This window comes from Pelecanus crispus, chromosome 10, assembly GCF_030463565.1.
Source record: "Pelecanus crispus isolate bPelCri1 chromosome 10, bPelCri1.pri, whole genome shotgun sequence".
Lineage (NCBI taxonomy): Eukaryota > Metazoa > Chordata > Aves > Pelecaniformes > Pelecanidae > Pelecanus > Pelecanus crispus.
In genome coordinates this window covers 31,961,537-33,114,969 of record NC_134652.1, presented here as the reverse complement: position 1 = coordinate 33,114,969, position 1,153,433 = coordinate 31,961,537, and the positions used below count along the sequence as shown (strand labels likewise).

Sequence of the window (1,153,433 nt, the reverse complement as noted above, 5' to 3'; positions counted from 1 at the left end):
GCTAAAATCAGTGGGAGCTAAGACTGGGACAACAAAAAAATGTGAAAGAAAATTTTGTTTCTAAAGAGACTCTCTCACTCATCATGTTATTCCTTTTATTTTTCTCCCTCTTTTGTTCTTTGGTTTTAGGACTTTGGTTTTTTGAGAAGTTCTTTTGCTCTTAGTTCTCCTCCTAAAAGTCAACAGTTTGAGAACTTAATTACTTCCATCCCATTGGATAGGGAGAAAAAAGTATTTGGTGACCCTATACATCAAGATAAAATATGTTAGTATCATTACCATTTTAAACCTAAAAACTTATAACAAGCTGTGTGCAGAAAATTCTAAAAAGAAAATATTAGTAAATTCTCCTGAGTAACAAGCACGTTCCTCAAAATGCAGTTTTTTCAAGAAAAAGGCTACATGAATCTAATAAATTAATTGACAACTTTAGTTACAGTGATAGATTAGGGATAAACAGCCAAGGAAAAAATAATTAAGAAACAAACAGCCCAATATTTACACAACTATCCCTAGTATTACGAACAAAGGGACAAAACCACAGAAAATGCCTGATGAATAATAGAGTTATTTCTAAATGGAATTAGTTGTCATTTTAAGTTCTCTGTGTCACATCAAGATAGCTTTTTAAGATGTGAAGTGACAGGGAAGACTGGGAGGCCAGTCTCTCGCAGTGAGTGCCTGTCTGCGTCTTACGCACTTTGTGGAGGTAGCAGTAGTTTCATCTGGGAAGCCCTTGCATAAACAGCCCTGGACTTTTTAGAGCTGGATTTGCTTGATTCTATGATTTTGAAATTTTGGACAAAATAGAGGTTCAGGGAGGGTAAGACATCCAACTGGAAGCTCAAAATGAAAAACAATGTGTCTGAAATTAGTGAAAAGAAGAATTTTCCACCTCGGCCAATATTCCAAGTATATATATTTGAAGGGCTTGGCAGTATTTTGGGTATACATTAGCGCACTTCCCTTTTGGAATTATCACTAAAAGGGTTCAGAACAAGTGACCTTTTAAAATCAAGGAATATATTCAACTTACAACTACAGAAGTTGACACCAGGACCACAGTGTGAGCTCTTCTATCAGTGGCAGCATAGAGGTTAGCCTGTCACTTGATGGTGGGATCTCTGAAAGCGGCCTTGGAAACGCCCTTCTATAGTCTTTAAAAAGTATATTGTAGCCAAGCTGTGGAAGACAGCAAAGGGTGTCTACACACACTTGTTTCTCCATATAGTGATGCAGGTAGCTTTTTCCCTGTCTCCTTGTCACCTTCTGCTCTCTTTCACTTAACAAATGAGGAAGGAGGTGAGAGAGAAACCCTGAATTATACATTGCTGGCCTGGAGACTGTCAGGTTTGCACGCTGAACCCAATGTATCTAATATGGTGGCCATACAACATCCTTTATCAGTATGGTTCTTAGCTTCAGGGCATAAGCATCATCATTTATACTATGCAGGGCACCGAGTCACAGCAGCCAGGCATATAATATTGCTGGGAATTAATGGTGACCTGTTGTAGTGTAGCCATTGATAGTAGCCCTAGAATAGATGCATAATCAGAGGAGACTCTATGGGACATTCTTTCTACTTCCAGACAGTGAGACATGCAGGTATGTGAAATTTTTTCCATCGTTGTTATTTGTCCCTATCAGTCTGTATTTTCTGAACTAACACTTCCTTTTCAAGATCTTTTCTGTTCCTTAGGACATATTTTTTAGCAACTCAGTCCTCTGATATTCAAGTAATTACTAAATACCTTATGATTCACTTGAGTGGTAGCCAAAGATATTTCTGTGCTCATTTCCAAAGTGCTTGGAAAAGTATCAGGTGATTTCTATTATATGACCTACTCTATATCACATCAGGCGAACAGGCACTGAGTAGCAGTTCATAGAAGCTAAGAGGTCTCAAACTGCAGAAATGAGTTTCAGATTTTGGAGTCTGGGTTTGCCTCCTTTCTTGGAACTTTCTGACATCCAGAGGTATTCCTTTGGAATTTGCAAAATTTCATGAGCTGGAACATCTTTCTCATTCATTTTATGTCTCTGCCTCTGAAATGAGGATAGGGGATCTGGGACTGCACACACGCACAGGATGTATGCCCCACTCAGTATGTACTCATGGTTTTAGTTGTAGTTGTAGTTTTTCATCGATAGGTGAAAGGCTAAGGTAATATTCATAAAGAACTTGCAACACATTTGCATGTCATGTCACTGCTGGTTTTTCTTCCGTGTATTCAGGGACTCTGAATTGACATAGCTTGTTTTAACATCAGCGACCCTTCAAACACTTTCCTCTGTGGCATAAGTTCTAATGCCTTGATCGCTCTTCTTTTAAAGCTATCTTAGGAAAAAAGAAGATGTTTTCATTTTATTTGCTCTTTTTTTGATATATGTCAAAAGTGTGCAATGGCCTGGGCTTGTGTTTATTTTTTTTCAAGGAAAGAAGCTTTTTTGCTTTCCTCCTTTTCTCTTATAGAAATATCAGCAATGTCAAGTAAGGTCTTCCTTTTTTATGCTGATGTAGGTCCCTCACGATAAAAGCAAGATATGACTCATACATATGTTACCTCAGAAACCTGTCCTCTACACAAATAGGCTGAGGTAAAAGCACTCACTGGAAGCTTCTTATATATTTGTATGATCCAGTGTATAGCCTGATTGAAAAACTGGCCAGGGGAAGGAGGCAGAGAAACGGAGATTTTTGACAGACTTCTCTCTATAGTGTTCATCAGACATTTTAGCAGACATATTTGAACAAAGCTAAAGTTGCCTTCTAGAGGTAAATGTTAAGAGACTAACAATAATATTCCTACTCTCCATCTCTTACTACAGCAGTTTCTTGGAACTGTTGCTGAATCATATATAAAGAGAAAGGCATAGGACTCGATGGGTGAACTGTCATTACTTCTTAAGCATGTTTGGATTAAAGGGCATTACAAAAGAGACTCAGACTTCCTCTGAGAAGTAACATCTAAATAAAAACATTTAGAGTATAGGGCTGGATTTGATTAATGGGGCTTAGCTCTCTTCCTCTTGTTGCAGCTGTGCACCATGAGTGCCACCAGCATCAAGCTAAGCAAGCGGGATGCTAAAGGCTACGAGAGAGCCTGAAGGGATTAGGGACTCAAGCCTGTCCTGGTGGCTCTGTGGTACCTACACTGAAATGGGGCGCAAAGGGAAACCCTGCTCACTCCTCTTTCACGTCCTGATTGAGTTTACCCAGTGTGAAGGGAGAGCAAAATGAGACGGTGAACAATTTTTGCCTGCAGTTCTTAATGTTGATGCAAGTCAGAACCTGGTATTACACACAGATAACTGCATCATCGAAATTGATAGAAACCTAGTGTAATTTTCACGTGGACAGGTTTATGCTGCTTATGTGTGTAGAAGAGTGTCATTTGGAACAGGCTGTTGTGTATGACAGAAGCATTGCATCAAGATAAACAGGTGAGATGAAGGCACTGAATGAAGCACTCTTCTGTCAGGCTCCTTGGCCACATATGTATTAGTAAATTATATGTGCACAGAAGCACCCTCTGGCTCTGAGCCTAGCTGCACAGAGTGGCCAGTCCTCCCTATTAAACACAGCCTCCAAATGGCGGTGGGTGCGTGCATACTGCTACTGGGAATGGTTTCCAGCTCATGTTAGTCCATAAATTGTGCCTGGGAATTGTTTTGGGAGATTGCCACAATTTGGCCCTGATCAGAAATCAATGCAATACTTTGACAGTAAGGACAATTGAGTTTCAGTGCCTGGGAATTAGTTTAAACTTAATTTTTGGTTTTGAGTGTTTTCACAATGAAGTGCAGTGGCAGGAATAACTCAAATGAAGAAGAAACCCTAAAGGAAAGTGTGGAATTTTCCTACCAAAGCCAAAAACTTCCAGAAATGCTGAATACATCTTTTAATACTCACTCAGTGGAATGAATCTACACATACCATGTGACGTAGCGTAAAAGGTAGCAGAGCTAGCTGTCCTCAGAGACAGGCTAGTTTTACTATTCGTTCAGATTTACCGCAGGAGGCTTTAAGCTGCAGTGTATCTGCACGCAACAGGTGCTAGGAAGGAGAGCGGCAGTCAGGAGATAAACTTCTTTCTGACGGAATAGCTAAAGCACATTTTCTCTTTCCAGCTGGAGGATGCTGTATTACAGTAATTTCTGGAGCATTGCTCATTATGTAAAAATGAAACATTTATGTAGTACGGCTTTAAAATAAAGTTTACAAAAGGAAGGAAAAAGAACAGGAGCACTAGTGACTTGTTGAGACTTGAAGAGAAAATCTAGGCTGAAGAGCAGTTTCATGAGGCTAGCCTGAGTCCTGGTAATTGACTGCATCAGAACTGAGGCCTGGAGTAAAATGGTCCTCTCAGGCGGCACTGAAAGGGCCAGACTTAATATTTGGTGACTCAATTTGAGGCCTTCCCGCACAGCAAATGCGGTGGATTATGGTGGCTGAGCGCCAGAATATGGCACAGCCGGACTAGTTGACTTAGCACCAGATGACGACAGTGGAAACAGTGTATCAGGAGGACAAAGATTAGAGGAAGGTTTGTCTTTCAAAGAGTGAGAGTCAGCTGGAGCCAGTTGTTACAGCATTAGGCAGAAGCTCTGGTCGCTCCATGCTGCTGTGTTAATTCTGACGGTGAATGAGGCAGCCCTCACTCAGACTCTTTGGCTTAGAGCTTTTTCTGGATAGCAAAGGCTGGGTCCACCATGGAGATCTAAAACCCAAGTTATGCTTGCTTTCAGCATTAACAGCACGGTTGTGTTTTTCACTGCTGCTCTATGCCAAGCACTAAAACACAGTGGTTATCCTCCAGTGTCCCATGTTAACGGAATAATTCCAGCCAGCGGTTCCCAATCTTTATTCCCTTTACGTGATCGGGACCATTTTTGCAGTCAAAGGGTAGGGGCGAATGTTTGCCGCAGCGAGGGCTGTGTGAGGACAGAGGAAGTTTGTGGAGTCATGAGAGACACTGGTTTGCGTGCCAAGGCGTGAGTGGGTCAGGTACAGGGCTTTAGCTGAGGACTATTTCTTCTAGTGAAGCTCTTGCACTGATTGCAGTACAGTGCCACTCTGGGATCCACACCACATACAAGATCCCACCCCAAACAGCTGCATCTGGCATAAAGGGTCTCACCTTGAGAGAGGTAGCAAAGATGTGACATAAATGTGCCCAAACGGAGGAGCTGGAGAGATTCAAGGTTCGGGAATGCCGCAGTAGCTAGGCAACTCTGTGCAGCCATTTCAGACTGCTGACAAGAGCTCAAAAAAAGTTGACTAACGCCAATTTGACAAGTAGCACATTCATTTTTAACAGACCATTTTGGTGGTTTTCCTCCTCCTGAGCCTCTTGCTCTTTTAGTAGCCTTAAAATACCTCAGTGCTGGTTTTACTTATCCCTGCAGCAAGCAAGGGACCAGGAAATCAGTGCTGACTTCCAGAACAGTAATTCAGCATCAGGAGCATCCCTGCCAAACCCTGTCCACATGTAGATGGTTAGTCCCAACTCTGGACTTGTCCATATCATTTTACCATGATACAGTGATTAGAAATGTATCATAAAATACAATCCTTCAGGCTACTCATGCTAAAAACGGCTAAGCAGTAATCATATCATTTTTTCTTTAAGTGTGTACCTAATACAAATAGAGTACAAGTAATTATTGTACAAGGGGAAAAACATCTGTTGTGAATATGATATAGGAAAGTAGTTGTACTGTCTGTTTGAAAGCGTTTCTAAGAACAATAAATGTACTATATGGATTCAAGCTTGAAATGTGTTGCTATGGTAAATACATTAATTACTAAAATAGCAGCACGAGTGAAAAAAAAGGCTTAAAAATTTTTCTGATTTTGTGGGGGGAAGAGGTGGGACAGAGAGGGTCCTGTCTTTTTAAAGTAAATATGTACCTGAATGATTTTTGCTGGAATAAACACATTTCCAGATTCTCTGGGCTATTTAAAGCTCCCTCCTCTTTATCTGCCTGATGCAACAGGGAGTAGGAAGCAGGGACAACATCTTCATACATGCCCATACCCTAGTCAGTCTATTCCCTTTTTTCATCCATCTCCTGGTCAACAGGGTGTCTCACACACAGCAGCAAGCAGAACATTGTGTTTCCAAGAAAGTGCCCATTCTCACCTTCAACAGTAAGCAGGGCTGTTCTCCGTCGCTGACCTCTGCTGTAGGTGGATGTTGAAGAGAGTTTTGAGAATATTTTAGAACCTCAGGGTAACCATCGTCTTTGAAAAAGAAATCTACCACCTGTCTGTATAAGCAGACGAGTTACCTGACTCCAGAGACTGTGCAAACTATTACTCATTGTTTAATATACTGCTTTTTAAAGAAGCTAGTGGAAAAAAAAGTAATCTGTCAGCATCTAGTTCCCTGGAAACCTCATGGTCAGGTCGGGTGTTTAGAGAAAACAGCTGTAACAGAGAACTGTTAGACACTTAAATGGTCATTAGAAATAACCTAGACCCCTCTGCAGAGCACATAAGCCTTTGCACAGCTGTTCTGAACTGAGGATTTGGTACCAGAGGTACAATTTTTCCCAAATTAAAATCAGTATTAGACCTCATCTTGAATGTCCATATTAGAAGAAAATGTCTGTAAGATCTAGCTTGTCTGTTCCTTCAGAGTCAAAAGGCAATCTGAGCTGGACAGTAGAAACCTCTTTGGGGAAGCAACAGAGCATTTCCTCAGTTGTTCACCTTTCCATCACATGCAGTTTAAATTTCTTGTTTTGAATGAAGCTAAGATATAAAGAGGCCCAAATGCCACACAGAATGCTGATTTTATGTAATTCTGAGATCAGAGGAAGGAAAAAAATGCTCGAGGAAAATCCATGAGGAAAGTGTATTTTTAGTCAAAGAATTCGAGCACTGATCTAGAACAATATTGCAGAAGCTGGAAGTTCATTAAAAATCTTTATATAGAAAGATGTTTCTTTTATGTAAAAACATATATATATGTACACACACAATGTGTCTGATGCTGAGTGTGGTAGTGGTGGCCAGCTTTTATGGATGCAGAGATGGTCTCCAAAATGCGAAATTAACATTCTATGAAATAAATTTTAGGAACACAGAAAGAATGGCTGCACTTCAGCTTTGGCTCTGAAACATAATGATGACTGTGTAATTGTCAATGAATAATTTGCATTTTTATATATTTTTTTTTATTGCTGGATTCTTATGCAGATACAAGATGGCCTACAACGTGGGTTACTTTTAACTGTTTCATTCCCTTTCTTCCACAAAAAGTTAACTTCATAACAAGACTTAACTACAGTGGGAAAGCCTCAGTGTGCTTCCTGGAATCCTGAGCACTCACTCTACCTCTTTATCAATCACTGTAAAATATCAAATCCAGTTGTGGTCAAAATTCTTCTAATAATCAGTGCAAATTTCCATAACATTTGAAAAATGGAAATTTATGTGTAAAATAAATTGAGGAACAACAAGCAAAGTTTTTATGGAATCAGGTACCAGAATTAATCAAAAACTGAAATAGAGGAGAAGAGAAAAGAGAAAAAAGAGAGAAAAAGAGAAGAGCAAATAATTTTTTTCTGTCACTTTCTCTTGAAGCTTAGGTTGTCATTTCAGCATATGATAGAATCCAGTCTTCCTTAGCTACATGTCTCAGGCGTTTTGGCATGAAGTAGAGGTCTAGTAAAGATTATATAATGCTCAGTATGTCTTCAATGATTATTCCTCTTCTAAATACTGTTGTGGTTTTTTGCAAACCTTCCTTCCATCCAAGTGGTTTATGAATACAGTACAATATTTTTATTAAAGGAAAGAGCTGCTAGCAAAACTCTGAAGAGACTTTATTCATGCACAGTGCAAGAGAAAGAACAGAAAGTCAATTAGCTAGCTGTAAAATTCTCAGGAAAAGCAATTTCAGGGGGATAAATCCAGAATTGAAAGACTGGAGAGGAAGTGCACTGGGACTGGGTGATTAAATTTTCTCATGTAGCCCAGAGACTTGCAGTTATGTTCCATGAACATACACCATCATCTCACTAATCCACTCAGCACTAATAACTACAGCTATAAAAGGAGTGTTAATTAGGGTCTGGTCAAACTAGATTGAAGGAGCTTGGCCATACCCCAAACAGACTTGGTGTTAACACCCTTTTGATCAAAGTTTCTGATAGCTTTCTAGGCAAGCAGATAGTACAGCTGAATATTCTAGTAATTGGTTTGGGTGACTCTGTTACCCTTAATGCTTCATTTGAAGCGCAGCTTCAACTGGTACAAAACCCACTGTGATGGATGTTTAGCTGGTGAAAGAGTGTTGATGTTTCAAACTCTAGAGAAAGAATAAAAAGGTGGTCCTTGTTTCTTTTTTTCTTTGTGAAAGATAATGCTATATCGTTCCTCCCAATAGAGGAGGTGAAGATATTGGACGCATGCAGATGAAAAATGGCCTCTCTTAATTTGTTGTAACAGATTACACTTTTTTTTTTTTCTTCTGGTTTTCTTTGGGGAAAGGCATCTGACGATTGCATTTTCACTTACTCTGCTCTTGACTCAGTCATATTTACGCATTGGTTGGTTATGTCGTTTGCTTTAAGATACATTTCTTTTTCCCTGTCTAGTGTCTTGATGTATTTTTCCAAACAAGTGGCTGTCTGAATGAGCTGATATTGAGAGTCACAGATGGACAGGCTGCACTTTAGACTTGGCAGACAGGGACCTGAGACAGGAAGATAAATCTCTTTCAGACTGCTGGGTTACTGGGGAGAGTTGATTAGGGGGTCTCTGAAGTAAACACACACTGCTACATACCCCAGGTACTAAGAGATCAAATGATAGTTTTAGCTAAATTGAGAGTTGTACTCAGCTGCCTGACTCGCTCCTGTGGCCCAGTGGGCTGTGTGTGATGGCACAGTGAGTAGGCTGGCCCAAGGGAGCAAAGCTGCTAAGGTCACATCACTGGGAAAGCAAGCCGTAGACAGCATCTGAAAGCAGCAGGGAAGAAAGTTAGCGACTTAAGGACTTAGGAGACTTAGGCATCCTCTTTTCGAACACACTCTGTCAATTCCCGCCTATCCATATTTATGTTTGCTTCCATCTTGTTTGTAAGGAAAAGATATTATAAGCAGACAGAATGGCATTTAAATGTCACCATTTGCTGTCCTTTTGACTTCAAAGGAATACAAGAATAAGGATTAATTATACTAGTGCTAGAGGTGGGAGTCCTTTGCATTTCCTTTACTCCCCAGTGACAACGGTTGCAGCCCAGTGAGAATTGTGGCGGGGGGGTGAGATCTGTCTCTGTTCCACGAATACACTGACGCATCTGCGGACGTGGTCCTTGGAGAAACTAACCTCACAGGAAAGCAGGCAGGTGGGAAGGAGGCCAACCTACTTTGTTAGAGCTCCAAAGACTGCTTCTGTTGAGCAGAGCAGTCGTGCAAGGAGCGAAGAAACCTTCAGAGTCTGGTTCTTTTAATTCTGTTTCCCACCAAAGCCCAGTGGCAGGCCTCAGGAAATGTTATTTTACCAAAGCTGAGGATTTTGTACATATTACTGAACAGGCAAGAATTGACATGGGAAAAACACAAGTTTTTTTAAAAAACTTTACCACCAGGCTTTCCAGAATTGAGCCAACACGCAAGGCATTGTATTTTCAGAGCATATGAGGATATGTCTCTGTTCTGTAACAGTGTTTCATATGTCTCTTACAAATGGCCGCTTTCAGGAGTGTCATGTATGTTCCTTGGTACCTGTTGTAATCAAGCAATTTTATAACCTTCTTTTAGACAGACAGAAAAGCAGGAATCAGTTGTACAGATACTTAGTTTGTTTTTTCTTTGCAATGAATAAGTCGTGGCAATATGGGTGGATGTGGTGGGAATGCTTTTAACAGAGCTGTGTCTCTCCTACAGCAATGTTACAGAACAAGGGAAGTAAGAAAATACCTATTTAGAATATGCATTATTGTGCTAATCCTAGCCTCGTTCCCATAAGACATCCATGATGGTCTCTTGTGACATTTTCATTTGAAAAAATGTGAACCAGGAAGAATTTTTCTGACCTTTTAAAGTATAATTTACATAGTCTCAAGTCTTCCACTGGGAACTTATTTCATGGACTGAACTGGGCAAGTCTGTGTTTCCCTTCCTTCCTGTTCAGCTTCAGTTTCCATTCCTTAATGCTCTCTGCTTCCCCCAATAGCAGCAGGATCCATGGTCACTCACAAGGACTGGGCCTTTCATTCTTTTTCCTGCCTGCATCAGTACTGATAGGCAGATGGCAGGAAAAAGAGGCATCTTGGATTTCCTAAGCAGTGTCACATGCTGAGGCACTGAGAAGGTCATAGAAAAACAAAAAGTGTAACTTGGTAAAGCAGCCAGTCCTATTTCCGAGTCTGCACAGTGGATATCATTGCTTTGTTCCACAATAAGAGGCCGGGCTGTTTGAGCTTTTTTGAGATTTTTCCCCTCCCACATAATGAAACCCTTAAATTAATAAAAAGGAAGCCTAAATAGAAGCGGAACTGAAAGAAAGAGATAGAGAGATACATAAGGTTAAAATATGTTCTTCATTTTGTTGCCACTTTGGAGCTTGGTCAGACCTTGTCTCAGACCTTGGCCTGAGCCGTGGCACTGCCCGGGGAGTCTGGACAGGGGAAGATGGCTGTGAAACAGGCACACCGGCGGCAGGGACCATGCAGTCGTCTTCCTCTTGTCTCTTGGTGGATGGGCCTCCTGGGCAGGCTGAGATCCAAAGAACATATTTACTAAGTAGCACTTCTTGTTTCTAAAACACAGAGCATAATGTGTCCTGCTAGGGATCTGTAGCCTGTGACTGAGGAGAAATTTCTTTATTATTATTAGTCAGGTGATACTTCAGTGTCATCTGGATGTGTACAGATAGTTCAAAAATTTTGATGTCCTAAAAGTTGTTTCATTTTTTCAGGATAAATGGTAGTAAAGACTCTCATGTCTGTCAAATGTAAAGAAGAGAGAATAGTACTTATTGATTTATTAACATCTATTCACTGAAAAAACCCAGCTTTTTTGAATAACAGTTGTCTCAGCCTCTTGCTGGTTGTTAGTATGTCACGAGTTCTTGTGAGTCCTGCCAAAAATATCAATGTTGTCATTGTGCCCAATGGGCAGGTGTGGAGCCCTGTGATGCTTGCAGGCCTCCGCCAGCTCTGCCGCAGGACCAAGCACTTCCTTCATGGCTCAGGCCTCCTCTCCCATGTTTGTGGAGGAGGACCAAAAAGAAAAAAAGTGGGGAGGAAGAGCAATACAAGGATCTGCTTTTCTCTCAAATACTCAGTTTATTTTTTTTTAATAGGAAAAAGCAACAAAACTGGGAAATTTTTTTATTCCAAACTTAATTTGGTTTTGGCCAAAAAAAAAAAAAAAATTATTTCTATAGAACTTCCAGTGAAATAATGATGATTTAAACTCTCTTTCCTCCCTATGTGTGGACTTAAATTTTTCATTTTAATATAGGTCAGTTTTCAAGTTGCTGCAATCTTCAAACCTAACATTTTTAGTTTCTGCTCTTTATAGGTTCACTGCAGTAGGCTCTGTTATTTATTCTAGGAAAATTGCATTGGCAAAAATAGAGGGTGAGCTGAGATTTGAAGAAAAATCCAGATGATCAGTGCAATCTTGAAAGAGAGATAAAATGTGGAAGAGGGTGTGTGTGTGTTTGTGTGTGTCTATTTACACATCTTACAGAAGCTCATAAATAAGAACTGCCTCCGTCACCCGCTTAACACAGGTATCTTCCAAAGATGGGGAAGACTCTGATAATCTCACAAGGTTTTTGTTAAAGCTGATGCTGACCTCCCACAAATGCACATTGGTGTATGAGCCTGGCTACAAAGCAAGGGCGGTTATCTAGAAATGTCAGGTTAGTGTAGAAAAAACCCCTTAAGTTTATTTTTGTTGTGTACTTATGCCATACTTCTTAAAAAAGCAATATCTTTGTATTTTACTAATAATAGGCTTTTCATTCTCGGTAATTCAAACATTTAATGTCCTATCAAACTTTAACTATAGCTCCCTTTTTAATAGCATAAACTACATAACATGCATAGTGTAAGGGGAAACCATTCTTTTTCCTATGAGGAATGACTCTCATATATTCAGAGGCACACTTGAAAATGTTTTCAAGTACACTTTTCAGGGAAAAATGAATTTCACAGAATATAAATTTCCTTGATTGCTACTCAGAACTCGTCTAAACAGTTAAAGGGAGGGGAAGGTGTACAGAGAAAACACTGTAGTTTGCACTGAACCTGAAATCAGATGTAAAGTGTTTGCACAATAGTATACTGGCTTTCATGAACTTGAGGTCCTATTTATAATTCCAGCTTTTTTAGGATGGTCCTAATGCTTGATTGCACCGTACTTAAAAGAAGGAAATAAATTTCTAACAGGCAGTCTCTGGATAGGCAGCGAGAGCAAAACAGTTTCCTATTCACTTAAATGAGGGCTGGGTCCCAGATCAGGGCTGGATGGAAGGCTACGTGGTGTTTGCTGACAATGGTAAAATAGCTTGAGCAGAGACATCTTTCTAATCACTCTTACTTCAGCCTAATGCAGCAGGGAGTTGTCATTTATTTTCATAAGCTTTGTGAACCAATGACATGCGCCGTGTTCATCATCAGAAGACAACCATAAGTCACACAAATGGTTTCTTGGTTTCCTTTTGTTGTTATTTTAGACATTATTTATGTGATTTGTTGCTTGCTATACAAACGTGCTATGTTGTTTGAGCTACCAGTATATCAGGGGGTAATATACTAAGAAATGTAGAAAACTTAAAGGTGCACATTTAGTTCCCAAGGCTTTTTCTTAAAGCCAGTGGCCATAAAATGTCGCAAAAGCACTTCCTCAGTGTTGACAAAATACAGTCAAAGAGTTGTACAAGGAACCTAACTTAAGATCTTTTCCTTTTTGTATCTGTTCAGGATTTCCATTGCTGCCAAGAAAGACCATACCTATCCCATATCTAAAATAAAGCAGACTGAGAAGTCTAACAAAGGAAGGAACTTTTTACAAAGGAAGACAAACTTCTGAAAACTCTGCTTTTCCCTCTTTTATTTCCTTGTATAGCTTTTTGAAAATGCACTTGATTCTTTGTGGAACAAATTTTCCTTTCTTCATTAGTGCTCATGCTTGACTAGAAAAGCCATCTCTGCCAGGTGTGCTGCGCCTGGGTGGTGTGATGATTAGTGTGATGGTAATGAATCAGCCTAGGCTATACGTCTGTGGGATAAGTGATGGGCTCCAGGCAAACATAAATAGATAGTGTGTCATTCTCCTATTTTATAGCATTCTACCAAAAGCCTGTGTTTAAGGCAGGAGAAGGTTACAAAACTAAAATCTCCCAAAAGCAAGGATGGGAAAACTTAATATTGTTTTGCTTTCAGCGAAATCCAAAAAGTATTTTCACCAGGTGCAGTTCTGTAAAACCCTTTCTTGGTTCATGATCTTTTTCACTTCTAAATATGAACGCTATGTAAAGCTTTCTTAATACGGTGAAAAAGCATTTACTTATTCTCCTAGGCTTCCTAAGGGAATAGTGTAAAAACAAACCCAAAACAAACCTTTATCATTTCATAAAAGATAGATTGAATTAAAGCTTCAAAAGTTTCAAGTTCTTCTCAGAAGTTCTGATTTTTATTTATATTGCCTCTTTATCACCTTGGTAACACTACTCTAATTATGCAAAATAATACAGTAGAAATGTGGATCCTGATTCCAGTTCTTAAACTCCTCCTTTGCAAAATGGCTCCTAGAATTTGCACGGGTAGAGGCAAACTTTAGATATGAACACTTCAGTCTTTCTCTCCAACTTCAGTGTTAACTACATTTATTGTTAACAAAAGGGAAAAAATGACCTTGAAATTTGCACGTATGCTTTACAGTAAACTTTTAAGTGACGTGGACCTCTGGCGCTGTAATGTAACAAAACCTTTCCCCATAGGGCAACAAACGGCACTATATGAGCAATATAGGTAGTTGCTACTGATCCTGGAGTAACTGGAGTATTAGGTCTTCCCTGAGACACTGATGTAAGAGAATATGGAGAGACACAAATTTCTGCAAAGCAACAGTTTAACTCAAAATTTTATATAGAAAACACCAAGGCAGTATCCTGTTATCTGAATTTTAATGACTGTGTCTTTTTTATCCTGAGAAGTTTCATGAAACATTAATGGCCCTAACTGCAGTCCTCTCCTTTTCCTTTTTTCTTTCTTTTTTGTTCTCTTGATGTGATGTAAAATATAAATTTGTGCAGTGGAACTGCTGTCTGCACAGTTGTCTATTGCTTGCTTGATCTTGCAGCAGCGGCTGTGGTTCCTACTTGGGTCAAGAGCTTCCATGCAGGCTGCCTAGGGAGAAGGAAGGGGGTGGAGGTGGTTGGAGAGGAAGCTCTTGCCGATGACAGATCATCAGCAATTTTAAATACGGTACGTATTTCAGGGAGTTTTAAGTAAAGGGCTAGCTGGATGTTCTCCGTTAGCCTCAGTCTCATCTGTAGATTCCATCTGGCCTATTCAAGGATGAATTGTTAAAAAGGTGGAAAGCCACAGGGGTGTCAGGTCCTCTCCCCTCCTCACCCCCCGAGAAACAGGGCTGAGAAAGGGGTAGAGAGGCACTAAACCTGAATCATTTAGAAGGCTCACCGGGTGCAAGGGCACACCAAAGGATGTGGAGATTACTGCACATGCCAGGCACTACAAGGGGACTGCTGGGCAAAGTCCTGAATGATAATGAATTCCTCCAACAGCCAGTCTTTCAAATCTAAAAAGCGCGCAAGCATTTGTTGGTGTTTGACTGAATGCTCTCGCTTTATAACTTTGCAGGGGAGCTTTGTGGGGAAATACATAGTTCCCAAGCCAAATGAAGAAACCTTAAGCAAGTTTAACACATAGTTTAACATAGTTAAGTTAAGTTAGCTAAGCACAGTTTAACACAGGCACAGAGGCCAAGCATATTGGAAATCCAGTATGTGAGGTGCTGTAAAAAAAAGCAAATTCAGGACTCTCCGATCCAAAAGATGCATAATAGTGGTTCTTTAGTAAAAGTTCCTATTTTTTCAGAGGAAGCCTGCTACAAACTTAAATATGTATTGTATGATGCCATAATATAGTGACTATAATGTAGCAACAACAGATTTAAACACTGACATGTTTATCTTCATCCAAAGACAGTATGCCACCTACATTTTCAATGAGAAGACAGTAACCCCACCATTGTGACACATATATGCCATGCTATCTGTGATTCATTGGAAACCCTTCTCACTGGGACTCAAATATTTCAGTAGCAAATGTTCTGCCTTCCAAGAATGTCACCCTGTGAAACAAACAGGCAAGGCTTTGGGGAGCAAACGTACAGACAGTGGCTGCCAGGCCCAGTGTGCTGCCCTCTTGTTACCTCTCCTTTAGGCAGCTGCATGAGGTGGGAATAGCCTGACTTCCAACAGTTCCCATTTTCTTGTCTCTGGAAAACAGATTTCTTACTCCACTATAATGGAAAAATATGGTTCACTCTTCCAAGAGCTGGAGAGCTGCTGTCTTCACCCAGTCTGTTGGAATTTGTGTCTTTCTGGAGGCTGTGGGTGATTTGGGGATAGGGGGATGCAGTCAGTTTTACACTATGTGAAGCTGGGGCCTGCTACCTTAAGTACATTTTACTTAAAGCAGAGGTTTATATGGAAAGGTGGACAGATTGCTGAAGCTTTAGCTGTTCTGTTTCACTTTTCAATGAGTATTCTTTCAGTTTTCTGTGATTTTTCTGCTCTGGGAGCTGTGATGAACTCTGGAAAGGTGCACTGGGTGTATGATGGCCTGTGAGAAGGAACTTGGGATTTTGGGTCTGGATTGGTACAGTAACAATTAGTAACAGCACTGGTTTTTCAGGACTGAGTTTGGTAAGCATGGGTGCACTGAACAGCTGGAGAAACAAATGGTCTGGCAATGCTTAGGTGCGCTCTTTAGCCAGGGATGAATGAAGTCTGCTTCTGTCCATACAGCCAAACTGATGAAAGTATGTGTTAACAGGTCTGATCCATATTTAGATTTCTCCATTAGAATGATCTATTTTGGAATAAGCTTGTAAATGAATAATCAAGTCATTATGTTCCCTGTGCAACATACTTGACTGCTAGTGCGCTACATAGCTTTGAATAAAAGGATCTACAGAATAAATAAGGCCCAAAGAAAGTCAATGTGAAATAAAAGTTATTTCAAGATAGCTATGCTAATTAAGTGAGCTTACACCATGACTAAGATGAGAGACAGTGGTAGAGCTCAACATATGTGGGAGTTCATTTGGATGTCTGTAGTTCTACCTTTTTATTTAACAAGTGCATCTTGATTTAAATGGAAATCTCTAATTGTAAAATGATCTCTGATGCAGTATGTCACAACAAATACACACATTCTGATACAAAAAGAAAACATTGTCTATACTATTTTCACTATTGTCTCAGGTTTTCTCAACACTTTCCCTCTCCTTCACTCAGCGTAAAGGTTACCATATTTCTGCCTGAAACCAAAGTAAGGCAAGGATGCCTATTAAGGATGAATCAGTGGTGTTTACAAATGGCATTTAAGCAAATCTGGTACTGTAAGGTGGACGGTTGGTTGGAAATCTGAGTTTTCTTACTAGTACAACCAGGACATTTTTTGATGGAAAACAAATGCAGAGAAGGGTGATGTTTTGTGCCAGGCTACACGAATGCATTTCTCTGGACTTTAGAGAGATTCTCCTTATTGCAGAACCAGGGGCAACATTAGCAGATTAAGGGTTTATATGACAGGTAGTTAATAGAAGGATGATTGTGGGAGGAAAGGCAGGTTGTTCTAGGGTAGAAAAGAGAGGGAGAATATAAAGTGAAAGGAAGGGTAAAACGGGAAAACCCAGAAAAAAGGAAGAGGAAAATCCTCAGAAGTGGTGTGGGCCAGTCTGAGGACTTCCGTGCACTCTACCATTTCCAGGAGAAGACTCGATTTGCACGCAGTACAATGAGCAGTAGAGGCATCCTGTGCCTGACTTGGTCTGTCCCTTCAGTGCAGCAGGAGAAATGTTTCCCTTTAATATTAATCTGGATGCATTGAAAGCAATACACGCAGGGGAAATGCCTCTGTTGCTGTAATATTCTTTGGGAAAACAGGAAACACTCGTAATGGAAAATGTGCAATACGAGTGATAAAAAGGGTCACCAAGGTTCAGTCCTGCAGCAAATACAACCTTCATTTGTTTTCCAAGTATGAAACTGTTATGGAAGGAGATAATGTTTTCACTGTGCTAAGGCTGATTATTCTAGAACTAATGAGAAAACCCCAAAGTTTGGGAAACAGATTAAAAGAAAAGATATAACGGCTAAAGAAAAGGATGCAGGCTAAGGCAAAACTTCCTGTACTGTTGATTTAATGCTATTTATTGTTTCAGCTAAGAATATACATGCAGTGCCTGATCATATATAGAAAATCACAGTACACTAACAAAATGGATTTCTGATTCTATTTAGAACTTTATTAATTACTGCAGCTTTATCACAATATACATTAATTACACATAGAGCTACATTTACATAACACCACAGCTGCCATTTAAAATAAATACACACTCAGATGTTCAGAAGAGCACAGCATTTTTGTTAGATTTCGGAAAATGTGGCTGCTAGAAAAGTTGTTAAGTAGAACATGAAATAAGACAATCTCTCTGCTGTTTTTTTGTCTGTGGTATCTCCTCATCACCTATGCTGAATGAATTAGAAACACTGAAGTAGGTATGTTCTTATTGCCTGATGGTCACTGGGGAGCCTTTTCTCTGTGTTTGGCAGTAAATTAATGGCAAAGGTGCCACTGAATGTGGTGCCTTCAGAAGGCACAACAGAATTAGGGAATTTGGTGGGGTTTTCTTTTTGCCAAATATCAAATCCTCAAACAGGAAAATAAGGATCTGGTAAAATTAATCTTTGCCAATGATGGTCTTTATCATTACTGTCAAAACCTGTGGATTATTGTCCTGCCAGATGTGTAATATTTAAATAACAATTGGCTATGAAGGCGAGGTTAAGGCAACTGGGAAAGCTATATTGAAAGCAGTGACATTGGCCTAGTAATGGAATGAAGCATTTTAGCATAAGAGGTGTAATTAACATGCTAGAAACTGGTCCAGTCTTGATGGGAGTCTTTTGTAGGCTTGTGTAGCTACATGAGATACTTTCCTGGCATACTGTTGTATGTTAGTGGCACGGACAAATTGTCAGTCCGGGGAGCGCAGGGGAAGCGTGCTGTAGCACCTCAGCAGGCGGAGGAGCCGGGCAGGGAGCGGGTGGAACTGCTCCACTGCACCCAGGGTACCACGGACATTCTCCCTGGGTGGCTGTGTTAGTATCAGGACAATGTCTGCTCCAGAGAGATGGTTTTCACAACTTCTGCTTTCCCTTCCACATCCGAAAGTTGTCAGTTGTGAACAAAGAATTGGGCATTTTCTTACTACAGGTGTAGCTAAGATCTAACTTTATTGCATGCACCTTTCTTTCAGCAGTTGATGTGGAAGGAATAACTTAACTAAATTATGCCATTTCAGTGCTGACTTGCTGGGTACTAAGCATCTCCACAAATACTTTTAAGAGGAAAAAAAAAAAAAAATCCAAGAAAATGTTCAGTGAATAAATTGGGTCTGGGACATATCAGTGTTATGATTTATGGCATAGCTGCCTGGTTACTGATGCCACAGTCTTCAACTATGTAGTGACACGATCTTGTCTCATTATATACATGAATAGTGCTTTTCACCACAGGGAGCATTTGGTTGCCTGAGGCTTTTGAACTGGTACGTGGTCGAGATAGTGGCTGGTCACACAGGACAAATACACACAAAATTTGTATTTATGTTCATGTGTCATTACTATGTCAAATATGTTTTGCCTTTGCTGAAATATTCAAATTCTTGCTGGAGAAAAAGTATCAACCACTGTGTTCTTATTTGTTTGAACTGCTGGCTTTGATTAACCATGAGATGAGTTTGTGCTCTGTAAATTAAGTCTTGGGGTGGTTTTGTTTTTTTTTTTTTTTTAAATTTATTTATTTTTTGTTTTAAAAAGTCCTGATTTCCCATCTCCATCAGTGCTTGAGTTTTCTGAAGAAGCCGAGGTTGCTGTAGGGAGATCACCGAGGACGTGAGGGTTGCTGGGACAGAGGCAGCGGGTGTCGTTTGCCTCAGGATGGACAGGCAAGCAGTGCAGAGCTCCAGGTCTGCCATGCTGGCCAGCTTCATTTACAGCTGGGGCAGTAGTAGTCAGTCCTGGCTGAAACTTTCTATACAGGGGTCCCCAGGGTATTTTAGGAATCCAGATGACAAGGCACAAGACACGTTGTGTCACTGCAGACTGGTTATATCTTGGATCAGGATTTAGCAGCGGCCTTTGCTGCTGGAGGTTCAGGCAAGAGTTCTTGTTAGTAGAGCACTAGCAACTGTTGTGATTACCACCATAAATGGTGGTTTGGGTGCGAATGGAAACCCTATGAACCCTTCCTAAGCTCATTTTAGATGCTGTATTGTGACACATCCTGCATCTGTTACAGTTCTTTGCAACACTGCCTATGAATCCGCACATGAGAAACATCTTTTTCCTGAATCATTGTCATTGCTTTATGTCTGTCTGGTGGAGCTTCTACTTCTGCCTGAATCAGAGGGCTGAAATGTTGCCTTTTCAGAAAATCCTGACATGTGAGTACCTGCAAGAGTAGCAAGAAAAACAGAAAAGTGTTGAATGCATTGGTTACTTCCAACTCCATTACTGACTATGCAGTGCTGTTCTTTCTGACATACTGCTGGCTTGCATAATACTCTTTTTTTTTTCCTTCTTTTCTCTGAAAATGAATTATCATGCTTACGGGTCTGTGTGTAATTGCAGTCTCATTCACCATTGCACAAAGCACACTTCCCAGAGACACTGAGCTCTTAGAGTATTAGGTTTCAGACAGGTTTTGAGTATTTTTGGGGGTCTATCATCTTCATGGAGCTACTGTTCTCTGTAACAAATACTCATTAAGTACTTGCCCTTAGGTGTTTTCATTGCTGGAGATCCAATTTCCAGAAAGTCAGCTGTCCATTAAATGCTAGTTGCACAGTTTTTGACCTGACTTTTGCACTCGTATCCCTACTTTAATTTCATTGTCAAATCATTGACACAACTGACTTCAGCTGAGTTGCTCCAGCTATAAATCAGTGTGATAGAATGCAGAATTTGTCCCTTGTCAACCAAAGCTGTGTGCTTTCAATGCCTGGAAAACTATAATCTTCCCTCTTTCCGACTTGTTCAATGCTTACCAGAATCCCCTGAAATCTATGACAGAGATGAAATCGTCCACCTTACTTGCTGCCTCAGTGATATAATCCCACATCCTTAAATACTTACACTGGTTTCCAGTCTGCTTTCTATTTCAACACTTTGCTCTTTGTATACTCCTTCTAGAAGTGAAATACCTGTATGACTGATGCTTAAAAAATACATGTAGGGATAGATGCTCTCCTCAAAGATTGCATACGGTTTTGCTTCTGTTTCTCTCTTGCCTTTCATTTTTGCTTTGCTAGCAATGCAGTTTTGTCTTCAACCTTTCTACATTACTCATCTATCTCTCTCACCTAATTTCCAAGGCCTTCTCCTGACCTTGGAGTTATCCCCTGGACCAGAATGGTTTGCTACGACTTTCCCCTCTAAGGCCCTCAGATTCATCACCTTTATTCATATTCCACTGCTGACCAATAGTTCAAAGCTTTTTGTCCAACATGCCTATCTCATGTTAACCTTAAAATCTAACTATCAAATGCTAACTTTCCTTTGAGTCACCTGGTAGAAATCTAGTAGGTGAGAACTGGGAAGGTACGATGCCTTGTGATCTGGGCATGTGCATTCCTTTGTACTAATCCATATGGAGAGCAATGAATAAAGAGCTTCTGAAAGTGCGATCTGATTCAGGTCCTAAGTAAAAGATGCTCAGGGCATATTCCATGTCAGAATGTGGAATATTCCACACTCCACACCCTGGAGCTGTGTGACACTTCAAACAGTCAGCAGCTGTACATCTGAATTTAAGCCAAAAGTGGGTTAACTGCAAGGAGAGACGAGATCAGCCTGCGTTAATCCTTGTTTCTGAAATGGTAGCTTTTACTTTCTTGAAGAATTAGCTGTGTGTAAGAAGACATAATCTCTGTGTTAAAGATAGTACTTATGTTGAATGTAAACCATAATGAGCCTCGTGAATGTATGGCAGAGTGTCAGGATGACACAAGCTTGTTCTTGGAATCACAAGGGTTGGAATAGCTCAGTGGGGGACAGATATTTATTCTTGTCGTGTGCACAAGAGCCATCTAATATTGTTCCAGGTACTCTCATTTACTAATGTCTGTCCCAGCAATGAACGGAAATGACTTTCCCTTTATCACCAAGTAAACAATTACACAAAGAGGTCTCCAGACAAAGCAAGCAAACAAAAATAAAAACCCTGAAGGAAACCGTGTAATGATGCAGCATGGTCTATTAATGAAACCACATGGATTTCTGTGTTTGTCTAACACTAACCCAACTTTCACAGATGTTTAGACCAGGAAAATTTCACTGGTCTGAGTTCAGATCAGGGTTCAGGTTCTCCCACTCCATGAATTTCCTCATTTCATAGATAACCTGTAATCTTTCCATGGGAGAAGATCAGATGATTTTAAATTCCTTTATTACTAAAGCTTTTGAGGTGCAGAAGAATAATCTGTGACCACTTCTGCCTACTGTATTATTTCTGTCACTTAAGCAGCTATTCTTTAGTTCAAGCAAACAAAGTTTTGCTGGTTTTCATAGTTGCATAATTAATCCGCAAGAACTTTGACATTTCAGAGAATGTGGTATCCCTTGCCTTTGCTAGTATCTGCATATTTCTCTTTAGATTTCTGGCTTGATATTTACACTTAATGAATGAACATGAACCCAGACTCTTGAGGTCTGATCAGTTTTCTTGTGATTGACTAAGCCACAGAGGCTAAACTTTAAAGTATTGTTTCCTATATTAAAATCTAGCCTGCTCCAAGCTGCAGAGGTGAAGAATTTGCTAGATCCCTTAGAAGTTGTAAGCAGTTCAGGATTCGGGTCTCTTAGCTGTAATAGTGAGCAGGAAAATTTGCGATTCTAGTATTATCTGCCATGCCTCAAAGTTGTGTAAATCATTCTGGGCTAATTTTTTACAGCATATGACAGTGTGGCTTTGTGAGCAGCATGGATGAAAGAACAATGAGCCAAAGTGGAGAATTTCTAGGCTCACACAATGAATGAAATCACAGTTAGGCCATTGGTTGTGTATGTCACAACATGTGGTTTAGTTGAGAGATGATTGAGAACTTCAGAGATTTGGTTTTGGTGTCCTTCTCTCTTGTTTTTTCATGGTAGTGTGAAGACATGTTCTTCTAGCCCAAGGCATGTGATACAAAAATAAGCGTATTCCCTCAATATGTTGAAAGTGCAAAGAAAAATCAGAGTACCATATTCTTTCTTTATTTTAAATATCCTGGTATGCTAAAGGGAATGGTCTTGAAGAGCAGTTATTCAAGAACAGTGTTCGGTACCTGGAGCCCACTGGAAAATTGCAAGGAGCTGCCCTTTGCACCATGAATTTCAATCCCCAGGTACCTAATGGGAAAGAAGATACTGCATAAGTTAGGGCAAGGATCCGATGAGATATTATCCAGACTACAAAAGCCTGGACAGTAATTGTATAATGTAAGATATTGCACTGAGGTCTTCACGGTTAAACTTAGGTTCGACATGTGTGGGTGAAGGTGAATTACCTCAGCATTTATTGATCTATTTTTTTCAGGCAAGACTATTTCCCCTATAGATCACCTCTTGTGGATCTCTGATATGGTACTGTTCCACTTGGACTAAAAATGATAGCCTCCTTGCAGCTGTTCCCGTAACTACAGGTCTGATGTGAGGTACAGAGACAATTATCATTTACTTCAGTGGTCTTTGTATCTAATGCAGGAAGAGCTGCAGGAAATCACCTGAATGCAAGGCTCTAAAATGCTGGGTAGTATTGGCTGGGGATCGGCTAATGATGAGGCAGAGACTGCTTGTTATTAGAAGCATTTTCTTCACGGCAGAAAAATTCTCTTTGAAGGACTTAGCAAATCAGCCCTTAAGAGAGGTCCTTGCAGCTACAAGTACTATTTACTCCCACCTCAACTACCTGTAGGCTCTGCTCTGAACTACTACATTTGAAACACTGTGGCACCGTTTCTGCGGCACTGACACCAATGCAGCAGTTGGCATAAGCGGAAGGGAGCCGCTCAGCAGCAGCTGGGAAGGGCATTTCGGCAGCCCAGATCTAACCTGTTATCAGACGCTGAGCCCATTGATCCAGAAAGTGTTGTCATTTCAAGGTTAAGTGCACAATCTGGAGTTGTTATGTGGGAGGGCCATCCCTGTGTTCATATAGTGTGTACCTAATATGTATTTAGATTTACAGTTATACTTAAATACCTGCAACTTTTCCTGAGTAAATAATGCTGTATAGATTGAGTGTTGAAGATGTTATTTATTGATAAGAAACAACCGATAAGTATTTGAGAACAAGCCTTTCTGAGTGTGTGTGCAGATCCTGGTGCTGAATTATCAGTGAAAACAGTCCTTTAATAAATATGTGGGATAGTTCATTGATATCACATAAAATTTCATACTCTGGTGGCTCCATAAAATGCAATGGAATGGTCTACAACATTAGGATAAAATCACAACGTTAAACTTAATCTACCCATAAGATTAGGAAAAAAAAGCTAATTTGTTCTCTTTGGTCTCTGTGTGAAAATCTTCTGTCTATCCTGTAAGATATACACATGTACTCTTCGGTGGCAGAACAACTAGAATCAAAAGTGGGAAGAAACTAATGTTGAATAAAAAAACTGCATACATTGCATTTCTGTGATTGTATCTTAGTCTTTGATTATGGGGGCAGCTACCAAGTGTGGTTCACTTCGGGGCTTGTCAGTCTTCTGGGAAGAAACTATCACCATCTGCAAAAGTAGCAGAAAGTCCGACAGAGTATTTATAAGAGTAAGTTTTAATTTTACTGTATAAATCTCACCAAATAATTTTCATAACAGCATATAGAAGAATTTATAGGCAGGAGGTTACACCACAAGATGTTTTAATGAGAATTAGGTGAAGTTATTTGGTAGAATCAGCAACACATTCCTCAGTATAGTAGAGAACAATTCACTTTTTACCATTCAACCAATGATCTGAATTTTTCGGGGGGGGGGAAATGGTTCTAATCTCACATCTGGATATTTTCAAAACTTCATTAGATCTGCTATCTTTTGATTTTTCCTTGTATTATCTTAGAATATGCTCTAGGACTGACAGCACAGGCTAATCATGAACATGATGGACACACAGGGATAAATTCTGTCAAAAAGTGTTATCAGCTGGTCGCTGTTAAATTCTGATAGCACTAGAATGGAAATTCTTCAAGTATGTCGTAATTTTTTTGTTCTTCATGAAGCAATGAAGTAGCACATTGTCCAGCGCAAAAGTTTAGTTTTACCCCTGTGTAACTGAGCTAAGACTTCTAAATGAAGGAAAACTCCTCTGCTGTGACAGTAACATCTTTTACACATACTGAGAAACAGCTCTAATACGGTTATTGTTAAATGTGTTACAATATTTGCAAGACAGAAGTTCATTTTTGTAGTCTTTTAGAGAGGTTATAAGAAGTAAACTTAGGACCCTCACGATGGATGATATTCTTCACTTTCTGCCTTAATCTATTGCATGTAATAATTTTTTCTCCCATCAATAGACTGTAATTTTGTTACGGATGAAGAAATTTCTGTATGAATGTGCTAACGGGCATAATTCTCTAATATAATAGATCCATAATAGATTTAGTTTATCTTCTGTTGTTACATTGTCTCTGAGCTGATGTTCATTAATTATAGTGAAGCAGCACAGGATTGTATGTCTAGCATTAAACTGCTGTTACTGGGGTCTGGCCTCATGTAGAAGCTGCCCCAGTGTCAGGTGAAGTCAACTCAAAGCTCACATTCACGTCACTGCACAAAATCTGTGCCAAAAGGATGCTGTTAACATCAGGGCTTTCAAAGGTTTGGAAGGTTTGTGTACTGCCTTATGCGATAGAGAATAACGATCAATCAGGTCCCTGCTCCAAAGAATACACGGTGTAAAGAGCAAGAGAAAATGGGTAGAAGCAGGAGTGGAGGATCAGTGTCGTGAGGGCAATTAGATTTTCTGCAAAAAATGCCAGGATTTCAGACTGTCTTTCAAAGTTTGAAAGAAGGATTACATTTGACTTAAAAGAAACTACTAAAAATTATTAAGAAATATGGAAATATTTAATTTCATAGCATTTCAAGTTTAAACAAATAATTAAAAAATCTCATTATCATAAATTGGGAGGGGTGGGGATATGGTTTGTAGAACTATTTCCAGTCCATTTTGTTCTAAATCTCCCTGAGCTTCTGCTCAGTCTCAAGTATCAACACTGCAGTGTTTTAATGCCCTGTTTGCCTTTCTGGATAAGATTCTTCAGACAAGTTGCATGTATAAATTCTACTTGGCATTCTCTACAGGACTTTTTAAAAATACTACCGAGCTCACTTTAAAATAACATTTTGAATGAAATTTTAGGCTGCCTACAATTATTTTCAAAAAGTATTTGTCATATACAATTAGCTTATTAAAGTATTGACCATATCATAGAATGAAAGAGAACAAAATCGATATTATATAAAAAAATAACACAGTTTTGTACTTATTAAAGAACAGGATTGTAAAAATGGGATCTTGATATGACACATCACTGTTTTAATTTCTACAAAAAGTATCTACTGCACATTTTGGTTATCAATGCTTTATATACTTGCTCAGTTTTGAAATTCTTCAGGCTGGCCTTGTCTTCAGAAATGCAGGAATTAGGATCACTGAAATGAAAATGGGGAGATGCGTGTAAAGAAGAGATACACTCTAACACCCCTCAGCATAAATAGATCATTGGAAAGAGGAAGTTAGTTTGCTCTCTTTTATTAGAGTTTCCTCTCCCTTATTTGTTTCCTCTGTCACCTTCCCGCCAACCTCCCAACTCCCCCAGTTGCAAGGCAGTTACATCCTACTCCTAAATAAAAGCTTTTACATTTCTCATATGACTTTCCCAAGTAGGGTCACAACAAACTTGTAGAAGTGGCTCTGATGCAAAGTTTATGGCGTATGCCAGGATAATATGCCAGAGTTTAATGCGACACTTTTACAAAGTGATGCTTCTGAGGTGATACTGCCTTGGACTAGATGAGGCTGGGGGTTTCTGAGCAGCTGATAGAAGTCTCCCAGAGGCAGAATACGGTGCTAATGGGATTCTGGGGTTAATTAACCCCAGGTAATGAGGTTAATTAACTGGGTAGCAGTTAGAAATAGAATATGACAGGATACTGATGGCTTACCACATTCTTGTATTGTGTCAGAGACAGCTCTTCATGTGAGGAGAAGGGATTCCAGACCAGTAACTTGTTTAAGCTTCACTCTCATCAGTAGGAAGTAACTGTCTGATTAGTTTCAATGGTGAGAAATCATGTGGGTGACAGTGATTACAAAATGACTTAGTGAGAAAGGAAGGAATGAGAGCAGCAGAATGTAAAGGTCCTCACAAACAAAATTAAAAAAAAAAAAAAAAAAAGGCTAGTAAGTTGTTTCTGAGGTCATATTGGGGATTCAAGTATACAAAAAGACAAACTAAACCAAACCAAAAAAATCCCAGCAGTTACTGTGAGGGATTAGGTTGGAAAAAACCCAGTAACTACTCTGATGCAAGGGAAGGAGAAACAGAATAGTAGTAAGAGTAGTATGGCTCTATCAGGAGTTTTGAAAGGACTGGAACAACCAAGCAAAAGCATAAACAAGGTAAAAATGAATCAAGTGTAAGACACAGGGTTAAGGATGATTGGCATGGACATGCTGAAATGAAACTGGAAAAGCTGAGGCCCAAAATTAGTTACTAGAACGTAAAAGCTGAGAAGAGGGCTGACATCCTTACAGAGTAGATCTCAGAGCAGAAGCAGCAGCCAGCCCAGAGCAGGGAAGGACTGAGATGGAGAATTGTAGGTTCGATGTGGCAGGGCATGAGCATTTTCATCAGACTGTGAGGAAAGACCTTGTCAAAGGAAATCCGGGTATTAAAGATCTGGGAGACCTCTCTGGAAATTCATAGAGGATGTGCGTCTTCTGCTCGCCTCCTTTCCACTACTATGATACCTCTGCCTCCTTCTTGCCTCTTTATGTACTCAAACATCCCCACTGAAAAGAGAGCAAGCATGTGCTTCGGCTAGCCTAGGGATTTAGTTTGGCTGACTGGTCACTACTGAGCAGGACACGTGTAGCAGCGGAGTTCCCCCTGCCTTGGTCCCTCTCCTCCAGCCAAACGCCACTTTTCACAAAAGCAGTGGCGTGTTTGAAAGTTCTGCTTTTCTTTCAAACTTTATTTAAATTATTTTCCAAGCTTGGGGGCTGGGTGTCTACCAGCTGATTTGCACAAGCTTTGTCTCTTTAGGAAGCCAGGATGACAAAGAACTGGGAAAATTATAGATCTTAGTTGAAAAAAATACAAGAACAAATAATTTAGTATATGTCTGCACACCAGAGGGATAACACATTGGGAAGCCTGCACTAGGTTTTTTTATCAAAACAATATCTAGATCAGCTAGGATCCATTTTCCAGATATCCTCAATAGAACTGTGGTAAAATCTTCAATAACCCCTATTTGTGATTTAAACTGACAGCCAAGAGACCTGCCCAGCAAAAAATGGGTTAAGAAAAAATGCAAATACGCAGACCAACTCTCAGGCTGAATAGGTTGCAGCCCTTCCAGTCAGATCAACGTGATTTCTAAAACATGCAGGCCAACTTCAATTCCTTGTTTGTGCTGAAAACAGGGCTTTTATGCAGTGTTAGGTAAGTTGTTAGGAAACTTTGAGTAATATTGTCCTGCATGCCTGAGAATGTGAAGCCAGCATGTGTCTTCACGGAGAGGTTTCCGCTTGGGGCTCACTTCTGTAAGGAGGCAATCGCCGCTTCCCAGCTGCTGCTGGTAGCCATGTCTGATCTCAAGTAGACCCAGAGCTGCTAATGATGACTGGGCCCAATAATATCAGGCTTTTTTTCCTTGCTGGTAAAACCAGTTATTTTCACAATAAGATGCAGTGCTTGCCAAAGGAGAAAAAAATGACAATTTTTACCTTAACAGGAGTAATTTGGGAAACTGGAGTCATTTTAGGAACATACTCCAACACAGCTGGAAATGTATTAAAGGTGTTGGTGTTTGACTTTATTGGAAATGAGAGGAGCTAGCAATAGCCAAGTTGAAAGCTAGCATTGCATTAAAGGAGCTCAAGCTCACCAGCACCAGGAAACGTTCAAAGGAGTCTGAACAGTTGCTGCAGAGGTGGAAAGCTCAGCAGCAGGATGTGCAGTTGGAGTAAGGAGACTTCAGGGTAGCATTGCGTTTGTCTTCCCTAGACATTAATTTTTAATAAATACGACTTCAAAGATTCATTCATATCAACTCATGTGTGTATCTTTGCCGTTTCCATCCAGCTCTGTCATTCCATGTTTAAGTAAATAATGATTGTAGTGGTGTTCCTGTGATGACTCTGGCAGTCCATGGCAGCAAAGTGCTGGGTGTGGATTGATGTTATGCTGTATCAGAGTCATCTCTGGCAGAAAATCACACTTTAATGGTTGCAGAGTTGTCCCCTTCTTTATCAAGGGCACAGAGACATCATAACCTCTCAGTTGTAATGTGTTGGGAGGAAAAGGGTGTGTGCCACTGCTCCCCATGGCTACCTGAAGATGCAGGTTACTTATGGCAGGAGTTACTCCTGGTGAAGAGCACCCTGCCTCCCTCTGCTGAAATCCTTCCAGCATGCTAGGTACCTGCAGCTCTAGGAGCTGTGAAGGTGAGCTGGCATCTTGGAAATATTGCTGAGTCTTTTGGGAGTGCATTGTCGAGTATTAATGTACTTTTACTACATAGAAGCTCTCTGGTCCTAAACCAGTCTAAGCAATAGCAAGAAGAGCCTGAGTGACAGCTCTGGAAACTGCTGTGATTTCTTTGTCTCCAGTGCAGGCACTTCCTAGGCAGCAGCTGCAAGTCCCTTTTCACTATCCTTGTCGTGAAATGGAAACCTCCTTTTTCTGACTTTTGCTCACTTGCTGCCATGGCTGGTGATGCTCCAGATGACCCTCCCTGTCCCATATTTCACCACGCTAAGATCACCAGCACACACATCGTTATAGGGGAATGATTTTAGCCTCATTATCTCTACAGATATGCCCAGCTATATTTTGCTGTTACATTGTGGTTATGAATAATTAAAACAACGCATCATCTTTAAAGTACATAAACAGTGTATTTTAGAATCCATTAGCCCTTTAAAAATAATTGGGTATCTTATCCTCTTCGTTAATTTGCAGCATTCAGTAATTCACACTGGGCGATCCAGTCATTAGTGCAAATTATGTTTAAGATCTAAAATTTATATATATTCCATTCTACAAAACACTTCCAAGGATGGTAGGAAAATGATTGAGCTGCCAGTTACTTGATTTGTGTGGTAACTTTAATTTGCTGCTCTGGGTTTATGATGTCTCCTAAGTTATGTTATGCTCAAAGAGGTAAAATTTTATAATAACTGAAACAGTAAACCAATTTTTTTAAAATATTGTCAAAAAAGAGATTTACTTATTTTCCCTTTCTCTTCCAATATCTTGTTAGGAAGGAGAAGCCATTTCTCACTGATTTTGTCAGAATGGAATAATAAACACGCAGACAGACTTACCATCTTATTTTTAAAGACCATAGAACTGTTGTCTTGAAGAACTCCGCAATTGCTACAGTAAAAAAAAAAATTTTTGCAGCCCTGGTGCCAGTATAATTTCTTTTGGCATACAAATAAACAGGTTTTCAGCAAAAGGGTACATGTCATGAAGGTGGTGTCAGATCACAAAAGCGAGGTTCGCATCAACCCCATCTGAAAATATATTATGTTTTTCAAATGGATACAATCAGAAGAAAAAAATGCTTCTGTTGCTTTAAAAGAAAAGAGTACTAATGGAGAGAAAGGAAACTGAAGTTACAAAATAAGTTGAAGGAAAATAAAATATCGGAGAGCGTTCTTGTAGACACAGGGCTGAGGTAAGGACAAAAATGCGTCCTCAGCTCTTTACTTTTGTGTGTGAAGCATTTAATACAGGATCTCAAACAAGATTAGTGGTAATACAGGGAAAATTCACAACGCACTTCTCCTTCAAAATAGTAGTCAGAAAGAGAGAAATAAAAAAAAGCAGCACTGCTATTTCCAAATTTGTTGTGTGTTAGTGGTTTGGTAGTTCCAGGTCAGAGTTGCAGCACAGGAAGGGAGGCTACAAATTAAACCTGCAGGGCTTAGGATGCAAACCTCTATTCTGTACTCTGAAGAGTAAAAGGATAATTTTCCTAAGTAATAGAACTGACACAGTGGTGCCAATTCCTTCTCTCTTCCCGTGTCCTTATTTTATTTATCAGAGAAATTAACAGCTGTATTTACAGCTTCTGAAGTACTCAGCCAAGGAGGAATCCTTGGAGACTGCAGAAAGACTCCTGAAGGATGCTACCTGATGCACCACTCAACTTTTAATTCAAAGGAAATAAGACAGGAAATGAGAGCAGATTACGGGCACAACATCAGCATGGCAGCTTCCGCAATGGGATCTGCTTCTCTCATTGGCACCTGAGACCCAGCATGTTCAAACAGCTCTAGCACAGTGGGAGAATGCACCAGTTCCCACTTCCTGCTGTGAGCATCCCAAATTGTCATATTTCACTCTTCTTTATGTTTTAAGAGTAAAGTTTTTTCACAGCCTTCTGCAAATGTAGGTATATGTAGCTACAAAATGCGGTACGGAGAATCTAAGATGGGCAGTTAAGTATTTATTATTTATATATCATGGGTAAATAATTATTAATATTGCTATGGTTGTCTTCAAGGACCAACCAAAACGGACAGTAAGTTGCTCCTATTGGAGCGGTGCTGCCGCCTGCACACAGGCTGGCCAGAGGGCTGCTGCATGGAGCAGTTCACAGCTGGAAAAGGGAAAAGACAGTTACAGCAGAGGAAACAGTAGATCACAGGGTTGGCAAGGGGAGGGAGAAAACTGGTGACAGCAAAAGTCAGGTTATTTCCACTTTATAGAGGTGAAGGGGTAGAAGAAATAAGCTGACTTACTAGGAGACCCACTACGAAAGAAGAAATCAGAGGAAAAGCAGAGGAGATCTGTGCAAGAAACATGGAATGAGGTGAAGCTGTAGTTCATGATGAACGGACACCTGGCCTGTTTCTGGGGAGTACCTGAGCAGACCTGCGCGTGTGATCGTATGCCTGCCAAACTTCCTAGAGCACATGGTACGTGTTCATTTACCAGCAAGTGAAAGTCAGCTGCAGTCTGCATGGGGTTTTATGAAGGTCCAGTAGTTCTCCTTTTGCTGCTCTTCCTCCTGTCTGGCATTCTCACCCGCCTCAAGTCCTCCACAGTCGTCTTCTGAAGCCAGGTGGGAATGAAACAGTGGATAAGCATAGTATGACCTCGCTCACTAGTCCCAAGTTCTGTCTTTCTGGGACAGCAGTCTTTTCTCTCTTTTCTCTCATTACTTCCGTTGCTGCGGTGTAGATCCCCAGGCTGCCCCTTGTCATTGTCCCAGCTAAGAATTCACACCAGCAGGTGCTTGCTTTTCCTTTCAAACTCGGGAAGAGAGGCAGGTATTTGGGCTTCCCAGCTTGAAGCTGTAAGATGAATTGGGTTCCAGGATTCTTCCAGGATATTTCAAGGATTTTTACAGGCTCACCTGGATATTTTTTGCCTTGATCAGAATCATCCATCAAAAGCCAGAGAAAGGATACTGTTGACATAGCAGATGCTTTTTGTCATTGCAGTCAATCCAAACCTCAGGATGAAGTGAGAATAGTGAAATTTGGTCTCTCCCATGAATCCTACAAATAGCTAGGCACCGTAGCTAGTATTCTCACCTGCACTCTTTTGACCATTTTGATTGCTGCATTACTGAGTTACCATAAAGGTTCATCCATAAAAGAGGAGGAAAGCAACCCTGTTTTTTAGTAGCAATGGTCAATTGGCAGGTGAAATCTATGGGAAGCTGGGCCTTAAAAGAAGCATTTATAGCCCCTTTTACCTATTCCAGAGGAACCTCTATGCTGGCGCAAGGGTGGTTGTTCTGAAGCTGTTACATGCAAGTGTCTCTATAAAGTGGGCAGGAAGGCCAGTTAACGACTGGGAATTTTCAGAGGGACCGTATAAATTTTGTACTGGCCTCCCCTGAAGAGTGACCTTCAGGAAGAGATTAAGGTTTGTCATATACTCCAGTAAAAAAAAAGATGAAATTCCCAAGTCAGAGACCTACTATTGCTGCATTTACAGGAGAATAAACCCTGGTCCACTGGACAAAATAATACAGGTTTATTCATACAGACATGGTGAGGAGCAAATCCCAGCAGCTTATTTATCACCAACTAATATTTGACTATGTGTCTTAGGATAGTTGTATTAGAAGATTGTAGAGTTCAGCAGCTGATTGTTTGTACTAAATATGCTTTTGCTAGCTGTGATAAGCCTGACATAATTATGTCTGACAACAAGCTGCCATTTCATGAGCATATGTTTAAGCTGTTGCAACGAATTATGGCATAGCATATCCCCATTATCCCCAGTCTAACTGGTTGATGGAAAACAAAATAATAAAGTATGTACTAAAAAGCTGATGGGGGTCAGACTCTGACCCATATTTAACATTGTTAAATTACAGAATGACATCAGTGGAGTATGGGTTGTCATCTGTTGACATCTTGTTCAACAGAAAACTGAAAACAGGGTCGTCTGGGCTGCTAGAAGTGAATGTCAGAGTCAGTGGGTACTTGTAGACATGCAGAGTGACAGATAAGATGAAACAGAAATACTCAGTATGATTTAAGGTCCCGGGATCTGCAACCACTTCATGGAAATGAAGCTGTGCACATCTGTGATGGAAAGGCATGGCTGCAAACAGCACAGGTGTCAAAAGATGTAGTCTTGTATAACTGTGTGTGTGTCACGTCACTCAGGTGTGTATTGTGGAGAACTAGATGACTCTCTTCCAATCGCAGCAGGCAGGAGATACAGGGCAATGACTTGGTGCCATAGAGAAAAAAACTCCAAGGGACTGCAATGAACAGGCTGGGGGACAGAACGGAGCCAGAACAGTTGAAATTAATAGAGGAAAAAAAGGATTCATGCTGGTCTCTCAGCACTGGGGGTCAACGCAGCGCCAGTCCGAAAGGGGTGACTGTGCAGTTGTGTGTCTACGCTCCTCTGGAAATGGCTGCCTGTCATGCCAAGAGATCCATGCCCACCTCCCATCAGGTGCATCCTCCCTCTGCCATTAGAAATTACCCTGTCATTGCTGGGTGATGCAGTTCCTTACCTTCAGGGGAGTTCTTAATTGTAATGGCTGTTTCAGCCCTTTGGAAATGGTATTTTCTTCTCTTCCTGTGTAGTCTTCCTTGTGTGATAGGGGTTCAAAAAATGTATTTAATCATAACATATTTTCTGTTGGATACAGTGGCTAGCCTGGTGTGTTTAACTGTAGCACTGCTTCCTTCTTTGCTCCTCCATCCTCCCCTTAAAAAGGAGAGGAGTTTCTCAGGCCTGTCATGGAGAATGAATTGTCAGCTTGTGAACTCTGTCAGGTTAGCTTATTCTTTGGGTTAAGTTTTTCTCCATAGCCTCGTGCTTTGGAATAATGTGCTACATAAAATTTAGGGACAGAATTGAATCTTTAGGAAACAGTGATCCTTAAGTAGATTTTTCACGCCATTCTCAAAGCCAAAGACCTCAGGGTCTTGCTTGGGGCTTTTTGTTCTTTGTTTCTTTTTTTCTGAGCCTATGTTTATTCTCAGTACCTGGAGACACAAAAGAGAAGGGGGGAAAGAAAGGAAATGGATGAGAAAGAGCTTGAGCTCTGCAAGCATGCAGACCATCAGGTTAATGGATGCACCAGCATTCTGCATATCTGTGCTAGCTCACTAACACTACCTCGATGGTGCCATTTGAGAGTTGTTCCGGGACATCAGCTTTCTTTAAGAAATACCTCACCTCACTACTGACCTTATTTTTTGAACATAATGTTAGACTTAGAGGATAGAAGGTAATGGATGGGAACTAATTTAATCTGAGCAGTTGTGAGTGTTGGATGAAGCTGTTCTGACTGCAGCTTGACTTTCCGGGTAGTGTCAAGGTACAAAGTTTTGTTCAGGTTTCAAAATTGCCATCAGTTCAAATAGCTGTGACAACACATCGAGTCAAGTGAGGATGTTCCAAGCCTCTTCCTTAGCCATCCTGACAAAGCTGCTATGTAGCATCCCAAAATGCTGGTGTTAATTTCTTGGTCAAATAAATCTGAGTTTCAAATGTGACAGAAATGTCATGCAGGAATTGAGATTACTAATATTTTTTGCTGCTGTTGTTTTTTCTGTTTCCCCTTCAAATTATGACTGCAGAGAAAACATCTTTAAAAATGTAACTGGGTTCTACTCTCATGCCGGACTAGTGTAATCTTATTACTTTGATGTGGTTCCTCCTTACATCTGTGTTAGTATCAAAAGAATAAGGCTTATTACTTTTGGAACATGGAAACCATTCTGAATAGACCATACTTTGCCTCTAGCATACGCTCACAACTCAGACTAAATATGTTTTGATATCTAAAAGAGTAATTAAGAAAAAGTTCCTTTTTAATATATCTCCATTTTATTGGCCTTTGAAAATGCTAATGCTGAAATATACCATAAGAGAGTAATTTCATTGTGCTTGTAGTCCAACAGAATATAGATAACAAAGGATCCCTCTGCAAAATTAAGTAGCTTGTTAAAATATCCACGTATTAACCAGAGATCACTGGGTGGTTTAGCAGCTATTTTGGGAGAGTGCTGAGGGCTTCTTGCTTAAATAATCAACTTACTACTAATGATGATTTCTGCTCTTAGGAGGGAGAAGTAGCATTAGAGAAAAATATCTTTTTTGGTCTTTTACGTATCACTTTCTGAAGTTTATAAATTGCTTTATAGCTAATAGTTATATGTAATAGTGATTAAAAATATTGGGCTATAAAGAAGTCAGATTCTTTAAAAAAATATAACACTTTCCAGGGTGGAGACATATGTAAGCATATTGCGCAATATCTGGAAAAAGGTGAAGATTTGTGAAAATACAGAACTTAATTACTTGAATAATGTATTTTCATGTGTCTGTGATCTGAAGTGCAAACTCCTGGAAAAACCTCATGTCATATATATGATCCCATATGTGATATAATCGGGTCCAACTATGGAATACACATACAGGGAATTAACGTGCTTCGTGCTCTTTCGGAAGAGGCACCACATTGCAGAGATGATGGTTCTGATCCAACAACACAATTCTGATCCAACAACGCAATTGTATGTGCTCATACCTTCCAGCCCACAAGTGATCCCCTTGACTCAGCACCACTAGTCACAAGTGTAATGCGTATCAAATAATTCTCTGAGTTCTTGCTTTAGGGCCTATTCCAAAAATATCTTCCAGCAACTGCTAATTTGGGTCTCTCTCTTCAACCCAGTCCCTAATTAGTAAGTTTCTGCAAGTAGTTTTGGTTGTTTATTTATCTTTGAGATGTCTGCCTTGCTTTCCAAGATATTGGCAGGGAAAAGAGAGATACACACTGGCAGGTTGTGTGGTCTTATGAGCATCACTTTCCCCAGGCAGTCCTAAGAGGTCCTTAGTGCTCAAATCCAGCGTGGCACACATTTAGGTCCACCAAAGTGTTTCTCAGTCTCCTGTACTCCTCAAAGAGGTCTGCCATTCCTCTCCACCCACCAGACTTTCAGTCTGCTTCTCACTTGTTTTCTGTGTTCCTCAGCCCTCTTTTAAGGAGCTAAGTTTGCCAGGGACCTTGCGTTTTTCAAGTTACCTTTCATTTGTTGCTGGATTGTGTCTTATAGCCCACCTTCACTAGGAAGTGACATTAGATGTGATACATGGTGACACCGACGTGGAAAATACCCTTAGAGAGCATATGGGGGAGTGAGAAAGACAGAGAGCTGCTTAGTCCTGAGGTGGGATCCTTTAGAGACAACAGAGAGGGAAAAAGGTTTTAACCAGAAGGAAGTTAAGTAGTGTGGCTTGGGGGATGGGAGAAGGGTCCAGGGTACAGAGGGGGAAAACCGTCAGGCTCGAAATAATGGGTGAGAAAAGATGAGTTTGACACTGCAGACAGAGAAGGCTTGGATATACATTTCAGCTTTGGGTGCTTGGGCAAGCAGAAATTTCTAATAGCTTTTGGTGACTTCCATTAGCAGGTTTTGAATGCAGCACTCTGAAAATAAGTGGTTAAACCAGCAGTGCAATAAATATTTTTCAATCTACATATGAGAATCCTTGTCTTTCCAGGACAGTCAGTCTCCCGCACTGAGTCAAGCAGGAGTGGAACTGTGGGATCTAAAAATAACAAGTGCTTTGTTCTCTGCAGTTTTTGGAGAGAGACAACAAGGAAAAGCTCTTTTACTTTGCCTAAAAACAGGTAGCAGGTCTCACAGTAGTCTAGGGAAAGGAGAAGGGAGAGAAAAGAAGATGTCATTTGCATTTTAACTACAGACAGGGGAAACAGATGTTGGCAGAGTTGAGTATTGAGAAGTAGGGGAAGAGGGGGGAAAGGAGGGCTTTTTGTTTTGTTTTTGTGTTTACTTGGAAGGGACTGCATTGTGGGGGTTGGAGAGAGGAGGCCTTGAGATAATGCAAGAAAAGGAACATGAGATGTGCTCGGGTTTGTTCTGCCTCCTCACCAGCAAAAATACATGCTTGGCTCAGGTTCTCCAGACTTTGTGTCCGAATGCTTTCAGCAGGCTTAAAGCAGCCTTAAGGGGCGTCAAGTGGGGAGGAGAGACTGTCACACAGAAACTAGCGTTTGATTAGTCTGGCTATGCATGCACCCTGAAACATGCTGACTGTGAGCAGAGACATTCAAGCAAATTAAGATCTCTTCGCTGTTTAGTCTCCTCCTGTCCATTTAACTCTTCAAACCCATAGCTCTTCCTTTCCATCCTTCCATTGGGAATAAACCAGCACATTGTTCTTAAAACATGACTCCAATCAGCCCGATTATTACCCTCTCTGTCCCCTGCCCCTGTTTCTGGCTAGAATAAAACCAGTGAAAGAAATATCATGGTACAGCAATACAGCTGCCAGCTACATAGCAAATTTCTTTCAGACGTACTTAGGATAAACAGAAACACATTTTTAAAGAAGTGGAAGAAGGAGAAGGTGGACACGATGTAATACATTGTGTAAAATCCAGAGATTAAAAAAGTTCTTTTTGTATAGTTAGGAAGCAGCAAAGAACTATCAGTGATACAATGAGAAGAATATTCATAGTACTACTACTAATGAATGTGTGAAATATTCTGAAAAAGCTTTTGAATTATGTATGATAGCTCATTGCTTAACTGGAGACAAAAAAACTTGGCTTCTAATTCTGGCAAAGTCCTTTACTATGCAGGCTTTCGGTAAATCACTCCCTTTCAGTTTACCCTTCAGTGTCAATGGGGAGCACCCAAGACAGAATTCAGATTGAGACAACATCCCAACACAGGTCTCTCTCCCAGGTAGAAAAGTCACCTCCAAGTCACACTTGGGTTTAGTGTTAAAAGCGCAGGCCTCTGCATGCTGTGCACACGGACACAGCATGGGTGCGTATATGAATGGGCAACACCTCTCGTGTGTGATATAAAGCAATCTCAGTGAGACACCGAGTCCTGAACCACCATGCTTCTGCTCTGAGTCATTGTTTTTGCTTGGAAGGGAAGCTCACAAATACTTAGCAGATCGGAGCAGCTGAAAGCATACTTAGGGGATAAGGCTGGGCGGCATTTCGGCCATTATGCAAATCTTGCGTTTCCTTCCCCAGCAGAACATGCCGACTGCAGATCAGGACATTGTGTGCACGACTTTGGAGCAGATTTATTAAGTCCTCCAGGCCTGCATCTGCTTATTATGGTGTTTGTGCCACACACCAGGCATGACTGGATCTGGAACTTCTTATAATAATACTCTATAAGAGAGGAATCGGCCGCTAGCTACGCTAAAGTGTGTTCGTGTGTGCCTGCGTGTGTGTATGTGTGGCAAGGGCAGCAATAAATCTGTTCTTTCCATCTAAACCCCCAAAATATACTTTGCTTTTTTTATCAGGCATTTTTAAACGGTGAAGGCTCGCAAGACTGTGAGATGTACGTAAACAGGCATTAATGAATCATGTATTCCATAGCATCGTATTTAAAAGCCAGACAAAGTTTTGGCTTTCTTTTCAATCCTGTTTCTATTTATGTTGTTTCCTAACTCCAGTGCTTCTGGGCTCCTGTTGGAACAGAAGGTGTGTTCGTCGTGCTGGTGTTGGTCACCATAGTTACTGGCTGCGGCTGCGGGGGGGATGCTGCTCTTATCGCTGCAACTTTAGGGAAGTGAAATTAGACATATTGTAACCTGAAAGAAATATATTAAAGGGAGACAATTGAGGCTATGTTGCGCTGGTTTTCAGTGCTATGTTTTGAATTTCAACCATCTTCTGGGTGATTTATGCAGCAGACCGTTACTTGAAAACAAGGCATTGGTGATTAACATTCATCGCGAGTAACAAAAGGCAGAAGCGAGTGTGTGTGCTCGCTGGAACAAGATGAGCTCAATGCGGAGTCAGACTCGCGAGCCCACACAGCACAGCAATGATGTGTACAGCGCAGCCCACGTAACTAGCCCATCTGAAATGGAATTTTCTCATCCGGATTAACCCCGTACGCTACTTCAGGGAGTGGTTTAGGTGCCACAGGAAGAGAGAGCAGGAGGTCAGGCAGGCAGAACGGTGGGGGCGAGAAAAGGGCGTGGAGCTGTGGGTTATCCAGAGATGCTGTCAAATGCAGATCATCTTCTGCTTTCCGTGCCGACACAGGTGCTGCTGGCTCTCTTGGCGAAAATGGAAATATTGCAACCCCTGACATTCGGGCTGCTCTTCTCGCAGTGTCTTCCGCCTCTTCCTCTGGCGATGCGCGCCCTTAGCGAGGCTGGTGTCCAGTCTCACGTGGCGAACAAGCACAAAGCTTTCATGCGCAAGTCAAGCACAGCGTCAGCAAGGCTCTTTCCACGACCTATCGCTTTAATAACCCCTCCTTGCCTCTCTGGGCTTTCTGGGCTAAACTCTGGCTGTTGCCTGCAGGGCTAATCATTGCCTGAGCTCTTCTGCAGAAAAGCAAGTAGCTGTCTGGTCAGAGGGCCCTGCGACCCATCAGTAGCCGGGTGTGCTGCGAGGGGAGAGGCTTCGCCTCCTCCAGACCCTCGATGGTTGCCTGGGCCTCATCCGGGCACACCGCTTCATGTTCGGGGTCTTTCAATAGATCTGTGGGCAAATGTCCTTTCTGATCTTAGTGCTGAAGCTGAATTACATCTGCAGCTTTTCTCTTCCCTAGTGATGTTTTGATCAGACAACGTTATCTTTGGTTATTTTTTTGTTTTGTTTTGGGAAAAATCCTTTAACTTCCACTCCTCATACTTTGTCACTACTGTTTTACCAGTCTTGTAACCGGGTAGAGAGAGACATCTGAACAGCCACAACCTGCTTCAGGCTGCAGAGTAGGCAAGAGAAAGCAAACATGGTTGAGCTGAATTTCTTTTTAATTTGAACTGCATGTTTGAGTAGGAGAAAAAATAAAAAAATTAAGCAAAATTAAAACTTAGTGAGGATTGCCCATCTTCTGTGGATTTTGGGATACAGTAACCATACTTTGGCCTGGTGGGGAAAGCGGTGACCATTTTGTTTAGTTAACTTGAGCTAAAAGATATTCTTATGTGGAATTTCCATGTCATTTGGAAACAACAGCATAATTAACACCCTCAAGTCTTATCTGGTAACATCTAGCAAAACTAGTTCATTCTTGCTGCCTACTTAGGGATAAAGGAATTTTTCATATCGTACAAATACTGAAACTTGTATGACACCACCATAACGAACTGCTCCACGCTACCAGGCTCCCCTCTTGGTATTCCCCAAAGTGTCTCACTGATTATAGGTCTGCTTCACTCCTATTGACAGACCGCCTCCACTGAGCAACCAATTTCTGTCAATCCCTTGAGCCGCAATTTAAGAGGTTTCGCTACACCGCGAATTATAAGTATGTATCACCAAAGCCTTTTGGAATTCTTTTCAGTTGAAATTACATACAAAGTGATGAGGTCTTTCCTTCCTAAATTCAAACAGTTTAAAAGCTAAGGTAAATATTTGTGGATAAAGAGAAGAACGATGAAACCTCCAGGGACACTGACACTAAGATTAATGGCTGAAAAAAAGAAACTGCTTTGCACCAGATGAGGCAGGACACTGACTTTTGCTTTGATTGTCTTCATTACTGTGCTGAGGGGAATGGAAGTAACTGAAATTTCTCTTCTCTCACTTGTTTTCTTTTTCCACAATAGAAAGGCTTTTGGGGAAAACAAAAAAGTATTTAGCGATATGATCAATATCTACAATTTGTTGAAGGGTGGTTTATTAGGAAATTCCCAAACTTGAAATCACATTTTGTCCCCCTTCCAGCTTCCAGCCTCTCCCTCAGAAGTTCTGCTTTAATCAAGGTCAAATACACATAAATGAGAGAGAAAGAATAAGCAAAACTTCAAACTTGAAAAATCGAAAGTGTATAAAAAAGCTAAGCACAAAAATGAATGCAACTTCATTTTCATTAAGATATTTTTGGAAAGCAGACTGCAGTTCTCAGCTCTCAGGATAGTGCTGCATTAAGATGAGGGTGACGGTAGCACGGGTCCTAGTGGTGCTTCCGAGAGCGTAGGCAGCTGTTCTACTCACAGAGGAGCCCAGAGCAGACGTGAGCAGCCAGAGATACCAGGCCTTGGCATTGGGCTAGTGCGAGCCAGGGAAGAAAGTATTTAAATGCACTCCTTGTTAAAACCACAGGGCTCTATCTTCAACAGAAACTGCTTATGTTTTGGTTTTGGGGATGGCAGTGGAGATTATTTTCTGTATATATATCTTTCTACTCTTTTTCTTTTTGGCATAAACAAGCAAACAGTGCTTGTTTGTTTGCTGCTAAGCTATCGTAATTTGTCTCTAAGAATTGGCAAGTTACCAGAAATTTGTGTGCAAAACTGATTCTCGTTTCCCCCAAGACCTAAGCGATTATAGGCTCACCATTTTATTGCCAGTTGTCCCAGAATTATTCCTATGCACAGTTCAAAGACAGCTCTGAAACCATTTAAACAGTCATAATATAATATCCCCACTACAGTTTGGAGCCTGAGAAAATCACAGCGCTATAGCAGCTCCGTCTTTAGCATGCAATGACTGGGAGGCCTTCTGCTGCCTCTACAGTTCTGTCAAACATGTTTGATCAGTCTTTGTAACTTAATGATATCAGCTTGACAGTGTTTAATGAGGATATTTAATGTGGTCTAATGGCTTTTCAGTAATATTTTCTCTGAAGTATCTAGATCAATGATAACAATAGACTCTTCGAAAGCATTTTGTTGGCAAGAGTGATTTTGTAGCTCACCTGTAAGCCCTGATGGTTTCCTTTTAGGAGACGTACCTGTCTGTGCTCTATGCAACAACATAGGATGAAACTGCAGGAAAACTGCTCAGCTTCAGGAACAAAATTGCTAAACTAGAGCTACTTTTTTTTTTTATTATTCACACCTTTGGGGTGTATTAGTGAACAGGAAAATTATGCACACGGCAAAAGAGAGGGCTATTCAGCCATGTGAATTGTCAGTATCTTCTGCTGCTTCTGCTCCTGCTTTCTCCTTCCTCTTCTCATTGTCTTGTCCCTTTGGTTTTCCACTTTGCTAGTCCTTTCCCCCCAGAAGTTCATGCCTTCACCCAACCCAAATCATACATGAAATTAGGAAAATAATAAAACTAATCCTATGACACTGAGAAAATGTTTACCAGGACTGCTGCGTTCTCAGTCCTTTTGTGTGCTTGCTTTCTGCAGTGGCTTTTGTCTTGTCTACTTGGCTGCAAGCTTTTCAGAGCGCACACCAGCTCTTTCTCTGTTTCACAGTGATTTTTGCATAACAGGGCCCTAGACTCATTGTGTCCCTGGGCATGACTGTAATAAATATAATAAACAAAATAACTTAGCTACTTTCTTCCACTTGACTGAGCTCTCCTTTTTGCTGTCACTTCTCCACTCATAACGTGCAAAGATAGGTCTGAGTGAAGAATGTGTTCTTTACTACATTTAAATTCTTCTCCGTAAAAAAAGCCAGATGGGATATTCCAAATGTACACAATAACTGATGTTCAGAGGAGGCTTTACTGGGACTGTTTCAAATCAGTAGTAGTACAGCCCTTAATTCAGGGCTGCAAATTAGCTCTCCTTACCTTCTCAGCACAAGTGATTGGAAGGATAATTCTGTTCACCAGGTCTCCTGTTTTTAAATTTCTTCAAATTTTTACCCTTAATATGACATCATTACAACTTTTATGGCTAAATATGAATTCTTTCGCTTCCTTAGTACAGGAAACACTGGCAATACAACTCTGTTGTAGTATAAATACAAAGGTTGTATCTTAGAAAAAGAGGCATCTATACTACAGTACTATATTGTTAGCCTAAGGTCTAAGTACATGCCATAAGATAGCAGCAGTCTTTGAAATTTATTATCAGTGGGCCTGAAAATATCCCAGAGGCACTTTTCATTTTTGGTTTGTATCTCTCCCCTCTCTGTCAGCTGTGTTGGCCGCAGTTATTTACACATCTTTAGGGAGAAACAGATGTCAGCAATAAAGGCAATAACAGAGCTGATTCAGCTTTTAGCTATTAGCCAAGATCTGCAAACAGGTATCTTGATGATACTCTGCTTTGTCATGATAAACATGAAAACATTTAACCTGGAAAGCCTTCAAGACAATGCAGTTACTTCCAGAGGGATTAACAGTACCTGGACTATAATCACGTTCAAAACCATCTTGTTTTTTCCTTTGGCAAAGGTCCATCTTCACCTTTTGAACAACAAATGCTATTGCCTAAGGACTGCACATGTCCAGAGATCCTCCCTTGGAAATGGCATCAGTGTGACTTCCAACATTTTTTCTCTCTTTTTTTATTTTTACGAGGGACGGAATTGTAGTGAGAAAAATTGGTCGTACATACTCTGAATAAGTAATTCTCATACTGGGTACATACCGGTGCTGTGTTGTATGGGCTAAACACCACAGAAGGTGGTGATCAGTACATGGAAATATTTTACTGGAAATAAATGCAACTTTACTAGTGTAAGTGTTTATTCTCCTCTTGGGGCTCAAGTGCTCTGTGAAATGAGGTCTCTGTGAGCCAGCCACAGCAGCCACCCGAGGTACGCGCTAATTTGGTTGAGTAGTGAGTTGGGACAAGCGCGAGGCAGCTCTCTGGCTGCTGCTGGCCCCAAGGTGGAGGCTGCAGAGCCAAGGTGAGCATCAGCTCTGCTGGCTGCCTGCGAAGGAGCTGAGGGCAGAGCCAGGGCAAGCAGGAAGGGTAAGTCAGACTTTTCACTACTTGCCATTGTTTTTGATATGAGATGTGCTGCCGCTGATCCCTGCAAGGCACTAGTCACATGCACTCCCAACATGAAGGAAGGTAATCAACTGACAAAGTGATATCATCTGAGAAACCATTAGCTTTCTAATGACTCTTGGAGGTCTCATTAAAATCGGTCACTTACTGATTGTTCGCATTACTGGAATTTTGAGTAAAATGTTGTGGGATTTTTCCATGGCTGAAAAGTTAGGACACTTTTTTCCTGTATTCTACAAACAAGATTAAAAATAAAGAATAATGGATTTTTCTCAGGAGGCTTTAACAGCTCCATTTGCAATCGCTCCCTTTGTTATTATCACAGTAATCCAGTACCAACATTAACTTTTCTCTCTCAGTACCTGCTTTCCAAAAAAGCCCCCACAAGCCCAACCTTTTTTAAGTGCAAGGTTTATTACCTGCACTTCTCTTGGCCAAGGAACCTGACGGTTCCCCAAGTTTTTAGATCATGCTTCCTCATCGGACTGTCTCCTGTTAATTAGTTTTGCTACCTCACCATCACTAGTCAGTTTTGCACTCTGATACAGACTCCCTTCATGGATGGCAAATAATATGGGAACTGAGTAAGAGAGGGCTCATTCTCTGAAACAGAGTACTATATGGACTCCAGCAAGAAGAGGGAAAATGGTTAATGCAATACAGAGTTTATAAGTTTTGTGTTTTCCTCAGAATTTAGGTAGACCCAACTCATCTCTGGATTAGACCTAGCTCCCTGATGACTAACTTATGATAAACTTCTTTGAAAACATTATTTCTGCCTCTCTAGTTCTCATGACTCTGCGCTTTTTAAGTGTTTAAAACCTCAGTTCCCAGAGTGGCACAGGAAGGGCCCTCGCATTGCAAACTAGGACAGCTCTCCCCAGCCCCACTCTGGAGCAGAATGGTCCCAGTGGGGCATGAGGTGGACTGTCAAAGGAGTCTACTTTAAGATCTGGTGGTTAGATAAGCAAACTGACATACGTGTTCCTGGGTACGTGGAAAGACCTCTCAGTTTAATGCTCCATTGCATTAACTATCAATGCATCAATAATCAACAGATGTATTTGTAATATTCATACAAATAATACGGACATTTTCCTCAATATTCACAATCATGTTTTTTTGTTTGTTTAATAATGGAGTGGAAAATCTTTGTGAGCCTGGAAAATACACTGTAATTAGCTAGAAACGCAGTCAATTGCTTCTGTCCTTTTACACTGTGCAGCACTGCGTGATGACGTCCAGTTGACTTCTCCAGCTGTTAGATGAAATTTCAGTTTTCACTGGCTTATCTGCATTATCTGGCCTCAAGCAGTTCTGTGGTTTGTTTTTGATAGTGTCCATCAAACTAAATCCATACTCTTAGACAGCAAATGAAGCTTGATTGGTGCCAAATACATTGTACATTTACAGGTAGTGAGTGGGCTGCCAATGCATGTTAATAATAGGGAATTGGTTGTTAGGGAGTAGGAATTTAATAATGCCTGGAAACTGTCTACTGGCAATAATGCTGGAAATAAACAACCACCTGAACTGCCTCTCCAGCTGAGAGTTGTCTGGCATGGATTACTAGAACTTTGTTATTGAGACTGTACAAATTGAAGTAGCGTGAGTTTTGTGATACATACAAGCTGTCCGTGTTATCTTATATCTGGTAGGGGCAGTGAACTATAATTCCTTCAATGAATGTAATACTGAAAACTGGTGCATAACTATCTGCCCTCATGAATAAATACCATAGAATAGGTGACACAAACGGCACCAACGTGCCTCATCTGTAGCCTGGCTCGTGGGCCAGGTTACTGCACCATTTCCATGCTACTCTAAGACTAAACTGTGCTGCTTCTATGCACTCCAAATAACACCTTAGTTTGCTGAACAGTTCTCTGACAGACTGTGCCACTACAACATATGCTGAGTGGTATCTCTTTGCCCAGATGCATTCATTCCAGCAAGCTTATCCAGGGAGTAGAGCACTATAGATCATATATTTTGTTAACGCAATCTGGACTTTTAGACATTCTGGAAGCTTTACATTAAAGCAGTCTTTTTTTACCATAATAACGAAATGTAGTCACTGACTATTTTTATCTCTACATGTAGTGTCAAATTTAATAAAAATGCAATGACTTCAGACAGGCAGCTTCCCCGGAAATCTGATTCAATTTTGAAATAATCATATCGTGTTGTGTTTCATTGTCAAGTCACAACTGAAATCCACGGTCCTCACTCCTACACCACAAAAAGATATACACTGGATTTGCGATTCCAGATAGCCGGGGAAGCACAGGTGTTGCCCTTGTTATGACAGACTTGCAGCTGTTATGCTCTCTTCAAAATAACTCCAAATAACTTTTGAGGATGTGTCTTGACAAAAGCGACTGGGGAAAACGTTATGCACCAGAGAGGGATTTTGAGGGATTCTGGCTGAGAGTTTTGTTGCGTAACTGGAATAAGGATTTCTTTCTATCGTTTTGTTTTATTTTCAAGGTACGCTGAGTATGACACGAAAAAGAAATAAAGACTTTGAGTGAACAGAATAATGTTTTCTTAATCAGTGTACTGCTTCAGCTACCTTTATCACTAAAAATATGCTATGTCTAACCATGGGTAGCAAGTGACTGGGTATTTATTGCTGTTTGATGGTGCAGCTTCAGTTACGAGGTTGAGAAAAAACATGCGGAAAGTGTTGTGATATAAAGGTGTCCCTCGCATCTGAGCTCCTTTACACCTTAAGCAAGTCCAGAGCCTTGATCAATGGAGGATTTTCATTGCTGATAAATTTAATGAAAGTACAGGCTAAGCTGCTTATGGCAAAAGCCAGCCATTTTAGTAAAAGGTTGAAATCCTACAGTAATTTCTGTTGCTGGAGTTTGAGTAAGAACTTTCCTTTTAAATGCATTAGTTTAGTAGCCCACTAACAGTTTCTAAAGTACTTTATCTGAATTCTACTACTTTTTCTTCAAACAAAAGTTCTTGTTTTATTTTTCCTTTTTGCTACATTTTGTGAAATTCTGTTTGTCCAGTTTTCATTGATTCAAAGCATAAAATTCCTCTTTTTATTTCTTTTAAGAAGTTTTTTCCATTCTTTTAAAAAATCTTCAGGGGCTACGTATGTACTCAGATAACTCAGAAATAGATTCTCTTAGAACGTCTGTCTTGCCATGAGCTTGCTCCTCAGTAGCAGAAAAGTGGCTTTGAGTCACTTGAAAAAAATTCGTCTCAGATGTTGCAAAGTTAGTGTTTGAGAACCTCACACTGTGCATGTGCAACAGATGACTTTCCACAAAATCAGCAACAGGCTCTTGCAGAGTTCCTGATGTGGAGGGACACCACATACCACTGGTGTGAGATAAACAGTTCTTGGGGGCTTTTCTCTGATGTACACATAATCATTTCTGAAACATAACTGAAACTTTTGGCCAAAATACTCTACGGTTTGTTTATTTTTCCTTTGGATGTGTATAACTCATTGTGAATCTTAGTTTCTTAGCTTCTTCCCCTAGTACTTCCCTTCTATTTGTTTTTACGTTGCATGACTATTCCTTCCTCATCCTAAACAGTTGAAGTAAGAGGACAGTAAGGAAGTCATTGTATTGTGGAGTCTGTAGTAGGTAGCACATTCAAAATACAGATAGTGAAAGTTGGAGAAAGAAGGAAAGTAGAAAAGCATCAATAGCTGAATTTTGAACCTCAAATCCAGTTTAATTTAGTTCAAGATTCTAGTTGAAGGCTTTGGCTTTATTTTGCACTATTGGAGTTGATATTTTGTCTCATTCTCAAATGCATCACGTCATTTTACCTTCTGAAACATTTTAAAGGTATTCAGATGTTTTTAGTAAGTAGAACACAGTACAACCAAGGAACAATACCAGTGTACATGACATTTTGTAGTTTCGTTTTCCCTGGGAATTTAAGCTAATGCAAGGTCTAATACTTGTTTGTTTATGTGCTGTGAATGCTATGGCCTTGACTTTCAAAAGCAGTTGCAAGGGCTTCTTTTCAGCAGCAGTTTTGAGGACTGAGAGCATCTGTCCGACAGGCATACAAAGACTGTGGCTTGTCCTGATTGTTTCTGAGTGCACCAGCCTTGGCTACATAAGTCTGCAACTTGCCCTTCAAATGTGACCTTTTTATATAACAATCAAAAAGGTACATTTATCTGGAAGCAAATCCCAAGTTTTATTTTAGTATGTATACAATGGGGAGCTGAGAAGAGGAATTGCAGCTTGTTGACGCTGTCAGATTTAGAACAGAAACTATGTGAAGCTCACTGGGAGAGTTTTACATGAGCCTGTGGCAGGCAGCAGGTTCTGTGACTGGTCTGATGCATCATTTTGCTTCCATTTGATATGAACTCATGGTATAATAAATGCAGCAAGCATGTCCACCGTGTAGTTTCCATGTGCTACAGCTCACCTACATTGCTTTGAAGAAAGCCAATAATGCAGCACTAGGAATAATGATGCACTGCATGTCCCACACCCACCCACAGATTACTCTGAAAGCAAGCAGCCTGGTTGGTGCAGACATGTCTACCAGTAAAGACCAAGGACTGGTTCAACACACTTCTGTTGCGTTCCCCATCCAGAACTCTTTCCTCTCCATCCCTGTAGAGGACACTTGGGGAGATAAAGCTATAAGACTAGCCATAAGCTATCTTATGATCATAATGCCAAAGTACCTGACCCATGCATATATGCTATCTTGTGGTTCTACCTGGAAATGCTTCTGTTCTGAGTGGTGGGTCCAGCCCTGACAGTTCATTTTACTTAACCTTCCCGCTCAAGTGCTGCCAGCCACTCAGCAACACTTCAAAGTGAAACTTGCCAATGGAACATATCATTAATTTATTGCTCAGTGCCAAGGCTCGTTGGCATCCCTCCAACATAAATGTGATAGACCTATGGATTGTGCTATTGTCTTTTTATATAGTTCCTGCAGAACTGTACAATCTGACATTTCCAATCAAGTCCTGATAGTACAGAGAAGAGGTGTTTCCAAAAGTGATGCCTGAGTTGTTTGGTGATAATACCTGCCTTTGGCTTGATGATGTTGAAAAGGATTTGAGAGCAATTGGGGATTAATAATGAATAATATCTGTCCGGTCTTGCCTTTTTAATGATGACACTTCCAGATGCAAGTGCATCCTATCCAGCAGGCTCAACACAGAGAACATCTCTGCTCTGGTCTCTAGATAGATTATGATTACATGTTATACAAAAATGTTTTCTTTGATGGTCTTTATGTGTGGTCAACCAATAAAAATAGACATAGAATTGTATTTTATTTCCAAGGAAGACAACAAGGATGAATGAGTTAATATGAAAAATATGAGACTGTTTTTAATACAAAATTCAATTTCTGCAACAAAAGAGGTGGTCCATATAGCCTGAAATTGTCTGAGTTTGCTGGGTAGAGGAACACATATAAGTTACTGGTCATCAGAGTTAGAAGCCCTGCTCTGCGACTGGCTAGGGAATATCATGATCAAAGGAATGTTAACAACTTGATCAATTCTCAACTTTTATATGAGACCACCAAAGAAATCAGTGATGAAAGACAACAAATAAAGGTAGTCAAAGCAAATTTTGAAAGTGACATCCAAACCAGTCATCTTTATAATAGTGATGAATTGGGGAATTTTGTAGGCTGATCCTTGAAAAGGTATTTGGAGCAAAAAGTATTAACATAGAGGTGATTGTATAACAACAAGTGAAGAACATGAAAATGTGGGACATGATGCATGTGAGTATCTGAAAAAAGGATTGCATCTCTGTCCACTGATATCTTCTCCATGTTTCTTAGGGAGCCTGTTAACAGAGGCCTGATCAAAAAGTTGCAATTAGAACCACAAAAAGAGGAAAGACAGATCTTGGCTGATAAGAAAGAAATTCCAAGTGATGAATTATATTGATTTCACTAATAGAAATGAGAAGACAAAAACTAATTTAAAAAGCTTTATACCTTTGAAGGAGCAGCAAATACAGATTGTTTCTTTTTTGACAGAATATCTGAAAAGTGGTGAAGTTTATGAAGGAAATGACAGAAACGTATTTCCCAGAGCTCAACTTGTTTTGTCTCACAGACATTCTTTAGTTGATCTGGATGGTGACTTGCTGATTAATATATTTAATGGCTAATAAAAGAGCAACTTCTGTAAAAAATAAAATAACTATATATGAATTACCTGTAGAGAAACTATATGGCATTGGAAACTAAACACCCACTAGTATGAAGTTGAACTTTATGACTTTTTTCTTGACAAGGTGTTATCAAAGCACCACGATGCTCAGGATATGTTTCTACAGTTGGCAAATAAGAAGACAAGAAAGGACGATCAGTACAAAGGCCTTTGATTCTATTTCCAACTTGTGTAGGTATAGGAGCCAAGGGCCTCGAAACTCTTCTTATTAATCTTAGGGGAAAGTTATATGAACTTGTGCCTTGAACTGAAAAAATAATCTGGATTTATTTCAAACAGGGAAAGCATATGCTTTTCTTCTTTCTTACCTTCATATTAATTTTCTTTATATCTAAACTAGAATGTATAAATCTCTCTCTCTCTCTAAACTAGAATAAAGATGGGAATGGAGTAATGCTGGTCCAATTAAGATCACTGTGTTGGCATTTGCTTCTGCTCTGGTTGCTTTGAACAACTTCAGGTTATGAAGAAAAAAATTGTTAAGTTGTTTTATAAATCAAGCAACATGGGGAATTAAGTGAAAAGTGCACCATAAAATTTGTATCAGTCAAAGTCAGGATGCAAGGAAGAATAGTGAAGTGTAGTTAGTTCGGTTTGAGAATCTAGCTATGATTTTTTTGGGTGAAAGAAAGAATACCTAGTTATTACAAGTCTACATATATGGGAATAGTCAAGACTGATCTTTTTGTGAACTTAGAATTCTGGAAGAACCTTCTCCTCTTTATTAAAATTAGATATACTAAACATATTTGCAATATCAAGGTGTAAATAAAATATCAGTAACACTGCTGCTGGGCCAGCCTGCTTTCTCTTCTTGATTCTAAAACAGGGAAAGCTGTCAAGAAGTGGCCACAATCTGCATAAATAGTTTATTTAATTCTAGTCTTAGAAATGGATTAATTAACTGTATTGTAGATTTCTACTGTTAGAGGTGAGGCCTGTATCGATTAACCTAGTAAAATGTTATTCATTGTACCATTTGAGATGAAGATATAGATCCAGAGTGTATAAAACTGTGGATCTGGGCTAGTGAAAAGGAAAGTCAAATATTTTCAAACCTTTTGACAGCTGCGTTAGCATCAGTCATTTGGGAAGTTTTACGTGAAGAGGTAAATGAAGAGGAACAATACCACTGAAAAATAATATATTCTAGGCAGATAAACTGGAGAAATAATTACTTGTACAAAAAAACCACAACCACTGAATACTTTTTGAATGATTGAATTAGTAATAAAAGGATAAGTAATTACAGAACTATTTTTAAAAAGTTCCTCTAAAACTTGAAGTGATGTACATTTTCCCAGGGAATTTTTATCATGGGGCCAGAAAAACAGGAAGAGAGGTTGTAGAGTTCCTATGGCAAAAGTTGTTTATATGCAAGGGGCTCTTGTGGCTATTCTGAGGCCAAAATTAGGAGGCATGGTAACTTCTGTTCTTTTGTCTTAAAAGAGTCAGAAAGAAGACAATAAATAGACTATTATGAGCATCATATTATAGATGTTAATAAATATGAGAGGCCAGATTTTACTTTTGTTAAAGGTGGCCTGGCTGTTGTTGTGAAACTCCGTGTGGAAAAAAAATTGAAGTACTCTCTCAAACACAGTCCTAGAGAAAGCTCCTTAAGTCTGTTCTTTCACAAGATCTCTTTTAATCTGGTCCTTGCTGTGTAGCAGGAGTTGTTGCACTTCTAGCCAGATTCGGGCACTTTGCTGCTGCTCCAGGGTGGGTTACCTTATGCTTCACGTGCAGAAGATGGCGCGTGGCTCCTGGCTCCCAAACGTGGCTTTGCTGCTCTGTGGTGCTGTGGATCTTTGAGCAGCAACTTAATGCAAGCTCCTCCTCTGCTGCTCTGGGCATGGGGCCCATGAGCCTCTGCCCAGCACGGAGACAAGAGGGCGATTGGCAGGTTTTTGCCCTGTTGAGAGACAGCAGCTCGCCCCTCCTGCTGCTGTTCTCTAGCCGTACTTAGCTTCTACTTTGGAAAAGAAAAATGCAGTCCAGATCACTTCCTGTGAAAGCTTAAGAAATCCCATGAAAATAAATAGGTAGGGTTACAGAGTTGAGCTATTCTGTCTGAGTAAATGTGGCAGACCTGTACTACCTGCTGAGCCTGGGACAGCAGTGCTCCGTCTAGACCTTATGAATTTCCTTGGCATACCAAAGTGCAGCCTGTAGGTATGGCATTGATCCTGGTGCTGTAGACTGCACCGTGATGGTTTGTGTGCGATCACATCCGTATATTACAAATGAGTCATCACGGTAAACTCCGCGCTGCGCAAAGCAGTCCTCGCTGCGCCAAAGCTGGGCATGTGTAGGTGGGGGCACCGAGGGCTGCTAAATGTGTTGCTCTCGAGTCCCTAATTTATCTGTGCAAGCAACACAATAATACAGTCAGCAGGGGAAAAGCAAATGTTGCAGCAATGATTTACACACTGTAAGAGGAGGTTTCCATAGGTTCCTTTTGCTTAGTCACCCGCAGGATGCTCATTTGTAAAGAACAAGTACAGAGTCTGATGCTTGCTGCAGGTAAAGCCTGTTCTGAAGCTATTAGCTACAAAAATCAAATATGCTTCCATACCAACCTCACACAGCGCAAGCATCCATCTTTTTATGTGGATATCCAAATCCTCTTTTTCTGCCTGCATATAGAAGAATATTATGTAAAAAAGCTCCTGAGTGAGGAACCATTTATTCCCCTGCAAACATCTGTGTCTGTATCTAGCGGTTTCCTTGGAGGAGGGAAGAGCTAGGGGTTTTTTTTTTTAACTACTGTTCAGTAAATAAAGCCAGTATGATCACCCTCTTGATTTGTACTATATCCATTTACACTCTTTACACTTACAACAGATTTGTCTTTATGAAGTTCTTCAGCATTAGCTCTCATATGTAAAGAGCTTGAGTGACCAGTCTGTGAGGCAAAACATATTAAAGCATTGCAATAAAAGCACCCCTTGTCTTTAGGGAAAACCTCTAAACAATGAAAACCCCCTAAACTGAGCAAAACCCCAAGAAACAGTCTGGCAGGGATGTGAGCAGGGTGGGATTTGCCTGTTGTAGACTGAACGCCCTGTCTGGAGGCAGAAGGGCAGCTGGTGACTGGTTGGTGTGGGCTCCAGTCAGCCAGCAGTGTCTGGAGAAAAATGGTTCATGATCAAGAGATGTCCCTGTGAGGAAGGGAGACACACGTATAACTAACAAGTAACAAAGCCTCCAGTTTTGAAGGAAGATTATTTTCTCTTCAGATTGACGTCTTAGAGATGGGAAACTTTTCTGTTGCTGAGGGCCAAAGGTGTGGTTTGCATTTATTTGGCAGGACATAGAGCAATACCTTCATATTACCCCACAGTAACATGAAGGATAATAAAGCCAGAGGCAAGAAATTTGTGAAATTAAGTCTCTGGCTGTAAATAGATTGGCCCATAGATAGTCCCTGCTGGAGTCTTCATGTGGCAGCAGGGACTTGTCTATTCTTTCAGTGGAGTGCAAGAGAAAGTGGACCAAGAGACAGTGGCAATGGCATGGGTATGTGATAGAGACCGCATTTCTCAGCTTGACTCCAGGGAAGTAGGTTTGGCTGGATTTTTCAGTCTCTGGAAAACAGGTAACTGACATCTGACCGCAATTAACTTGGAATAGCATGCTCAGCTCTCTCAGGCTTGTTTGAAAGTCCCAGCCTGAAATGAGCTCTCTGTCTCAGCTCAGTATGTGTAACATACGGTGACTAAGCCCCCCTCTCCTTCTGGCCAAAGAGATAGTCCTCTGGGAAGGGCCTAGCTCTGTGTTTGGAAATTACTTAGCGAAGTGGGATGCTCTCTTCAGTCATATTTCTGGAATGAATCGCCTTAAATCCTTAACAATATCAACTATACAAGTTCCTACCAACCAGTGTGATCGTAGGCATACTTGGCAGGAATATCTTGTCCCCTCGAAGGCTCAGTGAGGGAATAGGGACTGGCTGTCCTGAGTGCTGGCGGGGAGCAGAAGGCTGTTTCCACACCTGCATTAGAATAGCAAGGATGGAGCTGTTCACACTAGCACAACTGCTCTGCTTTCACAGAATAGATGCAATTAATGCTTTTTAATGGAAATTAAATTCTATAGCAGCTGGTGATCCAAAATGCTGACCAAAAAAATGGACTCTAATGAACTGTGCAATCCTCTTAATTTAGTTAGTTTACATAATTACATTTCTACCTCCTACTCAGCTCAATAATTGCACGGATGCCCTATCTTAAAAACGCATCTTTGCGCCTTAATGGAAAGGTTTAAATTATGGTGACCCAATATGCTAATAATAGTGATCAATAGCACTACTTCATCTCTGTTTATTTTTTAAAAACTATTCATGTTGTTTTATTGTCACTGTAATTGGGATCTACAGTTATAATCAGCTCTTCCAAGTGTTGCAGAGATGGGGAGGGTTGTTTCCATTCTGGCTGCTCGGGACAGTTAGAATTTTGTTTTCTTCCCTTTTTCTTTTGCTTCATCTGTGTTTGGGAAATCAATGAGCAGTCCCCTGTTGTTCTGTAAATGAGTCCTTGGTAGCAGCTTAAGTTTACAAAATAGTAGCTTGAGGCCAGCCAACTGGTGAGAGCAGCTCTTCTCATGCCACATGGTGACACGTGAAGTCAGTGGAAGGTCAGTGATCTATACCAGCTGAGTATGTGGCCTTATAAATCTACTGGTGCATCTGTCTACCTGGGATCTGTATTCTGGTGTCAGGCCTATGACCAACATCAGTGCACAAGTACAGATAATAGTTTTGTCTTTGAGAAGGTCAAGGTCACAAACGCATCCCTCCTGTTCAAGAAAAAAACCATTCTACTCTTGACCTTGGACATATGGGGTTTTTTTTCAGGCTGTTTCAAGACCAGTGGTTAAAATATTGAATCTAAAAGGCACTTACTAATGTGCTCTGCAGGAAATGTTTATAGCTGCATGTCGTCTTGAACCACTCTGCATATATTATTGGTCGTCTTGCCTTTAAAAACACCACCACCCACCCTGTTCAAGCAACAGACACTCAGCAATGGTAAGCTCACAGACTGGGATCACACAGACTGCAGTAACTTTGGCTATTTATTTAATTTCTAAATGAAAGAGATTTTATTATTTTTAGTGTTCCAGGGCTTTGAAAAACTAGACATATAATAATTGAGCTACAAAAAAGAAGCTGTTGAGTTTAAACCCCAGAAGGGTTTTTCCTTGGTGGTGTTTTTCTTTATTATCCCTGCTCATCCTGCAATGTTATTGGAGTTATCACTCTAAAGGAAGCCAGGAAAAAATCCTGCTAATGTTGAATCAGTATGCTACAACTGCTGTCAAATCCCCTTCATATTAATGATACCTGTTCCACTGCCACTGAAGTTTTGTTTTGCTGCTGTTGTCCCGCTGTGATTCAGGGGTCATTTCAAGTCCCTCCCTTTTGACTTCTTCACCTAGAGCTGAGCTGAGATTTTCACTATGCATGGTGATCCATACAAAAATATCTGCCAGAAATCCTGTCAACTTTCTTCTCAGATATATCTGTAGTCACATGGGCAGACCCGACAACAGTTTATGTTCACACTCACTGCCCATGAAAGTAGATGTATCAGTAACACCCAGAAATCTCTTCAACTTAAAACACGGCTTTGTGGGATACTATGAAGTACTCTGGGAAATTACTTGCTGCCGTGGCAAAGCTGTTGAGATAATAGGGTTGGAGTCTTTTGACAGCTTTCTTTACCAAAGTTTTCCTTTGTTGACACAAATCCATTGGTCCCTGCAGGGTGGTAATGATGCTACAGTTCCTTGGGTGACTATGAACTTCCATCAGCAGACAGCTCAAGTATTTTTTGAACCATGAAGCTGGGATATCAAACATAATTGCAAATGGAGGCCTTCCAGTTTCAAAAGAAAAAACATTTTAAGCAAGCTCTGGAACAGCCCAAGGTAGCTGCAGACAATGGCAAATCATTTTTCTGGGAGAGGAAAAGTTTTCTGGCATGAGGAATAGGCATGGCTCCTGATTTGAAAAACCTGGAGACATCACAGGAAAACTAACAGCTTTTTCTTAGTATTTCAGTGGATGGAGAAGAATGAATGAGTTTTTCCCTATTGTTATGCGGTGTGACCACGCATTGTGCATGAGGTGCTTACTTCTATACAAATGGTAGTTCCTCAGCTTTGAAGTACGAAGTAGTTGGCCAAAACACGGGAAAGGCAGAAGTTTCAGGGGCTCACCTCGCTGGTGGAAATGCCAGGAACCAGGCTCAACAAAGCTTCCGTGAACTCTGTGAAACAAAGCAGCTACAAAAGCAGCTCCAGCTATGTCAGATCATCAGAAATATGCAAAACATCTGGTTTCAAGGGAAAAGAAAAAAAAAAATATATATATAGTCCTCATTAGTAAGTGCAGTGCCGGTGATATGAAGAGGCTTGTGTTGACTTATTTTATAGATGGATTTGGCCATGCTGTATATGTGCTTGGATGCTAAAAAAAAATCAGGTTTCTCCACAGCCTGCATAATTTTTGCAAGTTTTATACTTATTCCAGGCTGATGATCTCCTGATTATACTGTGTCTTTTTGCTGCAGAAGTTGTTGATCTTCACAGAAAAAAAAGAAAAAAAAAAAAAGACTGAAATGTAGAAACTGTAGTGCTGTTATTTTGTGGTGACAGGAAAGATGCACCAGCATGCAGGTTTATTCTTATGTGACACATAATTGCTCAGAAACTATTTTTAATACCGGGCTGAAAGAAACCACAAGGACGACACAGAGAAGCTGTCATTTGACAAACCTGCTTAGGCTGCATGCAGGGGAAGTTGAGGGGTGTAGGGACCATGCTGCAGCTACCGAGGCAGGAGGAGAGAGGGGAGCAGACCATCGCCTGCCCAGTCCACTCAGCTTGCGTTAGTGACTAAAGCACCCTGCAGCATGTAATGGGCTCACACCCCCAGAGAAATTCAGGCTGAGGAAAAGCTTTCTGGATGCTCTGTAGACCGTCTCATTGCTTCTTGCTCCAGTTTGCTGACACTGTAGGCATTTATAAACCTCCATAATGCCAGACATTGCCTCTACTTAGAAACCTTCCATCGCTGGTACTTAGACCATCATGACTGCAGCAACATTATCCCCACTATATCATTTGTGTTTGCAGTGCTTTGTGCCAACAGTTGCTTGTGCTGCTGGCAGTCTAAACCAGGAGGTTTAGACTAATGGCCTTTTAAAAACCAGGCGCAGAAGCGTCCCTGTGTCTGTCTTTATTCTGGGCTTTCCAGGCACTCCGTAAGTGACATGTAAGACAGTGATCCTGTCCCACTGCTGCACTGAACTCCAGAAGTAAAGACTGCAAGTCTGGGAGACAAGCCCTCTCTCATATACTGACTCCTGATATATTGTCCTCCAGAGAGGAAAGTGCACAAGGCCACTTGCTTGTGCTGGTTCCTTCTGCTGGATGAGCTGGTCTCACCGCTTTAGCAGCTGTCTCTCTTTGTGGAGCACAAGGCCACGGGTTCTGCTGCTGATTCTGCATGTGTACAGCTGGGTGATGTACACATGACGTTGTCCCTCCACTGAAGTCCCCTGGAGGCAGATTTCTTTGTTTATCCTCTACTATGCCCAGCTCTCAGAGACGCAAAGCATTCACTTTCTTTTATGCTTAAGAAACATTTTTCAGCTTTTCATCTAAATCAAGCATCCATTATGTTGTGTCCCCCATTTCCTACACAAACAGTTGATGTGCAGCTCCAGGTATGCAGGATTCAAAGGCATCTACTTTATTTTCCACACTCTGGTTATTGCAGCTGGGGTGAAAGAGTGAGAGGTCTGGCAGCCCCTCCTTCAGTGAGAATTGATAATGCCCAAGTGAGATTATTTCTTTGTCCTGTATTCTGTGGGTATCTGACATGACAGCCAAATGTCCTTCCTGCAGCCCCTTTTGCACTCATCAGAGTGAAATACGTTCCCTCACCAAATGACCGTTGCAGCTGTACGTTCAGGCATATGTCTGGTCTAGGTGAGTGAAGAGCTTCAACTCCAAGAATCACCCACCATGTCAACAAGGAGCTCCCCGTGACAAACCTCATTTTACTGATACTCACATACTCCTAGAATGTGCTGGTGAGAAAGGAAGGATTTTGAATAACTGTTGATAAGATAAGAGAAGAGATTTTGGTTTGCATTATGGTTTGCGTTGGTTTTGCTTTAAGTCCAGCCTAACACTTGAAGTCCCTTTAAGCAATCTTAGATTGCTTCAGGGCATGTGCAAAGTAGGCAGAGGTGCTGCTGCTGCTGCTGCTATGCCATTCGCATAGTGATCCTTTCCTTTTCACCCAGAGAAGCAAAAATGCAGTTTAGACTGAGAGCTGCAGTTCTTGAACTGCAATGTGATACAAAGGACAGTACCTTTGCCAGAGATCTGACACTCACAGGAGAAGCTTATTTCATGGGCCGCATTGGTAATCATGCTGATTTCACAGATGTAGAACAAATAACGTGTCCTGTTTCATAATGCTAAGTTACATTAAAATACGATTAGCCTTTATAAGAAGTAAAGATGCCATCAGAAGGGTTACCTTTTAAGTGTATGTGCACATCTATGCTCAGTCAACCACGATAAACTGTCATCTTGGAGTTCATCTGGCAGCAAGCAAGCTGAACAAATATGTTTTTACATAAGGTACAAAAACTCTGTGACGTAACTAAAAAACTGAATTATTACTTTCATCCCTGAAGGTTGACTGTTGTTTAAAATTTCAAATTATTGAGTTTTATATGCTTCGCAATACAATTTATTCACTTACTTTGTAAATTTTCAAATACAAGTATCAGAACATGTTCAAGGATACTATGGAAACAGACTGATTCAATTTAAAGAGCAAGCAACTAATCCTTACAGAGCTGTGCTTCTGTAATTACGTACTCATAGTTTTGGAAAATCACAAGTAAACCTGGGGAAAAATGTTCAGTTAATGTGAATTACTTTAATTTATCATTGGTATTAGGACAGTCCCTAGAAACTCTGTATGATAGGTGATAACTTACTGTGCAATGCAGCATCCTATGGAAAATAACAAGAGAATGCCCATGCAAAATAGCTTGTTGTCTACATAGCCAAGACTGAAAGAAAGATGGATGGAAAACCGTTGTCTTATCCACTTTCAAATATGCTGCTGAGACAGAGAAATGAAGGAACTTGACCAGAGACATTAAGAAAATCTGAGGAAGAACTTGAGACTGAGCCAAAATTTTCTACTGGAACTGCCTTGTACCGGGAAATTGAGTATTCTCTGTATGCATTTTTTTACCCCATAATAAGGATCTCCTTTCCACATTTTTTTTCTATGAATTAAAAATGGGAAAAGCTGACATAGTTAATTTTCAGATAAATTATTGCAGTTTTCAGACACCCTTCTTGGAAAATGTAGGGAAAAATTATAACAGCTTATTTTATGTAGTCAACCTTCTTTACTAAAGATTCCTATTCTTCAATTAGCTCTGGTGTTGAAGCCCTAGCATTTCAGTAATCACCAGGCCACCTGTATGCTCCCTGAAAAGTTGCCACAATTGCTTCAACAACAGCGTCCATCCAAAAGAACGAACAGCTCAACCTCATTTCCTGCCCCATGTAGTCTATGAAATGGCAGTGGATATTAGTAGAGTTAATTCTGTGCAGTCTAGGAGAAGTAACGTGCCTGGAAGGTTATATTTCTATTTATTTTTTAATCTAGGTTGAACATATGATTGTGGAATATGTAATCCACTCAGGGAGAGGGAAAAAAACCCCACCTTTACCATATAATTAGCAACAAATGACTACAGTGGCCTAAGGAAAAAAAAAAAAAAACCCACTGTGCCAAGCTTTTGTGCCAGAAGAGTTTCTGGCACAGAGAGATTTCCCTGAGAGAAGACAATGTGAATTTAAAAAAAAAAAAAAAAAAAAAATTATATCTCCCAGACCAGGCATTTTCACCTCATAAAAGTTAGAATACCTTGAAGACTGCAGTAACCCAGTTTCTTGGCAGGCAGATGAGCTATTCTGGAGAGAGCAGACAAGTGAAGTTCCAGCAGAGCCATGCATCTCCTAAGGCTCTGGACCACTGAAGACGGGGCGATGAACAGCAACGTTGGCTTTGCGCTGTTCAGCATTTGACCCATTGCTGAAGGGATTTCTGCAGAAGATGGCTTTATAGCCTCTTTGCACGAGAGAAATGGCACAACAGGGGCTGTAATACAACTGAGAACTGGGCCAACAGTGTCCTGGAGCACTTTAAGACAGAAACTGTCTGGGTTTATGCTTATATACAGCTGTTTCTTGTAGCTCTGAGAGTTATAAAACATGGTCTGCTTTTACTGTCAAAGACCCTAATTTAAACCCGTATTCTTTTAGGAACTGTAGAGGCTGTAAAAAAACCAAAACAAAACACACAAAACCCACAAACAAAAACAAAACCAAAAAACCCCAGGAAAAACAGACTAGGATAAAGTAGTTTGTGTCCATTTGCTTCTCTCATCAAGTTAATAACTCATTCTTGTAGTTCAAAATGACACAGCATCTCAGAGATCATAGTAAATAAGGATTTAAATTACTAGCTACAAGATAGAGGGCTACACCTTGTAATGAAATTATTCATCTTTAATAGAGTATAGAAGAAAAGTTCTTTGGATTTGTAGGACTTCCTTGCATTCTTGAAAAGGCATGGGCAATGCCTCTGTTTAAAACTAAGGTGAAAAAAGAGGGGGGTTGTGCTTTTTTGAGGAAAGTATTTTGCAAGTACAAAATGATCAGGAAGCAATCTCGTTCTTTTAATCAACTTATGCTTTACGGAAAAATACAGCCTGCCTTTGGGCTAGTCATCTAGGAACTGGTGATGTAGTGAAATGCTAACACAAAAAGAGTCAGGAGGGCAAGAACTCCAGTTTATATAAACTTCCATACTGCTAACACACCTGAGGGTCAGTTCTTCACCAGAAAAAGATGAGGGTTTAAGCAGAATGGAAGCTGTTACCTCAAGACTGCCTAACACCCCAGTTGCATGTATATCCTGACAGGAATGAGCAGTTCCTTTTTCTTCCAGCTTCCTTGGTGCTGTCGCCTACAAGAGTGGCATCTCTCTATGAGCTAAAATAGCGGTAGAGGTCTCTCCAGAGGAAGCCAGTCTGTCACTGTGTCCTTACTCTGCATCTGTTCTTGGGCTTTCTGTACTGGCAGCTCCTCAAAGCTGTGGACGTGGTGTTTTTCAACCACCTCACTGGTCGAAATGTACTCACTGGTTGGAGATGTGCTGCTTAGCTTTTGTGCATTTCAAGGTAGCCTAGTAGAGGATTCTTTTTGTTTTGTCACTCTCAGCAGAAGTAGGTAGCTCTCCTCCAGGTTTTTGGCTCTTTTCTGAGATGCATGACATAGGAATCTAGGCGTCATCCTTGGTTTTTTTACAGCATTAGTTCCACTCTTGGGCCCAGATGCCTAAAAATTGGTCAGTACCTGATCTACTAGATGGAATTATGAGACAAATCTGGAAGATCTTTCAACAGCATGTTAAGTCCTGTAAACAAAATTGAATGCTGGAGAGGAAAAGTGGTCCTTAGTAGGCCTGCTGAGTTTCTTAACACTGGGAAAGACTGCAATATTTTTGTTAATGCTTATTTAACTTAACATGACTAATGGTAAAACCAGTTTGGACCAAAGAAGATGCTGGTAAAGATTCAAATACTTTATATATCACTTTGGGTCTTGTCGTAAACGCTGCTAAGGCCATTCTGAGCTTAGAAACAGAAACCGAAGCTACATTTGGTGTCTCTGTTATTCCTATGAGCCACAAGCTGTGACAAGCAAACGAAAACACCAATAACACTTTCATTGCTTTAAATATGAAAAGGCAGGAGACACAATTTCAGTAGTTTAACATAGCTTATCCAAGTCAGCTTTAAATATCTTAGAAGCTGCTGTAACTTAGGTGTTTATGTTTTCATTGCTTACCTCAATCCACACAGTGATTGGCTGTAGAAAGCTCTACAGCTGGCCCAGCTTTGAGGAACATATGTTAAGAAAACATCAGTTCTCCTGGAAGCTGATTTTAATGGGGTAGTTTTGTGGCTGATAGCAAAATGGGGAAAAGATTTGGAGCTTTCTTCTTTAGGCTATTTTTTGAATTGCAAACCAAATTTCCTTTTCTTGCTTTCTGAAAGGGAGGTAGAAACCTCTGATACTGCAGAGGAAAATGCAATTCAATAAGATTACTTAATGTTCTCTGTTAAAGTAAGGGAAAGGTTGTAGTGTTTCTATTCTTTGTCAGGGCTGTAAGGAAAGACTTAAGAAGAGAGGACGAGAGATGTGAGAGGAAAACCAAAAAGACCAGACTATATAAGTAATGCACCTACCTACAAATAAAGAGAAGAGATCACATATTCTCAGTAAAAGGGAAGAGGTGACAACTGAAGCCTTAGATTTGATAGTCTGAAGCCACTTCAGTAAAATATTTGGAGAAAATGTTATTTATACAGAGGTGAAAGAAATGGGAACGGCATTTATCATCAGTTTGTGGAATAGGCAGGTCATCTTTGTCTGCTGTAGCCTAACCCATGATCAGATGCTTCATCTTTCTGAGAAAGAGTAGGTTGAATCTGTAGTGTCAGAGAGGCAGAGGAGCTACCAGCCCTTACCAGGAGGTGTGTTTCTGACTCAGGAATGTGGAAGACAGTGACTTTTGGGGGTCTTTGTTTCTACTGCTTTTTTTCATCTTCCCCCTCTCTACCCCCCCCCCCCCCCCTTTCTTTTCAGTGAAGTATTTGTCCTTAAAAAGAGCTCCTGGTTGAAAACCACAAACCTCAGGTGTGGGCTTTGATCTTTCTGATGGCAGAGTGTAGACTATGAGCATGTACCCGTTCTGAGACAAAAATGTGCTTAGTCTTTCTAAAGTAGCTGTAACATCGCTGCCCCAGGATTACTGTCGGATAGGCTAGACAGGATAGGTGCCTCACTGTCTGTACTAGCCTGCTCGATTCTGTGGTTGCAAAAACTTGGCACTCTGGTTTAAAAGAACAGAAGATAATCAATTACTAGTTATCACCAAGTACTTGTGCTACAATGGGTGCCAGAACTGGGGACTCAACTGGTTGGTTATAAAGATTAATGTCCTCTAGTTTTAATTCCAGAGCCTTGAGTTTAGTTTTTAGCCATATACTAAGCCCTCTTTCAGCTTGGAGTATACCTGCCTGAACAAAAGTGATTCAAGGATATAAAACTTTTCCAAATATGTTAGGCATTTGGAGATTACTATTCAGTATGGAAAATGAGCAGAATGCGTGTGAGTAGCCCTACTTTGCAGTCACTTGTGCAGTGTAAGAGAGGGAATACTGTGCTCCTGTGCTTCATTTAGTTTCTGGAAGGATCCTGGGTTTGGGGAAATGTTTGCTGATCCTACTGGCATTGCAAACAGAAATAGATAGTGACTGATTCAATTAAATGATAAAAATCTATTACCACCATGCCAAAAAATCTACTCAAGGTAAATAGCACACTGAGAAAGAGTCAGATGGATAGCTGTCATTTCTGTCTTTGACGGGTGCCTCTGGATTCTTTCTGGGGATGATGTAAGGCAGCACCAAGGGGTGGCAACATGAAGGGGTAAAGTAATTTATTCTTTTTCAACACCTGAAGTGCCAAAATTTCAAAAGCCAAAAGTGTAATTTCTGCGCAATTTCTCAGCCTGCATCAAAAGATCTAATGTAATCTCCAGTCTGCATAACTTCCTTTGAAGAATTTTTTGTAGGTATGTGAAAACTGACCCTTATAGGGACAATGAATTGATGGGGCTGGAAAGACACTTTCCTGCTTCCTACATGGTGTGGAGTCCATAGGCTGGTGCTGTACTCTAGAATACTTCAGAGTTAATAGCAAATTTTTCTCGTCAGGAGAAAGAAGAATGATCCTGACAAATCTAGGATAAGCCTAAGTTTGTAGTTAGGCAAAATAAAACACTGAAAATATACAGGCCCAAACTTCAGACAAGCAAGTAAAAAGCAGGAGTGCCAAGGTTGATGAGTCTAAATGAAATAGCCTTTGTTAATCTATAAGATGTTTCTAATCCTGGTAGGATATGAGGTGGCGGGTAGAGGCTGAGCTTCTCCATTGCCGATGTGAGGATATTATTGCTCAGGCAATGGTGTCCATTTACCATGGTAATCACACAGACCAAAAAAAAAAAAAAAAAAAAAGAAGGTAGAAAAGCAGCAGAACTTCTCAACATCTTGTAAAGGTTGTCAATTAGATGAATATACTTACAGTTTTTAATAAAAATGACACTCGTCACTTTCTGGCTGCAAGCTAATATTACCTCTTTAAGATATTTTTGTGGCAGATCAGTGTTGCAGTTAACTTTAGTTGTTTATTTTATCTTCTCCTCCTGAATGAATTTGACAGTGCACATTTTTTTTTCTTTTAGAAATAGAATAACTTGTCCTCTGCAGTAAAATTATATTAATGGGAAAGGTGTATGCTGACAAAAGACTATGGAGATTTGGGCATGCGTTTACCAATAGGACTTGAGTAGCCTAATCCCCTTCCATCCCACTGCTTTTAGAACTTCCTTACTAATGTAACCTCGGATTGATTTGATATGCATATAGAGTGTATATATATGCATGCATATAGCTAGCCCACAAACCTGGAGTATCTGTTGGAATTACTTCGCCAAAGTTGGCACTCTGAGGGTGCTTGTGAGTTTTATTTTAGCTGCAAAGTGGTTAAGAAAGGTTGAACTACAAAGAAACTAAAAAGTAGAGTAAATCAATGGGAGACTTTTACACCAGCTGAAGTGAAATTTGACCCTTTGGGAGAGTTCAGGAGAGCCAGAGAGGTATCTTTTCATTCAGGCTGTTTGTGGAGAAACAGCAGTGATCAGCTCCAGCTGTCTCTCTCACCAAAGGCAATTACAGGTATACTTCCCCACACTTGACGTCTCATTTTCTAAGTCTGTAAAGTTAGAATATCATTTAGTTCATTATCTCCCAGTGGTGTTGTATGTATAATTTTTTAGGTTTTAATGAAAGTTAACCATAAAGGCATAACACATGCTGAACCTCTCCAGTGCAAGGAAACAGGAATTGGTTTTGACAGTTCTTGTAGCTATGTTTTAATATACTGGGATAAACAGGACTGTAACTTATATGAGTGCTAAGGGGAAAAAAGTTGGTTTCCATGTGAGGAAGTAGAGGATAACATGGCTTTATAAGTTTATTATAGTCATTCATGAAGGAACCTGTTGGGATTGGCGTCTTGTGCTAGACACGGTATGTGAATAACATCAAGAACGAGGGTTGTTGATGAGAAGTTGTCCTCCTGTCTAAGTCATATTGGCAAGAGAGAGGAGACAAAAGGAGAATTCCCTTGGTACCTGCTATTCAGTCTTCCCTTTTTTTCCCCTTTATTAAGTCTCTGCTTCCCTGTCACACAGTGTTTTTCCCCAAACAATAACACAAATCTGACATACGCACGCATGCACTCATTTTCTTCCTAAAAACGGTGTGATATTGTTATTCATCATTTCTGGAAAAAAACCTGAAGGGTGTTATTTTCTTCTTCTCTTTTATGTCCCTATCCTGGCTTTTTGTTTCTTCTGCAACTCAGAAAACCTGAATAAAGTCATAATTTTATAACACCTTTGTAGAAACCTCACCTAGTCCTAGAAGAAGACCTGGAAAAAGGGACATGTAGGAAGAGAAGTAGACATGTAGGCTAAAAATTAGAATAAAGAAAAGAAACTCAAATACAGTTAGGACCTTCTTAAAATTCCCTCAAACAGAAACTTTTCACTAGGTTACAAAAAAGTTCAGGTCAGTTTTGTAAAGATTTTAAAGCTTCTTTTCTGGTTCTTCAGATACAGAGCTACAGCAAAGGTATTTCTCTATTCTGACAGGTGGAGTTTCTACCCAAACTTAAGGGGAGAAGATCACAAAGTGTCTTGGAAAAAAATTCTGTGTACAAGACTCCCAATAGTCCTAGCTGGAGCCAAGAGGATTTCCAGTGGCTTCACTGTAGAGCATGACAGTGACATTTGAAACGCTAATATATATAAATGGTTTTATGTGGATAGGTATCTATAGCTGGGAACAAAGCATGGACGTATGAAGAGCTTGATGTGGTGTTATGAATGAAGCAGAGCTGAGAGTTTCAATGTCATTTCATTGATGTAGGAGTGAGTACTTAGGGTGGAACCTTTGATTAATAGGCTTATCCCAAGAACACTTAAGTTTCGTTATGTGCCCAGGGATGTGCTCAAACCCTAGCACACATGGAAATTTTTTTATTCCATTGAAAACAGTAAAAGCTGAGGTAAACTCTGGATACCAAATGTTCATCTTTACCCAAACTGTTCAAACCTCCAGATTTCTCTGACAACTTCTGCAATGCAAATGTGATTTACAAATACAGGAATACAATAAAAGGAGAGGAGGAAAGAAATTGAGCAGAATATCTGAACAACTCCTTTATGTGCTGAGGAGTTCCTGCCCTGGCTGCACTGTTGTTCATGCATACACAGATTTCAGTAAAATGCTTCATTTTTAACATTGAAATGAATCCATCAGCACATTTGTAGTCTCTCATGCCAGCCTGCTGTACACCTCAGGGACGCCACGGTAACTGAGTGTCGTGGTTTAGCCCCAGCCAGCAACTAAGCACCACACAGCTGCTCGCTTGCTCCCCTTGCCCCGATGGGATGGGGGAGAGAATCGGAGGAGTAAGAGTGAGAAACACTCCTGGGTTGAGATAAAAACAGTTTAATAATTGAAATAAAGGAAAATAGTAATGATAATAATAACAATATAATAATGATAATAATAACAATATACAAAGCAAGTGATGCACAATGCAATTGCTCACCACCCGCCCACCGATACCCAGACAGCTCCCGAGCAGCGATCGCCGCTCCCCGGCCACCCCCCCACCAGTTTCTATATGGACCATGACGTCATGTGGTATGGAATAGCCCTTTGGGCAGTTTGGATCAACTATTCTGGCTGTGCCCCCTCCCAGCTTCTTGTGCACCTGGCAGAGCGTGGGAAGCTGAAAAGTCCTTGACTGGTGTAAGCAGTACTTAGCAACAACTAAAACATCAGGGTGTTATCAGCATTCTTCTCCTACTAAATCCAAACCACAGCACTGTGCCTGCTACTAGGAAGAAAATTAACTCTATCCCAGCTGAAACCAGGACACTGAGACTCTGCCTTATATGGACCGCATTGATAGCATAGTAACCAGGAGATATTGCTGCTTCTCTATATTACTCTGAATTACAGAGGATATTTCCTCATGGATTGTTGCGTTTCCACCAGAATCTTCTCTGGGCCTTCTGCTACTGGCACAATGCTTCTTGGGAGCAACTCCTTGATTAGGGTTGCAGTCTTAAATAGAGTGTAAGCTCAGATACTTCTCTTTGAAAGAGTTTTATATCATGTTTGTTTTAGATCTGTGGCACCTTACTGCTTTTGAATAATGCACTGGTTTTACTGTTACTTGCATAACTTTTTCTGTGTTTCCGGAATGCGTGTGCCTTTTCTGTAAGAAATGGACATAATTCAGGAATGGCAATAAGACGTTAAGATTGGGGTTTTGACAGTCAAATATGGGTGGAGGCACCTCTGAAAGAGCACCATGAGGGTATGAGATCTTGTAACCTGTTCTGGAATACGAGGTGGCTGCTTCTGTGTCAAGTAAAGGAAGCATGATCAGGACAGACATCGAAGTTTGCTGTGTCAACTGATTTGTGGATGTCAAGGTTTCCGCTCCGTCTGAGCAATTGCAAACATGTTAATAGCTCTAATTTAATCTCACATGGTTCAAATTGCCTCCAAAATTAGTAGTTAATTCTCATATATGTTAAATAAATCCTCTGTATCATGATGAACTTTTTATCAACCAGAAATGTTAAACTGCAAAAACTGTGGGAAATGAGAATACAGTAACAGAGCTGAGACTGAGGAAACACATCCTTCAATTTGTTTATTCATGCATGTATTGCTTTTCTACTAATATGGTATTGATTGAAAAATATTCTTCCCTGGAGGTTATTCTACACCTCAGTGAAGTTGTTCATGAGTCACAGACTAAAACCTTGAAGAATGAAAGAGCAGCAAAGTTCATACCACTGCTGATGTATAGATCAGTCACTAGGAATAGAGTTTGATCTATGTCAATAACACCACTTTAAGTAATGTGAAAATTGCATGTTATCCCAGTAGGTATAGGTGAAACAAACAACATCAATAAACATGCAGCTTTTTTCCCCTAAAGATCTTGAAAGAGATTACACAGAAATGGATATAGTATCCTCCTGGAAACTCAGCAACACTGTCTCCTGGTCAACTGGCTCTAGTTTTATTGTATCTGAAAATGTTTTTAGTGCAGGCAGTAAAACAATACTGTTGAATACTAGATACTGGGCTTTTCTCAGTTTGTGTGTGCTCTCTGTTTGCATGGTTGTCAGGCATGAAAATCAGCAAATCACACCAGAAACCTCAGCATAGGAGGTCTATGACCTTGTTGGTCATGCCACAAAGGCCAGGTAAATCCTAAGTAGGGAATAATTTCTGCACAGAGCTGTTCAGCACTGAACAGCACATAAAGTCTTGAAATGGCAGCTACCTTTCCTTAGATCTTCATGCCTTTTCAGTGCTTAGCATTGAATGTCCCATCTTAGTTTTTTTCCCCAGATCATGCTTCTAGTGTTCGCATGGGCTGCAGCTCAGCTCTCAGCTACCTCTTCTGTTAGTATCTCTTTCTCAGTCACTCCTCTGCAGTAACCACTGCTCTCATCCCCTCCCTCCACCTTTGCCTTTGTACTGGGCAGAGACTTTGATCTTTGTGGTGGGTGGAACTTACTCTCTGTTTCCCAAAGAAATCTACTTTCCTCACAAGGAAAGGCATAACCCTTTAACAGGGCATTTTCTCCACATAACCAAGAAAGGCACACGTTACTCCTACATGCGTAGAAGTGAGTTCAGCCTCCCGTGAGCCTGATTTCATATTAGAACTTCTCCAGGTATGTGAGGAACAGCAGTTTTCCAGACATTTAGAGATTTTGTCTTCCTGTGTGTAGATCTCACTGTGCTACGTGCCATGGTATCTGACGAAGTTCACACAGCAACTGTTTGAACATCCTTAAAATTTTGTTTTACCTACATCTGAGAACTTGATTGTATCAGTTTTTGGTTTTCATCTCTAGAACTTGTCAGAATCTCTGGATATACCTGCTAAATTAAGATAGTTCAGACTCCAGTTTTTGCAGAGTTCTGCATGAAAGGCAGCAAGCAGTGTTCAGTGATATCAGCCAGTGTTCCTGGCTGGCTAGCAGGTGGTAAGCAGCAACTGCTATTCCTACGGGAGACATTGCTATCTTGAAGGGATATAATTTGAAGCATTGATATTCAATGGGGAGGAAGAGCATGGAAATCAGTATTACCAAAAAGAAGAGGTAGAAATAGTCAGCGGTAAATTAGATCTGATTTTGTAGGGGGAAAAAGCCCAGTAGGATTTTGTGCTTCAAAGGTAGGCTTCTCAACACACAGCTGTGACATATTCCTCTTTCTTTAGCTCTAGGGGTGACAGTACCTAGAATAATTCACTGTGTTCTGACAATGGAATATACATACACCCCCAAAGGAAAAAAACAACCACCCTAAAGAGATCAGACAAGAAGCAGCATATTGCTAAGACAGTCTCCAAATAAAACGCTAACAGAAGTCCACGTATTTGTAGTAGAATTACACATGGACAGAAAAAGGCTAAGGGATGAAAACCTGAATTTATGTCAGAAAGATGTGGACACACTAAAGAGGGAGGTATATAGATGTGTAGCAAAAATGAGTAAAGTGGTTCGTCGAACTGAACGTCAGGCAAGATCTTCTGAAAGTAAGAAGTCAGCAGTACCCCAGTGGAATTATTAGAAGTCTGCAACACATTTAAAGGTTGGAAAAACCTTTAATGTAAAGAAATACAGAGCTGGACAAGCTGCCAGAAACATAGGCAAAGAGGAGGTAAGAGTATGATGCCCAGTTCCTCTGTTTGCCTTTGCCTGAAAGAGCAATAAGCTGCAGTGATGTCTTGTTTTGCAAACGTGTTTTGAGAGTGTTATGTTATGAAGCAGTAGAGTAGCTAAGATGTCTCTGACCAAGTTCACAACCAGCTGTGCTTGACTCCTGAAATTTGCCAAGTAAGCTAATTTTGTCCGAAACCATTGAAGTCTTGGTAGCTGAGACTTACTACTCCAGGAACTACCACTAAAACAAGAACTCTTGAGAAGATCTACCTGGAGTGGAATCATTGAGCTAACCAGTGCAAAGGTGATATTGCCCTCTCTGTACACAGGCATAGTTCTCTACCGTGAAGGTTTAAATTCCTAAGTTAAAGAGGATGACTGTTAAATGTCAGCAAGTGGAACAATTCAATAGATGACAGAATCACAGAATAATTCAGCTTGAAAAGGATTTCAGAAGGTCGTCTTGTCTGATATCTTGAGCCAGGGTCAACACTGACTTGAGACCATACCAGTTTGTTTACAAATGCTTAAGTATAATGTCTCCAGACTATCAAGTATAAGTACTTTTGTAAACAACTGAGCAACAGGTCTTTCTAAAAGAGACTGAGAAATCTGATCTTAGTAAAAACTTCCTCCTAAACTCTTAATTACTTCACCTTAAATAGAAAAAGAAAGCATTTCTGAAAACTGTTAGCACTCATCTCCATCTTCTGCTGACAGTGCATCTTTTCCTAACCCAGCACTGTTAGATATCATGGCTAGGTAAGAAGTTACTTCAGCATCCCTTGTGTTCAGGCATGTCTTTTTTTCTGAGATGAGAGAATTTTGACCCCAGTTAAACATGGTGGGGACTGTCCCTGATCCCGTAAGAAGAGTATATAAAACCACAGTCCAGGCTGCCATGCAGGTGCTTGCTAATCTCAGAGTTTGTAGAAACCAGCCAGTCTTACAGAATCCAGTGAATCTGTGGTTTGCCTGGTGTCTTTGCACCAAAAACCCGCTCTTTAATATGTTCCCCCATAATGCTTTAAGATCTCCTTCTGTGTCCCCAGCTGCACTCTTTTTGGTTGTTGTATTGTCTTTTCTGAACCATTTTTCTTCTTTCACTTCTCTTCTTGTCTTCTTCCCCCTTTCTGTCCCTAAAGGCATAGTGTTGCAGCCGCTAGCAGTGCCTGATGTAAGACTACCATAGTACAGTGAACTGTTTAATTCTCCTAGACATTTCCCTATGGCAACTATCCATAAAAATTTGTTTTGCTGAGGGCAATTCATGTCATCTAATAAAGAACTGCAACAGGAAATCTTATTTAAGGTAAGGAGGCCGTGCACTTCCCATATCATAACTGCTATAACTCATTTTGACTATCATGGATTTTTAGTTCTCTGAGATTATTTCTCCTGCCTGGCCCTTATTTGAACAGAAATAAGTTCTCATATTCTCCCACCAATTAAGTGAGGTAGTCTGTTAAAGAAATTTGTATTCCTCTTGAGCTATGCTCAACAGCGATTTTCCTTTCCTCCTAGAACCAGCCTATCAAGAAAACAGTTTGGACAATACCCTCTAAGACAACTGTCTCAGTAAGAGAGAGCAGAGCAAGAGTTTGCATTAGTAGTGTGAATGGACCTCAGAAAACTGGCAGAATAAGGAAACCTAGTGTTAATGAATTTGCAAGGCCAGTGGAGTAAGCCTCCGTTTACAACTGATCAGGCTGCAGGAAAACGGTTCTCAATTTCTCTGCCTAAATAGGAATTTTTGCTTGTATTTTTGTTTGTATTTGCTTCTCCCTGGAATATTCAATAGTTCCCAGGGGTATTGGCTGCAGGAGGCTAGGGCCACCGTGTTGTTATTACCATAACTCCAGACACCTACTGCGTATCTCAGCTACCCATCTAGATTTTTATTTATAGCTATTGAAAATAAACATTTCCAAGGTATAATGTAGCCCATCCTAACCAGGTAGCTTTGACCTCTGCTTTTATGGGACAGCCTTTGCTCAGGAGTAGGCATCTTATCTCAGAAGCACGCATCCACCTTTATGGATGTGTACCTACTTTGAATCCTACCCTATGTAACCTCAGGCTGTTAATTTCATTCAGCCTTAGGGTAGGAAAAAGCAGGCTATGAATTGTTTTAAAAGTCTTGTTTCTGTTTCACTTCTTGGGTCACGTGATGAGTGCTAACATGATGTCATACTGAACTTCATGCATATTAATGTACATCAGGGGCTTTGTGAAGAACTGTTTTGTTCATACAGTTAAGGAATCAGGGCACTGGGTAGATTGTTATTTTCATTTTGGTTTTGGCAAAAATTAAGTTTGGGGAAGCTGAAATACCATAGGAATAAATGCTACAATGTATATTGCATTATGAATTCATCTTCTATATAAGCCAATATAGTTTTATATGGAAAGATCATAGGCATTTTTCTTCATTTGGTTAAGGGGAACAAAACCATAAAACAGTTTCTTTCCTTCTGGCCAAAGAATAATCTTGTTACAAATCTGATGTCATAGAAAACATAGTTGTCCTTCAAACGTGTTATAATAACCTCAGAGTCTCTTCTTAGATTTGTTACAGAGACTCAGATCAGGAAGTCGGGAATTAATGATTCTACTCCTTCAGTCTATAGATAAAATTTATCCCAGCTGGCACAGTTTCCCTTGCTTACAACCTAAGCTTTTGAAATGAGGTAATTATTAGGAACTCTCTGGGTCTGTTTGTTTGTTTTTATTTAAAAAACCCCACCTGTATATTCTTTTAGCTTTTGCAATTGTAAAGAAAGGCTTGAAAATGTAAACCAGGCACAATGAAAACCAGCTGCCTGAGCCTGAAGACGACTGAAATGCAGCTTTGAGATGTGCAGCAGGTTTCCGAGGCAAGACAACTAATACAGTAGGCTTTTCCAATGCTCTGTTGTTAGTACAATTTAAAAAAAGAAGCACCATCTGTGACATGAAATTGTAAGACAAACAAACAGGTGGAAAGAACGGAACAGGTCAGTAAAGCCATGAAAATGGAAATGAAACTTGATAATGAGGGCCCGAGACTCTCGTTTGGAGCTGAGCGCCCAACATTTTACTCTCTGCTTACAGATAGTTATTGCTACCCCTTGCAATGGAAAAGGCAAGAGTGGAAGACCATTTGGGGTTGGCAACTAAGCTCAGCTGTGCTTTAGCATACTGGATTGTCAGGGTACTGATTTCTCTCCATTGGTGGCTGGAGGTAACCAGATCAACATTGCTGGAGTTGGGAATTATGCTGTTCATCTTAGAAGGGTAGAAGTTAAACAGACATCCCTGTTTCAGAGGTAAACAGGCTAAATCCATCCATTAATGAAAACAAATGGACCTGCAGTGCTGATGGAGGAATCTCTCTTTCCTCCAGTTGAAATTTCTGGTACTGTTGAGCAAACTGAGCTTGAAAAAGTCTGTTGAGTGGTAGTACAAATGTAATGGGAAGACCCTCCCACCCCCCCACCTCATGCCTCAGCTGAGTTGGCTGGGAGTAGAGGGTACTTAGGATGTATTCAGGCTGATTTCTTGTTATGTATGGCCCTACTGTCTTAAAGACTTTCCCTAAAATCAGCCATTTTGTTAGCATACTCTGCTAGATTGTTACTGAGGCAGCAGCTGCATGGCTAGTGTGAAGATGCAAGAATTTTTTGAACTGAGTACAATTTTTCAATAGATAATGGATTTGATTAATGTAGCCTCTTCATCTTTGAATTGAATGTAGTGTCCATCTGCAGATCACTGTCTGATTGAGTTAGGTTCTTACATTAGTGCCTATCATACAGCACACATACACATCATTTTCTCATTTTTAAAATTTACTTGGTAATTTTTATTAATATATTTTTCTCATTTCCTTTGGCCTCATTATAAAGAAGTCATTGACTACACATAGCTTGCATAACCAGGATGTCTATTAGAAGCTACTGAAGCTTTTTCAGAGAAAGCTGATAAACAAACAAAATAATAGTCTCATAAAATGTTTTCTTTTTAATCCTATCCACATAGGACTTCCAAAACACTGACCTCTAGCAATATTGCAGCTATACATTAGGGACTTTATTTATGCATCCAGTTGTCCTAGATTTTGATTCCTTTAATGACCTCTTGGCCAAGAATTTAGCATGAAGTTTAGTAAAAGCATCCTTTTTAGATTAAACTGGCATCAAACAGTGTCAAATATACCATTGCTTTCATCGCTCTAAAATAGCTGTAATCATTAAACACTCTAACATTATAAGTCTACCAGTACTCCAATACATTTTCATCAGTGTAGCTATGTTTGTCCAAGCTGATGGATATTTAGTAAGGAATAAAGAAATAACCAAAGTGGTGATGTTAGGTATTACGTAACTGCTCACCCACACAACATCCTGCTCTCAAAAGCAAAGCTCTGTCTTTTTTTGTCATGCTTGATGTTTCATTTACAACTAACTTTCTGAAAATGCTTCCATCCACAATTTTGGAATTTGCTCTCTACTGATAATCATGCAGGTAACATTAATTTTCTTCCATGTTTCCTGGACTACCAGTGCAGATGGAATGCAAACACAGCAGAAGTAAAATTATGCTTACATGTGAAGAACTATTCCTCAAAAACCGGTTACCTAGCCCAGTGAGCCTGGCAGTGACTGTTCAGCTGTATCCACTAGAATAAGCCTTCATTTGTTGTGGGTTGGTTAACAAACATGCATTATAATCTTCTGTATCTTCACGGGTTCTTTTGAATTTGTAATGTTTTCTGGAGGTGCCATCTCCTGCTTATGACCTTGCATAAGTAATTTCTCTCTTTTAAGCACTGAGCAGTGTGATTTTACGAACTGTTGTATGAGGCAGATGCACATATTCTGTAAGATTTCCCATTAATCCATGTTTCCTATCACTAGGCATGAAGCTGCAAGCTTGTTATTTCTGTCTTAGTATGTAAGATATTTTTTGTCTCTCTGTGTCCACCACTATTGACTGCAAGGTGAAGGGTGTTACTTGTTTGCTTTTTCTTCAATCTAGAAGGTAACATTAGTAAGTACTTCTTGTACTGTGTTATGGGTAAGTACTTGTCATTCAAGAATGCTTGTTTCATCTGTACCTACATCCACCAAGGTACTACAGGACTCTTTAGAAAGAAAGAGTAAAGTGCAATAGTATTTTGCTGGTATGAAATATCAAAATACATTTTAAAACATTGCATTTTCCTTCTTTAGCTTTGATAATGTCTTTGTTTTGGAAAGCACAAATCTCACCTTCAGTTGGCTTTCTCAGCTGAACGTGCACTTGGGCAAAATTACTTTGGCAAAGCATGTACAAGCAGTATTTTGTAACATCAGTTAAACTTTTTCCCATCTTTTCCATACTAGGAGGTCATCCATTTCATGTGCCAGAAACTCAAACAGACTTCAGACATTAATTGCAGTGCAGTCCATGATAACTGTAAAACTAGGTCCCCTTTCTCCTCCAGTACAGAGCTTCTAGATTCTTCCTTGGCAAGAAATATGGCTACGATGCACTATTTTTCTTCAATGATTCTGGTCTAGCTGGTAACGTATCAGTCCTGTCTTGTCCCTCCTCAGTTTCCCACTGTACTTCATGAGCAGAAGTGGCTGGAAATCTGGCAGAGGAAAGAAGAGGTCTTTGAAAAACTCAAGAAGCCAAATTCTGAATAACCCAACAAAATAGCAAAGCACACAGACCTACTGTATTTCTTGTGACCTGAATTTCTTCATTTTTGGTTAACTATTTGACAACAGTCATTTCACCCCTAGGGTTTACCAGAACATTAAAGTACTCCTTCCAGATCTGTGAGGTGCTGCTTTTGCTTGCCTTTTCACTCCACCAGGATTTTGTATGAGCATAAAAATACCAACCCCTTCAGATTAATCTTGTTTTCTGCCAAGACAGACACAAACCCCATGTGTTTGGCCTTAAATGTACATAATCAAACTAAAGTATATGAATATAATGCTGAAGGAATCCAAGGTTTTCTATAATGAACACCACGGGTTTTTTTTTTTCTGGCCTGCTCCTTAAAATCAGCTGGCTTAGCTAGTCACATTGCTGTTTCCAAAACAGATACTGCCTTAGCACAATATAGAAAATCTTGAATCACTGGGTTTAAATGTGTCCAAAAAACGATGATGATTTAACGGACATCTCTGAAGTGTTGAAATATTAGTCAAGCTTTTCTGTCTACCAGCTCGAATGACCTTTTCACAATTCCCTGACCTGTGTGTCAGCAAACACAGTGCATCTGCCCCAAGCATATGTTTTCTAGGCAGAGACAAACAGACCCATCATTAGGATGATCTCCTCACTGCTCAGATATTCCATTTATTACAGATACAGTGCACTGAATTAGAACAAAAATCTGTTTTCAGCTTCCAAATCTCAAAATACTATTTTGTTTCTGTTTTAGATTACTGAAGAACATAGACTTGTTCATATAAGAGAGCCCACATCATTAAAGTTCTCCATCTGTGCAAGGTTGGGGGCATAAATGACTTGGGATATAATGCAACCAGTTTCCTTGATGGGTCATTGTTTTTAATGGTCTGTTTCAGCTTGACTCAGGAATCTCATTACAAGGCAAATGAGAACAGTCTGATGGTCAAAACCTCTCTTTAAATGCTAAAAGTTGTCAGATTATAATTGTTTTCACAATAATGCACAATATGAATGACTTATATTTAATGATATATAGGCAAATATACAAAAAATCTATAAATGTCATCAAAAATACTCGAGTATCAAAGAAAGTATGCACTTCTTGAGAAATACATTTTACATAACCAGTCCTCAAAAAGCTTTGTTAAAACTTTTCCAGGGGGACAAAAGTACATATTTAACGATACAATAAGAAATGGAGGCAATATTGCATTAAAAAAATTAAATTCCCCTTTTCTCCTGTACCTTTGCTCACCTGCAAGTCAGGTGTCTGTCTTCTCAGGAAGTATCTGAAAGCACTACTCAGTCAAACTGCTGAGCTACTGCACATACAACTCAATAAAAAGGTCTTGAGAGTCTCCACTCATGCTTTATAGAATATGTAACATGAATTCTTAGAAAATCTAGCATTAGTTGAACAGAGAAAAAATTTTATGCCATTCTAAAGGACAATTAAAATATTAATATATTGGTTTGTATCTATGACACAATAAATCTAGTGATGCCCCTTGTAATTATTGTCCCTCATTCTGCCTTGGTTTTTATCTAATTTAAACTTAAATGTGACAACATAACACTTACACATCTATACTTCAAACATAAGTGTGTATAAACATTGTCCTTGATCTTTTTTCATGAAGGATTGCTCAGTCTTTGGGGTATGATTGCACTCTGTAGTGTATGTCAGTTAAATTTTTTGAATCTTGAGAACAATGGCAACATCTCTATTCAATGTCTCATTGCAAATCCTGGGTGGAAATCAACAGTTTCTGCAGCTTAGCTCCCAGGAATGAGAGATCTACCCTGCCATCTATTAGTTGTTACAATGAAGTCGTATTTTATAGCTTCAGAAACAGTGACTGCGCACACTGAGGGCACTGTTGCTGTCTATTGTGGGGGGCTCTGCCCGACGGTAGGGATCAAACAGAGCAACTGGAAAGCGCCCCAACCCATGGTTTGGGCACTAACCACTGCAGGATCCTGATGATGAAACCAGAGAAAAGAAGCAGCCCCTCCAAAGAGCAATTCCGAGCCTGTGCTCTGGACTTAGGCTCCTCCAGGGCACATTTCCAAGCAGCTCTGTCTCTTCATTGGCACCAAAGCCTACAGTGATTAGCTTCCCAGCACTACTTCTGACCCACAGAGTGCCTCCCTACATAAACAAACCAGACCTCTCTCGCCTGCGATTTGCTTCTCTGCTCTCCTTTTGGCCAAGGTCAAATGCAGTAATTTGATGAGCATAGGATATGCTGCTGGCTTTCTTCTGACACAGCTGATGGCAGCCATTTAACTAGACGGCCTCTGACTTAGATCAGTACAGCAATTGTTATAATCCCATACTTTTTAAGTCCAGTGCTAACGAAGGGTTTACAAAGACCTCCATCTTTCTAACAAACTTTCTGCCCCCAGGCTGATAAAAATGCTGACAGTCTGCCAGCAAAGTCAGTTGTCTGCTGTTGCTTTTAAGCCATTCAAAGAGCTCAAATCTTTAGTGGAAGTGCCTCTTTTTTTTTTTAATTTTTTGTGTTTTGTTTTGGTTGAAAGGATTAATAACTTCAGGGCAGATGTCTTCAATATTTTGTGATTAAAAAAGTGACCTCTAGTAAATAGCCTGTGCTTTCCCCCACTTCACTCAGTTACTGCAAAGATCAGGTAAAGAAATGCACTAAAAGAAAGGTTATCTTCCCAAGACATGTCACCTATTAACCTGTGACTCATGACAGTCCTGAGACTTTACTATGAAACCGTTTCTGCTACAGATCCCAAATGAAACTTAGTTTGTCCAGGGTCTGAGAGTGTTTCTGGTTAATGGGTATACTATTTTTTGAAAACAGTTAATTATTTTCATGTCATGTGTGGTCTTTAACTCAAAGTGGAACTAGAAACAGAACTGCTGTGATGCACAGAATTACATTTAAATCTTGCCATTTCAGGGTATAACAGGTAGTCATATTTAGCACCTGGAGCATTCACCATGAGGTATGGTACTTTTGCATTGAGTCTCTTCTTGGCCTGCAAACTTCATGATCTGCCGGAAGAGGCCAGGTGGGGTGGGAAGCCTCCTCCTTACCTACTGTACCAAGGAAGTCTGCAAATGGAAGGCAATGCTAGTCTTAATCCTCATAACTGGGGATGATCTTTTAAAAGGAGCCAAATCTCTGTAGAAGACCATTTCTTCATTTTATGTGAAATAATTGCTGGAAAAGAAATAGAAGCAGAGGACAAACCACCTACCTGTTCAAACCACCACTGTCTTCTCTCTGAGATGCTGCTTTTTACAATTGTGTTTGGTCAAAGTATGTTCAGCCACATAGTAAGTGAAAACTAAATTTCTTCAGGTGTCTGGGACCTAGATGTGTAGCTCTTCAGGTCAGGGCTAAGCAGCTCAGAGGAAGCTCAAAACCCAACTCCTATGGCCTGGAGAGCTCTGAGGTCAGAAGGAAAGTGCTTGGTGAGTTTTGTACTTACAGATCTGAGTAGTCCTGGGGTAGATGTTTTGGGGGCTCTTAGGCTGTGCATTGAAAGTCCTCAGCTGTTTTTTATTTGTGTATCAATGTTCCTTTTTGAATCTGCCCCTGAATCACATTTGGGAACTTTGACAGAACCAGCACTGCCTGTATTAAATACTTGGCAGTAAGTTAGCGCTTTCTATGCAAGAATATTCTAGTGCTTTGCAAACATTAATTACACTTTACAGCCCTTCTGAGGAAAGACAGGAAGCTGACTCTGGTTTTGGAAGATATGCTGATTTTGTTGATTGCCTATATGCTGAAAGAAATGAAATATCAACCTTTACGTTGCCCGAATATGTAACCAATGTAAAGTTAAAAGAAAAAGCAGCAAGATTCCAAAGCCTGCTGCTTTAATGCCGGAGAGGAGGAAATGAAAATCAGTCTGTGACTAGAAAGGAGTGCTTTGATGCCTGGGAATCTCACTTTACATATGCTACCTGATGGGTCTCTTTTTGTCAGTGTATATGACACTGTTTTGTCTAATTAGCCCTGACATTTCTTTTGAGCTTTATTTTTGTTTTGTATATACATATTGGAGAAGAAAGCTCTGCCAATCCCTGGGAATCATGTTTAAATCAGAATAACTATTAGCCCTTTGATGAATAGAAAGCATATTTAAAACATAGGTACAGAGCATCAAATAAAATCAGGAGGCAAGAAAAATGAATACAATTATCAACATATCAGGTACAGATCTGTGTCCTCACATTCAATAGCAGTCTGAGAGAAGACATACTGCACTGGGATACTGGCCAGCATGAAGAAAAAGGGAAAGCTCATAGGAATCCCTGAGGGAAGTGTGAGAAATCATAAGATCTTGTCCAAAACCATCCTCATAGCCATCCTCCATTCAGTCTGCAGAAGTAGGTACTGCGGTCCTCCCACACTTCTGTGTAAGCCTGTGCCTGAAGCAGCTCATTCCTTGCTGCTTGTTGTGGTCCCCATTACCAACCTGTCCAAGTGAAAGATACTTTTGTCTTTAGTTTCTAAACACAGCAGAAGTACTGACAGATGTTATTAGGCAGAAACATCTTTTAAATTACGTGTCTGTTAATTCATTCTTTTACTATAGTCCCTTTTGCAACACATTGTTCTCTTATTATAGTTTATACATTTCTTCTAATGATAATTGAATCCTTTTGGGTTTTCAACATCTATGCAAGGGATGTGGTTACTAATTTGGATTAAGAGTCAAGCTGCTGGAAAAATTCTCACTTGGGGTTAGATCCATGTTGTGCTTTAACAGAAAAAAAAAAGCCTTTTGTACTTTTATGGTTTTTTTTACTTTTTAAAGAAAAGGGAAAGATAGATATTACAAAACTAATGTACTATGATTTTACTCAGCTCATTAGAGATGGAATAACACATTGGACCAACTAAAATCAGTTAGAGCTGAATCAGTAAATCAGCTGCTTCAGAAGGTCCAAGCACCAGTGTAACACAACAGGTGTTCAATCTGAATGATGAGTCTGACAAACAAAAAAGGTGTTTGTGTTAGCTGTGGAATGAGGAGGACATAAGGGAAATGGTATTTTTGCTCAGTTTGTGACCATATTTGTTTGGTGCAAAGAAGGGTGATAAAGCTCTGGTCAGGCCAAAAATGTATGTGTGGCATTGGGCAACAATTTGTGGAAACACTTGGTTTGTACTGTGAAACATTACAGTGGCTGTAGTTGAATGATGTACTCATGTTGGTCTGATTCCTGCTAATTTAGTGCATGGCACTCAGATAGACCTTGGCATTAATAGCCTTAGCAAGAACTAACACTAAAGAAATTGAAACAAGCCATTCAGTGTGAAACACAAGGTGCGTCTAATAATATAAGGTAAATTATAGTATTGTCTCCCTTGGGAATTTAGCAGTTTCTAAATTGTAAAATTACAATGAGTTCCTGTGTTGCTATGTTTGTAAACACAGCCTGAACTCACGAACTGCTCATCACTTACCAGCACAGGGCTGATCCAGGTTGAGCCTCCTGCAGAGTTTATGGTGCCTTTCTGCATGTCCCAGGACAGAGGAAACCTCTACCCAAATTCAGGTTAAACTAGTGAGATGTGTGGTACTGGAGATGGCATAAAGCGTACTGGTACACAGTAAATCCAGCCAAATCTTTTATTGTTTTAGAAGCAGCAGAATGAGTTCATGCAGTATCAGAATGTGATTCTGTGCAGCCTTGAGGTTTTTGCTGGAGGCTTAGATGTACTATCAACAGCTTTTGTGAATCCTCATACCGTGGCCTCCATTTATATTGCTGTTCACAGGACTTTGAGTTCTTGATACCTTCTAAAGCAAGAACTCTGCTTGAATTCAGTGAAGACTTTTGAGCATTTCTGAGTCACAGAATGGGGTGGTTATGAGGCTGAAAGTGTAAATCAGGGGTATTACCTGCTGCGGTGTCTATTATTGGAGCACAGAACTTAGCCATGGTGTTCTCAAAGTCAAAGCAGGGGGAGAATAGCTACATGATCTACAGAACAGCAGTCTCTCCCAACTTATTTGTAAGGATAGAGATGATAATTAATGAAGAGAGCAACACTGAATTTTAATTGGGCTGTAATTATAACACGGCAATTTGTATTGTGAGACTTTCAAGACTGTTCAGCCCCTACAGCGTTTCATTCCTCAGCTAAATCTAGCTCTAAAAGTTAGAGGGAGATAAATAATTGGTTCTGAAACATACTTATAATAAGCGGTTGGGGGAGGGGGGTGCACCATTTATCATAATTTACCTAGGGGAAGCACCTCTGTGTCAGATCTGATAGACTGGAGACCAGGCGAGTTAGGGCATTTGCTAATAAGCACACAGAGCTAATACCAGAGCAGTACTGGATTTGTCAGAAGGCAGGAGACATACCAGCTGGATTCAGTCCATGCTCTGAGACACATGGAGAATCTGAATATGACTCCCAAAATTGCTAAGAATATGAGTGGGATAGATGCAGGGATTTCCTTCCCTGGAATGTTACAAACTCCATCTAAAGGGAAGTTCAGTCCCCATAAACTTGGATTAGCCAAGAGAGAAAGCAAGGAAGCTGATGTGGTTCTGTAGAAAGTGGTCTTCTGGATCAGGCTTTAGATGTCAAGAAATGGTAGATTGAATCTCTTCACCTTATTTGGATCATTGTGTTAGCAGCATGCATGGTGGTGGATTTTTGCTTCTGCAAAAAGGGGCCTGAACTTATGAATGGGAAAATCTCAAGAATGTCCACTGCTGGACTGGCTTAATGCTCATTTCAAATATCTAACCATTTGAAGATCTTGATCTCAACTTCTCTTATGAGATCTCTGATTTTTCTTGCTTCCAACTGAGCTAGAAATGTCAGAAGGGCAGATTTTCATATGGTGTGGAAGAAAGATGTAAAAATTGTGCTACAGCTTGTTCCTATCATTATTTATAAAATTCCATCTGCAAATGCTGCTTTACGTCAAATAAAGGCAGTCTCTAGAAGAAAAAACAAAAGATGGCCAGCTGGTCACAGTAGGGGTCAGCATTAAGGGTTCCTGCAGGAGGAAAGTACAAACAATTACCTGTCATCAAGTAAAGTAAAATTCCTGAGAAAAATAATAATAGCAAAGTCCATAATCCAAGTTGAATTATAAATGGGTCAGTTCCAGAAGGCTGCTTTCAGCTAGCTCATTACCAGGCCTCCCGTCTCCCACAGGAAATTTCCCTTGTTTGCTGAGGTTTCAACCCTGAGATTACAAATAATGGAGAAAAGTAAATACTTAAATATGTTCAGAAGGGCTTTTAAACCTCAGCTTGTAAAAGCATGTTGAGGAAGTGGAGTTCCATCACTGCAGATCTTTTGGAGCAGGTTCGAAAAAAATCTATTAGGAGTGGATCTCCCTTTGGAAAAAGGGAGGCTAAACTAAGTAACTTATGAAGGATGTTGCCAGCCCTACTTTTCTATATTTTGTGGTTAATGAAAGCTTTGCCACTTCATAGGCTATATTTTAGATGTAACCATTATTTTCCACCAGCCATTGGTAATCAAGGAATTTCTGGCTGAGTTTTTCTGGAAAGTGTTGTGGTCTAATCTGGGGAAGTTCTCAAAAGGAGTGGGGAGAAAAAACGAACTATCTACAAATGCCTCAAGATTAATAAAAAAAAAAAAATTGTCGTTTAAAATTCTTGCCCTGCTAGAAATGGAATAAACCTTCATGAAAGGCCTCCTCTGTTCACTCTCACACACAAACTTCCACCACTAATTCTGCATTAGCCATTTCTGCTTCACACAGAGAAATATCCCATTAGGAATCTTTGCATATACCAGGGGCTGAAGCTTTGGGTACATGGAAAGCAATACAGGTGGCTATTGCAACTGTTATTTCAAACAGTTGCATTTTCTTGTTACTCTTATAGAAGCTAATCATCTCAGTATAACATGGAAGTCAGAGATATCTTTTCTATGCAAGAACTGAAAATACCTGAAGTGACTGACATTTGGTGGAAGGAAAAAAGAATGGAACATGAATCTCTCAGAGATGAAGCTTTTAACTCAAAAAAGTAAAGAGTTTTTAGGAAAGAAAAACATTTCTTTTGCAATGCTTGATTATGATTTCCTTTATTGTAAGGCGGCAGAGGGGGGTTGATGTATTTTGTTTTGTCTGGGAAGGGGTTCTGCCTTTTCTATATCTGCAACAACAAAATTGAAAATTATCTCAATTTACCATGGAGAACTTAATGAATTCAAACTGCATGAACATGCCATTTCCAACAAAGACTTCTATTTGTTTGTTTTGTTCATGGTGTCATGAAGCTATCTCTGTACTGGAAACTATCAAGGCTATGCAATTTGGCTGCTGATAGAGAATTTTCTTCTGTTATGTTTCTTTTCTCTTATGTAGAAGCATTTAAGTTACTGAAATTAGTAAGAAAGCTTTAGTTTATTTCTTCAGATGTACCAGTTAGCAACAACTCAATTTGCAACTGCCAGTCATGTTTAACCAAGCAAGTGAGCAAGCCAAGAAAATGAGATTGTGGTTGCATGTGCTGACGGGTTAAGATATACAGCTAGAAGAACGGCTCCTGATCAGAGAAGAGATTTGCTTTACCAGACCATTCTACATGACCAGTTCCTGTCTGTGTTCTTATTGCAATTGCTATTCTTAGCACTTCTATAGGAATTAATCAGGCATTGACACTCCGATATCTAGATGGTTTTTCCATCAAAAGAAAAAGCTTAATTAGACTGCAAGTAGCAACAGCATGTATTCCACAGTGCTCCACAGGAGGTGACACAGTGTCTTGAACAGCTCTGAGTCTCTGGATGAAAATTAGGAAAAATTTGAGCTCACACTATCTTTTATTATGACAATAAGCACATAACAGCTACACACTGTGTAGCCAGGTTTCCCACATTCTCTCTTACTAGGACTTTCAGTAATGATATCCAAGAATCGGACTAGGTTGGATACTCTGAACTCAGGTAGTCCTGGGAAAAGCACCAGCTCACTGAAACACAGATTAAAGAGCTGTAGGACAAGCCATATGGCTAACTGGAGCTAGATTCAGGGATGCACTGTGAGCCAATAGCCCCTCAAGTCTGTACCTGGGGAGATTAAAGCCTTGATTTGCATGATAAAACAAGGTAATAGGATTGCCAGAGGGTATTATTAATGAATCCAAAAATACTGCTTGCAGGTGGTATAAAATCGAGTCTTAAAAAATATTTGACTAGAGGGTTGAGTTAGACTGATGAGGGTAAAGACCCTTTATGCAGAGGGAAAGCTAGGACGGGGAAGGCAAGTATGATTTGGAGTTGAATAGTAGATGTCTGAAGTCATACCACTGCTAACATGGCCTCCAACTTTAATCTCTCCTTATCTCCCTGCCTTTAATCATCTCTATCATAAAAACACCATAATGTTATGCTATTAAAGTCTGCAATGATTATAAATATGGGAATCGTGCTACTTGTAAGCAATAATCATTTTGGTTATTACAGACTAATACTGAACACTTTTCAAAATGCATATGCACATAAATATAGTATGCATATGCATATATGATACAGTTACTAATCAGGTTTAATTGTTCAGGTTTGTGGGTTTAGGATGTTTCTTAATGTTGCTTCTTATTCTTTAAGATCCTACAACAATTTGTTGGAAAATTATTGGCATCTTTGGCTAGTTTAATGTACACAGCACATATGGAGAATCTAATATGCTGCACTTTCATGCAGGAAAAGAAAGCCAGCAGTAAAACCTAATACCATGGCAACTTTCTAGCAACAGAATATCAGCAAGCGTTTTCAGGGATTTTTCTAGAGCTCTGAATCGGTTAGTTAAGGAAAACTCTCCTCATGACAGTGAGTTTTTTTCTGCTTATTTCCTGCAGATGTAATTTCTTACTAAAATATTGGTCTTGTCTGAAAGGATGGTATTTGACAACATGGCTATGAGAAACTGCTAGTCTGCCTATTCTTACTAAAACAATGTCATGGAATACGGGATTTGTTTTAGTGTGCAAACTTAAATAAAGTGAGATTAACCTCTGGAATTTTAGTGACAATGTTTTAGACGTCTTTCTTTTTACTATTACATTCCCTAGAAAACATTGTAGTGTCAACTTTATTGAGGGCTTTGGCATCTTCAAGAAAATTTCTTGTAGAAATGCAAGTGAGGATGACTTAAGCATAGGAAGTTGTTTTATAAGAGATTATATGTTAATACACTGAAGCTACTTTATATACATTATGACTCTGTTTAGAAAGGAAAAAAGTTTCCTATTTTCTGAGTTGTTCAGATTGCTACCATGAGGTTTTAGGGTTTTTTAAATTTTTTAATATCTTTTGAGTTTGTAATGAAGTGCAAAATTAATTTGCAGTAATTACAGTAGTAGTAAGTGCTGATATTGGTTTGCTATAGATGTGAAGAGATGATGTGTGTTGCCAGAATTGGGAACCCTAATATGCAAATCACATAAAAGTTTGGGAGTGCTTGAAAACAGAAATAATAATGTAAAACTGAAGATATGAAAAAGAAGATACAAAGATATGCATGGAGTAAACAAATTTGAAAGCTTTCCTCAGGGCAATGTTTTTGTCAGAAGACTTTCTTGTTGTGCCAGGTCATGCTAAAAGTAAAGAAGAATTTATGTCAAAACCATGATGGAAAACTACTTTGGTTTTAATAATAAAAGAATATTGGCTTTGGCTCATTCTTTTGCTGAAGTAGGTCCATAATAACTCGTAATAATTTGAGGGGCAGATCAGAATCAAGGTTAGTAAAAGGATCAAATATCATCTGAATCAATTCTCATCTCTCAGTCCAAGCTCACAGTCTGTAAGGCTGTTACACATTTCCCAGAGCTGATGCCTCTTGGATTAAGGAAAAGGGAGTTTACTACATTATACTACTGTTTTATTGGACTGGCCTATACAGACTGCAAATTAATTAAGTAAGGGTATAACCAGTTTGGCAGTGAGTTCTATGTCCTCACAGGAACACAGTCAGCTTCCAAACAGATTGTTTCTGCACCCAGAAGCTGTGTTTCCAGGTACAGCACAGAAATCAGCATATTTGCTTAGGAAGTGATTTTATTTTTGAGTAGTAGTCACACTGAGCTTGCTATAAAATTCTGCTGTGAGTTAATATTCTTGGAATTTAGTTTAAGACGCTGGTCTTGGCAGAAAGGGTTGCTATGCAAATAATATCCTCCAGATGTGAAGTGTATTATGGAAATTAATAAAGAATGCATCTCTGTGAGCGTAGCTAGAACATACAAAATAATCTATGCCATGTCTTTTTATAATAAGAACCATAAAATAAAAATAAAAATTGTAACAAAACGTGTACATCATGGAGTTCTCACAAAGCTTTGATCCTGGCCTAATTTTGAACAGGGATGTTTCATGATACTGATCCTGTAATAATTTCCCTGTACAACAATGTAAATTATTCTGGGATGGATTCACCTATAGAATGCATCCACTTATAGTAAGCAGGCATGAGGAGAAGCGAGGAAAGAGAGACTTGTACACTCATCTGCTCTTAATGTATCGGTGGCTTGGTATCTGCCCACAGTGAGTCAGAGAGTTATGAAACCCCTAAGTCGAGGAAATATGAATGAGGTCATCTCTATTGCGAAACTGATTTTATATAATTTGGAATCTGATAATGAAACTCTACTTATTTGTTTATACTGAAAGAGCAATACATTCTTCAGTGACAGATTTTGTCTTGAAATGAAGCAAGGACCCTGAAAGTATAGAGTAGCAGTCAACTTTGAAATCTTCAGAGCTCCTATTGCAACATCTGAGAAATTTGATCTCTTCTTGCAGCAGTTACTGTACTTTAGGAAAACAAACAAAAACGCTATACTGTAACAGGGCTTGAGCCTCAATCATGGTTCAGGGACTTATGGTGCTGTGCACCTTGTGTTATGCAATGAAGCCCCACATCAAGTCAGGACGCAATTGTTAGGCAACAGGGATAAACATGGCAGAGGCTCTCAGGATACAGCAGAATTGAAATGAAGAGAGTTCAGTGAAAAACACACAATCACAGCTCACAACTTGCTTAACAAATACCAGCCACATCATTGCAACTTGCAGGACTGACCAGCAAAGAATGAGGATCCTTACCACCTTGCAGCCTCAGGTTTGTAGGTGGTGACCAAGAAATCTTTTTAAGCAGGCTGATTAGAGGAAGATGTCAAAAAAATCCACCCCCAAAACTGCCTAGCAGCAACATGTAGATATTACAGAAAGTTTTGCCAGGTCCTTCAATGGATCTTTAAATTGGACCTGCAATTAAACATAAGAGCTCATGATGCACTTTATACAAAATGCTGGATCCTGACCAAAGATGCTCATAAGCCATGACCCAGAACATACTCTTGTCTTCTACCTTAAGAGGGTTTTGCTCCTCTTCACATCATAATTGTAAACTTTTCCATTTGTTTCAGCCTGCTTTTTTCTTCTTCCTTTTTTTTTTTTTTCTTTAGAGCAAAATGGAAAGTTCAGTAGTTGTAACTCAGTAAACACATTTTTTATGTGAGGCTTTTATATCTACCCTAGAAAGCTCTCATTAGTTTCTTTCTTCCGTAGGCATGAAAGATTGTTTATTAAATATAATAATAATAATAACGTAGAGATAAGCTTTCTTAGCTGGCATTACTTCAGATTCCGTCGTGTTTTTCCCCAGCCTCACTTCATTATAGCTCTATTTGGTAGTGCATAACCAGCATGTGTCACACTGAATGAAGGCTGGCTTCAGAATAACATGTCAGTAAGATGATTGTTCTTGGAACACACAGTGCCCTTACTCTATAATTAAATGCAAAACCTGTGTGGAAAAAATTGATGTTAAAAGTCTTAGCTTATGCTCACCAGAGACTAGTAGTGCAGAGACAAATGCCGTCATACTAACCTTAATTGCTTCCTCTGTGTCCAGTTGCAGGAGTTTTGGCATCGTGCTACTCCTGCCAGGGATTATTAAGCCATGGACGGAAGCGGACGTGGGGGTGAAATGGTGCGGGCCAGGGCTCAGCCTGCCAGGGAAGCGGTGCCGGCAGCAGCAGCCCTGGCTGCCTACAGGACAGGGGTGGGGAGGAAGGGACAACGGTGCCGCTTGTGGAGGGGCAAATCTGACCCTTGAGGCACCCTGTTGCTTCTCCTTCATCTCCCTGGCTCGCTCAGCTCTGCCTTCCCCGAGCAGGAGTGCTGGGCCTCCATCCAGCCTTCTCTCCTTGGAGCACTGACGCTCACTTCTGCTTGCCCTGCTAGGGCAGGGGGAGCCATCCCAGCATAGGCACGGGCAAGGCACCAGGCCGGGGTGTGCTGACAGGTTTGAGTGCTTTGAAGGGCATGGGAATTTACTCTGACTTTTTTTTTTTATCTAATTTCTAGGGCTGGTCAAAATTTCAAAATTCAAAAATGAGAAAAAGGTAATAAAAATGCCATCCTCCATTTTCTATTTGGCAGTAATGAAACACCTTCCTGTTCAACTGAATTTTTAATAGACAAAGCTTTAATGAACAAAACTTTAATAATTTCACTATCTTTAAGGATACCAAAACCTCAGATTCCTAGAACAGCATTTTTAGACAAGCGCATTGGGAAAATGTTGTTCCGAGATAGGAAGGAAAAAGGAGGGGACCATGCCAGGATTGCTGTCTGACAGTGCTCTCCATCTTGTACTTTTTTATAATTCATTTCAAGTATGCTGAAAGATACCCTAATGGAATCAGTCCAATTTCAAGCTGAATGCAGAGTATATTGTAATATTCTCCAGAAGTAAAATGTTGTTTTAGAAAAGTTTAGAATTTTCTGAGTTTCTTTAGATTTACTTGAAGAAATCTGAAAAGAGGTAAATAATTTTAAATAGTGGTTTCTAACCCAATCAGTGCATCATGAACATTTAGATAAGTGAACTGGCTTTCTACAATGTGAACAGAATGAAACTATTTTTAAGAAACTAAAAATGTATCACTTTTTTTCTTTTCAAGTTTCTCTTGGCTGTCCCCTGACCTTCTTACTGGAAGTGAACAAATTTTGTGTTCTTCCAGGGCAGCTTGTAGACTTTCAGACCAGAAGTTTCTATCTTTCTTTCCCTGTAGTGATCCATTTTTCTCTTGTAAAGTTACCTTCATCCCTACCAGCCCTTCTATTTATTCAGTTCTTATAAGTCATAGCCATATCATACTTCAAATCAGTCCAGCATTTCAAGACAGTAAGGTGCAAGCTCCTTAGACAGCCAACAGTATCCGTTTGTCTGATATACTATGTGTCCTCTCTTGAACTGACTCCACCATTTCCAGATCCATATTTTTTTCTGTCTCCTGACACAAGACATTCACTTTTGATCTTGTCCCTGTCTTCTTTCTTCACACACAACTTTTGGTTTTCAGAAAGGTCATCTCAGTCATCTGTCATTTGGAGGAGGCCACTTGATTTCCATCTTGACTTAACTTTACTTTGACAGTAATAAATCAAACAGCAAAAATAGTCACCTCAGGCACCACCTCAGTCAAGATCAAGACCCTCTGAGATGTTCAATGAGAGCTTTTTTTCTCACACTACTTTTTAAAATATTTAATTTCTGCTTTTTGACTATTTTAAGTTGAGGAAGTCTAGTTTTGTAACAGGTTCAGCTCATAAAAGAATGATGTACACTGCTGAATCATGCAGTCAGTAGGAAATGAGTGGCTTTTATCAACTGCTTGTTTTGTCTGATGAAAATAACAATGAAAAAAGTATGAATTTTGGCTGCGCTTTACTGCTATCAGTGTTCATTTCAGTTTTGACATTAAAATACTCTAAATGCCCAAGAAAATGTTCTGGTAGACACCAAGCAAATGTTCTGAAAATTTCTGTGACATTGCCAGCTCCTTTTACTCTATTCTCTCACATCTCTGCAGAAATCTGAAGTTGTGTGAAATGCATGAGCTCTGGCAGTCTTCTGGGCCAGCTTACCTAAACCTTAAGGGTCAGATTTTGACTGGTCTTTAACTGGTTTTCACTGGTAGGAAACACTGCAATTGATGGTCTTTTAAAACTCTAGCAAATGGGGTTTTTTACTGCCACTCCAGGCTATCAGTGAAGGGCCTTCACTGTCCTCCCTATGGGAGGCTAGCTGCACAGAGGAGATCACCATGATGTGGGGTAACTGCCTGGGTTATATGTTGTTACCCTGCCTTGCTCTGTAATGGTTTTATCTCATTTCCATTAGATCCTGAGATACTGCAAAGCCCAACTGGTGTGGACCATATTCAAAAAGGCTAGGTTTATCAGCAAGAGCTCTTAAAAGCTCTTATGGAAACAAAGATGCCATAGAATAAAAGGGAGGGTACTTTATGGATTAAAGAAAAGTCTAAAAGTTGGGAAAAACCTGTATGAGTAAATGATTGGTGAGGGGAGTCTCAGAGATGTGTGCTAGGATCTGCACTGCTCAACACACTTATAAATGATTCATAAAACGAGTCACTTTTAAGGTGGTAAAATGTGCGGATGCTGGCAAGTTGCAGAGGGTGAAAAGATGAGGCCTGGCTGTGAAGAACTGCATGAGGCCCTTACAAGAGTGGATATTAAATTAGCAAGTAGAATTCAGTGTAAATAATTGTGAAGTGATGCATCTGGGGAAAAAACAGTTTTATCTTTGCATCTCAAATAAGGTCTGAGCTGACCACTATTGCTTGGGAACAGACCTTGGAGTAATGGTAGTTTTATGAAAAAGTCAATTCAGTGCTCCATAGCAGCCAAAAAAAAGTATCGGGAATTATAAGGATTTAATTACAAAGCAAAGTAGAGAAAATCATTATGCCCCTGAATACTACCCAGATAAACCTGTATCTTGAATATTGCCTGCATGTATGCAGTTCTGGTCTCTGTTTCAAAAAGGATAGTGTGAAGGTGGAAAAGATACGGATTTTCTCCCTACAATTTTCCTATGTATATCAGACTGTGAGGAAAGTTATTCAGATTACTTAACAAGTGTTCAAACTAAGAACCATCTTTAACTATTCTCCATGCCCCAGTATATGACTTTTTTTTCCCTCCCTTTTATAGTCAGGAATGGGTTTGTAAGCTTCTAGGCCTCTCTGAGGGCAATCACTATTACCAGTCTTCATCTGGATTTTTGAGAGTGCACGTTGCTATTCATTTAGCATTTCAGCTCAGAGGTCAGAATGTGGCTGCGGTTGTGGAAGACAGGCAGGGAAAGTACTCATGTTTTACACCTTGCACCTTTCATCACGTGCACATCTCTAACAAGTTTGTATGAAAGCCACACACATACATCAGAGGGGCAAGTCCTTCATCGATTTCCAGCAGCATAATATTTAGGTAACTCTGAGGTTAAGAAATCACTAGGAAACTCTGTGGAGACTGGAGGGAACAAACTCACAGACAGCAATATTTAACAGAATTAGGATCTACACCACCTCTTCTGTTTCCTTCATAAGTTTTTTCCACTCAGGAATAATTTTTGGAATCTTAAAATAATGATGTCAAAGGTGTTAGATGGCAGATTTAGTTCTCAGATAAATTGGATATTTGTACCTGGGGAGCAGAGATTAGAACTGTACTGTATTGATTACAGAATTACAAACCTTTTCCGTGTGGGCGAAAAGAAGTTTCCTTTCACAAATATCAATAATATAGTTCATTTCTATTTCATAGTGAGTATTATCCTTATTGCTGTAATGTCATACTATCTCCTGATAGACTGCTAGTCACTGGGAAGATTTGCAAAGACTGCATCACCTAAATTTTTCACCCCTGATCTCTATTTAGTCTTTGTAATAAAGGAGCTGGATATCCAGCAACTCTCTTGAGAGTCAGCTGGATGCTGCTGGGTGATCAGTCCTCTTAGGAATTTGTCAGCTTACAGATAGATTCAGGATTTGATAGGCCACATGAAGGCTTCTTTGATTAAACTTTGCCTCTTCCTATCCAGTCAGCAGCCAGTAGAGAGCAATATTGCACACACATAAGAAATTATTTCATTACACTGTATTATTCTAGAGGGAATTAGCCACTATAATTATTGCTTTCCCTTCTCCAGTGCTGCTGTAATAACTAGCCTATACATAAAGGAGTTTAGGCTTTGCTAATTTTTTTCATTCTTCTCAATACTTACTTTTTATCTTGTGTATAGTCAACGGTTTGTCAAACCTAAAGCTAATTTATTTGGTATTATATATTTAAAACGTTTTATTCTTTAAGAGCCCACTAATGGGATGTAACACATAAAAATTAGATTAAAGAGCTATGGAAAAAAAAAATCTTTTAATCAGCTAGTTGAATAAAGCTTCCTGCTTCTACGGTGAATTTATATAGGCTCCCTATTTTGTATAAACTAATACTATTTTCAGAATTCAATTTGGACAATAGATTACCACACTGGGGTTACAAAATGGAAATGTGTGTGCGTATGTGTATTAGTACTTCAGGATCTCCTTTGGCTAGTTTTTTGCCATCTCCTTCTTCAAATTTAGTCCCAATTTTTCCTGATATAATATTTATGTGATATATAAAAATGTACAAGATGACTCAATTTCTGAAGTAAAAGAGCTTATTACTTTAATACCTGCCCATAATCACAGTTTTTAATCTCGGCTCTTCCAGGTAAAGAATGGATGATCAAACTTTAATTATTTATCCAATATGTCCAGAAGCCTCTGAATATGGTGTTAGAAAAGAACATGAGATACACCCTAAATATAACTATACAGTTTTTGTAATAAACCCTCTGTTTGAGTGACCCGCAGTAACTGTTGCCCCATCTTATCCCACACACAGGCTTTAAAAAGTCTCTACCAAATTTTCCGATTCACCAAGGCAGAGGAAAGTCCTGCGTTTGCCCTCCAGGGCAAGGCAAGGCAGCAAGGAAAGGTGCTTCAAGCACAGAGCAAGACCCTTTTACTCCTCTGGAAGAATAAATAAAACCTCAGTCCTGCACTGAGTCCTGGACATGGGGTCCCTCTGTATACCACGTAAGGATCAGCAGTTAAAAAATGTGTTGTGGAATCTATGTGCTTATCAATAACATTGTGGAGTTATATGCCTACAAACAAGCTTTGGGAAACCTCAGTTCATTAGTTTAAGAAATAATACTTCTTGTTCCGTCATTTTCCCAGATGTTTTACAGCAGAGTCAGCAGAAGGGAGTATATGCTTCTGCCTCAGACTCTTCAGTGTCACGTCTGTCATTTTAGTGCAAATCCACATGTCTCTGCAGCGATTTAACTTCCCTCTTCCATGATGTTGTGGGATCAGCCCGGAGTTGCAGGAGCTGAAGTACAGATGCACACAGAAAGGCTTGTCCCCGGGCGCCCTCTCTGTGGGCAGCCGACTGCCAAATTGCTCCCATTCATACTGCCTGCTCGCCTCTGCCAGGTGAGCCCTGGTGGGCACCACTCCCCACGGACATGTGTGAGCAGAGCAGGAGGAGATGTCAGTCTGTACAGAACGGAAATGCACAGACCATAAGGCAGTCCTTGTCCTGTTACATACGTCTCTTCTGGAACAGAAATGATTCTGCACCAAAAATGCCAACATCACTCCTCGTTTGGGTCCAGACTGTGCAAATGGCCCCTGTCTTCATGATGAGTATTCCAGGTCTAGCTTTAGGACGTGAGCATCTGCTCCTAGGAGCTGCAAGCCTGTCCCTTGCCTGACAAGAATACACTTAATGAAATTAAAGAGCAATAAAATCAGCTACATTACTCAAGATTATTACTTTCTGCCACATTGTGTATTCATACTATAATTTACCACCACAGGAGATCATAGGAGCAAACTCTGGGTTTTACAAAGGCCTTTGTGATGTTTCAGCTATAATCAGTCAGCTACACCAACTGCCATAATGAGGGCAATCAAATCCCGTACTTCAGCATGCAGCCTGATGCCTGCGGAGTCTACACTGAAATGGTTCCCCTCCTCTTCCCAACCCACCCAGTAGACAGCACACAGCTGGTCATGTGAGTTACGTGGATTTAGGATTTTCCTAAAGGATCAAGAGCCAGGTGCTCCTGAAGGCAAGGGAGAAGATTAATGGGGTAAATGTCCATCAGATCCACAGTAAAATTTCCTTTGCTTTGGGAATTCCTGACAAATTATTGAAGAGCTATTGATTTAACTGATCATCTGCCAGAAAGAACGTAGTAGTGGCCTTTGAAGCAGAGAGAGAAAGGAAACAAAAGTAAAAAAATAAAAATGGGGGAAAGAGCAAGTATATGTCTGTTAACAGAAATAGACTTTACCACGTTATTGCTGTTCCCATGGAAATCTTTCACTGACTTGCATGGCATAAAGTTTTTTATCTCCAGATTTCAGGTGACCCCTTCCAGCTTCCATGTGTTGAGATTTACCTTGCAGGAGAGTCATTAGCATCTGGATACACAGCATAAAGCTCACATGCCCAAGAACGTCTGGCTTGCTGGGAGTGGAGGAAGATGTTTCTTCTTTATAGAAACAGTCTAGCTCTCCCAAAGACGTACAAGGGTCATAGATGTGCACGACCAGCTGAAAAGAGCAGGGTGTCCCTGTTTGAATCCTCAGAACCGGGCAACAAAGCTGAGCTCTAATGACTTCCCCTGCTGTCCCCATGCCTGTTTGCCACCCCCGCTGGGTAGCACGCCTGATTGCTGGCCTCTGCTCGTTCAGTGTTCCTTGTGGTCGACAACCTGTATCATATCCTTGGCTAAAGACAGGTCAGTCTTTTGCTCTATTTGCTCTATTATTCAGGCTTTTCTTTTTTAGACACTGGTCTTTATTAAATTTTAATCTTCCAAGACATGATTGATACAATGACTGGAGAAAATAAAAGAAGACTGCAGAGCTTCCTTCTTAGGTCAAAAAGCTGTGACAGGATAACTTGGTAACATGGAGCAGAAGAGCTAACAAATCTCCTTCTCTCATTTCTCTTTCTCTCTGATGACCTATGAAATCTTTTCAAAAGCTCATTAGCTGAGCCCAGATTCTTACTGCCTTCATCAGCCTACCTAAGTAAAGGCCAGAGATCTGGAAAGCACCCCAGGAGGGCATGTTGGACACCAGAATTTGGTCAGCTGGAAAGAGGCTCACTACCATCTGTCTAATGTTTGTGATAGCAGGCTTTCCCGGGAGGGTTTGGGAGCTGCGAGGTGTCTGTGTAGTGGCTAGAAGAAAAGGGAAGCCTGAGGTCTCTGCTGTGTTTTATTCTGAAAGTCTGTGCCTTTTTGTAACAACGGGTCCTGTCTTCTACCTCTTTCTCAACATTTTCTTCTATAAAAAAGAAAGATAACAGAGAGGTATTCTTAATTTTTAGCAAGACAAACATGCGAATAGGAAAAGAAATAAGGGGGTATCTAGCCAAGCCCTCTGCCACTCTGTCATGGTTTAGCCCCAGCCAGCAACTAAGCACCACGCAGCCGCTCGCTCGCTCCCCCTGCCCCGATGGGATGGGGGAGAGAATCGGAGGAGAAAGAGTGAAAAAATCACTCCTGGGTTGAGATAAGAACAGTTTAAGAATTGACATAAAGGAAAACAGTAATGATAATAATAACAATATAATAATGATAATAACAACAATATACAAAGCAAGCGATGCACAATGCAATTGCTCACCACCCGCCGACCGATACCCAGACAGTTCCTGCTCCCCGGCCAACCCCCCCCAGCTTCTATACTGAGCATGATGCCATATGGTATGGAATAGCCCTTTGGGCAGTTTGGATCAACTATTCTGGCTGTGCCCCCTCCCAGCTTCTTGTGCCCCTGGCAGAGCATGGGAAGCTGAAAAGTCCTTGACTAGCATGAGCAGTACTCAGCAACAACTAAAAACATCAGTGTGTTATCAACATTCTTCTCCTACTAAATCCAAACCACAGCACTATGCCTGCTACTAGGAAGAAAATTAACTCTATCCCAGCCCAAACCAGGACACACTCCCACTGCAGAATTCTGGCTTTTCTCTCCTTTTTGAAGTGGCTTCACTATACTGTTGGGGAGAGACATGATGAACCACTGGAAATAATGTGGGATGACTTTCTAATATTTCCAATTTATTAATAGACCCACGAGTAAATTAGAATGAATTTTTCAGGGAAAAGGAATCTTGAAATAACTATGAGAAAAATGTATCTTTCAAAACTTTTTTAGAATTTCTTCCAATGACATACCTTTTGTTTGTCCTGATTTCCATCCAGACCATTATGTAATTATAATAACTTTAAATGTTTTGTCTTCATTTGCATCCCTAAGTCATTTGAAAATAAGCCTCTTAAAGAAATCCTACAGCCAGCCCTGATCTGAGATATGTATGGAGACACTTTTATGTGAGGAAAGGTCAGGTCCTGTGTGGTTTGAATATTCCCAATTCACATTTCTTTCGGAGGGGGCGAAGGGTTCTCAGAAATAAACAAAAGCCAACAGCACTCTCAGGAGCCATTTGTGCATTTAAAATTATCACTTGACATTAGCACTGCCTCAGTTTGAAGCCTTGAGACTATACTCATAACTCCAATGTTTTGAAATGTGTCTGTTTTCAAACGAGTTTACATTCAGTCTGAATTTATTGTGGGTTCCAGGTAAAGATAACCCTGGGACTGAGAGTTTGATGCTCACAATGAATTCCTTGAAAAGGAGATGAATGTTTACATCACAGTATAGTCATTAGCAGTGTTTTTCTGACCTGCTTGGGATGCCTCCTGTGTGGCGGATATCTCCTCAGCAAGCCTCCCCACCCCCTCTGTGGTGCTCAAGCAGATTGGGATAGCTGTGTGCATTCATAAACGCACAGAATTGGCTTACTATGCCCAATTTAAAACAAATTGCTGTGCAAAAATCAAGTTACTCAGGCTCTGACCAGCATTCAGGACCTGCTTTGACGAGACTGCAAAGCAAGCAGCAGAAATACACTGTTGTTTCCTTCATGTTCTTGACTTCTTTTTCCCTTGTATGTTTTTTGAATTGTGTTTAACAGTAGTAGTTGTGCTTCATGCTACAGCTTCTCCTTGCCTCTGAGGAAAGCTCCAGGGGCTTCATCTAGACAAAAGTGAAAGATTTGTACTGTGAAGGTCTAGGAAGAGATTCAGAGGACTAAAGTTGTCACTAAGCACCTGCAGAGGTGACAGAAGCAAAGCTTGAGAGGCAGAGAACATCCCCAGCATAAAAAGAATGAGAGAAAAAGAGAGACGTCGTTCCCAGCAGGGATGATATGGGGATATGCTGGGGCAGGAAGGAAGGCAGTCCTGAACAAATTTCTCCTTTTAGCTCATGGTATTATAAATGGTTGTTTTGAATTCTTATTTCAGATTTAAAGTAGTTAACCTAATCAAACGTGACCAATTGGTTGAATAAATAGAACTGTGCTGCTGTCATCTACTGAAATAAAAAACCTTACCAATTTATTCTGATGATCACCTGCGTATCGGTGTGAATAATAGTCACTCACAATTAAAATCATAAGCCCAGTACTCAATCTGCATTAACTGCCATTTATTTTTCTCACTCCCCTTAGGCTTGCCAGTCCTCTGAGACAAATCTTCTGCGCGTCTGTGACTGCCTTATACAGCAAACAGACTGGCAGGGTTCTGTTGATGGCGCAGCCCAGCTCTATCCGTACGCTCTCACTTGCTCTCAGCATGGGGCAGTAGTTTCTCTATCTTGTGCATCATTATTCCCAGGTGGCCACAGTGATTCCACAACATCAGCTCAGAGCCTTAATACAAAGAGAAGAGAAAGAAAAATAGATGTTGCTGTTGTCTGAAAGTTCAGTACACCCACACGATTTTTAACTTATTAGCACTATGATGTCAGAAGTCACTTTGATTGCAAAAAATCTATGGGCTAGTATGTGTTTCTGACGTACTTCATGTACAGCCTGTATGTATCATATAGATACATTATAAAATGACAAAATAGTTCAACACAGTGAATAACCAAACTTTGTATAAAAATAGTATTTAAAAAACCCCCAGGATATTAAGAAGCATGGAAATGATCAGCTATGCAATTTTGCGTTGATTCAATTCCATTTACAGTTCATAAATTCACTTAACATTTCTGCACACTTTTGACTTTGCGCATTCCCCCAGCACTTACATTCTGATTCAGAGGAGACACTCGCAGGCTCCTACCACAGCCTGTATTTATGACAACAGTGATGTGAATATGTAAATGTTGCCACCTTCTTTTTAAGCCTGTGTGGTCACCGAAGTAGAGCGCTCTGCAGTTCCTGTGCGGTAGCTCAGATGGAGCGCGCCTCAGGGCATGGAATCAAGAGATCAGCGAGGACAGCACAGTCATCCTTGTGCAAATGTTAACAAGAGGGTAGCTCGCTGCAGCCGACGTGCTCCTTTCCTGGGAACGTGCAGTAGCTCCTGCTGACATTTGCATCCGCCATATGGCGGAGTGCAGCATGGCCGTCTCGGCCAGAGCGCCTCACCTGAAAAACAAAATGCCTGCCCTTGGATTGACTCACAGGCTGTAGCTCCAACACCCCGCACTGCCAGGTGCCTCCGTTCACGCTACGCAAGCCCATCTCTTCTTTGGGGAATGCCATTATCGCCATTAACACTCTGGAAACACGTAAGCTGCATACATACAATCAACACAACGCCAACTAAGACCAAGGGTACTTGGGTAAAACAGGTGGCTGTTTGTGGGCATTGTGGAACGCAGGCGTGAATGTGCGTTTTCCGTGGGTGTACGTGCATTCTCTCTTTAGCAGGTGCAAAGTCAGGTCCTACCACTTCAGACTAACAGCTCATCTCGTTTCTTGTAGGAACTCATAACCTTGTCTTCCATTTAACAGTGGGGTCCACCATTGAAATTGCTATAGTCATAGAAGAAATACAATGATTTTGATGTTTTCTTTAGGAGGGAAGTATAATTGTGTGAATGCGCTCATTTATACAGAATTCTGTGCGTAAGGAAAGTAGCAAAAATAAGATACATTTTCCGAAGTCTCTGGGGAGCAGCATATACAGATTTAACACCCACAGAATAATCTGTAGAATAATCTGTGAACAATCCTTGTATTTATTTCAAATATGTCTTACTTGTTGCCATAAAAGCAAAATACATTGTATACCACAACGTGAACGTTACGTATTAATATATTTTTTATTAGTTAGAAAGGTTACTTTAGAAAAAATAATTTTGGTAAAAAAAAAATAGTGACAATTTTACATTGCAAATAGATTTTCCTATTTTATTATACCTGTAAATTCATCTCAGCAGCAGCTAAAGCAAACAACAGATAAAAGTTACATATTTATAGTTGCCAGAGCAATTAGTTATGAATAAGGAATTTTTAAGCTCCTTATGTGCACGTAGTGAAGGCTGTGACATTTCAAGGTAATTTTGAGGGCAAGCTCTTTTGTAAAGATTTTGAAATGCATTGATAGCCTTATCCAGCTCACGGGTGGACTAGTTGTAGCACATCAAAACCAATCCCTTTCCTTGGAGTTGTCTTCCTCCCACAGTTAGCATCCTTGCTGCACCTTCTTGTTAGTTCACTTTTACAAAAAACAGATGTGGAGTTAAAACTAATCTTTCACCTTCAGAGCCATTTCTTACAGGTCAAAGCTAAAGGATTTGAATAAATTGTTATAATGAAAAACATACCACTAGCTATGTAAATTCTTAGGTGTGGATAAACAGAGGTTATCACTTGCTACTGCTGTGAATCTGGCATCTTTTGAAAGCATAATTCCCTTTTAAAAGAAAAAGCAAGAATACAGTTAATTCTGTCCTGCACAGTGCACCAGGAGTGATATATGAGTCTTATTAGTACATACAGATTTATGAGAGAGCATACAGTCCTTGAGAAGAAAAATCTCTTAAATTATTACATTTTACCTCTCTAACCTTTGTTCTTATGCAAGGTCAAACTGCATATTTAAAATGTGTACCTGTCACATACTTGCTTTAAAGATTAAGACTGCTGAAGGTTGGGCTACACTGAATTTGCCACCCTGAGCAACCTGAACACTGAAAGCAGCATGAGGGGTTTATCAGGTCATGATTCCAATTTCCCTAGAGACAAGAAATGATTGCTTTTTATGGTACTCAGATACCCATCCCCATTAAGGCAAACAGAAATTTTATCCATCAGCTGCTATTTAAAAGTGGACAAACCTTTCTTAACCATTCAGTATTCTTCTTCTGATGAAGCCAATTAGCTATGCATAGAAGTAGGAAAGAAATAGCCAAATAATTATGTGATTTGTACTAGTGGAAGAAGAAATTAAATGTGAAGCAACTAAAGAAAAGGAGACAGGGGAGACAAAAGAGAAAGGTAGAAGACAAGAGGAATGGAAGGGAACTTAATTTCTTATTTTCCTCTCAGTAATTTGTGTGGTGTTGTAGCCCATTTCAGTATGAAATTTTGCAGTAAATTGAAAGTGATCAGCTGTGGGTGTGGGAAGATTCACTAAATCTAATTTCTCATTGACAGATAGAGGAAACATTTTCTGAATCTGCAGGAAGGTAGTCAGGGAAGTGTGTCAAAAGGCAGGGTTTACCTGAAGCCTAACCATGAACAGATTTAGGCAACTTTAGGTTCAAAGAACAGGTTTGCTTTTAAAATTTACCCTTTCGTAAAATTTTTGATAAAAAATGCCCGAGCATCCCCTGCCACCCCAGCAGCAAAGTGAAGCTTTTCCATCCTGTCAGAGAAATGTCAGCAGTGCTGCTAGCCCTGCTAGCCCCGGGGGGCTACTCTAGTGCGGGCCTTGCTCCCAGCAGGAGACGACGTGGTGAGAAACTATTCCCTAAGCACAGAGGAGCACTATGGTTCAGTAGAGACGACTCCGTGGTAATTCCTGGGAAATGCAACTCATTTGAAAGAGGACTGTAGTAGAGTCTAGTACAAATGAAGGAACTTATTTCTTAGAAGACTGTCTACCGCTTCTCTTTAATGATCTGGATTTCAGATATCAATTCATAATAAGGTTAGAATGGGATGGAAGGAAATTCAAGTTTAATCTGATTTTGACACACAGTAATTAGGCACTCACCAAGAAGCGGACGGTTTTGTATTGTAATTATAGTGCCCCCAAATGATCACTAAAACAATACTCAGAATTCCTCTGTGATGTGTTTTGACAGATTCATAAATTACAGGAAAGAAAACTTTCTTGGGTCCCTTACTGCTGCTATATTCGTGTGTTTCATTTGGAAAATACACTTGTGCGTATACTGTAATGACTTTTCCTGCTTGAATTCAGCTACTGGAAGTACCCTGTGAGAGTAAAACCTTATATTTTTCCTCTCAGCAGGCACCTGGGACCTGGTTCTGCAAATGCAGTGTGGGTCGGATTGCTACGCACAGGGCATAGTGCGCTGGTTTCCAAGGAGACAGGACCATCGTGCTTGGGGTAACGGAGATCTTGGGGAGGTGAGATTGCGTAGAACAGTCCCCTGTTTATCAGTTTGCTCACTGATTAGGAATACGAAGTAAGAGCCTCGTAGCTTTCTAATGACTTTACAACTGGCAGGCATTTACTGGCAGCTGTGGCAGTGACCAGTGCACAGCACCAATGTTGAGCCGCCTTACTTCCAAATTATATCCTTGAAAAAGCTACACGTCTGGGGCCACCTTGCACATTAGAAATTATCGTGGTGTTTGTCATCAATATTAAGGAACGCTTGAGATGTATATTTTCCCTCTCCTTCCCGTTCACCCCAACACGGGCCAGCAGTAGGTTTGCGGTGATTGCACCGCACAGACACACAGAGCTGCCCCTTGTGCCCGTGCCGCTGACCCCCTTTCAGTCCCGAATGATCTCTAGCAGTGTAAACAGCGGTACATGGCAGGGCTCAGGTTAGTGAAGCAACACTGGTCTCTGTCACCAAGAATCAGAATAAAACCTTGATGTAGACATAGCCTTTAATGCAGCAAAAGCTCGTGGTGAAAATGCCCTGGACAAGCGCTGGAAGAGGACTTAGAATGATCTCAGTAGAAGTTAAATAGAAGTGCTGTCTAGACACCTTGTTCTGAAATAATCTTTTATTCTGTGAACAATTGAAATGGATTTTCTAATCATATTACACTAAGCCTGAGTTTAATTGTGTGCCTGTGAACATATATATTAAATAAGGTATGGAGCTGGAAAACTCAGTGTTTTGAGTTGTGTCTAGCAGAGATACAATGTAAAAATGCAACGTCTCTGTGGCTTTACTGAGAAGCCATACTACAACTAAATGGAAACTTTTTTATTCTGCCTCAAAAAATGAAATTATTTGTATTTTGGTTGGTGTGGCTGGAGGGAATGCACAAAACCCATGCACTGATATAGCTGACAGATAATAGGCAGACAGATACGGACTATAAAAGCAATCACATTCCCATCAAATGGGTTGCAAAATCTGGATTTTTCCTTACACTGTGAAGTCAAACAGTAGCACTGTCTGGAACAGATCAGAAAGTAGCTGCAAAATACACATTCACTACCAGGTGCTGCTGTTAATTCCTTTGATGTATTATGTCTGTCAGCTTATCCATTCTCCATTCATATTGCCCTCCAGACTCCAGCTGAAGTGTAGATAATGTAGATAGTCATGGGTTTTTTTTTGCCTCTTCATAGGTAATAATGTATTTATGAAATGACTTATAAGAAATCAGACCTTTCTAATACACTGGTTTAATAGAGAAGGTTGGCATAATAACTCAGTCTCTTATTTGTGCCCAGATGACAATGCTGTCAATTCTCTTCTCTCTCAACTTAATTCAAGGATCATTTCCACAACTTGATTTACTCTTGTACCTTTTCCAGATACGTTGTTTGAGGTAATAGATGGGCAAAGAAATGCTCACATCGTAGTACATGCTATATTTTGCTCAGGCTAAATTATATGTAGAATTCTAAGTACATCTTTCTTGCTTGAAGAAAAATAAATGGAAAAGACAACCCTTTTTGGGTTGAGTAGTTGCCTAGAGCATTTTCTGTAGAAGATTCTGTAGAAATTACTGTAAAGGAAAGTCTACACATAGCATGAAAGAGAGCATGAAAGCGTGAAAGAGCATGAAAGAGAGAATGAAAGCCTCTTCTAACACAAAAATCTAACTCATCATTGCTCATGGTTGAATAGGGGTGTGGGTATGTTCAGATGGCGCTCAGTACACAAAGTGTAATCTTTCTGTATTAGGAATGTCAGGAGGCAGTCATGCTTGCTGCATTGTACATGGATCGTGGGTTGATGTTGCCCGTAAAGAGCATTCAATCTAATAGTAAAATGCATGGAACATTTCTGATTTAGTAAACACCATAGAGTGTGTATAGATGTCTTCACAGGGAGGAGAGAGCAAATGTCATGGGGGGAGGAGGGTGAGCAATGTATGAGGTGAATGTCTGTGTGTGAATGAGAGGCTGGAGAAGAGTAAAGTGAACTTTCTGAATGAAACACATCAGAGCATATTAGCAGGAATTTATTTTGCAGTGCCTGTGTTCTTTTTGCAAACATGCCGAAGCAGCTAAGCACGTTTTGAAATCCCATACAGGTTATTATTATGTCTTTTGAAAACCTGCTGATTTGGAATGCATATGGTCATTTCAAAACCATAGCTTTGGCAGAGCACTGTGATCGCAGGAGGACGATCATTACTATGTTTACAGTTGTTACCACTCCAATGTGATACTATACGAAATGGAGGTGCCGAATTTAAGTCTTTTATAGTCATGTTGGAACAGTTAAATAAAGGGATGATTTGAACATACTGAGCATTACTGTTCTCAGGTATTTTGATGGAAAATGTCTTTCCAATTACATGAAATATTTCATGGCTGCAGGTTGAATTGCTCAGAATTTCACTGAGGAAAAAGGCAGCATTCCTGTGAGAGCAAACATTATAGTTTAGCGTTGCAAAACTCAGCACTTCAAGTATCATTTTAAATGGGGTAAAAATGAAATATTTATAACAGGGAAAGGAAGAGGCAATATCAGAAGGAAAATGGAAATGGAATGTTTGGATGAGATGCAAACATTCCCTCACCACTGCCCCTGCTCCCTTCTTTTGGAAGCGCCCTCATGTCTAATGTGATTTTAGAAGAAAAAGACATGTTACATCTTCTACTAACCAAAAAACCCTGTGTATTTTCAATTACGTTTTTATTTTATATATGTATTTTAATAACAAGAAGCTGATATTTATTTCAGTGTTTTTTGAAAGTGATGTCACTAGTCTAATCTATGAAGATAGTTTATACTGGTCTAAAATGGGATTAAGTGCTGTGTCTTCTTCCCAACTCATTCTCCTAGGGTGATGGTAAGTAATCTAGATCGGGTCATATTTGTGTTGCTGCAGCTGGATATTTGTCCCTTCAAGGTAGCTCCCAATCAAGAGTTGGATTTCCTGACAAGCAGGGCTTTAAAACAATAGTAGAGAGGTGTCTTGTGATTCAGCAGGTGAAAGGGTGTCAGGGTTTCTCTGGCTGCTGGAGCACAGGTCCAACGTCTCCCCTCCATCCCCTCAGCTCTTGTGTGATTTGAAGGCAGCCAGTTCCCTGCGGTGAGGCCAGGCCAGGTTAAGTGCTAGGAGGACAGCAGGGCAGTGGGCAGCCTTCCACCAGATGGTACAAATGAGCAATCGCTGCACTAGATTAGTGAATTCTGGAAGAGATCCCCAATGTGCAAAGTTAATCAAGTTCTGGCCTAATTAAACCACATTACTGCTGTTTTGTCTTTCTTCCTGTGGTGTCCAAGACAATAAGCTACAATAAAGGAGGCCTGGTGGTGTAGTTTTATGCATCTCTTAACAGGGCAAATAACTTTGGTATATGAGTGTTGATCATATGGAGAGACAAAAGGCTAAGATTTGTTAACTTTATCCCTCCTGCCAAGTTAATTTTAGTACCTTTTTGACAGTGCTAATTAAACCATATTACATTCTTTTCCATTGTGTAGCAGCTAACTACTAACAAACAGAACTATTGAACAGCTGAAACCTGTTTAAAATTACTTCTACTTTGTCATATACAAACTTTTGTGATGTATAGAACATTTTAAAGTCAAAGGAACAGTTTCTGTTTTAAAGAAACTCAAATGTATTTATGCTGTGAATCTCTTCAAGATCCCTAATGATCACCTAAACATGCTGAGCACCGCTAGACTGTACTTTCTATTTCTTCTGGCTTTGTAGAGGAGTACAGACAATTCAGTGGTGTTCAATGGCTGGTGTAAAATATATCAATGAAATTTCCTTTTATTCCTTTCACAGTACTGTAGCAATAACTGTACTGCATAATGTAACAACATAAAAATGTTTAAGAAAGTGATACAATTTTGCACAAACATAGAACTGACAGACAGAAATCATTAATAAATAATAGTTAATTACTAGTTTATTTCTATTGATATAAAACTCAAAGCTTAATTCCATTTTTCTTTATATCACCAGACAGTGTGAAAGTGTGATGTTGGCATGTCCTGCAGTTTTCTTGTGAGTTTTCCATACCTGGTATTTCTCTGTAAGTCCAGAATTCACCCAGAATCTCAGTTTTGCTTTCTTTTGTTTTCTTTTCAAGCAAGTCTTTGGCTTGCTACAGGGAAAAACTTGAAAACAACTATAACTTCTCAACAGCTACTGGACTAAACAATCAAAAGAACTCAGAATACAATTAGTTTTTAGTATTGTGATCTCATGCTTTGGAAATAATTTTGTTCATGAATTTTCTCTATTTACATTTACCAACGTAACACAGTCAATGCAAGTCTAGGACCATTTTTTTCTTTGATAAATGACAAAGTCCTCTGCCTGGAATTCTTGTTCAGTTTTGCACCCAAAAACATCTTGGAAAGAACCAAGATGTTCCTTAAAATAGGGACCAGATTATGGTCTTATATTAATCAGGTACAATCAGTCTGAAAGCAAGAGAATAAAAATTGTATTAACTGTTACAAGAGTATAATGTGGTCCTATGTTTTCATTCTCTCTGTGGTGTGCAAAGTATGTCATTTCTTATTTCTGTAGTGCATTTGTTTTAGTAACCACTGTTACCTCTTAATTAATACATTAAATACCAGAATAACTAGTTACTAAAATTGTTCTGATTTTTCCCCGTAAGCTAAAGTCTCCCCTTTCCTAGGAGAGCATCACAAAAAAAAACAGAAATGGATGACCTAATATTTTTATCCAAGGGCGATGAGAATTCATACTCGTTCTTCTTAATCAGTCAGGAAATAGTGAGCCACTTTCAATTATCTAACTGCTGGAACCACAAAGCAGAACGAACTGCCACTACAGAGCAGCAGGAGGTTTCTGGTTACTTCCACTTTGGGCTTCTGACACTAGAGACTCCTGAGGGTTTTGACTTTCACAGAGCAGCTGCTCAATATTTTGAGGACCTGAAAACTACCTAAAAGAAATCTGAAAGCCTGATACCTGAAAAAAAGGTACCTTCTGAGAAATGGGAACTCAAAACTGAAGGCCATCTAAATCATGAGTCACTTTTCAAACGCTTAGGATCCATACCACTGCTTTAAACATTTTGCCCTAGCAAGTCCATCTTCAATTTGTCCACAAATTTATCATATCTGAAAGATACACAGTGCATATGTGAGAGTCTCTTGCAGGGTCACCATAACTGAAAATTATGGTTTCACTGATGAGTTACAGGAGGCCCCAGATTGGCTTCCCCTGAGCAGTTTGGCCACTGGGGACTGTCTAGAACCTCTTTCTTGGTGCTGCAGTATCCCCCTGAATTTGTGCCTCAGAAACACTGCTCCCCAAATTAGACTGCTCTGGGATTCAGGACCTGAAGCACCCAGAGTGCTCAGATGGGGGAGGGAGGGTAGGAGAAACGATGGAACTTTGTCAATAATCAGACAAATTCCCATCAAAAAAAAACATTTTATGTTTGGTGAAACTTCTTGGAAGGGTAGGGTTTTCTAATGAAGTGCTTTTGGTTGATTAAACACAGATTAATTGGAATATTTTTGACCATCTAATTAGCCAGAAGGAGAGGCCATCAAATGTTGAGGAATCGATCTGATAATGAGAAGTAGTTGCATTAAAAGGCTCATCAGTCTCATAGAGGCAGAGAGAACTGTATATGAAAGTCATGACAATTTAGCAGGGTAGCTCTAAGTATTCAAGTGACAGATATAATTTAGAGAGAAATGTTCTTATAGCCTTTTTTAACTGGTTTTATTATGATTTACTAAAGAAATCTGCCATCTCTAGTTATGCTAGATGTCCATTCATTTGTCTGTCAACTTCTCTTTGAACCTGATTAGCCTGACAGTAGGACAGACCTTAGACAACTTTTACTATCAATGTGCACAAAATCATGTGCCTAGGTAAATTCATGCTCTCTTAGAGGGAAGGCTGCGATGTCAGTTCAACCCTACTGGGAGACTCAAGAGAATCAGCTCTTGAGAAACCTGCAGAAAAGTAGCCTATGTAAATGCTGCTAATCGTGCAAGTGCCTTTTTCTTGTCTGGTTTACTATCATTGATTAGCAGAAATACATTAATCTCAAACTTCTGAATTTTGCTCAGAAAGAAGAAAGGCTGCTATGTGAAAAGAAAACCCAAATCAACTGACCAAATGCTGCAGGTCCCCTCTGCTAGGTAAGTTATAATAACAACCCAAGAGGTGGTTTCCAAGGCTTGGCACTTTTGCCATGCCAGCTGTAGGCATATTTTAATCAGATTGGTGGCTATCTTGACAAGTCATGCAAATCTGGCGATGACACAAGGGACTGGATATTTGTTGTCAGATGGTATTTTCTTTTCTATTTCCTCCCCTCTTTCCCTGGTCCCTTCTCTTGCTCCCAGGATTTTACAACATCTGAAATGACAGTTAGAAACATCCCGCAGGATGTTACCACTGCAGGAAAAGATGACTGAGGCAAGCTCAGGCTGTCTGAACTTCTACAAGAGCACTGTCATGTCTCATTCATTCCCTGCTCACAGCTGCAAGACCAATGATTTTTCCCAGCACTGTGGTTTATTTTTTGAGGGAAGGCTTATTTGAATGATAATAATAATACAAGCAAATGAGTTTGGACCTGCTGAACTGGGATGGAACCATTTGGGTTTCCGATTTATTTTCTGTTCAGTAATTCAAGAGATATACGTATTCTGGCTCTGAGCATTCTTTCTTCTGATGGAGCTCACAGAAGTGTGTATTTAGACTTGGTAGCCCCCTGTAGCCCTGTATCTCAGCTTCTCCACACCAGTGTGCTGATGCATTGAGACCAGACACAATGAGGTTCCTCTGCTCCTTCTTTTCCTCTGTAGAGTCTCTGGTAGGTGGGTCAGAAAGCCAGGAATTGTCTTTATGACCATGCAGTCTGACCTATGGCATTACACAAAAGTATTGCCTTCCTGCAATAACACATCCTTTCTCTCACATAGATATAACCTGTTGCATTGTCACTTTATTCTGTAACACATTTTCTCTCTGTCCTTTATTAGCTGTGGTTGCTCCAGCCTTCCATGGGCTAAAGGAAAGAGAACACAATATGCACTACGGAGATGTCATGGCCCTTCCACACATTCATTCTCAGCAAACTTTTGTGCAAGAAGTGAGAAAAGGGCTGTGATCTGTATAGAAAATACATATGGTGGGGGAGTAGCGTTGTAGCTAGAAGATTCAATAGCATTTACTCAGGGAACACTTTTGAATCGAGAGGATCACAGAGTACAATCTGTAAGGATACACATCTCAAGGGGGAAAGAAAAAATGCTGCTAAGTTTATACTGTTGGTTTTCTTATCAAGAAAAAAGATATCATGTGTGCAGTGTTCAAGGGGACTGAGGAAGTCCAGTAAGTCTGTAATAATAGGTGTCTTGAAGTATTACACAGATCAAGTAAACCAGCTGGACAAGTTTTATAGATGTTATTTTTCATTCCTTCAGTCTACTGCTTCTGAGAATAGTTTTAGTTCTTCAGCACACGAGGCAAGAGCCTGCTGCCATCTTAAATAACCTGAGGAAAAGTGAGAATTACAAAAGTAAAATGAGATTAGAAAAGGAAAGAAGAAGTAAGACAAGCTTTCGTTCAGATCGTGGGCCCTTCCTTCCCTCTCGCTCTGACTGGGGAAGAGCTCTGGAGAAGTCAAGGTATTGATAAAGCTAAAGTAGGAAGGGGAGATTCAGTCATTTTGTTTCATTGTCTGATGAAACTTGTCCCTCTTTGAAGGTAAAATATGTTAGTGATTAAAGGAATAACAGGAAAACGAACCATGAGTTTATAGAAAAGGGTTGAAGACCACCTCATAGATGTAGCAAGCCTGGACAACGGGTGACAAGGCTAGCAGGCTGCCGTAGGAGCTGGAACACAGGAGCACTCCTCCTGCTCTTCACTGCTCCTAAAGATGCAGTGCGTGCCACCTTCAGACCCACTTTTTTTCTGCCAGTTCTTCTCTTTCTTCCTCCTTCCACCAAACTTCAGCTGGTGAAGTTTCTGTACTTTCATTACTGAAGACTGAAGACCGCAATATGGCTGGAACAAGATACAAGAAAGTGTATTTACAGTGCTACAGAAGTGTATTTAGTAGTCACTTTTGTAAACAGGAGCCCAGAAACAGGAAAAAAATATTGGTGTAACACTTGAAAATGGATTTAAAAGAATTGATAGGAAGACTCATACAAGAAACTTAAAAAAACCAGTCCTTAAAAAAAAAAAAGATATTCTATAATCTAGTGGAATATCATTTCCTATGAGCTCAATAGCTGGTGCTCTTCTAATCCTTATTTGCCCTCTCCCCTTGCTTTGTGTAGCTAACAGGCCCATCAGCTGCTGGGTGAGTACTGTGAGACTTCATGGCTGGTTCCTGACTTTTGCAGGATAAATCTGCACTGAGTTGTAACTGACTTTCCTCCAGAAAGTAAGTAATTCTACTTGACAGAGTTGCTAACTACTGTTTTTAGGGACTGGATATATTTGAAAGTCTTACCTCTGTCGAATTTGAATTTGAAATTGCCCAAATAGTGCCAAAAATTGTTAGTGAACAGACTGCAACAGACACACATAGATAGACATTGTAAGTCTTGGTTTTGCTGGAAACCAGAATAAAAATTACGTTAACAAGATGTCATTTTAAAGAAGGGTCATCTTGGGAAGTGCTGATTATCTTCTCTCATGTGTTGTAAGTCAGGGCATGCTTGTCCAAAAAGAAGAGACAGGTTGTTAAAGAGTTTGCTTTATCTTGCTCATTACACACATATTTTAGTTATGGATTAAAATAAAATATTTAAGGTACCAGAAAAACAGGAGGACCTGCAGTGACTGTTCCCCCAACAGACTTTTTCCAGACTGCTCACATATGTTGTGGAACAAAGTGGCGCATTTGCTGAAGTAAAAAGACTCGGCACCAGAGGGCTGTAGAACACATTGCTTCCTCCCATAAGGCTGCAGGTACCTGCTGCAAGACGCACTCATCACTTCACTGTCCCTTTTCTTAAATAATAAATGCAATTACCGTTGCTGTTTCCTGGCCTAGATGGCTAGGACTGCTGGGTTTTCGTCTGAGTTATGGTTTTGAGCAGGCTGATGGGTTCAGTTTCAGTGAGCACTTTCTGATCACCTGCTATGCTTATTCATGGGATCAGACATTACCCAAGACCTGGATTTTAAATAAAATCATGGTACACATTTTATCTTGAAGGAAAAAATTATTCCTGTCGGGAATAATTTTTTGAAATCCAGTTTATAATTTATCTTCTTTTTGTTGCCAGTCATCTAGAATAAGTTTTAAATTATCCTGAATGTAATGTAGTTGTTCTATCAGTTGAGTAATTTCTATGAATAATTCTTGGCTTAGGGTTTGTTTCATGTGTGAAATTCAAATAGGCCAGGTAACTGTCTGTTCTCTGTCCAGCTAAACTCTTCAGAATGATCTTTCTGCTAAATCCAGGTAAAAGTTCAAAAATCTCTCTGAGTGTTCCTTAATACTTGTTCACGATGCATTTTATTCACCTACTTGGAAAAGGTACACAAGAAGTGTGAACAGAGTGTAAGTAAACTAATGTGCTCTTGCAAATAGATATTCATGGTTAAAAAAGTCACCTGTGCTTTGTTGCATATTGTGTTTTGTGTTTATAAAAATGTGAGTAGAATAGGCAACTATAAGAATGTAAATTCCTGTTAAAATAGTCAGATTGGGAACTGGATGCTTTCTGGGAGATATTACTCAGCTAAATATGAAGTACTGAGCTCTCTAAAGGAATAACTTGATTAAACATGGTCAGAGCAGCTGTGATCCAGTGGTGTCTCCTTGTTTAAAATCTTTTGATTTGGCTATGGCATAGGAATGGTATACACCTATATATGTAAATATGAGTTATGTCTTGCACTTAACTTCCCAACGGTACTTAGCATTAACAGGAAAAGAACAACTACATTTTAAAGTGCTTTCTGCTGTAAGGTGGTGGTGGTATCTATGAACTTTTGCAGTCTGTCTATAAACACAGTACCTGTATGGAGTAGGTACAAAAATTCTGTACGTGTTGAAGCTAAGAAAGTATGTTTGTGGCATGCTATGATTAGAAAAAAGCTGCCATTTGAAGATACTTAGAGGTTTGGAGCATTAGTATTAGTCCTGGGAGAGAGGGATTGCGATAAGGCAATTATAGATGCGTGCTAAATTAATTAATCCCACAGCTTTATCACACAGCGGATGTTTTTGAGAAATAATTTGCAGGGAAGAAAAGTTTCCTCTTATTCATCCACATATGGGATTTTCTGTTCAGCGATATGTTTTACTTAACGCCACAGTTACAGAAGATTAAATTCTGGGGTAATAGCATATCTATTTCTATACTGTAACTTGTATTGTGTTTTACAACTGTAAATTATGAAAGCCAAATATTTGCATTGTTCAATGGACCTAAATACATTCTTCTGGTTGCAAATTACCACAGATAGTAGACTTCAAAATTGACAGTTCTCTCTCTATAAAACTGACTTATTTTAGATAGATTTGTGGCGCTCTGATATGAAGTTACACAATGATTCAACTCAAATGATGTTAGACATCCAAATACCAAGCATTTAATCCAACAGAGTTTAAGATGTTTAAGTGTCAGTTAACTGTCTAGGATGGACTGTAGCTAATGGAGAGAGATGGCAAGTGCTCAAGCCGCACGTCTCCCGGGGGGGAGATGAGCCCCTTCTGTGATACCTGTGTTCTTCACTGACTTTAAGGAGAGCCTAGCGAAACTACTTCAGGCAGAAATCTGCCCTAGCTGAAGGAAAAAGATAGTTCACATTAAGGCTTTTAACTTCTTTTTACCAGAAAGACTAAGAAAACCAGGATCATTTATGCATACTGTATATGCATACTTACGGAGAGGCATATGTATGCCTCTGATATGTTTGCCAGGCTCTGAACCAATTTACAATAATTGTACTTTACAAAGTAAAGGGGCTGGGCTGGCACATGGGGTTATGACATACTGGCACTTCTCCCAGGCTGCCAACATGTACAATTGAATCTCATTTTTCAATTCTACTCCTGCTGTGAAAAATAAGCCTTAAAAACATTTATTGAGGTGCAGACTGATGCAGCAGTGTCTACCCACATTTGCAACCTGAACCAGTGCCGCTGAGAGATATGAACTGGCCCTTTCATTTCCGTGACTAACTCAGGGGTTATATGATAGTAGTGCAGAAGTCAATATTAAGTGTTACTTTGCAAAAGAGTGGGGAGGAATCACATCAGGGAGATTTACACATCTGTCTCTGAGTGGCCCTTCATATCCATGCAGATGGAGCTAGATAATAGTACATCTCTGTCGTCTTAAAGTAACAAATAGTATCCCTACATGCTAGTGTGTATCTCATCCACTTAACTTTTATGCTACAAATAGATGTAAAGTCTAGGTTTTTGTTTTGTTACGCTGTTAATACTCTTTCTGCATCTGCTTAGTATGAACAGCATTTTTACCAGCTTTTGATTTAGATTTTGTTATAGCAAAAAGTTCTATTTACCGTATTCTAAATTCAACTTTCATGCCTTTTCAGTCTGCATACATTTTTTGTCAAGGATGATACTGAAAATATTAAGGAGTTCATTAAAAATTATGATTAATTAATTTTATTACAGTAGCACTTAGAAGTCCCTGCTGAGACAGGAGACCTATTGCACTGGGCACTGTAGGGACACATAAAAGAGTGAGTTTCTGCTTCAAAGAGCTGAAAATTGAACCAGAAAAGACATGTTTCTCTTGGCTTCAGGGGAAACTGAATAAGGGCTTTTGTGATATTCTCAAGCAAGCTGGAAGCCCCATGTTTCATTGAAACCTTTTCTTTTTCTTTCCACAGTTTCATAAAAAATATATAATGAATGAAGCTCGATTCAATTTTCAATTAAAAGAATCTCAGACTATCTGCTGCTCTGTCTCCCCACAGCCTGCTCCTTTTGCTTTCTTCATTCTTCCTGTGCAGGAACTATACAACAGCCCAATGTTCCCTCTTCAGCAAAACTTTTCAAACAGCTACATTTGTGTCTTGTCATCACATTTCTAATACTGAATTTTCACATTTCAAAAGGGATTTTACTTCTCATTTTTGTTAGCTCTGTAGTTATGTGACTATATTCAAAACTTTCAAAGTAGTGAAAAAGAAAAGGAACAAGCAGAGAATGGCCTCCCCTCTCTCATTCGCCTTTCCACCAGCTCTCTTAGCAAAGGAGTTAGCAAAATGCTGTATGAGAAGTGCAGTGGTTAAAGACTATGCTCTCTCTTACCGCTAGCCTTGAGTCTGTTTCTTCTTCATTGTACAGTATGAAGTGAAAAAAGAAAAGGAGCAGAGCTGATAGTTATTGCCTTTGTTGATGCAAAGGCAGAGAGAAATCTACCTTGAGAAACAAAGTAGATCAGCTACCAAGTTCACAAAATAAATCTTGCCTTGTGCTTGGATTTAGCCTTATATTTTCTAAGTTTCTGCTAGTGAGATGTCCCTCTAAGGTCTCTCCTAGCAGCTGAAGAAGTTGGGAAGAAGTTGAAATGAGAGGGGAGGAGGGGCTATGTGTGGGGGGCAGCCCCAGAAGGTGCCAGGCAAACTGTGAAGTGACTGATTAGTGCAGACAGTGACTGAGCAAGTTCCAGCCAAGCATGATCGCTTCTAAGAGGAAACAGCTTTGTTTCAACTTGACTATTGTTCCCTGATAATCTGCGAAGCTGGAGTGGAATTCAAAGCAGCATTGGTCTGAGCATTAATCTAATGCACAGTGGTTCCTTGCAACTTGCTCTGATCTCCAGTGCCTTTAATCTTGCAGTAAATTTTGATTTGATTTCTCTCTGTGATATACCTCCCCGAAGAGATGGTAGACAGGAAGCTGAGGGAAGCTGCCCAGGCCAGTTGAAGTACTGGGGGGCCTGCTTGAGGCTGTTGTGAAGAAAAAAAGACAGGTTCTCACGCTCTCTAATCTATTTTCTCTTATGAAGAACAAGCTGACAGTTTTAAACTGAGTAAAACAGGTGGCTAAATCACCTTCTGAAAATGAACTACTGAACAGGAACACAATCTCTCCCATGAATTTCTGTAGTTGACAACCAAGTTCCCTGTAGTCTCTCTCTGATACACAGAACTGTTCCTTAGTTTTCTGTGGAATCCGGTGAATTATATTAGCTGACTGAGAAACTCCACGAGGACTACTTCTGTGTGCTCCAAAGCACCTGGCTTTCAGGGGTGTAACCACCGTTTCCCACTCTAAGCATGAGGTGCAGCAGTCCCAAATCAGTTGCAAGGCTCACGATGCTCAGGCAGACTAGGACTAGATGGTCCAAACCCAGGCAGCAGGAATCACGGGGGGCCTGGGTGCAATGTGAGAGCCAGCTCCTAACCCAGATTTCTTGCTGTCAACAACTCCCTGCTGCTTCTGGGAAGGCTGCACCGCCAGACGAAGCAACCTTTCACATACAACTGTGCCAAGCTCCAGCAGAACTTTGTTCCATGAGGGGCAGCCCCAGCTTTCCCTCAGCTTGGTGATGCTGCCCAGTGGCAGAGGCGTGGGTGTATCCCACTTCCCTTCAACTCACCACATGCTGGTGGCAGCATTGAGTTTTACTCGGTCTAGTGAAAACTTGGGATCAGTTGAGGTCTGCCATGGGAGTCGCCACTTTAGTGTTTTTTCAGGAAATACAAACCAGGCAGCCTCTTGCCAGCTGCTCAGCTATGCAGCCAAATGGAGCCCCTGAAACTATTTTAGACTGTGTGTGTTTCTTCCCCGTCCCCAAATGCTAGGAAGGTAAAAAAAAAAGAAAACCAACCTTGTAAATTTAATTACGCTGCTGTGATCATTTCTGTTTTCATTAGGTACAATTTCAAAACAATAAGCAATTCTGTAATGGAAAATTACTTGGAATCTTTCAACAGTTTTTAAATACTTTCATTATTTTTCTCCCTTCTGTATCAAGAATTTTATTATAATTGATATTTCCCATTTCTGTTGGGTGAATATCCATCTTTTTTACAAAAAAAGGAATGAGAAAATTTCTGCCTAGCTTGCTGATAATCATGACTGGGGTGAACCTGTTACTATTGTGTTTGTGGTTTATTTAGGAAATAGCACAGTGAGATGGACTGCTCTTCGCTACTGTTCCTATAGCTTGGCAGCACGAGGCATGGAGGTGAGCCCTTTATGCCATGCTGCAGAGCGCTGTGCTGTGCGGAGGGTTAGCAAGCCATTTCCGTGCCCTGAACATCTGTCTTGCTTCACCTGGGCCGCAGCTCTGTTTTCCTGTTGTGTGGATATATCAAGGGACTGCAGTTAGCTGAACTGCCAGTAATGGTAAATTCACCAACAAGCTCTTAATGAATAGGATAGTCCAAGGGAGATGTCTGGATTAAATTTGAAGTGAAGGTGAAAGCAGGAGGTATATTTCAGGCACAGGTGTATGAGATTTGTAGAGGAAGAAAGGAAAGTAGGCGTAATAGGATGAGTGGATTATTTTATTCATTTTTTTGCTTTTCAGATGCCTTAGACACTTCCTGTTCTGCTGTTTCCAACTTCTTGGTGTGTGCCTCAGTTTAAATTTTCATAGTATTCATTTCACCGCTTAGCCATGTCATGTTGCGTTACCCTGTAGCACCACACATCAAAACTTAATAATGGAACAAACACAACAATCACTTTAAACTAATGCTGCCCCTCTTTCATTATTCAGCAAGTTACATCATGGGAGGCTGACAAAGAACATCCTGGAACTAAATTTAAAGGCATATTTATGTAAAGAGTGTGTGTGTGTGTAAGTCATTTTGGTGTTTTTCTTCTGTGCACTCTATTCTCCTCTTGGGAGAAAAGAGACATCATTCAGTACACGAGTAAAAGGAAGAGGGAACAGGCACAAACATGAATTCTCAAAGAAGTGCTTTATACACACAAATTCTATTTTTAAACTCTGCAGCTTTCATTTTAGGGAGATTTGCATCAACCTTGTGCTTAACGTTGCCTTATTTTACAACTCTAATTTGTAATATCATTGTACCTTCATAAACAAAGTTAAAAAAAGGAGGGAGATAGTCTTGGTGTAGTGGCTTGATGATGAGTTAGAACAAGATTGTGCTATTATTGGTACAGTGAAATATTTACAGTTAGCTGGTGTCCTGCTTTAGGAAAATAGCAAGACAATCTTAGTGGCTTTTCCTTTCTTCACACAAATGATGGGAGAACTAGTGTGAATGGCAGGATTTGGCAAAATACTGAGCAGGCAAATGAGCACTGTAATAAAATAAACAGGCAAGCTGATCATAATATGAAGTCATACTGATCATTCAGTTGGCATGTGTGGGTTTAGTGCTAATTATTTATGATACTTCATACTGTGATAATGAATATTCTTTCGTATGCTTTGGAAGGCTAATGAAGTTCTACTGCCAGATTCTGACACCTTTATTTTCAATTATCTATCAGTTATCATATACATGGCCCCACTGACTTAAGAAGGAGTATCGTATCTCTGAACATGGGATAGAGGAACAGCCTTTGTCTCTTAGGAAAAAAGCAAAAAATTGGACATATATGTGACATAGGACAGTCTGGATTAATTTTGCACTGATGTTCTATGGAAGCAAGAAATATATCTATTTTGATTTCAAGAGGTGTCTTGCTGGAAGAGGTTATCAAAAAGAACTCCAGCAGAGGACACAAAAGCATTTAGAAAAGGCACAATGAATTTTGACTGCCTTTGAATCTATTTATCAAAGCCATTGCTGTTCCCATTTCGACGCAGGTGGAACAATAATAAATATTGAACAAAGCAACTCAATCTGTATTCAGAGCATTTCAATACATGGAAAAGTAAATGAAAAAGAAAGAAAGCTTGCAGAGTCAGACCTATTGACTCCTGCTACTTCTATACCTCATTGAAAAGGAGTGGTGGATGGTGCACAAAGATCTGCAAGATATTTACATTACTGCAATTAACATATAATAAGAAGCACATTCAGTAATGTGACTTTATTATTTAACTGAATCAATAATCCTTTACATCATAAGAACACAATTCAGCTGTAAACCTCGACACTTTCTTTCATTTTAAGGGACTAACTTTACATGTCAGTTTTCAGACCCAGTGGAGCCATGTGATTTCCCTAGCTGCCATTTACCCCGCCCTATAGGAGGGACTTTGGGCCATGAATGGTCCCCTGTATGATAAAGAGCTACCTCTTCTGTGGAGGACAGGCAGTGGGAAGACTCCACACTCAAATTGTGTGTCCTGGCTTGCACAGGTGCCATCCCCCGCGAGCAGGCAAGTATGGCACAAGCAACGCTTTCTCTCTGCCAGTCCTGGTTCATAATATTTTAAAGATCATAGCACCTGCACAGCCTTCTTCCCTTGGATTTTTCTCCCACTGTCCCTATATTGGATCCTTAAAGAAAACCACTGGAGAGAATTTCACCTTGCTCTGCTAGAGCGTCAGCTGAGGCTGAAGCCTGCCAGGCACTCAGCAGAGGCTATTCTAATGAACCCTCCTTCAGAGGCAGACTAGATTTTGCATAATTCCTGCTTCAACCGGGAATCCAAAGCAGGTCCTTGATGATATAAAGGAAAAACAAATAAACAAAACCTGAACATATTGGGTCATTATAAAATGCAGTTAAACATTTAAAGGACATTACAAGATTACAGAAGAAATGACTAATGTTCAGTTCACTGCTGTTGTCTGGAAAAAAAAGAAAAGAAACAAAACCCAAAAAACCCAACCCCCCAAAAAAAAACTTAGTCCAAAATTGCAGTGGATATCTCTTCTGGCCAGATCTAAAGTGCTCTGAGACCAATGACAGAAACCTCTCATTGTCTTCATTGCCTCCTCTGGCTTTTGGGTCAAGTCATCCAGTATAAATGAGTCTTTTATCTTCATGATTAGTGCCTTGCAGCAGATGATAAAAATTCAGTGTGTCTCTTTTGTCTTGAAATTTCCAAGGCTTATGGGTTTTGCCTGATTTCACCTGAGTATTCAGCAAACAGCCTAGCACATCACTGTTTGCTTTTGGTCATTTGATCTGTCCTTTGGGCAGTCGTGCAGGCGTTTTTCATTTCAGATATCCTCATTCACAGTGTGCTGCAGCACTTTCCCAAAGCTGGTTCAGACCCTTAGAGCAAAGCAAAGAAGTGGATTTTAATTTTGAGTTGCAGCTGCTGTTGTCGAAGTTCAGTGCATTAAGCATGGATTCTGTTTTCATTGCTCTCTCATAACACCAGGAACTACATTAACTAGAAGACACGTGTGCTGAATGTAAGGAAAGTAATGGAGAAATATATTGTTCTTGTTATTTGAAGTGTCACACAAGATCTTGGGTACATTTCAGTAGCACAATGAAACCAAGCTGCAGTTTTCACAAAGACATAGTTTTAGATGCTTAAAGTGAATAGGTGAAATGTTCTTTTGTTTTCTTTTGCTGTTGCCTCACAGCAACACAACTGCCTCCATGTTGTAGCAATGAAGATCGCTTTCTTCTTCCATGTGAAGAAGGTTTCATGGGAGTTCAGGGAGGAGGATTTGATGAACCCCCCCTTGTTTACAGCCATGTCCTCTCTGTTCAATTTTACATGCTTTGTATCGTCTTTTACCCATCCATTTTCTCAGCTTAAAAGCGATTACACTGCAACTAACTACAGTATTAAACTATAACTTGAATAAAATCGTATGGGAAATGGAATGAGTTGGAGAAAAGCCCACAGTATACACAAAGGATGGCTTGGACATCGAACACACATTAAGGTATAACTTCCCCAGCTGGCTCACACAGAAAGAAAAAGGCAGTGTTGCTCACCCTTGTGAGGCTGTCGTGAGTAAAGGTGTGCAGGCTATAATGTCAGTCTTTCTCTTTGCTTATCCCCCCTATATTGCATCTGTTTTCATTGGTAAAATTTTCATCTTTTCTACTGTACTTTCTGAGGGTTTTTCTCACCCTCTTCATTCCCTGGCAGTGTTATTGAATAGGTGAGACTGTACCCAAGAGAATCTCACTGCCTGGCTGGAAGAAAGGAAGAGGGAAGATTGGTGTTGCTATGGAGCAATGTTAAGGTTACTTCAATCCCTTTAGTAACATTTTGGCTGCAAAAGGGTTGCAGGGGAAAAAGCTTTTCAGAAGCTGCAATAATCCTATTATTTCATTTTTTTTTTCCCACCCTTGACTTTAAAATGTAAGTTCTCTAGAAAAAAACATTAAAAAACAATAATGTAAACTGTTGTAAAGTTCATCCTGTATATCTGATTATTCTGTTCCACAGAGACATACTCAGTACAGCCCTTTCTGTGGGAATACACATTGACATATATGCACATATATCAGTGTGTTTGTACTTTTAAATATATTTATTATACTCATATATTTCATGCATGCCCATAAAAAGACCAGTGTATTTATGGAGAGCCAAGATTTCAGCAACCTGCTAGAGCTCTCACTCATATGCTGCTCATAGGCCTTTTGTAGCCCTGCTGCAAGTGGCTGCAGAGATTTAAGAGAACAGCAAGTTGAAGCTAACAGACTTGTCTGCATTTAGAAGGACCTCGGGTCACCTTTCTCCGTCCCATGTTTTATAAGGGCAGACAGCAGCCCACACTGATTTTGTCCAAACTTTTCCAAGCCGGTTGGCTTGGGCAGTTGTCTACAGGGTGTTGGTGAGGCCCTGGTGCAGGCTTGGGGAGACGTACCCCCCCCCCAGCTGACCCAGCACACTTCAGCATGTCTCCTTGGCTCACTCATGCATCTGCAGGAAGCAGAGGTTGGCCCTTCACTTTCTCATTGCTGACGCTGTAGCAGCTAGTGATGGCAACCTGAGCAGAACCACGCTGAGCAAGCAGACTGCTGACAGGCTTTCAACCAGACTACTCTAAGTTAAAAGCAAGACCATCTCTGTGACCAGAATTGTAATACAAATTAAAAGGCTGTCACCTCCACCCATGTCCAGTGGCTGTATGTAACAGATGAATATTATGGAAACCTTTTTCAAGTTTAAAGTGGCATCCTGAGTTTTCGGTCCTGGAATCTCCTGCAATTACATATCTAAATCTTGTTAGTGGTGGATTCCTTTGTTGCAAGAAAAGAATTAAATCACCGTTTGAACAACTGGCTACAAATGATGAAATTAATATTATCCTATTACCAAGCAGAGATTTCTAATCAAATGATAGTTCTTTTTATGGCTTGTTAAAAAGGATTTCATGGCATTAAACCAGTTCCTAATAAGCAGATGTTCATAATACGGAAGAGAAAACGTTTTTGCACTTGGCACCTTTATTGGGAGTCTCAGTCCAAAAGCCAAGGAATCAATATAGAAGGCAGAAGCATATGAATGGAGCTGTGACACTCACTAGTTCCTCTACTATTCCGGAACCAAATTTTCAACCTACGCTGGCTCTGCAACAAGTTTCTTCAGTTGCAGTTGAGGGAGCATTCACCACCATGCCCTGTGCAGCTCATGCTCAGGACTTAGGTTCATAGTGTTATCAAGCAAACAACATAAACCAGCTTGAAATATCACTTACAAATCAATTAATGCAACAATTAGTTAAATAAGTTATAAAGCTTGACCAAAGATGAAAAGGCGCCGTACCCCATGCTACCTCCAGTTATTGGCCGAATTGCATGAATTGTAGAAACTGTCCTTCAGATTTCAGTGAGCCACACAGTAGCAAGAGAAGAGCTTCTTCCTTAAAGAAGATTTGGAAGACCCTTGCCATAGCATTGAGTCCTTGACATTTCCATCTTTTCCAAATATGAAGGTACCTTCCCTCCTTAAGTGTTTGAAAACTTTTTTGAAAGCCTCCATTTTCATATCTTTGTTTAGCACTTTTTTTTTTTTTCTCCCCCCGAAACACTTCAGAAGTACTGAATAGCCAAAAAGCACTTGAGGGCCATAACTGAGTATAAACTCCCCTCAGCAATGTATGGACTTCTCATGAGCTGACTGCAAGAGAACTTTCAATGAATAATGTCATCACTCTTCACTTGCTTTTACATCCTTTTCCAGAGATGGGAGTCTGAATGCTCTTCTTTTAATCCGTTTCCGAGGTTTGCTTTAGTTCAGTTGGATACAATATGCGTACATCCTGTGGAAGTCTGTCAGCATACAGAAGTTTCTCACTCTCCTACCAGCTATTATAGACAATCCTGACTGTAAACTGATTTGGGTGACTTGAAACTGCAAAGATGTGAGCAGAAACTGAGTGTCCTGTAGACTTCCCATACTTGCTCTGAACTGGTCTGGCTGAAATGCAGATACAAGCAATTAGAAAAAGATTTACAGGCTTAGAATCCTGCTTCAATTCTTATTCAGCTTTGTGTAGCTACAGAGCATGGACAGACACATATGAAATATGAAGGATGTCTCTTTGCCACCTTCTGAAGAAATTATTAGTTACTCATCTGAGTGATTAGTTCAATGCAGTTTTGGATTAGTGTATCGTGGCATGTAAGGTCAACACTAAGAGTTTGATGCTGTGAACTACTGACGTTCAGGTTTTCAGTACAGCCCAAAGCAGAAGCTTATAGATGTTTCAAATGTGAATTTTGGTGCCTTGGGATCAGGATGTTCATTTCATACAGGCAGGTTTTGGATGCCTGAATTCACAAATAGTGAGATACCCAGATAATGCCAGGGAATTTAACTACTCCAGAGTAGGTTTTCCATGGAATAAATAGCAAAAAAATCAGATTTGTGGTATGATGCAATTATCTCAACTACAGTCCCTCAGTGTGAGGCAGATGATGCATGGAGAGAGTCAGGAACTGCATAATGCATGAGCTGAGAAAGAATAGTTTCCACTTAAATGTAAGGTTGAGAGAACCTGCACAAAATTTGAGAGAGGGGAACAGGCCAATGCTATTTTTTAAGGCTTTCCTTTTTAGATATTTCCTAACCAAATTACTAACATAGGCACAAGTTAAAATAGTGTAATGTGAAGCCACTGTGCATTGCTAAGCCTGGCAAAAATGATGGTAATTCATCACTTCATGCTTCATGGCATTTCAGACTGACATTTCACATCAATGATAGAAAATGTGCTTTCTGCCTGAAATCTCTAGAACACTATACTCATAGACGAGAAAGGACTTTTGCTTAAGCTGCGTATGTACAGTGAACATGTACAGTCAACTTGTGCCTACCAAGTAATCTTTGCACATTATGGAAAGATAATCCAGGCCATACAATGAAGTGTAAACACTGCTTTTATTCTCACATTTAGGCTCATCTTTGCATTCTCGAATCTTTCCTTTTCACTATATAAATAACATAACTAGTAACAAGTTGAATGTGCAGTTGTTGCCATAAATGGGTCACTATATTGCTACTAGGAAAATATGACAAACTTAAAAACTGAGGGTGGGGAAACACAAAATATCAGATGATTCCAAAGGCTTTTGCAATGTTGGCCACTCTTTCAAACACCATATGTTCAATATCATCTGCACCTGCAAAAAAATTTCTGGTATTTCAAAAGCTGTTGCCAAGCTAGGTTTGCAGCACTAATGCTGTACTTTCCCTTGGTATTACCATGGAAAAGTATAAGTTTGGAGGCAGAGGAACAGCTCAGGATCTCAGCAAACTTTAGATAGTCCTTTCCGTTTCCCTTCTTTCCCTTTCTCTTTCCTGGTCAAGACTGGGATTTGTTCTCCTACTGCAGAACCTGTGGCAAAGGAGACCTTAGATGGAGACCAAAAGGATACATCTACTTGACAAGGACAAAGATAGACCTGATCATATTGCCCATAAAACCTCAAAAATCTCATGAGTTAATCATATCACTATTATGAAATATTTAATTTGCAATCCACTGAGCTTATGCATTATCCCAGAAATAGGCAGACAAAAGGGTTACTATTCACGTGTTTGACTTTTGGGACAGTGCTGTGCTATTATCATTTATTTTGACCTGATAATCTAGTGCTGCACGATGATAACAAATAGGTAGTAACAACCTTGGTAATATAATTCATGAAAGCACATCTTCCAATAAAAATGGTGTGCATGCGTGTGTGAAGAAAGGAACACTGGGGTGAAGGGAAAATGTTGGGGAGTTAATGAAAACTTTTCTAACTCGAGTAAAAAGACAATAATTCTAGACATGGATGACAAATAGGTTTCCATAGCAATAAGTGAAGTTATTCCCCTCTTGCTCTTTCGCCACCTGAACCCCGCAAAACTGCATGCAGCACAGGAGGTTTATATGATAATGCATGTGAGAAAAATCCTGACTGAGCAGTCTGCCCTGAGCAGAGCCATAAATGCTCTGTTGCTGTGTGGTCTGCCATAATAATTAAACATTTTTCCTTCACAGTTATGAGTGTTCCTTTAACAATACAATATTTTTTTGTTCCAACATAAATGCAGTTTTGATAAGGCAGAATACTTAAAGTATATTCATATTTATTCTGTATCTTACAAACTCTATTGGAATTATGTCATTTTTAGATTTGTTTCTTGCTTATGTATCCCAGAGCCTGTTTTATGGCACCATACTTACAAGTGAATTTTTCCTTGGGTTTCTTCCTGCCCTATGCCACTCATCCTAATCATCAAAATTGAGTATTAACATTTCCATGAATTTTTTTCCCCGTAAGTTTCAAAATGCCTTAAAAATGAGAAGCATCTTTATGTGTGCTTAACAACTGGGAAAATGGAAAACAGAGAGGAAACATTTTGTCTGTAGTCGCAGAGTGAATCACACAGAGTTTGGAATAAAACCCTAATTTTTTAAACCACCAAGAAGACTTAATGAGTTCAGGGCTGTGTTGTGCAGACACAACCATCGTGCTTCTAGTTGTGAAGCTGGCGTGGGCACCTCTTGCAGGGTGCACCGTCATCAGTGTTAAGCCCTCCTCTCTAATGCACAGTCTGTGCTTCCAACACTGTGTTTGATAACAAACACTGTACGTTATCTCACGTGCCTTGCCTGCTTATATGAATTTAAAAAACTATGAGTATTATTTGCAGAGCTGGTTACAGAATAAAAAAGCATTAAAATATGCCAGGTAGAATAGAAGGATTTATGCAGGTGAAAAGGAAAGAAAATAAATAATGATTATAAGAACATTTGAAAAAAAAAAATTCAGATGGTTTATTTACATTTGTTATTGTTAATCTGTTATTTAGTGTGTCACAGTTGGTCTTGAGTCCTCAATATAGATACATACATGCTTAAGTGCCACAGGGCTGAAAGCTGCATTGGAGATTACTGTATTCTCTTGTTTCTAGCCCGTAGGAAAAAATAACAATCTCATTTCTATTATGTATTTAAAGGTTGTTCTTAAATATAATTATTTATTAATAATTTTGAACTGTAATCATAGTAATAAAATACTCATAAAATTATGAAACATAACACTGTAACTTTTGGGAGATGGGCAATCACACAGTGTTTAACATTCATGAGAAATATCTTTCTTCGGAATAAATGTCAGTACAGACAATATGATAGTAGTAGTCAAAATGCCTAGTACTCACAATGCCAGTGCTCCCCTCTGTGCAGGATGCTGATTTAAAATTTGCCATTGCTTGGCTTCATGTGTGAACTTTCTTACCAAAAATGGGCCATCTGGAAGAGGATGTTTAATCTCGCTTGAGATATTACCTCTGGGAAAGTAGAAAAGAAAAAGGATGGCTTAGCTGTGTCAGATCTGATAGTGAAGTAGAAGAAAAGGAATGGAAGGTGTCTTATTCAGGGCTTTCTCACCAATGCGTCTATTAAAAACTAACAGTAACAACAATAAAAAAAGAGAGGGAGACTGGTCCAAAGCAGAGGGAGCAATGGAAGAGGGAGCAATAGTATTGTGCTTTGCATTTGAATCCTGCTGTCGTCAGGACTCATAAGAAGTATATCCCTGGTCATTAACTTTTATGAAGTGCTGATTTCCCTTTTGGCTTCCACCAGTCTATCAGCCCTGCAGCGAGGGCTGTCTTTCTGCACACAGCTGAGCCAAGTAATTGCTCAGTGTGATCCTCCAGTACAACATTTTCTCACAACCAACCTCTCATCGTCTACCTAATAGCTTTGAGACAGCCTCGGTCTGTCTGTCTGAATGACCACTAATGACCCAACTGTTCCTAGGAAGATGTAGCATGTTTTTCTGCCAAGACTTAAAATGTTTCTGTTATGTTTAGTACTCATGGGGTGTATGATGCAGTGTAAAGCCAGCACAAAGCGGCCAGGTGTTCTCAAAGCCATCTTTCTTTCCCCCCCAACCTTGCGTATGTAGCCTCTTTATTCACTATAAATTACCTGAAGCTTGTGTCTACAGCACTCTGAAAAGTGCAAGCCAGGGCTCATGGTGCTCTCTATGGCCATTTTGAACAGTTAATATGTATATGTTAGTTTTCAGAAAATAAAACGGTTCTGAGATGAGAAAACTTTGACTGTCCCATGTTAGGTCTTTTCTGACTTCTTACAGGAGAGCACAGGTGGGTCTGAAGACTGAAGTGCAGTAGCGTAAATCACAACTTCTTTCACAACTTCGCAATTATTTCACAATTCACAACTTATTGAGTATACAGCCTAAAGTATCAAACCAAAAAAAGGTTCATGATATGTGCTATATAAATATACAGGAAGAGAAAAGGATATCCCTGTAAACTATATTCTGTACAGAAGGTTTTCAACACCTCTTCTAAGTGACTAAGGCAGGGAGAAACAAAATGACATGTCGACAGTGGCCGAGGGACTCAATGAAAAGAAAACACAAAAAAAACCCAGAAAATGGCAGTCATCTGATGACTGGTGGAGGGAATGTGGATCCATGTGTGGGACCTTCTGTATTATCGCAACCTGGTCGTGCAAAGGAGTATCCAAGGAAGGCAGACGTTCCTAGAAAGGAAGTCTGGGATTGTCCGAAGTACCTGTATATCCTTAAAAGAAAAGAAAGTCACCAGACTTTTTCTTTTCTTTCTTTTTGTCACACCAAGAGGTTTAAAATCCCACTTGGATGGCAACCAGTATGACAATGGGTAGAAACAGAAGAGGAGTTGAAAATAAGGAAGCCATCCTTGCGGCTAGAGTGCACGGGAGTGTTTCTAATATTCAGCACTTAAATGTGGAACTTTAACTGAACAATTTTCTCTCGGCAAAATGGTCAGTAGTTTTTCATCAAGCATTGTAAAGAAACATGGATTAAAAAGCAGGTTAAGCAAATATACAGATAGCTTTTTAAAAAGGTATTTTTACTTAAGTGTCTGCCCTAGAAAAAACTGGGAGAAACAAGAGAAGGATATCTTTTCATGGTAAGGAAATAAAATTAAACCCATGGAAGAGATTAGGTTTTTAAACATTTAAATAAATGTTGTCTCTCAGACATTTTTATCTCTTTTTTAAAACACTTTAATGAGGTATTCTTTTTCAGTTTCTCCTTGAAGAATAAATAAAAAATTATCCTTTTTTAAGACAGCATTATTTTTGTATCTTGAGTGCTAAATTCACTCTGTAGCCTGAATGCTAAATCTCTACACTGAAAATCAGAATTTGTTTTGGGCTTTATGAATTCAGGAACTAAGTAGAAAAAAACATAGTGCATTAAGACTTAAATGAACTAAAAATATTTCCCAGTAATATATTACATGGAGCCTTCTGCAATCCTTAGCACATAATATGAACCAATTTATACTCATTCTGCACCATTTGAGTGTGTAATTTCTGTGTTCCTTCTTTGCTAGATGTCACTGTACATAACCAGCACATCATCCTCACTTTCCTCCTTTAATACTGCCAGGCCACTGTATCTATGTTTGTGTGTAATAGAGCAATGTATGAAATGCACCAGTAAATGTAAAAATCCCTCTCTTTTTAAGAAGATATTTTACCAGTCTGTATCAGACTGATTCCTAGAAAGGAAGTAATTCATCTCATGCTTCTGCTGAAGACCTCAAACTCAATGGCCCTATCTGGAAAGTGGGATTTTTCTGTCACCCCCCTCACCAGGAAACTCAGTACCTTGATTTTTTCTCTTCACACAAAGGATAAACTGCCCAGACACTTGCTGTCAAGGAGCAGCAACCACAAAAGTGCTTTTCTGAGAAATCTGGCAATAGATTGTTTGAACAGAGAAGGAATTCAGTGGTACTAATAATCCTCCTGCAGCAGGGAGAAACTGATATTTTAGTAAACATTCCCTTTTGATATGAACTTTTTCCCCTCTCCTATGTTAGGGTGATTGTTTACATATAACGAGGAAAAAAAATTCCATTTCCATGGCTCAAAAAAAAAAGGTTTTTTTGCCTCTGTGGGCCATCAGAGCTGAAAATAAACCAAGCTGGCTGCCTGTGGGGATTTATTGAACTTCAAGTGCCCGTGACTCCTTCCATGATTACAAAAAAATAATACCTTCCAAATTTGCCACATGAGAGACTGAAGCAGGGTTCTCAATGCTGCTGCATGGCATGAGAGAGGAAGAATGGAAAGGCTATACCAACTCTAGTACAAAATGTGGCTCTGTTTTACTTCCCTAGCGTTCAGTGCCCACTGGAGTCAATGGAAAAAGGTTTTTAAAAAATTATATCTGCTTTAAAGAGTAAGAATTTGAAATTAGCTGTGCATGCACTTCACAAGACTCATCATCAGAAAGAAAATGAATGCTTTATGTGCTGAGCGTAGTGGATGCAGAAACAAAGATGCCATTAATAGGTGTTGTTTGGAATATATATGGAAAGAACAAAACGTATGGCGAGACTTTTTCATCCTGATTCTGGTGAGGATGGAAGAGAAGGAGCTTTGCTGCAAGAAGAGCAGAGATTGAATAATATGCTGAGAGCATTTCCAAATGAAATGGCGAGAAGATCTCAGAAACAAGGAGTACTCTGAGCACCGCACCCTGCCCTACCCTCCCTGAACCAGCCACTGAAGAGTTAATGCTGCTTCTCCACTCCCAAGGTGGGAAATTAGGATAAAAGGTGGCAGCTGTGCCAGGGTGTAGGCCCTCTTTAAATACAGTCTTCTCTAGGCAGAGTGCCCCTATATGAAATGAAGCCTGGGTAAGCTGTGACTATGCTTGGTATTGTGCTTTGCTTCTTGTGCTCCTTCACATCTTTTCTTTCTTAGTGGTTACACAAATATCTGTTTTATTTGCTGCAGTCAGTAAAATCTGAATCTCTTCTTCTGACTGAGGACTTGTTGTGACGGTGATCTTCACCTGCTTGTAAGCTGTAGGTGAAATCTGTAAGTACCTCAAAATTGTTCAAAACTTTGCAAATAGTAGATGAGACACAGCAGCAGTTCAATTAGACTGAAGATATTAGAAATATAGGGAGAATCTAGAAGAATGTGAGAGAGGGTTGGAGTTTGAAAAGAGAACAAACAAGAGAGCCATGTATTTGAATATGGGGCAGCCCATGTTCTGCAATGGCTGGAGATGCCTCATGAGCAAGCCCTGAGCCTCCTCTAGTGAATGTATCTGTAGCTGCTTACCTACACAGGAGATGGTTCCAGTACAAATTTCTAGCAGGCAGGCAGCTAAGTCTAAAAAGCAATGCACTAGTGAAAAAGATAATGCAGATTAAGGCTGCTTACTTACAGTCCTTGTTCAACCAGTCTTCCTTCATTCATTGCAGCAGGAGGCACCTTACTGAGAAACCAGAGGGAGCTAAGTGAAAAAAAAATTAGAGGGTATCAGACTTTAAGAGAAAGAATGACTTATGTTTTATGTGCTCCTTATGCATTTTCAGCTTTCTGGGAGAATTATGAGGACTGATTACTCAAAAGTCAGTTCTTAAGGGAATTAATAAGCAATTAGTAGCATGATGATCATCTGCTCTATGCTCCTTCTGCTAGAAAGAATATAGGGAAAGGAGACATGAACAGGGAGCCAGATTGTCTGTCTAGTGAAGCTGATAGTATCTATGATTGTGGATGTCATCTATAAAAGATTGGCCCAAGGGAGTTGGGAAGGACTGGAAGAATAAAGGAAAAGATGCTGTAACTGAAGTCTCTTCTTTCTTGCTCCAGCCCAGTTGTAGAATGAACTGAAAATCTGACTTTTAACTCTACCTTCTCTCCTGTCTTTTGATTTTGAAAACTTCACTTCTAATAGACCACAGGATACAGTTTACTAATAGTTGATCCAATAGGATCATTCCTTCATGAAATCGGATCTCTCACACATGTCCATCTGCATTGAGCCCAGCACCTGTGAGTAAAGCATATTCCCCAGAAGGCAGTCTGGCATTCATCTGAAGACATTAGAAGATGTCCATGAATTCTCCAAGTATTTTTTTTCCAACTTAAATAACATCTATAGAATCTGCTACATAAGATACTGTGCAACTGGTGTTAAAAAGAAATCACAATTTCTGTAGAACTTCAGAGTAAAATGCAAAGTAGTCAGTGTGAAGAGTAGACTGAAAAAATAATTAAATTAAATTAAAATTCAGGTCTAGCTTTTTCCACACTTGTTTCAAAGTCTGTTGTCATAGCTACTGCAGCATAAGCTGGCTCAGTATGTTCACTTTCCCTTTAAAGACACATTCACCGTTTTAAGAAAATTGAAGTAACTGAGCAAATATCTTGGGGGGGGGGGGGGGGGAGAATCACATTTGTCCTTTGTGCACCCATAATTTTATCACAAGCTATTACTTGGATCAGGGATGTTCAGCCTTTGTCAGCTAGGTTCTATTTATTCCTCAAGGCCAGAGACCCAGAAAATAATTATTAAAGTACACTATAGTGCAAAACAGTTGCAAACTTCAAAGGGGTCAAAATTCAGCATCAGTCTCAGTTGTTGACATGAGTTATCTAAACACATGATAGCCTCAAACTTTTGGCTTCCAAGAGCAACATAACATTTGTATTTCTGGACTCAAGAGGGACTCAAAGTTTAGACATGTCTGAAAATATTAACCTTTTAAATTTGGTTTATAGGTTTGACAAATTTCTGGGATTACTTCGCCCTTTATTTGTACTGCTTACCCTATAATCTCATTCATTTACCCTGAAATATCTCTAGAATTAATTCTTATATCACGTTATTGGAATTTCTTGTGTCAATTTAGATGAAACATTTTGCTTAGGTAAAAGTGTGGGTTTTTTAGGTTAGACTGGAAGTTGGAAGTTAATTATTATTTTGTTGCATATCAAGCATAATTTATCTGTCACATCTGTCTAAATCAATATGGGTGTCTGACCTGTGAGCTCTCTCCTCTCTCGTATTCCTCTTGTGGCTTTGTCCCTCTGCATGACTTGGGCTGTCTTGAGCGAATTCCTTTGCAGCTTAGCATAACGCTTGTTATGGACTTTGCCCCTTAGCTGAGCTGTATCCTGTTTTACTACATTTGGGGAATTCCCTCTGGTCAAGAATTGCTTTATATCCACAAAATGTCAAATAATAGATACTGGCAAATATGTTCTCTATCATTCCTGTAATGATCTGACAGATGTGTGTCTTATCTCAAGAAAATACTAAAAAAGGAATGTTTTGCTGTGCAGATAGGAAATATCTCTAAAACCCATGTGTCATCCACAAGTTGATAACATATGCTGTTTCTGCTTTGCCCGGTAGCAAGCAGGTTTTTTTGTTGCCCAGTGTTTTTGAACTGGAATGTGGACACTTTGAATCATATTTTTGTCAGTTTTTAAATGTTCCTAAAATCATAATTGCATACATGTTGTTTCCAGCAGTCTGCAGTCCTGATAGCTGTTTTCTTCCTTTACAGGGAAACTTTCTATAAAGTTTCTATAAAGCTGACTGAGAAATGAGCAGGAATGACATGGGGTGTTAATCAGCTTCAAGACAGTTTTCTAGAACTTTCTACCAGGCAATTCTCTGACAAGAGACAAAACAATGGTTGTGCAAAATGTTTGAGCATGCAGATAGTCCTGAGCACATGAGAAATCACATGTTGAAGCTGAAACCCATGCCATATTTGGTCTTATACTCTCTTTCAACATTGTTATTTTAAGTTGTTTGCTGTCCATAGGCTCACTCACTGGCTTAGAGATATGTATATACTTCACTGGATCGGGACCTAATTAAGCAAATTCAATCTGGTTTTGCCCCGGCTTTTCTGGCTGATAGTGATGTGGACTACATCTTCCTAATTTTTACTCATTTCTGAAAAATGAATAATTAACTGTTTTCTTGGGTAGTCTTTCAAGGTATGTAGACTGGTTCTTCACATGATCTACAAAGACATAAATTAATGTTTAATGCAGCATTTTACATATGGCAGTAATTACATGCTACCATATTACCAGTTATGAAATAATGAAATAACTGTCTACAAGTGAAAGTTCTTCTAATTTCTCAATTTTAATGTTCCCCTGTTCTGGGACTGTGCCTTCCTTAAGCACAATCCAAGAATACACTGTTGGTTAACTGCCTAGGTTACTCTGCTGCTAATTTTTTTGTACAGTATGGTCCCTTGTGTAAAGGCTAAATATGCCCTGTTCAATATTTTAAGTTTAAAAGAGGAAGATTCCTATGAAAATAGGAATAAGCATGTTTTGGTTTGTGTGTTTTGGTATAAGAGTTGGTTGCTAAAATGCTTAATGAACAAGCTTTAAGAGAAAAATTGTGTTGTAATGGGGCTGGGAGGTGTCAATATGCAAATGCATATATGTAAGTCTGCAAACACCTACTGATGTCAGAGTGAAATTCTGTAGCAAAATCAGTTTTTTCAAACAATCAGCTCTTTAAGGGCACTGATTATGAGCCATATTTTGATCTAAAAGCTAAAAATGCTTCATGTACACCTGCTCTATCTTCCTCCTAGACATTTTTTTGTGCCTAGCATGCCATGAATGGGATGGCTTCTCATACATCTGACTGCTTGAGGTGTGGGCAGGGGAATAGGTTTAGCAGCTCAAATCCCCTCCCCCCCCCTTCTCTGTTCCTCATTAGGCAACATATCTTTAGTATTTAAAGAGCTGTATTGGCTTTTTCTGAGCTCCCTTTGGCTGGATGGAAGGCTTTCATGGCAGACTCAGCTGTAAAGTGACTGAGAGGCCATGCTGTGCTCTCAGGAGGATGGGGCTAATGGAAATCCAGCCAACCCAGAGAGTAGCTTGATGTAAAACACTTGTACAGCACAAAATGCTTTCACATCACCTGCAAAGAGGGCTGTAAAAGTACATGCTTGACTGGTGCAGGAGGGCACTGGAAAAAAGACAACTGTGCACCAGGGGCCCTCAAGGCGCAATGCAACCAGACTCCTTTGTTTCTGCAAACAAGCAGGTCCAGGCGGCAGTCAGCAATACTGGTGCATTGTAAGTGTCTTAATTTAGCACATCAAACTAACACATGCTTAACAAACCCCGTAATTTTACTGAAAAAGCTTTGAAGTCAACTGTAATGAGGAATTTTGCTTGTCAGCTGTCTTTCTTTTGCTATGAAGTTAATATTGCCAGATTATAAAACCCTACTAGATAGCTGTTCGGATCTGGAAATACAGATTTTTGATCTATCTCCCTTTTCTTTTTCTAAGGAGTCATGCCCAGCACCCCCTGCTGCCACTCTGAAATGGTTCCCAGGCTCATCTATACTAGCCACCTCCCAGTGCTCCTGGGTTATGGGCTGGTCCCTGAGGTGAAGAAACCCCTCTAGAGAGAAAAGATCTTAATGGTGATACCAGGGTAGATTTCTGCTATCTTAGCTTTGCTTTTTCCTACAAAATGAGATGTCCAGAGAAAGCTTGGGCTGTAGCATTTTGGCCAATATGTTGCTCAAATGATCCTTCAAGCAAAGTATAGTTGCTTACAATAACTTCCATGTTCTGCCTGATTTAGCAGCGCTAAAACTTCTTGGCTTTATGAGAATAGATGAGTAATCTGGAGTAGATTTAGAAGGTGCAAGACAAAGCTGTCTCTGCTAGTAACTGAATCAGATAAAACACTATTCATTTGATGTGTTAGATGCTTCCTGGAGTCCTGGTAAACACACTTCTTCAGGCAGTTGTACTATATTTCTTTAGTCAGACCTGTGGATATTGAAGCTTTCAGGTTATAGCTGATCTTTCAGTTGCTTTAAAAAACAATCTACCTTCTTGAGAATGTGACTTTTTGGTAGCAAACAACAAGCTAGCTCCATTCTCTTCCCTTTGAAAGATCATTCATGGTGTACCATTCATGAGGGAAACTTCTCAGGGGGTTGACCCAGATAGGGGGCATGCTAGAAAAACTATACAATAGCAAGAAAGAGGAACAAAGAGATTTGAAACTGTTTTCTAAAGATCCCATTAAAGCTGGAAAAAATCATGGATTTAAGCAAGTTGCAAGCAGGGAGTTCCAGTGACAGCATGGCAGAGGCACGTTGTCCAAGAGTGAGTCAACTGTCTAGGAAATATCACTGACAGTACCAGGGAAAATTTATCCTAGTTATTACTTTTGTTTGAAGAATATAATGAGTTTTTTCCATCGTTTGTTTCATGCATTGTTTATAGTTTAGTTACTCAGCATGCTCTTTGTTTTTTTCCTAATTCTTTTCTAGACATACAATCCAGTATTTTGGTTTTTGAACAGGGCAACTTCTGCTGATGTTCCTGTTTCTTAGGCATGTTACCTCCATGAATTTCATTTCACTGTTCTTCCAACAATCAGTTTTGCTGTGTAGGTATTTGTCATTCTTTCTGTTGTCAAAAATTGCACAGTGTTTTTCTCCTTCCGCTTGCCTCACTCTTGGAATATTTGTAGTGTCTCTGGATAATGAGTATGAATGTTTAGAGTCCTAGTCATGATGCTATGGCCTATAACGTATGCCACATTTCAATTTTCAGTTCAGAACTGTTTTTTGACCCACTTCTAGTGCTTTCCATCACAAGTGCACTCTGCTTTTCCTTCTGCCTTCTTTGTCTCAAAAGTTTTACTGCAGAACATTTCCTACTTTGCTGCCTATCAGGTTGAGGGCTGTTAGCCACTCTGAAGGTTAACAGGATGGGTCTTCCCAATAGCTGCCTCTGGTCAGGAAACTCTAATGCTTCTTGCATCCTCCTTAAGAGTTGCAGTTTTCCTCTGTTAGCTACTAGTCACTCAGATTTGCAGTAAAAACCTAAAAAGTGTTGAAAAGATGGAAAAGTGTTACCTGATGTGATGGAAGATTGTGCTTCAGCCAGCTCCCTGCTTCCTGCACACATAAGCCACAACAGCTCAAACGTAACCAAAATCACTACCTCTGAAAAAGTAAAGCTTTCTCAAATCAACCTGGTTACTTTAACAGTTCAGAGCCTGAATGTGAGATCATATTTTTGGTTTGGAACTTTTGTGATTGGGGGGGTAGAAATTGAGTTTGTTAGACATCAGTGATGAATCCACTAGTAGTTTAATAGTATCAGTCATGAAGGTGGTTAAAGATATTTGCAGACTATAACTCAAAGACTTTCTGGTTAGTCAGTGAAAAAAACCTCTGCTTTTATCTGAGATGTTCTGAGCCACCACTTGGCAAACGTCCCTGATAACACAGGGAGTCTAGACTGGTAGTTTAGGTACCTGAGTTAAACAGCTACAGCTTAGCAAGTGCTCCTTGATATTTTCAGCAATAAAATATGTTTGGATGATTTTATATAGGGTATTTTTTAAAGTGATTAATTATGTCGTAGCAACATCCCAGGAGGTGCTCATCAATTTTAAGAGATACTGTTCACTTTATTAATATTTTGCATGGTTGCTTCCCATAAATTCAAATTCTTTTTCTAAATGACATATCCTAACCTTTTCTTTTTTAATCCTTTAATATTTTATCAAGACATTGTGCTCTTTGACCTTGTGCATCCATTAAACACTAAGAGTGATGAGTATATATGAGAATATTCATGTACTGTGATCCCTGCAGAAGTGTAAAACAGTTGTTCTGTACCAAAAACAGAATCACTGTTCATGTCTCTTTCATTTGCATGTGTAAGCACACTTTCTACTTTTTATTTTTGAAATAACAGCAGAAGTGCTTCACCTGTAATTTAGCAAAAACCATCTGTGAAACACAACAATCATCTCTCTGCATCCACAAGCTAGTTTCTCTTCAGAAGCTCACATTAGAAGATGCCCAAGGGTAGTGACTGCAGGCGATTTAATAAACCATCAAAATGACATAAAGTCAATAGCACATTACTCAGGTGTGTGTTAGTCCCTGTACAGGTATATTGCTTCTTTAAGAGATATAAAGGTTTAACAGCTTGGTCACTCTAGGTATACGGTGAGCAGCACAGATGGGACAGAAGTGTTTAGGAAGGTTGTAATAAAAACTGACTTACATCATGCTATCCTCTGTTAATCTCTATTGCTGGCAGGTATTTAAACCAAAATAGTGTGGTATGAGAAGGAAAAATAGACTGTGGCACTCATGTAAATAAGGCAAAGAATTGCAGCCTGTGGATTTTTAACCAAAAGCACTGCAATGAACAGAGCTCTGCAGAAGGGCACTAACTGGCCCCATTCTGAGGCAGGTGGGTAGGCTCTCAAACAAATCTGCTTAGTTCTAAAACTTATTGGAAGGGAGGAGAAGGGTGGGTACAGAACATGGGTGCTTTGTGGCACTCATGTGAACGCACAGGAGAAATCCAGATAGGTTGTTGATTACTCAAGCTTATTCTTTCTAACTAATAACAGCTTCATAGAAAACAAACTTTCCTGAGGAAGCAGTTGGAATATCCAAGACAATCAGTAAGTGTTATCACCATGAAAAATGTCTTTTGCAGGTAGAATTGGTACACTGAGGGATGGGATCTTAATGGGCAATTTAATATTAGGACAAAGTCATCAAAATAGCTGAAGAATGTCTGTGGGGGCGAGACAGAATAGATATAAATAAGTTCTCATTAGAACTAGTTTGGACATATCTGATAAACCTGATGTACAACCAAGAATCACATGTATGCATGAACTGCTGACCATGACCTGCACAAAGCTCCCAGAAGGACCTAGCCATAACTCTTTCACAGCAGGCATGACCTGCGGCACAGGCAGTGGGAGCGATCTGCACATGGGAAACCAGTCAAACTTCAGTGCAACCACTGCTTTTAGGGGAGCAGGAAAAGCAGGGCATATTGTTCAGGCAAGCTCAGGCAGCTGTGGAAGAAGAGTTGGTTTTGACGATAGAGCAAAAGTAGGAAAAAAGGAATGTTTTTCTAACTGATCTATAAAGTTCTCAGCTGATGTCAAGACAAAAGTAAAATGCATCCCAGAGATGAAAGATAGGGAAAGTTCAGCTTGTAGCACAAGTATCTGTTTGAGATGTGGTAGAGAAGCTGTTTCCTCGGCATAGCAGGGAACTGCACTGATAAGCACAAGAGAAAATGTTGCCAGCTAGGTGCAATGTGGCACATGCATCATAAAAAAGGCAGCGGGGAGAAAAAAAGATATGATTTTTCTAGGTATGTGTATGTTTAGAGGTAGCCTACTTGGCCATTGCAAAAGCTCCAAGCACAAAACTGACTCTTGTTAAAGAATAAGGCCCGAAGTGAAGGAGGGTAACAAAATGAAGGAATTTTTGTGAGGTGATGTGTGGCTGTTTTAAGAAAGAAAAGATAGATGTGACCCAGACCTGTGAAAATCCTCAAAAGTGAAGATACTGAAATAGCAGAATTTATCCAAACAAATGGAAGCTCTTTACAAAAGTATAAAAATATGTATATGTATTTCAGGCTTGGTTAGACAACTGGGAGTCTGCTATTTCATTTGGTTCAACTGGGCAGAAAGGGAAAAGAATTTACTGCTTTCAAAACTCTGTTTGGAGGATGGCATTTCAAAAGAACATCTTTTGGTGTCTCTTCAGCTCAAGAGATATTCCAGAAATCATACCACATCATTTTTGCATATGGCAGGATCTGAAAGAAGCACAAGACAAAACTAATTGCATGGCTGTAGATGAAGGGAACTTGAATGTTAAAATGAACTACAGAAAAATTAAATCAGTGCGGAGAAAACAAATTACTTGTGTCACATCCTGGAAAGAGGAGTAATTGGACTGGATCAGAACAAACAAAGTAAACCAATTCAAAGCAACAATTCTTTCTACCTGTTCTTTCTGACCTTTGGAAATCAGGTTAGGAATGATTAGACACCATTGATACTACTTTAGATAAGTAGAAGTCATAGCACTTCTATAACACATTGGGGAGAAAGAGGTGGGGGTATCTTTAAGGAATAACTGGGACATAGAGAAGACTTTCTGAAGAAAACTAAAGTTAGAAAACAAAATGCTAAAAATCAGAAGCAGTAGCTGGAGAAGTATTCTTGCAAGAAAACTCTCTGGTGGTGTTTGGCTCGAGTGCAGATGTCAGCTCTGCTCTCCTTAGGTCTTGTCACTGGATGTCAGAAATGTCAGGGTGTTGCAGGGGGAGTGTGTATTGTATGTCTATATAGTTAAAATATATCACAAAACTCACAAAAATGTTCTCAACATAGCACCAGCTTTTACACTGCTGAGATTCCTGTGTTAGGTTTCACCTTCGTGGCATCAAGATCAAAGTTGCAATATTGTCCTGAAAAGAATTTCCAGTAGCAGTTCCTGCACTGTTTCAGAGAGATTGAAATAAAACAAACAAGAACAAAAGATAAAACATCGGAGACTCAAAGGAATAAGTAAATGAGATACAATAACTGTTCTGTATAAAGATGTTATCAGAAATACGTAAATACTTACACATTTCTTTTGCTAGGAATGCAGGCAAGACTTTCTGAAACAGGTTCAGGCCAAGGTAATATTCACCAGATACACTTCTGTCTTCACTATGGCTAGTGGATCTGCATGTGTCCCTGAAAAATCTCAGTGGTTTTCAGTTCATCCTTCCATGGGCTAGCAGAAAAATAATTCCATGGCCCAGTAAAGCAGGTTCTGAACAAGGCTAGGGGAGATGTTCAAAACCTTTCCTTGGTTTTGCAGAGCATTCAGACCTCACCTGTGTGGTCAGAATTTCACCCATGCATCTTGACATCTTGAGCATGATGCTGAAATCAATAACATCTGCAAGCATCTCTCCTGATTTCCAACGTTGCCAATCATGGCAAAATAAAAGTTGATTGGATAGAGGAAGGCAGTAAAGATTCTGTCATAATAAAATGCTGTAACTCTGAAAACTTTGAAAAAAAACTTCATAAGAGGGCTGGGAAGCTGATGTAGCTGGAGTTCAGTAACCAAGCAGCTGAGTTCATGTGAAGTTAGGGAATAAGCATCTAAGTGACATGTCAGACACCTGAGGATTACTCCTATTAGTGCAGCCACACCTGTTGATGAACATACTGGTCTGAGGTGCTGCAATAGCCAGTGACGAGAGCACTTGCTGTGATCGCAAGAAACCATTAACAACCACCCAGTGTGTAGAGAGAAGACACTAGGTAATCACAACTGCCCCCACATGATCCTCAGATGCCACTAATGGCCACGTACCCAGGCACAAGCAGCAATGCTTCCTGCACAGTCTTGCCCAAAGAGTGAAAGCCTTGTGATACTTCTGTGTAAGACTAATATGCAGCTTCATCAGTAATGACATCTCCTCCTACCTGCCTGTGTGCCAAGAGTGGATATACCGTACTTATGCCCACTGTGATAAATTCAAATTAATGTAATCAGGCCCTTGTTTTTCTGTCTTGGCTTTAGATCAGCCTTGTTGTGTTCAGTAGCCTAGCATCAGCTCACTAACTGTGTGTCGTGGTTTAGCCCCAGCCAGCAACCAAGCACCACGCAGCTGCTCGCTCACTCCCCCTACCCCGACAGGATGGGGGAGAGAATCGGAGGAGTAAGAGTGAGAAACACTCCTGGGGTGAGATAAAAACAGTTTAAGAATTGAAATAAAGGAAAGTAGTAATGATGATAATAACAATATAATAATGATAATAATAACAACAATATACAAAGCAAGTGATGCCCAATGCAATTGCTCACCACACGCTGACCAATGCCCAGCCAGTCCCTGAGCAGCGATCGCTGCCCCCCGGCCAATCCCCCCCAGCTTCTATACTGAGCATGATGCCATATGGTATGGAATAGCCCTTTGGGCAGTTTGGGTCAACTATTCTGGCTGTGCCCCCTCCCAGCTTCTTGTGCACCTGGCAGAGCATGGGAAGCTGAAAAGTCCTTGACTGGCATAAGCAGTACTTAGCAACAACTAAAAACATCAGCGTGTTATCAACATTCTTCTCCTACTAAATCCAAACCACAGCACTGTGCCTGCTGCTAGGAAGAAAATTAACTCTATCCCAGCCGAAACCAGGACACTGTGCTTAAGGATCCTGTGAGTTCCCACCCAGCTATTTTTTGAAAAGCTAATCCTCGCCCACAGACAGCAAAGGCAGCTTCGATGGGAGGGAGACGATTCATGGCCCAGGGAAGGACTAAAACATCTGCACTTCATTGCTAGCAGGCTTTGTGCATTTAGTGTCCTTCCCAGTCACTTATAAACTCCTGGGAATCATTTCTGCAATGATTTCAAGCCAGTATAACTTTGAAAGGCAAATTAGGTAAAATGGGAAGTAAGTAAAAAAAAATAATAATGAAGAGACCATAGCAATCAGAATAGTGAAGATTCTACTATTGGAAAGAGCATGAAAATACACATTGTTTTAAAAAGGAGAAGAAACACTGTTCAAAAGGTGGTTGCATATGTCAATATTTGTCTGATATTTTAGGGAGCATGTAATATAGTTTTTAAGTAGTGATGTCTAGGAAAGCAAGTACTGTCATTAGGGATAATTTTAAGAGGTAGATGGTGAAGAGTACATAGGAATCTTGAATTATTAGAATTTAGATATTTCTAAGATATTCAAGCTTCAATTAATAGGCTTATGAATATTTATTGTAGCCTGATAGATAAAATGAAATTTTAGTAGCTGCACCATGGGCAAATTTAATTTGAAAGATTTAGCTCCTCCTTCTCTCCTCCAGGTTTTCATTTACACATATTGAAATCAACTCCCCCACCCCATAAATAAACAAGTAAATAAAAGGGCTTTCTACATAAGCACTACCAGTGATGGGGGGTGTTGGCAGAAGTAGCTGTGTGTGAAGGGGAACAGAAGCAGGAGGACTTCTGGGTGCTTCTTCCCTTGTGCTTGGCCAGGTCCTGCTGAGAGGTTCAAAAACAAGGTTTAAAGGAGAAAAGGGACCTGTTGAGAAGTTAGTGGGGAAGTGGCTAATGGTGGCTGGCTGTGCTGCAAGTGCCATAGTCAAACAAGGAGAGGGGCTGAGAGGTGGCAACTAGATCCAGTGGAGAGAGGTAAGACCCCAGCTGTTGAAGCATGTTTAAACTGTAGACTTGGCATCTCTGCACTGTGATCACTTGCTTCCATTTTTGTTCATAATGAGCTAACCTGCTGTGATATGTCAGACTCTTATGTCTGTTTTTCCTTGCCTGGCCTTTGAAGAGAGGAATGGTCACCTACTAAAACACCTCTGAACAGAGAGGTCCCTATTTTGAAGTTAGAGCCTACAAAATTTTCCAGACTGTGTGCTCTGTAAACAGCTAGGCGGTTTGGGCATGGAAATGAAGGAACCTGTAGCATGCACAGGAGTGGACTGTAATTCTGACTTTGAGTAAGAGTGTTACAGGTTGATTTTTGTCTTTTCCCTGCACCTAACGTATTTATTTCATACTCATATTTACCTGAACTTCTCATTCTCCTGGTAGAAAATCATTTCTTGTCTCAGCTGTAGCTCAAATTACTAAAAGCCACAGAAGTTTCCTTCCTTAAGTGTGCTTCTAAGAAGTCCATGTTGCGTTTCTGAGCCATTGTATGACACAGCAACTGAGTTAACTGCTTTCTGTCGGTTTTTTTAAAGCTCTAATAATTTCTCTCCAAGCTAAGCATAATATTAGTGGCCACCAACCTGAAGATAATACCTCTAGTTTCAAATATCAATAAGCACCCTACTAAGAACAGTTTTTAGTAATGTCCAGGTACATGTGTTCTGAGATCCAGGATAGGTGAGCTTTTAGGCAACAATGTTAGTGTCAGAAGGTGATTCTGTTGGTTTCATTTCTGTCATTCCTTAGGGCTCAGTTGTCCTAGTTTTGTGTGATTTTTTTTTTTTTTTTCCTTCCTAGCTAGGATGTTCTCCAACTTTCAGCTCATCACCTGCATGTGCCTCCCTTCTGAGATATGTTGTGTGAGGTAGCAATGGCAGAGCTCTCTCATCTGATGTTACAAGGACTTTCAACTGTTGTTTCCCCTTAGCATCCCCCATGGCATCATTTTCATTAAGTCTCTTGGCTGGCGTTGTTATTCACAACACAGGCTATTCCCACTTCTGCAGATCCTGACTTTGAGCTTTGTGGGTGACTTCCTGACAAACTGCAATCTCTTCATAAAGACTTAATTCCGAGTCCTGTGCTCGTGGCTGAAAATAATGTTCTGTCTCAGTCTAAAAGTGCAGACAAGTTTCTTATTAGGGAATTGTGTAGGCTCCTAAATTCATAAGATGGGTTTCTGAACTTCAAATATCCTTCCCTGGTTTTTTAACCTTTACTAAATTAACCATATGATAAAAAAAAAAGAAAAAACCTTCTCTCCTTTACCTTCACAGAGTCAGTAGTCCACAAAGTATGCCAGTACAATGTTATGTTAGGCTCCTAAACACTGTAAGGAGTCAAATCCCTTAATGTACATGTTCCTTTTCACTGTCTGCTCTTCAGACCCTGTTAGAGGTCTTTAACCTTCTCTAGTCACTGTTCTCATCGTTGAAGGGTTTGTCTCTTCCTCCCCCCCATCCCCTGCCTCCAACTTTGGCAGAGCTGTTAACTATTCTGAGGTTTTTTGTTTGTTTCCATTTGGAATGCTTTTCTCTGTTATACTCCCAGTAATAAAGCCAAAGTGCCTAACAGAGGTCTGCTTCATTCAGCGTCTGATCAGGAATGCATAACATGAACCTCTCTACAGTAAAATAACCATTTCCAGCCGCCTTTTGCCAGAGTCGTTTAAAGCACAGTTTTCTACAGCTGGCACGGTGAGTTTGGTAAAGAGACAAAGCCAAGCCTGAAGGGAACTGGGGGAGCTGGGAGCCTTACAGAGGGAAGCAGCAGTTTTGCTTGGACAACTAAGAGCTAACAGACTCCATGGGAAGCTTATGAGTCCTCCAGCAGTGAGTGACCATTCAGACTTGTCACTTTATTGGTGACCTAAAGTCATTTATCAGCTTAGAATTTCTTTGCAGCCTCTTCACACTGACATTAATTTACCTCGGTAACTAAAACAAGCTGGTGTCACTGTCACAAATACCTTCATACTTGCAGCTTAAAGTCAGCGTAGCAGAATTTAAAAAGACACTTTTCCTTCCCTGTGAGGAAGGTCTTATTCTCCAAAGTGAATCCTGAGCTTCTGAGAACAAGGGTCCCAAGCCTGACATGAAGCCAAAGCAGTCAATTATATCTCAGGTCACCAGAACTTCTTAGGTGCCCCCTCTAGATGCATTATTGACTTTTGATCTTAAGAGTAGGTCTTAGACCTTGTAGATCCAAAGTACTGACAAGAATTTGCTTTATGATGGGGGTGTGTGTGTGTGGAAATCAGCAGTTTAGCTGAACAGCCAAGGACTGAATTAACATCAATACTATTTGCCTTCCAGAGAAGGGCTGAGACATATTGGCAAGACAGCATGCAGAGACCTGGCTTGCAGTCTTACAGCTTGGCTTGTGCAACGCATGTAGTGCATGACTACTTTATATTTAGCACTCTCTCATGCTGCCAGATGCTGCTACTTAGAATTTTTTTCTTTACTTTTTTCTTTTTTTAAAGATGATGTTAATTTATATACTTGAATTTGTAGTCTGAACCTTAGTTGATCATTCTACAGATTACCTTTCATCTACACTATCTATTGCACCTTCCCTAATTCATAACTGGATTGGAACCAGTGACCTCAAGCCAACCCTTAGAATGCAACTGTTTTGAAATGGATTTTTAACTGGAATATTCTGACAAAAAAATGCTTCTATTGCCACAAGAACTCTTTAGTGCTCTAGGTTTTATTTTGTCACTTGTCATCGTTTTGTTTCACTCTGGAAAAAAGGAAATGCACATTTTCTTTGTAACAAGATGAAAAGTGACAAATATTAAAAATTACATTATTGTATAACAGCTTAAAATTCTTTGAAATGTAAGTGTTTACAAAGAATAATATTAACTAAATATTTTTGAACAGTATAATTAATTCTACAAAACTTAAATTTGATGAAAAATCAATAAACAGCAATATGTTACTGTTTAATAAAATACCTATTCAACCATAATTAGCTACACATACGATTAATAATAACTTAGAAAAATATTTCCTTTAGGAAAAGTATGGAAAGCCATGGCATTGTTCCCCTTTCCTATTTCCACTTCCTGAAATATTAATTTCTTACAGTTCTGCATTGCAAGAAGACATTAAGCTTGGAATCTGCATGCAGTCAAAGGGAAAACCCTGATGGGAGACAAGTACTTGCCATAAATTAGTAGCTTTATGAATATTTGAGTAGGTTGCACTCATGGAGCATCCTAGTGGGTCAGATCTGCTGTCACAGTCACCGTGGCTGTACGATTATGCTTCTCTGTGATGTGCAAGCACTATGAGAAATGGATCTGGGTTGGCTGGAGGCAGACTTTCCGTACACTGATTATCATTCTGTGCATGGAAGTACGGGAAGATTAACATGGGGATAAAGAATGTTTTCTGTTAAATTATGAAAGAGGAGCATGCTGTATGAATTGCCCTCCTGTAATTTTCACTGTGTATGTATGTAATGAAATAATGCACGTTAATCCTCATGAATCAATTGGGAATATGTTAAAAAAGTTTAACTCATTTCTTCCTGCTGTGGGTGGCATTTTTAAAGATTCCAAATACCCTGGACATAGTCTTTCAAAGGGGTAAGACTTGAAGGGATAATAGCTGTGAACCCAACACTCTGTCAAAGATACTGTTTTCCAGGTTAAGATCCTCCTTTCACCTAAGAAGCTTTTAAGTATTTTACAAACAGGACTATTTCTAAGGTGTGAAAGAATTACTACATCACCTAGAGCTATGTGAGGAGCCAGCAAGGCATGCTGGTCACCATCTACAAAATTACTTTTCTGTTTTCTATTGTGTAGACAAAAATTTTTGGTTTTAGAATGAGAGATAGATGACCTGAAAAAGTCAGTATAAGAAATCAGTGTCTAGTTCTCGGGGATACACATGGGTTGCTGTCTTGGAGCTCCTACACAATTTCATAACACCACCAAGACAGTGAGGGGCCCAAAGCTACTCTTGAGGAGCTGGAAACACTGGTTCATGGCTCAAGAGGATTCAAGAGGGGATCCAAGCTCATCTCATGCTCAATTCTGCATCACCTAGTGCTCCCCAGGCCCTGCCAGAGACATGAGAGCCCAACAGCATCTATTAACTAGTCCTTCTGTAACCATGTATGGAGAACTGTGGTATATGGTTTAAAGAGTAATAGAAAAATGTTACTATTCTTATACATGTAATTAATAGAAAGCTGATTAAGTAATGAGGGGCTAAAATTCTGTGGAAAGGGGTTTGGGTGACACCATAAACCTGAAGTGCAGAACAGCAGATGTTTTTTCATTGTCACTAGATGCAAGAGCCCCGAGAGATAACTTTCCTTTTTCTGAATATTGGATTTTTACTAGCAAAGTTTTAGAGTGTGTAGGCAGTCTATTCCTGCCTGCATTGCTGTGCCATACTGATTATACAGCAAGTCTAAGGACTGATGTTGTCAGTAAAAGGAACTTTTGCAAGAGAATTGCATATCTTTTGGGCTCAATTTTAGCAAACTATCTGCTACCTTTGTAAGTCTCTCCAAGTCTGGCAGATTTTTTTACCCTTCCCTAGAGCTACTTACATTGCATTTTCTATATTAGGTAGACATGCATAATTCAAAAGATGTCATTAGAAAATTGAATGTAAACACTTTGGGATAACTATTATGAGCACTGGAACTGTTATTGTAATGATATGAAGCTGTGTTTAGTTCTGCATATAATGGTACTGGTTTAAACAAGAGAAACAGACTACCTAACTCTGAGAACTAGTCAGATCTGGGACTTCCTATGGAACCAGTCAGCCTGATGGCAGGATTGTAGCCTGCTTCTGAAAAACCTTTCCAGGTAACTTTCTAGAGAGGGAGGAGAAACATCCAGCAATACACAGAATTTCTAGTGTGACTTGTCTTAAAAGGAAACACATGTGCATGCAAGTTTATGGAGCAGCCAAGTATTTACTTTTTGGAAGAAATTTTCTTTGTTAGACACTCCTTCCACCCTTAAAAGATTAATCCTGATGCAAAATGGGGAAAACCTGTTAATTGTCAAAAAATTTCACAGGATGGGAACCCCATTTTCCATAAATCTTTATTAGCCAAATCTTCTCATCATAGCAGAACTTTACTTTTTGTGCTTCTTGACAGGTCCCAGTTTGACAAAGGAAGCCTGGCTTTAAAAGGCCTCACTACAAAAAGCAAAACGATTATTTGGATTCTAATTAACACTTTGATGCTGTATTATAGAGCTGGAGGTGTATGAAATTATTCCCTGGGAGTTTATCACCACTGGGAAGGGCGATTGATTCTGCTACCTGTAGAAAATAATAGGTAATGTATTAAGGAACACAGGGATGGTTTGTTTTGTTCACACTAAGTAAAAGACAAATTTCATCTTCATTTTAATTTTTAGATGAGAGGCAGCACCACACAGAGGCACAGCTGCAAAGCTGAAACTTCTGCTGCTCCATATTGGGACCCCAATGAAGCAGAACATTAATCTGTATAGCAAACAAATGACTATCATTTACATAATTACATTTAGTCGCAACTTATAACATATTCATAAGCGCATGAGTGAGAATGATGCATTTGCTATGTAAGGAATAGAAATAGTGGATCGGCTTGGGCTTTACCAGGACAGGAGGAGTAACAGAAAGAAGTGATTTGCCAACATGTTAGAAAACTCAGGTTTGTGATTTGAGTCTAGCCATCAGTTACTTGTCCTTTCTGATCTTCTTGTTCAGATGGGTTTTCCTTCTGTGAGTGATTGCAGATTGAGGCTTCTTTTGTGTAAACGTGCAGTAATTCTTACAGTGATCATTGGGGGAAAAGGGCAAAAATTTTATCTTTCTCCCGAAATGCTTCCATTAGCAACTCATGATTTACTTGGAAATGAAAGTGGATAGAAATGAGAGGGACTTCCAATAAATCTGTCTTGTATCTCTGACTACTACTCTTATGACTATCATTGTGCTACTACCCCAGTGATTAAATAGCAGAGTAAAGCTTCCATAAAGTTTCAGTAAGTCCATGTCTCTTTCTTTCCCCAGAAGAGTATCAACTAATAATCTTAGGCAACGCTTTTATCCCTCCTTGATTATCAATGTGTGCTTCCTCCTCTCTGTTAGCTTTTTTCTTTTCTTATTTTCACCTATCCTTTTGTCTTTTACTATCCTTTTTTCTCTTGATTTTTACAAGGTGAACAGGGAAGCAATCATCCCACCAACTGTTATGACATTTCTACCAGTTTCATCTCACTCTCCCTATTTTACATCAGTTCCTTTATTTCTGCCTTTTTTTTTTTTTTTTTTTGAGCTACCGGACATCTATTTCTGAGATTTTTCATGATTAATTTCAACTATTTCTCTGAGGTTTAGACTTCTCACATAAACATGTCACAGCACCAGCTCTGTTATTCTGAAGAACATGCAACTACAGCTCAGGTTTTGGAGAAAAGAAAAAATAAAGCCATGATGTAAAAAGCACCTTATCTGATATAATCAATGAAGACAAAGGCGTGATGCAACTGAAAACAGTCTTTTGGTTTCTCCTGGAAATAACAACTCTGTCAGATAACTCTGTACAGAAAAGAATCAGCCTCCTGTTCAGGTTTTTTTATTCTTTTTTTCCACCTGGCAACTTGCTGAGGGATTGCCATCCACTTGGAGAGTAGCAGATCAATAGCACAGCTAGGAGCAGTAGGATGGAGATTTTGCTCCTCATTCCTGGCTTTGCCAGGGTGCTTAGCTGACAGGGTGATCTGAGGTTGCATGTTTGGCTCTGTTTGAGGTGTTCAGTAGCAAAGAAAGGGGAATGACTTGCAAATATGTAACCCTGTAGTGAATGAGAACTACTTAAAAGGCTCTGGGATGTATAATAGCATCTGGGTGTAGGCTGTACAGGATTTCATATATCCACTTTACAAATCAGCAAAGAGCCCTAGATGTTAGTGTATCCCCCCTGAATAGCATTGCATTTAAACAGGTTGTGAACAAGACGGATGAAAGTTTTTCTTCTGAATCAAACCCTCAGTCTAAATTCAGCTTTGCAAAGGTTGCCTGCCATGAGTCCTAATATTCCTGCAACTAGCTAGTTACTCGTATCTTTTTACTGACTGAGCTATGTGACTATGTTGTGTTCAAAAGCAATGCAGTCAAAGAAATCCCATAGAGAGCTTTTAATGCAATAACAATGTTCATGTTCAACTCCCACCCATTTTATAAAAAATTAAATGTGATATTTTTTACAGTAATTTTCATGAAACTCTATTGCATTCTTCATCGCAATTGCACTTCACATGACTTCTCTATTTTCAGAAATTTAAAAATCCCAGAACTCTTTTTTCATGCATTCTTAAGCACTGCTTTAAGAAAAAAAAAAAGGTATGTGGTGGGAAGAAGAACTATTCCTCAATCAAATTTTTATTTTTATCCTGGAAACTAAATTTACTAAATTAAAAAGACAGATTTTGGAAATGAATTTGCAAACGGCGTACATTTCAGGCCACTGGTACTGTCTTTTTTTGTTTGTTTAATCTAAGCATTTAATCTGTTAGGGAACACAGGGGAGCATAGAAAAAGTTCTGTGACCACTGGACTACTTCTGGCTTCAGCCTTTTTTGCTTAAATAAATCTTTTGCCTTTGTGCAACTCTTATTAACTCTCTGGCAGTTTCCATGATATAATGTAATTTTATGCAAAACAGGACATTCTTTTTGCTTTCAATGGGATGTCTTGTATTAGCTTATCTTGTTGTTAATCTCTGGCCATAGGCCACAAATGAAGCTAGTAGTTACACATTGAGTTACTGTAGTCTTCTGTAAGTGAGGTTCTGCTGAAGGATTCAGTACTCACCTGTGGGGTTTCTGTTGGGGGTTCCTACTTTATCCTCTGGTTTAATTTTGATCTTGGGAACTGCAGATGTTCAGTGCTACTGGCCACCTGGCTGTATGACTGACCCAGGCATTTGAAATTTGAAGCATCAAAGAATAGTTAAGATTGTGAAACTTTGGACCAAGCTTTGGAGGCATCTGATCTCTCATCGAGAACTAAATTGGCTTCTGGGTTTCCTTTTTGAATATTGTCCCAAAGAGACTAAGACCAATATTTCTAGAGGTCCAATCTTTGGTAAAACTTACAAAGAAATACACTGTAAAATGTCCGTCTGGACTCACCCAGTCCTTTCAGTCTTACTTGGCTGATATGATATTTGATGTAGAGAAAATAAACATTACAGAGAATTCAGGGACACCAATAGAAAAGGTCGGGATTTAGAAAACATTAGATACAAGAACAACTTAAAAGAATGAAAATAAAGTAGTGAAGGATAAGAGAAGACTGTGAAGATGACTTAAGGGATGAAGGAGGGGAGACAAAACATTACAAATATGTAAAAGACCTCTGTATATAGGGAAAAATGTGTGGAGAGAATAGGTATATTCTGGAAATGATTGTCTGGAGGAAATGGTAGAAATGTTATAACTGAAAGCTCTCTTAAGGAGTGTTAGATCAACACTTAACAAGATTTTGAAACTACATACCTTCAGTTCAGTCCATTATGGACCCCTTTATCTCATGATAGCAATTTCTTTTCTTTTGTGAGTGCAGGAGGCGCCGCATGCCTCAGGCTGAGCTGAGCTTGGTTCTCAGAAGTATGGTGTAAATATGAAACATCCTTGGGAAAGGGGGAGGGATTACTGTGGACTTCCGTAAGCAATGCAAAGGGATGTAATGGGAATTCATGAAATGTTTTTGCCTAAAAGACCATGAAAGCTCCTCTCAGGAGTGGCCTACTGTGAAATGTTTAATTTGGAGAACATTAGAACCATAGACAAAACAATTATAATTAATTTTTGGTATTACTAAGCTTAAGAAAATGAAAAAAAAAAAAGGTTAATACATTCTTGGTGTGGCTAGTAGGAGGAATTAGAATAGAGGCATATTCCAAGTGATCAGTAACATGATAGCTTAATACTGTGTACTGAGTTAGTTTATGACGTATAGAAATGTGTTACTGGAAAATATAGATGCCTTCCAGCATATGCTTTTGTCAATTATATAAAGAGGATCCCTAATGTCAATCAACCCGATCATTTAGTGCTAATAAAAAGCTACCTTCTCATTTATATTCACTATGCAATTACTGAACTGTGTTTCAGTAGGAAGCTGACAAGCCCCTTGGAAGCAATAAAAACTTCTTGAAGATCACATTCCAACCCAGCCTTCTATGTCTCTATAATCTCTACCAGGTTTCAAAACCTGTGGGATTTCTAACTGACCCTCATCAAAATGATCTACAATTTTGAAGACTAAATAACACTTGGGAAGAAACTGTTCTCAATCCAAAAATGACGAGATGTGGAATGGTAATGAAATCTGGCAAAGAAATCTGAGAAGAAACGTGTAATGAAAACTTGCTTTCTAGCCATTATGAAAGGCATCTCCATGCTGAAGAGACAGCATTTGTGCTGCACAGGAGAAATCCAGAAACATAACTTCCTTCTCTACACCAATATACTCCAGTCCTGCCAAGAGTTAGTTTGTGGTACTTTAGAAAGATAAGCTGGAGAGAATGAAGGAGACCATACTTAAAAGCGTCTGTTTTCTCAACAACTTAAGAGGATATAGCATTTATTTCCTGATGACATGATAAATATTGTCTTAGGCAATTCTTAAAACCTAAACTTGCTTGAAGCATCCTAGCACCCTGGTAACAAGCTCACAGCTGTAACAAATACGGTGGGGTGGGTTTTGTTTTTGTTTACAGGATTAGTTACTTGGCAAAAAATTTAAAAAAAACAAACAATAAAATCATTAGGAAAGATGTTCAGTTTTCTGTAAAGCTACTGTGGTAGATGTAGGAGAGCAGAGAAAAAGGAGGAATTTACCACATAGTAGAGTGAGTAATAATAGTGATGAGTCAGTCATAATTTATGCAAGTGCTGTGGAAACTTTTTGCCTCTGAGATTTGTGAACACAGTCCAAGTTCAGCAAATTAAGTGAGCTGTTCATCAGTCAGTGTAGAGTGATAGTGTTAGGTTTATCAAATCTCTGGGAGTTAAATGGCAATTTTATAATCCAATTCAATGTGCTGCACGATGGCATCAAAGAGGTATTTTAGGATGTTACCTAGGCTTCCCTTCCTTGTAACTTTGAGGAACAATAATCTCTTTTGCACATTTCTTTATCTCAGCTGCACTTTCTGACATGGTTATGGTGTCCATCTGAAAATCCAGGGTCCTTTTCCTCAAATTTGTACAAGTGGTTCAGATCATGGTTACTTACAGTTTCCTACTCTGCTTCCTTGCCCCTATTCCACAGTTATGTTTTAGGATATACACAGCTTTTGAAAATGCGTAGAACTTCAAAATTCACCCTGATGTTCAAGTCTGTCTTTCCTATAACGAGCCATGCAGAGAATAGGGCCTGATGGTTACTGCTTTTAAAGTAACACAGCTCAGAGCAGACTATCTGCTTCCCCTCAGGACACAGTCACAATGTGATTATCGTGATTAATCCCACAGGCTAAAATACATCCGTAAAGTCCTGACCTGATGTGCTGTGCAGCTTCATTTGAGCCCTGGCCTGGCAGAGCTCGGGCCCCCAACCTGTCTCTAGTTATCCATCCACTCTGTGTCTATCTCGGACATGTCACAAAATGACAATATGTTTAGCCCAGAATCATTTTCACTTTGTTGTCTATTGGCTTTAGACTTTGCCCATATCCTGCTCTCTTTATTGCAATATTTTCCTTTCAGATCTTAGTACTGGGAAGACACATGAATTATCCAAGGAACAGGTGTATGTATGCAGTTGCAGAAATCACAAAACTCTCTTCAGAAGTAGAACACCTTTTTTATTTTCTTGAGTTTCAGCAAACCCTAAAAAAGATCTTATCTAACAAGTCTGCACAGGCAACAACATATGCAACAGAAAGCAGCAACACTATGATAACACAAATTACAAGTTATCTTTTATTGTACATTACAGTAAATCAATTATGAACTTTAAAGGTCACATGACAGAGGCTGATGGAAGATGAAATAGTATATTGAGTAAACGTTTACCGGTCTGGGGGCCTGCATCTCTTCTTGTGTTTGAGGCTTTCTTCAGCGCCAACACACAGTAATTGCTATTTTCACAAAGTTCAGCTTATTAGAGTATCTGAAAGTCTCAGGGCAATGGAGGGCACATTGCAGCTGAAATATCAGTGATAAAACAGCTTCCCAGGAAAAGTACCCTGTAATTGTAAAGAATGACTAGTTACAAATGAGTAATTTGCCTTCCCTGTGAATTACTGGGTGCAATTGCACTTCAGGCCTGTGGTCATTCCACTTGCTGTTGGCCAACGTGTAACGTTTGCTCACTGTGATCCCATTAAACCAGCAAGAAAAGGAGACAGCAGTAATTATGACTCCTGTGGATTCTGTGTTATGCTTCTACTTGGTCTCCTTTTCAGAAAGGGGACAGCTGGGCCTATATGGAAATCAGTTTTGAATGTTGGTTTTGGGAAGAAAAGGGTTGATTTTTGCATGGTTCACCAGCTGAATTTTGTATCTGGGCAATAAAGTAAGTCAGTGACGAACAAGTCAGAGGCAGTGTGCCTGTCCAAGCATCAAGCTAAGCCAAGCAAATTGCAGTTTCACATAAGTTCCACAGAAGTAGTAAAGTGGGCAAGTTTCCTCAGGGTGTTGCTTAGAGATGATCAGGCTCCGTGAAAGGTTTGCCAAGTTCCCACAGCACTGGGCAGTTTGAAATGCTGCCTTTAATGCAGTCTTCAAATCTTTTATGGTCTGAGGCTCAATATCCCTCTATTCCCATTGCCAGAGATCTGGAGACAGACATCTTGCTATTCACTGAGAGTAACTTTTCAGCCTTGATACTGTTAACCTAAGCCCTCCTCATTCCCAATCTTTTAGTGCCTTTTGCAAGACACTACATTGGGATAGCTACAGTAAAAATACATTGCTGTTTAGCAGACTTTGGGAAAGCTCAGCAGTGAAGGTGTAGCGTATCCGGCCTTGAAGCAGATGCTACTGTTAGTATGGAAAGGGATGTGAAAGCTTCAGTTTGGTGTTTTGGAAGGAAGAATGCTATAGGAAATCTGCCATAGTCTCAGGTACTATGCAGTTACTTGGTTTTTTTGAGGAATTTCTTGTAACAGACATTATAGGGTGCTTCATTTTTAGGTAGTGATTTCTGCAGAGAAAATCACAAAAAACTCTTGGCACAGAAAAACAGTCTTAAGGAAAAAAAGTCTTAAATGGAGTAAGTCAAAAGGGAGAGAGGCTAGGTGGTTTGATTAAAAGGAGCACCATCACAAGAGGAAGAACTCTGCAGAAAGAACTGAAAGATGAAAATTGCAGATCTTCTTAGAAGAGTTTACGTCTAGATCAATATGTTTTGCATCTGAGCTACATTCTCTCTGATTACAAGATCTTATAATGAAAGTTAGATATTTGTTTCCTTGCATTTCCCATAGGGCACCAAGCATTCTGCTAACACAAAAGAGTGAGAAAGAAGGTGGATTGAAGGCTCATTTATACATATTGCAGAAACTTCTTTGGGACTTTCAGGAGTCTGCAACGATAGAAATCCCAGAAGATCAATGACAAATCAGTATGATCAGTGTTCTTTATTGACATTGTGAACCCTCAATAGGGGTCTGCCTTTGTAACCAAGAACAGTAATTGCATTTTAAATTGACTAATGCACATTAGGTGGTAAATCCAGTGTGTTAAACTTAAGGGGCTGTACGCTTAAATAAAATTCAAGTTTGAAGTAATTTCAAGTGAAGGGGGATTTGCCTTGGGAGTAAATGCACTAAGGAGGAGGTAGCATACATCTCACTTAAAGGTTTCTGAACAAGACAGGAAGATATGCTTTAGCTAATGAGTGGTGGTTGGTTTCAAGGACAGTGTGATCCAGTCTTGTCTCAAGTCTATAAGCCCTTTATCTGTAAAAGGCCACTTGCTGCTGAAGCTTCACTGGAGAGGGAAGAAAGGAATGCACAAAGTTTTGCCCAACCAGTGCTTAAGGGCGTAGGGCCAGGGAACACTCCTGTCAATCAGGAGAGAAGGCTGTGAGTCTCCACTGGCTGACTGGAGCCCAAAGACCCCCAGGAATTTTGTCAACAATGCTTGGAAACGCAGCTCCAAATACTGTAATGTTTTCTCAGGAGCTGCGTGCAGTGTCTTTGCCACCTTTACCACTCTGCTGTGGTGTGTTAGGAGTATGGCCAACAAGACAGGGAGACATTTAGTGTAGATATTTCTCTGCTAACTAGATTAATTAAAAATGCTTGCTTGTCAAAGCACCTTCCCCTGATTCCCTTGCTGCAGCTGAAACTGTCAGACTGCTGCATCAAGCTTGTGGCACAGCCAAACCCCTTATTCAAAGCTCTGTTGGCCTGGCACAGAGCATGGCTTCCTATCGCTACCTGCCCAGTGGTGCTGCCTTACATCCCACCTGCTTCCCGGTAGGAATTTCAGTGAACTCTTCACCACCTTCCTTCAGGCAGCAGCACAGGAACAGCCTCTGACTTTCCTTGGAGATCTATATTTTTGAATAAAAGTAATTCAAATGTAGCAAAAGAAATTCTCCCATTTCTATCTATCTTGCATTTCCTAGAGCTGCCTGTGCATCTAAAAAGCAGCATCAGTGTGAAGATCTGCAGTCTTCAGTTCTTCAATTTCATAGTGACCATACAAAAAGCATCTCCCCTTTCTTGGAGCCGTGGCTGATGCACCTCTGTGCATCTTGCGTTTCTGCTAACCCATGGTATAAGGGATGTTTTTTGTTTCAGCTTTGCTTATTTGTCTGGCACACTGTTGTACCTCCTGTGTATGTAGCTTGTGAAGTGAGGCAGTCACAAAATCACGTGCTGAATCAAGACACAGTAACTTTTTGTTTGCTGCCCCAAACATTAGACCACTTTCTCTCTTAAGACTTCCATAGTTGCTCTTGAACCTATTCCCTTCAATATACCATGCACACATGGTCTGTGCCAACAGCTGGTTATTGGCTGTCATCCTTGTTTCTTACATTTCATCTACACTGAAAGACAAAGATAATTATGAAAGATTTAGGAACAGAGGGATATAAGCAAACATTAGCAGCCTCAAAATGTATTGTTTGCGCACACTCCCGGGAGGGGATGGAGGGCACAGAAGACAGGTAGTTGCAAGTATGTGAAATATCCTGCCAAAGGTGCTGCCTGTGCTACAAGGACTCTTGCAAATCTTTTGTTTTATATGCATGGCCTACAAAAGGAGGGTGCTCTTCACAGCTGAACATTTAACTCCTTTTTCTCAGTTTATGCTATCTATGCTCTTTAGCAATACTGAAAATGCTGTCTAGCTTCTTTACTCAAAGCATTAAACCAGGGTCTGAAATGTTTCAGATTAATCCAAATTTGTTATGTAGCAAATAACCATGTTGTCCTTCATGACTCCAATATTTCTCTTTTACTGAGTCAGAGGGTTTACAACAGTTTCCCCTTTTGATCTGTCCCTATTGCTGGAAATAACAACTGTATTTTGCACAGAGTTTGCTAATTTGCAAAATTAGAGCGAGGCTTCTTGCACCAGCAGGGGCTATGTGGCAATGAGGGACACTACACAGCCCCCAGAGCCCTCCCAGCAACTGCATTGGGAAAATGCCAAACCTACCACCTTCCACCATCAGCTCTCTCAGAACTGTAGCTTGATCAAATGTTCAAATAATTCCTTTAATTATTATTCAGTGAAAAGCAATACATGCACCACAATCATAAGCTTTACTTTCTCTCCCCCTGACATCTATACCTTATTACATCTGTAACTGAAATATAATGTTATGTTTTGATAGAACTAAGAGGAAAGCAATTTAGACAGGGCATCCCTGTAACAAGTGATTTGAACTCTGAGGTTCGCCTTCATAAAGAAACATACAAAGGATTTTAAAATAAAATTAATTTGCATATGCTTGTTTGTTTTCCTCCTTTCAGAAAATGGCAGGATTTGATGGTTTAAAAAGGAACTGTGTTTGTATCCTGATGTGTTTCCCTCTTTTTCTGTGGCATTTATTTGTGCTCATTTACTGTCCTAGTCTTACTCCAAAGTAATGGGTTTACAGCTTTAAGCACCCTTTTCATTAGTATTGAAAAACAAAGCTAAATGAAACACATATAATAGTAAAAGAATTTTCTGTGTTTTAAAAAATGGATTAAAAAAACCTCAAGAAAGGTGTTTTAATCTTGCCTAAGTGTTCAGTGGTCCTTCTGAGCTGCAAGGTGGAAGTACCTACGTTTTTTCACTGATTCTAGAGGGCCATTGAACTAGAATCATAGAATCGTTTAGGTTGGAAAAGACCCTTAAGATCATCCAGTCCAACCATTAACCTAGCATTACCAAGTCCACCACTAAACTAGTACCCCTCTGGGCTATTGTCTTTACAAGCACAAACCAGAAATGCTGCCTTATTGCCGTTTTACAAACTTATCATAAGAGTATGCTAGCTTAAGCGCACCATTCACTTATCCATGCATTGCCTCAAAGGTAACAACACCCTGTGGTTGCCTGTCAGTGTGTGCTATCTGCTCTGAGAAGGTAGACTGTTGACATACCAATGTACATTCTTCTTTCCATGTTTGTCAAGCCATATTTGTAGCAGGAGCAAAGCTGACGGTCAGCTGGCAATCTGCTCAAAATGCTGATGAGGAAATAGGAGGTGAATATTGCAACGTGGCTTGCATACTTGAACAGCAAGCAGTGCTTCTCACTCCTGCATAGACAAAGGCTCTGAAGGAAGATGTATACCCATGTGAATGCTGCCTGTCTGCTCATTTTCTGTTGGAAAACCAGATAAAAATTGTTGGCTGTAACTCAGGGCACATCAGTAATTCAGAATGAGTTCTCCCTCGACAGCCTTAACCTTATGTGCACTCAGCTTTACTGTACATGAAATGTGTGGATATTTTAGCTGTGTAACCAACTTCTTTTCCATCCCCACCACAAAACTTTTAAGCAACTTGCTCTTTCTTTTGCTCACACTACAAGAAAATCTCAATGATATGCAAATAGGGAAAAACTATCTGAAGTAATAGCAGGAGGTTATACTGAAACTGGTCCTTTCCTTCATTATCTTCAGCAGATGTGATGAGTGAGATCCATTTTAACTCATACTCTATTGAAGTTCTGCATTTTCTTCTTCCTTTTTTTTCCCCAGGTTATCTATCACACATTGAACTAACACTTTGCTGAAAGCTTTTTTGGGGAAAAAAATTGTTTATTATTTCCATAGTTTCCACAAGATGTGAAGTGATTCACAAGGTTAACAAAATAGTTTCTTTATTACTTTAGATCAGTCCAGTTCCAAATGGTTTCCTTTTTGTCCTCAGCATCCCAAATTCTATTGTTTTTTAAAGTCTTTAAGTAGACATCATATTTTATTATATTTTATAGTACATTAATTTCTCATTTGTAACCAGTAACATGTACTAATTAAATACTTTTTTATAAGAAGCATAGAAATGAATCTGGTATAAAACTAATAAACAGGCATTGTGTTCCACAGGGCATGTTCCATTGAGCAGCACTGAATTCTTGTATAAAAAGTCCTTTAAGAATTTGGACCTGTATTCTGATGCAGACTTTTAGCTTCTAGTATGTTTTGTGTATTTTTAAGATAACTCTTTCCTCTTGAAAGCCTTTTCCTGCTATTCTGTTTTCTTTTTTATAGTGTATTTATTTAATTACCAAGCCATAATTAATGTTTCACTTTTATTTTCATTATTTACTACATTAGCAGCTGCTTGGTTAAAATCTTCCCACACACCAAAGTGCAAGTCAAAATATTCAAGTGAAGTGCAGTTCAGCTTTTTTCTATTTATGTTATTAAGAATTGAGCCTTGCAGGCAGGAGGTAGATCTATTTGAGTAGGTTACTGAATCATTGCCTCCTAAATATAATTAAGGCATGATAGTGAACTTACATGGTCAAATCAAGTTTTTAGTGCCAGAAAATCCAGTGTTAGCAAAATTGGAGCAGAGGGGTTGGAGCTTTCTCTTGCAGAATGTTTTCCCAGTTACTCTGTCAAGAGCAATTTTTAACTTGTCTCTAACTGGGAAGTAATGTTTCCTTAAATCCCGTGATCTTTGCAGGTCAGATGTACGTGGATGGTTTTGTGTCTCTCCAGGTATGCCTATTAGCAAGTAGTGTGGACCAGTATGAGTGAATTCATAACGTAAATCAATTGGTGCTGAAGACCTGATGTCCACACGATGGGCATCTCAGGGAGTTGCAGTTCAGATTAGGTCTAGTCTGATTCTGTGGACTGTCTGGGGGTAGAGGGCATCCAGAAGTGCTCCTGGACTGCATCTTCCAGTTATTCTTATGCTCAAGAAATCAAGCTCAAGCAACATCACCAGATAAACTTGTACAGACTTTGTTACTGGATGCCTCAGAAAGATATAGTGAGTGATTGCAAATACTGTTGAAATTTCTTCTGACCTCCTGTTGAGCAACCTTTGGAGTCATTCCTACATAGATCAAACCTGTATTTTCCATGTGCCATTTGAATGACGAAGCAGACTCCCCTTGCCTGGAGGATATACTGCAGATATTATTTCTGGAATTTTTTTCTAATCACATTTCAATTTTCTTTAGCGCTGGCTATTGGCTTGCATTGTGTTAAACTCAACTGGAGTCAGATATCAGTCAGTAAAAACAAACAAACAAAAGCCTTCTCCTTTTTTTTTTTAAATATATTCAAATGTGAGGATAAATGTCACACTGTTGCAAATTGTTTTTGTTTGGAGGTAAACAAATAATATAGTCATTTGTGGCAAATCATTTGGGGTCAATGACTGACCTTACCTAGGGGAACTATGACAGAACCTGCTTTGTGTCTGTACCTGCGTTTGATGGGGAAAGCATGCTATGGTAGGTAGCTGCATAAAGTGATGATCAAATACAGTGACCTTTGATGTGCCCTTACTTAAAAGCATGTAAGTTTTCCATTTCTCTTCTGTCAATGAAATTTTTTCTCTTTGGCTCCTGTAACAGTCTTGATATAATATTCCTAAATATCTTTAACCTCATTGTTTATCCACGCAACATTTCCTCAGAGCATTGGCATCCATCTTATGATAACAAAGGAAAGATAATAAGTTCTTTTCCTTTGACATTCTAACAGGAATTCTCAACAAGAGCACTGTCTAAGGCCAAGTTCTTGCTTTCCTTTGTAGTCTCTTTGGGTTTAGATAATAAAAGCTTAAACACTGCAAATTCATTGCCTGGATTACTTCAGTCTCTATCCTCTCCCAAGAAGAGATTTCAGTGGAAAAGAGTTTTGGAAAAGTTGTTATACCTTCCCGATGCTCAGGGACCAGCGATGTGTCTATTTTGAGGGCGGTTTGTGAGTCAGAGTACCAAATAAGCTGCCCTTCTCTGCATGTGCCCATTGCATGATCCCAAGGACTCTTTCGAAGTTGCCGCTGGCAGCACGAAGGGCACACATGGTTCTCTTTCCCTTCTTGTGGTGTGGTGGGGTACTGGCCTTGGGTAGGATGTTCATGGGCAGCGGCAAGGCTGCTCAGGTAGGAAACTTCGGAGATTTTTGGTTTCTGGAAGCCTGTGCAGACCTAAGGTAGGAAAGCAACTTGTTCTGTGTGGGTATGCTTTTTCATAGAGCATTATGGGTGTGTTGTTAACACTATTTAGAGGCACTCCGGTTTGCTTTTTTAAACAAGTACTTTGGATAAACACTTCTTACCCTTATAAGCCTTCCATTCCTTTGTGTCTCATATGTCAATGGATAGGAGGGGATTCTTTGCGATGAGTGAAGGAATAAATATATTCTTTTCACTTTTCAAAACCAACAGAAGACAATTTATACCAAAACAATTGAACAATTTAAAAATTTTTTTAGGAAAAAGGAAATAAAACCCCAAACTTCTGTGCTCTGCAGTTTTTCAGTATAAATAAATCATAAATCCTGTAGTAGAAAACTATGATTTTTTTTTCATAAACTTGCCCCTTCAGTTGTCACTGGGTTTGCCTTATGATTGCACAATGTGATAGTCCTCTTCCACCTATTTGCATTGCTCTACTTTCACATGTTCTGAGATAACAAGTGAAAGTTCTACTTTTTTACTTAGTGTGCTCATTTTATCTGGGATAGAGTTAATTTTCTTCATAGTAGCTAGTATGGGGCTATGTTTTGGATTTGTGCTGAAAGCAGTGTTGATAACACAGGGGTGTTTTAGTCACTGCTGATCAGTGCTCACACAGAGCCAAGGCCTTTTCTGGCTCTCACCCCGCCCCAGCAGTGAGCAGGCTGGGGGGCACAAGAAGCTGGGAGGGGACACAGCTGACCCCAGCTGACCAGAGGGATATTCTGTGCCACACAGTGTCACGCTCAGCACAGAAAGCTGGGGGAAGAAGAAGGAAGGTGGGGGGACATTTGGAGTGATGGCGTTTGTCTTCCCAAGTAACCGTTACATGTCATGGATCCCTGCTTTCCTGGGGATGGCTGAACAGCTACCTGCTGATGGGAAGCAGTGAACAAATTCCTTGGTTTGCTTTGCTTGCAACATGGCTTTTGCTTTACTTATTAAAGTATCTTTATCTCCACCCACACATTTTCTCACTTTTACTCTTCTGATTCTCTCTCCCATCCCATTGTGGGGGGAATGAGTGAGCAGCTGTGTGGTGCCTAGTTGCCAGCTGAGGTTAAACCATGATAGTGAGCAAATACAGTGCTCTAGATTTCAAGTAAGTAACACCTCTCCAGCTCCAACAGCTTTCCAGTTCAGTGCAAATACACACCACTGCAAAAATGAGAGCGGGGGGCGGGGTTGGTTGCTTTGTTTTTAAATACAGCAAAGCATTCTATGTATATATCCTACCAGTTAGAAAAAACAATAACGTGTTTTTCGATTGTCATTTGTTTGCTTGTTCTAGGAAGCAGATAATGCTAAAAGAGTAGCCTCCTTCTCCAGGTAAGAAGGGAGACCCCTTTCCACGCCCCATCAGAGGCAAGAGACCCAAGCCTCTGTTTGCCACTCAACGATTGAGCTGAGATCGCGTGGCCTTTGGGCAGCAAGTTTGCATGTGTCACTTGTTCCTTCCTGGACGAGGTATCAAAGGTGATCCAAGTAAGAGTACGGTGACATAGGAGTAAAATCCATAAGCAAACGGGACTCAGGTACCCCACTGTTTACGCAGCAATGTAATTCCCTCAACATGTTCAACGTTTCTGCATTGTGGCACACAAGCACTTTTTGTGTATTGCCTCTGAGTGACTTGTAAGCGAAACATTTTTATAAATATTCAGTGTGTAGGGTTAAAAAAAAAAAGGGACAGATAAATGGAATGCCATTGTTGAATGGAGCTTTGTATCTGCTTCCCCAGTTTCCCTCCAGATTGTGATGGGACAGGGTGGATGAAATCTGCACTGCCTTTGTTCAGCTGGCTCACAGAGTGTTGCAAAATAGAGAGAAGCATGGTTTTAGGAGATGTCAGGTGATAGGAATCCCTCGCCCCCTTACTAAGTTAATCTCTTTATTATCTGGATGTGCAACACTGTTGGGGAATGGAAGACAGCTGTAACTTTTTTCATTTTGTATATATAGGTATGGAGAGAGGCGGGGGGAGGGGGAATTTTTGTTTTCAAAGAAACAAAAACGCATAGGGCAGTGTTTATCAGCTTTATGATATTTTCACATATACACACAGACATATACACGCTGTAGATACTTCATACCTTGCACTTCTTCATGACAGAACCCCATGTTACCTGAGCACCTATAAAATGTTTTGTGTTACAGTAAAGTTGTTAAAGAGGTTTTCTCATTCTGTACTTGGGGAAATGAGGAGTGGAAAGACTGAGGGCCACAGCCAGATCTCCTCCTCTAGTATTAAGGCAATCCTGTTACTGTGTCCTCATGTACTTTGATTTTAACTGTAATTTCTTGGTTTGGGGCAGGAGGGGCATTTTGTTTTTTAAATCATACAGAGGAGTTCAATTTTCAGTGTTTAAAATAGAGGGATTAGACTCTGTGTACATATTCATTTTAAAGATCTATCTGTGGCTATAAAACTAATTTTTGCAGTAAAGGATGGGTTTCTGTGTATCTCTTCTGTTGCTCGTACCTAAAATTTCTTGGTTTATAGAACCTGAAGGGAGATGGGGATGTACAACATAGTGTGAGAGGGTAGCTAGTCAGGATGGGATTCATCCTGGTTTTATACCTGTTCTCCATCTATATAACTCCTTTGGTTGCTGCAGCCACAGCAGCATGTGACTAGAGTAACATGTTTGTTTAAATTGGATTATGTAAAGTAAAAATTCTGGGGCATGAATTTGTGTGGATTATTTTCAGAGTGAGATCAAGAGCTCCCACTTTTGTACCTCCCATTTCTACAGAAAATACCATTTTGGCAGTACTGGAGATATAACAGAAAATGTGCATTTTTTTATAAAAGCATTGTGCATTCTGGAGCGGTCAGCCTGTTGCATGTCCTCTGGCAAACAACCTTCAGATTTGTTGTGGAAAATCTGATACTAGAAGAGGGCTCAGCAATGTGGTTTTGGCCCATCTGTCACAGTTCCTCAGAACCAATGGCTGTCATAGCCTCATGTAGACACCTGCCTGCTGGTTCCTCACCAAGGTCACTTCATGCGTCCCTCCATGCATCACTGCGTATGAACCTTTTCTGTGATGCTGTCATGAGGGTCAGTGACGTCTACAACAGGCACTTGCATCATGGATAGGGCCTGAAATTTTTGATTGTAAGTGCATCGACGTGATATTGGATGTCTCTGAACTATGCTAAATTTCTGTTCTGTTTTGTTAACTATGCACATCCTACCTAGGCCCATGGAAAAATAATTTTTATTTAACAAAGTGGGAGGTTTGCTTTTTTCATTCCATACAGAAGTATGCATTATACGTGGGCAGACTTCAAGACTAACAGAGACACAAGAATTGAACAAGAGGAAAACAAGGACACAACCAGTTCATACTCAGCCAAGCAATTTTGACCAAGTCACAGTGGCCACAGTACTTGTGATTTCAGCAGAGAGCAGTGACCTACTTGCTTCACCACATTGCTAATCACACCTTACATTTACTGTGTCAGCTTCAGTAACCGACAGATATCAAACTTTCCACTTACAACCGTTTCAGATTACCCTGAATCATATTCCATCCCAGCCCTGGAGAATATTAATCACCATTTTATTACATTCGGCTGGAGAAGTTGGAATTCATTATTGTAATTTTTAACTACACATTATGGAGTAACAATGAGATTGAACTAAATACACTTATTAATTAGCATTAAAGATAATTAGGAGGGGAGAAAAACAATATGCCAGCAATAGATTTTCCCATATGATTCTGAACAGGGTAGCATAGAGCCATCTGAAGTACCTTACTTTGAATACTTTATACAAAATTATTGTTCAGCATTTCAAAAGTAGAAGTACTTTTACTGTGAAATGCAGGTCAGATTGCATTAGACTAGAATCTAATTTAATGTAGCTTCTACTACTCCCTTAATTTCCCAAAGCACTTTACAAAGCAATAACAGGAACTAGCAGTGTGATACACAAGCAGGTAAATCTATAACTTATTTGCAGTGGGCCAGTTCCAGGCTTGCTGTTAGCTCGCGTAGCCCCACTGCATGTACTGGGTGGTGTGAGGCTGATTTACACTAGCTAGGATTTGGTCCAAAGCCAGAGGTGTGTACATAAAATGGCAAAAAATTAAATTAATTAAATATTATTTAAAAAGAAAAATGAAAGGTTAACCAGGAGATCCCATTTATTCCTATTACTTTTTAGAACCTCTTGGTCCAACACCCACAAAATTTAATAAGAAGTTTTGGCTCAGATCCCACATGAGCAATAAGATCCTAAATTTTTCTCTGAAGGACACTAGCAAAGGGACAAATGAGATTTCATTAAATGTCCCATCCACTACAAGACACTTTTATAAGTGAAGGTGTATTGCAGGTACAGAAAAGCATGTGGAAGAACATGTATCATTATGTGCTCGGAGGAGAAAGAAGGAAATATAATATTGTTTCTAAAACTGTTCATTGTTTGCCCACTTAACAGATCACTGGCATTTTGTGCTCTAAGAAAGAAGCAAATTTGAGGACAAGAAGTTGATCTTCTGTCCAAGTGCTTGTCTGAAGTATTTGTAGAAGTACCTGTAGTCTCACTGACTTTGCAGACCCTCATTGACAGAGATCGAGTTGAATGAGGAATTATTCCTTGACACCACAATTATTTTTTTTTTTTCTCCTCTCTGGGTTCTAACCATCTTTTCCCACTGAGGGGAGCAGCTGCATGTCTGTATGTCAGGTGCCATTGGTATATACAATCCCAGTGGTCCAGCTTTAAAGAACCTCTTATCTTCTGTCACTGAATGAAAGGCTCGTGGATCACAACACTGCATTCTAATATTAATACAAATCCAGTGGCCACTGCAGGTAAATTGAAGTTTCCAAATTGCTTGTACATTCTTTTTCCCATTAAAAATATAAGTTCTGTTTACACAGCAGCTTCTGAAAATCCTGCCCTTGACCTCTGTTGCTGTTGATATCTGAATCAAATGCCTTCCATTTATTGTTTGCATGTTTTATTCCTTGACTGGAGAGCATGACCATAAATATACTACAGAAAGAAAAAGTGAGTCATATTTAGGGATTTTGCATAAAATGTGCTTTGGTATAGACTTCTTTGGTATTATGGGTACATAACAATTTTTCTTTAGCTGTACTTCAGTATGAACTTTGTGGTTTGAAAACTAGGAATAATATTATCTCATCATACACTATATATTTTGCTTATTTATGTTGAAATACCTTGGAAAAGGGAATTGCTTTTTCTCATGCTTTTTTCCTAATAGCGTCATGGTCATTCATTTTCTACACTAAAGCATCGATTTAAAAACATTTTTCTTTCTTTAGCAAAACTGACCTTTTTTCAGACTTTTCCCTTTCATACATGCAAAACCTGTGTTTGAAAATACTGACTTTTGAGTGGGCTTAGGTTTGTTTTTTTTTTTTAAGCGGCTTCCAGGTTGTTAGGTTTTTTAATATTAAAAATAAAAAAAGACACTGACTGCGTGTGAGCTATATTGCCCGTTGTTTTGATGCTGATGGCTGCTACTGTCATGTCATGCAAGGAACAATTCAAAACTGATAGGGAGAGGTGCAAAAAGTTCTTTTTGTTCTCCAGAATTCATAGAATGATGAAAAATAAAAGAAAGCAAAATTTAATGGCTTTAGCAGCTTTTATTGGGATTTGAACAGTGTGAGTTTGACAGATATCTTGTACAAACACGGTCGGTCCTTTGGACTGCATAAAATGAGATGTTTGAGATTGGCTCAAGTCAAGTCAATGTCAAGACGTTACTGACAATCCTCACCATGAGGGCTGGGTGCGGAGGTGGCATAGGAATAACCTGCTCACTGGCAGATGTTTTCTCCACTGCATGGGTTCACGCACATTTATGCAGTCAGATGAGAGTTTCCGTATTTTCTTGGTAGATGTGGGAGACATAACATATAGATGGCATGGATGTTCCTTCAGCACACTTCTGCAGCACTGACCACTCAGTTCTTGAGCAGTAAAAATGAAGCTGATTTGTGTTTGCATTCAGGAACAACCCCAAGTTGCAGTACAATTGCCAGAAGAGGGCTTAGTTTCACACAGGTGTAGTAGAGATATCACATCCGCTGTCGTCTTGCCTTTCATTGCAGTCAACTGGCTAATGATGCTGTCTCCAGCTTTCCAAACGAGTTCTATTAGCACCTATCTTTAGCAAATTGGAAAAGCTGACTAACTCCTCCAACATTTCAGCTGGAGGTTTTGGAAATACTGATTATTTCAACCTCTCCTTTATCAAAATAGGTACACATTCAGACAAAAATATGCAGCACTAGATTTACAGCACTGTTAGCTCTCCAGGGAAATGGGAAGGAAAGGAAAGGAATCTCCTGTGGGAATTCTTCATGAACAGGCAACAGCAGCCCATCAGCTATTTTAGCTACTTTTTTGCAGATGGTTTGACAATCTGTTACAAGTTATATCCCAACATGCAATCTTCCTTCTCTGCTTTTTTTCAAGTGATGATGTCTCCGGGTATCTAGCTCCAAAAAATATTCCCCTTCGATCCTAATGACACTCTTTTGAGATGAGCTTTCTACAGATACTCACTGATCAGCAGGATGACTCCAGGTCCTATTATAATCTGGCAGGTAGAAACAGATAAATCTATTAGCCCAGGCTGGGCTTGTTTCATCATTGTGACAGCTTCCCATGAGCCTGCATTCATCAGATTCCCTCAAAACAGCCAGCCCCCACATCATCTGACAGCTAAATTTCCATGACTGGGCGCTAGGTTAATACATCTTTAATCTTTATTTAATTACTCATTAATAATTAAGGTCCTGATCTGTTTCCCCCCCCCCCCCCCCTCTTTTTTTTTTTTTGGTTTTTTTTTTTGTTTTGTTTTAAACTGATTACCAGATGTTTACTGGGAGATGAGACTGATGGCTACAATTGCTGCCATGAATGTTTTGGCATGAACTTCCTGGGAATTTTGTTAATCAAAATAAAGTAAGCACCTAAATGTCTTTTGCTTCTTACTAAAAGACACTGGGCACATCCAGTTAAGTATAGCAACAGGTTTCTGTCTAACAGAGGCGGCAGAAAGATTCCTGTGCTGTTGTACATGCTGCCGCAGCCACTCTGGAAATCACATCAAGCACACATATAAGCACTCTCTCTGCAGACCCTGCCTTGTGAATTATCAGTCCTAAAATCACACTTCATTATCTTTTCAGGTGTACTGGTGTAAATCAGGAGTAAAAATAGACCAAGGGAAAATAAGTAGAAGGAAGACTCAGACAATTTTGATATACCATAACTGTCATATTTCTGAGTTATCCCCACTTTTTATGCAAAGAGAGTATTACTGGAAGGTGAGAATTTCTGTTTTATTAAATTTAAACTGATTCTGGTTCTGATTTTCTAATTTTCAAAGTTCTTTGTCAAATGTATGTCAAAGGGAGAAAACCTGAGAACATTAGAAGCTGAGGTAAAGCAGGATGAAAACGGCATAAACTTCCATCCCAGTGTAATTTGTTGAACAGTCAAATCACATTAAGCCTGTATTTGCCTTTCTAAATATTGGATCTGCTCAAATTGACTGCATTTTAGTATAACTATCTGTTGGGTTTCTGCATGGCATCCATGTGACCTTTCCTGTTGCCCAGCACTAGCAGACTCTCCTGTGAACTTGCACTGAGATATGTAGCAGCTTTAACCCTGGTAGGGTCAATTCTTCAGTAAATAGTTTAGTTGTTCAGCGCTCTCTCTGTCTCCCTCAAGTTAAAGTCGTGTGCCATTTTCTACCTCCTTTTCTACTATTCAAGTCACTGAAGTTCATTTTCCATATTCAGATCGCTTTGTTGAGGAATTATAAAAGCTAAAATGAAAACAGTTCTTTTAGTTTTTTTACAGATGGAAAAATGGGAGGTGTCCAAACTGATAACCAGAACATTGCTGTGGTTCTTCACTAGGAGCATGTATTCAGTAGAGATAGGTGTTCCTGCGCAAGCTTTAATCCCACAGGCAACAATAGTCACAGTGCCTTTGGTTACAGCCAAGTATCCATAGTCTTGTCTCAGCTTTGCAGCTTTCTGTGGCTGCAGGTCCATTAATAATGACATAAACTGATGGCACCAGGCCAGCTTGGAAGTACATCAAGGCAAGATATCTTACCTCCTACAGTAGAAAGCAGTGGACATCTAAGACAGGGTGATATTTCCAAGGTATGTTCTCCGAATCTCCTGTGAATTGCAGCTTAAATCTTGAGACACGTATAGCGCCGGCATGGAGAGAAATCTCAGTACATTTTTCTTCCAGTATGTTTTGCAGCTACTTTTTGAACTCTCATAAACTTTTAACATCTCCAGCATCCTGTGGTAATGAGCTCCACAGTTTTAATTGCATTTTGTTTGTGTGAAGTTTTTTTTTTCTTATGCTTTCTAAAATCTGTTATCTGTTCATTTCATTTAATTCCTCTTAATTCTTGCATTAGAAGAAAAATGAATAATTGTCCTCTGTGCACTTTTCCATTGCTCCATTGATTTTATAGACCTCTATCATGTCTTCGTCACTTATCTCTACTCCAAATTGAAAAGTCTTAAACTGTTTAGCCCTTCCTCATATAGGAGAACTGTTCCTTACCCTGCTAAGATTACTATCTTAGCTAGCTACATAAGTGGAGATTGCAGTATGTCTAAACCCTTGACAGATTTTTTTTTTTTTTTTTTTTTTTATGCTGGCTGTAACGTTAGAAAAGAGGTAACAGCTCTGTGGTAAATATTTGTCTTCAAAGATTTTTCAGTAGTCGATGTCCCTTAAATTTTCTGCACAGTGAGGGGAAGAAGTAGTGCTCCCAGCCCCCAACTGTTGCAAAAATATTTTCCAGCCCCAGGATCCTGAATTGATTGAAGGCACAGCTTAGTGCCTGTTCCTGTCTATATTAATCCATAGATCTTGTCAGATACCACAGTCCTTGGGCAGGAGACTTCCGTGGAAAACAGAGGATGTGGAAGAAGCATTGTGGCTAATTAGCTTAATGGCAATTTCTTCACTATTAAAGGCACTGTTTCTTCATAACAGTAGAGGGAACTGTCTCATGAGCAGCAAAACCTGATTCATGGTTTCTGGCATTTGTAGTCAACCTATGACCCTTGCCTGTTTCTGCTCAACGTACGGTTCTGCATGTGGCTCCCATCTCACAGCTTTCATCTCTGACAGCAAGGACCCATCCTTCCTGCCACCCTCCCAGGGTGGCACATTCTTTGGTTGTGCTCGGTCATCTCAGGGGAGCTTATCAGATCAAGTTCATCCTCTGCATAGGTCTCCAGAAATTAAGCTGGTCCATTTTAAGCTGCAGTGTCTTTAAAAGAGATACAGACATACCTTCTAAAATGTGAGCCTTGCTTTTTCAGAGTTTTTTTACTCTGTCCAAAGGAAGGTATGATACTAACACATGACAGCATTCCTCACAGTTATAGTCCGCCATAACCACAGGAAAATAATTGCAGCTTTTGAACCCAAACTCGTAGGCCTATGTGAGTATCCATCTACTAGGAGAAACAGGATTGGATGAGCTTTCTAGGCCAGCTGTGACACAGCAAAACTGTTATAAATCTTCATTCAAATTCCACCTTGGGAAGGCACTGTGACGAAGCAAACATAACACCAAAGCCACATCTCTACATGAAGATGCAGAATAATCCGCTTCTGCGTGGAGCTTCTGGGCTGGGCATCCCCTCAGCAGCATTGCTCCAATGGGCAGGAGTTTGTCCCCAGCTGTCACAGAATTTCCAAATGTTGGACACAGAAGGGCATTCAACTGTTAAAGCACAAGGGCATTCTCCAATTTGTGTTTCTCTAGGAAACTGCCAGAGATCTGCACTTCATGTGTTTGGCAGTTCCTGGAGCAAAAAGAGGCAGGGATGGGTTTACGAGCAATGTGGCAGGGAAAGGGCGTGCACAGTAAGTCACGCAGAGAGACTGTAACATATGACAGCTTGAAAGTAGATAGAGACTGATAGAAAAGCCAAAGTTATCTTTCTCTATTGATCTGAGTGGGAGAAGGAGAGTCTCCAATATCTTCACAGGGCACTTTTGTTTTTCCTCTTCAAAATGAAAGGCAGCTAAAAAGAAAAAAAGCAAACCCCCAAAACCCACAAAACCACAAACACAGAACTAGATGTAGATTTTAAAAAAAAAAAGAGAGAGAAAAGAGCGGTGGAGACAGTACTGTGGCTGTGCCTTTGAGATATGCTGTCCATATTTGATCTCCCTGGCTTGAACTTTTCATTCCTAGCTCCCCAGGTGTCCACCAGGATGCTTCAGCACTGATACAAAGCACCAAAGAAGACTGCAGTCCTGGGCCTCCCTTCCATGGATCACACTTCTAGTGAGGGGAACATGTAGTCATTAAAGCCCCTGCACTCATTTTCACTTGTGACTTGAGTTGGAGTATTCAATTTAAATCTCAAAAACTGGCAGTTAAAAGCTGCCAGTCTAATTGATTCCATACTCAGAATGGTTTCTCTTTCATTTCCAAGCAAGGGTTCAGATTGATTTTTATTTTTAAATCCAGATCACTGTGTCTACCCTTTTATGAGTTACAAAGAACTTTCTTGGCTGGTTCCAATCCATTCTAATCTGTCAGTCTTAGAGCAGAGACTGCAACTATAGGCACTTGAAATTAGATTAATTTCTTCTAAGGCAAAAAGAAATTGCTGCTTTATTGTTAGCATCTATTTCAGAACTTGGCTTTCTGCGCACCACTGGGATGTGGAATTATCACTTTAAACCCTCTGGACCAACCTTTTGCATCAGTGCCACAAATTTTCTCTGCCTCAAGTCACATCTGATTAACAACAGGATTAAATCGATCCATTTGGTGCTGTGGTTAATTCATGTCAATGTTTCACCAGCGTTATCATGTACTGACCGTGGCAAGGCAAGCGGCGCAGCCACATGGTTGTGTCTGTGGTTGTCAGGACGCTGTTGGCGTCGGTAGGGTTTTATTGTGGTACCCAGACCCTTTGCCTGAGAGCGTTCATTGCCAGTCATTGCTGCCTTCTCCCACACTCCTATAGCTTACATGGGATGTGGCCCTGAAAGTCTTTGCCTTTTGACTTCCATGGTTTGCAATGGGATGTATAGCTCTGCTCTGGACACCTACATCATATGGTTTGTGTTCCTTCTTATGCTGTCTGGTTAAATCTCTCAGTTTTAAATCTGTGACTGCTCAATCAAGGGAACAAAGGAGAAAATGCTGACTATATTGTAAAACTCTCTGAGCTGGGAGGCTCATAGATCAGCTTTATTCGAGCAGTAACACTTTTTGGAAAAGCTACTGGCGATATGTCCCTGAGTTAGATGCGTGTTGAATGTGTAATTTCCTTTCTACCTGTTTCAAAATGATGCAGATAAAATAACAAACCAACACTGTTAATACGCCCTTCCTCCTGTAAGGGTGGGTCATCCTCCTCTTCCTCATGCTGGAGAGTAGCTTGCGTATACTAGTGGTCCTTTCAGTTTCAAGAGGATTTCTGTGACTGGAAGGCACAAGTAGGTAGTGTAACACAAACTAGCATAGAGACAGCAAACGTTGTGTCTGGTCAGAGGCCAAATTAATTACCTTCATATTTTACGTTTCACTAGCTTTTCTGCTCACCTTCAGGTTAAGCTGGCATGGCTTGTGAGAAAATAAAAATAAAAGCAGAAAATAAAACTACAGCAAAATCAATCATTTGTCTCTGTAGGAGATTCCCACACCTGTCTGATGACAGAGCCATCAGAAGGAAAATCAATATATTTGAATCTATTTTTTTCATATGACTGGATCTGTGGCATACAGGGAGGAAAGCTGAGCAGAAAGGTGGTAAGCCAAACTAAATTATTTCTGGATGAAAACTAGTTTTCTGTGAACAAATGAAAATATTCCTTTTAGCACTCTCTCTCTGGAAATGCTGCTCATTCGAGTTGAGATCCTGTTGTAAATTGGGGCTTCACTGAAGTTTAAGATAGTGTTGCGGTTTAACCCCAGCAACTAAGCACCATGCAGCCACTCGCTCACTCCCCCCACAATGAGATGGGGGAGAGAATCAGAAGAGTAAAAGTGAGAAAACTGGTGGGTTGAGATAAAGGCAGTTTAATAGGTAAAGCAAAAGCCGTGTGCGCAAGCAAAGCAAACCAAGGAATTCGTTCACTCCTTCCCATCAGTAGGCGGGTGCTCAGCCATCTCCAGGAAAGCAGGGCTCCATCACATGTAATGGTTACTTGGAAAGACAAACGCCATCACTCCAAACGTCCTCCCCTTCCTTCTTCTTCCCCCAGCTTTCTATGCAGAGCGTGACATCATATGGTGTGGGCTGTCCCTTGGGTCAGCTGGGGTCAGCTGTCCTGGCTGTGTCCCCTCCCAGCTTCTTGTGCCCCCCAGCCTGCTCGCTGCTGGGGTGGGGTGAGAGGCAGGAAAGGCCTTGGCTCTGTGCAAGCACTGCTCAGCAATAACAAACATGCTTGTGTTATCACCACTGTTTTCAAGCACAAATGAGATTTTGCCTGCATTAAAATTAAATATCAAAGTAGGAAGTAGATTTCACATAGTGGAAGATAATTTTAGGAAACTTTGAGTTGGGTCTGTTTGTGTTTCAGTCCTTTTAGGCAATTCATAACCATAAACATTGACATGCAGAGTCGCATTCATGTTCTTTCCATGTTCTAGGATGTGGAAGAACATTTATGGCTTACAGAGAACAGAAGCAATCTCTGGTGTCTCTCACATGCTTCTTGCTCTGCATGGGATGTTTGTGAAATGAGAGCTAATTGGTTTACAGCAAAAAGTTTTTACAAATATGTTATTACTTGCTGAATTTCACTGCTGCATCTAAGTAGCCTAATAAATATTTACTGAACAGTGAACTATATTCAGAGTGAGCTCAAAATAATTTCACTGCATTGAAACCTGAATGAGATGAACATGCTAAGGTTTGGTCCAGTCTTGGATCTATTAAAGAGCTCTTTTGTTAAGCACAGCAGAAGACAATTTACATTAGTGAAATGCAAAATAGAGAAATTAATCAAGGAACATATTTTCTGAATAATAGTCTACCAGCTCAGCTTATGATGGATTTGTTGTTGACAATAATGCAAAATTAGCATGCACAACAATTCCATCTCCCTGTAACAGATCCATGAAGGGTTTGAGCAGGAGCAGCTGGCAAATCAGAAGGATACAATTACTGGGAAGCTGTTTGTGAAGGGATGGACTTCAAAGATGCACATCAATCAGGGAACACTGGAGATTAATACAATGTCTTGGGAGAAGCCTGAGTGAATCTTAGACAACATCATGCCATAAAGATGGATTTATAATTTCAGGGCTTTATATCTCCATGAGTGCTATTTCTATAATACTGATAAAATACAGTGAAAGTTGACATTAAAATGGTTCCTTTAGATACACTATTATCAAAAGGTCCCTGCTTCTCTTTTGCTTTTACCTTGACAACCCCACTTCCCTCTCCAGATATCAAGCCTTGTAAATCTCTCTTCTTGTTAGACAAAAGTGCCATGCTGAAAATAAATAAGTAAACACGTATCATTGTCACCTGGAGGTTCAAACACTCTCTAATTATCATTCCTTTTAAGCTACTGACACCAATCCATATTTTACCTACCTACACCTATGGATCAAATTCTGATCTAAGGTATTTTGGCTTGCTTTGATCAGTGACACGGCAGCTCATGTTCCATACTCTGCTTTCAGTGACTGCAACATTTAGGAGAGAGAAAAAAGGAAAATATATTTGATAATAGATTTCCAAAGAGAGCCCAGAAAAGAGCGCATCTCCAGTGAAAGGGCAGTAGAAGGATCAGAGTGTAATCCCAATCTCTGGTTGCAGCAGAGGGATTGAAACTCTCTAAGGACTTTGTGAAGTTTTGTGCTCTCATGCTGGCACTGTGCACTGGCCACCTCTACTTTAAGCAGGATCACTACCATGATTGACCATATTTGTTCATTTCAAATATTAGTTATTTATATTGCAGATAAGCACCAAAAGTACCACTGTTGGGTACCATTGCCAGGTTATAGATGTACTGGTGGTGGTCAGCAGTGGGGAAATGCAGGTCCACCTTTAGCTGTATGAAAGCCCAGCAGCTAAGTGACCTCACCCAAAACAAGTGCAAAGTCACTCTTTGCCACAGCTATTCCTGTGGTCAGTGGCACAAGGGGGGTGGCTAGAGTGACAGCTTAGTACCTAAAACAAGTGAGTTGCATGCCCTCAGGAAGTGTGACAGCAACTTTTCGACAGGTGAGATTAGCCCTGGTTTAGGTATGCAAGGGCACACAGTCCAAGAAAACCATTCCTGAGCGTTTTCACCCAAGTGAGGGGAGAAATACCATTCTCAAATCTTACAGCAAAAAGGATTGTTGTTGGAAAGCAATGCTAACACCTGCTGTAATCTTTTTCTAGTGAAATGAATCCCTACAAGGCACTCCAGTAAAGCTCTATTCACAACCTGTATTTTTCTTGCATCTCTCAGCAGGATTGAGCAGACATTGAGTGGTCCGCTAGCCAGCAGTTTGGCTGGCATCCTTGACATGTAAATAATTTCATCAGTAAACCGTGGGATCTTGTGATTTCTTTAAAATCCATAGCTCTATGAGCGTATGGAACACAGAAGGTTAAGGAGACAGTTAATAAGAAAGAATCTGTAATGAGACAAGGAAAAAGTACTTGGTGGTCTGCAAGATGGTAGGAAGGTCAAATGGTCAAAGCTGCTCATTGGCTTTTGGTGTATCTCCTTGGCTTAGTGTCTCATCGTCTTAATGTGGATTAGGTCCCTTAAAGCCACAGGCACCTAAGGGGAAAACAGCAGCAATTCCTGACAATACAGAGATAAACAACAAAATATAACACTCACAGCATAAGAAGGGTTGCCAGTTATACTTAGAAATATCTGGGTTTTACCTTACAGTGAAAACTCTAAGTGAAACTACAATGAAAGCAGATTTTTTTTCTTTCTTTCTTTCTTTTTGCTTTCCTGCTATATTTTTCAGTTACCACAATCTCTTAATCTCAGAGCTCATAACAGGAGAGATAGTGGACATGATAGGGATAAATGAAGCCAGTAATTCTGGGGAAAGGAAAAAACCTCACACAGATCAGTCATATATTCCAAACCAGCAAAGAACTGACTACAGTGAGATAAAGAGACAATAGAAGATTAATAACTCAAAAGTTATAAATAGGATGCAAGCATCAAGTTTAAATAAAGATAAAAAGATCTGGAGTCAAATTATATGTGTTGGTGGGAATGTGTACACTTTAAGGCTTTTTGGTCCAAACTAATGTAAAATAAATATATTTCAGAATTCTAGAAAATATAAAATAGCCTTCCTACTTTGTCTTACCAAACTTACTAGACTGACTCTGTCAGGACATCTGGTTCATAGACTCATAAACACTAATGTTAAAGCAAGACAAAGTAAGCTTATAGCGTATGATGTGCTGTTTAACTGGTGACACATAGATGTCCAGTTAAACAGCACTCATACTATTACTTCTGCTGATGAACCTGAATTTCCTTCAGCTTTTGGATGTAAGTAATGTGTATTTCAGATGCTGATGTATTTTTCACGTGATGTAATTTGAAGACTGCAGTAAGGTGACTTTCTTAGGCTGATCTAACCAAAATCATCTGACTGGAAGATCAAAGCATAGGCTGCAAAACATTACTTGCTCAACTTGTTACCTAATGGCCTAAAAAAAGGTCAGAGACAATTCAGCTACATGTAGAGAAGGTGTATTTTCCAGGCAGCAGCAGCAAGACTTTTCTTGCTCCTGCTAATTTACCTCAGATACACAGAGGCTGCCAGGTGTAGGGCGACTGTCCTCTCATCTCTCTTGGTAAAATGGCTCCCTTTTAAACCTCCAGTTTTATGGTATGAATGTTTCACATCCTTCTAATGCAGCAATAGTCCCTCTGCTCCCTGCTGCCCTCCTCCATGCTTTCCACCATGCAGCAGCTCCATGCATATGGATGATTTGATATAGCAGCACACAACATGCTTCAATGGAGGCTCATAAGTAGCTCCTCCTGGCTGGTCAGAGCTTTAAGGACCAGGTCAGCAGCACATTAAACCCATTTTAATACAGGAAAGTGTCTAACAAACAGGTATTTAACGCTAACTGCAGTGAGATTTTACCCAGTGCAACAGCTGAATCGCTATTCTTAAAAAAAGAGGCTTCATGCAGGGATCTGGCATAAAGTTAATTTTCTTTGTGAATTCTTGTTTTGAATTTCCTATTTTCATGCTAGGGATAAAATTAATTGCATGATAGATATACATTTTTTTAGCACATTGCTAGGTGGGTTTTTTTGCTTTTCTGCGTCTTTGGAAAGTCAATTAAATCATAAAATACATTCAAAAGTAAAAATGACCCTCTGTTAGCCAGGCATTCTTTTAATAAAAGCTAAATTATCTCCTACTGAGTATCACATCAATACACCTTGCTTTCTCTAGGAAAATTTACATTAATATAGATAATTCGCTCTTGTGTTGATGTAAAAAATGAAATAATATTTTTAACTACTGATAAATATCTTTTTCAAATTATATTTAGTAGGGAAGAAGAAGATGTAGTTATAAACTTTTTTATCCCAAATGAAAAATAGATGAGGCTGCACTGAAGTTTGAAATACTAAAATCTGCATTAAGAAAATTGTTATAGAATATTGAAACCATAATAAAACATGGATTTTAAGTGCACATACCTGCCATTTTAATGCAGATATATTCATATTTAATGTCCAATTGATGTTAATCTTGTCTAAGATGGAATATTCTGAGATTACGCAGGCATTCTGAGTTTTTTTCCTAAGGACATTGAAGATTCAGCTGTAACAAAGACTCATCTGACTTGCAACAAAATACTTGAGTGCCTTACTCTTTATTATACAGCCCCTTCTCTAAGCCAGTTATTCTTTCTGTTCTTTCTGTGATAAAGCCTCCCAAAATATAATTCCAAATTACTCGAACCACATTCAGAGAGGAGTTAGCGTTATATATCACCAGTGTTGCCACTTACGTTCAGATACAGTGCTAATATATCTAATCTTAAGAAGAATAAACACCGTGAAATTGAAATAAAATGTTGAGTGTCATTTTAAAACAGATGGGTTGTGGTTCTTGAGATTCAGGGTACAAACAGTACATGTGCACAGCTTTGCAGATGTAAAAGACCTGAATCTCATCTGTTGTGGGGTTCTTGGGACCTCACTGAGGTCCTTCCTCCTCTTTTGCCCCACAGAAAAAGCGTGCAGTAACAGTTAAACAAATGTAATACATACTTGACAAGGCAGAATAAAATATGTAGTGACGGTCTCTCTGCAACTTGGGGAAATCCTGGTTCTCTGTTACTGATATTAGCCTTTTGTCAGAAAATTGTGACTTCCACTTCAGAAATTCAGCTAAATACAGCATTGTAAAAAAGGTGAAAAATCCCAGTTTTGAAAACAAGTGCCCTTGGAGGTTTTCTAAAGACTGTTCAATGATATAGCTCTAAAACATATTTCATTATAATAAATGCTCAAAATTATTCTAATTGCTCCATTTATTATAATATAATATTTAAAGTGCTCTATTTTATTATAATATAATGCTCTAAAGCATTATTTTATGTAAAGAATTTACTAGCGATATGGCAACCGAAGTTCTAACAGGGACTGGGGGCAGGGCAAGGAGAGAAGAAATGTGAACCGAACAATGGGTAGCTGCATACTTTTAATGCTTCTTAACAGCTAGCTTCTGTGGCTGTGCAGCTCTCAAGTTACAAGTTCAAAGATTGATTAATCATCCACTCAGATGCACCATAAAGTTTTAGATTTTTTCCCTTGGTAGATGTCTGGAACATTTGGGGGAAAAAAAGTGGGCAATTTACAAACAAGGACAAGGAAACCTGAATAGCTGTTATGATTTAAAACCAAGCATTTACTGATAAAAGCTGCCTACTCACTTTCAGGTACTTTGATCGCAGAGGATTGAGGGGGTTGGCTGCAGTATGCCCTACCTTATTGAAGACTTCCCTAAACTGGGGCATGCCAGTCCTATGAGCCATTAAGTGTTTCTTGGCATGACATGTAATTTCAGAATGTGCTAGTTTAGTAAATGATGCACTTTCATATTCAGAAGTTCTTCTGAAAGGTTTTTTTTTAAAAAAAAAAAACCAAAAACAAACCAACACAAAACCCCATGAAAGAGGGACAGATCTTCAGCTGGAGTAAAAGGGTGTAGTTCCACTGACTCCACTAGAGCTATGCCAATTCAGGCCAAATAAAACAGCTGAAAAGAAGAAGGTATATCCTAGCCAGGTTTAACCCTGGTAAAGAAGCTGAGTTCTTTGTGGAAATAGCTAGGAAAAGACACTGAACTGAAATATTTTCCAGGTGTCAATGAAAAAGTGAAACAGATCTGTGCGCTTGAGTCTGAGACGTCACTCTGTCCTGAAGGCCAGCCTCTGGATATTGGTCATAATCTTTCTTCTGCATCCTCTTGTTCACTGGGACTCTTAGATGAGAAGTCTAATTTTAAGTGCATCCTTGACATTTTCTCCCTCAGCAATAATCTGACATCTTATTACTTATGAAGCTTGACATCATGTCAGTCTTCTAGCATGAACTTTCAGCCACTTCAGTTTTCTTCCTACTTAATTACAGCCATGATTGAAGGAAAATTCTTAGCTGCTCTTGTCCAGCTAGCCCACTTATGGGTAAATTATAACATATCCAGATCCAAATCATGTTTCTAAATTCATTAGCATATTAATATAAGGCTACAAATGGATGTGTATATATATTTATACATATTTAAATGTGCATGCATGTATGTAAACATTTTGCAGCATATGCATCTTTGACAGTAAAAAAATGTTAAGTGGCCATATTTTGCAAGGGACATTCAGTCTTAAATCAATATTAATGAAATTGCTTTATTTGTAGAGTGCATGTTCTGACTATTTTCTCTTCACTTTGGCCAAGGTAAAGACTTCCAAAGCTATATACATCAGCACTTCACAAAATGCAACTAGTTTTCAGCTCAGACAGCTTACCTGAGCCTTTGTTACCCCCTTACATGTGAGGATTTACCCAATAGAAAATTATGCCCTAAATAGAAGTGAAAGCCATGGGAAATCAAAATTAATTTCTGAGCAAGGAGTAATTTCTAACAGATCCTTTAACTATTGTGCTTTGATACAGCATTATCAGAAAGACAAAAAAACCCTGTTGCAGTTGAGTGATCTCTAGAATTTCAGTCTTTGCACCTGCAGCTAACGGTACCGCTTTTGGCTATTTGGGAAGAATTAAGTAATAATGAATTTAAAGACATGATTTGTATCTTGTTTTTACGTGAAGCAGAACTTTGTGTGAACTCTGTCTCGTATAGTAAGGCTGTGCTGAGAAAAATGTATGTAGTGAAAAGTCATACTGCTGCTCTGTAGAAAAGGCCAAGGAAATCTTCAGGAGCTTCCCGTGGATCAGCGTCTGTGACCAGAGATGCACGGGTAGAGGACATGCTAGTGGAGCAGAATCCTGCCCCACTCAAGGCAGGGACAGCAAACTCCTGCTCTCACCCTGCCACTCCGGAGCTTGCTGAGCCCTGGGTGAGACCCCAGAGGCTTTGAGACACCAGCAGATCGAGGGTACCATGTAACACTGCATGAAGCTTATTCTCCTGGTTTACTCTCGCAGAAAATCCAAACCCTGGTGGATTTACTTCTCGGAATAGATATTTTATTCTGCTGGGGGATTCTATTGGGGATTTTTAAAAGTTAATCCATGCTCCAAATTCAGGCAGTGACACATCCCCACTAGCCACAGAAGCAAAACAACAAATGCTGCTCAAACATTTTGGGATGGGGAGCTGGCGAGGGAATCTCAAACTTCAGGGACAGGCTGGTTTGCTGGCATGGCTGCGCTCTTACCCATCTGCTAAAGTGGCAGTGTGCCTGCTTAAAAATTACTCAGCACTACAAAAGTGGATTGTGTGCTGTAGGAGAAAATGGCAGCTTAACATTCACATTTGTCTTGTAAAAAAGCGAGCATTTCTCAGGAATTTTCAGTTGAGTTCCTTTACATGTATGTATGAGTGGGTGTGTATATGTATTTATATGTTATACATATGCATGTGTGTGCATGTGTACGCACAGATATATTTGCCTCTTGTTTCCTTCAAATACAGATATTTCCAACATTTGCTTTCTACTCGAATTGCAGTCCTTAAAATTGTAGATCCTTGTTTCTCTGCCCTTCATTTGTCACCATCAGTGCAGGGAGCAAGGACTGTTAGCCACACTTCGAGTTGTGTTCATTGCACTGGAGGCCAGCAGCTCTGTTCTGCAGTTAGCTGAGTCCCTGTCTTAGCCTGGAATTCACACTCTCCCCGTTCCGTCCTCCCATCTTGCTCCCGACTGACTGCTGAAGCTACACCAGGATGGGGAACGTAACATCAAAAATTAACTTTTGTGAGGTGCCAAGACAATGGGCACGGCATAAATGCATAAATTACTATTGCTACAGTGTGAAAGAACTACTTTGAAGCTGTTGAGCTCCAAAATCCAACTTCCACATGGAAATAATAATTGAGAATTTTGGGGTTTTAATGTTGACTCTTCTGTACAATAGCAAAATTTCTGATTCCCCTGGTGACTGAACAGAAGCAGCTTAGACTGATATTTTTCTCTTACTACCATCACTCAATTTTCATCTAAAAATGTCAACTGAGTTTCAGAGCGAAGTCTGAATTCATCTGGTCAAATTAACCTTCTCAATAGTCTTAAAGCGAGAGCTGACCTTTGCTGAGGTATAACTTACGTCAAATGCTTTAAGGAAATCTTCAGAACCTAAAGATTGTTCTGCAAGTGAGTTGCTGTCTTCAAATAAGGAACACTATTTAATATACACAGAACTTGAATCTTGTCAAAATACAACAGAAAAAAACCCAATATTTTTTCTTGAATCCTGAAGTAGAACGTTTAAATGGAGCCTCAGTTTCCACTGTAACTAAAACTTTCAAACTGTGAACCTGTTTGTTCATCTTATATGATTGATATATTATGCACTAGATTTCAATTTGAAGCATATAGTTTTCAGCTCCGTCTATGAAAAATTAATCTTGAGTATGATTTGATTTCTTGACTCGGCATCTTTGGAAGAAAGGGAATGCCGAGAGGAATCCCTGCATGACCCAGAACAGGGAAAGAAGAAAAACCATAAATTACATCCATGTTTTTTGATGAATGAACCCAGTCTATTGCAAGCTCACTGCTTGATTGTACTTTATATGGCAAATGAAAACGAGGAAAAATATTGGTGCAAATGGTAACAAAGCTAAATTTGACACAAACATTTCTGGTTTTAGGTTTGGGTTTTTTTTTTTTTTTAGTCATTGTAATGCACAGGGCAGGACTGCTATGTGTCCCAAGTTGCTACCTGTTCCAGGGCAATTTGATGCTTTGTCCTTTTTGGTTTGAAATCTGAGTAAATGTTGACTCTTGATTTACCTTGATCAGTATCTCATATTATGGGGGGGGGTGGTAAGAAAAAGGTACCTAAGGTCAGCTGCAAGAATTCAGAATGAATCTTACGCATGGCACACTTATTTTAAAAGCATAAATTGTAGGACTTGCAGATTATCTGCTACCCTTAAACATCTGTCCCACTTTTCTTCGCAGGACTACAAGGGACTGTTTGAAAAAATCCAGGAGCATAGAAATAAATCTGTAAGCCAGTGCCCTGCTCTGCTAAGAGCTCCAAAGTATTTGTCACATTTTCCTTATACTGCAGATCTTGAATAGATGGTTATTTCAGCAACTTAGAACAGAAGGGGTGATGCTGAAGTTTAATTGTCCCTGTGAAAATCTCAGTTGGAAGTATATGCCACAAAGCAGCAATTACTAATGATCTAAGAAAACTGGAAGAATGTATTTTCACATATTAATTAAAGAAACTTTACTCCGACTACAAAGCAGCCTTGGGAAGTGGATAGTACAATTGAAGAAAGGATTCTCCCTAGGGGAATAACATAGGTGTGGCTAGAACTCGTTACATCTTTCCATCTTGCTCCTTAGATGGATTACGTGATTAACAAACCTGCATGCCACACATGCAATGGAAGAATGCCTCTTTCTTCTCTGAGCTGGTGTCACTATAAGTCTTCACTTATAGTGAAGACTCAGGATACCAGAAAATCTGTGAGGGCTATCATAGGAGTGTGTGTGCATATGTATCTATATATGTACAAACAAAAGGAGGCTCCATCTTTTAAGAGCCCCTCTTGTCCTCTTTCAGTGTAAGAAAAACAGTGTTGTTTCAGTGTAAGAAAAACAGTTGCTGGCTGGGGCTAAACCACGACAAACAGATATGCTTTGGTTTGTTTATTTTTACTAGTAGTATATGGGGATCATGAAGGTCAAAGCAGATTTCATCCGTGGTGCAATTCAAAGGGGCAAGGAGGAGTTATCAGTACCAGTTTTTAGTATCAGTTTGGAATCTAGGTACCACAGAGATGGGCTGAGAATCATAAAGAAATGAGCATCTGTTCAGCTTCCAGTGATGCTAAGCTATCTAATTCCTCTGGCACAGATTTATTTATATGAAGTGAAGCACTGAAACAAAACGTTGGCTTAGCCTCAAGCTCTTTTTTTATTTTTTTTAATCCAGTGTCATGAAAACCATTTTTTTTTTTTTGTTTCAATTGTAAGTTATAGTTCCATTTTCGTTTTTGGCATTGTGGAAAATTGTTTTCTCCAGGTAAATACTGGCAGTTTATAAAGGCTCATGTAAAAACTGAATGGAAATTGTGTGAAAATTCAGGGGCTGCCCTGAATGTGGTAAACTTTTTCCACCACCATACTGTAGGAAAAAAATATGGAGCTATACTTGCATTTCTAAGTGCTTCTGTACGTGAACTCAAAAGCCCAAGGTGGATTTCAAATGCATAGTTTTCGATCAACTTAAAAAATGAAAAGCACCTGTGTTTCATATCAAATAAGCCCCCCAAGGTGAAATACCTTGGTTTAAAAGTAGGTTGTTTTGGATCTGCCTACAGCCTAAGGATTTCAACAGAAAGATTCAAAGGTCTTAATGAAAATTTGATCACCATCTCCTGAGAGGGCAAGGTTTTGTGTGAGAATTCAGCTATGCCTGTCTGCTTGGGTTGGAACAGCCCTTACAGCTGCATTTCAGCTCCTACCCAGAACGAAAATGAAAACATAACTTACTTTTTCTGCAGCCTCATTAAAATTGAACTAATTTTTGAGAACATTATACTATAGTTCCATACTTCATAATAAACTGTTTATTTTTTCCCATATAAATGAGTGTGAACCATTAAGCTTTCAACAACAGCACCTAAAATAATGAGGAGGAACACATTTCTGTAATGAAGATAATTGTAATTGCAGAACTTTCCAAGTGATGCAGTAAATTTTCTCTCAGCTGTAAGATTGGACTTTCTCTAAAATATATGCTTTAGTTTATCTTTAAAGTTATTAGGCTCATTACAGAAGTCACTGCGAGAAATTTGGTGGCCTAAATTTTCCAGAACAAACTGACTGAGGCTTATCCTACACTTAAAAACTTTGAGTCTTTGAAAGAATCATTTACCTCATCATTGAAATCTGTTGCATTTTTGCCATTTTTGTCACACAGTTTTTCCTCTGCTACCTCCCATGGTATTCATAATTAATATACTTTAAAAATTATTTATAATAGTAGAGCAGGAATCAAAATTTTCTGCACAGGAGAAAAGCCAGCGGTGTCCAGGACAGGGTAATCCACCCTCACTAGCTGCTATCCTACTTGGGAAATCCCTGCTGTGTTCTCTCTGGCCAGCCACATAAAATGTTAAAACTGGTGTTTCTCTGGGATGTAGTGTAAAAGTGGCATAACTGCAATCGGGTCATTGCTTGGAATAACATTTTCTTTCCTGCTTTTTTTATGTAGCAGCCACAGGGTTAGAGGTAGTCAATTAGGCAGGGGCTGTTCTGTTCTTTCATGAAGATAAGCAAAGGGGAAGACAATCAGAAAGAGCATCTTCCTGCTCGTTCCTGCTACCCAGGCCGTCACACTCACTCCCTTCTTTAGGGTTCAGGTCATGAAGGGGTGAGAAAGGCTTCAGGTCTCCGTCAGCCTCCTGCTGTCCTTCAAACTACCCGGCAGAGCTCCACAGAATATGTGGGAGGCACAATGAATTTGCATTCTTGTATTTATTTCTAACGATACGTTTGATTTCCCTTTTGAGGTCAGGGCGCGTAAGTGATCGTACAGCATTTGTTGCTTCCAATTAGTAGCCTTTCTGTTCTAAAATCCAACATCAAAACCTAATGAATGGCCCTTCAGGGTTTAACTGAGTTGCCAGAAAAAAGGAACAAATCTTCTCCATGCACTCCAGAAGGAATTTCTCCTCTCTTTATTTTTTCCTCAGCAGCAGGCAGATTGATTTGTTCGTATGTCAGTTTAACAAAGCAAACAGAACGGACTTCTAGAGAAGGAATATCAGAGTGAGGCGAGGAGGTGATGAAAAACTCTAAGTGATGATTCATAAAATGATGTGATTATTTATGTAAGGGCTTCCACCCCCCACACCCATCTGCCCACCGCAGTTCAAACAGGTTTTTTCTTTGAACCAGTTCATCATATCAAATATGCATCAGGATCCAGGGAAATGCTTATTTAATTAACTGTCATCAGCCTGAGACAAAATGAAAAAGCCTCTTCTATGAAAATATGCTAAAAATAAAGATGATACCACAACAAAGTGGTGTGTCAAGGATCTGAGCTTTTGTGCAGAGCTCTCCTGAATATTGGCTTGCTTTTTCTGTTTGACTGCTTTTACTGTAGTGTCGAACAGTCACACTACAGCACCAAGGCCTCAGGCAAATGATGTTCATTTTCACCAGACACCCAGCCCAGCACACTGTGATTAGCACCTCTGGATTCAGGGCTTAGCAATTTGGACTGCTAATGTGCTTTTGGGCTGCCAGTTCTGGTATGTGCATTAGTCTGAGTATCATCCCCTTTAATGTCACTTTTAAATGTTTAATAATCTGATTGTGATAAATGGTCTGGATATTTATCTCCTTCCTCACAGAGAAGGATCCCATTAGTGAGTTCAATAATTTCAGGAGGGCCAGACTTGCTTGCCAGAGGTTCAGCTCCAATTTAGCACAGGGTGCATTTCTTTCCATATCTTACGCCCCTACCAGAGGGTATCATAAGGGTCCATTTTTCCACCATCAAATAGAGGACGAGCTGCCAAATGTTGGTGTAAAAACCAGTTCGTGCTGAAAGGATCCCCAGCGACCCGGAGGACATTCAGTACAGCTAAACATTTGCTTCCCCTGACTCTCTGGTTGTACAGGCATTCACATTACTTATTCCTGGCTAAGAGACAAATGTATCTTTTCCTTCAGAAAGACACCATTTCTGCTTGTCTCATGGAAGAAAAATTCCATTTAAGTCAACAGGGAGATTTCAAGTAAATTAGAATGCAGCTAGTAGATGTCTCTTGTAAGATGCCACTGTAAAACCTCAGGAAAAGTTTTGTTAGTTATGTAAATTATACTAAATTACTGTTGTACTGTGTGACTCTCTCTTCTTGCCACTCCCCCATTTGTCCTAAAAATAAAATTTGTCACGTGTTTAGATTACAATGAAAAACACTCTCGTGCCACAGGAATCTTCTTTCCACTATTTATTGCCATGTTCAAGCTACTCCAAAATAGTAGCTCTAGGTTTGAAAACACTACCTGAGGTTGGCAAGGTTTGAAAGACCTAGTTGAGACTCCTAGCACACACTTCACTGAAAAACATTGATTTAGCTTAAAGAAATTCACATCTGAAGGCGGTTTTGGACACACTGGCCGTCTCCAAGTGATGTTAAAATGAGATACTTGGATTTGATTATGGTGACTCAGAGATCATTAAGAGGGTGAGGAACTGCCTGGGCATATCCTGGACTGAAACAGGAAAGTATCATGAGGACTCTGTGTCCCAGGCTTGCTGCAACATCTGTCTGCTGCTGCCAGTTTTCTCAGGCTACTAAGTTGGTCTTGTAACACTGATCTATCTTGCAGATTTTAGTGCCAGCTGACTTTTGCTTAATACCACTTACTTTTAACTAGGTGTTTTTTTCTTCTTTTACATGTGTGTTAATTCATACAGCAAAATCCTTCTGGAGCGCTGGCTTGTGTCCTAGATTTTCCCTTCTGCTGATGGTAAGAAAGTACTTGAATGGTCCTCATAATTTTGCTTTACATAGACAGGAATGGTATTAAAATGTAATGAAGAAAATTATAGACAAAATAGGAGTAATGAATGGAAGCTTTTGTCTGCTCTGAGATTTACTGTGCAGTTATAAACTCATCAATGAATTGCCGACTGGAATACTTTGCCCCGTGCGCGCACACACACACACATTTTTGCCTGGTGCCTGTCATGAGCTGCTGCTGTAAATTATGCCACTGTGAAGTGTGAAATCAAGTGTTTCATGCAGCACCCTGGACTTCTGTCCTTAATAGGAAAAGCCTTGCAGAGGACAGTGAGCACACTAGCTAGTAAAGACAAAAAAGCCAAAAACCACTCTCAGCGGAGGAAATGCCAATTTAAGAAGAGAGCCTTTTTTGTGCCGATGGTCCTCGTGTCTTCATGAGGCAGATGCCTCATTTGCATTCATGCCAACACAAGGAGAAGCCCAACCTTTCTAATCTGTGGGTATAAAACCCATGAACTTGGAGCAAAAAGAGCAGGAGGGATCTTTCCCAGCTGCATCTCCAAACTACCTCTTCCCTCTGGCAGCCTGCTGGGTGCCTGCTAACTGGGACTGTTAATGTCTCTCTCCCCAGCAACCACGTCGCTGCTGCTCTGATTGCCAGGGGTAGGAAACACTAAAGAAAGTGGAGTTTTGCTGGCTCCTTCCTTGGACAGAGCGGGTGCCGCCTTTGCCTCCCTGCTCTGATTTCCTCCTGTGTGCTGGGCACATGCCACAGGGCACAACTCTTTGCTGAAAACGGAGCAGAGCTGCTCGCTCGGCTCCCTGGGAGCCTGAGCCAGAGCCTGCCAGCGGGGCTAACATTTTAGAAATCACTGTTTGAGAGTCACAGACAGGCAGTCAGGGAATCAAGATAGACAGCACTAGACACAACTCGATTCCCCTGGGACATTCAGAGTACAAGCTGGATTCAGAGAGGCTTTATTTAGCTATGACCATCTTTCTGTGCTGAAAGTTGTCTTGTTCTTTATGTTTTTTTTGCTACCCTGCAGGTAGACAAACAGGTTCAAAGACATTTACAAAATAGATCTGAACTAATGTAATCCTTATTACTATGGGCAAGTACAATCTTACATCTGGGAAGTGTTTAGCCTGAAGACTTGCATTTTCCCTCTGTTTTTCCTAAAAATGAAACATATACAGCAATGCAAATGATATTTCACCAGTGTGAAAATTATGACCAGATTTCAGCTGAAAGTCTGAGGGCTGCTGAGAGCACTCAGTGAACGTCGTGACTTGAATTTATCATGCCTATCTTGAGGCATCTTGTTGAGTTGTCTCAGCACCTTGGACACCTTGGGTTCCTTCTCTGGGTGGTGGGTCTTTGCTACAGGAGTCACCCTGGTTTTCACTTCTATCTTTTCCTTGATTATTGACACAAAGCTGAATGCTTAAGTGACTCTCGTTAGGGGAATCTAGGCCTTTGTACGTGTTTACTTTTAAAAGATGGATAGAGAGTTTTGTTCCGTTTTGGAGTGCTTTGTTGTTTTATTGTTTTGTATACTCCCAACCTCCGTGCTTCTATCTGATTTGGATTTGTTATGTGGCTGTGACCACCCTTGTTTTCTGCTCTCCTATCAGAAAATGACTGAGCCTTTAAGGAGCCAATGCTGCACAGTAACCCCAAATGCTTTGACTGTAATGAGTTGTTGCCTGTTAGAAAGTGTTAGCAACCTGCAGGAGACTCCCTTTTCCTCTCTCTCTCTATTTTTTAAAACATTTGCTGTTTTACTCATAGACTTAATAAAGATGTTCAGCTCTCAGTCATCATCATCTAAGAACACTGCATGTCTCACACGTACCAAAAAAGTTATGCAGATGCCTTATATAAAGAAAAAAATTTCCTACATGAACACATGATTTCCTGACATCAGTGAAGCATCCTCCAAGGCTGGTAGGACTTGCTGTACAAGACCTACAGGTAGAGTCAGATAGCTCCCAGAGGGACGATGACAAACCCTTAAACAAGAAAGTCACATGCATGACTTTGTACAATTTTCAATTCTGTTTTGTTAAAATAGGTAAAATTTTACTTAAAAGAAAAGGAGCATCCTTATATAGCCTATTACTAATGAAAGCAGCTTCAGAATATCTTCATTAGTTAAATCAGTCTATATTTTTTTCATAAAACTAAAGCTTGGAAGGCAAAGTGGGGTGCAGGATGAAACCATGTGCCTTATTTGAAATATCATAGATGCTAGTATCCACTTGCGCTCAAATTGTCTGGGGCTCACACTACTAGGGAAACTCATGTGATTACAAAAAGAAGAGAGCATAAGAAAATCCAAGCTGGTTATGACAGTGTTACGTGTTGGGTATGATGAAAAGAGCCAGGGGATGAAGACATGACTGTCATGGCTCTTCGTGTGTCTGCTGCCCAAGAGCACGGGCAGGCTCAAGGGTGGGAACAGCAGGTGACAGGTCCCTCAGCAGCCCCTAAAGCTGTGCTGGGGAATGTCCCTTTAGGGAAGAAACAGTGGCCAGGGGTGGGTGTAAATATTTCGTGTGTTACAGCACTAACCAGTGATGGGTTTAAGCAAAAGTACATTTCCATTATTAACCCACATTTTTCTTTTTTGAACAAATACAAGTGACACTGCCATTCACGTTCAAAACAGAAATATAATTAGGTAAGTCCTCAGAAATTGAAACATTTGTGTTAGATATCAATATTCATGAACATATAGGGAGTTACTGTAAACCTAGGGAAGCTACTGCCATTTAATGTCAATTTTATGTACGTTTTATAAGTCTGTTTTACTCTGCTGTTTCCCCCAATGATTGTTACCTTAGCAACTGCAAAGTTGCACACATACACTTGCTCCCAGAAGCAGAGCTTAACAAAGTAAAGTACCAATGTTTAAGGAGTCACAAGGAACATAGTGTATATTGTAGATTTTTTAACTCTTATATATGCTCACCTACATAAATGGTACATTTTTTTTCTTTCAAGTTTTCTGAAACACCTTTCAGCAGTTAGTCAGCCATAGCATCAACTTTGTCTGTTCGTCTTCTTCCAGTTTCCCAACTTTTTTCAAAAACTAATATTTCATTCATAAGAAGGGTGATGAATCACTGTGACGTCAGTGATGGGTGTGCATTCGGTTGGGATTGTGTCGAATTGGGTAAAACAGTGGGTAAGGCTTCATGTGCCAGAGGATTCATATTCACTAGTTGTGTCCATCTGAGATACGTTTTGATCCATATACAGTCTATAACATTTGGCATGGAGGAATAGGTTGGGATAAATTCCAAATTAATTTTGAACTTCTACCAACCACTCAAATGTGATTTTCTTTTTGTAAGATTTGAAGAAGTTGGAAAACCATCTACTTTGCTACCAATCTTTTGCTGGCTTATCCTGTATACTGCTGTTAACCTTAAATGAGTAGGAACTCTAACCTTCTGTGCAGTAAATGAATATAGGTACATTTTGCATCTGTCATGTTTGGTTATTCTTCCCCCTCCCCCCCAACGTACCCATTAGGCAATCCTCTATCCAAAGAAATGCATGTCAATAAGGGATGTCACAGGAGCACATTTCAGTTTGTTCAAAGCAGCTTGCCAGAGAGGCTAGCCTTTATACTTGTTTTCCAGCTGATTTCCTGAGATACAATCAGACAAGTGATTTATCCAAGGTCGCACACCGAGTTATTGGCTAAGCTAAGACTGTAAGATCCTGGAATCCTCTTTCACAAGCTTTTGCTATGTTTACTTCTGCCACAAGACTCCATTCCTGTGCTGAAGTCCCAGTACAGCGATCTTAAAATCAACATCATTAATATCAATGAAGTCTTTTCTGCCCAGAGCCTTCATGGTTGTTTTTTTTGTTGGCTGGTTTGGTTGTTCTTTTTATACCAGCTGTCTTCCTAGATCTGCTTTTAGCATGACACTTGATGGGAAAAAAATCAATTCCTTCAGTTTAAATAACCTGGTGAATACACAATATCGGAGTTATTTCTTAAGTCATTTTGTTCTAAATCTGCTAGAGAACTTCTGCAGGATGTTATACCTGTAATACAAAGCATGGGCTGCTAAGAAGACATAGGCATCAGGAAATTACACCAAGTGGTATGAGTTTAATTTGAAACCGATTTCAAATTGGATTTCTTATACAGTGACCTAAGAGCATCAACTTAAGTCATTTTTCTGGAAAAGAGTCACATAGCCACACCATTGGTACTCTCAGATAACCTTTTCTTGGGACTGTTGAGAATTTTATGTATATACTTACATGGGAAAATAAGGAAGCAGGCAAGGGTAAGCTTTTTAATTTTGTACAAGCCTTTTAATTTTATATGTGCTTGAGTCATAGTAATCCAATCCTATGCTAGCCAAGGGAGGGGAGAAAAACATGAAGTGAAGGAAGAGGAGGAAGAGAGGTATTAGAATTCAATGCTTCACTGCCTTATTACTTTCTGTTACAGATTGCCCTGTCATAGGCAAAAAGTCAAAATCAGCATTTTAATAAAGTGCATTGCGAAGAATTTGTTTCCCTTTCCTGCAGGTGAAACAGAATCGAGCCCTCCGTTTATCACAGCACCTTGGCATTCCAACATGAAGTTCAACCATAGTTTTATTTTATTGAAAAATAGTTTCAAAGTTATGGCATTTCTGTTATATCCTGTTGTCTTTCAATCTTCTAGCTCTGGTCTTTTGCAAATATTTGTATCAAAATCTTTGGTGTGGTTGAACATGTTTCTTGGGCCTGTGAGCTTTTTTCTCAGCAGACTGTAAAGGAGTCTAGGACCTCAGAGCTCAACATTGAAATGGGCTAGGTGGGAATCCAGCCATTCTCGTGAAAAAGATTTAAAAACAAAAGAAAAAAGAAAAAAAAATAGATGTAGAGTCTGATAACACTGTTGGGCTTCATTGCAGAGGACTGCAATTCATTCAGCCTGTTATAGGTCTGCTTGGGGTGTCAAGGGGTGAAGTGCCTGTGCAAAGACGGCAGAGAACTAAAGCCAGGGGAGAATAAAACAGGAAAGAATTGTGTATTTCCATTAAATGTGAGGAAAGAAGCAGAAAAGGCCTAGTTTGACAACTTGCAACCAAAAATATAATCAGAAAGTGAACAGAGAATAACAAATTGCAGATGGAGTTAGTGAAAAGATGTCCAGCCACATTGTTTCAAGGAAAAAAAATGAAAGAAAAATGGTGGGGTTTTTTCAGCTACCAAAACCATGGCAGCATAAACCATTTTTTTTAAATTTTCTTTCAGTTTTGATCTCTCTTCCTGATTCCAGAAAAGACCATTAACAGTGCTAAATACATAAGTCATCATGGTATATTCTTTTCCCTTCTTCACCAATGGTCTTTAAAATATGACTTCTCAAGTATAAAGTAAAAAGCAAAAGCTGTATCCTAACATAAAAAAAATCCACCTCTAATTGTATTAGACAGTTTTCTTGGGTAGATAACAGCAGGAGGCTAGGGTACCATATTGATGCAATGATTAACCTTGCTAACGAACTAATTAGCCTGCCTACACACACTGTGTTGTTTCTCAGTGCTGTAGCTGATAAAGACATTTGAAAATAAAAGTATTGCCATGGGACAGAAAAGCACCAATCCTCTTGTACTTGCCAAGCTCTGGTTTGGTTGTAGTCCATCTCACTTAGATTTTCCTTTTATTCTGCCCCACACAAACAATCTTGGGTTTTATTTTCTACCTTCGGTTTTTAGGTGCTTCTTGAAAATCAATAAAATGTGATGGTTAAGAGAAAGGACAATAAGCTAGAAAGTATCAGATATGTCAATCGGAAACTTTGGAATAAATTACTTAATCTGTTTGGCGTTCATATTCTTCACAGGGAGGATGATAACACCTTCCAGACTTACAGAGATGTGTAAGGGTTAATATTTGCCAAACTTTTAAAAATATTTAAATATAGGCTATGCTGAAGCTGAAGAATAATATTTGTTATTGTTATTGATGTAAATAACAGATGAACTAACCACTGTGACAGGAGCTCTGTGTTAGTAAAATTTGAATACCTATGAGTGTAACACATATTTACTTAAAGTGTTTTTAGATAGTAGCTGCTAGCTTCTGAAATGAAAGGTGCTAGTCATAAGTCATTTTTCTCATCACTAAAGAACTTCTTTTAGCGTACTTTGCTTCTGGAGGGGGTACAAAGAGGCTAAATGTTCTAGTTTATAAAAAACAGTCTGCTTTAGATTGAATTCAGAAAAGCTCAGGTGCTGTCTCTTCATATGTGTTTCACTGCTAAATCTATTAAGCATTCTGGCACAAATACAGCAGCTGTCATTTGTGTGAGGGCTCTTCATGGAAATGGATTGATGCAAATATCTATGGATTTGGTGATCTCAAGCATCCATTTCAGTAGTTTTTCCAGAAGAAAGGAAGTAGGTCTTCCCAGTGCCATAGGTGATCTTCCTATCTCATGTCTTTGGGGTCATTACAGTTTATGCCAATAGCAATGTGGAAGAAAAGAGACTAAAGCAGAACAAGGTTTTAGCCTAAGCCCACAACAAAGATCAATACAGATTCAATTGTTGTAAATGAAGCCTTTCTTTCAGGTTGGGATAAACTCACACCTTCCTTTTGTTCCACTGCCAAGGCTTCATTGAGGATTTGAGGTGTAAAAGATCTAACTTCAGCCCAGCTTCACTCCCATTCCCATCCCAGTCTTCACCACTTGGTGAACTTTTGTGCTCTGGTACAACAGTGCCAAAGGATGTAGATTAACAACTATCTCTCATTTAACAGAGCTGGTACTACTTTTGAACTACAATCCTTTGTGCAGCCAAAATGCAACAAAACAATCATTTCAAATAGGGAAAAGGCAGAGGAGAAACTTGACTTTGTATTTCTGAAGGGTCAGAAGAGCTGGAGGATAATAAAGAGGCTCCTTGGAAAGCAAAGCATCTCCAAATTCATCGGCCCATTTTTAGTCGAAAGAGAACAGGCTCAGCAGCAGCCACGCTATCTCAGAAGGGAGAAGTCTGCCAATCAATCATTCAATAATAGTGAGTTCAGCACTAGCAGAACAGTTTGTCAGATCAGCCCTAAAGCAAGTGGGGGTTAAAAAAGTTAAAAGTAATATGTGGCTTGAGGGCTTCCTCCAGAGCCCACTGTTTCAAGACAAAGACAGACTTAAGCTGACTGTAGGATAGTGATGATGTCATATCTCATGCCAGACATGACTTTCCCATCTGATCTTTTTTATACTGAGTTTTCAAATATTTTTTTACTTTCTGTTAACATGCTGAAAGAGAAAAACCCAAACACTAAATAAATGAGGAAGAAAAAAGAAAAAGGAATAGGAGTGTGTTTCAAGGAAAAGAGGAGTATAATGTCACAATGGGATTTATTAACTGAGTCCGCTGATGCAAACAACAATTGGTGGTTTTATCTTCCTCCCTAAATCTTTGGCTAAAGAAATGAAGTTAAAGGCAGCTCAGATGATCTTCCCAGTCTTTACCTGAGCAAGGTGTAAAGTTTGAGGTATAAAGCTATAGGAGGGCATGAAGCCTGAGCCACTGGAAGCAGTGAGACTTGTCCACAAACTGGGGCCAAATGAGCTAACAAAGTTCCTCCTCTCCAGGGCTATCTCCTGTGGTTCCCACATCCCTCCCTCTGCTCCTGGCCATCTTCCCTGGGTAGCAGAGAGATGGAATAAGCAGCTAATGGAAACAGAGTCAGAGCAGTGCAACAGCAAAATGGAAGCGATGCCGGCACCCTGAGCATTTCCTCCATTGCCAGAAGTTGGAACAATGGGCTTAAAATGAAAGGGGGAGAGAGAAAGGAATACAGTAATTATCCACACCGACGACTGCAGCAGGGATGGAAACAAGCAAAAACTAACACCTTATTATATTCTAAGCAGCTACTGTGTGCCAATACTGTCAGGAATACAGCATATAAGGCTAAAACAAAGCTATGTAAAATTACTGAAATCTGTATGATGAGCTCTGTGGGGAGGTCAGCAAATCCAGAAGAAATTGCTGCTATGCAAGTGGCTGTAAAGCCTTGTGGCAGTCGGGGGGATGGGGATTATTGCTGCTGCTTTACATAGAAATCCCCTTGTCTGCACCACGTTTTAGCAAAGAAAAGTGAGAAACGTCACTTCTTAGCCAAGGATTTCTTTTGTATATACACATCCATGCATTGCAATCCTCTAAACATTTCAGTTTTTTGCTCCCCTTTCTAAATCTTCCAGGTTACAATATGGTTATGATATGACAGACAAGATGTGATTATTATATTTTTCCTCTATTGCCTCCTCTCAAAAAAACCTATGAAAGGAAACATTACATAGATAAGCTATCTGCATGCTTGATATTTTCATTCTATAAATGGAAAAAAGGAAAAGATGAAAACAGGAAACTGTGATTCATGGAATCTCTTTGTTCTGCTGATCTTCTTATACCTTGAGTAGTACTTCTCTCAGTTTAAGAAAAATCACTTCTCGTTCCGTGTTTCTTCAAATACGTAGCACTTTTACTGCAGGAGACATCACTTAGAAGCTGGATGTTTATCCAGCTCCCAAATCTAGTTTTGTGTACTGCTGTTATTGCCTGAGCAATTCCCAAGAATTATACCACCTCTTTCCACAATTCTTTGAGAATTTTTTCCACCTCTGCTTCTACTTAGTCATCAGGATTGTAACAGAGGAGAGGAGCAGATCCTGTGCTGGAGGGAGGGAGTTGGACTCGGTTGTCCAAAGTAGAATTATGGAACAGTAGTAGCCAAAGACCTGATGCCAAGTTTTTCTCTCTGAAAATGGCTTCCAGGGTCATTTTTCAGCCAGGTATATCCAAGAATTAATACTAAGCTAAGAAACACTGCAGTAAATACATTTTTACAAAAACTACATTGAAATCCATATTCTACCTTTTAATGAAAACTTAAAAAAAAATTCATACTCTTTCCCTGTAAAAAAATTCATACTCTTTCCCTGTAAATTTTTTCCTGGTAATTCTTCTTTTATGTAACCATATATATTTCTTTTTAAGCAATACTCTTTCCCTTGCCACTTCTATCTCTCCAAATTATGTCTCATTTCTGTGTTTGTGGTACTACAAGCTTTTTAAAATTAAGACATCTGAGGCTAGAAATCATCTAAACCAAGCTGCAGTGACAAATGAGAGCATGATGACAAGCCTTTACCCACTTGCCAGTTCATATTCATTGGTAAGGGCAAGATCTCACCCAGGGCAGTATGTAGTCAGGCACTGAAGGGTTCACAATTTCTTCACATAAAAGCTTCTGCTAAATACCATCCAAACACGAACCACATTTAGCAATAAAGCTAAGTTATGAGAGCCCTTGGGGAAATCTTATTATCCTGTGAGCCTGAAAACTATCATTTCTGCCCCATTCCTAAGTAGAATAGCAAACCTTATTTCCTAGTAGCTGCTGGAAGTGTAGAGTGATACTGTGGCTTTTGGTCTAGGGTTGTTATTACATCAATCACAGCTTTTCTGAGAAAGACAGTGTAAGGCCAGTCCTATCAAGTAGTTCTGGTTTGGAAAAGGCACTGTCCCTTCCTTATCTTTGCCCAGCCTTTTGTAGTTTTGAGCAACCAGCTTATTGCTTATAAAACTGAACAAAATTACTTTAGCATTTGCAATACAGTAAGGCTTGATCTCCTGATCAAAGATGATGGAAAGTCACCTGTATCTTGTCTTGCACTATAAGAGGGAATCTGCCTTACATTTATTTAATGTCTTTCCAACCTGTTCAAATCTGCATATCTCTAAACATTGCTTGTTCACATATTTCATAAAACTATGTTTATTAAATTTGGGGAAAAAAAATTAAATCTTACCTACAAGCTTTCCATAATCAGATAGGATGCTGATAGGTACCTGGAGTGCCTGACATTTTATGGGTGTTTAAGGGAACTCAATTATGTCATACACTGCAAAATTAGCAATACTCATAACCAAAATATTTATCATGAGAGCACTGAAATACTTTCCTGGTCAAGCAAATAATGGTAGGTGTTGTAATGACAAGGCATAAATGGTTCTGAACGTTTCAAAGTGGCAGACAGAGCAGCTGCAATATTTATTATTTTGTAGGATGATAAAGAGAGCTGCATTATGAAGAGTTCTCCTTCTGATGGAAAAGGATTTGTTTCTACTAAGGCTGCTGCCTCCATCACCTTAGTATGAAAAAAAATTAAAAAATGTTCTCAGTTAATCCTGAAAGCTTTCAAGATGAAAGTCAGCAAGATGAATGAGCACAGAAAAACCACCATAATATGTGATCTTATTTTTTCCATACTTCAAAATGGAAATGAAGCTTTGCCCTGAATATCTGGAGATGACCATGAAAAGGGTAAAAGGGAGATTAGAAACGTGGGAATTTTTTATTATTGTTATTTATTTTTTATTTGTAGCTGAATGATTCAGATGGCCTCTTTCCTAATGCGAGATTCATGGAAGAAGAACCAGTGGCCTCTTTCTATAACATATTTTCTTCAGAAAAATGTAGCTCCCTGAAGAACCACCAACAAATTCTGAAAAGCATGCAGGCCCTCCCCGGGGTGCCTCATATTTTCTTTTACTTTTGGGCTTTATAGTTCTCTTGTAAGCATTGCTCCTGGGAGTAAGTTAAGCAGTTAAAAAAATAATGAAAAAACATGACTGTGAGGAAAAGATTACTATGAATAAGAGGAGCAATGAGAGGACCAGAAAGCTGCTGTGATATACAGCCCAGAGCCCAGGGTGGAGGTCACTTTGCCATTGAACTATCTGTGAAGGACATAAGACAGAAGGAAAAAAAGAAAGCAGAGAACTGCATTGCAAAACCCCACAGGACATTTAGGAAATTGTACTAACGTATAAAAAAGAAGTGTATGCAGAAATAACTGCTGTATGATTAAGGTCTAGCATGTACCTTAGCAAGGTTTCAAGGGAAGGAAGGGGCTGGAAATTTGAGATGTGAAGACATCAGTGCTGTAGTACTGGCTGTTCTTCTGGAAGTGGAAAGCAAACAATGGGAATACCATGAGCTGGAAGAAAATCGTATCTATATTGGAAATATCTGAAGATAGTCTGGAAGTATTTTAGAAGCCTAACCTTCAGAAACTTGGTGCGGGACACTGAAATTGGTGTCCTTAGGACAAATCACTGGTACAGTTCTGCTAGGATATGTTACGGGGGTTAGCAGGAAAATGACAAGATATAAATCTCTTGAAGACAGCCATTAGAGATAATTGAGAAATGGATGATACAAGGAATGATGAACTCACTAGCTGATACTGAATTCACATTCATCTGTCTCATCAAGATCTATAATTATACAAAATTACAAATTAAGTGTACTTTCATTAGGCTCACACGTAAAAGGAAATGGCTTTTCTAATGATACAAGTAAATTTGCACTGGAGGCCCCTCAGTACCTGAGCCAAATCTTTTCTGGAAGCTCAAAAAGGGCCCCATTACCTTTTTAAGGTGAACTGGAAGAGTTGAACCCCACACTAAATTTGAAAGTACATTAAGCAGAACTAATTACACTGAAGCCTCCCCTCAGCGTATCTCATGTTTTCTCTCTGCCTCTGGGGCTCCTGTGTCTCATTTGTGAAGTAAATTAAGGCCATTGTTCTAGGATGAGCCACTTGTTTAGCCTCTTGAGCTCAGTCTTGTGTAAAGAAGTGGAACACTGTAAAATTTAAATAAATAAATACACTTATTTTGTCTCTGCTTTTGCATAATAATCTTATCATTCTCTGTGAAACAATTCTCCTTCTCCTATCCCCACAAGTCTCATATTGTTTAGCCAAACAGTATAAAATACATTCAGAGAAGAGTAAGAGACAAACAAAAATATTCCTCTTGAGTTGCCTGGCTTCTTTTCTTTGTGTGAAATGGGTGCAAGACCCCTACCTGGTTGTAAACTTTGGGGCCCAATCCACCAAAACTTAAGTGAACACTTAACTCTTAACACAGAAATAGTTGCAGTCAATTTGTGTTTCTGTTGGATGGCCCCAGCCCAGTGAGACATGCCTAACGCTAAGCACTTTGTGAAATACTTAACTGGACTGGTCCACTGTGCAAAACAGGCCCCAGGGCTGAGCTCTGTTTGATTGGCATGGATGTGTTATCTGTGTTTAGTAATAGTCGAATTAGGTAGCCCTCTTCAAATCCTCTTAAAACAGTTTTCCCTGTTTTTAAATCCAAGTCAATAGCAACTTTAGGAGAATCTTCCTGTTGCAAAAGTAAATATTTGAATCTAAAGAAATGCCAAAATTAATGAAGGCAACATCAACTTCGGGGCCTCGCCAACCTGCATTGTCAGAAGCATTGCCTTGTGTACCTCAACAAACTGCAGGGAGAATTACCCAGCGGGACAGAGAGCTTCATCTCGTAGCTGTATGCAAAGCATGAGCAAAACTGAGAAGAAAATACATAAGTAAGATCAGTGGTGAGATTATTAAAGTAGTACTTTGAAAGATAGGAAGTTGAGAGATCGTAGTTTTGCCACTGGCTTCACTAGAGTCAAGATCTCATCTGATAAATCTAAGTCAATTAAAATATACTGAGCCATTATGCCAATGAGATTACTGTAGATTTAAAAGAAACACATAAAATATGTCAACCTCATACATAAGAGAAAGCGCTGCACTTCCTTAGATATTGTAACTGTAGGCTGCAATGGTGAATAAAAAGAAAAAAAAAAAAAAAAAGAGGAGGATATTTATAAAGCCATAATGTCAGTATTTTCTGATTTCTTGACATCTTTTGCACAGCTTTAAATTACCCTACTGTCCTATGGAATTTACCCTGAAATAAAACAAATACCATAGCTGCAGTATGCTTTACAACACAGAGATATCATAGGCAAGCAACGGTCTCTAAAAGGTTGGTGAAATCAAATATGTATCAGACATCTGTCTAATTCCATTAAAATAGAGTTTTAGAAAAGATGACTTAAAAATAATCCCTTTGGATCAATTTGCCAGTTAAGTCCCCTTTTGCCACACCCTCCTCAGGTTGCATTATGTGGCTCATTTTCTTCCATAATCCTACCAGTCTCCTGCGTACTGCAGATTAAACAAAACAGAGAATTATGAAAGTAAGGAGATAAAACTGCATAGACAATTTGCAAATGTGAACCAAATCAGGGAAGGTATTGGATGTAAATATTGCTTCAACTGAGGAAATATTAATTTTCCCTGCTTTTTAAATGGCAAGAAACATCGTGAAGAACAGGAAAAGCCAAGGTAAGAAAAGATAAAGGCAGAGAAAGGAGTGTGTCCACTTACTCCTCATGCAGGACGTAAGAAATATTGTCAATATTTAAAATGCCTCTTTCTTACTGCTAGGAACAGAGTGATATCAGCAGCTGATCTGGAAAGAAAGCATTTAATTTTTCAGTACAAACCCTAGATTTTCCCCTTCCTAAGTGCCAAAAATGGTCTGTGCAAATATGCTTTGCTCTCAGCAGCATGCAGATGAGCAGTAGGCAGCCTCTTGTTTCTGTGTACCATATCTGAGAAACCCATGATTTATTAATAGCTCTGTTGACAGAGTCACCTGGAGCCCCTTCATTTCCCCTGATTGCTTTAAATCCAGATTTGTCCAATGGTCCCTACAATTAAAGATCCAAATTTGGATTCTGTCCTTTTCCTAAGAATTCATGTTTAAGGCTTATACTTCTGCAGCTTTCCCCCAGCAGAATTAGTTTTCTTTTTCCTCTCCAGAAAGGTCTCATATCTTTTTCCCCTCTGAGGAGAGGAAGGAACAGGCTGTTGTATCAGCGGAGAGCATCTTCCTCTTCTCAGGACTGGCTTAGCAAGGGGTGGAGAAAGGTGCAGTGGTTCTTTTCCTTCTTTCCTGCCTCTGCTCACAGAGATCAGAGATGCTGGGTGGCAGAAAGGAGAGAGAAGGACCCATGTAACTGCTTCTTTTGGAAAATAAGGAAGTGAGAAATTGTGGAAGGGATTCTTAAGAATTTTTAAGAATTTTTTTTTTCCAGCAGATAGTATGTGTTCAAAGCCAAAACATTCTTAAAAAATCTGTTTAAATAAACTTCTAATTTCATAACATAAAGGAAGCTGATGAATAATAGTTTTTACATATGAGAATAACTACAGGCTTCAATGGACACATACGTTTTAATTTCTCAAACGTTTACGGGAGAGGAATGTTTCATGGACTTTCCCCCTAGTCTGCCAGTCAGCTTGCCCCACATAGAAATCAAGGATAAAGCAGTCTAAAAAGGATTTGTCAAGTCTTTCTTTTGCTTTTTTTTTCTAGAAATGAACCATCAACAACTTAATCGACTTTTTTAGGCATTTTCTTTTAATCATTCAAGAAAAGATGGCAATACAGTTTTATGACTACACATGTTCATTTAAGTGTTGGCAAACTGTCCAGATTAAGTGCTGTTTTCATACCTGTATTACGTTTGGGGTCAACACTTGGGTGACTGATTCTTCATTACACAGTTTGCTTATTATTGTCTTGTTTGATGTCATAACTTTTATAAATAGAAGTATATTTCCAGATAGGAAAATGTTATAGACAAGGAGACATAAGAAATGAATATTACCTTTCCGTATTCTCTCAGAACATTGTATATATTGACACATCAAGCCTAGAGATCCAGCCTTTTTCCTGACAGAGGGAGAAAAATGTAAACCACAGCTAGCTGTTGGCAACCTTTATGTCTACTGTTCCTCATGTATTCCTACCAACTGCATTTCCTGTAGGTACAAAGTTGGTTATGGCAAAAGCTCTGTGTTCTAATTCCAGTTTATATGAATAAAGCTAACACAGTCATCTTGCTTTGTGGAGACGAGGCAAAATGGGTTTCTTCATAGCTCAGCAGCTGACTAGTTTTGTTTCCCTGAGCAAAGTATTTAATGTCTCTGGATTCTGTTTTTCCCAGTTTTAAAATAGACACAAGTATAACCTGGTGGTTTTATGTAAGTGGTTTTGTCTAAGGTCCCACTAGTTTAAGACTGAGGAGAATTGGCTTAAATGATTTGATGGATTGGGGAGTTTACATCATTATTCAATTATAGATGCCTTCAAATGGACATTCCTAGAAATTAAATACAATTTCTGTTGAGTTTGGAGCTGGGCTTAAGAACTGTAATAATGATGATGATGGAAATTTTCTCTCTTCAATGACTTGTTTCTCTACATTGTTGTAATTGCCATCATGACTTTAAGCAGTTGCAACACTGATCTGGTTGGTCTCCACAAGATATGTGGTGTTACATGGGAATGCAGATACAATTGCTCTCTTTCTCCTTTCCTCTTCCAGAAGGATTTTTCTACACAGACTCCTTTTCACCTACGCTGCAGCAGAGCAATGTAACAGGTTGGTGGAAAAAGGTGGGGTGGGCACCTGCAGATTCACGAGACACATGGAAACTGTGTGTAGCATTTCTGACCAGGGTCAGGACACTACTGATCTCACTCATCCTTCACTTCACCGGGCTTGCTAGATGATTCCCTGTCAAACTTATTGTAGTGTATTAAATCATTTAAGTAAAACAGGGAACAGCGCTACTCTGTACTTAGAACTTAAGCAAAATTTGAACTGAATCTCTTCTGAGGTTTGGCTATCTCTGATACTTCACCTGATTAAGAGATAATAATAACAATTAATAATTTGACCAATGTTATCTATAACATTTTTTCCCTTGGTTTTTGTTCATTCAATCTTACCTGACTTCAGGGGCATTCCAGAGTCAAGGATTGAAAAAAATTCAGGGCTGAAGAGGAAATGTATTCCTCAGGTGAAACAACTAAGCTAGCGCTGAAGAATTCCTAGCTTTTTCAGACATCCCCCATGCAGTGATTAACAACGTGCCTAACTCTCCACGTTTACCTGTCCTTATTACTCTGCCAGAAATCATACTCTTTTACTCTACTCCTTGTCTTACTTAAATCATAGTGTCTTCAGTGAGAACTTCTTCCCATGTGTACACACAACGAAAGTTTCAGCTCAGTTTGTGGGTGTTGGGTTTACACACATTTAGATTCAACTCATTGCTGAAAAGGGAATGTGCCGATGTTTGTTTTAAATGAGCATATTTGCTTTGAAATCAAGCTCAAAATTCCAAAAGGACTGAATTTTACTGACAATTAATTTTCAAATAGGCTATATTGAATAACATTAAAGGCAAAAAGAACTAAAGTGCTGGAGATCCTAGGTCAATAAGAACCGATATTTCAGGTCTTCTGCTGATTCATCCAACTGCTATTGAGATTTATAAGGTATTGGAGAGACACAAGAAAGCACATTGATCCATCTGTACACGCATCAGATACCCCTGCCAATTGCAGTTAACTCCTTCACTCTACCTTTTAAAGTCTTAACCTCATACATAAAGAGTTCTCACCTGGTTAAATGCACCCACCTCTACAGGTTTCAATCAAACTGGGCACCAGGCAAAGTACCAGTTGCATTCCTTCAGTCAACCAATGACACGTTTCATTATCTCTTCTGGAGCTGATGCTTTTCACTGAAGAGATTCTGCTTCCTTAGTCCATTCTCACTACTGACAGGAACTAACACTCCCTCTGTTATTCTTATCCAACAACTTCACTGAACTCTGGAGTTTTATAATCCAATGTATGAAGGATGACCCGCACCTGAGCATTGTACTTGGCGTTATACATCTGCAAAGCATGGCTGGGTTATCTTAGATAATTAATTTCTTCTCTTTGTTCCCATCTCCTCTGCTTGCCCTTTTTCAGTTGTGCATTAAAATAAATCAATATCCTGTTTTGTGTGAAATATCACAAAATGCAAATAAACTGCAGCCAAATGATTCAGAGAGAGGATTAAGATTTCATCATGAGATAGCCCTTCCTGTTTTAATAACATTTTATTTTTATGACATTTTCTTTTTTTTTTTAAGAAAAAAACCAAAACAAAACAAAAAACCCATGAACATTGCTTGCCACTGTGACGCCCATCTACAAGAAGGGCCGGAAGGAGGATCCGGGGAAATACAGGCCTGTCAGCCTGACCTTGGAGCGGTTCATATTGAGTGCGCTCAACAGGCATGTGCAGGTCAACCAGGCTGTGGATGTCATCTACTTGGACTTCAGCAAAGCCTTTGACACCGTCTCCCATAGCATTCTCCTTAGGAAGCTGGCAGCTCATGGCTTAGACAGATGTACTCTTCACTGGGTAAAAAACTGGCTGGGTGGCTGAGCCCGGAGAGTAGTGGTGAACAGAGTTAAGTCCAGTTGGCGGCCAGTCACGAGCGGTGTTCCCCAGGGCTCTGTTTTGGGGCCAGTCTTGTTTAATATCTTTATCAATGATCTGGATGAGGGTATTGAGTGCACCCTCAGTAAGTTTACAGATGACACCAAAGTGGGTGGGAGTGTCGATCCGCTGGAGGGTAGGATGGCCCTGCAGAGGGACCTGGACAGGCTGGACCAATGGGCCGAGGCCAACTGTATGAGGTTCAACAAGGCCAAGTGCAGGGTCCTGCACTTGGGTCACAACAACCCCATGCAACGCTACAGGCTTGGGGAAGAGTGGCTGGAAAACTGCCTGGCCCAAAAAGACCTGGGGGTGCTGGTTGACAGCGGGCTGAACATGAGCCAGCAGTGTGCCCAGGTGGCCAAGAAGGCCAACAGCATCGTGGCTTTCTAAGAGTAACATCCTTGATGCTGGAAAAACTGGATACACTGGCTGCTTTGCCCTGCCTGAAATAGAAGAATAAGGAATAATTCACATATGCTCCTCCTTTGTGTTTACCACTGTAACGCCATACTGACTGGGCACATAACTATACTGGGTAATTCTTTTTATTTCTGCTTTCCTCCGGTATTGGACTTCTACAGTAAATTGGCATACTCGTACAGACTATAATGCAAAGGGATGCTGTTAAATCTTGCAGGATTTTAATTTCTGAATAGAATTAGAGACAATGGGCCTTGCTGAGATACTGTTTTTCATGTCTCCCTCTATGTAAATGGCATATCTACCAGTCCCACCTGCTTATAGCCAAAGGTGTTTAAAAATTCTGTAAATGTGGATGCCTAGGTAACTGCCTTAAATCCTCAATATCATGTTATAATAGTATTGTGAGCACAAGAAGGTATTATATAGTTGTAACATACTCTCAGTGACACCATAAAGTTTGGTGATCAATACCTTCACGTTCCCTAGGTTTTCCTCAAGAAAAAAAGCTGATCATCTGAATGAAGACATAAGATACTTACCCATATCATTTCAGGTGAAGCCAAGCATGTGCTTCCTGTGTTTATGGTAATTGCATTTGTCTCTAGCAATATGAAAGGCAGAAGTATTTAAATTTATTTAATATTTATGGAGAATGCTGAATTAATTTTTTATTTACTGTCTCAGTGCTTTATTATTACATATAGATAAAGCATAGTATATAAAGATACATTGAGAAGAATTTTCAAAATGTGGATTCTTGAGAATCATTTAGCAAATTCCTAGAGAAAATGTCAAGATACGGAAACTGAAGGATGGTGGCAGCTGGAAAACTAAAAAAGTTTTAGACTGTGGTTAAAAGGAAAGCCAAGAAATCAATCACAGTTGTTAAAAGTTGCTGCAAGAAAGCACTGCATATGACAAAGGAAAGGGCACACTCAGAATACATCAAAGAAAAAAAATGAGCAGGACATCTTAGAGAGGATGTGATGTTCTGCAATTCTTATTCTGCTGCAGAGTAGAAATAAAGAAATGACAAATGGGAAGCATTTAGGTGACCTCAAGCATGTGCAAGAAAATTTAACAAGAATATTGAAAAAATAAGAAAGATGTGTATCACAATTAGAACTAAACAAATGACAAAATAAAGTTACGTATCATGATAATAAAATACCTTTTGAGATGGCATGACCCTTAGGGATAAAATTGGAAGGCTCTAGATATTTCACTGCTTTCAGACCAGCCAGTAATCATGAAGAAAATCACCCCCATGAGAAAAAGAAGGAAAAAAATAAATGGGAAAGAGAAGCGAGAAATTAAATTTCGTCTTTCTCATGAAAGGCTTTTCATATTTAGATGTATGTCTCAGCCTCTCCCAAGTGATCACAGTCAGAATTCCTCCTCTGTAGGTCTGACTACTTTTCTGCCAGATGGAGCATGGTACTCCCTCAGCTGGATTTCTGCAGAGAAGTGACATCCGGTGACTTCCCCCCCTGCCCCCCCTTTTCAGTGAATTTGATCTGTGTAGGCAGCCCACCTGTTGTGGCTTTTCAGGAGCAGTCCCTTTTTTCACAGACAACGTTCCTTATCCCAGACAAATGCTCATAAATATGTTGATATATTGGTCCCTTCCTTTGATACACCTGTCTCCTCTTCTTTGGACTGACTCCCTTGTGCAAAGCATTGCTCCTTTTAATTCCCTCTGTTCAAGTGCAAGCCATTGTCCACATGCCTTTTCAGGACTTTCTACTTTAAGTATTCAAGATTACACAGGCTGTTTAGAATGACAAACATAATTTCTGCCATGCGTTGCAAGGACGAGAGTAGTAGGGTCATTTCCCAGCCATACACATTGATTTGCTTTGTGAATTCTAAGAAGGATTTTAAGGAGTTCAAAAGGGGTCTAACAGAGCTCCAGTGATTAGAGGTGATGATGCAGAAGTCATTTGAGAGGAATAAAAAGGCAACACAAACTGTAAAGAAATGAGTTATAGCTAAACTGGCTTTTTTAATGAAGGAAGTCCCATCATGGTGAGTGACTCGGCAAAGATGTCAACTCCGTGCAGTAAGGGAAAGGTACAGCACCATCATGATATATGCTTATCTGTTTCAGTGAAGGATTCTCCTGTGAACAAATCAAATACTGACTACCAAATTCAACTCTAGTATTCTTCCCTGCAGATAACCATATGGCAGCAGAGCTAGGAAGCCTTGAGGAATGATTACTAGATTAGTATAGGAACTTGTACAGAGAAATTCATTTGACACTGTCTCTTAAGTGATGTGCAACAACATGTTCTGTTTGCTTTAATGAGAACTATGCATGTGAAGTGTCTTAGAAAATAGGTGTACAGGTTGGTAAATATGGATTTACTGTCATTGAAAATATAAAGCCTATTTAGACAGCTGGATGAGTGGCCTCACTTAAGCTTCCACATTCTAATCTTACATTCTTCATCTAGATCATTTATTGGGGAAAAACATTAATAGAAGCAGTCTTACAACATACAAAGACACTGGGACAGGTAGTTCAGGGATTTCATCTTTAAATTAAGATTACATGTCTGTCTGTCGATTTCAGGCACACATTACTGAACTACAAAATTTCAGCCAGAAGTTTCTGCATCTAAGTTGACTATAACAGCTGTAAAGTTTTGGCATTTACAAGACGTACAGAGTAAAAAAAAAATAGACAATTTAATATATATGATAGAGAACATAACTGTATGTGCATATATTTACCCTAGTGCATTACAGATATGGACATTCAAAGAAATCAACAAATTTAAATCAACCCATCTTAATACATTATATTCCTTGCCTCAAGACATTAATAAGGCAGGCAGATCAGTGAAGTTTTTGAAAAAGACTAGATATGTATCTGAATAAGAACGAAGAGCAGTCCAGCTCTGTGGTGCTCAAATGGCATTCTTTTAAGTTTCTTAACTTTTAAAGTATCTATACACGGCAACTTAACTCAATAACATCTCAAGGCAGTAATGAATGCCTTGATTCAAGTCGAGTTGAAATCAATTATAAAGTCAATGAAATCAAGTTAACCTCAATGGAATTTCAATCAGGTCCAAAATTCTGGCGTGTAATTACTGCTGGACAAACTGCTGGATTATGTCATCCTTATGCTGACTTAATTCATCAAAATCAAGCCCCACATACTGAAATGCTCCTAGAGGATTGTAGTTTTGATTCGACTTTGGACAAAAAAGGGGAAAAACCTCTCTAAGCTCAGGCCTCCATTGTCCTCCCATGATTTGCAGCACTTAGTCACCAGAATAGTCATCTAACTCAGAGTCATATTTACTCATTTATTTACAAACTATCCCTCCATCTTTCAATGTGATCTACTCATGTAAAAGCAGGCTAGCACAAAACAAAAAGCAATTTTCAGAAGACAATCAGTACTTCATGAATTTAAACCAAAGGTTTTGTGCTTCAGCCCATGTGAAAGATGACTCTGTCAGGTAAGTAAGACTATTTTCAGGTTGAAAGTGTTCTAGATTTACTTTTTAGATTGTGATCTGTTTATTTAAAGCAGTAAATGCCTAAAAAATTAAATGGCACAGCATATGGTGCATAGTTGGGAGCAATTCTTTCTGCAGCAGTGGGATACAGGACAAGATCTTCCTGTTTTGAATGAAGCTTCAGTAGGATCTCTTAAAGGAAAGTTAAGAAAACAAAGAAAGGGAAGCAAGACTAGAATCATAACACTATACTTTTGCAATTTTCTTGTTCCTTCAAAATTTGCAGAAGCCAGAGTAAAGGATAAATTATCGACGTATTAAAATTATATCTTTGAACTGGTACAAACCACTAAGATAATGAAAGAAGACAGCATCCTAGTTGGGTAGAAATTCCCACACTGAGTTTGTAGATGAAGAGTGATTTTTTGTTGTTTTATATGTTACCAGGGGCATTAGGAATTATGTCTGAGTTTCACTGCGTTTCATTAAGTTCTGGAGAAGTAACCTAAAAGTTCACAGGAGAGTGGTCACATCTATGTTAGCAGTAATTCAGTTTAAGAAGAGTGGGTCAGTTGACCGAAACAATTCATGCTGAATTGTTATATACCTACGTTACCTATGTCTTGGGGGATTTACTCCAGATGAGATATAGTCTAGTCCTTGGAGATAAATGCCTCTAGGATTTGTGGTTTGAAGCTTTTTGGAGGAAGAAGTATTAGGCATGTACTGAGAGAGCCATGGGGAGGCAGCGGGGCTCTTTGGACTGCATGGTTTGTGGCTGTCACTTGGGTTTCTTCCAAAAGGAATCTGCTCTGGGGGCACCAAATTGCTCTGAGAACTGAACCAAAAGGCAGTCAGTCAAGTGATCCACTTCGCAGTTGCTCCCTTGGTCTGCAGCAAACCACTCATTTGGACACAGCCCCGGCATCCCCCCCATTCCGTCTTTGGACAGTGTAGTGATCTGTCACTTCGCATAAATAATGGCATAGGACATTCTAATGCAGATGAGTTTTGAGCATCTCTGTGGAACAACAACAAAAGAAAAAAAGTTAAAGCAACTCAGTAGGAAATTACATGGAATCTGCCTAGAAACAGCACTAGGTGGTTACACTAGGAGGTAACTGAAGTTTACTAGAGTAAGATAAACCAGAAAGGGCCAACCCTAAAATTCCCTGCATGTCGCACCTGAAAGCAATGCAAATAGTAATGCTCACAGTAGCTGAAATCTTCTCTGCATTGTAGTCTTGACTTTTATCTCATTTATCCCAATGGAGCAGCATGGGGCCAAGTTGTAGGAATCCTTATTTCCACCAGCATTAGTAAGATCAAGATCTTGTTTTGCAAATGAGGGAGATCTGACATTTGGAGTTTTCCGAAGAGCAGGCAGCTAGTGCTTTGTGACAGCTTTTATATATGCAGCTAATGAATGGTGGAGAATGATTACAGTGGGGGCATAGAAGTAAGCATGGGTGCTATAGCAATAAATAAGAGCTGATATAAATCAGTGGCATTTTATTGACTTCAGTTCTGCTGGCCTGATTTAAATCAAGTACGAATTTGGCCCTAGGGCCTTGCAGAAAAATCCCTGGGTCTGAGTCAAGTCCTGCTGTCTTGACTCAGACAATTTTTTCCTACATTTCAGTGAGAGTCATGGTTGCACAAGGATTTCAGGATTCTGCTATCACATAATACAAAAAATAGCTCTCATCAGCAGTTCATTTTGATTTGAAATGTATCTAAATGTTTTATGGAAATTATCAGCTTTAAAATTGTTTGCATTGTGTTTTTAATGCTGAGGCATTTTCCACTCTTCATATGTTCAACAATGTAAGTCACATTCCCTACTTAAAAAAAATCAGAAGCATATACAAAAGGCCATACAAAATATATTACCAAATTTTTTTGTGTTACCTAAAATGTAGAAGTTGCATATTAAATAGAAACAAGCAAAATATCAATGGATTCATAGGCACACAGCACTGTAGGTGGGGAAGTCAGTTAATATGAGCCATCTTCATTTTTCTTTCTTGTTGCTCTTATTTTGGTGTTTTCAACACAGACTCATCGACTTTACAGGAGTGTCAGACTCCGTACAGAACCACATGTTAAAATAATTACTAATTGTGGGAAAAGAGAAAAAAGAAGTACACGAAAAAGACATGAATTTTTTAAGAGACCCAGTTGTCTCAGGGTTTTGTACTTTCCGAGGAACAGTAATTGCCTTGCTTTTGAAATCGCAAACCAAAGCGTGAGTATAATTTCATATTGCAGTAAGAGTGCTAAAGCAGATCTACAAGTGATCTGTTTTTATGAGCTTCTGTGTCATTTTCAGGAGACCCTCTCCTTCAGGAGACCTACGTGTAAGAGGAGGATGGCGGGTTACACTCAAAAGAAGCATCAAGCATAGCAGTGCTTGCCTTGCTCTGAAACAGCAATGTTCATAACCTGGTATCAAACATAGGAGCACATTAAATCTCATATTGCACCGTTCACCAGCATGACAACAGCTACAAGGGAACGGGAGACAGCACAGAAACTGCCCTCAGACCTGGGTGGTGCAGGTCTGCACCACCCCTTAATTAGGTTCAGCTGCAAAAGCACAATCAACCCTAATGAGGGCAAGCACCTGGCAGGGCAGGAGGTATATAACCACCTCAGCTCCAAGGCTCTCAAGTCTGCTGGATTAGGACTTGTACCTGTGCTCTGCTGCAAGGAGGCTTATTTTTCCTAGACTAAAGCAGAAAAGGTATTTTCCCTTTTGGCCTATGAAATATGTGAATGTAAATGGTGGGGGGCGGGGGAGCGGCAGGTTGTTTTTGTCAGTTTGTTTCATACGGGTTGGTGACTCAGAGAAGAAAATCAATTGAGGTCGAATGGAAATGAATGGGTTTGGGGTTTTTTTTGGTGGGGGGAGAGGAAAAAAGAAAAATGCTACAAATAACTAGCAAATTTATTTTAATCCCAAAGTAAGTATTTTACTTCTTGTGGGGAGCAGGAGATTGCGTTCAGAAGTAAATTTGTATGAACTTCAAAACAAAATTCTGATTTCCACATGAGAAAAGGAAAGACTGTTTCCAAGCTGTTGCCTTGATTTTTTTTCTGTTTTCTTGCTGCATTGATCTGTTGAAATAGCTCGACCAGTTGTTGTAGACTCACAGATTGATTCAGGCAAATGCATGTGAGGGTTTTTTCTGTGAACAAACTAGCCTTCTGAAAGATTTTCACACTTCTTCAAAGCACATATAAAAGGTACTAAATCTGATCTTCAACTTGATAAGTGGCTCTGAGGAGGTCTGAGTGTCCTCTGTTTCCATTGAAGCCATGAGATAATGTTCTGATGGTGTATAGCGTTTCCCAGGGTTAGGTTGCCAGCTCATGCAAAAACCCTTGTAAACATTTTGGGCTGCTCCCAGAACTGGGACAGCAGCACAGCTCTGAAATGTCTGTCCTACGCAAGAGTGCTCTGTATGCATGCATGTGAGCAAACTCATTGACTCTTGTGTACTGTGGTATTTGTAGCCAGTGCTTTTTTTGTAGGAGATACCCTTGTAGTTTGGCTTAGGGCTGAGCAGCTCAAGGAAAATGGTGAAAATATTTAAGCTTTACTTCTTTAAGACACTGTGAGATGGAAAAAGTCATAACTCCAAGCAAGGAGTTGTTAAACAAAACTTACCTAGAAATGTACATTTACATACAGGCAAATGCAATCCTGCCTGTATATCCACAAAAATCACTTTTCTGAAAAGAAAACTCCTGAGTTTCATCGGGCGTATTATTAGTACTTGTCGGGGGGGGGGGGGGGGGGGGGGGGGGGGGGGGAATTCAGCAAACATTAATAGCCTAGGCAGACAAAAGCAATGGTCACAGAATGGCTTCTTGGAGGAGCCAATTAGGAAGGTGCGTGCCTCAGTCAGAAACCTGGCCTTGTAGGAGTTGCTACTTGCCTTTCCCATCCAAGACATTCCTAGGAAAATTTGTGTATCATTTGAGACATGGCCATGCAGATCTTGCTGCAAAGAGAAAATCCTATTGAATTTATTTTGCTCTGTGTTAGACAACCACAAAAGAGTATCATGCAATTCCCCACAGGCCTGAGCACCAGCACAGTCATTGCCATGTCACTCAGCTGTCATGTTTTCAGATCAGCCCCTTTCCCTCAATGCAGGTTATTGCTGTCATTGATATTCCCTGCCCTGGCTCGGCACTAGGGCTGGAGCCAGCAGAGTCAGGTTTACATTGTTGCTTAAGTTTTTCAGAAAAGTGCCTATGAGCCAAAGACCAGCACTAAGCCTGAAGCAGCTCACTTTAAAGCAGTGGTTGGCATACCCTGATCATGAAGCCCTGCCTCTTCTGCTTGTTATTATGCCTTTACTTCACAAATATCATAGGTGTGCAAAATGCAAACTGCAGAGGAGGTCAGGGCACTGCAGATGAGTGTCAAAGTTGCCTGTGAGTATGAGAAGAAAAGTCAGCGGTGCCGATGACAGAGGCAGAAGTTGGCTGTCAAGCCTTGGTCTCTGGCACATTACGCAAACTGCACTCTGTGTCACGTTCCTTGCGTGCACCTGCCAAGTCTGTACAGCACAAACTTTGCCGAGGGAGAGATTCAGATGGTTTCTTGCTATTTTGTGAGGATTTAGGGTTTCTAGAAAAGCAAGTTTGATTATTTTTCTTTGCAAATCTGCAAAAATAAAAATAGATAATGGAAGATGAAAAGTAACTATTGAAGTCAGAATTAAAATATTTTGTTAACTGGTACATTTGCTTAAATTACATTGGAATACTTTGGTATAAGGTTGTTCTCAGGGTTCAAAAAGGAAGGTGCCCTTTATGTATAGGATAAAGCTATCCTTGGCTATTACCATTTACTTAGCCCTTAAGTGAAAAAATGTTGAAGAAGAAATGAGCAGAAGTTGATGACATTTAGCAGAGTGGAATGATTAATCCTGAATTATGTGGCTTAGGCATGGGATATACATGATCATGTTTCAACTGAGTAAGGGGAAAAAAGCTAACCTAGTCTAAAATGCAAATGAGAAGCAGTAGGATATACAGTGAAGGAATATTTCAGCCAACTTGGATAAAACAGCATTGGTGACAAAAGTGAAAGCAGAACAGGGTTCTGCAAAAATAACTGGTAAAACACTTACGGTTTATGCCTAAGAGCAATATTTGGTAAGAAATACCATGTGATGCTGATTTCCCCTGTTTCTTGCAACTTTGAATGAAATGCATTTAGTTCCTGCACTGCCCAGGTGAAGGTGATATGTTCTGCAAATTATCTCAGCCCAGTTTTTGCAGATGAGGCAGGTGCACATGTTTCCAGGTATATGGATGATTGCCTGAGCTGTAGCAAGCTTCAGACTCTTCTGAGGCTGACACATGTGCTAGGTCTGGGATGCCCTGAGATGTTCATCCCCTTGACACTTCACTTCAGGAGCAGAAATCTTTGGATTACACATTGCTCCTGATCGATAGTCACATATCTCCATTACTGGGATGTATAATATCCATCACTACTAAATATTCAGAAAACCTATCTAAAGATCAAACTTGTGAGCTGGGAAGAAGCTTCTAATGTTGGTGTGGATAGTCAGCTAAGGTGCTGTAAGGATTTGACTATTTTAAACCTTAGTACAGAACTGCGCTTTGGTGTTCTTTCAGCCACTCTTTCTAGAAGTTTCTAGGAAAAAAATGCAATTACTTGTGGACACCATATCGTACCCTTGAAGAACAATCAAATGCTTTTAGCCACAGGAATAATGCGTGGCAGCTCGGCTTCAGTGCAGAGCACCCATGGGTGGATGTCCCAGGATCCTACCACCTAACCCCTCCTTTGGAGTGCACCTTTGGAGTACAACTGTCTAGACTGGGAGGTCATTTCCAGTCAAGCAGGTTATTCCTCTGGGGAAATGAGAAGGGCCCTACACATGTTTCATTCAGTAGGATGAAAGTCCTGAAAATGAAGAGGTCTTTCCTAGCAAAAAATTTGTTTACAAGTTAATTATTCAAAATTAGTCGATTTTTGTTATTACTAGAGTATGACATGAGACTCTCAACAGTGATATGGTTCCCTCTAGGTGTCTGACAGCCAACATTTTGTCAGCTTAAGTATTGGTTCTTTCCTAAGACCAGTCAAAATGATGGGAGGGCCTGGACTCAGCTGAAAGAAGGCTCCTGAGAGGGGCAAGCCTGCCAGCTGCCTGGGAAAAAAACACCTTCTTTTGCAAGGCAAGAATGCTGCACAGAAATCTGAATCTCAGCAGCTGACAAGGGATTGTTTTGTCCCTGGCAGGGTGCTCTCTATCCACAGCAATCTCTGGACAGAAGAAGCAGGAGCTGTTGTCCCTACGCTCTCTGAAAAACGTGTCCCTGCTCTGAGGGCAGAGCCCTGCTGACACCCTGCAGCCCCCTGGGGGGGCTACCATAGGGCACGGTAGGCTGGGGAGAAATGTGTGACAGTCCCGCACAAGATAGAAGGATGCCCTGAAATGCAATGGAGCGGGAAGTATATAATTGCAGGTAAGCACAGATTTTGATAGAGATGCACTTTCTTCCAAAATGTGGAGGTCAGTGTGAGACACAAGATCACTGTCCCCTAGCTGGATTGATTAAATAGCTTAAAGACAGGGTCTAACATTAAAATGATATATGGGAAAAAAACCGAAGATGATGACATCCTTCCCTTGGCATACAGAAAATAGTCTTGTCACAGTCATGTTCAGAGCATGCTCCAAGTCCAAAAATCCTGTCAGGTCTGGTGACAGCAGAGAGGTGCTATAGAGAGGTGATACAGTGACACCAGCTTGCCACTGCTTTTGATATGTATATCGCCTCGATTCTTCTTGATAGATCAGGTCTGGTTTTCGTAAGGGACACAATCTTATGTTGAGGTGGAAATGTTTTTCTTCCCTGAAATGAGACTGTTGCCAGTTGTGCGTGGCACTTTACATTAAGAGGTGTAAAGGACTTCACAGCTCCTTTAGGACTCTGCCTTAGAAAGGCGTTTCACTGCCACAGTGTCATTAATTTACATGAGTGTGAGATCACCCCATCTGAGCTTAGGCAAATTTAATTCAGAAACTGGGTTGTGTTGTATTGGCGTTAGTGTTTTGAGGATTATTCAGATAAGTTTTGAATGATTTGCTATTTATCAATCTGGGCCATAATTTATTGTACAAACCTTCCTGTTCTTAAATCCACTCATTAGTCTCTGTTTCTGGGAGACTTGAGTTCTGAGAGATGAAGAGTTAAAAAAAGCTATGTTAATCACTTGACATTTTTGACAGTTCATAAAGTTCTGAAACATCTAAAAATTCTCCTCAGCTTCAGTTCCAAGCAGCCCTAGAAGACCTCAGACAGTAACTTTTAATGGAAACACTGAGAAACTTAGTACTCCCTCTGTTTTATGTTCAAAAATACAGACACAGAGAATATTTAAAATATTTTTACTTTAAGTTTATATGCCAATATAAGGAAGTAAATAAATTACTATGAGAAAGGTCTCTGAAAGAGAACAGTCTGAGTATCTCTCCTTTAGCAAGCATTTGACTGAATGTTTAACAGGCTGCCTCCAGCTAAAGTGTGCCATTACTCTACACAAAATGAAATAAAGAAAAAACCCATACCGCCTGTGACTTAGAACATTTACATACACAAGGACTTCCCTTTCTTTTCAGAATAGTTGGTTTGTTAATTTGCCAGTTTTTGATGGGAGAAGTTGTCTTATTTTTGTTTGTCTTGTTGGATTAATGCTCCTTGTTCTCTTTGGATTTCGGCTGAAGCAAGAAACTCATATCAAGCTAAGACTTGGAGAAAGTACCACATCTAAACTGTATTTAGTGATTAGTATTAAGAAAGATAATTGGGAAAGTAACAAGGAGATATTGATGCTAATGTTTGAGCCTTTGTCTGACATGCCTCAAGAGACTAAATTTTCTGCTTAAATTGATATGAGAAGAGATACAGTAATTATTTAATAGTATTTAGAAATTAAGCTGAAGATATTTAATGGATTTGGTTGGTTAAAAGTTAATGCTATTTCAAGAAGAATATTGTTTTCTCAATTAAATGTAATTTTGACTGCTGAGTAAGCTAGGACAACTAAATACGTCCTTTTACATCACAGCTCTTTATTTTTAAACCCCCTCCCTTATTCTTCAGAAGATAAAAACAGTAGGATTTGAATCTCCTATGTTTCTGCTTTTGCACCAGCTGAAGGGCACAGATCAGTGTTACAAAGCATCGTGGAAAATCCCATCAGTCATCTTTATAGACCTTGTATTCTCTGCAGAGCCTAGTGACTTGAGAAGAGGTAAGGAATAATCATGTATAACAGCTGGTTGGAGTTTTCTCTGAGTTGGGCCAGGACAGGTTCTGGAAAGGTGGTTGTTTTCACAGCAAGGTGCTGGGCTATTTCCAGATTTACTAGATTAAGTGCAGTCTGGGATGGGTGTTAGCCTCTGTATTATGTCCTGTGTCCAGCTGACCCTCCTGCACTGCTTCTCAGCACTCTTGGAGCCAAATAGGAGGCTGGGATGTCCTTATCTGCTCCTCAGCATGCACCTTGCTGCATCTACCCCTGCCAAGGCCATGAAGCTTCCTACAGCTTGGCATGAGGGGCCTTCAGGCCCTGCCTGTTGCTCACAACAGCCCACCATCCACCTCCCATCTGGCTCTGTGTAGCATACAAGTACTCTGACTTGTCATTCTCAGATTTTCTCCAAGATGTGAACATCACAAATGCAACACTTGATTCATAATATTATATATTCACTGGTTTTACCTTTTGCCTGTGTTGTTAAACTACTGGTCTATTCTGGGGGCTTGTGAGAAATATATAAAGGTGCTTTTGGCAATTTAATTTATTTTTTTACTGCCTGGAGAGCTGGTTGTAGTGAGAATGGAAGCAGAGAAGATCGTTAGTGCAGAGAGTGCCTTCAGCTGTCCCAGAGCTAAGTCAGAAGCTCTTCCATGTAGCCAGTGGGAGGGTTACATTTAAAACTCATGAAGACAACCCTGAAAAACTAGATTAGTTCTGATGTGTTATTCCAGCCTTTACCCATTACACAAGCAGCAGATGGTTCATCATGTTATATTTTATTGACCTACAGGAAGTGATAGAAGAGGTGTTTTTGTCACTCCTACTTGCTACAAAACCTATAAAAGTTGCTTTTAGCTGTTAACTAGTGACTTTAAATTGGGTATCTGTCTTGTTTAATGAGGAAAAGAGTGAAAAAAAAAAAATCAATTGAAGTAGGGTTTGTAAATGGTACCTGAATCCTCTGGGCTTATTAGCTAGGATAGTCTTGTAGACAGCAAGGGCCATATGGAAATCCTTGAGGTAATTTCATGCAGTGTTGTTCCATACTTGTAATTCTTTGGCTGCACAGATGAATTCCTATCTGACCAGACTAAGTAAGATGGGCAAGTCACCCATTAAGAGGATTAAATGTTTCTGGCTAGAAGAAAGTGGAGACCAAGCTTTCATGTGTGGCATGGAGTCGAGCTAGTATGATAAAAGACACACAAAAAACAATCTAATTTTCATTTCTGACATGCTTAGATAACAGAAGAATTTGGAGATGCTCTATTTTAAATGAGAAACCTGAATGGCTTACAAATGAACATGCAGGGGTAAATCAAGTTTAGAATATAAACTAGATACCTAAAAGCAACCTTTGTAACTTTCCTGTGAGTTGTTCTCCTAAAACAAATGTAGTCTGGAGTTGTTTAGAATACCTTAGAAAATTATCTCAAGAATGTGAACTTTGACAAAATTGTAACCTTAGAGCAAGGAACTCCACTTTTTTAAGCTTGTACGGAGAGGTGGTTCTGTCTGAGCCAAATTTGGATAAATGGAGACTGGGAATAGTGGCTGAAGTTCCTGTAAGTGTAGACAAAACCCATCAGATGTGCAAGTGGCTTAGTTCAGTAAAATGTAGAGATCAGTCACAAAGCTGGAAGTAAATTATGGACAGAAAGTACTAATTTCAGTCAGCAGGGCATAGGTGGCATTTACATGTGAAGGACTGAGGCAGCGGGGGGCAGGTGAACAGATAGAAAAGCAGAGTCTAACAATTGGTAATAATCCTCTTTCATGTCCAGCTTTGATCTGTTTGGCCACCCTGAACCTTCAGTGGAAAGTTGCATATACTTAATTTAGATAGTTCCTGAATGATGAAGGCATATAGGGGTGGCTCTGTTCTGCAAATTGCTTGACAGATTTTATCATTTTATCTCCAAGGAAGGTTTTTTAAAAGCAAAGAACTCTGAGGTATTTAATTTCCCTGGAGTGGGTTTTGAGAGCCTAACTTGTATCAAATGCCTATGGAACTTTACTGTTCTTCTGTGCATACCTTGAATGGGTCACCACTGTGTGCTTCATGCTTCAAATCTTAGAGTTTACAGGACAGTGGATTACTGATGATGACTTGTGATTTCTTGCTTTATTAAACAAGCAAGGTGCTAACATTCCGCACAAAAAAAATGAAAGCATGCTTCCATAACCCAGAAAAGACAGAGTTGGTACTTAGGGCAAGATGCTTTAAGAGCAGGCAAACAAAGTTCAAGGCCAAGGCAACTATGGGCCTCTCGGAGGCCTCATGGCTCAGTCTATCATTTATACTCTAAAGAGGCACAGTGGCTGCTTGATGAAATACCACTCAGCAAGTTTTGGTTGGCAGTCAGCATATTTTTCAACTGGGAAATTTCCTGTCAGCTGTGTAACAGCTTTCACTGACTGAGCACAGAAGGCCAGCACAGCCAAAGACAAGAGAAAGAAGCAAAAAATAATTTACTTGGGGTAATGCCCATGTCTTGTGGAAGCCTGCTGTAGAAAAGAGTGGAACAACCCTTCTTAAACACTATTTCTATTTAAATGTATTTTGAGTTGCTCAAGAAATGAAGATTAACAGCCATAAATCAGGGACTGAATAAAATATGCATTTGAGCCAATTTTCCTGTGCATCCCAGCAGCTTTACTGGAACAGTTTGGTGTTGGCATCTACCTCTACTTTCATCCAGCAAAGCTTATCTTCTAAATGCAAAATAATCTTTTTTGGGTTTTTTTTCAAACTGAATTGTTACCCAACTTGATTTTTCTCTAGCAAATCAAGTTGGTCTAGCACAAAAGCAGTTTATTATACATCCTCAAACTTGGTGCAGACTTGAATTGGGAACAGAATGAACCCTTACTCTACCATTGTAGTACCTTTGTGCTACCCTTCAACTTCTCTCTTGATGGGTTCAGCAATAGGATCAAGGGTTTGTATGCCTAAATGTTAGTAATAAAAAGGGGGAATACCATACTCTTAGCTGTTCTTGACCTTCCCCACCACTAGGGCTCTGACAACATGATGCTGCTATTCAGCAGGATAGATTTATCTCTGAAGCCTGTGGTGTCTCTTAAGAGAGCCACATCCAGGGAGATTTGTCTTTTCTCCTCTAAGCAGAGAAACATTCTTTCATTCTAACAGGATCAGAGTTTATGGTGCTCTCATCCATTCTGGCAAGTGCTAAATCTGTTGATGGAGGGTGATGCCAGGTCTGTTTTGCCTCCGTTTGCCATTCTCCATAACAAAAGCAACTGAAAAAATCTGAAAATCGGGGTTTACTTCCATAATTTTTTACTGTCCGTTCTTGTTCTTATTTCCTAAACCAAGACACAAATGGAGCCCCAGGTCATGTTTCAGAGGTGATATAAAGCAATGGTAAACTGTAGATTTGGTCCAAATGACTGAGCAAACTGATAGAGATTTGGTAGTTGGAGATTGGATCACACCTTCTTGGAGAAGGTGGCAGGGTTACCAGGAAATCTTGCCTGCTTGAGCCATACGTCTTCTCACTACACTGCAGGCACATCCCTGTGTCCTCAAAATAGATACCCTTGTACCTAACCCCTGTGTCCCATCTTCCTTGGCTGTAGGAATGGGGGTGATTGCCCAGTTCATTAGGGTATGAGCACTAACGTCTTATGGGCTACGAGTTACTTGGAGACTAACTGGAGTCAATATAAAAATGAAGAGGTTCCAGCTCAGGAAGTGTCTGTAAATGTGTTAGCTCTGTAATGTGCTTGGACTTGAAATGCAATAGTGAGGAGAGAAATAACTCCAATTTACTCACTGAGGGTCAGAAAGGGGGAGGAAAGCATGAAGAATAGCAGAGTGGTGGCTATAGGAGGTACTTTATCTTATATTCTTGGAGAAAAGCCCTGCAGAGTTGTGGGTATGTTGAGTTCAAGACAGAATTTTTTTTTTTTAAACTGTGAGTTTAACTGCAAAGCCACAAGAAGTCTCCCTGCATTCATGAGCAGTGGCTTGGGGCCTGAGAGCTCAGGGCCTGGCTGGCTGGTGCCAGATTCCCTCTAAGCTGTACTTCATTTGCCCTCCTCAGCAGGCAGGTCTCAGCCACCTTATTCACTGAATGACAGCTTGGGACAAATCATGGTAATTTACTATGTGAGCTTTTCCTTGAGCAACTTGTGCGTACCGTGAAAAATACCTGCATTGCCCAAGTATTTTTGCTAAATTGTAAGTGTGTAGTCATATTGAGAGCATATTTCATATTTGAGAACTGATTATGCACACAAATTGTTTGGCAAATGTTTTCTGAATAATGAACAAACAGTTGAGAAACTCAGTGTTCGCTGATAATACACATAAACAGAGCAAAGGTAGAATGTGTCAGCTACATTATTCATTACAAACTCTTCAACCAGCTCCAATATACTTTCTTTCCTTCTCTTGAGAAAAAATCAGGGATTATGTTCTTCAGTATATTTCTATTTGATTTCTTCTCTCACTGAATGGGTTTTACATTAGAAAATTATAATTTGCTGCAGATAAACTTTGTGAAAATGGTCTATTCTCTTATGTCAACCTACCATTACTTTTATCAATCCTTATGACATCCCACTTCCCCCTCCCCGCCCCCCCCCCCCCCCCAAGAGTAGACTAGTATTTCCAAATTCCCAAGCTACAACTCATTACCCTAGGAGCATCTCACAGCCAGAACTCTGCATAGAATCATAGAATCATTTAGGTTGGAAAAGACCTTTAAGATCACCCAGTCCAACCATTAACCTACACTACCAAGTCCACACTAAACCAATCAAGGGTAGACTAGACTAAACCATGTCCCCAAGTGCCACATCTACCTGTTTTCTGAACACTTCCAGGGATGGGGACTCCACCACCTCTCTGGGCAGCCTGTTCCAATGCTTGACTACCCTTTCCGTGAAGAAATTTTTCCTAATTTCCAACCTAAACCTCCCCTGGCACAGCTTGAGCCCATTTCCGCACGTCCTATCGCTAGCTACTTGGGAGAAGAGACCAACACCCACATCGCTACACCCTCCTTTCAGGGAGTTGTAGAGAGCGATAAGGTCTCCCCTCAGCCTCCTCTTCTCCAGGCTGAACAACCCCAGTTCCCTCAGCCGCTCCTCATAAGGCCTGTGCTCCAGACCCTTCACCAGCTTCGTTGCCCTTCTCTGAACACGCTCCAGCACCTCACTGAAGGGATTCGCACTGCTGTTGGAGTAGGACAGAAAAGCTGTTGTGCTGTTATTTTAAACAGCTGGACCTTCTCTTTGAGAAAGTTAATAGACCTGTACAGGATCAACTGCAGTGAAAAGATGGTTTCATCACCCTTCTGCTACTGCTAGAAAATGTTTTTCTTTTCTCTTTTGAATTTGTGGGTTTAAATTGTTCCTCCCAGACCAGCAAGGGCTGGGGAAATGAGGAATAGGGCACCCCAAAGGGTGTCAAAAATAGGATTTTTCTTACCTCTCAGTGCTGCAGGCTTGATGAAAATCAGCTGTGTCTCTAGCCAGCCATCAGCAGAGCCCTCAGAGCCAATGCATGGTGCAGGCAGGAGCTCAGATAATTCAGTATCATCTCCTCTTGTACCCACTTCGCTGGTAGCTCTGTGCACAACAGCAAAAGCTAAACCTCAAAATAAGCTGCTTTCATAAACTTGGCTGTATGGGTAGTTTGTTGTTTTGTGCTTTTTCCCTCTGTGCAACCTCAGGGATTCTCTTTTTCCTCCACTGCTTCTTAAACTGGTATCTGTGGGGTATTTAGCGTTGCTCATGGTGCAGTGGCTTCCCCACGCTTGCGGCAAGGCCAGCACAGGCAGGCTCTGCCTTGCATGAGCTGTAACTGCTGTACGTGACAAGGCCCTGTGGCTCGACTCCTTGCTTTGAACCTGTACTCCAAACCTGTGTTTTCACAGCCCCTGACTACAAGCCAAATGGCCTGTGGGAGTAATATTTAGGTTATTTGTCAGGTGGCACTTGAAGTGGTTGGTGTGCATGGTAGTGCTGCACGTGAATTCAGACTGGCAGAGCTGTGCTCATCACCCGCCCTTCCTTTGGAAGAGAAGACAAGCCAGCCACCTTCGCCTCAGCAGCTGGAAATAACACACCCACCCCGAGCTTGTCCAAGAAGCAATAATGCTTCTCTTCCCCACCTACCTTCCCCCTCAGATGCTTGAGGCTGTTACCATTTTGAGGTATTTGAATTAAACATTTCTTGTGTTTATTCTTTGGGTGTTTCCTCCCAACTTTTTTGTCGCTTTCTCAACATGATATTTGAAATAAATTATGTCTTGAGGTGCTTCAATATTTAATGTTTTTCTCCCAGCAAACCCTGGGAAGGCATAGGCACAAACACACATTTTCTGTTTTGACACTGTGTGCAGTAAGTGATATCTTATCTATTCTTCCTCATTGGTTATTTTTATCCACTTATGCTTTTTCCTCCTCTGTTGCTACTCTGCAGCTTTTCTAACCCTTTTCCATTTCTGTAGCAAAAATGAAACTCGGACAAAGAGAGTTTTTCAGCTTTTGGAAAGTTACCATGTTTCAGTTGTCCTTTTCAAAAGTGAGATTGCCAAAGGTTAAAAAAAAAAAAAAACAAAACAGGGGAGAGGAAAAAAAAAGCATCAATGATTCTATTACATTCAGTGAAAACTTTAAGGCATAGGTTTTTAAACTCTGCTGTGGAATTTTCCAGTTGGGGGTGGGGGGGGGAAGATGTATTTAAAAAAAAAAAAAAAAACACATTACTGGAAAAATGAGCATTTGCTGCTCTGAAAGACATAACACTGAGAATTCAGTCTGCCCCAGCACCAGCATTTGGATGACTAGCAAGGAAACAGTTTCAAGAATTCTGTGGGTAACACAAAGATGATCAGGCAGAATTTGGCTTATTGCTATAGCTGCTTCTGGAAATATTACACTCTATTCATATTCAATAGATGGCACGGATGTAGTTTGAGATCAAAGGTTACTAAGGGTCAGAAACAACCAGGAGATTTGGATTCTCATTTTCCAGAGCTGGCTTTTTAGCTAGTGCAGACAGTAATGTCTCTTGGCTTGCTGGATAAGAGATGTTTTATTGTTTGCAGAGTCATTCACCAGCTGAAGGTCTGAGCCAAATGTGTCTGCAGCTCTTCTTCATGGATGGGAGTGGTTTAGCTCTCCCAAGACCTCTGTGACTATGACAAGCAAGGGTTATGTTCATGGTCAAACCAGTGACATTTGGCTTTGTAGGAAATGGTAAGGTTGCTAAGGAATGGTTGGCATCTCCAAACGCAGGGCAGTACTGTGGGATGAAGTGAAGCTCATAACACACTAGGTTTTTTTCAACATACTACCCTAGTGTACAGGTTTGGACATCTGGCTCCATCTACTTCACGCTACAGACCTAGCTAGGTGACACAATGCAGTACTTTATTTTCTTGTAGGGCTTGGGAAATTAATGACCAATTATTGATCCTTATTTATATTTGAATGTAAATTTTATATCAGATGTGCTTTTACTGCCATTTGTTCCAATAAAAAGGTAAAAATGTATAATTAAATGTAAACTTGTCCATGAGTAATGACTAAAAAGAATAGCTAATAAGTTAGCAGTGTTACTGAACATGAAATACTATCGGAAAAAATATGGTAAATGCATACAGAAGGAGAAATGGAAGAAAATACATTTATTTTGAAACAAACTGCAAAGGAGGAGACAATTGTATTCTAGACTTCCATTCTGTCAGAACATAATATAATAAGCTCTCTTGGTTTTTAAGGAAAGTCTTTCAATGTAATTTTCTGCAGCTTTTAAAACAATAAAAAAACCTAAGAATGAAACATGGATTACTCCTCTAAGGAGTGTCTGCCACTTAATGCTTTCTCAAAACCCTTGTCAGTAGAACTTCTTGGCCATTGTGTTAGGAAAAAAAGTGTATTTTCCATTAAGAAGATATTCAGAAGAACAAAGCAAGGCAATAAGATACTTGATACAACAGCTAGCTTTTCAGCAATGTATAGCATTATAGCATGCTACTTCTGAAAGCCTGTGCGACTTTCATATGCAGCCCAGTAAGGCTGGCTTGTGCCCATATTTTCCAGAGAGCTAGTTGTGAACTTGTTAACTTTCATAATGCAGCACTATTTGTAGCAATCTCGGTATTATCAGTATCAATCTCTTCCACTTAGGGATTTTGCTACCGTATCTTTCAGATCGCATAAGGATGACACCATAGGATTATGCAAAAAGCTGGTGGGAGCTTTCTCTGAAAATGCATTTGACCAATTTTGAAGACATCATTTATGGATACGCTTCCAGACAGTCTTTATGGCTGCTGGAAAGGGGAATAGTGCATGGGATCAAGGGAGAAGAGATGTTCATTGCTCAAATTCAGCAAATGCAAAAGGAACACTTATCTAAATGCAACATGATGCGAAATTTTAAAAGCAAGCCTACAAAAGCTATATTAAAGCTGTGTCCTTCAATGTGTTTATACAGGCTTAATGGTGCTGCAGGCTAACATGCTCTCCATTCACCTTCATGCTAGTTGAGACCACGTGTAATTGCAGAGGAACAGGTTTCCTTTGGTCCCAAAGGGAACTGCCAAACAAGCACAATTAATGAAACTACTTTCTTCTGGACTTGTGTCACTTGGGTCAATTCATTTTTAAACTCGGTTATAGATGGAGTTTTTTGCTGACTCCATATATACGAAAAAGATTCTCTGCCTTTTTTCCCTAAAGCCTTTCCCCTTTTCCCCACACTGAATATTTGGCAGCATTCAGCTGCAGAAAAGAGATAGCTGCATTGAACATCGTCAGGGTTTTGTAAACAGCCACCTTTCTTTCTCTAACTCCCTATTTCTGTAGCACTTCCAAGAAATCCCTGCTCTTTGAAGGCCAGGAAATATGGGTATGTTCAGTCAGTCTAAGATAGAAGTACTGATGTATCATCATTATGTTGTTCCTATACCATCAAAATACCTTTCTTTTTTCCAACGCCTACATGTATAGCAAGGAAGTGGGTTTGGTAGTCACATGAGGATTTGGAATTGGGTGTGTCCTTGAGTCTCCTGTGTACCAGGTGAGCTGTGTCTCAGCAATAATGTCAGAGAACCTGTGCAAAGCCCCTGTCTGTACCAATATGGCCTACAGCCAGGTCAGCACTTTGCAAAAGGCACATGGCTTTGTCTCTTCCAGACCTTAAATGGACTATTTCTCAGCTTTGAAATAGTGCTTGAAATCAGTAATAACTTTAAATAATAGGTTGCTTCAAGAGCTGCTTTCTAGAAGCTTCTATGACATCTGGAAATATATCCCTATATATTTAACCCCCATGCGAGGGGACAAAGCATTCTTGATTTAGGCGTTTTTCCATGCAGCGGTATTAATTTCAGAGGGTGACAATTCTTCTTGCCAGATATTGCACGTAAACTGTGGATAAAGAAATATTTATCCCATCCAATTGTGTTTCAGGGTGGGTTTTGGCCCTTTTCTTAGCACACAGTCATAGTTTTGCTGCTTCAGTGTCAGCTAGGAGACAGTGCTGAGATTAAAGAGATCGGAGCTGTTTGACCATGCAGATTATAATAAATACCTCAAACATTTTTATTCTACATTAGAACAGTAGATTAGAAGAATTTAATTTTTTAATAGTAGTTTATTATAAAAGTCTTGGTTTTTACCACTGGTAAAATTACTCAGAGGATGCATTGAAGATTTTAAAGCAGAACAGATATCAAAGCAAAAGGGATTTCCAACTAACAGAGTTACTGAGTCATACATTTGAGGAAGATTCTTTTGTTTTACACCAGTTGTTCACCTTCCTAATTTTATGTTGCAAGTCTTGCATGTTTTTAGTTAGTGGTGCATTGAAAGATGAACATAGTAGCTTTTCACACCATAATCTCATTTGGATACACTAGAGCAAATAATCTAATTTTAGGTTGACTTTTTTTTTCCCCTGTTTTTCTTAAAGTATTTTTCAAATACTAAAGGCCACCACTGGCAACATCACCTCAGAAAAGCTTTTAGATTTTGCTGGATAACTACATTGCTCTAAAGAAGAATGGAAATGCATTTTAACCAAGGCATTTATTCCCAAGTTCTTAATTAAATCAGTTCTTGCTTAATTTTCTTTTTCTTATTTTTTCCTTACCTCAACTTTCCTTTTAACATTCTAATGAAGAGCTATGAATCTGGTGTCCATAAGAGGAGCTTTTATTACTATATTTTGACTACAAAATTCTCCTGGCACTTAACCATGAATTTTTCATTTCTTTCAATATTTTCACTTTTTTTCACAATTTTTCATTATTTGCTCTTAAACAAAACCATCTTCTTCCCATGATAGTATTTGTCCACCTAAATATTTCCATTATTTCCAGCAGCACTACTCATGATTAATTAATTTCTGCAAGACAGCAAGTTTTTCAGCCACAATAAGCTCAAGTACTGTACGTTGGCAAAACATTAGGTGCTTTTGCTCCCACAAAAGCTGATGAGCAGGACAAGCATGTTTGTCCCACGTGATGTTGATGTCAGTACCCTGGAGACAGTTTTTTCTCCTTTTAAGATAGAAGAGGACTTGGAAATTTTTATATCTCTGTGTAGAAAAGCATTAGCCACACTTCCTGTAGCTTCAACAAGTACAGGCAACACGGGGAATGTGCATCAAGGCCTTTCCTCTTTCCATAAAACCATATTTTTCCTCCTTCATCCAACTGGAGAGCAATGTGGCTGAAGTCATGCCATGCCAGAGGCGAAGGTTTCAGTCACTGTTGACTGCACCTGGCTGGACACAGCTATCATTTCCTTCCCCTTGTAAGTATCCACTCCCTCATCTACCCTGGGAGCATCCCATTTCCTGGCCCTGTGACATTTGTATCCCTATCTGCAGTACATGGGAAAGAGACATTTCCATGTATCATCACTTCATGGTCCGTCCATTATATATTCTTTGGATGGTATGCCTTGTGTTATGTCCATTGAGGAATATGCTTCTCTTTGTTAACAACAGAGAAACAAATCAGCCCAAAACATAATTTTCAAGAGGCATTTTTCCAGATCAGGTTGGAAGAGGCAAGAAGAGCTCGTTCACACTGTTTCTCATGGTGTATTAACGAAATAATATGAACAGACAACTGCTGCAATAAAAACTCAAGCGATGTCAAAGTTACATCCTTTAGAAATCATACTTTGCAGGGAAGTAATGCTTTTCAGATGCTTTGATGTTTAAGGCCTGGATATACACAGCACTACCCATATCTGGTGTTTGGTTTTGGCTTTGTCCCTACACAGTCTGATCGTTGGGAAAGATTTCTGATATATATTCTGATATATATTTTTTTTATATATATATATTTTTATAAAAGTTAACCAAATTAAAGTCTGCTGTTTTGTCCAGTCCCTGATCTCTCCCCAATACTTTCCATCCCTGTTGTACTCAGAGGCCCCTCAGCCTGGCTTCTGCGAGGCCAAGCATTTGCATGAATTACGAGGGCAGCAATGCAGCAGCAAGGCAGAGTCAGACCAAGAGTGCTGAAAGTTTTTGTCCCTATCATGTTGGCTGTTGTCCCTTCTTTTTCTGGGAAGCTACTTATCGTGTCTTGCCTTCAAGGACAGTATTTCATTTTGATTTGTGTGGAACAGCAAGGAGATGGAGATCGAAGTGATCAGCTGCTGAATTGTGTGTCCTTTACCTTTTATTAGAGGTGTTAGTTCACATCTTCATGAAGGATGTATTACGTGATCACAGAAATAGAATAGATTTAACTCTTTTTAAATGCCTTTTATCAATTTCCTCTTGCCATAAAGTATGAATTATTGACAAACCCCAGGCCTTCTGTCACACCTACCTCTCTGGTTTAATAGCCCTCTCTTACATGCCCTTGTTGCTATGGTGCTCTATTTCACAGCTACAATGCATTATATATTGTAATAAGTGACATATGCTCAAGGCAGCCCGAAAAGTCGGCACACTAGCAATTAATAACTTCGAATTCTTGACTTAAGCAAAGTTTTTTGAGGCCATAAGGCAACCAAAATGTTGACAGGAATGGCAAAGGTGCTCATCAGATAATTCCCATGATACTTACTATTTGCAAATCCGTCATGGGACAAGGGATTTGCCTAAAAGAAGCAAGTAAAATATTGAATGTGTGCAGCAGAGAGACAGATTTCTCAGATATAGGTTATCATATTTTATTGATGTTTTTAGTTAAAAATAAACAAACCTATGTCTTATGCCAGTTTCCTTCTGGCTCATAAGTATAAAATTGGCAGAAAATGTGATGATGTCTTAAATGTCTGAGATCTCAGACATTTTTGTGCAGCAACTTGAAATGAAAAGTCTGGAATTTTTCAGAGAGAAAAAAAACCAGGAAACTCTGCATTACCTCTTTCTGTACAATAACAACTTCTATTATGTGTCTTTATTGTGCACAGAACTGCCAGGATTATTAAAAAAACAAAAGAAAATCTAAATTTCTGTCTTGGGAATTGAATCTTCAGTGTCTTCCTGTGTAAGTTAATGAGGCAGTGCTACCACTTGTTTAAGAATCTAATGGACAACTGTCCATCTAAAAAGCATTTGCAGTCACAGGTATATTAACATGTACATTCATTGTAATACAAATTGAGAATTTAGTAAAGCTACATTTATTCACTGAACATTAATGTTGATACTAACAACACATACATTACTAATGTATAATAAAGTGAGATAATATAAATTTATAAAGTAGCATTTGACAGGTTTGGCTAGAAGGTGTCAAGAGAAATGGATCCAGATGTAGCTCAATTGTTGCTATGTTAAAATACAGTTGTCACGGCTCCTTTTAGAAAAGCCTGACTGCTAACACCATGCTGAAGCAAAATATGTTTAAGTTGGCCAAAACCGTTTTTTTTTTTTTTTTTTTTAACCTCAAAATGTGGAGTATGAAAGTGAGAAATTAAGCATGGTATTAGTGTAAAGGTACTGTTCTCACGAATGAATCTGCCGTGCAGGCCCCCAGCTCCCATGATGCTTGGTTGGGCATGCTCTGAAATGAACCGCTCGCCCTGTTTCCAGCACGCACAGAAATACTGGTAACAACATGGTCAGAACTGGCTGAGTCTGTTGAGCACATTTTAGAGAAAACGTTGGGTGTCCAGGGAAGTCTTTGTGGACCTTGAATTTTCTAGCAGCAGTAAGTCCCCTGCAAGGCATAACCTACTTAGCAAATCCTCCAAAAGGAGGGGTTTATCTCTGGGTTTTTTTTTTTACATTTGCTGAATCCTCTCACCGCTGGTTTTGGAGGTTTAAATGCCCAGCCCTTCTCTGCCTGCCTGGTGCCTGTGCGGAGCCAATTCCCAGCTCCCGCAGCGCCGGGCAGCTGTGGGCACCACCACCCGCCAGAGGTTCAGATGCTGCTGCTTCCCACCGCCCTGGCTGCGAAGTGCCTCCTGCCGCCAGCATACCAATGAAGCAGACATCCGTGTTTCCCTTACTTTTTCCCTCGTGCCAGCTCGTGATGTTTATCTAGCAAGCAGAATAATCTTAAAAATAACTCTTGGGAAGAAGTCTAACACTGACTTCATTCTATCTTTAATCTCAGGCAGACTGTTGTCAGCAAAAGACTTTTTAATGATTTCTTTCCCACCCCCCGTACCAGCTTTTTTCTACCAGATAGCACTGTACCAAGACCCAGAGTCATAGACTGTATTCCCAGCTCTGATGTTTTTGGTACCTCTCCTTATTCCTTTCCAACCCTTCCACCATGTACTTGGCATGTCATACACCACCTCTCTTGGGCAGCAATTGCTCTTTGCTGCACGCTGCTACACCGCCTACCAAGTCTCGAGTGAGGTCTCTGGTTACATGCAAAAGGTAAATAACAAAACTAAAGGGAAATTGCTAATGAGACCAATCTCAATATTTCTTTTTCAAAACATCCTGCTAAAAAGATGTAAGAGGGGATGATAGCCAAAAGCACAGGCTTTATTTTAGCAAGAGTTAAAGTGAAGTGTGCGCATGCACTGCAACTGTCAGGCAGAATTCAACTCCATTGGAAACTTCTGATGCTTTAAAATGTGTTTTCAATCCAAATTGGACAACAGCCTACGTTTTGAGAAACTTACACTAAAATGCTCCCCTAATGTATTTGGAACTGCTGCTGTTTTGGTCATGTTAGATCATTTTCTAGAGTCTAAAAGAGATTGCCTTGCAGGGAAAGAAAACAGATACTTTTTTGAAATAAGGTTAACACATTGTGACATATAAACATCAAATAACATCCATTATTAAGTAGGCTATATAAATAGCAATTACTGCTAAGTTCTTTGAGTCATGACATCATTGAATAATTTAGGTTAGAAGGGACCACTGGGAGGGCTAAATAGTCCAACCTACTGCTCAAAGCAGAGCCAGCTTCAAAGAGCAATCAGCTTGCTGAGGGGCTCATCCAGCTGAGCACCAAATACCTCCAATGATGGAGATTCCACAGCCTCTTTGGACAACTGTTGCAGCGCTTAACCTTTTCACAGTGTTTGGTTTGGGATTTTCTCCTCACCTTATACCCAGCTCTAATGTCTCGTGCTGTGATTTATGAATATTTCTTCATTCTTTCACTGCCCACCTCTGAGAAGTGGCCAGCTCCATCTTCTCCGGACCCTCCTCTAGGTGGTTGAAGACCGCAGCAGGTCGCCCTTTTTCCTTCTCGTCTCGAGGCTGAGCAAGCCCAGCTCACTCAGCCCCTCCTATAAGCTGGGTGCTCCAGCCTCCTCCATGGGGGTATCAATACCTCTACCCTAGTGATGGACAATATTTGGGACACTGTGTGTGCAATGTGGCCTTGCAGGTGCCCAGTGGAGGGGAATAATTAATTCCCGATCCTATTGCTAAAGCTGCCCAGGATGAGGGTGCAGGGCTTGCATTTGCTTTTGCTGAGTTACTTGAGGCTCCCCTGGGTCCATCCTTGCAGCCTGCCTTGTTCCCTGAACAGTAGCCTAGCCCTCCAATAGATCCTCTGTGCACTGCAATGTGGTGTCACTGCAAATTTCCTGCGGGTTTCTTCCAGTTATTTTGGTCCCTGGTGGAGATACAGCAGCCCCAGTATTGACTCCTAAGGATGCCACTCAACTGGGCACTGGTTTGAACCACTGCCCCCTCGAACCCAGCAGTCCAGTTCAGATTTTTACCCATGCCTAAAGAGAATTAATCATTATAGTGATTATAATATAATCATTATATTTTATATTTTAATGTAATTAAAAATGAAGGCAAGCAGAATCAAAATGGGAACACTGGCATGTTTTCCAGAATTGAAATGGTGTTTCATCATACTTTAAAACTGGTGTAAGTTATTTTGATGTATTCATCTTTCCCTTCTCTGCTTTTCACTTAAAAGTAAGAGATCACTAGAATAAACTTCTAAATTATTGCATTTTAAAATAAAATTAAGTAGACACTGTCTCAGCCTGTTCTGAAAGTAATATTAAGATATAAAAATGATGCTTTGAATCTTTAAAGGAGAATTTCAGAATTTTTTTTTTTTTGTGTTAAAGCAAAAAGCCAGATATGGTTGCCAGCCTGGATCTGAAATTATGAACACCAAGGAATAATAATACACTGTTGCTCAGTTTCCTGCTTTTATTGGCTTGCTTGAGTGTTATGGCTGCTATCGAGTATCAGTTCTGCTGAGAATATGTTTGACAGTAGCCAGACAGGTTCCCTCTGCGGAACCGGCACAAGGCCGGCATCTGAGCTCCTACTGCTTGAAATTCAACAAGGCATTTCCCAAAGCCAGTCCAAAGGTTGTAATGGCCAAGATTTATCTTGGTAATTTTGGTCTTAGCCCATTGGAAATGTTTTCTAGCCTTCAGACATGCTGCTGGTCAAAGCTTTCCAATGGGATGTGAGCCATAGACTTTCTCAGTCATCATAGCTGAGTTATTTTGCTACTCAGCTATGCACAAGCAGCAGGCCTTTAGGCTAATTAATAAATCATCAACGCATTTGTGGTGTGAAAAATGAAATATTTATGCTTGCCAGAGTAATATTTCTGTCTTGCAGCCCCATGCTCTGTTGATGCCTGATGGAGGATGAAGTAAATACCAGCTGGTGTAGAATGAGCAGAATATAATTACTTTCGACAAAGTTAACTGAATATTAAAAATAGAAGTCAGAGAAACTGGCAAAAAGGGAAAAATATATATGTACATGCCTGAAAGGCAGGGCATAGCCAATACATGAAGGGAACACTTGCCTAACTAGTGCTGTGGGGATAGAGAACCTGCAGGATCCATATTGTGTACAAATGTGTCACACAGAGGTCTTTTTCCAGAGCAGTTAGTGACCAGCTGGAGTAGTTAAAAGGCCTGAAGGGAAGCCAAGGATGCTCTAATGTTCCGGTCGGTCATCATTAGGGGACCAGTGAAGGACTTAAAGCATCAGATGTTGTTGCTTTTCAAAAATGTGTCCGCTATTAAAAGAAAGAAAATATTACTTCTAGGTTTTAAGGCAACCAGGAGCTAGTTTTGTTCTTTGTGTTCTGACACAATAGCAGATTTAATGGAGCTGTGCTGGGTGTGATTTTTGCAATCACTGCCCCAGTCCTTCTCCACAGAGTGAATGTGTGAGCACCAGCCCAATCAAACCACTTGGAAAAAAAACATTCTCATGTTACAGATAGAGGATTTAACCCCTTATTTGAAGTGGAGACTACAATAATCAGCTAAAAGCGATTTACACAAAGGGCTGATTTTACATGCTGGCAGTTACAATCAGAGGGATTGAAAGGGTGAGCCATTAAAAACGCTATCCAGACAGGTGGAGGGGTGGCGTTGTGCAGGTCACATCAGCCTACCCCCTATCTCCCAGTTCTAATTCTGGATATTTTTTTTTCCTGGACAATTTGGTCTGACTCTTTCCCTTTGTTTTGTGTGCACCATCTGAAGTTTTGATGAAAGCCAAATGTCCAAAATCCAGGAAGAATGTTCAATTCCTGTGAATTTTTTCATTTGCTTTCACAGGGATGAGAGATTGCATTGTTCAGGTGTTCAAGTTCAATTGAGCAAATGAGCTTCTGAGTCTGTCTCAGCCAAACCTCAATGCTAAACCCTTCAGACTGGTAATACCGCCTATTATATATGTTCAAGTTTGGTGATTTATACTACAGTCAATATGGAAGGACTTTCTAACATGGATTATTGGTCTGTTTTGCAGCGAAGCATTTATTTTAAAATAGCAAGGAACATACTGTTCCTTTCTGGTCTTGACATTTCTGAAGTCAGGCAAGGATCTGAGGTTTGCACACAAGACAGCGGCCAGCTCAACAAGCTGTTCTTGTGGAGAGCATTTGGCATCAAGAGGAAGAAAAAGGGTTTGCAATTTGTGGGGGTTTTTTATGTTAAAAGTTTGCTGTATAATATGCTTATAGCTTTACTGTCACTGTTTAATAATACAGTTGCCCCTGATTTATCATCAGGGCTATGTTATGATCGACTCTGTACCATGGCACAAAGCTGTCTCAAGGCATGTGCTCTCTGCCCTCGAACACCTTGCCAGAAGAGTGGAGGAAGCTGGAGTTTTTGCCCCTTTCCTCCCCATCACTGTGAATATGTGAGCATCGAGGCAGTCATGCAGAGAGGGGAAAGTGGCACACGGGAAACTGAAAGTCCCATTCCCGTGTGGCAGCAGCAAACATGATACAGCCAGGTCCCCTCAATCCCCTCACCATCACACTGCCTGCTAATTTTATTTTGAGTGAGCCAGTAGTATAGCTACAGAGAGGGATGAATATACCCTTTGGCACTTGTCTGCTGGAATAAAATCAACTGCATTCAAGGAATTTGAGAAAAAGACATAAATGTTTCAGGAAGAGGTAAATTTAAGATCTTCAAATGCTACTTTAAAAGGATGCTGGACCATTTAAGAATATCCCTTTTAAATAGAAGAATTACAGAAGCAGCAAATGATATCCTCTTCTCTATTTGCAACAAGGATTAGAACTAAATGTCATATTTTAGGTCCATTCTTCATGTTTGCTTCTACGAGAACAGACAATTTAAATGTCAGTTATTATAGCTTGTCAATAAATTTCAGAATCTAAGCAAATCTGGCAAACATGACTGACAGCTACAAATTAATTTAGCTTTGTTAAATAACCAGCCAGCACTGCACTGCCATTGCTGACACGCATCAGAGTATAACACTAGTAATTCAGAGTGTGAGCTGCTGTGTTGTCATGAAATACAAATTATGCAGATTCTACTCACCTCCTAGGAAGAGAGAAATCTTTGAGGCTGTGATGCCCTTTAGGAGAAGTAATCAGTAATCCAAAAAGCTCTGTGGTTTTATACTTAACAGAGCAGTGGTATGGTTTAAAACAAAGCGGGCTATCGTCAGTGCATAAAATCATAACCACTAGTGTGGATGGTAAAAATTAGTATTTGCTGCTTAGAAAGAAAAGAAATGTTGTGGAAATGAAGGCCTTCACAAAGTTAAAAGTCAGTCAAAAGCCAGCACGAGCTACCGCTAGGTAATCAGAACTTTTGAATATGAAGCCATTTATTTAAGCACTTAAAGTCACAATAGACTAAATACAGGTGTGTGTGAAACACTAGGCTATATCCACACTGGGGTGTTGTACCTGAAAGTAATAATAATATTAATGCTGATCTTCCAGGTTAGAATTACCAGATGCTTTTGTTGTAAAGTGTATGATAAACAGGTTTCTTGACAGGAGTATTATGAAAAAAAAAAAAAAAAAAAAAAAAAAGAAAAGAAAATTAAGAGAAACTGTGTAAGGAGGTGTTTTATTCAGAGCAGGTGGCCAAATAGGGATAAACTAAAAATTCCCAAATTTCTTTGACTGATGTTGTTAGCTGGCTGCATTGCATCATAACCCATACCAAGTACCCAAGGAAAAATGGGTGTTCCTCTCACTGACATAAATCAGTGGTCAAAGCTTTCACCCTCTTCCAAGGGCAGTAGGCTGTGGCCCTGATGTAGGTATCACCCACTATCTTCAGTGGGGTTTGCCATGAAGGCCAGCTAACAGGGAGTTCAGAACCTTGCCCACCGTGTGAAACACTGTGTAGGGATTGTTCTATACCTGCTGAAGATTTATTGGAGATGTGTGCTTAGGCATGTGTGTATGATTAACTTCCATGCTGTGCTTTACATCACTGCAATTTTAAGGAACCAAATTTTTTTCTTTTTTTTTTTTTAAAGTCTATTTGGTTTTAATAACCACATGTTCTTCCTGCACAGTTATTAGTGATTAACATGGGCAGCATCTTTTACTGCTCAGCTCTGTCTTCAGTCTTTCCTGTTATGTATTTGTAGCTTGAACATTGATACAGATAGGATGATCTTACTAATTTATCATGTCAAAGACACGATATAGCTATGAAATAGGATTGCTTTCGTTCACCACTGACATAAGTCGATCTGGAGTCTCCCTCTTGTCAGAACTGGCACAATGTCCATTTCAACCCTGATTTGTAGGGAAACAGGTGCCACTGCACATATTCTGCTCAAATTCTCTAGGAATATTTGACCTTTTTGTTTTTCTTGGGGGTTTTTTGTTTGGTTTGGTTTGTTGGGTGTTTGTTTTCTTAATTTTTCACTATTTAATAGAGTGTTATGAAGAAGGCAAAGAAATTCTAGCTTTACTTATCATGAGGCTAATCCTCCACCTGCAGAGGGATTCAGGCTGATATATCTTCTCCCACAAAAAGCAGAAAGTCATTAATCTACAAAAAATACAAAAGGCCTCAGTTATCTCAGCTGGCTGTTAGTCCCAAGGTTTAATGATGATGGTGCAAATTTTGGCACTATTAATTATTTCATGGAGACATCTAGCAATGTTTCTGTCATTTGAAGCATTCTAAGAGGCCAGTCAGCAAAAGCTAACTTTGGGGCTATAAAGGATCAAATAATACTCCAATTAAAGATTTTGTACTTCAGTAGAGAGCCGGAGAGAGGAAAGCAGGGGCAGGCATGATTTGTGGATCTCAGAGGGGAAATAAAGATATTCTAGGAGAAATAGAGGGACTGGATCATTTTAATAGTCAATTTTATTTAAAACCATTCAACCACAGTATGACTGATGTACTCAATAATTCATTTGGACTTTCAGAGGTGTTGTGAGAGCAGGTTTGAAAGCACTTGAGCAATATTCTGAGGGGAGAGCATGGCAAAGTGGTTACAGTTTCTCTGTATGCTCTAGCAGCCACCTCATCATGTACTTTAAAGTAACCCTTTCTTATTATTTGCCATTCATGTAGCTCAGCATCTTTCCATCAGATTGCCATACAATTGTAGTACCAATTGGATCTGCCTGGTGCTGAGCATTTTGAAACTCCAGCTGTTTCTTTAGGGTCCAAAATAAGAGATGGTCTTTGTTTTTGATGAAGACTGCCATGTGGCAGCCTAGGCAGTGATATCCACACAGACAGGAAGTTTCCTTGAAAGTCAGGAAGTGTTTTGAAAGTTTTTGGTGCTTGCTTAGGCCATTTCCCTAGCTGTAATCTTAATAAACTAAGGTTGTTCTATGGATTTCAGTCTTTTCAAAGCCTACAAACATCCCTGTGGTGTCTTTAGTTTCAATCACAGGAGCCGTATCTCATCATGCATTAAATGAATGTATTATGACAAATAATGCAATATTTACCACTGCTAACCTGTTGAGTTGCTAGGTTCAGTGCTTTGTGTCCCCTGTCCAAGGGCTCAGAGTCACTGTGTATTTGATAAGCACTGTAGTTAGCTGATCAAGTTTGCATGCCATAAATATGTCAGGTTGGTGTGAGTTTTGTTTTGGTTGGTGGTTGTTTAGTTTTTGGGTTTTTTTTTTTGTCTTCCTGAGAAAACAATCATCCAGGAAAAAAAGAAGTGTGCTATAAATAGAACATGTAATGAAATTGTCCTGAGTCTGAAACTCATCAATCTGGAACTCATAGATGCTGTAAACCCAAGAGGTAATAGATAAAAGGTCATCCTATTTCATGGACATTGCTTTAGATAAAATAGCTGTTAGAGTTAATAATTCTCACTATAAATCTTACTAATATAAAGAGCTTGGTTATACAACTGTAGTTATTTTTATATCAATGATCCTAATTATTAATATGAACCCTTCACTGTAACAGATTTTGCTCTGTCAACTGTGTGCCCAGAGTATGGAATTCCCCAAAATGACCACTAGGGAATGGAGTTGATATTGTTGCAGTGTTTAATTTGCATCAGGTACCTTAAATCTACAATGGACCAGATCTATCGTAATTCGGCTCACCATCAAATCACAACATTGGCAGGGAGCCATATAAAGCACAATCACTTTGGAGTCAGAGCTTGGTCAGAGACTGACTTTGGGGTCAGAGCTTGGTTTCAGCCTCGACTTACCTTGGAAAGAGCTTTCAGACCTGAAGAAGGACCTGTGTAACCTTTTCCTGTGCTTTCAAATGATACGAGCTGGCCTCATGGGAGCTACCCCATGAGGAATCTGGCTTCCCCACAGGAATCTGGCTTCCATATAAGATCATGTTCACGTAAGTTAAATCCATTAGTTAAACATAAGATTAGGCTTGAGCAGCTCTCTGGTCAATATTTCATATGGGCCATGACGACCTGAGTTTTCAGGTCTAACACGACCTCTCACTCTTCTGAAGCCATAGAGCCAGACTATGAGAAAGGGAGTAGCAAAGAACTGAGTTGGTCAGTGTTTAGTTTGAATTTAAGTGTAAGTGTCTGGTCTTGGGTTGTTTGTCAGCATTATGTGCAGATATAGAACATTATTCTGATTTATGGAAAGCTTGCTTTACTTCTGCCCTTCCTCGTGAAAGAACTGAAAGTTTTCTGTTTGCATGGAGGAAGCCTGAGAACTGCCTTGGGGAATCAGGGGCTAATTGTCAGTAATTTACCTTAGTAGGCCTCCAAAATGAGCTCACTAGAACTAATCACAAATGTAACATGTCTCCTGTAAAGATTATCCTCCTCTTCTTTTCCTGGAAAGAAAAAGCAGGGAGTTACAGGGAGGACTTCAGGTGATTTCTAGGCTACTGCCTTGCTGGCTGTGACTTCATTCTGGTATTATCTTGGGTTTTACTACTTGAAGATAAACCTTCCTTCGCTCTTAGATCATCAGCTTCCTTTCATAGCACCAGACTGGGCCTGCTCTGGGTATCACACCAGTCATTTGTTCCAGGACTTCTGCTTTGCTGCTGTGTTCATGAGAGAAAGGCAGATTTGGGGTTAGTTTTTGAGGCTCCGGGACTTAGACTAATGGGTCAAGAGGTCTGATTCAAATTGCTGTAATTGTGCAGCCAGCAAGTGTCCACTGCATGTGTTTATTTTTCCACTTCTAGCAGCAGGGGGCTGGGATGAGGTTTCTTACTTAGTTTCTGAAAATAGGAAGAAACTGTTGTTGCTTCACTTCCTACACAAATGAGACACACTGCATATGAAACAGGTCAATAGACTCAAAATGTACTTAAAGATGGAGGGGCAGAAGAAGTATAAGATCCCTTAGGTATCTGTTGATAGGTGTGTTGTCAGTAATAGCTTATAGGTGTGAAGAGGTGAATAAAGTTCTATTTTTTGGACCTTCAAAACTCAAGATTATAATTTCTATGCTGCTTTTTTTTTCCCCCCAAGACAACTCTTGAAATAACAAGAAAAAAAATGAAATTTGCATTACAGTAGGGTACTTATGTGCAAAGTACCGAAGAAGACTTTGTAATGAAAAGCAAATAGAAAATAACTTAGAAAACATTCTTCACTAGCATACTGGATTTCTTGGTGTTTAGTTAAAGGTGGAACTATGTGAACTGTTATGCTTTATTAAGTGACATTAGTAGAGAAGGAGCTATGGGAAGTGAAAGCAGAAGAGTTGTAAGAAACTAATAGAGTTAAACTTGCAAATTTAACATGGAACATTTCAAGCTTTCTCAAGTAGAGATAATCAAACCTTGCTAATCTATTTTACAAATTCTCATCACATAGGGATGATTATATTAAAATTAGTTCTTAGCATAAAGTAGGATTCACTACCCATACTAATATGATAGATCTCTTAAACTATTTGCTTCAATGAGTTTTCCTTTAGTATGGTTCAAGGCATTGCAAAAGCTTGCAGTGAACTGACAAAGGTGCCTTTGAATAATTATGCATGGCCATCTTTATCCTATTTAGACTGAGACTTATCAAGATTACATGATTGGTTAGCCTTTCAGAACAAGTTGACCCTTAAATTAAAATGTTGCCTCTTTGAAGACTACCAATCAAATTAAAACAACCAGTCACACTTTAACCTCTAAAATAAATTGGTTTTTTAAGTGTTCTCTTTTAATGATCAGTTCCTACAAAATAATTTATAATTGTCAGTGGTCCACACTAAAGAAATTCAAACTCAATTGAAGACTAGGACTGTGATTGGCCCTTTTCCCAGTGCTTTATGATCTTCAGAGCTATGGTTTTGGTAAGATCATAGAGCAAATTAGAATAATGCCACTCTCTAAACTGGGTTGATGGCTGCGATGAACTAAATAGAAGGCCTGAAAACCAGTCCTCGTCTGACCACCAAGTGAAGACTTCTAACTGCAGAGTCAAGACCTATTCTTCCACTGTTTATTAAACTCTGGCGCATTTGGGGGACTTTCCAGGATATGCCTAGTCCAAAGCCTGTGCTTCCACCATGTCTCTGCAGCTGGCTGTAAGTGTAACCCCCATGGTGGCAAGCTCCTCTCCTACTTTCAGGTGTTCTGCAAGTGGGACCACACACATTGCAGGAGACTCCCTGAGCCCTAGCAAGTTCTGTGGCTCTGGAGAGACCACTGTTTTCTCTCCTTCACTTTGCAAAGCTTAAGTTGATCTGGAGGCAGCAGATAAAACAGAGAGAACATACTGTCTTTTTTTTTTTTTAATTTCAGCTTTCTACACAATCTCTTTAAAAAAATGTATTCTGTCATGTGCTCTTACAGCACAGCTAGCTGGCAGCAAATACTTTGCATATTTTTTGTAGTATTTTATATACCACTTCTCTAAAACACTAACTGTAAGAGAATTTCATGTCTGTATTGACAAAACTGGTAATTAACAGCTGATGTAAGATTCTTGCATAAAACTTCCACATCACTCCTTTAGTGTATGATAATAATGCCTATTACTCATATTGATTTAAGCCTTAACATTGACAAAGTGAGTTTGTATCAAAAAACTGTAGAGTTTGATTTAAACCAGAGTGTTTTTTCGAATATAGCTGCAAAAGTTGTAGACTTGGGGGATATCCTGGCTGCTCATTACAAAATATCTAATTCTACATTTATTTTTACACAAATGTGATCAAAACTTTTAAAATATTACTTTATTGCAAAATAGCTTTAAGCTGAAAATGTTTTTAGCAATAAAAGTCTGTGTATGTCGTGATGCCATACATGACATAGGGGGGATCTGCTAGATCTTCATTCTGGTCTGGTTTTCTTGCTAGGAAATAGTTGGGAGTCTCTGGGACATGTTTCTCCTGTCAGTCAGATTTCTGTCACTTTTCAAACTATTTTATTACTCATGGTGCATTTGAAATTATGCCCATTATAGTCAGTATGTATCATCTACACTATTGCAAACTGGTATTGCATCAATGACTGAATCTAGCCATATCTATTTCAATATTTCCATCATACACAGGCTAAGACATGATTATGTTCCTGGGTACGCTTATTATTTTAACTGAGCAGTTAAATTATGTCTTGGGCTTGAGCATAATGCGCACAGACCTCATGAGCAAGTGCTCATGAAAAAGTTGAAAGCACAAGCAAGCCTTGGTTGGTGTGGTTATACTTGCAATTTTAAATTAACTCAGCTGAAGCTCTGTTTTAGATACTAGCAAAACCTAATCAGGATGTGTTTACCTGGACATATTTCTTCATTTGCTAGTGAAACCAGGAGAAAACTTAGTGCATGAGAAAGCAGAGTATCAACATCAGTAAATATGGAAAAAAAATCAGTAATTATAAATAATTAAAGGTACTGTAACAAGGAAATAAACTTTAATGCCAGTTCTCTATCCCCTTCCATAAACTTCTGAGATGATACTTCTACCTACCACTTCTTTCTTTCCCATCTTCCACACCATATGTAGGGTGATATATATTTTTGTATTAGTGGACGCAAAAATCCAGTAATAGAATCATAGAATCACAGAATCATTTAGGTTGGAAAAGACCTTTAAGATCATACAGTCCAACCATTAAATACGATGGCCTAAACACGGAAGTGCAGTCAGAAAGGCTTTGCTTCCCCACTTAATGAAAGACTTATTCTGAGGCTGTACTATCTCACCCAGCTATATTGATTGCTGTTTCTTACATGTTAAGTAGCAAAGTGGTTCTAGAGTTTATTTGTACTGGCTCTTTGTTGCCTTGACGTTTTGGTAAATAGCTGAATTTCACCAAGAAGTTTCTTCTTTGTAAAAATCTTTGGAATAAAGCAAATAAATTACAAACAGGTGAAAAGGTATCTACAATTTTAGAGTAGCATCTTTTCAAGGACCTTCCCCCTTTTTTGTTTGGTGTCACTTTACAATTGATTAAGAATTTCTGTACAGCTCTGGAGGTGTTTCAGAGCATCATTTGAAAGACTGATGAGTAGAAAGCTTATGCAAATAAATTTGACTATATTTGTACTTTCATCTGTTTCCTAGTACACCTTGGCAGCATACTCCTCCCCCTTGTTCCTCCCTGGACATCAAAAATGATAATGGTGACCTCCTCTAAAGCTTCCCTTGCTGTCTCTGATCTTGTGGACTCTTCAAGTTTTATCGGTGTAAGCTGAAATTGCTTTCAAAAGCTCTTAATTGGTTTGTCCTGGCTTAGCATATGACTTGTAGTATTTTTGGAGGTTTTGTTTGGTTGTTTGCTTAATCATCCCATAACTGTCTTGTTGATATTGGACACTTTAGATCAGGTGTTGCAAAAATGACATCATGACATTCTGTGCTTCTCTGAGCAAAAAACTGTCTGGAGTCTCCAGGGGATCACAACTCAGCCACTTCAAAGAAAGGGTCTTTTAGTGATTTAACCTCTTGATTCTACTTAGGGTCTATAGATAGATGTGTATCCTCTCTAGTTCATGGTAAATGAAGCACAGTACTTTGAGGAGAAAAATCTATGATTATACAAACACACGCACATACACAAAACCCCCAGCAATTTTAAACACACTTTGATTTTCTACTATTTTTAGTTGACTGTTAGAGTATGCAAGCAGAATAAAAATTAAAATGCTATTAGATGACATTAATGTTGACCACAAAGCAACTGCTTTCAGAACACCATTCTCATGGGGATTATTGTTGCATAATTATTTGCAAAATTGTTTGATTTTCTTACGACCTTTTTTTACTGTTTGGGGTTTACCCAGATTTATATAATTGATTTTTTTCCTTTGTGTAATAATGTGTTGAGGGAACTTCTTCAGTGACCTATAACCCCGCCTGCATGATGCTTTTTTTCACTTATGGCCACTGCAGTTTTGAGCCACTGGACAGAGGGTACATTTCAAAGTAAATCTCAAAGGATTTAACTTGTTCAGAAGTAAGTTTTGATTTACTGAACAACAAACTCCTCATTTAGCTTCCTATGCATAAGGACGATTATAGCTGTTGGTTTCTAAGCCTCGCGCATAAGTTGCTTGGAAACCCCACCTTCTTAAAAACCAGCAGTTTCAGTGACACGCTTGAAGTGTTCTTTATCCAGCTCATTATTGCAGAAAATTCATTAGTCCAGCCATACATTTGGGGAAAATGGGAATGCTATCTGAAAAGTTTAATCCTTGGCACACAAACCTGAAAGCAGCCATGTCTGGGAGAAACGGTTTTGACTGAAGTTTGTCTTGATTCAAGTTTCTCTGGACAGAACTGACCTCATTAATACAGTCCATGGAGAACACAGGGGAGCTCTACAACTCAATGGGTAATGCCCCTACTAAGAAGAGCTTATCAGTTTCTGTGGTGTTAATGCAGTTTTAATTCAATGTGCTTTAAAAAAAAAATGTTTTAACACACCCCCTCCCAACCCATCTCAGAACACAGTAAATGAGAAAACAGGTTTCATATGTATTTCCGTGTTCTTGCACTATAAAAAATAGGTCTTTTAGGAAAACGGTTTCAGAAATGCGTTGCAAAGAGTTGGTCATCTTTTCCCATTTTTCAGTCCTTCCCTAGCTGTTGCAGCATCCTCTGGGGAAGTCACAGGCTCTGCAGGAAATCTCAGAAATGATATTTTGGGGGATTCTTTTTCTTCATGCTGGAGAAGCCAAAGTTAGGATATGGTTAATTTTGTAGGTGCTTTGGAAAAAAAATCTTCTAACTATGTGCAAAAACCTTGTTGAGTAAGGTTAAGGACATTTGCCATTATCCTTTAGGGAGAAATTGTTAGAGCTGAGGTTATAGTCCTTTGCCTGTTTTCTCTCTATACCAGGGTTAATGTTAAGGTTGTATTCACAACAGAAGCTGAAAAACGGCAAAGTTTAATTTCTCCATCTACTGCAGAAAATTGCTCATAATTTTTTGATAGCCTTTTAGTCTTGCTAAGGTCACATCCTCCAGCTAAACTAGGCTTAAACATATTTAGTCATCTATATTTAAGGCTGATGGCAAACAATATTTTAACTTTAACGAGTATTTCTAGTTCAGGATCTGCATCAGGGTTTAAGCCAGGGCTGTGGCTGGTTTCTGGAAGATGTGAGCTGACCTACATTAAGTACTGTCCTGCAGAATGAGTGCCCTTGCCCAAAGGATCCCAGAAAATGGGTCCATTTGCTGAACTTAGTTTAAAGAGACAACTGTTCACTATTAGTTATTTAGATGTGGACTGCAGAGTTTGGTGAGCTGTGTTTAAAACCAGGGCCACCAGGCTGTATTTCGTGATCGCCCCTTCAATGGCACGTGGACTCTACTTACTCTTGTGGCTGATGGGGACTGCTTGAGTAGGATTTGTCACAGTGATGGTCCATCATTACTTAATTGGGGTTTTGAGTTCCCATGAAAAACAGGATTGAAAACACAAACGCCCACTGACAAATACAAGCTGCAGTCAGTAACAGGTATTGTTCTATTATATTTGCCATCCTTGGAGAAAAAAGTACAGTACGCTACAGCATTATTTTATTGAAAGGCTTAATAGACTTTACATTTCAAAAGCTTCCAAGTAGTTTACCAGGTTGCAATTCATCAACAAATACATTTGATGTTAGTCCAAAAGGCACTTTTGTATCTTGTACTTTCTCTGGGAACGTAATTGAACGTAAAGTAAAATACCCAATTGCTAATAGGTTGATAGGATAATGGGTTTTCTTCTGATGGGAAGAGAACAGAAATAATCCTAAAGGCGGCTTTGCCAAGTGTCTGGGGACAGGGCTGCTGCTCTGGCTGCGGTGTTTATGAGCTGTCAATAGTGGCAGGGAAGTAGGCAGTCTCCTTCACTTTCCCATTGACTTGCAGGCTGCATCTGTCCATGGGCAGAAAATCAGATTGTACTGGATGGAAAAGGGAGCACAAGGGTTTTGTGAGGTGTCATGATACCAGGAGGTGCACTGAGTCAGGAAGTTTCCCCAACAGCCTCCACTAGACATTAAAACTGCTATGCCTTGATAGACATCTGAGAGGAACATGGAGTCCCAGAGAGGCCACCTGTGAATTCAGGCAGTGTTACATGAAGATGAGAAATATAAAAACCAGCAGGGATGCTAGAGGTCTATTTCCCTAATCAAACAGATGCAAATGAGGTAAGCAGGAGTGGGACTGTCAACAACAGTGTTTTGACTATTGAAAATTAATATATTTAGCATATAGAATTAAATTTATGTTATTATGTTATAATTAACGTAGGATTTTATTAAAAGTAAAACTTTTATTAAAAGAGGTTGTTTTTTTTTTTTTTTAAAAGAGGTTAGGGCTTTGCCTCACTGTTGGACTTTGTTGTGACAGCTAACAAGGGTATAATCTGCCTCCTGGCCTTACTGAAATTTGCTGCCTCTGCAACATAAACAGCCAAATAGGTCTCATGTTTGGTCCTTACCCAATGTACCTCTGAGTGTGAAATTTCCTACTGACCCATCAGCTATTTATAGAAATTAAAGGGCCACCCTGCAGAATAACTGAGTGGGCACCCATTGCAGACGGGTGAAGGTGGCTGCTGAGGCAGCAGCCTCTTGAGGTACCTGCGCAAGGGTAGGATGGCCCTGCAGAGGGACCTGGACAGGCTGGACTGATGGGCCGAGGCCAACTGTATGAGGTTTAACAAGGCCAAGTGCCGGGTCCTGCACTTGGGTCACAACAACCCCATGCAACGCTACAGGCTTGGGGAAGAGTGGCTGGAAAGCTGCCTGGCTCAAAAAGGACCTGGGGGTGCTGGTTGACAGCGGGCTGAACATGAGCCAGCAGTGAGCCCAGGAGGCCAAGAAGGCCAACAGCATCCTGGTTTGTAGCAGGAATAGTGTGGCCAGCAGGAGCAGGGAGGTGACTGTCCCCTGTACTTGGCACTGGTGAGGCTGCACCTGGAATACTGTGTCCAGTTTTGGGCCCCTGAGTACAAGAAAGACATTGAGGTGCTGGAGCGTGTTCAGAGAAGGGCAACGAAGCTGGTGAAGGGTCTGGAGCACAGGCCTTACGAGGAGCGGCTGAGGGAACTGGGGTTGTTTAGCCTGGAGAAGAGGAGGCTGAGAGGAGACCTTATCGCTCTCTATAGCTACCTGAAAGGAGGGTGTAGTGAGGTGGGTGTTGGTCTCTTCTCCCAAGTAGCTAGCGATAGGGCAAGAGGAGAGGGGCTCAAGCTGCGCCAGGGGAGGTTTAGATTGGATATTAGGAAAAATTTCTTCACAGAAAGGGTAGTCAAGCATTGGAACAGGCTGCCCAGAGAGGTGGTGAAGTCACCGTCCCTGGCAGTGTTCAAAAAATGGGTAGATGTGGCACTTTGGGACATGGTTTAGTGGGCATGGTGGTGTTGGGTTGATGATTGGACTGATGATCTTAGAGATTCTTTCCAACATTAATGATTCCTATTTTTTACTTTCATTATAAATAACCCAGCCACCAAGTGAGGAAACATGAAATTGCTACTCTACCCTTAGTTGGTGTCGTGGTGGACTTGGTAATGTTAGGTTAATGGTTGGACTGGATGATCTTAAAGGTCTTTTCCAACCTAAACGATTCTTTGATTCTATGATTCTACAATCATAGATTTTCTCCTTCTTTACTGAAGCTGTAACACAGCAGGATCCCCGATTGTTGGCCATGTGTAGCAAGGGTGGCACCCAGTAGGTCAGTGACTCAGTAGACCAGGGATTGCCCAGAGTGAGGTCTTCCCAGTGGTGTCTGGGGAAGTCAGCAGGACATGACAGCAGTGGCTGAGCTGGTCCTTGTGCCTGAATGGGCTAGCAGTTGTAGGTGATGTGAACAGACTGACATCTTACCGTGCAGCAGGCTGCTTTGCTACTGGCATTGTAGGACTCCTCTTCAGTGTTTCATTAGCTTTTAGCTTAGCTTGTCATTAGTTGCTAGTGGGAGACTTGCAGTCCACAGCTGTTTCATGCTGCCATTTGATCTAAAAGTTAATATTTCAAATGAGTGCACAAAAGAATATTGCCCTCTGACCTCCAAGTAGCTAACATTTCAGCTCTATGTCCATGTCCAAGCCAGAGATACAAAATTCTGTACAGCCAATGTAGTCTGGTGTGTGTGTGTTTTACTTCATAGCTAAGGGAACATGTTCCTAAACATTATTTACCTATGACCAAGTAGTTATTTAAGAAATAGTAATTAGGCACATTGAAATAGTTAACATACATAATTAGTTTATGTTTATATAATACTTTTTAGCTGACATCAACAGCGTTCATATCAAATCCATTTGAGTGTAAAACTCAATAAAGATTTTTGGTTACTAATTATTTTAGTTTGGATTTTAAAAATAAAAAAACCTTTTTTTGAGAGTTGGCACACGCATACAAACTGGCACTCCCTCAGCTCCTTGTCGTATTTTCCTAGACGCTTTTACACCATTTGCCAAGAAGCTGCTGGTGGAGCAGCCATCCCCGCTTTTGCGCTGTGGCGTGAGGAGCCACAGGGGCAGCAGTGTCAAGGGCTGTTTTGCCCACTTCAGCAGGCAGTGCCCACGGCTGTACTCCCTTTGCCTTTACGTACGGACTGATGGCGACTTATAGCAGTAATTGTCACATACACTTCTCCAGCCAGCTGAGGCATCCCAGGGCCGAGACAAGGGATGCTCCTCCAAGAGCAGATGGCACAGCAACAGCTGTAGCCTGCTTTTTTTTTTTTCTTTTTTCTTTCTTTTCTCTTGAGCTCTGGCCAAAGCAAAGGATACAGTACGACACAGCTCTTTGGGCTGGGTGTATTTGTGCATGCATAGGTGTGGGGAGAAGTGACTTGAGCACCTGCTCAAGTTAGTTAACATAGTTAATGTACACACTGATGTCAAACAAAATGAAACCGTTATGGTGTTGTGAGTTGTCTGAGCGTTCCTTTGAATTTAATTATTGAAATGACCTGCTATTGTTCCTAAATTAAATATTTAAGCTTGCTAAATGGCTGCCATCCTGGCTTAGTTGTTAATGTATCATGATTGGTACTGACAGAACTGGAGCTGGATGCTAGTACTGGGGGGATCTCAACTCTTCACTGTCACTACCGCTGCGAGGGCCAGTTCAGCACCGCAGTAGTGCATGGGTGAGGCACTTCCCTGGAGACTTGTTTGCAGTGTTGTGGCTGGGCAGCCAAGTTTCTTGAGCCAGCTAAAGCCACTGAGAGCCCAGGTTGTCCTCCTGCACCCACACATGAGCATCCCATGCACACAAACACGCACAAAGTGGGGTATTACTCCCCTTTTAAAGGCTATAGCTCTTCCCACCCCATGGGTGAGTCTAGGACAAATGGCCTAGCTGCTGGTGCCCTGGAGCTGTTTTTATGGAGTTTCAATAAACCCACCAGGTGCAGGAGATGGGGCTCTTGAGCACCCGCTGCAGACTTTCCCCAGGCCCTTGAGATGAAGCATCAGTCCTACTCATGATGCCATCTCCCTTCTTGCTGAAAAAACTAGGGGAAGAGCATCAAATTTGTATCACCTTCTTTCTTTGATTTTTACGGAGCTAGGTGTGAATTTTGTGCATCTGTCTGTTATTCTAATTGTAGGTTTCTTTGTGTAGACCATTTCAAAGTCCTAAGACACTAAGGCTACCCTGTACTCAAGATCCTTAATTTGAAATGAAGAAGTAATACAATAAAAAAATCAGTTTATTCCCATCATGGTGCTGAACAGAAAGGCCTGGGAATGTCAGATTCATCTTTGTTGCAAGCCTTTTGTTTAGGTGTTAATTAGCACAACAAATATTTGGGGTTTTTTTTTTTTTTAAAGGCAGATGTTTACATTCCAGCTATATGTTTTTTTCTTCTGGTTTTTTTTCATGGACTTTGAAACTTTTGAGGGCGTGCAGAGAAAGTGTAAATATTTTTAAAATTAATTCTTAAATATGAAGACTAGGGGACAGTCCCATTTTCTTTAATGTAACGGGACAGATTCTAACAGTCATTTATATTATTCATAAAGCCTAAATAATTAGTCACTGTGGTTAGTTTGCAAGTGGACAGACAAGGAATACATACTACATAACTAAGGTTAGAATTCACTTTTAGGTGTTAAATAGCATCAATGCATTTATAAAATGTACCATTGAAGAGGTCCACCTTGTGCTTTTCACAGCACAGACATCACATTATTTCTTCTCAAATCTTATATCATCAAGCACTGATTCCATCCAAGCAGAAGTTAATAGCTTTGGCAACCTTAATATTTTTAAGTCCTTTCATTTGCTGGTTATGCCATGGAGAGGGTCTGAAGGAAAACATGAGACTGGCCAGGCTGCATTAGCTCAACATGCCCCTTATCATATCTCCAGTAGACACCTGGGTACGAGCTTAGGAACAAGGCAAGTGCAGGCTGATACCCCCAGAGTACTCTGCCACCCATCAAGAATTTATATGGCAGCTGGTTTCTGAGCCACATGTGCCATCTTTTAATTTCCTTGTCCTCACTGGATTTTTTCCTCCATGGCTGTGTTCGCTTTTGATTCTCTGCAGCCATTTAACATCCTAAATCAAAGTTTTTTCTCAGTGTAAATTCACACCAAGAGAAGAAGAAACACTTCCTTTTGTTTGTTTTGAAACTAGCAGCCACCTGCTTATTTCCTTTGATTGTTCCTAATCATTGTATTAGAGATAACTATGACTATTCCTGACACACAACCTCATCTGTTGCCCAGATTTTATCACCCTCTACAAAGCCTTACCTAGCCACATTACACTTTGGAGTGGTCTTCTTTAATTAGTCCTTCCCGGAGAAGCTGGTTGATATCCAGTCAGCCTTAGTACCACCTTGAGTTTCTCTACACCCTTTTATGAGCTGGAGAAGAGGGAGGAAGGCAACACCACAAGGAGTAATCATAATGTAGGCAAAACAGGGATTCATATAATGCCTAATGATGGCCTTTCTGTGTGCTCTGTACCTGGCCTAAGATTCTTAATATCAGATGTCCTTTCTTCTTGTTGTTGTTTTTTGACTGTTTTTTGTGCTGATACTGCCTTAATGCTAGCTCGTAAGTATGGCATTTCCTGGTGGTTAGAGACAGTATAGAAACAATCATTTCATATGAAAAGCTGCAGGGGGGTGGGAATTTCATGTTCATTTCAGTCACTGAATTTCCTCTGCTATTTTTTTCTCTCTTAAAAATAATTTTCTTTTAATCATTTAAGAGTCACTATGTCTCAGTGGTTCTTTTTGTGGTCCTGAACATGTGCCCCTCTCCTTTAAGAACCACATTTACTGTCATGAGCAGATGTCATCCCCTCCCTGTTAAGCCGCTTCTCCAGTCATTTATGACAGTGTATGCCTGCACTGGTCCCTGAAACCTCTCCGGTAGCCCTCATCTCTACTGTAAAAACTGACACTCACATGTCATACTGGGCCCTGTTTTTCAGGATCTTGCCTGGCAATGGCAAAAAATCAGATTGACATGAAGCCTGCCATTTTCCAGTTTCTGTTTCCAGGACAGTGTTAAGCTGTGTATTGCACATGGCAATGAAGTGTCCAGACACCCCATCCTTGGGTTCCTCCGATGGGTGACAACCACTGAACAACCTGGTCTGTCATCATTGCTGCCTGGCACAGAGCAGGGTTTGGAGCAGGGGGACCTCCTGGGGTGCCTTCCAACTGAGGTGTCCTACGGGTCTGTGACTGCCACCTGGTCCTGGCAATTAGTGTTCATCTGTTTGTCCCATATGGCTTCTACCACTAACGTGTCCGACAGTGTCTTTGTTATTTCCCTAATCCCCACCCCAAACCTGACATCCCAGATGAGTGGTTCCAGTGCAGGACTCTCATTAGCATCTTCTCACATCACGCGAGATACCAAGTAACAATATGTTTTGTTGTGGGAAGACAAATATGCACCAAAAAAATAAATAAGTACCCATTGCGAGTATTCTAAATCAAATACCTGTAAGAAATGGCATGGCAGTATCCTGTTGCCCACTTTTATTTGAATAAAATATGACTCCTGAGTTGCAGAAACCATTTGCATATCTCCCTGTGCAATATGCATGGTAATGCCAAAAGGGGTGGAGCTCAAACACATTTTCACATTTGAAGAGTGTAAGGGGCTTTTCTCTGGGGTGAAAAAAAAATTAGGCACTCGAGAACAGAGCAAACTGTCAACCATGCAGAGACATAGCTCAAAAGTGACCAGTTTTGAAGTGAGGAACTTCCTTGTTTTCACAAAGCTGAACTGTATTTATTACAGCTCTAAGAGATACAGACACATACGTGACAAACGTATGTCTGTAGTTTTGGACAGGGGAATTGGTAAGGTGTTCTGTTGTTTGTATCAAAGTCTTTAAATCCACAGGACTTAATCAAACCAGAAGTGTTCAAAGAACTTTGTAATTATGACAAAATAATGGGGTTTTTTTTCTTTTTTTTTTTTTTTTAATAGACCTGACATCGATCGGCATTGTGAGCACTGGGCCTTTGATTTATTTAAAATTATTTTAAATGTCACATACTAGCAGTATAGAGTAGGTTAAAAAGTAAAAAGACAGAATTCTCCCCATGAGACAGATTCTCCCCAGGCAGAATATGTATTTTAAAATGACTGCCATCAGTGTGATGTGGTAATAGACCTTCATCCCTAATGCAAGCGCTGGCAGCAACTGAGGCATCCAAGGCATCATTTGCTAGAATATATCTGAGGATGACTTTTTGTAGCTTTGAGTTCAATTCAAACCATAATCAGCTAATCACTGGCAATTTTCAGATATGAGTCAAGCTAATTTCAAGACAATCAGCCTTAGATAGTTTCATTGAACAGCCCTGGAGATGATGTTTATGTTGATGTCCATTAGTATTCCAGCTGACAGTAATGTGCACTCTGCAAAAGGAAAAACAACAAAAAACCCCCATCCCACCAAAAAAGCCCTCTCTAAAATGAACAACAACAAAAAGCCTGCAAGCCTGAAGTGCAGCAAATGGAAGTTTATTTGTACCCACCAGTGTTCCCTAGCAGGTGATCTAAACCTAGGGTTTTTCTCTGCAAGGAGGTGGTGGGTCCTTTAGGATACTTACCCTGATTTGAAAGTGTAGCTTAGCTTCTGCTCAGCACTGAATGTCAAAACATTTGCTCTGTGTAAAAATCAAGGAAACTAAAAGCAGTGTCAGAATCAAGGCCCTACAGTGTGTTTGTTACTTTTTGCAAGAGCTTTTAGATTCAAACCACATGTAACTTTCCTGCCATGTGTCACTATGGTATATAAATGAGTCTACAATGGCGCTTGCTTGATTGAATTTTTTTTTCCTTTTTTTTTTTTAGCCATTATTTGAATTTCTTTTCCCTTCACAGAGTATAGACTTAGCTATACATAACACCCCATTTGCAGAGAAATATCCATCATAACACAGAGGGATGCCTCTTTGAATCACGCAGCCAAAGTGAAATGTTGTGAGACTAAAGTGGACGACTTAACCATATGAGCAGCTTTCCTTTATGAAAACACTGTGTCAGTCCGTCAGTTTATGAGCAGAATTGGATGGGTAAAGCCTGTCCCTGGCATTGCAGAACAGAGGGAAGTGTTTTCTGGCATTCATTGGGGGAGGGTGGGGAACCCTGAGGTCCATTTCTTGAAGCAATGTGGTATGTGATGAAGTTATTGCGGTATTAACTTCACTAAGAAGTATTTGTTTCATTTTGCCATTCTGGTTAGCAAATACAGCTTTGGAGCTATTGCCATTGCTTCCTTGGCCTTGTGCGTGCCATTAACACGATATTCAAGTGCTGTGGTCTCTGTTGGCCTGTGCCTGGGAGCTGCTGAGAAAAAGCTCTCAGTGCTTTGTTGCTAGAGTCAGGCGGGGGCTGTCCCTGCATCAGAGGCCGTAGCAGTCTCTGCACCTCTTTGTAGTGGAAGAACAAGCTGGCATTGTAGCTTCGAAGAGCATTTCTTACACATAAACACTGATGTGGAACACAGAGAGAGAGAGAGAGAGAGACAGGAGTCTTTTATTAAAGCTACTGTTACTTGATCAAGTTAGAAAAGAGCAAATGCCACAAAAATCGTGAAATATGCAGATTTTAAAAAAAAACCAACTTTATTTCAAATCAGTCACCACTTAAGCAGACTGAAATGAGCACTAAAAAAAAAAAAATCAACCCCAGTGTATTGGGCAATCCGATACTCAGTGCCTCGTACTAAGCAACACCAGTGAGGAAACACTTAAGCAGCTGTCTCCCGTTTGGAGTCTGAATTAACTGTGATCACTCAGGAAGGGGACTCGTAGTCATAAACAATTTTGCTCAATGTACAAGAGCGGTCGGATGGCAACCAGAACATTAAGGCAGCTAAAAAAGGAATATGGATTAATAGAAAAAAGCAGCAGAATGCTATTTTATACATCACTACTCCTTCATCTTGAATAGTGTGTTCTGCTGGCTGCATCTTAAAAATATGAGTGGCAGAAACAGGTCTTCGGAGAATGGGGATAAAATGATTGGTGTCATAGAAAAACTTTCATAGGGAGAGAATGTAAAATGGCAGTACCTGTTTACCATGGATGAGATAAATCAGACAGAACAAGCTCCTATTAGACAAAGTAATTAATGGCATACTTGTGCTCGAGAGTTACTTTTTAATGAGATTTTAAAAAACAAAGCATGATTTAATTATGGTAGGTGACAGCAATTGTAAAGTGTACACTAACTATATATCATATATCATACATTATACGTTATATTCATGTTACATTACCTTTTATGTGTTACATGTCACGTTAAACATTTTATGTTCTATAAGTTGTGTTATATGTAAGTTATATATTTTATATGTTGTTATATGATATATTACATATTATAGTCTAATGTATAATATTATACCATACATTATGCTATATTACATTACAATACATTATATTATGTATATATACATTATGCATAATGTATACAATATATTATATACACATATAACATATAATTATGTATGGATACATATAAAAATAATTTAAAAGATAGTCAAACACAGACTTAATACATTAACCACTATTTTTTTTGGCCACACAGAGTCACAGGTAACAAAGACTTGCAAGGAAATAAAGGAAAGAAAGAGTTAGACTAGAATAGAATCATAGAATTGCTTAGGTTGAAAAAGACCTTTAAGATCATCCAGTCCAACCGTTAACCTAACATTACCAAGTCCACCACTAAACCAGTTAAGGGTAGAGTAGCAATTTCATGTTTCCTCACTTGGTGGCTGGGTTATTTATAATGAAAGTAAAAACTAGAAAGCATTAAGATTGGGAAAGATCTCTAAGATTATCAGTCAAATCATCAACCCAACACCACCATGCCCACTAAACCATGTTCCCCAGGTGCCACGTCTACCTGTTTTTTGAACACTTCCAGGGATAGTGACTCCACCACCTCTCTCTGGGCAGCCTGTTCCAATGCTTGACTACCCTTTCTGTGAAGAAATTTTTCCTAATTTCCAACCTAAACCTCCCCTGGCGCAGCTTGAGCCCATTTCCTCTTGTCCCATCGCTAACTACATGGGAGAAGAGACCAACCCCCACCTCACTACAACCTCCTTTCAGGCAGTTGTAGAGAGCGATAAGGTCTCCCCTCAGCCTCCTCTTCTCCAGGCTAAACAACCCCAGTTCCCTCAGCCGCTCCTCATAAGGCCTGTGCTCCAGACCCTTCACCAGCCTTGTTGCCCTTCTCTGGACACGCTCCAGCACCTCAATGTCTTTCTTGTACTCAGGGGCCCAAAACTGGACACAGTATTCCAGGTGCGGCCTCACCAGTGCCGAGTACAGGGGACATCACCTCCCTGCTCCTGCTGGCCACACTATTCCTGACACAAGCCACAATGTTGTTGGCCTTCTTGGCCTCCTGGGCTCACTGCTGGCTCATGTTCAGCCGGCTGTCAACCAGCACCCCCAGGTCCTTTTTGGCCAGGCAGCTCTCCAGCCACTCTTCCCCAAGCCTGTAGCGCTGCATGGGGTTGTTGTGATCCAAGTGCAGGACCCAGCACTTGGCCTTGTTGGTTTAGGTGGATAAGAAGAAAATCCCTAGATATATTAGATATAATTATGTAATCTCTCTATAATTTTAAATTGTGTAAGTAAATATAATTGATAGACTACAGATGTTGAAATGTACATCTAAAATACATATATTTAAAATAAGCATATAAGCACAAATAGAGCAAGTTATTAGTTATTCTTAGGTAATTATAAAATATACAAATATAATAGATATACATAAAAATAAGAAGATGTATACAGAAGAAGAGAGATGTCATCATGCTCTGTGGGTTTACTGATTGATAATTATCTTGGATAAAAAGTAATTTCTTCCACACACAGGTCATTCCATAATTGCCCACTAGGAAGTACATTGCCAGAATAACAAAGAATGACTAGCAGCAGGAAAAAAATTACTGTGAATTACTGGACACGGATTTTTCCCTGTGTCAGTCTGATATGTAATTTAAATGGTCTCACATTGCAAATATCTTACAGCAGGTACAAAAGAAAGCTTCAAATATGAGGCTTTTTCAGGTAACTAACACACCCAACGCCAAAACCCAAGATTTGTCCAGTTGTAGTTGTTCTGAATGCCATTGTATCAGCTGATGCACCAGCCAGAAATGTAGACTTAGATGCCATCTGCCTGGGGATGTGGAGGTATCAAGAACAGACTTAATCTGCATTTGAGAAGAGACCCCTGCTACCTGACCAGGCTCTCAGCTGATCCCAAAAGGCACCTCGTGCCATTTCTGCTCACTGATGGAGAGTGTGTGAAGGTAGTGCCAGTGCGAGTAGCCCAGAGAGCAATTTAAAATAGCTTTCCGTGCAGATTTTGCATGGCAAAAGCCATCTGCATAAATATTCATGGGAAGCAAATACAAAAGGTATTTGTGCAAAATGAATAAATTTTAAAAGGGTTGTAAAATATTCATGGGAAATATTTCTAGCATGAACTTAGAATAGGGGCCCAAGTCTGGAAGTTACTGACACATTTCTCCAGCTTTAAGTACCTGCTTGCAGTCAGATTGCAGATCCTCAAATTCCTGAGGCAGGCCTAGGTCTTCAGCAGCTCAGATACGTGAATAAGGCTGAGGACTTGGGTCATCGGGGCTGAGCTGAAACATGGAAGCGGGCTTGTTATTTTCATGTCTGTGTAGCTGATTTGTTGATGTGATGTCAACTCTGCTTTGCAGGATCACACACGACCAGCACTGGAGAAACGCTGGTCCCGTTGCCCTCTATAAGGCAGCTGCAACTGCGGCTATGCAGACCCTGATGCCTCCTCTCTCGGCACGCCAGCATGGAGGCTCGCTGGCCTGCCAGCTGGCTCTCACCGACTGAAACCTTGGACGTGCCGCTGTGTCTGACAGCAGTCGTCTTCCACCCCAGCTGAGACAGAAGATACCCTACAGGAGGTTAGGTAAGCACAAAGAGACAAAGCCTTCTGCGTTTCATCTGGTTTTTTTTTTTTTTTCTGAGTTTAATGAGATCCACCTGACTTAAAATTTCAAATATACTTTCCATTGGCCTTGCTTTTTTTGCTTTGGTTTGCATTTAATACCAAGTTATGTTCCTAAACAGTTTGCGTCTGCTCTCAGCAGTCTCAAGAAGTTTGCAGGGGTCAGATGCGACAGGACTAACAGAAGGGAGATCCTTTGAGGGTTTTTGCATGCACAAACTGACTCAGGCAGTCCCTTGACCTGAAAATTGTCAGATGAGGGGGGAAATATTAAGAACAAGTACCCATATGCTTGTCCTGTACTTTGCAATATGCAACCATACCAGACCGTATGGACCTCTGATCCAGCCTCATGGAGATATTCTGCTGGAAGCTCTTATACCTAATGGCAGCCTTGACAAGAACGACATAAATTAGGTGCTGCAGTAGGTCAAAGTCAGATGTTCATTGAAAAAAATGTGGAATTCCCCTGAATAAGTAGAACAAAAAACCAAAGCAAAAAAAGTAAGGCCAATGGAAAGAGTATGAAAACAGTTTTGCTATTAAAATGAGAATTTAGTCCCACATTTAAATAATTTTACATTAAAAATATAGCCCAAGCAGCAGACCTAACAGTAAGAGAAAAAGGCACTGTCATGTTTGGTTGCAGGGATGCTGAACTCCTCTCAGAATTATCTTTTAGCAGGATTAAGATTTATTGAGCCTCGTTTGTTGAGATGAACAATGGCTTCCCCTCCATAGCTGGTTATTGAGGAGGAGGTATTAATTTCAAAGGTGAGGAAAGGAATCGATATCTAGTCCATTGGATATTGACTTATCTCCATTTTAGACTCTTACTTCCTTGAAAATGATGAAAGGGGGCAGGCAGGGAATATACCCAGTAAAGCTTCCAACTGGATCAACATTATTAAGTGATGCTTTCAAGTCATGGCAACAGCAGAGGCAACACACATCATCTTAGACTGATGTGTGGAGTATCTCAGATACACACGTGTGCAATACCCGGGCAATGCACCTGAAAGGCTCTGAGGAATAAAAAAGAAAAAAAAAAAGGCTGTGCCTTTAGCGCAGTCCCCACCTAAGGCGTGGGGCACGGCCGATAAGCAAGAGGCATGCAACTGGGAAATGACACAAAAGCAAAGGCCAGTGCTGCCAGTGGCTGCCCAGCTGTTCCTGTACTGCAGGGAGGGATGGGGACGGAGCGCCCCAGCCTTTCCCCATGCTCAGCTGGCTTTCCAGGGGACAGCTCCAGACGGGAGCCCAGTCTCATGGCTACACACTGGCTGTGTGGCTTATATGTGGATGAGGCACTGAGTGCAGTTAGACCTGCACCGTCACCTGCAGTGACAATCTGAGCTCCAAAGCCTCCAATTCCTCTGTAGTAATTAATAGTATCACAAAGCATCCTGGTGCTACAGCCTCCTGAAAGACACAGGCTTGGAATAGTCTTAAGGTTCATTAATTTATTCATGTGCCAAATGGCCACTCAAACACCAGGGCTGATACTGGGAAAAGTCAACAGCAAACTTTAGTTTTCTCCAGGCTAAAGCCTCAACTTGGAGTGCTCCCGGGGTGACTGGGAAAGGGGTACCCAGAGACACAGTTGTCTCATATGTGCTTTTATTAGCACCCACTCATCTACTGCCATATGGCACCTTATGTTGAGATGTGCTGTAAACAAAATTGCAGGAGTCTGAATAATATTTAAGAAAAAAAGCAGCATAGGCCCAGCTGTTTCTCAGTACAACTTAGAGTTGTAATCATTCCTTTTTCTCATCACTATGACTGAATCTGCTCAGCTGCCCTTACAGTGAGTTTCAGCTCTGTCTAATTTTTTTCAAAGTTAGAAGCAAAAGTTCGTTTGACAATAATCGATGAATCACACAGTATTTGCATAGGGTTAGTTGAGTGCTGCTATGAACGGCAGCTCAGCTGGGCTTCTATTGTAGTAAAGAGATTGAATTTCAGTAAAACTGGCATCCTTGCAGAGCCCACGGTGAAGTATGGCATCTATGGGAAGTCAGCCTTTCCTGGCAAGGAAAAATTTAGTGAAAAGCAATTTCCAGTTAAGAATTTCCTCTCTCCGACCCCTTCTGATGAATTCTGGAATAAGGCTTCAAGTTTCTTTGACCTGACACCCACAAAATACATGGCTGCCGCAAGCGCAACACTTACTGGAATAATAGTTCAGTAGGTGGAGAGATAAGGCGGTGAAAGTAGTAGTGGTTACAAACTTTATTCAAATCACATTTCAAAGAGAGGGTTGGTTTTTTTTTTTAATTTTGGAGAAGACTTGCCTTGTGCATCAGGACACGTAGGTACCACTTCTAGACAAAAACTAATCAGCGTCAACATTGGTTTAGCACTGGCAAATCACCAACTCCTGCGTATTACCATCGGTCACTTCTACTGATATCTGTCATGCACACACTAAAAACACCATTTTCCATCCTCTTTTCAGTATTTAACCCAATAGAAGAGACAGTCCAGAAGAAAGTAAAAGAAAACCTTGCTCTAGGATGGGAAATACCTTTTAAAAAAAAAAAAAAAAAAAATGGATCTTAAACGCTGTGTGAAGTTAATTGGCAGCAATACTTTTTTTTCCCTTCTGTTTTTTTCTCCAACCTCCCATTCCTGGAAGCATGCTCTTTACTTTTTCCTGCAAGTCACCTAACTCTTGTCCTTTGCTTGTGATGGCTATGTAGTATATGTGTCAATCAGCTACATTTAGTTGCAAGTAATTATGTTTGGCCAGATGAAATTTCCAGTTAATCTTAATTATGACCAGATGTGTTTCAATATAACCTTTCAACCTTTGAATTGTCCAATATGCTCTCACTCACATTTTTACTTTATCTCATTAATTGACTCAGTAAGTAATCACAGACAACCATCTGTAATGTAACCATAATGAGGGAGATACTAACTAAGCTGACAGACTACAGGCTAGGCTGTGGCTTTGCCTAACAATTTCAGAAGCCTTAAAGCCCAGCTTTCAAAAGGGCTGGCTGATGATCCAGAGTTACTCCAGTGGTTTAGATGTTACCTGTTACCTCCCAGCTAGCACAACAGTCACAGCTTCATTGAAATGAGTAGATGGTTTTGTTTGTGTCTACATTTATGAGTCAGATGAAGCTGGGGACAAGAAATGAGAACTGAATACATCACTCATCCCCATTCAGTTGGGTGAAGACAAGGCAGAGGAAGAGCTTTGCCTCACAGGTTGACTTTTGGTTCTCAGTACAGTCCCGAGGACACTTGTCTATGGTGCAGTCCATGTATCACTGCTGGTCTTAGGGCCTTTGTTTTCCTTTTTCAGAAGAGCCCCAGGATGCTAGGAACAGGTTGATCCTTTGAAGACAAGAGGAGCCAGGCTACTGAGACCTTTTCTCTGTCAATACAAATAAGTTCTTGCCTTTTTCTTTCATATGTCTCACAGCCACCTCTTTTCTAAACTTGCATTTCCTCTAGTAATGATATAGCCTCCTGGAAGAAAAAAGGGTCAAACTTTTACTGTTTACCCTGAAATCTTTGCTGAGTGGATTGAAGGTATGACAAAATACCTTACCCAAGGGCTTATTGCCATGATATTTATTTAATATCGCTACATAAAAAAATTGATATTCCAACACCAAATTCTATGCAGAAAAGATAACTTACAAGGCATATGTTTTGTTTATTAAAAATAATAAAATTAAGGCAACAAATCTTCATAATTCAAAGTATACTGATGGCTAGTCTGCTCTCCACCACTGATACTGTGTCATCTCTTCATTTTTTGTGCCAAAGAGATTATCACTGGATAGGATTACTAATATAAAACCATATTGGACATATTTTTCCTCTCCATATCAACCAAGATGTAAAACCGAAAAGGAGTCATGAAGCTTCCCTTTCTTAGAGAAGACTTTAAATGATGACAGTAACACATTTTTGAAGTGTGTTGACCCAGAAGGCCAGGGAGAACAAGGTTTAAACTAGAGGTGGAAGAAGGGTGGGAGGAGGGTTGTGGAATGATGGTGTCAATTAAACCCTGGGTTAGGGAATGAAAAATTACATCACCTGCGTATTTCTGACACCCACACTGCCACACAGGGCTGAGAAATACAGCAAATTCAAACTTGGTGAAGTGAGAAAGTTAAGAGTAGATTTACAGGGACAGCTTTGTCAAATGTGTTATTTTAGAAGGGGGAAAAAGATAAAAATAAAACATTTTGGCTGTGTTGTATGTTTGATGCTCATCCAAAATGATTTTTCCTGGCTTCTGTAATAGTAAGCTGCTTTCCTTAGAGGTGATCATTCCTCCCACCCTTTTCTTATTACTTTCTTTCCCTCCCACAATATCAAGCTCTTAAAAAAAAAAAAAGGAAAAAAAAAAAAGGAAAAAAAAAGGAAAAAAGCTTTCAATGAGTGAGTACCTCATCTTTGAGAGACTTATAAATGGAAGGATGAGAGGTACACAGAGACATTAAAGACTTGGACAGGAAGACAGAGTGGCATTTATTTTATTTCATATGTGTCATGTCATGTAAACTGTCAAATGTTCTCAGACTTGTGTTGTGGTCGTATTTCTCACTAAAAGGCAATGATCTTTCTTGAGGGTGTGAGGATAAATCTTCCTTGGAAGCACCCAATTATCCTCCACACAACGCTGGCCAATGGATTTTAGAAAGCACTCACTCGGCCAACAAGCCAGGAGTTCATGACTTGCCTTTGGAGCCACTGGGCACTCAAGCCATTCACAAAAAAAGAATGGGCAACTAGGTTTGGGTTGCGGCTTTTTTTTTTTTCTTTCTTTTTTTCTTGGGTCCTAACCAACAGAAGCACTTAGGCTCCTGTGTGAGCAAATGTGTCCCTTTAAATATGGGGTTTATCAACATTTGGCTGTTACTCACTCTGCACAGACAGACTATCAGGGATGGGAGATGGGCACAGGGTAGCAGCTCTATGCTAAAACTTTACATATAAGGTAAACATAACCTTAGAAACTCATGAACTATGCTGGCAGTGATGAACAGCAAGATGCCTGGATGGATGCCTGTATGGCCAGACCTTTTCCCAGTTGTCCAGTTGCTACCAGTGAGGAACAGTAGAGAGCAGGGAGAGCCCAACACAGCCGCATGAGCGTTTGAAAATCCCAGTTCTCAATTTTAAAGAGAGAAAGAAAGAAGTTAATAATAATTACAGATAAAATGTAGTTTGTTCCAGTAGCATTGGTTTCCAAGATTAGAATAGGCTCCTTCCACTGCAGTAAAATCCCACTACAATAATAACAATAAAAAAATTCCCCAGGCTGCTGCTCTTTCTTTTTCCAAAGTGGATTTAATGATTTGGAAAGGGAGACTCAGAGCAGAGCCATAAGTCAAGCACAGTGCGGGCAGCTGCCCTGCAAACCTCCCACCCCGCCATCACTCAGGCATCCCGCGCCCTCCCTGGCTGTGGAGCAGCACCCCAGGTCTGCTGGGGTGGCTGCTCACCCCATGTGGCTCCCACAGCATCGCCTGATGCCCACCTGATGCCCACCACACCTGGCTGGGCTTTCCCCAGCCCGGGCAGGGCTCCCTGCTGCCTGCTGTCCCCAGCCCACTTGCTAATCGTGGTCAAGCCCAAAGCACATATACAGCACGGTAGCGATGATTACAGCCGAAGGAAAGCAATTTGCCCCTTGGGAGGTGAGTCCTCTGAGCTCCTCTGCACAGTAACCTCACCGAGCGGCTCCGGAAGCACAAGGTTACTGCGCTAGCTTAATATGCAGCCCGGCGCTGTGTATTTTCATCCTTAATATGCAGTTCTAATTGCTTGCCTGCATTTTGATTACTGTCTCTTCCTGGAATTTGCTTTTGTGCGGCTAATCCCAGTGAACTTCAAAGCATGAACTTGGTGGCTTTTATTTTTTTACTTCTGCAGTTTGTGTCTGAGACCAATGTCAAAACTCTTTGTAAGGCACAGGACTAATTTTATAGAGCTACTTCAGAAAAAAAATAAAATCCCTTAGCATTCAGTTGTCCTCTTTTTTAACCTCAGGCCCTTTCCTTTTGCTGTACTGGAAGGTTAAAGATTTGGTCTGGCCACAATTAACACTTCCACATTCAGCCTCCCACCAGCAGCATCCTCAGTCCTGCCTACCTAATACTAGCTTCAAGGATGGCTCATAGGTAATTACTTTTAAGAGAAAGGCTATTCTTCAGTTCTGGGTGTAAATCCAAAGAGATTTGACTACCTACTTCCCTGTCTCAAACTGCTAAACCCAACCCACACAAATGCATTTTCCTGTAAGTGCCCACAGTTTCCTCCCTCTCCCCCACTTTTCTCTTCTTTTCCAATTATCCACCTCCCCAGCAATAATATGCAATAAATTTGTTTGCTTTTTGCAGCATGGTGAATGTCTACTTTAAATGCCACCTTGTTTAAAGATAAAAAAAAAAGAAAATAAAAATAGCCACAGAACAAACTAATCTCCCTTTCCAAATATAAAATAAAAGCTGTCTTATTTTTAGGTTTTACAGCAGCTCATGTGTCATTTTCATCATTTCTTTCTCTCTCAATGACAGAGAGGCAGTGAGAGGAGGCGAGAAAAAAAAAAACTTTTTTTGTTCCCCCTAGAAAATACATATTCAGAGCTTTCCCTAACCTGATTTCTTTCTACATTGAATCATCCATAGACAAAGCTAAAATGGAGTCGCAATAACGTGATACTTTAGTCAGCTTTCAGTAAAATGTGTCTCGGTGATTAGACTAATATAACGGTGACATGATACATGGAGGCTCTAATTTTTAATGTTGTGAATCGTTAGATTTGCAGCACACAGCAGCAAACTAAGGGAAGCCAGGCTTCCAGAGATAGTTGAGAGCAGGCTGTGAAGTAGGGCAATTAGATTACAAATGAACCATCCCTTTACCCTGACAGCAAAGGGGAAGAAGTAGCGCAAGAATCAATTTTGGGCAGTAGTGGGCCCATCCAGTATTTTGCGTAAGTCATGTAGGGCCTGATTCCAGCTCACTTGGATCAACAGAAAATGTCCCAGTAACTCCAAGGACAGTAGACCCAGCCATTAACTCTTTCAATTTCTTGGACCCTTCATGAATAAAAGGATATTCATATCCCCCCCCGCCCCTTTTTTTTTTTTCCTTCAATATCCTCCAGCAGGCAGATACCAACACAATACGAGCTTTGAGCTTCTGCTCTCAAAACTTAATTTCCCCAAAATAACAAATAATAACTTTACAGCACTGCAGCATTTATGGCAGGTATTGCCTCAGTGAATGCAAGCAGTAATTCATTCTGGTTTCTGTATGTTTCTTTATATGAGGTTTTGTTAGCCAACGTATTATGATAGTGGAAACATCTAATTGGGTTGGACAATGAAAACCAAGACATCCTGTGTCTGAAACATTTGACTTCAGCTTAAACTGCCTTAAAAAAAAAAAAAAAAGAAGAAGAATGCTTAGTTCATACTACCATGACTGCTTTGTATCAAAAAGCCCTTTCAGTGTGTAAATATAATCCGCTGAATTTGTCTAAACGTATCACTAACCCAGGAGAAGAAAGTGTGAAGATGTCCAATAAATGCTCTTGAAATCCATTCTTCTATCCTCTCAGCTGCAGCAAAGAGAATTATTCAGGGAATCTGCTAGCTGATGTACATTATAGTAATGTTATTTGTCTTTTGGGACCTTTGGTTGTTGATTAGAAGTTCCAAGTGTAACGAGCGAGCGCAGTTGTAAACGGCACGGCTGCGCTGTGCCAGCGGGTTTGTTATTGCACTCCTGTGCGCCAGCTCGAGGTCTGACACCATGTGCTGCAGTAAAGTAGCGACGCTGCTTTAGCCTGAGTGCTGTGTCTAGTTCTTCCCTCTTAGCCCTAGCATCAAGCCTATTTGCTTACCCTGGTAGTTAAAGTTTAGCTATTTCCTGCCTAAACCTTAACCTCATCTCCTGCTTCTGCCTTAGTCTTAATCCCCGAGAACCCAGCCCTACCTTGTCCCTGAGCTTCTTGCTTGAACTGTTGTCCCAGTTTACCCTCAGCCCTATGCAGGACTGGTCCCCCTGCACTAGACGTACACCACCTTCCTTCATAATCCTGCCCTTAAAAATAAAAATTTTCCTGTTTCTGTCAAAGACTGCTAATATCTCTAGTTGAGCAACTGGAATAAATTCTTACTTTTTCAGCACGCAGTTATCAATTAGCACTGATGCTTAATCTGAATGTTCAAAAGTCTGATAGATCTATTAATAGTAAAAAAATCAGGCATCTAATTTCTGGATGCTCTAAAATTCAATTTCAATTCTATTTGACCATTCTGGATTGCTATTTAAAATTATCACGCATATGTTTCTACTAAACTGTGTTTCTTTATCCTGATGTTACCAAGTTTGGTGCAGATTTGTTCAACGGATAGCCTGCATAAAATAGGGAGAGCAATCCTACTTCCAGTTCTGCTGCAGACTGTGCTCACGATGAATGCAAGATCCAAAAAGACTGAGGAAAATGTCACTCCATTAAAAAAAAAAAAAAAAACAACAAAAAAACAACCCTTCTGAGATAAAAAGACAGAAGAGAGATTCAACAGCAAGAAGTCCTAACAGGTCTTTTACCTGGCTCCAGTACTGGACACTTAGAAGACACAATTTTCATTCAAGAACTGCAGATTAACCTCCCAGCTTGGCAGCACTTTTAAGAGCTTTACTCTACCCTGATCATCACCCGGTGCTGGCTGAGGCCCAGCCGTCAGTACAGGGCAGCACAGAAGCTACGTTTAGCTGCTTTTAAATCACGTAAATGGCATTAAAACAGGAGTGGTACAGAGATGCACAAAAGCAGACGTGTGCAAATGCCTTGCTTTCGCCCTCCTGGTCCTGATTTCCTACAGCAGCTTGGTAGTTTCCTACATGTTTTATGAGTAATAAATTTAAAGTCTCCCAATCATACTGAGTTGGTTAAGTAGCACTGTGACTTTGCCGTATTCCTCCAAATTCCCTTCCTTTTCTCTACCCCTATACGTTGAAAGTACGTCCGTGCCACCCTGCCCATGCTAACTGTAATGAACCCTAACCCAGGGAGTCTGCACAAAGATTTACGGGGATATAATTTATTTCTTGTGTCGTTGCATAGTGTGAATCTGAATTTAGGCCCTAATGAAAACACTCAGAGGGATCAGTGAAGACCATCCTCAAATGACTTCATCCAATCGTATTATTTCTTTTCTTCAAGAAAACGTACCTGTGAATAGTTATCCATGCTATGCAAAATGTTGAGTCTTTTCTCTCTTTTGCATTTACACATTCATGGACCCCAAGAAGTCTTTTCTTGGTATTTTGGAAGAAGTAGTTTTCTTTCATTTGAGAAAAAGAAAATAGGTGGTTGGATAGATAATGAGAACTAAATAATGTGCTCGATAATAATAGTAACCTGTCCCTTTAGGAGACTTTAGGTACAGTGTAACATTGTCTCTCAGTTGTGTTTTTTTTTTCCTTTAATATTCACTATTTACCTAGTGTTTTATGAAAGTCTCATCACAATTAGAAATTCCAGTTCTCATTCATTAGCACTTAAAGCACATCATAACATTAATGGCAACAGGGCAGAGCAAACAAGCATCTTGCTTGTAGAATTATAACACTTTCTATGTCCATTATTGTTCTTCTCATTCTGGTGAATATTTCAATATCCAATACAGTTTGCATTAAAAAAAACTCCAAAACAAACAAACAAACAAAACCCAAATGGACTGAAAAAAGCACTGCATTGACAAATATATATATAGTTTGAATCTTGTACACTGTATCATGTTAAAAAAAGGTTACATTCACCTTATTAGAGAAAACAGTATGTTTCTGAAGGCTAGAATAAAGATTTAAAAGAGTATCTTCAAAAATATTACATTAAAATTGAGAAATGCTGAGAGTGACCAAATTATTTTGTAAATTCCTATATGCATCCCTGCATGATCGTATTCACTCCCTCATCACAAACTGGATGTGTTCCTCTGTTGTGCACTGTTCTGGACATAATGCCATAGAAACTGATAAAGATAAATGGTGATAAAGAAGCAGAAGCAAAGATGGAAAAGCTATGAAGGATGAGGTTTTTAAATCCAAACTAGGGGCCTGACTTTTAAAGATAACTATACCCAATATAGATCAATAAAAGAGTAAATTAGATTTGATTCAGGTCCTGAATTGGATCTATGGATCTTTGGTCTTATTTAGCTAACTCCTGTGTCAGTCTGAGGAAGCTGGAACAGGCTGTTTGCGTGAATGAGACGCTCCGAGTCAAACCAAGGGCATCAACTGCACATATTGCCCTGTTTCTGTAGCCAATACACAGTACACACAGGAAAAAAAAAATGCACACTGGATCCGCTGGAAAAGCAGAAGCCCAGAAGAACCACAGGTTGTGCAAGACCAGGACGATCCACTAAAAATGTTGAAGTGTGGAACGTACTCCACAAGAACAAGACCTTTGCAAGCCAACAACCAGGGCTGTTCCAGGACTAAACCCAACTGCTTGTGAAAAGACTACAAAGAAGTCCTTTGCTATAATTGTGAAAATCCAAATAGCTCTTTTTTTACTATATAAACTAATTTTTTCTCTCCGGTGATATTCAGGAATTATACACCCATGAAATAGATGAGTATATTTCATTAATCCTGAAACTTATCTAGACTTAGCTCTCCCCTAGAAGTAATAGCTCATTCCTTTGATCAAACACATTAACACTTGGCGTACATCCAGAACTACAAGATCAAAATACACACTTCTTGGGCAATAACTCACGCCTTGGTAAACCCCCTACCCATGCCAAGAATCCATCCAGAATCATAACTGTCTAAACAAACACACTAAATAGAATTTATTCTTTTTGAACATAGTTTAACGTTCTGCTGTTTAGCCATTTTTCAAGTAAAACATCTCTCTCTACAGTAATTAAATAACAATAATTTCAGACTCAGATGTATATGAGGAACAGTGCGAAGGTCAGTCTCTGTAATAATTTTCCTTTAAGATATATGAAAAAACCCCATACATTTATTTTAGAGAGACTGAAAGAATAGCGTGTATATATATTTAGGTCTCACATATATTAAAAAAGTAAAACGAGAGAAGGCTGACATTACTTGTTTAAAGATTCAAAGATAGGTAGAATTCTAAACTCATTCCAAGCCAGAATTTTAGAATTTGATGATTTTAAGGCTATTCTCTTTTTTAAAGATAAAAGTCCATCATACAAATACTCACTAGCAAAGGAAGTCTCTTAAAAACTTTGTCTGTATCATAATTCTCACAAAACAGAGTAATACAAAAGGCAATATTCTCCAGAAAAGACATTTCTATAAGTTTATATATTTCTCCACATTGGACTTGCATTTCTGTCATGCAGTTGACATTCTCTTGATGTGGAAAGATGAAAAGTCAAAACAATGTCTCTTAAAAATAGATTTTTTTTTTTTTTTTTTACAGTTTCAAATAACATTTAGTTTGGAGTTACAGAAGAACTTTCAATAAGAAGGTTCAAAAGCAGATATTTGTCACAAAATACCCCAGAAGGCTGCTGTATTTTTAGTACCTACAGAGGCATCTTCAGGGCAGAAGCTCTTCATTCGTGCTCTCTCAGTTTCCTGATCTCTTGATTAGGAGGGTAATTTTTAGCCATCAGGATATTTTTAATAAGAAACATGAAAAACAGTATTACTGTGAGAAAAATGACTTTTTTGGAAAAACACATGGTGATACCGTATTTAAAACTAAAAGTCTACATAAAGACTGTTCTTCCAATTCATTAGACATCTGTATTTGCAAGTCCTAAAGAATGATATATACCCATGATGTACAATTTGAGGTGAAAATTGAAAAGATAAACGCTTAATCAGGAGCATGAAACAAGAAAGGTTTAGTAATAAAGAGAAAGAGAGAGAAAGTTATAGAAGAAAGAAAATATTTCAGAAAAATTTTCAATAGTAATATTCCCCAAAATTTTCTGTAAAGAAGTTGCACCTAATTTTATCTCAAAAAACTCCAATAGTGTTTACCACTGATTGACTCCTGATACTAATTATATCTAAATTTCACAGATTGTCAAAAAAATATCAGTTGTATAACTTGATGCCAGCTAATTTAATTCTATCAATAGAAACAGGGATTTCTATTCATTTCTATTGCCTTTTTCATCTCCATTTTTACCCTTCTTAACCAGCAGTAGTAGATGTTTGGGTCCAGAAAGAGTAAGGGCTCGCTCTAAAAACTGTACATGTAATTTCTCAGCGATAAAGAGAAAAGTACGCTCACAGTATACATAATTCTGCATTCCCCCCCCGCCCCCGTATGGAGAGATTGGACCCCACTTGCAGCACTTTGACTCCAGACATGCCCCCCCCCCCACACTCTCTCACTATACTTTTGTCTCCTGGTAGGCACTATCAAATAGACTTTGATCCACTTGGTCCACGGTGCCTGAAGCGTGCAATTCACTGACCTAACTGAAGTGAACGGTATAATTAATTGTCAACACAAGTATTACTTTTGTGGTCCCAAGATGGCTTTTTTTTTTTTTTTTTTTTCCCCATATGGTGAAACAGAAGCAAAGTTTTACTAGGGTTAAATTAAAGATAAACTAGCAATACAGGTAAGAATTATTAACAGGCAAGTTATCTGTCCTTTTTAATTATACTGTCTTTCTTCAGGTTAACAGAAGCCTGATGCTGGGAGATATTTAGACATTTGATAGAAGTTTTGAGGGCAAATTGCACACCTAGGTTCATGACTTTCCATGAGGGTGAGACAATTTATCTTTTTTACTAAATGTGGGATTTTTTTTTTTTTTTTTAGCTTGTCAAACTAGTTATTTCTATTTTTAGAATGGCCTTATAACATTTCCAGCATAATCTGTGTCACATATTGAAGAGCAATAGTAAAATTACACCACCACTGCACAGTGTGTCTGAGGACAGGTGAGTTAGATGACTGACATTTTCTGAGCGCATTAAATACACCCATATGCACATCTGTACACATACATTCTACCATATCTAAGAAAAAAGATGTTGTAAGAATTGATCTGACCTGTGGTCAAATTATCTGTTGGCTAGCATCACTGCATAGCAAATGGCTCATTTTACAAATGGACAGCTTGACAGAGGAGCAGTGATAAACAGTGGAAGAGAAGTAACCCAAAATTCTCTGGCTTGCAAGCAGTTAAAATTTTGCTATTGTACAAAAATAGGTTTTAAAAAAAAAAATATACAGCCTGGAAGAAATGACCAAACCACTATGATCCTGATAGCTGTCATTTAAAATTCACCTGAGTCTCCCTGCTTTCCCTCATAAATCAAAACTGAATACACAGATCCCAGGGATGAGGAGCATGTGGTAAAACAGCCTAAAAATCTCTTTTCTATACTTCAGCAGAGGACTAATTTCATGTTGAAAAGAATGGGTCATTTTTACTGCTAGTTTAGCCACATGGCTCCCAGGTACCAATTTTGTAAAGTATTATCTATTTTCGCTGTGGGTCATTTGTTTCCTCTGCAAATTTCCTTGAGACTTTACAGAACTGATATGCATGGATTTTTCCATCTATGCTTTTGAGCATATAATGATGATTGGACATTTCCTTTAATCTGTAGAAGATGTGACAGAGAATGCAGAAATTTTATCCTCTATAATATAAAACAACTTTCCAATCACAGCACCTAAAAGAGACATTGGGCATTGATACCCCGTAAATTGTCCGTTTCCCATGTTCCTCTAGGCCAGCTGTAACTGCTAAAACCAATACTACCAGGCACAGATATTGTCTTAGAAACAGATGTGCACAGTTGGAGATTTTCTGCAGAAAAGTCAATAGCTTGGATATGTTTGAGAAATAAGAGCTTTGTGCTTGATTAGAAAACACTAGTTCCCTTGTTAACCTCCATACTAGCTTCTATCCCAATTACATAAAATCTTTTTTTTTTTTTTTTTCCCCTAATTCTTGAATATCTGTTCTAAGTTTCTAGACACAGGTGTCCCAAACTTCTAGCCCTATGTACTTCATGTCGAAAACTTAATGATCCCAAGAGCAGCAAATCAAACACCCCTGACAGCCAACAGATGACACTTGGATGTCACCAAGTCACGGGTGCTACTGAGACCCCAGACTAAGAAGTGACAGGAGAACCCTCACGCTATCACCATAGAGGTCCCTTGGGAGCAGCCCAAACTAGAAATCTCAGATGGGTTAAAACTGTCAAATTTTCTACCTTTCTATCTATACATATATATATGCATGTAAGCGTGTATGTACAGAGAGAGATGGCGGCTGCACAGGATGAGACATTTGCAGCGCTATTGTCAAGGCAGGGCTGGGCAATCCTGGTACCAAGGACAGGGCCTGAGACTTCCTGGTCATGGGAAGGGAGAGAGCAGTGCTCAATCCTCAGATGTGGGAAGGGGAGGGGGAAAAAAAAAAAAAAAAAAACCCACAACACCAAGAGAGAGCAATGGAAAGCAGTGCAAGGCTGAGCAACTATTCTGTTTCCACGATCAGTGCATTCAATCACACAGCACTGGAGAATTAATTAATATTCAGTATGCTGAGTGCACTGAATAGAAATTCATATCAAGTTCATTCTATGGTATCGGACATGGTATGTCACCGTCTAAGGAAATGTATTTGAGCTACATGAGGGCTGATGCCGTATGTGGTTTTTTTTTTTTTAAAAAGTTGAGGACAGATTACAAACCTTTGCTTTCAGCCCAAGGTTGCAGTAGATGGAAGCTATTTCCTCTGACATACTGAATAATTTGCCTTTTTTGAAGTTACAATAAGATAATGTAAAAGAGCTTTGAATACCACATAATGTGAAGTGGTAAGGTATTAAAGTATAGCAGCTGAAAGAAAATGCCATTGAAGATACAAGAAATAGGTCACTAGAATTAAATGGAACAACACAATTACAGCCAAAATACCCATGTTGGTACCAATCTCAAGTGAAGAGTAGACTGGAATTTTTTGCTTCTTTAATTACATTTTTTTTTGGAGAGTTTTAACAATTTAACCCAGCACTCCTGGTTCCTATCTATGCTCTTGAAAAAAACGAAGTGGATTTCTAGCTCTATTTTTAATGCTGCAAAAATATTAGTATTGCATATATCACATCACTAACAGTCATAAGGACAGCAGCCGCTGGTGACCCTTTAGGGGTAAGTTTTTTTAATTGGCTGCAGGAAGCTCAGAATTTCACATTAGTATTGGGATAAAGGCAAGAAATATGTAGGTTACAGGAATAATATGACATAGTTACTCACTAAAGTCTACTGATTCCTTGATGCGCCAACTGTTTTGAGACTTTTGGTATGAGTTGTATCCAGTCTATCTGAAACACATGAAGCTTAGAGGCACAACTCCCTCTTTAGGCAACTTGTTTGGCTTTGGTTTTTGCTTTTTTAATATTGCCTATACTTTAATTTAATTTCTTAATTTCAGCCAGTGTTGACTGTATAACTTCTTAAGAGAGCTTTTGAATACTGCAAAGAAAGGCTTCCCAGAAGCAGCTTTCAGAAAGCGGTTTAAAAATCTTTATCTATCTCACTGGCCCTGGCAGCCTCCCACCACAAAACTTTCCAAACACAAATATGTGCATTTTTACGATGTCTCAGAAGAGGCATGTCAGCCTTGAGGGCTGGTTCCACACTGTGTTGAGGAGGCTGTACAGCAGATGTAGGGAACTAAATCAAGCCAGTTGATCCCTGTACAGTGTCATGACTGTAAAAATCCTCCACGAAGAGCAATGTGGAAAGTGGTTGTATTTGTGCATTCATCATGCATGCTATGACAAATGACAGTTTTACGGTTAAATGCACTTGAGTGGAAGGTTAAGGTTCATCTCCCTCCTCTGCCCTAGATGTCATATATCACCTCAGGTAAAACTAAGAGCCAAATAATACCTTAAACAACAGATTTGCTTTTCCTTGCCTTATATTTCTAACTTGGGTGCTAATAGCAATTCTTCCCAGCCTTGTCTCTTTAGCTTAGGCACGTATGCCTGGAGGTTCCCTCGGGACTTGGAGCAATAAGAAGCCTGAAGTCAGGGAGGGACCCTGAAAGCTATAGCAAAACCAAAAGCAACAGTACATAAAGCAGGCAATAAATGACCTCAGTCCTAGCTGCAGCAAGAGATGGTGTTATGTCACCCCTTTCTGATGCTGTGTACTTCCCCTGAGTCAGCTCTTGTTTGCTGAGAGCTCCTACAAGAAGTCAGGCCCTTACACTTTTCCACAGGTGCATCAGGAGCCCTAAGGTTTAATTAAGCCACTGACAATTCCGATGGCATTAGACAGATAACAGACAAATTTTTATTCTCTTCCTTAAATATGTGAGTTTCAAAATACTCATAAATCTGTGAGGAGTAAAGTAACACATATTCTAAGTATAAACCTAGGAACTTGCAAGAGCCAAAAAGTTTATTAATGTTAAATTAACTGAAGCAGAAAAATAAGTAAACCAAAATGCTTACATCATTCTTGAAATAAACCCAAAGGCAAGATTCTGAACTTCTATAAAAATCAGAAGGAAGTGAAATGATGGGGGGGGGGGGGGGGGGGGGGGGGGGGTGGTGTGCCAGTTGACAGCACCTTAAGAACATGTTTGTGTCCCCTCCCCATCACCTTTACAAGTTATGAACAAATCTATTTCTCAGTTTTGGAGGTCCATTGGTTCCTTATTTGGCCACATTATATACCTTGTAATTTTTGGGCAAGGGTTCAACAGAATATAAACCTCTAGAGTCCAGATAAGATAGTAACAGATTTAACGTATACCTCCGCTTTCGTTTGCCACATACCATAAATATATCAACAGAAATAGCAAAATGCAGGTAACACCAAGTAGAAATATATCCCCGTCCTGGTTTCGGCTGGGATAGAGTTAATTTTCTTCCTAGTAGCAGGCACAGTGCTGTGTTTTGGATTTAGTAGGAGAAGAATGTTGATAACACCCTGATGTTTTTAGTTGTTGCTAAGTACTGCTCATGCTAGTCAAGCACTTTTCAGCTTCCCATGCTCTGCCAGGTGCACAAGAAGCTGGGAGGGGGCACAGCCAGAATAGTTGATCCAAACTGCCCAAAGGGCTATTCCATACCATATAGCATCATGCTCAGTATAGAAACTGGGGGGGGTTGGCTGGGGAGCAGCGATCGCTGCTCGGGAGCTGTCTGGGTATCGGTCGGCGGGTGGTGAGCAATTGCATTGTGCATCACTTGCTTTGTATATTGTTATTGTTATCATTACTATTTTCCTTTATTTCAATTCTTAAACTGTTCTTATCTCAACCCAGGAGTGTTTCTCACTCACTCCTCCAATTCTCTTCCCCCATCCCATCGGGGCAGGGGGAGTGAGCGAGCGGCTGCGTGGTGCTTAGTTGCTGGCTGGGGCTAAACCACGACAATCCCCAAAAACAAATAGAGATTTTGGTAAGGTGGCATGGCCTCTGGAGGAAAAGCAGAAAGAAAACCGGAAACTCAGTTTAGGGCCACCATGCAAAATTAGAGAGTGAAAGCAGCTGTTTGGAAATTAGGGCAACAGGGAGCTACATGCAGTGACAGACAGACAATATCAGATTGTGTTGTCAGATGGGAACGTGGATTCCCATACGGCCAGCTGCCCGGAGTCATACAGGCTGAGGACAAACCTTTAGGAAAGTGCACCGAGAGGATGCTCTGGGCAGGTCCTGCCGCCGCTGGGCAGCCTGGGAGAGGTCTCTGTCTCGGCAGTCAGGCACAACAGCCCAGCAGGCGAAGGCGCGGGCTCAGCCATCGCGCTATGACATCTCCAAAATGAATGAGCAGAGGATGGAGACAAAAGGTGACCTCCGTGAGTATGTGTAGCCTACCCTGCGTGCCAGGGTTTTCCCAGCTGAACCGACAAAGTACATTTATTTTTGACTCATATCTGCTCTAAGGAAAACAAGTATTTTATACCCCCCGGAAAAGGAAGAACTTTGTAGGTTAAATGCAAGAAGAATGGCTGGGAACAGTGACATTTCTTGGAGCTACTCATTTCTGTATGGATAAAATAATTTCTGAATTTAAGTGTGTGGGTTTTTTCCAGAACAGTGAAAGATAAGACAGATGCTGGATAATGATTACGCTGAGGCTAGGCTCCAATAACATGATTGTGGGAATGATGGAAGCTATATAATGCAGAGATATTGCATGTGATTTATAGGTTGTGAAAAGAGAAGGGGTTTTGCAGAGTTTTGTACGTTTAGCTCTGTGTACTAAAAGGGGATTTATTTAACAGGCTGGTTGCTATACTTTAAATGGATAGTATTGTACCTTGAAAGTACTGTGCTATCCTTGTCTACTTAAATATATTGAAACTGTGCTTTATTCCTTGTAAATCCCATCCTAAAGGGATATTTTAGAGGCATTGTGCATTCATTCTGCATGCACAACTCTCAAGCAGATTTTGCTGCTTTACTGCTAACAGTTAACCAAGTGCCACATTTCTCCACTAGTAATAGTAGCTACACTTTGGCATATTTAACAGGAGTCGGAGGGAGACAAAAATCACATTCATAAGGAAAACATAGCAGTGTCTTCAACTAACAGTACTTACCACAAGAATAATAATAGAAGACATATAAGATAGAGGTATAATACAGACAAAAGAAAAATATATTCTTGCTAGAAAAGATTGTAAGAAACAATCTGGGCATTGATAATCCATGTCATAATCAGCTTTGGGGAGGAGAGAGTCCTGAGTCAGTATTTCCCACATCTTTTTCTCTGCTGAAGTCCCTTAGTACTGTAATAAAAAATTCCTGGGTGGCTCATACCCCTCCCCAGCATCTGCTTCTGTTTTGCCTTTTGTCTGGTTTTTTCCTCTCTCCTTTTTGTTTTTTTCTTTATTCTTTATGTCTGTTTTTATCTTCTCTCATGCTTTCATTCCTCTTCATCCATCTCCTCCCTTGTACATTTATTTTCTTGCTGGCTATTCTTTTGTTCCCTTCCCCAGTATATTTATTTTGCCAGGTATTTTCCCCCCTCCTGTGCTTCTTCAGAGATGCTGGAGATGTAGACAGTCCCGATAAAACTCAGGGCTGAACTGCTTATTGCTAGCAACAGAGTGAAAAAAAGCTGAAGACAGCAGGAACAGCTGCCTGAAATCTCAGCCTCTCACCCCCTCCACATCAGGTGCTTCTGCAGGAGTGTGCCCAGGGGTGAGGAGGAGAGGAGAGTTCACTGTGAGGGGGGGGAAGGATGCGAAAGCCCACAGTGAGGTCCAGGCCTAGATCTGAGAGCTTTTCACAGGCAGAAATTGTGAACTACCCAGAAGTGGGCTCCTGGTAAAAAGAGGCATTAGTTGCCCAGGTTGTGAATTTGGAACATCTGGAAGATTTTTCAGCCATACCTCTCTTTCTTCAGGCTAATTATTTCACATTTTTCATCCAGGGATGAAGTCACTTGATGCACTGAGCTATCGTCCAGGGATCTGGGGGCTTGGAGTGACAGTTTTGCCATTATGAATATCAGCTGTGATTTTTCCCAATTATGCTAAGAAATGTTAAGCCCTAAGAGACCCTTAAAGAAACAAAACACACCAAATTTGTAGGGGACTCTATCATTCAGAGGCTCTGACAGGCGCCAGTTGGATCCAGCCATCGCACAGTGCAGCTCCCATCATCCAGGATTAATCAGCCAGAACTCAGCCAGAGAATGAAGCAAGCCCCTAGAAAACCCCTACGACGCAGAAATTGCCAACCAACTTCTTTTTCAGCTCCTCAGCTCATCAATATTTCTGAGGCTTTAAGAGTTATCCTGCTGTAATAAAAATGCAAGGCTATTAATAGAAACCTCCATAAGGAAATTCTTTGTACTGAGTCAATTTCCTAATCCAATAGCGTTACGAGAGTCTTGAGAAAGGCAGGTGTAGCTTGAGCAATCTAAGTCTTATATTTTTCAGAATAGAAATGATGCAGTGTGTAGAAAAACATTTGTCCATTGAGGCAACTGAAACAGCAGAAGAAAATTCAATTCATATTTCATTGTCCTTTGAGGACTTTGGAGAAGCCATCGCTATGGCCGGAGCCAAGCAGTGCAAATGTGACCGTATTTATGCAGGCAGTTGCTGGTGTCAAAAACCACCAGTGTCCTCAAGGTTGAACTCAGACCAGAACATACTTGTATCACTATCCACTGGCTGTTCACAGTTCTGTGGTGACATGCTGGTTGGTATACCAATGGATGAAGAAAAACATTCAGTGTGAGATTTACTGAGCTGCAGCGAAATGGTTAATTTTTGTGAGTGTGCACATTCATCATGTGGCAATTTGACTGGAAATTAATAGGACTATTTCTGACCGGCTGAGGTTAATGGCATTACCTGTTTGGCTTTTATAAAATCTCCATAATTTAGTAATATTTATCTAAGTCACCATAAAAGTACAGAAATTGATAGTAAAATTACAGACAGCTGGGTACAGGATGAAATGAAACAAATTAAACCAAACCCATGCTCCTAGGAAAACACAAATGCCAAATTAAGTCTGTTAGGCTAACAGTTTAAATGATCCAATTTAACACTAATAAAGGTACTTTAGACCCAAGTCTTGCTTGATTTTATACTGCATGAGTGTGCAGAGGAAAACGTCTGCTGAGAGGTAGACAGCCTGGGCCCAACAGGGATGCCAAGGTGTTTTGGGTCTGGCTGAGATGGAGTTAATTTCCCCCTAAGTAAATTACTTAGGCACAACTGATTTTTGTCCTGGAGAATTACTAAGGGACAACATTCATAACAGCTAAGCATATAGAGAAATAAATATTTTTTTTTCAAGGCTTTGTTGAACAGCGCTGAGGCATTAGGCAACGCTGAAAGATTTTGGTTTCACATGAACCTGGCTATGGCAAGCATGGCCCCTACCACCAGACAAGATAAAATGAAATATTTCCACAAGCCAGTGCACGAGCGGCGGTGGACCAGACTTGGCGCTTTCTTTCCACAGACCCTTTGGTGTCCGAGATGCAGAGACTGGCAACATGAAGGCAGGGAAGGGGACACTGGAAAAGGTAACTCAGCCTGGATAGCCTTACAATGAGGTAAAGGTGGCAGTTGCTCTGCAAGAGGAGAGGTGGCATGAGGCACACCTTCCTCTCTCCCATTCTCCGGCGGTGGCTGTGGGCAGGGGAGCAGCTGCACTGCTGAGCTGTGCGTGCCCCCTGCTAGGTGCATCCAGTGCACCTGTCCCAGAGACTGCACCCGGGCAGGAATAACTCATTTACACAGCAAGCAATTCAACCTGATATTTTAGTTCTGTGTGTAAGCCACTGTAAGACCTAGCACCCACCGTTGGAGACTCCTTGACACAAGGATCACGTCTGTCTGTCTATTTCTCATTGCCTGTCTGGCCGTGGAGAAAATAATGTAAATACAAAAATATCAATACAGTTTTAAAGAAATCTTATTAATAAGAAGACGGTGTTTGATTTTTCTTGGCTATGACCATCTTGAAGGCCATTGTCTCATGGCTAATATAGGCCTGATAAGTTTTAATATTTCTAATTGGTTTCTGTTATACACAGAGAGCTAGAGGCTATTTTAACTTGTGGGTTTGTACCACTGCCTCATGTTTTCATCTCTGTATGAAAGCAATGATTCAGAAAATTCTTCTTCATGTCAAAGGTATTATTTAGAAGCCAATTCCACCTAAAAGTGTTTGCTTATTATTTGTCCCTTCATTTTCTTTGGATAGTGGCTAGTCCATTAAATATAATACCTACAGGTTTTAAATAGTGATGCCACTTCGTGAATTTTATTTAATGGCTGTTTCAGACTATGTTTCTTCAATGCATATAAATCTTCCATTCCCACAAGAAAAATCAAAAGAAAAGGAAGAAACTTCTTCTCAAGGTTTAAGAGCTTTGTTTCACAAATGTACGGTATGTGGCCAGGAAACTAAAATCAAAAAAAATATGAACAAAATTGTTATATGGCATGCATCAAAAGATTTCAGCAGTTGTTCTGAAAAGCAAAATAATCGAATATGGCTGTCACCCAGAAAGAATGATGATGCTGTAACTTTCACACAAGATGCAATTTCCAAAGATTCCTGACTCTTCTTGCCATGTGTAAACGTTTTATACCTTTTCCCCTATTTTCATGTAGCTATTACACTCTATTTGTTGCTGTTTACATCTAATACGCAAAAAATAAATAGATATTATGGGATAATTGAGATTTTATACATGTAAAAGATCTATTTGGATCCTGGCTAAAAGAATGCCCTCATGGGAAGGTTTACTTTAGTGGGCAAACACAAGTAGAGGCAACATTTCATCATGCATTTGTTTCAAAGTGAGAAAAGAAAAAAAATCCTAGATTCATAGCCTTGGAAAACTTTATGTATTCCTTTAGGGGGAAAAAAAAAACCAGAAAGAAAGAGAAATTAAAACAAGGAAAGGGAAGTTAATAGATAAAGGTACTTCATACAGACACCTACATCAATTACCAATGTATGAAACCATTCTAATATTCTCCTTTGTACAAGTAATTCCACAGACATCAGTAAAGTAAGTTACTCAATTTATTTTCATGAAGAAGCTTTTACTATAAGCACCTTAGACTTGGAGCCTTGTGAGCCTAGCTCTCCTGAGGACTTTCGACAGATTTACAGAAGAGAGAAGGTTGTGTGTGTTGACTTGCCAGAAAAAAAAAAAACCCAACATACTTATATTGCTGCATAAACATTAATAAAAATATGATCAACTGCAGCTCTAGACCTATGCTATGTGGAGAATTCCTAGGGTGCAGTATCACAAGAAAAAGAGCAGTGATATTTAAATTTAGGGATGTCTGCTATTTCCTATCATAGGATTGTACGTTCAGGGCTCATGCTGTGGCTGAACTAGAGTTCAAGATGAAATTTTCCTTATTTAGGCTAAATTAAAAAAAAAAATCAGGCTAAATTTAAGATTAAGGAAAGAATATTATTTCTCACAACTAATTTTTTTAACAACTACTTTATTGAGAGATTTGGTATCCTCCATGATTTTGAAGAAGGAATAGAAATACACTCCTGTGCCTAGGCTTCTTCATGGGAAGAGATTATCTATATGCTGTCAAGCTAACACACGAGAAAGGCTCAGTTCACATGTGCCAAGCAGTGCCAGGCACTGTTGTAAGCTAAATGTATTCTGTTGTGAGCTAAGTGTCCTCCAGTGTTTGGTCTATGGGACTCTCCTGGCAATTGCCAAGCTGGAAGAGTGGAAGAGCATCTCCTCTTCTTCCTGTGGGAACTCAGGCAGGGGGGAGGAGGAAAGTAAAACAAAAAAAAAAAAAAAGAAAAAAACTTTTCTGGGTAAGCCAGAAAAATTCATGTCAGGAAGGGAGACACTCGTTAAGCACAAATAAACAGGACCTGGGAGATAGAAAAAAAACACCCTTGACTAGATGAAGGGATAATGGAAAGGACAGAGATTGAAATGCAAAGCCAGGAAAGAGTGAGGGGGAACTTATGTTAGCGTTTTAGTTCAGACTGCTCTTCTACCTCTGCAAATCTCAGTGTTTCAGTTTCCATCAGCAAGTAGAATCAGGACATCCAAACCGGGCTCGTTTCAGATGAAGTTAAACTGAAAGGTGTGCTCCAGCTGGTCATCACAGGACCAGACTAGAATTTGCCCAAAGCAAAATATTCTAAAATGTGTACAGAGTGGATGTCAACCGCTGTCCTCTACAGATCTGCTCATTTGGGCTGTACTCATTTGTTAATATCAGCATAGTCCAAGAGACCAGGACTTCTTGGGGTACAGGACTGAGAGAAGATCCAAGGTCTGCAGGCTGGGACTTTGCTAAGAAACCTGAAAGGGTAATGCCTGGTGAAGCATCAAAATAACAACACAGGGGCTTAATCCCTCTTCAGCAGGTAGAAAAGAAAAAAATCTAGTAGAGGAACTAGAGTGAAAGGAAAGAGCTGGTAACCTGGCAGAAAGGTGAAGAGGGAACTGGAGGGGAAGGCTGAGACTGAAGAGAACTCACAGACATTATAGCTTGAAACTGTGCATATGCTTTATGTCATAACAAGCATTTTATCAAACATTTTCTTTGATGCCAAAGCAAAATAATGTCTCTCTTCAAAAACTCTTGCCCTAAAATGGAATCTGTTTAAAGTGTTTTGAAATAATGCTGAAAATGCTTGAAGTTTCTCTGCTACCAAATTAAAGCTTAGGGAGTTAGACTCATAGCCTATTAAAATTCTGTTTAGCATGCACATTTTAACACAGATGTTTCAATAAAAGGGGTTTCCATATAATTATCTAATGACTTGCTATGTCAATCATGATAGGTCCCAGGTTTGTGACTTGCTCCTGAGAGTTAAACAGAAAATAAATATACCAGTTCTTACCTGCTGCCCTTCCAATTTGAGCTGAAAGCAGTAAATAGTCTCATGGATGTATCTGATTTGATTTGCATTGCTGAGAAAGTAAATCCTGTAAGAGAGAAAACTAAGCAAAAAGATGTGCTATTTTCATTCAGTCAATGTTCTTCCATGTTGGATGAGAATATGATGTGCCATATTTTCAATTTAACCACATAATTCAGTTTCTCCACTCCCAAATATTTTCATCCAAAGTGGTAAAATGGTTACAAACCTGCAGATGTTGGCATTTCATGCCTGAACATTACTTGATTGAGCGATAGGATAAGGGGACACTTTCCCCATGAAAAAATGCTCCCGAGGAAACCAAGAAGCCTACAAGCATCAGCTGAGAAGCAATAAAGCAAGTCAGCACCCAACCAGAGATACACAAGAAGAGATGCAGCATCAAGCAAATCAGGAGCACAGCAGTCTTTGAAAGATTTAGCTCAACCAGTAGACAAGTTAAAGGTTTCACGAAGCTGCATGGAGATAAACAGAGACTAAAGAATAGATTCTTGTGTCTTCAGTATCTGCTAATGTGCACCAGATGCTGGAGAGCTGCTTTGGCCATCACTTTCACTCGTGACGCCAGGAGAACCCTAACTCAGGTCATGACCTCCTGCAAAAAGGTAGAATTCAGGCTGTCTGGCCCCAGTAGACCGTGACTGTATCCCAGACTGCAGAGTTACGCTGCTAGCCAGTTTATTGATGGGTGGAGCGCGGGGATTTGGCATACATCAGGACCACAAGGAGTAACGCCCCCATGGTTTACTGTTTTATGACAGCTCCATCCATCACATCCCATCAGTCTGTTATTGCCTAGAGGTGCCAATGCAACTAAGGCAGTAAAAAAGGATGCCATGTTACCTAAGTCTCTGCATTACTGCTGGTAGTAGCGCAGAGGCTCTTTCCTCACAGTGAGAAAAGATTTCTGTATGTAATCAAGGTATTTTCTGAAAAGTTGCTAAAAAAATCAAGAGTTCTGCTTACAAGAGCAACCAAATTCATGCACTGTTCCCATGGCCAGTCCTTACAGACTCCCAAATAGGCAGATTTATAGCAAGAACTGGAGAACAATTTATATACCTAGATTTCTTTTCAAAACTTTTTTCATGTACTTTCATGCCAGCAATCGGGGACCCATTTTTCACTCCCTCCCCTTTTCCCATATAAATGTGGCTGTGTACCTCGCAGTCCCCGCTAGTGTTGCTCGACAGACTTTGCACGCTGCTCAGCTGCATGCCTAGAGCAAGTTTAGGAATAAGAGCCACAGTTTTTCTGAACAGCAGTCGGTGAGGCTCTCCTCCTCCAAGGGGGCATTCATGATGGTAGACCCTCACTGCAGGATGCCTAGAGATGTCTCTAACTAAATCAAACAACAGGCTTAATTACTATTGTGTTACAACGTTGTAACATGTAAAAAGAAATAACAGATAAACTATTATAGCAAGTAAAAAGAAGAATAAGTGGAAACTTACTAAAAATATGAAGGTAATATTTATGTGACTCATCATCCAAAAATTGTATGAATACTGTGCCCACAGAACCTTAGCAAAATTAAGGAAAAAAAAAAAAATTGCATTTGTTTACCAAACAGTTTAGAGTTAGCCAGTTCTTGGGACTTTTTGCCTTTTCATAAAGAGCACTTTAAAAGGGGAGCTCATTGTCATTGTGCTGTTGCAACATTTGCACTAATAGCACTGTCCATCTTTTCAAAGAGCTGCTTCTTTGAAGGAAGCTACAGTAAACTGTTTAAGGAATTCACCATTCAGTGGTTCCCTCAAGTACTGCATCCAGCTTTCACTGATTAATAATGAAGCATTAATGAAAATGTTTCTGTGTCTCCATGTTCCCACCAATTAAATGTGGTGCAGAAAAAATACAGCCTTTGGAAATTGTTATTTGTCTCACTTGCCAGACAAGCAGTAGAGAGAGTAATTCTTTACTGGGAATATTGGTAAAACAAGACCTGCATTTAGGGGATTCAGACTGGTAAAGATGGATTCTTAAGATGACATTTAAGAATCACTGACTCTCAAATACCACATCAGTAATCAAGAAATCAGCAGTGTTTATAAGAAATATAATTACCTCAGCATGCTCTGCTTGAAACCAGTACTGTAGCTATCAGCTGCATCAAATTCCAGAAGCAGCGAAACGGAGAATTTGTTTTCCATTGAAATACATTCTATTTTACTTTATTAAAGGCATGAGAGCTTGAGACAATAATATTTCCAAGAAACTGTCGGAACTAGCTTAGATCAGGGTGGATTTTTCTCCATTAACTGAGCGAATTCTGGGAAAGCAATCCATCTTTCTTTTGCTTGATCTGTGCTAAACGTATTGCCGTGACATCGTGCGAGACAACCGGGCAGAATGTGTGGTAGGTTGTTAATATGCTTTCATTTCATTTATGTACAGAAGTTACTGAGATCATGTTTTATATGTAATTGCATTATGCATTATCTGAAATGACCTTCTTATGCTAGAATTAAGTGCGGAGGATGTCAAGCAAGCAGACCACGAAAGCCGGTACTTCTGGACACAGATGGTAAAGCTTACGTGTAGAGAGAGGAGTAATTGGATGCAAGGCAGTAAATATTTACTCAAATCCAGTCAACATTGGTAGTGCTTTAATTTGGCAGCTGCTTTGAAAATTATTTGAATATATGGTGGTCTCAGATCACTGCAGAGTTAAAAGCTGCCACCCTTCCTGGATTTCTTAACAAAGAGGATATGGATTAAATCCTAGATGTGTTTGGGAATTGAACTGTACTGCATACTCAAAGCTGATTGCTCCAGTATATAATGTAGGACAACAATTAGCTTCTGCTGTACCTCTTCTCCAAGGGAAAAGCCGCCTTAAGTTTTTTACTGTCTGTCACTTTAGCACTTTTCACAAGTATCTTTAGTGCATTTAAACTTGTAGAGAGAGCTGGAGCATGAAATCACAGTTCCTTAATTTGCTCAGTGCCAACACCACACTTTTCTTGGAACTGGTACCCTTCATGCCCTTGGACCTCCCCACCACGAAAGGCTCTGTCCCTGCAAACTCAAAGGGTGCAGTTACCCAGGGGAAGCAAGTCACCGACTGGTTGCCGATAAAGCCCCACTTGAGCCAAGAGATGCCTAACCCCACTGATAGCTTTAGAAGTGACAAAGAGATTTCTAGAGGAGGCAAGGAGAAATCTGAAGAGGAAAAGTACCAGGTTGGAGAAGAGTGACAGAAAAGGGAAACGTGCATTTTAGGAGGAGGGCAGGGACAGAAGTTACAGGGTCATGATGCTCTTAGACTGCGAGCCAGTGGCCAGATAAATAGCCATGCATTAGTTTTAAAACACTGCTCTGAAATGTCACCTTCATCTCCATTGATCTCTATTACCAAACAGGTCCTTCACTGTCACTTGTGACAAAAAGCATTAGTCAATGAAAAGCTCTAAATAAACTTGAGGAAGACAAGCAAGCTCTTCTCTGTTAGCCACACACAATAACATTATAAAAAAGCCCGAGAAAGTAGGGCACTGAAAAAAAGCATCTAGTACTGAAACTAAAAATTGTTATGTTCTATTCTAAACCTGCCAGGTTTATCAAAAATATTTGGTGGTATTTTTTATTACCTTCCCAAAAGGGTGTCTTTGTCTGGATGAGGAAATAGCCTAGTGAAATGTTTTTAATAGATTTACTTTAATCCCCACTTTAAACCAGGGTAACTGGTACCCACACATCTACTGCAAGGCTGAAGTTACAATTGAACTACTGAACTACCTTCAACGAAACACTAAGAAAGAATTGGTAGCTGGAAGACAGCAACCGTATAGGCTACTTCAGCAGCCTTTTTAGACCATGTAGCCTCTGTCACCTCTTATGGAAACACTCAAGCACTGCATGCCCTGGCATCTCTCCTGCTGCATGGCAAGATATTCACCTAGCATGTAACCAGAATGATGTGTTCCTCTGTAGACTTATGGGTGCACTCTGGATAACATATAGGATAGGCAGCTCTCTGGCATATGTCTCAAAATGTATAATGTGCTCTCCCCCTTCAAACCTAGGCATGCATCCATCTTTTGTATAATGGACAAAGACTTGTATTTGGGGTGAGACAAGGTCAAAGGCTTGCTCACAAATCACACCCTGGAGCTCTGAGCTTGGGAAATCTATCATTAGTGTTTAAGTACAGCAGCTGATAGCGGGGAGAGGGCATTGTTTAAATTTACCCCATGGATGCTTGCAAGGTTAATGCTCCATTTTCCTGTCCCAATAATCTATTGCGATATTTGTTCTCTGACCAACAGTCTTTGTCTTCGTGCTCGAGATACGCGGTGTTGCCATGTGTACTTGGTGTTCATTCCAAAAAACATGTTAGCAAAAGCAGGGCGAGTCAGTTGTGGTATACAAGCGCTTTTCACTGTCCACCTGCATTCAGCCTCTCCAGCCACGTTAGCTGTGGAGGATTACTTGCCTGCCATTGTGCAGACCATGCCACCATTTTGGGGGGGACATAAAGTGAAACCTTGGTATTAACAGAACAGCTGCCTACTGAAGAATAAACTGGGGGGTGGGGGTGTTAGGTAATGATTTGGAAAGCTGGTTGCAGGAATTCCTATGATCCTATGCCTTTGGACAGGCACAGCCACACAGGGAAAAAAAACCCCAAACAGTTTTGGAGACATTCTTGTCATTGTTCTATATCAGTGTGATGAGCTGAGAGCAGTGGTACTGCTGCAACCACTAACACATCCATGAACTGCCACAGCATCCGGCTGCCAGAGCTGGGGTATTTCAGAAGCTGTCACCAAAGATGAATCTCCAGGGAAATGATATTTCTCTGTTCTTCCCTTAAATCTTAAGCCAAAGGCAGACAGAGGTGGCTGTAAATCCCCCTGATGGTTGCCCAGTCAGAGGGGCATCTCCACAGCACTGCAGGCTGAGGCAGTCTGAAGCAATCCTTTCTGTACCAGCCCCAAGACTGCTTCCCTCTGCTGACACATCCTTCACAGCAGAAGACAGGAAACAGAGGCAAGAAGAAGTTACGAGGGAGGGTGTGCACATACTGGCTCCACATCACCCAGTACGACGCAAAGAGAAAGCTCCAGGCTCCCTGTGAGCCACGCCAAGCCCCTGCCTTACAGCTTTTCATAGTTATTTCCTGTGCTCTTATACTCTCCAATATAAATGTTGAACTACAGCTTCTGGTCCTTGTTTTCCATAAATATTGCAGTGGAGAATTAGCTGAATTTAATTACAGTTATCATGAAATAGCAAGCATTAATCAGATGCCAGTAGCAGCTGTATTTTGCTCTTTTGAAAGCAAGAAACTATTTAAAAACTATTTCATTAAAAGCAGAAAACTATTTTAAAAACAAAGCAAGAAGCATTCTATTTATAGAGTGGCATTATCCCAGTGCACACAAACACCCTCAAAATAATAATAAAAAGCCCCTTTTAGTAGGATGCTTTGTAAGAGCATCTCACAGGAACAAAATCTAGAGAAACTTTTAGCTGGACCGTGCGCTGGATCTAAAAGAGACAGAGAGCGCAACATAAAATGTATCAGTTTTCTATTTAGGCTGCTCACACATACTTTCTGTAGAGATGCCCATCTAATTACAGAATCATAAAGTTCTTTAAATGTGCATAAATTGCTCTAATTCACACATCAGTTCCGCCTTTGCACTGCAAGAAACACGTCAGTGCAATGAGGATCAAGCCCTTCATAGATAAAAAGCAGTTTGCCTTTGAGATCCTCTGCTCATTAGCTTTCCATTTTCCTCCCTCCTCATGCAACGTGGGATCCATCTGGGATCAGATGTAAAAGCACAGAAGTGCTATGGGAGGTTCCCACCCGCAGACCCCGGGGGAGGGTGGGCAGGACAATGTGTCTCAAGGGTGTTTTAGGGAAATGGCTGCAGACAATCGCTCTCGGCACAGTTTGTAGCCTTTCTCTGCCAGAGCTTCAGGGTTCTGCACCAGTAGGATTCTCCCGTAAGGTTTTTGTATGCATGAAACTATGAATGTATATAACCATTGAAGGAATTCTGATTTAGGTACTCAAAATCAAGATACCACAAACTGCATAGCATGTTCTTCATCGTTATTCATGTGAATTATGATTTGGATCCCATTTTTACTTTCTAGAAGCTGACGATCTCATCTTTTGGAAGCACCCCCTCTAAGCTGAAGATGCAGTTGTTATGGTACAACTACTGCTCCTTATGATTAGGCTATGCACCAGAGAGCGCAGCAATTTCATAAAGCTGTGTAACATCACTTACATGCAATCGCCTGGATAACTACGTGACAGGTAGCTGGGAACACGTCTACTGCACAGCTATACATCATCGTAACTGGGAATAGTAAGGGCACCTCACTCATAGTACAAACACCATCAAGCCCATACGCTGCTAAGTAAGACTTTTCATCCTACATACACACGAGACAGTCTCATAGGTCCACGTGTCCATAGGCTGATGGGGCGGACCATGGGACTTGCAGAAGCATTTTAAAATAACTAGTTTATTTTCCTCAAAGCTGAAGTATACTGCAAAATGTGTCAAGGCAGGGTTGCAGTGCTTTACAGACACGCAGTTTGGGGCATAAGGCCAAGGTAAGATATGGCTTTGCATAACTCTTAAGCTATAAAACAGTTTACACAGATTGCTTTTTTAACACTGGTACTTTCAACTCTCCTCCTGCCTTTGAAACCACTTCTGCTGCTTTCTAGGGCTTCTCAGGAGAAGCACCCAAGTTGTAACATATTTCGTAAGTGCAGAGATATTAAAATGTGAAGTATCAAGTCTCTTCCTATCCCAGATGAAGAAATTTCCTGTGATTCTTTGCTACAGTGACACAGAAATACTTATCATCAATGTCAGGCAAATAACTCAGAGCAGCGTAAGCGATATAAACACCCTTCTCCCGCCCTCCCTCCCCAAAATTAGAAGTTAAAGTTTGAATCATCCTTCAGGAGATCATCTAATATATTTATTCCTCCAGGCCACATACTTACATTAATAGTTTTCAGTTTCTAGCTCCTGACACACTGCAGTGAGCACTTTGCACTGGTTATTTCCTCCCTTTTTTGACAAATGAGACAACCTCTTGAAGATAAGTTTGAGACACAGTCCTGCCCTCCCAAAATCCAGTTATTAGTTTCCATACGTACTTCCTAAAGGATCCTAAACACCACAAACACTTGCCCAGGACACACATGGGTTTGGCAAGTAACAGAAAGCACATGCAACAAAACGTACACAAATTTACAGACAACGCACCCCTTAGCACCACAGGGCCAGGGAATCTGCCTGCATTGAGTCGCTTTTACATAGAGAAAGGAAAGGGGACGTTAAATATTTCTGAATTCGAAGAAGAAAAGGGCATATACATACACACACGCTGACTGCCTCCTCCATGCTGCGTCCCCTTTCTCTTTGCCCCAAACAGCCCCATGCCTGCCTTCATCCCCATCATGACAGAGCCTTGATCCAGAGCCCAGGTCCAAAGTCTTCAGAGCCTGAAAAGTTTAGGCAAGTGTAACGGTGAGGGGGAGATGCTAAACAAGAACTACCCAAAAATACACCTGCCTTCTGATACAAGTCCCACTGCCTCCTGTTTTTCTTGGATGACTCCCCATGCAAATTCTCACAAGTAAAGCCTTATTTAGCAATAAGATAAATCACAATTGTCACTGCAGAAAAACAAAATGGCTCATTATCTTTAAAGTAACCCCCCTGAATTCTAAAAATAGTGCCTAGGTCTTTGAGACTTTCATTTTAAAATATCCTGTTGTAGGTAAACAGAGAGATAGAATAGGTCCTTGAACGGATGAGTGCTGACAGCTTTAAAAAAAAAAAAAAAAAGTAAAAATCAAGCTTTGGTTTTGGAGTCTGCAGCGCATCAGAAACATTAACCTACTTTGAGTAAAGTTTTCTAACTGAGCAGCAGAGAAAGCAAGCAGGGCATGCTAAAGGGAGTTGCGTGTAACTCCTCTTTCTCGTGCCTTTAGAGCTGTAGGGACTAAACACAAGGAGAAAAACCCAACTGAAAATCTGGCTGCCATCCAGAAGCTTAAAGCCTTTGAAAGAGCCCTGTGGTGAAAAGGAAGCTACTTAACATTTTGATTTTTCCCATCTGTTTGGAAAAAAGGAAAAGACTAGCTTTAATTATAATTAGTGGTCAAAAACTGAGAAAGTTTTTTGGGGGGGAATTTTGGCATTGGTGACAGTAAAAAATCTGCCTCAGGTTATTTGCAGGGGTTCAGATACCAGCTTGTCTCTACGATGAGACACCAAAAAATTATTACTTATTGAAATGTGTAATCCCTGCTAAGAACAGCACTGGCGACATTTCCATCTCATTCTGAGGATTACTGACATTTCCTGAGTAGAAGAAGGGATAAATAAGTATGGACCCAGAAACATGCTGAACATTTTTATCATGACAAAAGACAAGCAATGCACTGTAAAGTGGAAAACAGCTTTTAAGACATCATTTTCCTGGCAAAATTGCTTTCCTTTATGGATTATTTTTTACAACTCTGCAATAAACGTTTCACAAAAGAACTTTCCAACTGAGTATAAAGAAAACTTATATCCCTCTTTAACACAACTCCATTGACTTTTCACTTGTAGTTTGCCTCTTTATGCTAATTATCATATGCCCTCTATTATAGGAATAGATCGTTGCAGGGGATGCAATTAAAGAGGTAAAAGATACTTCCACACAGGTTTCCTTTTTTCCCTCCCAAAGTTTCTAAGTTTCTGGCATTTGATTTTTAAGAAGGCTTTTAAGTCTGAATGCATGGCATCGTTTTTTACAGAGCAGGAACCTCTATGATATCCCAAATAGCAGCTGATGAATTACAAAGGCTTCTTTCTAGATAAACATCTAAAACTCTGGATAGTTATCAGGTTCACCCAGCTCCTTTTCTCTGGAAAGCAGAAGGCAGCGTGTATAGATACAGATTGTATCACAAGCTGTCCAGCAGTTGTATCTCAGGCTACTGATTTTAGACAGGTCAGAATTCATGTAAGGAAAGACATGCTCTTTTGATATCTTTATTTCAGAAAATTGAGATGTTCGCAGAACCAGAGAACACAGAATGCCTCTCAGCTTTCACCAAACAACTCTGAAGCCCCTGAAAGGCTTGCTTTGGAGCAGTATTCAGATATAAATGCTGGCTACTTTTTATTTAACCCACTCAACTGAAAGTAAGCCTAAGTATACTGCACTAAAGCTTTGTCTCTGCTTGGAGCCAACTAGATGACATTTCTATTTAGTGTATATACTATTTAAAGAAGTGCAGAGACGAAAAGAAACAAAACTCAGAACTGCAGTGTTCTTCATAAAACCTCTGTCCTCAGCTTTTTAGACTACGCCTAAAGAAAGAATACATTAAGGAGTGAGAAGGAATGGTAGACCAGAAATGATGGAAAGACTTTGAAAATTATTCTGAAGTCTGTGGGGGAAAAAAAATCAGTGTTACAAACTATGCCATTGCCTGGGCAGCGGCTAAAATAAATGAAAAAGGAGCTGCCTGAATCCATACACAAAGCACTATAGCAGAGCAGGCACCGAGATCTGCATCACATTCCCAACAGCCCTCGCTTACCTATGCATGAGCACGTCCACTTATTTAGCGCTAACACACAAAGCCCTTGGTAGGATTTCGCCATCACTGAGAGGTAAATGACCTAAGCACAACACACACAGAATATGCTTTTTGCTTTATTTTGTTTGTGTCATTCAAATTATCAACTTAAATCTGTCCCTCATTTAGTGCTACCTCCTCCAGAACCTGTGTCAAGGCCATTTTGTTTACACAGACTGCCATGAGCCTCAAGACAATTCCCAGGTTTCTTCTGAGCGAATAACTGACTCCTATTTTCCTGTTTATAAAGTGACTGAGATATCAGAAGTGTTTTCAGATCATCTGCTGGAAAGGTGCTCTTTTGGAGAGGGGCTTGCATACTGCTTTGCACAGTAAGAATTTTCCCCTACTCGCTCACTGCGATGACTAGACGTTTGGCAGCAATAGAGGAATGTTTCTTAGGGAGAAAAAAAAAATCCTAATGAATGTTGAATGAGCAATACTGTGGTGAATTTAGCAAAAAGCCATACAACCAGTGTAAAAAACAACCCACAATAATTGGGTTTGCAAAATGACTTGTCCAATAATATGAGGAATTAGTCAAAGAAGAGAGTCAGACTTTTCCTAGGAACTAAGTTTAATTCCACTTAAAGTTTTCATCTTTAATTGCTACCTCAGGGGTACATCTTGCCCTGACTCTTGGGAGAGCACTGCAGGCACCAAAAGCAGATCTGAACAGAAATTTCAAACACCTGAGGGTTTCTTTTTTGCTTTCTTCAAAATGGACCTCTCTTTCAAATCCTGAGGTCTTTCTGGGTAAAAAAAAAAAAAAAATCAATTTGTGGAGATTCTTTTTAAATAATGTTTAACAAAAAAGATTAAAAATTCAGGGAGGAGATAGGGAGGTTTTTTAAATGTTTAAGGGAAAACTCGGTTTCAAACACAACTGAATAGGAAGAGAACAAACAGGGAGGCAGGAAGAGATAAGGACAAAAGCTCTGGTTCTGCTCATTTTTTGTGCTAGGATGTAATTATTCTGCTGTACGTGGGAAGAACAATGGGACAAGGAGAAACTACACAGATAAATCCTGCAACTTACCTCTATGCATAGAGAGGACACTGCAGCAAGACTCACTTGGCAGCAAACAACGCCAGGTTCGGCTGCTGGGGGAGAGCATTCACAGGAGCACGGCGGAGGTGGGATGATGGGTGAAGGTGAAGGACGCAAGGCACACAGAGCAGGAACTGGCCTGCAGCACTGGGAGAGGAAATGTTGCTGAAGCAGTGGCAGGAGGGGATCAGATTCCCCAGTACGTAACCTTTGTGCAGTACATGAGGCTTTTTTCCCCCAAATATAATTTTTTGTTAAACTGTCCAGGTTTGCTTGAAGAGTTGGGAAGGCTCTGTTGTACGTAGAAACAGCTCCACTGCCAAACATCTGTTAATTAGCTATCATTAAAAAAAAAAAAAAAAAAGAAAGAAAAAATCAATCATCAGAAGTTAACTTCAGAAAATGCTTCTGCCAGCAAAATCAACACAACGCCTTCCCTGCATAGCTCAATATTTTAGAAAAATGGTTTCTTCTAGTCTGGTGTGAATTACATGGCTTTAGGATAAATTGAGATTTGAACCATAAAGGTGCAGAACCACCCAAATCCCTGAGTTTACAGAGACCAGAAGATGGGAAGAAAGGGGGTGATCAGGCCTCTGAGTTCCTCTCTGGTATTCCCTGAGGCAGTTTCAGATTTCATAGAAGTTTATCACCCTAGGGAGAAAACAGAAGCTGTCCCCAGCTGGAATTTCCTTAAAGAAGGGTGTTGAAGGCTTGCAGGCAAGATCAGGAGATATGCTGCAACACAAATGCACTCCTCAGCGTTCAGGGGCCAAGGATAGAGGTGGGCTCTAAGACCCATTGTGCCCCTGAGAGTTTCCATACGATCTCTGATATTTTAGAAGAATACTGCTTCTAGCCTCACCAAGAAAGAACTCAAATTCAAATCACACAAGGTTGGGTTCACCCATCAAGAGCATACAGATCTGTTATTTTTCCCTCCTTGGCCTTGAAAATTAGTCTGACTCTGTTCAGCGTCCTAAAATTATCTTGCTCGTACCAAGCTACGTGCAGAGGTTTCATGCAAGATCAGGATTAGAGCCAACGCTTTTTTTTCTAAGTAGCACTCTACCAGGATTTGCAAATCACTTCAAGATGATATTTTCCTGGCTGGCTTCCAGGACCCAGAGCAGCAGCAACAAGTAAGAAGTTGCTGCTGTGCTTGCCAAGGACGCACTGTGCAGGGGACAGTAACCATCACTCTTGGGCTGCTTCTAACCATGTGCCACGTGTTTTTTATGTGTGTCTCCATCCTTTCTGCAGAGCTATGAGGTGAAGGTCCAAAAAAGGGCTTGTATGGAGATGCAAGACATGGGTTTCCTTCCCCATACCCTTTCTCAGGGCTTGGGGAAAGAGCGAGCTGTAGCACTGTCACGCTCCCTCCTTTCACGCACCAAAAGCTATTTGGGGAAGCCAGAGGACACTATTAATGAGGGAATCAAGGGAGTTACTTTTATTCTTTATGATCTTTATTTAATGATTTAACTTCAGAGCAATGGAAGATGGGGTAGTTTGGGAAGGTAAATTGTGGCTCAGGAAGACATAGAAAATGAAGCAAATATGCTGTAGGTATCAAAAAAACCCTAGAATTAATTAGACCAATGAAGAGATGGTAAAAGCCTGTTTAGGCTCACTGAAATGAAATGGGAAATTAAAAAAAAACCCAAACTTTCCTCATCAAAGTTTTCTTGAATTCAATACATTCTCACTTATTGAATCTTGAAAAAAAAAAAAAAAGAAATCCAACTTCTTTTATTGTCAGAAAACAGTTCAATTAGAAACAGATTAAAAAATTACCATCACAAACAGTCTGAAACAGTTTGCAAGTGGTGCAAATTCTGGCTCATCCATTGCTTTAAAAATCTAAACTGAAAAAGGTGATCAGGTTTCTTTCCAGCCTAACCTTTCCCACTAGGGTTGATCTACAAATAGATTTTATAGTCTTTCCAGTTAAATGAAAACCTATATGGGAGAGATTTTGGAGGTGAGAAGGATGGCTTATTGCAAAAATTTCTGGGGTAAAAACTGTGACAGGCGTTGCAGCTCTCCCATTTCTTTTACCCGTTGTGTTCAGGATCAGAACCAACACTCAAAAAATGCCACCATGGTAGCTTTTAAATACATCGGAAGAAATATAAGTCTTCTCCTTTCCTAAACATCACACTGGGTTCCTTTGCACTATTTAAAGTTATCTAAGAAGACAGCAGAAAACAGAAGCATAATATTTTCAGCTGTCTATATGTACGTGTTAAGCTTTTCAGAAGTTGTTTTGATTTCTGATAGAGTTTATTTTCTAATATTATTGTTCCAATAAGATTGTTCTAATATTATAAAAATTCCCATTGTTCTAAAAGGCTCAACCATGCTTTAACAGCAGGAATGAACAGAAATGACATTTAGAAGTTGAAAGTTATGTGTCAAGTTTCAGTCTGAGCAAACCACCCGTGCTTAAGGAAGGGATCCAAACTGTAACCTAGTTCTTCCAGGAGAGTTAGATCAGACTGTAAGTTCAGTAATGTCCTGGTTTCAGCTGGGATAGAGTCAATTTTCTTCCTAGTAGCAGGCACAGTGCTGTGGTTTGGATTTAGTAGGAGAAGAATGTTGATAACACACTGATGTTTTTAGTTGTTGCTGAGTACTGCTTATGCTAGTCAAGGACTTTTTCAGCTTCCCATGCTCTGCCAGGTGCACAAGAAACTGGGAGGGGGCACAGCCAGAATAGTTGATCCAAACAGCCCAAAGGGCTATTCCATACCATATGACGTCATGCTCAGTATAGAAACTGGCGGGGGGTGGCTGGGGAGCAGCGATCGCTGCTCGGGAGCTGTCTGGGTATCGGTCGGTGGGTGGTGAGCAATTGCATTGTGCATCACTTGCTTTGTATATTGTTATTATTATTATCATTATTATATTGTTACTATTATCATTACTGTTTTCCTTTATTTCAATTCTTAAACTGTTCTTATCTCACCCCAGGAGTGTTTCTCACTCTTACTCCTCCGATTCTCTCCCCCATACCACGGGGGTAGGGGGAGGGAGCGAGCGGCTGCGTGGTGCTTAGTTGCTGGCTGGGGCTAAACCACGACAAGTAACATAGCGGCTAACTAGGTGTACAGAAACTGGAGGCTCACAGGCACACTCCTCTGCAGCCAGAGGAAGCGTGAGGTAGAACTTTAGTACCTGAGCTCTCACCGGAGTCCCACCATTCTCCTATTGCATAGACAACAGGCGATTTCCATCACCTGTCTGAGATAACAGCTATTTCCTCCTTTGTACACCAGACCAATCCAACCAGGCACACACAATTAAGCAAAAATATCTGCATGACCTTTATAATTATAGAGCCCTGCCCTCTAAACCAGAGAAGTGGGATTAGGTCCATACATAGAGATCATTACCAATACACCAATTAACACATACAGCCACATTCCCACCCAGATCCAGAGAAATCCTTTCCAAAGAAATGTGCCCACAACAGGAACTTCCTTGGGTTATTCCGCACAGTTAAACACACAGCATCTTTTCAGATGTGGCAGTCTGCTGTTGCAAATATGGTTATATCCAAAGCTACTCTGGTTGAACCTCAACTCTTTTTCTTATTCCTCCTCTCCCCCTGCTAAGAGGAAATCATCCCAAGTAGCACAGCTAAGTGTGTTTAACCTCATGCACAGAGCATGCAGAAGGGTAAATCAAAAATGGGATGCCAGTCTAAAACCTGGTTTCATTGCTTTTGGAGTTCATGTCAGGCTAACTACAGCCTGTGATTTCTAGGTTCCTTTTCCCAAAGGGAACAACAACTGTAACTCAAAATACACACCTGTACTCATGATAACAGCTGAAGAGATAGGTAGAATTAGTATTTATTTTACATACCCTAATGCTACTAGATAATGGTTGGCTGTTCAATTACACAGCCACATTACACAAATGCTTTAGCGCATAATATACATGAAAATCACCTATGTACTATAAAAGATTCATTGCTTTAAATAGACCAATGTGCAAGCAGACAGATGAGATGAGCCCCAACAAGAGGACATCTTCTCCAGGATGGAGGAGAGAGCATGAAAAAGTCTGTTGTCCTGTAATTAAGTCCATAAAAATCAGTAACAAAAATGCTGAGAAATGGAATGAACCTGGTAAATTCATAACTTGAAACTGTTTGAAAGCTGATATGGTTGAAATAGCAGAGGGTTTTTACTACAAAGCTAAGTCTACTTACAGTTTTAGAAAAGGGTTTTTTTTGGTTTTGTTTTTTCCAAAAAAAATTCTCTCAACAGTAGGAAGGCAGAAAATTACCAGCTAAGGTGTCAAGACCCATTGCAACACATTTATTGATCATCCTGCTGAACACACACTTTGTTTTGATTTTGCCCATGCTGGGTTGCACAGTGCTATTCACTTGTCTGTGCAAGGTTCTGAAATGGCCGCAGGGATGTGTGGGCCAGATCAACGGTTGCCAGGCATTTGAATGAGTATTTCTGCTGTTTTCAGTGGCGCCGGCCCAGCCCCTACAAGACGAAGAGGTCTCCACAGCTAACGCAGTTCACCTTGAACTCCGCTGGCAAAGCGCCTACTGCATTTCCCGGCCTCGTCCAGCTCATCTCCACAGCACCAACATCACAGCTGGACGTGCCTCTGTTGCGCACTGTTTTTTTTAAACAACAAATCATATGCTGCTCTAGGTATGATTATTAGTGTATTAATAGAATCGGAATATTTGATTTTTGTCATTAATCACCTTGTTTATATGTTGATGTAGGGAAATAAACAAGGTACTTATTTGTCCATAACAAGTATCACTGAATCATACATTACTGATATGTAACGTTTAATTCACTCTCTTCAAAGGATATTTGTTTCACATCTTTGTACACCAATGACTGTTTATGCTTGAGGATATGAGGGGGACAAATTACAGCAGAATGAGTGCTAGAAATCCACTGGGATAATAATGAATGATAGATTATGTGGTTGTGAGGAATTAGTTGAACTCTTCAACTACTTTGAGGCACGGGAGATTTTATTTCTGCACTGTGGAAGCAGAGCTCAATTACATCCACCTAAGTACAACGACTGTTAACTTTTCCTGTACAGAATTTCCCTCTCATTCCTTTTCAGGATGTTAATGAACACAGAGTCCCTTCTGAATATGTCTTCTTACCTAAAATATTTTTCGCAGTAGTGACCAAGCTGAACTACAAGCTAATGTACAACCTACTACTCTTGAGCAATGCAGATTTTTTTTTTTTTCTGAATTTAAACCCAGTTTTACTTCATAAATTACACAGAAGAAAACATTTCTACAATGTAATATGTCATGGAAGTAGATTTAATGTCAGGAGCACTGCTCATGAAAGTTACATCAGTGGCTCTTAGGATCTGAACCCAGGATAGCATGGGGAGTTTCACAAGGCAGCTCTGCCAAAGTCTGCTTGACTGTGGTTTTTGCAGCTTCCCAGGAGTCACACAAAATCATGGAATGCTTTGGGTTGCAAGGCACCTTTAAAGGTCATCTAGTCCAACCCCCCTGCAATGAGCAGGGACATCTTCAACGAGATCAGGTTGCTCAGAGGCCTGTCCAACCTGGCCATGAATGTTTCCAGGGATGGGACATCTACCACCTCTCTAGGCAACCTGTGCCAGTGTTTCACCACCCTTATCATAGAAAATGTCTTCTTTATATCTAGTCTGAATCTATCCTCTTTCAGTTTAAAACCATTAGCTTTTGTCCTATAGCAACAGGCCCTGCTAAAAAGTTTGTCCCCATCTTTCTTATAAGCCCCCTTTAAGTACTGAAAGGCCACAATAGACTCCCCACAGCCTTCTCTTCTCCAGGCTGAACAACCCCAACTCTCTCAGCCTTTCCTCATAGGAGAGGTGCTCCAGCCCTCAGATCAATTTTGTGGCCTTCCTCTGGACCCGCTCCAACAGGTCCATGTCTTTCCTGTGCTGAGGGCTCCAGAGCTGGATACGGTACTGCAGGTGAGGTCTCACCAGAGCAGAGCAGAGGGGCAGAATCACCTCCCTCGACCTGCTGATGCATCCCAGGAAATGGTTGGCTTTCTGGGCTGTGAGTGCACATTGCTGGCTCACGTCCAGCTTTTCATCCACCAGTACCCCCAAGTCCTTCTCCACAGGGCTGCTCTCAAAGCAGAGACTTTTCCCTCAAAGAAAAAATGACAGACTTGGCCCTCATCTTGAAAATCCTGAAATATCCAATCCCTCCAAAATCTGGAACAGGACTAAAAGTTTTAAAGCATTTTCAGTTCTATTTCTAGAGTGGGTTTCATAGAATCATAGAATCGTTTAGGTTGGAAAAGACCTTTAAGATCATCCAGTCCAACCATTAACCTACATTACCAAGTCCACACTAAACCAATCAAGGGTAGACTAGACTAAACCATGTCCCCAAGTGCCACATCTACCCGTTTTTTGAACACTTCCAGGGATGGGGACTCCACCACCTCTCTCTGGGCACCCTGTTCCAATAGTTTGACTCCCCTTTCCATGAAGAAATTTTTCCTAATTTCCAACCTAAACCTCCCCTGGCACAGCTTAAGCCCATTTCCTCTCGTCCTATCGCTAACTACTTGGGAGAAGAGACCAACACCCGCCTCACTACAACATCCTTTCAGGGAGTTGTAGAGAGCGATAAGGTCTCCTCTCAGCCTCCTCTTCTCCAGGCTAAACAACCCCAGTTCCCTCAGCCGCTCCTCATAAGGCCTGTGCTCCAGACCCTTCACCAGCCTTGTTGCCCTTCTCTGGACATGCTCCAGCACCTCAATGTCCTTCTTGTATTGAGGTGCCCAAAACTGGACACAGTATTCCAGGTGCGGCCTCACCAGTGCCGAGTACAGGGGGACAATCACCTCCCTGCTCCTGCTGGCCACATGATTCCTGATACAAGCCACGATGCTGTTGACCTTCTTGGCCACCTGGGCACACTGCTGGCTTATGTTCAGCTGGCTGTCCACTAACACCCTAGGCCCTTTTTGGCCAGGCATCTTTCCAGCCACTCTTCCCCAAGCCTGTAGCGTTGCATGGGGTTGTTTTGACCAAAGTGCAGGACCTGGCACTTGGCCTCGTTAAACTGCATACAGTTGGCCTCGGCCCATCGATCCAGCCTGTCCAGGTCCCTCTGCAGGGCCATCGTACCCTCCAGCAGATTGATGCTCCCACCCAACTTGGTGTCATCTGCAAACTTACTGAGAGTGCACTCAATACCCTCATCCAGATCATCAATAAAGATATTAAACAAGGCTGGCCCCAAAACAGAGCCTTGGGGAACACCGCTCATGACCAGCTGCCAACTGGACTTAACACCATTTACCACAACCCTCTGGGCTCGGCCACCCAACCAGTTTTTTACCCAGCGAAGACTATGCCCGTCCAAGCCATGAGCTGTCAGCTTCCCAAGGAGAATATTATGGGAGACGGTGTCAAAAGCTTTGCTAAAGTCCAGGTAAATGACATCCACAGCCTTCCCATCATCTACCAGGTGGGTCACCAGGTTGTAAAAGGAGATCAGGTTGGTCAAGCAGGACCTGCCTTTCATGAACCCGTGCTGACTGGGCCTGATCCCCTGGTTGACCTGCACTTGCCTGTTGAGTTCACTCAATATCAACCTCTCCATAAGCTTTCCTGGCACCGAGGTCAAGTCTTCTTACAGTCAGCTACAGTACAGGTCAGGATCTCCTGCATCAGGATGTCAGAGGGTACGGTGTCCTGACAGCAGGGAAATCCTGCAATTGAAACAGTCAAGGAAGCATAATCGGAAGACATGAAATATCCACATTGTGCTAAATAAATTCATTGTGACGGGGTGTATTACAGTGAATAGCAAATTAATTAATAATAGAGATGCCTGAAATGCAGCAAAGTGTTATTGGGTTAGGAAGCCTTACACTGGAGAGAGTATTTAATGGAAAAGCCATGTAATGGTAGAAATGATTTAGTTACAGGCTACAGTCACGGCTGGTCTCTGATAATAATAAGATTAAGTGTCAGAATCCTACAACTAAGATTTTTTTTTTTTCTCCTCCCAACAGAAAGAAGGTTGGAAAAATGCAGTTTCTCAGCGTTTTTTTCAGGTGAGGTCCATTGCACCAACAAGAAACTAAGCTTCTGTGTCAAGGGGAAGGGTCAGCCGTTTTCTCTACTCATGCATGGCAAGCATGAGTAGCAAGCAAGAGGCAGTGGTGGTGCTCTCGCGTGCCCGAGTCATGCAGTAATGAACGTGGTGTGTCAGTTTTGGGGACTGCACAGTCGACAACCTCGCCTGCAGCTCTGGCTGCTCCACAAAGCACAGCGAAGGTCACAGTCAGCGACTTCCTGATTTCAGGTCACTGTTGTGCAGAAAGCCTCCCTCCAGCAGTATATGCATTTCACACCTAGCTGCTCCTTTTGTCAAGCTGTCATATTTAATTAAAATGCTGACAGCCTTCAAGGATCTCTACAATGTGCAAAAAATATGTAAGATCAACACTTCACACTTCTACCAGCTATTATTCTTTTCATACAGTAATTTAATTTGCTTTCTCTAGTTCTTGAGGTTTTCAAATTATTTTTTTTTCTTTTGCTGTTCTCCAAGAAAGGCAGAATAAGGACCTTCTAATGGGTGCCTTGAACTCCTTCATGATGGTCTGTCCTCAGCCAGGACTTTCCCCACCCAGAGAAACTCTCCCCGAGCTCACCGTTTGGTTTCTGCAGAGCATGTGCTTGGGCTGCCAAGAGGAGAGCTCTCACTGCACGCTATCTCTCTGGCTCCCTGATCAGAGCAGGATTTTTTTTTAAACCTGCAAATACTTCACATGGGGTTAAATCCATAGGAGGTTAAGGCACTAACTGCCTATGAGATCTTCAAAAGCGTTGTCCCGCTTCTGTAGTATTAATTCAAGTGCTTGGCTTCCTGAAGTTGTTCTTCAGAATGTACCACGAGGTGACGATTTCACCGCTGTGTGTACTCACAGCCAAACACTTTCTCATTTTTTTCCCCCAGGCACCGGGAAACCTCAGCGTTATCTGGGAAATTCTCATCTTTTTTTTTTAAAGACAGCAATAAGATGCTATCATCATTGCAAATAATTTACAAGAGCTAGAATTTCTCCCTGCTTTCAAGAAGGTCTATGAGATATTCATCTTTATCAGTACAGGGCTATCAGCACTATAAATTTATATGTGTGTGTCTCTCTCTCTGCATTAACCTGCTCTGGTACTTTGTTTTTGCCATTTTGTGCATAACTACAGTGTCTAATGACACCTTGCGATATTGGGTCCTCGTTGCACCAGATGCTCTACCTAAATAATTCCTATTGCTGTGCACATCTGACAACCTAGACAGACAGAGAGACAGGGCAGGCTGAGAGAAGGAAGGCACTAATCCCCAATGTGCCCAGCGTAACACAAGAAATCAGAGACAGCATCTGAAATGGGCCTGATCCTCATGAGCTGCAGTAACTACAAGACCATCTACCTCTCCAATTCCTGCATCTTCTCATCCACAGGCAAACTCGTTCAAGACTAGCTTGTTCAGGCTGTGAGCTTGGCTATTCGCCAAGGTAAACTCACAGGGGAAAACACATCCCCAAAAACATATGACAAAAGGCCTCTAAATTGAAGACTGTTCAGGCAGAAAACACTGATGAAATAGAAATATTCACTCCCAGCATTCCCTTCCATAAGGAAATCAGTAGGAAAGCACTCATTAAACTGTGTCTCCACTTACGGATGCATAAACATTTGCTACAAAAACACGACAGCATGAGTGTTTTAGTTCAGACCAGGAGAGCACTTCTGAAGCACACCTGTGAGCTGCGTTAGCCATCCATTGCACCGAGGGGTGACCTGTTCGAGGTGCCATGTCTTAGGAGCCATGGGGGAGCGGTCACTTCCCTGGACCTGCTGCTCCATGGCACGTACAGGGTCAGCCTCCGCGGCCACGGGGCGCGTTGCAGACCCACGCTCAGCAACACCTCCAGCCTCCCCCACGCATTTTGGGGGCCTCTCTGGAGTGGGTCAGTCCCCAAGCTGGAGTGGAAGGGATGGGGCAGGCCAGGCTGGCCCCCTCCTCCAACCTAATTACCTTCAACTCCAATGACTCAGACGAGTAACACCCGCGGGAGTCCTAGTCAGAGTCCTAGCTTCTTCCCCACTTAAAATCAGGTGCAAATAGTTTCTAAAGCTGCTCAAAGGAGACACTAAAAAATGACCAACTGCTGTGGCTTAACCCCAGTCAGTAACTAAGCACCACACAGCCACTCGCTCACCCTTCCCTTCCCCAGTGGGATAGGGGAGCGAATCAGAAGGAAAGAAAGTAAAACCCGTGGGTTGAGATAAAGGCAGCTTAATAGGACAGCAGACGAAGATAAAGTAATAATAATGATAACAGAACATACAAAACAAGTGATGCACAATGCAATTGCTCACCACCCGCTGACCGATGCCCAGCCAGTCCCCGAGCAGCGATCACTGCCCCCCCAGCCAACCCCCCCCCGTTTCTATACTGAGCATGATGCCATATGGTATGGAATAGCCCTTTGGGCAGTTTGGGTCAACTATTCTGGCTGTGCCCCCTCCCAGCTTCTTGTGCACCTGGCAGGGCATGGGAAGCTGAAAAGTCCTTGACTGGTGTTAGCACTACTTAGCAACAACTAAAACATCAGGGTGTTATCAGCATTCTTCTCATCCTAAATCCAAACCACAGCACTGTGCCTGCTACTAGGAAGAAAATTAACACTATCCCAGCTGAAACCAGGACACCAAAATATTAAAAAAATATTGCCTTTCAGCAATTCATCTTTATAAAAAACGCTCATGGGAAGTGAATTGGTAGAAGATAGATTTTGCTTTGCAATGTAATGATTCATATCATGATTATCTGTGCATTCATCCGGTCACAGCAGAAGAACAATGTCATATTACACATCTGACCAAACACAACTAATCAGTACAGATTGATTAAAAATTGAGATATTCATAGAGGGGTGTTTTGTTGGGGTTCTTTTTTCTTTTCTTCCCCCCCCAATCAATCTGTATAGTTACATAAAAGTAATACAAGACACTGAATTGGTAAAGAAAATTGTGATTTTCTAATGAAGTCTAAAGTAGTAAATCTGTATAAATTACTCATTTTGATTTAAACAGTCAGCTGTAATAGCTACTTATTCTATAAATATATCTAATATATATACATTTACATAGTCTGAGACAGTAAAATAAAACTGGCTAGAAGGTCTGAAACTCAGGAGGATATACTTCAAAAATTATTTATATATATTAATTTAGAATATAAAATATTGAGAACTTTAAAAGTGAACTGAAATTCTTTAGTATACATGAAGATTGTTTAAAGCTTCCAAACCCTGGTTGCTGATCTTAAAGTCCATGTTTTTATGAAGCTGAATGTGTAAAACTTCACAAAGTTATTCATATTAACGAAAGAGAAGCTAACAGATCATTAATTAGGTCTTGCCTGGACCTGAATGAACATGTTTAAAAAGGTGGACAAAGATAAAGGAGATGAAGTGATGAGTTTTAGACCAGTCTGCTTGGAAATAACTCTCTATCTGAAGTTTTTCAGAGGGTTTGTTCTTGCAGACTGCTGACTCTTGAGTGGGCTGCTGGGTGTCCCCCAAGACCCACGTGCACTCAGAGTCATGAGGATGTGGGGTACCTCACCCCGCAGTAGGCCTACTTAAAGTTGGCTGAGGAAATACACCCAAAGGTAGGTTAGTCCCTTGTAACCCCCGTCCAGAAGCAGCAGAAAGTTTCATTCCTAAACCACAAAATATAGGCCATTCAGCTCTGTAAAGGCCCAGATCTAGCTCTCGCTAATGGCTTAAATTAATTGTGTCATAGCTGAAGTTCTACATATGTTAGGAATTATGAAAAATGAAGCTGCCAAGCCCTCTAGTGACTTGTCAAGCTCCAGGATGCTTGGTGCATGGGCACTGAAAGGGGCAGGTTTTCCAGACACCATCTGGGCACCTCTCTCTGCAGCTACTCAGTGTAGGTAGTTCATTCACAAAAGCTGCTCTAGGTTGGGGACTTGCAGACTCGGGTCCTACCACTTAGGCAGAAGGCTCAGTGAAGTGCTTCATGTTTCCTAGGAACAATGTTATTTTCTAGACCTCCTGTTTTAGGCAGCTACGAAGCTGGTGCCTGTTCCCCGCTGAGTGAAGCTGGAAAGTTTGGCTGCTCCTACGGCCAGCTTCAGAGCCCAGAGTGGAGGAGCCCAGTGTCATCTGCTGTGCTTGTCACATCTGTTTCCTTATTTACCCAGGACTCATCAGGTAATGAAAAGCAGGCTGCTCTCAGTCCTCCCAAATTTCTGGCTGCCATTACAGGACTCTGCTGCCTGTTGAGGTGCCAGCATTGCTATGAGAGTCAGCTGGCAAGTGGCACTGACCCGCAATGGCCAATTCTGCCCCTGCTCGCAGGGACTGCACATCATCCTCACCGCACCCACCAGCTGGGCTGCAATGCCCTGAAGCAGAGATCCCCAGTCCTTCCTTGTTGCAAACAGAAACCTTGAGCAACGACAGCTCTGCATGTAACATCATATTACCTCAACTTGGACCATTTACAGGAATATTGTTCCAGCAAATATCTAAGAGCCTCATGGGCATCATGTTGGCCAGTACCACTGGTTGGGGACTGCTAGCCAAGAAGAATTAAAAAAAAAAAAAAAAAAATCAAGATATTCTTTTTTTCCTTTTTTTTTTTGGGGGGGGAGGGGGCGGGGAGACTTCCAAATCATTTTATACTGTCAGAAATTGGATTTCTGAATGACTCAGTTGTTTCCTGGGTTTTTATTTTTATTATTAAAGGGTGTCTTAAAGTAGTCAAGGACTTCATAATACACAGAACTATACTTCTGCAAGACACAAGCATATGCTCTTAACTATGGTCACCTAAAAAGACACATCAAAAAGAGCTACTTTCATGCATGTGGGTTTTTCTTTCCTTCTTTCTTTTCCTCTTTTCCCCTTCAACATACTGATGTTGATTGTTCCCAGAATGATTCAAAGTCGTCGAGAATCACAGTGATGTGACAGAAGAAACTGAAAGCAATTCCTACCTAGCACGTATCAGCTTACTGTCAGATGCCTGCTTTTTAGATGCGCACATGTACGCACGTTGCTCCCATTTCTCTGTCTGGCTTTGCTTCTTTATCAGCACGTCTCAGCACAAGCCTCCCTTTCCCCTTCTCTCCCACATTGTAGTTCCTTCATAAATCTCTCACAGTACAGTGAAGTGTCGCTGTGTTTACCCAGATCCAGTAACACAGGAATACATCGCAGCATGCAGAATGGGCTCTTAACTCTTCTCTTGTTTATTAATCTGCTTGAAATGCATAGTGAGAACACATTGATACTGCTAAGGTTAATGACTGATTGATTCATAGTAAGAGAGCACAAGCATTTACAGTCAAATGATCCTTAGTAATTGTTGTAATAAAGGCTGCAGATGAGCTCTCAAGGTACATAGTTACGTACAGCGCCTCTCATTAGCACCCCTCCGTAGGAGGGCCATTGTTCGGGTTTCTTACAGAGGAGCGGCAGGTACTGGAGCGAGCAGAGGAGACATCTCAGCATGTCACCAGCCTGAATGATCATACCTCCTGTGACATGGGACAGGGGAAAGCCCGCTGCTCTCCCCAGCAGCCCTCATGATGAAGAGATTGGTGCTTGTGCGTAGTGCTTCCACACTACAAGAGATGATGCTGAGGACCAATGCACGGTCCATTTTCTTTGTGTTTTATAATAGAGATATATGGTGAGGTGAAGAAGAGCTGGCTCCACGGAAACAAAACCACTCTTCAGAGCAGATCTTTGTCAGAGGCATGTGGGAATTAATAGCTTTCACTGTCACCGTTCAGATAACAACACTGTCCCTCCTTTCAATAAATGAATATTCTAGCTATGTAGTTGGTGTCAAAAGGATGAGATTTGCTGGAGAGATGATTTTTAACCTGCAACTTCAAACATAATGGAAGATGAGATTATCACAATTCCCACCAGCGAATGATTGACATCAAATGAGTTGTGTGAGGACTTGCCAGGTACAGGTGAAAGAAGCAGAAGCAGCTTTGCATTTGATGGTTTAAAGTCAACAGGAGGCTACATTCACCATGGGGACTTTATCTCAAAATGACAGCATCTAAAACCAGCGCTTTTGGTGGTCCCAGCTTTCCTCTGCAGATGTACTCACTGAATCACATACTGCTTCTACCACAGACTAAGAAAACCACCTGAACTCTTCCTGACTCAAAGATTATTACTGTATTTCAGCTGAAATCACAGCTCCTAATCAGGGAGAGATGAGATTCAAAACACCTTTGCAAACTCTAAAGAGTCCTTTAAGCGCTGGGCTATTAAATGAAAGGAGAGCAGCTTAGGGCTGCTTTGTATGAAGAAAGCACATTGTGGCTGGCCTGCCCCAGAAAGTGCCACATTCACTGCCGGGAGGGCTCTGCCATTGCATACAAGTGCAATATATCTCAATATTCAGGTAATATTCAGGTAGTATCTCAATATTCAGGTAATTATGCATGTGATGAAACGCAGGAATCGAGGCACTTGCTTTTCTGCCAGCAACCTTCTGTAAGTGCTTTAGAGCTGATGCTTTTCCCAGGTTAGACACAGGAGAGCATCACCTTGCCAGTAAGCACACACTACCCTCATTAAAGATGGTTCACTTCAAGGTCAAGCGGCAATAGCTTTGTGACAGGGTAGGGAAAAAAATAAACCAAATAAACCACACTTTGTCTTCTCCTTGTCCCCTGAAAATACTGTGGTTTGCTGGTAGGTGTTTTCAGATTTCTCTGTCCACCTCCAGACTGAGCTGACAGAAGCAGGGAGAATACGTGGCTTCAGTGCACGCCCTGCATTGATCAAAGCTACATGTCTATTTTTTGGCAAGGGACTGCCCCATGGACTGGGCAAAATTTCATTTAGTTTGCCTTACCAGTTCCATCCATCTGTTATCCTGGAGTCACTTTATATAATTAATTCCCATCTTTTAAATTTTGCAAGTTTTACTTTTCAATAACAGCATAACTGTTCATATGCAGACTGCACAGAAAAGAGCATCATTTTGCATAGTATACGTGGAGTATTATTATGACCTTCATTTACATGAAGTCAGATGCAGTGTTCTCCTCATAAATAGAATCTCCCTCAATATATTTATTTGGAAGAGATATCAGTCTCTCCTTGTCCTACTTAAGCCCCAGAGGAATGGGTGAACCTGTGACAAAGTGCCATGGTTTAGCCCCAGCCAGCAACTAAGCACCACGCAGCCGCTTGCTCACTCCCCCTGCCCCGATGGGATGGGGGAGAGAATCGGAGGAGTGAGAGTGAGAAACACTCCTGGGTTGAGATAAGAACAGTTTAAGAATTGAAATAAAGGAAAACAGTAATGATAATAATAACAATATAATAATGATAATAATAATAATAACATACAAAGCAAGCGATGCACAATGCAATTGCTCACCACCCGCCAACCGATACCCAGACAGCTCCCAAGCAGCGATCGCTGCTCCCCGGCCAACCCCCACAGTTTGTATACTGAGCATGATGTCATATGGTATGGAATAGCCCTTTGGGCAGTTTGGATCAACTATTCTGGCTGTGCCCCCTCCCAGCTTCTTGTGCACCTGGCAGAGCATGGGGAGCTGAAAAGTCCCTGACTGGTGTTAGCAGTATTTAGCAACAACTAAAACCATCAGCATGTTATCAACATTCTTCTCCTACTAAATCCAAAAAACACAGCACTGTGCCTGCTACTAGGAAGAAAATTAACTCTATCCCAGCCAAAACCCAGACACAAAGAAAGGCCCTAATCCCATTTTGGGCTTTAAGTATAGACATCCTCTCTGCCTCCAAAAACATGATGAGCATCCCCTCCTTGCATTCTTGTGTGAGCCAAGCTGGATGCAAAGAGTGGGCAGGATCTGCTGTTTACTTCAAGGACAGAAAAGGGAATGAGATTTGGACTTCATTTAACCTGCATCTACACACTGTGCTAAAAGAAGATTTGAGCTGTGGCTGAAAGGGAATAATTAGCAATAATTAATTTCTGCTGCAGATCATTAGCAATTTACAACCCCTATGAGCAAATGAAAAGAAAACCATGGTTCATCAGACTCCTAAAATTAGCTCTAACCGAGTCTCTTACTCTGAGGATGGCAGTTCTTTCTAAAGGGCTGGAAAGCAGTGCAAGAGTCCTCCCATAAAGCAGCTGCTGATTGTCTGCAGTCCAGCAAATGTAGAGGGTTATAGTTGAATTTCAGCACTGCAGAGGACATTCATGTCACTAGTGCACCAACACCAGCAGGTTAGAGTTAGGAAGACTCTGAGGACTTCAGATACTCAGTTTTCAGTAAGTGTGACTTTTAACACCACCAATTGCCTTCCTGGTGGTTCTCATTAACAATTTTTTGAAGTTAGAAACCAACTCACTACTCAGATTATATTAAAGCCCTCCAGATTTAGAGCTTTTTTGGGAAAATTAGCCAAAACCAGTGTTTCTGTTTGGCAGGTCTGTAGGATATACAACCTCAGCTATTTTCTATTTGGTATTAGGGACTTGAGAGATTTCTCTCAGACCCCAGGAATGTGACAATTGATTAGTATAATTTATTTCCCTGCAAATCCTAACTTTTCAGTTAACAGAGACCTCAATAGTTATAATAATTTCCTTCATACGTTACTCAGAAAAACCCCAAAGTGAAAAGATAGCTACTGTATATGGGTGAAATAGGTTGCATAATTTGAAACTAAATGTTGCCAGTATGCCAGAAACTACAACAGAGGGCCTTACTGCATCTCTCATTTTGCATCATGCTAAGATTCTCTTAAATCAGGAATTCATTAACTGAAACCTGGAACAGGTCTTTATCAGCCTTGCCCTCCCGACAAAATAAACAGTCCACATTTGCAATTGCTTTAAGAAAAATTTTAAGCCAGAAGTTTGCTTGCCTCTTCCCACAGAAACACGCACATCTCCACCTGAGTCAGACCTGACATACATTACTCATGCTGATTTCAGTGAAACTATTACTGAGGATCTATTAAAATTGATGGGTAAAGTTTAATCAGATCAGCTTTATCAAGACACTGATTTGTAGTATAAAAACCAGACTGAGATCCCAGGTTTCCATAGTACAGGCTGTCCCCCATTCTTCTTTACAGATACCGTTCTGATTAGACTGAAACCTAGGGCTTTTAAGATTTCCTGTGGCTACTGGAAGTAGGTAGGAAAAATATTATTTATCTTTAACTGAAGATCCTCAGGTAACTGGAGCTTCCCATCCCCATCCTGCGCAGCTTCCTAGAACCAGTCATGACCTGAGTGGTCCGGGGAGGCGAACTGCCTCCCATCGTGCCCCAGGGATGCCACAGCCCAAACCCCACCGGAGACAGCAGATTCCTGCCGCGGGGACCTGCCTGGGAGCCCTCTCACCTGCCGCGTGGGGTGAAATGCTCAGGACAGGGACTTCCCTGCTCCCCGCTTCCCCTGCAGCAGGACCGCAGTCCCTCATCAAGACAGTGGGCTATCCAAAAGCCAGGGCAAAACAAAAATTATCTCCATTGCACTCAACAATAATCAGTAAAAATGACAGCAGCATCTGAAAACAAAGTTTCTAACATCACCAGCTGATACCATTGCAAATGCTTTCAAGTAAGTCTAGATACTGTGCATATACATCAAGGGTTTGAAAGACTCTGCTAAATTTAGAAATATAATCTGTTTCTGCAAGGCTCAGGTTTTAGTTTCAGGTAGCACATATTCATTAACATAGATCTCCACCCAGGAAATATAACTTGAACTTTAGTAATTGTAAACTGGCAGAAAGCACATTTTAGATTCTAGATTTCCAGATTAAAACACTGTAGTCTCTTTACTCTAGAATCAGTTACTGCACTGCTTTATTATTATTTATACATATTTACATGCACTCATATCAATACCTGTGTGGACTGCTGGCATAACTGATTGTTTATGGGCATGGTCTGAGACATTTTTTGCCAAGTTCCCAGTCTCCTGTATGAAATCCTCTGAGACCCATGGAAAAAAAATACTTTAACCTACTTCAGGTTTTCTATCTGAAACAAGGATAACAAAATAGTGGAGATGATAATGCTTCATTAGACATTCTTTGTCTTAAAGATTTACATATAGTAATAGTAACCTCTTTGAGAATGAAGAATTTTTTATGGTATAAATTTGTGCAGCACTAGCAGCCTTGGGGGCCCAAGGATAATATTGTAATATAAATGATAATTAATTTATATTTAGCTGGGAAATTTGTACCATAAACATACCCAACACAGCAGTCAATGGGAGATCATGCTATGAATCCCCAAAGCAGATGCGGATGAGCTAAAGTAAGTAGAAATATATATATTTCCCTAAAGAGAAAAAAGCAGCAAATCTGTATTGCCTATGGTTATGACCAGCCAACCCGCTGACCTGCATCACCAGAAAATAAAGCTTTGTGCGCAGACCTTTCTTCCGAGGCAGCGGTAACGGGTTTGTGCAGGACAGGGCTTCCCAGCTCTCTGAGGTTCCAGACTGACCCCCCCAGCCACCAGCACCCGTGCTCCCAGCTCTCCTCAGTTCTCTGCTGAAAATGCACCTGAAACCACCTGCACCCACACTTGGGCACAGGTTTGTAAAAGCTGTTTAAGCACTTAAGTTTCACTTAAATTCCCCTTTAAAGACCAGTCCTTTGGCAAGAGCAGTACTGGCCTGCCAGTTGTTTCAGCCCCAGCTGACAAAGCACGCTCTAGTTTGGGGACCTTTTTTTCCCCTTCTCCTTTTCTCCAGCTTTCCAGCCAGCAACCTCCCCGTTTCCTTGCCTGGAGCTAGCAAAAGCAGCCTCGGCAAGCCCACAGCAGCATCTGAGGATTTTGCACGGGCTGCGAGAGCACATTGCCACATCTGTCATCATGCCTAAAAAGCCTTTGGAGCGCGTCCCATGCTTTCAGTGGCAGACCTGCTTTATGGCTTTTGTTTCTCCAGGGGAAATAAAAGACTGAAGAATCTGTTAGAAAGACAGAGGCTCCTGGGTACCCCGATCAGCTGCAAGGCAGTAAGCACAGACTTACTGACACTATGCAAAATGCTTAGAAAACCAACATTAATGTAATTGCTTTAGGCAAAGTTAGCAGCCAAAACACTCCCTAACCGCTCCTGCTATCCTGTGCCATTCCCGCTCCTCTGCTGATCAGCAGAACCAGCGGTGACATCTGCAGCACTTAAGTACCACGATTAGGAGATGTAACCACTTACTGATGATTTTTACTCTTGATGAGATTTTTATGATGTGGTGTCAACATGCACTACACAGAATCAGGCATGGTACTCCTCTCCTATCAGCATTTTCCACGAAAACTTTATTTTTCCATTTGTATGATTAAGTATTACTATTATATTGGTTCCCAGAGTAACAAATATAATTTGGCAGAGTCTGTAGGCACCTACCAAATGTGACACAAACTGGACCACAGAGGAAAAAAAAAGTATTTTTTTATATCTGTGTCAAATTTATAGTTGCAAAAAAATAAAATATCATATGAAGTTTTTTCTATTCTATTATTATTTTACTTCACATATTTTAAAATTATATTAGAAAATACTTTTAATAAGTCATATATAACCTGTAAGTCAATACGTTCTTTTAAGTGCTGAAACTAGAGTTTTGAATCTTTCAGAAACTGAAAAAAAAAATTACTGAAGTCAACACATATTAGCAAAACATTTTACTGTTGTCAAATTTGCATATTTTGCTGAAAATTTGCATGTAAAAAGTTTCACTCAGCCCTCTGCCTCCAAGAATTTTCCATTTACAGTCTGTTAGATGTATATCCTACATGTTACCCTCCTACAGAAACTGTCTGTTAATGGGTCACAGCTATGTCTGAGAAAGACAAAATTAGATCGGTCTGAAATTGAATATTTCATTCTTTTTGTTTACCACAGTCTTAGACTTCTGTGCCCATTTCCATTCTGTGCCCATGAATCCTTCTGAATTCTTTTTCCTGATTTGTGTCTGTTTAACTCATAAAGCAGGGATACTTTCTTTCCTCAAATATTACCTCTGCTAACGCAGCCTAAAGAAATTATTTGAACAGTGTCTAGGTTCTTCAGAAATAAGAAAGGAGGGCTTCAAGCCCAAGGCAGAGACTCTCGGGCAAAACTTTGGCTCCAACCCAGGAGCCGTGCGGGTGCCTTCTGCAGAGGGGACCAGCCCAAATTCGGCAGGGGCAGGTGGAGCAGCAGCGATGGAGCTCACTTCGATTATGACCATCATTTTTGCTACATCATTTCATTAGCCTATAAAAACATCAATAGCTAAAACATCGTCTCTCGTGCTACCTTGCCTGGCAATTCAGTTGAAATCGTCAGAGACTTGTTGGCATTTTTAAGGCTAACGATCCAGCGGCTTATATGACAGCAGACATTTGAAGTCAGATTGTTCGTATTAATTGCTTTATGAAACAACATGGGCCAAAATTGATTTTATAGTTTTGAAGTCAGATTGTTTATATTAATTGTTTTATGAACAACATGAAGCAAAATTGATTTTATAGTGTTGCAGACTGATTTGTTCGGCAATGCATGTCATCATCCAGTGTCTATATCCTACAGTTAATTGGCACTTTGAAAGTCCTTTCTAAGCCCTTCTTGCATCCGCTTGAATATGATTACAAGTGCTACGTATAAATCAATTCACTTAATTATGATTAAAGATTTCCAAAAAAACCCTCCTGAAATGACTAAATTAATATAAGTGAGAGGAGAAAGTGCAGCATAAGAAAGAGCTAAACAAGTAGCAATATCAAATATACACCGCAAAAAAATAACACATCGTTGTAGCTACCGTTCCGTAATAAAGAGGGACGACGAAGGATTTCCTCTCAGTCTGGCAAAGCAGACATCCCCTCTATTTATCTCGGTCTTTGCACAACTTGCTATTCAGAGAAGGACTCTTGGCCTGGAGGGACAGGGCCCATTTTGGATCCCTAACACCCATCGCACTCATAGGTTTTCTTTCGATTAAGTGGAAAGACAGTCAGCACTGAACAACTTCTCTCTGTTCAACACGTCAGAGCCAACAATACAGATTGACAGCGCACCAAAGATCTTTCTTTCAGCCTGCTGTTACAACGTTTCTATCCAAGCCAATTAGATTTAAGAGATGATCTCTTCACTGTATCAAAAGTGTTAAAAAAAAGAAATTAAAATGTCTTGTTTCTCATCTTTTTCATACTGGTGTAAATTAAGTGACTTTTATTGAGTGGTATCAGATTTGCAGCACAGTAATTATTAGTAATAAGGGTATTATTATAACATTTTGGTATGTCCTAAATATCCCCTTTGTTTTCTGCATAAACGAATTTTCAAATTCTGTCTAATTCTAATATATAAATAACAGCAGAAAGCAATCAAGATTTCTTCACTATATGTCTCTCACAGGATAATTTCCTCATACATATGTATTATGACCAAAAGACGTGTTCTGCATACTGACAGTAGTTTTACAGCTCAGTGTTCTTGTTCGCTATGGTAGGTCAACATTTTTTATACTGAGTTTTTAACTGAGCACTTTTTTTTTTTTTTCTTAAATGATAAGATGTTGCTTGCTTTGGTAAAATTCACTTTCTTATCAAAATAACAAATAACAAAATATCTCAATCTGAAAAAAAAAATCAATACTTCACGGAAAATGAATGTGTCTTTTCCTCCTTTCTCTTCTTTATCTGCCATTAAATTACATTCATACATTGAGCACCACACTCCACAAAGCCCCATCACAAGAGAAAAATCATGATGCAGCACTGAAGATAGAACCTGAGAATGGCAGAGAAATACACAAGACACCTAAATCATCTCCCCAGAGGAAACACAGTGGTAATTCAGAGTTAAAATACTTTTTTTCATTTGCAACTGGAATATGTCAGGTTTTGATTTGCAGCTGAAGTTTTTACAGAAAGTTCCACATTTTTCAGTCATCACTTTTATCAATGATTTACACGCCAGCTGAGAAGCATTTGTAACAGCTGAAGAATATGCATAAACGTGCAGTATTTCAGGAAGAGAAGCTTCAATTCTGTAATGAATTGTTGATAATAAACTTTATTGCTACCACAAGCATGAGTCACGGTGTGCAGACTACAGCCAAACATAGCCACATGTATAAAGGAGGAGGATATTGTTCTCTTCACAGGTGTGATTGATAATAAATAAATATGGTTTTTATCAAACACCGAAAGAACTAGTCTCCTTATACCACTGAAGTACACTTAATAACTTTCTGAGAGAGTGACAATATTAACTACCTAGTTATTTTTTCCAGTATCTTAATATGTCTCGGTGCATCTTCTTCCTGAAGTTATGTTTTAAAATAGCAAGTACTCCTTTTCAGTAATGATTTAGGTAACGAGCTAGGCCTGGTTTTCAGAAAGGACTAGACGTTCATCAGCAAACAGGGCTATTTTTGGAAAAACAATTTAATAATACCAAATTTCACCCAGAGCATTTAGTGTTTGTGGATGCTGAGATGTCCCAGCCTATATATCCCACCAGCAGAAGAACTACTCATTGAATGCCCTGACAAACATACTAGTCTGTGTGGTGATGTTCACACATTTAAATGCCCAACCTACGTAATATTCACTACTATCACACAAAATAAAACAGCTTCAATGGACAGAACTGGAAAGGATTCAGTGAAGATTTTTACAGAGCTGAATGGTAGAAGAGTTTACATGTGGGCGGGTGTCCTGGTTTCAGCTGGGTTAGAGTTAATTTTCTTCCTAGTAGCTGGCACAGTGCTGTGGTTTGGATTTAGTAGGAGAATGATGCTGGTAACACGCTGATGTTTTCGTTGTTGCTGAGCAGTGCTTACACCAGTCAAGGACTTTTCAGCTTCCCATGCTCTGCCAGGGGCACAAGAAGCTGGGAGGGGGCACAGCCAGAATAGTTGACCCAAACTGCCCAAAGGGCTATTCCATACCATATGGCGTCATGCTCAGTATAGAAACTGGGGGGGGTTGGCCAGGGGACAGCGATCGCTGCTCGGGGACTGGCTGGGTATCGGTCGGCGGGCGGTGAGCAATTGCATTGTGCATCACTTGCTTTGTGTATTCTGTTATCATTATCATTACTTTCTCTTCCTCTGCTGTCCTATTAAACTGCCTTTATTTCAACCCACGAATTTTGCTTTTTTTTTTTTCTCCTTCCGATTCTCTCCCCCAGTGGCACTGAGGCAGGGGGAGTGAGAGTGAGCAGCTGTGTGGTGCTTGGTTGCTGACTGGGGTTAAACCATGACAGTGGGGAGGCAGCAGCCCAGATTGCCTCTGACAGAGGAGGGCTCTCCATGGAGGTCTGTCGTGGCTTGCGTGAGCCACCACACAGAAGTGCTTCATTTCATACAGGATCTGGTCCTGTAAATGTGGTCTTGGATTTCTCAGAGCAGGATCTGAAGTGGAAATAAGTAGTTTTGTGGGGTTTATAGATCCTGATAGTTCTTAGGCTCCAGCTGCCTAGGCTGTAGGCTTTTCTAGGCACACTTTGAAGCAAAACTGTAAATAACAAGGGAGTTTTGCTAAGAGGAACTTGGGCACCAAAACAATTTAAAGTATCCCAGAGTTAGGTGCAGAAGAACAAATTATGGTTCATTTATGTGTTAGGCTTTGTCACCTGGAGAAGCCATTAGACAAGGCATCTGCAGCTTCTTCTCCATGTGGATGTAATCTTTATATTATTTAGAGAAGTGTTTTGTTGCCAGTAAGGGGGGCAAAATGAAGGATGAGGTTTGCTCTGGGGTAAACCTGCGTATAATCTCTGCCCAGGACACCACCAGGAGATTCCAGGGAAACTCACTTCTCCCGTCCTTCATTCCCAGAGAGCCACAAATTACAAAACCATTGTTCAAATGATATTTCCCTCCACCATTTATAAAAATCTAAAGTATTCAGAAGCAGAAAAAAACCCACCCAAACCACCAAACCACAACCAAAACACATATGCAACAAAACAAACAGGACAGCCACTTTGCTGTTGTATCTAGTACCCTCATTACTGACCTTTGGAAGAGGTAGGGAGGAAAGGCAAGGAGGTGAAAATTAATAACCCTTCCTGCAGAAAGTAGAGAACTGTCATGAGTTATGTGATCTCCCCCCATCCTCCAGAAAGACAATTAATTTATAGTCATTTTAACCTGCAAATGATGCTTGTACAGTTGGAGGACTGACAATCAACTTCCCGTGCTAGCAGCAGGGTGTAAACATTCGAGTGCTGCAGCATTTGTGTGGATGCATTGAAAAATATAATTGATGGGACCTCCTACCTTGTTAAATGCAGTGGCACTACCTGTAGCTACATGTGGGCGTGAGGGATACGCGCTATTCCTTAGCAGAGAGAATCAAAAGTAAATAATATAAATTAAACAGTCCCCTAAAATCCTATCTTAAAGAATAGTTAACATTAATTCCTATGTCTCTCTGAGTTTTAACTCATAGGATGTTGTGGTGTGTATACGTATGCAAACTGTCTGGTATACAATTTTATCTCATGTTTCAGATTGCAGTAAAATCAGGACGTGATGTATACAGTCTCTGCTAGAACCACTGTAAATGACAAAGGTTAATGATAGATCTCTGGAAAAAAAAGGAATGGGAATAGTAGATGCGTGTGTATATTTGTATAGTAATGCAAGGAACCATAGATGACAAGGTCTCCTTTGCTGAAAGATCGTTTGAATAAAATGAGTCCAATTTAACAGGACTGTAAATACCAGACAGCATTTTCAATAGCCAGAACACCCAGAAAACAGACCTAACTTACAAACCTCGCCCACTATCAGACATGCATTTGGGGTTCAATGGGCAACACTGTGTTATGAGTTGGAACTGCCAGTCTGAATACCAGGAGAGCCTTACAAAGGCCTAGGCACCCACTTTACCGTGCCCGGCATTTTCTGTAACTCCTGGGTTACTAAATTAGCATTAAAGTAATTGAGCTGGCAAAAATCCTTAACATTTTTGTTAATTGAGGGAATATTCACCATAGGGCTTGTCTTCAATCAAGAACTGCAGTTTTGTTGGGCTAGGTGACCTTAAATCTACCCTCTTGTCATAATTATCAGAAAAATCTGTGAACCAGTCTCACTCACTGCATTAGGTCCTTACAACTACACATTTCCACCCCCTTGCCTCCCCTTTTTATTCCCTCTACAGCCTGGCCTTGCTTCCACTGTATCCAGGATGGTGAATCCCTGTCACTCCAAGAGAACAGCTTCAGGTCAGGTTTTGCTTCATAGCAAATAAAAGAGGCAGCACCATTCAGCTCGTTAAACAAAAAATGTCTCTCCTTTACTCTCTCCTTCATTTAACTAGGAAGGAAGACTTTCCCACCTTGCAAAAGTCCCTCTACAACCAGCCCTCTTTATGCCACTCATGCCAAAGCAAGCCCTTCCCCTTCACATCCTTTACCAGCCTTACTTATGGCAGTCTGCAAGTATCACATGCCCCAATACCACGTTTTTATGGGAAGGGCCAGCTCTCTGTGAAGCCACTAAAAGGTCAATATTCTTATTACAAACGCACCAGGCGCACGGTCGTGCCCTCCATGTCAGAAGGAACAGCCTCTGCCTAAGAAATGGTTATGGGCTGGCAGGCAGGGGAGACATCCACCCTGCCCTGGATAGGAGAATACACACAGTTATGTGGTTTTTTAAAAAAAAGTTAGAGAAGAGTTTATAAGCATAGATGCTCATATACTGCGACAAAGGGACATATATAGCATAAGTAGTCTAACAGGAAAACGAGCTCAAAGATGATAAATTTCATGCCACTGATTTAAAGTGGTAGAGAAATTAAATAAGTGGTAATCAGTAAGTTATCTCCAAGCTCAGGTACCTGAAAACTATCTTCGTTATAAAATGTCATGTTAGTCAGGAGTTCATTATATTTCTTGAGTAGCATAACAAATACAAGCCTCACTTCCGGAGGTGGGAGTCCTCCTCTTTTGTGGGAGCAGCAGATACCCTCAGGGCACTTAGTCATGTGATACTCTACCACAGAGCTAAAAATAGGGAATTGTGTCAAACTAGATTTATAACAGATTGCTTTCTCTGTGTGCAGACAGCCCAATTTTAGATTTACATCTGATCTATGTCTCCAACTCCATGAAAGTGTTCCCTCCTGAGCACCTTCAGAGGCCATAAAGAAGTGCAGTGTAATGCAGCTCTAGTTATAAAAGAACAACTGTCCCACTGCCACTCACTTGGTTTAAAAAAAGAGAGAGAGATCTGCAAGAATAAGCAGCAAACATCACAAACACAAGCTTCTGATCCATAAGTACATATAACCCAAGACACTTTAAAAAACTATATCCATTTTAGCAGGTCAAAACCAGAACACGTTTGCTTGGTGGGTTTTATCAGCTTCTCTTCATCTAGTCACTTTTCATCACAGCTGAACTTACGTTCTATTTTAAATAATCCTTTAAAGCATCTACAACGTGTTTCTGGTACGCCTCTGCTTATCTACACACACACCCACCCACCCCACCCCCCCCCCAAAGTGTAGAAGACATGATAGTATGGTATGAGATATAAGTTTTATCAGCCTGTATTTTGGATGACCAAATTACCTGTGAGCAGTGAACTTACGAATAAGTTATGAAAGTCATTACAACAAGTACCAATAAAGCCTTTTTATACAAGATTGCCGTATATTCTACATATGCGACTTTTTTTATAGGAAAGAAAAAACCTCTATATAAGACACTTCTTAGAAAGTCTTGAAAAATTTTATGGGGATCATTTCTTTTATCTTTCCAACTGCAAACCAGACTTTAATTAAAATAAGCCATGCTGTACTGTGCTCACAGGTATAGAAAATTTAAAACATCTCTCAAACTTACTGCTGTAGCTTTTACTTTCTCAGAACTCATGACCCACCAGAACTTGAAGAAAGCGCTGTCCCACTGGAAAATTATAGCTTCCGCTTTCCAAAAGGTGAAAAACTTCTAGATGCAATTCTGGATGGTCACATGGTTTGTTTAGGTTTATCAATAACCCACAACCAAATATTGTCTCTTCTGAATGTTAATCATTATAGTTTTCTATGAAACATTCCACTTTTAGTTAGCCAAATTGTGATAGTGAGGATATTTCCTGATACACAAATCTGTCCAGCATTCTTCTCCGAGTTAAATGCTTGCAGGTATTTTTTCTCCATTAAATGTCAAACAAAGGCTCAAATCCCCAGGAGCTAGTAATTGGCATTGTTTTCAGGGGAGCTGCGGGCACACAGGGTGCGATTCATTTGTCTAAATATAGGTTTCTCCATCTGAATGGGTTGTCTACATACTTTTATTCCTTCCTGAGAAAAAAAAAAAAAAAAAAAAAAAAGAGCTTAATCAGCACCCAAAATAGAATAATTTGAAGTAAACAATTTGAACTCTAGAAGTGCTTTCTCTCCTACCAGCAACAGAGGCGCTCTCAATAGCTTTCCACCTGCCCTTCAGGCATTCGCAGGCAGGCAGAGATGAATCCAACCCACAGAGTCTAATGCTGGCTGCCAACTTCTCCACTGGTTTGCTCCATACACAGCCACTTACACACATGAAAAATTAGTCGAACACCTTTTTAACTTGGTAACATTTTCAGTTCAGACTCTGCTCGGTCAGTGACTCTGCAGAGTGCACATCAGCAGTTAATTTGTCCATAATTTTCTTTCTAGTGAGAGCAGCGCTCCAGTCAACGATGTGACTTCTGATGATGCTGGGTCTGCAGTTTGGACCACATTTTGACATACTTGCTAGATACATAAAGATATTTCCTGGTGATTTCTTTTTCCCCCAATTATCAGTTGCTATACTGAAACACCCTTTGCTTGCCTATGTTGATTTCTGAAAAGATTTGCCACTGTTGTCAAAATACCTGTGAATCAAAGAGCACGGGTGTAGGCATTGGCACTCCTTGCAGATCGTTAATTCTGTGTCCCCAGCGCAATTCTTCCTCAAGAAGTTTACAGGTGCAATTTACTTAAGCTATCGGTCTTTCTGTTTTGCCTTACTACCTTTCAAATCACTGAGATGCTTAACTGGGCTCTTATGCTCTTGCCCAGTGATTTTCAAGATATAATATTCACAAACTGTAGGGGGAAAAAAAAGAAATGCCAAAGATGCACCATGCTCCTACTGTTCTCCTGACTGCTGTACGGAGCGAAACCTCCATCTTCCTGCCAGAGCCTGGGGTCCTGCTGTGGAACAGGCTCCTCGTAAAGTAAGAAGGGGCAAGATGTGACAGGTAATAAAAGAAAAGCACGATGTATCCAACAGCTAAATAAAAAAAAGACCCGGTAAAGCACTCCCCTCTGCCCAGGCTGACAGTCGAACAGCCTGGCCAAGCAGCCAAAGCAATTAAGCCCTAGAAAAACTGTGTTGCTGGCTAAAGAGCCAGCCAGCAACATCCTCCCTCGATCCGGCGCAGGAAATGCTCAGTTCACAGGACTGGACAGCAGGTACACACATGGATGGGAAGTTTTACAGTAGGACCTAGTCTGCTATGAAGAACTAATCTGGCTGTAATCTGTGGCATATTGGCATGGATTGAACCCTACTGGGTCAAACACTTATATGCTTTGATGAATTTTGGCTGACCATCATTTAAATCCAATGTGTGTCCTTTATGTTAGCAACAGGAGGCAGTTTGGGATTAACACGCCAGGGCAACACAGCATCCAAGCCATAAGCACATGGAGTAATTTCCATTATTTTCATAACAGCTATTCCCCCAGACTCTACTGAAAACATGATCTCTAATCCTGGGCTTTTTCTTCCAACCTGCCATCTCTTATCCCATGCTTTGCCTCTTGATCTTCATCACCTATCAGTTGACATGGCCACACTCCACCCCACAAGCAAGCTGGCTCACCACTTTAGCATTTTCCTTTTTTTTTTTTTTTATTTCCAACTGAAGTGAAACAATAGGGAACTACACAGCAGGAGAACAGAGCAGAGCCCTGACGGCACTGGACTGCAAAAGCTGGAAAGCACCTGTCACAGCAAGCTCTCATCATCTACGATTTAGATACTTGCAACTAAACTCTCTGTGAAACAGAGGGAAGGAAAAAGCAACATGAAATGTGTCTGAGTTGCAGGGTTTTAACAGAAGTTAAAACCGGAGGTACAAAAATTGTTAGTGGGAAGAGAACAGTAGGGAATTAGAGAGCTGGAGAAAAGAACATTTACACTAGCTGGGAAAGAAACAAAAAAGGTCAATTTTTTTAAATTACTTTTTTTAGGTGCAAACCACCAACGTAAGTAAAAAAACAAAACCCAAACAAACCAACACCCGACAACTAAACTTCAAAAAGCAGATTCTATAGGAACCATATGCTGTGGTTTAAGAATATCTGCACATCCTAAATATTAGGTATCGTCTCCAAAACCCTAATGATATTTGGAATGGCATCTTACCCTCTGGGTCCTGAGCCCACTCACTTCAATAACACAGAAAAAAGAAACACAAGCAACCGCTCTCTCAGGGTAGGGAGAAACTAGGCTGGACTAGCACGCGAGTGGAAGCCAGGTACCACCGTGCTCCAGTGGTCCCTGGCAGCGGCAGGGCAGAGCTGACTGCACCAGGCAGGGTTTGGGGCAGCCCTGAGGCTGCTCTAATGCCTCCAGAAGATCAGACTGGCCTCCAGCTACCCCTAGGTCTGGGAATTTGCAAAGGTAATTTAAAGAGATCATAGCCAGGCTGAACAGGGCTTTTTCTTTCTGCCTAGTTTTAATAGCCTCTTCAATAGTCACAATAAAACACAGCTCATCCAGTAACTCAGGATCTTACTGTAAGCCGAGTAATAAAGTCCCTGAGCATGCTTGGAGCACAGGCTCGAACATCACATCTTTCTATTATAACTCAGAAGGTGCGGTAGCTGGCCTGCCCATATAATGCATTCAAGTTCCCAAGGCTGAACCTGTGTTATTTAAATGGGGGTGCGCAGAGGTAAGAAACAAAAAGGACATGCAATTTTTTTTCTTGTGCGCTGACTTTTTACTGCAGCCCCATCCATTTCCTGCTGCTATTTGTGTTCCCATTCAGATACAGAAGGGTAGCAAAGTGAGATGTCCTATCTGCAGCGTAGTTTAGAAATGCCCAGCCTCATCTAACAGATGTGGTGCAAACCCACGCACTAATCGAGACACCAAAGCAGAAAGCTCAGCACCACCTAATTTACCCTGGACTCAAAGTTCAAAGCTAAACTACATTACAGTCTGCATCCCAGATACTTGCATTGCGTATCTCAGTCATAAAATACTGTTTTTCCCTTATGGCTTTACTTGCCCTCATCGGAAGTGTAACCATCAAGGTGGAAAATGAGTTGGAGAACACAGAAAGAATGTTAACATTTTAGTTATACCATTGCTATTTATACCACAGTGACCCAAAATGACTTCTGCATATAACGGTAGCTGTAAACACTGACTGTATTTATGCCAATTATTCTGCCTGACTCATTGATTTTAAAATAATTCTTCATAGCTTTAGCACTTCCCTGAACTTTTCTGAAATCCAAGAAAGTCCATCTGTAAGCAGTGGCAGCCACTGCTTTGCTCATCAGGGCAAGCTACTGAGGTACCAGAACTCAAGTAACAAAAATAAAAGATCTAACAAGAAAGGAGAACCACCTCCTTGCCATTAAGGCCATATACTGAGAAAGAGCTCAGCCAGATTGACCTGACACAGCTTGTGATCATAGTCTGTAGTCAGTCCTGAGCAACAGTAGTGTTTTAGGAAAGACAGTCCTTCTTCAGAGATCCCCACAACCCTTGCCAAAGCATAAGCAACTCAGGGAAGCGCAAATCATCCTTACAGGGCACTGAAAAGGAGGCAAGTACTGAAAACACACGTGATACGTTCCCTATCTAGGGCAGCAGTTTTAGACCACATGAAGGTACTTCCAGCCCCTGGGGCAGAGAGAGCCAGCTGAGACAGGCATGGTAGGCAGCAGCTCTGCCTGATGTTTCTTGAGACAAGCAACTCGCCTCTGCTTGCTACTGCTCTAAATCTGGGGCAGCTTATTCGTTCCTCCAAAACGAATGCAAATCTCAGCCTAGAAATCTAGACCTAGCAACGCTCCGGTCATGCTACCACAAGGCAGTTCTTTTGTGACAAAGCATATATACATAGATGTGGTAGAAGAAATCTGGGTTAAATCAAGTGTTTGCCTCAAGTCTAGGAAGCTCATTGAATTACTCCAGATAAGGCACATTATCTTCGATAGCTGCATCCATTGATGTTTCGCTCCCAGCTCTGCACCACCAGCCATGCACTTAAGGCTCAGCTGGAGGCTGTTCTCATTAGCTCAGCACCAGACTTGCACTCAAACCACCAGATCCCAACTACCATATCTTAATCCATATGTGCTCAAGCAGCACCCCAGACTGTGCAACAGATGGCCAAGAACAGCTGTCCATGAAACACTCTGAAAAACAAGGATGAGCACCAGAAGGAAAATAAAAATTTGCAAGGACTTCTTCCTCAGTGAAGAAGTAAGTTACTGCTTGGTCTTCCAAGAACCAAAGATAGCAGGCAAACTCTTCTGATCTCCAATAAAAACTGTTACAAACTTCTTGAAAAGTGGGCATACAGTTTTATGGAATGACCTGACTGGTGAACAGACTTTGCAGCAAAGCGTGTTCAAGAGAAGAGACAAGCAAAAAAAAAAAGTATACTTTTTGCTACTCAGAATTATGGTTTCAATTCAAAATCATTTTATAGCCTAGCATAAGGTGTGACATAATGCTTGAAAGATGTGCCTGAAACATCATCCTGAAGAATATTTTCACTGACTTCCTTAGCAGAAATACCTCAGTTATCAAATACTGTATCAACAAAACTAGGCACTTTTAAAAGCTTAAATTTAAAGCAGAACCATTGATTTTTAATGGCCTTCTCAGAAGACAAAAAGATAGATAAAAGAAGAAGAGAAAAAGGTGAAATATGGCTTTGATAGAAATACTGCGCTTTTTCACAGGGTTATGTTTCTACATGCCTGAGCAAAATATAAAGTTAAATCATTGTTTGACATAGGCAGACGTTAGCCTAGGACAACCTGGGGAAGTCAGTTACTGCCTTCAGTAACAGCAGAGAACAGTGCCTCCTAAAACCTCTGAAGGACAGAGTCCCCGTGCAGGATGGAATGCCTCTATTGCAGCAGTTTTGAGAAGCTGAGAATAAGTTACAAACTCTATCCAGGAGCACTTTACATTTGTAGTGGGGATTTAAGCCGATTCCTAAACCAGCTGAAGCATAGCAGCAGGCACGGCTGCAAGAGCTGCTTCCGTGAGCTGCGAATGAGGAATCAGCAGCAATGCACTGGCAAAAAGCACTGGCTACTGGGCTGGCTACAAGTGGGGTGGGCTGTTGGACGAGGTCTGCCGTAAGGAAGCAGTGGTGGGTGGCTGCAGCGAGGCTGCCGAAAGGGGAGAGCTAAGGCAAGAACTCACACACAAGCCTTCCTGCGGGTCAGATGATTTCAGCTGGGGTAAGGTGGCAGAAACACTTGAAACAGTGGATTGCTTAGAGCCGGAGAGCAGTCTGCACAGCAGTGAGATTCTCCTGGCCTCAGGAGTTAAGCATACTTAGCAAGGTCCTTACGCAGGCACAGCTGCAGGAAAAGTCCCAGGCCAACGTAGCTCAGGTGGGTGAAATCTGCTCACCTAATAAGGAGGCACATTTCCTCGATTGCACTGCATTTCCTTGCTTCGCCTCTCTGCAGTGCTTTTATTCTTCTAACTCTAGGTAAATTAATGAACCTCAGGTAGGGAAGTCCTTGGCTCTGGTGTCACTATATGTTGTTAGTTTATTCTAATGTTTCTGGGTGGTGCTAACTCTAGTTGTGTTGAAGATCTTCCCCTAGAAATGGAATCTCACTCGCCTTACAGCCAGCCAGTTCCCAGCAAGAAAATACTTCCTCATTTATAATAAAATATGCATTTAGCCAGCTAACATATATGATTTACTAAACACAGCAGTCAATATATTGAGTATTCAGTGAGTACTCTTGACATCTGTGAAGACATTTGCTTGATAAATAGCAATGCTATAAGTGTTCCTGCCATATGCTTTTTGCTACAATTTTAAGCAACAGACTGGGATGTTTTGTTCCTAATCAAGGTTTGGATACCTCTCCAGCAGCCGAGAGACCACAGAGAGCTGAGAAGGCAAAGAGCCAGGCTGTTTAGCTTCCAGCAAGCTCCTTGGAAGCTCTTGTAATTTTACTTATTGCCTTCAAGGAGAACGTTCACTAGGAAAAAGATTGACTTTTCTGACCAGCCCTAATTGCCAGCTCTGCCACCAACCCTGCTGTGAGACCTTTTGCAAGGCTTTGTCCCTCTGTGTCCTCTCTTACTCTTCATCAGTTTTTCTTATTTAGAATCAAGTTCTTCAAGAGGCTATTTCTTACCATGGATTTTTGCAAGTCTTGCCACAATTCATCTTTAATCTCTAGATGATGTCATAACACCACAGCTGTGACACTGCAGTGTCAAGAGCAGAAAGGTCAAGCCCAGGCAAGGGGACATCCGCCAAAAACTCCCACCAGCAGCACTTTCACCCCCCGGGTCAGGGCCGGGTCTCGGCACAGACACCTTCCCATGCATTAAGAGCCCACTCTTTTCAGGAACAGCCCAAACACCCTCTCAGGTGCTGTTAGCACTTAACTGAATGGCAGAGGAGGGGAAGTGGCAGCCAGCCAAAGCCCTCCAAGCCTGTGGAGAGCCTCAGAGACGTGTTCCCAGGGACAAGTCATTCCCTACAGCTCCTTTTTGTGACTGCCCTCCTTAATTATCCCATTTATTGCTTTGGGGGATACATTGGTACCTGTGCATCTTCTGCAGTTACATGAATGTGGTTGTTTTTATACTAATAGCACTTTTCCAGAAATGTAACACTGGTATGTGGTTTAAAAAAAAAAAAAAGAAAAAGAAAAAAAAGCTGTTACTGTGGGTTACATCCAGAATGCATGCAGAAAAGCACAGTGGACCTAATTTGGCTTCACTGTGTGCATGCAGATCAGATTGCCTTCATTTTGGCAGAAATTAGCCCAACACTGGGACTACTGAAGCCTATCACTGTGCATAAACAACCCTGGGCATGAGCATAAGATCAACATTGCATTTCTGTACTTGACAAAGCCAACGAGAGTCTGCATATTTTATTTCCATGCAAAAAGGTGCAAAAAGACATATCCCTATTTAAAGGAAAATTAGTGGCACCTTTATCCCTGCCACCAGTTCTGCGTTTACTTTAAGAGCAGACTGCAGCGATGTGTTCAGTAGCTCTGCTCATAGCCAGGGTCTTTGGAAGCATATAGCAAGAGGTGCCTGCAAGGGTAGGCAGAGAGCTGCCATTAAGTGCAATAAGCTTTCTTCTCTCCCTTTCCCTGCTCAGAGCATCCCTTTCCCCACACTCCTGTTTGACATAAAAGTAGTAAGGTCTTATGTAAAGTCATACACTTTTATTTTTTTATTAATAGGAGTCTTAGAAGAACCATCCACTCACACAGACTATCAGTGTTACTTCAGTAGCAGTTCAGGACATAAGAACTTAATTTCTTTAGCCACCCCTATCTCTGCCAAGAATGTCAGTGCAAGATTGCTGTGCTTTCAAACAGCCCTTCCAGGAGCAGAGGAAAAAAAAAAAAAAACGCACCACACACACCACTAATTTCCATTACAAGTGCTTTCAATTTATTTTTTTTAAACTGTAAGTACAGCCTGAATAGTTTGTGCAGTTCTTCTGAGAAAGTAGATACTTTAGTAATGCCTTTCATGTTGCAAAGGTAGCTAAGGCAGGATGTTGGATAACTTATTTCTGATCTAACAAGACACAGTTTATACTGCAAAAATAGTATATTATTTATCACAGTCTTTGCAGATGGTTCCTATATGTGAAAAAGCCACATGGCAGGGACAAAATGCTTTCTACCACTCTCATGTCCCTGTTTTCTTCATTCTCTGACCAAACTTTAAGAAATCTGCACCTGGGCATATTTTTTTCCTTACAATTTACATGACCCAGTGAGCATCTTCAGGAATTTCTGGATTTGGAGTAAAGAAAGGTGTGACTAGACAAGTTTCAAACCTTTTGAACTCGCATGTCTCTCAGACAGAAATGCAAAAGAGAATAAGCTATAGAAGTTTCATATTTTTTCTTGCTACATTTCTCTTGGACAATCCTTCCTCCACCCCCAGCTTGCATTCATGCATCTATCATCAAATATATTCACTGTGTGATCAACAAGCTATAAGTGAGGAGACATTCTGATTGCTTACCCTCCTGCTGTATTTTAACAAAAGCAGAGATTTGCAAAAGTGATCTGGAATGCTACAATGCTCATATTCCTTTCAGCTTTCCATAATGTAAAGGATCTAAGCCAGGCATCATGGAAAAGCATATTACTGTCTGTCTTATGTGCATGTTCTAAGATGTACTCACTTGCAAAGATCACTGGATTATTTGCCATCTTTCGATTGCAACTCATCTGCTAATGCCTGTGACCACCCATTGTACTGAAGCTCTACCAGTGATTTCTACAAGGTCGTTGTATTATCCCTTTGAAGAGAACACTTCTGTGCTGAGTACTTTCTTAAAAGTTCTTAAGTATGCAGATTCCATATTCTACTAATTTATGACTGAAATCCAGGAGGAAACGTACATAATTTAGCAAAGCCAAAAAACCCATGATTTTTAACTGCTGTACAGGCTCTGGTACTAACATCCTTGAAATTAACTGGGAATCCAGTGCACCTAATCTCTGCGGTGACAAATGTTCTCTTATCACTGCATTAAACTTGCTAAAGTGGTTCATGCTTAGATCATGTAATCATAAGAAAGAAATGAACTTGGACTAAGTTGGGGACTGAGTCAGGGACCTGCAAGATGAACAAGTAGCTTGGCAGCCTCTTTTCCAATGTATTCTAGCTACAGATCACCTACAGAGCTGAAATGAGCAACCTGAAGCCTGCTTTTTTCCATCATTGTGAATTTCCCCGTGACTTCTTTTAAATACTTTCCTTACTGCAGCAACTATTATTTTTGTGCTTTTCACAATAACTGAGCAAATCACTGACATTCCTTCCCTATGTGGGAGCTGCACAAGTAGGAAATATTGATTTCTTCACATATTGTTCTGTTTGGTACTACTGTTTGGCATGTTTCTTCTTTCATTTCTCATTCCCAGCTTAGCTACATTTCTAATAGTCAAGACTATTGAGCATTATCATAGCTACATATAATACTACAGTTAGTTCCAAGTAAACTTTTTGGGCATCAGGAAAGAGTAACTGCTTTTAGTAATGTATGTATTTACCATGGCCCTAAGTTGGCTGAAAGGGTGAAATGGATCATATTATAAACATCTTCTACTGAGCTTTGCAAAAGAGCTAAAACAACTTCTGAAATACATACAACTCAAAGCAAGGTAGATCAAGGGAGGGAGAAAAAGAGGAGGGGAAAGAAAAAAAAAAAAGATGACCTGACCAGCTGTCCTCCCACCTGCTTTATCTTTTCTGGCAAATTCATTACTTGGTTTTATTTGTTCAATAACTTTCTGAATCACTAGACACAGTACAGTGCACTTTGGACCCTAATAAAGTCTTGCTATCACTTCTGAAGCCAATGTCCTGGCTGCCCACTCTTCCTCATTACACGATCTGCAGTAAAAGTTAAACCACCCAGCTCTGCGCCATGTACCTCCCATCCCCATGGTCTTTCCTTTCTTTCCCCAACACTGGCCCTGAAGATGCCCAGGTGCCCTGGGTTAAAAGCAGTCCCCCATGCCCCAGCTCACCCCGCCACCTCTGCAATGGAGCGCAGCATAAGTGAAAGCAAAGCCGGCGATCAAAACATACTATCACAGTCTTGGTGAGCAATGTACATATCACAAGCAATCACGTAGCCTAGGGCTTCTCATCAAGAAGAAGGAAATGCAGCCCACAACAAATTTCAAAACCTTATAAAAATTAAATGCAATCAGGAAATAACAGCCTGTCCAAACAGGAAAGAAAGAAATCTTCCTTTACACCTCTGCACAGGCCACACTGTCTGTGCCTTGCCATATGGATATTAATGAGGAAAAATTTTGTTCTGTGCTGCAGGTGCCCCCCAGCATTATGATGTCTGAAGAATACTTATCTATTAGCCAAGACATGAGTAACATTCTCTACAAGTTGTAGCCTAAGAGGCTGAGAAGCTTCACTGTTGATATTACCTGCCAACGTGAAGACTTGCTTTCCTAAAATTAGTAGAGGAACATCAAAGCTCCTTCCAGCACAGAAAACATCTGGAGCCATTTGCCCCTATTAACTTTGGAGCAGAGTCAGGAAGGGAGAGCATGTTTTCCAGCTCTCAAGGCAAATCTCTATTTATTTGCCTAGACACTGAATGAGTGGGAACTCCGACCGATCCCACCTTGGTTGATATTGCAAGTACTGGGTCACACCCAACACAAGTGGTTTCCTAGGTCAATTGGTAGGCTCTCCATGTTGCTCGCAATCACCTGCAAAATTCTGTCTACCCTGGGATGAAACTCTCCAGCTGCCATTCTCACAGAAATATTCCTATTTATCTTTTAGGGCATTTTTAAGTTCTTGAACCACATCCGTGCTGGATGCAGCCCATGCAAAGGGACTCTGCTTCTACCTGGCACCGCTGCCCAGCCCCAAGCTACCATCCTGTGCTGGTTGGTGCTGGGGTACCAGCTCACCGGGAGCAGACCGGGAGCGCCGTCACGGCACCACATTGGACCACGCTAATTACTAACATGCTCTTTGTCAAGTTTGGCAAATGTAATCTTCCTTATTTTGCCTTGTACTTTGCTATAAATTGATTTATTTTTTCCCCTTTATTTCAGCAGTTCAAGCTGAGCTTTGGCTTCCCTAGCTTTTTGCTTCCTTTGAACCACGCTGCTTCAATTATTACTATACTCAGTGGTGCTTTAGTGTTTATTTTGTATAGTATGCCTAGGTTTGCTGTGCATCCTTTTATGAGCATGTCTTTTGAGTATACAGTGTTTTTCTTGACTTACAAAAGGCTCAACCTTTTATTTGAGGAATCCTAGTATTCTATCTTTAACCCTTGAATTTTCCTGGTTTCTCTTCATTTTTTCAGAATAGTCGAAGGAACGTATTACCATTTCTATATATTTATTTAGATTTGGGGCATTTCTTACGGACCAGGTAGCTGCTGCCATATTTTTTCTTCCCTTTTCCTTACCTCACCCCCTGATACCCCTACACCACCAGCCCACAAACATTTATCCTCATTTTTATTAGCTACAGTAGCTTCCACTTACAGTTCAAAGCACTGTTTAAACCTTTTCCTTATCTCCCTAGCCTTCTCCATAATCTTTAAGGCTAGTGAAAGATTTACAAGTCAAAACTCACACAGACTGCACAACAACATAATTAAAAAGAAAAAAAAAAACAGACACAGAGAGATGAAAGAGTTCTCCCTGTTGACCTGAGCAGGAGGTTCACCAAAGCAATGTCATCTACTGCCTCTCCCCAGACACTGCAGTTCTTTGCTTCTGCCCATCCACAATTAGTGACAGCTGAGATACACATAAGGTACCACATGACCTATCTTTAATAATAGGAAATAACTACAAATCCATTCTACCCCTTTATGACAGCAGTACCTGAACAGAAAAGAAAGCGACCAAAATTGGTCTGTCATATATCATAGCAATACTGCTATACTATATATAGCTCAGGGTCTCTTTGCTGTGTCAGAGGCAACATCCAACATGTCTAGTTTCAAAACTAGGTACCTAGATTTCCTGTGTAGCCAGTGGAGGTACATAAGCAACTTGGACACTATTCAGGGCACCACAGCTCAATGCCAAGAAAATAAACCCACATATTTTTTTAACCCATCTAAAACTGTCATGTCAGTGTCTTCCCTCTAAAAAGCCCTCAAGAAAATGCTCTTCACTTACATATGACATGTTACCGGAAAGCAGAAGTAGAATATAGCTCTTATTTCTAATGCAATTGGCCCTACCAGGAATAAATTCGGAAACACCAGGAAAATTAATCAGGGAAATAAAACACTGTCCTTTATTACTGCAAACAAGTTCCTAGACATTATATCTAGTGTTATAATTTATTATTTATTTTAGAGTTCTACCATATCATTCCATACTTGAGTGATTCCTCCTTTACAATACCATTACAAGATATAACACCATCAACCCCAGCTCAGAGATGGGAGGAAGGGGAAGAAACAGTTTGCCTGGCACAGACCATAGTGTGATAACTTGCAAGTTTCCTTGTGCTTTTTGCACTGCTCAGCACCATTCCCCTTCAGTTTATTTTACATTTGCGCCTATGCAAATTGTCTATTTGAATCCTGTACTGGTCATAAGTTCTGGTTTGACAACTCTCAAAGCTGAAATAATTTATTTATCTAGAGAGCAGGCCTTGCTGCCTTATTGAAGGCATTCAGTTCCTATGTGGCCTTATCCTGTAATAGGGAGGAAAGGACAATTTTTCTCCCAGACTCATTCGTTATTCATAGCTCTCTAATGAGACTCCAGCTGAAAAAGCCAGTCTGCATCAGGTGAGACAATGGCTATTGCTATGAGAAGACCCTTGCGAGACCAGGGGTTCATCTCACATGGCACTCATCTGGTGATTACAGCAGTAGTGGTAGGGGCTGAACTCACACTGAACATCTTGGAAGTTAATTCAGCTCTGGGGCCTTTTAAAGAAGAAAGAGAAAAAAGCTGAAACCAGAAGAGCCTGAAATTAATTTTCTAAGTATATCTGGGAGCTGTGCAGAGAATGATAATTCCCAGAGGGTTGGGGAGTTTCAACATTTTGCTTTATTCCATTTTGGAAATGTTGGGAACCTCCAATGGTCCAGGAGCCCAGAGCCTCAGACATGCTGTTTTTCAGAGTTTTTAGGTTTTTGTCTCCCCCTCAAGCCACCGATGGAGTGAGAGGACCCAGACAGACAGCTGACTGAGAAGTCTTGGAGCTGGCGCCTCTGAGTTCTCTCTTCATTATCTTGGGGTCTTACACAGCAAAACAAACTGGCAAGAGGCCAGAGAGGACTCTGTCAGCCTCTCAATCAAAATAGTCTCCCTGGAACAATTATATCCCAATGAATCTGCACGCACTGACATACCCCTGTTGCACCAGGGGATTTTGGACTAGATCTAATGACAGTCAGACATCAAAAGCACTCACCCACTGTCACTGACCTCTGCAGGAGCTTTTACCTCTGGAGTGCTTCTTCAACAGACAAACAAATGAAAGGGAAAACAAAAAACATTGAGGAAGTGTTTCCAGTCCCTGCATAGATATTCAGAAACCTTCCTTCAAGTCCCAATGCTTCTGCCTGTTTTAGGTTTCTGTTCACTAAAAGTATCCCTTTAGACAGAGAAACAAAGGAAAGATCCTGAATCCTTTATCACTAATTATCTTACAAAGTCAGAGCTGAAGGACCTCTGGAGCACCTCAGCTGAAGTCTCATCTCTGCCTGAGAAAGACCACTTTGAAGCACAGCCTCGCTTTGCTGCCTTTCCATTTTATTTGACAATTGCTGACCATCAGTGCCTCCAGCACCTTTGAAACTCTAAGTTGTTCTTGACAAAACCTCTGACAGCACCATCAAGTGCAAAGTACAAAAGCTTTTGCAGTAAACGCAGCCATTTGTCACTGCTCTCCTTATGATCAGCTCATCAGCCAAAACAGCAAACATTTTGCTTTTGTTCTTCCCTTTCAAAGAGGAGTTGCAAGTGCAAGGCTTAATCGGGTTAATTGGGTCAAGAAAGCATGTGTTTCAGCTGTCTATCTCTCAATTATTCCTGCTTTATTTGCTTTGGCCAAAGGGTAAGTGCAAGGCTTGGTGACCTCCTAAGGCAGGAGGGGGACAAGAAAGGGTAACAATGAGCTCAGACCCTGCTCTCAGGTACAGGTGAGGCACCTATGGTGAGCTTGGTCCGATTTGCCTCAACACCGAGGCTAAAAACATGACAGAATTGGTAACAGCCTGTGGTGGGTACTTGACTCTGGTGCACCAGAAGGGAGCAGTCTGGTTAATGCCCATTTGCATTTAATTCACCACCATCTACCATACTTCCAGGAACCCTTTTTAAGAAGGGTCAGGAAAAGGCTGGTCAAACAGAGCTCAGAACCCCTTCTCTGGATTTACAGCAAAATGTTTCACTCTCATGAAATCCACTGTAAATTCGCTCTTCAATATACATCACCTTTGTTCTTTTTCCTTCAGAAATTAGCATGCACCAAGTAACTAAGTCTATTAGAGAAAATTGACCCTGGAGTCACTGAGCTAAGGATTTGCCAAAGCCCAGAGGCATTTATTATTCTTATAAGCAATGAGGCATATGGTTGACTTTTCCAAAAGCCATTTCAGAAAGAAAAGTAAATGACCGTTTCTTGAAATGGAAACAAGAGATATTTAAGAACCTTTAATCCAAATCTGGGCAGCAAGGTTTCATCATAAGGCTATACAAAAAATGCACAAAATGTGGAGAATTGCTCTGTGTCTGCTTCAGGATTAACACTTGAGAGACCACGGCTGTGGCTCCTCACAGGGTCTTACTACTCTACCCATACTGAACAAGTGCAGAAATGGTCAGTGTCAACAGACAGGCAAGTGCTTATCAAGTGGCTTTCATACCTGTGTTCTGCAGATTAAATGGAGGTGCTCTAGCAAAACTAGAGGAGGGTTCTTTGTCTAAAAGGGGGCCAAGGTCTAACACAAAAGCCGGGAGAAATTTCAGTGTGAGTGAAGTTTGTAACTCAGATTTGAATGTGCAGAAAGTTGGATTAGGCAGTGGGTTCTGAATTTTCCCTTTTTTTGGTTTACCAGAGTTCAAATGCTGTCTGTAAAGTGCTAAAATAGTGCTTCAGCAACAGCACAAAGCTGTCAGCACAAACCAAAAAATTCTCTTTGATGGGAAGTTAACCGAAGCCAAACATCATTTGTAACCAAATAGCAAGAGTTAACAAAAGCAAGCGAAAGATAAAAAAAATGCCTTATCCTCAGCCTCAATCCAAACCAATGTCTCTATATTTGACAACCTTCTATTCTTCTATCAAGAATTTTAGTGCTTCTGTACACAAGATATACAAGCCAAGTTTTTAAAATAAAAGCCACCAAACAAAGGTGTTTTTCTCTATTTTTTGTTTTCCTTTTTTTTTTTTCAACACTATTTTGATTTGATTACTTATCTTTGCTTTGGAAGTCAAGGAAGGCCAAACTTACCTTTAAGAGCTAGTGTAATAAACCTAAAGAGTATAATGCAACATCTGTCTTTGAAAATAAGACTCAGTATATTTAACAGACAAACTCATTTAACAATTTGATGAGCATGGGCATCAGAACTTTACTGTCTGTATTTAAGAAAGAGAAGAGTAAAAGAAATGAAGGATTTTTTTTGGTAGTAGAATAAATTATTAGTCTCAAAAAATCTAATGCTAGGTTTTTATATGGACATACAATAAAAGATGTTCTTCATATATAAAATACTCAGTTGGCTGCCCATGTCAGGAGTTGGTGCTGCCAAATATAAGGGCTACTTTCCTGGAATTTAAACAGCCCTGGTTAAAAGAAAAAGATGAGCAGTAATATCCAGACAAGAGAGGTGCAGAAAAGAATGAAGCATGAAAGAATGCAAAGAATCCCACTGCTCTGAGGAAATCCAGAAATCCATTTCACTATGTGAAGATGTTCTGTGTGCTGAAATATGTACATCTCACAAAGACATCAAAAGCATATTTGTCATTTTTCTGCAAGATACAGACTTCTATAAAAAGGGGTTTGCAACCTGCTTGGCCAGTCAGTAGTTCTTAAGTTTAGAGCCCAGCTGGTGATGCCTTTTCTAGCAAATAAGCTAACTGTGCTGCTGTTGTGTTTCCAGAGCTATACCCAGTCACTCTCAGCTGCCAGATACGCTTTGCTTCTATGGACAGCAACAATGGCCTGCCTTGGAAGACAGACAGAAAACCCCCAACTTCTGAACTTAAAGTTACAAAGAATTATGTTTTGGCATGCACTCAACAAGAAAGAAATAGTGCCAAAGCATGCTGGAATATCTACAACAAGAAAAAACACAAAAGTTATGGTTATACACAACAGGAACACTCACATGACACGGAATATTCCAGGCATCACTGGTTCAACACACATTTTGCTTCACTGGAAGCATTAAAAATGCACTGGCATGCCAAACCACAATGCATTAGTTCCAATAGAGCACCATTCACTGTGAAAACTCTTGGGAATTTTACAAAGAGACATTTCTCCACCAGAAAATGACACTTTAATAAAGCTCAGATATTCATGGAAAAAGAGTCATTTACAACAAGTTCTCTTTTAAAAAATACCACAGTTGAAAGAGTGGTATATTATGACACTGCTAAACACAGTTCTTTTTGATGAAGAACATCTTTTTTTGTTTCAGGAGATAGGTTAATTTAAATTAAAGAAACTAGAAATTAAATGCTGTAAATGAACTTGATTTACACAACTGTTGGGCATTTTAGACTCATGAAAATTTCCAAGCCAGGCTGCTCATGCTAATCTGAGATCCAGAACAAAAGTATTCTCATTTCAAAAATTCTTTTGCATTATGGGATTAATTTTACTAAAGGGACAAGCTCTGTTCAAAACCTTTCAGACCCAGGCCAGCCTGTGAATCTGAGGAGCAATGCTGACACATGAGCTTCTGCATGGCAAACTAAACTCATTTCATCCCATTTCCAATGGAAGAATTGCTTTTACATTTGTTTTTTTAGGAGTCACTTCCCCTTCTCTATGTTCACAGTGTGCCAGTCATTTGTGAGTAATTCGGGATTAGCTTCCTTTGACTGAAGAAGCTTGTTAGGTGCCGGCATTACAGTTTTCTTTGAGTTGCTAATCTGGTGGTGCTAATTAAGACTTGCAAAGATTGTTCCAATACTCTAATTACAGTAAGTACATGTCCCTTAAATCCATTTACTGTAGAACAAAGTGGGGTTTGCTATCCACATTTCTTGGCACTACATTCACAGCAGTATGCTATCACTTCCCCACATTGAGATTATTTAAAGATTTCAACCATTAGAAAGACAAAGGAGGAAGAATTAGAGAGTGTAGTAGATACTGGATATCAGGGTTATCTTAACTACCCCTGCTCCTGGAAAGCCCTTTTGCAACTACACATCAAGCTACCGCACCTGTTACAGGTGCCCTCCAAACCACTGATATTCCCAGGATGCCAGAGCACTATTCTCCTACCCACATCCCCCTGGCTCCAGCCCCAACCCAAGGACACCTCCCAGTCCTTGGGCTTGCAGGCTCCGAAAGATGCCTGAAAGAGCTCAATCTGGGCCTTTCACTGCCCTTTAAAATGCCATCTTACACAGGCACGAGTGAGGGAGCAGGTGGTGTCAGGCCCTTGGTGTTCCTCAAACACCTTTGTAGGCCTCTACAATTACACACATTTATATTATTTCTTCATTATGAAAAAACAAACTTTCCTCCCACCTTCTAGCACTCACCGCTTTTTGTGGAAATACAGTAGTTCACACAGTACATGACTTTGGCCTGGTTATTATTCATGGCAAGAATACATTGGTCCTGCCTGGACCTTTGCAGGTTTGGCTCTCTAGCAGTTCAGACTCACATTACATATCTCTATCACACACATTTGCAATGCACGGTCAATGCTCTGCCCAGACGGCTGGGTTCACATACATTTCCTAGGGGACGTGGCTTCAAGGAGCAAAGTATTCTTTCTTTTCTCACTGACATTTTATTAAACATTTCATTTAGCAATTTCTAGTTAAACCTAATGCTCCCAGTCTAATATATTCCAAAGCCTCTGGTTTTCTTGCACATATTGCTGAAAGGGGCAAATTCTCAATTAATGGTATGCGATTTGGTTTCAGCTCATGAACTTTTAACCATCTCCTTCAAATCTTTTGCAGTCCTTTATAATCTGGTAGGATTCAGATGACTTCATATTAGTTTTACCTTTTTTTGCCAAATATTATGCTTTCTTCTCAGCATAGCGAGTAATGAAGAAGCAACAGAATGCAGATGGGACAGTCAACTTTATTCCCTTATTTCCATCACTGTAAGTCTGCATAACCCATTTCAGCTCACAGGTGTCAGAACATTTCTACAGTTCTCCCCACTCCAAACTGGGTTAAAAAAGAAACATCTCAAGGGAGCAAACTGAAAATCTGAAGAAAAAAATTCAGTGCGTTCAAAACACTTTGTTTTTATTTCAGCTTCCCAGTCACAAATTCACTTACATTTCAAAATGGAAAGCTCTCTTAAGGTCCAAATGCTCCTTTTCCATATGTGTTAGAACTAAAATAAAATTCACAACAGTGTGACAACCAAAATGAAATGCAGTGCAAAGTGTATGGTTGGTGACACACCAAAGGGCTGGAAACCAGAGTTTGAGAAGATCGTGAGCTGGTATAAGTTTTTGTGGCATCTCTGCAAAGAAGGGGAGGTAAGACAAGTTTCTGGAGTGTAAAAACTTTTCATTCACTACCAAATAAAATTACCTGGCATGCAGCTGTGAATAAAGGATCAGCCAGAGAGGTGAAGCTGTAGGAGCATGTCCCTTTAACAGAGCAATGAACTCATCTAGTTAACTAATGGCAGGACAAAAGGTAAATTGTTTTCTAATGCTCTGATGCAGAGCTGTCAGAGGGAAAAAAAAGTGTAAGACTCAATACCAGTAATGTAACCCTGCCACTCCTCAGCACAGAACAAGGGACTCATGGAGAGCACTCTTCCTAAATGTCAAAGCTATTAAAATATTACATAAAGCTAAGTATAAAGGAAGCCAGGTTAGTCAGGCGGCCACTCTACATATCCAATGACACTTGTCTTTTAATTTTGCTCTTACTTCTCTAATTTACAGTGTTTTCAACCACACTGTTTGGAGAAAGAAGAAAAAAAAAAACGAAGAGAAAACCATGAAAAACAAGAAAGTCCTCACAGCTATTTCTATCACACAAGGAATATTGATTCCTTTCTGATTTTCATAGAAATTTGTCAGAGTCCTGTCAGTGCAAGATTGATTTCTCTGCTTCTGGGAATGGTAGGTTATCAATATAATTGCTACCATCAGTGCAGTTTCACAATCCTTCCTGACATTTCTGCTCCAGTGGCAAATTAGTGCGACGTTGACTATTTCCTCACCTGAACCTGCTACCAATGCATGAGGATTTTTTTTCCCCCGCTCCCTCTATTAGAAAAGAGGCATACCTACCGCAGCCCCAAAGCACCATCTTTTTATTATTATTGAACACTAGAGAAGAGTTAACCAAAAGCCTAAATAGCTATATGTCTTTCTGATGCTTCTATTTTAGCAGGCATTTTTTCTTCCAGACAGCAATTCAGTGTACATGCAAGTTGTACCTTCACCATACCTCCTGTGAGAGCACAGGAAATTTAATGACCCTGAAGGCTTATGTTGCATTACTGCACTTCACAAGTAAATAACAAAGCAGCAGATTCAGACAGCTGCTGATCGGGCAAATAAACAAAGCACATGTTGCAACCAAACCCAGGAGGTGCTGAGCAGCTCCAGCCCCACGGGAGGTTTCAGATGCTCGGCACCTTTCTGCATCAACCTGCTGAAATGTGCCTAACTACTAACACCACTATACAATGGCTCGTTACACTGCATCCCTCCTGCTCCTCCAAGCTTGATGACCATCCCTGTTGCAGTCTTTTTAGCCAACTTGTTTCTGCAGCTTTAATTTCATTATAACTTGTAAATTAACTCTCCTCTCCCATGGGGCTGCAGATAACAAATAAAAGGATCTGCAGCTCACCAAACAGATTAGGCATGGGGCTTGACTTACCAGCCAGTCGACAGAGGCCTTCCCACATCACCTTTTCATAAATGTGACGCCCAGATTTTGGTCATCCTATATATGTTATGAGAGGAGAAAGTGTGCTGGAAGAGTGAAAACGCTTACATCCACACATGAGCCAAACTCAAAGCAGCTCCCTGAGGCTGAGCCAGGCTTATTTATGACCCTTCTTGCCAACCCCCCACCAAGAGAAAAGCACACCATAAGGGCTAATTGGGGACCCATTGAAGTCACTAGGCTTTGGAGCAGGCCTTTAATTCCAGCCATCACAGCTTACCTGTGGCTTCCCTATGTACAGTGAGGTGCCTTGGAAGCGTCACATCCCACAGCAGCAAAAGCCACAGACTCTCACTTGAACTGAGCTTTGAGTCGGCTCTCAAGTGCTAAAGGATTTAGGATCTCTGTTGAGAAGTAATAGCAGGAGCTTTACTTCTGTGATATCCAAGCCTTCACAGTAGCACATCCTCTGAAATACAACAGGTCAGAAACCTTCCATAAAAAAACCCAAAAAGTTGCTGTTCTTTCCCTTTTCAAACCCAGGATTTATTGAAGCAGAAGCCTTCTATGAGAAAATATCAGTTGGAGATCAAAGTATTTCTCAGGATGGTATTTATAAATGAAGACCAGTTCTTACCCCACAAATTTAAAAAAAAAAAAAAAAGTATCAGAGCATGCATCCGAGTGGAGACATGACTTAAACCCCAACCTGTTTGCCAGAAAGGCACCTGCTAGTAACACAGCATCCCTATCCCCAAGGTGCTCTAAATTCCTGTGCTGTTTCTGGAGACTTCCCTCAGGCCTCTGAACATCCACGTGCCTAGTTTTAATTCCAGTGAAGTCAAACAAAGAAGCTTTGAAAAGTCTGCACATTTCTTTCGGTTGAGTGGAAGTTTGTTTCCAAGCCATGCCCAGCTCTAAACTTCTGCCATTTATCTGCCTCCTGCAGAGGCTGTCAGATGCCACCAGCCAGCTCTGTCCCGTTTGCAGCTGCAGGCGCACACTGCAGCGTGGTGAACGACACATTAGTAATTTATCTGACAATAACGGGACTAGCAGCAATAATACCCTTATTGTGGCTAACAGGAACTCACAAAGTCTTCCATAAAACCCTGCTCAGTTCTGTGGAGCACAAGTTTGCTGTAAATCTCTGTAATAGGTGTAAAGGTGGCCTGAGCCAACTTGGATAATACAGAGTTTGCTGCCAGCCTGGGATACGGGCTGAGCTGAAGCTGAGCTCATAACACCAGGCCACCGTCCCAAGGTGCATGCTATCTTCTAAGCTTTACTGCCAACACGTAACCACAAATTATCTACCCTGCATTCAGTAAGGTACAGTTGTTTGCATGGAGGAGGCTTATTTAAATGTTAGCAGAGCGGCATAAGCAGCACTCCCAGCAGTGTTTAAGGTTGCAGAGACCTCTGCTCCCGAGAACTAATTTGACAGCAGCTATGGTATTACAAGGTTAGACACAAATTCACTTTTGTTGAACTCCTGGCTTATCAAACATACATTTACAACAGATAAATATGTACAGCATAAACAAGTCAGAGGGATTACTAGGATTAGCCACAGTCTTCTCTGCTGCTGCCAACATTACAGGCAATCCCTCTTGTAGAGCGAGAGCAGTACATCACAAATGCACGGTACCTATAAATCATGTACACCTGATGAACAAATGCACTTACTGTGAAATGTCAAAGATGTATATAAAAAAGGTTTTGATATCTGCTCCTTCCTCCTCCTTGCCTAAAGGAAGCTATTGGAAATGGCGTGCACCTGTGAATAACATCACAAGGTCAGCCACTGCCAGGTCCAGCTCAGTGCTGCAGCAGACAAACTGTTTTCAGCATGTGAATCTCTGTCAAGTGAAGCCTTGAACACGTTAAATTATTCCTGTTAGTCTTCAAAAACACTGGAGGCCTGCTCACTTAGTAAAGACTTATGGGAAGTCTTCTGCATCTAGTTTGTCTGGAAGATGCTGTGGGTTGGAGAGCCCTGTGCTACTGCTTGGCAATTGAACACTGCGTGCCCCAAACCACAGAAGCATCCCTCTCTAGGACCAGAGGCAGCTACCAGAACTGGAGGTTAGTTTCAAACCAAAGATTTTGGGGTTTGGTGGGGGTTTTTGTTTGTTTGTTTTACCTGGAGAACTTGGTAATTTTTATTCCAATCCATTACAATATTACACATACCCAAAGTTCCCCCAAATACTGTATGAGATGCTTAACTGGGTTCTCCCTGTAGCAAATGACTGTAGTCAATTAGAGAGACCCCTGTTCTGAAAGCTATAGGGGTTTAGCTTCTATAAAATAATATAAAATAAATGCTTTTCTATAATACATAGGTATGGACACACACATCCACACCCACCCACCCTTTATTTAACAAATAATGCCTCATTTATTAATATTCTGCAGTAGTGAGGTCTAATGAAGCATTAATATAACATTTCTCAAACAAAGTTCTTGTTCTGCTTGATCTATTTTGTAAATGTTTGGTAATCTATCTTGTTATGCTCCTGTCTGTCAGGGGTTGCTACCTACTTCATGCTTTTGCTATAAAAGGCAGAGTGCCACTGTGAGGTACCTTCCTGGGACACTATAGCATTTCTCCCCTAATTATATATGAGAACAGTTTCACCGATTTTGAACCTGATGCAAGACATGAATAATTAGAAGCAATATGCAGTATTTATGGTCAGCATTTAACAGTATGTAAAGAAATAGTGATGCTTTGCACAGAATAGAAATGTCTCTGATCTTCCTTTCCTGCACTGAGTACAAGCTTTTCACCAAGGATTTAGTACTGCAAAATTACAGGACAACTTGCATGAAAACAGATGGCTTCATTTTTGATATTTATTTCTGCTGTATGTACCTTTTTGGGGTAGTTTTTTTTGAGGATCCCCACCCCCAATAATTTTGGATTTTACAGCGTAGGTTAATTTCATTTCTTTAGCCACTTACTAAAAAGCAATGGTGTCAAATTTAATAGCCACATAACACGATTCACCATGGATATTTTCAGAGAAACCATAAAAAGTTTTTGGGTTTTCCTCCCCCACTCCCTCCAAAGATTTTTTTTAAAACTATGACAAGCCTCAAAAATTCTTCTAAGCCACCAAACCTCTACCATACTTCACTACTGCAAGACTATTGCTGAATAACAACCCACAAGGAATACCCATGTAGTCATACGCGAAGCTCCTGACACAGCACCACATTCAAAAACAGTAGATGACAACATTCTTGCTGTTTCTGGAAGCTCCTGGAGTAGATACTCCTTCTAGCAGGTGGCGTCCAGCACACCAGCTGTGCAACTGGTCCCATAAAATCTGATATCAAGGCCTTTGCTCCTGACTGGACAACCTACCTTCAACAAAAGGAGCAATGCCCAAGGAAAACAACAATAATGAGAGAAAGAGGGAGAAGGGGAGCAGGGGGGGAAGAGGAAGGGCAAAAAGAGATGGGCTAGCAATGAGGCTTTGAAGAGATAAGCCACTTCACACACCTCCTGTTTCCTTCTCTCCTTCCCCTCCTTCCCAGTTGCTGCAGATACCTGCTCTCTCTATCACTTCTGCATTCACTTTTAATTGACTTTAGTTGTTCCATACCCCTCTTTTTTGACTAGGAAAGGCCAAATAACACAAGAGCTACCGGTGCTATAGCAGTGAGTTGTAGCTGGCCTCACAGCATGGCTGAGGTGACACCTTCCACCTCTTTGCTGCCTGCTCATCCTGCAGGCAGCGGGGCCACCCCCGAGCCTAGGGCAGAAGGAACAACCTTCCTTCTGCTTAGGTGTTCCCCTTTCCCCTGCCCCACCTTCCCAGTGCTGCTCATGCTGGCATGGCACATTTGCTCAAGGGTCTAAACTCTTGTGGTCCCTCCTTGTACCTGCCACCCTCCTTCAGGGTGCTGGAAGACTGCAGGCATGGAGGTGGGTGAGCAAGCTATCCTGGCAGGGACACACAATTGTGGCTGAAGAGACTAATTCATACGCAAGCACCATAAGCTACACAAATAAAAGAGGCTTCCCAAACATCCACTGGCTTGAAAGCTGGTCACCTGCACAGTGACGAAAGGGGTAGGAAGGGCACGGGCACAGCCCCCTTGAGGAACACTGCCAGGACAGGGGCACACAGCCGTGGCTGGGCTGAGCAGCATTGGACTAACGCAAGAAATTTTGCAAATAAGGTTTCCCGCAACACTTATTTTATCTCATTTCCTGCTCCTCTGCTGTCCTTCAAACACATCAGATGGACAGCCATGAAATGCCTCTCAAGGGCCTTTGGGTTTGACCCACAAGAATTGAATTTGTTCATCTCGGGCTAACATCTGCATCCCAAAAACCACCGCAGCAGCACCTGTGACAGCAGGCTTGGCAGATGGACAGGACCCAGATAGACAGCCCACCATGTCACTTCCTACTGAATAATTTTTAACAATGGACTAAAGTCAAGTTCCTCAAAAGCACCTATGTCCCTCTGATCAAACATGAAATACAGATCCAGGCACTGCAGCGCACTGGGGGTTAGGGAGTGTTAGGAAATCAAGAGGCAAAAATAGAAATTATTTCACTTGCTTTTTTCTTGCTACAACTTCAACTAAGATAGACCAAATTTTAGAGAATAAGAACCACTGAGACAAGTTCTCTTGCACAAGCACAGATGCCGCTGCACAGGGAGGGGTGGGTGGACAGGGTATGGCCCTGAGCACCACAGCTGCCTGTGTAGGCACAGGGCTGCACAGCTCCAGCCAGGACCACATGGCGTTCCCCCATCAGCATTTGGGCACGGAGGGCGTACTTCTGAATGGCCATGAGGATCTGGGAGAGGTAAAATAAAGGCACCTGTGACAGGGTAAAAGAAGTGAAGGAATTGGAGGAGGAAGTCAGCCAAATTCGCTCCAACACTAATGTGAGTTGTTGTTGTCCCCCCTGCATGACTCCTCTCTCCAGAGGACAAGAAGCATGCGAGACAGTTGCTTAGCTACTACACCTGGGACTTTGTACAACTCATAATATTCCTCTGCCATCTGCTAATGGTATTTCACTGTAAAAGTTCCTAAATTGCCTATACGTGCTGCAAGTGGCATTTTCTTTCATGCAACCTATTAGCACAATCAACTGCATTTGCTATCTATGTTTGTATATGTTGGCAGCAAATTGAAGGTAAGAAACGAAGCCTGGGCTTGCAGTTTCAAGAAGCAGGATTTGTGGTTCATGAGTGCTAGGACCATGCATGATGCGTTACCGAGCACAGCCTCAGAGGAACACATTCTTTAGTTTTCTCACCCTGCTCCTATACAGATCTGACATTGGGAAGTTCCTTAGATACAGTCCTTGAGATTCTCCTTTTTGATGACACTAGCATAGTCTCCTCTGGATTCTCAAGTAGCTTGCCCTTCAGTGATACTAGTTTCTCCTGCACCAAAAATAGGGATGATTTTCAGTGGATCACTGCTTTAGAGCTGTAGAAAATTAGCCTCCCTTTCCAAGTAAAGACAAGTCTCCTGGCTGTGAGACAAGGTCATTGCTAATCAGAGAACGAGACACAGACGTGTGCAGAGATGCCTGCTTTCAGGGAGTCAACACCCCTTGGCATGTGAAAATAAATAAGTAGGGATTTAATTTACCATCTCCTCTACTTTTCAGTGAGGAGAAGAGAGGCCCCTTTTCCTGCGAGAGGCAATAGATGTCCAATTCCTCTTTCCTCTACACAAGACATGGTTTCAAATGAGGTGTATCAATTGACTCTTGCTGCACAGGGATGCAGGTGGGAACGCGTTCTGGAGTTCACTTTTATCCAACACCATTACTGGGTCAGGAAACGTAACTGCTAGTTAACACAACACTGCGCAGGAAGCATCCCCCACCCGACACTTACGCACTTTTTTTTTTTAAGAAGGAGCTCCTTTACAGTGGAAAAAAAAGCTTCCTTCATTTACATAAAGAGTAACCATTTTCACCATGTCTTAAATATACTCTCTGTGTGTGTGTGCACACAGACAGTCACATACACAGGTAAAAAGAAAGACCGTGCTGGTTACTTTTGGGGGAGAGGTTCACTGTGAACTCAGTATGAGACAGTCCCATGTTTTCCATCCAGAAGCATCCACCTAGTGTGTTTTCTGACACACAGATGAGAGTTACAAGTATATTAAAAGAATTCAAAATGAAAAAAAGAGGTTAAGTAAGTATTGGAGAGGTAGAGCAGAAGAGATGGACTGTCACTAAGATTTGGGGAAAGTCTGAAGAGTATGGCTCTTTCCATGAAGCAAGACCAGTGTTTGGAAATGCCTCCTGCGTGTCTCAGGCCTGGGCACCTTGAAACAAGAGCAGTCACTTCTCTAGTCTGTTTGACCTTGAGATGATAATTGCTAAAGGAGCATCAATGTGTTTCTGTTAGTAATTGGCAGTCACTGAGCTGAAGATTAAGCTAGCATGAAGACTGAATTACCACTCAAGTCTTGTAATAAATTGGAAAAAATAGCAAACTAGCCTATATTACTACATAAGAATTACAGGTTAAAAATGGCAACTTCTGCTCCTTGGGTTCATAAGTTACATGATGCACTGAAAATAGGATCAGCATTGACTTTAGAATGATACAGCCTATACTGACGACAGCAAAGACCTTTCTCAATTCTCTATACTAATACAGGAGCTCTGTCTTTTTTTTTTTGGGGGGGGGCAGGGTGGGGGTGTTATTTTAAATGATGTGTAAAATATGCAGTGCACAATGAAAGAATGCTTAAGTATTTTGCATCAAGTTCTTGCTAATTCTGTAGTTTTCCAAGGACCACTTCACAACAGCAGATAATGAAGTTTTTGTAGTTATATTGATATATAACTCAAGAAATAGAAGAATTAGGCCAAGACAACTGGATGTTTTTTGTGGAATTGAAGTGCACCTCAGACATCACTTTTACCTCTTCTCATGGAGGTAAGCCAGCTGTCACTGCACTAAAACCAAGGAAGATGCTTTGGTCAGGCTAAAAGGAGAACCAATGGACTTCATCTGCTGCCTACTCAAACACGTTTGTAGTTGCAAGCTATAATCTACCACAAATAGCCACATTTAAAGAATGCAATTACATGGAACAAAGCTGATGACTCTTTCAATGCACAGAGATCATTAGAAAATGGTAACCAGTTGCAACCTATTATTTCTTTGCACCAGAGAAATAGATTGATTGTGTGTCAGCTGATTCTGTCACACATAAGTGGAGGTGTGCTTATAAAATCTACTCAAGCCTGCCAGCATTAGCCCTGGTGAGGGCAGGCATACAGAAGGAAAATAAGCTGTTTGCAGGTTGCTGGGGAGGCCCCAAGAACTCCATTTGCTATTGCAGACACTAACATCCAGTATAGGCGAATACAAATCACAGCATCACTGGAGATGCACCGGCTTACCCCAGAAAACAGGCTACTGTCCAGAGATAGGGTTGTCAAGTGGCTTAACACACTATTTGCACATTAAGCCTAAATCCAACCCAAAAATCTAACAGGACAGTTTCTGAAAGAGGCTGAACTTGGTACACCTTCCGTTTTTGCCATCTTTTTGCACCAAAAATAAGACAGTAACACTGAAGAAGCTCCCTGCCATTTATTGGGCAGTTGGTCCCTCACTGCCAAATGAAGCTGAGTTTACAAAGGATGCTATCTATCCATCAGGTGGCTTCCTAGTCCTTTTCCTTTTTAATACTTAACCTGAGATTTTCATTATACATCCAGCTCCCCCAGCAGAAGAGAACTTAAGCATCTTGGACTCATTTCAGAATGTTTTTGGTGCAAAGGTGGGTGACATCACTGTGGTTTTCCAGGGAAAACAGAAAATAGTTTGGGCTCCAAATTTTGCAGCATCCCAAAATAGTGTGCTTGGGTGACTCCCAAATCTTAGCCTTTAGTAACTAAATTCCGTGGGTTTTGCTACCATTATTAAAGTAACTGTTATTTACTAGGAAGCAGCTTTTCAATCTATTGTAGCCAAAACCCACTCTAATGTCTGTTCCCATGTCATTCAGCTGCCCTCAGTGATGAAGAGGTTTTATCAGTTGGAGGCAAGTAAGTAATATTTACTGGAGAGAAAGTGTTTCACTGAAGTTTCTTTTTCTTTTTGTCCCATTGTTAACTCTCAGTACAAGAACAAACTAACGTCTTTTGTAATAATTTTCCTGATACTTTGCATTATAAGAAAATTAGATTCACCCCACATTTTAAATGGGGGAGAAGTCTTCCAGTAGTGATTAAACTCACTCAGCTTGTCCCCAGACAAACTTCACATAGGCACCATTCATTTTAAACATTCTTCACTAAACTTGTAAAACTTTAAAAAGAAAATCTTTTGATTGTGAATTGAAAGATCAAGTAGTTCATGTACAGTAAAAAAACCACCCTCAGAATCTCACATTAAAAATAATCACAGACAAAAAATAACTCACAAAAAAACCCCAGAGTCAAAATGGTCCTTTTAAATTCAGCTAAAGCATGGGTTACTCCAAGCAGATCAAGTTAACAAAGCCACAGGGTCACACTGCTCTCAGCAGCATTTGGGTGATCTGAACAACCCTGAGGAGCCTCCAGCATTGTCAAGGCAGGTCACAGCCTCCACAGCTGCTGGAGGAGCAGTCCTCGCAGGCTATCTTGGGCATCCCTCCACCTGCAAAGCAGGTACTGCTTATCTCTAGTGCAAGGCTCTGTCCAGAGCAATGACCTTGAAAAGCAATTTTGTTGATCAATGTCTGTTAGGACTGAGATTAAGCAAGAGCATGCGCTGGTGGGGAGGCTGCAGAAAAGCTATCAGACTGATAAAGACCACGGTTTTGCCATTTCTTTTGTCTTTTACTCTTTGATATCGACTGTTACAGCCACGCAACCAATTTCATCTTTTTACCTCTAGGTTTTAACCACTTTTACATATAACAGCAGCAACACATAGCGATGGTCTATGTATCAATCCTCTGACCTGGCTAAAAAGAAAGTCTAACAGGTTTATTGCACTAAGCTTGGCTTTGTATCCCAGCTGAGACACACTTAAGAAACTAGGAAAGCAGTAATACTCCCAACTTGCATGGAAAGGGCTAAGCTACCACCTTAGAGAAAAGGGGAAAGAACAGTTGCAATAGTCATAATGGGGCATATCAGAATTCCGCTTTCCCTCACCCTTCATCTCACACTGAATCCCTATTCAGGCAGAGGGGTCTGTATCTAAGGGACCCAGAGGTGATGCACCTCAAAGATCAGTTATCTTCCCTTTAACTGGCCTACTTCCTGGCAACAAAAGGTTAAAAACAGTCTCTCTTGGAGCAAACACTATATTCCCCTTCCAATTCACAGAAAGATTTATTTCAGCTAAACTGAAGTCATTTCAAGGCATTCAGACAAAGAGTTGGAACCAAAGGAAATTCTGCAGCAAGTATAACCTTAAAAAAAAAGGCATTAATTTTTAAACAAATTTTTTTAATAAATATTTTTTATAAAATACTTTGCTTGAAATCTTCAAAGAACAAAAGCAAATAAAACAATGCTGGAGAAATGTATTTTCCAGCAATGCAGCTGCATTGCAATAGATTGTTACCAGCTCTACCTCTCACTTCCCATGCAGACAGCAGTGTTAAACATAAAATAGAATGGTTTCTCTTCAGGAAGTGTAATTAAATAAAATGGGAATATAACTAAGGAAATGAGCCCTTTAAGATTCATTTAAGAAACAGCACACTGGTGCTGAGAATCTACCAGGGACTGTAAATCCTGGCTGAAGAACAGGCATAGGGACTTCCAGAGAGAGATGCAAGATTGTTGGGAGTTGTCTTTTCTTCCAGAGGAAGTGATTGATAAAGGCAGAGAGTTGATAATTTTTTCTCCAGGAAAGAAAACCACCCTGCCTTTTGGCCCTATGTTTCCAAAACATGCTGGTGGCCTAACTCACTACTGACTGTATCTGTTCTTCTGCACTATCCTGGTGTGATTTTTTTTTTTTTTTAAATCCTAAATTGCTCATGCAATGTTATAGTAAGAATACTAGTATCTGGGAATATAAGCAGAGTATTAGGTATTAATTGCTCTCTTCTCCAGGAAACAAGTTTCTTGCAAAAAGATAGCTCCCTCCAGAAATATCAAGCAGAATTAGAGATGTTGCTGCCAAGGCTTTCCTTACTCTTAAAAGATCTAGGATTTAAATTGACCATTGGCACTACTACAGATAAAAGAATTAAGTGAATCCACGCCATATGCGAACACAAACTGCGTAAGGTACATTTTCATTCTTTCACCTTCTGAGGTAAGAGCCAAAACCCCTCCTTGTCCCTCCAGGGCATTTCTGCTCCTTCTACAGAGGAGTTGGCTTTTTCATGTTTAAGAACCATAACTCATAATACTGTACTGGCTATCTGTATGCTAGGGATGGCTGTACTTTCTTACAGTTCCCACCCTGTGGCAGTACCTTGATTGTGAGTCTGAATCCTATAAAAGCCCAGATTTCACACCCAATGTGGAAACCTGTTCAGCAAGATCACCCCAAAAATACTTAAAAAAAAAAAAAAGGTAGGTATCTATCCATCTATCTCCATTAACAGTCAGCTTCCATGGTGAGTTAGTAATGACCAGAAGGGTGACCTTTGCCATATTCTAATTTTGACACCCATAATGATTATTGTGATTGCAAGAACCACGGTGACAGCAATTGGCCTGCCATCTCAAACACGGAAAGGGTTTCTTGCTTTGAGACGCTACCAAGTAGTTTGTACCTGTGGGTGCTCAGTGTACAGACAAGACGGCTTCAGGTTTTAGAGAGCTGCACTGGGATAGAGAAGGCAACAGCTATGAACTATTCCTTGATGAAGGAAACCTGAGTCAAACCAAATGGCAGATAGGACAATGACTATCCTGGCTAGGACAGGGAGGTTACAGGAGTTAGCAAGCCACAGAGGCTGCATTTTGGTGTTTCATTCCGAGTGAGAAATGGTCCCCAGCTCCAACTCCTCTGTCATTAATCTTTACAGCAGGGTAAGCGTTTTAGACATGCCTCAAACTAGAAAAATCTGGTAACTTTGGTAAGCAAGAGAGGCAATACTACAGAGGGTAATTTCTGATATTCTACAATGAATTTGTCATTATATTTGAATAAAAATGGTTTTTTCTTCCTTCCATCAGAAACACTGCTTTTCTAAGCAGGGGCAGTGAGTCTTCAGCAATAGGTATCATTAAAGAAAAGAGGCTTCATTCCTCTGATTAGCTACTTGTACAAATAAAAACATTTTGCCTATGAACTGGAAACAAAGGGTTTACCCTAAACCCACAAATCTTTCAAGATTTCAGATTAACAAAGAAAATGTTGAAAGGATCTAGACACATAGTTGGTGTCAATAGCTAAAAACTTTGCAAGATATGCAAGGTAGGAAGGGGAAGAAGCTTCAAATCTAAGCAGCCTAAAAGGACAATAAAAAGACTTTCTAGCCTTCTCAAATTTTCAACAGCATCTGACAAAAATTCTTTCCACCAGACAAGCAGCGAGGGACGGACAGGCTGCACGCCATTTTCTCTGCCTCAGTACCCTTGGTCACTCGTGACTCAGCAATGCAAAGCAAGGTGTGGTTCGGATCCCAGCTGAAAACTCACAGGGACACAGAAGGATCATTACCCCTGCATGCTCCTGAGGAGGGACCTCCACCTAGCAGTAAAACAGGATGTTCTTTTCCCTCCTCCCTTTCTTTTTCCCCCCCTTTTCTTTTTAAAAGCATGCAGATAAACATCAACATAATAGTTACTGAAGTCACACAAACCAAATCCATTTTCTCCCCAATTATGTAGGCTGATCTTTAGCTCAAAGTTGTGCAACCCAGACTTTCAGACTTTGGTTTGGGGTTTAAATGCACTAGGGAGAGCATGCAACACTGCTGTTCCTGCAGGCTCCAGTCCTTGCATGCATTCCTATCATCTCTTTGGGAGAAGAGCTACCAAGAAGGGCTTTAACTAGTCCGAGACATTTATACATCTGCTTGCAAAAAACACTGACACCACCACACATCCATCTGATTCTGGCTGGGCAAGTAACAGTTACTGGAAACCAATGCCTGCTTAAAACAGTTTTAGCTTTATCATGAACTTTACTGAAAAAAAAAAAAAATATTCAGCACATCACTCAAGAAAAGAAGTATGGTGAAATGTCATTACTCTCTCCAAAATACAGAGCAGCTCTGAGTGACAGGGCATGATTACATCCTTCCAGACAAGACAGAGAAAAGGGATTTGACAAAGAAGCCGCCTCTCACAGAGAGACGGGCTCAGGTCTGAGCTAGCAAGTCCTTTGGACCAGAAACCTCCAAAGGATCCACTAACACAGTTGGTTCAAAGGATGGCAGCTGAGCACAGGCAAAAGCTTTATGGGGTGGGAAGATGTCTACAGCCAGGAAAAGGCTGCGAGTCCTTCGCTTCACTCTCAATGATGTACGGCTGCATTGAGTAAGGAGGATCCCGTCCAATATTTTTGTTTGTTACTCATTTATCCTTCACTGGCAGCTTTCTGCCTAGACTTCAGGCTTGCAAGTTACGCATTACTGAGCCAACCAGACACAGACGTGTCCAGGAGCGTGTACCATCACAACACAAGCTGGTGCAGCTCCCGTGGGATTGGGCTCTGCCGGGGTAGGAGCAGAGCCAGCAGCTGAGACTCTCTGCACACTCTCAGCTGCCACACAGCTCTGCGGGCACCTGAGGGGTCTCAGAGGCAGCAGCCCTGAAGCAAGCTGCCAGGGAAGCCATAGCTGAGCAGGGCAACACTCAGGTCTTGCTCTTTTTCTAGTCCCCTCCTCCCAAATTAGAACGTACAGCCCATGCAGCAGGGTTTATACAGGAGCAAGCATGTGTAGGGGTGGTGGTGGGCGAGGGCAGACAAAAAGCCCCACACTAACCACTGTGCCTTTTCAGAAGGGAAAAACCATGCTACTTAAATCTATTCTCCTTTTGAAAGGGTCACAAAGGATGATCCTGTTGACATAATAAAGGTGCATTTTCAAAAAATCCTCAAAAGTGCTTCTTAGTGCATTCTATGTTGTTAAGAGAGAGCAGATCTTTTCTTGGATTAAGAATGGATTTATCTGTTAGTAACTTATCTCTTTACACCTAAAAGATAAAAAAACCCACAGAAGTGGAAGCAATTGGTCAGTTTTCAAAGGAAGTGCACTCCAAGAAAAAAATATTTCCCAGCTTTCTGACCAAAAAAAGTCCTTATTTCAGTTTCCTACTTCAAAAATGAGCCTATCCATTCGGAAGGTTTAGAGGAAAACAATAGCTTTCTTTATACACAAAAAAAGCTCAAAGATACATCTCAACTATGAGCAAAAGATTTTTTTTTTTTTTTGACAGAGGGAGGTATATACTAAATGTACCATCAAACCATTTGGTTTTTATTATTTAGCATTGAAAGAAGAAAGGCCTATACTGCTGTATAGGAGTAAATATTTCAATTAAACTTTACTGAGATGTGTCAGAACACTTTCAAACACATCTATATTTTAAAAATGGATCAGTGATATATCAATTATTATGTACCAACAATCCAATTAAAAATACACTCTGAATAAACAATCTGGCCCAACTCCAAATCCACAGACTATTTAAACAAGCTAATGGAAACATTAGGTGCCAGGCTGCATATTTTGTTTTCTAATTAAGGTAGCATTTGGCTGACATAGAACCAATTTACATGTAAAAGCCAAACAATTAAAAAGGTCACACAACTAAAACTTAGGCATTTCACACGTGCAAATTGAGCTACCCACCATAAAACAAATCCACACGTGCAAACAAGACTGAGTTACTGAGCTGCACATGTACTTGCTAACAGAGACCTGTACCTGACCTGTGACTTCATTCACATCTTATAATTGTCTACAATGAAACCTAAAAAGCAGAAGAAATTATATATCAAGGTTTGATGAGTTAGGTTACGGATGGTAGATGAAGATTCAAACTATCCTTCTCTCCTCAGAAGTTGACAGGAGCTGATTGCCCATCCTCTGTAAGAGGCTGAATGCTAAAACATTCACAGATGGGATCAATTTTGGATGCCCCAACGCAATTGTAATCTCTCCTGCGTCTGCAGGGAAAAAGACAGGTTCATAGTGCCTAAACAAGAAAGATGACGAGGGCCATGAAACATGGAGGCTTGGCAGAAATCAGACCACAAATGCTTCTTCTCCAGGGGTGGGGAGGCGAGGTGGCAAGCACCCAGACATGAGTTGGTCCTGCAGAGTTTTAGCTAGGGCCAAGCCTCTGCTCAGGCACCCCCAAGTTTCCAGCTCTGGACTCAGTTTGCCAGTGGTGATGTTCAAAATGAAGGATACTGCGTGACAGCTGAGAAGATAACTTACTAAGAGGAAAAAAAGAAAGAAAGAAAAAAAAAGAAAATAAAGCAGCAATTGCTATGTCTTGAAGCCTGACAACGTAGCCTACCACTTCATCCAGCACCAACCCCATGCAGCAAGTGGGGGCACGTCTGCGCTTTGCTGCTGGAGAGGCTCCTGTGAGAGGCACCAGGGAAATGCAGAGAAGCAGCCGGTACAGCAGGTAACAAAACCAACCTCAAGGATGGAGTGTGGGGGAGTCACCATCCCTGGAAGCCTTCAAAAAAAATGGGTAGACGTGGCACCTGGGGAACCATGGTTTAGTGGGCATGGTGGTGTTGGGTTGATGGTTGGACTGATGACCTTAGCGGTCCTTTCCAACCTTAATGATTCCTAGTTTTTACTTTCATTAAAAATAATCCAGCCGCCAAGCCAGGAAACATGAAATTGCTACTCCACCCTTAATCGGTTTAGTGGTGGACTTGGTAATGTTAGGATAATGGTTGGACTGGATGATCTTAAAGGTCTTTTCCAACCTAAACGATTCTATAAATATAGGCCAAGTTGAGAAATCTTCCTGCTCACAACGGTGATTATTTTAATGTAAAACTGTTAATATATTGTATTCAAGAGACGTTTCAAATCTTTACTAGCTAGAGAATTATCCCCAGACATAGGGATTCAGATTTTAAAAGGATTTTACTTTCCATCATCTGCTGAGTTTTTCCCCCCTCTTGTTTTTTCTCTCCCTCAGCTGCACAAGCATACATCAGCCAGCACAGAGATAGCTATTTCTAAGCTCCCAAGTTACTCCATGAAAAAATAGATGAGTCCAGTGGAGGAAATATCATTTATGTAAGCCATGTTAGATGCAGCGTGGACCACTCCTTCAGGAAGGAAAAGGGGTTTTCATGCAGGTAAGTCCCAAAAGGAGGAGCAAGGAGCAATTAGAAAGCATTGATAAGCTCTCCTGGATATCTGCAGTAGGGACTGTTGAAGCACATGGTAAGACAAAAGAAAAAGACTAGTTAGAAATCCCATCTTCCTGGGGCAATAAGACTGACCTCCAGCTCCAGCAAATCTTGCTTACAAATGAGTCATTATCCACCTGCAACCTCAGTACAGAGTCATGCCTGACACGTAGGAATACAGTACGCCATCACGTTGGGATGAGTTGAATGCTTCTCTTTCCCACTGCTTTTCTTTTCCTTCAATTATAACCAGATGGGTTTTTTTTTATTCTGGTTCGGAAGTCTGACAAAATTGCTAACTGTCGCAGTGAAAAGGGGTCAAGCCTCAAGGTGACATAATTGGGCACTATGTGATAGATGACATCTCATAGAAAATTAGCCTTATTTATGCCAGCCACAGCAATAGATCAAAATTTTTGGTTCTTTGGGAAGTTTGATTTAGAAGAACAGTTTATGATTTAGCCACAAAGATGACAGCTAGAAACACATGATTCTGACAGACAACAAATAATTCCCTGGTGTTAAGGCTGAGACCTTGGGACCATTTTCTTTCGGACATTCTCCTTCATCTCAACAACAAAAAAAACCCACACAACCGACAACCAACCAACAAAAAACCCCAACCCATACAAACACCCCCCCAACCCTCCTCCCCCCCCAAAACCTATGTACGCCACATGTATCACAGCAACCTTAAAGGTAAGCATGCAAAGGAAAACCAGAGAAACAGTGCACATTTTGTCTCTTCCCCTCTAAGAAGAAGAAAAAAAAACATTTCAAACACACTTTACAGCAAAAATAAAAATCTACCTAAAGAGAATAACAACACATTTTAATTTCAAGGTTTTCAGGCAGGCAGAAGGACCTTATTTTGTGCCCAATTCCTCAAAAATGCTTTTCAAATGCTCAGTTTTTCAGCCAGATTGTTTCACTTACACAAAGTAATGCTTTTAAAGTTACTGCACTTTGAATATGGGAGCTGTAATACAGCAAATAAGGACAAAAATAAATATTTCTTCCTACTCCCACCACAAGAGGTAATGCTGCCTTTGTGTTTCCATGCTAAGAAATATAATCTCTTTTAAAAAATATATATACAATAGCAGATGCTGCATGAATTATTGAACTAAATTAACCAAAGACTGAAAAATACAAACATTAACATTAATAGAATATAAGCAATATTTACTTGCAGTTTATTTAATGCTCTCTGCAATAGTCCTCGAAATGTACTTCCTCTCCCTATGCAACATGAGGAGTGAAGTAGCATCTGTTTACAGTGCCAAAAGACTTCCATATTGTTTTTACTTTTCAACAGTTGGATCCTTTCACAGGACTTAAAGTCTATATGATCCACAAAGGTGTGTTATACAGGATATCTAACAGAAGGCCAGCATAAGAAAACGTTAAGTATTCAAAGATTTGATGAATCTGAAACCTTTTACATTATCAGAATTCCACAAATACACATCTATTTCTACATTACCTGTAGGACCACAACAGAGAGGATCCCAGCAGATGACCAAAGACCCCATAGTATGAGGCTCTGCCCAGAGACAGAACAAAATGGCAGGTGTTTTGGGTATCTTGGTTAATAGCTGCAATTTAAAGTCCTCTTTCAGTATTCTCCTCTCCTGCCAGGAGAATGCAAAACTTCTTGTCTGAAGTTTTTCAATTATTAAGATGGAAACATATTCAAAATAATGAAAGTTTCAAAACTGATCCAAGTAAAAAACACAAAACCAAAACCACTTTCCACAAATATTGGGGTATGGGTTTGAATTAATTATCCAAACCAGTGAAACAGCTTTGAAATTTCAATCCATGCATCCGACACGACATGCACAAAATAATGGTGAGCTGACTTCTACTTTGATCAGGGACTATCAAAGGGGTTCTATGGAGTGAAGCTTAGAAGTCCCACTGAAATTTAATAGTTTGGAGACTTTAAATGTCTTAGACTCAATCATAGCATCAATTTTTACCTTTTTTGGTTTTGACTGTCAGAAGACTTGAACTATTTCTTTCTAGTGCTTGAAAAAACAAAGACAAGTGGCATCTAAACGTAATCAACATGTGCCACCATTCAATCTCTCAATAACAACTTAATAAACCCATCATAACTAAAGCCAGGTGAGTAATTTAATGCTAATTATTTCCAATTAATTACTTCTTTTAAAAACAAAAGCAAAATGAATTTTTTATGTTTCTTTAATAATGACGAATACTTTGAAATGACTACTCCGTGAGTTGCAAATTAGACTTTTGCTGCTATTTGTGCAATACTGACCAGCTAATTTAAACACAAAACACACTTCCCAGCTAGATGAATTACAGGCCCTCAGTTCCAACGTAAGCTTTGATCAAAATTCAACTCAAGAAAATTTTGAACAATATATTCCAATGCAAAAAAACCTCCAGAAGCATCAGAAACTTTAGAGCAGGACATTTTTTGGTTTTGTGGTGGAGCTTTTTTGGGTGGGGTTGAGTTCCTCCCCCTTCTCTTAGTTATCTGCTCATCAAATCCCACACATACAGAAGCTTTTGTCTTTGAGAAAATAAGCACTTTATTGGTGAGGAAAATGCTAGAATTTTCCCTTAGGCTTTACTGAAATATATATATATATATTTTTTAATCTATCTTCTCTTCTTAATGCTTGTTTGTAACAGTTTAAGATCAAGCCAGAAAGACAAAGTCACGAGCGCTGAAGCAAACCTGCTGCCAGCCCCAAAGCGGCTGGCGTCGAGCCTATTCCTGCTGACCTGCAGCAGCGCTGCTCGAAGCGCCAGCACGCCCCGAAGGGTGCTGCCAACACAGCCCAAGTGCTGCAGCAGAACTACTTTCCATTCCCTACCTTCAGGTAAAACTAAAACCGAAGATCCCAATTCAAGAGTGGTGTAATTTCTGGCTGCTGGTACTGCACCTTGCTCCACCCACACCGAACTGGAAAGCCAGAGTCAGTGCACTGCTGACCAAGTTTGTCATCTCCATCATGGCCATTTCTCACTCTCTGCTCATGCATTGGCCCTGCAAAGCTCAGCTTTGCCTCTTGCAAACAGAGGCTGCCTCCACTCCTGTGTGATGGCTCTCCCGGATTCCCCTCCCTCCCGGAGGACTGCTGCCATCTTCTGCAATTCCTCCCCAAACGGCAGAGAAGGATTTCCTTTTAAGAAGCCACACAGGTAAAGGGATTAAGTGATAAAGAATAATTAAATTGATGGTCTAATTTAACACTTTACATTTTGTGTGCTTTCACTGTCTGCTGTTTGAGTTGTTAATAAAAGGTTTAATACACTTTTCATGGCACTTAATACTGTGGAACTAAGCAGGCTTTATAACTAAAGGTCTAGGGACTTGCCCAACTGCTTAATAACCAAGCTGGCACTGCAGGATGCTTCTTTTGCAACCTCACGGTTTCTTATGGCAACGTACCTACACCACGTCAGGAGCTTTGCTCTGGGGCCAAGCAAGCTGGTATCCTGCCCCACACTCTGGTACCTTCTCTCCCTATTTCCGAGATCTCTTTCCTATCGCTGTGCTCCACCACCATTTTCTGGTGATATTTCAGCCCTCAGAGGTGTACCTCATCTTCCAAATCCCACCAGGCAGAGCACAAGGGAGCCTTTGCTTTCATTGCCCCCATGGACTGTGGGCAGACACTGCTCCTCCACCTCCCCAGCCCCTCTTGCTGTCCACAGGCAGGTGGTTTCTCCTCCTGACACCCTGGCAGTTTTTCAGGTGCTGTCTCCGAATAATTGAAGTTATTGCCTGCACTGGTCTTCGGAGCAGACCAGGGATGATCAGCAGCTGCATTGAGCTGTCAGGAGCTCAGAGTGACACATCTATGGATTAATACCCCAGCCTGTCAGGATGGCATGTATTTGCTGCATGCAAAAGATGAGACATCTACTTTCCAAAAAGCTGGACTTGCTTTACAATAGACTTCTGCTGTGCCCAGAGCACCAATTTTTTCCTGTCACTGAATGTAAACAAGCTACAGTCTGGAGTAAAATATGGCTTACTAAGCCACTGAATGGCTAGAGCTTCATATTCCTCCGTGGCAGATGTTACAAATATGCAGACAGACAGTCCTTATTGATCCAAATGGTTTGCAGAAACTCCATTTGAGAACATATGTTTTTCTGCTTGACATTTTGACATGAATGACAAGACAAAGCCAGGAATGCAAAGGCGCAAGAGGAAACTGTTCTTGCGTTGTAAAAGCACATTCTCCCTGTCAAAGAGTTGGGTAAACGTTGCACAACTAACCATAGCCCAGAAGAAATGAGCAAGCCCATCTACAGACACAGAACAGGAAGGGAAAACAAACAGCACGGACTTAAAACAGCAACTCACAGCCCTATCTGCACAGCCTGATACGATCGCTATTTGTTCTCTCCACATGCCAGGATCAGTCTGACCCAAGTTTCCCCATTTAGCATCACATGGATTTTAGGACACGTTTATGTAAATAATGACAGTGGCATTCAGCAGCCTCCACATCCACAGTTCATAGCCCAGTGGGTATTCATACTCTGATACAGCATTCTCCCCATTTTATTTCCAAGCCTCACCAACCCTTGCTCAGGGATAACTCCCACCCCAGCACCTTGCCTACACCATCAGCCCTCCTCTCCAGAGACCTTCAGCCCCCCCAGCTACTACCCCTGCTCTCTGGGGTGCCCCACATCCCCCTTACTCAGCAGCTCCCCCTCCCACTGCTGCTCTGGGGCTCTCCTGTGCTGCTGCTCCACCACCACCACAGCAGGCACACACTCTCTGGGAAGCTCACACTGCCAAATGCCTTGCTCCACACTCACTTTACCATCATCTCGGGGTCCCCACAGGGTGTGTGCTAAGCTATGGGCTCTACTGCCACATTAGTGGTTGCTATACTGGAAGCCGAAAGCTTTCATGACCAAAGCACCCTCCCAGAAATTGTTTCTCACCACAATTCAAGCTGGCTTTAGAATCAAGAAAAATATTGCAATATATTTTCCTGGCCAGCTCTTAAACAGCAGCTGAAATGAACAGGAACTACTCATTTTCAACAGCTTGTAAACGTTACACCTGCCTACACCCAACACTTCTCAGGAGTTTCTCCTGTCACATGTTATCCACTCAGCAGCAGCAACACTAGAAAGCAGCACCCTGACAGATGGGCAAAACCCATACGACAGTACACATGGGCACACCCTTCTCCTTCACCCAGAGTAGGACACGCCTGTCCCTTCTGCTGGGGGTGATGGAACACAACCCAAGGCTGAGCTCAGTCCTCTGGGATCCTCGCTAACATAGCAAGATGAAAAAGCATCTGCGACCGCAGGTGAAGTTTTTCACCTACTGTCATCCTAGATTTATTTATGGGTGAGAACTCTCTGTCTCAGGGTGAGGTCATTCCCAAACCTACTCTCATCCCCCATTTCCCTGTGCTGCTGGTGTGGCTCCTGATAGCTGTGGGACGCTACACTACGTCCTAAGCCCTGGGCACAAGGAGCCTGGGTGCAGGGCAGTGCTACCAAGTGCTTGAGTTATTTCCTTTAGATCTTTAACTGATAAGTATACCCACTTCAGCAAATTAAAATGATGCTTTCTATATAAGACAGGGAAACATTTCCAGTGTCTGCTTAGATTTATTTGCAAATATGCATTTCAGCACTTTGGTGGGCTGGAATATTTTGCTTCTGGTAAGTATTTAATTTGATGGGATTGATCAAATATAAATCATATAAAAAGTACAATAAACAGAAGTCAAGTTTTTTCTGCTGATATATAGAAAAAATACAGAAATCTGGGATCTCTCTTCTTCACAGTTCATTGTCATGGTTGTATGCTCTTTTGTTCTTTTAGCTGCAATTCTCACCTGAAGTGCTGGGCTCCTTTGTGCTATACTTAACCACTTCAAAAATAATTTGATCAGAAAACAAATACATACATCTTACAAGAGAAAAAGAAATTAAGAAAAAATATTGAAATATAGAAAATCTCAAAGATATTGGCTTAAATGAGCAAGTGACTTTTTAGAATCAGAGTCTAAAAGCAGTCTGATAATTAACTAAAGCTGTTTTAAAACTTCTGGTTCCACATCCCTTCACATACAGCTTCAGTTATGACATTATAACAAAACAATTAATAATTAAAAAAAAATAAAAGCATTCTTTATCTTGAAAACAACTTGGGGGCATGTTGAGCTGTGATTCGTGGTTTCCCACCTAGAAACATTTCAGATCATTTCTACAGTACAGTCAGTCACATGTAACACACCACTCAGAAATCATTTCTGTCCTAGCCAGTCATCCAAGCAGTTGAAGCTTTGTCAAGGTGTGCAAACGTTTTTTTTCTTTTTTGTTCAAGTTTTTTCCCCTACCCTGCTACTTTCCATGTCTATCTATGATTGCAAGGACTTACTTTCCTCCCCTTATATTATATAGAGACCAAAACAGATAGAAACCTTGACAGCCTCAAACCTATAGAGCTTTATAACTGCAACAAAAGAACTGAACAGTTACTGAGAGATGAGATGTCTTCCAACGAGACTTACAAGAAAAGGATTAAAAAACAAAACAAAACAACTTTCTTATGATGGTGCTCCATTACAACATGACATGAAGTTACTACCAGCATTAACTGATTTCTAAGCAAGATATTTGATATCAGTTTAAATGGGGGAGGAAAGTAATTTAAGTAGTACCCCATAAATGTGCAATTAAAAAAAAAAAAAAAAAACCAACCTTAAAGCTCCCTCTAATAAGCCTGACAGTAAACTTAGGAGAAAATAAAGCTCAGTAAGAGACTGAAGCCTAACATATCACTTGCTTCTGTTATTAGTTACCTTGCAAGCTTGGAGAAGCCAAGTTTCTGTGCTGCTTCCCTCCAACATGAAGAGAAGTTAGAGGTTTATAGGTAGCTGAGTGAGGCTGATTTTTCCCAGGTGCAGACCTAAACAGCCATTGGGAGTGTCATTAAGCAAGTAGCCCACACCTGGCTTAGGTGCAAACCACTTCAATCAAAGCTGATTTTCTCCAGCTGAGTGAGAATCAAGCCAAAAAACTGGCATCACCAAAGAAATAATTCCAACTGTTAAATAAAATAAAAACTGTTTCTGGTAGAACAAGTGCTGGTTTTATTTGTTTCCTAAAAATTAAGAAAAATAATAATTAACTGAGGTGACCACCTGCATGATGGAATCTAGGCTTCTCATACAAGTAACATAGCTTTGCTAGACGTATGAGTTGTAACCACCCTTCTCTCCCTCCCCCTTCACCATATGTTCTTTTTTACCTTTAATTTTGCTTCTTTTCAGAGTTTTCTTCTAATTTTCTCCTTGCCTTTCCCAGGGCTGCCAAAGGATGTGGATTCTTTGGGAAATTTCCAACAGGGTCCCCCAAATGTGTTGTGTTTAGATCTATGTCATTCTTTAGCTGCTCACAACGTAAGTTCAAGTCAGTAAAGCAAAATATAATAAAATAAAAAGGTCTCAGCACTGTGGTTGCTGTACTGCCCTGGTAACATGATTTCCTCTGAAAGGAATGCTCCACTTGCCACCAAGCTAACAGCTTTTAACCTTTCTTAGAGGAGAGGTATACCTAAATTTCAACAGATTTTAAGAAGAAATTTGTTCTCTAAGCTCTTTCATCATACAGTTTAAACTCAAATTCATGTTAAGTGCTCAAAATAGTAATAGATGTTCCTCTTTCAGGTTCATTTTTGAGACTCTCAAAACATTTTCCTTTTCAGAGCTATCGTTGAATACAAGTTTAGGGGAAGCTGTGCTCTCAAGCCCAATATTAAGAGCCAAATCTTCACCTCCTGAAACTCAGTATGCTTGACCCTTTCACTGGAGGGATGCTGATTTACACAGGTGAGAACCCAGGTTTAAGTGTTTTATTCTATCAGCAGACTAAGAGAAAGTGAGTTGTTTTGCTGAGACTTCATCTACAGTGCAGCAATGGTTATCAAAGCAAGGCAGATATTGGGAATGTCACTTTGCGAGACAAATATTGCACACGTAGTTGTAACTCAGCATAAAAATGTTCTATCAAGTTTCATCTCTGAAATTAAAAAGCACAATTACTCTTTTTTCCATTGCAGTAGGAAAACATGACATACTAAGAAATAAGAGCGATGCATTCTTCAGATTGCAAGCAGATTGCCCGTGGATTGCAAGCAAATAGAAGAAACGGAGTCACATTTTTGTATGAAAATAAAGTAATTTCTAAACTAATGGATCGATAGAACAAGACGCACTACAAGTGCTATGCCACAGATGTCACTTTTGCAAAAGTTCATCAGCAAAATAGCATGATAAAAGGAAGGTATAGGCACTCGATTTCCATTTCATGTACAACCACCTTTGCAATGTAAACATCCTGGAGGAGCTGGAATATTTGGGATCATACATTATTCCCTTTTTTAAGCACACTCGGGGGAAGTTCCATTTGAAAATCAAGGACACAGTTTCATCTTCAAAGTTTTCAGGAACTTCTGCAGTTTTTCTACTTCAACTTGCCAGATACTAGAAGTGAAGGGTCAAATCTGCAGGTGGTGTAAATAAGCACAGCTCTGTGAGAGCTTTGAGCTTATGCTCATTTACATCACATGGAAATTATATTTCTCACTTCTTCTGTGAGTAACTGCGCATGTATATATATATGCATGAGTGTGTGGCGAATACATATTATATAGAAAGTGAATGCTTTGACCTGTCAAAATGAAGTTATAAATTTAAAACAGGAGAGAGAATATGGAAATCATACATTCTGCATTTACTTTGAAAACTGAAAGTTATGGGGAAAGAAACGTTGTTTATGTTCAAGGAGAACCTGGTGATTTGCTTAAATAATCTAAAACCAAACCACCATCACATGAAAGATTTAACAGCTTCCTGTCATGGTTGACAGGCTCAAGCTATGACTTGCTAGCTTTTATATAAACAAATAATTACTAGACAGTGATAGATCCATTGTGGATTCCTACTTTTACAGTATAGACCCTGGTGCAGCAAAGCACTCTAGATAGGTAACTTTAAGCAACTGAATAGTGCCAGGGAGCTTGGTGAGCTCACTCACTTGCTTAAAATTAGCCATATATTTAGTTTGAGACATGCATTTTAACTCCATCATTAATCAGCAAAGCACTTCAACCTGTGTATAAAGCAGCTGCCTTCCCTAGCGCTTACACATATGCATAAAGGGCTGTGTGGTTTGATTCTTCAATATCGTGATCGTCTTAGATGTAATCCTGCAGAGCATTCAAAGAGGCAAGTCATATTCTATGCATAAGAATCAGTGAAATCCAACATTGTTTATAAGTTAAACCACACTTCCAAACTTCACAGCACGTGGCAAGACTAAGCCAGGAGAACACTGAATACGGAGAATGTTAAAGTTAATCCCCAAAATATTCACAATTTATTCCAGAAATGCAGTTCAATTTAAATTATTCACTACAGTGGTTTAGACTATAATACGAAAAAGATCAAATATGTTTTGTGAGAGCAACGATGCCTCAGTAAAGGAGGGTTTCATTCCCCTGCTCTGAGCTTTGCTGCAGCAAATAAACAGCATGCTTTGTGGGGAAACAGCAAGGGAGCAGCTCAGACAACCTCTGACAAGCTGGCTGGCTACAACATTGGTGCGGAGCCGGCAACAGTGGCTACGCTGCCATGCACCAGCAGCTCACCACGGCTCTCCACCATCCAGAAGGGAGGACGTGGCTGGGCGATTGCCTCGTGCTGCCGAGGTGGCTGAGCGAGCTGCTCACCCACCTGTGCTCCGGAGGATGCTCAGGACGAGGGGCGATGGCCTCCTCGCTCTGGTACCGCTGCGGAGGGAGTACCCACTCCAGCCAAGACCTAGCTTGCAGATTGCACCCTTGTAACTACACAAGCATCTCCTTGCACCTCTTTTGGAGCATGTTCCTCTGCAGCTGCTAAAATCTTAAACTGGTAATGAAAATGAGGGATTTTTACAATGCAAATAGTTGCACGCTTTCTCCTAAGTGTCTTTACAGATACCTAGGTGTGCATAGTCCTTCTGTGCAGCTATTTCTGTCATAACTAACTGGTGTATTCATGGAAGGAGGGGAAAAAAATCAGGGGAAGAAACGTCTATTTTTTCCTGTGGCCATAGGTTTGTTAAGATAATGATAAGACAAAGTACGATGAAAGAATAAAGAAAAAAATCCCAAGCCTGTGTGGGCCAAGTCTCTAAATAGGATAAATCTAGTCAGCTGACTAGAGCATTATTCATTTTTAATTAGTTTGAAGCAAATAGTGCAATTTGTGCCAAGCTGCAAAATTGCACTGTCTTCACGAGGAACCAGCTTGATAACAGACAAATTAATCCCTGCAAGAGTACTCCTTCTGTAAGCTCACCATCAATATTCGTAATTTAAAAAGTAGTATGCTGAGTGTGCTCTTCCATTAGGCTGTTTTTGTATCACAGTTTGACTTTTCTTCTCTACTGCTTAAATTAGAAATGTAAAAATTTGGGGACTTTTATCATCCCATAAATATACCTGTTGCGTAATTATGCAAATTGAATTAGGAGCTGTCAATGGAATGTTTATCCAAAAACCTGACCCACATTGCCTGCTGACTTTCTTGGGATGTGAATGCATTTTTACCTCTGTTCAAACATAATTTTTCACCTTAATGCAGGCAGTGATTTTGCTGCACCGAGATCTACCACCTTTTCCAAACAGCAGTGTTCTAATAAAGTGCAGAAATCCAGCTACAAAGGGAAATTAAAATGTAGCTATAGGGATACATTTGCAGAGACACTAAATTATCCCAATTCTGAAAGATAGTGATGGTCCATTAGCAACAGTGGGTGGGTAGGGGGGTGGAGAGGAGGGATCAGTTATCTTGGGCATTTGAACTACTATTTGGGAAGGAAACAATGTGGTTTGGCTTTGTTTTGATTTTTTTGTCATATGAAATTGCACTGGTAATATTTGCAGAATGAGACATTAAATTCACTATACATGTTGCTCTATCTTTGTCCTCTGATTGTGTTTCACAGACAAAACCAAGGCATTTTACAGCCATTTCTACCGAGATTATAGACATGGCCATTAAAATGTTTCCCTTTACAAAATCAATGGGAAAAAAAGCAGAGCTGTGCTTATAGTCATGCGCTTAGCCTTGGCATTCAGGGATATGACTTCAACAGAGCGCGTTGCATCCATAATGCAGCAAATTCCTTGAAATCTTAAAGAAAGAGATGGCACCAGAGGGCACAGGCACTGCAATGCCATTATCTCCTGCCTGTTAAAGCTCTTCATTTTCTCACTCCTTTGAGCCATCCGTTCCTCCCCATTTTCCGTCATGTACATGACACAAAATAGAGCTGATCAGTTTTTCTTAAAAGCTTTCCCCTTAACCTAAAACCTGTTGTTTATCAAAGCATTTATATATATAATATGTACGTCATATACATAATACATATATAATATATATTATATATATAACAAAAGGCAGAAAGTTAAATAAAAAGAGCCACACAGTGCAGCAGACATGTAAAAACACAATTCAATAATCCTGTGCTTAAACATAGAAACTGTGTGGAAGTTCAAATCTTTGTTAGAAGGAAAAATTTCTCTTTTTTTTTCTGTTTATTGTTTGTTGGATTTTAGTTATAGTTCACATTTAAAACACTTGTTACTGCTATGCTAACACCAGCTGCTAAATTCTCCAAGTGAATTGCCGACTTGTCTATAAAATAGGGTTCTGGGGAAAGGAGAGATCTGAGCATGGTGAACTTTTCTAGCAAGAAACGGATACTTTTTTTGCTCTTAGATAAAAAGGAACAGAAAGGGAATAAGTGTTGAAATCCACGGAAAAAAGAAGTACGGCCCTCAGTCCCAGTAACTGGTCTTCTTTGGCACTTGAGAACGATCACAAGTAGTTTGCCTTTTTATTCATATAGAACAAAATTTACAAAGTCATTCATACATTTTTGTTTTGTTTTTTTGTTTTGTTTTTTACTGACTTCGAAAATTGGGAATATTCAAAATACACTTTTACCCCACTTCATTCTTTCATTATTTACAGGTATATACAAGAAAAATGTAAGAGTTTGTTTTGTTTTTTTTTGTTTCTTTTAAATTTTGTATTAAAAAGCTCTGCTGGTTGTTTTACTGTTTGTTTTCATCATATGGATGTTCCATGCGAGGGCTCCATTGCTTCTGGAATGACTCCCCCCGGCACAGACTGAAATGACATTGGGATCGGGGTTTTCACGGGGCTCTGACGAAATAGTCCTCCATTTGGCGACCTGTGTTTACACTGTATGGAGGGCATGGTGGCTGAGCTGCTCAGGGGCAGCGGCAGGTTGCTGCCAGAGGCAGCTGTGAGTGTTCTGCTGGCACCGTGAGTTGTCTGTTCTGGTAAAAAGGTGGTGACAGAAAGTTGCGTGTTCTGGTATTCGCGTACTGGCTCCAGGGTCTGAGTTGGCTGCATGCCACCAATCTCCAAGGCCGAGATTTCAATGGACGCTGGAGAGATTTGCTTGTGGGCTATGTCTTCGTCAATTAAACTGTTCATGCGTCTATGGACCTGCTCCAGGTTCACTTCTTTGTCCTAGTGAGGAAGAAACCAGAACAATCAGTCCAAACACAACCTCCAATCCCATCCGGCCCCCCGCCACTTCCTCTGTGTGGTTAGAATTGCTGTTCACTCATTACATCGCTTCAATTTCACCTGTGCCTATGAAAAACCTTGAGGTCTGCCCAACATCTCCAGCTGAGAAACACGTGCTGAAGGGAATACCAGCTCAATCTCAGCCTGCAAAAGCCCCTGATGTCAATAGCATCCTCCTTGGAGGTAAACCGATGGCTCTGCTTCAGCTAGCATGAGCTGGCACCAGGGACCAGCACATCCCGCAAGCCCTTAGCTCAACTTGCACAAGCCCAGAAAAAAACACATGGCAGGCAAACAAGCAAGCTGGGACTCCAAATTCCAGCCAGCAGCTTGCCACCTTGTAATCACAAGACAGCTCACCACTGTCTCATCTAGCTGCAGTGAATTTTCTAAGGAACATGTCAGTAAAACACTCTGCAGAGTCTAGCTGACTTCAGGGTAGTTGCTTCATGTGGCAAAATCTACAGGCCAGGGGTTGTGGTGGTGAAGAAGTATTTCCTTCCCAGCAGGAAGCCCTGAGTCACCTATGTGGCACAGACTATTGACCTACTAGAACAGCACTAAGAGAGACCTGCTCTGTGAGCCCTGGGGAGGGGACCGCTCATTTGTGTTTTGAACAGTTGCATGACCAACTACAAACTGTCTTTCATCTTGACACGTCATCTAGTAAAAGTTTATGTCTGTGGTCAAAGCTTGGGGAAGCAACACTGGTCTTTCAAAAATGCATCACCATCTTCTGAGAATGGGTAGGTTAAGGGTCCCCGAGTGGTTGCCTCAAGGGACTTTCAGCACTACTTGTTCAATATGTTTTAGCTTCCATGAGGAAATACAGCCGAAGAAATTGTCTTTAAAACCTGAAGCAGCAAAGACCTACAATGGGCTGTTTATCACCTCAGCACGGCATTCAGGATGCTCAAATTGGAACGCAAGAAAACTGGCAGGGTAAAGTCAATCACCTGGGATGCTGTATGACTGAATTTTAATAGATAGCATTGTATTGTCAATAAAAAGGTATTATATTATATCATTTCTCGATATTTCATAAAGCACAGCTATGATCTGCAGTTGTTATTTGGTGCAAGTGTAACATACAGCAGGCTAGTAGCAAAGCGTCTATAAAAGCCCAACAATCCGGGAACTAAAGAAATTCCCTGGTTTGACAGAAACCTGTACTTACACTGGGCAGCCAGCATAATCCCAGCCTAGGAAATAGGACTACCTGAAACTGTTGTGTTCCAGTAATCCCCGATTGCCCACAGATCAATGTGTGCTTAGATGTTGGTTAAACCAAACAGCAGCAGCCTTAAAGATGCTCTGATCCATGCAAAAACATAGGCTCTGGGAACAGAGAAGTATAAGGTGCCACTGCCACCCGCTCTTCATGATCTTTTGCCCCTGGTGTTTAGGTGGAGCAGAGAGAATTACAGTATCATTCCAGTGGTATCCACTGCTATGCAACTTTGCTTTCACCTGTAAATTAACAATCAAGTCAACTCCAAAGCCCTTGATTCCAGTCGATGTCAACTACAGATTTGATTCTAACCTTGTGATTTAACACCACTTCTATATTACCCAAGAACCATTGGATTTGCTGAACTCTGCATGGATTTGGAAATGAATTAGTGTTACATGATGATGTACCCAAACCTGTGTCCTTAGCTTAGGCTAAATCCCTATTGATTTCAACTGGAGTACAATTGTTCAACCATTACAGGGCTGAGCTGCACACTGCACCTCCTTTCCTAATCAGCAGAAAATGAATTCCTATTTCATTTACATCACAAATCCACCAAACTCCCAATGATGCTCCCAGAAACCCTAGGGATATCATCTTCCTCACCAGAGAAACAAACTATTTTTTAAAAAAACCACTGGTTTTTCAGCCAAATCCTCTAATCAGATAATTTTGAGTTACAGAAAATCAATGTACAATAAATAAAAAATAAACTTGTGTGGCAGAAAGGGACCACACAATACTTCATTCATACCACTGCAACTGCTTTAAGACCTTCTTGCCAACAGCCGTACCTGACCTGTCAGGCTCTTCATTCAAGAAGTTAGACAATACACCAAGCTGACGATAACACAGAAGCTCTTTCATAAACTCTGTAGCAAGATAAATTAAGGATTTGTGGTATAATGGCCAGAGGATTATGTGGATTTAATTCATAGTTTTATTTATTTTTATTTCTTGAAGTAAAATTGTAGACTGGGGGCAAGTCTGAGAAGCATTCATAGATTATCCTCCATTGAGAATAAAGACTTGACCTCCATGGGCCCGTTCCTTTTGCACAGCCACCTGGCTGCGTACTGCTATGTCTTCCTCAGCTGTCTGCCAACAAAAGCTCACTGCAAAGTTATGCTTATCCACAAACTTCAGCTACCACCGTGTATGATGATATTCATGTCTAAGGAAGCTAACTCCCAGAAGCCCGTTATATAATGCTTCTTTAGGTATCCCGTACTATTTCTTTTCTCAAAAATGCTGTTAGCTTTGATTTAGACTCCTAGGTTGTCATTATAGTTATCTGGGACCCATATTCTTGCTATAAGCTCCTACTATAAAATAAGAAAAAATTAGAGAACTCGTGTTAGAACTGAGCAAATACTAGAAGAAATTTTCCTAAATAAGACTTTGGAGAAATGTTCATTACTCATTTGCATTTTTCTGAGCTTTCACCAAATACTACTGCTTTCTTCAAATCATTTCAAGTGAAAATATACATCAACATTTTATTTGTATTTTTTGATTGCAAGCACATCCTCAGTGCATTCCATGCTGCTTTGCTAGAGGAGCAAACATAATGTGACTGGGACAACTAGCCAAGCCAGAAGGAAAGGTAGAGTTTCAATATTTGCAAAATGCAGTCATTAACTGTTTGCAGAGAAAAAATACATTTGTAAATGAAGTGTGCTCTTCATTTGGAGTATTTGTGCACAAAAGTTCAAAGGATGAATTAATCCTCATTATATATTTAGCTCAGCTCTTTAAGATGTAAACATGAAAAGCCACAGATGGGATGCTCTTAAAAGACATCTCCTGGTCCAGACCAGAGGGGTTATTAAGGACCATGTCGTTTAGAGTGTTTCCCTCTGCTGGCCTAACAGGATTGCCCTCTTGTCTTCTACTGTGCATCGTCCAGCCCTGGGGCAGCATTCCTCAGAAAATGGTGGATTTGCAGTTGCTTATGTTTCACAATATAAACTTATGTTTCACTGTCCGAACATTTTCATTATTAAGAAAAAGAAAAACATAATTTCTGCACACAGACATCACATTTTATCTACTAAAGAATACTTTATGAAGTAAGTAGAGAAGTAAATGTTTGGGATTTTTTTTTAGAGGTAGGGGTGGGGATTTCATTTGCCTGCTTCTAACACTTTTTTCAGCATTAAGGACAACTTTCTGGCCTTACTAAGATCAGAGAAAACTTTTTAAAGGCTTCCAAGCACATTATTCCTTCTTTTTGTTGTTAAAATAAAATGTTTGTAAAGGTTAAGGAAAAAAACTCTGTCTCTGAGGAATAATAAAAACACATTTTTAAAGGTTCTTCCCTTTTTCTTTGTCTTATTAGATGAAGAGCAGCTAAATAACTAAATGTCAAGCTTTGTATGAAACCATCTTAATGCTGAATGTATGATTTTTCAAATGCTTTGAAAAAATGCTAATAAAAAAATTAGAAACCTTGAAAAGATTACTTTGTCATTATAGACTAGAAGACTGCCTTGAATCCCAAGATTTCCAGAACAGAAGGTTTTGGGATAGCTTTATGTGACATGCCAAGCTTTAAGAATTTGTAAATTCTGTAAACCTCATCCTTCTTTTCCTTTATTGCTCTCCTGGAAAATTCAGTAACAAAGCATATGTTACTGAAAAGTAGCACGGTAAATGGAAAAAGGGTTAAATGGTAATAAAGCCAGAAAAACAAATCTTAAAAGTTATGATGTTTTGTTCCCTTGTTAGCTCAGTGTTCTCCTTTATTTTTAGTTCTATATTTCTCATTAAATATGAGCCATTTGTTATATTTTAAGCACTTAGTTAGGTTGCTTTTTTTTTTCCATTTCCTGAGACTTTGTCACCTTAATTGTGAAATGGTAATGTAGCATTGCAAAAGATTTTCAAGCTTTCTGATGCTGTAACTGTTCTCTATTTTTGTACTTCTCTATGACAAAATTCACGAATTAAAATTAATGAATTACTATAAATTAATAAATTGAGTCTTGGAGCTAGGGAATGGCAGAGGCACCAGACCTGGCAGCTGGATGGAAAAAACAGGAGCCATAGTGGAGGTCAGTGTGCGGGTTTTCTAGCACAGAGACTTCCTTTACCCAGAGGAAAGCCCCTCATGGGGAAGCCTTAATGCTCCTCTTCATGAAAGTTTCTGGCTTCTGCTCCACTTAGCAAGGTGGAGCTAGGTCCAGTTAGGTCTCTTCAAGAGCTGAACGAATGAGTTCCAAACTTAGTACTTCAGTGTCTGTGACAGGCATGTTACCAAAAGTTTCTTCTCTTTCTTTTTTTTGTACTTAATATGCAAAACTTAGTTAATATGATACATATGTCACATCTCAGATGTTTCATGCCAATTCAACTTCACCTTTCTTACATAGCTACACTGGATCAATGTATATGCTTGTGTTGCCAGAAGATCAAATATTTTTCCTTTGCTACCTTCATAATTCTATTTTCAATATTAATGTTGTAGTCCAAAGAGATCAGCTGAAGAAATTAATCAGTGAAAGGAAGAAAAAATATCACGTGTAAGGACAATGAATTATAAACACAGGCTCATCGTCCTCAAGCTTAAGGAAAACAGCTAACCAAACATTGCTTCTGGTCAGGAAATTATCTGATTCATAAATACCAATTTAAATGTCATTCTTCCCCAATGATTTTGAGTTCTGGAAGGGTGAATGGAGGGCATGTTTCTGATATGTCCCAAGCACTTGATCATGAGTGACAGGTTCAATGGCCTATGACAGAGTGCAGGAGCACACCGTGGCAACCATTGGCATGGATTTGAAGGATGCTCACCAGAATTATCTGGGAAAAACTAACCCTGCACGACTGCACCTGCAAGAAACTACAACTCCCTTTCAGGACTAATCAAGTTTGGCCTTATCATGCAGAGAGAAATTATGGCAAGATATAAAGGCAGACAGGATGATTTACAGAGTAATCAATATATTTTTCTAGCTTATTTTCTGTGCCTTTTGACAGTGGACTCCAATAAAAGCGTGTGGGCAGTCAGATTGAAAGAATATGAAACTACTTGGGAGGTTTCGAGTCAGTTAACATTATCAAATTTGAGAAACATCTCACTGAGTGTTGGAAAGGAGCTACTGGCTGATGTGTATTTCAAGAAATTGCCTACATCACTCTAAACACAATTAATTCAAAGGTAATACTCTTCAGCTGCCAGGCTTGCAACAGTTGGGATTTTCCACAGGGAAGATTTTTGAGAAAAATATTTTTATTAAAGACACTAATGTGGCCTCTTGTTCTTACTCGTGATTTCTCTGATCTTGTCACAAAGCCACTTGAAGAGATAAAAATGTAGCAAGCTGATGAAGCCGTTTCAGTAAGGCAAAAAAGGGAGACAAATGCCCAAAAAGGAAGGCCAAGTATCTGCAGAATTTTGTTGCTAAAACTATGCCAAAACTGCTGTAAGTTGCATCTGCACCCCACACATGCAAATAAAACCACACTAGACTAGAGGAGAAGAAAAAGACTGTTGGTCCTGACCCTAAGCATCAAGCACTAAAAATTCAGAAATTTAGCCAATATGGGCAGACAGGCACATACACCAAGGGACTATCATAAATACATCAATACCTCCCAGTCAGATGCTCATAACTGTGCCAAGTATTAAAAGCCTGTTAATGCACTTCTTAATAAGCCTCAGGAGATATGCAGAAAATAATGCTTGAGATCTTTTGAAGTAACATAGCCTTAATCATCAATCATGGCGCATTTCTGTTTTGTTTGTTTGTTTGTTTCTGTCTTGGGTGACAATATGAAGGATTGTCTTTTGGTGAGAGAAAGAAGCCAAGACATAAATGTTAATATTACATTTTCATTCTGTGAAAGAACTATTTACAAAAATAAGGCAATTTTGTGATTAGGACTGGGGTGCAAAATTTGAGTCAAGTCCCAGCTTCAAACAGACATTTCGTGTTCTGACCTTGACCAGGTCACATGCCAGTCCCTCTACCATCCATATAAAACACCTCTTAACCCATACACATAACGTTAAAAAATACAAGTATCAGCAGTCATGAGACACAGATGATGGAAGGCACACATGTACCCAGCTAGGCAGAGAGGAAGTCTCTGAGGCACTTCCATGCACGGAGAGACATACTGCATAACTGCAAAACAAAACAGAGAAATAAAACCGAAATGGTGAGTTTCCATGCTCAGGTACCCACAGGCTATTCTCTTCTCAGCTCAGCGCCAAAGCCCACAGCTCCACCCAGCTACCAGCTTCTGTCCATGGGGTTTCAGACATCATGGACTCAAACATTTAGCTTGTTAAGGAGAAATGAAGAAGCAGCAGCTCTGCATATGTACGTTTGTTTAAGATTATTTTGAAATTCTGTATTCACCCAGGGTCATAATCATTACTTTCAGCTGCAGCTACTGCATATGTAAAGCTGTAATTTTAATTTATTCCAGGAGGCTCTGACAGAGTGGCAAAACCAGACATAATTGGCTTGCTTGAGAAGAAAAAGCAGTGATGATATATGTAATAGATGTGCTGCAAAACAATGACAACACAGTATGGTGTTATATTAATACAAATAACCCCTTTTTAATACAACTCAGTTTGCCACACTCATTATTCTGGAGATTCTGCAGTCGACAATGCAGTGAAATGCAGACAGACGTGTAAACAGATGCAGCGATGATGTATGTTTGCTGTCATTAATTTAACGCAGGCAACTGACCTAGTCAAATAGTACTTAATGTTACATAAAATTTGCTGAGTGGTTTCTGAGTGTACTCTGCTAGATGCCAGTTTGACCGTAACAGTATCTTATTAGAAATAAGTACAGATGCACCTCAAGAGTCTACTTGAAAAACTACTTTTATAAATAGGCCCAACTCTGCAATCAAGCTTCTGCTCTTATAAGTGGAAACTATACCATGTATTTTAAATTAGCAATTAACTAAGCTATCGTCCATAAAACAGCTGTTAGAAGAATGCATTGAGACTGACATCAGTTGAGGTCCAGTAGACTGTTATCCAATTGAAATGATAAAAGAAATGAAAGAGTTTTGCAATGTATTAATTTCATTCAATGTGTAATCATCTTCAAAGAAACAAAACTTCATAAAAAATTATGTACAAGAGGCCACCTTATTCACTAGGAGGTGCTCTCCTTCACCAGAGAGCAGAGATTCCTTTATGAAGAGACAGTAATATTCTTTTCCCTTCTAAGTAAACCTGAAAAAAAGTGAGAAATAACAGAATACTGCAAAGATGATGTTAATGTGATAGAAAATAGTTTCAAATACATTGCCAAAGTTTATTCCCACCTACCCACAGCCAAAAAATGTCTATAATTGGTGAAAGTAAGAAACTATTACCAAAAACCTAGAGACCAATCAAGTAATGCTGACTTGCTACAGAAGTACTACAAGTAGCAAGGAGCTTCATGAAGCAGTCCATATCTTCCCACACTCACGTTGTCCCCCTTACCCAGGTTGGATTTATCTAACCTGAAATCACATCTAGCCAGGGATCTAATTCTGAAGACGTCTGTGACTGGCCCATAGTCCGTGCCTGTGCCATAGTCCATGCCTGTAAGCCTTCTGCACTGGACAACAAGCTCCCCACCAGGCCACTGAAGTTGATGATGCACACCAGTTTAAACTAGCTATACATCCATCTTTGTTTTATTTTTTCCCTTCAACTGCATCCTCATGCTATGGCACTGTGTGAATAAATACGCAGGACACAGTACCAATGGGACAAGCACTGCACATTAGGTGACAGCAGGTAGCCCCACAGTCTCTTGCAGTGATCTCCTCCCACATTCATCACAATCCATGAACTAAGTGCAATCACAGAGAAACACTGGCTAGTCCTCACAACCAACAGCAGACTCAAACCCGCAAGGTAAGAGGCTGGGATAGCATCCTCATTTGTTACTCAATAAGAAAGGGGACACTCAGCCTCATGCTGATGTATTCAAGCTTTAAAATCCTTACCAACCTTGGTCCACAAGCATTAGAAGCTGGTAACTCAACTACAAAGAAAATGAATCACTGGTTCACATTATACAGATGTTTCCACAGTTTTCATGAGGTTAGAAATAAACAGGATAGTAAGAGAATGCAAAGAAACATTTTTCAACACAAGCAGCAAAATGCAGTACTGAATGAGTGCTGGTTGATGAGCATGCCAATGTCTCTGCAAAGGAATTTTTTTAGGAGAAAGGAGAACTTGCACATGGAGAAACCTTTACTGTGCACACACTGTATATATTGTAGTTACAGGCATTTCCAACAACACGAAGGTTAGGTTCAAGGGGAGTTCCAGGGAGAGGTAAAGATGAGGAGAAAACTAGCAAGGCTTCAACTGTGCAGGCATTTTCAACAACAAACCATTTATCTGTATGTTTATTATAAATTCTCACCATGCTTCTGAGGCCCAACCTCACATCATTGGCCATCTCCAGATAGAAAGTGAAAGGAAGACGTAGGGAGAAAAAAAAAGGATCAAGATAGTGAGGCTAAAAATGTAATTAATATTTCACTCTTTTTAGCAAACATATTAACTTCTTATACTTCTGGTTTGAAATAGCAAATTCTAGCCAGTGAAAACAGAGAGGATGGCCCTGAAGAGGGTGGTGTTTTCAGAATTCAGCTACATCTAAAATGATCCTATGAGGTGACAGATTATTCTCTTGTGAAGTAAAGATTAAATTCACAAAGGTTCTGTTCCAAAACTCACTAAAAATTAATGGATTCTTTACATTGCTTTACACAGCTTTTAAATCCTAAATTATTATCTAGTCCATAAGGGATGTAATTTTTCACTCTACTGAGCCCAAAGCAAAGCAATGCTACCCTTTAACAGTCTGATTTACTCTACTGGAGCATCAGGCATAACAGATTGCTCTATCATCACTCTTCTTCACTGTTCCAGCCTAGTCAAATCCAAATCTCAAAAGTTCCCATTTTTTCCAGTTATGCCAGGAGTAAAAGAGAGAGTTGGCACAGGAGACACAAGGAGTTGCTTCTACAACCTGTTTGATGCCCAGCGATAGTTCCCTTGCAAAGCCTCTCCTCTCCAGCTGTGTGAAAGCCTTAGAAAACTCTTACTTCTATTAGCCACAAATGTTTTAATTAAAAATTGAATTTTGAGAAGGTTTCTGCAGCCCCATTCAGGGCTGTATTTTGGAAACTGCCCAAGCTCCTGTTTCAACATGAGAAAAGACATGGCCAGCCAAATCATTAAAATACCTCAGCATAATAAAAATCTGGCCACCAGTTTCCCATAAGAGAACTCTTGGATACTGAATACTTCTGAAGAAATAGTGCTTGTTACATTGAGTAATTCCAAGTAGGTCTTTTCTACATACATGCTTATAAACTCAGTTCTGAACTTATGGAAAATCATAACCAAACCATCAAGCTTAAAAAAATAAAATAAATATAGATATATATTTTTTCCACAATATTAGTACCTTTGATTCTTTAATATTTTGCTAATATTGAGCACAGGTTATTTCAGGTATTATAAAATTATTTAAACTCAATGGATAAACAGATTTATAAATTGCTTGCTAATATTACTGTACGCGAAGTTCACTCTTCAGTAAATCACTTCAAGGCACACATAACTTCCAGTTTATGCTTTATACATATCGGTTTCAAAGCAACTCAAGCTTGATCCTACACCACTAAAATGAATGGAAGTGTTTTGTTGATCAAGGTGGGATCAGGATCAAACTCTCATTTAATTTTACATACATGTTTAAATGCTTAGTTGGATTAAGGCCTAAGGCACTTTATAAACCACAAAAATGTAAAAAAAAAAAAATATTGAGAAAACAGTCACATTTTATGTTTTTTTTTATTTTAAACTTTTACTGATTTTGTTATTACTGAACATTCAACACCTCCTCAAAAAGTCAACTTTAAAATACCACTGTAGGCTGAGATAAAATATACAAACATTAGCTCCGTAAACATTATGTGAGGAATCTAAAAGAATCTGACACATTAAGGCTCCAATTCAGTAAAATACATAAGCTCATGCCAAGCACATGAGTAGCCACAGAAGTTCTCTGGGATAGGTGATGTCATGCAACTTAAGCAAGTACTTAAATTCATCACCAAACTGGAACTTTAAACAGGTTGCTTCTTTCTGACTTCCTTGCATGGAAACATTCATTTTTTAAGCTTATTTCTGTTCATTTATTCCACCCTGATAAGGTTCATGCAGAGTAAGTTCAGATTATATCCCCAAGAATCCCATTAGCAGGGTTTTCTTATATAACTGGGAGAAAAATTAAACCAAACACAAAAATCCCTTCCTTGCAGCTAGGGAAATATGCTGAAACCAAACTTGAATGCTTCAATACTGCTTTGGGTAGCAGAAGCCTGGGCTCAGTGTCATTAATCATGGGGATGACATGTCACTTTTAAATCCATTACAGCCTTGACCTAAATCTAGGGTGATCAATAGCAAGAGTTGACTGATTTCATTGGATTCTCAATGAGCACACTGTCTGTCACCAGGTATTACAGAATATCTGCTTCACTGTTAGGGACCTCTAAGGAGAAAATCTTGTTTCTTCACTCATGTAAAAAGCCAACACTGAGTTAGTTAAGATGCCCTTCCAGCTATTATCAGTTTCTGTACAAGGCAATTTATATATTATGTCCTCCTCCTCTTTTTTTTTTTTTCCTTTAACTGATTCTTCCAGCTTATACTTCATCATCAAACAACATTAAACTTTGTATTCTGGGCTGACTGATTCCTAACACCGCTTTGCTGATTTAAAAATGCTAGTTAAATTAAGCTTCTCACCTTATTATATTCAAAACTAGTTTGAAACTGAATTTCTAGATGGCATTAAAATGCATTATTTTGCCAGTGTTTGCATTATTTATTTTCCCCAAAAAACTTTATTTATTCTTAGAAAAGTGGAATACAATACAGTGGTACAAACAGATGATCATTTATATGCAACTGAGCAAAAAATGTACAAAGATTTCAGACATGTCATAAAAATACAGAAAAAAATAATTTAAAATAAAAACAAGATAAAATATAGAGGACATGCAATGAAGGGAAAATAAAATACCGGTTTGATGATCTCATGTTTCCTTTCACTCTCAAAAGGAACCACCCCAGGGGAAATCAAATTGTCAGATAAAAAGATAACACCACAAAGGAGACAAGGTAAATGAAGTGACAAAGAAAAAGACGAGGAAAGTGAAAACAATGTTGAAAGCATAAGACTCTTTAATAATCAAAACCAACGCTGCTGACACCATGCTGAAGGTACGGAAGCCTCGATTGCCATGGAATAATATCTGGTTGGAGAACTGGAGTGAGATGAATACGGTGCAAACCACAGTTCTTAGCAGTGACAAATTTTGATCCATTGGACTCATATGTGCTAGCTCATATTTCCACTTCTAAGGTACACTGGGTTTCATAGTCTTCTAATGCCAGAGAAGAGTCCTAGTGGGTAACTTTCATGACTGCTAAAGCTGCAAATATGGATTTTTGAGGTAGGCTGGAATTTGCATATCGCTGAACATGGAAACAGGGGAACTTAAGGCAGATCACACAAGGCTGCCCTGGCCAGAGATACAGGTTTTCTGTCATCCTGCATACTGCCAAGATATTTGTGATAATTTTTAGACTAATTTTGCTTCCTCCCACTATCCTATAGAGCTAGAAAGTATTGCAGAGTCTAGACTTTTTGAGATTCAACAACATTTAAAACATTATTAAGCTGGAAGCAGCAGGAAACAGCAATGATAAGATGCTGTTACTAGTACACAAGTCTGTTCCCACTCTGGACAGTACCTGAATTGCTGCCCCCTTTTAATCATTTAAAAATAAAAAGTGAGAACAGAAAAGTGAAAAGGGTCTGTTGAATAAAATGATTTTGCAGAAGCATGAGAAAGTTAAGAAATCACAAACTAAGCTGTGAAGACCGTGATTGTTAATGAATTATAAATTTCACACAAGTTATGAGGCAATGACTAGTAGCAACTCAGGAGGTGGAAAATTATGCTATTCCTTAACCAGTAAAACCCCAAAATATTCGTGCACTACCAAATCACAAACACACTGGGTACAGTTTCTGAAACACTCACATTCTAGGAGTAGCACAGTTGGCTTGGAGAAAATACATTTCTGATTTATAATATATATTCTCTGAGCTAAGAAAGAATAAAACCAATAATTTCTTGAGATCATTCTAACATCGTCTTTCAAGAGTTACATTAACAATAAGTGAATCAATATCACCTTTTATGGAAGATGTAACAAGTATCAGTTCCCAGCAAAAAAATCATCCTGTATAAGTGACTAATTTTCTTTGATGTCCAGTTGCCTGTTAATTTGGTTTTAGTGAATACACCTTTTTTTAGTGAATACACCTTGTGCACAGTGAAAAATATGGGAATTCAACTTTCTTTCCATGAATAATACAATACTTTATCTTTGCTTCTATGTTTTCAATGTTTTGGAGTATAGTATGTGGATGAACTAGGAGTGCTTCCTTAATAGTTCTGAAGAGATCTCAAAGTGATAATCTTCAAGTGGAATAGTACATCACAATAAGACACAGCTGATAAAGCATAGAGGATACTGGGGAGTCCATTGCAGTAAGCAGCTACACTTGATTGTAATGACAATGAAGATTTGAAAACTGTCTTTCAGCGTGTCAAATGGTATAAAAGATACCAACAACCTGATGATGTGGCACAGCCCTTGGCAGTTAAATGATCCAAATTACATTATAGCTTACTGATATCGTGAAATAAATGCATAGGACTCATACCAAAAGACATAGAAATTCAGAAATAATTATTGAAAACTTGACATTTCTACGGCACCACGTTTCAATAACTTTATCTGATTGCTCAGTTATTTAAAAGGGACATAGAGTGACTGAAGAAAGATTCCAGAATAAATATTGTCATTTTTTATTTTACTACTCTCCAAATTTTTGAAGCTTATCAAAGTCAAAAAATTAGATATCAGTATCATAGGCTGAGTAGCAGCTGTGCAAATTCAAGATTTTAACACATACAGATAGATGTATGAGCTGGCTAAATTTCACTCTGCGTATAGGATGGCTGGGCATTAACAGTAATTAGGAGAGAATGGTTATAAATTCTAGAAAATCTGATTTGAAAAAGATGACTAAAGGTAAATTTGCCTGAATTAGAAAATAATAAGGGTATTTAAACATTACTAGGTATCTTTCCAACTTTAAGAGATTACTTGAGCCCTAACAGAAGAATGCAGCATGGTGTTGCAGCTATACATTCTTTCCTGATGTTGGAGTTAATCTTTCTTTTGTTAATCTGATTTGCTAAGGATTAAATGAAGACTTAAAAGGGATAACATTCAGATTTTTACAGCAGCACTCATTAGAAACATTTTTACAAACCTGCTTCAAGTAGAATAAAAATATTTTGTATCAACATCCTGAAAAAGAAAGTCAACCCACCCTTCACTCTTCTAGCAAGAAACGTCACTAGTCCTTGCATGATAGAATTGTGAACCAATGGCAACTGTGTTTTTGGGAAAGTAAAGGAAGTCCATCTTTCCTGGAAGTTTACTTTAATGAACTGACTTAATGGGTAGAAACAATACTGTTTTTTTAATTGGGTGAGGCAGATTTTCTTTGTATGCAAACAATGCAAAAAATATACCCATTGGAAGTAGTCTGTCTGACGTAACTCTTCTTATAAAGTCTCTACAAATGTAGATCAGATTCATGTCAAAGTTCAAGTTAGCTGTCAGGTTTCAAAAAATAGGCTTCCTGTTCCTGCCAGTTACATAGTTAACACTACAATTTTCACACTCATTGTAATTAAGAGTTGTGATTTATACCACACAGACATCTGAGTCCTTCAACACCTCAAGGTATTGGCTCAGGCTAACCTCCACAGAAGGCAAAGGAATACAAAGTTGAAGAGGAAAAGACAACGAACTGGCAAATATCAACACCTTCATGTCAGCTGAAAACACTTCTCCAATGCTAATGAAGGCTGTACACGGTCTTCCAGCCACAGACTTCACAGACCCTCGACATACAAAATGATAGTCTTGAAAAAACATCCTTCCCCCCTCTCTCCAGCAAGCTGCATGGCTGGCCAAGCCTGTCATAAACCTGCCAGAGCAGCCCTGCCTCCATCTTCCCAACCTCTGGTTTTGAGTTGGCAATCGTTGGCACGATACAGCCGACCGAGTGGGTCAAGCCAAAGAGAGAATGTTACACACGGGCTCCGCAAGTTATGGCAATTCCTCATTCGGTCCTGAATCCACTGTAATTTTCTACGGTGGATTTATAAAGCTCCTAAGGGGGTAAGGGTCACAGAAGCCAAACGCCACCTCCCTGTCCTTCGCCTCACGAGGCGACTTCTGCATGAGGCCAACGCCAAACTCTAATCCTAGGCTGCAAGAAAATCAGCCCCTTCCGTACCCTCTACAAGCTCTGCACTGCACACAAGAAAATGGTTGGGAGGCAATCCAGTTCCCACAATCTTTAGGTGATACCACAACACTCGTGTTTTGCCAAAGCCTTCCCAAAAGCAGCAGCATGACTGAAGTTTGCAGCTGTTGCTGAACTAATGACTTGGCTGGAGTATCAGATGCTGCTAAGAAGCAGATTTTAATGTTCTGTGTATGGTGTGCATGCCATAGCTCTGTCATTACGGCTATTGCTGTAGAAACGCTGGCTCATACACATTGACAGAAATGAGATATCTGGAATACACTCCTGGAAATCAAATCGTCTTTTTGTTTCTGATCCCCTAAGCGATGCTCAGCCACGGTTCCTCACTCAAGCAGAGGGGTCCCCAAGACTCAACGCTCCCCTCATCCCTGGATCCTGTCCTTTCCGAAGCTTTGAAACTTGGTTCTCCTAAACACGTTGAAAATCCTCAACCAGTCTACACCACCTCTTCCGAAACCTGGTTTCATATCTTAATTACAGTAGCCACCAGCAATCCCACTTCAACCCCTCCTCACTAGGAGTACATAAATAAAATATCGCCGCCCATTAATCCTCCAATTAATATCTGCCCCATTCGTTTGCCGGTTTATCTGAGCAGATGGTGCGGGCCCTGCCAGCCCGGCGCGCCCCCCCCCACCCGCGCGGGCGGCCATTAGCCGCGGGCGGGCTGTCACGTAGGCGCCGCGGCTCTGGCGGGTCCCGGCCGCCCGGGCCGGGCCGAGGGGCAGGCGCCGGCCGGGGACGCGGCCCTGGGCTGCTGCCGCCGGGGCCGGGCCGGCCGCGCTGTGCGCTCGGAGCTGGGGTTGCGGTCGGTGCGCTGCACGGCCCGGTCTGCGGGGGCCCGGGGGAAAGCGAAGTTCAGGCTCTGAGAGCAGCCCAGGGTCCCTGAAGCCCCTGCCCGCCGCCGGCGCTGGCGGCAGCCGCCCTTCCCTCCCGCTGCTCTGATCTGATCCAGAGATGCTTCTGGCCCCCCGCCTTTCATCGCACGCAGCTGTCCTTTTTGGGGACCACTCATTACGTGCCATCCCGCCCGCCCCACCTGCCCTCCTTATGCTGTGCTGGCCGGCTGGGCCTGCGAGCCCTCATGGCCGTGCCCTCGCCTCTGCAACGCGAACTTTCTCGTTCAGCCTTAACACCTACTTGCGCCCGGGCTCCCACTGACTCTGTTCCCTCTCTCTGGGCAGCACCCACATCACTGACCCTGCCTGAGCCTGTTTGCGTGCGCTCTGCTGAGTTTAATTTGCCTCCCTTAACCCAGACCGGCTGCGCTCTAAGGCTAGACCCAGCCCCGCGCACCCGTGATCTTCCCAAGTACAGCTTTACCGTATGGGCAACGTTAGTATACCTGAAAAAACGGAAGCTTAAAAGTATTGTATTGTTTGTGACAGAAACTGCAAAAGAGGACGTACAGAGAATCTGTAATTGAGAACGCACTGGAGGGAAAGAGGAGGAGGAGGAGAGGGATGGGAAGGGGAGAAAAGATGGGATGGGGTACCCAGGGATCTGCAATAATCCTTACAGATATAAAAAGAGAAATAAAGGGGATGGGCAAAACGAAAATATTTAAAGCCAGGAAGACAGATCCTTTTTCAGAGATGGAAACTGAGCATTTGAAACTCCTTGCAGTAAGAGTGAATTATTTCACCTCACCTACATAAAAATCTGCCTTGGGGGCATATTCTCATCTCACTCTACAAAGATGCACAAAGGCGAGTCCCTGAGCGTGGAGAGGGGAACACACTGAAGAGTATGGCAAGACAAATGCTTGTGCACACGCAGCACAAGGACTGCAGACAACATCCCTGCCATTTGCCCTGCAAGGCTTGCACAGTGGGCAGTGAATGGTCTTCTGCTAGGGCTTAGGCTTTAGCCACGCTAATGCCTTTGGGGTTACCAGCAGGAGTGACTTCTACAAGGCAGCAGGGCAAAATGCTACAGTATTTAACCAAAGAGCAGTTAAATATGCACTTCTGTTCATATGAAAGATTCATTATAAGCAAGAGTACCTACTCACGCTCTCCCTGTGCCTGCTTTTGGAGTGCCGTATTGTGCAAGGAGACATGCTTCTTTTTACCAAAATTCCCCTTTCGCTATTGTTTGTTGTGGAGCCACAGGCAAGTGACTTTGCAGCTATGTCCCACAAACATGGTACAGATGTTTATCACCAAGCACTTGATGGATGAATTCAAATGGGAGAAGCAGGAACTCAGAAGAATGGAATCTTACTGGTAAATATTTCACAACATTACAGACTGCAACATATATCTTCAGATCCCATTTGCCAGAATTGCTTCCAGGTGATAGGTACGTCAATTAGTGTAGTACTCCTGGCAACATGAGAAACATAGATTGGAATTGATGGGCTATGTACTATTTTCCAGCTGTAGTGCAGCTCGCTGCTGTTATTTGCTTGTAACAAACATCTGTTCCAAGATGAAAGCACCTACAAATGCCTCGGTGTCTCCAAAATTACAAGAGGTTAGTTTGTTAAAGGTTTAATCTATGTAAACAAATACAGGCTTCATGCAAGACAGAGCTGAGTATGGACTGATTATTCTATCGTAGCATTGCTAACTACTACTCGCTGCTGAGCATGAAAACGTCAAAACCAAGAAATTCCCAGATATATTTTCCTAGGTAGAATGTTATATGAACGTTGGTTTACTCAGAGGCTCGTCCTTTTAGAAATAAAACTGATTTCAAAAGAAAGGAAGCATTTAAACAGTGTCACGGCAATATGGCTTATTAAGTTAATAATTAGCTGGTTTATTTTTAATTGCTCATGTACCTCTTCAAAGTCAGCCTAGGTCAGCCATGAAGGAAAACAGCTACCAGCTGCTGGCAGCTGCACAGCCTGCGCAGGATGGACATGGTTCTCACAGCCGATAGATGGGGGTCTCAGATCAGCGAAAACATTACCACAGATGGCACAACTGGGTGCCCGTGACTGGCCTTCCCGTCACTCACAGCAGAGAGGCCAAGGGCATGTTTCTGAACTACTCTCTTACCCCTAAAGGTGGTCTCTCCAGGTCAGGGTTGAGGCACATTGGTGGGGCAATGTGGGGAAGTTTGCACTGCTGCTGCCCATGCTGTATCTGCTCTATAAATAAATAGAGGACTTTAGTCTCCAGGGCTGTCAGTTTGGCACCTTCCATGTGCACAAAAGACACGTTTTGGTTTTTTTTATTTGTTAAGAAACAACCACCCAAAAAGTTATATGCAAAGCTTAGTATGGCAAATCAAAAGAAATCAAATTTATTGTATGAGAGCACCTAAAATCCCACAACTTCCACTCGCTCTCTCTTTCTTTTGTGTTTTCTACTTTTAATTGTGATAAGAATAAAAGTTATGGACCTCTTTCGGTGTTTCTTGATGACAACGGTTGCTGTTCCACCACAACTCCAATGCTGCCACCAAGCATGCAAGAAGAAGACCTATTGCTAAAATGCAGAAAACGCCTGCAAAACTGTGAAGCTTGAGTGCCTTCCCATCTGTCTGTGCATTGGTATGGCTATTCGGGTCACAACGTCCCATCCGTGGCCACCATTTCTGTTTAAGAACATCCAAATCTCCGCTTTCTTGCAACTCTAAGATCCTGCAGAAATTTCGAAAGACAAGTATTATTTTCAATGATACTTTTTCACAGTTTTTTAGTCTTTTCCGTATGTCACAGAACTCTTAAATCTACCATCCCACAATTCAAAACTCCATCCCACCACCACCGCCGTGCAGTATTCGTCATCTGAAACTCCGTTATACCAGGATTTCTTTCTACTCACAGCAGCAGATAAACTCCACTGGGTAACTTTAGAAAAAGAAGAGACTGTCAAAAATTCCACTGCAATGCAAAAAGCATTTCCAAGGGAAATCACCGTATTCCAGTTAGTCATGGCTGGTCTGGCTACATTCAGCTGCAACAGCTGGTCCCACTAGCGAAATGCTTGACCCACTCCATTGCTGCTCTCCCACAATAATTTCAAAATCATGTGAGACTAAACATGCTACTATTTCTGCGCCACTTAATGCAAATCTGTTTAAACAGCGACCAACTCATTTGCTTCAGCAAATGTAGTTTATTCAAAAGGATTTTACTTCAATGCTGTTACTTCATGCCTAAATTACTGTGTTAACAGTTGCTAATTAATCATTGTTTTGCCTCTTGTGAAGTGTCCCTTCTCTCCATGAATGATTCGGTTTGGATTTGGTTTGATAACTGTTTTAGCTGTTTAGTAACAATCTTTTCTCGAAGCAGCTTTGTCTCTGGTTACGCAGCTGGAGTTCTACCCCCTTTTATAAAGAAGGAGCAAGACAAGGAAATCTTGCTTCAGCTCCCTGCCTGGAGCAGAGCACCCGCTCACCTTCTGCTAAGGCCACACGTGCCTGCACAAGTGCACGTCTTCATTTCAAGTGTACAGATTCACGTGAAAAAGGTATTCCTAGCTGATAGCTCAGAGATCACTAAATGGCATAGTCTCATAGTCTTGGCAATCCCATGCAATACTCGGCAATTCTTGTTTTCCTGTACCTCTGTGAGGCTTCGACCTGTCTATCCTAAAGGATAAACCAGGGAATTACTACTTGCTTACTGTAGGGAGGAACATGTTGCTTCACAGCCTGCAAAACGTAGCATGAATCAAAGATGTCTCTTCAATCTCTCCCCTAGCTCGTACAAAGCTCTGAGGACATCAGTCCTTTTTCTGCCAGAAGCAGTGCTGCCTGGAGGTGTGAGCCACACACCACCTCCAGTCCCCTGCTCCCTAAACAGATGCACGTGGAGCAAAAGTAGCAGCTTTGTTGAAGCCTGAACTCATAACCTCTCTGCTGTCATTTATTCACTGTCCTTTATGCAATAATTGCCAAAATTAACGTGAACCACAAATGGGATGCCTTGCTGCTTGTAGAGGGGAATCCTATGACATGAGCTTTGTTTCACTTTACCTCTGCGAGAAAAGGTCTCTGTAGGGGCTTCCATGCTGGAGTGCTATCCCGTATCCTTTGCTGCTGATGCTGTTTCCAATGACTGTCACAGAGCATTCATCATCTGTCAGCGCAGCATATTCTACCACCGTCACATCCCACAGGAAAGCATAGTTTCCTTTCTTTGCCTGTAAATACATCATGAACACAACAAAATCTAAGCTAAACTGCATTTCTAGGTAGGACAAAAACCAAGCAATCAAACAAACCCTGAGCTTGTCATTACTCTGTGGTGGTATTTCATTAGGCTACGGTTTATCTGTAGACCTCCAACCTCTTGATACATTTCGAATGCTCTTCCTTCCCAGCAGTACCTCATCTACATCAAACCTCGCTAAAATGTCTTCCATTTTTAATAGGGATATATAGGATAACATAGCAAACTGTAAGTGTGGGGAAGGCTTACATAACAGGTAATTAATTATAAATGAAAGCTATTGCCTTAGCTGATGAAATTTCATATATGTTTTGTAGGAGACATGGATTAGCAGGAGTGTTCCACACATTTATGTAACTAGATAGGTACAGTATGAGCACTAAGTGGTGCTTCCTAGCCATTACAGTCACCAAAATGGTAACTTTACAGCTTTCCCCATATAAACGTGTAAATACACAAAGCCCCTTCTGAGAGCCGTGCTAGTCCTGTAATAAAAGGCATGCTCTGAGCTTAAAGAGTTCCCTCTTTTTTTCACAGGTAAGAAGAATCACCAGCATCTCCTATTATCTTAGTTTTGGGACAAATATTGTTTTATTTTAGCACACACCCATGCAGATGTCCTTAAATGTCAGCCTTAATTGGGATTCAAACAAATGCCTGCACGCAGTGCATATGATGAATGTAAATCGCCTTACTTAACTTAAGATGCAAGAAACATCTCTGGATAGGGATTCAGTAAAGAAAAAAGTCATCATTTTGTTTCATTAAAGTAATCATTGGTTTTCTAATGTATTTAAGTAGTATGTTTTAAAGTCTCTAGTGAACATCCAGAGCACAACGGAACAGATGGGCTGGAACTTCTAATGCAAATAAATGAGTAGTCACAAATGTAGACTTCCAAGATTTTTTTTTTTTTTTTTTTAAACTTTGGGTGATTTCAGATCTTTCTTTAGGTCAGAACAAAGCAAGGAAGGGAGCTTAAGTCCTACATATATTTCTTTCTGGGAACTGAATCATCAAGCTCCCTTAGCAAATGGCTGCAGCTCTGAAATAGAATTAGCTCACCTTTCAATTTTTGTATAAACTCAGTTTTAAATTCACCTGTAAGCCTATAAGACTCCCTCAGTTATTTTATTGTATTAGATTCCTCAGTTGAGCAATTAAGCTAATTTTACTTCACCATGCCTTGATATAAACCATAGCTTTCTGAAGTCCCTGACAGTTGTTTAAACATGACAATAAATCAAATCAGTGAGTTATCCTCTAGTGGGTAGAATCCAGGGAAACAAAGATTAAAATATATTGTCTGGATTTTCTGTAAGCTTCTTGCCACAATCCACCTCTTTTCCTCCCTTCCCTTTTATCTGCATCAAGGCAATCAAAGATCTCCAAATTCCTTGGCTTTTGAGTTAAACCAGAGTAAAAATGTTATAACCTTCCTCTTTGGTAAGATTTAAATGAGCCTGTCCTGACCACTTTGAAAATAATTTTTTAAGGGTATGCCACCTTTGTGGGTTTGTCCCCACTTTCTCCTTTGTCAGCTCCCTGGTCAGTTCAGAGTGACAGTAATTAATGCATATAGCCTCAGACAACTATTGTTGTACTAGTACAAAACATCATTAAAATCTAAACTACAGTATGGGCCTTTCAGGAGTTATTCAAATAGGAGCCACAGGACTCTACTGTTAAAGTCACATATTGATTTAGCTGACACAACTTATTAAACTAGCATGTTCATAAGAGTATCTCTCACTTAAATGTCACTGTATGAAACCAGACCAGAGTAAGACTTCCACATCTGCATTGTAATACTATCCCTGGCTGTCTACTTAAACTGGAAATGGCGGCGCAAAGGAGGAAAGAGCAAATAAGTCACTCTCTCCTATATGCGACAGCCAGAAAAGGCTTCATAACCTATCAACACAAGGATGCATGAAAAATTAAGGATGGCAAGGGAGTGATTCCTCAAGGCATCTGGGCCATATTCAGCCAGCAACCTACATTGTTAAAAGCCTAAAATGTGCTTTTCAAAGGTATTTTCTGAATGATCATGTACCCATAACTAACTGGGTTGTTAGCAGCAAATCTCTGCATCTTGCCCTCTGCTCTTCCTGTGATGGGCTTTTACGATTCACATTTTATGCTTTCCCATCTGTGATGGTGCTGATAGGCCTCCTGCCTGGTTAGGGACAAGAGGCAATGGGCATCAGTCCCACTGGTGTTCCTAGCAGGGAAGGACCATCAAAAGCCCTGGTTTTGCACATCTCGGGCAGGTTGTGTTCTGTGGTAAATAGTACACAGGCTTTTGCTACCTCTGATGGAAAACTGTCCAAGTGCATTAAAAATATGTACTCATGGGGCCAAAGACAACAGCATTTGTTACTGTACACAGAATTTAATCAAAATCTATGTTATTAGAGAACAAAAACTTGCCTGATGGATGTACAGAAAGAGGAGACCCAGAAAAGATTTGGCCTAAATCACTGTGCTAAAACATGTCTTGCATTTTTCTGGTTGGTTTTTCGTATGTTTGTGTGTTTTAAATAGCTGTATCTTTTAGTTGTTTCAGAAATGCTCTGTAAATCATCTTCTCAAATTTACAGTTTACAAAAGAAGAACACTGACAACATGTCATACATTCCTCATCTTTTTCTTAGTAATACTTGAGGAACACAGTCTTCCTCAAATATTTGATTTCAGTTTTAAGACAATGTCTAGAGAAAAATCACGTTATTGATTCTACTTTTCAAGCCTCGGTTTTCCGTGTGTTGTTTTATGTAGAAGAGCTTTGTACACTGACTTTCAATGTTAGCAGATCTTTTGACAAGGTCTACTTCTCTTGCACTTGCAATGTTGCTATCCTAAGTTATGTCCTACAACTGTAAGTGGTCAATACAGAAAGTTTACCAGGTCTCTTCATATCAATTTTATATTTTTTATGACATAAATCATTCTATCCAGTGCCATCACATCTGTGGAGCTTTATTTCTCTAACAGCCTGATCATTTTAGCATGAGTAGGAATTTGAGTTTTAAACTCTTAGTTATGCATACTTCTCAACTCACAGAAATAACGGATGTAAGCCTGTTTCCCCTCTCTGACTGCCAAAACCAGAATCTCCAAAGATCCCTTTTTCCTGAGAGAAGATTTGTCTCTTCCAAAACTTCTTCCACTTGTGTAATTTTCTTCTCTGAAGAAATGTTCATTGCATGGAAAGTTTCCTTATGACCAAATGTTTAGCTGCAGTCTAAATTCAGCATCCTTCACATCTCTGTAATATCTGTTGTGACAGCTAAGCTGTACCATTTGTTCAATTTAAAGAAAAACTGACAAACTTTGGAAAAGTATATACAAGACACACAACCAAATACATATATATGTGTGTTTGAGATATCTTTACTTTTTATATACCCTCAGTAGGCAAGCAGTAAAAGCCAAATAAAATCAAATTGACACTTATTTTTGACCAAAAATCAAACAAAAACTTTTAAAAAAACTTTTCATTTTTGTCACATGAGAGAAGGCATGTGTGCACATGTGCATACCCCTTAGCTTCCAGGCCAGAGGGTAGGAGGTAGGAAGACTAAGAATTGCAGGAAACACTTGGCACTGACCCACGGGAGGTATGAGCAGGACACATATCAAGGCTGCCTAGTTGCATGTGACACAGATGCACCTAGCCATTCAACTGACTCCTGACCACAATACAGCAAAGATCCACATCCTCAGGCTCTTGCATTCACAGCTCAGCCATCTAAACTCTGGATTGCATCATTTTAGGGCCCAAAACGGAATAAAAATGTTCTAGTGATCAGACATCATTGCAAAGATAATATATTGAGAGAGAGATGGTAAGAGGGAATGTGGCAAATGCTAGCTGAGAATAGGTAAGATAGCTTGAATAAAGAATGACTGAAATGAAACACAGAATAATATGCTAAAATTTATACTTTAGACTTTTAATTGGCTTTCATATTTTGCTGCTTTACTATGGCCTTATTGCGACTCTCAGCATGCAGACATATTGCAGAACAAACCAAAAATAGCTCGGTTAAACTTTCAAAAGCCTCTTTAACAGAAATTCGGCCAAAGCAGCACTCATTTATTCCACATAGGTGGAACTACTGTGGTGGTTTACACCAAAGACACCAGATTTATCTTTGATTTAAGAGGTTTAAGAAAACTGATTTAAGAAAAAAAGAAACCCCCAGGCAAAACTTATATTAAAACATTTTTTCTTCACAATCATAAAAAATTAAAAGGCCAAGGAAGATTGCCTCCTAGATATAAGAAGGACCACAAAGAGAAAAGTAATACTTTAGAAAAGCAGTAGGCAACCTCATAATGTCACTCTTCAACATGGAGGGAGATGGAAGAATACTGTTCAAAGGATCCTGGATTACTGATGCTAAAACAATGGGTTTTCAAAGAAAGCATGGTAGGAAATCGTAATAGCTTGGAAAACGATGAATTTCAGATTAATCGCTGTCTGTGATTTATCTGAAACTTATGAAGAAGCTACCATACTAAAGACAAAAGTGCAAGAATAATGCAACATTCATCATTAATTTACTGCCAGAACGGAGTGTCGCTGTAGCTGATCCCATTATATGGCTGGTACCACAGAATATCAAAAAGTGATGGCTGATGGGTCAGGAAATGGAGAAATTTATAAGGACCCATGAAAACATATGGATGAGCAACCACAATTCACAATATAAAATTCACTGTGGACAATAAATTGTTGGAAAAAATAGTTTTAAAAAATCCTATTCATTGAACTTTTAAATTACTTTTACTCTCAAAATAAAAATGAATAGAGGCCACTGTTCAACAAGAAATGCTCTGATTTAATGTTTAGCATTCATTAAGGGAAAGAAACTTTTTGAAGGAAGCAAAAAAGGGAAGGAACAAACTCCTACTGTGCCATTGCCTAAATCAATGATACATTTACATTTTGTACTGTACTTGGTTTTGATCACTTCATCAAAAATGATACAGATGAAGAAAAGAAAGGATTCAGAGTAATTTTGGCACCTAATTGATCGGGCAGGGGAACAAACAGTCTGCACCAAAGCAAGATTTTTAAAAAAATACAATAACAGTTTAATTTTCTTAGGTATATATATGGGAATACATAGGGAACATATTACTTCATTCATTCAAAGCAAAAATGGCTGCCCACAATGAAAAAAGCCACAGGTTATTACATACGTTGTGGTAACTAATAATTACCCTGAAGAAATGAGTGCCACCAGGTATTATGCAAACAGTTTGCTGAGATTTACAAATGGCTTAGAAACGTGTGCGATTCCAATGCCAATGTCCACCTGGGATAAAGTGGCAGGAGCTATGCAGTGCATGCCTCTTGGGGGTTCTGGCTGTAGCTTGAACCAAAAAGAAACTTTCCATACGGCAGCGTTAGTCAGTCCTTGTCTGTTATAGTACCAGAAAACTCAAGTGGCAAAATAGCATTTTGTATGGACTGGTGATTTGAATGGTAACCTCCTCTTACGCTATGTAGAGACGTTTATGAATAGGAGGACGTTTTCCATCTGCAATGACCACTTTCCATTGCCTTGGGAGTACCACAAAAGCAACTCGCCTTTCTGGCTCTGAGACGTCCTTTTGTCGCTTATGTGACTTTGCAGTGCATTAATGCCCTTTTTGTGGCTCTACCAGTGTTGCAAAAGCTGTGCCTTGACAATGGGAGATGGCCACTGCAGCTACGGGGACTGTGCTCTATCTGAAGAGAGACCTCTGCCATGGCAACCAAATGCCACAAAAGCTGTCAGGACTGTCTTCCATTATTATCCTTTTGTTTTTATCCAGTCAAAGGGAGTAGGAAAATCTCTGGGAAATGGAATAGAGACAAACATCTGAAATACCTGCCTGTACCGTAAATAAGCAGCACTCTCCTGTTTTGCATTGAAGTGGCATTGCTCTGTTTGTAACTGCAGCTGAACTGTGATGCTGTCTGAAGAAAATGGAAAGGGGAAGGAGGGGCAAAAGCATAGCAGTGATTTTTTTGGCACTGTGTCAGGCAAGTCCTCATTCCGAAAAATGTGTTAGGGATCTTTTTATGCTAGAGAGATCTAGATTTCCCGTTTCCTATAAAACACACTTTTAAGGCACGTTTACATCTCCTTTGTGCAGCAGTGCATGGTTACGGATGGAAAGTCCCATTTCCTTTGCTGACATCAATTCTCCTTTAGAAAAACAGAATTTCTAGCCATAATACTTGACATGGAAAACTTGTCTGTTTATTCAAAGAGCTCAATGAGCTAGGAAGAGCAACATTTAAACTATAAACACAACAGTTTAGTTGACAATGTTATTAAATACTAAGCCCAATTTATGTAGGTGTCTAATCAAATAGCAGCCTTGGTCAGCTTTGGGGACTGAAGTAAATTTGGTTAGTGTTGACATTAATTGAATGAGCGGATCAAGCTATATAAAAATCACCCTACAATATTGAAATCAAACTTAATATGAAAAGTTATTATCACATAGATGGGATGGAGCTGCCAGCTCTGTACAGACAATATAATTGGTATTCTAAACAGCCTGCCAATCTACAGTTACATTTCTGGCTTAGGCAAATCTAGCTATCATAAATGGCAGTATGCAGCAAGCTTACAGCATAAGAGTATTTACAGTCTCACTGCTAAAGAGTATCCACTGACATAAGAATGGTAAAAAAGAAAAAAAAAAGTAAAATACTGTGCATTTTTCTAAGGTAAACTATTTTATTATTGGTTTTAATGCCAGGGTACATAGAAAAGTACTTACTTAATGTCTCTATTTCTACCTCCTTTAAAAGCTAACAAAGTCTCTCAGAATAGAGGCCTCATTTTCATAAAGTGCTGAGCAGATTAAAAAAAAAGATATCAACACACCGCAGACTTTGCTATTGCCAAAGCTCTACCTTGTACCAAAGGCTCCTGGAGCTGAGTGCAGGCTTTAGGAAAGCTCAGCTGGGAGATGGGAGAAAAGGCAGGGTGAACCAAACTGTTGACTAAATACTCCTGTGCCGGGAACAGACAAGAGTATTTGTACAAGGATTTTGTCCAGAAGTTACACAAACAGTTGGGAATCTTATGTTAAAGGACTTTGATTTGGGAAATGGGATGGCCTGTGTTACTGTATTCAGCCCAGTTATGGCACTGTAAAAACCAGAAAATTTTGGATGCTTTCCTTCTGACTGTTCAGAAAAGGTTGCAAAGATTCAAAGAAAAAAAAGAAACCCAAGCCCCAACCATTTTATTATTTCCCACTTACAAAAGCAAAAAGAACTAGTAATATATTTATTCAGAATCAGTGTTCCACTGACAACAGAATAACTTTGATCAAATAATCACTACGTTAATAACAGCTGTTCACTAGTTTTGTGAAAAGAATCAATTGACTAATGAAGGGGATGCTTTTCACTAAAGGAGCAGCACCTTACACTTTCACCATATCTGCATCCCTTCTGCCATAACGTGGCACATGTGGTTTGGTGTTATTTAGTATCTGTTTTTGCTGAGCTACAAGAATGGAAGCAGAGAAGAAGAGAGGCAGACTAAGAGTGACAAAGTGTGGACGTGTTTATTTGCATGATGTGAACCAGGGCTGTTGATCACAGGACTTGGCACAAGGTAGTAGGATGCCAAGCCTTTTTATATAAGTGCTTGAATCCCACATCAATGCTCAGTTTCACAAAAAAAATCATGTAGTCATATCTGAGAGAAATAAAACTAGGTGAAACCATGGTGACATGTGAAGGAGTATATCCATTTTCTTTACGTTTGGAATAACCAAAGAAAATATTGCATTAAATTTCTGTTCTAAGAGAAATAAGTACACATTCAGTGGATCCCTTGATTCTTACTCATGTTTTCAATAAGTTCAATCCATCAACTCAGGAAAAAAACCCACTCAAATGAGGAAAGGACAAGAGTCAGTACCTGGATAATATAATGAATGACATTCAAAATGGTAATGTTGGAGCTCCCAAGAAACTTAGAAATCTTATGGTCAGATCCAAAGAAGGACTTATATACTGAAGACTTAGGCAGAGCTAAGGTACTTAAATTCAAAACCATTACCCCAAAATATTCTTATCTGCCATCGAGTTATTAAAAAGAACTTTAGGTAGGGATTTTTTTTTTTTAAATGACTACGTAATTGCTTTCCTGTGACTTAACATTATTAACTCCATGCAAACAACATCGATACAGCACAAAAATTAAATGAAAACCCCTGTGATGCAGTCTTACCTTCCTGATGCCTTCAGAAGGGTTTGATACACAATTATCTGCCCCATTATTCTTACTGATAGTCCTCCACAGCTCAGCAAATGTGTTATCCTGCTCCAAAGGGTTTGTTCCTTTTGCTTTAAAGTATTCATACACTGCTGAATCCCTGACTGTACCGTAAGATATATCCATTTGTTTGGACAGATCCTGAAATGTTCTGAAATTCAAGAGATATTGAGATATTAGTATTATGTAGTACATTAGTAAGATTTCATTCATTAAATGGTTTCTTTCTGTGTCTATCATTAGTCAGAAAGCACTTACCCTCACCGAGTAACATTTGCATATCCTTTTCCTCATCATAAAAGAAAACCAAGGAGTAATTTAACTGTATTGAGATCATATGAATTTAACTATATCCGAGCTCTTTTTCACCCAGTAAAGATTTTTTGGGGAGACATAATGTTCATGTTAAATATTACGATGCCAAGTTTGCACAAGATTGTAGTGCAATAAAGACTTACTCGAGCACAGGAAAAACTCAGATTATAAATATAAACTTCCAGCCCCATCAGCATCACCAGAAATACCTTGCAGAATTCAGTGGAATTGGTTTGCAGTTACACCAATACTCCACCTGACTCCAAATCAATAGGACTGTTTTAAACAAACAAATAGAAGTCTCTCTTCCAATTTCCACTAAGTCTCTCTCTCTTTTCACAGCCTCTAGTAAAACAGGCATTTTTCATTCACACACAGGCCTAACTTTCATTTACTCATCATACCACTCTGGAAGTGTAAATGGGCCTAAACGTGAGTGGCTGTGAATGCACCATTTATTTTCAAATTGTACAGAATGTAATTCACTCCTGTTTTACAGCCCTTTCAGCAGAGAAAGGTGTAAATAACTGCCTGCATCAATAAAAGCCAGGCCAAGTTTCAAAACATGTAAGGTGGCATCACTGCCATTAGAAGAAACATCCTAGCTGTTTTCCATCTTTAGGCGTTCATTCCCATTCCTGTGCCTCTTTCCTTTGTCCTCAAGTGTTGCTTCTGTGCAGTGCCACCATTTTTTTCATCTGAGCATACACACACACCACACACATTCAGCCATTGACCACCACATGTGGCAGCAGGGACCAAACCGGATCTTATCTTATACTATAATAATAGTTTATTTTGTTTTATAAATTTATAACTTCACATAATAACAACAACGTGCTTCTGGTATGACCAACCAACTCATGTTGTTTGAGATCAAACTAAAGCAACCCTCTCTGCCTTCCCCACCCCATTTTTTTTTTCCCCAAAATAATCCTTCAGAAAAAAAAAATCCTCCTCAAAACATCTGAAAGGCCCACTCACGCCACCTCCCACCTGCCTCCAGCTCCTGGAGCCATAAAAGCAAAACATTTTGCCTTGCAGCTCTTCCAGATTTCTCCACAGTACTGCTGAGGAGCCTTTCCTTGGCCCATGAGCTGAAGCTGTTTTCCACAGCTGAAGACTTGTCATAGACAATATTTTTCTGCCACCCTCTTCCCTGTTTCACTGGGGGGATGCCACTGCTTACCCCTCACATACCTGTAAGATTCCCTGACACATTATTTAAAGGAAAGCAATCTGGGCACATACACAATGCTACATAAAAATATGCAGAAAACTCTTCCGTCTTCTCCATCACGTCACCTGCAGGCATTCCGCATCTGGCTCCAAAAGGGCCCCTTTGCCTGGACACACCGTGTGGGAGCCTGCCAGCTCTGTCCCCAGAGCTGCTGCTCCGCCGGGATGCCTCTCCCACCCCCGCCAAAACTCTTCAAACTCACAAGCTGCTTCGAACAGTTTAAGTGGTTTAAGTTCTTAAATTGTGTTAAAGACTTTTTATCATTTTAAGCTGTTAAGCAGCTTTAAGTAAGACTGTGTGAACAGTTTTTCTCTGTATAGATTGCACACTTGTGGACTTGGGCTAACTCTGGGAGTTACATCAAAACCCAAACCTCCTGTTATTTCTCTAGCTCTGTCTATGGCACTTTGGTAAAGTACAAAATGAACACCCTGGAGGTTGCTGGAAATTCAAAATTCTAATGAAAACCAATAAAATTACTGTCAGTTTTCTTTCTCTCTTTGTTTAACAATCCTGAAAGTTATATTCTGGTTTCCTAAATGTTTCCTGTACATTTCATTGAACAGGACCATTTTTCCTCCAGTCTTGCTCTAAATGATTACATGCCACATTTAGTTCCTTTGTTTTTTAAAATAAGTTTCATCATATCCCATGGAATTGCTTACATCCTGGGGATGGGTGATCTGGCTGTTAAAAGACACGTTTCTGTCTAGTCTATGTACAAATTGACTAAGAAAGCTACTCAATACACACACGAGGGTTTCTGAGGCAACCTTTTTCACACCGGGTTTGGCATATGGATTCCAGCGTGTGTAGGAGTGCATGTTTGGTAGAAGCGCAGTAGCAGAAACATGTTTAGCTAACGTTCTTTAACACCGCTTTCAGCTGATAACAACTTTGCAAATGCCTACTGCTCATGCTGCCATTCTGTTTGAAAGTTTGAACATAACAGTTTGGATATTAAAAAAAAATCAACCTGTAGTTTTGATAATGTCAGTGTTTTCTGGATCACTTCTACTGCCTCTACTGCTGTGGAAGCTTTTTGTCAGAAATAGGCCTTTTGTTTTAGCTAAATTGTACTTTATTGACAAGCAGTACTTTTGTTTTAGCTAAATTACGTTTTATTGACAATCAGTACTGTACAAAAGCACAGTACATCTTGCATCTCTGAACATTACAGTGCACAGTGAGCAAATTCAGGGTTTAAGTCAAGTGCTTTGCTGGCCCAGTAAGCAGATAATCAGTACTGGTGGCAGGGAGGGAAGCACAGCCTTTGGCTGGGTGTGATGAGTAAGGCAATGACTGCCCCTTTAGCTGGTGGAATTTCCTTAGAAGACATAATATGGAGTATTGCATGTCCTAAGGATTGCATGTTCCTTTCTTGCGGTGCCCTGTTTGATGTATTACAAGAACAGCCACTACCACAGGAAATTCCATACTGCACTATTGGAAATATCCTGTGAGAGAGACAGATGGTCGCCAAAGCACACAGTGAGGGTCACAGTAGGTAACCAAGCTTGCAAGTGGGTCCTGTAGAGTAAATTCAGAAGGATAGTGCCTGTTTGAGTGAGAAAATAACCTTATGCCTTTACCAAATGGACCATTTAGCCAAAAACCTATGTCAGAAATTATCCTGACAGGGAATGGTCTAGACCACAGAACTTAGTTGGTATAAAAAGTGTCTCTGTACTGTATTTCTGCACTGAAAGTGGAGGCGATGCTCAGCATCTCCATGGCCAGAGAGATGATCAAAAGATCTGGGCATGGCAGGTAAGGTCACATACTTAAAAGGCACTGAATGGAGATTAGTGTCTCCTGGCTTTTAGAGAATGAAATAAGATAATCACAAGTGCAGGTTTTAACTGTTATTTTAACTCCCTCAGATCTGCCACTGCTAGGGTTCAATCCCTGCTCACTGCAGGGGGGTTGGGCTAGATGATCTCTCAAGGTCCCTTCCAACCCAAAGCATTCTATGATTCTATGATCCCCTGCCACATTTCAGATACCGGTTGTGTCATACAAATGTGTCATTCTCTAAAGGCAGCTGCTGTCATCATTCGTAGACTTTACTTTTGCAACCAGCCATTAGCTGGACCCACCTTGTTTAGCCACTCAAATTCTTGGCTGCCTTTCCTATGGCAAAGATTTCATGCATTTAATATACAAAATTATTTGCAACAAAAATGTGTAGCATAACAAGATGCCCCATTAACCTTACCACCTCAATTATTGGATTTCACAACCCATTAAGGACTCTCTGTAAGTGTGATTAAAGATAAAGCTAGTAAAGCAGAAAAAGCCAATGTTCCTCACAGTTATAGGAGCCAAACTTCAATTTGTAGATAAATACATCCACTGTGTGATTGCTATAATAGGCAAGTACATGTAAACCAATTGATTTAAGTAAATGTATCTGTGGTCAATCTAAACAAAAATGGTGTCTTTTAAAACTCTATTACTGGCTAAAATATTTAATGTGTGTAGTTATGCCTGCTAGATAAATACAAGAATTGATACGTAATTTCCAGTAGAGTTGCAATTACTTCACGTAGAGTCAGCTGAAAACTGGACTTTCTGCTTGTTTTATTTTTTAGAAACATATTGACATAAACCATATGCTGCAGAGTAAACACTCAGGCAAAAGCTGTACTAGCATTTATAATTAGATGTCTAGAAGTAATTGCCAGAATAACAATACTGGTTAAGTTACACTTTCTGGAGATATTTTCTTACCAGTAAAAGATTCATGTAGCTGTAGATATCTAGAATGTGCTGCCAGTGTAGGTTTATTTTACTCTGGAACTGCTGTAAACCCAAGACTTTCTGGATGAGTAATAGAAACAAATCTTGTCTAAGTAACAGACTAAACCTGTCACTAGGTGCTTTGAAGTAACTGCTGATCAGTTAACTCAACTGGAGTCATCAAGATCATCAGATGTGATCAAAGTATTAAAAAAAACCCAACCCCCCCCCCCCCCCCCCCCAAAAAAAAAAAACCCCAAAACAGGCTCCTATCATTTCAAATTTTAAAAAAATGATATTTTCTTTCTTTTCACAGCAACTTTAATTTTTTTTTTTTAAATTTAAAGAAGGTCTTTAAACAAAGGAACAAGGAAAAAAAAGAAAAAAATACTTGCTTATTGAGTTTTTCCTCATCCTTACCGTTCATTTTTTTTAAAAGTTTGTAGCAAGCTGCACATCTGGACTCCTGTGTGTAAAGTCTATGACTGTAAACAAGCCAGTCAGCTGGCACCATGGTGTCATGCAGTACTGGTCTCTTACGTCACAGTAATAACTGTAGCATTTTATCTTGACTTCAGCCTTAGAGAAACCATAATGGGAGAATCCTGACAGCTCCTTGATTGAGAGGTAGCTTCTTGTTAGCATTCACAACTGCCCATGTTCTGACACTGTAAAACTGGGGATTTTTCCAGTCGGCTATTACTTATGGGAAAGTAATGCTTCAGCAGTTTCTGAATCCACAGTATTATTTAAAAATGGTGCAAGATTTTTCATGCTTAGTTCCTGTTTGTTTGTCTGCACATATACCATTAGGAATAATAAAGCTTAAGGTTAGACGCAGAAGAAGTGATCACCTCTCTACCCTCGTTCTTCTGTGTTGTGAGTACACTTCCGAGTAACCTCTCCCTTCACAGCGCTACATATGTTTTATCAAACAATAAAATATAAATAATTCCTCTCAACTAAAATTAATTAATTTTCTTAATTAATATTAATCCCTAAGTCATAGACAGACAATAACATAAATTTACTGCTTTCTCCATATTTGGCAGAGAAAGCTATGTTCTTCTTTTACCTAAGGAAGCCAGTACCCTGAGATTTTTCCTCAATGCAGCATAATCTTTTAGGTAGTCGCTGCCATCAAGATAAAACATCCCAGAGATGGTGAGACTTTTTAAGCTGCTCTACGTAAATGAAGCCTTAGAAATGCACACACAAAACTTATGGCACAAGTCCTAAATTTCTATTTTTTAAATACCTTGAAGCTACTTTATTTTCTTTTAAACTTTTTTCCCAAAAGCTAGGAATTCATGACATCTACAGAATTAAATATAAGTGCAGTTCCTAACTATAAGTGTTTTCTCAACAGGATGTATGGGAGGGAAATACGTGCTTTATGCATTGGGAAAAAAGTAATCCCACTAAACTTCTAAGTAAAAATAAAAGTAGCTGAATTGATCTGACAACCTTATACCACCAGTATAAGCCCAAGAAATACCTATGAGCTGAAACCTAGAATAAAAAGTCCTATCTGAAAAGTGATTTATTTGACAAAGTTATCACCAGTGGAAACCAATGAGTTGGAAGAGAATTCTGCCTACTGTGAACTGCAGAAAAGCGTTCACATTTTGAGACATAAAATTGCTCACAACTACACCCTCTGTGGGTGTATTTGCCAAGACAATGAGAACAAATGAGAAAATGGTGTTTATTGTTGGTGACCACATCAGTCCACCCACTGAGAGACAGACTTGGAAGCCAGGCAGGCTTTGCAGCATCAGCTTCTCATTTGTACGTGTCTCCAGGGAGGGAATAGTCTGCAAAGCTGAATCAAGGTTGTGGGTGGTAGTGTAGTGGTATGGATAATTTCTACATGAGCAGAAGATCCTTCCATTAAGAACCTGAGTCCTGTATATTTTTTATATCCATTTGTGAAGCAGCAAGGCAAAGGATTTGAACCTTAGTCTGTTCTTCACAGATGAACAATCTTTGGCCTTTGGATCTCCAGTTTTAAGTAAGGTTTATGAGTAAGCATATCATGTCTTAAGACATTTGAAAATTAGTTCAGACTTCCACATAAAGATATTCTCTAGAGCTAGTCTACCCAAGTTGAATAGTTTAAATGGTTGAAGATCAGAAAAAAACTAAAAGTCATCTGTTACGGATATAAATTGCCACTAGGTGATGATAGTCTCATTGACTCAGACTTACGTGAAGAGTTTCACTGTCTTACTGATTCCAAGTTACAGAAGCATAAGCCCACTTAAAAATGGAAGAAAGAATAGCAGTTAGTCCCCCTAAACATTAGGGCAGCCAATACTTAATAAGCCTCCAGCTATACTGGAAAGAGCAACATATTAGCTGAATAACAAGACAACATTAGAGTTGACCTATCTTTAGCACTTGTAAGCCTAAAAAGTAAATACCTGTAAAAAAAAAAAAAATTATTGTGACATATTTCTATATATTTCCAACATTTGTTCCAGGTCCATATAGGAATGTTACTAGTGTGTATTAAACTGGATGTAAGATACATAAACTAAAAGATGGGCCACTTTAAAGATTATTTTTAGTGAGGTCAATAAAATTGTTCAAAGTTAGAATTGTTAGAATGGCAGTAACCACAGAGAATATTAAAATGAAAGCAAGTTTATCTCCACATCTAATAACCTTAGACTTCAGAAGAATTAGGTCCATGGTTTTAATTTGTGCATCTCTCTGACTTCCTTTGAAATTGTGAATAATCAAGCTGAGCTCTTAAATCAATCATTAAATTGCCAACTTCTCTATAGTGACATGATCAAATTCTTCATCGTTCCATTTCACTGCAGATCAAGTCACTTTAAATGCTCTCTGTTCTGCCTCAGTGCAGTGATGCGCAGAGCAACAGGTTTCTTCAGCAAATGCACTAAGCAAAATCTTCACTTTACCAAGAGGTAGTCCAGTAGAAATCGGCAGCAGTACGTACATGCTTAGTATACACTTTGTACGATGAAGTCCTTCACCAGCAAATAGATCATTCTATAGTTCATAAAAAACTCATTTCATCAGTTGTCCATGAAAAATACCATCCACTTTACTCTAAACAAAAGCCTTAACAGAAAAAGCCTCATGGGAATTTCTACAAGGGAAGGCATAAGCACTGACAGATTAAACTACACTGAATCAATGGAGTTGCAGCTCTTCACACCAGGACTAAACATTTCCAAATTACAGAAGGAGACAAACAGCGCAGACAGTTACGGCTGTGTATGCGCTTGTCATCATCAGTGGAGCAGGAACAGCTGCTACACATGATTTCAAAGGAGCAGGGACTTTCCTCCAGTGGAAAAAACAATCAATTGGCATGGGTCACAGAACACGTTGCCATGTCAACTACATACTTTTACTACAGTTAAAACAAACAGTGATTGAACTCCTCAGCAGGTAATGGCACTGCAGCAGCTGCTTATCATAGCAGCTGTTTTCCTGACGATAACGGTCATTGCTGCCAGTGTGGTGGCATTTATGAGCCCTTGTCTGGACGGTGACTCACTGCTCTGTATTAGGTGCAACCAAAAGCAAAATATAACTTTCAGTTATGGATTTACTGGGGGGAAAGAAGCCAAAGCCAGCTTTATTTCTGCCACAGGAGGAGAGGGTTTGCTACATGCCCCTTGTGCCCCATGTGATAGCAACAGTTCTGTCACCCTTCCGGCGTAAAATCAGGACCCTCTCTCTCCTGCTGCCCCAAAGAAATTTATTTTTTAGGGTACCTAGCACAGCTAACAGGTAGACCAGTACTGCTGAGATCAGTGAAACTATTCATGCACACAAAAGCGCATGCTCAAGGTTTCCAGGGTAGAAGACAAAAGTATAAACAGTAACAGAAAGGCAAAACAAAATAGCCAAATAATATGTACACAAAGTACTAGAAGCACAGAACTTGTACAGCCTTTACAATGATTTTATTTCTTTAAAATGACTTCCACCAGCCTCAGTTCCTGCATGCAAAGAGAAAGACATGCAAAGAGAAAGATAAGAGAACTAAACTGTCTTCTAAATTTCCAATACAGCAAAGCATTCACTGCAGAGTGAGCGTTTTCCCTGGAACTCTGTTCCTGCAGAGCTACTGCATGATTAAGTGCTAAAAAAAGGGAACAAACTGTGTGTATACCCACTGAAATGCAAAGACAGTCCAGCTATTAATAAATGATACACTGTCATGTTTATGATTTTAATAGTAATTAATTACTAGCTATGCACATTGTATTGGCAAAACATTTATAGGCTTTGTGTACTTTTTCTAAGAGTCTGAGATGTGGCAGGAAAATGCTCTATTACCATCACTTGAAATCTCACTTTTGCTTTACTGGTCTCAGGACAATCTGCAGCATTTTTGCTAAAGTCAAAAAAGTGTGGGGAATGTAGGACAAAAATCCATACAACTAGGCTGTGCCTATTGCTCATAGAACTTCTTAATATCTTCCAGTGGTTTATTTAGGAAACACGCCCATTTTCAAAAAAAGGCTTGATAGTTTTTCTGGCTGTGAGACTCAACTTTGGATCCAAAAATCAAACTGGATTCTCATCATCGTCAGTAAAACAGGTTCTTCTGTAAATAAAATTAGACCTCTGGTTATTCCTATCCATTGCTATTTCTAAACGATGCCCTCAGGACCACCTCGGCAACTCCAGTCATCTGCAGTGATCTGCACGAGTGTGACTTGACTTGTCGCTGGATCGTAGAAGTTCATTTTGCCTAGAGCTGACACCAGCTCTGCTCCAGCACCACACATAAAGAAATCTGTTAAACAGCTAGAAATAAGCTAAACATCTCCCGATTGCCAGTCCAATGTTTGTAACTATACTTCCAACCCTTCTCCTCTTCAAACCTCCTCCCGGCAATAAGAGCAAAAGTCACTTAGATTGCTGATTTTTCCATTACCTAGTGATTTTTTTGGTTGCTTATTTTTAATAAATCTTTTCTTTCTGGATGTCCTATATTTCCTGCATTGTTATATGGGAAAGAAACCATGATGGTCCTTACAGTAGAAGTTATGATTACTTTGCTTGAAATGTTTTTAAAAACAAACAATAGCATAACAAATAACTCCATTGATAGTGGTAGTGGTGGAAGTTTCTGAGGGTTTGCATCTCAAAGCTGGATCCACTGGTGCCCAATAGTTTGTGATATCATGGCTGGGCATTTATGATCACATATGGGTTTATCTGATGTCTAATCGAGGGAGCGGTCAGAAGGCAGTCTTTCCTTTATATTTACAAGTGGCATTTACAAGACGCCTCTTTACCACCCTGTTTTTCCATACTTCTAACAAATTCATACACTTGAGATAGTACCCAATTTGGCCCCCATGTTTGCAATTTAACAATGGAAAGAAGTAGACTGACAGCGACATCCAGAGTAAACACATTAGAGTTTTTTTAAAGATGCAGTCCCAGGTTTTCAAAAGATGGAACTTTAATTTGTATGCTCAGATCCACATTTAAACTACTACATGACTGGGCAGATTTTCAGAACGGATCAAGGAGAGTTTTGGCACAACAGCACATCGCATCTGTAAGATGTTTGCAGATTCAGTTAAAAGCCTGGAAAGGGATTCAGAGCAGCTATGAGCAGTTGCTGCTCATCCTGCAAATCCAGAATAATCAGTCCTGCTAAAAAATCGGGGTTAGCCTGCATCCTTTACTCACGCTCCGTATTCCATTCAATAGTAAGGAGGAAATTAAAATGCAAAGAAGAAAAGGTGAAAATATCTCGAGAGCTTGCAGCATGTTTGGGGGAAAGAAATACATCTTTTGGACTACCTTTGAATGTTTTCTTGTTTTACTTTTAAACCACTTTGCCATTGTGACCTTTCTCTGAGTACCTTGAAGAGTTAACATGTTAATTAAAGCAAGGTATTCTACTCCTTAAATTATTAATTAAAATAAAAACTGCAGCTGGTGTTTAACAGCAACTCAGTCCCAACGGCAGGTTTTAGTCACTTCATCTAAATCAAACATATCATAAAGTTGGCATGAAAATCATATTGTCTGAATCAAACACATCTGGCAACTGACACATACTTTTACCTATAATGAAAATAACAAACTACCTCTATTATTTATGCAGATGCACTTTAAATTGTTTGCTACGCTGATGTCTTCTACTACTCACATTCGGAAGCTAAAAATCCTAATGAAGATTAATGATTAAGGTTGAGAGGGAAGAAGTTGCTTTCTTCCTTCTCAACTGGTGTTATAAGTACTGATACCACTGCCATTCTGTTTTGCACTCAGATGACAAAGAGTAGCTTTTTAATTAAATAGAGTGGGGAACGGATAAGCTTGGCATCTTGGTGCTGGCTTCTAAAGTCCTTACTCAGGGCGAGTGGTACTTTATACCATGACTGTTAGGATATCGTTATAGTGTGAATAGTTCCATTAAAGTCCATGAAATCCCAGTGTGGGATAAGGTCCTACTCAACTCTTTATTAATTTTTGATTTATCAGGAGCTGTCGCACGCTGTGAGAACAAGGATCTCGGTGCGGAAAGCTCTGGGCTGCTGCCTGCACCAGTGTCGGCATTCTCATAGCCACGGTGCAGGGGCTGGATGAATTCACATGGCTCAGATCTGTCAGAGGTACAAAGTGACACTGGAAAACAGCTTCACACCCTTCCCTTACCACAGAGAGTAAAGCAGAAGCTATTGATGTTGAGAGAAAGAAGAAAACAGAAGGGCTCTGAAGAGGCATCTTGATTGCTAGAAAATGTGCTGGGTACTCCTGGGAAATCAAAACATAGGGCTCTTCATTAATACTGAAAGCACATATAGCATTCATCAGTTATTATTGTTGTCTAAAGTGCTTGCATTACGTATGCATAGTTTAAAGTCTGGAGGCCCACTTGCCTGTCTCTCAGAGGGCCCAGATTGCAAGCACGTGGTGTGTACTTCCCACCTCATCCTGACGTACAATGAGGTAAACAGAAGAAGACACCTTACCCTTTTGCCTCTCTCACCTCACCCTGAACATGAATCTCGCCTGAATACCCAATCTCATACTAGAAACACTGACAGCGCCGCATCAAAACCAACTAGCTGTTCCTTATATTGAGATTAATTAGTTTATTGGGTAGCCTAATTACATACCTTGAAATATGAGCTTGGAAATTGCATTACTGCCATATGAAAGAAACATAGTAGTTAACATCCACCCCATTCTGACTGATGGTTTTCTATTCTTTTTTAGATAGATATGACTATTCATAAATCAATTAAATTAAATCAGTGGCTTATTCTCCTAGGCTGGTTTTAATGGTTTAGAAGGCAAACAACTTTAGTGCATGTGATTACATTTCTTTTATTGGAACTTTGGCAGCTGTATCAAAATAGCTTTTCTAAGGCAACACCATTCTCTCTCCCTCATCTCCAGATGAGTCTGGAAACACTCCTGTATTATATTATATTATATTATATGGGGGCATGCGTGCAGAAGAGAACATTGCCCAGTAAAGCAGATGAGCCCAGGAAGTGGAAAGAACATATGCAATCCTTCCCTTAGCAACACAGTATTATTTCCAGAAAAGTTTTCTTTCCCTCTAGAAAATCTTTTGCAACACAGGAACTGAAAACTAATACAAAAGCACTCATGGTAATAAACAGTAACATTTTAGTTTCCAGGGAAACTAAGAACCCCAGCTCCAGTGTGTTTTGCTGGGTTTTTTTTACTTTTTTTTTACATCATCAGAAATAGTTTTTAAATCTCCTTATAAGGAAATTCAATTTTTAAAGCCTTTTCTTTAAATGGCAAGATTAGAGTTTTCCACCTCATTGCAAGATGGTCTAGAAACATTTTATAATATATTGGAACAACTTTTATTTCAGAAGATGAAATACAATCCTATGTATCATTTAAGGTGTTAAGAGTTTAAGGTCTGAGAAAAAATGATCTTCTATCATGGAGACATTTATAAGGGGAATGGCTATTTTAGATTTGAATGAAAATGTCAAAGAGAAAAGCAACCAGATTAAAAGTGTTTGCAAGATGATGGAGCTCACTATCCTGAGGGGGAAAAAAAAAAAAAAAAAGCAAAAGTAGCAGCATAAAAGTAATGGATTTCAAATGACCAGACCTCAGCAGAATTCAGGAACTGGAGGATAAACTTTAAACCAACTTGGGACATTGATTTAAAGGATAAAGGACTACAGAAGGGCTGGCAATTCCTGAAAAAGACTGTATCAGACACAGATGCAAACTACCTTAATGTGAGGAAGTATAAGAAGAAATTATAAGAAGCTGTTATAATGTCAGCAAGAGCTCTTTCAGGACCTAGAAAACCTAAAGCATTTTTTTTCTAAATTATTATAAAACAGTAGTACAACCATTTGATTAAATATGCGTATGTACTACAAATGCATGGGAATTGTACAAATTCATGGGAGAAAAAAAAAAAAAAATCAGAGAATCAAAAATAAATCCCCCTCACAATACCAAAGACTCTAGCTTATATGACTCCAGATGTGACTGCACAAAGCTCTTTGCATCATCCGTCAACTGAAGTTCCTGCGTCCACAGCAGACATGGCAAAAAGACACGTGCCTGTACCCTAGCTATCCCGTACAACGTCTGATTTCTTAATTTATGGCCGATTTCATCAGCACAACATGAAACAGGTGACAGTGCACTGAGCTCACCAAAACTGAAACTCTTAACCTTGCAGCCTACAGCATAGGCATGCTCAATCTTTAGTCTCTGAAAGAATGGCTGCTGAACTTAGCTCCAAGAGATCAGCTTTTGAATTGATTGTATGAACTGAACTTTTAGGCTATAGGAGGTATGAACGTTACTTAGTTTTTATTGCAGGCTATTAATTCAAACCTTGCAATGTGAAAGACAGATCATCTAAGTGGAGCATGGGACTGGCCATAGCACAGTGACATCCACAGTAGTGGATGAAAAGCTGGACATGAGCCGGCAATGTGCGCTTGCAGCCCAGAAAGCCAACCGTATCCTGGGCTGCATCAAAAGAAGTGTGGCCCGCAGGTTGAGGGAGGGGATTCTGCCCCTCTGCTCTGCTCTGGTGAGACCCCACCTGCAGTACCGCATTCAGCTCTGGAGCCCTCAGCACAGGAAAGACATGGACCTGTTGGAGTGGGTCCAGAGGAGGGCCACAAAATTGATCTGAGGGCTGGAGCACCTCTCCTATGAGGAAAGGCTGAGAGAGTTGGGGTTGTTCAGCCTGGAGAAGAGAAGGCTGCGAGGAGACCTTATTGCAGCCTTTCAGTACTTAAAGGGGGCCTACAGGAAGGATGGGGAGAATCTTTTTAGCAAGGCCCGTTGTGACAGGACAGGGAATAATGGATTTAAACTAAAGAAGAATAGATTTAGACTGGATGTAAGGAAGAAATTTTTTACAATGAGGATGGTGAAGCACTGGCACAGGTTGCCCAGAGAGGCAGTGGAGGCCCCATCCCTGGGAACATCCCAGGTCAGGTTGGACGGGGCTCTGAGCACCCTGATCTGGTTAAAGCTGTCCCTGTTTACTGCAGGGGGCTTGGGCTGGATGAGCTCTAAAGGTCCCTTCCAACCCAAAGCATTCTATGATTCTAAATAAACAATTCAGTGCATATTCCTTATACTCACAGTCATCCTGCTGACATTGAATATATGGCAACAAACAGAAGGTGGGAAAATAACTTTTGCTGCCAGGAGGGTGGGAAATTCTGGTGCTGAACAACCATGGTGCAAGAATGACAGAACCACTGCTTGTGTGGAGATGTTGGTGAGGAATTGTGCAAGATGAAAAGACTTTTTTTTTTTTTTTTTTTTTTTAAATGAGCAAATTAAGCATTTTCCAAAACATGCAACAGATTAACAGAGTTGGAAGCTCATGTATGTCCTGTCTGAGCTGACAGCAAGTAAGAAAACAGGTAGAGCTTTCCCTTTTTACAAGTAGGTACCCCTACTTTCAACTTCATCTCATTGTTTCACAGGAAGTAACCTACTGTGATAAAGTGCTTACTAATTACTGGTAGTTTTGCAAATGCAATTGACTTGCTTCTTCTGGCTGCAGGGTTGCTTTCAGAGAGACCTTCTAACTCCGGATTATTTGGAAACCTATGCAGAAATATGCACTATATTACCCCGTAACAGAACAACCTGCATGGCTTTTGTAATAGGGCCCACTCTTACACTGATGAGCACAGATAAATACTGTAAAATACAAGTAATTTTACAGGTGTTTTATTTTGTTTTTTCCAGGCAGATGTTTCACTAGCAAGTGTCATGAAGATATTTATACTTTTCAGGTTCTACCTGGCTTCCCACTTTGAGGGTCTTTGTTTAAATGCTGTTCTGACAAAGATATATACCACAGGGGCATATAACAGTATTGGTCTGTCCAAAAGAATAGCAAACATGGGCAGCAGGCAAACACATAGAAGAGCACATAAACATGCAAAAAGCAGTTAGGCAATTTTGCATTGTATGTCAAATAAATATGTGTCTAATATAGGAGAAAAAAATATCAGTGCTTTTGCAGGAGTGAAACTCAAATACTCAAGCACACTGGCCAGCCTGCTTTAATGGTTGTTCCGCACCCTGAATCCATTTCCAAAACAGAATTCACCATGAAGTTTTTCTTCTTACTCCTGTTTTGTCCTTAAAAAAATAGTGGACTGAGGTAGTCTTTACATCTAGGAGGTGTCTGAAGCTTTAAGGCCGTCTCTGTTTGAATTGCTGTAGTAATCATTATTTTGCATTTTTAATATCCTGTTATATTAAATTTAATTATCAGTTAATATAAGACATTAAATCAGCTTCTTTAGAGAAAAATAATAGAAATATAAATATCATATTTGGCAAAAATCTTCTGTTACTGCATTTTGTATTGTTTATCCCTTAGGAGTCAAATAGAAAATAAAACCCCAAAAAATAAGCCATAGGTACTATTCTTGGAATAAAAAGAAACCACGTGCGACAACAAAGAAAGTTGAAGTCAGGGGCCAATGAGATTTAATGTATGCAGAAAGCATACAGCTACTCTACTGTATGGATAGCCAGTGAATAACATATTAACATGAGGAAATCTGACTTAAAAGGTGACTCAATCTGAGCCGAGAAGAAGAGACTACATATCAAATCTCAGATCTGAACCAATCCATGTACATTTTGATGGGCTGTCATGAGGGTTGCTGCTCTTGCTAGATTTTCACCCTTCCAAAACAAAAGGAAAAAATCATAAAAAATAATTTTATTACCTACACAGATGGTAGATTTTGCTAACGTCATATCCAAATCATTTTCTTCTCTAAACTGTACGTGCATCTGAATTTTAATGCCTCAACCCACTTAAGTCACAGAACTTCCCAGTAACAAGAACAAATGAAGAGATGCTATGATACAGGTGTTGTAAAAGTAGAGTTGAAGAGGGTGTGGAGTCACAAATCTCTTGGTTTTCTATTGATCTCCAATATATGCCACATTTTTATAATGGCACCTGGAGAGATAGAATGCAAATTTGATTTTCAGCTGTGCATTCTTATTTTTCCCCAGAAAACGTCCTTGGGAAATATTTGCACTTATAAGCTTGCCTGCTTGCTCAATTACAAGAGTAATTAGGATCCATTTAAAACCATGGCTGAATGGCATATGCCAACATTCAGAAAGCTTTTTGAAAGGCTCCAGACTTTGTGAAGCCCTGGGTTTCCCAGAAGCACCCACTGGGCAACACCATCAGTGAAAGCGAAATGAAAAGATAGACGATGGGAGCACCAGCAACAACACAGTGTCTTGTCCTGAACTGTGCCTGAAAGGCAAATGGCTGGCAAGCTCTGCCCTTGAGCACTGCTGCCCTGCTGCACAGCTTGCAGAGCATTTTCCGTGACATTTCTTCCCTGTGGTCTAAACAGGGAATGTTCTGGAAAGAAAAAAAAGTTTTGAGTTTTTGTTCTTGCTCATTGGCTTCATCTTTCTTACACTCTTTTTTAGTCTTCATTTTTATGGATTAACTTAATCTACTTATTTAATGATTGAAGCTTTTGCTCACAGGCCTTAAATAATAATCACAATAATTATTTTTTATCATGCTCATTCATACATGCCTCCTGCCAACATGCCTGAGGTGCTGCACAGACACTGCAAAACATAGTACAAATTAAACATAACAAAATTAAACATAACAAAAGAAAATCCAATGAAATATTTAGAAAGCCACGTATGATATTAACAACAGAAAGGCTGTTTTCAAACACAAGGAATTTCAAGGCAAAATCACTGCAAATACAGAGGGATTTCTGTGAGGTTCTTGCTACCAACCCAGTCAAATCCACCTAACTACAGCAGATGAAACCTTTGTTCATTTTCCTCTAGCTGGTGTCTTCAAAATACTTCCCTCATTTTCTTTTAAAATATTTTGAGATTGTTCCTGTTTTGTATGCAACCCAGAAAATCCATCTTTTTTGGTACCTGCAGAGCTATGGTATTTTGGTCATTTCTGGCCATCATCTTTAAAGCAGCTAAACTGACAACGTGCCATATTAGATATGAAAAAATTGTTACCCTGTTGTACAGAAGGGGAAGTGAGACAGAGAGGAGGCTAAGCTTGCCAAGATCAAACAAAGCTTGTGGTAGAAAAAGAATTTGCACCCAAGTCTTCCAAGTGCCAGACTATCACCCAAACTGAGCTGCAGTAAATCTTCAGCTGTCACCAAAACACATGAAATTTGGGGATCAAAATGCAAATAAGGAAATCCCAAATCATGAAACAACAGCTGTGAATTTAAAAGCAGGTATAACGTGTTTGTATGCAGTCCATGAATGCATATATACAGATGCCTTTCAGAACATCCACAGCATGTGGAAAAGTTAAGGATGACTCTGATAAAATCTTAAACTTAAACTCTTTTGAAGTTGCAAATAGCCTACTTTTTTATGTCCTATTTTCCTGTGTGATTCTTAACCGCTTGTCAGACAAGCTCTCCTAAACCTGAGCTTCAGAATATCTGCGCAGCTACTGAACTGCATGTAGTCTGCTTTTTAACAAGAAATGAAGCTGGAAGTTAAGTCACTGCTAATTAAACTCATAATTACAAATGGAAGGTCAGACAGCAGATCCAAGGGCTGTTTGAAAATGTAATAAGACAAAAGAAAGAACAAACTCTCATGTAATAATTCAGCCCTTACTTGGCAGACTGACCCATTAGAAGACTTCTCAGCTGCATACAGTTCTGAAGGCAAATATTAGAATAACGAATGCAAATCATTTGCGTTTCAATAAGTTTGTCAAGTATTAGCACGGGCTCTAAACATTACCTAGATTTCCATTTAAAAACAAAAATTGAGAATTGCTTATTTACAAAGTTAGAACATGGATCATGGCCTCCTAGCCTGAGCTCCAAAGTGGTTGCCACCAGCACGTTCACAGAAAATGCCTTCTCTTTTGGAGGACCCAGGTAACGTCTCACTTCTCTGCCCACGTGTGATCGGGAAATCTGCCCTGCCTGTGAATCTCCACAAATGCAGAAATCCTGAGGTAACCACTACATTGCCTTTGTTCCCTTGTTGTGAGGTTGGGGAGAGAGAAGATGAGAGGAGCACAAGAGGTAATTTGGACAGAGAGCTCAGAGAAGCAGTATTAAAAGAGCAAAGGGGTACAGAAGTACCAGCTGCTAGCAGCTGGAAAATGGAGGACAGCTGGGGAAGGTTCACACTATTTTCTGCTATCCTCGTTCTCCTGAAGGGCCAGAGGTTTTGATGTGGGTCTCAAACTCCATGTTCTGACCCTCCCCACCACCCTGTCACAGAGGGACGAGTGATGGGCACACGGGCCATGTGAGGAGCAAGGCAGCTTGCGCAGCTGTGCCAGACCAGAAAGCCAGTGCCTCACCCCATTATCATGCTTGTGATGAAGCTCTTGAGGGTTTAGGAAAATCCAAGAAGATTTTTGTTTTTTCTAAGATAGGCACATTCCTTCCATGGGATCTGGGCACCTGGACAGCACAGCACTTGGGAACCCATTTGGGATTTAGGAAGTCTCTGTCAGGAAATACAGGCAGCATATCAAAGGTGCTTTCTGCCGTGCCTCCTACTCTGGGTATTTCACCTTTCTGTGAGCCACAGGCAGTCCCTGAAACTCATGGCAGGGTGGAAAAGCCTTGTGAGATTTGCCAATACCAGAGTTAAAAAAAAAAAAAAAAAAATTATTCCCTCATCAGCAGGCTTTCATCTGACATGCTAATTCTAAAAATCAGCCTTCCAACAGTTCACCTTTGCTTCAGTGAATGTCTCACCAAGCCTCTTCTAACAAAAATCATTTATGATTTCTATGACACACTTGTTTTGCAGTGAAATTGCGGAGGTGAGGATAACTTGGTTGATTGACACCTAGTTATTCAATCAAACATACTCCTATTCTGCTAGTCACAGACCACACATGCCAAATTTGATGCTGAAGCAACTTTTATTAGGCATTTTGGAGGGGGCTTGGGAAGAAAATCAGTCTTGTAATGAAAATCTTAACTATGTTGCAGCTGCTGCAGCACCATAATACTATTTTCTCTCCTGCTGGCAATTTAGCAGCAGCAGTACTGAACACCAGAGGACAATCCTATGGAGGGAGAGATAACAGCACACATTTACTGAGGGGATGGAGGGTTGGTTTGTTAACAACAGAAGTATACACAGATGGATTTGGTGAGCAAATTTTCACCTATAACTCATTGTGCCTCTTTGGGTGGGAAAAATGGATTTCACGTAATATTCCTTTCTGGGGCCATAAAAGATGTAATGTGGGCAAGCTGTGTGGCAAATTCAGAAAGGTAAAACTAGTCACTCCACATCATACTGAAGCTAAATAGTACTGGGAGCTGAGCCACCAGGCCACAATGCATTCATGTAAGGTAGTGATTTATTTTCTCAGGAAAAATACTTGTTCTAAATCTGACACAACATTTTATACGATGTTTCTCCTAAAGAGGGGGGACATGAAAAAATCTTCGTCATAGCTTAGAAATGGATGAAGGCTCAACAGAGTTTCCAGAGAACCTATTTCTTTACCCCATCCCCTCTCTGCTAAGGCACTAGCAGTTTTCAATGCGAGGGTTTATCCAGATCTCTCTCTCAGAGTAGCAGGATCCCAGGGAGATCCTGCAAACTTTGTAAAATAGCCATAGTCAAGCCAAGACAAGCAAGTCCCATAACTGGCTCAGTTATGCCAACCAGTGATGAAACCAAACAGTTTTCTGACAGCTACCATTTCAGATTATTTGGGGAATGATTCAGGTGCCTAAGCTGAAGCATCCAGGACCACTTTAGACACCCCAGACAATTTGAATAATCCACATTGTGGCTGACAACACCTAATAAACACCTCTGCCCTTAGAGCCAAGTAGCTGGACCACAGGCAGTGAACCTTATGGCAACTTAAATTACTTTTGACATTTCTGGTTTGGCACCTGAATTACTCTGCTGGTGTTTGCAGATCACAGTAGAGTGCTTTCTTCCTTCTGTATCCTCACCTTGTACAAGGGGATGTGATTTCAGGAACCTGAAGAGTGGTACCTACCTTTAGGTATAGAAAAGCATTGAATTAGAATTCTACAGCGGCCATCTCTAACAGTAGAAGGGCACCTGGGCTCTAAAGTCCCAAAACAATGCCAAGCAACTCCTTTACCCAAAAATCTTCTCCCCCTCCCTCAAGATTCTTAGTGATGTCCTTTCATTTTAATAAGAAGGGTAATCAAAACCCCTTGTAAAGGCTGTAATAGCTCAGCCTCAAAGGCCTCTCTAATAATTCATAGTTCTGCTCTTGAACATGTGTATCTTTTTGCAGAATCCTCACTGCATTTCACCCCAACTTTTGTCCTTCTCTGAACTTTTTTGTTTTCTGAGTTTTGGGAGGTGCTCAGTAGACCGAACAGACAATGTCTTCTGCCATGAAGGAACTAGAACTTTCAGAAATTTTTAAGAACGTTACTCAAGCTTTCTGGATAACTATTTCTGTCTTGGATTTCAAAAGCAATTTATTCATTGAGCTTAACCTTATTTGCATTACAGCCAGGCCTCACAGATACCCTGTGGTAATTTTATTCTGTTTAGTTTCTCACGTTATTTCCAGAAATTACTTGCAGTTCTTATTTCTATTACTGTTAAAACCCACTTATTTTGGCCAAACTAACAGAAAATTAATTTAAAACCAAAACTTTTAATGTTTTTGGGATGGTTTTATTATTATTATTATAACACTATATCCATACAAAGCATTACATTACCTGCAAGTACACAATGGCAAGTTAAAAACTGAAAGTACTGTTAAACTCATGTTTATGAGAAACATGCTTATTTAGGTCCTTCTGTGCAGATGCCACAGAGAAGGCAAAAGCAGCTTTTTTAAATGCCAGCACCTCTGTTTCAGGAGCTGAGCACAAAGATTACAGTCCCAGTTTTGCCAGTGCAACCCCAAGTGAGACCAACAGAGTAACTGTGTCGCTCTCTAGCACCTCAAACCCTTGGCTCAGGATTTTCTAGGAGGAGAGCCTGTGTCACACTGCCTGTCCTCTGGCCACCTCTCCACTTCATCACCATCAGACCAAACATGAGATACCAGGCCTCTAATCCTGTCGGCACTGACCATGGAAGATCAATGACCCTCCCAGTACTCCATGACAGTGTGAAGCTGGAAATTTTGTCTGTGTTTTGAAAGAAAAAATGAAAATATTCTTTAGCCTTTAAATTTTCTGAGGAAAATTTAAAATTATTACAAATTACAACCCCCCCACTCCCCCCACACCCCCCATAAATTGCCACCAAAAAACAAGCAGCTCTGTGGAGCTGCTAAGAGGTCTGGTGTATTGAAAATATTCTCATTGGGTATGGTAAGGCAAATGGCAGGGGAAAGAAGTCAAAGGTGCAAGATAAATTGGGTTTGTTACAGAAGCTGTAATTTATCATCACAATATTGCCAACACAACTGTAGAGAATTGTATATAAACTTAATAAAACAACTGCTATATTACATCATTATCCTGGAGTGAAGTTCGGTTATCTTTCCTCCTTGAGAAGAAGCTTTTTCTGCATATAATGCCACTGAATCTAGCCATTTATATTTTAAAAGACCACCTATATTAACCTACATGCAAATAATAGTATAAAAAACAGTGTATATGAAAATATTGAGAACATAAAATTACACACTGAAGGTGAGAAGTGAAAAGTTATATAGTTCCCTAAAGGTGACGGTTTTCCTCTGATGTTCAGCAAAGAAATAAAACAGCTGAAGCAGTGAGAGCGCTAGTTAAGCAAAATACATATAAACACGAAAGGCATCTCTTCTGGAAAAATACACAATTAAAGTGCCATTGTCCCCTCCATGCACCTGTCAAAACTGCTTGGGGGTTGTAGGAATGAAGGAGAAGGGGGGTTGAGAAGAGAAGAGCAGCCGCTGCAAATAAGCAGAGTATTTTATTAGAGAGTTATCTCCTCCTTGCAAGAATGAGTGCTCAAATGGATAATACCTTTCTGTGAAAGCCAGGTTTCTGGCTTGATGTTAAGAAGAGGCTCTTACCTTATAGGATTATCCATTCTTGATACTGTGAGAAATGCCGCTAAGTTCGCTGTGTAGGAAGAGCACACGATAAGGGTGAAGAGCCACCAGCTTCCCATTACAATGCGCATAGCCACAGAATTGACAGTAGATTCGCCCCCTACAAATAAACAGAGAAAATGAGGGTCTCTCAGCAGCTTCCATTTATGATCACCCTCTGTGTGCCCTGTTATGTTAAACTTTGTTGGAGGTTCCCCTCTGCATTTCTGCTTCCCCTGCAGGCTGCCCTTTCACTGTGAGAAAAGCACTGCTTCCGTTAAGACTGAGAATTTACATTTTCTCCAGTCAGCATCTTGCCCTGGCTACTGTTCTAGAAAATCATCTTTCAAAATATTTCCCTTGGGAATTATTGAGGATCAATTCTACAGAACATGAAAAATATTCTAAATAAAGAAAGTTTAATGGTGAAGCACAACTAATATTCAGGAACTAAATCATTAGTGTTCAGAATATAGTAATATTCTGTTTTCAAAGACCATTTTAGATTTGGGAAAAAAACACAAAACTGTCCAATGGTTTGTGTGCTATCTGTGCTCTATTTAAATCTGCAAAGACTGAAGCATTAGTGTCATTACTTGTTACTCCTTACAACATTTCAAACAATGTAAAGATTTCTTTCTAGCAGGCTTTCTTTCAGGCACAGTTATGCTTGAACATTGCTGGAGACCAAACCTCACCATACAGCTGGTGCTAGTCACTTCAGCATATGCTTGTGCTGATTATATCTTACTGTACTTAAACACATCAGGGATGCCACCTTAATGAGATGAGGGACCAAGTTTCACAGTAATAGTAAGGATTTTCCAGCTGAAGCTTTATAAGCTTGCAATCACAATGTAAAAAAAAATGTAGAAAAAAGTTAACAACATACCCATATGCTGTTACATACCCAGCATTCAACAAAACCTGCCTTCCAAGAATGGTACTAACATTATAGATACAGGACAAAAACTGTGTGGGCAGATTTTGCAAACAATTATTTACAAAAGTAACTTTTTTAATGGCAGCAGTCCTGCTGAATTCCATAGAATTAGTCCTATGCCTCGAGATTCCTGAGTGTATAGTTACGTGACTACAAATCATTACAAATCAAAGAACGAAAAGATAAACTGTCTCACATTAGTTCAAAAACATATAAATTTCTAAAATTAAATTTAAGCAATTAGAAAAGGTGTCAGTTTCAGAGTTGGAGAAGTGTTGTAATTCCACACCAAGCAGCTCTGTAGTTTATTTATCATGCAATAATTTTCCCACAGTGGAAAAGCCTGCATGGAGTGGTTTTTCTGGACACGCTGAGAGACAGAAAAGCAGAACATAACCCCCCAGACTGACCTACCTCTTCCCACTTTTCATCACCTGGGCTAATAAAATGTATTACCTACCCGTACGAGCCTTCTGTTTCATCTTTAGACCATTCTGGCTAAGACTAACAAGCCCTGACCTGCTTTAACCAAGGTAGAACAGTTCTGAACATCTGTCAGTGGTGTTTATAAGAGAGTAAGTACCTTGCTGAACAAAGGCGCCGTACACGACCCAGATGGCACTGTGGAGGGTGGAGGAAGCAGAAGGGCTCGGCTGGGAAGCGTTCTGCGCCCTGACTGCCTGGATGCGGTTCAAGACAAATATCAAGACACCAACTATAGGGATGGCTGCAGCAATGCAAGCCCACACCGCAAAGTCGAAAGGAGCAAAGAGAGAGAAGATGTTGATTTTTTCTTCGGGCTTTTTGATTAAGATCCCCACGGAATAGTCCATGTACCGCTTGCTGAAGTCCACAACACTCTCTCGTTCTGGTGTTATAGTGATGGCTGAGATGGCTAGGTCTGCTCTCTGCGAGACAAACGCAACAGATCAGATCTCTTCCTTTCACCATGAATTCTGCCAGCGTGAGCCTTAAGGAGAAGCTTTTTAAGAACCAAGTGATTCCATGCATTTCTTTCTATAATTTAACACATTTAGACAAATTAAAATAAATTGTCTAAAAATAAACCCTGAATCAGTTTCATCATTTGAATGCTAATTAATTGCACTGGTCTAAAGCAAAATAGTGAAACATAACCTGTCAAAGTATTCTAGAACGAAAAGCATCACCCCGACTCCTCTCTGGAATGAGTGCAATTTATTTAACCTTTATCCCTCACTTGTTTTCTAAAGGGTGCCTGAAACTCCAAACCATATTAACCTGATGCACTGCAAGCAATAAGAAAGAAACATCATTTATTTAGCTTGTGTATTTGATAGCAAGGTGCAAAGACCTAATGTTTGTTGTTCTCCCTGCAGAGTTGCCAACTACCCATATTCATGAAGGGCTTTCATATGACAACTGGGGGGAAGATTTTGTTTGTTTTTTACAATGAATAAAGCGATTGCAAAAACTAGTAACTGAAAGAATGCACCAAAGACAACTCAGCTCCTGAAACTGCTTTACCCTCAACATTTAAAGAGAATAGGCTGTACACATAGAGGGTCCATAAAGGGTATGCAAACTCAATGGCAGATAAAACAGGAGGTAATAAATAAGATTCCCAAAGCTTATAAAGAGCTGCAATTAGATTTGAATAATTTTCCATCTTAATAAAAACAGTTCTCTTCAAAAAATAGAACATACTTTTTGTTTCCTATCTCTACATTTTGTTGGGAAAGTAAAGCAAATGTTAGGTGAGGGAAGTCTGCTTTGAAATCCTTTGGAGTCCGTGGAAAAGCTAGTAGCAGAAATACCATTAAAAAATACCATAATAGATACTTTGTTGCTTCAAAGAAAGTAATTTCCAATGAAATTTAACAGGATTTCTTACCACATTTTCAAGTCAATGAAACTCAAGCAGCTTATGTCAATGCAAAATAAGTAAAAAATTATTTGTATTTCCTAGCACCAACCAAGAATATCCCATTATCATACACACATTTGCTATTGCTTTAATTGCTTTTATTTCTTCCTAAACATCTACTTACCAGATACTGAGCCGCCTACTTACTAGATAATGAGAAAGCTTTCACTTTCAATAATAACTCCACTGCAGAAGAGTAACCTTTTCTACAAAGTGCAGCAACATGGAATATTAATTCCTTTGATTCTCCTTCTTGATTAACATTTGTCCCATGTCAGATAGCAAGAACATGAACAAAATACACTCTAATTTCATTCTCCAGGAGATTCTAAGCTACGGACTTTTCCCATTTACTTCAATGCAGTTCAATTAACTTACTCCTGATTTGCAAGACTGTAATTAAGAAAAGAAATTTGGTCCTCTCTGTTTTAAATGAATTAATAAACTTGAGATCAGTTTAAATTCTGATCCTTCAAAACACTTCTTTATGGTATATTACTAAGGACACTTTTCCTGTTTTGGAGTCAGCCAACTGACCATTATCAAACACATTGCCCCAGAGTGACCCAAATAAAGTCATACCTACAAACAAGTAGCAAAGACATAATGACAAAAATTAAAGTAACAGTAATTAATATTTTAAGAAGAATACATTATTTTTTCTCTATTTTCTATAGTCATTCATTCACACACACATACATGTCCTCTCATAACTATGTAAATACACAGATTTACACTGATATAATTTATGTTGCAAATAGTTGGGAGGAAATAGAACAACAGACTCTCTAGTTCCTATCCTGTGTACAGGGTCTTAAATTGCACAGTTTACACCATGCTCAAACCACCCATAGGTCAGAAGTGTTCTGCACTGCTGCTTTCATCCTAATTCATTCTCTTGTAATTTGGAATGCAGGAAGGGGAGAATTTAAACAACCCCCTTACAAAGCTGTAACACCCTACTCCAAAGAGTCTTTTTTTTTCTTTTTCCTTTTTTTTTTTTTTTTTAATGCAGCTTCTTCTCTGTGTACCTTGTTAATGAGTTCTCCAATCATGCCATTCCAGGAGCTGTTTTGAAGCTGCTGTCCATATTTGCCATCAGGAGCTTGATATATCTCATACTTGAAGCCCAGATTCTTGGCAAGTGCATCCAGGACATCAATGGAAAATCCCTTATATCGTTTTGGTTGCCCAAGTATGTTCTCCGCCACCATCACAAAAGGTTCTTCCTGAGAACAAAACAATATCTTAACTGATACTTGAAACAAGTTTTTTTAGTTTGCTTCTCTTGGCAAAAGGATGTTTCCTGAGTTAATTCTGGACAGCTTGGCAGAGATTTTGAGACACTCATAACCTTCTGAGCCAAAAACTGTAGGCCAGATGGGATACTATGAGGCATCCCAACCAGACAGCAGTGCTTCAGCACCTGAGTCCTGTCCATGGCCTTGAGTCTTCCACAGCTCATGAGAAGGGGCAGAGACTCCAGAAGACAATTCAACCCACTCTAGCAGCTTCCTGGTCTCTGCAGGATGAATTGCTCTCTGAAGTACCTGCCTCTTCTAACTGACAATAAAGATGGCACAGATACCTACTTCAAGATGTTAAGCATGTGAGTCCTAGATAGGAACATTACTACTGTCCATCTATCTCAGAGCATATCAGATTTAGAAAGCCCTCTTTTACAGACAGTAATTAATCTTTTATCCAGGAGACTCACTGAGACAAGAGCTAAAAATGCTGCATTTCATGAATATTTAAAATTTTGAAAATTCAAAGAATAACCTTCATGGTTGCTGGTTTCTGGAGTACTTTATATTAAAGTATGTTTCAGGACCAAGGAAATGCAGCATTTTGTGGTGTGCTTTCTGTCAGGCATGGGCTCTCCTGTGGGGGAACACTAGGGCTGCTGGCAGCACAGCCATCACAGTTGGCCACCTTTGCAACCTGGTACTGACATTCTTGTAGAAGGGATTTGCCCACCTCCCACGTAAGCTACGGCATCACCTCGCCTGTCACCAGACAGAGGAAAGAAAACTGGGGGCTGGGGGGAGCGCCTTAATGATCTTATGCAATACTTCCTATTTGTAGCATGATTCAGAAAAAGAGAAATAAAAATCACCAAAAGACACCATATTCTGCAAGGTGCAAACTACAATATTTTAGGGCAGGAATGCATTCAAGCCGTAATTTGCCCCTAATTTAGCACATAGCTGACAGGAGCTCTGCTACCACTCTGGACACTAACAGACAGTAGTCCCAAAAGCATAATGATTTTTTGGAAAGACTACGCTTTTCTAAAAGATATAGTTTATCTCAATGTGAATTTATGAGCTTGATGGAGGAAACACTTGATTAAATTTTACAGCCTGCAGTGTACAAGAGCCAAGATTAGATTATCATAATTGGCCCATCTGATCTTAAAATCCGTGAAATGCTGGAAACTGCATTTTCAAGTTAGAATACGCTATCTGGAACGCACCCCTGTGCACTCAGGACCTGTGCTGGTTGCATGCGCAGTAGGAATTACAATGCAGAAAAACAGCATAAGCAAACAAACAAATGCTTTGTATCTCTGATAGTGCACAGCTTCACATAAAATAATAAAAGGCCATCATCTCTCTCTCTTGCTTAAGTAACTGATCATCCAAAAATACAGAACTGAAAATGATAGGGAAAAATACTTGGGGAAGTGCCCAAAATACTCAGTCAGATTCTTTTTTATTTTGAGCATTTGTTTCCTGAACTCAAATAGGATCATACCAAGACAGTCACCACTTTGAGTGTCAGTCCTTGTAAGTCATTGCCCAGACGTCGTTCTTGTAGACTACCATTCAGTCCTTTCTCAGAGTCCCACGTTGCCAACTAGAACAGAAAGTACAGTGAGTCTGAAGGACTGTTAGGCAGAGATCTTTCAGTATTTACATCAACATTTAACAGTAGCTTCACTGAATCCAGACTGATATCCAGAGAGGATAAGAGAAGTGTGTGTTTTTTAACACAGAATCCAAATTAGTGAGGTTCAGAGGACAGACATACACAAGTACCTTGCCTGAATGCATTTTCATCAATGCCTGTAACGTAACTGCCCTATTATCTGTAGTATTTGTCATATTATTTCACTTAAATCACTCTGATATGTCATTTCTCTCCAGTAAATTTATATTGCCTGGCAGTCCTCAGGATTATCTGTGGTCTCACTATCCCACATTTCCCTCTCTGCTCAGATCCCCTCCTACTTTTCAATTCATTCCCTACTGCTTATCAAAGATGAACCTTTTTTTCTGCACATAACATTCTTGTTCACTGATGGTCATAAATTCTTGACACAGATTCTATGGAGTCAAACTGCCTCCTCTCTTGGACTTTCTTCAGATCCTATCTTAAGTCCTATTTTCTCTCTTCTTGCCCTACTTCTACCTCATCAGTAAAACAATGACAGCCTCGCAAGTTCCCAGGCTCCTGATGATCAAATATCTCATATCTACTAGTACTTCATGCATCTGCTAGATGTACCTGGATGCATATGTTCAGGATATCTCCCTAGAATATTACGTTTAAATATTTTATTTTTCAATTAAATGTATCATTTAAAAAAATAATTTTACTGCATTTCTGAAAAGAAATACAGTAAAATTCAATAGAATAGGTCCAATAGAAAAGTCAATCTTAAATGACCTTTGGATTATTCAAACTAAATATGCTTTTCAGCAGCAGCCAGACGCTCCTTTTGCCTTCAGACAGAATCCGTGGTGTCATTTTGATCAGTAGAGTCATAAATAGTATTAAGTAGAAACTGTTTCCTTTTTTTTCAGCTCTACTCTTAAACAGCAATACTATGTTCACATATGTGGAAACAGTGTTGTTAGCTGAAGGCATGTCCTGTAGAAATTAAACATAGTCCAAGATCTGTGAACTGCAGCTTCTTCCTGCCAGAAGCTAATTTTCATGTAACAAGTCAAAACCTTCTTGGAAAGAACTTACTTCACTGAAAATGCCTATGGCTAGATGTCCTACATGATTTATTTCTATGACTTCAGTTTTATCCTAAAGCCTCAAAAATCAAACCAACAAATAAAATGTGATGGGAGAGATCTGTATAGTTTTATTTTTGTTTTGTTGCATTAAACTAATAAACAGGGAACTAGAAAAGAACAGGACATTCAGAGAATATTCAGCCATCATAACTATCACAACTGATGAAAATTATTCTATAGTCACTAAATCTTCAAAGTTGAGACACAAGAGAGGAAAGAATTAAGCTACACCTTTTACCCAGGTGACCTGGATGATGGAGAAGGAGAATGACTGAATAATAGTCAGCTTTCTCATGACACTTCTGAAAGCTAAATATCTCAGATTGAGAACTCTCCCCCTGTAATGCCAGTTTGGAGTGACAGATGAGCTTCTGCACATAACAGTGTCTGCAGCAATACAGGTAGATACCTATAGCCATGGAATCGTTTAAATTCAAAAGATGCTTGCTCTGAAATATGTCCAGATGTTTCTTAGCTTTTGCTATTGCCAAACAAAACTGACCAATTTGTCAGCTGACATAAATCAATATGGTTCAACAGACTTCAAAGACCAATATAGGTGCGTGTATTATATATTGTGTTTCAAATCTGTAAAGAAAGTTTACTGTCTAAACCTTCTTCAGCTGTCCTATGCAGTAGGTATATGATAAACATACATGGAAGGTTTTGGACAAAATGGCTTGCACAATCTACAGATGATAATTAAATATTTATTAAGAAATGGGGAATGTAATACATTCATTTATTACTTCACTGGTGGACTGACATTTCAATATCTTCTTCCCTCCTTTTCCCTTCAAAAACTCTATCTGATTTCATATCAAGGCCTTAGACTTTTTGAATCCCCTACATTTTGCATTCTGCATTAACACTAAGAATTCCTAAAAGGAGCTGGAAACATGGCAATGCAAAACCATAAATTTATTCCTTTTATTCAAAAGGAGCTAGACAAAAATTCCTCTTTCACACAGTAGGGGTAGGTGCAAGGAGGAGGAGTATATTTCACTTTAGCACCGAACTCCATAGTGTTCTCTATGGAGCACAAACTATGCAGATAAAGTTAATAAATGGAACATGAGGAAAACCTTTTGCAGAAGGGCTTTTCCCTGCACATCCTTGTGCTTCAGAACATTTCGTTTGTTCAGAAGTGTGCCAATTTTAACTTCCACTTCTTGCAGACAGAATTTTGTTTATAGGACTGATGTATTTACCGATATGTCTACCAATTTGTGACAGCTGACCTGTCAAGATCAGTGCCCGAGAAACTAATTTCCAGCACTGTTAAACACAATGAGTACTGCTGTTATTTGATAAGGCCATTAGAGTTTCATTCTTTGTAGAAACGGGTACCGTGTTCCTACCAGAAGTCTGAAGCCAAAGGTTGTAGCACAGACATCAGCTGCTAGGAGATAAAGGGATTTTAGATCTGATTATAACAAACAGCCAATTGCAGAATCAGCACTTGTAGGCTGTATTTGAAAAATCAATGGTCTATAGAACATATATTTAATGGCAGTCTGGGTGGGGTTTTTTTTGATTCCTAAGTTACTAGGTTATGGGAGTTCAAGTTTTGGAAACAGCTACTTTATTAAAGCTTTTCAACTTAAACCTTCTTCCTAGCTTCTCTTTCTGAAATAGCCATATTGCTGGGAATCCTACAGTTCTAGCCACACATCAGAAGCTCAATCATCCAATAAAGACAATCCAGAGAAAACAACTGTGAAATTCAGACAAAAAACTTGGAGAGAGAAAGTCACAATTTTAACATTGTTTTCAACCTCCACAAGCAATGTATAGCGCCAAACACACATACTCAACACACAAGCGAAACAATTACATGACTAGACAACCTGGGAATGTCAAATGATAAAGGTTGTCATCCAAAGTATGCCTCATGAACCTGCTGCTCAGGATTTTGTCCTGAAAGGTACTGATATCTGTCAGGGCCTCCAAAGAAAACTTGATGTCAATGTAACTTCGGGGTTCCTGAGTTACCATCGATAAATTAGAAGCCAAATTCTACAAAGGAGTTTCATGACTTTGTTAATGATGCAGCTGCTGGCTGCCCAACACTTCCTTGAGTGATTAGTTCCCCAGGGGAAATCATATTGAGATGTCATGGTAAACTCACACCAGAGAATATCAGAAACAACTCCACAGAAGTGTGAAGACCCTCATCAGCACAATGAGGCAGACAATCCTCCTGCTTAAATAAACCAAGGCTGCATGCATTAAACACTGATTTGCAAGATTTACTACCTCCTGTGAACTTGATCAATTAGATTGAGAGCCTGCGTGCCACTTCCTTTAGGAGATGAAACTGATGATAAACTCAGTTATTTGTTACACATCTGTTTGTTGGCAAGGTCTGTATGTTCATGCTGCTCTACTACACAATAATAACGTATTCCTTGAATCAGGAACTTGAATCTAGTTTTCCTAACTCTGCTGTGAACACTCACACCACTGGACTGTGGCAAATGTCTGTCTTGGTCCCAAACAAATGGAGATGAAAATAATCCCAAACTACTAGTAAATACAGTTGAAAACTGACATTAGCATAAAAAGTGAATATTTAATGTTTATATCACAACAATGAATAAGATCATCTAGATTATTATAGTTTATGATGCAGTAGTGCCTGTCCAAATAATGCATGCCACTGCTCTCTAACACCATTTTAAGTATGATGCTGTCCTAAACATGACACTTTTCAGGGAAAATGTGATTCCTATAAGAAATAAAACAAGATAATTTTCAGCGGATGTATAGTAATGTTTGAAAGGGCTATAATCAATCCAGAGCATGCATCTTCTATCTTACCAAAGCCTGAAAACTTTTGTCTGGGAACTCCTTTGGAGCTAAGCTTACACTATGCAAACAAATTAAAATTGGGAACCCCTGCCTTGAAACTTGAAGAACTTCTGAAAGACAAGAAATGGAAGAGAGAGTGTGAGGCAGGCAGTTCTCATGCCATGAGACAGGGACACCTGTATCAACCCAGGGCATGCTTTCTCTGAATATGAAAGCTGTTCTGTGCGTGGAGTTAAATAAATTAATCTATGCCGCTCACAATCTGATAATGGTTTTAGATTAAAGTTAAACTGAAATGGATTTCACTTCATTTCACTTCAACGACAACTTGTTTCTTGAAGTCAACATAGTGTATATCAAATATGATGTCCTTGTACCATGTATGTATATTTTGCACATTGGGGCCTCTGACTCCCTTTGCCAGACTTGCAATATGGCTAAACACTTACTGAAACATTTAACATTACAAAAGCAAATTTTAAGTAAACATGATAATCAAAAACCCCTCAAACAAACAAAATGTAAACAAGAAAATGAATGTTTACAGGAGATAAATATGAAATAAGGCAGTGACCCATTAAATAAATGGAGCAAATTGGACACTGCTGGGTTGCAGTTCCAAGGAATAAAAGGAACTCCATTGAAATAGTAAGTAAAGCAAATTTCTTCATTTAAGCCCAGGATTCTTTTTTAAATGCAGTATATCAGTAATCTAGGGAATTTGCTCTCATTCGATATCATTCACAGCAATGTATTAGTAGTATTCACACATTGGATTATGTGTCATTCTTAAGGAACTGACAGGATTCCCTGAAACATCATTTCCCTTTTTATAACTGCAGTTACCTTGAAGGTACCAAGATCTTATCATTTGAAATATGGGATCATAATTAAGAAAAAATTAAAAACCAGTTTGGACTGTGTATTTGTATAATCCATAGTTACATAAAACAGGATTAGGAAAATATAAAGGTATCAATTCTCATACTTGCAAGCAAGTCCAAACACTGATACAATTTATTTCTATAACAGCTACATAATTATTAGGAATACTCTAATATTTCTACTCTGAAGCATAAGCTTACAGTCATTACTAGGGATAAGATACTGGACAAGATCACCAGCTGAACTGATTTAAGCTATATTCTGTGGTGCAGCATAACTCAACCTTGTTTGCAGTGAAATACCTGCAAGTCATCTGTGTCCAGATGTTTATTCTATTCTGATATTCTGCATTTGTTCCTATTAAAGATGTAGCTTGCTTCCAAACATCTGCAGTGGGTTTGGAATACTTATGTACCCATAGCCATAGAGCCACTGAGAACTCCAAAACATATTAAAACTATGAAGCAGAGGACTGTGAACCAAGTCTTAAGTCGTAGAGAAACTCTCAGTCTTTTGAGTCAAAGTTTTATCACATCCTGCTGTTCAATGCTCAAAATGCTCAGTCTGCCATTGCAGGGCCACACAGGGATTGCATCTGCATGGTAAAAGTTCAAAGGGCAGGGAGATCATGGAAAGCTGCTCTCTCCCATTCCTGGTACTTCGGCAAACAGCATCAGCCATCTTCTGAGACATTAAGCCCCTTAACGGCAATGACTAGCCAATATAAAGTAAGGAAAAAATGGAGACGTAGGGAAGGGTTGACTCTTCTGTGGCTATCATACCAATGTTGCTTGTCCAACAGGACCCTGGTTTTCTGTGCCGGACAGTGAAGCACATTTATGTGTCTGTTGCTGCTTTAATGCGCCTTTAAGAACACGAGATCTTCAGGGAGAAGAATGCAGCTTATTCTAATTTTAGCGTTTTGCAAATTTATAGTGCTATATAAATGATAATAGAATATGTCTAGAGAATCACAGGAGGATGAGCATTAGGCAACAAGACCTTATAATGAATGAGCCATTCTAGACAAACTTGACTGCTTTTTCAATAGTACTGCAGAATTAATAGGCAACTGAAATGAAGATGACAAGATACTTGTATCTGAATTTTAGTTTTGTTTTACACAGGGTTTTGTGAAACCTCACCGAGGACAACTGGAATTTGTTTCCTGAATGAGGACAATATCACATGATTTACAGACTAGCTCCTAAGCAACAATGAAGAATGAGGTATCAAGATGAGGAGAGAAGTTTTGAGGTAGCTTAAAGCAGGTCAATATTAAGATCTTATTTACTTAATAGCTTTTTTTAATGATTTGGAACAAGAAATAGCAAATTACTAAAATTAAAATGTCTAAGATGCAAAGATACCTCAAAACTGGGAAGTGCTGCAAATATGTCAGACTAGAACAGTGAGAAAAATAAATGGGAGTGGTAAGAACCCAGACATGAAATAATAATATGCATCTTGCATAACTAGAAGCAAACACTTATGAAAAGGAAAAAAAGAGAATAGAGATACTTCAATTGAAGAAACAAACACAGAAATTGATGTTAAAGAATTGTGCAGGGTGAAAGTCAGCTGCAAATGGGTGATGAGCTTGTAATACAGTATGGCTGCAAAAGCACCAGTGTGATTTTGGACTCCACAGGTCTCATGGCAGAGACTGCACAGAGAGCAGTCACAACACAGCTGAGAAGAATGTACGGTCTCAATACTGTGGTTAGCATCTGTCTGAACAAGATTTAGACATGCTGGAAGAAAATCAAGGGAGAACAGTACAACTACTACTGGGGTGGAGTCGCCAGTTTGTACAAGAAGAGTAAAAGACACAACTGAGTATCTAAGGTAATGATGACTAAGAAATGGGAAAATTAGAAACAAAACTAGATATAAGACAACAGAACTACTGCTGCTGACTTCTAATAATCTACAGACACCCTTTCACATGAAATACAAAATATTTCCTAGAAACGTTTATTCTTCTCAATGCAAACTGTGAAATGAGAAACAAATAAAAGGGCAGAGCTTGTCTAGATATTTCTAAACAACAACAAAAGATATTTCATGGGAAAGGTATGGCACATCCAGAATATGAGTAAGTGCATATACGAAGGAAATCAAAGAACAGCCTGACAGCCCGGTAGTTCCTGAATTCACAGAGATACCAGAACTGAACCAGGGTTTCACATAATGTTGGCTCCCAGCCAAAGGTGATTAGGATACTTTTCTCAAATGTGAAACAACTTGGTTCAAGTCCCAGAGTGCAAGGCTTAGCCTGGGATCTCATCAGTTTGCCATATCTTAGGCGAGTGGATTAATCACCATCTTTAAGGCTAGTAGGGGGCCATATTATCATTCACAACGGTCAAAGGTATTGGTTTAGTCTTTATGATGAATGGCATAATTCCTGAATACTTGAAAACCTCGAATAGTTTCACGTCCAGTAGAAAGATCCATTCCCCACTGCTGAAATGAAGCCATTCCTAGAACTCAGCCAGGGAGAAACTATGCAGAAAGTGCACAGGAGCAATTTAAGGTCCCAGCCTACAATCACTTACAAATGTACTTTAGTTTAGCAAACATACGTAATGCCATTGAATCCTGAGAGTCACACTTATATAAAGTTAATTGAGCATGGACCTGGAATAGAAAAAAAAGTAAGTTCAAGAATGCTGAAGGAGGGATTTCAGTAGGAAAGAGCAATTGACCTGAACTGACATATCTACGGAAAGAGATACACACTGCTGCTCTTCTGAGAAATGCAGCAAGATAAATGGCAAATTCTAGGATTAAGATGCCACATGAAGACTGCCCTTGAAGTAGCGTAATGCCCTTCAAACCATGTAAGGGAACTGGCTTACAATTAAGAGAGAAGAGTGGCATTAACTGAGTCACTATCACATGGATAGTCCCACGAAATTCTTATTTAAAATGTAAGAAAACACAGATCTCCAACTATGCAAACAAAATGGACTTCAGCAAGAAGCTGCATAATAACAAGGAGAAAATTTATATAAATTGGAAGAAATATTTCAAAATAATTCAAAGGGCTCAAACCCAACGAAAAGTGATAAAAATTACATTAAACCAAAATGCAAATTAGTATCAGAAACATGTTTTTGCCATGTAAGATCAATTACAGTATTAAACCTCTATCATCCAGAGAGTAATTAGAGTCTAGGATGCAGAGTATCTCTCTCTCCATGTCATTTACAATACTCCACATAATAGATAGGGAAAACCTAGAGGGGAAAAACTAAAACGCCTAACCCAGAAAGGTGGGGACAGTTTAGGAGGACAGAGGACTACAGACAGAGGCTTTGGTAGAGGTATTTCAGCATTAATATTCTTCATTCTGTCGAAGCCTGTGTAAAAGTATTTATTCAGCTCTTGCTCTACAAATCCTGCCGTTCACTGCAATCAACAATTTTGACCTAGCGTAACTCAGCAGTATCTTGCTCCACTATTTTTATGTCTCTTCATTGCAGGGAATATCAAATATTTTGATGTGAGAGGAAGTGGTTTCCTTTGTGTTTTTCATTAGCCAAAGCTCAGTTCAATTAAGTGTAACGGCCATATTATTAAAAGCCAACTATTTTATACATAGTAAAGCTCTACAACATAAGTTAAGATTAGACACATTATGTCTTATAGTACTAATATTAAGGAAGCTAAGGCATTCTTGTACATTCATTTGTGTATACAGTAGCTTTCTGCAGTACTGTGAATGAAGAATTTAATGCAGAATTGAAGTAGTAGTTTTCTGTAACCCTACAGCTTTTATTGACACAGTATAAGACTTCTCATACCCCTTGGGAATGGATCAGCACCATATACTTTATATTTTATGTTTCATATACATGACATTTAATATTACGTTGAAGGACATAAATTATGAATATTACCTTTTTGCTGAAATAAGATATTGCTCCATTATTTGGCAGAATGAGACATTATTTTGCCAGCAAGTAATGAAGGAGCAATGATACCAACTCAGGACTGCTTCTCTTTCCATACTGTGATAGCTCTATTTCCTAGGTAACACAGAGAAACACCTATGTTCTACTGTGCCGAGCCTGAGCAGAGTGTGTACAGGGCAGCAAATCCACATGAAGCAGAAAAAGGAGCTGACAGGACATGACAAGATAAATGTAACCTGTTAATATTCATTATATAAAAGTATAAATAGGCCATCTTCAGCTCTGGTAGAATAAATTGCTTCAATTAATACTAGTCTTTGAAGGAGCAGTGACTGCAACATGCTGATGTTATTAGTGGGGGACACTGCAGCAGCACAGGCACTGGAAAAGATGCAGTATTAAATGAAGCAATCATAAGAGTGTTGAAAACAATATGAACAAGAATATTATCCTCTGATGGCTTCTCTATAAAGTGCAGGCAAGTATTACTCTGCCCCCAAATTTTTGCATTTCATTTCCCTAACACAAAATCAAAATGCAGCGAAATGATGTTGAAAATAAATCGGAGCTATTTTCTTCTAGTTTCTCACAGGCTTTTCTCTTGTAAAGCAGGCAGGTAACCTCCACCCCATCCACCTGCAGTTTTGCCACTTTTCAAGGCTTTAAGATATGAAAAACACACTATAAGGTAGCAATGCTGCTGTTGAATCAGATGGCAGTGTTGCTATAGCAAAAGATGTACGTGCAGCATCACAATTCTAAGGGTTGAATAAACTAATTGTGAACACCTAAGATAGTGCTGAATCAGGCACTTCCCGGGGGTGTTGTAAATTACCGGTTGATATGAACAAGCAGGCCTCTAAGCTTAAAATTAAAACTGGTAAGTAATCATAAAAGTTAGACCAATTCAAATATAAAGCCCGCAACAGATGTCACAAGTGACTGGCATGAGCTCCTTGCCACTGGGTTACTTATTTGGAAGCCAAGCAAGCCCCTCACCTTTCTTCTGCAGTTTTAAAAACAAACAAAATTGCTGCCCAGCGAGACACAGCGGGTGCTGGACTCCAAGGATACTCTGAACACTGCTGTTAAATACTGAAAGTCAGGTAGTTCAAGTGTAGCCGCTTGTGGACAAAACTGAATGAATTCCGCCTGCCATTACTCATTATGTGTGGGTAAAATGGAAACAAATCCATTTCACACAGAGAACAGATTCTATTCAAAGCTTCCAAATGCTTTTTGGTGGGAAATTACTAGCTTTTGAGAGCAGAACTACCCTTGTTATCTATGCAATAGTGAACTCAGCAGACTGTTTTGTAAACAAAAAAATTATTGAGAAGTTGGATCTAATGATAAATACAAATTCATGCTGATTTTATATAGGTTCTTGTCCTGTTCTTTGCAGTGTAATAACCAAGTACCTCCCTGCAGTGACGTTCTGAGAATTTTACTGGGGAGGGAGAGCGAGAGAGGATTGTGCAGCTGGAAAACTACATCTTTTCCAGTTGTTCTGCATGAGAGCTCTGCACTTACGCAATTAACTGGCACACTACAATTGGCTGGCTATGCCATAATGTCTGCTTTTTTTTGCAGTTCAGTACTGGATTCCTCGGATATTATCTGCGCTGAACGCTTTTGACTTCTCACTACACATTCAAGAAACCCGTATGTATCTGCAGTTCTAGCAACTGAACTTGTCATACCCTGGCCCGTTCTGTGGTCATGTGAGAAAGGGACCATGGTGTGATTTCACCAGCTGCAGACCTTCTGAAGCGTGGCCATCATGAATTCGCTTTCTGATTCTGGTTGATGGCACTGAGTCATCTCAGAAAGGCAGCAAAGTTCAGCCCACGGCTTTGGTATCACCTGTTGAGCTAGCTCTCAATCCTGTATTGAAAAAATGCTCTTCTCTCAAACTCCAGATACTTCTGAAAAGCTCCACAACTTTTTTTGTAGACAATTATTTAAAAAACAAAATTCTTACTAACATTTTCAACTGCAAAGCTTTGAGATTCAGTGTCGTCTTATGTTTTCCATTAAATTTGTATACATTTGTTATTTTCTTTCCTTTTCCTACTGTTGCTATTATCTAATTACCTCATGATATTTTGGTGGCAGCCTTGATGTAACAATAAGGACAGTGTTCTAGAGGAATAAATATCCTATTCACGTTTTAATTCTAAAGGTGTGGATTTATAAATGTAACTTACAAAATAAATTTAAAACCTTAACACAAAGAGGTCAAAGTCTTAGATAAAATGCTGATACTGTAAAGTGAACATTTTAAAAAACAATTAACATTTTGTCAGAACTGCTGTCAAGAGAAGCTAGTATTCTCTGGTGACATAGATAACAACCGTAAATGCCAAAGTTTCTCTGCTGAAGAGTTTAAGTGAATTTTGACCAGCTCTGGTTACTGGCACTGGAATCTAGACCCGTATCTATGGAATACTGAAAATTCCTGTAATAAATCTAAAAGTTCAGTTTTTACTGAACTTACTTTTACTGAACTTTTCCTTATTTTCATCTTTCTGACATGACTTCATTTTTTTCCTTACTCCTTATAGAACATGACACAGAATGGCTTCACAATTTGTAGACCTTTTTCTCTTCTACAACAAAGAAAGCAACCGAGTAAAAAAACCCATAACTTGGTATTAGGTAATGGATAATTACCTCTCCAAGAAACAGAACAACTATAGATAGTATTAAGGAAAATATGAATTTTCTTCTGTGTAATGATATACATTTAATGGTTTTAATTAACAACAAGCTATATTGAGACAGCTTTAAAATATATTTATCCCTTTGGCTTTGTTATGTACATAGAGCAGGTTTTGTAAGGCAAATAAAATCAGTTTGCTCACAAAGCCAATTAGCAGAGAATATGCAAATATTATATCCATAGATATTATCATTTGCATAAACTATATACCAGTTGCTAAGTATTCACAAGGAGTATAACAATACACTTAGCTAATCTTTGATTATTCTTCATAAAGAAACTGTGGTAAGCATGGAAAATACTTTTCCATGTTACTGTTTGCAACCCTTTTGCCTACAAAGTTTTTGCCCTCCTTTGCTTTCCCCCGCTTTGAATCAACATTGGAAAACTTCTTAGCTTATAAAAAAACATACTGGAAGTCCAGAATTTCTGAGCAATTTTATGCAGTGACAGGCAGTGCACATAGGGTATATAAGAAAGATTACAGCAATAAATACTTTTCCCCAGCTCCACAAACTAACATGTACCAGCAAAACACCATCACTAGAAAGGATGTGGTAATTTCAGCAAAGCAGTCAAAGGTAAGAAATGAAAGCGGGTAACAAAGACAGCTTATACTATCTGTAATGCTTAAAGACTCGCCTTTCAGGTTCCTTACTATAGCTTTAAAAATAAACACTGATCTCCAAGCAGCTTTATAAGAGAGCCCTGCATCATGTTTGGAAGGCTTCAATAATTTAGTAAGTTTATGTAATTATGCCAAAGCTCATTTAATATTGCACCCTACGCTTTGATTTATGATGTTCCCAAAGCGTTGAGAAAAGCTTTTTGACAGGTCAAACCTGATCAAATTAGAAAACGAGAGATGTTTTCTGCCTGGTCCAGACTTCTCATTGGGAAGAGTCAAAGTCACAGATACACAGTGACAGTCCCAGCTTCGGCTGCCGGTCTGGGCGCTGCCCTGTCCTGCCATCAAAGCTGCACCTTGCGGGCAGAGCCTACGCTGGGGGAAAGGCAGCAGCTGTCCGGGAACGGCCCACCAGTCAGATCTCATTTGCAGCTCTCCCTAGCTTAAAACATCACAAGATTTATTCCTACAGTGTAAAAGGCTCTTGGTCACTGCGGGGCAAGTAGTCTTTCGTTTGTACGCAGCATGAGGGCTGAAATGGGCAATGCTCTCAGACAAATATAGATGCAGAAATATGGCGAAGAATTACCACAAACAGACCCAAGGAGGAAAAAAACACACACGTTACATTCATTAAATTCCTTCCTTACTGCTTTAACCTGATATTCTTTTCGTTGCTATGGTGATTGTTATCCAGCCATTTATACATTTAAAGAAAAAGTCGGTATTCCCTCCCATGAAATTCTAAGTGTGAGAAAGACCTCCTTAATGCAATATAAAGACTATTTCCTCAGTGGGCCCATCAGACATTAATTTTCCTAAGGTCCTCCGAGTCCATTTAAACTTCTCTCTTCCACACATTTTGTGGCAATGAATTCCAAAATATAAGCATACAGTCTCTGAAAATGTAGTTTCTTTTATTAGTTGTAAGCTGGCTATCTGTTCATTTTATTAAGTATCCTCTAAAAAAATGAATAATTGTTCCCATTTCATTTTTTCATCTATTTGTTTCATAAACACCTAGCAACACTCCCCTCTCTTGTCTGCTTCCTGAGCTAAAGAATTATGGTCTCTATAGTCTGTTCATATAGGAGCAATCTGATATCTCTGTCCTGGTTTTGGCTGGGATAGAGTTAATTTTCTTCCTAGTAGCAGGCATAGTGCTCTGTTTTGGATTTAGTAGGAGAAGAATGTTGATAACACCCTGATGGTTTTAGTTGTTGCTGAGCAGTGCTTACACCAGTCAAGGGCTTTTCAGCTTCCCATGCCCTGCCAGGCGCACAAGAAGCTGGGAGGGGGCACAGCCAGAATAGTTGACCCAAACTGCCCAAAGGGCTATTCCATACCATATGGCGTCATGCTCAGTATAGAAACTGGGGGGGGGTTGGCCAGGGAGCAGCAATCACTGCTCGGCAGTGCTCAACTGTCTGGGTATCGGTTGGCGGGTGGTGAGCAATTGCATTGTGCATCACTTGCTTTGTATATTATTATTACTATTATTATTATTATTATATTGTTATTATTACTACTACTACAACTATTTTCCTTTATTTCAATTCTTAAACTGTTCTTATCTCAACCCAGGAGTGTTTCTCACTCTTACTCCATCCCACCGGGGCAGGGGGAGTGAGTGAGCAGCTGCGTGGTGCTTAGTTGCTGGCTGGGGTTAAACCATGACAATCTCCAATCACCCTTTTTCCTCCTCTGTATCTTTTCTAGTTTTTCCATATATTTTTTTCAGAGGGAAAAAAACAAAACTCACACAAAAACCAACCCTGTCCAAATAATAGAGACTGGCCAAATATCAGCCCATGGAAAACTGGCTTTGGAAAGCCAACTTTCTGATACAGTATTAAATCTTTATTTCAAAATTATCTTAGAAGAGTTGCTTTAAAAATCTACTTTTTCTTCCACACTGCATTTCAGCATTAAAATGCAGACACAGCTGAACAAGGAAAGTAGAAAGCAAATGTCACTTGCCAATAGAAATTGAATATATTTAGATAAGATATACTTAGAAAATGGAAAATAAATGCTTACCTACTATATGCACAGTAAGATGTAGAATTATTTAATGTTTCTTGGAAAAAGAAACTTTCATTGAGTAGAAAAAATGATAACACCCTCTGTTGTATTAGTTGGGAACTCTTCCTAAAACCCTCCCCTTGCATAAGCAAAAGGTGTTATACACAAAGTAGAAAGCTATGAGCTAACAATAATCTCCCACCTCTCACTAGGCTCAGAGTAAAATAAATAATTTGTTGGTATTTGGCTGCCTGCAACTCTTCATAAAGCTAAGGGGAATTTGCAGCAATTGCTGAACTTTCAGCACTTCTGTAGACTGTTTTTCTGTCCACATAAAGCAGCACATCAGGCCTCCAAAAATGTTTCAAGCAGCATGGTTTTTTGTTGTTTTTTTTTTTGTAATTCACAGAATTGCCTTTCAGGTCCCAGAATGTCTGAAGGCTACAGAATTTGCTCACAAATCAAATTAATTAAAGGAAACAAAATTAACAGTATGTTAATAATTATGGGCTGTTGTCCACATCTCCATGGTACAATATTCCCAGCTGCTTTGGAGCAGGCTTAGGACAAGCACTGATGCTTGAAAGGCCCTACAATCTGCTGGCTGTCCATCAACTTAGTAGCTCATGATACTTGAGTAAAAACTTGCCCATTACTGAACTAGAAGGGCCTACATTAAACAGATTAATAACTAGCTCTATGACAGATTTCAAACTGTAGCAACTACAGGGAGGGATGAATGAATAGGTGACAAATATCATCAGCACATCAGCCCAGGCGATGCTACTAAAATGCTGCTAATTAGCACTCCCAAGGTCACAGTTAGTCAACAACCTGTGCTCGGATGGGCATTCAGATGGACGCAGTCAAGGATGGAGAAGGAACTTGGATAGCTGAGGTCCTTCCAGAACTGGCAGCTCAGGCCGTGAAAGCTATGTCTGTTCGTTGCTCGGGGGCAGAAGGAGGGCTCCTACACTGAGGGCTGTCAGTCTGGTACCAGCACAAGTAGTCACTCACTTTTAGAGTCCCGGAAGGGAAAACGATTTGACTGTTTCTCATGCAAAACATACTGAAAAGCCTGGCTAGCCAGGTGGGTGGGTACCCAGGTCACAGGCCCTGCACCGCAAGAGTGACAAGATGCAACTCTTCAAGGTGGTCCTTCAAAAGGCAGATCCTGATTAGAGACAGCTCCTCCAGTGAAGGACTTTGCCTTCACCCCGCCGAGTAACATAGACTTAATCATCTAAGATCATAACTGAATTAGATAAAATGTTCTACTTTAAAAATATATCCCTCCCTATGTTCACCTAGGACCGTCATAAAAATGGCATTTCTTCATCTCTAGGAAACACGCAGCTGGCATTAAATATATATATGGTATATGTGATATATGTAGACAGATATATATGTATATATGTATGCATAAAGAAGCCTGTGCAGTTATCCCTCGTAAAAATGTGGCTAAGTTTAAATTGCCTTTCAGTATTAAATGTCACAGTCACTGTGGAGAGCTACAACTTAAATACACTTACAGAAATGAAAAAAATGTCCTCAATATTCTTAACTAGCTTTCATAGTTTTTTAACCTAGTTAGTTGTTCCTCTTTTGGGACACTTCTGTCTACTTATACCAAATCTCCTGGTCTTGGAGTGGTACCATATCAGTTAGGGGAAAGAATATTGGACTTGTCAACAAGCAGGAGTTTGCTGTTAGTACAAATAAATCTGATGTGAATGACTTTCATCAGGACTTCAGTCTGCATTAGACTAACAATATTACAGAGGCTGCATGTATACATAGAAATTCAAAGAGAACTAAGGCTTATTTGTATAATGGACTGCATATGAATAGGTCACAAAATTTTGGTTAAGGAATCTCACAAGACTAAAAGACCAGCAATCACATCAAATAATGGCAGTCACCAACACGTCATTCCTATCCTCATAACAGCCCACCATATCAACAGAGATTTCTTCACAGACACATTAAATGTCACCTAGCGGATGCTGTGAAAACTGCTGACATTACATCTCATGCAAGATTTCACATTCAATATTCTTCAATAAAACAAACTGACATTCTTCCCATCTATGGCGCATATGGCTTAGGATCTGATAAACGTTTCAATGATGGTGTAAATTACTACAGAAGGCTGGCTACGAACATGTTCCAGGTGAATATTTATATCACATTGTTAAGCAAAATAACCAAAATGCACATAGGGATTTTGATTTTTTTCTAACACCTTTTTTCTACACTTTCCCTGAAAATATAATACGGCTGTAAAGGTGACCTGGAAAACAAAATGTTCTACACTGGAGGAAAACAGAGAAAACGGCTTTCTCTACTTTTTTATTTAAACAGTTTCACTAGTTCTGTGGAACAATTTTCAGTGGAGGCATTTTGGGACAGGATGGAATGGGGGAAGCAACGTGCAGAGTATGTGTTAGAAGTTATGCTATATGGAAGCACCTGCAACTCGGGGTGTAAGTAGCCTGTGTGCTAGATGTAGAAAGACTAATATCAGACTCATATGTTGACCAGATTTGATAACAAATCAGTTGCATATGAAAGAAATAAGGTAAAAGAAGGAAAAAAAGGAGGCATATTAGATTAGACTGGCTTTCCCACTCTTCACAGATTTTCTGTTTTTAACTTTTTCCATTGAGATGTAAAGCCAAATTAAAGCCTGCTGTGAGTACAAACCCAGGAAACTCAGCAGATCTGCACTCATTTTGCTAGTTCTGACCTGTGGTCCTAACCATTTTTGTTGCTTTATGGTAAACACTTTATGTTGCAATACAAACCAAAAGCACCTACCTCTCACTGTCACCATTCCTACTTCATTACTCCTGACACCCATACTTTAGATCTCATTAGCTTTCTCCCAAGATACTTGCCCTAACATAACATAGGCACAAAACTTCAGCTCAGGCTTACTGCACCATGTCATTCCAGCTGTGAAACTGCTTACCTAAGTGCTGGCAGTCATTTCATTTGTGTGTGACTCACACAACTTTTGTTTTTCCCAAGAAAAGGTTCTGGCCAAGCATCTTAATGCTACTCTAAATTTGGACTGGCTCTGTTAAGGCTGTGGTCCTGGAGGTTCCCTCAGTTTAGCAAGTGCCTTAGGCTCCAGCCTGCCATGGGGGTGGAACAGTGAACAGGATCAGTCCTTGATTTTATAGTTAAAAGGTCAATGGTATTTCCATAACTAGTCCAAATCCAACATGAAGATGGATAGAAAACTGAGGAGAGAAGACTGAAATGGTGAAGTAGGAGCCTTAGGTTTGCATGAGTGGATTATACTGGAAGATCAGCAACATATGATAGCGCAGTTCCCGTAGCTGAAGTATCAGAAGGAGGGACAGTTATTTTTCCATCCCTGTAGCAATTTGATTATTCTTGGTTTTACAACTACGGTGATACTGGAATTGATTTAAATGTATTAATGCTACTGGAAGTCATAAGGACTCTTGGCAGAATCTATAAAATGGGGAGGGAAGAGTTAGTTTGTTCCATTATGCTGATGATACTGAAAAGCAAATTGTGCCAGCCAGAATCCACCCCACACAACCCCAAACCTTTAATTAAGAAAGCCTGATATTAAGTTGTACTCAATTACAACATGCGTAATTTGCCACTGTGCTCCCAGAGCTAGTCCATATGCTTGTGAAGCACCTTTTCAAACTCTCTTTTGGGCACACTATGACTATCATACAATGTGCTTGTATTATAATTAAATTTGGCATAATTACTTTACAGAGTGATCAGTGACAGTCTATTGTTCAGGAAGAATTAATCCTCTGAGCCTTCCAACATCATTTTAGTTCCTGGTTCTAAATGAGATTTCAAAGAATGTAATTTATAATAACCAAAATCCCAAATGCACACTGTAATATAGCCTTCCTTTGTTATAGCAGTTCACTTGTAAAATGCTCCTGATTTAGAACACTCCCGGCGTAACAATTTACCTATGCTGCATGGGACCACGCGTATGGGAAAGAAACCCAGCAGGAATGCTTAACAGATCCACTTTGACACCTTCTGCTACTGCCTCCTTCCCAAACCACGAATGCTGTAGAACCCTTTTAGAACCCATTCAAGTATCATCCTTCTAGGAGAATGCTTGCCTTTCCAGAAGCAGCCCAAGAATTCCTCTCATCTGAAACATCACACTAATTTATGTATATATTTGAAGGAGGCATGATGAATAGACAAGAAAAAAACTGGAACTGCTATCATAGGAGAAACCAGGCAGTTTGATTTCTTCCTGAAAAGGGATGTAGAGCTGAGCTCTTCCACAGAGAGAAATCTAAGCTGGGCAGTGTCAAAACATTTTGTTTAGACATTTTCAATTCAAGTAAAATGTTTTGACAAAGTGGAATCCTTGGAAGAATCCTTTGCAGATCTCATCCATTCCAGTACTAAAACCCCGTTTTCTATTCACTGCAATCCTAGTTCTCAATTTCTTCATGTGGACCAGTTGCTAAAGCATATTATATATCCCACTGAATAAATTCCTACAATGCACTCCAGTCCCTCAGGATCACCACGTACAGAAAATATATGAGAACCTGACCCATGATATGAGACAGAAGATATTAAAACAGTTCAAGGCTGTGGGGTTTTTTTAATTATCTTGTCAAAATTGAACCCTTCGGGCCAGCTAAAAATTTCTAAATTTCAATTTAATAAGTTTTTACCAAAATAAATGCTTTTCTGTGCAAATTTATCCACCAGAAAATTATTCCAATAAAAAACTGCCAACCAGCTACCACTACAGCTGATTTTTTTGGTCTGATTTTTCTAAACACTGTGTTAAAAACCTCTCATTCAGTCTACATGATTAATTAGGTTCTCTGAACTATCAAAGATCAGTTCCTTTTTAATGCCAGCAAGGTTCATCTGTGCAACCCGGGATGCTGGCCACTGAGCTTCTGGAGGTGAGATTCTAGGGAAACCTCACTGTTAGGTTGATCAACACTCACTAATCTGTGATATTGAAACCAAATCAAAAGTCATGGCAGAACACATTTTGGGCAACGTCTGAGAAAATCTGCATATTCCACATGTCTGCCATCTAAGAGGTAGAACATGAATTTGTTCAGAAAGCATATCAATTCTTTTTTATTGGCCTAAGTAATTTAGCAAAATAAAACAGAAGACTATAGATTTGTTGCCAAGCACTGGCAGTCATTCTGCTCATGCATAGTGTATAAGGTTAGCTAGTTTATGAACTGGTTTGTGAACATTAACTGCAATGTTGCCAGCAAGTCTGATTAAAAGCTTTCAAGTCGCCAGATGCTGGAGTCATATGATTATAAGGCCATTATATCTCTAATTTTAAAGAAACCTCTAGCCTTTATGGCTCAGAAAAAGACTGACAATGTTAAAGTGAAATGTACTCACACCTGGACAAATTAACAAGCCCTTATAATTTTGCTTAAAGCAATCAAGTTGATCAAAAATTGTCTTCCTGTCTTTCTGCATAGAGCTATGAAGGGAAACATTTGTTGGAAAATATAAGAGGTATCAAATACATTTGCTGGGAGAAAAAGAAAGTTTTAAGTAATGGCATGCAAAACAAGATTTTTATTCAGAGTTCAGCTTACCCTCTTCTCTAAGGTAAAGTATATGACAATGAAAGGAGGGAAATGAGCAAAATTATAGGAGGAAGGAAAAGTACCTAACAGTAGATAACTTAATTGCAAAATCTGTGGGGTCCTATCTGACTTCTTGCTGAACTTAAACAATAATACTGTCAGGTTGTATTGGTTTTGCATGGCAAGGTTTTGGTAGCAGGAGGGCTACAGAGGTGGCTTGTGGGAGAAGCTGCTAGAAGCTTCCCCTATGTCCGATAGAGCCAATGCCAGCCAGCTGCAAGCCAGACCCACCGCTAGCCAAGGCCAAGCCCAACAGTGATGGTGGTAGCGCCCATATGATAACATATTTAAGAAGGGGAAGAAAACCCCCAACACTGGGACACAAACTGCAGCTGGAGGGAGGAGTGAGAATATTTGAGAGGAACAACTCTGCAGACACCAAGGTCAATGAAGAAGGAGGGGGAGGAGGTGCTCCAGGCATCCCTTTCTTCACCCTTACTTTCCCCTCAATAAAGATCTGGCCACAGCAATCCATACATTAGAAAAAGCTCTAATACATAGAACTAAACACAGAGAATGAAAAGATGTGAAAACTTCAGTTGGTACAAAAGCCATCTACTCTTCAGGTTAAATCTCAGTTGTACACTATGTGCCTTCCTCCTGCAGTTTCCCTGTCAACTTTCCATGATAACTTTAAAGCGACCTATTAAAATATGAATTTTTAATATTCTTCATATTCAAATCAATCACTGTTTAAAATTTCAGCTATATTTTGATCTATAAACCAACACCATAGAGGCATTCTTCTAAGGTAGTGCAGATCACTAGACTTGGGTCACTTCCGAGAATTGTATTAAAAATAAGAAAAAAAAATTATTTGAAAAGGACAGTGATAATCTTAATACCAATTTACTACAGAAACAACAATGGAAAATAACATAGCTTTTAAAACAAAAACAGCCAGAAAAGAAAGGTGACAGGAGGTCTGCGGGGACCCGATACACCTGATGGTACTACATACCTGATGGACATAAAAGAGACAATATGCATGTATGGACACAGTTTAAATCTCAAAGAGCGGTGGGACAGAGGGTTGAGAGGAGGAGGAGGGAATGCCCAGGAAAAACAGGGGCAAGAAGGCCAGGAGGTGGGAGGAAGATGGACAGAGGGAGAGAAAAGGAGAGGCAGTAAGGACTGAGTAGAAAGAATGCCACAGCGCAGAAGAGACAGCAGGCAAGCAGGGACAAGCAGCTTATTTTCCTTGACTGTGGTCACCAGAAGCATCATTTACTGCTGATGCACCTGACAGGCTGATAAGCATATCAGCCAAATAGCATCCTTTAGAAAGAGAGGGACATTTGTTTCTTCCTCCCAGAACACCCTCTGATATCGTGGCAAAATATTATTAGTTGTGTCTCTGATGAGCTATCTAATAAAACCCACTTCAACTCTTCTTCCTTCTACCATTCTGCAGATACCATAACACGACTAACCTCAAATTACTAGACAAAAATGCTGTATTTTAACATAAACATTTCTCTGTGGCAGAGTAAGCAGAACACCAAATGATAAAATATCAAGCATTAACATCTGCAAGTATGCTTATGATTTACATTATACAATCTCAGTTTATTATTACAGAATAAATATACAAAGGAGAACAGCAGATATGTCAGGGTTACGCTACTTCTGTTCATTTTCCATCTTTCCTTAATTTCTTAGAATTTGGAGATGTTAGACAGTTTTGAGTATGTCTAACTTATTAATTATAACATTAACATTGACTTCATAATTCAATCCATGGTACAATAAACAAGCGCAGTAAATTCTCTCAGGTTCATACACGAACAGTATTATCTTTCTATTTCAAGAGATGCCAATACGTGATAAAGGGAGCTTGCAAGATAATTACAACATTGTACATTGACATAGTCATTACATGCACTCCAGATTTCTTCTATGGGCTGGAATTTATGCATTGCCTGCCAACCTGCCCTTGGACACAGGCATGAGGCTCTCGCTGCAGTCAACAAGAACGGTGTACGTTAACAATGGGCAAAGTTTCAGCCTCAATTCAGCAAAGAATTTAAACATGCCAATAGTTACTCTGAATTTTGGATTAGACTCAGGTTAAAGGCCTTGCTGCCCCAGGACCCCTTCCTTAAAATTTAAAACATCATAACAAATAAATAGGATCATTAGCCTTTCTCATGAGCTGTCTAGATAATCTCTCTGGTGCTCAGAGAAATCTGACAAGAACAAACAATGCAAAAATAAACGTAGTTTTGGATAGTCAGAATCTTGTGAGCAATACAAAATTATTTGGAAAAAAAAAAAAACCAGATTTTGAATTTGGTATGCCATTGCTTTCTATGCTTTCTAATTGTGACCATGATTCAGGTAAAATGTGAACACAAGAGACCTAAAATAATGCTAGATCAGAATCTTCTAGTCTTCAAAGCCTGCACAGTCTTGAGCTACCATGAGAGGTGTAAGACAGATGAATCCCACCACTCCATGGAGTGGTAAAGGCTACACAGCTGTACAGGTGCACCAGCCCTGCAGCTGCCCTCACCTCCAGCAGCACTTCCCACCCTCTCAAGGTTCACGTTATTGTATGCAAATGGTGAGATAAAGTGCAAGGAAACAGAAACATTTCAAAAATGTCCCTTTCAAGATAGGCTGCAAGATCATCCATTATTCAACAAACCATTAATCATCTTTTACACCTGGACACGTCAGATAAAGATTCTGATCCTGAAATCCATATTCAAGAACCCCAGAGGAACTAATTCAACAGATCCAGCCACTCATTTAAGTATGAGTTAGAAGGCAGGTTTTCAGACTCAGTTGGTTCTCATTTGGTACAGAATTAAGTCCTTTTTGAGACAAGGAGCAGGACAGCCAGCCCCAGTCTATTTTACGCTAATGTAATTCCAGTTTATGCTTGATTTTAGACCAGAATCAGGCATATGTAACCTATCTAGTGGACCTATATGGCATTCAGATGCTCTGCTCAAGCTCATCAAAAGAGTTACAGGGTATCAGCAGTATTAGAGTTTTTTAGATCAATGAACATTTCAAGACAGGATAGATCCAAATATGAGAAATCACTTGTTAAGAAACAATGACAAGTTTTTCAGACGGAACATGTGGTTAAGACAATGAAATATTTTAGTAGAACACTGATACTCTTCTACTTAACCCCCATTTATTAGCATAATGCCAGAAGTAACATAAAATTGCATTAATATAAACAGTTAATATAGCAGTCCTGTGTACAATAATTTGCATTGCTTTTACTGCATCCACATGACTGTATTGGCATGGTTTTTAGCATAAACGTAAATGGGTTTTGCAGTCCATATATGAATTCCATGGTGCTGTGGAAATAAAACTAGCAATACCTAAATTAGGTAATTTAAAGCTAGGTTAGATATGGCTAGGTGAACTGTTATTACACAGACTGGACAGCAAATAGATGTTACAATCCTACTGGAAAAATATTCCAAACAAGATCCTTAACTGGCAAAATCTGATCAAGATCCCTTGACTTGACTGCACTTATACGACTATATGTCAAGTGAGGTTCCAGCTGACTCTTTACCAGTGATATCTTTGCTAAGTGCTTCTAGTGATTTTCTGTCTACATTAACAGGAATGTTTCAGGAACATACACTCCAGTACACTTTCTCTTAAATTATTACTTTATATACTACAATATTGTGGACATCCACATCATAGACTATATCACCAAACTATCATAGAGAAATCTCTGTGAAAGTAGTATTAGAGATTAATTATCTTGTTAACAGCTTTTTATTTTTGTCAACTTTTTATTGGCTTCATTTGGTCATTCTTAACTTACCACTAATACAAGTGAATAGCAAACCAGTCTCTTTACACTTCCTAAAGTACAGTAGAAGCCTTAAATTGTATTAATGTAATGAAGTGGTCAACATACCATTCCATTTATATGAAAACTACACTTTGGAACTATAGCACAAAACAAAACTATGTGTAACTTTACAGAACTAGAGGTTTTCCAAAGGCTTATAAATGAGAAGAAAAAGAATTTTTACAAATATGGTCTTAAATGCAATATTTACTCAGCTGTGTATATTGCTCAAGACACACTGTAGGCTCACAAGAAAATAAGAACAAGTTAGTGGTCGTCTTTCCCTTCCATTCTACATTGATCTTCTTTCTCTTCTCAAATAATTAAAACATGTCGAATACAGAAAGAGCTTCGAAAACATCTGACAGTGTTATCCTCTATACCAGCAGAAATATGACAAGGTTAATCAGCTGGTTTAAAGGAGCCTAACTTCCCTTTGCAGGCAATTGTTGCTATCAGTTTTCTTGTGGAAGGATAGTCAATAATGTCTCCTAATCTCTTGTAACAGACATGGGACAAACATTCTATTACAACCTAAATAAATGAGAGAAACTTTAATTTTAGACTTGTCTATCAAAGCGGTATTCCAGTCATTATTACAGCTATGGCTGGCATCTTTTTCTTTTCTTCTTCTCCAGGTTTACTTTTTTTTTTTTTTATCTGCTGCTTCAATTAACTGTCATAATGGTTACAAACAATGGCCACATTTTGATACAAAAATACAATTATTTGCCACTTATCCTTTGTTTTCTAACTTTTTCCCAACTCTGTTCTCCCCTTTTCAGTCACTTCTGTATCTTCCTCCACACTACTCTCTCATTATTCCCCAAGTTAATTTATCAGGCTATTTACTCCATATTTAACTATGACTTCCGTTGTGCTCCTGTGGTCAAGTAAGTTTACTTTTTGAACAGTTACATATAAATCGCATATCACCAGGCATATTACGACCTGACCTCTGTATATATTCTTAGAAAGCAAAATATTCAGGGCAGATATAGCACACAGAAAAATGACCATAGCTCAAAATACATAAAACAATGCAAAATTTTGTATATAAATGGTATAAAACACCACCAAGGTTATGCACCAGCTTTTCATTTCCGGCATTTCAATATTAGATATACATTCTAAAATGTGGAATTAGAAACATATATAAAGTCTGAGGGATAAGAAGTCTTGCCAAACTCACATTTTGTTTTCACTATTTATGTACAGGTATTAGGCACTGTCACTATTTGTTTCAGATTGTTCTGTCACAATGAAAAGGAAAAAAAAGTTAAATTAATACAATTCTAAAATTCTGAATTAAAAAAAAAAAAAATGTAAACACTTCCACTAAACCCAAGCTCCAAGTGTGTTTTCGAGCCAAGTACTCTTCTTCAGAAATTCATGCAATGTGGGTTTTCAGTCTCACACTAGTACAAAGAATACCTATTTTTGAAACAAGGCTTTCTTTTTTAGTAAGGTGAAAAATTTCAGATAAATAAATTCATTTGGGTATTAATGGATATTTCGCTGTATTGCTAGGTTTGAACCTGACTCTTACATGAAAAACAAGAATCCCAAGCAAGGTAAATCAGAAGCAACTGAGATCCAAAAATTTCTTTTTTCCCCATGATGGAGACCAAATGTGAAAGCCAGTTCCATTATTAGATTTTGGAATTATTAGACTTGATTTTAAGGCCAGAAGAGATCATTATGACTAGTCCACTTTGGATTTCTGTACTACAAGGACTGAAGATAAACACTTAGGTCTGTAGCCTCTGTTAAAATGATAGCATGTCTATTAGACATCTAACTCTGGCCTGAAAAATGAATTTATGGATATTCCATATGTCTATAAATAAGTTATTCAACTGTTAGTTATCCTGATGTTGAAAAACCAAAGAGAAGACTCATACAATTTGTTCCTTTCTAAAAGTGGAGAAAAACACCAAAAAAAAAACCCACCAAAAAAAAAAAAAAAACCCACACCAAACTCCAAACACACACACACAAAAAACCCCAAACAAAGCAAGAAAAAGCCAGAAGAGGTTTGGAGATTATAGATTTGGTTTGTGGGGTTTTCCTCATTTTAGTCATAAATACATGAAAACCCCAAAGGAGAAAATTCTGATATCACACAGGATACTAACCAAATGAATCACTAACAGAATTGTCCAAACCACTTTTAAAATTAGTCTACAGAGTAAATAAGATGAGAGTGTTCTGCCAGGTTTTTCAATACTTGCTGAAAAACATGACAAAAAACTTGATTTCCCTATGTTTTGACCCTGGTTTCTTGCCCAAAAGGGAACTTTAAAGTATAGAAACAGTAAAATAAAAGGAGGACACAAATACCATCCGTCAAAGCTAGCTTGATAGTATGGAACATACCTTCAGCTGCCTCGACTTTTTTAGGTCAGAGAGAAGACTACAAATGCACTGCCAATACTCAAACCCGCAGTGGTCGCATACAGCAGTAACTAACCACATAACTCATACTATCTTATCTTCCCAAATTTGGAAGTGCCACTGTTCCGGGCAATATAAATTCCAGAACAGAGAATAATTATTATGGCTGTGGTGTTGATATTATTCGTCAAACTATCCTGAACATTAAGAGAACCCGACGCATTTCCTGGTTATGAAACTGACCCCGTGATACCCTTTCACTGTCATTAGAGCGACAGGAGAACAGCCATGACAGAACACAGATCCTTTAATTTGTGCCACAAAACTTCCAATGGCACAAATGGCAGCTATTCTTGTGCAAGGAAAGAAAAAGTCTTATTAATAATTTTAGTCTTTTCATCTTCAACCTACTAATTTTCAACGCATTTCCTAAGAACATATTTCTGCTCTATTACAGTTCTTGATTCAACCCAAAGTTAGTATCTTGTTTCAAAGATGTTAGACCATTCTACCTCATACTGGCAAAAAGCTTTTAAACAATCATCAATTCAGTATAACTTCTACTGTGCTATTACCATGGAAAAGTGTTACTGTTCAAGAATATTTCCTCTGGATCATAATTACAATAAGAATAGGTTCCTGAGGGCATAATGTAACAAAGTCCTGAAGTTGAAAGGTTGTTTAAAACCTTATTGAGCTAGATGTATTTTATTTCAAAAAAACACATCTGAAGTCTATAACATGTCTGAATGTTTTAATGGTTTTTATTTTTTTCTTGTTTAGAAGAAAAAAGAACCACACGCAGTTTAGAATTTCATCAGTCGGAATAATCATCGCAGTGTAGCGATTTTCATCCTAAAGGGCCGTTAATCTTTTTGCACATGTATTCAGTCATTTCTGTGGTGAAATGTAACAACTGTTTCATAATGTCAACAGTTTAAGACATGCCAGGTAAATCATTTCAAAGTACTCAACAGTCAGAGAAGGGGAGAAAGTCAAGGGAATTTTCAGGGGGATGGATACTAACATCTTATATTTATCTCAATAGAAGTCAATTCATGTCATGCATTAACTAACATGGCTAAGAAACTGCTTCAAACACAGAGAAACAACACAGCTGAAAATAAACTTCAAGAAGAAACTAGCTAGGCACAAATGGACTAATTTGTGCTGTAATACAAGCAAGTTAAGCAAAAGATTCTGGCCAGTATTATAGAGGTGAAGGAAATGCAGGCTAGGATAGGAAAGGGACAGTGCAGAAAGGATAATGCCATGCCTTAGAGGGTATGCGCACGCAGCGCAGCAGCGTGAGCCCTCGCCTTGGGACAGGTCGAGTGTTTTAACAAGGTTTTAACAACCCTAACCCAAGGGTCAGTCGTGCTATGATCAGATCCAAATTCGTTTGGACTTCATTCATTTGACTTTGATCACCTCAAAGGCACCTGATTTTCACCAGAAGCCAGGCAGCTGCTCTTCTTGGATGTCCTTTCTCCCCCACCCCATATTCTCCAGATAGATCCCTTAAAACAGGCATGCAAAACCAGTATGCACTACTGACACTGGTTAGAAGCATTTTGATAAATAAGACAGTTTCTATGCACTTGTATCCGGGTCCCCTAGATTTAATTAATAATTTAAATTAAATTAAAATATACAAACACGCATATAAAGAGAGGTAGAAACTATCTAGCTGGGAGTTGTTCAGGCAGATCACATCTCCTGTAATTGCAAAGAATTGGATTTGTTTTTAAAGCACATTACTACAAAACAGTAAGAGAGAATATTTTTTTAAAGCTACAAATTGATACAGAATGCAGTGATGCCAAACACCTATTGCCATTTGGAGGCAGTTGGAGCGGTTTGGGTTTGGGTCCTGAAGCACACCCTGAGATCAGTGTGACTTGCACTTTGTTCCCCAGGAAGGAAATTCATATTCACTCTCTATATAAGGCTGGTTCAGAAAATGAACCTCTTTGTATTATTACTGAATTCTGCTTGAACAATTTGACACAACTGTTTATTGCTTTTCTGCAGCCATCATCAGTCAATCACTAGCAGTGTCCTCACTAGGTAAGATAGCTAATAGCTGTGCACAGCTGGGTCACAGCCAGCGTAATTGCATTTGAACCTTGAAGAACACCCTACCTCGCTAACTTTGATGCTGCTGGTTATGCAGCATCACAATACTGCACACAGGCAATAACTTCACTGGCCAAGTAAGGCTGTTCTCCTGCTGTTCATGATATCTGTGCTAACAACCTTCAACATGTATCCTTTCAGAAAAGTTGTGACTGGCTGTTAGTCATGTTGTGGAATCTTATCATATGTGTGGTGACCAAGAGAACATAATAGTTTTGAAAAACCTATGTATAACCCGCTTATCAATAGATATTATTATTTTCTTTGCAAATTAACTGATTTTCTTTGACCATCAGAGAATTTTAAAATCCATTCAAAAACCCATTTCCAAGACAGCCTCATTTCCTCTAAAGGAAAAATAAAGATCTGCAGATGTACAAAGGTCTTCATAAGAAGGTAATGTTAGGAAGCCAGTATTTCTACAGAGACAAAACAGTAGCAGTAGCAAGAAAGACAATCCAGCTAGCTAGGAATCACTATTTTATTCTTTACAAAGGAAAAATTAAAAAGAAATAAAAGAGAGTTTGAGCATTCTCTTTCAGATAATTAAAAGAAATGCCAAATGAGAGTAAATTTTAATAAAGTAGACTTTATAAATTAGAATCAGAGACACATTCATGAATAGAAAATACACACCTTTAATAATCTCTCACCTGAGGCATATACATGCCTGGTAATGACACACAGCCAAATCAAAGGTGTTTAGAATGGCTGCGAAGAGAGGCAACAGGCAGAGAAAAAACAGATAGAGGACTACTATATATTTAGCATGTTTAGCTAGATTACCTTACATGTGGTCCCTTTCTGCAAACAGAACCCCTACTTGCACTGGTTGTACTCACTGCCAGCCAGTTGCAGTGGAAGTAGTAATTGCTTATTATCTGTGAAACCACAGTAATGTTTAGTTAGGCTTTCAAGGCCAAGTTCCTCATCTTTTACATGAAAGATGAGGATATGTATATACATACATACATACAAAAACAAAAAAAAAAAATCCCTACATGGAATTAATGCATGAAACAAAATCAAAATGTTGAAAAGTTGACCTAGAATTTGAGCTATCTCTTAGTCTATGAAAAACTGCTATTATTTTGAAAAAAATTACATCTGATTTAAGTCAGAAATATTTCTTCACGTGCTAAGCTACCTTGTATTTTCTTTATATCCATATTTGCCCTCTCTATCGTTCTGAACTGTTACCAGAAAACCTGTTACCAATTTTTTGGCATTGCCCAAAAATACCTGTCAAATGTTCATCAGCTGATAAGTGATACAGTAGCTTCCAATTTCCCATACTAAAGGAAACTGAAGCATCCCAGATGTCACCACCTTTATAGTATTTCCCAGTATGTCTGTCCATCCTTTGAGCAGACATGAGTCTGCTCTCCCTGTGCAGTGACCAGACCAGGAGTCACCCAGGTGTGTTACCTTGATGAGTGCCAGAGCTCAGATCTTCTGCTGAGAGGAAGGGCAAGAGCTGAGCATCACCTGCGCTCGGACCAGGCAGCTGGGGCTAGCCCAGAGCACTAGAAGAGAGGTTGCTGAAGACAGTCATCTTCAAAATATTATGTAGAGAAAATAAGGAAAGACTCTTCCTCACAGCAATATTAATGTAAGTCCTAGTGTACAGTCTGGAAAGCATAATTGTATTTCTAGCTTGTAATCAGCTAAAGGAAGTACTGATATTGTCTGTCAGGTTTATTGATGATTATTATCCATAAATTCTTTCTGTTTTTCTCATATCCCTGTATTTCCACTGGGCATGTTTTGTTTCTCAAACCCTGTATTTTTGACAGCATTAGTCAGCACACCAAAGTAAAATAATGAATTTTACTGCTATGCTTTTTCCATCTGTAAATGTGTCCATATAAAGCCCTCACAATGCCCCCAGAAAAATGCATTTTGTTGACTTTGGTTTTTTTAAGTGACTGACAAGAAAAGCAGATTCTAATATGCCACAGAGGAAATTAAGATGCAGTGAAATCTATATAGGCATGTATGCATGTATATAAGTTTGCATATTTTGTAATCTTTCCCACAATTTAGAGACTTGGCATTTTTATGTAAATGGTTTACAGCAACAAACAAAAGGAGAATGTCTAGATTTGCAATTCAGCATATTGAGACATAAAAAGCCTGAGATACCCAAGACCAGGCATACTTCAGAATAAATATACATCAGGAAGGCAACAGAACTACTCCTGATGTGGATTCCTGTAGAGATGCTGTCAATCAAATCAGTATTTAATTCAACAGACTTTGTCAGCTTGCTTAAGTTACAGGCCAGCTGGAAGACCTTTCCTCATTAATCATTGCATCCCCAGGTTTCTGGGATTACTCAAATTATCTGCCTGTGCTCTTGGTGCACTCCCCCCAAGAGCATTGTTCTGCTGCCTGGGTCTACACCCCATTTCATTTGTCATCAGGCATTCTGAGAGGCCTACAGAAACTAAAGACATTCTGGAACTAAGATAGCTCAAACTAACAGACATCCCAATTTCTATCCTGGAAGCCATTGCTAATGCTTATTTTTGGTGATAGGAAGCATGGGGAACACCACAGGATTTGAAGCAGTGGCAGTGGGTAGGATTATGGCTGTACACAAACACACAAATGGCTTTGGGTTTAAGGGGTGTTAATTTCTAATGGAGAAGGAGGAGGAAAGAAAACAATCACTTCCTTTGCTCGTTGTTCTGGAGCAGCATTAATCCATATACTGTCTTTCTGGACTGGACCATGCAATACCTGCTGAAGCAAGCCAGAACTAGAGAAGTGAGATGTCCTAGAGCGGTGTTTCAAAATCAGAATTATAACACCTCACTTCAACAGGGAAGCCTGCCTCCACAGAGCCTTGCTGCTGGTCTGATCCCGAACTTCCAAGTCTTGGAAATACTCATTATGAATTCAGAACAGACAGGATTTCTGAAATAATTTAAACCAGAGAGGCAGTATGTACATCGATGTACCTATGTTATACCACCTACATCCAGAAAGCTAATTCAGCTACAGGAAAGCATATTTAATCTTTGCTGCAGCCTGGCTAACTACCATGGAGCACTGAGGATTATTAATGTGGGCAGGCTGCATTGGGCGGCACAGGAGGGAAGGTAGCTGAAGAGATCCTTGCTGCTCCAATTCCTCCTGTCCTTCCAGGAGAACCTGCTGACTCTTTTTTCTTTGCTTCATAAAGAGTGAGAGAAACAGGGTAACTTATCTTCAAAATCCAGTATCAATACTCAAAATGCCTACCACAAATCCTCCTGTACAGAGACACCAGCAAAACTAGCACAGGTTCTTAAAGTATATTTTGTTGAAAATCTGTGAGAACAGAGAAGGGTAATCTGGCAGGCAGCAAGAGTAGTGGACAGATGAAAATCCTCTCTGCAAATGGTCAGGAAACAGGCTGTACTTGTTCTCCTCAACTGAAGCCAGAGGATATGTATAGTAAGGGCAACCGATGTATTCTAAGCAAGGAAATTTGTTTCCTGGTTTTATTAGGAAAAAATATTATAAGGGCAGCTATAGCTCAACCTATAAATGCGGTAAACTCTCATGAAATTTTATAGCCAACCTGTGCTATAAAGAACATATAGCATAAACAAAATTTGCAGGTAATGTATTGTTTCTTGAATGAGACAAAAAGCAATTAGACAACATCACAAGCATGCAATTAATACAAATAAGAAACAGAAGATTACTGCTTTACGCTAGGCAGTGCCAGCAGACTTCAACTTAATGTGCTTCACATATGTCAGAGAGACAGAGAGAGGAATGTCCAACCTCATTCTCTCCACCAATATTGACCCTTTCCAACTAGAAAGCTTCCCTTAAGATGAAGGTTATTTATTTTCCAAAGCCGAGTCCCTCTGTGGCAGACGCAAAGGTTTTAGCGATGGTGGCTCTGACTTTTTACCGATGACTCAGCTGTCAGATAACAATTACTCTCACATCCTCATCAGACTGTCCAATATTAACTATGTTATACTCAACAAATTCACCTGAGCGATCACACCAAGTCAGCAGTGGGGAAACTGTGTGATTTGCTGGGGTGTTGGGTGTCCCTGCTCCCATGGCTGGTTCAGTAGCATACCGCCTCGAAGCACAAAGGGCATTGCTAAAGAGATGTTTTGCCTGCAGTGCACTTGTTAAAACAGAGCACTAGCACTGCGGGGTAAGCTCTCTCTTGTGAACCTGAAAAATCATAATAAATTATACTGAAAGACTAATATAATTGCAATAATTGTTCTAAAGCCAAAACTACTTAATGCCTTAAAATTTTGATTAATTCTGAAAAACACCTCTCTAGTTTAATTTGAGCTCCTTTCCTTATGAAAACTGACTCTCACCAAAAGCTGAATATATTAATGAAAAGCAATCCAATCCATATTTTCCATTTGTTTTTCTCTACCGGCTACATTAAATGACTATTTTGCACTGCATCTTGGGAATGGAAGAAATAAAGAAAGATCATGGTATATGGATAATTAAAAAGGTTCAACAGGAGTCATCTGGGATAAAGTGTTACGAAGGTGGTAAGTCATGGCTGACATAGTAGAACTGAAAATGCACAGGAGTCTTATAATACCACCCATAGGCAAAATATACAGAAACACATTACATAAATAATAAAAACATTTATGAAAACTTCTCCCTTTCTTCTTCTGAGGTTTAACACTAGGCATTTCTTTACCTTTTTTTGGTTACTTTTTTATTAAATCAAACCATAGTTAAAATAACATAATTATAGATCTTGGAACAATTCTTCTGTCTGCCCAAACCCTGCATTGAGATTCAAAATAGAAACAGAGAGGAAACCAACATTGATTTGAATTCTACTCCGTCATATTGATTTGTAGAGTGGATGGCATCTATTTCATCTCTCAGTTCATTGTATGACTATACGTTGTGCTCTATTAAAAAGTTGTGGTTAGGCAGCACAGAGGAAGGTACCGATCTTTCAGAGCCAGATTGCACACAGGGTCACAGTGAGTTGCTTGCAGATATAGGGGATATCGTGGCTTTTGTGGAGGCAAATGCCCATCCTCGACAGAGAGAAGCTTCCAGGGTGCAGGACACTACACAAGTGAGGACCAGTTAGCTGGGGATGAAACTGGGGAATGCAAGAGGAAGAGAAGCAAACTCAGAGAGCAAGCCCCTGACATAAGAGATTCATCTTGAGATCCAGAGAAGATTGGACATTTTGTTTTGATTAAGAAAGCCACTGAAATGTCCTGTAATGAGAGCCACACTAGAGTAACAGACTCTTGGGCTGTACACTAGATTCAGATTCACTCTTGCATTCTAAGCCAGCTCAGCCAGCAAATCCATGTTTTCTGCTTCACTGGTTACTGTGTTCCTATTTGTGTTCAAATAAAAAAAAAAAAAAAAAAGTCTCTAGATGCTGAATGTCCTTTCAGTGAGTCTATTGAGGAAAAGTCCTCTTCTGAACACACAGAAACCAGAGCTAATGAAAAATAATAACAAAATCTCAGTGTACTTCCCTTATGCTCATAAAGTAAATATTTTGTGCTCTCTTTTGCCCTCACTTGCCCTAATAAAAAGAGAGAGTAACAACACTTATTTCGCTTTAAAATTTCTAGTGAAATTACCTTGTAATATCACTGAGCAAATTCAGGAAACCTACCAAGAAATACTTCACTCCCAATTATTTATTTGAAAACTTAGGAGAGAGGAAAGAAAAAAAAAAAAGCAGACAAAACATCAGATTCAACTGCAGAAGTGAGCTGCTCCCTCCTTGAGTTTGAACCATGAGCAGCAGGGTTTGTTATACTTAGCCTGAAAAACATACCTCGCACCTGATCCACAAAACTATTCACCCCTATCTTAGCAAACACCCTGGAGAAGTCCCAATACTGAATGCTCTCAAAACTTAGATTTTGATAGCATTTTTCTGTCAGGATGGCAAAACTACAATAGCAGGTTTCTGAACACACAACTACATGGTTTATGTATTACACAATAATAATACAGTTAACTACCTGGGTAACTCTCAGCATAACAAAACCATAGCCTCCAGGTGCTACTGAAATGTAAATAGCTACAGTGGCCTTGTAGACTGGTATTGAATGGCATCTTGAATGAAAGTAGAGAGAATGAGAGAGAGCTCAGTTTAGATTCAACACAGCTCAGACAGCAATCTTGCAAAGCATCTACTAACTTACGTCTTACTGTATTATTAATCTTATGGCTGAATAAATTACACATAAAGCTTTAAGAAAATTATAGATGGTGCTAGAACTACTCAAAATGAAATGTTCTCATACAATTAAATATCACCCATGCTCCTAGCTACTGGATATTAGGGTTTTTTTTTTTTTCCTCCATGTGAGCAATTGCCAGTTCTTGTACTTGTCTTGGACTACTTTCTGGTAAGGTTCCAGGGACTAAATGCTTTGGTACCTTCAGTCACCTATCTGCCCAAGCACTGTATTTGGAAAGCTTCAGCCTGCTTTGTAAAAGAATACCTATTTTTGCACTCTGTCGACCTTGGGTATATTTAGGTAACAGTCCTTACTTAAAACCAAAACAAAACAAATGCCCAAGAACTGATATCAGACACATAGAATCCCTAGATGGTATCATCTCAACTATTTTAAAACATACCCACTTCTCTCATAGCATTGTAACCGACTTTTTTCAATGGATAAAATTTCAAGAATTTGAGACTTTACAATGAACAATGCACGGAGATATAGCGGCCAACCTGATCATAGAAAGCATCCTTCATCCAATGATCTCAAAGCACAGTACAAAAGTTAATAATGAATATGGAAAGAGACTTACATCACTGGCTTCTTCATGGCACCTTAAATTCATAGGCAGAATACCCTACTGGCATCCTGCATGCTTTATGCTCTGTACAATTCTATTTATAAAAAACCAATGGGCTTAAGGCATGCAATCAGATGCTTTTGCAACTTGCAATTTAATTGCAGGACAGGTACATAATTGTTCATAAGAGAATTTTGACTGCAAAGGTGATTTGGCCACTTAAGATACCGGGCTTCAGCTCTTCTACATGACACTCCTGTCTGGTTTACACTGCACTAACAGTAGGCTTTCTGAGCCTGCCCTGTCTTCATGAAGTAAAAGCTGTGTGTATGGTCACTGGCAGCAAGGTACACCTCTTTGTGATACTCTGCTCACCATTTCAGATCCAGGTGTCATTTCAGGTTATTAACATTTTTCTAAGCTCTGCATGACCTGGAATCCAGCCACCTAAGAAATCACCTCTATCGCATTTTCCATTCAGTCTAGTGGCAATTATATTTTTCATTTAACAAAGCTAGCGCATGGCTTCCTAGGGCAAAGAGGGCGATTTATCTGATAGATTCAACCTCTGGAAATCGTTCCCAATAATCTCTGTCAAAAGTGGATTTTGGCAAGCTTCAGTATTCAAGGGCTTTGTGGTGTTGGGGGGGTTTTTTGCCCCTTGGGTCTAAGTGGAATTCAAATGTGTTGCATTTAGTAGCTATTTCAGCCTACGGCAACATAGTGACAACTGACTTTTTAAATAGTGTCAATATTTTTAATTATTATTATGTTCTGCTCATGTACTACTTTTATGCTGGAAAATACCTAAAACATATGTATATATTACTAGATATTGCTTAAAGAAATCTATTTTGTTGCCAACATAGAACTTAAAAATGTGTCATGTTAGCAATCGCATTGTGGGGGAGCTCTGTTTTATATATATGTAAAATAGATATATTTGTACATCACACACATTAACATATTAAAAATACGGACATACTATAATCTGGTAGCCTGTTACATAGATGTCACGCTCAGAAAGGATATTCCATTTTGAGAGTTACTATCTATGTCTGATACTGTCTCCATTCCAGTAAAAGGATGTCTCAAAATGGAAAACAAGTTTTATTTTGTGACATTGGTGTATTTTATCAAAATATATAAATTCATTCACTCCTACAGCAAGAGATATTCTGGTACTGGGCCAGGCATATTTTAGAATTCTTTCCTTGACACAGGCTCACATTGATTATAGATTGTACCTATTTTAAGGTAAAACTGAGTGTTTTCTGGGTGGTCTGAAAACAGAAAGTCCTCAATTTAAAGGCAGTTCTGCCAGGAACTGGAACACCAGCAGGCAATCTCTGCCAAGGACTGTTATTTCAGCGAATTAGCCAATACAAAGAGGTTTAATCAGAACTCTGATGCCCTTTTGCATGTATCTTTCCAAAAGAGTAAGTTGAGGAATTAAAGTTATTCTCTTTTTTAAGTATAATAAACCAAGTCAAAGCAAGTCAGATAGTTTGTGGCACTTTGTGACACAGAAGTTCCTCATGTCCCACATTTGGGCTGACCAGTAAGATACCTTGCCATTAAACTTGTCTTTTGAAAACCTATATGTGAAAGTGTTTACTGGTAATATTTACAGTAATATAATATGGAATGAAATGGCAGAAAAAAAAAAAAAGCAAAAACAGAAGGGGAATTTTAAATAACTTCTATTTCTGTTGTTTATTTTAATAGGACTAAAGAGAAACCATAAAATTCTGTCATTTTTCTTAACAAAACTATGACATACCATGACCAAATATCTTAACTACTATCTTAACTATTTAAACATCCACTTTTTGACGTATTGAATATATCAAAGCATTATACAGATGAAGACAACATAGTTATCCTGGATGTTAAAATTACTGCTGAAATAAATTACTTCATAAACTATGCTTGGCACCTACACGTATTTGCAGTTTACCAAATGATGTACGACAACAACAATAATTAGAAGAATTAAATGCATTTCAAACACTACAGAAAGGAAACTGTGCATGGTCTTCCTCAACATGCAGTCCTTGCAACTGTCCTTGACACTGAAATCATGCAACACATGAAAAGATGTCAGAACTCCTTACTTTATGTACTTACAAAAGCCAAGATGACGTCTATTTGATTTGTTAGTTAAAATAATTGAGCTTGTATTTTGGCATTATCGTTAATATCTTCCAAAGTGATTTTACTAAACAGACATTATGCTAAAAAAGCTAGTCTGACACTCAACAGAAAGTTCTTCTGGTTTTGGTGTGATTTTTAAACAACAATCATGATTCAAAGATATTTCTTAGGGCAGGAAATAAAAAAAGGGGAAGACTGTCCCTCTTTTCTTGGGTAGTAGGCTTACTGCCTTTGTTCAAGATTGATGCTGTGCAAAAGAGAATAGCAAATAATCTCTGTCTTTGGATTTCCAAAAAGGTAAAAAGAATTTGTGAAGGTTTTTTTCAAATACTTTCTATTTTCTTTGGTGTTAAGCTCAGAAAATCTTGACCTGTTTCCCTATGGAAATATGTTTTTCTTTATAGTGTGCACACTTGAGCACAGAATTCTTCATGAGCTGAGCTGCAGAAAGGGGCTTTCTCTTCATCCCATTCTGAATACTCTCCTAGGATCCATCAATAAATTATAGGAGTTTTGATGAAAAGCCCATAATTAAAGATGTAACTGTTTTTAGAAGGCTGATTTTAACACTCCTAACATCCCAATTTTATGCAATATTGCATAAGGGTTAAAAAAGGAGAATGTTATACCCAAGATTCATTAAAGTCTGGTAAGTATGAAATAGTATGTGACTTACGAATTAAGCAGAATTTCTAAACATACAGGCAGTGGTGCATGTGGGCTGTGGAAACTTCAGCAGCATCCTAATAGCTGTAGGTATCCTGGCCCCACTCATAACTCAGATATGACTGCTTTTTAAAATCTAGCCTCAAGCTTCACGCTGTGAAAATGTCATATAAACAGCCGAATAGTCTGCCAAAGGAGAAGACCAGCATGATCTTATGCTTGGAGGAATTCCAACCAAAATTTGCAAGACATCCCTTTTGCTCGGGGTTGAAACTGGTATAATTTGCAAATACATACAGATTTTGTGTTTGCAAATACAAGTAACAGTTCACACAAAAACATGGGTCCCATTGGCAATGTTTTTCAAAAACATAAAAAAAGTTTAAAAGAACTATGTATCACATATTTGTAACAAAAAATGCATTTCTAAACTTGCTTACCTACTTTTCAGTTAGTGAGTGTAATAATTCAGCTATAATTTTACAGTGAAAGCATAAGGAACATAAAATATTTCAATTAGCAAAAAAAGCCCACTTTGCAGAACGTGGGCAAACAAGGACCACACTTCATTTCAGAAAAAACACTCAGGTTCATCATGTTTTTTCTCTAGTATTCTTCTGTAGTTTAAAAATTGATCATAGCCATTTCCTATATGTTCAGCCGTATTTTTCACTATGAATAATTCAACTTAACATTTTCAAGGAATGCCTTTATTTTTACTCCTCACATCCATCTTGTACAGAAAATTACAAGTAATAAATGAAGGAGGTTTATTATTTTGAGTAAAACACTCCAGATTTTTTCTTCAGTTTGACACAGTGTATTTATAGGGTGAATCGCAATACTCTTTTTCCAAATTATTCTACCATGACACTCAATCAACTCAAGCAGAAAGAGAAAGTTAAACTAAATGTAAATATGTGGAAATTGTATTTCACCCAGAACGAGAGGGCTATTAGCTCTTCCCTTTGCAAGGTAACAGGGGAACTTTAGTGATCACAAGTAGCCAAGACTTCAGTCTTACTTTTCAGCTGAAAGATACCTTGGCAACACAGATTACACTGAATTACTATACCCAAGTGCATGTTTATGAAGTGCTCAAACAGGAGGCAGGCATCTGTTTTATGGCTAAACTCAGGCAATTTAATTATGTATTTTTCCATATGAGTAAAACTGATTCAATTACAGTAGTAACCACCTAAGATAATTCTCTTCAGTATATATCTTTTAGCAGTGTATGATGTAATGGCAAGATTCTTGCAGATGAAAGCACTTGATACTGCAGACCCCTAAGAAATACAGTTCCTTTTTGCAATGAATAAGCAGCATGGGATTTCTCATCGTGAAAATGATGAGATTCTGCCTAAAAGCAACAATCCCAATTAAAGCACTGTATCAGACTTCAAAAATGGGGTTTCAACAACTGTGAAACACATCACAAAACTACTTACAGTGACTTCTGCAGTCTGCCTTAGAAGTGCTGGAGGAAACAAGTACGACTGTTTATGAAGCAGATGATATTTCAAGAAAAATAGAATTTAAAAAAAATGAAAACATACCAACTGACAGAAATGAATAACCAATGGTAAATGTTATAATTTTGAACAGAATGTTTCTTATGAAATACAGTATGTGTGTAAACCATTAATTCTGCCTTCATTACCGCCAGCTTGGGAAAGAATTGCAGATTGCTTTATAAAAAATATGATCCCTGTCACAGAATAAACTAAACAACAACATCATTTCACTCTTAAAGAAGATCTTCCTGCCAAGGATGAAGCTAATCATAAAGCTCTCCTTACAGGCATTATCTAACTAAGCCTAATCACATCCCTACAAGGGTAGTTAGTTTTTATGGTATTCTCTGCATACATGGTCAAATGAGAACAGATAGGTTTACACCTCAAAAGCTCACTGTGAGTTAGCGAGTTGCTAGGAATAGCACCCTGGAGTCCTGACTCCCTTATTTTTGCTCTCACGGCTGAATCATTAAACTATTATTTTGTGTGGAATCCACCCAAGTGCAGAAACATAAGAAATATGACCCAGCTCAGATGTTCTGAAAGTTACAGCAAGGGTTTCATTAATAAGAACTAAGAATATAGATGGTCAGTAAAGAGGGAATTAACGTGGTCCTAACCTCCTTTCCTACTTCACATCCCTTGTACTATGGAAGTGGGACATAGTTCTGCACTGACAGTTCCAAACAAGCTCTGAAGGGGTGGTGTCTCATACTATTAGGAATATACAGATTTTAATACTATGATGCATTCGATTTCTTAATGTTAACAGCTAAATTTTTTTCTAGAGTCCTTTTTTTCTATCAGACTTCAAAACTTTGTACAAAGCAGGCAAGTACCCTCAACTCCATGCTACAGATGGGGACAGTGAGCCAATGAAGCAAAATGACGTAACGATCACCCCCAGCTACTGGCAGTGCTGGGAATGAACCAAAGGCTCAGGAAGCTTAAGGCAGAAGACATAAAAATGTAAACATACAAGAGATGCTTAACGCATCCATGTAGGTAAAAAAAATAAATTCATAAAGGACTAATAAATAAGAATTTAAAAGAGGAAAAAAAGAAGCATGTCGGTAGCTTTAAATTCAGAGAAAGACCGTTCAATGGTGAGTAACCCAGCAATTACAGCAATTAAGGCTGATGCTGAAATTGATGCATACATGCTTAGCATGGGAGGTGGACATAAGAGGTGAAATAAGAAAGGGGTTTTTATCCGCTACAAATGCAAATCCCGAAAGTCTCAAAGGGTTTTGAACATAACAGGCTATTAGTCTCATTCCTTCTGCTCCGTACACTTCACCTGAACACTTTATACCACTTCTTGGTTTTCCAAGTTATACTTCCTCTGTGTTTCTTTCATTCTTTCTTTCACTCAAATTTCATTCAACTTAAAATATTAGTGTGGCATGAGCTATTAAAGTTTCTTACTTTTTTATTTTTGGTTGATTCTGTTATGTTTTATACTTTTTACAGTTCCCTTATCTCTTTATATCCAGCTCTTTTTTTTTTTTTTTTTTTTCCTAAATATACAGATACTCAGGTTGCTATTTTTAAAGATGTTTACAGACATTAGGAACATAAATCATACCAGCAATCGTCAAGCACTAGGCATTTCAGCCTCTTCAGGTATCTGACAATCTTATCCTTCATCTTTCAAATGCCCTGATAACCCACCACACTGATCTCTTTTTTTAAGCATGAACACACTATGCTTTCTCAACCTCCACATGCACACAGTAAATAGAAGGCAATCACCTGAGCCTTTTGTAAAGCAAGGTGGTCCCCTTAAGGGACATACCCTGTTCTTTTATGTTCAAACCAAAGTAATTAGAGCATTTTCTGTAGTTTCCCTTTCACTAAAGTACACCCAAACAAAGGAAAAAGAAAACATACACAAAATACACAAAAGCCACTATCGGCCTTTACCAAAAAACTATGGTGTTAGACTTGAAGAATAAAGGAGAAGGTATACTAAGCAAGCAAATACATATACTTACTTGCACTCATAACTCAATCACAGCTAGTGGAAGGAACAACTCTCAGGGCAACTGGGAAGAGTCAAGATGCCTCTACAGAAAGGCCCTGAAAATTCCTGCCAGATTTGGGTTACTATCTTGGACATCCTCCTAGGAGTCTTTCTGGTGAAACTGATGCCTGAGAAACTTTCTAAGGGATGTTGAGTATTAGAAGTCCACTAGCTTTTGACTGGATTCCCTCTAAGGCTCAACACTCAATGTCACACTCTTTTGCCCTACCCTGTCATAGATCCTAAATGCAAAGGTTTTTTATAGGGTCAGGGCAGGGATGAATAGATACAGGTGCTCTCCATACAGAGGAAGAGAAAACCATGCAAAAAGAACCTTCTGTTTTTCACCAAAAATGTGTTCCTCCACAGCTATATCTGGGGAAAGGCTGATATGGAAACAACTGACAATAAATCGGAATTGATCTCTCACTCAAGTAATATAAATGAGACAAGCATGACTTTCTGAGCATTTAAAAGTGCTTCTGAGCTGTAACATATTTTTGCTGCAATAATAAAAAGTCAGGCTGTCTAAATAATTGAATACCAGTAGTTCCATGGCAATTTTGCTCTAAGAAATATCATCTCTTCCAAGTTCTTCCATAGACTTCTCTAGCATATTGCTGAATTTTTACTCTCTCTGTATATTAGGCTAAAAGGATCATTTTCAGAACTTCATTTTAGCTCAGAGTAGTATTCCACAGCCAGTAGCTTTTTACCCATTTAGAATTAGACTCCCTTTCATTTTGGAAACTGTATAATGTTCTGCATTGAACATCTAAAGGGTTAAGCCTTCATATATTAACCACCTAATACCAAAGTAGCACATTAGGGATCAAAAGTGATCAGTGGTATATCAGTTTAGCCATTTTAGTAATTTTTCCATTTAGTAATTTTACCTATTTCTTTGCCTTGTGGTCCCTTTTGAGTGATATTTTAGCTATCTCCACATGTCTGGATTATATCTCAATTTGGTCAGTGTGCTACACATACTAAAGTGAGAGCTTTCGTATATGTGTTACCATATTTGAAATGTACATTAGAAAAAAAAGTAATAATGTACACTCACACATCATAATTTCCCTTTAAGGCCTCAAACCTGTTCTGAGTGGCAATGATGCCAATTTTACTGAAAGGTAAATTGAAGCATAAAGCGATTATGTGACTTATTCAAAGTCACTTGGGAATTCTGTAACAAAATAGAACCAAATGCAAATGCCCCATGGCATCCATCTGCTAGGGATAACACAGCAGTGACAGGACACACTTTTCTGTAGTAGCAGCTGGAAACACAGTAGGGCAGTCCACAGCATCTCATCTGGCACCAGACACTTCTGTTTTGCATACTTGTGCATAAAGTGAGGTGCATACTTCTGTTTATGAACCAGAATGGCTTCCTAGACCTCCTAAGCCAACCCTGTTTTATTAAATAGGCAACACTGTTTCCAAAATGAAGATAATTTTTCATCATTCAGGTACTGCTTGGAACTCAGACTTCCTCATTTGCAGTAGAAAACTTCAAGAAATGAAAGGGGACTGAGAAATAGCCTTTTCTGGTCATTACAATACAGGAGGGTGCCTAGTCAATCTGAAGTCTTCAGAGACATTTTTTGGCAACAGAAGTTTTTCAATTATATCTCCTGCAGCTTTATGCATTTCAAAAACTTCTCTTCCTTCTGTTGAATTTCTAATAGATATTGCAAGCCTTTGGCTCCAAGTCCAGAATCCTCATGCAAAATTAGACTCTGAAAGAATCTCAGGTTTAGCTGTTTAAGATGATAATGTAAACACAAGTTCTTTGCTTGTTTTTCCATTTAGACTCATGTAATTCAGGTGAATCAAAACAAAACACAGAAACCAATGGTCAAATGAAAATAGAAAAGGTCATAAATTCTAATTCTTTATGGAATCCTCTTTGTTCAGCTCTACTTAATGTAGGACTCACTGACCATACAGAGGTAATGTCTGTATTTCAACCAGTTGACCAGTTTAGGGGTATTTTGTAGCTTGGGTTCCAGTCAGAACCTGACTGTTCAACTGCGAGTTTCAGGTATTTTCAGAGCATCCCCTCTGCATGAACGTTTTCAAGGTAGCCTTCTCAGCCCATGACAATTTATGTTAGTAACCCCATGGAACAATTCTAACTGCCTTCTAATCCCCATCAGTCCTTGTTCTACCAGCTACCATTGGTAGGTCATCCTTTACTTTACAAAATATAGCATCATCCATTTTGGAAATCCTTCTCTAGAGGTTTTTTAATTTATTTATCTCAAATTCTTGCAGCAGCTATACTTTGAAACATCTTTGTGTGTTTAGGTAATTTATATTCTCAGCTTCCTTAGTAAGACAAGTGCCAGTAACATCAATTATATCTTAATAAAATACATGAGCAGAATTGTGCAGGCTTCACTGTTGTGTTCACAGTATTGTTATGACACTGCGTCATTACTGCACATGTGGAAACCACTTGTAGGACTCCTGCCTACCTATATAAAATTAGCTTCCAGGATTTAAGTGTGTAAGATATTAGAAAATATTTCTCTTATAGTCAATTTCTTCTGCAGTGTAGCACTAATTCATTCTTAAAGAATAGCATTTTCTCCTGTGAAGTAGGATGTATATTATTTAGAGGAAAACAAAAGAGAGAAAGAAGAAGCATATCTTTACCCTCCGCACATCTTTGCCAAATGTTTCGCTGTAGCTAGTGCCCAGTATTTCAAATTGAACGTAGGGGTTGGCGCCATCTTCTCTGAACTCCATAACACCAGTAAGCCCAGTTATATGGCCCTAAGGAAATAAGTTTCAGAAATTTTAGAATAGAACAAATTTGCCTTTATAAACACTCCTCTTCATTAAAGGTATGCCAAATCTGCTTTAAAACTGCTTACAGTGAACATAAATGTGGCAATTACATGTTCTTCAATAGCTCTAACATAGCGCCAGACAAAAGACTACTTTTTTTTTTTTTTTTTTTTTTTTTTTTTTTTTTGAAAATTACTTTATCACTAACACATCCACTGCATATTGTGGAAAAAAGCCATCAGGTCTTCATCATTCACAGAGACAGACCCCAAAGAAAAGGCGAAGGACCTTGGTGGACCATGAGACAGCAGCCCTTTCAGTGTAACTGAGGGCAGCAGGTTCAGTTCCGGGGTTGAATACAAAGGCATGAGCTCCAAGTCCAAAAGAAAGAGTATGCCTGCTGTGCTCCCAAGAGAGGCATGAAGAAAAGATAGAATTTTAAGTATTATTAAAACCTCTCTGTGAAAGTATCACAGAGTTTGATTTTGGGTTTGCAGCAAAGAAGCTTGAAATGACACTAAAGTCTGAATTAATTTAGCAATAAAGGATGGTTTCATTAGGACTGGTCAGAGCATAACGTAACACTTGATAAAATTGCATCATTTTACTGCAGAAGACCCATTTCATCAATATATATGGGGAAACAGGGTTTTTTTTCCAAATAATTGCTAAAGTTAGTATAGTAAACAATGAGTATTTTTTCCACTAGTATTTACAATCAAATAACTTTCGTACAAGAAGTTACCATGCATCTGCAAAGCCACTGTACTGTCCATATTTGAGTAATTCCACATGCTGCAAGACAGTGTAACTGTTAGTGACAACTTAGCTAAATCAGAACCCTTTTGCTCTGGGCTACAGTACACAAATAGATACCAGGGCTCAGCTAACTTACGAAGCTAGTTGAGCTTTAGTAAATGGAACATAAGTCTTAAACCTTATTGTTGGTTGGCCCCTTGAGCTCCTTAAGTTTTTCTCTTGGGGAAATTATGATGCATGCATACATCAATTTGTATGAGTATTCCTAATCACACTACCTCCAAGAAGGTAGCTATGAGAACAACAGAAGTAGAACACACACCACTGGAGCAACACTGCAGTGAGTGTAATTTGTTTGTAATAAATCATTCACTTGTTTAATAGTTGTAGAACACTCCTGGTAGTTGTAAATTGCTTGCAATAAATCAAAGAAAAGTTGAATAGAGGTCAAAAGCCTCTTCAAAAGATAATCTCAAGTGGAAATGAAGCAACTCTTCCAATTGCTCACACAATTCTGGTTTGTCTACTCTCACCTTCTTAATAGTCTCTAGCATGGATCGTCCTCCATTCCAAGGTTTAGTGGATTTCCTCATGCAGTTCAGACTTGCCATGCTGTGCCATTTCCTGTCCTCCAGTTTTCTGTGGAAAGCATTGGCCAGCATGAGCACACTGTCATACAGGTACAGGTTGGAAACCTGCAAACAATAATAAGAATGAGCCTCTCTTTATTTGAGCATCCTTTCAAAGAAACTGTAAAAAGCAGCAAAGAAAGAAAACAAAACAAAAGAAGGTATAAGTAAAAACTAAAAGCTGGGTAAGTTGGACATGTTCAACAGTCAAGGCAATTCAAATACCAGTGCTCGCCCCCACCGTCTTTCCTGCTTCGCACCTGGACCCTTCTGGCCAAGGTGCTCTGGCACACTTGCATGGCCTGTGCATAACCTACACCAGTGCAGTGCTGTAAAGATGTAAGAGATCACAGTTCAAATATAAACTCAAGCTATAGAAGGAGTAGAGCTATCTGTCAATGAACGACAAGGGTTGCTACTGTCAGTCCTTTCAGCAAGGAGGAAAAGATAGAATGGAGTTAAGTTCTTGTTCTTTTTGTTCATTTGAGCAATCTCCTTTATAATTTCTGGCACAGCAAAGCATAATACTAATGCAACAGTTTAGAACAGAAGGAGGAGAAATGACGGTATTATTTTCCTCTTACCTCTCCACCAAATATACAGGAGACTAGTTACTATTCTACTTTCTCTGGAGCTACTGATGTTAGCCTCCTTATTCTTCAATTTACATGAAGATAAAGGGAACAATAGTTGATGACAAAGGCTCTAGTAAGAACACCACACTAGTAATGCTCCATATATATTTCATTTTCCAAACCAAGACATGGCCAGCAATATAAGATCAGATCTTTGACACACAGTGGTATCCACCACAAGTGGTAAAACCTTATGTCCTGGTTTCAGCTGGGATAGAGTTAATTTTCTTCCTAGTAGCAGGCATAGTGCTGTGGTTTGGATTTAGTAGGAGAAGAATGTTGATAACACCCTGATGTTTTTAGTTGTTGCTAAGTACTGCTTATGCTAGTCAAGGACTTTTCAGCTTCCCATGCTCTGCCAGGTGCACAAGAAGCTGGGAGGGGGCACAGACAGAATAGTTGATCCAAACTGCCCAAAGGGCTATTCCATACCACATGGCGTCATGCTCAGTATAGAAACTGGGGGGGGGTTGGCCGGGGAGCAGCGATCGCTGCTCGGGAACTGTCTGGGTATCGGTCGGCGGGTGGTGAGCGATTGCATTGTGCATCACTTGCTTTGTATATTATTATTATTATTATCATCATTATTATATTGTTATTATTATCTTTACTATTTTCCTTTATTTCAATTCTTAAACTGTTCTTATCTCACCCCAGGAGTGTTTCTCACTCTTACTCCTCTGATTCTCTCCCCCATCCCATTGCGGTAGGGGGAGTGAGCGAGCGGCTGCATGGTGCTGAGCTGCTGGCTGGGGCTAAACCACAACAGTATCCTCAACCTCTTTTTTGTGTATTTTCTTCCTATTTTGGTTCTTTTTCACCCATTTAAGTGACTAAACATAAAAAAGACTCTTAATGTGAAAATAATGCAAAACCTGTGAGATACTATCACTGAGAATCTCTCCCATCTGTCATTGCCATCTTCTTTCCCTTCTTTTGTTTCCAGACTTCCTGAACAAACAGTCCACATTCCCTATATTTGCTATTTTATCCAGTTAATCCTTCTGCTTTTAAAAAAGTTTCTAAAGCAGCTACTTTCCAGATTTCCTCTCTTTTTTAAGAAAAGTAAGTAGTTAAAGAGTTAGTAAGACTCCCAGCAACTAAACCTCCTCTGCTCAGTTGCATTTGTCTCCCTACTCTGCAGATATTTTCCAAACAACTTCAAATAAAACAACCAAACAAATCCTTATTATTCAACAGGGCACTTTTACTCTTCTGTGTTAAGCTACTCTCCACAAAAAAAAAAAAAAAAAAAAAACCAAAAAAACCCCCCACAAAACCCACAAAATAAACCACCCCAAACCACACACCACAAAACCCACTTGCTTAGAAGTAGATTTTACATGCATAAGGAAAAACTCCATTTTTTATGTGCCATCATAATCCTCTTTGCTCCCCATTGAATTTGATTTTACACCCTCACTTTTAACTGACAACTCATTGTCTGTTGCATTGGAACCACCACAAATCAGAAATGCTTTGCATTGTCTCAGTTTGGCACTGTTGTTTTTCAGTTCTGGAAAACTACAGCCTCATTACCAAACCCAGTTTCCTTGGTTTGCTAGTAGAGGGCTCTCGGGCAAAATATAAGGTGTACTTGGGTACACTGCTTTCCTTCTCTTTCTGCTTTTTATGCTCGTAGAGAAGCCCCCGCTATTCTGCACGCATAATGGCCTGAAAGCTTGAGAGAACTGCTTTTGAGGATCTTAGACTACATGACCGTGCATCCAACTGAAATTACCTTATGTTGTAGAGCAAAACAAAGTAATCTCGTGTTTACCAACCTAATTCTCATAGTTCAGTTAGACCTATAACAGATTTTGTATCACTATTGTTTCATTATTATCTTTTGAAAGAATGATATAAAGTGAGTGGCAGCAAGAAAGGGTCTGCACCAGAGGAGTTTCCCACCACTTCCTTCTGTCATACATCTGCAGATATGTACCAAGGCAGAAGGAAATGTTGCAGAGAACAGTGCAAATTACTTTTTGCCATGGAAAGAATATTCTGCACGTCCTGTTGTACACACTTATCCACTGGTATTTTGCCACTCCAGTTCTCTTCTGCTGACAGCCTCATCCAAAAACCGAGTATATGGTTCTTTCTAATCAGCAAAATTCCTTTTTTCATATAGTCATACTCTGAGTATTTACTCCAGTAAAAATGACATACATACATCACTACATTTTACACCCTACTCACTGAAGAGTCGATATCCTATGGAAGAGTAAGTTGAATTTTATTCACACAATCGACACCTCTTTTTTTAGAATAGAAAATGTGCAAGCTAGGAAAAAAACAGCAGCAAAACCTCCACAACCAAGGCTGGATTGGTAATATTAAGAACACCAGTTCTCTTTTTTTTAATGTATATTTGTTCAGTCTGCTAGTTAAGCCATAAATTAACACAAAATATAGAAGTCCACCCTATTAAGGGCAGAACCCTTTAAAATTTATAAAGCATGACTCAAAGCACCTGGTTTCGCACAGTGATCAAAATCCAGTGTGTAGACAGTGTGTTTATTTAAAACAGGCAGGATGTTCACATGATAGTACTGTTTTGGTAGTCCTCTAGGTCAAGAGTCACTTCTTTGAAGTGCAAAAAATACTGAAGAACAACCAAAAATATCCTGGTAACTTAGAAAATAATGTACTTTTGATCCTTCACAGTGTGCAGAGCAAAACCCAGCTCCTGAACATCCACGGTAGCATAGATTCAATGTCTTTGCCTAATCCTAAATGGGAACTGGCTTTATGCTAGAAAACAGAATTATGGAAACAGGTCTAATCTGATGCCCGAGTAGTGTTGGGTGAGTGTAGCTGAACAGTTGATTCCTTCAATACCTACAGTAAGACGTTTTATTAAATTACTGTGAGGTATATTTTCATCTTATTTTTTCCTAATTCCTTTCTGATGTAGAAAAATAAGAATACTTAAATGCCTCAAATATGCTCCTCTTCTCAAAATAATATTCACTTTCTACCTGAATTCTTTACTATGTATGTATTTTCTTGTAGAAAAAAGTTACTTAAAACAAGACACAGTAATTCTGACCTGATCCCACAGTAAATCCAGGGCTATAATAATTTCCTTTATTTTCTATTATATTCATTTTAATACAGCAAAGTGTCTGCATATGTACTAGATTGTATTTGCAACACGAGTTTGCTGTAAGCTCCAGAAGAGCAGTGCTGTGAAAAGAAAAAAAAAGTTTAGTGGGGAAAGCCTGTATACACTTGTTACTGCAACTGCACACATATTTTAATTTTCAGCTAACTATCAGACTCCCTCTGAATACAAACATGACCAGTGGAAGGGAATCTGTGAGATACCCGAGGGATCAGCTGTTCTCTGTTTCCACCAGTGCTGTCAGAGGTATGAGAAAATAGTAAATTTAAAAATTGGTCTTCAGGTAGCATTCAGAATTGGTAGCAAAGAAAGAGAGAAGAAAAAACAAGGCAATGTACTTGGCTACTTCGGGTTTTCCAAGCTCTGGAGCATTCCCTCCCCCCCACCATTTATATATTCACAGGGGGAGCAGAGGAGGGAAGGACATATACGTGCCTGCAGGGATTCCCCTTCATATAACAAAAATTCCTAGATTAGAACAAAGTGTTTAATTTCTGTCCTGTTTGGAGGAAGAAACAGTAATTTTCAGTTCCTCTTCCACTTCCTTGCTGAGAACTGTAAGAGCTGGAGGTATTGTGACTGAAATGCTTTTTGATCTATCTGCTATAAGAATGATGGTGATTGTTTCGCCAATATATTAAAGAGTATGCCCTGTGCATGATTAATTTTAGGCATGTTCTGGTATATCTTCTGAAAATTATTCCAGACTTTATGAAACTTTATTTTGCAATGAGGAAAAAATCCACCATGGACTAGTAGAGTAGAGCAGAAGTTTTCAATGAGAATGGAAATATCTCCCTGTCACATTTTTAAATGTCATTTTATAGAGGTTTGTATGTGATTTTCATGAGATTTTCCAGAGTGATTTTACTTTTAAAGTTATATATGAAGATAGCTTTTAGCTCCTTCAGAGGCACTAATCATAGACAAGTGCTCTTCTGGGAAGGCCAGCAAGCCACAAAGACTGACCCCAACTTCTGAGTTGCCAGCAGAGCTGGAAGTCTAGCCAGACAAGACTGCTGAAGAGACCAGCTGGGAAGACAAGCTGACACCCAGATGCCACTGCTTCAAAAACTCATTCCCAAGCTGGGCATCTGTACCCTGCTGCTGCCAAAATCACCCTGTGAGTGGCCACAGCAGTCAGCTCCCAGGATGAAGCAGATGGAAGAGGAGCTCAGACCGAGCACAGCCTGCCAGCAGCAGAAATGCTTGCTGCCTGGGGAGCGATATCATTGTGCTTGTGTATGCACACACCCGTGTGCTCTAAAACTGTGTGTCAACTTTCAAAGTTCAAGTACTGCCAAACGCAGTTACGCACTTGTGTCTCTAATGACAGGATGCATCTTACTCGCGTAGCCGTGAAGATTGATGGTTTACTTATGGTATGACAGTGTGCTTACAAGGATATTGTTAGAGTGGAGAGAGTGAAAATTTGACCTATTTAATTTTCTTAAATTAGTTTGCAGAGCCCATTGTGAGACTTTGCGTGAATGCCTATGCTTTAAATACATGCTTCGCTGCTCATGGAGAACAAAATCACAGCCAGCAGTCTGGCATTCATGAGAAAACCAGAATCAAAAAACAAACGTTCATTACAGACTCAAATGTCAGCTTCAAACTTCCAAAGGGCTATTTATTTTCACTGAGGCAAATGAAAGCCTGAATAAAATTTTCCTAAAACCACAGAAAACCAGACCTCAATTGTATATTTATTCAAGCCATCTGACAGTAAGGAATCTAACTAGTGTATTATTTAGTGCTTTGCCCATTCTGGTTTTAACTATCTCAAACAAAGGAGCTTCCGAAGATTTCTTTGGAAGACTGAAATCTCAGAATCTGTTTTTTTATTGATAAGCAGCTTTTATTTCATTTTAAGTTTTTTCCCTTTTTACTGAGTTAAACATCTCACACCACTTTTCCCTGCCTACCTTTTCTGTTCTCTGAACGCTCACTGTCCTTCAGCTATTTATTATGAGTCTTTATCATAATTACGAGTGGTTTCTTGCTCAGTATGTTTTATAACAACATGTTAACAATAACACAAGGCCTGGATTACCCTGTAATGCTCAAGCTTGTTAGCTGCAGGCATTGGCTTTGCTCACTGAATGTCTCAAGAATTTGGCAGAGCTAACACTAACTGTCCAGGGAAAGTCTAGCAGGAGATATTTGATAAAGAAAACTGAACACAACTAAGAGTCAGACAGGGGGACAAGAGGTAATATTGGAATTGCAAAACAGAGTATAAGATTATCATTTTACCCTACCTCATTTATAAATAAATATGAGTGCAAATTAGGTTTCACAAGCAATAAAAAATAAAAAATGGTGGTACTGACCCTTTCTTCTAGCCATTGTTTTCCATTCCCTGATAGAGCACTGAACACAAATTCAATGAAATAATTATGCAAGTATAGAACTCCAGCAGTCAAAAGAGGTACTCTGAGCAGAGAGGAAAAGCTTGCTCCAGAACGTACTGAGGGTTCTAGCCTCCAGAGTGCTCACAAAATCCCACATGGCCAGAGGACACTCGTGGTTTGGGGTCTTTTAACCAATTCGTCTGCTAACAGACCTTGTATAAGACACATGCCATCGGGCTTCAGGGAGAAATTATGTGGTCCAATGGGCAGTAAAGTCAGTTCAAGGATACTTTTCATTCATGTGGTGCTCAGAAACAGTTTCACCGTGACTGAACATCTGGCCAAAAGTCCAAATTAAACTTTGCTAAAGAGACATGCAAATATGGGTTTGTAATGAAAGGAAAAGAAAAATGTGGCTCATCAACTGTTTATGGGAGAAAGTGACTGCTTTAATAGGGCTTAATCAATATTTACTGCCCCCAGTAGCACTTAACAGCTGCGTAATAACAGCAGTGTAAATGGGTCAAATGAGAGTAAGGCTATTTAGTTGGACAAAACGGCAGGATCAGGTCCTTAAGTTGAGGCAGCCAAATACATCTCCAAAAAATAAATCCACTTACAGTAGTTAAATTGCAGTCATTCCTAAAGAGAAGACAGTTCATAAATAAAAACACAGCTCTGTAGGAGCAACTGCTAAGAGATGCCTACAAAGATATCTGATGGTCAAGTCTTTGAAGAATGAAATTTCTACACAGGGAGAAGACTAGCTGTTTCAGTAAATACCCTTCCACACATCTCAACATCTTCTTTTCAAATATGTCAAGGAAATGCCTGGAATAGTCCTTCAGTAGAGAGGTTGGACTCTGAATCCTGTGAGGAATGACCTCATTAATTTTGTGACACAGTTTGCTGGAGTTTTCTTTTTGCCTTTTTTATCTTACTATAAGTTTTGGACCATGCTAAATGATTTCAGATACACTGTGTCCCTGTAAAATGTTTTAATATAAACAGAATCTCACATAGTTTGAACTTATTAACTGTATAAATGGTAAATATGGGAAGAAACAAACTGTAATGGGAATTACATTTCTAAAGAGAAATTTTTCTTTGAAAATATGAAGAGGAAAAAAATTGATTTTGAGTTTATGAACACATCACAAATAGCCTGATGAAAGAAAAAAAATCTTCATAAAAAATCAAGTTTGTAGACAGGCTTCAAAACTAATATTTAAAGGGGGAGATTTTGGAAAGAAGCAGGTTATGCATTAAAATTTCTTCAAATTGGCTCTGTAAGACTATGTCTGAAATAATCCAAACAGTTTAATAGCGGTAATCCCACTAAACACCATTCAAATGCCATGCAGGGATACATACTAGGTCTATCTAGCACTAACTAGATTTAACTATAAATCCTGAAGTACTGCAGTATTCTCTCTCCAGATGAGGCAATGCTGATGGCCCAAACCACAGGATACTCATCGCCAATGGAAGACAGCAAGTTCTAAACAGTCTCTTTTCCAGTTACAAAAAAGTAAGAGAGATGGACACAGAAAATCATATATGAAGAATAAGAGAGAGATAAATGTAGTCCTCTGAAGTCAAGTACAATGACCAAGACAGGAAACTTTATAAAGCTTTTTCTCCAGTTGGAGCAGAAACAGCTGGGTGTATTATACGTGAAAGAAATAAGGGCATGAGCAAAATTTTGACAAGTGGGTTGATGGAATAAGATTGGATTTCCACAAAGCATTCAGAACAGATGAGGTTTTGGATGAGCTTGCAGAACAGTCTGATCTTTAAAAGCCTTGTCAGAATGCCAAACTGGGATGATCACCCACTGAAAAACAACTTTCCAGGATATGGTACTAAAGACACTGAGAACAAAATAATTCCAAAAAGATTTTCATTAATTTAGCCAGAACAAAGTTAATAATCCATGATGTAAACATTTCTTCCTTCACTAGCTTGTTAAAAAAGGCAGATTCTCCCCTATAAAAATCCTAGAGCTAGAGGCTGACAGAGATTAGCTTACTCTTCTTCAAAGTCATTAAATAAATAATTAACCAACAATAGCTGGTAAGTTACCTTGACAACAAAGAATTATTAATATGAGATTGCCCAAGGGAGGATGAGCCAGGGATTTCCAAACTGTGGTGTTAATCAAACTACTTCAAAGAAACACAAGGACTCGGTGCTGGCAGGCGGTCACTGCCTCTGGTGGATTCATGTAGCCTGACATGGAGCTGGGAGCTACTGCAGCCTCGGGCAACAGGGGTAATTTAGTGATGTACTTCTGTACAACAAAAGGTCAAAACTATTTTTTAAGCAAGAAAAAGGAAATGGAAGATTGGAAGTACCTGAAATGCAGGACCATTAATAACATGTCAGTCATACTTGGAAATTAATATGAGCTGAATGCCCACAAGGTGTTACGTAAGATGTTTTGGCAAAGCCTATGAAAAAAAATGCGGCTACGGAACGCTTCAGATATCACTGCATATGCTAAAAGCATCCTATATTCAATCTGTAGAAACTTAAAGATAACACAAGATATACTGGGGGCAGCTAATTTGAGAGATCTCACATGTACCCTTCACCTTCCATGATATTTCATTCCAGTGGCACCAGACATTATAGTTATGGAATCAACTTCCAAAAGGTGAACTTTATACCTTCGCACTTCTTTGTATCTCTTTCCTGTTTCTAAGTTCGTAGAGAAGGAACTAATGGGCAAATCATAACATTACTGTTCCGTTCTCTTAAAGACAGTTTCTAAGGTGGTATAATATTTCTAGAAGATAGAAACTGAGAATGTTTTGCTTCTCAAAACCCACATTTGGGAATCAGCAGGAAGAGGGTCCTTGCTAAAGGGTCCTTGTCAGTGAAATTTAGTAATAGTGCATGAGGCTGTTCATGCTAGCAAACCAGTTACTGTTTTAAGCAAATAAGAACTTGCTCAGAGGGGTCTTCAGATGAGTCTCTGAATTAGATTATGCATAAACCAGCACAGACAACAATACTCAAAATCATGCCATAATGTAAGATTGTTCCCCAATGAGTGATTTGTTGGTTCCCGATAGACAATTTTTTCAACATACTTTGATCCTCTGAAACAAGTGGCCTTTGTTCTCATACCTCAGTTACTAACAAAGATCAAAAGTGTCTTTTCTTTCTAAGCCGAGATAGGCATAGACTTTCCACTGTGCAGAAAGAATAGACCAGTGCTTAGAACTACAGTGCATGTGATAGGCATTTCCCAAACTCTGCCAGCGCTATGACAGAACCTGAGTTGGCAGAGATTCTCTTCAAGGAGGAAACGTCCATATCCCTCCCTCAGAGGATTTCAGTCTCTGCAGCTACAACTTTTCAGTAGGGCACAAATAAGTAAAACAAACATCCCCATCCATGTTCCTTGGAAAATCTTGACCTACCTGCTTCTCTTCCTGAGTCTCTCCCTACCTCTCCTGGTTTCCCCGTAAGCCTCACACCTTGCTTTTCAGAAGCTCTTCCAAGCCAGCACATGAGTTCCCTCTGGAAGGACCCCTCACCCCACACTGCCTTCCTGACCAGGCTGCAGCAGCCCAGATGGCCAACAGCCCCCTCCCCACAGCCTAACCAAGCCCTTTGTAGACTCACTCTAACACACAATACCCATTCTTGCCGACTCACAGGCTCAACCACTGTGTCCTCACTCAATCCATCTCAGGTTAAGACTAAATTTTCAGTAAAAAGGTTCTAATCAAGCTTATATTCTCAGTCTCACCAAAGTTTTTGGTTTTATCCAAGAGCTTCAACAGTGATATAAATGAGATTCTTGACTGTGTCTAAAGTAAACCAGAAACACAGAGACCCACTTAAAGTCCAAGACCAGTGTTTCTAAATTATTGCACTATCCTTGGAAATAGCACCTAAAATTCTATTTAAATTACTGCAAGAAAAATTCTGATATCTGGGATAAACTGCCAAGAAATCTTGAGATGTTGCTTACACCAGAGTCAAATCTGTCACCAAAATCTGGAACTTGAACTAGTAGTGCATATTTCACACGCTCAGAAAATTATCAGCTGCTAGAGACTTCTGAGACTATTGAAACGGGACAGATTGAATACATCAGCTGGATTCAGTCCATTTAACTAACTGTGAAATGCTCCACAGCCCAATACCTATCAGATTCCTGTTATCCTCCCAGATTAACTCTTTCACAACAGATGTCTAATAGGCACAAATATAGTAAGCAAGCAGTAACACCAGGAGACTATGATAGCACAACTTTTTCTTTTTTCAAATTGAAAAAGATTCTTAAGAGAATGAAATACACAAAATCAGCTCTGAGACTGATTGAGTACCAACCACTTGCTGGTACTCCATGGGCATAACATCACATCTAAAGGACTCAGTCCTGAGAAATAAAATAAATAAGTCGGGAAAAGCTGACAAAATCTTACATGCTCAGATTTGTCTGTACTCATTTGATTCTTCCTCTGAGATAATACAACCACAGAAAACTCTCTCATGTCAAATACCTAAGATGGACTTTTCTGCTGGGCGCAGCTACTGACCTGCAGCATCTGAAGATAACCTTCTTGTGGATCGCACAGCAGCGATGATATTCGGTGATTGTTCCTCATGCATCTCTGAGTGTTGTCCCTTGAGAGAGGGAAAATTTGCCGGATAACTGTCATCCTCCCCAGAGCACTATGTACCAACTCTAATATTTCATTATCAGTGATTTCCTGCGAATGGAGACACAGTCTTTTAAAAACATATATTAGTCCAGACATTTTACACATTCCTTTCATTATTGGATAAACATTTTTAAAAAGACAATAGAAGAAAAAAGTTACAGGTGCACATGCTTAGTCTAGGCCAAATGTTCTTATTTTGTGATTAATAACAACAATGGCATTTTTTTTACTCATCAACTGAAACAAAAGAAAATAGCTTAACACAGTACCATCTATCTTGGCAATACTAATGTACTGCAGAGGTAGTTCCTCATAGAAAAGTACCAAGATGGTCTCAATAGGTTCCTAAGTAAAAACACAAGAGCCTTCAACCCAACTTCATATAGAAAGAGTTTTGCTTTAACAGAATAGAACCTCACTACATCCTCAAAACTAAACAACAATTGGAAAATATAACCGTATTTAGGAAGTATGGCCCTTACACCTGAGAACAACACTACAAGAAAGTATTTTCCCATAAGAACAGTAGACCATTTCTGCGGACTAATCCTGATAATGACTCAAGGAAGTCTATTGAGGTTATCTGTATGAGGAAATAAAAATAGGAGAAACTTCATGGAAGGGATTGACACACTTAGGAATGCAAGTTTCTGCACACAGAATAAATTGGGATAAGATCTCAAGGACAGGCTACTCTTCTTTCCAGGCTTTGCACTGTTTAAAACATCTTTGCAGACCTTCCCATGTCCCAGCCCCCTAATCCATCCTGTGACAGAGCCTGCATCTACTGCCCTTATATTGCAACTGAAGCCAACTCAACGACATGCTTTACATATTTTGTATTTAAAAAAAGCCACAAACCCAAGTCCTCTTTTTTTATGCCAGGATAAATAAGTTGAAAATCACAGGCTTAGCTGATCCTGAAATCATAACAGCAGTACAGCTTGTGATGGTCATTTCCTGCCAGGACATCACTGCGGGGAAGGACAGGCAGTGGCACCACTGACTCCATTCGTTCCCCCAGGCGCCTCCTCCACAGGGAGCAGCTTTACATCCCAGCCCCTTACCACTGCCACCAGCAGCATCTGCAAGTCGTATCAGCCCATCTCCAGCCCACATTGGCTGCACCGGCTGCACAGCTGGGCCAAGCCATTGCCCAGCCATCACAGGGCTGCTCTCAGCCCCTTGCAGGGTAGGGGGCTGCAAAGAATTCGTGTTGCTGTACCTACTTGGTCAACAGGGCCCACACCTTGCGATGTGTCATCAGCAGAAGTGAACCTAGCCTCGTACTTTTAACATTCAAGAAAAAAAATATTTTGTTTTCTTGCCATTTTCTCTGTCAAGCTGTGAGTGAAATGACCATGGGGTTATTATAATTACTTGTTACGGTTGACTAGTACTGTAGCTTTGGCTCAATTTAATTCTTCTTTGCTGATTTCCCATCATTTTTTAGGAACATGAATTTTTAACTTTGCAGAAGGTGAAATTCATTGCATTAACGACAGACCAACTGGTGTGTCATGAAAACAGAAAATCAGAAAATAAATATATTCTTATAGAAGCCAAAGATTTTGAGGCTTAATAGAAAATGCTGGGCGGCACCTGCAGCCTTTCAGGGAGACACCGAAGGAAGCCCACAAGCTCTACAGATCCCTCCACGCTGCTGCCTTGGACTTCTCTTCTGTGGGGCCGGGGGGTGTTAAAGCCACACAGTGTGTCTAAGCTGCGGTCTGAGGAAGAGACAATTTTATAGGATAGCTTTAACTCATAACCCCCCCACAAGGCTGCATCCCTTGGCAGGCACACTCAGGCCCAGTGGCTGGAAAGAGGAAAAGAAAGATCACGAATCGTCCAAACCTTCAGTTCACCTTACACCACACGCATTTTGTGTCCTCCCCAAGTGATGCACAGCCTTTCAAAGGTGTCTCATAACCTGTGTCAAAATGCTTGACCTGAGACATGTAAGCCTATATGTAGCAGACCAGTACTGCTTCCTCCATGGGATTTCCAGAAGTAAGGTAGTAGAAGGGATCAATTATGTTAGACACATTAACCCAGGTTCTTCCCACTTAGCTATAGGCACCAAGTGAGTCCTGAACATAAAAGCCTAGTTACTGTACAGCCAAAGAAGAAAAACGTGAGCCTCTGGAGGAAAATTCAGAACCTAAACTGGACTAAAGCTGACTCTGAAAGTGCCACCCTTTTCTGTGTGGACAGCTGACAGTAGCTCAATCCTCCGGTGCCTCAGTTCAGTACACAACATCAAGGGGAACAAAGCTCCTTTATTTTTTTCAGCTAATGGACATTCTTACCAGCAAATGATCCATTCCTTTTATAAAATGGGTTCCTTTTTAGAAATGTAAAAGCATAGGCAAAAACAACAAAAAAAAAAAAGGTTGTTGGAAAAGCTGGGAACAAAAGGTCTATGTCTGTGACTAGAGGCCTTTCCATGCCACTTCACAGGGCGGTACAGCCACAGGCAGCACCGCAGGGCGCCCAAGGCAGGTCCAGGAGCAGGAAAGCCTGGCCGAGTGCCTCAACTGCAGAGAAGAGCAGGTAACCACCGTCCCGCACCGGAGCGGCCTGGCAGTGGCTTCCCTGGCCAGGGGACTGCACCCCTTCCTCTTGCCTGGCACAGGCGGGCCCTGCAGACTTGTTTCCAGAAAGCTCACGGTCCTGGCTTAGCAGCTCATGAGACCTTAAATGTCACATGCAGAAAGGTCACCTGCGTTCCAACCGTACTAAACGCGGGGCTGGGGGGGGGGGGGCAAAAAACCCAAAGAAAAGCCAAAAAAAGGAAATCCAAATATATGTGACGTTGGCTTTTACTTTTACACCCATCAGAATAACAGCATATATCAAAAAAATAGTTTTAAGCCTTGGAGTCACAGGGGATAAAACATTTCACACTGATCTTACAATTAAAGTCTGTTCATCTAGTTATTTGTTTGAAAGTAACGCGTTTTCTTTCCTGTACATGATATGAAAATTTTCTTTACACTGTGAAACTGACAACTAAGCAAATAATTGAATTTGGTCCTAGAGGGTTCCCCACGCCCAGCCAAATGTATCCCAAATTTCCAATCTTGTTCTTGGATCATTACACAGCACAAGACAGCACACAGTAATCACCATTCATACCATGTGCATTACCATTCATACCATGTGTGAATGCTGCATTCTAAGTAGAGCTTATCAGCTCGTTTGGCCAGGCAAGCACTCCTTGCAAAATACCGCATCACGTGCCAACTTTTTGGCTTTCATGATCCCATCGTGTTGCTACTGCAACATGGGGTAAATCTTTACTTAATATAGATAGTGGCTTCTGCTTGTTTCAGGGATATGCTTTAGGGAAGGTTAAAGAGCCTGACTCTCTATTGCTTGGCACCTTTAATAGCGATTTGCACTCAGGCCTGTAAATATTGAATTTCTTGAATGAGGATGAAGGGAGAGCACTTTACCCAGGAATAAAAGATGTTCTTTTATATAAGTGCTTTTATCCTAGATTTTTCATTTACTAAGGGAAAGAATTTGGCTATTCCCAATATTTCAGCGAGCACTTAAATATTTTGGTAGGCAGACATAAGTGTAAGACTGACTATTCACCCAGGCTAGTAGTAGTTTCACCACCCAGCTCAACACTGAGAGCGTATTCCTTTAAAGACTGTATTTTCTGTTCATGTGGCATATTAATGGCAAAGTGTACTCTTCAAGAATTTGTGGCATTCATTTATTTATTTATTTGCACACCAATATTGGTCATTTGGGGAATTCGTCTATCTATCTATTTATCTTGCACACAAAGAACTTCAGTTAGTTTGTAATACCTAGCCATACTGCTCAGGGGAATATTTAAATCTGCTCTAGTTGTGCTCAACTATCATAACACAAATTGCAAAATGAGACAATTATGTTTCACATTACAATCTCTATTTTCCTAGAGGTAATGACAGAAAATTATAAATTTTAATGACATTAATAATTTAAAGAACGAAAAGAGATTTCCAGAAAGCGCATCCCTGAGAAAAATGGAGTTTTAAACTAAATGGCAATGAGGACAAGGATGCTCATGGAGACAACGTACAGATTTATGTGGAATTTTTGTATTAGGATCGATACTGTTTGTTGGGTTATTCTAATTCCCCTCAATGCACCATGTACATCTATAAGGGGACACCTGTTCACTTGTTGAAAATCCAGCAACCATCCTTCAATTAGCTGTTTTTTTAAAACATTCACAACAGCTTACCCTGTAGATCAATTTATTAAACTTTAACATTATGCTGGCTTCTCTGCATCCCACATGAACAGACACACACACATATATAAAGGTTAATCCTTTAAGGCAAGGGCACAATCCATTTTTCATAGCACAGAAAACATCCTAGTACAAGTCTGCACGACCACCTCTCCAAATCCCATCCTCATTGTCCTCCCACACATCCAACACTACCTCACTTCTCTTCCTTTTACTTGATGCCCCTAAAAATCTCTACAGGCACGTATTTATAATTTAATTGGATTAGCTCTATTTCTAGATACAAGGACTCTGCACTGGGTGTCCAGAAGTCTTTCTCAGATCATAGCGAGTGCCTATACAGTAAAAGATCCTCTGATTTACAAAATATTGTTCCATACTAAAAAGTAATTATCTCGGGGTGGGGAGGAAAAAAAAAAAAAAAAAAGAGATGTGCACAAAATTATAGTTAACAAAAGCTGGACAAAACAAAAAAAATCAACATTGATTTTTACCAGTGGATTTCATGGATAAAACAACTCATCAAAGCTCATCTAACCTTGCTCCTAGCTGACTAAGACAGTTTCTGTGGAATTCAACAGCATTAGAATTAGACCTATTCTGAACCCAACAAATTTCTTTGAGCAAAATACAGGTACACATGCAGTACAGTTTCATGTATATGTATACCTTTCAAGCATATATAAGAAAATTATACATTTTGGTGAATACAAATAAACAAATAAAAATTCTGCAATCTCAAAGATAGCAGCCAAAAGGAGAGAAGCAATATTTCTTTGGGCAAGTAGTAAATATAGAGTACCTGCAATGAAACTGGAATCAATTTTAACTGTAAATTGCTGAGTTTTGCATTGAAATGTGTCATTTGCTAAATGTTAAGAAATTTTCCACAGTGTGTTCCTTGTATTTCTATTCAATTTTTTGACATTTTTCAGTCTGTGCACTTTTTGTATAATTTGAAAAGATCTTAGAATGCTTGCATTTGTAAATTATCATTTAAAAGTCTGCTTTTTTTTCAAGAAAAAATAAGGCATTGGAAAGCATAAAATATTTATTAACTTCCTGTTATCAGAGTAAACACAAGCATCATTACACAGACTGGTGCTTTTAAAAAAAAAAAAAAAAAAAAATCTTTTTTGACACTTCTATGTGTAGAGAAAGACTGAGCAGAATTCCAGTCTATCAGACAGTCCTGGTTCTACCCAAGTAACAACAAAGGTACAACAATTTGCACAGGCTCGTGGGTCTAACTGTTGATCACCCAAAGTGCATATAACAAAGGAATGTTTAGTAAAAAAGAAAAAGATTTTCCAAACAAAAGTGAAGAACAAACACTGCATTCACAAGGGATTTTTCTTCCAAAGTCATAAGTTTCCCCAAGATCACACTACAAGCCCTGTGCTAGGAAAACATTGTTTAGCATGCATTGCCTAACACCTTCCTACATGCTACCCTTGGGGAAAAAGTAGTTTGCCGAGACAGACTTTATCTGATAATTACTATTCTATTTTCTACTCATTTTTCTCAACCTTTGAAAAATATTTTATAGAGGAACATAAGAAAGAACTGCCCAGGCAATAGCTGAGAAGACATTTGATGCTCAAATCAAGAGGATGTGTGACTGGATATACTGGATATGTCTGACATGGTGAAAAGGAAGAAAACTATTGGCAGAAGCAATGGAGCTGCAGGATAGAAGTGGAAATTAAGAAATACGTCACACCAGGAGATAGATGATGGGACACTTTCTCATATAACAAACTGCCTCCTACAGACAGTGAAACAGTGGTGAAGAGAGGCCTATGAAAACAGCAGAAATAAGAGAATTGAGCTAGAGTCCAGGAAAGGATTAGCAGAAATGTGTTTTGAGTGAATGCTCTGACAGGGGAAAGGAAAAGGCATCAATAATCTTTTTCTGCACTTTGTCCTGACTGATCACCTAGATTGAGTTTGGGAAAGTTTTACTAATCAGCTGAAGATCTAGAAATTCATCTGCTAGCAGCACCACCAGCATCATTTGGAAAATGTCATCTGTCCAAAAAGGAAGAATAAGATCAACTGCTGTCTAAAATTTTTGACTTGCATTCAAGAGCTGTGGATAACATCATCTCAACATGGCTCAGAGTTCCCCAAGTCCCTTAGCACTCTAACTTTCTGTCTAAGGCTTCTTGTCACTGATGAAATGTGTACTCTTGCTATATTTCCAAATATTTTTATTGCTTCTATTGCAGCAATTACAAGACGTGTTCTTCCTACTTCACTTCTCCCTTCTCCTCAACTATGAGGGCTTCTTCTGACAATTATCATCATAGTTGGGAAGAATTTAACCAAATGCTTTACAGCTGCAATTGCTATAATAGTTTCTCTGTGCTTACTGCCTCCAACTTTTCCAAAACAGGATCTTTTCTGTGGATTGAAAAAAGAAAATATCCAAAAGCATCCTTTTCTGGATATTAATTAGAGTTTAGTTTTTTTTTTTTTTTTCAATTAAAGCTTACAAGAATTTCAGCTGTCTTCTAATTACTGAATACTTTGCTTGCTTAGGCATTTGGAATCTGTATAACTCTATTTCTATAGCTTCATGCTATTTATTTTAGATTTCTTATTGAAAACAGATTTTCACCAATAACAAACGGTCCCTGACTTTTTAAATGTATTTATGGCTAGCACTGTACATAAGAAGCAAAATAAAGTTATTGATGATTTTTTAAAAGCCCTAGTTATTAAGATCAGGTTAGTACAAGAGGATCAGCTGGCTTACTACATTCTAACAACAAAAAAGCATCTTTGATTTTGCAAGAGCCATTATGAGTACAACTTACCTTTCTGCTATCCACCCTGCAGTATTGCAGCATAGGTTGTTTTGTTGATTTTTTTGTTCGTTTGTTTTTAAACAGGCAGAGCAAAATAATTACCTCCCTTACATTGCAAAGGATGTTTCCAGTAACATATCTGAGGACTAGGTTTGCTTGTTTTGCAAGACCACAACAGTATTGATTGATAATCTGTTTGCAATCCACAAGGATTCTAAGTTGCTCTGCAGATGCTCACCAGCTATACCTGATTTTGCAGCCACACCCGAGGTACCTGGCACTTCTGTATATTGAATCTCATCTGCTGGAGTGCCTCAGATTTATCTAAATAAACTGGAACTGCTACAATATGTTCTTAACAGTCTGGTTACAATTAATAGTTTCTGTAAAGCCAGAGTCAAGTAAGTCTGTAAATACATTAAAAACTCATTTTTCCATTAAGTAATCACCTTGCACTTTCCTTTATCTTTGGCTATATCCAAACATTTTTTGGTGCTTTTTATGATGCCTGGTATGAGTCATTTTGCACCTCAGCCCCATTTTATAATAATGTACTTCATTACACTTTTACATTCCTCCTTAGCCCTTTTTTTCCACCACTTTTTCTTTAGAATTCCTCTCTGATTTCAAGATCTGTAAAGATAACCCATTGGAACCACAATGATACCTTATAATGCCTTCATCTCCACAGAACTCCACTGTTCTTTTGCCATCCTTTACTGATCATATTATCTTTCCAAAAGCACTACGAGTCCCTAAACTTGTGAAGTTGGACAACCTTTTTGTTGACATCCATTATCCCTATTCTCCTTTTCTTCCACTTCTTCAAACAGTGCATGCTACCATCTCATGACCACTTTCACACCAATTATCTTCTGACTTCCTTAGCCATAATGAAATCTGAAGCGATAGCTGCCTTAACTTTTTAAACATGTAGGAATAACACTGTCAATCACAGGAAATTGTGAAGCCTTGTTTGTGTCCCAACATTACTTTTTCAACTGCCAGGGAAATTAAAATCCTCCATTATTTCATTTTCTTGTCTTTGGGGCATTTCTATCAAAAATGCACTTTCAAAAAAGTCTTCTTCAGTGTATGTCTTTTGTGTATTTCCATGCAGTTATTCAACAAGTTTGACCCTCACCTCTCCTTAGCTTCAGAGCAAGGACGTATGATTTGGACATGCAATGTTGCATTGTCCGCTCTTCATCCCGATCTGTCCTTCATGAAAAATTATCTCCTATCTCAACCAGTAGCCTTGTGCTTTGTTCTACCATGTCTTACAATTTTCAATTAAACATCTGAATAATGATGAAAGTTTGTTGAAAAAGAAATTAAAAGAAGGATGTGATAACGGTGAAACAACTCATTTGAGTTATCAGTCAAATTCAGTACCCATTCCATTTCCATGAAGAGTAGTTGATTGCTTTGGGTACTTTACTGATTTATATGTAAAAATAATGAATATTTAGAAACTTGGAATTAGAATTAAATATATTGATATGAGGGAATAAAATACTGTGTTTAATTTTTTTTTTTTTTTTTTCGTCCAAATTCCAGTTTTGCAGAACAATTTCTTCTATCTTTTCTCTCCCCCTTGGAATGAAGGAAAATGTCAAAACCATGAAATGTCCCATGAAAAAGGAAACATGGTTGCTAGTGATATTTATACCCCCAGACCTACTGCTGCTGCTAATAAAAAAGCAGACACAGACTCCTAGAGCATTGCTCCTAGTACAAGCACAAACAAATTCAGTTTCAAGTATTGCTCTTGTGCCTCTCCCACAGACATATGCCCTGGGCAATGAAGAGCATTTTCTCTGAACAGGCAGAAAAAGAGAAAGGGAGAATGAAAAATATCAGGAGGACCTGACAGAGATGCTTGATGCCAGGCACCAAAGAGAAAGAAATGTAAGAAAAAAATAAGAAAGAAAACCAGGCAAAAAGACAGGAAATAAACACGCAAAAAAGGGTGGCATCTACAACTGTGCCAGTCATGCCACAAGAAGAAAGAGCACACATCTATCAAAGCTGGTAGGTCACTTCATCAACACTTAAGGCAAAGGTAAAAGCAGAACACCAGATATGTTCTAACAGATCTGCTTTAGGATCAAAATTGCTGGTCATTGGCAGCTCCCAACACAGTCAATGGTAATAAAACATTTTGGACTATTCTGGAGACAAAGCTAAGCATGGGCTAGCCGTTGTTCTGAAGAGTTGTTTGCTTTTGCAAGGATTTATACAGAAATCACAAATATTCTTGCTTTTAAAAAGCTACTTGGCATGTTTAACCCAGAATTCAGGTAGAATCGCTACCTAAATGAATGCAAGGAATGATTTAGTATTTCTAGATGAATAAAAGTGAAGATGATGAAATATAAATCTGAAAGGGGGAGGGTGGTCAGAAATACATTTCTTTATTTCCCCTCAAATCTCCACTACTTTTGACAGCTCTGCAATTTGGAACATAAAATGTCTGAAATGAAAAAAGCAGACATACTTACAAATATATATTTTTAAAACCTTAAAGTTTTTATGACTTCGGCTTCAAAGAGGACATATGAGGGCAGGATATTGCCTGCAAAGACCCATCCCTGTATATTCTCTTATCCTGAAAGACTTGCCATGTAACGTTTCAGCCTTCCAACCCCATACAATGAATCCAGCTCCCAATTCATTAGCCTTTTTCTAAAGATGACTGAGTCCTTTTGCACCACCAATGGCATACAAACTGAACAGATGCCTCAGCACAGAGACTTGGGTTATTGGAAACTAGCAAATGCAGGATCTTGACAGTACAGCTCTGTAATTTGAGACCAACTCTTATATTCCACATTTTTTCATTTGCTGGGTAATAAGCTTACCAGCCATACAGTTTTAAGTTAGCTCATCACAAGCTTGGTGGTGGTGTTTACCTAATAAAATTAAAGTGATAAAATAGGTTTGAACTCCAAAACTTAACTCCTATCCTGCCATATGGGACAGAAGCACAAGGGAAAAAAAGAAACCAAACCCAAATATTTATTGGAGTAAACCAGATTTAATTCAAGACAATAATAAAATCTCTTACTGAAATAATACCGTGCTATATAGTCATTCTTACTATAGCCAGGTAAATCCAAGGTTCGGATCCTCACTGGCTTGACGAGAGGTGGGAGACAGGGCAGATTGTGAGAAGTTGCTCAAGATCAGTAGACCTCAGTAAGCTAACATGTACCAGGACCTTAAACGGTCCCCTGCAGAGAGAAAGGCCTAAAAAGCCTGTTTACAATCCAACTCTCTTCAGACAAAAAAAAAACCTCAATGGAAATAATTGTCACTGTGTTCTCTTCCTACTGCTGCCCCCTCAGGTCAGTTAGCCTTATACCTCTTTCCTTGCAATGGGATCATTAGGTCACAGAGACCACGGGGGGGAAGAGAAAAGTGTAGGATCCTCAATCTGCCTGGGAGAAAAAAAGGACTGGCTTAGTATTTGGTCCATTTACAGAATGGACTACACCTGGCTTGCTACTCAGGTGGAATTACATCAAAAAGAGCTGTTTTGGCAGCTGGGTATTAAAAATTAATTCCATTCTGCAAATCATAGCACCAATCAACATCCAGTCAAGGAATAACATGTTTTACATCAAGTACCTATGCAGTTCTCACTGATACCAACTGGGAACATGCTCATGGAAAGCATAATCAGTCTGTCCTCTTGCTCGCATGGGGCTATAAGCACTATTAAATAAGAAGCAAGCCCTGAGGAACCTCCATCTTTCTACAGATACATCCATGTGGATGCTTAACGTATCTTCTTTTCACAGTAGCTTTAAGCACACAAACATTTTACTGTTAACAAAAGGATAATCAAGACGTGTCCTCCTCTTTTTGCCTGCAAAGGGTCCTCCAAAGTCTCAGAAATGTGAAACGTTTCTGCAATTGTCTGTTTGAATTTAATTGCCTTTCGAGATATTTGTAAGTATGTGCACTAATATTTTTCACTAAAAAGTTATACTTTAGATTTACATTTTGCTATCATAGCTTCCATACCCAGTCTCTAGCCATAAGAGAGAAAAAAAATAAAAGTTCCAAAAATAAAAGCCGAATTGACACCCTGTGTGATGGGTTTGTGTATGTATATGTACGCACAGGTTTGTGCATGAGTGCTGGAGGTTTTTATTTGTGATGTTACAGATTTGGGCTTCATGAAGTGAGTTCTAACGTCTGAACAATAACAGCAGCAATAACAAATTCACAAACACTCCCTCTCTATAAATGTTTAGGGAAATATGCACTGTATTATCTTTATGTGAACATAAACACTGACTCTCTGGGCATCTTGCTAATATTTTGTAGTGGGTCATTACTGCAGCTGACAAATCAGGAGGTACTTAAATGTAACAAGGACTAGAAAGAATTTATAAAGCCTTTATAAGCAGAGATTTCGCTCGCTTTCCCTAACCCCTATTTAATTACAGAGCCTTTCTAATGCCACACAATACAATTTATAGTTAATATTAAAAGTAGCCTATCCAAAATTATTAGCTAGGTGCAAAGAAAGGAATGAGAAATTAACAAAGGAATTGGTTATTAAATTAGAGGTTATGCATTTATAATATAAAAAAATAAAATCGTGAACACGGTTCTTTCTAACTTAGATATTTTACTATCTTTCAATGAATCATTATTAAAACCAGAAATATATAAAATAGTGTCATTTATTCTGAACAATCAGTGATTTATAAATTATTATATATGGTACAACATTTCAAGCTTTCCATTGATTTTTAAATACGAGTCTGCACTAATTCCCATTAGGGCATCGTGGTACTAAGGTAAAATAAATAATCATAGTAGCAGGACAGGATACCATTTGCTGCAGAGAGGAAATATCACATTTTAAATCTATGTTATCCTGACTCTTGGCCAAAACACCAACACAATTCTGCATTAGAGAAAACCTGTGTATCATATAAATGCGTATTTGAACAAGCTCAGCCTGCAACAAGCCTCAGCGCTCTTTCCTCTCCTGGTATCTGAGTGCAGGCTTTCATAGCAGTGAAGGGTGAGATTCTGGCAGATATAGATGCATGTATTTGAGGTTTTTTTAACATATTCTTTGCTTCCTAAAGAGCTAACGAAGTAGGGTCAACATGAAGGTAAAAATAGTCTCCCAGCTGCTCTGAGGGATATTGGAAGCTTTCTTTTGACCTTTGGTATTCAACCTATGCCAATTCAACTGAGACAGACAAGCAACACCACCGCAGAGTTTGCATCTTGTACCATTCAAAAAGCAAAAATGCTAAGTGTGTGCTCAGTTTGGTGTGTCAAAACATATGAAACAAGAGACAGTGACGAGTGAATGTACCAAGCTATGTTGTCTCTTTTGACTTTCTTACCTCATTTACATAGACCCAGTGACTATCCTTTGATGCAAGGTTGGTTTCCACAGCCTACAAAAATAAAAAGAAACATAATAATAAAAATAAATAAAACATGTGAAACATATTCCAGAAAGAACTTACATTAAAAGGTGCTATAAAGCTCATTTTGATTGCTTTCATTGCTATTGGTGTTGTTTCAGTATAGTTCTTTTCATCTCTTCCACTGCTGCTTCATGGAACAGTATTTTATCGGCGGTAGCCACATTTCTCTGACTTCAGTATCGAAAGCAAAGTACCCCGTACCATGAAGACATTCCCTAGATGTACCATAAAAGCATATTGGAGCAGGGTGGTACGTCGACATGATAAGGGATCTTATGATGAACAACTGCATACAGAACATGTAGTTCATGAGATTTAACTTCTGTAAGATATATCTAATGCATCCTAATAGGCTGGGTTTCTTTTCAATATGCCTCCTAAAATATATTGCCTCTGCCTCACTACAACTCTGATAGTTTAACTGTTAGCTAAGCTATTTAATGAAAAACCCCACTCTGAGACACTCAAGTGAAATTCACATGAGTCATCCTCTCTTCATATTTACGTAAGACCCAAGAGAAGGTTATGATTTGAATGGACACTTTTTCTGGCTTCCTGGTGTGGACTTGAATAATCACTAATCATTATAAAGAAACAGCCCATCTCATCGGACAGCATATTTATTCATACACATATAACCCTCATGGTTCACTAAGATGTTAAAATTGGGAAAGACTGCGAGCACAAACAGCACTACTAGTACTGAGGACCTCAGTGGAAGGATTTGGCAATATACATAGAAGTTTCTACTGCCCTCTTTGTTTGACACAGAGAAGCTCACTTCAAGATACTTTATATAGTCTAATAAAGCAATATCAAGCATCAAGAGGTGTGGACTACAGTGATAATGATATTGCTAATGTCCTGCTTAACACACAGTTAAACAGCTATTGTGGATTCATCTCATCTAATAAAACAGGAAAGTCCCAGCATACACATGTGTTTCAGGAGGCAGTTCATTACACAAAGTTTTGAATGTCTCTGCCTTCAACCAATTCTTTCTTCTGTGCCAATATGACCCCATTTATTGAACAGATATTCTTAACGCTGTGTTATAAATGGCCCTATGAATCACTGAAATGAACCTGGTTAACAAAACAAATACCGATGAACAAAATACTTCCAGTTACTCTTTTTTAACCTGGATAATTCCCGCACCCTATTCATTGTGTGTGGCCTCAAAAACAATTGCACCGGTACAGAGATTCTCTGTAGGCTGTGGCACTGGGCTGGTCAGGAACATTATCAACCACCTTCCTCTCCAGAACACATTTGCATAATAAGCCTCTCAGATATTTATCGTCAGATGGGATGAATCACCTTCTCTCATGACACTGACTACAGATGACTGCCTTAGAATAAACACCCATGACTTATAAGGCTGCAGTGAAATGACAAGATATCCATCCTTAATATAGGCAAAGGGAGTACTGTTACCTGATCCTAGCAAAAAACGAACCAAAAACTGGCTAAGTAGCCAACACCAATATTTTTAACATTATGCTTAGTTTATAGTTAAAAAAAAAAAAAAAGGTACAAATTACTTGCCTAAGTAACTGTGTTTTAAAACGTTACTCATTTGTGCAGCCTACACAAACCTAAGAGAAAATTGTGGGCTACACACATACCTCAATCTATTTCTCATGCCCACAAGGTGAAGTACTCCTTTAAAGAGACAAAAATTCCAAAAGAGAAACCACAAAGAAATTGAAACAGAAAAATCAACACAGACAGGGCACAGTATTTCTCATCATCATCATAAACAGCATTATGGGAAATTAACTCTCCCTGGTGTCAAAGCAGATGAGAACCACTAGAGACAACACTTCTGACAAGATAATCCTCTCCTAAGCATGCAGTGAAAAATTGTCTCCCTTGCGTTTCTTTTGAGTTGGCAGGAAAATTAAACTGACCACCTAACTGAAGAATAGCAGCTATCAGGAAAGCTAGCAGTACTGAAAGCGAGGGCAAAAACTTGTAGATTTTCTCCCTGTTCACCCCTCTAACATACTCAGACACAGCCAAAATAGCCAGGTGCTGTAACATATAGAGGAAAAGCAAAGGGCTGCCAACACTAGCAAAGCAGAACTAAATAATGCTCAGGTGCAGAGTTATTGCATTGGCTACATTTTGTGATTTATCTGCAACACTGAGCAATTTGTATGAATAAATGCTAAGTCTGGGGAGCTGCAAGAGCCAGGGAATTTGAAATGAATTATTGTAACTCATTCTTCTGGGTTCACATAGCTGGGCCAAAGTTTTTAAAATGAGGTGCCTAAATTTGGGTTGCTAAGGGTTTATCTTTAGTCATCAGAGTGCTAGACCATTCAGCACCTCCTACAGAAGTCAACGGCTCTGCACTCTAAAAGTCTGAAATGTATTTAGAAACATAACCATAGGTAGGCAAGTTTAAATATCTGTAAATATCTTCTGTTTAGAGCTACAACACATAGCATGAAGCATTATTCTAAATCCAGACATGCTGAGAGGAAGCAGAAACTTCGTGCATTTTGTGCTTCAGATTTTGGACCATATTTACAGACTTGCAGAATCCTAAAATTAACTATTGAAATACACATCTCAGAGTTTTCATCCTTCTGATAGCACTGGTGTACTGGAGGTGTATTGCTGGAGGCTCATGGAAGTTAAGCAGTGTGAAGAGCAAGGTCCTGGACAACTGTGATATCATAAGCCAATTTATTCACAATTCTCAGAATAAGAAAGAAATTACATGTTTGTAAGTTATGGAGTTCCTTTAAAGAGGAAAAAGTATCAGCACTTGCGAGATTATGGTCACCCATTTTTAATTAGTTTTTAATTATTCAAGCTGTTCAAGATCTTACCATTTGTTCAAGCTTGTGCCTCCATCCATTCAAAAAGAAAAAAAAATTGTCTACGGAACATCCTGAAGGATCTATTACAGCCTATTTCATATATGCACCCTATATTAAAGAAAGTAGGCTAGGAATTTGTGTGATCACTGTGGCTGAGGAAAAGCTCTGCCATCTATTGGGACAGGACTCGTGCTAAAATATGTTAAGGGTTTTTTTGTGGAAAAATTATTAATATAGGTACAAAATATCCCCATTTTTTATATACTCTGTATGTACATAGGGTCTGGTTGACACTTGGGAGTAATGCCTCACAACATTTCTATCAAATAGAAAATCTGCTTTTGAGATAAACAGCGCACTGGAAATTAAAGAGCATCCATCTTCCCTTTATTTTCTCTTAGACTAGCAAATAGCATCTACAAACTTGGAAAAAAGAGGGGGTTTTGAGACTCTATGCCTTTCTTCCTCCCCAACTACATTTCAACAGCCAAATGTTAAAATGCAGAACCCAAACAACAGAATTATAATTCACTCAGTGGACCACTATTAAGGACAACATAAATTATATTATCAGGATCAGACCAGACTGGGAAGAGGGGAAGGGGAGCAGTGAATGTAGAAAACTGTTTGTAATTTCTCAGTAGAAAGCATTTGCAATAGAAATGAAATAGGGGGACGCTGAAAATCAAAATGCAAGCATTAAGATTTCAGATCTCATACCAATAATGATAAAAGAATAAGATGCTTCATGAAAAATGATCAAAGATATTTTCATGTATATGGCTTTGTTTACTTTTAAATGTATAACTTAAAATAATTTACTGCCAATAATCCATGACAACATTATTTTATTGGAATACAGCAGAGAACAAATATTTACATTGCCTTTATGAATAAGTAACTCGGTTCATTATTTTATCTAATGGCAGTTGCAGGACTAAAAGGAGAAGTTAGGAAAGTAAGCAATAAATACTGCTATGTTCAGAAATAAAGCAATTCTGCAGAGAAGGGAAGAAAAAAAAAAAAAAAAAGAACAGAAACAATCCTTTCCTGACCTTCTCAAAAAATCTGAAACTGAAAACATTTCCAAGGGTATAATGGCTGGCTAGTTATAGGGCTCTTTTCCACAATACCTGGCTGCTTTGCCAGGGCCAGCGCCTTGGTATTAACAGCAAAGAGCAAACCGTGTAGAAAGGAACGTAGGGATGAGTGGCTGGACACAACTTAGAGGTGCTGGTGGGTGTTCAGACAGACACAGGCAAACTGTTCTAGTGACAGCAGGGTGTGCTGAAGAGTTTAGGCTTACATGCATCTGTGCTGTAGTTACAAACCTGTTGTGTCCTTACTGTGTACCCAGGGGGACAGGCAGTAGGAATGTCTGGAAGCCCCATAACCAGCCCCAGGGTCCTAGAAGGAAATGCCTTGCAGGTGGCAAACACAGGTGGTCCTGTTGTGTCTACATTTATGGAAACAAGGGCTGCCACCCTGAAATCCATGGTATAAAAGAACCACCAGAGAGTTTTGCTAGGAGGGATATCAAAGTAGCAAAGGGTATTGCTTGCACATCCTTTACCTTAATGGTGAGGATAAAGAGCATCATAGCTTTCTGGAAAAAAAATGAATGACAGGGTAAACTGGGGAGTTCACAATTAGAAAAGAATTCAGAAAGAGTTCTCCTAAGAGACCCCAAAAGAACACAAACCCAAAGTTGTTGCCAACCAATGAGTAGTTACAGCTGGTAGCAGAGATCACCTGCAACACGGCGAGTGCTCCGTGGAGGCAGTGGCAGATACCCCCAACCACCTTGAGACCACGGCTCCGGGAATGAGGCCCCGTTATGAAGCTCCTCCTATGCGGCTGTATTCCAGCTTGTAACCCCACCGCAGACCCCTGCCAAGCGGACAGACTGCCAGCCGCCAGACCCACGCCGCTTACAGCAGAAAACCAGGTACAGAGCGAGCTAGCCAGTGAGCGTCTGAAGAAAGAGCCTGCAGGACACCCGAGTTCTTTCTAGAGACCAGGGTGGTGGGGGACAAGGTTAGAAAATGCTCAATATCAGCTTTACTACTATGAAATCAGCTTAAAAATCAGATATACCTTCATCACAGGCAAACATCATGAATCTCTGGTCCTTTTAAGGTCATTTGTCATCTCTCCCTTCAAATTTCTAAAGCAACCAGCATGACAAATACAGATAAACCTCTTTTTCTCTTTTTTCTTTTTTTTCTTTTTTATTATTCATAATGAAGGTATAATTAAAGAAGGGCTTGGGGAAGTAATCATGTTTAAATCTCAGCTCTTTACAAATCTTTCATAAAGGATCAGTCTCAGCCCTTACAATTAATTCATTACCTGCTCACTTTACATTTGCCACTGGACAGGTTTCAAAACAAAACTGTTTCCCAAACTGTTAGTGTCCCAAGCAAGGTTGTAGCCCATGAAAATCAGCTTTTTTTTCGCTTCACATCCTTGAAGAAATTATTTAACTAATGTCTTTTCTTCCCCCAAAAGAAATAAGAAAACTGCTTCAGAACCATTTTGAAATCTATTATCGTAAAACAGCAATAGGGGAAAAAAAAAAAAGTCACTACCTTCTTTATAGCATTTTGTAAGCTTGAGCCAAACCTAGCTCCAGCTGCTGACTTTCATTGCAGGAGATGGACTCATATTTTTAAAAATGGCTTTGTTCTTGATTTAAATGTCCAGAAAAACATCCTAGGGAACTGGTTTAGATCCCAAAGAGATACAGACCAAGTTTCCAATGCAATACATCTGACTGTAATTAATTGGATAATATCAAAGTGCACCTGTTTAACTGTGGAGCTTTGCGTATGTCTTGGATACAAATAAGTTAAGATAGGAGATATGAAAAAGTCAATTCTGGTAGAGCAGATGGGTTCAGTGTATATCCCCTAGATACCTGATTTATATTTAGAAACTTCTTCAATTAAAATAGTGCAGTTCGCATCCAGGAGTGACTTGCATAGGTAATAGAACTTCACAGAAAAACAATTTCTCTGTACTGGAATTCTCTCACTTCATTAGAACCTTCCTTTCCTTTGCGTTTTAAATAAATACCTCTTGGGTCAGTATCTCCAGAAGACCATAACTCCTATAATGTTTAACAGACTAAAAATAAATAAATAAAACAAGCAATACTAGCCACAGTGAAGTATTTATAAAGATAATTTTAAAAAAATCTCCTTAAAATACTTATAGTGTACTAAAGAATACTCCAAACTGATACTGTTTCTAAAGCTTAATTGGTAATGATACCATTAGTACATGGATTAAAATGAAATTTTCCAGACCACCGTACAATATGCCAACTCTAGATGAACAGTCATAAAACTAAGACATTTTGGACTAAGAATCTTGAAGAGAAAAAAATTCAGTTGCAGTAAACTGAATCAGGACTGTAAGTTTACTTTTCTCATTTATATATAAATGTATATATATATACACATGTGTATATATATACATATATGTGTATATATATATGTATATATATGTGTGTGTATATATATATAAAATATACATTTTATAAATATCATTTCAAAGTGAAATATGAAATTCTTCCTTCTCTAAATGGTAAAATGGGAATTTAAAGAGGTTCCATGACATACTTTTTTAGATCAGAAAATCCACTGAACCTGACCCTTTCTTGATGAACATCATTCTCCATGAAGAATTTGTACTTTTAATAAAAAGCTTTTACCAGAAATTCTATATTCTTCCTGTTTCTGAACATCTTCCTAGAAATAAAAAGAAAAAAAAGAGGAAAGAAAGAAAAAGAGGGGCAAAAAATAAAAAGATGGAGAAAAAAAGAGAGATGGGGGGAAAAAAGGAAAAAGATTTAAAAAAAAGAAAAGGGGGGGGAGGGAAGAAAAAGAGGAAAAACAGGAAAATACATCCCAAGCAAATTCCCAACCACCTTCCATAACTGAGTTCCATTTTCAGTTGCTAATAAGACATTTCACTCAAACAGGAGTAAATATGACACAAACCTTCACCAGTTTTTAGCACACCCCCCTACTGTTGATGAATGCTAATTAGAAGGTGTACATGACATTTTGCACAATGTGATTTGATAATAACCAAAACTGAAATATACCAATAATATATTTTAAAGTTTGTACTGCACTTAGCTGCCTCTTCCTTAGGCCATAGGTGAACAGAAAAAAACTACACTGGAGAAAACCTACGTAAAAGTTTGATGTTAATCAAGAGAAACATTGGAGATAAAGAAAATTATAAGAGAGGGAGGAACTATACACTGCAACTTCTCCTGGCTACATGGCAGTAACGTTCTTGAGTAACTACTGTAATATAAGTGGCATTGCCTACTGTTTTAGCCTTAATCATTTCAATGTAATGCCTTGGGATTTCTGCTTAATCTTATTCCCATTTATAGGTAATGCTTATTATATTCAATCTCTGTTGCCATTCCGTTTAATGCATATTCCACTGAATGACGCATAAAAGTACCGTATATGGAACTCTTCCAAAAGTATTCAGTAAGAATTTACTTTCCAAAGCTCAAATGTCACATGCTATTTATAAACATGGTAACTGTTGACCATTTAACTATGTGGCACAGTGGTGACACCAGATAATTGCACAGCTGTCAGAAAGCAACATTTCTGTAAAGACATAAATTTAGTGTTAACTAAAGAACATAACCTCTCAGAAATCTTCTACTTAAAATTTTACTAAAGCCACATGCTGAGTTGACTTTGAAGACCCAATGAAATCTTTGAAAAAAATAACTAATTCTTGCTCACTTAGACACTGAATTTCTTTTGGAAGATAACAGATTTGTACATGTGTATTCTATTTAAAAGCTCACCGTTTTATAGACGATTTTGTAATGCTTTGTTAAGAGCAGTACTCCTGAAAGACTTAAACTACAGAGAAGAAACTAAAATTCATTAGAGCTGGCCAGCATTTGGAGCTTGTATTTTTTTGGTTGGTTTGCTTTCGTTCTCCTCCTGCCTCCCATTAAGAGAAGAAATAACCTGAAACAATTTAGCAGTTTAAGTTTTCTGTTTGTTTGGAATGCCTACATGGGGTTGACTAGATATAGGTATGAAGGTTGAAAATGGCTTGTCAGGCACAGACCCTTAGTAAATAAACCTATTTTCAGCATGGATGCTTGCTCTCTCTTCTCGGAGTAGCCATTCCACAGTCAGGGTATAGCACATTTCAGTATATACCACCAGTCTCGTACACTGTACTCTCTCAGCTCTACTCAGAAACAATACCTTAAACTTTGCACAGAGTTTTCCAGAGTTTGATCTTTTTGTAGGTACAAACAGCAGATGGTAGCTATATCACTAAAAAAGATGCAAATTTCTTAGCTTTCTAACATGCACACAACACCAAACTCTGAAAACACAACTTACACATTCCTAATTCCCTCTTTTAAAAGAAGTATGCTTTGTCTTGACAGCATGATAGCTAAAGCTCCCAGAATCATCGCAGCAGAAATTCTGAACTGAGAGAACCAGCTACAGGGTCAAGAGACCACTTCAATTTTCATGAACTTATGGTTTTAATACTGATTCATCGCCTCTGGCACAAAGTTGCCAATCACACTGCGAGGCTGTTACTTTACACAGGTTATGGATTTTTAAACTCTGTGAACTTGGAAAGGTATATCCACATCAAAGGTTACCCCTGTCTGTTATCCATCTTTTTATCTGTTCACATACATGCAGTCTCTTCTCTTAAATTCCTTAAAAATCCTGTCTGGTTTTAAAGGAAAGAAGATGACACTAGTCTTGCCTCTGCCTCAAACATAATCACTTTCAAACCAGTCCTTTTCTGCCTACAGCACTCTTATTTTAAATTGCAAAATAAATACATAAATAAAGGAAAATTCTTACAGGTCTGAGGACCTTCTTGTCAGTCATAGTGCATTTTGCATGCACAAACAGTGCCACAGGCTGTGTGAGCACTAAAGAACACCTTAAGATCACCTTAACCATCTCAAACCACAAGATTCTTCCTGATCAGTTCTGCCAAGAGGAAAGAATATTTGCTTTTCTTTATACTGCATGAGGATATTGGCCTCTCTGTGCTTGTCAAGCGATAACTGTTTCAGGCTGCTCTAAGAGGAAAGAAACATTTGGGGAGCAGTCAGGTTGGTAACGGAAGGGCTAACTCTCCCTTTGCATGGCCACAGTCTTAACGACTTTATGCAAAGAGCCTTACAGGCTAAACAAAGGCAAGCAAAGCCAGCAGTCACCTAGAACTGAGTACATATACAGCACAAGACCAATGAGAAGCAGGCACAAATAAGTTCACTTTTTGTTCACAGATTTTTCTCCCATGTAGGTGTTCAAATATGCACCATTTGGGCCAAAACCTGTGATGTTTTGCATCCACACTTTCTCAAAGCTTGCGGAGATGTGCTGGAGCCCTCGTGGCTACCTCATTACTGCCAGTCTTTATCAGCTTTATCTTTGGCAGCGAGAATTATATTAAAAATATATATTACAGTAATGGGGCATGAGCAGATTTGACTAGAAAATATACTTACTTTTCCTAAATACTTGCATACACTTATTCAGAAGAGTATGGCAAAGTTATTAATTTAAAAATACGTATTTCATCCTTTGAAACAATTTCCACTTCATCTAACCAACACAAGCTCACATAGTGTTTGCAAAGTTATAGACAAATGGTTTTTTTGAGAATGAACCTTTCTACATTGTCTGGAGCAACAGCTTATCTTCTGACTCCAGGGAAACCAGCATTCATTACAGATTATATCTTGATTCTGTTCTTGAAACCAAATCATTTTTAGCATTTTAACTACTGCAATTTTCTTCCCATTGTTTCTGAGGTAGAATTTAGACAAAACACAGATTTGTGTTAGAATTTCCATGTACCTGAGCTTCCATACAAATCGAGAGAAAGAAAAAAGTCAAACTAATAGGTTTTTAATTTTAAAATCTTAGCATGTTTGACTTGTGATATACTATACTTACCACTGATTTCTATTATTCCATCCATGCAGGTATGAAAGGATTCGCAATGGAAACTTCCATTACATCTAATAAAGTAGCCTACATATCCCTGACAAAAAATAAAGTACACTATAAGGTGCATCATTTATGCAGAATGATTTATATAGAGGACCATGAGTCTATTTTTTTAAGCATCTTATGACCAGCTGAGGGGAAAAAAAACCAATAATCAACAAATATTATGGGATGAACACAGTTTTTAATTTAGCAATGGCGTTTGTGACAAACTATGACTAGAAAACAAAAATTGTTTCAACATATATCCCTTGAAAAGGGATTCAGATTTCAGGCTAATATATGAAAGCATCCAACAGATGTTAATTTCTTTTCCTGAAGATAAAGTGAAAGCAACATGTTGTGTAACAATACAACAAATAGTGCTGAACAGGGAATTTGGCATGAAATTCATCCTCCTTGAGGGAAAATCTATGGCAGATGGAAACAGGAACCAAGTCTATTAGCTGATGATAGCTTTGTTCATAAAGTCTGTGGTGTGGTCAAATTTCCCGGTCTGCAGAATCTACTGTGCCACACTGAACTTTTGAGTAAGACAAAGGCAATGTGTTTGAGAGCATATTGCAGGCATCTTCAGCTATGGCTGATGAGTGGTTTAACTGCAAAACTTTAAAAAGAAAAGGCTTTACCTAAGGAAAATTTTAAAAAGACAGTGTCTTGGAAAGTCAATAAGCAGAAGGTGTCAAAATGGGAAGTTTGTGTGAGTTAAATGTAATGATAAAGAGAGGATGGATGAAAGATGATATCAGAATGGACCATATTTTTATATCAAGGTTACATCTCTTTTCATAGGAGATTCAAAAGAAAGTGACAATAAACTTTGCTAGCTGAAAAAAACTGAATAAAGACACCGCCTCAAGTGGTTACTTGATGGGAACATAATGCTCTCACCTGATAGAAATCATGGAAGAGAACAACTAAGGACTAGACATACATCTGGAGACATGGGAGAAACTTAGAAATTTTTTGAAGACAACACAGAGGAAACGAGAAAATATTAATTTGGCATGAAGTGAGTGGTAAATACCTGCAGACAGAAAGACTTGGAGCATGTGAGCACAAAGACAAGACAGAGGAGTGATCAAATACGGCAAGAGAAAGAGTTGGTAACAGGGCAAGATAGCTGCACATAGAAAGATAAATGCTGCATAGAGCAAACAGACTAGCAAAAAAAGAGACCAGACAAACCCCACAAGCACAGAGGAAGATAAAATCCAAGGGCTGAGACCTATGGGTGATGAGGACAACATAGAGAAGATTAAAAAACATAAATGAAGGAGAGGGGAAAGGAGACAGGGGAGGTAGGAAGCAATCGCAAACCAGATGAAGCAAAAATAAAACTGAGAAGATTGGAGATGCACACAATCCCAGGAACCATTGAATTGCATGAGGGACAAATTGACTGGCCTGTCATCAGAGAGCACAGAAGGAAGAGGTCAGCAAGCTAGGACAAGAAACACAGCCTTGAGGCAGAAAAGAAATAAGTATTTAAAAAAAAAAAAGTATCTTTGTTCACTTAGGTTAGGTGTCATTGTAAGGTTACTGCTGGACAGAGTAATATTTATACACAGGCGAGACAGATGCACAGTGCAAATTAAAGTAGGATGTAGCTAATGAAGATGAACAGACAGAAAAAAGGCTTGTGGTAAAAAGAAACAGTAAGTGTAACTACTGAGAAGTGTTCTCATTAAAACAGATCTTTCTTAGGTGATTCTTTCAGATAAGACTTTCAGTGCTGGCCTTGAGGGGGCTAAGTCTGAAAGTACTAGAAAAAAATTAAATATTAAAGAGCACACAGGGCTCACAGTCTCTAAAACTACTTTTAATTTGTGAGACTAAAAATATGTTAATGAAGCTATACTAACATCTACACCCAAAGAGAGAGGGCAGTGCAAGATGTAAAAATAGCAATAAGAAGAATACAAATATGATGACATTATAGTCAGAAATGGAATTATATTTATAGCAAGATAACAGACAACAAAGAAATAAACAGGGCCATCATGGTAAGACAGACCGGACCTGTGTAATGTGGGGGCACTATAGTAGAGGAAAGAAAGACTTCCTGGGAGAGTGGCCCTACAGTCAAAGTCGAATACAGAAGAATAACACTTACCTATTAAAAAGTTCTGCAGGCGTGGTGTGCATCTAATAAATTTTAAAATCTTAAAGCCAAAGGAAAAAAAAAAAATGATCTTGTTGGATAGCACAGTCATGAGTTAAACAAGCTAAGTACAGACAAGGTTCCTAGCTTCATAAGAGAGGACCTTAAAGAAACCCCAAATTTCCTCTGCCATCTTTACATTTTGAGCTTTTCAGTTATCCTGTTTTCTCATCAGTTACTCCTTTTGAACCTGAGAGCTTTAGCTGGTTATTTAATATTATCAGTAATGATCCTGGCAAATATTGTTAAAGGAATTAACTATGATAGGAAACTAGGAAGTATGATAAATACAGAGGTATTTAGAGAGCATTTAAAAAGATTATGACTTCTGAAACCAGATAACATAATTATGGTGAAATTCACTACTATGAAAAATAAAGTCATGCAGTCAGAGAACAACAAAAAAAAAGTTTGCTATTATTTGAGACTTCATCAGTTTGAAAAACACCAGAGGCTTATTAGAGGTTGATCGTCTGTGATCTAGCAATTTGTGCACCCATGAACAATTAGGCCCTAAGACGTATCAGCTGAAATGTCAATAGAGTAAGAAGGTATTACTACCACAGAGAGAGACTCCTGTATTCACTAGCAAGTTGAGAGTAGAGTTTAAGTTTGGATAGTTTAGTAGCACAACCATAAGACAATATGCTTGCTGTGTTTCAAGTACTATAGTAAGTACCTCAGTGTCATGGTTTAGCCCCAGCCAGCAACCAAGCACCACGCAGCCGCTCGCTCACTCCCCCTACCCCGATGGGATGGGGGAGAGAATTGGAAGAGTAAGAGTGAGAAACACTCCTGGGGTGAGATAAGAACAGTTTAACAATTGAAATAAAGGAAAATAGTAATGCTAATAGTAACAGTATAATAATGATAATAATAATAATGATACACGAAGCAAGTGATGCACAATGCAATTGCTCACCACCCGCCGACCGATACCCAGACAGTTCCCGAGCAGCGATCGCTGCTCCCTGGCCACCCCCCCGCCAGTTCCTATACTGCCCATGGTGCCATATGGTATGGAATAGCCCTTTGGGCAGTTTGGGTCAACTATTCTGGCTGTGCCCCCTCCCAGCTTCTTGTGCGCCTGGCAGAGCATGGGAAGCTGAAAAGTCCTTGACTAGCATAAGCAGTACTCAGCAACAACTAAAAACATTAGCATGTTATCAACATTCTTCTCCTACTAAATCCAAAACACAGCACTATGCCTGCTGCTAGGAAGAAAATTAACTCTATCCCAGCTGAAACCAGGACACTCAGGAGGATAAAAATCAAAGTATCCGAATTGCTAAACTCATGTGCCTATGCTAGCACAGACATACGGATATAAGTAGAGTCACAGATATATTCTGGCTGAGAATACAAAGGTTTCTAAGTATTATGGTGAGATTCTGAATTCATCTCACAATGGCAGTGGCAGGCCAAAATAGACAAAGTTCAATTTCAAGAGAGTGCATGATCAGTTTATGAGTGATTATGGAATATATATTTATGTATTATGGCGGCGTCTGTTCTCAGGGCGCCCGACCAAGTAAGCCAGGAGTCATTTCTCATCTTGTGCCCCTGAGACAGTACAGAAACCCAGCAGCAGCCTCCTGTTTTTTATAAGACACAAAAAAATGCACTTTATACATTATAGACTACAGCAGAGCTGAAAGAGTTAATATTGAGTCCCTCTTTCTATTAGGAACTCAGGCATTCAAGGTTTAGTATCTCAGACGTTCCAAATTGCATCTCCTGAAACTTGGCAAGCATCTTGTCAGCTTCAATGCAATTCATTTTTCCAAACCCAAATTGTTTTTAAAAGATTAAGGTGTTCTATTTTTTTAACGCAATAAGTACAAAAGCAGTAATCCTTTACCATTGTGATAAGGATTGTCTATGATAATCTTTATTATTTACTAAATCTTGACTGTCAAAGAAAAGGAACTCATTCTTCAAAGTCTATTTAGGTAGCTGAATTGCTATTTTCTGAATTTAGGGCTGAGAAGACTGATTACTTCAGCTCTGAAGAACTCAGATTAAAAAAAAAGATGCTATTCCATGGAAACCATATGATTCAAGAATTAATACTGTAATATGGGATTAATATTAGCTCCGTTCAAGTCAAGGGGGACAAGATTTCATTCTCAGGAGTCTTTTGTCTCTCAAATACTGCTTCAAATCCTCCAAAACTGATGGATTTAGAAGATTATATTAAAAGCCAGTTAGTGCATATGATTTGGTAAAGTAACTCAGTTAACAGGTCCTGGCAAAAGACTATCTATTACAAACAAATACACAGCAAACATAAGCAAAGAAATCTTAGACTCTACTTTCTTGATGAAATTCGGTATGAGAGAGTGCTGGGGAAGGGAAAAACCCACACACCTTCTACTATGTGCGGTGTTCAAATCAGGCTGGTACTAGTCCCAAACTGGTGAGCCCCAAGATGGTATAAAAAGACTTTTCAATAGAATGGAGAAGAAAAAAGATAATAATAATTTAGTACTATTAGATCTTTTTTGCAGTTGGAAATTAAGGCAGAGAGATCTAGTGCACGATAAACGTCGCACACAACACATGGCAGAACAAGGAGCTCAAGTCACTTGTCCTTGTTCAAGGCCTTCAACAGCAATCACTGCTTTAAAAATCTGTATCCTTTCTTGCCTTCAGTAACATCAGAAGGATTCATCACAGCAAAGGATGTGCTGAACCTGCTGCTTTCTGCTCCAGAAGAGGGAAAAGACAACACACACTTAGAGGTACTCTGTCAGTGTCCCAGAAGCCTGCACCAGAAACGCATTCTTACCATTGTCCCATTTGGTATCTCTGCTTGAAGAGTGCTTTAAAGATGCGTACTCTCAGCTATGCACATAAATCTGTGCCTTTTATGGCTTTCTCCATTACAGCATTGAAACTGAAAACAAAACCTTAACTTACAAGAATATCAGTGCAAGTTTGCACTTGCAAATTATATCCTATTGTGTCACATCTGCAGCTACTCCTAAGCCTGTGGTTTTATTGTTTTCAACTGAATGGCTGAAGGTGCCAGAAGTATTTTTCTTTCATGAATCTGAAGCTCATAGCCAAAATTATCCAGCCACAATCCAGACCACCCTGCCCTTCCCTGGGTAGATATACACGTGTGTTTGTGTGCGTGCACAGTTGTGTGGATATACTCCCACATATACGTATACTCACACGGATGTCTGGGGACAGGCTCATAAAACAAACAGAAAAAGGAAAATGGAGGGAAGAAAACCAGACCAGCAGCAACATCCAAACCATCCAGCTCCAAGCATAAAAGGCAGTTTAAACAGGGTGGTGTTCTCACCACACTCAACAGGGACTCAGAAAAACTGACTCCTAGACCTATCATAAAAATCCTGGAAAAATATGAGCAAATTTCCTCAAGTTTGGTGTACAGGAATAATTAACTCCGTATTATATATGTGCGGTTAGATGGACACACCATATATACATGAATAAAATATTGTAAATCTAAGACTGACACAGGTAGGCAAACCACTGTTGGAACTGCTCCAGGGACCTGCAACATCTAGAACAGCAGAACTGTATTAGTAGCTATGCTAACAAGTAAAAATTGTTTGCATATGTTTTGGCCATTGATTTTTAAGTCTGACTATATCTAAGTAGGATTTATTGGTCAAATTATACACTTACCTGGAAATCAATATAAATCATTAGACCACACAGTTTGTTTCCCTTCTGCCTGTATGTCATGTATTCACTCCCTTCTGTGGCTTTAGGAATAAGAAAACAGAGGAGGGCGGTCCTTTTGAAATGGTTTGAATATGTACGCCTTTCCGTAACCATTTCCCTGCTTCTGGGAGAAAGATGCCCTTCCCACCCAGGGCCACACTTCTGCGACGAGTGGCAAGGAGCCATTTCCCCGCTAGATTTACTATCGCCTTGTCTTTGAGAGCACATTTCACCACTCCAGTTAGCTGTGTCAGATGAGATACCACACGGCTGAGCTCTGCGCAAATTGCCTTTCACAGCAGCCTACATACCATCCTCAAACATCACCTTCCCTAACCTCCCATTGTTCCCCATTTCTTTTCAATTAAGACTATTCAGCAATTCTCTCTAAAATGAGAGAATTGGCTGTCTCTCTGTCAGGTGACTTCTTCCTGTCCCTTTCACCAAGCACAAGACATTACTCACCTATCTGCGTTGCACAGCTGAAACAGAAAAACTACCAGTCAAGCGAGAAGACTGCAGCACAATCGTATGCTATTATTTTGCTTTCCCTTAGCTACTCCATACTCCCTATTGCAGAGAAAGATTTATTTCCCAGATTAATTACAAGTACTCAACCAGTCTTTATTCTGAAGCCCTCACCAGCTACTTCCTCCATTCCAAACCCAGAGACAGATGGAGCCATTTGCCCCCATCTGTAGATAAAACTCTACAAACATAAAACTCTTCCTCTCTCTCTATGCCACCGCTTTCCTCTTGCCTCCCCAGACAGACTGAAGAGTCTGCGGCAGCTGTGCAAAACCCCCACACCATTGATTTTCCTGCTCTTTTTAAAACAAAAGACAGAACCTGGTATTTTGAGCCACGCATCTGTCTTGTTTTCTGGGTGTTGGCTAAATAAGATATATTAGGCTTAATAAGGTTTATTCAAAAAGACTTTAATTTCCAACCCAAGCTTTTTTTACTCAGTTTTGGTTACTCCAACACCTTTTCTCCTCATACTTGAGCCTTCTTGCACAGAGAGCTCTGCCTCTATACTTGGGATGGAGCCAATGACAGGATTCACCAGCTCTCACCCTCTCTGTTCTTCAGGGGTGTGACCTTGCACCACCTGAAATTGCGCTGTGAAAAATGAACATGCAAAACGTCTTCACCAGCTTTCAAAAGCCAAGCAAAATTATTTTCTACCCCATCTGCCCATCTGGTTATAAAATAGGGAGGACATTTTTTCTTGGCCTCAGTAAACAGGAATAGCTACTCTTTCCAATCCTCAATTCTCATTTAGCGATACGACAGATACATAGTCTTATTTGTGTAAAAGCTGCACATATATATCCCTCCAAATACCCTCTACCACAGGGTACAGCTACCATCCAAGCTGAGTGCCATAAATTCATCAGAAAAATTATACTTGCTCAAAAACACCCCCAATAACGACAAAAAACTATCTGACATTCTTATACTGTTCTCATTTGAACTTCCACTACTACAACCCATGATGGATTAAGAGCAACCAAAAAGCATAACTCCAGGATGGATTTCAAAGACTTCTATTAATGTAATTTAAAAACAACTAGGGTATCATACAGATTTCCCAGGCTTCACAAGGACCTGAATCCTTCTCTGTGACTACCGAGCATAATTAATTTACTAAATATGAACTTTCTCTTTCATTTAATAGCTGATGATTAATTGTTCAATATACTGATTGCTTCTCAAATCCTGCTCTTGAGTTACATGCCTGTGCAGCTTGGAAACTGGCACATACAATCCTAAGCTTTGCTATTCCATCCTATTGCCGGGGAAGTCTCAAAACCTGTCTCAGATGAATAATTGTGGTAATAACTGAAATAAACTGAGATGTCTTCTTTTTATCACTGTTTGAACTACTACCACAGAAAATGAGGAGCCTTGGAAAAAAAAGGTGTTAGAAACATCTTCATGCAAAAATCAAAGTTCCTTCAATGTTTTAAGTAAAGTGACAGCAACTCAAAAATGGATGTAAATTTTCAGTACCATACTTTTTAAATAAATAGGATTTAAATTGTATGACTAATTGGGCTCATACAAATCCCCCTTTTGAATTTACATATGTAAATATTTGCAGAATTATCCTTTATCTAAGTAATTATGCCACCCTTAGATACATGATCTATATTATATATGGTACAGATAAGACAGAAACAATGATAAATTACTGATCAATCTTTACAATAAGCTTTTCTCATGGAGTAATCTAATGACAAGCATGGGTAGAAGGAGAAACTCAGAACAAAGCATCACCACTCCTTCCATCTGGATGAATCAAAGGCACACAGTTAATACTATGCAGTATTTTCTGAGCAAAGCAAGCCCTGCCAGCTTTTCCCCAGCCTGCACCCTCTGACAGAGCTGACAACGTGTTGCACCATCAAAGTGCTTCCAGAAGCCCCCGTCAGAGAAATACATAGAAATACACCTTCCCTGTCTCTCCCAGCCAGGCCCGTGACTCTGAAATTCTTTGTGCCACGTACACCTCCAAGCTGAGGAGACGGACTCAATACCAGGAGCTGCCTTCTGTGCAGAAAGTGCAATATTTGCAATTTACACCCTTCTTTAAACACAGAGGTGGCAGTGTGGATGGCTAAGAAGAGAGCAGCGGGAACACCCCTCCACAGCACTGTTATGCCCGTGTAAGGTTTCAGAGAAAATGCCGGAGGACTATCCACCACAATTCAAATAGCTCAGGGGGCCTGACTAATTTGTTTGCAGCTGCCTGCAGCTGCAACACCCCCCATGCAGCTTCTCTGCAGTTTTTCCACTTTGCTCCTCAAAGGGTAGTTTTACATCCCTCTCCAAAACACCCGCACCAAGGATACTCTTCAGGGCCTTTTATACTACTTCATTCTTTCTATTTGTTATACGGGGAGGTGGATCCTGGAAAAATGACTCCCCTCAGCTTTCTTTAGAGATTAGTGCTTTGATCAGAAATCTCCTGAAATTAGTAGGATTCTCTTCAGTTGTTTTCAATAAGCATTGGGCAAGGCTTAGGAGAAAGAATATGAAATAAACACCAGTTATCTGTTTTCATTAAAACATTTTCATTAGACCTTATCATTTTTTCCTCTGGGAGAAAACTACTGCAACAGCTTTAATAAATATCTTGGCAGAAGAAATAATAATTTACATGAGAGGGCAAATTAATATCTAAATAATAAACTCTCCATGCTCTGGAGTCATCTCTTCACAACTGAGCCCTATATGCATAATGTACCACTGCTGAGTGGATGACTTTGAATAATCACAAGTGACCTAAAATAACAGCAAAGTAACACAGAAAACCAAATCTTTACCGTCGTGTCACTGTCTCCCAGAGGGACTAGAATCCATTGTTCCACACTGTAAAATATTGTTCGTGTAGATAATGATTTTATCTTGTCTAACTTTAAAGTTCACATTCATAGGCTTTTTTGATTAATGAAATGGCTTTGACAGCCAGAAGCTTCTTCCCAATATTAGAGAGAAAGCGGGTGGGTGCCAATTTACGATTATTCACACCAGTAATCTCCTGTGTCTCTGACTGCTATTATTTCTTTGCCTGTGACCCAACCACTTAATGAAGTGAAATTAATTTACAGTAATAGGAAATTCTCAGAACTACATGAAAGCACAAGCTTTAATATGGGAAGAACAAATGGCCTTTTCATGCAAGGCTGACCACAAGCATTGTAAAGAAATTTGAAAGGACTTTATACCTTTTTGAGTAGGTATGGTATTAGCTGAAACAATATACTGCAGTAAATATGATAAATCATCAAACACCTCTTCGAAACAGAAAGCACCAACACAATTTTCTCCCTTTGTCACAGCAGAATTTTCCCATTTGCATATAAATGTATGACACCTATATTTTGTAGAGGTAAAACCAAGATCTCATCATCCTTCAAATCCCTTCTAACTCTTCTATCATGATACCCATGACAAACTGCCAACAGAAAACCAGTAACAGGGAGGTTGACATTTATTTTGCTTACTCATCCTTTGCAAATGTATGTATCAGTGCACATTAGAATTGAAATAAATATGGGTTTATCTTAAATGATAAAATAGAGCTCACATTTTTCTCTAAATATATTGTTTATCTACAAAATTCTATAAAAGGTTGAAATTGTAACTCAAATCCCCCACATTCTTGTATTTCCTTTCATGTAGGAGAAATATAATTTTCCTAAATTTTGCTTTAGCATCCCTCCCCCACCTCTGGCCTAAAAAAAACCAAGAGGGAGAGAAAGTAGAGAGGGAAAGGTGTGCAAGAGCCTGGGACTGCTTTTTTTCTGAAATAGAATTCTTTATTTGAAGCAGTAAATGTGTCTAATTATTTTCTAACTAGGTCTAATATTCATTTTATTCTCTCTCATACATTCTGTATTTTTTACACTAACTTTCATGCCTTCTTAGATCCCTTGGGGGAAAGAATGGTTTCCAATGCGGCAGTTAGCATAATGATCTTTCAATATGTCTGGGTGCTATAGAAGGAGAAAAGCCACTGCACAAGTATTCATGTATTCACATACTCTCATTACACTCATATAGTCGTGATATTCAAGCAACAAACTGAGAATATCCTCTGTCATTTCTCATCATCCTCTCCCCAAAATCAGATTAAGCCAGTCTGAGATTTCTGGTGCATTGTCACACACTGTAGCTCTTTCCTCTCTCTGTTTTGTTTTTCCATCCTCCCCAACAGTGGTTGGAACAACAGGATAAATCTTTTTCCTTCAAAAAACCTAAGGTGGCAACACTTGTGATTCAAATAGAGCCTTTCTGTTTTGCCCAGAGTTTCAGTTTATCTCCAGCTACCATCAACATATCACTACACAAGTCTTGCCTTTACAATTACTAAGGTTGGAAACTAATTCGGTTCCCTTATTAGTGAAAATCTGGACCAATTGCTAACACTGGATGGATCTTTTTTTCCCAAGAGACCATTAAGAGTTTCTTGAATTATCTCATGTAAACCAGGTTTACTTCTTACCACACTTGGAGATGCTTATGCAAGGTCTGGGCTACTACCGAAGGTATTATTAGCAGGTGTAACACGTCTGAGCATTAAATACAGTTTCTTCTCTATTTATCCTTATTTGCACACTTCTGCTGGGGAATGCATACAATCTAAGTCAATAAAAAAAAATCTGTTGCTTTTGTCACAGAAGATGTCTATTCACTACACCTGCAAATTACATAGGACAGCTGATCTGGCGGTAAGGCGATCATATACTCCTTTGCAAACACAATGCAAACTCAGACCTCTTTCATGCCCTTCAACAAACCAACTCTGACAGACAGACACAGTGAGATACGTGAAGAAAAGTCTCTACAAGATACCAAATGACTCATATCTAATTCAAAGAACTCTCTCTCTCTCTGCCCGCCGTAATAAACTGAAAATCTCCTCAGTCTGCTTGATATTACAAATTCATCCTTTCAAAAACTGCCTTTCAAAACTACTATTTCATTTCTCTTCTGACAGTGCATCTAAATCTTCTGTAACTCAAATACAGTATATACACATTACCCCACTAAAGCCAAACAGGATGCATTTGCTTGGCAATGTGTTCAAAGTAATCTTTCCCCAGGAATCCTAATAGATAAAAATGAAGAATCTTCATCTACTAGATGACAGCAGCTCAGAAAATATATATGATGAAAAATATTTCAGTATTCTGAATAAATAACAAAAGACAGAACAGAATCTTAAAGGAGTTAACTGGTGGGTAGTTCAAACCAGTAATTTTATTTTTTAACAAATCTCAAAATGCCCAGGAAAATGCAAAGTATTAATAGTTCTAAAATATAAAAAAATTAAGGGGTGATGTAGAGAGTTATATACCATGGATCCTGGTGTTCATCTCAGGAAATAAAATAAAATAATTTATCCATGACTGGTCAACCAATAATTAGACATTTAAGAATATCTATATTTGGAGGGGAAGGGTGTTGGTGTGGGTGTTTGGGTTTTTTCTTTAACAAGCTTACTGATAAGATTCAGAAAGAGAAATTACTGATACAAATTCTTCAAGTAGTTCAACTTAGTGACTAAGTCAACTTAGTACTATGCGATGTTTGATCTTTTAATAGAGATTTTATATGGATTTAGGAGAACAAACAGTGGATGGATTAGTGAATGGTTAACTCCCCTTGCCCTATCATTACGCTAATTCTAATAGAAGTGTGAAATAAGCTAGCCTGCAATAACTGAAAAGGGTAGATTCTCTTTTGGTACCTTTTCGTATTACGTGTTTTGAAATTATAAAGTATTGAGGCAAACTCAGAGACAGTTAGAAATAGTTCAACCCACACAACCCTTACCATTTGCCTGTCCAGCATAAGGGTGTTACTGGATACACACCAGTTGTAGCATACTCTTAGTACTTAGAAAAAACATGGGTTTTGCTCAGCAAAGCAATCCATGTCTCTGATGCCCTGGGTGGCAAATGAAGGCTGCAATTTACAGGGAGGAAATTCAGGTGGACTGTTACACTTTTTCTCAAAAGTAAATTTGCACATTCAAAAACATGCTCAAAAATACTAATTGCAAAATGAAGCTTGATTCTGAAACACAGTGCATTCATCAGAAAGATAATGAAATCTAACTAGTACTCTGATTCACCTTCTACATACAGTGTGTCAGAATTCATCTCTCTTCTACAAAAAAAAAAGAAAAGATAAAAATCAGGACAATAAAGGCAGTAACGTGAAGTATTTTTACTGTGAATGTTTGTCTCTTTAAGCAAAATATATCCTTATAAAAATAAGCAACTGCCCTGAGATTAATACATACTATTTTAAACTCCTTGACCTTCCCAGATTTCATTTTTAACCTTGAGCAGGTGATTCAATATCCAAATACTCGGTTGCTCAGAATAAAAGACGATATTAATGCTTCCTTAGATCATAAAGCTGCTGTGTGTAAAATTTATTAGTGTTTCTAAGGCTCAGAAACTATCAGGACAAAACCCAGAAAAGTACACAAGATACAGATGCATATTTTGGGGTACAATGTTCTCATCTTAAATGTAAATACAGAAACCTTAAATCAAACTTACCATTAAAAAAAAAAAAAAAATCTTTGGCTTTAGCAACTGAAGCACTCTGGAAATTTGTATGTGTAAAAGTCAAAAATATATATCTCCTGTTATGATTGGCCTTATATTCTCCTTATAACTGTACCTCAGCACAATGTGGGCATCATCCATCACTAACAGAAACTGATCATCTTGAAGCTTCTGAAGGTTGGTCAGAAGAGTCACAAGATACCGAAGACTGGAAAACCATAGAAAAACCAAGGTCCTTTCTGAACAGCATGCTCACTACAACAAAAAGCAAGACTGGACCAAATTAAAGAGGATCCTGACTGATGAAAATGTATGAAGCTCAACTGCTTGTGGACACATCATCTGCAGGAAGTTGTATATGATTTCTATTGGATAAAGTGTAATGCATTTAGAAATCCATTTACAGTTTTGGGGGGTTACCGGTTTAAATTTTCATGCAAAATTCAGGAGGCACTTCCTGAATACGAGTGGGTCAGGACCTTGGTAAAACTCTGAGACTATGAGTTAGTTATACAAGGAGGCTGATGCTAACTTCAGATCCTGCACAAAGAAAGTGAGTGTCAAGGTATAAACTTCTAAGTGGCAAGCATAGGTGAGGTCTACCTCTGAAGCCTACAACCTTGGATGTACAGAAGTTGTGTGTAAACACTGCCTAACGCAGTCAAGACCATCTAGACACAAACAAAGGATGAAAAGCATTGAAATACCAGTAGAATTGGTGTAAAACAACAACTCCTTACAAAAAAATATGCTTCAGAATTTGTTTCCATTTCACATGGAAAGAAAATGAAATTTCTCTAACTTGTTTTCATGAAGGATATATATCTCCAGCACCTCAGAATAACCAACAGGAACACAACTCCATCTTTCACAATAGCCCTGAGAACTACCAGCTTTGTCCTGGAAGTGACAGTTGCTCTACCTTTCTCAGATCAGAACTTGCATCCTGCACCTAAAACACCTTCCTAATAACAGCTTGGTCAAATCCAAGATGTTTCATAAAATATCTCACTTTTAACAAGCAACCAACTCAACCCATCACATTTGCAACAATTAGTAACAACAGGTGAAAAAAAAACTGTTAAGGGCTAGAAGTATTGTTTCTTTACCCTCTCCTTCCCCCCTTCCAAAATTCTCCTCAGCATTTACCCAACTGCTATACTTCATTTTGAAAGAAGGCTGAATTGCGGAGCAGACTTTCAGAACAAACTCTTCTTGTGATCTTCCTCAACTACAAAGTTTGTATTCGGAAGTGACTTTGCAGTCTTTTTTTCAGTGGGATTTCAGTGCTTTCTGCTCTGGATGTTCCAATAGCAGCTCCTCTAAGAGCATTCATTTAAAACTATATATGTGCAAGGAGATTTTGAGAAAGATGAAACCTGATACGTGTAATAAAGGATCTTTCAAAAGTCCAACACATTCAAAATGTATGTATTCCAGTCCAGTGCTAAAATACTATTCTCACGAAAACGTTGCCCAAGGATTACTGAAAAAAGATTTCATAGAAAAATCAAGAACTCCTGCAAAATCTTCTGGAGGTGGACTGATACATATTGAAATACAACCTGAACAAGTCGTTCTTTGCCAATAGGAATGCACAAATTCCTTTTTAATTTACTCATGGCAGGAAATGAAAACAAACCTTTTGTATTCCCCTGTAGACTTGGCAGCATATATCCTTAGCCAATTCACACTTAACTGACTCCAGCGCTGAGCCAAAGCTTACATTCCTTCCAGCACTTGCCAATGAGCTTTAAAGAAAAACTGAGCATCCTACAATTAAGCATGGACACAAAGGTAATGTCTGATATCTAAAAGTGACAGGATGGGCAGGAATTTTTGATACAGCGTATAATAGCAGAACTCATTAGGATCACTAACAGCTTAATACTGGAAACTATCTGCAAAAAAAGAAATGCTAGTGCTGATAAACTGTAAAACTTTTCTGTTTGGAAGCATCATCTGGAAGTGGACAAAATTTACACGACTCTTTCTCTGTTCAAGTAAGCACTCAGACGTGGTGGTCTCTGGATGAGCACATTTTGAATAGGTCTATGAACGTTTATACCTTACAAGAGTTTTAATATTTACCACCTGTATGCTTGCTATTCTGAAACTAATGCATTATTGCAATTGCAAGACCATGGAAAACTTGGTGCTTGATTGCTCAAAGTATAAGTTAATATAGATATTAGATGTTTGCATATGTATATTAATGTGCTTGTGCACATACGCATTTTCTTACTCTGAAGCTTTGGTTGGGAACAACACAGAATTTACAGTGAACATTGTGCCTTCAAGAGAGAAAAATATGTCCCAAATTACATTCTAGTATTATTAAGTCATTTGTTTATTTTTTCAGATTCTTTAAAGATTCTTCAGTTCCTCTTTGTTATTTGAATATCCCTGATTGTAATTAGTTTGCCTGGCAAGGTTTTGGTAGCAGGGGGGCTATAAGGGTGGATTCTGTGAGAAGCTGCTAGGAACTTCCCCTATGCCCGATAGAGCCAATGCCAGCCGGCTCCAAGACGGACCCACCACTGGCCAAGGCTGAGCCCATCAGCGATGGTGGTAGTGCCTCTGGGATAACATATTTAAGAAGGGGAAAAAGTTGCTGCACAACACTAATTGCAGCGAGAGAGAGGAGTGAGAATATTTGAGAGGAACAACTCCGCAGACACCAAGGTCAGTGAAGGAGGAGGGGGAGGAGGTGCTCCAGGCGCCGGAGCAGAGATACCCCTGCAGCCCATGGTGAAGACCATGGCGAGGCAGCTGTGCCCTGCAGCCCATGGAGGTCAACAGGGGAGCAGATAGCCACCTGCAGCCCGGGGAGGACCCCACGCCAGAGCAGGTGGATGCCCAAAGGAGGCTGTGATCCTGTGGGAAGCGCACACTGGAGCAAGTTTGCTGGCAGGACTTCTGACCCTGTGGGGGACCCACACTGGAGCAGTCTGCTCCTGAAGGACTGCAATCCATGGAAGGGACCCACACTGGAGCAGTTCATGAAGGACTGCAGCCCATGGGAAGGACCCACGCTGGAGAAGTTCATGCAGGACTGTCTCCCATGGGAGGGACCCCACTCTGGAGCAGAGGAAGAGCATGAGGAGTCCTCCCCTGAGGGGAAAGGAGCGGCAGAGACGTGTGATGAACCGACCGCAACCCCCATTCCCCATCCCCCTGGTACAGCTCAGGGGGAGGAGACAGAGAATTTGGGAGCAAAGTTAGGCCTGGGAAGAAGGGAGGGGTGGGGGAAAGTGTTTTAAGATTTAGGTTTTATTTCTGATTATTGTACTCTGATTTGATTGGTAATAACTTAAACTAATTTCCCCACGTTAAGTCTGTTTTGCCCATGATGGTAATTGGTGAGTGATCTCTCCTTGTCCTTATCTCGACCCACAAGCCGTTCGTTATATTTTCTCTCCCCTGTCCTTCCAAGGAAGGAAGTGATAGGGCAGCTTTGGTGGGCACCTGGCATCCAGCCAGGGTCTACCCACCACAGTGATTTTGGCTTTTACTCCATTACACTATTATAACACATTTGCAACTAAACACATAAACACTGTAGGGTAATATTTGGAAGCCTGAATTAGTGGCAGGAATGAAAAGCAACACTCTGATCTTTCTGTATGATAGTGTTGTATACAAAGTGCTCTGTTTAACATTTTAAGAGCTCTATTACTTTTTGTTAATTGGTGTGGCAAGACAAGACTTTCTTCTTCTTCCACTTTAAGACGGTGTAGGGAAAGATAAACAAAACCAAAATTCAAACTGAAAAGCTGTTTCTGCAGCATAGACTCTTACCTCATTTAGAGACTGTAGAGAGAGAAGAAAAAAGGTGCAAACTGCTGAGGGATATAATAGCACGTCCCTCGCATTATCAGAGGAAAGGGAGTTAGGGAGAAAAGAGTATCTTGAGTTTGACATGAGAAAATGCAAATTATCAGTATTATCCCATAAACAATAAAAGGTGAGCATTTATTATTTTACTGGAGCAGAAAATGGTTCTCTGTAGTATAACATTAATATTCTTATATAAAAATGTTCCTGTAAGTGTGAGTTCTTGCTCTTCTCCAAATCTATAACCTATTTGTATTTATCATTAACAAAGAAATCCTCTGGCAGGATTTTTAGCAGAAAATCCTTCTAAGAAATTAATGTGTCTCACAGAATACAATTTTCCTTTGGATAAAAAAGGAAGAACAAATAAATTACATTAATATCCTTTATGTCTTTAATATTTTTACAAAATGTGACTTCATTTCACTTGTGAAAATAGGCTCAGGGAAATAGTATGGTAAAATTCCTGTAATGTATCGACAATGTATCACATCTGACTCTGGATCAAATGCAGTCTAGGTCAATACTGAGCATTTATCACACATCTGGTAATGATGAGATTTTAGCTGCTGAAATTATGTAAAGTCAGTTCCTGAGGATAAATGGCTACATTTTAACATATTTGTAAGTCATATACAAGGAAAAGCTGAGCAGAGTCTGGGTATGAAGGCTTCTTGACAGGACTAGATGGAACCTGTGGATTATCTGTTTTACACATAAAAATTAAATCCAAACTATAATAATCTTTGTATAGCATTTTTACTTTCATTATAAATAATCCAGCCACCAAGCCAGGAAACATGAAATTGCTGTTATACCCTTAACTGGTTTAGTGGTGGACTTGGTAATGTTAGGTTAATGGTTGGACTGGATGATCTTAAAGGTCTTTTCCAACCTAAATGATTCTATGATTCTGTGAACCTCCTGCACTGCATCTCAGTGCTCTGGTACGTGGGATCATTTCAGTTGACAAATACAGCTGGACCAAGCTTATTGATTTCAAAAGGCACAAAGTACATTTAAATTACTTCAAACACTATATCTCCCAGTTATTCTACTCTCTCCAGTCAATGCTGAGGAAGTAAAAGGCAATGCCAAAACCGAATAACCTTCTAGTTCCATTGCCATAGTTTTGCTGGAGGTCCTCCCTCATTAATGTCATCTGACTAGGAGTACCAAACTCCACTGTTGTTGACAGAGTATTTTGGAAAACAAGTTGAAGTCTTTGAGACAGGACAGAAGTTTATGCTGTTGGGTGACACAGCTTCCAAACTCCTGTGCTGTCCCTTTATGAAGCAAGATCACCAGTTTCTTGATAGGCATACAGTGCTTTGTGGGCATCCTGAGATGGTTCTACATTTCTGCAGTGTGTTATGGAAATGTAGAGCAGTAACAGTGGAGCCAAGGAAACAGGCAAAGGCAGGGGAGATGGAGTATGTTTCCAAGGTCGGAGGCAGTCGGTGTGGGACATGTGAAGTATAGTAGTTGTACCTACTAATGGAGTACTTTAGGTTTTTCTAAGTTTCTTTTAGGGTTTTTTTTGTTTTGGTGGGTTTTTTTTTTTTTTAATTCCTTTTCTTAACTTTTTCACCACTCCTCCCAAAGGGCCCTAAAAGTAGTTATTTCAAAGTGCTAATTTCTGACCCATAAACATTTGCTTTAAAAAACAAATGACATTCAGATTGAACAATGAAGTAAATGCTTTCTGTTCTTAACTGCCCAGTTCTTTAGTTTGCAGCAAATAATGTCCTTTCACTTGAACAGCAAAGGGGAACTTTTCGAAAGACTAGTCAGGAAAATATTACTAATGACTCCAATATTAAACCTCTTCCAAAGCCAAGCATATTTTCTTGAAGTGTGATTAGCTTTTCGATGCACTTGCAGTCCTGTTTAGTGCCTAAGATACTATGATTCCAATACTTTGCTTTTTATAAGCAATTTTCATGAAATGATCATTACTGTTAAACTGAATATCCCATGTCATCAGGTGGCTAAGTCACAGTCCCTTATAGAGGTACTGCACTCGGCACCACTTAAAGACTTTTCATTGAGGTAGTAAAACTAAATGTAATGAGCAACATATTAGTTTCAACAACAATTTTTTCCAGCATTAGAAACATTAAAGTCTTTCCTTCTTGTGCACTTCTAAGAGACTTAACTCAGCTAACTTTAGGTATGTAGAATTAGGTGCCTAATCCAAGCAACTACTAGAAGTCCAAGTCAATAGAAATAGATATACAGCTCCAGAGTAATTTATTCTATTCAATGCAGGTCTAATGAATCACCCTTTGAAGGTGTCTTTCTTTTGATTACAGAAGAAACCTAGATTATAAGCTTAGAGAAGGCCATAGTACTATAGATTTTCCTTGTTTGTCCAGTCCTTGTTTATTACAACTCTGAGATGCTCCAACCAAGACTGGCAAGTCAGCAAACCGTGACCAGTCCAACAACTAACTGGTGGAGTGGTGCAGGGAGTTCAGCTCCTCAGCCACGTCCATGGCCACTGGTGAGGAAAACAACAGATTGCCCACCACAGCAAAGTGGCAGTGATGCCAAAGCCTGCTTTGCCTATGTTAAACCCACCTTTCATTGTCACTGTAGTCATGGGGGCAACAGAGGGACTCGGCAGGAATACGCTGCTTTCAGAAACAGCAGCTGACAATCTCCCTTCCAGATTTTCTGATGGCAGTAGAAGTAATAAGCATAATTCTCCCAAACTCCTTCCATTACAGCTCTTTCCCCTCTTCCACTTTTAATGGCAGGAACTCCAGGAACATCCCAGCCCCTAGGTTACAGACCCAGTAAAGACCAAGGGAGGAGTGTTATCAGAAAGGAAGCAGAAGCCAAACACCAGCGACTTTCTAGAGGGACTTGTAATGAAGGGGCCAAATGGTTTCTTAAAGTTATCAACAAAATGTGAAGACCATTTAGAACAGATATTTGTGTACTTCTGTAACACAAAGTAGAAAAATCTGTGAGTAATCTTCAAATACTGAGAATAGGTTGTTGAAGTGAAGATACAATAAGAATGAAATAAAATAAAAACAAACACAAAAAAGCTGTCCGCTTTGTGATTTCACAAAGCGGACAGCTTTTCATTACACGATGTTTTCATGGGTGTAAACCAGACCATCCAGAAACAACTGTAGTATGAGTCATACAATGGAAATCTCAGTGCAGCTCATTTCTTGCAACTGTCTGCACTATAAAGCACGCAGAAGAAATGCATTCCCACCTGCCTGAACCAGACCAGAACTGCCAGCCATGCCCTTGATCCAGCAAAGCTCTTAATTAATCATGATTAATTCTGAAGTAGTTATCTCTCAGTCCTGTTTCTGAAAATGTCTCTCTATTCATTTTCAGCTAAATACACACTTAGGTACTTTCCTGAACTAGAATCCATGTTTTGATTGAAATTCCTCATTTTACGTATTTATGTGTTAATACAGCAGAAAATGCAAAAATACATACAATCTGAAAACACGAATTATAAACACTGTAAAACATAAACTGCTTATTAAATACTGGCTTGAATTTAAAAGTACCATATTGTATAATTCAAAGGCTCTATACTTGCTAACTTATAATACATCTAGTTAAGAATATAAAATTAAACAGCTATAAAAAATGCAACAGTCTGGAGGAAAAGAAATAAATAATATTGTTGTAAATAAAGCAAGCTATGTATTAATGAAAAGTAAGGAACAAAGACTTTAGTGTTATTAAAAAAGGTCTCCAACATTAAAATTCCACTAAAAGGGACAACACAAGAAGTAGTATGAAGGGAACTATGAAACTTTATTTCTTTTTTGTCCCTCAAGATCAATATGTCCTTCCTTTCCACATTATAACCTTTCTGCAGTTTGCCTCCCTTCCTTGACCATCTCTGCAAAGGCAGAAGGATTTCAAAATAGATGCTTCAAAAGGTCTATTTGGATGAGTGTTGGGGTTTTTTTTTTATCCTATTACACAACAAATAAAAATGAATCATATACACAGATAATGGTGTTATTAACTTTTAAAGTCTACCTGGTAATACAACACCATGTAAGCCTCAAAAGAAAATATGATCTTGCAAAACTGGATTAAAGATGCTATATGAAAGTGCCATTTCACAGCGTTAACAGCTTGCTTACAGTATCTTTCTTCCAGCAAGAAAGTAGATATTTGAGAATTTCATAACCTATATGCTACAACTTTGAGAAAGAGAGCAACTTTGACCATGACTTATGACATATCTTTAATACAATCCTTTTTTCCATGTAATATTACCATAAAATAAAAACTATACAGGTTAATACACCATTTGAATATATTGATGCTTCCATTCCAGGACACTGTTATACAGGAAATTTTAACAAGTAATAAATCTCGCATATGAAAATGCAGGAGGGTTGGGGTTTTTTTTCCAAAACTCTCTTCTATTTCAAGAGTAACTGTAAAAGAAAAAAGCCACCCAATTTATTCCTAGTATAATTAAATAGCAGAATTCTTCCTTCATAGAAGCTGAAGAACGCCTTTCTTTTCAGAAAGGATTTTGCTGAGGAAGACGGAGGGGGGTTGCGTTATATATGATTAGGAACATAAAATGTTTTCCTTATGTGCCACATAAAAATGCTTTGTCCTTTCATAAAAACATGCTTTTTGTGACTGATGTGAAAATCTGTTCTTTATACATGAGCATATATGCCTTATACACCTACTTGCAAGGCAAGTAATATGCTGCTATGATTTCCTGTGTTTAATTACTTTTGGTTAGAACTCAATTAATAATGGCTTTTTGTTTGTTTTGTTTGGCAGAGAAGTTTAAAAAATGCATAAAACAGAGTTTCAGCTATAATTGAAACAGTCATAATTGAAACTTTTTAAAAATAATAAGAAATCAAATTTTAGGTCAACTGACAGAAGTCATTCAAACCAAAACTTCTGTGTCCTAAAATGTAACTTCTTTTCTCCTTTTAACAAAATGTTCTTTTGAAACGAGAGAGAAGTAAAAACACTGCATTTAGAAAACATCAAAATGTTTTCTTTTCTCTGAAGTCGTGTCTTATTCTGAAATGACCAATAATGTTTCTGTTATATGCAGAGGGGTAGACTAGAAAAGGGCTGGAGGTAGTGCTTCAGTACAGTTCTGTCTTTGACTTAGCTACAACCAACACATAAATTAAAATCACTATAAAATTCCACCAAGCAGCTTACAACAGGGCTTTGGAAAGTAAGGTAAGTCTCTTCTATTCCTTTCCCATCTCTGTCTCTGCTGAGCTTAGCTACAGCATAGTACTGGAGTACTACACTACTTTAGGAAAGAGGGGAGATATCATAATAAATATGTTTTATATTTCTTCATTGTAGCACACTGGAGCAGCTTCTAGTAGCTCCCAAGAGGTTTTTTGTTGAAATATATTTGTCAGTATACTTAAGGGATTTTTGGCACAACCTTCTAGCCCCAGAATAACTACAAGTTATGTGTCGTCTGCCACAGCTGAGAACCCCTGCTAGAAGTGTCATTTTTTTAAGGCACTGATCAAAATACTACTAAGAAGTAACCTTCCTGAGAGCAGAGTGTATTAGGCATGCAGTCTTGTCTCTGAAGGGGCTTTTAATTGATGCCAGTGTTACTGAGCTCAGCATCTTCATTCAATACGTTGTATACATTGTGAATTCTTTCACCTCTGGGTTTGGCCGTATCTTGTATCACTCCACCAAGGCACAGAAAGCCTCACTAGGGGCAGATCGGGAGGCTTAATGAGTCAGATGTGACGCCATAGCAGCATGGATATTTCAAGGGTTAATATATAGTTTCATTACATACTGTAAGAAAAGCATTTGAAAAATACCTTGTATTGAGTTTCATATACAGCATTCAGCCCTTGAAACTTTGGGGTGGGTGAGAATTGATAGAAATCTTCTATAGCAAAACTTTTGGACTTAACATAAACTGCATAACCAGATGGTGAGACCTAGCCAATAGGATAAAGAGGGACAGTAAATCCTCCATAAAAAAAAAACTTGAACTGGGTCAGGATTTCACACCTGCATCCTTGTTCTTTTTGCACTGGTATTCCAGTCATTCACTTTGGCACAAATTACTGTTAATTTTCTAAGATTTTGCTAAGGGTTTCAAAAGAGTTAAGCCAAAATTTAGCTATTTTAAATGTCGTTGTTTTCATCTTCTCATTGTTGTTTATTTGTTTATTTAGCATCTCTTCCTGGATTTTAGTTTCCAGTGCTGATACCTCATTAGGCTGTAAGAACCTCAAGGAAAAAAAACACATTGCAAGACAAAAAAATACAGGTTTTGACCCATATTTATAACTGACAACTGTAATAATATATCATCAACAATCCTGGAGAGAGGAAAGAATAGGTTTCACTACTGTTGGCTCTATAGTAAAAGTCAATGATTCTTTTGGAGAAAAGCTTACCAGAACTTTCTCCTTATTACTGCTATAGATCTTTACTCCTATACAACTCCTTAATGAAAGTATAATATAACGCACAATTTTTAAACTCCACATAAGATGTTCTCACCTGCTGCGTTTCATTTAAGAATCCTAGAATAACTGTTAATAAGTAACAGCAAGTAAATATTTGCTCTTTGACAGTTTTGCCTTATATTCCACTAGTGCTTATGCTTTAATAATTTCCAGGGATTGACTTTCACTATCCAATACCACCTTGTTTATAACCTGAGGACTTCAAGAACATCCACACTACAAAAATGACCAGATCTCTTCATTTGTTTCTTCAAATGAGGCTTTAAACCGCTGCGAAACATTTGCCTTCCGAACAGTTACTACACATTCTGCCTTGAGCACTTAAGAAACACAACCAAACCTTTTAAAATGTAGACCCTTCTAAAGAGAAAATATCACATTTTGTCTAGCAATATACAAAAACCCCTGTTCATCAGTGACAGAGAGAAGGATTTTGTAATATCTATTAACATATACGGATTTAAAATTAGTATTTAGCATTTTCATTGCACCCAAAATGTGAGACTCAAAAAAAAAATTGCAAAACTTCATGACTAAAGCTAAAAATATGACTTTGTAATGCATATTACAAAAAATATTTACTTTGAGATCATCTTTTCCTTCAGGTGATGGATTCGTAACATCACTCCAATAGAGAAAACTCAAACACTAGCAACACTGGAAGTTTTCCTTTCCCACCCAGGCTTTACTAATCTCAGAACAGGCAGAGCTACATTTCATGTCTGTGTGGACTAAAAGCATCCTCATCACATAAAAACAATGACTAGTAGTATTTAGGAGGTTCTGAATGTATTTCAGATTTGTTTGCTCAGAGATGTGATAGCCAAGACAATATCTGTCAAAAGTAAGAGAAAGCAAGTAGAAGAAAAAGCATAAGGATATAATAAAAGAGCAAGGCGAAGATACTTTCCACTCTGTTGGGTCTTAGGATGCTCCCTTATGCTTATAAACATGATGTATATTAAAAAAGGATAACTTGTCCTATATAGGTCATGCAGGGCACCAGCAGAAAGAGGAGATGTGTTCTTTAACTTGAAGCTAAGCTGTACTCTGCTGGAAGTTCAAAAATTACTACTTTTGTTGCTGGAGGCTCTCTATCGGTTGTCAAGATCCTTACCAAATTCTTGCAAGCAAAGAGTCCCACTGATATATAACTGTCAGCAAAATTTTACTACCCATGTTTTCCACGAAAAGTTCAAAAAGTTATATTTATCTAAAATTATCCTTCACATAGTTGAGCGATACATCTTAATGCTTTACTCTTCACTGCAGCAAATATAAAATTAATGAAAGGATTCAGCATTATTCATTAATTTCTTAAGAGAGTGTGTAATTTCTTAGGAGGGCTTTTTTACTGCGCGTCACATGCATCAAACTGCATAGACTTGAACTTGTAGTTTTCTTTTAGTTCTGCTTAACCACCAGATCAGAAAATGACAAAATAATTATTTTTACTATAAAACAATTGTGTAGTTACATACATTTTATGTATACACAATCAGTTTACAAAATATATGTTCCAGGCATTACTTTTAAATCACAAGGAACTAGCTATTTCCCAAATGTATACAAAGAAATGAATAATAATTTACTTATCAGAAAGCTACTGGAAGATAAAAAAATAGAGAGAAAGTTATAGACATGGGAGGCAAAGCTTTTGTTGAGACTACATTGTATTCCTACACCCTCATCACCTTAATTACCTCCCTTGATACTATGTATATCCTAGAGCCTTAAGTTATTTTCCTATCTGACATAAAAAGTTTAATTTTAACTGTGTCCCCCCATTTCTTAAGCTTTATAAAAGTATTATTTTTCTAAAAAGTTAACAACTAATTTTAAATAAGGGGCTTTGTTTAGTAAATGTTAAAACAATTTGATTATTTTTCCAACATGACATTCTTCAAAAAAAGAACCTGACAGAGTCTCAGCTTTAATTTAATGACACAGTTTGATGAAAAAGTTGACATCGGAATATTGTCCTTCATCTCTAGTGTTGCACATAGTGCTGCTAATTCCCAGTAGGTTGCTCTTGAAACTTTTTTAATGCTTGAAATCTTTGAGATTCAAAGCTTTGAGATGTTTTGTTGAATACCTCTGTGTAAGTGCCAAGTACATTATTCTGCACACAGTATGGGATGAACTACTTGTCTTAGCATGCATGAGCAAATAAAGACACGTGAATGCGGATCAGTGAACCCCCTCTCCCCCAAAACACACATGTACACATACCAAGACATTTTTGTCCCAAGCAGAAGATTCATACAGAGCTGTAAGGCCCTATTTGTGATAGGAACAAAATTGTCTAGTTTCCTCCAAACCCTATGAAAAGCACTTTATGCAAGTTCTGAGTAGCCAGAAGCCACTCCTCATGACGAGACACAGAGCAACAGCCTTTTGTAACGAAAAGACTTAGGTGCCAGAATTTGCTTCATAGGACTTTTCCAGGAGATGACTTTTAACTCCAGCTGAATATTTGTACAGGTCACAACCCAAATTAGATAACACTTTGAGTACAAAGGCAGTCACTCTTAGAAGGGCAAGAGTCATTTCATTGTGCTCCTGCTCTCATCCAAATAGCTTTAATTCAACTTAACTACAGAGTGAAGGTGTGACTTGGGCTGATCACAAATGTGATAACTATCAAGTCCCACAAGAATAGAACCAATAACAAAAATAAAGAATATATATTCTTTGTCAATCTGGAGACATTACAGCAATACATTATCAATAGTGTTAAAACTGCTGATGAAGAAGTATCTCCTCTTCTGTCAGAAGAGATTTCATTTCTTGCTCATCATTGTGAGAAACATCATGTCACCAAACAAAATGGGCAGAACATCTCCTGAGCACACCTTAACAACAGATCCAGCTCACAGGAAGGCAATTCTGATTTCTCTGATCAGGAAAAAAAATAAAAATAAGCTTTTTTTTTTTTTAATTACTTTATTTTATCTGCACATCTTCTATATGAGGACATGAAGTCTGGGATGTCTCTAGTTACACTTTTCCAGACAGCAAAGAGAGTGAGGCAAGAAAAACATGTGTCTGAGAAAGATGATACTTTTGCAGTTGACTCTAAAGAACAGCATTTGAAACAGAGATGCTGAGAAAGCCACAATATCAGGAGCAGCATCATGCAACAAACTCATGTGAACCATATCTCTGGATGTTGTGGTTTAACCCAGCAGGCAGCTAAACACCACACAGCTGTTGGTTCACTGCCCGCCAGCGGGATGGGGGAGAGAATCGGAAAAAAGGTAAAACTTGTGGGTTGAGATAAAGACGATTTAATAGGAAAGAAAAGGAAGGGAAAATAATAATAATAATAATGATAAAAGAATATACAAAACAAGTAATGCACAATGCAATTGCTCACCACCCACTGACCAGCCAGTTCCTGAGCAGCAGCCACCACCACCCCCGCTACCCCCCCCCCCCCGCCAGCCAACTCCCCGCAGTTTGTTTGTTTGGTTTTTTTTTCTCAGCATCACGTCATATGGTATGGAATATCCTTTTGGCCAGTTTGGGTCAGCTGTCCTGGCTGTGCCCCCTCCCAGCTTCTTGTGCACCTCCAGTCTACTCACTGGTGGGGCAGTATGAGAAGCTGAAAAGTCCTTGACTTAGTGTAAGCCCTGCTCAGCAACAACTAAAACATCAGTGTCTTATCAACATTATTCTCATCCTAAATCCAAAGCACAGCACTATACCAGCTACTAGGAAGAAAATTAATTCTATCCCAGCCAAAACCAGGACACTGGAGGATAAAAATCAACAGCACCACCTACTAATTCTTTCCCCACCTCACCCCCTCATACTAATTTGAGATTCTTTTATGATTAAACAACTCAGAGTAATTTCAGGATAGTGACACATGAGTCCAGATTGAGCACCATCATGCTGCAAACACAAACAACAAGCATAAGCCTAGCAAATTAAAAAACGTAGAGAAAAAAGGGCACTGCAGGGATCTAGCAGTGTTAACAGTAAATTGAAGAAGCAGCTATTTCCTGCTAGAATGGGAATCATTCTTCAACATTATCTGCTAATATTGTAGCTACAGATGAGAAGAGAGATAATTAAAAAGCTGCCTGGCTGAAGCCCCTGCTAGGACAGCATCTGAAACATGGACAAACATGTCAGCTGCACCTCCTACCATACATCATCACAGCTACCACTGAAAAACACCCTAATACAGCTGAAACATATTCAGGAAAGAAAACAGCTACAAATAGGCTGCAAATATGTCCTTGATAAATGGAAATATAATGGACCTATATTGTACAGAGAGCGTAGACTACTTTGATTTTTTTTTCATTGGGTTTATTAAAGTGAAATAGGATAGTCATTCACTCAAATTCTGCAAAGTGTCTAGTCTAGCAAAAAGCCCAATCTTATAAATGTTTCTAAGTTCTTATATTATATTATATATAATAATTATATATTATTATTATATTCTTTCAATATTAAATAACATTTACTTTACTTTGGAGACTTATGACTCATACTCCACCTCCAACAATCCTTGTTTTCTATTATAATTAGGAAATACTATTTGTTTTCATGGTAGTGCCTAGAGACCCTATTCCCTGGCACAAGACACCACAGGAATACATAGGCGACCTTTTTAGTGTAAGCTCACTGAAAGTACTCTAAAAGTAGAAATAGCAATTTTTCTCTCTACCACTTCTCAGATGGAACATAAGTAGCATGATAAGAGTCTCTGAATGTATTAATGATTTCATAAATGTACTCAGTTCTGAAGATGCTGAGCACTTCAGTGTAGGAAGAACTCCATAGCATATGGCAGTCCTGTGAAAATCCTGTTCATAGTGACCACACGTCTCTGTGCTGGGAAGAAATGCTGGCTTGGGGCTGAAAAGGCAGCCCAAATCCATAAACCACAGATGTGCTCTATGTGATTCATTTCACCTGAGTCATTTGCTGTCTCTGTCCCCTACTTCCTTGTTGAAGAGACAGGAATCTCTGTCAGGCAGTTAAATTAATGACATAAAAAGTTGTGAGAAACTTAGACCCTGTGGCAAGGGGAGGGAGGGCACAGAATTATTTTAATGGACAGATACTTTAAGAAGAGAATATAGAATTCTTTGTCACTAATACATCATATGCTGTTTCTTTCTAAGGCTCTTCCATTGTTCAAAATATCCTGTTTTAAAGGTATAAATAAGTAACTATGATTTTTGCAAAATATCACCCCAACACGACTTCTCAGTCACTCTGGAAATGTGAAGCCAGTTCTCAGCAAGGCAGCTGACAGCCTTCAACAAGCAATGCAGTGGATGCCAGCAGATTAGAGCAATGAGATAATCACAGCAAAAAGGGATCTTAATTGGAACACTGTAATTAATTGTAATAGTCAACCTTAATTATAAGATAGCCAAAACATCAAAGAGTAAAATCCCTGACCTCAGCATTTGTTTATGTCTACTGCATTATAGCTTTCTGGAAAAACTTCCAAACACTTTTGGACCCTTAAAAGTAACATTTACGAAGGTAAAAATGAGGAAGGGAAAACCAGAATACAATAATAAATGTAATAAACAGAAATAATACCAGGCAGCAATGCACTGTCTCAGTAAAATATGCTCATTGTTGAGCTGCAAGTTTTTATTTAAGTGAACAAGAACACCACATCCCCTATCAATATTTAAGTCACTTTAAATCTCTGTACTATACCCAAAGACTAAGCAGGTGCTAACGTTATATAAATGTCATTTTTCTCTCAAGTCCTGACAACTATGAGTTTTCTAAAAAAGTATGTAAAGGCATTCTGAGACTCTACATAAACGGTTCTTATCCACTGACTTCATAGCCATTACGTAGAAATGTGGTTTCAAGTTAACCAGGAGGATATCTATCAATCAGCCAAACTGTCAGTGTTATGTTGGCATAAGAACATCCTCACAGTGGTAGCCCAGTACAGAACAATGTGACAGACAGAATTTAGAGTTCTTTATGGACAATGCTAAAAGACAAAGATGCAAATCACAAAAGGACATAAAATATTCACACATTTTTACATGTTAATTAGCCAGTGAATTTCCTTTTTTTAATTTTTATCCTACAAGAATCACAATAGAATGATGACTTGCAACCTTAAAAGTAAGATGAGGTAGAAATATGTTCTCTTGGAGCTCATATCAATTTTAATAAAATAATTTTCTGTGGAAATTACATACTGAACAAATAAAGATAAGAATTAATGGGTTCCTTCTAATATTGCAATAACTGTTTTCTGAACATTTTGTTTCCTCATAAAGTATGTTAATAAAAGAGAACAAACACTCCTTGTTATGAAGACTCCTGAAGGAAACTGAAAACTTTCTAGATGTAAGGGTACAATATTTCACCTGTGCAGACAATTTACAAATCTGTTGGACATATATTTAGCTTCATTTTAAATGAATGCTTTTTTTCATAAGATTTCACCTCCTCCTGCTGCTTATCCCCTTGAAAATGCTCATTTATGCTCTCACTGTAATGGGATTTAGTAGCACAAGTGGGTAAATTCTTATAAAATAAAATCCCATTTCATGGAAATTTTCCTGGTAATTACAGCAAGAATAAAAAGAAATACAGAAAATACATTGTATGTGGCATACAAAGACAACTGTGTCTGCCTGGAATGTTTTACAATCTGAACAGCTCTAATGTAATTCAGAGACTGAGGAATTGAGGGGACCAAGAGAATAAACAAGCTGTAAATTCTCATAGCCTAATGAAAAAATAATAATGAAAAAGTAAATTTGATTCTTCGATTTCAACTGAATTTAAAAGAATAGTGACATTTAAAAGTCACACTGTGAAGAAATAAATGCCATTCTATGAACTACTGTTAGTTTACCTTGTATCTTTCTCTTGTATCTGACAAAGAAAATGAATCACATTAGGCATGTTTATGTTCTGTTTGGTTTTCTCTAATGTTGTGCTGGATTGCAAAGAATTCAGGGATATTGATTTGTTTTAAAACAAACTGTTTCAATTTAAAATTAAGCAAAAAAAAAAAGCACAGAACATTTCTATTCACCTTTGTTTTTTCAAAAAGTTTGAGCTATCCAAAGGGTATACCATCAGCCACATGTTGACACGTTATTAGTTGTTATGATTGTCTCCAGTTTTATTAGCAAAAAGCATATCCTCCATTTACAAAAACACAACTATCTGGAGAATGATGGCATATCGAATGAACTGAAGCCTACTTATACTTTAGCACTGCAATGGTAGCAGGCCATATCTTACCTCCATGTCATTAAAAATAATATGTTCAAGCACCTGGTATAGTGCTTAGCTGAATATTCTGTGTAAATGTTGCATAACCAAAGTCTATAAACTTTGTTTGTCTATTTTGTGTTATACAGACTTAAACACTAAACAACCAGCTATCACTGCAGTATCAGAAGTATGCCAGCATGATACATTCATGGCACAAATTAGGAGTGAAAAAGTCAATTGATAAAAGATAAGATGTAATCCATAAGAGGCAGAGTGAAATTACCTTTGGAAAAGCAATATACTCTTTTGGGGTAAACAGCTAAGTTTAGGTAGAAGGCTAAAAGTGGAACAACGCCAGAACACTGGACTTGAACACTCTGTTTTAGTCAAAGGAAAACACTGGTATTTGTCCAAGAAATACCAATCAAAGAGATCTAGGTAAACAGCCAAACTTTAAGATGCTTATTGGGTCCAACTTTTACATCACCTTAATTCCACTTTCATGAATTTACTGTTTATTCATTGTGTGCTGAGGGGGAAATCAATGTTCAGAGCAAAATAGCTGTAACATCTGTCTCATCAGTCTGGACATACCTTAAAGAGATTCACATATAAAAAAGCACTAAAATCTCTGATGCTTTTTCATTTGCATCTGTTGTTTTGCAGGTGACTTCTGTTCCATAAACTAACTTTAATTCTTTAAAAAATACTTATTTTTTAAGTTAATGAATTCAAGAAACTCCCTTGTCCAAATTTTCACTTAATCTAACTGACAGCAAAACCAGTTTGTCAAAACAGGAGAAAAAGAAAAAGTAGGTTGTATAAGCTCATAAGTATCATTTAGTGTAAGTGTTTCAAACACAGCTGGTCCTTTTGATGCCAGGGTTCTGGCATCTTTATAAGCCATTATTAACCATGTGCATTTAATATCAGTAGAATTTCAGCTTCCAAAGGAACATGAATAACAGCCATTCTGTATAGAAATCCTATTTTACAAGACGCTTAGAAGGTATGTGAGACCGGATCATAAAAATTAATCAGAAACCATGTTCAATGTACTGTTTTTCCAATGAGCAATTTAAACTATATTATAGCTGGTCATGTTCTACACTGTAACAGAACTGCATTTATTTTAACTGCAAAACAGTAGCAAAAGACAACTCAGTCCTCACAGAATGAATCCCCCATCTTTCATCAGCAGAATCTGTACTTTGGACCCTGTGTCTACCGTAGTAAATGTAGGTTTAAGGACTTTTTCCCCATGTGGGATGCTGTAAAAATCCAGCTTCTAAAAAAAACCAAAAAGTGCTAGTTAATAAACTAAATTCCTTCTACTCAGTTCTCAGCCCAGACAGGAAATGCTTTGACGTGGTATCTCACCTCTCTCATGTATGCACAAGAGAAACAAATTGTCAAGGAGGTCATAAAAGAGACGCGCCAAATAAAAAATGTGTGCTGGTGTACACAGCAGTTCTGTAGCTCTGGAAGCTTCAAAACAAATTCTTCTGTAGACACAAGGAACTGGCTTCTGCGGTGACAATTAGCTGTAGCAGAGCATGGCAGAGACTTTGAGCAAGACCTAGTAAAAGTCCACTGCAACAGAAAGGGAGGGTAAAACCTGTTGGCCCTTTAGCTCAGGAAAAAACGGTACAGCTGGGTTTCCTTTTCTTCACTTTAATACCAGAAGCCAATGCAGGAAACAGGAGCAATAGGGTTACTAGTTTTTAAAAGTTAAATAAAAATTCTCTAAGTATTAAAATAAGAAAAATATATTAAAGACTTAAAAGTTAAGAATTAAATCTAAAGTAGCCCTTTGGGCACTGATGTATATAAATGCACTTAAAAGAAAACACAGACGATAAAAACATTATTATTCAAGCAAGTAAAAAACCCCCCAACCTTCTTTTTTAAAAATCAAAATGGGAAAAAGTAGCAAATACAACCCAAAATAAAAGGCAGTCAACATACCAGTGCCATTAGAAAGCTTATCCAGCTTTCAAGTTCAGAGCTGACTTCCAAGTCAACCCTGCTCTGAGCCTGGGGTTGGACCAGATGACCTTGATACGTCCCTTGCAACCTGAACTCTTATGTGATGTTAAGATAATTGATGTTTTAGTGGTCCTGTTCTAGTAGATTATAGAAGACATTAACTTTGCTTCAGCCATAGACAATTTATCATGAAATTGGGGTGTTCTATTTTGCTTCAACCTGCAGCAACAACTTCTGCTAAATGTCAATACGTGTTATATGAATCTGTCTCGAAAGGAACAGACCTGATGGAACAGACTTCCTCACAGTGAATTGCTATATGTAAGACTTCCTTTTGAATTAGTATATATAGGTCTTTCTTTGGGTTTGGGGTTTTCTGGGGGGGACAAGGCAGGGGGAAAGCAGCATTCAGGATTTTATACCATTTTTTCAACCTTTTTGGTAGTACAATACAATATTTTAAGTAATTTCAGATAAAACATGACTCTTAGTTCCTTAATGACCTAAAATGGTTCCAGTACAATGGCTTTTCAGTGCAGAAACTTGAAACAAGTTGGTCACGTCAGTCAAATGACTCCTCCACATGAGAAGCGACTAAATAGACTACAGCTTTTCAGCTGGAAAAAGATGTGACCGAGGGGATGTAGAATAGCAGCTCTAAAATTTTAAATAGCCTGGAAAAGGTGAATAGGAAATGATTATTCACAATTCAAGAACTAGACAGAGCAAAATGATATTATCAGATTGTAGTTTAAAAAAAGCACTTCTCCACTCAAAGCACATTAAAGTATGTAACTCACTTCCAAAGAACGAGTAGAAATCAAAAGATTTGCCTTCAAGAAAGGAGGAGGCACATTCTCAAAGGTTACCTCCACCTCTAATGCAGCTCCTGGCTCCAGGAGTATTGAATCTGTGAAACACCAGATGCCGAGAGCGCGCCTCTTCACATGCCCACTGCCTTTGCTCTTAAGCATCTATTACTGGCCACTTTCACACAGAAGCCTAGATGGGCCCCCGCTCTGACTCACAAGAGCAGATGTTCATTTTTTAGTGAAGGTGTCTACCTCCCTTTGGAAGGATACCTGTGCACTGGGATGGAGAGGGGGAAACGGCCAAGTATGCTCCAGCAGGGCCCTGTCTGGACAGTCAAGGGGAGAACCTTAGACCGAGTTAGCTACAGGAGTGAAGAACAGACAGTCATTTCATATGTGCATTTTTCTTCAGACTATGGTAAAGTGGGTGTCTGTAAGGAAACTTTTCCTTCTGCTGCTTGAAATAAACTCATTGTGAGGGTGAAGAGAGGACATCTCATTCCAAGTCTCTGAATCAGATTCCCTCCGTGACTACTCACATGTGCCAGGGAAATAAAGCAAGCACACCTAGCACCAGCTTACCACTCAGAGCTGAGCCTGGGGAGTTTGCAGCAATGATCAACAGATGGCATCCCTGATTTGCATATCGTCAAGATTCACGGGCACAATTTTCAGTGATTAAAGTATCAGAAAGATGTAACAAGCTCTTTAATTGGGAAAGAGGAAAGGGAGAAGAAATGATCATGCTTGGCTTCCATGTTCTTGACAGCCCGGATGACATGTGTGCACGCTAGTTATTTAACAGGATCGTTACTTCTAGGATATGGCCGCTGTTGGCTGAAAGCTCGGGGCCGGATCCAAGAACACCCAATGAATACAGAGCACCACAGAGACAGAAGACAGACACCGCAGTCTGCAGGCACAGTCCTGCCGCTGCCTGACTCTGACTGCGCAGCAGCCCAGGATGCTCAGCAGCCGCACTCTGCAGTCTTCATGCTTCCCCATGCTTTGAAATTCTGCATCTGTTCAGGACAATTATGACATGCCACTCCTGCCCCAGCTAAATCCAGGTCCAAAAAGCGGTTGGTTGCCTGCAGAAGTCTGCCAGGCACTCACCACCAGACCCTGCTTAACGCAGCCCAGGATGAGCTCTCCAGCCAGCATCGTGGCTGTGCTTGGCTTTGTGCCAACGCGTGGTCACACCATTCCTGCCCCTTTTCCCTAGCACCTTTTATTTGCAAGAGGCGTTCACATGTTCAGATGCTATTACCATAGTCCTCCTGCTCCTCCAGACTTCTGTGTCAAGGCTGACAAATCCTACTGAATCAGTCTTTACTTTGAGGGTGGTGTGCTCCAGGTGAGCCTGCTCTTGCTGCTCCCCTCAAGGCCATACCCAGTGGGGTATTGCGGTGCCCCAGCCAAGGTGTCACTGGTTCTGAGCAGCACACAGGGAGTTGATCACCAAGTCTTGCAGCTGATACTGCTCTCTGTAATTCCCAGCCTAGCACCTGCTGCTCTTGCAATTGCACGTTTCAGCTTGTGACACACTACAAGCATCACGTCCCTTCCCACCGGACTGTTATCTATCTAGTCACTTGGTCTCAATATTTTTTTTTTCCTCTTTTTAAATACACGCACAAGCTGGTTGAGACATACCAGCCCCCCGTACCCCAGTCCTCAGCTCTCCAGTGCCTTGGTATGCTGCAAGGTCAAAAAAATAAACTGGTGGTTGGGGATTTCATCCAACCTAAAGTTAAGCGTCTGGGAGAAGTTAGAGACAGGTTTTGTAAATTTTCTCTGCTCTTCTTCTAGGCTGAAAGTTATGTTTTGTCAATGGTTTTAGTCGTGTTAGCCATCTGCTTACGCTTGTTCATTTTATCAAGGACAAAAGGATGGAAATTCTTTCTTGGCTAAGTTGGTTTTAGTTTGATTAACAAGTAGCTGAAACAAGCCTTAAAACAGAACAGTTTTAGCATAAAGGACTCACCACACTTAGGGATGAAAGTCTGTATCTGAAATGTATTTCTAATTCTATTCTTTATTTGAATTGCAGGCTTCATTTTCAGGTTTTTTCCTCCTGTTTTTAAACACAAGCTTAAAGCAAAAGCAGAAAGGTAATAAGAAAAGCTCAGAAAGAAATGGAAAGACTCTTAAATATATCAGAGTCATGGGGATATGTGAAGATAAGAAATATTAGATTTGACAAATGAAGAGAATTTTTAATTATGTGATTTAAAGAGCTCATTGATAAGGATCTCTGGTGTTAGCAGAGATACATAAAATAATGTATCACTATACAGTATGTATGTATAGGAAATTATGTACATGCAATGCATATACAATGCACATATATATTAATATATTATGTATTTTATATTTATTCTATAGACTACATAATAGTTGATTCTAAAAAATATTATAAATCTATTACTGTTACATTATTCCAACTGTCATAGAACTTACCTTTTTCAATATATGACATTTAATGCTGTAAACTTTTCCAAACCATTATGCATTTTAAACCAAATCAGCAATCCTAGAATACTGCATCTCACCAAACTTTGTCCAGCATATCAAGAAAAGCCTACAGGTGTACAAGACTTAACTTTAAATCTTAACCTAGTTTTGTTCAGATGTCTTTATATTTGTTCATGGTACCGCTTCATCACTTTAGTGAAGCTCCCTTGGAAAGTAAGCTTAGTTATTCCAAAGTCTACCAATGAATGTAGAAGGGAAGGACCATCTTGATAGATATGGTGATTAAGAGATTTTACTTCAGTACCTCCAACTAATAAACATTTTATTTTAGAAAAAAATCTTTAATTTCCATTTGTGCCTTAATTTCCTCACTGTAAAATGCACAGGATATATGTTAACTATGCATAAACCAAATAGTTGCATAGTAAGTTCTTTAACCTGTCTTAACTCACCTGACATGATAACAACACTTAGGTAACTTGCATGATGTTGTATTCTAAATCTTTTGCCTTTTGCTAACTAACACACACCCTGGATTATAATATAAGCAAGTTTAGCTCAATAAGTCTTGTGCCATTCATTAACCTGATGAGCAGGAGATGTAATTGTCTTTTATTGTAATGCAAACAAAGCATACAGAAAATACTATGTGCAAAAAGACTATGGTCATGAAAAGCTTAAACCTACACAATACTTACAGATGAGAGGAAAATTGCACTGACATTTTGCAAGACCAAGTCTCAGATAGTTCAACATCCTAAACAAGAGATGCTTACTTTTATTGGAAAAGCATTTGAATACCTGACAACATATCAACCACTTCTGGAGATTCAGCTTTGTGTGCACGGTCACCATTACCGCTCCGTATTTCAGCTGCTGAAGGAAGCAGAGGCCACTAGACCAACTTTTCCCTCCCAATATTCTGATGCTGTCTTTGTCAGGAGAACTAAATGTTTATTGCAAAAGAGGATATAAACTGCCTGCCCTCCCTGACATTTATTGAACCAATACTCAACATTAAATTTCCTCTCTGGCATTGTGGAGTGAGATAAATAGGGATTTAAATGGTAGTAGAGCAGCAGAGGAACAGTGGATTTTTATTTATGTATTCATTCTCCTAGAGCTAAGAACAAAGATGTACCAGAAAACAACATGCACAATGAAAAGTTAACATTGCCATCAAACTATAGGATTTCTAAAAGAAAAGGGGTAAATCAGTCTCTCTCTTAAAAGCTGAACCTCACTTGATAATCCCTAATAAATGTTGCCTAGTATAGAGCTGTTAAAAAACAAAATTTTATTCAACAAATGAACTTAAGCAATAAAGAAATGGTGTTGGTAGCAGCATCCTCAGAGAAACATAAAGAAACAATTCAAAAGAGAAGGGCATCTTATATTTATCTTAATATGTCACAGAAATAACCCAAACTCCGTTCATCAGGGCCTTTTTTCCCCCTGAATTATCAAGCCCATTTTTCTCAACTCCTGTCTCTGCATCAGCAATGCCAGAGTTTTCATCCACATAAACCTCTCTGTTGGCAAAAACATGTCTGACCAGGAGTGATGACCACCTCCTCTTGAAATCCACTCACAGAAACCAGGTGCCTTCAGGAGTTTCTGCTTCCCGTAGAGAAATACACCCTAGATCTTTATCTTCTTAAGCCCCTTGACCACATTCCCCTTTTTTCTACCATGCAATAATTAGATTTTTTTTTTCAATGGAGTAGTGTTGAACTTAGTTATTTCCAAAAAAATTCAAAATGTTATAAAATGCTCATTAAAATGGTTTCAAATTAAAGAGTAAGGAGAATCAATCAAGATTTTGAGGCAATAGTCAATTAACAGTAACACATACTGCACAATGTGAAAACATATACGTAACTAAAGTATTTGTTGAAAGATATCACAGGTTCTGAGTCTAGCATTTACAGGAAGAACTGAGCAACTAAAAAGACATTTCTTTCTGATGAGTACCTGAGGTGAAGATATGAATATTTTTAATATATCTGCCGCACATACCGAAATGAATTATTTACCCTCAGTTTTTGCATCCCTGGAAAATAATGATTTTGTTCTTGTTTTCCATTTATAATTTTGCCCAAAGATATTTCTCTTTCAGGTTCTGGCACAAATATAGGATGATAGGTATGTCTCTCCAATCAGCAGTTTGATTGTAAGAAAATATGCTGCTCTGGGAAAAATAATGTGTTTTAAGAGTTGCTGTTATCCTAAGAATCTCCAGACTATGATAAAAATTTGTCATTTTACAGAATGTTTCTAAGCCTTAAATCTTTAGAAAAAAAAAAAAAATAGGGGAAGTTATGATCTTCTCAGCCTCCCCAGTCACCTACAAACTGCCCCATTATACTGTGTCCACCGAGGCCAACCCCATTCTACTGCCGTCCACATTGCAGACCCCGCTACTTCCTCACTGCGTCCCCCTTGCAAAGGCTCTTCAAGGTAGGGCACACCTGGCCCGACCTCTTGGCATGCCATGGTGATCATGAAGTGCAGACACATTAACACCTTGAGGCCCGTGACCAGCTTGCTCGCTCTGCTTCAGCCAGCTCCTCAAAACTCCCTGCCATTGCCCAAATCTGAACGATGCATAGGGCATGACTGTGGGTGGATGGGGAAGAAACAGGATGTGTGTGTCTTCTGCTGTCCACACCTGAGGACTGATCCAGGATGGTCTAAGTCAGTCTGAATTACATCTCTGATATATTCTCAAAGACCAGACTGGGAAGTGTGTGGAACCAGAAATGAGACATCTCTCTGTCGATGCTGTGTGCCTTCTGGGTTTTAATCTTGCAGGAGTCAGGAGAACAGAAAGCTCCATATTCTAAACTTATTAGCCGGGGATGTCAAAGCTGCCCAAGTAACTCAAGCAGTTAGTTCTATCGAAATGAAAGGGATGTTAAAGTGCTGTAGTCAACTTAAGGAATCTCAGCCTTCAGCTCTACCATGCCTGGAGAAAGTGGGTCCACAGAGGGCACCACAGAAGCCCGCACTGCACAAGTATTTCCCTGAAGAGTGCCCAGATAAAGAGGATCCTTCCAACGACATCTGTGTGTAGGTAGGAGTTACCTCTACAAAAAGTGTTACAGATGTGAGAGGAAATGGTGACACACCTCAATGTGATTGTTTTCATTTTGTTTTTCTTGTTTGTTTAAATCGCTACCCCCTGAACACAAGCACTGCAATCACAACTTTATTGACCTGGGAGCAAATAAGGCCACAAAAGGAAAGATTCTCCTTCCCCCATACATTTTAAAATCCAGTCGATGCAAGCCGTCACCCTCCCCATCCAGACTTCTTTTCTCAGAGGTCCCATTATTGACAGCATTCCCCCTTTTCTTTGACTTCACCATGAATGTTTTTGAACTTGCATTTTTTTCATTTGCAGCCTAAGAGAGACCTGAATTCAAAACAGTGATTTCACTTAAACGTGACCATATTAATTCCACTGGATGATTACTTCAATCTTGATTGCTTTAAAGCATCATTGTCTAATTGAATTTGAATTCAAAGGTAATAAAAGTACATAATACCTTATTCCAATTCAAGTAACGTTACCCACCAGAATATGATTGGCTTCAAGTCAGATTTTCTAAAATGAGAAAATATTTCTGAGTTGCTGATACACATTAAACTAATAGGGGTCCCTGCTTACTTCAGCTGGTGGATGTATAGTATTTTTCCTTCAAATAATTTTTAAGAATTCCTGACACAATAATTCTCATGCTCTGTATTCTTTTGTTGATTATGCTTATTTAGAAAGTCTTTCATAACAACACAACCATTATACAGGTTATTTTCTATGGAACCTCACTTCCCCAGTGAATAGCAATGGTCAATAACCAATTCGGAACACTGCTACTGTAAATTCTTTTTGACTGTGAAACATTCATCCAATACAAAGAAGTTACCAAGTGCTCTTTTTAGTGACCAAAGCGTTTAACTCTCTGCTAGTGAATAATGGAAAACAATGGAGGACAAATGAAACACTGCAGAGATATTATTATTATGGTATTATTAGTCATTTAAGGATAAAATCTAATTTTAAAATTTTAATTCTAAGAGTAGCTCTAAGTGGCCTGTATATTAATAGCCATAAAGGGGCTACTTTGCCTGACACAGGCTGGTGTGCAGCCGTTGCCCTTCTCTAACCACAGCCTTGCATTCTTGGATAAGGAGAGGGTCACTGACTTGGAATTAGCATCTCTGCTGCACTGATACTTCACTCCAGGTAAAGCACCATTTTTATATTTTCAAAACACAATCAGGTCACAACCTAGTTCAGTGTCTTGGTATAATGAGATATTTTTTAGTATTTTCAGTATATTCTGTACCTAAATTAAGTCTTGCTAAAGCCAACAGAAAAGTCCATTCCATTGACATTAATGAGTTTGTATCACATGCTTTAAAAATATTTGCAGATATAGACTATCATAGCTAAAGCCAGATAATAACATTTCTCAGGTGAAACTGAATCTTGATGAAAATTAATGAAATAGCAGTGTTTGTACAGATAAAAGAGACTTGCTCAGATTTTGACACATTATATATTTTCAGTATGCTGTACTAATCAATACCAGCTAATTAGTATAGTGAGAAAAGCCAAGTTTACCTAAGGAGAAACAGTTCTTCTCTTGCTACCATTTATTTCAAAAAATCAGTCCAGAAAAAAAAAAAAAAACCAAACCTGCCTTGAGCTTTGTAAATATTGAGATAGAATTGAAAAAGCACAGATATTATTGTCATTCCACATACGATGATGAATGAAGCTATTAAAGATGTTTTTGTCTAAATACAAGAAGCTATCCAATAGGCATTTGAACTTATTACTCATAACATAAGCAAACATTTTCTATTTTCCACAACCAGTAATAAACAGAATCCACATAACTTTTATTTATAACAATGGTTGTTATTTGTCCAAATGTCTATTGCATAAATGTTTTGCCAAAACACTTCTGTGGGTCAAAAAAACCCCACAACACCACAAAGGAACCAAACCACCATCCTTTAGCTAAAGACTAGGTCTCCGAGTTAGTATAGAAAAGCGGAAATATTTTCTCCATAATGAAAAGGCAGAGACAAGTCTAACCCAGTTTACTTCTGTGTTTGTCAGTATTTTTCACCAACAAGTGTTCTGAGTTAGAACTAGCCTCATACTAAAAAAAAAAAACCAAAAAAAACAAACAAAAAAAAAAAACCCACACAAAATAACCTCCAAACAAACAAACCAAACAGCCTCAAACAACAAAAACTAAACACCACACACACACACACAAATATGGGATCACATTCAAAATTACAAGATGGAAGTAAAAAGCTTTACATGCTACTCTCAGTCAGCAAAGTTAATAGGACCGGGTAGTTCTATTTTGAGATCAATTTCATATATTTATAATCTTCATAATGGAGTAATAAGAGGAGGTATAAGGTGAAAAAGAGACAACCTACTGAAAAATGTGGTGCATGAGATAGGAGTATGACAGGTAGTGCCAAAGAGAAAATTCTGAGCAGATAGGGGAATCAGTCACATTTTCTGCAGTGTGTTAAAAATAACCAGGTGGAACGTGCTAGATTTTTAATATATACTCTCTCATCTGATGCATGTTCCCTCAGCAGTCACTGCAAACCATCCTCCAGTAGATATTTACAACAGTGTTGATTTTCTCCAGGACTTTTCTGTTATTAATATTCCCCACCCTGAAAAAATCCTAACCCAAAAGAAGGGTTACAAAATGAGGAGATAGGCAATCGCAGCACTGCATTATGCTGCTCAGACTCTCAGTGCAAACTCCAGGAAATTTACTGGGTTTCAAAACTGTTTTTCCAGGCTTCTCCCAATCATTTAAAAGCCTCATAGTTCCTTTAAAATTCCCTTTAAAATTTCCCTGACGTCTTTATAGCATAACTTTTCTCCTTTGTTTATGTCTTGGTGTATAAACCCAATTTTACTTCCATACATACACTGCATCTATTACTGACTGCCATGCTGCAGGCATTACTGTGCTGCACTTCAAAGTTCAATCAAGACAGCCTATTTAGATACATGAATGCGTTTCATGTAACTGGAATTAATTTAGAGAAAAAGGTACCTCCCATACCTACACTGTACAATCATGCATCAGCCAAATACCTGCAAACGTTACCTTCTAACAAAAACAAATTTATGCATTTATTTTTAAGCCCTAGTATTGCTGTGGTATAAATCTTCACGTGCAAGTCAAATTTTCCTGCATGTGAGTGTTTTTTGAAGATATATAATAGAAGCTATGTAAATACTGATCTCCTTGAAGACACTCCTAATAAATTCCTTCTATTTTAACCTGCCTGTCATGCCTTCTTCAGCTTTCCGCCTAAGTTTATTTCTTCCCTAACCTACTATGAATTCCTGTAGCAATTAAAGTTATGAAAAAAATATCCACATTGACCACAAGATTCACATATATTTTGCCACAGAGAGGCCATGTTGCATCACGTTCCAAAATATTTGCATATAAATGAAATTTTTGGAGATACAGTCTTATAAGTGGCAGTGGAATTTAAAAGGTGTCCTGCCTCTGTTAAGCCAAAATAATAATTTCTCACCACTGCTGTAAGTGCACCGATCTTTTAACAGTTTTTTAACTTTTAAAATCTCCATCACAGAACGTCCTTTCTCTAAAATGCAGGCAATTAAAATAATTTATTGGAGAAAGCTACCGTGTGAGAGATACCTGATACACTGAGAAATACCCCAGTGGGAAGGTGCTGATTTCTTACATTTGTTTATTCTGCAAAAATTAAATACTTGGTGCTAAAATCATGACAGTGCCTCCTTTAGCTGCTGAAATCTGACATCTAGCAATACTGATGTTCACAAACCTCTATCACCAGAAAAGTCAGGACACCTTCCCTGATTACAGAAGTTGGAAATTTAAGCCTCTAGAGAAACTTTCAGCTAAGGACCACTTTTTTTTTACCTTATTAGCCTTATTTGCTATTACGGAGAAACTGTTTTGGTGTGCTTCCCAACTGTACAGGTACCACAGCAATTTAACACCACCAGAAGCAGAGTATGTTCAAAGAGAGAGTTGCTACTCAGTGATCAGACAAGAGGTCAAACAGGCAGAGAATGCACAACTGCCTTGGGTAACGCCATCGGGAGAGTAAGCATCCCGGCACAAAATGCAGGGGAAGGTGACAAAAAATGGGAGAAGGAGCATTAATTACTCCAGCAGGGTGTCAGATCGTTCAAAACAAAGAAAAGATTGTATGTTACTGTATTTGTGCTGTAGGAGAGGACTCAACGTGTGGGACTGGTGATGCAGTTTGTACCCACAGCTCATTCCCAGTCAACAGGAGTCGAGTATTACAGGAAGAAATGTCACATAGCTTGGCTCGCAAGATCTTTAAAATGTCTTGATCCACGCTAACAGCAAACATTCATTCTCCTCTTTTTAAGCAGTTGGTGATTACAGATGGCACATTTTAAACTGCTGCTTTCAAAAGTTGTGAACAGATGCAAAATGCTGCCAGTGCAGTATTAGTTCCACTGTCCAAATTTACAAATATTCAAATTTTTGTCAACAGGGTGCTCGTTCTTAAAAGGTACTTGATATCTGGCAGAGATTTACATAACTGATTAAATAAATCTCAAAGTTTTCAGCTTCCTCCAGTTTAATATCAACGGTATTATTCATCAATGTGCTTTAAGGCAAATAATGAAGGCAATAAACTATATAGGAATCCAGAAGTTATCTCTCTCTTTTACTAATTTGGTAGGGCCAAGTAATTATCTTAAATTCAGTGGAACTGTGCGAGCATTTTAACAGGAGAAAAATCTTGCAGTTTCAAAATCTCCTGCAGCAGAATGATTTCTGGAATAATGTTCTGGACATGACTGAAACAAGGGTAATATTTGAAACATTTATATCTGACAGCCTAACTTTCAAAGCTGCCAATTCTGCATTATAACTGTGAGATTTAGAGTCTCTGATAGTGAAAAGATCAATATGAATGTACAAATTGTCGCTACTTGTATGTGCACACACGCACACCTACACATAAACCGCTGATCTGACAACAGAAATGTGGTCCTTTTACAAGTCATTTCCCATTAACCATCATGCTCACAAGGCACAATTAGTTTAGCAGAGCATTCAGGAAATGAAATAATATTTTTATACATATTCTTTTCTTCCTGAATGCATGTAACAAATTACATTTTACAATTAGTCACTAGCTGATGAAGTAATTCACAATATTACGCAGTGCCATCTGAGAAATGGTACCTACAATATTTTGTTTTGAGAGAATATTTTCCTATGACAAGCACTCCTAAACTGAACAATACAGACAGGATGTACAATGCAGTTCAGGACTTTGTTGTTGTTTCCCCAGAATCACATCAGACAAAATTTCTGAAGCAGACAAAGAAAGAAAATTACTGCAGAATATTAAGGAGAGATTTGAGAACACACAAGTTGATACAGAGGTAGCAACAGTTCATGCAGATTAATTCAAAGCACAGATATAATAGTGCCAGGAAACAGTAAATAACAGTTCAGTTACCAAAACACTGTTTTCGTTTTCCAGTGTCAAAAATTACCAATATTAAGGTTTTTTGGAAACTTTCAAGTGAACTGTTCTTGTGAATTTTTGTTCATGTGAATTATTTATCTTCTACAGCGAACTTCAAGTCTTCATTTAAATTCTACTAGCTAATAAAAAGTGAAAATTCTCCAAAGCATGGATGGGAGAGGGGAAACTACCTTGACTTAACAGATTATTTTTGGTTACATCCTCTTTGGGAAGTTTTAACACAGACATGTTAACATAGATATGTTAATATGCCAAAGTGAGTTTTCTTCAAAATCTCTCTTGGTTTGGAAAAGGATTCCCAAATATTAAATCCAATCCTGTTACGATGCACAACTGTGGTGGAAAAACATTGTTTCCCTGACCACATTCAGATGCAATTTCCATGATCTTAAGCAGAAAAAGTGTCCCAGCATCGCGGGAGATTCCTATCGCCAGGTAGGAATGCAAATCCAGACTTTAGCCCTGATTTAGTTTCTAATCCAACACATAAAACATGTCCAATTCTGAAAATAACCTGCTTTTCCAATATGAAGCTATGTTTCAGAGTAACATTGGGAATTTAGCCACAATCCATGTGGTTCTGATTTAACCAGCACCTCTACCAGTTGAATCCCATCGACTTTAAACTGAGAAGCACTTTCAGGTCCCAAGTTTAGTAAGTTATCCAAGTATCACCAGAATAACCTTAGCTTAGGCTTTACTATTATTTCTGGATTTATAGTATCAAAACTTGACCCCATATCTCAACTACATAAAACTAAATGTAGCAAATGGAAGTTCTGCACAAGAAAAGTCTGTAGGGATCAAAAGAAAACATAAGTAGAACAAATAGTCAAATGAGTCCTTTTTTGTAATTTTTAACTTAAGGCAAAATTCCATGGCTTTTGTACTAAAATAGTGTCAGCACACAGATGTTCTAAAATTAGGTTTTTGTTAAAGTGACCTTAAAAACTAAAGCACAACTAAACAGAGCTTCTTTCAGGACACTCATTTTAAAGGCCTTTAAAGACAAATGACATTTATATTGCATGTCAAGTTTGTTTTAAGTGACTTAATAGCATTTATATCTCAAGCCTTAGCTTAAGGAAACTTCACAACTTCTAGAACTGTTTTCTAAAAGTTTTGTGTAAATTTAGCTGCAAACCCATCAAATTCATGCAGATTGCAATGACTTTTGATCATCGCTGCAGTGGCTTTAAAGAGAGATGAAATTGTGAGTTTCTGAAAAATCCCAATTTCTTCTTTTTTTTGAAAACAAACAAACAAAAACCAAACCAAAAACCAAATCAAAGCACACCAAAAATAATCTGAATAATTTTTAAAAGTCACTGCATGAGTAAGCATTTCTTTTTTATCAATGGCCATGATCTGATGTTTTTCTACAGATGAAATAACTATAGGAAATTTCTGCTGATGGAAGATTGTTAGGGAACGTCAACAATCTAATGGAGTAACATGAAGTTGTAAGGGAAATACAACTACAAAGCTCTGTAGCTCATTAAGGTTGAGGCATTCCAGCTATCAAAAATGAACATGTTTTCATACTTGGACATAAAATCAGACTTCAAGAAAGAGAATTGCAACAGGCAGTTTAACAATACTGTAAAAAGTAAAAATACAAACAAAAAAAGGGCAATAAACCTCCAAAGTCTATCAATACTAGGATTGTTTCAAGGATACTTTTCACAAATCTTTCTTTAATGCACCATCATGAGTAGTGCATTACATGTGTTGTAAATGGAGCAGGCTGCCATTACCCAAACTATTTCTTTCAAGCTAGCTATCAAGGGAGAACAAGAAAAGCAAGTTAGATATTCAGTGTCTAAGTGGGTCTATTTTTAGGTATGTGTTGATAACACAAGGAAGGCTGAAGTATATACCACAGATGTGATTTGTCTCACAATCCCAAAATCATTGAATTTCAAGATTGAAGAGTTCCATTATCCTATTTCATCTAGCCCTCTGCACTGCCCAACTTTCACTCTACAGACCATTTGCTAGTGGTTTGTCAATTCTAGTTATAAAAGTCTCAAGTGAATGGGTTTCTAATATTTCCCTAAAATGACTGTTTCACAACCTAATATATATCTGTCATAAAGTTTTTTCCCCATACAGTTTAATTTCTTCTTTGCTTGTTTTCATCCTATGGGAATAGCTCTCTGACCTCAACACAGCTCTGCATGTGTTTACATTTAAACATTACATTAAGATCCTGGCACAAAATACCTTTGTATATGCAACAAAATAAGGTAATGGAACAAAGCTAGCTGTGGAAAAAAAAGGTTGCACTATTAAAGATCAATTCACCAGCACATACATAGTTCAAGTATAAAAAGAGAGGAAAATGCTTCTGTATTTAGTCTTGAAGAGTGAAATCCATTTTTTACATCTAAAGACAATAATGAATTTACTTAATTCCATCAGTACAACAGAATCCATATAAAACACTGGGCAAATCATTTCATTTCTGCTTCAGTTCCCTTTGTAAAAGAGAGATAACGCTTCCTTAACCAGCGATTACTATCTGCTTAAATTCACTAGCTATCCATGAGGATAAAAATTGTACAAAGAAATAATAAAATCTCTGCATTTCTTTGAGGAGTTGCATAGAATACTCTTATTCACACTTATTTATAAATACACATAAAATACTGGACTGCAATTTTACAAGTTCTGTTCCACACTTATGCACTGATAAATAGTGTTCACAAAACCCCATGCCATTATCTATTTGATTATTCATTTATTCATTTTTATAACAAAACTGGTTTAGCTTTTTATTTTAATTATTTTTTTATTCCTTTTAGCAGGACTTACTGAATAATTTGATTACAGCAAAGAGACTGTTGCCATTAATCAATATTGAAAATTGAGCAGCAGATGTGAAGGAGGAAAAGAAGACATTAGAGAAAGCCATAACGGTAAAAAATACAGTGCAACTGCATTTCAAACTTTTGTATTCACATTACAAGGAGGACGTCTGTACAACGCTCAAACTGCATTTACTCATGTGCTTAGATGGAAAATCCAACAGGCTGCCTAATTAATTTTTTTAATATAGTTTTAGATAAGAATAATCCTAAAAAAGTTATTGTAAAAAAACCTCTACTGTCTTTACAAGTCGTCTTTTAAGGTATTTGGAACTTCATCTTCTGTTTCTGGAAAAACAACACAAATATTTGTCTGAAAATAAATGAGCCACAAATGTTCCTAAACTTGGACTGAGTATTAGAGCTACGAGTAATGCTTTGCCGTGTGATTAGTCACTCTTCAGATAACCTAGTCACATTAACTTAGATTTGGAACCCAAATCTTTCAACTTCAGAACAAGTGATTGACTGCAGCTATTCATTCCCAACACCAACTAATCTTTGTGAAACACACAGGAACATTTTCTATTGGAGCAGAAACATGCAAAATTGATTTATCAAATACAGAATTTCCTGGGTGTGCAGATAAACACATTGAAATACAGAGAGCTCTAGAAAATGGGTAACTGCCATGGCTGTACCTAGGCACATTAAAGTTAGCAACTCTAAATCAACATGCAGATATGTTACTACACAAACGTACAGGAATAAGTGAAGCGGAAGGTTCATATTCAGTGAGCCGAGCACAGATCATAAACACACAAGCCTGAAATCACTTATGCTGCATTATGATGATTAAAGATTTTGGCCCTTTGCTACAGTATTGCAGCAGCCCTGAGAAACGGTGCAATTACTTCTTTTGAAGAATGAAGTTAAAAAGACTTGCTACTAAAGGGCAGTGCACACAGTCTGGTGGATAATTAGGACTCTTAGTGAACAGTTTCGTTACATTTCTAAACACCATTCTTAGTCTTACCAATTTTCCAACACTTCCATTGTTACAAAGTAAATTACAATTAATAAATTGACTAACCCACATTAATTAAAAATTGTTGTAATTTTAAGTTTTTTAACCACTTCAAACCACCCCTCTCAACCTTCAAACACTAAAAAAAATTATGCAAATTAGATAGAAAAGACTGTGTAGGTTTCTTAATTCTCCCTTTGCCAGTGACTACAGGTTTTTCCAGTCTAGCTGGCATGACTTCCATAATTTGTTTTTCAGCCTAATAGACTTCACTATTTATTTTATAGTCTGCTAGCTCTCACTCTTCAAAAGCTTTCACTATTACCTTTTCTTCTATCTACCAAATACAAATGCTGTGGTAAGTCTCAGGGCAAAAAACTCTAAACTGCTTTTCAAATTCAAGTCTGAAGTATATGTAAGTGAATACAAATAATTCTACAAGCCCAATGTAAACACCCAACGTCGCAAGGAAAAGGGATGTCTTCTATACTAATGTAGAATTATTTCACATACAACATACTTATTTTTTTAATAACCAGTGGTGCTCTATGCAGATAGTCCCAGTAACCATCAACTCGTTATATACTGACCTAGCCTTTGTCACCATGATTTCACATAAGTAATACGTTAAAAATTACTTAATGGCACCACTTAGAGTTACAAAAAAGAAAGTTGGATCAATCATTATTTGTGAAAGCACCACATCCAACCGCTGGCTCAACATCTTTAAAGACCATGCAGAAACGGGTGAAAGCACAACAGAGAAACATGTCTTTGAAAGCACTTAAACTCAGTATGGGAGAAGGGAGAGAAAAGCACTCAAAGCTGAGAATATCACAGAATCTTCCTATCCCTGTATTTTTTTTCTAAACTATCTTCACAGGATGCCAGCCTTTTTACATTTTCTGAATGGTGTTAAATGCATATGGTGAGCACCTGAATTTGTATTGTTAAAACAAGCTAAATGCTCTTGTCTTTTTTGTAAGACATAAATATACATACAAACATTTAAAAACAGTAATAAGCAAAATGTTATTTTAAAGATCAAAGTTTAAGCAACCATGTTAAAGAAAACCCAAAAAACCCAGCCAAAACCTTCTAATTTTACTGAACTCCTCAAAGCTAATCATAGCATTAGACTAAGTGTTGAAAAGTAATTTTCATCAGAAAAGCCTATATCTGAAAGCTTATTACAGTATTGTAGTCCCCAGATAGAATTTATGCTGTATATCTTTTTGCTTCGTTACTTAGGTTGCTTACAGGTAAAATCTGTTTTAAAAGTTTGCAGAAAATCCATTCAGTCACATTCATCAAAGCATGGAAAATTTGGGGTTTGCCTCAGATGAAAGGAGAAAAGGCAATGGAAGGAGACTCATTTTCTTTCATTCTTTTCTTGCCAGAATTATTTACCATTAATTTAACGGTAATGGGAGAGTGAAAAAGAGAATGCACCAAATACCCAAACCTAGCAATTCCCAAAAAGGTTATAGAATGATGAACAAGCCAGGCTCAAAGCCATCCATAATGAGAGAGGTCATATCCTCAGCTGCACAGTCCAGTTGAAACCAGTTTCATTATGCTACACAAATACAATGCGATGGACACAACTTCCTGGGTATTTGCTGACAGACTGTAGGTTATGTCTTCCCTCTGACACAATGCTGATGTTGCACATCAGATCTGGTGAGAGTTCATCAAGAGCTACTCAACAAAGCTAGTCTCCTCCAGCTATCACAAAGAAATATCCATCAATTTCCACAAGTGGAAGCTATTCCAACCCTAGCAAATTCCAAAATAAGTTCTTCCATTATATAAATAATGATTACGTTGATTTATTCTTTTGATTTACTCTTGTTCAGTAAAGCCTGTCAAACATCCTTGAAACCTTCTAGAAGTGTTACCTAAATAGAAGTTATTATTCAAACTACGTATGTTATACTGGAGTCCTGATCAGTAAAATTCAATCTAAACAATACAAGTTAATTTCATTTCTTTAGTTCAGATTCCTCTAGCACTGGAGAAGTAATGTAGATTTTTATTCAGCAATCATTTCCACTGACAACATTTTCTGACTGACAGAACATTTTGAAAAGATAGTTAAAAATTTTTAAAAGGATGAAATTGTGCAATTCCTTAAATAAAACTTAAGACTAAAAGTATTAACTCATATAGGAAAAGATACACATTGAGTTGTGTTGGATTATACATGTAATTAAACTGGTCAGTCCTTGCTAAAATTATTTTCCACCAGAAGATGCTACTGTAGTGAAATATTCCAACTGTAACGATTATTTAAAATCCAACAGGTTCCCTTGCCTCACAGTTTCTCGTATCATTCAGACAATTCACCTAAAATATCGGGAAAATATGTGTTTCATATTGTACTTCATTATAATATTTCAACTGAATGAAAAATTAATATTTCTGCAATGGCACTCTGATGTTCTGATAATTCTTTAAAAAGTTCAGGTTTGCCCCCTTTTGAAACTAAACGTATACTGAGACAGCAGAACTTACAAGATCCAAAACTATCCCCAGCAGGTCTCTGGGACTGTCTCACAAGGCAGGCTTATTTGGCAGGTGGAGAAGTACGGCCTGGATGAACGGGCAGTTTGACAGGCTGGAAATGTGCTGAACCACCAGGTTCAGAAGGCAGCAATGGACAGTTCACCACTGGTTGTTGACTATGGTTTGTAGTGGGCAAAGTATCCCAGAGGCTGGTGCCAGGACTCTTACACTTCATTGTCTTCATCATCAACCTGGATGATGACACAGCAGCACCCTCAGCAGATTTGCAGGTGGCACCAAAGTAAAGGGAGAACCTGACACGATGCCTGGCACAGCAAGGTAAAAGGAAAATGCAAAGTACTTCGTACATTGATGCAGGCCAGGGCTGGCTGCGTAGTACCTCTCCTGAAAAGGACTTGGGGATTATGGTGGGTGACAGGCTGAACAGCCAAGTCAATACAATCATTACATGCAGGCCAAAGAAGATCAAGATACTCCTAATATAGTAATAAAGGTCCAGGAATTGCAAGGAAAAAACATTCATAGAATTTGGATTACCTAATTAGGAAGGATCCAATTTCAGATGTGAAGCAACACATCTGAAAAAAAAGACTAAATCTATTCTGTTTTAAGGTGTGGACAAAGGTGTCTGCTTCTGCTTTGGCTCCTCTTTCTCCATCAGGTGCTCTGCGAAGCACCCAGCACAGTGGTAGCCATGGAGCAGTGTAGACCTATTGAGGTTGGACTGTATTTGCTCCTGCAAAGTCAATGCACTTTATTAAATTTAATGTCAAGTTTCACTTTGGTCTTGAAACATGATTTTGGAAAACTATCATATTTCAGATAAAAAGCTACAAGACTGAAAGGCAGAAAGCAATTATGATTTGACTATCAATGATTGCAGTTAATATCAATATCTCAGTATTACTGACTTAATTCCTGCCCACTAGTTTGATAATACAAAATCATTTGTATTGATATTTCTCTCTCAAGACTGGTCACAGATGTGCTAAGCTGTCAGCATTGCATTCAAATCAGGTAAATGTTCTTAGTTTCAGGTTTAATGCACAGCTGAAGCTATTTTAAAGCCTTCAAAAAATCTCAGTGGTAGTTTGTACAGGATCTAGGTAATGTCATAGAGTAAAATTGAGGTATTATAAAGGAACACAGGCCCAGCATCTGCCTTGGAGTGATGAGGCAGAATCATGTTATAAGTACACATAGGAGTCATAGTCAAGGGTAAGAGCAAAGAATAAGTAAAAGCGCAAACAAAGATCTCCTACTGCTTAAAATCAGAATTCCAGAGGAAAACACTCTATAGAGACTAAAAAGGTAGCCTGGGAATACACGCTAGAAGGCAGGTTCACCTGTAAAGTATACACTCTCTGTCTTAAACCAAAGTCTCAGGTTTTCTCTGATAGGAAGGAGAAGTTGACTCCTGGGGAATGATACAGGAAAGAAATAAAAATTACAGAAGGCAAAAGGGGTGTTGCAAGTCCTGAAAAGGGCCAAGAGCACAGGGCATAACTTAAAGCAGGCCTGAAAATATTTAACGAAATTACTGTAGCTGTGTAACAAAGTACAGGGCAGTGTCAGAGTGTGGAAGATGAGAGCTGGATGATAAGATTAGAATTTGGATGTCTGCAATCCATCAAAGACTAACAAATATCTGAAATATCTCTGTGAAGAGAAGGATGTACAGATAGGGCAATACCAAATATTATATTCAAAGGTAGCATGAATGAAACAGTGCTGTTCCTCTTATGTGTGCTCAGGGCATAGAGAAAGTAATTAACCAAATAAAAAGCACCTGAAGAATGGGTAATTCACACTGATACATGGTACAAAACTATAGAAATTAAAGAAGTCGCAAGTTGGTTTCTCTGGATTTGGGCAGCTACAGGGTGGACAGCATTGGGCACTGGCTAGCCACAGTACTCAGAATGATACCCTGCTGCTCTGAATACTGAACCCTGTATGAGAAAACCAGCATTGGACTGACTGATCCTGATTTCTGGGCAATACTGACTGATCCATTTTCCTAAGAAAGCTGAACTTGGATTGTAGGGCAGCGAGCAGTGGCTGGTGGGGGTAAGCAGGGGGCACCCTGTAATACTAAAACTGCCAGCAGCTCTGGCCAGTGACTGCTAGACAAGGGCAGGCATTAGAAGGAACAATTAAAATAAGGAACCCTTGTATTAGGGCAAATTGATTGAATTGATTTTTTTGTAATAGATGAAAATCATTGGGAAATTTCTGTGATGTGTTTCAATACTGAGTGAGAATCCCACCTTGCAAAAAGGGAATCATAGAATCGTTTAGATTGAAAAAGACCTTTAAGATCATCAAAGTCCAACTGTTAACCTAGCACTGCCAAGTCCACCACTAAATCATGTCCCTAAGTGCCACATCTACACATTGTTTAAATATCTCCAGGGATGGTGACTCAACCACTTCCCTGGGCAGCCTGTTCCAATGCTTGACAACCCTTTCTGTGAAGAAATTTTTCCTAATATCCAATTTAAATTTCCTTGGCGCAACTCAAGGCCGTTTCCTTTCATCTTATCACTTGCTACTTGGGAAAATAGACTGACACCCACCTCTCTACAACCTACTTTTAGGTAGCTGTAGAATCAAGGGAAAGCCCACGCCGCATAGTGGACAGCAGAGCAGAGAGCTCCAAGCTAACGCAGAGACCCCAGCTCAGTAACATGGACATAGTCCCACCTGGAGGTTGCAATTGCAATGCTTCCAGCCCAGAAGTGTCCCAACAAGCCACTTTGGACCATCTGCAGTGCCTTCCACTCTACAGCACACGCACATGCCATGGCTTGCTGCCAAGTCAAGGTGGAAAGGCTGACTAGATGATATGTCCAAAATTACTTAAATGTTATAGAGAAATTAAATTTCCCAAAAACGTAGGTATGTCAGCATGAGAGAGCAGGCCCAGTCTGTGTTGGGATTTAATCTGAAAACAAAACATTAGAATGGTTCAGTTCCAAGAGATCCAAACCCAAATCCACTCTTCCACTCACCCCAAATGCAAGTAGGTAAAAGTTCACAACCTGTGATACCCAAAGGCCATGCTCGCTTTCTGGGATGTTGGTATTTCCATTAGAAACACACTCATCTAGCATGGCCCAATGTAAGGCAATGCTATCTCATGGCCTTAATTCATTTGGTCTTTTTTTTGTATGTACCAGAATTATTCTACCAATAGAAATTGTCATAAATTACATGGTGTTTTACTTGCAACCAGCATAACTCTTTTCAGTTACACCTTACACCGGGCTATATCTGCTGTAGTCTTTTAAGAACCAGATTTCAAACAGTGGTTAATATATCATTCGGTCTCAATTATTACTACAAAGTAATACATGGCATTTTGTTTCTTCTTAGCTTGACTTCACTGGAAAAAATATAGTCCTTTAGCCTCCACACAGTAATTGCCATTACCCAGGGATAATTCTATAAACATGGATTGCCTCTGCAGCCATGACACTGATTTTGCATCCAGCCCTGAATGCAATTATATAATTAAAAACTACATCTCAAATTTTTTTAACAATATATGTCGTTGATTTATTTGACCTATGCCCCTCTGTCGAGGAGCTAATGAGCCATGGAAAACACCTTAGCTTAGGCTCTTTTCAAATTTCATGAAGTGAGATAATACAAATGAAGAGTGCATATGTGCTGAGCCTTCCAAAGTCCTGATAAGGTGTTAATAAACCTTAGCAAATCCCGATTATGGCTGTCTCATTACGTACATTGTTGCATTTTCTACAGATAGCAATGTTGGTAAATTAAATGCCAGAAGTACAATGTTTGAGCCTGCTCACCTGAGTGAGCAATGAGAAGTAATAAAGGGCAACAGACAGAATCTCCCTACTTTTTCCAGAGTTCACTGGGCCAAAGCAAATTTGTAGTTGTTCGAGATCTCTATTCTATTTATAACATGTATGTGTCACTTCTAAGGAGGCAAGTGCACAAAACGCAGGATTTTATTATTTAAATTCTTCAAGCACTTTACCTGAAAGACCAGGTGCCACCTCTAATCATGACCAGTATACACTAAGCAAATTTTTTGCCAAAATCTCTTTCTTTCTTTGTTATTGCATTGTATTAGGAAACTGCTGACTCAACAACAGCTATTTTGCTGTAGAAGAGATAAATTCCTAAATAGGCACAGACGTGTCAGGCAGAAAATATTAGCAAAATACTTTTCAATGACTATATAAGTGCAAAGACAGGAGTAAATTCATTCTTATTAAATACAGTCTTGTTCATCCCAGGGAACACGAGCTATGCAACTACATAAAACATCAAGGTACCTGCCTGTACACAGACTCTTTCACGAGCAGGACAAGCCATATGATTGCTTCTAGCATTTTATTCTGCCCTTAACGTTGCTACATGACCCTGGGAAGTCAGTCTGTGTTCTCTGCACCTCTTTAATGACACTGGGAAATGGAGATGTGAACTGTTAAACAACTCTAGATCTACAGATAAGAAGTTCTACGCACAAAAAAGGAGTCATTTTTAGCTCTTCCTGCACGAGATGAATATTGGGTGACAGCAATGTGGCGGAGCCGAAAGAAGTGGATCTCCACTGACAAGTAAGAAGCAGCGATGTGGTGATTGACAGAGATATGTGGGACACGCCAAAACCATTACAGAAGTTAACACAAGATGTCATGCAAAACAAATACAGTGGCCTGTAACAACAGCAAGGAAGAAAAGAATGACATATAAACTTAAACAAACTCAGCAAGGTTCTCCTTAAAAAGAAACTAAGGTGGCAGCAAAACGGGCAGGAACGGACATACAAGAACAAAGATTATTTGTCCAACATCATGCAACAGGTAACAGAAACAGATCCTAGAACTTATGAATCCAGAACAGGAGCCTATCAGACTGGCTTCCTCCTTTGCCCCAAAGCAAAGCCACATTTTAATGTAGTTGATCTCTGAAAAAAACCTCAAAACCCTCACTGGCTTCTTTCTTCCACAGTGATTTAGACATTTTCTAGTGAGAGGGAAAAGGCTCTCAGGTATGTCTGGTTTCTGCTTCTTCTGTTTTAGCACCCTCAACACTTACTGGTAATATTCTAGGTTTAATTAAAGCATAAGGCTTAATGAATATTTAGCGGAATGTAATACTTAAATAGCGTCACTGTCATAGTTTAACCCCAGCCAGCAACTGAGCACCACACAGCCGCTTGCTCACTCCCACCCCGTGGGATGGGGGAGAGAATCAGAGGGGTAAGTGTGAGAAAACTGGTGGGTTGAGATAAAGACAGTTTAACAGGTAAAGCAAAAGCCGTGTGCGCAAGCAAAGCAAACCAAGGAATTCATTCACTCCTTCCCATCGGCAGGCAGGTGCTCAGCCATCCCCGGGAAAGCAGGGTGCCATCACGCGTAACCGTTACTTGGGAAGACAAACGCCATCACCCCAAACATCCTCCCCTTCCTCCTTCTTCCCCCAGCTTTCTATGCTGAGCGTGATGTCATATGGCATGGAATATCCCTTGGGTCAGCTGGGGTCAGCTGTCCTGGCTGTGTCCCCTCCCAGCTTCTTGTGCCCCCCAGCCTGCTCGCTGCTGGGGTGGGGTGAGAGGCAGAAAAGGCCTTGGCTCTGTGCAAGCACTGCTCAGCAATAACAAAAACATCCTTGTGCTATCAATGCTGTTTTCAGCACAAATCCAAAACATAGCCCCATACTAGCTACTGTGAAGAAAATTAACTCTATCCCAGTCAAAACCAGCACAGTCATTCAACGAAAACTTTGTTTTCCAAGATGGCAATCAGTCTTACTCCAATCAAAATAAAATCAATAAAGTGGAACTCAGCAAATCAGACACAACATTAATAATTGCAACACTAGTGATCCTGTGTTAATCATGAAAAACAGCAATTGTCAACTGCTTTTATGTGACTCAATCTGGATAAAGCCCCTTTTTATGCCATCCCTATATAGCAAATCATTACTTGTTACACTTTTGGAACATAAGGAGCACATTCACTTATCCTTCGTTCCAAAGAGTGCAAGAACGGAAATACAAATGATGCGACAGACCATCTCCCCCCACTTCCCTCTATTCTTGATTTGTGATTATGATTTCCTGCAGAAAGGCATAGAAGGCTGCGAAGTATGTGTATTTGTTGGGGAGATGTTTGGGGGGCTGTAAGCACTTTTTTCTTTTAATCATTTCAGCAAACAGCTGTCGTCTCCCAGGTCAGTCGTTGGGCTGCTCCATTCTGGTACTATTTGTAGTCACTCCTGCCTCCACAGATAATGCAATGGCAATGCAATGGCTGCAGAATGTGGCAGAGGAATGTGAACTGAATCCTAAGCAGGACATTGCTGTTGCTAAAGCTTATGAAAATTATGTATTATGGGCGCTGAGAGGAATATAATTAGCACCAACACACCTTTGTCTTCCAGCTGTCCAGCAGACCACATGTCTTTTTTTTTTTTTTTTGAGGCACTGATTTTTAATTGTTTTATTACTGTAGGAATATCAGGAAAATTACTCCACACAACACAATCTTCATAGTATTGACTTTCTATTCAACCCACTTTCCTTCACAACTTTATTCATGATGTTCTAGTTAAATGTCTGACAGCATTTCTTGCAGAAACCTTTTTAGTATGGACTTATAACAATCATGAAGATGTGCTCTGGGCAGAAACTCAGCATATAAAGGCTCAGCGAGGGAACACTCACACCACTTAAAGTTAATTTAGTATTTGTAAAGGTAGGGTGAATGGAAGAACCCTCAATACCATCAGTAATTTTATAGTACCAATGATAACACTAATACAAAATGTCTTCTCTTGCTTTTCCCTCCCCACTTCCCCCTCAGTATTCTTCCACAATGATAAACCACAGCTTCTTCCCAGATTGGGAAGATAATCCAATACAACTGACAATTTATCACTCGGGCTTTCTGCTGAACCATTGAGGAAGGATGCTTCTCCATACTAAAGGAACTCTGCCACAAGGAGAAAAATGAGGTGCATTGGCTGATTTGGGATCAGTTGTGTGGAGAATGAGAGGCCAATTGTTCAAGTCACAGGAGAGGTAGGCTGGAATATCCTACTCCAAGGGTGGTGGTTCTCTCTATTTTATTAAAAATCAATTCCATCTCTATACACTTAACTTTATCCAAAAATCTCCTATGAAACCAATTTGTTGTATAGCCTCAAATTTCCTTCTTCTACAGAAAGATAAAAAAGAGTTTGTTTCCAACTTGAAGTCACCTGGTCAGCAATATATGCAATTATACACATTAGAAGTGACAAAGAAAACAAAAAAACCCAACCTATTTCACCTGAAATGCATGACAGCTATCTTGACACTGTGGAGAGCAACTGTACTTCCTGTCTGCCTCCTCTCAAAGATGAACTACAACTCAGTTCCATAAAGATTTTTTTCTAAAATTTATCTAAAGGAGGTGCTTCTGCAACCCGCGATTAAAGAAGATGAAAAAAGGGCTTGTTCCTATATCTCTGCTTTTTGGAGTAGTACAGAGCTTTCTGCTGCATGGAGCCAAAGTGACTGTAAAGAAAAAGGGTCCTCCTAAGTCCCAGCCAGGACCCTGGACAGGTCCATGGGTTCCTCTTATTTCCTGCTACCTCTACTTACTACTCTTCTCACACAGTTCACCTCCTCTCTACAATCCTGCCACAATCCTTCTTTCTTCTCAACTGTTTCTCTTCAAAAAACCCAAAACACACCAAAAAACCCCTGACACCAATATAGTGCAAGAAGTCAGACGTTCCTTGTGCCATGAATTACATTCAGGCCATTATAATCTTCTTTCAATGTTCTGCCAAAGATTTGGTCAACCAGATTGTTCAGTTTAAAGAAAAGGAGGAAATCTAAAGGTAGAAAGATGGCACTCAGAAAATATTTGGTATGTATACAACTGGCCATACAATTCCTAGGATTAAACATTTCCAACTAAATTGTGAAAATACACGGAAAATATATACTTGGATTAAAGTGATTAGACATTAATTTGATTTTTCTTTCAGAAGTCAAAGTCAGGACATTGTAATTTGCCAGGCAAATGGTCCTCAACACCTTGTATCAGGTCTGTATCAGTCAAGACAGTTTGTATTGACAGTTTGGTGTAAACTAGACCAAACTTAAGCATTCCACACAATATTTCACACAATACAGCAGGAAATCTTTCTGTGAACTGAGATGTGATCCTCTTCCTTCATTTTCTTGGCTGTTTTACTCACATGAAGATTCTAACAGGGTGGCAGATGAAAATTATTTTGGCAGACCCTTATTATTTGTTTAGGCAAATCATAAAAACTTCCTATAATTTATACAGGAGAGTACCATTTAAAAAAAAATCAAATTCATAAAAATAAGACAGAAAATATTTTCAAGTGAATACCAAGATGTCTACATAGCTCTTTACATAGAATAACTTAGTATGCCTCTAGACCAGCATGTACACTTGGATCAGTACTACTGTCCCTTGATTGGTAGACTGGTGATCTGCTATTCTACCTCATTGGTAGTGACTTCAGAATTGTAAAAAAAACTAAAAAGAAAAAAGTTTGCTTAAAATCCAGTTTGAAAACCGTTGGAATTGAAGGAAATATTTTGTTGAATATATATATATGTTTTTATTTGCTGACACACAGTAGGTTTTTAAATTTCAGCTTTATAAATTAAAAAAATACTAGAAAATGGATTTTTTTTTTCATTTATTCAGCTCCACTTAATGGCGTTTCAGAATAATTATATAGACTTAATATATTTACTCTTACTTGTCCCAGAAGTAGGGTGAGGAATAACCGATTTTAAAAGGCTTAGAGTGTGAACATTATTAATAGATCACTTAAGGAATATGATTAGTCATTCCTTTCCAAAGAGGCCAGTACGTCTTCATAGGGAAAATCTCCATTTTCATCAAAGATATTAAATAAACTAAGAATATTGCAATTGTTATGATTAAATGAAAAGCCAAGAATTACAACCATTTTGGCTCATATAATTTATTGCATTAGTTTAGTCTATTATATTCATTGCAATGTATGAAAAATGGTGACTTTGAAGAATTAAGCATTTGTGTTGTTTTGCATCACAACTTTATTATCCTCTCTTAGCCCTAAAAGAAGATAAGCAGGATCAGACATCAGATTATATATAAACAAAAGTAAACAATAAATGGGTATAAATCAGATTATTAGGATATAAATCAAGGGAGTGATTCATAGTATAAACCTTGGGAATAAAAATCTATTTTATGCCTTCAAAGCATTCTATTTATTTTCATTATATTTTACAGAATATTTTATAAAGAGAAGTTTTTGATATGTAACTTTCAGCAAAATAACTGGAGGGACAGCAGGTCATATCCAGCATCACTCACAGTTTTCTCTAACTGTAGTGCTAAACCACCTCATTTCTTTTGCTACACTGTATCAGACCCAGGGAGGGAACTAGTGAAACGATCAGGTGTGATTATTATGGACTCTCCATGCTCGCAAACCTCTTCATGCAAACCACAACTTGTGTTTATGTGCTCAGGGACTAGCACCTCACCTGCTATTAGATTATTCCTCCCATTTGCTGGCAGCAACTAGAGAGTGGCTCACCCTTGGAAGCCTCTGGCATGCTCTAGCACAGCTATTTTCATGTCCTCATGTAAACCAGGGCCCACACTTCACTATTCCCTCTGCTCTTCAGGTGTTGCTACAGGAGCATGCGACTGCCAAAGAGCTGCCTCCAGATGTTTTCATGGGAACCAACAGATTCCACAGAAATTCCACTTCACAGTACGTGAGACAGAAAACACTTCAATTCTGCCCTAAAAAGCTGTCAAAGGAGGTACAAGAGTGAAGACAATGAAAAATTCAAAGCCAGAGAGGGCGATGAAGACCTCCATATTTGCTTCACCTAGATACAATTCAGTTTCTTTCAAAGTACCTCTTCACCAGTCTGCAAACCCCAGTACAGGTAGCAGCTATTATAGCAGTTAACTTCTAGCAACTACCCAACCTGACCTGCGTCCCCAGGTGTGGTCTGCAGCTCCCCCCTGCCAGTCACGCCAACCCTTTGAAGTCACCAGCAACCCAGAAACACACTGAAAAAGTCAGTATCTTCTTAGCTCCTGCTTCTGTGTCCAGAAATCCAAAGGGCAAATAGATACTATTACCACCCGTCTCTGCTCGTGGAAAAGACAAACTAATTTGTACTCCTAGGCCTTAATGACAGTGGGAGATATTCTGACTCCTTGTCCTAGAGAGATTCTTGAATTATCTTGAAAGTCTTGAATCTTGAATTATCATTATAAGCTACAAAAGCATGCTTATAAGCCTCACAGTTTACAGCTAACACCAACAAACCCTTTCCTTGTATCCTATAACGGATACCCTCCAGCCTTGATTAACAGCAGCACTTGCAGTGTGGGCTGGAGCACACACATTTATTCCGAAAGGGTCTGAAAATGTGTGAGAGAAACCTCTGTGGTCAACGGAAAAGGGTGAGACCACATTAAAATCAGAAAGGGAAAAGGATCACCACTCGGCACCATCTTTTATAGGAGGTCTCTGCATAGAGAAAGATGCCATGTAGAGATGCTTAAGGCAGCTAAGGGAAATCATGGCATTGCTTAGGAGCTCTAAGTACAAGCAGCTCCTGGCACTTGAACTGGAAACACATCAGCATCATGTCTTCCAGGCCAGAACAGACTGCTGTGCCTGTCCTCCAAAAGAGAAAACACTGTGTAGGTGGGAATAGCAGATGCCTATAGGAGAAAGGATAGATGCTGTGATAAAAGGGTAGAGAGCATCATCTGATGTGGGATTGTAAGTGGCTTCCTCTCATTTTTCTCCTGCAGAGTCCAACCCACAGCAGATGTAATTAGTACAATAATGTTATGCATTTCATTTTCGAATACATTCACTTTAACATAGTCGAAGTTTTTCTGTTTTCTACAAAAAACAAACAAACAAACAAACAAAACCCCCACAAATAACAATTTGTGATCAGCTACTAGAGACAAAATAATGAAGTGCCCAAACTTACACCACTGAATACTTTGGTGAGAGAATCTTTTGTTGTCAGAACTCAAGAAAGAAGAGTACAATCAATTTAATCACAAGTTAATAATGGGACTGAAGAAGGAAACACAAATCATGGGAAAATCACTGTTAGAAGGAAAACAATAATCATAAGTTAATGAATCAGGGGAGCTTTTTGGACTCCTAGTCATTTACTACACATTTGTTAACATTTTTCGAAGGATACAATTTTGCAGTTACAAAATATCTGTTAAGTAAATTGAAGCAGTCTTCTGGTTTCAGAGGATTCTTCCCTCACCCCAAGGATACCTATTTTGTGAGATCTTCTGAAACACAGGAATATGTATGTCATGTTCCACAATTCACCAGAAAACTCCCAAGTCTGTATTTTAATCTGCCTTGCTTCCATGCAACTAAAAAACTATGTTTCAAGTGAAAGGCTGACAACACTGGGTATTTTTATAATACATACCCCTCTAGTCATTACAGCACAAAACTGCACTTTATCTTCTAACAGGGCAAACACATCAAAAGAAGCAGATTAGGAGTATTTTTACAATGGTTACACAGGGGGGGCAAGTTGATGCAGAAAAAAAAAAAAACCAACTTGACAGTATCCTAAAAAAAGTCTGCTCCCATTAGAAGTTGAAGGTTGGTGGCAATAGGTGAATGAGAACAGCCCAAGTGTAGTTTTAAGTACACTCGAAATGTTCTTCATTGAGACAAACTTTAACTTTTTGACTGCTGGGTCGAGTAAAACAAACGGATTTTTAAAGACTGTATTATTTGTAATTAGGTGGAAAAGACTTTCAAATGGACAGAGCTTTTCAATTGCCCATGAAGTTCATCTGTGACAGGCACAGAGGAAGGGAATTGTGAATGAACAATCTTGAGGTCTGATATGCAGGAGAAAAACATTTATATGTAGTGAGGAGATGTCACATGTTTACAGCAACACCCTGACTAAAAGTAGTGCTGTTCTGAAACCGAGCATTTTATCTGGTGCTTCTGGGTTTAGCACCTACACTGCTGAGCTTATAGATCTCACATTGCATGGTGCCTAACACTAAAAGCTGGCATGTACACCTGCAAGTTAAATGCTGACAGGTGCTGCCCTGCTATACCACTTCCCTGTATAATACACTTTCCTATCTTCACATACATAGCAAATTTTAAAGTTCAGCTCTGCCTTAAATCAGGAGACGATTAAACAGGTTTGTTCCTCCTTTCAGTTCGTATGCAATACTATCGTGATGCAGTAGAAGAAAGTGGAATTATAGATGAGCCATATTCTTGCAGAGAACACAAGAAAATCATCAAGAATTGAAATTTCTCATCATCTTTGAAGTTGAAGTTATTTTATAACTTTTGCTATCTCAGGCACAGCGTAGCAAGTTTATAAATACATCAGAAAAAGGATAAAAAGGAGGGTCAGCATGATTCAGTGACTGAACTACAAGATCGCTGAAAAGGCCAGTTGTATGGTTCATTACACAAGGTGCTCAGTAATTAGACAGCAAGTGACTGAGGCCAAATGGAAAGAAGAAAAAAATGCAGCTACCTCACCCACCTGCAGGGTTATCGGAGACGCTGTTTAGCGCCATGCTTCCAGGCCAGCCTCTGTTGCGCTGCTCTGAGATGGGTGCACATGATTTACAAAGAGATACAAGAGCAAGGGTTCCTCTAGAGACAGCAGAGGTCAGCAACCCACCAGCAGCCAAATGCACAAGGTGAACCTTGAGGGACCGAGCAAGTATTGGGAAATACGGAGGGAGGCATCAAGTGAGACAAAGGCAGGGAAAACACAATAAAGAACAAATGAGGTTGCGCTCTGTGTCACAGGCCAGATCTGTCACGCATCACACATCCCACCCCACTGCCCCCATAGCATCTGCATGCCCCTTCTCTGGCAGGGGCACCCTCCAACATCTCATAGAGAGACTGTCCAGACTGTGTGTGAGCTCTATTTCTCCTTTCCCTGCTCCCTGTAATCACAGGTCCTGCGCTGACCCTCCACTTCCCACTACTATCAGCTAACCTTCCTTCAAAAACAAAGTTTCTTTAAACACCCCTCAGCAGGACCTGCTGTTTCCCTTTCCTCTGAATTCTATAGTATCCTACATGACCTTGGGGTCCTCCCTCCTCCATCATCTAATGATGCTTAACTATCCCTCAAGGGGTTTCTGTATGTATGCCCATCTTCCTTGTGTCTCCCCTTCCCTCCCAAACCTTGCCTATGAAAATCATCTCTTCTTCCACAAGGGCTCTGTGTACCCCCTTCAACACTTTAGTCACCCCCACACACTATGCACCAGGTAGGGTCTGTCCCCTTCACTGTGCTGCCCATGATGGGCTCCATCCCCCAGGCCAGACCAGCACCAGTCAAATCCCCCAAAGGTAGACCCACATACGAACATGTTCATTTGTTCCACATCTTCTGTCCTCCACCTATGGCATGAATTCAAGCAGAGCTACTGTTACAATGAAGGACATTACTTGTTGCCACAAAAAAGATCTTTGATCTACAGACAAATGCAAATGTGCTCAAACTCTGCTATAAGGTAGGTTACCAGTTTTCCATGGGCTGATGTTCTGATATTTCGCCAAAGTAAAACACTTCTTGCCAGAGGTGCTAAGAACATCCTCTGATATTATGGAATTGATCAGTGCAGCCTTCAAAGGTAGCAGTTAAAGACAGATAAATTAGGTCCTGATGTAAGGTGTCAGACTAGGTAAGCAAGCTCACAGATGAAATTATGACAGAAAAGAATCAGGAAAGAAAGAGCACATGCAGAGAAGGGCAGCGAGCAAAGAGGAAAACCTGTGTCGATACCTCCGTACACTTAACACTGAAGCAAACGCATTTTAACCCTCAGCTTTTCTAAATAATGCTTTTCATAGGGTGGGCAATAATAGCTAGAAGGCACACACCTTACTAAAATCAAAGTTTAACAGAGAAGTTGGGGGAGCAAATATTAGAAATACACAAGTAATCTAATAAAATTCTTGAGGGCTGATTCAAATTTTACTGAAATCCAAGAAAAGTCTATCACTCCAATAAAGGGAAGGGCCTTGAACAAATCATGCCACAAATATTTGGTAAACACTACTTGAAATACTTCACTGAACTCCAAAATGTAAACATACTATGAGAACACCATAGCAAATATTGGGCAGAAATTTCAAAGTTTGGTCCCACACTGTGTAGGAAACTCTTTGGAGACCCCCCACTTATTTCCTAATAGCAAAAGAATAAAAATGATAGTCATGATGCTAAATACTAGCACCCTCTAGTGTGCACCTCTGCTACAAATGCCCTCCTTGAGTTCATTCCTCTGCTCAGGTCACGCAAAACTACAGCTGTTCTATTCATTTTTTGCACTATCTTCCCACCTATGACTCATGCAAAAGTAAATCCCATTTATATCACATAGAATTGATGCAGGTTCACCTCAAATAGAAAATAAATTATTTTGCAGAAGGACTAGCATTTCTTGTTTTCTTTAGTTTTCTATTGTTTTGTATAATAATATTTCCAGGCAGCCAATTAACAAAGAAAGTATTTGCCAAAGAGCAGTCCTAAAACCTGCCCAGAGCTAAAGTTAAAATGTACATCGTTACTCAGTTAAAGGTTTGAGATATGATTGTTTACACCTGAAATTATTCTTACAAAAAGGATATTCTATTAAGGAGCAACTTAATTAAAATATAAACAATAAACTAAACTGGCAAAAGAGTTTCAATTGACTCTTCATTATAGAACACCTAACTTTCACCTGGAATCTTTTATGTTTTATATATTTTGTTGCAGGTGTGTTTTTTAATCATGCAAATTAATTTACTCATTATCAAGGCTTGAAAGAACAGTATTTCTGATTTTTATGGAGGGTTGGCAGAGTGGGTTTTTTGAGACTAACACCCCACAAAAAAAAAAAAAAAAAAAAAGACCTTTTCAAACCTTTTAGTAAAGCAATCTTTTTTCCATTTATAAATACAGCAGTCACCACTTTGAGGTCAGCATTTTCTAAGGCTTATGCAAAACAATCAGAGATTACAAGGGATCATCTATACCTAAATAGAAGCTGTATACTATAACTGAGAGGCAATGGCTGACAAAAGTTGGTTTTCCAAAGGAAAATATATTTTACTATTCTTTTTTAAATGAAGGAATAAGACATTCAATGAAGTCATAGAATTCCTTGTTATAGAGTTTGCTCCTGCATGAAAGTGTACAGAAAAGGAGCTTCGAAAAGCGTCTATAAATGATAAAGATGAGCATCCAGCTGGATGAATGCATGGAAATAGGCATATTTTGATGTTGATGTGGAGATTTTAAAAAAAAAAAAAAAAAAAAAAAAAAAAAAAAAAAAAAAAAAAAGCACTGGGATTGAGTGAAGGAGGAAATGTAAACATGAACCACCCTTCTCAGCAGCAGAGCAGTGATGGCAAGAGCAGGGTCCTCACAGGTGGCAGCACCCACGTGTCCTCATGGCACCTGTAGCATCCTGGGCACCATGGACCCAGCCTGGGAAGAGCGGTGGCCTCGTACGCCCCTGCGCCCGCAGAATAAGTAGCTGCTGACACCAGCTGCAGGGCCCTCGACCAAGGCTTGCAGCAGGCAGCCAAGTGTGCCACGGCAGATGGCTCGAGGTGCAGCAAACGGGGTGTCGCGTGCCTGAACAGGGCATCGCAGGTCAGGGACCTGCTGGGGACTCCTCTCCTGTTTTCTAGCAGTTTTGGTAGGCTTTTTTGTCTGTTTACTTTTTATATAGACAAATGTCTAACGCAAAACATGGTCAGGCTTGGAATGAAATCCTCTCTCTGCTATTATCCTTCTATTACTCCACTGCTTTAAATATAAGGCCTTGTTAAGGGTGAAAATTTCTCATAAGCAAGGTCTAGCAGCACTGACCACGTTTTGTAACACGCTTGTTGCCATCACAGCTCAGCACGGTGCTGAGACAAGTGATAGAGAGGAAACAAATCTCAGTTTCCACAACAGCTCTTACGTTCACTGCATGGTCTGCCTACAAACCTCCCCTTAAAAAGACCCTGCGCTGTTAGCTATGCATGATCAGCTGCTGAACTATTTCCAGTGTCTGCTTCTCACCTGAAGCTGCCATTCTCCAAGCACATCGCAGTTAAACCTTTGCAGGAAAAAGAATAGCTCACAAATGAAACTAAAATATAGGCAAATGTTAATTACAGTAAGGGAAGAAGCTCTTGAGGAAGAAAGAGCTGCTTTACCAAACAGAAGTTCTTAAAATAAGTAATGAGTCAGGAGAAACAAAATATGTTCAGTTAGCGGAATTATTTCTATATAGACTGCTCTAAAGCTTTCCATATGGGATAAACAGATGTTAGCATGTATTAGGCAACAACAGATATCCCTTGCATGACATCTTGCACATTATTCCATTGGATTATATTTTTATCAGATAAAAATAGTGCTTGCTAATATAATATAAAGGAGGATATAAACGAGGAATTAGAACTGTTTAGAGCATCCTACATCATCTTGGGCATTTCGTATTTTCTGTGCTCATGTGTCTTTTTAGTCTCAGGATGGCCAATTTTCCCTCCCACCTTTCTTGGCAAGAACAGAAGAGACTCCAGTTGCTTTTATACGCCAACCCACAAGCCTCTCTAACACTCAAAGTGCCCACTCAAAAGTGTTCTGTATCTCATTTAATCCTGTATTTGAACCATTTCTTGCTGTATACAGTAAAAACTGTAAAAGAATATCCAGTGCTAAGTGTCAGATGCCTTTGCAATAAACCAATGATAAAATCAGATAGGAAGTCTGAACTGACAGTTGCTCTTGCCCTTCCTAACCAACAGAAGAGTAAAGCAGAAGCTAAATCAAAATCTAATCAATATCCTCCATGAACACCAATTCCTGGGCTGTCCTGAACTCAACAGAGGACAAAGGAAATATGAGATTTCTTTATTTTTTAACAAAGCAATGATTAGATTTCACTGTTGACCAGTAGCTTCATGCTCTCCTCCTGGAAATACACAAACAAATGAGCCTTAATTATTTTACTAGACTATCATTTTTTTCTTTGTTCCATTTTAGCGGTCTTCATCACATTGTCACAGTACTAAATTAAGAAAGATCTGAAACAGAGATTGCTTTATGTCTTTTGACTGTGCTTGCCCTGGTGGGCCCCTGCTCCTTCGTTGCTCCCTGCAGCACTAACTAAATGCACCATGGGGAGCTCCCCCGGGAATGCCAGGCCAGCAATTTCCCAAAACATTTATAATGGCAAAGCTGCACTTCAAAGAGAGCTGGTTCAGGGACAAGAGCTGTAATGGCTTATGGTCAGACCTACACTGTGCCTGAAATACTCAAAGCTTCACGTGAGGGGAGAGCAGAGAGTACCTAGAGGTGTGTTAATCCTTTCCCCCCTTATCCATGAGTGACTGCAGCTATACTGGCTTTACTGGTTAACATCCTACAGCCTTTGCTGGACTGTAGCTCCAAAAGTCACTGACTTATCTGAAAGCAGGTTCTTAGCTTATACGAAACATTATTTCAGTAGATGACCTAGGGTGTCTCAATAGTAGAATACAATAAAGCAGAAAATGCAGTATACATTATTTGCTACGCCATAGCAAGCTGCAGTAAAAACTGTTTCATTGTACTTATACAATAAAAAGGGGTTTGTGGCAGTAATTGGAAAGAGTATTTAAAAGTCTGTTTGACTGTCATGCATTGTGCAAGAAACAATTAGCAATGTGGTTTTATAATGCATTGGAAACTGTTTTGAGTGAACCTCAAAAGAAAAGAAATCCTTTTAAGTTTCAAAATATTTGGATCCCCAGGTGAGTTCATCCCAACCTTTTTCTTTTGCAACAGCTTTATCCCCCCCCACACCTTTTTTTTAAAAAAGTGGTTTCTGTTCTCCTTCCCATCCTCATTCTGCTAAAGTTCCAAGTTCTCTTAATTAAAAATATCATTCTGAAAACTTTTGTTCTCTTTTCCCAATTCTGATTTTTCCCTGACTCACATTTTTTTAAGGAACAATCTTATCCAAATATTTAGTTTATTATTCCTATTAATGCTTTGAGTTTTGGTCACTAGCATCTCTCATTCTTCTCAGTGATGACTGTCTACAGGCTATCAAAAGAAGTTACACCCATATCCTGTTTTTGGCTGGGATAGAGTTAATTTTCTTCCTAGTAGCAGGCATAGTTCTGTGTTTTGGATTTAGGATGAGATAACACCCTGATGTTTTAGTTGTTGCTGAGCAGTGCTTACACCAGTCAAGGACTTCTCAGCTCCCCATGCTCTGCCAGGTGCACAAGAAGCTGGGAGGGGGCACAGGCAGGCCAGCTGACCCAAACTGCCCAAAGGGCTGTTCCATACCATATGACATGATGCTGCAGAGGACACACACACACATATTTAAAAAAAAAAAAAAAAACAAACAAACAAAACCCACTACCAAAAACTGGGGGGAGTTGGTGGGGGGGTGCAGCCACTGCTTGGGAACTGGTTGGTCAGTGGGTGGTGAGCAATTGCATTGTGCATCACTTGTTTTGTATATTCTTTTATCATTATTGTTATTATTTTCTTCATTTTCTGTCCTATTAAATTGCCTTTATCTCAGCCCGCAAGTTTTACCTTTTTTCCGATTCTCTCCCCCATCCCACTGAGGGGGAGCGAGCGAATGGCTGTGTGCTGCTTAGTTGCTGGCTAGGGTTAAACCACAACAACCCACTTCTTATGACTGGTGACATTAGTAATTTACAATATCTTACCATCAATATTATATTTATTCAACAGAAATAAACACCCTATAGATGCAACTGCATGCGTCATTTTGCAGTAGTTGTTATTTGTTTAATACTGCCATTTGATCTTACCAAATATATGTATGGAAGTCAAAAAGAAAAACTGGAAACACTGTTTCCAGTAATGGGTACCATATAATACAAAATACCTTCCATTAGACTCTTATTTCCAAAATTACATTTTTCTATTTTGCAAAAATCTATTCTTAGCAATCCTCAAAGGAGCGGTGCTATACCCCTCTCTACACACCACGTTCCTCCTCTGCTACATTCACACCTGCCACTCTTCCCTATGACTTCCTTGCTCCAATGACTTCTGAGGTTTGGGGAAAGTGAGAAATTATGTATATACCATTGTTTAATTACAAAATATTTGGACCCCCAGATCTAACTACTCATCCTAGTCTCTCTTATCTCAAATCCTCATCCTTCTCCTTGCAAAAGCATGTACATACACACACACATTAATTCTATTATTAGGGAAATCAGGGGAAAATGTGATTGCTGTTTATAAGGAGGGCAGCAGCAGTGTCCACAATTAGGAACTCAACATGCGCAACCTCTGCTTTGTTTGAAAGAAATTGACTGAGATACAACAGCATGAATTTATACACTAAGAAGACACAGGATAACAGTGTGAAAAAACTAGCAAGATCTTACAAGCAGCAAGAACCTTCCACCGCACTTGCTGAAACCAGTGTTCAGGGAAGCTGGATGGGAGAACATGGCTTGCATGTGTGTGCAAATGCATGCATGGGCATGAACAGCGTGCTTCGTGAGTATATTAAAATAACCTTTTTCTATTTACATAATAGCTTACATAAGAGGCAAATAATAACAGGAAGTCACTTTAAACTCAAATAAGTCTGTTTCCGAGCAGCTTAACTGACATGTTGATGTTATTCCCAGAGTCTGAATTCCTGGAAACCAGGAGGTTGTCATAAATGAACAATTTACATTTTTAAGCCAACATAATTGGATTCATCCTAGATGAAGATTTTGATTAATCTTATTCAATGCTCTATTTACAGGAAGTGCATTACGTTTCTATAGCCTCATCACTGGATTGATTCATTCATTTATTCTAAAAGGCAAATAATATTAAGTTATACATTTGTTCTGGCTTTAACTCTGGAAGCCAAGGGCCAGGTCTAGCAACACTGCTATGCCCCTGCTGCCTCCTCCCTCCTTCCCAGAAGATATCTTGAAAAGTAACAACTCTGAGGTTTCTACTTCCACATCAAATCTGGCTAAAACAGGTCAACAAATTCAAACTTCTCGACTGACAAGTCACACACCCTCATCACATAGTCTCATTTCCTTTTGATTAGTATTTTAAAAAGCATGGGGGATTTTTGTTTAAAATGTTAAATACAAGGGTGTAATTACCTTAGATGAAAGCATTTTATTTTGGGAAAAACACAATTATTTATTTGGACTGACCTTTTTATTTCAAAAAAAACAACCAAACAACAACAACAACAAAAAACCAACCAGAAGAAAATGTTTTGATTCAACCTGAACTGATTCTGTATCTGACTGTTTCAGGCTCCAGATCGAGAATTCCCCTCTCATATGGTCAACTGCATGTTGAACCTGAAATAAAGCTGCAAACAACTGTTTTTAGGCAGGGTTTGGCATCTTTAAAAATCTACTAATGAGTAATATTTCATCAAGAATAAGAAAATAGAACCAATATGCTTTGGCCATGTTATCCTCTTCAACAGTTATAAGCAGAGTCTTTGTAATGCTGTGTCTGAGTTTCCTTCTGCATCAGTATTTATTTCACCAAGCTCCAGAGTTTTCCATAGCTGTCAGTTTGGATGTTCGGGGTTTTACTGTCTAATTCAAGATGGGTGTTTGGGTAAGGAAGAGCATAAGGGAAAGCCAGGAAGACAAGCAAAGAAAAACAGAGCGATGAAGCAGTTGTCCTCCTCAATAGGTAACAGCTTTCTGACAAATAAGGTGTCATCCCATGCTCATACAGTTCACGTTGAGATTCATTTACCTGACAAATTACCCCCCCAAACTTCTAGCTTCATTATTTCCTTAGATAATTATGCCTGCATTTTTTTCCTTCTGGAGTGATTTGTGATGGTACTGAACATCTGGCATCATGTTATATACAAGTTTCTTTCCAATTAATATGAAGAAACAAATGTCATTTTAGGAATGTTTTGTTTTGCAGAAAGGTTATGTCCTAGGTAAGCTTCAAACATAAATGTAACTACACACACACGTTTTCTCACGCACTCCAATACAGTCCAGTGTATGCAAAATCAGTGGTATAACAGAATACATGTAACCTTTTCACGCCACTAAGTTTATAATAAACATGGCATGAGCTGTTCAGAAAGAGCAATTGGAAAACATTCATCAAAGAGTCTCACTTTCAATAAAAGCCAACAGTTACTAAGCTCTGCATTTACCTTTACCTGAGGACATCCCAAACCTCCATAACAGCATGTTGCTCTGGAAGTATTTAGTGCCTTTTCAATGCATGTAATTTTTTTGTCTTTTTCTCACTAAAAATCAGTCTCTGGTATAGCTCTTATGCCAATCCTGGTCCCCAAACTGAGGATGGAAAACCTTAAAATGTATATGATGATATTTATTGTACGTAAATTCTGTTACAGAACTAGCTGCGTGTACACTGGAGGGTATCCAAGCCAAGTATATCCTCACTGCACATACTCTCTGCATCTGAGTAAAGGTGTCTAAACTAACTGAGCCAAAAGAGGAAAGGTAACAGGGGTGTCTTTAAATCCTTCAGATTTTCAAATCCTTTGTTGAGATTCCTATCTCGTGTCCACCTTACATTTGTGCCCTGCACTAGGCTCAGACTAGATGGATTAAGCAGGTAGATTAGCCAAATTTCTTTAGACAGTTCACAGTTGCAATGAGCCTCCTCTTCTTTGTCTCTTGGGACAGTATTTTTACAGGTGGCCTCACCTTCCTCTGAATTTTTGCTGAGTTTATTATGCACCCCCCTTTCATTTGCTTTTTGTTTTGCAGGGGGGTGTTTGCTTGTTTCAGTCCATTGTTCAGACTGTATTTAAAATTGCTTTATGCCACTAGTCACATACTTCTACTCCTATTTCCCAAGGTAGAAGTGTCATCTGTGTAGACCACATGCAAACTGCTACTCTATCAAAAAATTGTACATTCCTGTATCTCACAAAGGAAGATGAAAACAGTTCTGGACAATCAAGGAAAAGAGTGTTTCCTTGGGGGTCTTAACTATTAATGGGCATATGCTGTTTGTTCTGCAACCCCCTCTCAGACCTCGCTGGATATCCATCCCCATGCCCTGAGCTTGCTTGGTGACAGGACTGCAGACTCCTGAGCTGAAATTTTTCAAGTGTCAAGTTAAAAATGTTGAGGGGACAGGAGCAGAGAGCTTTGCCCTGGATGCAAAACCCCCCTTATGAGGACATTTAGTCCATATTGCCCTTCCAGATGTCTCAGCTCTGCCAATGCCATGCAATATTCAGGCTACCTCCCTTGCTCTAGTATATCCGCACTGTACTTCAATCTTCACCGGTGAACGCATGGGCCAGCCCAGGCATAACTGGGTGCTGTAGCCCCACAGGACACTGTGAGAGTCCCCCTCTCTGGGACAGCAGTATTTTCAAAGATCAGTTTAACAACTCATTCCTGTGACAGAGGAATTAATATTCTCTGAAGCTTCTGTATTCCAGGAGACCTTCATTCAACTGAACAATTACTGAAGAGAGTAGTGTGATAAAAACAAACTCAAATTAATGCTAGAAGGAATAGTGCTAGGGCTGAAGGGTTTCTCACTGGAACGTAGTCAACATATCGATGTCTGAAGTCTCAACATTTGTAGGAAATGCAACGTGGATAATCTCATATAATATACCAGCCATGCCAGTGCAGCAGGTCTCCTTTCAGTCCCACTGACATCCACTGAATACGGCTACCTAACAGTACCCGAGTTCTCACTGGTGAAGATCCACCCAAATAAATATCAAAATTTGCAGTCTGTAGGGCTGCTGCAGACTAATTCCTTATTAAAGTACACCCTGAGCAATGGAGCCAGTCAGTTTCCACATGACTGCTTGTAATTGATGCAGCTGTGGCATCAAAACAATTTTACTACATCACCATAAACTCAACTCAACCTAGGAGGAAGAAAAAAAATCTATAAAGATGGAATGTGCGTTTAAAAAAATATATCATTTCAAGCCTGAGGATAATAAATTGGCCATTACAAAATATCTTTATCTAACTCTCCTGTAATCCAACCTTTGCAGTGACGGGTACTACACACAAAAGCTTGCAAATAACAGTAAACTCAACTGAACCAGGTCAAAGAAACTGCAGAGGTTTTAAGTGAACTTGACAGCTGTTCGTCCAATGTCTTGCTCCTAACAGACTCAGTCAGGTACTGTCTGAGCTCCTAAAGATGTCCAGATCTAAAGTACGAAGTTTATTTTCTATTTTCAACATTCCAAAATACAACTTTTGAATGCTGTGAGATAGAGTTGTCAATCTTTAAATATAAAAGGGAATTAATACACTGTTGTCCACTGGCTGGTTTCTGCTTTTCTGCTACAAATCCATGATATAAATTAAATGCCATGAAACTGCTTATTATCTTTTTTTTTTTTCCATTCAGCTTCTCTGGATGTGTTATTTGCAGCTAATTTTATTTCCCTTACTATTGCCTGAAATGATGGGAAGCAATTACATGTACATCCACTAAAACTATGTCTCCTTTGGAATTAAAAGGATAGCCACTCACACTGAGCTTTGGAAGTTTGTATTTTGGTCTTTATCATGAAAAAATAATTTTTTCAATGGCATATTGAAATGGAATGAGTACTGAGGAGGGAGGGCTTTTGCTGCTTGTGGCTACCTCATTACGAGGCTGAAATTGCAACTATTTGTAATGCTCTGTTTGTACAACATATGGCACGAGTGCCAGCATTGTTCAACATGCTTCGACATAGATTTATTACTCAGAAAACTTTAATACTGGTAAATGTTTAATTTATAGCTTCATTTAAAATTATTAATCTAATAGCAATGTAGATGGATGGAAACTAGTTTCCATTTCCTCATGTAGGGCGTTATGCCATGTCCCAAACATTGCTGTCTTCAGCTAGGAATATTCATCTACTGAGGTCAATGCAAAACGCAAATTTACTTCAGTGATACAAAATCAATTCTTAAAATCTGTGATGTCCCCAAACCTTTCAAGGCAGTTTATTAATATCAATTAATGAAGCCTCATAAAGCTGCTGCTGGGTAGCTGAGTGTAAAGAGAAGACTAAACCAAAGTGAAAGAGTCAAGAATTCACAAAAGGAAGAAAGAAATGCAAATATGTTCAGCTTTCTTGTGTTGTTGTTCCTATAAGACAAATGACCATATGCAGAAGGACAACATAAAATTCAATAGAAACATAATGAGCTTAAATGGGATTTTGTCCATGTTTTCACAACTGACTTTTTCTCTGACCATGAAAAAGCATCAAGGGTCACACTAGACACAGTTACCACTGAACATAAAAGGTAGTCTCTTAAAAGCTCAGTGAGAATCAGACAAATAATTGATGTTAAAAGCAAAGACCCACACATTATATTTTGCTGGAGCAAAGGGCATTCAGTTGAATCCCCGTGGCAATTTTACATTGCAAAAACTGAACTATATTTACTATTTTCCCCATTCATCCATTTCAGTCTTTGAGCAAACTCCATGAAACCTTAAGCTTTGCAATAAAGCCAAAAACTAACATAAACAAGTTTGTCAAGTTTCCATGATGAAAACGCCCACACATACATTGCACCGTAAGACAGTGTCCTGTCACAGTGAAATACCATAAAAGTTCCTATGCCTGTGCAGAGCCTGCAGGAAAGTACAGTATTTAACTACTGGAGTTCTTCCCAGCACATAAAGTTCAATCTTACGTGATCTGAAATGACTGAGGTATTTAATGTTTTCTAGATTTCCATATCTTTCACTGCTGCCTGTATGTTTTGTTTACTTTCCAGAAGGAAAACAAGAATTCCATTGACAAGAGTCTCCTGGGAACAGGATAGTTTTTCAGAGGACAGTTATAACAGAGATGATTATTCAGTTATCAGCATCAACAACAGGACTTAAAAGAACACACATCGGTGCCTGCAGAATAGTATCTTGCTAGCAGCTTTCATGACCTGTCAGGAAAAGAAAAAACCCCACTGAAAGCCATGGTAACCACTAGTAGGAAAGAGTCAACAAATCCTTGTTGTCAAATCCTTGAAGTCTGCCAAGAGCTCTAATATAATTAGTAAGGGTTTCTTTGACAAGTCAAGGCAATCTAGCAGTTACTGCATCGGACTGAGATGAAACAGCTGAGAGCTGATTCTTTGACTCTGCCACTGATCAAGTGAACATCCTTGGGCAACTCGCTGCACTTCCCTCTAATTTTCCTGGAATAGAGGGAATAAAGCTAATAATGACGGTTTGAGAAACAGGCCTGTGTCTGCCCATGAGTTCATGTGGCTTTTGAACAGCATTTAGCCTCACGTCCTTCCAGACAGATTAAAACTTCCATTCTGGAGCAGAAATGTATCACCAAGGAGAAAAGCTTTGTTTGAAAAAAATAGAACATGGTCATTGTGGGGCTGCTGACATCAAACAGCTCTTCCAAAAGAAGAGCTAATCAAGGATGAAGCATTGGTCATCATATCACCATACATAGATATTTTTTTATATAGGTACATGATATTCTGTGTTGTTTTTTTTTTAATCCACACACCCCACCTAAAACTTGGCTGAGCATTTTGCAGGCCCAGCTGAAACTAGTGCTAAAACCAGTTCTGGCACAACTGGACAACTACCTGCACCCCAGACAGCCCGTTTATAGCTAGCTGAACTGAAACCATACCACACTGCATCACTGTTAGAAATCCAGGTTTGAAATGTCATGACAAGACTACACAACATAACTGCATTTTGAGTATTACATTCTCCCCTATATCCGAGCAAAGAGGTTTACAATTTTTCATGAGACTTGCGATGCAAAAAAAGCCCTAGTGGTCCTTTTTGCACTGCTCAGTGCAGAGCCTGCTACTGAAATGTAGAAACAGCAATAAGGAGGTTTACGGCCTGAAAAATAATGTGCCTTTTTGTTTCATCACTGCTGTAGATAAACTCCTAAACAATGCCCCGTATTGATGGAGAACCCCATTATTGTGTCCTTACAAAAAACTAATCCATCCCAGTACTTCAGTGAATGATCAGTCCCTTTACAACAGCATTTATTCTACAAAAAGCTAGAATGATGAATAGGCTTGTTCATTTGGAAAGAAGAGGGGCTCTAGACAGTCCTTGCACTGGAGACCATCAACTTGATATATTTTCAGAAGAATTTTACACAGAAATAACACAAGTGGAATAGAAGAAAGCACTTAACTCCATTTAATTACTACAGCCTATAATCTTACCTCCGTACCTCATCTTTACTACAGCACAGCACTTAGAAACAGCCCAATAGAGTAAATCTTTTGTCCATTATTTAGACAGAGGAAGATGGAAGTTTTTCTTTTCCATGCAGCCAGTCCTACTTAAGGTATCTGAAAGCACTTTACAGACCAATGAGTTAAATATTGGCAGACAAGCAGTTATAGCTGAAACACAGCTGGGAGCCATAAGGTCCCAATCCTGAAATGTGTTTATCTGCAAAATGTGAGAAGGTTATCAACCACTGTTGGCTTCATTGTTCCTATTTCAAGAGTTTGCTGGAGGGAGTGTGAATTTATAAGGAAACAGATTTTTAAAAAATCCACTGTTCTTAATTCTAGGCATTGGGTATAAGAAGGGTTGGTAATTATAACAAATTATCTAAATGCCTTACTAGTGTAGGGCACTTGAATATAATGAAATTATTGCTTTTATTTCAGAAGATAAATTTGTTCTTTATCACTTTGTATTAATTTGGCCAAATATTATTCCCACTTTAAAGCTGAATTCAAAACATTTGTATTTTTCCTCTAAAATCTTCAAATGAACATCTGTTTTCCTCAAAGCCTGTTAATAACAATGGAAGGAGTCTCCAGCTACACTCCCTTTGTTCTCCTTTTTTCTTCATAAGGGCATTGCTAGCCTAATCAGCTGACATGCATCATCCCATTTTACAAAAATTACATGCCTCAAAAGTGTCAACAACTAAAAAGCCGGTAACAACAAAGAATTAAACTACACAGATCACCATGAAAAGGCTAGTAATGACAAACCAAGGATTAAAGCAGGAATGCCCTACAGTTTACTTATGGCAGAAGACTGAGCTGTACAATAAGGATTATTTACTTGTGTAACATCACAAAAGAGGTGCATGCTGTGAACCTCTCCTTCCTAAGAACTGTCTTTTAAACCAACATACAAAGCTGAGTGAGATCTAAGACTAATTTGGGGCAATCTGCATTCTTCCTATAAATGAATTAAATAGTCATTTTGAGATTGGTCATGCGATCAATGATCAAGTGGAGGCACTATTTTCTCAAAGAGTTTTGTTAATTATCTTAGATAGGCATGATCATTTGCAGCTCCATTCATCAAAAAAGTTGGCATTTCAAAATCTTCCTACAGAGAGTAAAATCCCAAAAGCCAAACCCATCATTCTCTGTATCTTTCATCATCTTGAGTAAGCCATATACTTTTAAAAGCTGTAGCTAAGCACAGACAGGAGCATGTGACCAGGTCTTCACAAAGCTCATAGTAAGGCCAGAGTGAATTTCTGAATTCAAGCTTGAAGTTCTACTCAAGGCAAAGAGAATAATTCTACATCCTCAGCCAGAAGATACACTTGTCTGATAAATAGTCACTCGCAGAATGCACCCATACCCTTGTACTATGACTTAAGAGTTCACTCTGTTAAATTAGTCAATTTAAATAGAAGGAACAAAGATTGCAGAATAATTACCATGAAAAAAAATATATATATGTATACCTAAAGTAGTAACACATAGGTGTGTTTGCTGTTCTTTACCTATTTCCATCACAAGAATCTAAAGTCTGCATGGTTAGGGGTCTTTTAAATGTATTTTTTTATATAATTCAGTAAGTAAATATATGGACAAATATATATTATTTAAATACATTATATCCTACAGAAAGTGTAATATGTACATTATGTATATTTAATATTAAATACTACATTTAAGAATATAATACATGAAAAAGTGTTTTTCATATACATATACCAATCATCAATCACGTGCAAAACCAGTGTTCAAATATCTGTAAGAAAATATGAACAATGAAATTTTAATTCAGATAAATCCTTCTGAAATTAGTCTAATTTATTACTCAATTTTGCCAGAAAGTGTATTTACAAAAATAGGGTAAGCTATTAAGACATGAAACTGGACAGAAATCATTAACCGGAAAGACACAATTCTCACACTGAAACTACTGAACTGGAAGTATTAATGATGTATTAGAAGCGTAACTGATGGAGGATTTGGAAACTTGTCATTACAAAGTAGCAAAATAATAGGGGGAAAATAGCGTATGACAGAAGTTCATTTACACATTAAGAATTAATGTTTGTATCCAATTATTCTTTTACAACTGAAACCCTTAATGAAGCCTCCCCAAATACTGGTACAATCAGGTCATTTAGGGCACAAAATTTAAAACATAGCACAAGTAAATTGTATCTCTTGTATAGCATTTTTTTGTCCTCCGATAGGTTCAAAACCACTTTAAAAAGAAGGTGATGATCCCTATTTGGGGATGGGGATAGAAGAGTAAAAGCAAGAAGAAACAGAAGCAAGACAAAGTAATTTCCTGAAGTTACACCTTCTGTCACAGCCTGGAACAGAAAGCACCAATTTCTGTATCGGTGACCGACCGGAAAACTCTTCTCATCTGAGGATGAAATGGTATAGTCTCCTTTTAAATAGAGGTGAAAAGACCAACCGTTGCTTATGCTCGTTCATAAGAATATGTTTGATCTTCCATACGTTTAAGGAGGAGGTCAGTATCATTAAGCTCATTCTTACAGTGCGGAAACTAAGGCACACAGCACGGTAATGGCTTGCCAAGGTCCAAGGTCAGCCAGCAAGTGACAGAGCCGGGAGCTGAAACCAAGACAGCTCAGTCTAGTCACGTGCCTATCATCTAAGCCAGGAAACACCAAGGGCACGCAGTGCTGAAATAAAACTCCAGATCAGTCATGTGTACTGTCTTCAACATTTTAGTTTTTTTTCTTATGCACTGATTTTATCTTTCAGGTCTTTACATGTAAGGAACAGTAGCATTTCTTCCCCCAAAAAACCATACAAGGCGGCAGGATTTCCATGTAACAAGATAGAGAATTCAGAACAAAGTTTTAAACTGCAAGCGAAGTGTAAGTTTTAATTATTTGAAACCCGTGTACTACCACTGTATTATATATTACAATGTAATACATTATTCATCTTAATTGCGAGTATCTAATTTCCAATGTAATGCCAATCTTCTCATAAGCATGAAATATTATTCCTTTGATTACCAGTTTTAAAATATATATTTTATTAGGTTAGCTGATGTCTACTTGTCAATAACTCATTCAAATGTGCTGAATAACCTTGCTCTTCTATACTTCCACTTAGGTCTAACTGGCAGATAATATGGAAAGGAAGATCAATGATGGACAGAAGTGAACTGTTCCATACTACAAGTTGCCCGTGTCTTTAATCATCAATGCTGTCAAAGACAATGTAACTAAGAAAATCTTTAATCATTATTAGTAAACTTGATGAGTAGAGAAAAAAACTGAATTGTAACAGGCAGAACTTGAGTGATGGTGACTATCAGTCATTAATGTTTCAAACTGAAAGGCATTTTCCATGTATCATATATTACACCAAATTAAATAAGTGTCAGCCAGTCAAATAAAGGACATTGATTCATTGATAGAAGCCCCAAAGACAAATAGTACATCTGAATGAATCCATCAGTCTTCACAGAGTTATTTAAAACAGAGCCACAGTATTTAATGAAAGTTTGAATTTGTCTTTGGTTGGTTAATGCATTAGGTTCCTGGTTCAAATCAGATGACACCTTAAGAAAGCTCATCTGAGGTCATTTCTGTGCTACACCACTTTCCATCTGATAATTTGCATTTAGTGATATTCTTTTTGTATTATTACCCACTTTGCTTCATCACCTTATGATTAGATAAGCTGCATACATACTGTATGCTTCCTTCGTTCAATTTCTTGGTATATTAAAAAAAGAAATGGCTTTTCTAGAGCTCACCAATGGTGTCAGTTTGCAGGACAACACAGACAGAAAGCCACAATAATTCTATATTAGGTAAAAGAACTCAAAGAATTCAACAAGATAAGAATTCTCAAAAACCAGGGAAAATTAGGAATATGGAGAATTTAAATGATAAAATTATATTTAGCAAGATGATGAATAAAAGGGGATGTAACAAAAATACCCTGAGCAACAAATGATCTAGAGAAAGCAGTCTTTCAGCTGTTATTTTGTTTGCCTCAGCACAGCAAAACAAAGAACATTTTTCTCACATGACTAACTGAAATTTTATTACAGAAATCACTGAGATCAAGAATTCAGCAAGCTTTAAAAATAACTGACACTAAAACAGACATAAAATATATGTAGAATGAAGAAAATTAATGATAAATATTTTGGAGCTGATTGCAAATCTTATGTAATAGGACCTGTCTCAAAGAGTATCACCAACTTTAGCACGTGGGTTTACGTACTCCAGAGCTTTCATGGTTTCCTTCAGGCCATGTGGTATTGGGCATTAACAGAGCTTGATTTCACTACATTGCTACACTGCAATGACTTCGGAGCCAAAAGTGTCAATTCACCCACCCCAGGATATCTGAGGCCATCGGGAAGGGATGGCTGACATCATCATGATTCATTTCTTGGGTCTTAGCAATTGTTGTACGCTCTCCAGGGACTGCAAGGGTGATTTCAGATGTATGAGCAGCCTGCCACAATGAACATCTCTCAGGAGGTAATTACTTTTCGTCAATACCAACTTATTTGCAGCAGTCTGGCAAGTGTTTGCCTAAAACCAGCACACTGCTAAAAAGTCATTACGTCGTTAACTCATTGTTATGGAAGGGACACTGCCCCCGCCACACTGCTGCTGGGAATTTGCTTTCCGAGGGAACAAAGACAGCCAGCAAGGAAGCCTGGGAGCAGTCATGAGAAGGAAGGAGTTAAGAGGAGGACTTTCATGGCCTCTAATTTGACCTCCTTTTTTAGGAAAGAAAGCTTAGCCCTGGGAAATGAATTCAGTCTGACACAGCAAAAGGTGTGGAGTCTCTCTCAGATTTGAGCTGATGTAGTTGTGAAGATACAGACCTGAGATTGGAGAAGAATCTCCTATGGCCTGATAGAGGCAGAATCCCCTAAGTTTTGAAATGTCCACAGTCTGGACGCCAAAAGGAATCCAACCCTGTGTTACAGCTGAAGTAAATTTTTCTACTAGTTGTGACAAAAAACAAGCTTTCAGTATGTGAGTCAAGGGTAGGAGATGATACAGTGCTACCCTAAGCCTGCAGTCAGCCTGAAAGAGTAATGTGGCACAGGGAATTCCCCTAGGCCCTTTCTGGACATACATTTTTAAAACCTATAGTCCTGGATGCATTGGTATCAGCACAGGAAAAACTTTTCTTATTACAGAACTTAGTAGCGTTACTTAAGCACATAGGCCACTTCAGAATAAATACTAGGAGTACATCCATACACACCCTCATAACCATTATTTCTTTTCTATACATGACAGAAAGAAGGCCTTTGTGATGTTGCCCTGTTATACAAGGTACCAGTGTCATCCTGTGTCAAATTTCCTCTCCTCTAAGATTTCCTTGAATTTTATTCCAATGGCATTTATCTCTGATTGACAAACAGAGTTGATTTTAAATGCCACAGAATCAGCTCTAACCAATCTGCTAACTGATATATGACCTAGGCTTGTGCTAGAATGCACTAACAATTCAACACAACAAGGTAGTCAGACTGAAGTAACTGAATTATAGTCTTCTGCTTTATTAATACAGGGCCCTATTTCACCTAATTTCTCCTACAGGATAACCACATGGCTTTGCATTACAAAACAAACACATTGATAGTTGTTAGTTCCAGTAGGGATGCTGGTTGTAAACCAGTCAGTCCTCTTGACTTAAGTCAACAGTCCAGCTCCCCAGTTTCTCAGAAGCAACAGTAAAAATAATGCAAAGCCTGTGGCATTCGCTGACAAACAGATAAAACATCTGAATGAAATAATGATAGCACTGCTATAAATCAAACAAGTGATAGGAAGGCTTGAAAGACACTAATGTTCAAAACTGCATGTATGTGAGACAGCTGTGTCTGTAAACGACCATGCATCTAAGTATTTTCTATTGACCTGCTTCTCCCAAGTCCTAGCCGAGCTACTGCAGGCAGGACAACTAAAGAGTCACGGAAGAAGCTGAAATAACAAGTCATAAGGTTAAATCAGAGATTAGTTTAGTTTAGTATAATCTAGCTACCAGCTTTCTCATTAAGAAAAAACACTCTGTGATAAAACACTGAAGTAAAACAGTACAATAAAATCTACCAAATGTCTCTAGCACTCTCTTCACACATTCTGTATATAGCTCAATACAGATATGACAACTTTGTCGGCTGTTTGTTTTTTGACATCTAATCACAGAAAATATGATCTGATCCTAAGTATGACTTAAGTCAATCATAAATTAATATCAACTTAAATTCTTCTTATCAATTTTCCATAAGAGAAGCAATGCCATTAAGTAGAGTTCCTAATGTTTTTCAATTATCTACTTATCTCAAAAGTAGCATTTGCATGTCTAAAAACCATTTTTGATCCTATAAATAAGGATCATCCAAGCAATTCTGAGATCCAATCAGACAAACAAAACATGGAAAACTCTGTTATACTTTTAATGTATTATTCCAAAGCAAGAACTATTGAGAACTGCACAGTCAGGGAAATGAGGATGAACATCAGGATCACTTCAGAGAGGATATAACTGTAGACTAAACAAGGTAAAGCAGAATCCAAATTTCAGAGGAAAATAAAATAAAATAGTGCCATTACCAAAACCCATATATTTTACTGTATAGAACACTTTACTGGCTGCATTTATTTATCTATCAAAACTCTAAAGTAAAAGATTTTCTTAAAACTATGCGGTTGCATAGAAAATCAAAGTACATTATAATAGTGCAAACAGAGAGAGATGAGCTTGGGGATTCTCCAGGCTGGATAATGCAAAGAAAATTAAATCAAGGAAACAAATAACGAGGTCCCTAGATAAAGGCCAAGGAAATCTAGAACCACCACAGACATGTAATAACAGGCATAAACCCAATTAAACCATGCAGTAAAGCCACTACCTTTCTCAGCCAGTACTGCCCTCTTCCACCTTACCCCTTGCAATCCCAGATTTCAGCAAATATTAAGGTGAGCTTGTGCCTTTTCAGTTTGACATGCAAGATGCCATGCATCAAAGATGTCCGGAAATGTGGCTTATTTGCCGACAGTAGGCATTTTACCCAAAACACAAACACAGAGGCTTTCTTTTAAATTGCACCAAAAAATCTGTACATGGCAGTTTTGTACAACTTTCTAACAGCACTGATAAACTATCTAAATGCACAGTAAAGGATTTGGATATGAAGAGGGTAGTTACATGTCCAACACCTCATTTATGAGTCCATTTGTAACTATATGTTCAAAATATATAAATATTGTAGTCCATTATAGTCTATGCATACAAATTCATACTATATACCTGTACTCATACTATTTATCTACAATAAAGTCAATATACATTACATTCATTATATCCAGTTATAGCCAATATACAAAAAAAGTTGTTCAGTTCTATATACACATATATAGAGAACTTGCTTATGAATTTGAGGAAGCTCATTTGTAGCCTTAGCAACATAGCTAATGAACTAGATTTCTATTGGTAGTATTTTTAATAGCTTATACTTCATTTGGTAAGCTTAAAGGGAATTTAGTATTTACTAGCAGAACTAGCAGCTAACTCAAACCCTTCTCACTAAATTCCATTTAAAATTCATTATTTTTTCATAAATATTTAAATTAAATACAAACGGGATTCTTGCAAGGCAAGCCAAAAGACTCCCAAAAACCATATACAAGTCCCTGCATGCTCTCTCCAAATGTAGCATTTCCTCTTGATCATAAGTATTCCTTCTCAATGCTTTAGGTTTAAAAAAAAACCAAAAAACCACCAAACAAAAAAAAAAACCCACAACACAAAACAAAACATATAAAATACAGCAGAACAGTAGTGCAAACAACATTCAAATATATGGGACAAGCAGAGGCTAGGAAAATTCAAGATGTTTGTTGAACCCTCTCCCTCCATGACACAGTTTTGTTAGACATCAATGCGTGTTACCAAACACTCCTTTATCTGTAGTAGTGTTACTGTCTTCTACACAAAACAAGTATCACTCAATTTTCAGTCTCAACATTTTAGGACTTCTGTTGAGCGCCAAGGTCTCAAGGGTGAAATTCATCCCTGTTGAGGCAGTTAGCCTCCCATTTAATCCTGCTGGCCTCCCCAACAGAGATGAGATATAACACAAATATTAGCTTTATGAATCTGCAGACAGTGTTTCTTGATCCCAAAAGGCAGTTCCCCTAATTCTAACAAAATCCTGTGACCCAGCAGCCTTTCTTGATGCTCTTCAACCTGCATTCAACCTACTCTTTAAGGACCACCCAAGCACCCTCAGCAGAACATTCTGAATTCTCATCTTTACTCTATACTTTCTCTTTTGCTACCATCCCATGAGGTCTGATTTTACCTTTGATGCAGTCAATGTTTTTCAAGTATTTGCTCCCAAATGGTTTGGAAATCTATCAGGAGAATAAGAGGAAAAACACCTCCTTTCTTGCTCTCAGAAAAAAAAGCTGCTCTTTTTTTTTTGAAGAAAAATGCAATAAATACACAACCAGAAGGCTCTTTACATAGATGTCTAAGAGTTTCCTTTGACTAGACTTTCTTCTAATTTGAGAAGGAAAAGACAAAGACAGCTCTCACATGTACCCCAGTCTATAGAGGTCTTGTTTAGCCATCGAATAACAGCGATGCACTCAGAAAAGAGAACAATGGAGAGCACTTCAAAAGCCTGATAAAGACCAGGTGGAAATGTAGCAATTTCCACTTTCCATAGATACACTGAGAAATTCACTGTCATTCTACGTCTGGTTTAACTTAACTAGGGCACTTAACACTAGGAGCCTGGTGACATGCTATGATGGAGCTTGCTTTTCTGAACATACATGCACTGCCAGAGACTCTGAGCAGGGACACAACCCTACAGGAAAGTACTGATTTTATCACAAGGTTTGGAAACCTCTCATATTGCTTATTTAAAAGAGGGAAGACAGGTGGTTTTCTGTTTGGTTTTAGATTTGTTTTTAAACACAGGCCCATATTAATTTTTACCTATCCACATCCAACCACACCTTTAAGAAATTTAACTGTAAAATTGAAAACTCACTTGTGTTGGGATTAGGGATAGTAATTGCTTATGCTGCATTATGAACCTGGAGAGATTGAACTTCATCTTGGGGACAGGTACCCTGTCGGCTCCTGCACTCAGGCAGAGGTGTTGAACAGGAGGACCTGTAGTCTGAGCACTAACATAGGAACGTAAGGGATCAACAGAGGGCACAGGCACCTCCAGAGACTTAAAATACCTGCAGACAAAATGGCTGGCAAATCAGCAAACAGGCAGTAGAAGCAATTGTCCATTGTCTAGCTACCACCAAGTCACCACTTTCATTCAAGAGAATGAAGTAATAATGATTTCAAATTATTATTTGTTTTAATATATGTATACCTGCACACACATACCACTAACTGCAATACAAAAGATGGAAATACCAGAACATGGCTCTAACAGAATGTTGATATGAACAACTCAACCAACCTATCAACCAAAATTTTCTTCCCAAAAGCCATTTCCACCACCATCAATGTGTTGGAGCCTTGTGCTTGTATTAGTCAATAACATGTCCTACCCAAGGATCAGCTGTGGAAGCAAATTATTTGAAGCAATCAAGTGAAAGCAAGAGTTCATACCTTTTATAAGAGCTTCTTAAATGAAAGCAAAGAATATTACAGCACACAGTGGAAAAATTGTACTCAGTAGTAATCCGGCTCACCTACATCGACATTTAAAAGCTTTTTCTATGCAAAATGGATCTGAAGTCTGTGATCATTCAATATGAAATAATAACAATCAAAAGAAGGATTGTCTGTATAACAATATATGGCACGATTTCATTGTATATTGCATAGTTACAATATGGGGGGGGGGAAGAATCTAACACTGCTTATTGTCTCAAATCAATAGATCAAGTTATATTGCGTCAAAAGTCCTTCTTTAAATTTCTTAATTCCAACAGATGTATTAATTGGGGTTTATGCCATTGTGACATGACTCAAAAATCAGAGAAAGAACAACTGAAGCTTTTCCAGATTTTCACAGAAAATCTGCAACTGCTTTTGCCTGTTAGACAATTACTGTGAAATAGTGATAGTTTGTGTTACTCTGCTTATATTCACAATAAATGGCTTTGGAGACAGATTAGTGAAAACAAAGTGGAAACATTTAATCTTTCTCAGGAGCTAGTCATTGCTTGTAGTCAAGAAAGCACAAGAGATTATTCATTAAATAACCTACAAACTCAATGTATTTGAAAATAAAAACTTAATTCTGGTCTGGAACATCACCCATTCTAGGACCTTATCACTAGCAAGGCAAATAAATCATATATTTCTCCTCTGGCATTATATAGTCTCAGAAGGTTAAGTGCAGAACTTCAGAGGTGGCTGAGCTCTCACACAAACTCAGATGAACCCAGGATTCTCACCAAAAATATTTCTAGCATTGGAACAGCAGAGTTTTACAGAGGCAATGTATGCAGGGAGCACCAAGAGGAAAGCAAGGTCAAGCTCAAATGAGCAGACTGGCACCAAATCTCTGGCTACCTTTGCTGCCAGAATTCTGGATGAATAGACTCTACTTTAACCTTTCCAGAAGCCATCCTGCCAATAAATAGCAGCAGGAAATGTACAAAACCAGCTATTTTGATATAGTTCTCTTGCACATAAGAGGACTTCATGTACTCTTGTCAAAAGCAACAAAGAGCTGGAGGGAGTTTGCATGGGGTTTTCTTCAATAACATTTTGACATTCTTTAGAAGATTCAGCTGATGAGCGGAAATGTCACTACTTGAATGAAGGCAACACAAATGCAGCACTCCGCTATTCCATTCTCTGTCTCTCATCTCACATACAGATGATGTTAGTTTCCTCAGCTTTTAAAAGACAAACCCTGTTCCCTTTTCTTCATTCTTGTGCAGGACCAAGGGAAAATAGCACAAGGTTGAGGGAAAATGTGCACAACAACTAATAGGTAAGTTAAGGAGAAAGGCAGTGCTTCAGAACCATTAATTGTCCTCCTAATGTTAACACCCTGTAGGGAAATTTGTTATTCTTGATAACTGAAGAATTCGTTGATTAACAAAAAAGATTTTCAAAGTATTCTCAAACACTCATTATATATATAGCTCAAACCCAAGACACTGACATGACTGTCTTCCAACAAACATCTGACTTGCCCAATCATCTAAACTACCCATCCACTCCACTTCTCTTGTTCTCATTACTTTGCTGTCTGGTCTCTTAGGAGCGTTACTGGATTTTATCCTCACGTTTTTGCTGTGATAGGAAGGAGTTATCTCTGAAATATCCATATAATTATATCTACTGCAAATAGAGTCTCCAGCTCCCTAGTCTTGGTCTAGAAGGTAAACATCTGTTTTAGGACTGCTTATAGTAACAAGTAAATAATAGGCATTAAAAAAGTAGTGGCTTACATGCTATGATTTCCCACATTACATTGTCTTTATTAAAACACAATTGAAACATTGCTGCATTCTTATTCTTGAAGCTTCATTTGATTGTTTGAAAGACTTCAGTACCAACGTACTTTTCTAACTCACACTTGTTTGCTTGTTTGGTCAGCTGGGGTTTTTTTTGTTGTTATTACAAGTCCCCATCACTAGTTCTCCTGATCCTCTCACAAGCAAGTGACAGTGATAAACAGTGAAATCCAGAGCCCTTGGAAAGCTGCTGCATCTTGGCTGGAACGCTTTGCTGAAGCAATGGCAATTCCAATAAACAAACAGGGATATTCATTTGCAAATCAGTATCAGTGAACTGCGTTGGAAATTGTGGGGTGCCATAATGCTCTAGAGCAGCCCACTAGCCTCTTGATTTAACTGTTCGCCCACGGCCACTGACAGTATTCATAGCTCCAGTGATGTCGTAAAACACATGGGACTTAAGTGTTCACTTTTAATTACAGCAGTCAGCGTGAAAGCTTCAGTACTTTGGGGAGACTGTTGGGGTTTTGTGGGGGTTTTTTTGATAAATTTTTGGTCAAGGTGAAAAGAATTTACTTCAGCTTTATACATAAGCAAAGCACCTTGATACAGCAACTGATTAACTGGGTCATTACCTCCCTGTAAAGATTTATATGTACTCTTAATTCTAATTTTAGATTAGCAATTGCAACAGTGCAAACATATCTCATTAAGGGCCTATGTAGATCATTTTAACATCAGCACCACTATTATTTACTGTTAGGATCTCTTAAACTCTTAATCTATTTATCACAAGTGGTGAGTTAAATTTATCACAAAGGGACACATTTGAAAGGGGAGTGAAATAAAGAGAACAAGAGAAAGATATACATTTTCTGGCTAAAAAAGCTGAATTTCATTTTTGTGAAAACTGGAACAGAGATAAAGATTATCTACACCATGTTGTGGGAACATCAACGTGACTGCTCTACTGACATATAAGGCAGCCGCTATCAGCAACATAAGCTGTCCAGCGTAGCCAGGTTGATATAAACACGCTCAGCTTTTCTGCTGAAAAGAGTATAGAGCTTGAAACTCCCTTTCACGTTCTTATTAACCACTAAATACAAGTAGCCAACCAGGCCTTTCTTCTGCCTGGAGGAAGAGGACAAGCCTCAAAATGGCAAAACCGACTCCAGCCTCAGGTTATTCACAAATTTTTTGATGCTTTGACACTTCCACTCAGCCATTTCATTCAGGTTTGTTTTCCGTTTCAACTGGGATTGCAGTTCCACAAATTCCATTTAGAAATCACAAATAACAGCTTCTGCACAAGTTACCATTAAACTATGGAGTGTTTTGGGTCAACGCCTGGCTGACTTTATCACTTGCACTGAAGCACTCCGCACGCTCCCCAAGAGGCCTCTGTGCTTTGCAAGGATGCCAGCACTGGGGCGGCTTTTCCCTGCTCACTCTTGTATTCAGGCTTTGACCTTTTTTCATTTTACTCTTTGTGACTTCACTGTTCACAGAAAATTCAGTGCCAATGAGCCTGAGTGTGGTGGGTTTTCTGCACTCTTTTTGCTCAGTGTTGCGAGTCCCCCGCACAACATAATAACCTATTCCAACATGCTTTTAAAGATACAGTTCTCCACCTAGTTCACGCTGAAAGATGTTGACACTGTTTGCAAATATCAGTAGAGCACATCAGAAATATGAATGTTCTTAATGAGCTGAAACAGAACAAATCGGAGGAACTTGCACTCTTCTGTTCATTTCTGCTCCAGTATCTTTATTTTCCTTTTCCAGCTGCACAGCACACAAACATTTACTCTCTGTCCTTCCAAATTTCTGCACATGCAATTTCCTCCTTAAGTGACTGACCTAGGTATGGTATAACATGCAAGTTGTGTGTAAGTGTGTATATAACACATACAAGGAATAATGGATTTAAATGAAAGAAGAATAGATTTAGACTGGATATAAGGAAGAAATTTTTTACAGTGAGGGTGGTGAAGCACTGGCACAGGTTGCCCAGAGAGGCAGTGGAGGCCCCATCCCTAGAAACGTTCAAGGTCAGGTTGGACGGGGCTCTGAGCACCCTGATCTGGTTAAAGCTGTCCCTGCTTGCTGCAGGGGTTGGGCTAGATGACCTCTGAAGGTCCCTTCCAACCCAAAGCATTCTGTGATTCTATGTTTGGCATTAAATTTTTATTAATTAACTCTATTAACTAATTCACCATTAATTATTTTTATGTAGCTATATATAATAAAAACTACTTGGGTGAAAATTGGATTATCTTTGGACAGATATTTCTTTTAAAAAACTATATGGGTAATATTATCTTAACGGCTTTTAATCCCTAACCACAGAAAATAGTATCCCTATAGAAATCCAGACATACTTTTAAAAACGGTGTAAAACATATTCAAACACAGTGAGAAAGAGCGAAAAAGTTGAAGATGTAAATATAAACTGAAGTTATGAGTATCCAAACCAGGAACCTGAGTTTTACTTGGTTCTCCAATAGTTTGGGGTGTGTGAACCCTTCTGAAGGGGTTCTGAAACTCTATTCTATACAGGTTAAAGGTTAATACATTACATGAACATTTTCCCAAAGGAAGATGGAGGATGTTCTGGCTGCTGACAGAGTAGGTGCCCTGACGCACAGGATCCTACGTGCATGAGAACTCCTTCAAGCTCAATTGTGTTGTTCACATCAACATTTCACACTTTGGGCTCGTTATGAAGGAAGTAGGCAGAAAGAATCCCAGCCATACATTCCCAAAGATTTAATAGGGTTTGGCATCAAGGCCCTAAGGTCCTCTCTTTATCACAATTTTGTTTCTTTGGTATTTTTTTTAACACTCCTGCATGCCACACATTTTCCAAATTGGACACTTCCACTGTTTATTTGGCCTGGATAATGTAACCATTTTATTTACATGGTGGCATTTCCAGCGTTAGGGTGCGTCTTGGTTATGTGAGCTATCAGGGATGAGTCTGACTTGAACTGCACACTTTTATTAAGTATTCATAACTGTATCCAGTCTGAAGTGCTGTATTTGCTAGATCGTTCTGACTTTAAATCAAGAAGCATTCAGAACTCGCATTGATTTTTAAAATATCTTGAACGCTAGTATAGTTTAGAAAATGAACACTACGGTGTTATGTTTTGGGGGTTTGTTTTGGCTTTTTTAAAATGTGCTGATGCACATCTCAAAATATTCTCTATACTCTTTAATAATTTTATGGGAAAACATGTTGGGGAACTTGTAATATTTTCAAGTCAATATACTGTCATTAAACACACAAAGTCATTGTCATACTTCAAGGCTTGGGTTTTTTCTCTTTTCAATATTATCTAAAAATAATTTTAACAAGATTTTTTCCTTTGGAAAGTTGGAAGCAAAATATGAATTATATATCAAGACCAATCACTCAAGGTGCTTTCCTAAAGAGTGTCCTTGGAATCCAATTGCTATTAATAAAGTGCAAAGCTTTTAAAACTGATTGCTTCAAGCTGAATGGATGGGTCAATGCCAAACAAATTGATCTCATTCACAGAGCATGGTCTATAGCAAACTATAACTCCATTACAATGAAAGGGCTCAATTTAATAAATAAAACACAGGTTTTTAAAGTTACCTGAGTAGGTCTTTAAATGCTCTGTAGGACTGTATGTGCAAGCTGCATTATTTATCTCAAACTAAAGTCAACATGCGTTATTTGAAGAGAATGTTAATATTTGACATGGTGTGTATGGCTTAAAGACTGCATGTCTGACAAAAGGATCACTGCAGTGACAGGACTATCAGTTCTGTCAAATGAAACAACTAGGGGTCAATGGTGGCAAAGACATACCTGGCAGTATCAAATGAAAGGATGACCTTTTGGGCAAGTTCTTGGTTTGACATTTAGAAGTTCAGTCCCCGTTCCAAGTGAACTCAGTAAATTGCCTACTTCCTCTGTACCCCCATGCACCAGCTGGAAAGAAGGGGACTAATAATCCTTTACCTCCACATTTTATGTTCTGCAGGGATAATCATTAGATACCTGCCTCAAGAGAAAGAGATCAATCTTGAAAAGTGATCCTTGAAAAAAAGTTGTGAAAATATATCTTAACAAAACCCTGAACAAGCAGTGAACAAAAACAATGGCAAAACCAGCAAACCCATGTACAGAAACCTGATTTTATTTCCTTCTATGGAAATTTCTGCATGAAGACTTTTTCAGTAAAAAGACATTACTAAAAACTAAAACTCTATCAGAAATTGTCCTTACGACACAGAGTTTACGTCCTGCCCCACAGAGTATGCTGTAAAAGCTGCTTTTATTCCCTTAGCACTCACACAGCAAAGGAAATCATCCAAAAACCTGGAAAACTGTCTCCTTTCTCAATAAGACTAATATGAAGGAATTCCACACACTGTTGTTTGCTTCATTAAAGCAAACAAAAAAATCCCCAAAACAGGGAGTAAAATCTCTACTGCCTGCTGATATACAGCTTTCCAAAGACTGGAGGACAGCACACCAAGCAAACTGCATGTCTGATAAGAACTGCAAAGACAAACAGTGCCAAGTCCTAATTTGTTACTCTGGAGAGCACACACTGCCCATCCAAAAAGAGGACGTAGGCCCCAGCCCACAACTAAGTGCTGCCATTGCCAGCCTGTCTCTTCGCTCCATATGTGCAATGCCTGCCAGTCCCCGGTAACTTTGAAGACATCTTCCACACAGTTGCCATTGTAAGAATTAGAAGAGCTCATTATACACCTTCAAAGTAGTTTCTTCTTACCCTGTTTCTCTTCCCTGAGGCCAGAAAGTATTTTAGACCCCTCCTTTCTCACAGCCTTCATGGCTCTGTACCTATCACCCTATTCTCTCTCTCCCTTCTGCCTGCAGACCCTTTAACACATGGCTCACATTGCCCTGCCTTGAACCCTGTCTTCTGGTCTTGGTCTAAGTTCTCTTCATTCTGGTTTCTACCTTCTGCACTTAACTAAAACTGTGCCTACTGACATTCACTTTTCTTAGCCAAACTCCAAAATTGTTACTCTGTTTTCTTTGACTTGCCAGATATTTTTAGTACAGCTGATCACATTACTTCTTGATAAACCTCCTCTTCCCAGCACTTCTCTCCTGGGTTTCTTCCTATGCCACTCCTTCAGTACAGCCAGGGGATACTTTCTGTGATATTCTTCAAGTTCCCAAGGAGGGTCCCATACCCATTCACTCTGTAATCTCCTCTCTTTACACTAACTTCATCCAGTGGGCAAACTAGCAAAAAATCCACCACCATTCACATGCTGATGAGTCTTGATCTACTTCTCTGTGACATATTTTTCATATTCTGTTCAGTTTAAATTTTTAGCCTGCTTTCTGGATACCCTCATAAGCTTCATGTGGATAATGAGATTTCTCAACCCTCTCCCTTCAGGGAAAGGAAATCCTTTTTCTCAGTCAAAATGGACAGCCAGAACATACATCAGACCTGCCAATTTGGACTACAAGTGTTATCTTTCACTCTTACTTCTTTCAAAGCCTCTCATCCAGGATAAGCCCAAAATCTCACAGATTCGTTAGACATAACCTTTCTAATAAACAGTTCTTTTTACCCATCTGTAATGTTAAAACTCCTTTCCCAACTCTGATGACATTACATATTGATTATTACAAAGTTCATCTTTCTGACCTTAAGGATTGCAAGCTCCTCTCATATCTTGCTGAAGCTTCTGCTACAAAGAGGCTCTCTAACCACTTGCTTTAATCATTTCACCCATCTCTTCACATTGCTTCAATGTTGTTATCTGTCACATCAAAGATATGCTAATTATCTTCACTTCACTTCCAACACCATATACTTTTTACTCTGGTCTTCCAGGTTACCTCTAATTCATCATCAAGATTTTGGCCTCGGTGTCAACCTTCTTCACCTACCCCTATTTACAAAAAAATTTCCACAAATATCTCTACATTCCCTTAGATTTTCTTTTCAAACTGCTAATTTCTAAGATCCTGGCATGAAGATGCTATTTCTGGCGTTGAACAACATTCATCATCAATCCCTTTTACAAAGGGATTACAAACAACATCCCAATTCATAACTAGACACTTGAGTACAAAAATCATACTAGTTATAATAGCACCAGTACTAATAGTAGCAGTAGGAAAAAAAAATTATTAGCGTAGGACTATACACTCTTTTCAAAACAACTCTTAAATCATTGCTAATTTTTAAGGTATTTGCCAACCTCCAATGTACAAAGGTAAATAAAGGAACTGACACATCATGCTTTATGAGATACCACTCTATTCGTTTGACACAGAACACTCTTTGCCTGAGGAAAAGAAAATCTTATTGCACAGTTACCACACTGTCTCAAGTTATAAGCTTAATTTAATTAGATCTAACTGCTTGTCCTTGATGAACAAGGTTCCCAAATATTTCTTCCCTTACATTTCCAGAGAGCTCCCATAAGCCTCTATTTTGGGTTTTTTTTTCCAAAGTTCTACACTTTGAACCATGAAGAAATGGACATAACATTCAGCATTGTCTCCTACACACTGAGCAGCGCTGCATCAACAAAGCTAACCCTTGCACCTAACACTGTGCACTGCCTGCCCAACACAGAAATAACTTTAAGAGGATCAGAGCATCAGTCCTAGGACACCTTGCTTGGGATTAATCTTCTCAAATCTTGCCCAAGCTTTTATCTCACACACAGACAGCACTATACTGTATGCTGCAAGCAATTAGTGAAGGCTTAAATCATTTTCCAAATTAGTTTGAAACTAAAAATAAGTCTTGGGTAAATATAATTTTATTTCACCTACTAAAAGTGATTAAAAACCTCCTGTGAAAAGATGCAAAGCAGGTGCAAATTATTATTAGCAATTATTACTCATCCCCTCTAAGGATAAATGGCCTTCTTCTATAACCTCTGAAACAACTAATGAAATGAGTCAGTGATTTTTCTTAATCCAGAACACCAGGTCTAGAAGTGTATTTTAGGTGAGAGACGATTGACCAATTGTGCAAAATGCTGTACTCAAGTCAATCTTTGTGCTTAAAGATGCTTGCAGATGTGTCCATGGAAAAAGTAAACCTGTAGCTATAGTGTGTACACACTGGTGTTGAAGGTTCAAAAATTGAATATATAATAATTGCAGTACGTATTTTATAATCTTCAAAGTCAAGTTGCCCTAGCACAGTAAGCTGGAAAATTCACTGCACTTATATGAAAAAATAAAACTGGAAGATGGCAAATAGCTTTTGTATGGCCATTACTTTTTTCTGATTTTTATAAGGCAAACACATTTTCTCATGTGCCTGTACAGCAGTGTCTTACAATAGGCAAACACTGGTATAGTGATGAAATACAAATGCAGGAGCATATTTTACAATTAATCATCCATAATTAATTAGTAGTCCCTGTTTTCTGGGAAACTATACTTAAATTACAGAAAATTATCCTTGCTGGGAATGATAAAGTCATCTGCAGATTTGCAGTATTTTAGAGAAAGATTTTGCATATATTTATGTATTATAATGACCACAGATATTTCAGAGGATTTGATATAACTTTCCACTACATTAAATATATACTTTTTTTTTTTTTTTAAACCCAACCTTTTGTCTTTAAATTGCACAGTATTCCAGGAGCCAGTCAAACATCTGAAGTAAAATAATTTGGAAAACACAGCCACGAATGAGTAGATGAAGGAGGAGTTAGTTTCTGGTAGCCTTGGTTTTTTAGTGTTCACTGGAGAGTTGTCCTGCCTCAGCTCTTGCAAAAGCCGATACTGGATGCTATTAAAGACAGTACTAAAGAAGGTGAACTGCATGTGACCCAATACAACATTTCTGTGTTTTCAAGTCATTAATAGCTTCTCTTCCTTCAAAAAACCCCGTCATAAATACAGCCCCTCCTGACAGCTAGAATCCCCCTAATCTTGAGGTTAAATCTATGCAGAGAGCTACTTCTGGAACCGACTGTGTTAATGTAGATGTGGCACTTGGGGACATGGTTTAGTCTAGTCTACCCTTGATTGGTTTAGAGTGGACTTGGTAGTGTAGGTTAATGGTTGGACTGGATGATCTTAAAGGTCTTTTCCAACCTAAACAATTCTATGATTCTATGCTATGTGGGGTTATGCTGGAAGGGAAAAGCCATGAACCCTGACATGGTGCTACAGTAACACCAGCTCCTGCTTCCAGGACATGAATGTCAGTCTCCGCATCCCATTGCCTTCCACTGTATGCACATGTCAGCTTTTTCAGGGCCCTCCCATGTGAACAGGCTTACCTTGTACCGTGCTGTTCAGCTTCCATATTTAACAGTGAGATTGAGGAAAGATAAAATACAATGGATGAGAAAATTAATAAAGAGAATGAAAAAAGGCAAACTAGTTAATGAAAAACAACAAGAAATTAAAATTAATTAAGCTCATGAGACAATTAAAAGTTAATTTAAAATTTTTCAACAATTTTGTCAGCCAGATATTTAGCACGGTTTCCTTTAGACCTGATACCCTTGCTTGTGGAGAGCAGCAAAATTTTTAGGAATTGAGTCATGTTTTAGCAACTGAACACCTGCAATGAAAGAGGAACCCAAAAGTAGACTGAGGATTAAGCATTTGGAGCAAGAGGAACACCCAGTTCCTGTACATACAGATTTAATGACATTTAAAAATAAATGATCCCCTGTGCATAAGTGCCCAGTCATCAGATTCAAAATACGAGCTGAAAAATCTAGTTCCTTCAGACCAGACACATTATTACTGACATTGAGGGACTTGGGAAGACTGCTACTAAAACAGTTTCTAGACTCACAAGGACTTTGTGTAACTCTTGCCAATATATTCAGTTTCCATATTTTTTTCCTCAATTGACCCACAAAGCCTCACAAAACTGCTATCAGTTATTGTTAGAAATGTACAAAATTGGATGCAAACCTCAAGTTTCTCATGATTTCAGCATTCAGGTTCAAAATCTGATGCAACATTACTAGTTAAGTCAAACAAAAAAGATTTCTAAAATTATTGTCATGTAAACGTACCTGCAGTAGTAAAAGGAATGTCATTTACGTGAAGATATGTAAACAATTCATAAAGTCATTTATTCACCAAACTATGATTTTTTTTTTCCTCTTCATAGTGCCTACAAATTTATAACAACATATTTAAATGATTGTTCCAAACATACTCTCACAGTGATCCCATATCTTGGATTAATCATAGTGAAACAAAATGTGGGAGGATTAGTGTTTTGGGGATTTTTTGGCCCAACGGAAAGGAACCTGCTTCTAAGCCAATTTATCCCGAAATGGGAGGTTTTGTTTTCAGTTAGGTTTTAGCAGTTTAATGAGGTTTGCTTGGGGTTTAATTATAATTACTATTCTCTCTCGCACAAAGACTCTTACTGTATTGCAAATGTCAACAACAGCAGACAAGACTTTAACTCAGAGGAAGAAATAGAAAACCAGAGGAGGGTTTAGAAACAATAAGGTAGGTATAATTTAACTTGAACTATTGAAAGAAGAAAGTACTATTTCTACAGTTCTGTTACCAGCACTCACAAATCACCACCAGCTCTTTAAACAAAAAAATTGCCTTCTAGAAACAGAAGAGGCATAATATTTTTTTCCCCAAATTATTCACCAATATTTCAAGATGTTTATATACTGTATATAAAACAGAGATATGAACTACTATGCTGAACATTTGCAACATAAATAAAAAGAGTTGTATGCCAATATAACATGCCAAGTACCAGCAAATTAGTATTAAACTTTTTTTTTTCCTTTTAAATTCCGAAAAGTAAAGGTCTTTGCTTCCTATGAAAAACCATTTTACACAATTGCTTGCGGGTGCAGACTGTTCAAGATGCCATAAATAATTCCTGCAGCTCCAGTCAAGTAATAGCATGTCACCAACTGCAGAAGGGGAAAAGAGAAGGCTGGAGCATTGCTCACAAAGAAGTGCCAACTGGGAGTGCTCTGGGAGTAAGGTACTCGGTATTCTCAATGACCAGGAATGAAGGAAGGCCACAAATCAGTGTGAAATGATCCCAAAAGCCTAAACCAAAAGCAGACTATCTATATTTTTTTAAAGAACCAGTCAGAACATTTGGCATGAACTAGGGTAAAAGAGAAAGAGAGCAGTCTTTGCTTTCCAGTGAGGACAGAGGGATGACTACATAACAGGGCAGAGATAAATTACAACTGTTTAACAAACTTAGTATTATTCTGAAAGTATATAGCTTCAGCTCAAATTGGAATTGCAGCGACTCAGATAACCCTGCTGCAATGATACAGGGTTTTAGCAATAATTTTAATGCAATTAATCTGTGCTCTTTTATTATTTCTTTTTTTTTTAAACTTGTTTACTATACTAGGCATGCAAAGAGTTCTGCTTTCAGGTGGTATACTGCAGTAATATGCATATATGCTAGCAACCTTATTGCAGTAAGATTTCTAGCTTACAGGCAACACAGACTCACAAGTAATGATAGCATTTTCAAAGACGCACCTAAACAGAAACATTTTGCACTTCAGTGAAGCTGCCAAAAAAAAGTAATGCTGAGTTAAAGGTTTTGTAAAGCCAAGAATTCCTTCGCTTTTCAAATCAATAACCACATGCAACTGTGTTACAGCCTCCATTTTACTGGTTTTCAAAAGTAAAGGTAGTAATACTGGAAAGTAGGATGACTGAAATCTATAAAGCAACTGACATCACCTACGGTTTTAAAGAAAACTCTCATTAAAATACATATCTCAAACAAACAGTATGTGTTCTGTGAAGAAGAAAAAAACCAAACCCTCCACATCTAACAGTTACTGCACATCTGCAATAGGAAACTTGAGAAACACTAAACTACAAGATCTCTTTCTCCTCTTCAAATATGTTGTATACAAAATGTACAAAGACTGAATTTATTCACGCAACAAATTTTTCCTGATATGTCTTCAGAAGGACCCCTGGGTCATCTAGAACATCCTCAAACTAGTTCAGGAAAGACTGCTAGACTAAGTCACCAAAGTGTTGTACCTAGTGAACTCTTGAACACCCTGAAGCATGATGCCTCACTGACCTCTCTTGCCAAGCGCTCACATTGGCTAATTGACCCCCCTGTTAGAAGGCATTGCCTGTTTAGCTTCGGGTCATTACTTCCTGTTAGACCACCCATGATCACCTTAAATAATTCCTCCTCCACCTCTCCTGTTCCTTCTTCTCGTATTTGTCAGTTATATTCCTTTAGGCAGGCTGTATATAGTGCATTCCTGAGACCTGTCTTCACAGGTCATGCTCTCCTATCCTTTTATCATTTTTTGTCACCTCTCTTTGAACTGTTTTCCATGTATTCATGTCACTGTGTAGTGTAGAGCCCTTAATGATAAAAGCAATCCATACAAATATACCTCTACTTGCAACCAAAAAAAGGTATCCACTGGTAAGTGGAAGAGGCAGGTGATATTCTCCTGTCACAAAGAGGGAACCTTCTGAGTCTCAGATCCTGTCTGCACCAAAGAGACTAACAGAATAGCTGAAAGTAGTAAATCTCCTTCCCATTTCTGAATTACTAGTTTTTCTTCTTTTCTTTCTATATATTGCCTCACAAGGAGATCACACAGTCTTCAAAATATAAAATCATTTTTGCTGTTACATGCATACCAGTTACCATTGAGGCTGGTTTTGCATATAACCTCAACAGTAGCACCAGGCCAAATATATCAGGGATTTTTGCAGGTGGAGAAGGGACTCATTTTCTCAAAATGATTAAGGAGGGACACATTTTCTTTAGATTAGGTTTGCTTTAATTTCAAAGTGACCTTTTAATGCAAAACCTAGGGCAGCTAACATTTTAGAAAAGCATTTACCTTCTGTTTTCTGAATAAAGGGTGATTCCATGTTTATACCTGTACCATTGAAAAGATTTTTTTTTTCCTCTCTCCCTCTCTCCATTCTTATAGTCAAAGCAGTTTTATAGCAGAATAATAAACCCTGAAAATCTATCAAATATCAGTAAATTCTGCTGCAGTAAGTTTGACATGACAGAACCAAGCATCGAAGATGCTAAGCCAGTAAAGTGAAAATGATGCCTAAACAAAAATTAAAGAACTAACCATAAAATTGAGTTCTTCTAGCATTTAGAAATTTTTTCATGTATGACATGTCAGAGTCCCCTAATTCTGTGCATCCAAAGTGAGATGAGATCTCTCTGACCCACCCAAGAGATGATAAGTGAGGCTGAAATCTGGATCCATATTTTTAGCAGGAAAAATGTATCACTTGCAATATCCAAACAGGCAAAATAAATCTTGTACCAGCTTCCAATGGCTGATGTCTATGGCTTGCGCTTTTTTGTTCTGCATTCCACAGGAGAGTTTGTGTGCAACACCTGGTTTTTATGAAGATACGTTATTAGCCAATAGACTTTAATAAAATCTAGCTGAAGTTTTCAATACATTTTTCCCCTGCTACAAAATATCAACTCAGCAAAACTGAAAATCTTAATAGGGAACCTCTTTTTCACATGGAATTTTCCATTTCCAGAAATTTATGGAAACAAAGCTTTAATCCAATTTTTTTCACCTTTGTTCTTAAGTTCTTATTTGTTATTTGAGCTAAAATAGAAAAGATGAAAATAAATATACCCGAAATTTAAAAATAAACTCTTTGAATTTTCTTTTCAGGTTACTAGTTACATTTTTTTAGAGACCTAGATTTTTTGCCCCAAAACTGAAAAGGGTAACTGTTTCAAAACCTCAAACAACTTCCAAGGTGCAGAGCTGGACTGGTAACAATACTAGGCAGTATATAGCTATAGAGTACCTATAGCATGAAATATTTACTAACTGTGGAAATATGGAAACCCATCGAAGGCACTTACTGCTGCACGTTGTGAATGATGTATTTCTGTAAATTATGTAAGAACACGTATTTCATTTAAGCTGAAAGTTGTTATTCTAGACTGTCTGAAATTGTGCTGTAGATAATTTAATTGCACTTATTGACTGAGATATTGAGGAATCACAGTTATCGTAACTCTCCACAAAATGTAAGCCCAGCCTCTGCTAGCAAAGGATTCTTGCCTACACAGTGCACCTCGCATCTCAAGCCTTTTGAGAGTTTCTTTCTAAGATTTAAATTTTCTTTTATAAAGCTTTTCTGAATCAGTCAAGATTCAATATAGGAAGATTGCCAAATAAATTACTTTTCGTTTCTGCCCACAGTTAAACTCCTGCAGGGATCTGGAAATGTATCAAGATCATTAGCCTTAATGCCTACAATACACTCTGCTTTAAGGTGAAGCGAGTAGTAAAACAGTTTAATACATTAGCCCTTACACTCGAGAGACCTGCAGGGTCCTGTCAGCGCACACATGTAAGTCTTAGGAACATTTCTGGAGCCTTGGGCAACTGAAGGGGGACAGACTTTCTACCCAGTGTGGGTCGGAACAAAACACACATGTTGATTGCTTTTTAATACCTGGTTTGGATACGTTGTTAGGACTCACTGGAAAACTTAAGCAATGTGTATTTTTACTGGAGGCCTACTATGAAGCAAATAAAACCACTGACTGAGCTGCGTATATCTTACTAAACTTTGAGGACAAGTACTCCCTCATTCCTCTACTCAAAATCCCTGTGCATGCAAAAACATGAGTAGAATTTGTCCTTGTGCTTAGTCTTTCCTAAACTACCCATTTGCCTCATTTATTTATGATAAAATTTACCCTATTAATTTAAAAATCACTGATGAACATAAATGTGGAGAATTTATTTATGCTGATATGATAGAATACGTAATGAGCTAATTTAAGTTGATTTTTTTTTTTTTTTAATTTAGCAGGCTTTGATGCAGCAAACCTGATAATTGGAAACAGGTCTCATCCACATTTTAATTTCTTGGTTCAGTCTTATCCCTGGTTAGTTAAAAAAGGAATTAAAAAAACCTATTTCATTGCCAAATTCTTAGCTAATGAATACATGTAAACTTACTCTGAGGATCCAACTCTCATTCTCAACTCTGACATATAAAGCACTAAAATAATTCATTATTTAATATTTAAAAAGCTGGATAAAACTAATTAATGCCAAAAATTAGCCCACAGCACAACATTAATTACAAGTTTGCCCAACAGCTACCTCCCTGTCCTAATTAGCCTCATTGATTTCAAGAAACCATTAAGAAAGAAGGACAAACATATAATTTCTACTTCATACTTGATAAAAACACTGTGATTCAGCTTTCAAACATCAGTAACATGCCCTTTTAACATGAATTTGGAGATTTCCACAGTAAAGACGACTCTCCCAGGCATATTATGTTTCATTTCTAACAGACTGCAGTAGATTTTCTGGTAACTTGTAGACAGTGGTTGAAATCCAGGCCAAAAGTACTGGTATGGAAGACAACCAGAAAAAAAAAGAATTGCCCCATAGAGCTGTATATTATATTGAAGGTCCCCATCCAGTCCCACGATGTCCCATTTGAATTAACCACAAAGTATGCATTACATGGAGTACCCGACATTTCAATTCTCCAACACTAGAGTCTGACAATCTTGTTTGACATTTACCAACCAGTATCGTCAAAATCCACCACTTCAGAAAACCTGACAAGGTATCACATGAGTCATCATATATGTTCCTGAAATGTTGATGATAAAAACAACTGTGCACTGACCTCATTAATAAAAGTCTGGGCTCCCCGTGGGCTTAGGAGTAAGATAGCCCTTCGCAATGTGTCCCGATAGCGGTTCAGCTCTTCCGTTTTCATGGTAGTGAAAAGGTTGGCAAAGACTCTGCTGATGTTCCTGTCCACTTTTTGTAATGATACATCAAGTCCCAGTCTTGAGGCCTGATCGAGAAATCCCTGCAGTCCGCGTATATCTGTAACACGGGGGGAGGGGGAAGAAAGAAAAGAAAAGAAAAAAAAACACCGCTGCATCAACCTTCGCCAATTAGGCAAGCATCACTATTTAGGTGGAAAAAGACTTCTTTTCCTGCAGTGCTGTCAGAAGAGTATTCCACACAGCCATCTTCCACAGCTCCCTTTCATAGCCAATGCCAACAGGGGAACTCCATCAATTACCTTTCCTCAGAGGTCTCTGAATGACTCTTGGAAGAGCCAGTTTGTGTCTTTGGGTGGCTGTGGATACCTCCTCAGAAGCTCAAGGCCACAGGGCTTAACACTACACAAACAAAAAGACAGTCCCACCCCAACAATATCACGGTTTAAATGCATAAATCCAGGAACAGATAAATAAGTAGAGGGATAAATCACTCAGCCCTAAACTTCTTTCCTTCTACTTTAACCTATCTTACATAAGATCACGCCTGTTTTTCCATGAAAAAATTACAATACCCAGAATATACACAGCCCTCCTTTTGACCCCTTTTTTTCCTCTTCCCCTCCTATAAATAACCTGCCTAACCAGGTGTTTACCATTAACCTGTAAACCTATGAAACAGTACAAAGACCCAAATTATTAGGATATATTATAGTCTAAAAAAATTGGCTTTCAGTAGGGGAAATCATGCAAACAAGCCCCTTTGAACTCTGTCCCTCAACTTCAGGCTGAGTGAAAACATCTATTTTCCTAATGACATTTGTTAGGATATTAACATGGAGGAACACATATTTTATCTTATTTTCATGATGAATCTGCCGGTTCAAACTGTACTCGCTCTTCATGACTCTCAGCATTTTCTATAATAAATGTCTGAGGTTTTGTTTTGTAGCGAAATTTAGAGCAGGAAAAAGGTCAGAGCTTATATTGAACCAGGTTGCTCTCAAAATTAACAGTGGCCTGATCACAGCTGTACCATGTCATTAGGAGCCCTTAATTCTATCTGAAACACATATAACTTGTCTTGAATAAGAAAGTATTTAACCCTCTTGTTTCACATTCATTTCTCACACTCTTATCATCAAATTTCAGCTCATGGGTGAAGCCAAATGGTGTAAGTTAGAGCACATTTATTGTTCTCATAATAAAACCCACTCTTCAGAAAACTTTCCTATAACTCTAATGATTTCTATAAACTAGATTGTAACAGCTGGTGGGCTTTTTTTAAATCCTGGAAGTAACCAACTTCTAATGAAATTCTAAGACACTGCTAAAGTCAGAGGACTGAAAACCAGTCTGACTCAAGTCAGTAGCTTTCCTTGCTGCCCCATCGGGGTGGGCTCTTAGACCACCACCAATCTCGGTGTTGCATGGCCACAGAATATACACGTGAACTTCTTGTTCCTCCCCCTGAAAAACATTGTATGAAACCTGTTACAAGTAACACCTTGTGAGGATACACCTGTTGAAGAACTTAGCTCGTATACAAGTGCAATATATTAGGGTCAACAAGGTATCTAGCAAACATTAGATCCAAAAGAAAAGCACTGGAAGCTACCTTGAGTAGCTTCATACTTCTATCCAAACATGGGAATGCTTGTTAATGTGATTAATTCAGCTTCAGAAAACAGCTGAATTACAGAGAAACGTCAGAAAGGAATAGAAATTAAGCTAGGGATGTGCCAACCACAGCAGACTCTTTACCGCCTTTTCAAGTCAAGCTTAGCTGATAGGATCATGACTCCAGCCAACCCCACCATCAGGAAAGGTGAACTCATGAGGGTTTTGCTGGTGACTCAGGCAAGTCTACAGCAGTTTTAATCACAGTGTCAAATACCTGCTAGACTTGCTTACTGTCTAAAACCCTGAGTCACTGAGGAAAGGAAGGGGTTTATTGTTATGCAGGCGTTTCTGGAAAATGCCAGAAGACTTTAGCACTTGTATAGCTGCTAAATATTGCAGGTGTGCTGAAATAATGACAGTGACAAACAACTATTGTTGACAGGTTAAAGTATTTTATTAAAGTTGTCAAGTTAAATTTGGGTTTTGCTAATTTAAATTCAGTAAACCAGCATTCATTACTATACCTATGCTCACTTTATGGATCTGCGATACAAGAAACACAAAGATTTTTCTTTTAATGATGTTTAGTCCTTCAAAATTGCTGCAGTGCTTGACAAGCAGTAAGAAAGTTCTCTTTTTTTTATAGTTTAGTAACTACTTGTCTTTTTGTGCAAGCATCTAAAGTTATCACTGCACAAAGGAAAGCTGTTCACAAAAGATTAACTGTGCTGATATTGCTCTAGGTTTTTTCCCTTATGTTTTCAGCTGACCTGCTGAACTACTGGTTAGAAATATTGTTGTAGGCCAGTGTAAAGTACTTGATGCACATGGTAAGACTATTTAGACTTGGAAGAGCATTTTGTATCCCCTTACAAATTTTTTCCCCAAGGAAAACAGGCTATTTCCCAGTTTAAAAATGGAAAGGATTCAGACTTTTTCCAGCTTAAGAACAAAGCAAAATTTGAGATGGAAGAGGCTGTCCAAGCTCAAATGTACAAGCACAATCTGTCAGTTTTTCACAGATATAAGTGAATGTGAATTTATTCAGTGTTGGCAATCAGAAAGAACTGCATGACTGTATCTGCCTGAACACTGACATGCCTGTTCCTACATGACACTGGGGAGGAGGAGAAGGCTTGGTGGGAATTCAGAGGTGGAAGTGGGAACTGAAGAGCAGTGTTTTCAGAGGTAACAATTTTAGGTGCCTGCATAATGGGATCTTTCTTCACAAATAATCATTTGTAATCATTACCAAGAGCCCAACCATTTCTTAAAATGTATCAGTACTTAAATACACAAACACATGCACATATGCAGGAGCATCTGTTTATAAATCATAGTCTCAGTTATATTTTATCTGACATTTCACATACGAAGTGAGTTTGATGCCCTCATTCTTTTTCCTCCATTTAGTAGATCACAAATCCATGCAACATAAAAGAAAAACTGAGCTTTGTTCCATGGCAGCTCGAACAGAAATATTTACAGAAACAGTTGTGAATTTCTTTGCACTTCTCATAATTTAGGACAGTTAATCCTTCATTTTCTTCAAGACTAAAAGTAGTCTTATAAAATTCACATAGAATTTAATAAAAATAAAGGATCCTATAAATGCTTTTGTCTGTTAAAATACATATGTTTTCTGTTTCTTGTAGTCTTAACAGTGACTTTTTATTAAAAGGTTCAGATTCTAACATTAGAGAGTTATCCTGAACTATTACTAATAAAATAATTCCTTGTGCCAAATTATTTCATACTTTATAGGAAAAGTATAGAAATCCAAGCTCAGTCACAAACACTTCTGTCTAGAACATCTGACAAATGAAAGAGCAGTTTGCTGCAACTACACAACGTACAGCTATCTCTGCCTTCAGTTTTCCAATTAGTTACTTTTTCTCAGGGTGTAGCCAACATTCACCCATAAAAATCACATAGTACTATTTGAATTATCTAATTGTCCACCTGATTTGTGCATGCCCAACACGCAGAATTTCAGAGACACCTGCACTCCAGAAGGAAAATGACACTGTTCAAAATGCGCTCCGGTGAGCATTTCTCACAAAAGTGATCTGTAAAACCATATAATAATTGGATATGTTTATAATACTCTGGTGTCAACCACAATTATGTGAAATTAGCAGGTTCGAATTGGAACTAACTCACTAGAACTTCATAAGAAAAGTGAACTTCTTATGAACTTTGCGTCTCTTCCGTTACATCTGGCTGGAGAGAGAATCTCTGTGGCTGAGAGCTTTCTTCCTAACTCTGACAGATATACCAGACGTTCAGGTCTGACAACAGAAGAACGAGACAATTTCGGGGATAACTATTACAAGGAGGGAAGGAAAGCCTTGATGCACTGTTAAGGTATGAATTCTGTCACTGTGACTGCAAAACTAATGCTTGCCATAAATAAAGGGCTTTATTGTACTATAAGGAATAATGGAATGTATCATTTCCTGCTGGAGGTTAGGCTGGTCACTGCACTGGTTGACTGGAACATGAACATAAAAGAACAGTACTAAAACGTGGCATTAGCTACCTATATGTAAAGCTTATTGTCATCTACAAAGTAATTCACTTTTATTATATTATCTATAATCTTGTTTATATAAAAGTTCACAGAGTCTACCACAGCATTCAGCTTTCATAAATTTACAGGATCTGATTCTTGGCCTTGACACAAGCAGCTTTAAGCTATTATTTTTGTGCAAAACAGCTGTGTGGTCGGGCACAGCTGGCATTTAAGGATGCCTCATTGTAGAAAGGAATTTCCAGGAGGTAGAGAGCAGTATACTGTATTTTCAACACCAGTTCCTAACCCCAGTTGACAGAAATAGAGGCACCACATGGCTAGGAAACACTTTGCTTTGGGTAGAAAACAGCTGGAAGCAAACTGAAGTACCAAGCTGGAGCTGAAGGCAAGGCTAAAGAAGCACCAAGAAATAATTTCGCACCCTTTCATTCTTATCCATCACCAAGTAAATTCTGGGAGGACTGTAGTTTCATCAACCAAGCTCTATTTTCAAGTGACCTACACCAATCCTTTCACTTGTACATATGTAAGAGGAAAAAGTAAATAAGTGTGACAAACAATGAGATCAGGCAGGAAACTCTAAGCTTTTGAGCTTTCTCATTTGCTGATCTACACTTCACACTTCCCCCCCACACACACACATACACCCCACCCCATGTTAGTTTTATTTGAGTATTATTTTGGCAATATATTTAAAGTAGCGAGAAGAGTGTCAAGGAGACTTGGATAGTTTCATTATTTTAGTATTTGTACACTTGTAAAAAATATATTCACCTTTTCCAACATTTCAGGAACAATATCAATGCACTTTTCCTTATACTTAAGCTCCAAGAGAAGACAAAAATGACTATTTCTTACCTTTAATACAAAGATACTCTGCTTTATTGTAGGTTTGTCTCTCTTGACTGCAAATTTGACAGAATACTTCCCACTTATTATTTCATTTCTTAAGGCCGAACAAAATACACATTCTAGGATTCACTGGTTTGGAAGATAACCTATAAGCACTCTGAAACAGATTTCCTAAACCACTTCAGTTTCATGGGTCACATTCATTTTATTTCACAGTGGCTATTGTCCCTCATTTTTGCAGCTGCAAATTGTTTGCATAAGAAATAAGGGATAAGACGACTGCTGTAAGAAAGCAAGAGACACACATCCTGATGATTAGACTCCCGCTGCATTGTAAGCTCTCTGAATGAATGATTTTGAATACCATCTTTGCATCCTTGCTACAGATAATAACCTACTTGAAGGATCTGAATATACTCTAGTATTTTAGAAAACTGGAAGTGGACATACTTCAGAAGTAACTCTTATTCTTAAGTTAATAAATAAGAAAATTCTCTTCCTTCAAACAATAGAGGGAAGATTACTATTTATACTTCCAAAAGGGAATTATTTTGTCCAAATCATCTAGAAGAATTAGACTTTGAGCAAGCACTGAGGTTTTCAACCTAAAATACTCACAACATGATTTTAACTGTTCAAATAGAGTGATTAGACCAAAAAGTACAATAACAAAGTCTGTTACAATAGATATGACTACATTAATATTTGAATGTAAATGCTTATTGGATCCCAGTGAAAACATGAAATTATATTAGTAAGGTGTATTTTCTACTTTTCTAATTTTTTTTTCCTCTCTTCTCTCTCCATCTACCACATTTCCTCGCGTGTCTCTGCCTGCCATATTCCCACAATCACTGCTAAGATAATCACTATGAGCCGGTAATTTTTCTACAAACATTAGAACTCATTATTTTAAAACAATGCCTGTGATTTTGTCACCTCATTCCTAATGAAGTTTCACTTCAAAAACTTTCTGCTAAAAAAATCTCTGCCTTCTTGCATGCTTTTAGATACAACAGAGCTCAAAGTAACACCTCCACAATTATACCCCCTTTTTTTTAAAAAAAAAAAAAAAAAATGAAGTCAGTAACTAGGCAACAGTTATTATAGCAAGTACATATAATAGCAAGTACAATAAATCCCTGAATGAAATTGGATTTTTTTTATTATTCAGCTTATATAAGATAATAACCTGTACCAGATGAGAAGTTCTGCCAAGCTCCATAACCTGTCTCTGATAAACAGTGTAAAACAGGAGCAATCATGCAGTGATACTTCCCTCTAACATTCTCCCAACAATTCACAGTTTGCAGCGCAGGAATTCCTCAGGCAGGTGTGGGTTTTATGTATTTCTACGCATTACACAGGTGTATTTCTGGTTTATAACCCTCAATGGCTTTCTACTTCATAAAACAGCACCATTTCCCTTTAAGCCCATGTAAACTATGAGCATCCAGATCAGTTCACCTTCAGCATTATAACCTGGGAATTTTCAGGATCCCATTGGACTCTCCCTTTTCCCTTTTTTACACACCCTCCCCACCTGGATAGTTCCACTAGCATCAATAAAACACAAAGCAATGTGCCAGCACCTGCGCTGCCTGACCAGCCAGGCACTATATAATGCCATTCAGACCTAAAAGCTGCATAGCCTCTACTCAAAGAGACAAAAGAGAGAAAAGGAAGAAAACAGATTTCTGGAAAGAATGAAGCAGGCTATCAGAAATATAATCTTTGAAAAATACAGGGAACATTGTTTTGCCATTCAAATCCAGATCACAGGCTGGCATTTGACCACCTTTCCGCAGAAACTGAAAATCTTACCGCATGTGTTTCGATACAAGCATCAGGATTAATCAGTTGCAAAGGTCTACTCAGAACCCCTTATGATATCAAAGGCTGAAGCCTGTAAAATGGCTGCAGAATTTTTTTATTGGGCAGTTATACTGCCTACATCGATTTTGTTATCAGGCTTTTAAATACGAAAAGGACTTTGAATAGAGACAAATCATAGGCATTCGTGATTTTCACTCCTGAACAGATGGAAAGGGGGCAGAACACACCATAAAGCCAGATGTCTTGCATGCACAAACAGATGTTTTCAGATTTGACCTATCATAGAAGGCAGACATCACTATTAAAAATATTAAAAAGTTACTCTGCACAGCTGATGCTTCATACCTGAAACAGGTGATCCAGTCTGAAGGTAACTGGAGCTTCCCAGGAAGGCCAGAAGCACAAAAGCCTCTTAAAGGCTACAATAGCCCTTTCACGTTTAGCATGAAAGGTCAACTACAGGTCTCTCCTGCTGGATTTTAACACAGCATTCAAAAGCACAAGGGATATCACCTCAGGAAATTCATTACTGTTGGAAAAAATGGACATATGCTATAATTGATGTAAAAAGGGAATTCACTGAAAAACTAGCATTTCCTTTCAAATCATCCATTTAATTCTTCCAAGTGCAATAATTGCCAACTGTTTGCCCAATGGTAAACCACTCAAATGAGCTGTAATAACTTCTCATCTCGCTACTGCTGTTAATACATTAAAATACTTTTAAAGACACTATGCAGTGTTATTGCTCTATCTTCTTATGAGACAAAAATAGACGTATTGACAAAAACTACGCTTTTGCTGACATATATCCTAAGTTTAAACAAAAGATTTCTTTCACCTAAATTAATTTTAATTATTGCATTAAATTACTGAGCCTAATATTTGTCATGGCTGAGAACAAGCAATTCTAAACATCCATCCACCAGTACTTCAGGAAAATACATCTTTCTTGTTTTGGAGGGCTGAGATGCACCTTCCTGAAGCCATATTATTTCACATGAACATCTGAATTAATAATATCCGTTTAGGATGTTGGGACTGTAAGCCTGTCTGCTTTAACACAAGTGCTACTGTTACTGTTAAGAAGCTGTTACTATATTGTAAGTTTTGTTATCGTACTTTGACACATGAAGCATGTCCTTCATAAATAAGACTGGTAACCCTAAACTACAGATAAGCAAATGCAAATAAGCACATCCTGAAACAAAACAAATGTGCAAAGGGAATGCCTTAAATAGAGAGACAAAAGGTATCTCTTCTCATTCAGAGAAAAACAGAAGTCACTCAAGAATTTGATAGAGATTCATTCTGTATGTGTGTCCAGCAAAGAGAAGGTAGAAGCACGTCCCTTTGGTTTTAATGGATTGCAGAGCGAGTCTCCCTCTTGTTTAAATCAGCTTTAAATATTGCACATTCCGATCTCTAGAGAGACTGCAATAAAATTACTGCAGATAAATAAATTAAATTCCCCCTTAAGGAAAGGCTACTGGCAGGAAGACCTTGTTCTTTAATATGTGTAACAATAATTATTTATTCAACACCTTCCAGCTAAGGATATCAATGTACTTTATAAACACCTGTACAGTATAATAAAGTATACACTATAAATACACATTACAGGAGCTAGCTGCTGTTATACCTACTTAACTACATGTCAGCAAATAATAATTCGACTCTCTGTTGAAGAAACTTTCTCCCATTGGAGCATTTCTGTAGGTTCAAATAAAAGTCAGGTGCCCTGGGCATACAAGTAACAGAAAGGCTGTCAGAGCTGCCAGCTCTCATGTTGTTGTCATGATCTAGGGATAGAGTCCTCTTCACTGAGGAAACAGAAATTCTCTTTAAGGTTACTATTTCTCAACCAGTCTCAAATATTGGACAATCAAGTCCTTACTGATGTTAATTTTGTACTGTCTCCAATATTCTACACTGAGAAATCTAGACGTCACTTTGGCAGATGCCACAGTTTCACTCCATTGCCCATTTTTCAGAGCATTCAGTACAAGGTGGTACAGGGGCACTGAATCCACACCTTGTCTTGAGCCTTACCACCATTAGCACAGCGCGCTCTGACAGAGTCAGCACTAGGCTGCAATTATCAGCAAGGCTCTGTGTCACCACACCGCATGCACCATATGGACACCAGCGCACATGGAGCCTGAGCATAGGACTGAGCTGCACAGAGCTCACCTGCCCTGGCAAGCCCATCCCGAATGACTTGGCCAATATTGGTCACCTGCTGGCAAGCTAAAGACAACAGTATACATATTTTTAGCTCAGAACACAGGAAGGAGGGCCTTCTGGCCAATTTTTATTTTACTTAAATGATGTGCATCAGGCTGTAATGAGGATGGTGGTACCTGAAGTTTAATTTCCTTGGCTAGCTCTTTGACTCACAAAGTGCATTTTCATATAGACACTGAATTCAGAAAATTAGAAAAATGATATACCCTTCTTTTATTTCCTACTTTTTTTTTAAAGCCCTTTTTTGCAATACAGACTCCATAAAACTCTGCACAAGAATGCAAAAGGATACAGAAATCAATTATAGACTCCTCTGTTCTCCAGGGCTTTCTGTTAAAAGCAAGATGAGAAGGATCCCTACTGAGATAACAAATCCCTTGGCAGGAGCGAGCTGAAAAGAAAAACTAAGTTCATGTCACATGCAATGACCGTCAGCTAGTCCCTCTTGTAGGAATACACCAGTAACAAAAAACCAGAAAAAACCAAATCAATTGCCAATTATTCATTTGCATTATGACAACTACTTTTAGTACAATGGCAAATACAAATACTCCATTCTCTAACAACACGACTCTGATCCCTGAGAAAAAAAGAAAAAAAACCACCAAACACACACAAAACCAACATGCTAGAGAATAAAAACATGAATCTGCTTATACGTTGTCATCAGCTAAAACCTCTTCAGGCATCCCTCTGTTAGCTCCATGCTTTTGGAAAATAACGAGTAATGATTACTGAAAAGACAACTGGTAACACTGAGGCGGTACACTGTACCAAGATTAGTGCCAAAGGATTCTCCACTCATCATATTGTAAACAAAAGTAACACATTTTAACAGACTGAAAAATGAGATGGTTTAGGCCCTAGTCCTACAAATATTCAAGTGTGTATTTAGTTTCATGTGAGGAAACTCAATGCCAAGTCTCCTCCCACATACAAAATCTCTCAACATATGAATAAGTGTTCACATAGCTACTACACACTGTGATTTATTCCTATGATGATAATCAAGATAAACACTTCAAATGCAAAGAATGCACCTCCACCTTCCCGGATGTGAAGCGCTTCTTCCTTAAAACAGCAATAAAAACCAAGCAAAAAGCTTCACACCTTTTTAACCAATCCTCCTGTGCAACCCTTCTCTCCAAAATACAACCCTGATATTTTACCGGCTTGCGCCCATGCCTATGTGGCCTTTGCGAAGGCACCATAAACTTGCTCTTGAGAAGCATGCCTATGGTCTGTTTCATATGTGCCCAGACACAAAAGCAATTACCCAGGTTTCACCGAAGCACTCCATTTGAAAATTAACAACCATCTGTAACAATAACTTTTCTTCTTCTCTTTACTGTATTTCTATGGAGCAACAGCAAAGAGAAATATTTATAGGCTTAGGAAAATAGCATCTCCTCATTATAAACTCAGCTATAGAAAAGGATAATGGGAAAATGGGAGCATAATGCTACATAGACTTTTCTGACTCCATTAGTGTGTTCCACACAAATTTAATTAAAATACCTTTATTTGAATAAAAGCAGTCAAGTACAGTAAGAGAGTCCTTTGTTTACTAGTCAAAACCATCCCCAGTTTGGCAGCAGAGTAAATCTCAAAAAAATTCCAGTCACAACTAACTAGAAAGTTATTTTGCAATCTACACTCAAAGATACCTAAGTGCTTGGACAAGGGCAACAAAACTTCACATTCAAAACCAAGAATTATTCAGGGTTCTCAGTTTACTTCCGTGACACTAGAGGGTTTTATTTGCATACTTATAAAATTGGGGGTCATTATAGTTTCCTTTACATATATTTATGAGTAAATGAAACGAGGACTATATGCCTCAGTAAATTTAAATTGAGGTTTGCTTGTGGGACTCTGACAAAGTCTGACAAGCTTTTAGCTACTGATTACAGCCATTAATATGAAGGGCAGTTAGGAAGTCCAATATACCCTAAGGCTAAAATTTGAATGAAGAGGTCTATTTCCACCCCCACGCCTACCCTGCCACCCCCACCCCGAATAACTTGATTCCTTAGCGAACATCTTTTAATTTACTGGAAAGAAATGAAGCAATTCTGAATGTCACCAGGAAAAAATTTGTCATTAGAAAAGGCTGTGAAGAACATTTCTGGCTGAGCAGCACCATGCAGGTATTGGTCTCTTTGGTGGGTACCAGCAAATCTGCACACCTTAACACAGTGCACAGAAGCAGACACTGTGCTAATTTCAGTTACTTTAGATAAAGCAATGGCTTGGAAGAGGACAAGTTGTCGTGCCAGAAAGGATAGGATAATACGTTACTGCTGGGCATCCAAAAATCCATCAGTCAGGTAAGGACAAGACTTTAATGTAATTACTGACTTCTTATTTTTCTATTCTTGTGGAATAGCTGGAGAGGGGAAAACAGAACCCTCTCCTGAAGGAAAGATTACGTTACAACAATTCAGTGAAAGGAAAATATAAAAGATTAAAAATATAACTAGTAAATTCACATTACTTTAATGTATTTCAATCCCCAAGGGAAAAAAAACCTAAATCTGCTGAGTTCATGAGAACACTTTAACCATGCGATGTTTTAGTATAAAGGCATGGAAAGTCTAATAGAACTCTAGACGAACCAGCTACAGGTTCTCAGATTAACATACAGAGTTTTTATTTTTATCTTTACCTTTTATTCTGCTCCAGGTAGAATCAATCCCAGGTTTTTATTGCTGGGACACAACACATCAAGATCCTCTGCCTGTTTATAGCTTTAAGATAGCTTCCATGTACTGCAATTAATCATTAAAATGACCAGATAAAGACTAACATTCCTCATTCTACTAGTTCATTCACACACTGAGTATAGCAAATGCCTCTTTTAGTTGTCTTAAGATTTGAGTTTAATCATCATGATAATCATAGTGCTTTGATGCTACATATGTTCAACCACTTCTGTGTCTGAAATATATTTGGTTAACATAATTAATAATGGGGGGAGGAGGGAGGCAGGGGTGGGAAAAGACTTCTTGTCAGGAGAACGTGACCCACATCTCTGAAAGACCACTTAAGAATGCCAGCTGGAAATCTCTGGAAGGCAACATAACACTGAGTGATTTTCTTCAGCTTGGATATCTTTGTTATTTTATCATCTCAATCTCCTCATTTTAGCAAAAATGAGGTTCATTCCAGTTCAGGTATTTCTTCAAATCTCTTCATTCACTCATATAATCATTCCTCTCACTATCATGAGGTTGCTTTTGGTCACTGAGTACACTAACGGGTTTCATCCACACCTTCTTCCTTCTCACCCTTACTATTTATTTAGGTACATCTCCTGATATAACTACAATGACTTCTGCAGCAGCGCACACAATATAGCTGTAAACTTCAGGGAATGAGACAGCCATGTAAACTGCTGGAAACACCCTTATTTCAAAACCTTCTGGCAAGAGGTTGCAGACACAGTTTCACACTTCATTTCTTTTGACATGTCCCCAGAACAACTGCTGTGCATATCTAGTGACAGTATTTGAAACCTGACATCCCAGCCACCTCCGAGGCTCTGTTACACTATCTACTGTTTGCATGAAAAAGAATCTTTTTTTCTCCTGGCAACAAGTATTCAGTGTTTGTATGAACACAACTCTCTTGCTCAAAAGAGTGGAATGAATGACCAGCAAAATGCGCTTTAACGCCAGAAAAAGAGAGAGCTGGAAGTTAGGCTCTTGAGAGTTAGGAAGTCACTGATTAAATTCTTTATACAACAGGATCTAGTTTTTTCTCATTTTTTATGTAGGAAGAGTCTAATACTAAAAATATCAGCTTTTGCAGTTTCTGGCTATGTTGTAATAGTATCCTGATTTATGCTTTCTTTCACCCCTTATTACTAAGTCTTCCAAGTTTAAAAAAAAAAAATTAAAAAATTACATTTTCCTGTTCTTTCTGCTCATGTATCTCTGATTTGGTTACTCACATTCCCCTCCCTGGTAACTCCCACATCCTCCTTTATTTCATACAAGTACAATGGGATCATATATACATATATGAATTTATATAATCTTAATTTTTCTATTTTATATTTCACTGATTGAAACATACAATTTAAATTTACTTTTTAAGAGTGGAATAAGTCCCTCCTCTCTTATAGAGCAGTCATTCATTTACATCTGAAGTGATCAATGATCAATTTATTGATGCTACAACACCAAGAGGTTTACCTATGTGTATATAAGTACTTTTTTGCAGCCCCAATTAGGAAAAGTCCTACCAAAAACATGAGTAACTGTTTAAATCTCTGTGGTATGTGAGGCAGGGAGGGGTAACAGGACTCCATTGCTACAGCAGTAAAAAACAAGCAATAAAAATATTTCCCTTGAGCAAACGTGGTACAATTTAAGTGCAGAAGCCAAAGAAGGAATACTAGAATGAATATACACTAGTTAATTGAGGATAAACATACCAGGAAAAAAAAAAGACTTCTTGAACTTTGCAGTATGCTGATGACAATTTGAAGAGACAGCAAGTAAAATATCTACTTCGAAAAGAAGAGAATGAATCATCTGAAATTTGCAGTGGATTTAGTGACGTGCATAGTCCCATGGGCTAAAGAGATGTGAAGAAAGATAGCAAGGTTGACTGTGAAAATGAAAGAACTGGACAATGAAGAGTGCCATGGGAATATTGAGGCAAATTCTTTTAGCAACTACTAAAGAACAGAAAGGAAAAAAACAACACAAACTGAAGTGTATCCTCACACCTGTTACTTCATTTACATTTTTGACTTGGTTCTGAAGAAAAAAACAAAACTAAAAAAAAACCCCACCCCACAACAAAAAAAAACACCCAATTGAGAACAGTCCAAATGAACAGCCAAAACATCACAGCATCTCTTTCAAGTATCTCTTTCAAGTTTAGATTCTGAAAAGTGAAGAGGATCTTTCCATTAGCAAAGGAAAAAAAAAAAAAAAGAAAAAAAAGACACAACAAACCCCAAACAATCCAGTAACAGTCATTACATGAGGCAGAGAGGCAGATAACTCCTCCATGATAATGTCTGTTCTGTATTCAAACAATTGGATTCCTTCTCTCAGAGGCAAAAAAGTAATTATAATAATATTGCTTTAAACTCTTATGCAGAAATCAAGCATCAGCTACACTGCGTAGGATTTCAGACAATGTGCAGTCACCCAGGACAAGCACTCATCAACGTGGATGATCTTATTCCTAAAACCTGTTAAAATTACACCATCCAAAAACTCTGCCCTCTGTGCTGCCTCCTCCCTGTTTCCGCATAGATGCCAGCTCCTCCTCTTCCTCCTCCTCTCCGCCAACCCGCACGAGGCCAGGGGTCCCCTTCTCGCTGTGCCTAGCCCTGCTGTACCTGTGAATCGTGTATTGGCTCCCAAAGAGGGGACACTAAACAGAGTGCAACTCTCATCCTCTGTGAATGCCACTGCTTTCTTATGCTCAGATATCCTGTTTTCCTAGTCTTCCAAAAGAACAGCTGGGAAAAGAAAAGATGTTGCTATGGAGGAGGCTTCCAGTAAATCATAATTTTAAAATACATAAATTAAATGTAAATAGTTATTTCTAAATCGTGTTTGAAAACTTCAAGTTGAAAAGGATTTCAGTGCTTACTCTTTTGGCCAAACTTTACTGCATTATATTAATGGAGAGGCAGACTGGTGCACTCCTGAGGAGTTCATTCCTTCAGCAGAAGCGTACATAGGAAATACCAAGCAGGCTCAGAGATGTGGCACCACTTCGGTCAATGGCATAAGCAAAGCAGCTACTTCAACACTGCTATGCGGTTCCAGTGTGCACTCTTCAAAGGAAATGTTAAAAACCCAGGACAGACCTACAGAAATTCTTGAGGCTGGGAATCGAGCTTTATAGTGAGAGGCTGAAGAGCTTCAATATAATTTGTCTATATGTCGTGGTTTAGCCCCAGGCAGCAGCTCAGCACCACGCAGCCGCTCGCTCACTGCCCCTACCCCGATGGGATGGGGGAGAGAATCAGAAGAATAAGAGTGAGAAACACTCCGGGGGTGAGATAAGAACAGTTTAAGAATTGAAATAAAGGAAAATAGTAATGATAATAATCACAATATAATAATGATGATAATAATAATATACAAAGCAAGTGATGCACAATGCAATTGCTCACCACCCGCTGACCGATACCCAGACAGTCCCCAAGCAGCGATCGCTGCTCCCCAGCCAACCCCCCCCAGTTTCTATACTGAGCATGATGCCATGTGGTATGGAATAGCCCTTTGGGCAGTTTGGATCAACTATTCTGGCTGTGCCCCCTCCCAGCTTCTTGTGCACCTGGCAGAGCATGGGGAGCTGAAAAGTCCTTGACTGGCATAAGCAGTACTTAGCAACAACTAAAACATCCGTGTGTTATCAACATTCTTCTCCTACTAAATCCAAACCACAGCACTGTGCCTGCTACTAGGAAGAAAATTAACTCTATCCCAGCTGAAACCAGGACACTATAGAATAGAAGGTTAACTCTAATGAAAATTGAAACAAAGATAAAACTTCTGATAGACAACTCTTTCAGTGAGCAGAAAAACAGCAGAACGTCTGCTAGCCAGAATCTAAACCAAAACAATCAGAAAACAAAACACATTTCTTAAACTAGTGAAAACAACTGAACTTATGAGGATGATTTCCCTTGGGATGTGGTGGTTCAGATTAAGCGTTTACAAGTCCCCATGAGAGAGTTTTCTAAAAGATACGCAATACCTGAAAGAACTCATAAGCTTAATTTGAAAATAAAAATGTGATATTCTATGACTTGAGCTACATAATGAGTGAAAATATTCTGGCCTTAAATCTTTGACTCTTTGAATTTAATGAACACTTGTGTAGCTTTGAAAAAACATTTGCAAAGGTAACAAAGCAACAACATAAACCTGAAAATAAACCTGAGCAGAAAACCAAGTACCTTCTCAGCACAGCTGCATCATTGTGAGGAGGTGACTGCGTGAGAATGGGGAAGCACGCACAACGTTTCATGGAAATTTCCATCTCATCTGCATGAGGGGTTCATACAGCTTGACCACAGAAGTCAAAAAAAAAGGAAAGATATATGCTGAATAACCCCAAACTGAGAAGAAAGCAAATGGAACTATCAGTTGCCTCTGTAGCACATTCTGTAAGATTAGACGATACCATGACTCCAGAAAGGATCTATCCCAAGGAAAGAAAAATAAGGTGTACAGACTTATTGTCTTAATTCTTCCCTCGCTCCAAAATCTGCCTTTTCTAATATTTAAAATATTTTTTTAAAATAGCCAGTAGAAAAACTCAGATACTCTGAAAACTCCAAGTTAAAAACGTTTAAAAGAAATATCTACATAGGTATTCAGACACTACCCCACAAAAACTGTATTATACGGTTTGAATTACATAAATCATACCAAAATACGTTTATATAATCATCAAAATTTGCATTTTACACATATTATGATGAAGTTTACAGAATAGCTGTTTAAAAACTTTTCCTTGTTTCCAATTTTATAATTCGCCACTGCAAATGAATTTTTGTGATGTTTATCTGACACTATCTTTGATGTTTCATATCTTAGCTTCTTTTCTTCCTTTTTTATTTTTTTATCCAACCTATCCCTTATTCCCATTGCAATAAATAGTCACTTTGATTTACAATTCCCTTCAGCCAGCTGAACAGGATTTTATATATATATATATATAAAGAAGTCAAAAATAAAAAACAAAATGAAAGTTCATATTTTGTAGATTTTTTTGCAAGACAAGGGTTTGAACTTTTTTCTATTTATAATTGTGTTTACAATTTTATTGTGACACTGTCAGCAGAAAGATAAAAATAAGCTGCAAATATAGCCTTTAAAAATATAAGCAGCCATTTGTTGCAGTTTTCTACATAAATAATAGGACTGGAGAGTTAAAAGGACAAGTTATACTATGGTGATTTAAAAAATAAGGATGAACATCATTCTGTCTTTAGATAGATGCTACTTCTTTCTCCTTCTTAAAGACTTTCCAAAGGTCTGTATACATACTCAGATGTCTGATGTCTCAGACTCATCAGATGTCCGGCACCTATTTCTGTTGCATCCTGCACTTCAACTAATTTGAATGTCTATTATTAGTACTCTAATTAATAGATTTCATATAATCTGATTACTGTTACAAACAAAATGGTCGAGCTCCCCTTAAAGTTGCCCAATTTCTTTTTAGCCTCTACCAAAAGCAGCTGAAAGTCATATTAGACTGAAAATGAAAATTGCCATATCCTGCAGGTTCATTAAATTTATCTGATACAATTTTTTGGGATTACACTACATGGAAAGTGATAACTGTACTTTTGCTTTCAATGTGCACATGTAACTAATGGAGACTTAATAAAATTAGAACTTATCATTCTTCATGGCAGCAGTTATAAAATCTTTAGCATCACTTCTGTCTTTTGTGCAATTCTCTGGACTCGACGCTGTCCCCATCTACTCACCTCTACAGCAGATCACCCTCACTTTCACACCATGCTCACCTCTCATTCACTCCTCCCATGTAATCATTAATGGTCTATCACCTTCTCCCCTCCCCCCTAAAAAGGCTCTGCTCACTCGCCACTTTAAAGTGTCTCTACAACAGTGTGGTCCTCTTAGGGATTCAGTAAAACAGCAGGCAGAGCTCTCCCAAGCACTGCAAGTGAGCCAGGGTGGCCACTGCCCTGTAAGGGACTTGGCTGGAGTGGGACCAAGAGTCCCAAAAGCCCTTCCCAATTCACATGGTCTCACTCTTGCAGACCGGCTTATCCCAAAAGCTCCCTTGCTACAGGTGACACCGTAACATACATTTTGTTAACAGTTATGCCAGGATCTTTTCCTGCATCTCCAAAGATACCTCTCTGTAGTCCCCGTCAACTTCACATGAGCGTCACACTTTTCCCACAGGTCCCAGAGCTGCTGCAGCAGGGGATGGCAGGATAGAGGAGAGGGCAAGAGAGATACAAGAGAGGGGAAGGAGAGGAACCAGGGCTGGGTGGGGTGTTTTGGAGAACCACTACCTTGTAGGGCAGGACCTGATTGTAATTCAGAAAGTGAATGGTCAGCTCCTGAAGATCCATTGTGCCACTTCAGCAATATCAAACTCATGAAAAGGGTAAGAACTCACTAGGATCAGTCCAGAATTATTCCCTACAAGAAGGAATTCATTCTAAAGCATTTTTTTTCTTTTGGTTTAACAGTATATTTTCTTTTTATATACTGCCTCAGTTAGGAAGCTGACTTCCCATAGCACACTTCCAAATTCCCCCATCGCACTTGAGTGCCATGGTACCCCCTACCTCTCACTTGGACTCTAAGGCTCACTGTGTGCAAGTTCTTAGCACAATATTCCCCTCCCCTTTCCCTCCATTTGCCTGAGAGAGACTAATATCAGAAAAGACAGCTTGGTCTACCATTTCCAGACGGAGAAAGAAATGGGCAAAACCAGTCCATCTGGGTAGAGGTGGGATGTTTAGTTTATATAGAGAGAAATGCCAGCTCTCCATACAGGAGCAGATTAATTTTTTTTCCATGGTTTCCTGCTGCCTTGATCCTGAATAATCTGTAGCCAACTGTGTTCATCAGTCTGTGCTCGTCAGGCTGACATGCCCTTCTCTGCAGGTGGTCATTCCAGCAAACATTATCCAACTATTTTGGAAAGGCAATAATATTAAGAAAGCACTGGCAAGGAGTCTTTTAGTACTAGCAGATTTTGATCATGATAATGCTTATTAAATCTGATACACTGGATGAATACACACATTTTTATTACTCATCTAAAGAACAGTATTATCATGCATATAAATATTCAGGTTCTGATATTAAACTTTACCAAGTGCTTGGGCTATAGTGGAAGAGATAAAAATAATTCTAGGCAAAAACTTTCAAGGTACTGGGTTACTCAAATTAACAGACCCATGATTTAAATTATAAGAACACTAGGTCTGTTCATCACATACAGGTAGGGTACAGGTAGAGTTGAATATTTTGGCCACCATCTGGCAATGCAAAAATATAAACTGTATTAAAATGTGATTTATATCATTGACAGTGATTATTTTTAATCAGTTTTAATAACTGTTGTATTAGAAAGTTAAATTCCATATCTTTATTACCAATGTAAGTGGGTATGTGATCATTACATTCATAAAAAAACACCATAGCTCCTGAAGGACATGAGCCAGAAAACAAGAGGGAAGACATCCAGACTCCATTAGACATTAAAAAATGCCTAAATGACACAAACTAATGATATCTGTAACTGATTTTAGATATGTATTTCCCAACTATTACTGGAAGAAAAATTAATCTTTTCAACAATTTAACATTTAGTTTTATCTAAAAACAATTCTTAATATGCAAGGCACATTTGAATAAATATCTTGTCGATGCTCTTCATGTTTTTTTGTTATCAAATCATCCTCTGTTTACTTTGTTGGGGGATAACAGCACACGGAGGCCTAACTTGCATGTTATCTACCCAGCGATAGGTACTGTCAGCACTTCATGAGAGAATATTCCTCTTCTGAGGAATTACAAGTCCAAACAGAAAAGGCAGTTGAGAAAGAAAAAAAAAAAAAAAGAATAAAATTATTTCTTCACAGTCACATTAGAAACCATAGGAGATCTTAACATCCTTCCACTACTTCAGGTCTCTGTCCCACCTGTGGCTTCTGGCAAGTCTTACAGGATCATATTCACTGGCATATTTAGGGGTCTGCTGTTGCAAAGAGATGCCTCGTGACAATTTGAGAACTTTCTAGTCTACTCCCCAATAAAACTGTTAAGCAAGTAGACACTTTTCATGCTTTTCTAAAAGAAAATAATAATCTATTCTGGATGTCTGTGCTCTCATTCCCCATCTAAATCATTAAGAGCATTTTTTCACATGGGTATTGCAAGGACAAAACACTTTAAAGTGGGTAAATTATCCAGATTCTACATGAACAGAAGCAATACTCTCTTACTTTAAACAAATCATTAAGAAACGCATCCAAAGGCTCAGGAACTCCTTGCATTCTATCTTCATTAAGATCCAAACATCTGAGACCTACTTAATCCAAACAGTGGATAGCTTTGGCATGTTTGCTTGTCTCTCCTGCTCTCTTCCGCCGCCCAGGCAAGAAGGGATATTTGTAAGTGCAAACAGGTTCACAGGAAGCTGCTGTTTGGTGGGCAAGGCTTAAGAAAAAGCAGCAGCTGGCAAGCAGATTCACGCATGGAAGCACGTAAGGAATAAACAAAAGTTTTTACAAAGTTGTTCGGCTCTTCATTTAGGAGAGAGGAAGGGTCATTAGCGGACACAACTTAAACGTTTTGGTTTTATTTTCCCAGGTTACTGGATGGAGACTTGAGATGATGCTTATTAGGTCAGGCCTAGAAATACCAGACCTATCTGGTACCATTAAAGATGTGAAAGAGGCATTACATGGATATTCACTTCTAGGTATCAAAAGGAGTACTCAGTCTGTCTATGTGAGTAGCTCTGGCAGGGGGACAGATATTGACCCTCTTTGGGCTTCAGAAGAGAGGAGGCACAAAAGAGCAAAAATCTCAACATGTTTTAGGGGATATGCTCTTCCTTTTGTACAATGATGCATTTTACAAAGTGTTTCAGCTGTACCTATGCTATTCTTAGGCTGAGGCAATGTGCTGTGCTGTACTTGGAGATGTTTAAAATTGAGTATGGAAGTATTTTCCCTTCCAGAAAGTTCCTTATTTCAGATCTAATCTGGAAGATCCTCAAATGTTACCATAAGCTACTGTACAGCACTGTATGGGCTGCTACAAAGAAAGTAAACTCCATCCCAGCCAGACTCATACAGCAGCACAAGTTGCCCACTGCGTTTCCCTTCTGGCATTGCCCGTTGCCATTTCACTCCCTGGCCTGTCTCAGAACAGCCCCAGAATTTTACCCAGGAATGGGTTTGCAACCCCACAGAACTAAGAGACAATCAAAATAGCACCATCAACTCAATTTTAAAACCAGATACCAGATAGATTGCAGTTATTAAATTAATATTAAACAATATCAAAATCTTTAATATCCAGGGACTAGATAGATTAAAACCATTTGCACTCTGTGACAAAAATCTATTCCCTTACATTGTTTACTGCCAGCATGAAGGAATTTAGTATCTATGGTGAGTGACTTATTAAACATATTACCAGTGATTCTTTTTAAAAATCAATTCTTGCTGATAATTTAAAAAAAAAACACTAATTAAAAAGCTATACTGACAAAATAAAGCTAGTCTAATAGGATCCTGGAAGAATCAATCACTATAATAATCTGCTGCCATAAACTCCATGGGAAGATTACAAATGTGATGCTTCAAAGGAGGGGAAAATTCTTTTAAAATATAATTTGAACTTTACTTCTGAAATATCATGACCATCATGATCCATCACCCACAATCACTGCCCAGACTTACAATAAATCAAAGCTATGATTCAATGGTTATAATCAATCATGTGAGAGCAAATGGTGGGAATGGTACTGCCATGTCTAGTACATGCTTTTCAGATTACGCATGACAGAGAGTGTTAGTAAACGGCAAACAAAAAGCTGAGAGTGAATGCACAGGACTAATAAAACCTTATACAATAACTAATTAAAGCAAACAAACCAAACAAGACAGAAAACCGCCACAGAGATTCAGCTGAAGCAAAGCTACATTGCCTAAGGTGCATGGGAGAGAGTGATTTTTTTTTTTACACATTTGAAATTAAAAGCTTACTCAAAAGAGATGTTATATGTCACTCTATCAGAGGAAGTAAATGACCTTGGAAGAATTTTAAGCTGTGAAAGAGTTATTCAGGTAGAAAAATGACCAATTACCAGAATATAGGTGGGGGTTGTTTTGCAGGAGCCTCAGAAAGCAAGGATTCTGGCGATGGAATTTATATGGGAACCAAGATATTTGCCTATTTTTCAACTTGTAAGAAAGATCCACTCCAGGCTACTTATACTTAGAAACAAGAATTCAGTTAAAAATCAGTCCACATCAGGTATATAATACAGCTTTAGTCTAAGAAAAGTCTATCCCAAAAGAAAATCTCACTGTGGATGACCAAAAAAAGTCCAGAAGTATGAGTAACATCACATTAGATAATTTGCTAAGCTATTCCAGGCAGAGATTTTTTTAACTATTTGTATATCTACAACCATGTATCTTGTTACCAGAAAGCATTCTGACACCCTTAGTAGCTGTAAGAAATCATCAACGTTTTACTTATTGGATAGTTACCAAAGACAAGTTGCTTTAGTCAAATACCTTATGCAAAGACTTTACCAGGATGGATGATTTTATACTTGCACTTTCAAAAAATAAATCTAAATCGAATAATTGGAATAAATCTTCTTCACAGTCTGCTCATATAGTTCATGCAATCTATCTGAAGTCTTATACTTCCATGCAATAAATTGTGAGAAACAAAATGTGAAGCACAATTTCAGAGCAAAGCAGTATGCAGTCTAGCCTTCATTCACCATACAGGCTGAAATTTTAATACAGAAATTGCTTTCATTTCCTGAGAGGAATTAGAATGGCTTTTCTCCAGTAAACTGTAGATGTCTATTAAACAAAGTTATGGTGAGAAACAGAAGACGAACATTTAAATTCGCTGTCAAGAGTTTTCATTTTGATTATAGCAATTTCCAGTTTAAAGGAAATGAATATCCAGGAAAGCATTTAAAATTAATCCTTCCCTTCTGAAGTAGCACTAAAATTCAGTTAGGAGTGAAATATGATTATTTCATTTCAAATCTTGTCATCTAGAATAAAAAAGATTCAATTGTGTATTCATTTGGCAGTAGCTCACTAGGCAGAGTAAGGTGTCAAAGTCTTTAACAGAGTTCTAAAATTCCAATTTCAGCTTTGCTGCTTTCCTTCATAAACTATAGATCAGTGATAATTATGGTGCCAGCCTAGTTGTTCTACATTTTCTTTCTTCAATTTCCAAGTATAAATATCAGTGAGGAGCACTACTATATTTTAAGGTAGAAAGGAATTGCAAACCCTCTGTCTGCATAAAGGTCATCTTACCTCTTCCTTTTCTAATGCAAAATGAGACATTTGAGCACAGACAAAATACACAGTTAAACATAATGAGAAGGCTAAATGCCATTTCAAGTCTGTCTCCAATTGCTGCACACAATAAGCATTAATATTAATAGGAGTTCAGGGAACCGCAACAAAACAACAATTTGAGCCTGGGCCTCCCATCATCTTGGGAAGGGCTGTCCTGGAAAAACTGTGCTTGTCATTTTGACTAGAATATGGCTGTAAGAAAACTTGTTATCCAAAGTGATACATGCTCAAAAACTTACTTTAAGCAAATTGGTGTGTTCTAATAAGACATGTTACTTCCGACAAGCCTTAACATTTCTGACCTGTCCTAATGTTAATCTGTCCTCCAGTACCTTTCCCATGTGGTCTTGCCTTTATCCCCTCTTCTCTGGCTGAACCGCAGAAGCAGACTTGCATTCTCTTTCCCAGATACTTCGATATCTATACACTGGGTCAGTCAAAAAGTTGTTGCTCCTTTCTCCATAATATTTTTACTGTCTGCTGTTTCCTTTCCATCCTGTCAACATTGTGATATAGGTCTCTTATTTTTGACATTGAATATGTACTCTTTTGAGCTTTCCTAACAGCCACCACACCTTTCCCAGTTGACACAAAATGCTAGTTATCTTCCTGCTCGATTGCTCAGACTGTATCACCTTTGTGAGAAAACTTTCAGCAGCACAACGGATACTCTATTAGTTCAAGCTCAGAGCAGTGTCCTTCCTCATGCTGTTTCCTCCCCATTTTCCACTCTTTAACAGATTACATGTTACCCAGAGCATGCTTCACCAAAACTATCAGTTTTATCCACCAGCTTTCAAGTTCCTAACATCTACCCACCTGTACCTTTTGCTGCACTTTCAGGAACTTCAACTAGAATTTTATCCTATCAGGCCACAACACTTTTCTGACATGAGCCTTGCTTACAAAAAAGCCAGCATCCACCATGAAGCCTATGAGAAATGCCATCATTAATTACAGAGGCAGATGCACATGAAATGAGAAAATGAATACATTCTCATGCGTTTCATTTATTTATATCTATACACACACAAGCTCTCTCTACCCACATTTCTATGTTACTTTAAAAAGTTCAAAAGGAAGTCTGATAACTGTTACTAAATGTCTGGGAACTTGGCAGAAACTTGAGTTGAACAAAAGCTACTGTCACACCTAATGCATAATGAGTCAGATTTAGCTGCTATCAATCGGTACCATTTCCCGTCCTACATGTAGCACTAAATAGAAAGATACCCAAACTATCTTGGACTCCAGAAATAGCCCAGCACACTCCCCTTGGCTTTTGCCATTCTTGGCAGGGCAAAGCTCACAATGGTTTTGCACCACGGTGTTTAGACCTGTCCTCAGCAAGGTGTAAACTCAGTAATGATGCACTCAAGACTGCATCCAACTCTAAGACTCTGTGAAGTTTGTGTGAAGGTGGCACAAAGCTTATTTAACTAATCAAAGCTGCCTTAAAACCACCAAGTGAAGTGATTCTGTGAGATCCTAGCTTTTCAAAGCTTACACATACCCACTTTGAAAAATAACACAGCAATATGAAAAATAAAGTCCTCATTTTGAAAACTACACTGTACAGTATCAAAAGATATCTCTCTGCTAAGGAAAAAAACCAAACTCGAGACCTTTAACCTCCCCCTCAGTCAGATGCCATGATTCTTTCATTGTCTTTCCTATTTTAGATGGAAAAGGAAACATAAAGGGTAAACTTGACCACTTGAAAGACCTAACTATTTTCTTGTTTTTACCTTACTGACTTCAGCTCAGCGTGCAATTTCAAGTGGATTATTCCTGAAAATGGCCCTATGTCAACTACTGGAAGGAAATCTTTCCCCTAACAGCAGTATAATCAGTGTAGATATAACTAACACGGAGCTGTTCTGTTTCTTGGGTTGCTCTGTAGGCAGCCACAGTCCACAATGACCTCAACCTCACCAAGTAATGAACTCCCTTCTTGCAGAATCAAATATGAATCTATTGGCAATTCTACTCCAGGAAGGTTATTACTGACACACGCAGCTCCATGTTTCATTTATACATTCAATTATTTAAGAAGAAATGTATGGGTTAAAATTCATAGCTCACCACTGATTTGACTCTGTTTAAGGGCAACAAAAATCACAATAATTAGAACTGACATACTTTTTAATAAGGCCCCTTAACAGTTGTTTTTTAAGCTGTTTTTCCTTAAAAGCTTTATTAATATGGAAAAGCCTTGCACAGTCCAGGAACTCTGCAACTAGCTAATGATGTGAACGGAAGCATTTGTGCCATCCTTGTCACCATGGTACCCAGTGTAAACTCTATTTGATGATTCCTTCCTACTTTGCTTATTTCAAGCATGCTGGTCCAGCATACATGGAGCAAACTCCTTTTGCTGGCTAAAACATATAATCCTGAAGATTTCAATACTAGCTTGCAAACACTTAGCTCTACAGTTTCCATTGATTTTAACAAGACTTGTACATTCAAAATGTAGGCAGAAGTTTGAAAATTCAGGGCTAACATCACATGTCTGACCACATCAGCTCTTACTGCTGGCTGCAAAACAGCCCTTAAGCATGTAACAACTTCTCAATAATTCTAGAAACACCCACTCTAAAGTACATGGTCATAAAGATAAATACGACTATCCTAAAGGATTCAGTAAATAACAGTAGTGCAAATAAAATTATATTAACCCTTCAGTGCAACATGTTGCATGGGCTTCCTAAAGAACTTGTTTTACAGCCTCCATCCTTTCCCCGCCATAATTCCAGCTCAAGCTCCACATCCTTCAAACTCTGCCACCTCATAGATGTAGACTAATGTTCCCTCAGCATATGGCAGACACACAAAGGCTAAATCAACCTTTTCTTTCTCCCTGCCTCTTTATCTAAAATCAGGTCAGACCTAGTAGAAAAATACCAGTTTTGCTCTACCTACAGTACTTAATTACTTTGCAGTGTCTTTGGAATGGGCGATATCATTTCAAGAACGGGGTGATAGCAGTCACCTGTCCCAGCACACCTACGTGCACAACTGCACACACATGCTCCTGACTCAATGCACTCTGCTTCCCTGTGTGGGACTGCCATGCTTCCAACGCGTGGCATGCAAGCAGGAGCTCAGAAGTATTCCTTCATTTTTATTATTTTTATGCCCTGTCATGGTAAATCAGGGAAGGCAGAAACCCAGGAGAAAGGAAAAAAAAGACAATACATGCAACTTCTGCCAGATTAATTTCTTTTTAGGCTGGTGGAGAGTTTAAAAAAAAATTAAACAAGCATGATTCATATCCTATTATTCACTGTGAGATCCATTCAATTACTGCTCTAACAGTACCTTGGAGCAAGGATAGCTCTCAGACACAGGGAAAGGTCAGTCTGACCTCTACTTCTAAACTCTGCCTAACACTTGCTTCCAGATCATTTTCTTCTAAATGCAACAGCAGAGCATGAACACACAAGTCCATAATGCAACCTTGCAGCTTGAGGACACACCCTGGCAAGAGAGGAGTTGTGAATCTTAAAAAAAGAAATTATAGAGGGTATTTGCATAGTATTTGCTGTTGGAAATAAACTTGGTTTGAGGAGCTTGGCTCCAGATACAAAACATTTCCAGTTTCCTAGCTTGCTTAAATACAACTATTTGTTCTCGTCTATTATATACAAACTAATTATGCCTATGGGTAAGCACTAGCCTCAATAACACCCAATGGGACTTGTAGTGTGGAGAACACAAGAAAGAAACTAGCAAAATATGCTGTGAAAGCTGGGGAAAAAAAAAAAAAAAAAGCCATTTTATTTTCTAGTTCCCTCAACCCTAGAAGGAACATGACTTGTGGTGGGTCTTCCCAGACTGGGAAGAGGTGGGGAAGAGAGGTCTCTTGCAGCAAGTCTTTCACATCAAACAATTTAGGTCAGAGACTTAGGGGTCAACCTCTGAACAAACTAAGACAGGCAGAAATGTGGATAGAGAACCACAAACCTCTGAAGAGGCAGAGAACACATACACCAGAGCACCAAAAAAATATACTGGTAATTTTGCAGATGTCTCATAAGTGCTCATGTCTTTCTGTCTTGGGGCAGGGAAGTGGGTTATGAAAAGAAAGGTGAAGTTATTGTTCATCAGTGATGACCCAGCATAGAAATCTGTGGATAAAGACTGAACCACGGAGACAAACATCATTTTACCTTGTGGACTTCAGTTTCTGAAGCCATCTCCAGCCCCCACCAGCACAGCCTCCACCCTTTTCAGTGAGCCCTGTCCTTGTCTCGACCCCTGCCCCTCCAGAGCTTCCTGGCCCCCCACCCTGCCTCCTGGTCCTGCTCAGCTTATCTTCCCCACTCTCACTCACATCTCAACCCACGTCTGTCCCACAGCCCCTCAAGACTTTCAAGCTGAAACCGAGAACTAAAATAAGTACTATTACCTCAGTGCAAGATGAACTTGCTTCTCAAGGAACAAGCTGGTTGTGTTAGCATAATCAGCATGATAGATCATATCAAAACCAGACATGAAACCCTCACCTAGCTCCAAACTTCCACAGTCCTAGTCATGTTTAATTTTGTAGGTTTAGTAGGTAGCCCACTGGTACTTAATTTCATATATATGTATTTTAGATCAAATTTGTAATTGTTTGACAGCATTTAGATTTTGGACAGTGCAAGATGTAAGAACAATGCTCACTTCAAACAGAAGGAGGAGACAAGCACGTACCATTTGACAACTACAAATGATATACGTAGTTTTGTAAGCTCTGCCCTGATCTTTTTATGCAAGTGTGCCAATTATCCTTTGAAGTTAACAGACAGCCCCCTACAGAATACACTTCAAGCAATCAGAAGAAAAGCTCCTGTGTTTTGACAAGATCATGTGTATATGTTGTCTTGTATAAAAAGTCTTAAACAACTGTATTCAAAGTGTCTTGCCTATAAGGTTACACAAATCACCCACTTTCCTGAGCACACGATGTAGCGGTTTTTCAGTGTGCACTGGGACTAAAACAAAAATTGAACAATCCTTTTTGCACTGTACGAAATGGGAGTCTCCGTTGCTAGACACAGCTCTCCAGCTCGACGGCCAGGCAGGTCATGACTGACAGGTGTTTAACAGGAAATGGCATGTAACTCTAATCTGAAGGGCTGCGGTGTGAAGCAGCCAAAACTCTCCCCTCAGAACATCAACTCCGTTACGCAACGTTCTCCAGTTCAAAGGACCAAAGCCTCACTGAGCTTATGAAAACTCCTCTTCCCCTTGGCAGGCTGGGGTACAAACCAGCATACATGTATTAAAGACTACTGACAGTTCAAGGGAAACATAAATAACAAACAATTTAGCCTAAAATGATATGTAAGGGCTCGAGCATTCCCCAAGCGTTTAACAACAGTTTAGCTCTTAAATTATTAATATTGCAAAGGACATTTGCGCAACAATTTTAGCTGATTTAAGAGGCAAGCTGCAATCTGCTGCTGCTGCTGATTCCCTCCCCTGTAGTAACACTCCTGCATTTTGACACAGTCGTTATTTTAGCTCCAGCCAGTGAAGCCACTAAGTGATGTCTGTAACTCCACATAAGGAATATATAAGAGTAGCCACTCATTATATCAGCACAAAACTTTGGAAAAGGATTAGAAAAATTATTTTCTTTCACATTTCAACTGACTTACTCTTGATCTTGATCCTGAGTTTCACATTAACCCACTGTGTCAAAGTGCAAGTGTTACATTGTGCTACACTGCAGTCCAAGATGAGAGGAAACTACTGAGTTTCAAGTGACTGCTTTAAAAGTCACAGCTTCGATCAATGCTGCTCAAATCTCAGCTACAAAAAACCAAGATGACAGCAGTTAAAGAGTAAAGATTTCTACTTACTCCCTGAATAAATACAGCGTAAAGGGCTCTAACATAAGCTGCTACTGTGCTGTTCTCCATGCCTCATGTTTGATTCACAAAGATCATTTTGTAGGTAAGTACAGAGTTCATTTATTCAGCTCAGTTAAGGGTCAAACACATACTTAGTTCCAGGTTAATTTCCTGTGTGAGTGTTTTTCCTAAAAAGCCAAACTCACGTATGTATAATTAAACTTGTGTCACATACTTCAAATATTCGCGTTATTTGCTGCCATGTAAGGGCAAGAAGCTTGCCAATATATAATAGTATGTTTAGCACTGCAAGTGAAATTTTAAAAAATATTCATACATCTCAGAATCTGTATATTATATCTAAAAATAATGTAAGTACTCAGACCAGATACTTAGACATTTGAAGACTACGGAATTTTCTAATTCACACCAGTTCTTTAAAGAGTCAGAGTTAGCAGAGTCAGCAATCCACTTCAGCTGCAAAAACTGTTATAAACCATTGTATAAGCTGTTCTAAACTTGTCTAATCATCAGAAGATTCCTGTACCCTATTTGTATGAATCCAAGAGAGAGTAAATGCTTAACCCAAGGTTCTCATAGTAAAGTAAAATGAAGTTAGTATCTGTTACTAGGTTGAATGTAAACAACCAAAACCAATGAAAATGAGAAAAGGAAAAAGAATAATCAAAGAACCACTTAGAAATCAGCAGCAGCATCAAATTAGATCCCTACATAGTTTTTATGACTCCATGTTTTAGTATGTAAGAAAGCAGTATATAAATATTTAGCATGTGTGCACAACACACAAGTCAAATTTTGTGAAACCGGTGCATGGAGAGCTTAAACAAAAAACACTGGTCATAAATTTTGTTTTTCTTTATTGAAACCAGTGCGTTCCTCTCCACATCCTACCAAGTACACATCAATTAGATTATCTGTGTTTGCACACACACACTTCTGTATATGTGTATGCAAATGCTTAAATAGGAACTTGTGCTATATTCTGTGGTTTTGTGTTTTCATAATAACTGCTTCTAATCACAGTTATTACCATTATTTATTACTTGGATCATACCCCAGGTGTGCATGGTTCCTTACAGACAAACAATACAGATGTCAGAGCTAGAGAGTTGACTGGATCAGACTTCACACCGTTGAGGAAACAGCAAGCACTGAGACAGTGACAGGACTGACAGCGTGAACATCTCTGCAGTGATCATAAAAATATGCACATCAAACTAAACACAATTTTAACAAACTAGCCCTGTTCCACAGAACACTTTCTTCCCTGTTTAGATACTGCAGCAAATACCTGCTGTGTCCCAAAGGGAAAGGGTGGTAGTGGCTTGTTGAGGTAGGACTTCCACTTTCTGTGCTTCTACCCTACAATGCAGAATTCCAGCTTTTCAGTCACAAAAAGTTTCTAGCCATACAACCGCAATGGAGACATGAAAATTGTGGTCAGACTCAAATACACGAGGAATACCCACTACTCCATTCTTTAGAGGTGTCAGAAGTGGATATCTGGTTTAGCAGGTGCAACACGATTTTCTAAAATGTATTTCACTAATGAACAGGGCGTAGCAGAAAGCAGTACACTATTTCTGTATGTGATATCAGACTTTGGAAGCATCCATGGGTGGCCTATAAGAGTAACTTATACCTTCTTCTTCTGGGATCCATTCAGCCTCAAAGGCAGAGAAGAGGCACAGATCTCAGTTAACCCAATGCTCCTTTTCTCCAGAAACTGCCAAGCCATTTGAAGACACCCCAGAGCTCTGGAAAACAGTGGGTGGGGTTTGGCTTATAGCTCTTCACCAAGTCAACCAGTCCCTACAATCTGCTCAGAAAAATTAAGTCTGAAACTTGAAGGGAAAAGAGCTTTGAGTTAAGACTGAGTTGCACTGTAAAAAGTGTACATGATATGCATACACCAACTTGCTTTATTATGGTCAATGTAGCACTAAGTCTTCTTCCAACACATGCAGTAAAGAAATATCTCCAAAGGCCTTCACTTTTAATGTCTCTTCACGTAAGTGAATGTAAATCTTGCAAAGAGCAAAATAGTCCCTATTTTGCCATCCAGGCAAGTATATGCCACTTTTCAGTACAATTATTTATACTGATATCCATTTTATACACGTGACATTACCACAAATGTAGTAATGACAACAGAAAGCTCTAACATAGTCTACCTTCATTATGAAAGGATGCATGAAATAATACTGACCATACTCACATTTCTAAATAAAACCAAAATAGAGTACATCTCATCCTCATTTTTACATAACACAAGGTCAAAAAAATTTGTTTGTTTTTCAATGTGCCTCTCATAGCATATTTTTTTACCTCCACATTTTCTCCTTCTTTTGTGGCTATTAGAAAAGCAGTACTTGAGTGTGTTATCTCTTCTTTCTTTGTTTAATACCTTACAATCTTGTTTACAATAAGAATTCCAAATAAAAATAAAAGTTTATTGGGCTGTATTGTAAAAATCTTGCAATAAAATGTTTAGCCTGGGGTTAAACATTTTGCCTGGCTTTTATTCCCCTCCAGATTTTTACAAGATGCCTGTTCAGCCTGGTTCAAAATCATGCCAGTGAATGCACAACAGTTGATGGTCAAGATTAATTCTTTTGTTTCTAGTAGCTGGACAACATTTTGATTTAAATGAATTATGGTGTGCAAGTGACCTATAAAATGACTGACTTTGTAGCAGCTTCACTAAGTTGGAAAAGTTTCAAAAGCCAATGTCTGATTTTCTATCCCTTTCTAGTTTGAAGTGTTATTTCCGAACACATCTTCCCTTTTTGGCATGCTGACCAAGTAGCACTTGGAAGGGTGTTTTCTCTGCATTTCTTTTGCTGAGACTGAACAAGGTAGTGAACCAGCTAGCAGCTCTATGCAATAGGGGTTCTGAATAGAAAACAGATAAGTGCAAGTATACAGCATTTTCCTTTAAAAAAAAAAAAAAAAAAGCTAATATAGCATCTGACAGTTTTGCTATTTTCTAACTTGAATGGCTATAATAAGCTACTTGTTATTTAACATCTCCAGAGTCCTGAGGGAATTGGCTGATGTAGTTGCCAAGCCACTCTCCATGATATTTGAAAAGTCATGGCAGTCAGGTGAAGTCCCTGCTGACTGGAAAAAGGGAAACATTGCACACATCTTTAAAAAGGGTCAAAAGGAGGACCCTGGCAACTACCGACCTGTCAGCCTCACCTCTGTGCCTAGGAAGATCATGGAACAGATCCTCCTAGAAGCTACGCTAAAGCACATGGAGGACAGAGACGTGATTCTAGACAGCCAGCACAGCTTCACCAAGGGCAAGTCCTGCCTGACCAACCTAGTGGCCTTCTATGATAGAGTGACTACATCAGTGGACAAGGGACAAGCTATGGATGTCATCTATCTGGACTTCTGTAAGGCCTTTGACACAGTCCCATACAACATCCTTCTGTCTAAATTGGACAGAAATTTAATTGATGGGTGGACTGTTCGGTGGATGAGGATTTGGTTAGATGGTTGCATCCAGAGGGTAGTGGCCAACAGCTCTATGTCCAGATGGAGATCGGTGACAAGTGGTGTCCCTCAGAAGTCCCTATTAGGACCACTACTGTTTAATATCTTCATCAATGACATAGACAGTGGGATTGAGTACCCCCTCAGCAAGTTTGCAGATGACACCAAGCTGAGCGGTGCAGTTGACACACCTGAGGGGTGGGATGCCATCCAGAGAGACCTGGACAAGCTCAAGAAGTGGGCCCATGTGAATGTCATGAGGTTCAACAAGGCCAAGTGCAAGGTCCTGCACCTGGGTCGGAGCAACCCCCAGTATCAATATAGGCTGGGGGATGAACGGATTGAGAGCAGCGCTGCGGAGAAGGATCTGGGGGTACTGGAAGATTAAAAGCTGGATGTGAGCCAGCAATGTGCACTCACAGCCCAGAAAGCCAACTGTATCCTGTGCTGCATCAGAAGAAGAGTGGCCAAGGGAGGCGATTCTGCCCCACTGCTCTGCTCTGGTGAGACCCCCACCTGGAGTCTGTGGAGTACTGCATCCAGCTCTAGAGTCCTCAGCACAGGAAAGACATGGACCTGTTGGAGCAGGGCCAGAGGAGGGCCACGAAATTGATCAGAGGGATGGCACACCTCTCCTATGAGAAAAGGCTGAGAGAGTTGGGGTTGTTCAGCCTGGAGAAGAGAAGGCTCTGGGGAGTCCTTATTGTGGCCTTCCAGTACTTAAAGGGGGCTTATAAGAAAGGTGCAGACAGACTTTTTAGCAGGGTCTGTTGCTATAGGACAAGGGGTAATGGTTTTAAACTAAAAGAGGGTAGATTCAGACTAGATACAAGGAAGATATTTTCTACGATAAGGGTGGTGAAACACTGGCACAGGGTGCCCAGAGAGGTGGTAGATGCCCCATCTCTGGAAACATTCAAGGTCAGGTTGGACAGGGCTCTGAGCAACCTGATCTAGTTGAAGATGTCCCTGCTCATTGCAGGGTGGTCGGGCTAGATGACCTTTAAAGGTCCCCTCTAACCCAAACTATTCTATGATTCTGTAGCTGGAAATATTTGGTGTTTGCCCATTGTTGTTTTAAAGAATCCTTTCATATTTTGCTGCTCCCCTTCACGATCAAGGCAACCAGATTTCCACAGCTGAAGTTACTTTGACAACTGGCACAATTTGCTTTCTTCTATGGCCTCAAACTGCTCTATGTGCCCCAATGCTCTGGCCAGACCCACACAAACTCCACCCTCTCCCTTACCTTCCAAAGGTGTATTGCATAAGTAGCTACGAAAAAAAGTTCCATTCAGAAAGGTTTGTACCAGATTATGCTGCCTGAGATGAATACAATATACTCTGCGTTCTTTCCTCTCAAATCACGCAATAATTTATACTGACTTTGCATGGGATCCACCTTAGTAGCAAAGCAAAACTAAGGTCTTGGCATATCGAAAACTGATCCAGATACTTAAATTAGTTTAAAACAGGTATGCTGCAACCTACTTTCATGGATGTCATGGTTTAGCCCCTGTCGGCAACCAAGCACCACACAGCTGCTTGCTCCCCCTCCCCCCCGCCCCCCACAGTGGGATGGCGGAGAGAATCAGAAGGGCAAAAGTAAGAAAACTCATGGGTTGAGATAAGAACAGTTTAATAATTGAAATAAAATAATAATAGCAATAAAAATTGTAATGAAAAAGAGAACAACGAGAGAGAGAAACAAAACTCAGGAAAAAAAAAATCCAACTGATGCAACCACTCACCACCCACCGACTGACACCCAGCCAGTCCCCGAGCAGCGATCACGGCCCCCCGGCCAACCCCCCCCAGTTTCTATACTGAGCATGATGCCATATGGTATGGAATAGCCCTTTGGGCAGTTTGGGTCAGCTGGCCTGGCTGTGCCCCCTCCCAGCTTCTTGTGCACCTCCCCAATGGCAGGGCATGGGGAGCTGAAAAGTCCTTCACTGGTGTAAGCACTGCTCAGCAACAACTAAAACATCAGGGTGTTATCAGCATTATTCTCATCCTAAATCCAAACCACAGCACTGTGCTTGCTACTAGGAAGAAAATTAACTCTATCCCAGCTGAAACCAGGACAATGAAACTACTATTTTTGGTAAATTTATCAGTTATTTTTAGGCTAGATACCTTGATCACTATGGTATAAGATCCTTCACAAAAGCTTTTCATGCAGGACTATGAGCTTGCAGGGGACACTGTCATACAATGGCTGAGAGTGAAAACAGTATCAGTAGCTGTATACTTAAAATAGCCCTTCTCCCCACACCTTTCTTCTTTAATATTGCCACAGAATAGCTAAGCTTCCATTTGCACAGCTGTCACTCATGGCTTATATGTTGTTCTTTGAAGCATAACCACCAATTTTATCAGGAGTAAAGACAAAAAAACCTGGACTTGTTCAGAGTCCAGAATTTAAGCCATGTTCTGAAGATACCTAGACATTCATTTAAATGTTCTGGAAAAATCCAGAGCACCTCAAAGAACAAAGAAATAATAAATTTGTATCTCATTTAAGAAACAAACAGGGGTATTACTTACCTTTTAACTTGTGCATCTCTTTCAGTACCTTCTGTAGTCTTTAAAATGAACATCAACCAAAAAACAGTAAAATAAAACCTAATTAAATATCCCCATTTGTTACCTGTCTTTAACTGAAGCTTTTGGTTGTCAGACACATTAGGAGTAAATCAAATGTCTGTAAATAGGTGTCTCGTGACATTTGAAATACAACACAGCCTGCAAGTGACCCCTGCCTGTTCTATAGTGGCCTAATGGAAGATAATGTAGATGGCCTATTGTAGATTCCCCAGGCACCTACAATAGCACTAACCAGATATTTTTAGATACAGAGTTACTACCTCCATATTTTCATAGGTTATGCAAAATCGCTTTCTGCAAAAGTACCTGCACTACTTGCGAAGTTAAATGGATTTATGCATATGCAACAAGAGGAAAGAGTTTACTTTGCTTACTTTGCCTATAGCCAGAGAGTGATAGAACAGTAATGCCAGGCACTCATAATACCCTTGACATCTTCTAAAGTCAAGCAAAGTCACCCCAATGTGATTACATGAACACGGTAACTAAGAATCGTCAAAAAAAAAAAAAAAAAAAAAAAAAAAAAAAAAAAAAAAAAAATCTTTTCTCAGACCCTAAACTTTTTGTTGAAGGTTTACTCTGAAACTTAGCTAACATCGTATCAGGCCAAGATGTTTTTGTAAGCTGACGAGTAAAGGACACTTAATCATCCCTAATCAGAAGAACAAACATTCAGTATTCGTTAACCAAAGACATCCTGGAGCAACTAGACCTTGAAGAAGTACTGAGAAACTGATAAAAGGGAACATCTTACCCCAGAAGGTGCTGGAAATACTTGACAATTGCCGAAAAAGGGTAACTGGGGGAAAGGTAATTCCGTTAGGGGGAGATTGCAACCACTGACTCAATTTAGGACCAAAAGGATTTGCCCCCTGCCCCCCCACCTGTAAGGAGCATGCTTGCTAATTTACATAGCAAGCAAGGCTAGTTAGAATATAGTTGACCAATAGCAGATAGGATGGTAATTACTAACCAATCATCGTAAAAGGAATAATTACTAACTCTGTAAGTTTTGTGTATAAATAAAGTGCAGAAAGTCTCTTTGTGTGTTAGCTTCATGGAATTACCACCTAGCAGCCATCTCTGGACAGAGATGAAATAAAATCGGTATCTTGTGATATTGATTGTGTGAACTGGATTGCCGCACACCGGGTAATGAACTCCCTTTGTTAGACAACATTTTCATACGTGACACGGTATTACATGATTTCCCACAACCACCCATTCAAACTTGGGAGATGCTTTTGGTACAATCACACCAGTGTATCTTTTCTTTTTACTGGGTACAAACATTTGAAGACAGTTAAATAATCAAATGAAGCTACTGTAAATCTTTAATATATTTGGAAATTCATACTTAAATCTATTATTGGAAATTTGAAGGTATTGATAAAGCTTCATAATCACCAGGAGGAAATTTGTGATTCAGGTGAGTAGAAGTACAAACACTCTAAAAGTACACTAGCTGGGTAGCACATATGAATATTTTTTTTTAACATAGTATAGAAATGGTATTTCACATGGGACAGGTGGAGAGGGAATTGTGATTTCTTTGTCATGCTATGAAGTGAGTAGCAGTGGGATCACTATGCAAAGTGCAACTTCTTATTTCCCCAAGTTTCAGCAACAGGTAGAAGACAGCACTTTCCAATGCAGATCTGAAACTATTCGATATTTGGATCTAGCATACTAGATTCTAGTTCTGGGACAGGAAAAAACCTTCCATAATTTCTTCCATAATAAAAGGCAAAAAGAAAAATTAGAAAAATTGGGCCAATAATTACTTTTGCAATTGTGAACTTGTCTTCATATTGTGAACACTTTTAATGTGCTCTCATGCCAAAGTCACCCTTTAGGAACTACAACCACTTGCACAACGGCAGACAGAGTTACTCTCAGTGACTTAAGAAATGAACTACAAGGAACACACCCTGAAATGAAACCATATCCAAGTTGCCACATATAGGTCATACCTCTAGTTCAAGACACATCATTTGTGTCAGATATCACAACAAATAAAGAATTCTGAGTTCAACAGAACCTTGGTTCACAGAGCCACAAATGGCAAAACTCTACTCCACACATCACAGCTTGATTAAACAGAGGTATTACTCATCACTTCAAGTACTGTCTAAAGGGTACATGGAAATCAGAATTAAGATAGTGATGGACATAACATACTGTCAATTAATAATGGAAGGTAAGGTATAGTTAGTGCTCTCCAATTACTTTCAGAATAACAAAATAGTTTCCTAAGTATACTCAGAAAGCAAATTATTAGGAAAATATGAATTGATTTTTTTTGTCTCAAAATAAACCAACTGTATGTAAAATCTGTAAGTTACAAAGAGCCCATTCCCACTTGCTCCTTCACTGGGAAAGACCAAGTTTCTCAAATGGTCAAACTTTCAGGGTTTCATTAGATTCCAAAGTGGAAAATACTCCTCCCATGACACATGGAAGTACAACAAAGTTGCCATTCTAAGATTCACTGCTCTTTAACAGCAGAAAAAGAACTGGAAGGTGAAGAAAAAGAGATGGAAAACTAGTCCAAGTAGGGCAACTACCACATATCATGTAGTTTCCACCTATACAGACCCATCTTTTCCCTCATTTTCTCACTACATAGCATAGACCTAAAGGCGTATTCCTTCCTAAAGGAAGGACATGTTCTTGTTCTGTGGGGGTGTTCTCCTTCTGTGGGGGTGTTGGTAGACAGCCGGCTGATCATGAGCCAGCAGTGTGTCCAGGTGGCCAAGAAGGCCAACAGCATCCTGGCTTGTATCAGGAATAGTGTGGCCAGCAGGAGCAGGGAGGGGATTGTGCCCCTGTACTTGGCGCTGGTGAGGTCACACCTGGAATATTGTGTCCAGTTTTGGGCCCCTGAGTACAAGAAAGACATTGAGGTGCTGGAGCGTGTTCAGAGAAGGGCAACAAGGCTGGTGAAGGGTCTGGAGCACAGGCCTTATGAGGAGCGGCTGAGGGAACTGGGGTTGTTTAGCCTGGAGAAGAGGAGGCTGAGGGGAGACCTTATCGCTCTCTACAACTCCCTGAAAGGAGGTTGTAGTGAGGTGGGTGTTGGTCTCTTCTCCCATGTAGTTAGCGATAGGACGAGAGGAAATGGGCTTAAGCTGTGCCAGGGGAGGTTTAGGTTGGAAATTAGGAAAAATTTCTTCATGGAAAGGGTAGTCAAGCATTGGAACAGGCTGCCCAGAGAGGTGGTGGAGTCACCGTCCCTGGAAGCGTTCAAAAAACGGGTAGATGTGGCACTTGGGGACATGGTTTAGTCTAGTCTACCCTTGATTGGTTTAGTGTGGACTTGGTAGTGTAGGTTAATGGTTGGACTGGATGATCTTAAAGGTCTTTTCCAACCTAAACGATTCTATGATTCTATGAAGGAGAGGTAAGGAGCATATTCTAGATTGGACTATGACCAAACTAAAGGAAAAAGAAATGCTAAATTTTCTTGAAGCTATGCACACCTTCTGAATCCCCAGAGTCTGAACATTTAGAATTTAATCCATCACAAGCTGCAGTCCCTTGCTGATCTTTTTAATTTATTGAAAATGGCCTCTTGGAACCAAAAATTAAGGGGTTTTGTCCCCAACAGAGTCATTTCTCATTTGCATGCTTTGATGACTACTTTCTTAATGATTCAAATCTGACTTGAAAAGAACAACTGTTGTTCTGTTTACTTCCTTCTGGTACCTCTGTAGCACTCATTTCTGACAGAAAGGTAACTGTAACACCTTCAGCTGCCTATCTGCACAAAATGAGGACAGTAAATATATGAAAATAATAACAATGCCTAGCCCTGAGATCAGTGGTTTTATCCTGCTAGTCAGAGAGCAAAGAGATCATAGACACAAAAATGAAGTACTTCTCCCCCAAGCTTTTTGATAGTCTGAGCAGATACTTTTAGAGTAATTCAAATACGCTGAGAATTTGGCATTATTCATGTTTCGCTATTTTCAGCTGGGTCATTTTTCTAATCTAATCAGCTAAACTTTGTCTTCTGAAATTGTTTTCAGAACGAGAAATACATAATTCTCAATATTCATTCCACAAGACAAGTCATGTGTCAGCTCAGGAAATCCGTGAGTAATATGGGATGAATTGCTGCCAGGCTAAACTCAGAGCCATCCTGTGCAGCAGTGGCGGAACAGTCTAAAGGGCAGCATATTGGAAAAAAGCTCCTCCTATACAATATTGCCAATCTACCCTAATTCTGACCTTAAAAATTCCAGCATGCCATGCTTCTAGTTATCTTGCGGGGACTTTCACGCAAATTTGTGACAAATTTTAAGCAAATTTGAGGTAGATGTAAGATGGTTGATTGACAGTGATGTCAACTTTTACAAAAGAGCTGCAGGGGACGCTGGCAGGGCAATTGCAGCTGAAACAACATGAAGACTGCCTCATTTTTGCAGATTAGCTTATTTCTGGGACAAAAGGTTAGTTTCCTCTAATGCCATGTACTGGTTTCTGTAAACCACAATTTGGAAGGCTTTAACCACTATGTAAATAGCCCAGCAGATTTTAACTCAACATGTTAATGGATGTAGAAGGCACACTGCCCCACCTACGCTCAAAAGGCAATGTGCTAGTAATTCACATTAACTCATATTTTCCAAATCCTAGGCAACCAAACTCTTTCTGACTTTTCATGACAATGTCTGAACAGACAACTGTTCACCAGAAAGCTAGCTTTCCATCCAGTCATTTTGCACTTATATACCAGCAACGCAGTTTAATTACTGCCATTGCATTTCAGCACGAAAAAGTAAGTACATAAAGAAAAATCCATGTCATTAGCAAATCCTCCCCAATTTGAAATGTATAAATTCTGAATATATATAAACAGATTATCACAAATCAAAAATCATGCAGACTAAAACATTATTAATAATGGCAGCACATCTTCTTGTGATGTTTAAAATTCACAACCCTGCTCCATCCATTTGTCTTCAAAGTCAATGTAACTGGATTTTCTTCTCCATACACTTCACCAGAGAAATTCCTTTCCTTCTAATGAAGAACTCTGCCCTTAAAAACTGATAGAAACTTCTCAGCAAATGCACCAACAGCAATACCTGCTTCTTAAAGCATGATTTTCAGTTTAGTGGGGGTTTTTTTACCCACTGATTTTTGACCTTTAGAATGCATCGATTTCTTTTTTTGCTGACTTTTACAGTATAAATGTCATTGTTAGATAAAATAATTGAACCCAGTAATCTATTCACAGACTGGAGAAAATCCTTCATGGATTTCACCATGATATATCACAGTCTAATAAGAATCTAACTATATTTCTTTAACAGACAAGTTTCTTTCCTTTAGTCTGATTCATGTGGTATAGAAAACACAAAGTTTATACCAGGGAAATATTCTGTAAGTGAGAGTGGCTGCTAGTTGCCATAGAAATAATAAACTATTAACTGGGCAAACGGTGCCCTCTCTTTGATGAACAGGTAAACTGCACGCAGTACACTTCATTGCCATCCAGGACGCAGGTTGCGTACCTACCAGAAATGAGGGTACCAGCAGCAGCTCAGCTGCGACACCACCCACCTCACAGTGCTCAGGCAGAGGTTGTGCTCATTTACAGAATTTTTAGAGACGAACACTGAAAGAAACTGAAGTCCACGTTACCATCAGTCAGACAATCTAAAAGCTGTAACATTTTTTATACGTGTCTAAATTTAATACCTGCCCAATCGCATTCCTATAATCCACCTCGTTAACGCACAATGCTGATGAAGCCACATGCTCTCTCTCCTCCCTTGGCTGCCAAACTTCATAGAGCTGGTGCACACCGTTGGGTGTGAAGAACTATCCATTGTATTTACCTAGGAACTTCTTATTGCCCTCAACAGGTATCAGATTAGACCTTTAAGTAATTAGATTCTTGAGCACAAGTCCTGTTTTCTGTATGCTTTCTGCAAAGGACACTGACCAATGGTTTACAGTAATAATAAATTTGTCTACTTCACTGTACAGTCACTGAGACACCTAGACATCTCAGCAGGGGGGCAAGCAACTGTCCTGGTTTCAGCTGGGATAGAGTTAATTTTCTTCCTAGTAGCAGGCATAGTGCTCTGTTTTGGATTTAGTAGGAGAAGAATGCTGATAACACCCTGATGTTTTTAGTTGTTGCTAAGTACTGCTTATGCCAGTCAAGGACTTTTCAGCTTCCCATGCTCTGCCAGGTGCACAAGAAGCTGGGAGGGGGCACAGCCAGAATAGTTGATCCAAACTGCCCAAAGGGCTATTCCATACCATGTGACATATGCTCAGCATAGAAATTGGGGGGTGGGGGGGTTGGCTGGGGAGCAGCGATCGCTGCTCGGGAACTGCCTGGGTATCAGTCGGCGGGTGGTGAGCAATTGCATTGGGCATCACTTGCTTTGTATATTGTTGTTATTATTATCATTATTATATTGTGGTGTGGGTTTTTGTTTTGGTTTTTTTTTTACCTTTTCCCATTATTAAACTGTTCTTATCTCAACCCAGGAGTGGTTTTTTTTCACTCTTACTCCTCCGATTCTCTCCCCCATCCCATCAGGGTATGGGGAGCAAGCGAGCGGCTGCATGGTGCTTAGTTGCTGGCTGGGGCTAAACCACGACAGCAACTAACAGTCTTCTCAGCGTGCTTGCACCTCTGACAAGTTTCATTTTTATTGCTTTAGGTCAACCCTTCCCCATCCCTTCTGCCAAAGCTGTTCCACTGCAGTGAAAAGTAGGCAAGATACATCAATCTAAAGAGACAAAGCACAAACAGTAATTTTAACCCATTAGGAGGCAAAGCTCTGTTTTGAGAGAAGGGACAAGTGGTTCTGAGTACAAAAAGCCCTGTTTCCTCCTTCCCAGGGCAGAAAACTAGCCACAAGCCCGCAGTCACAGGTATGTCGTTCCTTTGTGTGACAGGGAACACTGCTGTGCTCAAAGTCACAGCATGGGCTGGCATTTCAGGCAAGGCAACAGCGAGGCTGTGCCTTTCAGAAAGCTTTGGTTTGGGATCCCAAAATGAACACAAGTTGACATGGGCCCAAGATGCCCAGTTCTGTGAAGACAGGGACAGTTCTGGGCATGAGCAGGAAGGGAACACTTTGTGCCTGGAAAACTAGTGAAAACATAGGGAGCTTTCAGCTGTATATTTCTGATACAGCAACTATTATACCATGTTGACTCCATCCTCTCAAGAGGTTTCTACTCAGGCTTTAAAAATATTGAAAAACCACTGGAAGTTAAGGCTGGAACCTTATTTATCCACTTCATTGGCTCTGTTATGAGCTTAACTGGGGCTCTGTGAATAATGTCAGTCCTTCCTGGAGGAGACAGAGAGGTTGTACAGGGTGTTCAGTTGGAACAGCTGCTTTTTCAATCAAGAGATACTTAATTAAGAAGAAGGGAAGAATACATAATGTATAGAAACAAGCTAGCTAAGGTTTTTAGCCAGGCAATTAAAAAAAAGTCAGCTTGCAAGAAAAATGTACCCGCCTACCTCCTTTGCATTAGGCTGGCTTTCTAAAGGAAACCTATGAGTGCTGAGAAGCATGTTAGAAGCACAACATTCAAGAAATAAGAAAGGACACATATGGGGAAAACAGTCCATAGTCCACTATGACCGGGGATGTCTGCTCCATGAAATTTCAGGGCAACAATTAGTGTTCACTTCCAAAAATATATAGTTCTTTAAAGCAAATGAAGCATGAAGGAAACCCAATTACAGTAAGTACAGAGATGATCTGAACATACAACAAAAATGTCAGTGGTCTTGCTGTGCAATAGTGTCATGCTCTGTGCCTCCTACCAGATTATGGGACTGTTTAAATCTATTATCACTTTTTAAACACTCTTTTCTAAATTTAATTTCACTGATACATAAGGAGAACTCTTCTCATTCTTAATGAATTCAGCAGTTTTACTATTACTTTATGAAATGTCTGCAGACTCTCAGAGCCCAGGCAACCAAGAAATCAAATGATCACAGTAGGTGTAGCAGGCTCTCATCTGCCTCTGGGCATTTGCAAGCCTGTTATCACTTGAAATGCCTGCTTGAGATTGCACCAGTGTACAGTTAAATATTGCATTTTCATCACAAGCCCACCTAATCTGGTCTTACACGTGGCACACATCTCCTCCTCCGTCATGGTGGCTTAGGTGTGCTTTTTGCATATTAGCATGGGCTGTGACATGTGGACTGAAAACAGGTGGAGATTATGGCTCATTCCCACAAACTGCTCATGCTTGCTTATACTGATGGGGTGCTCAGCTCTACTCAGATTTTTCTACCCGAGTCCCCTGAAGCTAAAAATCAACTCTAACTACCTTGTAACCCACATTACAACTATTCCACAGAGAAACAAAGGATCAATTTCTGTAGCATTAGTCTCCCATATAGGAAAATAGGGTCATAATCAAGCAAAGAGAATTTTAAAAAATGGTGGTGCCATAAGTAAATTGATGTAGAAAAATACAAAAAACTACACACCATCCTTGCCATGACCTTTCCATATCTTCAACATAAAAGAACATCTTACAGCAGACTGTCCTGCTCTTTACAGAGAAGAAATAAAAAGGCTGGCTGCGGCTTTCCATAAAATTTTTGTGCTTCATAGACTTAAATCATATTACAACTAATTATTCTATACAAATTAACATCTGAATTGTCTCTGCCTGTACAATCTTCGTTTGCTAACATAATTTTGTTAAAATTTCTTTCTCTACTATAAAAACTAGAGAAAAAAATCCCAAAGAAAATAGATATAGCACTTATTTCAAGTTTTTAATATCTGCTTCAAAGATCACCGGTAAGGTAGCCACAGTCCGGACTGTTTTGACTATCCCAAGTTTACCACTTCAAAATTGCCTATATACAACCATCTCATATTCACCTCTCAGAGCTAACTGCTACCTGAATAATTTCAGGTACTGCTAAGTCTATTCCCCATCTCATATTCAGATGACTCAGTTTCAGTGCCAATCAATGGCATCAATTGTGTAGATTATGAACAGAATTGTAAAATTAACATTAACGGCTGAGCAACCATGGAACTGATAAAATCACTTTGATGTAGTGGTGAGTAATCACTGCTTGAACCTCTCCATAGGAACTCAGCATGGAGGGGTGGGTTAATCATGTGCATTTCCACTGAGTATTATTACAAACGAAATACATATCAGCCTTAACAAGTAGCAGTTTCCAGTGCAGCTGACTTTCTTGGAGGAATCTGCAAAGGAATATAGTGATCGTGGGGTTTTGTTGCCCCCTGCCCCCAACAGTCAGCATCTCAGCTCTAATTCATTTTGATGCCTGCTGAAAGGAGCCTGGACTGTAATGTGCGCTTCGTTAGCCAAGATGTGAATACCCGCTTAGCAGCAAGATGCATCACTGGTGTTACCTACAGGTTACTATCCCCAGGCTGGGCTAACATGACCCATAAACAAATGAGTAGCACCAGTAACTCCAAGGAAACACTGAGGGGTTTATATTTCATCAAGAAAATAGGAGCCAATAGCACTAGACCAAACTATGGTCTAAGTAAAGCCTATGTGTGTCCTGCCATCTGCTCTTTCTCTTTCCCACACATCTATGAATGCATTTTTGATGTGGCCAGCAACACCACTGTCTTATGGCTTCTAACCATGGATGCAGCAAAGTCCTTGTTGCTCACCCTCCTCACAGAACAAAGGGCACTGAGATGTGGTTACATCACCTCACGCAGATGATGTCACATCACCCCGTGGTTACTCACCTGCATGGGAGATCCCTGGGGTTTTGGGTTTTTTTTTCTTATTATGTTTCCTAATATCAATATTATCCTTTTAAGCTTTATAACTTTGTAAAGTCAGTACTGCTAGTCTCAACTATCTAAAAATAAGGGCTCCAAAACCAGTAATGCTTACTTTAAAAATGCAGATAGCTAGGAAAGATATGCAAAATTATTTTTACATTTAGCTTATATCACAGTTAAATTTCCCAGCTTTATTTTTTTTTCCTCCCCAAAATCAGGCACAGGAGACACTCATGTTAAATAAACAAATAAGCAAATAAGAGTTACAATAATCACATTCTATCATAACTCCTGGAGCTGGTACAGGAAAAGAAAAAAAAAAACCAAATAGCACAATACTCTTGATGAATTCACAGAACTTGACAATACACTGCTGACAAGACAGGGGACTTTGAAAAGACCAAAACAATCCCTTTAATGATAACAACCTGAATTCTACTGACTCCTCAACACTCCATCCCAAATAACCACTTTTTAAAATGTATTAAAATTTATTGCAATAATGCCTTGCTGTCCATTCCTCTACTTACAAAGCACAGAGCAGTCATCTAAATCTCCCATGATAACATCTTCAAGACCGGAGCTTATCAGCAGTATAGAGAAGGAAAAATCCCATGGGTTGGGATTACACTTTTGATTATAAACTTCCTGAGAGAAAGATGTTATCAATCTACATTCTTTATTTATTCTACCACATAAAAGCACTCCTTTATACTAATAATAGCTGTCAGGTTTTGTGCAAGTAGTACCTGCAACAATCCTCCTATATGGAAAAGAAAAACTTACTTGTTAGATACAACCCCTCAAAAGAAAGTAAGTCAGCATTATTAATTTTTTTTTTCTAATGAAGCCCAGTTTATTTTTATCTTTCCATTGTCATCAGCATACCAGCTGTTACATATCCCTTTAAGGAAGATTAGAGATTAATAGCCCTGTTTTCAAAATATATTTGAGTACTTACTTTCTTACTCTATAATACATACATCCCAACACGGGAAACAATGGAAGGCCTATTTCTAGACATCTCAAAAAACAGGTGATGAAGTTTATCAGGATCCTCCCATGTACTTTCATTAGAAATGTCAGTTCCACATTGGCCATCCTGGTCCCCATTCAGCTCCTCTGTAGAGAGCAATGGCAAAGATCACAGGAAATTATAAGTGACTCGGAGCAGGAGGAAGCTCAGAAGCCCCTGGAAGGAGACAAGTTGCCTGTTTCAGGGGTTGGGCAGGTGCCTCAGCCTGTTTTTTGAGGCAGAAGGAGTGGGTAATGTAAAGTGAGCTGAAAACACTTAGTTCACTGACAGCACGTTGGCGTGACACTTTGCCACAGTGTGAACTGTCACAGCAGCAGAACATGCAAACACCAAGAAGAGTGTAAAGATGCCCCCGTTAAACAGGCAGTCTAAGCATTTAGGGCCTGTTCAGATACCCACTAACCCATGTAATTCTGCATTTATAAAAGCACACTATGCTACCTCTCAGGACAAAGCCAGCAATGAAAATAAGGTTGGTTCCAAAATGAATCATTAACTCATTCTATGCCTCTGACCTATCCATACTACTTTCAGCACAACAGGTTATCCTTTCCTCTTTAGATATTGCTGGTATTCTTATATCAATCTCCACTGAAACCAACAATTTTCCACGTGGTGTTACATAGAACACTTTGCTAAAACCCAGACATAGAACCACCACTGCATTTATTGTATCTGAGCAATTAATGGGCTTACCAAGGAAAGATATTACATTATTTTAGATTATTTTGCTTTTAGAAACGTCATCTGGTTTTATCCCATTTTCTTTTTTACTTATGTATCTTTACCAATTTAAAAAATAAAACCAAAAACCTCTCCTCCTCCCCTAAATTCTTATTCTGTATTCAAGGTAGACTTACAAAGTCTGTTGGTCTCTGCATTACTATTTCTCTCTCTCCTTGGCCCCTCCACCACATGAACTTCTTAAGTACAATTCTTAAATATACTATCATGGTAGCTACTCATCAATCACACAGTAATACCACTAAGGGGGTACAACCATTGGAAATGTATTTCTGTGTTATCATACACCAGTTCTTTACAAACTCCAGCTGAGAGGTTAGCAGGTCTCTCCTGCACAACCACACCATACTCTTCAGACTGTAGTTTAGCACTGTAAAGCACAGCTTTATTGTGCTGCTGTCCATTGCCTTAGCCTCCTTTTGATTAACCATTCTAATTTTGCCAGTGGTCAATAAACATCAGTCTTACTGAAATCCAACCACAAACGTATTTACTGAGTTTTGCGAGCCTAGCTAGATCATCTTTTTTTCTTTTTCACATTTCTCATTGTTTTCTTTTTGTTTATTTGGCCAAAGAAACTTTTGTTTTTAAGAGTTAACTCGGCTTGAATTTGCCAATTCTCATCTAGCTCTAAAACACTTGGCCTCTAAGATGTAAGATACTTCACTCATAATCTTTTCCTTCTTTGCTTGTTCCCAATGGTTGTCAAGGTGATCATTCATCCAGGTTAATGGGGGGTAGGGTGTTTTAAAATGTCACACTTCCTTCATGTTCAAGCCCTTGAGCTCTTCAGTTCAGCAGGATTTGAGAGTTATGTCCTTTACTTTCTCAGAATTTCACCTTTTGATATCAGAAGCTTCAAATATAGACCCATTTTTGTCTTTCCACTTAATTTAAAATCAGTTTATTTATTCTCTTACTATCCAAGCTTCTTTCTTTACCTAACTCCTTTGTAACATACTTACTATTACCAGAAGAGAATCTGAAGCAGTGTTTTCTTGGTCCAGTGGACCTGTAAGTAATGTCATCTTTCTTGGGATAAAACATCCCATTTACTTTGAACTACTGTCTTCTCTCATTTTGGTTGGACCTCAGAGATCCAAATTCTCTATCCTCTCAATCTTGACACAGAAAAGAAAAACGGAAAAATATGAACAGACAGGAGGAAGAGACTGTGTCTTGTTTTAAAGCAAAAAAATGTGAAGATCAGAGAAAACTTCAGGAAGAGATCGGTGATTGTAACACATTGTGTAAGCTCTGGGCTCAGGGCCAATCACCAGTTAAATTTGTGCCCTGGGCTTCAGCCGGCCATGCCAGAAATAGTGATGCTATTCTAGGGAAGGTGCAGCTGGCTTCTTTTCTGCCACTCTGGCCACTATCAGATCGCGTAAAGGGACTAACGCAATTAGTGCAATAGGCTGGGCAGTGATGCTCAGCATAAGACACACCTCAATTTCTGCGCTTTAACAGGAGACCTCAGGCTTCAATTTCCTTCCACTGATCTGTGGGTACTGATGCCTTCAGTGTTACTTCAAACAAAAGTTTTGTGCTGAATCAAAACACAGTCAAAGCTAGTTTTGCATTTCTTCCTTTCATACTTCAATTAAATGCAGTCACATATTAAGAGAGACGGAAATACTTCACTCACTGTGTTTGCTCTTTGTTCTTGAGAAAAATCTGGGGAGTTAAACCTCCTGCTATGCTGGCTCTGCAGCAAAATGCTTTCAAAGCAAAACTTCTACACTTTCTATTCATGTTATTTATTAACCTAGGTTTTAAAGAAACATTTTATAGTAGACAAACTAGTGTTTCTCTGACTCTCATTCTTAACAAAAAGGATCAGAGGGATTTCAGGGTGTTCATTGAAAGTGTCAACTGACAAATCAGATGACTCTCAAGGAGGAAGAAAAGACTTCACACACATGCCCCCCCCCCCCCCCCCCCCCCAAAAAAAACCCTCAGTGTTCTATTGTATTTGCTTCTAAACAAATGTTTGCTGAGCTTTTCTACTGCCCCAATGTATGAAACAACTCTGAACTAATTAATTACAAAAGCATCAAGAAAGTCCTGGTACCTGCATAAGTGTATGTTCTGTATTTGAAGCTACAGGTGAAAGACCGTAATCTAGTCCTCATTCACTCCTTTTGATAATTGAAGCAAACAAACTCTTTCTAAAAGGCAGTATATGTAGACACAGCAGGAGAACACTTACTATCCAGCCAAACTATTCTTGACTCATACTTTACCTTGTGCAGACATAAATGATAAGATATTTAGGAAAAAAGTAATAGCCATTTATCCTTTCAAAAGCATAGTTCATTCTGTGCAGTTCAGTGCACAGCAACATAACTTATGAGTACAACACTTACCTTGATCTCAGCTAAATCAGTACATCAGCACCCTAGGAGATCAATACTGACAGTTATCAGGCGTCTACATGGCAATCATATTTCATAGAGGTGCTCACAATTTAGCCCACACATTTTCAACTCTGCTCATATTTTCCAGCTTGCAGACTGGAACACTATCATTTCTTTACTACTACTCTTCTTAGCAAGCTAGGGAGGCTTTCAAAGTTGAAACTAAATAATTTGGAGGAGGCATCAGGACATAAAATACCATTTGCCAAATTCTCTAAGCATTACTGCTATAAAGTAGAATGCTCTCACAGGAAAACTAATACAGCAGATCTGACACAGCAGTCAGCTAGAATGAGAGTCTATAACTGTGGCATTACAGTGTGCATTTTACAGGTCTGTCTAGAGCAAGACACCTTGGAAGAAGAATATGTTTAGTGAATAAAGCAACTTTGTCCCTGCCAAACTTGGAAACTGGTATCCTGGATTGTACTTTTGTTCTTGAGTAGCAAAGCTGCAGCATTTTCTCAAAAGATCACACACATACAACCACCAGATCTCTTGATGACCAGCCTTCCACATATAGCAATTTGGAAGATCAGAAGGGGAGAATGTTAGTGGAAGTAGCAATATTGAGAGAAAGAAGCATTTTATATAAGATGCCAGCTGCAGACTAGCTGGAGCAATCCGTACAGTACAGCAGTTGTGTACACAACTGTCGCTTCTGCTACAATTTCTTAGCAGCTGCTATGTTTGACCTGATGCAGGAAAAGAGAAAAGTGAAATCAGGACAGAAAAAAAAAAAAAACAAACCCAAACCAGCAACAGAAAGAGAGCAGACAGAAGGAGAAATAAAAATGTTAAAGAAGATATAAGAAAGGACAGGACAAATGTCACCAGATTTTTTCCCATGCAGTACAAGTCATTTAATTTTGGGGCACTAGGTCCTACACTACCTCAGTATTTACATATAGATTTTATACTTGGGTCCCTTCTAGTGCAGCTTTATTGAAAGATCGCTAAACATTTACAAATGTTAATTCAGCCATCCGACGCCCTTTCCTGACACATTTCTTTTGTTCTTATTTTTCCCCAAAAGTAATCATCATCATTACAATAAAGGTATCACATCAGCTACAGACCCTGCTAATAAATCTTTGTGCATGTAATCATCTCTCAGTATAGTTTGTGCAGTGCAGAAAAGGACTTTTCATTAGTTTCATAAAAGACTTTATGTCATCGTAAAAGCACCATGAAAGGAACAGTGCATAACACAAGACAAGAGTGTCTGAACAGAATGATTCATAATAGCATACAAATTCCAAAGACCAAGATGAAGACAACTCTCTGGATTTTCAGCAATAATATCAGCAGTAAGCGTAAGAACCAAAAATGTTCTTTTGTGACCTTTGCATAATTCATTTGCTTTTACATGCAGGAGAAGAACCACCATTAGTGGTTCTTGTAGAACATTTCCAATCTCATTTTTTGAAGCCTGTCACATTGTGATGGGTTTTATGATAATGTTCCTGCTAATCCCACTTTCATTTCATTTTAGCTACAAGTTCCTGCCATACAGTAGCCTGTTTCTCCTTATGCAGTGCTCCTAGATTCAGATCAAAACAGATGAACACAGAAATGATTCAATGAAAATACCATTTTCAACAATCCCTTTCTGGAAACTTTAAAAGACATGCAGCTGCCCTGCCTTGGACAACACACGTGGACCCAAATATCAAAGAACAAGAGCAGGTCAGAAAGAAAAGGTCCAAGAAGGAGGAGTATCTATCAATTCCTCCTCTTCATTGGAACAAGGAAGCTAAAAGATGTATTCATCACCAAGTAAGGATGAAAGTTGTATAAAGGGGTTAACAGAAAAAGACAGATAGAAGGAAAGGAATAGGTGAGAAAGAAGACTTTTTTCTTTTTTTTTTTTTTTCCCCTTCTTCTTCTTCTCAAGAGAGGACCAAGTACAAAGCCTAAAAAGGCAAAACAGAAAAAGGAAGTGAGAATCATACTAGTGGCACCATGAAAATCATCTTTGAGGCAAATGGCAGATTCTCCTTCATTTGAGATCTTTGTTCAAGGTGACTAGCTCTCCAAGCAATATGCTATAACTTAATCAGTCCACTGCATAAGTGATAGTCAAGATAGATCAGATAAGATAATCCTCTCTGGCCTTAAAATACATGAATTTGTAAAACACTCAGATAAGAAAGGAAGTGAGCAGAGGTTAAAGGATAGGAAGGGCAAAACGATGTAACATATCTCAAGAAGGGTAACAAGGAAATTCTCACTGTTTTCAAGCTTAAAAAAATGTGTAACCATAGTAGGAATTTTTAAGTGCATAATTCTCATTTTTGTATAGATATGTACTCTCCAATACTATTTTCTTTCCCAGACCCTGAATAAATACAACTATCTCTATTGTTTTAACTATTTAAAAAAAAAAAAAAAAATTTAGGATGCAACTTTTCACAACACCCTGCACCTTTGAAAAAAGATATTCCACAGTTTATTAAATAGTACCTGGTAGACTTAAAAACAGGGTGTGGCATAAACTTTCCAAGTATTTCCTAGTTACAATTAATCACTTCTTAAAGTTCAAGGATATTCCTTGTTTTGTAGAGAGCACAAAACTCCAATCAAACACAAGCTCCCAGAAGAAAGTTTCAAACCTTTTGTATTCTCAAAATTAGCAGGTATGCTTATGACAGTGGATTTTTCCAGTCCCAGTGTGCAATTACACATCTATTTTGCTTGAAAGTCCATTGCACACACGATTACAGTTTTCATGACAGAAAATTTATATTTAAGATACAAAGACAGAACTCAGTGGCAGAGACTCCAAACACACAAAATAGCAATAAAATAGTTATTACTGGCATTGAGAGTTGCCCCAGAACATTTCATGTTTCACAGTTTATTGTGAGTTTAAATTGATGCCTGGGTATATATCTCTTGAGAAGTTACATTACAGCTATTGTAGAAACCATGACATTAATTTTTCTCCCTTTTTGACACTGAGATTCCTTGCATGATAAATGTCTCCCTAATAAAGTAAGGAGAAAAAACAAAAGTAGAAAAAAGATGTACTGGCAGGAACATAGGCACTCTGATACAAACACTGAATATGCAACTGAGATTGGAAAAATTGCACATTTAGTTAAATGTACAACACCCAGTTACTCAAACATAAGACAAAGAACAAAGCCTTGGAATAAAGGAGTACACAATAATATTCTTTCATTTTAAATAGACAACTGCATCATTTGAGTCCATTTCAACACACAGAACTCTCAAGACAGCCATGGGTGTTGTTATTCTATGTTACCATTGCCATGTGTATTTGGAGCTCCTCAGCCCAGCATCAGGATGTTGAAAATTAGGCACTACACAACAAAACATTTTAACACTTGAGTCTCTGCATTCACAAAATGGACTTTTCTTCATTAAATATTATGGCCACAGTGTGATAGAAGTTTTTTAAATACCTTACGTAAGTTGTTGAAAGACTTTTCTTAAATTGGGGTTTATCACAGTGAAGAGGAGAGGGAAAAAGCTCTACAAATATTTTCAGCACCAGTTCTGCAAATCGATCCATGAAAGGATGTTATATCCACTTGTACATACCACCCTTCAAGGTCTGTGCTAAAGTATCTTTTCTAAGAAGTCATGAAGGAGGGGGAAGGTGTTGAAAAGGGTGAAGGAAGGAGCCTTCATGACAGCTAAGCCTAGAGAGATAAATGAATGGCTAGCAGCAACCTCTGCTAATTTCTGGAAGTAGCTATGAACAGAGAATGCAGGTTTGCCAGTATATGTATTTCTGTTTCCTGGCCCATGGTATTACCCACCTATACTCCAATAATCAAAACATGGGATTATGACAGATGACTTACAGTTTCTTCAACATCTATAGACCAAAAGACGCCCCCTGCTACAGAAAGTTCAGTGACTTGGGGGCTGATCCAATCTCTACCTGAAAGCAGTGCTCCAGATGAGGCTGCTTTAGTAGCTCAAGACTGTAGTCATCCCCAAAGAAATTGATGCAAATTCTAATTTATATCAGAAGTGAAAAGGAACAAGGTGGGTTTCATCTGCCCTATCTTTCTATGTAACAGAAGTACTCCGCTTGTTGATTTTCAAAGAATCCTAAGGCTAAAATATGAGACAGGACGGTGCTACATACATGAAAAAAAGACTTCAAGTTCAAGCACTAGTTCCTACCTTCCATAAACACTGCATTCACTGTTAACACATTTTGCAAACATGTGCAATATCCTCCAAATTGTATTACACTGTAATCTAATGTTAGTAATCGCTGTGGCTAAAAAAAAAAATTTACAGACATAAAAAAATAGGTAACTCAAACTCCTTGGCAGTTTTCAGTGATTTCGCATGTCTGTAATTTATCACTGTAATTGTATCACTGTTATGCCAATGACACTCAAGCCTACTTTTCTATTTGTAGCAATATATCTTGCAAGACAGAATGCAAACTACTGTCTTTTTGGCTCTGAAGCTGTGGCTGTCAACTAATTTTTTAAACTAGACACTGACCACCCTGGATATCGCTTCCTGCTCTAGTTACTTGACTTGGTGCTTTCTGTTAATTTTGCACCCTGACTACCATCCCATCATTTTGGGGCAATAGTTAGATTAAGACTTAGCTTTTGAAAAACACAGGGGGAAAAAAAAAATCCAGAAATTGTATTATATGCAGTCAGAGAGACTCTCTTTCTCCTTCAACCCCACCATGTAAGTTTGGCAAAAATAAAATACAGCTAATTAAACCATTGCAAAAAGCACAAAGAAAAAACCTGCATAATAGCAGTTTTATACACTAGGACACTGGGGTAAATCTTATAAAAAGAAAGAAAATTATTGCTCTTTTCTATCACCTTAAACTCAGGGACAACAGACATCTACCATCCATGTCCCTAAAAGGAAGTAGAATGCTTTAACTGCTGAAACAACATACTAAATTCAAAGTTCATTTCCAAACTAAACATGACAAACACTGAAGAAATAAATTGGTTATATTCTGGTAAGATTGACTTACTACTTCATTTTATGATAAAAATAACACCTTCTTTTACTTATTTTTTTTAAGAACTTAGATATAAAGAATTCTTAAAGGTTAATCCCATTCCCATGAAAGCTGATCTTAGTATATATTTGCAAACTTCTCCATCATGTTCCTTTTGGACTTCCTGAGCTATGCACCAAAAAGGAAGCGAAGTCTTATTCACTGCACGGCCCTTTATTGACAAGACCTTTATTTCTTTGCATAACACCTCTGCTGTGCTGCTTAATTTGTCTTCCAATATTAGTCCTTCAATTTGGTCTTTACATTTAAACAATAGCAAAGGAAAACTTTTTTTTTTTTCATTTGTTTCCAAGTTTTACAGGGCTACAGATTTTCTTTTTGGAGTGCTTTGTAGGATTTTGAGACAGCAGCTCTGTTCTCACTTGAAGACTAGGAGTTATTAAACTAATAATTTTTAAATCTAGATTAAGAATATGAACATTATAAGCTTTAAAAATACATACCATTGCTATATCTCTGTCAGGCAATGGAAGATACTGTCTTTGTATATGGGCTAAATACTAGCAGAGAGCTAACTAGCCAAGCTAAAGCTAAAAGTTAAAAATTAAAAAAAAAAAAAAAATTAAGTACCTTGGTATTATTATAGATAGTAGGAAACCTTATCTAACCCCTTTTGACAAAAGCTCCTGAAACGTAAAGAGAGCAAGATGCCGAGTTCATCAGTAGTGCATCAATTAAGCACATTTATGGCAGAACATGAGATCAGGTTGTCATCAGTAAATAGGTTATTTACTGCCTGTCTCCCTTTTGTTTCTAAAGAAAAGTGATAATAAAAAGTGAGATGAAGTAATTTTCTTCAGAAGAAAAACAGTGAGACAGTGTTATGGGGCCTTAGAAAGAAAGGAGCACTATGAGATACCACCATAAGGGGGTTTTGTTGTTGTTTTTCTGGTGGTGGGTTTTAGGGAGGTTGGGTTTTTGGGGGTTTGGGGTTTTGGTGGGTTTTTTTAATTTTTGGTTTTGGGTTGGGTTTTTTTTTGTTTTGGTTTGGTTTGGGTTTTTTTGTAATTTAAGTCAGTAGGAGTTTTGCTTTCTTGCAGTGGCAAAGTAGAATCATTTTGTTAGCTAGCTGTATATCCTCTCGCCAGGAGAGAACAGACCTGATTCTTTGCTGGATCTGTGCTTAGAAGAGAAGAATAATAATTTGTGGGAGAAATCAAACCACAGTGCAGACCCCTGTCATGATTGTCCAAGAAAAATCTCTTCTTAGTTTTTGTATGGGATTCTTTATACACCACATCAGTGGAGGTTTTCTTTGCCCACAACTCCAGCACCTCTCCTTCCCATAAAGTATCCCCTGTAGTGGTAGGTCAGGATACAGTACCAACACTGTATTCCCAACTAGAATTAAAAAGCAACAGGATATTGCAAAGGCTCCGAATATCTCCTCTGATACTCCTGAGAAGAAAAACTGTGTAAGAATTTGTTTTGCTCAGAAGGTCACAGCACATGAACGTTTCCACCAATTTGGAGGGTGGTATGAAGGAAGCCATTGAAAAAATTCCCCGCTGTCTTTGGTATGAATTGAGCTGGCTGCTCTATACATTCTGCCCTGCTTCATAGATCCTGCCCTTTTCTCTCTGTGCACCTGGATCAAAACACTGTGCCTTCCTCCCTGTGGGCAGAAGCATGATAGTAACATGAAGAAGTCAGGCATGTGTCTATCTGTGCAAGATGTTTCATTTTACAGCAATCTAATTGGGATGTGATCTACCTGCACAGTCTTTTGTAAACCTTTATCTCAGAGATGGCTCCTCAAATCCATTAATATCTAAGGCACCTCTCTACAAATAAAGAAAAGAACCAACCACATTTTAAATTATGTAAACAAACTAAGAAAGGAAGAACAGATGGGGAAAGAGATAAAGAGAGAGAAAGAAGCCACTATAAGAAGTTTACACATCTCCATCATAGAAACAATACCCAAACTAAAACAATAACAACAAACCAAAACCAAGCAACAGTTGAAACAAAGTCTTCAATAAACAGCAACATCTTTAGCAACTGACTTTTCAGAATGATCTCTCTTAATTTCCACCTCATTACGCAGGAGAGGTAGCAGAGAAGTTAGACACATATTAATGGTCTGCAGTACATTTGAACTCTCTTGCATTCAATTACAAAGCGTTCTGCCTGAAGCTATTACATTAGCTCTTTGTCACATACACCTAAAAGCCCACCCACTCTACATGAATTCAGATGTGATACTGTAGGATAATTATCCATTCAGTGGAAAGTCAATGTTAATCTTCTCAAGGACATTTCAAGAATTATCTGTGATACCCACCAATCACTTTTTAGGCGCATAAATAAAAAAGAAAAAAATCACAGTATTTTCAGCTGCTTCTTAAACTGGTTAACACTCCCAGAGAGTTTTTCTGAAGGCAATGAAATATCCAGTCTTGGGGGGCATGTAGGCGGGTGGAGGCACATGTGTAACTGTCCTAGTACTATTAAGGAGTCTCCATAGATTTTAGCTTATGTATTAAAATTACCCTTCATTACTTCTTCATGCAAGGCACTGAAAGCTACTTTGCGTGTTGTCCAGTCTCTTCACAGTTTGACTTTGTTATTGTGTCTTGATTAGATAGCCAATGGCTTCAAGGTCTATCAATAATTATACTGGGAATTACTCTAGTAGTGTGACCTATATTTTTAAAGAATAGAAGAATAGGAATAGTATTCTATAGAGAGAATGATACGGATTGTCAGAAAGGATTGATCTTAAAGGGGTTTTGTGTTTGTTTGTTTGTCTTTTTAAAGAAAAATACTCTGTAGCCAGCAAGAGAAATAATTTATGAATGGAGAGAAAAATCAGAAAGAAAATAGGTTTACCATGGCTGACAAGCTCAGGAAACTGACCTTATGATTTAAAAAAAGAAGTAATGCAGGTCAGCAATAGGTGTTTCCATCCTCACAAAAGTTACTTTGCCACTTTCACCTGAGAAGCAACTCTGGCTGGCTGAATATAGAAAGGTGCTCCCATTTTACAAGGTGGTCAAATAAAATGGTGGTTTTGATGGATATTTAGATATCACATAGATTGACATGAACCAAAACAGGCAGTTAGCACAAACTACATCTAAACAGACTTCAGAAAACAAAGAGAAAGAATTGCAAGGAGAAAAGAGTGTGGTGGGAAATATGATGTCCCAAGTTCTACTGTTGCTTTGCTGTTTGGGCAAGGGTCACTCTTTCAGGAGTCAGCCAGCCATAGTAATCCATGTATATGAAGAGTCACAAGATTTTTGACTGGAAGAATTCCTTTAACTGCCAAGAACTTTTATGGATATTAGAGTATAATTCACTCCAGGTTGTGGATACCTCACTTGGAGGCCCAATTCAGTGTCCATCTTTCATGACGTGTGCTACAAAGAAAGTAACTTTGAAATTGTCTGTAGTCTCACTAGGAAGTGAGAGATGATTGTTACAAAGTAGAAAATGTCTTTCTGGTAATTAAGCTTTTCACGAGAAAGCTATTCATAATGAAAAGTCCTCAAGTGGACTATGACAAACCCTTCACAGAGCTTCTAGAGCTGCTGATTAGCATTCGCTCCAAGTTATCCCAACTGAAAAATCTGGCACTTAACCTTTGAAGTTGAAAATAGAGATCTGAGCCCCTGTGGACAGAACTGTGCAATAAATGGGGCCAATAATCTTTTTAATGTGGCAGTTAAAAAGGAAAACACAGAACATAGGTGATGTAGAAAGTCAGGCTTTGAGGTCTTCACATCCGAATGTACATAGGGATTGTGGCATGCCCAGGTCTGCTGGAGAGGACATGGCTAAACCCACATTTTATTCACAGTTTTTCTGAAAAGTAAGACTAGAAAACACTACAGCACTTCAACGTTTGCAGGTCTTCAAACAGCCAAACATTTGTTATATTAAAATGGGCTCTCATTCCTGCCTTGTACAAACAAAAAACCCCAGACTGATTCAGTCTTTCTGCATTCTTCAAAACAGCATAACAAAGAATGGCCCAGGATCATCTTTTTTTCTTCTGATACGAAGTGCTCCTGTGCTCTTCCGCATTCAAAAAGACTAATGTGAGTTTCTGCACATTCAATACCCCCAGCATGAATGAGAACCCAGAAAATGTTGGATGGAAACTGAACAGACGAGCAAGCTGAAACAAAGAACCAAACCACAAAGACGTCTCAAACGTAGGTTGATGAGCAAGGCATATTGTTGTCTTTCTCCTACTCTTACAGTTTCTTACAGAGAGACCAAATGAAGGGCAGTACCTTTCTCTTCCTCCAGGTGAACAGAGAGAGAAAAGCAGCTTAAAACAATAAGAAAAAAAATGTGACAATGTTATTTTCCTAGCATCAATGTCCACACTGGTGGTGCATCCTTGAATCACAAACACCTTTCCTTTAACATTTGATTCTTTGTCTCCCTCTACTTTGTCTTTGAAAGTATTTTTAAGTGACTATTAACGCACACACTCCACACATTCAAGATTATGGGTTCCAAAACTGGACTCTTACTGTATTGGACCATATCTAATCCCCCCAGTCACAGAAAGCAGATAGTGTTTCTTCCTTACTGATTCTAGTGACACAACATCTGTTAAGTTCTTGACTGTTTCAGTAACATCTGAAGCTCCCTGCAACATCAGCCATACTTCTCAACCTGCCAAGTTTAAGAAATAAAGTTTGAAAAATGAGCAATGAGTGCCCTGAAAAAAGAGACAACAGTTCCTTTCTATCTTGGCACTTCTGCTGCTGTTTGGAATTAATCTAACATCTATGAAAGCAGAATTAAATTAGTTGTATTAGTCATCTTAGCTGATGGCTAGTCAAAACTACCATACTCAACTTGAAACCATTCTTTTTTTTTTTTTAATTATATACATTTAACAATGTATATATTGAGTTTTTTTTTTCTATCATTTCTTGAAGTGACTTACACAAACAGCTACTTCCTTCACATACTGTGGGATTAAACCCAAGACTTGAAGAACTAACAAACTCCTCCAGCTTTGGCCAAAAACTCAATAATGCCTAACAGAGCAGCAAGGGGCTCTCATCACCTACAGATCAGGCCTGAGGGAGAACGTATCTGCCCCTAGAGCCCACACAAACACATAAAGAGGAAAGACTTCCAATCTCACACTCAAACGCTAATTTAAATTCTAATTCTGAACTGGGTTTTCTGAGAATTGAAATAAATGGCTTATTTTACTCAACTAATGATGCCAACTGGAACAAAACTCATCTATTGAGCATTAAGAAAAACATCCCACATATTAACTTCAGGAATAATGTTTCCCACTGAAACCTTTAAGGCTTGATGCTTTAATTTATAAAATCATGGAGAGCTGAAATTCATTTATTGAAGAGATGATCATGGCACTGCTTAACTGTCTCTTCCCAAACTTCTCCATCATATACCACCTTACATCTACTTAGCAGCCTTGAGATTTTAAGTTTTATTCTGGGAAATACCTTCTAGCATAAGAGAAACATTTGTGCCTTGAACCCTGCTTTCATAAACAAATAAATACTCAAGCCACACACAGGACCAACTTCTCTCTCAAATTTCAACCATTTTCTGGGTGGTGTTTGGAACTCCTAAAGTTAGTCAGTGAAAACAGTTTTGGGAAGTTTCTTCCACACCCAGTTAATGCTGCTGAGATGATCTAAATTGGCAGAAAGTAATTCTGGCAGCTTGAAATTGGCCAGAACAAACTTAGCAGATCTACTTTGCCCTTACAGGAATGCTGTATGATAGTGAATGACAACAAAGAGCTGGATATTATGGCTATGTACTAGTTTGTCTGCACTGCAGTTAAAGGTGAGGCTGCAGCCTTCATAGACACATGTTGACCAGCTTTCATGTGACAAGCTCAAATACTGATAATGCTGTGACCAAGAGAGATCAGCATGAGAAAACTGCACTTCAGATGCATGGCACTTACACCTCATAAGCTTTTTGTTGTCTTTGGTATCTGAACTAATCCCATAAAAAATTAGACATTCCTTCAAAACCTGTGATACAACCAAATCCTACTCCAAATTGTATTTCTAGAAACATAGAGCCTTCCCTGGCCATTCAAAAAAACTGTATTTCAACTAACTTATCAATTCAAATTAGTTCTTCCAGTGGGTCTTAAAAAAATATATAAAAAATTAAGATTAAAATAATCTAAGCATCAACCAAATTTAATGCTCAGTTTCATTTCTGAGACGGTCTTCACTTGACCCATGACTTTATTAAGCTTGAGAGACACTGATTTGTCAGGAGTAGCTCCTCACAGCATGCTTTCCTGCTGGATTTCAGGCTGACAGTTCCTTGGCTTCTGGCTCCTTACTCCACAATTGTACCTGATATTGTGCAAAATTTTTCTCTGTTTTTGGTGATTGCATGGGTGGCTGACAAATTTTTCCTTCCGATTCATGTACTTGCCCTTGGACCTTTAGACTGCTCCTTTACAGTATAATCAGTCTCAGAAAGTGACTAGTAATTACCACGTTAAAATACACATTTTTCCAATGAAATAATTCTTGACTATAGGTTGTCCAAAAACTTTGTACAAAACCCCAAGTTTACTCCATTTTCTCCTGCACCCTAACAAATGAGTGGGCAAGAGGGGAAAACTTATTTTTTTATATTTTATTTCATTATATCTTTACTCTAATTAGAGGAGCTTCCCCCCCTTTCTGCCCCTCACTTTGGACTCTTCTCTGAAAGGCTAAGATGTTTCAGTGATTCCATGTTCCCTCACACTGTATGTAAGAAACCACACTTTTTGTAAAGTCAGTCAAAATATTCTTCATGACTGCCATTCATTTCATAACTATAAGTTTTCCTACATGTCTTCTCTCAAAATTTATTGATGGGTAGACATGAAAATTAAAGGATGCTATTAGTGTCATATCACCCCAAAACAATGTCACTTCAACCTGTCATCTCAGTACTCGGGTCCAGTCTCATTTGAAAATGAATACCTAGATACAAACAGAGTGAAAACTTGGGATTTCCTGTAGCTTCTCTCAGCACGGCTCATAAAGCACCTCACTGCCTCAGTGCAGAAACCACAATGCACATAGAGGCTCCACAGAATTATTAAAGGTATTTGTACTGCATTATTGCTAGAAATCTCAACTCTGATTTGACTCAGTTTTCACAGTACTGGTGGACTAGCTTCGATAGCTAATGCTGATGCTCAAAAGCAGATAGGCAAGATAGGTAATTTGTAGAACATGACACAAGACAACACAGCCAAAAAATAGTCCATTTAGATGGATTCTTATAATGTTATATTCTACAGGCTAAGTTCTCACATTTGTGTTACCTTTAGCCTTTTTTTTTTTTTCTTCATCAAATGCTAACTAGCAATTTAACACAGAATTCAGTTCCAAACAGTTTTAAGGAACTACCAACTTTAAAGAATGTAACCCTATTGATAGGGCAATAATAATTCTATCACATAGTGCAGACAACATCCACAGGCAGCTCTTTGGCACACTCTTTTCAACACCCTGCTGTACTTTAATACTTTCTCTATGCTTACTATGTTTGGGGATTTTTTTGTTTTTAATACTGGGGTGAACGTATTAAAGGGATTTGACATTATTGTCATTTAATATAGCAATACTTTGTCTTTGCTGATTATACTTGTTGATTACTTATGCAGAGGCAAGTGGAGACAGTTCCCAACCATTTTTAAATCCAACAGGTATCTGCCACTAACATAACTGTATTTTCATATCTTGGTAGATTATGGTAGAGGATGCAACCAGAAACAAGATGCAACCAGAAACAAGAGCATCCATTTTCCAGCCCAACTTGCAGAGTTTACTTTACGAGCAAAGCAGCCTATGAAACCAATAGCTAATTGGCCTGTTGAATTGCCCCATAAAGACTATGGTAGGCTATCTCTAGCCGAATTTGAATTTCTGTTATGTCAGGTCACGTTAAGTCCCATAATGCTATATACTGTCAGCTTGAAGCAGAACGTGGTGCAACCTGACATGGTGAAAAACAATCCCGCAAATCTGATCTGAAATGATGTGGCAGATAATACACTGAAACACACATTGGTTTCAAAAGCAAATACAGTAACATGTTGACACTCTAGAAGTGACCCTCTAGAGAGACAAAATACTAGGTGAACTTTCGTTCTCTCTCTGGCAATAAGTTATGTCCCTTTACACCATAATTTAAGAACTGTCAAGGATTTACTTGCTGAATGATCTCATTGACAACAGGTTAACAACAAAGACTGATAGGCAGATGACTGTTAGCCTCACTAATGCGCTCTATTATAGGCATAAGCACACAGGTTGAAAGACTCAGTCCAAAACTTTGGATTCTGTGTTGAGGATATGGATAAATAAATCTCTTCCAACAGTTCAGGATACTTTTGAAGCTGCTCTTATCACTGTAATTATTGGTTTCCACAGACCAAACAAACACAACTACTATGGAAAAAGCAGGTCCCATTGAAGCTTTTCCTAACAGTCTATAAAAACCTACAGTTTCTGATAAATATAAAAATATGAGAATGAGTTTACATACATATCGTGTTACTTATAAATACATTCACATGCATATGCATGTACACAAAAATCATTAACCATTCTTCAAACACACTCTTAAAGGATGTCTATGTGGCTACTTAACTTCAACTGGATTTTGAAAAATTGAAAACTGAATTGAAACCAATTGAAAAACTGAAAAATTAAAAGAATTGGTTCTGTAAAGGTATGGAAAAACTGGGAGAATTTTTGAACAAAAGCAATTTTAATACACTTTATAAAATTGGAAAACACAAAAGATAAAATAAACAATCCTTTGTAGTCAATGTTTTTTTGCTAAATTTTAGTCAATGCTAATTACTGTTTCAGACAACTTAAATTGGGATGTCCAAACTGGAGACAAAACCTTGAAATCATGCAAGTAAAACACATTTTATTAATTTTTAATATTTTTTTTTTAGAGTAGCAAATATTGCAAACTGGGCAGAAATGCATTGACAAATCTGTACAAAGAGAAGAGTGCTTAGGTTTAATGTCATTTTTCATGAATACTTCATGTTATACTTATGTATAACAATTTGAAGAGAAATGTGCATGTGAAAAAAAAAAAAAAGTAAGTCAGCAATGAGCTCTTGATCTAGTAGTCTAGCTGAACTAAGTCCCCTAAAAAGCGCATTAACAGTCTGTGTTTCTAAAGCTGGAGATTAGTTCCATTTTATTAGTACTGTAGAACTTGCAAAACATAAGACTGTAGGGTTTGAGGTACTGCAAGGGTTCTTCAATAAATACAAGGGTTAAAAGGAAACAAGCAAGGAAAAAGATGGCAAGTGTTGGTAAAGTTTGCACTACGTGCCTGTTGAATATAAAGATCAATGTGCTGACTGAAGTTGTGCAGTAATGAAATACAAAATGCCTGCCTGACAATGAGCTGAAAACTAGAGCAAAATAATTCTACAGATAAAAATAAACACTCTCCATTTACTTTTCAATTTATTTAATGTATGTAAAAATACAGAAGAGCTCTGGAGACAAAAGTGAGATGTCTGCCTTCAAAACATCATTGGTTATTACTGCTGTTCTGGGAAGATTGACATCCAAAAAAAATCTGCATCTTTCATTTGGCCCCTTTCTCCAAAATGTTTTCCAGAAAGACACATATGCAAGAGGTACAATATTTACCTCTAAAGATGAAAAATATATATACTGAAGATAAAAAAATATATATATTGAAGCACTCTATTGTATACACTGGCAAAACTAATTTAAAATGTCCCGAAAGAAAATAAAACATAAGCAAAATAAAAGCACTTTTATATTTTGAACTCCTGATCAAGGTATTAAATTCTTTTTTTCCACGGAGCAAACAGGCCCAACTGACCCAAATATTTATTGGCAACAGGTCTGTCCTGTCACAACAAAACCAGCATTTCTGGAATTTCAGCTCCTTGCTAGTGTCTGAAGATCCTAGTGTCTCTATATTTCTGGTGGACAGGAATTACTAGCAAAAACTATTTCTCACTCTCATGAAAAAAATATTAACTGTGTTTAGAGTGTTTTGCAGCCTAGAAATGACCGAGATCTCAATTATTCTGAAATAAATTGTAGCTGTTTTCTCATCAGCCCTCACTTGCAAGAAACCATTAGTGGATGCAGAGAACTGTCCAGTGCAAATACCAAAACCCAGGCCTCCTTCATGGATACCACTGTGAAACTGGAAACTGTTTCTGTGGTCAATTTGCATTGAATCCATGTAATTCATAATGATCTGTGACAAAGGAGAGGAGAGCTGTGGGAAAGATGCCTTTTTGCCATGATCTAGAGTCATTTTTCCATGATCTGGTCTCTACCTTTTGGGTTTGCCAGCACTCCTTCTGGAGCTTTCTGATACTGCACAAAACCAAATCCCTCTGGATGCCAAACCCTTTCTCCAGCATTGCAGCACAAAGCAGAGCGCTGTCAGTGGTGGCACAGCCCTTTCATTCCCAAGGGGCAGGCACATCCCCCAGTGAACAGGCACAATGTTGTTCAAAAGATTCCAATAAACAAATTATCCTTCAGAGCACTATGAAACGAGTCCTACCTCAATACACTCTTAATAACAGAACCCCCCAAAACTAAAAACCCTGCTCTCCTGCTGTCCTCCTTCACTCCTTTCACTAATAGATGCCTTCCATTAAAAAAATCTTCAATCGCAAGAAGAAAAAAGGAAGATTAATTAAGCATTTGCTATCTAAACAAGTCCCACTCTCAAAAGAAAACATAATCACTTTTATGCAGGAAACCTCTTTGTGTAAACATATTAAACTTTCAATCATCAGTATACAAGGACATTAGAGAAAAAGAGTATTATCTGAAGCAGAATTACCTTCCAGTCATAATGTTTGCCATATAAGTGTCTGAGTACAATGAAACAGAGAGCAATACAGTGTGAACTCAAAATTAATACGGCATGATAAGACTGAGATTCTGTAATTATTGGCCTTTCAATGCACACTGGGTAGCAGAAACAAGTTTTCAATTATCAAAAATTCTTGGGGGATGGGAACTGGCTTAGCCATCTGCATCCCACTGTATTATACTTTTTATGTCTCTGCTGGCCTGTACACCTTTTGTCAACTGCCTTAATAGTGATATGAAACACTGCACATTACAGAAAGAAAATTGGGGGAAGGCTTTATTACCTTTCTTTTTTTTTTTAAACTTCCCAACGGTAAGCAAAACTGTTTAAAAGGGAAGACCAGCACAGCAAGGCACTGTCTCTTCATAGGTGGGTTGTCTCCCAAGCACTCGCTCTTCTAATATACAGACATTCGGGTGGAACTCCTTCAAAGTGTGATTAAATACACACTAAAATATTCACTACCTCACAACTTTCAAACATCTTAACATCACATTTAATTTTTATCTTTCAGTATAACATAGGACATATGTTAATCTCTGAAAAGAAGTTGAATTTGACCTTGAGACAAGTACGTCAGTTAATTTTACTTCAGTATCATGTAGGTTACAACATATTTTACCTTGCCTATCATCAAGATTTACAGCCAAGCATTTCCAATATTTATCAGCTTGTCTGACTTTAATTATAATAAGCATGGAGCTAACTTCAAATACCACATCTATCAGATTAAGTTCTCAGCAGCTCTCATCAAAGTCCAAGCATGAATGCTAACTAAAGTAACAGGGACTTCCTTGCGCTACCCATCTTATACTATGCATTAATAACAGTGTTGACTGAACTAGGAGAAGTCACGGAGGAGAAACTTCATACGTCCACTGTATGGTAAAGACAGCAACATCAGGGCTGTCTTACCTTGGGAAGCCCCCAGTAACCAAGTGCACTATGATGTTGTATGATGGAAATAATAGATTTTCCATTTCATATACTAGGGAGGCAAAGGGGGAAAATCCTAGGAAGTAGTCAGCTCACAGTACTTAAACACACAAACTCCTCTGTGCCAGATACTTTATGTTCACGAACCGACATCACATTACCCACATAGCCTGACCTTGCCAAAATAATTCACTCTCCAGGACGGACCAAACACAACAAATTTAATCGAGAAAGTAGAATGGTAAAGAAAGCTGCCACGACTACATGGAAGCAGTTATAACTTGAAAAGCTTTATAGCTCTAACAAAAACAGGCACTACACATGTCCAGGGGTTTTGGCGTTGGTTTTTTTTCCATGTATACTTGCAAAGATGGTGTACACATCTAACATTTGTCCTGTGTGCACACAAAGGAACTTGCACAAGAAACTGCACACAATTAAGATATGTTCCTATAAAGCCTGAGTGTCATGCATTAGTCGCTATCCTCCAACTTTGTAACACTGACTTATTTGGGAACCTGGAAAGCTGGGCGTTGATTTGCAAAAAAAAGGAATTTGCATTTTTTTTCCCAGAAGATTCACCTTTTTTAATGTATCTAAATGACACCAAACCAAACTCCTATTCCTACGAGTGTTTTCTATGCTACCTCTGTCTTTAAAGCTGAATTTCAAATTACAGACTCCAGGTAACTGACATTCATCAACATAAGCACAAACTGCCTTTGCTCTTTGTTTACACAGATGCATACACATTTGTATGTATATTGCTCTGTATGTGTGTGTGCATATCAGTAATGTATATATGTATAACACGTTTATATGCAGCATGAGGACATGAATACAAACACAAAAATGCACCCTTTGAAATAGTCTAAGCACATATGTTCACGGGTGTTGCGTGCATATGGCTTTACCCCGTTTTTCTCCTATCCCTTACTGATCCTCAGACATTACCAATTAGTCTCAGCAACAGGTGGCTAGCTGTAAGGACAGACATGCAAAATAAACAGCACTTTCTCAAAAAGCTGGCTCTGCTTTGTTAGCTGCTGTGTCACAGTACAAGCAGCCGCTATCAAAGAGGCATGTCCCTAATTGTGAAGACTGCAGGGAAAGGAAGACAACCAGCTCCTGATTAGCCCCCTGATTAATGCTACCCAAATGACCCTGCAGCTTTTCATGTCGGGAGGGAATGCTCACAAGCGGAAGGAGGACAGAACCATAGCACAGTCCACAAGATTTACATTCCAGTGAAGCCTCTGAAGCAATGTGTGACCACAAAGGGAGAAAGGCAGATCATTTTGAAGGCTCTGACGTGCAGCCTCAGCAACTAAAGTGAGATATAAGCCTCACTGCATAGTGTGACAGTAGTTATGGCTTCTTAGCAATTACTTCTAATAGGGGCGGCTCCATTTCCCCATTGCTGTGTGAAGCAAGTAGAGAGACAAAGACTGTACCTTAAATAGACACACTAACTGCAAAGTGCATGGCTGTCAGATGAACCACAAATGAACACAGAAGCCACTTCAAACTTGATAAATACTGATCTAACTGCCTCACCCTTAAAACAAGGAGAACAAAACTGCCTGTGAGTACAGCGAGGCCCCTCCTGAAGCTTGTACTTTAGAAAAAAAATAACCATTGGTTCAATAATCCCTTGCCTTATCAAGCGCTTTAGGTCAAAGTTTCAAAGAGAGGAGGAAGAGCCTTCTCCAGCAGGAATGCTAACAAATACAACCCCTATTATGAAGTAACAATCAGAGTTTCTTTTCAAAACTGATGATAAAGTAGGGCAATACCACATTTTCCCTAAAAGTAAGAATTGACAAAAGGTTTCTCTGAAATGTGTGAACAACTAGATTTTAGGTTGGCTTCTATTACTACTGTTTTAATAAGAAACATTAGGGGCAGGACTTCAGCTCAATCCTCACCATATCCATCAGCTTCCTTTGTGATAAATATTTACCACTTTTAAAAAGCAAACAAATCTAAAACACACACACACACACACACTACCTGAGACCTGAACATTTTAAACATTTGAGAGTGACAGAAAAGCTGTGGAAATGTCACAGCAAGAGGGATGTGAACATTGCTTGGTCTTAGTATTAGATTTAGGGCTACTGCAATTCGTGTGATAACTGGAAGGTTATGGGCCATGCATGTAAACCTGACTGATGAAGGCCAAGTGCAAACTACTCTGATTGATAAGAACAAGGTGCATTAAAGTCTGATTGACTGAACGGGGTCATGACTAACACGATTGATGAGGACATGTACATGCAAACATGGTTGGTAGGAGTATATATAAATCCTTCTCCATAAGGATCTGCAGTCTCCTGAGATATTAAACTGATACATTGAAGATTCCCTTAAATTCCTGTAAAATTAAGTTTTGCCACATTTTTTAAAAAGATCTTAGTAAAAACACATTCAAAAGGCAAAATAGTCACTGGACCAAGCACTTAGATGACAGGAAAAGCCAATGAAACTTGGTCATCTCACTGCCATTGGACCTCCAAAAGTTTCTCCTTGGGAATGAAATAAAGTTCAAAGCATAGAGACGAAGCATCATGCCAGCTTCTGTGGTCTTTAAGCTTAAGGATTTCATTTTGTTTTAAACATATGACATTTCATATCAACAGGTCAAGTTCTATAAGAGACACCCCACAATAAGACAGGCTGTAGGGAGATTCTGGTGTCTGACAACATGGCTACCTCCTACACAAGATTTTCTAAAAAAAAAAAAAAAAAAAAAAAAAACCTTGCTTGTGGATGCGTTTACATGTTTCAAATAAATAAACTTGGAATTAACATCACACATTGCCATTTCTATACAATTACCACAGTAATTAGCAGCAATAAACACTAAATGTTTAAAATCGTTCTTTCGGATCATTATCATCAGAGTCTTTCCTTTTTCTTTAAAATTAAAAAAAAAAAAAAAGGGATATTTTTCCCTTACAAAACATCTCTTTAGCACATAAAGAATTAGCTAAATAAAAAGCAGCCATCCTCCCACCCAAGACATATGGGAAAACAAAGATATTTGCATATATCCCCACAGGTCTCCTTTTGCTTGCCAATTTCCAGTCTTTAAATCATTATTAAGGCAAAAAAACCACTTAGCTGCTGATTTTTGTTAGCATGTTTTGCTAAAGAGAATACTCAAATCAGTATTAATTCTTCATAGCAGCAATTCAACCAAGGGATTTTTTTTTCAGTTAGGTGGGTAACATAAATAAGAACATGCAGGAACACACTGATCTAAACATCTCCAAAATCACTCACATTTACACACAAAAGCTATAGGTATGCTTACCTCCTAATTTTTTAATAAATACATGACAAAAAAAATGTCCGTATAGATTCTGTTGTAGCAATAATTGAAAAACAGCAGTGACCACAAATAAAAGGAAATTCAACTAGGATTTTTGTTTTCTAAACAATCATTGAGAATCCCCAGATGATTCTCCTGAAGTTCTAACACCTAAGCTTTCATCATTATTAAGAAACAAAGATCTAATTAGCTATTGTTTTGCTAGATAGCAAGGGTAATATTTCTTCCTACATTAATATTAAAAACCTGCAATGAAAATGCACTCCTCTCCTGCAAAGGGTCAGAGCTTCTCAAATACTCCCCCTGCCCCAGATGATTATTAGTTTTGTAAGAATTTTCCTTTCCCTCAGGTGTCACTGCCAGCCTTTCTGCAGCAGAAGTGTTTCAAATTTGTCTGGTTTTATTGTAAAGTGATGAATGACCACAGTACACAGAAGAATAAATTTCCTGAAGTCCCAAGCAAAGGAAAAGGCCACCTTCAGAAGAATTAAAAAAAAGTGAACAAGAAAAAGGTAGATCTGGCATTGATCATGACTAAATTAAAGTATTTTTTGGTGGATCCCAAGACAGCACAGTGACTCCTGTAGACCAAGTTTTTTAGAACTCTTTTAGAGATTGTTTATTCCATCCCAATCCATTATACAATACAATAACAATGAGTCTTCCTGACATCAGCTGATGAAGATGAAACACAGAAGGTTAATTAATGCACGAAAGGGATTAAGCACTGGAACATTATAAACAAACTCTTTCCTGAGCAATGGCAGTCATGAGTCCTGTGACTTTGTGTATGAAGTCTGGATTACCTCATGTTTAACAATGTCTGATTAAAGCTTTTAGTACCCTTGAATCTTCTATAAGACCCTTTTCTTTTGGGATTCCCTGATGTTGAACCTAACCTGCTGCTACTGGGTTGATTCTTTGCTGTCTAATAGTTTGTAATTAAGTTCACAGTGCAACCTTTTGCACAGTAGGAATTTGGAGATCGACCTCTCTTGTACTGACCACCTACTTTTTCAAAATGTACCGAGAAGGCTTGAGGCCTCTGCCGTATTAGATTGATTTGAATTTGGTCAACAAGATCAACATTATTCAGAACGCAAGCAGACTGAGAGATGATTTCACACATACAGAGTGTAATCACAGATGCCGTATTTTTTCAGGAACCAAGTAAAATTCAACACAAACTAAACAAATTCAGTCCTTGCATACCTGTAGACAGTCCATTCTGGAAACAGTTACATGTGTTTCAATTTGAGGTTATATTTAGCCTTTACACTCCCTCTGTTCAGTCTAAAGATAGAGCACTTGGCACATGCATGCATTTTGCAGGGTAGGAGCTGATACTGTTTCATGGGCCTCCTGGCATGGATGGTATGAGGCTCTGTTGCTTACAAGTGCCTCGTGCAGTGGTTTCTCACATCAGACAGACCTTTCTGCATCAGGAGTCGAACTCGGGAGTAATTCTGAGTATTTCTAAAATAGGCTATAAATTCTCCAATTCCCTTCCTGTGATTACTCATTTATATCTGGATTTCAAGGAGACTATTCACTCATTTAAAGTTACACTGGTACATCAGTTCTTGAATAATTAGAGAAAAAGAAGGTAATAAAGCTTTCATCTTTATTCTTTATTATTCAGAACAACCCAATCCAGATTCTTAAACAAGAAAATAGATCTCAGTCTACAAAACAAACTTCCTTCTCTCCTTCTCCCCAAAATGAACATTTTAGTTAATTTTTACACTGCTTTTTTAATGCACTGCAATGAAGTTGCTGAGTTAGTAAAATTAAGCTGTACTATCATCTTCACTACACAAGCTAAGCCCATAAAGGGAAGCAGACAAATCTCACTAACTTTGTAGTTGTCTCTCCACTTAAGTCTAATAAGATATTTTTCAATCGCATCGTATTATAAACCATCAAATGATTTGCTGATGTAACTGTCTGAAAAGGCCCTAAATGTCTTATTGTTCTCTGACATAACCAAAACACATTCAAGATTTCTACTATTGCTAATTAGCTAATTTTCTATCTGTTACTATTGCACAGCAGAAGTTCCTAAACCAGATCCAAAGTGAACTGGCTAAATTGTAGCTATCCAAACAGGAAAAGGACAGTCCGAGATTACACTAAAAACCACTTCCATCCCCCAGTGACATTACTGCCATCACAGCAATGGGATGCTGAGAGGGTGACTGGACTTGCCAAACTCACTTGTGTCTGGGGTTCTAACCCCTTCTGCTACCATGATTTGGAATGTTGTTCTAACGGTGTAAGCAGGATTTGAGAGAAAGAAAACTTAAATCTGTCATCAGTACTCAGTCAACCCCACTAATTGGCCAATAATCTAGCATTTAAAGTGTCCCTCTTTCTTTGCCTCCCACCCTTCACACTGCAAAGCTGCCCTTGTTATTCCTGTTTCAATACCATAATACATTGTTTCACTTAATTACAGTTTGTCCAGACTTACGTGGCTGTGCAAGATGGGCAGAAGAAGAGATATAAGCCACCACAAATACTCCCGCAGATACTACTTTGTACAGCAGAGACAGAGTATATCGCCAAATATTGCTTGCTAAAGGGAGAGTGCACTTTTGGCATCAGAACTGTCATTTGGAGTCAAATATCTGCAGTCCAAACTATTTATTTGGGGTTTTTAAAATAAAATTTGATGAGCTCATATATACTTCCATACAAGGTAATCATAACACAGCATCCTTAACACAGAGCAACAGGTAAGATCTTCATTTAAAATTAAAGCACACTGCTGTCCCTTCTGCCAACGGGATTTCTATTACACCACAAGTGCCTGGTGGAGTGTTGGTGTTGGTGCTCCGGCTGCACTGACTTATTAATACAATACCAGAATTTGACCTTTAATTATTCTTCCACAGCAGAGGGGATTCATATTCCTACTGACAAAAATAAATGGAAGACAGACAGTTCCTTCCTGTAAAGATTCTGTCATTTGAAGGATAAAGGTGATTACAGAGAAGTGTTGGTTCTAGTTAATGGATTATTCCTTTCTTAACAAAGTTCCCTTGATGTTACAATATGGCTTTTGGAAGACAAAATATATCTTAATTCATGTTAATGGCAATGTCAAATATTAATATCAGTGGGCCAAAGCAAAATTACTTTCTAATGCAACTCCTCAGTGATTTTGGACAGATGAGATCCCTGGGTTACGGTCCGTTATGCAAGGAAGGCATTTTGTATTTCAGGGACTGAATATTTCTTGGTCTTTTGGTATAAACATAACAACCATTCTTCCGTGGCATAGTTTCTCTATTTTCCTCACTCTGCATGAGTGCTTTGTTAGGAAGATATTTTGCTGATGATATAAGTAAATGGTGGCTAGAGGCAGACCAGAGGAAATCACAATCGCATTGGAAATGAAATTCAAGCCAGCCATAATATATATCAGAGCTGAATTACTGTCCTGAGTTCCCTTCCATGTCTGCTGTGCGACAGCTGCAGACTTATCCAGCCAAAGGTTTGATTCTTACTGACAGATGAGATAGTCTGCTGGGAAATGGGGACCATCAATAGTTCCTGACCCTGTAAGGCCTTCCAAATTGATGTACTGGACTACTGCCTCCAAACAGTGTTACAGTAGCTATGTTTCCATTCAGAGCTCTCCCATCGCAGGGAATCATCAATGAAATTATTGCAAGGGATGTCCCCACTCAATTTTCGTCTCTTTCTTGAAGCCCTCCACAATTCTCCCATATGTTTTTGTTAGAAACAGCCTATTTGGGTCTTGATTACTAAAGCAAAAGATATGAAAACAAAACATCCAGTATTACAAAGGATCTCCATAAGACTCAGTGTTCCCCAGTAATGACACTAATCCTATTTACTCAATTTGTACACAAAAAATAATGCATTATTTCCCTTTAAACAAACGCTATAACATGATGAATATTAAATCACTCTCCAATGGAACTCAGACATCCAGATTACATTCCTAATGAGCTCTGACTCGGAATCATCCAAACTGTGAAGCCTTTTTTCCTCCGCTTTTTTTAAATCCTTCATAGTCTAATGATGCATTTGCTTCTAAAATGATTGAAGTAACTCTTAAAATAACTCCCAAAGCAACAGATCTAAACATTAAATACACCAGAGCATAAATGCAGAAGGCACAAAAGGCCTGCACAGCACAATTCAAGGAATAGCAAAACTCTGCCATCTTTGCACGTTCTGGCTAGGAAGAGAACCTTGCGTAGCTGTGGACAGCTAGCTAACCATTACAAACAAGTTTCAGAACCTTACTGAAATAAAAGATGCCTGGTTTATAGCCACATGAATATCTTAGCAGTCCAACGCTCCCCATGTCTCTGCAATTTTTATACAATGGAACAAGCACAGCTACCTTATCTTGTAGCATGATGTGTTAAACTGCAAATTGCTCAGATGTTATGATAAAAGCACCTCACTAAGTGGATGGTCTAACGTAAAGTCATAAAGGTAGTGTATAACACAGATGACTCCAGTATTGACTAAATGTATAACCTGGGGTTCTGCTCTGAGCCCAGACAACTCCAAGCGCTTTGAGATCTGCATGGTTGAGGGAGTCTCCGCAGTTTCAACATCAACTACTTCCTGAAGAGAGGGAGCATCGAGATGGAAACTTGCACGGTACAAATCCTAAGAGCGTTTCACTGACAGGAATTCACATTTCTTCATTTTCTACTATCTCCCAAGTTAATCACCTCCTAGGCAGACTACATAACTTGTCTTTGTTTGTATTCACCTCCACCTGAACATCAATCAAACTTTGCTTACCCTTCTTGATCATTGTCTTTTTTTTTTTTTTTTTCCTAGCTAAGGAAAAGCATCTTGTTTTCCTGCTTGCTGTTACAAAATAAAATATTATCTTGCATTTCCATGACGGCTGGGAGAATGGCCCTTGTGTTTGTTTTCATTCACAGTATGAATGATACTTATTTCATATTCCACAAAGATCACTGCAGCACAGACTTGTGGTTTAGCCCCTGTTGGCAACTGAGCACCACACAGCCACTGGCTCTCCCTCCCTCCCGGTGGGATGGGGGAGAGAATCAGAAGGGCAAAAGCAAGAAAACTCAAGGGTTGAGATAAGAACAGTTTAATAACTGAAATAAAATAATAACAATAGTAATAATAATAGTAATGAAAAGGAGAACAACAAGAGAGAGAGAAACAAAACCCAGGAAAAAAAAAAAACAAGTGATGCAACTGCTCACCACCTGCCAACTGATGCCCAGCCAGTCCCCAAACAGCGATGCACGGATCAGATTTTTCCAATTCCTAGACGCTGAACAAAAAGGCTGGTTCTATCTAATAATTTTGCTACATTATATATACACAAATGCAGTAGTCTACCGCTTTACAAATATTTGAATATATCACAAGCATATGAATGCTGTGCAGGAGTGGTAATAGCACATATTTGTTGATAGCCACACAATACATAGAAAACCATTTTGACCATCAGGGGTCTATAAAAATTACATTCCCTACCATACTTTTCCTCTAAAAAGATTTCAGGAGTTTTACATTCATTGTGGTCATCAAGGTTAATCCCTTCTATGAAGACAAAGACTAATAATGTTATCTCTTCTCTAATGTACTTGGTCACCATGCTTTACAAGCAGAGGAGAAACAAAAAGATTCCTTCAGAGTACATTCATCAACTGTTTATCATCGATCTGCAGAGAAAAGGAATAGTCCTGGTCAAAGCACTAGCCCCAGCCTATGGAAAGGGTGCTGAAGAAAGCCAGCAAACCCACAAAAAGCTTAGCCATAAGATAAATAAATAAATAAAACACAGCATCTAAATACAAGAAGTGTGAGAAGGAGAAGGAATAGGATTTCTGTCTCAATAAGGAAGCCACAAAGTAGCGATGGGAAGCCATACCAACTCTTAATAGTGTAAAATAAAAAAGAAACCATTTCCATCCAGGAAGGAAGCCAAAGAAGTCCTGCCTAGAGTGGCACCAGAAATATTACTAAGAGGGACTGAGCAAAGGCAGGAAGGGAGCAGAGGACACATGTTTCCTTGATTCCATATAGGAACTCATGTATATATTTACACACAACCATATACGCATATGTGTATGTAAATACACATACACAACCTTTTACCACTTTCCTTGAAATCCATACACATATATATATGAGTGCATGTATATATATGAATTCTCTCCCTCTCCCCTACTGCTTTCCATGAAAGACAATAGAGACTGGGAACTTATTCACCAAAGTTCATTGCATGTTGAGTTTTCTCAGAATGATGGTGTTACTGCCTGAAGCCCTACACACATCCTCCAGGACAGACTTCTATCCTTCTGCTGTTCAATTTCCACCTATGCATTTATTGAACAATTTCTAAATGGATGTGTAAACATCCACTCTCTAACAAATGTGAACTAAAGAGAGTCCCTTCTGGAATTAGTTCCTCAGATTGCCTGCTCAAGTACACCAAATCATCCATACATTTCTCCTTGTCATTTTCACATGCTCGAACAAACAGTTTAGCCTTGTGCCATGGCTTGAAAAGTCAAGAGATTAAAACTACCATCAGTCAGGAAAAGAAAGTCCAAGAACTTAGGACCTTCTGCAGATGACAGCTACAATTTTCAAAGACCTCCCTGTTCAAAATGAATTAATTTGCACCCTCCAGTTCCAGGCTGCTGAACTTTGCACTTTCTTTAGACAATGTGTGCTGTATTATGAAACATTTCTCTGTTTCAGAATATAAAGGGGAAAAAACCAGTCACCAACAGCCACTAGTTTCTGCAAAGTTGAGCCTGGATATTGTTCACTAAAATGTTACAGTGAGTTGAAAAAGAGACAGTAAAGAATGTACAATGAGTGCTTTCAGAACTAGGTTAATAATCACTTTTGACCAGATGACTGAGCTGAAAAACTGGTGGAAAACTGCTTCTAATTAAGCCTTTCATTCCATTTTTTCATAAGCGTCCCCCCAGATATGTACTTCAGAAGTCTTTTAAAATACAAACTGATTTTAAAAATAACTATTTTTAATAAAGAGCACAAGCTTTCTGTTTTGAAAGTGTCACTCCGCAGCATTTGCATCTGCTCTTCGCAAAACACTTTTCAAACTATTTGAAAGGTCAACATTGTTTCCTTAATTTGCCTTGAATTTACGAGCAAGACAAGTTGCCTAAAACTGCCCAAGCTGTTTGTCCAAAGATCTCTGACTGGCTTCTACTACCACCGAACTGAACAGGTAGGCTATGAAAGCACTCATTCAGAATAAAGGCTTTACCATAACTTTAAGATAATTTGTACAGTCATTTGCCCTGAAAGTATTTAGTGAATAGCTTTTTATGGGAAACAACCTCTGTGCACTGCTCCCATACCCTGCTAGGAATTGGGGGAAGAGGAGGAGGTAGAGAGGGGGAAGTCTAACTGCTGCTATTAGCGCACTTACTCGTATACCTTAAAAATCAAAGTACTAAAATTAATTTATAAGTAATAATTTGAAGTTAAATTGACTTTCTTTAATTACATTTAGTGTTATATAGTGCGATGCATTACTGAGTAAAAAGATACTATCAAAAATGACAAAAATCCATGCTTAATTTAAGTAGGCCAATTACTTTAAGTGCTGCTACAGTCAGAAAAGTGATTCAAGGATAAATATGGGAACACACAATACCATTTCTTCAATAGCTTCCAGATCAAATTCAATGTAAAAGTCAAAAGGTCAATTTTTTTCCTCTACCCCATGGCATCACAAACTCCCTGTGGTACTTGGAGAACTTGGCTGAATTCTTTCGTTCCTGGCATTCTCTGCAGCAGCAATGATGATTATACATTGCAAGATGCACTCTTTTCTTAGGAAAGTCTTCATTTTTTCCAGGTAAAAACTGAAGATTTTATATTTGTCTGGAGTCTAGACATCCAAATACCCCTAGTTATGCATGAATAACTAGGTGGTGCAGAATCTATGTAGAATAAATGCCCAGAGGATTCTGTTCCTTGTTGGATGCAAAGGTGCTTAGGCCCAGTCTATTCCTCCCTTTATCATCTTATACAGCAGATGTCCAAGGACTCCTTCCCTAAGTCATTGCTGTTGCAGATTGATGACCATAAAGAAGTTAAGTTTCTCTGTGGCTGGCTGCTTAAATTCTATACATTTTACTGTTCAAACACAGCAACCCCAATTCAAGCTTTGCAACAGTTCCATCTGGGATCCTCCAACCAACTGAAAAACCCAGGTATTTTTAATAACATATGCAAACTCAACAACAAAACACATGCAGAAAAAGTCTAACACTTTCTGGTAGCGTCAGATTTGCTGAACAGGCACATACCAGCATACCAACACATGTGCAGTTGGTTCAACACTTCTCAAGCGCCAGATTGCCTATATTTGCATTAAACAAGGCATGCTCACTGGAAAAACCTGTAGAGAAATATGGCAGCCCTAGCGATGCGAAAGTGGTTGTCTGACAGCTGAAATAATGATGCAGAAAGCAGAAGATAACTTATGTTATACTGACAAGAATAAAAGAAAACTTAAAGACAAAGTAAAGCAGGTAAGATGAAAGTAGCTTACGTGCAAGTGTTCTACTTCGCTTTTGTTGTGACAGCCAATGCTTCATGTTACAACTGATTTGCAGTGTTACTCGTGGATTGTGTAAAAGCATGCATTTCTCAATTTTCATTACTATACTTCTTTGCAAATTAAATAATTGCAAGAGTAGTGGCTTGCACAAAGGGGCCTTCACAAAGGAGGGACCATTCCAGGATCAATAGCTAGCTGTAAAACTATTGAAAACATAATTCCTGCAACTTCTGATCAAGGGTGAGGCTCTTGACAGTTAGGACTCAGAAATCAAACTGACATGTAATTGCTGTAGGAAACAAAACTTCTCATGAAACTCATCACATTAAAAAACAAGTTCTTTCTACATAGCAAGATTCATAAGGAAGCATTCAAAATGAATGTGGTGTCAATGATCATAATGAAAAAAAAATCTCTAATCTTAAAAAAGAATTAAAATCGAAAATAATTTATAAATCAATAAATTTTGGGTTTGTTTTTTTCCCCGTAGGAATAAAACCCCATAGACAGATTTGAAAGGTCTAAAATTCTTCAAAAGTTTCTTCTGTAAAACTTTTGTGCAACACTCTTCTTCACTAGAAAACACTCATTGACACCAAAAATTAAGAACAAAAAATTACAGCTCCCTTTCACAAGTCTAATACCATTTTCATTGACAAAATAGTCATTAAAAAAAAAGGTGTTTTGTCTTACATTTTGTAATATGGGTATGTGCACATCTGTGTAGGAAAGCAGAGAGATTATATAACTACAGAGACAAAGTGTTTTTCAACAAGATTAATCTAGTGAAAACATAGCTATTACTCACATTTCTCTTCAGAAATATGACTTAGTATTCCTCACCATTTTCATTTTCACACCCAGTTTCCAAAATCCTTCTCAAATCCTTCCTCTAGCCATACATCTGTTTATTTGTTCACCCTAGAAGCACAGTTTCAACTGTTTATTACCCAACCTCATCTTATTGTGGGCAGCACCCACTGCTTTTAACCTATAGTCATTTTAGAGCTCGATAAGATTCTTTATGAAACTTGCCACACTACCAATTTTTGTGTCAGAAAATTTGATTACTGGTGCTTCTACATCCAGGAGGTCAGCAAAATAAAACATTAAACTTTCCAGTAGATGCTTATACACAGATACAATGTATGTAGAGGCACAAAAGATGCTGCTGCAGAGGAAAATGCAATTCAAAACACATGAGCACAGCTGAAGCTTTTTTAGGATGACACAACAGGTCTGATTTCTGTTGCAGGTTCTTTACCAGGTGGGTAGACCTAGTTCCACAGAGCACCATCTGACAGCCAATGACAAATTTAGGGTCAATTCCTCTTTTTCCCCAGCAAATTAATGTCAAATACCATGATTTAGCATGGGATTTTCATGAAGACATTTGACGTAAAATAATGCATTTAACATGACCATGGTCCCTTGAGCTCTTACTGGAATTGCCTTATTCCTGAATGTTCCACTTAGGTTGTCTAAACAATTTCTAAAGAAATTTCAACACCAGTTCAGTGACACTGGGAGGAAGGTTTTCCCTTCCATTTCACAGATTGGAAAGGGAAGCATACAGGGGCTAGAAAGTCTTCTCAAGATTACTTGGTAAAGAATAGCAGGGACAGAGAGAGGGCTCAGACTGTCTCATTCTAGCCTGGGACTCCAGCAGCTCCACAACACGTCAGCAAGAGAGGAGACTTGTCTTGTCTTAGCTGCGACTTACTTGAATTGCTATAGTGCCTAGCCAGCATTTTCATACCAGAAAGCTCCCATTGTGACCAATGGGCAGTAGATTTCCCCGCATCTTCTGAAATTATACACAAACCATAAATGAGAGAAGTGGAAAAACAAAGGCTGAGTCATGAAGATGCGGTATCCATATGAACCCTTATCTTTTCCTATATAAATACAAGAGAACTGTATAGATATGTATCAACTGACCTTTCCCCCATTGGTACTGCTCAGCAGGAGAACAGTGTGTCATAGAGAAGAGTCTGAATGCTGCAACTATCAACTCTGAGGTCTTTTAAACACCACTTCTCCAGAACCAAGCTAGCACCCATTTCGTGCTGTTATCCATTTCTTCACCACAAGTGACAAAATCTAAAAGCTGGTTTCACATTAGGTGGAATGCCACAGTTTGTACCCTGCTTCTACCATTTCCTTTTAGCCAGCTTTTTCTTTATAACTTCCACATCTTTCCTGTGAAATCTCTCCATTTCTTGTTACAGAATTTAAGGTATTTTACTGGAAAGGACCATATTCTTTCACCGCAGTTGTACATATGGACTTCTGCCTGTAGCTTCAGTGTAAAACAAGGCATATTTTATCGTAAGCACACAACATTAAGGAGCTTGGTAGGCCATTCAGTGACTACCCTGTATTTCTAATTGCTAAGTCTGTTACTTTTTCTTAATTTAGCCAGTGCAGAAATTATAATCCAAAATGTATGCCTGATAAGGGACAAGTAAATCACATGAGGTAATTTTCAGCTCCAGTATAGCACAGCATTACTATAAACATGGGACTTCTTTAAATTGTGCAATGTTATTTTGTCTTTAGAAAACCTGACAGTTTCCACAAGGAGAACACCAAGGGATTGGCTGTTTTTTACAGATCAGCAGATGGACAAATTAAAACATTACTCAAGGGAATAGTATAACTTCCAGAGAGCAGGTAAAGGAGGACCATTTATTACAGTAAACCACAAAAGCCCAGTGCTGGAAACTCTCTGTAATCACAAACATGCGTTCTTCAAGTGACCTCCCTCCTCATGGCCAGCACTCAACTCCTGCACAGTGAGCGAGGAAGTGTTGCTGGAGACCCATAAGCACAGCTCTGCTGAAGCTAACTAGCCAGGGCAACGGGCACGCCCGGGAGCCGGCTGCTGGTCTCGAGCAGAGCGCGCAACACCCTGGGAACTAGGTTGTTTATCCTGTATTCACCAATGCCTGCCCAAAGCTGGCAAGATTCAGTTGGCTGCTTTGCAGAAACTCGTCCCACCAAATTCTTATGAAAAACATAAGAATCGGAATTAGTATAAGGTGGTTGTCACACCTGAGAGGAAGAGGAGGGGAAACAGTGCATGGGCAGCTGCAGTAGGCAACACTCTCTCCACTGGAAGGAGCAGAATACCTGTGGCACTTTTCCATCCCCTTTTAGTGTCTGTCTTACTGGTACAGACTGAAGGTCTGTCTGCGGTAAATGGAAAAGATAAATTTGATCATAACTGAATTTACAGAGTATGTGAATTAAGACTTTCAGGATTTGGTACTGAGATGTTCACCCTTTGCAGAAAAAGGCAAAGAAACACAGACGCACTACTGGAGTAAGTGATACCATAGTTCAGTAACCAGGTGTGCTACCAGGGGAAATGGGTGATAACAGTTTGTACATAGAGCATCTGGGGTGTTACCATGGCCAGGATTCCAAGGGGTTGAAAGATCCCCAAACCAAGCAGTTTTGGAAGGTTAAAACTATAAATCAGCAGGAGAGAAACAACAGTAACTATAAAAGGATGCTTGTAAGACAGCCTTTTAAGATTTTTTTTTTTCCCCCATTCTTGGAAATAACAGTTAGAACAATTTTAACTTTTTAAGCCCAATCCTCTGCTGCATAGCAACTTTCTCATCACTACCAGAAGGCCACCAAAAGAACACCTACCACATACCTTGTGGTTTTTGCTTTCAAAACTTCACTACTCAAGCATTACATAGGACAGTAATTACATGGCAGTTTATCTGCTGGGTTGCTAGATTTCTGAGTCGACAGATTAACTCTACAAGTATCATAGCAGCCTTCTCATGCTTAAAATAATTCTATATAATTAAAAGGATGCAGCATCAGTTGACTTTCCACTTAATCACCCTCATCATCTTCAATCTGCCTGTTGAAGAACAAACAGCAAGTGACACTTCTAACAACTGAGAACAGAAAGCTGCACCCAAGACTTTCAGAACTCATTCAAGCTCGGGACCCTTTGCATAGCCGTTTTGTTTTGGTTTTTAAACGCAGGAGTAGCCCAACTTCAAAACCAACAATGTTATTTCTCTCTGATTCACCACAGAAAATCTGTCATTATATAGGTAGAATACAAATAAAGATCTATTTTGCAGTTGTGGAAGGCTATGTATAAAATCTAAACTATATGCACAGATACACATAAGATTATTTTTCCAGCTGCAATTTAACCTTAATTTCCTTTCTTTGTGTTCTGTTCATAGTAAGTCACCACACCAAAAGCTTACGCATCACTTTTTAAACCAAAAGTGTTTGCAGGGTTTTAAAACACACTGTAGAAAATATATTTCCCTCATTACAGATCCTATATCCATTACAGATCCTATATCCTAAGATGAGAGTGCTGAAAATACTGCAAGTTAAACATATGGAACACTGTTCATATCAGTTGAGCGGGGGAAAGGGGGGAGGTAGGAAATTATGCACACAGTTCCCTTTCACTCTGAGAGCTTAGCACTACGAGAGATTTATTTTTTCATCGATTCTTTATACCCATCATAAGGTACTAAATTTGCTTGGGCAGATACTCCTTTTCCTCAAGTTTCAGCCCAAAGTAAAAATTTTGCTGAAGGAAATGCATCAAAAGAGTGAAAATGCTAACTCCACCTTCTGGTTTAATGCCAGGAACTATATCACTCTGAGATTTAGTCCAAATGGAGAATAGTGTGAGGAAGCATGTGAAAAAAGAAATGGTAATAGTTATTGTGAAAATTAATTTTTCAAGAACAGTACTCAGCTTCGATAGAAAGTGTTTTCTGGGAATGGGTAGAGGCCATGTTGAACCTCCTTGCACAGCTACGTGACCCCTGCCAATTAATGTCAACAGTTTATTAATATTTTACTGAAAAAGTGTGACGTGATTCAAACTTCAGTTGTCTGGGTAGGTGTTGCTAAGCAACTTTGCTGCTTGTCTGAGAACTGGTTTTCACAGCAACCTTTCTTTCAAAGACCTGTGTCCTCTTGAAACACTTTCCCTTTTGTCATTGAAGAACCCAGCAAGTTATAGTCCACCCCTCCCTTTATAGTTTCCTCTCCATCTCCCAGTTAAAAAGAAATCAACCTAATAGCGTCTGAAATTCTCCACTTACCATAATCGCTGTCATAAAATACTATGAATTTCTGCCACCGCAGCTCAGTGACCAGTTTCAGCATAACATCATTGAGGCGGACCGGTGGTCGGGCAGCCAGCGTGTACTCCTCCTCCTCCAGGCTGGGGTTCAGGTGGCAGGCTGTGCGTGGAGAGCCTCCCATGTTGCGCTGTACAAAAAGGTGTGGGATGTGCATGGCATCTGTCAGGGACTGCAGAGCGTTGGCCGAGGCACAACCAGTGGATGTCACTAAGGCTAAGATCCCCAGGGTCATCAGGTCACAGGCTGGAGAAGACAAGAAATAAAGCGGGGTTAGAACAAGCTCAGCAATTCCTTTGACCAACCTAGATGCTAAGAAGGGAACAAGACAGGCTTTACCCTTGCCATTAACACAGAGCTGAAATTATTTATATTACAGTTTCAGCTGAAGCCTTTCAGAGTTAGGTCCTGTACCTTTACAGTAGAAGAGAGTATCTGCAATCTGTACTGATAAGACAAAGTTGAGGACAGATAACATTACTACTGTCATTTCTTCAGACAGGAGCCGACGTGGATGGAGATTATGGTTCTTGCTTCAGGTCATTCCCGGTGGAAGCAGGAACCGAGCTCCCATCTTTTAAAACCCACTTCATTGCTTTCACCTCTTAATCTTTGTTGTGCACATTGGATGAAGACTTCGGACAACAAACAGCAATTTCAGCTTCAAGGATTTGTCTTATACAAGAGTTTTGAAGGATTTTTAAATTGATGAAATAACGTTCACTCTGTGTCTCAGAGCAACAAAGAAACGGCAAAGGCACTCCTCAGAACAAAGGCAACTCATGAATGACTAAACAATTATTATTAATGCTGTAGCTGTCTTTAAAAAGACCTGGAAAAGCACATACCATTTAAAACCACAGCATATCTTAGGCCCATCTGCTTTTGAGAATGAAGAGTTAGGCGAGTTTGAAACACAGGCCATGCAGGCTGGGCAGAGCCCTGGGCAGCTTTGCTCTGCTGCTCAGCACAACCGGCAGCCTCTCACACGGCTCGCCCTTCCCAGCACTCCTCCAGGTAAGGTGACCTGATATTCAGCTGGGGTTGGAAAATGTTTCCAGCCAAGGGGCCCAGCTGTAACTCAGCAGCTCTTCAGTCAGCAGTGGTGGTAAGACTGTGTAAGACTAAGGCAGCCATTGATGCCCCTTTTTACTAACCCTCTTGAACAAGCGGCTGCAAAGTTGGCCTTGGGAGCTCAGCACAGCGAGCACTCACAGGTTAGCGCTGCACCAGCCCTGAGGGTCCCCCAGGGGCACCTGGCACTTCCTACTCCTCCTTTGAAGAGGGCTGGGGGCAAGCTCAGGGTTTCGGTAGTTGTTTCAGTCCCCGAGCAACCACCTGCACAAGCACAGCCTGCCCCAAGGAAACCAGCCACGCTGCTTCCCCAGGACAGAGGCCCACCGTAACAAAGCCAGACGGGAGGTGACTGGAGATGCTCCACAGTCCCGCTGCAGTCTACCTGAGCTTGCTAATAGCGGATAAACAAAAGAGCCTCTGGGGTGTAATTCAGAGCCCCTCCGGGGCACGCGGAGTAGCTGAGCAGAAAATTCAGCTTCCAGGCAGAGAGGGGAAGCTGCCCCTGCTGCTGCTCGCCCCGCACAAGGCGACTGCCTCGGCGCGCAAGAGAGCAGGCTGCCCACGCACGGCACGTGCTGCGGGACTGCCGGGGCACGCGTCGGGTCTGGTAACGCAAGAGACGTGCTGCCACCCTGTTACGCGCTTGCCACCTCTGATCTCCCGTGGAAACGGACTGAGCCGAAAGGTAGAAAAATGAACAGAATGTATTAAAAGGATTTCTTTTTCCTCCTCTAAACACTTTTAAGTGTATCTCCACTTTCAGAAGCTGCAAAGTCAAAGGGACTGGACAGGTTATGAATAATTAATAGTAACTAACAGTTAATTAACAATGAATATTAATTACATAAAGCCACAGTAATTAAATACATAAAACTGTTTCTAATGCAACCAATGAACCATTTCACCAAACATCTTCTTAGACCAGACAGAAAATATATGTCATTTTGATACAGGATAGCAGAAAGAAAATGTTTGATCTTCTCTATGCACAGAACTTTCAACACGTATCCTAATGCAACAGAGAAAGATGAAGTGCTTTTAAAATTATTTCTTTGATGGTCTTTACAATAAACATATGTCAGCTGCATTATCTAAATTTACTCTGTGTTGATTATAGTTATATGAAATTGTTCTTTGTTTTTCCTGAGAGCTGACCTGATTTAACAGCAGGGAGGCATTACATTTGCCAAATGGGAGACCCAGGTTCAGGAACAGATTTGATTTCCCAGGCTTCTTGCCAGAGAAAGCTGAACATGTCATACAGGTAATTTATTTAGTCACAGTAGGGGAGGGAACAGAGAAGTGGGAACAGAGGGAGAGAACAGCAGAGCTGAGCTATAAACCCCTGCAGAGATCACCAACCAGCGAGCTTTGCTGTCACTGAGGGTGAGAGAAGCAAGCCACAGAGGTCTGTAGAAGGAAAAATTTACTTGCAAAGCAGACAGAAGGAGAGAAAAAACAAAGCCCTTTCTGATGGGAGGCTGCATTCAGAGAGTCACTTATTTGTGGAATATAGAGCTGATCACCCGTTGTATAACAACAGATAACTTCATTCAGGGGTTGACACTAATCAAAAGCTGCTCACTTACTAGCAGCAAAAAGACCAGAGGTACAATAGACTGCAGCAACTGGGCCCCCTTATCTCCCAGCACAGCCCACCAAACACAGCTGAAATGTCTCAATGATTTGGTTGAGGCATTTTCCCAGTGTTTTGTAGTTTGCATCAATGGGTTAAAATGAAGAATTAGTCAATATACTTCTACATTCCGATGTTTTGTCAATTGATTATGTTTTGCCTTGAAAGCATATGCTACACAGGAAGTGTTATCTCCTCTTGCCTCTCTGTTTTGAGATAGCATAACAGGCAGTAAAAAACTGGAATGACTAAGGAAAAGGGGTTTCATATTTTCTGAATTGTGTTCTTTAGTCAAATTACAGAACGTGAAACAGAATGTGTCATATTTCTAATAGAAGACTTTCACTATATAAAAATACAATAGATTTCAAGAAGTTCAACCTCTCCACACTTAATACACTGAAGGGTGAGAATAAGCTTTTAGCACATAACAAAAAGTATTACTTTCTACATGAGTAACACAATGAGGAACAACTACATAACAGACTCCAATTCATTAAAAAAAACTCATTAGCTCTTAAGACATCTTGAAATTCCTTAGCAAGAGAATGTTCGAGGATTATACAACCCCAGAAGAAAATTCTGGTGACTTTTTTATTTATTTATTTTCCCCCACAGGCCTGTATTTTCTTGCATACAAAACGCTGACATGAGAAAAGATAGGTAAATTTCTTTTATACTTCATACTAGCTATGGATTTTACGCAACAATCAAGAATCCCTGACTATATAAGACCAAATAAATCACTAATTCTGTATATCAGTTGCAGCTTCATAAGCGCTCAAAAGAACCTGCAATTTTTGCACATGAATTTCATAATCCCCATCTTGATTTCCCTAAAGCTGACAGAGATTTGAAGTGCCTTGGTTCATGTCAACCTACTAAAATAACGGAAAGGGGAATCAAAAAACCCTGAGATCTTTAGTGATCTTTAATTACTACAGTTGTAGTTATAACAATTTCATATTGTTATAACGATTTTCATATTTATTTATCCTGTAGATATATTTACATAGATAAGTTTCAAGAAATAATGCTTCTAAAGTATTTGTTCCACAGATAAAAAGACACAGTGTTCCAGCAATCCTGCCTCCAGATTTCACTGTTATATGAATAGCAATAGTTATTAGTTTGCTGTACTGAATGCCTTCGTCGCCATCAGGCTGCATTTTAAGAGGTTACCAACATCCTACAAGCCATACAGTAAGAAATGTGCATGTTAACATGATGAAAACACAAACATCACCATACCTAAAGAATTAATCTGCATTCATGTATTTGAGCAGATGAAATTATTTCATAGTAGTTGTTCATCAAAGTTGGCCTCCGTCAACAGACCATCTCTCAAGCTTATATTTGGATTTCATTGAAGTTTCCCAAATTATTGATTAATCCAGTTTTTAGCTGTTTCAGTATCTCTCCTAACCTATTCTTTTCAAGTCTGTTTTCAGAAACTCCCCTTTCCACATCTGCTTGACATTTTATATCTTGAACTGTTATTTCCATTACAGAGTTTCACAAGACTCTGTCTACTCTCTTCTCCATCTATTGCCTTGGTTTTTTCCATTTAGCTTCTCGATGTTACCTCTGTCATGATGTTGGGAAAAGTAACATAGGTTAATGTATTTTGGGCATCTTCTAACATCCATTTGTCTAACTTGACTCTTACATCATAGCAATACATACTAAACTTTTCTCTCAGTCTGCGACCCTCATCTCTAACTCCAGTCATATCCCATTAAGACCACACTTAAGCCTGGAAGAGCATTATTTTTCAGACTGCACCTTATCCATATGACGTTTTTAATCAGTGGGACTCCTTGTGGCACATGAGATGATGCAGGAATTCTGCTTTGCTACAACCTTGTTGAAGGTCTTGCTCTTCTACCATTGCCTCATGTACTGGCATCCTATTTCTGAAGACAGGTGCAGATGGCAAAGTCCTGTTTTGGCACTGTCTTCATAGGGATATTTGCATTAAGAGCTTTAGCTCAGATCTCTCTGTAATTAAATCCCTCTCTCTCCAAACTGCAGGGAATCAAAATACTCCAAAAGAAACTGTTATCTTGCTCCTGGCAATATGACAATATGACCATCTTTCAGTCTGCCTTTCAGTGGTTTCCTATTATTCAGAAAAGGGTAGAAACTTGTTCCTTTGTTTCCACAGTTATCAATAGACCAGCTGCCACTAATTTCAGATCTAACAATATATCCACCTACTGGCATTCACACTGCCTCTTCAAACTTCAATGCCTTTCTGTCTCTCACTTCTCTGTATCAGTATAGCTGGTCCTACCCACTTTGGACACCATCTGATCATATTTCATAAATCGTCTCCAAATTATTTCTTATTTTTCTTTGAAATTTTTTCTTCTTTTTCAGTTTGACTAACCTTTAGGAGCTCTTTACTGCACTGCAAATAGACAATCATCCTAATCACAAATAACTTGCATTTTAAAAAATTTCATGGTTTGAAAATTGAGAGGTTGCTCCCTTTTTGCTCAGAAAGATTTTCAGAGGAAGGAAGAGAACTTCAGATCTGGCAAAAGAACGGAAATCCAGCCACTCTGCATATACCTGATATTTCTGGTGTAGTACTCTGCAATGAAATGATTAACAAAGTTGGCACTTAAGTGTTTGTAATTAGCTTTCAAAGCTACCATCCTGCTGAGATGAGATGAGGGACTTCATGCTTGCCTTAGTACTATTGTCTCAGTCAATCTGGCAGAAAACTAATTTTTCACATTGTTTATCTTTGAAAACCAGTAGGGAAAAAAATAATTTTATCATTAAAACATCAAATTCCAGAGAACATAGCAAATTACAGGGGGCAGGGAAGGATCTGTTTTGGGAATCTAAATCCTAATATTCCATGAGATTATCAAGGCCTGTAATTTATTCTGCTGAAAGTACATAGCTAGCAAATCTACCAACTGGCCTAGCAAGTAGAATATCATGTGCTATATACAAATAAACACACAAAGGAATAGCTATTGTATTATTCATGTGCACAAAATTTAATCAGCAATTTTGTTCATTAGCCAATTCATATATGAAGAGATACACATAACAAAAGTTTTGGGTGAAACATTAGAATAGCAAAGAGTTAGGAGATAAAAATATATGAGTTCAGAAAGGTGATAAACTGTATCTTTAATCAAGATGTAAGGTCTCTGGGAAACGCATCCATAGAGATATTCTTAAATTAAATGGAAAAATTCCTTTGGGAGGTTTGTCTGGAGCTCTGAGGTGAGATAGAAAGGATGGTGATACAAGGAAAAAGACTGCAGCCCACTAAGCAATATTTCAAAATCAAGAGGATGATGATACAATTCTTTCAGCTAAAACCAAAATAACACGAACCAGAGAAGTGAACATTTTCACACATATCTAAACAAAACCCAAATATTTCTGCTGTAGTATATGAGAAAATTCTGTGAAGTCAGGGGCACAAACCTACAGCTAATTCAGTCACACAGAAAAATGTCAAAAGACTATTACTTATCTACATTTTAATTCCCTTCTGGCCTCAAAAGGCCTTTAAAATTTAAATGCTTTTGCACAAAACCAGTCCATCAAGCAGAAAAAAAATATAGAATAATCTTATTAATATAACTGAAAAATGCTTCTATTAAAAATATCGATATATAGAAAGATTCACTCCTACTATTGGTGAATTAAGGACAATCTGAAAATTAGTCATCTAAGCACTCACTCAACCTGATGCTTCAACTAAATGGGGTTTCCTGAATATTTTTTTCCTTACCTTGCATTTTATGATGTTTGCTTACTCTTCAGCTTCTTTCATTAACTGAGAAAGGCAATTCATAATGAATCTGCATCATTGGCACCTAATGTTATTCTGTGCAGTTGTCCTACCTTTGGATGCTCAGCAATAAGTATATTTTTCTTTGTTCCATTCCTGTAGGCTTTTACTTACCTTTATGTTCTGTACTTACACTATGTTTCTTCAAATAACTAAGAATTTATTATTTTTATTATGAAAACCCTACACAAAACTATAGTTACTTGTCACAGAGTAACTGTTAACAGAGAAAAAATATCAACCGTAGACAGCAAAAATATTTATGTAGCACTTTTATTGCTGTATCACCTTATATGTAATGAAGATGAATATTTCTTACTCCATTAAACAGACCTTCAATCAAAACAAAATGTGTCTTAAAACAAGAAAACAAATTCACAATTAGTCCACTGTGGTTTGATGCAAATATCAAGGCAGCAAAAACCCCTAACTACCCCAACTTAGATGTGTATGGGGTTTGGATATAACATTTGAGAACAATAAATATTTCCTCCCTTTCATTTAAACAGCTCTTCTTCTGTATCTGGGACTAGGAGACAGGCATTCTTAGATCTCACAGTCCTTGATATGATTATTTTGGAAGCCACAAGGTCTGACATAGCCTCACCGCAGCTCCTGATGGCAATCGTGTTCCCCTGCTTACTAGCATTCAGAGCCCAAATGTGATGCCAAGTCTTCCACAAGAGATGAGAATTTCAAATCATTAAGGTATTCCCCGTGTATAATAACACATTGTGAGAAGGGCCTTGGAGAGCATCTGTGACTAGCCCAGCGTTCAAAATACAAATGCAATCACTGCCAAATACTGCAGACTCTCTTGCAATAAGAATAAATAAATAAATAACCGGTCTGAGAACGAAAGAGAACAGAACATGCCTGGAGTTTGTCAGATAGTATTCTTGCTGGACTTCACAGAAACACAATATAAACTTAAAGGAACCATGTACGTAACACAAAGACAAAGCAAACTCTAATGTTTGCCGCCTCAAAACCCCCATTTTCTAGAGTCTCACATCAATCAAACCTCCCTTTATGCGTCGTTTTTCTGAAAACGTGAAACTCACATTGGGAAGAATTCACAATAAACCAGCGCAGGGCACTCTCCAGTTCCAAGAAGCCAAGCACACCTTCTCCTGCCAGCACACAAGCGCAGGAAGAGCTGCAAAATCTGACACATGCGCCATATTGCCAGAGCATTTCTGGACAAGATGCTGATACTTTCCCTTGTGTAGATACGTATGATGTAAGGTCCTTAACAAGTGATTGGCAACAGCAGTAAAACCTGGGGCCACCCCAAAATCACAGACCTACAGCGCCAAAGCCAACCCGCAAGCAGGAACATGAGCCTCTACGCATGGACGAGCCACTGCCAGCAAGGCACAGCCTACCACTAACTCCATGAAAATTAGAGCAGCTCATTGCTGACCTCTGGCAGGCTCGAACTGTCATTGTGAGCCCTCCATGGGATTGTTGCTCCTTAGTCTCCTAATAACTACCAAACAAAACCATTATGCTAGATAATATATTGGGGGAGAAAAAAAAAAAAAAAAAAAAAAGACTACCATTCAGACTGTTTCTCAATTCTTTCTCCATCCTTCATTATCTCTTCTTTTTTTCTTCAAAAACACAAGATAAAGGAATCTTAGGTGGTTTTTCCTAGCAACTGAATCTTAGCAACAGAAAGAAGACTGGCAAGTCAGTTGATAAACATTTTTTTTTTCTTTTAGAAAAACTTATCATAAATTTTGTGGTTAAAGTCCTATAGCCAGACACTTTAGTCTCCAACTGAGGTAAAATTATCAACAGGCCAGCTCAAAGCATTTCGTGATCCAAAAATTAGATACACATCATTGCTTACATTTTCTAAGATAATTATCATTATTTCAGTAGGCCATCAGTTATGAGGAAAAGATTCCAGAAAACCAGTACATACATATATTAGTGTGCATATTTAAGTGTACATGTAATCGGTATATCAGAATACCCCTGATAAAGCAGCATCTAAAAAACACCTCAAAAGCTAAGGAAAGCATGAGATTTTGAAATGTTTTCAAAACAAATTTCAGAAGGAGTGTTATTAAAGATCCACACCTCCCCACTCTTGGGCTGCCTTTTTATTGTTTTTCCCAGCACTCAGCAGCCTAAGCTGAACAAGAAGGGGGAACAAGGGGAGGGAAAAAAGGAACGGGCTTTTATATATATTTTTTTTTTCCTAGGTTTTTTCCCCCAGAAACATGCTAATCATTACTTGCAGAACAGACGGGCACACTGGTGATATCGCCTTCCTTGTGTTGCTTTGCCCACACTGCCTGTTTACCTCTTCTGGGGTCAGAAGCTGGCTCCATCTCCTTTGTGTCACTGCTCAGAGCGCTACCAGGGTGCTTTCCTACTGCTTGTTGGTGCTGGCTGCATAGGCGAGGCGGTATTTAGACCTTCAACTTGCTTTCAATTATATGCTTTACTACCTGATGTCTTGTGGGCCAATTCTCAGCATGTATAAACTGTCAGAGCTCCCCTAACATTACCAGAACTGTCCTTTATCTCTAAATAATAGTCACTGTGCCTTATTTCCCCCATTACCCCCTTGGTTCAGCATTTTCAGTAAACTGTCATTGTTGGCTTGCACACACACAGACGGATCATCTAGTTTTGGTATGAAGGCTGCAAAATGCTTTTATTTTATAGGACCTATAATGAATGCACAAGACCACATAAATAAATCCTTTCCCTAGAATGCATAGTGACTGCAGCAATTGGAGGTTTAAAGCAATTTCCCTGGAAAAGCAAACCAAAAAGGCATTTCAGTGCATGACAACGTTCTTTGTGTCAGTATCAATCCGATAAACCATTAGCTGCCATCCTTGAAAAGTTAATCAGGGGCAGGAAGAGGAGCAGTCTAGACCACTCTTCTGTTCATGTTTATGCAGATAAAGAAATTCTTTCAAAATGGTAAGTAATATACCATAGAGAAGGAAAACAGTTATCAAAACTAGAGTTGTGGCTTTCATTTAATTTATGGGAGCATATTAATAGCTCTCTTCAGTCTTTAATAGTCTAAAATAAAACACTAAAGTCTTTTTACACCAAGCACACAAGTACAATTGCTCTACTGGCAAAGCAGTTTAGCTTCCATACAACTGAGTGATGCCATCAAGCGGTCAACAAATGCACCAGTTGTTTTCCAAGCAAGATTTTTGGGTTACTCTTCATTGAACAAGCTGCATTTTGCATGGAAAAGCTACCACCATGAAATCAGTACAAGGCATGATCCACTGATAAAAGTGCATTCATTGTGAGCACTAGTGACAGATAAGAGATGGCCTTGTTTTTAATAAAGACAGATCTGGTACTGCTCTCTAGCTTCTCCAAAGAAGGTAAGAGTCTCTGAGAGCAGAAACAGCTTTATAGCTAATAATCTGCTTTATAGTTAATAATCTGCCTTATAGCTGAGTTTTGCTATCGGCTTTGCAGTTGGGTGGATTTGGGAGACCAAGCCAGGAAAGATTGCATAATGTATGTATTAAAAAAAAAATTGACAAAATTTTAGACCATAATTTAGCAATGTGAGTAGTTAAGGCTGTGAAACATCACAGAATTTAAACATTTTTCTAGTTTTTCTTAATTAACAATAAATATCCTTAAAGCAGCTAAATAGTACCTGACAGTACAGCAATTCTCCAGAATAACTGTACCTCTGTTTTCTCGACAAAATATAATTCTATTAGTAATGGTTTTCTCTCAGAATCAGAGATTGGCATGGTGTTTAAAAACGTGAATAAGCATTTCTGGTAATTTTGAATAGAGCATGGTTTTACAGAGCTACATGTTAATCACAATGACTTCAATACTATTTTAAGGCACTAGGTAAAACTGAACCAGCTTTGGCTTTTTTTTTTCTTTTCCCCCTTCAATACTAGTTCTGAGGTAGAATTAACTGCAAACCATCTCAATTACTCAAGGGACATAAACAACTGCTTTTCTGAATACTGCGTATTTGATTTCCATTCTTTGCAAGTTCTTCCATAATTATGTTTTCTTTTGCCCCTCAGCACAGAATAAACTGCACTTTCTCACCCTCTGCTCCTTTCACCTGCTTTTCATTACAAATCATAATGATGTAAAATTATTTTTTCACACCTTCATTAGCATTCTGCAGGGATGCTTGACTTTGCCGCTTCCTTTGGGACTATTTTACATGTACATGACGAGTATTATTTTAACGTCAGAGTGGCTCAGGCTCAGTTCCGGCACGCACGAAAGGAAAATACTCTCCTGCCATTTACAAAAAGCAGTCAAATGTAGCAACTCTAGACAAGCTGATAAAACCTCCCGGTTCTTTGGTACTAAGAAACTCATTTGGATTCTGAGCAGTATTGACAAGCAAGGAACATGTTAGCCCAGCTTGCCTCTCTAATTAGCAGCAACGATACATATGCACAAAAAGTGCCAATAGAACCTTCCATTTGGGGGGGGCCTCCCCCCTTATGTCGTTCTCCTTTATACCATGCCTCATGCTGAAAGCAGGAAGGATAAACATCAGTCTGAGCATCACAACATTGCTTCTGAACTAATCGCAAAAGATTTCTCTATTCTGTTGTTTCCCCAGCACATTAGGAGCACGTGCCACTCACTGCACACTCCTACTCACCTAGAAATTTTAAGCAAACCAAAACATCTCTTTTCCATAACCAATCTGCCATTGTGCCTCAGTAAAACGCCTACTTCGAAACGACAAATTAAAACAACTGCCAGCATCACTCCAAAGCAGCATTTCACATCCTCTGACCTAAACTTTAAGCAGGAGACTTAGAAAGGAGATAGATAATACTATCAGGCTGCTGCATTATGAGAGAAGCTAAGTGTTATGACACTCAAGGTAAATTCACAAAAGCCACTGTTGCCTCACTCATGGATGGCAAAAGTTCCATACTCCAACAACCAGCTCAAGAAATGCACATCCCTAAAATTTATCCTTATCATCCTACCCATGATTCCCTGTGCACACACACCTCCCCCCCAATAGCTGTTAGTTCTGCCAGCAAATCGGACAGCAATATTATGCAAGCCAGATGAGACACCAGAAATCAATTCACATAGCCAGGGAAGCACACCCATGGTGAAGGAGCCAACTTATCCAACAACATTCATTTATTTACGCCAACTACTAAAAGACTTGGAGTGTTTATGAACCTAGCTGTGACTCAGTACACATTTATAGCATATATTTATTGACAAGTTTTAGGGGTTGATCTACTGAAAGATCTCTGCAATGTATCACATACTTACAACCGCATTCAAGGATTATGCAAATATCCCAAGCCTAGCAACATTCTAAAGCTACTATTTCGTTTTCTAAAATCAACTTCAAAAGGAACACTTTCTTCTTTCCTCACCCATGTAACACAATGAATGCCAAAAATTATTTTTGCTCAATACTAAGAAAAAGATCCTGTCCTCACTCAGCACCAGTATTCCTTATATAAAAAAAAAAAAAAAAACCCAACACTTTGCTTACAGATCTCAAATCCCCATAACCATCCAGTGCTACAAAATGGGTGGCATTAAGATACTGCAAATCTGTATTCTCCAGTTTTCCTTTTAGCAGTTGCCCTAGAGTATCTTCAGACACCACACACAACTTTTTAAACACATAATAAAGCTACTCTAGATTACTGGAGTATTACTCTGAATTTCTCTCTCCCCTTCAGCTCTGCATGAGTCAAATCAGGGAAAAACATCAAAACCCACAAATTTTCAAGAGTTGTCAATGAAATACATGAAATTAGCCAGTTGTTCAAATGTGTTTAACACATGATAGTTCCCGCTGTAAGCCTTCGGATAGATTTTCAAAAAGTCTCAACATTTATGTACCTCTTAGCCAGAGGCTGCTTGAAGATCAGGCCACTTCTTTTGATGCTTAAATGAGATCTGACCTCTTGAAAGTTGCTCCCATCTTGGACTGCAGAATTTTGGGGTTTTTTTTACTTTTTATTTTTTTAACCATCTTAACCGCCATCTCTGCAGATAAGTAGATATTACACTGAAGATAACCAGGCTTGCCTCATACCAGCACAGCTGCAGAATATTTCTATAATCTCATATTATTCAAAATTCTTTAAAAATTGGCCTAATTTCATCTTGCACCTAAGGTTTCTCTACACATGAAAGTCACTCTAGGGTAGACACCAATTTGAACACTAACAAGGTATCCTGGAGCAGTAGGCATGTTTGGTGAAGGTGAGTGCCTTTTTAGCTACATCTACCGTGAAAGTGGAAATTTCAAAGAAAACTCACTCCAAAAGGCAAATAGAGATTCATTCAGAGATGGCCAAGTCTCTCTCTTTACTGGATACAATTTCTTTTCATGTTCCTATCAAACAGCAATAGAAGTTTCTGAAGGTCTCCCTCTGTCTCCTATGGCACATATTTCCCCAGCGCACAAAGGCCACACACCAGTATGCCCTTGCTGCTTTTCCATGTGGCCACCCATGAAAGCGCCAGGGAGACCTGGAACATATCAAGCATGACTACATGGCTCAGACAGCAATAGCCAAGAGCAGGAGGACAGCAGTGTTTTGCTCCTCAGTCTTGCTGGTCAAGAGAAAGGGCTTGCAGAGGAGTAGACAGAGCCTGTGGTTTTAATACCTGGTTGACACAGGTAGCGTCAACAACAGGGCTTTTGCAACCATGGAACCCTCTTTCAAGACCAAGGACTTCTGGGAAGAGACAGAACCCATCTAATCAGTGGTGTAAAAGCATCTTTGCCACCAAGCTGGCCAAACCACTCAAAAGAGCTTTAAACTAGGAGCAGTGGAGAACAGAAACAAGAGCCAATGCTTAAACTGACAAGATAGACCTCATACCAAAGCAGCTAGCACCAAATTCCAACCTGGGCATGCAGAGGGATTAGTTTAAGAGAAGGAGAAGATGCACCTCAAATACAGAGTCAGAAAGAGTAGGTCAGAGAAGGATCCTGCTTTCAAATAGAAATTCTCTTTTTACCAGTTACAAAATAATAAGCGACTTACTAGAAAAGTTAATTTCTAATCAGAAGGACCACTACAAAAGAGGATTTTTGTTTGTCTATTCATAGGTCACCAGCTTCTCACTAAAAACTTTGACTACATCTCTAAATACGCATTAATTATTGGGTCATACAATTTTTTGGAGAATATGTATTACAGTCACATGCTCAAGTCATAAGCCAAGTAAAAAAAAATTCTAAAGCCAAATGTTAGAAAGCCAGAGCAGCTACAGCCTTCTTGCAATTCCCACACTGTCCCAAGCATTAGGAAACTTTACCGTGAGAGAGGCATGTAAATTCTAGGACTGGTACAAACTAAGTTACAGCAAGGCACCATAGACAATGAAACATTAGCTTGAGAGCCTGGACATACTGACAATAACTATATTATATTCCCTGCGGGGGTAAGGGTTTTTTTCAGTTACCACTGTATGATTGTTATGCGCACTCTGATTTTTTTTTTCTTTTATTCTACATCATCTGTATAAAATCACTGTTCCATTTGGAACATGTGCTATAGATACACCAGATAAGCTGCCACATTCTTTATACCTTTTATTCTCTTCTCATAATCACCGAGTTGTTTTCATAAATTAACTTGACTGTAAGGTGGAGGGCCAGGGAGAATCAATACCCAGGCCTGATGGGTAAATTCCCTTCTAGAATCTCACTTGTCTGATTTGTAATAACCTACACAATTGGCACTGCAGGCTTCTAAAGTTTCCCAAATCTCTCCAGAAGTGAGGCATTGCCTTCTGAGGTTAGCTCTCTAGACACATCATGAAGGTGCAGTTTCTGAGACCTCAGACCACGTAGCTTGGTTCTGTAGGCTCAATGGTTGCTATTAGGTCTCCAAGCTTCCTCATGTACTTAAAATAACCCTTTCTCAAAGATCCAATTTCATAAGCGCTAGACTATAAGCTATAATTTCTTCATTCAGGGATCTCTGACAGTCGAAATACATACCATAGCTTTTGAAGTATTTGCTAACATAATAAATACTGTAAAAATACTAGCATCCTGTTTCCAGTCTTCTGAACACATTAGCCTCATCTGAAAGACTCTTCCAGATTTATGTGACGTCTTCAGACTGAAGACTCATCTGTCCCCTTTTCTTTTCCTCTGTTTCTTGCCTGTCCCATAGAGTCTCTTCCCACTTGTAACCTTTTCTCTCTCCTCCCTTAAAATGAGTGGTGGAAGACCTTGCTTTTCTAATCTTTTATGATACTTTTATAATTTTATAATATAGTCGACTTTGTGAAGAAGCCTTTGGTCACCAGCTGACTGAAGTTCCCACTAAGAACTTAGCTTTCTGCCTTAATTTGTGTTTGGTCTTAATAAACTGATTTTTTCATAAACAGTAACCAACCCTTGCTTCAAGGGCCTTCCACAATCACAGGAAGTCTGTGGATCTTTCCATTGCTACATTTATAGTATCACTAAAAAATTCTGTCAAAAATAAGAGACAAAAGGAAGAAAGAATACCCATTCTTAAAGTGGACTTTCAGCTGCTGTATGTCTTTGTATAAAGTTCACGATCTTAGAAGAAATCATACATTGTAAATAAGCCAATTCTGAAGGAAGTTTCAAAATAAAATGATTCACACATCACGAAATATTTTTCATATGAACTTAATAGCAGAGCAGACGCATTTTCCCCATGAGGTAAATCATTCACCACTACAGAACCCCCTCATCTTCAGGAAAGAGCTCCCCTTTGGTTTTGTTCCCTTTCTTTTTTCTCTAATCAGGTACGTTAAGAGTTTATGTTGGTTAATGCAGCCAGGAAACTTCTTCTCTCTCGCACCAGAAATGGTAGTTTCAGACTCTTCTCACAGATCTGAATCACCAAGATAAGCTTGCACATTAGCAGCCCATCTAAATGCCTTCTATTATTTGTTGTCCCTCTCAACTTTTGTCACAGCTCACTTCTCTCAAATTATATTTTAAAGGTAGGACCAGGACAATTGAATTGTTAGCTAGGCCTATCTAGTGCCTTGGCTTAGACAGTTCCTAAAATTGTGATAAATAGACAGGATTCTCCAGCAATGCAAGTGCACAGTTGTGCTAAAACACACTTTAGAAAGCACATACTTACTGCTCCCACATCCCCTAAAGTGAGTTCTATAGAGATCTTGAGCATTTTCTACAGTATGCATTATATATACTATGAACCACTTGTATTTTGGACCTGATTCATCTGAATAAACAACTTCTTTGAAATCAAATGGTATTTATTTCCTCACCAGGCTGAATTTATTTTGTGCAACCAGGAAAACTATCTCCTGGATAAGACACATCAGCGGATTTCTCGGGGCGGGGCGGGGGGGTGCTTTTTGTCAGAAAAGCTCTCCATCTTTACATTGTAAGAATATTTTGATATAGTCCAAATCTACATCTTGAAACTGTCCATCTGGCAGACAATAACCTTGCGCCTTTATTACCTTGCACCTTTATTACTCTCTGAAATTTCATGGGGGTTGGTCTTATTTTACATATATATTTAGACTGATAAGAATTTTTCAGTTCTACAAAAGTGATTTTTTTTTCCACTGATAACAGGGTTTCTTAGCTGTACAGTGCAAGGCATAATACATTATCCTTGTCCACAGTACCAATGGAGGGTCTTAATAAAGCCCCAGGCTGAAGCAAGCTTAAAGTTTAGAAAAAAAAAAATTTAGAAAAAAGGGGTTCTAAATGGGAGAAGCGCCTATCATTTTTTTTCCCCAGATTAACTATACACTTGAGTAACTACATTGACCACAACTTTTCAGGTAACTCTTAGGAGTTAAGCTTGTTTGAATATCAAAACTAGAAAATGTTTTTGTGAGCAATAACCAAATATATCAGCTAAACCGTCAGAAAGACTGCAAAACAGGAAGATTGTACAAATTAGATAAATGGATATGTAAGGTCCTAATACAGAGCCTCCATTAGCTCCCTCTTGAGATAGACAACTACGGCATACTTTGGGCAAAACATTTCTCAGCATCTGTTGGTCATTTATTTATGCTCAGGCTGGCAGCAGAGTAGGTAGTTAGTAGCGGCTGAATTAGACTCAAAAAAAAAAAACCCACCACAAAAACGTACACTCAACAAGTCTGAAGATTTCAAACTGACCAACCAGGACACTTGTGATACAGAAAATCACATGCAACTTGCATCATACCTGTCTTTTCCCTGAAAAGATGCACTCTGAAAAAAGAAGACTTATTAACATAATATTAGAATAATTCTTCAGATCCATGGACAACTGACGGGCTATTCAGATAGGTAACATTCAATTTATAGACTGATTTTAGAACTTACAGAAATGCATAATGAAAAAAAAGCCAATATTTTCTACCAATGCTCTCAGCTAGCCTTGACTCTGTTTTGCGTTAGTTAGAAGACAACTTCCACATTGTGTGAATATACCCTTTTCAACATTCTGGACAAGACGCTCAGAGTCCAGCCAGCTGGACTGCACCAAGCCCCAGGAGCCAGCACAGACTTTTAGTGACAACAGGCACCTGGGGCGCACACAGAGCCCCATATGAGATAAGCAACTAAATGGAATCTTTGTGCCACACGATGTGCTAATGCACTAAAAAGCAGATATGATCCTAAAAGAATAAGTTTTGTGAAGTGACAAGTTTATTGCCCACTGACCCTTGCTGAAGTCATTTAAATATTAAAGCTCTACAAAGCAAAAGATCAACCACAAGAAATTTCATACGAAGAACATACAAAACTTTTTAAACAAAGTTTAAACAATTTTTATTTTAAATCTAAAATTGGAATTTCAATACAAGTAACTTCAATACAAGCAACACCTCTTTTTTCTTTATTTCTTTTATAACCTAAATACTTACAAAAAAGAAAACATGAATGCATGATTTTGTTTTGATTCAAAACTGAAAACCAGAGGGTCTCAGCTTAAGTATACTGCACCAACTGGAACTTGCACTCTTAGCTGATGGTATTATGCTACAGCTGAAATCTCTTTAGTATCTGTCCACCCCAGCACTCCACTCCCACGGATCATCGCTGGGCAGCACAAACAATAAATAATTAACAGTGGTTCAGTGGCTCATGTTCTATTGGAAGCCCTCAAGGAAAAGAGTTCATGCGAACATGACACTGATTTGCAGTGATGCCCGTATATGGACACATCCACAACGCAGTTCCCATCTTTCCAGAGCAAATCAGTATTGCTGGACACCTCTCTTGCACCCACCTAGCAAGCTTTCTCATAGGTGTATTTTGGGACAACACTAACAAGTGCACATACATTGCTTTTTCTATCTAACATATGCATATGGCATCTGTTGATGCAGTAAGAGGTAAATTCCTTGCGGGCCAATTTTTAACATGCCTATACAGTAGACTAAACTTTGTTGTAAATCCCGGAACAGGTGCGCTTTTCGCAGAGCACTTCACATTCCTCGTGGGCTGATGTTCAGGTTGACTGTCTCTCCGAGGTGCCACGGACAGGGGTGCAGGTGCTCGGCGTGTCAGCCAGGGGACATCACAGGCTCTGACAATCCTTGCCAAGTTGGTAGGTGCGTTCACCAGGTCAGAAAAATTTTGGACCCTCTCCTATCACCATCAAGCTTTCCCATTCCTCCCTCCCCACTTCAGACAGGACTCAGGGTGAGCCATCTGGTTACTGAGCCACAGCTGACATCGCCCCTGAGCAGCCAAGAGATCCTGTGGGTCTCAGCCGCAGCTAAATAACCAGTCCCTACACCTGACACTTCATCCAGCCCATGAGCTACTTCAGCCCACAAGACAGTCACTTTTCTCAAGGGTCTGCAAGCTAAAAAATTTTGGCAACCTACTGGCCTCTGTAAACTCAATTTGTGGTGAGCATCAGCTGGCAACCTCTTGCTTCAGTTCTTCGCTATGAAGAGTCCGAGATCTCAAGGGCAAGTTATACAAAGCCTCCAGCATAAAGCATTGCCTGGCTCCCTTCTACACCTTGGGTACATGCCAGCTAAAATGGCGACTGAATCTGTCAAACACAATTCCCAGTCTCTGTCGCTCAGAAACCCTATCCAAAAATGACAGGCTTCCTACTACTTCACCAAGAATGCCAATGTTTGTTTAGAGTGCAGTAAGTGCCGCCATTAGCACAGCTCTTTAAGGCCCTTACACAGATCAGGACAGACTAAACTTTTGTTACCTACAGGGTCAATTGGATTTATCTGGGAAACTTTATTTCTGACCTCTGCACATGAACAGAAAGGAGTCACATGGATAATTTATACAGACGAATGATAGCAACGTCTAATTTCCTTTGTGTAGTCATTTCTGGTTATTTCTTTTCTTTGTGTTTTCCTGGAATACTTGCACAAAACATGCAACAGCGTTCCCTTTGAGTGGTTAATGTAACAGGAAGAAAAGTCCATACATATCATGACATTTCAGGCCCTGCACAGCAGAATCACATGTAGTATTATTTTTGGCTACTGAAAGCAAAACAGTGCAGGTTCTATGAAAAGCAAATGACCAGAAATCTGAATTCCTATAAACTATATTTAATGTAACTAACTGTCCATGTATTTCTTGTGCAGTCCAGGATCTGCTCTCTTCTTTTACAAAATATGATACAGTATGTTTTTGCAGTCATCTGTCACAGTTCTACTGAAAGATAGGTTAAGGATGAAGTTTCTTTTGAGGCATACTTTTGGGGACCTTTTGTGCACTTTTGTTATTCTCTAATTATTCCTCTGTCAGGGTTCAATTTTGCACTCCTTCACTCCTTATGTAAGCAACACTTTCACTGAAGGTAAATACAATATTGAATCTATCATATTAGCTAGCTAGGTTTGTCTAGGCCAGCGTCTTTTCCATATCTGTCACCAATAACAGGTGAGTCTCACTAAGGCTTATAAAATCCTTTGCAGAGGTATACGAAACCAAACTCCCATAAGAGAATATTCTTTAGAATATTGTCATATTCATTGGCTTTTGTGCTGAAGCATGTAGATACAAATTCTTTATAATTTCTTAATCCTTTCAAATATAGTTGTGCATTTTCTAATTATCTGTATAGTCTAACCCTAAAAAAAAATTTTTAAATCCTACTAAGATCCTAAGCATTCAATATGTTAACTTCATGAGTTCAGAAAATTCTGCTGGTATTAAGCCTTGACTCTGCCTCCTGTGGAGTTAAAATAAGAAAATTCCACTTGCTTTCTCTTTCCATCGCCATTTTCCCTCCTTCAATTATGAATCCTCTTTTTCTGCCTAACAGTTCCAAGATTCTGCTCTTTTCCACATCTTTAATCAGCTTCACTTCCCTTTAAATACTTGAGCCTGTGTTGCATATATCTTCACAAAAAACGGTCACCAGAAAGAGAAAAAACACGACATTCCTAACATGCTTACATTGACATCTCTCTGGTGACACTTGGGCCATTTTTGCTCCATAAACTGCAATACAGCTGTGAAATTCATTATTTTTTCCACAAGCACAACTTCGCAAGTCTTGGCACCGAGTTTCACCCACCATTATGCTAGCCATTCACCTACTCTTGTTAAGTTACTGCCTCCTGTAGTCTGAATGTGTCACCCATACATAATTGTTTTTCCCAATTTCAGATTAGGGATTAGAATAATTGAACACTGTTTATGGTACAGAACTTGTGGAGATCTCAGCATTCGGTTTTTGCTGGGCTGATCATTTGTGTTTCACATACTTTTCTAGACAGGTCCCTAATTGCGACGGCTTCTCATATCTGTTCTCCCTTTCTCCAGAACTGCTTAGATTTGCTGCTGGCTTCTTCTGTGAGCATTTGCCAGAGCACGATTTTTCCGTATGGTAACCCATTGACCTATAATAGTATTGCCTGAACAGTCTAAAAAAATATCTTTACTTTAGAGCCAATGTTTCTCCCTTTGGCGAGGTTCACATTGGTTTATAACCATGTGTTTAATTGGGTATTGCCTTGGGAAACTGTGTTGTAGCTTCAGCAAAAGCCACAACCTCTCTAGTAAGATCTGAAAGGCATTGCAGCAGTCCTATTTTAATGAAATTGCAGTGTTGCAGCAAAACATCTCATGCCAGTTCCTTGAAAAGATGACAAACAAAACAAAAAGACTAGTGAGCTGATTATAAAGCTACTTCCACTTTTTTAAAGATTTAGTAGTGCCAAATCTTGCCGTCTCTGGGAAGACACGAAAAGCAGAACTGATATAAACCTGTCAAAGGACTTTACATTTCGTGTACACTGTGCAGCTTACAGCTGCATCAGCTTGTGGTGTGTGAGCTAGGTCATTTTGAAGTCACTTGGGTTTTTCTGTGCTAGAGTGCACTGAGCAGTGCAGGCAAGCTGGTAAGTGGCACATAGCTCACAAACACAAAGTAGGGCAGGAGGTCTGACGTTCTGGTTAAGTCTCACATGTTTCTGACGCAGAGCGAACGCAACAGTCATACTGCGCTGGTTCCCTCCATCAACAAATCTTGCAAAATATCATGGAATTCAAGATTCAACAGAGACACGGAATCCACCCTAGAAGACTACATAATTTCCTGGGAAAACAATATCATAAAAAAGGAATGATTCAGTATTGAATCGGTTCTAGTTTGCTGTTACCCTTGCTCTGGAATTCATGGGCTGAAGGCATGGACTAAAAATGCTTTAGAAATATTTCACAATTCTGTACAGAACTTTTCAATAAGGTTTTCACCCCATTATTCAGCTGAGATGGAAGGAGATATTATTCCCCCCAGTACAAATCTCTCTTTATGCATGTCACATATAGGATTTACCACTTAAAACTGGAAATAAGGGTTCCTTCTTGTGGCTGAGACGCAAGAAATTACCATGTACTACTTATTGTCATCATCAGAATTCTTATGACTCATTTCTTTTACCCTCATAAGACACAGTAAATGGAAATGCAATTTCAGGACATACAGATAACCCTTTTAACATGGTGAATGATTTATTATACCATCATGAGCTTTTACAGTGCTGCTACTGGTTTTAGAGGAAGTTTTATCTTATATTTCACTTAGGTCGTGACTGTACTGATTTTTCTATTCAGAATATTTGTTGTAGTTCAGTAAAACATGTGGAGATATATGCATGTCACATACCTCAGTATTTTACACCAAAACATTACTGAAGAACACTACTTAAACTGCACTTTTAAGAATGAACTTCGAGGAGATTAAAAATAAAAAAATCAAAGTTGTTTTTCTGAACCAAAGAGCAGAATCACGGTCAGAGTTTTCATTTTACTGCCTCAATAACCATCAAATAAAAATCACTGGGCTCACATAGACCACTGGATAAAACAACAAGCAAATAATGGAAACAGAGGCTTGGCGCAGCATTAAGAGTTCCTGCCTTTGAAGGGGAGCACCTCAGAGCTTGCAGTGCTGATTTTGCTCTGTTTGATCTACCAATTATATCTTGCACAAAAGTATTCACTTACCCCTGATAAAACACTCTTCTGTTCACATTATCTTTGCTGGACTGTCACAATGCCCTCCCCATTTCAGAACCTCTGAGAACACAGAGTAGAAATTTAGACCTAATTTATCTTACAGCAATTGAGATAGGCCTGCTAGTCAGCGCTGGAATAAAAGACATTGGACTGGAATAAAACCAGGACTGTATATTAAAATAGTTTTATATATATGTGTGTGTATACATGTACGTTTTAAAGTCAACTGACTTGCGTAATGCTCTTCTGTGACCTTTAGTAGTTCATTGGCTATTTGTATGCTGTGCACTCAGCCACAATCCAACTATGAACACCCAGGAGAAACAGTGGCACTGTCAACAATTACAGACAAAGAAACTTAACTAATTCCAAAGAACCCTGCCGCTCCCTTTTCAACATAGAAGGTAGTCCTTAAATGCGTGTACAGCAAGTAGCCAAGGGGACAAGAGGCTTTGCAGTCTTTGCTTGGGACAGATCTATGGTTTAAGACAAATTTAGAAAATAGATATAGACATTATATTCTTCAACAAACTACAGCTTCTGTTACCACTTAGTTTCTTCTGAGTATGCCTAAATAACTATTGCTGACTGCTTCAGCTTCTTGCGGTCAGTAGAAACCCCTACTTCAAAACTTGAGAATGCTAAATCTGAAATTCAAATGCTCCTGAAATCACTGAGAAAATTATGGTGTTTGAGTTAGGAAGGAGTCATCACACTTCAAATCTTCTTGTACCTTTTATCTCCTACAAAGGTAAGTGGTGGCCTGAAAGGTTTGGTTTTTTAAAGAAAGGAAAACAAACAAAAAAAAATCCTTCCCAACACTTGCTGTCTGCCTTCCTCCCTCAGCTTCCCATAACTGAAATATTTGGTCACACTTCAAAACCTGGCTTCACCAAAAATGGACAAGTCTCAGATTTAAACAGAACACCAAAAGAAAAAAGGGCTAATGAATGTACCCACTTCTTTATGGCTTAACAATTTAGACCACTTCAGATAATGTTAAGATACTTGAGTGTAAAGTACTTTCTTCTTATTATAGAAGAACCTGAATAAGCATACAAGTTCAATTCAGAAAAATATTTGGAATAACACTTGGATGGCATGATAAAATTTATCCCCCATTCAGCCTTCAAAATTTTGCTTAAACCTAAAGCAAATACTGAAATTCAATTGATTACATTCAATTTTGATTAAAATAGGAAAAAGCACTATCCCGTGATGCTTTCTTGAAATAGTAGCAACACCTGTGTAACAATATCTAATTTTTGATATTATGTTTAAAACATCTGGCTATAATGTAGAAATGAGGAAGCAGACCTAGTGTGCCATTCATAGTGAATATGCCTCACGTATTCTGTTTTGCTGGTATCACTAGGTAGAAAATTGAGACCATCCAGTAAATATTTTTTGCAGTACTGACAGTTGCATTTCTGTTCATTAGGTATCCTGCTATTGCTTTGAAAACTCTGTTTCTGAGCAGAGGTACAAAAAAATTCCAATTCACATCATAGGAAACCTTTTGCTCTCCTAACCTGACACTCTACAGCAAAAATTTAAAAGAAAAACAGTATGTACTGGACAGTAGAGTTTAGAAAACAAGTGCACCACTTCTACACTATTTTTTTTAAACACTGAAAGGGAATAGGGAGTCCCCTAGTCCAAAACTACCTTCCCCCCCCCCCCGCTCCCTTTTTTTTTTTCCCCTTCCCTTTGTAAATAAACAGCATGCAGCAGCTGGTACAGAAAGGTTCTATGAAGCAGAGCATATACTGTGTGACCCTCCTGTCTGTATACTCACAGTAATTCCAGCAGCTTAACAGAATTAACCTGAGTTAGAGCTGGCTTCCAATCCACTTTTTTAGTAGCCTGCAAAAGAACTATTCTTGATAAAAATCAATTAATTAAGTCCTTTATAATCTGACTTCCTTAATACTGTGTGGTAACGAGCACTGCAATTTCATTTTTCTTTCCACAGAAAAGTACCTCCTTTTGCTCATTTTAAATATTCTCCTATTTTTGTTGAACACCCTTTAGTTCCCATTTTACAAAATGCAGGTAATTCTCATTCCCTATCCATGTTTCTGTACCACCCATGATTTTATATACTGCTATTATACTATCATCATATCTTTTCATGCAGCAATCCTAATCTATTGTGTTTCTCCTCCCTTACAGGCAGCTCTACACCTTTAACCATTCTTCTTGTCCTTCTTCGAGATTTTAACAGTTTTACTGTGACCTTTGTGAGACAGGATCATCAGAACTGCATGTAGAATTTGTGAAGTACACTTGCAGAAGTACACTTGAAAAACTAGGTTGTTTTGTTATCCTTTCCCTTCCTAAGAATCCCTAAGATTTATTTGTCTTTTTTTTACTGCCACCAAGCATTCAACTAGTGTTTTCCAAGAAACACCCACAATAGATACAAGAACTCTTTCCTGAGGGGTAGTAACAGTTTTAGAATTTACTACTGCATGCACAAACACATATATAGTCTGTGCGGAAACACGCACAAAATATATTGCAGCAGGAAATGTTTCTTGACAGCCCCACAATGCTAAGAAAACAAAATGCCCTGGGGAAAAAAAAAAAAAAAAAAGCAAAAAACCAACAAACAAAAACCAATCTGTCATACTAGATCAAAATAACAGCTGAACTATACGCATCTACCCATCCCTATGTCCATTCCCCCAAACCCGACGATTATTCATAAAAGCGCACAGAGGGAACTCCCTCCTACTTTTGGCAGTCTGCAAACAGGAGGACACACATTTGCACATTGGGTGTTTGGCCAGCGTCCCAAAAGAAGTCAAACACGTGGGTGTCCTCACCAGCTAATAGACAGGTCGCCATCCAGCGCTTTACCCACCACACAACACGTGTTGTTGCAGGTGGTTGTTCCCGTAGCCAGGAGTCTGTCACTGTTCTCAGGCGGCTCAAACAGCAACAGCACCTCAGCTGAAAGAGGGAAATAAGTTGCTTTGTCGACGATTATGAAGCCTACAGGATGTAGGGACCGCAAGACTAATTTCCAGCCTGATCCAGAGTACCCCAAGATCACTGGAAGTCGCTGCACACAGCACGTCCGATTTGAGCTTCAGGCCCGTTCAGGGCATTATAAGGAAAAGCTGGGTGAAGGTTGTCACACAGACCTCTTGGCCAGCTCGCTGCATGTCAATATGCGGGCATGTGCACATCCATGCTCTGACCAGAGGCTTCTGCATCCAGACTGCAGAATTGTTTGTGTCTTCAAATGTATCTTTAACACACCCATGTAAAGCCAGGAAGTTAACAGTAGCACGCACGACAACAGGGATGCACACGCCTATTAACAAATACTTGATAGATACACCAGAGAGAGCAGGCATGAATGTATTTGTATGGGAACATGGAAAGACAAAATAATTGCTGTAGAAATGCAGGACAATGAAATTCTTCCAAACTCTAGAAATTGCAAAGAAATATGACTGTGTTCCTTTTTAAAAAAAAAAAAAAAAAAAAGAAAAGAAAAAATCTTTTTGTGCTACATTTAAATTCTTATTTTTCAGAAAACATGGTGAACATCTTTACCTGTCTCAGCAAAATCTAACAGCATATTATGAGGCACCAGAAGTTATTTCCCTGCCAAGTTTTCTATTTGTGTTTTCTGATTGTCTGGGTGTTTTTTCATTTGCACCCAATTGAGCACTGCTACAACACCACTTCCTTTGTACTGACCTGCTCATCTGCTGCAATAACTTTTTTGTTTTCCAGTTGGTGATTCCATCTCTAGTATCTATCATCCCGTTTTGCTACTTTATTCAATTTTACAAACTTGCCACTGCAAATTATTTGCATAAATGGAGAGTGATTTCTCTTTATGTTAGCTCTCCTCAAGACTTGCTCCAGCACCGCACTCAGCAATGCTGGGGCAAACGGTGGAAAGGAATGGCACAACCACAAACAGAAACTAATGAACTCGAGTGCTCAAGGAGAACTACACACTAGCAAAGTAATTCTTATTTTATAAGGCACAGGAAACCAAGAAAGCTTATCTTACTCCTAACCATCTTGGAAAAATATTTCCTTAACCTATTTTATAATACGTACTTGCAGCATAAATCTGCCATTATCCACAGTTAATTTAAAGGAGAGAAAAGAATAGTGGGACACCTCATGTTGTTTCAAATAAGTGAAAAATTACACTGCAGCAGCAAACAGCTACAGAGCCTGTTTTTAACGTCAGAAAGATGCATAATCCTAGCAGGATCTAAAGAATGGTCTATATGTAATCTTTTTGTCTTCAATTTCTGCTCATCAACCAAAGCATTCCTATTAAATGGCCTTTATATACTCCCTAATTCAAAAAATGCCAAGAAGTTAATTTAATCCTCAAAGTGGATTCTATCAGAAGCAGCATGTCTTGTGCTGTAAACAGATAATGGAAAAAGTGGTTTAGATTCAAGAACATAAAATTTCAGGTTTTTTCCATAACATTAACTTCTTACACTTCCCTACATCTGTTTTGTACATCTTACTTTCCAAGCAGTACAAAAATTCATACTCTAATAAACGTAGCTGGAGACCTGGCAGATATCTTACCTCCAGCCAACCTTTTAACCTTAACCATGTATCGCCCTTGTTTCGAGCAGCTTAAAACACTTTACTTTTTGAAATACCTCTTCATTTCTTTCAGAAGCCTGAATTGCTCCACATTCAAAGTCCAGGAAAGCCAAATTCTCTCTCTGAGGAATGTGATCTGTATTTATGTTTGTTTCTCCTTATTGAAATAACATCTCAAGAGCACTCAGTTCAACTCCTGTGTTACCCATCAGGGGTCAGCCGGATTCATATCACAAACAACTGATGATATCCCTGAACTTACTTCAACGCTACTTCAAAAAGGAAAAGGTGGCAAGCAGAAAGAAAACAGCCTTTGTCTTTCAGGAGTTTCATTTGTCAGTAACATCTTGTCAACAACAGGCTGAAAAGTTAGTCAGGCTTTATAGCTCTATTGCTCGCAGGTGATACTTGCCTACAGGGTTACAGATGCGACTGTATGAAAAAGCACTACCTGGAGGAGCAGGAGGTAGAGACAGGCTGAACGATGGCTCCTATCCAGGGAGGGATGAAGACTGTATGGGTGGTGCCCAGAGCACACAGGGGTTCACGCAGCTACCAGATGCTGCGCAATAAAATGCGGTCATTCACGGCCATGCGGTGCCTCATTCAAGAAAACTGACACAGTTACGTTGTTAACTACTGCGTGTGTGTCTTTGGACACTTTTAGTTATCTGTCTCATACCAATATTTATAAGGTTTATTCATAAAATTATTCGGTTTTAAGTCTTGAGCACATGAATCCTAGTCAGTGGTTTTCCATCTTTGCAAGAAGGTTTTGCAGTGGAGGGATGGGACAATGGAAATTTCAAACACGGCAGCACAGCAAACATCACTGGCTCATTTTGCCACCTTTTCTGAAAGCCTGAGCAGTCATCCAGGGCCTCCCAAGAGCCTGGGGATGGTTGCCTGAAAATTAGTGGTGCAAGGTTTTTTTCTAGTTTAGGGAAACGATATGGAAGTGACAGCAACCATTATAAGATGAATGCACTGTTAAGTTGCCTACAATGAACAAGAATAGAAAAACAATAAATTTGGAATGAAATTACAAGAAACACTTTGAAAACCACATTAAACTAATTTGGCTTGGAAAATCTTTCATTTCAGTATTCAAAAGTTTGTAATATTTGGAATAAGTCTTGCATGAATAATATTTTAAATGTTTTTAAATGGGCTTTTCTATGATTACACATCATGAACAATATTTAATAACACTAAAAAATCATATCTATAAAATTTAAAGCATAAAAATATGCTTTAAAATATTTTATTTATGCTAAAGGGGGGAGGGGGGTGTATATTCCCCCCCCCCCCCCCCAAGTCATTATACTTCTGCTACTGGGCACATCAGTATATTTTAAACCAAAAAAAGTAAAATGAGGATGTAACAGATCTTGTGGAATCACTGCTTCTTGTTTCTGAGTAATTTCAGTTGCAACACTCTGCTTATAGCAGGGCAGAAATCATCTAGTTATCAAAGCAAAAGCAGCAAAATCCATGAATACATACCCATGCAAATAAAATTTAGAGCAGCATTTCCAGAACTCAACCTCTTTCAAAACCTTGCAGCTTTAGGAGTGCAATTAAAGCCACCACAAAAAGCATCTGATATTCAGGCAGGAGGTCATCTGCACACTTTTTAAATGAGATTTTTCCACACGAAGTCTGGAAGTGACAGTATTAAGGGCAGGTACACTAAAAGCCTCTGGAGAAACTCCCAGCTCACTGCAGCTTGCAAATGTCCCCAGAGGAATACTCTAGGCAGAGGAGGTTACCCTGGACCACCACGTACAACCCAAGGGCTAGACAGGGCTGCTTATCAGTGCAGAGGTGGCATAATCACATCCCCGCTTCCTGCGGTCTCCACAGTGACGGCACATTTCTGTGTTCTGCCCACCTCTTTTCCAACCGACAATGCAAATTTTAGCCATGGTAACAGTCAAAAATTGGAGCAGATCTGGGGAAGGGGCACATGCCATTGTTCCTAGTCTTTAAAATATCAAATACCTGACCAAAAAAATTAAAAAATTACTCTTGGGTGGAGGGCACGAATCTCTGGCTGTTACGTGCAGGTGGTCAGAGGAGATGGCTAGCAAGACTTTGATAGTATTTTGACAAGGAGATTGTGGTATTCCCTTCCAGGCTCCACAATAGGAATCTTGAACTTGGTAATATTTATATATCCCAAAATAAGCTACGTTAAATTTACTACCATGTCAATATGCAGCTGTCACTGATCACTTAGTAAAATCAAATAAAGGCAATAATAATATAAAAACTATAGTATTACTTACCCCTTTAAAAACCTGACATCTTCATTTCACTAGATAGAAAGGACTACAATAAATATAAAGATTCATATTTTTTAAGGCCAGAAGGATATCATTATAGTCATCTAGTTTGAGCTGCTGTATCACATTGCTATGAAATGTTATCAAACAACTCTCACATCAAGTTAGAGCTTCTAGGATTCACCACATACTCAGCTTCACTTTTCCAACATTTTATCACTCTTACTATTTCAGAAAGTCTCTTGTTCCAGCCCCAATTTTTCCTAACTTCAGGTTCTTCACTTTGTAAAGGCTCCACACTGCCAGAAATATTGTCTCAAAGTTGTTATTACAGAAAGATTGTCAAACTTTTCTTTTCTGAACTAAGTGAACCTTTCTTAATTTCTTAGAACAAGAGAAACGGATGTCAAATCAGCCTTGTAGTTCTTTACTGAACATAGCGATTTGCCCGTATCCTTTATAAAGCCCACACAACTAAGCCACACTGTATTTTAAGACTGTTTACAGTAACACAGTGGTACTACTGCTGTTATTCAATATTCTGCTCTCATAGCTGCTACGAATCTCTAAGTGCTTATATTTAAAAGTCACAGAAGGTAATGACCCATATTGTTTACTAAATCACAGCTCCTCAAAAATATACTCCTATGTTATGCAAGTGCACTACATATCCTGCATTCCTAGAAACGTGAGCTCACATCATTTAATATGATTGGGGAACAAAAATGCTCTTTGCAGCACCAGTAAGGTACAGCTAAATATCAGCACAAGTTCCAAATCTTTAGTTAGCATACTTGTAAATATTTCCCATGTAATTTACCTGAAAATAACTTCTCTGTAGATGTTGAAAGTTCTTGTGTAACATAGAATGATAATAGTCAATGATAAGAAATATACAGATAAAAGTTAACTAACTCTTAGTAAATGTTGAAGTTATTACATTTCTTTTATGAAATCCTAGTTATTCTTTTAATCTTGTTGAGGTTATCCATACCGAGCTATGGAGAACTTGTTATTAGGCACAGAAGTAACTCACTGATATGAAAGATGCCATTCCATTTAGGTGAGCAGAGAACATAAGACTATAGCAAACTCTCACATTTGAACCAATCCGTTATCATTTTATTCCTCAATGATTCCTCCTCCTCTTTACTAATATATTAAAAATCATCCATGTCCAATGAAGCTGCAGTTGGTCAGTACTCTCCCAAGATAAAAATCCTAAGCAGGGTGTTATGTACAGGCAGGCATCTGAATTACTGAAAACATAAGTCACTATTTTCCCACTCTACACCTGGATTTATGGATATCCAGACTTCACATACTAATTAGCTTCATCTTTCGTTAGCACCAGCATCCATCAGTCAGAGGAAAACTATGTAAGCAAGAGAAATCCCAAACTCACTTTGTCCATAGTTCAGAAGGGATGTGAATAGAAATTCTAATCTATAGGATGATCAAAGACCTCCAAAACCTCAGAGGTAAGGTTGCATGTTCCTAGAATCACATGTTCCCGAGTCACAGCTCAGCAGGTCTGCATATACTAATGAGGATACAATACAGGAAAAGGTCAACTTCATAAAATACAAAGAGAATTTAATACACATTTCTTTGATTTGAATGCATGTACACTGCCAGAGGAAGACTTCATGGACTGCATTTTATTCATACCACTTTGTCAAACACTTCTTGTAGAAGAAGTGTTAATCCCAAGATGCACTTATACAGACAGAAAACTTAAAAATTTAATTGTATGTTAAAGAAGGCATGGGTGGCTTTTTTCCTGTTGTTTTTGTTATTTTATGACTTCTGTTTCCTACTGACTGTATATTTATCAGTGTCGTTGAACCATAATATTAAAAAAAAAAATTCCACATGATCAGTAGTCCTTGCACTTTTGTTCCTCATACCTGACTATACAGAAGCCTACTACGTCTGTGCTGGCTGAAACGTCTCTGCATAGTTTGTGCTCCTGGGTGCCACGGGGCCAGGCTGGCAAACTGGCTCATCTGCCCTTGGGAGCAGCATTCCAGGATCCCAAACACAGAGCCCTGGGGACTTTCTGTGGCATCCACTGCCATTTCAGCTCCACGGTACAATTCCCTCGGACAACAAGCAGGCCTTCCCAAAACTCTTTTGGAGATGAGACACCTCACCACTGGCCAATGCCAGGGACAGATAATGATTTAGGGGTGGGTCACCACACAGCCCTTGTATTGAAAGGAAATTTCTCTTTATTAAATAGGAACATCAAAACACATATTAATAATGAGAGTAGAAAGCTGAATCCATTCCTCCCTCCCTTTGGGTGTGTTGAGGTTTGAGGGGGGTTTTTTTTGTTGTTGCGGGGGGCAGGAAGGAGGTTGTTTGGTTTTAATAACAGTTTCCATGTTCCTTTTTTCACTGACAGGCTTCACAGTGACAATTTGTTTTAAGGGATTTAAAAAAATAAGTTTTACAAATAGCACTTTAGTCTTTGAAGTCACACTTTCATGGATAGGGCTCTTCCAAACAGTAGTCTGCTAAGTGATAAATCATGTAACAGCTCTTGGGCAAACTCTTTGGAGAGTATAACTACACCTCTCCTAGGCAGTGTATCTCAGTGGTGCTGACTACCACTTTCCTCACGCACAGGAGTACAATTGAGAATAGGAAAATTTTCCTGGAAAAGATCTGCACTCCTAACAATTGTCATACTGAAATGCATAACATTCAAGAGCAGCCTTTCTCATACAGAAGTATCACCATCTACTGAGCTCATTAATAACAGAAAAGAAAATGGAAAGGTGTGTTTTTGAAAAGCACCTTTTCCTATTTTCTCAAGAGAAATGTCAGTATGCTTCTGATGTTTCCTGAAGAACATAAAATTGTTGCAGATTTGGATATACATACATATTTTATCAGTAATACCACAAGGTAGCAGCAGCAGTACCAATTAAGGAGGTAATGACTTAGTTTCTTTAAATCTTTTTTCAAAGGCTTTGTTTTTGTGGGGTTTGGGGGTTTGTTTTGGGTTTTGTTTTTGTTTTTAAGCATTTCACTACCTGAATAACGTGTGAAGCGCTTTGAAATGGCCATGAATTCAACAAATGTCAAACCCACAGCAAGGATTCACATCCTAAATAAGTGGCTCCCTTTCAGGACCAGCCACAAGGGGAATGTATACTTAAGCTTCCAAGTAGCCATCAATTTCTGCATTTAGCACTTCATTATGTGCAATGACTACATTTTAATTCAAGCACTGGTTGGGTGAGGAGAAGGCTGGTTTGGTTTGGTCTTTTATTTGGGGTTTTGAGGCAGGGGTGTTGGTGTGTGTGATTTTCAGGTTTGGTGTGTTGGGTTGGGGGCGTTTTAAGAGAATTGACTGTCTCTGTACATAACACAGAGAAGTCCCAAAGAAAAGATTTTTCACTTTTCAATTAATTTGAGTTAATTGGGGGGGGGTGGGGGGGGGGTGGGGTGGATATCTATTTCCTAAGTTTCACTGTGAGCTTGTTCTGAATCTGTTATGCATTATTCTTCCCTTCAGCCATAATTCAGATTATGCTTTTCAACTTCCATCTTCTCTTCCTATTTTTCATCCACATCTCTAATAACCCTCAATGGTCTTTTGTGTTATTTGACTATTTTCCTCTGTATTGGAGCTATCACAGTTCAGTGCCTCCACAGAATTTAGTTTATATTCTTCATTTCCTGTGCTATTAACAAAGATATTAAACATTAGAGCACATATAGTATTATTGCCTGCTAAGGCTTTTCCCAAAGCTCCAGTCTCATCCGTTTAGCCTTATTCTTTGTTTACAGTTGCCCTGCCAACTCTTGGATCATATGGCGGCATCTCTATCACAAGCAATTTGAATCAATTTTTCAAGTAAGATTTCATGAAACAGAGTATCAATGCTTTACTAAAGTCCAAATGTATTACATTTACTGCATTCCCCTCATTCACCACATTTGTAATTCTATCAGAAAGGTAATCAAGTTTGATATGCCTTTCACACCATACTTTTAACTTTCACATTTTCTAGCTAAAACACGTTCATCACACTGTACTTGCACAATGCAGAACCGCTGTACATGCAAAGCTGAAAAGAAATAGTTTTGTGCTCCCAGAGGTGGAGCAAACTTTACTGTGTGAGCACGGGCTGAACTTGTTTAGATCTCATCTCCCACACAAGAGACCTGACCTCTTATTGTGACTCAGCGTATACACAAATAAATCCAGGGTGATTAAGCTGCCTTTGATACAATTTGTACAATTCTGCATCGCTCTAAAATCCAAATCACAGAGCTCTATGCAATCAACTTCAATACCCACTTGGGTCTGCATCCTGTTAATTTTAGACAACAAACGTGTCCTTTAATGAACAAACACACGCCAGCTACGTTTGCTCCTCCCAAAGTCAGACATCATGGCTGCTTCTGAGGTCAAGCTGTGAAAATAGTGGAAGCAAGACACAAATCATGGGTGGCTGTTCTCATCTGCCGGCCCCTTTCATTCTTGGCTCTGAAATGCATGTTATGATGGCTAGGGAATCACCCTCACTCAGCTTGCACCTGGAGGCTCCTTCTTTGATTCAAATATAGAGATATACATTGTTTACTTTTCAGCATTTATTTTGCACTGTGAAAGCAACAGGCTGCAATGACTGCACAAAGGCACAGGCTGGCTGCTGCTATGCAGGACACACAATACCTCAATTCCCCCATTCCCCTTCTCAATTACACCAGTATAGACCATCTTATTTTAAAAGAAGAAAGCGCAGTTGCATAGAGAATACAAGCCAAAGTTAATTGCTTCCTGAAAGTGACCAAACTTCTACATGAGCAAACCAAATTGGCTTTGAAGTCCCATTAAGTGTGAGGCAGCTCCCTAGGTGGGGTGGATGGGTAGATTACTGGGTGCAGATTACTGGCTCTTCATGCCATACTTTTCAATAAAAAATAAAAAAGCAAAGTGATCTATGAGAATACAGTTCCCTCTGTTTCTTTAGAGCACCCTGAGTTCTCTGTCCCACTCTGCTCTAACTGCTTTTCTTGGGATCTCTATATTCAGGTGTCCTTAGTGAGAGAATCACCTCAGACCCACCAGTGGGACACATCTCCCTTGTGAAAATCACAAGTTCACGGTAAGACATACGAAGTACATTGTGATGCATCAGCTGCTCCCTGAAGCAGAATTAGAATTACCAAAAAAAAACCACCCAAAAACCCCCCACAACCAAAAAACCCAACCCCCCCAAAAAACCCCACAGAAAACACCACTAACATGTTTGTTGCCCTTTATTTTAACATAGATTCCTCCTAAACCATAGACAGTGAGGCTTGCTCAACCACAACACAACCAGACCAAGGTAATAACTTACTATAGCATTTTCTTTTGCTTTTACTGCTGTGAATCCTTCAGTGACAATTTCTCCTGCCACGCTGGTGGGAGTCATTTGCCCTCTCTGAATAGCCACTACTGCACCAACACAGAAAGAGGCAAGCCACGCTTTGCAGCACATTTGGCTGCCTGGCTGGGCTAGAGCCCTGTGCAGTAATGCTCTCATGAGGCAAGAGCTGCCGCTCTTCCCCGCTCTGATTACGGCTTCCTAGACAGTACACTCAACTCAGCGCAAGCGTTCATGCAATCAGATACTATTCCACTTGAGCACAGGTGGCATGGTCCAAATCATGAAGTCAGGTTTCCTTAGCCCGCACAGTGATAGCCTAAATTTGACATCACTGCTAGCAATTTTCTTTGACAGTGCCTACACAGCATACGTTACCCTCTGCGCCGCTCATGCACCGGGGTGCAGCGCAAGGTAGCTTGTTCCTGGCATTCAAAAGGGGCTTTAATTGCCTACTCCAAAATAAACATACAAAACCACTTTTCAAATTAGAAACACTCTGATCCGTCTCGAGGATATAATTCCATTTCTTCTGCTTTTAAAACACTCACTGCCAATACATTTACGTTGTCGGAGTACAAAAGATTAAGAAAGAAAACAACAAAACGTATTTCATACACTTGGCATTGGTATCAGGGTTGAGTAGAGAGGCAGATCTAGGAGCAGAAAATCTTTGTAAATATACTGCCAGTCACAAAAAAAACATTTACAAATGATGTACTGGCTGTATTCTGCAGGATTAGTAATATTACAATTAAGGGTCTTATAACAAATACTGTTTAAATCATGATGAGAATCCCTATTAAATGTAAAGGCAAAACAATTATTATTTTAAAAGGCTTTAGCTCTCTACTGACAAAAAAACAAGCCTATTTTTTTAATTCTCCTTTTTGAGATACCTCTTTTAATCCTCAAATCACTAGAAAATGAACTACAAGAAAATGTTTACGGTTTTATGTCTCTTGCTCAGACAAACAACACAAGATGTAGCAAACATGATCAGCATAGAAATAAAGCATCCTGCCAAAATCAGACTAGTCAGTAAATACAGATACTCTTTGTTTAGACATTTATTTTATGTATACAGAAGCTGAAGGATAGCTATGCCACAAAGTCAGGTATAATTTGGTTCAGTGCTCCATAAAAACTCTTGTATTATCTGCCAGTGTCCCTGAAAGTCCTTAGCTACCCAGCCCTTGTTCCTGGAAGTGTCTTACTCTGAACTGCTTCCCAGCCCTTACTGCTACAACATCAAGCCATTTTAGTACCAGATATTTGAATTCTAATGAGATTTCACTTACAGTCACTTACTCAATATGCTATAGACTATTAAAACACTATTACTCACCACACTAACCCAGACTTAAAAGGAGTAGATTCTAGGGAGTAAATCCTATTCCAAATGCCACAGATGGCACTAAGATTACTGACCTTCTAAAGGGGAAAAAATGATCCACACAACCCCAACTCTCAATTTCATTGGTATCAGAGTCTTGGAAGAAAGACTGCAAGAAAATCCTCCCCTCTGATAGATAGCAACTCCCCAGCTTAGTAGGGCACAGTAGCTACTGAGTCATCACCACTGATCCCCCATCCCTTCTTAGGGGTCTGTATCTGTTCATTGTGTTGCAAACAACAGCACTCGGACATTTCTTTTGCCAGCTCAGTTCTGATTTCAGCATCAGGGGTTATACCAATAGCATCACTTCTGAATTTAATACTTCTGACTATCTTACCTGTTCCACTCTGTAACACTGCTTTACAGTACAGTGTTTGTATTATGCATGACATGTGGGGTGATGGAGCTAACAGAAAGCCACTATCCACAGGAATAACTTAAAAATTTACTGTGCTAATGCAAACAAATTCCCCAAGCATAGATAGACCATGCAACAACATCTAATTCTGTGCATGGGAATTGTAGTAGTGATATCAACATGAAGAAAAAGAGGACACAAAATACACGCAATGCTGACAGACAGTAAAAAGCAGAAGCACATCCCGACCAAACCACAAAAAGAGAATGAGGGCATCACTGTGCCAGGGCTCCGTGAATGGATTGATGTTCCTTCAGTGTGTGTTCTCCCACAAACACATGCTCATGTGCCTGATGGGCAAAGCCACCATTATCATTGCAAGCACAGCCAAAAATATCGCAAGAAATAATTCTCTGCAGATGACGAAGGAAATGAGAGGAGTCTGTAGAGGTGGACCCAGACAAATGCAAGATTTGGGAACTGTTTCCATTTGGGCTTTTTTTTCTTTGTTTAATTTTAAGCAATGCTCCACATGGGGTAACCTCACATTGCTGCCCAACACTGAAATGACACATGGCCACGCAGTTACGCCTTGTGATAATTTGGTACTTTCCAACCCTTGTTTCTAATCTGGGGAAAAGTACAAACCATTTTCCTAAGTAGTTGCAGCACTTGGGACCCTAAATAACACTGAAGTGTTTTTTTGCCTTTCTCATCTGTCTCTTTGGATGTATGTAATTCACAGCATCTTTGTCATTAGTTTTCACCTTGTGGGAAGTGTTCTCGTTTTCATTTCTCCCACTGAAGTCAGAAGAGGGTGACCACTGCTGTTTAATTACTGTAGCTCTGTGATCAGTTCTAAATGCACTCATCTTAGGATGCATCTTATTATTTCCTACAATACTTGTTTTCTGTCATCCTGTAAAATTCAGGATAATGGGGATTGAGCGCAAGCCAATTATAATGAGTGGCCTAATGAGTGGATTCTCTTTCCTCTTTCAGTAAAGGATATTTCCCCCCCCCAGCACAACAAAAAATCACTCCTGTTCTTATTTCTTGCAAAGACACTGTCTTTACTTCTACAGGAAGGATGAAATGGCTGTTGTTAAGCCTCATTTTTCACCCATATGCTTTTTTTCTTTAGATAATACTGGTTTTCCTGGTACTGCACTGATACGTTTACCCTAAAGTCAGTAGAAGTCCCATTTACTTCATAAATGTCCCACTCTTTTTCTATTGTATCCTTTCATCCTTTGCTTCTAAAAGGAGTACTTTTAAGATCACCACCTTGTCATCTGGACATATTTATTGGCCCTTGCAAATTCATGTTACACAGTGCAATTTTTTCCTCTTTCTCCAAATGCCAGGCTGACACTTGACCTGACTTTCAGCTCTAAATGTCTGTCTGCTTCAAGTTTTCTTTAAGTGTTTACAATTTTCTATTCTATCCCTGGGATCAGTGCACTGCCCATCCTTCATTCTGGACTGGGCAGCTGCTTCTGGTTGGCTAAGTTTTAATAAATTATCAAACATTAATTCTGGGTTTTCCACAAACCCAGTACTATAATGTCACACATTTGAACCACAACCTGGTTTATTCTTGAGGATGCATTGTTAGAGAATCTCAGAACTCAAATTTTTAGACCAGTTTTTGCCTTTAATTCTTATGTCCTACTTTTTAGATTTTTGTAATAGGTTTTGCTCATTAGCTTTCTTTGCCTCAATTAACCTAAAACTACTAAAAATATAAAGAGTTTCAAAGCCTGCTCCTACTCTCTCATTAAAGCACTTCTTCCACCATCTTGCTGCCAAGCCACCTGTTGCTTCAGATGGAAAATAAAGTGCCTTCTAAATCTCCTTCAGTTGTTTTATACATTTGCAAAGAGGTTCAGTTCCAATGGCATATTTCCTCTCTTCCACCCCACCAAGTTTTCTTACCTTGTGGCTGCAGTCATCACTCAGACCCATGAATCGGAAAGAGATCTATTTAGCCTCACATCAGTTTCTAACTGATCGGTGTAACCAGCATCAGCCTCTGTGCAGGGCAATCCACATCAGCTGGTTATTGCCAAGCACTTTTGAAAGGTTCAGGACTCCAGCTGTACTCAGCTCGTCCCCTGTTAAGTCAGAACCATCAGCAGCTACAGAGTGAAACTGAGAGCATATCCAAAATGAACCGTTGTCTAGCTAGCTTATATACAAAAGCTGTATTTCTTTAAAAAATAAACAAAGGAAAAGCAAAGCTTATCCATTGACGGACTTGCATTTCCTGCAGAGATACAGCACAGATAGTTAAAAAGACAAAGACAACAGGATGCTGATCAATGCTATGGTCCCCAGCAGCAAAGAAGTACAAACATCCATCATCTCGGTCTTAATCAGAGTTTGGTACAAGTTAGACTGAACGAGCTAACACCTCTTCACTGGCACGGGTCACTTCTGTGAATGGAGCTGTTGATCTCATTACTGTTTCTAGTAAATTACAGTAGACACATCAACAGTTATCAGCACTACTGTGGCACTCAAAAAGAAGTTAAGGGTTGGAAAGCTCTGGCCTCCAAGCAGCCCTTTCTCCCACAGAAGAGTTCCCATTACATCAAAGTTGGTAAATACTGCTAGATGTGGTAACAGTGACACAGACACTGACAGATTTAATTCTGTTTTGATGGCAATCCAAAATCTCTATCAGGAAATTAATTCATGCTAAAGAAATAAATCTACTCTCTTTAAGAGGTCACTTTATAATTAATTATAGTCCAGCTTTTAAAGCATTTTGCAGAGTGCAGTTCTCTAATATAATTATCTCACAAACTGCATTTTATGGCAAATCTGAATTGAGAAGTCTAGTCTGGAATACCAACAGTGAGACTACTTTAATATAAAGCTTCAGTAGGTGTTTATAGCAAATATTGGCAAAAGCAGGTAATAAAATACTACACAGCCTTGAGACAAAAATTAATGAGACAATAAACAGTAAGAAATTAAGAAGCTGGTATGTATTCTGTTCCAGAAGCAGAAATTACACAATCAGTTGTCTCTTAATGCTTACTTTCACTCTGACTGTAATGTCACAAACCTTGTTCAGATGTCTGAATTATCACACCTAGCTTCCCACAGCAGAGCTCTTCAGTTGCCATCCCACAGGCGTCTCCAGCCTAGGCACAGCCCAACAGCACCATGTCCATGACACGGGCAGCTCCCCACACCTGGAACAACCCCTCACGCCTCCGACACCCTCCCAACTCTAAGTGGTACAGTCACCGCTGCCACTTTCCCCCAGCACAGTGGACGGCATTGCTCAGCTACTTGGGGGACTATAGGGGCACTTCCCTTTGCAGAGGGCTGTGCGTACAGCTAATGGAGACAGTTATCCATACCTAAGCCTTGCTCAGGACCGGGCATACGCATGGGAGACTGCTACCAGTGCACCTGCTAAGGCAGTTAAAAACCAAGCTCCTTCCACTGTACACTGGGCAACCCTTCCCACCAAAAACTTTCCCACTCATCTTCCCATCCCTCCCCACTCTTCTTCCCCATCCTCCTCTTCTGTCTTCACCTCTGCAACCTGGGTTTTTGGTCATCTTATTTTTACCCACTCTCTCCTTCAATATTTGCTCCCTAACTCATTCAAGTTGGCCAGATCCTCACTTTTTTCCTTCTCCTCACATTGGCGATTCTAGTCCACCCTCACATGGAGTAATCTGAAATTTTGCTTCTTCTCAGAGAAACACAACTCAATTAGCAATCACCCAAGACTTCAACAAGAGTTCAAGCTAAACCTCTGAGAAATTCAAGGCAGATAGTCTTCCAACGTAATTCTGTTCCTCCTCCACCTTATGTTAGAAGATCCTCCCCTGTTTTGCAGTTACAAGCAAATCAGAAATAACGGGCTGAAAATACATTTTTCCTTCTATAGGAAATCCTGACATTTCAGATTATTTTTTCTAAATCAGGACAAAAGACTGCTAAGTCACATTCATTTCATAGCTTTACACAATGGCAGTGTAAAATAGTAAATCAAAATCTCAAACATGAAATATTAGCTAAATTAGTTTAAAAAAAAACATGTTGTAATAAAAATAAACAAAGCAGTATAACATTAATCAAAAGAATTAGCTATTATCAGAACAAAAACAAAAATATTTTTTCAGCAAAATATAAACATTCCCACAATGGATTTTTACCAAAACTGCATTTATCTTCTACCACTGGTCTGGAGGCAGAAAGGTACTGTACAGTTTTGAAAAGCTTCAAGGCACTATCCAGATTTTTCAGGGTACTCTAATCCACCCATAAGATTACAGTCACTACACATTTAAGATGAGTGTCCTTCACCTTGGCCAAATTCAACCTTATCGTGATACACCTGACCACCTAAGCTAATAGAGCCCTGCACGTACAAACACTGATTTTGTTTCTGGTGCTTATGTCTTAATCCTCCCCATAGGACTGAGCATAATATTTACAAATATTCCATAGCAAGAAATTTTAATCCACAACTTCCCACCTGCATCCTGTATTTCCTGGCTGCTCATTTGAACAACAAGGTATGCTGGAAATTTGTGGACACAACTTTCTCCATGACCGAAACCAAAATAAAACACTTCTCAATGGGCATTTATTTTATGTGAAAACTAACTCTTAATTTTATTACTTCATTGAAGAATTCAACTTTTATACTGCTTCCTAGCTATAAGCAAACTGGGCATTTCTGAGATAAAGCCTCAATGCAAAATAGCATTTTAGGCTCTCTTTAGAGATTTTATTTCATTCATGACCATATCAACCATATTTGAGTCAGGGATCCATCAGAATTAAGTCCTCTACTTCAAATGACCAAAAGGCCAGGTAATGGCTTCCTACCAGTTCCCCAAACACTCTCAGGCAAGCAGGTACTCTCTCCATGTACTCCAGTGATGTTCCTTTACACAGAGGAGTCTACAGTCTGGGCAATAAATGGCCCTTGAGATAAAATCAGAAAAAGCTATTAGGTAACATAAGTTGCTTCATGACTCACTGAAGCCTTCTGGCTTCCTTCACACAGACTGAAGTATAACAGGCCACAGAGAAAATGGCCAAACTCAATCTCTAAGGTCCGATGACAACAAAACAGCCACATAGATTTCCACTTAAGGAAAGAAGCTTAAAAATTTTTCAGAGCTTGTCTGTCTCATGGTATTTTAATTAGATTGCTCTGGACCTCAAGTCACACAGCAAGTCTCTGGAGCAAGCTGATATACAGTTTTGACCTTTTCAGGTACTATCAATAGAATTCAACGTCTCTTGCAGATGTGAATGAGTTGCCACCCAGAATACAGATATGATAAAAGATTTAAAGAAAAAGGAAAAGCTTCATAAGTTATTTGCAATGATTACAAAAACTTTGTCAGTGAAGGTAGTAGCAATATAAACAAGAACAACTTAGTAGCGGCCAACCCAGAAGACTCACAAACACCATTTTTTAATGCAACAATTAACACATAGTGCTCTCTGTTTAGTATTAATTCACACTGAACTATTGTCACCTAAATGGCACAATAAAGCAGCAAGCACATATATCCTATAACCCACATAACCCACAACCCCTATAACCCATCTTTGGGGTGGCCAGCTGTCCTTGGCCAGGTCAAAGCTCTGATTCTATCAATCTGGCTTATGGCAGTAACGTTTATTCAATGGAGATACAGAGTACATGTGCTGGCAGTTCACGTCTACCAAGATCAAACCCCAGAGTTATTTCTGTGAGAAGCATCTGACACATACTCACCTAACCACATAAATAAAAATGGCACCCAGATTTTAAATGATGAATGACAAGTACAAGACTACAGTAGTTAAAAAGACAATTTAGAACAATGGATATTATCGAAATTCCACTGATTCTGAAAAAAAAGCTGTAGCACAATCTATGGTTTCAAAATGTAATTTCAGAAAAACACTAACTACAATCTGAATCTAATTTTATTTTCTATATTCAAATTTGCTTGAATACATGCTACAAGTATTGTCTATTAAAAAGCCCATACAACAATTTTCTAAATATCTCACTTGCAATTCTGCTCCATCATTGAAAATTTCTAGTACTACAGCTGCAAAGGCTGCTAAATCTGCCCGGTTTTCTGACCATTTGCAGCTACACACAAAAATACGTGAGCCGCTGAATTCCTTCAGTCACATTTCTGTTGGATTACAGACACTTCTGCTCAGTCCCCCACCCCCTTCCTCATTGTTGGGGCTTTAGGTTACGTAATAGGCTGTGGTACAACACAGTAATATGTAATATTACCAGATGCAACACAAAAAATAAGGTCTTGTCATAGGTATACAGCACTGCAAAGGATATTTTCTGGATGCTGTTTGTTCTGTCATCACGTGTCCATAGATTACACTGTATGTTTGATAAAAATACGAAGAAGTTTTTTAAAAAGATGTTTCGCTAACACAACTATAATCCCTTCTGCTCTGCTTGTTTAATCCCTGAAGATTTTAATAAGCCTCTCCCCCGGAAACTGATTAAAATCCACATCTTTCATATCTTTTGATTACCAGAAATAGCACAAGGAGTAGTTCATATAAAGTGTTAGTAATTATGCTAAAACCGCAATTTAACAGACTGTTTCCTTTGATTTATTTATTTCTGGATGTCCATGAACCAGTATAGTAGGCCACTACATTACAATACTTCAGCAGCAACAGGAAATCAGTCCAGTGTATGATTTACCGCATGACAATTATAGTATAGGAATTAAATAAGAAATCAGCTATATCAGTGTTATTAATTAAAAAGGAAATTACATTGGTACAATCTGAAACTCACCTAAAGGCATGAATATTTGCTATTTATGATAGGTAAAACCAGAACTGCCCCCATTTCAGGCCTTAGGTCAAAAAATAAACAATCCAAAGTTAAACTCAATATGAATTATATGTATTCAGGACTAGAATAAACTTCTCTGTGAAGAGACATCTCAGCTTTCTATTAAAGCATCTATTAAATGCTATTGTGGCTCTTTTGTATGATATAAGTCATTAGAAATTATTTTTTTTACTACATGCTTTTACAGTTCCTGCTTCAGTTTTGAAAACTCCCACAGTCGTACTAGCTGCAAAACGGAAACTGCCAGGCAGCAACACATCCAGAACGCGCAGAGCAAGCGCTTCGCCTGTACCCTGCTGAGACTTGGTAGGAGACTGGCTAGGAATTAAAAGGGTAAGGAAGGAATGAGCCCTCACTACAAGGAGTGATAACAAAGGAAAACCTAGCCCTTTGCTGTATCTATTATCTCCCAAGGCCTTCTGAAATCACAATCTCCAACAGAAGCTACAACACATAGGAGAAAGTTACCGAAGCCCAGAGTCACAAATCCTCATGAAGTGCAAAACCACTGTCTTCCTTCCAGAGGAAGATGAATACCACAGCCAACACTTGGCCCTGAACGGGTGTGCTACCAAAACATCAGGGAGACATGTCAGACAGAACTGAAAACATTCGCTCAAAATGCATCATTTCCTGTACAATTCCTCTGCATTGATAGCTATGGAAAAAGTACAAGAAAACAAGTTAACATCAGCAGCCTTCCCCTCCATGGCCTTCACTTTTGTTCCTTGAGCGGGTCCAATCTAGCTTCTTCCAGCACCCCAGAAAAACGTCACCTTGAATAGCATCTTTAGAGGCCTTATCCCTTGTGCAGCAAAACAAGCTTCATCAAATAGGTACAATTTATCATCAGACTGAAAGAGACTGAAAATTCTAAACTGCAAATACATACAAAGTAAAGCAAGATCATAAAACATACTAGGCATTGTTAACTCTTCAAACTTCCCTGGTTCAACAACTCAATGATGAATCTCACAGTGGAATCCACTGCTAATTATCTGAAAGCTAACAGGAGCTTAATATGGTCCAGGCTGCTCTAACTTCCACCATTCCATGTCTTCCCTAGGACTGCATGTACTCTAGCATAAATTAGTTTAATCCAAACAGTTCGCAGAGTAGGGGCTTGTTTCCATTCTCTGGTTCCAAGGTAAACCTTTCAGCATCAGCAGGGAGGCAGTAGAGAGCAGTGTTAACATAATTGCATGCACAACCCAGGGTTATCTGCAAAAAAAAACAAACCCTTGCAAATCAAGTAATGTTTTGGATGTGTGTGGGCAATCACGAGAGAAGTCTGTCACACAAACACTTCACTAATATTTTCCCAATCTCTTACCCTCATTGCCACCTCCCTCGCCCTCAAGAGTGAATTCTGTTGCTTTCTCTGACTTTGTGCAGGTTATCTGAGAATATCAAGGACTTTTAAAGAGGTTCAACTCATTCATATGAAAATGTTGCTTCTTACCATGGTTTACAGCTCAATTTTTGATGGAAAAATAGGATTTTGAATAATTCTAACAACTCTGAATCTATACATTAATAACTCATGGCGAGGGCTGACTGCCCAACCGTGCCTGTCTCCAAAGAGAAGCTCTGCAGTACGCAGCTGAAGTATGGTTAGCCATTTCTTACAATGCAGCCAGGAAAAAGGGCCAAGTTACCCCAATCTTGCTGATTTCACCTCATAATTAAGAGAAGGGTAAATTCTATCAGACTCCTGGTAAACCTTTGTACAAAAAACCCAAGTTGTTTGAATTTCAGGTGGCCTGATGTTTTAAGCATTTGTAAAAATAACATGACTTTTCATGTTTAATCAAAACTGACAGATACTTTGAGTGAATTAATTTGCTAACAGCTGATTTCAAAGCGGTAAGTTTGTGATCTAATTCACAAAGTGAGGTGATAAATATTTGTGTCTTGTTATTAATCATCGACCCACTCTACAAAGTATTTATGCACAGTTATCCACGTGATTGTTCCTATTTAATACTTGACTTCTCTTCTGAGACTACCAATCAAGTTGTCAGGGTCACAAGGTTTGTATAGGTGTCCTGTAAAAAACCTAACAAGCATTATGAGACACCTACCACATTTCTTCCAGCCACCTAACAGCTTATCAGGTGGTTAAAATTCGACTGATGTGATCAAATTGAAACCTATGACCTAGTGTGGAGGAGGTTCGCGATCTCATTAACAGTCCCCTGGAGCAGCTCCTTAGTAGAGAAACATTTTGCTTAGTGCCCTGTTTCTCAAATAGTTTTGTCACTAAGCAGGATATTTCCATCAGTATTATGTGAGCTGAAATAACAACTCAGTGAGGGAGAAACGCAAAAGAAAACAAGGCCAAACTCAATGGGCCCTGCAAAACAGGCTGCACAGTTATTATGAATAAAATTCTCTACTAATGAGTTTCCAAGTCTCTATAAAATCCCAATATTTGGCAAAGAGTGTCCCATTTCACATTTTAACATCCTCTGGCATAAACCGTCATGCTTTAATTAAACACAGAATGCAAATCACATCCCCAGGAGATGATGCCTCTAGTCGCTTCTCTTTCAGTAAACCAGTACGGAAATCAACCATGGCAGTAATGTAGCGCAGAGACCAGGACAACTGTGCACCTTGTGGGGCTGAGCTTCCCAAACACCACTCTGAGGGGCAACTCCTGAAGAGTTATTGGAGATGTTGCTTACAGCCAGGCTCCCTGTTGGCAGAGAGGAAGCCATCCATCTCTGCTGTTGTCTTCCCGACCAGTAGGCTGCATTTGCTGGCAAACACGAGACAGCTTGATTAGCTAGGCTAGTCTTACACACATTTCATTGCCTTCAACCCCAGGGAAAAAAAATATGTACTCTGAGGCCTTGTCCACACTGCAGTTCCCCATGGAAAAGCCTCCACCAACCTTGGGAAAATATGGGAGCTATCCTACGCAGTGCAAATAGCAGACAACACTCTGTTCATCTACCATTTAAAACCACTCTCTGTAGACAACAGCATGTAAGAATTGCACTAAACCATTTTGTCTGGTGACTGCCTAGCTCTCTATTGGGAGGCTAAGAAAAATATAGACACAACAGGGAAACCAAAATCATGCTGGCAGAGAAAGATTGTGTACTTCCAAGTATCATATCAAGATATTCAATATATCTTCATTTTCTCTTCCCTCAAATCTACCAACTCAGGGAAGTCAGACATGTTTTCACAAGGAGTGAAACCTGTGCATGGGAATGGAACCAAAGTTGCGTTTCGTTTATTGTACATGAACCAACCAGAATTCTTCCAAGGCTCCTTAAAAAACGTATATATAGATACAGCTTCCACATAGGCGAGATTTGTTATGTACATCTTAGGAAAGTATCTCTTCTGACAACAACTAATTCAAATATCAGAGTGTAAGCGTATAACGCACTACCCACGGTACTGGGAATCCACTGTTGAAGAGTTCCCTTTGACTTCAGAAGTGATTTCTGAGACCTCAGAACTCTGTACAACAGCAGGAAACATCCTCAAGAGTCTTTCATATGAAAAGAGTTTGTCCAAAATGACTGACAGAAGTGTGAAAGGTATAGCTCATCCTACAGCCCACACTGTGGAAAACAGATAGGCAAATAGAGGGTATGCATAAATTTCAAAATATCTGAAGCGCTGTATTCTAGTGTGCATTTACTCTTTGTATTAAAAAATGAAGCAAGGAAAATCTACTGCACATCCACGTGGATGTTTCTAGGCAGACTGCTACTCAGAATCAATATTCTGTGCTGTACAGCTACAACATAGCTAAGTCCCCTGTCACCATCAGGAATTATTTTTTCCCCAAAATTATTTTTTAAACCAAGATTCTGTGCATGAGGCACCTGAATGCATAAAACCTCATCTTTCTGCAGTGTGCCTTTACATCTCTCAGGGTGGTTGGTGCCATGAGGTAATTCAGCATATGACTTCCTACAGCCATTCTTCAGACCTACTTAACGCTGCTGTATAACTTGGTTTTTGCACTGAAACATTTCACTGATGCTGTCAGCATCTCCTTTGTTAAGAGACATGCAGTACTGTAGCTCGTAAATGGAGAGCGAGGGAAAGACAAGCTCTGGAGGAAGTATCTATTTCACAGGGAAAATAAACTAATTTCTCTAACCAAAATAAATAGCTGTGAAACATTAGATGTCTTTCATCTTGGGTGGGAGAAACAAAGACATTTTCAATTAGATATTGCACAGGGTTCAAAAGTTGAGGAAACCACATATCACAAGTTCAACCTTTAATAAAAAAAAATCATGAACATTTATTATTAATGATCCTTAGTTGGAAATATCTTCATCTAAAATTCTTAACTGATAGGGCCTTTTCAGAATTTTTTCACAGGGCAGCAAGAGGAATATTTCACTCAGGCATCTGTGGCTGTGTGCGCCTTCCTTCTCACTGGGGAAAAGATTATACAGTTTACGTAAAATACAGAAGACTCTATGTTTAGACAGGCGTGTCTATGAATGTTAAATAAGGGGGGATGTTCTTCAGAGCTCATGAAGTTCTTGGAATTTCCACACAGGCCATACAGTGTACATAACATCAGCCCAATATTAATGAGCCAGAATAAGGGGACTGGAGTGCCCACGTGTCAGAGCTTTCTTTAATGACTAGGCAATAGAACTGTTCTTCAGGTCAAGATTCTTTTCAGGCTAAGAATCAGCAAAAAACAAATCTCTAAAGATACTAATTTCTTTGTTTTGTGGCTCATTTGGTGTACTGTGATTTGATATACCCAACTGTCATGATTCCAAGCAAATTATTACATTTTAAATCACAGTGCAGTTAGCAATGCTGGAAAACACGCAAAGTTACGTTTCTGAATTAGACCCCTCATCACTGATGTGATTTTGGGTAATGCTGAACCTAAAGCCGTTGTGGATTTCAGTAAAATTGCAGATACTTTGCTCCTCAGGGCAAGGGTGGGAGAACAACGGGACGGGACAGGACACAAAAGAGCAACCTCATCTGGAGACAATAAATTTCAGATCCTCTCTGTGAATCCTTTAGCCTTATATAATAAGAATTAAAATACCTTCCTGCCTTTCTTAAGTTCCTTTTTTTTTTTTCCTTCTCCCCTCCCCCTCCCTTCATTGAGATCTTATTTCCCTGGAAAGCAAAAGAACCACAAATTACTGGCAAAAATAAAATATTTGTAAATGCTAACATTCAGGAACTGCACTAGTAGAAACAAGCATGTATCTTCTCCAAGCGTATCCAAAATCCCTTCTGGGTGATTATCAACACAACTCCGCTCTAGTGAGTCATCAAAAGAGACCAGTTTCATTTGCAAAAAGCAAATGCTGATTCCAAACAACACGGCTGTACTGACATTGGTACACACATGCACTACTTAGGGCAAATAATTGCTATTTCAATATTTAACTGGAAGATTATATGCTTGTTCTTACAGGTTCTGATCTACCTTAGAATTTTCCTAGCCAAACCAAAGGATATCCTACACACATGCATGTGCTTTTTGCAAAAATGTAATCTTTTTTTTTTAATTTATCATTATTCTACTGAAATAAAATCCCCCACCTTAGTCTGTTTAAATACTTAACACTACTTTGAGAGAAACTAGTAAATGCATTAATGCTAAGCCAGTTCCCAGGGCCTTATTTTATGCAATCCCTAGCTAAAATCCAAACGAAAAAATCTGGCATGCTGCTTATTAAAACAACTTACAGTTCAGTTCATTTTCTCTGGGAGATGTACGTACTCACATGGTGCTGTCACCTTATGGAGGCCTTGCTAGATAATCAGTTAAATTTATCTTGGAACAAAAAAAAAAAAAAAAAAAAAAAAAATCATGTTTTACTTTGTGTTTATGAATTTACACACATGTTCCAAAGTAAAAAAAGGAGTCATATTTTGAAGGGGGGAAAAAAAAAAAATTCTTCCCCTCTAATTTGGCTCTTTTCCTACCTGCTTGCCATTGCAAAATACTCAGCTTCTAATCAAAATAATGAAAGGAGGGCTTCTGTGCTCAGAGGTTTTCATTTGACTAAGCAAGGCAATTTCCATTTAAAGATGTATGTTCTGTCATGCTTCCACAAAACAGAAGTGTCATTTCTCATTTAATGCAGATGCCAAGTTATCCAGGTTCTTATACCCCTCCAGAAAACCACAAAACTATCTCACCTTGCTCACTGCTCAGCACAGCTAGGTCCCTTGTCTGGCCTGAGGTTTGACTGCAAAGTTCAAATGCAAAGTCTGCCCAGCTCCTGGTTTCTATCCCTAAGTCTGATTTGGCATGTGAATTTTCTGAGGTTGCTGCATCTCAGTTTCTCCCCTCACATTATTTTCCTCACACAGGGGTATTTCTGACCCCAAAGTTTGGTAAAGACTTGATATATTCAGATAAAAGGTGTGGAGTACTTTTCTTATGAAATCAAGCTATGCAACAGCCAGCTTTGTCAGTTGTGCAACATCTTCTCCACCCGCTCATCTTGTTGGAAGAAATAATGCAGATATTGAAGTGAAACTACAGATCAAAATTTCATGCTGAAATTCACTTGAAAGAAGTCATCTTAGAAAATCTCTTCTTTAAAACAGCATAAGCAACTTGGTAAAGAGTGATTGATAAGTCAGTTTGTTTCATGGTGTAAATCTTTAATTTCATTTGCTGCCCTTGTTACTCTGACCCTAGCTATAGTCCATAAATATTTAGGTAGCTTTCCACCAGCATGCATTCAGCTTTTGAATACTAATGCTAGCTGTAGTGAAGAAGAAAAGGAATTGCTGTAATGGACCGCGGAACTAGCTGTGAATATCTAACCTGCTGTTTGTAAGGCATCCTTTTTGCTGGAATTAAAGCAGTCATTACTAGCACACAGGAACACATCACATTCTTAATGAATTGTGAGGCTGTGTTGGGAAAATAACAAATATCTTTACCTGAATAAGCATTAATGTTGTAACAACCAGCAAAAAAAATCAATAGCTGTGCAAAGCCCAAGGCTAAGAACAGAAAAACAAGACTGGCATGCATACAGATAACCTTAGCAGTGAAGAAATCAAAGAGATTCTGGTTTACTCTGCATCTCATCATGGTGCCTGACAGATTATCAACAACTTTAAAAGTATCCTTTGATATAAGTACAGTCAAGGCCCAGGGACGTGACCTTTTACTACCTATATTCCCCCATTCTATAACACCCCCAGCTCGTTAGACTTCAAAGGATTTTACAAGACCACTCCTGACAAAGCAGTGGCATGCAATAGTGTGGTGAGCCTTCCCACTGCTCCAGCCAGGAGAAATGCAAGCTTGGGAGAAGAGTCACAGAATGCCCCTTGTTCCCTTGGTCAGCGGATACAGCATCCGCATTCAGTCTCCAAGGGGACAGGGTCATTCAAGCCACAAAGAGGTATTTCCCTGCCAGCTGGCCAGATCTGTCAGAGACACCAGATGTAGAAGCAATCTTTTGCCATTCCCAGCAAAGAGAAGTGCTGAGCATAAGTAACTGTTACTCCTGAAAGAGCAGCAGTGGAAAAGCTGCCAAAATTTCATCTCCACCTTGTTCCCCACTTTTGCTAGAAGCCTTATCTAGGCTTTAATGCCTTCTTGTCTCCACTACTGAAATTGCCTTAAAAATTGTCTTGTTACATTGCTATGCTTTCAGAGCTGCAGAAAGGAGTTGAGAACACTGCAGCACAGCTCTCCTTGCTCCAGAAAGCTCACTTCATCTTGAAAGTCAAAATTACCCTCCTAGTTTTAGAAGCCATCTTTTGTTTTTTTCCTGTACATCCATCCCTAGTCCCTTCCTATGCTTTGCTTCTTTCCAGGGGCTATCCAGAGCAGAGAATCAAGACTTGTCTGTCTGTGACATCCACTAGAATTCAGCAAAATCTCCATTCCTCCCCTCACCTTTTCTTTTTAGGTAATTCTTTTGACAATATACTGTAAGGCTGAACAGAGCAAGAAATTGGGCTCTGCTTTTTACGAAAGCAGAAGGGTAGCAGAGTCTAAAATTTGACTTAAGGGTCAACAGAGCGAACTATGTTGGTGCATGTCCTCCCAACTCCTCCATTTGCTTTTTCCCTGGGCAGAAAACTGAAGCCTCTGGCTGCTGAAAATGTATGAGCAATGACAAAGCAACAAGTCGAACAACATTAAATCAACAAGTAAAATGAAACTATTTTCTTCACATCACATTAGAAAACATTTGCACATGTGGAAATTACTCTTCTCTGCAAGTAACAATTACACTGAGCTCATAGTCTGGCCTCTGCTATAAGGCTCAAAATTGACTTGGCTTGACTAACCTATAGCCCCCAGCACATTTCTTCTTTTTTCAAAAGCAGCATGTATTTGTTTGCAGCTTAAAAAAAGGCACAAAAAAAAAAAACCCTGAAAATCTACTTTCTCATTTCTCTTCCAAACTGAATTAGCAGGCTTCTGCAACATATGACATAGGACATAACATACCAGCAAGAAGATGGTTCCCTAAATCCTTTTGACAATTAAGGCTGTTTCTCACTTTACACAACCATTTCCTGTTTATACTGTATTTTAAGTGACTCTCTCAAGCCCACTACAGGCTGCCAAGCATGCCGTACTGGGGTACCATTTTATTCTTGGAGTTCTGCTGCATGAGAGTGAGCAAAGCACACAGTAGAGCTCACAAATGGTATGGCTCACAATAAAGAATAGTAGGCTATCTTTACCATAAATTTCTGTCACCACTGAGATAACAAGTACCCACTGCGCAGGGCAAAGAGCATTAGTAGGTTGGAAGCTTCGTTTTCTTATTCAAGTAAAGGAGCTCTGTTGTTACTTCCGCTGGATTGCAAGTTCTCTTTTGTAGACAGAGTTTAGCAGTAAATGTGAACAGCTGTTATTTGCTATATAGTTGTTACTAAGAGGATTTTCATTAAAAGATTTTTTTTCTTGTAAAATGAAAAAGCACTTAGGCGCTATTTCTCAGAATACATTGATCCAGATGAAAAGCACAGCTCCTAAATAGACCAGAGCTTCAGAATCCTAACATGTATTTTCAGAACATAAGCCTCTTGTATTTGAGCACAAAATCACCTTCTATTGATATATCTTCCTTCCAGTATTTACACCTAAAATCAGGGTCTGAAACCTACTGCTGTCTGAAGAAAAACTGTTTTCAATATTAACACTGACCCAAGGCTTCAGGGTCTCTTTAAGCTGGAAATTATCTACTCAGAGTAACATGCTTATACACACAACCACTAAAAAGTTGATAATCAGTAATAACTGAATCACAAGCCATTTTCTTCAAATACTGCCTCTTTAACCAGTTTTCAAGGAGATTTAATGACACATTGGGAAGAGTTAATAGCGAGAATTTTTTCACCTTGAAGGACCTGAGAAGATAGTAGACATTAATAATAGTGTCAAACCATGGTAGTTTCTTAATGATGTGTCATTCAAAAGCACTCTGCCCAGTTGTTTTCAATCTTTGCTTTCAGAAGTAACCCAGCCATTGTCAGGCCCACGCAAAGTTCCTAGCAAAGTATCTTTAATATAAAACAACCTATGTCCATTCAAAGCAATGCAACTTTGCTGATTTAGATGCCTCAAACCCCTCCCCCAAAATCACAACCTCCTTAAAACCCCTAAGCGAACACCCAGCAAGTGCATGTGTGCACACCCCCACCCCATCAGGTGTGGCATTTTCCAAAAGCACAATCTGGTCATTCAGCAAGCATTCAGCCCTTTGTATTCTGAACACACATAACATCTCTGCCGTAAGCTTTTCTTGTGTGAAAACAACAGGGTTTAAAACCCCACCATACGCTGTCATTTCTCTTATATAAAGATTTTTGGCAGTTTTGCTGTTGCTAATGCAGACTGAACATCCTTTCAGTATCATATTCTAAGCCTTGAATTGGCAGAACGAACTGTGTGTAAGTGAAGCCTGCAAGTACTGTTATTCTGAAAAACTATATGTATGCTACAAAGAAGTTTGTCAGAGAAAGAGCGTCTTTCAAGCCAGTTTCCTTTTACCCACACTCCTTCAAGATTAGGAATCCAGCAGCACTGGCAGTGCAGATACAGAATGTATTAAGCACTTCATCAACAACATCAGCTCAGAGGTGTCAGCAGTCTGGCTGAACTAGAAGGGGGATCATATGTGGAAATCCTCACAAAAACCTGCACTTAAAGTGCTCCTGCTGGTGCACTACACAGCATGGGGAAGTTGCACGGCTTCTGCTGTGCTGATAGAAGTACTGGCTTTCGGGTAAGTACTTAAAACAAGGTCTCTCTTGCTTATCGCTAGTGACTTTTAAAGAGAAATTAAGGACCCCAGGATTCTTTTCAAAATGTGTAGAGGGAATTAATCATTATGTACTCGCCAACACAGCCTCTCTCAATAAAATGATACCACTAGCCATAGCTTTAGCTGTTGCTAACCGTCTAATAGCTGCTGGGATTTGCTATGACCAGTGCACTGCTATTACTTAGCTTTTCATTTTGGAGAGAGCTTTAGGACACTTTGGGGATCTAAAAAAATACACAACCACCCCCACCACTGTCCCATGTAGTGCTCACCAGGTTAACACCTGCAAACTAGAAAGAGAAGATGCTAAGCAAGTAGAATGCAATGTGGCAGCAAGCACCACACAAGCCAGGCTGGCACCTGTGGCTACCTGACAGGTAATTGCACTCTTCATAGCTTCCCTGCCCTTAATGCTGCGTTCCATGGGGTAGTTCATTTTACGCTGCTTCCCAGCACAGAGTAACACTGGCATCTTTGTTCTTCGCACCTAGAGGCGAATAAACTCACTATGTGGGAGTCAACATGCTTTCAGAGACCTTCTGAGTAAGTCCTGGGAACATTCCCAAATTCCACCGCTGTTGGTCGTAAGGCACAACTAATATATGTGATAGACACTGTCTTGTGTCATTTGCTCTGCCAGACCATGCTGGAGCTGGAGTTAAATAACTGATTCACCAAAAAGGTATCTCAAACCACATAATTCTCACGAAACCAAGGAGTACATTTATGGCACTCACCCTCTTTGCACCAGCCTGATCAGACAACTACTTTCAAGAAGGCAGTCTTCAGGGATTTTCTCTATGATAGCCTGGAAAAGAAGCTGTTTCAATCTTTTGCCTTTGCCACCATGCACTTTTAATGAAGCTAAATCAAATTTCCCTCAGCCCTTTAAGTATCTGAGCTGTCAATGATGGTCTAAAAATGTCCAGTTCCTCAACCAGTTTTCTTAAAAGAAGTTGCTTTCCCTGCTTATCATTCTTATCCTATATACCACTGCAAAATCGCCCTGGGACAACCAGGTTTACTTTGTCTTTATATTCACCAGCTGCATCTCCAAGCTCTCTTCAGCTGCTCTGTTAGGCTTGCAGAGCTAAAGACGGCATCATCTTCTTTCTTCACTGGCAGCCTGTACTCCTCGCCTGCTCAGGAATTTGATCACAGGTCTGCAGCCAACTATGACTCTTAACAAGGCAAAGAGGTTTTAGATTTATAGGCCACTACATATCAGCAGTTGCCACTAGTGGGCAGATTCTGTACCAAACCCTTCATTCAAAGAAAACAATACAATGACATGCCCAGCAGATTTGTCCCATGCTTAGATCAAGTTAGGCGGACTAACCCCAAGGGTGTAATCCCCTGAGTGTAGGATTAGGGTCACTACCAATTCTATAAACCACTGTCTTTTAAATTCAGAGACTTAAGTTTACCATGCTATTTTTTCCCCACATGACCTGTAAAACCTTGGATATCAAACACAGTTTTAGCAGAGGCAAAAGTACTGTAAAAGCACACTTGTATCAGTAAAGTGACACTGCAATACAAAGTCAATAAAGTACTTGCTTGTTTTTAGACTCCTCTTATGCCTTTTTTTCTAGAAACTCCCTGAATCCACACAGAAAATAGCACAACAATCAAACCAGACACATACACAACATTCATAAAATAAAAGCATCTTCCAGCTAATTTACATTGATATTATACTCCCGAACTGGTGTAGTACTTGACCTTCTCAGTTACCTTCTGCATCTGATTTGCTTATGACTGTGTACTATACAACTGATCTAGTCCCTCAAAGGTGTTTTCTTCTGGCTGTGTTTGCCCTTTGTGGTTTTGTACAAGTATATCACATTGAATAGATACTATGATCTGTATCTACTTTTTGTTAGATATGAGACAAGAGAAGCCATGATTCCATTAAACTGATCTTTTATCTACAAGTTTCAAAATATATGGTGGTAGAAGATCATATTTAAATTCAGCACTTAAATTCCTTAAGTCAGCATTTAAATTCTTTGAGGTGTGAGCGAGGTGTTAACGCTATTGCTGAATTGTTCCCTATTATAGGAATATATTTTTGTTGAAGTAATTGAGTTTCATAATGGGCTAATTCTTGGGAAGTTCAGTTAGCCTGGAATATCTTTGAATTAGTAGACTGCAAAGCAGCTGTACCTAAAAACCAAACAAGGTCAAGCCAATGGTGGGAGTTCTGTTAGACAGGGACAATAAGTAAGAGAAAAGCATACTGTCAAAGTATTTTGCTGATTAAAAGCTGTAAAATATAGATTGAGTAACTAGCTTAAGACTCTGCAGAAACAAATAATGCAACCAGAAGTTGAACCCCTATCTTTAGGATACAGGCTTGTTTTCAAGCTGCAAAATGAATTAAAACTGAAGAATAATTATTTTCTTTGTTTTAAGTATTTGTGTTATAGCAGGCATGATTCAGGCTGGCTTCAAAGCTTTTATTGTTTTTTTTTTTTCCCTTTGGAAGATTATTCTTATTAATATTTCTCCATTGTTTTTGTTTGATTTGTTCTATTATGGATTGAATTCACCCCTGAAAAACAAGTTTAATTACTTTGTGCCTGCTTTAATCAGGTTGAAATCTCATTTCATAAATTTAATATAATGTATACACACCCATCACATGCCTTTACTAAGTGACTGCACATGCAGAAAAAGCGGCCAATTCCATGGATATACATGGTAGGCACATAACCTGATCTAGTCACTGGCACATAAGCAGAAGTGAGGTCATAATCTGCTCTCATTTATCCAAGCATAAATCAGTAACAATCTCACAGTGGTAAAAAGAATTACAATCATGTTTTAAAATACGTATATAACAAATACACACACATACCGTTACAGTGGTTTTGAAGCTTTATGTCCTCATGTTTCATCACCGGTTGGGACAACTAGCACTGCTGGCCTGCAGCCTGCAGGAGATCAGGGCTCCAACACTCCACAACTCTTGCTGAGGTAGCAAAGGCAGCCCACTCTACCAAAGGGTTATCTGAGACATCTGCCTACACACATGGTCACTTACTGGAAACGAAGACCGTAGCCAGAGAAGGGGCCAAGCATCAGTACATCTCATCCCAGTACGTGTGAAGTCATCCTGGACCTTCCGGCACCCTGCAGGCTGCTTGTTCATCTGGTTCATGCAACAGCACAATAAAAGCTAACAATTCAAACTGTTCATGCTTTACATTCTTCTGCCTTTTACGAATGTGAAAATTGTACAAGGCTCAATGAAATGCACATCACGTGGCATATCTTTATGTTGAGCTTGAACTCTCCTGCTAAAAATTTCAAATACTAAAATGAAAAATAGTAATTTACTTTCCACCTTTCAGACGTTTATATTCAGCTGTGTAGCCTCTTTTACACTGTCTTTATTTCTAACCTATCTGTTTGAGCACAGTTTTCTTGCAATTCCTGCATAAGAATTTCTGAATAGAAAGAAGTTGACAGTGATGTTTTCAGATCATGAAAATATTCAAATCGATATTCAGCTACATTTTTCAAAAAAGACCTGTAGCTGTACCAATGCAAATCACTTCTGTACCCAATCAGTCTATTATCATATTCATACAAGTTATTTGGTTTATAGACTTGAAATCCCTCTACAGTGGATTTTATTATTTGTTCTTTGTTACATTAGCACTGTTATGCCCTTGGAAATACCCATGACACTAGTTTCTGAATCCTTTTCATGTTATCTATTTCAACAAGAGAAAACACAACATTTTTCCTGTAGCACTTGAAAACAGCAGTAATATGGACACAGGAAAGCTCTTGGCGTATACAGAGGACTTAGACAAAACAAGGTGGGGGGGGGGGGGAGGAATAACTGAACACTCAGAATAAGAGGTTCAGATAAATGACTGGAATTTATGGTTTTAATAAGCATGTAAAGGAAGTCAGAAACTTGGATTTAGAATCAGCTTCAATTGGCAACAAATGTAGCGTGCTGTGTTCTACCATGACATTTACATCTCCCATAATTTAAACCAAGATAGATTTTAGTGGTTTTGCAGTGAATAGCTGATAGAGAATAGGCACATAGCTCATCCTGATAGACACACACACATATTTCGGTCAGGCAATAAGTAATAAAATTTAAGACGTAATGAATTCTATTATTTCCATGCGAACACAGGGAAATTTTAAAATTCACTATAAGCTCACAAAGGTGCCATTGTTTAAAATGTTGATCAATTCCTTATGATAATAAAGGCTGTTACAATAAAGGACTGTTAAACAAAATGAACATATCAATAAAAGGTCCCTTATAGCACTCAACATTCAATGGTAAAACCATCTCAATTTTTGAAGTGTACAGATACTTATAATTAAGGAAAAAACATTTTTACCAGTTTTTCTAACTATATTGCTGCAATCTTCTCTTCAAAAATCTACCAGAAATCTTCACATTGCGCAGACCGATTTAATCACCACAGAAAACATTTTCTAGAAACCTTAAATCATGCAGACAAATTACTGAATTCAGCTCACAACTACATGAATTTTGTTTATGCGCAGTTTTATTTCTAAGCATAATGAAAATCAGCATTAAAGAAGTTGTGCCATTCATTTCAGAGTTCCTTGGTACTTCCTCTCAAGGAGCAAGGACTCCTGTAACGCTAATTCAAAACACAGAAGCAAACAACAGTCACCTCTGTTCAATTCACGTTGTTAATCAAAGGAGAAATTTGACTACACAAAATTTCATGGCCACCCTAAACAGAAGGCAGCTCAATTTACCTCTTGGGACCATAAAAGGAAGAGATGATGGGAAAAATCCAATCCTGTCAAGTTAGCTCTTAGGGCAAAGTCCAGTTAATTCCAGAGTGCCAGAATGGCTGAGGCTGGAAGGTGAGATCACCAAGTCCACCCCCGCCCCTGCTCAAGCAGGGTCAGGGACAGCAGGTTGCCCAGGACCATTAGAGTAGAAAACTTTTCCACAGAATTCAGCAATTGCCACGAAAATCACTCTTCAGGATAAAGCGCCTCAATTTATGAAAAAGAAATAATGTCTTGATTTAATTCTATAGACTCCAGAGAAAATTCTGTGCTATGTTGCTGTTTTCATCCCCACTAAATTCTTAGGCTTCTTTTGATATTATGCATTATAAACCCTACATTTTCTTATTAAAAAGCATATTTCTCAATAGCTGTTCACTCGCACTGATTGTTACACAATTTGTTGCCAAAATTCAGATAAGATTAGGTTTTCCAAATCAGTAGGGTTCCCCAACACAGACTGTCATTTAGCATACATGGCATAATTCTGTTTTCAAAACAAACCAGACATAGTTAATCCTTTTGTACCTCATGGTTTACACTGCACAGAGGTCAGTTGAAAGAAATCTAGAATCTGCACTAATTTTCTGTCTTTGGGTGGAACATAAATGGAAATGATGATGTTGAAATGTGAAACTGTGAGGCATATGTAGATTAAAATCTCAATTCAGTTATGATAGACAGGATTGTATCCAATAATTTGATGCAAGTTTCCAAGCATCCAAGTGATATTACATGGAGATAAATGACCGAATAAACATACTAAAACAAAACATTTAAGATGAAACTGGAAAAAATATTTTGTCAAACTACTTACTGCTATTTAGTGACCACTAACGTGGAGAACTGTTGTTGGTAAGATTTAATTCTTGGAAATATAGCTCAGTATTTCCTAGTATGCAACAGCAAATTGTTTTATTGTAATAATCATATCTCCCAAACCAATTCGATCAGTAATACATTTAAAAAATTAAATCCATTCATGTTTTTAGAGAGTTACTGATAGACATTAAAAGGTAGGAAACTAGGATATGCAAGCCAAAATAAGTAATGGGAGACATTGACAAAGAAGTCAAATGCATAAATATAAGCTACAATTGAAAGTCCACACACTTACTTCAAATGGGACGTGTGGCTATTTAACAGTCTGGAAGTGGCTTAGAAAGCAACAAACCGTATGTCAGGGGACATGAGTCAGTAGAAGAGTAATTGTCTGTTAAGAACAATAATGATTGAGATGTTATATCCATGACTTCTCTGATACAGATTAAATAGAATAGATACTGTGAACAAGAAATTGTACTTTCTGTAGCTTAAAATTCACTTAGATACTTTACTGTTATACTAACCAAGACAATATTGTCATGGTTTAGTCTAACCTTGATCATAAATCTTCATCTCCAGCAGAACTGAAAACTGCAGATTAGTCTTAATATGCATGTCCTTAGCTAGAGTACAAGGAGATTTTTTCAAGGGCATTTCCCAAAATGATTCATCTGCAGAAGTGGAAAAGCTCTTTTCACTTATTGCACCAGTAAAGATATTTGGAATTTGAACATAGTGCCTTTTAGAAGATTATTGTGAGATAACTGATTGAGATAGTACTTACCACAGCTATGTTACACAGGTTGAGCCAATGAGATCTATGTATGTATACTTTATGCCCTGCTTAACTTTTATGCCCAAAGCTTAACAAATTTCATAGCACATTCAGTGGATCTACCTTCTCATTTGCAGAGTTGTTCTGCATCAAGTTCAGAAACATATTTAAGTTTATTGATTTCAAAGGAGTGGTAGTGCTGAAAATTGCAAGTTTGATTCCTTGGAAAACAATTTGAGTTTGTTTAATTAGGTCCATCTCATTGATTCAGTTCAATTTTGAAACTGCATGTCTGTACATGGCTCCTATATGATATTCACAGAAACAGAAAAACTGCTCTGAACTGTCTTGTTCATCTCATAACCCATTCTATACAGATGTTTGAACAATTACACAACTATATTAAAGAGCATATTTAGAAAAATCCAATTTTAAATACATGTTTTACTGGAACAAATGGTTTTTATAGTGGTGAAAGGTACATGTAATACAGATCCAAAGTTACTGCTGTTACTTGTGGTAACATCAAAATACTTCATGACAGGGTGCTCTGTGCTACTGGTCTTGCTACTATTGCTGTTTCTAGGGTAACCCACATTCTGCTCAAGGCCTCATGCCTGTACCTCAAATAGATTAATATTTAATGTGCTATGGACTAGCTCCAACTCACAAAGTAGCATTAAAAAAAAAAAACCCACACCTCTACAATAACAGTCTGTAATCCCACAGCCTGTTATGAACTGTGCCAGAGTTTCACAAGAAAAACTCCAGAACAGACTTGGCACTTGCATTACCCCTCCCCCTCTACCCCCCCCACCCCCACCCCCCCAAAAGAAAAAAAAAAAAAAAGACAAGGTGAATGTTTTCCTTGACCAGCTATCTGGAGGTTATTCCTCACCAGGAGAGAAAGAGATGAGTTTTAATGCAAATAATTGGAGGTGAACAATCAATTCTAGAAACTTGAGTTTCTCTGTGCCTCACCTCAATTAATTGCTGTGAGCACAGGTACACAGATGAATTACTTTACTGGCTTCAAAAGTCTGGTCCTAAATGGTTCATGGCCTCTTTAATATGAGTAACAACTCACTGACAAAGAAAACCCTAGAAGTCAGAGATCATTTGGTTGCCAGCTCCTTGAAGCACCAAGCTGCATTAGATGGTAGAGCAAATAAACCCGTTTGATCTTCCAACAAGATGAAACTGAGCTCAGCCAGAAGCACAAAAGTTCACCATGTCATTATTCGACCCAAATGCATTGTTTTGCAAGACCATGTTCGAGGTATGGCTACTTCACTAGATCTCTTCAGACTGATCAAGCTAAGCACATTTTAAGGACTAAGAATCTATTATACAGAGGAAACCCTGTGAAGTTGTTTATCTCACTGTTAAGAGTAGAACAAAAAAGCTAGCAGGTTCCTCCAAAAAGAATCAGGTTCCAAACAGAACATGCACATGAAACAGCATTTCTGGGAAATAAAACAATGGAGAAGCAGGCTGCTTCCCCCATAAAAAGCCACAGATTTTGTAGAACATTCCAGCATTGTCCACACTGCTTCTGAAGTAAATGTGGAGGTGACTGTGCATGAGGAGAAGAGTTCAAAGAAATGTTCATCAGCAACTGAAAAAGTGAATGAAGATGCCAAAGCGCATTGGTCTGCGGCCGGCTTCCCTGCTCTTTGTTCACACAGATTGTACCCTGCAGGACGGTAAATCCTCCAAACCAAGTTTGGACATTTCTTTTGCACAATACAATGAACAAACAAAAAACGGTAGGTTAAGATGCAACACTGCTGATCTACTGCCGAGTAAGGCACTTGCCCGAGTGCTGCTGATGGAGTGGGAGGAACAGCCAAGGCAGGGAATTCTGCTCCACTATTTGAAGTAGCTGCTTATTAAATACAAATCTAATGTCTTTCAAGAAATTGCTTTGGCTTTTTGGAAAATGCTTGCTCTTTACTGATGTCTGGCTTTCCACGATAGCTACATCTTACTGTAACACTAAAACTGCCTTTATTAAATCTGTTTTGCACTATTCTTTCATTTGTGAGAAAACAACAGTCACAGACACCTAGAAGTCACTTCTGCAAGAATTAGGATCATATATGGCAAATTCTTTGGTTTATCTTCCAAATGCAGCGTGCAAACATATATATACACACAATTCTTGTATTTAAAAATACGGTCAAGGCTAGACATATTATACAACTTAGAAGAAGACAAAAAAAAAAGAACAAATCTCTTGGTAATTATTTAGCAGAGCCTTAGTTACTATGGTGATGGGTTTCCTATAAGCACCATAGTCAGAGACACAGCAACACACATTTTTGGCAACGTGTCTGTATTTTTCAATTATGTTCAGAACCATCCTCTTGTAATGAACTACAGACCTATCTTTATCCTCCTTCAATGCTTTTAATACTGACCAAAATACCAAAAGCATTCAAATAGACAGATGTGACAGGTGGGAAGTGCTAAGTAGAAAGGGGCTGCAAAGAAAATATTGCGAGAATTTTCTTGTGCTTTAACATGCAAGCATTTAGCAAATACTCCAAGGCTTTCCATACAGTTTCCCACAGCCTCCTCCTGGAGAAACTGATGCGTTAGGGCCTAGGCAAGTGGTCTGTGTGGTGGGTGGGGAACTGGCTGACAGGCCACCCCCAGAGGGCGGTGGCAAATAGCTCCTTTTCAAACTGGCAGCCTGTCACAAGTGAGGTCCCCCAGGAATCAATATTGGGCCCAACACTGTTTAATATCTTCATAAGTGATGTGGATGATGGGATCAAGTTTACCCTGATGAAGTTTGCTGATGATACCAAACCGAGTGGGGAAGTGGACACTTCGGAGGGGAGAGCCACCCTGCAAGAGGACCTGGACAGGCTGGAAGAATGATCTAACAAGAACCTTATGAAGTTCAACAAGGACAAGTGTAAGGTCTTGCACCTGGGAAAACATAATCCAGGAGTGCAGCACAGGCTGTGATCTACCTAGCTGGGGGGCCAGGTAGAGGAAGAGGACCTGGGGGTCCTGGTGGACAACAAGCTCAATATGAGTGAACAGTGTGCTGCTGCAGCAGAGAAAGTCGACAGGATGCTGGGTTGCATTAAGGGCATCACCAGCAGAGATAAAGAAGTCATTATCCCACTCTACTCAGTGCTTGTCAGGCCACACCTGGAATACCATGTTCAATTTTTGTCCCCACTATGCAAAAAAGATGTGGACAGGCTAAAGAGGCTCCAGAGAAGGGTCATAAAGATGATCAAAGGACTGGAAAGCCTGCCATATGAGGAAAGGCTAAGACAACTGGGTTTGTTCAGCCTTGAAGGCTTAGGGAAGACCTTATCACTGTGTTCCAGTATTAGAACATGGCTACAAAGATGGAGACTCCCTTTCTACAAGGAGTCACATGGAAAGATGAGGGGTAATGGGTACAAGTTACTCCTGGGGAGATTCTGATTGGACACAAAAGCAAATTTTTTCACAATGGGGACAATCAGCCATTGGAATAATCTCCCCAGGGAAGTGGTGGTTTCCCCAACATTGGTCACTTTTAAGATTCAGCTGGATAGGGTGCTGGGCCATCTTTTCTAGACCATGCTTTTGCCAAGAAAAGTTGGACCAGATGATCCTTGAGGTCCCTTCCAACCTGGTAATCTATGATTCTATGAAATACACTACTGAATTAAAAATTAACACCGATGTATTTATTAGCAGTTAGTATCAACTGAAATAAAACAAAGGCAAGGACAGTAAACTTTAATATTGACCAAAAAGAACACTCATGTTCTTTACAATTGCATGCTCCAAATTTTATTACAAATACTTGTTGTACAGCATTGTTTTTAAGGTTAGTTCAATACATGGGCTTGCAACGAAGGTGAGTTTTGAACTAGATCAATAGTCCAAATCTCTAGAGGTCAGGGAAGTTTGGAATTACTTTTGCAACTAGTAGTTTGGAGGACATACATAACACCATGGGGAGATTATTTCCAGCTGGCCTAAAGGTGGCAGCAATCAGCTCTGAACAGTTCACGTCTTATCAGTCTTACCGGGTTTGCCGTTTCAAAGTGAAGACAGGGCTCTGGGGCAGGGTTTTCCTAAGCAATTGGGGTGGGATACAGATAGCCACCTGCCATTATGCTTCTGAAAAACTCCCTTCCTAATAACAAAGCAAGCTAGAGCCTGAGAAGTAACACCTGTCACCTACCTACCCACCTATCCCCCCCACTCTTAGGCACTGCTACTTCCATATCCAAGATCACTTTCCAAAGTCCTTGACCTTTGCATTCAAACCTAGAGAAGGCCATAAGTTAAAGTTGGGTTGGGTTTGGGTTTTTTTTTTGTTTGGCATCCCCCCTCCCCCTTTTTATGGTATAACTTTCATCACTTGCAAACTCAGTTTCTAGATAGGATGACTATGGATAGGGTTGTCCATCAAGCTAGAATTGTGTTAAATGACATAAATAAAAGTACAACACAGTACTTTTCCACTCCCACTAGACCATATTTTCCACTGCAACTATATTTTGTGAGGGGATTAGTTGTCCTTTACTCATACTTCTTAGAAAAAGAAAGAAAATAATTAGAAGCAGTGAACCCTAACCCCTAACCCTAACCCTTACTGTTCACACAGAACACTGAGGTCCTGAGCACCCTTAGCTGCAGTTGCAACTGCTGGGCTGCTCAGGGCAGGCCGGCTCTCAGAATCCGGCCCCACGTTCTAATATTAGAATGGATTATACTTGCTGCATCAACACTCTGTTTCTACTCATCGCATTGAGAGAGACATTTGGCATCAAAAGTAACATACTAGCTGAAGCATGTGCACATCACCATAACAAACCGGCATATGGCTATTTTCAGATAATCTGCATTTGGCATCTGAGGTGAATAAATTTTTCCAAATTCTAGCATCTGACCTTTCTGACACCGAAATGACAAAACTTTATCTGAATCCTGTAACAGCAGCTTCTCAGAGGACTGATTATAACCACCTGGGAACAGTTAAAGGCTTCAAATACTGTAACAAGTGATGCTGATCCCCTCCCACTCTCCCCCAATATTTTGCTAAATTAAAATGCAATGTGTAAAAACGCATGGTCCTGTTCTCACTGCTTGCCATAAGCTATTCACTTGGAAAGGGAAGTGGTCATTACATATGTATTTTTCTAAACAAAGATGAGTAATTACCTACTGTTACTAATTGCTTGTATGTGTATGTTAATATCCTTTTAATTTGAGATTATTCTGTTATAATGCAAAAGGCAAGACTACATGTAGATAGTAATGAAGGTAGATTAGCAGGAAGGGAGGAGGGAGTGGGTGCAAAAAGGGCAGCCTTGGGGCTCCCTGGTACTCCCCAGCAGGGAGGGAGGTGTCCCACGGCTCTAGAAGTGCTTAGGGGCCACTCACAGCAGGAGGGAAAATGGCACCCCTAGGTTCACTAGAAAAGTTCTAGCACCTAAAATTTTCTTTCACCACCTGCCCTGCATTTAAATAATGGTAACCCCAATAGATACATTCTAATGACAAGATGAACACTTTTAACAAACACAGCAAAGGCCTTATCTTAATTAAACAAAAACAGTGGCCACAGCAAGGGTATAGCTTTGCTTTCTCTCCCCATCTCCCAGCCTTGGGGTGGAAGGCACCAAATGCAGCTGACCCATTCAATATCACCTCCTTACAACCTCTATCTCTGAACCTTTATCCTTACTGACAAGACTGGTGCAAAGGTCACTATTGAGTATCATCACTGGTGGTTTACTTAAGATTCTCAAATGTAAGCCTGTTGAGATGGCACTAATTAGCACCATTTTCACATAATTTTAGAGAAGCCAAGAACTCAGCTGATCCAGCTTAGCTTCTATTCGAGCTGGATTTTCCAGACAAGCTTCATGTCACCTCGTATTGGAACATTTGAGCCACTTCTGGCTGCTTGGTATGTGGACAACTGTATTTGCCAGGACTCATTTCACCATTAATTAGAGAAGATGATATCTTTTTCCACATATTGACATAAGTCAGAGCTGGAAAAGAAGATTTTAAATCAAAGCTATGAAGATACCCAAAATGGCAAAGGCATTGGGAACTTCCCACTTTCTCTTCCCCCCAGATCACAGTCACACTGGGTTTAATATGAACACAGGAGCAATTTCAGTTGGAATTTACTCTCCTCTCAAGTTGAGAAGGCAAAGCAGATCCTCTCACTGAAGGTGGGCTCTCAGGTTAGCAGCCAGGTCAGTGAGCTGTGGTACTAAGCACTGGAATCAGGACTAGACATGAGCCTGAAGGGAGAAAGAGAGGAACAGCGCATCCTTTTTCTCATCTAATTAGGTACGGGAAGTACAGCTTCCAGAAGGACCAGCAATAACAGGGAGCACAGCTTGATGGAAGCATTGCTGAGCAGACAACTTGGGAAATGGCTATGATTTGGAAGCCAGTTTTACTCAGCTGGACCAAACTGCCTCCACGACACAGCCCAACCCTCATTCCAGACAAAGAAATGCATGAGCTAATTTCATATCAAGATGTAATTTTGCTTCTGTCATTTTACATCGCTAGTTTTGCAATAAGCCACACATTTTTTTCCAGGTAGCTACAGCCACTTCGTTTGACCTGTCCTGTACTTTGCATTTCAAATGAATTCTCAACACTAGACAGGTTATTGGTCACAGAAAATGCTGCCATCCCTTCTAAAACCATAGCTTCAGTGTACAGTTGCATTTTCTAAATTACTTTTCTTGCTTATTAAATGCCTCTCTAATAACTTTTCAAAAGCATTTCCTAATCACTGGTTGTCATTTGTCATTCCTACAACACAAAAATGACACCCTCATATAAAACAGTCTTTTGCCTGTCTCAGAAATCTCAAAGAACTTTGCCATGATGGGTTTGCCCAAGATTTATCCTTTTGAGTCAAACAGCATTATTTCAGGGGTTGTTTGTCAGTTGAAAGGTTATTTTCCAGAAGTTAAATCAGATCCTGTAACTGCAATCTAACTACATTGCATTGCTTTAATCAGTCTTAAAGAAAGTTCTAGTGATTCAACTTTATTTAAAAAGCCACAACAACAACAGATCAAAAAAAGGCTCTTTCAGGTTGCACAGAAATATTTTTCAGTTCTGAAAAACTGGAGAGAAAAACATTTCACTGTAACCAGCCAGTTCTTGGCTGCTACAACATTGCCAAGCAACGCTGACACCAGAGCTTGGTCAGAGGCCTGGCTCTGCCATTGTTTGTTGGCTACACAATAAACACAGATCAGTTTTAGGGATCTCTATCAATATAACTTCCAGAAGAGTGCTAATTAGTGGCAGTAAGTGGGGGAGAGAAAGGCAGAGGTATAGAAAGAAATCAGGAAGATAGAGAGAAGTATGGAAAGCACCCAGTGGAATAGAAAATGTATGGCTGGCAGCAAAGTCAAAATGGGAAGAAAAGCATAGAGGGTACAAGAATGAACAAGTGTCTGGTCCAAATTTGTTGAAACAGAATTCAAATTGCAAAAGGTGGCACGTTCATGCCTGGAAATAGGAGGACCCAGAAAGACTTAAGACTGTATTCTCTGCTTCCCTATTGCTGATAATACATCCACTACTTTTACTTAACCTGATTACCACATTCATGTAATGCAAAATTATATGAGCACAATATTGGCTCTCACTGGACTAAGTGGGGAGAAAACATTACTCTAAGTTTTTGTATGATTGTCATTTCATCCTTCAATCCACCCTTTATGTTCTTCTTTATTAGTGTAGCCAAGGAATAATGTGAATTGAGGAAAAGATGTGAGGGAAGTGCTAACCTGATTCATTTGACATCATTGAAGAAGCTGTCATGAAATATTTTAAGACCTTTCTTTTTTCTTGCTCTCAGTCTACAATTCACGTAACACAACAGGATGACTACACAGGACAACCAGTTAAGTTTAAAACAGCAGTACAGGTGACACCCAAAGATTTTACAATCTGTTTTTTAAGACTGTGGTACTGTTAATAACATTAGACTTCATGCAGGCTTTAAAAAAAAGACTTCTCTCCATTACAACTCTTACACTGTACTCACTTCTCTTCCTGCATTACCTCTCAATATTTCTTGTGATTTAACCCCAGCCAGCAACTAAGCACCACACAGTCGCTTGCTCACCCTACCCCCACCTTGGTTTGATGGGGGAGAAAATCAGGGGGGAGTAAAACCCGTGGGCTGAGAAAAAGGCAGTTTAATAGGACAGCAGAGGAAGAGAAAATGATAATAATAACAATAAAAGAATACACAAAACAAGTGATGCACAATGCAATTGCTCACCACCTGCTGACTGATGCCCAGCCAGTCCCCAAGCCGCGATGGCTGCCCCCCAGGCAACTCCCCCCCAGTTTCTATACTGAGCATGACGCCACATGGTATGGAATAGCCCTTTGGGCAGTTTGGGTTAACTATTCTGGCTGTGCCCCCTCCCAGCTTCTTGTGCACCTGGCAGAGCATGGGAAGCTGAGAAGTCCTTGACTGGTGTAAGCACTGCTCAGCAACAACTAAAACATCAGGGTGTTATCAGCATAATTCTCATCCTAAACCCAAAACACAGCACTATGCCAGCTACGAAGAAAAAAATTAACTCTAGCCCAGCTGAAACCAGGACAATATTAACCTTGAAAATCTGAAGTGGGTGTTTGCTTTTGTTGGGATTTGTTGCAAAGAAATAAACACAAGCTAAGCAACCATAAGATTATCTATGTAAATAAGAGAGTGAATCTAATCTATTATCTATGTGAATAATATCTCTCTCTTCACATTTTATTTAAAAGAACTGTCATTAAAACAATACAAAAGAGTCAAATAGCGCAGTTTAAGTATTCAATAAAACCCGAAGACAGATCTTCATCAACATGTAAGGGCAATATTGAGTGCCCCGATGAACTTAAATGAAAGAACCTCCAAAGTATACAATTAATATCCAAATATTTTTAGCTCATTGTTCTGCATTTCTAGTTTTTTCCTAAACTATCTGCATTGTACTCAACAATAAAACCACAGCTAGTACGGCTGCTGTATCATGTGCAATACAGACGCCATGCATACACAAATCATTATTGTTACCAGGTAAAATAAATGCATACACACAGCTGAGCAAGTCAGTGAGACACTTCATTACCCACTTGGCTTTGCCTTTCTTTTATTTACCCCAGTAGTCTTTCAGTCCCCCAAACACCAAGTACCTACAGTAAGATGTAATAATTGCCAGTCCTGAAGAATAACTTTATCCTTCTCCTCTGGCTCTCGGGTCCCCTCTCCCAGCCACCATGTTGGCCACATCCACCTCCCTGCTCAAGCCAGCAAACACAAGCAGGCAGGGAGGGCACCACGCACTAAAGGGCTGCTGGAGAAACACTGAGCATGGGGGCAAGATGCCCCAGTGCTTCCATCTTACCCAACCGCTGTACCATCAAAAGGAACATGCTCTTTCTTTTCTACACCGTGCATTCATACAGACCGTATAAATTTCTATGTGCATGAGCACACACGCAGGCAAGTCTGTTTTCCTGTCAAATCATTTTTTAAATTGTGCACTCGCTAAGCAAACCTGTGTAAACAATCCCCGAGTGCCAGAAGAGGAAACACCACCCATGTACCAAATGGAGGGAACTGGGATCCTGCCTGGAACGAGCCCAAACCTCCTTCTTCCTTTTCTATTTTTATAATGGGTGCTATGTGTAAGAAAAGGAATTAACAATCTGTCAACTTGGTTCTGTGCCTTTTGATGCCCAAAGAACTGCAGGCAAGCAACCCCTACCCACTGAATACTTCAACCCTATAATTTCCTTGTTTTTTCTTACCGTGAAACATAAGAGATGGTCAAGCACTAGCTCTTATTTATGCTAGGGCAAATCACAGAGTCGGCATCATGGCTTTCCTGGCATAGCTGCTTTTGTGCAAGCCAGCTGTCAGCTACGGAAAAAAGCAAACTGACAGGGAACTGGTTAGCCACATCCACTAGTAACTCCATCCTGAAAGTCTGGAGCAACCACTGTCAGGTTCTGCCTGTGAAACTCTCCTGGAACGCTCCTGTCTTCCAGCTTTACAAGGTATCTGATCCATGTCTTGTGACTGTTGGCTGCAGTACAATTTAGTACACGGCTAGGAAAGCTGGCCATAGTCAGGCCATGCAATTCATTATCATTGTCACTCCACTCATTTTAAATAGTTTAGACCATGCTCCATGCTGGCCCAGTTAGGCTCAATAATTTCACATGTGATGTTTCCAAACCTGTCAAATGACAAATAGAACAAAACGGCAAATACTTGGCAAGTATAATTTTTGCCATGGACAAAGATGGTTGTGGAATAAAATTTCAACTACGAAGCCAATAAACTTGTGCCTTTTTGAGCAGTTTAAATTCTAAGAGAAACTCCATTAACCGACTCACTGGAAAATCAAGATCAGTAAGTCCATTCAAGATAGTGAGCAAGGATAAGTCTGTATTAGAATGAAAAATATTTTCTTCCAATTTAATACATGAGCACTAAATATAGATACGCTTCCAAATGTATATACACATATAGCTACATGTAAAGAGGGGTGGGTTTTTTTTTAATTTTTAGTATGTGTGTATATATACACATATATGCAAAACAAACAAACAAACATTTGGAGATGCATGTCATGAACACAAGAAAGGACACCAAAGTCAGTTCGTTCTTCTGGAGGGGCAAAATGGCAGCCTGTGCAGACTTTTTTTTTTCCCCCCTCCTCTCTCTCTCTCTCAGAGCTTTTGGTATCCCAGAAAACTTTCTATGCACTAGTAATGTTTTTTTAATGCTTTTTCTATATATTATTTTCAAATTCAACATGTTGCACACTGTAAGAGATGAACAAAGTCAAGAAGTTTAGGTCAAATTAAAAAAACATCCTTAAACAGATTAATTTTGCTTCTACTGTTTGTTTCAGTCCAGTAAATAGAAATTTTAATTTACCCATTACCTTGAAAATCTCTGACCTGATAAGAGTTTGAGCCTGTGTCTAGTCATGAACAAATGAGAAAAGTTAGATTCTTGATTTTAATGTAGTCAAAATATACTAGAGCTCTTATAAGCAAAGAACTCAGGTTATACAATTTTCCAAGCTAATTTTCACATTTCTAAGATAAACTCAGATACATATTTTCTGCTACTGTGTCCTTTATGGGCTCAGAACTCCCCTATTTAAGGGATATGCATATCCCTTAAATGCCTCATATTCCACAATTTAAAAGTTTCTTCAGCCTGAATTCTGCTTCACTGAATTTATCATTTTTCATCAAGAACCCCTCCGAAAAAAAGTCTCTTTCCTCCCACAGAATAATTAGGAGGCAGTTAGCTGAAAAAGCTGTTCTCATGGACAAAAGAAAAATAAACATTCTTTACCTGGTTTCTTTTTCCTTGTTAAGAAAATTACACACTCTAACATAACCCTGCATTGCAAGTCTATATTTACATAGTTTGTATTCCCAGAGATAATGTTATGGTCTCTGAGGTGCCTCTGGTTTAATGCAAGATATTGGAGAATAGTATGAATTATCTCTGCAGTGATTTCATGCTGAATTTGCAGTTGTATGTAGTAAACAGTAAAAATGGAAGAGAAGCTTCTCTAGACACACACGGTACTTTATCTTCCTTCCAGAAAATAAGTAGCAATAATATTTGTAATATGCTTACAGACAGAACCCCAGGCTCTGCAGAGATAAGTCTTATGACAAAGTACTTAACTAAGATGGAAAATGGTATTACTTGTGTTAAATTCAAAATGAGGATTTTGCCCCAGACTGTTTAAAAAAAAAGTAAATGTCATTAGTTACCTGAAGTTACAGTGGAATCTGTAAAAGATGCTCTTTAGTAATTACATTTACTGTAGCTATAGAAACAAGCAACATCAAATTCTTTGTATGTGATGATTCTGTGCAGATACAAAATACTATTGTGTTTGGTCAATATAGGAAAGAAAGTGATATTCAGCACTTTAGAAACCTGTTTGTCTCTCATTTATAATCAATTTTTCTGAAAGAAAAGAAAAATATTAATCTGCTTTCTTCTTCCTTTCCCCATTCTTTTCTTATTCCCCTTTCCTTTTATGCTTTCTCTTTTTTCATCCTTTGTTTGGGATTTTTGATTTATGAGGTAGAATAGATGACAAGGGAAAAATACACACACAATGCATTGAGCTGTTGCATTGTTTCCAATATTTCATGTCTATTAGAGTTAGTCCTCTCAAGCTCAGAAATATATTTGCAAAATAACTCAAACTTGCTTTGGCAACTCCCTAAGCAGAGGGATGATAAAAAAAAGAAATTTATTTAATTCATTATTTTAAATCAATTAAAGCTAGCCTGGGATCACAAACACAGTAGTACCATTACCAAAAACCTACCACATAATTCCAGGGAGAGCAAAGCTTTAGCTGAGTATGACTTCACTTTTAAAACCTTGGACTTCTTCAAAGCATGACCTTATCCGTCAATTTTCTGCTTCTGATTATTTTGTACCTACATTGCTTCACTTAAACACTAGTAATCCAAAACCAGGGTTTGATTCGATCTCAATATACTTGTCTGAGTACAATAAAAATACTAGTTAGCTGGTGTATCTTACTACTTAACTTTTAAGTACTTAGTAAGTTTCTCTTTATTGCATGATATTTATACAAGTTTAGGTTATGGCCTGTTTAACAATGCAAAACTCAAACAACCCTCTTCAGACATTCTCCTCCACAACCTGAAGTAATACCAGTACTGAGCAAGTACAGGTAGGTGCCCAGGAGAATGGACGTCAAGACAACCAACTAAGGGCCATGTTTTCCTTGTGTTATTTTTTCCAACATTTCAGGTCACTTTCCAACTAAGAAATGATGTTTTGTGAATAAACTAGAGTGGCTCAGACACAAAAATTTTTGCTTAATCCACCTTGCATTTCTCAGAAATTCACTGAAAACTCACCAATAGGAGCTTTGAATCAAACCTCTTCGGCTAAGGTTAGGAGCCTGGTTCTTTAATTCACAGATGACATAGAGATTCCCTCATGGGACTAACAGTACTGCTGAGTACATAGAGCCCTGTTAAGGCAAACAAGCATTACAGCTGAATGGACTACTTAAATATGCCCTTTGCTATCTGGCAAGTCCCTTGCTCCGCCCAGTAGTTTGGTTCTGATGACCTCTTTTCCAGCCAGTAACACCCATCAAAATTGGGCTAATTCAGGAAAACACAGGATGAACCAGATAGTCGGCTGCGGGAGGAGAAGTCAGAAGATGACGTGATGCAAGAAAGAATGAGTATGTTCCCCTTTAGCCTTCCCAAATCAGGGAAGCAGAAGGGGTAACCACAGTAACAGTCTCCAGATACTGACTAAAGCAGAGGATCTTTGTTAGAAATATAAAAAAAAAAAGCTAAACATGGAAAAGCATGAATGCTTTGGGTATTCTGAAAAATAAGCACCACACTACATCATTTAATTGTGATTCAAAATCACAATAAAGCCCCCTTCTGTTGCCAGCAATAAGGTTTAGGCTGAAAGTTTAGGCAGAGCAGAGCCCAGCACCTTAGTTTCCCATACCCAAGTACGTGTCCTACTCTACTGTTGCTCCTTTCAGGTAAAATTGTGTCAAATGCTGGCATTTCTGCGAAGAATTGGCTTTGACAATTCAGAATGCATTTTTAAACCGTCTACCCTTTCTGGTTTTAACATTTATCTTGCACGTAGGAAACTGAGGTACGTGTAACCTAAATTACCCAAGATCTTATAAGAAGCTCATGAAAAGATGATCTCTCAGCTTCCAGTCTAGCATGGTAGTTGTAAGTTTAGCTTTTACTATATATCTGTAAATCACAGAATAAATTTAAAACCTGCTTTATGCAGAAGAAGAGGCGATCTGTAGCAGGGAAACTTCTATTGTCAGCCTATACTAGAACAAATCTCTATTTTAAAATCAAGACTCCTGTCCATTAGGGCTTATTTTATTATGACTTTAGTCAGACAAGGATCTGCAAAGTGAATCTAGTTTTCTATTGAGGAAACAAGGCTGAGAAATTCTGAGAAGTAACAAATCAATTTCTGTAAAACTCAGGTCCATGTTATGTCATTTTTTAAGAGCACAAAAGTTTGGAGAACAGCTACTATCGCAGAACCAACACAATATCACATTGCTTTGTGTTTTGTTGGGTATTTCTTTCCTCTACAAAGTTAAATTTGGACTGCTGAAAAAAAGCAGCAAATCAAGGCAGACAACCACACAAATCTTCCATTCAGCTTGCAAGGGCAATATAAGTCCTCAGGAGCCAGAGTTTTCCTTGTTAATGAAGTACACGCGTGCAATTCACAGGAGCTCATAATGGCAATAAAAATACATTTATAACCTGGAATATACTGCTTGGGAAAACTACAAACAAATTTGTTACTCCCATCCCCACTCCACCTGCAGCACAAAATGTCACAGGGAAAAAAGCAAACAAAGAAATGAAAAGAAATGTTATTAAAAAGGCTTATTGTTATTAAAAATACTCTGAGGCCTTTCCTGATGGTTACATAAGTACTGTAAAAGCAAGATGTTCTTGGCAATCAGCATAGCTTCACTCTGCTTGCTACACTGGTTTCATTAACTATTACATCATGCTTAATTTCCATAATTGGCTTCAACTTCACTTTATAAGCTAGTCTAATTTAGTTTTTATGCATATTTCAATTTAATACAGTTTGTTCTCCACTGTAAACCTTTCATGGACCACATATTCATCCTGTACTACCTCATTTAGAGCTTTCCCTAAGAGCAAAACTAAAAGGACAAAGACCACAGTGTCTAGGAAGTGACCTTTTCTTTCAGCTCTGACAGTTAAAACTCTCATCCAGGCCCTCATCACACAGATTTGACCAGCAAAACCTCTCCTTTTGTGCACCGAAGACACAAGGACACACTCCCAACAAAATACAGCTGCTAAGAGCTGCATTTCCTGGACTTTATTCTTTCACTAATATAAGTCACTCAACTAATTCTCTTTTCTTCACACAAGTTTGTTTTTTAGCCTTAACCTTCTTGGCTTCTCTGTATATTTCAGTACATTTTCTCTCTTTCATCCAGATCCGTACTTAAACAGGATCAAATATTCAGGGACTTCGGATTTGGCACATCAGACTCCACAGATAACCTGTTTCTCCCATAAAAAAAACAAACAAAAAAAAACCACCACAAAAAAACCCCCACACTCCACTTCTTGTTCCCAGCTTCACTCTTCAGCTACCTCAACACACCCATCTGCTCCGCTCTCCTGATTGACATCTCCTCCAGACCCCCTTTTGTGCTGGCAACTGTAAGGATGAGCTACCAAAGGTCATTGCTCCTTTTATGTCCTTTTCTTTCCATGTGCTCCACTTTCACTGAGTAAATTCAGAATGTTTACTGATCTAATACTTCCAGTTCTTGCCTTTTCTCCCCATCTTTACTTCTGTTACATCCTGTTTTCAAGTGTCTAAAATTAGTGATATCTCCTGAGGGAAGAGCACACTGTTATCTGAAGCCTGACAACTTTTGTAACACAGCTTTTACAGATACAACATCATGTATAACACTATAACATATATAATAAGTGAAAACATGACACTAATGCAATATGGAGGCCAGCAGACCCTTTGTACTGATTGCCTTCCAGAATAGAAGTGCACTTTAAAGGAAAGCACTGACCTAGAAAGGGAGGCGTTATTTGGATAGCTTTGTTATCCACTGTGCATTAAACCTTACTCACTTTAAAGACACAGATGCCATCTATGCTGGGGAAATGTTTACGTTGCTAACGTGATTAAGCTCAGTAGTTACTCAAAGTCTCCACATAACTAGGCCTCCAGCTGCTACTTACATTAATGTAACGGGTACAGGCCCACTTCTCCAATGGCCTACTGAAAGCGTGGTGGAAGGAACTATGCCACATTAAGAAGCTATTCCCATGCGTCCCTCTTCATTCGAGTTATACAAGATCTGATAATGCTCACCAGATAGGGAACAAAAGCCTTTGTCTTTAGTAGGAATTAGATTTTCATGAACCCTTGGATCTTTGTGATTTTTAATCTGACAGAAATTGTCAGTAGCTTATTGGCTTCTACAAAGAAGCCAAATATTTAAAAAAAAAACCCAAACACAAACAGTAAGCTTGCTATGACTAAGAATAAAATTACATTATGTTTCAAATTTCAGAAAAAAAAAAAATCTTTATTCTTAGACTGAATGTGATCCAGCCACAACACTTTTACGTTCTCCAGTAATCCTCTAAATCTTAGATTTGTACCTCACGCAACCCACAGCGCTTCCCAAATCATTCTGAAAATAAATCGGTCAGGAGTCATATTTATCTGTTAATATGATATTACAAGGCTCAGATCAGGGCAGGGACCTTGGGATTCTGGCCACAGAGTCACTCTTAGCCATAAGCCAATAAGCCATCAGCAATGCCGCGCACAGCTGACTGAGCTGGCATCGGAAGCCCAGGAGCAGAGCTGCGGCAGGTCTCAGAGTACCCAGGGGCTATCCTGGTCTGTCAGCAGAATTCCAGAACAGTGGGAAATGCAGGGATGTTTCACCACACTGTCCCATGGTCCAACCATTTTTGGAAGTAACAGAGGGGAATATAAAGTTTGGTGTCTCATTTCCCACTTAGGATTTCTATTTAACCAATTCTTGTTCTGATAAAACATACAAATAGTTTTAAAGGGGGAGTTTTGAGCAGGCATGGGCCACAGTATGGACTCAGACTTGAAAAACCTTTACTTGCATAAACTTTACCTATCCCCTCCCAGACTAATTAGAGTGAATATTACACACTGGCATAAGTGGTTTTAGGATCAGGGCCCTGAATTACAAGTGGTCCAGAGAACTGCAAACAGTTCTTAAGCTCTTATGGCCATTCACTTCCAGTTCTAAATGGTTTCCCATGCCAAGATAATTTCTTTCCTTTCCCCCCCAACTCCCACAAAATACCAAATAAACAAAGTTTTTAAACTGAAGGTCATCTACCAAGGAACAGAACCTCAAAGCAGTTCTTTGTCCTTACTTTTTTTCTAGCTAAACTTTCATAGTGCCTGAAGCCCTTCACAAGTCAGTATATACTCCGTTGTGTTTGCCTCAGAGGCAAGGGTTCCTAGAAGGAATGGCAGACAATTGTGGAACAAGAAAGGCATTAAATCACAAGAAAAATCATCAGAATGGGTTAGATTCAGACCATTACTGTAGCATCGCAGTCCCAGAGAAGTACATCCTATTCCCAATACCAAGCCCACACCAAAGCAGGTTTTCCCCCTCAGAAATTTTAGAACTTTCAAGTAATTTATAGGTACAAACACTTTTGCCTGGATCCAGTTCAGCAGAGCAGTAATTCCTCAATCTGAGTTAAGTGGGTTCCTACTCAGCTTTCTCATCGGTAGCAACAGACTTTCCTTATTGTGGCTTTTGCACAGCAGGAGCTTCCTGTCCTAGATCTTAGCAAAGTGAGCTTTATTCTGACAGTATTTATACCACTTTTGTAGGAGTTGACATTCAGCCATTACAGCACATCAGATACCAAACAGAGCCCTTAGACAAGGAACTTAAAGGCTTGAAAGTCTCTTTTGTACAGTAAAGTACTATAGGTCTAGTGCATGTTTTAACTTTTTTCTAAATCATAGCTATCCTCTTGGCAATATTGGACACTATCCCCAGCCAGTTTTTCAGTGCCTCCAAATAGAGAGACATACTTTATGAGCCAGTTACTTCTTGGGCATAGTACATAACTTGTTAGACTGTACAGTATCTTAGGAGATCAGTATCTATAGGATTTTTTTGATTTTCTGAAGAAGGGAGTCAAGCGACAGTTCCAAAACACGAGCAAGTAGCAGGGTGCTTTGTGCCAAGCTCCTGAACAGGCTCTGAGCCGCTTTCCCACAGAGTCATCCCCGTGCCGCAGGTCGGCCCTAACCTGCTTATCCTTCTGTTATCTCACTCTCAGCCTCTCTAAAGCTAAGGCAGCCAAGCGAGCCAACAGTGGCTAGAGCTGTGAAGTGGGGTAAGGCGCAATCTGAAAATAATTTTCATTTCTGAACAGTAAAATCGAGTACAAGCAGCTAAAGGGAAAAGGCTGGCATGCACACTTAGGTAGCTGCCAAGGGTCTATCAACCTTGAGACCATTTTAACAAGGCAAAAGTAGATTTTCTGGAACTTTTAAGACTCAGAACAGCATTTTATCTCACAATAGCTGCTTACTTCAAGAGGATGCAAAGCTGAGGCTGGGTGAAGCATCTCAGTCCAGGTTTTCCCTCTCAACTCAGAAAACCAAAAGAACATAAGAGTAACACCAGGATTTGGCAATACGGTGATGTAAGAAGTTTTAACAGTTTGTCTTCATAAAATAAAATAGTCTGCATGGTTTTAAAGACAAAGCTTTGTTGATATTTTCTGACAAAGCATTTCAATTCGTCATTGATTTTTAGCTCTTTATATCAACTTTTTTTTTTGCCCTTTCATAGATTTTTAGCCATACATCATACTGATTTTAAAGCAATAAAAGCTCCACTTACAATGCATTACATCTGTTGACATGTTTAATACATCAATATAACAAAATTATCATTTGGGCCAAACAAAATGTTTCATTCAACCCCAAATAACTTTTCTTCTCTTTCAAATCATTAAATAAATATTTTTGCATTTTGTCAACCCAAAACTATTTCTTCCCCCATTTTCAGAATTGCTGAAGTTAGCTAACAGTAATAATAATTTAAAAAAAAAAAAAAACCAAACCACACACCAAACTACAACAACAACAAAAAAAAATGAACAAGTGCAACAGTCATACATTCTCTATACCACTACATTTCGGTAAAGGAGAGATGTCTATATAGAATTTTCAACTTTCTAAATGCCCAGTGTAGACCTAAACCACTATTTGTTTGAGGGGTTGGGGTTTTTTTCCCCTGACATGTAAATACCTCCCATAGTCTTTAATTGTGCTCGGTAAAGTAAGAATCCCACATGACAGAACCAGCCAATCGGCAAATGGATTCACTTAATTTACTGTGGTATTCCTACAGGGCTATGGGCACCCCATCCTATTCTTTATCATCAATGATGTCAAGAAGTTAACACTGCCATTTTGAAACAAAGTATTTTGAGTTTATACAACACACGCTATAAAATTATATAAAATTTAAAATTATACAAATAGTGTAACTGGTATCGTTTAATGTATAAATTTAAATATATTTCAATATCTTTTATTAAATTGATTGTACTATTATATTATATAAAATGATACAATACAGTGCTCAAAACCCATTACCTAGAAATTACAGGGAAACCTAATGCAACGTTACTTGCTTAAAATAGCGGAAAACTACTTAGTTACTACTTAGAACTATTGTCTTGCAGTTACGGCTATGAGTCAAGAACCGAGGTAGTTTCTCCATGTGCTGACTTATCTTGTGTCACTAAATGCCCTTGGAAAAAAACTAATGTGTAACTGCTTCCTAGCTGTTGAACAATACTCACTTATATACACACACCACATGGTTTAATTAATGTTTATAAACTACCCGCTGTTATTTGCTTTGCACACACCTCCACAAACACCCCTACAATAAGAAGTTACACAGCACAGGTTGCCTAACCACAACTGGTTCATCCTTCTTTGCATTGTTATACAGCCGTTAATTATATGATCCTACTTCCTCCCCATAAGCCTTCCTCCCATGCCATCCAATACACTGAAAAAATGGAACTCGATAAGCAGACTGAATAACAAAGAAAAATAGCATCTATGCCTACCTCTTATTTTTCAGTTTTACCTTCAAACACAAATGTTCACTTCCTACAAGGATTTTTCTACGGTGTTAATTTTATTAAGCACCTAAATGCTAGAAAAATGTTTCACTTGTTGCACCCATTGTACACATGGGATGGTGTACGTATGAACATACAAAACATTGATTACCCAGTTCAAAAGCAGTAAAATCAAACCAGACACGGGCCCTCAGTATCATCTATCGCACAGTCTAGCTCAGTTCCCAGCCATATTTCTGATACCTGTTAATGATCAGGAGTTTTGCAAATCAAACTAAGACATCATGACAATCCAAGTAGAATTAGCGACCTAGAGAAAGTTTGGGTTTAGGTAATTTGCTTCGCATTACACTGGAGTTTTGTAACAAACATGCTAAAAAAGGCTTTGCACGCACTTCTGTCTTTTTGAAACCTCAGTACAAAAGATTCTAACTTCAAGTAACTGCACTAACGTTCCCACATCCAAACTCAAAAGCTCTTAAGAGATCTTTGTGGTTCTTTTTTTGGGGGGGTGGGTTTGTTGGGTTGGGGGGGGGAGGGGGGAGGGGGGGAGGGGGGGGGGAGACGGTTGTCAATCCATTCCAAAGCAGCAAAGAGCTGTTTTAAGTTTTGAAAGAGCAATAAAATTAAGACCTCTTATCTTGGATCTAAGTCAAGAAGCTTGCAGGTACCAGGAGCAGGACAGTGTTCGAGGTTATCGGCCAGAGCAGCCATGCGTTGGCAGTCAATACATAGCTTGCAGTGAATCCATTGAAACCAGCCACTACCTGGTTATTACATATTTGAGCAATTCATTTTGGTTGCTGGCATAATAAGGTCACCAGGAGGTGAATCCTGCTCTCATCCTCTCCCACTCTGCAGGTCTGCAATACACATCCAGCATGTTGTCACATTCAACTAACTGCCAGCACACAGATGATGCTCTTTTTGATGAACAGTCCAAGCCTCCCTACAACACATTCCTCCTCACACATGCCTCACAGAAGGAGATAAAGATACACAGGCAGAAGCCAATTACTTTGGATCAAAAAGAGAGATTAACAAAAGAATAAACGGCAGTTAGATGCTGAAAGTCGGTAAGAACTGTGCGCATAATTCCCATTTGACCAATCTCCCTGTCACAGCTCAGTCATTTGCCAAAGGTTGTCTTTAAGAAAAAACTGTATTCTGATGCTAGCATTCCTGCTACAGACCCCATGGTTTCAACTAGAAAGAAAAAAAGGGCATTAGACCAAATGTTCTTACAAAAGGATTTTTCACAAAAAAAAAAAAAAAATCCTCTTGCACGGGTTTACCAATTAAATATCATTGGTATTCACTGAATATGCTGCTTATTGTGCAAGCTTTCCTTCAAAAGAGGAAATTTCCATCTGAGAGGAGAAAAGACTAACCATATAAATCCATTTTCATTGGTTTTTATTTGACGTTTGTTTCTGAAATTTAAAACAAACACTGTTTAGATATGGCCCAAGACTTCCATAACTGGTTACATTTTATAAGTCATTCACTGGCATTCATTCAAATGTGCTTAATACTATAGACACACATTGCTAAGAGATTACACTTTATGGTGCTTTAGTCTTTGAGGATTGCTAGTGAGATACAAACTTTTCCCCTCTATTTGGGTAATTAAAAACCAGTTGTCCTTATGTTCAGGCTGAGTCAATGTTCAAATCCTATCTGCTTCCTGGCCAATGTCAAACAAGCAACACAAGATGAAGAACCATGCAGAATAAAAGGGATTTTTTTCCCCCCCTTTTAAGAGGAGAAAGCATGCAGCAAGGTCATTTCCCACAGATAAATTGGAAATCACCACCCTTTCAGTTGATGCTATTTTTCCTTGACATGTGAATAAGTCTTAAATGTTTTCAGCTTGCACTGTACATTTCTAACAAAGGTAGCACTGGACTACGGCTCCACATTACATTTTCTTAGTCTGTTGAACATCAGTTTTCTTCTTGCTTCAGAAAAATCCTGTTACAACATCTTCATCTCATTAAGAGTCGTACATAATTACTCAGGCCCCGTGGATTATTCAAAACACTCGTGTGAGCTTCCATTCTGCTTACTCTTCTGCTTCCATCCCCCTGTCTCTATATTCACATCTCTGGCCAACAAGATACTTGGCTATAAGAAAAGGGGCACTTCTCATCTGTGACAGAAATTGCCAAGACTTCATGAACCTGGCCCAATTACATCATTCTCAGCAACTGCTGTAAGAAAAACATCTTACCTTCCTAAGTCACTGCAAGACTCAACTGAGGAAAAACATGTTTTACTATTCTTAAAAAAAAAAGTCCCTTAGCAAGACATTTCTGTTCGTTTACACCAGCTCATTAGCTGCCAAAATTGACCTCTGTTTTTAAACCAAATTCTCCCCTTCCAAATTCTCATTAAGATGAAATGCTGCTTGAAGACTGGAGAATTTGCATTTGGTAGATGCACCATATTGTCATCAAATTGTATATAATTAACCTGAAATTAGAATGAACTACAGAAAGGTAATTAAGGCAAACTATCAAAGAAATAAAAAATTTTTGGAACGCTGATGGGCTTGCAACAGGTCTATTCAAGAGAGAACCAAGATACACCACACAATGTGGTGTTAAGTCTCCTGTCATTCTAAAAGCTTTCCAGGTAAGCACCTGCCTTACCAAACCAAACTTTGCTCAAGTTTTTCTCTGATGTACTCTTCGGCATCCATCATCAACACTAGAACTGGATGAAGCTCCATTCTTCTTGCCTTATCAAACCTCACTGGTCAGTGTAAAAATGGACATAGTCAGAGAACACATTCTCTTGGTGAGGTGTTTGTTGTTGTTGTTGTTTTGTTTTTAAACAATGCAGAGTGATTGTGGAACCAAGATAGGAAACAAGCCCTCATACACTGTCTCATGGAGGACTGTCAGGAGAAAAGCATATAGGTTCCTCACCTCAACAGCTTGATGCAAAGTCCTGAGAAGCCACTCAGGTCTTTGCATTTATTTCACTAGGTTTTGGATTAAGTCTTCCAGAGCATGAGAATTCAGACTATACTTATGTCATTACATATTTCATGGAAACCAACTTCCCATTCCATACCTACCAATCACCCAATAATATTCTCAGTGAGTCACAGCCTTAAAGCAGCAAACAATTGTTCTCTGTACCAAACAACAAATGCACACAGTCCTCTTCAGGCAAACAAACATATTTCCCAGAGCTGATCTTAAAATTGCCATTAGTTAAAGCACTGACATGATACTGGTTGTTAAACAACATGACAAAGGGAGAAAACACAAGACAATGCCGTGACTTTTGTTTGTATTATAGAATCATAGAATCATTTAGGTTGGAAAAGACCTTTAAGATCATCCAGTCCAACCATTAACCTACACTACCAAGTCTACTCTAAGCCAATCAAGGGTAGACTAGACTAAACCATGTCCCCAAGTGCCACATCTACCCATTTTTTGAACACTTCCAGGGATGGGGACTCCACCACCTCTCTGGGCAGCCTCTTCCAATGCTTGACCATCCTTTCCATGAAGAAATTTTTCCTAATTTCCAACCTAAACCTCCCCTGGCACAGCTTGAGCCCATTTCCTCTCGTCCTATCGCTAACTACATGGGAGAAGAGACCAACACCCACCTCACTACAACCTCCTTTCAGGTAGTTGCAGAGAGCGAATGATCACTCTCCCTTTTCTGTGTCTTGTTTGTAAAAGCCAAACAAGCCTCCATACTGCACTCACTCACATTTCAACACTAGGACTCTTTTGTGCATTTTAATGTCTTTGCATATTGGCATAGCAGCAGTTCAGCTTCTTTCTTTAACCTGAGCTAGGAGTTTTCTTGGGGGAAGCAATAGTTCCTGGGCATAATGGAGAAGCACAGAGAACCGAGGGGAGAAAGGGAAAAAGGAAAGCTCTATCTCAAAACAACTGGATTGCTGCTGCATTCTGAGGACAACAAGCAGGAAGGGAAACCAAAACCTGTTGCTTTGCAAGAGTAGTCCAGTCATAAGCTCCACACACCTCAGGGTATGGAACAAACTGAGCACAATGGTCTGGATCTCTATGGTAACCAAACTGCTTTTATCAATTCTTCTCTTTTTTAAAAAAAAAAAAAACAACAAAAAAAAAACCAAAAAGAAAGGCATTTTAAAATATAGATGCTGAAAACACAGTTTTGCACTCTTGTTTTGGTAATGTGGACAGAAATAAAAGAGCTTTACTTTGCATCATTTAAACAAAAAACTTTACAGTATAAACATCACTACGTCCCTGCCCACCCTCCAAAAACAACCCCACAATCAAATGTTAACAAGTCATGACAACCTGAGCACCTAACCCTAAACCATTATTTTAAGGCAATCCTAGGGGAATATTATGCCTGGGAGGACATCCTCCTGAGTTTTGACTAATTCTGCAGCTTTTATAAATAATCCTAAAGTTCAGACCTCAAATAAATGTTGGCTATTATTCTAGTGCTGCTAATTAATGGGACATAAATTAGTTTCTTCTCTCTAACCTTTAGCTAGCTTCAGAGAACACAGACAAAATGCTAACAGAAATTGTAACAGTGGCAGGTAGCATTTTCAAGCTGCCATTATCGTAAACAAATGCAAATACATGCACAGGTTTCATAGTTTGAGGAAATGTCTGGTACATGGAGCTTTGTCACCACATTGCCTTCCTGCAGATCATTTCTACACAGGAACTGTACCCCTTTGAAAACAACATGACCTTATGGAAACCAGACATTAGATTTCTGTGCTTAGCAAAATGACTCACTGTTCCATAGCCTCCTTTTCTTATTTTAACTATTTCTACAGTCTTACCATGGATTTTATACCTTCCCCCCCCACCCCAAGTTCATTACTAGTTTCCTGAATAGCTCCTTTCATTATTTTAAATTGTGGTTTTCATTTATCTTATATATTCTTTCAGATTTAAAACTGCAAGTGTCAGAATAGGTCCTTTTGCGGTGTGATGGTTGCTAAACCAGAGATAAGCATTCTTCCCTTTACTGTTTGGAAAATAGTGTATTTCAAGATGGAAATTAGGAAATGTTTGCACGCCCTGGCCAGCCCAGCACCTAACAGCATACTCCAGAAGCCCAAGGGTCTTTCTAAGCAAGCACAGGAGAACTAAGTGAACACCGTTCCATGTTCCACTCTACAATAATTCCATTGACCCATCAACTCTTGACAGAAGATTTGGAAAGCACAGACCATAATTGTCAGTTCTACTCCTACCTCTCTTAGTTTCATCTGGATCCAAAGGTTTTGAAATATTTTGGGCTTTGGAGTTTTTCTCTGCTCTAACTATAACTGGGTCCACCACCTTGTGCGAGAAGTAACACCATGGAAGTCCCTGAATTCTTTAATGCAGCACCTGACCATGTATATACATCAGCAATACTGTCCTGTACTGCTTTATACTATGGGAAAATAAACAGACGTTTAGTTAAGATAAGCTACAAATGCCCCCTTTTTATCTTTGCAAAAATTCAACTTAAACCTGTGAATTTTTAAATTCTTTGGATTATCTCATCTCTGTTTTATATGTTTAAATTGAACCCATTTAAATTGTTTGCACCTCACAATCAGAAAGACTGGGAAATTTGTGTACACCTACAATATCTGGAATTTAATTTCAAATTAATCTCAGCTAAACAGTTTGAAACGTTTACCTCCTCACACCACCCAGTTAACACAACTGTTTTTTCCCCCACTCTAGAGCTACAGTCTGCTTTAGGACCACATGACTACTGGAAGTGTTACAGTTCTGGACTCAAAAAGCAGAACCCTAGGATTTCTAGCTGTTGAGAACTCAGTGTTCAAAAAGAGCCTCCAAAATAATTACTGCAATAACAGATGTTGGGTGGAATACGCAATTTTCAAGTGGTTCATCACACCAATTACAACACAGGATGACTACTACAGTGCAGCATTTGTATTTGATTTTCTTTTTAAGTACTTTTAAGTAGCAGTTTTCAAATTCAAGGATTCAACCTGTTCCAACACCGAGACTGATTCACATGACCTCAGTAGCCAGATGGGACTAAATTACTTCCAAGTCAAACCTGAGAGGGGTTGGCTTGCAGTTTAGAGTATGAAAAGAGGAAGAGAGGAGATGTCAAGGGGTTGTCTGGGATTTTTATTTTACACGAGAAAATTTTTTTTATTCATATGGGCAAGGCATTCATGCTAGTCTCAATTCTGCTATTTGTCCCAGGTATAGCTGAGCATAGCAACAGTAACAGAAAAACAAAAACACCATGTGAGCTACACAGACCACAGAAGGCTACACTAAGTTTTAAGACAGACATAATCTGTGTATATCTTATGATCCATGCATTCAGCGCACAGTTATTCCAGCAGCGCCCTGCCTCCCAGAGCAGAAGAAAACCTCATCCACACTAAGCTCCATGAGGATGCTTCAGTTTGAAATGAAAAAGCAGGGGGGTGTGATTGTACAGTGTTCAAGAGGTTTGAGCCTTTCCCATGGCCAATGAAACCAGAAGCTGGAGGTTCAAACTATTGTTTATATAAGGCAGTAAAACATCCACCTCTTTTCATGTACAATAATATGATAAGGACTTGGCTTACTACTTCAACAGCCTCTCACATTTTTTTTTCTTTAATTCTGGTTGGCTTATCCGGTCAGATTGTTGGTATCCCAATACTATTGTTTAGGCTGTATCATCTCATTGATTTCTTGAATATCTATGTCTGTAACTAGGTATTAATTTCTGTATTTTGATTATAGATCTGTGATAGAAGGGGCAGAACTGACTACTGCAATTCACAGAACACCAACAATATACTAGTAAATTAACACATGTAAACACTGACTTTCTGCCAACAGCTCTCAACCTCTCAAATTATTAAGCGTGAATTACAGTAACAAACAGATGAGGCAGGAAGGAAGTAATTTTAATAATTACTGAATTACGTATATTGAGATACGACTTAGAATCTTGATTAAGAACTGTGGCCTTTCCTTAAGCGCTGTATAGACAAGTAAGCAAAAGCATTAGTCACCACAGCCAAAATAAAATGGATGAGTATTGATAACCGCAGGCAGTTTTTAAGCAGATTTCTTCCATGGATTATGCATAAAACTTAACAAAAATTAATTGAAGCATTCTGTATGAATGATAGCAAAAGTAACACGCCTATTAAAAAAAATTGCTAGTACTTTGATCCAATAAAGAACAGCATTATATATTTCCAAAGTTTTCATGCATTTTATCTTGTAATTATGCAGTAATGCTTGTTTATATGCGGAACCCTGCTTGGAATGGCATACAAATCAAACAAGGAACAATTTTTCTTTCCTAGTTAGCAATCCCAAATTCTTCCTCAGTAAAAGCAACTGGAAGAGGCTGTAATTTCATTTACAAAATGCTTTCTATGCCACATTTGTTCTGCATGCAATGCCACAGGTGCCCTTGGTGCTTTACAGACAGAGCAGAAAGTCTATAGAATGCAGACACTGTAGCGTACCTGCTGGCTTGTTTCTGAAGTCTGGAAACGCACCTGCAAGTCTGGTTTCTATGATCCATATAAAATGAAAACTGCAATATTTACTATTTCCCACAAAGTGTCTCAAAACCAGAAATGTTTATCCCCAGAGTGGAACACGATTTTGTGTGAAAGTTACACATGGAAAAACACACAGTCACCAGATATTAGTGGGTCAAAAAAAGAGAGTCGTTTTTACAGTGTACTGCTATGACCGCTGACAATCCGGGCAAAACCTTCACTGCTCCCGATTCCACCAGTGAGGATATGGACCACTGCTGTGTCTAGCTAGGACTGAAGGAAATAGCTGGCCACACCTACAGCCGCTCAATGCTATGTCATACTGCCTCAAGTGAGGCCGGGCAAGAGTCTTCCAGCTTCTTGCACTTCTACCATGGCTTAATGCATAAGGAACTAGTAAGACAAAGGTTTTGGTAACAGATATTGCTTTTACTCATTCATCCTCCATTTCAATTAAAACTTTGAAAAACATACCTAGTTTACATTGCTGGTTATAAGATATCCTTTAAATTAATGTCCAGCAGCTGGTCACAAAACCCACAGACATACATGCATAAAATAAAAATAGATTAAGTCACCTAACCAGATCAAACCTTATGGGTCCCAATATAAATCACACAGAAAGCAAAACATGCAAAACATTAGTCAGTCTTCACCAATATATTTGCAAACACATTTGAGATTTGAGGGCTTTCATTTTATTCTGTACCCACTGGCATGAGGCCAGAGTTCAGCTGCTTCTGTTTAAAAAAAAAAAAAAAAAAAAAGAGGGAGGGAGGGGAGGAGGGAGAAGGGGAGAGCAGGATGGGAAATAGGTACAGAGAAGATATTTGTCCCTTCCTTTCTAGTTTACTTCTATGTATGAAGCAACAGCTACAACAGTTTCAACTTCCCAAGCCAGGAGGACTTTGCTAGCCCTTCCCTAAGGGAGATCAGAACCACAGGACAAACACAGCTGTGATAAATACATAAAGCCACATCCCCAGTGGACCACAGGCCGACCCAGTAACTGAAAGGTTGAGCTGTGGAAATATTACCCCTTTCCCAAAGGCACAGTTGTTCAGCCTTCCTGCACAAAACAGAGGAAGATGAGACAGAACAGTGTTTGGTCTTTTTTCCTACTTCCACATACATTTCTCAGCAGACACTTTCAGAAAAGATGAATCTTTGTGTACCTACTGCATCCTACATACAAGAAGTTTATTATACATCCCCACTGGGAGACTATGTCCATCTCAACAGTAATGAGGATGTTTCACACTCTCACCTGCTGCTCATACAGTACACTTTCAGCTCCTTCATGGCACAGGGAAAGAAGAAAGCTCTCTGGAATTTTTATTTGGTCCCAGGTGAAAACAGAACTGAACTTCAACCTCTCACCTATAGTTCCTGTGTTATAGCAATAATGATTCAAGCAACATATGAGCATTAGGTTTTGCTCTAATAAGTTAGATCACCCAAGAGGTGGTCCTAAACTACCAAGGTGGGGCTGATTGAGGGCACTGTAGGTCTGTTAAAACTCAAGGGGACTGGGAGTGAAAGCAAGAATTCCTATATTCTTCCAATTCCATTCCAGCATCATTCAAAGTAACTTCACACCAACAGAGGGGTTTTTGCCTTCATGACAAGACCTTGCCTTGAAAAGTGATGGGGGTTTTGTTTGTTTTAAATGGAAATTATCTGCATCATGGAAATAAAGATGTAAATGGTAAGCTGTTTGTATTGAAAAACAGGACAGTTAGTGTGCAATTCCTACATGAAAATGTCTTTCTCAAGTCATTAAGAAGCCTGCTACTTAACAGAGTAACTGGTAGTCCTAAAGTAGATGCACAGCTGGACAAGCACAAATCCCCTATTTTAAATTGGACTTACCCTTTTGAAGTCAGACAATAATTCCAATTTTGTAATTCCATTGCCCAGGCACTACATGGGTTGGAAATCCTCTCTCACAAGAAGGTGAATTCTCTTCCTCAAGTGTTGTTATGAAACAAACATTGGTTTCTGAGCCCTTCTAAAGCAGGGAACCAACTCCAGTAAAGGAAACTAAAAGCTACGTTGACATGAAATAAATTATTCTCTCAAATTTTCAATCAAGTATCACGGCAGCTACTGTAAGCAGACAGGAAAGCACATCAGAGAAAGTTAGAGACAGAACAACCGTGCCAGTCTTAACTGCCTGTGTTCAAAGGAGTGCGCTTTATGGCCGGGGAAGCAACTCGACTACAGTGTGATAGCAATCAGTCATACCTAGAGATTAAGGGTTTTACCTACAGAGTGCATGTATTGTTGCACATGTATTTTTCATAGAATGAAAATTCTTATAGAGCCTGCTGGTTTCAATTCATAAACCAAAAAAGCAATCAATGGAGATATGCCTGCAGATAAAAGCTGCCACTATTTCCCATACTTTTCCATTTTCTTTTAATATACGACAGATGAAAACAGGCTATTTGTTACTAAAGAATTTATGTTCTAGTCACTCCTTTTCCATAAAAAAAAATTACAGATCTAAATTTCCTATTTAAGAGACCACAGTTAGCTACAGCTTCATCACCAGCTGCGATATCATGCAGCGCAGATTATGTCTTTATATGGGGAAATAAGCACAAAAAGTATCTGGAAAGCTTGAAGGAAGAAAAACTAAAGCAAGTAGAAACATGGGGGGAAAGGAAACCTAAACAAGGAAATCACAATTGAAAATATTTGAAATAGCAGCAGACTTCTGTCATATATAACATTTTGCAGTAAGAGCCTGAAGGTTTGTAAATACGAATGCTGGTGTATGTTCTATGTCTCGGACTCTTCAAAGAAAGTATTTACGATGAGCGCTTGTGCGTATGCATGTCAAGCGCTGGTTTAGCTAAAATAGGCGAGTTCCATCTTGCATTAGTAGGTTAGAAGGAGTAAATGTATGTATGTGTTCAATGCATGATAAAATTCCAGTTTTCATCCTGGATGATTTACAGGAAGGAAACACATGATGTCAGCAGATCATCCAAACATGGAACAGACTGCCTGCTAAATAAAATCTGTTGGGGCTGCTGAACAAAAATAAGTTAATTTGGCATGTGGACTCCTAACCCCAGTTGCTCTTAATTCACAGACGCTTTTTTGCCAGACAAGGGAGTCTTGCTTACAAGGCATTCACAGGGTACTAGGATGGAAAGCAGATTCAAATACGTTTCATTCTTCCTCAGAAAAATTCCCCAAAGTGTGCATTGCACTGGAAAAAAAGCAGAGCAAAATGCCATCTGGAAGTTCATAATAGCATAGATCCAAATAATTAGAGTTCAGAGTTGCAATGAGAATCCCTTCCCTTTCTCCCAGGGGGTCTCCACAGTTTTGTTTCTTCTAAGTAATTCAGTTAGACACCTGAAAGCTTGTGAATGAATACAACAAGCAAGGCCAACCCTGACAACAGGCACTCTGAGGCTTGTGGGGCATATTTGCCCCTAGAGCTCCCAGTCCAGCCCTCCTGCTGCCCCATTACGAGACCGCAGCTGACCCACCTTGAGCACAGAGCTTGCACAATTGCATCAAGTGGTTTCTTGTCTGCACATCAGCATGGCCAGAAGGTACATGAAACCTCACAATGCGCAAGACCACAGTCTCCTTCCGCTTTCCCCACCTTCAACAGCATCCAGATACCAAGCTGCGCTCTTCCAGGTGAAGATGCAGGTGCAGGTCTTGGGAAGTGAAGTGCACAGTAGGTAAGCAGGTAAGACTGCACAGGGTTGGTGTCATGCTTCATGGAGTAAAGGAGACATAAGGGGGTCTCCAACAGGAGCAGCATTGCTTCCTCACTGCAGAGCCCTTTTTCAACCTATACAGTGCTGCTGAGGAGTTCCACATCAATGTCTTGAAGGATTTCCCTTCTGATTTCCATTAAAGTAGGATTGGGGGGGGGGGGGGGGGGGGGGGGGGGGGGGGGGCGGTAAATTACATCATGGTGACTTCAGTGTGCACAGATTCCCCAATTTAAGACCTTCAGCATACAGAGATCTTGGTGATTAGCGCTGTCCCAAGGGCTGCACACATACATACTTGAGCAGCCGGTTTGATTCACAGTTCCTTAATGACAGTGCCCATCTCTGCCTCAGCAGTTATGCAATTGTTCCCTTTAGCCTGTGACCTGATGACAAGCTAAGATGATGTGAATGAATGTGACACGGTCCATCCCCCCCTCCCCCCCCCCCCCTTTTTTTTTTTTTAATTCTTCTGGGATTACTGAGTATAGGCTGGCAGGGTTTCAGAGTAGCAGAACTTAACAACTCAATCTAGGTTTCTCAGCCTTACAAATCCTACTCTACGGTAGGGAAGACAGAGAGGAGTGATGGGTCAAGAGAGCTAGACTAGAACCAGTTCTTATAAAAAGCAAAACAATTATACCAAATCTTACTTTCATAACTAACATTTGAAATGCCCAGAAAAATAACTTTGTAATCATTATACTCTGAAAAAAATGTATAAATCTTATTTCCAATACGCATGACTTCTCATTTAATTAAAGCTGAATACGATAATTATTGTGTGTTAAATACCAATTTCAAAAGTACTGGAGTTGAAGAGCTATACAATAAATACGTACTGACTTCTGCATGCTAACAAGCATAACAGGCCTAAAACAGAAATGTGTACATTTTCAACCTTAGGAGGCTTTAATAAATTATCATTCCTCTTTTTCCTAAGCTTCATTTGCAAGATTTGATGCTGTTCCCTTTCTTCATTCATTTTGGCTAGCTATCTCCTTTACCAGTGAGGCTGATGATACCCTATAGCACATGAATGCTCTCACCAAACTCCTTTTGCTATTTTATACAGAAATCTTTCACCACTTACCATCAGCTTCATTATACCCAATCTAAATCCTGTCCAGTAAAGACCAGCTCTGTACTTCAAGAACCAGACGTTTGCAAGAAGAAAGGGTGTGAGAAGTCTTGCTTTTCAAATCTTAACCTCTGCTGCAGAATGAGAATGAGCACAAAAATATCCAAGGAGAATTAATTAGGTATTTTTCAAGCCTTGTAAGGAAGGGCATTCATCACAACTTGATAAGTAGAGAAATCATTAATTCTTAGCACTGCTTATTCAAGTTTCTTCTAGGCCAAGGACCAAATTCAGGTCCAGGGAAATGACCTGGCTGGAAAGGGAAAGCAAATCAAAAAAGCTGTAACAACTCCAGCCTTTTTTTATAAAACAACAATAGAAAGAGCCATTGAACTGCAACTTTGAGAGGGGAAAAAAAAAAATTAAAATATCTCATTGTATGAGATTATACAAACAGATTTTGAAGCAGTTTAAAACAGTATTAAAAACCCTGCTCTGAAGAGGAAGAAACTGAGTGATGGTGAAGCAAACTGGACATGCCCTGGAGCGTGAAAGAAGCAGGGACAAAGCTGAAGAGATCTCCTGAGTCCATGGCTGGTATTCTACTTGCTAATCTACCCCAACCACTTCTCACTACTGTAATATTGTAACTCCAATAAATGGTATTTACTAATAGAAGGCTTCAACATATTAAACTGGCAGAGTGCAATAACAAAGAAAAATACATCTCAAACAAAATATTGTAAAAGAATGGAAGAAACAGCCTCTTTTCTAACTATCCTGTTACATAGTATACTGCATCACAGCACAAGACGAACAAATGCTTTGCACAAGTGAGGCAAGAAGCAAAGCCTAACAAAATTGTATTTGGAAATATTCCACTTTTTTTCCAGGTCATATTATGCCTGAAAATAAATAGCTTTTTATACCATACATATTTCACAAAAACCTTTCCAGAGCCTCTCACCTACCAGCACACTACTTATTTGAGAACTACCAAAAACCACCTGTGCCCAATACAGTTACGCTATAACCACATCCTTCCTCTAGGATAAACATGAAAAAAAACCTACAAACCATACCTCCATTTGTGAGGTGATTAGCCATACAATATGTTTCTCAATTGTGAAGATGTAGCCTTCCATCTTATTCAAAGAGTAAGCCACATTTCCGAGATACTTGTCTGTTAGCAATTCAGCATTCCCTCACCTGAAATCACTCCTTCCCAGTAAGAAAGTAAACAACGCAATGTCAATTGACAGATTTAGGAACAGGTCTATGAATCCAGGAGGCTTCATGAGAATCACTCAGAGCATCACAAAACTTCTCTTTTCCCAAAATTTCTTTGTAGTAGTTGACCAAAAATGCTTTCTATGAGTAACCAGCTAGTTGGTGAGTTCCCTTCAGTTAATTTAAGGTAAACTATAAGATAGGTTGAGAGGACTGCTTAGAGTACCTGTTAAAGGCAACACAGCTGCATCACAAACTCATTTTATTATTTTGCTTTGCTTACTTTTTTTCTTTTCAACACCACATCACTGGCATAGTTTACACAGCACTGTGAAGTATTGTTACAGTTATGCCTTTTATGACATGGGGATGTCCTAAATGAGGCATATTGATGGCTCTGAATACTATTTAACTGCTAAGGAAAAGGTAGAAGGACAGGAATAAAGAGGTCTCCTATTAAAAAAACCAAGAAGAGTTCTTAAAATATTTTAAAAACCAATTATTTTATGATGAAGATCACAGAGAGATACCTTTGCACAAGTCTTTAGGTTCATCTCTAAAATACTTTGCCTTTATCTGCCAGACATAATTTCTAATAATTAAACTTCCTGGACTTCTGATTCTATTTTCTGCACAGTGACTTCACACTGACATCTTTTCAACATAAATTTCCTGACATACTACCAATTCTCTGCCAGCCAAGAGGCAACTTTCAGACAGTGAAACTGAATATTCAGCAGCTTTAACACTACTCCGGCAGGGAATTTGTAAAAAAAATTTGGAGGATGAAGAATTTAAAAGGAAAAAAAGAGAAAAATATTTTCTTACACATGTTTTAATAAGTTATTTTTGTTTCTGAAGTAGCAGACATAAAATAACAGTTAACAGTGACTGCAGAAGTCAGGAAGAATTGCTGTTAGACAATTTTTTGTATCCACATAGCTTCTCAAAGAAAATAATTTGAGATGACAGAAAATACAAGAGAGGGCAATAAGCATAAAAAACAAACATGTGGCTTGCTTTAGATTTAAGAGCACCGCAGGAAGAACTCGCACTGATTTATCCTATTTTTATGGAGCTTTGAAAATAAATAGTGTGATAGCAGGCAGAACTCCATCACCTGTTCCGCACAGCCAGGGAGGAGTCAGAGCATGCAGTGACAAATCCACTGCTATGCAAATCATTTAACAACGGAGACGCTGGGAAGTACAGACACTGTACTAAGGGAGGTGGCTTGGCTCCCTGGTGTTGGGTTTTTGTTTGAAAGCCTTACCTCTGAATACAATTTGCAGGGAATGAAATGACTCTACTTTGAAGAAAGGCAAAGACCATGGTTCTCTCCAAGCATAACCCACAATCTTCCTGATGGAAGAACTTTCACGCCAAGTTCACTGCAAGTTTTAGCTTTAAACAGCCCCACAAAAAGGCTTCTGAAAGCAAAATGGTTTCTATTCTTTTTTGGTATTCTTCCTCAGTACAGGACTTTTCATGCCTTTATAAAGAACAGCGAGATGCACCACAACTATTCTTTGGTAGAAAGAAAAGTACATAAGATTAATTGGCCACCTTCAGGCACTGAAAGAGATGAGCATTTGAAATAAACATAAGGGTAAGAAAATGAGAAGTAATTAACCTTTTTGGCTCGTCTGTCTCCCTGCGCTTGCAACCGGGCATGCAGCTTTGTCACATCAATGAAAAAGTAACCGATACAGGCACTGGTACTTTCATCAGCTCAGCATTCTTCAGTGTTCTCTTCGAAATGAAAATAAAGCATGTTCCTGTTCTGAACGATAACCAGCATGGATGTGAGAATAGAGAGTCTATTTCCAAAAGGCAAAATCCATCAAAAAAATGAATTCTTTATTACAGGAAGAGCTTTTGTGTCACATTTCAGCAACTGGTACAGGTGTGTATCAATGAAAAGTGTGCTGCAACAGTCATTTTTGAACCAATGCTCTCTATATGAGGTAACAATACATTTGGAAATAGGAAGCTCAGCTTTTTATCCAACCAATCCCCTGATTTTTTTTTTTAAATCTAAATCAGTCATAACTATCTGATTTACTGCAGGAATAGGTTAGATCACCAAAAGCCAAAGGGAGTTTTGGGTGGAAGTCTGATGAAGACTATCATTCAGGAACAGGCTTGCAATGAAAACCAAGTGAGACTGCTATTTAAATCATAGCAGGAGGAAAAAACCCAAAATTCTGCATTTTTCTGAGCAGAATATCAAGATAAAATCCTTTTGTATCGTCCTTTAGATTAGTCCCCTTGCACTTTGTTTTCCCATGATGTCAGCAGAAGACTCCTTTCAACAGAAACTACTTTACTTATATATGGCCAACTCTTGTTCTAACTAAAAATAAAAAAAAAAGAAATAGAAAAAAAGAAAAGCAACAAACTTGTCTTGCGTCACAGTGACACGTTGAGAGTACAATCCGTCACATAACCCCAATTCTAGGTGGAAAGACCGACACTACAAACAGCCAAAGAATTTCTGAGCTAGTTACTTGGGGTCAGTGTCATCTTCAGTACACGGGCTGGGAAGGCCTTTCCACAGCTGGACGAGTGATCCCTTGGACATTCAGCCGAAGAAGCAGAACAGCAGAGCTGGCTGGGGTAATTAGCAGTTGTGAGTTAAGGCCAAGAACTTGCTAGCCCAGAAACAGTTTTCTTCTTGGAAAAGAAAACTGAGGAGAGACCTGTGAATTCCATGTAGCCCTCCTGTCCCCTAAGCAAGGACTAAAAATCTTCTAACAACCGAACTGAAACTCACTTGTCTAAATTATATTAATCCCTACTCCTATTGTACTGAGAGGAAACTAGAACATCCTATAGGTATTTTCAGAGTGCACAACAGAGAAGAGTCCTTTTTTTCTTTAGTATCCTTTTTATCTTGGATAACAATGACATTGTAAGTGCACCCAGTGGCAAGAACCGTAGGATTTCAGATACATCCAGACTCCTTCCTCTTTCACTCCTGCCCATTTTCCCCCACCAGTCCCTGGAGTGACAATCTTTTGCAATTTGTTATATGAAAGCCTGTCAGAATGAAAATTTGTTCCCCATCACCATATAATCTCCGTTGATTAATGATCAGGAATCCCTACCCATTTACACAGATGCACACTTCTGAAAAATACAAGATCTTTTCAAACTAACAAAGACTTGACTGATTTGAATTGCATGTAATCTCTAGTCATCTCAAGCTTTAGTTTTCCTGTCCAAAAAGAGACAGCGATGTTGTCCTGGAGAGCACAGCCACTAATCTTGCATGCCTTGTTCCCTTCCTGCATCACACACACGAGGGGAAGATCGATGCTGTTCCTGCAGTGCAAAAACAAATAGTGACAGCAGGATTGCCAAGCTTTAAAGAGAAAACCTTGGCAGCACAAATTCTGAAAAAAAAAAAAAAAAAAGCAGTTTTTTTCTTCTATAGATCACTAGTTTGAATTTTGTCCAAGTCAACACTGCACAAAGGTTGTTACCATCTGATGCCTGATCTTGTGAGGTGCTAAATGATCTCAAGCTCTGACAGTTAGCAGAATCTCACCAACTTCAATCTCTAGAGGCTACTCTGACATGTGTGGAAGGGGTGGCTGATTGCATTTACCTGCTCTGAGCACAAATGCATAGAAAAGCTCCCTCGTTATAGCTGTCACATTTACATCCAGCTCTCCAGAGAGAAGTTAAAGACTGAGTGGCTCCAGTGAGTAAGTGACCTCACCTCTCCTGCAGCAATTCCCCGGGGACTGAGGCAGCTCATTGACAAAACTTTAAGATTACACCTATATCTGCTTTGCAGGTTATGATTTTCCCATTGGTTAATCAAGCCCTTTTTACAGAAGGCAAAAGTTAATGCAATAAAAACTAATAAACCAAGAAATTACCAAGTAACACCTTATAAGTAAAAGGAAATAGGGCTAGCGGACCTAATAATTGCAAAGAAAACATCAGATTCTATTGTCACAAGTGACAGCAGGAGTTTCTATTAAACCAGAGGAAGGGAAAAGGCCAGAATCCTAAGTCTGATGGAGATGAAACATTTCAGCTTTTATTAACATTCATAACACTTATTTCTCCATATATACCATCCAATGGGGGTAATATTCATACTAACATCTCTAACACTCCTAATCCCTGGAAGGATTCACAAATTTTTACAATGTTTTTTTATCCCAATGTTTAATTCTTATCCATTGCTCCAGCCCTAGATTTGACAATAAATAAGTACTGTTCTCGTCTCCAAAAAGATCACATTCAGTCTTGCTCCACTTGCAGGTTACAGCTTTAGCATCATAAAGCCCCAAGCAATTAGAAACGGAACTGCCAATAAACAGCAACACTTGCATGTAGCTCTGGAAGGTCCCCAGATACATGACTTGCAATGAGTTACATTTGTATAGATCATGAGGCTGGTTTAGATCGCTTTTATGAGATGTTTTAAAATTTATAAGTTTTCATTTTCCCCTCCCTTGGAGTCCAGTTATTAAGAGAGGCTTTATAGGTAGCAGGGAACAAGAAAATGACCAGATTAAAAACAAACAGAACAAACCCTGTAGAATATTTCAACTCCTTCATTCTATAGAAGAGGCTGCTTATAGGGAATACATTACAGTGTGGTATGAGACAGTGTTTAATCATTCAAGATACCTTTGGACGTTTCTGAATCCATGTAAAGTCTATGTTATACAATATGACATCAACATTAAAATTCATTTTAAGTATATAGTTCAAATTAGAAACAACTTTAGAACAAACATTTTGTTTAACAAATAGGTTTTAAATGGTAAGCAAAAATTTCTGGAAAATTAGGAATTTAACAAAAAGGTTGAACCCCTAACATTATAGATAAGTTTTAAGCTTTTTAATGCCATGAACTACTGCACATTGTTCCTGTTATGCAGAAGAAGATTCGTACTTAGTAATAAAAAACCCCACACACAAACCCAAAATATCCTTGTTCCAATATTTAGAATGGTTTATCTCTTATTCTCCTCTTGCTTTGGTATTTAAGAAACTTGAACTAAGTGGCTGAGGTTATTTATGGGGGAGGGAGGACGAATACCAATGAAGAACTACTGTGCCTCAAATAAATATACTTTATGCAGCTTAATAAGAATAAAGTACCACTACTGAGATTCAAATTTGATCAAACCAGCTCCAAGCTACACTGATAGATTAGGATCTTTGACTTATACATTTTCCTCAGAGGGCTTTACAGTTTTTTTAATAAATAGTTTAGTATTAATAACATGTAGTCTCCAGATCAGTTTAAGATACTTACTTTATCCTGAGGAACAAATCTTTGTTGTTGAAAATTATGCTTTAATTTATTAACTTCCTTGGCTTTAAAATCCTAGCTGCCTTAATTTACTAAGGTAGCATTCACCTCTATCTTTTAAAAGAACAGTTCACCAAGTGTAAATATACTAAAAAGTGTCTTGTTTTTAAGTAGAGAAAATAGCACTTACTGTAATTATTACCTTAAAAAAAAAGCAGCTGTAATAATTTACCCTTATATTTATCTTTCAAACAGAGAACTTAAGAACCATTTTTCAGTAAGTTGCAGACAATTCTCAAAAGCCATATTTTCAAATTAAATTGAATAGCTTAACCCATGTCAAAGCACAGAATTTTTAAAGGATAGATTTTCCCAACAAAAGAAAATAGACTCAGCACTTGAAAAAAAATACACTATATGTAAATGCAATTGCATTCTTTATACCAAACATAGGCCAATAACATTCACACAAATGGAGTTTTGTGACAATTGCAAGAGCAGGAAGCTGGACCAACCAAGCAAACACACTGTTAGAAGAACAGTCACTCACTCACTACAACACAATCTATTGAAGAAAATATTTCCAATTTAGAGAGATACTTTAAAAAAAAAAAAAAAAAAACAGCCAAATCTCTAATAAAAATATGTAACATAACCACCGTTAAAAACCAAAACAAAGCATACAAAGGTCCTGGCATACCCAAGTAAGAAACAAGTATCTTGAAAAAAAGTCATCAGCAAAGCCCAAATATCTGTAAGGTAGTCAAGCACTGCTCTCCACTCACATGGAAATTGGGTGGTAAAGAGCAGATATAGAACAGATAAGTGACAATTATATTTAAAAGTTCAAGATTTTTTTTCCAAACAAGTCTTGTCTGTCTCAGTTTCATGAATCCATACGTCAACCAAGGTAAACCATTAGCCTGGCAAAGCTGCCTCAACAAGACAGTCTCTATAGCTTTCAGCTCAAAAAAAAAAAAAAAAAAAAAAAAAGGATGTAGCTTTTCCCTCCCCAGTTCACATGACCAGAGGAATCAAGAGAGAAAAGGAAGATAGGGCTAACTTTTATGTTGAGTTTAGAGCAAAGTTCAGAATTTCAGAATTGCATTTTTGGATGTAAAACCCCAGTAGGACTTGGTCATTTCCCTATCCTCCTTTACCATCTTTCCACTTGTGGCTCCTTTCCTCTGGAAAGCTTAAAAAAGGTAGGTAAACAAACATTAAGCTCAAATGTGAGGCTCCTGTTGAATTCACACAAGGTCATGACTTGCATGCCTGCTCAGCGGTTAGACAAATACCACATGGTCTATACTGGAGGGCACTGTGCACAAGGTCTTCAATCAACCAAAACATCTCTCATTCAGTTTAAAGAACAGAAATAAGTTTTAAGCACATGAGCCTGTAAATTCATTCCCCAAAAGACCCAATTAAATTTGAAATTTTTGCACTCCTTGAACAAAGATGAAATCACATTAGAGGTCATTCATTGCCTTATCAAAAGGCAGCGATATAACTGTATATAATTGCACGCTCAGTCAGATATGAGTGCGTTCTGTCTGAAGCATGATAAACACTTTTCAGAACTGTAGTCTAAGTGCTTAACTCTTTGCAAAGCCAGGATCTTCCATGGCAACTGCCAAGGGGCCACATAAATATAAACACACAATTCTGGTAGTACTCAAAAAAACCCCTTGGCTCCTTCAGACCAGACCACACAGCACATACTAGTGTTTGGTTGGCTTCTTTCCACACTTACTGCCAGAGACCTATCATAGTTGAAAAACTGTAATTATCTATTTCTCAGTATTCACTCCCCAAGAACACAGGAGTCATGCAGAATATTACAACTCAGCTTCCAATATGGTATCCAAGACTTAATGTGTTGCACATAAAGCACTAACTAACTACAGCTTGCAGGTACTTGGAACATGCCATTTCCCAGCATATAACAGCTGGACGTTTTACATTCAAGGCTCTGTTAAACTCACGAGTACTTTATCAAACAATTTGGCATCCAAGACTCTCTAGCACTCTGAAACATTTGTAATCTGCCTCATACATTGTTCCATGAGATAAGAAGCTCAGTATCTGCCCTACTGCTTTATGAGAAGGTTAGCCTTTCCCTAGTTTGAATAATACATCAGTACTAACAGAAACGCTTATTCCTTGAGTGGCTTCCAAAAAGTTAAAAACTTCATTCTTTTCAACCCAGTCCACTACAAAATAGTAGTAAATCATCTTTATTATAAGTGCAGACTATTTCTCCAGCTACATTTCCCTTCCAAAGAACAAAACTGTCTTGTTTATAGTTTAACTAGTGTCATTCAACATCCAATACCACAAAAGGCTTCTAACCCCTCCATCTAGTTCCATGACAAATTGTCACACAGTTCAAATACAGAATAGCTGTAAAAAGTTGATATCAACAATGTGTGACTTTGAAGTATCCTAGAAAAACTTTTGAGGTAGAGCAATGTTTAGCACATTTGCTTTTATTGCTTCAAGTAATGTTGTCCAATTGTTCTCCAGTTAAATAATTTAGCAAGATGATCAACCAAAAAGCTTAATTAAGATATGCTGTCTGGACAAATCATGTTGCAGTCCACTTACTGCTTTAACAGAACACACTTTCTAAAATTTATTTTTCTGAAAGCAAGTGTAAGTCTCCACTGTTCTATGGTGGTTTCACCAGGGGGGTGGGGGGAGAGTATAGCAAGTAGTTCTTTAAGCAGCAGAACTAGTCAAGTGCCATTTCCCATGGATTTGTGTCCTGAGAGTAGCTGATTTTGTAATCTAAAGCATGAACTGTTTCAGCAAATACAATGGATTCCACAGCCAAGAAGCATATAAGACTGTCCACCTGTCTAGAATTTCTGTTGTCTTAAAAACAAGGGAGCATGTCCCCCAGGTGCGGGGGCTCCTTTACAGCAGGGAACACTAACAGGATTCTCCCCAAATCAGCCACCTCTTCTTTGATTTTGCCCTCCTGACAAGTTCAGCTGAAATTAAACAAGACTAGAAACTACAAGGGAAGAGGAAATACACATGGCAAGCACAAATGAGTTTCCTTTGGAAAACAAGATAAAATGGTAAATGTAATATGAAAGGTTTCTCTTAGCTAGTAATTCGCATAGAGCATAGCGTAATTATAAAGCAGAAGCATATACTATGTTCTGTATGCTACAAGTTCTTGTCAAAATTGTCTTAAAATTCACATTTATATTAATGTGTGTACATATATTTGAACATAAATGTCTTTGATTACACGCACATATAAAAGGCAAAACAAGGTATACTATTCCCCCTTTTGGCTATTCAGGATTATTTCACCTCTGAAAAGAACACAAGCCTGAAAACACCGAGTTACCCAGTCATCTCATGCAAGAAAAACAATGCTGATCAGAAACAAAAAAATACAAAAGGAACCCTTTTGAAGAAAGGAATTGAGATTGAATTACTTTACCCAAGAATCACTACTCCATATTTTACTTTCTTAATAACATCCTATGTTATGAGACAAAAAAAAAAAAAAAAAAAAATTTGAGTTCTGCATCAAAAATGCATCATTCATAAAAATACAGTATTGTAACTTCTAGTGAGGATACATAATTTTACATTTTGATTGACAGTACTTTCATCTAGTAGTCCTTTCACAGTTTTCATGTTACTTTAAGATATGAAAGTTCTTACAAAAGACCTACCAAAAAATGGTAATAGCATGGGTGTATGGGATTTTTCCAGTATGCTGGATTCCCGTTTCCACTAGGGAAAATAGCTTTTTGGCATGGCAAAAGGTGTAGTCCAGCCTCCCAACGAAAGGACACCAGGCACGTCAAATGGCATGTCAAACCATAGAAAGGTTTGGTGTGCTCTCAAACAAGAAACAACACACAAAAATCACAAATCATCTTCGTGGATAAATAGTGGCAGGAAAGCAGAAATGGCACGCTATCCCCCACAGTCACAATGGCACAACAGGCTCTCAGAAAAAAAAAAAAAAAAAAAATATCACCCAAGAGGCAGATTAAAAGGAATCTATAAAATGTGATGAAGAGGAAAACTGGAACAGTAGGAGAGAAGATGAAAGCAATACATTCACACAACCTTAATTAGTGAATTTGGGCCTGGCCTCACCTCATCCTCCCCCCCAGTCTGCATTTGCTTAATCTTGTGGAATTCAAACTATCATTTTCTCTTAATATTCTTATAAACACAGCCCTGAAATGGGCATTCAGTTAATCTTCGTTATTAGGAACGTGACACATGCAACGCAAATTGCTAAAGCTGCCCCATTTTGCACTGTAAGATCGGAGCAGGGACTGGGACCTGGGGGCTGATTATCACAGTCTTGAGTCACTCTCCCTCACTTCCTTTGTCTAGCAAACATAGAGTATGCAAAGTGGAACTCCTCCATGGGAAATACTGAAAGCAAAATAAACCTTCCTATAATCACTTACAAAGCTGGCATTTACCTTGCTCCTGGAAGAGTTGAGAGATGTCTAAGTCTCATCAAAGGAGAGATTAAAAGATGTTTCTCCCATATCTCAGGAAAGCACCCTACTTGTTTCACTAACTACTATCTGATGGAGCGGTCCTGTCATAATCATCCCTTGTCCTTTGTGAACAGTGGGAAAGGTGAAATTTTCATTTATCCTCATTAAAATAATAAAAATCCAAGTATAAATAGTTTTATTCAAATGAGAAGCACTTCTATTCTGATGCTTTCACTTCACCTCAATAGATACTTCACACTTCTCCATCCCTCAACTTCAGTCCCGAATAAAAATAAATTAATTCCCATGTTTTATCTATATTAGCAAGTAACTTAACACAATGTGAGATCTCGCACTGTAAGCAGTGAACCAGATGGTGCTGATGACCAAGTGCTCACAGAATAGGATTACAGGGTTTTACTTGGGACTAGCACTGATCCAGTGCTGTGGGCTAACTGTCCCTTATCAGCTTTAGGTGTGCTCCTGGAGAGCATCTTCCAGTTTAATTTCATCTGAAAAAGCCTAGTTTGTGCAGTCTGAAATTGCTTCATAACACAAACCAAAAGCTGGCAACTGGGGCAGGGACTAGTTTCAAAATTAACCTAGTGATTCAAGCTCACGTATAGATGCTCACACACTTAAGTCCAAGTTGTGATTTCAGTTCTTTTGTGAAGGTCACCCAGGAAAATGTGCATGGAATCTCCATCTTCATTTGTACATGAAACAAAATATCCTCACAGCTCTCACCTGTGCTGGGGAGTACAAAGGAGAGGCTCAGTCCCACCTGGTTCAAAGGCAGATAGAACACAGGTGCTGCTTTTAAAACCCCTACACACACTACACCTGGCTCTTCAGTGCATGATCCATTTCTTACCTTCTAAAACATAAAAATCACTCCAAGATTAACTTGCAAAAAGCTATTATGTCAAGAGTTTAAACTTCTCATGAAGTAAATTGCTATCAATCTTTGCCTCATAAACATCAGCTTCCATGTGTAGGCCTCTGTTTCTAAGTTCTCTATAAAAAGTCACTAAGCAATCTGAACTGGATTGGAATTAAAAAAAAAGCAACAAAAAACTTTTTTTTTTTTTTTTTTTTAGCTAAAAGGCCAAAATAAGCTGCAAGGTGTAAGCAAACTAAGACTAAAATTACTAAGTATACTGAGATTTAAATAAAAACCTCTCTCTAGATGAGCTAGTGGGATCAACAGTAATCCTTCACAGCTGGAAACATGCACACTACAACACTTCACAGAGCTCAAAGAATACAATCTAAGAGTTCATTTACACACTAGTAGTTTAAGAACACTGAGCTCCCTTCCAGCTGATAGATGTCTCACAGTTTTCGCAGCCTCTGAAATAAATCCTTGTAATTCAAAATGTGCCATTAGCATTCACAAAATGTGAAATAGCCCCCCCAAACAAGAGCAAACTATGCCACAGAACAGTTACTCAGCAGCCTTTGCAATAAGTTAATGCAAAAAACTTGTGTTTACTAACAGTTAGCAATTAAGGCCTCAGAGTGTACACCTTGTTTCCTTTCAAACTCCTGTAATCTGTATGAATAAGGTTTCTAGGAGAGGAAGAATAAAAATGAAGTGCCTGTTAAAATGCAAGAGAAGTGTACCTAATTATAAACCACAATAGGATTCAGCTGGTGCTTGAAGAAATTTGGTCTTAGTTTCCTAGGACTAGAGCCTAGCAATTGCATAGACAAGTTTCTCCAATCGCCCTCCTAACTACACATCCTCTAGTTTTCTAAAAGGGATATTGTTATGAAAAAAGAACCATGCACACCAATGTATTGTCTTGCAACATATATTGTTTCTTATGTCCATAGCGCCATTAAGAGTAAGACTTTACTGCATACATTTTATACCCGCTTTTCACAGGTGAAAAAGGTTTCATAAAACAAGCAGGAGGGAATCAATCCATAGAGTACAGGGTCCGATATCTGCCACCCAGCATAAAAGCAGACAACCAACCAAAGTAATTCTTGGCATACATCCTTCACAATCCATACCATTCATTTGAATCCCATAACCTAATACACAAAAATCTTAATCTCATTATAGTTTACTAACAATGAAGAGCCAATGCAAAAGCCACGCTGCGCTAAATCAATCAATATGCAAATCTAGTGAAATATACCTTAAAATACTATGTATAACCACTGAACATGCAATAGAGTTGTCTTTTGCAGGCACAAGAGTTATCTGTCCATGACTCCCAGCACCCAACATACCTTAACAGATAAGAAGCAATCCAATAGCTGCCTGCCCAAAGGGATTGCTAGGTCTGAAGCACAGATACATTTTCCTAAGTTTTCTAGCTTATGTTTGACTTTTTGTGCCCCCAAGTAGACAGCGATCTCCTCGCTCTAGGGTAGTCCTGGAAAGGATTTATGCCTTGCCCAGCTTACAAATATAAAACAAGTTTCCAAACATATACATACAAATATGTATGCCCACAATAAGCAAAACTGACTCCAAAAAGCAAACAAATAAGCCCTATTTGTTACCTGTATAGATGAGCTGTATCATTGATTTCTAAAATGCAGAAATCCTATCCGAGAGCTGTTGTTCAAAGGCACACCTTCAGCAGACCACCACCTCTCTAGAGCACACCCAGTTTCCTGCTCCCAGCAAGGCCACCTCCACCCAGGTGTTGCAAATTCCCTCTCAAAGGCTCCCTCAGGCTGCCTTGCCTTGCTGCTCATCAAGCCCACACCTGCCCACCATTCAGCTCTCCACGTAGGGTCATCTGCTGGCCCCTAAATGCACTCCGTAACTGCCCTGCATATCTATGGCATGTATAAAGCTGACAGATATCATAAAAAAACCCAGTGGTGGATCCAAGGTATCTGCTAAAAGGATTGTGTAACTCTGGGCTTGACCCTGCTCCTGTTGAAGTCAGTGGTAACTTTCCACAATTATTTCAATGCAACAAGGTCAGTTTTCCTGCTGGGGAGCTGTGATATTCCACAGTGTTCAGGAATGAGAGCGTCAGGAGAAAAGATGCAGGTTTCTGTCCCACAGTGATGGTAGCAATCAGTCTTTTCGCTGCTAGGCAGTCAGTTCAACCACAAGAACTGCTGCAGGTGCAAAATCTCCTTTCAACATAAGAAAATATCTTTCTTTAGCCCAAACAGCTGAGTATCCATATATTTGAGAGGCAGAACTGCAGAAGTTTTGCTACTGACCTTGCTAAAAGCAGGATCGAGACTATTTTTTCCTTCAAGTAGTCATATTCTGCCTCTCCACTGAATCAAAGCAATGAACAGAAAGGCAATAACTGCTCATTTACTGTATAGCATCCCTATAAAATTTCTATAAAATATTTCTGGTGGTCTTCCTAAACATCATTTTTTCCTCGATACGAGTTTTTAAAGATTTAGGAAGATAATGGAACTTTTCACAAAGGGATGGAAACTTAACCTATAATCATCTGCACAAGATGAAAGTCTTGATAAATCAATGATGCCAAACAAATGCAGGCAGTTGTTTGCCTTCCACATCTGAAAGCTCAGTTTCTTGAGTTTGTCAGATTCAATAAACACGGTCCATTAGATGATGGAGAAAATGAATCCTGCTACATCCACGTAACATAAAAAATTCATTTGTGATGCTGGATTTCATCTCAAAAACATGGCCTTTTTCCAGGGGGAAGTAGTAAAAAGTAACACCATTTGCTTTAGCATCATAGATACTTCATCTGTGTATGTTGTTCTTCATATGTGTCTAGATTTTAGCTAAAATCTGAAATTGAAATCTATACTGTAACGTGTCCATCTCTGCACAAACTAACATACCTGTAAGCATACATAATTCAATAATTGTGTCAAGAGATTCTGAAAACAATAGCAAATAAAATAATAAATATTTGATTTAATAAATAATAAATATATGGGTAGGCATGACTTTATGCAGAGTAAGCTTGAGAAAGACCTGATGCATTGGCTGCATCCATCAGTAGTCCAGGGAGACATTAGAAGTTCCAGGTATGAAAGGGATATTAACTTCTTCCCTGTGTGGATATATAAGTAAAGTCCCAGTTCCCTAGCTCAAGAAGTTCTTCATCTTTGAACCAGCCAACAATACTAAAACCCTTGGAAGTTAAATAAGCACTGCTCTCTCCATTTCACAGAAGAAAAAATTGTGCTAAGATTAAAAAAAAGACAAAGACAAAAGGACCAACCACTGCCATCAAAATAGCAGACACATTTTGAAGGAGCCTAACTCCAAAGAAACGGCTGAAGGACAGCAAAGGTGGACAGAGAGAAGACAGGTTGGTCAGGGCAATGAATAATAAAATCTAGTTCCTAGCTTTGACTCCACAATAAGCCTGGCAACTCCTTTAGAAACTTCTAGTGCAAGCTCCTTATCTATAGGAAAACTATCTGTTCTCTGAAGGTATGGGAAGGTCAGTTCATTTACATTTGTTAAATGTGCCAGGGCATTTAGATTGCAGTGCCACAAAATGAGAAGATTTATAATAAACTTTGATGCAGTCATGACAATCATGCTGTTTTATTAGTACTAGCCAGCATTTATCCAAAGTAGGGTATAAATCCCTCATGGTATAATTTAAAAACTCTCTCTAATCTTAAGAGTCCACAGTCTAAACCTTGATCCAACACACATTTAGAACATGCATTCTAGAGCCTGCGCCAGCGTCCACAAAAAGAGAATGAAAATGTCTCCTTTTTCTCCTTTCACTGACCTTTCTCTTTTCTTCACCTGAACTGCAGTAGAATCAATATCTTACAAAATCAGAAACAATTCTCATAACCACAGATTTCATTTGCTCGGAAAGCAATAAAATCTTAATATAAATCATTCTAATTGTTCACCATAATAAAAGACTTAAAAGGAATTCTTCATCCACACTATTACTTTTTAATACCAATTTATGTAAACCATATAGGATAGCAGAGACAATGTATTTAAGACTTGAACTTGTACCTCTTGCATATCAGGTGTCTGGACCCTAGCAACTGGATTATTGCCTACTCTGTCTGACATTCATCAGTTTCTCCGTACTTTACAGAGATCCAAGATAGTGAATACTTGCCCTGGATTTGAGGCAGTGAGATGGAGGGAGGTAGAAAGAAGAGGAAAACTACACTTGAATTTGTTGGACCATACCACTGCATCAGATACCCTTTACCCCTTCCAGGCTCTTCCCTTCCATGCCTGAACAGCTTCTTCCCCCTCTCCCAAGGTGTGTAGGCAGGAACACTCTCTCCTCAGCTCCTACCATCATAATCTCTCAGTAACATGGAGATTGAGTCCCCATCATTATCCATCCAAGACACACTATAAAGTAGTTTAATTAATTCACCCAGTGATGAAACATCCTTAAAAGGAAGGTTTGTATTTCAAAATTTTTCTTCTAATAACTGGGAAAAACTACCCAGGTTTTCACTGCCTAGGTAATTCAAGATTACTTTGGTACTCACCACATTGATGGTATATTGCACTTAGGGGTCTGAGGACTGAGAATGCAAGATTAAAAAAAGAATCAAAACGCAAGCCATAAACCTCCATTACCATCAATGCCATTAAGACCCCGAAATTCACACTCTGTTTGGAAATGCACCCTCCTTTCTAGCTGCAAATAGTAAAGTCCTGATGTGGTTGCGAAGAAACCAGTACTTGCGATTCAGAGTTCATGTTTGAGAGATATTTGCACTTACAAACATTTATGAAAGCAAAACTGAAGCAAATCAGAAAATGTGGTACAAATTCCTCTTATGACTTGTCAGTATTGTCCTAAAACAAAGCACGCATCCCAAACCTCCCATCCTCAGATTATTGTGTTATCTAAGAAACATTTGTGGACTTTTGTTCCAACTGTTTCTCTGAAAGACTGAATTGTTCACCCTTGTACTCTGTCACACCCGGACTTTATAGGTTTCACTGACATCTCTTCAGGAATTATAACATGGTCACTAGGGTCCTCACCAACATCAAGCTCTTCTAACTCATTGTCCCACTTTGTGGATTACTGCACTAGTTCACTGATTAAATCCAGAGTTAATCATGATTATTGTGCTGTAAAGCACCTAGGGAGACATGACATGAAAAGTACTAAAAAAATGCAGTTGAATTTGATTACTCTGTATCTTCTCAAACCCATTTATATGTTAAAGACTCTCTTTTATTACATTCAATATTACATTTCATACAAACTCCAGTCTCAATCTAATTTTCCCGTGCCATTTTTAATTATTAATATTACTGTTTGCAACCAGAGATTTGACAAGGTTGGGTCCTTTTTATGCTAGGCCCTGGACAGACATAAAACAAATGACAACTCCTGGCAAAGATAACTCACAAGGTGTAACAGCCAGTAAAATACATGAAAGACAAGATGAAATAACTCTTTGAGAAAAACAAACAGAAAGGTGGAAGGAAACCAGTAAGTGAATGATAGATTATCCACATAACTATTTTAAACAAAATCTGTCACTGCTTTTCAATATGTATATATCAATATATATACACATATGTACATATTAATATGTATATTATTAATAGATATGTATTCACTAGCTCTCAGTCAAGCAATGCTGTTTTTATTTTACATATCCGTTCACTTTTATGAGATTAAGAATAAATAAAACACGTAGCCAGAAAAGTTATAGGTGGTTCTCAAAATCTAAATCTACAGATTGGAGGTTTCTGTGATTCACCAGGTCACTACTATATTTACCTCAGAGTATCTTATTGTAAAAGAATACTTCTTATATACTATAATAGTTTTCTGTTGTTGGGATTCCATAGATACACACTTTAGAAAAGGTCATCATAAGATGCTTCTTGACACTTCCACTGCTCTGGAGCTATTTTGTATTTTATTAGGCAATCCTTGCTGCACTTATTGACTCAAACAGACATGCTTCATCACTTCCACCTTTTTACATTTTTTTCCACTTTTTCATTTCTTTTCAGTTTTGTCCAGTAGGGGTGTCATTGTAGAGGTATGAAAATGAAAAAAGCAGTTACTGAGTTAGCCAGAAGGGTAAATGTGTGTGAAGTGTGAATGGCAAACATCTGTGAAGTGTTCTGCAAATCCTTCAGGAACGAACAGTAATTCAGAAAGGGTACAAGGTTTCAGAAATGGTGTGATATACCAAAGTTTTCCTAAGGTGTTTTTCAACACATTCTCTAAAGGATGAGATCAGCTGACCTTCCTCCCTTTAAACAAAAAGCTTTTCCAAGAGGAACAGATATTAGTAAAGACTGTTTGCTCTATATCCAACATTATATACATTAGATGACACTTCCTTTCCAATACCCATTTGCAAAGAAAGACCAACCAAATACTTGGTATAGCAGACCAAATAATCTAGCTACAGATTTAGAAACATATCCCAGTATAAGTTTATATTTTCCCTTTAACAAGTGTTTACTTTGTTTAATAAAGAAGAAAAAAAGAATTAGGAAAAAATCAGGATCATGGCACAACTTTGGATTAGTTCAGTTACATTGACTCTAGCAGTTCTTGTATCCTGAATCCAAGCATAACATCCAATTCTTGTTTAATAAAAAAATAATTTTTTCTGAACAAATAGTCCCTCCTCTATTTGAATTTGTTTGTCGTCCCTAGCAGGTTACCTTTACCACAAAATCTAACTATAACTAAATCAGTTTAGGTTGATAACAGCATAGGGCCCTACAGTAAAAAAACAGAAAAGGAAGTGGAAATTGTAAATGTATAAAAAGCACATTCTTACTTATCTGATTAGTCCTGCCAGTCTTCATGTATTAAGGTTGTACACTTACAGCATTATCCTATTTACAATCTGAAAACTTACAGGGCTTTAAGACTAACCTCTCTAAATATCAGTGACAAGCAAAATGCTGTTCTGGTAAGGAAGGATTATTGTCTTCCTGTTTAAGAAAACAAGTGAAGGGGAAAAATGAAATCAATTAACACCATCTGTCTCTAGAAGTCACTGTGATTCCCCTTATTTTAATTTCTGTTGTTATTAAGGCCTTCATCTAAAGCATATCAGCAAAACCAGCAGAATAGAAATATAAAATGATACCATAACAGGTTTATGCTAGTGATGACTGATTGCTTGGATTTATCACTTTTTAGTCACTAGACAAAGAAAGAAAGAGGAAGGGGGGAAGATTGTATTGCAGTAATTAGCGGTCCAAGTTTATTAGTAAAGGATGTTTTTATGCAGTCTAAACTAGCATTCTATACCACAAATCAAGAAAATATGCACACATGCAAAACAAGTGAGGAATTTCTTTGTATCTTCTTATATAAATATATGAAGTACAGTAATAAAGAAAAGCAAGATAATTTTATTACTGAATTACCTATTCAGCAGCTATGCCAAGAATGAGTTCAGTTTATTAGGTATCTTCTCACAGTGGAATAGCAACCAAGGTTTTTTTTATATCACAGAATGTACTCTTTCAAATGATCAAGGTCACTCTTTAAACATACTTTTTCCTCCCTCCAGTTGTGCCTGTATCACCCTTTCAAGCATTCAAAACAAGCAGTGATTTTATTCAGGAGTTCCTTAAATACTAGCAGATTCATCATCATTCACCATAAACCAGACATTTGCCAAAGTGACTCAGCAACTGGCCACTTGCTGGCTAAAGACAGCTGAGTCAATGCTTCTGATCTCACAGAAATGTCCTACATCAGATTCAGAATACACATCAGTATGTTGTTTACCAACCTAAGAGGAAAATAAGTTATTGCTGTGAGTCACAGAGGGAAGGAAAAAAACCCACAGAAATTAAGATGAATGTTAGGAGCCCAGAACAACCGGAAACGATAAACAAAACTCTGACACACAGAGAAAGCAGGAATTGAGCGCCAGGAAAAGACAAATACTGCTATAGATTCAGATGCCTTTCTCTGATAACAACCACGAAGATTAGTGTTTGATGCCAGCTAAACCACAAAGAAAAATCTTCTACTGACCTGTATTATTAGATTGTATTGAACCGTGTAATTAGGCCACCACCAAATTAAGTACAGCAAAACTTCAAATTCACTCCGTATAAATGTAAATATGCTAAATTAAAGGTTTTGCTCACTGAAAATCAATAGTGATATATTCATGCATCACTTTAACATCTAAGATGGCATGTTTCCTTTCCATTAAAAAACGGCAGATTTGCCATGATTAAAGAATCAAACCAATAAAGATGAACCTTTCGGAGCCAGGAAGGAAGGAGCAGCTCTGCTCTGGTTCTGGCAGACAAACTCATCACCGACAAAATGAATTGAGGAAGGAGGGTGTTCCCAGCATATCAACTGAAAAGTATAATCAAGAAGCAGATTATAAGCATGCTTGTTCTGAATGATTCATGAAGCATAATTTCTGCTCTTGCCTGGGTAATTAGAAGGCTTTCAACTCCAGTTCAGTTTTGGGGCATTTTTCATCCTCAAACCTATTAAGTTAATGGAGTTATTTCTTGCTTTCAAACATTGACATCAAGGCAAGAGGCGTAGAAATGCAAAATATACTCTCATCCGGCTGTAAGAGTCCAAGATTTAAAGTTCCCTGATATCATTCAAAGGGGAAGAAAAACCCAAATCACTTCAGGGTGGATTTCTGAGGAAGCGTCCTAAACTACACCTCCATAGTACCCTTGGTCAGGAAGGAAACATGGAAAACACAAACAGTGGGCAATTTCAAAGAATACCTCTAGAGCAAAACTTATCACATCTACTCACAAGGGGTTTTTGACTCTGACCTTAGTAATTAAGGAAAAATAATAAAGCAAACAAACCGTGATCCAAACTTTACTGCTGACTCTGCTTAATTATACAACTACTTGGAAATTCATGACAACTCTCAGCACAGAAAACTGATCTGAGTGCCTGTGCTGGCAGACTTTACAAACCTTAGGCTTATATGACAGAGATCTGTTATTTTTGTGCTCTGTCACGGGCTAGCTTATTAGACAAATTTGCATCTTGCATTACGGGTTAATGAATGTCTTACATAGGATAATGCACAGAAATTGTAACGAAAGATGATGAGCTTTCAGATGTAACATTCTCCTCCTCAGCCGAGCTTAGAAAAACACAAAGCTATAACAAAACGAGTGTCACAGATCTGTTGATGAAGCATGAAAAAGCTTCCTGAATGAACTAACTCAGTCTCTTGGGAGAGCGAGAAAATACTTCCTCATACAACATCAGAAGGTCTGTCTTATTTTTAACTCATCTCCAAGTTCTTTATTTTATTATGTCTTTGTTGTTAGAAATTGTGTAAGTATTTTTTCAAAAGGTATCCTAGTGGTTCCTTTCCAATTTCAGACTAATATTTTTTAATTCTAAAAGTCTGGTCTTAAGAATTCCCATTACTCATTGGTGTTACAGTAAATATTTGTATAACTAAGTAGCTCTAAAACATAGCCTAAAGTCTTCACAAAGGTTTTAGATTTTGTAAAACGTGCACTGCTTTATTTTGCACAGACTGCTCAGCAATAGTCAGAGCTTAACCCTTTTACCTGCTCTGGATTAAAAAATGACAGAAACATGAAATATCCTATATTCTCATCAATCACTTGAGCCATTCAGCCACAGATCATTTTTTTCATCACTTCTATAAGGTTTTTGGACTCCAGAAAGATTATCCATAACAACACTTAAGGGAAAGAAAATCTGTCCGTTCTCTAATCCTTTAAAATGATTGTTTACTCTGTTCTAAAACAAGGTGGTCTGCAAATCCTGTTTCCTGGAGCCTTTAGCTAACTGAGGTAGGGAGAAGGAGGTTCCAGAATTGTGCCAACTTTAAGTTATTCCAAGTCAGAGAGGTACTATCGTCACATAACCTCAACACCTGGCTGCAGAGTATTCCTCGATTAAAACGCTGTTCCTTGGGCACTCGCGTATCCTTCTATTTGTGTGTGTATGTGTGTGTGCATGTATACAGCCTTCTGGCAACCCCCATTCAGGTGATTACATTAAGATGGCATTATACTCACTCAACACTTTTGTGGCTCCTTTTATGGCAGCAGAAGAAACAAAGAATTTTAGGCAACAAATTGTGATGATAAAGATTTAATGAAAGGTAGAAAACTCATCAATACATTTATTTGACAATATTATTCTTGACCTCTGCAAAATCACATCAGTGACAGGCATAGAGCAGGCTGCAACCTTACTCTAGAAGTCACCAATCAAGATTACATTTAAAGCAATAGTAACAAATTTATTTTTCTGTTTCAAAACAATAAACAAGAGAAATATCAAACTTTCACCCTTCCCTACTCTCTCCCAGAATTGCATTTCTAGAAATGGACAGGATGTAGACATTGTGCAATATTCATTTTCTCTTTAACAGCAATAAAGCAGTCTGGGCTGTGACAAAGCTGCAAAGCCTCAACGGTCTAAGGTACTGAGATGTGTATTTTTCTGACTGTCTTCCCCCCGGCTCCTGACATTTAACAAACATGAATTTATTCTTGTGGCACTGTCCAGAGGCAAGGAAACATTGCCTCCAGTTTACAGAAGCAAAACTGCAGGGCGCAGTGAATAAGTATCCTGACCAACATTACACATCCATGTATCTGCGGCAGAACTGGGAGATTCTGGTTGAACTACCAAGTCCCTGGCCTTAATAAGTTAAGAAGACTTAACCTACAAAAGCATGCTTTCTCACTCCACAGAACAGGGTACATTTATACAATAGGGTATGTTTATACAACACACTTTAGTGCAGTGGGTAGACCCTAAAACTGCCTTTACTTTAGCTGGACTAGGAATATGAAACCAAGTTTTCATAAAGCTCAGTAGTCTTGGATATAACCTACAGAGATAAGAGACAGAGTAATCTAGACTGCACTGAGATTCATTCTGCCATAGAAATTGTTACCAGGGTCTAAGCCAGCCTGTTTAAACCCAGCCAACCAGATTCCACTGCAATCGCAAATGCAGACATATTTGGCAGTTAGCATTCCAGCCTGGGACATGGGAAACTGAGCTGCCACTTTCTGCTCTGCTTCACACATCTTCCTGCACCTTAGGAAAGCCACATTCTATCTTATGATTCAGTTCCCCAGCTTTAAAATAGGTATAGCACTTTTCTGCTAAGGATAACACTTTTCTGCCTCAGAAGTTTGTTCTGAGGCAAATTATAATAAAAGATCATAAAAACTCAAGAAGCATTGCGGTCGTTCCAGAGAAATACTACAAAACACACTTGTAGACTTTCTTTCTCCAGAAATCTCTCCAACACATTATTGTCATTGAAAGACAGCTTACCACTGCACATTAAACTCTTAAATTTACAGTTATTAATCTCTTGCATTCCAAATGCAAATATATTCAACTAAACTTATGTTCGATCTCTGCAAATAATCTCTCATTTATTTTTCATATAAACAGAATTCAAATCCTTTCTTCCCTCAAGTTACTTATTTGTAGGTTACCTTGGCATATGCTAATACAAAGGCTAGCAAGCAGCAGAAATTGCTGGCAACATTCTATGCAAAACAAACCCCAAAAAGCAAAACAAAATAAATTATAGCATGTATTATAGAAAAAACCTATCGGGTGGTACAATTGACCTATAATAACTATAATAATTCTAATTCATAGTTGCACCCAAGTGATATCCTTGATAAATAACTAGTGATCCCTCAGCCTGTGACCTTTCTGAAGTAAGGTCTCATCATTTACTTGTCCTCTCTGCTACGACAGAGTACCAATTACGCTCTTTTTGCTTCCTATGAACTATAGGGGAATGCGCCACCCTTCTTTTCCAGAGACTTCCTTTGAATTCCTCTCTGGAGACTCATTACTCTCCCCTAGTACTAACAGGCGTGTCTACACTATTCTTTTTGCTCAAAAAAAAATTATAACCTCCACTCATCTGTCTCTCTCACTGTGTCACTGCATTCATTACTCGGTACATCTCCAACTTCTAAGACAACAGGATGCTGATCCACACAACTCCTGGAAAACAGACTGTGTCTTCTTTCCCTTACAATAAAGCCATCAAGGAAGACAAAGAGATAGATATTGGAAAACAAATCCTGAAGGATGCCTCTGATAGTCACAGCCAGTGAAATATGTACAGGATGAAATAAATAAATAAATAAATAAATAAATAAATAAATAAATAAATAATAAAAATCATTCAGATACTCAGGATGGCAGACAAGAACCAAAGAATGTCATTTTCAGATCTGTTCCCCTTGGACTTTAACCTGTTCCAATGGTATAAAAACTTCAATATTACATTTATAAAGCCTTTATGGTACATCCTTAGAAATTCTCTTCATTTAAACATTTACTGATAGGCAAAGCACAAACAGAAAGAAGTTGATTCTGGTAGTTATAAATGAATCAAAGATGAATGATTGTATAAAAACTGTGAGGAGTGACAATCCCTTCATTTATTGCTTTGAGGTGAATATTTCACTTTCTGCAGCAAATCCTGACCTTTGGGATTATACATTTGCACAATAAATAAAGGATTATCGTCACCTACAGGAAATGAGAAGAACCCCTTTGTGCTGCATACTCTATAAATGATTTTTTATTGTTAATACAGTCTTTTTTCCCACTGAGCCATGGAGAAAACTACAGTAATTATCGTCCTTTCTGAATTGTTTTTCCTACTTTATAGATGTGGTCAATTTTTTTTTGGGGGGGGGGGGGTGGGGGTGGGGAGTGAACTTGCAGTCTAACCTAGTGGAAAGATCTTTGCATCCAGAAGAGCTCTGTAACAGCTCTGCATGCTTGTACTAGGCAAGCTTCAAACTCCTAGCTGTAATTAATTTTGAAGTTGATTAGCACAGCAGCCAAATAACCTGATCAGCTTTGCATGGATGAGTCAGTTCACATACATTGGCTATTAGTGTTCGCTTTATATTGAACCTACATAACCTCTTGGGGGGGATTCCTAATCCTCAGAGAAGACAAATAACATGATAGGACCATTTGAACAATGGCCAAACAATATTGATTTAAACAATGAACATCTGCAATTTGAACTTCTCTTTCTTCATAGAGACAGACCTATACTATCTATTAACTGGGGGCGGGCAGGGCAGATGGACAGACGCCAAAAAAACAACCAATCAAACTGCACTCCTGTCATAAAAAAAACCTGTAAGGAAGGCACCTATAAAGAATGTGAGCAACCTATGGTTCAAACCTCTTCTCTCTCTGATCTGTGCTGAGAAATGTGCACCTCATCCTCTAAAACTCACATGGGACATGGAATCTGCAGCCTTGGAAATACTCAAAATTTAACTTGACGAGGTCTTGCACAACCTTGTCTCCACTGGCCCTGCTCCAAGGAAGGGGATTGACAAGAGGACCTCCAGAAATTCCTTCAAGACTAAATTATCCTATGATTCCTCTTACTCCTTTTAAAATTAACTCTTTGCTAGGGTGTTTCCTCTTCGCCAAAACATTTTGATTTAAGTTACTACTTTAAAATGTAAACATTGGCCCTATTATTCAAGCTTTCTGTTCTTACATCTCTATTTCGATTTCTTTTAAAATAACAAAGTGTCTGGGGCTGAAGTGTTTCAAATTATCACTAGTCACTAATACAAGGAGAAAGCAATTTCTCAGGGCTAATTTAATGCGCTTCTGAATCCTGTAATTTATTTTGATTCTGTGTTCTCTCTTCCTTTCTAGGCACTCTGCCAAAGAAGTTAAAGAGGGTTTTTCTGGCTAGATTTCCAATATTCTTCTCAGTTTGGTTTTTCTGATGTCTACTGACACAGGTAGATTCATGGCATAGAGCCAAGCTGCAGTCATTAGTAAGGATTAAGCCATGTGAAGCTGGTATTAAAGTATAGAAAGTCAACACCTCTTACTGTGGCAAAGTATACTTTAAGAAGGAGGAGGTAGACATCTTTTTCTTCTAGGGCAGATACAGGGAGGAATATTTCCTAAGAAAAATGCTTGGTTTTTTGAGTGATCTTATACAGAGAGCTCTTCAAGAGTTCAGGAAGAGACCTGAAGAGTTTTACCTTCATGGCTGCAACATGTACTAGACAAAATGCAGAAGGATATAAATTTGAGGCAATTTTGAAAGAACAGGCAGAAGGGGATCCCAGCCCATAAACAGGGGCATTATGTAATAAAGTAACTTACATCATTATTACCATCATGATCATATGTAGAGCAATAAGCACTGGATTTAAATATGGATTTTACAGTCCTTTCTAGTCACATTGGTGGCAAATGGACCACCCTGACTGCTTTTTTAGTAACTCCTTTTTTGCTGAAGAACACAAAGCAGTGTGAAGTGTAATTGAACAGATAAAACAGGAGGAGAGCTTCAACCTCTTCTCTTTCTCCTAATCCCCTCCCTCCCTACAGAAAAGTAATCAGCCACATTAAAGACTAAAAACACTACTTCATGTTTTCCTGAACCAGCTGGCACTTTCACTGATGAAACACGGCGCTCTGTCTTAACTCCCATGCACAAACAAGAAGTGGCAGCTTCAGCTGGGTCCCTGTGGCACTACTGAGGGCACACGGGCTCCGGAGCCAAGGCTGCACGTCCCCAGAGGGTCATTAACACAGGGGCCCGGGCTGGGGCATCAACAGCTGCCTGCCCGCTCTGTTAAGAGGAAAACAGGCACAGGCAGACACACAAACCCAGCAAGAGCACCACTCAAATGTTTCTTTTCCCTTTCTAAGGTTGTCCTGGAGCACGCAGATCTTCTACAGCTGAGCAATGATCCATAAAGGAACAGCAAGATGAAACACCACAGCCACCTCCTGATGGCTATCACAGGTGTGCCAGCAGAGAAGGAATGTAAACCTCCACTCAAAAAGACACACGCTTCAATTCTAAGCATCAAGATGACTTCTAATATTAAGTGTCTATAATTGCATGGCTTTTGCTCTGTCTGCTGGTTAAAGAAAACATTTAGAGACAGTCACTGTCTATCACACAAAAATACTATTCTAGGAAATTCAATTGCATACCATCACCCCACCGAAAATATACAGGTGCTCCATTTAACCACCACAGGATACCAGGTTACAGAAACAGCGTGATCAGAATTTTCAAAATGGGTTCAAGTCTTCTTTCCCAAAACCGGATAAAGAAGGCAGGTTTAAAAAAAAAAGTCCAGAGGAGTATTTCAACACTAATTATCTGACCTCAGTTGTCAGGTATCACATGCTGGGTACTAAGCTCTCTGAAAACTTTGCCCCTCAGTAACGTGCCTTAAAGGGGAAAGTGAGTTGTCAAGGATCTGCATCCCTGTGTACTGAAAACAAAAGACTAAGTTTACAGTTAGAACATATGTAAGAAGGTGGATTGTAACCTGCCTAAATCTCCTGAGCCAACCAAGGCTACTCCTATTATAACCTTCCTAAAGAAAACAGAAGAGATAAATGGGAAAGACAGAGCTTTTGAGTTCACATTTAGCTGAGAACATGTCACAAAGGAGTGAGGTGGTATATGTTACTTTTTCTAGGTATGAAGATTTCTACTGATTTTAGGACAGCATGAGAGTTAATGTTGTTCATAGGGTAAAACACTATCTTAAGCAGAAAATATTCCTGATGATACCTGCACTTTTATTTTTGAGGTTGCCTAATCCATCCTGTGTAACTTGTTTTAATACTACTGCATTCTCTACATAACGAATACAAACATATGAAAAACTTGGTCCAGAAAGGAAAATATAGCATAAGGAAGAAGAGCTGTCAGAATAACAGAATTTCTTATGGTCGTTCTCTAAACGAACAAGTTACATGAGAAAGACTTCTTTTGCTCTGTCTGATCCTGAGAAGATTATTTTAACACTTTTTTTTTTGAGGAGGAGGAGGAGTAGAAGAAGGTAAAAGGACAGTTCAGTGGTGTCTCCTTTTCAAGGGCTTAAGTGATAACATAGTGCACTCTTAAAGACTTAACCATTTAAAAACCATTTAAAACAATAATTAAACACAAGTTGCTATTAAAAAAGCATGATCACTTTAAAAAGTGAACTGTCAGTAGTATCCCGTATTTGTCAAATGTTGTTCTTTCAGTCCTTGATATTGATTAGTATTCCACTTGAACGAGGAGATAATGAAGTTGATTGTTTTCTTCTGCAGTGCACCTGACACAGTCAGAAAAGCTGACAGTGTATTTTCCTACTTTCCAATTTGTCTGCTCCACCTATTTTCTTTTCTTTGGAGGCCACAGGGGACAACGGTTGGGAATTAAATTAAGACCTTCTAGAAAATAACTGAGAACAGTAATGAGGTGCATTTAAATTCTACACAAGACACAGGAGGGATGAATGGTATAAAGCAAAAATCCAATGTTGCATCCTTTGCTAACTACGAAAATACAGAGTTAAAGGTAGTTAAATGATTTTTTAACATTTGCTATTCACTATAACTGCTAATATAGAAAGACAGGTGTTTCACCAAAACAACATCTCTCTCACTTTAGAGCTATTTTTCTTCTGACTACATACGCACACACAAAGTCTCACACTGCATGTTCACATATTGAAATTGCCAGAATAAGTAGATAACTAATTGTCATTGTTAATTTACTCACAGAACAAAAAACAGACAACAACCGTATGGATTTCTTCAGCTGGAAAGCACCTGGGGCTGGATGGCAAAGAGAACCCTTCGTGAGGTACAGGACCACACGGCCTCTAAGAGGCTCAGACTATGAATCCTTCTTTTATATTACTGTTTATGTAGTTGCTGTCGAGCCAAGTGCTATTACATGGCCGTGCACTCCTGGCTTCCCAAAACACTTGTGTATTCAGCCAGCTGCAGAGAAAAACAACCTGCTTTGGCACCTGTAATGAAAGCCCACCGTATTTCCAGCCCCATTCTCCCACGCAGCAGAGCAATATGAGCGAGGGCAGCGCAGCAGGACCCTTGCAGGGATGCAGGTACACTCAGAGAAACAAGCAAAAGAAGATGATACTGGTGTGTAGCGTACAAAACAGGAACGTGGCGTATAGACGCTGCAAAGGATTAAAACACACCACAGTCAGCAAAACACCCAGGGGAACATTTCATTTAGTTGTATCTCTAAGCCTTACTGATTTCAGCTGAACTCTGGGCTTTTCTGGCCTAAGGCCTGCAGCAGAGGAGAAATGGGTTTGCAAAAGACTGTAGCTGCTTGGCTGCCAAACAGAAACAAGACAGGTGTCCTTGGGAAAGGGAGAAGAATCCCTGCTTCCCAGCACACATTGAGGGACACACACACACAAAGACAAATGCAGAAACATATTTGCATTTTTTTCTTGATCAGTTTACACATCTCTTGATAAACTTGCGGAGCCAGTATAGTCCTGCGCTGGCTCCAGAGCCCAGCATTTTTATGTGTCTGGGTAACTAACTACTAACTACTAATTAGCCAGGCACAGTCTTTGAGACAACCATAGCCGGAGTACCCCTCCCATCACAGGCCTTGTTTTGCCATATTAGCATGACTACCTGGGAGGTGCACTCCAATTTTTAAATTTGCTACCATTTCTGCAGTTCTAGGGATTACCCAACGTTCTCACACACTTGTGATGCTTTTTTTGAAACAGCTTGAGTTTAAAATAGAGAAGACACCCTTTTCTCTGAATTGCCTTGAGCACCTAAAAGCACTCTCCTGGCACTATTAGAAGGTAAGCCTTATTTAAGTGCATTTTTAAGCTGCTAGACGTACCGAAGTTACTTTTACTTGGTAAGTATTCTGCTTCTAAACACTGATTGATCTGTAATGTGACATACTACCTATTCAAATCTGCATGCGGTACTCCTGTGTTTACCAATATTTGAAGAAGTGCACTCTTAAGACATGGAAGTAATCCATGTGAACAGAAATCTGCCCTGAAAGCAACTGCTTTACGGTACCAGGCAATGACTGAGAAGAACATTTGCATGTCAAGGTTTAGGATAAAAACAGCTCTCAATCCTGAAGTGTACTGTGTTAGTATGGTATTAGTATGGTGCCCAGTCCTGATTCTTTTCTTCCCACAGGAGTCCCATAGATGCAGAGCTCACTAGATCAGTAATGCTGCAAGAAGCTGGACAGATAGATTTTCCAGGCAAAGCCTGAGAGCTTGAGAAAGACTGTGGGCATTTTCCCTTCTGGAGGCCTTTCCACATCTCATCCCTGCTTCACATCATATATAACAAATACAATGTAGAAGTAAAGAATATCCAATCTGACGAGGGGTTTTGTCATTTCCAGGCACTGTACATAATGCCTTTCCCCAACTTCTCCTCACCCCTCACGGCTTTTCTCCTGGGCTGCTTTGACCTTCATCTTTGGGGAAGTTGAAATTCAGAGGAATTTTTTAGGTTTGGGAATTTTTTAAGTGAAATTCCAAATTTGCTGTTGTTAAGAATTAACATAATCCCTTTTACCAGAAGATTGAGCATAATTAACAATATATAGATAACAAGACACTGTATTCTGAACACAGATTCCTTTTTTCCCCCCGTATAAAACTCTGATTTCAAGTATTTTGTTTACTTTTTACAAGATAGTTTTGAAAATCTCCTGCCAGATCCCAAGGACTGGGTAAAAGCATAAATGGTTTTCTGTTTACCTGACATTCCAAATAAATCTCAGCATCCTGGAGATGCTTAGCTATAAATAACAAATTGCAGCAAAACTTCTTTTCTTTTGCTATCTTCAAACAATGCCCAATTGTCTTCTTCAAACTAAAGAAATTTATCATTCTTTTTTTCAGTTTTACCATCAATTCCTTTACTACCTTTACCCACAGCACCAACTGCATAGTCTGCAAGTATGTGAGATATACATTACCAAGTTTTGAACAGCCATTGTTTGCTCCACAGTAACAGTCAAATGACATCCCTTTCAGGTTATTTTACTTGTTAATTATCTTACAAAATTGCAGTTGCTTTTTTGTTTCTTATAAAAAACATCCATATTGTAAAGTATTACATTAATTACACATCAGACTTTGTTGAATTAGTCATGTTACCTGGCACCACATTTGTGTTGTGTTATAATGTTTCAAAAGGGATCATGCTGTGATAAGCTGTACTCTAAAAGAAAATGACACTTCTTAGAAATGTGAAATAATTTTTAATAAAATGTATTTTCTTAGAAATCAGAGAGTATGTTCTAGATTATCATTCAGGCACATCAGAAAACTCACAGGAAAAGCATGGGAAACAAAAGGAAATGGATTTGAAATATTACTTTTTTTTATTCATTCTGTAAGCTAAAAGAATATTTCACAGAGTTCATACTTTACATTTTAAATGCCTACTAAAACGTTACGTTATGGATATAGTGCTGCTTCTCCAAAATACTCCCTTTAAAATAGGCTGTTAAGATAGAGCTTTAAAAAAAGGAGGGCTTTAAATTCTTCCGAATTGACAGTCAGGTCTTGGACTTAACAAAAAGAAGCACCTATAGGCCAGGCAAAAATCTTTACCATATTCCCCTTATCATGACACTGCCTTTGGTGTGTCATTGAAAGGTCCGAATGTGAGAGAAGTGAGATTGTCATGAAGAAATATTCATAGGCCTTTAGCCTTTCACACATTAATAAGATAGGCTAAGAAATCTATGCCCTATATTCCAAGTACTTTTGGAATTTTGTTCTTTGGGGGAAAGCCTTCATCAACTACAAGACAGAGGCACGCAGAAATCAGCCAGTGGCCCAGTGACCACAGCATTCAAACTCTATCTATATATGAGCTTTATTCTGACTACTTTAGAACACCAGGGTCTCTTATCCCAACAAGTGTCCTGCCCAAGGGATGCCAAGCCTTTGTGTAACTGTTCAATGCCAAACAGTTAAATATTCCACCGGAAATAGCCTGACTTTAAATCCTGTGTTCAGTAAAACAGCAAACAAACTAGCCCTAGGTTCCTTTCATGGTTAGACACAGCTAGCAGGCTATCCATTTGTCTGAAATCAGAATCCGTCTCCTTCTCAAGAAATTCTGTTATGGGCATGGGTGTCTGTTCCCAATGGTACCATTTCAACAAACTGGTATTTTCTGATCAAAAGCAATTCTTTTACTCAGGTTTTGCCGGGGCTATAGAAACACTTCAGCTGCTTGAGCATAAGTCGTACAGGACTTGAACAGCTTCTGTTTCCCTGCTTCCCAGCAAAGTGTGAACTGCTGTACGAAACCACCTCTTCTGCTTCTTCAGAAAAATAAGAGCAACAAGAATTTCTTACAAAGGAATAAAGCATCTTTGGAAACAGAAGCATATATAAGTATTTAACAGTATTTGACAGTTAAGAAAACAGGAAGTCAAACACACCTCTTTGTAACCTAATATCGGTGCTAATGGGCATGAATTGTTTGTTTTCATAGTAGCAAATACTTAAAACTCGAGCTTATCCAGATACTATTTTCTTTCCTAATTTGGCTTGGGTCACTACCACCCTTAAATAAAGGTGTACAAACTGCCATAAAGGACACTGATGCATTGTTATCATTATTACTAAAAATCCACTAAACCTAATCTATTAAAAAGTAGAACACTACCAGTGTTTCACTGACTTAACCCAGCAGCCAGTCCAACAGATCAGATCCCAGAATCACAGTTACTATGTATCTCCCACATGACAAATTCTTCATCCCTTCACTTTTGGCAAAATGATTTGGAAATGGGAGCTTAGGTGGTACTGCCTGCACCAAGTTTCACAACTTCTGTATTTCTCTTGGGGTGTATTGGAGCTTGAAAGGAAAACTTGAAATAGTGGTGTTCTTCCTTGGCAGTCACCCTCATCTGGACAAATACAAAGTAGTAAACTACATTTAAATCAGCAAGACATTTATCACCCAGAGTATAGTTGTCAAATCAGATCTTTTGTTGTACAAGGGGTGAGCCAAGCCTTCCTATTAAAATGAAGATATCTCCCCTCAGGGACCCAGCCATCAGAGTGCCAAACTTGTCCCTTCACCAAGAGGAACCCAGAGCCCTGTGATCAGCACCCAGACTCCTCAGACTGAGCAAGAGGAACCTGAGTATCCACAAATGCAAATCACAAAGGCAATGGGGCTTGCAGAGAGTAGAGGTGTGAACTACATCTACAGGGTATCTCAGCTAGGTCACATGGAAAAGAAAGGAGGCCAGGAATGATCCCTTTTAACTCAACAGATCAGTGATCACAACAGCCCTTGGGAAGTAGGAAACCTGAGTTCAGCAGTCTGATCAAACCAAGCAGAGGAACTAGCATTTGACCACCAGTTTCCCACCCTCTGAGAGAATGTCCTGTGCATGAACAGTGGCAGAAATTTGGACTGAGAGGGACTTTGCATACAAAAACTTCAGCCCTTCTATGGAGTTAGGAATTACTTCAGTAGAGGTCATGAGACCCTTCATGTCATCTAAATATTTAATTCACTTCCTATGTTTGGTACTTAAAATGGTGGCAAAGGACTTTTCTTCAGCCTTAAACCAAGGTTTTAGACAAAGCTTTTATGTTCTGTGAACACCTCTACCAGCCTCTAGACCACTGCATTTGAATAGTCCTCATCATACTATGCCTTGTGTACCAGCCACAGTCATCTCTAGTTTGCTAATTGACATTAATTTAACATTGCTAAAACAAAGAGAAAACTTACTAAGGGACTTGACAATATTTAATTTGCAAAGAATTAACTTGATTCATTTTGAGGAATATTTTATACACGGTTTTTTATGCCAGGAATTTGTTGGGTTTTTCTTCTTTTGGGGGAGGGAGGAAGGGGAAAGAGCAGAAGAGCTACAGGGATAAAAAGTATCTTCCTGATCATAAGTATATCAAGTAATCCCCATGAAATAATAATATTTGGGGAGTTCCAACTGCAAAATAACTGTGATATTTGTTCACACAGGAAACAATCACTGAGTTTAAAAATTAAATATGGCAAAGGAGAGTTACGTTATACTGTTTCCTTAAGTACAAAATTAATAGTAACAAAAATGGCCAAGAAAAAGGAAATTCTTTTTATACTTTTCATAGAAGCAAGCAAGATATGTAAATTCACTAATTGGAGAATTCATTTCACATGGGTTAGCTCTACAGGACATTCCTGTCTGAAATAACAAATGTTCAAGTACCTAATTACACATGTTGCTATAAATAAAGTACTTTGTGCAACTATTTTAGTCATTATGCTAAATAACTATAGTAATCATTATACTTTAAGTATACTGAAATGTTGCAAGTGTTCAGATTTGGTATCCTTGCATTTTTATTCTGCATGTGGAATATAATGCTAACAAATATTGAACTTAGTAAATCATATTCAGTTGCAATTTTTTTTTCCTCCTATTGACACATTCATCTCCAATTCCAGATTCAAGTCGTACTTATTCCACACCGAGTTTCCAACAATAATATCATTATACTGACAGCGCTTATCAATTATTTCTTTTTAGAGCTGTTAATTTTTATGTTGTAAACACCATCAATAATCAGATGGGAAAAAAATGTTGAAACCCTGATAACCATTATCACTCCGTTCTGTTTTCTTCTCTCCATGACAATTGCTACACAGACAACAAATTCAGAATAAAGTACAAGCAACATTTGAAGTGAAGCAGACCTGCCGTCTCTGCAATACATTTTAAATTTCTGTAGTTCCTTCATCCTTCCCCACCCTTGGGATTTCTCATTTCTGTGCTGAATGCCACTTTGACTTCTAGCTAAGGTTATTAACAAAACTGTAACAAAACCAACAAAAGCAGATGTATTGTCATTTGTAAAAACAGTAATCAGTAAATCAATTACTGATTGACAACCATATTTCACACAGCTTAGGTGGCATGCCGCCATAGGGCAGCTGACTGGGGAACAGACTGCTCTGTGGCCATGAACCCCTATATGCACCGTTTTATCGTATACGCAGACATTTCATGCCTTGAAATAAAATTTCGGTTTCTAAGTGAAACTGCAAAGGATTAGAGAATGGTGAAAATACAGAGGCGTTGCTTTCTCACTAAAAACAGATGGGGGAGAGGACCAAGTGCTGTAACAGCAAGTGGGATACCAGTTGCAGAGCAAGTGCAACCCAAGCATTGCCTGCCTGAACACCAACACTGACTTGTCACTGTGACAAGGTCAAGGAAGGTCTGCACGTTCTCTTTTGCAGAATATCTTGGAACGGTTGTCTGTATGAAAACAAAGAAAGAAAGAAAGAAATGAAAACCCAGGTCTGCTGGGGCAAGTACAGCAGGAGGATGTCAGAATACAGGAAGATAGCTCTAAGAGACTAGGTGTTCCACAACAGCAGCAGGATTAGAGTACAACATACTGTGGCCATCTGATGTGATATATTACTTTAAAATTAGTATTGTTGGGGGGAAATAAAGGAAAGTTGTTTGGGGTGTTTTCTGAACAGCTAGGGCAAAGGATAAGAAGCATGATGGTTTTAAAAATAAGATACTGAATTTTGAAGCCTATCCTTGGATCGCTTTGCTACAGACTCAGGGTTTCCCTTGGGCATTGCTTCATCTTGCTGCTTCATCTAAATCAAATGACAAAATAACACCTTCCTTTTCATCTTCTTGACTTTCAGTAAGAGCCGTTTCCCAGTAGGGTCTTACGGGACTCTGGAGAATGAGGAGGGCCAGCCCATTTGAGACTCAGATAAAGCCAAATACTCCTTGAAAATGTGGATTCAGAACAGGAAAAAAAACCAGCCAGACAGTGTCCCCTCAATACTGTTTCTTCTAGATGAGAACTACTATGGCACTTGGTTCATGTGTGTAGCTTTATGTTAGGCTATCAAAGTGATACTGCTTTCATATAAATACATAAACTCCACATTCATCTTTCAAATAATTCTAGAACACCTTATAATCAGCAATGGCATATTCCACATCCTTTTTGGCTACAGGAGCCTGTCTGCCAAACAGCCTTAAAACAAAAGGCACCAATTTTACAAAATTTTCATGTTATCTATTTTACTTCTAAGATTTGTCACAAATAATTTGCTTAGTGCTACATTATCTCACCTTATCTGTTTGTGCATGCATTTAAAGGAATCCATCACAGGTTTTGTTTTACTTAACTTGTTTTGCTTACCTTTAAAAGACATTAGAGAGACTCACCTAAGCAATAATAATCTTTGCTATCAAAAACAAGGAAAATAAGAGCAATCCACTCCAGATACTTACTTTGTTTCCAGGTGGCCTATCTGCCATGTAGTCTTTGATGAATCTACCATGGTCAATTTTAGGCAGCCCTTTACCTTGCTGTTTGCATGTCAGAGACTATTTAGAACATGTAAATGCAGCGATGGTTGTTACTTTTTGTACAAATTTGTTACTTTGTTACAGAATCCAGGTTGTTACTTTTTGTTTTGATATGCAGCACCCAGTCTCCACTGACTAAGGTGATAAAACTGTAAAACATTGTGACAGACTGACTGAATTTTACAAGCTTTCCCAAAGTGCTTTTTTCATATTGTTTAAAGCTTTCCAGGGAAAACATGTTGGCAGTATTAGCTGGGCAAGGCACTGACATGCACAGCATTAAAAGGGAGCTAATACAGTGCTCTCTGTGCTAAAAAAAAAAAAAAAAAAAAAGTTATGCTACCAGGCTGTAAGCAATCTGCTTTTTATGCATCTTGTATGGCTTGAAGTAGCTGCAAGCATCTCTAAATAGGAGCAAGGAGAAGCACGTGTGATAAACAGCTACTCTTCAAAGCTTTCTTCCCTCTGGTATTTGAATTCTTTCACAACCTTACAATAGACAAGCACTTTGACAGGGTCCTATTCGGGACATGTTTGGTTTGTAATACTTCTTCAGGCTCTGTGCAGCACCTTGTGGTATTCAATTACTTTCTGCACCAGCAATTTAATTTCTTGCAGCAGAGTCCTTCCTCATTCTTTCTTGAGCATGAAAAAGACCTCCAGATGTCTCTTAAGATTCCTTAAGTTACAAAGGGAAGGACAAATTAAAAAAATATGTGAACAGGATAATGCATTTCTGCAAATTAGGCAACAACATAAGCAGAAGCAGCTGTATGTGTGGTAGGCTCTGTCAGGACATCATTCAGAGAGGCTTCCAAGTGCTACAGTAGAATGTCGGCTCTATTTACTGATCTCTACTACACTTTTCTTAAGCATTGTTATGCATTTCAACTATTGAAATATATGCTTACAATTCCAAAGGATTAGCCAAATACGCATCCTAATTCATATTCCAACACTTAATCTATTCTAAAGCTCTCTTCTGAAACACTCAGATATTCACCATCTTACTGATACCACTAATACCAAAATCCTCTCCAAGTCTGGCAATACTTTGGCCTAAAGAGTTAAGAACACCATAAAGCATTTTCCAGCTAATTTAATTTACCACTGTTTTTTCCTGCAGAAACAGATATAGAATGTATAGATAGCAAAGCACTGAATTACTGATCGGCAAAAGCATGCTTTGTATCTTGTATTTTTCCTGAAGAAGGAATGAATGAAAACATAGGTATATTATACTCAAGAACTGCAGAACAGAAAAAGAGATTACAGGTTACAGACAACTGACTTTTTTTTTTTTTTTCTTTTTTTTGACTTCACTATCATCTCAGACATATTTTAAAATCTTGACTGGCTAAAGTTTACATCTTCCAAATCACATGGTCAATAAATCTGTTCTTTTCATCACCAGTTTAGCCATGAACAAGCTGATCATTCTCCCAGGTAGAAGTGATCCATTTTCTGCTACCCATACCCTTCCTGTCTCAACTTATCTGCACTTTCTCCACACCAGGGGTCATGAAAGGTTTCCTACAGAAGAGAATAAGAACAGGGTAAACTTGTTCCTTACTTCAACCTAATAGTCACGGCTCAGGCAGCCAACAGTTTTCAGACTAGGGACCTGGATATAGTTTCTATGCATTTAATTACTCTCACTGCATTTCTCTTTCTCATTAACTTTTCCAGACCCCCCTGCATCAATGTAAAATTTTACCTCTACAGCAATCAGTAGCTAGAACAGCCACATTCTTTTGTGTGTTTCAAACTTGCCACCTACTAGTTTCACCCGGTGAACCCTAGTGCTTACATTACAAGAAACAGTGAACAGTTGATCCCTCTCCGTGGCAGTCAAGATTTTATAGACTTTTATCATATTCTGCTGCAGCTGTCTCTTTTCTAGACTGAAGAGACTTCTCTAAATTCATTTAAATTGATTCACAAAGTGCTAGTGTCATAGAGAGAAGACAAGATGCCTTTCTGTTTCACCTCCTGACAAAACAAAACTAATTAAAAATTAAATGTTTCTAGATAACATAAGCACAACTGTCCTCTAGAAAGACAGATAGATTGGCAGACTGGGATGGGAAAATGAATTTTGTTTACCTCCTAGAGAGCTGATTATAACCCAGCTTGTATTATGCAAAGCATTAGGCATGTTACCTTAATACATGCTTGATGACCTATTTCCAAGGAGCTTTGTGGTCCCCCTAAAGTTCCTGTCATGACTGCCAACTTTGGCAAGAAGATTCCCAAAGAGGGTTCCCAAATGCCAGAGAATGAATAAAGCTCTCAGCCAGTAATCAGGCAACAATATGCAGAGATAGTGTTTGGCTAGGCTAACATAACGATATGGAGCACTTCAAAATTTCCGGGCACACAAGCCAAAGCCAGCTCTTAGTAGTTGATATATGCTTTTTTTTTTTTGCTTTTTTTTTTTTTTTCTTTTTTGTGTTTCCTGATATAAATGAGGTATAAATGTGTGCATATGCATGCCTATGCAAACACAAATATATCATCCTGCTGAAAGTAATTCTTGTTGAAAGGTTGCTTTAAATGTCTAATTTCTGATTTGCATTTGCTATTTAGATCTTTAAACTGACTTTACCACAGGACTAGAGGTTCTTTGCTTCCTCCCACCACCATCAAAACAGAAAAACATTTCCAAGAAACTGAGAATGGGAATGCATTTAGAAATTGTAAATACACAGTAGGTGGAATCATCTACTAGTAAGGCTACTGACATGCCTGATAGGGAAAAAAAAGCAACTAATGTGAAATGTAATGTTTGTCTACAAAAGGTGTATGAATATTTGATATTTGATGCTACTCCTTTTAAAATTATCCCCAACATACTACATACTTGGGCATGCTAAAGGTTCTCTGAGGTTTTTCTAAAGCCTCCTTTAGCTCTCCTTATAGCAGATCTCACTGGAGAGAGAGAGATCTGCAATATCTCTTTGGTGACTGCTAAAGTACAGAAGACAAAGGTATTGTGGGGTGCTGGTGGATGAAAAGCTGGACACGAGCCAGCAATGTGCGCTTGCAGCCCAGAAAGCCAACCGTATCCTGGGCTGCATCAAAAGAAGTGTGGCCCGCAGGTTGAGGGAGGGGATTCTGCCCCTCTGCTCTGCTCTGGTGAGACCCCACCTGCAGTACCACATCCAGCTCTGGAGCCCTCAGCACAGGAAAGACATGGACCTGTTGGAGTGGGTCCACAGGAGGGCCACAAAATTGATCTGAGGGCTGGAGCACCTCTCCTATGAGGCCAGGCTGAGAGAGTTGGGGTTGTTCAGCCTGGAGAAGACAAGGCTCTGGGGAGTCCTTATTGCAGCCTTTCAGTACTTAAAGGGGGTTTATAAGAAAGACTGGGACAAACTTTTTAGTAGGGCCTGTTGTGATAGGACAAGGGCTAATGGTTTTAAACTCAAAGAGGGTAGATTCAGACTAGATATAAGGAAGAAATTTTTAATGACGAGGGTGGCAAAACACTGGAAGAGGTTGCCCACAGCGGTGGTAGATGCCCCATCCCTGGAAACATTCAAGGTCAGGTTGGACAGGGCTCTGAGCAACCTGATCTAGTTGAAGATGTCCCTGCTTATTGCAGGGGAGTTGGACTAGGTGACCTTTAAAGGTGCCTTCCATCCCAAACTATTCTATGATTCTGTGATTGTTGAATGCAGTGTTGTAGATGGTACCAAAATAGAAGGATTCATCCAATCCAAACCCCAAGCTCCATGTTACAGACAAAGCTAACCTGGCCCATGTTCCTATACACTTCCATTTTCAATTCTGTAATAATTTTTATTTTCTAGCAATACTCATTGAAGTATAATATAACAGAGAGGGTTACAAGCCTATCATAAGTATACCGAGTAGCTGAGAAGTATGCTACTCTTACAGGAAATTTTTCTTCTAAAATTTTTCTTTCCCAGTCCCAATTCATTCCTAATAAAGCCTTTGGGAAGCCTGCGTCTTCACTGTAAATAATGAAAACATGCATTCCCAAAGCTCAGAATGAATGGCCAAGGAAAGAACTACTTAAGGAATTCTCACCTGTATTTTAAATTGTGCATTGCCAGTTTGCATCTGCAGAAGGTGGATACTCCCTTCTTTCCCACTATCTAGTTCCCATTGTAGGATCTGCAGAGCTTGGAATTACTATGTTACTATGAACTTGGTGTATTTAAGTACAATAATAAAAATAAAAAGATGCCTCTGTACTTTGTGATCATAACTGAACAAATGATTAATATTGTTCTCCAAATAGGACCTTAGGGGGCAAATTCAGCTCAGCTTTAAGTGCATTTAAGTGTATGGAGAAATTCCAAGAATAAATTTGTCCCACTTTCCAGAAAGGTACTTGCTTTATTGAATTAGTAGAATTGAGTGCACTCATCCTGTCCACAGATCCATTAGTCAGTAGTTATGACAGGCCATAAGCAAAATCTATTATTAGCACATTTACTGAAATGCAGTTTTTCACTTTCAGAATCACTAGCCATGATCTTAAGACTACTAGATCCTACTGAAAAAAAAAAACCTCAGTTTTAATTTCAACTTCGAAAAGGTGATATGCATGCAAGGTTAAAGAGGGGAAAATTCAAGAAAATCTTACTAAAAAGGTTCATTTCATCAAAGCCATTTCCTTATTTCAGGATAATAAAAAGCAGAAGCTTCCCTGCTGGATCTATGTAAAATTCTCCATGCCACGGTGCCAAGTGGTGGCCAGGCACTAAAGCAGAATTAACCAATTAGCAAAGTGTTCCATCTGGTACAGCCTGGACTTGCTGCGTCTCCACACCTCACGTTACCATGACGGAAACTTCTGAAGGGACATCTTTAGCAAGAAAGCATCTCACTCTTTGAAACATCTTTCTTTTAATCTTTTCTACACACAAAACCAAACGTGGTCACTTCAGAGGCAGCCAGAGCATTCAGAGTTGGCCCATTCTCACCATGAAAGGGGTTTTTTATGTAGGCTTTGCTGTAAGTCAATTCACATATTCTTCAGCTATGAGAAGTAGAATACGGACATGTATCCCTTTCAGAAATGCAGTGGGTCAAGACAAATGGTTTTAAATTACTGAAGAAAATAGAAACTAACAGACTTTAACATAAATACATCCAATTTCACACAGTCAAGATTTCACTAATTATTTATCACAAGAAACTAGTAGAAGATTCCAGCCTAACAACTCTGGAAAATAAACTCTTGTGCTCAGAAGACAGCAGAAGCACAAGCTTCCTGAAGTGCCAATTTTGCACTGCTGTCAACTTAGAAAGGTATGTTTATGTTTGAAAAAGTAGATTCCATATTTGCACTGGCTTTTGTCATTGCTCAAATTGCTAATCTGCATATTAATTAGTAGAGACAAGCCAGTAACATGGATCAAAAACACACAGGAAACAGGACTGCTGGCCAAACAGCAATCTGGTAGCAAGGTTTCATAATCGTTCTGACTCATGCAGAATCTGAAATGGAGACCTAGAGATTAAAAACTTCAATGCCTCGTCTCTTAAGCCACCTATCTCCCTGACAACTTGCATAATCTGAAACAGAACTCAGTCAAATGAAGCATTCATGTCTCTGCTGAAAGAACAACAAACCTATAAATCAAAGTCTCTTCGCTGTGTCTGCAATTTGCAACATTTCAGTAGTCTCTTCCACCACTAAGGATGTGATATTTAAGCCTTGCACACAGTTTGTTCTGTGGTGCTAGACAAGATCACTGCAATGCAGCTGATATGAAGGCATGGGAATGTGCTTAGTCTAAAGGAGCCATGCCTAAAATAAATCACATCACTCCTTGCACTGCACATGTACTCCAGCAAACTGGGAGAGTTAATTCTCCATTCTTTAAGTAAAAGTAGAAACACAACCCAGGCTAATTTGTCACTCTCTTATCTATTTCTTTGCTTATTATCATTATCATACAATGTATTTTTCAACAATAAATAAGCACGGACTGAGTGTAGCAAAGCTTCTGCTACTACTATAACCATCATTAACTATTTTTTTGGTAGATTATCATTAAGGAAAATCAAATTACAATGAAATTCCGAAAAGCAACTTGCTCAGAGGTGACAAGATACTGCACTATTTTCATTACTGTGTATTAAAATATATAGCAAAATTTTATTTATTGGCATAAAACTCAAGTTTAAGTATAAGATTCTCAGGCACAAATAGATTTGATATTTGAATCAAGTAAGTATACAAAGAGAGACTGCATTTTCTTTCTATGACAGAACAGCATTTCTACCATGTTAATTTTGTAAGTCTTGTTCATAAAATTTAGTAAATATAACAATAACAAAGCCTTGCCTATTCAAAAACAGAAATACTAGGAAACAAAAAGTTTGCAATTTAGTGGCTATAAACTGTTCACCAGAATTTATTTGTTATCTTAAACTGCATAGGTTTATATATGTACATGTGCACAAGTCTGTGAATGACACACATTAAATATAGGCAGTTGGAAGAGCTATTTCCCGGTTTTTATTTTTTTAGAACAACCGGGGGGGGGGGGGGGGGGGGGGGGGGGGGCAAGAAAATAAATTGGGAAACTACTTATCCAATACCTTCAGCCTGAAAAATATTTTGGTGGTTTGGAAGGTTTATGACAAGTCTAGAAACAGAGATGCCTTTTCTTCAAAAAACACAATGGTTAAAGCACTTTGCTGGGTCATAGGAAACTCAACATCCTCCTCCATCTTCTCAGGACACATACACACACACATATAAAAATCAGATACACCTTTTGATCTGAATCTTCCATTTCCCAGGTTTGTGTCTCATCACTGGGACCCAGTATGTTCAGGGGTGGGCTTGTGTCTCAAAAAAATCATGGAGGAAAAAGGAATAAAGGTTTGGAAAATCATCTTGAAAGTGGAACATGAATCTTCCTGCAGAACCTTACATTTTCTCTAAACTTATTTTATAATCTTAGCATATTCTAGACAAAAACAAGGATGTCATTTTAGAGGATGTATGCAAGACATCAGTGCTATAAACTTAAATTATACTTACTCTTTCTAAAAGCCTTAGTGTTTTCTCATACATTCTATTATTTTTAGTTCTTGTTTGTTTATTTGTTCCCTATCAGCAATTCTGCAGGAGCAAGGAAAGTAAAAAATATAATATCTGAAAATAAAGCTTAGATTAGTGCAAATTCCCAGATTCTGTACAACACAGATGCAACCCAAAGAAAGAGAAAGAGTTGGAATTACATCTGCAGTGGTTTGCCAGATGAACTTCTAGTAACTACTGGTAAAAGAAAGAGTTGTTGGGGAAAGGAATAGATTTAAATCAAAGCCAAAAAGTAGGTCAGCTACTACTTTAGATATGGAAGTATGTAAAATGACAACAGATCCACTGCTGTGTTCAGAGAGCAGGCTCTCTCTGTCTGAAAGTAGGACTCTCTCTGGAGGCTCACGGCTGGTCACTTTGCTTCTAGGGAAGAGCCTGGTGTTCAGAGTCCGAGCAGAAAAACAGCACTGCCACCAGAGCTGTACTAAAAGCTCACCTCTTTTCCAGGACAGCAACATAGCAACATATATACAGAGCAGATGCCTGTTCCAATCAGGAGAAGACATATACACCAAACCACATTAAAACCCATCTTTTATTGAAGATGCAACATTTATCTCTTCTTTTAAAAATAAATAAATAAATAAAATAAAGCAATGTTAACAAAATGGGATGAGGGACAGGTGAAGAATAACAATCCCTGGAATTGCTGGCAGCTGACACACAGAAAGGAGATCTTCACTGCTATGTAAAAAATTTGTTCATTGGTAAGATTTCACCATTCAGCTAGCAAGTCTGATTTTTTGCCGTGAACATGGGAAAATAGCACCACTGAGCAATCCTGAAGGAATGGAGAATTCTCTCTACTCAGGAAAAGCTACTGTTAGTTTTGGTTTTTAAAGCAGTGTGACTCTGCATAAATTTGCATTTTTCTAGTGTGCATACAATGCTTCATTTTATAAGATACCAAGGACACACTTGAGGGAAAGGGAAAAAAAAAAGGCATAGTATTGTTATGAAACAATAAAATGGTGTTAAAAAAAAAACCACAAAAACAAACAAACAAACAAGTAAAAACCCCATGTGCCCAAGAATTTTTTCCTATCAAGCTATACTAAACCCTTTTCAAAGATGTCTGGAAAAATTACATCCAAAGATTTTTATTTATGTTCAAACAGCATGAATATACTACCAAGATTCAAAAGGCAAACTCTTTGTTAGATACATTTGATAGATTTAAAGTGCTGAATATATCTCAAATAATTTTTTTTGATTTTGATGACTTTACTCTGAGTTTCATATTGCTCTACAATCAGTTCCTTTGACAAGTTAGGCTGCACTTCTGTCATACAGACATTTATCCTTTACCTGAAGGCACACAGGAAAATGTAGTGATCAATAAAAAGTTAATATGGAGGGCAGACACATGACCATCTGGAGGTAAATTGGGACTACCTGGTCATAATCCTTGCAACAAAAACATATCCTCTGAGGCACTGCCAAAAAAATAATACTTTGTAAACATAGAGAGCCTGCAGCAACACATATCATACTTGGCAGGGTTGCCCCAAGGTTTGTTCACCAACACTGCTGTGCTTCTGAATGAGCCTTGACATAACCCTGAAGTTTCAGCCATGCTAAGGAGTATTCAAATGAAAAACGAAAGCATAAGTCAATTGTGGAAAGCTGCTTTGAAAACACACATGCCTAATACACTGGCACTCAGAGAACAAACCAGGCAAATGAAGAGATGGGGAGAGGCAACTGGCTAAAACTGAAAACTTTTTGCTAAGAAAAAGCTAATTTAACAAAATCAGAATCTTTTAGAAGAAAACAACAATGCCACCGAAATTTTCAGTGGAAGAATGCTCATCAGTCTCCACCTAACTCACTTGCCAGGGCCCTGGTACATCTAAACCATCTCTGCAAAATTTGAGAGCATACTCCAAAAACATGACATCTGACAAAATTCTCACCACAAACAATAGGGGAGGGGAAGAAGGAAGGAAACATTGCTTGTATACCACATTTTCTGCCCCTTGTATGCCCCTATTTCAGTTTTGCAGAGAAAAGGAGTTCAAAAAGGAAGAGAGAACAGAACTTAATCCCTGCGTAGCTCTAATTTTGTCCTCTCAACAACTCATATATCTCCAAATATCCTAACTTCTTGGATGAACATAGCTTTTTTAGACTTGGCATCAAAATAATGAATACATTGTTAGCACAATTACTATTTATGGCTGTATACACTTACTAGGTTTAGAAAAAGCCCTGAAAGATGACTGAATACATGCTCCATTCTTGCATAATCCTGTCATTTCCAGAATGTCCAATAAGGCCCCATTAAACTGAAGACCTTGATGAAATAAAAAAATAATAATCTGAAAACAAATGAAGGTCCTGAAATTTATACCATATCCTAAGGAAAACATTCATGTGTGCAGCCACAGCTCTTAGGAGAATCAAATTCAAATTCCCGCTTTTCTTATTTGGAAGAGGAACATAAATATAAGAAACAATTGAGCATAATAAGCTTAAGAAGTAAGCAAACAATCTGAATCCAGGAATTGAGTTCATTTCTACAGCCACATTTCATTAAACTTACAAGTACTAGAAATTGCTTATGTAATAAACTCTTTGGGTAACTAGGAAGACTCAATGCGGGGGGTTTGGTGGGGTCTATGATTTTGTTCATAGATGTTTTTAATTTACTGAAGTTCTTTGGCAAAACAGTTTGAAATACATTGTCTCTCCATCAACTTCAATTGCTTTTGGAATAATCTGTTTCCAAGTAGTATTTGAACTATGATAGCATACCAATATTCCGTGGAGAACCAGAACTAACCTTTTTGTGCTTTACAGTCAGCACAAAGCATAGACTTGTTCAATATCTCTAGCCATGACAGATTTCAACCCCAGCACCCTGCTTTTCCCTCATGAATGAATCTCCAACTTAAGTCCCTGAGGTCTGTGCTCACCTAAATAGCTCCAGCTGGCAATACTTACTTTACAGATTCAAAAAGAGAATTCTCCTCTTGCTTTGTAAGCCAGGATAAATATTACACATTCAAACTTTACTACACAGCTGGATATGCCCATGAGTTGCTGGATTTCTTCTTACAATCCTACAAGCAACCCTAAATTATCAAATCAATCTCTGCCTTCACAAATCAAGTAAGCAACGACAGCGTCTTAACAGTAGATTTAAACATGAAAAAGTCTCTTTTGACAAGATCCAAGATGGAAATACGCATGGAAATATAAAAATGTTAATCCTATATTTTAAAACTTGTAGTGCATTTTCAAGAAGTTAGAAGTTCACCTAAAACTCAAATTATCAAAATCCTCACACGTAAGAGAAACCCTGATATATGGAATTCTTATTTGAAAATCTCAGAGCCCTCTACTAGAATGACCACCAAGAAAGAAATTAATAACAGACAACAGTTAGATCCATGTAATTACAATTTTAAGACCCATTATAGGTGTTGCTGTATCAGATAGCTGCCCTCACTCACGGGGAGGAAAAGGTCACATTCCTGTCTTCTAATTTATTAACACTATACAAATAAATATTTGAAAAGAGCATGAATATTTGATTGCCTATGCAACACTGGTGCCTTGGGCTTTATACTACTGCATATATTAGGCCTGAACTTTCAAAATCATGTGAAGAAAGGAGGTGAAATCACAAATGGCTTGGGAATATATAAAGGCAGAGGAGAGAAAACTAGACAGCAAGGGACCTTAAAGCAAAAGAAAATCCTTCATTTTTGGCAGGCGATGTTTATTACATGCATTAGTATGCAACAGTACTGAGAAACACTAGCTGAGGTTACAGTCACCTCATTTTAAGTACTGTTTATAGTAGGAGACAGTCCTAGCTCAGACAACTTAGTGTCTCAATAGGTAAAACAAATTATCTCCATTTATAGAACTGCATGTCAACCAGAGTCAGAAATAGCATTGCATTAGCACAGAGCTCACAAAAGCAAGGGGAGAGTCACAGCCTGTGTTAAACACATGGTATATATTAAATGGCTTACAATAATTAGTGGTTAGGATTTCTTTTAAATAAATAAAATAAAAATGCACCATATAATGAAACGCCTCTTCAATAAAGCAAACACACCAGAGAATCTGGTCAGCTCTACAGAGTTTACTGCATGCTAACAGCATATCTGCATATTGGTACGTGGCTTTTAGCAATCTCACATTGGTATTATTCATAATATAATGAAAAAGTAATAATAACATGGACTGGTATTTCCCCCAGACTTTGAAAGGAATCTCCTTCTGTTCTATGGCAGGTGAAGTCAGTTTTCTTCTTCCAAATGAGGGTGGTGGTTTCTTTTGTTTGTTTTTTGAGGCAGAAGAGGGGGACAAGGAGAAGGGGAGAACAAAAAAGAAGATGAAGTTATTTTAGAACCCTGTTCTAAATTCCTGATTGGGCTTCTCAAGCCCTCAGTCTGTTGCATCTTATCTGTATTCCATACTACATTTTAAGAACTAAATTATAAAACATTAGTATTCACACATGGTATGGCATTTATTGCAAGCTAAACTCTTTCTTTAAAACAAGATAATTAAAATGAGTTGTGGTAGGCATGAAATGCCTATGAAATCTTTCTGTTCACAGAGCTTGCCGTTGGACACAAGCTCATGACTGACAATGAAAGCACCCTGCCTATGCAAAGAACTAAACCACTTTTGTAATTTTCTGACAGCAGAGGCTATTGAACTAAAGTGACTCATTATTAGCGTTTACTCTTTTGAAGTTATTTCTAATTTGTTTTGAATGCTCAAAAAGAGACAATGGTAGACTAGCCAGAGGTGAGGCTTCCAATAAACTACATGTCTCTTCTAAAAGAGACTAGTAGATTTTCACTGTACAACTACATGGACTCATTTAGTATCTCGGTGCAGTGAGATACTGAGGACTTCTCACTCCCTGGGGAGGCAATCCACACTCTGAAATGACTGAATGAAGGGACAGCATTCCACAATACCATCGCCTGATGTGGCACCATTCACAGTTTCTGCTGAAGACTTGGTCTCATGCAGAATAGCCGCTGGCATTGCAGGCAAGCCTGAGACATATGAGCAAAAATTTTGAGGGGAAACTTGCCCATACAGCAACCGACTCTAGCCAATGTTGCTGGTACCTAAGCAACAAACTCACTGATGGATTTTTGAAGAAAAGCAAGCGGTTACCAGACTACCCAATGGTTAGAGGGTCATAACCTCTCTTTTAGGGATGCATCGTTATGAAGGCGTGTTACAAGAAGCACATCGGGGGAGAAATCTAACCACCACACTGGAGCTTTTCAGAAATCACAGAGCAAGCATTTATAGCCCCAACACTGCAAAAAAATACTGTGTGTGTTCTCTTTCAGTAACTGTCATCACCAATGGCTCGAGTGGCCCAATTTCAACCATGGGGAATTCAGACACTGTTGCATTATAGAAAGTAAACTTTGACATTTACTTCTTTTAAAACAACTCAATTACCTTCCTGTAGTACTGAATTCCTGACATAAAGGAAAAAATAGTGTTCCACTGAAACTGGTTAAGGGTGACCATCAGCAAAGCATAGCTCTTGGGAGACAGACCTTTACTTTCAAATACTGAAGTGAGTAACACAATGTTCACAGACAATGTTTTGATCATGAAATGTCTCACTTTAAAAAGCTATTTATGCAGCTGACTTCTGAACAAATATTCTTATATAAAATACAACACGTGGTAGTCCATTGCCTTAGAACTATCACTACAGGAAACAGTTTAATTTTAAACTTTTAAAAGTTGTTGAAGTAGATAGCACCTATTACATTTATTTCTTCACTGTAAAACTCTGGATGACAAAAGTTCTAGCGCACACTGGATGAGAAACAGTCTCTTTCAAGTCTCATGACATGGAAAGAGTGAAGAGGAGCACATAATCTACTTCGTTATGGCAATGCAATCCAAAATATCTCATGGTTGCCCCTAGTGATCTCAAACACAAATGTATCTGAGCAAGAAGGGTGATGGCGCATGCCTGTGGCACATGAGACCACAAAGCTCCCTGTGTGTAATAAATCTGCCTAATATCACACTCGGGAATTCTTCCTTCATTTTAAAAAAAAAAAAAAAAGGGGTGGGGGGAATGGAGCTACTCAAGCATGAGCCCAAATATCCACATGAGGTCCTAAAAATAACCAAATGCTCCTGAATGGTCAATAATACTGCAGGTTGCTAACAGGTTTAAATAATCAATATAGACACCTGGCATTAGTCCATTAACCAGAAGAAATCAATAACAACATGAGAACTTAAATAGCATTTAGCATACAGAGGAAGGCCTAAGCCAACCTGGAAAGGGTAAAGGAAATCTGAGGACTCAAGGTAACATTAGATGAGAGTTGCCTTAGTGTTATCAAAAAATTCAGCCGTGAAGGAAAACATTCATGATAGGGTAGTATATGTTTAAGTGTAACAAGAGATGATTTTTGAGCTTTCACTTATTACCCTTTCACTGGTAACTTTCACTTTATCAGTAAGAATTGATGTACTCTCCTCCAAAACTTAGAATAACCCATGAGAGGTACGGGCAAAAATATAACCCCACATTCTCCAGAGCTCAACAACAAAGACTTCTATTTATTACATTAGTCAAAATATTCCGAAAGCAAGCAGAGACTCAGTTAATAAGTAATTTAGAAGAGATCAATTTTTAGGAAGTACACATCACTTATTTGAGCACCAAAATTTTCTTTAGTGCTTTGCCCTCTGTCTGACATGATAGAACTGTAAAGCATCAAGTCTGACTACCAGCCACCATAGACATATTTATTAGATTAGTTTTATTAAGCACTTATCATCTTAAGTGAGTCACATCCTTATACAAAACCACATTAAAAATTGAAGCAGACCGAAAACATGTTTCAGAGTGGGCAATGTATTACAAAGCCAACACAAGCCAATTCTTGTAACAAACTTGACAGTTGTGTCCTCTCCAATTTTAAAACAGAAGCAATGGGGCTGTTACCACCACTGGGAGCCTATTCCACCATGAAAAGCTCTCATGCCCTTTTTTTAATTTTGAATTTCACCTTGCTCAATTCTGTCTTCAAGTAGCATTTATGTTTTCTAATGTTAATATGAAACAAGCTCTCAGACTGTACACAGTAAACTTTTTCAGAATGCTTTTTTCCCCCCCTAAACTTTCTTAAGTCATTCCAGACGATTTGAAGGTTTTCTATACACTTTAAGAAATTCTTATTATTTGCTGCAAGAACATAAGATAATGAAAAATGGAAATCTCTTGAAGAGAAACTCCATATAGGAGCACTTAACCAAATCAACCCTTTTGGTTACATCATCTGAGATTAAGAGCAGCATGCCTCATTCAGTACAAAATTCACAGCCCAAGCTCATAGCCTCCTGGACAACAATGAAGAGGAAGCTTTGGGCACCATGCCCTGGCAGCAACATGAAGACTAGACTGAAACGAGTTGTATCAAAACATGAGTTGATAGCAGGTGGGCCCGTTAATGTCCTGCCTGTTTTCACAGATGAAACTCCTGCCTATTTCAACAGCACAAAGTCACTGTTGGAAGGAGAAAAAAAAAAGATGGCAGAGTGTTACGTGTAAATCTAAAATGCAAGGAAGTGGAAAAGCAAAAGTTTCATGGATACTATTTTCTCTTACTATGAATACTGAATTTTAGTAATCATCAGCTATGAAGTCACTCAATCAAATATTCCACAAAATCAATTTTCATTCCTTAAGTTCACCAGAGCTTAATCACACTAAATTGTGTGAAACTTCATAGTAAATAACTACACATATAATTTTATATCCTTCCATGACCTGATATAAACAACAAAAAAAAAGTCAGTTTAGCTGATGTTAAGTGACTAGTGACATGTTAAGTGACTAGACAAACAGTCTAGACCTAATCATTGATGAAGAGCTGATAAGTTCTTGGTAAATATTAGTATTTATAAATTGAATGGATATACATGCTAGGGTTTACCAGAATGTAGAAAAGAAATTTCATGTCTTTGTGACTCCTACTGTTATTCTAAGTAATGAAAAGATATTATATAAATAGAAAATGCAGGAAAAAAAGGTAACCTATATTGTCATTGTAGTTAAAATAACAGAACAAGTACTAAAGAAAAGTTTCAGCTGAGAGCAAAATGAAACTGAGATTGGTGAGTAGCAGGTGGTTGTAAAGACAGTGTCATGCAATACCTGATACATGCTAAGATAAAAAGAACACAAAACATATGTATAATTCGACAGCAATAACTTGATAAATTCGCTCCTAGGGTTTTGCTTCTTATTAAAGGACCTTGTTCAGGAAGCATTTTGACTCTGAGATTAGTTACTCATTTACATAAATACCTTCTTAGAAAGGGGGACTTTTCTAATTTGTGTTCAGAATTAATGAAAAACATTGATGAAAAACATTTTAAAATATGTTAAAAAAATTAAGTAATCATAAGGAGAAAAGCATGTGGGATAATAAAAGAACTTGTTTTAGATCTTGTCACTTAACATCTGATATAAAACATTCATTGGTAAATGGGAATGTGTAATAAACAGGAGTGAAGAAGGTAGGAAAATATTAAAAAAAAAAAAAAGACACACAAAATAAGTGCAAACAAATGACAGCTGGGAAAAGACAAGAATTGATGAGTCAGGAAAACAAATAATTCCCAACTTTGAGTTGCATTGGAAAGGAGAAACTTGAAAAAATGGTTGTGCTAAGAGAGTCTAAGGATCATTGGGAAGAAACGAAGTGGTTCCGAGCTTGACAAGCACTAGGATAGTAGAAAATGCCAATGGAATTTGGACTAAGCTGTCTGGGAATAGTTTTGGGTTAGTGACTTCATTAGGTAGCTCTTCCCTGATAGTTACAAGGATGAGCATTGCTGCTGTTGCAGATATTTAAGCTATGAATCCTAAGTTAATATTGAGGGAAGAGCTGTAATGACATTTTGCAGTCCAGAGCAAGGCAGGAATCTTCCAGTTTCAGGCATCCTCCTGTGAGGCCCATTGGAGTTGCACTGGCACTTCTCGGTCACCCAGGTTCTGTACAAGAGGTAGGATTTCTGCCTTAATTGAATAGCTCCTAGCTATTTTCAGTAGATGTTTCAGAGACAGATTTGACCAAACAGATACTGAAGAAATCGAGAGACTTTCTTTTGGGAAGACATTGTAAAGATAGTATATTTGAACTACAAAACTGAACACATTTTATCCTGATTTGCATTTTAAATACCTTTCAAGATGGGAAAAAAAGGTGCTTTGATTCTTATACAGTATTGTTAAAATATCTTTTGAAAAAGCTCAGTTTTCTGTTAACGTGAGAAAGATCTTTGGCAAGATTTTCTTCCCTGATAACGTCAAGGACTGTTCCCTCATATGAATAAGTGTCATTGCACTGGCTGGTACTTCTTACAGTGTGTAAGCTTTGAAACTTAAGACAGTGAAGATCGTGGTGTAATATAGATTGTACTTTCTGTAAAGAGGGTAGGCAATAAAATCCTTTGCTAAGAAACACCACTAGAAATTTAGCACAGTGCAATTTGATTGGAAGGAGAAGCACTTTATCTTTCTGTGCAAATTAATGGCTTAACTGAACTGTGTTTAGTTCAGACTTTAAGAGCATTGCATTAATCCTCTGAAGAATTTAAAACCCTAAACCCTCCAGAACTGAATTCTAACAAAGCTACCAACAATATTGATAAATCAACAAAATATGTACATGAAGAACACTGTATTTTTGTCTTAAAATTTTATCTCAGACCTGGTTTAGACTTTGTAATGTCAGTCTTATGCAGACAGAACAAGAAGTCATTTTTCTTTCCTTCCAGTGAGTAAGGTTTGATTTCTTCAAGACAGGAATAAAACACAACCTCAGGGTCCCTGAGCCCTGTAGCACACCCAGAGAGATTCATTCCAACGATCATTTTTTATGCAGTTTGCCAGCAACTGTTCTAAGCCTGGCCTGGGGAACTGTGCTGGGAGAGGGAACGAATGGCAAGGAATACTGTGCCTCAAGATTAGGTTCTCTAGGTGACTTATCTAGATATGTAACACACTACTATATTTTCCCATCGGTACAATGAATGTCTTCCCCCTCCAAAAATAGGAAAAAAGTTCCTTGAAAATATATATGAGTAATTATATAGATGCTTCCAAAAATGTTAACTGACCTACCAACACCTATTCAGTCTTTATTAAGACATTCTAAAAAGCAAACATTTTCTCTATAAAGCATTGGTCCTGAGAAAGATGCAGTTCTGTTTCTCTTCTTCTTGTCCAGATATTGAAACTGAATTTTTTTTCTAAACAATTGTTACTATTTTAAAATTACTAATCACCAACTTAAAAAACCCCACTTTCTTTTCATAAAGGAATAAAATTGTTTATCATCTGAACTCTTCAGAGATTCCAAAAAAAGCAAAGAATTTTACTAAGTATAAATTAAAGAAGAAACAAACAACTCTATTAAATTGGCAGCGTGTCCAAACTCATGGTGTGTTATTAAATTAAGTCAGTGACATTTAAATGAGTGCACCTGTATGCATACAAAAATAATTTCCTAATTAATTAGCTCTGCAGCTCTTAATGCCCTAATAGGTCAAAAGTACATTAATTATATCTAAATGAACAGAAATCTTTTACAGGTGGCCTCAAAACGAGTTAATATATCTTAACACTTGTGATTCCTGCACTAGGAGATAAGGTCAAATATTCGTTTATATTTTTCAGGTGTAGAAAATACCATTGGAGGGAAGATGCTGTTTTATTATTGAATGCAATTACACGGATGGCACTGTACAGACACATAAGACCGCATTGTCCTGGACAGAGGGAGCTGCACGCTAGTGGAAATAGGTATAGCTATGTGTTTTGAATAGCGGCGTGTTGAGAATGGAAGAGTGTGTCAGGAAAGAGCCCAGAGCTGGAAGAGAATGGGGGAGGGAGGCCTCGGAACTGGGGAGGAATCTGGAGAGAGTTTGATAAACAGTGCGCTGCAGACATGGTGATAAAACGCTCAATTACTGAAAAAACATTTAGCAGAAAGGATGCTAAATGTTAATCAAGCACCTGTACAGCCTTGCACTGTCATTCTGTTAGAGCATCTCTGCAGAGCATGCGCATCTATTTGACTAAAATACATCCTCCGAGTTCTATGTTTACAAAATAGGATAAGTTAAAAAATATTGGATGATCCAAACCTGTTTTAAAGACTGAAATCCCATTTTTATTTTAATTTAAAGTAGGGAATTCACATTCAAACAAAACATCTATTTAATCATATTTCTATCTTTCTCCAAAACAAACCTCTTTCTTCAACTTTTATCACAATCTTCCACTGAAGAAGCAATAAACCGGAATAGGAACTTCCCCTGAGAGTCCCTGTGAAAAGTCCTGTATCTTCTTTTTATATTTTTTTGGTTTTATAAAGAGACGGTGACAACAAAAATACCTGGAATCAGAACATGCATGCACCTAAATGAGGAATTATAAGTGAAAGTCCCTGATATCCTGACAACCTGTGTACTTTCAGGAGGCTTAGAAAAAAAACCACAGCCATGATAGCTAACTCATAAGTACAGATACAGCTTAGAGGAGCGCTGTGCTTATGTTACTAAATCTTTCCATAACTTCCAACAATTGTTTAATTTCTCTGTTACAACAGATGACCTACATGAAGCTGCAGAAATTGCACACTTTATCTTCAGGAGGGAAGTGAAAAAGAAGGAAGAGCACAATATCTGAAGAACTGGTGAGTATCTCTCAATAGCAATAACTATACAACAACAGAGAGATCTAAGTGCAATTATTTTTGTGTTACTATTTTGTTTATTAGTTCTTTACGTAGTTAAAGTACATGCAATTCTTTATTTGAAATTGGGTATGTTATCAAGTCAAATTCTTACAATACAGTTTTTATGACTGGCCTAGGCCTGGATATTACACATTTGCTGCTGTATCAAATCTAGACTGTTGTTTTTTTGCAGGAATGGTGAGGGTTTTCAGAAGAGGAGGAGGTGGTATTCCCAAGGGTAACCAAGAAATTTGATTTCCATTTAACTAACAATAAAGGCACTGGCTAGATAACATACAGTGCCACTACTGATTTAAACAAGTAGCACTTGCTTGCATACATTAGGTGAACTAAACTTTCAAATAAAGAAACCCTATGATTTTACTAGAATTTTACTATACCCTACCATAACTGCTTGTTCTTTCATCCCAGGCATAAGGTAAATGGTTCCAAAGACAGAGTGAGCCAACATTACCTAAGTAACGTGACAATCTCAGCTACTGACTGGGTAAACATCAACCACTGTTGTACAGATTTTCCAAGCTGGGCAGGAAGGTAGAAAGTGATCTATATATTCATAGGAAAATGCAGTAAAAATCACACGTTCTTCTCAGTTCAAGCTAATTCTATTGTACAGATCTTTGCTCCATGAGGACACAAAGGTCTCTTGAACTTGAAAGTAACCCACAAAAACTACATATAAGCACAAAGTGGTGGAAAATTGATGGGTAGATTCTGACTAGCCAGTCCTAACCAATTGTGTCTTTGAACACTTTCAGGTGCTAACGGAAATGGAAAATAGATTCTAGCTCTGTTTTCCATTCCAAAATATTTGCTATACAACACAAAAAAATCAAAACAGGACTAGGTTCATCCACCATCCATATGTTGACTGATTACTGTGTACAACTCTGGGACTGTTCAACTACTGTGAGCTGTGTTCTTCAGTATTCTTGAAATAAAGGAATTTGTTCAGAATTTGACATTCTGATAGTTCCTTTCACACTGCAAACTCATCTGCTTGTATTGCTTTACTAAGATTTTCTCCTTGGGACTTTCCATGTATCAGCCATATCAAGGAGGGTGAAGTGTGACAAAAGGAATCAGATAAATGCTTCCAAAGATTAGTTTGGTTGACATGAACATAATAAGGGTTTTGTCTTATATTATATTGTCTCAAGGTTGACTGCATGGTTTCTTCTCTCAGAATAAGTAAGTCAAAATTAGGGCAATAAAGCATTTCAAAATTTTCACTATCAAACCACATATTAATCAGACCAAATAAAGAAATGTAACTGATCGACCTAAAAACAGTGATTTCAAGGCAATGCATGGAACTGTAATTTCTGCAAACTATTTGCCTTTCCATTGAAAAATAGCACCAGTCAGTAAAAAGGTGGAGAAATAGCCAGACTGCTATGTAGTTTTCTATGAAAAGATGAACTGACAGCATTAATAAGACTTGTATAACACACTTTTGATAATCTAACAGCCTTTTAAAACACTGAAAAATAGCCACTAAACAGATTAGATTTTAATGAAGTTTATTAGTGTTGACAGAACAATTACTTTATTCTATTCTTTTCCTTCCTCTGTGGATTTTTAGCAAAAAGTGACACTGAAATACAGCCAGCTGCATATAAACCCACGTTGCAAAATAACTGAGAAATAGGCTTGTGACCTTCAAAATTCTTGTCTCTTAGGCCAGTGGGGAAATTATAACAGCAAAGAATTTAACAAGTTCAGTTTTCTCAGCTGAACATAAGATTTTCCTCCATAGCAGAAGAATTAGCCAGCATCTATACTTAACTGTGGACAATACTAGGGCACCAGCACCTCAAAATGCGGTCACACTGCTGACATGTAAAGACTGGCAAGCACATCACTAGTCTCTGATTTTCAGCCAGTTCTGAGATGCAGATAAGCTATTTAATTACAGCAATTTTAGGACAGGAAATGAGGAGGCCTATCATAATCATTAAAACAAAACTCAAGACAGTTGTATTCTAACTCATTCCTTATAATGAAGACACTGAAAGATGATGAAATAGTCTTGCAAATGGGGAAATTGCACTAAAAGTTAAGTGGCAACCATCAGTGCTCTCACTATGTGTTATGTGATTTTTTTATTACCATAAAGTAGCTGTAGTATCTATTTTCTTTAATACCCTGAACAGACCACCACCAGAGAAAAGTTAAAGAACTGGACCAATACAAGTCCAAGTAATGGTGCGTAATCATTAGACTCCCCTCCAGCACAAAGGCATGCCCCTAAAGGTCTCCCGTCCCAGAACAGAACTGGCCCAGCACAGCATCACTGGACAAAACTACTGTGCTTAATGACTAATTGAGAGAGAGAGAGAAACTATAACCTAAGAACCAATGTGTTGTCGAAGGCACATCACCTGTGATATTTGCCTGAGTAGTTATTGATTCACTGAAAACTAAACTCCTCATTTTTTGGAAGAACTGAGTGATCCTGCAGTTGTGGTAGATACCATACAACACAATTATATCAAAACCAACTTCTAGCAACGCATCCCTCATGAGTGAACCACAGAGTAGCCATCCTGTCAGTCTTCACAACTATCATCCCCACACTGTTATTTTCAAAGTTACATAAATGTACAATACATCAAAAAGCAATCAGTCAACATACAAATTTTCATGTCATTCCATGGAGAGCTTTCATGTTAACTGCAAAGATAGGCAGTATATTATGGGGCAAAATGTCTTTGTTACAAGGTTTTTCCACTGCCACAGTTCAAAGCTTAAGGCTACCTGACATGGCAGGAGAGGTATGGAGAAAGAAAACTGGAAGGAGAGTGTTTCACGGTCATTTTGTTTACAAGACTCCCATTTTCTCTGCAAATACATTTTTAAGCACAGTGCTAAACTAATCCCTGTAATTTAAGCCAAAGGCAAGCAGCTGAGAAAGGGGAAAGAGGTGCACTATCCTTGGTATTGTTTAGCTCTTCTGGTATTTTATAGAAAAATACGGCTATTCTCTTTGGAAACAATTACTGCCAAGCAAGATTTCAAGTGCAGAAGGAAGAAATTTTGTTGCTTCAATACAAATGCTTCTCAAATTAGTAGTTGTAGACATATTTATTCAAGATTCTACTATGACTTCTGACATTTTGGATCCCAAACACACATATGTATTTGAGAGCTTCTAGCCATACAGAACTACAAGGAAACTTAACAGAAGATGGAAGGAGTAACCCTCTCCAAAAACAGGTTAAAAGGAGACCATAAAGTATACTGCCACCCAACCCCTGCATCTCTCATAAACATTGAATTACTTTTCAGAGCATAAATATGTTCCCTGACTTCACCAAAAGCAGCACACCAGAATGCAACTTACTCAGCTGTAACACAGCAGTACTATTGAACTTTTCTTCTAACCAATAAAGCAGCAAACAGACACTTTTGCTGGTTTCTGTTGCTATAAACTCACCTCCCACACACTATTGCTACCCACAGGAGCTACGACTAGATCAACAATATCACTGGGTTGCTAATCATTTAGATCTATCAGCAAATACAACCAAAATATTTTTTCCTCCCCTACATTTCCCCTCCCCATATACTTTCAAAAAAATACCATGAAAGAGAGGCACCCTTTGCCAAAATGCAGACTCCTCTCATTGTTTTGTAGTTATCAAGCTGTAAGAAGCCACTTAGTGTCACAAGAAACCAGTGCATTGAGCAACACTATAACCCTGCTGGTCTTGCTAAATTCCCACTTTCACTTATGAGCTTGCAGGTGTTTCGCCACCGTAAGATCATTAGAACTCTCCCTAGAGTGCATAAAGAATGTAATGCATTTTGCTGGAAAGGTCTTAAAATATTTGGGTTTGTGTCAAACCTTCCAACTTCTCCTTTGATTATATGGGTTTACAGCACAAACTATATGATTTGGTCACTGTCACACAGCTGTTCTAATGACACAACAGAGCTGATGAGTGTGTTGGCACCTCAGCACAGAAGTGGCATACAGCTTTACTGCCTACAGAAGATGAGATAGAAGGTAGGCGCCGCAATATGCGATCACTACCCTGACTGAGGGGGGATGTGAAGGAGAATGCTTTGGAAAGAAAAATACCCTCCTTTTTCCAAGATCCGGGAGACAGTTTGTTCCCTTACGTTTGGCTAGGAATTTGATGGCAAGGAAGGGCCTAAACCTATATAAGAGCTTGTAACATTTTGCTATAAAATTGACTTATGTATTGTCAATGCTGATTTTTAGTTTAGTGAAACTATTGCCAGTAAAGCAAAGAGTTAGTCTTACTCTCTCCACTCTTGCGTAGAAATAAGGAGGCTCATTCCAATGGTTTACAGACGGGGTTTGTTCTTCCCTTGACACTTGCATGTAGTTCTCATTAATGGAAGTGGGAGTTTCATGTGTGCACAAAGGGGAAAATTAGACCCATATAGCCATCATGTTGCAGTTTCTTAAGGGACTGACTACTAATCACTACCTTTCAGCGACATCCGCTCCTTCCTATTAATTTCTTTTCAGCTTGTAAGTATCCAAAGGAAAGCACTGGTAAGCAGAGTGCTCCTCAGTGTATCAGCAGTGCTTTGACCTCTTTAGGAACATGCAACATATCCTCTGCAGCTCATCTTTGAGTGCTTCCCTGGAAAAGTCAGTCGGTTCCTCTAGAGCACCTTGTTACATTGATTTGGAATTAAGTACTGCAGAACAAATTACAGAAAAGTGTACAGAAATTGAAGACACTGGCCCAACTGGCATACTTTCCTAAGAGCATCTGCCTCTGAAATTACAAACAAGTTAAAAACAAACAAACAAAAAATACAAACCTAGTAAACCTTCTCAATGCTGAAGGTGTAACAAGGATCATCTCCTTTGGAAGATGTTACAGGCACTTGAGACATGACAAAATGCAGTACAGGCATGCAGTACAAATTGAAAAGTCAATTTGTATATTGTTTTAAATACTAACATGTGTACTTACATTTCGAGGTCATTCCTGAGAGAATTAAGCTTTTTCATTTCACTTCAGTTTGTAGATTAATCATCAAATAAGTAAAAATTGCCAAGCCTGAAAGGTTTTCTCCACATGGATAAAATAACACAAAATTGGTATCAAAATTAGAAAAATAAATCTTTAAAATTTCATTATAGAAAAAATAACACGGTTGCTTACCAAATTTCTGAATATTTAAAAAAAAAAAAAAAAAAACACCAAAACCCGAAACACAAAGACACATCAGACAGTGTATTAACAAAGATTTTAATTTTCTGCATTGCAAATCTAACTGGAAAATTAAACAACGCACAACCTTTGCAAAGCATAAAAGTCAACACGGTCTTCTGCATGGCCATGTCGTCAAAAGTTGCTGCTGAGCAAAAATTGTATGTCATATGCAAACAGTGATCTTGTCCCAGAAAACTATCCCAGTACAAGGACAAATACGAAGACTTCAACAGATTTCCCAAAAATACCCAGTCAACAATAATAAAATGCAGGTAGAGACAAGTCACAAAGCAAAAACAGGATCATCAGTGCAGCCAGCATAACAAAGGAGAAATGGATACAACTCTTTATAACAGAGTACAGAACAAGAGAAATTTATTTCTCTCAGACTGTCAAAGATCATAATTTATTCAAGAAAGTGAAAGAAAAAAAAAAAAAAAAAAAAAAAAAGGACTGTTATACAGCAGGAAGAGCAGCCCACTTTACAGGAACCTGTTCCTGCTGGTTATATACCAAGGGTTCAACAACCTTTAAGCTCCTGAAGGACAGGTTTCGTTCTTCCATGCTTTGACACTATTGCTATAAATTAACATGGCAACACAGCCTGATGGAAGAGGCAAGGAGAATGATAGTTTATCTACTGCAAATTCTCCAACATTTCTTTCATCTGAGATTGCTGAGCTGTTTAAATCTGAAGGTTTTATGTGAGAACCAATTTCTAATTTCTAAATGGGAAGGCTGATTTTAGTATTTTTACTATAGTTTATTATACAAATTTTTAAAAGTGACAGCAAAGAATTCTTGATAGTATGTTTTGGTTTTCTTAAAGGATATTAATAATTTCTTTTCCTCTCAAAATTAATCTTATTTATTAAACTCCTAGAATTTCACAATGATTGGAACTGTTTTTCTCTATGTTTTTCTGAACCAACTGTATTTATCTGTATATTTGATGTTCAGACACCGCAGTAACAAATGTATATGGAATAAAGTGGACATAACACCTGTCATAAGGGAAACAGCCCAAAGGAAAAAAAGACTGAGGATAGAGAAAGGATTTTGAAATGACAGGAGAAAGGCCTAATAATAATGGATGTTAAAAAATAAGGAATGTTTTCTCACATTTCAACACATGAGTAGTAGATATCATATTTACTCACAACTTGTTTGACTAAATTATTTCATGACCTTGGGCAAAGACTGTCTTAATCATCTGTGGCATATTTATTCCAGCGTCTATAAAACAGTTGTCATTCCTCCACCTCTGTAAATATTGCTCCCACCTATCTACTAAAAGGAATGACCTAATAGTCTGGCAAGAATGTAAGTCAGATTTGAGTCAAGTTTATTCATTATGCCATATGCCATCTCTGGTTGTGGTTCTTCTTCTGTTATTGTTTTACTATAAAACCTGCAATATACTATAAAACATGATGAAGCTCTCTTTCTCTCCAAAGAAATGAAAAGTAAGTTCCACATCTTAACTACATTAATTCTGTTGGCAGTAATAGTCTGGCATATATAAGTTTCTGATTCTAAGAGACAATGAAGACATTCACTCCTATAAATCAGAAAAATGTCCTAGGATAAGACAAACTGATGGCCAACGATTTCAGAAATCAAAGAGACAAGAGCAAAACCAACCCTATGCTGAGCCTGTTTGTGTAGTTTATTTTTCATGTCAGAGTGCCCTGTTTTAAAAGAGAATAAAAAATTTGTTGTTGGTAAAACTAAAAAATTAGGCACTTGATTTTCCTTTAGCTGTAGCTCAAAGTTTAAGTGGATGTTTAAGACCCTAAAGGGTCATGCCTTGTTTTATCAATTTTTAAGTATGAGTTAGTATGGTATCACCATTTCTTCAGTTAGACAAACCAGGTTAGAAACACCACCTTAACTCAACAACAACAATAAAATTGCCTGCCAGATGGATAATGGGAAGTTAAATGCTTGTTCTATCTGTTACACTATAGTATTAACAATGAGAATTACTTTTTCTGCACCCCTAGAATAACCATTTCTAGTTGCCCCATAAAATAGGATAAATGAATGTTCCTGTACATGGCAAAAACTAAGGTAATTTGACAAGACAGCAGGCCAGAAGCTATCTTGCCTTGACAGAAGAACAGAAAGAACTTTCTCTCTTCTCTTCTGCACTAATGCAAAGCACAAAAATTAGTATTTGGTTTACTACAACACAAGAACAGGTAAGTAGCCTCTTTGGTGATATGACAAATGTGATAATCTAAAATTACAAATGTAATTCTGAACTCAACTACACTTCTAACAGTAGTATGACTACTGTAGAACATTATCACTAGCTCCTTTTATTGGCTGGTCATCCCAAATACAGAAAAGTTAAATATGTATACTGTGTAATTTTGCAAATCTATGACCTACTTATTTTCATGAAAGAATGTAAAGAAAAAGAGAGGTAAAGGATACAGATTTGCTGTAGCTGGATGATGACAGAATGAAAGGCAGAGAGGAAATAAAATTGTAGATCACCCACTGCTGACAGTAGTTAGAGAAACAAAATTATCTATTCATGTATCAGGGATAATACAGAGCAGGAAAAATAAACCAAACATCAAAACTCTGCAAAGGCGGCAATAATGGAAGGGACAGGACTGCATGCCATCCATGTACATTATGCAGCACAGGTCCTAAGCAGAGTCCCAGGTGGGGTGATATGCAATGCCCCATCACAGCATCTGTCCCTGGGACACAGTGACAGAACATCCACGGGCACCCAGGAACAACCAGCCACAACTCCTGCTCCGCCTGGGAGGAAGCTCTCACTAACCTCCTCCTCGCTCTCCAGTTTCCTTCTTCACAGTAACTGAAGGCTTCATCTCTCCACTTCTGCTCAGCTCCCAGATTGCTATCTGGAGTAGGCAATTTCTTCAGGCATCAGTCATCACTGTCTTCCCATCCTCCTAATTATATCTTTTTCTCTCCTGGAGTCTGACTACAAATAAGCCACTGTCTTCAGGGCAAAGCAGCCACACAGCACGGGGGAAGGCTCTCACCACACTAACTGATGGTCTATATTTTCACATACGTTAGAACAATCTAAGCCAGCCACTTTCACAACCCTGTAAGTCACGCAGTACCCTGCAGGCAGCTGGGACTACACCCCACCAGCAAAGCACATGGCCTATTCCTCAGGGCCACTGTGACTGTCATCGCTGCTTTCAACGGTGCCCTGCTCATCTGCCACTGCAAGAAGCACAACAGAGCAGAGGCCCCATGCTGACCTGGAGGTGTCAGAGAAGACATGACCGCCATGTCTCCTGCTCTACCTGTCACTTAAGTAGGGTCACAGCGCTCATATAGCTGTGCCTCAGCCTGACAGAGCCACTTGAGAAAGCCACTTTGAGCTCCCAGCCTCTGCTGAGCTCCTGAATCAGTAGGGACAGCATATGTTAACTTTTACCAAAATAAGATAAAGCCAATTAGCTTCTGCCAGCAGGCTCTTACCTCTCAGAGAGTAAAAAGACTCTGAGATCCTATTGATCTAACAAACACAGCCTTATTGGTTAATCTCCACCTTTCTTTCTCCTTTTTATCCCCCACTGTACTTTCAGCTACTCACTTTCTAAGGGGATATATCCCAATTAGCAATCCTGCTCCAACCTGTGAAGTCAGTAACTCCAATTTACTGGAAAGTCCAATACAAAACTGTAAATTTGCAATGCATGCATTTAGTAATCAGTCAGCAGGTAAGAGTTTGCACATGCACACAACACTTAACAGGCATTTGCAAAACGGCTTTTTGCAGCCTAAGCAAGTATATGGAGTGAAGAACAAGGCCACGCAGAGGGAAACAGCACAGAGATACCACATGAGAAAAAGGGCTAGCAACATTTGTTGTATAAATAATGAATGTTAACCAGTTACAGTGCAGGGCTGCGGTAATGAGAGGGAAGAAAGGGAGTGCGGCTTAACTAACTCAATTTGTTATCCTTTATGACTCAATAGTATGTTAATCACAGTATGTTAATGATACATAAATATTAAACACATTAAACAGTTATAAGACATTTACGTCTCATGCAGTGGTTAATATATATTTATAATATATATGTTCGTAACTGATTTATTTTGCAAGTGATTACTATACTAGTAAATTCAAATTAAATACCTAGTTCTACACACTTATGCAGTTTAATTTAGTGGTATCTAACTCTATTGCATTTGTTGTCATTATTAAAAAGTTAGCATTGACTAGCAGCTAATGTAATGTTTAAAATACTAGTACTTTATTTTTCTGTTTCTTAACACAGAAGTAACTAAGTTCAAATGCTGCTGTCAACCAACCTTCCACATACCCCACTGTGCACAGAAGGGAGTATGGGTCCTATGGAAACATTAGGATGCAATCACGTAATTTAAAAGTGTAACAAAATAACCTGGCACAACCATCTACATTAATATCACCAAACCACAAATCTGGAAGTGTTTTAGTTCTGCCTACTGAATTTTACAGAAATTACCATTAAAAATAAAACATAAAAAAGACAGCAGGTTTTATTCTGTACAGTTGTTTCCTCATTTTCCAAAAAGGATCTGTGATCTGGGCTTGCATGGCCTGAAATGCAGCGTCAGCTGGCAGAAGCTTCTCAAGGATGGAGTCTAGAGGATGGACTAGCCACCAGCAGCCTCAGCTGGGTTTAAGCATAATCGAGTCTAAAATCATTCATTTTTTAGATAGGAATGCCTTCCCCATACCATATCCTCATTCACAGATGATCACCTGGGCCTCCCATTCATCTTTACCTAGTGCTCAACATGTGACAGTAAATTTGCCTAGCTTGTGACAAAATTGCCTTTTTGGTCTCAAAAGGCGAGACACCTCTATTTTGGCCACAAAACACACATGATGCTTCCTCATGACAAAGCACCATGAGATCTTAGGAAATGGAGCAGAGAAGGGACTTTTTGAACAATTCTTCTCCCTTCCCTGAGTAATTATGAAAACCCTGAGGAAAGAGAAAGGAGAGGTACATGCTACGTGAATCTTTCCATGGCCTCATAGGTCAAGTATCCTGTTGAGAACATTCATGCTCATGTCACCTAGTATTTTCTACACAACACAAGTCTGACTATGACCTAAGTTTATAATGCAATCAGAATAGAATTAAATAGAAAGACAAAAATATATTTATCTCCTTTACAAGCCTTTTCTCTCAGAATCTCCAAGGCTGCTGAAGTAGAGGTATTAGGGCCGACAGAGAATTTGATGGAGTTCATTGCTAAGTTTTCTTTTGTTTGTTTTTTTTTCTTTAAATAGCATTGTATATAGAGTATATGTAGGGCATCACACCCCCTCTAGCTTGTATTATCAGCCAGCAAACATTTGCTATCAATTGCAGTTGTTATATCCACTTTGACCATGAAAAATTCACTAGTGTCCTTTCTCATCCACACATGAAGCATAGGCATAACATAGCTTTGCACTCATTTCACAGAAAAGTAATTTTTAAGTGCTTCAAGATCATTTCTCTAAATTTTCATGGAAGGTGGAGAGCAGAAAGAAAACAAAAACATTATAAAATCAATCATTTTTTACCCTATCAAATACCCTAGGTATTTTACCCTATCAAGTTCTCATTTGTCATCTCATTTTGCAAGGCCCATTTTGAGACCTCTATTTCTTGCTGCATTACTCTTGGTAACTTCTTAAAGTAAAATAGTGACCTTTACTGCAGAGTCAGTGGTACTCTTGATTCTGTCAAATCAATAATTTCTTCTGACTGTTAAAAGAAAACTAACCTCCACTTTAAGGACTCTATGTTGAAGCGTTTAAAAATACAAACAAACAAAAAAAAAACCCACCAAAAAAACACAGACACAAAGGTTAATACTTATTACCTCTTTTATTGAGCTGAAGGTAAGAAACTCCTCAAAGTTATTGACAAATTTGTTTCTCAGTCCTATGTCATATGGCAAACACAGTGACATAAACAGAGCAAAAGGCTTTCTGGGACCAGTCTGTAAATAGGTTTGTTTCTTGCTTGGTTGCTGTTAACTGTTTCAGCCAACAGATCAAATGGTAAAGACAGAATCTTGACAGAAGAGAAAGGACCAAGTGTATCTGCAGAGTGATACAAAAGATTGTTTCTTGGCAAATTACAGATTTTTTGAGGGATGGTTACTGTAATGAATGGTGCATGATTCCCAGTAAGATACAAAACCCTAGAGGAAAGAAATGCAAGGTTATGCGATTGCTTCAGTAAGCCACAATTAGAAACCAGGCAAGAGCTGCTAAACAAAATTCCTGACAAAGCAATGGAGGAGGAGAAAGAATTACAAAACACGAGGAAGAGTATAGCAACTTTCTAATCACAAAAAACTTCCTGTGAAGTGTTGAAGACATATTTTCACACTCTTAAGACATGACAGGAAAGTTAAGCTAGTAAGAGTTATCCAGGTGTAAAATAGTCTCAAAAAAAAAAAAAAAGGTAATCATAAAAAAATGAAGTAAATATTGAAAGATGAAAGTTATATGTATGTATTCATCTAATGTATACACTAATACTGAACAAGGCACTCTACTAGAGAGGTACCATTTCATTGTGCAAAGGTAATTTTTTCTTTTCATTCTGATTTGGAGTAAGTCTGTTTATTTTAAAGTTTAGCAAAATTAAGTTTATAAATTTGCCCCAATAAATTATTTTAATTGTTATTTCAAAATATTTGTCATTATTTCATATAATGGGTTAGTACTGACATCTTTATATGATGAAACTGTATAAAAAAAAAAAATTGAAGAATTGATTTTAAAAATTCACTTCCAAAAAGGATTTGTTTTTATCACTGACTTCACCAGAAAGATTGTTCAAAAGTATTTGGATGAGAAACATCACCTATCCAAGTAACCAGACCAACCACAATTTTTTCTAACATAAAGAAATATGTTGAAGTTCTGTTAAAATACAGAATAAATATATGAATTAACTGTAACATAAAAATGGTAACTTCAAGTGACTATAGTGCAAGTGACTATAAATTTGACAAGTCAAAATGCTGGGATGAAAAATGTAAACCTTGAAGTTACCAATGAAGCTTGCATTTCACAAATATCCACACATTATCATAGTTCTGTTTGGGCATGCCTTGCACACATTTTCTTTGGAACACCACTCTTTTACTCATTCCAACACTTTGAGCAGCAACCTGAAATCAGAAGGAGTATGCCCAGGATGCAGTGTAACCTTATGATTCTAATTATGACTCTAGAGATGTTCTACTCAAATTCTACAATCACAAGGATGAAAGAAGGAGGGGGGAAGGGGGGGAGATGGGGGAGTAATAGCAATAAATATTATCGGAAATGTATACAAATATATTTGGGTTGGCTTCCTCCTTCAGGAAAAATACAGATGTTGAAGGTATGACAAATTAACCAATATGCACGCACATTATTTATTGATTAATTCTTCATTTTAATTTTCTGATCTTTGCAGTCACCCCTTAGGTGCTCTACCAAGACCATTTCTCTAGCTTACAAGTGAACAGGACATATAAGGCTGTGGCAAAAGTTTTAATAAATACAAGAGAGAGAGCACCCACCCCTTCTCCCCTGCGTACAATAACTTATCTTCCTAGCATAGAAGAAAACCAGACTTGTTTGACCTGATTGGCAGCTACTTATCTTCTCCTCAAATCGCAGGTGTTTACAAATAGCTTGTGTGTTTCAAAAATGTATGTAGGAACCGAACTGCCCAAAGTAAGAATTCTTTTCTTCTTCTCCTCCTCAGCCTCTTTTAGAGATGGGCAAACCTGTGTCTTCTTTCTACCTTAGCCACCCTCCACAAGCTCCCAAAGGAAAGTTACTGCTGGTTCTGTGGTTCATTCAAAGAACTTTTAAACATCATATCTTGAAGTTATACTGGGCTGATGTGAAAATATTTTAACTATCAAAGTGCTAAGTGCAAAGTTCTTTCCCAAGCTGGGAAATATCTCTTCATTTTTGTTGTTCGCATTAATTTTGCTGACCTCTTGTTTATATTTGATCTCTTTCAAAGATATCATATCTGTAAACTTGGCCTTCACTAGTCATGAACTTCTAAAAATATTTTCCCAAGCATGGCCTTCTTAACATCATCTGCTGAGAAATCTCCCTTCTGTTGATAAAAAGGACCAAAGTTTTTCCTTTCGCTGCTAAAGCAATTATAGAAGTATTTCTTGTCATCCTTAATGTTTCTTGTTAAATGCACCTAATTTTGAGCCTTGGTTTCCTAAGTACCTCTCTATAAACCAGTGTTACTCTTTTATAGCTGTTCCTAGTAAACAAACTATTTTTTTTTTTCTACATAGAGCCAGTGGGGAGTTGATGATTTAGCCAAGTTAGTCTTTAAAAATCTTCCTCTGCTGTCCTTCTTCTGCACATGGATAATTTTGAATTATGCTGTTAATGTCATATATTTAAAAGCAGGTCACCTTACTTTGTGTTTTCCTTAAGACTGTCCTCCAGGAGATCTTGAAGTTTTATATGTCTGTCGTCTTAAAACCTTTTTTTCTCTGTCCCTCTAGCAGTTCTTACCCAACCTAACTTCTTCAGCACTGGATTTTTCTAGATCAGATTGAAGGCTGTTTGAATAATTTCCATTTTTGCACTGTCCCTATCAACAATAAATCAATAAACAAATACTTATCAGTTAATCAACCTGATGAATTCCAAGACTTTGCTGAGTATCCATGGATTTTTTTACCCCCCATAATGCCTCCTTATTTAAACTTCACAGTCTACTAAATTTTGTATTCTGTGTCATTATAAAATCATTCATTAAAAACCATCTCACCAGATTCCTGATTTCATCATCTTCTGTAAGTTACCAAAATGAAAAGTTTTTCTCCTTGCACTGTGGGATTATGGCTTTTAATCTTTATATACTTGTCCAGGTTGCTGGTATTTTGCTTGTGTTTTCCTTTGATCTTTGTTTAAGGCTATTTCCCTAGGCCATTCAGCAAATCTCCCACACCACCCTTGCCCAGTGCCTAAATCAACCTGTGTTTAAAAAGCCAAAATTTTCCTGGTGATATATATTATAACCTCAAATACTTTGCCTAGACAAGGATGCATCCCTAATCATGCATTAAATATTCCTCCCCCTCCCCCCAAAAAAATGGTCTATTAAACTGATTTCAGATATCAAATTCTTGATATCATATGTGTCATGCTTTCACACTCATAGACCTAAACAGTCTATCTGGCCAATAATTTTACAGGTATTAAATTTTTCTTTGATGTAAATTAAGGTTTCCATCAACCATTTCTAACCTTCAGGAATTACATTGTTCAAAACTTATTGTACATGACCAGGCATTATAGTCTGAGATGACATTTGAGCTATTCTTTTCCCAGCTCGAGTAAAAGTCTTAATGCATACTTATCATGTAAAGGGGGGGATCTATGACATGCTGGTAACAGTTGCACACAGAGAGTTTAAAGTTCTGACATACTACTTTGCATTGTGCGCGTGTCACTACGCTGTACTATATATCACAGTCTCACTGTCATATACATTAAAACTACCATGTACTAGCAATAAAACAGCTAAGAAAATATTTTCCTATACTTTTTTAAACACATTCAAACTTTATTGTATGCTTTCCACAAAGAATTTAGACAGTATACTTTTAACTAGAATGACATACGGAAGAAAGCAAATAGTTGGGATCTTAATAAATTAAAACAGCAATTCCACTAGAAATATTATCTCATTAGTAGAAAGCAGATATTCAGATGAAAATAACCGTGAGAGCCCAATTTCAGAATACAAAAAGAAAACAACAACATTCATCAAGAACTTCACTTGATTACTCAAATAATGAATCTGTTTGAGGATGTTGTATCCGGATTGATACTATCTAGAAACAGAAGGTAAGGTGAAATTAGTCCAGCGGATAGTCCTAAATGATGCCTTCACTAGATGTGGGTATTTACATACATGCAGGAATTATTCCAGTGCACTCTGAAAAGTTTAAAGACTGAGGATATGAAAGCTGTTCTCATTCTTACTGACCTATATGGCCAAACAATGAGTGTATTTTATAATTTTGAACACTGTCATCCAGGACCATTTGTTGATTATGCAAAACAGACTACAGGAATCAGGCTTATGGTTGAAAGCATCCCAAATGCCTTTAGCAGCATCTCAAATGAGCAGCTTCCTAAACCTTACAACATTTCCGTTGGAAGGAAAGTGGTAGTAGCAATCTATCACCAGGGAGGGCAAAGCACAGGAATGACAGACAAGAGCCAGGACATCTCCCCTCCTAATATGTTCAGAACTGTTGAGTTTTGTGGTTCAGCTGAATATTGGAATGGAATTATCTGAGCTTCCGTTATAAGTGATCAGTTTACTATGCCAACATTTTCCTTTGGATCTATGAAAATTTCTCCTGGTTAGCATTTAGTTTCTCTTCTTAAAACAGAAGCCAATTTACAAGTGATTATGTATCTACATCCTTATTTTCTTTTTTAACCATACTCTCAATTTAAAGTCTAAATTATAATTAAGGACTGCAAAAAGAAATCTCAAGATCAAGGTTTCATCATAGAATCACATAAAAAGAAGAAAAAGAACAGAAAAAAAGAAAATCCCATTACATCTCACTATGAAAAATAAAGACAGGATCTATAATGAAGATTACATTATAGAAGAGGACCTCAGGTTTATTTTTGTAGTAAATCTATTTGTTTCAGTCAAAACATTGCACATAGCATGGATTTAGGAAAAAGACCTCCAAAATTAACTTTGAAACAATGCTGCTTTTTAAAACCATCTCTGAATTTGGGAATTAAAATAGTTGTTTATACAAATTTCTGAGCCTAAACAATAGACTCTCTCCCTAAAGGCAACAGCTAATGAAAGGTGAAGTCAGAGGGAAGGTCAACTGTTTGGATGTTTTTAGAAAACTTGTTCTCTTAATCAAAGTCTTCTGGCATTACAGTAGTTCCCAAAAATACATATGTATAGCATGATAAAATAACTCCATCAGGGACTGGTTCCAGCTTTTGCTTGGGGACACGCACAGAACAGCTTTACAAAATAGCTTTGAGAAAAGAGGCCTCTCTTGTAAAGCAGTAACAGAGAAGAATAACGGGGGAGAAATGGAAGAAAAAAAGAGGCAATTGAATTTTTCATCAATTTTTACTCCAGCTTTGTGCCCTACTCCAGTGAAAGACTGCTGAAGTATTTCAAGCAAAATCAGTGCTCAAACTTGTTCTTTTTCCTCAGGTATGATCTTGGCTGTGGAACTTTGCTCAAGATCCATTTTCAGTTTGAACTGACTCATTCTGGTTCCTTACATTTTCTATGATAATTGAACTATGAAGTGAAGGGCTACTACTCAGTGTGGAACTGAAAAGGTGAAAGAAGGAAAACAGGACTGCTCCAGATGGCCTACCAGAGTTGCAGCCAAAATATATGGAGATACTTATAAAATTAAATTAAGAAAGAAATGACTGCATCTACAATAATAGTAAAACAACTTTGCCTATTCCAGTACAGCAGCCTCACAACAAGAGGCTTCAATACACAAATTGCAACTCAAGAGCCAGGTGTGTGTTTATGAGCTCTGGGCCCTTGAAATATGATAAATTCACCATGGGAAATAAAGACAACTTGCTTTGGAGAAAGTTTACTTTTATCTTCCAGCACTTGTATACAAGTAGTACCAAACATTCCCTTCTCCCTCTCTCCTCCTCTCACCTCCCCTGGCAATTCAACAGCCATTATGGACCATTTCAATGCTTTACCGAGTTGGGTTTCGACTCGTACTCAAGTGAGTCTCTCTGCACATACAGATGCTCTGCAGGAACACCTGCCCTAGCAAACATTTCCCAGTAACATGCAAGTTGGTGAAGATCTTTCAGCAGATAACAAGCACCGATGAAAATATTTCTCCCGTTTCCTCAGTAAAAGAAGGATGAGCTCCCACTCCATTTATGACATGAATAAAGGTTTGGGGAAAATGAAGTATCTGGTATATTTTGTTACCATGGTGACCACCCCCTTTGGAAGGCCAAGTGATTTCAGTTTGTTGACAGAATGATTTGTAACTGAGTTTCAGAAAAGTGTGCTGTTCATCATATTTTGACTGAAACAACTCTTTTTTAGCTTTGCCTTTTGCCTTGTCTTTGGATTGCGAACAATATGGCTAAAATATGAGAAAATCTGTTGATGTCATTTACTGTTCCGAAGCCCCTGGCACTGACAAACGAAGAGGAATCCTGTTAAGCACCAAAAATGTCTTCAGTGGTTAGCGTGAAATGCCTTATCACTAGGCCCCATAGGACCAAGGAGGAGACAACTTATTTTAGTTGCATTGTGCATTACAGTCTGTCTGGAGTGAAGGATTCTGCATCTTAGCTTCAAATGCTTAGCCAAAATATAGACTGTACAAGTGCAACTATGATAATTATTGGAAGCTGTACACTTGGGACATTAGCCCATACAGGAGGGAAAACAAGGAAGTGCTAAAAATCATTTTTATTCAACTCGATACCACCTGACATTCACAGCTGCTTATTTAACAGGGTAACACCTGGCGCAGCAGGGATGGCACGCTGCAGTTCCTCTGATCAGGTAGTGTGTGTTGCAGAGAAGGCCTCCCCAGCTGGGGCAGCACCAAGCCTGGTGCTCAAAGGACTCCAGGTACAGCAGGAGTTTAAACATTTGAAGGCAGCAAAAACTATTGCTGATACCAAGAGAAGTCCTGCTTTCCTCTAGCCCCAAACATTCCACCTAGTCCCTGACACTCTAAGCCTTTGTGCCAACATGGCTGTTTGTGAGGCTGCAGGGTTATCTGGATCCCAAGGCTGAAATAAAGTCTGAAATAAAAAGGCTCATCATGTGGCTATGGAGGCATGAAAAGAAGGGTAGGTAGGACAGGTAGCTACAACTTGGTTTCAGTGCCAGCGCTAAGCAAAAGCCCGCTTACCTCCCCCAAATCTGTTTCCAGGTTTGAAGCCCTAACTGGAAATTTAATGTGTGAGCTTTCATGACATTTGAATGTTAAAAAAAAAGTTGCCAGCACTTTAGAATATTTTGTGTAATATGAATTATTTTTTCTAAGTTTTCTGTTTATGCTACAGTATAATAATTCTTTTTTCTTTGACTTTTTTTTAACAGGAACATTATATTAAAGCAATGAAATCATCAAGAACTCTTAAGTTTGTGAAGAGCTATTGCTGATCCCTCAAGCTGGTCATCTGTTTCTCTTTCAGATATCACAGTCAACATTCTGGAAAGTATTACGGTGCCAAGTAAAGAAGATTCATTCTGGTGCAGAATTTCATAGCAGGAGATGATACCTAAAAGACTTAACAGGTGCTTGGCCACCACCAAACCAGCTGTACCTAAAATACCTTGTAACTGTAAAAATAAAAAGTCCCAAGCAAACTCTATTAAGAAGCCTCTGATGCAGATTTCTGGGATTTATTATTTTTGGTGTTGATTGGGTTTGGTTGGAAGCCAGAGTTCTCAGGAGACTTTACAAGGTTCAGTGAGTCTCACTGGAAAAGGACTTTGGGATCCAGAATCAACACTAGAAAAGGTGTACACCAAAGAACACTTATTAGCCCAGTGTCTGTGTAACTCACAGGAATATGGAAAGACAATGTAAATGTTTCTGTTCTGTCACTCCAAAATTAGAGATGACTACCTTCACTTGTTTACAAAGTATATCTTCTCTCTCAATTTTTTGGAGCAAAAGGACCACACAAACACTCATTTTGACATAAAATTGAAGTTTTAAAAAACAGACATTTTTGCGGGGTCAAGTACAGTAACAAATTGAGAGGAAGTTCAAATTATACTGGAGCAAACACTACCAAAACCACATTACTATCCAGACAAGTGAGCACAACATATCCATCACAACTATTGCACAGATTACAAAGAACTATCCTACACTGTACAGAGGATAATAGAAGAAGATTCTCAAATCTAAAAGTAAGTTTAGAGTAAAAATTTGGGAATCCCCACACAACCTCATTTTCAACAAGGCTAAAATATACAAGCCAACATTTAGAGTGTACCCAATTAACATTCAGAGATGCAAGGTAAGGCTCCTCCTAAGAAGCCCTAAGGGTTTAGAAACCAGGCAATAGATGAGAATGAAACAGATAGATGAATGGTGTCCAGAGAAGGGCACTAAAATCCATCATTTAAAATAAGGTCTGATTCCACGTACTCCTGAGCACGTCAATGCTCTAGCCTCATTGCACTTGAAAGTAAACCCTCCAGAAGAGTTAATTAGAACAGTAGCTTGATATTTATCATGGAGTTGCCATTCCCCAGCATGAGTTGCTTTTACTCTACACTAACACTGTGCATAAATTTCATCTTTTATTGATTTATAAATACTTCACACTATGTAAAATATTGTCAGATTATAATTCTCTCTCCATAAAATGGCAAGCAAACGTCCAGCCATCTGTTTGGCTAATGAGAACAATCACCCAGGCTACTTTTCAAGAATAACGCATCCCAGTTTGAAACTGCTTTCAGTGTAAGCACCTGTTCATACATATCAATTAAAATTATAATTACTCTGTTAGTGAATATAATCAAAATAAAATAGTTACAGCTCTATTGTTTACCAATTAAGACTGCTGAGTTCACTGACAATGTATTTCTGTGCCCATTTATTTTACTTCCTGACCTGTTCTAAGACCAGATCAATATCACACTAATTTAAGGCAATATACATTTCAACATTTAAGAACTTACATTTATAAAACAACAAAACCACAGAACTCCCTCTGGAGGCACGTAGTCTCCTGGAATGTGTCTCTCTTCATGACAGCTCATGCTGGCATACCTTCCCATCAAAAAGAGAGGAGACTTCTCCTATGAAATAGGCAGCCACCCTTTCCAAAATGAACCAGTGAATGATGGAGCTAAACAGGAATGGGAATTCTGCTCTTTGTAGAGAGTTCTTACTACAGGGTAATTATCAGAGTTGGGTTTTTTTACTAACAGTTACTAGCAATTAGCAATTAACTCATTATACAAATTGGAATATGATGGCATTTATAGTAGAAGTGTTAAAACATTAAAGACAACTTAAAGACAGCCAACTAAAAAATGGAGTACAAAAAGATATGTTAAAATGTCCCCTAAAAAGCTAATAGGTATCTTTAAGTTATTTTAGAATTAACACATTTTAAGTTCTAATTCTGCTCTCTGTAAGTGACAAAATCCCTTTTATAAAAGTAGATAGTAAGACCTCAAATCAGCAAAGTAATCCCTGTGCGGATTTGCATGGATTTTGATTTTAAAAATAGTCAAATCTCTGAATGTAATTCTTTTAATAAAAAATATAGTTTACCTTCCTCTTCCTAACAAAGGAAGGATCATGAATACAACCACAACAAAAGCATGTCAGGAAGCCACATCTAGAGCAAACAACAGTTCCATATTGCAGAGGAAATGGAGCAACCTGGGAGTGAGGAACCCTACCCCTTTAACGTCCTCACCTCTGCCAGCTGGTACTAGTTGTGAAGTTATAAACTCACGTTGTATTTTGAACACAGAAGCTAGAAAGAGCTTAGAAACATTAAGAAACTGCATCTTGAAACTGAAGAAAACTACCATGAGCACAAGATAGTTGCAGGAAACTATGTAGGATTACAAAGGTCTAGACAGGGCTGTCTTGAACATAAGTTTGGGTAGGATTGTCTCTGGTGGGCTTTTCTGCTACTCTTATTTTTCCAATAAGAAGAAAAAGAGAGAGAGAGAAAGTAAGAGGAAGTAAAAATTTCTGTTAAAGTAGAAGGGAATAAACCCTCCCCTGTTTCCTTTTGAATAAAGGTGCTGCTTCTGCACCTGAAAAGCCCACGACTGTACTGCTGGAGATGTGCTGGGGAAAAAGTGTAAAACCAGCTCAGGCAGTACTTGAATTCATGTCCCTCACTTACACAAGCACTTAACTTCAATACAAAAAGTATTCTCAGAAACCTCACATATCCTTTCCACAAGATGGAATGCATGAGGAACTGCTGTTCATGTGCCTGCCACTCTGCCAGTTTTGTTCAAAACAACTCTCAATGTCGAAGAAATTCTTCAAATCTGCATTTACTATTTCTCAAAATCTTTCTGAAGTATGACTACACTTAGATGTGGGCCGATGATTCTGTGTTGTGACCAGAGGTACGTATTTTGGAGTAAATCTCATTGGTACAAACCCCTTGCCACTCCACCACAGTGAAGGCTGTTCTCTCTTTTTAAAACAGATGCAGGAGATTCACTGTGTCATTCCCAGCTCTGGTATGTACTGAGTTTCAAAGACTTCAGTTGGTTGAAAACCAAACAATTTAGCATCCAACAGTCACAACAGCCTTAAACATTCCTTCCACCAGCGCTGTATGGACACCCCTATAAAATCAGTAGGGATGAATGCAGTGAAACCTTCCCACAGTAAAAACACGTTCTTACCACATTAATGTCCCTTTAGTTACCTCCTATGTTGAAATCAAACACAGCTGCCAAATGCAACATCCTACTCCTATATACGTTTTCTAAAATGGGCTTCAGGTATTGCTGAAAACATGTTTCTTCTGTAATTGAGCCTACTTCAGTGTTGACGGAGGTAATTAACATTGAGAATGTAAATGTTGTGAATATGGATTCTAACTTCGTATGACTTTAATTCATTTTAATGTATACAAGAAAAGGGAGCTCTCCAAAACAATACCCTATATATGATAATATAAATAAGTATCTTCCTTGCTGGCATGTAACAGGTTTAGCCAGTTGACAGAAGTAAGAATTGCATAAAGAAAGAAATTTAAATCCAGGTATTACACCTATAGTTGCATTGATGCATGAGCTACTGGAGCAATACTTGTGTATGTCTATGAGAGTCTCATGTTGAAACTGCTTTTTTGTGCACACTGGGAAGTGAAATTCATTACTTCTCTTTGATAAGCTGAGAAGCAGCTTCCATGTTTTCATTTTCTAGTCGGAACTGATCTCTTGCAACCAATGAAACAGACCTCTGATTCTCATTTTGCCTCTTGTAAACTTCCTTCAAGCACCTGCTTTTCCTTACGTTCTTTGATTCCTACCCTCATCAGTGTACAAGTCAGTACTGGAACTGAATTCAGGGGGCCTCATTCCACATAGGTTAAATGAGGTGACATGAGGTGACTTCTCTGTGGCTACATCAAATTTATGCCGGAACATGTATGGATCAGGAAAGTTTGCTATTCACATCCACTCTTGTCTTCGTTATCAGATGGAACTTGATACATCTATCAAACAAGAAAACTGTTTTCTGGTTTATGGCTATACACTTATTTTTTCCTCCAGGGAAATTCAGTTCAAGTATTATGGTGCAAAAAGAACATTTATATTTCATATACATTGCTGTGACTAGCAACACTTTAAGAGATAACACACTTTACCCATAGGTACTTTTTCATAGTTCACTGAAATGTGAATGTCTGGTACAATAGATATTAAATATTTTTCTTCTTCAGTTTACTCACACAATCCATCAAAAGTCGACATCAGTAAACACGACTATGTTAACCAATCGCAACACTTTCCAATACAGTAGAGGTGCCTGGAAACTGACAGTGATTTTAATATTAGCTTTGACCAAGATAAATTCTGACACAACTTCTACCATATATGTAATTCTCTAAAGACCTTGATAGACAGAACCCATTTTATGTCCTCAGAGAACCAAGTGCACCCTGTCATTTTGAAGGATTTGTTAGCCTTAAGTCACCCCAAACCATCGTGACAAAAAAAGCAATTGTCTAGGATACAAGAAACCCAGAATGAAAGAAGATTGATTTTTAAAATGGATCATATGTACTTAGTGACTTTTACTTAAAGAATTGAAAATGTTCCCTAGTTTGTTTCCACATAAATAATTATTCTCTAACAAAATACCCAATGGGAATAAGCCACACTTTTTGCAGAAAATTGTCATTAAAAATGGAATAGGTAACTGTGGTCATATGGCGGATAGGTATGAAGAAAATATTCCCCTGCTCTAGACCTAACATTTAAATTGCCAATTTTTGTGGTAATGAAGAAATCATAAGATTTTATTCTAAAGCCATTCACACCTAATTTATATTCACAGAGATGCAAGAAGACTTTCCACCTGATCTCACTGATTTTCTGTCCACTCCTCCTATTTTCACTTGCCTTTTTCATTTCTCGTCTGCCCATAGATTTTGCAATTGCCTTTTGATCAACTGTACGAACCGTGTACTGGACATTCCATTTTTATTGGTTCCTGGTCTTTCTGTAACTAATTCATGATATTTCACTCCTGTCAAATTTCAGATCAGCTTTCGTTCAAAGGCAACATAGGTAACATCAAATTGCATTAATGACATTAATTAACTATTCCTGAAAATCAGCCAAAGAAAATATATCTCTCAGGGTCCTAGCAGTCAGTGAGCATGTTGAAAACTCCATCATCAACTTCAAGGTACTTTGGATTTTTTCCTAGATAGTATCAGCACCATGTTGAGCTTGATGTGTCAAATATTTTCTGTAGCCATCTGAGAAAAACATCATCATGCTAAGCATTTACAGAAAGGCGTTGTTTTGTTATAAATGAAAAAAAAAATTATATAGCAAATTCAGCTTGAATAATGCGAAGTATAAAAGAATGAGCTTTATTAACATTATTTGCAAGCTCATAATGGAACTGATAACACAGGTTCAAAAGTATTTCTTTGCTTTTCCATTTTGGCTGAGATGCACTGTCCTAAAACAGGCAATATGGATAAATTCAACTGTCGGCAGTGGTGGCTACCATCAGATCATCAATAGCTTACCTACCGATACTGTTTCTACCACCTAACTGAGAATTACTAACCAGAACACATCCCTGGTATTTAAATGGCCATATGTTACTTTTCCCTCTGGAGCTGTGACTCTGCTTGTTTTACCTGCAGTCTGGCTCCTAGGATACAGTGGATTACAGGAAAAGAGGGGAAGAAAAGAAGACAAGAGAAAGGAATCAGCCTTCATATTTTCTGCCTCCTTCCTTCCTCAGTTATGCAGCTTTGGAACTAAAAGAACAGAAAGCATTATTTGTATTCCTGCAGTCAACACTGATCCTTCCTTGTGACTTTCCAAGACCACAATTCCCACTCCTACTGTGACAGGGAAGCAGAAGGTCCACACTGCATCATCTCGGGGAGCCCAGGGTTCAGTGAGAATGACAGCGTAGTATTTTACAATTGCCTTAATGCTTTTCCTCTGCTCCATCTCTCACAGTTCTTTTCGGGCCTGTTTTGCTTCTCAGAGGCTCTCAGCCACAGCTTGTGCTCTTCATGCAGCTAGTTTCAAAAAGTAACACATCTGGGTGCAACCTCATCCTTTTTTCTCTTCTTCCAAAGGGACTTTCCTTCTTCCCTTCCCATTATTCACAGAAGCAGTGATGTTTGCCTTTCTGCCTGTTTTTTTTCCAAATTACCATTAGCTCTCTTCTGACTAGAACTTCACCATGTTTGACTTGCTGTTTCTCAATACTGTTTCTCTAGCCCACCTAGATTTAAGTAACATATATCAACAGTATAGCCTGGTGCCCACATACTCATCACCGAATATGAGCAAGGTGGCTTTATACTGTCACAGAACACCTGGATGACTAAGCAAAAGTCATCTGCAATGAAACAGTACAGACACTCAGTTCTGCGAAACAGTGTATTGCCACATGGTGCACAGAAACTAACACCCAGCAAGAGGAAACTGCTAGCAAAGGTCCCCTAGGAGAGGGATGTCATCTTCCACCCCTCACCCACTTGCTTCCAAGAGAACCTGGACAGCCCCAAGTGCTCTGACCCCGTAGGCTCAGGGTTGCTGCATGGGTCACTGCATAGGCAAACCATCACAAACAATAAATTGCTGTCTTGCTACTTTGGCTTTCCTATCACACTCCTGCTCAGTGTTTTGAGACAGAGGTAAGGAAATCAATCCCAGATCCCATGTGTGCAATGGAGAAATGCAGGGACACTCCAAAACAGACTTTTAAACTGTGCGCACACATACTCAGGTGCAGATCCCTACCTATCCTGTGCACCACTCGGATCATGTACCAGTTACAGCAAACTATGGTCAGTTTTTCCATTTCTTGCATGAATGTTTTACCCCACTTTATGAAATAACTTTTTGCGAAATAGCATATGCACACACATTATATTAAAATATATTCTTTTTTTTTTTCTTTTAACAAAAACTTAAGAAATAGAAAACTAAGAGCCACTATCAGATATGTAAGGGCTGCTCAGAAAGCATCTCCTGAAAACATCAACAGACAAAAGGTCTTTCAACAAATCTTGTTTCAGAGAAAATGGAAATATGCTAAAGACAAAGAGCCCAGATACATCAAATACCATTTTGTGTGATTTTAGTTTATGAATAATAAATAAACCATTTAATTTCTCAGAAAATAAAACTCTCTGCTGCATCCCTTACGCATATGTTCTAGCAGTGTGTTTTATTTAATTCTACAGATGTAATTAAATGTGTCATTCATTTGTTCTCCATTATGGTATTTCAGTCAAACATAAACAGCTTTCAGACTTCATTTGCAAGAAAGCTACTTTGAGCCAAGAATTTGCTAACTTCAGAGCAATAGCTTGAGAGGTCTTCACAGGCATTTAGCCATTCTCCCATTTATTTACAAAGAAATCGAGACTAAACAGCTCTACACATAGATGTGTGCAAGTACCAATTTATCACGGCATTAACATAGAATAAGTTGACAGATTCCTTCCCCCCACATACACTGTGATAGATGATGCCTTCATGGCATGTTCCTCCTATTCTTGGTAGTTTATAATATATTTAATCATACCTCTGGTTCAGCTATGCTCAGTGGTTTCATTTCATTTGTACAGTTGGACAATGTGTGCTGCTGGCAGTTACGTAAAGGAGTCTGCTACTGTGAATGACTGAAATGGAGAAGAGGGAAAATGCATAAAGAAATTGAGAGGGGAAGTGGAGTAGAGCATTTAATTCTTGTGTTTTAATAAACAAGTCCAGAAATCCAGCCCATCGAGGAAAGTCGCTTTCATGTTACAAGCGATGAGGTTTGACTGTGGTGGAATTCAGCTCAGCCATCATCTGCCTGAAAAAGCCCATTTATAAACAGTGTGGCGATTGCAAAATGTATCCCGGGAAGCATTTTTTCAGAGAGGAGGCTATTGACAAGGCTGTACTGCGGAAAGAATGCACTGTGAACAGAATTATCTGTCACAAGATAACTCACTGCAAGGTCAAACGTTGACCTTGCACTGATGAGGCAAAAGAGGCTCTCAGGAGGCAATAGAAGAGGAGTTGTTTGAAGGTGGAATTGGGCCAGATCAGCTTCCTTTAGAAGACTGCAAGCAACTGTTGCTTTCTGAAAGGATTAGCTACCAACACAGGACAGTTAGAACCTTTTGGGGTTTTCACCCTGATGTGCCAAAAGTCAGGATTTTCCCATCTCTCGCTTACTGCACCTCAGGAAAACCTGCTCTGAATATTTTCTGTCATAAAAAGGCCTGCCTCCCTTCTCACTCATACCGAGCATAAATCAATTAGAACAATGTAAATATGAGGCACCAGAATAATTAAGGGTTCATCCGCAAGTATTCAGAGTGTGCCCAAGATGAACTGGAAAATGCTACCTCATTCTTCTTCATGGACTACTAACCAGAATTTCCAGAGTTTCCTTACTAAGATTATCTGAAGTCCTGCAACATCACCCAAAGCAACACGTGTTCTAGACTCTCCACAGATGGATGGGCGAAAAACTTTGTATGGTGGCCCTCCCAAAGGCCTCTGCTGCTAAACAAGTACTTCAGTACCCCACATGACGCCTGCGAGTCTATGAACCCTCGAAGAGATGTTCACTTCAGCTAGACACTCAGCTTCAGCACAAAGTAACTCAGTGCGTCACTTAGTTCTGTCCTTCACCTTCTTGAGATGACAATCACACAGTGCCTAGAAACAAAGAAGTATATTCAAACATCTCTGTCAAGGCCCACAGCTGCTACATGTCTATGTATCTAGCTGCTATCCCATCTACAGCAGGAGTAGAAAATTTTTAATCTTTTAGTGGGTTCTCAGTTATAAAATTAACAACTCATTTGCAACACTAAAAACAACTTCTAAAATTACTGTCTGTGCCTTTGATTACAGCTTTCTTCCAACTGGGTAATGAAGGCAGTAATTTCTGGTTTTTAAGAGAAGTTTGGGATTGTTGATTAAATATTTACTACTGCTAAAGCCCTATTTCTCCTTAAAATGTAGAAGATTTCAAGACACAAAAGATCTTCTCCTTTAATCTGTATCTATTTCTGTACTCCTCACACAGTTTGCAGCTTTTTAATTCTCTGGTTTAACCTAATTGCACATCATAAGTGAAATGCTTAGACAAAACATTGCATAACTATTGGCCAGGGAAAAATCCTAAAATGAATGAATACTATTGAAATAAGAACTTGTCCAAGTAGTAAAGATTCAATTGGTTGAATTCAATTATTTCTGTTTGTGAGGGGTTGGTTGTTTTTTTTTTTTCAGTATGATTTCATTTTTTAAATTAATTTGCAATGGTCTTCCTTTACGTTTTCCCCCACTAAATTTAACATGGATGTCATTATACATCATAATTCTGTAGTTACAATTTTCAGTGGAGAGATGAGATATAATTAGATGTAATTACACTCATTATGTAAATGCAACACTATAAATTAAAATTTACAGACAAACAACCAAGAAAAAAATAAAATCACAAGAAAAAAACTTAAACAGATCCATGGGGTAATAAAGTCAACAAAAAAACCCTGATAAACAAAGTAAAACAACTGTCCGCTAATGTAAATATGTCTTCCTACCCTTCTTTGAAATTTCATGTTATTTAGCATATGTTTTTATTTTACTTTTTAAAATACTTGCAAGTATAGGACCAGATCAGACAACTTATCAGCCGTTAGATTAAAAACATTTAGAATATGAATCCCTCTCCTTCCCCAAATGGAAGCATTTTTATTAACCAGGCAGTAAAAGTCCCTGGACTTATTCATCACTGATAGCTGAAGAACCAACATATTTCTCCTTTAGCTGTTATACTTTAACCTCTTTTACTGCACTGCAGATTGTACAGCCAGACTCCAATCTTTGCTATAATCATTTAAGTTCTGGATAACTGTGGAAGCCAATATAGTTGTCTGGCTTCACACAACAGACACTGACAGCTTAAAGTTACTCCCCCTATAATTGCAATAATACTTCTAAGGTAAATCATAAAAATACTCCCACAAAAGTATAGGATATTAGGATTCACTCCATTGTATTCAGATGGAGTTAGGTCAGGCTCAGACATGAGAATCTGGTCTAGAAGTCACTGGAAGGCACTGGCTCTGCATTGCATCACTTAGTGCTTTCCCACTGCGATCGTAAGCTTGCAAAAGAAATTTGGGGTTGCTCTTTAGTGTCTCTTTGGCGATGACTGGAAAATGTAAACAGTTTTGTCTTTTCTTTCATTGCTGACATTGGCAGTTATAATGACAGGTTGAGGTGCAGAACTCAGCATTTAATTACGCAAGCAAAGAAGGGACAGGTTTTCAAGCATTTCTTGTTTAAAATACAGGGTATCTATCGATTCCTAAACACGTGGCTGTATCCTGTTCCTAATCCACAGGTCTTAAAAACTGAAAGAATCATAGAACCATAGAATGCTTTGGTTTGGAAGGGACCTTCAGAGATCATCTAGCCCACCCCCCTGCAGTGAGCAGGGACAGCTTTAACCAGATCAGGGTGCTCAGAGCCCCGTCCAACCTGACCTGGAATGTTTCTAAGGATGGGGCCTCCACTACCTCTCTGGGCAACCTGTGCCAGTGCTTCACCACCCTCATTGTAAAAAATTTCTTCCTTATATCCAGTCTAAATCTATTCTTCTTTCATTTAAATCCATTATTCCTTGGTTTTTTTAAAAGCTTAACCGCTCACATTTTATGGGGGCTTAGCTAACTGTGAAAGTACCATTTGATTTAATGACTGAACTTTTGCAAGGTGAAATGAAGGATTTTTTCCTGCCTGCATCTACAAGAGATGCCAAACACTCTCCAGTTCTCAGGAACCACAGGTGGTCAGATGCTCAGTCTTCATGCAAGTAGTTTCAGTAGCAGCAGGGGCTGCTCACTGTATTCCTGCAAGTGACAGTCTTTTCTGGAGGATTCAGCCTATAACACTTGTGAATTCTCCATTGATACCACTGGTAGGAGTTTAAGGCACCTGGATATTATTACATTCAGTACGATTTAAATAAACAAAAGCTGTATCCCATTAAAAAATTAATTTTACAAACATTTTATAACCATCTTTGGGGACTCTGAGGCAGAAGTCAAGGCCTATAGGAAACATTTGCTTCCAAGACCAAAATGTGCAAGTTATGATTTTGTGGCAGCATGTGGGAGGCTGTTGGTAAAGTAGCAGATGCATGTTAAAAATCCAATATGGGCTTGAGGAAAACATTTGTTATTTCCCATAGAATAATTCATCATATGCCCATAGCCAGATCATCCACAGGGATCTGCTCACCAAGGAAATGGGAACCATTTTCATATTATAAGCTCATACTACCCACAATTATACAAGATATAATTTGAGATGGTTGTTGTTCAAGTGTATCCTAATGTCTTTGAACACCCATGGACTTTTCATCTTTCAGGACAAAAAATAAGTAATCAGTCATGCCTTTTGTTCTTATTACACTACACACAAAAAGCAGCTTTACCAGCTCTCTTTATTGAGCACGTTTCCTCAGGTGCTCTTTTGTAAAATATATTTCTGAATTTGGGTCTCTGAAAACTGGATATGCTAAAAAGAGCCCCAAGGAAGAATTTACTGTTCCTTTTACCCATACACAAAGCCTGAACAAAAACCAACCCACCAACCAAACAAACAAACAAATTCTTTGTCCAGAAAAAAAACAAGTGTGTTAGAAGATCAGGTCAAAACCTAGCCACATATTCTAAAAGTCAGCTGATATTTAGGCCTGGTCTGAACTCAAATTTAACATAAATAAGAATAGTTGAACACTTAGTCATACCCACAAAAAACTTGTATGAACACCCTTAATTCAAATTAAACATATATGATAATTCATGCCAAAAGCCACGACTTGCTCCAGTGTAGCCAGATACAGCTTTTAACATGCCACAAGTTTCATCAAATGTGTACACATTTTGAATTTTAGAAAGGTTTGAGCAGTAAACTTGTGGCTGTTGACCAGTTAAGTGAAAATCACCAAGGTCATTGTGATTCTGTTATGCCAGAGTTGAAAAGGCTATTAGGCTTCTGAGTAAATGGCTCCCTTGTCCCTCCTACCTGCACACTTGTTTCCTGTACTTATTCTCAGTTTTATTTCTTCTTTCATGCCAGCACCCACACTTGAATCAGCCCACCCACCTTTCATCTGCCAAGCAATCATCCTTTGCTCCTTAAATCATACAGCTAGTTGGCAAAGACTCCCAACACTGTTCTCCAAGGATACTCTCATCCTTCCCTCTTTGAACAGTGAGCCAGTATCACGTATGTATTTACAAATGCTGTAGTAGAAAGCTTAGAGCAGCAGCTCCAAATGGAATGAAACTGTGTCCATGCAAGAATGAATAATAAATGTGAATGTGCAGAGTTGCCTAAAGAATGCCATCATTTTTTCCACCTATATTCCTCCTCAGAGAGCCACTTCTAGCTGGGGAATTGTCATGTACCTAATATGGAGCATGAAAGACAGAAGAATAAAATTACATTTGAAAAAGGAAGGAGATGGGTTGTGCACCTGATGCTACACTCCACATCAGTATCTGTCTTCTGTGGAGAAGATCAATTTAGCTTGACATCAGCATCTTAGGATACATTTACTTCATCAAGAGATTTCTGAGAAGGAAGAGGAAAATCCCCAGACTCCGGCTCCTCAGAATTTTTAACTAAGTTAAGGCTCAAGAGCAAAGGGACACATTGGAAGAGGAAAAGCAGAGAGTTAGTACCAGAGAGAAAAGAGCTCTGTAGCAGCAGGTACCTTTGCTACCATGATTTCTGAGAAATGGGAGAACATGAGTTCCTTATTATCTGAAGGGTGGTGGGATCATTCTGCAAAGTCAAAACTCAAACTATTGGTCTCCAGTGGGACAGTAAGCAGACGATACACCAGATATCCTTCACAAAAAGTGAAGTTAAGCATTTGCAATAAGGCCTCAATTTCAACAATCAATGACCTAAAAAAGAAAAAAAAATCATTAGCTTTAGTATATTATTAAACTCTAAGAAAACTATTCTGTATACCATTTCCCTCCAAGTTTTCTTCAAGAAAACAGGATAAAGAAACATAAACTATTTGAAAAATGGACAAGAAAACACTTTTTTCCTTTTGCTATAGATCTCATTCTGAAACAAAAAAAAAAAAGATATTTAAATCATGATATAAAATATAGGAAAACCTTGCCCATACAAAGATAGTTCTTGTGGTGTATCGTTGTAAAAAACAGGAGGAAAAATTAACTAAGCAATGCCAGATGACTGCATTCAGTCAACACTGTGGCTTTTCCAGTGGTTTTACTAGTTTATTCTCTGGTTTTGCACCTCACCATATCTGCTAATTTAAAGTCTCGATGACCAGCCGCACCTCTTTAAAGAAATACCACACACAAATAGCACTATATAAGCAACAGTTCAGCAACAAGTCTAAATAGTTTGTTAGGTACCAGAGCAATTAATCTTGAGTTCTTGATGGTTGGGAATTCATAAGTCTCCTGTTAATGACACTGCCATACAAAATGTACTACTCAAATCCACCCTCCACAGGCCATCCAGTGAACTCAACTAGCACAATCATGGACAACTCCAAATACTGAAATTAGTTTATACAGGTGTTCATTCTTACCCAGAGTCATTTTTCAAGAGGCCTTGGTCTTCTGGATCTCTCAAGTTACTGAGAGTCAGCTCTGCAGCTGACTTTCTGAGAAAGGCACAGAGAAAGAAACTGAGAAGATCCTACACATGCAATTATAGGTGATAATATTTCCATAAATTCTTTTGACACATAGAGGGTATTCTTGATTAAGTCTCTATGTCTGAAGAAGTTTCTTTAGTATGACAAATGAGGAACTAGCTCATGGTATGTCGCATTCACACTGTACAAGACACTCAGGGCTTTTCTCTCCCCCATCACGTTGTTCGGTTTAAGTTAATGATTTAAAAGTAATTAAATGCAATAAACCGTGACAGATTAAATAAAAACTAATCAAAGTAAATAAATTACTGGTTTCAGACACGTCTATTGTTTTGGGCAACAGAACAAAAGGAACCAGATGATAAGAGTAAGCAAAAGTGAATAAAGTAAGAGGAAAAAACCCTTTAGCAGTTGAGACGCATTACAACTGACTAAGATTAACTCTTCTGTCTGTTGTGCTGCAATATACACTCTATATCAGCTAACAAGACAATTTAATGAGACCTATCAGGGGACTGTTATAACAAGATTAGGAGAGGGACCAGTAGCGAGGCTGTTTCTGCAGAATCGAGAAAAGGATTTGTATTTAATTAACAGCATTTATCTCACTAGTCCATTCCTAAGGAATAGTCTGATAAAGGCAACCAGTCTCTTGAACCCATTGATCATTTAACCTCAAAAGTAGTTTTAAAAAAATACATCGGGGATAACCCTTTGTTGATTAGTGTGAGGATATATTAGAACTAGCATTTGGTTGGCGCTAAACTTAAGTTTGATTTAGCCCCTTTCATTCTCCTCTCAAACAATCCTTACCCAGGACAAAACACGTGCGTCCAGTTAAAGTTAATGTGTGCATGTGTATAGCTCAAGTCTTAAATGCAATGGACCAAAGACATTAGTGTTTTTTCTGAATCCGAGGCATAACGATCAGAGTGTGTTCATGGTGGAATGCAGAAAAACAGTAGTCCCGTCTGTACAATGGGTCCAATGAGGCACTGCTAAAGCCAGAAGATAGGTGTCTGACAGTAATAAAAATAATTTTGTAGTACTAAGATTAGGAGAATCTTAGGAGAAGTAAATGCCACAGAAGGATTAGTTTTAGTACTGGGATAAAATGTCACAAGTTTCTGCCTCCCAAGCCTGCATTTAAATAATACTTCTAGTAATTCTTCACTATTATTTTTCTTACTGCACCCTGAAAGACACTGGCAAGTTCTTAAAAAATGACTTCACATGTAAGTAAAAAATGAGAAATGTTTTAATATTTAGAGAGCAAGTACCTACATACTTCTGAAGAGTCCCTGAACTTGAGCAATTTAAACCAAGCACTATTCTGTACAGTTGACTGATCTAAAAGTAAGAGAGACTATTGTAGTCTGAAAGTAAGAGAGATTATTGTATTCATCTTTAGCTACAAGAAAAATAAATGTACAGTGATGATAATTCTTTAATCCATTCAGAACAATTGAACTGGCATGCTCTGATGTGAACCTCAGGCTCTTTAAGAACCAGAGCAGTCATCATCCAGGCAAAAAAAAATCTTGTTCCCCCTCCCACCTACCTTGGGCAAAAATAACAAACACCGTGCCAGTTACTCCAACAGAAAAATGCCAAATGCAAAATCCTCCTGTTGCACATCTCTGCTGGAATTTTCAGGTGTATTGTCACTTCCATTGTCATCTTATTTGTTAATTTACTTAAAATCATTATAATTGAGCAGCTAATTGGCATATAAAGCTTTCTGACGATACTGAAGCCTCAAAGCCTGTTCACGACATAGATACTAAAAAACTACATAATTCTAGTTGTCTCTAACTTTCACTGTTAACATTTTTCTCTCTAATATTAGACTTTTGTAATATGGCTGACAGGCTTGGTACAAGGCTCATGGCTATGACAGATCCTTTTCAGGCAAGAACTTCCTACAAGATCATTCCCTTAGTTTACTCCATGTCCTTTTCAAGGGTTCTGAATCAGCTCATAAATGGGGGTATTTCTCTCACAACTGTCACTGGAAGGGGCTGCTCAGTAGTAGCAGCATTTTGCATAATCAGTTTAATAATCAGATTTCTACCGCACTGTATGAAAACAGCAGAAAATCTCCAGCTGCATAATTCAACTGTCACACATACCTCCCTATCACACACAGACTAACAGGCTTCAAATAGTCTTAGACTAAGCAGTCAAGAAAGTTTTTTTAGTAAATTATTCCTGAAAGCTTTTATAAATTAAATGTAAAACTGTAGAAGACCTGGTATAAGCCTTGGTTCCTTGGGCTGATGGCAATAGCTGACACACAAGGCAATTGCACCTTACACCTGACTGAGGCCATAAAGACAAAATTCTCCAATCTGTTTTAGACACAGGCATTTCCCCACTTGGAAAAAGGTCTTACTGCAAACATGATCTCAGGGCTAACACCACACTTCTTAATCACCACCATTGTGCTATTCCCTCCATCCACACAGTTTAGTAGCAGTTAAAAGAGGCTCAGCCCCTTGGCTCTGTGGCCATGAGATGCACCAGGCGCACGAGGAAGCGTGAACCCGCTCCCCAGCTGGCAGTCGTTGTTTCTGGTGGGCTGCACGCCATTAGCATGCTGAACAGATCCTTCCCCAGCACTTTCTAACGTGCTATATTGATCAGTGGATGCTTGTACTCACTGGAGACCTGATTTCACTGCCTTTAATGAATTTAATTCTCTTAGCTCCAGCTAAGTAGCTTGACACCTTTTTATTACATAAAGCCAATCTTTTGCAGGCTTAATCTTGCATAGTTTTGATGATTAACAATGTGCTGTTCCAAAGAACTTTGAGTTCATTTAGAGGGACTCCCTCTACCCCCATGTCAATGAACATCGGAAATCCTACCAGAATTTTTGTTGTTGTTTTCAGACTCTCCAGAGCATAAAGAAAATAGTTAGTCTTGAATAAACTGAACATTTCATTTAATGGAATCTGGGCTTACAGAGTATGGATTCTGGGAATTTATTTAGTGTATCAAAAAAAAAAACATTTTCAATGCATAACTTCTACAAGACTTGGCACTGTACTGCAGCAGACATGCAAACTATTATTGTAACTGAACAATCAGATGCCTGTAAAATACTGTCTGCTTTTCATTACAGCACCTAATATTGTCACAGGTATCCCTTCCCCCTTTTTATAACAGTGTTTGATAATTCTTCTGTAATCCAGATCCCCCTCCGTTCAAAAGAAAATGGACAGTACTGATGAAAAACTATTAGAAGCTTAGCAGAAATTAAAACTGTATCAGTCACTTAAATGCATCTAATAATGATTGAGTATCTGTAAAAGCTATAATAAGCCCTGCAATAATTTATTTTTACATGATTCCCCCAAAAAAGTTTGAAAAAAAAGAGAAAGGAATACATGTTTGAAACTCTCACAGTAAATATCATGTTAGAAAAAATAAACATGTTTTGCATATATGCAATGCTTATTTAGTAAGTAAACAACTGTTACATTGCATAAGGTGTCCAATTCACAAATGAACAGGCAGCAGTTGTCTGTCTTGGAGTTTTGCTGCAATCAAGGCCAATATGATGCACATGCATCAAAACAGCAAACACGGACATTTTCATGTTTTATTACCACTAGATGCACAAATACATTTAGAGCCTTGACATCTGATAGTAGTAAAACAAGAAAGAGAAACTCAAATAGTGTAATTCTGAGCAACTAGAACATACTACACCTGTCAGCCTTGTTATCCAGAAGAGTACAAAAATCATTTTACATGTTTCATGAACATACTACACCACTTGGATTCTTCCAACGTACTGTATTTCTTGGATGGTGACCAAACCAATCCTTCAGTTTCATGCTGCTTCATCTGAGTAAATTATGTGATAAATCTTATCTTGCAAAATACTGTTCTACTCTTTTTCACTTACGAGAAATAGAAAGATTTTTCTACTAATCTTGCAAGTCTTAATGAAAGTTTACACGTGAACAGGGTTAAGAACCTTCCTAACCTGCTGTGTCAACAGAGTGCAGGCAGAAGCTGGCATTTTAGATTTTCAGCAAAGTTTAGAATAAAATTGCCTGATAAGGTATGTATCCTTTACTTTGCAAGAAATGCTTGTTTTCTTTAAGTTGTTCAACATACTTCACCAAAGTCAGCAGGTTTGACTATGTATTAGAATTTGTGGCTTTTTACTGATGTGGCAATACACATCGTGGACCTTTCTGAGGGTAAACTAATCTCCTGTAACTTATCAGAGAACAACCAAAAGAAAAAGAGAAACTCACTCTAAAGGGAACACCCATCTCATAACACAGGTTTGGTTAGCCAAGGCTGTGCCTAAAACACTCCTCACACTGTGGCAATAGAAGCAGAGAGACAGAGACTGTAGGATCAAGTGGCAGTGGTAGAAACATTTCTCACTTCCTTCCGAGAACTCCAGAGAGCATTGGAAGCATCACTAGGCTTGTGACTCATATGAACATTTTGTGAGCCAAAGTTGATTTTCCAGTTTCAAAGATTTCTTCTGTCTCATGGCAGGTGATTACAGGTGCTTATAGTCAAGTTTTACATACAGTGATGCTAGCAGTAGAAGTAGAAATACAAAAAGAAAACTAAGAACTGCTGCTCTTTCAAAAAAATACAGGCAGTATATTAGAAGAACACCCTGTTGAACAATTAGAAAGATAAACAAATGGAAGAGGCAGCAAAATGGGAAAGTCTGTTTATTCAATTATACATTAACTATAAATTCCTTTATTAAAACCAAACAAAAAACTAAACATAAATATTTCACATTAAATATTGGAGAAGAAAAAAAGTATTTGTGGCATTGAAACTGTGCAGAATGTTCATCTGAACTTAACAGGAATCTGGTTCTGTTAAAAACTCCTCCGCACCGCTGTATTTAAAGCGACCACCCAAAGAGAGAGAATTATATTTTCATCACTCCTTTCCAGTACAAACTCATAAGATATTAATCCTAATTTTAATTTCATACTATGTATCTTTAAAATTTATTCTAAGAGCATTTACCTAATTTTCTTCATAGAACTTGATAAAAGCAACCACCATATTACTTCAAATAGGAGCACAAACAAAATGACAATACAGTTTTGTGATGCATGAGAACACATCACCAGCAAAACGGGGAACTCCCATCTACATCACTAACTGCTTACAACATCATCAACTGTGCAGCAATTCACAGCATACAAAATGAACATCTATTTCACGAGTTTGTTTCACCCTGATTTTTTTTTTAACGCACTTTTAAATGTTCATTCCAATTCAGGTCATACAGGATCAGCAAATTTTCTTGAGAGAGGCAAATCTGTTCTCATGGATAAATAGTGCACAAGCAAGAAGAGATTAGGCTTTCCACATACAAGGCCTGAATAAGTCATCAGTACATAGTGTTTGTCACGTCTTCAATGTTTACGAGATGCAATCACTCTTCAGGGTGGAGATGACCGCAAACCTGAATTTTGAAACATGGTCATGTGTCTCACTGTGGCAAGGACGCCTGCTGCAGCCATCTTATTTACTACTCTGTTGGGCAGGATATGGTTTTGCAAAATGACTGGGAAAGAGATGAAAAGAAATTTGTGATCCAAGTCTCTGTGACCTTTTTTAGGCAGCCGGGGTGCAGTTATCATCTTTTAAGCTTAGCGATGAAGCAATTCAGAATTTGTATTATGAAAATTCAGAAAATATAATTCTGAATAGCTAGATTCACACCAGGAGAAAAGGAATCAATTATTCCTTTCGACTAAAGTAGGTGGCAGAGGCTGTAGTAATTGCTCTTTAAATAAAGTACACCATTCCCCACAGGATTTAATCTTTTAGACTGAAAAAAGATTACAAGTCCTGGAATATCCCACGCATATTTATCGTACTACTGCTGCAGCAGAAGGGAGGGTTAGTATCTCATTTGGTCTAGACAGACGAGTTGCAGAATAGTTCTAGATTTTGTCTACAGTCTGCTGACCAGGAGAATCTGAACAGCTGACAAGTAAATATGGCTCCAGTGTACAGCTGTTCTTTACCAGTTCCCTCAATGATACCTCTGATTTGTGAATATTTATTTCAGCCATTTCCCTTAATTTCAAAATGTAGTAGAGTTCTCTCCAAACTAATATCAAAATCAATAAGAAAAAACACATGTAGATGAAACTGGTTTTCAGAGTCGATATAGTTTCTTAAACAATAAAAAAAAAAAATCTTAGATAGAAATAATTTTAATTACTTTTCCTATGTCCTGTTCCTTCCCTACTTTTTTTAATCCAACCATGCAGTAATATTTTGACTTTCTGGTTCAAATGCATGTGACTTCTGCAAGTTTCCAATACTAGAAAACAATGTAGAAATAAATTTCTCAACACTTCATCATGATTTTTGTGTTGCTCTAGCAGTCTACTCTTCCATTAATCAATGTCTACTACAGATCCATTTCAGCAAATATGGGCGCACAACTTTATAGCAAATGCAAATCTTAAAGAAAACAAATTTACTTACATATCTAATCTACAGGATGCTACACAACATGCAAGAAAAACCTGCAAATGGAGCATTCAGGGAAGTATTTTACCACCACACATGGTAATAAGATCATGTGTTTTATGGTTCTGTGAAGAAAGTTGGAAAGGACAGTAAGACTTGTTTCTTATTTATCCAATTCACTACTTTTTCTTCATTCTCCCCTTCTAATTCAATAATCTTAGCTTTCTTAACACTAACTGACTTTGACTTACAAAGTATCTAGTATATTTTACAATGCACTGAGACTTACAACACATTTGTTAATAGTATAAGGGTCACCAAGCAAGTAGTCATCATTTAAGCTAAGCAATTGATCTGCAGTTAAAAGATTATTCAAGCAATTTCACTTCTAACAACATAACGTGCAAGGTGCTGGTCATGAACCTTCACTCTTCCTTTGCCATAAATCCAGTAAGAATAGTTACTATTCTAGATTTCAAACTCTCCTGGCTAATGGTAACAAGTGAGCAACATGTTAGATCCAGACAGGATCTTTGTTTTACAATGTCAAAAAAAAAAGTCTAGTGGAAACTCAGCAAAGCATCCAGCCACATGCCTCTTTTAAGCACTCATATTGACAGGACATCTGTGCAGGGTTACCTTTCTGTAGCCCATCACCAGTACAAGGCAAGGGGTGAAGCGCTCAAGTTGGCTGAAGGAAGAAGAGGCATACCCTCCTTCTCAATGCTAGACCAGTGCAAGACACAGTCTGATGCTACAGCTAACTGCTCTTGTGGTGGGTTGACCCTGGCTGGATGCCAGGTGCCCTCCAAAGCCACTCTATCACTCCCCTCCTTGGAAGGCCAGGGGAGAGAAAATAACAAAAGTCTCATGGGTTGAGATAAGGATAGAGAGAGATCACTCACCAATTACCATCACGGACTAAACAGACTTGACTTGGGGAAATTCGTTTAAGTTATTACCAATCAAATCAGAGTACAGTAATCAGAAATAAAAGCTAAATCTTAAAGCACCTTCCTCCCACACCTCCCTTCTTCCCAGGCTTAACTCTACTCCCAAAATTCTCTACCTCCTCCCCTTGAGTGGTGCCAGGGGACAGGGAATGGGGGTTGCGGTCGGTTGTTCACACGTTGTCTCTGCTGCTCCTTCCACCTCAGGGGAGGACTCCTCACGCTATTCCCCTGCTCCAGCGTGGGTTCCCTCCCACAGGAGACAGCCCTCCACAAACTTCTCCAATGTGGGTCCTTTCCCACAGGCTACAGTTCTTCATGAACTGCTCCAGTGTGGGTCCCTTCCATGGATTGCAGTCCTTCAGGAGCAGACTGTTCCAGTGTGGGTCCCCCAAGGGGTCACAACTCCTGCCAGCAAACCTGCTCCAGCATAGGGTCCTCTTTCTCCACAGGTCCACAGGTCCTGCCAGCGGCCTGCTCCAGCGTGGGCTTCCCACGGGGTCACAGCCTCCTTCAGGCATCCACCTGCTCTGGCATGGGGTCCTCCCCAGGCTGCAGGTGGGTATCTGCTCCCCCATTAACCTCCATGGGCTGCAGGGGCACAGCTGCCTCACCAGGGGCTGCACCAGGGGCTGTGGGGGAATCTCTGCTCCGGCACCTGGAGCACCTCCTCCCCCTCCTTCTTCACTGACCTTGGTGTCTGCAGAGTTGTTTCTCTCACATATTCTCACTCCTCTCTCCAGCTACAATTGCTGCTGCACAGCAAGTTTTTCCCCTTCTTAAATATGTTATCACAGGGGCGCTACCACCATCACTGATGGGCTCGGCCTTGGCCAGTGGCAGGTTTGTCTTGGAGCCAGCTGGCATTGGCTCTATCTAATGTAAGGGAAGCTCCTAGCAGCTTCTCACAGAAGCCACCCCTGTAGCCCCCCTGCTACCAAAACCTTGCCATGCAAACCCAGTACAGCTATGGATATAAGATATAAACAGCACACAAACTCTGTGCCAACTATGACATGACTAATGTTCAGTTTCATCCAGCTTTACCACATTCTCCTTTCTGCTGAAAAACAGCATTTGCTGTCCTATATGTGCCCATGTTATACTGAACAAACCAAGCAACCGGCACTAGTATTTATGTTTAAAAAGTATCCAAAGCAGAAGGTAGTCACAGACTCTGGAAATGCAGAATTGCCTCCTGTCTTAGTGTTTAAAATTTGCAACAGCAGTAAGAAACTCAGAGAGTGACTAATTAACCCTGCAAGTTGCCCTGCGGTACAACCAGCCTCTAGCAGAAGGGAATCACTGAAGTGGTCTTTGCATGTGTAGGAGCACATGCTGTGTTACTGAGCCACTGCAAACAAAGGTTTGTTAAATTATATGACTACGGGGGAAAGACATAAGGGGTTAATTATAGCCAAGTGCACATGAAATATTTCACTCTCCGTGATTTTAACCTGAAACTAATAGTGCAAGTAAAATTGTCACCCTCCTGTTAATGGCATACTACAATATCTTTTATATTAGTTTTCCCTTAGGTATAATAAGCTTTGTACTATATGGGGGCTGTTAACAAGGGAATTCAGTAGAACTTAGAGGCTTATAACTCCTCTTTTATAAAGGTAATCACAGTAGAGCTACAGTCATAAAGCCTTACATTACATTCATGTGAGATCTTCCAGCAGGCTTACTCCTGTGAACAGTATAAAAGAACAAAGGTTAAGTATTGTCCAGATATTGCATTCTGAAAAGTGATTTGGACATACCTAAACAGTGCCAGACAAAACAGTTTGGCCTATGACAAGCCTAAAAAGAGTAAAACAACAGACCTCCAAGAATCAGAACAGTACCGACAACGCTCACACTCACTCCTTATCTGGCTGTATCCTTCGGTTGTGACACAGGCTTTTCACCAATGCAAATAATTCAAGGAAGATATCAAATATTTCACACAAAGATTGCAAAAAATGGGAAAGATCCCAGGATTTTGGTTCCCATTTTAAAAAATCACTACACCCATATAATTCTGGAGAAAAGACAAACTCTTCTTTGAATACCACTTACCTTCAACAAGGACATGTAAAGTCTAAACACAGCACAAATGGTCCCAGTGTGGAAGAAACACTGTTTGCAAAATGACACCTTTAGACTTGCACATACTCACATCAACACTAAACATAAGAGTACTGTTTCAGCGGTCTTACGACATATAAGCAACACTAAACCTAATAGTAGACAGCAAGTTGTTAAAGAATCCCATCACCAAATCCATATTGCATCTCCCAGTAATACCCTAGATAAGATAAAAAAGCTCGCTTCCTAGAATAAGAAAATCTATATCAAGTCAATCAGTGAAAAAAAAAACAACATTACTTCAACATCAATTTTAAGTGTTAGGTTACACATGGCTTTGAGGATCAGATTAAATGTTCATTAGGACATCTGTAGAATTTATTGGTATACTTCAAGATAAAGTTAGTCAGCTACACAACATATATCAGTGAACTAGCAAGACTACAAATATTGTTTTCCTTCAACATTAAGTATAATAAAATGTTAAAACTACAACTTTCTATTGTATTCTAAAATTTGGTTAAAAGCCAGCGCATATTGAATTTCATCTGTTCTCTCACCGAGACTCATCCTCCAAGTGACAAAGTAACACGGTTTCATGCACCACACTGAAGCATAACCCAAATAGACATACATTATTTCTGCTTTTTTTCTGCCATGAAGCAATTCTGTTTTCCTATAGCAATACACCTGCAAGCTGTTCTTTCAATAGGTCATATATTTTTGCTGCTCAGTAAGACCACCATATGCCATGTAGCTTTTTCTCCACCAATCATGGCTACAACAGAATTACAGACTGGGAACAGTTAGGATTAAATGACATCCTAGAGACATTATGAGGCACTGGAGCAAAAACTAGATCTCTTCCACATTAGCATACTATAATGTATCTCCCTTTATAATACTTGCACAGAATAGCACATAGAACCAGACAAGGCCGTCACACAATTATATTTCCACAGCAGAAGACAATTTTCACCTTTGCCTCTTTCTCCTTTTTAATGCTGACCTACAGCAGTAAAACTGTGGCACAGGCACAAACTGAGAACAACAAATCTGCATGTAGAAAACTGTCCTCTAAAACATCCCTGCAGTTGGATGACACATCCAAGACCGGGTTCACCTCTCCAGTTTCCAAGTGTCTATCAGTATTTAAAGAAATTGCAATGTCATAATGAGTACCTCATAAAATAAGATGGTCAATATTAACACCATAGAATACCCATGCCTTACAACCAAAAACATTTAAATGTCTATTATAAGGCTGAAGAAATTTATCTATTTGGAATGTCAATATCCTGCCTACTCTGAGCAACAGATGTATGATGTTTTTGTACAAAGAATTAGGACTGCAACTTTACTTAAAAAAAAAAAACTTATATAAGGACAGAGAAAAGCTCAAGGATTAATCACTAAACTACATTTTAATATCCGTTTTATATTACTGAAGCCAAGAGTTAATTGATAATTTAAAAGGCTCTGAGTGATATATATTCAAGTTTGGTCATATCTTCAATTTTATAAAAACCTACTATGTTATCTAATGTAGGCATAATTTCACTCCATTAAGCAATCTGTTCTGAAGGTAATTCTGGGATTATAAATCTAATGAGAACAAAATAGGTCTTATCCTATCTGAGCTAAAAGGTGCAGTAGAATGGTTCTGAATCTTACATGTAGAGACAATCTGCTATTAAGACACTGCAATGTCTCTTCCTTGTAAATAATGGAAAATTAAGGCCTGAGTTTTTCTTTTTGGTTTATTTAACTGCACATAAGTGTTAGGCAATGTGAGTACATGAATTGAATGCATAGCTTTATATCTTCTTCCTCAAATAAATGTTTTCAACTCTGATTTTTCAAATCACAAAGAGCGACTATTCAGAAATAAGATCAGTTTTAAGTTGGCTTCACATCTACACAGACAGACAGAGAGAGCGTAGTCCCAGCAAAGACCATTCACTCCTTACTGGCTTATGAAATACAGCTGCAAGAGCGGACCAACATTAAATGTATAGACTGATATTGAAAGAATGACTACACCACTCTCTCACATACCAGGGAAAAAATAAATAAAAACTCAAAGTGAGAAAGAACAAGACCAAAATTATCATAATAAAACCAAAATGTCAACACCCATTTCTACTGCATGCTGGGCTGAAATTTCATCAGTGTATCATTAAATAAAGCCTAGAAAGAGCAAGTCACATATAAATGAAGGTTGCAACCTAAGTCTCACAGTACGAAGTGAGCTCTGTTGCTCACAGAAGTAATCCATTTGAAGAGAATAAAAATTTTTATCTAATTTATAAGAATACAGTATTACCTGCCTTATTTCATGACAAGGGAAAGTAGGTTTTATCAGTGCTTTGCATTAGAACAAAAGATGTGCTATTTTTTAATATAACTAGAAGAAACGCAACATTTTTGTCCCTACACAGACAGTAGAAAACAAGTTCAGCATCCTTCAAATTAAATACAGAAATGTTACAAATACTATTGTGCTGCTGCCAAGGACAGTCAACTTTCTGATGATGACCACAGCTGATAATTTTCTAGCTACTTATATAGAAGGCTTCATATTTTTCAACTATCAGTAGTATTAGTATCCCAAAACACAATGAATAAGCCCATTGCCTTTATGAAGTAACATATTACACTGTCACAGACAGCTGGTATCCTTTAATTCTTCCTGTATAGGGAGGACATATTCTGAAGGAGTATAAGTGCAGTTGATTTTATTAAGACACTCCACACCCCCTTCCCTCCTCCGCTTCCACTCTGAACCACCTCTAAAGATCTCAGTCAATACATAAAAAATTGGCAGTTTTCCACTTCCCAGCAGGTTGCCTCTGAAAAGATCAGTCAATACACAAAATCTGCAGAGAACAAAACACCACAGAAAACAGCAAGAATTTCTAAAGGCAACCAGCAAATGCCATTAAAAACAGACTGTTGTAATTCTGGAGTTCCTATTCCCTCTGGATTTCTCCAAGTTTTGTTTATTTAGTCTCCTTAATAACAGCTCGAAAATTCTTCAAGCATATGGATTCTAAGTGGTATAAAAACCTGGATTAGAAATCACTGGGTTAAAAGCTTTGGAGCGCTTTACTACAGGCTGGAAGCCTGCAATTTGCTCAAAGTCCAACCAACCTGCTTCCCAATTAGAAAGCAACCTGAATGACAGCGTTTCCTTCTTATCTGCAGTAGCCTAAGATTAAATGGTAACTTCTTTCTTTATTTAAACCAGTGTCCCTGACAGTTTTAGACCTATATTTGTAACTCGGTTCTAGTATTACTGCATAAATTACAAGATGATCATATCAACCAGTTATGCTCTGTCCCTTCCAAATTAAAATTAATTAAAAAACCCACCAAAAACCTGTAAGCAGTACAAACCATCAAACTTTATAATGCATTTCCAATACATTGACGGTGATGCGGAAGTTAGAATTAAACATAGTACAAGCACTTTAACATTGCAAAATTAATAAATAAATTTGCTTTTCTCAAGAAACAAGCTATGACTGTTGTGTTCTTGACAAATTAATGCTACTGTATTAGAGAAAAACAGAACTAGAATTAAGAAAACAATCAGTCATTAACAAATGTCTGTTTAAAACACATCAGTGTATCAACAACAGAGTGTCTGATGAAGAGCCAATGGTCATGGAAATGCTTGTTCAGAGAAAGGATGCAAGAGGTTTATAGGGAGTGGAAGCAAAAAAGCCTAAACTGTAGTTTATCTAAAGGTCTGTTACAATATAAAATCAAAAAATGTATTTGGAAAATACAGTAGACAAGTCAGGAGTCACAGGCAAGTCTTTCTCTTCTGCTGAGATGCTGTGATATCCTCTTCAGGCCACTCACACCATTTATATTGGAGACATCAGTGACTGTACAACAAGAAGTAAGCCTTCTGTACTAGTTTTAACAGCACTTGAAGGAATTTGGAGAACAAAGATACCAGAAATAATCATTCATAAATGGATAAAAAGAATTAAATACTCTGAGAGAAAAAGAACTGCTCTTCAACAATAACTTTAAAATGCGGCTTAACTTTTAATATGGCTAATTCCTGTATGGAGAGACTGCTTGGTAATAACCGGAAATAGAAAAACTTTGAGAAAATACTGACATTTCCCAACCAAAGCTGCATATAAACAATAATTATGGTTAATCCATCTGGTGTACTCCTTTGAGTTGGGTCAACAGAACTGATCCTGTGATACAGTTATTGAAGAACTATAAAAAAATCACATTTCTAGTTATTAAAACTGATAAAATAAAGAAGATTCAATTCTCTATCAAAATAGTTACCCTCGAGCAGATCAATGTGTAATGGGAGCTCCCTTATGATTCATGGGAAGATAAACTTGTTCAAAGAGCAAAGGAAAAGATTCTTTTCACTTGCCCTGTTGCATTTCCTGTTTTGTGTCCATCAGAGCATTGGCCAATACCACATTGCTTTTCTGTCCTCATTTTGTTTGCAAAGTTTGCAACAAAAGGTACCAGATGAAAAAATACTTGGGTGAAGGAAAATCCCATAACGCTAGTTGCACACTATTTGTGTGCAGTCTTGGAAGCTGCATCCTGGCATGCAAAAGAAAAGGAGAATGCTCTTCTTCCCAGTCATAATTTTGGATACTGCTAATAGGTGTTATTTCAGTCATGACAGGTAAAAGGATCCAAGGAAACCAACATCACTCAAACAGTTATAGAATAACCAAAGGCAGCCTCCTATCAATAAATGCAGTCAACTCTTAGAAGCATTGAAATAAAGGGATGTTTTAGTTCCCCTTGGCCCTCCCACTGCAATTAATCTGGACTACCAGAGTTCCAGTGAAACTAATTAATAGTTATTAAGGAACATGGTTAATGACACTGTGGACATGCATCAACACAGGCACCCCATTTGTAGCTTTCCCAGAAATAATGCATTTTTACGACAGATAATTTACAGACTTGATTTCTCACAACGTTTTCCCTCCCTGAAGGGAATATTAGAATGCCAGGCTGTCTGCAATTACAGAAATATGCTGATATATTTCATTTAGCCATGATTATTTACAGTTACAGCTTTTAGAATTATAGCTGGAGCTAGGTTTAACACAAAAAAAAAAAAAAAAAGCCACTACAGGACGATACACTGGGAAAAAAAGAATGCTGTTTTGAAGCAGCATGTTTTTTTCTTAAAGACCTAGTGTTTAATGCAAGGCATGTTTGGCATTTTTATTCTTTCAACAATATTTCTTTTAATTGTAAATAACAATATACCTTTTAATTCAGGGAAATTTTAGAGCCAAAAAGTGGGATAGATTGGTTGGTAATATCTGGAGATGTAAGAAAGTTGGCAAAAGGTATAGAAACTTCCCAACCATGGCTTTACATAAATTACTGTTAGGGTTCATCCCTGAACTACATCATTTCCAAAAGCAAAAACCCAAAATATTTTATGTGAAGACACTGCAAGAAATGTTGCAATGCCTTTTTAATTCCATTTCTTTCTGTGAAAAATTTCTTGCATCTCACCCTAAAATTGTCTATTATCTCTTTCCCTCTAAAATTCCAATTTTTGGCAAGTACAAAATCTAGCAGGATCTAATTAAAACTTTACATCAATAGCACAAACTGATTTTTTGTAGCCATGTACTCTGACCTTACACAGAATTTTTATGCATTTCTGTATTTCTTAATTATAACAATGGAAGAAATTTAAATTGAAGAGGCAAGTTCAGCACTTTGTATCTTCTGTACACCCTACAAAAAAAACAGTGAATACATAGTCATTTAAGGCACTTATTTCCAAAAGACATAATGTCAGAAACTGTCACTCTATTTTGTCCCTGAGTCCCAAATCTTGAACCTCTGATGGAAACCCAAAGGAGGTACCTGATAGAATGGCATGGGTTAAAGGAGATGCCTATTTGATTATCCTTCTTACTACTAGTGCCATGAAGATTTTTTTTAATATTATTTCATGAATCTTAAATTTCAGTTAAATTGTAAAAAAGGATAGAGATCACTGCCTATTAAAAGTATTTGAAAACAAACTTTCATACGTCTATCCTATCTCTGCCTTCATCAAAAAGCGTAAGAATAAATTCTTTTTGCTAGAAAGACTGACTAGAAACAGAAGACACTAAACATTTATAAAACAAGAATAAACAAGACAGACATACAAAGAAGCACGCTCAGGAAGAGTACGATATAGATCATAATCCTCCTGATACTTACTGTGTCACAGTTTAGCAGCAGAAATTATTTTATAGTAATGGCAATGTGGGACACATTTTTCCCTCTCAGACAGAAAACTAGGGAGAATCAAACCAGAGGAGGGGGAACAAAGTCTCTCCCAATTACTCTAATTTCCCACAGATCTTTTACATCTACTGGATACAATAAGCTGTTCCCTGCAGAAACAACACAAATCCTCAGAAAACTGGAAACCACAGTATAAATTTCACATTTCATAATGCAGTTACATGACAATGACTGCATGGGTTGGGACTTGTTATTTTCCAGACCTTGCAAACAACCCTCATTTAATGGCAACAAGCACTGACTCCAGAGCCTCAACCAAACTGAGAACATTAGTCTGCAGATGCACAATTCCTTTAAACATGCATTTTGACTAACAAAAACTCCAAATTAGCTGTCTTGAAGCCACTGGAATGCATAAAGATGGAAACTTGTCTCACACATACAGAGAACCGAAGCCCTTGGGTCAGGTAAGTTGAACCACAGCCTGCTGTGAACGTCCAAATTTCAGAGTTAATTCATCAACAAGCAACTACCAAGTACACAGTTAAGAAGAAAGCATTTGTGCCCACTTTGGTCTCCCATCTGAGGAAACTCATCCTACTTAACAAAATGTGCGCAGACAAATGGGAGGAACAAAAAGTGAAACTAAAGCTTTCCTCCTTCCCCTACCAACATACACAGAAGTTTCCTTTCACTTACTGATCATTGTGCCCAAAATGTACTTTCTACAGTGTGTGAAATCCCCACACTTTCTAAGAGAGGGGAACTCATCTCAGGAAGAACAAAATCCGTATCTCCCTATCCTGCTCAAGAGCCACGTTCATGAGCAACTGGAGACTGACAGATTTTGAACCTACAGCTCTGTACTGGTTTGACATTCACCACTGCACACCCCAGATAAAAACAAACACTTGGCATTCATTCTGATTCAACATACTAAATTCAAGTCATCTGGATCCAGGAGAATAACTGAGCATTTCATGTTTACTTATAAAATCCACAAGCTGGGTTAACATGAAGCACTTCCTTTACTCTTTTGGAAAACGGGGCACTGCCCTACCTTCCTTCTCCAAAATAAAGTTAATTTGAAACGCCACTATTTTCCTACAGAAGGACAGATTCCAAAGTACTTGCCACCTCACGCTGAAGAGCATGCAGAATGGATTATTATTACATAGATTTCTGAAGAGCTCGTCTCTCTATTGTGTCTGCAGATAACATATGCTGTTTAAAGATGAATAGTAGAAATGAAAGGGGAATCCATGGCGCGGGTGGGAGGCAAGAGCCAAGCTAGAGACTATAATGGAAGTCTTTTTGTGACTGTAGTGTTTGTTGCTGCAAACAATATAAGAATTCGGTGCTCATTTGAAGTGTATCCTTTAGAGTTCCAGCTGTGCTGATGCAGAGAGGGGGGAAAAAAAAAAAATCTTAAAAGATGAGATGTATCGGTTCTTCCACTGTAAATAGGAAATATAGCCTAGATAGAGAGGGAGAAAATATGCTTTCCAGCGTATATAAAATCTGGAGGCATGACTGCTGTAGGAAAGATGCACATGTAATGCTTTTGAGACCTGGACAGTCTGAGTTTAAATGGCTCCTGCTATGACTTGCCACATCGCCACATTTATGCGCATCCAGTCTGAAAGGAACATGGACAAAATAGAAAGGTGTGGGGGAAGTGTTTCCACTCTGGTGACGTCCTCAGATTTCTCCTGACTGAGGAACACAAGGGTTTTCTTCTGGCAGAAGGACCTCTTGCACTTTGGCCTCCCTCACCTCTAAGCAACGTGCGGTTTTGTTTCCTTTTTTCTTTTCACATAAGCTTTCTGAAAGTACTAAGGCAACAGACATCCTACATCACAAACATTTGATGGCTGTGGCTGCACTGGCAGAGGAAACAGCAGAGAAGGGAGGTCCAAAAGTAAAGGCAGACAAGGAGAAGGAAAGTGACAGATGAGAAAAAAATTAGTGAAGTCTGGAGTGGTAGGGAAGGAAATAGATGAGCCCGAGGAAAGCACTTCATGATGCAGGAATGTGTGATGACAAGACTAAGAGGGGCCAAAGAGATGTCAATACATCCAAAAAGGGAACTTGTTTGTGGTGCAGTGATTTACAGAATGCAAAGCAAGTGTTCTGGAAAACTGCTGTTATCCACACATTCAGAAAAGGGAGAAAATTGAAAAGATAATGTTGTAAAGGAAAAAACAATAACATGATGAAGAAATACATATATTTGCTTTCTAGGGCAGTAAAGTTGCAGAACATAATGAGATGCGAAGGGAGACAAACTCAGCCTTTGAGAAGGCTGCAAATGCATTCTGGCAGCTATCAAAGACATGTAGCAAATGAAGATCAGTCTAAAAGGTAAACAGAAATGGTGCAATCTTCATTTATTTTCCTTTAGAAAATTACAGACAGATATCAAGGACCAAACCATACCTTGACATAGCTCTTTGAAGACAAATGTAAAACAAAGGGACAACAGGAAGGCCTGGGGAAGGTGACAGAAAAGAGTTGGAAGGTTTGATGGACTTGGCCAGGGAGTTTTCATCAAATGACAGGATACTGCCACTATCAAGATTTACAAAATAACAGACCTCTATTAATACCATATAAATTCCTTCCATGCAACAGCCTGCTTCCTCCAGCACTTAGTAAGTTTTCCAATGAAGAAAGACCTTCTAAACATTGTAGCTGATCACAGGGAACCAGCGAAATGCCAGGAAAAAAATGGTAAGACCAAGGATAGTTAGTAGGAAAGCTGAGAGTTATTTTAAGTAAGTGATCCACATGCACTGAAGTCCTGCTATTTTTTGTGATTAATCAACTAATTAAGTATTACTGATTGCTCTGCATAAAACCTCAAAGTTAAAAACATTCTCAAAATAGGTACCACTATGCAGCCAAGTGGTTGCAGCTTCAACAGGACCTTGCCAGTTTTCTATTTAATTTGGTCACTCACAAGACTGTCAACTTCTCTTTCAGATTCCAACTCTGACACCAGTAGGGAAGGGACAGCCACGTTCAGAAAATATCTGGTGCAAAGCCATCGAAAGGCAATCAAACCAGCAATTTCAGAGACTCTCTCACGTAAGTGGTGCAGCCAGCCACCCCACCCCCATTATCTGAAAACATCTCCCTCAGGTCAAACGCTGCAACGCTGTTGCAGGACCTTTTATTCTAATGCAAATGGAGAAAAGAAAAGCACTTCAAGTTCTTGTAGCGAAGGCAAGATATCTCTGAATAAAATACTTAAGAGCGTGCTGAGTATTCTTATCAGGACTTGTTAATTAATTCTCACAATGCTCCTCACAAGTAGGTAGAGCAGAAAGATTATATTATTACAGAGCAACCATATCAGTATCTATACAGTGACAGACAATAAAATGGTCTAGAATAGCTAAAAGATTTCTGTTTAAGAAAATACAGATTTACTGGAAAGTGACTGCCTTTTTTTCCTACTTCGAATAATGACTGAGATTTTTAAACTCTGCTTGACAAGCCTGAAACGTATAACCATCCTGAGCAATCAATGCATTTACATGTACCTATCTGCCTCTCTGAAACGTCCAGGCTATAAGAAACTTTGACATTGCTAAAATGACAAAGACTACATGTGAAACAAGTCAGTACTGCTATCACCTTGCCTTTCACTGTTCATCTAAATCCCCCTTGATAAAAGCCCTTTTAGAGTCGTTCACAGTGACACACGGCTATTATACAAAACACAAAGAAGGTTTATATCAAGCTAAAAACTTTGTCTAACCCAAGTCCTCCTCCTTTGCTGTGTGATAGGCTATAGTTTGGGGGCTTTTACCGATTTCAGTCATCAGGGGGTATATGAAGAAAAAGAAAAATCTTCTACTCTGCAAAGCTTTTCCTTTTTATGAGATCTTATGGCGCTGTGCAAGCAGCGATCTCCTGTTCTTTTCAAGTATCTTTATGGAGACTCCTGGAAAGATTACCCCTGGATAAGAAGGCTTTGAGGGGCTGTAAGTCAGACACACACTCCTGAGCCCTTCATGTCGCCAGGGATCTGGGGAAGGAGCATTATCTCTCAAGACTATTTTGAAAGGGAAATCCACAGTGCTATCTCTAGAGCAGCTAACAGCTCCATCTTTGAGGCCTCCCATTAAGAGGTAAGAATGACAGCCTCTCTGTTTCCCGTGCTTTAAAAGTGTTCCCTAATCAAACACACAGTGCAGGTACACAGCAACCTCCCGAGATATTCTTACCGTATTTGACACCTCCTTATTTTAGTCTGAGCCTCCAGCTAATTAGTCATTTCTGAATAGCAGATGGTCAGTATCAAAAAACTCAGGCTTGCAAAGGTAAACCCAAGCATCATAGCTATTTCTGAAGCATTTGGCTGAACAAAAGGCAAGAGGAAAAGTACTTTCAATGGACATATATCTTCTTTCTGTTGCACCAAATCATCAGGAACTGTCTTTATTGCAAGACATACATTGTTAGGCATCACAGCAATTCTTAACAGCATTCAAGTAGTGTTAAAGCTTGTGTAGAGTCTTTCCTCATGAAAGGAGGAGATATTAAATGGAGGGTTCAATGTTCTGTGAGAAGTAAGGACACCAAGATGGGCATTTGAGTACCTGATTGAAGAGTTCCAGTGCAAACACAAACACAAGGTTGTGTGTCAGCCAGTGCTGCAGGGCTGACGGCTGGGTCATCCAGAGCACAGGACCAGCCTGGCAGAGGCTGGGCCTGCAGGGGAGATACCAGAGCAGTCAAGAAACTACTGTTCAACCTGTCCTAACTGCAAGCATTTCACGAAGAAATTCCTATGAAGGATGGTTTTAGCATAAAACAAGACATATTTTTTAGGAACTCATAGTGAAAAAAAGAAAATTGCATTAAAACAACAGTTTAAATCTCACAAGAGACAGTAGAAAATAAAGACTAGTGCTAAGAATAGTCACTCTATCATAACAAAATAACATCCATCTCTGTGTATTGCTTACCGCAGATGGAAATGCAGAAAAAGGCTCCCAGAAAGAAGCGTTCACTAATATGTACATAATCTGCCTAATGGTGAGCAGTTATTTTTATATATATACACATACACACACATATCTACACACACACATATATGAATTTTACAGAAGTGGGAGAAATACAGGCCAATTGATTGGTTCAAGTTCCAGCTTTCAGAACTTTCCTTGCCTCAGTTGGTACCTTCCTTGCTGAGGTTAAAAGGAAATTTTGCCCATGTACACAGACTTCAGTAACAATTCTCGAGAAGGAGACGAGAGATCAGTCGTGAGCAATCCAAAATATTCTGCTGCCTCACTAGACAAAAAAGTCGCAAGACAGTTTTTTAGGTACGTTTTGTGACTGGCCCACATAGTTGGACCAGAGATCTCCGAAGACTGCCTGTCTGCAAATACAAGCCTCAGCGGCCCCCGGCCGGCTGCCCAGGCAGCAGACCCAGCCACACTGCTCTTCTCCTGCCTCCTTCCCACAAGGAGGGCCTGCATAGGAGCAGGGCCTCATCAAGCCCTGGACCCAGCAACCATTGCCTATAGGGAAGGCAAAGACCACTAATGCTTTTACCTAAAAGTCACATATTTCCCATTTGTTTTTAAGTCTTCTAAAATACAGTGAGGCTTTGTTGTCAGATATCCAGTTACACTAAAAGAATAAACAGTTCCCTGGAGATTATTTTAGTTAGGGGTTTTTCCCAAGTATTTTCAAGATGTGAAACAAAGGGAACTACAGGGATCAAAAAAAGGCAGTGGTTCTGTCTATGGACTGCCACTGCCCAAGCCTGATTATCTACTTAGTTTTCAGACCAAAAATGTTCCTTATCACAAGAAGAGTCTGCACTGACAGCTAGGGTTTCCTAGGATTTTATTTGGGAGAGTGGATAGAGGCAACAGAAAACATCACTGTCACCAAAAATTACACATTCTGAGGCAGGAATACTTTTTTTTAATAAGAAGTCTGTAACAGAAAAACTGCATTCTATTCAGCTTTCAAAAAAACCAAGATGGAATAAAGGACTTTTCCAACTGTTCTTTCAACTCTCATTGAATGAGGTTTTAAAAAACAGTTAGGAGTTTAATTTTGTTTGCACTTTCTGTTTTACATTTTCTCAGAAGGATGATAAAGGAGCATAGATGCCTACATGCCTTTTCAAAGAACCATTCTCATATTTTGCTGCTGAAAGTGCTTAAAAACTAATGATGAATCTCTAATCCACTACGGAATACATTCTGTGCTGCAGCCATTTTTGTGTATTAAAAAATTATAGGCTCAGAACTCTTATCTTCTGTTTTGTACTATCCAGTAACAGCAGCTACATCTCTGCCATATCTCTTGCCACATCTGTTTCTCGATTCACTCTCTGAAGCTACAGTAAATTAGTAAATGCAGTGTGGAGTTTTGGAGTAAGTAGACCCTTTCTCTTGTTACAGTTCAAGGATATTCCTAAGAAGGGATACCAAGCTCCATCTGCATGGTTGGCACTAGGGCCTGGAAGACCCTTGTAGAGAATTTTCTGTTTTCATTCTCCCATCGTCCATACTTGGCTAGCTCTTGCTGACTTCTGTGCAATAGTCGGCTATAAGCTTAGAAAAACATCTGATACTGATTGTAAATCTGCAAACAGACTCTCCTTGAAAGAGCTAGATACTCTCAAATGCAAACCAAGACTCTGAGAACCCTGAACTCCACAGATCAGACCCTTAAAGCCTCTTTTTAGGAATTATATGCCCATCACTAATAAAACAGGCAGTGAATTTTTAAAGCTATGTTTCCTATAACTTTTACAGTCAGACTTAATACCTACTTCAGTTACCATAACAAGTGTTGCAACAGATGCTTTTGCATTTAACGAAGACAGTCAAGCAGATTTATTGCCTATTTCTTCTAGAGGTGACTGAATAATTTTCAACAAATAACTTTGTGCAGTATAGTCTTTATTTTGGTGCCTATATTGAATAGCATATATCAGACTGCAGTTTTTTCTCTTAGAAATGAGCCACTTCAAGTCTTTACAGATCAGTTAAGCCTGCTGTGACTCACAGCTTAGCTGGAAGCAGTCAGTCCAGCGACACAGTCCTGGTTGTCTTTTCCTAGCCAGCTGAGCATGCCATCACCTGTGAGAGGATTGGCTGTGTCTGAGCTAAAGGGGCGTAACACTGAGAACACTCAGTATTCTTTCAACTTTGTTCATGGTGCAGCGCTGTCTTTGAAATTACTTTCCCATTGGCTGTACCTTTCAGAAATATGGACTCAGTTCCCACACAAGCAAAGCAGACAATGTATCATATGGACTGTTAAACAGAGACAGCTCACATCATCTCAGCAGTTTAGGCAGAATTGAATTTTGATGCCACAAGGATAAAAGGTTGTTTCTGGCCAAGTCCAGACTGCCTCTGCCATAGGAAATAAATACGAAGGGACAAACCGCAGGTGAAGTCCCAGTGGTACACTCAGGTGCACAGATCCTATTATTCCTGATGTCAGTTGGGAGACAATGGAAAACGTGAGGAGCGGTGCTCCTTCCCTGCTCCCAGCAATAGCTGCCTTTCCCAAATCCCAACCCTTCTCATGGGGCAGCAGCAATGCTGGCAAGCCTTGCAGAGCAGCTAAATTCATCACTAGAACTAAAACTGATGCTACACTTACAGTTACTTGCCCCAGAGCTGCCTGCTTTGCATGTGCCTTAAGCCATCCTGCCTTTAAGCCCATGCACGTGAGAAGTTCCTTCCATGTGCAGGATCTGCCTGTAGAAGGATCTAGTATCATATTTCAGAAATACCTGCAAAAGATTTCAAGTGACTGTAATAAGCATAAGCAATATACAAATTTAATTGCTTTGTTGTTTAAGATGCCCACTCGCTAAGGCTGAAGAGCCAAGCTAACTTGGAAGGAAAGAAGAAAAGAAATGCGTCCCAAAGCAGATTCTCATGTGTATGCCAAGCTCTACTACACACGGCAGGGTAGAGGAGATAAAGCTTGCAGCCTGTACTTACAGGTATCCCTAGGACTGGACCTGGTTCATGTTCACATTACTTACACTGAATTGGTCACAGGTCAGGTCTAAATGCAAATGGGCCTGGAAAGCTTTTCTATGCACAAATTCTCAGCCTCCTTGTAAAAAATAAATGTGATTTGCAGTATTTAAAATCAAAGAGTTGCCATGGGGTTACATGTGGTCTAGGACCTCAGCTGTAATGTGTCTGAGGATCAAGCCAGGCCAAAGTTCACATGGTTATTGATGGTTATAAGGTTATGTTTTCAGATCTCTATGAACAGAAAGAAAGCAGGGCGTGGTCCTCATACTAAGCTTCTATGAATTGAAGAAGGCTACAGAAGCATTTAATAAATTTAATAAATTAGAGCAGTAAAATGTTACTGCATACAGTGATTTCTTAAATTTATTCATATTTCTGAAGAAAGTTAAGTTCCTCAAAATCCTCACAGAAATAATCCTTTCTATTTTTTAAGTAAATGGCCTGAGCTTTTACAAAATCATCAAATAGCTACTGTGTGCTATTAATGGCAACAAACATAGTCAACTTCAAAAGTTCACATGCAATATACAGAAGGAAGAACTTCCAAGGAATTTGCTGCAATCAGTTCAAATGAGGCAGATGGGAAGGAATATGCAACTCCTATGATTCAGTGAGTTACTGCCAATATAGGCTACGATATTAGAAGTACTCAGCGACATTGTTGTACAAGAGAGGTCCCATTGTAGCGTGCTGCATTAACAGCGGCAAAACCCTTGAGAATTTTCCAGGCCTTGTCAGCCCAGACTGCTTTGATGAATGGTATGAACAGAAGATGAAATAATCACTTGCTAGTTTACAAGCACTGAAATGCAGCTATTAAAGATTCCTAGGCTGCATTATGACAGCGGCACAGTCATGCTTGGCAAACAGGCCAATACCTGAACTTATGGTTGTCAGACATCCCAGATTCCCATGTTCATTTTATATCTCTGAAGCTTATACCTGCAAAGACCTAGGGTTCTCCTCCTTTGCATTGTAATTCACTACAGAAAATAACCAAGACCAGCACATTCAAGGGGGTTGTTCATCTGCTTGTCAGCACTTAGATAATGGCTTGTTGTTCAAGAACATCAGTCAATTTTTCTAAGAAGACAAACCCTCAGTACCTCAAATAAGGATTTAAGAGACCATTTTAAGGAAAATAAAAATAAGCGTGAGGTTAATGACAGTGAGTATACTGTCATTTTATGGTTGGACTTGATGATCTTAAGGGTCTTTTCCAGCCTACATGATACTATGTTTCTATACTTATGCTCCGCATCTGGGGGACAAAGCTGGAAGGATCATCTGGGTCACTGACTCCAAATCTCTGCAATCACATGAAAATACAATCAAGGGGTGAAGAACATATCAGCCCTGTGAACAACAATCTAGGCAATAAAAAAAAAAAAATTAAAAATCAAGTCTGTTGTCAGCAGATTTAAATTATCACCCCTCTCAGTAACTTTTCCAAAGGTATAGAAATTGAAAAAGCTTGAAAACAACTGGCCTACAGCCATCCCAAAGTCTATGGTAAGACGCCAAAGGCCAGAACTACAATGCAACTCAAGAGGAGAGCAGAGGAAATTCTAGGCCATCATGCTGACCCCAACAATATCAAGAAATGTGTTATGTCAAATAGTTCAGAAAATCCTGAGACATGGATCACAACCCACACAACACAGAGAGTAAAAATGAAATAAGCAGCATGTCCCCACTTATATCAACAGGAAGAAAGACTCCTTCACAAGTCCACATCCAGTTTAACCCATTTCTGGTTTAAGCAAATGCAGTTTAGCAATTACAGAATTAACTGATAGGGGTACCAGCCTAATATACCAAGTATCTCATCGCTTCCTTTGGCCAGTGTGGTACTTTGGGTGACCAAAGGATAACAGCAAAGAGAAGGGAGGGAAGGAAATAAGGGATGAAGTAAAAGACTACCATGCACTTTAAGCTATGTTTCAAGAGCTAGATCCCTTCTTGGGCCCTACAGACAGGTCAGAAGGAGGCATGAAGTACGTGATAACACTACATGAGCACTGGGAAGAGGAACTCCAATCCCAAGGACACCTACAGAGGTCACGAACATAAAGTTTTGTCTTCCTTACTATGCTGTACAGATCAGCACTTGACAAGCGCATGAGAAACTGCATTGGGAGTCCCATTTCTCTTCACCGGGTAATTCTCATTCACCAGCAATCAGAGTTAGTCAAACTTCCACAATTTAAAACTTAATCTAGGACCAGCATCCAGACAATCAATTGACCTTTCTCTGCATCAAGATAACTAATACTCTGAACAAGTTTACTTCCTGTATTAATATTTTTCGATAGAAAAAGAGATAAAATAATTTTCCTATAAAATCTCATCAAAAAGAGAATATCATTATGGGGAGAATGGAATAATCCTTTTTAAGCCAATACATCCATCTTAAGACAACCTTCAATATACTTTAGAACATTTCAAGCAATTTTATCAGCATTTAGGAAGGAAAAAGAAAGCATTGAGGCCTGTCCTGTCAGCAAATATTTCCTATCTTCAGCTTAAATCTCAATATTATTCCAGATGAATGCATTGCAGGCACACTTTTTTAAAGCACTGTGAACACTCTATTACATTGATGGCCACACTTTTCCCATGTGAGCCACTATTTGCAAATATGGATACCCTGGAAAAAAGGTAACTGGTAATCTTTTGGAAAGAACACAGACACACTTCATATTAACAACCTCTCATTAAAAAACTCAAAGGACTTTTTAAAATTATATTTATGAGACCAAGACCAAAGTACATCTGCAGTTGTCTGTCTCTATGGTTTCATGAAGATAATGATTTTGTCATATATGTTAGAAAACTTTCTGGCCAAAAGCTAAAATAATTTGATGTAGGTTTTTGTTTTGTTTTGGTTTGTTTTTACACATCAATATAATATCACCAGAAATATTGGGGGCGGGGGAAGAATTGCAAAGTTCACATATATACAGACCTTTTTTCAGGAGCGATTTCATTTTCCCCCATGCATGCTTATTTGAGCTTTAGACCAGCTTCCTCAGCTGGTTTGCATTTTATCAATGGTATCATAAGTTTTTCTATCAATTCTCACACTATTTATTAACATTGTAATAACATGCTAAGTCTTGAAGATTCCCCTTCAAATTATCAGCTTCAAAGTGCATTTTCCAAAGGCCCTAGGACCTATGACTATTTCCCAGTTAATCTGATACTCTGACAAGCTATTTGCAAATCATATATTCAAAGTAACCCTGAAGAGATATAGATATAGTTTTAAAAGACAGAACTCTCTAAATCCATATATTTATTTGTATTTCTTAAGTCCAATACACCTTACCAACAAAGTAGTTGGGAACAGATTTAAACGGCAAATTGACACAAGACTTCATTTTGCCTTAAGGCACTTTCTGGGGGAACTGGAGCCAACAGAGCTTTTCCAGGTGTCACTATGCTGTTCTACATTCAAAGAAACTCCTCCTATTTCTTCTTCAACCTCAGAAAGAACAATCCTACCTTATTAGCCCACTGAATTGTCCCGGGAAGTGAACTGATCGATGCAGGCTCACGTCTTTTCTGCCTGTCCCTTGATCATCTTGTGACTGAGTCTAACTTGAATTTAACTAGGTAGAGTGTCATGGGTATGTATGATACATATTTTTCTCTAGGGCCTTGTACAGTAGTTCTCTGTTCTCATGCGCTGCATTTTACAGTGTACAAATTTTACAGTTAACTTACAGTCCGTGTACAGGTTTTGTACAGAGGTAACTACACCCTTGGGCAACTAGCAGTGCTATTTCTGAAAAAAATAAAATAAATGTAACTTTATAAGTCTGCCACAAGTTACAGACTGTAAGCTTTTCTCCCCTGGAAGCCCAAAAGAATCTCAATGTTTTAAAGCACATTTTCTCTTTTTACAAACACAAGAGATCCAAAACAATTTATTTCCCTTCTAATTACCCCACGTAACAGCTTATTCATTTATTTTTCTGAGAAAATAAATTTCAGAGCCAAAATATCACACACATCCTGCTCCGAGCCTTCCTCTTACAGCATCCTTTAGGAGACGTGCCACTTCCAGTGACTCAACACAACCACCCATAACTTCTCAGGGCAAGAGACAAGACTCCAGTTTACAAATAGTCTCCCTACAGGCCAGCAACAATAAAAGACCAGTTGGCAGGATTACCAAAATCCAGTTTAGAGCCCCATTGCCACCATGAGTGCAGAACACGAACTCCTGTCTTTGATCAACAAACTTTATTTCTTGCATACCCATCAGGTGCATTTCTGCATGTTGAGCTGCCCTAAAGGACAATGTCTCTTTGAAGATAGTTAGCACAAGAAGAAAAATAAAAAGGCATTAAAATTATGACAATACATAATCTGCCTTCTACTTCATGGACATTTTTTGAAGTATTTTTTGACCAAATTACCATTTTAGTCTGAATGCATTTAACTGCCAGCGTTGTCAGAATGTTCTATAGCAAATATAACTGACCACAGTTGTAATTTCTTTTTTACATTCCTGATATTTTGCCATTCTTTAGAGCTACTGTGATGCTCTCGAGGAGCACCTCTGGCTTTTTGTCCACGTGTCTTCTCCGTTTCCTTATAATGTCAGAGATACACAGCTTTAAAGGTTAAAATCTAAAATAAAATAAGGAAGAGAGGAAGATTACCCATCATATCAGTGAAAGCAGGATGAGAGACTTAGTTCCGTCATACAAACCCCAGGCTCACTGCAGCAGGTAACATAGAGGAAGCTGCATGAAACTTAAAGGTTTCCCCAGCGCTCACTGAAAGGCAGTAAGTCTCCCAGAGACACACATTTCATTTCCATAATGCAGTTCCACTTCTTTTAATGTAAATGAAAAACACAAAACCTTAGTTTTCTCATGTAGATATAGTAACCATTTACAAGCCTTAGAATATGCTCTGAAAAAACATCTGTGTACTGCTGCCAACAGATGTTGTCATCATGATGATTAAAATGCAGTGGAAATAGAATAATCCAGCAAATCACAAAAAGCATGTTCATAAAATCTATTGCATTGAGCAGTGACAGGGAAGAGGGAGGTAGGGGGGGAACACCATGCTACCAAACAAGATAAAAAAGACATCAGGATTCAAAGAAATAATTTACATTTACAAACTTCATCATTCTACTTCCTAATGAATCTGCTGTCTATATAAAATGGGGCATGGCTGGAAGTGAGGAGGTGGCTCTGAAAAGGACAGCCACAGACATACACAGAGAGTGTATGTCTCACCAGGTAGATGTCTTTGAGAAACTGGAGTTTTAGTGAAGAACCCCAGGCATAAAGATACCAGCTACAACTGTACGGTCCCCAACTTGGCAATAAGACACTTGGCAATAAGAACAAACCAAACGGATAACAGAAGGAAACCCTTCCTGAGATAAATATCAGGTTACTGAAAAAAAATCGAATGAGAGAGAGCAAAATGCCTTTTGAGAACTAGGATTACAGATTTGATTCAAAAAGAATCAGACATCACTAGTCATTGCATTGCCCAGATGACTCTTGAGTTTTAGCTGACATTATGTTTTATTTTTAAGCAATAGTGTAAAAGCAGAGGACACACCACAGTCACAAAAATGTAAACTGTCCTCAATGCACAGCAAGGCATTAAGCCTTTAGAAACCCATTTGTGAGCCAATCTTGCCACACCAGTGCCACTGCAATGGGCAGGGAAAGGAGGGAAAGATGACTCCAGCCACCGGCTTTAGGAAGGTTGGGTCTAATCACGCTTGACAACAGCACTTCTGCTTGCCTGCGCAGCTGACTTTGTGAGTACCCATCCAGAGGCAAGGCAAGGCAAGGTAAGCCAATGGCTTACCCCATTGGCTGCCGAAGCACTCTAACGCATTGAATGGGTGCACTAACTCACAGCGGAGGATACAGCTTGTCTAGAAGCCTTGCTGCAAGACCTTCCTCCCAAGTGTTCCCGAAGAGTTACCACACACATTCCATCAGCTCCCTTACAATTTGTTGGGGTTTTTTAAAAGAAAAAAAAAAAAAAAAAAAAAGAGCTAGGTAGTGCTGAAACATGAAATTACTTTCCATGTGGACTTACAACATTTTAATCCAGCTATAGGCACTCTCATTTCAAGCTGCCCTGGACAAGCGACTTTCTACAAGCAGAGGTTCAGTCAACCTCAACTTCTGCTAGACCATATCTTTCCCCATCTTGTCCTGTGAACACACTTTGGAAATACCTTTTCTTCTCTCGGGAAGGGAAATGCCTGCCACAGGCTGATTATTTGCAGACTGATTACTTGCAAACGCTGTCACACCCCTGCCCTTCTCCAGCCTCTTTAAAAATCCAGACCCATACTGTGCAAGGATCTGGCTCAGACCAGAGGAAACACAAGATTTTTCTGTTTCTGTTTGGGTCACTAAGTCCTACCTATATCAAAACCACTGTTACTTCCACAGTAACTGAAGTACTTCGGGACAAAAGCAAGCTGAAAGAAAAAAAAAAAAAAAGTTGCAGTAAAAATAAACTTAAAGCAGATAATTGGGTTGTTCCTTTTTATTTTCTGTCTGCTTCAACATCCTAGCCCTGTGTTTTGACCCTCGCAGATATCACATCCTAAGTTCCTTTTCTCTGAGCCTCTCAGGTAACTGTTCTCATTCCAAAAATACCCTCAAGTAGGATAGAAAATGGACAAAACATTTGTCCTTCAGACTAAAATGCAGCTAATACTACACACAAGACAATGCTCAATTTATACCAAAGTTTTCCTTGCAGTTCTAAAACATTTCTTAAATAAATGTAAAATTAAGTCAAGGGTTTGCAAATACACAGAAAAGACACTGAGAGGCTCTGTGTCCCATAAACCAGCTCCTCCTTCCACTATCCCAAGTTTTACCTTTATCCAGGAGCAGAGAGGTTAAGAAAACAAAGGCCTATGGAAGTGCTGCTCTAGATCACACACGGTTTCTCCACTGAAAGTATTACCAAGCAACAAATAATTGGTATTTCCTAAATATCAAGTAATGGTGTAAAGTAGAGTAATTTACCTGCTGACAAAGACAATTCTCATTAACTTTACAAACATTCATTTATGTGGAAAATCCATATATTCACTTTCCAAATAAGAACAAACCAGACTGTCAATGAGATTTTGAGAATATTGAAAATATTCCATCAGCAATGCTACTAGTTAAAATCTCAGAGACTCAGATAAGTAAGTTAAAAAGCAAAGGATTAAATGACTGGACTGAGAAATAGGATACATAATGAGAGCTTGGACACACTGGGAGGTTTTTTGTTTGAGCTTCTTGTATTTTTTTAAGAGATAAAGTAATTTCTTAGATATTATTCTGTTGAATACAGGGAGGGGGAAATTGTTTTCTTACTGTCCTTTTACTCCCTCTATGAAAGGTTGCTAAGGGAATGGTTCTCAGTAAGGTCAAGCGGTAGAAATCCTGCTGTGTGTTTTAATGCAGCCAAACAGCACTTGAAATTAATGCCTCTTGGTTCTTTTTACCTTTAAGCACTGGCTGTTAATGCCTTCCAGTGTTCATTCTTACTGCATATCTGAATAAATTTTTATATATATATATATATATATATTAAAAAAAAATAGGCAAAAGGGAAAAAATGGACAGGCACCAAGATGCCACAACAGGGTCAAAAGAAAGGAGCTTCACATAAGCAAGGCCAATATGGACAGACTCTTTCTAATAAGACAAACCTTTCAAGCTACAAAAAGCACTCCAAACCCACAAAGTTGAATGCAGGTTCAAGCACAGCAATCAGGTCTCCAAATTATAATTAAATGCAAGCTATTAGGAAAAACATAAAAGAAACCCTTTCAACATATTTCTCATTTCAGATATTTATTGCCTTAAAGTTATGTAAATGAAAGAAATCTCAGCATATTAGCATATCATTATTATCTGCCTTTGAAATGATTACAGATCTACATATGATATAAAATGAGGTTCTCAAAATGTTGCACACTATTTAGCAGTCTCCAATTTTCTCACTCCAATTTTCTCATGGACAAGAATCCTAATAACCAAATTGCTACACTAAGGATCAGCATTAGCTGCTGCCTTTCCTCAGGGAAGAGTGAAATGGAAAGGATTCTCGGGATGGCACCTAGATTTCAACTTCAGAGCTGACACATTTTTGTGTAAGGTAGTCTGCATAACTTGTATGTGTCCTGTGCTTAATGTTCCATTCCTTGGTCTGAAAACTGGCCTCTTTCAACAGGTTTCCAAATGGAAAGAACCACATAGCATTTCTGTAGGTAAGAAAAATCACTGCAAGTTCTATTACATCAAAAAAACCTGTCAAAGTGCAAAATTGAACATGTAAGCCATTTCTCAAAATCATCCACTCAAATATCTGTAAATTATGGAAGAAGGTATTGCCAGAAAAGCAATAACTGTGTGGGCCATGTTCATTCTAGCAGGGTACTTTCAGATAAACAAAGACATCTGCTAAAAAAAAAAAAAAAAAAAAAAAAAAAAAAATCATATAATTATAAGACTCACACAGATGTATGATTCCAACAATGCATTCTAAGTAAATTTTTTTCTGAGGGGCAAATTGAAAAAACACCTCTAAGCATGAGATGACAGGGGCAAATAAAAACACAACAGGAATTCCCCTCAGAGGGAATTTATTATGAATAAAAGTATGAAAAACATTTTGATCTTTGCCTAAAAAATGAAGAAGAGTTTGACTATGGTTCCTCTGAAATGGCAAAAAGTTAAATCCGAAGTAACTATTTCAGCCACGGTCTTAGCATGCTGTGGTCTTATGGTCAGGCACTATTGTAGTTGTATAACTGGGCTTTGAGACTTCGTTTCATTTTCCTTCTGGTAAATAACTATGGTAAGCCATGAACAGTTTTAATAAACATGATGATATCCCCTTTGTTCAAAGAATGTGTAGTTTTAACTCCTTTCACTGTATGGCTCAACCATAGCTTGATAAATCACATCAAAATATTAAATTCATCTCATTCTGCAAGTATGAAGATGTAATTTAAAATGTAATACTTAGATAGTCAATCCTCTAATCATCTGTAGCTGGAAGATTCTGAACACAGAAAGGCTCAAGGCATGTTCCCTGCTGGACACATTACACTAAGTCTAGCAATTAAATTATTTGTACGGGGTATATGGGCATGCATGTATACGTATATGCATATATACAGATTGTATTTCACAGTTTAGGAAAATTTTCTTTAGCCATTACTTTAACTAGATCAGGCTGGGGTGGGTTTGTATACTCATTTCACATTTACAGATCCTCCTCCACAGTAATGACTGAGAAAAGCTGCCACAGACAAACAAAGCACTCAGAAAATTATTTTCTCCAAGGAAAAAAAACATTTAAAAAAGAGAAACAGAAAGAAAATCTTTAACCCTGAAACACATTTGCTAATATTTTTATGAACGCTGCTTATTCTGATCTTTTGGGATAGTTTCTAGCATGCTAGTTAATGACGTAGCATATTTTCTATAATGAAATCCTAGAATAAGAAACCCAACTGCAGCCCCTTTATAAATGAGCAGGATTGGCAGCAGGATCAGTGGGAACAACCATTAGGTACTGAAAAAGAACTGTAGCATAACCTGCAGCTGCTCTTGTGTATGAGACCCTTAAAACAGATGGGTGACCCACACGCAACATGGAAATAAAGGTATTAGCAAGTCTGCATATTAGAAGAGAGAGAAGAAATGAGCTTAACCTGTTATGCAGATGGAGGGAATGAAAAAAATCCTTCAGACAAAATAAAAACCTTTTAACTGCAAAGCATGAAAGCAACAAGGGATTCCCTATCACCCCACAGCAAGCAGGGGCCGAGACACCTCCTGTGGCAGGTGCAGCATGCCACCTCCCCATCACCAGCCTCCGCCGAGCTGGGACAGGGATCTGTGCTCCAAACAGGTCCCATCCGCACTGTGGGTGTTTCCACAAAAAAATCCCTTACTACCTTGGGATGCTAAGCTGTGAGCCCCAGCAGCACCTCCTTCTTCCCCTGACTCCTCACTGCCTGCCCGCGCCCCAATGCACGGAGGCTCAGCCCCAGCCTGAAATGATGGGAGCATCTGCAAAAGCAGAGAACATGGCTGGGGTGGAACTAACCCCAGCACATCCTGAAAAAAAAACAAAAAAAACCAACAACAACAAAAAAAAAACCAAAAAAAAAAAACCAAAAAACCCAGGCTGTAACAGGGATGTGTTTGAGTGGGACTGCCGCCCGAAAGTACAAAATATTTTGCACTTGCAGTTAAACTGCGACCAGAACCTGAATAGCTGTGGCTACAAAGTAACAAATCGCAAGTGGGAATGAAACAACAAAACAAGCGCGGTTTTGGATGTTTGCCCACAGCCTGTAGCCTGCCTTCATCCTCAGCACAAACCAGACTCCTTTATGGGCTATTGACTCCTTTCCTTCCTACTGAAGACATCTGCAGGTCCCTGCTTTCAGCATAACAAAAACACAAGAATGGGAAGAGATGGACGTTTTAATTTGCTCTTTTCTTTAGCTCTGCAAAACACTCTGGTTTATAATACACTGAGCCGTGCAACTACAGAGCATAAAAACACAAGCACAATGAGATGACAGTGTCACAGATGTCTTCACTGTGGCAGTCCTTAACAAATCTCAGGCTGGTCCCAGAGGGCACAAGGAGGTAAAACTGTTAAGCACATTCACCGCACTGAGCAACTGCTTTTAACTGCAGCAGACTAGTAGAAAAAACGTGTAGTTGCACAGTAAGGCCTCTCTGACCACGGAAGGGAACCCCTACCTACACTCTTTCTGGTTGTTTTTTAAAAGGTGTTGAAAGCTCAGATTAAAACTAGAAAAAAAATACATGTAACGGTATGTTCTTTCTGGAGAGCTCAGAGTTCACCTGTCAAAAACTTCCGAACAAGACCCCATATCCTGATGAAAACAGTGTGAAATCTGTGTTCAAGCAAGCCACAGAAGAAGAGCAGATAAAGGTAAAGGTACATGACAATGAAAGGCTCGAGAGAAACCACTGGAGAAAAATTGACGCTATATTGATATAAACTAATCCTTTGCAATTCCGGCAGATGAGAATTTTTTATGTTTTACCTTAAAAATCTAGGTACAGCCTATGATTTCTAGCTAGGCACCAAATTCCCCAATCCAATGCAGTCAAATCAATAAAGCTTTGTTTTTAAAAAAAACTCATAATTTGTATATGCAATATTTCATGAAGTTTCATCTTATTTTTCATTTATACTTGTTATGCTTCCCTTTCCTTTCTCTCCACTCTTCTATTCCAATATTAAAGCATCCTAACTCTAAAAACAACAGCCCCCACTTCTGGGGCATGTGAAACTACGCCTCAGCAAAACAAACCATCTTATTCCGCATTTACACAAACACCTATTTGACGTAGTTTTATATGGTGCTGGATCTGGGCTTACCCAATGGCAAGGGGAAGGTTATCACCACGACCCAGGGATATCTTTTTGCAGTTGTTGTTAGGTCTTCCTCTTCTATATTTAATAGCCACCTACGTTTAAATTCTCCCAACGGAGAAAACAGTCCTTTACCTGAATCCTGAAGTCTGTATTTCGCCAAAATCAGAACACAACTTCTGGCCCACCTGTGGGTTTCTAGTCAGGGATGCTTGCACTACCTTGAAATAGGGCCCCAGGTTTGCAAAAAGAGCTGCGTGCAAATATCCCAAGATGCATGCACACACACAAGCATACAGTCACTCTGCTCCTCCACAGTTCCCTACCGCTGGGCAACGCACACATGACAAATATAGATCTGCTTGGGATTTTAGCCAAATAAATAAATGCAAGAATAGCAATGGAGCTGCTGAGTCCCATTCTCCAGGTCTGTATTTCATCTTAGATATCTACAAATTGATCAGCTTATACCTTCTCAACAAATAAAACTGTTAGAAAGCAACTGCGGTAGTAACTTGAGATATACATGCTGAGCCAAGGTAGTTCAAGAACTATGCCAAGTACGTATTGTTACCGAGTCCTACAGGCTATCATAAGGCATCAGATTCACTCAATGGTATACAACACAGACATTCAAAAAATCAGCAGCTCTGAGTTGCCCTGAAACCACAGCAGTGTACACAGGACTGACAATAAACCCATTTATGGAACACCAGTCTTGCTCTCAAATCACATTCTGGTTTTCCAAATTTGTTTCCAGAGCTGACAGCATTTTAACATCAACAAGCACACATATGAGGCTGCTCAAATTAGAAACAATTCACTTGAAATTGCTATGCAGAGAGAACAGCAAGTTTCAGCTCCAGGAATGCTCCATAGATGTGCAAGCATCATCCACTGAGAAGCAGGGTTTTAAAGTTTCACAGTTTCTGAGTAACCATCTCCTTGGGATCCCTTCTCCAAAGAGCATTACAGAAGTTAAGCATGAGCTTTCCTATGCCCCAGTTTTGACCTACAGCTAACTATGGCCTCTCCAAAAGCAACATTTTAAAAACTTACACATTAGCTTTGTTTAGTTTTTAGTTTAAACATGCCATCATGTTTTCAAGCCCAGATGGAAACTTGTTTGCCACCCATACATCATACACAAAGTCCCTTTTCAACACCAATGGCAGCCTCAAAAATCCCAATCCTAAGTGAAAGCTTTAAAGTGTTTCTCATACCTTTGAGCTTATTTGAATCCTTGAATCACAAAAAGGTTACCACAGTACTAGCTTAAATACACACCACACACAAACAAGCGCTTATTATCTCACATCTCAATCACTTAACAGAAACTGAGCACATAGCTCTTTTGGAAGCAAGTATATAATTTAACATCATGTTTGCAATTTGAGCTCATTTCCTTAAAATCATATGAAAAAAAGCAATGATTCCCCATGTATATCTTCTCCTGTGACAGTGAGTGAAAAAACAATTTTTCCCTCAAGTAATTGCCACATACATAAAAGCAATATTCTACAAAATGCAACAACTGCTTGCAAGCACAAACAGACAACAAAGTCCTATTTTATGCATACACCAGGGTCTGTTTATTCTTTACTGTTACATCCCTTGCCACTGGAATTCCTGCCACCCACTTGCCACACTTTGTTATAGAATATGAGTTTGATGGAGCCAAAACAATCTCTTTACTTATCAGCACAACAGGATCTTGTTTCTGCAATGTATATTAAAATGAAAGATAAAGATGGAACACAATTTCCACTTTTCATTAATTACTGTTCTCTGGCACCCGACACAACCATTAACACAAGTGTCCACCAAGTCTTGGAAGAAAAAGGATCTCTGAATTTTATTTGCCTATTTCAGTCACCAGAAACTATCACAACAGTGTCCTCTCTCTAAAGAAAAGTCCCTAAAGCTTTTTTTCCAAATCTTACAACATTTCTCAGCTCCCAGCATTGAAAACCACTCCATTCATGAAAGGCAAGGTGTCTTCTGTTTGGCCTTTAGTTCTGCAAATGCATTGCTCCTACTGAGAACACCCTATGGTTACTGCTCTTCGTGCTTCCTACCCATGCAGAAGTTCTCCAGCTGCACAATAAGTGCCAGGTCAAACACATGTTAAAAACTATCTCCATCAGTAATTAAAGTCTTGTTACTGTGTAATAGACGTTGTTACATGGAAGGATGACTTTCCATAATTTTACCAGCACCGTATCATTGAAATGAAGGTCCTTGCTTGCAGCACCCTTTAAAAAAGGACTTAAAGAATAACTTCCAATGTCATCTCACAAAACCATGTGAAAGACACTTCAAATAGAAACAATATTTGTGATTGGTTTGATTGCGTGAACTATTCTAGCGGTAGTAACACAATGGTCTATTTTTATTCCAGATTGGTTTTTACTATAAAAAGTTCCATCGTTATGAAACTAATGCTTGCAACATTGATTTCCATGGCCCTGCTTAGAAAGACACTGCAGAAGAATAATGTGGATGGTGGGGCATTTTATGTAACAGCAGCAAGATTCTGCAAGCAGCCAGGGCAGCGGATCTGCTCCAGGTTGTTTTGACTATCAACCGCAATATTCTACCAAAATGAGCAGGAAATCTGCAGAGTGAGATACAATGAGATTTTGCATAGTCAGAATGATGCCGAGTAACTTGTACGTCCCGTGGATCATTCTGTCAGCATGTTGTGTAACAGTTTCAAAAGTAGGAAATTAAATCTTCAATAAAAAAAAAGACCTGACCTGAACCAACAAAGCAAGCCAGGAAATTGAGCAAAGTCTGATACTCTTCTCTTAGCTCTCCCACTGTGGCAAGGTTTTACTCACAGACAGGATCACTTCGTAGTCCTCCCAAAAGAAGACACATTGATATGCCTTAATGAAGTGGTGACAGAGAAAAATTTCTCTTTGGAACTGTGAACATTCATCAGCCACTTCCTTAATTCTCCAGCATAGGATCAGTTCATCAAAGAGCAATTCTAATTGCAATGGACACATGAGCACTGAAAGGGCATATTAGAAGGGATAGGAAGAAACATCTTTATTTACATATATTCAGGTAGCATAAAGATTCTGTATCAAAAAGATTAAAAACCTGACCGGAGTCTTTTCTGTAGCTTCAGCATGGATTTTCAACAAAAATTTTATTTTCTTAGTAGTCTTCATAAATGCAATACTAATCTTCAAGGTTAGCAAATAAACCAATAATAAAAAAAAAACCCAAACAAACAAACAAACAAACAAAAAAAAACCCCTACTAGATCAAGAAGAATCCTCAAGTTGGTCATGCGTTTCTGCTTTCAACAAAACTGAGCAACGGAACTCTGTCCGCAAGACTGTCAGCTCAGATCCCAGGGCATTCAGAAGAGTTTCATAAAGTTTTACTTCCGAGAAGAGACATTGTTGAAAGCAATTGTTCAACCAGCCAACTACTGTCACTTGCATGAATATGAATAAGCTCCAATATAGGACACTGAGCTTTTGCAAATGTGAGAAGATCCAATTGGTCAGAGTTAATCTTTGCCAATACATCAACCCGCCACTGTTCAGAGATTTTTATTTTCCTCTGGTGCCTGACTGTGTGGTGGAGTTTTGTTTTAAAGTCCCCTTCTTCCCATTTTCACAAAGATTTTTTTCATACTGCCTTGCTAAGCTTTCTGAGCACCAGGAGGAATCCTGTTGTTAATGGGATCGGGCCGTTGAAAGGGTATATATTGCTGTTTCTCCTGAATGCGCATGATATTTACTAGCACCTACTCTGAGGAAAAAAGACAGCAGAAGAAGTTGTTCAGAGTTCATGAAAATTAACATTTGGTGTAACTTTGTAGCCATAATTTGCATGTACACAACTTAGACATAAATACATATGGATTAATGCAAATTTTCATACAGGGAAAGATTCACTCTCTGCTCTGTAAAACTAAGGGTAAGGCTGGTGATGAATCATTTTTTTATATATTCTAGTCTGGGTATATAAATAGCTCTCTGTTTCTAGAATAATTACTACCGAAAAACACAGCTTCTGAAATAACCGAGGCCGTAATTAACCTCGGCTTCATTAAATCACAAATAATATCTTTTTAAAGTCTTATTTTGTAAAGGCAAGCTGATTAATTTAAACGTTTCCCTTTGCAAAAATCTCACTGAAATTATTTACCTACGTAGCTACTTGTCAGATCTTGTAAACTCCGGGAAGGTTTTCAGCCGGCGACTCGGCTACCTCGCCCCCTCCCCGGGCACCGGGAGGGGCTGCACCCTCACGGAGGGCCGCGCTGTGGCCGCCGCCCCCCCGGCTCTGCCTCCCCTCGGGGGGCGCGGGGGCAGATGCGCGGGCAGAGGGACCGGCTGGTGCCCCGCCGCCTCCCGCGGCCCCTCCCGCAAGCGCCGAGTCCTCCTGCCCGGCCCCTCGGCGCCGCACGACCACCACACACACACACACACACCCCCCGCGGGCGGAACCCCCTCGTCGGCCCTGCCCCGCCGCGCCCACGCGTGGGCCCTGCCGGGGGGACGGGGGCGGCGGCGGGGCCTGGCCTCCCCTCCGCTGCGGCGGAGACAGGCAGCGCCCGCCCAGCCGGGGGCGGCCCGCAGCCCGCAGCCCCCACCCCCGGCCCGGGCAGCCCTGCGCGGCACGGCTGGGCACGGCACGGCTCGGTACGGCACGGCAGGGCCGGGCACGCCGCCGCAGCCGCCGCACCTCCCCTTTCCTTGTGAGACAGCGCCGACCCCCGACCGAAGAAAAGTTTCCAGCCGAGCGCCAGGACAGGCCCGGGCTGCCCGCGGCGCCGAGGCCTCCCCCCGCCCAGGGCCGCTCGCAGCCCCGGCCCGGCGCCCAGCCCCGCCCGCGCCGTGGGTGCCGCCCCGGGGCGCTCACCTTCCTGCACCGCATGGAAGGGGTTGTTGGCCTCTATCAGCTTGATGGAGTAAGTGATTTTCTCGCTCTGGAGGATGTCGTCATTGAGGTTCAGATCCGACACCGCCTGCTTGAACACCTCGTCGTCCTTGGCAGCATTGCCTTCGAAAATGGCACCTGCGGGGAGGAAGGCGGCGGAGGGTGAGGAGGGCTCGGCCCCGCTCCTCACCGGCTCGGCCCGTCCGCTCGCCGGCCCCGAGCCCCCGCTCCCCCCGGGCCGGCTCGCACGGTGCCAGGCGGGGCAGCTCCGGGGGCACCAGGCACCTTCCCCCAGGCCCGGGGAAGCGCAGCCCTCCTCCCGGCCGCCTCTGCTCCGCCGCCATTTGGGGAGCCCCGACCCGGAGCCGCGCAGGGGCGAGGGACGCGCTTCGCCGGTGCCGGGAGAGGGAGCGGGCTTGGGAATTAGCCCAACTTTTTGCTCTGCGCCGCTGCCCGGGTTGCCGCCTTTCGGGCAGCGGTTTTATCGAGGCTCCCACGCACACACGAACGCGAAGCCAGGATTTGCGTCCAGTAACCTGGAAGCTTTAATTTCACCGTCCTGTTGATGCAGTTAACGTGAAAACATCTGGCGATGCGCGTTACATAAGATCGCCTCCCTAGGGAGCTGTGTGCGCCCACGCCAGGCTTACCGCCCTGCTCCACGCAGCGGTGGGAGATCTTCCGCGCTGGCAGCAAAACAAGCCAAAAAAAAAAAAAAAAAATACCCCAAAAAAACCCCAAAAACCCAACCACGTTATCCCCCAGCCTGGAAAAGTCCTGCTGATTCACACCGTGCCCGCCCGCGGCTGGAGGCTCCGTGCCCTGCCCGTGCGCACCGCCGGCTCCGCTGCGCGCAGCCCCGCGCCCCCGCCCCCCGGAGCGCGGTCGCTGCCGGAGTCAGCGAGCAAACGCCGCTCGGGTGAAGTTCGTGCGGGGAGAAGCCGAGGTGACACCGGCCGCCCGCGGGAGAAGCGGGGCCGAGAGGCAGAGCCGCCGAGGCTCTATCGCCCCCCGGCCCGGGCCCTTCCCCAGGGCGGCCCCCCCGCCTCCCTGCCCCCCCCCGCGGGGCCGGCCCCGGGGCCGCCGGGGTCTGCCCAGCCCCGGGGAGCGCCCCTGGGCCGGAGTCCCCCGCTGCGGTCAGGGCTGACCCCGTCTCCTTAATGGCTCCGCAATGCTGTCTGCCTTGGCTGCGCCCCCAGGCTCCGGAGGCGAGCGGCGCCGACCGGAGCCTCCGCCGCCGCCGCCGGCCCCGGGGCTGCGGCCCCTGCCGCGAAACTTGGTAGAGGGCTGGTGCCCCTCTCCCCTTCCCCGCCCCCGGTCCACACGGGACTTTCCTCCCGTTGTCCGTGGAGCCTCCCCTCGCCAGGGTCGCTCCCGCCCCGGCCCCCTCCGTTTTTTGATCTCCCATCCTCCCCAAAACGCCGGTGGGAATTACGGCTTTCCATTTCCCGGCCGCACTCCCGTCTCCTCCTCTTATCATCCTCCACAAGTGATTCTCTCCCCCCTCTCCGCCCCTAAACATCCTCATTTTGGTTCCTGCTGGTACCTTTCAACACCAGCCAAAAGGTGACTGCAGAGCCTCGCCTTTGCTTGCCAGGCTTCCCGCGGATCCCACCGCGCCTTGCTCCCAGAAGCCATAAAAGTTCACACCAGCCTTCCCTTTGCCTCTTATTCATCCCTCTCTCCCTGCCGCTGCCGATCCAGCCTCCTTGCTGCCCAGGGCTTTTAATGAGATCTTATTCAAACCACAACAGTTGCGCGCACAGGCACACACACGCACACAGAGCCACCGCAAATCTCGCCTTTCTAACCCTTGCCCAGCCAAGTGCGCCCCCCGCCCCGCATTCCGGGGGCTGACACCTGCTACGGCAGGGGATGGAAACCAGGGGATCAGCTCCCCGAAAGTTTCCCCTACGAGCACGTTCAGAGGATGCTCTCCCCTGCTCGGGTGCCGGGGGCGGGTGTTTGTTTTCGGTGGCGTGGAGGCGGGGGGGGGAGAGAAAGCCTTTCCACGCAAACAGGTCCAAGCACAGGCTCCCCAGCCACATGGGAGACCGCAGCGGCGGCCCCGGCGGGTCCCCCGCCCCGCGCCCGCTCCCGGCCCCGCAGCCCGGCCCGGCGCACAGCCGGCATTTCGCCCCTAACTTTACAATCGGGGGCACGGGGGGGGGGGGGGAATTCAGCCGCCTTTCTCCCCTCCCTCCTCCTGGCTCTCCGCGGAGTTGGGTTCAACCGCTGCCTGTGCCATTGCCGCGGTTAAACGAGACGCTCCCTTCGTTTATGCATTTATCTCCCGCGTCCCTCTCCAACCCCCCCGCTCCGTCTCTTACCGATGTGGATGATGGAGTCCGCCCGCACCGAAACGCACTGAAATATCCAGGGGAAAAGCCAGAGCATCAACACTTCCATTTCCAGCCTCTCGCACAGCACATCAGCCCGGGTTTGGTGGAGAGACAGGCAGGGGAAAAGAAGAAAAAAGGCGCAAGGGCAGGTGGAGCGAGGCAGCAGGCGCGGGGAGGGGGGGGGAGATGCCCAGACACCCCCCCTTAGAAAAAAAATCCCAAATTCCCCCAGCACCCCAAGAATCTTCCAAGATTGAGGAAAACGGGCGGCGGGGAGAGAGGACGGCGGCGGGCGGAAGGCGCGCGGAGGTAGATCCCGGGCTGGCAGGCGGCGCGGCGGAGCCTCCAGCGCTCGGTGTGTGCCGGGGCGCCGGCAGACCGCGAACTGCGGAGCGGCCCCCCCGCCGCCGCCGCCCGCCCCCCGCGCCACGTGACTGCGGAGCCTCGGCGCCCGGTGCCGGCGGGGCACGGCGCGGCGGGGGCGCGGGCGGCGGGCAGCGGGCACCGGGGCAGCGCTGGCTCCGCCGGCCAGCGGGGCGGCCGCGCGAGAGCGGGGAAATGCCTCGCAGTTAAAGGCATTTAGGCATGGCCGGAATTACCTCTCCCCCTCTCTCCTCTATGTATGTATCGAACGTGTGCGCGGCTCCCGGGGGCCGATGCCCCAAGCGCCGGGGGCAGAGGAGGGGGCGAGGCGGGGCGGCCCGGCAGCTCCCCGGTTGCCGGGCGCAGGCTGTTCCGCGGGGCTGCAGCCCCTGCCCGGAGGGCGCCCGGCGCCCTGCATTGCGCGGCCTCCCGCAGCCCCCGCCCGGCCCGAGGCGAGGCCGGCTCGGCTCGGCCCGGCCCCCCGCGGCCCGGCTCGGCCCCCCGCGGCTCGGCGGGACGCCCCCCGAGGTAAGGGCGCGGGGCTGCGCCCGCTGCCGCTCGCCCAACTTCGGCGACCGGGGGCGGCGTGGGGGCACCGCGGCGAGGTTGAGGGGGAGGGGGGGCGGGGGGGTTCCCCTTCCTCCGGGCCCGGGCCGTGACCCGCGTTCGAGGAACGAAGTGGAAATGTGGGGGGTTTACCCCCGCGCTGGGGGCGAGGGGGTGGGGGAGAGAAGTGGTACAGCAAAACCGTTTCTTGTTTTGTTTTGTTCTAGCTTTCAATGAAATCTAATTCATAAATTGGACATGCTCAGGCTCAGAAGACTAATTCATCCCCTAAAACAAACGCATCAGTGATTGCAGGCACCCAAACGTGACAAGCGTCTCAATATGCCAAGGATCCAGAGAAAACAAATTCATTCAGGAGCCCGAAACGTAATTAAAACTACTGCCAAGAAAATGAGTCGGGAGCAGGATGTTACCAAGATTATTGAGTCGCTGCGGGGCCGAGGCGCGGACCGCGGTAGCGATACATCCAGATCATGTCAGCATTTGGATTAACGGGAGGCAGAGCGGTTCCTGGAGGTCGCCGTCTTTTAAGCGCAAGTCCGGTAACGGAGCGCTGGGGCCTGGTCCTGCCCCCGGGGAGGCAGCGCCGGAGCTCCGGGGCCCGGTGGGGAAGGATCAGGCCACCACCCGCTGCGCCCCGGGGACCGGCCGCGGAGGGCTTCGGAGGGCCCCCCCGGGGCGAGCGCCCAAGGGCTCGGTTGCCCCCGTCGCTGTGCCAGCACGGCCATGTAAACCCAGCACACCTGGTAGAGCCATCACCTGTACGGGCGCTGCGAAATTCTCCAGCTACTTAGCATTGCTTGCTTGCCTGAGAGGTTGCTGCAATGTATGTATTTAATACAGAAAACATTTCTTCATGCAGAGCACAGTACAGCAAAACCCGCTTAATGCTAAGGAGTAGCAGATAGAGCTAAGCTTTACCGTGGCTGGGGAGGCAGAAGGGGGAGGGAGGACAGTGTAGATGGAGCAGAGCGCAAGGGAAGGCACCCGAAATGGCAACGATAGGAACAAGAATTCCTGTTGATCCACATGCGTCAACAGCCTCCTGTCCAGCGGTAGTTACAAGCACAGCTTTTGAAGAGGGAAAAGCGGGGGGTAAATAAAACAAGATCTACTCTTTAAAAAATAAATCACTTGTTAACTACTCTTACTTACACTCCTTGTCTTAAATATGTGATTTCACACTGATCAATGCAGAATGATATATACTATACGCTGTATCTCATGTACTAAAAAACACTTAATCCAGATAATTGGCTTCTGGGACAAAGATCAATAGAAATGTTCCTTATTTGACTACGTTAGCAAGTCAAAATTAATTCTAATTTACATTTGCTTCAGATCAATATGCACTTAGTGACTTACACAGGCTCTTTAAAAAGTTAAGCACCTATATTGACCGCGGTCATATATATGTCGGTAACAAGTACATGTGTGGGAACTAGAGAGGGGGGAAGTGTTACCACAGAACCAATCTCCGACTTCCACAGAGGAAAGGAGGTTAAATTTATTTCTGTTTGAAAAGTGCTTTGGCATCCTAGCCTGAAACCTGTAGAAATATGCAGCTATTAACCCCGCGATTTATGCAGGCATCCAAACACCAGTCAGTTACACTCCAAGCACTTGGGAGCAGGCTTGCCTCTTACTTAAGTTTGTACAGCGAGATCTTGACCTCAGCTGGGATGCCCCTGGCTGCTATTTTAATAATAGTAAAATAGTAATATAAAATATTAAAAATCTAAACCCAGTGAATTGGACAAGTTACAAAATTTCCTGTGAAATCCATGAGCAAACACTCTGCATGCAGAAAAGGATCCAGTCCCAGCCAAGAGGGGGAAAAAAGGACAAGAGTCCAGAATAATATAAAACAGACCAACTGAAACAGGCCCCAAAAAGGGCAGAAGGCTATCTGTCGCAGCCAGAGGACAGCAACAAGTGACGGAAATGCCTAGAAGAAGTCTCAAATACCATAAAAACTGATTTGTAACACGCAAAGTACCATGAGACCTAAATAGATCCACCACACCAAAGAGAACAACTGCAACTTCAGTAGCATCTCCGCAAGATAGAGAGTTGCAGCATCAAGACCTCATTGTGTCTGGTTTTAATCTTTAAGTCAGGCTGCATTACCTTTTCCTTTCCCATTATCTGCATTGTCTTTTCTTTCTCTTCTGCCGCCACTCCTTCCCCCCCCAGCTTTGGCTTGGGTTATGTTTTTCATAATACTTGCTCCCTCCTCTACTACTTCCCTCCTTCCAGAAAAGCTATGGATGTTGCATTTCTAAGCCCAGTATAGATGAGAGCACTCATTTCAATTCTGCCATTCATCGTTTGCAATTGGAAGAACGCTGACATTTTGCGGTGGGTGTACTTGTTTGGATGCAGCAGTTGGCACTAAAAGGGTAATCCATTTGCTAACATTTTGCATATTAAGAATGTAGTAAGTCGTCGTGATATTCCATCGTCATTGTGTAGGGAACAACTCATTACACTTTATTACATAAGGTGCCACTGGATTTACACTACCAATGGAAGAATGACATCTCATTAGAAACACGCGAGGTAAATGCCCAACTCAAGTGACAGTCAGCATTCAAAGTCCAATTCTGTGGCAACAGATGCCATTCGATGCACATCTCTAACAGCTCTATTACCTTGGCAAACCACTGTGGTGATTTTAAGCTAACCTATCATGAGCTATTGCTGTGTTTATTTCTGTTGTCAGAATGAATGTGGTATGAAACCTGTACCGAATGGGTTTTGCTACTGCAAGAGAATGGCCTGAGTAAGGCTCTGTAGACAACATTGCAATTACCAACACAGAATATCCTAGAAAGGTGAACTGAAAGACTTCTGCAGTGCCACGCTCAGAGACTTGTGCCCAGGATTCTGTCCCTCTGTGCTGCCACAACAAAAATGAGACACCACCAGAACTACTGCTGCAGAATATGCCTGGATCTGGAAAGCCCCTCATGTTTACTGAGCATTTACAAAGCTGTTTCATAAGCAGGAGCTCTGCAAGACCAGAATATTGAGACTTTTACCATATCACAGCCTATGCTCAGAATAAATGGAATGCTTTAAGATTCAGCATTTCTCCTGTCTTCTGCTACTTCCACCCATTTACTATAGCTAAGCTGAGGCTTCCCCACATAAAAATTGGGACAATGTTAAGTGCTTAAAACACCATGGGAAGCATTGGAGGGAAGTTATGGTTCTTGTTTGGGAAGGGGAAGAAGAGGAAAAAAAAAGACTCGCAGTCTGGGTAGTTTAGATAAGGGAAATAATCTTCTCCAAAGCTACCCCTAGAATTTTCTCAAGAATCTTTATCTTTAGCAGGGTGGAGGTGGTGATTCTGTAGTCCCCCTGACAGCACAAATCCATAATTGTCCATGCATTTACACCTAGCTAAGGTAAGACCTAGCCCCCAAAATATGTGTGCGTATATATCTATGTGTGTACATGTAGCAATGATTGTTATTCCCTCTGAAAGTGAGTGGAACTCCTCCTCTGTATCAGTTATACAGGTATAAAGATGCAGCAAATATCTTCAATTGTTAGCTGCTCAGTCTATGGAGTTGGAAGAATGAAAACAAAAAATAATCAAAAAGATTCTAATATACAACATGGTAACACTCACTCTCCTTCCCCAGTAGCCAAGATGTCTACAGTTAACACACACACAGGAAAAAAAAAAAAAAAAAAAAAAGGTCAAATTTCATTGCATTTTAGAATAAGAAATTTAACAGCTCTGCTTCTGTTTGGAAATAGTAATGCAAAAACTCAAACCTACTATACGTTCCTAACTTTGGGGATGTTTATGTTTAAAAAGTCATTTGATTGTCATTCTCCTGTGGTGACAGCCTGAGGTTTCAGTTGCTTTATTGAAGCTTCCTTTAGCTTACTGAAACCTTCTTTTCTCTTTTCATGGTTGATAGCATAGCATGATAATCTTCCAGGAGTAATGGACTAGAGTTTCTCTGCAAGAAGAGGCTGCTGAATTATAGAGTCCTTTGCAGGACAGTTGACTTTCTTGATTAATTTGTTGTGTGCCTACTAACAATCTGAAACTTTGCTACAGTCAACACCTTATTTGGATTGACATGCCTTTTATGATACCATAAAGAAGGCAAAGCACTATTATTTCCAGATTTTTACCTGATTTAATTCAGCAGAGTACACACAGCCTAGATTTGATTTAATTCATACTTATGTTCGCTTAATTCCATCAGTTCAATATCAGTTGCATCTTGATAAGACTTGTATTTACTTCCCTACTCCTCTCTTCCAACTGTGCCTTTTCATGCCCTATTTTTCTTTAACGGGTGTTTTCTTTACAACAGACAAGGGCCTATATAGGCTTTTCCAGCCTCCCACATTTTTGTAGTTGCATAAATGCACTCTTAATGTAGTCCAAGGCAAGCTGTATCAGTAGTGTTGGTAAATTTAATCTCTATCTTGGCTTTTGTATTTAATAAACACTTTGTTTCAGAAGAAATTCAGAAAGAATCTGTTTATTCACAACATTTTAATACCGCCAATATGTATTTTATGGAGACCTCTAACACACAGGTGGCCAAAAAATCCTTTGTCATTACCATTTGGGTTGCGAGTCTAACTCATAGTTACAGGAAAAAGCCTTTCTCCTTCACTGCTAAGAAAGCTCCTTGTCATTATATCCACTGGACACTGACTGGGAAAGGCTAAACTGCAAGCTTGTTTTCCTAAGCAGGGATCCTTTCTTTTTTTTTTTTTTAAAAAAAAATGGGAGCAAAGTAAGTATGGTTGCTATCTTTGTTACAGTACAAATACATAAAGATGCAAGCGGCCCAAGTAAAAATCTTTGTTAATTAGTCATAATTTAATAGTAGCCACATCAAGATAATCTCCAAACTAAATTCATTGGCACTCATCTGAGGTGGAAAAAAGATTTACAGGATTCTCTACCAAACAGATAAAATCCTCTCCGGGGGAACTCATGCTCACAGATGTTAAGGCAGACAAGAGAGTAGAAATTATACGCCATCCATTGTCCAACAGGTTACAAGTTATTCAAAAATATCTTGCATGCCTCTTATTGATCCATCCACATTGTACATACTGTCCAGTCTCATGAGCTGTTCAATGAGCTGCTTCTTACAGGTGACAAGACATTGCTAGGACAGCTGTCCTCTGCCACCACAGCAACCCAAAGAGACAGGCAAATCCAAAAAGGAAAACCAAAACAAGAAAACCCCCAGATCTCATTACTTGTGTAACCATCATAAATACATAACTGACTGATCTCACACTTTCTCAGGTAATAAGAGGCCAAGAATGACACCTATGTTGTATAGATACTTCATTATGAATACATTTCCCAGTACTCCCACTATTATAGAACTTATCAACACTTGACCGTAAGACTATATTCTTGCTCTGTTAGAATTGATTGACACTGCAGGGTGGGTATGTGAGCCAGAGGAATAAGCAAGTTACTAGAAGTTATCCTGCAGTTCAGTTGGCTGAAGACCCTGGAAAAGTCATATTCTTGCTACTTCTCACTTTACCCATCTAGACAGTAACAAAACGAGTAAAGTAGATGCTGCTGCATGCTGAAGCAGATAGCCAGGAAAGTCTGAACACGTACATTTGAAAAGTTCTGCCCTCCAGCCAAGACACGGTAACTGATCTTGTGTTTGTTCCTACTTCACTGCAAACTCCACTAAGAAGTGATGTAAGCAGAAAGATTTTGCTACAAGCCAGGAACTTGAACACTGCCCTTTGCCGCATCTCAGGCAAAGAATAGGGACCTTTTCAATTGCACTAACTCAGTCTTTTGCCATCACTAAATACTGATGCAGTTTCTATGTGCAGAGTCCTTTAAAAGCCTCACAATGGAAAGTACTCTAAGTGGAAAGTAATTTTACCTTTAAGAAAACATGATCTTTCTCAACAGTCCATTCTAAACCATATTATATTTAATGACTGTCTCACAATGGTCCACTTCTCCCAGCTGGTAAGGCCTCTCTTTTGACTTGCAGTGCTGTGTCATGGAGTATTTTTTTTTTCCAGTGTGTTTTTGCAACATCTACTTTGCAGCCATTTGTACAAACAAGGGCATATTTGCCTTTTCAGTGACTCCATTAGCATTAATGGCAGTCACACACACAGAGCAGGAGAGAATATATTCTCCCAGGGATCTGTGTTCTCTTCAGGAAAAGGTTGCCAGTCATGGAGTTCATAATTCATATTCACGTTTCCAGGAAGGGATGAAATGAAGATTTAATAACAGAAACATCAGCTTGACTCTCATTGTATGCCTGACTTCAAAATTTATCCTAGAAAAGCCTTTGCTTATTGTATTTCTGTCTCTTAGAGGAAATAAAAAAGGAAAAAAAAGGCAAAAAAAAGGCGGGGGGGGGGGGGAATCAAGCCAACCAGTATGGTAAACTGTCATGGTATTTCTATTTCTTAAGTTTCTTACTCAGAAAAGGGGATCTTTCTTTAAAGGCAGTGCAGCCTAGCCATTGGACCGGAGGGACCATGATTCCTGGGCTCCATTCCCACCACAGTCACCGATTCATTTCTTGACTAATTGAGTGGACTGTTGCATGAACATTGTATTCAGTTCTCAATTTAAGGGTGAATAAGAACATCAAGTTCCTTTCTTCAGTTACTGCACTCAGTCAGCTGTCCTACTTCTCTAGGAGGTGTAGGGGAAACACGGTAGGTTTATTTTTGGCTGGTCAAACAGGTAATTCTAAGTAATTTCAAGTTTGTAAATCATACAGAGACTAGAAAAAGTTTTCTCATATTTAAAATAATTTCAAATAGAAAATGCTATCGTGTGGTCCTTCCATGTAGCTGAGTCTGGATGCAAATGGTCAGTATCCAAGCTCCATTGCTGACCTGAATGACAGGACTTCAGCTGTCTAATGACTTTTTCTTTCCATTTTTTAATCAGGGGGTGGGGGCAGGGGACAACACCTTATACTGAGGCAGGTAGGAAAAGCTTTAGAGACAAGCCCACCCAGAACTACAAGCTGGTTATATTCACCTCTTGGTTACATTCAAGTCACTTCTTCAATTCTGCTAGAGTAGGCACCTGAACCAGATGTCCCACCTGAGAAAGGGGTGTCCTGATGACTAGGTGTTGGGGAAGGAGCGGGGGAAGAATATACACCTCTTTTGAGATAAAGAGAGAAAAAACACACCACCTTGAAATAGTTCCATATGGCCTGGTGAGAAAGGGCGAGAGAAGAGAAGCACACCGCTTTCTTCTTACTTCTAGGCTGGTAGAGGGTGTTTGTGCATATGAACAGAGTAGTAGCTTTCTAACCCAAGTTTCCCTGCGTCAAGAAGTTTGTTCATGTCAGGTTGGTTTTCTGTGGGCATTTTATGCTGCTCCCTGAAAAGTAACTATTTCCATGAACACTCCTGCCTATGGACACACCCAGGCATTCACAAACTTTCCAATGTTTTAAGTCACACAAGCCACATCTTAGTGGTGCCTCATCCCTTCACCACCTGTCCATTCCCATTTACACAGCCTCAGTATAAGGCTTGTGTTGAAAACATAAGTGTATATCGTAGATACACTTGCAATAGTTTTTATAGTGTGGCCAGTGGAAGTAGGCAACCCAGGACACCACATGGCTTTGTAGCATTCCACATGGCACCATTTGGGTGTTATTGCCGTAATATATACGTTTAAACCACAGAAAAAAATACGAATTAGTTTAAGAGTTCCAAAACACTTCAGTTCCTGGTACATAACGCCTGAAAGCACTGGAAACAATGACCTCTTTTTATTGATTGCTATTAGAAATGAACTTAAAACTATTATTTTACACACCTGACTCACCAGTTCCTCAAGAAAAAATATAAAGAGACCCAAACATTTTTTGTGGTCTTCTGACAACTCAGAGATATTGTGGTAAAGGGTTTATGCGAAGGGCAGGGAGGATAAAAAACAGACGCCATTTAAGCATCCAGCACTCCATGAGTCACAGCCCCTGTCATAGCACTCTTGTGAAACCTCACTGACCAACGGTTTCTAAAGCTCCCAAGTTCTCCGATACCTTCATAATGTCATTAAATACACTCTATCATTCTTCCAATCTAAACTGTGCTGCATTACACAGCAATATATTATACTACAGCTATATACTATCCAGCTGAATGCAAGTCTGCAGTTGAAATAGCTTTGTTTGCTGCAGTGCTGTATTATCACACATGACTATATCAGGCAACATTGATTTTTAAGCAATGGCATTGATCACAACTCTTAGTTTAAAAACACTGGCAGGATACAGCCCTTAGATAAGTACTTTAAGACAAAATTTGAATTGCATTTCCCAGTAGCTCTCCTTTCCTTACAGAGACTATATAATAGAATTACGAGTAATGCTACTGACTTCAACACGTATCGAGGATTTACACCAGTATGGTTTCAGTAATATGAGCTTTTAGCACTTCACACTTACACAACTATAATATGCTTTAGATTTTTTTTTTTAATACAAAAACTTTTTTTTCCCCCACTACCTAAGAAAGATGCTTGTTTTCCTGAGAGATAAATTTATTAAATTGAATTTGACCTTTTAGAGCATACTTAGGTAGGGATTTCTGCTCCCTGGAAACGCAGGCAGATTCTTCACATCCTGCTCTGAGTCATGCAAGAGTCTACAAGCAAGTAAGCAAACCAATCTTGGAAGAACACTTTACATTAAATAAATTATACAGGGTGGGGAATCAACCTCAAACCCAAAGCATATCCTTGCACCTATATTTTAAATGAGATACTTGAGCATATAAAATCATTACAGAGTTTTCATGCTCCTAAGCAGTCCTCCAGATTTATCACCACCGTATCATTACTTGACCAGTTTCCCTGGGGTGCTGCTTACTCCATTCTGAAAATAACTTTTAAATACCTCTCCAAGATTTCTATGCAGATTGTGCTTTTGTTCTCATATCCTCAATGGCTCCCAAGTTGGTAAAAATCTCCTAGTTATCCTACTGCTTTGCCAGCTTAATCCCAATTTGCAAAGTAGGTTTCTTGTAATAATGCACAAGGACCATACTTCTCCACTTCTGGCTTCTTCCTGCCAGGAAGGCCGTTGAGTGCATCAATGCCTTCACCTGTGCTGTTCTATCTGCAGATCCAGAAAACCTGTTATCCAAGCAGCTAAGCATCCTTTTCCTCACACAGCAGGTGGAGAAAACCCAAAGAATAGTCAGGCTTTTCCCTTCTTACCATAAACTTCATTTCATTCTCAGGACTTACAAACACCATAAATATAAGAACCTGAAGTACACAGTGACCTTTACGTCATGTGTTACAATAAAGCAAGATTCTGTTTCTGACCCGTGTTTGAAGCATTACCTCTAAATTGTTATTAGACACTTATGCTTTTGATGGACCTACTATTATGGATAAATTCCATTTTACTTTCTTCAGTAGTTTGTTCAGAGAGCTTTGACTCCACCACCTGACTTGGGCTTATTAAGTAAGACAGGTTTCTTTTTCAAGGGGGAGATTTACATCAGGGTCCAATGAAATCCAGTAGAAACACTAACTGAAAGCCTTCTGCACTTGGTTTAGGAACAGTCCACACAAGAGTGACTTGAAAAAACCAAAATTTCCATATAATAAGAGAAGAAAATCAGATTGGCCTAGGTTCACCACAGTGAAATTGTCACTTCTCCACAGGTCCCTCATTTCACTGCCATGGTTGTTCAGAGCCTTTCTCCACCCAGAGGAATGCAATTGCTCTCAGCACTGTTACACCGTGGAGAGCTGCTGGACAGTTTTGCTTCAGCCACTTGATCTTCTCCCACTGCTCTGTTGCCATCTACTTGGATTTCTTTTGAAAGATTAGAAGTTCCTTTTACTTCAAACTAGCTACCGACCACCTTTGCATTATACACATAAAAGCAACGTCTTAATAAATACATTACAGACACCTTTTAGTGAACCTCTACCTCCCTCTAATTCCACATTGAAGAGAAATGCTGTTATAGTAAGGAACAATTATAACAAAACATATCCCTGCAAAAGCACGCTTCTTGGTACACTTTATCAATTCACAGTTCTATCCTCTCATCCATTTAAGAAAACAAACCTAGCAGCTTTCTTTTCTTAAAACCTGACAAGCATATGTAATTATTAGGTGCAGTACTTGATTTAACAGACTTTTTTTCTCACAAGTGTCTTTCTCCTCACCCCAGCATGCCCAAGACACCCAGTTCAACAAATTTTTGGCAAGGCCTGATATATGTTAGTAACAAAGAATTTTTCTTTTCCCTGTTCAAAGTGAAAGTGGATATGCACGCATGGACTTTGCATAATAATCTGGGATGAGTAATTTTGCCTTGTAATCTGGTCTCAGCATTGTTTTCAGCAGCAGCATTTCTGGCCCCAGAAGCTGAAGCCCTCCATCAGTGACATCGTTCCTTTTCTTTTTGCCCACCCACCCACATTATTGCCTGACTACAAAACCACATGAGCAGAAATAAAATCTATCAGGTCCTTCAAAGTCACAGATCATCATCCGATCATGCACTCGTATTATAGTTATCTAGATCATTACTAGTAAAAATCACAAGATCAGAAGTTTCCGTTATGTGGATACCTACCCTGTCTGTGGAGGCCAACCACAGGGCCAACTGCCACTAGGTGGAGAATAACCCTAGAAATTTGCCTAACGGTGTTAAGGAGATGGAAAGTGCAAGCTGCCCTGCTCCCTACCAAGGTTACGCTCTGCGTGTGGTTCCTGCGTGACACCTGCTAACCAGATACACAGGCACAAATCCACAGCTTCTCTCACTTTCAGTGGCAACAGCCTGTCTGTTCAATTCACCAGTGGTTGCCACCATATTTTACTGTGCTGTGGCCAATACAGCCTGAGAGGATGCATTTTAAAAACATAGTGAATGATTTTTTCTATTTAGACTTCTAAATGTCGGAGTGGAAGTTCTCACTATCTGCAGTTAGGAGTTATGTGGTTTTCTGGGCACAGGATGAAAACACCCTTCTTTTGATGAAGGTGGCAACACACCAGCTCAAATGATTTTCCATTAGCACACAATCAAACTTTATATTGCTTATAGAGGGGAAACAGATTCAGGATACTGTCTGAGACTAAAAGGGACTCCTGAACACTGGTGAGGAAACAAAACCAAGAGGCAAGCAAATTTCTCATCTGTTGGTTTCTGTAACCTCGAGCTCATCTTGTTGCAATGTAGTGGAATAAACCTGTTCTGTGCATTTATGGATTTCATTTCAAGGCTGAACAAGAAAAAAAACATTTAAATAACCATGGTTGTACTAAGCTGAGTCACTATACAGTTTTAGTAAACTAATTAAAGATGAAATAATGCAATGAACAAAATTGAGTGAACAGTTACAATTAAATCAATAGGTTCAAAGGATCAGATCACTAAATAAATACAACAACAGATAACCAGATCAGCTCACAAGAAGGATAAGCTTTCTAGCTCACAGGAAGAAGAATGAATTGCTTTGGATTAATGCTATACAGAGAGGATTTAAAGGAAGAGCCAGCTCCCTTTCAACACAAGCCAGCACTAGCTTGTATGTAATTCATAAACCACACTGGTGAGGAACACAGGCCACTGCTCAGTATACAGTTTCACATTTCAAGATACAACAAAACATAGGTGAGGAAACAAAGCCAAGTGGGCAGCAGCAGGTCTGACCTCAAACTCAAGCCAAGAGAAGTTTCCTAACACTGGGGTGCTATCCCCTGGTTCTTGACCAGTGAGGCTGTGCTTACTGCACTTCACAGCAATGTCACTTCTGATTTATCCATCATTGTTATTATATACTACTGCACAGTGTTAATTCTTCTTTTACAGTAACTTTCCATCTTTACTGCTTTGTCCTCAAAATCTACTAATTCACTCAAGTGTTTACATTTCCTCTTAGGAAATTTTTTGAGGTTGTCTGTCCACACACCCACTAACGCAATGTGTGGTTCTGTACACAACAGAACTTCACAAGACTGTTTTATAAACTTACAGTGTAGCCTTCTCTCAGCAGGATTATTCTTTTTGGCTGCTTTTCTCTACCCGCAATGTCCATTGTCATGGAACTTGGTTTTTGGTTGGTTCGCTTATATTTTAAATTCTTGAAGAAGAGGTGGGAAAGTGACTGAAACACACACATACATTGCAATCACCCAAGCCTTTCCCACTTTTCACAAAACCAGGTAGAAAAGTAAAATATAGAGGTCTCCCTTTAGAAATAAGAGATAAAAATTAAGAGTTTATCTTTCTAATGCCTTATTTCTTGGTCTCTAGCTCACACAGTAGCCAGAAAATCTTGGCCACTTTGAAATGCATGAAATTTCTCCAGGCTGACTTCTTAGCAGTAGCTTGAATTTTCACCTCTCCATTTCTTTTTCATTTTCCCACCAGTGAAAAGTTTATCAGGAATACTCTTGGAGAAAGTGTGGCTGCCTCTACTACTTTGATAGAGATATGTAAGTTAGAACAGAATCTAGCCTTCTATATCTCATTGCTCTAAAAAGACAACAGAAACATAAAAATCAATCCCTTGTTTATGATACCCTAATAGACAAGGGCAACAAACTGGTTGACCGCACAAGTACTGAGTCTGTGGGCTCATCCCAGAGATAGTTTTAAGCCCAGGCTTCGGACTGTATTTCCTCCCACCACTACCCTGGTTGGATTAACGCAGTCCTCCTCCACAGCCACAGCACAACCTCTGGCTCTAAGGAGGGATCCAGAGAAGCCAACGCAGCTCTCAGGGCCAGCCTATTACAGCAGAGTGGCTGCACCATGAAAATGGTAGTGGAAGCTCAAGTTCCACCCGTAAATAGCCATTCATGGCCACAGGTCCAAAATCCCAGTTCTATAATCATTCTTTATGCATCTTGACTAGTAGACAAATAGCTATTAATGAAACTATTATCAGGCTACCGGTCTCACTCCTCATTGAGACAAAGAGGCAGTTTTATTCCCTTCATGACATTATCTGCTGACAAACAGTGCATAACAATTCACAAAAGAACAAAGCTTCCCTTTGTATGTTTGCGAGAAATTTTCCTTACAAAAATAAGTTTTTTCTGGAATAAAAATACAGCAACATCCAACGTAAGTACCACTCTCTCTGTGTAAAAATCAACCCCAGAATGCCACAAACCAAAAGAAATGCTGGTAGGAACCATCTTCCTCTTGAGAGCCGAGGAAGTCTCAGATGACCTGTTATCTTGGGAGAGATGAATCCTAGGAACTGCTGATGCAAAACCAAAACCTTTACGCAGATGTAGCATCTACAAGGCCTTAAATAAGCTGTCAGGACTTCAAATGCACAAAGAAAGGAGATGTACCAAATAATAAGGGTTCTTTTCTCTTTAATACCTTCTCTGTTCCAAAGCACACTTTTGATTTGCTGATCTATTTTCTTTTAACAAGATGGTTTAGTTCATTACTTCTTACATGACTAAAAGCAGCACATTGCTTTCCTTCTACAAAAGACAATAAATAACATTAAGGGAGTTATACAAGAGAAGGTAGAGTAACTTTACAACAGAAAGACTCTCATAATGACAGGATACAGGATAATAGTCTTAAGGCAACATCATAATAAAACGTGTAGTTTTTATGTAACACTCTTTTAGATTGGTTTTTCTACATTCCAAATGCTCCCCTAACCATCTTTTGACATTTCTCCTGCACAGCTGGTTACACCATCCATAAGCAATCTCTCTCTACCTGGCATTATTATTATTATTCTAAAAGCAATTTCTTTTACCTCCTTTCAACTAACACTTAAGTTAGGCCTAATTGCCTGTTACCACCCTCCCTTCTAGAAAAAGAAAATCTATTTCCAACCGTTTGAAATCCATCCTTATATTGTAAACTACAATATCATCATAATGCCAGTATAGGCACATTATAGGAATATGATTAGCAGAAGACAAAAAAAAAAAGTGGGTGCCACTTGTGTTCTCAGTGTCTAACTTGAAAAGTTAACTCACAGATGAGCACAGCCTTACAATAATAATACCATGTATATTACAAACCGATTTACCAGCAAGAGGGAAAAAAGGTATTAGTTGCTTGCTTATGATTAATAAAGTAGTTAACAGAGAAGGAATATTATTCTTGCTGGGTGCTCACTATGCATCTGATATTCTCTATTTATAGGACAATGAAACATGGGGTTTATAAAATGCCATCTGTTGGTTTCTTTTTAATGTATAGGATTTCTGACTTCAGGAGCTGCAGTTCAGCAGTGCTGATAGTGCTACAACATGTAATACTAAAGCCTTTGGTTATGAGGACTTGAGCCATTAAACATCAAGAAGCAGGTTGGATAGATATCCTGAATAGCATAGCTCCTGTCTTCTAAACTATTTAAAAAGCAACTTACACTTTCATGTAATTGATTTTGATCAGTCATTCAAATAGCATAACACACACAAAATGATATATTGCAATGATCTACATATGTGATAGAAGTGATTTTTTTCTTTGATCTCCACAAGAGAAGGCGTCTCGTGAGAGAAGCTCACCGAGATCTAAAACTACTACAGGCAAAACGGCAACTACTCTTTTTCTCTAAAAAATAAAACAAAACCACAGGCATTAAAAAAACTTTCTTAAAGCACAGAGAGTTAGAATCAGATATATCTGCATTAAATTTGTCAGTACCTAAAGGCTGCATTTTTCTTGCATATTAACCATGCAAATAAAGCACTCATAATGAAGGTTAATATTGGAGTGTATCTGCTGTAGTAAGTCTGACCGTCATTGACTTCTATACCTAATTAAGTCACCAAATGGCCCAATAGCCAGAGCTTAGTTTCCCTTTGAGCATAAACTGCTGGTTCTAATGCCATTAATGAAATTGTGATTGATTTTATTGAAATGGGTCACTGTGTATTCATATCAGCATAAAGTTGGAGGGGGTTATATCACTGGCTAAAGGTCTAATTAGGACTACTGACTCCAACAGGAACCATAAATATGAAGCTGCTCATAGGGCAAGCAAACACAGGAAGAAATAGCTAAGCGCTGTCAGGCACAATTTATACTTTGGCAGTTTCTTAGGGATATCAACATATAATTTCCGCTTCCACTTTCAATTGCTTTCACCTCAACTGCAGTCTCTGCTGTTGCCTCAGTCTTCCACCCCTGCCTTACCACCATTCTTCATTGTGTTCCTCTATCATAGCCTGTCAGATAACTGGAAGTGTCAGCTGCCTGGGACAGGAGCTGTCGTCTTTGCTATTTCTCTACAGCACTATGACAAAGCAGCCTGCTGTCTGAACCAACAGGTTTATAATGCCTTCCATCCCAGAATATAGGATTCACTTCCCTCTCAGAGGTTAGGTAAGTGGAAGAAATCACTACATTTCTACCAAAAATGAGGTCGCTGTTCGACTGTTCACAGCTGTCAGTGTTAAGACAGGTTGACATAAGTATTTGAGGGAAATTGAAAAGTTTTGACAATAACTTTGCATTTCTATTTTTGATATACAAAGAGCAGCATGTGCTGCTTATAGCCTAGACTCAGTCAGTCTAAGAAAGGCCATCAAGAACAAACAAACAACAAAAAACCCCAAAACAACAACAAAAAAAAACAAAACAAAAAAACCCAAAAAGAAAAAAAACAAAACCAACCAACCAAACAAAAAAAAACAAACAAAACCCTAAACAAACCAAAACAAACTTTAAAAAAAAAAAGCCGAGCTGTTTCATGAAAGGGTACCCAAACAACCTCCGATATCTTTTGGTGATGCACCCAAAAACCAAACTGGTGTTCTCCTTTCTCTCAGAGACACAGTTTACAGGAAACACTGGAATTTGGCCAGAAGATCAAGACTAAGTGCAAATAGACTGCAGCTTTTGTGATGGATATGGAGAAGTTCCTATTTGTGTCCTACAGATGCCTTATGAAGGAAACCATATATTTTTTCACTGTCAGTGAGGTATTCTTACAAAACTCAGAGAGTCTTAAGCTAATGGCAGACAAGTTTAGCAGGAGATCAGGGCAATCCAGTAAACCATGTCGGCATGAATCACAGCAACCTCACTTAGTTTATGAAATCTGACGCAGTAACAAGCAGAGGAACAATGAATAATATCAAGAAGAGCTAGGATGAGGAACTAAAATGCTTTCAGATAGCACAAATAATTCTAAAATGAAAATTGAAAAACATTGCCTGTAATTTACTTAAATGCCACTACTTAAAGTTTGTTCAAACTCATCTAAATGAATGGTGGTTATCTCTAGATGTAGCAAATAAATAATCAATTTACGCTCATGTTGAAATCTGCCTTAAGTGCAAACACAAATAGATGTTGTTTTCACCTCTTTGGAGAATATATAGTCATGATTCAGCTTATACTTGCTAATAATATCTCTTTCTCTTTTCCCCTCCTCTTGTTTGTTAGATTAAAGGCTGCTTTTATATCATTTACCACAGAGTATTTCAGTAGTAACTAGTGGTATGTTCGATAGAGCAATCTTACAGGTTATGCAACATTTTTTCATTCCTATATTTTGCTTTGTGCTTTTGCAGTAGCCTAGAATCCCCATATGCTTCATGTTTAAAAAGACACAGAGTTCCCTAAATGGAGCCCTAGGGAACTATACTATCCGTGCTTAGCCTGGAGAGACTCTACTCTAGAGGTATTTAGGGTCATTTTAATTAAATTGTTCTAAAGGTCACCAAGGGGTACACAAACATCAGTGAGCCAAATACTGAGTGGTTCCCATTGCCTGGAACTTGTAATGAACAGGAGCCCTGTAATTAAATAGTTATGGAAGTTGGACTGTTTTTGTTTGATTGTTTGTTTAAATTGATCTGAATGGAAAGGCAAATAAGGGCTTGTACATTTCCAGAAAGAAAGAGGATCCCCATTAGTACCATACAGAGTGTCCGATTCAACAGTAGTGTGCTTGGGAAGATGAAAAGTAAAGTACAAGGGAATTTATTTACAGGGTATACCTTCAGCCTTGTCGAGTTGAACCAGTGAGGTGAAGAGCACACACAGAGCTCTCTTTGGCTGAAACCCTGCTCAGGCAGAAACTTGCTGCCTTGATCTCTCCCTCACTCCCTTCAAGGGCTCCCAAAAACAGTAAAGCAGAGCCATCTGGTTAACACACTTCCTTCCCACACACCCTTTTCCCTCAGCCCCTGCACATTACACTTTGGAACCTGCCATCCCTTAGACCTCTCGGCTTGAAAAACGTGACTTTGCTGTAAATTTTCCCTTTGATCAGTTGCTGTAAACAGAAAGGATGCAGGGATCTAGCAGCCCAAGCAGTGCTGACAGCCACTATTGCTTGGCATCTTTAATCATCCCCAAAGACATTTTCATTATGGGCCTCTATAACTCAGTGACCTTTAATACACAAGTTAAGTCCTTCTCTTCTTTTAGGGTAAGCAATATTAACTGTGGATCAAACGCTCTAAGGTGAATGAAAAGATAATTAAAGCAGTTACTTCCAATCCTAAGAAGTGAAAAATGCGTATCTTATTTTCAAAATATGAGTGATCATAGTAAAGTGGCTTAAAGAAAGCCCTTATTTATTTGCAAGTTGTAACAGTTTTACAAAAAAAGTCTTCCTGAAAGTCAGTACTTATGTGGCCATCACTCACACTTTGTTTTCACAAGTTTAAATCACAGTTGCATAGGGACACATTTGATTCTGTTAATACCTTCAGACAACGTGGCATACCAAGTCACCAAATGGAAGAAGGAAACAAGATCACTCAACCAGTTCCTTGAAATAGATCTCTCATTTACGATACATAGTTTAACAAGTAAAACACCTTATGCCGCTAGGTACTTTAAGCACCAACACAAGTTCTTTAACAGGTTATGAAGCACAATTTCCATAACAGTGGTCAAACAGATCCTAGGAAACAGAGAGAACCTTTTATATGGCTCTTGGATCTAGGCGCAGTCAGTAGACTTATGGTCCACCAGTGCTTGGCCACACGAGACTCCACTGTGAAACAGTTCACAAAGCACATTAGAGAATTTCTAAATTAGTTCCTCAATTTCATATTATACAGCTGGTGCAAAGAAAAAAAAACCTTCAGAAGACAATGCAAAAAATTTCCTAATTTAAAAAAAAAAAAAAAAAGAGAGGGCAAGTGATAGATTGTTTCCTAATAGTAAAATAAATGTTATATTCTCAAATAACTATTCCTAGTCATAAAGCATATCCAAAAATGGCTCTGCTCCTTATGCACTCAGTCCCAGTAGATTTTCACTTGCCTTTTTTTAAACTCTTTAGCAAGTACTGTTTAAACTCTGTTATTCAATGAACATCATTTAAAAAGCCCTATACTCAGATTTCTGACATGTGTAGCAAGTACATGCTTTAAAGAAAAGCATGACTTTACCAATCCCATGTGCTGGACTACCTACAAGGCAGAAAGCTAGAATGGACTTCTCCAAGGAAGCCCCACAGGGAAGCCTTGCATTTCCCAGGGAAACATTAGTTCTGCACTAAGGGATCTGTGGAGTCCTAGAGAAAATATGAAAAAGTAGGTTTCATAGTCACAGACCCAGAGCTTAAAAACCTAATGTCTTCCAAGAAAGTGTCCTTTATTCTGTTTCCCTGCATAGACATGCTATGCAATTTAAAGGTATTTACGTCCAGAGGAGGAAAAACTAGGAAGATTTCAGGCCTGTGGTTTAAATGAGTGAGGCAACACTAGCACAAGGATGTTGGGAAGAAAAATTCTGAATACTTATCTATAAATCCACAACCTAATCTTGTTGGTGTGAACACTCCCTCTGTAAAGGAATAAATAAGCCAGAGTTAACCTTCCAACAGTGACTTTATGAGGTCTACATCCAAAATCTCTATCCAAATAGAGCTTTGCAAGAGTTTACATGTTGAAATCCAAACCAGGATGCTTTGTAATGGAATATTCTATGTAATTAGATACATGCCTCCACGTAATGACATATATGTCTAAGCTATAGCAATTCAGAACCAAGTTTAGATATTGAACAAGGGGAATCCAGCAGTGTTTGCCTCGAGAGTTCAGATTCATCTTTAGCTGTGGCAGATACACAATCAGGACATTTCATAACTGCCCTTCAAAACCTTATTACAACTACACAGTTCAATAGTCTTAAAATAAATAGTGCATCATCAGCTAAGTATTGAAATAAACATTTCACCACTTTACACATCATCAGCCTCATTTCAGTGCATAGTAGGTCGTCAACATTTTGACTCACAGACCAATTTCAGCAGCACTAAATGCATAAGCGCCACATATCCTAGATGAGTTTCACATGGACATTTCTCATAATGAATGATAGGCAGAACTTTGCTGAAGACACCTGGGGCTCAGATAGGATGTTCCAGGAACATTTCCATGTTGTCAGGAAAAGAAGAAAAGAAAAGAAAAGAAAAAAAAAACAAAACCCAAAAAAGAGTACAGAAGGAATACCATGATCAGGTATCTTGGCTTGTTCTTAATGCAGAACACTCAGAGCTTTGCATGACATTCCATAGAGTGCTTTCTAACACGTATGGTCAGTTTGAATTCCTAGGTTAAGATAATGAGTCTTTAAAAGTGAGAAAGTTTAGCTCTTCTTTAACTTCCTGAGGTAATGTTATGTTCTAATATTATTAGGAGGCCTGGCCTCGATAGGAATACAGTGAGTAAACTTGAACAAGTCATTCAGCATCTGTGCATTCATTTCCCCTTTCTGAAACAGGCATAATGATACCTCTATTTTTAACCATGTTAATACCTGTCAAAAAGTGCTTGGCATTACAAATACAGATAACTATTGTGTCCCCTAAATTCTTCCACTTTATTCTCCTATTACTGTGGTGTTCTTAGGTTTAAAATATAATTTTAATGACATTTCCAGTCTAGCTTTACCTATTTCAAGTTAAATCATCATGATCGGTGACCAGCCATTTACCTCAAGTGAAATAATTTTCCAACAGTTCTTCTATTTTTAAAGGTTCACTTTTTCCATTCCTAATTCCCAGGAAGGAGTCATCACGTAACTACACAGACAAACACGCATAGCGTGATCAGGTGAAGCTTAAATGTGAAAAATGCACTTTGCTCCAACACATTTTTTGAGGAACATTCTTCTGAATTCAAAAACCATACAAAAACAACAAGGAGAATGAAAAGGACTCTGTCTGAAACAGCACCTGAAAGAACACTACCTTTACTATGCAAGTCCCCAAATGAAACAAAGGTGGGACGTTTTTAGTGTATTTCTATTCACGCTATTTCCAGGCTACCATGAACACGACTGTGGTGGCACTGCATAGCCAGTAGGTAGACAAGGAATCTTCTGAGACAGCTCCCTGGTTATTCTGCTGGCCCTTAGCCCATTCCAGTTAGTTACTGGCTTACTAAAATTCAAGGAGTGCTAGAGGGAAAAAAAAAAAATTGGCACCTTTTCCACTAGGCCTATGTAATCTCTTTCTAAAAGAGTCCTAAGGACAACTATCAAACTACTGGCCAGCAATGATCATCAGCAACTCAGGAAAGACAAGTTGAATATAGTTTTGAAAGAAGCATACTCCAGAAGTCATCACCAGAGTATCATAAAATAGCTAATCAACATTTCATCTCCTCTTTCTAAGGCAGACTGTGAGACTGCTCTTAGCATATATATGCCTTCCATGCACTTTAATGTAGGTATGGACTTAGAATAAGCCAAAGGACTTCTTAGTTAATTAACTCTTTCTGGTGATGGATGAGAATCAGATGCCTTGCAATAATGCTGCCATTATTAGCTTGATTGGCTGCTTTTGATACTGTCACAGAAGCATACAGCTTATCTCTAATCTGATTTATCTTGTCCAGAAAATAAATTGACTTCCTTAGAGTAGGAAGGCCTCAGAGTTCAGTCACCTACACACCTCAGCAGGCAGCAACAGGGCCTGCCCTTCAAGTAAGAAATCAAGCTCCAGCAAAGCTGCTCACTCTCTGTTCTTCCCACAGCTGGCAGGAAGGATGGGGATGGGGACAGGTGAGTTCAAGTTGAATAAAATCTTTTTTGTCCCAGAACATAGTGAACACTTCATATTTACTTTTGAAACTAAATGCCATGTTGAAACAATGTCCTTTTTTTAAAGTGCACTGTCAAATGAAATGGTTTGGCCAAAATTACCTCTATCTTTTCCCTCCCCCCTCCCCAAAAAACTTCATGAAGTCATATCACACAGATTGTTTCAGTTGATTCAGTCATGCATTTTCAGGGGAGGGGAAAATTAAAAAAAAAAAAAAAAAAGAGGACAGAGAGAGAGAAAGATAAAGACTTTGATGCAATTTAACTTTTCTTTTGAGAGGTTTCATTCTTTTCACTTCAGATGTTTCTGTTGATAGTGATGGACATGGCCTTTTTCTTTTTTCCACTAGAGGTTTCACACCACCAGTTTGAAGCAGCTGGTCAGTGACAAGGGGCCTAGGCAGGAAACACAAATGCCAGTGTTTTTTGTGTACTGACTCATGTCAGCTTTACCTCATCTGACTTGCACCGTGCAGCTCAGGACTAGTGTCCATGCCTTGCAGAAATAAAGATGCAGGGGAAAAGACAGCCACTTTTAAGGTAAAACTAAGGGAGTCACAGTGGACTGGTAGAAGACAGCCAGAGGTAGCTGTACTCCTCCAAGAAAAGGGACGGAATCAGTGAGTTAATTTCAGTCATCACATTACAGCAACAGCCTGGTCAGCTTTTACTACCATCTGTATCTTGAATGCAGACTTTCCCATCGTTACTTATACTTTCATCACCTTAAGACTGAGGCTGTTAACAGCACATCCCAGATGGGACTCCATCTGAGAATCATCGAATGACTGAAGCAGAGTTAGGTACCTCACTGCCACGTGCTGGTGTGAGTGCTCAAGTAACAGCTCTGACTGCACTCAACTAACAGCTAAAGTTGAAGGTGCTGAACAAGGTCTATACTGCCTTACAAGGTCAAAGCCCATCCTTCAAAATAAATAATTTTGCTCCATCTGCCATGTTCCTATGACTGCGATGAGCCAAGACAAGCAAGCTGAATGCTGCTTCGACACCCACGCATGTGCCTGCCCATGTGGACCTGGCATCCTTCAGAACTGGCCTCTTGCCCTAGGGAATTTCTGGCTGAACTGCGGAAGACAACAATACATTAAGGCTTCAAAGAAAGGAAGTTTGCATTTTCCAGAATAAGACAAAGGTAGAAAGGAGTTTCTTTAAGTGCCTGCTGGTTGAATTCTTATTGAAATCATTACTGCCATGGTGCTGAGTGTTTATTGTATTATTAATGATTTGTCAGAGCTTCACACAGGTGTTTCATTTTAAATCTAAAATAAATAAGAGTACCTTAAACTGTGTCTACTGCTAACATCCAATTTAGATGCATGCTAATGCGTTCTTTTGGGGGTTTTATCAAAATATAAAATTCCTGGTAACCCAGATTTGATATTTTATGCAGAACTATTTCAAGAAAATCTTGCAGTAATGCATCTGGTTCATCTGCTCCCTTCCTGGTAAATACCAAGCCCTTTTTATAAATAGAGACATTTTGGATGGAAGGCTGAGGAGCTACAGTGCAACAGTGCCATCCCCTGTCTGCAAAAATCATCGTCTCTCTTCCAGAAAAGCCAAGGATTAAAATACTCCACCAGTGCCTGCCGTATCTAGATGGAAGGTTACCAGAGAACAGCAACATGAGTGCCATGTGCACTGCATCGTAGTAATGCTGCTGGGGAATTTCACTGTACAGCCTAAGTTCTGAAAGAAGTTTCCTCCTAGCTAGCACCATCAACTTTGTGTCAAAATAAATTGCAAGAGATTCCACAAGTTTTACATTTAAACTCAGTTTTCAGGATATTATCCAGCATGTAGTCTGGGGGAGGGAAAGCAATTTGCATCTTTTTGTAGTAAGCAGAAAGGAGGAAATTCCCACACACTTCTAGACAACCCCGAAGAAAACCTGTTCATCTATACTACTGCTTTGCATGTCCACTCCTGTTTCTACTGGAAGCAAGGAGCACTTCTTATTAAATGTCCAAGCAGTGTACCAGCTATAACACCTCACAGCTCAACATACATAGTTTAAAAAAATTATTAGAATGGAACATTACAACACAAACCAAGAGTCCAAAGAAATTTAGGAGTAAGCAGTCAGAGGTATGCCCAAAGGTATTTCTCCCCAGAGTTGTGGATGTTGTTGTATACCTAATTAGTATTTTTCATTTACAGGACTCCCAGAGGGACTTCCATGGGTTAAGGGCAAAGGCATGACACATTTGCTCTGACCCCTTCTTTTTTGTCTGTTTTAGATGCTAACTTTCATCCTTTCCACCATAATAGGACAAGAACAAGAGGAAACTGAAATTAAGCAACAAGCTGACCATGAAATTAGTCATGCACAGTTCCCAATTCCTTGCACTTGGCAGTAGAAATTCAAGCTGATCATTCTCTGCTAGAGTTAGGAACAACTTAAGTGCCATCTACAAGTGCCTCTTTCTCTGAAGATTAAAAAAAAAAAAAATCCTACACTGATATCCATGTTTGCAAGGAGAAAAAAACTAACACCCCCCCCAAAAAAATCCAAAAATACCCACAACATACAACTAGTATATAGCACTGTTAGTGCTGATTTCCTAAACATATCTCAATTAAGTGCAAGTAAAGCCAGGGCCATTTGCATAACCTCCTCCAATCTTTTCTTCTTCCAGTATAATATTAAATAAGCCCAGCAAACCAAGAGCAGGCCTACCTTCTAAAGAGAAGGAAGTCTTTTATCTCTTACATGCTATCAATCCTCTAGTACAGGCTACCATATGATTACTTTAAGGGAATGTTAAATCCTAGATCTCAGAGGCTGTTCTAACCCGATTACCCCGTTTCCATCAACAGAGTTCAAAACCATCTTTACAGCAGCTGCAACTCTGTTTTGTTGCATTTTTCATATCATCTTTATTATGGTCACTTCCATTGAACAGGGAACTTTTAAATCACTGGAGTTCAGAATACTGCCTCTTTCAGTTAATCTCCTGGGAAACTGCTGCTGCAATATAACTGCAGATTTTGCAGTTCTTATGCAGCTGCCCTGTAATTCCCTTGCTTCATTAGGAATAAATGAAATGTCAAAGACTTGCCTCTCCCTTGGCTTATCTACACCCACACTGCCCCTCCTCAACGGGACCAATGATGGGACTTCACTGGGGCCTGGTCATCCCTGCCAAGCCAGGTCGCACATGTCCTTTTCCTGTTTCTTCAGGGCAACAGAAGAAAAGTATACCAGGAAAAGCAGAAAAGAAGCCTTACTCTTCCTTCACTGCTGTCCCTAGAATACTTCCAAGAAACCTCAGCTTTCTTCTTTGTGCTTATGGGTCCTTGTAGTAAAATGATCTTCTAGATAACCAGCCAGCATGGTTCAACTTGCTATTAATGCTCCAGTTTCAAACTGCAGCTGGTATTAGCTTAAAGCTCATAAAGCAACTCCATGGGGGATGTGATAAAAATGACAGACATTGCCTGAAATATTTTCTTTCTTATTTTCATAAGCCCAAAATACTTAGCTTGAATCCTATCTATATTAGAAGCAGCATCTGATAGCTATCTAATATCTGAGCTTGCACTAAGCAAGTCAGCTTCCACTTTGTTGTGAACAGGTTATTATAATCAAAACTAACATCTAGAGCATTCCACAAAAGAAGTTGGGGGGGCGGGGAGGGGAACAAAACAAAATCTAACCTCTAGAGTTAAATTGCCAGTTAGCACACAGTAGTTAACTTCACCTTAGAGATAACTGGTCTTCTCTACCTTTTGTGAAGGCTGGTGTGACCTCTTCCTCCTCAAACATTTTGCAGTTACCTTGAGTTAACTATCATAGAATCGTAGAATCGTTTAGGTTGGAAAAGACCTTTAAAATCATCCAGTCCAACCATTAACCTTCACTACCAAGTCCACACTAAACCAGTCAAGGGTAGACTAGACTAAACCATGTCCCGAAGTGCCACATCTACCCTTTTTTTGAACGCTTCCAGGGACGGTGACTCCACCACCTCTCTGGGCAGCCTGTTCCAATGCTTGACTACCCTTTCTGTGAAGAAATTTTTCCTAATTTCCAACCCAAACCTCCCCTGGTGCAGCTTGAGCCTATCACTAACTACTTGGGAGAAGAGACCAACACCCACCTCACTACAACCTCCTTTATCCTTAGCTAACAGCTGGTTTTGATGGCTGTAAAACTCACAGTAACAAATGGCTTTGTGGAAAGTCTCAGACTAGCAAGAATTTAAGATCAACCTACCCAAATAAACAGAAATCAATGATCAGTCATACACAAGCAAGAAAACTACAGACAAACTAAGACAGAGAATTAGCTATGGCAAGCGACAGGATAAAACTGAAGAACAAGATGAAGCCCAAATTATGTCCCAGACCCACAAAGCAAACTATTTCCACGAGGTTAACAGAATTACGTGGTTAGTTCTGAGGCTTTCTTCTTCATGTGGGGTTCCTTTGTAGAATATGCATACTCAGTGGTTATTACACTGAAAAGAGACCATTTCTTGAGATATGGGGTAAGAATTTTTTCTCTTACAAGAGGCCTTTACTTTTTGCGGTTCTGATCACAAGCAGCCTAATCATCATCTTCACTGAAGAAAACACAAAATTGAGGCCTACATGGAACTACAACCTTTCTTAGTTCAATATTTTGAGTCATGGTTTGCCTAAAAAAATTACCCTAGAAGCTGGCAAAGGCATGGAAGGCCTTTATCTCTGACCAATTAGGATACTTTGAAACAACTTTCTCCAAAGCAACTGATTTTCTTTCTACTCCCTAGAAACAGAACCTCAAAAAAGTCGAGTGGTACAAAAGTGACATTTGGATCCAGGATCATGGAAATTCTTCTTTGTTATCTTCCATGGTTAATTTAATGTACATAACGCCACTAAAAAAAAAAAAAAAAAAAATCCTGAAGAATTCCACCACCTTAGCAAACTGAAGAGATCTTTCAGCAGAGAAAGGTAGAATGCAGAACATCTTCCAGCAGATCCCCTGTTATATATTCATTGCTGTTATTTGAAAAGTGAAGAAAAGTATTTCCTAAAGAAACATTCATATGAATTTTACATGGGCAATTCATTTCCCCACTCGGTTGATTCTGGGTAGAACACTGTTATTTTTGCACTGGGTAGAAGAGGTCTACTTTAAGCCCGTTCTCAAACAGTATGATTTCCTTCAAAGCTAAAGCAATCTTGCTGGCAGAGAATTTAGCCTTCAAAAGATGTCAAGATAAAACCAGCAAGAAGGAAGAGTAAAATATCCTATGAGTATAGCATGTGCCTCTCTATGTTCCATCTTTAAAATACTTATATTATGCTAGCAACCACAGATTCTGTTCCAGAAAACAGAAAATAAGAGTTCTTACCCTAGAATCTACTAGCAGCTTAAAAAAAAAAGAAAAAAGAAAAGAAGAACAAAATGTCTGTTCTCTGCTACCAGGAAGTTTGCAAAAAAATTTTTAAAAGTGCATCACAGAATAAGCCAATTTAGATTCAATTAGCAAACGCCAACCCCCTCACAGCAGTCATATTACTCCCATGTAAAGTGCCACAGGAACTTTCAAGGCTTCATATGAAAGCTCAGGAATTTAACTGCACATTCTCCGGACATGAATGTGCAGTATAAAAAGGTAGAAAGAAAAATGCAACCCACCCCACCCAGCATCCAAATCATTTTGTTAACCCATAACACCACAATATTTCAAGTCTGGTATCTGTTGGCCCCAGATGGAAATAGTTACAGCTCCTGAAAAACATCATGTTTGCAAGAACCCCCATTTTGTGTCATTAAAGATACTAGCACAGTTACATCTGTGCTTATGCTGTCTCAGCCAGTCTCCCAAGCATGACCTTTCTGTCTTGGCCAGTGGCAGTGTCGTTCCCCATCTTACGCCAACAACAGGAGTCTGGGGCTGCTTCAGGTTTAGGAAACTCCATATCAGCCTAAAAGACCTCTGGATTGGAGGGAAAGATTTTTTAAATTATTATTATTATTGTTGTTGTTGTTGTTGTTGTTGTTATTATTGTTATTTCTATTTCAAATTTGATTACAACTAGGCAAAGGAACAAAGATGAAAAAAGCAACTACTTTATTTCCTAAGATTTTGTTTAGATTTTTTTAAAACCCTGCACAACTCCCCACCTTGTTACATGCAGTCTCCCCCACCTGCTCACTACTAGCATTTAATTAACATCAGTTTGCTGCTTGCACTTCTCAGCAAGTCATAGTTTTGCTTTAAACCTCTGCTGACTCACCTCTCTGCAGCCTCTCTTTCATGCCAAGAGCAGCTCTCTTCTTTTCAGTTAACCTCATTTAGGCCAATTTCAATATAACTACATGCTCAGACATTAAGAAGTCAGACTGCTAAGCAGATCCAAAAAATAGGTGTTGTTAAAACCACACCTGAATTAATGCCTCCAGCAATAACTGCTTCAGAAAACAGTAGGTCATCTTCATGTTATGCCAAACCAAACTTTCAGCAGTCTACTTCAGGGATTTTTAGAAGAACAAAAGATCTATAGACAACAAACACAACACTAAATCATAAGAACTAATTTCCAAGTGATCAGTAGGAAGTTAGAACAACAGTTTTCATGTGCTTGGGAACACATGTCCTTTACAAAATCTAGCAGGTCAATTTTAAGAGCAAAGTCTAGCAAGAGCCTTTCGCAGGAACAGTCTTTGTCAACCTCCTACCTGATAATAAATAACTTCACATGACAGTAAAAGACCCTAAGGGTCTAATATTGAAGATCCCCAAATCCTGAAAATATAAAAGGAGGTTGCTCTCTTCTTGGCTGAAAACGTTCAAGCCACAAATGGAACACAATAACCTGGCCCCCAACTGGGGGCTGTCCCTAACTGGGGAGCTATATGTCTTTTTCAGTGGTTATATTCTGCGAGAAAACAAGAATAGCCCTTTACGGCAAAGTACTGAAGCAGCACATTGTTCTCCTTTTACTCTTTATAATCCTGGTTCACTGCCAAATCACTTTCTCAGGAGTGCAAACAGCCCAGGCTTCTGAGTACACTGGAATAACAGGGATAATTAAGTACCTTGGTATCATCCCATACTTTCAGCCCCCTATATGGTCCACAGAATAAAGTCAAAGCCACTAAACTTTACAAGAGGTGTGATGTGGAAATATCGGTCAAGTGGTGACACTTGCTAGTGCATACCCAGCCTTTAAAAGAAGTATATCACCAATGTATGAATTCTTACGTTCATGTCATGTTAAATAGATGATTCTTAAGTCCAGATACATATAATTGCTAATGAAAATCCCCCCACAGATGGGGGAAAAAAAGAATCCAAACACTAGCCAAACCACAAAGGCTACCATCCCTCTCCATCCTAAAGGAAAGCACATCCCACAAGCTCTGTAACCTAGAATGCTGATTTTAATACTACTCTTGAGGACAATGAATAGCATAAAGCACTTAAATACCCTTTGAAGCCTTCATGTGCAACACTTACCATAAAGTGTAGAACATAGTGTTGTAGAGATACTGTTTTCCTTCCATTTTAAACAAAATGAATCTCCAAGCTTCTCTTAAGAGGCTCTCAATGCTATTATCAATCACACTAACATGTGCATCAGTTTCAAAGCTGTCATTACATGTGCCAATATCAAGTACTGATCTAACACTTCGTATAGCCTGCTCTGGCGTTTAGCTCAGTTTTCAGTCCTTGTGATACCTCCTGGAAACCGAATGAAGAATATCCCTTTGCCATGACTTTAGAGCACATGACATAGGATCCAATATTTAAACTCCCATGGCAATAAAAACAAAAGCCCTCTTAAGCTTTCTTTGTGTTGATAGAGCCACCTTCTGATGCTGGGAGTCCTGAGCATAATTCAAACCACACTATGAACAAAGCTGGAGTCACTCCATGTTCTCTATGCACCTCTTCTCTGTAGTTCTCCAAAACACATTAGTATGCAGTTTAAGTATTGATTCTGCAAGGTTTGTGGAATTCATGTTACTTCAGGCAACAGAGAGGGGAAAAAAATAAACAAACTCACCACACAGCCTTAAACAACCCAGAAGACAAGGCAAAGATCACTGTCTCCTTCTCCCTCCCTTCAAACCAAACCCTCAAAATAAATAGTCCCAAAGAAACCAAACTCAGGAAGTGTTCTGTCAAATGAAAAATCCCCTCAAAAATCCTCTTGCCAAGCTGTGAACATCTATCCATAATACACTCCTCAAAGAAGCTCCTGAAGGACAGGGGGAAAATGGAGAGAAAAGGACCCCGGTGAAAGAACACATTCAAACAGAAGGCAGAAGATTAATTTGACCAAGACTGTTATAAAGCAATTCAGAATCTCTCCTCTCTACCTGCTTCCCCAAAAGATAAGAGACAAGGTCACAGTAACCAACTTTAAAATCAAAAAGGGTTGCATGTCAGGCTTCCTAATGTTATGACTGCTTCCCAAGCTCTCCTCAACTCAAAATCCTTCTTGTGCCATAGGAGTCCTTTAAGGCAAACACTCAGCAAGGCACTTACGCCCTTATTTAAATTAACATGGGGGGGGGGGGGGGGGGGGGCACGCGGGGAAAGCAGTTGTCAGCATCAAACGTACTATTTGTGAATCTATCACAGAGTGAGCCTCCTGACACCAGTTCTTTGATTTAGGAACATGAATCTCAAGGAATAGGAGGGAGTGTCTGTTTCCTAAGCAGTTTGAATCAAGAAACTAGATACAATGAGTCACAAAACACACTTACTCTTTTCTTTCAGACAAACCTAACTCCAAATAGTCTATCTGTGCAAAAAGATTCAATACACTGTTGTCTTCTCTTCTAACCCCAGAGAAACATGTTGTGACTGAATCTTTACCACAATTTGATAGCTATTAGAAGTTTGACTTCTCCAGAAGCCACAAAATAAATTGTCAGGGTACACTGAAGAACTAAAGCTTAACAAACAAAAACTCTAAGAAAAACAAACACACACAAATTTACCCACAGTCAGATGATGGCAAGCTGAATATTCATAGGTGGCTTTCTACTCCACAGAAAAAAAAAAAAAAAAAAAAAGTAGAAATGGCACATCGATACTGGCATGTATACAATAGGTTTGTTTCCACGCAACTTATTTTATGCTTCAATTACAATACAAACAAACATTTACATCGGAACAACTCCACCCCTGCTGAAAACACTGTTAAACACTGTATATCTGCAGCATTTAGCCTGTCACTTAAGAAACTGCCTTGGCTAAGGAGTTTTAGATCTATGCAGAAGTCATGATAATCAAGTTACTGAAATTGAGCACTCTTTTCTACCAGTAAATGCAAAAAGACAATTGAGTTTCCAAGCAACGATTCTGCTACCGAGACTCACAGATGCTAGAGCAGGAGGGAAGAGAAATTGCAAGATTCAACAGATGGTAACAGAAAGCCCCTACTTAACCAGCCATAAACTGTATTTGCTTCTGTGAAGGTAAAACAGAGCTGGAGCTCTATTTTATATATCATCCAAGAATCTGTTTATTTGGGGTTTGCTTGTTGGTTTGGTTTTAGCTTTTGGAGTGTGCTTTAGTGCACTGCAGAGGTGCTAGAGTGACATGCTCCCAAACCAAGGTCCTTTCTGTTTGTGGGACAGCCTTCATCTGGACAGAAGTAACACTAGCTCCCTGACATGGCTTATCTTACCAAAGGAACACAGCTAAAAGGGATGGAGTACTCCAGCATCCAAATGGAGCTTTTCTGGTGTACTCATGGGCAGGGTGCATGATCTCTCTGAGATGCAGCTCTCTACGAGGTCTTTTAAACTCTGCTGCTCCATTAGACCTGCCAACAATGCACAACCTGACTCCACGGCTCAGCCCAACCACCTCAGCTGTTTCATCCTCCTGCTTTTGGGAGGCTACAGGTTTTCTCCTGCAGAAGCAGCTATTATCCCCAGTCTCCAAGGTTATCTACAGCTTTTGTGTGAAACACTCCAACACCAGCAATCTTCCTGTACAGTCAGTGTTCAACCCAGGCACTGCACACAGCTGCTCCTCCTTAGGCAGCTAGCAACCCTCTCTCATACTGAGCATGCTCTTTGACAAACTCCCACTCTCTCTGGTGCCTTTCAAGCAGAAAGCCTGATCTGAAAGAGCATCCTTCTCTGCCTTTCCAAAGTGTTTCTGGTAGGGGTTTTTTAAGTCTCTGTTTTGCATACTTGCTTCCATTTGCATCTAAAATGTGTCCCTGTTGAACTGGGGACACACAGTCAGGAGCATGGGCTTTCCATTCTTCAGCTCTGGCCAGTCACAGGCTACGGAGGTGGACATAAATTTAGGCTAAGATTGCAATGCTGCTTTAATGCTAAAAAGAGCACAGAGAGAGCTTCCTCTGTCCAACAGATTGGAAAAGGAAACAGAATGCATAGTCAGAAGAGGAAGGATTTGCTTTATAACATGCTCCATCTACACAGCTTTGAAAGGCTCATAAGCACTGTAAAGAATCAGTCTCCTGGGGAAGGCGGGGAAGAGAGGTACCCCTCCTCCCCAAACATTTTTCCCTTCTCTGAAGAGATAAAATTAAGATTAATGTTGAGTACTCTTAACCTGTTAAGCAAGAGACTGAAATCAGCAATAGGTTGTTGATCCTGTGGGCCAAGACACCAGAGAATACTCAGTCTAGAGTCTGAGAGTCTAGTCTCTCAGCCAGCTAGAGGGAACATTTCTATGCAGAGTTTTGCTGTGAGAAGGCAATAATTCTCTGTTAACTATCAGGCAATGCTCATGACTTTTTTAAACCAAAAGGCAGTTTTCTTATTTTGAAACAATGTAGGAAAGGTTTAGCTTATTCCTATTGATTAACATTAGAGCAACCACTGCTGATATGAATGATTTCCTAAACAAAGGGCTTTTGCAGTAGTGTGGATGTAGCATGTATTCTCTTTCTACAGAGTAGGTACTGCAAAAAAGTCAGTCACAAACACTGCATTCCCTTATTTCAAATGAGAGATATAAGAGATAAACCAGTATCTCTTAAAATCTCCTTCTCCCCTTCCGTTTTACACTTCTCTACACTTTTTGAATGAAACCAGAACTGGAAGCTGTAACAGAGCTGAAGGGGTATGGAAAGGACCTTAAGTCAGACCTCCCAACAGGTACTATGCAGACACAAATATGCAGTCCTTACCTCTAGGGATTACAGCTTTAGACCTCAGTTTTGCTTCACACCAATGCAGACTCTTCCTCCTCAAAAATCAATAAGAGAACACAATGCAGAGACTAAGACAATAAGGCTACAAAATGTTCACATTAAATAAGGTGGGACTAGGGTTAATTTTTCCTTAGTTTTCTTCCCCACACTGCCACCTTTTCCTATTTTAGACAGGAAAAAGACCTGAAAAAAAAAAATGAAACAATTGTTAACCCCCTCCAAGTTTTAGCTTTTTCCGTTTTGGAATAAAAGTAGTAGTGTTAGTTTAAAACCAGACTGAAAGGCGGTGGGAAGGAAGGCACATACCGTAACTCTGTTCACAGCACAGCAAACTAAACAGGATTTGAATTCTCCGCCTTTGAAACATGAACTATAAATCCCACTAGGAGAAGGCCATTTGCTGACAGAGATTGTAGATAGCAGGTGTTAAATTACCTACTGTCCCTTGCCTCATGAGTACAAATGTATTGAGAATTACCTTCCAAAAATAATAATCCAATAAAAGAACAGCTTTCAAACTGACTCACTGGGGAACAATGTAAACTAGCCAAGATAACATTTCACAGATCATAGCTGTTTCCAGACAGACTGGCTAGAGGATATTTGCCCAGCGTGTCTTTCGCATTACATTAACCTACAGCTAATATGAGACTCATTTTCACAAACACCATATTTGGATAAGCATGTTAAAAAAACCCAAAACCAAACCACAAACACACACAGGATCCCCTGCAAATGAACAGATAATACCTGTTTATTATTCATGGGGTGCAATTACAGATCCCAAGTCTGCTCATACTGTACACACTCAAAAATCCTAAAAAGCCAATGTTGGCTAAATCCACTTCTACAGCTATGGAGAAAAGACAGTATATCAAATACATCCACAATGTACTTGTCACCATATGACAACTATCTTTTTGCTAAATGGTTAACATTGTGATAATCCCCCTTTCAGGTTCTCACTCATTCTGATAACATAGCCCACAGCACTGCCCTAATCAAAACAACATATGTGATGTCTAAACATGATAATCGTATGGATAAGTTCCCATTCCCACTTGTGGATAAAAGTGGTGGATATAGGTGAATATAAATTGTAATGCACAGGTATATCCCATCACAGAGAAACCTACATCTGAAGAGTGACAATAAAAGAACATCCACCAAGGACTGGGGTGGTTTATTTTTGAAAGGAGTAAGGGGAGAAGAGAAGGCAATTGGAGAAAGCAGTTGTTTTTATAAACACATGCAGGTTTTTCCTGCGATGCCCTTCAGTAAGAGATCACAAACAAGAACCTCTTTTCTATGAAGGAGGCAGTGCCTGATGTCTCCCTGGTTACATTGCACAGTGCCTCTCATTACTGTTTCAGCTCATCTTAACTTTTTGCCCCTACAGAGATACAGGAATCTTTACTGAAACTAGTCACACATTTCTGCAATATTATTTTTTAATCTTACATCCAATAAATATTTGTTTTTGTAGTGCCACTGGCTGAGTGGCATTTGATAAACAATGAATATTGCAGCATAGTTTTCTCATCAATCAAGCCATATAAAAGGCCAACCCAGCAATTTAATCTCCTTTTGCTGCAAGCTGTCTAAACACAGTGCTTTTTAACAAGACAGTTTTGTTCTAAGAGTACACACTCCATCCAAGTCTTGTCATTAATTTGAAAAATTACATGCATGATTCCCAGTCCCTGGGAAACATGAAGCTAACTTACAACCATTCTTTAGAACCAAATTTCTTTTAAACAGAGTTGGAATGATCATTGACACAATAGCTGTCAAAGCAGAAAAATAAAATTTAGACGTGCATCAAATGATTTCTTAAATGGTTCCTCATTTCTTAAAGGTTTTCTTTGTTTGTTGGTTTTGTTTTTTAAGACATGTCCAGATTCTAATTTTAAATTTAAACAGAGGTTGAACAACTCAAAACTAATTACTTGGTCACACCTATTACACAGACATCAAGTTTTAGAAACAAAACAAACAAACAAAAAAGCATGCATTTTTTCCCCTGCTTTCCTAAAGCAGAAGAGAACTCCAGGTATTGAAATTGTTATCCAAAGCTGATGCTGCTATACAATGTCCATTGGAAAATTCTACTTTAACTATGCTTTTGTTTGGTTAATAGATTGCTAATGACAAATTGCCCAGGAACAGGACACAAGGTGATGTATTATTGTATTGACTACTAAACCATGAAGAGTTATGAAGGATCTGCCAAGAAGGAAAGTAGGGGAAAGATAATTTCGGCAGGGGGAGATTGTGACCACTGACTCAAAAACTAGAGAGACTACCCCCCCACACTCTCCTTGAGCATGCATAGTAAGTTAAAATCATATTGTACGTTTAAATTTAAGTGAAGAAGATATGAGCCAGTAAGAGACAAGTATGCTTAGCTAATTTATAAGATAATGTAGTAGATAGGTGTGGTGCATTAAGTGTAATGTATAAAAGCTAGAGAAAACTTTGGTAGGTGTGCTAGCTTTGTGGAATTACCACCTAGCACCCAAACTTGTGCAACTTTGAGAATAAAATGATATCTCGTCTCAGTGTGTGAAGACTGGCTTATTGCACACCAGATAAACGAGCCCTATTTGGGACAACAGAACCACATATAGATTATTTTTATGCACACAGGGTCAATAGTCTTTTCAATGTCTTTTGGTGACCACAGCATTTGCTGCTGACGCTGGACATCTCTATTCAAACACAGCATGGCAAAATGTTGTGCATGTATCCCAGGTCTGCCCTGCAAGACAAAGATGCTCCTGGGTCTAGAACAGGAAAGCCAGCCCAGAGCAGACTGGAAAGGAGCAGGCCATTACAGAAATCTCGGCAGCCTTCCAACAGAGGGGGCAAAGACCCAGCCTAACTCATTCTAAAATGGAGTCTAAGTTTATTGCAAGGACTGTATTACACAGCTGCTGAAATTCAACAGCCTCTCCAGACCCATGGTCCCTCCACAGGTTATATGACAAAGTCACTAGGTCTTCAGATCAAGACATTTTGCAAGCTGAATTCAGTTTTTCATTCTGTCTCAAGCTCAAGTTGTTCACTGAGGTGTCATCACCCTTTTGGTAAAGACAGCTAGTAATCAGCAAAAGACCACTGAACAGCTGGTCAGTAGTGATGAGCTCTGCTGGATTCAAACTGATGATCTACTGTGGAAGTGAAAGTCTCTCTACTATTTTACTAATCCTTCAAGCAACCCAGTATGCCTATTGCCTTATCTCCTACCCCCTGCAGTAAAGAGAAGTTAGGCAAGGGCAGACTGAAACTCCAGAAAAGTTCCCTTTAAAGTTAAACATCGTTCATGCATTATGTAAAAAAGCCTTTTATTTTGACTTGTAAAAGTCAAACGCTCTCCTGACCTGAAAATGTGAGCAGGAGACCTTTTGAATTTTTCATCATGGAAACCCATTGTAACAAATTAACATTTTAATCCATTTACCTTTCCAAGCAAATTTTAAAATGTCAAGTATTTTACACAATATGTACCACCACGCAGAACATTTCTATCCAACAATGCTGGAGTGCCTTTCAGAATTATTCAAAACAAACAATCCATTAGTGAGAATGGCATAATTTCCTAAGGTCTTAACTAACTAGACAGTGAGTGCAAAAGCTGAATTGCCATTTAGCAAAGCAGAAAAGTTTAATTTCAAACTTTAATTTTATCCTTGTTTGGGGCAAAAAGAAATTTAAGTGGAGCACAAGTCCCATGCATACACAAGAAATTTTTTCAAACACTTCTGTTCATAACAGCAGAAGATCAAGTGTCTGTTTTGACTTAATGTTCACTGTTATTCAGGGTATGAATGCGGAAGGAGTGGAGGAATGCAGTGAGAGGGGGAAAAAAATTAAAACAAAACAAGAAAACCCCTACTCACTTTCATCCCTCTGCAAATCCAAAAGTGGAGAATGAAAGTGAAGAAGATGGTCTAGAAGCAGCCAGGAAAAGCAGAATTGTTCTATGCTACGTGGGACACCACTGCTTGTCTATCATCTGGGAATATTCCCCATGGTAAAAGGCCGATCACAGGTAATCTCACTTAGGGTCCACATAAATACTTGAATTCTCCCAGCTGCCTTTTGTTTCTTGCACTGAAACATCCCAGAAGAGACATCCCAGGTGAAAGAAGAAATAGGAATTACTGTGCTACAACATAAGACTTCAAAATCTGGTACCCATCTGTACAGTGGATAATTAGTCTCAGTCGGACAGAACTCAGTCCCAGTAGTCGGCTCTTCAGTAACCTAGGGCTCACTTCCTTGAGAAAGTGATGATACAGCGATGAACACCAACCTGAGCGAGAGACCAGAGCAGTACTGCGCAAGCAATACTGTGATCCTAACCCCCCAAAAGCCTCCACCCTCAGTGGAAGGATGGAGAAACCTTCTCACAGCCACCACATTCACATGCTCTCCAGTCAGTTTCACAACCAATGTTGCTCATAATCTGGGCAAGGCAAACTGAAATGAGGTGCAGAAAATGTTAAAGATTGTAGAAGAAGGAGAAAAAAGAAAAGAAAAAAAAAGAACCTCAGAGCAGAGACTTCTGAACTTGAAAGGAAATCATACAGAAGATTCAATTCTATTTAAACAACAAAAAAAAATTTGCTGAGTGTAATTCATAATGACAAATAAAACTTTTGGTTTTCATTTAAAAAAAATCTCATTTCATAGCTGAAAGAGGGATCCAGAAAAAAAAAAGTTTATGTTTTCCCCAGCTGGGAGGTGGGAAGTGATAGCAGTGGATTTCAAGTATGACAGTCTAGGTGTCTATGGGTCCTCTCATGTAAATATTCATAACAGTGATGGGCTTTTGTGGTGCTACCAGTTATTTCATCAGACTCCTCTTCAGAGCCAGGAAGTGAAATAATCAATCTTCATATTACATGCAAAAATGCCGTTGTTCTTTCTTCAGATCCTGCCCTATACCTCCATCCCCCATAATTCAAACAGAAAAACACTCAAATAATCAAGAGTGATTCATATTCTCAGTTCAAGGAAAACCTCAAATCCAGGTAATTCTGTGACTAAGTTAGCAGTCTTAATTGGGATGGCATTTGGCCTGCATGTAACACTTGCTTCAGGACAGTGCATCTTTTCAAGACATTTTCATGAGTTCTTTGGGTCTCAGAATTGAGAATATCTACACAAAGTACTGCATAATATCTGCCCCATCTGTTTTCTGTTTCAGTCTATGCTCAGGAGCTGAAAATATTACTCTCAATCAACATTTAAGAGGATGAAAATTTAACAATTCACTTATACTTCCCAGAGTCTTCAGGTACAAATCCTGAACTGGTGTTTTTAGCAGCTTCTGAAATAAGGAAGATTTCTTTCCTCCCACAAGGAAAAAGGAGAGGCAGGGAAGAAAATCTAGCTTGCTTTTTCATTATTGCACATTTTAAAGCCTGATTAGCAATTATCTCAACCTTTCTAAAAAAACAAAGTTTTAAGGCATTTATTAAATTAACCTCCTGAGATACTAGATCTGTACCAGCATTCAGCATAGTATTCTTCTGGCTGTCTCTTGCACATTGTAAGTTTAGAGAGCTATTTGCCAGGTAATATTTTATGTCCATTGATACTCAGTATAAAATTACTTTTTCTAAGTGGCAGCTCTTTTTAATGATGGGAGGAAGGAAGAAGGGAGCCACCAACTACTGCAAATTTCTGGGGGTGTTGGTTGATAGCCGGCTGAACATGAGCCAGCAGTGTGCCCAGGTGGCCAAGAAGGCCAACAGCATCCTGGCTTGTATCAGGAATGCTGTGGCCAGCAGGAGCAGGGAGGTGATTGTCCCCCTGTACTCGGCGTTGGTGAGGCCGCACCTGGAATACTGTGTCCAGTTTTGGGCCCCTCAATACAAGAAAGACATTGAGGTGCTGGAGTGTGTTCAGAGAAGGGCAACAAGGCTGGTGAAGGGTCTGGAGAACAAGTCTTATGAGGAGTGGCTGAGGGAACTGGGGTTGTTTAGCCTGGAGAAGAGGAGGCTGAGGGGAGACCTTATCGCTCTCTACAACTACCTGAAAGGAGGTAGTAGTGAGGTGGGTGTTGGTCTCTTCTCCCATGTAGTTAGCGATAGGACGAGAGGAAATGGGCTCAAGCTGCGCCAGGGGAGGTTTAGACTGGAAATTAGGAAAAATTTCTTTACGGAAAGGGTGGTCAAGAATTGGAACAGGCTGCCCAGAGAGGTGGTGGAGTCCCCATCCCTGGAAGCGTTCAAAAAACGGGTAGATGTGGCACTTCGGGATATGGTTTAGTCTAGTCTGCCCTTGATTGGTTTAGGTGGGCTTGGTAGTGTAGGTTAATAGTTGGACTGGATGATCTTAAAGGTCTTTTCCAACCTAGACAATTCTATGATTCTATGAAATTTATATTTTTCCAAGCTGTCCCAAATTTCTTATTCCAGAGATGCACCTTTTCAGTGAGACTTTGACAAGAAAAACTATGATATCAACAGAATGGTTTAGTCATTCATGGCATATTTGGGACTCATTTGAAGACTTAACTCAGCAACACTTTTCCATACGTATGGGCCATTCAGAAGGGGTTTTCATCATCATCATCATCTGTGTTCAGGAGTAGAGGCAAAAAAGTTATATGAATATAGTTGTTCACATGAAGAGCAGGTGCTGAGTAAGGCCCAATAACCTGCATGGAGACTGAAGGAGAAGAATTATACTCTTAGGACCTATTTTATTAATTTCAGAGCTTTGAGTATGTTATTATTCACCCTAGACACATATTCAACCATCCTGTGATTGGAAAATGAGGCTCAGAATGAGCTGCATTCTGTTGGCAGCAGTTTTTCAACTAAGTGTCACATTACCACTCTGACAAAACTGATCTGTGACAAAACCATACAAGAGTTAACTTTAATAAACTCCACTGCTTAAGTAAAACAGTTTTGACTACTGCTTTTGAGCACCTGGAGGTCAATTTCTGTTCTTGTTTCTGCAATCTTGTGGAAAGTTACCTCATCTGAGAGCTTTGGGAGACTTTTTCTTATTTTTTTCATTCTCTCAGTTTTTGTAGGGTCCCTTAGAGACAAATAAATGTCAAAAGTTAATGTGAAGTGGTGTTCTGCTCTGAAGAGCGGCTCAGTAAAACATTGTGAGATTACACATTTATTCTGTCTGTTTTACTGACCATAAGCAAAGAAAATTTTTTTTTTAGCTGTGGCTCCACAAATTCAAACCAAGGTCTCAAAAATTAAGCTATACTCTTTCGTTATAATTGATTATCTGCACATGTGGGCTCCCTGTAGTTCATTACAGTACGTACCATTCTCCAGGCAATCCTTTGGCAATGGAGTCTCTGATAACACACCCCTTGACTGTGCAGAGAGCCAAGGAGAATCTTTTTTGCTCTCCAGCAAATATTTTTTCCTGCTCTCTGTACTGCAGAACTGAAACATCTGTATTTATCATCTGTCACAAAAGCAGATCTGCCAGCTATGAAGGTGCTACATTTTTACCTTCCTCAGGGTCCTTATGCACTCTATTTCTAAAATTCAAAACTAGACCTCTTGTTCCTGCGATAAAGAAATACACATCAGCAAAGGAGTTTGAATTGAGCTTTTTTCCAGGTCCCTTCTCCCTACCACACTCAGGTAACATTGAACTGTGCTCATAATGGGACAATGCAACTTGGAAGTTATTTTAATCTGGTCAGGTGTCTTAAATAGTGATTATTTTACATGCTTATATTTGCTGAATGAAATAGTCACACACATTGGGAGAGCTAAACAGGGTTGGTCTGTATAACTCCAGACAATCTAGCATTTGACTGTCTAAAGCAGTATTTTCAAGGTGCATTTTCCCCTCCCCCTCTAATTCAAAATAGAGGTTGCTATCACGAGCATCTATGAACCTTATTTCATAGCGAATGCAAAAAACTAGGTTAAGACATTATTAAGCTTGTACAGGTAGGCACATAAATACACCATGAAAGAGAATGCTGAACATGAAAAAAAAGTCTATTCTTTGTCATTGTCTGTTCTGCTGCCACGCTCTGTACATAAAAGCATAATTCTTCTAAACAAACACAAAAAGTTATTTAATATAACATAATTATGAACCTGAAGACTACTGTAAAGAACATTCAAAAGGGCAGAATCAGACAATGCATTCACTCTTTAGCACCTTGTAATCCGTGCAGCGAAAAGCTCATTTCACATTGGTATAGCATAATGCTTTTTTAATATAGGAGACATAAAAAACACAATGAGAGTCAAAAATGGATGCCGCAGTATTCCAGACATGAGCTGGCCAGCTACTACCTAAAAAATACCTTTATCAATGTAAACAAGCCTTTTAAGAATTTAACTAAAGCGGCCCAGAGTTCCTATGTGTACTGGGTCCCATTCCAAGGTGAGGAACCATTACAGAGTTTCCCAGAACAGTTTAAGAAAATCTCCTTTGAATTTTCAACCCTGGACAGCAATCCCAACTGTCCCATCTTCCCAGACTGAGTACGATTAACAAAAGACTGTAACTGAAACCCGCCTGAAGCTTCGGTCAATGTTGGACTTTCTTTGCAAGGTAAAACATCCCTCAAAGTAAGAACCAGAGCCCTCTATGCCAGAGGCTGGCATAGGTTAAAGGTGAACACTAAATAAGCCTCCATAATTTCAAGCTTAGCACGCTATTTCTTTTCCTAGGGGAACAGGTCAGAAGTCCCTTTCCCCTCAAAGAGCAGAAATAAAACAAAAGTGCATTACCTAGTCATTCCTGCAGCAAGACTTCTTCACACTGCTGTCTCTACTTGGCAAACAATAATGTTTAACCCACATTAATTAATAGCAGCAGGAGCCACTCACAGTAAAGACAATATTGAGATGTTTCAAAGGAAGACTGAAGCCTTTGGGTATATCTCATGAGGGGCTCAAGTACAGCAGCTCTGCTCTAAAGGGTCCCACAAGGAGCACACCTTGGAATCAGACATCCCAAGCACTGGCAAAGCAAGTCTAGGGTACAGTCTGTGCTAACGATGCTACTGCCTTTGACAGAACCTTGATATTTTATTAAAGTAGAGGAAACAGTTTTAATGCTATACTTGGCCTTAGTTTTTTAACACAAACAAACAGCAGGTCAAGAAAGAAACTCTGCTTCAGGGACACACTGTACAAATGCTCTAGGAAGCAGGGCAACAAGTAGAAATGGGATGCTATATGGGAATGCAGCTTGTTATCTTAGCTATCAACACCTTATCAACAACTCACGCTCCTGAAGTGGTAAATGCAAATGCAATTAGCATTCTCTCTCCCTTCCCTCATGAGGAGTATCTCTGCCTTTTTCTAATTTCACAGAGATATTTTTAAGCTCTGGATCTATAGCATATGCCAAATCATTTATCCACCTGACCTTTGCTTGGCCAGGAAATAAATGGTCTTCATGAAAAGGATCTTCATAATGTAAAGTCTAGAAGATACAGTGCAAGTCTGAATTACCCTCTTTGATGGAGTTACCCACTGCAGGTCCCATAGGACGTGGGCAGCCCTATTAGAAGACAGCTGTGATCTCCTTTCTCTGTCACTGGGCAGGATACTAAATCCTGTACCAGTAAGAATTTGAGGGGCCCTTGCTAGCTAATTAGATTATGACCTCCCAGTGTACTAGGGAAGGGTTATTTACTTCTTTGTGTTGGTTTGCATTCACACATACTCTTACCTTTTTTTCTTCTCCATCACAAGTTAAAGACTAAGCATAGATTCAACAAAACACAAAAATTAACTTTTAAGATAACCTTTGATTGACTGGAATTTACAAGTTCCTAAATGACACTACAGTGACTGCACAGGAGGTAGGTACCAAAAGAAACATTTTGGAGGTTTTAGGGTGTTGATGTCCAGGGAATACTGAAAAGAAATTAGATGCCTCACCTCCATTCAGTACCAGAACCTGAATTAAGATGTTTCCTTTGCTTACGTTGAGCCCAGACCTGCTGTATCCTAAAATTCGACTTTGCCATCGGCTGACATATGTTCTCAATTTCTTATATAGAAGCTGGTCCACCCCATCAAAGTATTCAAACATTCAGTGGGACAGAGAGTGGGAATGACTCTGTCATTCCACCCCCAAATGGCTAAAATACCACTCACCTGCAGAAATAAGGGAATGTCCCTGCTCCTTATCTTTGCTTTGACTCATACCACAAGTTTGAACATCTCAAATGAATTGGCTAGAAGGGAAGGCCCCAGTAGAGTTCAGGCATGCCTGTCAGATCAGCTGCCCAGGCAACAGCAGCAGAGAATCCTGTTTTAAATTCTAATGCAGTTCATGTGTGGCACAGCTCAGAGCTGCAAGTGGCTCTGAAACATAAGCACAAACAGAATTAACCAGCAGCTGAGCACAAATTTTGTGGTGGAGGGAGACGAGGAGTCCTATTGGCTAAATGTGAAACTAGAAACAGAATTGCACAGGAGTGAATTTGCAATTGAGGTAACTAGCTCTATGAAGAGTACAAACACAAGTGCCTGTACAGGCTAAAACACAGTATATCAGTAAACAGAAAAAATACCTAATATCATAGCTAGCACTGCCAGTATGCCTCAGATCTGATGATCAATACTATATATTCTCGAGGGCTGGAGAAACTATGAACAAAAACCAAGGAGCAAAGGATAGGTCAACCTCATTAGAAAGCAAGGTAACTCACACTCAAATACTCAAGTTTTAGCACCTGTGACCTGCTAAGCAAAGGAAAGAGCTGGAAGAGTTCAACACAACCCCTTCATACAGTATCATTTAGAATTCTTGTCCAACCTGTTCTTGTAAAATTCACAGCATTTATATCCATTAGGTAAAAATATCCAAGCTAATATAAGGTGAAAATGAAAAATATTGTTAGTTCTTATGTTGTTTGAGCAGTGTGGAAATGTGTTTAATTGTGACAATTTGACTGGGAAGGAACTTGCTCGAAGTTATGTATGTCAGAACTATTAAGTAGTTTCATTAGTAGTACAGAGACTTTTATTTCCCCCTTTGTGGCAATCTCTCATCTTGAATTGTCACTACCGGGCACTCATCTCATTGCAATCTGCAGCAGCAGCAGCCAAGTGATAAGGCTTCATGTTTACTTTTAAGAATTCCAATTGTTCGTGCTGTCAGTGCTCAGGTTTTATCACTGGTTCAGTGGCAGTGAAATTGAGTTCTAGGAGGAGGGAGCCTGCATTATGTGAGAACAGTTAGATGCAAGGGCAGCAGTATTTTTGTGATTGAGAAGTTAGCTGCAAAGCCAGCATTTACTATCCATTTGAGTCAGCCATGACCACAGAAGAGGACCTGATGGCAAGATGATAGCTAATTTTATTGCAGATTTTGCGTGCACAGAGAGCTATGAATATGTTCAGTGATTCTTAGATTTTGTGTGCACAGAGAGCTGTGAATATGTTCAGTGATTTTCAGATTTTGCCTGCATCCCACACATGGTCTGCAGAGTAGAAATAGCGAAATATATATTATTTTTCAAGCCACATTGTTCTCTGCAGGAAAGCAAGCAGTCCAAGACTTTTCATAGGCTCTCTAAAGGTGTGTCTGTTTGGGTTTTTTTTGTTTAAGTATATTTGAAACCAGGAATTTTTATCTGTGCCTTATTCTGGATGGAGTCAGCTTAGTGGGTGATCTCGCCATCGGAGGGGTAATGCACTCAGATAGACAAAGGAATAACTATCAGGCAAACTTGAGAAATTATAGCAACTGTAGGTACAGAGAAAAAAGGTAACAAAAATAAATGAAAAAGCCCATAACTCCAGGGAAGGAAAAGGCACAGATACATACAGGAGGGTGATTCTCAAATGGATAATTTATTCAGACTTTTTACAGATGACTTGCATAAACCAGAAATACACTGTAGAACTATTTCCTGAAATCCAAAGTGAAGATACCAAATACTTTAAAAAAAATCTCCCTAGTTTTTCAAATACTTGGATTAAATTGGGGAGCAAGAATAAACAAAACCAATATAATTGCTCCATTTCAAATGCAGTAGTCCAATAAGCTTGGAAAGGGCTCAGCCCATCTGAGAGCATCCTATTTCACCTTCTACTTATTAAGGAATAAAATAAAGTTATAGTACAATTTTCCTTGCCCCCAATACCCAGGACATTTTACCTGTTCTAGCAGGATAATAACTCTTATCTTAACTGCAAGAAGCTTATGAGATTACTATTACTGCAGTTAAATAGGGAAGACCATCCCATGTTTAACGATGATTTCCAAAGACAAGAAATGGTAGGAATAAAAGCAATAGAACTGAAGACCTTGTACCGCAGGTGGGATCACTAAACTGATAGCATGTGAACATAGCATTCTGTGAAACACTCATCACTAGAGTTACATGCTGCTGCACAAAAAAAAGGGTAAGTGTCCTCAAAATGTACTTAGGGGTCCTGTGAAATCAGGATCAGTGGTCTGATCCTGACCATTGTATCAGGTGGTAAAGTTGGATATTGCTCTGAGTTCCCAATGGGCTAAATCTTTGCTAGGTTAAGACTAAAAAACGGAAATAAAAGGAGAGGGTATTTGTAATTGGTATATATTTTTTCTCTAGAAAAGTACACGAAAAGCCAGCTGAAAGGATGGGTTTATCAGAAGATTCATAGGAAGTAGCATAAGGGCCAGTGGAGTGACAAAGACATGAGGTCAGTCACTGACAAGATTCAGAAGTCCACCTTCCCTGCAAGCTTAACTCTTCCCAGAGAATGAAGGAAATTAAGGAAGCAGGATTCAGTGGATGCTGTTCCTACCTGCTGAAGTATTTATTACCTTTGTACTCCTCACCTTACATGTGGATTTATTCTACCCTCATTTTACAGACTGAAAACTGAGATATGGTACAGAGTACATCAGTGCCTCAAGGGGGCAGAAGTGCTTGGTGGCTGAGTTAGGATCCAGGTTAATTTGACTTCCTGTCTTGGGTTTGCGTGGCAAGGTTTTGGTAGCAGGGGGACTACAGGGGTGGCTTCTGGGAGAAGGTGCTAGAAGCTTCCCCTATGTCTGATAGAGCCAATGCCAGTGGGCTCCAGCCAGCCACTGGCCAAGGCCAAGCCAATCAGTGACAATGGTAGCACCTCTGTGATAACATATTTAAGAAGGGGGAAAAAAAACCCAAACCAAAACCCACCGGGAGTGAGAATATGTAGGAGAAACAACTCCGCAGACACCAAGGTCAGTGAAGAAGGAGGGGGAGGAGGTGCTCCAGGCACCAGAGCCCAGATTCCCGTGCAGCCCCTGGCGAGGCAGGCTGTCCCCCTGCAAAGTCCATGGAGGTTAACAGGGGAGCAGATACCCACCTGCAGCCCGGGGAGGACCCCACATCAGAGCAGGTGGATGCCCAAAGGAGGCTGTGACCCCGTGGGAAGCCCACGCTGGAGCAGGCTGCTGGCAGGACCTGTGGACCTGTGGAGAGAGGGGAACCCAGGCTGGAGCAGGTTTGCTGGCAGGAGTTGTGACCCCGTGGGGGACCCACACTGGAGCAGTCTGCTCCTGAAGGACTGCACCCCATGGAAGGGACCCACGCTGGAGCAGTTCATGAAGGACTGCAGCCCGTGGGAAAGGACCCACATTGGAGAAGTTTGTGGAGGGCTGTCTCCTGTGAGAGGGACCCCACGCTGGAGCAGGGGAAGAGTGTGAGGAGTCCTCCCCCTAAGGAGGAAGGAGCAGCAGAGACAACATGTGATGAACTGACCACAACCCCCATTCCCCATCCCCCTGCACTGCTCAGGGGAAGGAGGTAGAGAAAATTGGGAGTAGAGTTAAGCCCAGGAAGAAGGGAGGGGTGAGGTGAAGGTGGTTTAAGATTTGGTTTTATTTCTCATTACCCTACACATGTTCTCACTCCTCTCTCCTATTCAGTTTTGATGGGTAATAAATTAAACTGATTTTCGCCAAGTCAAGTCTGTTTTGCCTGTGGTGGTAACTGCCGAGTGATCTCCCTGTCCTTATCTTGACCCACGAGCTTTTTCATTATATTTTCTCTCCCTTGTCCAGTCAAGAAGGGGAGTGACAGAGCAGCTTTGGTGGGCATTTGGCATCCAGCCAGGGTCAAACCACCACACTTCCTTAACCTGCAAACGAAGGTTCCCAGCTGCTATGATCAGGTCTATTACCCAAACTCAGGTGAAGGAACCAACTCAAGAACTCTGCTGGGAACACAATGTCCATGTAAGTTGCACAAGCAATAATTCAGTTTAAGCAATAAATCAATAGCAGCAATAAGATGGGATCAGGTGGGACAAAACCTGCAATGCTGCGCCCTCATTTAAAGAGCAGTTGGAGAAGAATGCAAGCAAATATTTCTTGTTAGCATTTCCATATATTATTCCCTGATAACTGGAAATTAATACTGTTCAAGATGGAGTCGATATGTTGTAACTAGTTAGAGGATTATGGTCACATTAATTCTTCAAATCAGTGATGCAGGACATTTGCTAATTGGACAGAGAAGATGCTGGGCTAAATGAGACCTCAGAGTACTACTTCCATTGCTCTTCTTGAAATGAATAAGGAGAGAGGGAAGGAAAGGAAGGTGTCTTAGCAGAAAAACATGTTCCGTTCAAGCAAAGTGCCATGTATGCAAGGACAGCACAAGACTTCCTCCTGACATGACTGACTCGGAAGAGGCTCTGCGGAAAGCTTTGACAGCATCTTAAACCCCAAAATTAAAGCCCTCATTTGATTTCCTTGTAATTAAAGCTCCCACATCTGGTATTCTATCATTTGGCCTTCCCTCATTCCTGCATGACACCAAGGTATCCTGCTAAAAGAAAGAATTAAGTAATTACTACGGCTGTTCACACAGACATCTAAAGCACTGTTCTCAGGTAACAGATTTTGTTAGTTATTGGACTAGAGTTGTCATCTGTTACTATGTTGGAGAAATCTACCTCTCTCTTACATGTAACATATAATAAAAAGCTCAGTAAAATCCACAATACGGACTACTAAAACCAATCTTTTTTTGTCTACCATTTGGTAACCTCATCGTCAAAGTAACAGAATCCAAAAGAGCACCTGATGTGATATACAAAACTTTTGAGCTATTCTCAGTTTAGAAACAATTTTGCCTCTTTGGTGAGACTAGGAGGTGTGTTTTTTGGTTGTGTTACTACAGTAGCTAATATGAAACCTGTATAATTACTTGGCATTTCTTCTGCTCCTACTGCTTATTCTCTCTGCCTGAAACCATGTTCTTACAACATAACCACCTCTGCAACAGCCATCTCTGATGTCACAAGTCGATTATAACTTCACTCAGGGAAGAAGCAGCAGGAGCCTATGAATTCTCAAACACTGAATCCTGTCCTCATGCAAAAGTGTTTGGCAATAAAAAAAAAATGAAATGAGGGAAGGAGAAATAAAATAAAAGTCTCTGCAGAATTGGAGCTCAACAATATGCTTTTCAAAGTTTACCAGCAGGAGTCAGTAAAAGTCAGAATGTTCATGTCTGTGTGATGAAGTAGGACTATTCCCAGGCAGAAAAATCCTTTGATAAGCTACCCACTGCTAATAGTAATACACTTGGGAAATTAATGGTTCCTTTTACATTGAAAGATTATGTGTTCTTTTGCCAGGAATACTTTTTTATTATTATTCTTTACTTTACCTATGCTTTTCTGGGAATATTCACACCAGGTATTTTCTTTGTCTCATAGCCTTGTCACCCAAATCAAACCAGTGAGAATTTGAATGGGGTTGCATTATGGATACTGTGGAAGAAGTCTGAGATGAACGTACATCAAACAAGCCATAATTAATGCTCAGACTAGACAAATTAGTAAACATAGTTTTAACTAAGGGCGTACTGAAAGTTTTTCGATTTAAACAATATTTTCCTCAAATGGAACAGAATAATCTCCTCCCTCTTCTGCTTAACAACAGCAAGAAGAACCTGTATGAACCCACGCTTCATTTTCTATTGTTACAGAAGCTGCAATGGCAGTGTGTGAGCTGTTCTAATAGCTGTAGAGTGCATCCATATTGGCAAGTGCCTTTTATTTTTGTGAGTGCAAATAACATCCTTTTTTTTAAACAGAAATGAAAGAATAAAGGGTATCATCACAATTTCCACTAGAGTAAAAGTTTGTCAGCTACACTGGGGAGAGGGATTAGCTGACAGCAGAGCTACAGATAAACATTTCTTGAACTGCACATAGAGCCATGAAAGTACATGAGGAATATTGTACTCTGAGAAAGACAAGGAAGAAAAGACTCCACCAAAGCCATTACAGCCATTGCAATAATTTACTGATATTTGGGGTGTGCAGCCCAGTTATCCCTCTGTCAGAGTGTGACTAATTTCACTCTCACAAAACCTAAGTAATCGAACTTGTTCAATAGACAAGAGTTCAAGGTAGACGGAAAAAAAAAAACAACAACCAATGGTTTAGCATGAAGCTCCACCTGATAAAGGAACAATAAGGTTGCTTTTGACTGCCCATAGTGACTGTCTTTGGACCTGATCTTCCATTGCTGCTTTTACACTAGTTTACCAAGTTTTGGCATATGAACCATCCTTAGTGCCAACAAAGACTCCCTTCCATGGCTCCTCCTCCTCCCTCATTAATTAAAATCCAGACCTGAGGAATAAATGGGATGCAAGAACTTGTATTGACCTTAGGAACTGGAAGAAGTTCAGTGGTTCCCGAAACACAAACAAAATCACTGAGCCACAGTATCCTTAACAACTGCACATCACTACGGCTGAAGTCATTGATACTCTCATGAGACTGTGGAAGAGTGGGCAATTGCAGCTACATCACAGAAGAGGGTACACAAACATGCAAAGATCATCAGCCTGCATCTGCAATTTGAAACTAACTTGTAGGTGGTGCTATAAGCCAGAGAACAGTAATGGAAAAATAAACAGTTTACTTTGTGCAAGGGAATGTAACTATGTAACTTCTAAGGACGGGCTTTCAGAAGAAATTACACATTTTCTCTAATGTGCATCTTCGCTGCACAAGTTCCTGAAGCCTGCAGACACCTGGATTATAAAACTTTAGAGTGTAACGCAAGCACAAAGATAATTGTATAGACTTACCTCAAGGCAAAGGATGATAAATGAGATAAATGACCCAGCAAAGCATTTCGTTGTTGCAGAATACTACACACATTCCAACCAAAAAAAAAAAAAAAATACTATGGAGATTAAAATTCTGAAACAAACACAGCACTTGGAAAAAGGAAGCTTAATGAGCTACCTTGCTACAGGCAGCCTTTGTATCTGTGATTAATTTGATTTTTCCTCTCACATTTATTTTGGGAAGGGGGAAAATTACTTTAACTGACTTTCTGAAAGACGACCATCTAAGCTTTAAAGTGATACTGTTTCAGATCCAAAATGTCTAGCACTGTGTGTATATCCTGCAGTTAGCAGCAGGCTTTAAACCAAAGACTGATATTTTTAAAAATCATTAGCAATTAAGTGTCTTGATTTTTGAATGACCAACTTAACATCCTCATCAGGAGCTGTTTTCTGCAGGTTAGGGCTTTCTTCCCTGGATTATGGACCCTGGCAGCAAGTCAAACTGAAAGCCAGAGTGAGTTACAACTTCCAGAAACCTCAACCAAAATGCTAGGAAAACAAATAGCCCCAATTTCAGGGCTTCTCTTCTGTATCATCCTATACTACATTGAGCTTGTAAAGCGACAGGTATTAAACAAAAATAATATTCTCAGCTGTGTTCCATGTGCCTTTGTAAAGACATCATCTCCTACAATAGAAAAAAAGTGAAGCAGCCCTGAGGATCTGCCAGGCAAGTGAAGGATGAATTAATTTCATCATGATGAACTGAATCTCTTGTGATAAAACATCAGCTCAGGTAAAAACGAGGCATGTATCACAAGCTCACTCTTGTGACACAAGTTAGGTATTTATCCAATTGTGTTATCTCCAGGTTTCGGAGTTTAGGCCCTCACCATGCACTGCAATATACAAACACGGTGGCTTAAACCCATCACTTTATGTACCCTAGTGCTCCTGCCATTGTGCCTACTAGTATAGATGGGGCAGTCACAGCAGCTGCAAAACCTTCGAGAAGGGGGAGGAGGAAGGAAATTCTGGGCCAGATACAACCACAGACATCTGTACAATATGGCTGTGTTTCCAACTCTGCTGTTAGCAGCTAAGCTGTAGAGCAAAAGGCACATCCCACAGAGAAGAGAGGAGGACAAAGAACTCGGCAAAAGTCTTTACTGAATTATGTTCCATAATAAACAAAATAAAGCTACCCAGCTCTATAAGTGTCTTCCCTGCATTCAATCTGGGCTGCTAGAACTATTCTTTTGGTGTTTTATTTAACTATTTGATGGAGATTCCCATAGCACCAGAATTTTTTATCATCTTCTCACACTTGTCCTTCAGACTTTCTGCAGCATTCCACACAGCTTTCCCCTCTAGGCTGAAGTGTACAACAATGGGATCTGAAATTCAAGATCTGCTGGGAGAATTTAAGCATGTCTCAAACCAACTTATCTCATTTTTTTCCTCAAACTCTGACCTATCTGAAAAGCACTTAATGCCTGCAGATAACCTGAACATTCATGGTTTCTTTCAAATGGCTTTTCTTACTGCTCCATGTTCATTTCCATGAACTCCTCCTTTTACCAGTGTATATATAGCATTGGTGCACAACCATCTACAGCACACTTCTAAAGAGAAGAAGCATCACTCCTCCAGAGCTCCAGGGATGATGTTATTAGAGGTCTGATTCCCATAGCAAGTACAGTGCAACCTTAATAAATCATGTATTTGCATCAGGGGATTATGTCCACGAGTGCAGGGGAATGGACTCAATTAATAGTCTTTCTCTATCCCTGACTGCTGTGATCCCTCCAGCAATTCTGCACTGCAAAAAACATAGCTCCAGAACAACAAATTGAAGCTTTTTTTCTCCCTTCTAGAACAAGTCACTTCTTATTTTATGGCTACACCAGATGCACTTTCCTCACTTAGATTTAAGGAGGGCAAGCTGGTTATATTTCTCTCTGGTTTTGCCAGAAGCTTTGTATTTTGTGCTTGGTGCCTCAGGACAGGGCTGATCTAATTCCACAAACTATGGTTGATCTGTTTTGCTTTTGCTGAGCAATAGCTCACAAAAATAATCTCTATGATCCTGACTGCAGCAATTGGGCAGGATTAGAAAGCCAAAGGTCTGACATACACAGGCATGTACATTTGTCTTTAGTTCTGTGTGCCTCCATTATCAGACAGTAATTCAGATAATCTTCCCTTTGAATTTTAGATAAATAACTCCTTCCACCTTTTTTTCTTGGCATAGCTAATGGAGTTTTATCCCCTCTGCATGAATGAAAATGCACTGAGAACGACTACTGTGAAAATAAAGTGGTCCCCTTATGTTGGCTGTAGGGTGCCTGATGTGAAGAGCCTCTCAGGGCTAACAGCTGGCGCTAGTTAGCATCTTTCTGGCAGTCTCCGCCAAGCTGCCAGTGGCAGAGTGAACTGAAGACTCACTGCTCCAATGCCTCCAGAGAAGTTCTCACTTTCTACAGTAGTGTAAGAGCATACTGCTAGATGCAGGCAGGGTAGTTTGTACTGCTAACGCCTCTGTTGTCTCTGTCATATGGATAAACGGCTCATTTCAAGATACAGTGCCACCAAATTAATTGTCCAGAACATATTTGTAAGCCTTTCACTCTCACAAATTCAGCATTGTCCATCCCCTCAGTGAAAAGCTGTATTTTAAATTTGTACTACAGTGGAGTTAGGCAGCCGCGTGCACATGCAGAACTTTGCTCCTCAACTATATCTGTCCCCAGTAATGTCAAAATCAGTCATTTCCCTTGGTATCCTTGCTCTTTTTAAGTGTCTCAGTGTAGGAAAGTGAGACTTTACAGACTCATACTTCTGCAGATCCTAAAGAAATATTTTTCTTGCATAGTGAAAATTCAGATAGGATAAAAATTGTGGAGCACATACAGAGATACTTCTGTGACAGTCAAGTGGCTCAGTCCTGCGGCTTTAATCAGTGACCAGTTTTCCTTTTTCCCAAACTATATATTCCATCTCTTCTGAGTTAGCACAGAAACTACTATATTGTTTCTCCCAGTCACAAGGGAAGCTCATAGGCCTCAAAACAGAAGCTATCTTTTCCCAACTGACTGTTTCTGCTCCTGTTGTCTCTTCACTTTCTAAATGTTCGGAACCAATCCCTCAAACCAGAACATCATGCCCTCCCTCTGGTCCTTCATTCACTCACTCAGAGTGAAATTGGCCTTTTGAGCTAAAGAGACTGAAAGATCCTTTCCCAGTCCTAGTCTGTGTCTCTCACTCAAAACATTCATCTGCTCTCAGCTTTCTCCCTCAAACAGGTGATGTGATGCATTTACATCTCTGCTTTTTTTCTTCCATTTTTCTTGTTGCCTGCAATTTCCTACAGACCTTCTACAAACTCCAGGCCTCAGAACATCCCAGTTCCAGGCTGATGTAACTACTATTTGCCCTAAGGAACTTCACTGCCCTGTTACAATTTCCCCATTTCAAGAGTTAAAAGTGCCTTCCCCTTCTCCTTTCATCATTTTTTCTCAAAAATTCCTCTCTTCCCATTATTACTGGACTCTGACAGCAGTTGCCCTATTTTATTTCATGTTTCACAGCCATGTATCCTGTCTTAAAATTCAAAAGGGGGGGTGGATAGCTTTCTCAGCAATAAATGCCTGGGAAGGTACCAAGGCAACCCTGTTCCATCTCTGTCACTGTCTTTTATTCTTCAGTATGGGAGGACTGCACGGTGTCAGAGCTCCCCATTCAGTACACTGCTAGATTTACTGAGCTTGGAATCAATTCCATTGATGTTATTTATTCTGGAGGTAAGGAATAGGATATTTTTAATTTATAAAAAATATTCTTTTTTTTGTTGTTGTTAAAATGAGTGGTCTGTTCCGTATGATATAACTTCTACTAGCTTATTGACTGGAAGGGTGGAAGACCCTGTCTTCTATTTCACGGTATTTCTTCAACTGGCTCTGTAGATATTTCGGATTCAGGAACTGCTGGGGGGGGCAGCTAATTTGATTTGATTGGGCTGTTTGCTTATTTATTTTTCTATTAAATTATCTAAATAATTATGAATGTATCAGAGCACTAGAAAAAATAATCCCTCTTACTAGCAAAAGATGGCAGAAATAATTCAAACACCAGTGAGGAAGAGGTAAGAGCACAAAATATCCCTCAAACTTTGCTAATAGTTAGCTGCATGATAGTCAATTTTTTTATCTCCTACGCTGCCACGTCACACCCCATGCAAAAAGTAGTGCCCTGGGGATCTATGTACTCTTAGTATAATTTTGTCTGGACTTGCTTCCAACAAAACTAACCATCATCTGGTTATCAACCACAACAGCTACAAGGGCAATGTTTGTGCAGAAGGCAAAAAATAAGTCCAAATATTTCCTTTCACCAGTCTGTGCAGAGAGAATGACAGGTTTATCCTGATTTCTCATCTTTTTAACTGTTTTTTTTCTCTTACATCCTTATCCATTAGAAATCTTGCCCTTTATTTAAAAATAAATTAAACCCCTTGCATTTGAGACAAGATTTGAACATATGAAGCAATCACATTATACAGGTTCAGAAAGCACGGAAAGAGAAACTAAGACGCATATTTAAACCTCAGGTTTTCTTCAGACCTGTCTCAGAATACAAACAATAAAAATGGCTGTTTTGTTTTAAAAATAATCCAACAACATGTACGATATACTTCCATTGGTTTACCCATCTGAACTGGGGAAGAATTACCAGCACTGTGGTAACGATATATAAAGGATGGATGTCCATACCTACACTGCCATCAGCATTTGAACTCAGAGTTCAAATAAAAAGAATAAGAAAGAATAAAGAAGAATAGATTTAGACTAGACATAAGAAAGAAATTTTTTACAATGAGGGTGGTGAAGCACTGGAACAGGTTGCCTAGAGAGGTGGTAGAGGCCCCATCCCTGGCAACATTCAAGGTCAGGTTGGACGGGGCTCTGAGCACCCTGATCTGGTTAAAGCTGTCCCTGCTCACTGCAGGGGGGTTGGGCTGGATGAGCTCTAAAGGTCCCTTCCAATCCAAACCATTCTGTGATTCTATGAGCATACCGTTGCTTCAGTGCTGAGCACAGTTACAGAAACATCATCTCAGCAGAAAGTACTTTTGAGAAATATACCTACCTGGTGCATACCGTGAACTGTCATGTGACTTGGCTTCCTCTGGGCTTTAGGGCTGCATGCTATACACTTGGATTTAGGGTACATATGTATCAGACTACAAATGATCTGAGTTAGACTCTACCTGACAGATTGCAGGCAAGCACCAGCCTAGGCAAACATCATCTTCCCAAGTAAGACACTTATATGATTGTGCTGGATATCACACAGTGTTATATAGGGTTTTTTATATAGTCTTTAAATGAAAGGCAGCCGTGGAGGAGGCAACATCCACTGCAGGATAACAGAGATTTATATACTCCAGCCAGCCCCAAATCTATTTCCCTAAAACATCAGGGGTGAAATTTGAACCCCTGAAGTCAGCACTTACACTTAGGATCAATCCAGCCTTTAGCCATCAGTTAGGACAGGTATTCTTAAAAAACCAAACCAGCAAAAATATATATTAAACAAACAAAAAAAAAAACTTGGGGGCCTTTTTTTTTTTTTCTTCCATTGTCTGTAATTTTTCAGGTTGCTTTGCCTGCTGTCATGCAAAGTCTATCTATTTCCTGAACTTGTTTTCTTCCTTTGGGAGTGAACACACTGATTTGTTGTACAGTTTCCTTATATTTATTCATTTAGGAAAAGTTTTTCCAAAATGGCTGAAGGATTTAACCATACAAATCCCTTTGACTCCCAATGTAATTTGTTTTCCAAAATTCTCTAGATGCTTTTGAAAACTCTAAAACCCCAGTCCTACAATAAGTCTGCTTTCTGTTCTACTGTGTTTTTATTTCACAATTGTTCTATTGAACTGGCTTACAGGCATGCATATTTGCTGATCAGCACATTTTAAGGAACTCTGGAGAATATGCATAAAGTTCATTGTCTTCTGTAAGGTAATCATAAGCACTCACAACAGAATGTTTATGCATCTTATGCTGCCCCAGCTCACACGTAAGTACATTAGAATTCAGGAAACTGACTCTGAAGGATCAGCAGAAGCCAAGAGTGAGTGGGAGAAATGTTTCATTGGGTAGTTTCAAATGTCCACTCATAAATTAGAGGAAACTGTGAACTGTTTGGAACAGAGTATTAGCCACATTCAGTTTATTCCCTGATACACAGCAGGGCAGCATTTTGGATCAAATTTACCCTACTGAACACACTGAATTCCTCAGCTCTACTGAGCATTTCAGAATAGTAATACAGAGGAGGCAGGTGAGGTGAATCATAAAAGATCAGAAAAAGCCGAATCACTGTACTTAGCTTTTCTACATTACAGTGCTCACCAAGTAAGGCTGTGGCATCAGTGCACAAGGCTAAGTGGTAACCAGGTGTAGTGGGGTTGAAAACCTGAAAGATATCAAGTGGGATCATCCACACAGCATGTCCAGCGTGGAACATGAAGAAGCCTTTCATTCTTTTGTGTCTCAAGTTTAAAAATTAAATTGATTGACAGAGTTCAGCCCAGACTCACTGAACTCTGTTAGACTGGCATATCCAGGCTCATGACTAGGTCTACAAGGATTAAAAATTTTCCCTGCCTTGGGACATAACTTTGTTTTTCTCCAACAAAGCAACATCCTCTAGTAGTCCATACATTTGTGAATGTTTGAAAGTCACTTATCAGAAAAACATTGAATGAACTGTCCAAATTATTAATTTAAGCCAACAGGGTTAAAATAAATTTTAATAAATTGTTACAGAAATATACATTCAAGCCTAGAAAATCACGACTCAGCAAGCTATTCAGCTATTGCAAACAACTCCCATCGACTGTCTCCCATAATATTTTAGGCAACAGAACAATATGCAAACTTAAAGCAAGTTAGTTTTCAAGAGACAGATTTCAAGAGTTTTTTTATTCAAGAATTATTATGCCCTATGTCAGTTAAAATTGTACGCAGAGTAGGTGAAAGAAGCAAAGGTGACAGAAGGTTGCAAATAAAAAAATATTCCAGTACCTCAGCCAAAGGAGCCTATAATCACAAAGTGAATCACCATGAATACACACTGATTACCTACATCATTACCTACCTTTTGGAATGATTAACTGGATGATCAGATTACTAACTTTCCCTTAAAGTCTAAATTTTCTGTAGGCTAAACAGAACTAATTCAGCATCTGGGAAACAAATTCATCCAGCAGCATCAAAAATAATACAAGGCCTGAAATGGTAACTTGTGGTGGTGAGCTTTTTAAAAATAAAATCACTTCTTATTTTAGGGTCACAATTTGTATTTTGCCTTTTAGAGCTCATATGAGCATAACTTGAATTTTTTTTTTTCCATCCTCCTCCCAACTACCGTAAAGATTTGACATTGAACTCTGTTTCTGATGTCCTAACTTAAAATAATTCCATGGAAATTAGTAACAATGAATCTAAGGAAATTATCAGCAAGCAAAACCAACAAGTAGGTGACTGCAATGGAACACTGACACACCCCACCCCTCATCCCCCCACCCCACCTCTGGTCAGCTAACCATGATCAAAGAGAAAATAGATCAATTGTAAGGTCATTAAAAGACAAGGGAAACACAATGGATATTGATGTAGGACAAAACAAGCTTAGAGAAGTCTAATTGGTAATACAGTCATTTTAATGGAAGAACTATTCAAGTGGGACAAGGCCCACTACACGCGCTCAGTCTCCTATAGGAGACAGAGGTCTCCCATTATTAGCGTACATGCCTGATTAACTAACTCAGCCACTCAGCTGCAGATGACCCGAACTTGGTAATTGATCCCAGTGGGACCACCAGGGTTTCCCCAGTTGCATGCAGTTGTTGAATGTTTCATTATGGCATTCAGCTGTCACCTGCATGCCAAAGAAACCCATTTTATGCTACAAAATCATTTGTGATACTTCCTTTAAAATGTATTCATGTGAAGAAGCATTTTGTGAAGCAGAATTCTTAAAAATAACCACAATAGGTAAGCAATTGGAGTGAACTTATTTTACCCGATTCAACTGGTAGCCATTATGATTACAAAACCAGCTCAGCTTGCTATAGAATTCTCTATTGATCCACTTTCATCTTGTAAGAGGAGTAAAGAAAGAAAAGCATTTAAAGGTACCTTATCCTCCTGATTATAGATGAGGGCAGGAGCTGAGCATGGCTCTCACAATATCTAGCTTCAGTAACTAGTGTGTCAATAAAAGGAACAAAATGTAACAGAACTTGCGGAGTCACTTATACCATAGAAATAATGGTTTAGCAGCTATAGACAGTTCTACCATTAAAAGTAAAAAAAAAAAAAAAAAAAAAAAAAGACAAAATTGGGGTAGATTCAGGAATTCAACCTACAGGTTAATTTATCACAGCATACTCAAAGTAATGCTAGGAGCCTGACATCATAAGATTTGAACTTCAGCATTACAGGCTACTTTGATTTGAACGCTACCTCCAATGTCACTCCCAATACAGTTATGACACAGAAATGAAGATTTGTGTCACAGATTTACTTATCACAATACAAGAAAAAGATACTCAATGATCCTGTCTTCCAAAATACAATTGCAAATTTAATTGCTCTTCTGAAACCATCCTGAATTAAATACTTGCGAGTTCTAAACTTATGTGTTCTGAAGACATTAAGGTAGTAGTAAAATAAACTCATTATCATGGTTTCAGGAGGACTGCAATGGAAAAAATAAATCCTGTGATGAATATCTGGCAGTAACAGGTATAACAAAGCCAATATAGAGTGACCTAAAGATTGAAACTGGCCAGGGAATAAATAGCGTCAGACTAGTTCACATTTTCCCTGCCCCTTGTCTACATGACAATAAATCTTTCTTGCAAGAGAAATTGCACCTGCCCATTTTCCTAAAAGAAGGATGGACCACTGAAAGTGATAGAAGGTCAACAGCAATTTATCTGCATAGCTGTCTGGTATAAGACTGACACATTTTATCTGCCTGTTCTCTTATTGGTGCAACATAATAGATACAGTTATTTTGATGGGTACTATTCCTTTTTGCCCATATGCCAAGAGTAGCTTTTGTCAAAACAGAAAAAGTATTACAAAGTTGCTCAGAGATATTTAAAAACAAGCCCATACAAATTTAATTATTCATCTATGTGAGAAAGGAAAACTCTGCCTTAAGAAAACCACCAACCAACCAATTTTCATTTTGAAAATGGCCGGATATTATTCAAGTCCAAAAGATAAAGGACATGTAGGTAGGAATCAGACGTGATTTCAGTGTTGATATTCAACAGCCTTCTGATGTTATAGCAATATCTAGCAATAAAATGTCCTGTGCCAACAGACATATCACATTTCATCATACTGCTTAAAACTTCCCATTTGGTTATTTGTCCAATACACTTCTATCTTCTGACCTCTCTTTTCATAAGCAATGTGATTTACAGCAGATTCAGGGCTTGATTACACAGACATTAGTACAAAATGAGGGGAGGGTGAATTTATTGCTCACTAGATACGTTACAAACTAAGTCTTGATGTGGGTAGAAATCTTAGCTGTTAAGCTCTAGCCAGTCTTTGCTGAAACACATATAAACCTAGTGTTTTGATAATTCAAAATTCTTTCAAAGTTGGGTACAGAGTAAAAGAGTTTTACCTGATATGAAACATCATTCCTACTGTATAAGTCATCTATGTTCCAAAATAAGAGATTGCTACCCCCCTCCCAAGAAAAACCCTATATATGTTTTTATTCCAGGAAAAAAATATCACCAGTATGAAAAATTTCAGTCCAAATGTTTTATTTGAGCTATAAACCACTAAACAGATACTCTTGTAACAGAAACTACTGTAAGTAATAGCAAGTAACACCAGCTCTACCTATATTGGGAAAAAGATGCAGTCTACGAGAATGCTGAGGTAAAGCTGAGTCATGCCCCATCTTTATAACTGCCCAGCAGAGATATATTGAACATTACACAAATGTGAACATGCAAGTAGTTGCCTGAAACCTTTTGTCCAAAGAGAGAGAGCAAATAACGGTCAGACTAAAGATCTATGGAAGTGGATAGAAAAAGTCTCCCATTGATTTTAAGGGACTCCTGTTCAGGGCTGTAAGGTTTGTTTTCATGTAACCCAAGCTATTCTGCAGATTTCCAGCTTGACTAAGCTTCTAAGCATGAATTACAATGGAAATTGGAATGCATTCAAATGTTATTGGCTCTTCAGAAGTGGAGTTAAATTCACACCAAAAAAAGCACTGTTTGACAGGAATATGCTGATTTCCCAAAAATTGTGTCGATTCAAATGGCAATGTTATGAAAACAAGAACTCTGTTTTCAGGCCAGGGGAGAGAGGGGAATGTTAGCTATCCGAGCCTGTTCCAGCCTCACAAAACACAGGCTATCACTGGGTTTGCAACACATGCAGCAGTGATAACAGAAAGTAGCAAGGAATACTGTGGAGTTTTGTGGTTATTTAAAAGCTGTTTTAATCAATAAGTTACTTACATATGCCATTTTCCAGCTTAGCCATAGAAAGGCAGCAGCATATTGTTCAGAGGTAAATAATGCTTATTAACGTCTTTTCAGCTTTCTTCTTTATAGTGTGCAAATTGCTGTTACTTAATGTTTAATACAACATATTTCCGTATTTTTAAGGTGGTCGCTTACTTCTGAGACCATGTAGAGGGCAATAGAAAACACAAACACTGCCTCCTCCCAACCCCTACATTTCTGGGAGCAGAGCTAATAAGGATGGACTGAAATCCAGTAGATACACCCACTTCTTACCACTTCTGCTGAACTCATAAAGTAAAAGAATCTCCATTTTTCTGCTGCCAAAAAACCTCCCAGATATAGCAGGGTCTGTGATCCTTTTCCTTGACCTGAAATAATTTCTTCCCACTTTGTTGCAAATGTAGAGTTTGTCTATGAGGTTGCTACCATTCTGCCTTTAAAGAAATGCTATTTTTCAATGACGCATAGGTTCTGCAAGTCTCACTACTAATACTCAGTGCAGTAATACTGAAGCAACATTTTCCCTCCTAATCTGATTATTTTCCTTTCGCTCTTTAGCTTTTTCTCCTGTTGCAGGCATTTCTCTAACTTAGGAGTGTTTAGCACTTTCAAAGGTGCTTGTTTCATTCATGTTATTCTTGGGTTTTTTTTAATTTAAAACACTAAAGACTTATTTATACAACAGCCATGTGCAACAGACAAAACAAATCAGTTGGGGAAAAAAACAAATGAAAATTTTCAAAGGCTCTCAGTGTTGGAGAGTTAGACAGTGAAAACATACAAGTTGTTAGCATGGGTGATTTAAAGGTACTTTGAGTTCTCAAATCAAGTAGCTCAAAATAGGTTATTTCCCCCTTAGAAACAAGAAGACTAGTAAAATAAACAACAAGTTGTTTCCTATGGGCTTGGGGCCACCACCACTGTCCTCATTCTTAGCAGCAGCAGCAGCTCCATCTTTTTTTGCGATAACTCCACAGGAAGGGACAGCCAGTGCAGGACTAAGCCTGTGCTGCCTGCACAGTTGGCTGATGCCAAAGAGAACACAGACAACCTGAAATCTGTCAGTACTGCCTCTGTGGGAGAACACATCGGTGTATTTCTCCCCTTTATTCAGCCACCAGCTTCCATGGCATTTACAGAAAGTCTGTCTTTGAGATAGTTCAGCTCAATGTGATTAATGGGTTCATACAGTATTAGAGAAGAATCAAGCAGACAGACAGTGCAATAGCACACACATCATTTCCTCAAGCTAAAACCATTAATACCAGGAAGTTCACTAAGAAAAGCTCCACCCCTTCCCCGTCCATTGAGTAGCACCAGAGTTTTTCGCTTCACCCTCTGGTTTTCTGTTTTAATGCAGAGAAGAAAAGTAAATCACAGCAAGACTGGTGTCCACCCTGAAAGGTGGTAGTAACACATCTGTACCTGAGAAAAGATCCCCATGAATATCCAACTGCTTCAGGAAGGGTCTGAGGAGAGGATGACAGTCTTGGACAAACAGTAGCTGAGGTGTTTCAGTTATGGAAAATGGTTTGTTCTTGTGAAAACCTGAAACCCATCAGGGGACACCAAGGACAGGGACAGCTCCTTTTTGATCTCTCATAGCTTTTCCATTCCTTGGATGGCCTGTTAATTGAATAAGCAAAGCAGACCAAGCTGTCACAGCCTTTTCCTATCTTCCTAGATTTCTGAAACAGTTGAAGCTCCCAACAGTCTTGGGCTCATTTCTATTCAAGAGCATGTGGAAATGTGAGGCACAAGGGGAGGGGTTGTCTTCACAGTAGATTTGCACTGGATTAATCAAAGTGGAAAGCTGTATGCCTCTTGTTTTGTTTTTTGTTGTTTTTTTTTCTTTTTTCAGAAGAGTGTCTAATAGGATTAATTTCAAGGCTGTGGATGTGAGTTGCCATGTTTTCTTCCAAGCGAGGCACAAAGGGCCATGGTGCAGGGTATTATGGGGCTCTCTGCCAGCCAGTTCTGCTTCATGCTTCTTTGCCAATTAGCCTTGCAATGTCTGCTCCAAGCAAACAGGTTACCAATGAGCTTGTTCATTTAGCATCATTTCTGTGTCTTGCGTTCCCTATAAAAACAATCACTTGTTTTTATGCTCCGGAGCTGGCAATTCAGAGACAAGAGGTGAAAGGTAGGAGAGAGAGAGTCACACAAAAATACATCTGCACCATCTCCATTCTTGTTCCAACAGATCTCATTAGGGAACATTTGCCTGTCTTCCCCAGGAGTAGGCTTGTACAGGGAAGGTGAGAAGCAAAGTGAGCTAGCGAGGAGCTGTCCAGCCCTCAAGGGCACATGTGCAGGCGGCTACCACTGCTCTGTGAACGGCAGGCCACACTGAATTTATGCTAAAGGAAATGTGTGTTTGCAGGTAGTTCTCAGCGACTTTGCTCTGAAGAAGGACATTGTCATTTATTTTAATCATAAAAGCTGGATATTGCCTTTTTGGGTTGGGGGTGGGGCAGAGTGGAAGGACTGAGGCATTTGTTTTCAACAGGTTAACTGCATTTAGAGGTGCAGTTGATGGTCATGTACCAAAGCAAGTAAAAATCACTAATGTTCCCCAACGAAGTTTAGATAAAGGTCTAGACCAAAGAATTAGAAAAATCATGCACCGCAAAGCGAGAGGGGTTTAGGAAAGGAGAAACAAGTCTTCTATGGATCCTAACACTGATAGGTGCTCACAATTTTGAGAAGCACTTAACAACATAAAAATTTTGCAGATTTTTGAGCTAAGCAGAAAGGAATCAAAGTCAGTGCTCCCTACTCCAGCACTCTCTGTTGCAGAACGTCAGTCCAGATCATCAAAGTGAAAAATCCTTTGAGTTACATCTCTCCTAAACAACATCAATGCATGGTAACACTTCAGTTACGAAGATGTAGCACTGAAAGGCTTAAAAGCTCACTACAGTGGCTAGATATTCCTATCTTTTATTGGCTGAATTTTCCTGCCTGCTGTTTCTTATTTCAGAATCTATAGTTATCACAGAAAAACGTCTGGTTCATCTTTCGGCTATGCACTACATGTTACAAAAGAAATTGTAAAGCTTGTCTGGGCAAGTATTTACCTCTTCCTTTCCCTACCACTCCCAAGGAATCTCTTTGATGGCTTCTATAAGCATGATGAAGTATTTGCCTCATATATTCTGCTGCATCAAATTTTCAGGAAGTGCTGAAGTACAGATCTCAGAACACAGTCATTAATAGAATCTGCTCTAGAGGCCTTTTAGTCTTCTGAGGGATCTTTGTAGCTGGGTAAGAAAAGAGCTAAGAAACTGTACTGACTCTATCGCAGGGGCCCGCATAGTGTCAATTCTTCTGCCAACCACAGTCTCCACCACCTCCACGCTCCTCCTAGCCACATACACATCCATCCAGGCTGACAGCCACTATCCTAACAAGGCTCTCATATGCTTTCCTACCATGAAGAAAGCTTCTGAGACAGCTCTGGAGCTCGGTGGAAGGTGAAGCCATGTTCTTTAGCTCCACAGTCAGGAGCAACTCTGCTTACCCTACTAATTCTCTTCAGCTTAAAGAATTCCAATATGCAAATTGTAATTAGAAGGAAGTGTTAGACCAGCCACACTAGCACTAATGCTGCTAACGCACTGCAGCTTAGTTTACACAACAACATTTTGACATCATAAATACGTCAATTAAAAACAGGGAGAAGAGTGCAGCTCCAGCATCTTAGCTATGATGGGCAGAGTTGACAAAATCAGCTGTTGGGCTTGTTGAGGTCACAGTGAATCTGACACATTTTTTTCTGAAGCAGAACTAGAGTTGTACAGGGACTGCTCAGTTGGCTGTCAATGGATAACAAGCTGTGAAGGCAAGAAAGTACAGCCAGGGAGCAAGGATGAACAATTGGAAGCAATACAGTTGGTGCACATGGATCCACAAGAGGATGATGTCCTCCTTTTCTTACCTTCATAATTTTCACTAGAAGAGAAACTCCTGCTGAATTCACCAGGCTACTGAGGATCTGCCACTGGGCAGGGTCTATCTAAAGTTCACAGCAACTTGGATGGACCCATGATTGTAACAATTAAATATAATCATTAGGAACTTGGCCCAGATGCAACTGAATTTCTCAAATGCAGCCTGCTCACAAGCCTTCCTATACTTTTAAGTACATATACAAATTTAGTAACAAACTGTTTTATTACCTAGAAACATATGGGATAAGAAAAGAAGTGACTGAGCAGAAACAAAACCTCTGCTTTTAATTACTGCTATGAAGTTAACATTTACCTCATGGTCCTTAGAGAAGTCAGGTTTTGCTTGAAGAGTTTGTACTGTGAAGTCAACGAAGACACCAAGTTCTTTTTCCAAAATGAAGAGATCAAATCCCTGTTTTAAATGGAAAAAAAAAAAAAAAAGCATGGAAATTTCAAGAAGAGTACAATTTGTACTTCTATGATAAGATGTGAGCAGCATGAATTATGACTTGGATATTAAGTAGTTCTGGTCCATCTACTAGTCTTCCTTCAAGAGCAACTTCAATTTCCATCTCCACTGAGGTTAAAAAAAAGACTGAATTAGAAACATGTTTCTTCTCCAATTCAGTTTTCTTTAAAACAGAACAGTGGAGTTAAAAATTGCTTGGACAGAGGGCAAGGAACTATGTATAGCTAGAGCAAAGTCAGCAGTATTGTAGCATAAAAACATACACTTGAGTTTTTAAATAGAAACTGCGTTCCTGGATTTTAGCAAGGATCCACTTACAGTCCTTTTAATTCCCTGTGTAATGGAGAGGATCAGGAAAAAAAAAAAAAAAAAAGACAAAACAAGGTATCTATTCCATCTAAGTCATTGTCTGATCATAGAAATTTAAAGTGCTTTTGGCAGTGAAATTCCTTAAGTCAAAGACCTCCTAAGCTTCCAAAACCGAGTACAGAGTACAATTGCAAGAGTGATCCCTTTCTATTAATCTGTATTCCACTGGAGTCTTAAATCTGCAACACAGTGGTATTTTCACAAAATGCTGCCCAGGAACAAAGTATCCAAGTCACATCTTGACTGTGTGTGCACTTCAGCAGTCACTTCTACATTACGCAGCATGTTTTTTTCTCAGGTAGTATCTTCTATCTCCTGCTTCTTAATTATTAATTGCTTAAGCTCCAGCCATCACCTGCTTAGTTCCTGCAGTGTTAAGCCATTTTCTGGTTTATGCAAAGATCTTTAATGGTACAAGCATGCTGATCACTAGTCAAAGCTACTAACTAATTGGGTTTTTTTGAGCACCCCATCATTTCATTTGCACGCATGCAATGAAGACTCTTTTTTAAAGGCCCAAATAGTAACATTGCAACCTTCATTTTATTGTTCTCTTTTTATCGAGGTGAAGAGTGTGCCTTCCTCAGGTGCATGCCTAGGGCCCAGGGTCTGTTTCATATTTAGTCTGTTTCATTTCATGTTTCCATTTGGTGCTTATATCCTTTCACACAGAATTCACACCTACAGGAACAACAGTGTTTGATATTGAAGTAACTGCAACTGAATGGATCATGTCATTAGGCATGGACCCACTTGTTGGTAAGCTCCCAAGTAACGTGTGACACCAAGTAGCTTTCATAACTGTCTGCTGTGGGTAGCCAATTACGCCCAAAATGACCACACAAGTTAATTTCTAATCTCTACAGAAATATAAGTCTTCAACATCGGTCACTCAAAAGCTGATCTGTTTCACATCAGCACCATCTACGCATCTATAAATTATGGCAATTTCCACCATGCACCAAACCATCAGTACTGTTCACGCTTAACTTTCCACATCTAGCTTTTCCACAGTCATGCTGGTCCCACCACGGGCTACTCCTGCATACACATAAGCCTCAGGCTTTGCATAGAATCAAAGCAGATCGTGAGCTGGCATACAGGACAGCGACTGGGATGAAAGGACTTTGTAGTACACAGTGGGAGAAGTAAATTGTGTGGCATCAAACACTGCTGCCATGGGGGAGATAATGGCTCGGTGGGCAGGGCTGAAGGGAGATGCATGACACAGCACCATGGAGGACCACAGTCTGCCTCTGGGGCAGAGGAGACACCTTCGGAATGTGGATGTTAACATTTAGAAACATGTTTTTGTCATTTTGTCTGGTCTCCTAAGGAAAAAGGAGAATGTAAATTTCCAAACTGAAGAGTAAATTAAATAAATATATTCCTGTAAATATTAGTGAAACTGGATACATCAACTATATTCAAATTAATTCATTTTTTTTCTTCACATCAGAAAAATGCAGAATTCACAGCTATTTTCCAAGTTTCAACTGTAAGAAATCACTATTTTTCCGTGAGGAAAAAGGTTTCCACAGGAAATTCACAACTAGTTGTGGCTAGTATGCCTCAAACACAGCCCTAGAGAGCAGCAGAGGAGTGGCTAGCTCATCGATAGCTCACAAGAGAAAACATCTCCTTTACCTGCAGAATTTTATCACAAGTTCTGACCTTTAAAGAATTTAATGCCTCACTTCAGTTTTTAGAAAGTTAACATTTCAGCATGTCCCTCTGGTGGTTACTGAAAGCAAATAAAAGCAGTGAAACACCTGGGCTTTTCTTAAGCCTTTGAGGCCCCGGGGTGAGCCTGGCACGCGGTGCTGAGCTCAAGGCCCTCCTCAGGGGGATGGCCGCGCATCCTGGCGGGGTGCGCAAGCATGGCGGCATGAAGTTGCTTCCTCCTTGCGTGCTGCCGTAGAGCTGTCGCCTCTCCCCAAAACTCAGGGGAAGAAACCACCGGCCAGCACCTGCAAGCACCAGCACTGCTGCGGGGCCAGCGAGGGCCCCACCTGCTCACCCACCTGAGGAACTTTCTGGAAGCCTCCAGCTCCCACTGCCGCTGGGGAGCGGCAGGTCCACGCAGGACTGCGGGCACAGCCCTGAGGGCTGTTGGCGGGACTTGGCACTACGCTGCCGTGGTGCAGGGCTGGCCCTCAAAACCGCTCTGGGTGGCATGGCCCCATCCCTCGGCGCCCCGCCGGGGCCACAGCCTCAAACCCTGCAGGTGCTTGGTGCCCGCCTCAGGGCGCCGGGGCCCTCTGAGGCGTTTGGCGCATCTCGATTTTCACACTTATGTAGCAGCCTGGACTGCCCCAGGAACTCCGAGGGGTGCCGTTGGGGACAGGTTTCGGGATGAGGGGCGGCTGCAGTGGACTGCCCGAGGAACTCCGAGGGGTGCCGTTGGGGACAGGTTTCGGGATGAGGGGAGGCTGCAGCTGGTGAGGACCCCGCAGGGCTCTGGTGGCACCTCAGGCTAGGGGGTAACATCCCCCAACTCCCGGCCTCGCACCCAGGCGGGCAGCAGCGAGAAACTAACCCAAACTGAGGGGATGTATTCGACGCGCTCCCTTTCACCTCCCCCTGAGGAGTCACTCGGCTTCCTTTCCTCTCTCCCAGAGGAGCTGTTCACGGCTGAGGCGCGGCGGGAGCGGGAAGGGCGGGATTCCTGTCAGCGCCCAGCGCCCCGCCCGCCGCAGCGCCCCGCCGCCACCGGGCGGCAGCAGCTCCGGGGGCCCGCAGCGGCGCCGGCTGAGGCGGGGAGACGGCGTGGGGGGGTGCGGGGCCGGCTGAGGCGGGGAGACGGCGGGGGTGGTGCGGGGCCGGCTGAGGCGGGGAGACGGCGGGGGGGGTGGTGCGGAGCTGGCTGAGGCGGGGAGACGGCGGGGGGGGTGGGGGGGGTGCGGGGCCGGTGGAGGAGGCGGGAGCGGCGCGCGCCGCGGCGGTTAACGGCCCAGGCGGGCCCAGCAGCCGGCGGCCGCCGCCCTGAGGGGAGCGGAGGCCGCTGAGCCGCGGGCGGGCAGGGCCCCGGCTGCCGCCGGCTCCGCCTCGGCGGCGGGAAAGGCGAGAAGGAGGGAGCGGGGAGCACCCTGAGCCCGCGGGGGCGGTGCGAGGCCGGTGCTGGCCGCCGGCAGCGAGGAAAGGCGGGCTGCCCCCCGGGCGCCCTTCGGCCGTGTGCGGGCCCCGTCGCCGCGGCGGGGCGAGGCCCGCACCCTCGGCGCGGAGCCCGGCCGAGAAGCAGGGCTGCACAGACCTTCAAGCTCACCGCTCGGGAGGGAGCGCGGTGCGCCTGGGGGATGTGCGTCAGGGAGAGCTGGTAAACGCTTTACCCAGTCCCATTTGTGAACTAAACGAAAGCACGGGCTTAGCAGCCGTTCTGCAGGTTTCATGAAGTTTGAACTGATGCAGCCTGCCCCTCTTTAACTCGGAGGGACTTTCTGGAGCGCCCCAGGGTGGGGAACTTGAAAGGACACTTGGTCAGAGGAGAGGCCTCTGGCCCAGCAGGACCCGCGGGCTGCCACCTCCACCGGCAGATACCCGGCCTCATTGCGCTTCCAGCAAAAACCAGGCGTTCTTCCCGAAAACATGGTTTAAAAATCTGTCTGAAACTTGGGCTGTTTCAGCAACCTTTTCGTTAAAAACAAAGTGTTAATTTTTAAAAGCTTGGCACTTGGTGCTTGTGAAAGCAGCATTTCCCCTGCCAAGATTTTTTTTTACTCTCATAGGACAGAGGTAACCAAATCTAACAAAGCACGTGGAGCAAAGACTCTGAGAAGATTTACCCACTTATTTGACAGGCAGAGGAATTGCCTCATTTTGCCTTCTATTTTAATAACAGCCTGCTCTTCTCACTTGCCTGGATTGAACAAGTTGATCTCACCAGTAAGCTATTTTTCCACTCAAGCATCTGCCCAGCCAACTTGGAGTGAGACTGTAACACCAGGCTGGGTTGCCTTATTGCACGAGCAGTAGTTAAGATCCCAGATGTTTCTGCTCTGCACCTGTACAGCCTTATTTTTGTCAGCAGGGCAGGCACTGCTGTAACTGCAGCTGGAATGTAACACAGCAGCATTACCTTCTGCATCACTTACTGCATTCTGCTGATGCGACCATTGCCTGCTTGTAACCTGTAGTCCCATATCAGACGTTGCCACTTGGTAACAGGCCACACGCTTTGCACTGAGTTTGCAAGGCCTCAGCACTGAGTCATGCCAGGCTTGCTTCGGCTGAATATTTACTGACCAGCCTTCAAGTTTTCTTTTAACTTGGCTTAGCTGTGACAGCATTTTTTTGTCTTCTAACCAGGTGGTTATAGATGATTTGGTTTTGTTTTTGCTTATCCTTGTATGGTACCACCATAGTTGTGTACAGACGGGAGTAAAAGTAGTTGTTCTGTGCAGAACAAGGTACTTACAACAAATGTTATGATGTAGTGTGGAGAAATACAGTCCTGGGATGATAGCAGAGGCCTTGAGAGGCGGAGACACAGCATGCAGTGGGGAGGAGTACAGGCACAAGATGACAAATGATGAGGCACAGCCTTGCCACTGGAGACCCCACAGCTATAAACAAATCAACAATTATTTTCCATTAAAAAGAAATACAGACCTAGAGTTAGACAAAACCACCTTTTGATTGATAACAGAACAATGAACAAGTTTCTATGCAAGACACATCATATATGGTAAACTTGGATATTGTATGGAGTTGCAAACCAGTGATGAAACAGCAAGGTGTGAAAGCCTGTTGGCAAACATAGAAAAGACCCAAAGTGGATCCCGGAGTGAGAAAGGTGCAGCCATCAACATCACATTCCTCCCAGCAAAAGACCCCATGTGTTGGCGACCAGCTTTAGCATCCCTACCGCCGGACTGAAGCCACCAACCTGAAGACCCCAAGAAGCAGTGGCAGGGTGAGCGTAACACCAGGAAAGGGGGAAGAAGCTAGGAAGTGTAAGTATAACAGTTTTAACTGTATTGTTATTTTTATTATTATTGCAACTCTTTCTGTAGAGAAGTGTTTAGTCTTTTTCTGTAATAATTAGATATGGACTAATAATGTTTCTTAGATCACACTTAAGACTTCAGTTATACTAACAATAAATTCCTGGCTTTCTATATATATGTGGTGTTTCCTCTTCATAAACAAGGTTTTGAATGTAACATGCTTTAAGCTTACTCTACATTGTCACGGTAGTACTCAAAGTGTACTCAGGTAAGTAGGATGAAGGTCCTTGCATGTGATCTGTAGTCTGGAACCTCCTCCACTTTTCTTGAAGAAAGAACAGCAAAAAAAAAATTGAGTAGTAAGAAGAGAACTTAGCAAGATTTCGAAGTTGTCATGGTAATGTACTCTTAAATGTAAATTAGTCTATGAATTTAGGCAAATGATACAAAGAGCTGCCAACTGTTTAAGGATTTTTTTTTTTTTAAAGAAAAATTGGAAGTGTTACAATTATTTTTTTAATTGACTTGTTTTAAAAATTATACATTTCTTATTGGCAGAATAGCAGATTGTTTGTTGAATTTAACTTAAGACGTTTATACATTTCTTTGAAAGAATCTCCGTATTCTTGTAAACCAACTCTTCCTGCCTCCCCCCTTCTATGGATTTATATTTATATCCTGGACAAACTTGGCATGCTGTGATGTTACAAAGCATGGCTAAAACTCATATGATTGTGTAGCCTTCCCAGTGGGGAGGAGCCAGAAAATCAAACAGGTTTTTACAAACACTTCTACTAATTGCAGTAACACCTTTAAAATAAAGGTTATAGTTAATTAAATACTTGACATTGTGATGAACTTTCATGGGAACTGGGCTTCAGACATGTGGGATCTATTGCAAATGCTCGCTAAAAATACCATTCCTTAATAATTAACATAGAGCTGGACTTACACCAGCGCGGTGTACGTTTCTGCAAGGTGCTCCTTGAATTTGTGTCGCTTGCATACGCCATTAAGCTTAGGGAGTCCTGTTTAAAGGCTGACTTTCCTAACTGTGCTAAAGCCCTCACGCATCCTTGGATGGACTCAGAACAAGCGGTGTGTGACTCTGCAGGGGTTGAGTTCAGCGCTGCCACTTTATGGAGATGGGAACTGCTGTTCTCAGCATACAGCCTGCCCTGAGACCAGCATTTCGTAGGGTGCGTGGGAGTGCGTCTGCAGCTCTGGCTGCCCCTTTGCTGATCTCCGTAGCTGGACATCCATCTCACAGCTCCCGCCCTGTCACTCTGAGGAAGCTACAGGGAGAACAGTGTTAAAGAAAGAGCTGAGCTCCCCTGAAAGGCATGTGTGATGTGCCAAGCAGTGAGCAGCAGAAAGGCTGGGTAAGGAGGTTTCTTGCCAGCCTGGTTTCATGTGACCTGAACAGCTCAAGGGGATACGTATGACAACTGAACTGAAGCCATCTCCAGCCATCAGAAGCTGGAACTCTACCCAGGGTCAAAATGTGAGCAAGATCTGCTGGCATGGCATGTCTGTCTGGCCATGGTATTTGTTTAGTATTTTTGGAAATGCAATCTGAGTGTAGCAGATTATTCAGAGGGGACTCAAACTATTTTTGAAAATAATACAGATTACTTATACAGGGGTTCATAGGCATGTGGAGGCTGGGAGAAAGCAGGGAGGTGAAGGGAAATTAGAGCTAGAAGGTATAGGTATAGGTATGGGTATAGGGATATGGGTATAGGGATAGGGTGAGCTCTGGAAAATACCTACCAAAAATATAGTAGAAATGGGAATAGACATGCAAGAAAATCCTTCCGCAGGAAGGAGAGTACCTTAGTGGTGGGAATGGAAACCCTCTCCCTGCCCCACGGGGAAGCCAGGGTCTGGCTGGGAGTCTGCCACTCGAGGATTGTCAGCCAGGGACGCGACTCTTTAAGCCCAGCTAATCCTGAAGCACAGTGGTGTCTGGGGCACTGCTGGGTAACTGAGGGATTAAGCTCCAAGTAAAGCTGCTCCTGCTGCATGTACACACTGGAGAGCATATGTGCTGCCACAGACTAATGGTGTAGTAAGGAGTGGGGGGGACTGATGCAAAATTTGAAAGGGGAGACCAATTCCTGTAGACAGGAGAGAGACCTGCCACTACTCCCTCATGCATTGCTGTGAATTTTAGCTGCCTGGCATGCAAAAGCTAATGCTTAGTAGCAAAACATTCAGAGTGAACTGTTCCCAGTATTGTGAGGCAGCAAGTTCCACAGTTTAATTCTGTGCTGCGTTAAAATGTACTTCTGCTTATTTTAAATTCTGTTACCTGGTAATTGCACTGGGCTCCCTCTTGAAAGAATGAAGGAGAGCTCTGGGAGAAACAGTCATTTCCTATTTACATTTTACACATCATATTTGAGCTTTTTGTTCCCAGTTACATACCTCCACTCATTTCTTCTTCAGGCTGCAGAATTCTGGGCTATTTAACCTCTTCTCACTATTCCATATTGCTGGTTATTCCGGGTATAAAGCAGAAGAAAGGAAGATAAAGAGGCTGCTTTTTGTATCTGCCTCTGTCTTGCTATCTCCTAAAATCCATGCTGTATTCAAAACAAGACAACATCATGGATGCATACTGTGATATGAGGATGGCTCCTGCTTTCTTCTTCTATTTGTTTCCTAATAATGCCTAATGTTACAATTGTCTTTCTGCCCTCTGCTGAAATGGAATAATCAGACTTTTTCTTTTTTTTTTTCTGGTGGCAACAGTTAATTTGTAGTCTAACTTGATGTAGGTATAGTTATTTTTCCTCACATGCCTTTCATTGGGCTTTTCACCATGCCATCATTCATTAGAGCCTCTGCAGCTCTTTGCATTCAGCTTTGTATTTGACTATCGTGAATAACTGAATACCCACAGACTGCCAAACACCTGCAGTCCATCACCCCTCCCACCCACCACACTCCCCCTGTCAAGTCAATCATGAACCCATGCATCAGTGCGGCACTCGGCCTGCACCCCTTGCTAACTCAGCAGCATCCTCCTTTCCTGCAGGGGTGGGATTGTTGTTTCTGCTCAGCTCTTTTAAGCCCTTGGATTGAAGGTTATCAGTCTAATAGAGGAATTTTCTCTCTATGTGTAACTTAGGGTCTCCAGGAGGCTTTAGTGAATACTTTGATTTTTTTAAAAATTTTTAAAATTTTTTGTAATTTGACAAGTACACCTTATTTTTTTCCACTAGGAGAGTAGTACAACACTGGTGTGGATTACTTAGAGAGGCTGTGACATCTCCATCCTTAGAGGTTTTCAAGACTGGGCTAGACAAAGCCAGGGCTGACCTGAACTAGCCCATTTCACTTTGAGCACAAGTCTGGGCTACAGCATCTCCCGAGTTCCTTTCAACCAACACTTGCATGGTTTTGTATTAACTGTGGCATGCCTGTCTGCTTGCTTATTAGCTCCTTAGGAGTTTCAAGAGCAATCCTTACTTATGGTTTCTCTTAATACTACAGCAGCTGGTTCCCCTCAGCATTTAGCCAAGTACCTCATCAGCTGCCTCTGCTTTATTTTAGTGTGTAACTTACAGCAATTTCTTTTGGAATGAAGTTAAACTTGCTAGCCTGCGGTTAGTAGGATTATTTCTGAAGCTCTTTTGAAAGCTTGTGGTCACAGTCTTTCCTCTAGTTCCAACTGTAAGTGACATGTTATAAACCACAGCCATTTGCTGAGTTGCTTTAGTGCTCTTGGTCCACACCCATTGGGCCTGATAGTCATTGATAATCAGCTCTTTTCATTCCTATACAGTTCCTGCTTTGACACTGACACATCCTTGACACTTTTCCCTCCACCAAGTTTCCAAGAAGTCTATTTTTAACCAATATGCTCTCTGTCTTCAAATTCTTTGCAAATAGTGACAAACAGTAAGAGATGAGAGCATTGTGTGTCTGCCAGAACACGGACGGTGATGTCTCTTTAGAGAATCTTGTGTTTAAGTAGAAGTGCTGCAAGGAAGCTAACTAAAGACACCCTATATTCATGCACGATCTCTTTCATAAAGTTATCTGTGAACTCCGAGCAGGTGTGGTGGCTTTTTGCATGTTTCATAATCCATTTAACCCTTCCCAGAATACAATTTAACACCTTATTTTCACTTGCCTTTCATAAAACCTCATATTCCCATCCCAAATTCCACATTATTACCAACAATCTGTATGTTCAGAAGATCTCCTTTGAACACTTCTGCCAGTCTGACCAGACTGCGGTACCTGTTATGCAGTAACATGTGCAGTTCCCAGCCAGTGTGACTAGGACAGCATAAACCAGTACGACAGCTTCCGAGCAGCAATGAACTCCTCTGCTCTCCCTGTGCTGCACCCCCCCGTGTAAGGCTCCAGGTGCATTTACAGAGCTCCTTGCAGAAATGAGACATTCTGGAGCCAAGTGCACACACACTTACCTCCTTTGCAAATGTGTGCAGAGCAGGGCCGATCGCAGATCTCCCCTACTGCCATGGGGCACAGCATCATGGAGACAGGACTTCGGACATACTCCAACGCCCCTTCAAGTGCTCCAGAAAGCCACAGAAACTCAGCAAGAGAATTCCTTAGGGGTATTGCCAGCTGCCAGGGAGATCTGAGGAGGCAGAATCACAACATGCCTCCAACAGTTACTGTGTTTCTACAGAGATAAAGGAGTTGGCATGAAACCTGCTAGAGGAATACTTGCTCTTGAGCTCAGGATCTTGAGGAGCTTGTTTTGGTGAGCTGTATTCAAAGCTGGGTTGTGAATGTTCCTGGGCCTCCTGGTTCCCTCCTTATGAGGGTAAAAAGAACAAGAGACCTGTAATCTTCCTTTTGTTCCTTTGCAGTTTGATGCTTATGATAATGGTTATTCTGAAACATTGGGAGCAAGAGATGATGGGTTTCACACCTTTCACAGCATCTCAAACACCTAGAGTCATAGTCTAGTAAGTATCTGTTCTTACAATTGGACATCATGGCTGGTGAGTTCACTTCCAAGTAAACCACCCCGTTTTCTACGACCACTGCATGGTACTCTGCAAGACCAGTCAGTGCCGGTTATTACTGTGATGTGAAAATTCAGGATTGATAACTTCATGTCTGCTTAGTATTTCTGTGGAACTGGCACTGGAAAGTTGGGCCATAAACCAAGTGCCATGAAGCAGCCTGGACCTTAGACTGATGGAAGCAAACCTCAGCATCCTGAAACAGTGGCCATGTTAAAAGAGTCCTTTCAGTAGGTCAGGATGAATTTTTTTCCCCCCCTAGAACAAGAAGAGAATAGAAGTTTCTTCATGGTACTGAAGAACAACTCTCAGGTACTTCTGCCCAACAAGGACTTCTCTCTCATAAAATCTCATTTTGGTGGTGATACTGAAAAGAGATGGGGGAAGAGGTAGAGGGGATGATGTAAAGGGATTTCTTAGCTGTGTACTACAATTTTCAATTGCATTCAACGGAAGAGAGCAAAGCAGCTTCCAGGGAAAGCACTTGGCAGCCTAGTGCCACTGTGGTTCTGGAGCCTGCCATCACATTTGCAGGTGTTACGCTGTGTGCCACCAAACTTAAGGAAGAATACTGACCTCACCTCTATCTTGCTCAGTTCTCAGTGTTGCAAGCAAGTTGCTTATGGTGCAGTAGCGTATGCAGTCTTCGTGGCAACTGTTTGTAGGTGATAGTTTTGCAGCATGCTGGGAGACAGCAACCTAATCCTAGACACCATGCTGTACTATTGGAATCTCATTTGGGAAGCGAAAGGTACTCGCGAGTTAATTGCTAGCCCATTTGGAGCCTCTCAAAGCCCTCAGTGGCATCTTGTTTTTACAAGAAATACTTGACACTTCAGAGCAGGAAGTGCTGTGCAACCACATGCCAGGCCCAGATGTTGATCCAGCTTCTGATATGTCATAACTTGCACAATGGGTCGTCTTCAGCCTGTCAGACCTGCATGTTTCTGATTCCATCTCCAGGGAAATAACTACAGGTATTCTCTGTTCCCACCATTGGTCCAGATGAATGACAAGTTTCAGCACCAGCATGCCAACACATTATTTTCTTTCACAAGTCTGACTCTCTAGAATTCTTATTTGATCTCCAGGACACCAACAATTTCACAAGCTCCTGAAATAATCTGACATTTACTGGTGTTGAGGAAATACCATCAATTAAAACAATGACTAAGGCTGTGCAGAACAATCCTGCTCTTCTGGATATCCTTGTCTTACCTGTGCCTAAAATCCTGTCTGAAATGGAGATGATCTCCACCTCTCTAAGCGTAACATCTCCTGTTTGGGAAGTCAAGCCACATACTCACAAAGTCTAAGTAGAATCTCACATTCGTAGTTAGTGAAATCTGGGCTCACAGAACTCCTTCGGGTCTTTTGGTTGTATCATTTCCAACATCTTAGTGCAATGGTTTGTGGTTTTTTTTTTTTTTTTCTCTAGCAAAAAGGAGAGAAAGTACATTCCAACAGCGCTGCATGCTCCTCTTGCTGGAATGATGCTAGCAGTGGCTCAGCAACAAGGTGGGTTTTGAATTCAGGCCCAGGAAAGGCACAGCAGGGTTCCAGTATCAGCAAAACCTGGTGTTCAGCAGAAACAGCCCGAGCAGGTACCCTCCCCCACTTCACCTTATACTTTTCCTTTATGAACAGCTTGAGCTCCTGGACCAGAGCCTGAGATGGCCACTTGTAGTGAGCTCAGCAAAACCCCTACAAACATGCCACCTTCTTCAGATGGATTTGGTGCCCCTGCTCAGTGGATTGCAAGTGCATAGGCTTGGCCGCACAGGCCTCCCCAGGCCAACCTCCTCCAGGTCTGACCTCACGCTCACATCAACTTAGGAAGGCTTCTGGTCTTGCTGAGAACTAGGCACGCACTGAGCATTTGCTGAGGGTTTCTCCCAGAAAAAGGCACACAGACTGAGCTCAGCTTTAAAGAACATCAGCATAATGCAGGCCAGACTAAGGTTAACAGCATCAGACTTTCAATTCAGCATTTTGAAAACTGTGTCCAGTGAAAATCCTCAAGAAGGGTAGGACTGTGCAAACAGCTGTGGTTTAAGACCCACTTCATTTGGTCCCAGCTCGCAAAGTTCAAAAACCAAAGCACATTCTTTGTGATTTTCATAAGATTTTAAGAAAAGCTGAAGCTGCATTATGTATGTTAATCAAACAGCACAAACCAGTTCTCCTGAAATCTTCTGAATGCTAATCACAAGTGTTAAATAAAATTACAGTTGTGGTATATTTCATCTTCGTATAAACCTTTTAACACTGTATGACAGCACTAGGATAGCCATATATTTATGTCTTACTGTGAGGAACATAAAAATTGATTTAGTTCTCTCAACAGAATGATTTTTTTTTTTTTTAAATTTATTTACACTCTTAGACTGGGTGTATGATGGACTAGCAAATCATTCTAGAGTACTGGTTTGTCCCAGCAATTTTAACTGATCTTCTACAGAATACATAAATGACATTTGAAGTCCTATATGATACCTGGTTTTGTCTCACATTTGAAATGATACCTGAAGAACCATTATAACCTACACCAAATAAGGAAGGAGGAAATTTTATGACTACCTGGGATAAAATAGCTACAAATTTGTTCTTGCAAAATCCTCAGTAAGAATCTCACTGTAATCTGAGGTACCACAAATAAAAAAATGTTGTTTTGCACAATGAAGCTCCATTTCAAAATTGCTTATATGATATGCATGATTATATTCAGCACACAAATTCCAATTGTTTTTTTCCATTAGGAAGATTAAATTTTTCTTATTAAAAATTTATTGCTGGGTTTTAAAAATAGTTAGGGCAAAGGAGACTACAAACAATAACTGCATCACTTCTATTTAATTTACAGTGCTCCATTTCTGCTGCTAAAGTGTAATTTCATTATAGCACTTTAACCTAGACAAACACGATGGCATTTTTAATTTGGATATGCTAGCTTTCCCTTAAAATTCTTCGCTGGATGAAAACAAAAATTCAAAATATGAACCAGCAAAATTACACCAGATGTTACACAGCAGTTTATATAACACATTACTAAACTACTTTTTGAGGCTCAGTAACCTGAATATCAACCTTTTGAACCTAAATTCATGCCTCAGAGTAAAGGCATGGTACAAAGTGATTTTACTGCAAGTTTTCCTTACAGTTTGTACTTAAATTTCATTCAGAGACTATAAATTAAACAGTAGACCAGAAAACAATATAGGCTAGATATTTTAAAACTTTTTGCCCCAGAAAGTCTTTCAAGACCCATATGTTTGGGCTAAGAGGCCAACACCACATCCACAAAAAAACGCCCAAGTATCACAACTTTGGGATCATCCCCAGAGGCAGTAAGGTGTGTGCACAGCTCCTGAATGGTCTCATTTGGTGCAAAAGCAACTCCTCTCCTTCCTTTCTCATTCAAACTTCTGCAGAAATGCTCTTCACCTTGATTCTCATGCATTAGGTACTGGTAACGCACAGAAACAAAATAAGTATATATACAGATATATATGTGTGTGTGTGTGCGCACGTACATACATTCCCACACATTTTTCATCAAGGTTTGCTTTCCACCAAGTAGAATACTGTAATGCAGAAGGAAACCAAACAGCAACTGTCACTAGGACACACATCACAGCCACATTCACCAGCCCTCCTCCCATCAAACAGGCTAGTTAAATACATCTGCTTTGGTCAATTACTGGCTGGAAAAAGTAAAATTATTTCTAGTATCTGTATTTGGTCTTTTTTATTTCCTTCAAAATGTAGGCCTTGTAACTTTTCTCAAGTTTTGGTTTCTATTGGTTAAACATGAGTGAATTTGAAGAAGAAAACAATGCAAGTTAAGAACCTGTTGAAGAAGTCTGGTTTGGGTCTTTCATGGAAATATTTGTCCAGGTGTTAAATATTCATCCCCACAGTTAAACATAAACTCTTAGGTGCACCTTTGACTCAAATCTTTCTCCTGTTAGAACATCCTCTTGTCAGTGTCTTTACTCCTCCTTTTCAGCAGTGAGAATGTATTTAATCCTCTTAAGAGGGTAAAGTGACAGCTAGAAAGTTCGGGAAAAGAGCAACACACACTTGCACGAACTATTATTACTCACTCACTTGACCAACACTGAACTGTTGTTCTAGGACACAATCCCAGGGTCAGCTTTACAGGTGGAACAAAAATCATTTAATCCACTCCACACTCCAGGTTAACACTCTTCCTCCCCACTTTTAAAATACTAAATGCAGAGACACAATTAAATCTTCTGTTGTAATACAGGAAACAAAGAATTCCCACACTAAACAGTAAATCTAAATAAAATTCCTGTTATTCTTTCCTTTGCTCCAGAGAGTCTTCTTTTCTGTATCACCTAATTTTACCCTGCCAAAGTTTACCTTACTATTAATATTTATCCAACAATGAACCTTCCTCTAAATAACTTTGAATCACCTAAGACAGACGAGAATTTTTAGTCTGCGCAGTGAGCATAAAAGGAAATAGGTAGTACTGTCTGAACAACTCTTTATCTTATTTAGTAATGTAGCTTTCTACACATCTCAAGAAATTCTTTGGCCTTTACTCCTCTAAGCTGATGAAATGGAAGTTCAACCCGTAGTAGCAAAAGTTGGGGGTCAGGAGACTTAGAGATACAGTTTGGAAGACAAGAGGTGAAAGATATGAACACGTCTGCCTGTCAAACTGCAGGCAGTGTCTAGGGTAGTTCACTCCCACCAAGGAGGACGGCCTTTTCCAGGGCTCCTTACAACACCCTCTGCACCACCAGAGAGTGCCTCTTGTCCCACACAGACATCCCACACCCAGCATGGCAACCTGAGGCTTAACCTATAGCTGCAAACAAAAGTTCAAGTTTCCCAGATGAAATAAAGATCCTTGTAGCATTAGTAAATGAATCTACCTTTGGATAAGCACTTCAGGCAGTTGCATTATTTATAATGGTTTCGCTTTTATTTACAGTAAGACTATCTGCACCTACTGATGCTGCAAACGTCTTAAAATAATTACAGTCCCTTTGATAGGGGACCTTTAGGGCAGGTAAAAAACAGAGCATGTATGAATGGCTTCTGTTCCAAGCAGCTAAAATAATCCAGTAGTGTCCTTTACCCAAAGCTGAATTAACGTATAACACAGAGGAGGAGAAGCAGCAGCATCAAGAATTACATTGGCCTGCTTTCAAAAACACTTGGCTAGCAGGATTCAGGGCAAACTCCAATCTCATTATCGTCAAAAACCCAATTAACGAGCCATCCTATCAGGAAGGGCTTGATGCAGAAGAATGGCAGCTACTTAAGTCCTCTTTATCTTTTGAGCTCAAATACACATTTTTGTTTTCCTTGCCATTAAACAAGGAAAATACCACATTAAGGAAAAAAAAACCCAAACCAACCCCACTTTACTGAAAAAGCCAGGTGGGCTTGCCTGGTAATAGCCCCAGCTAACCAAGTACGCTTTGACTCCTGCTTACTCAAGGGAGGAATTACTGATGTCCAGAAAGGAAATATTGAGGGGGGACAGAATACTCACTCGCTAGTGCATCTGACACCAAAAACATCTTTATCAATTCAGTGAGGTACCTGAGCCTGAAAACATGGTTAAAAGCAAGAACTCCTGTTAGAATATTCTGTTACAGAAAAAGTTAACACATGTAGCACCCTAAAATTGGTATGAGAATTTCCACTATCTTCTCATCCACCCAGAAGCGGCCGTGGCGCGATTATTCCAATCCCTAGCAGAACCGCACTATTCCAGCTGCACGCTTGGCACAGATGCTCAGCTCCGGAGGAAGAACGAAGCTTTTATACCTTTGTGATCGCTGTCCACTCTTCTGCTTGGAGAGACTCAATTTGCTGACAGCACAAAACCAACTCCATTAGGCCAGCTTGAGAAATCATCTGCAGCACAGCTACCTGCTTTGACATTAAGCTTCTGATAAATCAGTGCTGTACAGATCATGCTGGACCACTTTGTTGTAATGCAAATAGTGCATTTCAAAACAGCCAGAAAGTGAAATAATTATATGAAAGGCTATGACTGCCAAATCTTCTATAGAAGCTTCACAATTGTCCTGTTAATCTGAAAATGCCGATGTCATCTCAAAGCATCCACACATAATGCTACCATTACATATCTACCCACAGAATAATCAAGAGGAAATACTTTTACCGGATGTTAGGATTTTTTGGAAAACATTTGCTTATATAAAGCTGTACTTGCCTCCTACAGTGCCACATACTAATGACATACTGCCTCGTATTTCAAACTCCAGTAACTTCCCCTTCACAGCACAGAAATAAACTTACATTATGCTGATGCTTGTTAAAGTGGCAAGAGACAACACATCACATTCAAGTCGCTTTACAGCTCATGAATTATTGCATATTGTACCTGTATCTAGTTGTATCAATTAAGAAAAAATCCATGGGAGAAAATGCAGTCTGAAATTCATTCATATTAATAGAGAAACAGAGCAATGCTCATGGGTAATTTTCTCATTTTTCACTGAAGAAAGAAGCCATTAACATCCCCCATGATGTGAAAAGCATCACCGTAACAAGAGCTGCCCCATTTCCCCTATGCTTTAGTGTATTTTTGTTATTCTAACTATAGCTCTTCAGAGCTGTTACATGCCCCTTCAGCTGAACGATCAATAGTAACGTGCGTGGAGAACTCCAAAATGCATCAACAGATTGAATACATCATATCCAGAAAACTTCAAGCCTTAGCTGGTTTGACTGACCACAGCCTCAGGTCCAGGCACTGAATTCTGTTGTCCCAGCATGCCAGTGAAAAAGAGAGCACTACCTTCAGGAAGCTCCTCTATTTTTTTTTCCCTCTTTTTTTTTTTTTTCTTTTTCCTTTTAACAATTTACCTGACACTGCCTTCTTTCTGCAATCACTCACAGGAGTGTTTTATTACATGTTAAAAGACAAGATATGTATTGAAAGTAGCAATTTTATTTGAGTTAAAATTATTTACAAAAACCCAAAGACATACTTCATGAAACTGGTACAAACTATTTTTCCTGCCGTTGGCTTTTGCTCCAAAGATCACAGCTGAGAAATACTGTATAAAATAAAAATAGGATTGGATTCAGAAAAGTACTCTACTGTTCTAATTTCCAATTGAGAGTATTTACACAAATATTTACAATGGAAAAAAAGTTACTTTAAAACTTTAATTTGCAAGTTGGCCTCAAGTACCCTTTAACGCAGAGTTATTTGAGGGTCTAACACACAAAAATGCACTGCAGTTCACAGGGTGATTTCTCCCCCCACCCTCAAAAAAAAAATAATCTGCATTTGTCAGTGCTTGACAATTAGTTACATTTAAAAAAAACTGTTAAACACTGAGGTAAATCAATTCCCAAACAATTACCAGTGTAACAAAGAAAGGTAGTTGTCCCTGCTTTCCCCCATCATCACATCTGAATTTATTTTCTCTTGCCATCTCTCCACAGAAAACTAGATAATCGATTTGAAATCCCATTATAAGAGAAAAATCTCCAAAATCAGAAAACTAGCTGGGCAAAATACTCAGTAATTTCCTCCTGATGCAGATCATTTACATACAGCTTCTCTCTCTCTCTCTCAATACTGTGTTTTTTTTAAACAAAGGGGAATACAACCTCAAAAACTTTTCTAAGTTACACTGATACACTAAGTTTTAGAAGGTGATGAGAGAAAACGCAAAAAAGTATGACCAACATAGGATTTTTGCCGCTAATCAGTTACTTCCTTACAGAATTCCCAACAATCTGCATTATCAAAAATAGGAAGACATAGAAGGCAGCCACTGTATGTAAAAAATTTACAGCTGGCACTGATACAAAAGCACGAGTTCTTAACTTTATACATGGAGATAACACAAGATCTAAAAGCAGATTAGATTTCCTGTTATTTCCCCCTCATTATACATAGAACTAATATTTTTATGGCTTCAAGTTTTACAAATTCAATGGAATAACATGATGTAACTACCTGTACAGGTATTTAAAAATGTCAGCGAAGCAGATCTCAGAACAGTCTGCAAATATTCAAGACCAGCTTAATAAAAATAATTACCAATTCTGTTGGTCTGAATAATGAGTGCAAGAAAAAAAAACCTCTTAAAAAAAGTCATGTATTTTCTGGGATTCTTTGTTCCACTTAAGTCTTCAAACACAATGCTTTGCTGTGAACTAGACCTCAGACTGAACAAAATCTTAGCTATATCAGCAATTTAAGGCTTTGTGTTGTATGCATTTAAACTTTGTCATACTACAGAAGAATGAAATAGAAAGATTATGTCAGCTGGAAACATTAATCCCCATTGGTGTTTTAGCTTCTTTAAAATTCTTCCCCCTAAAACATCCAAATTCTTTGTATTGAGCATTATAAAATACATCTCGAGTGCTTCCTTGAAACAAATTAAAACAGCATTTCAAAGTTTTTGCTTATTAGAAGTGTAAACTACCCTGGGATTGAATATATTTTTTTTTTTTAAGTTTTTTTTTCTTTTTTTTTTTTTTTTTAAACAGGGCACAACTTTTTACAGTTACTGTTTCTTTTGTGGATAACATACCCTCAAATGGCTTTGTGTGTTTATGGGTTCGCATGCTTCTTGGAACTACAAAGTGTTATGGTCTATCAGTTTACAGTACATGGGCCATGACAGTTTTAGAACTGAGAAATAGTTCAACAACCTAATTTCAATCAAAACAGTATAAAAAATAAACTATCCAATCCTCGCCTCTTTGGATTCCAACAAATTTTAAATATAGACAGTAGTTAAAATCACAAAAGTATTTAAAAATTTATATTTTATGATTTTGGAATAATCTAGTAATAAAAAAGCAAGAGCAAATTAAACTCAAATAGGAGCGGTGCTGCTGTCCAGAACTTCTTTATTAGAACATTTGTTTGATACCTCAGTAGCTAAGCTGCCTTTGCACCTGGCTGGCATGAAACAGTGGCTCAACAGTAAACAGCAGTTGCACTATCAGCAGCAAGTTTTTCCCCTTGAAACTTGTCACGAACAAAGCAAGAAAAAAGATAGGGAGGGTAAACCCTGCCAAAAAATATTTAAATACTGCACTGCATCATAAACAGCATGGTTTCTTTATTTATTTTCCTCAGAACCTTTTTCCCCTCATTTTTGATAGTTGCAGATTGATGTAGTAACTGTCTTTTAGAAAATGCTGAATGCATGGTTAAGAGACCAGGTAGCCTTAAAAATCCGAACACGAATGACACAGATGAATGCTCTTGGTATATCCTTCAAGGACTTCTTTCATGACGACTTCTTTTGTCTAAGGGTAGCTCCAGCATTAGAGTGCCTGCAGCGGAAGTTAAGTATCTAGCAGTGTTCCAAGTATTCAATCACCCTAGAGATAGATTTCTGGCCTGTTGTTCCAACAGCACACTGGAAAACGTAACAGAAAACAGAAGTAACAAACAAGCATTTGTAACACCTCTTTAAAATATCTGAGAGCTATGCTCATTTCAGAACTTTAGTATTTAGAATTACGTATCAGTAAAAGCAATTAGGCTCGGGCAGATGATTCAAAAATATTTTCCTGACCAGTCACAGTCGAATGGAATGGAAGTAGCTTCATTCCATTTACTACCAAAATAGTGACAGACAAACGGGTCTTCAGTGTTTAAAAACAGAAAATCATCCTGTGCTTTGCTAAAGGCACAAACTGAAAAATGTTGAATGCTTCTAAGATGTATGGACTATTGACAGAAAACGCAATTACAAAAACATCTACATATATCAATTTAAAATATATATTACTTACAGTAAGATTCATAAAACTGAGAAATTTTTTGAGCATTTCAGTCATTATCGAGAAGTCCCCTTCCGGTAAGTACTCCCTCACAGTAGTCACATTGATCTAAGAAACAAAACAATCTATTTTAATTTGGGAAATATTTTTCTGACACAGAACTATTATTACTCTGCATGTGAGATGCAATAAGACAAGTATATTCATAGCATTATTAAGACAGCTTTTGCTGTCATCCCTATGATTTCAGTCTCTCTCAAGCAGTACGCACATTTATGGTGTTTATGTTTCTAGGAAACAACAGTTGCTAAAATCTCCCCCCCGCAAAGATCATTACCGTCAGACCTCCGCAGGACCTACAAGATTATCAAGAACTAAAAACCCCACCAGATTACTCTCCTGTCATGAAGAGAATCTCCCTTTACAATTGTTAAGGGTTGAGAATTATTGAACTAATTGCCAGGATCACTCCAAACACTAAAACTGTACAGAAGCTAATCAGTCAAAAGGTACAGAACAGCATGGTAAAGACCAGTTCTGCTATCATGCCTGAAGGCAGGTCTGAACCTCATTTTCATTTGAGCATATATTTGACAGGAGAGTTTATCAAGTCCTTGGCTGTTAGAGTTCCATATTTTTAAGTTTTAACTTCAGCTTTCTATTATGTAGTTCCAACCTGAGGCAATAATCTTAACAAATATGGACATACACAATTTCATGTGATCTCCACGGAGGAAAAAATAAAGCAGACTGATAAAAAAGAGTAAACACATGTGATGTTAACTTGCCTATTGAAACTACTGAAAAATAAAGCAAGCTCTTATAATTATAGAACAGGCGAGCCAATTTTCCTTTGCCTTTCCAAAGTAAGTTCATTTGTTGGCTCAGACTAACTGCAAAGGGGAGAGAGACGGAGGAGGTTAAATATTCAATTCCAACTGGTTTTGATAAACATACTGACGTTCAGAAAATGTGTTTTGGATGGAGTATCTCTGGCAACTTTTCACAAAACTATATACATCAGTGCAGCTTCATCAATGCACTAGCTCACACTGAACCCTAGTTTAATAAATCCATTTCAATACTGCAAATCATTACTTCACTAAAAATTGTGTTGGACTTAAGAGCAAGTTATTGACTTATTCCCTTACTGGACTCTCTTGGCAGAGGCAGCCTAGAAGCAATGCTGTGTATGAGGCCACAATGCAGTCTTCCATGTGCTTCCCAGCATGCTGAAGAGCTGTAAAGAGAGACAACGGAGTGTATTGTATTCTCTAAGCAGCTGGTATCTTTTATCGCTTCAAATACAATCTCTCATTATCACTTTTCAGAATTCTTTTTTCTCAAACAAAATGAGCCTTTGGACCGAGACTTCAGAGGCAAGAATCAGACAAACCCCACACTTACCAACCCATCAGCAAACCCCTGAAGAAAAACGGCGTTCATCTGCTTTCAATTCATTACCTTGCATAGTATTTTATTAATTGCTGTTTTAATGCGCAAACTGTATGCTTAACACACCAAAATACAAATATAAATGTTTCATGCAATACTGTAAGCCAGTAAGACTTCCACCAAAAGGAGTTTATTGTACTAAGGATAACAGATACAGCACTTTTTGCTAATGACTCTGCATTTTGGGGCAAACCACAAATAGCTGCAGACACTGGTTGACGGAGCTACAAAAAGGAGGAAGGATATAAAGCAAGGTTGGAGAAAGTAATAAACTGTACCTACTATTAGAAGACTGAAACACTATTAGAAGTAATACACTGCACCTACTATTAGAAGACGGACTGATGTGTCAGACCTGATACGTTTTCCAGGGACAAACTACATAATTCAGCTTAGAGATACTCAAATTCCTGGAACAAACTACCAAAGATGCAGCACATCAAGGCATTACACAGGTACCATCGATGGAGTGAGAAGAACTCAGACACAGAGAAGGTGGGGACAGAAGCAGCATATGTGCAAATGGGGAGGGGAGGAAAAAAAACCCTAAAAGTAGCATGAAACAAGAACGGGTCATGATACCATGGAAAACAAAATTAAGGCAGGTAACTTTCAAGGACTGTTTCAGAAGAACAAGATAAAGGCCTAAAGGCCATCCCTTCCAGAATATTTCTTACACAGAATGTCCCTAAAAAGGTTGGGTTCTTTTGGGTTTGGTTTGTTTTTTTTAAGAAAAGGGAACTGATAGAAGGTACTATCAAGAAAATAAGAAGTAGCACAGCAACTTCTACTTCTCATGCTTCAGCTCTGAACTGCTTCTACTTATGATCTGTAACAGTTTCACCTGGGGGGTACACTGTGGAAATCTCAGCCCAAGAGACTGCATGCGGATAGGAAGCAGAGAACAAGGTGGGAATTTATGCAATCACAGAGCGCTCTGCCTTTTCTAAGCTCATCACAACCAGACAACGTACCTTTATTAAGATCAAGTTCTTCATCATCTTCTTCCTTCTTATCTTTCTCTTCAGTACTATCTGGCTTTTCTGTGGAGACCCACTGTATCTCCCCACTTGTCTCTTGCCATTCCCCACTCTTATCATGCTGAGCAGTAGGAGCTTCTTTAATCAATTCATCTGTCTGGCTCTCAGCCAGCTGTGCCGCTCGCTCACGCTCAAGAAATAGCTAATGGGGAACATTTCAGGAGAATTTCTGTTATAAATTAAACCCTAAACACATTGAATTAATACTTGAAAGTTTATTTCCCCTTCACAATTTACCCCTTAATAAAGTTAGTCTTCAATACTTTTCTTAACAGTAGCCTTTTCTTCTTCAAAGGAAAATACAATTTACCCCAATGCTAACGCTGTGCTCTACAGAAAAGGCCTCCCTCCCTCCCCTGTGTTGAACCAGTGGGCAGGCTCCTCTTCAGCATCGTAGATGTTGAATCGTTTTCTTTGAGACACAGCTTGAAGACTAGAAGTTGCCATATTTTCCTGTCCATTTTTGTTCTCTACCAATCCTCATTTTCTTTTCATGCTAGCTATCCCCTCTTTGCTCTCTCAGCTTTGCCCTCGATATGTAAAAAGCAAAAATTTAAAGAGTAATTTAAAATGACTTATCAAGGATGTGACTGAACCAGCAATCTCTTATTGTGCACTCGTATCTTGCAAATTGTTTCCCAAACCATATAACCACCAGTTTTAAATACTGCTTTGCAGAGCTCTATATTAAGATATTTAATATTATTACTTTTATTGTTGATATTTTTTGTCTGCTGCTGGACAGTTATTTCACATAGTTAAATACAACAACTGCTAAAAGCGCCCATAAAATTTTCTCCATTGAAATAAAAAGGCTGTAATTTCCTTTAAATTCTTTTATTTTAGTTTGCATTGTGGAACTCATTCACCAAAATTACTGGTGGATTTCTTTTTTTTAAGAAGTTAGTCAATACAACATTTAAGAATGCTGTTTAACATCCATAATCATTACATCCATATTTTATTGCTCTTCTAAGGCATGATACTGCTTTTTTTTTAATTTAAAGTTGCAAACTCCCCAAAAGATAGTACTTAAAATAATCTATGGAAGCAAAGTATGTAAGACAAGAGTAGCTTACAATTTTTACAGCTGGTTTAAAACAATACTAGAAGTAAACGGTTTAGGAAAAAGAAAACTAGAAATAAACTGTACAGGGACAAGAAAGCTTTATGGAGCCTGAGAGCAGCCTTTGGATGTCTGTAATAATGATACCACTGTCTTTTACCAAGAAAGCTGTTTCTGTAACAGACAGTACTGAAAAGTCAAAACTGTGAGCAGCACCCCTCTTCCCCCACTAGGCTGTATTACTCAAAATACTAAACAGGAAAAAATTCTGACAAATCTTCATTGCTGAGTTCTCCCCTCTTGACAGTCTGATAATGAGAAATGGTAACTATTACAGGAAAAACACATTTCTTACCTGCACTAAAGCCTGAACAGCATCAATCTGTCCAGTTATCTTTAGGCTATCATCTCCTTCTCCCGTACAGAACGAGTCAAAAGAACATGATGTTTCCATATTGACAAGACAGTGCCTATTCCGAGCACTGTATTCTACTAGATTGATCAACAGACCCAATCCCTGCAAGAATTGGAGAGTCAAAGAGGATGATACACATTAAAAAAGGATAATTCAGGGGGGAAAAAAAAAAAAAATCTATCCAGATAAATGTCTTCTTTAGGCCTTCTCTTTCTGAGGATATATAACTTACTAATGCACCTTTATGAAACAGCTTGACAGACAGACGGATCAGGATTTAAAGAAATATGAGGCAAAACTGAGATCCCTGATTACTGGAACTTGTATGCAGGAATCTCCATTTTTCCGATTCTAAACTTGAAAACATTTTTAAAGATGAGATTTCATTTACAGATTAGGGATTCAGGTGTCCAACCTTCAGCTTGTATTCTTAAAAGACCCTTCACATAGACAATTTCACTGTTGCTATTTAGGCCACGCAGACCCATTTTACACAAGCTAAGGTAAATTTGACAAAGCCTTTATCTCAAACAGTAACATTCACCGTATTTCTAAAGTTGAAAAGACATTTGAAAACTAGGTAATTCACAGACTTATTTAGCTAAACCTCTTTGTTCATCTAGCAGTGCACTTTCTCCCCACCAAACACAGGGAAAATGGTTAGAGCTCAAAACCGCCAAATCCTTGCAGAAACCTTCTTCAAGTACCTCAGTAACTATGTATATGGTCAATGAAAACTAAGGGCTGCCTCTTAATTTGGAACCATGGTAGTTAAATGCACAAGGGGGCAAATCACCTTATGTTAAGGTAACAAATACAATAGCTTACCAGCACCCGAATATCAAATCTCTGTTCTTGAGGTAGGAACTTTGGAACCTGAAGCACACAATTCATAGCTGTGCCTATCAGACCATCTTGTTCACCTGTTTTTGTACTACCCCATTCTGGGAAAAAAAAAAAAAAAAAAAGTGTTTAGAGGCTCAATTTTGAAAATGCTCCTTTTCATAATTTTAAGCAGATCGACAAAAGGCCTTTCGGCCCTAAAGACAAACAGGACTCTCTTAGCCAAAGCAGGCATCTTCACACTTAATACTTGCAATTACTCATCCAATTTGCAAATGCAAATTACTGATTACTGTAAAGCAAGCATCCACCATACATAACTGTTTTATTGCACTGTACATGGAAAAACCACAATCAGTGTAAGAAAAGGGTTTACGTTAATGTTTTATGCGATGCTTTAACACAGAATATGCAAAATTTTTTTTGTTTGTTTTACCATTATCATTTGTCAGGTTGAGCAAGACACCAATGATGGCCCTCATACAGTCTTCCACTGCTTTACCCACATGGTTAGTTGTTACATTCTGGTGAGGCAGAGGCTTATTGTCTGGTAAACAGATACTGTCTTCAGCACGATTATATCGCTGGATTAACTCCTCACAATGCTGCAGTGCTCTGCGGGGAGAAGATGCAGAACAAAATTACCTTCACAACATACAGGACATTCCACCTTTATATTTGTCTCACCAGGAAAAAACCTCAAATACAGAGCTTATGCAGAATTTTTCTGATGCCCAGATGCCCAGTCTGCAGGGAGAGATAATAAACTTATCACCTATAAAATCTTTTATGAGCTCAACTCAAACTGCGAAAACAAAAACCAGGAAAGCTCTGTGGCTTAGAGCTTTATCAGCTTGAGATTTCAAGAGCAAAAGTTAATTTTTCTTTCCAGCTTCATCACACAGTCTTACAAAAGATATCTCCTCTCCCTACAAACCCAGACTCTCATATCCTCTGACCACTGAGGCACAACATTATTCTGACAGTGTTATCTAAATGTTCTCTTGTTCTGTCCTCAGAGCTATTTCCACTCTGTAAGAAATAAATAAAGGACGCGTGACTTCCTAGCAGTAAAATCTTAATCTCATAACACTACTGGTCCACAGGCATGATTCTACTGCATGACAATTAGTTTGAGGTTAAACTGACAATACTGATTTCAATTACAAACAAAACTAAAAATGTCAAAAAATATATATTGGTCTAAACAGCACAGTAAACTGTGGTTGGTTGGTTTGTGTTTTTTTTTTTAAAGAAATACTGAAAATATCTAACCTACAACCATGAAATTATGTTCCCAATGAGGTCTGCAGAGTCAAATTTTCAGCTTAATTTGTTCTCTTATGAAGAGCAGTACAAGACGATACAATCTCTGCCAGTCAATTGAGACCTCACCCAGATTGATAAATGCGTTGAGATGTTTGTACAAGCATCTTTGCCAGGGAGAACAGCTAAGAACAGAGTTTCACTCTCTTAATTCTTAGTTACACCGTCAATTCCATTACACTCCATTTCAGTAAACACTTAAGCATAATGAAAACACAATAAATAAATGTAGCTTCCCAACTGCCCTCTTCTGTGTTTGTATTAACTTGGTACAGAAGGAGCTGAATCCACAGCTTGCAGCTTCGACAGAACCAACAATAATACCACTACGTATTGGTATTACTCAGGTAGTTACCCACACCCTCATCCAAATTAACTTGAGCATTACTTAATGAAAAGCAACAGTGGAAAGTATGGGGTTTTTTCCCCCCCTTGAATCTTCTGGTATGACAAATTTATTTTTTGCCCTATCACGTGCAGTGCTCTGCAAAAATGTCCTTTTGTTACAACTTACTTAGCTGAGGAGACTATGAGTTGCGAGTCTTTGTATGCTATCAGATAGCTCTGATTTTCTGGATTATGCACAGTTACCTAAAAAAGGAAGGAGAAAGTAATATTAAAAATGGGACTTCTTTTTCTTGAAAGAGAAGCATTCCCCTCCACTATCACCCCACTTTTCCACATTTCTTGGTTATTATCCAGTATAAAGGTTCACTTATTATTGTCCAATATTTCCTTGGAGTTTTCACCTTGTAACTAAATCACACAAAATTGTGGCACTGAAGATAAAACCATCTTCCCTGATACTGTAAGTACAGAAACCGTGTGGCAGAATGTTCTGCCACAGCAGAACCCTGAATCTGTATCCTGGGACTACAGTGTCCCAAGTGTGTGTGTATGTAAATATATATAAAGATATAACACAGAATAAAATTATATACATAATATTATTTTTAGGACATCAACTCCACTTCTGAGAGCTTACTACACATCCAACCATAAAAATCAAGCTTTTCCTTGATTCCCTTGATTGAAATTCAGAATCAATTTTCAGAAGCAGTACAAGTTGTTCTCCTAAATTTGCATGGCCTGGTGTGTTGATTTTTGTCGTGTCTCCCAAGCTCCTAAGGATCTTACTACATCACAAATGACCCTTAAGTTCAAATTTCAATATTTCACCACTAAACAAGGCTCTTCTACCGTTGCTTGGCAATTCCATCTATCAAATCTAAAAGCAGAAATTGGATCTGCACATTTTTCTCTCACTGTTCAGAAGGCAGGTAAAGAGCTAGGTGCCATTAATTTTTAAGTAAGCACCCTTGAATTAGTACTTCAGCAATTGTTCACCTTTCTCAGTTTTTAAGCTTACTTTCACAGTATCTTTGAGTCTGTCGTTCTATTTTAGTGAAGAAAACAAGTTACCACTGTAGCTATTTGCCCTTTAACTTGGGTTTAAGGTGTTCTTCAAGATTCATTGACCTGTACTCCGAATCCGAACGTCACTTTCTGATGCGTGGAGATGTACTGCTAAAACATCACAGCACTCTTCTGCATGCTTACCGTATCACAATACAAGAAGAGTAACGCCAGTAACAAATATGAAACTCGGCAAAACAAGGCATTATAGAGAAGCGTATGCTCGTAATTCTTATCAATTAAGCTCTACAGAAGTACCATGTGTACCAATTCTGTTCATGGTTCTCATCAGAAAATATTTACCACCTCAATATACACACTCAACTGATTACAGGACTAGTCTGACTTTCAAGGCAGTTTTCTCTTTCAGCACTTAGCCACCTGATGTTTGAAAGTAGCAATTCTTAAAATATACATCGATTTACAGCTTCTAAGAAAACACTGCTTCTATAACGATGCGTTATTACTAGACACACCCTGGAGAGTCAAACTCATGCCTCAAAAACAACATCCATAAACAGCAGCTTTCCATAGGAACTTAAGAACAAGCATCACACTACATCAGTTATTCTTAGCAAAAATAAACTTGCAATGTTGTACATACATACAGAAGGGTAAAAGACATTTTCAAACAAACATTCCAGGAACACTGATAAACATCAGAAAGTAGTATCTGCTATAAAAAATAATCAACATTATTGTGTTATTATGTAACTATATATTGAAAGAGTGTAACATTGAAAAGGTCTGGCTGAGAAAAAGCCCTTTTCAGAAACGCAATGCATCTGCTCATACTCACACTTTCTAAGACCCGTAAACATCTTTCTGCACCCCATAACGAAGCAACCAATTTCTCTTCGTCTTCATCACTGCTTAGGTGATCCACACATTCTTTAACTAAACAACAAAAAGGAGTTGTTTTCCATTATCAGTAAGAAGTCTTCCAAAGCCAAGCATACAAACTAACTAGCTACTCAGAGTTACTATCAACCTGTTTTACACTTTACAAAACTCTAATACTAGGAAACAATCACGAAGACATGACCAGCATTCCAAAGTTTTTCATTTCTCCAAGTAAATAATAAAAAACCCAACCCTTAAAATTTCAGCTTTACAAGTTTGTAATTGCTGCCACAAATTACCTCTGTGTATTTTTTTTCTACTGACAATGAAGAGATTGTACAGCACACGACTAGGTTCCTTAACTGTAATGCACTGTTCTGTAGAAGAGAAGAAAGATACAGCAGGCACACTGCCCCACACTTTACAAGTCTGAAACCGTGTGCAAGTTGAACGCTTTCATCTCTTCAATCCTTCCTTTGTCCACCCCTCTGCTTACTTAAGACCAAGCTTTATTCAGCTCAAGAATTCATTTTAGAAACATCCCTTTTCCTATCTGTGAGATGCTGATCCAAAAAAAATTAACCAAGACATATCTTTGAAAAAATAAGGAAACAAAACCCCTACCATTTCTTCTTGAAGGGCTGACTTCCTCTGGGATATTTAGTTAAAAAAATATCAGGTCTGCAAATAATTCTAGAAGACTGTAAAGGAGATTTTACTCTAGAATAAGTGTGCTGTATTTGTGCGCTGTACAGAGATACGTAACACAGTCATCTATTCCGTCTAAGCTTAAGCCATTTTAATCTCGCACATTATATGCAACATTATACACATTTTGTTTAACCTTAAAACTACTTTCAATCCCACATGCAACAGCTTAAAGCCACTGATTTCCAGTGACTTGATATCAAATTGTGTACTTTATTTTTAACACTGCTGAGAAAAATACATTTCTATTTTTAACCACAGAAAATGAACATTAAGAAAAGGCAAACATCTTTGTAAGATTCACTATTTTTTCACACTGTCAAAGCAGCATTTCCAATATACCTTTATCTACAATATGATCGAGACCACCTAGAAGTCGCAGCTCCTCTTTAAACCAGTCCCCAGCTCGTTTTGAGGTGAGAGACAGCAACGTCTCCATTGCCAAATGCCCGGTCTGAAAGAGTTAGGTTCCAGAATTAGTGAAATCATCATATGCAGCTGTAGCCAATATATCAAACCATACAAATACACGTCATATAAAGACCATAAAAACAAAGTTATCGGTTCTGAGTGGAAGAACCACCAGAGGGAGCAAGAACAGGTTTAAAAATACACGTATCTTGAAAACACAACTTGGTACTGATAAAAAGGTAGTTTGCATTTTCAACTTTTTCTTGATTTTATTAACAGCTTAGAAAACACAAGCAGCCTCCTTTCATCTGTTTCTTTTGTTATCAAAAGAAACAAATGGAGGAAGGAAATGGACAAATCAGCCAGGCAGGAAAAAAACCAAGAACAGCCACAGTGAACACTGCTTCTCTAGTATCTGTCTCACTGTGTCTGTCTCCTAGATACACTGGCTCTGCTGCCTGTGGAATACATTTGATTCTAACATAGGTATTGTGTGGTTCTAATCTTAAACTCACAGAAGAAAGCAATTAAACTAAAACACTGTAAAAAGTATATTTACTGGTTTGGTTTTTTTTTTGAAAGAGAGGAATACATATCAAAATTCAACAACAGCAGAGGTAAGTTTACTCCCTGCAAATGGAAGCTGAAGAGGTTTTAGGTGATTATCCTAGTTAATCCCCTGCAACGTTTTTAACCAAAACTAACACTATTTATAAAGTCAAGACTATAACTCATTTTTCCAAAGGCCTTTTATTAAAGGCAAACATTAGTAATAGACATACACAAACGCATAAATTTATGCCTGCACAGAAGTGACCAGTATAGACTTCTGTAACAACTGGAAAACACACAGGCAAATCTACACTACTAGAAGCTTAATAATTTCATATATGGTACAAAAATGAACGGTCAGAGAAAAAGCCGTAAGAGCTCATTAAAGCTGAATTTAACCACTCTCAAGTTCACTTCCCTGCCCGACACATTTGTTTTGTCATGCTTCAAGGAGGGTTGTGCTTATTCTGAGCTGTGCAGCATGTTCCAGGATAACCAGTTCAAACCTCAGCACCTCCTGGGAACAACAGCACTCACCAGGCTTGAGTAAACACCAGGCTTGGAAAACCAAGTGATAAATTGTATGAGCCCCCCCGCAACAGCTTCAGCTGCTTTCCTTGTTTTTAAAATACTGATTTCCAAGGAGGAAAAGAAAGTTGAAGATAAATCTTGATAAAGAAGAGTTACCACCCAAAGTGAATTATCTCCTTATTTTAGGAGCAAGCTCTGCAGCACGCAGTCACTGATGAGCAGATAGATAGTAATGGCATTTCTCCAACATAAATAGAGGTGTCCTTGGGTCATAACAGTGTTGTGGGGGACGTCCTTGAGTCACAGCAGCATCTCAATTCCCATCACAGAGGAAACAAAGACAAAGCTGCAATTACTCCTGCAACTGTTTCACCACCGGGGAAACTGCTAACTACCCTTAATTGCAACAGCCACTCGTGGAGCCTTCCCACAGGAGGGAAACAAAACACGCTTGGTTACAGGGTGTTCTCATCTCATCACTGGGAAACACAAGATCCAAAACCTCACACTTTTAAAAACTGTAAGTTAAAAACATAATGCTAAAGGAGATGAGGATATTTTAAGCAATGGGTAGAGAACTTCCCTTCTGAAGGCAACCAAACGAGAAAGTGTTTTGAGGGAGGAGGGGAGAGAACCTGTAGAGAGCAGTTTGACAGATCCCTAGCTCTCTGAAGCTTTCCCATCCTCTTCAGATGATCCCCTTCACTTTCACAGATTGAGCTTGAAAAGATTGTAACATGGATATCTGAAAGCACGCATAACCTAAACCAGACTGACAGAAGCTGATTAAAAACTCTCCTTAGGGATCTTAAGTGCTACGAAAGATTCAGTTAACTTCCTAAATACCTTCACCATGAAAGCTCAAAGGCCATAGAATATTTAAAACACTGTGCTTAGTTTTCCACCAAAGGGCAATAAGACTTCAAAAAAACTCCAGGAGAATATAATTTGGTATTTATACTACTGGGCATACGAACACAATTTTCAGGGCTGTTTTGTTTTGGTTTTTTTAATTAATAAAATGAATCAAACCTTGTAACCCTTTTGTTTTTGAGGAAAGTAATCCATTCAATTTTTATGTCAATTACTATGAAATTTTAACACCAAAGGTTCAAAACATGGTTCCCTTAAGCTTTCAGCCTTATGTGGAGAGAGAAAAACAGAATAACCTCTTTCACCAGATGGAAAGAGAAGTCACTTCTGAAGGTTTTCGTTATGATGCGACAGAGAGGAGCTAGCTGCAAGCATCAGCTCCAGAGGGCTATGCTGACTGACAGGCAAGTGCCACTTGCTAACATGAAGGCTAAGTTCTTCAGGCTTTATCTTATTCTAAACTAGCAAAGAAACCGGAACAAATTCAGCCCACAGAGAACTCCTTTTAAATTTCTGAGTTTACACTTTTAACATTCATAGCTGCCTAGAAAATAGAACCCTTTGAAAACCTGTTTGAGTACTTAAAAAATTAGTCCAGTCTAATTTCTAGGCAGTCACACAAATGACATTGTCTGCGCAGAGACAGGCAGTATTGATCATCTTCATTTGCTCTGTGTAACATTCAAAAAAACGAAGGTGTAATCGGTTAAGCACAAACTGGAGTTATCAAAACATCTGCTGCAATCCTTCTGTTTCTCAGTGGGTATGTCTGAGTCTGAAAAGCACAGATCTTTCCTTTACCCTCAGAAGATTTACACTTTTGTTAGCATTTTCTGCCTGTCATCTGGTACAAAGCAGAGATTACTCATTATATCTCATGACAGAGATCTATCTGAAAGCAACGATCTTCTACATGTGAAGTTCACTATTGTCTCAACTTACTATGGCTACTATCATAAATTGGAAGAGAACCTAATCGTCTCATTCGGCTTGCGTATATTCTCTAAACGCTATATGGAAGTGCACTTCTAGATGGTGCAGCTGGGAGGGAACCAGTTTCCATCTGTGAGGTACTACAGTATTCTACACATTTACAACAACAGCTCGACATGATTTTAAGAAATAGAGATGCCTCAGGAAAAAGCAGCAGCTGAAACCAATGGCCTGTGATAATATTACTCTTTACTCATAGACAGCTTCCTCACAAGCCAGAGTCCCTTTAAAACTCATGCCTAAGAAAACACAAGAACAGAATTACACTTCATAAAAAAAAAATCAAGCTAGCTCAGATTATTAATATGAGAAAAGCTCAAAGAGGAGACAGTGGTCTGTGTGGCTGGATGCTTTAGCAATGAGGAACCTGTACCAGCTGTTCCATACTTAATAAAAGGAGCTGTCTTACATTTTATAGTGCAAGAGATATCCTGGCACTAACAGACTGTGAGCTACGTGAGCTGCCTTCGGTGCCAAAACAGTGCTGAAATAAGACACTGATTATACCAATTCCTAGCTGATCACCACCTAGAGAAGAAATTTCATTCTGTGTTGGTATCTTCAGATTGTATCATGTGAACTCAGAGAGTAAGCTGAAAGTGGAGAAAATAATCTCAAATTCATTCTTCCTTTGCAGATTTTGAAGGCCAGAAAATTAATACAAGCCCCCTACCTGCAAGTTTCATAGGTTTGTAGGAAACAAGCTTGAAGCTGAAACTCTGAAACAATTCTCCTCTGTCGCTACAAATGGATTACCAAGGTTAAGAATTATGTCATCAATATTACCTTCCTCCCCCAAAATTCAGCTCTTTCTACTGCTACATAATACTGACTTTTCATACCACTTCAGCTATCTGTTCCATAGCTAGAATTTTGGGGAAAAAAAAAAAAACAAACCAAGCCCTTCCTAAACCAACAAAAAAAGTCACAAAAACTACAAAAGAAAATGCCAGCTCAACAAGGCATATCATCTTTTAATCTAACCTCTAAGATGGAATACGATCTTAACTGCAGATTACTGGCAGGAGCTGAAAGTTACTTGCAGAGATAAAGCTCTAAAAAGCTCACTTCATAAACAATAACTCAGAAGCTTCTCCTGTCAGGTATAAGTATTACATGAAAAATGGCAAAAACCTAGTAAGAATCTTTAAAACATTAAAAGAATGTATTATAAGATGTTAAAAAATTAAGCTCATACTAACATCTGTTATACTGAAATACGGTGAAAGTAAAAACACATTACTAATTTTTGCCATCTATAAGCACTCACCTAGTCAGTCTGTCATCAATTCTTTAAATACACTCTTTTTAAAAGACTTGCAACTTACCCTTTATTTTTCAAGCTAGCTTGATGCTAGCATCAAACCATGGCCAAATTTATTTTTAAACAAACCCAGTTCACTCTGTTGCAGCTGAAGACACATTCATAAGAAACAAGTACGTTTGAGAAAGGAAGCAAAAAAATTCATCCACATTTATGGTAATCAACAGATCTGCCACCACACTTTGGGCAGAGACAAACCAGTTTCTGTAGGACCGATTTGTAATTTTTTTTTAATGGGAGAACCTGCACCACATTTTCAATTTAACACACAATACTCTTATTCCCACCTAAGAATCCGTATTGTTTGTGAATGTATATATAAAATTTGGGCAAAGAAACAGAGTCAAATAATCTAAACATGGTCTTTAAACACACGGTTATTTAAAGCATTACTTGTTTTTAATTGCTACCTTTGACTAGCTACCCTTAGCAGGAGTGAATGGTGAATCAGACATCATAAAAAAAAAAAAAAAATCATAACTTTATCCTACTAACAGCCTTTCCAAAAGGAAATTTCAGATTTATAGAACAAAATGCTTGAAGTGCAGTCACATATACATAGAAGGCAGACAAAGTGTCATGACTCCTTAGCTGGGAGATAGGAGATTAAGGATGCTTACAAGTTCCATTCTATTAAGCATTCCACTACTGCCAAGGCTTTCAAATAAAAGCATGATACCCACCGTGATGTTTTCGAGATCAAGATGTTTGTTGTGAACAGTTTCACACAGCCTCCGAATTTTTTCCTTTATTTTATTCATGTCTTTTTCATTCAGCAGCTTGGCAGAAGAAGCATCTTGTTCCAATTCCAAAAGCCGTATCATCAGATCTAGACTAGCTCTGTCTAAATCCATGTTCAAACGATCTCTGCTCAGGATGTACATTAGAGCTGCTGTACAAAGGGACAAATTCTTGGGTTGCGAGAGAAAAGAAAAAAGACAGTTTTTAGTAATCACGTTAGGCAGACCTTTTACAATTTTTAATAAACAAGCTGAAGATTTACAAAAGAAAAAGCTTGACAAGTCCCAGTCTATGCTAGCACTTGCATGAGTACTTACTGTTGTACATAGATTCCTTCTAGCAAGTTACCAAAGCATTCCCCTGACCAATACAACCGAGACATAAATCACTTAATACCTTTACAAAACCCTAGGAGAAAAGCAGGGTTTTCCACTTTTAAGGGACTCAGTGCTGCAGACAGAATAAGAAACGGTAACTCCAGTAACACAGTATTACAGAAGAGACAGATGGCAGGGTACAAAGTGAAAAAGCACAGGGTACATGGCAAGGTAGGTGAACATTCCGGTTCGATGGGATAAGCTGGTGACAGCACCAAAAAATACAGGGATCATGGGGACAGTGTTTGCATGTGAGGGGGCAGGGGGGAAAGAGAGCCTGGTGACATACATTCCGATTCTGCCAAGCAGGTCTATCAGTCAATAGTTTACCCAAACCTTTCCAGCATAAACACATTTAATTTCCAGGGGAATTCTGCTTTTTGGAAGTAGCCAGAGTACAAACCAGCTTCCCCCCTGCCTCGTCCCCATCAGTCCTTAAAAAGTAAGCGTGACTATCTTGACCATCCCTATCCTACACAGAATTGGTGTAGAGGGACCTCTTACTGGATAAAAAATATTTAATCCTTCTTTAAGAAGGAAATAAATTTTATCTTCATGAGGAATCAGAAAAAAGCAAAGGCAGAACATGACTGTCAGGAAGGGACAAATGACAGTACAGCACTTGCACCAAGACACTCATCTATCCAGGAGAGCCCCAAGCTATGCTAAAGAGGAGAAATGTTCATGGAGAATTGAGTTGTGCTGGGCACAGAATTTTCAGAAACCTCTGATGATAACTGGAGGAAAAAAGACCTGGGGGAGGGGGGGGCGGGGTGGAGTCTCTGTGTGCCTTGCTGAGTTCAGCTCTCAAGAGTCAACATGCTGCATGCATCTATTCCAATTTTTTCTGTATAAAGTAAATGAAAAATGAAGACAAACTGATTCTGGGATGCGAATGTCGTACAGTTCCACAGGGAAGAGCAGAATTTCTGTGTCACAGCTGATTAACATCTTGTTTAGAGTTCAGCCAACCACCAAAGCAATCATTAGCTCCTTCTGTTTACTTTAGAAGCAAGTAATAATCATACCTGGTCATACTAACCAGTATCAGCATTTCCAAAACAGGATTAGGCAGCTGACAGTCTATCAAAAGCTATGTTAAAACTCCTTCCTGTCTCCTTCCAATGAAACCCTCAGATGAATAAAGACTTTAATCTGACCAACTACCAAAGATGCATTTGGAATACTGAAGGAAGGAAGCAAGAGTTTCTGAATCTACATCTCCTTTCATGAATACAACCTCGAGACACAGGGTTGGTTAAAAAAACCAAACAAACCCCCAAAAACCACTTAGCTATGAGTATCACTACTCCAGCCCTGTCAGATGTAAGACAGAAAGCAATCTATGTGGCTTGTCTACACAGACACGGTATACATTGTTTTTCCTTAATTTCTATTAACCTTCTCCAATAAAAGCTGCAATTTTCTCATTTTAATTATAGAAATTGTTTACTCTGGATTTATTTGCAACTGGTTTAAACCGTAAGGAATTTCAGGCTCCTGGAAGAAGACTCTGTTCCTTCAGAATGGCAGTAATTAAAACAGGACATAGGAGCACATGCGTTCCAGAGACACCAAAGGTTACTCCACTAACCGCTGTTCAGCCAGTGTGGGACCTAAAAAAGCAACATCTATGAAGAACTATCTTCTAGTGACCAGCATTAATTACCCAGCTGAGCTTCCTAGTTTAAAAAAAAAAAAAAAAAAAAAAAAAAAGCTTAAGCCTCCAAAGGAGTTTCTATCAACTAGAAACTATGCAGCAGTTAATAGAGGAAAACTGCTGCATTTATGATCTGGGCTGCCAATATTTAGGCATTTCAAAAAGTCAGAGACTGTTCTTAGATCACTACTCAGAAATGCTTTACAGCTACTGCAAAGGCTGACAAGGGCAATCACACTCCTTTTGCAAGCCCCTGTACCAAGCCCTTGGCCTGTCCCGGGCTCCCTTCTTTGCAATCCAACTGACTTCCTATTATGCAGGGAGTAACGGCTCTCCCTCCGCATGAGCTCTGTCAACACTTCCCTTCAGACCTTCCACCCAGGATTTAAGATACTTAAAATGTGATCAGAAAGGACCCAAGCAGGGGAGTAAGACATGATACAGAAGGGTCTGGGCTGCAGGAGGACTGCCGGAAAAGCAAGGAGGAGTGGAGTAGCTGTGTGTAACACGAACATACGCTGCTCCTGCCACAGCATTCACGCAGAAGGCAATCAGGCCAATCAGCCTCCGGACGCTGACGTGCAACAGGAAACCAGTGATGTTGCAGCAGTAAGGACCTCCGGCGGGAATGGTGCTTGTAACGTGGAACAAACCTGCTTCAGCTACATGCCAGTGATAGGGGGTTTCTAAACCTCATTTTTCTTAGTCCCGGTAGGCAAGTTGGTTTCATCTTGAATATAACAACTCTACATTTTGCTCTGATCTTCTGTATTAAAAAGTTAACCATGTTGTCTGAAAGCGCTCTCATGCCCTACCATACACAGCATTCTGAGCTGAGAATGAGGGGAAAATTGTTACTACAACTCATTTTTGATCAATAACCTAAAAAACCAAACAAAACAACTAAAGAACCCAATCAAACCCTCAAAATCGCACCCTTTTGGATTGCAGTACTGAAGCTAGTTTTTTGGGTGGGCAAAAAAAACGCACAGAGAAGAAAAAAGTAAGATAAATAGAATTTGCTCTAGACAGAAATTTTATGGCATATCTAGCTATGGAGTTGAACTCCATACTTTACAGTATTCAGGAAAACATCCTAGTTGAACATGCTCCAGAAACGGCAGACCATTTACACCCACTCTCATCCTTGTCTTCCTTTGCTTGTTCTATTTATAGTCCAGCTTGTGGGAACAGATGGTTATTTTCTAGGGTTCAGTGCTACGTTTAATGTACTCTTTTCAAAAAAAAAATTATTTACATGCCGAAGACATTATAAAACCACATTTCTGTGCTTAACTACTGACAGCTATAACGAAAATACAGTTTTTATTTTAAAAATTAATAACACTCCAACACCTTTAGAGCATAGCTGAAGAGACAAAGTCAGTTAAAAACTGAAACTGTAGCTTAAAGAAAAAATCTACAAGAAAAATTCAGTGGAACAAGTAATTTTCATGTAAATATTTTGGAGCATAGCTCAGTAAGATAACTGGTTATTTTGTTTTCCTTGCTGGTTAAAAAAATACCTCTGCAACTGCCATTTTATATTCTTATGTAAATGGAAAAGTCTCCTACTTTCTCAGTCTATTCCATTGCATCAGCACAATGAATGCAGTATCCGCTCATATTTGTTTCCATTAGCAATGTCATTGTGGCAGTTTTCCCATCTCCAAAATACTTTAAAGAAAATATTAACAAAATAATTGTATTCCCTCCCCTCCAAGTCCTTATTCATCTTAAATGGATTTGAGCAATACAAGCACTGAGATTTAGTGGAGAAATTTCTATTAATTTTGAACAAGTTAAAATTTTGAAGTGAGTGAAAGGTTAGCATATAAAGACAGCAAGCTTATACAGAGGTCACTGTTGAAGCATATACTGTCAGAGCATATATTTTAGCATTTATTAATAGCAGTGTGATAAATCAGTAATTTTATAATACTGTATAATCTGTACTAAGAATGCACTGTAACTATATTAAAACATTAACTACCTTTTTTTTTCCTTACAAAAGGGAGCATTTCAAATATACTGAAAATAGTGAATATAATCAATGCTTTTTGTTACTGCAGACTAATAATAGCATGCAATTTCCTTTTGAACTGTATGTGCTAGTTCTTTTGAAAATGAAGGAATAATGGTAACTTAAGAGACAGCCAAAAATACACCAAGCAAGCTTGTACATTTTCCAAGGAACTGTAGCTGTCCTCTGCAGACCTCCTGCAACTCAGTGGTGGCAACTGTCCTAAACAGTGTGACTACACTTTATTTATTTCTAGTATCACTTGGCACTATTTTGACTGCTCACAAAATAATGAATATATTGAACTTGGTTCCTATGTTTTATCGTTAGCCATTGCTAATTTTTGAGGGACATAGAAAATAAGCTATTATTATTATTCTAAATCAGTTACTAAAAGCTCTACAGCTTTTTCCCCCCACCCACAGTAAGATGTCAAACACAATCTCTTAAATGTCTATTTCTGTGGGTGCAAAGTTTCCTTCTGAATTGTGTATCGTTATTCTAGAGCTGTTCAATAAAAGTAATAAACCTGACCGGATATACATATCTGCTACCCACTTGAAGTAACGTTTCCTATGTTCGGCTTTGGTAACAATACCTTAAGGGATGCCCCACAGAGGCACAGTTTCCAACTGCTGGAAAAACAGTATCACCTGCAAGAAGCATCGTCTACCACAGCTGAATTGAACTTGTAAAGTTGATAAGAAGAAAAACCCAAACTGCTTCAGATTTTAACTCCTGGGTCATGTTACCATAAGTAGTTAAAATCTACCTTTCCTAGATTTATCACAGAACACCGCACATACTCGAGGCATCCTACAACTGCAATTACAGCACTGCTCAAGGAGACAAGCACAGGAAAAATGCTCCACAACAGCTGCAGAAAAGGCAGTAATTCACATGCAAGCAAGTCTGGAGATGAGCACTCAGAGCCATCTTTAAAGATAAGGAGAAAGGATTCCTTCCAAATGTGTTTTATTTGAAGGAAATTATAAATACAACAATAAAACTATTAAAACAAACCCTAAGAGAAGATATAAAATAGCAATCCAAAGCACAGCCAGTTTTTTTAAAAAGCTTAAATGAATTTTTACAAGAATTTCCAAACCCAGAAGTACATAATCAGTTAAAGGCGAATTTGTCATTGGAACGCAGGTGCTCTTATTTTTCACTTCACTACAGATTTCTGAAATGGAGCCACTTGATCCCAGATGCACACTATACTGGATGCTTGACCTTGAATTACGTGTACACAGAATTCATGCAAAGTAGACAGGTATCATCAACCTTTAATGAAATACACAGTGTATCCATACCTGATGGTGTTGGGAATCATCCAGTGTTTTGAAAACCATGGCTACCATCCCATGTGCTCTCAGATGCATTCGGAAGCTGGGCATGGCGCACTTTGTCGCCAAGCTGATTACACTAGAGAAAATCAATTCTGCATTAGAACAACTAAAATGAACACATTTACAAAAATGGCAGATAAACAAGTCTACAAAATGTGACTGACCATACACCTCAGACCCTGACAAACTCTGATGGGGTATTTCTTCTAAAATTTGTATAAGGCAAGTTTGTAATTGGTGAACAGAGCACCACTTTATTCAACAGTTGCTTACCAGCACCAAACTACGTCTGCCTTATCTTAAGGATAGCTAAAAACAGGATGTGAAAGGGTGCCCTGAACTTGCTTCTTTCAAACAAAAGTTGAAATAATTTGAAATAGTTAAACTGAAAGTAAAATGTTCATGGATTAAGCGCAAAGCTCTAATTTAGAGGCACAGGAGAGCTCATTATGGATCAAGGCATTATCAGGAATTATAAATGTGAGCTTCCATTGCTATCTAACAGTTATCCAATTGACCTATTAGTCCCGCTTATGCCTGACCAATACTTTTACAAAAAAACAAACATTTTTTTATATTTATTGCTGCATTTATGGTTGATGGAAACACTATAGATTTCAGGAAAAATCTGACAAATATATTGGTCTAATCAGTGATCAGCATAACAGTTCTATTTTAAAAATGGAAGTCTTTCCCTAGTTTTATTAGCAAGCTGTCTGCCATTTGTAGCACAGTGCAACATATAAGCTATCAAAAATACATTGCTTTTAAATGTGGAGTAATGTGGGAGTGATTTTGCAATCAAGTTTTCCATGACTACTGAGGAATCTTATTATGAAAGATTCATACGGTATGGCGTTTAAAGAACAAGTAGTCTTTAGGTCTCCAATCACAACAGCACCAGTTAGAGCTTACCTACCAGTTTCTGATTCTTTTACATCTATTCCTATCCTTACACATTGATTTCCTTTGGAAAAATACTTTTCTTTTAATTTGTTAACTGAAAGAAAAAATTTCTATGGTGTTTATAAAAGTTACATTCCCTGATATAAATTTGGAAAGTAAAAAAATCAGTTTAAGATCTTAGGAAGCTTGCCATACAGGCAAATTAAGTGCACTCAATATGAAAAACACTCTTAAACTGCCATTATGGTATTAATTTATTCTTATCATAATGTACATACAAAACTGGATAATAAATTTCTTGTGTTTATACTCCAGCAACAATATTAATTGCTAGTTTTTGAGGAACAGGAAGAATAAATTTTTAAAATAGCTCTCTTAAAAGCGTATAAAGCTTTTTCTCATCCACAGTCAAATCTCAAGCAAAGTGTCCTCATCACCTGCCTCTGTGGATTCAAGTTTTTCCGTCTCTACCATTTTTGTTTTGCTAAACAGAGAGGAAAGATTCTTACATGGTTACAGAACATCATTCTAACCACTTTCATGTCCAGGGAATGGACACCAATATTAAGTCATAAACTTTCTCAAAGCAAGACGAAATTTTTTGATACTAACTTCGCAGTAATGTGTAACTTGAATATTAAGAGTGCGATGAGCAGTTCAAGACAACTTAGGGAAGCTTCCCATACTGGAAGCCACAATACTTCCAGTGGATGCTAGCTATGTTGTTTCTCAACAGAAGATAGAGAACAGGCAGTTGGAGTTAAACAGTATCTCAATATTACATTAGCTCTAGATTACAGCCAGCAAACTTTCCAGTCTTAGGGATTTTATTTTAGAATTGAATTTTGCATTAAAAAAGACCAGAACAGACATCGCACATAAGATTGCACTAAACAAACAAAAGTTATCAGAAACTATTTTTTTAATTCATAGCAAGGAAAACAAGTGTGTTAAAGTTGTCTCTTATGTACAATTCCCTATTTCATCTTTCTAGTCATACTACTATTGACTATTCACAATATATCATCTTGATTACTTTCAAATTTTATTCTTTATAGCAGAAGTGCCAGGTAACTACCCAAACAACATTTTGAAGCATGGCCACTTCACTGATGAATATTTAGTTCAGTATCTCTTTTAAATGTAAATTCAGTGTTTTATATTAAGATATCTTACCTAAGGCAACGTGTGTTTAGGGGCTGATTGCTCTTCAATCCACTTAGCAAGTACTCAATATCATCTGTGAACTCTTGATTTTCACCAAATTCCACTACATCATTGAAGTGCTTTACATGCTGAACAACAGTGTATAACTGGAAGAGACAAATATTTTGACCTAGGTAAGTTGCTCTTGGGATTGATTATAACCTTAACAAGTACACTTTAAAATCTATTCAGTTTTGAGTGCAAGGAAACATTAAGCAGTTAATGAAGGGCATTCAACTATTTAGATAAAAATATTATCTTTAAAAGGAAAGCCAAATTTCATTTTGACACTGTTCCTTCAGTACTTAGGATTACCAATAATTCTTTATCTTAAAAATTTGTTAAGAATACTTACTTCTTTGTCTTCTTTCCTACATTTCAATGCAGTTACTATCTCTTGATAGGGCTGAGTAGGTATTGTCACAGTTTTTATCACTTTGGGAGGTGGTGCAGGAGCCTTAAAAACTCCATCATCTTTATGAATTGCCTCCTTTGAAGATAGCCTTACCTATTAATAAGAAAGTGCTAAAATGGGCAGATGTTTTGAGCATGTAAACATATACTAAATACATCAGGAAACAGTACAGGTGTGCAATTGTCAAACTCACATTTTGGGACTATTTAGTCCTTGCCTTACACTACTAAGGTGTACCTAAGCTGTGTGATAATGTACCTACTCTTAAAAAAAAATTTAAGATGTCAGAAATTATATGAGTTTTTAAATACAAAAACCAGTTCTAAGTAGTCAGGAAAGCTCCAGTAGACTTCTGAAATTAAAAAAAGAGGAAAACAAAAAAAAAGTCCTTTACACTGGTTCCTTAAGCTTTAGGGTAAGTAAACCAATCAAGTTCAGCGTTTAAAAACAATTAGTTGTTGATACTTGCAAGTATCTTACCCCCTTACACTGGAGCTTCCAGGACTAAGTTGGTTGCTATACTGAACCATCATTAAGTACACTGGTCTGGATACGAGCACAGCATTGAGCAATCACTGTCTCAACATAGCCAGCACTGAGAAACTCTGTGCCTACTGTTCTCATCTCTAACTACTGAAGGCTACGACACTACTGTACTTAGGGTGTAGCTATCAGAAAGCTGACCTCTCCAACCTGACACTGCAAACTGTATTTTGCCTGTAGGTGGAAGACTACCAATATAAATCTTGTAGCACCATAAAAAAACTGCCACACAGAGAAATGAGAGAGGCACGTGGCATGCCTCGAACAGGTAGAGTATGCTCTTGTGAATTCATGGTATTCTCCGTACACTGGTCTTATTCATATTTGTGGTGTTAATATTTTAGGAACAACATATTATAGTACAAAATACAGCAAAACCTATTCTGAACTTAAAACAGGTAGTAGAGAACTTGATGTTAGGTCTAGAATAACTACTGACAAGTTTCCAGCCAACTCAGGCAAGTATTACAGGTTTCTCCTCAACCTACTCCTCTGTATTAGTTTACGGCTACTATGAGCCTAAGTGTCAGCTTATCTTCAGATTACTACTTTGGCACAAATTCAGATGTGAAGACAAACTACAGAAAACAAGGCATACAGGAAAAAGACCTCCAAATGCCAAATTCTAAATATGCAGTGCCAACACCAGTGGTCATTTACTCACCCTCAATCTAAGTAACATCATGTACTTAAGTTTCCTTATGTAGAAAAATGAGAATTTTTTTAAAGTGTGCCTGAAAAAAGTAGAATTAATATGCAGGCATAGAGAATGCATTAACTGTTACTCAATCCAGAGGATGTTTTGGGAGAAAGCCTTCTTGTGCACTGTGCATTGACAGTCAAAGTTAAAATATAAGCCAAAACAACCTGCTCTATTGTCTATTTCTTTCCATGCTGCCTCTATCACTTTGCAGCACTTGAGTTATTTGCCCACTTAGGCTCCGGTGGCAAAATGCTAATAAACCGCCCTGAAAAGCTGGTTTAGAGCACATACTGGAGGACTCTGGTCTTATCAGTCTGCGAACACAGGAGATCCACTGAAGTGTCTCATCCAAGTCTTGGTTTAATGGCTTCCCCTTCAAAGCAAATTCCAAGGGAGCTTGGAGAGGCCATAAGAAAGAGTACTTGGCATAGGCAGTTTGCATGCTATGGGTTTCTCACTGTAAATCTAAGACAAATTTATCCAGATCTTCAGGTAACCAATTTCTACAGAAATGAAAGAGGCAGGATCATCTGCGCAGGGATTACCGCTGAACATTTGGATCAAGGCTCATTTATCTTGTAACTCTTAAATCTTAATCATACACATGTAAATCAAGGTAAAAAAAGTGACTGAAGTAACTTCAGATGTACATCATAACACAAGGAACAGATACAAATTCCCCTAACTGGTCTGTTCAGCCAAACCTCTGCCACATTCCTGAATTAATATTTTGATGGTTCCGGTTACAAAGTGGGAGTTTGACAGAAGACAAAATGGCTTGTCTGAATATGAACAGCCCAGACATTTTCCTAGCCTGAAGAGGATATATTCGAAGTCTGTCTGAGAAGACTCAGACCAAATCTGCCTTTACGTTAGCTATCAAAGTACTTCACAAAAAATCAGTATCAACACAAAGATTCAGTAAGCAACAAAAGCTTCCGTTCAAATGCACGTTAATTTAAATTGAGAACAGGGTTTAGTAGAAAACCAGGACTGAAATTTCTGCTCTCTCCTCAAACACCAGTGGTAATGGTTATTTTAAAATGAGTCATCTGCATTTTCCAGGCAGTGCAGTTAATATCAAAGGAAGGCTGTTCAAAATACTGTGAGGATGCAACCAAACCCAACCACAAATCAAAGAGGAGCTAGTATCAGAACAGCAGACACACAGGTGGAATTAAAAACACAAAACAAAACTGAAACTGGTGACGACAACAAAAGCTGAAGACTTATCACTGCAAAAATATCTACTTTCAGGTTTTCTGTTCTCAGGCAAGTACTGTAAGCAAGGCGCCAAATGAAGTTTACTGACAATGTGCAATGCTCTCTCAGCATAATCAGTAACAACTGTTACACATATGTAAGCCCACGACCCTGGATTCGCAGGGTCTCAAAAGAATTAAAAACCAATTACCTTAAGCCTCAGAACAATCACGGATTTTTGAACAAACAAGTTGCTTTAAGAACTGTTTTCACCTCGTCTACTTTTTGCAGACATGCTTACAATCTGGTATGTTCATATTAGCATTGTTGGCTGCATACAGAAAATTTTGTTTCTTTCATAGTGTATAAAGACTCAAGTCAGCAATTCACAATATTCCATTAGAAAGGAAAAATAAATGAAATATGTCTTTTTAAGTTTTTCCTTTTTGAACCTGCAACTTGCTGATTTCTATGTGTATTAGCAAGGTAATCCTCGGGGTTCTCACAGAAGACGAAATGGAGTCCATTGTTAGAAAGCTTAACTTCAGCAGATTAGGGAACATAGCTTGATTGAAGTATTTTTTTGTATCCGCATATTGAAATGATATGGAAGATGCTGTTCTAGAGTATTTTCACTGACAATTTCTTTCCTATCAAATACCCAATGGCTCACATCACAAAGTGGACTTCATTCTGAATTACTGTGACATTACCAGATACCAAGAACTTGTGTTTCAAAAAATATCAGCGAATCTTAAAAGGAGGTTTACTAAACTTGAAAAAAAACAAAAACAGTCTACTTACTGGGACACTGGGAGTTTTCAAAACCGGTGGTGCTGGCAGAGCCTCTGATTCTGGCTGGTTCCAGTGTCTAGCATTATATACAGCTTTTGTGGGAGACTGAAAGATAAAAGTTATTTTTAAGCAAATCTACCAGTAGTCACTATATACTTCAAAAATTACTGTAGCAATAATGTAGCCAAACAAGTAAAATGAGCTGCATTTGTCCCCCTTCTGTATTCCCAGCAACACAACTTCTCCATATTATATGTATCAGAAAACCTGAAAGACTTTGAAGCATCTGATGATTTTGAAGACACACAGACCCACTCAAATGGCAAAAGACATGATGTGTATGTATTTCAAGAATTTTTCTGTTTTTCTACTTTTTAAATTTATTCAAAGGTCTGCAACCTTCCTATAGACAAAACCAGACAGCCATGGAGGAAAAAAAAACATATTAGCAAACACCATGTCAGTAGAAAATATAACTAGTTTTGAATCAAAATGTAGAATTGATATAGACTTTGATGCTTGGAGGAATAGAAAACACTCAAAATGAAATGCCTTAATCCATATTAATAAATTAAGAAGCCCTTTTTTTCCCCCCTTCCTGCTCAAAATGTGTTAAGGCAAATCAAAATGCATCAAAATTTACTTTATTGAATTTTTGGGAAATACAACATAACTCTTAGAGGAAGCATCTGAGTTTACCAATCTAATTGCATAATAATATTCCAGACTAATAGACCATAACTATTTTCACAATTTCCCAACATGCCATATATTGTGTAAACTGTATAACTACGTACCTCTTCATACACACTTATATAGCATTTTACACGTGGAAAAGTTACTAAAAAAAGTTGGGCATTAAAAATAATTTTCTGTCAAAAATATAATGTATCAACTTTTAAAACAGATACTGGCTCAAGTACTGCTCACAGAGGGTCTACATGTAGCAAACCTAGCAGTACCAGCTATGGATTGAATACCATTCTATGAAGCGGAACAAGGTTTTGGCATGTCAAAAGCTAGAAAGCAGATTTTATAAGTCAAGAGTTTCTGTATTACTGCTAAAACTCTACTGTGCTGCATCCTTCCGTTCCTTACAAGAAGAGAAAGCCCTGACTAACAAAACTTCAAAGAACATTAGCAGAATGAAAATCTCAGCTACAAGTTCTCAGAGCCCAAAAGACCTGTCAAGCACTAAATCATTTTAGTTTCCAGACAAGAGAAAAGCCTCTTTCTGTCCTACGATGAGCTTTGATGTGGTCATAAGAAACTTAACTTAGTTGGAGTTTTTAATTTTTTTTTTTTTTTAAAGCAGTGCTCATGTACCATTCAGCAACAACGATACAATGGCCATCGTCTTAATGGTTTTACCTACTTTCCAAGGCAGCTCTTTTAAATAATGCATTTTCAGGTGATGGGCATATCAAGTCCTTCAGCAGCCACATGTAGCCACCATAGCCACACATAGGAATGCCAAAATAAGGGTTTTGATAATTTCAATTTTTAACTTGCCCAATTTTCTGACCATCTCACCAACCTCAAAAAAGTTTAACTGAGAAACCAGTTTTAAGTTCGTGCTGCTACAGTTCTGCGAGGACATCTCTGTCCACAAATAGGAAGACGGTGTCCTATCAATCAAGTTAGCTGCTGCTGCCAAAATAGTTACAAGGTTAACTCTCTTTTCTCCTATGCATTTCTGAGTAGCAAATTCTTACCCTGAATGTGACCCAGGGTTTACGATGAACAAATGAAGGAGAGCTTAATGACAAAGACGCTTTTTTCATCATGAAAGATACAATGTTTCACAAATGTCTGTGACAGAAAAGAACCACTGAATATATTCTAGGTACTCACTTTTTTTCCTTGAATTACAACAGTTCCATGAATTATCTCAGTGCATAGTTAAGATTGGGAAGAGAGGGTGTAAGTTTCTGGGTGCCATATCCTGCTATACAGGATAATTCAATGAAGTAACATACTCTATCAAGCAACCAGCATGAGAGTACAGCATATATTTACCCTCAGTTTCAGCTGATGCATAATTCTTCTTAACCTTGCATGGTAGCTTTACTACTACAATTCTGACAGCAGCATACTGCATTACAGCTGCCAGAAGTCCTATTAACATAGGATATTCTTTGTTAGTAATTCCAAACCTCAGTCATAGTCCCAAATAGTATTCTGCCCATGCTTAAAGGATACTAATATACTAATATTCCTGAATTTCCTGTCTGGGAGCTACACAGGAGGTTTTCAGATCTCTGCAACAGCAGTGCTGGGCTCAGCACACCCAGCGGGGAGATGCAACCCACACAACAGGATCCTAGATTTATGCCTTTCTCTTATCTCGATGCAGAAACTCCAGGGCACAGACCAAGGCAAGCTCTGCTGCTGCAGGACTCCCATTTTCATGAAGTTCAAGGGAAGAGCACGCCATACCTGCTCCCCTGGTACGTAAAGCCTCTGCCTGTGCCCCGCCTGTGTGTTTCTTTTCCTTCAGGCCTTATGCTCTATGCCGAACCAAAGGCAGCCCTTGTCAGGCGGGAGGGGAGCAGGGGGAGCAGAGCCCCGCTGGCATTCAAGCTCGTCTTACTCAGTGGGGCAGCAGTTGGGACGGGCCCTCGCTGACCACGCGCCAGGAGCGTCTGCAGCCTTGGCTTATCGAAATTTAGCACCTCTGTTGCATACACATGCATACAGCAAGGAAGCACAGATGAGAGAGATCAAGTTCAGTGCTTCGATATGGAATAAGAACAAAGTATACAAACAGCTGTGCCAGCATAATCAAAAGGTCCACACAGCATTAGTGCGTTTTCTTCAGCAGAGAGCAACAGCTGATGCGTAGGAAAGAGTTCAACAGAGCAAACAGATAAAGACAATTCCTTCTAAATACTCAGGGCTCAGAGACTTCCCGAGTCAAAGGCGGCATCCCTTTTACTTAACAAAGTCAAAAATGGGCTTTTCTTCCTTGATTTTCCTTAATCCCCTACTAAATCAAAAGCTAGGGCATCCCAAAGCGTTTTGTGACAAGGCACTTTACAGCTTGCTGGGACACTACCAATGCAATACAGAAAAAAATCCTCATTTTATGTAAGAAATCAAGTAATGCCACCAATAAACGCCTGTTCTGAGAAATGAGGACGTCTTCATTTAGCAGCTCTCTTGTAACTGAAAACGGTAATTATTTAAAACCTCAAATACCTATGCAAGGTTAGTTTTAGCCACTACCCCTTGTAATATCTTCCACTTTTAGGTCAAAGTAATCTCGCCTGTGATTCCATGCCTTCCCAGTAATACTTCATTAGACAGCAGACACTGCTCCCCAGCATCCCTGCCGTCTGGTCCAGTATCCTGTCTCGCACTGATTGCACACAGCTCAACCACCAAACACACCTGCAAAAATCCAACACTGCTTTCCAAAGAAATACGTTCTAATCAATTCTGACACATTATGCAGAGACTCTTATAACTCACATGGACATGGCAAATGCATCCCTCCTTTACAACCACCTCTTAAAGCAACCTTCACATTTTCCCTTGCAACACAAAACGAGGATGACCTTCCAGAACAATTGCAAAGAAACTGCACCAATGCTGATCCATCAGTAAGCACCGTGTAGACTTGCTTTAGATTACCCTGTGACAGAACTGAAGCCAGGAATAGTATCAAAGACTAAATGAATGCTAGTGAACAAAGACTTTTCAGAAGGGCTTGATCACAAAAACAAAGGGGTTTGTTTGGTTTTGGTGGGTTTTTTTGTTTGTTTGTTTGGTTTTAAGGCAACTCAAATGCTTGTGATAACAAGCTTCCCTGAAGAAGCAACACTGATATTTAAGCAGCAGTGATTTAAGAAACTGACTTCCTCTTACAGACAAGACAACCTTGTGATTATTCAAATAATGCAGACATTTCTTGAAGAATTCCTCCTCTCAAGATTAACTTAGAATAGATGCAAGTGGAAGTACATCATTCCTTTGAATTCTGTGTTCTGAAGGCAAATAAGTCCTGCAATATTAATCAGCTGTAAGAGCTTCTGCTGAATAGCAGAAGAGTTTCCTTCTTTCGTATGTATAGAACTGACAGCTGTTTATACACAGATTGATGTCTGAAAGAGTGCAAATATCCCAGTGAGGGTATAGACCAATATTGTCCTGTGGGACTCTGCACGTGGTTCTGGGGGGGTGAACTCAGATGCCAAACCAGAACTAATGCCAGGGATTTTACAAAATGCACAGGGCTGTCAGTTTTATAAGATCATCTCCAAATGGCATAAACTATGGGTCATGCTTAACCTCCCATCCCCAAAAGCCTGAATGCTGAAGTTTGAGAGCTGGCACTCTGCACACACTGATGCAGCACTGCCTGCCATTCATAGATACAAGAATAGGAGAAAATAAGAGCCAGGGACATGAGTCATACTGAAAATACTAGAAAAACAAGAAAGACAGCAGCTATTTGCAGGCAAGAACACTTTCCAAGGTAGCAGACAATGGCAAAAGAAAACCCAAAACCATTTTTAACAGATATCCTGATAAGGCTGTATGCCAGATGCTCATCAAAACTACAAGTTCCAAAAAAACCCAATAAACCAAAACATATGATTATTTACCACTCGGTAGTCATAATCATGAAGAGTAGTACTCTGTCCTGCATGTCCCACTTTGAACAGGAAAAAGGTAACAAGTATGTTATACAGCACAGCACTGTTCATCATGGACTGTTTCTTTCGAAAAAGGAAAGGAATGAACATCCATTCAGAGCAAAGAAAAAGAAATTACACTTCAAAACAGGAAGATGGAATATCAGTTCAGAACAGGCTGAGCCATGTGTATATAACACAAAAGAAGTTAATTTGGACTCCGGATAAGATAGCAGTCTCCAACTGCAGTTAAAAAACAGGAGCAAACCAGGACCAAGTCATTTATTCTGTCTTCAAAAGGTGAACCGAATCTCTCTTATTTGGATCACAGTAGCAGATTAGTGCCAATAAATCACCTCTGGGTGCCATGGACCACTTAATCGTGAGCTGCTATGGCATTTAATGCAGTATACAAAAATCTTTATGCATGCACATAGGTAGACAACTACAAGTTGTTAGTCAGACAAGGCTGAAGAGTATCAGCGGCAGACAACACAATGAGCAGGGGGGAAAAATGTCACTGAAGCTTTCCTTCCATCAGACCTCTGAGAAACCGCAAAATCTTTTTTCTTCCCCAACTCTCAAAAGGAGGCCTACAGGGCAGAACAAGACGATGGGTCAAACATCCAAGTGAAACTTGACAATTTAACTTGAAGAAACAGGACAGTTTGATAAATGCGAGATTTGTTCTTTAATAGAAATAGTTAATGGTGTTCTGTGTGCTGCTAACACTGAGTCTACTCAAAACTGGTCAGCTCAGAAGCAGAAGCCATATGGTTCTGGTTACTAATTTGGCCTGAAACCTATGTTAAGTCTAATTAAAAGGGACAGGGTACAATAGTTTAGACATATCGCCACATACTGGAAACAAATCACTTCAATCACAAGAGAAAAACCTGCATCTGCTGTCAAGTAACTGTACTGCCACAAACACATCCTTGTAAAAGTTGTTAGACAAAATTCCTGCCCTCTTTGTTGCTACATAAAGGCAGACACGCACATCAGCCCTCCCCCCGTTTTCCCCACCCCAATCCTAATCTACTCAAAGTGCATCAATCTACTAACAGGAAAGCCTTACAAAATTGCAACAACAATGGAATTCCAGAGGTCATATGGCTGGAGCGCACACACGTGCATGCACATCCACATAAGCGTTTCCATTTGGATCAGTGAAACGTTTTTCAAATAAACCTCCCAGGTGGCCTCAGTTACGACATTGTGGTTTGCATCACTGAGTCTCCGAGTACGCTCACCTGATTCCTTTCCAATGAAACCAAACTTGAAGATGCTCTTCCAGAGCACACCTACCTCGTGCCAGCTGTTACCAGGCTTTCCCTAAAGCAGATCAGAATAAAGCTAATTCAAAGTAAAAACTTCTAGATGTGTATAATGGGGACACTGGGCCCTCAACACCAACTGCTTCACTCTCAAGACGTGCTCACGTTGCATTGCGCTATTATCTAATGTACATCAAGTCACAGAGCTGAGCGAACCAACCACGCTCATACAGTACATGGGAGCGGTGAAGACAGCCAATTTTGCATATTCATCTGCATATAAATTAAGCTCCCACTGGAAAATAAAACTGGTATATTTTAATCTTTGAGTGTTTTTCCCATTTTAGAACGTTCTACAGGACTGAGGCCTTGTGCAATGAAACATTTACCCTACAGTTATCCTGCATTGCTTAATTACTAAACCACTGAGTTAATTACTGGGAACTACATAACCAATGGGGGGCAGAAATGCGAAGATGCAAAAGAGAATCTGGTTTCAAGAATGTTTTAATGCATCTTTGCTTCTTGATGAAGAGTTAATACCAGTAGGAGCTGGAAGCATAAAACACAGTTTCCACTGTGACATTAAACATTTTCCATTCAACTTGATTTCTCTACTTCCCGAAAAGTGTTACGTACACACAAGGGGAGAAGGATTTCTATGCTTATTTTTCATTTGTTCCTCTTGCCTCTATGAGGACTTAGCCTGTTACCTTCACGTTGCACTTTGCATCCCTACCTTTCTCAGAACAAAGCTACGTTTCAACTGCTAACATCTTTCTTGACACTGCACAGGAGAAGAAATGCACTTCCAACAACGTTGCTACCACAGTTCTACCTAACAGTTGCATATGGAGGACAGATGAGGAAGCAGTTTTGCCAGATGGAAGGATCTCAGCTCAGCATCTACCAGAACACACCCTTCTTCACCACAGTGTAATACGAAGGAGTGGGAAGAAGATAATTTTGATCAGCATCAAATGATTATCTTGAAGTTAACAGAACAACTCTTGGCATTTGCTTTCACTCTGAGATGGCTTTGAGGTGTTAGGCCCCAACTCAACTCAGTAAAATTACAGTGGCTACTTCACTCTTCAAATTAGGTGACTAATCTAAAAACCTGCCAGCCCCGATTAGTATCCTGTTTACTAACTTAAAAATTAAGAACTGGTTTTGGTCTATTTACATTAATACCAGAAGGAAAAAAAAAAGTCCCTAAGTGGTAAGCACTAGGAAGCCAGTATTAAATAAATACACTTACTGAAGAACCTGGTTTTGCAAAGGTTAAGTGAAATAATCGTATCAGTATGAAGCTTTGGTTTTTAACAAATCAACTATTTCAGAGATTTATTCTCACTTTTTATCTTTTTTTAAAAATAAATGTTTATTCCAACAATGCAGAAGTTACTTAAAATACACATGCTGTTTATAATTGGTTAACACTTAGAACAGCTCATGTCTTGTGCACCATTCCAACAAAGTTTGTTTTTTTTTTGGGGGGGGGGGGGGTGGGGGGTGGGGGGTGGTGGTGCGCGGAACCCAACCCAAAAACCACTTCAGTTCAGGACTGGGCAGACCATCTGCCAAAAGCACCAACCCGTAAATGAAAGGAATGTACTGCAGAAGCAGCAACATGCTGTCACAGGTTGTCAGATCTGACCACCACTGCTTGTCAAACTGCTGATGAAACAGACTGCTGGCTTAGCACTAAACTGACACAAGCCAGAGATTTCACAGAATATTTTGATTGTCAAAATTCAGCTTGGCTCCTCAACAGAGTCAGAATAGCAAATGTCCACTAATAATCATCTTTCCTATAAAAAAAAAAAAGGCAATTTTGACATCCTAAATTAGGATGCAAATAGCAGCTCAATGCAGGCAGTATGAGCAGTTCAGTAGCACTGAAAAAATGCTTTGTTACAACTGTTCATCCTTTCGGTAGGACACTTTTCCTAAAGGTTGTGCAAGACAAAGATGAGCACTTTTTAAAATTAGTTCTGACCAGTCTACTCCGATCTTACCATTGAATGTATGGAAAGGACTATGACTGATACAGCAAAACTTTAAAATTATGCTGCCACTGCTGCTTTTCCAAGACTATTTATTTGAAACCAGCTATGGAAAAATAACTAACCAAAACCACCTGAAGTTGTGCACTCAAGATAGATTGATCTTCACATACATTAAATCTAACATCTACCAAAAAAAAAAATCTTTAAAAATTTAATTTGGGGAAAAACAGATTCATTTGCAGGCAAGCAAAAATAAATGTTATTTGCAGGATGTCTTTGATAAACATCTACTCTAAAGTATAACACAAGCTAAGTGGAAAACTACAGATCACAGTACAGCCTGGTTTCTTTCCCCTCCCACGCACACGTCATTGTCATATTAGCCGTAAGAATACTCAGTCAAACCAAGAGCCATGCATGGTTTTGTACTTCTTCAATTTCAAAACACTTTCAAAGATCAGGTACAAGTATTTCATCTTGGACTTCAAGTAAACTTAGACACAGCATTTGTTTCAAGCTGGTATTTATAGCTTCTTCCAGTCAGCATAAAACACTGGCGGAAAAAACACACATCAACCTGTAAAAGATCTCACAGGTTATACCCTTAAACTTGTATTACAGCAAATCCTATTAGGAACAACAGGATCACACAGAAGCTTTATTTTCAAGGATTGACAGTTTCTCACAGTGCCTAAAATTTGTAACAGGAATATGGCAACTCGATGAAAACAACCTATTCACGGAAAAAAAGCTGTCTACAGGACAAGAAAGATGCAATTAAACAACGAACTATGGACTCACTGCAGATCAAACTGAAGTCACACAGAAGAAAAAAAAAATTTTTTCTGGTTCAGCCCTTGATAGCTTGAAATTAGTGCTCTTCACACAGTAGTGATTTAACACGTCCTTACAACTGATCTGTCCAAAAAACAGACTTCGAAATCTTGCACGCATTTCTGTACCTTGTTGGGCACAAAACACAGCAGTTATTCATAATACTTGAATAAAACAGGAAAAGTAACAAATAGTTACAGGGTTATGACTGGATCAAGTTTTTATCCTGGATACAGAGTTCAGCAGCAGTCTGTTGGTTAAGCCACGTCTGAATTCAGCAACGATTTCATTCATGTATTCAACACTACTGTCATGACTAACTCTATTGATGTCACTTGATCAAAGTAATGCATGTAATCCTGCTAACAGCGGCTGTGCTCAGTGAGCATTTCTCAGTTGCAATGTTGACTTAACCAGGTTAAGACGTTTTAATCTCTCTTCTTTGGTTCCCTCAACTGAGTGGATACAATTGTTTACAGTCTCCCAGTGAACCCGACTGAGATTTATGTTAAATGTTTCCTTTTAGTGGGTTATTTTTTAAAGACAGATGGGTTCCTCAATTTAATCCAACACATACCTCGGGAAACTGAAGGAGCAAAGGAACAGGAGCGAGCAGGTGGAGCAAAAGGAGAGCAAAGGCAGCTTCACCAAACACTTCCGTCAGTATTTCTTACCTTTTTCAGGCAAAACCAGTCCTTACAGTAGGTGGAGTTTTGTTGGGTTTGGGGAAGTTTTTGGGGGGGTTTGTTGTTGTTTTTTTGATGCATAATACAAGAAAATCTCAGCTTTTCCTGACAAATGCATTCCACACCGGTAGAGTAACTTTCAAGCAATGCCGCTGTTAAAAACAAGGGAAGTGCTTTGCACAGGAAACTCAATGGTCCAGTACTTGAGTGAGTGGACCAAAGGAAACACTATGATAATCAAGTTAGTGGCAAAGAGGTTTTTCCGTACCTTTTCCTGTACAACTCAATGCATGCACAAGATGGAGAAGGGGGGGGAAGCACACAATGATGTAATGTTGTTCTTCCCATTCACTGTGTACATGTGGGGAAATGCACAGAGTCGCAAAACAGACAGGTTTTCTAGAGCTAAGACCTCAAGAAGCAAGTTTAGAGAAATTTCTCCAGGCGCAGCAAGACAAGAGAATAAGAAAAAATATTTAAGCTAGTTTAAATTTGTTTATAAGCATTCAATTCTTATTGCAAAAGTGAGTAGTTAAAGCAAAACCACAAATTTTAACTGAAGTCAGAAGTCATTAAGCAATGGACTAACACTCAGGTTAGTTTTTAGTTTGAAGTAGTCCATGAATCACCAATGTAGACTGTCCATGCAGTAAGTACTTTCTTCCTCATGTTACTAATCATAAAAAGGATATGTTGTACTCTCTCAAGAAAATGCCAGTCTTTTATAGGTGCTAAATTGCATTCTGTTGATACTAGCATGGAAGCTTTATGAAATATACTCAGTCCAAAAAAATTCAACATCTAAGAAATTAATTCCAAGAGACAAATTTTTAAAATTCACCTATTCTAAGGCACAGGGAAAAAGAAAAAAAAAATCCTGTCCTGATATAGCACTCATCTAATACCTTGAAATTTCATGCTACTTTGAGAAAACACAACATGGAGACCGCTTTTGGGTATGTCTACTTGAAAGAGTCAGTGATTTTTTCTGTTATACCTCCTTTGTCCTACTTCATGCAACAGTTAAGTCTTCCCATATATCTTAGCAGCACTGAAGAGCACTAACAGAAGGATTATAGCCTTCCCCCTCTCCCTGGCCCCTCAAGCTGAAAAGCTCCCATACCTTTTAATTATGATTTGCAATTCTATTTACATTCTTACCTTGAAGTATTCAAAGGTAATCAGTATTCACCTTGTCTAGGTTGGCTTCCTATGGCCACAGGCAGAACTAGTATCAGCACAGAGTTGCAGGTCACTCTTTATCATACATGTCAAGTTTAAGAGCAGAGGGCCATCCCAGAAAATTTGCAGTTCAGAGGATTTGGTGGTCCTTAATGACATGCTGGACAACAGAAACGCTGAACTGACAGTATAGCTCTGGCACAACATACCAGGCATAGTCATCAACTTCTAGGACTGATCAATCAAAAGATTAAGTTTGGGGATAGTTCTCTTTATCTTACATTTCTAAAGGGGTTTTTTCCCAGGTGTCTATTTAGAGACACATATAGTTTGCATAAGACCATAGGGAACTGTTCCAGAGTATTCCTACAAAAACTGATTCTCCTCATTTGCTGACTCTAGCCCAAATCTGTGGTGAGAGCGGTAGGAACAAGAAATCTCAGGAAAGAATTTTTCTGGTTCCTATTTTCAAGCCTTTAGTCTGAGCAGATTTGGACCACAGCAACAAAAAAATTCTTGCATACCTTACTGGTTTTTGCCTGATCATTGAGAATTAGTTTCATCTGTAGAAGGGGAACTAAGCTCAAAGGGACCAGCAGGTGGGCATATCACAGCCCCACGGAGTTCCCAAACTTACAGGCTAGAGCACGAGTTACCTAACCAGTTGAATTAAAACTGTAAACAGCTGCAAACAAACTTTTGCAGATGTTACTCATGTCTGCTTCACACCCATAATTTGCAAGTCAAGTAATGCCAATATTTATGTACTGTAAGTACATAATTATGTTGCTACGGAACACAATATTCCCCCTGTAACTCAAGCTCATGATAACAAGTTTTAATTCACTTAAAAGCAGAATTCTGGTTGAGACTTTACCTACCATAACGTACACGCTACTGCAACTTTTATGCTCATTATTATGTGTGTGAATAGCCAGTGATTTCAGTGAGACTCCTTACGTTAAAAGCAGTTTTTAGGAACACGTTATTCACTAAGTCAATAATGTCTGTAATCTTTTATTACGCATATGCTCAGAGTTTCAAGAACTGGACTTTAATATTAGAGTACAATGGTCAGGTTTCAAAACCACAAACATGGGCTAGAGTCCTGCTGACTACGAACTGGAAAAAATACTTCAGCCTTCTGGAACTACTGAAGTTTAACAATACCACCTATTGCTTCCTGAGTAACGGAGCTGTTTACTTTTCAGCTCAGTGTGACGCAAAGTGCCGTACATACCCCTAACATCACCACCTAGCAGAAAATAATTAATACTATATCTGCTAGTTTCTACAAGAAAAAAAAAAATGGTGATGAGACATTGAAGAAGTTCCAGAGATTTTTTTTTTTTTTTTTTTTTTTTCAGATCATTTAGTTCTGGTCAGGTTAATACTTTTAGTTCATTTTTTTCATTCCCAGAATGAAAATTCCCTTAAGATGCAATTGAGATTAAGAGTCTATATCTATAGTTTAGGAAGATAATTATAGCGTCTCTAATTACCACCAGAACAAGCTTTACAAGCTTTTTTAGTAACTCCATGTAACAGCCATATGATTAGAGAGCATTAAAGTTTAAAACCTGAATTGCAATTACAGCAATTTCTACTTCTAGGTCCATTATATCACTACAGGGTCAAAAAGGCTTTTAATTCTCACCTTTCCCACTTGAATTAAGTTTATTCCCAACTGAGAGTTTTCTAGAGTTGAAACCATTTTCTCTCATATACTATGATATTGCTGTAAGGTTTTTTTCCACGTAATCTCATGGCATATATATTCAAAATCCATTAAAACGGTTTTCATATTAACATTTACATATTTGAAGTATAAAGATTAAACAAGAGACACATAAAATACTATTATAGAATAGGATTTGAAGCATATAGATCTTTAAGCGTTAAAAAAAAAATACTCCATATTTACCAGAACACTCGCAGCTGGTTTATGCTGCTAAAAAAATACAGCAAAAAAGGTACAGTTAAATTTACATTCCCTGTACTTCTGTTTCCCAGTCTATTGTTAACATGTTCACTGATAGGAAGACGATTTTTAAAAAGTGATCATTTAATCAGCAGAAGCTGAAGAACTCATCTTCAAGAAATACTATTTTGGTTCTGAAAAGACCCTCCTTGCTTATTGGTAGCCTGACTTCAAACTCTGGAGGCAAGAGTTAGCAGCTAAGAGCTCCCCATTCTGTCCAAAGGCACGAACCAACAAGGAGCGATACTTCTTTTCAAAAGGGCATTGCAACTGACAGTACTTATTGGTCACCTGTCCTCCCAAATGAAAATACTCCCTTGCATGTTTTGAGAAATAAACCCAATTTGTCCTCCTTCCTTCACTCACAAATCCACATTTTAAAATGGAAAATTATTATATGTCAACACAGCTGGGGAGACAATAAATCTTCTGGTTCCAGAAAACGAAAAAAAAAAAAACCAACCTTAAAAAATTACTTCAAGTGAAACTATCATATAACACAAGTAATTAGCTACCTTTTGGAGAAATTTTAGAGTGTGATTTAATTATTAGAATTCTTTAGGAAAAATAACAAGGAAAATTTTTTTTTTAAAAATTCTTAGAACTGTTAGATGGCTGAACACATATAAAAGAGTTTCTATTATAACATGCAACTGCTGGGTCTTGCAAAACTTATGGAACTCAAAGGGAAAGCAGAAATACAAGTGCATTTCCCTCTCCAGTTCCCTTTTTCTCTTATTACACCAGTTCTGGATTGCAACGATGGTGAGCCAGCTAACTCTCTTCACCAGACAACGGGAACATGTTATGCAAAAAGCATATGAAAAGGCCTTAAAGCATTAGAAATGGGTATCCTAGACAACCAAGTCATTTAATGGAGATTACATAGCTCCCACTATTGCAAACTTTCGCATAATAGCTAAATGCAATTTTTGCTGTATGCACATTTTTAAAATCCCCAAAATACTGACTAACCTATAATAACAGGTAAGATAAACGACACCTAGCATCAACAAAATGAATAAGCCCCATTCACTGTATGAAAGGGCAAATTCATACTGAATACTCCATAGTATGGGTATATAGGGGTGGGATCAGGGGTTACTTTTCTTTTTTTAACTAAAAGAAAAATCTCACTTTTTCACATGCTGTAAAGGCACTTGTCCTTACAAAGACTATACCAATGCCAAAGTTGAAGCTTTTAGAAAGGTTCAATCCTGTAATATGATAGACATTTCTTGGAAGAGCAAAGAAAGAAAAAAAACCCAAAACAACCACACACAGCATTTAATGGCACTTTTCTTTAATAATCATCTAGAAGGGAATGCAACTAGGTTGCGCATTACCACTGTACAACCCCAGACTTGCATCTGACAAGTGAAATTCCCAGTAATCGATACAAAAGTTTTGCACTTGAAGGTTTTACTTTTCCAGATATAATCTTAAAAGTCAACAAATTATCTCAAGTGCAGATATAAACTGGGACAAAAGCCCTGTTACATATATAGGAAGAAACATCAATCCTGAAGAGTTAATTAAAGTAAGAACTTTATTCTTGGTTACTTGGAACTTCCTGGTCTCAGTATCATTACTCACCCGCTTTGGCCCACTAAAAATCTTCCTGGTGTTTTCCTTAGATTTATCACCTTGTTTATTTGTGGATTTCTTATTGCCTTCAGGCACACCAGATGCATCCTCCGAAAACTCCAGAAGATCTGTAAAAGGTAAATATAGACATAAACCAACCATATTGAAAGCTGCTGAACTGCTAGAGCATTTCTTGCATCTGACGTTTCCACATGCATAGCTTCTGAAATTATCTAACAACCAACCTTCATCAGAAAAATCAGCTTTAAAGCCCAACACAGTTCTGGAGGGAGCTCACGTTTACTGACTGGGCTGTCATAATACATGGAAGATACATTACAAGGTACATGGTCACAATTATTATAGCACCTCTTGCCCATTATGTAAGCTTCAAGTTATTATTTCCCATTTTGTACTCCTGTGAATCGCAGGTTACCTTTTATATGTGCTTGCTTACACGTATTGCTACAACTCTGAGCAGCAGATGAATTAAACAGTAGATGGGGTTCTTCAAAAGCGTGACATTAAGAGATTTAGAAGAAGAATACCTCCCGCTACGATTACAGGACCGAAGAATCGATCCTACTTCACTTCTCAGGAAGGCAGCCTGTTTATATTTGCTTATTCTGCTAGAAACAGTATTAAAAAATATGGTCATCAGCTCAGAAAGGAGTCAGCTAGAAGGAACTGCTGAAATGGCCTTTCAATGTATTCAGTACTTTTGCCTTACCAGTAGTTCTGGTACTCAGTTTTGGACTGTAAATCTACAATTCACTGATCTAATTCAATTCTTGTCCTGGGTTTTTTTTTCTTTAAACTTGTGTTGTATTTGAAGCATTATCCCTGGGAGACCAGCTTATGTTCTCTTACTTGGCCCAAACCAGAAGTTACCATAACTTTCAAGACGGAAATAAAGACAGGCACAGAGAAGCACTGTTTCATCTGATAAACAGCTTAGAAAACCAATCCATTCCAGAGAAGCTGCTGCTATTTGAAAACTGCACTGCAAAAATACAAGCAGGTTGCATCGGTTACTCTAATCCCAAGTGCACTCACACCCAGTAAACAGGGCTGGCCAAGCGCCTAGGTAAGGAGGCAATCAACAGCAAATCAGGCAAGCAAATTTCTAATGGCACTCGCGAGGACACAAAATTTATGTAGTCTGGGGGATATAAGTATTCTTAAAATAAGACTCAGAAGTTTCTTAAATGGCAGTAAATTTCAACAGGCCTGGCAGCACCAGGGCAGGCAAGATGCCCACGGCAAGGCACCTGCAGGAGCCAGCCTCTCGTGTCCCAGCCCACTGGTTCTCAGTCTAGCTGTGTGCTGTCAGCACAAGAGCTTAAGGACACAACACGAACAATCCCTCTGAAAATAACTGACTTGAAAAGATGTTTTGATAAAAAAATCGTTCTAACAGGTGAAAAATATTACAGACCAATTCTCATTAACTTAAATAAAGCAAAACTATTTCCAAATCTACATAAAAGTCAACTTAACCAATTAAAGGAGTCAAATCAAAGTACTTTGATACACATCCTTACAAATCCTGAAATACTTTTGAAGAGGCCAGGCCCTGAATGCAAGTCCCAAAGAAAGTCAAACCAACAGGACTGGACCCTCCTACTGTAGATTAAAAGCTAAAAAGCAACTCATTTGACGACAGCAATTACAAACATGCAAGTCACTCTCGAAATGCAAGATGTGTTCTCACCCACCACATCAGCACAATATTCAGTGCCTTGCTCTAAGACTTGGAGCTGGTATTGTGGTTAATAATGATTAATAGAGCTCTATATCAACTAAGCCACAATTTTAAAATCATCTAAGTTTCTTTCTTTGAATTCTACTATGTGATCCTGAACTATGCCTTTTAAATTAGGTAATTTTAAATTCAAAGAAACTTCTCGATAAAAACAGTTCAACTCCTACTTACAATAGGATAATTTTGCATTTTTTGATGTTGCTAGCATATCAAGCACTTTTATGATTAGGTTTTGTAAGATTATCTGGAATGCTTTTATTTGAACAACTGTGAGGCCTTCTAGGTATCCTAAAAACACTCTGCATACATATCTTACCAGATTTTCAAATCTAAACTAAACAGGGTGTGTGGGAGAAGTCTTTTGTGAACATTAACTGAGCCACACAAAGACACAAGTACGTCTGGTAAGCAGTGACACTAATGAAGCTTGTTTTCCACTGTCTCTCTCGTACGGATGTTTTTTCCCCTCCTCAAAGAAAAGATGAGCATATTGACCTTTTCCTTAATATGGGAGCATGTAAGGTCTTTTCTCCTCTACCCAACCATTTTCAAGGCATTTATAATCTTTGAGATAATTTGCCTGTCTCAGCTAGAATTGGAAAGATGTTCAAAGACCAACTACAAGGCAACACCACAGTAAGTTTCCTGGGGAAAAACAACCCAGTTTGTTTTAGTGCCTGGGGGTAATTCTGCAGAAGATTTTTAAAGTCCAAACAGGACTCTGCCTTTGAGGACTTTGATGTACTCTTAACTGGCTAAAAATATTTACCCAATTAAGGTGATTCATTTTTTGAGGAGATGCAAAGGGAGAAAAAAAAAAAAAAAAACCAAACAACAGGGCAAGTTTGCTCACCAGAAATTAACTGAGTGCTAGATGCTGATATACAAAAGCTATTTTATTATCCAGAAAGATTACGTTCATCATTACTACACTGCTTATGAGATACACAGTGAAGGAGGCGAACCAAATAAAAATAAGCATGTTAGAGAGGATATATCTTCGTATCTTCCTTTAGCGGAAGGTTTCAGGGCAACTGCTCTATCCTGTTTACGTCAATCTACAGAGAGATATGGAAATGTTTAATTTTAGTCAGCATTTTTTTTTATGCCTGTCACTTTCTGTAATGATTTTACTGTCATTGGCCAAAATGAAATGTAGTAAAACAAGCATTAACATAGTCCTAAGTGTCCCAGTTGAACAGGTGGGAAATAAAGCATTCTGAGACGACAAGTTCAGAAGTTAAATATATTAGAAATCTTAGTGACCACCCAAACCACTGACAGCCATGGCAGGATCTTTAGAAAAAGACAGAAACAAACTGATAGCACAGTTATTTCCAGAAGCCTAACACTGTCCCAAAGATAAAGGCTTGCTCTTCAGAACTGAAGCTTATTTTTGGTTAAGCCTTCCTCTTCTTTGTCATTAGTTCAGATTTCTCTGGGATACAACTCCCCATTGATTAATATAGCCAAGTAATTAAGTCATTTTCCTCCAGTATTAAAAGCTTCTCTTTACTAAAGTCATCCTGTAAGCTGGCTAGGGAAATGATACAGGTACTGTTTTGGATCTAGTAAAGTCTCATCAGTCCTTTTAGCCCCTGGCATTCTGGCAGACTACAACTGGGAGTCTCATGAGTGAAAGGGGCTTTGCTTCACTGGGCTGTTACGCCGCCTAATATGAGAGAATTTCAGATTGCAACGGCAAGAAAAAAAAATAGCAACTTCAACTAGGACTCAAAGCTTCACCAAAAATCTCAGGCTTATAAAGTTATGAGGTACCTTAATTAAAAAGAGAAGTCTGTGAACAGCATCTAGGAATTTAAAAGCCGGAGCATCTCATGGTTTGGGGTTGTTTTGGGTTTTATTTGTTTGGCTTTTGTTTGGGGTTTTTTGATGTTTTTGAACCGTTTCAGCAGGCAAGGCTATCATACCAGTGAACAACAGAAGAGACACTTCAGTGAAAGACAGTCTAACTAAAACTGAATTTATCTGCTTTGCATCTTTTCCTGCACCAACAATATTGTCCATCGAGTCTTTAGTGCTTCCTTAAATTTCATTGGCAGAAACATTTAAATATGTATTACTAAATCCCTCAACTGTGAGCTACTAGACTGGAAGGAATAATCCGTTTCCAGTTCAGTTAGAAAATCTTTGCATGATGCTAAGATTCTAAAATATGTTTCATAAAAATAGGCCTAGATTATGGTAAGTAACCAAATCAGTACTACGGCAAAAAAGACTGTAACAGAAAGCATCAAATCTCTTGAAAAACTGACTACACCAAGTAACATTCTTTACACACAGAACATCAATATCAGTCTTAGGAATTTCCGGGGCTGGAATTCAGAGAGGCAATCTGGCATTTCACCTGTCAACCTGGAATGGGAACACTGGATTTTATCTGTGGATTTATTCATTAGTACAGAAAAGAACAGCACACAGAACTCGGGTAGCATTAGCACCTCTCAGTACTGTTTGTAACTTCAGGAAAAAGTTTTATTGTCCGACATGTTCTGAAAGCTTTTTCTGAGGCTTGGATTTAAACCTGACATTTTTGATGGATGCAGAAGTCACTTTTTTCCGTATGTAAAGACGATACCTCACAGCAATGTCACATATTTTACCGCAACTTCAGGCTTAGATCCAGAAGTCCTTGATAAATTCTCAGACTCAGCATCACTATATTTAAGGACCTTAATATGGCTGTTCTGAGTGATCATGATGCTCAAAATTTTCCAAGGTCTGAAAGAAGACAGCATGAAATATATCAAAGAGTCCTACAAATTTTAGGGCAACACCAGACTCTCTGTTTTTACAACCTGCACTACAGGATTGAACTAGGGAATGTGCTGCAACTTAGGGAAAAAACTTCACATCACCCTTTCAACTTTCAGAAGAAAAAATGCAAGTTAAATCTCAGCTGGCTACAGTAGCACAGAACACATATCAAATGAGCAAAGGAGACGCAAAATAAAGAGGAAGCATCTCTCAACAGAGGCACTGACAGGTAGCTCTTACCTGAGAAGTGGAGATTCTATTAAGAAACTAACAAAACACAAGTTTACATCTACCTGTGCCATGGGAATCCCATAGGAAAATACTTTAGAGAAATAATCTGTGATACCTTGGAGTACAATGGCCTCCTTGGTGAATGCAGTGCTGAATGCAAACTGTAGATACTTTGAGATTCCAGAGGACAGCAGCTGAAAGGATTATCTGATGGGTCAGCATCTCAGCTGCATTAACTGTATAAGCGATTCTTTTTTTTTTTTTTTTTTTTTTAAATAAATGGCTGAACAAAGACTTATCAGAGAAAGGGACTCAGATGGAGTATTTAATCAGTGGCCCTGTAAGTTAAACCCATTTTCCACAGAGGCTGGAATGCAAGTGTCTCATCATAATTAAGTTTTACGGAAATAAATCAAGGGTTTTTTTTTGTTTGAAAACACAATCTTCTCATTTAACATCAGTATCAATTTGGCCCTTTTGGAATTTACAAAAAAACCTTGCAGTTACATTTACCTTTGATTAAAAGGCTTACAGACAATTCTGGTTTTAAAGACTGCTATAGTTAGAACAGAAAAATGAACAGCTTTTTGTATGAAATTTTCTTTCTGGGTTATATTAGCAGAAGCTATTTGCAGGAAATAACAGCTCCTCCAACATTTGTGAGGTTAGACTTAAGTCCTCCCCTCTCCCCATCACAATGAAACACATCTTGCCAAAGTCTTAAAAATGTAACAACTTCAGTGAATGGATAAAAACTTCTCATGCTTCATGCTCCAAAATGGAGGACCAAAAGGTTCCCTAGAACAGCGGCAGTGTTCTGAAATACTTTTTCCAACATGCATGATACTTTGGCATTAGACTTTTTCAAAAAAGAAAAAGCTAAAAGAAACCTTTCACCCAAGTTACTCCTTTTCTTCTTCACCAACACACCTCAACCTTGATCAAAGTCATTACGCAGGACCCAACCAGCCACAGAGCAAGTATAATTCTTCAAAGGCACTCAAACACCAGAACCTGCTCAGCAAATTCTGCGTGAACAGTTTTACTCGTGTGCGCGTGTGTGCACACACACACACGTACCGCCTATGCAGAAGATGGAGATATCTGAAAACTGGAAGCAAAAGCAGAAATACATCAATATGCAGAGGCACGCCCAAAGCCAGTCTTTTGGCTGGCACTCCATGGGTCCCCACAACCTCTCCCTCGAGCCGTACATCCTCAGATAAGACAGATCTTGAGAAAGGTCCAAATTGTTTACAAATGTGTTCAAAAGCACAAAAAGGAAACATCTTTAAGAGCTACTTAAATTTCTGCACTCGGCTCTGTAACTCTGGGTTGATGTAGAGCTTCTGTGGGAAGATATCTGCCTTCCAGGCATAGGTACTGTACGCCCAACACACCAAAAAGGTAAGAATTTTCTGTTCAAAAAGAAAAAACTCTGCCTCTGGCAAAAGATCAAGGGGTATAAAGCATACTTCAAGACAGCTATGAAACACCAGACAGGACCACAGCAGAAATAAGCAAATTTAACTTTTAGATTTCCAAATCGGTAGTACTGTTCAACAAACTCCTAGGTATATTGCAAAAAGAACAAAATACAAAGGTCAACTAAATTTAAATGTTAAATATATATTCCAGAAGAGTTCTGCTTACCTGCGTTAGTACTGAGCTGGCTATCCTGGGAACAGTTTTCATTGCCGTCAGAGGTTGACTGTAGCGAAGAAGATGGTGCAGTTCTACTTCGTTTTTTGTTAGCTTTCCTTTCTGCTACCTGCCATTCTTCATCTTCATCCTCGCTTTCACTCAAGTCATCAAACCCAAAGTACTTGATTTTGTAATTGGAACTCCCAGAACTTCTAGAGGCGCCTTCATCTCCCCCTCCCTCATCTTGATCATCAAACCCAAAAAACTCTAATTTTACATCCTTTTTGGATTTAGTATTGCTTGGTCGAAACCTGGTTGTAGTTTTTGTAGTAGCAATGTCTGCTTTTTTTCTTAAGCGTCCAGCTTCTCCCAAGTCAGTAGGGGCTGCTGTGGTAAATTCATCGATTCGTTCCATGGTATCCTGTATAGTAACATTACAAACTGACAAGCAAGATGGATGTAGAACAGTGTAGTCTCTAGTCCGTCCAACCGTCCCTCTAAAACTGGTCCCACTACTTAAAGAAACTTTTCTTGCCGGGTTCAGACCATCGCTATTTGACTCACTGTTTGCTTTGGATAAAGACTGACTAGCGCCATCCATTAGCTTGTCAAAATTTGTTGCCCCCTGCGGTTTTGCTTTGTTGGATCGACAGTATGTCCTACAGTTGCTTGGCCTAGGAACAGTTTGCACAAGTTCTTCACTAATGGCTTCCTTTGGATTTTCAGTATCTTCTTTATCACACTCCTCATCCTTGCTCTTCATCTCTGAGAGATGTTCATTGTCAAAATCTAATATATACTCTCCAGTTCTGGTGTCTTCAGTTTCATCTTCCCATTCATACAAGTGAGTTGTTAATGGCCCCTTCGTCTGAGATGTTTCTGATGGAGAGTCTGCTGTTTTTCCGATGTGGGAGTCCCAAGAATCAGGCAAGTCCTTGACTTCAATGTTGTATCCAGAAGCATCTGTAGTTTCAGCATTGGCTTTGTTACCGTCTTCAGCATTCTCGTAGATGAAATGACTGTTCTTCTCATTATCTTCATTCAAATTCTGTATTTTATCTACAAGAAAAGATGAATTTATTACTGAAAAGCATTATTAAAAAAAATAATCACCCTTGCAGGCAACTTCGAAAAGTCACAATATAACATCAAATATCCAGTGTTCAATTACAAAAAACATTAAAGAGGTCCTTATCCACCTGGTTTATACTTTTTAAGCCTTCCAGTTTAAAGTTTTTGCTATAATAAAATCTTCTCACCATTTCTAGCAAAAATATGCACTAACTTGAAATAAGTAAAAAAATCGTAAACCCTGAATATAACCACTTATTTATCTATACAACCGACACAAAAAAGGAGAGAAAGTCTGCAGCAAAATTTTCAGTGGAGTCAATCGCCATTCAATGTTTCACACACAAATGACTTACAGTGAATAGAGTGATTACAAAGCATTTTCCAGTTATATAAGAAAAAAAAATTCCTTCCTGTACATCGGTTATAAGACTGCTGTATTTTATTCTTATGTTAACATACCACCCCAAATCCTTGTTTACATCAAGCTATTGCAACTACACTAGTGTTTCAAATGAAAGTTTTGCAATACAGATTTTAGCGTCTGATTTGCTTCAGATGCCCTACTTTAGGTACTTTTTGCTTTTGCACAGAACTCAAAAAGAACAGGTAATACAACTGGAAACACAAAACATGTATGAATCAATGAATTGGCTAAGTTTGCATATATTCGTTTTTAATACTACAAGATGCATTACAGTGGCCTACTGTTGTCAGAAGGGGATGCAGAGGCAGATTACAGCTGCTCCTTCAGATATCCCTGGTCTAAGAACTAGGTAGTAGCGAGGCATCATCACAGCAGAAATGAAAATCAGCATGGGCCACAGAACCCACTGATGAACTTAAGGATAATTTTCAGCAAATTTACTATAATTCACTGCCTAATGCAGTAACTGTACAGATACTAAAACCAGTGAAAGTAATCCACTGACATACCTGTACTAAAAATGCCACAGTCCCTGTTACAAACTGTATCAGAAGTTTTGATCAGTGCACCCTGAAGAGAATGGCACACAACTTCAGCAGCTGTTTTTATTTTGCTGCTTCAAATTAAAATATTTGGACTTCCAGAATAAATACAGAAAGTGCAATTCTCATCACGATTTTAAATTAAATCGCTTCTGAAATGCAGGTTTTCACGATGAACTTCTACAGATCCGAAGAAGAGCTGCTGCTACAAGTTAGTCTTGCACTTCTCTGACCTATAGCCACACTTGCATCTTATGCTGTCAAAGAGAACAAATTCCACTGTAAGAAGTCAGGCTTTGTAAGATTTGTTTCCAGCCGACCAGCATCCACACAACAGTAATGCCAGGAAAGACAGTACTGTCTTCCACCTGTTGTCCTCTAAACTCATAGGGAAACCACTCCCTTTGGTTTCCCTGAATACCAACAAAAGCTCGGTGGATTTGGTACCAGAGTTTCATGAAGACTGCTTCTGCCGTACTCTCTTGTTGCACCTCACACACACACAAAGATACCCAGAAATACAAGCGTGTTATTTCCTGGAAACAAGGCAAACAGAAGTTTCTTTGAAATTTCTGAGACAGTATAACCAAACACAGGAACCAAGGTGTGTACCGTTACTATCAACACTCACTGTACTGGCTGCTTGGGACAGGAGAAGCAAGATAAGATGTCTGACTGGAATGCAGAAGACCCTGACACATAGAAGAGTAGCACACAATGAGATAAACAGGAGAAACAGAAGCAACCAGGACAGGGACACGTAGAAAAAAATCGCTAGAAGAGAACATGCTTAGTAATAAAAGAGGCTCCACTGGCAGAATGCAACCCCAACAGATCAAATTTGTTAGGCAGCAAATGCTTCCTCAACTTATCAGTAAACTGAAGGCTTTAGCATCCTGTAGCACTAGTCTTGACTGCATAAAACTTCATCAGCTAACATTTACCCAAGTGGCAAGAAGTTTCGTAGCACTGACCACAAGGTTTCAACTCCCCTGATGAGGAAAGTGTGCATTGGTACTGTTCCACGGACTTCTGTTCATTTGTTTTCAAATTGAAACAACATCATCTAAATGCCATCACTGCACTTAAGGTTTATAAAGTAACTTTAAGGTACAAGCAGACAATTCTAGTAAAAGAAATGACTACCAAGTTTTGCAGGAAATTGGTTTAATGCTAGCTGAAATTCTTCAGGGAGACAGGACAAGTAATATATCACAAGCTGCATCTAAGTTTTCTGCGAGTCCAACTGAGGTCTGTCATAGAAGTTTACATACTCAGCTAGAAATGAAAAAAGCTCTTCACAGAATATATGAAATGCAAAACTAAACTCCCCAAAGAACATCAGTCCTAGCTATCTCAGTGATGGAATCTTGTTAATCTTTTTCAGTATCAATACATTATACAAGAAATCTTGTTATTCCCATTTCAATCGCATGCCTGAGAGGCCCAACCAAAACTAATCTTTCTGTAATCAAGGAGTTTGACAGTGTACAATATGTTCCTCCCCCCCCACCCCCAAATATGTTTAATGTTATTCTGCAACTGAAGACTACCATAATACTTAGGCATGAAAACCAGCAAATTAAACTAAAAAAATTTTCAGACTTTCTCGCTGAAATACACTATTTTGCAGTCTCACCACTACCATTCCATATCTGAGTGCATATTTCCTTGAAATAAAGTCGACACAACATTTAAAATTCGTAGTTTTAAAATATGCCTGTCTTGGCTTACTAAACAATACTTTACTGAATTGTTAGGAAGAAGTTTCAGTATGCGTATCTGGAAAGGGAATGGTTTTTCCATCCCAAGGAAGTCTAGGATTTTAAAGAGACGCATTTCATACCAGGACCAAATCAAGTCTCATCTTCCCAGGGAAGGAACAGAATACATGTGTGCACATGCACATTATAACCCAAGAGTCAAATAATTCAGGAATCTATTTTGAGACAAAAAAGCTGAAATTTAATTTTACATTGTCTTAGCTCGAATCATTATCATCTCAGCTACAGTCTGTACCCTCAAGCAGAAAACACAATCAACACATCAAGCCTGGTAAACAGACTGAAAAGGCCAAAGATAGATAAAAATATGTATAGCTCATACACGTCAGTAGCACTGGCAAAAGATTAATGGAAAAAATTACCAAGGAATCTGTCTCTAAAGAAACATTAATCAACTATTCTGAAAAAGCTTGGGTTTTTTTGTTCGGGTTTGTTTGTGTGGTGGTGGGGTTTTGGTTTTTTTTAAACACTCTGCTACTAGCACATCACAAACATCATGACTACCCTATGATACATACTTTCACGGATATTCTCTTAAAACTCCGGATTTTTAACATGCAAAAAGCAAAGATATTCAGGGCGTGCATATTTAAGTCTTTCACTTAAGATCACTTCCTCTAAAACATACTCCCTGAATTCTTCTGTTCATTCATCAGTTCTGAAGCAGTGTTTAGCAGTTGAAACCACTTTACTTTTTCAGTCCCTTGCCAGGAAGTTCCTCTATCAGTAACCAAGAGCTCAAGCCACCATCTACTAGGTCTCTGTAAGAAAGATGATCCTCATGACACATCAACTACAGTGCTGCTTTTATTTTAAAAAGTTTTTCTAACATGCATTAGATATTTCACCAAGTAATAATAAATCCGAATGGCTAACTAAAATTCACTCTTAATGAAAATATTAATTTTGATGATGTAGTTACATACACCAAAAAACTATTCTACAAATTGTTCTAGAATATTTTAGAGTACGCTAAAATTAGCCTAATAGTTGTAGGACTCGGAGCAAGCAACACAGTCCCATCTAGTCGTCTGTGACCTGTGAAGGGAACAAAACTTTCTACTCTCTTATTGCAGCAACCTCATTTGGACAAACTGAAGCATCATGACAAGAACAATCCTTCTTCACATCTATTTTCTCCACTTCAATTCTTCTGTACTTGCTGCACTGAGGTTGTTACATTTCTTCTTCCCAGAGTGGCTCCTATTCTCATCTCCAATTTCACACTTACGCAACCTGCCCGCTCTTCTCCTTGTGCTTGTTCCCAACTGTCCCAATTACAAAACGCAGGAAACTAAGCTAGCTGTTAATTCCTCAATGCCAGTCTCCACTGCCTCTAAGAGAACGACCAAAAATGCACAGGTACTTCAAGGCATCACAACACTTGCATATTAGTGAAATTTGATCAGACGGGGTTAAGGCAGTAGGCACCATCCATCTAGTCCTTCCAGCCTTGAATTCCTCATTTCTCTTCATCTGTATATGTGAGCAAAAGCACTTGCTCCAGTCAGCTCAGATGACTAATAAATAACAAATCCATTCTATCCCCGTCAAACAGCTTTATTGATGCTTGGTTTACTACACTTCCAAGAAATTATCTTAAAAGCCAAACACTCATCATTAACAGCTCTTTCTGTACCACAGGACTTCTGTTGCCTTTGTATGAGCTATGCATTGTTTTAAGTATGTGCCTAAGCAACTCAAAATTCTCAGTTGGCTCTGAAAAGACTCCACAACTATCAACAAAATGTTACATCTCATTTTCCACTCAAAGCTAGTAATTTAATACAGCACATGAAGTTACTCTTAAACAGAAAATAAGTGGCAGTTAACCCCCCCCCCCCCGCCTTCATTTTGCGCCTATCAGTCACCAAAATTTTAAACCCACACAGTACTTCAGAAGTCTTAGTAACTGCAGCAGGGAGGTTTCTCCATCTCCAATAATAAGCAGGGCTGATGGAAAATGTAACCAGTAAACTGTTTACCGTACACCAGGTAGAAAGTCTGGCTTTAAAACTGCATCATCACAATGTATTAGTGGCAAACTAAGCAGTGACATTTACAGGAATACTTCCTCGAAGGACACCTTGTCGAGCCACTGTCTTCAATTCATCAGTGGGTCAACAGCTGTCAGACTGAAGCTTCTAACCAGAAGTTACTGCACATCACTTGCTGATTGCCCAAAGGTGTACAATACCAGCAATTCCAATAACCTCGATTTTAAAAATTACTATATTTATCTGTAGTAACTATTACAGCAGAAGCTAACATGATGTAGGAAACATTTAACATATAATTTTATTTACAGGTACAAAAAGCACAGATATTATGAGAAAATGAACTAATTTTGAATTATTAGGTATTCTGTAGTTCAAAATAGGCATGCAATTTCTCCTCCCAATTTTAACTGCAATTAGGCTCTTCTGGGGCTAAAACACCAAAATAAGTCTCCCAAGTAATTTCAGATCAGCAATAGCATATAACTACATAATCCACCAGAGAGTATTTTTTTTTCCCCGGGTACTATCACAATATTCCTAAGAAACATAACAATCTTCTGATTGTTATGAAAACAATCAGAAAACAAATCATGATTTGTTTTCTGTTTAGATCTCTAGAACTTAATTACCAGAGTATGAGAGAACCAATCTAAATGACTGGCAGGTCTAAATTAAACGTTAACTGATAAAAAAAACTACCCACGCATTTATACATACCTCTTGCTTTATTTTATGCTCTAGTTTATGTCACTAGCAAGATAGGAATGTCTTAAGTATTGCTGACAAATTTAAAAAAGAAGTGAAACTTCTACTCTTTCCCAAAAGAACACATTGACACAGTGACATGATGCACACGACCAAATTTCACAAAGGTGTATTTAAGTGATTATGATGATTATTGTCCCAAGTAACCTTTGTAAGATGACCATTAGAGACAAAAATTCAAGTTCATACACTGCAAGATATTCAATTTATATAAGGTAATAGTTTATACTCCTCTAGATATATGAAAACATGCAAACAGTGGGAACATAACTGAGTTCTCAAAATCCCACTGCTTTTTGAGTAATAAACCTTTAAACATTAAACAAATGTGCATCTAGACTTATTATATCATTTACACTAGATAGATATAAAGACAATATTCCGTTCATATCTTTTTTACAAATACATTTTTAATATCAGCACTCACTTACAAGACGGAACAAATGCTAGTCTATATCTCCAAGAAAACAGAAAATGTCTTGTAGCTACCATGACTAGCCATAGTGGGACTACCTCTTGCCTCTTCATTTTTAAGATCATGTACAGAAGGAAGAACATAATTCTAGACTTATTTTTTTTTAAAGACTTTTTTTTTTTAAAAGAAAAAAGATAAATGAATTTTCTTTAGAGACAAGACACCTACATCCTTTGCTGGACATCTCTGATAATTTTGACATTAAGATGTCTCAAATTTCAACTTTATTTTTTCATTAAGTACCCATAACACATCTCACCCTTATTTTAAAAGGTTTTTCTTCTTAGAAACTAATGTCTACCTGAAAATGCGCTCCCAAGTAGCCCTCAGAAGCCTTACTATTTCTTTATTGTACTATGTGAGAAAAGGAAGGAATATCTCCTCACCCACAAAATATTTAGTTCAATCACAGTAATAATGAAAGACACCACATAATTACAGACTTGTTGAGATGGTGAAAGGTCTACAAAAAATTGCAAGGCTTTCAGAAACTGCCAAAGTGAAAAGAATCACCTTTTTTTTTAATTGTATGCCATCCGTAAGTGTTTTAAACTGAATGTTGCAAAGAAAACAAGGTAAGTTACTAATTGAAGATAAAAAGACAACTTCCAATACGCTTCCTACCTTCCAATCTTTAGCTATATATTGTCTTACAGAACAAAAAAGTAAAGGGCAATAGTTTTTCCAGAGCAAAAGCCAGGCTAGACCAGTTCAGCAGGACCTCTGGTACTAATTTAAGCTGCCTTCTTGTGCAGGCAGTGAACATAAAAAGGGAACTCTAAGGACTCTCTCTATTCACCTGGCTCAACAAACTTCACTTCTGTATTGATGATGAAGTAAGAAGCAGAAATTGCTAGAAGAACCAATAAAGTGACCATATGGCAATTTATCTCCACAATTGGCTGATTCCAGTCACTTTATATTGTATACAAAATGGCAAAGAAACAGAGACACAAATGCATAAAAGTTTTAAAAATGCAAAAATATGAGTCATTCTAAACCTGACCTTTGACTGTCCCCCACTGCTTGGAGTGGTGTGGAACACATTCATTACCTGGTACAAGCAACAGAGCTGTGACAGCCACTGACCAACGTCCTCTGCAAGTACAAGGCAGCTTTCTGTGAAACAAGTGAGCATGGTCCCAGGACACAGAAATAAGCATGAGGACACCAAAAGGAACAGGCAAAACCTGGCCTATAGCTGCAAAAGGCCAGGAAAAGATGCCTACTATGAGAAATAGTTCAGTGAGTAATTAATGCAGAGTTTTTCGACTAGTGATTTTGAAGAGAGACACAGGTAGAGAATAGCAGAAACTACCTGAAAGTACCTGGGGAGAGGTGAGGAGAAAGTAGATGTCTGGGGAGGTAGAGGAGCTAAAGAGGTTGCACAAGTGGTCCCAGGAGCCTGAGGTATTTTTCCAGGATTCGTTACATATCTTGCCAGAGTTGCTCCGTGTTGTCAAAGTAGAGCTACTTCTCTTTTTGCCTGGACAGCTTCACAGATTCCTCAGAGAATTTTTTAGACAGCTCAAACTGGTATTTTCTCATATCATCACTGATGACATACTAGAATATTTACAGTAATGAAACTATATTGATACGATTGACTGATCACCTAGCATTAGGGTACACACTACGAGAACCATCCTCATTCCTGCTCAAGGTTGACCATAATGTTTACCATTGCATTAATGCAAACTTGGTCAAAACCTGCTCCAGGCACGGCTGAAAAGCAGTGAGCAGGTTAATGCAGAAAGGGGAAGCCATAAAAACAATTCTTATAATTTCTCACAGGAGATTAAAACTTTGACAGAGCCTTCTTACCTGAAGAGGAAACACTGAAGTTTGGAGAAAAGATAACACTCTCCATCAGCTACCAAAGCTGCAAGAGTTAACAATTTCATTGAACCTTAGAGTACAGCATATACCAAGATGGAATCCAAAACAAAAGGGAAAAAACCCTTTAGGAAACCAAATGCTCTTCTTGACAGGGGGGGGGGGAACCCCAAACCAAACCATAATCCAAACCAACCATCAAGAATTGTATCCTCCAGCCTAGTCCCCATTTCATTTCCATTTACCTTACAAGACTAAGTTGCTTGGCTCTAAGTCTGAAAACATCATTTGCAGCTCCATAAAAATCAAATCATCGTTAATGGCCTAACACTAATTGCCTAAAGTAAAACACTATATGCTTTTGTTAACAATTCAGTGATAGAGCTGCAGAACCTTATTTGCTATTTTTAAGTTACCTGGAGCACCGAGCAGTCTCTTAGGCTGCGAGAACAATGTCTCTTAAGGTAAATTTCTGGCCTGAACAGATTCGGGGCTCACAGAACAAAGCAAGCTCGTTGCCCCACAACCCAACCACCACCACCCCCAACACCGATCCGTTTGCCTGGGCAGGAGACGGCACACACTGCAGGATCATGCACAGCAACATGTGCTGGCTAGCCAGCTTGCAGGGCCCCTAATGCATTTGAAAAAGCAGCAGTTATAACTGCATTTTCCTTATCAGCATGCAGACGAGAGAGGTAGGGGAACAGATGAATCAATTCAACTCAGTTTTTCGCTCCACCATTTTTCATGACACTTGAAATAGCATTGTATCTTTGAAATCTCTCCTTGCCACTCAAAGTTTGGTCAAAACTGGTTAATAAGTGCAAATGGTATTAGGAAATTGAAGAAAACAAAAGGACAGTCAATATTAGCCTTGGTATGCTAAGAAAACATGCTAAGATGTCATAATATTATCACATATGCAAAATAAATGCTTCTTTCTTCTATTTACTCATGGAAGAGTTGCCAGTATTAAATGTTAGGCCTACTAACTTGAACTCCACATTAGTTTTCTCTCACTTCTAGCAATTCTTGATGAATGCTAACCAAACCATCCTCCAAGCTACAAAAGATATACTGCCTTCTATAGCTTTTGTAGCCTGAGACCTTATGCTCCTTCATTGCTCTGTAACTAGCCTATAGAAGCCCTCCTTTTAATACCAAAAAGAGCATGATTGAATTATTATACACAGAAAACAAATCTACAAACTTAAACTAGGTTTCTTTTACTACTAGCCACACAAATTCACAGAATTCATTGCAAATGTATAGATAATATTAAACTTTAGTCAGAAGCAATGAAATCTTTAAAAGGGCACATAGGTGGCAATACGCCAATTTTACATTCCTCTCTATTTCTCTTCAAATAGACGCCTGACTACCAACACAGATATAAAAGCAAGAAAATGAAACATCACGGAAAAGGCAGCAGTAAATTTTTTTTTTTTTTTTTTAAAAAGTGTATCCAGGGCCTTCAGATCCCTCCAGCTCCTTAGGGCACATACATTAACAGGCTACAGCTCAGGAACAGACCACTGACACAGGATGTAGGAAACAGTTTGTTAAGCTCATTATGAGCTACAGCCCTGCCTGATGTTCCCGAACACTTGGAAACATTTATTACAGCTCCATTACACCATCACCAATGTTCTCAACCATAAAGCTGCATCACTTTACAATTTGAAGCTCACCAAGCTAAAGGAAAAGACGAATCTTTACCAGGTGCTTGTATCACATTCCTCATTTCTGGGAAGAGAGCCCAAATGAGACATACACACAGTGTCTTCTCTAGTTTGGATGGAAAACCAGCAACTGCAGAGAAACCAGAAAACCATGCTTTTCTCCAAAGAAGAAAATGAATTTCATTACAGTTTGTCTCTGTTACTCTACATTGGAAATTAAATGTTTTGGTTGGTAAGGAGAAAAGGTTACAGACTAAACTCCTTTGATCCATTTTCTGCCTATGATTGAACAGCTGGGAGACACAGAAAAAAGCTTATGGATATAAAATACACAATTTTAAGAAATGGTCAAAATTTACTTAGATCCATCATTATCTATTGATGCCCCTAAGATCTCGAAAAGCAGTGCCAGTTAGCAGGCATAAACAGAAGATAAGAAGCACAAGAGCCTCAGAAGATTAGACTCTCAAGACAAGTTTCATGGTTGACAATCACTAAAATAGCTAAAATTATAGAACTACCACATCCATAGCTATGATTACAAATTCTTAAGTAATTCTGGTTCTTTACTCTCTTTGAATCAAAATGAGCTCCCAACAAGTCTGTGTGCAGGTTGGATAGACACTGTTTGCCTCTGCAGATGTTTTAAGTGGCATCTTCTTTTGCAGAAGAATTCCACAGAAAACCCTGAAGTAATGAGATTTAATTTACTGCCATCACAGAACTATTTTCCTTAAGAACAGTCTGCTTTTCTTGATTCCTTTCTAGCACCCTGAATGTCAAAATTCTAAGGTAATTTATATGAAAAGTTTGAATTGATTAAGACACTGTATGAAACAAGTTCTCAATCACATTACATCTCTTCATCTCAGTCAGAGCAGTTATTCTTCTAAACCTATAGCTTGTGAGACAGAAGCCACCTTTTCTTCTCTCAAATCACCTAGACGCAGCCTTTCAGTTTGGTAACAGGGTTCAGCACCTCTAATAAACCATTACTTGCATTCCATGAACCTAACAGATTTTCACATTTTCGGAACATGAACTGTTCTGCTGCTGCTGCTGTTAGCAAAACACCCCACCATGCTGTGGCTCCACCCTGCGAAAGGCTGAACCCCAAGCACCGCATTATTGCTTCTCACCTTGGACCCCTGTTTAAGCCCTAAGAAGTAATTCCTCATACACTTTGTTCCACTGGGAAACCATCCTACCAGCAGGCATTTGGAAAGGTTGTCTTACGCTGCTGCAAAAGTGGTACCTCCAGTCAGCCAGTGTACAGCTTTTTTTTTTTTTTTTTTAAATCCTTGTATTTCAACAGAAATGGAAGCCTTTCTACAGAGGTGCAGGCTGACATGACCACCCTCCCTCTTGTGCAGAAAATAGTCACAGAGCTAATCACTTGCCTTAATCTAATGATTGCTAGCTGAAGGAACGGAAGAAGAAGGGAAAAGCAGCTAGACGTTACTTCAAAAAACAACATCTTCCCACAGCACTGAAAATTGTGCCCAAGATATTCTGCCTGATCACTGATCTTTCATTCTATCTTAAGTCACTGCATATCTTGATACCACCTTCATACCAATCTATACACACGTACCTGGCAAACCATGCATAGCGCCGTGTTCAGCACAGCTGCCCTCCCCGCAAACATTTTGGGGGAAAACCACCAAGCCTCAAAATTACTAATTTACTCCTTCATTACTAAAGGCATTTCTCCCTCCAATTAAAATATAGCTAAAAATTAACTTAGGTTGCTTGTCATCAGCTATATCCAGCCTCTCAATTTCTATCAAATTAAAGCCCTATAACTTCCCTTGCACTTCGACCCTTTTTGTTTTCCCAGGTAAGTATATTTGTCCAAGATGCACCTATAGTCTTAGAGCTTGTCTGTCACAGCTGGAATAACTATCACTGCTCCTTCACTCTTCTTTCTAATCTTGCTTAAAACTCTGCTCCAACATTCTGAAAACCTCATTTGAAGTCTGTTTTTCTTCTGGTAAGTATATACTTACAAGACAAACGTGACTTTTTTTTTTTTAACATTGCCTCACATACGTATCTATCCACATTCATAACAATATAAATTATAATGTGACTCTAGGGACACTGATATTACGTAAAAACCCAACATACCATGCAGCGTGTTATCAATGCCCACACCCAACTTGCATGCAAAGTCCGCAACTCTCTCAAACAACGGACAAACTGCAGGTTTAGTAAACAATGCTAAAGCCCCTTCCTACAGAAAGAAAACTTTTTTTGTCTTCCAGCAAAAATTAAGCTTTGAAGAACTCTACAACACCGCAAGCAAGACTACTTGGCCGGAAATCTAAAAATAAAATGGACCTGAAGAGACAAGAAAATTGTGCAACATCAAACCCAACGGTCAGAAGAGCTGCTATGCTCTGTAATACAGGAGTTGTCAGAGCCTGAACTAGCTGTACCGTGTGTTCACCTCCGATGGGAGATCCAGTGAAGCAGACACATTCTTCCTCACTGGTAGCTCAGAAGGGCATTTTTGCTCAGAGCAGGAGGAGAAAGCTGATCTAGGAACCTAACTACTTCCCCCTTGCAGCAAAAACAAGACAAACTGTCATGTGCAACACAAGGGGCTGACAAATGCCAAAAAAGCTTGTTTTCACCAACTTTTTATGAAAAAAGTATTAAAGCATATTCTAACATAGCAGCACTAATAACTGGCAAAACAAATGTATCCTTAGGCTATGTCAGTCTGAATTCAGACACTACTCATAAATATGCTGAAACCTTTACTGAACACAGTAGCAGTTTCTTAAAAGAAAATATGAGCAAAGTTTGATGCTGACAAACATTTTCCATATAGTTAATAAGATCTCGGCAGTTTGAACCTGAAATGGCTTCCTTACCAACAGTTTTCTACTTTCCTGCATGCTTTGGCCCACTTAAGAGGCATGCAGGTTAACAGGTTTTTTTCTTCTACAAGCACTGACCAACTGTTTTGAATGCAAAGTTATTTTGACTTTTTAAACATGAAAGAAGCAGCAGTCAAAAGTTTGACCTTCTAAAAACTAACTGTTCATTGTACAAGTCCATAAAGAAAGAATGATTTTAAAAGTATGGATTCCAAAAAACGTATTGAGAATCTCACTGTTGTTTGGGATTGAGCAGTTATAGGTTGGGGGCAAAAAGTTTCATGTGCTGTGTACATGGACATACATTTCCCTGTCACTAGGAACAATATGTTGCAGAAATCAGAAGATTCCTTCTTAAATACTGGGGTCTTTTTCCTGTATTGCTATTTTAGCAAACTAGTATAAATACTGAAATTTAAACAGAATTTCAGTAATTTCAGGCTTTTTCAAAACATCCAAGAAAAAAACCACCACCAAATCTTCAAAGAAGTATCAGAGTAATACCAAAGCAAAACCAACTGAGAACAACTATTACACTAGTTTGAACTTGGGCTACTGACAGCAAGAAAATTGCGTGTGTTAAGGGTAGAAGGGGTATCTTAAAAAGGAGGAAACATAACAAAAACAGTTGAAGAAGAGAGGACTTGTGGATAAACCCCAGCTATCAATACACCCAGCATAACTACTGCCATCTCAACAAACCTCCTAACACTGAAATTCTATGGGCATGCATATTTTCTGGCAGACCTTTCCCCTTCTCTGCTATCAGTTTCTTAATGCTTTGAGCCAGCCACAGCACAGCTGCAGTTCTTTTTCATCATGGCTGCTGCCAGCTGTCTCCTAAGACCGCCAAATGCTCAGACCTCATTCAGCTTCCCCCAACTTTTTGCGCCATTTTTGGACAGAAAATGACTAAACTGAAATTATTCCTCAAGAGGTAAATAAATTGCACTCAACAACTCTGCAGAGGAAGAAAGATGAGATTACTCAGACCCAACTATTATCTTAAATGTCCATGCCACTGTTAAAGACCAAATAGCAGCTCTAAAACAATTTGAAAGGAATACCCTGGCAAATCTTGTTGTCAAATGTAATTAGGTAACAAACTTGCATTTTGAGAAGTTAACTTAACTCGAAAGATAGCGCTCCCCCACCCACATAATCAGGATGCAAAGGCTTTGCAGACACATTCAATAAGCTACTATCAGGACAGTCTGTCCGGACAGACCTGATGACTTGAACTATCTTCTTTTCAGGGCAACCATCTTCTGCAAATTACTTTATTCACTCAGTATGCTTTTCAAGCAACTAAACGCAACCAGATTCTGCATATTGGGTCATGAAGTAGTTAAGCACAGTTGTATCCCTTCACTCCTGCATTGCATAAGCACCAAGTTACTAAGAAGGATTGCATTTGCCACTTCGATTTGCTGCTTGCATGAGCCCCAAGTGAAAAACGAGGGCATTAAGAACTACCTAGAAACACAAAGAACTGAATAGCAGACAACAGCCAAATGTTTCCTTACAGCACCGAGAGCAAAACTACTTCCAGAACAAAGACTTATTTGAATACCAGTACATAGTAACAGATGACAAGATGCGGAATAGCTATTTTCATAATTACTCTAAATGTTAGTAAAAAAAACATGTAAGTATCACAAACAGTTTAAGCAAGCATAATATATTTTCAAGAAATAAACTCACAGGCTTTAAAACAAATCAGACTTAATCCATGCCCAATTAAAATACTTCTCGGCTAAAAGCATCATTAAATACCTAATATTTTAACTTACAGTTAACATAAATAAGTAATATTATTTCATAGTCCACAAACAGGAATCTGAGGTGTGCAAAGATGAGAGAGATCATCCAACCACTTGAGACATCTCTTGACCCAAGTGCCTTCTCCGATGAATAGCAGCAACATCTTGGACCAGACCCTCCAAAGCCCTGAGCTACCGAGCTCAGCACCGTGGTGCACAAGCAAGAGACAGCGGCTGATCACAACATCCAGAGTCAAAACGCAAACTCACACGCAAGAATGCCAGAAGTAGTGTTTCCCCAAACTGAAATAGCCAGGGTAGGAAAAGTAGTTATACAATTTGAAACATAGTCATACACTAATATAACTATGAAATGCCACACCATCTTTTAAAATTCATCAAGCTTTGATTTGAATTTTCATCTGAAAAATTGTACCATGTTCATTTCAACACACAAGCTAACATAAATAGTCTAAGAACAAAGGTATTAGAATTTTTTTTCAAACTAGCACCTCACAATTTGCTCTGCAAGGCTGTAAGTGTTATTATATTAAAGCTTGTGTGCAGGTGAATTTAGTGAAATACTATTTGGGTTTATGCCTTACAGAAAAAGCTTAACAGTTTAAAAAACAAATAAAAACTCACCAAGGTGTTTCAGAAATCCAAGTAAATATTGCTCTGTGGGTTTTCACCTTATCCTACTGTAAGACTCTCTCATAAAAAAAAGCTTGCCTTCTAAGTTATTGCATTTTTGCTTGATATGAATTACCAGTATATTTTTCCAATGACACATCTTACTTTCTAGCTACCGAGTCCTCCTACCTTAACAAAAGCGACCTAACAGTAACTATTAATACTGAATACTCTTTTGCTATTTCTAATTTACCTGAACTCCTACTGTCTGTAATTTACCTGTTACATACAGGATTACTCATGAACATTCTTCCAACAGTATTAAGTCTTGATCAAGCAACATTAGGGTAAGATTATGAGTAGCCTTCCATATTAAGAGCTTCTCAAAGCCTTTAAAATGAGATTGTTACAAGCACTAGCTCAAGATATCTAAAAAAAAAAGGGGGGGGGGGCAGGGAAGACCAGTAAGTCATACCATTTTATTTAAAAGATACAGATCCTTGACTGTGTTACACAGATGCAGAACTATTAAAACAACCCAAAACCCAGACTGGTTTTAATACCAAACATTTACTGACATTGCGTTGCCTTGATTTTAATGTCCAAAGAAATGGACATTGAGGCAGAGTAATACATTTGGAACAGAATTAGGAGGCTGAACTGTAGCTCCTAGCTTGCCCATGGCCATGTTAAGTCACAGTTTTCACCTTATTCTAATTCTTAGTCTTATTTCACCTAGATTAAGAATTAAGATACAATGATGGCACACGCTATCAGGAAGTCCTGAGACCTTAATTCATGCACTGTCTAGGCAGTATCAGGACAAGGACTAGCAAACTGCACTTCAAACAAGTTAACAAGCACTTTCCTGAACATGTGTACCAATATAGCCTAGTTTCCAATACCTAGAGGTACACCGTCGTATGTGGGTTAAGGTTGAGCTCACATTGAGGTCTCTCTCATGCTGGGCATATTAATACTGCTCTATCTGCTTGCCCATTCCCCTCCCCCGCCTCTCCTTCCTCTTCAGGAATCGTAGTGCTTGCCATCTCGAGGATCTATCAGCCCTTTGAACAAATCTGGTTGAACCTGGTGGAGTTCAAGAGTCACAAGGAAGGGGAAAATGATTATGGGGAGGGTGAGGACATGTAGGCAGTAGAAGTACATACGCTGTACCTTAGGAGACCACGCAACAAGAAACAACCTTGTTATTGTTACTGCCCCAAGCTCCCTCTTCCCCCATACCCCCACCCCCAAATTAATAAAATTAACCCTCTTCAGTTCTGAAAGATAGCCTCATACCAAACTTTACTTAACAGTCAATATAACAAAGCTGCCTTTGAAATACCTACATTTACACTGGCTAACTATACCACTATCTCCAATTACTCAATGTTCTGAGTGACGTACTCGGAGACAATTTTTATTTGTTTTGGATCACTCTACACACAAGCATAATAGCTGCTTAAACCATCCAAGTTTCATTTACACTAACTGTCCAAAACAAACCCTATCACCAAAACTACAGTCTTGGTTTCCTTACCCTTATTTAAAGACCCTCCTAGGATGTTTTGCGAAGATTCGTTCTCAGTTGAATTTCATGTCTGAAGAAAGCTACGAAATGGGGTTTTATCTTCATTTGACAAGGTGTAAACAGAATGTAATAATATCATCAGATCAAGATCCACCTTGTCCTTTGCTACTTCTGGCTCAAGTGCAGTCGGTAACAAGTACTTCAGCAAAGCACGCAAGAACAGAATTCCTTCAGTAAACTGCTGTAAGTAACCTCCCCCTCTGCATCCAGACCACCACCACACTCAGCAGCCACTGATGGACTTACCCCCCAAGATTCATCAGCTTCCTTCCTTTTAGACCTGTATATATTTATGATATATATAGTATTTATTGTCTAACAAGGAGTTCTAGAATTTAAATAAGTGTCAAATTAAAAAGTTTTTCTGCGCTAACTATTGTATTTTACTATTTTCCATACTACTGGAACCAGGGAGCACTGATGAAACTGCTGAAGTCTGTTCTTCTTGGCCTTTCATGCACTATGAATTTTCAGAGCTCTATCACATTTTCTGCCCACAGCTCTCACATTTTCTTCTCCAACCTGAAAAATACTGTTCTAACAAAGCTTTTCTACATGGAAACCATTTCACTGTGAAACCTGCTCTGCTACAATCTCTCATTAGCAACCAAGGAAACTCATTACTATTCTTCTTGTAAATATTGAGGGATGAATCTACTCAATCTCTTATGAAAACTATATTCAAACTCAGCAAAACATGAGTTGTGTTTCCAGACTGAAGGTGGATCACACTTACAGATAAATAAACGGCAGAAAACCATATGAAACCAAGAAATATTTCAGCAGCAAAAATAAGACCAAGGTCAAAAGACAACTACATGACCCACCAATGTGTCTGTCAAACCACAGTTCAAATAAACATTTCTTGTATTTGTTTTTCTTGTATTAAAATCACTAATAAAATTATCTTGCAAATAACTGAGCTATGCGTATCTTCTGCTATTCAGTGTCTTCGTCCACTGTATTACAACCGAACAAGTCCACCCAAATCTCGGATCCCAGGGTTAAGTTAACTATATCTGAGAATTCAAAGTTACACAAGTTCTTCTCGTTAAAGTTGATTAGGATAACCCAGAGCAAGTCAGTAGGTGTCATCTTCATCAAGGTTCACTGTATGTGATCTTCTGCCCAATTTTAGAAGCTGCAGTTTAATCAGCCCATTATATGAAAACTTCTGAGATATAACAACATCTGATCTTGCCTGAGAACGACTTGAACAAAACAACAGCGATGTTCAGCTCCATGGGGTTTGTGAATTCCCTCTCCAAAGTACTAAGATATCTTACAAACACTTCAGAGCCTGAAAACAGCCCCTAAAAGACATTTGACAGAATTGTTTCATAGGTCTGAAGCTTTTTATGTACACATTGATAAAGATGTGTTAATTAAAAGAAATAATACACCTTTGTGCAACTGAAGTTCAGAAAACTACTTTTTCCATCCAAATAGTTAAATAAGGCACGTTGTAAACTGTACCTGCACGGTAGCAACCACGTACCCGCCGCACTAAATTAAAGCCAGCAACATAAGAATAAAGCATTCTATTATTACCAATTCATCACTGTTCAAAATACTATGTGATAAAAACCACAAATACACTGAGCTCAGAACAAATTTTAGAAAAGGAACAAGGTGGACTAACATACTATGTTGAATCTAAAGCACTCTATCTCAATTTGCAGACGTAACGATTAGAGTGCCAAGGATCTCAGACCAACGTGTAAAATGCAGAATGCTTCCTGTATTTTTGGTTAAATAGCCCACCCTTTACAATTTCTAACAATTAAGAGTTAACTGCCCACAGTTTTATTGGAACATTTAGCCAACCCTTGAAAACACAAAGTCTAAATGTAGATTAGTAAAAATCAGAGGATAACAGATCTGGACAGTTAAGCAAATGTACCTGCAGTTACAAGTTTAGCACTGCTGCCTTTGCATTCTCCATCTTCCACGTTTTTGCTCGTGCTCTTTTCTTTCAAGAGAGGAACAGTATTGTCAACAGATATGCACTTGCCGGATGCAACGTCTTCTCCGCTGTCTGGCTGATTAATTCTGCTGTTAGCTTCAAGTAGAGGAGTGAAGTCCTCAGACTGAGCAGCTTCACCGGGTTCCAGCTGAGAGGAGCTTTTAGCCTGCGACACATTCTTTGAAGACACAGGAAGAGACTCTTCATCACTGTCAAATCCAAATGGATCCTCTGTTATCTCATCTTCAACTTTGGGTTTTTTAGGAACTTCGGAAATATCTGGTTTGACACTGGGTCTCTTCTGTCCTAATTTGGCCATGAAGGTGGTTTCTCCCCATTTGGTACTAAGGGTGGTCCGTTTGTTGGAAAATACTTCGTCAAACTTGGAACTGCCGTTTCCCCCTTTCCGGCTGTAAGTCTTTCCAAATCGGGAGGTCATTTTGGCTCCTGTTTCATATTCTCTGCCGGAAAAGAAAGAAGAAACACAAATTCACCAACTTTTTAGTACAAATGGTTGTACTTCCATCCTTCATTGGGCCTACAAGCACCAGGCACGTACATTTCACAGGAACAACAGATCCATCCTCTGCTTCTTTCTACAGACTAACTCATTTACATGTGAATATCATTATGTCAAAAGTTTCTGCAATAAGTAATGTATCTACCAACTCAACATGAAATTCAGTTACTTGCACATTTATAAGACAATGGCACAACGGATCCTTAAGAAAAATCTGCTATGAATACATTATTTTTGGTATTGCTTTGCTCTAATTTTATATTTTCAAGTATAGATGGCACTGCTTTCATGAAACATCAGCAGAAAACTACACAAGATTTTCACCACATCTGAACATGCAGCTCTCTGCTAGAGTCCAATAACACACTAGGGCTTTAAAAAGACTCTTTGTACTTAAATAAAAAAACCTGTCACAATATTTCAAGTCACTATAGATATTTTAAATACTAATTAATCACAAATAATGATGACAACTTCACCCCATGTTCTTCTTGCACACTCAGGCTTACTTAGCCAACTTATTATTTGGTAATACCATGTGGTTTATGCCATCTGCACAGTCACGGTCAATACCGGTATACAGCAATCCCCCATGAGTAAATTTGATTGATCAAGGGACAGGAACAGAGAGCCGCTTCTCAATCCCTTTCTAAGAACATGGAGGACACCTTAGGCAGACCAGCATAAACCATGACTGTTTACCGGCTGTTACAACTGTAGCCTGATTGACAGTTTGCTCTCTGAGGAATAAAGTTTAAACGTGAACAGATTAAACAGGAACACATTTAAACAGTTCCCGGTGTGTGTTCTATTCCTACTTTTGTTTAACTCAAGGAGGAAGACAGACCGCTTCGTTTCTTTCTCCCAAAACAAATACTACTAGTGGACAAAGGACAACATAAACCCAAAACAATCGTATCTGTTTTGTAAACCAGCATTTCTCTTTGCCCAAACATGGATAGGAAATTGGAATTCTTTATAGTCAGTCTAAATCTAATCAAGTCCATCCTGCTCTCCGAAATTACTCTCCATACTGGAGAAAAGTCTGTTAAAAAAAGGGGGGCATTTATTTAAGCTACAGAATCAAAGAAATCCAACTTTTCAAGTGTTAGCTGTCTTCAAATATAACAAAGGGTATGCCAAATAGCACCTAATATCATCATTAATAAACTTATAACGTGATCTATTTGTTCAAGACAACTGTTTTTATTTTTATTCCCCTGAATACGTGGTCTTTCTTCTGTATTTTAGTTTTCATCTCCACACTCACAGTTTCTTAACCTGAAGTGTTAGAATAACTTCTGCCAAAATCGCCAGACTGGTCATTCTATCACTTCGCTCTAGCAAGACTGTCTCACTAACAATAGCCTCCCTTTATCAGACCAGGCCAACCTTCACTTATGATATGAACTGAGCAATTCATGGCGTCATCTACATTTGAGCAAATTTTAAGCGAATTAAAAGCATCAGATTTGAATATCAGAAGTTTACCAGACAGATGGTGTTGCAATGCAGAAGAGATACAGGAACAACCACTTTGGGAAACACTCTTCTCCCCAGCAGTTTAGCAGATGGATGGTAAAGACACATGCTTATCTACTGACCAGAATTCTGCTGTGAAACACCATTCTGCAGACCGCTTCTGGTCGCTCCTAGTAGATGTTACTCTTTAACCCCATCTCCATTCTCTTTTTCCCCCACTGTGTCATCAGCCTACTCCGTGCTGGCTCCAAGCACATCGCTGCCAAATTTTTTCTTTTTTTGCTCCCCTGTAAGTAGCTCTAATCTCCTATTTTCCAGCCAAGAGTGAAACTAAAACTTCCCCACATACTTTAGAAAATGAACAGCAAAACAAATCCAACTTACTAGTTTTATTTTGCTGATGCTTGAAAATACTTGTAAGAATCACTGAAATGTTTTATACCAGAAAGGCCAGTTTTTAGAGCTATAGAAACGACAGTGAAATATTAACATCCCAGTTTCTAGACAACTCTGACAGAAAAAGAATAAAATCACTTCACTCACCACCAGCACATTTTCCTCCCCTAAACCCTGACTCAAGAAAGTATTTCCAACGCTACACTTTACAGCATCTGCAAAAATAACAGCAGATTTAAATTACGACTTGTGGCTTGCAGTTTTAAAGAGAAGATTCCTGTAGTCAAGAGGACTTCATTTCCAGAAAGTAGAGCTCCTCCATCTACATTTTCCTATTTCTAAGTTTAAAAATCAAGATCATCTCATACGGAGTTTTGAATCAGAATGTCAAAACTCAAATAAACACTCCATACGACATAAACTGGTTAAAAGATGAGTATCAGGAAAATATAAATACGCTACCCTATAAACTCATATCTCAGACTGAGATTAAAGATAAGGAAATATATATGTACCTCCTTACAGGACAACATCAACGGAGCAGGGTTTTTACTCTTTACTTACAATTCTCCCTTGCTTTTCACTCAGTGTGAAATCAAAAACTTGGCCGATTTCACTCTGTTTCCACTCCCTGCCTCTCTCTCCCGCATTGTGCTGCAATATTTGGAGCAGTGCAAGAAATGTAAATAGAAGCAAAAAACCAAAACATCGTCCTCCCGCATTTCCCCGAGCTAAACTCGGCGGACCAGCTAGACATAAAAAACCCGGTAATTCCCCAGAAAGCCCGTCAGCCATCCCGGCTCATTGCTCCTCTCTACACCGTTCCTCTTACATAATCGAAGGAAAGAAAAATAGGTTAAATGCACGGAGGCAGAAGCAGCTGATGAAATCCCACGGTGACAGTTTCTTTTTTTTCCTCCCTCCCCCTGCGGCGGGGGGGGAGGGGGGTGCTAGCGGAACCGGGTCACCCCACCGTGCACGCCCGGCCATTTCTGATGTCATTTCCCTTCCCTTCGGCGGCCCCCTCCCCCCGCCCCGCAGGAGAACCAGCCCCCATTACACAAGTCCCCGGGGCAGCCCGCGCCTCCCGCGGCCCGGGCCGAACGGCGGGGCCCGCCGGCCTCGCAGGCCGCACCCCCGCCCCCGCGCTGCCGGCCCCGGCCCGCACTTCACCCCCGAGCGAAGTCCCGCCGCTCCCGCCCCGAAAACTTCCCGGCGGGCCGGGGGCGGCCGCGGCCGGCCCCCCGCGCCCCGCCAGGCGGCCGCCGCCGCCGCCCCCGCCCCGAAAGCGGGACGAGCGCCGGGGGGCAGCGGCCGCCGGCTCCCGCCCGCCGGGGCCTGGCTCCGCGGCCCGCACAGGCCTCGGGCGCCGGGTGGCCGCCCCCGGCCGCCGCCTCGCCCGGCACCTACCTCGGCGGCGGTGGTGGCGGCAGGGGCGGGCGGGCGGCGGGGCCCGGGCGCGGGCCCGGCGCGTTCCGGGCGGCGCCGCGGATGTGGCTCTCGCCGCGGTTTCTGGCCGCCGATCTGCCGCCTGCGAAAGGCGCTCGCCGACGGGACGCCTCCGCCCCTCCCCCGGCGGCGGCGGCCCCCTCCCGGGGTGGCGCGGGCGTTAGGGCCCCCGGCGCCGCCTCCTCCGGCGCCGCTTCCTCCGCGCCGGGATTATCGCCGCTCTCGGGACGGGGCCCGGGACCATCTCTCCGCCATTTGCCCCGCTCCTTCCGTCACTGCGCGTCCCACGCCCGGCCGCCGCCCGCAGCCAATCGCACCCCGCCTTACTCAACCGACGGCGCCGCCGCCGCGCACGCGCCCGCCCCGCCGCCGCCGGCCCGCCCCGCGCGCTGCCTGCCGGGAGCTGTAGTTCGCCGCCGGGCGCGGGCCGCAGGCGCCCCCCCACACCACCACCACACCCCCCCCGCCCCCCGCCACGGGGCCTGGCGCGGCCCGAGGCAGCCGGCGGCCGGGCCCGCGCCGCCTTGGACGCGCGGGGGCTCCGCCGCTCAGGGGCGGCCCGGCGGGACCCGCAGCCTCCCCGCGGCGGCCTCCGCTCGGGCCCGCGCCGCCGGGGGGGACGTGCCGCCGCCGCGGCTCTGAAGGCGGGGGCGGCCCGCTCCGGCCCGGCCCGAGCCGCGGCTCCTCGGGGCAGCCCCGGCCCCGCGGGGCTGCGGCCCGGCCCGGCGGCGGGAAGGAGCCGGGGCGGCCAGCGCTAAGGTCAGACCCCTCCTTCGGAGTTTGGGAAGGCGGCGGGCGCCCGACCAGCCCTACGTGGACGCCATGAGAAGTTTGCTGCGGCGGGCCGGGGCCGGGGGAAGCGAGCCCCTTCCCGCACTGCAGCACTCCGCTCCTACTCACAGCGGCTGCCCAGGCCCAGGCCCCGGCCCCGGCCCCGGCCCCGGCCCTTACATCCGCTCCAGGGAGGAAGCATGCTCTGCCGAGAGGTCCCATGAAGCCAGCGTCGTGCAGGCAGGCACGGTGGCTTTCACATGCTCCTACTTCCACGAGCGGTGGCTTATACAGAGCAGTTACATCCACCCACGTACATTTTATTTATGCACACCTTTGAGACTTTAATTACTGATACGCTCTGCACGGAGGGAAAAAATACTCCGTGGAGATGGTGTCATACAGCGAACGCCTATAGGCATCAAACGATCAGCAAATCCACTATTTTACGTTCCCTAAACAGTGTTTTGGAAAATGCTCGTGGAATAGAAAATGAAGGATCCGCTACTAGGAAAGCGGTGCATTAAAAAAAAAGAACGCCATATTCGCAGGTGCAGTTTGGTAATTTTTAAGAGGAGTGAGGAGCTCAGAAAAGAAAAAAAGCAAAACCAAAACAAAAAAACCCCTCTACAACCCTGGAACCTAAAAAAGCTTCACAACACACGTGATCATACTAGCCATCTCTCGTTTGAGGAAAGGTTTTAAAATACAGGTCCCAAATGCGAAATGAATTTAAAAAAAAAAAGAGGCTGATTTCATTGCACAGAAGAGGTTAGAGTTGTCTTGATACTTCTAGTTAAGAAACACTTCTTTTTTCTTAATTTTACCATTACCCAATGCAAAATTACTGGCTTTCAATAAGGAGGTGCAAGACTATAGTTTTGTTTAGCGATCCTATAAGTAAATCGATTTTCAGCCTTTACCTGGTACATACCGATGTGTTGGCAGCTTTTAGGTATTGCTTCTGAAGAGCAAACACACTCTGAATGCGCTCTCTGCAGCCCATGTACAGCTGCTGCTAGAGAAAGTGAGGATGAAATGGACTGGGCCTTGCGATGAGATGTGCACGCTTGATTTGAGATAGATACGGTTGAGGTCTGTGTTGTGTTTCAAAGGAAGCTTACGAGTTTATCTGTATCTAACCACCTGACTCCGCTATTGAAGAGCTACTGAAAACAGGTTACAGATTTTTAAAATACATAATTTAAATACAAAAAGTGAGAAGATTTTTTTTTCCTGCGAGTATTCTTGTGTCAGAGTTACTAATTAGCTTGTTTAAACTTCAAGACTAAAATGGATAGCTAAACCAGTTTGAGTTTTGCATACTATTGCATGAGTCTGAAAGTCTCATTTGGTGACTAACTGATCTGTTAGACAAACAGGAAAAAAACAGTACCGTGAGAGCTCAAAATACTTTCATGCTCTGTGGAGTTCTTTACAACGTAAAAAAAAGTCTGTCCCGTGAACCAGAAAAAGTGAAGAATATGGCCACAGTAAGGAAGTGACACCAAGAAACTCTTTGGAAATAGTTTAGCTTTGGATACAAAGTTAAGAGTTGAAATTAAATTAAATACATTTCTAACTTAGAACCTGGGTTATAAGTCACTTAAACAGTAATTTAGAGAATTTTGCAGTATAGTGCTAGTAGTTGGATGTCATTTGAAAGCTCTCATACCCTATACCCCCTGGGCTAGCTTCATATTTCCAACAGTATTTTCAGCCTTTGTAGAATCCCCATACACAGTAATCTAAAACACTGCAGATTCATGGTCATGATGGAATGTCACATGACTAACAGAGGATAAATTAAACTGATTTATGTGCTGCCTATCCTCTCTTGGGTATCAGCAGAAGCCTGTAAGTCTAAGAAAACCTTTTACTTAGATGATGATGGAAAACAAACATTGTTATGTTCAAGAACAGCAGAGATGGGCCAATTTTTCTGCACTGAACTTCCTTTAGATACTTTTGGAAGTTTCATACCTTGTAACTTAATAAGCTTGGCAATTAACATGTTAAGCTTTGCTATTTCCATTTTCATCTGGCTTACCTCAAATATGCAAGTACCAAGACAGAGCAAATAAAAGTCAAATCCCATCTATATTTGGCAGTAGGTAAGTTTAATTCTCAAAGAGGGTGGAATTCAACAGGCATCTGATGCTTTTTGTGGAATTCTGTTATTGATAGGTGCCATCTCCCTTCACAAAAGAACCAACACAAAACCCAACCACACAAAACCCTTCACAAAAAAGCAGCACACGAAACACTCCAGTTTGGCATTTACCTCCATGAGAACAGCAGCGGGAGGTAAGCAGCCATCTTACAACTTTAGCTTTGCCATCTTAAAAACTTCTCTGGGAAAGCCAAAGTGAGTCCTACAGCTTCCTATCGCATTCCATTACTCCCCCACGCAAGAGCAACTAGCAGCTTTGCTATTTATAATAAAGTCAGAAAGCACTGAAAAACACAGCTTAAATACATCAAAGCTGGAGATAAGAGAAAGTATAACAGTAGAAGAAACATGTAAGGACAGAACAGTTATTGGATACGGATGCATCTTAATACACTCTAGAACCCACTAGAACCTCTTTTTGAGGTTCTGTGCTGAGATCTCGGGGTGGGGGGGATGACACAACACAGACTTTTCAAAATGAGCTGTAGCCTAGTACGGAGCCTTTCACACAATTCAGTCTCGAGGCAGCCATTAAAACCTTTTAAACTGTTTCAGTTTCTTCCAAAAGAAAACAGGGGCAACACAGTAGGAAAATGGAAGGTTGCCCACACAGCAGATACGCTGAGGGGAGATGAAGACAGTCACATCCTTCCAGAAGCTGTCGGGAAGGTTTCTCGGTGCTGCCTCACAGACAAAAGCTAGCATTTGCCAGTAATATCAGCTTAAAGTGAGGCTACAAACAGACTTCAAAAGGACCACAGCACTAGGTATCCTTCATATCAAGTACATGAATTAACAGCATAATGCATCCTTGCTCCACTCCTTTTCCCACAAAAGGAGAATAAGCTCAGTAACCCATTGCCCCGCTTCCCTGCAAAGCGCTGCCCAAGAAGCAACCAGTAACTCGCAGGAAGGCTCTCCCCATTACTCCTCATGCCCAGACCGCACCCCTCAGAACCATGAAAGCCAGTGGCCCCACTCAGCATCTTCTCCTTTGCCTCTTCCCCATTCTTCTGTGCCTCAGCCTAGTAACTACTTGCCTCCCAAGTTCTTTCCAGCTTCCTACAGTACTTCCTTCCTTGCCTCTCATCCAGGTGGGAAGGGATGGGGGAGAAGAGGATGTCCTGCTGCTCTCGCTGCACTCACAGCTGCTGCAGTGCTTTCATGTCCCAATTAGCGCTGCTTAAAATGCTAAACATTTCAGTGTGTTTTGCTTTTTCTTTGCAAAATGTCAGTCTCCTCCTGTTCCTATCCTTCAAGTGTCACCCAGCACTCCTGGGTGAGAGCACTCGGGGCTTTGCCATTTCGCTTCACTGGGGCTAGAATTTCCCCTGTGCTATTTGCATAGCAAAGATGAAGGGAGGGTAGAGAGACACATTTAGTAACTAATTACCATGCTCTAGTCAACCTCTCTGAAACAGCTCTGAAAATAGTCATTTACACATTAGTATCACTACTACTGCGTGCTGGAGGAAGTTCAGCCACACCACCAGCAGCAGCATGGGAGTGGGCGAGAGCAGCTGGGTTGCACCGAGAGCTGCAGCGGCTGGATCGGAGCAGACCGTAAAGCAGAACGTACAGGGGTGGGGAGAGAGGGGAGAGCTAACCCAGTGTACCCGGAAGTGTGATTTCTGTCAAGAATATGGCTTTTCTTCGTAAGGTACTTCCAGTGGAGAGCGTACTGCTTATTTCTGACACTGAACCCCGAGAAGACTGAAAGGCATTCAAATAGAGGAACTTTACACAGTTTTGGATCATATTTTTCAGTATTTGCATTATATTGTAGCGGTCTCCTCATATGAGGTGGTCAAACCAAGGCACTAGGTTTAGTAACGGAAAGGTTAAAACAAGCGCCACTAGACAGAACAAAGGAATGCTTAGAGGAGTGCAGCAAAGGGCCAGTTCTCTGTGATAAAGAGTTCCCCGGATCGTGGCCTTAATGAATCAGACCCAGGCGGCTCGCAGAAAAAGCTGCACTACACCTTCTCTCTGGCCTGCACACCCATCTGTTGCAATCATGTGAGAGGCAGCATCATCTCTGCAATGTAAAAGCCTCTGGAAAGACTAGTTTTACTCGATGAGCCAACAGTAGTCATTCACCTACGGCTAAATTCTCAGTGGTTGTTCTGTGCAGTTTTTTTTCCCTAGGTGATCAGCCTGTAAGTCTACTGGAAAAACCTGTGGTGAAATACTAGTGGGAAAAGCACAAAGTAGCTTTCACCTTGTTATAATTGTCAAGGTCAGAATTTATTCTGCCATGCAGTTTCCCTCAGCAAGCTCTGCTGAGAAAGTAACCACCTGTGCTGTTTCCCATGAAGATTCTACAACATGCCAACGTGTTTCAGGAAAAAAAACCTCATTTGCAGTGAGGATGCAGCCTAACTTTAAACACGGCAAGGGAAGTCGAGGGTCCTTGGTCAGGTAAAGTTTCCATTGTTTTGTTATGCAGTAAAAGGGGTCTGACTCTCTAAATGCCCAAGATGTGTTGCAGCCTTATAGGAGGACCAGATTCAATACCAAACTTATCCTCTCCCTGAAGATGTGCTCTTTTTTTAATTCTTCTTTTAAGAACTTACTGTTTCACATTATTATTGAATTTACGTCCTATCTTCACAGCAGCAGCCCTTAAGGGAAGCTACCAAAATGCACCAACATAGTGCTTGTTGGGGAAAGAAAAACCTGGGAACACCAACAAACAATTGGTGTTTTAAACTGTTCATTGGTGGGACTGTCATTGTCCTATTCTATTCCTCCTCCAGCAATAGGGTAGCAGCCATTTATGTTGCTTATTTTGCTAATTTGTTTCCTTCACCAGTTAGAAAGGGCATGTATGTGACCAACACTTATACATTACGTTCCTTTGTCCTCTTACTTTTTGATTATTATGTTTGTGCGTGGCTCTTACATGCAGATGCTATAATCACTCAGTTCCCTTTTGAGTTTTTATTTACAAGATTTTTGTTTTCACCTTTGTATTTCCCAAGTACTTGTTTCTACTTTTTAGAAAAAGTAGAACTTGGCCAGTAACAAAGCACTTCTCCAGCAGTTACAAAACATTAAATCAGGTCAGACAACTAAGCTGCTGCACCGGGACCAGTATGTGTGGCCTTAGAGGGTTGTGTGTGATGATACAAGGAACAGCAACATAAACTACAACTGGAAAAGAAAATCCACAGAGAATTAAAACTTGTGGGACTAAGGAGGACTGGATGGACACGTCCCTGAACATCATGGCAGAATTAACATACTACCTAGCAAATTAAGCTGACAAAACAAAAATTAAAGAAAAATTAAATTAAGACTTCCTCATGGAAAGGTAGGAGGCAACAAAATATCAGTTAGTGACTTCATTGGTTCCCTGCCAGAATACAGCCCTGAATAGATTACTTTCACCTTCATTCAAATTACAATGCAGCACCATGAAGAAAGCTGCAATGTCTTCTGCCTGTTGCACAAGACCCTGGTACATCCAGGGCCATACATTGTGCCAGTTCTGCAATCCTATCTGCATTTAGCAAGGTTCACTGCATACAATGTAACCATGTTCTGTGAAATGGTCAAAGATCATCCTACAGCATGTAATAGAGAGCCCATTAATGAGCAGTACTTCAGAAATGTATTTAAAAAAGATGGGAAAAGGCTAAAAACAACCTGTGTATTGACTGGTTCTTTAGACATATCAAAGAAATTACTCATTACTGGATCTAGCCACGTGTAAGGGCAACAGAACAGGCAGTGCATTTACTGTCCAAAAGCACATTGTTATCCTAATAATACATTGGCCTACAGCAGCCTCCTTATGCTATTGTTTTCTACTGGATGTGCAATCTTGAATTTCTGAGATAAATGTTTACTGTGTAGCACAGTCATTCTTGGTAAACATTTGAAAAAGATTGGAGGAATGTATTGATGCAGGAGTTTAGGCTCAAAGCCAGTCTGCTTCAGCCAACTCAGCGCCTCTCTAGAGGTTTCCATAAAGAATAGGTCTTTTACCATACCTGGCGGAAAACAAAACCTAACTCCCCTTTTATCATCTTTTGATGTATGATATTAAGTGGCTTGAACATTATGTAGTAATCACAGGTGTCTATTTGGTGCTTTTTTGGTGCCTTTCAGATAGCAAATGCCTGAGCATACCTGAAAGCGCATTTCAATCAAAATACCTTTGCTGGTCACCTGTCTAGCAAATACATAGCAGACAAGAACTACAGTTCATGAAAATAGGAAAAAAAAATCATTCCATGCTCTACTTCAGTTCAATCCTAAGCAGTCTTGTTCAGCACAGTGTGTCTTCTAATGCAAAGTATAGGAAGCAAGATCCAGATCTTCAGAGAAACATCCATATAATAAAGTACAAGTGCATAAAACTCATGACACATGATTATATAGATTCTTTGTATTATTTGGAAGTAATTTACATTTAAGACTGGAGGAAAAACACATCTGACCAACAGTAAGACTGTACTGCTTATTTCCAGAGGTAGATACCTACAGACACCAAAAGTGGAGCTTCCACTAGTTTTCCTCCCTAAATGCTTTCTCAGTCTTGCAGAGAGCTGCTCTGTGGCTGACAGGTCCTTCCTGTCCCATTCAGTTCCCAGACTCTAATTTTCAGCACAGGTGCCAAAATAATTGAAGAGTCTTTTAGCTTGATTTTCCACCTTCTCCTCCCCCCACAAATGGAAGATTGGGCAAGGGCTGAGTAATCATACAGGCACTGCTAACTGGCTTCACCTTTGCATCAAGTAATCACTTTGGTCATTACCAGCTTGGACCAGATTCAGGCATGCTGCAGAGAAGAGAAGAAAAAAAAAAAAGAATTCTGAATTTCTTTTTCTCAATCCACTGAATTATCCACCAACAGTTATCAGTAGCTGAAACAGGAAAAAAACGTATTTGGAAGAGCATTGACTGCAGTTCTTAATTCTTATTGGATGTATGTCAACATGTGCAAATACCAAAAGTTTCTCTACCAAAGAAAGCAGAAAAGATATTTGAAAGTAGTAACAGCTCTCTGCTGGACTCCAGTGACACCTACTGGTAAATAAAGAAGTTCACAAACATTTCTTGAAAATGTAAGAAGCATTAATTTATGCACCTGCCCTTAGGATCACTAAAAAAAATTTTTTTGGGGGAGCTCAGGCTAAAAACCATGTTACAATTCAGTGTTATAATTAATGAAACATTTTGTGTTTATTTTTCAAAATAGGATTTTGACTCCATCTGATTATTAACTACTTGGAACTGCATTTTTATCACTCTAAAAATATTGTCAAGTCATGCATTTTGCTATTGGCAGCAGTACATTAGAATAGTCCAGTGGATTTTTGGCTTACTAGAGTACATTGGGACATGTCTCCAAGTCTTTCCTTAGCCATTTCATTAATATAACTATAGTCAAAAAGTAAATAATTTAATACATCTTCATTTGCTTTCCATTGCATGCATTTTAGCATGGATTCCAAAAGTTAAAATCTCATCAGTAGCACAACCAGCTGAGATCATGGTTTTGCTTCTGACAAATCCCTGCTGTTTGTAGTGCTGAACTGGTTTGTCACAGCTGTGTTAGTCTTGTAGGTCATACAGATATTTCTGAACATAACTTCAGACAGCACTTGTAAAAAAATAAATACCAATAAACTCCCTAAGAGACAGTTGGGAGTCTTCTCTCACCCCTTAAGTGTTTTGTGCTTTCTTTTTCTGTTAGGCAACACAAAACTCAACTTTCTTATCCTCTTACTGTGAGATTTTATAATGATGAGGTCTAGAGAGCTCCTCCTGGAAGGCTTTATTTCAATGGCAAAACAGAAGGAATAGCCCATCTCCAGGACCATGATTCAAATAAGGCATTTCCAGTGGCCTTTTAGCAAAAACTGGAACAAGCAGCTCTTTCTGTGGTGGAAATACTTATAGTTGTCACATTTCTACATGCCTTTCTGATCAGATAATGCAGCCAAGGGTAACAAATTTCCTTTTCAGATACTTGAGATATTTTGTTTAGGAAAAGAGAATATTCCTGTGCATCTTTCAAGTTATCCACTACAACTCTTAAAAAAAAAAAAAAAGAAACCAACCCCAAACATGATGCAAGGCTTTACACACAGAAGATCTATGTGATATGCATGATGTACATTCAGAGATATAGCAGCTGCCAGCTGGAACTTGCCAAATCAATCCAATAAGCAAAAGCAGTACTTCTGCTCTGGGCGGCAGACTCATCTCTTCAGCTACCATTAGGCTCCACTACGTAAGCTAGGTCAGTGTATGGGCATGAGTATTTCTGACAATTTGTGATTTTTTCCAAGGTTGAGAGGGAAATAACATATGCAAGGCTTTTAAACCTCAGTCTTGCCAAACAATCGGCAATAAACATCACTGATAGATGTCTAGCCATTCACATTTCATTAGGAAACTTTGTCCTTACTACCTCTGGCGAGCTTAGAGTTGTCTCAGTTTCACCTCTAATGTTGAGGCACTTTCAGATAAGGCTGAACAAAGCCACATGCCCCAAATAAATTTTTTTAACTCTTCATCCTGCAAATCTTTACTTCAAGGAACTGAAGCTTCCTGTCCAAAAGCCTATTTTGGTAAAATCTGCCAGTCTCCAGTGCAAAGTCTCCCAAGACAACAAAAATGCTGTATGGAGTGGTGAGGAAGCATGGCAATGAGCACCCAGCACCACAAATCAGCACAGCTCACAAAGTATCAGCCCATGCATCTCAGATCAAAGAATGCACAGATCTTTTGAGTACCTAAGTTGAAAAATTGCTCCTGACAGAGCAGATCAGCCAGATTTGCACAGGCAGGAATATTTTTCTAGGTTACTGGAGAGCAGATAGAGACAGGTGTAAGGCAGCTTAGTTCTGTGGCAGAATACTTGCCAATTGAGTGCCAATCCCAGTACTCAATAATAAAAACTTACAAGCTAGACTATAAAGAGAGTAGTTTCTAAAGAAAATGTAGAGACATTTTAAGTCAGGCTATAAATCTGATAAGTGATAATTAAACATTGATTTTTACAAACGTGTCCATCATATTGGCTTTACAAACACATGTACATAATTAGAATGAAAAGATATTGGAGAAATTGCAGTATGTTGTAGCTTGAAGATCTGGTGAAAGAATGTAGGTCTTTGTTCTTAAACTTGCATGCATGGATGCATCAGACTTCAGCAGAGCAGAACTATGCATAAGCCCATGGAAATCAGATGCTCAGATGTTACTCCCTGGTACTCTGCATTCAGGCCCTGGGTTAACTATAACTTGTCTGAAGTGCACAGTGTCAGACAAACTGATAGGAAGTTGTCATGGTGACAAGCAAATGCATAAAGAGAAAGATGTATATAGAAAGAACCAGCCCATAAAAATCCAAGAGACTTTGTATTCATACCTTGACTAAACAGATATTCACATAATAGAATATAATTATTATACTAGGATTAAAGCTTCTTGTAAGTTAGATGTTAATTTCTCCACATATGGAACAGAAATATTTAATTGAAATTGAGGATAATCCATCCAGTCCTTTGTCAAAGCGGGAAGCTTTTCTTGGCACATGAGGGAAGCCCAAGTCACTTGTTTCTAAGTTTCCATTTAAACCCAGTAGTTTAAATTTCTCATTATTTCAAAAAAGACAAGCCAAAAGCTATCTTTTATGTGAACAGATGCTGTGCTGTCTTCTTGAAGCTACAGGCTTAGAGGCAGATTTGTCATGCAGCTGCAGAATGAAGTCAACAAGCCCGCTCTGTTCCAGGGCTGCTATTCAGAACCTTTTGGGCAGCAATGAAAGAAGATCACATCAATTTCATGCTGGTTTTGCTGCTCTACAAAGATACGAGCAGCAGCAGACACAGACAGAAATCATGCCTAGATTGCAGGGGAGGAAGATGTGTAAAATTTGTTAGGAAAACAAGGTATGGAAGACCCAGTCAGTACAACTTCTACAAAAACATCTTTTACTCTGGGTACTTTTGGTGTCATGACACTGCTTCTGTAACAGCCTCTACTCTGGCTGAGTTACAGATGTTAAGCTCCACGTGCAATTAAGTACCACATGAGTAGTGCCCCTGTATCCCTACTGGAGCATAGATTTTAGACATCAGCCTCTGTCCCTGTCAGCAGCACTTTACCTGCTGCCTGTATAGGTTCTCAGCATCGTGTTCTGCATCTGACACTACTCCCAGTTAAACAGCTGAACTACAATCCAACATACTTGTTTTACAATATGGATTTAGTTGTAATAACAAGAGAAATTCCAACTACAGATACAGAAAAACTTTTTCAGGCAGGCTGGAGAACAAGTTGCCCGGAGAGGCTGTGCAGTTCCCATTCCTGAAGGTTTTCAAGACCTGACTGGATAAAGCCCTGAGCAATCTGGTCTGACCTTAGAGCTAACCCTGCTTTGAGCAGGAAGTTGGATGAGACCTCCTGAGGTCCCTTCTCACTAGGGCTATTTTACAATTCTATGACAAACTACATATCCAAGTAAGTGCCAAGTGATCCATATGCTTTTTGAAAATGTATATCATATACATACACACACACACTAATACCTATACATTAAAATATATGATTAACCTCAGCTCTGTAATATTAGCTACTTAAATTAGAACCCACGGGATACCTCATTCTCTGTAACACTAACACTGTAGGTTAGGATGGCTGCAGTGCATGAATAGAAATACAAGTCTCAGCACTCATTGGGTTATTCAGGTCAATAGAAAAAGTGTGCATGGTTAGACATTGTTTTTGCAGTATTCCAAGGGAGACGAGATAAAGAATTAGTAGCAATTTGGAGGTGCATGGATTGCCTTTGTTCTGTCACTAGTTAACAGCAAACCCCAGTGTCTAGGGTTTTTTAAGGGTCTTGGAAACAAAGCATGGTGAAAAGCAGTTCATTTAATAGATATCAGAATGACCATAACCGGAGTTAACCATGCTGAGACAGGAACTTACAAAATTTGATAAAAGCAGAGGCACCACAGGGCTAGAAAAGCAAGCTGTTGCAATGGAGTCTGTCAAAATCCAGTAACTGAGCTCTGCCATATCCTTGTCTTAAAGTGCACTCAGCAACCTCAACCGAGTACATTCATGCTATATTAAACTTAAGTCCTGTTTATTTGTACTGATTTCCCATCTTTCATGCTAAATTCCAGGAATCTAGTCTGTATTTTTCTCTACAGCATAAGTTAGTGTTAAACATCCCTACTAGTAGCTTTGATTCATCCAGAGTGCCCTCAAAGTGGTAACTTGGACATAAAAGAACAGGACTTCAAAATTTAACTGAATGAACTGCCTCTGGTTAAGCAGGTTTGAAGTGTAACCTCTGATCTGCTTCAGGCCATACTTGTGCATTTCCTTGATTCCAGATGAACTTTGATCTGTTTACAACTGGAAAGTCTTTTTTTCCCCCCCAAAGTAGCAACTCTGCTGACTCAGTTGGGGGCCACACCTGTACTGCAGGCAGGATGTTTGTGGCCTGAGTCTGCACACTCTAAACTCACTCTTCATCAGGTAGAGGACTGTAAAAACCAGACCTGCCATAGTGTCCCTGCTGCTGATACCCACTGTGAGCAGATGAGAGCAAATTGGTGTGACTCCAGTGAAGCTGCTCTCATCCTTCTGCTGGAGACACTTGAGAAGTCGAAAGGCAAGCACAGATCTCCATCCTCTCTGCTCATGTTCCATTGTACTCAGACATGTTACAATCAACATTTACCCTTCTGCTTGTTGATAAGTTATGAGTCAGGAGACTCGAGCACATTCCTTCCTAGAGAACAGGGATTAAACTATCAGATCTTTTCACTGACAAGATAAACAGCCAGTCTCCCAGGAAACAGATCTATTCCACAAGATGTTAAGGAGGCCAGCTTTGTACTTCTGATCACAGCTACCTGCTTGTTCAAATACTTAGTTATATGTTTATGCTGACAACTAATAAGGAAATGCTATTTCACAAAAGTATTACACTTTAAACCTGCTCAACCTGAGGCAGTTCATTCAGTTAATTTTGAAGTCCTGTTCTCCTATGTCCAAATTAGGATTATTCTGAGGCCAGAAATGTTTAACACATTACCATAACAATGGTTGCACCACATCAGACTGTAGCTCCATCTAACCCAATATCCTGCCTGGGAAGTAGCTCAAGAACAGGACAAGCATGTAGTAGTTTACAACCGCTGCATGAGTGCACCAGCACGCTCTGCAACCTGCCACCCCTATCTCCAAGTGCCCTGTGCTCAAGACTGGCTCAGATACAGTGCAGCTGCAACATGGGGTCAGGCTCGTGTGCAAGAGCTGCAAGGAGCCTTGCCAGGGCTTCCTCCGCTTCACTTCAAGTTGCATTTTAAGTTCAGACCCTCACATTGGTCTGGCAGAGCAGGTCTGAAGTGTGGCCTCTAAATCCTGAGCTACGTTGTGTGTGTGTGTTGTTGCTGTGTGTGCTGTGCCTTGCTGATCCAGACCCTGACTCAGCTTTCTCATTAGACCTTGGATATGCCTCATCACTATAGACTTGTCTAGTGATGACTGCGGCCACCCCGGTTACTGCCACTGGCTCTTCTCTGCTCTTAGGGCACAAGTCTTGTGGGATTGGACTTCCTCCTTGCTTTCATCCTCAGCTGCTGGCTTGCCTACCTTGCAGAGCAGCCCACTCTTGCTGCTCCCTGGCGGCAATGTCTCCTTTGAATGAAACAGGAAGCTCAATTCTAACCTAATATGGAACCATACACCAATTTGGTAATAACCAAGGTGAGCTGGAGAAGTCCTTGATAAATTCAAGCCCCCCTCCCAGGTCCTTCTCCATTAAGCCCAATTAAGAAAGCATAAAATGCAAGCTCTCATATATTCTAGGTACAGAACAATTTAGGACAACTGGCCCATAAAAGCAACACTTCAGGAAAAAAGAATAAGAACTTCTCTACAGCTTTCTTTACACATCTACTTGCTGGAAAACCTGCTGTGTGCCTCTAGCACCTTATACGAGAAGACAGATTCAGTAATCAGTAGGAAACAGAATTAGCAGTGAAGGTAATAATATTCATGCAGTGCAATTTACCACAAGGCATCTGTCTGTACATAATTTAGTTTTTTCCTTAGTTATCTGTAATAGGAAATCCCAAGATTCTCAGCTGGCCCTGTCAGTTAATATTAACTACAGACTTGGAAAATGATATAAAAATAGAAAAGAAATTGAATCCTGCAGAGGCCACAGTAACACTTTACAAGGAATGCAAATAGAGCTCCACTGGGAACTGATGTATTGGTACCATTGGTCCCACTCCACTGTGGAGTTTGCCAACACACCGCACCACACAATTCAATACAACAGGACATTCTGTCAACTTGCAGCTCTCACGCAGAGCAAAAGGACTACCAGAGGTAGGAAAATCAGTAAAAGCACCAAGTCCAGAGACCAACACATGATGACTGGCCATCTATACTCACCTTTTAACATGCAACATTTTGTCTTTTCAAAACTCTGAAGATTTGATCATAAAGGTGGTATAGTCCTGCAAAGAACTGTGTAAGCATACTCCTGATTTTGCCTACTTGAGGAAATTCTGCAGATGCTTTTCTTTAACAGAAAGGGATCTACTCTTCTGTATGTCAAACCTGGCTGTGTAATAGCCAGGCACTTGCTACAAAAGATGTAATTTGAACCTAGCAAGCAGGGACTCTGGGGACTTATGCTGGAGTAGGATAGCCACTCAGAGACATTAGGTGGTCTCACCTGGGGCTTCAGAGTACAGCTGGCACAGACGTATCTCAGACTGCACGACAAAGTCCATCTGCAGTCGCACAGGTTCAAAAGCACCAAACAGTTATCAAATACAGCAAATACAGACATGGTCTACAGGCTCCCAGGTCAGCCAAGCATATGTATCTTTGCGGAGTAGCAGCTATAGAAGACAGGTCATACAGCACCTTGCAGAATGTCAGTCCTTCTGCAGAGTCATAGCTGTAATCATCATGGAGACAGGGAGCGAAAGCTAGCAAATCAGACACTTCTCCATTACTCTTAGGCAGAGAAAGTGTGCAGTCTTTCCCATCATCATTCCTCACTCTGTCTGTTTCATCTGCTCACTGTTCCTCCGGCATTTTACATCCACATCCATCTCTCCTTACTACATTCCTTCTCTTCCTTTCCTACTTCTCCTGTCTGTTCTAACTTGGCTTCTCTGACGTGTTTAAGAGGAGAAAGGATGGACCTAGAGAGGATGGCATGATAATGCAACTATCCTATTTCTCCACTACTGTATCAAGTTTCCACTCAGCTAAATACAACTTTGCTCTTTGGCTAAATCAGTAAAAACAATTTAGGTTTTTCTAAGGCACTGAAGTTCAGTTCTTTTAACGGGAATCATGCACAAGCATGTGAATAACTAAACTAGACTGAGTTTTGCCTCCTCCTTACAGGCAAATCCTCAGCAGCAAAAGTCTATCCCAGTGCACGCTGCCACACAGCACACCGCCACCATGTTGCTTGCCTTCATACAAGCCAATAATTGAAATCATGCTTACACTTTCCCACCAACAGCCCTCAGGGAAGGCATTCATCACCAGATGACTGCAACTTAGTCAAACATTACTTTACAGTTTAAAAAAAAAAAAATATATATTTTATAACAATATGTTTCTATGTTAATAAAAAACTTTCTTTTCTCACCTCCAAAAGATTCCCACAAACATTTGATTTCTCTTTCAGGAGAGGAGTTAACTAAAGTAATTATGTTTCAAAAGGGATGACAGTCAATCCTCTTCTACAGAGCTGCATTTACAGTCATCTCCTTATAAACAGTGTATTGTGCCATAACAACTTTGAATATCTAAATGCACTGTTTGCTCCCAACCTCTGCAGTTATATAATTTGTGGCTTGGAAAATGTCCACGTAGGTCCTGATGTAAAACCATAACAGCTCCAAATTGTCAGTGGAAATTACTTCTATTCAGTAGGTTTGAATGGCTCTGTCCATTAGACAACTATACCTATGAGTTACTCTGTAAATAGGCCTTGACATGCCAGAATATTACCACTTCCATTGTTTGGAAGTGTCTGCCCTTACACAAAACCCTACGTATATTAAATATCTACTTGATAGTTCACAATACATCAGTAATTTAGGAGCACTTAAGATACACATGAATCTAGAGGTTTTTCTACACTAGAAAAAAAGTGTTCTTAATTCAGATTAAAATAGCTATGAAGACAAAATAACATGCTTTTAGCTTAGGTTTTCCTACACACTTTAAATAAAAAGTACTAGCCAAAGTTAATACCCAACTTGTTATTCCTTAACAGGTATTTTATTGTTTTTCTTTCATACTCTTGTCAACTTTCCCTGGAAAAAACTCAATATGGCAACCAGTAACCCAAGTTCTACAAGATAAAAATCTTGTAGATTCTTGTTGCATCTCTGATGTATAGTCCTTTTCTCTGTCAGTACAGGCCTGTTTCTTCTGATACTGTTATGACAGAGCTGTCTACATTAATTTGGTGCAATGGAGCATGCTAGTACAAGGCCTGAAAGTTGTCTCACTACAGTGCCTCCTGCCTCAACTAGGATTTCCACATAAAGCTCACAAGGCTGTGTCATGCCCATGCACCATTTAGGGTTTGCACAGCCCATGTTTACTCCACACACAGGGCACTGGAGCCTGAAAGCATGAGAAGTCAGGGCCCTGCTCTGCCAAGGACTGTTGGCATTTTGGTAGGAGAAGAGTGCTTCCCACAAAGCAGAAGACTTTAAAGCTTTCTGAGAGCAGGTGAACATTTACAGGCTGTGGCATTGCCTCCCCAGGGGAAGCACCAAGGGCCATTGGTGCCCTGGAGGCCCTTGCCTTTAAAATGATGCAAGGGTTAGAGAAAGTCTCTAAGGAAGCTAGAGAACAGCATGATGGCTAAGTGCAAGGCAGTATCCTTTGAGATAAACTAGCCTGATATACTAGAAAGACTGGTGATATAGGTTGAACATTAATTCCTATGGCCATGGTTCCACAACAAATTACTTATGTAAATAGTATACAGAACATTGTAAAAAAAAAAATAAAGAGCAGTTCTTTGTGGGGCAAGAGTGATTCAACAACCAAATGCAGACAGCCTCTAAGAAGAGGAAGGTGGAAGAATGTTAAAGCTGAGAACTGCAGAAGTGAGGGGAAAAGTAATTTTCCTGCCTAATGGCAGGATCCTCCTCTACACTGATGCAAAAGAAACTTCCTTGATACATGAGTCCTACACTGAAAACAGATTCTTGTGTCTCCAGAAGGCAAAAGGAGGTTATAATTTTCCTTTCTTGCCCTTTCTAGGTTATCTGGTCAAGTCAGGCAGGGTTGACTAAATCACTTTAAATATTTCCTATAACAGCACCTAAGATTATTATCATTAGTATCTCTGAATGTTAATAACTAATTTCTACATGCCGTAAACAGCATCTGGTCTGTTTTCCATAATTATGCTGCTGAGGTAGCTTCTGCTGCCATAGTCCCCATCTGACTAGGCTGTACCTGCTGTACATCAGGCCACTAGACAGTTATAAGCAGCAGCTATAGTTCTGCCTTCAGTTTTTTCATCCCACAGCAAATTCACACCCACAAATATAGACTCTGCTACTGAACAGCCAACATCCTCCCTAGTAGTAGCCATGAGGCAGAAATAATTTCTTTTTTTCTTTCTAGAAGAACATAGCCTTCTGTGCGAGCAAGGACAGACAGATCTTTTAGGCAAAGCTGGGACTCAGGCAGCCTATTCTTCTATGAACTTCCTGAATGGCTTTACACAACTCTTACTCGCTTCATGTCCCATTTCTGAACTACAAGATGAAGATACTACTTTTGCCCTCCTACCTTTTTCATCTTTCTTCTGTGTGGCTTTGGGTGGGAGGAAACCCCCTTTTTTGACACTCTTAGAATACAAACATTCTGACCCTTGCAGTCTTTTACAGCTTCTCACTAAAAAGGTTTCATTCTGTGGTGAGAAATGCTGCACTGGGGAGAAGAGAATGTTATTACTTCCCTTTCCTCAGCAGCCTGCTTTATGAGAACAGCATCTGGCCTGACAGGCCTCCCTCATAAACTGTGGTAGAACCTGACTGATACAACAGGAGTGGTCACACCTGAGTTGCAGTTTGGCCCATGGTGCTCCATAACAAACCTTTGCCTTCTCACATTTTTAAGATAAGACAAACAAAGTCAAAATGCTCACACAGTGACCAGGTGCCATATGGATTATCCTGTCATTATTTTACTCCTGGGATTTGACAATAGGGGCTACCTCAAGCACCAAATAAAGTAGGAATCTTCACTAAAACAATTGCCCTATAATTACTTTCAGAAGCAGCAAAAGCAACCCAAGCCACTCCCTGACTCCTGCACAGCTAAGAAAAAGACCACAAGTGGTTTAATAGGCATATCCAGAAAAGCCAGAATAGAGCTATATCATCCCTCATGCTTAGCCTCCATAAGCTTTCTGTACTTACTTCTGCTGCGCTTTGTTTTCAGTTCTCTGAACAGGCTCATTGCACAGGAAGGAGAAAACATGCCTTTAGGAAGCAATATGAAAATACATTACATAAATGACAAACTGTAAGAACAGGAGAACAAGCAGAGGGATTTCTGCAAGCTGTAAGGCATTGCTAACAGTAGCATTAAGAAGAAAATTTACATTGAAAAGGAATATAGTCATTGAAGATGCCTGAAAGCCATACAGATCAGTTCTATATCTGCCACACTTCATTTTGTTAGGATGCAGCAAGGACCAGCTGTTCCTTAAAGGACAAGGAGACAGACACAGTAGCAAAGCTGATAGCACCCACAGTACCTGAGCAAGGCAGATCCAGAGAAAGCAGCCAGGTTTGATGAAGTATCCAGTAAGTTGTAGCAATGGTACAGGTCTAAGGTCAAACCAGAAAATGGATCTATAGATCAGGTCTGATCCAGTAAGAACAGCTAGCGTCAGACACAGCTCATTAAGCACTCAACAGAAACAATACAAACATGAGATCAAGCTAGAAAGGCAGCCAGTAGGTAAGGACTAGAATCAATAGCCACATAAGACTACTACTAAACTAGAGGTTAGCACTCCTACAGCAGAGCTTAGATACTGAAGGCTCAGACCTGAGTTTAAGTAGAGCTCCTGGGCCCATGGGCAGAGGGTGTGGGGTGGGGGTCCCAGAGGAGGTTGATTAGGGTCGTTAAGGCCTAGTGACTCAGGGCCCTGACACATTTAATTCATTTATCTTAAAAAAAAAAAAAGCAACACAATTCTTCAGAGAATCCACAGCTACACAAACACTGTATTTGCACAAACCAAGGATATTTTGGAGGAATTGTACTGTCTCAAACAGGTATCACAGGACTACACAAGCCCCATTGCTCTTACAATTTAATTTTCAAGCGATTATTGGCACAGCTGGCTCTGCACATGACTTGTGCCTGCACAGCATGTGATCACATTCCTCACAGCCTCGTGACAGCTCAAAACATTTTTTCCTGCCTATGCTTGCTTGCAGCCATTGGGTTTACTGTTTGGAAAATGGCAGGAGCCCCACAGTATGTGCCTTGAATCAATGTGGCCAGTTCTCTTTCCCTCCAACTGCTATTTTAAAGAATATCCCAAAGTGCCTTGCTCCCCATATCAGGGAGCTTCATGTATCTTTATAGCTATGTAGATATTAGTAAATCAGCTACTCTCAGGGAAAGCAAGAGTGTTTTCAAACTGTCAGAGCCTTGAGCGAACTAACAGGCCTTAATTACCCTGATCAGTGTCACCTGCTGCCTCCACCCACTCCTTCTGCCCAGGAGCTCTATTTAAGCTCAGCCCTGGATACTTGTATCTTGTTTGAGCTTCTCTGCAGGTATGCTGCTGGTCTGTAGTTCCAGTCCTACTATGTTTGTGGGTTTTGGTTTTTTTTTTTTTGGTCTTGGCTCTGGGGTTTTTTTGGGGTTGATTCTAGATCTGCTCCCTGAAGTGTCATGTACTGATTGTCCTTAGTAGGTCTGATCCTGATATGGCTTCTTAACTTGACTGCAGATCTGCCTTATTATCTTCAGGGGTATGTGTGAGGATCTGGACTCCTAATTGCTATTTCTCAGCCTGTCCTGCTTTCTTTTCTCAGGTATAGTGGGGCTAGGACCTGGCTGGTGGAGGTCCCTGTTCTGGCTGTGCTGCTGTGTCTGGTTTCTAGTCTCTGGAGGAGCTGCTGGCCCTTGCTGTTTCCTGGCATAAAGCTTTTTGCACCAGTTTTGCTTCCTGAAAATCATACTTTGGGTTAAGTACTTCTCCTGTTCTTACGCTTGTAAATGAATGGCATTAATTTGATAAGACTGTTATGAATGGGCTTGGTTCAATAAAACTTCCACTGGTGATTCATGCCTAAAAACATTCTCTGTGAAAAGTAAGAGCTTGATCCTGTGAGATTGCTTATTCCTTCCACCATTCTTCTAGGGGTCTTTGAAGACTAATTTGGACTATTGTAGTCAGTTTGTTAAAAATACTAACTCCAATTTCATTTAAAGCCTCATATTCAATTCTGTTAATAATACATTAGCAAAGCATTCCTCTTGTTACATCTATGAAGCTCTTATACACATTAGAAATCACTGTTGTATAAACTGCACTTGATTCTTACATGAAACTCAAATTGGTGTTAAACCTTTTCCTACATATAAAATATTAATTCTGTAGTAACCTAAAGCAAGGGTATCCACTATTAAGTGATGAGTAAAGAAATAATTTCATCCATCCTGTTATATGCACCACAGTAGTATCCTCAGTATCCCCTGTGATCCTTAGGCTTTCAAAGACTGGAAGAAGCAAGCTCTCCCTGAGTTAGTCACTGGCCCCGAATTTCAGGGTTCGGATGAAGGTAAGGGGGCTCACTAAGTATGTACAAGTCTTCTCAACTTGTGATCTTAAGTGACAAATAGGGAGCAGGAAACACTAATGTATGTTATCCTGTGTTGTTTTATTACATCCAAAAATTGCTTCTGGCAAATGCAGCTGAGAATTACTTCTACTGTTTGAGCTGAAGTCAGAGCCCTTGCAATAAAGCCCTGTTAGGAAAGGTTATTCATGTTCAAACTTAATTTTTCATGAATTGGTCTCTCTTGTTATACCTCTAGTCTTGTGATAGTGCCCCAGGCTTCTTGACAAACAGACTAACTGGCACTCTCTTTGCTAATTAAAATTTACAGTTTAAATTGGACAATAATGTAGTATATTATGAGAAGGACTAGAAACAATTGATGCTTACTGTGGATTACTGCAATGGTTCTCAGCCTTTCTCTGTTGAACCAGACTGTCCGTAAAGGTGTCATGAACCTTGCTGCAACTCCCAGCTGAGGAACTTCCTTAAAGAGTCACTGACTGTGAGAGGGTGTTCCTCACCAGTGGTTCATGTTTCAGATATTTTTTGTGTCCCAGCTCTCCTGATCAGTACTGTCAGAATATTCAGTCTTTTCTCTAACAATTAAGAAATTATTTTGCTGCTATTTTTTCCTCTTGTTTTAATCAAACTGATAAGCTGGCTAGGAAAAACAAATGTGATCATATTATATTGTTTCATAATAGCTGGAACGATTTCTAGCTGCACTAGAGTGGGTTGCTTGGAGAAGTAACAGAAACAGTATGTGTTTCTCTTAAAATTAAATTTCCTAGAGATCTCCTTAGTGATTAATCATATTAATGAATGGTAGGTAAGTTATGGTGTAATTTGCTTTTCAAGCATTGAGAATTGCTCAGACCAAGTGATAGTGGGAGAATAAAGAGGTATACAACTGAAATGATATCAAACATTACTTCCAAAATAGAAACAAGGGAGAGAAGTTTGAGCCACATGGACCTCATCACTAAAAAAGATACTTCCTATAATGTAACAAATGTAGACTGGATATCCTGCTGCAGAAGAGATGGAGACAAGGTGCTGTAGTTTGGTCATGTGATAAAATAGGTTGTAAGTAAAGGTATTGTGCCTCGTCAATGTTTTTGAATGAAAAATGAATAGCTATTCAAATGAAACTGTATCCAAAGAAGGCAGAATTTTCCCTCTTCATGCAGAACAAGCTATCCCGCACCCCTTCCCAGTAAGATACTGTTTACTTGAAAACAGTTAACTGCTTGTAAAAGATAGGAAACTTTAACAGCTGCCTCTGGCTGATCCCTGTGTCTTATCTCAGAAGGCAGTTAGTCTTGCTGTGATTCCATTTGCTTGAACAATGTGCACAAACCCAGTTTCATTGTTTAGTGTTCAATAGACTGTGAAACAGACTCTGTAGTAGTTCACTAAGTACCACCAAATCTCCCCTTAGCTTAATGCTATTTGTTAAAAGAAAATACCTCCATTCTCCTTATTTAGCTTCTAAAACTATTTTAGAACTAACTTATAAATAAGCAGGTCAATATCTATTTAACAAAACAGCTGTATCTATGTAATAGCTTCTATATAGTTATAATCTTCTAGCACTGGGCATGGACCTTTTTAAAACTGTTGGTTATTTTTCACAGTTGTCCTGGTTTCAGCTGGGATAGAGTTAATTTTCTTCCTAGTAGCTGGCATAGTGCTGTGTTTTGTATTTAGTAGGAGAAGAATGTTGATAACACACTGATGGTTTTAGTTGTTGCTGAGCAGTGCTTACACCAGTCAAGGACTTTTCAGCTTCCCATGCTCTGCCAGGTGCACAAGAAGCTGGGAGCTGGCAAAGGGCTATTCCATACCATATGATGTCATGCTCAGTATATAAACTGGGGGGAGCTGGCCAGGGGCATTGACTGCTGCTTGGGGACCAGCTGTGTGTCAGTTGGTGGGTGGTGAGTGGTCGCATCACTTGTTTTTCCTGGGTTTTGTTTCTCTCTCTCTTGTTGTTCTTTTCATTCCAAATTATTATTATTGTTATTATTTTATTTCAATTATTGAACTGTTTTTATCTCAACCCATGAGTTCTCTTATTTTGCTCTTCTGATTCTCTCCCCTATCCCACTGCGGAGGGTGAGTGAGCAGCTGCGTGGTGCTTGGTTGCCAAGTGGGGCTAAACCGCAGCAAAGTGTAGGCTTTTCCAAATTATTGTAATACAGCTAGCATATTATATGCAGCAACATGCAGTAATATGCCTTTATGCTGTGGGGGGAAACCATGTTTCCTTGTTTTCATCTTATCATTAAATAATGTCATCCTCTACAATGGAGGCTCCCTTCATTAGCTAACAAAAAGTCTGTAAGTCTGTGCCAAATATTACAGTGGAAGCTTTTTAAAGCTCTTGTTACAAAGTTCATATAGTTGTTAGCTTGTTGGGTGTGCAAAGAACTCTTGAACAGAAAATTAGATTGGGACTGACAGATATGAAACTCTGAATTATTCCAAGCAATGACAGCTAGACTCCCAGAGATTATTTTGCTGCAGATGTGGTCCACCACTTCCCTGTTAAGAAAAATAGCTTGCTTTTGTGCTTTGCCAATTTCCTACAAAACTGAGTATTTATTCTTCCACAGAGACAGAAAGATATCAAAATGAAGAAAGGATAAGTAAGAGAGGAATGAATGAGAGATGCCACTTGGGAGAAATGAAGGGTGGGAGGAAAATGAAAGAACAGTAAGTTGGGTGGGGCTGAGAAAGAACTGAGTAAGGTGAAAAAGGTGAGAAAAGAAAAGACTTCTTCACTACGGCAATATTTATAGTGCAACAAGAACACTGTAAGTTGGGTAAATGAACTGTTGCTTGAACTCTCAAGCTTTCACAGAACGCTAAAATAGAGTGTAATTTTTTGAGGCCATCCTACTGTTAATTTCTTCCAGTTATAATGTCTTTTCAACAGCACTCCAACCCTTAGGATGACATCTTCTGAACTGGTAGATCGGTATGTACAATACTACATAAAGCAATTCTTCTCTTCATATACTAACTCCTGAAAGAACACAATCCCCCTCCAATACCTACCATTATGGGATTTAAAATGTGTGTTCAGGCTGGCTGGAGCTGTTACGATTGAGAACTCACCTGAGAGTTTTTGCTTTCACCAGAGTATGCTTTAGTCCAGTTCAGTGGACTATTGAGTGCTCTAAATTATTCACTTGTTTAGCAAGGATCTAAGTTAGTGAAATGGGCATATCAATACTTTCCTAACCAGCAGAGGGGCTGTTAAAGCTAACCATGCCTTAATCTGCCACACACATAAACACTGTTAAAATCAATATAACTTAGCATATGCTTTAGTTTTAGTTACCATAAGCTTCATGTCCTTTTCAGGTTTGATAGAGGTTAAGTGATACCAGTTATATTGTTATCACACTGGTTCTTACAGACTGTCTGCAATCTTATTTTATACCTTTTTATCTATAAACATTTCTGGAAACTTGCCTAGTTTTCAGAAACCAGTTTTATTAATAGAATTTGCTTCAGAAGTGAGCTTAACCTCATCTGTTATTTCCAGTTAGAGCACATGCTCAGTTTTTCACCTGCCTTTCAAGGAAACAGCAACTTCTAGGCACAAACAGAAAGAAAAGAAAGGGACCAAAGGGATAAAACAAAGGAAGGCAAACTAGTAGTGGGGCCTGAAGTTACTAAATTTCCTTTAGACTGAGGACAAAGTAATGTGATCAGCGTTTGTGTTAACTTTTGGAGGTCTCAAATGTCTGCTGGTTGCTTTTAAAAATATTTCAGATTTTTTTTTTTCCAGAAAACTATCTTAGAAGTTTTTCCCCCTTCATGGGTGGTGGGAATGAGAAAGATAGTTCCTCCCACTCTGTTTCTATGCCACTTGTTAATAGGGATATCTGTCTTTTGGTGAGCAGAGCCTGGAAGGGACCTTTTTCATCTGCCTTGGACATTCCAAGGCCGTTCTTGTCTAAGTACAGCTGTTCTTCCAGACGAGTCCCTTCTTTGAACAGATGATTGCTGGGACAGACTTGCTTTAGAAATTTGTAATCCTCTCACATAAATGTTATGCCAGAACCATTAGCAAGATCAACATATTTGGTGTCAGTAGATATTCATTATAAAAAATACATCCGATTTCACTTATTAGTCCTATTATGGCCCTTGTAGCTTTTTTCCTTCTGTCTAAAGAATAAGAAAAAGTCTGCAACAAAACATTCCTGTAATGGAACAGCCTTTTATTGACTAGATACAATAGATAAAATTATTTGGCTTTTTATCTAGCTAAAGGGAAAGGTAGCAAGATGGCATAGTCACTGTATTTCATCATTTCCCACATCATTAACTTCTGGTGCTACTTAGAGCTTTACTAAAACATTTCTAAATAGTTGTCCCTTAGCAAAAGACAGTTCAACTAGATATTTTTCCATTAATTCTACTGATGTAATCCTGAAAAAAACCCTGAATATCTGCATTGTTTCACAACATTTTTGAAATAAACATATTTTTAGTTCAGAAGCTTCATGCAAAAATATTGAAAGGGACCCATCAAGAGACTTATTTTGACACTTCTTTTCATGCAATATTCAGAATTTATGCTTTGCATATCATTTAAAGATATAGTATCATTTTTGTACAGGCAAGGTTATCCATTCTCTGACTAGCTTTAATGTTAATGTTCATGCAGATTACTTTTAGGAAGTAAGCCTCCTACATACCACTAATGACTTTTCAGATCCATTAGTCTGTTATGTATTATTGATTTCAAGCATTACTGATTAATGCTGTAAGTAGATTTATTTCTGCTCCTAGAGAGTAAAGGACTGGCACCTCTTGTTACTGTTGTGAGATGAATGGTATGTTACTGCATGCTTTACTCATTCCTTGCTATGTCTCCTTCCTTTCCTCTGCTCTTGTCTGTCCCCTGTGCCACTGTACTGTTCTCCCCTTTACTATGTTTCTCTAATACTTGATTAAATGTTAGATGCCTTCCATCCACCTTCTGTGTAAGAGGAATTTGCACTAAACTTTGGAAAGCTCAAGGTGGTACAAAAATGGAAAACTCATGCATGTGCAGCAGTGTTTTTTCAAAGGTAGCAGGGTGATGTTTCCTGTTCATTGCTCCTTCCAGAGCCTGACTCTGCCACTGGCCATGAGCTGCTCTGTCCCTGTGTCCTGGTTTTGGCTGGGATAGAGTTAATTTTCTTCCTAGTAGCAGGCATAGTGCTCTGTTTTGGATTTAGTAGAAGAATGTTGATAACACCCTGATGTTTTTAGTTGTTGCTAAGTACTGCTCATGCTAGTCAAGGGCTTTTCAGCTTCCCATGCTCTGCCAGGGGCACAAGAAAGTGGGAGGGGGCACAGCCAGAATAGTTGATCCAAACTGCCCAAAGGGCTATTCCATACCATATGGCATCATGCTCAGTATAGAAACTGGGGGGGGGTGGCCAGGGGGCAGCGATTGCTGCTCGGGAACTGTCTGGGTATTGGTCGGTGGGTGGTGAGCAATTGCATTGTGCATCACTTGCTTTGTATATTGTTATTATCATTATTGTTATTATTATCATTACTATTTCACTTTATTTGAATTATTAAACTGTTCTTATATCAACCCAGGAGTGTTTCTCACTCTTACTCCTCCAATTCTCTCCCCCATCCCATTGGGGTAGAGGGAGTGAGCGAGCAGCTGCGTGGTGCTTGGTTGCTGGCTGGGGCTGAGCCACGACACCCTGTCTGCTACTGCTCTCCAGGGACCACGGTCTGCTGCTGGCACTGTGGAGGCTCCTCAGTCACTGCAGTGGCTCCTCATCCCACCACTTCCAGGTTGCAGATTCTTTACAGTGTCCAGGTATGTGGGCTCACTTAGTACTGGATTTGTCATGTTTCAGGGCAGTATGGTGCACTCTGGGTTTGTGACCAAGCCCCATACAACCAGATCCAGCTCTTCAGTCTCTTGAATTCAAAAGCTACTAACTCCAGCTCCTTTTATCTTTTTAACTAGTAACTTATACATTGTTCATGTTCCTCTAGCTATCATCTCCTATTCTGCACTTTGGAATTACTTTATATGTTGCATACATATACTTCAGTCATTAGCACCTCTGTTCAGTACAGATTATAGATCTTTGGTTATCTTCTGCCTGCTATTCTACAGGTGTCTGATAGCTTATGTCTTTGGTAGACCACAGGCATTTTGCTCAATAAAGTATTTAACTCATCACCTGCACTTTTAAGTCCCTCATAATTTTTGTTGCACAGCTATGATAATTAGACTTCATATTAGGCTGTCAGCACTGATAATCTACACTGTATTTCAGGGCCAGTTTTTTTAAGTACTTAAATGGTATTTTGTTGAAAATCTTACTTAATACCAGGTTATCAAATGTCTGTAAAATTTAGTCACTAAGTTAATTCTCAAAAATAAGAATATGCCACCTCCATCAGCTATGGGACAGAGCAATACAAAGATCACATGCCTATGTAAATCAAGGCTTGGGATGTTGATATAAAAGATAGTGCAGGTGGTTGTAAAAGAAGTGTTATAGAAGTTTTAAATGTACCTGGTTCCACATGTCTGGGTGGTGTTTTTCTGTTAGACCTTGCCACCTAATAGCCATTATTTTTCTGCATGAGACCCAGAGCCAAGCACTCCGTATGAAGTGGAGCAGAAGGTTCCTCAGGTGGGGACAGGTTGTTAAAAAGGCTTTCTTGGTAATGTCTGTGAAGGAAGAAGACTGAAATTAAATCAGCTCATTAGTATCTACCTTCTAGTAAATGAATCAGTCAGTGTAAAGTTGTATCACGAATTTAAACAGTGTCAATCTCCTGCCTCATACAATGCTAATTCATTCTTTCCTTGGCACTAATACCTTCTCTTTTCACTCATCACCTAATGATAGTACATTACGTAACAGAAGGGGGAGAATGGTTATTATCCAATTTCTGTTAGCATTAAGTTTTCCCCTTGTTGGTTATCTCCCCAGCTTCCAGACCTTGCAAGAGATTTCAGAATACACAGGAGGACATTTAGGCACTCTGTTCCCATGTAAGTGGCAAGCCATGAGAGATTGTCATCTAAAACTACTTTGTCTCTTTAAGTACACAAGCTATTTAGTATGTACTGTCAGAGCTGTATGGTTGTAAAGCAATATATTTCTAGGTGTATGGTTAGAAATACAACTGTAATTTGCCCAAGATATTTTGGACCTCAGGACTCCAAAAATCTTAAAACACTACTTGGACTTTCCTTCAGGAATATTTTTTCTCCTTCTTTCTTGCTTTCCTTTGCCTATCCTAAACCAAGAAGTTGGGGATAATCAGTGCAAAGTCTTTTGAATTCCATCCCCCAGACCTATGAGAATAAGCCTTTGATGTCAAGAGATAAATACAGATGCTATTAATTTATATTAATATGAATACATATGCAATATTAACTTGGAAATATCTCTTTGTTCCCAGGTAAATAACTATAGAAAAATGTATGCTCTAAGATTTTGGATTTCTAGCTGCCAACTTACTAGCAAACCGAAGAGAATAGTCAAAAGATCCTATTTCCTTCTATCACTGTCCTAGCAACCACAAAGAAAATGCCACTTGAAATATCATTTCTGACTTCCAGTCACATTGTATTCCTCCTTGGTCAAGCAGTATGGCCAGAATACAAGGATCCATTCCCATTCAAACCGGGTTTGTCCCCTTGTATGAAAATACAGTGTCACCATAAATGAAACTCTGACCCTCAGGCGAATTCAAATTTCCAATGTTGGTCTGTGGTGCTCTCCTGAAGAGCAGATGGTGAACTGCCCTTTTCCACAGCAGGAAAGCTGTACCCCAGTGCCTCTGCTGACCTCTGGGAAACTCGGGTATGAAATTGTCCTTCCCATCTCCTGGTAAAGATAGACTGATTTTGACCATGAATGGGAGACAGATACAGTTAAAAACCAGGAGTAGCTCTAGCAATTTAAAGGCTCCTATGACAAATGATCTGTTTGTTGCACATTTGTTTGCTACTAACATGCACCATGTCAAAACTGCAGTGCCAGTTATGACACAGGTCATTTTGTTCCTCCCTAATATCTAGCCTGTGTCGCGGTTTGGCCCCAGCCAGCAGCTAAGCACCACACAGCTGCTCGCTCACTCCCCCTACCCTGATGGGATGGGGGAGAGAATCAGAGGAGTAAGAGTGAGAAACACTCCTGGGTTGAGATAAGAACAGTTTAATAATTCAAATAAAGTAAAGTAGTAATGATAATAACAATATAATAACGATGATAAAAATATACAAAGCAAGTGATGCACAATGCAATTGCTCACCATGCGCTGACCGATGCCCAGCCAGTCCCTGAGCAGCGATCGCTGCCCCCCGGCCAACCTCTCCCAGTTTCTCTACTGAGCATGATGTCACATGGTATGGAATAGCCCTTTGGGCAGTTTGGATCAACTATTCTGGCTGTGCCCCCTCCCAGTTTCTTGTGTACCTGGCAGAGCATGGGAAGCTGAAAAGTCCTTGACTAGCATAAGCAGTACTTAGCAACAACTAAAAACATCAGGGTGTTATCAACATTCTTCTCCTGCTAAATCCAAAACAGAGCACTGTGCCTGCTGCTAGGAAGAAAATTAACTCTATCCCAGCTGAAACCAAGACACCTGGCTTAGCCCCTGCAAGTAAATCAACCTCAGTCTTTAGCTCTAGCATAGAAGCTCTTGTTTTCGGACTCAGTAACACCACATTCCTATAGATAAACAACTGAAATAAGTCATCACAGAAACATGAAAACAGAGGACTGAAAGCAAGGAACTTTTTCAAATGACACAATGCAATGGCTCTGTATTTGCATTAATACTGTTATTTACTGGAACTGTTTGGAAATTATTTCACCAGCTCCAGCACTGCTGATTTTTACTAGTTTTTCTTGCAGACATGAAGATTCATTAAGATTACTTTAGGAACAGATACAGTAATTTTCCTGTATTACCTATCACTACAGTGGCAAGTTCCTTAAAATTTATTTTTGCTGGCACTGTCCCATCACGCAGACTTGAGGTTTTCAGGTATTTAGGGAGAGATTTGTTTTTTAACTTAGCATTCTAATACACTGTTTCCTAAAAAAGGAATCTATTTCAATACACAGAGCATAGTCTCCTGTATGGTTTGCATATCTAACTTTTAAGTAATAGAGACTACTGTTGAAGTGGTATGTGAAGTAGTCCAAATAATAATGGAAAGCTCAAGACTAATTCAAAGTCCTGTTTCTTGGGTCCACTAGTACTAGTGAGCAGGAAAAGTAAAGAAGTTTAAAAAAAAAAAAAGTCAGACCCCAGCATAATGAAATTTTTTTTCCCCATGTGCTGTATTTCTCCCATAGGTATGTCCTGAGGGTGGATTCAACTCAGCTAACCTTAGCAAGACTTTTACACCTTGTTTCTGCTAGTCATCTATGCCCTCTGTAGTGTGGAGACAGACAGGCAGCCCTAGAGGGTGGCTTGTTCTGGCTAATCTTAGACACCTATCTCAGTGGGATGAGTTGGGATGAAAGCGTTTAAAGAGGGCACACAGCTAGTTCAGAAGAGACAACTAAGTTTTCACTGGCTGAGGCTATTTAAGAGGAATACCCACTTTTCTAAGGTCTACATTATCTCTGCATAAAAATTTCCTGTCAATCATAAGGATTTTATCCCTTGTGATTATAATTCTTTTTACAATGCCCGGAAGCTGTTACAGGAGCCCTAGATGTCCAAACATTTCTGTCATTTATCCTTAATGTGGATCCAGATTCTTTTGGCCTAAGAGATGACTTTTCTGGAATTTCCAGTGGGTGTGCCCCATAGTATCAGATATTAGCATCTGTGTTGATGCCAGCTGGAGATTTACTCTTCCAGACAAAAATGAAGCCATGTGAAAGCTTCCTATGAGCTAGGTAAATGCTTGCCTCTTGACAACTTGAAGACAAGCTTAAAACTGAATGAGCAGTATTTGGCAGACAATGCTTTCTTACAATACAGAGGTCAGTTAATTCAAAAGGACATAAATTATTTAATTTGCAGAAGACTTCAAATTTTCTGACAATAACAGAAAAGTAAAATAGGGCAGAGGAAAAAAAAAAATCTTTAAATTTGACCACAACTTCAGAGATTGAGAAAGCACTACTTTGTGTAATATATATTACTTTCCCTGTTTAATACAAGCTGTTTAACATATTGCAAAGAAATAAACCATCATCTAGGCTTGGTGAGATATTGCCCAAGCTACAGTTGAAAACCCTCTAGTATTATTCCAAATTTGTATTTAGGATGCTATCATTTTCTCAAAAGATACTTTACCTGGAGACCACTTCAGTTTCAACACAGTACTTTGCTTCTGAAATTCAGTAAAGGGGAAATGAGAAATTCACATTATAGCTGACAAATAATGTTCTTTACTCCAATTTGTTGAAATGGACAGCTGAAATGTCAGCTTTTCTGTGCCTGCTTTTTGTACTAACAATTGATGTTTAGGAAAAGCTGTAAACTGTTCAAGCCTCTAGCAAAACATGGCAAACATCTGTTGTAAACAAAAATCTTTGGTAGAATTATAGATACTGCAGTCTAGCCTGAAGAAAGGTTTCTACCTTAGCCCTGCAATGCAGAAAAGATTCTAAACAGCTGTACTATTGTGTAATTGAAGACCTGTGACTGTTGTCCGAAGAAAGGAAAGACAAAGAGGGAATGTGGCTTCTTTGTCCTGTTCACTCAAGACAAAAGCATCAGATGCTGAAGAGGAGAAATAGTTCAGAGAAAGATGAAAGGCCTGGGAAGGTAATCACTTCCTTTCACAGCCAGGGCTGCACAGACCTGCTTTGGAGAAGTCCAAACTGCCAGGCTGATGTGTTCCTTGCCTGCAGGAACCCAGGTGCTGCAGGAGGACCACCTGCCTGAAATTCAGGTTCAGTTGGACAGTGAACACAGTTTAAGTGCTGATCTGCACATAAATTGTCACAAGAATAATTACACTGCTCTTACTTTACATCTCTTGCTTAGCAAGTCCAGTATGTGGATACTCTTACTCTTTTTGTCTTAAAATAGTAGACCTTAAATCAATATCATGCTATAATTATTGTATTGTCTTCAGCTGAATAGGGACACCCATGCTTCCAAGAATATCTACACATTGTGTCAGCTGGCTGAAGGCTTCACTTAAAGCAGATGTGGTTATTTGGATGAAAGTAATGTAAATGAGCCCAACATGCCCTAAAAGCACACAGAAGTTTCATGGTTTTTTTTCTTAGCATCATAGGAGTTTCCTTGGGCGGCCAACAACCTTCTTGTTCCAGAATAACACACCACGCCTGGAATAATCACATACATTTTTGCTAACATCGACCAAATAAATTTCTGGTAGAACTGCTTGTAATAAAAACTATAAAAATACATGCATATATATTTCTTTATATAGAGGGGGAGAGGAATTGCTATTGACTATAGAACATCAATAAAGACACTATCCATAACTCAGAATATTAGTTTTATCAATAAGGATTTATTTTAACTGGTGAAATCTTACTTCTGGTAGATGGACAAAATTAATGAGGTTAGAACTGGATTTTATTAACAGGTGGAGGTGGGGGGAAGTGCTTCCATTGTGATTTCTCAAGTACCAGAACAGGAAAACAATTTGCAAATGGCTGAACAAAGAAGATCTATTTACTTTGGCGTTTAGTACATTTTTATTTCAACAAAGGAGGTATTAGTATTATATTCTGGGAAAAATATACTTTGGTTGTCACTTGCTCATGTCTACAAAGTCAATAAGTTACAACCAAATCTCATAAAATTCTGAGTTATATTATTCCAAAAGTATTAAATGAGTTTGTAGTCTGTGAATGACTAGATAGTGGCTAACTCCTCATGTCAGCATTCACTTTTGGGTTAGGCTCTTTGTGATAGGAGATTTTTTTTTTCGGACTTTCATCTCCTGAAGATATGGCGTTGTTTTCCCTGAAGCTGCATTCTCAGCTGGTCAGTGTGGAACTGTTGCTTTCATACTATATCCATGTTAGAGTTTTTGACCCCTGCTATGTTCCTGCTGTTGTTCTGGCTAATAGACCCCAGGCAACAAGGAAGAATTCACTTTCCTTCCTACAGTCAGAGAGTCACGGAATAGCTGAGGTTTGACAGTGCTTCTTTAGATCATGTAGTCTGCCCACCTGCTCAAGCAAGGTCAGCTACAGCAGGTTGCTCAGGATTGTGCCAGTCTGCTTTTGAATATCCCTAAAGATGGAGATTCCATAACCTCTCTGGGCAATCTGTCTCAACATTTGACCACCTTCACAGTAAAAAAAGTGTTTTCTTGTGTTCAGATGGAAGTTACTGGTTTTAAATTTGTGCCCTTTGTTCTTGTTCTGTCTATCTCATTCTTCATATTAAAGCAAAAAGTGTGAAACAAGTTTTTCATTGTACAATATTTGTTCTGATACTGACTTTATCTCAAGAACAGCTGCACTAAACAATCTAATACTTTCAAGTTAAATGTAGGTCTTCGGAAGCATTAGGTTAGTATAGTTTTATAATAATGTGACTATCAACACAAACATTCAGGTGAAATCTCGTGGAGAAAATGGCATGTTTATTTGGACATATAGTAAAGGTGTCTGTTCCTTTGACTTCCAGTGGCAGCTAGAAATAGGAGTTAGTCTTGTTTGGTACTCAGTCCTGCCCAGTCACCAGTATGTCATGGGGAAAATCTTTTGTAACACTTATTTTTCAAACATATTTACAGCTAGGAAAAATATGCTCTGTTAAAAGAGCATTTTTATGCCATAGTTATTGTTACATTTTATAATGTAAATTGCTAGCAGGAGTGCTGGTATTTGAAGTCCTTTTAACAGTACAGAGCCAGTATGACCAAGAAAACCTGCTGAATTTCATCTTGGCTCATACATCGTGGAAGTTGCTAGCTACATGTGACTGAAAACTGTTATTCCTAGAGAAATGGTAGAAACCTTAAATAATCCAGCTCAGTTGCTGAATTCCAGGTACAATTTGTAAGACTCAACTGAAATGAAGTACTTCTGTATTTGTAAAACCTAGAACTGATGACAGACAGCAAAATGTACCATCGCTGGGATAGGGAGTATCTGCCATTCCATAGTAAAGCTGGAATTTTCCTTTTTCAAAATTTTTGCCCAAGTCTCCTGAAGCCCTGCTTTCCAGCTCCCAATTCTTTTGTTGAAAGACAAGCCTTTATGCTTATAGATAGCCAAATGGTTTGTGCTTTACCCTGTTTGTCACATGCATGGCCTACTATTGCATTTAATGTCCCTCCACAGAAGCTGGTCTAAGTTCAAGGCAGAAACAATTCATTATGACACTGGAAAATCAGCTGCAAATGGTATCTGTGGGCTGGATTACAGTTGCCCCTCTCTTTTTGTTTCTCCACATGACACACACTTTGTTTTTTAATGACGGTACTCCTGCATTTTATGTTTCTGTTGTAGTTTCATGAATTTTGGGGAGGGGTGCTGTCAAGGAAGGAAAACATGCTCTTATTTCTGTTGGTACTTCGCTGTAACTGTTATTGTGTAAAGACACGCTGTGCAAGCTCTGTAGGTAAATATCTTTCATTAGATGAACTGGCATAATTGGAAAAATTAGATAGTTTTCAGACACACACAAATTAATGTGTGGTAACAAGTTGGCAGGACAGGTAAAAGCAGCAGCTTTCAAAAATAAAAACAAATTGCAAATAATTCTTTAGAGTTTAGTTAGATAAGTACCCTGTACAAAAGACCACCAGCATCTTTGAGTCCTACATATGCACTGTCAGAAAAGTGCATCAAGTGACCTCGCAACAAGTATATAGGTGAAATTCCAGAACCAGTGCTCCAAAATGCACTTGCACAAATGATCACTAAAGGACTAAAATACCCAGCTCCCTGTGGGTGAGTATTTCTCATAGAATGGTCTCTAATATACTGAGCATTAAGCAAAACACCTTCCAGTTTGTGAGCATATATATTTATAACTCTGCTGGTTACCAAAAATTAAGAGCTCAGCCCCAGTGGAATGGTTGGAGAATGCACAACAGTTGCTCTTTTTAAAGTCTGCCCTCTGTTACTTTTCTGCACTCAGTGCATCATGAAGAGCCTTTTACTTCAGTAATGTCTAATGAGCAGCAGTAAGAAGCACCATCAAAGTACCACAAGAAAAGCCTGAGAAATAGCAGTGATTAGAAACTATTCCCAACATAGCAAATGTTAATTTTGCATTACTTTGTTAGATTTCTGATTTATTCAACCTCTTGGTTCTTCAAGCCTAATTCTTATTAAAAAAAAAAAAAAAAAGTCCCTAAATCTTCAGCCAGTCATTCTGGGTGCTTCAGTTGCAGACACTTCTCTGGAACGTGAATCTCAGAGTTCTGATCATCAAGCCTTGAAAATCAGAGCTTTTAATAAGGCTTTTTTTATTTTTTAAAGATGTTGCATTAAAATCTGTGAACCAAAAATTCCTTTTAAGAGGAATGACTTCTCTTCCAATCATTAGGAGAAAGGAGGGAGAGGGAGTTTGTATCTCAGCTGGTTTGTTCTGGCAACTTTTTGAAAGGCACTTGCATATCATGAAGAGAGTTGCTGAGCTGAGATGAAAACCAAGCTACTAGTTTTGTAGTACAACTGTGTTTTAACTTATGCAAAGCTTTCTAAGAGAGGCTGCATTAGCTTTCAGATTTCTGTGCTTGTGTTCAAGCTAAAGAGTAATTTGGCATGGACCAAAATAACTTCATGGTTCAGACTGCAGCCTTTCTTTTCCCTGACTTTTATGCTGACAACTTGAAACTACATTCTTTCTTACATCCAGAATCCTTTTACAAACTCACAAAAGCCGCATCAATGTTTGATTTAGATCACTGAAATATGGCTTAAGAGGCACAGATTTGCTGAGCTGCATATTGTTGGAGGCTGAAAGAGTATTCTATGGAAATCTCACCATATTCTTGCACTCTTTCCTGGCATGCTGCTTTTAGCCACTGGATGTTCGGTTAGACAGACCTTTGCACTGACTCAGAATGGTCATTCTCATACTCTTCTGTTCTTAGAGATACTTATTAAATACCAACATCTTTCTCTAATGCAGCAGATGATTTAAAATAATAAATAAATTAATAACCCCTCATGAGATCTCTTACTCTAAACTTCAAAAATGTCAGAAGATTCCAAATCCAAATGTAAGAACCTATATAAATGGCCAGATGGTAAATAGGTATTTAGGGTGACATCAGTGCAAGGTAACACTCTGTATTTGAGAAAATGTGCTCATTTATTAAGAATTTAATTTAGCAGAAAGAATTTAGTAGTGAAATTTAATAAGTATTTGAGACTTGGGGGTCTGTCAAGGACCTGAGTGCACTAATAGGTCTTAATTGCCCTGACCAGCCCCACCTGACACTCCCATCAAGCCCCTCTACCCATGGGACCAGGGGCTGCATTTAAGCTTAGGCCTGGCCCTGCATTCCCTTCCTGAGCCTATCACAGCTGTGCCTGTACCTAGCCAGGGACCTCACTGATCTGGGTACCGTCACTGACCTTGACTTGCTGCCTTTTGCTCCCAGCTTTGCCTCAGACCTGCCTTGCTGGCATGGACTTGCCTGCTAGCCCAGGCTCTCAGCTGATCCTGGCTACCACCCCTGGCTCACATCACTCATATGCTGTGGGACGGTGCCCTGGCTGGTGAGGCTCCTGCCCTTCTGGTTTATTATCATCCTCTGCTTCCTGGCCCCTATAGAGCAACTGGCCTTTGCTGTTCCCCAACATAGTCTAACACTCATGTCCTAATTTTAAATCTTTGCTTCTCTTTATTCTTAGTTAAATTTTTTTTTGTTTGCTTTAGTGTTTGAACGCCTGACTGTTTGATCATCTTAAAACATCCCGAGGATAAAACAAATGCTACTCTTTCTGCTCTACAGGTATTGAATTGGAGTTGCAGCAGAACCAAGTCGCTTGTTAAACCATCAAGATGTTCCTCTGGAGAATGAGGTCCCGTAGTGTCCAAATCAGCCGAGTGAATAGAAAAAAGCCTCCACTGTTTTCCCACTGTAAAGCAGCTCCGGGGGGCTTGTCCAGAAACTGGAGTCTGTCAGGTAACAAGCATTACTAGGAAGGGAACACGCTTTGGAAATTCATTGTGTGGCAGAATCTTCTTTGGGCAATTTATTCTAGCTTTACAGTTGCTTTGTAATAGGGAGCTCAGATCCTCGAGTGTAAGTGCTGAGTTAGTAGAGCCACGTTGATTTATGCTATCTGAGGAGTAGATCCATGATAAAAGTACAAAACTGCTTAATTCTGTAAGGGTGACTAGATCTGGAAGCTTATTGTATGTTCTGTGGAATATCTATTTTGGTGCACTGTAAAATTGAGTCCTAACAGGCATGCTGTTCCTTAAATGTGAAGTTTATGGTCAGAAAGTAGGCTTGAGTTTCTTTGGTATCTAACATAGAATGCTGCCACAAGATTATTTTTCTATTGTGTTTATTGAGCAACCGACATGATCATTGTTGACTTGCTGTCTGCAAGACACTAGAGCACATTGAGATCGCTGCAGTTGTTTGATGATGGTAACTAGTTCCGATTGCCGCGCAAGGATGTTTCTCTGTGAACTGCAAAATAAACAGCCCTGTTCTCTCACTTTAAAAGAAATCCAGGAAAGTAACTCTACTACAAGTCAAGGAATTTGAAAAGAAAAAGACTGAGTAGACTGTTAAGTATGTCCATAGTCAGCAATATAATAGCAACAGTTTGTACTGATTGCATGGCTAGGGAACTTACCTTCACTTAAATCTGTGAAGACAGAAGTGACTATTTCTCATTACCTCTTCTCCCTGACAATAAGTTACTGTAAATAAACACCAAAAAAATGTAGCATTTTCACCTCTTGTGTCAAAGGCAGCAGCAATGCATTTGTTTAGTAAAATATTCTTTATGTAGTAAGGGCGAAGGCTTAACTTTTTGGCTGGGTAGATTTTTTTGGGGGGCAAGCAAGGAGAGGATGAGAATTTTACTTTTAGTAAAATACATTTTGTTACTAAATGCTGCAAAAAAGGGGTAAAAACACGCAAAGAAAATGTTTTTGTAATGCAGGAAAAATGCCTCAAATGTCCATTCTTTATCAAGGTGTTCTGCAGTCTTAAGTCCCATTACTGAAACTCTGCTTAAAAAAGAGCATATTGATTTTCTTACTAGGAGAAGAAGTAGCTGAATCATTCACTTAGAAGTGGGATAAGGCTTGTTTAAATCCCATGTCCCTCATCATGGGATCCACTTGTTTATTGTACAGGGGGAGGTCAGGTACTTCCTACTGGTGACATTCTTCAGTTTCAGTTTGTACAGGAAGGAAACTGTATGGTGGTGTGCGAAATGGCTCAACTGCTTTGGGGAATCAGGCCCAGAAATTAAGTCCATATTCAAGGATGCTTGTTTTTAATGTGTTTTGGTGTTTCAAGCATATTTGTAGCCATCTTGAAAGAGCGGAAAGAATACAGTGCCCAGCTTTCCCAATCATGTATATGAATTTCAGGCTATTCTTTCAGTGAAAAATTCTTCCGGTAGGTAGAGATGACATGTTTGTCTATGTTTGTCTGCTGTGCCGCAAAATTACTACCCAGCTGTGTTTCCATGATTTGCAGCATCATCTGCAGGTCTCGGACAGGAATGTCAGTTCTGTAGGGAGCAGGCAAAATTGTAAAAGTAGAGTAAAGTGAGAAATAATAGTTCGGCTTTCTGAGGATCAGTGCCAGTGTTTTTAATCACATTAGTTCATATAGGCTTGCTTTTAAGATGTTTGTTTATTCAGAAGGCTTTCTGTTTTGCTTTTTAAACTCTGAAAACAATCTTCAAACAGAAGTCTGCATTTTTATTAAAACAAAACCCTGACCTTCAATTGACTTTTTGTTGTAAACAGACGGGATTACTACCAATTCATCACCAAACAATTAAGCAGAGTATATTCGTTAAGGAAATTCATGACACTACCAGAGAATAGAAGCCCACAATGTTTTCATTACTCTCATGCCTAGAAATGTTAGGCAAGTCAAAGCATTATACCAGCACAGAATAAAAAGTGTCTGTTCCAAAGAGCTTGCTATTGGAAGTGTAGGGAGACAAGGAATGGAGGCATACTGGCAGGAAAGCAGCAGGCAACAGTAAGACAATATAGGTCAGTGCTGACAATACCGCCAGCAGGCTCTGTGCGCCTGCAGCCTAGCTATTGTCAGTGTCTCTTGTTGCCACTGCCACCAGCATGAGGAACTGCATGAAGACAAGCAAATCATGCAGGTTGGAAACTGTGGTCAGTGAATGACGGAAATGAGCATCGCTGGCTGACAGGATGTGAGAGCTGGCAAGCCGATGCTGTCTGAAAGATGATAGGTAAGCTGGAGATACACAATCCATCAAGGCCCTTGGAAGTGAAGACCAGCAATATATGCCCAATGTAATAGAAAAGGGGGAATCAAAGAAGGGGATGCATGGCAGTAACAGTCAAAGCAATGGGCTGGGAGAAGACAGGATCAAGATGAAAAGGGCTCAGACAGAGCTGGATGTAGCCGTGCTGGCACACTTGCATCCTGTCTGCAGCCTTGTGATAATTGCCCTGTACATTCCATTAATTAAGGTCAGAGAAAAAGGATGTCATAGCAACTGAAACAGAAGTCAGTAAGGATCCAGAGGAAGCATTTAGTAGTGTAGGTATTAATAAAGGCCACACTGCAGAGTTAAACAAAGAAGAATCTCTGTTCATTTAGAGGCCTTGTGAACGCTTGGGAAAGCAGAGTCCAAGGCGATGACAGGCTGGATGACAGCTCTAGCAGAAGAGTTCATAAAGAAATGGGCATATGGCTTTACACTGCTGTACATTGAGAAGCTCTGATTATAGAGCTGCGGTGGGTTTTCCTCTAGCTTAAGCATTAGGTCTGTTTGATTTTGGACTTTGTGTGAAAGGTTTCAAGCTGCAGCAGGGAGAAACTCCTCATAATGTCTCTGTTCTCAATGGTCATGACAGAATCCTGCCCAAATCTTGAACACTGTTGTAATCTGAGCCAAATTCTGCTTCTGCTTCAGCTGCTGCTGGCTGTTTAGTCTTGGGCAGGACACTTGTCGCTGAAATCTCTTACAGACCCAGCTGACGTATCCTCTGGTATTTTTAATTTGCACTCACTCTTCAGGCTGTTTTCAGAAACAGTTCAAATACAAGATTTTGAAAACTCATTCTGTTTCTCCCTCCTCATCCTGCCCAAATTCCTGAAAACCCTGGGCACAGCGCAGGCTAGAACAGCAAAGCACAGGGCACTTGCAATAGCTGTGAGCTGCTGAGACTTAAGCTGCAGTCAGCGATAAAGCTGTCTGCTTATTAGTGCATAAACATAATTTTCTTCCACCAGTGGATTGACAGTCATGGTTGGGGTTTTTTTTGGGTTGGTTTGTTTGGTTTGGTGTTGGGGGTTTTTTTTTGTTTGTTTTTGGGTTTTGTGGGGTTTTTTTTACAGAGTCACTGATGGGATTTCTAGAAAGGATAGGATTTCTTTCACAGGGATGTTGTAAGACAAGACAGTATGTGCCAGGAAAAATAGTTGTATAACCATCAGGGCAGTATACGTATTCTCTGTGGATTGTTTGAAGACAATAGTGCTATTATCTAAGGAGAAAGATGATAATTCTTTAATATCAAATGAGACCACACTTTGTTTATCTTCTGGTTAGTGTGAATTATTATTTCTCAAACCCCAGGGTTTTCATTTTGACTGCTGTGTGTTGGTACAAATTGCTTCTTATTGTTCCTCTTCCCTTAGTCTTTTCATCAGAGACCTGGCTGTCTCCATTACTGTCCTCTATCTTACCTATCAAGATATTTATGCAGCCCCTCCTCATGACAGGCTCTAGTCACTGAGTTCTTTCTATTTCAGAAGTAACTGCTACATAAGCAGATGAGATTAAAAAACAATCAATCAAAAACCAAATGGTACCAACTGTTCTTCCTGTAAGCAGTACAAACTCTCTATTCATGCTGACCCAAAACTGGCACTGCTGTCTGTCACTGGCCACTGTGTGCACCTCTAACGGCAGTCAGTACTTGACTGGGGGAGAATGCTTGATAAATAGAATTTATCCACAATTTTATTTCTCACCCCTTCTCTACCAAGAATTCTTTTTAATCTGAGTCCTAGCCTAGCTGGGAAACACACTATTCTGCTATATCTCTGCATAAGCAAGTCTTTCATAATGTCTGCTTTCAGCAAAGACAAGGCAGCTTGGAGACCACCAGGTGCTGACCGCACCTTTCAGCCCACTGCAGACTGAGTTGCCTGTGGCACAGACCTGATTTATTATGGGCAAGAGAATAGCAAGGGAAGTGTCCCTTAAGTTTTGTATCTAATTATTGCCTGAAAGATGGGGAGGTTGTTCTTTCTGCAATGACATAGCAACTTTTCTATCGTTTTTAAAATATGGTTTGTCCCTGCCTACAGGAGGCACTAAACTGCACCAGCACAATCAGCTTTACTTCACACATGTGAGAAGGGCTGGAAAGGTGAGAGCTCTTATTTGGGAACTGGAAGTAGGGAAGTTCCCAGCTGAAATTATTTGAGAAGAGTTTGGTTAACCAGAGTTCCCTGGAGAAGGGTAAGTTTGCACAGAGGTTAAGCCATAGGAGACAGGGAAGGATGAATCTGAGAGCTCAGCCCACAAAACAAGGTAACAAGATTTTTTTTTTTTTTTTTGAGACACTGCAAATCCAACTTGGCTGGTCTGGAGAGCTCTTAGTGTGCCTGCTTTGTCTTCAGACTGTGAGGAAGGACAAGAGGGACAGAGGTGGGTTGGCCTTTTCAAGCAACCTGATCTTGAAGCCATAAGCCACTAGAGTAAGCTGGAAATACTACTGGGGAAACTAAGGCAGAGCACCTGCTGGATTGTGTCTTGCCATAGAGTGGCAGTCTAATGCCATGCTACAGAGCTAAATTCATACTGTTGAAGAGATCACTGATACAATCTTTTCATCTCAGTGGAAAAGACTTTTTTTTTTTTTTTCCTAAGTCTTAGAAAAAAACTTGTGTTTGAATGGACTTATCTAAACTATTCTTTCTGGTCTGGCCTTTCTGTACTCAGTCCAGCCCTGGGATTCTCGCTCTCCTGCTGTGGGGCTAAACAGCTCCTCAGTGTTACACGTTTGCTGGCTGCACCCAGCGGTTCGTGCTTTTGCTGTTCACTGTAGATCTTGGCTACCCTATAAAATTAGAACTACCTATGAGGTGAATTATTCGCTTCTACAGCTGAGCAGAAACCACATTGATTTGATTTACTGTTTTCTATTTTGTCTATTGATTTTTGGGTAGTCCCAACAGGGTGCTCCCATAAAAGGCCATACAGAACTTTGTACTCAGTTTAACAATTTTATTTACAAAGGATGTTCTTGCCTCCGTGTGCCCTTGCCAAGTTACTCCAGGCATGAAGAACTAAATTTAATTTCTATGATTAATAGAACACAAAGAACATATATCTTACACAACTCTCTCCCTGCTTTATTATTTGGGGTGCCAAAACTGCAGTATTCTGTCTGGTAACAGCTAGCAAGTGGGAGAGTTCCCACCTGACAGATCTTAGCTGTTAAAAGGCAAAAAGAACACAGATGGTTAAACCCAGATTTTTGTATAAAATGAGCAACCAGTTTTCGCTTGCATATCTAAGTAGATAAGTTTGTTGCAGGTACCAGTACAAAAGTAGGCCTCTGAAAACACTTCCAAGAGAAACGTGTTTTTGGATGTTACAGCCACTGACAAGCAATACCACACTGAATACCCAGGGCTCACAACTTCTGTACAGGATGGACTGTGTAAGGAAGGCTGCTATGGACTCAGATTTTTATGGTGTGGTATTGGCTTTTGAAAGGCAGATACTGAAAATGGATTGGCTTTCAAGTGAAAAATCAGTAATTCCTCCTTCTATCCCATCGCTTACAGAAGGAACTACTGTGTTTAGAAGGCAAGCAGAGCATATTTTGAGGGTAGCATTGTTATCCCCAAGATGCTTTTACAGGGGTTATCACTATCGCTCTCCCATCATAACAGGGGAAAAAAACCCACCCAACTTCCTTGCTTTGTGCATTCCTTATTTGTGATAACTCAAATACCAGAACTGTATCTGCACTCGAAGAAGAGTGGGAGTTTACCTTTCCCATTACTGGGTAGTCTATTCCTCTCTCCTCATGCTGGCCTTGGAAACCTAAGTGATCTTTAGTAAAGTTTAAGGAAGGCCTGGGGTGGGCTTTCATAAATATGTCTCAGGCACCTTAATGCCTGGTTGACCATACCCTGGTCTTCTAACTCTCCTGACATTTCCCAACAGTAGTCTTTATCATCTAAGCAGCAGATTACCTGTTCTTTCAGTCCACTCGGTATTCCCGCAGATGAGCTAAAACCTAATTCCACACAGAGCTCCCAGCCAAAGAAGAGGATGCTGTTCCCTTTCACTCATTGTGAAAGAACTCCTGTGCTCATTTGGACTTTAATTAAATTTTACCCATGCATTATCTTTCCCTTGTCCTGTTAGACAATTTTCTCAGTTTCATGAAAGGGCCCCAGAGTCCATGGTCTTTCTGCTATTTCTGCCTGTAATTTATAAAAAGCTATGAACAGAAGTTAATTATCAGTAGCAAGAGGTGCAGGTGAAAGGCAGGACTCTAAAACTGGGAAGGATGTTCTCACCATACCTCAATCTGACAGAATTCAGAGACATGAATTCCGGGCATGTTTTCTTTTCTCCAGAAGTGACTGGAGGGCAATTCAGACCTGGGCCATAAGCCAGGTGGGCTTCTGGCATGTTTCACACACAAAACTGTGGCAGAAATGTTTGAAAACCTTAGGATGAGCAGGATGGCTTTAGAAAGTACCTAGGGTCATGAGCTGATGCCTTTTCTCCATCAAGCTTCCCAGGAATACAATAGAGGTAAGCTTCTGGTGGAGAGTAAACAAGGGAGAGACAGAGGGCAAATTTCCCTCCAGATCCGTAAGTCTAGCCTTTTGATGACTTTAAGCCTCACCTATAAAGAAAAACAATTATTGCTCTGTAAAATACTTTGAATTGTTTTCTCTGGTTTAATACTGTACATAAAACAGAAGCAAATCTGAGAGACAAAAGGTTTTGTGAATGGCTTGCTATTGTATGTCTTTGACTTCCCAAGCCCTAGGTACAGAGAGTGCCTCGTACTTCACACCTTGTGCAGTTCTAGGACATGACTCCTCTCCTTCCATGGAAGCTGAGCCATAGCATATAAAATAGGTCAGCTGAATCGCCTCTAGCAATTGGCTATAACACAGATCAGACAACTGTAATCATATGAGAACATTTCCATTGGACATGAACCTTAGTGTTAGGGTCCAATTTTCAGAAGTAATTTCACCTAGCTTGCAAGTGCTTAGCATTCACAAAAACAGGCCCTAGGGGCTAAGGAAGGATACCAAATCAATAGTTCTCTGTGGACTAGCATCCACTTCTCATTGGGGAAACTTTCTCTCTCTCCTTTATACTGCATATTCCTTCATAATACATTCTCAGCAGCTGCTGAACTAATCAAATTGATCTATCTGGAAAGGCATGTACAACAATGCCAAATCTAATGAAGCAAGAACACACATAGTTTCTATATGTCTGATTTACTTAAAAAAAACCCCTACATTTATTCCATGATTTGATTCCAAACATATTATGGGCTCCCCTAAAAATGCCAAAGAATTGGATGCTTCCAGGCTAACTGGAAATGAAACATTTTCAGTGCATTGACTTGTTATTAAGATGAGAGGAAATAGGAAGGAAGAAAAGTGTAATCTGTGACCCAGGGAAAAGGAAAACTTAATGTACAAGCTGTATGTAAACAGATTGAGTGTTGGCATTGTGCAAAACGGAGACATAAACTGGAAAACTAAGAGGATTTGAGCAAAGAAAATTAGAATACTGAGTCAAAGAACAGCTCTGATCTGGTATGTATGCCTGTCCTTGAAGATTATATGTGTCAAACATTATGTCTTATCAATTTGATATGAGCAGGATGTAACTGTACGCAACTTCTTTGAACATAACGTTCACACTAATGGGAGATCTCCCATTCCCTCCTTCCTCTCCACTTCAATCATTAATGTACTTTATGCTCTACTCCCTTGATAAGCTTTATTTGAAGATAGTATGAGCTTTTACCAGTTTCACATTGTGGCTTTCTGTAATAACATGTCCTGCCTTTTTAGTACTAAATATAAAATTGTCTTTGAAAAAGGTCCTGTCCCTCAAAATGTCCAACAGCATTGTTTGTTGCCTCATACCTACAGTGTGCTGCACGCAAGCACTGTGTATGCAAGAACACAGAGTGATGGGTTTAGAGTTCACATCCATGCCTTCTGAAGTTTGTACCATTAATGCCACATCCACCATTGCCCTGATATTCATGTGTCTGATGTCACACATAGAGGGCAAGAGCACACCCTAAAAAATGGCCACAGAATCTCGGACATTGACAAAGTTAAAAATTGTCAGGTGATTAGCCACCTCTGCGCTCCGTTCTGCCACAGCTAGTTTAAATCTGGCTTGGTTGTTTCTACCTAATGCTGCAGGGTAGACATACTCCATGAAATCTCTTCTGCCTTTCACAACAGGTCTGCTAATAATAATTTTTAAGGTCTCACAGTTTGAGAGCCTGTAGAGTCTAAGAAGTGTCTCCTCTGGTTAATGCTCAGTGGCCTGGTGACACAAGGTGAACGCTACCTTCCTTAAATGACTATCAGGGAAAGGGAATCTGCAGCACTACAGGTGAGTGCCTTTGATACAGAGGCACAGCTCCTGTTCATGCAAAGATACGTGATCCCTTGTCCCTCAGTTTAAGGTTAGGTATGTGAGAAGGGGAATCCACGCTGAGCTGAGCGAATACGGTTCCCACCATCACTATCACAGCCTTCTCACAAAGGCTTTCTAGAAACAGTTCACACTATCTATTTTTACTGCCAACTGCAATGAAGCTAATAGCTTGCATTAGGGTCATTTTGATGGTGGGTGGAAGACCTAAACTCTGTGATATTCAGGCTCCAGTATCTGCTAGAACATGTTTTTCACACTCTCTGCCTAATTCTCTATTGCAGTTAAACTTCACTTCACCACAGTGAAAACCAGCCTTCAACTGGGAATACAGCAATTCGTATCTTTTTGCACAGTGCAATGTAAAGGAAGATTTGTGTGAATAAGAATCTGCTCATGTACGCCCTAACTAAAGACAACTGAAAAAGAAAGCAGACAACTCTTGAAACAAGTGGTTATTTGCTGTTCTCTGCCTAAGGTAGTTGTGTGCTTTTTTTTTTTCCCCCTAACTGAAGAGCAGAAAAGGATGATGTCAGTGGGTTTAATCCCTATTTTTTGTTTATTTTTAGAAGTGGACCAACAAATAACCATGACCTAAATTCTACAAGACAGAAGTGCACACAAGCACATTGTTAAATATCAGAATCTATTTGAGTTCAGACAATTTCAGCAGAACTGTACACATACATCTTCTTTAAAAGCAGACTACAAAAAACTAATTCACCAATACAGTGATAATAAACAGTAAGGTCTAATATTTAAGACAGATAATGAAGTCAACCTTTTAACTTCTTTGTCTTCATACAGGGATAATGTGGATATAGCATTAAAATTCAGACATAAATCTGTCAAAGGCAAAAAAGATAACAGCACTTTTAAGTGAGCATCAGTTTTATACTGTCATTAAAGAGAAGCTGAAATCTGGATGGAACAAGCTTCAAACTGGGCATGTGCAGACCCTGCTATCTCCTGTATTTAAATGGAAGCTGCTGCTGCTGCCCTTTGCTAAGGTGAAGTTGGAGTGAAGCAATCTGAAGCTCTAGCGAGAAACTCTGCACCGGATCTCACATTATTCCAGAGAATCTGACAATCTTCTTTACACACACACGCAAAAAGGTAAATTGGCTGACTTGAATTCAGGGGAGAGCTTTTCTTTGTTTTTGCTTAGATTTTGTTCACCTGTAAAATCAGCCAATCCAAAGGGGGATCTCTTGTCCCTCTGAGGACCCCAACGGCACCAAAATTGTGGAGTCCTTCAATGCATGGAATGACTTGGAAGCCAATGCCTACGCACTGATGGACCTGCCTCTTAGAGCCCCAACAGTAAGTGTTTTCTGTCACTAAAAGCTGTAGCAAGTAGTTCTGCTGGCAAAGCCGGCATTTATAGAACTGTAAATGGCCATTTAAGGTGCATGTACACATTTAATGCTGTAATGCCATAATGAACAACATAATGAAAACTTTAAAATCTTCTTTTTATTCCTTTAACTATTTTTTTACTGCAGAAAGGACTGTAGAAGCAGTGTTTTTCAGCAGTTACATGGGGAGAAGACAGGGAGGAATGTCTAATGGCAAAGTACACCAAATATGTTCCAAACTATCAAAACAACATGTTCTTGTGCAATAAACAGCTGTTTACCAGTTCAAACACAACACTCTCTTGTGTTATTATTCAAGATTGAAATCCCCATCATTTCTGTAATGGTCTGTAAGTACAGTGGAATGCTTATATAAATGTTAAAGAGTTGTTATTTGCAGTTACCCAAGGGAGCTGTTCAGAAGGTTTTCCCAGGTAAGTTTTATCAACACTCTTTCTCAGTTGTTAAATACTGAACAGAAAGAAAAATTCCTTAGAAGTGTGAAGGTGAGAATCTGTTGTGATGATGCTTCAGGATGGAATTTATTTGGGTATACTAGAAGTATTCTCCATCCCACCCCACAAGCCCAAACCAAAGGAGTTCAGAAGTCCTCTTCCTGGTTGTGTATCTCAGTATACTATTAGGACTACAAAGTTTTGTTCACCTGCTGCTTATATGAAAGTCTGTTTAAAGAATAAAAAAATGACCCAAGCTAATTTTTAAAGTTGTTAAAATCTGAAATTCAACTTAAAATCTTGATGTTACACCAGGTATTTTGGCACGGCCCACTTAACACAGTGGACACTTAAAAATCGTGTGCAAGTTTCAAACGCTCCAAAAGTTTTTATGCATATAGGATACGGGATTGGGTGTTTCGGTTTGATCCTAATTTATTAAAAAGGACCAGTAAATATTTTATTATTTGCACAGTCAAAATGCAGTCTGTTTATTGTTTTTAATAAAACCTGGATGTGCGCAGCGTATTACAGGAAAATAAACAGAGACGTGTCCTGAGCCAGGGCACTTAGGAACTAAATTAGATGGGTAACATATGAAGGAGGAGAGCAGAACATAGCAGGGAGGGAGAAGAGGAACTGGAAAGGTCATGGCAAAATGGAAAAGGATGCTGGGGACAGAGTGATTTACATCGGAAAATTAAAAATGGATTTTTTCCTCATTCTGCTGAAAGAGGTAATTAGCTGTCCGTTTCCTTTCCCTAGGTCAAGTGACTGTATTTTCAAACTTTTGCATTTTAATTTGACACAAAGATTGGTTTAAGAGAGTTTCAGGACTGAAAGCAATATGTGCTGCTTGTGGTTGAGATTAAATCCGGAAGACAGGATACAAAATCTGCTATCCAAATTGCTCAACAGGACAAACCTCATCTATGGAAAGCCCTGCTGCCTACTAGAAAGAGGGCTTAGCAGTTGGCGTCACCCTGCTGAAACCATAATTGAGGTGGGATTACATTCCTCTTTGTGCCGCCTGTCATCACAGACCAAGTGCCTACAGAGGCAAGCTCAGAAATTAGAGCAAGGAACTGTGAAGAAAAGTAAGTGCTATCAGTTGTTTGAGGCCTCTTGCAGGTAAGCAGTACAAACACTGCACCTAGAAACCCTAGGAAATTACAGTATTTCTGTTCTGATAATTTTTCTAAACTATATGATTTGTTGTAATGTAAAAGGCCTAACACTACCATTGGTTGTGTAAGTCATACTGTGTAAATAAGCAGCTTCAGTACCTGTGTTTTTAGGAAAATTAAGAACAAAGAAACCTGATACATTGCCAAAGTCAATGTTGGACTGCTCAAATCCCCAAATGACTGTATAAGGCCTTCTTTCCCTATAAGCATAAACTACACCTTGCTTTATACTCTTGCCATTGGGAGAATGTGAGGAGTGGACTATATCAAATATGATTTATATTCAGTCCAAGGATTTACATGCATGGCCTTGCTCCTACCATCATCACTGTTAGCTTTAGTAGGACTTCAGTCATCAACGTCTCCAAGTGAACAGTAATTAGGTGATATGATTTTTTTCTTATTCTGAAAAATAACAATTTTTTTCCCCAATAATAGTTGAACTGTGTTCTTTGCATGTTCTTCTTTTTTCACTTATACGCAAATATTTTTCTCATGCTATGGGTGTGGGAAGGGGAGGGCTGGACTTTCAAAAATGGTCCGTCTTCTACTAGAAGTTATTCAGATGTGAGCTGATTTGGGGTTTTTTTAATCAATTATGAAGTGACTATTTAGAAAACCTTCTCTTCAGGAAAATGTGTATAGCAAACAGATTCTCAAGACAGAATAGATGCAGGCATCAAATTGTCATCGTTAGCCCCAGCCAGCAGCTAAGCACCACACAGCCGCTTGCTCACTCTCCCTACCCCAATGGGATGGGGGAGAGAATCGGAGGAGTAAGAGTGAGAAACACTCCTGGGTTGAGATAAGAACAGTTTAATAATTCAAATAAAGTGAAATAGTAATGATAATAATAACAATAATGATAATAACAATATACAAAGCAAGTGATGCACAATGCAATTGCTCACCACCCGCCCACTGATACCCAGACAGCTCCCGAGCAGCGATCGCTGCTCCCTGGCCACCCCCCCCCCCAGTTTCTATACTGAGCATGATGTCACATGGTATGGAATAGCCCTTTGGGCAGTTTGGATCAACTATTCTGGCTGTGCCCCCTCCCAGCTTCTTGTGCACCTGGCAGAGCATGGGAAGCTGAAAAGTCCTTGACTAGCATAAGCAGTACTTAGCAGCAACTATAAACATCAGTGTGTTATCAACATTCTTCTCCTACTAAATCCAAAACAGAGCACTATGCCTGCTACTAGGAAGAAAATTAACTCTATCCCAGCCAAAACCAGGACAAAATACACCCGGGGTTTATATCTGATCCAGACTTCCTTCTAACCTGGCCAAATCACCTAGGAATCATGTTTTTGTCCTGGACTGCAAGGGAATTTCTTTATCCTTTTAACTCTCTTCAGACCAGTGTCTTGCAGGGTCTTGACAAACTTCATAGTGAAATACAAGTTCTGCCCTACACTGATGTTCTTTGTGGCTGATTAATTTTTACCGCTTCTCTGCTTGCACCAAGCCTTAGCAGAAGGGACTGTGTGCTGCTCCCTTCCCAAAGAATCAGGCTGGCTCCTCAGATTGGCCCTCCAGGAAGAATTCTGCCTGCCTTGTAACCAGCTGTGGCAGCAGGCCATAAATATAGAGTAACAAGGCTCCATGTTGTCCGTGGACAAGGCCAGAACAGCAAGGATTTAGACATATTTATCTATCAAACATTTACTTTTCTCCAAACTCCCCAAAAGCATCTCAAGTTTGTAAGTCTCAGTCAAGTTTACTGAATGATAACTGAAAACATGGTCAGTTCTGGTTTAGCTGTTTTGTTGTAGGCAGTAGACAAGCATTCCTTTAGGGAGAACAATGAGCATTTTAAGAAGGCAGCCTGCATTAAACCTAGCTATTTCCCTCTATTCTAGTGTTTCCACAAGGACACACTCAAACCTGCTGGAAGGAAATACACTAACGTAGAGCAACTTCATGACTTCGTAACTTCTTGCCACTGACTCTGTTGAGGCTAATGATAAAGTAGGATTTAGAAAGGGATTACAACATATATGGAGGATAAAAATATCCTTTCAAAGCGATAATAACCCTGTTTCAGGGTACAAACCAACTGCTGTACTGAAAATGAAATTCCCACATCATTGTTCATTATGCATGTTTCACAGCTCTGTGAAACACCCAGTCATGGCTAAATGCAGGCTAGTGTTTTGTCAGGAATGCTGGTCTGGTCAGTGTGGCACTGCCCAAGTTCCTTACCACACCAAAATTATCCATCTGATTCTGCAAAACCATAGTGTAAATAAATAATAAATGCTAAATGACATACCTATCGGAGATTAAAACCACGCATTCTTTTACAGTCCTAGCAAAAGGCCAGTTTTCATATGCACCCAAACAATATTATAAAACCTGCTTTTATGGTTGACTAAAATGCCATCCTTGGCTACAAGATATGTTCTCCAACTAACCCTTGGTACTTACTGTGAAGAAATTTTGTTACGTTACAGTTACTATCTTGATGTCCTCCACAGCTTCCATGACCATTTTGTTTGCTTGCTTGAGAAATGTGCACTATTTATATTGACTGTCAGGAACTTGGTGCTTCCCAATGCATTGTTTCCTACAGAATTAATACCACTCTAAGCCACCCACAGCGCAGTAGGCCTGTGGGTATACTGGCACCCAGTGGTCCAGAGCCTCAGGTACAAGCATCTTTTATTTGCTGACCCAGGAAAGCTGTAGTCGTCCATTGTCCATCCACTGGAAAATGTCCAACATCTTAGCTTCCAGTTCAGTTTCTTTGTGCATTTGGTGATGTTTTGAACAATGTTACGTTAAATAAACTGTTGTCATATCACTTGGAAAAGAAATAATGAAGTGCTGGTTTTGCCTGTTCATTTTTCTTATCTTCATTATGAGGTGTTTATAGAAAGAAGGCTGAAGCAACAATGCTACAATTGCTAACAATGCAACTGAAATAATTGTTCAGAGTATTCTCAAAGGACAATTGCTACAGTGGGGATTGCAACAGTGGGATTTTTATTCTCCCCTGCTAACTAAGTACTCATACCATGGGGTGACAACAGAAGAGACTAAACAAGGCTAATTTGCTGGAGAAACTGAACAGAGAAAAGCTTTGGGAATTGTCTGATTCCTCGATTATCCTGCTGACCTGACTTCCTCAAGCACTATCTTTTTCTCCCTGTCCTTTCTTTTGACATACAATTCCCTTAGAAGATCTAGAGCTGAACTTGATACAGGCACGTGTTTTCATCTTCTAGTAAGAAAACTGTATCTATGTGACTTAGTGATGAATTTGAAGTGCTTAGGCCTGATCTAATGTCTTGTCAGTCAACTAGTACCTTTCTTTGACTTAAAGAAGCTTTGAATCAGATCTGTATTTCCAATAAAAACAGTGAAATTATTTTTTTTAATAATTGACTTTTTCCTCTTAGAGAACAGCCAGAGTTGGACCCTGTGGTAAAAATCCCAGGCCTACAGGAAGTCCACACTAAAATGTGAATTTATTCTTCTTTGCCACAGACCTTTTCTTTGCCCATGTATTTAATATTATTTATGTCCTATCGTTGCTCCAATAGAAATATTATTCCTTTATTTTTTTCAGACATGACATTTTTATTGACTCTGAACTTGTTTCATTCCCGAATAAGTAATTTTAAACTCTTGTTGTCCCTTAAATAACCTTTCCTCTCTTGTGATATCTCTGTGTATTTATATTTCTTTTACATTTTTCCTTATCCTTAATCCTCCACAAATTTAATTCAAATTAAAGCCATTTTAATCTGTTCTTTGTAGCCAAAACAAGCTCCTTTAGTTGCTTCACTTCTGTTACCTTGATCCAGTTCTGATTAAATGGATAGCTACAGGGAAAAACATCAGAAATCTCCATTCCATTAATAATCATCATTAACTCTCTGTAGAACAGCAGTTAAAAAATATTCCAGCCACAAGGCTAAGGAGGGAAAAAAAAAAAACCCAAACCAAAACCCACCCAATCTCATTTATTTAAAACAGTTTTATCTCAGACTCTCCCTCCCCACTTGCTATTACTTTTCTTACTTTACTGGCAGTGTGTTAAGCACAGCAATTTCTACCTAGGCAAGATGCCCATTGATGTTGATGATGTGACGGCAACTTACACTTTGCTGCAGGAACCTGAACGATAAATGTCCTGGTACTGTCATTCAGTTAGTGTATCAACCTTAACATTTTCCTCCAATTATAATAGCCAGAGCTACATTTTCTCTCTCTAAGATCAGAGTATTTGTCCAGCATTTCATTGCTGCTAACGTAGAAACCCAGGGAGCATGCTCTATGTGTTGAGGATTGCTATGGGCAGATCTTCAGCACACGAACAAAGACAATCTCTTCCAGACTTCCAGACACTCCTGGGGTTCACCTTTTGCTGCTGGCACATTGGTTTTAAATACAGACTGTCTCTAATGACTTCAGCCCAATCTCAGAGATGTATTCAGAAGTAATGTCTGCCTTTATTGTCTGAAGACGCCCATTTCCTTTGATAACTGGGGTGTTGTCAAAGGCATTTCGGAGCTGCACTTTAAAGGTCAATCCCAACTACTAACACAACTGTAGCATAAAAAGGAGAACTTCATATCTACCTCTGTGCACCTTCCTCTTTTCCTACCAGCAACCTTCCCTTTCCTGGGAAGGAATGATGGCATATGACAGCTGTACCACCACCTGCCAGTACTTGTGACTGGAAAGAACATATCCAGCCTCATAGCATTATTTAAGCTTGATGCAGGCACAGACCTTGGTACAGGCAATTCCTTTGTCCTGGGTCCCAGGCCACAGCCAGGTTGACAGTATTCACAGTAGGCAGGCTACAGACAATTCAAAATATTTCCTGGGCTTTTCTCAACCCTGGTGTGATTCTCGTAGCTCAGTAGCTGAGGAATGCCATGGCTGCAGGTTGCAGGCTTGAGCTATAAGCAGTGGTCATAGCATGCCATTCCAGAGTGAGTGCCACCCTTGATGACAAAAGCCTGGCTATGGAGACAGGATCTGTCCATGCAGATGAATGAAGATGGGGCTTGGTATTTTTCATGACTACATTAGCTGGCTGGAGCTGATGCCAAGACACGTTTAGGACAGTGGCAGTTGCACAGAGGTGAGTGTTTAAGTCTCCTTGCCTGACCTTGTATCAAAAGGCAGCAGAACAGTGATGGTTTGGACAGCTGTTCTCTCCTCTTCAGTGTCTATCAAGTCATCCTGCTTCCTGGGTGCAGCCTTATTGTTCGCTTCATTACTAATATGGGGTCACTTGGCCTAAAACGCGTTTGTGGCTCCTGATACTTTTTAAAATTATTATTTAAAATGCTGTAGTCTTCAGACTTGACTACTGAATTTTGCTATGAGTTATTAGTTGATTAAGACACAAATGCTTTCTTCAAGTGCTTTATCACACACTTCACAGAGAGCAAAATATCTGCATTCGGTACAGAGTGAAAACAGAACTGGTGTGGAAACCAGGTATAAGTTATAAAGTATTTGTGGTTTAGTTTTTCTGATCCTTAATTTAGTTTCCAAAAGACTCTTGTTCAGTGCTGCCAGGATTTTGGTAGGTAAGTCTTGAGGGCAGGTGGCAATTCAGTGTTATTCAGTGTGAGAAAAGAAATAGCTATACTACTAAAGGAATAAGTGCATGTTTATCCATAGAAGATCATTTCTACTTAGTTAGAGAAGTCTAGCCAGTGATGTCAGAGGACAACAGAAATCATACTTACTAGGTACAGAAATCTTCCTCAAATGAAAAACTACAGAAAATTTACTTGTTGTTAAGTACTGCATTACTTGATGTCAGATGCAATAAAAAGGGTCCCTTCCTGTCTCTCTTTTTCTCTTCTATATACTTATCTTTCTTTTGGGAGAGAATAGATTGCTTTTCTTCACCAAAATTCTAAATCAACAATAAACATATAAACCACCCTTTGACCTTTGCACTGCTGATGGCATATTTATCCCCTGAAGATGATCAACAGTAATGTAATTTGAAAGCAGTTAGCTTATTCTGACTTTTGCTTGCTGTTTTTTTGCATTCTTGACCATTTCCGCTTCTAGAGAAGCACATGCCAGCTTATTCAGTAAAGTCTGACAATATACCTATGACCTCTTGTTTACTCCACAGAAGATGACAGTGCAAGATGTTCCTGGTGCCTTTCCTACAGTGGATGTCCCAGACCATGCCCATTACACAATTGGAGTAGTCATTCTTTTAGTGGGGATCACAGGAACTCTGGGTAATTTCCTGGTCATCTATGCTTTCTGCAGGTATCTTTTTTTGGATTTTTTAAAAATACTCAAATTTATTAACTTTAACAGTACCTTGACTGTGCTCTGCAAATGCAGCATGGGCATACTATCAGACTACTATGCAGACATAGCAAAATGCACCAAGAGACATTCCTGTAGGAAAAACGTGGCAACTTGCCATTTCCCTCTGACTTCTTCCCATTAACCATAGCCATAGCAAAATTGCAAAGAATCACCCAGATACGCCAAGCAGTAGAAAAGCAGCCAAAGCAGAAACCTTTCAGTGAATTTTTTTCTACTGGCTGAACTGTGTCTGCACTGGACCGATGGGATGTTTTGCACCCGTGTTCCTCACCCCCTCTGTTCCTTACTGGCCATGTCTGTTGTTTTCACATTTTCTAACACTTGGCTTATTTGCTTTTAACTAAAGCCACATTCCAACTTTTATATTTGAAGGAAATTGGATCTCTGACAACAATGTGGTATTTTTACTATTCCTGTTGATTCATCCCATTTCTGTTTTGTCATACGGGGGCAGAGCATTGGCATGTTGTCCAGGCCAGTGAGCTTCTACTTCATGATTGGTCCTTAGGCACTACTGTAATAAATCAAAATAATAGCGATTATATGATAATTTGCCTGTGTTCACTTAAATCGCTGGAGTGTGGACGAAAGGAGTCTGGGTCTCGAGCCTATATTTATGTCGTGCGTTAAATGGTAGGTTTCAGTATGTGCATTCAGAGTAGATATCAACACTTAAGTGTGAATGACATGGCCTTAAGAATACAAAAGGTGCTGGCATGCAGACCAGATATGTGAGGATGAAGCACATGAGCCAGCTTAGCTGTCTGGCTGGTCCTATACAGGAAATCCAGTCACAGCAGTTGCAGTTCCACTGGAGGACACAGCTTGTCTTCATTTGAAGATGCCAGGAAGACAGAAAGGGATACTGATAGCAAAGTAACAAGTACATCAGAAGTTCAGAGAGCACATCAGATGCCTACCAAGCAGTCTCAAGTAATGGCAAACTGTAAGACAGCCAGCTGCCTGAAACAGAAATACGTTCAGTAACTTTGCAGACTACTGAACAAATACAAGCGGCCCATAAGCATCTACTAATAGTATCTCCCTGCTCCTACAAGGACAGATAGGGTACAGTAGTCCTAGTGGTTCATTCTGAATCAGTGCAAAGAACCCACCATTTATTCTGGTATTTTTCAATTGTGTCTAAGACTAAAAATTTGAGAAAAGAGTTAAAAAGTTATGCTGAGCCCCAAACTGAGGAGCTCTCAGTTGAGATTTTATGTGTACCCTTTAAAACACTGTACTATAATACTATGAATAACATACACAGGCAGGATACACTGAAGGCTGCCTATTGCTCTCTTTAAAGTCAGTGTCTGGGCCAGTGAAATGAGTGTCATAGAGAATAACTGAAGTAAAACCAAATGCTTGATGTGGTACATAGTGAGTTTGCTTAATCCCTGTATTTGGAAGTCACTGTTGACCTTATCAGCAGTGGAAAATGCGCTCCCCTCCCCCTGCTTAGCACGACCCAGATCCAGCAAATCCATGGAGTACATCAACTTTAATTTCCTGTTAACCATGGACATGCAGTGCACTGGGTCAGAATATTTAAAGAACAATATGATTTATCCCCATCACTGAGCTGGTTATCAAAACAACCCTCTCAAGTGCACAGGAGTATAGATGTGTAAAATTGAGCCTTGCTTATGTTCTCTCGTGAGGGAAATGAGAAGCATTCTGTTCTAGCTTGCTATGTAGCGTGCCTTGATATTTGTGAAGCTGCCAAGGCTCACAGAAAAGAGTAAAAAAATAATTAATGGTACAGCAGTGTTTAGCAACATTCCTTCTAATCTTTGTAGGAGTAGGAGCCTTCAGACTCCAGCCAACATATTCATCACCAATCTAGCTATTAGTGACTTCCTGATGTCCATTACGCAGTCTCCAGTTTTTTTCACCAACAGCCTCCACAAACGCTGGATTTTTGGTGAGAAAGGTTTGTATATATATTCTTTCTAAGAAATCACTAAGTATGTTCTTACCATAGTGGCAGTTAATCTACTATTTCCTTATCCTGAGGTATACTTGCAATGATAAGAACATTTCTCAACATTGTTTCAATGTTGAAAAATGTTTCTTTGAACATTTTTGTCTGTGTGCAATAAATATATTCCCGCCATGGAGAAGAAAATTACATATATGAGAGACAAAAGCAACATTGGCAACATAAGGCACAGGACTAGTCTTCTTGCCAGCATTCTTCTCCAAACATCTCGTAACTTAGTTACTGGCAGAGTCCTATGACAAAGAAGCACCACCCCTCAACACACCAGCTTAATAGCTCTTCTAAATAACCTGCTCTGGGACTTGCACCTGGCCAAGTGAGGCAAGAAAGCCTGGCAAAAGTGAGTTTTCACAAGAGAAATAGTAACTGAACATTTCCTGTGCAGTAAGAAAATGTGGAATAAAGGTGTTTTCATTCTTCATCTACATCTGTAGTAAGAGGAAGAGTAGTCTTTGCCTCTTGAACAGATATTGACAGAGGGGAAGGTCAGAGAAGTAATGTTGCTATTTTGATCTCTGATGACCAAAAGCACATTTTTTAGTTCCATGAAGTGTTCAACTGCATACATGTTAAAATAAAAAACCAAAACAAACCCCTGCTTCTAATCATTAGGTTGTTTGAATAATTAAAATCACTCATTAATAAATTCATATTCTGCATATTTACTCCAGTTATACTGACCTTGAGATATAAATGGTTCCATGATATCAAAGTAGCTATAACTCACGGTTAAGCAAACAGCTGTTTCTACATGAGCTGCAGTAAAACTGGAGTTAAACAAGATATTAATGGACTGCTGAAATGATCCCACTAGAAACATCAGAAATCAATGAGTGAAAATATGTTAAGTATCACTGTCTCCAGCAATTCAAGCAAACAAAATCTTTGAAGTTTATCTCCATGGATAACGTAATTAGCAAGACAGACAGCAGCTCTGAAATAGCATTACAACTGCAGGAAAACGGAAGTTCCATTGCTTTACAAATTCCAGAAGACATTAGTTCACAAGAAATACAGGCTTGAACTCCCCCAGAAATTAATTAGCATGGGCAGATTAATTTCACTGCTACTTCTGTCATCTTCATTGAAAGGCTGTGAGCTGTATGCCTTCTGCGGAGCTCTTTTTGGCATTACATCTATGACCACTTTGATGGTGATTGCCTTGGACAGATATTTTGTCATCACAAAACCTCTGGCTTCTGTTGGAGTGATGTCTAAGAAGAAGGCCCTAATAATCCTGGTAGGAGTCTGGCTGTACTCTCTGGCTTGGAGCCTCCCACCCTTCTTTGGATGGAGTAAGTGAAATGTTTTTTTCCCCTCATAGCATTGGATTAAAGACTGATTACAGGTATAGAAGAGGGTTGAATTAATGGCTTGCATATCAGGCTTGAATAAATTGATTTGAAGAAAACCGATAAAATACATATTGAAACTGAAGATCTCTGATCAAAAGAAAAAAAATCCAGTGTGTATTATAGCATATTATATGACAATGGCACTTTTCCTTAAGCTCATTACATACTGAATAAAGAACAGTAGATAAAATCAAGGCCAAAATTTATCAAGGATGTACATGCCTATTGTCCCATAACTACTTCCACTGAACGAAATTCAACAATATAGAAGTGAAATGAATGTATTTGTGGTTTTTCTGATTACTTTTTCCTCCCCAAAGGTGCTGTGTAAGATAGTAGTGTCAATCTAAATTTCTTTATTCACATAAAAGAGGAATACAGTCTGAGTATTTTGTGCAACTACATCTTCAGTAGGTCTTGACTGTGTTCTAGACAGGCAAATTGGACTAGGTGTTGGTCACATTCTCCATTCAGCTATTGGTATCTTCACTAAGGCTTCCAATAAGGATGGCATTTAGTAATAACTAACTAATTTACTTTTGTAAATGTGAATTTTACCCCTGCAAACTGGAACACACATACAACATCTTGATCCTTGCAACTTGTAATAAAGAGAGCTTCTGTTATTCTTCCTCACTCAAATCCACCTCACTACCATTGATTTGTTTCCTAAGAGTCACCAGTTTCAGTCTGTAAGTTAGAATGAACTCATTCAAAACCCCAGCCCATTATTGTGCTCCCTAATTCCAGAAGAGAATGTGTCAGCTCAGCTGAAGTGAGAACATAACGATGTTTGACTTTCCCAAAGGATGCTGCAACCAACTCAGTTACTGAGTGGAATTTCAGCAGATTTTTGTTATTGTCTTGTTACTGTCATTCTGGTCCCCCATAAACATGAAGCATGTTTAAGCAGGCAAACTGCAGTACTGGGAGAAGCAGCCTTTAGTTGAATGAGGAGCTGTTAGAACAACAAAATGACAATATAGTCTTAAATTCTAGATTCTTAATTGGAGAAGGTAGAATAATTGCTTGAAGGGTGTTGTTATCTTGTAATTAGATTCTAATAGTACCCACAGTACTAACTCTCATACGGTAATTAGATGCATCTGAGCACATCTGGTGCAATATTTTTAAGAGTTCAACAGAAAATATCACTGTAAACAGTGAAAATTAAAATACAAAGGTAAAAAGACATTGCTGTTGACAATTTCTTTACTTAACAGTTTGACACAGTTCCTTGAAGGAGATAATATTTTTTTTCAGGCAGAATATTATGTATGTATGATTTTTTTTTACTTGTACTCCACAACAAAATTAATTTGATCTGCACAATAAATCTCTCTCTTTTGCACAATAAAGCTTTTTTAAGCACAAGCTTAAAAAAGTGGTAGCTTTAGCAATCAGTTGCATTTCATTCCTTGGGAAGACAGCAATTTGAGAGGAAATTGAGATATTTAAAAACAATACGAGTCTGATCCAAGACCCACTGAAGTGTTCGGAGAGATGCCCTTTGACTATGTTGAGCTGTAAGCCAACATTCAAGAACTGAAACAAAATTATTCATTTTTCCCATGTGAAGCTTTAGACTGCTATACATAAATACAATAGGGCAACAGAGTAAAAGAAAATGAAAAGAGGTCCTTTAAATGAAGAATCATGTATGCTTTTAACCTCTTTTTCCCTCTAAGAGAATAGGACTAAATCCCATGTTATCTTTCTCTAACTTCTGCACTCAGAATAAGAATCACTTTATGGCTTATGCCTTCTTCTGTCTGTCTTCCTAGGTGCGTATGTTCCCGAGGGTCTGCTGACGTCCTGTTCCTGGGACTACATGACTTTCACACCATCAGTCCGTGCCTACACAATGCTGCTTTTCTGCTTCGTCTTTTTCATTCCTTTGATTGCTATCATATACAGCTATGTCTTTATATTTGAGGCTATCAAGAAGGCCAACAAGTAAGTAGCCAACAGTCTTTAAGTATTTACCCTTCTGTTTAAGTGACTGCTTAGTTTTTTTTAAAACAAAGACTAACAGAAGAAAATTGGGGCGTTTTTCACTTTTAATTTGTATGCATGACTGAGATGGGAAGCCAAACAAGAATTCTGTCAATAATCAACATGGTAAGAAGTATGATCCTTAGAAGGGCCATTCCTGAATTTAAGCCAGAGCTGTTCAGTATATTGTCTAATGATGCAGAAGAAGGTATAAGTAGCAGCAAGAGAGATCTGAAGGATGAGAAAGGACTATAGAAATTAATCAACCAAAAGAAATACTAAAGGGACATCAGAGACACCTAACAACAGTGTATCAACAACTGTTTCACAGAAAAATAGATGGAATTGAACTACAAATTCCATGTTTGACAAAAGGTGAAAAAGAGGTAAAACATTTAATTACAGGTCTCTGAAACAAAAACTATTGTTGTAAAAATGGAGACCAATGTCTGCCACTACATTTGTTATCTGTAGATATCTGTCCTGTAGACATCAGCGTATGTAGTCACATAGCTCAGAACTAGAGTAAGAGTAAGGTACCAAAACCAGACCTAGGCAAGCAAAGACTTCTCTAACTATGTTTAATATAGCGTTGTTCAGTTGGCTTGAACCTGATTTCTGTGGAAATTATTCTGGTACAAGACTATTTTCTTCACTGAAACACACGTGAATTTTGCTGTTGATTAGTACAACAAAAATGCATTAAATTGTGAAGGACCGGTCACATATGTACATTAACACATTAAAAGTGCATGACTTTTAGCATAAACTAGCATAAGAGTAATTGTTGCCCCGTTTTATGAAGCTATTCGCTCAATTCCCTACCTCCTTTTTTTGTGTTGTATGTTTATTTCCCCTAGGTCTATTCAGACATTTGGATGCAAACGTGGAAATAAAGAGTTCCAGAAACAGTATCAGAGGATGAAAAATGAGTGGAAGATGGCCAAAATTGCACTGATTGTCATCTTGCTTTATGTCATTTCCTGGTCACCATACTCTGTTGTTGCTCTGGTAGCTTTTGCTGGGTAATTATGAATGTATCAGCAAAGGAATATTCAGTGAAAGCAAAAGGTGTGAAATTGTAAAAGACAGATGAAAGTCAAAGCTACCTGTCAAGTTTAATGCCTGAAGTACATCCAAAACATTCACATATTTAGGAGTGATATTTAGCAAATGAGGCACATGCTGACTGTGATTTTTTCTTTGTTTGACTTTAAAAAAAGAAAAAAAGTAAAAAAACAAACAAAAAAAAAAACCAAACCCCACCAGGAAGGTTATTACTGGCAACATAACATTACTGTGCTGATGATTTCTGAATGCAGATTCTTTATGCTAAGATGTTCGACCTATCTGAACTTTATTTAGCACCAAAGTGCTAAATAGGGACCCAAAAAGATCCACCCAGGGGTTGATTCTCTTTTCTTTCTCCACTTCTACTTACAAAAGTAATTTTCTTGTATTACATCAAACTGCTGAAATTCCTTACATGTACAAGCAAGTTCAAAATTGCACTGGGGAGCTTTTTGATGCTGGATATAAAAGATGATAATATAAATCATCTAAGCATGTTCATCTATTTAATTGTCAGCATTTTATACAGGAATTCAACAAAAGCATGACACTATTAATACAGTATCTGTACATAGCTTGACACCAGACTATAGCTGATAAAATCCAGGTACAAGTAATGGATTGGGAGTCCGGATGCCTTGGTTCCATGCGGATATTTCTGCATGTTAACATGTGAATTTTCCTGTGCTTCAGTTTAGCCTTTGTTAAAGGGGTGTGACTGTCTGCCTTAGAAAGTCTTGTCAACTGCAAATCCTCAGGTGGAAGACTCCTATAACAGTACAAAAGACTTCTATTTGTATTTTTCAAGTCAGAAATAAAAAGTAGGTTTTCCTAAAACTGACACACAGGATAAATTTACTTACGATGGAGCATTTTGGGAGGCAGGGTGATTTTTGTTACATACCTAAGGAAGACGGCACTGCATGACCTCTTCTCAAACACAGCTTAGGAAAGCAGCTTCCTAAACATAGCATTTCTAAAATCTTACGCTAAAGAAGAAAAAATTCTAAGAGAAGAGGATTCTCTCCCTTTGTATCCAGAAGGGCAATTCCACGCAGCAGCAAACGTTTTCTCCATGAAGGTAAACAGGTTCCTCACTCAGAAATGCAAATCCTTAGGATGTGTCGCAGCATCCCGTCTTCTATCCCAGGGGGACTTAGGTACTGGGCACCCACCACTGGTGATATGTGACCAGCTAGAGACAGAGGAAGAGCAAGAAGACAAAGAAACACAGCACAGCTACCTTGCAGCACTACTTGCTCTAAGATACCTCAAAAAAAATGAGGAGATGCTTTAAGCTAAGCGTTTTAGCTATGTAGAACTGTCAGGCTGTCCCACACGATTCAGCATCTAGTTTAGGATGATCAAGTGCCTGCTGAACTTGACTTCTAGCCCATGTCTCACACTGACAAAAATCTGAACAAATGGACAATTTTATAACTCTACAGTATGTGACCAATAAGCATTTGCAAATTTTGCTCATGAAGACATCTGATGAGCTTTTTTTCCATTTCTGAGCTATGCCTTTTAGGCAACCCTTCTGGGATTTTTTTGAGATTAATAGACCAAGCCTGGAGGCCTTCTGTGCACTTTTATTACAATGAACTCAGATAAAATCACTGCATGCTACATATGGGAGGCAGACATGGAGCCTGTGGCTACAGTCTTGGACTAAAGACAACTCATCTGACAGAGCAACAATGTACAGAAAATGCATCAAGAACCTTAATTCCTTTAGAAAATATTTTGGATGGGGAATACTGAGCTAGCACAGTTATGCTCATGAATATTGTTGGTCTACAGGTTGTATTTTCTGGGAGTGGTTAGCTTAAACAAAAGCCTTTGTCACCGTTTGTTTCTGTTAGCTGAACTCTCCATCAGTCTTACCAAAGCACTACCTCCTTCTTCTCAGCATCAAAAACTCCATTCCAGCGAGGTCATACTGTTGTGTGTTCCCCAGACTCTGTGAAGAATTACACCTCTAACCAATGCTTTAGAAGTATGATTAGGAGAAACCATGTTAAAAATTGTACATGGAGAACATGCTTACCAGAGAAAAGCCTTAAATTAGAGGTGAAATTGCATCTCAACATTCAGACGGCTGACAAAATAATTCCTGTTATTACCATTGGCAAAACAGTTCCACCTCATCACAGAGCATAAATATTCCCATAGTACGATGAAAAATTTCTTCACCAGGAAGATGAGCTGCCACCTACTTACACAATCCTCTTCATTGTTTGTTTGCAGCACTCATGTGAGAGACCTTCTTCTGAGAGAGGATTGAGAGGAAAACCTGTTTTCTCCCATAACATTACAGGAATACAAGGTTAATTGAAAGATGGAGCTTAGGAAAAAGAGCAGTGACAAAGAAAGGATGTTATCCTTGGGAGGAAAGACTGACTTACTGGGCCGTTGCACTTAGAAGTCTTTCTACCAACGCAGGAAGAGGTCTTCATAGCCTCTAAGCAGGTTTATGGAGAGTTTGCCTGGTAGAAACCACCTATAAAATGTTATTGTTATTTTGGTCTGAGCTGTTCTATTGACTTTCTTCTGACCAAGACCTTATGGGCTACTTCAAGCTGTCTTCAAAAATTAACTTGCTGATAGCAGCATGGCAGATAGATATCAATCATAATTCTTTCAGCCTTTAGAGTCATATCACCTGCATATATGCATGGTCACAGTAACACATCAGCATAACATATGCCACCTGAAAATACTTTCCCTTCACTTTTTAGTTCAGATCAGGCAAAAAATAAAAGTTTGAATAGGAAAATAGATTTATTAGTTATCTTTCCCTGTAATGCCTTATTCTGCACACCTATTTAGTGACATGCTACTCAGCAAGTATATCTGCTGAATTTGGAACAGATAGATACTCTGATGAATGCACATTCACTGACTTTGTCCCTAGGGTAAACAACATGGGAATTACCACCATCCTGAGTCATAGTAGTGAAGGGCTGCAAGAGAAGTCCCAAGAAAATCATGTTTCTCAAAAATGCAATTAGGCTGGTGTTGATCTTTACAGGCAAAGGATGTAAAATTTGTTCTCTCACCATTTGGGTACAGAATTCTCCCTTTTACCCTCTCTGGAGCACTACTAAAGCATTGTCTTGTTAACGTATAACTGCATAGACTACATAGAACTCAATACTAAACATATAATGCATTTGCATTACTCTAGGTATTCCCACGTCCTAACGCCCTTCATGAACTCCATACCAGCTGTGATTGCCAAAGCTTCTGTCATCCATAACCCCATCATTTATGCCATCACTCACCCCAAATATAGGTAAGTTCACTCTTATAAGCTATGTTTAATATAGTAAAGAAAATCAGACAGTAGCTTTGTCATTTTTAGGACTAGTACCCGAAATGTGCTTCACCTGTTCATTTTACCTCTGCAAGATAGCCTTGCCCTCCCCGAGCAAACTTCTCAATGCCATATAAATGTCAGTGGAATTTGTACCTGGAACAAATTACTGTGCAGACAGGAGTTAGAGATGTTTATGGATACTGATCTGTACCTACAGATTACATGATAAAAAACAGACACCTTCCCACCTCACAGGAAAGCACCATAAATTTTTTAACTATCTTCATGAGAGATGCAGACATTTGTCAGCATTGCAAACAGCAGTTTGTTAAATTAACCAGGACAATGAGAGATGTAATTCAGTAAGTCAATCCATCTCTTCCCTATTTTGTGCGTCCTCCCCACCTCTCTTCAAGCTTTCACATTTCAGTTGCTCTTTCGTCTGAGTTGTAACATCTAGGGTCATTACCATATCAAGTTCAGATGCAGGCTGTCAGATCTGACGGAGGGCAGCAAAGCCATATATATGCTGTTGTTTCACCCTTTACAAAGACTACTGGGGAACGGGACAGAGAAGAGGTGGGCATGAACATCTAAGAGGGGAAGGCTGGGAGGAGGAGGAAAGCTAGGCAAAAGGGTTTCTTTACGCTGCATATGAGGAAAGAAATACTGTAATATAACTGCACATTTTGTACAACTCTACAGATAGCCGGCAAACAGATGTGCAAGAGGAAGCTAGAATAGCTGCTTAGGGGAAGATTAAAATACTTCATTATGTGGTACTTCTGTGAGGTTCAGTTTAAAGGGACAGAATTTTATTTTTGCCCTCATTAAGCTGAAAGCAGATAAAACATTATTTTAATAGCTCCCTTCCATTCGAAGAGTTATACTTTAATGCCCTTACCCCTGACAAGTAATAAATTTGAGTTCTGCAGAACACTGTGAATAAATGATCTTGCAAGGTGATTGTATGTGAGATATTGGATATCTGGAAAACTCTTTTTGTACCCAGTAATTTTCCAGTCCATGCAGCATTAGTTCATCTCTCTGAATAATGCATTGTTTATAATGACTGAATTTTTGTGCTAACGGAAAAAATCTGACTGGTTCTACCTCTCATCCATTAGAACAGCCATTGCAACATATGTTCCTTGCCTTGGATCCCTGCTGAGAGTTTTTCCTAAAGACTCACAGTCTTTCAGCAGTTATCCCTCCTCCAGACGAGCGACCGTAACCAGCCAGTCTTCTGAGCTAAGTGGGCCGCAGAAAGGAAAAAGGCGACTGTCTTCTCTCTCTGACAGTGAATCAGTAAGGGAGACATTTCCCATACATCCATTTTTAACTGCAAAGTAATTAATTTTCATATAGAGTGCTTCAAAGTGGTGATTCTTTAGATTAAATGCATTATGCTGCTCATTATAAGCGCTCCAAAGAAAGCAGAGGGATAAAGTGAAATAAAAGACAGAAGGCTGAAGTGTAAAAGCAGAACGTAGATCTTTATATTCTTGATGGTTTGTGACACTGAAGGAAGAGTGGAAAGAAGGAACAACAGGAATTTTAGAAAGTAAGGGAAGCTTAGAGCCAGAGCACCCTTGAAAGTCTGATCATACTTTCAGGATGTACTTGCCTGACCACAGATTTGGAGTCTGGACACACACAAAAAAGAAACTGCTGTTCACTAAATAGTTCTCTAGTGAAAGGAAGGTTGTAAAGAAACATAATGCTTTCTGAAAGTGAAGTGGGCTGAACTTGGAAACATATTAATCACCAGATTTAGACAAATCAGTAAATCCATTATAGAATCATTCTCACAGAAGAGCTCAACAGCTTGCTTCTGCCAGTCTCCGTGAAACCAAATGTTTTTGCACAGCAGCTGGAAACAGGACAAATATTTGGCATCTTAGGCTCCCTCTTGCAACCCAAAGTTATACTACTAACTAACTAACTAAGCACATTAGTTAGTTCACTGCAATTGTTTTAAATGAAATTTCCAAATATATGAAAAGCCATAAATTTCTTGGTGATTCTTTTTCATAGTCAAGGTAATAATTGTATGTAATCCAGCCAAGCACTGAATTCTGACAGTTGTTTTTAACAGTGACCTTTCAATTTCTTTGTACTCTATATTCTTTGGACTTCTCAGTCCAATCAAAATTAAATTAAATTAAATATTTAATTTATAGCCACCATTCAGGTGGAAGGTTTTAAAACTGGCTAATAAAACAGGAACATTTTTATATTGATTCTTTTAGATTGTGAATCCTGATTCTTAAAAAAACAACAGACTCCTTCAGTAACACTGTGTGTTACTGTACTACTATCAATGCCGGGGAAGGGAAACCATACAAACCATTCAACAATTCTTTTTGCTTAGGAAAACAACTCTTAATAATCAAGGTAAAGCAGTGGAATGGAGAACAAAAATTACCTAAAGTAAAAAATTCCAAGCAATTGGCATGCTTCAGTCTGGAATTTTCTATAAGCCTTGAGTAAGTCTGGATCTTGCTCAGAACAATGATCAAGTCAAGATTATATGTTTCCCTTAACTATTTGATTTGACCACAGAATACTCTGATTTGTTAGTAAGTAATATCAGCTTAGCTGAAGAACAGTGCAGAAAGAAGGGCTCAAGTTTAAAAAAAACAAAATTGCTTCGATGCTCACTGATAATTTATTTTGGGGTTTTTTGCACCATATGTGGCTCAATTAAGCTATAATATTTCTAGACATACACTCACAATGCAGAAAGGCAGTACATATGCTGTCATGTATTTTATGTGAAGGCTGGTCATCAAATGGTAAGTTGATAAATTATCTACGTAATTTTTTTGTACTCCTGTGGATGCAAAGATATTCTGCACCTTGGAAAATCCTAAAGAGACAGTTTCCAGTCAGTTCTTTGCAATGAAAAGGAGCCAAGCTCCAGAACAGATGCCCAGAAAATAAAGTTGCTTCCATTTTAAAATTCAATCAAATGGGACTGTAAGTGCTAATACATTCTATGCATGGAATGGGAAGCACAGTACACATTTTTTAAAATGCTGGGATCCAGAAAATAGCCTACTCCAACCTCTTGTGCTTCAGCAGGAAAACATATGTTTAGATTGTCCTCTGGATATTTTGTTAAGCTCTCCTAAAAAAATCTTCCTTGGAGACACTTCAGTCTGGAGACACTTCAGCCTGTAGGCTCATCTTCATCGTTGCTTCCCCAATAGTTAGAAGTATGCTTCTGAAAATACAATCTTGATTGTCACTGTTCCAAATTAAATTAATTTTTCCTTCCCCTTTTTCTGTGTTCCCCTTATCCTTCCCCACAGTTACACAAAAAAAAAAGATCCTGATCCTCCTTACAGCAATCAGTCTGTTATGTATTAAAATTCTGGTATAGCATCATTAATTGGGATTCTCTCTTAATCATAACAGACTCATCAAGCCAATTTCTCCAGTTCCATCAAAGTTTATGTTTTTCTACAGCTCTTATTTTTATTTTCTTCCCTGGGGAAAGTTTATCAAAGTATCAATAATGGAACGTATCAAATATTGAAAGTATCGATAATTGCTTTGAGTATTTTCAAGGAATTATATACTCTCGTCTGATGGAAGCTACATCCAAAGCACATAGATTGCTTATGAAAAACCCTTGCTGCATGAAAAAATTTAAGAAAGTATATTGCACTGTTGTGTTCCCCCATTTTAAGGCAAGGTACACTGCCAAACAGAAAATAGGCTGGTTTGCCATGAGCTGCTCATCACAACCCCATTAGCTGTTTCATTCTTTTATTATGATCTATGGAATTCTGTGATTCTTCCTCCTTGTAGTGAAAAGGCTGACAGAGTGAGGAAAAGGAACAGAATTTTTTACTTCTAGGAAATTCTGGTGTGTTGGGCTTTTTTGCCTTTTTATTTTTTTGTTTTCCCATTAATGGGAACAAAGTTTATAACATCAGGGCTCCTTCATGGAACAAAGTTTCTAAAGCAGTGATTCTGCAGTCCCCAGACTTTTCCATCTATTTTTTTCTGCTTCCACCCAAGCAACTTTGGAAACTTTGGTCCTAATTCCTCCAAACACCTGTGCTTTCTGATTGGGTACTACTGTGGAAACACTGTCTCCTCAGAGCTATGAGGTGCATCAGAGAAGTTTCAGCAATAGACTACAACGAAACACTATTTTGTTTGAAACTTTGCAGTGCATTCTGTGGAGGAAAAAAAAAAAAGCCAAATTTTAGACTCAACAGACTTGATGGTTTTGTTTGTACCTCTTATAAGCAAAGATTTTATGAAGTCGTACATGGCATAACTTTTGTGAAATGTCTTTTATACAATGTTTGTCTCTCCTACAACTTCTGTCTAGGTAAAACTGATTCTCATGGGGCAAATTGGACGGAAGTCCAAGAAACCTAGTGTGATTGTTTTTGCTGTATTCATTTTAGGGCTGTACTGACACAGAAACTGGTACCCCCAATATGTTCTCCAGACTTGCTAGCAGACAGATTTCAAATGAAACTGGTAAAGACACAACTCAAACTAGTGACATAAGAACCAAACCTAAACTGAAGCACCATGATTCTGGGATTTGTGAGAAGGTAATAGACTGCATAATATCTAAATTCTCTGACAATTCTGTAGGTTAACAAATCTGCACATTTTATTGTAATTAATCATGAAGGTTCCTGCCAAGAAGATGGGGATAACCTATGAGTTAACACAATGAGTAATGACTTAGAGGCTGTAAAATGTCATCAGCTTTTTATTTCCATCCTGGTTCATTATTCAACTCTCTCTGTTGCATTTCTGACAAGCAATGGTGCTGTTTTAGTGAACTCAGCATCTGAATGGTATGTTTTGTGTTTGGTTTTAAGTGCGTATTCAGTAATATTTGTATTTCACCATCCAAATTACTTGGTCAATCTTTCTGTTGTCTTGCCATTTGCTACCAAATGTCAAATGAACACATATGGTGAGAGGTAAAAAACAAGGCTGTCTTTAGCATATCACTACTTTTCAGTCCTCTGCTGTCCCTTATTTTTCCTTTTTCCTATACTTTGCATTTCACATATATAAAATATTGTGACATATCTATATGTCATTTATATCTTTCTTATCTGTGTTCATTTTTCAGACAGCTGTAGATGCTGATGACATATCCATGGTGGAACTGAATGTCACAGCGTATACTGCTACACCTACTGTAAGAATTATTATTTTAATATTTGGCACGGGTCTAACTAACTGAGGGAACAAAAACTAACAACAACCCCAGTCTCTGAGCACAACTTAAGCTATTTTTTGAGACGCAAAAATCACATGATACTCCCAGCAGAATATAGAAAACATGACCACAAGGGGTAGATCATTGCTGAAACTAAGCAGAAGGAGAACACATGTACTACAGGGTTCCTCTTAAGTCCAACTTCTTCGAGGAACTTGAGTATTTTCTTGAATTCAGTAGGTCCCCTGATGGGGTCTGTGATTTCCTTGGTGGAGCATGGAAGCATTAATTTTGTGCCATCTTTATATGAATAATATACACAGTAAGCTGAGATAGCCATTCTGATGGCTGTACATCTGAGACAGCCATAGTCTTGTGGCAAGTACTGCTGTACAAAGTGACATTGTTAACTATTTAATGTTCTCTGTTTTGGGTAGCACCAAACATCTAAAAAATGCAACCTGGAGGAAATCAAGGTAAGTTTTTGAAACATGCCATATCACCTATTCAGTAAGATGTTGTGCTAGTGCCTATTTCTTCTTCCACGTAACAAAGCTACGGCATACTGATAAATTTTTTTTGACATCTGCCACAAGTGAGTCAACTTGCCTTAATTCTTGACAGACAGAGAAATAAGAGAAAAGAGCTGACAGTTGAAAACAAGCCAGTTTTATCTTTGCAGTATTTAACCCCAATGTAATATAAATATCTTAAATTGTCTCTTTATTGTTAGAAGTGATCTTTATGAACTACTGCTAGCCTCATCCTAACACTCTCATTTTTCAGTCCTGTGCAAGTGACAGCTAACATTGCTATTGTCAAAAAAAGATAATTAATCTTTCCCTCAATTCCTGTTTTCACTTCATGCTCTAGCTTGCTTCCCCCTTCAAACTATCCATGCTGTTATCACTACATTTTACATCACCTCTTGCCCCAGTGAACCTAAACAGTCCCTCTCTATGGAGGGACTCCTTACTTCATTGAATTCATAGACTGTCTGAGCATATTCACAGCACTTTTGGTCATAGTCAAATGTGCTGTCATTAGCCTGGTCTTTCATCAAAGTAGACAAGCTCTTAAGTAGCAAATGCAAAGTCTGTGCTTTAGTACATTAACTTGTTTAACAGGTTTTTTCCTCTTAAGTTATTCATGAAACATTCAAAAAGTGTTCAGATCTACTTTTTCCTCCATCCTTTAAGTTTGGGTTTGAGTTAGTCGTGGGGATCAACTTATCTAAATATATGCTTTCTTCATAGATGATGCAGCCTGATCTCCTTTGTAGATGTTTGTGTTTTCCATTTCCTTTAAATCCTTGCATCCTTTAGAGAGCTGAGAGCCTGAATGGTATTGGACAAAGAAAAGGAGAGTCTCACCACCACAGACCACCTGCAGCCCAGACACCCAGCATTACAATAACATACAGCAATGTCCAAGGAGTAGAGCTGCCTTCTGGACACAACTCTGGTTTCCTGTACCCTAAGCTCAACAGCCACAAGCAGAACAAGAAGTGAAACAGCTATGTGAGTGGTGCAAGCCAGAATGTCACCTTACCCAATACCTCTGGAACGACTATGGACCAGCTGAATCCAGAATACCTTCCTACATTGTTCTGAAATGCTCCTACAAAGACACAACACAAGACAAGCAAGGATAAAAGCAAGGGGAGTAAACTTTTCAGTATCTTGATCTTGATCTGAGTCGCATTGTAATTTTATTATCTCTTCTTTATGCAGCTCATGAAACAATTTCTTCCACTTGGATTTTACTCTGCTCAGGTATATTCCACCACTGTGGAATCTTACCTACAAACCTCCTAGGATTAACTTGAGAGGAAAGGGAAGTATGAGATTCAAAACCGGCCTTTGTTCAGTTAGTGTAGTTTAACTTCAAAGCTATTACTGAGCTAAAGCTGAGAGACTTGGGGGAAAATGTACATTACTTCCTGAAGATGGTTTCTTCATTATTGTGAAGTTCCTCAACCAAATTAAAATTTAATCACACAGTCTTCCCTGCTCTTATTAATGACATTTTCCCTCATTTTCTTCTACAATGCAATTGAAAGGAAATGCACGTGAGCAGTAATTTGAAGTCTCAGATCTTTATTTTAATTTCTGACATTCTGGGCAAAGAGAAAGGAATCACACTGAGGATAAAGCTATGGTCTTTTTCATACTCAGCTTCTTTTTCCAACAGTCATTTAAGAGACCAGTTTAACCCACTCTTAGCTAACCTTCCCAGAGCTGTAGGAAAGTATTAGGAAACTCCCTCCAACTTCCCTTTAGCAGCTTTCATAAGAAGAATGCAGAATTCAAAGCAATGTTTGTACTGAAATGTCTTATGGGTAAGTCCACTCATCTGCCTCTACTACCTCAAAGTGGATTACCTTTAGATGCGCTTTTCTGAAGTAAAACTTGGGAGGAGAAGGGTTAGTTCTCCAAAAATATTTGTTCTAGACATGTGTGGAATCCACACCATCCCCACTTTAGCATTTTAATTTTTCCCTTAACAGTAGCATCCTTATAGCTGAGGGGTTTTTTCCACAGTGATTAAACCCATGAGATTGTACTTATTTCTCCCGAAAGGAAAGGAAAAGAGTTGTACGAAATAGTGATTTTCTGCTTTTCCCTGGTGCTCCTTCTAGCACTTGAGAATAAAGGGATAGAATTAATTTGCAATCCTTAGCAGTCTACATCACAACAATTATGAGGTATAATCAGTCCACAGCGGGGATATATACCTTCCGAGCCCAAAACACCAGGGCACAAAGACCTATTGAAACAGTCTTCTCCATGGGCCCTCCAGTAGTTATCCCTTTGGTTGCAATAATGGAGGGAAACCAGCACGTCATTTTGTCCTAAGTAAATCAGTTCTTCCTTATGTCATATCAGAAAAAGCCATAAAATCAATTAAAATGTACACAGCTTATTCCTTTGAGGGGGAAAAAAGTAATCAGTGGGTTCCAGAAGATTTGGGGCACTGCTTGGGAGCAAACTTTTGGAAACTTACTTCAAACTGAGGTTTATTAAAAGGGAAGTTATTAAAACTAAAAATGGAGGTGATAATGACTTCTGCAGTAAACAAATGTTAGATCATGAAAAAGTGGGCCATTCAGGCTGGTAATAAACTGCCAAAAGAAACAAACTGTTCAAAATCCAGGATGTTTTTATGTAAATAAAATCATAGGCATTAGAGATGGAAAGTAGCTATTACAGTTCCTCCTTTCACCTACCACAACCGGATATTGTCTCCAGGCAGAGGACAGTATTAAACTGGTAATATATACAGCTAGCAGTAAAGAGAAAGAAGGGAGAAAACATATCATCTTCAAACAGGAAGTATGTACAAAGATATTCATCAAGTCTAAGGAATTTTATTATGACTTCTTGCTTAGGCTATTAAATTTATTTAAAAACATGATGCATGTAATTCTTCCCATACTTTGTCATGTAGGCCATTCACACTAGTGAAAACTGGGAAGAAATACTAGCAAATGCTGCCAGTTTCATACGGTGACAAAAGGCTGAACCTGTCAAGAAAATAGGTCAAAACTCACACATGCTGTTTCATGTGTTAATAAGAAGTGCATGAGATGTGTCATTAAGAGCTAGACCCTTTGTTCCTGTCATGATTTTGTTCCCAAGTAGTATTCTTGAAGACTATACTCTCTTCTGCATTCCCTTCCACTTTTAGAGGGTATAAAAAGAATACTTCCATGGCTAGAAAAGCTTTACGAATCTGCAGCATGTTGTTCTCTATATCCTCCAACTCCAATATGTACTAGAGATTAGTTTGTATCTATAAAAAGAACTACAGCTGTTCGTGCTTGTCTGCTTACAAGAGGCTTGAAAAGCATACATTAATTAGGGAGAATTTGTCTGGGAGCACTTCAAAACTCTTGTGTGTACTCCCTGCGTAACTAACAGCTTTGCCTTCCCTTCACCTCTACTGAGACTATAAAAATCATTCAGGGGAAAGCCTACAAAATTCATTTCACCTGAATATCTCTCCAAGTTCTTCACACTGTAACCCCAGTGGCATTTGGAATAAATCATTATTAGTTCATATTTCATCTCATCTTAGCAGCTTTATTTGTGTCCTGTATCCTCTACTTGGCAGCCATTCTTTCCGCTTTGCTGTCTCTTTACACCCTTTAACACAGATGACTGGTTGGATTAAAATAATTTAGGACTGAGATGATTCATGTTTCAGTTAAAGTCAACTGTACAGCCTGTTCTGCACTGGAGAAGACCACCTGTAGTTTACCATGCACTTGGGTATGTTCCAGTGACTTGGAGGTGTGTGAGGACTAGGGCAAAACTGAGGCGCTTCCCTTTGGCCTTTTGTGCAAGAGCAGCTGTTCACAGAGCAGCCTGCTGGCAAAGGCAATAGCAAGCGGTGTTGTGAGTTAACAGGCAAGCTCTTCACCTCCATGGGCTCAAGCTCAAATTCAGACTTGGGTCACAAGTGAAAATGTTTGGTCTGATCATCCAAGCAATTATGCAAAACTGCTGAGAAACTGGTCACTATTGGTGCTCCTGCAAAGAAGGTGCCAAGAACCAGTGTAATAAAAGGCTGTTGCAAGTCAAGATTGCAGTACTGCATAAGGCAGCAGTCACAAATTGCCAATCTTTCCAATTTTCACTTACTGACAGGGATCTTAGTCCCTATGTTTTGCAGGTCACAGCCTCATTTTCCATACTTTTGGAAACCATTTTGCATCCACCACTGGACTAAAAAGTGTCATTATAGCACATGACATTGAGTAAATTTTCACACATTCTCAGGGAAGACAGAGTAGCAAAGAGTATTTTTCTTGAAGTCATATACAAAACCAACAGCAAGCTTGACATTCAGAAAAAAAAAAAGGCACCTCCAATGCTTTTTGGGCGTTTCTACAGCTCTTCAGGGCATAACATGGGTAAGTTGCATGTGTTCCCGTTTTCTTCAGTGTGACTGGTGCCATTTTTTACTTAGGCCATTCCAAGAAGAGCTGCAATGTGGCCCTCATCTTTCTCTGATCCCTCAGTGAAAGTTATTACCATCTCAGTAATGAGGGCATCTGCCTGTCTCTGCTATTTCCACAGGGTTCTACTGAGAGAGGGCCCTTACCTGCAAAGCAATGTTAGTATCACACAACAGTATTTCAATGGCTGAGCCACAGGTATCTCAGTTCAAACACTTGTGCTTGTAGCCTTCCAGTTGTTAATGTCATAAGAACATGGGGAGTCCCATGTTACAAAAAGCTTTATATAAAAGCAGTCTTAAAACAAAGAAATACATTAGTACTGTCATTCCCAGCAACCCTAGACATGGGCTACAATCCCATACACTAAACATTTCATGTAGAACAAAAAGAATACTATACCTTCCTTACCCCATCAAATTTACAGCCTAAATGCTCATTTTCAAACTCATGCAAAGTTCACAGTTGTCAAGATTTGTAAGGTGTCCTATTTACATCACTTCTAAGGACAGTAGACTGAGTAGATCACCAGTGTAAGTTTAATAAAGCCAGAAAAATTTCTCTAGAGCAAATCCAGCCTTAACAGTCTAATATAAAGCACAAACATTAGTAAGAAGATTTTTTTTTTTGTAGGAAAACACTTCTTTTAGTTACAGCGGTCCTGACAGCAGCAAGGTTCTGCTGGAGACACAGCACAGGAATTCTATGTACCTGGCTCGCAGAACAAAGTAAATGCTGCAAGAGTCACGTCAGCGTAGGAAAATGCTCGTACATTTTCCAAACACTGGTATCACCTCGCTGTGTATAGAGATGTCAGGATCTCATGATATTACACTACAAAGCTGGCCTCACGGTGGTTGGTTGGCATATTACCTACAAACACTTTTTGGCAATGGAATTGGCTCTCAACATTAAGATTCACCTGAAACTGGGGGTAAATTGTAGGACCCATGGCTGGGAAGAATGGAAAGGGATTCATCCCTCTTTACAGTGAACTCTTCCTCCCAACTCTTCTGGTTTGTTTTTTTTTTTTAATTTTAAACTTACACAAACAGCAGTATTGTTGCCGATTTAGTACCAAAGATTTTTTTGATCACTTTCAAGAAAATTTTAATCAAGCCTTGCCAAGGAGACTTTATGTAGGAGAACCTCTTTAAGACCCACTTTCATTGGGGCTACTACAATACATACTCAGTCCTAATCCATCAGATCTATGATGAGAAGCACAGAAATTCACAGCAAAAATGGCCTAAGTAGGTCTTCTGATGCTGACTGTAACTTGAAAGAGAAGTAGAATTTGTAGAAACGCCCTTTTTGACTTTATCAGGCTTGAGTCAAGCCTTAGGTATGCTGCAGAGCAGTGAGCTGCAGCTCAGGTTAAACTGTCTCAGCACACAATGAAACACAGACATAACCTGAAAGTAAAGCTCATCATGGGCCTCTTAGTCCATTATTGTTTGGTGTTTTCGCTTCTGGAGTCGTGTGCGATTTTCTAATATTACAGTTTATCCAGGAGATAGTTGTCTCCTACATTAGTAATGGGAAATTTTATGATAGCGCAATTGCAGTATATGTTGCATTATATGAATTTGTGTTTCTTTCTCCCCACAAAGTATCTGCTCTCAGTATTATCATCCAACTTCAGGATTCTACCTTGTTATGAATAATTAGCTTCAGCCACTAACAAAATGAACATGACACATCACATGTAAAAAAGTTGCTAAGGGGAACTTCTGCGAACAACATTTCACCCACAATGTAAAACCAAAGCCATTATTCATTTCCCTCAATGTTTAGACTTCACTGTGATTTCCACATGTGTACAAGAAGATGGTTCAGAAACAGACACAAAAATCTGAGACTACATCATTGGATAGTACAAGCTCTCCCATGTAAAGTTTCATAAAGGATGTTTCCTGAATAGGCCATGGGACACTTACGGGCATACTTACAATTGTTGTATGTTTTCCACTGACTGGAAAAATAGAATGGAGAAGCCATACCCCTCCACACAGTGCCATGCCTGAAGGGTCACACAGAAAGTGACTGTACCTCTAATGTAACAGCACTTCCTTCAAAAGCCCCAGTACTTTAAAAATGTATTACATATGCCCAGATGCACCCTTTGGATTGGTATAATTGATTTTTCTAAAGTTTTTCAAGATGCCTGAAGTTAATCACGTGCATAAACATTTACACAACCCCTCAGGACACACAACTGAAATGAAGGACTTAAGAGTATGTTAGGTCAGTGCTACAATTTACTGAATTTAAAAATATTTTTCCAGTCTAGTATTTGCTGCTAACTCCATGTTAACTACATTAATAAATAAATATCCTAAGCTTCAGGGCTTTTAAAGCCAAGGTTAATACTGATAGATGAGCTGAGCTGCAGACTGTATTGTTATTAGGCCTACTGTAATTTGATGTAGAAAGCAGTACTTTGGTATAGCAAACCTTACAAAGAGGAGGAAGAGCAGTCCTGAGAAAATGCACAAAAGTTGGAATCAGAAGTTCAAGATTCTCTTTTTTGTTTTTTCCGTGTTTTCTGTGTGACCTTGGGAAAATTACTTAATCTTTTCAAATCTCAGTATTTCTACCCGTAAAATACAGATGATACGCTCTTCATCATCATGAGGCTACTCTCAACTAGCTTTTGCAGTTTGTTCCACAATTCACAACTGGAAATACAATTTGTTTTTTCCACTGTTCACATTTTCTTCCTTTACTGTACAGTTATCAAAAAGTCTAAATTATACTATTACACATCAAAGTCAGAGATTGTTACTGAAGTGGATAAGGGATGCATAGTAATTCATTTTCTCAATAGGAGTTACTCAACAGAAATAATTTACAGACACACACCAAGCTGACTTCAGTTATCATTTACAGGTATACTTTACTTTGTAACATGAGTCAAGTAGAATCAAGCATTTTAATGGCAAAAAGTAACTCATAAAAAAATGTATCATGCAATTGTGTACATTCTTTGACCAAAGAGCCTGATATGTAATAAAGTATTCCCTTGAGGAAGCTGAGTATTAAAAATCACTGGATCAAACTTTGCTCTATGGTACATAAGCAAAAAGGAAAACTATCTGTGGAGAAGGTGCTGAAACAGATCTTTGGGGAGAAGCAAGTAATTAACAGGAGATGATTTAAGAGAGGGATCTTTGAAAGAGGGCTGAGGCCTCATAGGTAATGTTTGTCCCTTGAAGTCAGCAAAGTCAAACAGATAGTAGAATCATTTTTAGGGTCTTCTGCTCTATTAATGGGGCAAAAAATGTCAATGGAAGAAGGGAGTCATTGACCAGCAGCATCATCCAGGAAACAAGGGCAACAGTAACAGGAAGAAGCACTACAAAATCAAACAAACAAGATTTTCACAGCCTTCCCTGGATATTGCCTAGAATGAAAATCTGCGTAGTGCAGCCTGCTCTGAACATTAGATAGTTGTTTCTGTCCTGTCCAGACATGAGCTACCCTTTTCAAGGCCAACTTCTGCTTTAATGCACAAGAGCTACATCAGTGTCAAAGGATTTAAAGTAGGGCAATTCATCAAAGTCTGAACCCCAACAAGTATTAAGAATACAGTGAGGTTCAGCCATAAAAGAAAGGAAGGAAGGAAAGAATAAGACTATATTCTTAAAAACTTATAGAAGCATTTCTAGTGCCTGGAGCACATGGCTATTATCACAGAGCGCTGGATTCTCTAAGGTTACTGCCCAGTGCTGAGCTGTGACTTCAAGGAAATCAGTTCTCCATCAGATCACGAGTAGTATTAATATACACTAGACTGGTCATAGTTGTAAACACATAACCAGAGAATAGAATATACCTCAATGTTTTGGGTAATACCTCTCCCCTTATTTGTCTATATTAGACATGCTATGCAAATTCATTTAAAAAAAAGAGGAAAATAAGAAAGAAAGGTTTAAAAATAAACCAAGAAAAATTGTTTCTTTTTTTTAAACAACAGTTTCAGATCCTAATTTAGAAGTTCTTTCCCAATGCCACTGCTCACCTTCATCCTGCTGTGCAGACTGCAGAGAGCCTGCTCAGCTCAGTCCACATCTCCTAGAGATCCTTCCCGTTTTCCCTAGCCCCAGCAGAGAGTGACCAGTCAACTCTTTGCTAGCTAATCCATAGGGCCAGTGGGCAGGACCTGGCATGAAATAGCTGTTTCTCACCTCACTTCTCTTTGTAACCCTGATCTCTTGAGTGCCTGTAAACTCAGGTCTCAGCTCCCTTCCACCAGGCAGATCCTGCGGTCAAGCATTCCTTGTTGCTCACCCCAGAGACAGTCCTGGAACAGTCCAACCTTCCAACCCTCCAGGGTCTTGCCTCCCAGCAGTGTCACCATCTTCCTTCTAGTTCTCACTAGTTCACACTTCTAGTACCCCTTTCCAAGCAGTCCCCCAATGCCCTCGGGCGCCAAAGACAGCATTAACTAAACACAGCCCCCTCCTGGCTTGTAAAGAAACCATGTATGCTTCCCCCTTAGCATGTAAACAGATGGAATCTGGGTTTATAATAATCCTCCAACTGTTATTTAAAAATATGAATCCTTTTGATGCTGCTGTCCTCAGCTGAAGTCTCTGAGTAACAGAAGCACGTGGCAGAACCCTTCATGTGTGTTGATACATCTTATTTGAAGTGCTGTTTTCTAGATGCACTGGTTAAAACTCACTTTCTGCTGCTGCTCAGTGAAGAAGAGAACTTAATCTGATGAAGGACAGAGTTGAGATAGTAGCATCAGGCAGCTCAGTGGTTGGTCATATTCACCGCACAGATTCCTTCTGAAAATCATTCCTCTGAAAAAGAAAAAAACACAGCACTCCTTCAGGTCCTGGATCATTATGTTCAGTCAGATGAGAAATACGTTTCATGCAGTAAAAGTTGTTCTCTTTGGGCACTGCAGAGACCATTTATTTCGACTGAAGGAATTAAAACCATGAAAACTCCATGAAACATCATGTGAAACTCCCTTTCAATAAATCACATCCATTTTAATTCTTGCTTTACCCCAAATTGTTATGGTAGAGGATGGCCAAAGGCAAAGGAAGCAAAAAAGAAACACAGTTCAGGGTACCCATTAGCACTGCATCAAAATAAAGTGACTGTAAATAAGCTAGGGAATCCTGAAGTGTTGCAAAACACAATAACTTTATACAAAACATGTCTCTCTCCTGTTGTAGGCCAGTATCAGCAAAGGAACTTAAGAGTTACCATCTTGTGTCAGATTTCTCTTTGCTTCTTTCACTGACTCAACCCTCCTTGATTTTTCTCAAGTGTAGGAGCCAGACCACAGCGGTGTCAGAGCCAGGGCTAAGGAGGCCACAGCATGAGTTAGAGGGCTGCATCTGGCAGCTTCCCTTCATTGTGCTGTCTCCTGAAATAGAATGAATCCCCATCACAGCTGAACCTGCTCCATTTTTACTGGGTCACAGCACAAAGGCAATTGCTTATTAGATCCGGTCATGAACACGGCAATAGTGCGAGCTGCCTGAATTCCAGCTTTTAAAAACAAAATTACTGCAGGAGTTTTCAAAATAACAAAGCTGACTGTCCAACTTCATTGGGAAGCCATTTCTGGGAAACCTAGGATTTTGGGTTTAGGTAAGATCAGTGCATTTCTTTTGCCAAAAGATGGCCAGGGCCACATGCCTTACCGGAACAGCCATACAGGTAGGAACGGCATGATACCAGTAAGGACTTAGAGCATAATGCTTCAGCCACAGCAGGTGGATCCTGATGGAAACTGGGTTTGAGAGAGATGTAATTTCTCATCCACTTTTTAAGGAGGATTCTCTGAATAGAAAATCACAGCAGTTAAACCACTTCACAGGGATCTCAAATCAGCTCTGAATTTGTTAGTTAAAAATGTTAAAACAAAACAAAACAAAAAGTCCCACAGCAATACAGCGACATCCCCTACTAAGTACTTTGTGTCTTAGTGATTAGTTTCCTACTTGCTTAAGATTTTCACAATACTAGTATTTCTTCCCCAGTTTTGGATCTCTCAGGACTGGAGACAGAGATTTGAAAAAGGATCCTGCTTGTGCAAGGGATGTTCAATTGTACTCCAGCAACTGAAACTCTTTGGAAGTCCCAGCCTAAGTACTAATGCAACAGTCCCAGCTATTGCATATTCAGTGCAAATTACACTCAAAATATCGGTTGATTCGACAAGTCAAGAGGACACCATAATGCTTCTGTTTCAACATGTGACTTTCAGGCACCTGTCTTTCTCTGCTTCCTCCCTCCAAGAGCTAGTGGCTTGGTTCTACTTAAGAAACGTTGGTTTCAGCAGAATGATTTGACTTCAGTTATAATTTGACTGTTACTATTTTACTTGATCTCAATTTGCAAGATCTCTTCAAAAGAAAAAAGTTCATCACAGAGAACACTGAAATGTGTCCAGTCTCTCTACAACTAATATCCAACTTGTAAAAGAAAGGGCTGAGGAACAAAATAAGATAAATGGAATAAGGAATAAGACATTCCTGTTGACTTGTCCAGGAGTTCTGTTCTTGTTAACTCATGCATTCCTCTAAACATGGGGGAATTGAATCAGGTTACTTATATAACAGGATCCTGAATTTGTATCTCACTTGTCCTCTCCTAGGCCACTGAAACTCAGTTGGAAAGCTTGGCTGACCCTAAACAAACTTTGTATTATTGAAACTGCCGATAAAGCTACATATTAAATTAATTTGTTTATTTTACTGATTGTGATTGAATGGAGGTAGTCAAGAACATTTTTTTGACAGTGTGCCTTTCTCTACCAGTCCTTCATTCTGCTTACTGCATAAAAACATTGTGCAAGTACAAATTACATAGCCGATTTGTCAGTTCCTGTCTTATGTGAGTTGTACGCTTCGCATCTGACCATCAAGACATTCCTGATCTTTCTTCCTCTCAACTGCGAAACAATCTTCCTACACATCTTTCAAATAGGAAAAAAATTACCACTTGGGAGAATCAAACTAAGTTAGCTAGCACACTCCCTCACCCTGCCCTTCTTGCTTTGAGTTCAGTTCCTCCCTTATTCCCAGCACAACTGAAAACACTAAGAAAGGAATGGAACAATGTGTGAATGAAAACTGAGACGACTTTGGTTAAATCATTGTTAAACAGCCAAGTCCTCATCTGAAGCAGTTCTGTCACTGTATTTTGTTGGAGCATTTGGCTACAGTGTCCTAACTGATGTCGAGTAGCAAATGTTTGCTTTTTGCACATACTCTCTTGTGTAGATTTATGTAACTGGTAGGACAGACTGCTAGCATAAATGTATTAAACGAAAACTGTTGTGCTTAGGCTTCAGTCTAGTTTGTTCTATTTCCCTTTTAACAGACATACTGCTACAATAATAGCTTACTCCAGGTTATCTGTTGGGGTGGTAGTGTTAAACAAATTGACTTTATGCTTGAAGGGCCAGGAAACTGGTATGTTGAATGGTGGGGCACTGAGGTGCTACCCTTTGGAAAAAAACATAGACCAGCACTGGTTCTCCAGTGGCTGCCAAGTTTATTTTAAAATCATTACCTTACCTGCAACTACAAAGTGGCCAAAGCATTACTTGTAGGCCACTGCAAGAAAAGCCGCTGAGCCGGTTCACATGTTCTATTTACAGTTAAATGAAAAATTCTCAGAAAAGTATGGGTCATTTTGCTCCTCCTTTACTGCTTTGATGCAGTGAATGTATCAGCAGCAGAGCAAAATATTTGTTAATTCTGGTTTGTTAAAGTAGGTGAGCTGGGCAGTCTTACTTCATTTGGATAATCTAGAGGTCATATATCCCTTTGTAAATACCTCTTTTAAAAGGCTCCAGGAATGTACATTTTAATTTTCACACAATTTTTTAGTGCTCAAGAAAAAGTGATGCTTGAGTTAAGCCCTTATTTGTAAGAGCCAACTGGCTCACAGTTTTCTCAGCTAAGTTCACCCTAGTCTTCAGATGTCACAATTAAAATTGTTTCCATAAATCAACAGGCTCAACTGAACAAATCATCAGATCAAGGCACCAAGTAATCAAACTGAACAAGACTGATGCTCATCCAACACTATTTTGTGGCAAGTATCAAAGATAATCAGTCCTGAGCCAGAGTATGGCATTAACTCTCTCTGTGACCTTAACAATTCAGTTTACTGCAGCGCCCAAGTTTACCTGTAAGTGGGCAGATCGTTTACTCTTGGAGTGCTGCAAGGCAAAATTAGGAAGGTTTTGCGTAAAGGTTGAAAAATGTAACCTTTTTTCCATACTCAAACAGAGGATTAGCAGTGCCTGTTTTAAGAAAGATGCAATGACGGATTAATCAGCCTTCAGCTGAGAGATGCAGAGAGATATGGAGTGAAACAGGTGGGACGAGATTCACAATACCTTTCCCTTCATACAAATAGCATGCATTTACAACTGAATACTTACAGTTGAACAGTGAGCTAGAATTAAGAGGCCAACATTTATTTAGACAAACTCACTGAAAATAGATCAGGTTTAAACTTAAAGAGAATTCCAGCTTTTCTTCTGTCTAAAAGCGGAGCACAAGATTTGTGGCTATTGTGTAGTCAACACTGACATTTTGAGGCTGGATTGGTCCCAAGTATGAAAGCAGCCTGGGTTATGAGTCAAGCTGCATTGCTGGGGTTCATCTTGCTGACAGTCCATCTTGAATTACCTACTGCCATAACTCTGGTTTTACTCTGTACTAGGAATGCTATGCTAATAACGTAGCCCAGGGAAATGACAGGAACAGTCCAAGGAGGTTACCATAGGGACAGCCTTCTTTTTTTATGTTTGAGCAAAACTCTAGAGTTGCAATTCATCATATTTTACTGAACTCCACGTAACAGCTTGACATTTGGATTGCTTTGTTTGCTTGTTTGCTCGCTCTTGTATGTGGGCACCATTAGGAACTTTGCAAAACCAGTAAGATAAGACTGAAAATGGGAATGACAAATCTGTCTTACAAGGGTAAAATTACTGAAGTAGAACCACTCTAGAAATATGATTCTTATCTGAGCTGTACTTGCTACATTTTCCTAAGATTTTCTGTAAAATTTCTGCAAAATAAAATAATTTTGAAGATCCAAAATACTAGATTCCTGTGGTAGCTTTTTTTGCCAATGCCAGAAATTAAGCTACAATCCCACGTGAATCAGAATGTTAATTGGACATATCTATAGTCCTAATTTTAAAAAAATTCCTTCCACCCTTTTATCAGAAGGGAAGTGAAAATTGTGAGTTGTTTTGCAAATTGCTTATTCATTCCCTAATGGCAGAAGGAACAGATCACTGAATCTCCTGCCCCCTTACAAGCATGTGCAAAATACAGTGAAAGTCAGAACTGCTAAGCAATAAGCACTCAAAAATGGAAAGGCCTCATTTACTGGAGCTGTTACAGTTTGGGTAAATGACAGTGCAAATGCACCCCAGATCTGTACTCCTCTAAAAGTTAGCACTTCTGTCTGAACAGTCACATCAAAGCCACCACAGAGAAATAACACCTACACAGCCCATCAAAACCAAACGTAGTATCTTGTTAATGGTTGTGATCAAGTAGAGGCTCCCAGAAAGCCACACTCATCACTAGTCTATTTCTGAACTTGGAACTGTAACCCCTTCAGCTGGGCAGGGAACGAGATCAAAAGCATTATCCCGTGAGAAAGCACGTCCCTATTTTATGCTGCAGCCTATTTACTTTACATGCTAATTTTCCTAACACTGTCATTGGTGAGGAACCCCTCAGTAGCTGAAGAGGCCAACCTTGTTGGGCAGCAATCATTCTTTTACGTTTCCATCCATGACGGTTGTACCTTCGGTTTACAGTTACCGCAACTAAATTGTGCAGACAGCTTACCAAAATGCCTCATAACCCTAATGAAATCGTATTGCAGAAATTTATGAAAAATGAGGGGCTTATTTACGAGGAAAACAATCTTTCTGTGGCTGATCTGAGGCTGAACAGCTAATGCAACAGTTGGGGAGATCAGATTGCGATTAGAAGAAAGGACAAAAGACTTGGAGAAAGACTTGTGGAAACCCCAGAATTAGGCCCTGGCCCAACTATCTGAATTTCCCAAGAAAGGAAATTGCCCAGGCTGGAATGAAACTCATGGGTCAAAAGCAAATCACACTGAGTGAGTCACAGAGAAAAATGGACAGCTAAATGCACCAGTAAGCTACTTTCCAGAAAGCAAATAGGATTGTTTGCACAGGATGGCGTGGCCAGAGTAGTCTGTCTTCAGCTTTCCATACCAAGTGGTGATCCTGAAAGTGTTTCACAGAACTATTTGAACACCATTGGTAGGTCAGCAATGTATTTTTGAAAAGTTATTTAAAATGCAAGTTTAATACTGTCACTAGTACTTGCTAGAAAAAAGAACAGAGAATTTTGTCCCTCCAGAAGACAGGCACAAGTTTCTGGGAACAAGTGCGTAGGCTCTTTTAGAGAGTGCTGAGGAGGTAGAGTTCCCATACTTTTAAATTCCCTGGCCTTGAGTGACTTAATGAGCAGCACAAAAGCTAGTGGATACCACCCTGTTTCAAACAAAAACAAATTCTGAAGCAAAACTGATCTGCCACTTATCAGAACTGGATTATAGGCCAATTTGCAGTCATCCTTGCTGATGTGTTTACCAGGGAGCAGAAAATCAGATTGCTAAAGGCCTTGTAAAGGTTCAGGTATAAGCCCTTAAATCTAAATTATGATTTTTTCTATCACATGTAGAATGGAATAATCGAACAGATCATCACCCTATTCATAATAAAATAAACATAATTTCCCTTCATATGGATCATGTTTTCCAGCCTAAGTCATCAGTTATGCTACTTTACAAGGCTTGCCCATCTGCAGGAGAACTACTTGTGGTCATTTTGCAGCTTTTGTTATTTAAAGAGGGCTTCTAAGAGACAGCAGAGTCGATGAGGAATGCAAAGGATGACAAAGAGCTACAGCTAACTTCAAGCATGTATTTTCATCCTGATATTCGTTAACACAGATCCCTCTGCAAAAAGCCTCTGACAATCAAAATTCCTACCCCTTAAACATGAGGTGTCTGAGGAGGGTTTTCAACGCTCATGCATATACCATATGCTGAACCTAGGTCAGAGCACACAGAAGTACTTAGCCATGTGCCACAGAAAGTCAAATCAGATTCTGCCCTCATTTATTCCCACATAACCTTCCTAAAAAGATCAAACAGCCTTGATGCAAACAGAGTATGAACTTGTACAAAAGGGAGGCTTACAGCATGGTAAAAGCATTATTCAAAGCCAAAAAATCAAATATCTCTTGAAGTTCGGAAGCTTTCTGGCAGAAAGATAGTTAGGTTTTTCACTATACCAACTTCAGGATCAAATAATCACCTACTTGTACCTCAATGCACAGTTACCCCCTGCAAATATCCATTATTTTCATTAATTGGTAGATACAGAAGTATCTATCACCATCAGAGTTGGTTAGCATCACCATTTGTAAATAAAGATACACAAATTTAAAGAAACTGATTTGAGTAAATTTCTTACATTTTACCATACAATTTCACTGCTGCCTCAAGACTAATCTAACAGGTAATGGTTCATAGTTCTGATAACTTTGTAGGAAGAAGCAATTCTAAAAAAAGACTTTGGTATTCCCAAGGCTCGAGGGATCAGTGGCCACAAACAGCTATTTTGAAATCCATTTTCTAATCACTTTCTTTATTAAACGACAAACTGAATATTCTGCTGTCAGCATCAACACTTCTTTCCCTAATGAGATGTGTAATTTTAGCTATGAATGAATTTTGGAAAAAGTGATATCTAATACGCTGTTGAAAATTAAGTGATCTATAAAACTCACTGTGCACAACGCTGTGGTATGCTTTTCTTTCTTCCACAGCAGCCCTTCCATTATTTGCTGTATTGTCTTTTTTTTGGGGGGGGGGGCGGGGGGGGGGGAGTTGCAAGGATTTTGGTGTTATGATCCCTGGTAAAACTGCATTGTCTTGTAGTAATTATCGATAACTTTAATGCTCCGTGAAAAGCAATGTATTCAGGCATTTGACAAGATGGAAAATATTTCCTTTGGGGATGTAAGCCGATTTGTGAGTGGAATATTTTTGCCACTGCCATTAAGTCGCAATCCATATGTACATGAATTTGGGCCAAATAGAAATACAGAAATAATTTAGATCATGATTTCCTAGCCTGGTCTGTGCATCCTGTGTATTGGACCAAAAGACCCCACTCACTGTGCATCAGTCAGTACTTAGGCACGGTGCACGTGCGGAATAGGGACTTTAGGTTCCGTAAGATGAGAAAGAGTAAACCCCAACAGCAATTCTTTCAAGGGGGCTAGAGCTGCCCTGAGAACGTATTCGAAATGGTTGTTTCGTCTTTCGGCGACGGATTTATTTGCTGGATTTATTCCCGCACACCCCCTGTGAGACACCGTCGGACTCCTTCCTCCCAGCGCTTTTGTTCACCGCCGCCCCCGAGCCCCAGCGCCCGGGGGGGGGGGGGGGGGGGGGGGGGGCGGGAGGGGGCGGCCCTGCCTCCGCGCTCCGCGCAGGCCCCGGGGCGCTGAAGCTGCGCGCCCCGCCGAGCCCCGCCGCCCCCGCCCGCCGAGGCGCGCTCGGCGGCGCCTGTCCCTGGTGCTGACGGGGCCGCCGCGGAGCCGCCCGCCGGGCAGCCGCCAGCACGGCCCCAGCGAACCGCCCCGGCGCCCCGCAGCCCGCCCCGGCGCCCTGCGAAGGCAGGCGGAGCCCAGCGCAGCGCCGCTCCCGCCTCGGCCGGCAGCTCCCCCCGCCCCAGGGCACTCGCCCTCCCGGGCAAACCCCGGGCGGCTCCGGCGGGGCACTGCGTGGCTTCGAGTGCTACAACGCTTGGGAACAGTCGTGGGTTTTTAAAAACAAACTCGTAAAGCAGTATCTCGGTCATTACACTGAGAAAAAAGCTGCCCTTCTGGGAGGTACTTGGGGGAGCAGACTATGAAAAAGTCACATAGCACTGCTGAAGAGAGGGACGTATGCAGCAGGTAGCTCGGATCTTGACAAAACTCAGCAGTCGTATGAAGTTACCACAAGACTAAGTATTCCAAAAAAATGGGAAAAACTCCCTTAAATTCAGGTGGGCAACTACGTTGTTCATGCTCTATTATTTTCAAATGGTCTTCCAAACCCTTCTTCTCCTCTTGGGCTGACGTTTTAATTTTTCCACTCAATTAAAACCATTACCTATCAACATCAATGAACCACCGAAGGGGAAATACTTCACTTCCACTGCTCCTAAGGGGAAACCACCGATCCCACACGCGTGCCGGCGGGGAGCGAACGGGGACGGGGTGAAGGCTGCCGGCTCCAAGCCAGCACAGCAGGCAAGCACATGCTGAAGAGCTTTGGCTGAGCTTGGGCACGACTCCGCTTTCCCGCCGGCCGACGAGGAGCCAAGCTCCCCTTGCGGGGAGTGCCGGGAAGCCGGGGCAGCACCCGCCTCCCGCGCCGCCTTCCAGAACGTTCCGGGGCCCTCCGGGGGGGCAGCCCCCCCCCCCCCCCCGCGCCCGCCGCCGCCGCCATTTCTTCCCTCGCCGCGGCCCTGAGGGCACCCAGACGCCTGACGCCCGGCGCTCCCCGGATACCTGCTCCCCCGGCGCTCAGCTCCCCACAGCTTTGTGTCAAGAGGTGATCTCCGTTCAACACCGGATTTTTTTTTTTTTTTTTTTTAAAAGTGTCCGGCAGCGGCAGATAACGGTTTCTCGGTTAACGGTCACCCCGCCACCGCCCGCGGCGGCAAATCCCCTCACGCTCCATCCCGCCCGCACAGCGCCCCCTCGCGGCGGCCCCGGGGGCGGGCGGGCGGGCGGGCTCCGCTCCCGGGCGGCGGCGGCGGCGCACGGAAGGGCGGCGGGCGCTTTAAAAGCTCCACCTTGGCGGCCGCGCCGCCGCCACCCCCCCGCTCCCGAGGCCTCGGGAGCGGGGGGGTGGCGGCGGCGCGGCCGCCTCTGCTTTCAGCCCCTTCCGCGGGGCCGCCCTCTGGCTGCGGGCCGGAGGCGGCGGTGGGCGGCCGGTCGGCCTGAGGGTTGCCGGTTGCGACACTGCGAGTGGGCCAAGGTGGGTCGCGCCGAGGGAAGGAGCGGCGCCGGCGCCAGAGGAGGGGCCGAGCCGGCTCAGGCAGAGCGGGGCCGGGGCGGCGGGGGCCGCCCGAGCCCCGCAGCCGCCGGCGGCCCGCGTCTGCCCGGGGAGAGCCGGCCGCGGGGGCTCCGCGGGGAAGAGGCCGGCAGAAAGGCTGAGGGGCAGGAAGGGCAGGCGCTGGGCTAGCCGAAGGCGGCTCGCCAACGACGGCTGGAGGCTGGGAGCCGCTTGCCGCCTTTACAAAGTCTCCCTGCAGCTTGAAAGAGTTTCTCTAGCGGAAATGTTGCCCGGTAGAGCCTTTACTGGGAAGGCAGAAACGAGTAGGCGGGTCATTCGGCTGAAATCTAAATTTGGGGAGTCTGCTCAGTTTAAGATTAAATCTCGCATCCTTGTGCCTATGGGTGTATGCCGTAGGGCACGCCGCTGCATCAGCGTGGTGGAGCGATCCTTCAGGAATCTGTGCAACGGAGAAATTACGCTGAAGGCACGGGATCCCTTTTCTAAGCCTGGTTGTATGTTCGTTGCGCTGTGCCAAACCTCAGGCTCTCTGGAGGCAAGCCAGCTTCGTAGAGGTCCTGTGACATCAGTGTCACAGCTCAGTCCCTGGTCTGTGTGGAGCTGACAATGATCTGCACATAGTCTCTTTACCCATTTTTTTTGTGTGTGTGTTTGGGTTTTCTTTTCTTTTGCCGTTTTCTCCTGTAAGCCAAAACAGTCAATTAGGATCCCGTGCAGCAAGTCACAAATTACAGTAGTCACAGGGTTGCTCTAAACTTCCCTGGTTTCAGCCCAGAGTCAGGGAAGAACGGTAAAAACAGAATAGCAGTACGTTTTGTAGCCTTCTCTTTCTGGTTCAAGTACCTGTACTAGAAACTGAGCCCTGCATTTTAACCCAGTTGCTGCTGTTGACTCATTTTGTGACCTAAAGCTGGTAACTTAAGCACTATGGCTACATATGTAAAAAGGAGATGGTAACAACAGGTACTTAGGTGTTCTTTACCTTAAAAAAAGAAATTTGATATCTTGGTAAGGTAGGTGCCATAGAAGTGTTAAGTATTACATGAGGTAGTGGGTGCCTTTAAAAACAATGACTGAAATGCTGGTGAGGTGAGAACTTAGTAACATACACTTAGATCTTTTTGTAATAGAGGGGCAAAAAAGTCTTTATAAACAGTCTGGACAGGTGTCTTTTCTTCCTCTCTTCCCTCAGTTGCCTGTCTCTCCACAGATATGGTTTCCAGTTTAACATAGCTACCAAAAATCTTCAAATCTTTTGAAGATCAAGTCTGACTACACTATGGTGTATACCCAGTCTTTTGTGGCAGTGAAAAGAGGGTGTGGCAGGGAAAAAAAAAAAGG

The 1,153,433-nt window shown here is 39.4% G+C and overlaps 3 protein-coding genes across 9 annotated transcripts; 1 reads left to right on the top strand and 2 right to left on the bottom strand.

Annotated features, from left to right (window-relative positions):
• Positions 1–365,120: 365,120 nt before the first annotated feature.
• GRID1 (glutamate ionotropic receptor delta type subunit 1) lies at positions 365,121–908,187 on the bottom strand. Of its 3 annotated transcripts, XM_075717629.1 has the most exons (18): positions 908,109–908,187; positions 905,761–905,916; positions 686,543–686,827; positions 603,350–603,555; positions 490,164–490,217; positions 477,586–477,759; positions 466,809–466,970; positions 465,382–465,501; positions 421,243–421,344; positions 419,514–419,711; positions 417,160–417,484; positions 415,616–415,754; positions 393,729–393,924; positions 385,272–385,438; positions 383,688–383,928; positions 383,342–383,428; positions 374,253–374,288; positions 365,121–365,549 (listed from the first exon to the last, which is right to left on the bottom strand). In XM_075717629.1, exons 1-18 carry the CDS (start codon positions 908,185–908,187, stop codon positions 365,121–365,123), a joined length of 3,156 nt encoding a protein of 1,051 aa, XP_075573744.1. The 3 variants fall into 3 exon arrangements, with proteins under 3 accessions (XP_075573744.1, XP_075573745.1, XP_075573746.1); XM_075717630.1 differs by lacking the exon at positions 374,253–374,288; XM_075717631.1 differs by lacking the exons at positions 374,253–374,288; positions 383,342–383,428.
• An 82,420-nt stretch (positions 908,188–990,607) lies between these two features.
• WAPL (WAPL cohesin release factor) lies at positions 990,608–1,063,038 on the bottom strand. Of its 5 annotated transcripts, none has more exons than XM_075717486.1 (18): positions 1,063,015–1,063,038; positions 1,059,144–1,059,667; positions 1,039,787–1,040,836; positions 1,033,369–1,033,487; positions 1,019,170–1,019,265; positions 1,015,472–1,015,608; positions 1,013,354–1,013,465; positions 1,007,920–1,008,147; positions 1,002,895–1,003,006; positions 1,001,801–1,001,898; positions 1,000,100–1,000,176; positions 998,696–998,874; positions 998,245–998,360; positions 997,357–997,518; positions 995,870–996,077; positions 994,592–994,680; positions 993,453–993,548; positions 990,608–993,073 (listed from the first exon to the last, which is right to left on the bottom strand). In XM_075717486.1, the coding sequence occupies exons 2-18, from the start codon at positions 1,059,643–1,059,645 to the stop codon at positions 993,008–993,010; spliced, it is 3,447 nt and encodes a 1,148-aa protein (XP_075573601.1). In that variant the 5' UTR covers positions 1,059,646–1,059,667; positions 1,063,015–1,063,038; the 3' UTR covers positions 990,608–993,007. The 5 variants fall into 5 exon arrangements, with proteins under 5 accessions (XP_075573601.1, XP_075573598.1, XP_075573602.1 ...); XM_075717483.1 differs by lacking the exon at positions 1,063,015–1,063,038 and adding an exon at positions 1,015,857–1,016,009; XM_075717487.1 differs by lacking the exons at positions 1,059,144–1,059,667; positions 1,063,015–1,063,038 and adding exons at positions 1,015,857–1,016,009; positions 1,055,044–1,055,134.
• A 46,967-nt stretch (positions 1,063,039–1,110,005) lies between these two features.
• OPN4 (opsin 4) lies at positions 1,110,006–1,134,612 on the top strand. The gene is given in 12 exon segments (XM_009482021.2): positions 1,110,006–1,110,032; positions 1,117,834–1,117,976; positions 1,119,845–1,119,978; positions 1,121,139–1,121,342; positions 1,123,187–1,123,358; positions 1,124,258–1,124,422; positions 1,127,659–1,127,766; positions 1,128,918–1,129,098; positions 1,132,221–1,132,373; positions 1,132,910–1,132,978; positions 1,133,437–1,133,475; positions 1,134,325–1,134,612. Coding segments are annotated over 12 exon segments (1,683 nt in total).
• The last annotated feature ends 18,821 nt before the right edge of the window (positions 1,134,613–1,153,433 follow it).

Excerpts from the sequence above, each read along its gene's own strand:
- GRID1 (XM_075717629.1), bottom strand. The coding sequence starts at position 908,187 with ATGGAAGTGTTGATGCTCTGGCTTTTCCCCTGGATATTTCAGTGCGTT. Across the intron at positions 686,828-905,760 it reads CTTCCATGCGGTGCAGGAAG|CCTGTGACCTGATGACCCTG; the intron begins GTGAGCGCCCCG and ends TGTCTTCTCCAG. Across the intron at positions 383,929-385,271 it reads AGAGACCTTTTCTCGCAGAG|GATCTTAGAGTTGCAAGAAA; the intron begins GTAAAGTGAAAC and ends AAATTTCTGCAG.
- WAPL (XM_075717484.1), bottom strand. The coding sequence starts at position 1,059,645 with ATGACCTCCCGATTTGGAAAGACTTACAGCCGGAAAGGGGGAAACGGC. Across the intron at positions 1,015,609-1,015,856 it reads GTAGGAAAGAAGACAAAGAA|TTATACACTGTTGTTCAGCA; the intron begins GTAAGTATTCTT and ends TGTCTCTTCCAG. Across the intron at positions 1,001,899-1,002,894 it reads CGATCATATTGTAGATAAAG|TTAAAGAATGTGTGGATCAC; the intron begins GTATATTGGAAA and ends TTTGTTGTTTAG.